This window comes from Lissotriton helveticus, chromosome 9, assembly GCF_964261635.1.
Source record: "Lissotriton helveticus chromosome 9, aLisHel1.1, whole genome shotgun sequence".
Classification (NCBI taxonomy): Eukaryota; Metazoa; Chordata; class Amphibia; order Caudata; family Salamandridae; genus Lissotriton; species Lissotriton helveticus.
This window is the reverse complement of record NC_136070.1, coordinates 260,197,533-261,350,965: the sequence shown is the minus strand read 5'-3', so window position 1 is coordinate 261,350,965 and position 1,153,433 is coordinate 260,197,533. Positions and strand designations below refer to the sequence as shown.

The 1,153,433-nt window shown below is 46.4% G+C and overlaps 4 protein-coding genes across 13 annotated transcripts in view; 1 reads left to right on the top strand and 3 right to left on the bottom strand.

Annotated features, from left to right (window-relative positions):
- Window positions 1-110,314, bottom strand: part of TTLL5 (tubulin tyrosine ligase like 5) — a 1,026,293-nt gene extending 915,979 nt beyond the window's left edge. For 3 of the 6 annotated variants that reach the window (XM_078659928.1, XM_078659931.1, XM_078659927.1), the window contains exons 1-7: window positions 109,985-110,314; window positions 73,734-73,840; window positions 44,533-44,596; window positions 36,411-36,589; window positions 5,635-5,741; window positions 2,098-2,180; window positions 1-79 (exon numbers count right to left, since the gene is read on the bottom strand). The exon at window positions 1-79 is cut by the window's left edge and continues 28 nt beyond it. In XM_078659928.1, coding sequence (XP_078516054.1) covers window positions 1-79; window positions 2,098-2,180; window positions 5,635-5,741; window positions 36,411-36,487 — 346 coding nt within the window. In that variant the 5' untranslated portion in view covers window positions 36,488-36,589; window positions 44,533-44,596; window positions 73,734-73,840; window positions 109,985-110,314. The remainder of the gene's footprint in view (window positions 80-2,097; window positions 2,181-5,634; window positions 5,742-36,410; window positions 36,590-44,532; window positions 44,597-73,733; window positions 73,841-109,984) is intronic. The other 3 variants (XM_078659929.1, XM_078659932.1, XM_078659930.1) reach the window with 1 other exon arrangement.
- On the top strand, window positions 102,906-158,524 carry ERG28 (ergosterol biosynthesis 28 homolog). 3 transcript variants are annotated; one of them, XM_078659934.1, is made up of 5 exons: window positions 102,906-102,964; window positions 136,102-136,270; window positions 136,976-137,066; window positions 153,770-153,888; window positions 156,013-158,524. In XM_078659934.1, the coding sequence occupies exons 2-5, from the start codon at window positions 136,138-136,140 to the stop codon at window positions 156,099-156,101; spliced, it is 432 nt and encodes a 143-aa protein (XP_078516060.1). In that variant the 5' UTR covers window positions 102,906-102,964; window positions 136,102-136,137; the 3' UTR covers window positions 156,102-158,524. The 3 variants fall into 3 exon arrangements, with proteins under 3 accessions (XP_078516060.1, XP_078516061.1, XP_078516059.1); XM_078659935.1 differs by lacking the exon at window positions 102,906-102,964 and adding an exon at window positions 110,403-110,519; XM_078659933.1 differs by lacking the exon at window positions 102,906-102,964 and adding an exon at window positions 110,967-111,105.
- A 46,542-nt stretch (window positions 158,525-205,066) lies between these two features.
- FLVCR2 (FLVCR choline and putative heme transporter 2) lies at window positions 205,067-718,126 on the bottom strand. Of its 3 annotated transcripts, none has more exons than XM_078659924.1 (12): window positions 716,875-718,092; window positions 715,373-716,366; window positions 594,442-594,583; window positions 525,886-526,026; window positions 482,085-482,152; window positions 443,814-443,917; window positions 367,214-367,324; window positions 360,500-360,605; window positions 311,113-311,224; window positions 296,226-296,281; window positions 270,745-270,829; window positions 205,067-206,616 (listed from the first exon to the last, which is right to left on the bottom strand). In XM_078659924.1, exons 2-12 carry the CDS (start codon window positions 715,946-715,948, stop codon window positions 206,594-206,596), a joined length of 1,524 nt encoding a protein of 507 aa, XP_078516050.1. In that variant the 5' UTR covers window positions 715,949-716,366; window positions 716,875-718,092; the 3' UTR covers window positions 205,067-206,593. The 3 variants fall into 3 exon arrangements, with proteins under 3 accessions (XP_078516050.1, XP_078516052.1, XP_078516051.1); XM_078659925.1 differs by lacking the exon at window positions 205,067-206,616 and adding an exon at window positions 254,815-254,906 and having other exon boundaries at window positions 716,875-718,078; XM_078659926.1 differs by lacking the exon at window positions 270,745-270,829 and having other exon boundaries at window positions 716,875-718,126.
- Window positions 718,127-1,021,745: 303,619 nt separating this feature from the next.
- BATF (basic leucine zipper ATF-like transcription factor) lies at window positions 1,021,746-1,102,709 on the bottom strand. Its single transcript, XM_078662034.1, has 3 exons — window positions 1,102,427-1,102,709; window positions 1,055,867-1,055,971; window positions 1,021,746-1,022,437 (listed from the first exon to the last, which is right to left on the bottom strand). Exons 1-3 carry the CDS (start codon window positions 1,102,493-1,102,495, stop codon window positions 1,022,240-1,022,242), a joined length of 372 nt encoding a protein of 123 aa, XP_078518160.1. The 5' UTR covers window positions 1,102,496-1,102,709; the 3' UTR covers window positions 1,021,746-1,022,239.
- Window positions 1,102,710-1,153,433: the final 50,724 nt, after the last annotated feature.

Genomic DNA, 1,153,433 nt, shown 5'->3' with positions numbered 1-1,153,433 from the left:
CCAAGAGACTACGCATAAGATAGGGCTTAAGGTGGGATCCAGTCCACATGAGGTTGAAATCGTTGCTGTTTTGAGCGACCTGATGGACCATAAAGAGGTTGAGGAATCAGTCCACTGACTGCACATGCACCACTTCTACTGACTGGACATTGCTTAGTGACATGAGACTAATTAAATCTAAATGCAAGGTAGCTTCTGGATTACACTACATCCTGCAAGAAAAGAAAAAGCACGGTTGCCTAAAGATGCCCCGTAAAAGAAGCAGTGGGGTTAGTTATCCTACATGGGAGGTGATAATAATGCACATCATGTAAGCGAGGAGAAAGTCTGTCTAGGACCTCTATCTAAGAGTAAACAATGGGTGCACCATACAATGGAATTTTGAACCCCCTTCCACATTAGCAGCATTCCCACCACAAGTAGCCTCTGCTACAGACAATACCTAGTACGATTGGGAGTAACCACCAATGAAACATTTACGATGACCACCAACAATGTCAGCATGTTTTAGTTCATTCTGGGTGACATCTGTCTCAGGTTGATTGCTCACTGGCAACTTGCGCCATAGGTTTCCATTAGGTCCATTACTGTTTTCAGCCACTCGGTGATCTTACAAAGAGGCACTAAAGGCAGGCTGCTATCATGTACTAAATATTAATGCAAGCACCTGTGACACTCTTCAAGACTACCAATTGTAAAACCCATGTTACCACATCAAAAGTAGAATAGAGGAATTAGTCACAATTTAAATAAGCAGGTAGCAATCACACACTACAGAGTACATGCCTCATTTCTGAGGGACAGCCATATCAAGATCTGGGTTTAAGGTCCTCAGCTCTCATATAATTATACCCAAATCGCCGAGTAGAAATAGGGAATTTAAGATGAGCAATTCAAAGGATTTTCGCCTTTCTGGTATATGAGATAACATCTTCCTGCTCCTGCAAGCAAACACACCCAGAGAGGTAAAGAACTTTGCTGTGATCATGGATTCATGGGTAACACTCCACACCTGATCAACAAAGTGATCAGAGAAGCTTTCTATACGATGAGAACAATACAATTAATGTTCCCTTACCGTGGCCTTATGTACAGGATTCCAGCATCAATAACTAGTACTGTTACATCTCGATTATGCCAATCGGTTGTACAACAGATTCTCTCAACAGCTAACTGGTAAGCTACACTGAATCCAGAATGCTGCAGCCACACAAGTCATAACTCTCAGCAGAAAGGATCATTGCCCCTTCTCTCAAGGCTCTAAAGGGGTTACCAGTTGTAAGAAAACGCTCTTTCAAAGCTTTCTGCACTGCTTACCGGGCGATCTATGGTACATGACAAATGTTCATAAAAGTTCAACTGAAACTGGACAATCAATTAAGAACTCTCACGTCCAAAATGGGTCCTTTTCTGATACTCCGCCCCCTTTTAATAAAACTGAAGCAGTTTCTCTGTACATGCAAGGTCTGGGACACTTTCCTAAAACAAAATGGCCCACCAATAGTCATCTTGAATACAGATAAACAACAAAACCCTGTTTTGTCCCCAAATCAAGACTAAGTGACTCTCAGACAAGTAATACCGGTTGTGTATGCAACCCTCAGATCTATCCCTCACACTCTTCTTGCCACTTTGAGATGAAAGCGAGAGAACCTAGCTGTTTTATCTGTCCATTACCTGTAATGCATAATTTGATGGGACACTTTCTTCAAGCATCCAGCAGTTCATCATCTTCTCTACGACTCATATGGAGATAACAGAACACCTTGTCCTCTCTAAAGAGGCTCACCAGCCCATGAAATATAATGACAAGGAGCGAAGATAAAACAGTAGCACTAACCTACAAGCCCCCCCCCCCCCAAGAACATCTCCTATTCTTCCACTTGCATCTATTACAGCTACACATATTACCGGATTACCTCTCTCTCAACATGCAGATAAAGGGTGGCACACTTTAGGACTGAACAACCCTCTGAGAAGAAGGAGATCCAAAAACTGAACTTGGGCACATCACTTGTTTGGATGATGTGGAATTCATTGCATCATTGTGTAGATGGACTTCTGACATGCCATACACCACAGTAAATCACAACATACCTCTTGAAAACCATGTGCGTCCAAAATGCTGCGGACTAACCGACTCTCAGTGCGAACAATCTTATAGCCCAGGTGATAGCGCTCTGCAAAGAACAAATCATATAAATATTAGAGGGAGGCAGGAGAATCAAAGAGGAATATATACTGGTCTAAAAGACAGTTTGACTTCTTGTCCATTACAGACTTCTGCACTTCTTCAGGGGAACAAACAAGACACTGCCCGAATGAGTTGATTCCTCAGCAACATGATATACACAAAAAGTTCATCAGATTTATCCATGATGACTGCTTGGCAGCCCCAGAGTTCAAAGTACTTGTGAACAAACATTTTCTACCCTGTGCTTACTGAAAACAGTGACATTACTGAAGGTTATGGATAATGTATCAAAGCAAAGAAAATTGTGAGATTAAAATGTGATACGTTTCAGTTTATTCTGGATGCAAACTCTGTCATGTTGCTCTTTTGCTGGCTGCTTAAAGTATGGCTTTCTACTAGGTTTGTTGATGTTATAAGCTATCGCTGATCTGACAATGCTGAAAGAAGATGGAGACTAATACTCAATATCCATGGGAGGTTGTTTAAAGCAGCCAATCTACCACCAACTAGTTTTCACATATAGAATTAGTGGTGAGACCTAAGTAGAGCACCAACATGTATCTTATTGTCTTCGGGGGAAAACAATTTGCATCAAGAACAGAATTTTAACAAAACTTGTAAATTAGACAAAGGCAGGAAAACCAGTTAACTGCTAACAGGTGTGGGAGACAAGGAGGTTAATTGTGTTATAAAACCCACATGTTGAATGGCAGCTGTTCACTTGCACTCCTACAGTAAAGAGATTGAAGTATCATCAAAATGGCACCACAGAGACTAACAAAACCCTTAAATGGATGTGCATCACAGGTGATGTAGTATGGAATGGTGCCAAGATCCTAGAAAGAGATTGTAACAGCCTTTAAATTACCAATAGCATCATTACATATGGTCTTGTATGTATTTCAGCTTGTTCCACAATAACTTTCTTAAGTTTCCATGATAGTAGTGCAAGAAAAAGGGGCATTCATATCATCTGTGCCCTAGCAGCAACAACTAGTACTCTTGGCAAAAGCATCATCCACTAACAAGGAGCCCACTGGGTGATCAGCACCATTCATTTCCCATCAGTACACACCCAGAAGGACCACCGAGCTATCACAAATTTCTAAAAGCTCAGTGACTGACCAGCACAACCCATCACTCAACAGTTCAGCGGACTAAAAGCATCAACCACCTCCAATCAATAACTGAGGTAGCTGGAGCATCTACCCAAATCAGTCCACAAAGCTGGTAGCATTAAGAATCTCAAAATAACTTGCTGTGCTATCTGCAACACCCACCGCCCACCTCCAGCTATTCCACTGGTCTTGCAACTCCTGTTCCACCTCATTAACCTCCAATTAGCTCATGTGGCGTTCCGCATCGCTGACCAGTAGCCAGCTCACTAGGTGAGCAGCATCATACCGACCCAGCTAGCAATAGAAACAATTCAAATAACCCTTAATAACTTCACCTGCCTGAACAAGATCACTGAGCTAGCAGCATGACATTCATCCAACCTAGACAGAATTGACCTTCAGGGAGAGATAGACAAAAAATATTCTGCGTAATCTGACTCATTGTAAATGAGATTATCCAAGGGCTAGTGAGAGCCTTAATATCCCTTGATATTCACTTTTGCTGACAATAATCCTGAACTTACAGCAGCCATTGCAAAGTAATTAAATGAAGGCTGGAAAAGAAGAGGGGAACAGAAAAGCAAGTTAAATAAAATCATAATGAAATGATACATTTATCTTAGAAGGTTATTTATTAATCCAAGTCTGAAGACAAATATATATCCTCGCATAAGATTGAAAGATACAGGAAATAAGAGTAGAGTCGTTGTAACATCATCGCAAGAAGGATATCAGGAGCTTTTTTGCTTTTGCATTACATAGTGTTACATCTACCTAGTTTAAATACCAATGTCTAAGCAACATGTGTGTGTCATTACCAGCTGTGTGCCTAGAAGCACATGGTACCATGGGATCACACAGAATCGATTGCGAGACAGAAGAAACAGAAAATAAAATGTGCTTATATTCTGCTTCCAAATAATTAAGATATTCTACATCATCTGGATTTTCGCAATATGTTTTGTAGGCTGCATTTTTGCACGTACAACGCATCCCTGTTTAAGTGGGACTGACATTTTTTTTCAAGAAAACCTGCTCTATGAAAGCTTAATTTCTTCCCCACAGAGATTAATATAAACCACGTCTTAATAAATCTATGAAACACCAACCAGTCTACCTGACTAACAGCAACTCCTGTTTCCGCACTGCCACATCGCTAGCAGCAATATATACCTCCAAAAATCCCCTAGACTAGTAACATTATCACATCCAAACAGCTCTCAGGGAGCATGCTATAGAAACTTGATCTTGGAAGTGACACCAGAGGATATAATGATAATGATGGTATTAAAGCTTTAGTCAGAGAGATGGGGAGATAGCTACCCAACACAATGGCCAAGAGTGGTAGGTGTTCAGGGGTGATTGCTAAATATTCTACCAAGGACTGCACTGATTGATCACTGAATAAAGATTTTTCAGGAGAAAGCTCCAGCGTTGGCAGCATTGCTCGCAGCCATGCAGTGGCCTCTCTGGCCATGACAAACTGTAACAATGCAAGTTGGGACACAGTAGTTTTGTAAACCAAGATAATTGTGGCATTGTTTACACTTAAGCCAGTATGCTGCAGCGCAATGAACTTGCAATGAATGCGCTTATGGAGAAGGAGAGCATTCTTGAGCTTCTGCTTGACTGCAGACTACGCAAGCCCCTCTCATCCATGGTGAGAGTCTACAGTGCTGTGTGATGTCAGGATCCACATCACCTGGTGGCTCCCTTCTGCTAACTTTCCTTCTATTAATTCTTGAATGATTAATTCTTGATTTGTTTATATGTTCATTAAGGGATATTTACTAATTTGTGTTTTTGTCTACTCAGAAGGATGTCTCTTGAAGTTGGAGATCAACTGTCAAGAAAACTTAACGTTTGGGAAGGTCCTAACCAGTGTCTTTGTGCGTCATCATCACCATCTTCTGTTAAGACAGCAGCATTACTCACATTCAACCATGCATATATTATAGTGTCATCAACCACCTCTGACTTGCAGAGTGGGCTAGCACCATCACTCATACCTATTAGCCCTTTAGAATAGAAAAATTGCTCATTGGCAAACTCCCAAGCAAGCAGCATCACCTCCCTACAATGAAATAACTGAACATCTAACCATCCCACTAGGACAGCAGCAGCACTTCCATCCACTCCTCTTGGCTAGCAATGCCATCACCACCACCCATGTCGAAACAGGTTTTCTGTGTAAGATACATCATCCTAAGTCCCACTGTGGTAGCAGCATCACCGACCTCCAAGCAACGTCCTAAGCGTGCAGCAGGAGAATCACTTCCAACCACCCCACCACCAACCAAGTCGAATACCTGCATCACCCACCTCCAACGTGCCGTGTGGAGCTTTCCTTCATAAGAATGGCTTCCGCATGAAAAACCATGATTGGAATCCTCCTGGAGCCGCCAGTCCAGCGAATGGCCGCATTAGGACTGCAGAAACAAACAGGTTGAAAAGCTTAGCTGAGTCAATTTGAAAGTTACCCAACACACATGCAACTGCAGTATGGACACGTGCTCTGTTAATACACTGCATTCCTCACCTGCGCCAACCCACTACAAACCTATACAGGGGCTCAAATAGATATCTGCTGAAAGCCCCTCTAAAATGACCTAATACACCCCTTGCTGTTACAGTCCACACACATACAACCTTAAACCAGATTACCCATCATTTCAATCATTCGTATTGTAGGTTCTGATGTGAATAAAAGTGACAACGAGGGGAGCCAACTGCTTAATCAAAATTGTAATTTTTTTTGATAATCAAGTTTTATTGAAGTTTCAAGCACAAAGAAATTAATTCGCAACAAGTCACCTATTCCCTTGAAACACCCCCGATTTCCCCCCCCCATGACATCACAAAGCAGAATAACATGCATAGAAAGAGTCATCGGTTCCCATCGAGCACAGCGTGATATCAAATTCATCACGGCGGTAACACCAAACCATTTCCCCCAAATCTTGTTGAAAAGTTCCGGGCAGCCCCGCGCCTCGAAGACAGATTTCTCTTGAGTCCCACACCAGTCCACCCCCCTCCTCCATTTTGATAGGGTCGGTGCCACCCTTTGAGACCACTGGGCTGCAATGACCCGCTTTGCCACCGCAAGCGCCGTTCCTAAGAGGCGCTTATCAGCCCGAGAGCCGTCCAGACCATCGAACACTCCAAGAAGCAGATGTCTCGGGTCATGCGGCACCACCCAACCCAGCACACCCTTCAGCTCCCCCTCCACCCCCCTCCAGAATGACTCCAGGGCCGGGCAAAGCCACACCATATAGAAGAAAGCAGCCGGGGTACCATCGCAACGGGCACATGCCGGGGAGGGCCGTGCACCCGCACGAAAGAGACGGACCGGCATCAAATAAGCCATGTGGAGGAAATAGAGCTGGACTAGGCGTAATTTTGAGGATGTGTTTTGGGTTCTGGGCGCCATAAGGGCGTCACGCCAGTCAGCCTCGTCCAAGGGGCCCACCCATTCCTCCCATTTCTCTCTACGGTGGTCCAAGGATGCAGGGGAATTATTAGTCAGGGCACGGTATATCCGGGAGACCCCTCCCCTTCCCAGATCTCCCATCATGACCTGGGCCTCCAGGGGACTGAACTCTGGAAGGGAAGTGGGTGTGGGGAAGTGAATGTGAAGGGCGTGGTGGAGTTGTAGATATTTGTAGAATTGGGAGTGTAGGAGTGAGTGACGCTGCTGCAGGTAAGCAAAGGAGCGTACGTGGTCCCCCATCCACACGTCGCCAAGCAGGGTTATCCCTACCAGATCCCACTGACGGAACCCCTCCAGGGCCGCGCGTCTGCCTGGTCAGTTTCCGGTCGCAGCGCAGCAGGCAAAGTGAAGCGCGCCAAGCCATAAGGACCGACCTGGTGATGGAGGGTATGTCACGTGGCACCGGGGAGCCGTACAGGAAGCCCTGCAGGTGCGTGAACTCAAGAACGGTGAGTTCCACCCGATAGGCGGGGTCAGACCATCCACCCGCAAACCAATCATGGATCACGATTAGTTTGGTGGCCAGATAATAGGCATAGAGGTTGGTAACACCCATACCGCCATCGAAGGAGGGAATGCGGGAGTGAGAGAGTGATAAGCGGGAGCGCCCTCTCCCCCATAAGAATCGAATCAACACGCTATCCAATTCCCGGAACCAGCCGCTTGTGAGGGGGATCGAGGTATTTTGTAGGATATAGAGGAAGCGCGGGAGGACCATCATTTTAAAAAGGGCACTACGCCCCAATGGGTTAAGGGGGAGGGACTGCCAATTGCGAAGGTCGTTTTTCATCCGGGTGACTAGGGGGGCGATGTTGAGGGACCACTCTAGTTCAGGCAGGAGGGTTATCCACACACCCAGGTATTTAAACGACAGTTTCCGAAGGGGGAATCACAGCCTGCCAATCGAAGCAGGCCCGGGAAGGGTGGAGGGGAACCAGGGTGAACTTTGCCGGTTTAAGGCAGAGACCGGAGACCCGCTCGAAGGCCGCAAGTGCTCTCAGGGACCTGGGGCCGGAGCACTCCGGGTCAGCCAAGTAGAGCAGCACGTCGTCTGCATATAAAGCAATTTTATCCGTTTGGCTCCGATCCCATTGCCATCCTCGAATCAAGGGGTCTTGTCGTATGAGTGCTGCCAGGGGCTCCATCGCCACGCGAATAGGAGTAGGGAAAGAGGACATCCCTGGCGGGTGCCCCTTCAGATGGGGAAAGGGGCGGAGAGCTTGCCATTAACGAGCACCCGGGCTCTGGGGCCACAGTAGAGGACCTGGATCAGGCGGCGGAAGGGGAGGCCGAAGCCCAACCTCTCCAAGACGTCACCCAGGTACCCCCAGTCCACTGTTTAGAATGCCTTCTCGAAATCAAGAAGAAGAAAGGCCAGATAGGGGGAGAGCCGGTGGCGATGGGCCAGGGCAAGGTGGAGACGATGGATGCAGTGTCGGGTGCCTCTGGCCGGCATAAAGCCACATTGGTCCGGGTGGACCAGGTCCGGAAGGAGGGGACGAAGCCTCTGGGCGATGGCAGTGGCGAATATCTTAATTTCGGTGTTAATCAGGGAAATGGGCCTAAAGGCGGAGCAGTCCAGGGAGGGCGGGTGTGTCTTTGGGATGACCACGATGGTCGCCACGTCTGATTCGGGTGGGAAAGATCAGTCTTCTACCGCCTGTCGAAAGAGCTCCGTCAGGTGGGGCACCAGATCATCCCGGAACACGGAGTAGTATTCCTGAGGGAAACCGTCCGGCCCCGGCGTTTTGCCGGAGTGTAGCAGGGTGATGGCCCCATGGATTTCTTCCGAGGTAAGCGGGCCGTCAAGGGTGTCCGCCATCTCCCTAGGAAGACAAGGCAGAGACATCCCGGATTCTGCCATCAGGTCTGCAAGAGAGGCACTGGGGGGACGCGCGGTGTAGAGGGCCTCGTAGTAGTGGGCAAAGGTTTGTGCAATGGCCTGAGACGCCACATGGCAAGTCCCATCAGCCGCGCGGATTTCAGGGACAATACAGTGAGCGCTGGGATAAAAGATTAAATTATGGAGCAGTTTCCCGTTTTTGTCGCCCCAGCCATATATGCGGGCAACCGAGGATCGCCAGAGCATTTTGGCAGACTCCATAGAGATTAGCCGGATCTCGTCCCGGACCAGAGTCAGTTGTCTGGAAGAAACTGGGGTGTCAGACTCCAGTTGATCCCGCTCTAGGCGGAGGGCCATGGACTCCAGTTGCACCAGGCGGGTGGACTGAGCCACGCGCTTGGTGTGTACGAGCCCCCTAGCGACTCCCCGAAGCACTGCCTTACCGGCCTCCCGGAGCGTCCCCTGTGAAGAGACCGATTTCACGTTGGCGGAGAAGTAATGTCGGAGTTCTTGGCCGAGGGAGTCAACCAGGTCGGGGTCCTGCAAGTACCACGCATTGAGGCGCCAGGTAGTCCTAGGGCCATTAGGCGGGGACCCAATGCGAACATTGACAGGGGAGTGATCAGAGATCCCTCGAGCGAGGATCTCCGCCCCAGACACCAGCTGACAGTCCATAGCGGGCATCAGAATCAGGTCTAAGTGCGAATGGTTCCGGTGGGCAGCGGACGTGTGGGTATATCGTGTCACTCGAGGGTTCCATACCCTCCATACATCACAGAGTCCCAGTGCGGAAACCCAGCCCTCAAGGCACTTCGCAGAGGCGTGCCGCTGCGCCGAAGGTGGGCCCGAGACATCCCTGGGGGGCTGGAGGACCGCGTTGAAGTCTCCTCCAACAACTGTGAGGCCCTGGGGGAGGGAAGAGACCACTCCCATGAGGTGCTGTAGGGTGAAGGACAGGAGGGTCGGGGGCACGTACACGGAGAGGAGGTTCAGGGGGCAACCCTCAACCAGGCCCGATATTGCCATGTACGTACCCTGAGTATCGGTGACGACATGGGTTACGGTGAACGGAAGCCCGCGCCGCAGAAGAACGGCCACCCCCCTGGAGCCCCTGGCGAAGCCGGAATGCCAGACGCGATCGAACCCGTAGCGCGCCAGGAATTGACACTGAGAGACCAGGAGATGGGTCTCCTGGAGGAGCAGAGCGTCAGGGAGGTGGCGGCGGGCTGCGCGCAGCACCGCCGTGCGTTTGATACGATCAAGGAGGCTATTCACATTCCAGGAGAGGATGTGGAGTGGCATGTCAGAGATGGAACGCATACAGAGGGGCGTGATCTGATGCGAAACGGATGGGATCTAGGGGTCTCCCTTCAGCCGGGGAAGAGATCCGGAAATGGCCGGGACTCCGGGGCTCATGCAGGGGCGTATGTGGCCAGTGCAGGGGACAATGGGGCGCGTGAGTATGCATACAAGTAGAGCAATACCGTCTAGGGTCGGTCAGTAGGAACCAAACCATAAGGGATAGGTGTCTCCCGTGAGCAGGGGGCAGGTCAAGGTCCAGCCCGGAGGGCCGGAGTGTGTCATGTGGAAACCGTGTTGCATGCGGTTGCCGGGGAAGATAAAAAGGGTAGGTGACAAGTGATGAAAAACAACAAAGGCGGCCCGTAGGCGGCCAAAAACAACAAACTCTTGAGGGACAATAATCCCCCCCCCCCCCAATCCCCCCCAACTCCCCCCACCCTATACTTCGAAACGGGAAGCATCTGTCGCCCTTATCTAGTTACAACCTCTTAATACAAGTGCTAAACTAAAACGGTTAGCAAGGGGTAGGGACTATGGCTAGAATACCAATAGGGAGGACCCCCCTCCATGTCGTAGGATGTAACCAGCAGTGCTAAGTGAGAACATCACGATCCGGGTACAGTAAGAGATGGACGACATTCTGCGCACCAACCAACGCCTCCATGACGATGCAGGAAGGGCTCCATGTCCCCGGAGAGCCCCAGGAGTTCTGAGCCACAGGCTTAGCCGCAGCGGGTCTCGGCTCCCCAGATCTGGGCGTAGGGTTCGGGGTTCCAGACAAAACAGTTCAGGACCGAAATGCGGTCATTCAGGAGCCAGAGTCACCCTCGGAGCCACGAAGCATCGGGCTTCTGGAGAGGTCTGTGTCGGAGTACGCATGTCGTAGGGTGTCAGCGGGTCCAGGGGCCAGACGCAGGTCAAACAGGGACGGAGTCTGCGAAGACGGTTCAGGGTCACGCTGTCTCGCCCCAGGGGAGGCCCGCTGGGCTCCAGGGCCCGGCAAACGGGAGCTCCGCACCCCGCGCGCCCCCCTCCTGCGGGATCCGGTCCTGCGTCGCATGGGCTTGGGTGCAGCATTGTTCGGGCGGTCTGGGGCTACTCGGGACGGGGAGCGGGTCGTCTGCAGCCGGAGGGGTCTCTCCTCCGTGACCCAGGTCCACGCCGCCTGCGGGGAATCAAAGAAGAGAGTTCGATCCTGGAAGAAGACTTTGAGCTGAGCTGGGAAGAGGAGCCCATAGCAGAGGTTCAACGCCCTAAGCTTCTGTTTCACTTCCTCGTAGGAGTGGCGCTGAGACTGGACCTCTCTCGAGTAGTCGGGAAAAATCATTATCTTTGAGTCCCAGTGGTGAACTTGTCCCAACTCCCGAGCAGTTCTCAAAATGGCATCACGGGCCCGAAAGTTGAGAACTCGGAGGATGAAGGGTCGAGCAGGGGCACCCGGTGGTGGTTCGGGGGCCGAGGAGCGGTGGGCACGCTCAATAGCGAACCATGGTGAGAGCTTGTCCTTTGACATCCAGGTGCGGATCCATTCTTCCAGGAAGGTGGCCGCGTCCGCCTGTTCGACCCCCTTCGGGAACCCCAGGAGGCGCAAGTTGTTCCGGCGCGCCCTGTTCTCTGCATCCTCAGCTCGGCGGTGAAGCTCAGCGGTCCATGACTGGAGGCGAGCCATTTGGGCTTTGATGGTGGAGACGTCGTCCTCGACCGTGGAGATCCGGGATTCAGCCTCCGTAATGCGCTCCATGGCCTTGCGGAGGTCTTGGCGGATAAGAGATACGTCAATTTTAACCTCCCCTATCTTGGCCTCGACCGACGTCTGTGAGGTCGAGATCGCCTGAAGGATGGTTTGGAAGTCCCCACTAGCCGGGCCAGGGCCTGGCAGTTTGCCCGCGCCAGTCCCTCGATCCATCATGGCAAATTTGTCCAGAGTCGTCTGAGCAGCAGGCACGGAAGCCGCGGGCGCCCGAGGTTTCCCCAAAGCGCGGATATCCTCCGAACGCAGGGCCACGGGTCTGAGACAGGGACCAGCACCACGATCTCCGGTAACGCGGCGGAAAAGCCGTAGATCAGCACAGACACAGTCCGTCGCGCCAAGACACAGGAGAACAGGGCAAAGGCCAGCCGCAATATCCGCTGGGCGAAGTCCGGCACGGTGGGTTTCCCTAGATAGGTCAGTTCCCCCAAAAGTCTGCCACACAGGTGGGTAAGAAGGCGGGCCTCGTTCCTCAGGACTCAGAAGGCAGGGGGAGGACGCTGCTCCTGTCGCAATGCTGCGCCACCCAACTAGGCGGCCTGGGTTCCCGCCAGATCACAGCCTCCCAGGCTCCAACGCTGATACTCCAGGCCCCATGCAGCGGGGAGGCCTCAGGGGTGGTGCCCCACCGGCCCCCGGCCGGGAGACGGGCCAGGCAGAGGCCACGTCAGGGGCGGCACGCCGCGGAGCCCCCGCATCCCCAGGAAGCAACAGTTGTAGGCAAGGCCCCCCGTGGGTAGGAGACGGTCGGGGGGGCCACCCCTCCAAGATGGCGTGGGGAGGGGGAAATGGAGAGCGGGCAGGTGCACCAGTCCCCAGCGTCAGGGTGGCAGCAGGTGGGTGTAGCAGCCGGGTGGTGTCCAGGTGTAACGCCTGCCGGGGCTCACTCGGGGGCAAAGTCTCGGGGGGAATGGCAGGACAGCGCCACTCACCAAGGGGAGGCCCACGGCAGCAGGTAGGCAGGACGCAATCCCAGGACAGGTGTCTCCTTCTCACGGGGTCACTCGCAGAGCAGGGCCAGTCGCCGCAGAGCCGGCGTGATGTGTTCAGATGTCGGCCCCAGCACAGTGGCGTCCCGCACCCCTCCAGGCCGGGGCATTCCCGCAGGTCGCAAGGCAAGCGGCGGCCGGTCTCCCACTCAAAGCCGGGTCGGTGGACCGCCACAGCCGGGTCGATCCAGCAGCTGGTCAAGCTGGGTCACGCAGGGCCCCACAGGACCGGCCCCACTGTCAGCGAAGGGGCGCCGGTGTCAGAGGCGCGGACGAGCGCTGGGGGAGGCAGGCCGCAAAAAGCAGGTCCTTCAAGCCAGAGAATTCCAGGGGGCCGCCATCTTGGTACAGTAGCCGGCACTGTATTCCCGCGGCGGAGACCAGATGAGAGGCAGCAATCCGTCACAACCCCCGCTTTGAGCCCTCGGATCTTAAGCCGGCTACCCCCTCACGGCAAGGGATCGGGCGGATCGCCGCAGGGCTCTCGTGGAGGGGCCACCTCTATCCGCAGGCCGCGCAGGGGGCTGCCATTTTGCCCTCGCTCCGATCCTCCAAGCCATCAGGCGTCCCGGAAGCTTCAGGGACAGCCGGCAGCACCCAAAAACGAAGCAGCTGGCAGCGCTGGGGATGGTGGGCACAGGTGGCTCAGTGAGAGCGAAGGATGGGCACTGCAACAGGTAGGATGAAGGCGGATGACGGATGGGGGGTCCAGAGCACTCTTAAAGTGCGACCGCCATCTTGACGCCTTGGCCACGCCCCCTCCAAAATTGTAATCTTAAGAGAACATTTTGATTTTATTATTTAAATTCACTATCAGCGCAACCCCATGTGTCAGTTTATAGTAAGAAGCAAAGAGCAAGCTCAATACTCTTCATGCATACATTAATAACTTGTCCCTCGAACAATCCACTGTTCATGAAAATAATACAAACAAGAAAATATGTAGCCCTATGAAGTCTGAGGTTGCACCCTCAAAACTCAGTCACTTTCATGAGATCTACGGTGTATTTAGTGGGTACAGTGAGCACCGTCCTCTGATTTCATTTTACTTTGATTAGAGGCTGTATTGTACTCTTACACGAGGCTAGCACTTCTCTACAAGGCTGGATGACAGAGGACAAGATAATGACAATGGTCACCTGGAGGCTCCCTTGAAATAGCGAACAAGCGCTGAATACTTGTTTAAAGGCTCTGCTTGTTTAAGACAAGAACCTTCCTTGGGATTTCATTCTAAGATGGTGACTGCTATGCCACGTTTTTCCAATTAATCATGGTAGCCACATTTCCTGTTCCTGTTTTGTTACTTCCTGTTTGTCATGGAGAGTATTTAACACAAGAATAGCTTCTCAACACAGTCGAAGAGTATTTGTTGATGGGTTCATTACCTCATTTTAGACCGATTATATTTTTTCATTCCAAGCTCAAATTAGTGGCACCTTCAGCTCGGTTTGCTATATTTACTCAGGAGGGTTTCAGCAATTTCTCCTAGGAATTTGCTTTAGTGTTTATTTGGCTTAAGCCATCCTTCCTGAATCCTGCCTTAAAACACTGGATCTTCATCTGTACTTCTGGATGTGTAATGTCTTCGAAGTTTTTCCCTATTGTATGAGATTCCTTTCTGCAGATGCTAGCTCTTAAAATGTATATTTTAAATGTGGAGCCTGGCCAAGATCAAAGGAACTCGTTCTGTATGAGACCGTTGATATCTGATTGTCGAAATAAGCATATGCTTTTGGACGCTAAGTTCAAATGCACTTGTTCCATGTGAAGCTGTTGATATCTGATTGCTGCAATTATGTAAAATGTGAAACCATTTACTTGCCTTCTCCGTCTCATTAAATGGTCTGTGGAAGCAACTTCCTGGCTTTTGTGATTCAAACATCACTTCTGCAATCACTCGCAAATGTGCTTTTAGGGCAGATATATCAGAAAAGCTTCCATATTTCCCATCAAATGTACGTAAAGCTTTCATGGAAGTCATTCACAAGGTTTTTAATTGCATTTTTCATTTAGAGGAAATGGTATACACTAGATTCGATTTCTAACTTGTGCCCATTAAAATACTATATACCAAACATCAATACTTTAGTTGTCCTGAGTAAATGTGGACAACAGCTATAATTCAGTCTAAAGAACATATGGTGTTTGAGCAATCAAGGTAGTTTTGTCAGCACAAATCAGGAAATTAGCATATATTAATAGCAAACAATGGATAAAACAATCCCTGGTCTATAAATTTTTCGAAGTATTAAAATAACACTGCTGAACAATGTACTTTAAACCACTCCAGATCATCTTCTGCCTGAGCATCTCCTCTGACAATTTCGATGAAAATGTATAACAATGATTTGAAACAAATAATACCTTATGGTTTCAGAGGTTTTTTTGTAGACCCTTTGGCACTTTATTTACAAAAATCACAAAATGGTCCCATCCTGAATTCTCATTAAATTGTGACTGGGTGCTGTTAGCCCACATTTCCATCTTGTTGTACGCCAACTACCTGTACCCCTAACATCTGGCATGCAAGCACAGCAGGTGTAGATGTATTTTCAGTGCAGTTAAGTTTGTCAAATAGAAGACTATGTCTCCCACTCTTATAAATCGGCAGCACAGTATCCCCATCAAAAACAGGAAATCAGGCTTTTTTTTATATCAGTCAAAGGTGAATATCACAAGTATGTGCTTGATTACAGAATTATAAATACATTTTGGTTTGAAATTCCCTTACTACTCAATTGCTCAATTGATCAACTACCGCCCAATTCTCAGAATCTTTCCACACTTGAAAATCAAAATCCTTCTCCAAAATATCAATCACCTTGGTATCCATTGGATGATGGATGAAGCCACTGATGTTCAGAATTCACAACAGGATTTCTAGATTTGAGGATACCCATACTAATAGGCACCAAACTCTTTCCTCTATTAATCATCAGTATCAATAACCTCAGACACTAGTGCACACTACACAGATTTGAACCACATTGAAAAGACATATGGGTTATACTGTTTTTTCTCTAACAAATCTAGATTTGTAAGAGTAACTATAAGGAAACAATGTCAACATAATATATTTTTTAATTTTCTTCAAGTTACAATCCATCACTCCTTTCACCAAACAGTCCACTAGAGACACAGACCACCACAAACTCTTTAAAAAATTCTGACATATTGGAATTTCATTTAACTAAAGTCGTTGATAAAATAAATGATCAACTACTACTCACATTTAAGATTCTAAAACCAGAAACGTAATGTTAGTGCCTCATAATAACACTCGAATAGCCAACATAAAAGAAATTCTCCTAGCCCAATGGCTGGGTTCTTTATCCTAGATTCAACAGTGATAAAATATGAAAGACCACTTAAGCCTAAAGACAGCAACGTTTAATCCATTCAACACAGTCATTACAAAGATTATAATGAAAGACACAAGACAGGTTAATCTTATCATTATTTTGTTAGGAGGCAAGTCTAGCATCCTTCTAGAACAATAACATTTGTTTTTGAGGGACTGTATACTTTTACCGACAGATTATTGATACAGCCCATACACAATTTAAAACTGATAGTCGGTGAATACAAGATATCACCCAATACTCAGTCTGCTGTAGCTGTTTATTTTGGAAAAAGATAGCTGTGTCACAAAGTAGTCTCCCAGATGACCTTTTTTCGATGGTACAATATGAACAGTATGAACTTGCTCTACAAACATTTTCTTCTATCCAGCTCTTTTACATCTTTACCACAGAATGTGTAAGAACCCAGATCATGAAGGTTAAGAAATCCTAGTACATTTAAATTGGAGAGTTTCCATACACCAAGCAAAAAGCACAATGGTCACTATACATTTTACAAGATCATCACAGTGAGAGACACAGAGGTATTGGGGCATGGGTCAAACCGCCACTTGGGGAAAATCTTAACATTTACAACATCTGAATGGTTTTAAAATGCATATTTCATGAAAACTAAGAAGCATGAAAAACACATCACCCGTCTACATTGCCTGTAATCTTTTTTCCCGTTCAACATTATTGTTAAAATGTGTGAAAATTAAATCTTGAACTTTATGTTTCATTCCTCTTTTTACAAATGTGTTTCTTTTTTGTGTGATTTCTCCCTAGAACTAGCCAAACCTTTAGACTGGTCAAAGGCAAGCAACATGTATCTGCAACTTGCTGCTTTCTTTTGGATGAGAAGTGGTGTATATGTACCAGAACCAAATGAGTCATTTTATTATGAAATATCATTCGCTTTTCAAACTATTGCAATCGGGCAGTGCAGGGGTGAAGGTCCTCAGACGGCAATAAATGAAGTGCCACCCTGCTTTTCCCCTATGTTTTTTGATCTGCCGAGGATTTTCCGACAGATAGTACACACCCAAATTATACCTTGTCCAGGGATGCAGTGCACACAATTGATGGACTTATTCCAGTTTTATGTAGTTCAAATTAAAATATATGTTAGATGGATATACTAAAGTCCACTGGAAGCCTGGAAGATGTAAGAGTAATGCTCCTGTTCTAGTGCATTGTTAACCATAGTGTCTTGCCGTACTCCACTATACCTTTGGTGGAGGCATATTTCTATACCTCTTATTGATGTGTGTATCCTCCGTAACCTATATTTCATTTGTCCTGTAGTTTGTTTTCTCTACTGTTTTGTTTGATGGCATCATGCTTCCCGCTGTACGGAGACTTACTCGACCAGCGGGCAAGACGCACCACATCTGACAATGATAACGCAACACCTGGTAGCAATTCCCTGAGTTACTGATCCCTTTAATAACGGGCCACCTCCTCCGGTCAGTCTCTAACCAGGCAAGCAGAGAAGGGTAGGTTAGTTGCGCTCCCCGCGTCAACACCACATGAGTAAAGCTGCATTTTTGTAATGTTTTCTTGCCATTGGATAACGTGTTCTCCTGGGCACTTTGATTTTAAACTTTAAGATTTAACACCTTGATTTATAGTTAGCAGCTGTGTGCTATCCTCTGCCTCCTGACCGATGGGGCAATCCTAACCGACTCATATGGAAAGACCCTTTTACTTAACACCTATGGATACCCTATTACTTATTACATACTTTGTTGAGTGATACCAACACCGATTGAATTTATGTTGTGTCCCACGTATGTCTACTTATGTGTCCTGCCAATATGTGACCCAGTATGTTTTCTTCACTTTTCTCATGCTGTGGTGACTGATTAGCGCCACGACGAATTTGCGCATGTCTGCTGTGGGAGACACCACAATTGAGCATGTTGGAAAAGCGATCATGATGATGTATTGATCCACGCATCCAAATAAATTGTACATTTTATATTGTTTATTTTGCATTTCTTATGTTTGTCCTTTAGGTTGGATGGTTAGTTTTTTACTCTCTGTGAATCAGATCTCTTCTAGGGGAATACCTATGCTACATAACAGGTGTTAGGTGTGGGGTAGGGCTGCACATAGCCTTTCTTTTAGGTCCTGAAGAAACATTGTGGATCCTTTTGGGCCATCAGACGCCAAACCTGTTGACCTGACCGTATTCACTGTTTCAGACTACAGGGCCTACAAGGAACACGCCCGATGATGAAGCATGACACCACCAGGGATGTGTGAGGATACCAACAAGTAATCCATAGGATTTCTTCTTCTCCGTTCCACCTTACATTTCTTTCTTGATAGGAACAGTACCTTCCTTGTTTGTTATATTAATGATTTTGTAGCCTGGGTAATGGCCCTCTATTGGCTCCCCCCCCACACCTTTTTGTTTAAATTAGAGCATGCTTCCCACCACATACTCTCAACATGGCAGTAATTCTAATCCATCTGTGGTAATCCCACTCCATCATTATACATTAAGCACACGCTCCCCCTTGTGTAAAATCGCTAACATCTCCAACACTGGCACATTCCCAGCCCCCCCTTGAAAATTAGCTTTGTTGTATCCTCCCCAGTGTGCGGTAATGTATCTTTCCATAGGTAAACCCCATTCATTCTGAACAGAAAGATGTGCCATGGTGGAAGTACATGGCCAAATCCTAAAAGAAATGTACAAATTTAATTTTTAGTGGAAACCACCATGAGAGCAGGCAATACAAATGTTGAGTTATATACACACACTGTAAAAATGTAAATCAAGAAAAAACAAAGGGAAGACAATCATTCATAACTTTCTGGTGGGCTGTCATACATAATCAATGAATCATAGAAAACATGACATTTCAGTTCTCTCGAGGAGGTCTTTAGGTTGTAGGTTGCTCAGTTGTTGTTTCCAAAGAAATCCCTTTGTAATAGGATTCGATTGCCATCTCGGCCTTCTTGCTTTTGTTTTTTTATTGTATTCAATTGTTTATAAAGTCTTCCTACTTTTAAATTTTTCATGGAAACTCAGCTGACATTTTGTGATATCAGCTGATGATTTCGGGAGCGATTTCCATATGTTGCATTTGTGTTTATGTATTCTGGTTTTGATTTTGTATTTTTCCAGCTAAATTTCTCCACAAATACATTTTAGAACGTAGATACAGTTGTTGGCGTTATTAAGCTTGAACACTTGAAGAGTCTGAGAATGCTGTATGCTGTTTCCTTTAATAACTCTACTGCAATTAGAACAATTTAAACATGGTAGTGTTGCACATGGCAGCAATACATGTTTTGATGTTCTGCCTTGATACTTCTCGTTTTTGCATCCAATTTACTTCACATTCGGGTGTCTGGTGTAAGTGAACAGTGAGGTTCTTCGGAAAATGGCCCATGATTTCTACAAAGTGGATATGACAAGGGGGGGGGGGAAGAGAGGAGAGAAGAAAGAAAGAAAGACAGAAGGACAGAAAGAAGGAGAGAGAGAATACATATATATTGACATTGACGAAGGCCGTCAGGGCCGAAACGCGTTTGTTCAGCTACGGGACTATAATAAAGTAACCTTCATATATCTTACTCGAGTGTGCGCCACACTGTGTTATGCAGAGTGTTTGGACGAATATATATATATATAGTCTGTTATAGTAGACATGTGTGACTAGAAGTTAATGTGTTGAATGGTGTCCTATAGAAGATGCACTGATTGCTGTTGTCGGTAGGCAATCCAGGGTTGGTGACTCCCCCAAGCCAGTTTCGAATAAGTTGTTGTTTGACCGGCGTTTACATGCATATGTTTGTAATCCGGTGTGGTCCCAGTTTAGTGTAGCTACCGAGCAGGTGTGTGGGCGTGAAGCAGTTTTCTATTTATCGGCTAGCCAAGATACCTGATGTGCCATTTTGGTGATTAACTTTTTGAAGTTGGCATGGGAAGAGTGTGGTGCCCATGGACCAGCCGCCCGAAAGTTCTTTAACAATTGGTCCAGGTAGCCCCGGGCAGCGGAGCGGCCTAGCTTGCCAGTGCCAGAAGTGCGGAGCTTGGAACAGGTTTTCAGAAGAGCAGCTTGTCTTTCTATTATTTGACTGTACAAGGCGAATTCAGACAGGGTTTGCACTGGAGAGGCTCTTTTGTGTACACAACATATTTTTTTTAAGTGTGTACTACTAACTTGTCCAGCAAGAGGAAGCCTCCGCCGAACCATAAGAGAAGGTGGGCAATATCTTGGCATGGATAACCTTCATTAGAGGTACAAGAGTGGGGCCATGGAGCTTATTTAGATAGCTTAATTAATGAGTATTGCAGCATGGCTGATTTCGATTTTATGGCTTCTTTATGTGGTATAAGGATCCACGGTTGCCCACCATAACACCCAAGAACTTGCAATCCGCAGTATTGCTGATGGGCAAATCATTTAGATGCCACTAGCCTGGCTTGTTTTTCTTACTTTGCATGGTCATGGTCTTTCTTCTAGCAAGGTTGATGGAGAGCTCGTTCTGAGTCATGCAGAAATGGAGTGTGTTCAGAAGCCGCTGAAACCCCTCTCTAGTCCTGGAGAGTAGGAGGGCATAATCTGCCTAGAGGAGACAGTAGACTGGTTTGTCTCCCAGCCTGGGGGCGTGCACTTTCACTTGTCCTAGGGCTGAAGATAAATCTGAAAGAAAGATGTTAAAAAGAAGGGGACGCATCTTGTTTGAGCCCTGTTGTTGTATATTTTTTTTGCAACAAAACTGCCGCCCCCAGTTTGACTTGAAGCCAGGTGTTAGAATACAGGTAGGGTGGAACTCAACAGCTACTTTAAAGTCCACAAAGTAGATGCATAACAAAGATTTCTTTTTGATTGTTTTGTCCATTTGCGATGAAAGTGCAAGGAGGTTTGTGGTGGTGGCCAGTCCATTTCTGAACCCTGTTTGGTGGGGGGTAAGATGTTTTCATGCGCATATGTCTCCAGGCCCACTTGTAGGAGCTCGGTATAGTATTTGGCTGAAACGTCCAGCTGGGAAATGTCACAATAATTTCCAGGTGCGGAAAACTTCACACCCTTTATATATGGGGTGAATTATCGCCCCTCTACAGGACTTGGGGATTTGTTCTGCAGCAGTGCAATAGATGAATAGTGGAGTCAGTAAGGGGGCCCAGAATTCTGGATTGTCTTTAAACAGTTGTTGCAGTAGACCGTTTGGTTTTGGTTCGCCTTCCCTTCTGCCCTAGTGATAATGTATAGAACCGGATTGCATGCATAGCCTGCCTCATCTGTGCTTTGTTGAGTCACTGGACCTTTTTCTGCTTCGGTTTCATCCGCAGCTGGCAGGCTGCTGAGAGCACTGCTTCTTGCACATTTGGTTAACCCGGTTCTGCTGGGCTCTTGTGGATGGGAGTAGGGCCGGACTGGTAGTATCGGGCATCAGGCTTTTCCCAGGGAGGCAGGAATGGCGGGGGCTGGTTTTACAGCGGTGGGGGATGGTTTTGTTATAGGTGACCAGTTTTGCAACAGAGCTGCAATGTCGGCCGCCAGGAACAAAAGCAGCAAGCAAGTATTTTCAGCCTCCCGGGCCAAGGCAGTGCTTCCCCAATGGCTGATCTGAGAAAATTGCCAGGGCCGCCTAGGGTTCCCAGTCCGGCCCTGGATGGGAGGTTCCGGTACGCCGTTTTAAGTGACCTTTGAGCCGTTGTGATGTAGTTCTCCCATTGGTGCAAGGTGATGTTTGCGGGGATGTATGACGTTACAATGCAAACATTTACAACGCATGCCTTTACTACACATGTTTTTACAACGCATCCTATCACAACGCATTCTGTTTAGTCGAAGAGCCAGGTCTTGGGAGTCTTCCTAAAGGTGTTCAGGGAGGGGGCGCGTCTGATGTCTGCCGGTAGCTCGTTCCAGGTCTTGGCTGCAATGTGAGAGAAGGATCTTCCGCCTGCTCTGGCTCTGTGGATGCACGGGGTTTGGGCCAGGGCGAGGTTGGAAGCTCGGAGGTTTCTTTTGGGTACGTGGAACTTGTTTCTGTCGTTGAGGTATTTTGGTCAGATGTTGTGTAGGCATTTGTAGGCGTGAGTGAGGATTTTCGAAGTGACTCTTTTCTCCACTGGGAGCCAGTGGAAACTTTGTAGGTGTTAGCTGATGTGTTCGTGTTGGGGGATGCCGAGGACGAGTCTGGCGGCGGTGTTCTGTATTGTCTGGAGTTTGCGGAGTAGGGACTTGTTGATGCCGGTGTAGAGTGCGTTTCCATAGTCCAGTCTGCTGGTGATGAGTGCGTGGGTGACTGTCTTCCTTGGCTCAGGGGGGGATCCACTTGAAGGTCTTGCGGAGGGTGTTGAAGCATCTGGGGGTGACGGCGTTGACCTGTCGGTTCATGGAGAGTGATGAGTCGAGTACGATGCTGAGGTTCTTGGCGTAGTCTGAGGGGGTATGTGGGCTTCCAAGGGCGGTCGGCCACCAGGTGCTGTCCCATGCAGAAAGGGTGGTACGGAAGACAAGGACTTCTGTCTTCTCGGTATTGAGCTTCAGGCAGCTGTTGGTCATCCAGACTGCGACGTCTTGCATTCCTTTCTGTAAGTAGAGTTTGTCAGTGGTGGGGTCATTGATGAGGGAGAGGATGAGCTGGGTGTCGTCGGCGTAGGCTACAATATTGAGGCTGTGTTGTCGGACGATGGCTGCGAGGGGGCCATGTAGATGTTGAAGAGGGTGGGGCTCAGTGATAAACCCTGTGGGACTCCGAAGGTGATTTTCGTGGTGTCGGAGAGGAAGGGTGGGAGTCTGATCCTTTGACTTCTTCCGGTAAGGAATGATCAGATCCAGTCCAGGGCTGTTCTTTGAATTCCTTGATGCCACTTGTAGGTCAAGTAGGATGAGGGCTGCAGAGTGGCCTTGGTCCAGGAGGGTGCGGATGTTGTCTGTGGCGGCGAGGAGGGCGGTCTCTGTGGTATGGTTGCTTCGGAATCCGGATTGGGAGAGGTAGAAGACAGCGTTCTCTTCAATGAATTGTGTCAGTTTCCTGTTGACTATTTTCTCTGCAACTTTGGCTGCGAAGGGGAGGAGCGAGATGGGCCAATAGTTCTTGAGGTCGATAGGGTCAGCTGTGGGCTTCTTGAGCAGGGGTCTGACTTCTGCGCGCTTCCAGTCATCTGGGAAGGTGCCTGTTTTGAAGGTGGTATTGATTGGGCATTGTAGTTCAGGTGCGATGGCGGCCGTGGCTCTGTGGTAGATGTGAGGGGGCAGGGTTTGGTGAGGGCCCCTGCGAGTGGATGCTTTTTATGGTTGAGGTGGAGTCTTTGGTCATGATCGGTGTCCTGTTGGCGATGGTGGGCTGGCTGATGTTTCTGGGGGGCGGGGGCCGTCTGTGGCACCTGGTGGATGGTCAATGAAGTTGTTGTAGAGGTTTTTGATCTTGAGATGGAAATAGGTTCCAAGCTTGTCGCAGAGGTCTTGGGAGGGGGTGATGTCTGTGACTTTGCTACGTGGGTTGGTGAATTCTTGAATGACACTGAAAAGTTCCTTGGAGTTGGTGGAGTTGGCCAGGATTTTATTGTGGATGAAGTTCCTCTTGGTGGCTCTGATCTGGTTGTAGTAGTCCGTCATGGCATCCTTGTAGGTGGTGTGGTTTTTGTTTGTCTTGGTGTTTCTCCAGTTCTTCTCCAGGCATCTGCAGGTGCGTCAGGCTTCTTGGAGAGCGGTGGTGAACCAGGCGGCTTTCCTGGGGCGCTGTCTGTCGTGTTTGGGTAGCAGGGCGAGCTCGTCTGCGCAGTTTAAGATCCAGGTGTGGAGTTCTCTGGCTGTGTCGTTTGCGTCATTTGCGTCGGGTGCCCAGGTGTGGTTGTCTCGGGTGAGGGTGGAGTTAAGTTGCTTGTCGGTAACCTTGCTCCAGTTCCTTTGTGGTGGGCGTGGGGCTGGTTTGGGTGCTATGGGATTGTTGATGGCGAAGTGTACGCAGTGGTGGTTGGTCCATGGTGGCTGCGTTGTGTGGCTGAATTGGACGCTGTTTCCTGCCGCGAAGATGAGGTTGAGGGTGTGTCCTTCTCTGTGGGTCGGTGTGTTGAAAAGTTGTTAAAGTCCGATGCTGGCGGGGTTGTCACAAAGGATAGTGGAGTTGGGGTCCCTGGGGTTGTTTAAGTGGAATTTCAGGTCTCCAATGAGTATGTAGTTTGTTGAGGCGATGGTGTGGGGTGCGATGAAGTCAGTGATGGTGGTGGCGAAGGGTGTTCTGGAGTGGAGGCAGGAGGACGGGCCGTGGGTCGTGTTCGGCGAGGCCTTCTCTAAGTTGGCATTCTCTAAGTTGTAACTTGTGACTGAGTTGTAAAGGTAGTGCGTAGTAATAACTGCATTGTAAAGGTTGTTTCCCTGTTTGCGGAGTTTGCCACTAGAGGAACTTGTCTGAAGTTGTTCACGATCACCCAGAAACTTTTTGCGTTTCTAGAGTTGCTTGCAAAGAAGATGGTTGCCAAAAACTTGTCAAGGTCAGAACATCGGAGTGCCCATATGTTTTTTTAAATAAATTTTCCTGGTGGTTGCGATTCTTGCAGGTAGGCCCATCTTGACTCGATTGGTTTTAAGGCACTAATGTCTTTTTTTCTGAAAGAGAGACATTCATTGTTAATGTGCTCCCATTAGGATTGGCTCTTTCTGATGACCATATTTTTTTTACCATAGCATCTCTTGCTTCTGTCTAGATAGAATTAAGCCTATTTTATTTGTGCTCATCTATGCCAATTTGATTATTCCCAGGATCAAACAAAACATGTAAGTTCACCCTCTCCTTCCTTCATATTTCATACCTTCATATTAGTACTTCAGGCACCATATTCATATCTTTCTATAGATTCTGAGGTTTGACGTTTTACAGTTCTGCAGCAGCTATTTCCTTGTAGTCTGATTTTTGTTATACATCTGCTCTAACACATCTTCTCATGCTCTAAGTCTCATTCCAGTTGGTCTAGATCTTCACAGATACAGTTACAGCTCCAGTATGCTTTTATGCATCGGCCTTTCGAAGTTATTTTTCCAATCCTAGGAGTATTCTGTGAATTGAACTGTTAGCACATCACAAAATTAATGCTGAGCCTGAGCTTGTCATGTTTTCATTTGCTTGTCTGTGTTTCATTGAGTGTAATTGTATACTTAATTAATTAAACAACCAGATGCTGTTTTCCTAACCAGTTACCCTTTCCTTGTATTTCATCTGTGAATTTCAGCCCTTCTAATCGGGGTCTATCATGGTCCGAATGCACACTGCGTGAGAGCACAATGGAACACATTGTGTAGTGTTTCACCTCAAAAGGTTTCAGATTTCCAATTTGAAATGTCTTATCCTGTTCCATTGGCACCTTTGACTGGGTGCATGTGTCTTTATGTGGTTTATCAGCTGTTCAGGCAGGCATGGGTAGGCTGTCCATCACTTGCAGTTTCCGCTTCCAATTAACGATTTCTCCTCCTCCCTGCTATTGGCTCTTAAAATGAGGGGTGGCTAATGGGCCACACATTTGTCTTTCCTGAGGGAACCCTTGTATCTAAATACTCTGTGTATCAGAGTTGCTTCAGTCTTAATGGGGGTCTCTTTAGTAATACCTGACCTCCAATCTTCTGTGTCTCATCTTACTTAGTCTTCACCTATCATCAAGGATCACTGATACCACATTGGCAAACCTAGTTTATGAAACATGAAGTTTCATTTCCTCACTTGCATCTGTTGTTATTTGCATCTACTTGTAACCTCTTAAAACAGAATCCTGGACCCTTACCAGTCAGGGTTCCGCCGCAACCACAGCACCAAGACTGGCCTCATCGAGTTCAGGACCCTGCTGTACAACGGCGAGACCGCAGCACTCATCCTCCTAGAACTCTCTGCCGCCTTCGACACCGTCTGCCACTGCATACTATGCGCACGCCTCCACGCCGCAGGGATCAGAGACAAGGCTGTGGATTGGACCACCTCCTTCCTCTCCGGCAGAACCCAGAGCGTCCGCCTCCCCCCATTCCGTTCCAAAGTCTCAGAGATCATCTGCGGCGTACCCTAGGGATCCTCCCTCAGCCCGACGCTGTTCAATATTTACATGGCCCCGCTCGCACACATAGACTGACAGCACGACCTCAACATAATCTCCTACGCCAACGACACTCCGCTGATCCTTTCCCTCACCAAGGACCCCATCACCGCCAAAGCCAACCTCCACGAAGGAATGAAGGCCGTCGTCGACTGGATGAAGACCAGCCGACTGAAGCTGAACTCGGACAAGACGGTGGTCCTCATCCTCGGCTCCAACCCTTCAGCCTGCGACGACTCCTGGTGGCCGACGGCACTGGGGGCAGCCCCGACACCCACCAACCACGCACTCAACCTGGGAATCATCCTCGACTCAACACTCTCAATGACCAAGCAAGTCAACGTCGTCTCCTCCTCCTGCTTCAACACCCTCCGCAAGATCTAGAGATGGATCCCAACGGATACAAGAAAGACAGTCATCCAGGCCCTCGTCAGCAGCAGACTCTACTACGGAAACGCCCTCTACGCGGGAGCCCCGACCAAGCTCATCAAACTACTACAACGCATCCAAAACGCCTTGTCATGACTGCTTCTCGACATACCACGCCACGGCTACATCGCCCCCCACCTGAAAAATCTGCACTGGCTCCCCATCAACAAGAGGATATCCTTCAAGCTCCTCACCCATGCACACAAGGCACTCCACAAGACCCGCCCAGCCTAACTCAACAGACGGCTCACCTTCTACATCCCCAACCGCCAGCTACGCTCCACCGACCTCTCACTCGCCACCATCCCGCGCATCCGAAGAACAACCACCGGTGGGAGATCCTTCTCCCACCTCGCCGCCAAGACATGGAACACCCTCCCACTGAGCCTATGATAGACCCAAGACCTGCTGACCTTCAGGAGGATACTCAAGATCTGGATGTTTGATCAGTAGCCCTCCCAGCGCCTTGAGGCCCTCGCGGATATGTAGCTTTACGATTGATTGATTGATTAATGTATCTATGCCGCATTTTTCTAAATAGTGTAAACAACAAGAAGCTCCTGAAGGAATTATTACAATTATTTTTTGCTATTACTTTTTAGATTAGTCATTCAGGATCCAATCTAGCCAAATCAATTGCTGAATATCATTTATGTAGAAAGAATTTTTGATGGCATAGAAAAAAGAAAGCAATGTATTCTGCGCCATGGTATGAAAATCAATAGTTTCAGTAATGACTTGAAAAATGTAAAGATGCATTCTATACAAAACAAAGAAGTACAAACAAATAAATCAAAGACCACATATATACAAAATTCACAAGACAAGACTTACAGGAGTCTGATATATGTGAATTCACAAGAGGTCCAACGTGGTAAACAATATAACTCAGCCTAAGAACCAAAATCTTAATAAAAAGAATACAAAGGACTGTAATACAAATAGTTCTACTTTATATGGACTGATGTTTGTACTGACTTTTCAGTATCTAAGCAATACATATTCATGAGACCATCCCCAGGACTATATGTCTGTAAAAAGGACCATCTAGTGCTGTGAAGCTCACAGTATGGCCCACGGGCTGCCAGCGGCCCGGCAGACCTTCTTTGGCGGCCCGCGGACCTTACAGTCAATGTACTGGTGTTTCACAAAGAAGGGCCAGTAAACACTAAGGAACGCCGCTGGAGCATGCGCGATAGCAGCTTCACTATGTATGCTCAAGCTACAGCAGCTCTCTTCTGTGTTTACTGAGAGCCTCTGTGATGTCACGCACGGGGGAAGCAAAGGTCCTTTAACCCTTTGGCTGCTTCCGCTTTTTTGCAGCAGTGCGGCCGTTTTAAAAAATGGGCGCGGTCGCGTCGGCCATTGGCCAACGGCAGCACCAGCGAGGTAGTGCTGCCGTCGGCCAATGGCCGACGGCAGCAGCCAACGGGTTAAAAGTCAGCTGTTGCGTTTTCACAGCTGACTTTTATATGGGCCTTTCGAAAAGCTTCCTGCTGCTTTTGTTGCCAACATCTCTGCCCGAGAGCCTGCTCTTCTGACGCTGTCTGCAGCCTGCTCTCGTCTGCACTCTCTGGCTCCACTGAGGACTGCCGCAGAGGGCGTCCCTGGATCAGGCCAGCCGGCTTCCCTCCTCGCCACGTGCAGAGGGTTGTGGGGTGAGGCCCCCCATACCCTCTAACTTAACTTTAATGCGTGGCAAAGGTATCTGTTGAAAAAACATACATGTTGTAAAAACATGCGTGCTTAAAAATGCGTGGTAAAGTCACAACGTGGTAAAAACCTTGTTGTAAAGGCTGTTTCCCCTACAGAGCAGCTTGGTGCTCCATTCAAAGTAGGATTGCTGAGTGCTCTCTGCTTGCTTTTTCCACGTTTTCCATAGCTTTGTTCTTCTTTTCCCGCCGTTTTCTGAGTGCTTACTACTTGTTTTCCCTGCCTTTTTCACTGCCTTATCCTTCCTTTCCCCTGTTTTCAGAGTGCTTCCTGCTTGTTTTTCCTCCCTTTTCACTGCTTTCTCCATCTCCCCACCTCCCCTGTTTTCGGAGTGCTTTCTACTTGGATTTCCCTTCTTTTTCCACTGTTTTCTCCTTCTTTTCCCCCGTTTTCTTAGTGATTTCTCCTTGCGTTTCCCAATCAATGCGAATTAGAAAGTGATATGCCATGCTTTGGCTTTATAACCATAGCCCAGCTAAATAGAAACGGTTGTATGTTCTTACAACGCATTCCGTTGCAACGCATGCCTTTACCACGCAAGCGTTACAACGGAATGAAATTTCTACGCATGAGCTTTTCCTCGAATACTTGCGTGGTGACGTCATACGTCGTTAAAAGAAAACGTAAGTTTTTTTCCGTTTTCTCTTAAACGACGCTGATGATCTGCATATCCCGCCGTGACTTCTGGTGAGTTTTTTTCGTGGGGGGGGGGGGAAGACCCCCCAAACCCCCCATTTTTTTACTTTTTACCTTTACCACATATACCTTTACTACAAACCTCGTAGTAAAGGTATGCGTGGTAAAGGCTTTCGTGGTAACCACGCATGCGTTGTACTGCATGCGTGGTTAAGGTATTCGTGGAAACGGCCGCGTTGTAGTGGCCGTTTCCCAATAGAAACAGAATATCAAAGAGCTGAGACTTCGTAGCCTCGGAGAAGAAGTTAAAAATGTTTTCACTTTTTTGAATGACCCTTTAGCTCTATTTTCTTGGCATTCCTCCCAGCACAATAGAGGGCTCCTAGATGTGATGCACCTGCTACTGCGCGGAATGCCTACACAGTGTTTACATGCATTAGTCTGAGGGTTGGAGGAAGTTGTGGGGCTACAGGTGTCATTAAGAGACGACAAATGTTGACGACTTGAAAGTAGGATTTATTTGTTCTAAACTTCAAAAAGAGCACTTATCAATAGTCAAGCAACAAATACATCATACAAGAATGCATTAGGTCTTTGCACCAAGCCATTCGAGCTTCTTCAAGTGGTTGCTTGCTGAATTTTAGATAGATGCCTTAACTATGGTCCCTACAGGGGACAAAAAGCTGTTCCCTTTATATTTCGTGGCAGATGGGGTGGCGTAATCATCATCAAAATTCTTTATTCGGTATTTCAACAACACCATAAAAGTACATAATTCATACTATAAAAACATTTCATTAAAAAAAAGCAGGAATAAACTAATCAAATATACAATATTCGTCCACCTCCGCATTTTCTCCATTAACAATATCAAAAACCAAATTCATTTAGTGGACCTTAATCTTTCTGCAATCCTCAAGAAGTTTATCACACAGAATAATGTCAGGGGATCTCTTGACTCTTTTAAAAAAACAAGGGCATCTCTTGCTGATCTTAAATTCGCTTTTTTAAAAAGATGTATTAAAAAACAGCATCTAGGTGCTTGATAAAATGGGCATAGTAATACAAAGTGAAGGGTATCCTGTGGAGATCGATGATCGCAGCCACAGGGACCCTTTGACTCAACTGCATTAATGACTCCCGCAGGTTCAGATAAAAGATGATGCAGCAAGTTGAGTCTAAAGCGCGTTAATAAAAACCTGTCATGGGGGTTGTATACAAGGGAGAGATAGGGCTCCATCCCACTAGAGGGTTTCACTGTCATATAGGCCTGTACAGTATGCTTACTCCTTTCCCTCATTTCTCGTGACCGGGTGGTAAGTTTGGAGAGCTTCTCAATTACTCTTACTTGATCTTGTTTTATAATACTCTGTGGATTTGAAAACAAATTTCCAAATCCGATGCTTTCCAAAACCTCTTTCACATATTTTAACCAGGGGATAGACATGCCTTTCTCACTCCCCAAACAATCTGTGATAATCAACCGTGACAGATTAGCATCCTGATTGACCCATAGTTTTAGCCAGGCCATGAGGGGTCTGTTCCTCACCCTGTCCTCCAGGTGCTTACAACCAAGTTCCTCATGTACTATATATGATGGTACAGATTGGGGTACTTTAAGCAGCCTCCTTAAGTATTTGTTTTCCTTGGTCTGTAAGCTGGTTGCATTTGCTATTCCCCATAACTCTGCCCCGTACATAACCTTCGCAACAGTGATCGAATTATACATGGTCAGCATTTGTTCGGGAGCCCAGCGGCCCAGTCTGCGCCCAAAATTCATAACCGCTCCTGAGCACGCTGCCAGCTTACTGCCATGTTCTTCGATCAATGGTTTAAAATTCAAATTTCTATCAAATAAAATGCCCAAATATAAAAAAGTCTGCACTTTTGCCAGATTTGTAGCACCAATTCTACAGTTAAAATATCTGCCTTTATGTTTTGGGCCCAGCTCCATTATATATGATTTTGTCAGGTTGGCAGATAGGTCGAAGCTAGACATAAACTCCACGAATCCGTCAATCAGACGTTGCAGCCCTACTGGCGTTCGGGCCAGCAGGACCGCATCGTCCGCATAAAGCAGAACTGGAACGGATCTAATTTCCTATTCTGGGTGTGTCTGCTTTCAGGTTCAATAAAAAACGTTCAAGCCCATTAATGTAAATGGAAAATAGGAAGGGTGCAAGTATGCACCCTTGCCTCACCCCACTTGTACATTTAAAAGAGTCTGTCTGGTCACCCTCCAGGTTATACCTCACTGTTGCGGATGTATTCTGGTGAAGGTTCCTCAGAATAGAAATGAGGCCAGCATCAACCCCCAGATCCGACAGTAATACCCACAGTTTCGATCGATTTACACAATCGAAAGCTGCTGCCAGATCCATAAAGGCTAAGTAAACTTTCTCCTGTCTGGCAACTGTATATTTCGTGACCAGTAAATATAAATTTAAACACTGGTCTGTCGTGGACCTCCCGGCTCGGAAGCCATACTGGACTTCTGTGAGGATACTGTTTTCTTCTTATTATTCCATTAAGCGGTTCAGGATAGCCCTACCCATTAATTTAGCTGTTACATCTATTAGAGAGATGGGCCTATAACATTGGGGGCTATCTCTGCTACCCTTCTTAAAAATTGGTACTATAGTCGCTGTTGACCATGTGCGGGGTAAACCCGATACTAGGGCGTCATTTATAACTCTTGTAGCTACCGGGCCCCATAGTTCTATGTTGTTTAGGAAAAGGTCTGGTGGGATCCCGTCAGGACCAGGAGCTTTATTGCGTGTAAGACCCTTAATGCCCCCCTCGATCTCTTTTAGGGTAAATTCTATCCTCTCAACTACGATATCCCTCTGTTCATCTTGTTCCTCTTCCAACACGGTCCCTCTGTTGTACAGTGCACTGAAATGTTCCACCCATTGTGCTGGGAGTACGTTTGAGGTAATGCTAGGACTATTCCCATCTTGAAAGCAGCGTTTATTAATTATTTGCCAAAACCTGGTACGATCCCGTTTTTCCGCAGCCTCTCGTAGATCTTCCCACGTTTCAGTTTGGAGAGCTAACTTGCGGCGCCTAACCTCTTGCTTATAGTGTGCTCTACAGAGCATAACCCTCACACCATCTCTGGGTTTCTGTTTGAGGGCAGCTCTAAGCTTTCTCTGGGCCAAAGAGCATCCCCTGTCGAACCATCTCTGGTTATGGGCTTCCTTCCCTTTCCCTGTTACATGCATTAAGCAATCTACTAGCCTACCCATCTCCTCAAATGCCTCCACCACCTGTGGCCCTTTATATTCCGGGTTTAGGCATACCTCCAACTGCTGTTTCCCCTTGAAGACTAGGGACTTATAAAAACTTCCACTATCTATTTTAGCCCATTGTAGTCTTCTACCTTGGTCTGTAATCATCTCCCTAACGTCTTGAGGTCTCTTCCTTTTCTCTCTATTCACTTTTGACACTGCAATGCTCACTGTAAGAGGGTTGTGAGCGCTAAAGCCACTACAATCGATGTTAAATCGTAAAACTCTCTCTTTAAGTAAGCGGGAGACAATGACAAAGTCAATATAAGAGCTGCATCCTCTACCTTTGAAGGTTGGGTTGACCCCACTTTTGGAGTTAAGAGATAAAAGATCCATAGAATGGGACAAGTCAAAGTTATTCATCATACCATTAAGATTAACTCCATCTATTGTGTGGTCAAAGTGGGCACCCTCCACTAGATTACACGATGCCCAATTTTCCATAAAGGGAATCAGCCGAGGACATAAATGGCAGTTAAAATCACCTGCAATTAAAAGTAAGGGAGCAATGGCGTAATTCATCTTTTCTGTCTGGATGCCCAGTTGAACCTCCAACTCCTCCCCTCTACAACCTCCTGCATTATAAAAATTTACTATAATCAGATTAAGATCCCTGGTTTTAAACTGAACTGCAAGCATACAATCTGATTTCCAGTTGAGATCTATCCAGGTTCTATCTAGAGTCAGATACGCCCACAGAGCGAGACCCCCTTTCGCTCTACCTGCCCTAGAGCTAACAGCCGGAGTCCCAAACAACTTATACCCCTCAAGATTGAAATTTGATGGGTCAACTTCCCATGTTTCCTGGACACAAATTATGTTAAATTTATTTACATAGTCCAGCCATTCCTTGTTATGAAATTTGGTTGAAAGTCCCGCCACATTCCATGACAGCAGATCTACAGTGTTCCACTCATTCAGTTTTACAGATCTCCTAACAGGGGAACATCCCTCAATAACTTTCCCCACAGTTATTAGTCCTTGTGGTGAACTGCTTCTAGTTTCCTCTTTTACCATGTTTAGCTGTCAATCACAGTCTTCTAGTCCTGACAGGGCCCCAAACCTATTTTGTAATCGGATATTCTGTGGTTTGTGATAGTTTGGAGCCACACCTCCTAAAGGGGTGCCCCATTCTGTAATTTGTTCAGGGGCTTAAAAGAACCTTAGGGGAAGTGATTGGATTCGAGTATTGGAGCCGAATTGTCCCTCATTACAAATAAATTCAGCACATCTTGTGTCCCTGAAGTTAATGATAATACAATCACCTTCAGTTGACTTTGCCCTTCTTCCCACCCGATTTACTCTCCTAGCAAATAATATCTCTGGACAGACATAGCTAGGCAATGGCCTATTAAAATTTAGCCAGAAAATACACTTATTTTTCAATTCCATGTAGGTCTCCCTCTTGCCATGTTCTAATGGTGGCACCCCTGTCAGAACTACCACATACGGGGCTGAATCAGGGGGCAGATCAATTGTTTGTTGCTTCTGCACATCATGAATTATAGGGGGTTTGAGGGTTGTCTGTGATTTTGTTGAAGAGCTAATGACCTTCACAGCTTTATCCCTGCTTGCCTGTTCTATATGGGGTGCCCCCTCTGAAATTCTCCGGGGGATCATGGCACTAGAAGGTAATATATTCTCTGCTGCAAGGTTTTGACTACCTTTTGAGGACACATTAGGATTAGTCAGAGCATTAGAGCTAGGGCCTACAGTGCCTTGCCCCCCCACATTTGACTGCCTGCCAATTGGGTCCCTTCCCTGGACCCCCCTGGCATGTGCTGATCAGAGCAAAAGTTCCAAACACACCAGTCTATTTTCAATTCGGTCCAGTCTATCATGTATGGGAAGGGTAAGCTTATGTACAGTACTTTCCAATTTTTTCCAAAAGGCGACATCCGAGACATGTGGGGTATCTCCTTCCCTAGATCGCAATACGTTTGGCCCATCCTCTGCCGGTGATGATATATGAGAAGCACTTATTAACAAGTTCTCTTTGGGCCTGACCTCCTTAGTTTTTTTTTTCCCTTTTCCGTCTGCCACTTGGTGTTGTGTCCCTGTGTATTTCCTTTTGGATATTGGGCCCTGTGACTGTTGGACCACTCCAACTTTTGCACAACTGGCTGACCTAGTTTTCATATAGGGCAAAGGCCGCTTTTTGGCAAGGCTACTCGAGTTCAGTCCCACATCGGGGGTTGCTTCCTGCAATATAATGACACTTCCATCCCTCCCCTCAGTTGCAGACCCCGCATCATATAAATCAGTCTCTTGGGGAGTGGGTGATCTTGCCCTTGCCAGACTGCCCAATGAGGACCGTTTATCCAAAAGTGGGTCTAACGATAATCTCTTCTCAGTGAGTTCGATATCTTTAGCCAGGGCGGTAGAATCTCTTATCAAAAAAATTGTCTAGAGTGCCCATTACAGACCCACCAGTACTTCTCCCACGGTTTTCCGCATCGACTGGGGATGTAGTCATGGTTCACACGATCCACGTGAGTCAGTGGGTGTTAGTCCTAACCACACTTTAGATAATAGTTACCAAACATGCAAGGGACTCACTGACCTTTAGAGTTATAGATGTTAAGGGGGTGGCCCGTCCCGTCCTTATCCGTTCTTGAACGGGCTTAAACGGGCCCGCCCTTAGCCCGGGCTTCGCCCGGCTCATCCCGCGCACGTCTTGCGACGCGGAGGGAGCAGCTGTGTTTTGTGCCTCCGGGCACGGAAGTGCTGGTTGGTGGGCGGGGCAGGACAGCGCAGGAATTGTGGGAACTGTAGTCCCCCCACTCGGCGGCCACTTGGTGTCAAAGAGCGGCGGCGAGGGGGACTAACAGTCCTAAATGATGCTGGTAGTGCGCTTCCTGCACGATTTCCCCACAGAAGAAAGGCTCGCTGTCTTCAGGATTTCCCTCGTAAATTCAGGCGGTCAGCTTAGCAAACAGGCTCCCAGGCAAACAGACTCCCACTCCACCGAGGGAGCAGCTGTGTTTTGTGCCTCCGGGCACGGAAGTGCTGGTTGGTGGGCGGAGCAGGACAGCGCAGGAATTGTGGGAACTGTAGTCCCCCCACTCGGCGGCCACTCGGTGTCAAAGAGCGGCGGCGAGGGGGACTAACAGTCCTAAATGATGCTGGTAGTGCGCTTCCTGCACGATTTCCCCACAGAAGAAAGGCTCGCTGTCTTCAGGATTTCCCTCGTAAACTCAGGTGGTCAGCTTAGCAAACAGGCTCCCAGGCAAACAGGCTGGGGTGGCGTAATGTCCCAGGGAGCCTGTGTGAAGTACTAATATTGTTACAACTGGTTGCAAAGCGCGTATTACGTTTCTTTGAAAAGAGGTTTGTTGGGAAGAGATTTCCTGTACTATCAACACTGAGTAGTATAAAATAGCGCCATTTTCATTTAAATGCAGCTGTTTTTATTTACATCATGTTGGACACCCCGAAATATCCAGTGAGGATGGGTTTACCAGCTGACTTGCTATTGTATGATAAAAATAATTATCAAAATGTCCTCCTTGAAACTTTGTAGTTACATCTGCATTTGAAATACAGCATTGCCTACTAATGTTTTTGGAAAGGTGGTAAAAACATTTTTTTTAACTCTAGCCCTGTCCCCTCTAACCCGGCCCCCACCGACCTCGCCCGCAGGCGCATCGCTGCCGCCGTTGGCCACAAACCAGACTGTATTTTGGCCCTGCGAGAAAGTTTGTGAGTACCCAAGATCTAATGAATAGGGACTTCCAAACAGACAATACCTACAAGTCCAAGGTAACATACTTTAAATCTGTGGTGTGGCTCTAATTTCGTAGTGTTTCATATCCTTAGAGATACCGCATTTTTATGTATGGATTAAATGTATGGGCAGTCCAAAGCTTCAGAAAGAATTAATGGCAAGAAACATACCAAAGAGCAGTGACGTCAGAGTCCGCCATCGGCAACTATGGCCATAGAGTCATTCTGTAACATACTAAAGTGATTGTGCTTCTGGCAGTGTACCATGTATATTGGTGGATAAGCACATTATTACCATCACTGTGTGATAAGCAGGGACACTTCTCCCTGATGGGACGTCACCTACCAATTGGTGTATTCCTAGGACAAAAGGCTGCAACATTTGGAGAGGTTGCATGCAGCTGGAAGAATGAAAATTTGAGGCAGAACCCCTCATCGACAACGCAGTGCTCTATTTAAAAAATAAAACTTAGCAACAGTTGAAATGTGGTTTTCCTGCTAGTAAAGGAAGCCCAATTGTTTCATCTCATTCACTTACTCGGTTTTCTTTTCGTCTTCTTCCTCGCCTGAAGCAAGTGCAGATTCCTCCACTTCCCGGGTCATGCCTGCAGGCATTGTTAGCAGGATGGCTCATAAAGTCAGCAGAAAATGGTCTGAGTACTGCAGATCCAGTCCTTTCTCCAAAGCTCTATGAAGAGTCAGACCGCGAGGATAGACCTTAATGCACAGAGAAGGAGACATCAAATTTACAGACAAGAAGATATCAAAGACTTTGTTTTGCAACCCATGGCTGATGTGTGTACGGACAACAAGTGAATACTCAACCATGAACAGATACACACTATAACCCTGAGAATCTGATGTGTCCCTGGGATACTGCATTCACAAATGTACCCAGATAATTCCGCACATCCATCACATAACTCATAAAGAAACTGTTACATACCCCTAAAGTGATAATCTTGAGTCCATGAAAAATAACAAATAACACGAAAAAGCACTGCTTAGAAACTCCTACAATGGAATGGTAGACTCAAGATACAAGGCCTAGTCAGAAATTCTTTCACCCTGGGTCAAAGACCATGGAACATTATCTTGCCATATGCATCCTAAATGAAGGCCCAGTGAATACAGCAGTAGTAAAAACTAATTGCCCATGAATGTAAAATAGCTGGCAATGCAGTTTCACTTAGAAATTTCTGTCCCAGGATGAAGGCACCAATTTCCTCAGCATGTTCATCATTAACAGTGACTGGCCAAAAAATTACTTTCTTCAAAAAAACTTATATAACACAAAATTCACAACCGTCTGCCGCTTCATTGTATTTGATTACAACTATGCCCATGAAACTCCATGTGTTCAACTTCATTAAGTATTCATATTCTTTAGTCTTAATAGCAAAGTGTCATTCGCTTTATTACACATAGCTAAATATACAGCACCTGAATAGTAGCCATTTTTTCTCACTCGTACGTTTTTGTTTTGTTGTTCTTCATCTAACTTATTAATAATACTGATCAGTTTCACTGTGCAACTTTTCATTGTATTTTCGCTTTGTTTACTCAATTCTAGCCCTGTCAAAAATGCAACTAAATACAAAAAAAGCTAAATTAGTATTCACTTTACTCTCATTAATAATTTTATTTTTAGTTTTGTTACTCAACTCTTTTAAATGGCTAAATGGTAACTGCATTGTCACACGGACCTATATGCAAATACATCAAAACAACATTTTATTTCTATTTTTCAGTGATAAAGGATTCTGGCTCGACTAATCCTGATTAACATAAATAAGACGTTGTTTCATTATTACTTTAGAATAACTAAAAATAAAGCTAAAAAAGCATTTTCATTGGCTTTAAAGTAGTAAAACAATGGTGGTCTCGCTGTCCCTTTTAATTCATCTCCTTTCAACTTCAATGTTATCTACTGTAGTCACCTTTTGTATATCAGCGAAGCAGTGTAAGATTCTGAATTAAATAACAGATATGTCTTCTTTTTAAATAACATATTTTTTCTAGCGAGGGAACCCAACTCAAAATACTGAATCTTTTATGTCCATTTTTGATGCGGAAAGATATCTTTTTATTTCATTTAAGAGATTTCACTTTGTACTCCAGAATTCCCCACTTCCTTTCACCAGTCAGTTTTTTTCCCTCCAATACCAGGCTTCATAATTAATCGATACATTGTTCAAGGTGAGTCCATTTCACTCGGTTCACTTTGAGGTATCAAAATAAGTTGTTCTTAGTAAGTTACAGGGTCTCTACCAAAATAGCCATTCCCAGACACTGCTGCAACAACATTGACTTTCTCCTAAAAACAGTATCACTTAGGCATCTCTATTCAGATGAAATACTAAGAGGTAAAGACCATCTGAAAAATAGCCACAGAGTCGGCCAGGAGACACACGTAAAAACAGTTCTGCACAAATATCCATGCACCCTGACAGAGAAAGAGAATGGGAATGGATAAAACCTTCTAGCAACCAATCCATTAATTTCGAAGCTCTCAATAGTGTAGAGGATTCACTACCTCGTTCATTCAAGAATTATTGAGAGGAATGAACTGTTCAATCAGCAGATTTCTTGGATACGTAAAAGGTGCTGAAAACATTTAGCAATTATATTCCACAGATATGTCAAAGGTATGGAGAAGCTAGCATATTGCATATGGTCAGATTTAATGGTAAGAATAGCTGCTACTGCGGATTCACCAACTATGCTTTCAAGAGTCTCATGAGGTTGACTCAATTCCACTATATCCCAACATTTTGAAAGCATTTTAGAAGAAGAGTTCTAATTTCGATTACAGAATTTACAGATTGGTTATACGTCTGTATTACAATTTCTAGTGTGAGGCCTTAACACATGCTAAGCTCTTCGACAGCACCCGTCCATGAGCACCCCTCATCATCAAACTCCACAGACTCAATCCTAGTACGATCCGGAAGTTTAGTGTGTTTATTAAAGATAACCGAGACTACATTTGGGAGCAAGCATTCCATGGGGGTGGCATAGGTTTGTAATGGCCGCAGGCTCCATGGATACTCTGTGGGCAAAGGGGGTCTTGGGTCCATAGTCTACAGATGTCAGGTATGCGTCTCGAGGGGAAATAGAATTCAGGAGACAATCTTAAGTCACTGAGATGTTGTGTATCAATTCCTGGTCTGCTCTGGCCATCTCTAGTGTCAGTATAATGAAGACTCGTTCTAACTGTAAGAAGGCCTGGCAGACAGGGAGAGCAACGTTCTATTCTTCAGCTTGTCCCAGGTCCAACAAAGGTGGCCCAAGTGTTGGGCAGCCTTCGATGCTGGTTTAATCTTGAACTGCATGGGGGGAGCTAAGGGAGGGGAACTCTTTTCCAGGGTGGACCAGCCCAATTTGTGCTTAAAGTGCCTAGGTGTACAGCACCCCAGGCCAGGTTTTCCACTCTAATGTTAACTCTCAAGCATACAGGTGTGCGAATGGGACAGAACCCTTCCAATATAGGCCTTGGACATACACGGTGCTACTTGTGTCAGCTAACCATTGACAGAGCCATAAAAACAAATTGAAAGAGACTTTGAACTACAGACTTTCTAAACGACCCCCTGTCTTTTGCTCTTCAGATCCTTGCTGCATCCTAGTGACCTGGATGTAGATTATTCAGAACAAGAACTTAAGCTTACAGCCTTGTTCTGATCCAGAAACAAGCAAAGTTCCCTGTAGAGACATAAAGACTTTTAACCAAGGGTTTGTTGTTGTGAATGATCAGTAATATATATGGCAATAAGAGCAGATATCGCAATAAGCTAAATTACTCAGAAGGAGGTCAAGCCTGGAGATGTATAAGTCTTGATTATAAAACATAGTCCTTTTTCTATTTCTTATACGTTTTGACCAAATGGATAATGTGCTAACATAACTTTGACTCATTTTTCTGTTCCCCTAAATTACTTTCTTGAGGCGTCTTAAGTATTCCTAAACCATGTTTGTAGACTACTGCCTATTTATTAGCTATGCACAGCCATTTTTTTGTCTAGAACCCGGCTGCCAGAGCTTCTTCATTCTGTCATGCAGATATGCATGCACTACATCTATTCCCGAATTTGACGTCCACTGACTTATAGCAAATGATTGCCTTGATCACATTTTTTCTAATACCCTGTACGTCTGGAAGCATTTTACCTATACCCTTAAACCTTTCATTTTAATGGCTTACCGTACACGCACACACACAAAAATACACTAAGACACTATTATGATACATACCAATTTATACAGACATTTTGTACAGCTCAGCAGAAAAGCTAGGTGTGGACTGCTTTCGGAAATATTTATTAAGTTCAATTTGCTGCATATGTAGCAGAATAGTGTTCCAAAGAGAAGCCACAACCACAGATAAAGTACAACCACATAATATAAATGTTTTAATGCGTGGTACAATCAGTAAGAGAAGTCAACCTGGATGTGGGGGGCAATTAGGTCAATGTTCAGGCAACACATTTTGAAGAAAAGAAGTCCCAGTGAGGACTCTTTGCACCAAGCAAAGCAACTTGTACTAGACATGGCTAAGAATAGGCAACCAATGAAGAATAAAACGGGCCTAAGAGAACCTGCTGAAGTTTAAAACAAGTCAAAGAGACATATTCTCCACTCTTTAAAACCCGAGGATGGAGGAGGCTGGAAGGCCTAAATAGCAGGCATTAGCATAATAGAGGCTTAAAACAACTATCACATTTGTGGGGTGTATTTTGAGATGAACCAGGATGAACTGGGGGAGCTTCTTCCAGGTACTCATCTGTTGGTACAATGAAGATACTTCAACATTGATCTGCCCAACAAAAAGCCCAGAAGCTTTACCTCATCAACTAGAGACAAATTCGGTAATTTCGGCCATTACCGACCGGTATTGGGCTACCTACATCTGGCCCTAAGTCATCATGTGATTCCTTGCCTCTGAAGTGATGTATGTCATGAACCTAGGAAAAACTTTCATGTAGGGCCTTGATCGTCTAGTATAAAAAAGTAGCTGGGTGAACACATGGAGATTGTAAAAGTATAATTGTTGTTTTGACACAAGCGGGATTGCCAAGCCAAGAGATAGCCTGGAATAAGGCTCTGTGAGAACTGTTGAACTGTCTGTTGGAAGAGCCCTAAAATGTTATTTTGGACTGTGTGAGGTATTGCTTATAGGATTTCAACTAATAGAAAAAAAGTCAGACGTGCTTCTTCAGAGAAGGACTATCACCAATGTTATTTGGCTTGCCATACTTTAAGATTTTTTTCTTTCTTATATCAAGAATATTCCAGGCATTGCCATGTTTCCACTTTGTTCCTGAGCTCATCATAGAAGGAAGGAGCTGGTCAAAGCTTTCAGTGAGAGAGGCAATCAAATTGTGACACAGTTTATCAGGACCAAGAGGGGAGTCAAGACATTCCCAGAGATTTAAAAAGATCACAACTGTGGGTGGAATCAAATTTGTTCCAGAAGCTTAACTTTCTCTTCTCAGAGAATGACTTTATTACATGCTGCTTCTATACTACTGCCAAGGCAAAGGTGCTAAATCTCTGGTCCATTCAGGAAGATTTTTAAATGTGTCACTCTTTTTAGAGAAAAGTAGATCTAAATGTTATCCTGCATTATGGGTAGGACCTCTAACTTCCTGTTTGAGATTAAAGGCGGACATAGCCTGCAGAACATTAATGATATGGCTGAAAGTGGGTTCTTCAGCCCAGATAATAAAATCACACAGCATGATGGTCATTGCTACTTCAATGGACACTGCCCCCACCATATCTAGGAAGTTGTCAAGAGGTGACCTGTGGGCCAAAGACACTTGGTGTACTAAGATAAAACTGAAAGTGACTTTGGAGGGCCTACACAACAAACAACTAGACTTCTTTAATAGGAAGGTCATCAACACCATTGAGGCTAACCATTACATTGGAGTTAAAGGCCAAAGCTACCCTAGAATGTATGCAACAAGAAAGGAACCAGTATCCTTCGGAACGGCAGTTGCGATGTTTGACGTCAATTCTTGGTGGGGACACGACTCCGTGAAAAAGGCAGAGGTGTTTGTTCTATGGAATTATACTTAGACAAAGACTTTCCTTTGGTAGTCATTGGCTCTTTGATCAGCCCCCTATCCCTGCCATCATGAAAAAATATGTTGGTGTCACTATCAATGCTTATCTTACCTTCATGTCTATAACATTGCTGGTACATGTTACTCCCTTTTTCGAGATTGAAGGGCAATATTCTTCCTTGCCTCCAAGTTGCAGGGAGCAGGTTGGTGATCCAGACAGCTATGTCATTCCGTTTAGGTACAAGATCGCAGTCTTGCTTGCCTTACTTAAATATCCTATCTGGAGCCTTCAGATTGTGCAAAATGCAGCAACCCCCTCTGTTACTTAATTTACCTCGGCATGCTTCTGTTAATTCCTAGTTGGACTTCCTATACAGATTCCAGTAAATAACCAGAATTTAAGACACTCTGCATAGTGCACAAGCAACTTGCGGATACTTGTCCTCAGGATCTCAGCTCATGGCTTCAGCCCTGTGTGCTCTCTCACATGCACTCTTGCTTGACCCCATGTTCCATCTCACCAGAAGAGGCAGAAATTCTTTCTTGTTCTAGCTCCAATTCCCATTAAACCAGAAGTAAAAGACTCCGCCCATGATTGTGCAGGGTGAACAGTGTGCCTCTTAGTGTACAACACATTATGCCAATGGATTTAGCATGCTGACGTCAGGTCTACTGGCATTGCAAATGCTGGTCTTTCATCTGAGTAGTGTCAGTGGAAGATTGTTACATAAAATAAAGACCAAGAAGTTGAAAGTGCAGTAATTATCAGACCACGTGGCCAAGGAGAATCATGTAGGTAATGACCAATGACACTATTCCCTAGGAGTAAGCTTGACTACCGGAAAGTATACACTCCCTCTGAGCTGATAGGGCCTGCTTAGAAACCTAATAGAGATCTTGAACATTCAAGTAGAAGAGCCTTATGCCTCCGTTTTTTCATCACTTTCCCCTTAGAATCTAATATGGGTAGGCAGGGAAGTCTAGGAGATGTGATGAAAGCCGAATGACTGTTAAGACATTTTAAAATCGGCTGCAACTTGTTGGCAAGATAAGGATGCTGGAACCACTGAATTCCCAACTGGCATTCAAGTTACAGTTTTTAATCATGGCATGTGTCCCCATTAAATAAAGAAATTTAGAGAATATCCATAGCCATTTTTAAAACAAAACTTGACCTCCTTTAATTGTACAGAAAATTGTACATTTGAGATTTCCCAGATTTGCTTGAGCCCACCCAAGTGGAAGTGTCCTACATGGTAGGAGGAAACACCAATGATGAAGCATGCCACAATTTGGTGGGTAAGGAATTCCCTCTTAACATTTTAAATATTCCTGTAAGATTAGGTATCACACACAGGCACCAAATGGTTCCTGGGTTTCACATTCCACACCACTAAAGTAAACCGGTTTGATTTCCAGATAGTGTACACAAGGAAGATTTCCAGTCTAAGATATCCCCGAGTGTGATACTGCTGCATGTGTAGCACAAGCCTAAATAACCCCAGTACATAAAAAGATTTATAAGCCAGGCAAAAGGTTTAAACTTTTTTTTAGAAGCAATCTGATTGAATCTTTCCATTCTAGAGATAGTGCCTAAATGTAACTTTTGTACACACAGTCTTGCAAGTTGGTAGGCTAGAAGACGCAAAGATGAGACATAATGAGACTTTTGCATGGGTTTCCAAAGGGAGAAATGGAAGCACTTACCATAGGGAACACAACAATAGAAAACAGGTGCTCACAACTGCATTGATTTTACAGGTCCAGGTCTAAAATTACGGCCATGGATTTCACTTTAGCCGCAGAACAGATGGCTTAGCCATATTGGATGGCCATAAAGAATTACTATGGCAGATCTTAGTATGGTCCAAATGGAAGGCTAGGATTGATCAGAATTCTACTAGATTTATAGTCCATCCAGTACAGGTTAGCCAAGAAGATATTACTCAACTTGACTGTAAAGCTAGAGGCATCTTTATGCAGCAGGATGACCACATGGGTAACTGCATATGATAAGTCCAACAGCCAATACAGGTAACAGGGCAGAACAGGGGTTTGACATTGATGTTAAACAACATCGGGGATAATGATGATCCTTTTGTCTCGCCACATTATATAATGACATGCTTGGATCAGAAAGAGGAGATCAGAAGGTACTGTAAATGGTCCTTCAAAAAGAGATTAAAACCATAGCAAATAGCCCATTTAATTTCAATCTTGGGCACTTTTCTAGACAACAGAATTGTCTACCGCAGCAAATAATGCACAGCAATCCAAAAGGACCAGTCCAACTGCATTACTCTAGTCTATAATGGCTCCTATTGGAAGAACCTTTTTTAGGGGTCCTCTACATTAATTACCTACTACCATTAGTCCTGAGGATGGTCTTGCATATTTGCACAATAGGAGGTTGAAACGTTGACATTCCAATACGTTCACATAGATTTATCATTACTGTGAAATATTTCCGACACTACAGCTTTGATAATGTTCCTTGTATTAAAAGTGGATTGCACACTTCAATCTCAATGAAACGCTATATGGAAATATGTACTACCAATACACTGGATAGATTGTTCAAATACATACCAACTGATTGTCATTATATTGCTGGTACACCTGTTTCTTCATTTAACGTTTTTGCTGCATGAATCTGTAATATCAAAAAATAAATTGTGAATTTCATTTAGTGCATTATAGGCTTCTAAATGTATAAGTATGTATTTACAGTATTTCTTTGTTTTTGTAAATGATTCCCTTGTTGGCCATTTAATATAGTTTATCTGTACCTTAGTCACTATAACAGAGGAACATCACTGTACTAAACCACATAGGTGCATGTATTTGATACACTTTTGCTTCTTGCTGGCTTTGGTAATGTTGTATCCCCGCATAGATGCATTTCACTTTGTTGATGAAAAAGTAGCTAGCTCATCACAGAAAAAATGGGAGAAAAGGAACAGCACAAGGGAGAGAGTTATATGCTTCATTAAGTTGGCAACTAAGAAAATTGGCCTTAGCAGCTTTCCTATCTTTTCTGTAAAGATGTCATGTAGGGTTGGATACCTCAAAGCCCTCAGCTTGGAACTTGAAAGGCTTGCTCTGTTCAGTTCAAGGAAAACTCTAGTTGTTTGTATATTTTATTCTTTGGGGTTAGTTAGAAAGCAGTGTTAGTCATTTTCCCCTCTTATTAGATCGAAACTTTTAAAAGCAGGATGCAGGATACAGGCTTTCTATAGAAAAACTTCACATCCCTCTCGATTTGCTAGTCCATCATCATTGTATGGAAAGCTCCGTTTCACAATGGGATGTCCCAGCCTGTCTGCTCCACCGCAGGGAATTCTTCACCCATCCTCTCAGTAAGCACAGCTAAGTCTGGCATGACGACTCTCTCGCAGGCCTGTTTTACTCATTGTCTCCCCTCCTCCTCACAAGTTCATCTTGTGTTGAAAAGTGGCCAACGTACAGCCATGGTAGTACTTCAATCTAGACCACCAGGGGGCAGAAGGACCCATTGTTTCAATGTGTGGAAGGTAACAACATGCTGCGATCCAAGGTCTAGCTTGGGCCACCATCCGATGGAGTGAACAGGCCACCTGGAACTCACTACTGCTGAATCCTCTGCCTGTCTTGTTGCTCTAACACAAAAGATAGAACCGCACAAGAGCTCCCAAGCGTGGCATCCATCTTATTTTGTGGATGGATCTTCCATTACACCAAGTCCAATATTTGCCTACTATATGAACCTGTCTATACATCACACAGCACTTCAACATTTAACAATGTGGCACTTTCACACATTATGTTTAAATATTTGTGGCACTAAGGCTCTAATCACGATGGCGGTCAGTCGGACCGCCAAACGCCATCATGTCGGGCAGCAGACTGGCAAACAATGAGTTGGCGGTCTCACCTGCCCTATTACAATGAGACCGCCAGCACGGTAGTCGGAAAGTGCCGTTTTGTACTGCAGCTTGAGCTGCGGCACAAATGGATTTCACCAAGCAAAGGCACACCTTTGTTAAGTGAGTAAAGTTGATTTGCACCCAGTACATTCCCCTATACCGTAGTTTTTAAATCGAAAATATCACTTCTGTGGGCCAAATGTACCTTGTATGACCTCAGCTAGAATGTCTCGCAGTCCACTTACCACTCCAAAGATAACGTGCCACTATTACTCCTACTTGTGCTCTGTTCTGTCCCACTTGTCATGGATTGGTCTCCCGCACCAGTCCTCCACTTCCGAGTACGTCATCACAAGAGCGTACATGTGCACGCATAGCCTGGTGGACCGCGCAGGATGTATAAGGATTCTTAGGTGATGTAGCGCTCCAGTTTGTTATTATATGTGCATACATTCTTAACTGCGTGTGTTAAGAACCTTGGGTGATTTACAAAGTAACGAAGGACGATATACTATGTTTTGTTGTATGTTTTTTTTGTTCTCTATTTAGTAGACATAGTGCGTCAGGTTATTGGTATTGTTGTAATTGTATCTAGGACCCTAATTCAATATTCCTGATTCATGCCCTTATGTGGTTATAATAAATAATATCCTTATAAAGGCATAAGAATCATATCCATATTTAGTCATAGCCCATGCTGTCCAAATTAAGCAAGGCTACTTCCCCAGGCTCCTAGAAAGTACAACGAGTTCTGTAAACAAACCAAACCTCCAGCAACCTGGGAATTCCCCATTGCTTTTGTTTTGATTTCGTCCTAGAACTCCTGTGAGCACTGTAAGAACGGCCAGTTCTTAGTGACATCTTTATTGACGTCTTATGTCCAACCTTACGTCAAACCCAGCACCTTTCAGGTATAAATATACCAACGTTGCCTTAAGCAAACACACAGTGGTTTTGGAGCAGAGCGGCTATCTACTTGCCCGAGAGCCCAGCTGATGCGAGAGCCCACGGACGCCGCCCCTCCCCTTTGACGCACTGAGAGAGACGCTGTCTTGTCTCCTGCCGAGAAATGCAGCTCCGGTGTTTCCAGATACCCTCGCGGGTTACTGGGATATCGAGTCCTGAGAGAGAGATACCAGACCTCCTGCTTTCTATTACCCAGGTACGGAGCTGACTAAACCCTTAAAGAGAATTCTTGACTCAGATTCCTTGGCAAAACCAGCTTAACTTAAACTGCTACTTATTTACTCCTTCCCACGTATTAGGCTTAGGTCAGGTACACCGGGGTAGGCGTATTTAGAAGCACCAGTTGAGTACGTTAGTCAATGTATATATATATTTTATCTATTTTAAAGTATCATATGGCTAAGAAACCATATCAATGCTTTTACAGTATTATTTCATAATACTCCTTTTACTGTACGCACTTTACTTTATGCTAAGTATTGCAATTGTGGCAATTCATTTCTCTTGCATGAGAAAGAAGACTGCTCAATAAATAACACCTTTTATTGAAAACGGCCGTCTCTCTTTTCTCTGCACTCTGGTGAAACTAAGTATGCACACTTGACTGAGTGAAATAGCTGTCTATTGTTTTCACACGACTCTAGAGATACACTCTTATTCTGAGGGAGCAAAGTGGTCATGTTATATGGTTGTCAGAAGCTAATCCCTTCTTGTCTATCCAGGGAAGTTAAACTCCTCCTTGTTTATTCGAGAAAGTTTCTAGTGACCTCTGAGCTAGCTGGCAAACCTTAAGTCTAATATAGTCAGTAGAGACCTAGTCGACCTCAGTCCTACGTCTACACTGCTGTTTATACTATTCCAATGCGCAGAGCCTATTGGGAATATAGGAACTACACTACAGTATTGTGCATTATGTAATATTCGTTCTATGCAGTTGTTGGAGTTCCGCTACATCATTATCTTGTATGCAAGACTGTTTCTATTGGCGATGTGTATCACAGAGGTTGAAAGGGAATAATGCAGTAATAGTCCACATTCAAAACAAGGAATTCAAGGAATACAGCGTCCCGCGAGTTGTGCGCGCGAGAGCGAGCACCAGGTCATATGTTTTGAATTATCGCGCCCGTGTCTGGGCACGATAATTCAAAACATATGGCGCTGTGCGGGTAACTTCAAGCAATAGGCCACACACACACGAGCGTGTGTGTGGTGAGCTTTTTGAAGCCCTTACAATAAATCTCGCAGAGCAGCACATGTGCGCTGCTAGGCGAGACCTAAAAAGCACTTTGTGCACATTCATGCACCGTGTGCCAGGCACCCTCTGGTGCCTGGCACATGGTGCATTTATGTGTGTGGGGGGGGGTACTGTGGGCCACTCAGCAGCGGCCCACAGGGGACAAGGGACCTGCTTGGGGCCCCGAAAGTCTGTTTGCGTCTGCATTTTCATGGGGGTCGGACAGTCATGAAAAGTCAGTTGGAAAGGGACAACCTAATCCCTACTGCGGTGCCTGCACAGGCACCACCTCCATTGTAGGGATAGGATTCTGACCACTGCCCGGCGGGCTCCTTGAACATGTCGGAGATGGTGTCTTTCCCCAGTCCTCTGTGCTCTGACTGCCAGTATTGTAATTCAGCGGTCGAACCGATTGTCTAGATGTCGGATGGATCCGTCCGACATCGTAATGAGGGCCTAGGTTTCGATATAAATAATTATAGGAAGCTGACTCTTTATGTGATATATCAAAAAGTTGATATACCATGTAAAGAGTCATGGGGTTCCCTTCTGAGTGGACAGGAGCTTGCTTTGCAATCCCACGGTGCTCTATTAGGGGGTAGTGTGGTCGAGCAGCCTTAAGCTTAACACAGAGGAGAGCAAGAAATTTACAAAATACACACAATGATTAATGAATGACAACATGACGCATGAAGGAGATCTACACCAATTTATAAAAATACCAAGTGCATTTATATATGATTTGGCATCAGAGAAAAATCTGTTCAGATAAGTTTTAAATATAAATTATTTCCACTTTAAAAAGTGGACACTGCAATTTCTGAGTTCTGCAATGTTATCCTATAGGAGGAAGAACAGGTTCTGCAAACAGGTACACTTCTATGACTTACAAGGCCAATTTCCAGGAGCTATGGTGAGTGGTGGGCAAGGTCCAAGGCAGCACCAGCAGTCACCACCAGCTGTACAAGGGCGGCCGGGTGCAAATCAGCATCAGGAGCCCAATACATTTTAATGGGGATCGGTCACTGTAAAAAGAGGCTGCAAGCTCTGTCTAGGAAGCCAGTCGGGCTGAACCAGCAAGTGGGCTCAGGGCTTGGGATGCTCGGCGACGTGTGTGGGGGGGGTAGCACCTTTGGTCCTCTCCTCCAAGGCTTAGGGGTGACAGGTGCAGGGTTATCCTTAGGTGTTGGGAAGTTCCGTACTGGAACAGTCGTGGTTGAGGGGCCCTGCATGTAGAGGCTGCAGGCGACGTCAGGGAGACCGGGAAGGGTGAAACCACGAGCTCTGGAAGGTTGGGGAACCTTGTTGGCACTGTTGGCCCACTTCAACTCAGCCAGAGGCGACAGGTGCATAGTTTGTGTCGGGTTTTGGTGGTTCCGGAGGCCTTAGACTCTTCTCCTTTGGAGATCTTTAGAACAGGTCCGTTGTTCATAGGAGGTCTGGAGTCTTTTTCAAAGTTTCTGGAGTCACAGCTGCAGGACAAGTCGGTTTAGGCGCCGTTTTTGACGAAGGATGCAGACAGGCCGGCAGGGTTGGTACCAGGTCAGCTGCTTCTTTTCTCTTCTCTGCTTTTGCGGCTCTTTGGTGTCCTCTCTCTTCCTATATCATCAGGATTAACTTCTCTGGTGCCAGGGGCCCCCCTAAATACTGAATTTAGAGGCGTTAGGGGAGTGTAGGGTAGTAGTCAATGGGCTACTGGCCTTAGGGCTCACTATGCCCCCTATATGACCACTTCCTGTGGAAAGTAGGCATAACCCTGTCCCAGAATTCCTAAGTATGCCATCAAAAAGATGGATACTTCTGAACAATCATATCCACTTCACAGTAGCCCTTCTTAGGGGTGGTACTAGACTGGAGGTAGCACGCCTACCTGACTTGCTAATTTAACCACCTGTCCTGGTCCCAAGGGGACTCTGGACAGGGGGTGGCTTCCTCTTGTTTGAGGGGCACCAGATTTGCATTCCAAAGGCAGCAGCTTCTTTGAAGCTTGCCGACCCAAGGAGGCTAATCAGCAGATCATCCTGTGGGTGGGGGTGTTACGCCTTCTTCCCGGACAGGTTTTTGTTCTAGGAGTCCTGAGAGCAAAAGGCTCTCACCCTAGGTGGTCAGAACAGCGTCTCGGGTGGCAGGCTGGCATAAACCAGTCAGCAAGCACACCAGAGGCGTGTAGTTTTTCAGGGGGCACCTCTAAAGAGCCCTCTGGGTGCATGTATTGGTAACTCCAACATTGGCATCAGTGTGGGTTTCCCAATACAAGATGTTTGATACCATACATCCCTATTGTCAGTGAAGCCATCATGTAGCTGGGGAACTCTTATTCACTGGTGTCCAGCACACGTTTTAAATGGCTTCGAAAGCTCACTTGTACTGGCAGCAGTAGGAGTGACCAGCACAGGGGCATATCTACTCATGCAGGTATGCCCTCACATGTAATATTCAGTACCCTGCCATAGGGCTGCCAGGCTTGCTGTAGGGGTGACTTACAAATATAACATGCAGTGTTAGGGGACATGGCACACAGGGGTGTGTAACATCTTGTGTTTCATTTTTGTCTGCACCACGACATGCAGCCTGCAATGGCAGTCTTGCACGTGCTTGATGAGCAGTCCCTTAGGGTGGCACAATTTGTGTTGCAGCCCTTAGAGGCCCTCTTTAGTACATCAGGCCCTAGGTACCAGAGTACCATTTACTAGGGACAGAGGGTGCTAAAGGTTTTGCCAATTGGGGGAATTTTACAGTTTTTTAGGGAAAGAACAATGGTTCTGGGGACCTGGTTAGCAGGAACTTCAGTCAAAGTTGCATCAATTACAACTACAAGGCCAAATGTGAAGAGTACTGCAACAAAAACCCGGTAATTGTCTTATTGCACAAACCTTTGAAAAGCAATAATCTAATGCACAAAAAACAAAGGCCTCAGCTCCTTCTGAGTAGCTTATTCCAGAATATGCCTTTATTGCCAAATCTCTGATGCTTGTACACAGTAAAAACATACAGGTGGAAACTTAAAACTATATACATTTCTCCAAAGGCAAACATTGTTTTTACGGTTTATGATATGACATTGGTTGAGAATGTTTCAATACCAATGTTATGACGAGGGGGCGTGGCTAAGCAAGCCACGATGGCGGCCGTGTTTTGCTGAGGCTCCGAGATCGGGCTGACGCTCATCCTGACCCGAGGATCGCCGTGAGCCCCGCAACACCACACTGCTAACCGGAGCACTCCTGCATACCGGAGCGTCGACCGCAGTGTCTCTGCCGACGCTGGAGGGGGCGGATTTCCCCCTTGACTGCCTCCACCGGAGTCGCACGCCGAGACCTAAGATGGCGACCGCGGCCCGGTGACACTGTTCTCCCCGAGGGCCCCCCGCGTACAGCGGTGAGACGACTGCCGGCGGATTGCCCAGATCGAGCGGCGAGACCTGCGGGGGCTGGCGCTGCTTTGCCCCGCCACTACGACACCCCCCCCCCGACTACGAGAGCCGCCCAGACACTCCCAGGGCTCACCCCTGCTGCATCCCGGTCCCCGGTGGCAGCACCGTGCAGCCCATGAAGCCTGCTGACATCGCGACGCCCATCGCCGGAGGTGAGCGCGGAGCGGGGACTACCTGCATGACTGGGGCGCCCCCCGCTGCCATCTGATATCTGTTCCCCGACGGTGCCTGACCTCAACATGGCGCCCATGCTCGGCTGAGAGGGACGGCATCTAAGGAGCTCCCGGCTGTACTTCTGGAGCCCCTGTTCGCCGCGCGCCACCCACACGCTCCTGCTACCTGCTACCTGCTCCTGGGAGGGCTGGATCAGCCCCCCCCCATTTCCTCCCTGCCTCACGATTGCTGCAACCGCCTGGTCCCACCAAAGCATCCAGGGACGTGCCCCCCCCCCCGCTGCGGGGACCACCGGGGCAGGCCCGCCGGCACCCACAACGAAAACAGCCAGCGAGGAGACCCCGCAGCCTGCGCTCCTGCATCACCTTTCAGGGAGTCCAGGCCCTGGTGGGCTAGCCCTTGGCCACCCTGCACCTGCTGTGACCTCGCATCCTCCCCTAACGAGGGTCTGCTTGAGGGACCTCTCCTTGAAGGGCCCACCGCCCCCTGCCATCACTAACTCACGGCGCCCCCACCAGCCAGCAGCATGGGGAAACCTAGGGGCTCGCAGGCGACCGCCGTCCCTGAAACGCCCCCCGAGCATATGCCACACACCCGGACCTGGGCGCAATCCCACGCGCCACAAACGGACACCACCTTATCGGCGAAGCTGGACCAGGTACTAGCAGCCATAGAGATGTCCCGACTGTCGATGGAGGAACGTTTGGGCACCCTCTCGACGGACATCAGCTTGGTCCGCGACGATCACCGCAAACTGGCGGACAGAGTGACGGAAGGGGAGAAGATTTTGACCGACCTACAACCCGCCATGAAGGCGCAGGGGACAGATCTGCAGGAGGTCCTGCGTCGCGTGGCGACCCTCGAGGAGCGCACCGTCGATTTGGAGGGGCGATCGAGACGCTGTAACATCCGCGTCCTGGGCCTTCCGGAGGGAATTGAGAACTCAGACCCCTTGAACTATATGGAGTCCTGGACCAGGTCTTTCACCCCCGAAGCGGAGCGCTCGGCGTTCTTTTCCATCGAACGAGCCCACAGGGTCCCCGCCCGAGAGCCGAGACCAGGCTTCCCTCCTAGACCCATGTTGGCCAAGTTCCTTCATTTCCGTGACCGTGACGCGGTGCTCCGCGTGGCCCGGGCAGCGGGCCCATTGCAGGTGGAGGATCAGCATGTCATGGTGTTCCCAGATTATGCTCGAGGGGTTCAGCAGCAGAGGTCCACATTTCTCGAGGTCAAACGGCACCTCCGCGCAAACGATGTCCAGTACTCCTTGCTGTTCCCAGCCCGCCTCAAGGTCTTCCACAAGGGTAGGGCCATCTTCTTTGACACGGCTGAGGAGGCGCGAGATTGGGCTGAGCTCCACTGCCCATTACTACCCAGGGCGGGAGTCCAACGGGACCAGAACAATCGCTCACAGAGATCCAGGAGACGTGGTTTGAAGCACCCCCCAGCGAACCCCTCCAAGAGCCAAGGATCCTCCCCCTCGAGATCACCTGATTTAACGCAGATCATGCAAGAACGACGAGACGCCCTGAGAGCGGTGGTCGAACTGCACTCGTCACCCCTGGCACCAGACCTGGAACGCCATCCACACCTCTTCACTCCGGAAAAAGACCATGACAGTGATGGCACGATGTCGGGAATTGGTCAGACCTCTTCCCCCCTGGTCATCACGCAAATGATGGACGCTATCCTGGATGGACGACCCAGCACATCTGAGTAATATATGACTAGATTGTATCCTCTTTGTGAACACCTTACTAACCGAATGTGCTCTGAATCTACTTAAGCGCTCTTCCTATGAAGGCTCACGCGCGACATACGTCACTCCTACAAAAGCCCGATCAGCGCCCAGCCTCGCATACACACGCTCTGCCACCCCCGCAGTTACTTGTGTATTCTTCCCCTAGTGGGACACTAGTTTGAATATACCGCCTCCGGTGATGTATCCCCTGCATTGGGACTGTTTCCCGCCCCCTGTTACAACAGTTTTCCCCCCTGTCAGTTCCTGTCCCTTCCCCTCAGCAGCAAGGCGCGCATGGGCATGCACACGATATGAGACTTCACATTCCCCTGGGCCTCTTGGGTGCTCTCAGGTGTTTACACGACCTCTGATTGATGGCAGCTCCACGATCGGACGTTAATGTCCTCACACTCAATGTACGGGGCCTTCACACGCCTAGTAAGCGATATTCTGTTTACTCATACATCAAGCGCAAGACAGCTGGGATTGCTCTACTGCAGGAGACACACATTAACAGCACCGAACTGGGCAGACTGCAAGCTAAATGGCGCGGGACGTTCTGTGCCACGACCTGCTCGGCATTTGCGCGCGGCGCTTTAATCTGGGTTAGGCCAGGCACCCCCTTCCGAGAACTTAAGCGGGTGGTGGACAAGGAGGGCAGATACGCTCTACTGGAGGGGCTTTTAGACGGCCAAGGGATCCTCCTGGGCAGCATATATGCCCCTAATTCTGAACAAGATAAGTTCTGGGATCACCTTACGGGAGTCCTGGCCCAATTCACTACCATTCCCTGGATCCTGGGAGGCGATTACAACTGCACGCTTGACCCTTCCCTGGACCGATCGCACCCCCCCTCCGCGCTCCCCAGCCCCCCAACAATCAGAGCTGTTCCGTGCTTGGGCCACGCACTGGGCGCTCACCGATGCTTGGCGACACTTACACCCTCATGCCCGCCTTTATTCGTTCCACTCTATCCCTCACAACCTCCGGGTCCGCCTTGACAGGTTTCTATGCTCAGCGCAGATCCTCCCTACGGTCGTCTCTGCAGAATACCTGGGGCGGGTCATTTCAGATCATGACGCTCACTTACTGCGACTCACCTGGCGCCCCCGCACCCACCAGTCCCTACCTGGCGACTTCCTAGGGTATGTTTGACTGACCAGGTGTTCCGAGACTCGCACATGCGCAGCATACAGGACTACTTCACGCACAACACGAACGCGGCTTCTTCGACACTGATAGAGTGGGATGCGTTCAAGGTGGTGGCACGGGGGGAATGTATTAAACAAATCACAGGGGTCCGGCGTATGTTGGAACAGGCACTCACAACCACGGAACAGCGCCTAGCTACACTCACTAAACAAGTTGATCCCTCTGAGGAACACGCTATGCTCACGGCTGACGTAAAGTCAGCCTACCAAGCTGCCTGTGCCGATCTCAGGAAATATAATGTTAGGGTCCATGCCTCCCGAGTCCATAGAGACAGGGACAAAACGGGTGCAATGCTCGAATGGCTGGCGCGACAAGACATCGAAACCAGACCGATCACAGACATCGTCACCCCGGAGGGCGAACTCGTGCGTTCCCAGGCAGAGATCCTTCTGGCGTTCCAACGCTATTACACCATGGTGTACGATGCTCCGAACTCGCTCTCTCCATCATCTGTCACCCATTTCCTTGACCTGTTGCCACTACCCACGATCTCGGATGCCGACAAACTCGCGCTCGACGCCAAAATAGCGGCTTCAGAAATTACTCAGGCGCTACGGACCCTATCTCGCAATAAAGCACCGGGTCTCGACGGCTTCCCGCTAGAATACTATTCGACTTTTTCCCCTCTAGTGATCCCACGCCTGGCGCAGGTGTTCGCGACGGCCCTCGATCAGGGTGTATTGCCCCGCTCATTACGGGAATCGGTAATCGTGACCTTTTTAAAGCCACACCGGGACCCCCATCTTATGGGCTCGTATCGCCCCATCACTTTACTGTCTGCAGACTGCAAACTCCTCGGGAAGGTATTGGCAGACAGATACGCCCAGGTCATACGCCCGCTGGTCCACCCGGACCAGTGCGGTTTTGTCCCAGGGAGAAACACCTCACAGAACATCCGCCGCGTCTTCCATGTTCAGGACCAGGTACGGGACAGATATCCTCGCTCCGCCTGCCTCATCCTGGACCTAGAGAAGGCGTTCGACACTCTCGAATGGCCATACCTCTTTTCGGTCCTCCATCGCCTCAATATCGGCCCAGTACTTACGGCATACACGTGACTCCTCTATACCGACCTGTCCACACGGGTCCGGATTGGGAGACACATCTCCGCGGCGTTCGAGGTCCGACGAGGCACGAGGCAGGGATGCCCCCTCTCGCCTCTCCTCTTCGCCCTTGCAGTCGAGCCACTGGCGATCAGATTACGCCAAGATTGTCTGGCCTGGGGCATCCCACTCGCGGAAGTCACACATAGCGTCTCTATGTACGCGGACGACCTCCTCATCTATGTCCGGGATATTACGGCCGACCTCACCCCCATTTGGACGGCGCTCACCGAATTCGCGGACTCCTCGGGCCTCGGAGTGAATTGGGATAAATCCACGGTACATCCCTTTCACCCGGACCTGCCACCCCGCGATACCTGGCTGGGGACGCAAAAGATCTCATGGTCCACAGATGCCCCCCGATACCTAGGGGTTCGGCTTTACCATTCTCCCGCTGACATCTTCGGGGGCAATCACTGCAGGGCGCTCGCGGGCCTCCAACCGACAGTTGCTTTCTGGACCAGACTCCCACTGGCCCCGATAGGACGCATTGCCCTGGCTAAAATGGTAATGCTCCCCCGGCTCCATTATCACTTTACCAACTTGCCGGTAGTCTCACCCAGTTCCTTCTTCCAGGACCTCAATTCCCTCCTAGGTACCCTAATTTGGGGATCGGGCCGGCACAGGGTAGCCCTGAAAACCCTTCAGCTTCCCACCACCCAGGGGGGCCTCGGAGCCCCATCCTTCGAGTCCTACTTTCTAGCGGCCCAGCTCCAACGGCTGTCGTACTGGACGGCAGACCGGTACACACAAGAGGCCACTACCCCAACGGGTAGGATCATGTCACCGGAGCTCTCCCGTCTTCTTCTTCCAGGCACTGAACCGCGACGCACATATCCTCTGCAGGTCTCAGTGGTGCTTCAATGTATGCTCCGGGTCCACCGGATGTCTCCCAGGACAACCCCATACTCCCCGTTGCTCCCGTTGATCGGCTGGCCCAGGTCAGATTCATACTTCCCAGCCCCCATGCTCGCCGAGTGGACACGGTGCGGCATTACGGATATGGAATCACTCTTTGAGGAGGGTCGGATTAAATCTTTCGATCGACTCGTCGCCGAATTCGATCTCCCTCCCGGTCAATTCCTCCGATATCGCCCGCTCCTCGAATGTTTCCGTCCTTACCACAACCACCAGACCTGCGAACCAGACACGCATCCAGTTATACACGCAATCCTGCACATGGGTACGGGGCGCCATCTGGTCACCTGGTTATATAAAGCGATACGGGAACTCTCGAATGCTCCCCTAGTGCCCTTGCGCACCACCTGGGAAGAAGACATCGGGCGCCCGTTACACGACTCGGAATGGAACAAGGCGCTTGAAGCCCCAAAACATACGTCTCGGAACGCCTGTTTTAAAAACATCCAATATTACATATTACACAGGGCATACCTGACGCCGGCGCGGCTGCAGAAATTTTACCCCACCACTCAATTCCTCTGCCCCAGATGCCACTCCCCAGCTGCAGATTTCCTGTCACATGTTCTGCAGCTGCCCAGACCTCCACCCCCTATGGCGAACGGTACACGACACACTGAAAGACCTCAAGGGCCTCACAACCCTAGACACCTGGGAATCCAGCGCGTTGGGCATTTTCCACATTCCGAAACAGCTCCCGGCACACAAGCGCTTTGTATCCCTGGCATTACTACTAGCGAAAAGATGTATAGCTATGCACTGGCGGTCATCAGAGGGCCCCCCCACAGCAGCATGGACAGGGGCAGTATGTAAATGGGCAGCGGCGGAAGAAGACGCCCTGCGGGAGGAGGAAGCTAAGGGTGCCCGTAAAAACCCCATCTCTATGGAATGGGCCATGTTATTGCATCGTTTCCGACAGCTGACACGCCCCGATGACCCGAGCACACCCACAACTACACCCACCCCGGCAGACCCCACCACCCCCGCGAACCTACAGCCCCTAAACAACGACTAATGCCGGACGCTGGCGACCCTCAGTCCCACACTTCTACCCTGCTCCCAGGGCATCTGGCCCGATGCTCAATCTGACACGACACTCCCGCCCTCTAGCAACCCGGCCCACTGTAAGCGCGAGCCTTTGACCCCTCAGACGCCCTACCCCCATCTCTTCTCAATATGCCCGTGCAAACGCCCAGATGCTCCTTCCCCGAGTTCTGTCCCCCCCAGTTACTTGGCAACACCACAGTACAGCCTCTGCAGACCCACTCCAATGCTCCCCATGATGTTGATTCACATGCTTGTGCCTTTTCCTTTCTCCTTAAATTTCTTTTATCCTACATTTTCTAGCATATGTGATTACTTACATGGTCTGTACTGCTCTGATAACGAAATGCCAATAAAAACAAGTTTAAAAAAAACAATGTTATGACGATCTTATCGATCATTTGGCTTAGTCAGATCACTGAAACATAACCTTCCATTTCAAATAATAACTCTATAAATTAGAGGACAGATTCTAAAGAACCTACCTGTCAAATGAAATAGAAAGAGGGCATCCAACTGGAAGACAAAACTGGAAAATATTACTCATAATGGCCAGCTGTTGTCTTTAAACAAATACATGGCTTGGCAGTTCGGGTTGGACTGTTCCCATGAGGCACAGGGTCAGACTGATTTGCATATGGCCATGTCTGAACTGGGGTGGCAGAGTGGGCTAAAGAATGGTGGTGGATTAAACCCAGATCAGATGACTGGGGGTGAGTGTTTGATTTGCTCAAACGCTCCGTCCATCATCCCCTTTTGTATCGCTTTAAACAAATATGCCATGACCAGTTTGATGTAACCTACTCAAAAATGAAATACAAATAAAATACGCATTGCGCTCTGTCGTACTGAGGAGAACTCATAGTTAGAGACCAAATTGTGTAATAAATACAGGGAAATTGTGAGAATGAATTACATGACCATATGAACACACCACAAAGCAATCAAAACTAAGTGTTGAAGCATTCCACTTGGTGAATAAGACCAACTCTGTTTCCTTCACAGTTCTCATAAGCAGGTTAGTAGGGGTTCCTCAAGCAGGTATCTAAGCAGAGGTGGCACATGTATGGGCCTGTTAGACCTAAAGATCAAAACCCTACACTTCGGCATGTGCAACTTTCTGTACCTGCCCTTCAACTGCCGGTCCTCCTGAAAGCTCACTGATGCCACAACAGAGTATAATAACAAGGAACTACTGAGCCATTGCTGTTTTAAAGGGCAGGGGTTTTAGGCACCCCGTCAAGGAACATAGCTCACGAATGTCCGATTTCTTTCCCTCAAATTAACCTCTTTTAAAATAAGGGCAAGACATTTACTTATTCAAAATTTATAAAATATTGAGACCAACTAACAACTGCTGTTGGCGCTTTGTATCTGCGACTGTAAAGTTTCCATTTTCTGTGCTTACTTTTCTCCCATGGAAAGTCCCGGTTCCAGCAAATTCTAGTAGACAAAACACCTAAGTCACACCAACAATACTCATTAGACAAAGCCATGTAATTTCTAAATCATGTTTCATTCAGACTGATTACTTAACCTCTTCTAGGTAGGTAGTGTAAATTCAAAATCAGCAATGTTGCACTCTCTGCCGCGCTTACCTTGTTTCTATCTTAAGGGCCTGAATATTCATTCTACAAGAGGTCTAGATTAACAATGCACATACGTATTCAGCCGCTCTAGTTTAGAGAATAGGTACTTTGGGTGCATATATCACCACAACCCAAGAAACAACACACATCCCCCAAATAGTACACACCTAACACACTTTCAATATCCCATAATTTAGTTTATTGTACATTCCACAGCACTCTCCACTCAACAATATCATCACATTTCATAATTTCAGGCACCTCTGCGAATAGTCATGTTATACAGACCATACTAGAAAGAACCCTTATATCCTCCACCAATAGAAGTACAACACAAACCAAAGCTATATAGTTAGCAATGTGCTGCCAATCAACAGCACAGTCACACATCACACAATTATACTATTTAGAACCAACCCAACAAAACACAGCATAAACATACCACACACTCATGCACGCAAAACCACATCATAATTATCTACAGTGTTTACATAGAAAACACTTTATTTCTGCTGAGCACTGGACACCACATCACACAATACAAAAGAAAAACAAAAAAGTACTTTGGCACTCCAACCCATACGCATAAGATCCAACAAATACCTTCAAGGATTAAACTCCTTTCTTTTTTTTTTATTGAGAGTTCATAGACGTTAAGACATACAATATTATCATATATGAATACATATTCCAAAATATTGAGGAGAGAAAAGATTGGTTTAAGTCTAAAGTACAAAGTTTTACAATATTATAAATATTCATTTTGAAATACTCAGTAGTGCAATCGTGATATTCCTGTGATAAAGAAAAAGATCATAATAAGTTAAAGTGCAAAGTGCTAAATTAGGATACATACATACATATGTACCCTATCTTTTTATACTAAATGTAACAAGAGTGCAGAAAAAGATCACATTAAGTTAAAGTACAGAGTGCTATATCCAAACAAGTACCTACATATATGTTCTATCCTTTTATACTTGCTACAAGATGATATCCTATGTTTCAAACACACTCCAATATTTCTCATACTTTCTTACTGCTCCTGATCGTATTGCATATTTATTTTCCATTTCTTGTATTCTAGACAATTTTGCCCTCCATGCATTAAAGGTAGGTACCTTCTCTGTTCTCCAGAGTTGCAGGATTACAGATCTTGCTATTAATGCTGCAATAAACAAGCCTGCCTTGTGTACAGAGGTAGCAGGAGAGCAGCCCAAAACTGCAGTGGATTCATTAACCCCTTCGACGCTCATGACGAGCTGGGCTCGTCATGAGGTAGCCTCCTGGCACGCTCATGACGAGCCCAGCTCGTCATGCAAAGTGCGCTTTCGCAAAATCCAGCGTACGGGGGGGAATCATGCCGCACGCATGCGGTTAAGTGAGATGAGGGGATCAATTGAAAATTTAAGATATTTCTCGATCTCCTCCCAAAGACTCTGGATTTTTGGGCACTCCCAAATGATATGTGTCTAGGTTCCTTTCTCTGCTCAACGAAAGCATTTATCTTCTATTTGCGGGTATATTTTATGAAGAAAAGAGGGTGTTCTATATATCAACCTCTGCAGAGGGATTAAATGTTCTTCCCATCCCAAAAGAAAGATAGGACACATACTTACACACTGACTATCATTAAAAGTTGTTAGAGCCCTCACCCACACCCCGTCAATACAAGGAACTGTAACCTTTTTTAGCAATCCAGTGATACCGGGGTTGGGCGGATATGGAATGTTAAGTGTTATTAGCCACTTACAGTCTCATTGAATCTTGAGACTCTGTGAGGGGTGACTTGATAGTTCTGTCGTATGACGTAATTTGTACAAAAAAAAACAAAACAAATAAAAATATGTTTGAAAAAAAAACAAAGCGCCGTCTACATAAAGCGCGATCCTATCCGAGCACTACAGCAACCAGTCCAGACCCCGGAAGACAGAGTCCATCCGCACCCATGCGGCCAATGGCTCAATAGCCAACGCGAATAGAAGCGGCGAGAGTGGGCCTCCCTGCCTAGTGCCCCTGCGGATGGGGAAGGGAGCCGAGCAGTGACCAGCCACACGGACCGATGCAGTGAGGTCTGTATATATTAGTTTCACGTATGCCCTGAAGCGAGGACCCAGATTAACTGCCTCCAGGAGCCTAAAGAGGTACATCCAGCTCAGCGAATCGAACGCTTTGTCTATGTCTGCCAGCAAGACCGCCGCGGGGCGACCAAGGCGATGGGCCTCCGCCACGGCGTTATGGGCGTGCCTGATATTGCGCCTGGTGGAACGTTGTGGCATAAAGCCAGACTGTTCCGGATGCACCAGATCCTTTATGCACGGGCGGAGAAGGTCAGCCAGGACCTTCCCTAGCAGTTTAGGTTCAAAATTTAGCAATGAGATGGGACAATACGAGCCCGGATCGTCAGGTGGGCGGCCCGGCTTGAGGAAGACTACGATTTTGGCATGTCTCCAATCCGGAGGCAGAATGTGCCGCTCTGAGGCGTCGTGCATCACCTTGAACAGATGAGGGCCCAGAGTCTCCATATGGGGGCGCATGAAGTCGCACAGGAACCCGTTCGGGCCCAGCGTGCGTCCTGGGTGTGTGATGGATAGCGCCGACTGCAGCTCGTCCAGGGAAATGGGTCGTGTTCCTCGTCTGAGAGGCGGCGGGGAGGGATATCAGTGAAAAAGGCATCGATAAGGAGTTCTGCAATGACCTCGCGCTCATCGTAAAGTGCAGCGTAGAAATCGGCAAAGGCCTGTACCACCACCTCGGGGGGAGGCGCACACGGCCTCCTCAGGGGACCTCAAAAGGGGGACCTGTGTCGGGGATGCTCTTGCCTGACAGAGCCAATGGAGCATCTAGCTAGGCTTATCGCCCCATTGATAGATCCTATACTGGGTGGCCAACCAGGCCTCTTTGGCACAGTCGGTATGCGCCAGATGAAGCTGCTGCTGAACATGCAGGAGGTTACGACGGGCAGTGGGATCCGAGCCCCTCACCACAAGGAATTGGAGCTCGACCTGTCTGTCTTCCAGGTCTTGCACCTGAACCAGGCGACGCTGCTTAGGTCAGCCCCTCTAATCGTGGGCTTGAACGCCTCCCAGAGGATGACCGGGGACGGGCAAGTTCCGGCATTAAAGCTAAGATAATCTACGATTGTCTGACGTAGCATCTCCCGATATTCCGCGTCTCGGAGCAGCCAGGGAGACATGCACCACCCATAGGGGGCCAGGATGGTCTGCAGGCGCAGCTTAAGTTGGATCGGCGAATGATCAGAAAGTCCCCGGGCATAATGGATGTATGTGTCACCCTGTGCATTTAGCTATGTGGTAGGAACAGATAATTGAGGCGAGAAAGAGTGGGGCGGACTGACGACACATATGAGAACCCGACGTCAGAAGGGTGAAGGGCCTGCCATGAGTCTGCCCAGCCCAGTGTGTGTGCTACTACGTTCAGTTTGGATTTAGCAGGGGATGTATCTGGTTGTCGGGCTCGCCACCTATCCAATGGACTCATAATGTCGTTCCAGTCGCCACCCAGTATCATCGGGCCACCCGGGAGATCTCCCCAGAGCTGTGTTAATTTGTTGATAAAAGTCTGGCCTAGCGGTGGAGGGGCGTATATGCTTCTGATTGTGATCTGTTAGCCGGCTACGGTACCAGAGATCACCGTGAAGCGGCCACCGGGATCTAGCCAATGTTGTGTAATCTGGAGCGGCACTCTACGGTGAATAAGGATTGGCGTGCCCCCTGCACAAAGCCGGAATGGTACACTGTAGTGAAGCCATATCGGGCAAGGATTGGGGCTTTAGTGCCCAGAAGATGTGTCTCCGGGAGCAGTAGGATGTCTGCTGCATAGCGTTTTGCCTGATGGAGCACCGCCCACTCGTATGACCTTATTAAGTAAACCTCGCACATTCCAAGCGAGAATGTTCAGTTCCCTCAATAGAGAATTACCCGCTCTGTGGGCCATTGCTAGGTTTCAGGGTGTAAAGTGACGACCAGTGTGCGCACGGCGGAGCAGTGAGGTGTGTGTATGGTGCGTAAACCTATAACGAATAAAACAACAACAAGAACTTTCCCTGATCCCACCCTCCCCCACCCCATACTACCAGGAACATGGAGTATCTATCGCGGTGGAATATCGCCCCAGGCCCCCAACAGGATGACCCAAGCGGTTCCTCCAATGAATCGCCCCCCACCCAACATTACCCAAAACATTCAGGGAGTTTCATGTTCGGTTCCTTCCAGGGCTGGCAGTAGAGACCCCAACCCATAAAAACCTGAGCAACCTAGCTTGCGGCTACTGCGAGAGACTACGTCCCGTCCAGGGAAGTGAAACAAGAGATAATGTGCCCACATGCCCCAGACTACCTCAGTCCCCAGCGCCCGTCGGTTCCTGAGCACGCCAATTGGAGCGGGATCTATTGCGTCTCGAGATCGCGTCTCTGCCCTGTCGACCACTCCGATTCGAGCCCTGGGAGGAGTCCGAGTCCAACGGGGGCAGTGAGTGAGGTTTAAGAATACGTCGCTCGTCAGTCCACACAAAGGCTTCTTCTGGGGTATCAAAGAAAAATGTTTTTGCATTGTAGATCACCTTCATCCGGGCTGGGAACAGTAGTGTGTAGGATAAGTTCCGTTCGCGTAGCCGTCTGTTGGCCGCCATGAAGAATTGGCGTTGTTGCTGCACCAGCTTGGTATAATCGGGGAACACAATAATGGGATGTGACTCTAAGATCATTTTGTCCTTATTTAGCCGGGCGTAACGGAGAATGGCATCTCGATCGATTGATCGCCGCCAGCAGCATCGCCATGTAGGAGGACAGACCCTCCGCGGTCTACCCCCCGGGTGGAGTGTTGGTGGTGTAGCGCTTCCTCGGGTGTTGCTTGGGGGACGCTGCACCCTGCCTATCCTTGCCCATGGCGACTGGGGTTATCAAACGGAGAAGTCCGCACCAGGTCGGCCTTCCCCACGACTGTTGCGAGGGGGCAGCAGTGGAGATGTGCAGCCGCCAGCAATGGGTAGCGCCCTGTAGAGAGCCACCCGGCCTCTCACCTACATTGTTGCTACACACACACACGCACGCCTTCACCCTCGGGACGGGCACGCCCCGAGGTATATATTAAAAGCGCGGAAGACCGCTCGGGGTCTTTCCGGCATACCCTACAACCAAGTGTGTGTGTCCCATTCTTATGATTTAGCGCTGCGCGCGAGGCCCTGACCTCGCCCACTACACTGGCGACGAGGCCGGTTCTACTCCTACGCGTGCCTGGCCGCCCTGCCGGAGCTGTCTGCCCCTCACCGGTCATCTGCTGCCGGCCGCCCCTGCTCTGCTGTTTTCCCGGGCCGCTGAGCTCGTCCGCCGGCCTGCTGTGCCTGCTCGAAGTCGGCTCCCCGCCCACGCGCCTCCCTGGTTGGAGCGCGTTCAGCTGGCGGGAGCCGCCTGGTGAGTGCCTCGCCCCGCGGCCTTTGCCCGGCCCCCGCGCTGCGTGTGCTGCCGTCTGGGGCTTGCCCCGCTCGACATTCAGCGCGAGCGCGCTTCCCTAGCGTGCTGCCCCGGAGGGGGAGGGGTGAACAGGGGAGACGCTGCACGTCAGCCCCGAGGCACAACCACGTTTTGCCTCCAACGCGTGTCTGGCCCTCCGCCTCGTCCTGCCGTGTCCTGCGCGTCTGTGCTCTCACCAGGAGCAGGTGGAGATTATCGAAGTCTGCAGCACAAGGAATGAAAGTAAAATTGAACTGATAAAACAGTGGACAGTTACAAGTCGCTACACAGGGATCAGCAGGGTCATCAAACATTGGCGAGTGCAACTGTTCCATCATTTTGGGATTTTCACTGCAGGGTGGCTGTCCTGCCACCACCCACGCCACGTCCAGGGTGCGAGTCACGTGTGCCACCGTCCGCCCTCCTTCCTTGCCGCACCGCGACGTGCAATTCTGTGATAAACAAGCACTGGCCAACTCAACTTCTGCCTCACGTGGGAGCCCCGTGTCGGGAAGCTAGACGGTCACGTACTCGCCATCCTACCTCCGTTCCACGCTGCGCGGCCCGCGCAGGTGGGGTGTGATCCAAGGGAAGGGTCACTATCATGAACGACGCCTCCACAGGGGGTGCGCCCACGTGGACGGCCGCACATGCCGCTACGCCACGCCCACCTCCACGGCGCGGAGCAGACACTCACAGTCAGCCATGCCCACACTGGAGTGGCCCCGCTCCCGCCATTCAGCGAGACTGCAGACCCAGCAACTGCGGCGCCGCGATGGAAGGCGTGGCTGGGGCGTTTGAACCTCTACTTTAGAGGCACCAGAGAAACCGATAACACCGTGAAAAGATCACTTTCGATCCTGTTTGGAGGCCCGGAAATCTATGACCTTTTCGAGTCTCTCCCGAACACCGGTGAGGACGATGACTATGACGCGGCGGTGGCCGCGCTGAATACCCACTTTGACCCCCAGGTCAACACCGACTATGAGAAGTTCAAGTTTAAGCGGGCGTGGCAAACTGAGGCCGAATCAGTGGACATGTATTATGCGAGGCTGCGCCGGCTGGCCAGCAGCTGCCCATTTACAGAACCACGTGAGGAAATCAGGGACCAGATCATCGTAGGTTGCAAATCGAAACTTCTACGGAAGCTCATCCTCAGACAACCGGGCATCACGTTGGATGCCATTCTTGTCCTTGCCCGCTCCCATGAACTGTCGGATTCCAGAGCAGACGAAATGGAGCTGGCGCTCCGGTCCCCCATAGCCCCGCAAGCCGCACCCAAGATGGCGCCCATCAAGGAAGAAACTGTTGACGCGATACAGAGGAGACCGACGGGAGTTAGAGCTCGACAGTGGCAGACCCGGGACGCTCAGTGCGCCTACTGTGGGGGAGACCATGCAGCGACCGCTGTGTGCAACGCGAAGGGAAAGACGTGCTCGAAGTGCGGCAGACTCAACCATTTTGCTGCGGTGTGCCAAGGAGGACGATACAGGCCCAACGCCCAAAGGGCGCGAGGCGGATATGGATCTCGGTCGATGACATCTAGAGTGAGACAACTGTCGCTGGAACAAGAACACCCGCCGCCCGACACGAAGGCCCAAGAACGGAAACCGTACTATGAGGACGAGGAAGACGATGAAGTATATGTAGTATCCTATGTCAGCAGGATATCCACCCGGAAGAGACCACCACCCATGTGCACGATCTCTGTGGAAGGATCGGAGATCAGAGCGCTGATGGACACCGGAGCCTCCGTGAATGTCATGGACTCTGACCAGTATGAACAGATGTCGCCTAAACCCACACTGGCCCCGACGAACGCTCGGATATACACATATGGAGGCACCGAACCCATGCCGCTACGCGGCGTCATCAGCACCACCATTCGCAATGGGGAATACGCAACGGAGGCCCGGTTCCACGTGACTGAGGGGAAGAAAGGGACACTACTCAGCTGCAACACAGCGGAAGACCTCGGGCTGGTCTTCTTCGCCAACGTCCACCAATCACACGCTGATACCATACTCGGAGACTTCCCTGCGCTCTTCAGCGGCCTCGGAAAGCTCAAAGGCAAGAAAATCAAACTACACATAGACACCTCCATCCGTCCCGTCGCCTTGCGCCACAGAAGAGTGCCTTTTAACCTCCGCGCTCAGGTCGAAGAGGAGCTGAAGAAGCTCGAAGACCTCGATGTCATCGAGAAGGTGTCGGGACCGACTCCGTGGGTGTCTCCACTGGTGGTTGCCCCGAAGCCCAAGCAGCCTGGTGCCATCAGGCTGTGCGTCGACATGAGGCTGCCAAACACTGCCGTGAAAAGGGAGCGCCACATCACGCCCACCATGGACGACATCGTCGCCGACCTCAACGGGGCGAAGTGGTTCTCTAAACTTGATCTCAACGCGGGTTACCACCAGTTGGAACTTGATCAGAACAGCCGATACATCACGACTTTCTCCACCCATGTCGGGCTACGGAGATACAAGAGGTTAAGCTTTGGCGTGTCATCGGCGGCCGAAGTGTTTCAGAATGCAATAAAGGAAGTCCTGTCCGGGCTGAGTGGGGTCATCAACTTGAGCGACGACATTCTGATCTACTCGAACACGCTGGAGGAACACCATGCACATCTGAGGGCCACCCTACAAAGGTTACAGGAACACGGACTAACCCTCCACAGGGAAAAGTGCTCGTTCTACCAAGAAGCGGGGGACTTCTTCGGCTACCGATTCACACGCGAAGGGCTCCGAGTTGACCCAAAGAAGGCGGAAGCTATCCAGAATGCCAGCACGCCCAGAAACCCCACCGAGGTGAGAAGCTTCCTCAGGATGGCCACGTACTGTGGCCGATTTATACCCAACTTAGCCGACCTGGCCGAGCCCCTCCGCGCACTCACTAGACAGGACCATGACTGGGAATGGACTGGCGCAGCAAACCAAGCCTTCCAGGAAATCAAAGCGAGCCTTCTGGACAAGGCCACGATGGCTTACTTCCAGCCACGCAGGAAGACCGAATTGGTCGTGGACGCCAGCCCCGTAGGCCTCGGCGCTGTTCTACTGCAGGAATATGGCCAGAATGACTGAAAACCTGTCGCATACGCGAGCAAGGCTCTCACGGACACTGAAACGCGATATGCTCAAATCAAGCGAGAGGCGCTAGCCATCAAGTGGGCCTGCCAACATTTTCACTTGTATCTCTGCGGCCAACCCTTCACCATTGTGACCGACCACAAGCCACTCCTGCCCCTGTTCACCGGGTCCTCCAGGCTTGCCCCACCACGGATTGAACGATGGGCCGTCCAGCTACAAGGCTACAACTTCACCCTAGTCTTCCGGCCCGGCGCCCATAATCCAGCGGACTATCTGTCCAGGCATCCGGATGTCACCAGAAAAGCGATCCCACTGGCGGATAGTCCATTGGTGGAGGAATTCGTCCACATGGTGTCCGTGGCTGCCTGCCCGGAGACCCTCACCCTGCAGGAGATTGGAAGAGCCACCGCTGAAGATGAGACTCTGACCCGCGTCAAGAATGCCCTGGACACTGGAAGCTGGACAAGGTTTCTGGAAGGAGCTCAAGGACTTCGTCCGGAGATTAGCCATGCCCGACAACAGCTATGGCAGATCCGCCATGAATTGAGCGTCGGCGATGAAGGCATTATACTGAGAGGGCATCTCATTGTGGTGCCAGCAAGCCTCCAACAACAGACCCTCGTGATCGCTCACACGGGCCACCAAGGAACAGCTAAGACGAAGGCCAGACTACGCAGCAAAGTATGGTTCCCGGCCATGGATCGCATGGTGGATGAGATGGTGCGCTCTTGTCATGCCTGCACCATCACGGGGTCAGATCCGGCCCCAGCCCCAGTCATCACTGAAGAAGCGGCGACAACACCCTGGACCCAGCTGAGCATAGACTTTGGGAGCTTCCCAGATGGTCGACACACGCTGGTCGTCGTGGATTCTTTTTCAAAATTCCCTGTCGTGGAACTACTCTCCTCCACAGCATTTGGACCAGTCAAGAAAGCGTTGGACCACGTCTTTGCCACTATGGGACTCCCGGAGGAGGTGAAGTCGGACAACGGACCCCCTTTTCAAGGGCGAGAGTTCCAAACATACCTGGAGGGCCTAGGGATAAAACACCGCAAGATCACACCGTTGTGGCCGCAAGCAAACGGCGAAGTGGAAAGGCTCATGCGGACTCTCAACAGGGCGCTCCGCATCGCCGTCAACGATGGCAAAGACCCGGAAGCTGCGTTAGACCAATTCCTGAGTGCATACCGACAGACCCCGCATAGCACCAGCCACTGCGCACCGGCGCATGTCCTGTTCAAAAGAGCACCAAGAGGCAACATCCCTGCGTCCTCTACATGGACCCCGGAAGAGAGAGATGGTGATGCCATCCAGGCAAGGAGAACGATCACGAACCAGAAAGCAAGCGAAAAGAGACATGCGACACCCAGGGTTGCAAGAAGGAGACATCGTTGTGGTACAAGATCGGCACCCTGGGTGGAAATTTAGAACCCCAATCGAACCAGAGCGATGGGTCGTGGAGAAAATTCAAGGAACAATGGTGACGGCCCGCCTCGGCCAACAGACTGTCACACGGAATGTATCTTGTTTCAAACGAATAGGAGTGCCGGATGGCACTCCCCAGGAGGCCGACGAAACCATCGATGTCGGCGCAGATGGTCCGGGTGATGGAAGAACGGGGGCCCAAAACTCCGTGCCCCTCCCGAGCCGTGACCAGCCAGGAGAAGACCGGCGTCACCTTGGTGTGCCCCGCAGTGAAACAACTGGGTGCACTTCTTCCTCCCGAGATGAAACAACCACCCCGGCCGGGGCTGTTGAGTCTCCTGCCCGGTCCAACCACAGATACCACCTGCGGCCCAATCCTGGGCCAAGCCAAAGACTCCGAGACTTTATGTGCACTTCCCCTTAGCCATTGTGTTTGGACAGTTTACATGTGAACTAAATTGAAGGAGGGATGTAGAGAGCCACCCGGCCTCTCACCTACATTGTTGCTACACACACACACGCACGCCTTCACCCTCGGGACGGGCACGCCCCGAGGTATATATTAAAAGCGTGGAAAACCGCTCGGGGTCTTTCCGGCATACCCTACAACCAAGTGTGTGTGTCCCATTCTTATGATTTAGCGCTGCGCGCGAGGCCCTGACCTCGCCCACTACACGCCCCACAGTGGACCCAATTGCAGGGCTCCACCTCGGCGTCCACCGCGGCCCGGCAAACAGAGGCCCTCAGTGAACTTACAGGATCCACTCTTCGATGGCTCCACAAACTAGAAGGGGCCGTCACCAGAGCGTCCCGGATGTTACAGGGCGGCTCCCGGCGCAAGGAGGGGGCCAAGCACTGACGGTGCAGCCCAGCCACCCTTGTGTACCGCAAATCTGGCAGTCTCAGAGTCCCCGGCCTCCCGGCCGATCTCTCCCGTAAGGAATGCAGCTACTGGGCGCAGCACCGCATGAGCCGGACGTAGGGCAGGCCACTCACCGGCTCGCCGCTGAGTCTCCGGCGACCACCACACCGCTGCAGCAGCCTCTTTGGCTGGATGACACAGGGTGGACGCAGGCCGCTCCCGGTCTGGGCCCCATGACGTCCCCACGGGCAGGCAGCGCCATATAGGGGGGCCCCACAGCTCCCAGCCGGATAGGCGGTCCCCTCAGTCGACCAGGCCAGGCAGTGTGCAGGGTCAAGAGCCAGAGGCCTCAGACTGAGCCCCGCCCGATTGTAGCGCAGGCCTAGTCAGTGCCAGCGTCTAAGGAGGTGGGGGAGGGGCACCGCGGTGGCAACTCCGGCCATCTGCCCCTCCGCTCGGTCCATGCGTGGCTGCTCCACTTCGGTGATGCTTCGGTACCTGTGATCTAAGGGACTGCACTGGGCAAGGCCTTCTCTCGGCCGCTGTCTCGGCAGCGAGGAAGGCATGCCGCAGCCGCGGAATCGCCTACTCCGCCCTCAGCCTCATGCACGGCTACTGCCGATCGGGGAGCCGGTCGCGGTGTTCTCAGCCTTCCGTCGCGCCAAACTTTGCCTGCAGGGTCTCAGTGGGTACCACGGCAAGAGACCCCCGGGAATAGTGGCTGGGGTCAAGGATGTTGCAGGATTATGGCCCTTAGAAGGAGTGAACAGCGGAGCTCAAGGAAGATGCGACCGTCATGTTCGGCTCCTAAGCCACGGCCATCCCAAATATGATGATACAACGAATTCCGTTGCAACGCATGCCTTTACCACGCATGCGTTACAACGGAATTCGTTTACCACGGATAAACTTTTCCTCGAATAATTGCGTGGTGACGTCATACGTCGTTAAGAGAAAACGGCATTTTTTCCGATTTCTCTTAAACGACGCTGACGCCGACGTGACTTATGGTGAGTTGTTTTATTTGGGGGGGAGACCCCCCCAAGCCCCCCTTTTTTTCTTTTTACCTTTACCACATATGCCTTTACTACAAACATCGTAGTAAAGGTATGCGTGGTAAAGGCATTAGTTGTAACCACGCATGCGTTGTACTGCATGCGTGGTTAAAGATTTCGGGGAAACGGCTTCGTTGTAAAGGCCGTTTCCCCCATCCCAATGTTCAATCTTTGATTGTTTTTAATCACGTAATTGTCACTCAAACACGCAACTAGGAACTGATAGTCAGATTCCTATTACTACCAGTGTAGCACTATTTTTCTGCACGCAAACGACACTCCAGCACTTTCCCTCCCTACCCGAAAACCTCTCTATTAACCCTATAGATCACTTGTTTGGTAGTGACCGTCCATCTAGTGGTTCGCCTTCGCCACCATCTTTAGCCACTGTGTTCTTGTTCTTATATGGCTGACAGGACTTTGCGCATTTGTGCAGAGAGTATGTTCATGGTTATCGACTTCCCGCTATACTTAAGCCCTCTGGTTCTTCCCATTCATTTCACTAGCTTTCTTTGTGGGCCAAGCAGTTTTGACCCTTGTTACCTGTGCATGTATTATCCGCATATACTTCCGTATTCGTGCCGACACTTGTCTCCACACGGCATTCCTACTCCTCCCGAGTCTGTTTACCATATGACTTGCAGTGGTTACGCAATACCTGTGTTGAGTACACATCAATGTACTTCATCGAGGAATCTCAATCAATCATATGTATATATTAGATGTGGTATATCTCTTTGCTATTAGGTTCCACGGAGTATATTATAAATTTAATTTGGCACGTATTATTTATTTATTTATGTTGTCACATTGTACATAACCAATTGAGAAATGTTGGGCAAGTTTTAGCATCGTCATTCCAGTCTCGTCTCCACGTCCGCTGTCTCACTGCTTCGCGGCCCTGCACGCTGTCATCCCGCATGGATGACTCACCTATTTTTCAGCATGTAGTGAGCCCCAGGTCACTAATGTTAAACGTTTGTTTTGTAATAATGAAAGAGTCACTACCAGTCCTCTATGTGTATATAAACCCCGTCATTTACTGTAGCGTACTATGTGAGCAAATCCGCAGGCTTGCGGTCGAAACGCGTCATCTTGACATGCAGTAGAATTAAACTTCATCTTTTCGCATCTTCAAAGGAGTCTGTGCCTGTCGTTTGACCCGGCGCCTGTTGTTTGATCCGGCGTGGTTTTACTGTGGGATCATGGAATATATATATATATATATATATATATATATATATATATATATATATATATATATATATATATATAGCTATGCTATATATCTATATCTATGTTATAAATCCTATGCTAAAAGACTATGATAGAAAAACAGACATTTGAGGTGAGCAGATCTAGAGTGTCGTCGGTGTTGAGAGTGCTCTAACAGGAGCTGCTTTCCACCTAAACTTGAGAACTACCCAGAGTTCTCTCCTTTTTTGCATAATTTATGCGTCAATCTATGCCTGAAAGGGTTTTGTTTTGACTTATACAGGGTGCTCCCTTGTGTCTGGACAAAGCTATACCTCTCTGAAGAGCTCTAATTAGAGCGAAGCACTGTGTCAGTGGTTGCTTTTATTCATTTCAGGTTGGCTTGAGTTGGTATTTTACCATTTCAAAGCTGTAATACTGTGCCTGGAGTCATAAATGGCTTTTGTCATTTTACAGCTCGGCAAGGACAGCACTGTGCTAGTCCTATGCTTAAAGACTTTGCTGTAGAAATGGCAAAAGACTTTGTCCTTTTCTATCTCGGCGTGGATGGCGCTTTGCTAATCCTATGCTAAAAGACTGATAGAAAAACAGACATTTGAGGTGAGCAGATCTAGAGTGTCGCTGGTGTTAAGTGCTCTAACAGGAGCTGCTTTCCACCTAAACTTGAGAACTACCTAGAGTTCTCTCCTCCTTTTTTAATGAAGAAAAGATTAAGGACGGGGACAAGATGAGTCAATGTTTACAAATTAATTGGACTTTATTTTTAATACCGACAAGTTAAAGTTTACAGAGACATTGCACTGGGCTCACAATATGAAAGAGAGATATTATATATAATGAAGGAAAGGCGTAAGAATGGTCACAGATAAGTCAATATTTACAAAGCAACTTTATTTTCAATGGGTATAATGTTTATAGTCAAAATGAGAAAAGCGTAAACGATTTGATGAACTGGGATTTCGTGATTTGCACTTTATATGAACAAATGGATGTTGATTTAATTACAATTGAGGTGACAGTGATGACTTTAGATTATGAAATGTTTACAAACCAGTCAATATTTACATAGAAGATAAATATTTAGATCTATAATTATCTTGTAATAATTTTTGGTGATAAGATTATACGGTGAACATTGATTGGAGAAACTGCACATTGCACTTTAATTGAATTATTTAAATCAGGAATCATATATCCATCGACTATAGATCATCTGCACATTGTGATTATAGTACTAGTGAGGAATGTTACTTTGACATTTTTAAGAACAGGTGTGGAGAATGGCAAATGAATGTATTTTGTATGGTGGCAAGTTCAAGAGAGACAGCAAAGAATCCAGTTAGTATGGGGTTCTTTCTTACCTTGGCCGACAAGATGGGTCTCCCTGAGAAAAGGACTGAGAAGAGTCTTTCCAGGAGAGGGAGATATGGAGAAATTTGAAACAGTTGATCGTCTTGAATGATTGATACTGTAAGTAGATAGAAACCTCAGTCACAAATTGATGAAATTGCCAAATCTTTTGAAAGGTTTGGAGTGTTAAGCAGGACACAATAAAAATTGGTGTATAATACAAGGTGATAAGTATAACTAAGGTGGAAATCTTCAGTTTATACAAGACATAATCATTTTGATTTTGTTAGGTACTTCACCTTAATCTAGTAAACCCAAAAAAAACACACACAAAAAAGGAAACGCAAGGAAAAGTGAAAACATGGGAAGTTGGATCAAATCCGTACATGATAAAGTTGATGAAAAAGAGGTATAAAAAAAGATGGCGATCGTTGGCTAAGAAAGGATACAGTTTTTTTTATTTTGAACAAGTACTTTACGTAAATCAGCCATAGTAAGCAATCCTGTCTATCCTTTTAACTACATCATAATTTCAGTGTGTATATACACAATATGTCCTGAAGAATAACGTTGTGAATTCTCGAATGCATAACTATGTCATTGAAAGGTTGAGTTCTTAACAAATGCAAATGTGTTTTTAAATATGGTGATGGTTTGATTTGGGGGTGCGGGGGGTTCCCTTTAAATAGGTACTCTATATGCACGTCGATATGGCCCTGTGGAAGGCTACGGCCAAAACGCGTAGGCTAATTTGTGCTGCTCAATGCACTTTGTATGATAAAAAAATAAAACAGATTATTGAAGTATAACAGATTGTACCACTTACTACTTGGACAACCCGGATTGAGTGAGGGGAGTCTGGTCCTGGAAATATATATCTTTATATAGCACACACCTACAAAGGATTGAGGATAAACACGAAGGGCCTGATTCCGATGCGGTTAGGAAGGCCTCCTAACGGCATTTGACCCGACCGAATCGGGAACGTGTCTTCCCGACCGACTTGGATAGGTTTCCAACCGACCGAGTACGATGCGAGTTAGGAGTATCCCAATCTCAACCTGACGGCATTTGGAATAACCGAGCCATATGGAGCAGAATTGTACGTCTCTACGGGCCCTGTTTCCAAACGAACGATTACGATGCTGGATTCGGACAGCCTTTCCGTGCCGTCTGACCCAAATCGGCAGTTGGAATCAGACTTTGGGGGCCCGTAGCGGGCCCCCCTGCACCCGGAGCTTTCCCATTCGGGCTAGGTAGGGTACCCATGGGTCCCTCCCCCCTTACCAGCCATGCATAGTGTGGCAGGCACCAGGGTGTCCCCGCCACAGGATGCCCTATTTTCCCCCTTTTTTCAATGGGAGCCTATGAATTTGGTAGGAACATAGGCTCCCATTAAAGTCAATGGGAGTCCGACCGAATCGTATCTGGAAGCAACCTGATGCAACGCACTCAGTCGGTCGGACTCTCCTGATCTGACTCGGTCGGAAAACATTCTCAGACCCATTCGGTCAGGAAGATTTCCTAACCGCATTGGAATCGGTCCCAAAGTGTTCATCAGGAGGAAAGGGACACAAACCAGGATACTACAGTCGAGATTACTCAAAATTATTTTTCATTTTGTGCAAAATGTTATTCAATACAGTTCACTCGTCGGGGACGGAAAGAAACTGTTGAACCAAAGATAGGGGGATGGGGCCAGGATAACAACATATATACATACATATATATGTACATACATACATACATATTATCCCCAATCTTCCTCACAGAAAGAATTTAGCCGCACACCAGACAACGGAGCTTGCATCTTTTATTCGAAATTTCAATTCGGCAGTCCTGACATGTTTCGTTACTTCCTGTAACTTTTTCAAAGGTGCGCCGATAGGTTTCTGTTGTACAGATTATTGAACCCACGAGATTTGCGCTCATTTTGAAACGTTCGTCCCCGTTGGCACGCCCACAGTGGCCGCAATGTCTCTTGGTACTCGTGGTTTACTTTATTTTTGCTTTCAACCCTCCATTGGGTAATGCACAGAAATGATTTATTTAAATTGTCCTTATTTTGAAGATGTAAGGTCCGTTGCGCCCTAAGAAACCCATTTTCGAGGCTCCCCAAGGTCCAAGCCAAAGTCGGTCTTTGGCGTTACCTGCCTGTCCCTCTCGTTTTCACGGTCCACATCATCGGTTCAAAATCGGGCAGGCCATGGCGTATGTATGTATGTATATATGTATATATATATATATATATATATATATATATATTATATATATATATATATATACATACATATATATATACACATATATATACATACATATATATATATATATACACACATATACATATATATGCCATATTATTTACATGTAAAATACAAAAAAAGCCAGTTACTAAAAAGATTTAAAAATGTGTGTTCACAAACACACATATATATATATATATATATATATATATATATATATATATATATATATATATAAAATGAAGCAAATAAACAAATAATAATATATATATTTTTGAACAATATTTTTTTAAAGTATCGAAGTCTGGGAATAATAGATATACTATTCTCACTCCAGTCTGTGCAACATGGGGGAAAGCATTGGACTTCGGATGAGTAAGATTTACTATTCCAACTACAGTCTGTGCAAAAGTAGGGAAAGCGCTGGACTTCAGAGGAGTAAGATTTACTATTCCCACTCCAGTGTGTGCAACAGTAGAGAAAGCTGTGTTCTTCACACTGGTTAAATGTACTATTCCCGCTGCAGTGTGTGCAACAATAGGGAAAGTGTTGGACTTCTGAGGGATTTAGTTTACTATTTCCACTAAGGTCTGTGCAACAGTAGGGAAAGCGTGGACTCCAGAGGGGTGGCATTTAATATTCCTTGTCTGTGTAACAGTAGGGAAAGTCAGGTAATGAAGTCCAGAGAGTCGGTATATGGTTTCCAAAAGTCTTTATTTTTAATCGATTAGTTCAAACGATATAGGAGCATTAAACTTAGCCAACGCGTTTCGTTCTCACATGGAGAACTCCATCAGGGCTTATAATAAGGCGAGTATTGTAACGGTAATGTAGAATTGTTACACAACGGGGCGCTCCAGATAGGTACACCCGGCGCAGAGGAAATTCACAGGGCCGAGTCCGGCCTATGATCAAGATTTTTAGGCGAATTAAAGTAATATAGAAGATGTACAGGGTTGAAGCTCCAGGCAATAACACTGGATGCAGAACAGGAATTCCCCGGGCCAAGTCCGGCCTCTCCGGTGTCGGTATTACGCCTCGGAGTAGCTGAAGCTATCTATACGGGGAAAGTATTTAGCAGTAACCACAGCCCTCCCAATATGTTTTACCTAGGTTCGATCTACCCTGAACACAAATTTACACTATATGTTAAATTTAGGTTGGGTATCTTGCCAACCAGGGAATACCAATGAATACCTAATCGATGCTCCAGGTTCACCTCAGGTGATGAATATACGTGATTGTAAGTTCGGGGGGGGGGGGGATAACCTATTGCGCTTTTTGCTGTTTTGCACAAAATATGACCTAGTACATAGGAGATGGCTTCTGCCCTTTGATATATTTTTGATATATTTATGTATTAGGTACTGATGTATTTATTATTTGATGTTTTTACCCATTGTATGGCTGAAAGCGGAAAGAATAAATACATTTAATTGAATTGATATCCAATATTAGATCACTCGTTGTTCTATATTCTATGAGAAGTCGGTCGTCGGTCGTCTAATTTTGGGTACAATGTGCAAATTAAAATGCAAGTGCTGATACCTTGATGCCTGATAATCCTGACAAAGAAACACCAAGTGGCAAAGCATGAGAGCTCGGTTAAGGCAAAGGTTGTTTTCTCTTGCCCTGATTAAGTGACAATTATTAAGACACGAAACGTGATGGCTTCAGATTCAGTTTTTGTCTTCAGTTGAGGGAATCTTTCCTGAAATAAGTTTCTCTTAGCTCTTTCTCTAATACCCTCCAAACAAACTAACATGCCCTTGTGGCTTATTTTATAGTTCTAAGTCAAAGCTTCATAAAGGGTGGTAATAAGTATTGCGTTCTCATGTCTCTCAGGCCTGAACAAAGACATATAATGTGCTCTAGGGTTTCATTGAAATCTTTGCACTTCCTGCAGGTAGGACCTGAGTGGGTGATATTCCAAGAACCCTCAAACTGCTTTGGGGGATATAAAGGAGACAAAATCTTAAGAAAGCATGTTCGATTACAGCTTGCAGGGTTTTATTTTCACATCATAATTTTATTGTTGACAGCCAAGACAAAGAGAATGCCTCACAGGACACCCAAAGTATGCATAGAGGATGACAAATATGGATATCAACATTTTCAACAATTACATGATATTGGTCATACAAAAAATAAATTGCAAGGAGAGATAATCACAGAAAAACAGACAACTGTGCCAAACTGCCTCTGCTTGACAAGTAGAAACGTCTCATATATAGGGAGAGTCTTTGCCGCCCATAGTCACATCCACCATGTGTATTATGCATGTTCCAGACCACTGGATTCAGAACCATGGTTCTACTGTATCAGATGGGGGAGGATGCTCCAGATATAGTCCCCTATAGTCTGCTCACCTTTTCCAGATCTTGTAGTTGTTCCGAGGGCACCCCCTTGCTTCGAAAACCGCCATTTTCAGGCCCATCCAAAAGTCTAGACCCTTTTTCCATACCCAGATCAACGGTAGGGATTCATCCTTCCAAGCGCGGGCAATGTCCCTCTTCGCCAATGTGAGGCCTAGAAATAGGAGGTGGCGCTTGTACCTATTGCCACCAAGATCCTCTGTAGTATGTAGCATGGCCAGCCTCGGAAAAGAGGGGACGTCCCACCCCAAAACCTCAGCTAAACATGCAAACACCCCCCTCCAGAACCTCGACAGTACAGGGTAGGACCACACGGTGTGCAGAAAGGTACCATCCATAGACCCCCGGCGTAAACAATGCAGGGATACAATTAGCCCAGCACGCCACAACCTGTGCCTGGTATAATAGGCTCTATACAAATACTTCAACTGGATAAGACGCATGCGGGCCGCGATTACTGCACTACGAGGGGACTGCCATGCCTCTCTAGTTTTATGTACAGTGGTAGGCGTGTTGTTGATAAGTGTACGGTATATTTTGGTTATCTTATGGTCTCCCAATTCCCCCATGAAGACTTTTGCCTCAACTGGGTTAAATTCAGGTATCTCTGTTAGACGGGAAATGTATGGGGTGAAAGCATGCCTGAATTGTAGATAGCGGTAGAATTGCATGCGGGCATATCATACTCCGTTTGTATGTCAAAGAAGGACTTGAGGGTGCAACCACGCACAACTGCCCCCACTGTGTCCATCCCAATGGCTCCCCAGCGCCGGAAGACTGGCAATCGTGCCAGCTGTGGCAGCTGTCCATTGATCCACAATGGAGTTTCCCTGGTGAGTCTCCCCCACCAACCCATCTGGCGAAGCGCAGACTTCCAGATCTTGAAGATCGTGACGGTGGCAGGTGGCAACTCTTTAATCAGCGCCGCTGAATAGAGAACCATGTGGAGAACATTGTCTCCCATCAGCCAATGCTCCACGGCGTACGCCGGGTCTCCGCGATTACCGCACCACCAGTCATTGAGGACGAGGAGGTGTGAAACCATGTAGTTTACGTGAACGTCTGGGGTAGCCACTCCACCAGAGTAAGTAGACTGGAAGCAGGTCCTCAGTGCCACACGCAAAGCACCCCCTAGAGAAAACGGGCAAGAATAGCATTTCATTGGCGAAACCACGTCTGCTTGATTGGATAGGGGTGATTCTGCAATTGATAAAGAAGACGGGGTAGGGAAACCATTTTAAAATGCCAAAGAGGCATGTGAGACCACACGCACGTCTGGTCACTCACCTGTATCCACAGGGGGGAGAGGTTCTTGGTCCACGCCAATGTCTGAGATGCCGCGAGAAAGACGCCCAAATACTTAAAGCAGTCTGGGACCACCGCTACCTCTCGTGACCAGTCGTTCCCCATCTCGCAGCGGCCAAAGAAATGATTTTCCTCAATTCATGTAGAAGCCGGAGTTATCGCCAAAGATCTGCATAATGCGAAGAAGGTGTGGACCAGTCCGGTCGAGATTTTTGAGAAAAAACAAAATGTCGTCTGCATAGAGCGCAATGCGATCGGAAACCCCGGCTCCCATTCGAAGCCGCGCATCTGCACGTCTACCTGAATCCAGGCCACCAATGGCTCCGAGGCGAGTGCAAAAAGGTAAGGGGAGAGTGGACAGCCCTGGCGCATTCCCTGCCTGATCGGAAAGCATCAGGAAGCCGAGTCGGTCACTCGGACTGAAGCAGTGATGTCTGTATATAGGAGGCGAATAAGATTCAGTAGCCGGGGGCCAATGTTTAGAGGGCCGAGCAAGGTGAAGAGATATGTCCAGCTAAGGGAATCAAAGGCCTTATTCATGTCTGCCAGGAGGAGCGCGGCGGGCCCCCAAGTATATCAACTGCGGCTATAGCATTATGTGCACATCTGATGTTATGCCGCATAGCACGACCAGGCATAAAGCCTGCCTGGCCCGGGTGGACCACATCCGTAATGTGTGGGACCAGGTTGTTGGCCAGAAGTTTGGCTTCCACATTGAGTAGGGAGATCAAACTGTAGGACGAATATCGTTCCGGAGGGTGGCCCGGCTTCAAAAACACAACAATTTGGGCATGCCGCCAATCCGGTGGGAGACCACCCCTCTCCGCTGAAGCCTCGAGAACCGCTAGGTGAGGTTTGAACAGTTGCAAATGATATTTCTGGAAGAACTCACACAGGAAGCCATTCGGGCCTGGCGCCTTTCCCACCCGCATACCAAGCAGTGCAGTCAGTAGTTATTCAATTGACAAGGGAGCATCCAACGTGTCCCGCACCTTATCCAATAAGGCCCGAAGGGGAAAATCATCGATAAATTTCTGAACGAGTGCCGCGGCAGAGCTTCATGAGGAGCGTACAAGTCTGCAAAATAGGAGGCGAAGTAGTCAGCAATGGCAGACGGGTCCGTAAGAGCGGTCTCGTCGGGACCGTGTATGCACAGGAGCGTCTGAGGGCGCAGCGCCTGTTGACACAGACAATGCAACAATGCATTGGATTTGTCCCCCCACTGGGAGATCCGGCTACGAGTGGCAAGCCAGCATAGCCTGGCTTCGTCTTGGAGTTCCCTGGCATATGTCTGCTGTACATTTGACAGTTGTCTGCGCGTGACGCTTCCCTCCGAGCCCCTACTCGCACATTCCAGTTCAAGCAACTGGGCCTCAAATTGTATTAATTTGTCACGCCGCTGTCGGCGTTTCGCAGTGCAAAAGGCAATATCTGCTCCCCTGAGAGTGGGCTTCATCGCCTCCCATAGAATGACTGGAGATTCTATGGTGCCTGAGTTTGATAAAAGATAGTCCGCAAGAGCTGTATGAATATGTGCTCTATATTTATCGTCGCGTAGCAGCCACGGCGACAAGCGTTACCGAAACTGGGAGCGCCTGGGATCCAGAGATAAGATGAGTAGCACCGGTGAATGGTCCGATAAGCCCCTGGGGAGAATGTCAGTCGTGAGCAATCTATTGGTGTGTGCCCCTGAGAGGAAAAGGTAGTCTAGGCGTGAGAAGGACTCGTGGGCTCCGGAGAAATGTGTGTATGCACATGTAGTGGGGTGCAGGGTCCTCCACAAGTCAACCCATCCCAAGCCCTGAACTAGGGGTAATACTTTAGTGCCCTGGGTTCCTGCTACTCGAGCGATGGCACGCCACCTATCCTGGGACGGGGACATAACATTGTTCCAGTCTCCCTCAACCAGGGTCAAACCTGAAGGAAGTTCAGCCCAGAGTGTCGTCAATTTTTCCACAAGAGACCACGAAGGGGGGGAGGGGGATAGACACTACCCAGGACAATAGGTTCCCCATACAGTGTCCCATATATCACAATGAATCTACCCGCGGGTCCGACCATGTCCGACACTGCGGTGTACAAGGATTGCAACCCCCCCCCCCCCGCGAGCCTCTAGTGACTACAGCATGAAAGGTATGTGCAAATCCAAACCTCCCCAAACAAGGTATCTTAGTACCCGCTAAGTGGGTCTCCTGCAGGAAAAGAATGTTCGCCCTGTGACGCTTAGCTTCGCGCAGCACAGCTCCCCGTCTGATCTTATTGAGCAGGCCTTTTGTAATCCAGCTAAAGATTCGAAGCTCTCTACCCCTGACCCCTGCTAAATCCTGCGGCATGACTGGCAGTGGCATGTGAATATGGAGGTGGCAAGTTGAGCGACAGTGACAATCCCAAAATCGAGCCTAGCAGAGGGCACAGTGGCATTAACAAAAGGCAACGAATAATCCCACATGAAATCCCTAACAATCCCCCCCATACATCACGAAAGTGGAAGTATCTTTCACGGCATGATACAGGCCAAGACCCCAACAGGGGTTAGCGGCAAGGAGCAGCCAATGGATCTCATGTAAGAGTCCCCTGCCCATAGAGAAACAAACAACGGAATGTCAGGGACTCTTTAGATGATACAAGCCTGCAACAGAATGTAAGTGACACATGGCATGAACAGTTACAGTTCTCGGAGCTACATCATTTAGGACGTGGTGAAGTCGGCTGATCTACAGGGAGTCTCCAATTGGATTTGCTGCGAGTCTTGGACCTCTTCTTGGAGTGTGATCGATGTTGCTGTCCGCCACCTTCCCCCAGGGGACCACGTCCAGGTTCACTGGAAGATGAGTCAGTCGATCCTGGGTGGAGTGTGGGTTTTAAGCCGCACCGTCTCCTCAAGCCATTGGAACACCTCCTCCGGGGACTTGGGTAAGTGCCTTGTATGCCACTCGCAGACGAGCCGGGTACAACAGGGAGTATGGAAGCTGGAGACCCCGAAGGTGAGCCTTAGCCTCAAGGAAGGATTGTCTGCGCTGCTGTACGAGTCTAGTATAATCTGGGACAAAGCATGTTGAAAGAGAGTCAGGTGCGAGCCAACCCCTGAGCCATGTGGTGAGGAACTCCACCGCATCATTTCCTTTGCACCACTCCAGAAATCCAATAAAGCGTGGATTATTGCGGCAGGCCCTCCGCATCATCCACCCGCGATGCCAGGCCCCGCGTATGCGATTCGAGGGTGGACACCTTCTTCATCAACGTGCCCACTGTGTCCTCCACATCTGAGATGCTGGATTCTGCCTCTGTGATACCCTGCATGGCATATCGAAGATCTTGCCGAAGAAACATGAGGTCCGTGCCCACCGATCTTGGACTCCAGCGTTCGCGTGATCGCAGCCAGCAGCGCCGCTTTGTCTGGCATCTGTGCTTCCGGCCGCTCAGTGATCGCCCTGAGGCCACAGCTCCGGCATAGTTGTCCATGGTGCATTGCTTGGAGGACGCGCCAGGTGGCTTAACTGTGGCCATTATAGAGCCTGACGAGGCCAGAGAGGGCGGTCCAGTAGTCTGGGTGCTGCAATCTCCCACTGCGTGTGCCGAAGGTTACGGATGATGTGGGCCAGGTATGTCGTCCACGGTGGGGGAGGGCTCCACCAGGTGAGGCCACCGTACACACAAGCCGCACCAAACCTGTGCTTGGCTGCTTACGTGAGCTATCCACCCCAGCCTTCCCTAATGGGTGTCCAGGCACAGCTCCCAATTCACAGGGCGGTAGCTGTATTATTCGTAGGTCAGTATCCCCCAGTCGCCGGTATCAACCACAGCACCCAGGAGAGAGGTAGAGCAGCAGAGCAGAACACAGGAGAGAGGGGTGGGGGGGGTAGTGCAAGGGGGACAGCGACGGCAGCCAGCGCCACCAACCAGGCCGGTCATCCACAATATATTTAAGGCGGGAAGCAATTAATCTATGCACCAGGCGGCGATGCGGTCATCACAGGTCAGCCCAGACTCCAAAGAGTGGCCCCAGTATCACAGAGGCATGGGAGGGCTATGGTCTCTTCAGGGCGTGCCCATGCAAAGGCCCCAGGGCCCACGCTTGTGAGCCCCAAGCAAAGTCCAGTTTAAGCGACAGGATATCTAGTAGAGGCCCCAGGGGCCACTTTGTCCCCGCCCGCACCGCGGCAGGCCACCAGGCGAGGTAGAGCTGGAGCACACGCGGCCCCCTTCCCAACTTCCAACCGCGCAGCCACCACCACGTGGCCAGAGACGGCGGCCTCACCGCTGTATCCAGTCCCCACTCACCAGGTCGGCGGCGGTGCCCGGATGAGTCTCCGCAGGCTCCCTCGGATCACCCGGGTGGGGGCGCCCACGGTAGCGCCCACGGTAGCACCCGCGGCGTCACTCGGCGACCACAGCGGGCGGGCCTTCAGGCAGGCAGGGTCACTGCAGCAAGGGTCCGGATACGATTGGGAGGCGGCCCGAAGCCCCCACCACAGCCCGACGCGTCCACCGGGTCTCAAACACCCAGGGCAGAACAATATATCGCCAGGTGGAAGACACTTCCCCTCTCCCGGTTAGGAAAGGCCGCCCTTTTTTAAGATGATGTCCCAGGCCCGATTTCTGTACGCCCTCCAGAATTCCATGGATCCGATACCTGCACCATACTTCCGGGAGGTCGAGAGCCTCCAGCGGGACCTACTGTGGAATGGCAAACCTCGTATTGCCCTTGCCAAACTTTCACTGAACTGGTACGACGGGGGCATTAGCCTCCTGGATATAAAATTGTATTTCTGGGCATCTCACCTGTCCTCCATTAACCACTGCACCTACACCCAGCCCGGTAACCCGGGATACAGTATGAATAGGTGGCTCCTCTTGGGGGGACCTTCAGTAGAGCCCTTTACTCTAGGCCCCGGCGCTATCCTCTAACGGGCCCCACTAAACATGCAGTGCACGTTTGGCACGCAGCTACCTCCCGTTCAGGTTGAAGACGAAAGCTAATGCTCGCAACACCATTATGGTATTCCGAGCAACTGGGTGACCTGTGGAAGAGTAAGGGATTCGACAGATGGGATCTCATAGGTGTTACCTGTATAGGGGATCTGTGGGACAACACTGATATTAAGCCCTTTGCAGCGCTGCAGCAACAATATCACATGGCTGAATCTGAGCGCTTCCGGTACACACAGGTTCGACACGCACTTCGCACGCACTTAAAGCCTGGGACCACGCTGCCGGAATCATCCCCATTGGAAGACAGAGTACTGGATGGTCATCTCCCTGATAGCACCATTTCCCCGATATATAAAAAGTTGGTCAACAACATCTCGGACCCTCTCAAGGTTCTCCGAGTGAAATGGACCAGGGATGGTATAGAAATGGACAACGAGGAATGGCAGGAGGCAATCTTCTCCCCCCGAGTCATAGCAATACCAGCTCGTCTCCGCCTTGTCCTACTAAAACTTCACCACCGTATTTTTGTAGCGGGGCCCCAAAAGGTGCGAATGGGAAGGGTAGATGAAGGCGCCTACAGGCGGGGATGTGGCCAGCTGGGAACCTTTTTTCACATAGTTTGGGAGTGCACACACATCCAACCCTTCTGGAGCGAAATTCACGACATTATCAATACTGTTCTGTCTGTGCAGCTCCGAGTGGAGGCCCGTAGGTGTCTCCTGAACATCTGGGAGCCAACTGATTTAAGTGTTTGCATGACGCAGTGGGTAACGTTGGGATTAATGCTGGCCAAGAGGAATATCGCCCAGCGATGGGGTGCACTGATCCGGCCCACGGCCCAGGATTGGGAAACGGACTTGGACTGGGCAATGTTTAGAGCACAGCTTTCCAAACTGTGTGGCGCGTCACGTTACTCTGTCGCGCCACGTACATAGGTGTGACGGGCCAGTCAGGCCCCTCGAGACGTGCGTTGGGGCGCGTCTCGCGGATCCGTGACTAATCTCTGGTGCTGCAGGCCACTTGCGGCGACTTCCAAAGGGAAGGCAATGAATATTAATATACTGGTGCCGTTTTCTAAATGCGCTCCTGTGATCTCCATTGTTTACACGGTTAAGAATCCACATCAGGCATCAGGCGCGCAACACCCATTGGGCTCACCGAGCTTCACCTTCCCCCCCGCCTCGTGTGTGTCAGCCCGGGCTGCAACAGCTTCGCGGGCTGGCGACGTCTAATTGCAGCGGCACCCAAGTACTTCACAGGTCTTTAAAAGACTGTGTACTTGTAAATGAGGCTTTTGTTGCGTTTTCATCCCTTTTTACAGCCGCTCTGGTTACGGCTGGAAGAATTAGCCCTCCCAAAATCTTTTTCAGCCCCCCCCCCCCCCCGAAATTTGGCTCTAGTTGCCCGCCTGATCAACATGGTATAGAATCCTTCCTAGGAAACATCTTCAGACCCTCCTGTTAATGGCTGGAACAAGGGAGAGGATGTGTCCTAATGGCTAGAGCGGCCGAGAATCCTGTGACAGAGAGCAAGGAGAATTGTAGTCGTTTGTTTTGCTTAACTTCTTTGGTCATCGAGCTCTGCACAGAAGTAGGTTTTCCTTCAATCTGGAATAGTCATCGCCCGTCAGAAGTAGGAGCGACTCACTGAAGCGAGAAAAGCCCGACTTTTACGAAGCAGGTATCTGCTTCTAATTTCCAGAAATCACGTACTTGGGCAACGTCTCGGTTGCTGTAACATGGTATCCGTACCATCGGCATCAGTAAAGAAATCAGATTCATGATCTGTGCACACTGTCCAGTGACTTGTTATAGCCGGGCGTCAGAGTATGCTATGCACTTTATCAATCAATGTTTGTAAAATGTGCGAGATCTAAGCATAATTCATAAGTTTAATTCTGTCATCAGTGTCTTTAAAACACTTTTTTTTTACTTTTCTTTCTGTGATTTTGGGCAAATCACCTAATCTCCCGGTGCCTAAAATGAATGTAACGCAACTGGTGCTCGTGTAAAGTGCTCTGACACCTTCGAGTCGAGTTCGCGCCATATAAAATAAAAAAAACGTTTGAATATGGGGTTGTGTGTGGGTGGGATTGTGTGTGTGGGGTTGTGTGTATATGGGGTTGTGCATGTGTGGTTATGTGTGTGTGTGGGGGGTTGTGTGTGTGGGGTGGTGTGTGTGTGTGGGGTTATGTGTGTGAGGTTGTGTGTGTGTGGGGTTGTATGTGTGTGGGGAGTTGTGGGGGGTTGTGTGTGGGGTTGTGTGTGTGTGTGTGTGTGGGGTTGTGTGTGTGGGGTTGTGTGTGTGGGGTTGTGTGTGTGGGGTTGTGTATGTGGGGTTGTGTATGTGGGGTTGTGTATGTGGGGTTGTTTATGTGGGGTTGTTTATGTGGGGTTGTGTGTGTGGGGTTGTGTGTGTGGGGTTGTGTGTGTGGGGTTGTGTGTGTGGGGTTGTGTGTGTGGGGTTGTGTGTGTGGGGTTGTGTGCGGGGGTGGGGTTGTGTGTGTGTTGGGTTGTGTGTTACACAGTTAGGGGCCTATTTACATGTCCCTTGTGCCGCCGGTGCATCAATTTAACCATGCAAGCCACCCCCCCCCCCCCCTAGGTGGTTCGGGCTCTCGCTGTGCTCGCTCGCGTTACCGTGTCCCTGAAATTTTTTCCGCAAAAATGTGTGTCACCAACATGAAAAGTTTGAAAAGCTGTGGTTTAGAGAAAAGACTGTATATGTAGCACTTGGATGCCCTAAGAAATGGTCTTGGGTGTGGGGCCCTTGGAATTCCTACAGTGGAGAAATATGTCAGCCTCCCTTGGTCCCAGCAATGGACGATCCCCAGTCACCCTAGACCTTCCATCATGTGTAATTGTATTTTGTAAACTCACCTACTGTACCAACGATGCCTATTGAGTTGCTCCCTCTGAACTGACATGCTATTGCTGATGTTTGTTTCTTTCTTTCCTAATAAAAAATGTTTAAAAAAAAAAAATCAGGGGCAGAAAGTATGTGTCGAAAGAAGAGGTTGTCTACCCACTTCTACAGCACAAGGATCGCGTTAAACTGCAGATAGTTTCTCTTCTCTTCCTAGGGATGCCTTATTCTCCGACAAAGGTGTACCCTCTCAGTGTGATGAAGATAGGGTCTGTTGTGAGAGTCCGGTCCTGCAGTACATCACAGTCTAGGCCAAGAACGGTATGCAGGGAACATAGAAGCCTAGTACGGTTCCTGTCGGTGGGTGCTTCATGCTTTGAGTCCCGATTGTCATGATAAGCCTTCATTCCTCTTTTAGGAGGCAGAGTCACTATAAACCTTAACAAGCATTGGCAAAGCCAATAGGTCTTGCCTTTGGGGACTATTGGCTTTGCCAATGGTTTTTAGCCACGCTGAACAGCATACAGGATGCTGTGCAGCTGGGCTAAAGTTTAAAAAAAACATTTTTTAAACTTTTACCACAGCTGCCTACGTATTTTACATCAAGGTTTTTACTCCTTGTTCCAGACAACAGCCTTAACCCCAGTCCATCAAATAGGGTTCGGGCTTTAGCTTTGCACTACTGTCACCTCTTTAACTGTTAAGTAAATCAATCACCACCTGAAGGGTCCCAGTTAACTTTCACAAAGTGTCTAAATTGTGCAGCACTGCACACAGTTTAAACTAATTTGAACAACTTTTTATCCTTTTGAAACAAAATAGTTTTGTTAAAATCTGCAAATTATACTGCAGATAATAGGCAATGAAGATTGCACCAAAATAATACTTATGCAGAAATTACTGCAACCCCCTCAAATGCAGTTTTTAGGTCTCGCCTGGCGTTAGCAGCGTGCATGCGCTGCTCTTGCCATGCGAGGGCTTCTTGTAATCGATACAGTTTTGGAAGTGGAGTGTAGGCGCCACCCCCTGTTTCCATTCGCTAGCGTCATCGCCATGGTTCTCTCTAACCCGAGCGCCTGAGTGGGAGCGCACACCTAGGTTTCCCTCTGTGCATACTCCTACAATCAGCGCGCACTACAATGGGATTCCACGCATTCAGTAAATACTTCACTGAAGCCTCTGAAGTGTGGCTCATGGTGATGCGCTTCCAAATGCATTTCTAAAGCCGAGTTTTTCATCTTTAGAAATGCTAATGGGGGACGTTTAAATGCCTGCAACGCTGTCATTAAACAGCAGGAGAGTATTCCCAGAACTTTCTCTGCAGCCCGAGTCACGTTTGCAAAGTCCACGGACCTCTGGCTCCTCCACATAGCTGCCAAGGTTTCAGATTGCCATGTGTGACATCTTCGTAATGTTAGTGTAATTATGAGTGCATTTCAATGACTATGAGTGACACTGAGAATTTTATTATACATAAAATTGAGAATATTTTTTGCTGAAAGTATGAGAAATCTTTCAAGCTTTTAAAGTGAAGTAAAGGGAGGTGTAAAATATAATTAGACTGCCGTTAATCAGGACAGCGGTGCCCTTAACCAAAATCAATTACATTCAGAAACTAAAACAAAAGATATGTATCCACCATACCAATAAATATATTGATCCCAAAAAATTGTATTGCCAAATCTCTATCATGTAACAGATAGCGATAGCATTACATGCTGTGTCAGATACGTTTTTTTTGTCGGCCGACTGATCTGAAATTAATGCCTGCATGTTTGTTTTTGTATGCAATTCATTTTACTGGTCTGGCATAGGAAGTAGAGCGGTGTGAAAGCCCATGTATTTAAGATGCGACACCATACATATCTTTTTAGGTCCAATAAAAAATATAGCATCCTACAACACTGAAAAGGAAACTAGTAAAATGTGCTTTACTAGAGAACCCATTATAATATGTTGATTTTTATATAGCATTTTTCACTACATTTTTGGAGCTTCTCACTTCTCTACATAACAGGTGTTATTGTTTCCTAAACTAATGGCATTCAGTTTATCGCCAGTGAAATCAAGCAATGAAGACAAGAGGAACACATAAATATCAGAAAGATCACCCATTTGAGCAACGAGAAACTAACTTAACTGCTGCAAAACGTAAGAAATATAAACAACTTCGCTTTATCAGACTCTAGCCAAAATTGCAGACACAAGATACGGCACACTGAAAGCTGCGTGACTCGCAGACTCACACACAGCGACATGAGCAGTAAGCACAGCTGCATTCGAAAGCTGAAAGTGGGAGACATGCACTTAGGTCACAACTAAAGAGGCAGCTGTACTTTATGGGAAGGCACTGCGATTGACATGATCCACACTTTACACGTACAACTGGGTGAGCAGTTCACCTATTTTTGCAAATTTTTGCACTGTCCAATTCCATTTTTGATATCGGGATCTGTGGAAGGAAGGTTCAGGGAGCCCCTAAATACTAACTTTAGAGGCGCTACAGGTAGGGCCAGGGCAGGAAACAATGGGTCCCTGACCTGGGGTGAGTACACCCCCTAGCCTGCTCCTTTCCTGTGGAAGGGGGGCAGGGGCCTAGCTGGGATTGGGCAGGACTCCCCATGTACAAGATGGCCGGAGCCCGGGGTCGTGCTTCACCTCGCCTCCTCCACCTGAGGGGTGGAGTTGGCACAGGTTGGCACACCCCTCTTCCTGACGTAGTTTTTACCGCCAGTCTTCCCACCAAAGTGGACGTAGGACTGGTGGGGGGCTGGTTGCTGGGTACAGCAAATGGTCTGGGGAAGCTCTCAGAGGCGGTATGCCTTTGAAGCTTCCTCCTGTCCATCCTTGGGGAGGAGACATAGCACCTCGTCCAGGATGTGCTTTGCTGAAGACCCAGGTGGCGGGGGGGGCTCTCCACCCAGGGGTCCAGCAACATGTCTGCGGTGTGGCAGCCTCTGCAGCCACTCAGCCAGACGTGGATTGTAGGTTAGGTTTTCAGTGGGGCATCCCTAAGATGCCCTCTTGTGCATTTTACATTAAAACTCACACTGGCATCAGTGTGGGTTTAATGTGCTGAGAAGTTTGGTACCAAACTGGTCAGTCTTCAGTGACAGGACATTTTCCTTGCGGCACATGCTCAGTTTGTAAATTGACCAAAACAACAAAAGAGATACAACTTTTACCCAACCTGAAATGGACCATCAGAAGTCATACTAACTGCAATACCAGCCATGTAATTTACATGATAACCTGTCCATGTAATATGCACTACATAGGCATGACCTGCAGAAAGGTAAAACAGAGTGTAGGGAGGTGGATATCTGACTATGGTACCCCCAACTTTATCATCATATATCAGGCCAACTTCTCACATTGGTGTGCAGCGGTTGGGATTTGAGCTTGCTGTTGTTTTTACCAAATATAATCTTGAAATATCATTTGAAAGCTCACATAAGGTACTATAGGTACATATAACAAGCTTAGAAATACTCTGAGTTCTACTGAACCAGCTGTTGTAGTAGAAAGGGCCGAGCACACCCTGACTACAACTCTTAGCAAGGGATCAGTAGGAAAACCCATAGTGTAGGTAGGTGCATCCCTTACACCTCACTAGAAAGCATGTCTACCCATGGAGAGACTTCAGAGACTCCCCTAGTGGTTAGTGACCCTCCACAGGTCCTTTCCAGATATGCAGCTCTCAGTTTCCAGGAGATGAGACAATTGTGTACCTCCAGGAAATTGAAACAGGGTTCTAACCCTACCACTCCTTTTCTGTTAGGTCTCTTAGAGACATAAGATGCTAGAAGGGCTTCTAACACAGGCCCCTCTAATCCAGATGGGGGCATGCCCCCCTTAGAAGGTACACCTGGTGATCCAGACTCCAACCTCCCTGAAGCAGAGAATGAAGATAGTAGGGAAGAAGGGGATGTATCTGAGGATGAGGCAGAAAATGGGCAACCTTTAGTCAGCAGACTTACAAGGGCCAACTTAGACCTACATAGGGAAGGAACTGGGGGACCCTCAGTGCCATCCACTGGCAGGCCTAACTTTGGGGTCAGAAGAGATAGATCTCATTCTAGGGACTCCAATAGATCTGTGCACTCTCGTGCCTCTCATGTATCTGCTCAAAGGAGGATGACTTCCCCTCAGAGGAGAGAACATGAGGCAAAGATGAGGGAGGCTAATCTGAGGATTCAAAGGGAAGAACTTGCCCTTGCCAAAGAAAAGCTTGCCTTTGCTAGAGAGCAACAGTTGAGTGGGGTAGTCCCCACTGGTGGCAGCAATATCCCTAGGGATAAAGAAAGGGGTTTTGATACTAGAAACCTGAGTAACATAGTGCCCTCCTATAAGACAGGAGATGATATCCACAAGTGGATAACTGCACTGGAGAGGGCCTGCAAAGTACAGCAGGTACCACAGAGTCAGTGGGCAGCTATATTGTGGCTCTCCTTTGAAGGCAAAGGCAGAGATAAGCTCCTCACTGTTAGAGATGAGGATGCTAATGACTACCAAGTCCTGAAAAATGCACTGATTGATGGATTTGGCTTAACCACTGAACAGTACAGGTTAATGTTCAGAGACACCCAGAAAACTCAGGCTCAGGATTGGACTGATTTTGTAGATTGTGCTACTAAGGCTCTGGAGGGCTGGTTATTGGGTAGTAAAGTTACTGATTACACAGGATTGTACAATCTCATAATGAGAGAGCAAATCTTACTCAACTGTCAAAACCAGCTTTTGCACCAGCACCTGGTAGACTCTGATCTGACCTCTCCACAAGAATTGGGTAAGAGGGCAGACAGATGGGTCAGAACCAGGATTAGGCCTAAGAATCAGAGTGGTGACCAAAAGAAAGAGACTACCAAGCCTCAAGAGAAAGGTGGGGATAAATCCACAGAGAAGACTTCCCCAGGGCCCAAAAACTCCAAGAATGGGGGTGGGTCCCAAGACACTTCCTCTACCCAGAAGAAACCTTATTGCCATGCCTGCAAACAGGTAGGTCATTGGAAAACTGACAGCAGTTGCCCAAAGAACCACAATAAGGAGAACATACCCCCAAGTAATACTCCCAAGCCTCCTGTTACTACTAGTAGTAATCCCCCAGGTGGTGGGAGTGCCCCCAAGAATTTGGGTGGTTTTACTTTGGGAGTTCCTGGGGACTCTGGCCTAACCAGGTCCCCTAACTCAGATACTCTTGTCTGTGAGAATGGCATGGGGTTTGCCAACTTCACTGATTGTCCCAACACTTTGGGCAAATACAGACAGGAGCCCCTCATCAATGGTCTGAAAGTTGAGGCCTATAGAGACACAGGGGCTAGCATCACCAGGGTGACTGAGAACCTAGTCCCCTCAAGGCAACTTATACCTGGTGCCACATACCAGGTGACAAACATTGATGGAGTGCAGAAAAATCATCCCATGGCAGTGGTAAATCTCAGATGGGGAGGTGTCACTGGCCCCAAGAGAGTGGCAGTGTCATCAAACTTGCCTGTAGATTGCCTACTGGGGAATGATTTAGAGATCTCAGCCTGGGCTGAGGTAGAGCAAGAAACCCATTCTAAAATGGTAAATCTCCTGAACAGGTTAGCAGGGCTGTGGTGGTAACAGCCCATACCCAAACTGAGTCCCTTCCTGAAAAGGTTGGTGGGGCTGGGATGGCCACAGCCCAAACTCAAACTGATTCCTGGGTTGTGAAGCCTGAAACTATGGATCACTCCACACAAACAGAGAGCATTGAGGAGGAAGAGAAATCTCCCTCCCACCAGACATTAGGAAAGGATCAGCCTCCTCAGGGAACTGATCTTACCCCTTGTGGAGAAACTGCCCCAGAGGTAGTCAGGCCTAGCCTGGCAGAGCCCCTGATGTCAGTGGACCCTTCCAAGGTGGGACCCAGTCTGGAGCAGTTAACCTGCCCCTCTCTACCCTGCCTCAGTCAGCCCAGGGCTACAGAGGTCAAGGAGGCCAGTGAGCTCCAAAGGGCCCCCTGTCCAATAGAACCACCCCATCAGCAGATTAGGGACACCAAAGCTAGCAGCCCTAGCAAGGTGAAAAAGTTAGAAACTCCTGAGGGATCCCCCTTAAACTTAGTTAGGGACCTTCCCCAAATGGACTCTGTTGGGCACAGCCAAACTTGGGACCTAAGGGCCCCAGACCTGACCTGTCCCTCCAGTAAGCCAAACAGAGGGACCCAGCCTCCAGCTTTAGGTAGCCAGAGGTTGACCCTGAGAGCTCAACACAACTCAGTCGTGGAAAGAAAGGCCTATATGGTGGATGATGATTAGAGGAAGCTGAGCCCAACATTAGTGGAGCCTCACTTCAGTACTCCATCTCCTCACCAGCCTTTTACTTTGCCAAAACACACCACAGGTAGAGATTCCCTATGGTGGAGACCCTCAGATACCCTTAGGGTGAGGGATTGCTTAGTGGACCATGAGATAGGGGGTAACCATGCCAGTGCTGGTACTTCCTTATATGGCCACTTAGGCAATAAAGGCTTACCTGGTCAAGGATAGCCTTATCTCCTTTCGTTTGGGGGGGGTTATGTAGGACGGTGGATATCTGACTATGGTTACCCCCAACTTTTTGCCTAGTGTTTTGCTGGTTTTTGACTTAGTTGGCCTGGGATCCTGCTATTCAGGACCCCAGGCTTCCTGCTCTCCCTGTTAAAATGGACTCCTGTACTTTAGGTGCATTTACCAATTGGTACTGGGCCACCTTATCAGTCCCTGTACAGTGTACCTTAGGTACCCAGGGCATAGGTGTACCCAGGGCCTACCAGGGGCTGAAGCATGTATTATGCCACCCCTGGCTGGCCATCTAAAACTTATTTACAACAAGGGGTGGTGATGGACAGAGTCTCTGAATTAAGCAGAGTACTCTCACCCAGTCAAGAGATCAGGGCTAGATCCAACACCGTTTTTTAGCTCATTGCACCATCCCAGTTTCAGAACCTGGCTGTATGCAAATTAGTCTGTCCCTGGCCCAGTGCATCATGGGAACAGGGCAGACCAGACTACAAAAGCCAATTCTTACACTGGGAAGGAAACAAGCTTCCGGGGACCGGTTTCTGCCATTTCAGGCGTCTTCGGCCCGGCTTGCTTGAATCCTGATGGTGCAATGAGCAAGGGACTCACATCTGAGTATACCCTTCCACGCTTAGGGTGGACAAATGTATTTACAACAAGGGGTGGTGATGGACAGAGTCTCTGAATTAAGCAGAGTACTCTCACCCAGTCAAGAGATCAGGGCTAGATCCAACACCGTTTTTTAGCTCATTGCACCATCCCAGTTTCAGAACCTGGCTGTATGCAAATTAGTCTGTCCCTGGCCCAGTGCATCATGGGAACAGGGCAGACCAGACTACAAAAGCCAATTCTTACACTGGGAAGGAAACAAGCTTCCGGGGACCGGTTTCTGCCATTTCAGGCGTCTTCGGCCCGGCTTGCTTGAATCCTGATGGTGCAATGAGCAAGGGACTCACATCTGAGTATACCCTTCCACGCTTAGGGTGGACAAATTTATTTACAACAAGGGGTGGTGATGGACAGAGTCTCTGAATTAAGCAGAGTATTCTCACCCAGTCAAGAGATCAGGGCTAGATCCAACAACGTTTTATAGCTCATTGCACCATCCCAGTTTCAGAACCTGGCTGTATGCAAATTAGTCTGTCCCTGGCCCAGTGCATCATGGGAACAGGGCAGACCAGACTACAAAAGCCAATTCTTACACTGGGAAGGAAACAAGCTTCCGGGGACCGGTTTCTGCCATTTCAGGCGTCTTCGGCCCGGCTTGCTTGAATCCTGATGGTGCAATGAGCAAGGGACTCACATCTGATTATACCCTTCCACGCTTAGGGTGGACAAATTTATTTACAACAAGGGGTGGTGATGGACAGAGTCTCTGAATTAAGCAGAGTACTCTCACCCAGTCAAGAGATCAGGGCTAGATCCAACACCTTTTTTTAGCTCATTGCACCATCCCAGTTTCAGAACCTGGCTGTATGCAAATTAGTCTGTCCCTGGCCCAGTGCATCATGGGAACAGGGCAGACCAGACTACTAAAACTGACACAACTGGCTGCAAGACAGCTGGGGCAAGGTGGTGTAATCACCCTTTTCTATAGATATAGTATACCTATATCTAACCCTAAAATGGACACATATACTCCTATAAGTCACTCCTATGGCATGCCTTATCAATCCTGAAGGCAGAGTGCTTGGAATTATGTGAGATGGTGCTCTGGCATGAGCTGAGCCCGTCTGCAGCTTGCGGAACCAAGTCCTAATAGCTGTTCCATGATAACACTATACCATATACTCTTAAGTGCATTATCAACCTCGCGGTTAAATGCTAACTCTGGTATAACATTATCAAAACATGTCAAGTAAGGTGTCATACGAATTGGAATACTACCCCCTCGCCAATTCTGGTGACGGGGGTAGCATTCCAGCCTTCTAGAGGGGCACGACATGTATGTAACTGTGAACCCCGGTTAAAGTTAACTCGAGCCTTGGCATCACAAAATGGATGCTGCCACCACAGACACAAGTCTGACCTCCTGCTGCTGGGAGTCCTTCCAGCGAGGGAGGCCTGGACAAAGGGTTTCCTGCCTTGGGAGGTGCTAGCACCACCCCAGACAAGATTTTGTGTATTGGGTAGGATAGGTCTGAAAGGAATGAGACATGCCTGGGGCACACAAGGTGTCCTGTGCATACACCGGTTCAAACCAGTTGCTGGGGCATCCCTGCCCCAGCTCTGGCGCGAAACCGGACAAAGGATAGGGGGTGTAACCACCCCCCTTCCTGGTCCCACCCAGGGGAGGGACCTAGTCACCAGTACAGCCCCCTTTAGCAGGGTAAAGGTAGGAGCTGGTCCCATTCCAAATTAGATTAATCCTGAACTACTCTACAAGAAGAAACTCTGGACTTCGACGTTCTGCTCCACAGAAGACTGAAGAAATCTCCCTTGTGGGCAAGGAGTGTCCACCCTGCAACTGCAGGCACCATCAAGCGTCCAGCGGCTTCACTTTGTCGTTTTCCCTCGAGGATCCAGACTTCAGAGCCCGACGAGACCCAGATTCCCAGACCTCTCCGACCTCAACTCACATCTGCAGCACAGCTGAGACCCTTGGGTGCGACGAGACACGTGGGACCGGCCATCTTGAAAGAAACTGCACTTCGCTTCCAGCACGACTCCCGAGAAAAACTCGACCAAGTGCTTTGGGGATTGAGAAGCCCCAGCCCCGAGCAGCCCCTGCACCGAAGATCAGCCCTCCAGCTTCCACGAGATCTGCGTGGGGCCCTTCTGCTTGTTTGCTGCTCGACGCATTGTCTGGTCACTTGCAGGTTGGCTAGTGGCCTCCTAGACGACGAACTTTGAAAACTACACTGCTGGTCTGGTTGCTCCAGACTGGCCCTTGCTCCCTCCCAAAAGAGGAGCACCCTGGACCCTCCTGGTCCACTCCAGACGCCGTTTTCCTTTCCACTCACCGCGTGGGTTGCCTTTGCCAAGGCCTGTTGATTCCAAATCCGGATCCGACACCGCCGACAGCGAGAGCCTGCGTGGGACAGCTCGTGCCTCCATCCTGGTCGTCGAAGACACCTCTTGGTCCACGTGTGTCGTGATTGCCAGTAGCTCAGGGATAAATAAATACCGCTAACCTTGTCCTTGTGACCAGCGGAGGCGATGTCTGAAGAAATGCCCCCCAATTCCTCCCAGGCACGACCCCCAACAAAGGAAGCTTGAAACCCTCTGCGTGAATTCGTGTCCAGGCGAAAAGGGAAGTGGACAAAATAATAAAAGAGCTTTGGTTTCTGTGGATCCCTCAAGGTCTGGTCAAGATATCTGCTAGTTACCAAGAAGGATGTCCATTCTGCAGAAGGGGAAGACAAGGAAGAAGATATAACACCTATCCTCATATATATAACGTTAGCTAAATGCAAGATGTCTTTTTCTCTCCTTACCAGGATTCTTACAGCTAGCCAAGGATAATCTTCCCTTTTCTTGAAACAAAAAACAACAAACAAAATATAGTCCAATCCAATTGATTCTTGTGTTGGCGTATTCAAGACAAACGCAGTATGCAACTGTCTTGGGAACACTTGAAAATTCTCAATGTCACCCTAGGATTAATATACACATGAGGACGGCAATCGTTGTTAAAAGGCACAACGCTAATTCAATTGTGCTGTTCCTCTGGTGACAAAACGGGTGTTGCAGGACAAATCGGAGCCACAGTGTTCAATGCAAGATAACTGATGAAAATAGGACAAGCGGCTAAAGTTCCTCGAATGAATAACAGGTAAGGCCACTTCTCCTTAAGACTGCAGGAAACGTTACAGCACTGAACGCGTCTTAGGAATCAGACGCGTGCAGTGACAATAACCTTCCACTCCCGAAAAATGCAATTCAAACGCTAAGCAACGCGTTTAAATCGCCCGCGGTTTTTCTGTACAGAAAACACACAAGTGCACAAGGCGAATGCGGAGGAGACGAGCCCGCACTCCTTCCGCTAAAGTACCTGATGCAAGTCCCAAAGCATCACGGAGTCAAGGAAAACATCCAGGACAGGAACGGCTGCAATCTTCACGCTGGAATCCGACGGGGAACACCATCCGCCATTCCCAAAGAAAACCAGATTGATTGACAAGCACCTTCACCTCGTGAAGGAGGTGCTTAAGTAAGTTCCGCCCTAAGCCTCATGAGTCTAGACCCTTAGCATGCTGGTAGCTGTAGTTTTCTGGGTGACTACCCTCCTATCAGGTCAACCAGGGAAACATCGGCATCTACGCGAATGGTATGGGTGTAACCCCCTCATCATCGTGATCGCTACAACGTGGCTGCAGAGTCAAGCGTCCACTCTTCACTTGATCGCGACGACGACATCTGGTTCCTTCCTGGTTCCACTCCAGTCACTGGCTAGTGACTGTGAACATTGTCCCCTCTGCTTTCAGGTCTTCAGCATCTCTGATCCACCCTTGGATCACACCGGGCATTTTCCTCCTGGTCACCTGCAGCATCCTTTCTTCCAGGCTCCATAGACTTCAACGCCAGAACCCGACACGACTTTGCACCTATGCACCCGCAGCCCGTGGGTGAGGTAACAAGAGCATTGCGGTGCTCAAGGGTAGATTGACTCTCCTAGTGTCCAGTTCCACAGTCGTTTTAGTCCTAACTAGTCAGGATTGTCCGTACTCACCTTTTTCTTGAACTGTACTGTCCATAGACGTTGTTACGCATCTCGCGTGTGAGTTCACACTCTGCACACGCGTCCCGTGGGCCTCCTATTACTTACCTAAAGTTAGGATAGCGTAGTCCCAGCGATCCTACAGCCTCTGGACAGCTCCATTACTTCTATCGAATTCCTTACACCATTTACTTAGTATATGGTTTGCCGTGCCCCTAGGGCACCAATGTAATTTTGTGCAGCTTATCGTATTTTTCCTAAGAGATTGTCATGTGCTTAGCCCTCTGATCTCATAAAGAGTTCAGAGGTGTTTGTTATTAATATATATATTGTTTATTTTCATAACAACCTGTGTGGTGTCCTTTCATCTGGTATTCAAGGGGTTATATTGTGGTAAAACAGCTGGCTTCACATGCCATAAGAGTTTAGCCTAAGACTGCTTTGTCCATGCTACCATTAGGATAGCTGGTCTATAAGGTTGACTTAAGACCAATCACCATAAGGGTTGTTTGGACTGATACAAGGTGATCACTAGAACTAGTGAGCATCATATATCAGGCCAACTTCTCACACAGAGGATATGCGAGCATCGCAGCAACGTGAAGTGCAAGAAAATCACTACAAAAATGTCAACGCACTTCCTTGAAGTGGGCCACACAGTGGATGACCTGAAATGCATTGTTTTAGAGACACTACTACACAAAGATCACAACGCGGAACGCATCCTGTTCGAAAAAGAACAAAGATGGGTACACAGATTGAAGACAGACCAAATAGGATTAAATGACAATATCCCGTGGGTAAGCCTGAATAAATAATCTTGACTTACCATCATGAACTGCAAACAGTATGCTACATGCACCATTTAGAAAGTCAAAGGACATACCAACAAGCATCAGGCGTAAATCAAACTTGAGTTTCCATTCTCTATAGGCAAAAACCGACAAACATCTAAACTTATATATGAAACCAAGGGATAATATCCATTATGCATCTCTGACAAATTAAATATCAGCATTCCTAATTAAGTAAATTGAATGTGATCAAACACGTTTAATTTATTGATTGAGGTCCTTATATGTATGCGAGAACCCAATCACTTAAAAATGTACATAAAACTATTAGTCCATATGCTGATGAATACCAGCAAACTAACCCTGAGTAGCGGTAACCAACAAGCACAGACTTCACGACAGTCAGAGACAATCAGAGTGTTCGAACACAAGTGGGACTGAACACTAACATAACAGCAATACGATCCTAGGTATCTTAACATATCATATACCAATCTGCAATTTTATCGAACAGTACATGGTGCAAAATAAGCAGTGAATTTTTGCCAATAATAAACAGTACAAATTGAGCCGTCAAAGTTTGAAGCTGGATATGAGTGGGTGACGTTTGCCGAATGAAACGTGCTCAATAAAGTATTGCCATTTTCCAGTTGCGATATAAACATTGTGATAATCAAAGGGTTATCAAGTCCCTTATCAATGTTTTCCCTCCCCTTAGTTAAATGTTTTATCTTTACAGGTACTACAAGACCTCAACGCAGCAAAGGACTAATATGTCACTTTGCAACACCTTCCTACCAGAATAAATAATCCTTATAGATGATATTTTAAATCACTTCACATGGTCCTGAAGAAAGCCCACATGACCAAAATGGCAATCTAGGGCTGAAACATGTTGACCTCTCTTACCACGAAAATTGAGTGCATATGACCCCTTAAAATTCAATTTATGCACATCTAAATATTTTCAGACAAACTGCTCGAATCCAGAAAAATAAAATATAAGTCTGGCTGTCCGAGTATTTTACATTTTTTTCACTTACAACTTATCACTGCTCACTACTGCTTTTAACCATGGGTATATACCTCCAGGTGGAGGTTGCATAACAACTAACCCAATGATTATGTAGTTACATGTATGAATAGCGGAGAACCAAGATATACCGCTACTTTGATCCATCCCACACGTGCATGAGGGTTTTTTTATTTTGGGACTAACACAAACGTTTCCTGTATACCCAGGTTATGCAGGACAAGTGGTCCTTCCTCTAATGATTTATGAGATTAGATATACAGGAAACTGGACGGATCTCATTTCTTTCTCCCTCCTCAACTGATTAAATAACAGTCTTCAGTGTAGCCATTATGGTGCTGTGGAGTTTGTAATGACAACCTCCCAGCACCATATACTCCTAATGGCATCACTGCACTTACAGTGTCCAGGAATGGCCCTGGGTACTGTAGGGGCACTGGGCTCATGCACCTGTGCCCACACCACTGGCATAGGGCACCCAGCTAGAGGGGTGACTGATGTATGCCAGGGCAGTGGATTTGCGGGCATGGCACACAGGGATGTGTGCCATGTCGACTCTTTGTTTAGTTCTTTACCTATGCACTCACCCTGCAAAGGCAGTGTGTGGGTTACAAGGTACAGGGCCCCTAAGGGTGGCACAATAAGTGCTGCAGCTCTTAGGGGTCTTCTCTGGTCACCATGCCCTGGGTACCATTTACTAGAGGCTGATAGGTGGCCAGAGATGCCAATTGGGTTTTGTTTCAACACAGTGTTTAGGGAAGGAACACAGGCCCTGGGTCCCTGATTGGCAGGGACCCAGGGCACACTCAGTCAAGCACATCAGCAGTTCAGAAAAAAGTGGGGGCATACCAAGGCAAGAAAGATGGCACTTTCTCATATCAGTTACATATGCAGTGACTCCTAAAATGCTCCCTACTGCATGCTGCCATTCACATTCGTGTCTCCCGCCTCAAACTGCTCAATAAGTTAGTTTTTCATTCCACTTCTGGAAACTGCCAGGAGCTCTGCAGCTTGTGCCGTTGACACTTAGGCAGCGATTACACCCACAGCAGCAGGGCTAGTTCTAGGGTTTTTGGGCCCCAGACAGATTAGGAACAAGTTTGTGCCCTTTTCATATCTTTTATTAGTGAAACAGGTTATTGCCAACTGTATACACATGACAAAGCAAAAGATGAACAAATAGGGCAAACATTTTAGGCTTAGCAGAGAGTACACTTCAAGTGGCCACTGAAAATACTTGCCCAGGGACTAAGTACTTAAAAGGTCATCAGACATTTTGGGGCATTTGGGGAATGATTTCGTAATATTACTTATCTGATTATAAAAACAAACGTCAATTACTTCGGAACATGAGCCAGAAAGCAAGGACTGGCAGAGGACTTCCCAAACAAAAGGCCTTTGCCCACAAACCAGATTACCAAGTTCTCCCACTCACCTCCATTAGAAACGTTGCAAATCAACATTTTTCAAACACCCAAAACCTTTAGTAAAGTATCTTTATTTGAATCAATCAATCTCTCAGCATTTTTAGTGTGCAGCACTGTCACCCCGAAGGATATCTGGGTGCTGGGATGCAAGGCCTCACAAAGCCAAGTTTATAGTTTGTTTCTGAACTCCGCCAGGGAAGATGTCCTGGGGGAAAGGAGGGGCGCTGGGCAGCGGGAGGAGGAAAACAGCAGGAAGAGGGCAAGAGATGAGCAGAAAAGGCAAACAGAGGGTGAGAAATGAGCAGAAAAGGCAGAAACAGAGGGCAAGAGGTGAACAGAAAATGCAAAAAGAGGGCAAGAAATGAGCAGAAAAGACAAAGAGGGCACGAAACAATCAGAGAAGGCACAAACAGAGGTCAAGAATTGAGCAGAGAAGGCACAAACAGAGGGCAAGAAATGAGCGCAGAAGGCACAAACAAAGGGCAAGAAATGAGCTGCTTTGTTTAACTTTATTATTGTACACATATGTCTGCCATTTTTAGCCGATAGCATGTTGTATTTTTCCTACTTTGTTTCTTTCAATTTATCTTGCAAATGTGGCTCAACTTGTGTATGTGCTGTATTGTGTTGCTGTGTAAGTTGGTGAATGCAAGAATGAATAAGTGATTTATGGATGCACAAGTGCAAGGATGATTGACAGGGTGCATGTGTGATGGCTTATTCAGTGCTTAAACCAATCAGTGCCCAAGAAGTCACTTTAAATTAAAAGCAAGGCTTATTGACAGTGCCAATGCTTGTTATTTATCTATACGTGGTAGCGGATCAACTTGCCTTGTTGCACATCTTATCTCTCAGTTGCGCACACAGGCAATAAAAGAGGGCACACCAACATTCTATTGCCGCACATAAGAAAGAAAAATTAAAGGGAACATTGGTCATCGTGCATGCTAAACCCTGGCTTCTCATTGTTTGTAAAGTTTTTTTGGTCCCTCCTAGTTACCACCCTGTCCAGTTTTAGCCCCACCCACCTGGACTGGATGCTTTACTTGCGACGTGACACTCTCCCCTTCATTACTCGGTACGCACTTTTTTCTTCTAATTCTGCGTTGGCAAAGTCAGTTGCGTGCTTATTTTTGCACCGCGCTTTCACTTAAAGTGAAAGCGCAATGCAAATATAAGCAAGTGGCTGCCTTTGCCCGTCTTCTCTCTTCCCATCTTGTTTACATCGAGCAGTACTGCGCTGTTTCTTGTTTAATTAATGTGCTTGGGCGCCGCGCAGCACCCGGTTTTATTTTTTTTAATTGTTTATGTTTCAGTAACCTCGGACACTCATTCACCCTTAAATCTCCCCGGAAACCACATGACACACTCTGCTCTTCTGCAAGCCCCATCTCCTGACAGCAAGCTGCAGATGAGCAGGCGGGAGACATCACATGAATGAGGCCCTTTATCTGGAGAAAGAAAGGGTGTTTGGCGTTCACGCACCTTGACGTACTCCCAGTTTTTGTTTCGGTTAGGTGCGGACTGGGCAATAAATTCAAATATTTTTATTCTCGCCTGCTTTGTATTGCTGTTTAACCAGAAAGCAAACTATAGGTACTGTTTCCAGAGTGGAATCCTGTTCAAATGTCTCTCTCCTCACATCTCACTACGGCTTGAGGTCATCACAAAAGCTAATGCTTCAATTAAAATATAGCCCTCCCTCGCAGAAGATAAATCTGAAACCGCGTCCGCCTTCGTGTGCATGTGTGCCCCACTTCCCGGCTCCTCCCGCTGCTAGTGCTATAGATCTCTTGGTAGTCTCTTTCCCAACATGGCTGTTAAACTCTGCACGGTACAGTCTGCCTCTCTCCAATCCATGCATCCCTCCCCTTACACAGGCTCCGGTTTCCGTACACGCTCGCCATTGTTTAACTTTTTTTTCTTTACCCCACATATAGCTGCATTTTATTTTTGGAAGGCACAGAGATCTGACGCAGACACTCAGTACAGTTTGTGCCTTAAGGTGAATGAAGCTGTGTAGCTGCTGCACACGCACTTCATTGCTTGTTTAAAACGCTTTGGAAAGCGTGTGTATTCTTTGGCGAGCGTGATGACTGTCAGTATGTCTGAATCTCTGTTGCTCTGTGGCTTCAGGCAACCTCGCTGCGCCACTGAAGCTGGTGGAAGAGAGTCGGGAGGAGGAGCCACTGCCGCCAATGCCTCTTGAGCGTCCAGGTTCAGCACTCTGTGGCAGCTCGCTGCCTAAATCCATGCACCATTTCCCTATTGGTGTACCACCTCTCGCCCAGTGCCTTTCAAATTGTGCATGGGCCACAGTCTTCAGCCGGACCCTTGTGTATCATGCTTTAGGATGCCTCCTACAGGTATGTAATGAGTGGCTAGCAGTGTGACAGTGTCTGCAGAGCTACTCGCTACCTAAGTCCATGCACCATTTCCCCAGTGGTGTATCACCTCTCGCCCAGTGTCTTTAAAATTGTGTATGTACCACAGTCTTCAGCTGGACCTTTGTGTATCATGATTTAGGACGCATCCCACAGGTAGGTAGTGAGTGGCTAGCAGTGTGACATTGTCTGCAGAACTATGCTTGTGGAACGAAAAATACACAGAGAAGGTACACTTGCTCACACAGTCTCTCGCTCTTTTGTTTTTAAACAGAATCTTAGCACCCTAAATTTGAATTTGAATTTAAAAAGCTTGTATAGCGCAGCGTACACCATACGGTTTCTTGGCGCTTTTGGAGGCATGGAGAACAGAGGAAAAAGGGACAGTTAATGTGGGAAGGCCTGAACGAACAGAAGAGTTTTCAGGCCCTTACGGAAGAGGGAGTATTGCTTGGTCGCTCGTAGGTGGTCAGGGAGGGAATTCCAAAATACGGGGGCCAAAACAGAAAAATTGGAACCTCCCCATTTTTTCCTGTTATAGCGGGGAACCTGTAGAAGGGACTGAGAAGATGATCGGAGCTGTCTAGTGGGGACATAATCTTTTAATAGGGAGGAAATGAAGGCCGGAGCCGTTCCCTGCCGTGCCTGAAAAGCCATGCAGCCAGTCTTGAAGAGAGACCGTTGCAGAACAGGCAACCAGTGCAGCGCCTTCAGCAATGGTGTAGAATGATGGAAACGGGGGAGGCCATACACCAGCCAAGCTGCCTGGTTCTGCACAAGCTGGAGTTTACGTAGGCTATATGCCGGGATGCCGTTGTAAAGGGCATTGGCATAATCTAGCCGGGAGATCACCAGGGCAGACATGATGAGTTTGAGTGCCAGGGGGGAAAAGAACCGGGAGACAGAGCGAATAGTGCGGAGCATCAGAAAGCAAGAAGAAACGACAGAACTGATTTGTGAGTGGAGGGTAAGCTGATTGTTAATTTTAATGCCAAGGGTCTTAACCGTGGAAGAAGGGACAGGAGGGGGACCAAGAGTAGAGGGCCAGAAAGAAGAGTTCCAGGGACTGGAAGAGCCACCCGTGAGCACCAACTCGGTTTTATCTGGGTTCAGCTTCAGATGGTTGTGGCTCATCCAGTCCCTGATGAAAATCATAGTAGCTTGAAAGTTAGAAATAGCGTGAGGGGAAGAAGAGAGGTTGAAGACAAGCTGGAGGTCATCTGCATAATTATATACAGAGACCTCCCGCTGCTGAAGTGCAAAGATGAGAGGATAGATATAAAGATTAAACAATAAAGGGGAAAGAGAAGAACCCTGGGGGACACCACAAGTGATCTTAAGTGGAGCTGCCGTGAACTCCCCCAGCCGGACCGCCTGGGTGCGATCCCGCAGGAAGGACGAGAGCCAAACTAGTGCTGAGCCCCCGATTCCCGCCGCTCCGATACGTGAAAGCAAGATGGAATGATCCACCGTATCAAAAGCGGCAGAGAGATCGAGGAGCACCAGGGCTTGATGTTTGTTTTGGTCCAAGCCCTCACTGAGGTTATTCAGGACCGACACCACGACGGACTCAGTGGAGTGCTTGGGATGGAAACCAGCTTGGCAGGGCGCCAAGCCTCCCGTAGCCTCTACATGGGCACTGAGAACCGAGGCAACATAGCGCTCGAGCACCTTGCCCAGGTATGGCAACAAGGAGATGGGCCGATAGTTGATAAGGATAGCTGGATCGGCACCTGGTTTCTTCAAGATGGGCACGATGGTGGCCGCTTTAAGGGCTGGGGTCACAACCCCTTGTGAGAGGGAACTGTTAAGAAAGGGGATGGGGGGCTGTGTGCAAACGGAAAAAATTTGTTGTAGGATACGGGCCGGACAGATATCCACAGGGGAGCCTGATTTGACTTTAAGAAGTGTTTCCCGGAACACTTCTTCCGTGATGGGAGGGATTGAGGTTAGACAGGGCGGAAGGATCGGCGGGAGGGGGTCAACGTAAGAGGCAGAAGGAGGAGGGATGTTGTTCTTGATATTAGAGATTTTATCAAGAAAATAAACATTCAAAGAATCACAGAGGGGTTGAGTGGGAGGGGGTTTAGACATGCTCCTATCTGAGAAAGCTAGCTCGTGTACAATGGAAAAAGTTTCTCGCGGTTGATTCTCTGCTGTTAAAATTTTTGCTGAGAAATAAGCGGTTTTGGCTCCTAAAATAGCTTTTTTGTACTCTAGCCGTAGTGTGAGGTAACAGGTTTTCAATAAGGGGCAATAATCCCTTCTCCATAACCTCTCAGCGCGCCGGAGAGACCATTTTTTTTCCTTTAAGTCTTTGTCAAACCACCAATTCGCCTCCTTGGGTCTTTTGATTGATATCCGGCGTAGGGGGGCTGATAAGTTGCAGCCTTCCGCAAGCCAGGTGTCAATCCCAGTAGCTTGGGATGACGATGGTAAGCCAGCTAAATCGGGTGCGGAGACTAGGAGGGAAGATGATAATGAGGTCGAATCGACACGGTTCCAATTCCGTGCCAAGGGTATGTTTTTTCCAGCGAGATCTTGACTGATAGGTTAAGGTGAAGGGAGAAGAAAATCAAGGCATGTTAAGGTGAAGGGAGAAGAAAATCAAGGCATGATCAGACCATGAACAAGGGGACACTGATATGGAGGAAATGAAGTAGTTAAGAGACCAGACTTGGTCTAACACGTGTCCACCAATATGTGTGGGGACTTGGATGCGGGGGATAAAGTTTAATGACTGAAGCAATTCAGTAAATTGCTTTGAAGCAGGGCATTCTGATGGATCGTTGGGCCAGTAGTTGAAATCACCCAATATAAGGACAGAGGCATGATTGACCGCTAGCGTGGCCACTAGGTCCTGAAATGCTGATGTAAAATGGAGAGTATTCTGGGGTGGTCGATAAGTTAGTAAACAGATGAGTGGAGGGGAAAAGATGACAGAGCGAGCCACGAGGTACTCAACAGAGTCAATAGGAGAAGAGGGAAGGAGTTGAAAGTTGTACTCTGATCTGGCAATGAGTGCCACGCCGCCTCCTTTTTTCCCTGCAGGACGATCGACCCGAAGGGCCGCGTAAGCAGGGGGGAGGGCCGCTAAGAGAGATGGCAAAGAGGATTCGCAAAACCACGTCTCAGTTAGACACAGAATGTCTGGCTTCTGGGAGTCGAGCAAGATAAACAAATCTTGGTGGTGTTTCACAGCCGACCTAGTATTCAATAAGATGAAGGACAGGGAAGAAGGGGAGATAGGAGGGGATGGACGGGGGACCAGAATAGGACAGCTGAGACCGAGGGCAGAGATGTTACTGGTAACGGAAAGAGGAAGCGGCCAATTACCTTGTAGGTGTTTCAGACTCTCCGAGGAGTAGGCGATAAAAGGGGCAGAGTGACAAGCCCCTTGCCCCGGCCGGCCGCAGACGGGCTTAACTCAGGCGCAACTCCGGCGCGCCTACGACGCGCCTACGACGCGCCCGCTGCGCTCGTCCGCTGCGCTGACACATGGGGAGTGTTTAAATAGGAAATGACGCTGGGGGTGTGGCGGAGGTCGAACTCGCCGCCCAACCCAAAATGGCGCCCGCGGTCGCTGGGGAGCACCGTTAGGCGGTAAGTCCACAGCGAGTGGCTGGCTTCTAGGGAGGAACAGGCAGGATGGAAAGTAAGTGTCCCTACTAGCAATCAGCAGGACCGAGAGAGGGGGATTATTAAAAAATAGCGCCGCTGCTCGTGATCAGCAGGGTAGGGGTTTAAGAATTAAAATTCCCTGCTCGTAGTCAGCAAAAAGATACAATAGGGACTGAGTTGTCTCAGCGCTCCAATAGTCGCGCACAAGCCCTCTGCCACCGGGCTGTTTGCGATGAAAGAGTGATGCTTTACGGTAATCATGTTAATTATTTTATTGGAACATAGGGAGAGGATGTAGCCTAACGGGGCAGTCAACCTCAAATCTGGGAAACCAGGTTTGAGTCTCTGCAACGACGCTCAACATTGTGTGATTCTTGGCAAACTTAATCTCCGAGTACCTAACAAAAAATAAATGTGTCCATCTGTAACAAAACTGGTGATCATGTAAAGCGCTCTGATACTCAATACCTTATGGTCAAGTTTGCACTATGTAAAAAAGTAAACAGTGACCTTATATAAACAAGTTATTCATCTTCATAGCTCCCAAGTGGCCCTCTGATGTTAGTCGTGCTCAGCCATCCCAACGTATTAGTCAACAGGACAGTTTAATGCCATGTGTGTAATGGGAAACTATGAACTACAATTCCCAGAAGGCAGGGTGATAATAATTGCGACACGGAGATGCTCCCATGCCATGAGTTCAAGCTGTATTTCACCCCTGCTATATTGTTTTGTGTAAGACAAGCATTTTCTCTAGTTTTTATTTTGAATCCGTGCATACTACATGTTATATTCCCGTGGGTCTCCTCTTGGAGTGGAGCTGATGAGTACGCTGCTGACAACTCCCTGTGCCGAAAACATGTTAGCGTGAGGGTGTCATCCATCGAGTAGTTTGCAGTTCTGCAGCACACTTATTTTAAAAGGAGTTTTCTGCATCTTTTTTTTGTAACCCAAGACGTAAACTATGTTGGAAACACGATATGTGCTGCATGGAGAGACGCACGCATTTGTTCTTTGTTAAGCAATTCAATGCTTTCTGATATATAAGCATTGCTCACTGAACAGCCCCAGCCAATCGGAAAGAGCAAACGAGTAAACAAGCAACAAATGGGAAAGCAGAATAAAAACAAGCGAAAGCACGGCGTGTTGTGTGTAAATAGTAACCTGACCCACGAGGAATGCAGCTGCCACCCTGCGCTCCGCTACTCGCTCCCGAGAGCAAAACACTGTGGGAGTGAACATTACATAAGAGGTGGAACATGCACCCACCTTTAGCCATTTGTGTGCTTTTATTATTGAAAGACGCATGCAAAAGCCAATCAAATGTGTGGGAGGAGTCATACCCACACGGACTAGACACAAGAAGCCTCGCAGAGCAGCGCATGCGCGCTGCTAGGCTCGACCTAAAAACAGAGGAGTCAACGATCTGTTTTTTGCCGAATTTCCAAATAAGTCTCTATATCTTGTTCCTTAGATTATGTAGCCTAGCGTTTGGTCCCTTCCGGTTTTGTATTCCTTCGAGACTCAAAAAACGGAGTTGCAGAGCATGCTGAACTCTATTGCCTTGTACACTCGTATGAAAATTGCCCTTTATATACTCTCTTTTGAAAATATGAACTGAAGTTTTGAGCCTGTCCCCGAGTTCAGTGTCGGGTGCTGGGTTACATGCTCTTCTGTTTCTAAGGTTATAGGTCCAGTTCTAGGTACGTCTGGAGACTTTGGGTCCAGTTCTCATGCGATGGACAAGTATCCCTCTCTCATGGTAGAGATGTATTTTTGGGACATTAGCACCCTACAGCCTGGTCCTCCGTCAAGTTCTCGAGTTATAAACCCATTCAGAGGTTTTGACGTTGGCTCTCCGATTCTGGGATCTAGCTCGGCTTTTTCCCCATAGTCTTCGCCTGATTCTTAAAAGTTAATTCCAGCACTCAAGTTCTATGTCATGCTCTGATTTCTAAGTCAAAGGAAGTTGTTTTCGCACTGTGTCCAGCTGTCTAGTTCCTTTACGTTATATACTGCCTCTGATTCTACTGTTCCTCTCTTGTCCTAGTTAATGGGTCACGATGCAAGAAGATGGCATACTCGATCCTTACCTTCTGGCAACGGTTCTCATGTTCTGGTCAGTGCTCCAATTCTTAAGTTCTGGCACCGGCTTTGGTCCTTAGGTTCAGACACTTTACTACAGTTATTTGGTTCTGGCACCGGTTTTCTGTTTCTGTGACCTTTTCCAGTAGCTCTTTGTCAGGCGAATGTAGTAGTTTCAGACTAGCTGTTGTTCGCGCTGTGACCGGACTCAACTTTTTCTCTGACAAGCTCTAATTCTTTCTTGTTCACCGAGTCCCGCCGCTTCTTCAGTTACCAAAGCAACCAACAAGCAGAACCTCAGTGCGCCTGCGCCATTTACTGCCGGTTCCGGTCGCTTGACTTCTACCAACTTCACTTCCGGTCGAAAGAACCTCTCTGAGTCCAGTAAATACCACCGAGGAGATATACTACTAGAACGCCAACTCTACAGCAACTGTGGCATCATTGGGCGCCAGCTATGCTTTGGCTATGACAGTTTAAGTTCAGAATACCTCATTTCACCACAGACGAATGGAACTTCGGTGACAGGAACGATACTTGCTGGTGATACTGTTTTCTTTTTCCCCGCAGTATGTAGCGCGAACTCGGGCAAAGTGCACTGTTTGGAGCACATTACATGAGCACCAGATAACAGTAAACAAGGGCAGATTCATTTTTTAGGCATGTCCACTGCTCGTCAGTGGTAGAACGTGCTAGTTCTATCTCAAAACTCTGCAGTAAGCTGTCCACAAATGTGAAGCTTTCGCAACATATGGGGGACGCCATAATAGGGGCATTTAACATGGCTGTGCTGGGTGGTAAATGGCAGAAAACTCCATTCAACATGGCGCAGAAGAGCTTGTCAACTGTAGGCGACAACATGGCGACTAAAACCAAACAGTGGGTGGCACCACCTGTCACGCGTTGTAAGCACCATAGGCGGAGCAAAGCAATTGCCCCCCAATTTGTAGAAGGGATAAACCTTCAGCCGTGATTCAAGGAGGCGTGGTTGAGATCCGTGGCGATGGAAGGCACCAATGGTTGCTGAAATTCAATTTAGTGGGCGGGGCATGTAATTAGGGCTCCGAGCTTGTTCAGGTGGAGCTCTCGTTATACAGCCTACGGTTTGGACGTGTGGTAGCAGGGTCAGGTGAGTGTGTGCGGGGCTAGAAGTGAGTGAATTAAGACTAACCTTTGGCTGATATGTATTTCTAGTTGATGTCTATTTATTTTAAAAAGGATTGCGGAGTGGTTTCTTTTGCTGCACAATGGAGACTACCTCCCAGCTGGAAAGCAATTAAGGGGGGAGGGCTTTATTTCCTTGAAGGTAGAGGCATATCTGGCATCTCCCAATCGATGGGAGGACGCCGCTCTCTTTTCAATCATATTTAATTAAGTGTAATACTTTAGTAGGTTTCCTCCTGGGAATGATGGTTCACCCTCCTTAAATGGCTTACATTCCATTCGCTTGAATGGGACTAGCTTCATACATATTCGTTATTTATAAGGAGGGCAATACATTGCTCAGACCAGGCGGGCAACTAGAGGCAAATTTCCGCGGGGGGGGCTGGAACATTTTTCGAGAGGGTTTAATTCTGCCAACCACGGACATAGTGCCTTAAGAAGGGCTGAACACACAACAAAAGCCTCATTTACAAGTAATGGTCTTTTAAAGACCTGTTAACTACTCGGGTGCGGCTGTAATTGGATTCTCGCCCGCCCGCGAAACTGTCTTCCCCCGGGCTGACAAACGGGGGGGGGGCTAAGCCCAATGGGTGTTGCGCGCCTGGCTCAGACTGTGCCAACGAGAAAGGGTGGCCGGGAGTTGTACAAAAGGATGAAAATATAATCTCAATGCGGAAAATAGCAAAAAAATAACGAGCATGTGAGCAAGATAACGTTTTTTTGGAGAAGCACAGCTTCACAGTTATCGTAGTGGTAACAGGTTGACGCATACTTGGAGGGTTTCTAATACCTGAAGTGGTATTCCTGCAAACGTGAACGTATTCTTTTGAGCAATGAACCAAGTCTATGTTATTCATAAAGAAAGCTGGGAGTTCTCTTCCATCAAGAATGGCTTCCCGTCAGGGTGACCAACTGGAATTGGTGCAAAATTGGTGTAAAATTTCAGGACAAAGGGTCAAAATTCAGGACATGAGGTCAACATTCCAGGACAAAACTTCAGTTTTACAGATACATCAGAGGAGGTTGTGCAATAGTATATAAGCAAGCCCATCCATATCCAAACATATTGAACCATTTGCAAACCTATCCATCATGTATCCTTCCATCCATCATTTCACCCCTCCATCCACACTTTTTACTCATCCATCCACGCTTTCCATCTCTACACTCATCCATCCACTCTTGCTCCATCCACTCATCCTTCCAGCCCTTTCACCCAACCAGCCATCCTTTCACTTACTCATACATCCACCCAGTCACTCATCCTTCCACTCATACACCCTTTCAGTCATCCATCCTCCCTTCACTGACCCTTTCACTTAGCCATCCTTCCTTCCACCCCTCCATCTACTCATCCACTCATTAATCCATCCATTGACTATCACTCCTCCATCCTTTCTCTCATCCATCTATCCCTTCACTCACCTATCCATCCTTTTGTCCATCTACCCTCCCTTTCACTCTCATCCATCCTTACATCCACCCTTTCACTCATCCAACCATTCACCCTTTTACTTATCAATCCATCCACTCGCTCATCATCCATCCTTTCACTCGTCCATCCACCCTTTTACATAACCATCTACCCTTCCACCCATACATCCATCTATTTACCTTCTCTCATCCATCCTTTCACTCATCCGTCCATCCTCTCTCATTATCCATCTATTCAACCTTTCATTCATCCTTTCACTAATCCATGCAGCCATCAGCCCATCCCTTCACCTACTCACTCGTCCACCATTTCAGAATAATTATGAGCTGAGCCTTTGTCTGCAGAGTTGCAGACAGAAGAGGTCCATCAAGAACTACACCCTTGCCATAGTTCCTAAAGCAAGCGGTGGGGGAGGGTTCACTATGCCCCTGCACATAGGCAATCTGGAAACTTGTCATGAGCCATGCATGATGCACAGTGCCAGGCCATGAGGTGACTGTGACATGGTGTTGTTTCTGGGGCTTTAAGTGGGATGAAAAAAATGGGGGGGATCTCTCCAAAGTGTGTGTTTGATGTAAATTTGGACATGCCTAAAACACCTAAGCTAACAAGCATTTGCAATGCAATAGGTCTTGCATCTGCAAGAGTTTAAGCTATTGGATTTGTAAATGACAATGCCTTTTATTTATCATTTTGATAATTGACTCCCAAATAAAAGGCATTGTCATTTACAATGCCATTAGCTTAAACTTTTGTGACAGCAAGAACATTTGCATTTTCAAAGAAGCGGCCGCCATTGTCCGGGCTGCTTTGAAAGTGAAAGCACGTTGCAGGAAAGCATGTCTTGCCTGCAGTAGGTGAATCTCATAAATAAATAAACTGACACGCGTCTAGCTCTGAACCAGCCTCACTGACTGCTGGGGAGCCAATGCGCTAGATGCCGCCCACCTCTGGCACGTGGAGCCCCTTTTCCATGGACCCCCTAACACTGCTATGAGAGCCCCAACCCTGCTCTATGGGGCTCACACTACAAGCCCCGCACCCCTGAATATAAAAGCAGGAATCGTACCTGCCACACACAGCTCTTTTACATATCTTATCACACAGACCCCCTGACTGCCCCCGAGAGCTGGCTGACCCCAGAGAGGAAACTTCTGCAATATGTGCAACGCCGCCTGCTCCCCGTCGCTGCTGTGGTGCAATACACCACCAAACACCCCTGCCAGCCCCCCAGCCGAGCGTGTTGAGTCCGGTCGAGCAAGATAGCGCCTCTCAGAAGAGCCTCTGGTCTCCTGCCCCCGCCCCAACCACACCTGGCGCAGGAACTCTGTGCACCCTGCACTCACGAAAATATAGCACCGCATGAAGGAATAAAGCGCCGCACAGTCACTCCAATGCAGCGTATCCGCAAACAAATACATCTGTGCTGCTTGGCTAAACGGGGCTCCTGCACCCAGTGAAGCAACAAAAAGCAGGGGCAAGTGATACCCCCCGTCACCACACACAGAGAACACAACCTGCCCAAAAGCAGAGTCTTTTCTGTAGACTCCCAAGTACCACAGATGTGAGTGACATTTATGAGAAAACTAGACCAGAGCGGGGGATGGGAGGGGAGCACAGGCGGAGGGTGGGGAGAGAGGGAGAGGACCAGGACGAGCGAAAGAGGGGAGAAGGGAGACTGAGGATGATACGGAGAGTGTAGAGGAAAAAGAGAGGGACAGAGTTAGTAAGTGGAGAGAGAGGAAATAAGAGAAAGAGAAGATAATGAGCAGCCCAACAGGGAGACAGGAGTAGCGATACACAGAGAGACCAAAGAATGGAGGAAAGCGAGAGAGAGAGAGAGAAAGATAGAAAGAAAGAGGAGGACACGCAGCTTCCTTCCACGGCGTTCTCTGCCCTGCCTTCTCAGAGCATCCTCCTTTGAGACACGTAGCCACTTCCTTGTGTGGGGCCCTCTGGCAGCTGGACACCCAACAGACCAAAGAGAGAGCTGACTGGCGCATGCTCCAGGCGTGAAGCCAGCGTGGTTGCAGGATGCCTGGTGCATGCTCCTTCACGGCTCTCATGAAGACATTTCTTATCAGCTTGTTAAATAAACAAGCTGATAAGAAAGGTCTTCACAACAGACGCAAAGCAGGCGAGCCAGTCCGGCTCGCAGGCGAAAGGGTGTGAACCCAAAACCCTAATTTCCAATGGCAGGCCACCATTTAGCATAAATGGTGATGCCAGCTAATGGGAATGAGGAGCGGGGCTTCAAGCCCTTTCCAGAAAGTACGTATCTGCACTAAATCTCGCTGAGCGAGCTGCGCATGTGAGCAGCAACGCTAGGCGAGACCTAAAAATCTGTGCTTAGTATAGTGTACTGCACACGTGCCCTGGAGCTCTGCAGACAACACACACTGCCCACCTCCCCAGGGGCCCTGCAGCCAACACAGACTCTGCCCTCTCCCGTGGGGCTCTGCAGGCAACACAGACACAGCCCACCTCCCCTGGGGCCCCGCAGCCAGCACAGACCAGGCCCACCTGCCCTGCTGCAATGGAGCCCACCAATAATCTGCCTACCTCTTCTTGACTCTGCAGCGAACGCAGCCACTGCACTGCCCACCTGCCGTGGTGCCATTGAGCCCACCAAGATTCTGCCCACCTCTCCTTGGCTCTGCAGCCAGCGCAGACACAGCCAACCCCCCCTGGGGTTCTGCAGGCAACGCAGACACTGCCCACCTCCCGTGGGGTTCTGCAGGCAACGCAGACACTGGCCACCTCCCCTGGGGCTCTGCAGGCAACGCAGACACTGCCCACCTCCCCTGGGGCTCTGCACCCAGCACAGACACTGCCCGCCTGCCCTGCTGCAATGAAGCCGACCCAGAGTCTGCCCACCTCTCCTTGGCTCTGCAGCCAGTGCAGACAGGGCCAGGTCCGCACATACTGCTGTGTGTCAGGGGCCCTCGGTTCTGAAGCTTCGCCATCACTACTAACCCCCCACGGCAACCATGCCATCTGCCCATAAGGGGCGGATACAGTGTCTGCCCTTTCACCCTATGGCCAAGTCCACGGTACACCCTGCTCTTGAGAAGCATCATTAAATCTCCTGAGATGGGAGGAGTGTTCTGGGCCTGGAACAGTCCTCCTTACTTTGTTAACCAGTGTGGGTGGGATTGTGCCATTTCTTATTTTATTACATTATAGACTGCTTGTTTGAAATTTAGTGACAGTCATTAAGCTCTGCTCTGTGAAGAGAACAACGTAGCTGCCTCGGTGTAATACTCACTTTTTAGGGTTAAAAAAAGATTGCAGCACGCTCCTCAATTATAAAGAGTATTCACACTTATATGTAAGATATAACATATATGCCCCACGGGAGATATAGTTGCTGCTTAAATCAAAGAGACGGGTTATTTGTTTAAGCTACTGTGTGCCTCCAAGAAAACACAAACACATTAAAATATTACTTTTCATATTCTGCAAAGCAGGCCTGTCTGATATGGTGAAGGGCCACACTATAGTAGGAGGAGGACATGCCGGGTACGATTTAAAGATAAACTAGCCCAAGGGGCATTTCTGAAAGGGAAGCATACAAGCTTGCTGTTTTGAATGTTTATCACCTGCTCAAAGTGGTTTTGGCAGGTTAGGAGTCCGAATCATGGAAAAGTCGTCTCTACCCGCCATCCTCCCGGAGGTTGGGCCATTTGAAAATTATAGAGTAACAATAACGTCTGTTATGTGAGAAGTAATAGTTCAATACTGCTCGGTATCTGAGCCTTGGTACTGCATCCGAGTCTGTTACACTTGACCTCAACAGCATCGGAGTCAAGAAGGGAGGTGGGTGCAAGCTGTGTCGGCTTTAGGGTGGTGCGACCGGTGCCCAGTTGAAAATACGGACAAATGGCATCCATTAAACAATCCTTCACAGACAACGGACAGACAGCTGAAATTACGGACTGTCCGTCAGGGAGTGGGTTATGTTACTTCATGTAGGCTTCTCGGTTTCTTTAAATATAAGCTGCATTTCCAGCTGCAGGGACGCTTTTTCTTTAAAGAAGGACCCTATTCCATCACATTAGATTTTGGTCATGTTCAGTATGTTTAAAACGCCTTTTTAGGGTTGGTCAGGAAATTCTACCACACTGGCATTTTCTAGGTAGGCTGCAGGCCAGGAGATGCTTTCTGAGCAGGATGGTTAGATGAGCCATAGTTTTCACTCAACCAAATATACCGGGCATGCCTGGAGAGGCGCTCTTCCAAACTTTTTTGGTGCTCAGTTTTCTGTAGTAGAGGCCCGCGGTGCATGCAGGATGTGAGTGCTGATTGGTTGGAGGATTTGTTTATGAAGCTTCCACTATGAGAAAGATCAAGTGGAATCAAGACAGACTATATGTCTGAGCGCCACAGTTCCCTTACATTTGTGGTAGCCATCATGCATCCATGGATTCCTCTTATTTCAATGTTCTTTGCTTGACAATTAAAATGCTTAGTTGCTGCGCCCAGGCCTTTTGTTGAGAGAGAGAGACTGGAAATACATGCACTATGTTTTGCAATTACCAAAAACTTACTGGATACAGGGAAATATTTTGAGTCCTCCTTTTCAGAATTATGAATTTAAAAATTAATTTATTCTTTCACAAGAAGTGTGTCTCAAGAAGAGCATGAGGACCTTAAAGTTGTACATACATTGTATAACATTTTTGGGAAGGTGCATATGGTTTGAAGTATTGAGAGTGATAAGGAAGTGGTTGCCGGTAGCCAAGAGGAAAAGTACAATACTTATGTATTTATTATGATACAGCTCATGACTTGATTGAGAATTATAAGTATCACATTCTTAATTTACCAATCACTGAAGTAAGTTATCTGCATAGTAATGTGCATTATAGTGCAGATTATTATATTAGTAATCTTGAATTCAAATGACGAAGAACCGTTAATTCTGGTTTTAGAACCACTGCTTATGGAGTACAGATTAAGCATAGCTGTAAGAACAGGCATAGTGGTGATATCCAGTGTCACAATTTCTCTCTTTTCCCATTCGCCGTTCCCTGCTGACCAGCAGAGAATCATTTGTATGTTGCCAGTGAGTTCAAGTAAAGTGCAGCGATTATTTTGACGACTTGGATACGGATTGCTAGATTAGTGCATACGTTTTAGACTGGTTGCAATGACCCAGCCATACCTCTGTAGGCCCATTCTAGTTGCAGCTTCTGGAAGGTTGGGAGGCGGGGGGCTGGTTTGAGCATTTCTGCTTGGCTTACTAGTTTCCAGCCCAACTGCATAAGTTTGGTCCTTCAGAGGGTTGTCTGTTCCTGTATGGAACTGGACTCTGATCTTTTCATGGGATGGTTGGACATGGAATGTTATCTTAAATGCTTCATGCTGGTTCTTAAAGGCTTTTTTTTTATTTAAAGGGATTATATTAGTTTTAGAGTGGGTTCTCCAGGAGTTAAAAAATATACTATGCTCAAGAAGTTGAGGGTCTTTAAAAAAAAAATTTTTTATTACCAACTGTGTGTTTTGCTGTGCCACCTCTATATTGCGGCTGTGGGGCAGATTCCCAGTATAATGGCACTCTTAAATATGTTTTTCCCCCCCTCTTGAAGCTGAACATCAATATCCGCTCCATCAATTCTCAAATATTATTCTCGCCCCCACCCCACAGACTCTATGCAGTGCTGTTTGGTTATGTGTAGTGTCAGTAGTTACTATTAGTTATGGCCTCCATTGGGTACTGATCTTTCAACAGCTTTAGCCTTCGGATGGGCTCCATTCTCAGGCTGTTGACGACCAGTTCTCGGCCTGTTGGGTACAGATTCATCTTCCCAGTGTTGTTGCTGTTACCCAAAGGCTTTAATCCCCCTTTAGGTCTTTAAAATAATTGCTTGTAATTACTTAAAAGTTTAGGGGATGCATCAAATACTTACCATTGACCACCATGAATGTTGTCTTGGTGACGTTGCACCTCATTAATACTAAGTGAACACCACAATAAAGCAATTAGCAACTGTTAACCTTTGCAAGCAGTTACCAATGTGTGCAACCACTGATTGCTCTTTAGTAACATTTTATCATGTTTTGGATTGGAAGCTATTTTTTTGGGAGACCCGCAAATTATGCCATTAGTGGTGCATTTCTTGGTAAATGCAAAAACAACAATTGATGGACGGAATGTTGCACAATGGCAAAACATTCACCCCCAGTCATAGATCTGGGTTTAATCCATTGTTATTTTGCTCACCACACCACCCCAGTTCAGACATGGCCATCTGCAAATCAGTCTTGACCCTGTGCCTCATGGGAACACTCCAGCCTGAACTGCCAAGCCACGTCTTCCCTGGACCGGAATCAAGCATCCTAGGACTGGTTTCTAGTTATCAGCCTTCATCAGCCAGGATAGCTTGATTCCAGTGGCATGGAGAGCACGGGACTCGCATCTGAGCATACCCGTCCCATTCTGGGTGACAAATGCAAAAACAACAATTGATGGACGGAATGTTGCACAATGGCAAAACATTCACCTCTTGGTAAATCCATCATTTTGCAGACAATGCAGCAGCCCCAGAACCGCTGAATTCCAGTGGCCCAGGCAGCTCTAGCACCCAGGCAGCTCTAGCATTATTGGTCAATAAGTGAAGAGTTGGCACTTTGTCTCTCTTTCTTTTCGTCAGATATAGAACAGGAACTGCCAGAACCATGCAAAGTTTAAAATCAACACAAATAAAAAGTTGCCCACATATCTTATACACACCCACTAGATTAATAATGTTACTAACAGCAATAGAAGCTCAGAAAGACACATTTGTCAGTAGGAGCCAGTGATTTAAAGACTGTGAAAGAGAAGGTATTAATTATGAGCCCATATTGCTCAAACTATAGTAATTTGTAACTGCAGAATATCTCTACCCAAAAGACCACCCCACTTATGAGGCTTCATTCTCACCAGTGGAGCGTCTTGGTTAGCAAAAGGCTACAGGAAATGACTTTTCCCGAACTTCTTAGAATGGCCTAGAAGATTTGCACCGATGCAATAACTAACTAACGAGCAATACTCCTAAGCACCGCAGATGTTTTAACATTTGTGTAAGGCCCAAAATCTGACCCAGGAAAAAAACTAACATAGATTGAAATACTCAAAGAAATTGAAGAAACTGATAAATACAGTACCAGTCGCATCCACCTTCTCCACATCCAGACAAGTAGGTGAAACAAAGCCAAGACAACGGGAAGCCTGAGTTTGCTTTGGAAGTCCATCACGGAGTTTTAAGAACCTAAGGCCAAGTGGTATCTGTAAAAGTCTATATTGGAACACTGTTCACAATTGTTCATGCGGAATTTCTTGGGAAATAAACAAAGTCAAAATATTCACCATAATAACAAGGTATGTTAGTGGGCAATCAAGGCCTATGCAAGATACTCCCAGGTTACCAACCACCCAGAGTATGCATAGTACGACCTATTCCAAGCCAAAATGTATAGGTCCTGGGATTAGGAAAAGAAAAGGCCAGTCTCCTCATAGATGTCAATCCACTCGTTCTTGAGTGTTGCTAATAAAGCTTTGGCAAATTAGGCATCTTTTGTTCGTAGACAAGAGTATTGTAGTAGTAAAGTCTGATGTAGCCAAGCTCTCTAGATTTTCTTCTTCTCCACCATGAAGCTGCCAATCATAGTCCATAATGAGTCTATAGTTTTATTTCAGTTCTTTTAGTTTTACTGCACAATGTAGAAAAAAGAAAGATTTCTTTTAATTTTGTCAACTGCCCTTCATAGATCATTGTGACGGCAGGAGCAACTTTACTTTGGACTCCCCATAAATCATATAAACACATAATTACATTTAGAAAATCCCCGAAGCTCTGAATCTGGTTGGGTACATAAAATCTTAAATTTGCTGGCAACCGTTTCCATTCTACATTTGCCAAGTATGACTAAAATAACACTGTTGATCGTGAATTGCATGAGTATTTTTCTCACATATAAATATTTTTAGGGATTTTCCCAAAAAGAGAAAAATAAAGGAAGTATGTGTATGTAAATCACTCAGGAGAGCATGCAAAATAAAATACACAGTAGAGTACTTGTCACCTGACCAGGTAAAAAGTGATGACCGCAGGAAACGAACAGCACAGGCAGACTGGTGTGACAATTACCATATTGCAACAGTGAATGATCTGACCATACTCTGCCCAAATCATTAAGTTCAGAGATATACTACATACTATGACTGTCTTTCGGCAAAAGATTAAACTTGGATTGTATATATTACGTACCCGTGTATGGTGTGAGTCTTGGATTTAGGGTTTATGTACCCTCCACACATTTACTTTTCCTGTCCCATTCGCCTTGGAGCAGAGAGTTAATACATTCCACCAGAACATTGGGTAACCCAGGTAGGAGGTTGTAAAGCAACACATTGCATTAAACTAGGATAAGATGTCTGAATTTGAGGCATAGGTTCCTGTAATTATTTCCCTACAGTTCAACAACCCACTTGGCAATACATATCCACCTTCTCTGTCTATGAATTTTTTTCCTGAATACGAAAGGAACATCTGGGGGGCGGGGGGGGGGGGCATCCATATTCCCACCCTCTTGAATGTGAACTGTAGCTAGCATAAAAGTGATCCTTCCGTTTCCTTTTTTATCTTATCTGCTCCCTCTGTCAGCAGATGGATCTTCTTTACACAGGTAATTTGAATTTTATATCTCTGAATATATGCTCCCACTCACTTATGCTTAACACAGTTGATTCATTCTCTATCATGTTAGGAAGAAAATTGTGCTCTCCAGTGACTTACATTTGTAAATTACATCGTCCTTGGACTATTCTCCTTCCCTTCTTTGGTTGCTTCATAGAACTAGTGATGTAATGACCATTGACCCTGAAAGGTTCAACTGTCATTTCCATTAGACTGGATTTTGTGATGCTGACAATAATTTACATGATTTATATCTCTGGTGTGAAGCTACTTTTACAATACCTACATTTTGGCTTCTACCAACGCTTCTCTCGCTACTCTCCATCTGTGTCTTTCTAGAAAGCACCCTCGGTGACCTGGCATCTAAAATGACAATATTTCATAAAACTTTAATGTAACTGTGGGGTCAGAGTGAACCTGCCCAGGAGCATTCTGCTGCCATCGTTCAGCTCTGTGCTCCATGCACGTTGTTTTATGTTCCCAGTAAGTTTATCAAGTTTTAGCCGCATTTTGCTCTAACCAACTTTCTTTTCCTCTACTGCGCCACTGCTTCTGTCACTGTCTCTGTGAGTTTAGCGAGTCATTATTTTTAGCCACATTATTTCTGTCCTAAATAACTTTTCCCTTTCTGTATCTGTATTAGTTTCCCATGTGTATTGCTATAAGCTATATTTGTGTTTTGATATAAGCTTCTCGTTTCCCCCTGTATCATGTTGTTTTTTGGAGCCTTCCCGTTGCTTTCTCCTTTCCCACTCGTTTAGCCACTCCCACTAACCAGCCCCCCCCTATCACCCACCCGGACCTACTTAATGGAGGTCGCAGCTGTGCAACAGGCATGCACAAGGCCAGCTCGTCTGCACCTGGACGGCGCCCAGTGCCAGCAGCCCTTTCTATTCCACTCCATAATGCTGTATTGACATTAGTATGGCCTCGCAGCAATCCCATAGTTCTAGACTAACAAATGCTTGATAAACTGCGCATTATCTCTGGATAGTGCTGACCAAAACATAATTCTGCGATACTTTACGTATCTCTGTGAATATCTACTACATGGTCAATCAATCAATATACTTATAAAGCGCACTACTCGCCTGTTAGGGTCTCAAGGCACTGGGGAGAGGGGATGCTACTGGTCGTAAAGCCATGTTTTGAGGCGTTTCCTGAAAGTTAGGAGGTCCTGGGTCTGGCGTAGCTGGCGTGGTAGAGAGTTCCAGGTTTTGGCGGCGAGGTGTGAGAAGGATCTTCTTCCAGCGGTGGTGTAGGGGATGGTGGTGAGAGCATGGTTGGCGAAGCGGAGATGGCGTGTGGGAGCGTGGAAGGAAAGTCTGTCGTTGAGGTAGGCTGGACCGGTGTTGTAGAGAGCCTTGTGTGCGTGGGAAAGGAGCTTGAAGGTGATCCTTTTCGGTACGGGTAGCCAGTGTGGCTCTCTGAGGTGGGGGGAGATGTGGTTGCGGCGTGGGGCGTCAAGGATGAGGCGGGCGGATGCGTTCTGGATACGTTGTAGCTTGGTTTGTAGCTTGGATGTTGTTCCTGCATATAGGGCGTTGCCGTAATCCAATCTGCTGCTCACCAGGGCGTGGGTGACAGTTTTCCTGGTCCCGACGGGGATCCACTTGAAGATCTTGCGGGGCATGCGGAGAATGTTGGAGGAGGAGATTGCGTTGACCTGCTGAGTCATGTTGAGAGTGGAGTCCAAGATTAAGCCCAGGTTGCGAGCGTGGGTGGTGGGTGAGGGTGCGGTGCCTAGGGAGTTGGGCCACCAGGAGTCGTTCCATGCTGAGGGGTTGGAGCCGAAGATGACGATCTCTGTTTTATCGGTGTTTAGCTTGAGGCGGCTTGATTCCATCCAGTTGGAGATGGCGTGTAGTCCGTTGTGTAGGTTGTTTTTAGCAGTAGTGGGGCTTTCGTAAGGGAGAGGATCAGCTGGGTGTCGTCTGCGTATGATACTATGTTGATGTGGTGTGTCCGAGCGATGTTGGCGAGAGGAGCCATGTAGACATTGAAGAGCGTTGGGCTGAGGGAGGATCCTTGAGGGATGATCTTGGAGGCCTCAGACAGGGATGGCGGAAGACGGACTCTCTGGGTCTGCCGGTGAGAAATTATGAGATCCAGTTGAGATTCTTGTCGCGGATTCTGGCGTTGTGGAGTCGTGTGCGGAGGGTGTGATGGCATACCGTGTCGAATGCGGCAGAGAGGTCCAGCAGGATGAGTGCTGCAGTTTCTCCTTTGTCGAGCATGATCCTTATGTCGTCTCACATGGTGAGTGAAACGTTTGTCTTTTTAGTGCCTCTTTCCTCTTCCTCCCTCCCCGCAGGCCCGATTTACAAACCCACATCTAATCAGTAAGAAGTCTACACATATGGGTTTTATTTTAAGGTGGAAGTAGATTTGTCAGTTTTGATGGATTCAAAACAATCCCAGTGGGTAATCCTTGGAGTGCAGGGCGACGGGTGGATTTTTTTCACTAAGTGGAACATTTTGCTTCTGTGTTTCCGCAAGTAGTAAATATTTTTTACCTGTGAATATTCTGTCCCATATTATGAGAGGCGTTCTCCGTCAAGTCACCCAGTCTTCAGAGCGACCCCCGTAAACGTCCTCCTCCCACTTGTTCCCGGACATCTTCGGTGTTTCTTGTCCCCCGGGGTGGGGCAGTTAGCCTGAAAAGTGCGCCTTAATCGACGGCAGACAGACCCCTTTATATTTCGAAGACGAGTCGCAAACGCGGACTCACGAGAGCCAGCGGAAATACCAAGCATTAAAAATGCAATAGGTCTCGCCTTTTATTAAGTTAAAGCCATTTGCTTTGCTATACAATACCATTAGCAAAGCAAATGGCTTTAACTTAATCAAAGGCAAGACCTATTGCATTTTCAATGCTTGTTAAGAACAGTGGCCTGTAAATTATCTATGCCTGGCCTCCCCTTTCATCAGAGCCCCCAATTTGTTGCCATGCTGCATCCATAAAATGAAAACCCCGGTCCTTCCTAGCCGCCTACACTTAAAACCGCTCCCTCACTGTCTGTGTCAGGGTGGCATGCTCCCTCTCTGCCTGCAGCCTTTCTCCGCGACTGCCATCTTCAAGCTCCCTGCTGACGGTCTTCTCTCCCCTCAGAAGGCCACTGTCTGCGCCCGGAACCCCAGAGCCATGCTTTCCCTACCTCTTCTCTGTGCGTTCGTGGGCTGGGCACCGTCTGCTTTAAGTCCTCTTTCTAGTAATCTTTTCCCTTTCACTGGCAGGTCAAGCATTCACTCGGCTGTCACAGGTCTTGTCACTGGGCTCAGCGTCATGCGAGTTTCTTTCTTCAGCTCCATGTTACCCTAGGATGCCCTTATGCCGCTCTTCCATTTACAGAATTATTTTCCCACCCGCTGCCACCTCCAAGCAGTCTCCTCCTGTTTCTACAGCCAATTCCTTCTGAATATTAACATCATTACTTTTAGTGTATATTCCCAGGAGCTATCTGAAATTACGTGACATCAGCTTTCTTCGCAGGCACTACCCCCTTTTACAGTGTTCAATTTGTTTCAATAAATGTGATTATGCTTTACTGTCTTCACACACACAACACAGCAGCCACTTCAAAGACAAAAAAACTACAATCCCAAAGAACCCTTGGGAATAACAGTTCAACAGCCAATAAGGGTCAGGTCAATGACTGCCAATCAGGAGCCCCTCGAATACATATAGTCAGTCACACACATATAGTCCTCCACGCATCTTTCCCCTTTCTTTGCTGCTCGTAGCTAAAGTTGAGTGAGTCTACCTTTTTGTTGTTCTTGCTACATGCATGCTGTTTTTTGCTCCTTGGAGTGTGTAACTGTATTTGATTGTACTCTATTGTGTTCAAGGTTATTTTACTGGCCGCTGGCCTGTGTGTTTTTCCTTCGCATACGTGTTGTTGGTGCGGCTCCGTGGTGCGGTCCTCCCCCAACGAGGTCGTGCCATTCCAGTGCATCTAAAACTGTGATGAGAGTCCTTCGTTTCCCTCTGATTCGGGAGCGAAGTCGCATGGTTCAATTGCAGAAGCCAGTCCCGCCTGGAGAGATGCATCCCGGTGGGGTCTGTAGCCGGGCCCTGTTATATTTATTGCATTACACCCCGTGCCACGGGGTCTGTATTCTCTGCGTGTGACGCTGGATGTGGGCTGTAGTCCTCCTGCTTTCTCTGCAGCATGGCGTACTCGGCCTAACGAACGGGGGCTATTCTGCAGATCTGCAGATGTTTCCTTGCCGCTGCACTGCTGATTTGCCCATCCTGTCTAGCTCTTGGAAAAACGAGCAAGGAGGGTTTATCGGGAGATTGGAAAAGTGATAGAGCAAATGCGGAACTAGTACCATTTTACCTGTGGGGGACAGTGGTAGGGATCTCAAAAATGTACCGAAGACCGGGCGGCTGCTAACGCTTTACGATGATTGCCTTCGTATATGTCCCACGGGGAGCGGTATAAACGCACACCTAAATAATGTAGAGTGCTTGCGCTTCATGCAAGAGAGACTCTTTGGATGCTCACCTCGTGCAGAGGGAGATTGGCGAAGAACGGGTACATTGCTGATTTCGCCCAGTTACCACTGAGGCCTGCCACTGCCTTCAACTCTGCCTGGTCCGTAGAGATGGGGGTGAGGTCAGATGTCTTGCCGTAGAGAAGCAGATCATCTGCATATAGTGATATGCTGTGTATGGTTCCTGCCAGCCGTATACCCCTTTGCCTGCCCTCCTCCCTTAGACGAATCGCCAGTGGCTCCATTGCTAAAGCAAAGAGCAATGGGTAGAGTGGGCATCCTTGTCGTGTTCCTCTCGACACTGCGAAGGGCGATGATACCTGCCGGCCCAATTAGATTCTGGAGGTGGGTTTTGTATACAGTAGCTTGGTATATTCCTGTAGCTGTGGGCCCACTCCCATCCTCCGAAGCACTGAGAAGAGGTACGGCCATGACAATGTATCAAAGGCCTTTTCCAGGTCCAGAATAATGCACGTGGGAATACCCTTCTTGGACCTGGCCCTGAACCTGGAACAGCTGCAGAATGTTGCGGGAGGTGCATCTCCCAGGCACAAACCCTCATTGGTCCGAGTGCACTAGCGTTGGGATAACCGATACATATCGCTCTGCCAGTATCTTGCCAAAGACTTTGTAGTCTGCGGAGAGCAGGACAATGGGCCGGTAGGATTCTAGGCGGCGTGGGTTGCTGTCTTGTTTCAAGAAGGATACAATCTCTGACTCTCGGAGGGAATGAGGGAGCTCCCCCCTCCTCCAGCGCCGCTTCAAACGGGTCCACCAAACGCGGTGCTAGCTGTGCAGAGAATGTTTGATAACATTCTAGTGGTAGGCCATCAAGACCCAGGGCCTTGATTTTAGCTAGGGTTTGTATTGCCTGTGTCGCATCTGCTGATGTGATAACTTTATCAAGGGTGGCATTGTCAACTGTCACTATGCACGGTAGCGGATCGTGAACTAGGAATTCATCCTCTACTTCGGGATCTGTCTGACTAGGGGCCTAGTATAAGCCCTCATAATACATGGAGGAGACTGCTGCACCAACCACGCCACCAATGTGCCTGCTCTGTCCCCTTCTCTTTATCTCTTAGCCGCGTATGCTCTAAAGTTGATTGCCTGAGGTCCGCAAGCACCTCTGCGTATGCGGTTTTCACATCGACTACCTGAGCTAGCGTCGCTCCATTTTGGTCCGCCGCCTGTGACAATGCTATCAGCCGCCTCCTCTTCCTCTACCACACGTCGCTCCAGTCTTGCGTACTCCTGCGATTTGTCCGATACATGTCCCCCTTATTGCAACCTTAAATGCGTCCCATTCCAGTGTTCTTGCCATAAATAATTCTGAATGTGCCTTTTCTGTTCATGTGTGAATGAATACCTGATCCTCTAAACATTTGTGGGGTAGTCTCCAAGTGGGTACTGGGGATGGTGGGGGTTGCCAAGTGAGGGTGAGCGTGTGTGCGTCATGGTCGGACAGGATTCGTCCTAAGTAATCTGCGTCCTGGAACATGGAGATAATGAGATGTGTAAATAAATTGATCTAGATGAACCCTGAGATTGTGTGGGATAGAGTGAAATGAGTATAGTTTGGCTGTAGGGTACTTGCTGCACCATGCATCTTCTAGCCCCCAACGATCAATCCAAGCGTTAAAGCGCTTTGCTTGCGCAATGGCCGGGATGCTGGGCGTGGTGGATATAATCTGTCCAGACTTAGTCTTGCACACAGTTATAGTTCCTTCCCAGTGGATTGGGCCAAAGTGTGGGAAAGTGAGTCGCAATATTTCCCCTGTTCCAAATTGGGCACATAAATACTGCCCATCAGGATTGGCGACCATCTAGTAGTCCCTCCAAGGGGGCTTAACGACCTTCCATATCGATCGCTCTACGCAGCTCTTGGAATGAGGTTACTGGCCAGATTTGTACACCCCGCGTAAATGCTGAGTACGTGGTTGCACTGAATGTGCCTTGCCATCTTTTACGCAGTTTGTCAATCTCTCCTGCTGTTAAATGTGTTTCTGCACTATCTGCGCATTTTGTCTTTTATTGTAAGCATACACAGCATATCTCTTGCGGGCCATGTGCATACCACGCACATTAAGTGTAAGGATACTGGTATCGCCTCTATGTGGTATTAGGGATTATGAGGGGTGCGTTCCGCATGTCACTGGAGAGGGGAGAGGAAGTGTGTGCAGGCGCCTCTCCTCGCTTGCCTAGGGAGCCTCGCATAGATATACTACTCTCTTCCTACTGATAGTAGACACTCAGTGTGTGGGTGAATGACAAATGTTGGGATAGAAACTGGGGCGGGAGATCCTCCCAATATGTGGGACCTACCGCAACGGGCGGTGCATCCAAACTATGCATGTCTCTTATACTCTAATGTATTGCGGGAGTGGCCGAGAGCAAGCCTAGGTCTGTCCTGTAAGTGGCTTTTGCAGGATCTATGCGTGCGGAGTTCTGTTTGTGATATAATTATGTTTAGCTCTTAATTACGCATGTGGCAAATATGTGGTGTATGCATGTGTCCAGAACCTGGCACAGCTCATATAAGTGTGACCACAGTGTGTAGCGTTACCAGCGGAGGGGTCACTAAGCCTGATCCGGATTCATATGCGTTACTGCCTACTTCTTCCAAGGTAAAGATATGCTGGCCTCTTTCTTCGTCTGTTGCTGGGATGGCGGCCCAAGTTCCACTGCAGCCCGTAGAGCTTTCCTGCGCTACGCTATGATTTGTCCCAGGTCTGGAGACCCCGTGGTCTTGGTGTGGGTTCTGGGTTTGAGGTGCTTGCTGAATTTTTTGGGGCGGCGACAATGTCTGGTTTTTGGCAATTGGGATTGGTGATCACATTTTGGAGTTGGACATGGGCGATTTTGGCGATTTTGTGCCATTTTCATAGGCAGCCGCAGGATCTGTTTAGAAAGTAGCGGATCCATTATGCATAATCTTGAGACGTGCTGGAAATAACAGGGGGTATTGGATGCCCTCTTGGCGGAGTTGCGCCTTGACCTCTAGGAATGACTATCGTTGGCGCTGTACTGCCCGAGAAATGTCTGTGTAAATCATGACCGTCTTATCTTCTATACTGAAGGGCCCATGGTGTCTGGCGGCTTGGAGCACTGCGTCTCTGTCCCGGTACTATGGAACTTTGCTAAGAATGGGCGGGGTGGAGATCCCGGGGGTGGGTGACAAGCCAGCACCCTGTGCGCTCTCTCTATTGAGATGAAGGATGTGACATCCGTTGACTATGTGAAGGTGCAGACCCAGGTTGCTATGTAGGCAATGGGGTTCATTCCCTCCACCCCTTCTGGCAGGCCTAGGATGCAAATGTTGCACCTTCGCAAGCGGCCTTCAAGATCTTCTACATGTTCCCCTAAGGCCACCACTTGCATTTGCAGTGTTCGTAACGTTTCCTTTAGCGTTTTTGCTATGGGCTGTAGGGTGGCAATCGTTTTTTTTTTCAGTCCGCTACTTTGTTCGCCAGTTTGTGGTGGTCATCCCGTAATATGCTGAGGTCTGTGGCAAGGGTGCCAAACTGCTCTTCCATTGTGACCCTGGAATGTTTGCTGACAGCCAGTAGTACCTTGTCCAGTTTTTCCGACATGGTTAGGGCAGATGATGCCACTGTGTTTTCGTGTGGAGCCTTGTCTGTGTTCTTCCGAGTTGTAGATGGCGCCTTGGAGCCATTGTGCGACTGGAGCTTCCCCATACTAATGCCGCACGGGCTGTCTCTTATCGCTTAAATCGGAAACTATCACTGGGACCTGCTCGTAGCTTGAACGTGATGGCTGTTTCTGTCGTGAGAGCCAGGCTTCGGTTCTAGTGTGTGGGCGGCGCAGTCCGTGGACCTTCGAATGTTCCTCTATCACAAGACCTCTGGATAAAGCTTACTGGCGGCAGGGTGGGCACGCTCAAGGGTCACAGTGAAGTCCTTACTGGTGCTACTGCGCTTAGACGTGCCTCGATGATGGTGCAGAGTGCCGCGCATTGGTGCGTGTTTGCGCCTACTTAAGCTTCCTATACGCGTTGTATCCTCTTACACCCAGGGCAGCAGCGGACCACGGATGCCTTTCGGGCTCACTACTCTGATGTTGCCTCTTGGTACTCCGATAGCGTTGGGTGTAGTTTCGTTGGGTGGCTTTCTGGGAATCCACTCGGGCCTTCCAGGCCTCAGGGTGCCCATCTCCAAACCTGAGAGCCCTCTGCCCAAGGCCCCAGGTAAGGATCTCCCGTCGGGAAAATGGGGAGCTAGAGAGAGCAGCCTCTGAAAGGAACACATAGCTGTCTGCCTGCTTGCACTGATTGCTCTGTATGCAGATGTCGCACTGGCCCACTACTCAATCAGGGCCTCAAGCCTGCATTGGGGTGAAAAGGGGGCAGGGCCCGGGCAGCGGCTCTGCGCTTGACTCCTGCTGTCGGCTGGTTTTCGCTTGCACTGTCCGGGTATACCTCCCTGCCCCACCCATCAGATATACCCCTGTTGAACCTTCTGTTGGGGTGTTGTTTAGTTCTGCCCACGTTAACGGCCCTCCATCACTGCGCCATTCCAAGTCGCACCTCGATGGTGGAGCCGAGTGGCATGCTCTTGCTCAAGCTTCCTACGTGCGCTGGACCCTCTTGCACTCTGGGCAACAGTGGACAGTGCACCCTCCCTTTGGCACAGCACTCCAATAATGTCCTCTGGTGGCGTAGGGTGCCATTCAACTAGAAGGGGCTTCTGGGAGTTCAGTTGGGCCTTCTAGGCCTCGAGGCTCCGGGTTCCTAAGCTGTGAGTCCTCTGCTCAAGGCCACTGGTGAGGATCTCTGAACAGGAATATGGGATGAGCAGCTATATGCTTCTGTCAGGAATAGCTCCCACTGTCTGGCCACTAGTTCTGGCTGCTCCGTATGCTGGTATCGCGATGGCCTGTTCCTCAGCTCGGGCCCCGGGCTTGCGATGGGGCGACATGGGGGAGGGGCCCGGGTGTTTGATCTGTATCTAATGCCTGCTGGTTTCTACTCGTACTGACGGGCCTCCTTCCCCTTGCCTCTCACCTGGTGTATACTCGCCCCCTCATCTGCAGGGGAGCTGCTTGGATCTGACCCCGCTGACGATCTCCCCGCCACTGTTCCGTGCCCGTCACAGCTGTAACCAACACTGGCCAGCTGTCTGCACCACAATGCCTGCATAAGCTGCAGTTTAAGTTCGGGCCTGTGTTGCTGTTCTCCCGCCCGTGGGAGGATTCACTGTAGATGCAGCCGCGCAGTGCCAATGGATGCCTGGAGACTGCCTACCTCAGCCACTCAGCCCACTTCACAGGAGCCAGCACGTCCTGCTGTCTCTCTGCCAGGACTGGCGCTGTAAGCAATCAACTGGCGGCCGCCATATCTGCCTGACTAGCGAGCCACCCAGCTGCTCCTTGTGGGTGCCGCAATGTTAGATTCGCACCGGGCACGACCCTAACTGGGTTTGCCACAGTGCTGAACCCTCGAGATCCGGGGAGCCGATTTGTTAGATCTTCTGCTGCAGTCTCGGGCACAGTAGCGCTGGTGAGCGACCCCTCTGACACGGATTTAGGGCGCGAATCAGACCGGGTCGCGGAGCCTCAGAAAGGCACGACCACCATCTTGGCTGGCTCGGCCACGCCCCCTCAACGACATGCTCTTGATGGCCCATTGCCCTCCTTGCACATTGTTACTTCAGCTGCAGTCGTGGTCACTCTTTTACAGGATCTGGGTTTTGTTATCCATGACAAGAAATCGCTACTGGTGACCTCTCTGATGGCTACATTCCTGGGGTTTGTGATCGACTCCTCCAAGACCATTCTGAGTAACCCAGTTCGAATGGTGACAAAAATTCAGCACGAGTTGCGGAAGACGCTGGCCAAAACTCATGTGTCATTGCGACAAATTGCCCAGCTGGTCGGACTTCTTTCTTCCTCTATCTAAGCAATTTATTTATTTATTGGGGCCCTTACATTACGGGCCCTACAGCGCCTGAAGGACGTAAATTTGCAGAGGGGTCCCACGTCTTTCCAAAGAGTCGCACTGTCCCCAGAAGCGAGGAATGAGATCTCATGGTGGCTGGCCTACATGGAGGCCTGGAATGGGAGGGCGATTTTCAGCTCTGCCCCAGACCTGATCATAGTCAGACGCCAGCAGATCAGGATGGGGTGCTCTATGTGGAGTTCTCCACTGGAGGCTTGTTGTCTCAGGAATGCAAGTTGCATATCAACTGTCTAGAGCTTCTTGCAGGCTCTTTCACAATTCATTTTTGGACCAGAGACAGAATCCACTCCTGCTTTCTGTTAAAGATGGACAATATATCGGCAGTCAGATATATCCACCATCTCGGGGGCACCTGGTCCAAGGCACTTTTTGGATTTGGTATCTTGTTTCTGGCTATATTGCATGGACAATCAGATCTGTTACTGCAGAGTACCTCCCGGGCCTGGAGAACCAGGTGGCCGATTGTCACTCATGCCAATTTCGTGACTCCAGCCTCTGGAAGCTTCACCCGAGGGTCTTTTCAATTCTTCAGCAGGACTGGGGTCCTTCCTCCATCAACCTGTTTGCATCCAAACTGGACCACCAACTTCTCTGGTTTATCAGTTGATGTCCAGACCCACAGGCTGGAGCCACGGACTCGTTTCTCCTAGGTTGGAGCCAGGAGAAGTGGTACGCTTTCCCCCCCATTTGCAGTGATCACTCGAGCCTTGGCCCTGGTCAGGCATCAGCAAGGGGAGGTGGTGAGGGCCGCACTTATTTGGAAATCTCAAGTTTGGTTTCTGATTCTTCAGGGACTTTCTTGGGATTTTCCAATCCGTTTTCCCAAATTTCCAACTCTCCTCCTTGATCCAGGTCAGAAGCCTCATCAAATGGTTCTGCACAAATCTTTGTCCCTGATGGCGTGGCAGATAACAGGGGTAGATGGTCGGTCTCGGGCCTTTCGAGAGAGGCTGAGGAACTCCTCTCTAAAACCTGGGCTGGCAGCAGGGTTAAGTGGTACAGATCGGCATGGACCAGATGGGCCAGTTGGTGTGTGCGACAGGGTCCCGATCCCATGGTCGCCGATGTAGTACAGGTTCTCACTTTCTTGGATTCCATGGCCTCGGATGGACTGGCTTACTGCTCCATAAACACTTTCCGCTCTGCCGTTTCGTCAAGCCATGTTCTGGTAAATGGTGCCTCAATGGGTGAACATGTTTTTGTTTGTCACCTCCTTCTAGGCATCTCCCTTCCACCAGAACCGCGATATTGCGCCCTTTGGGATGTCAATCGTGTCCTCTACCTATTTTTGTCCTGGCAGACCAGCACATTTCTGTTGCGGAAGGAACTCTCAGCCAAATTGGCCATGCTCTTTTGTCTGATTTCTTGCAGATGAATGTCTGATGTCCAGGCCTTGGACATAGACAATAGATCTTTTTCTCCTTCAGGGGTATCTTTCGCAGTCAGTTGCTGAACTAAATGTCACACCAGGACCACTCTTTCCTAGAGATGCTGAAGCTATGTGTGGTGCAGAGTTTAAAGCTTATTAAGCAATGTCCGAGGTGGTTCATCCTCCAGGGGAGCGCCTCCTCCTGACTGCTCCTCAGAAGCCACACAGGGCGGTCTCCTATGATTGCCCACTGGTTACGGTGGTTAATTCAGGAGGCCGGCATTGATCTGAAGATTTTTGGGGCACATTCGGCCAGGGCTGCAATGGCCTAAAAAACATTTGCCTTAGGCTCTCAGCTGGAGAAGATCATGAATGCAGCCGACTGGTCTTTGGACTCTTCAGTTACGAGGTTCTGTTTCAAGCCGGTGCTTGATATGGGCTACCTGGTGGCGAGCAAGCTTTGAACTAGCATAATCCTCACCTCCGGTTCTGACATAGAATGTAGAATTTCCTGGCTATCGCAACGGAAAGTTTCAGTTCTATTAAGGACGCTAAGGCGAGGATTATTCCCACCCAGAGTTTGACCTGTTCCTGCCCCGCGACTAGGAAGTACAATATTTTTGTTGTTGTTCTTGATGGAAAGTGTTGATCTTATTTTGATTTTGCTACTGTTTACAGTGTGCATTGTTAGGTGTGCTATATTTCAAGAGCTTCTCTAAACCAGTGGCTATGCAGTGTCGTATTTTGCTACCCTCTCTGTAAATTGCTGTTGGGAGGATGAATTGATCTTATTGCTCCTTTCTTTCTACCTGGGAATGTAGTCAAGTAAACAGGAGGCATAACTTCAGAAACTGTGTGTGACTGGCGTGATGGAAGGGGCAAGAGGTGTTTGGCTGAGTCATGGACTTGCCCCCTATTAGCTGTTGAACTGTTATTCCCAAGCGTTCTTGGGGATTGTAGGTTTTTTTTCTTAGAAATGGCTGCTGTTATTAAAATAAGAGAGTAAAGCACAATCCTCACCTCGTGGCTGAATAGAATTGAAACTTTCTGTTACGATAGCTACGAAATTTTTCATTCTCTTTATTTCCAATATGTACCCCTAATAAGTTTGGTTTGTACGTCATCGTCTATTTAGTTATTTTGTTGGCAAGACATTGCATGGATCTATTATACTGAGAGCTATATGTGTAGTATTAAACTATTTCATTTATACTTTTGCATTTGCATTTGGGTTAGGGAGAGGCTGTAAAAACATATTTTAGTGCGGTTTAACTTCATTGCACTTTAATGCGATTGTAGTCTTCTGAGAATGTGTGATGTTAGTGCTGAGCCAAGGAGCTCACAATTTATCTTCTTTTGAACCATCGAGGTTTATAGCACAGTTCCTCATCTATGCATAGTTGCTCTTCATACTTGTACAACGAAGCATATTTGGGCAATGTACACCAAATTCGCTAGAGGAGTGCTTATTTATAGTGGAATATATTTTGTTGTCCTCCTATAATTATTGATGCTTGATATCGTGAAAAACTGGGGATTTATATTTACTTGATTTTTCTGGAAGCATAAAGCTATTGAAAGAACTTATTCAGGAGCAGTCATGAATAGAGTTAAAATATCAACGGTTTCACTGGATGTTCTTGCATTTGTGAAAAATAATTAGTATCTGCAGCCAGGTTAATGGTCGAGGCTTTACTTTTAATAAATATTTTGCATTAGTGTTTAATTCTAAATGTCCCAAAGAGGTGCAATCCCATTTAAATTTCTAGTCGGTGGAGGCATGAAATGGATAGAGAAACGTTATTTACAGTGCTCTGAGACTGTCCGCAAGTGTCTTTCTTGCTAGGTCTTTTGTCGTTTTCGGGTATATCTGCTTTCAAGCATTGTTTGGAATTTGTTGCATACCTACAAAAATTGCAGGCTTGAGTGTGCATTTGCACTGTACATTTCACAGCACTCTAGGTGGTGAACAAGTCAAGTTAAATGTATTGATTAATTTAAATCATAATCCAGTACAACAATTGCACATCTCAGTGATAAAACCATTGGGTGTATAAAACACATGAAAGTAATAAATCCCTGCAGACTAATCTTTCTTGCTAACCATATTTATGATGAGCAGCCTTTTTCAAAATAAAACCAATTCTGAAATAGTGCTGATAGTGTACCTCAAATTTTAGCATTTCTCTGTTTGTTATACAAGAGAAGACTCCCCTGCCCATGACAGCCACCCCAAAAAAAACTCCACCTCAAGCACATCTTTACTTCCTGGTCCGCTACTTGCTCCCCATTACTTCCCCTATTACCATCTACTTCTTCGCTTCCCGTACCCTTCCTATTCCATATGTATATGTTTGACATTTAGTATTTGGCTGCTTGTTCCACTGAAATAACTGCCCCCCCCCCCCCCCCCCCAATACTCAGTATCTTAGATCTGTAAAGAAAAAAAAATGCGGCCATTTCATTCCCTGGGCACGTGTGTCATCATGCATTCATAGAGCATTACTTGGCTGTCAACAGAGTTGACAGCAACCACATCAACATGCTTTTTCCCCCATCACTTTTTTTTTTAAAGCTTTTGGCTGATGCTTCAGAGCATCAGCAGAAATCATTCGCCACGTCAATAGACCAATAAAGCAAGACTTCTTTTTTGGCTTTGCCTACCTTTTTTAAAATTGGCTTTCTACTTATGTCTCCGATGCCATAAGAGACTACGAAGTTGAGAATCACTGTGCTGATCAGCCTGGGTCAAGTGCATCATAATTTGAGTTTTCCTGCAAATCATTTTTAATTTCTAGATACTGCAGCTTGAACAAGGATCTTGGCATTGTAAAGGTAAACAAGGCAGAATTGCACGCAAAAGCAAGTTTCACTGTCTCTGTGAGGAGTGTAGTGAATTTTGTAGATCTGAATAGCTTTATGGACTGACCCGTGCATGCTTAATGATCTGACACACCATACATTTTGATATTTTATCCCCTTTTCTTTCCTATCAGATCCTTTCTTGCACTCCCCTCAATCCCCAGAGAAAGATGAGTCGTTTCCTGAATGTGCTTCGTAGCTGGCTGCTCATGGTATCCATCATCGCTGTGGGGAACACAGTACAGAGCTTCCGTGACCACAGCTTCCTCTCTGATAAACTCTATACTGGCAAACCAAATCTGGGTAAGGACAGTTTATGGGTCAGTGGGTAGACAACCCCTTTACAAGTTGTATGGGAGGGTATACAAGCAAATGGGGGTTTATGATCTTTGAATGAGTGGTATCCTGGTCAGAGGCATATGGGTGAGCTTGGCAGTACTTGGGTGAGTCAGATGGGCGCTATAGAGCCAAAGTGAATGTGGTCATGAAGGGTACATATTTTCCAGAAGAGTCCATTAGTCCCTCTTGAACAACACACTATTGTTATCCAACACATTCCCACCCCAGCCTTTTGTTAGTCCTCCACACTGGAGTGGTCCTTATACTTTTGTTAAATTATATTGCTGAATCTAGCTTTGTGTAGAAGAACAAGCCTCTTGCCTTTTTATACAATGATTTGAAATCAAAGTTTGATAACCTGCCCAAAGGAATTTTATTTTTGAGAATACATTGGGCTGTGCAAGTAGAAATAATTATAATCTGATGTTCTAATAATTTGTAGCATGGACGTTTGGTTGTATTTGCTACACATGTAAAATAACTATCCAACACTCCTGTGCAGAATAAATGCTTCTTATTTATTGGGTACTGCTTGTAGTTTGAGAGTGGGAGAAGGGAATTCTATTGTTCTCTAGTTACTATCTTCCCTGTTAGGCATACATTAGATTCCTGATGCAACAAATACTACAAGGGTCATTTGCACTCACAGGAATGTCTTCTTTCTGACAGTGAATGGCCTCCAAGCTCGCACCTTTGGGATCTGGACTCTTCTATCTTCGGTCATCCGCTGTGCGTGTGCCATCGACATCCGAAACAAGACGTATGTGAGGCTTGTCACTGGCATGCTTGGTGGGGCATCTAATGGAGGCATGGGTTGTCTGTTCTTAGGTGGGGAGCAACTTGTGTTACCGGGAACAACGCTTGCTGGTACAGGAGCGGAGGTGAACTGTCCTTCGTGATGGCATGGCATGATGGACATAACTGGGGAAAAGGGTGAATCTTGTCAGTTTTATGGAGGGTGAAGGGCATGTGACACTGCTCAAGATATCTCACTTTCGACAATGAAAAGTATGTGTTTGGATATGGACTTAATGGTTCCTTTGAATTTGATTTAAATCTGTCTCTCCCAAAGGTCAGTATCTACAAAGAATTAGAATTGCCTTTCAGTATCCGATTCAATAGGTTGCAGGGTTGTCCCATATGATGGATAATATGTTTCCCCTGTATGTGAGTAGATTATTCCAGAAGTACCAAACAGCACTTGAGTAAAGAGAAAAAATGGTCATTAAAATTCCCAAATCAATTTAGTAAAAGGAAAAAATTTGATGGTAATAGTACCAACATGGAAATAATTGGATAAATCGACCTGAAGTTATTTATTTTCTAATTTTCTGTATTTAAGTCAATGTAATTCTCGTAGTGTTACCCAAAGCGGACTACCGGAGAGTGCCTTTCCTTCCAGAAGCAAAGCACTGTTATCAGATCACCCTTCTGCTGATGCCTTCACGCAGGCCAGTCAAGAAGGTCAGAAAGTACTGGAGTTGAAGTCCAGCTCAAACTACCCACTTTTTTTTTTTTTTTAAAAGCTCCTCATAGCTCTTTCCAGCCTCAAGTGGTCCCTCCACCAATGTAAAGAGTTCCTTCAATTTAGTGACTCCTCGAGCCATAAACCTTCTAGTTGAGTGCACATACGACACCAACGTTTAGTAAGTGGGAAATGAGCTTGAAGCACCCACTTTCCATCTGAGCTCCTTCTTTGCCTTTTGGTTCCTGTGGAGATGGGAGGTCTGCACTGTGTCCAAACATGTTCCAAATCCCAGATGCCAGAACCCATTTTAAATATGGTGATACCGTTATCAGTGATGGATTGGTGACCCTTAGTCCTACATGTGTTTTCAGATTTTATCCATATTTATGATAAAAACTCTTTCCAGAGGTTATGCTTTGTTGATTTTGTCGAGGTGGCAGGAATGTGTTGCTCAAGCATTGAGCTGCAGGTACCTCCCCAGTTGGGTTTATTTATATGAAATGCTTCCTTTGGCATTTAAGCATGGAGCCGAATTAAACTGGTTTAGTTCCCTATTACCGCAGCCTCCAAAGAAACCAGCCTGATTCTTCACTTGATACTTCCATCCATTGCAGTATCTTGGACCTGCCCAATTGGACTTTTTGTCCCTTTTTTCAGCCAGGTGACTAGCTTCCCAAGCATTATTCTTAGCTGTGTATCGCTTAGCTGCGTTTCAAAACAATGCAACTTTGCATCATTAGTTGATAGATTTTTATATTCCTCCTTAATTCCCATCAATTGATATTGGCCCAGAGGATCAGGAGAATATACCGCACATCTTAAGTGTTCTTTTCTAATGTAAATGGTACAACGCCAAGCCCTTGAACAATATTAAAGGCCTCCCACTTAGTAATGTCAGAGTGGACAGCCCCACATTTTCTTGAAAGTATTGGGGGTACGTAGGCATTCTACATTTTGTTTTAATCCTTCCTTCATTTCCCATGCATTTAATTGCCGCATATGTTTAGCGCCTGTTTTCTCCTGCCTTGGGTCATAGACAATGGAAATTGATCACAGATTCTCCTATTTCACGTTCACGTTGCAGGGATAATTTTTGTTCACAAGAATCAAAGTATCTTGTGATCACCTTTTTTGAATTGCTAAGTTTGTATCTCCACTGTCCTACTAATTGACATGCATGGTGCATTAAACGGGTTTCCTGAAGGAGTACCACATTAAGTTAATGATTTTGATGCCACTGGGATGCCCTTCTCTAATCGTGTCGCTAAGATGCTTAACATTCCATGTCATGAGATTCCCCCTCTCTACTCTACCGTCAACCCCTCATTGCCCAGTTCTTATCTTTACTGCAACGATCTGCTCCAACCCATACCCTTAGACATGCAGGCACCCTCAATCACCACAAGTACAGACATCTAAAAAAGAATCTAAAGAACACACCCCACCCAACTGCACACCCCAGACCTCTACATACACTTTAATAAAAGTAAGTCCTAAACTCTCGCCTCTACAATCCAAGTGTGTGCAAACAAAAGAACAAACAAGATTATAGCATGTAGCAGTAGGTGACTAACTGAACGTTTAGAGGTGGGGAGTGGACTCTAGTTAGTGTCTGTCAACCCCTCCCCTGAGCTCAATCAATCAAAAACATTTGTAGAGCACGCTACTCACCCGTGAGGGTCTCAAGGTGCTGGGAGGGGGCGGGGGGGACTTCTGCTCAAATAACCAGGTCTTGAGGTGTTTCCTGAAGGTGAGATGGTCCTGGGTCAGTCGTAGGTGTGCGGGGAGGGAGTTCCATGTCTTCGCTGCCAGGTAGGAGAACGATCTTCCTCCGGTGGTGGTTCTGCGAATCCATGGGACGGTGGCGAGGGCGAGGCTGGTGGAGCGGAGCTGGCGGGTGGGGGTGTAGAACGAGAGGCGGTTGTTGAGGTATTCGGGGCCCATGTCGTGGAGTGCTTTGTATGCGTGGGTGAGGAGCCTGAACGTGATCCTCTTGCTGACTGGGAGCCAGTGCAGGTCTCTCAGGTGGGCGGATATGTGGCTGTGGCGACGGATGTAGAGGATGAGTCGTGCGGAGGCGTTCTGTACGCGCTGAAGGCGTTTCTGAAGTTTGGCTGTGGTTCCTGCGTATAGGGCGTTCCCGTAGTCCAGTCGGCTGGTGACGAGGGCCCGGGTGACCGTCTTTCTGATTTCGGTGGGGATCCACCGGAAGATCTTTCGGAGAATGCGCAGGGTGTTGAAACATGAGAACGAGACTGCGTTGACTTGCTTGGTCATCGTGAGGGAGGAGTTCAGGATGAATCCCAGGTTGCGTGCGTGGTCCGTGGGTGTCGGTGCGGTGCCCAGCGTCGTGGGCCACCAGGAGTCGTCCCAGGCGGATGGGGATTGTCCGAGGATGAGGACCTCAGTCTTGTCCGAGTTGAGCTTCAGACGGCTGTGCTTCATCCATTCTGCGACATCTTTCATTCCGTCCTGGAAGTTGGCTTTGGTGGTGAGTGGGTCTTTGGTGAGTGAGAGTATCAGTTGGGTGTCGTCAGCGTAGGAGATGATGTTGATGTTGTGTTTGCGTGCGATGGTGGCAAGGGGGCTCATGTAGATATTGAAGAGGGTTGGGGTGAGTGACGAGCCCTGGGGTACGCCGCAGATGATCTTGGTGGCCTCGGAGCGGAAGGGAGGGAGGTGGACTCTCTGGGTTCTGTCGGAGAGGAACGATGTGATCCAGTCTAGGGCCCTACAAGCTAAGCAAGCTCAGGACTCTTGAAATGGCTCTGTGCACCCGCCACTTCACCACTGTGTGGAAACCTCCTTGATCGATGCACCATGGACTCATAGATGATTGAGAAGCCACTCCAATCTGTGAGGAAACATGTGTCCTGCTGCTGATGCACACCGTATTAAGGGCACCCACCCTCGGCCCAACTAGGCCAAGAATTACTACCGTCCCATGCACAATCCTGAGTGTTACTTGTTCAGCCAGGAAATTATACCCAGCAGCATCCAAGGCAAGTTTTTTTTTTTTTTTTTTTATGTCCGAGTTTGCTAATGGTGCGTTTCTCCAGTGGGCCCAGAAATCTGAGCCACATGGGTAACCACCATTTACTGTCCCTCATTGAACCTCTTGCCAAAGATCTCTGGTTGCCCCTGCTGATTCGGATGTGCAACATCCTACTATCCACTCCAAGCCTCCCCCATTGCCTCTCATGTTTCTGCAGGCCTCTAATTTCTCAAGCCACCTCTGGTTCGGTGAAGTGAAGACACTCATCCCTGATCACTTTGTCTTGCAGGGCACAACGTTTATTTAAGGCAGCCTCTCCAAGTTCAAAGTTTTCTCTTTGCTCAGACTATTTCCTTGATATTTGAGCACTCTGAGTAAATTCCAAGATAATGCAAACTTGAAAACTGAGTTCTTGTGGCAGATGGTTCCAAATGTCCCAGAAACATGAAGTATAGCATCAGTCTCAATAGTTGGGTAGGAGGGTTAAAACTTGGGTAAGAGATGGGTGGAATCGCAGGTGAAGATCACGGCAGCAGTAATTGTTGATGCTCAAGTCTTTTGTTTTTAGAGCCCCTGCCCTGACTATTACTTTCAAAATATATGAACCCATCCTACCCCTAAATGTTTAGTAGTCTGTTGCACCAAGGTGTTTGTCCGCCTTCACCTGTGTCAATTTCCTGTTGACTTTCTTTATAACTCGCCCAGCCACTTTCTCAACCTGCTGACTCTTAATTTACTTTTTTTCTGTATTTGTGGCCCTTATTTTGTATGTCATGGATATTGTTGCTTGGAAGTGGCTCGTCCTTTGTGTTTTCTCTCGAACCGTTCCTTGGTCTAATCTGCCTACCTGATGTGCACTTACCTGTTCCTAATACCTTTAAGTCTTGAAGGAAACACTAACCTCCACTCTATCTGCATGTTTGTTTTCCTTTGAATGCAGTGTGTATTCGAGAAGTATGTGCCGTTGCCAGTTCGTTTTAAATAAGTGTTTATAGCTCCGGATAGAGCCAATGTTCCACAAGAAATTAACTTGATTGCTTAACTTGGTCCAGCCAGCCCGTTTCCATGCTTTCAAAGTGTTCCACATTCTTGCCCTTATCTTGGGTACACCCCCCACCCTGATCCACTTTATTCTGAACTGTCCTTTAGAATCATCTGCATGTGCTTCAATGTATCTTGGTGGATTTCATTTACTTATCTCTGTAGTGTAATTTACATCCTCTGCTTCAGCAACCTATTCTACATGCCTTGTCCAATTACTGCCACGTCTTCGACAGACCTGATGCATGACTCCTGCGCACCCATGTCCTTGATAAGCTTGTGGTGAAGGAATATTTATTTTACCACCTAGTGCTGCACATTCTCTTTTGCATCCTCCCCACTTCTATTTTATGCATATCAATTTTCTCCTGTTGTGACATTGATATCTCTTTCCTTATGACTGCATTATGAAAATACTTCACTCGGTTGATATATTTATGTATTATACACCAGGTGTAAAGAAGACGTAGCAGTTGCTGATGTTTGCTACTACTTTGCTATATAAAAGTTGGGTGACGCATACATTTAATTCCCTTACTACATTGGGGTTTATTAGGCACACATTTTAGGTCTTCGTTTTGCATAGTCAGCAGACATCCATAAAGACTAAATCAATCATGTAGTATCGCTAGAGGTAACTTATTTGCATTTGTTGTAATTTAAATTTGTATTCTCATTTTCCATCACGTTATATGACAAGCCTTTGTAGCCAATTCTTGTTTTTATATATTGTAGTTCAGATATACTTGTACAATAACTGCCACAAACATTGTAATGCTAGTTTTATCAGTGGAAGTTTGTCACTCATGTAACCGTGTCCCTTAATACTTCTTATTAACTCTGCTGTTTCTGCTGCTAAATTTAGATAAATCAGATCAGTGCTTTTCTTGTTTGCTCACAAACACTTTACGTGCAGGCATCTTGGTGCGAAATATGCAAGAAACACAAAAGGGAATAGATGGGACAAGCAGAAAAACTTTGTTGATGCTGCTTAAACAAAGAATAGGAAATGTCCTGAAGATCAAGCGCCGGACCAGCACAAGGGTGCAGTACCAGGAAAGATCTGTGCCTAAAGCAGGGAACTTAAAGCAGAAGGAGAATGCTAGACCTCCGGGTTCTGGCAGGAGCATAAGGAATCCAATGCGAATCAAAAACATGGGCCGGTCTGATAAATAGCATGGTGAGCTACGCAGACAGCCTTTAACTGGCCCTTCTGCTTCATCGGGAGCCAGTGTAGGCACTGACTAATACCAGGAGCATGGTCATATTTATAAGATAGTTTGGCGAAAATTCAACATAGATGAGCGGTTCTTAACACCTTGGACTGTTTATTAATCTTGAAGTCGGATTTGGCTTTCTAAAGTGTGTGTGTGTGTATGTATATATGTATATGTATGTATATATATATATATATATATATATATGTAACATTAAAATGTTTTAATGCTCTGTAAATGTAAAATTGGAATTTACAAATTAAGTTAGTATCTTTAGCTTGTTGTGGAAGCAGTACAAGTACAGCAAATAGTTTTGCAAAAGATCCAACCGTTCAATTAAAATGTGGATTTTTGTTTTTGTGTGAATAAAGTAAAATATTTCATTTGTTTGTTGTTTTTTTGTATCTGTATGTTTGTATATTGTGTTGAGGTTCAAACTGTAGAAATTGCTTAGACTGAGATCCCTGGTTCCAGTAGTAATTCACTGTGGGTCAGAAGTCCAAAGTTTAAGAAACTTTGTCCTAGATTGTGCTGTGTACTCCTCCATCTGACAAAGATCTTGCATGAGTTTATAAAATGGCACATCAGAGCACTCTGCTGCAGAACCCATGAAATTCAACAAAATAACATCTGATTCCATTTCAGCCGCATACTAAGGACGCAGGAGTGCTATTCGGGAACACTCATTCTTTTCCATATTTGGCCTTTTCAGGTAGGCCTGAACAGACTGCATTGCAGTAGTCCTGACATGAGAGAAAATGTGCCCATGGCAGAAGGATGTTTAGCGAGTGAAATGAAAAGCAAAATTTCCTCCGAAGTGTAAGCTGAAGGAAGGCAGAGGCACACACCTTTTTGCATTTGGTTGCTAAAGTAGAGTTTTGGATTAAAGATTACTACAATGTCTGATATTCGTTGTAGTAGTAACCAGTGTAGGAAGTGAGCCAAGTTGGGAGGGCACAAGTCCACTGTCCAAGTGATAAGATCTTTCCCTCCACTCCCATCATCCCATTATCTGTTCTCAATAAGAAAGATGTACGGAAAAAAAAGTAATTCAAATCTGAATACCAAGTCAAAAAGCCTTAAATTGACCAATATAGCTAGTCCTTGCAGAGTCTGTAGAGCTGAGTGTTTCAAATGTTTTATAATCTTCGCCGCACTTTACAAAGTACCTTAAACTATTTCTTCCAGCACAGTTATCCGGATTTAGTCTCCCAACATTTCTGGGGTGATTTTAAAAATGTCGGCCCCCACTTTAAGATAGTATTCACTTAGTTTGCCTTGAGTATTTGTCTATGGTTCATGTGTTAGCACAGAGTAATGCATCCTAGTAGTTTTGACCCCTCTTCTAGTTCAGTCAAAACTGAACCCCTCGTGTTATGTAGCCTGATTTCACTATTAGTCTAAACGCCTCTTGTAGGCATTGGGACTCCCTAAGAATTTTAAACTTCCGGTACTGCAGACATGATTAGGCTCAGTAGCAGTCTTGACCCATTGTGTAAATCTGCTGTAGCTCCGATGCCTGCTAATTTTGTCTGGTTGCATGAAGGGACAGATCCGAGGCAGCCAGTGATGCTGACTGCTTGCTCCAGCCTCTTGATTTCTTGCTGGTTGCATCTGAGATGTATCATGGTAGTCCCGCTGGTGGGGTGGAGAGGTCTATGTTAAGCCCATAACTCTGGTTTTCGGGAATCTGGGAGGGGGTGAAGAGAAACTCATTCATTCACGATACCCACCAACATCATCCTGCAGCACATCAGTTGAATGTGGTTTTCTACCTGGTTGGTGGGGAAATGCAAGGTGAGGCCAAGCAGTGTTGTGCTACAGTGGGGAAGCTTGAGACCAAAAGGCAGAGAAGCATAGGGTGATTCATCTACCCAATAAGATGCCCCATCTGAAGCAACAGAGGCAGTACTTATTTATGTGAGAGCAGTGTACATGTATCAAGTGGAGGATGGTGAAGCATGTGACTGGTTATGGCATTAGGTGTGCTGGAGGTTTGAGGCTGGTGGTGAGAATGGTGTGTACAGTGGTGCTATGGTCTCTACACCTTGCTCTTCTCTTTTCTCAGTCGCCTGTCTCCTGCGTAACAGCTTCCTGCCCCCTTAACATCTGTCCGTTGTAATCCAAGACCACTTCAGTCTTTTACTGCCTGTAGCTCACTTTTTAGTGACTTTTAGAAAGCTGCTCCATCAAATATTAGATCTACCTCAGGATTTCCCACAACTTGAGGACTGTATAATGTGAAACCAACTGGGCTAAACACATTGCTATACCAGGTAACTGCAATGAGGTTACACTGAGATTGTTATAAAGAGGAAGAGGTTCAGATGCTTTGTTGTTGTGACATTGCCTGCTTTAATGCATTTAGTACAGCTAGAAGCGGCTTCCTGGTCTCTGGAAATTCCCTGTTGCTTCCCCGCTGACCCACTCCTTAACTCCCTCTCAGCACTGCTTCCTTTGTGAAGGCTCACTGATCTCTATTATGGTGCCCATCTCAGTGGAAAGCTGGGAAGCTCATACAGGGTCAGATAAAAGCAGATGTCAATTCCAACATGCATCTTACTTCATGGCCACATGGTACCTGCCATTCAGCCCCCCTACTAACCTCCCAGTTGACTATTAATGAGCTATGAAAAGCTGGTTGGTTTTCAGCTACACAACACCAGTGAAATTGTTTAGAGGATGGGACGGTACTCTCAAATAGTGTGACAGTTGGACTTTGATCAGGGCAACCTAAAAGTGTACATTACTGCAAAAACTCAAGTCCTAAAAAGAAGTGAACCATTTGAGTTCAAAATAAATGTGCAAGGAGACGCTGTATGGTATGGACATTTCATACCACAGATACTTTAAGTTGCTAGCATGGGTTTCTCATCATAGGTGCCCACTCCCAAGTGCTGTGGGGGAAGCCTGTTGATGCCAGGGCATGCTGTATTGTCATTACCACACTTGCAGATCAAACTCTGGGTACACATAAACGAGGCTTGCCAGTAAATGGCCTTCACACTAAGACTACATATAACAGAAATAGGAGTGTTTTCAAGAAAAGAAGACCAATATAGAATCACTCCTAAGCCCTTACTAGCGAAAAGTATCAAACCTGACCTTCATCCTTTCTGTCTGGCCTCTTTCTCCTTTCATTGCATGGTTTAAATCCCCAATAATTGTACATATATATATATATATATATATATATATATATATATATATATATATATATATATATACCTCACATCACAGACTTTGAGGTTTTCCCTCTTTTGTCTGGATGAGGTTCCAGTTAAATTTACCCCAAAGCAGAAACATTTTCTGCACCTTCCTTTTAACTGCTGACAAACGTTGCCTTCTTCTCTCCCACTAATACCACCTCAAGCTTTTTAGCTCTACTTGCACTGGCCTGCCAACCTAAGAAGGCCCCTTAAAAAATATATGTGTAAATGTCACCGAAGTCTGAGCCTATTCATCCCAACCAGCTATATACGATCCCTCCTGTAATCACGCTGTAGAGTGTAAAGAAGCTCTCGGAACCTAGAAATGATTAAAGCAAAACCTATTTTGCATACCCATTTTAGTACAACCTTAGAAACATAGGTAAAGTAATGTAACCAGTTCTTTGTTGTCTACACTAGCACCCTTTTTGAAGTTGTTTTTTCCTCTGTAAGTGCTGTGATGTATCCCAAAAGGCATGAAGCACCTTTTGGATTACATGTGTTTTGAACTGAAGCTCTTACCCCTTCAAACTAACCTGTCTTGACATGCAGTAATGGCTCTCTGTTCCTATCTGTTTGACTTTGAAAACCTCTTACTATGGCCTATAATTTCCCCCTACCCCACCCCAAATCGGAATTTCTTGCACATTTGGGATCTTTTACCATGTCTCGTTCCCCAGCATGTTTATTTGAGAGAGAGAATGTAATGAGATCAGACTCCTTTGCACACAAACCTATCAAAAGCAGTGGCTGTCCTGGCACCAGTACATATCAGGAGGCTAAATCTTGATTTGCACCCTCCTAACAAATTCACCTTTACAAGGGCTTGCACACCTTTGAGTTGCAGTGGCATAAATCTAGGTACTAAGGAATATGCAGTCCATGAGAGTCTTATGATTGGATATTGCAGAAGAGTGAAATTGGCAAGCTTTATTTTACCATACCTAGTTTTTCACAATATCTAGTGAACCCCAGGTCACAGTTTTTGGTAAAATTTCCAGGATACAATTAATGGGTGAACACTTGTTGACAAGCTCCTTACACGGAAGTGAGGATTGTGACCGAGAGATACGAGTGACTTGTTGAAATATCGACTCCCAAATTTGTGCTACTCATGGACTTTGAGGGATTGTGCATATTTGTAAAGCAGTGATATTGATAATGTGATAGCGTACAGGTTGGAATTACCACCGTAAGCCAAGTACGACATTCTAACATATGAGCCCTGAAGAAGTCGCGGGACTTGACACCCAAATAGCGACAAAACACTTGTTGCCTGAGACTGGTGTATTTGCTAAAGAAGAAGAATAAAAGAAATTGATACTTCAGTCGACTCTGACCTATGATATACTATGTGAAAGACATTAAGCATGTGCTGGGGAATTGGATGTCTTAACTGGGTGATCCAGGCCACATAATAGGGAGATGGGTGGTTCTTCCTTCCTGATGAGCACCGCTAGATACTGAATAATAGGATACGGTGTACTTTCCCTAGGGGCGCCACTACCCTGACACTATTCCACCCCATAATCAGGGGTTGCTGAAGAACACTGCTTTTCTGTACTTTGGTCTCTGGGTTTGCTTCCGGGTACAAGGACTGCCTAAAACTGAATTTTAGCTTCAGAAGATGAAGGACATTAACAAAACCGTGGTATAATCCCCACTCACACTTCCAGTGCCTAAGTTTTGTATGACTGAAGACCCTCGCCGTTTTGCATTTAACCTGGCACATTATATTTTAGGCCTGTTTTCAGTAAAGCGTATGGGAATGACTTTAAAAGTAGGTAGACCAGGTTCTGGGAACTGTTACTTAATTGGTGAGAGACTAAGCTGGTGAACCCTACAGAGCCCTCGCCCAGTCTTCCTCGGAACATTGCTGGACTTGCAAAAGAATACCAGGTGGCTCACTTGTTATCTGTGATTTGACTGAAGGATATGAGGATGTTGGACCCACTTCAACGTGAAATCCAAGGACCAAAACAACTCCAAGTATCATAAGGCTGATCCCACTGAGTGGCACCAGCAACATAAAACAGCTTAAGAGGACATTTGTGTGTACAATCCCAGCTGCCCAGTGGTGAATAGACTGGACTTGACTTTGATGTTGCACTCTACCTGACTCACTGAGTGTCTGCAAGTGCTCCCCTTGAGGCTATGGAGGGCTCTGGAAGTGTAGCCTGTTGGTTGTTTGGTCACCAAATGAAGTTTGGGAACTTTTTCAAACATTTGCTCCAGAGCTTCAAGGGGACTGACTACGAAAAGTATCCGACCAGTAGTCGGATTGAATGTTATGTTTGCTTCATGTGGAGAAGAGAGTCTTTCATATGAAAAAAATTACAAGTCCCATGTCCTATTGGGACTTGAAAACTTTCTTGAACTTCTCAACTTCCAGTCCCTAGCGGGCCAATCTAATTGGTGCATCTGTCATGCGATTCATCGTTGTCTGCCTCAAATCGAGCCTAGGTTCCAAGACCATTGCACACCACTGGCGCTTTGCTCTATTTGGCACTATTTTCACTTCACTCTTTAAAATCTTATCACCAGGTCCCGGTATTGGATTTTTGTCATTTTGTTAATTACATTTTACTCTACATTTTATAAAAGTTGGAATGGGATTTTAATTATGTTATGTTTAACTGTTTTGGTACTTGTAAATGCTATACACAATATTGTTAAGTTAAGGTTGTCTGCTCTGTGCCATAGCTACCGTGGGGTGGGGTGAGGCTCCAGTTTAAATTATTTAAACCTTTAACTAGACCTAACAAGATGGTAACAGCAATTAATATTTCTCTTTTCACTGAAGACATAGTTCTGCTCTATGAAATAATGAATTTATTCAAAGCGCAGCATCTTATTCAATATAAATTACAATGTAGAATATTTCCTTGCCATAAATGAGTCTTCGATCACTTCATGGTAATGCTGACATTAGTTCAACTACTAGCACCACAACTGCATCCTCAATGTAATACTAATTAGTTTTTCCCAGCAGTGTTAATAGTACTAGCAGACATACAGGGCCTGATCCAAGTAGCAGTAGTACTGGCACCCCTTCTGACTACTATTGTTAATGTTTCTTTTGGTACCATTACACTATGTCCTATTATTTATTGAAATGTAGCAGGTAATAGTATTGGTACAACTACTAGTACTACTTTTATGAATGTTTATTACTGTTGATCCTGCTACGAGCAGTATTGACAGAGATGCTTCTACTGTTGCAAGTAATCAAACTACTAATCTGTTTACTTTTGAGTATTACATGTAGGGCTAAAGTGTGCATATATAGTAGCATTGGTGGCACTACTACATTTACTTCTACCAATCATACAACAACCTTTCAACAAGTGCCACTCAGACTCCTCTTACACTCATGAAATGTTATGTTGACGTGTTCACTTTTCTCCACAAGGTACCTAAAATTTAACTTGAATAAGCAACTTAATACACAGTTTGCTTTATGAAGTTGACTTAATGAATTTGAGATTACAAAATGCACAGTTTTATCTAATTATACGTCACTTGCTTCTCCCGAGTTAGCTTTCTCTCTTTCACTTGATCTAATGCATTGAGAGAAATCTCTGCTTTTTCGCTTTAGGTCTAGTACTGTATGGTGGCTATTGTGCTTTATCAGGTCGTATACCCTCGTGGGGAGCCCTGTCCTTGTGATGTTACTTCAGAGCAGTCTTACTTGTATTATGTTTTTAGGGCTCGGCCAAGCGTACACTGAGCAGCAGTGTCACGCAGCCTTGAACCCGCCTTCTCTTCCATTGGCTAGCTTAATAAATGAAGGATAGCCATTGGAAGAGATGTGTGTCACTCACTTCTGTCCCCGGCTCGAGCAGATTCGTGGGCGTTTCTTGCTTTTTTTAAACTCCGCCCCTTTTTTCGTTATTCCGAGGTGGGCTTTTACTTTTTTATTTATTTTTTTTGGCGGCGTTTTTGTTTTGCCATTTCCCCCGACCGCCGCCGGAAGAAGTCGTCCTCAGGTGAGTGCTTGCTGTCCCTTCTCCCTCGTTTAGTTGTGCTGCCCCCCCGCGCGTTCGTTGTGCTTGCTGTCCCTTCTCCCTCGTTTGGTTGTGCTTGCTGTCCCTTCTCCCTCGTTTGGTTGTGCTTTAAATGTACCCGCTCCTATCCTGGCCCGACTCTTTGAGATGATAAGCAGTTGTTAGCTTAGCATTAAGTTACAGATTTACAGGGTTTGCTTTACTCTCATAAATATTTGAATAGTGATATAGTACAAACGAGGATAATCTGTGCAGCAGAGATGGTGCTTCAAAAATAACTATGTACGCAGGAGGAAAGATTATTTTAATGAGAAAAAGCCTACTGTGTAGGAAGTAATTTGCTTCTTTGCATTGAGTATAATGTGAATGGAGGGTTCCACATGCATTAAGAGAACAGTTTTACAGACCGTACTATTTTGATAAATAGATATCTGATTTGTGGCAGAAAATGTCTCTGTGCTGTCGCTGCTTTTGTTTGTTGCTGTTACCTCATGCCCTGCCACTGTGAGTACTGTCTAATTGACACGCGGTTAAAACCAGTGTATTTTGTGTTTGGTTTTTGCATTGTTTCTGTCATGTTTCCATGGAGTTTGCATTTACACGGACTCCTCTTCTTCCGCATTGCTTCGTTCGCTCCATGCTGGTGATTCTCAGTTTAGAGTTGGAATTCCCTCGGGCTAAGTGTTGCCGAACAGATAGCATGAAGTCTTGCTTTGCTTTCCACGTGCGGTCCGACAACTTTAAATGGGCTTAGACTTGGAGCCAGCCCATTGCTTACCTCTGGTTGGCTTTATTGGCACTCTTGTTTACTTGCTACTGTGTGCGCGTGGGTGGCGCTGTCTGTCTGTCTGTCTGCGCGTGGGTGGCGCTGTCTGTCTGTGTGCACGTGGGTGGCGCTGTCTGTGTGCGCATGGGTGGCTCTGTCTGTGTGCGCGTGGGTGGCTCTGTGTGCGCGTGGGTGGCTCTGTGTGCGCGTGGGTGGCTCTGTGTGCGCGTGGGTGGCTCTGTGTGTGCGCGTGGGTGGCTCTGTCTGTGTGCGCGTGGGTGGCTCTGTCTGTGTGCGCGTGGGTGGCTCGTGGCTCTGTCTGTGTGCGCGTGGGTGGCTCTGTCTGTATGCGCGTGGGTGGCTCTGTCTGTGTGCGCGTGGGTGGCTCTGTCTGTGTGCGCGTGGGTGGCTCTGTCTGTGTGCGCGTGGGTGGCTCTGTCTGTGTGCGCGTGGGTGGCTCTGTCTGTGTGCGCGTGGGTGGCTCTGTCTGTGTGCGCGTGGGTGGCTCTGTCTGTGGGTGGCTCGTGGCTCTGTCTGTGTGCGCGTGGGTGGCTCTGTCTGTGTGCGCGTGGGTGGCTCTGTCTGTGTGCGCGTGGGTGGCTCTGTCTGTGTGCGCGTGGGTGGCTCTGTCTGTGTGCGCGTGGGTGGCTCTGTCTGTGTGCGCGTGGGTGGCTCTGTCTGTGTGCGCGTGGGTGGCTCTGTCTGTGTGCGCGTGGGTGGCTCTGTCTGTGTGCGCGTGGGTGGCTCTGTCTGTGTGCGCGTGGGTGGCTCGTGGCTCTGTCTGTGTGCGCGTGGGTGGCTCTGTCTGTGTGTGCGTGGGTGGCTCTGTCTGTGTGCGCGTGGGTGGCTCTGTCTGTGTGCGCGTGAGGGTGGCTCTGTCTGTGTGCGCGTGGGTGGCTCTGTCTGTGTGCGCGTGGGTGGCTCTGTCTGTCTGTGTGCGCGTGGGTGGTTCTGTCTGTGTGTGCGTGGGTGGCTCTGTGTGTGCGTGGGTGGCTCTGTGTGTGCGTGGGTGGCTCTGTCTGTGTGTGCGTGGGTGGCTCTGTCTGTGTAGGTGGCTCTGTCTGTGTAGGTGGCTCTGTCTGTGTAGGTGGCTCTGTGTGGGTGGCTCTGTGTGTGTGGGTGGCTCTATGTGAATGACTGTCTGTGTGTGCGTGGGTGGCTCTGTCTGTCTGTGTGCGCGTGGGTGGTTCTGTCTCTGTGTGCGCGTGGGTGGTTCTGTCTCTGTGTGCGCGTGTGTGGTTCTGTCTGTGTGTGAGTGGGTGGCTCTGTCTGTGTGTGCGTGGGTGGCTCTGTCTGTGTGTGCGTGGGTGGCTCTGTCTGTGTAGGTGGCTCTGTGTGGGTGGCTCTGTGTGTGTGGGTGGCTCTATGTGAATGACTCTGTGTGGGCGGTTCTGTATGTGTGTGTGGGTGGCTTTGTGTGGGTGGCTCTGTGTGGGTGCAAATGCAATAGGTCTCGCATTTGCGAGCGATTAAGCTATTGGCATTGTAAATGACAATGTCATTTATTTATGTTTTCAAAACAAAAACATAAATAAAAATAATGTCATTAGCAATGCCAATGGCTCTAACTTTAACAATGCCGAGACCATTACATTGTAAATGCTTGTTTTGTGTTTATTTTAACCATGCACGTAAGCACTTTCTAAAATCGCTGGCTAAAAACCCTAGGTTATCGCAGGAGTAAAGAAGCTCTGTACCACCTGCAATTCTTGAACGCCCTGAACATGTTCTTTCCTGAAAGATACCATTAGAACTAGGAGAACCATGGAGGGTTAAAATCTCTCCGATGGGATGGAGCGTATTCTTCAATTTAGATGTACTTTTTTTGCGTAGCTTCAAATTATTTATTGTTGTATAAATTGGAATTTGCATGAACTTATTTCAATGATTTGTATATGTTTCGATTGCATTAGCATTCTAGGCGTTTATTTTTACTGATTGTTGTTAGTTGATGATTGAGTTACGCAGTATTTTATTATTCCAACTGTGGAATTTGAACAAATTTGGATTGTATTTGTGATGTTGTTTTTTATGGCCCGATTGGCCGAATAAAGATCTTTTGATGATGATGAATTCGAACTTAACGAGCTGACTCACTACTGAAAATCGGGCTCTTGACCCCTCTGCCTGAACCCTTCTTACAATGCACCAGTATATTCTGTCCTCCAAGGATTAGCACTGTCACAATACACCTGTGGCTCCCTGTTTCTAGCACTCTGCAAACACAGCCTGAACCTGTTGTTGCATAGTTTGAAATATATTCATAATGGCAGTCGATGTGGAATAGTGGCTCGAGTTTGAGACTTTAGAACATATGGATTCTGGTTTAAATCCCTGCTTCAGCTCCACATCCTGTGATTCTGGGCAAATCACTTGATCTCATGGCGCCTAAAAAGATTGTAAAAAAGTGTGTAATTTAAACTGGTTTTGTTGTACAGTGTCGAATGCCCTTGGATCGGGTTAGTGCTATATATAATAAACAACAAAATAAAGAAAATATTTGCATTTGAATGATAACCATCTTCCTCATCTCTCTCCTCCCCCTCGAATATTCTCTGTTGACTCTGTTCCTTGTCATTTCCCCTCTTTGGTTGACACTCTATCATTACTCCTCCATCCCTTGTTGTTTCCCTAACCCTCCCACGCATCTTGCACCTTCTGGCGCTATCCTTACACTCTCCATTTTGTGGCCTCTCTAAATCTGTTTTTTTGGCCACTTTTTCTCCTTCATTTGTCTTTTTTTTCCCCACAACTGTGCAGGCTGTACCACATCACCCTCTGGTCCTTCGTCTTGGCAGTAGCTCATTTCCTCTCGGAGGTCTTCATCTATAAAACAGCCCCTATGACAATCGGTGTCCTGGCCCCCTTGATGGTTGGAAGTAAGTTCCCCAAGCACGAAAGAGTGTATTTTCTGTCTTGCTCAGAAATACCACAAGGAAATAATCCATTATAGGAAGGGTTGCATGGCAAAAATAAATTACTCTTATGGAGATTGAGATTCTTATATTTTTGCGTTCCCTCCTTTACAACTTGATTGGGGAACTATGAAGTTTCTATGTGCATATCCCCTATCCTGTGCAGGCACTAGGCTCCTTTGTCTAGCCATTGCCATCAAGTGTTGCGCCAGTCTCCCTGTTGTCAAAGCCAGAAAAGGAGGCAATGATTTATATACTATGTTAAAGGAAGGGTTTTTGGAAAAATAGAGGAATACTAAGAGAAACTTAATTGCCTGAGGTACGTATTTTGTGTCTTACTTCCTGCTCTGTCCTTCCCAGCTTAGTTCGGACAAACTTCGTAGATCATTTGGGAGGTTGAGACTATATGTCAGAATCCGGTTATAAGTGAAAAGAGTTTGTGAAGTCTCCTGGCTGCCTGAAGGTTCCCCTTTCTTGGAAACCTTCAAAGGAATGTCTGCTACTTGTGGAGATGCCCACTTGGCTTCCTAGGACCTTCCTGTTAAAGGCCACAATTGTGCCCAAAGTTTCTCTGGTTCAAGAATTCACCAAATTTCCCAGACTTAGAGATAATGCTGGCTGTGTTGTAGATTGTGTGTTACCGGGGTTAAACCACAATGCAGGACAATAAACCTGGTTTCGTGAAAGGTAGTCCATTCCGAGTAACATTTGATAGCCCTCACCGCATAAGCTTATCGCGAATCCCTTCATTAGAATGTGTAGCCTAGGCTGTAAGATTGGAGGGAATATTTCCTAGTTTAAATACAATTCTGCTGTTCACATAGAAATAAAGACAGTATTGGTATAAACCCTACTAAAATATTAGTTGTAAGGTTACATGAACGAGTTTGCATTACGTTAATCCGCTTGGATAAAGTCAAGCACAGCTTGGAAGCCTGTTCTGAAAGGGCGCAGGTCTCAAGAAGTCATAGCTTGTACATTCTCAGAACAAGGTTACAATCCTACTGGACGGAGATGTAGAGCAGACCTTAATGTCTTCTGACAACTTTTATCAATACGTTTTGAAACACTAAATTAAGAGAAGCTGAAATATGGGAAATCTACGTTTCCAGGAGTTAATGTACCTGCCAGAAACGGAAGAACAGGAGGGAGGACCTCTTCAACTGATACTATAGGAGGCTGAAGTGTTATTCTGTGAAGCCCAGTTACAGAACATGAGCTGTTTAACATTGTTCTGGCAGTGCACATGATTTTGTTTTTAATTTTTTCAGTTTTTTGCCATATCTAATAGACTAACAGCGTCTAAAACAAGCTGTCAAGTTTTGAATCTGAATGGGAGGATCTAGAATTAGTACCTGATTCTGCAATAAGAGGAGGGAATTTGGGGGATCCCCAAAAAATTTCTGAGGAAAGATATGAAAACCAGACCCTGCAATGCTGGAGTGATTGGGATTAGTACGGTAGTGGGTAGATTCCAGGAAAGGAAAAATGAACTACAGTTCCTATATTGTTAATCTGAAGATGGGAACTACCAGAATGCAGGAAGTAATCTACTCTAGAAGCCTCTGAACCACCCTGCAGCCCGTAGTATATTTTTTATTGGGGAATGATCCACAGTATCCTTTATGGCAAATCCCTCTTTGGAGGACGAACCACTCTTGCACTGTGGCAGCCAGGAAAGCAGTGATAAACTGGAGCCTTTGTGAGTAACTGGTTGTATTTCCCCACCCATAGAAATCTGTACCTTCTTTGATGATCAAGACCTAAAGATCTTGGATAGCAGTGCCACTTGAATGATAGGAGGAGGAACCCGCTTAACCTATAAGGGATATTTGCTCCTTCAGACCAGAGAAGAACCCCCTCACGCCCATCTCCCAACAAGTACTCATTCTAACTTTATTTTTGTATTTAATAAATAACACTACCTTATTGGTAGAGGATGTTTCCAGACAAAGTGTGTTTCTTTGACTGTCCACAAAGTCTTTGCAAGCTAGACACACTTTGCTGGTTATGCTCCTGTAATCGCAAATTAAGAGAACATTGTCTGAATTTGCTTTATACTTATTCTTCACTCGTTCTTTCCTGCAGGTTTTTCAGTCTTGGGGATGCTGATTGGCTTCCAGTATCTGGAGGTGCTACAAGAGCAGCCTGTCTCGCGCAACAAGAAGACAAACTAAGTTAATTTACCACTTACCGTAAACCACTGTTCTTCCTGTTGACTGTGTCTAGAAGAACACCTCTCCCATTTGAGTCTGCTCTTCTTTCCTCTGATGGTGCACCTATTATCCACTCTCCTCCATTCGATATAGAATGTTTCTATTTCTCTGTACCACAAGTCCTCTGCTATCATCTGTGAGACCGTTTCTATCTCCCCTGATAGCAGTCCTCTGTCTGGTGTCCGGGTCTGGTGGCTTAGTAGACTAATGCATCCACTGTAGGGGCATGTGTTCGACCTCATGGTCACATGTTCAAATCCCGGCAGGTCCACTCAGCCTTTCATCCATTTGAGGTCGATAAAAATGATTACCATTGAGTTGGGTTACCATAAACATCTGTTATTCAATGCCAAAATACCCTTGGGTGAACGTGCGCTTTATAAGTGCTCATGTTATGTTCTCTGACACATGTTCTCCTTTTCTTGACAGAGCTGGTCTCTCCTGTATAAAACAAATTAAATGAAAACTACCTGTCCTCTGATAGTTCCTCAGCTCAACCTAAACCCATGCTTTTAGTCCACAATGCTCCTCTCACACTTCCTTTTTTTCACTGCTCACCTAGCCTTTATTCATTCAACATAACCCTTATTTTCCATAGTAAACTAGCTTTCCTTTTTTATTCTTCTTATGAGCTCCTTGCAAAATTAGCCCTTTCAAAAGCTTCTCTTTGTTACTTTAAAATAGTTCTTCACACGTGCCTCTAACACAGCAGACCTGATAATGTCTACAGAGCTTGAAGACATTTTGGTCCAGCTTCTATGTTAATGTGATTTATTCACTGAACTGAGAAGTTGTTACCTTAATCGTATTTAATTATTGGTATTCCCTCAGAATTCCTAAATTGTAGCATATCTGCACATGGTCTCAATCCTGGAACCCAGCATTAAAATTTGTATTTTCCAAATATAAATTAATTTGAGCAAAAAGAACATGCCTTTAGGAGACCTCACCATAGATCTAGGAGTTTAAATTGGAATAATTAAAACACTGTCTTAAACTGAAAAAAAGAGGAATCTGTGTATCTAGACCAAGGCTGTTACTGGAGAACGCTTCTCTAGCGAGTAGCTCGTGAGCAACTGGTTGCTCTCAAGCTACTTGTAATTAGCCCTCAATTGCGCAGCCCATCCTACTAAATTAGAAGCTTTTGCTTGGTTACTTTAATGTATGTATCCCAAAATTAATAAGGTGCTGCTTGATTCTTCAATCGTGCATCATTGGGGAGAATTATTACTTATATTATTACATTTGTATCAGCGGCATTGTAGCTATGGCGGTCATGTATTAACCATAAATAGACATTCCAAAGTTATAAACCCTTTTCACATTACTGCTGACAACCCTGCATGATGCAGCAAAGTAATCGCTGTTGGTAATCGTGCTTGGGGTGGCAACTAATGTAATCTTGTCTGACGTGGTCACTGGACCACACTAATAATATTAGTTGCTCTGGATTATTTTCATCTAACATAAATAGCTCTTATTACAGAAAAGGTCGAAGACCCCTGTATCAGAGTGAACACTTCCTGACGAGCTTTCCTGAAGATAAGTGTGCCAGCATTCCTTGCAGAGCCACACAGTTTGTTTTTCCTACACATACAGTCTAGCATTCATGTTGTCGAGGCAGGTCTGTTTTTAAAGAATTCAGAGAGAATGTTGAAAACAAAGATTTACTGTTGCTGAGCTCCTTCCTTCCTTTTTTTTTTTTATTTCTTTTACCTTCAGAATATACTTTAACAATTGGCTAATAATATACCATTAGTGACTGCAGACTTGGTCAGTAACAATTCATTGACTTTCACTTCACTTGATGGGCCCCTATGAAACACAGTCAGGCTCCCAAGTTCAGTATTGCTACTAGTACAGGACTTTTTTCACACTGTTACCTCGGGCCTCTATCTTAATAAAACTGTTACCCCAGTGCTCATTGTCAGAGCTCCAAACGAGTTGTGGTAGAGATTCCAGAATTGACCACTACCAGCACCACAGGCTCCATTCTGAGAGGCTCAGTTGGCTGACTCAATACCACCATTCCAGGGACTGTGATATTGCTTTTCTTCTGAAGTTCTGCCTATTGACCACACTGTGCCATTGTGAGTTTTGATTTATTGATGCCGGTACAATTTTAACTGTGAGTGTAAATAGTTCTTGCCATAGACATAATACCTCACTGTGCTGTCCATTGTGCAGTTCCTTGGCGTAAGGTGCACAACTACCCAGCTCAGACTTTCTCCAAGTTCTGAGAAAGTGTCATAGATGGAAAGACTCCACAGTTACAGCCACTCTTCTTTGCGCTGGGGAGGGAAATGTGTGTTCCTGATTGAAATATGTTAGTGTTTTTGATGGCAATATGTTTGTGTTTTGTAATAAATTATGTATAAAGCTTAGTTTGGTGGTGTTTTTCTGTCTGGGATCTGTGCTGCAACAACGTGTTAGCCTTTACATGTCTATAACTGCTTAGTCTGAAATGTAGGTGTCTTTTAAGGTGAACGGGCAGTAGCTTTCTGACTTTAATATAGTTTTTTTTTAGGCATTATAAATGACAAATCTTCGGCAGACTTTTTGCTTCTGCTTCATTAAGTAATTATCCCTATTTTTAACTGATTGCTCATTGAAGTGGTTACCCAAGGTCCAGGAAATTAATGCTCAATCAAATATTAGGTGGTGTGTGATGGGATCACCAGAGGCATAGAGATGCACCATTTCAAAGTTAAACATATTGTATTAGTATTCAAAATATTCACCTAAAATAGATAAAGCTTAATATTTAAAAAAAAATCCAAAGCCCACAGTTTATGCAACAATCGGGCCTTTCCTTTTTGCTGTACTTCTTAAGTCTCTAGAATTATCTGGAGGTACTGTAGTGGACACTGCCCCCTTCCATGATTACATTCTGCTCAAGGGCCAATGGCTACATCAAGAAAAGATTCTCCACCATAGACTATCTGAAAACTGTAGGGCTTCAAACCAGGAAAAAAGGGCTGAGGAGGTAAACGGAACAGGGGAAGGGGGAACGAATTCCCACTGGACTTGTAGGATCTTCCTTATGTATGTTCATTATACAAGTGGGGAGACTGCAAGGTCTATAGGTGCACTGCTCCAGTGGTAAACTCCAGCCGAAGTGCGAGCTTAAAGATTCGGACTTCCAGGCTCTGTTTCTCAGACAGACGGGGCTTCGACCACTCACTGATGTGTGCTGCTGTGTCTCTCTAATCCATTCACCCCTTAATCAGGCACAGATTTTCTATGGGCATGCTGCAAACCCCCAGCCAACCCATTACAAGTGGCTTAGGGCATACAGCATAGTGCTGTCATGGCCAGGTCATGTGACCTCTGGGAATTGCCATCACCATTGGTAAGTAGCCCTTAGGCATATCATCTGCCCTGCAGCAACTCCAAGGTGTTGGCATACTATATGGACTCCTAGAAACTCACCACTCTTTTCTCTGGTAAACTGGTAAAACTATTTCCCCCCAGTAACCAGATGGTGGTAACTATAGGGTTTCGATGCACTCTAATTGACAGCTCATGTTGAGGCAGTGCCTTTCTACTGAGATTAAAAGTACATGAAATGCAAACAAAAATTGCTTTTTGAAATGGCAATGGGTTTATTAATGTTAAATGTTAAATAATAAGTAATACCTTGAACACACAGAGTCTTGCTTGTTGAGGTATTTTTTAGGACCTATGTAAGCCTACTTTTATTGTAAAAACCCAGCGGAGCATGGTACAGAGTCACAGAGTATGTCCGCGTGTAACAAGAAGGTCGCTGGTTTGTGGGCTAGTACTGCTTCGAGGTGTAGTATTCTTTAAAGAGGTGAGTACTTGAGTCTCCTGAATTTTAGAACGGTCGTGGCAGTTCTCCTGGATAGAGGGACAATGTTCCAGGAAATAGGTGTTCCCTTATTAGGTCACGCCTAACCGCACAGAAGCGCTGTTGATGCGAGGGGTATTGTATAAAGCAAAGGGATTGAGCCCGCCATTACTTACCATTTGCTGGCTTGATTGTCCTTCATTATAGCTGCCTCCTAATTGGCCACCATATGCCTCATGTCACTTCGTTTTATTTCTCCAAAGCATGGACCAAATACTAATGGATTTCATTTGATTAGTGTCCTTCCGCTGCTCGCACTGATTCAGGGTACTTTAAAAAAAAAATATATATGTCAATTTCCACTTCCATGCTACACCTTTGGGGTGCTTTTTAATTTCCTTCCTACAAGTTTGTTTGTTGTTGCCTTCATTTGGTTTGGAATTTTACTGCACCAAACAAATGGCATGTAATATTACAGTTTGTCACTTTGTTTTACAGTTTGATGCTACCTTTTATAGCACCAAACAAATAGCACGGAATGGTGACTTTAAGGCGCCTCAATTTTGAGCAGCGCTGCAGTGAATCCATTTCACCTTAAATCCTGTATCCTCAGACTTATGTTTCCCCTTCTTCTCTGTGCTTACAAATTATGTGCCTGTTTGAAGCGCTTCAGTTTAGTGCAGTAACTACTACGTTTCTCTTTAAAAAACCGCGCCTAAGTTTTCATTCTTATATGTATGCCACCAAAAACGCTTACATGCGCCCTATATTTATGTGCATTTAGGTGCAAGAGATGTAGCCTCATGTTCACAGTTACACTCCAATCTAACCCACTCCGCTCTATCCCACACCATTCTAATCTACTCCACGCTGTTCCACTCCATCCCAGTCCACCCACTCTACTCCTCCACAATTTACCCCATTCCACTAACTTTTAGGCATGTTGAGCAGCAGTCACAATGGTGTACAACTAGGCTAAAACACATTGCCAAAGCCAATAGCTCTTGCATAGGCGAAACCTATTTTTTTTTTACCAAAGTCGGAGGTGCAGTGCCAGTTTCTAAGGCATTGTAAGTAGGCAGCTAGTTTTGGAGGGGAGCCGGTGGAGCAGGGCCTTGCTACCAGTAGGTTCAGGAGTATGTTGTTAAAAAAAGAAAAGTGATTTTAGAGTTTTGGGATGCGTACAGGTAAGGTTTGTTTTAGGGTGTAGGGGTGAGTAGAGCGAAGTGTGATTTTAGTGTTTGGGGTGCATGGAGGTGAAGGTGATTTCAGAGTTTGGGTGGGTAGAAGTAAAAGTAAAGTAAGATGAGGGTTATTTTATGGTTCAGGAGCGAATAGATGTAAAGGAAGGTAAGGCTGCTTTTAGGGTTCACGGATGGGTAAAGGGTAATTTTAGGGTTCAAGAGTGGGTAGAAGTAAAGGGAGGTAAGGGTTATTTTTAGGATGGAGTAAAGGGAGGTAAGGGTGACTAGGTTTTGGGTGGGTAGAGTTAAAAAGGGAATTAAAGGCGATTTTAGGGTGTTTGGGTGGATAGAGGTAAGGGTGAATTTAGGGGTCGGTAGAGGTAAGGTTGCAACAAAGCTTTTGAAAACACATCTTGTTTTTTGATGAATGAAACATCCTCTTAATTCTAAGAGGTGAACAACAAATAAGTAAATCTGATGCAACGGCAAATGTTAATTCAGATGTACACATACTGCATGGCAACAGTCTTAAATGAAGGGAGTATTTCTACAAGTTCATCAAAGCGACAAGCAGCCAAACTTTATGTTTTGGAAACTAGTCACAGATGACAAAGTTTAGCTCTTGGTAGTTGTTTGTGTTAAGGGCTTGGAAATACTAGGATGTGAGAGGTTCAACTTTCTTGGTTTCAAGTTGTCTTAAAAGCAAAAATAAAAAACAACCTACCACAATCTTAGCGCAAAGTATGCAGAAGAATGCTGATCCAGAAATCAATCAGTACTTCCAGAGAAGAAAACAAATCCAGTGAAACTGACATGCTCACCAACGAAAAGGAAAAAAATAAGCGCGACAAAGAAGCCAACCAATGGTAAGTAATGGACAGGCTAAAAGTGCCTTTTTAGAGGTCGATATTTTGTTTTTGTTTAAAGAAACAGTCGACTCAGTCGAGACCTAGAAATGCAGAGAGTTTTAAAACTTGCTCCACTGTTACACCTACCTAGAGGAAGTTTCATTACTTGGAGCAAATACCTGTTACCACAACACTATGGCAGGTTTGCAAATCTAGTGCAAAGTGTTCGTTCCGTAGTAGATTGCTACCCGCGGAAAAGCCCTTCAGCACCTTATCAGGGGTAGCAAGTGGTATGTAAATGCAAACCCTGCCTTCTTACATCCCTCCATCTTTTTTTCAATACAAATAAGCTTGCATGTCCACCACTCAGAATCAGAAAGTACTTTATTCGGTTAAAAATCATTAACCATAAAAGCAACAACATGAAAATTACAATTTATACAAATCTGTTTAAAAACACACAATTTCATTATATTTCATTTATACCAATGGATTTTCGTAATTTGAAAACATGTTTAAAAAAGCTTAAAAGTACAACTGTTAAAACTGTCCATTCTCTGACATTCTAAAAAAGCTAAATGACATCTATTTAAATTCATGTCTTTGAGGAAGGGGATTATAACTTTTCTGCGAGGTATAATGTAAAATTTACAAAAGAATAAAATGTGAATATCAGATTGGGGTGAGGAATCATCACACGGGCAGGTAGGTAAATGTCGCGACCATGAATTCATTTCTGGGAAGGACAAGAGTCTGAAAACAAGATTTAATCTAAAACGGGTTAAGAGAAATCGATCATAATTTGACATCAACAGGGTCAAATAGGGCTGTACTTTTACACCAGTCAATATTAAATTGTGCGAAGCAACTGTCTTTTTGCTGATTTCCACTCGCCTTCTTTTGTCCTCAAGGTAATCCAAACTCAGTTTTTCAAACGTTTTCTGGGTATGTTTCCCATAGAGGGTGGGTCCTCATAGTATTCACGGCATCCAATATCAATCATAAAGTGTTTAATATAAGCTAGCCAGTCAACAGTACCCACATTTTCCATATTTAGTATGTCCTGTAGCACAGCCCGATTAACTACACATTCGTTAGTAGTCCATACCCTGTGCCACAAAAGAATGGGCTGTATTCTAATTAGATCTGATATATGGGGTTGACCCAATTCTGTGTGACAAATATATGTTGAAACACTCTGCGGTACAACTAAAACGTCCTGCAGAAATTTATTTTCAACAATTTGTAATGATTCTATATTAGAAAAAGTCCCGCACCATACAGGGCTACAGATGTACATGTGGCGTTCTATATAGTCAAGATTTCTCTTATTGGTTTGTTACCCAGCTTTTTAAAAAAAGTCTTGATGGCCATTATAGTTTTTTAGAACAAAAGAGTTCTGGCCTTTATAGCACTAGTCCATCCCCCCAGTTCATGGAACAAGATACCCAGGTAGGGGAAAAAAGTAATATTTTCCAAGGGAACATTATTCAAATACATATTTTTCATCTTTTTCTTAGATCTTGTACCACAGTTCATGGAGTATGTTTTACCACAATTGATTTTCAGGTCTAAGCTCAACATGAACTTTTCGAAGGATAATAACAGTTTTTGTAGGGCCATGGGGGTACGGGCCATTAAGACTGCATCGTCTGCTTACATGAGTGCAGGGATCAGCCTCTTCCCCACCCTGGGCACATCCCTGCACTCCTGCAGGAGTCGATGTTCTAGTCCATTGATGTAAAGGAGAAATAAGAAGGGGGCCAGAACACACCCCTGGCGTACTCCACGTCCCACTCCAAATTTCCTAGTACATTCTCCCCCACGGCCATATCGGACTGTGGCTGTGGCTCCTGAGTATAATTCTCTCAGAAAACAGATGATGGAAGCTTCCACGCCAAGCCCTTTCAAAATTTCCCACAGTTTAGTATGTGATACGCAATCAAATGCCGAGGACAAGTCGACAACCATGAGATATAACCGTTCACCTTTAACCCTTGTATACTTTTGTTGAATAATCATTCAATTTAAACATTGTTCAACAGTTCCCATGCCTTTCTGGAATCCATACTGTAGGTCGCTCATTTTTTCATTTTCCTCTGCCCAATTCTGCAGTCTTGCCAAAATAATTCTACCAAGAATTTTTACAGATGAATCAAGGAGGGAGATTGGCCTATAGCAAGCACAATTTTGTCTATCGCCCTTCTTGTAAATTGGCACAATAATCGAGGTAAACCAGGATGGGTTTAAGCCCTTGGCAAGTGCGGCATTAAAGAGCTGTACCAACACGGGGCCCCAGATCTCTTTATTTGCTTTATATAGGTCTGCAGGGATCCCGTCAGGGCCAGCAGCCTTGCCACCCTTCGTTGCTTTTAACCCTGCTATGACTTCCTCCAGGGTTACCACCAGATTCTCCTCCCCCATTCCACCATTGACCATTTTAGGAACATTTGTAATGTAAGGATCATCTTGGGAGCTATATAAGTTTGAGAAATGTTCCACCCATTCATCTTCGGTAATCGCGGTCTCTATACGAGCCTTATGAATATCAAAGAGGAAGGGAGTATTAACAGCCCTCCAAAAAGCAGATGCATCCTTCGACTGTGCAGCCTCGCAGAGGGCTTCTAGGGCCTCCTTTTTTATAGCGTTTTTTCTATTTTTCAGGGCCTCATTATAGGTTTTCCTCAATCCTCTTATTACTAAGCAATCCCGGAGAGACCTGTGAATAGCATGTTTCAAATCACTTAGTGCCCTAGTACAAGCAGTATCAAACCAACTTTTAGAGCGCCTAGTCCTGTTTTTTACCTCCACCCACAGGCTTTTTTTTATTTCAAGAGCTATTCTATCAAAATGCTCTAGTATCTGGTCACACTGAGACGTCTCCCCAAGACAAATAGAAAAACTATCTGAACAGACATTTAGCAACTTTGCAAGAAACATTTCTGGCGTGACCTTGCCCCATTTTAAAGTGTACCCATTTTGCCTTCCCAAAATCACATCAGGGGCAGTATGTGGGGTGAGAATATTTTCACAATGTTCATAAAAAGAGTTCTCAACCTCTATTAATTGGGGCAAATGATCACTTACGGGTAGCTCTAAAGTCTCTGACCTATTAATCCTGTGGCTATAACTATTTGAAACAAGGATAAAATCAATAGTGGACGAAGCTCCTCTACCAATGAATGTAGGCCCAAAAGAGGTAGGATTCTGAGCTATTTCGTTTGCAAAACCCAGGTCATACATGAACACTAATTCGTTAAGTAGGTCCCCGATCAAAGAGTGGTCAAAGTGTGTTAGGTTTATATTTTGTTCTAACATTAGGCCACAAATCCCCTGTTTTCACTTTGTACAGAGTGGACAGTTAAAATCCCCCCCTCCCCCATAAAATTGTCATTTCCTTATTGGACTTGTATATTTCATGTTGTATATCTTCCCTAACAATTTTTAAAATATTCGGGATTTCATCTTTCAGAATGTTGTTGTAGAAATTTATCAAAACTACATTGAATCCCTTTTTTGAGCTTAGGGTTATTGCATGGTAGTAACTGGATTTAGACATAAAATGTACTTTCTCATATTTAAGCTGATTAGAGAGAAATGTTATTAAACCTCCCTTCGCACGTCCGTGTTGGCCCCCCTCAGCCGGGGTAAAAAAGGTTCTATACCCACTTATATACACTGGGTCCGTGGTCCAAGTTTCTTGAAGAACCACAATGTCCCGCCCATTTAGGATAGTCTCCCAGGATGGATTGTTAATCTTGTTCTTTAATCCTGCTACATTCCAAAATAGAAATGTACAGGATTTCCTTTTCTTATTTACTTCTATATCTGCCAGGGGGATATTACAGGATAACTTTTTACATGGGGGGGCTTACTCCTCCGCTATTATCCCCCACCTCTGCCTCCTGAGTGCTCAAATTGTTACAGGGAGGCTCTTCAGTGTCATCATAGTTTATAATTATGGTCAGTTCTAATGGTAAGATAGTCTTACATCCCTCCCCTAGCGTGTACTCTTTTTGGATCTTTTTAGAATCAGCGACAACTCCTACACTCAGAATATTTATCTGATGGGTATCCTGTTCTTGTCAATCGACATAGTCAAGGCCCGAGAAAGCATCGAATCTATTATAGGTTGGTAGATTATAAACTGGTAGGGCAAACCCTCTATTCTCCCAAAAATGATTATTGTTTCCATAATTTAATCCAGGAGTTGTTGGAACAAATTGCCTTTGATTGAAATTAAGCTGTCTGAGTTTGGGAAAAAGGAGGCTGACCGTATCCACGTTGATTTGAGCTGAACCAATTAACGGGGTACCGTACTTTATCCCTGTCTCTAGAGTTTTGCCCTGGGGAATAAAGATAGAAGTAGCTAAGATAGTGAGTAGTAATAGAATCGCTACTTCTTGAATCATACCAATCTCCTATATGCCGTACCGCTCTATGATCTTTGAAATTTACAATAATAACATCCCCTTTCTTGTCTTTAGGTCTAGAGCCCACCCAGAATGATCGCCTCACAGTCAGTATTTCTCCATTAATATGGGCAGGCAGGGGTCTATTATTATGTAACCAGTGTGTCACTTTGTTTCTTAAGGCTCGATGGTCTTCCCTGATGTCCATAGGTAGCTCGGGGACACCCGCCATGACTATTGTGTAAGGAGCTGCTTCAGGTGGTAGGTCGACAATTCTCTGTGGGTGCCAATTTCTATTATGAGAATTTGCTGTACCATTCTCCTTAATAGCCTTAGCGTGCGATATCTCTGACCTTTCTTCCACAATCAGATTTTCCCCACCTTGGACGCCTACTTTGCTTGTGGCTTTAATTTCAGGGTCGGGCTTCTTTTTTAACAAAGGTGGTGATAGAGCTTTTTTTGGTATCGGACCGGTTGTTTTTACCCCAATGTGTACAGTTTTTGTAGAGGGAGTTGGGCAAGGTGGAACTTGTTTAGTGGCTGTCATCGTTGTAACAGATGGACCACTAGATTTTATAGTATTCACCCCCTTTACCAGATCAGCTAGTAATAGCGTATTTTTCCCTACTTTTTTATCTAACTGATCAAGTTTAGTATTACACAAGTTTATTTTTTTCTAACAGGGGCTGAATTAACGCTTTTACCAAGCTATCAAATTTTACTAGCAGGTCGCTCTCACTGAAGGAACAAGGGTGAGTTGTCATTTGAGATACAGTCGGAGGGGTTGGTAAAGTAACCACATTGGGCACTGCTGCAATTGGGCTCCTCTTCTGTAATTTAGCTTCCCGGGTCTTCATAGGACAACCCCCTCTTTTTTTAGTGATGTTAGTATTAGTGTTAAATGATGACACGTGCATTATATTTGGAGATGATACTGGAGAGAATCTAGGGGAATTTGATAACCCTTCATCAACATAAGTACTACACAGACTCAAGCGGGGTACTTGCATACTAACAGGAGTACTTAGAATGGAGATCTCAGTAGTAGAGTAATCTGATTCTTCCCCTTTTTCCCCCCTGTCACCTATATTAGGTAACCCAATATCTTCCATGCTACTGTGTATATGGGTTATCGATGGGGCTGTCCCTATATATCCCAAAGAGGAACTTTTGTATGTCGTAGTAACCAATTGAGGGCTCTTTTTAGCTGTATGTACTTTTTGATTTTGCTTCCCCTTTCTCCTTGATTTTGCCTTTTTAAATATTCTTGCTGAGCGTATGTGGGATGTAGAATGTTCTTTTTCCACAATATCTGGGTGATCAGCAAGTCTTGCGGCATGCACCTGTGCTATGGCAGTGACCACTTTCCCAAAAGCAATAGGGGGATTTTTGTGCGTAGGTACGTCAATTAACTGCGCCTCATCCTGAATGAAAGAAAGATTCTCGTGACCTAAAGAGGCCCGTCTATCACAATTAATCTGGGTTACTTTCTGAATTAAATAGTTATCCATATGCCCTTTGTCTAGTTTCTCCTTAGACATCATGCTAGCTTAATTTCATACAGATTCTGAAAAAAAGTACTTAAGATAATTAAAAACAGCAAAAACTACAGGCCTTCAGCGATCAGCGCTCAATACCTAAACTTAGATATATACAACAAGGGTTCACAGGAAGTACCTGTATAAAGAGTGTCCCAAAGGGACCAGCGTCTAATGCCCAGTCCAGTCTCCTCAGGCCTCAGAGGGCCCGCCCTTTGCCCGGGCTTCGCCCCGGGCGCTCCCGCGCAGCGGGAAGGATGCGTGTTAAAAAATTAGGGCCTTTAATTAGTGGGGCGGGGCAAGCAGGGAGAGTAGCCCAGGTGATACTGATTCGGGCAGCGAGGACTCCTGAGAAATGCAGTCCCAGTCCCGCTGCTCGCAGCCCTGCCTGCAACCCACTCAGCTACAGCAGACTCCAAGAGCTCACCAGTTCCAATATCCACACGCCACAAAGCGGGACCCGCGAAGCCGCACTGCAGTTCAAGGAGCTAGACACAGGATCCCCGTAGGTAAGAGAAGTTCAGCAAAGCGTCCCGATTTCAATCCTGGGACAGGGGCTTTTAGAGAATGTTGGTGGGGGTGGGCAAGCAGGGAGAGCAGCCCAGGTGATACTGATTCGGGCAGCGAGGACTCCTGGGAAATGCAGTCCCAGTCCCGCTGCTCTGCCTGCAACCCACTCGGCTACAGCAGACTCCAAGAGGTCACCAGTTCCAATATCCACACGCCACGAAGCGGGACCCGCGAAGCGGGTACCGCGAGGTGCCGCACTGCAGTTCAAGGAGCTAGACACAGGATCCCCGTAGGTAAGAGAAGTTCAGCAAACCGTCCACCACTCAATTTCATATTTCCCTATACTAACTCACTACTAATCCTTTTTGTGTTCCAGAGTAGCGTGCTACTTCCCGAAAAATGCTTCGATGCCTCGCCAGGGGTAGCAAGCGCTATATAAATGCAATTGTAATACAATAAATCTAAGCCTTGGGTTGTCATTTTTAGGTTTCGCCTGGCGAACAGCTGCGCAGCAGCGTTTCGCGCAGGCGACATCTTTTGAGAATAGTATCTGTGTGTTGTCCCGCCTTTCTGTTCCATTGGCTAGCTCCATAAATGGAGGCTAGCCATTGGAAGAGAGAGGCGTCCGTCATTCTGCGAGGTGATTTGCGGGCGTTTCTGTCGAATTTTTCTCATCCTGCCCCTTTGTGACGTCATTCGGGCGGATGTTTTTTGTTTGTTTTTTTGTCTCTGCATGTTGGTTTCATTTCCAGCGTGTGCTTTGCAGGGGTGGGCTGTGCGATTTCACTTTCCAAGAGCTCGCAGGTAAGCGGCATATTTTTATCCTGTTCCCGCCCCCCTCCCGCTGTCCGTGAGCCCGTTCCCGCCCCTGCTCCCGCTGTCCGTGTGCCCGTCCCCCCTCTTGCGCCTCCTCCAGTTCAAAACATATTCCTTTTCCCGCCCCTCCATGTCATATTACACATGGTGCCCAGGTCTTCCCATTGCCCTTTTAAAGCGTACACGTGCCCTGTCACCTTTCCTACAATCCCGTCCACGCCTGTTGGTCTGTCCCGCCAATTCAAAACGTGAGGTGCCCTGTGGCTTCTTTGTAAAACGGACCTGGGGCATTTCTCTACTAGTTGAAAACGTACTCATCTGGTGCCCCTTAAGACCCAGTTCACACCGTACTGGTGGACTGCCCCCGCTGGGGTTGGGAAGAAGGTCGATAAAGTGGGGTCGGGAACTGAAAAATGTTATCTATGTATGCTTTTATGGTTTTAAAGACTTTTTCTAAATATAAATAAACTTGAACTGGACTGGCCTCATCTCCCAATCATACATTGATTTGGTGCAGTGCCCATCCCCCATTTCCGTTCAAAAACACATCCTGGCCCCGCGTCCCTCCACCCTCCGTTTCCAGTTATACCTGGTGCCAGCCCCCCCGGGCAAGGGCAGGGGCAGCCCTGCTGTGCCAGGAACCTTCTCCCCCGAGGAGGGCGGGGAGGGGCAGGGGTGCAGCCCGTGATGTCAGCAGGGGGAGGGCCGAGCAGGGAGGCCGCAGCTGCACCTAGATGTCTGCTGAACCAGTCCGAAGAGGCACGAGGCGCCGGAAGCGCACGGGGCACGTGCTGCTTTTATTATACTTCACTTTCTGGACTTATTTGGATGGGTTTAATCATGGCATGGAAGCGGACGCCTGTTGGACACGTGTGAAGAGGTAAGCGGCAGATGGCAGCGTTGTGGGAGGCAAGAGGGTGGTCGCGCTGTTGTGGCTGTGACAGGCAGGCCTGGAGCGAGCAAAGCTTTAAAGCACTGCTGAAGAAGTGCAGAGCACTCACAGCCCAGGGGCACTTCGACCTTTCCCATTGTGCGGGGTCTGGAGCCACTTACTGGCATTGCGCCGTGAAGCTTATCTTCCAGGTGTGTTTTCGAGTGGTGTTATTAGCTAGAATGCACCGATCAGGCTGACTTGCTTAGGGGCTCTAAATCATTTAGCGCACGCCTGTTCTGTACCATGTGAAGGACACAGCAGTTGTGTGAATGTTCTGCGCGCACGAATGAATGTTTTATTTCCCTTTCTGTTTAACACCCGCAGTAAAATACGTCGGTGAAGTGTGCATTAGAACATATCTGCATTCAGGGTAAGATTGCTCCCAAGACCGTAGTCACGTGTAGGCAGTGTGACTTGCTCAGGAGGCCACCCGGAATAAGTAGGCCTGCGTACTTACACAAATTAGCTTGGTATAAAACATGCCAAATCCTTTTTCGCTGGTTGTGCACTACGGAATGGGAAAAACAGATTGTGCTCCACTCGTGAAAATTTACTTTTTTGTGTCTACTTCTTAAAATGGCAACATCAGAGACAGTGTGGAACCAGTTTGCTCCTTATACTGTATTCGTGTGGATTTTCTGTATTTCACTAGCCAGTGGACTGGTACTTTTCTTTACCAGTACAACGTTTCTGGGAAGTGACCCCGGTTGATTGTGCTGCAAATCACGTAGCTGAATGTGTAAGACTGAGTTAGAGAGTCCCGACCCCCACTTCAGCCAAATCATGGCGCTGCCGGGGGCGCGTGCAAATGACCGTCCTGAACCCGAGCCCGCAGTAAACCTTCGCTTAGAATTTCTCTCACGGACTGCGAGCTCGAATTTTTCGACTCCTCGGCCCTCTCCGGCGTGGCCTGCAGTGGCTGAGAACAGCAGGGCCCTCGCATCATCCACACTATATGTACACTTGGTCAGGCTGTGTAAACTTTGACATGTGGATGTCGATCTTTCTCATATTTGCAGATGGCTTTATCAGAGCGTGATTAGTTTACAGAACAAATTTGAGCAAAAGAAAACATTACCTACAGTATGTAAGCCAACAGAGCCGCTAGCTCTGGGTGTGTGTGTGTGGCTCTGGGTGTGTGTGTGTGGCTCTGGGTGTGTGTGTGTGGCTCTGGGTGGGTGTGTGTGTGGCTCTGGGTGGGTGTGTGTGGCTCTGGGTGGGTGTGTGTGGCTCTGGGTGTGTGTGTGTGTGTGTGTGTGGCTCTGGGTGTGTGTGTGTGTGGCTCTGGGTGTGTGTGTGTGTGGCTCTGGGTGTGTGTGTGTGGCTCTGGGTGTGTGTGTGTGTGTGTGGCTCTGGGTGTGTGTGTGTGTGGCTCTGGGTGTGTGTGTGTGTGTGTGTGGCTCTAGGTGTGTGGCTCTGGGCGGGTGTCTGTGTGTGGCTCTGTGTGTGTGTGTGTGTGTGTGGCTCTGGGTGTGTGTGTGGCTCTGGGTGTGTGTGTGGCTCTGGGTGTGTGTGTGTGTGGCTCTGGGTGTGTGTGGCTCTGGGTGTGTGGCTCTGTGTGGGTGTGTGTGTGGCTCTGGGTGTGTGTGTGTGTGGCTCTGGGTGTGTGTGTGTGTGGCTCTGGGTGTGTGTGTGTGTGTGTGTGTGGCGCTCTGGGTGGGTGTGTGTGGCTCTGGGTGGGTGTGGCTCTAGGTGTGTGGCTCTGGGTATGTGTGTGTGTGGCTCGGTGTGTGTGTGTGGGTGGCTCTGGGTGTGTGTGTGTGGCTCTGTGTGTGTATGTGTGGCTCTGGGTGGGTGTGTGTGGCTCTGGGTGGGTGTGTGTGGCTCTGGGTGGGTGTGTGTGGCGCTGGGTGTGTGTGTGTGGCTCTGGGTGTGTGTGTGTGGCTCTGTGTGTGTGTGGCTCTGGGTGGGTGTGTGTGGCTCTGGGTGTGTGTGGCTCTGGGTGTGTGTGGCTCTGGGTGTGTGTGTGTGTGTGGCTCTGTGTGTGTGTGGCTCTGTGTGTGTGGCTCTGGGTGTGTGTGGCTCTGGGTGTGTGTGTGTGTGGGTGTGTGTGTGTGGGTGTGTGTGGGTGTGTGTGTGTGTGTGTATGTGGCTGTGTGTGTGTGGCTCTGGGTGTGTGGGTGTGTGTGGCTCTGGGTGTGTGGGTGTGGCTCTGGGGGGGGGGGTGTGTGTGTGTGTGTGTGGCTCTGGGTGTGTGTGTGGCTCTGGGTGTGTGGCTCTGGGTGGGTGGGTGTGTGGCTCTGGGTGTGTGTGTGTGGCTCTGGGTGTGTGTGTGTGTGGCTCTGGGTGTGTGTGTGTGGCTCTGGGTGTGTGTGTGTGGCTCTAGGTGTGTGGCTCTGGGTGTGTGTCTGTGTGTGGCTCTGGGTGTGTGTGTGTGGCTCTGAGTGTGTGTGTGTGTGTGGCTCTGGGTGTGTGTGTGTGTGTGTGTGGCTCTGGGTGTGTGTGTGTGTGTGTGTGTGGCTCTGGGTGTGTGTGTGTGGCTCTGGGTGTGTGTGTGTGTTGCTCTGGGTGTGTGTGTGTGGCTCTGGGTGTGTGGCTCTGTGTTTGTGTGGGTGTGTGTGTGTGGCTCTGTGTGTGTGTGTGGCTCTGGGTGCGTGTGGGTGGCTCTGGGTGTGTGTGTGTGTGTGTGTGGCTCTGGGTGTGTGTGGGTGGCTCTGGGTGTGTGTGGGTGTGGCTCTGGGTGTGTGTGGGTGTGTGTGGCTCTGGGTGTGTGTGGCTCTGGGTGTGTGTGTGTGGCTCTGGTGTGTGTGTGTGTGGCTCTGGTGTGTGTGTGTGTGTGTGTGTGTGTGTGTGGCTCTGGGTGTGTGTGTGTGTGGCTCTGGGTGTGTGTGTGTGTGTGTGTGTGTGTGTGTGGCTCTGGGTGTGTGTGTGTGTGGCTCTGGGTGTGTGTGTGGCTCTGGGTGTGGGTGTGTGTGTGGCTGTGGGTGTGTGTGTGGCTCTGGGTGTGGGTGTGTGTGTGGCTCTGGGTGGGTGTGTGTGTGGCTCTGTGTGTGTGTGTGTGTGTGGCTCTGGGTGTGTGTGTGTGTGGCTCTGGGTGTGTGTGTGTGTGGCTCTGGGTGTGTGTGTGTGGCTCTGGGTGTGTGTGTGTGGCTCTGGGTGTGTGTGGCTCTGGGGGTGTGTGTGTGGCTCTGGGTGTGTGTGTGTGTGTGTGGCTCTGGGTGTGTGTGTGTGTGGCTCTGGGTGTGTGGGTGTGGCTCTGGGTGTGTGTGTGGCTCTGGGTGTGTGTGTGTGTGGCAGTGTGTGTGTGTAGCTCTGGGTGTGGCTTTGGGTGTGTGTGGGTGTGGCTCTGGGTGTGTGTGTGTGGGTGTGGCTCTGGGTGTGTGTGTGTGGTGGTGGGTGTGTGTGTGTGTGTGGCTCTGTGTGTGTGTGTGTGTGTGGCTCTGGGGGGGGGCGTGTGTGTGGCTCTGGGTGTGTGTGTGTGTGTGGCTCTGGGTGTGTGTGTGGCTCTGGGTGGGTGGGTGTGTGTGTGTGGCTCTGGGTGTGTGTGTGTGTGTGGTAGTAATTGCTGTCTGCTGAGCTCGTCCGTAGGGTACAATAGGTCTCACATTTGCTAGAGATTAAGCTAATGGCAATGTAAATGACAATGCCATTTATTTATCTGTTTTCAAAACCAACACATAAATACAAATTTTGTCATTTAAAATGCCAATAGCTCTAACTTTTCCATAGGCGAAACCATTGCATTGTAAATGCTTGTTATATGCATGTTCAGTTTCTTTCAAAACAATGTAAAACCTAATGAGTTTCATAGCGTTAGCAACAGTGTCCACAAGGTGGAAGCAATGTGCAAGTAAATCAATCTAAGAGAATATACAGCGGACAGTGTGAAGTTAGTTATCCAAGTTAACTCTTTGGTGACTTTCGAGTGTAAACTGGCACTGCAGTGGTGTAACTTTCAAATCTTCAGGTCTGGGGGCCAGAGTCATCAATATTTGGCACAGTGCAACGCAGCAAGATAAATTGCTGCGAAGAGTCAAATGAAAGGACAGGAAAGTGCCATATTTACTAATATATTGTGTATTTCTACTCTGTGCTGACTAGAGCTAACATAAGCACCCGTGGGCCATGGTGCCTAAGTTGCAGGCAGGATTGTTTTCGTGCAGGAATGGACAGTTTACTGCACAAAAACAATCCTTCTAGGTGTTTTCCTCTTTTTCAGTGTGTTGCAGCACACTTAGAAAGAGGAGAAATAAAGATATTTCTCCTTGTTGCGCCTCTATCAGGAAAGCGTACAGTTTTGAAGCGTTCCGAAGTTTACTTGTTAAATCTGGGAATGTGCCAAAATACATGTGTGGATGCATGGGTACACCCCCCCTGTGATGCCTTTCTGGAGCAGAGTTAGGCAAGGCGGCGACTTAGGTTTACTCAAGATTTACCAAGTCATGCAGGAACACACAAGGTGGGTTGGTAAATTTGATTTGAGGATTGGGTTGCCCCTGCGTCTTTCTGCTTGACGTAAGGGCAACGCAATACTTTGATAACTCTTGGACTTGGTTCTTAGTAACCCAGTCTTCTTAATTGAAATTGTTGGATGGTTCCCTCCACTGAAACCCAGTTCGCAAAGTCCTCCCAGCTCCTGCAAACTTCCTCTGTTGAGGCAGCTGTCCTTCATCCAGGTGGCCACGTTTGGTTTCCATTAATTGTATATTCCACATATTGGCTCACTTTATTTTTTACCAATCCATCTACGAAGAGTACATAAAAAAGGCACCTGCGTAGGGTGAGCAGACATCCCGGACAGTCCCAGTGTCCTGACGCTTACATTCATTTTAAATGATGTCACGGTTTTTGGGACAAAGGTCAAGTCAGCCTGCAAAGGAGATTTAAAACGTATGCTTGCGTTAAATAATCTATTTGTTTCAGGCAGCAGCAAGTTGACCTCTGCTACATTCACGCTGCAGCAGACGAGAGACGGAGAGAAGTGTAGGGGTAGTCGGGCTAGAGGCTAGAATTCTTGCAATAGCTAATGTTATGTGAATGTATTGCGCGCATGCATGTGGTTAAAATAAAAGAAGTACGGTTGATGGCGTTATCCTACTTTTATGTCTTGCATGTCCCGGTTTTTGCTTCTCAAAATTTGGTCACCTTACACCTGCGTCACATCTACAAAATGACATAGCCCAAGCATCATACCTCTTTTGCCTCTATTTTTGTTCATGCTGTACAAAACTAGCACTTTTGCCTATGCTACACACCAGTGTTTTTGAAACTGAGTCGTGACCCACTTGTGTTTGGTGGTTCAAGAAAGTCTAAGCTATAAGTAAAGATGCCTTTAAATCTGTATGTATCTTGTCACATTTCCTGCTCTTCAAAGACAAAGGTCAAATGCCTTCTGACAAACTGCTACTTTTTTTAAACATGGGAATTGAGGTTGGAGTTACAAACTCCTCTCACCTTGCAGTCCTAAAGATAAGTTAGTTGTATGCCAATCTTGCTTTGGTACAGGAAATGTGAAAGGAAAGGCTGTAGGATGTCATTGTTTTGTAACACACAGCAAAATGTAAATGAACTATACAATTCAGTATTTGGGAAAGAAAAATGAATCACATATTTCTCGAAGATTGATGGAAAGAAAGATTTTAATAGGATGAAAACAAATCAAGACACTTTACTTGGTGGTGCACAAATGATAAATACTCACTGAAACACATTATCATTTGCGTGCAATGTAGTTTTATTAGTAAAACTGAAGGTCTGTTCAAATTTAGTGGCCATTTTAATTGAAAATGTGTTGTCTATAAATAACAGTTCGCTACCACGCAATGCTTTAGTCACATTAAAAAAAACAAAATTCCCACATCATGTCCATCAAAGCTAGGTGGGTCACTAAAGTTTGTCATTCCAAAAATTGGCTCTGGTTCTAAATAGTTTGAGAAGCACTGCTGTACAGCATGAACAAATGGCACTGGCAGACCCAATATGTCTAATAGGTTAGATCTACTTACTGGCTTTGTCAATGCTTGTTATCAAATTGAGACCTTTCCCGATGCAAGGGGTGACTCATTGCCAGCAACTTGAAATTCATGTGGCACTTCCTTGTTCAGACAACAGGGACGTAGGGCCTCGGTGACAATCACTGCCACCAACTTAAAGCATGGATCAAGTTAATTATGCTTTTGCATGCATGAGTTTTGTGATGTCAGTTTGATACTGTAACACTAGACACCATCTGCCATTTTTGAATGGTCGTGATTAAAAAGATCATACTTTAGAATTCTATATTTATAGCATAATGTACCTGAACAGAGCAGTCTGTACTTACAGAAACTTTCGGGATGCTTATATTTCCTTGTCCAAAGATCAGCTTCGATTGAATGAGTACATTAGCAAACTTCCATGACCCAATTCTAGAGGATCTATTACCTCCCCTTGTGAGTATGGCATTGGAATTCACTGCATTTAGTCTGCCATATTTTATAGGAATTTATTCCAACACAGTTCTAAAAGAAAGGGCAAATTGGGAGAGGGTGTAAAATAAAAATGGATAGCATCTTTGAAACAATCTGTGGACACTACAGCAGCTTATGACAGATCACCACCTGCAGGAAGATGTAAAGATCTCCCTCCTAAAGAACAGCAATTCCTTTTTTGTTACTATTAAACATTACAGATTATGAATTGATTACATTTTTTTAGGTCTGCAACAGTACATGATTTTGAGGCCATAATTTTGCCAGCCGTTCTCTATGATCACTCTCCCATATCAGTGACCATTTATTGGAAATGTGCCATGAGCTGTCTGCACGGCTGGACTGGCTGTAGAGGCACCGGGCATTTCCCCGGTGGGCCGCCAGGGTGGGGCCGGTTTTGGGCCCCTGGGGGTCCATTTCTGTTACAGGGTCGTTTTTGCAACATAGCTGCAATATCGGCCCCTGTAACAAAATCGGCCGAATTGGCAAACAGCACGGCCGCCCCCCTGGGTGCCAGCCGAGCACTTTACCATGGCTTCTTTTGGTTCCCAGTCCGGCCCTGGCTATCTGCCTAACTGGGGGTGGTGGCGGCTGGATAAATAATTTGATTGATACAAGTTTGATGCAAATGAACAAGTTGCTTCTGGTGGCTCGCTCTTTCTGGTCCATACTCGTACAGCAGGTTCCTCTACTTTTGAATATCCTCAGACTGGATCCAGAAGATTTTTGAACATAAATGCTTCTGTGTGCAGGTAGGTGGCAATTTGCGTCTTTGCGTCTACTTTTTCAACCCAGAAGTGATGATGGAGCCGCATATAAGTAATTCCCTTGAGCAGTGACATCATTGTCTTTCTTGACTTTATCCGCACCCTAGGACACAGATTCCAACAATAATCTGATGTGCCATTGTGCAGATTTCTAACCTGGGACCTTTTAGATGGAATAGAGACCATTCCGCAGAATGGGGAGGAGCGTGGTCAGTGAAAATCTACTGTAGAAATATCTAACAGAGAGCACTACTTAAAGGAAGTAACATGTTCTTCTGATAGATACTTCCAACCACAGATTCCTCACAGGTAGAATACATACCAACGCAGTACCTCGCAAGGTGGAGGGCCTGTGGAATGACTCAAAGAAAAATAAAGTCCTGCAGGACTGAATGGGTAAAATGCAGAATCAATCCAATGTGGCTGCCAAAGCAGTAGTTCTTCATGAACATGTGTACCAACACCTACGTTGCAGACTCAAAGATGTTAAGGACAGGTACTCCCCATGTCAGTGCAGAGGTAAGATCCTGGACGGGCCTGTAATCCCTATGGAGGTGGCTTATTGGCGAATGCATTGCGGATCTTAATGCAGATGACTATCCACCATGACCCTTTGGGCTATATAATTCTTAGGAAAGACTGGCAAACTGGGAAGGGAGGCGGCATTGCCATTATTTTTAAAGAAAAGTTTGATTGTCTCCTGCTTATGTTAGATAATATCGAAGGTGCTGAATGCTTGGGCTTTCACTGCACGCTCTCCCCTTAACAATTCATAGCAGGAATCCTGCTATGTAGGCCGCCAGGGGCACTAAGCAATTTTATTTTTTTCACTCAGTTCAGCCACTACGTTAGCCATTAGATACAGCCAGTTCCTCCTGGGAGATTTTAAGATACATATGGACAAACCACAGGATCCTCAAATAATTTCTTTATCTGAAACGATGAGAGCCTGCAACCTGACCCCATGCATCTCATCTCCCACGCATAAGAAGGGTCACACTCTGGTCCAGATTTTCTGCAACACGTTATTGGTAATTACCCCTCCACTCCCCATTACTTGGTCTGACCATTTTCCCATCAGTTTTAAAATTCCAAATGGTAATAAGGTTTCCTTACTAAAAAAGACAAGGTCCAAATACATCTGCAGAGCCTTGCACAAAATATCCATCCCTGCACTAGCAGAGGCTCTTGAACGCTCCAGCCCGGCACCACTGGGCAATCCAGATTCTGACGCTCTTATTCTTGAATCATGGCTTAGGTCCATCATTGATCTTGTGGCCCCTTTGACCTCTTGCCTTTTAAGGAGGAGTTATCCCTCAGCCCCATGGTTTAATGAACCTCTAAGAACCAGTAAAAACATTTGTAGAGGTCTTGAAAGGAAATAGCTGAAACACTATTCTCCTGAAGACAGGAAGACTTATAAAGCAGCCTTGAAAACACATTATAAACAAGTGAGAAAGGCCAAGAAGAATTTCCTACAACACAAAATTGAAAAAGCCCACAATAAGGGTGGCCATTTTTAAAATAGTAAAATCCTTCATCTCCCCTAAGGCAGCCAAGAAAGAAGCCCCGCGCTCACCCGAGTGGTCTGAGCATGTTGCAACATCCCTCCACAATAAGATTGCTCTAATTAAACAGTCTTTTGACAAAGTGTCAGTGGAGGACTTGCTCCTCTATCAATCAATCAGTACATTTGTAGAGCACACAACTCACCAGTGAGGGTCCTAAGGCGCGGGGGGGGGGGGGGGGGGGGAGAAATAGGGCTGCTGCTACTGCTCGAACAGCCAGGTCTTGAGAAGTCTCCTGAAGGTCAGCAGGTTCTGGGTCTTTCGCAAGCGGATGGGGAGGGTGTTCCAGGTCTTAGCGGCGAGGTGGGAGAATGATCTACCGGCGGTCGCTCGTCGGATATGAGGGAGAGGTCGGCAGAGCGAAGCTGGCGGCTCGGGGTGTAGAAGGGGAGTCGTTCGTTGAGGTACGCTCGTCCGGTGTTGTGGAGTGCTTTGTGAGCATGGGTGAGGAGCTTGAAGGTGATCCTCTTGTTGACGGGGAGCCAGTGCAGGTCTTTCAGGTGGGCTGTGATGTGGATATGGCTGTGGCGGGGGATTTCAAGGATGAGGTGTGCAGAGACGTTCTGTATGCGTTGTAGTAGTTTCTGGAGTTTGGCTGAGTTTCCCCGCGTAGAGAGCGTTGCCATAGTCCAGCCTGCTGCTGAGGGCCTAGGTGACCGTCTTTCTGGTTCCGGTGGGGATCTATATTTAGATCTTGCGAGCATGCAAAGGGTGTTGAAGCAGGAGGAGACGGCGTTTACTTGCTGGGTCATTGACAAAGCTGAGTCCAGGATGACCCCCAGGTTGCGTGCGTGGGCGTCAGTGCAGCTCCAAGTGCATCAATCTCTGAATGAAAAATGATGCCCCTTGCAGCCCCCAGCATTGCTGGGGGCTGCGAGTTTCCAGGGCTTCAATTAGAGGAGTCGCTCAATTACCTCATTATCCTTAAATCTGGTTCACCCATAGATGGCTGCCATGCCAAATTATGAACACCTTTAGCTTCTAATATTAACCGTACAGTTTATAAGGTGCTGAACCTATCCTCTCTCTACCAGCATAATGCCGAAGATCTAGAAGCAGGCAAGAATCCTACCTCTCATAAAAAAACGACCACAGATCAGGTTGATCTGGCCAACTAAAGGCTCATCTCTCTCCTCCTGATTTTCTCTAAGGTTCTAGAGAAACATGTAAACAAAGTACTCTCAGAATACATCGGAAATAGAAACTTGTTGCATAGCTCCCAATCAGGCTTTAGGCTCCATTATAGTACAGAGTCATCCCTATTGGAAGTTACTGAACACATTAAGGATAAACTTAATTAGGGTGTCAGGGCTGTTCTTATACAACTCGACCTCTCAGCGCTTTCGACACGGTTTTGCATGAGGCTTCTTAAAAGGTTGCAGAACGTGGGTGTGGGTGGGAACCCTTGGCCTGGATGTGGTCATTTTTGAAAGACAGATCGCAGGAAATTTGGACACCCCCCTTTTCATCCCTCATGCCAAATCTGAATGTAGGAGTACCTTAGGGCTCCATTCTCCGCTGCACCCTCTTATATATATATATATATATATTTATATATTTATATATATATATCGGTCACCTTTAGCTTCGTTAGTAGAGGAAGATGGAGTTAGGATAATCTCCTACACTGATGACACACAACTGCTCTTTACGTGTGAAAAAGGAGCAGACTTTGTTGGAGACAGCATCAGATCTTGCCTCACTAAGGTGTTCAACTGGCTCAAAATAAATCAGCAAAAAAGCAACCCTGACAAATCAGAGATCGTCTTTTTGGGTCAACCGACAGGGAGTAACTGGAGCACATGATGGCCAATAGAGTTGTCTCCTCCTCGGTCGGCCTAAGAAAGAGCAAAAAACCTGGGCATTGTCATTGACCACGCCCTTTCTATTAGACTGAAGCCTAGATCTCATATGACTCCTATCCTCAAATCTCTGCACTGGCTTTGTATGTAAGAAAGAAATGCGTTCAAAGCCATGGTGATATTTTTTAAAACACTCCATGGCATAGGCACTGAGTACCTTAAGCGTGTTAACTGCTATATTCCGACTAGGTTCTTAAGATCCTCTGCTGCAGATCTAGCATGTGTCCCCAAAATATGCTTTGCAAGCATAGGGGGAAGATCTTTCGGGTTTCTGAGTGCACAAACGTAGAACAGCCTTCCTGCCTCACTGAGAGCCTCAGCTGACCTGTCAACGTTCAGGAATAATAATAATACAGCCATTTGTAGAGCGCGAACAGCTACCTCCAATAGGGGTGTCCCGGTGCTATAGCAACAGGTGGCACGCAAGAGTTGAGGCTCAAAGAAAGTTAATCTAGGCAAAAAAAGCCATGTTTTGGCTGCATTCCTGAATTGCGGTTCAGAGACGATCTGGTGCACAGCATTAGGCAGGGAGTTCCATAAATGTAAATGTAAATGTAGTATACTTGTAAAGCGCACAGCTGCCCCAGCAACGGGGCGTCCCGGCGCTGTATAACTCTGGGGAACCCGTCCTGGCTTTCCCTGTGGGATGGTCCCTTGCTGGGAGTCCCCAAGGTGGAGCCAGGCATCCCTGGAATTGGTGGGGCCGTTGTGGAGATTAGGCAAGCTAATGCCCAGAGTTGCCGAGTGGAACCCCTGATTAGAGTAAGCACCGAAGCGAGAATTATCGAGTCCGCTGACCAAGGTCCACGACCCTGCCGCGTCGGGAATTGAACCCTGGTCCCAGGCTGACTTCTGCTCTCAGGCCTGCCGCCTCTAACCAGTGAGCCACACTACTCCACTACATAACATGGATGCCCGAGCGTAAAAGATCTGCCACCTATCGGAGCATTCCTAACTCGTGGGACGCAAAGCAGTTTCTGAGATTTAGACCTCAGTGAGCGAGTCTGTACGCACTTAGCCGTTGTTTCAAGTAGCTGGGGCAAGTTCCATAGATTGACCGGAAAGCTAGGGTTAAGGCCTTTAAATTGGATTCTTTCGGCTACCGGCAACCAATGTAGTTCCTGGATATGCAGAGAGATATGATGCCGGAATGGAACACATCTAATCAATCTCGCAGCCGCATTTTGAACCATTTCTTAACAAGGTAAGCCGGTAGGCCCAAGTAAAGGCTGTTCGCATAGTCCAGCCGAGAAGTCACTGTGGCAAGGACTACGGCCCGAAGGCAATTCTCAAGCAGCAGATGTAAAAATGTTCTCAAATTTCTCAATCTGCCCAAGCAGGCAGCTGTCGCCTGTTAAATTTGATCTGAAAAGGATAAGTCAGTCTCCCACTTTACTCCCAAATTTTTGGCAGTGCCTACTCGAGTGGGTGGTGAGGCCATTTCCACCTGCCACCACAGGTCTGCAGCAGGAGGCTGGTTTTTACCAAAAAACATCACTTCTGTTTTTTCGGCGTTGAGTTTGTTTGTTGTTGTTCATCCAGTGAGCAATATCTTTTAGACAGCCCTTAAAGCTCTTAACATTTTTGAGTCTTCCAACTGGTCATTAAAGGAAAATACCAACTGTGGGATTGGCTCCTGGGTGGGGGACTGGGAGGGAGACCGCAAGGCACCCTGATGTACTTGTGACTTCTTAGGTTGAGGGTGGTCGGACTAGGACAAATCCCACTTGGCCTTTGTGTGCTTTCGCTTAGTCTTACAGGAAGACATTGACCATGTCTAGGACCTGTTGTGAGAATAGCCCTGGCAGCGGGAACAGGTTTGCACACTTATCTTTGAGCAGAGCTTGACTTCTGAAAATTGTTTGGGTTTCATTAATGTACAGCTTTGTGTTCCTGGATTGCCTTTGGGTTCACCACGGTACACTCCTTGCAGGACTTTGAGTTGTGCACCAAACCCAGACACAGAGACCCACCTCATGGAGGTCTGTCACATGCATTTGTTTGTAACAGTCCCTACAAGGTATAAATCCTGTAGTTTTAGGAGGGGACATAGTTCCCTTGCAAACTGGAAAAAAGAATTTTGCAATGAAATACTTATCTGTAACTAGGAAAAAGTTGAGAGCAGGCCATGTCAAAGTACAAAGTCAAAGTAAGATAAGAACTGATGTTGACGCACAGGGGAGGCACTTATATGCCACTCCACCGTCACTTCTAGGGCCAAGCAAAGTGGGTGAGGGGGCAAATGGTGCCTCCTACTGGCACATGGGAGCATTGCTGCTTTTAAATTCTACTGGGTTCAGTCTGGCACCTGACAGTATTCAACTGTTAGAAATATCCATCAGAGATAAAGGAATTATTCTCACTTAAGAGTGGAACAGAAGGCCTCTGTGTTGTCTGTTCCTGCTTTAAAAGTATCTTTTAGAGGATAGTGCATCTCATAGACCACATAACCATGTGCAATTCCAAAAGAAAGGAATAAAAACAACCTAGCAAAAAGGTTCTTTTTGAGAGAACAGTATATCTTAGCCTGGTCATGAGAAGCAACTTGGGTGCAGAGCACGAGTCCTCACCCACCAAATGGTGCCATGCGCCTTCTTTGGGTTATGCTTCTTGTTGGGCTGGCGTGGTAATGCCCAACAGGCCACACAAGGGGGCTCTTTGGTGTAGTTCTTTTTCCAAGTAGTCAATGAGCAGGATTTGTCCGACCCAATATTATTACAAAGTAGATTAGCCAAGCATTTAGGAAAGAATAAAGAAATTAACTAAAGCATCCCTCACGAGAATTCCTTAATAAGAGGGAGCTTTTGTTAAGATTAAAAACGCCATTGATGTGAAGGGTGTTAATTTTCCCAAAGGTCTAGAAAATAGGTAAAAGAAACAATTGATGGACGGAATGCTAGACAATGCCAACATTCACCTCCAGTCACAAGGATCTGGGTTAAATCCATCATTATTTTGCTCACCACACCACCCCAGTTGGGACCCAGCCATATACAAATCAGTCTTGACCCTGTTCCTTGTGGGAAACAGTCCAACCTGAACTGCCAAGCCATTTCTTCCCAGGACCTTAAACAAGCATCCTGGGACCGGTTTCAGGGCATCACCTTCCATCAGCAAGGCTAGCTTGAATTCAGTGGTGTAGTGAGCACGGGACTCACGTCTGGGCTACCCTTCCCACTTATGGCGACATATGCAAAAGAAACAATTGATGGACGGATTGCTGGACAATGCAAACATGCACCTCCAGTCACAAGGATTTGGGTTAAATCCATCATTCTTTTGTTCACCACCCCACCCCAGTTGGGACCCAGCCATATAGCAAATCAGTCTTGACCCTGTTCCTTGTGGGCACAGTCCAGCCCGAGCTGCCAAACCAGGTCCTCCCTGGACCGGAAACAAGCATCCTAGGACTGGTTTCAGGGCATCACCCTTCATCAGCCAGGCTAGCTTGAATCCAGTGGTGTAGTAAGCACAGGGCCCACGTCTGGGCATACCCTTCCCACTTATCGCAACCCCAGATCTCTGTACTGGGGTGAATGTATGACATTGTTCTGCATACTGTCCATCAATTGTTTTTTGCATCTGAAAAATAGGTATACATTATTCTTGCCTTGTGTAGTACCCTACAGGATCAGTGGCAATTCATCTGGACTATAAGTGTTTGCCTAATATACGTGAGCGGTTTTCTTAATCAATATGTATGTAAAAAAAAAAGAAAAAAGCCTGCTCGCATTGACCCTTGACAGGTGTCAACCTTGCTCAAACAAATTGTAAGATATACTTCAATTGTCACCCCAATTCAGGAAATCCGTATTGGTGCCACAATTGACCTATGATTAAAAACAAACAAGACATACCACCTAAAAATTACATACAAAATGGAATTGAGCGTCCGCTATCTGTAGAACATTCAGCAGGCACACTGTGACGTATAAACACATGCATGATCCTGTATTGAGGTTTCTTTCAGAAAATGCCTGTGATACAGTATCCAAAACGTGGTTCTACCACAAGCCTGCTCAATATGCCAAAATAGTTCAACTTGATGTTATCCATTAGCACTTCCCCTCGTATCCCTTTCATATCTTTTTTTAATAACACATTTTATTGCTGTTTTGGATGATACAACTCAGTCAGGTTGACCAGTCACATACATCAAATTATAGCATTTTACAGCGTGGTACTCCTATTTCAAAACGTCAACAAAGACATGAAGAAGAAGGAAAAAAAAGCTAACAAACCAACTCTGGCACAGGCTGTGCACCATTCCTCACCCCACAAAGGATATTTATAAAGCTTGTTCAGGTAGCAGGGTCTGATAGCCATGTGTGTGACTGTAGCCATACAATCGTACCACTTGCTCAACAGAGGATTCTAGGGATTGCTCAGGAGTTAGGTCTATACCCATGTATTCAACCCAGCGCAACCAGATCTTATTAAGTTTCTATGGGCAACCCTGTGCCTTAAACACCGCTATTTCCATCCCCATACGTTTGTCCATGGCACGCTTCCAACCACCCAATGCATTATGTCCCCTAGTGTAGAGAGCCCAATAAGATCCCATGCGCGGAACCCTGGCCGTGTGGTGACCTGTTGGAGGTAGGTTCCATGCCAAAGGGGTTGTCTGCATCAGTTGCCCTCCCCAGCCCATCATTTTGACTCTGCGGCGTCATAATTGTATTACCACTTTACATGCTGGGGGTAAGTGGTCCTGGTGTGTTCGACTATACAATAGGTCTATCAAAGTCTGGGAGCCCATCACTTGTCTGCAAACGCCCGGTCCATCTACACACTGTACCACCCATCTTTTATGTTGAGTAAGTGAGAGGCAGAGTAGTAGGCATGTACGTCTGCTGGGGCAATTCCTCAACAATAAGTGGACTGCATACAAGTCTGGAGAGCCACCCTGACTGCACCACCCCACCGCAGGAAGTTAAGGATTGCATTACCTTCCTGGAAGCATGACCGTGGGATATTGTAGCCAATACAGCATCCGCGGTAGGGAGACCATTTTGTAGATGGCCGACCGCCTGAGTAAATATAAGGGTAGGAGTGACCAAACCTTCAACTTTTCCCAAAGGCGTAGTAATAGTGGATGAATATTATGTGACCAGGAATTTGACCGGGCAAGGTGAAATATATACCCACAGATACTGAAACCCTCCCGAAGCATGGGCTAGTTGGGTCGCCCACGTGCCCCTTCCCTGGTTTCCACAAACTGGGAATAATACCAACTTTGCTGGATTAGTGCAAAGTCCGGAGGTTTCCCACAACATCCGGAGTATCTGTAAAGTTTGCGGGCCAGAAAACCCAGGGTCTGTAAGAAAGAATATCACATTGTCTGCGTATAATGCAATCTGATCGGACAACCCTGCAGACCATTCATAACCCGGTACTAAGGGGTCCTGTCTCACCCGGAGGCTCAATTGCAGGAGCGGGGAAAGCGGGCACCCCTGTCTCGTGCGTCGATGGATGGGGAATCGGGCTGATTGTACCCCAGACACCCGCACTGAAGCAGAGGTCAGTGTAGAGCAGACAAATGTATGACCGGAATCTCGGGCCAAAGTTGAGAGCTTGTAGGAGGAGGAATAAGTGGCCCCAGCTAAGTGAGTCTAATGCCATGTCGATGTCGGCTAATAAGAGGGCCGCAGGACGGCCAAGCTCCGGGACCTTTGCAAGGGCATTATGCACTCGCTTGATATTATGTCACGTGGATCTGTGATTAATTCTGGGTTAGGGAGCACTCCGTTATGCGTATTTTTACGTTTTTTTGAAAATTGTGCTGCGGTTCCTAGGGATTGTCAGTCCCTTGTTATGAAAAGCCTGTTGTGTTGGGTATGCTGGCCCAACGAACCGTGCACTGTCAAGTCAAGTCAAGTCAGAATTTATATAGCGCACTACATACCCATAGGGTCTCAAGGCGCTTGAGGAAGAAGGGGGGGGAGGTTTACTTATCGAATATCCATGTTTTGAGTTGTTTTCTGAAGGCTAGGTGGTCTTGAGTAAGGCGGAGGTGGATGGGAAGGGAATTCCAGGTCTTGGCCGCTAAGTAGGAGAAGGATCTTCCTCCCATGGTGGCTTTGTGGATGCGCGGTACAGCGGCGAGGGCGTGGTTGGATGATCGCAGATGGCGGGTGGGGGTGTAAAAGGAAAGGCGCGTGTTGAGGCAATCAGGTCCAAGTTCGTAAAGGGCTTTGTGCGCGTGGGTGAGGAGACGGAACGTTATTCTCTTGTTGACGGGGAGCCAGTGAAGGTCTTTCAGGTGAGCGGAAATGTGGTCTGTGCGGGGGATGTTTAGTATGAGTCTGGCTGAAGCATTTTGGATGCGTTGGAGTTTTTTCTGTAGTTTCGCGGTGGAGCCGGCGTAAAGAGTGTTTCCGTAGTCCAGGCGGCTTGTAACCAGTGCGTGGGTGACCGTTTTTCTTGTTTCGGTGGGGATCCAGTGAAATGTTTTTTTGAGCATGCGTAGGATGTTGAAGCATGAGGATGAGACGGCGTTGACTTGTCTGGTCATCGAGAGTGAGGAGTCCAGGATGATGCCCAGGTTCCGTGCGTGGTCTGTCGGTATGGGGGCTTTTCCTAGGTCCGTTGGCCACCAAGAGTTGTCCCAGGCGGAAGGGGATGAACCTAAGATGAGGACTTCCGTTTTGTCTGAGTTCAGTTTCAGACGGCTGTGCTTCATCCACTCGGCTACTTCTTTCATCCCTTCGTGTAGGTTGGTTTTGGCGGTGGTTGGGTCTTTGGTGAGTGAGAGGATCAGCTGAGTGTCATCAGCGTAGGAAATGATGTTGAGGTTGTGTTGACGTGCGATGGTTGCGAGGGGGCTCATGTAGACGTTGAAGAGGGTGGGGCTGAGTGATGATCCTTGCGGGACGCCGCAGATGACTTCGGTGGCCTCTGACTTAAAAGGGGGAGGCGGACTCTCTGAGTTCTTCCAGCGAGGAACGAAATGATCCAGTCCAATGCTTTTCCTTGAATTCCGATGTTTCTGAGGCGTTGTATCAGGGTGCTATGGCAGACTGTGTCGAAGGCTGCGGAGAGGTCAAGGAGGATAAGGGCGACTGTGTCTCCGTTGTCCAGTAGTGTTCGAATGTCGTCTGTTGCTGCGATGAGGGCGGTCTCGGTGCTGTGTTTGGCTCGGAAGCCAGACTGTGAGGGGTCGAGTGATTTGTTGGTTTCGAGGAAGGTGGCGAGCTGATTGTTAATGGCTTTCTCAATGACTTTGGCAGGGAATGGGAGGAGCGAGATGGGGCGGTAGTTTTTGAGTTCGGTGGGGTCAGCTGTGGGTTTCTTCAGAAGGGCACTGAGTTCGGCGTGTTTCCAGCTTTCTGGAAATGTGGCGGAGTTAAGGGAGCAGTTGATGACATCTCGGAGATGGGGTGCGATGATGGAGTTTGCTTTGTTGAAAATATGATGGGGACATGGGTCTGTAGGGGAACCTGAGTGGATGGAGTTCATCAGGCGAATGGTCTCTTCTGCGGTGATTGGGTTCCATTCGGAAAGGATATTTGGAGGAGGTAACGGTTCGGAGGTGAGTGGGGTGGACTGGTTTGCAGGCTGACTGTCGAAGCTGTTATGGATGTCGGCGATTTTGTCATGAAAGAAAGAGGCAAGGGAGTCGCAGAGGGCTTGAGAGGGGGTGATGTCGTTAGAGCTGGCGGTGGGGTTGGTGAATTCTTTGATGATGTTGAAAAGTTCCTTGCTGTTGTGGGCGTTGTTGTCTAGTCGGTCTTTGAGTGCTGATTTCTTGGCTGTCCGTATTAGTTGGTGGTGTTTGCGGGTGGCGTTTTTGAAGGCGGCTTGGGTGATGGTGTTTGGGTCTGTTTTCCAAGTTTTCTCCAGGGAACGGCAAAGCTTCTTGGATTTCTTAAGGTCATCGTTGAACCAGGGGGCGTTCTTGCTTCCTTGCTTGATTTGATGTTTTTTCAAGGGTGCCAATTTGTCGGCGGTTCGGGTTAGCCATTGTGTGAGGTTGGTGGCGGCTTGGTTAGGGTTCGTTGAGTAGGCAGGGGGGTTTTGAAGAAGCGATGTTGAGATCTGGTCGATGGTTATTTTGTTCCAATTTCTTCGCAGAGTTGGTTGAGGGTGGTTATGGATCGAGGTCTTATTGTAAATAAAGTGGATGCAGCTGTGGTCCGTCCAGTGGAGGGGTGTGGTATGAGTGAAGGAGATATACTTGCTGGAAGTGAAGATCGGGTCGAGTGTGTGTCCTGCATAGTGTGTGGGGGTGTTAACAAGTTGTTTGAGTCCGAGATTGGCGAGATTGTCCAGAAGGGTGGTGGTGTTATTGTCGTTGATCTTTTCCAGATGAAAATTGAGGTCTCCCAGTAGAATGTATTCTTCCGAAGGGAGGGCGTGTGGGGTGATAAAGTCAGTGATGTCTTCGCTGAATTTTGTTCGGGGTCCTGGTGGCCTGTAGAGGAGGGTGCCCCTAAGTGTTGTCTTGGGGTCGGTGTGGATCTGGAAGTGAAGGTGTTCGGCGGTCGCGAGGTTGTCATCTGAGCTCGTTGAGACGCGGATGGTGTTCTTGTGGACGATGGCGATGCCTCCTCCTGTTTGGATGGGGCGGTCCTTACGGATGATCTTGTAGCCGTCCGGGATGGCTATGGAGATGTCTGGAGCTGACGAGGCGTTCATCCAGGTTTCTGTTAGGAAGGCGATGTCCGGAGAAATGGTGTCGAGTAGGTTCCAAAGGTCGATTGCGTGTTTGTGAACCGAGCGGGTGTTGAGAAGGATGCATTTGAGGTGGTTGGTGTTGGCTCTCAATTTGGTATTTGTGGATTTGGTTTGGGGCTTGACGCTGGTGAAATTGCAGGAGTGGCAGGTGAAGGGTCCATGGGTGTGTCCTGGTGCTGCTTGGGCGCAGAGAGTGAGTCGGCCGGGGTTGAGTGCAAGGAGGGAGGAGGCGTTGTATGTAATGCGGGGAGGGGGGGTGCAGCGGGGACCAGGGGGTCTGGCTCTAGGCGCGGTCCAGGCGCGGACGGGCGTAGACGGGCTTACCTTTGGCGCACCTTCGGCGCGGCCGCAGCGCGTACATGCATCTGTCATAAGTAGAGAGGTGGAGGGGGGCGGAGCGTGGGAGGGGGAGCTGGGAGGCGGGAGCGTAGGGGGAGGGACGGGCTGCAGACACAACAAAATGGTGGGCAAACAACAACAAAAAGAGCAACAGGACGCTATGGGCGCAATCAGGCAGCAGTTGTGCTCAGGGCGGCAATGCGGGTAATGCGATATAGCGGTGGAGCACACAGGCGCAATATAACTAATAAACACAATGAGAGCGATGCGGAGCGCTTACGCTACAGACCGCCACTGTCCACTTGGTGCTAAGCACTTAAACTTCTTTACGTTTCTTCAACAAACAATAAACTTTATGTACTCTCAGTTATTTCAATTTATTCAAATTCTTATATATCTTTTTCTCTTATGTGATCTGTGAGGCATAAAGCCTACCTGGTCAGGATAGACTAGCTTGTGAATATGTATGCAAAGACGATCAGCTAAAACCTTACCCAGGAGTTTAGATTCTTCTGGGGGACGTCCAGGCTTGAGGAACACAACAATTGCTGCTTGCCAACAGTCCGGGGGAGGATCCGTTGCTTGAGGGCTTCATGGAGTACATTTAGGAAGTGTGGACCTCGTTGGGTAATATTAGATCATAAGAACTCGCATGGAAATCCATCAGGGCCCGGGATGCAGGCCTGATATGGCACTACCGAGTTCTTCTACTGTGATTGACTCTTCAAGTTGATCACGTATGTGGTCGGGCAAGGGTTTTGGTGGTATAGCTATCAGAAATTCGCCAATTTGATCCTGGGATAGGACTTCTTGTTTTGTATATAAACTGGAATAATATGATGCAAACGCCTGGGCGACTGAGCTAGGAGTAGTGCATAGGGTCCCCTCTGTGTTTCATAACACCGGCACAAGGGTGGGGGACTGCGCCGCTTGACAGAGACGGTGCAACATCTTGCTTGATTTGTCTGATATATTCTGGATTGGTTCGCTTGCCACACGCGTTGGGCCTCATTTGTGAGCATCTGGTGCAGCTGCTGTTGGGTGAGGAGGAGACAGCGCTTGGTTTCGGCTCCCTTGCCCTTCCTCACATCTGCCTCAAGTGCACACTGCTGGGTCTCTAGGTCCACCAATTGCGCGAGGCAGCGGCGTTTTCTCTGGTGCAATAACTAATGTTGACACCCCTTATCGTGGACTTTAGGGCTCCCCATAATATTGTGCACGAGGGGGAAGTGTCTATATTGGACGTCAGGTATTCTGTGACTGCCTGAAGTGTTGTTTGGTAGGCTGGGTCCTGCAAGTGCCAGGTAGACATTCACCACAGAAATGAAGGTTCTCGGGGTTCTATGAGTGGTCTGTGTCGCAGGAGAATGGTCCGACAGCCCCCCTGGGCAGGATGGAGACCGCTGTGACCCTATAGATGTGTCCAAGTGGGAGGAATGAATATTCCAGTTAAGAGAGTGACCTGTGCACCGCTGAGAAAAAGGTGAATCCCGGCTCCACTGGGTGGTAGGCTCGTCATGTATCGGACCACCTGAGGTAGTATAATTTGGATTCTCCCAGGCGGTGTCCTCGGCCTGCCTTACTCCACTGGTCAACGGGTGCCATAATATAATTCCAGTCACCCCCCATCACTGATAAGCCATCCAGGAGATGCACACACAGGCGCAAGACTCTGTATACATAAGTTTGCCCCAAGAGGTGGGGGGTGGCGTAAAAGCATCCCAGTGTCAGTGGTTCCCCATGCCGAGTGTGCCTGCTACAATGGTATATCTCCTACCCGTGTCAGTTCATACCTTGGACGCATTATATGGGACCCTACGGTGGATCAGAATTGCCGTACACCACGACTCAATCCTGAATGGAAAATCTTATCGAACCCATATTGAGCCAGGCTTGGTACTTAAGTACCCATCATGTGGGTTTCTTGCATTAGGAGTACGTCTACATCTAGTCTCTTAGCTTGCTTTAAAACTGCTCCCTGCTTAATTTTGCCTAAGACCCCTTGGAAGTTCCACGTCATAATGTTGAGCCTACCAGGTGTTATGTTGGATCAGTTTGAAGCCATCCGTATTTTAGTGGGGGTTGCCAAGTGTGGATGAAGTGTGCTGGGACTATGGTGTCACTGTGCCTAACATCTACGAAACTTTGTGAAACTGTATAATGCCCTCCACCACAATACCTCAGCCAACATGATGTATCTGTCGTGGCCAGGGTGCCCCTGTGGCCCCACGGAGCCCCCTACCAAAGGTACCCCAACTTTCCTGTACCCTCAACCATGATTCCTTAGGATGTGCAGGTAAAACCTGTTGAGGTCTGCCAAGCCTGGTAACTTTCCTGGGCGACCATGTGAAGCTGAGTCTGGAACCTCCAAACCAGGATCCTGTGGCCGGTTGCGAGAAGACCATCCTTGTTTTATTTTAGAGTCTTCACCCTGTGTCTGGGAGCGCCAGTTTTACCTGGACCTGTGCCGCTGTTTTGATATGGATTTCTTCGGGCAGTTTCCTCTGTTACCGTGAGAGGAGTCCGATTACAGTGGTGGTGAGTGCAGCCTGAGATGGACAGTCTCATCAGCCCAGATGAAGATCGCCTCCGGGGTGTCAAAGAACATGGATTTTGTCTTGTAGATTATTCTCATCCATCCCGGGTACAGCAGCATAAGTTGAATGTTGAGTCCTCGGAGTCTACGTTTGGCCGCTGCGAAGGATTAGTGCTGTTGCTGGACAAGACGGGTATAGTCAGGACAGATCGTGATGGTACAGGAGTCAAACTAGCTTATCTATGTGGCCCCTGGCAAATTGAAGGATGGCGTCTCGATCCATATAGTTCAGTAGTTTAATGATGATGGGATGTGGCTGTTCCCTTGGGGGAGGCTTCCTTGTGAAAGCCCTGTGGGCTCGCTCCACTACAAAACAAGAGGAAAGGGAGCCCTCTGATCAGAGAGATCTCAGCCACTGCATTAGGAATCTCTCCGTTGAGGTGCCTTCTCATCCCTCCGGAAATCCAACAAGGCATAGATTGTTTTGCCTTGCTTGGCACTCACCGTCTTCCACCCGTGTGGCTAGCTTGTGTGTCACAACTGTGAGTTTATTGACCTTTTGTTGAAGCAATGCTACTTTATCTTCTACAGATGATACCCTGGTTTCCACTTCAATGATTCAGTCTACGGCCTTTCTGAGGTCCTGTCTAAGAAAGGATACTTCTGAGCCAACTGCACTGATTTGGGCGTCCAGCATGTCATGGGACTGTTATCACAGCGAGCAGGGCGGCGTTGTCTGGAATCTGGTCCCCTCCGTCGGCACTGCTTGCTCCAACAGTGGTGGTGGCATATTGGTCCAGGGTGCTCTGTTTTGTGGTAGGGGCTGAGGATTTATCTTTGGTCATGTTGGCGAGGAGGGAGGCCCCACTTACTGTCTCCCAGTGGGGGTGACCGCATCACAACTCCACTGACCTCTCCAGCCACTTCCGCAGTGGGTATCGGGCGAGACACTGGCCGGACCTCACAAAATCAGTTGGTCCCAGGCCACAAGCCGCACCGGGCCTAGCATGGCCGCTTCTGCCACCTAGGGACTAACTGCAGAGCGAAACCCCTAAGAGGATCGCGCTCGCTGGACTCCCTGCCTACAGCACCCCACCTACATCTCAGCCACCCTGTGCTCCTGCCACTTTGCGCCTCCACTGTTGTATGTAGAGGGTCAGGGTGCCACACAACTCAGACTACATATATATATTTATATATACTACATACACTATAGTGGGCTCCAACCCAGGCTATTGCACACCGGGGCGAGGGGAGACACAGGGGGTCCCCAGCCATCCTTGTTTACATAATGCTACTACCGAATAGTGGTGCTAGAGCAAGTAATACAGTATGCCTGTCATGTGGCACACAAAGTGAGAGGAACCACCTCTATGTGCTGGGCTTTAGTGAATTTAATTAAGTACATGGGATAAGTCACAGGGTTATAGTTTTGAATAACAATCTGCAAGACAAAACATGAAAGGCGTGATGGTAAGTTACCAATGCTGACGCAGTTTTTTTCACTCCACTGGAAATGCAAAGACATTGTTAACTTATAAATACCAAATGCCAACTTATCTTTAATCTGGAGTTGACATAAAGGGCAATATTAACGTCATATATTTTAACATACAACCCAGTTGTATGCTTTAGGTTGCCTTAAACCTCAGGGCATTCCGGGAAGCACCGTCTGACCCTGGTCAAGCCATGATGGTGACGCTGCCACAATTTACCGAGCACCATCAGATTCCTTAGTCTCATTGCCTTGTCCTGAGCTTGTTGAACAATTTGATGTGCTAGCATCTTTGCTGGGTAGCGCATGAGGCCTGCAATTGCAAAAAGCAGCAAGATTTGCAATCGGACACAAGGATGTGGGTTATTGCATCAAAACCGCACATACAGCTGGATGTGGCGAGCAAGTGTTCTGCAGAGACAGTAGGTTTCCTTCATCATGTGATCTTATAGCTTGAGGGAACTCGCAACTGGGGTGCTGAGAAATAAACAGGCTAGAGCTCATGACACTGGGCTTATTCTCCTTTGTTGATTTGTCGTAATCGCCCTCCTGGCACAGGCCCGTCTGTAGAGTTGTGTGGAATTATCGGATCATCCGGCTCAGAGTAGACTGAAGTCACAGACAGGCCTTGAGGTTATAGACTAACTTGTTTTGTCACTGAGTGGTCAGTGAGGTCATAGACTAACCAGCATTGTCACTGAGTGGCCTATGAGGTCATAGACTAACAAGCATTGTCACTTAGTGGCCTGTGAGGCCCTAGAACATCTTCTATGGATGTAGAGCAGACTGCGAGGTGACAGTGACGTCACAAAGTGGCATTTCCCATCACAGACAAACTTGAGGTCTAGTGTAGCCAGTGGGTTGATTAAGTGGCTTATGTTATACAATAGCCCTTATGGTCACAGTGTGATTTATATATCCCTAGAGCTGCCTTTGTGGCCCTAATGAAGCCCACAGGTAAAAACAACAGCCTATCAAGAAAGGCATAGAGCTGTTATTGAATCTATGAAGCAAGAGAACAGTTATTAGAGGAGGGGGGGGGGTAAAAGGGGCATTCTGTGACAATGAGGAGGAGATTCTAACGTCAAAGAGCAGCCAATCTGGTTATCAGGCAGCTCATGAGATAGAGTGACCCCTAATGTCTAACAATCAAACCAGGCGCGAACAAGTGGAGTATTGTACGATAGTCCCACTCCCAATGTGAAATTGCAGATTTTACGTGGTTTATTCTTTGTTGAATGTCATCACAAATGTGAACCAGAAGCTGTACTTGGAGTATAAATCTCACACTAGACACAGAGGGCTTGCTCTTGCATCACCGCACAACACTTCGCATCAGATCAAATAAGCTTTTCATACACAACTGTGGAAGACAACTTAATTAGTGTGCGATTCTTAGCAAATCGATTACTGTATATTTTTTTTAACAGATTTTTACGCAGCACTGTGTTGCGTGATAGTAAATTCAGGCCCGTGTCTATTTGTACATGTACAATTGCATGCATTTTTTTCTCCGGTGCGCCTCATCCCCACTATTCCTCCTAAATGTAATCCGCCCAAGCCGCATTGTTCCCCTGTAAGATTTAAAATGTGGTGGACAAGGCACACCATCACAAACATGAAGTGCCTTGCCCACTAAACCCTGGGTCCGCCCACTCGTATACGAGTCGGGCAGACTGTACGTTTTCCCTTGGAGTAGGGCAGTCAGTGCACCACTGCACTCTTTGCCACTGTACTCTGTAAGACTCTTCTGTATGTCACTTAAATCTACTCTGAAACAATCTCCTCCACGCCACTGTACTCCAGTTTGCGCCTCACCACTGCAACCTACGATGCACCACTCCACTTCAATCCACTCTGCTCTGCAACACTGCTCTTTATGCCACTGCACTCAGCACCAATCCACTCCAATCTGTACCACTCCGCACCACTACACTCTACTTTAAACAATCTACTCTACGCCACTGAAATCTACACTGCACAACTTCACGCCACTGCACTCTGCTCTGTACTACTCTATTCTAAACCACTGCACTCTGCTCAAAACTAATGCACTCTATGCCACTATACTTTACTCTGCAACACTCCACACCACTGAACTCGGTCACTTCACTCTACACCACTCTAGTCTACTCTGCACCACTGCATTCTACGGCACTGGTCTCTACGCCACTCTATTCTACACCACTGCACTCTGACACTGCAACACTGTACTCTACACCACTGAACTCTACACCACTGTACTGTAGTCTACTCCACTCTACACCATTCTGCTCTGAATCATTCCACTTTAAGCCACTCTACTCTGCAGCACTACACTCAAACACCACTGTACTCTATGCTATGCTATTCTACTCTGCTCTGCTCTATGCCACTACGCTTTACTCTGCACCCTATGCCACTCTATTCTGCGCCACTACACTCTATGCCACTGTACTGTATGCCACTTTACTCAATGCCACTGCATTTTTTGCCACTCTGACACTCCACTCTGCGCCACTCTCCTCTGTGCTATCAACTTTCAGGCATGCTGAACAGCAACCACACTGGTGATCAACATGGCTAAAACATATTGGCAAAGCCAAAAGCTATTGCATAGGTGAGAACTATTGGCTTTGCCAGTGCTTGTTTTTGTAGTCTTTAGTTTGAATTTTTCAGATAACGGGTACAGACTAGGTTTAGTGAATTGTCCACAAAACATAGAAACAGTAGCAGTGTGCATACACTGAGATTTCAGTTCTGCTTATGGCTAGAATACAAATGAAAGGGTCTCTGTAGTTGCAGTAACAAGTTTCATCAATGTCCTTCCATTAAGAATCTGGGTACATTCATTGTCAACACATTCTTCTTGTACCACATTATAGTTCGGATATGCCTCCCCTCTCAATTCAGGATCCTTCATTCCTGTCCAGCATGTCTGCCTCTTAGGTCTGTTTGCACTCAGGCTTGTGCGGGAAGGCTCTAGGGCCATGGGGCTTATCAACTCTTGTAGTATCTCCGACCAGGTCTTTTTTCGATCATCATTAGCCCTTTCGTCGGTCCATCCCATTCACTTGTGCCTCCTCTGCTAATGCTCTTTCTTAATATGTCCTTAATCCATGTCTGTACAGTGAGTTAGTTATTGAAGGGAAATCGTAGAGCAATTTTCTTCTTTGCCGGCGGTAACCTCAGTGCTGCAAATCAATGATTTATTTTCTTGCTCTTAGGAGAGGCAATACTACCCAAGAGACAATGCCCGATTAACTTCTCTATCCCAATGGCTGACACCTCTCTGTCACTGAACTATTTCCCTCCAATAGAGCTAAACCATGATGTCATATGTAGAAATCCAGCACATTAAGGACATATATCATGACTACTTGGATAGATTTTGTGCAGGCTTGAGGGGTGGAGCGAACTATATAGATATGTACAAGCTTAAACATCACTGCCTCTTGTACCTGTGCACATGCTCCACTCCAGTCTCCTTCTGTCAGAGGTTCCTACAGGTCTTCTTCCCACTTGTGTTTCGTTGTCAAAGCTACTTTTGTCCTGTCCTTGATTGAGGCGGGAGACCAAACACCGGGACAATCGCATGACTATCAGCACCTCCAAAGTTTATGGCTCCCCTAGATTGTTACACGTGACAGTCACCGATTCCATGAGCTTCAGTCCATTGTTTCCAATGGCAGCTGTGTCCTACACCACCCTCAACTGGATAGGGTTAACACCAGATGGGATAGAATAGCCCAGTTCTGAACAGTCATTGGAAGACTACCCAACGTTATTACATGCGACCATCCCTGATTCCATGGGCTTTCACTCAAGCTTGAATTCTGTGGCAGTAAGAAAGAAGGGGTTATAGTTTTACACACTCTTCTCAAAAAGACAGTATGATATATAAGGGCTTCATCAGTTCACCCACGACTACATGATTCAAACAAAAGTTCTTGTTCTTCTTGATAATACATTGTAGTTTCAATTAGAAAGAGAAGATAGGTTTCTTAACCCCTTGGATCTTAAGGCCATGCTGGACACTTCCTCTGCATCAGTTCTCAAGGGTTAAGGACGAGTCCAGCACGTCCTAGCACCACCCACCCCCGTGGCCCCCCACCTCATGACCCAACCGGAGATGGCAGCATAAGTGCTTTCACTGCCACCTCTGACTGCTTCCTGGTGGTCTGTTGACATCAGCTCACACACAGTGCGCCATCTTCAAAGCATGCCGGGAACACGCTAGAAGCCATTTGCTTCCAGCACGTCATAAGGAGGTACGTTTTTTTCCTCTTCGGAGGGCAGAGAGACACTGGCCTGGAAGGAAAGAGTTTTTCCTTTCCCCTGTGTCTCTGAAGTGCATTACTGCTGCGGTATCGCAGGTGGGATCGTGATCACACAGCAGGAATGCACCCATCAGAGACCAGGGATTTTTATTTTTTGTTGCTTGGAGCGATCCCTTGGCCAAAGTTCACTACCCAATATTTGTCACATGTTTTGGACGTTTTCTGCCTTCCCTGGAGGCGATTGGCCATATTTTTAGGCCGATCTGCCACCAAGGGAGGCAGAAAACCACTAGACCCCATGGATGGATAAAGATACATTTTGTGGAGCGGCCCTTGAGCAAGGGTCGCTTTCCATTATTTGCCACATTTTGGCCATTTTCTAATTTTTGGCAGAAAACCACTAGACACCAGGGAATAAGTGTGTATGTGTGTGTGTGAACTATGTTTTTTTCTGTCTGTCTGCGTGAACTACTGTTTTTGCTGGTGGTCTGCTTGTACTGGCGTTTGGGTGGCAGTGCATGCTGACTGGAGTGTGGCTGGCATTAGGCTGGTGCATTTGAACTGGGGATTTTGCTGGTGGTGTGTGTGGACTGGCTTCTGGCTGGAGGTGTGTGTGGCTTGCGTTAGGCTGGTGATGTGTGTGAACTGGTGTTTGGCCGGGGTAAGGGTCACTTCCCTCTAGGGTACCAATTTCTTGACTTTGCTTTGTGCCTGTCTTGGGGCCAGATAGAACGTTTGTTATATTGATCTGCCTCCAGGGGCAGACTTCATAGTGTTTTATAATTTTAACTATTTTATTTCTTGTCATTTGTATTTGTGATCTTAATGTCTTATTTCTCCTTTTTTGATTTCTTTGGTGGCCACTCCTGCTTGCGGTTTCGGCACTGGTAGAGCTACAGGTTGTGTAGTAGCATGTTTGGTAAGGAAACTTTATTTAAAATCTTTACTTCAAATGCGTATCATTGCACTGCCTGAATGTTTTGTTTTTAACAGTTGCAATAATTGTATCATATTTAGGTTATATATTTTTTCTTTCAAATTCACGTTTGGATTTGTGCAAGATCTATCTTGTAATTCTTTTTTTTTCCTTTCTAGTGGGATATTGTTGATGCTTGCTGTGTCTGTGCAGAGTAGGTGCAGTTGATCCTCAGTCTAGCTATATGTGGCAAGAGAGATATCTTTTAGAGTATCAAGTTCATTGTGTGGATTGTAATATTTTTTTTAAATCATATGTCTGTAGTTATATTTACTCTGTGCCAAATTATAACTGAAACTCATCTCTATCGAAGTGTTGTTTAGTGCTGTCTTGTTTGGTGTGTTAGTTTCATAAGTAAGCATTATGGCTGACCAGCCAGCAGGTTGTACGTTTAATCTTTTAATCTGCCTCTGAACAGGACTATGAGACTGACTGCATCTGAGGCAGATGACAAAGTTAAAAATTCGGGCTGTGAATTTTCTGTTCGAGGGCAATCATAGGATGATGAATACACTATTAGTGCTGATGATATACCTATTGTAGAGTACGACAGTGATATTCCACTAGTGCAGCAAGAGCAACCTGTACAGCAACCAGGGTCTGGAAGGCTTCCCATTGTAAGTGCTGAGCCCTGGGTTGCCCCTTACATGGTGCAGCCTGTTTTGCCTGACTTTAGTGGTGTGAAGTCAATACAGAGAACATTTTGCCTATCGCTTTCTTCCAACTGTTTATTGATGATGTGTTTTCTGAAGAATAATGTTGAGCAGACTAATTTGTATGCAGATCAGTTTTTGAGGGCCATCAGTTCCCCACTTAAGACCTACGCCAAAGCTTCCTGCTGGACTCCCACAAGTCTCCATGAGATTAAGCAGTTCTTGGGGTTTAACTTTGCTGATGGGATTGATAAGGAAGCCCGCACTGTCTTTATATTGGTCGTCTAGTCCCTTGATGGTAACTGCTACATTTCCAGCAACTAGGAGTCAAGATTTGTATTTTCTTCTGCGACGGGTGCTGCATTTTGTGGATAATGCTATAGCATTGCCACGAAATTACTCAGATTGTGACCATCTCTTCAAGATTTGGCTTGTCCTTGACCATTTAATAGATAGTTTCTCGGTGATCTATGTTCCAGGGAAAGATATATCAATGGATGAGTCTGTGGTCTCCTTCAAGTGGCGTTTGGTTTTCAGACCATTCATTCCCAGCAAGAGAGCAACTTATGGTATTAAGCTGTGTGAAAGTGCCACTGGATATGCGTACAATTTCAGTGTGTACACTAGTAGAGATTCTTTGATTGATCCCTCCAGTTGTCCTTCCACTTTTGGAGTCCGTGAAGAAATTGTGTGGGAACTTGCCAGATCACTTTTTCACAGAGGTCACCATTTATACGTGGACCATATCTAAACAGATGTGCAATTATTTAAAGAGTTGTTCAGAGCAGGCACTGTAGAATGTGGCACAATCCACTCTAACAGTAAAGGTTACCCTAAAAGGCTTGTATGTAAACAACTTGAATGGGGATAGAGCAGTGCTTTGCGCAGTAATTAACTCTTTTCTGGGATATATTTAGACAGAAGCGATGTCCACATGCTGGCAACTATTAATGATGGAAGTACTGCACCTGGGACTGTTTGGGGTGAGGTTGCAGAAGTGCACAAACCAGTGTGTATTCTAGACTACAACAAGTACATTGGAGGTGTAGATAGAGTAGATCAAATGTTGGAGCCTTAAAATGTTGCTCTAAAGTCCTGGTACAAGAAGTTGGCTGTTCACCTATTTCATTTAGCATCTTTCATTATTTCCTACATTGATTTCAAAGATCATTCTCCAGATCCAAGATGACTTTTGTACAGTTTCAGCAGTCTGTAATAGTCAGCCTTGTTGAAGTTGAGCAGCCAAGTGTTCCTATAGTTACAGTGGTCGAGGATGTGGCTAGATTCATTTTGTACATTTTTATTAATTATCCCAACTGTGTTGATTTTGTTCAAATTTAGTTTAAATTTTGCAAGCCAAGAGGGCTCGTAAGTTGTGTGCCCTGAGTCTAGTTTACCATTCTGTAACCAGATATCGATAATGGTTTCACACGTCTGTTCTGGTCATAGCACTCACCAGGGCTCCACACTAACGATTTTGTTTGTGTTTCTATGTACATAAAACATGGTCTGTATTGCTATATATTTTCTGTTTAGATGGCTGGTTGGCAGTAGTTTGATGTGCTTAGTTACACCTCTCATGTATGCAGTCATAGTTGGTATTTCATATTCCACCAGTGGTTCTTCTATTGGAAGGGAGGGGGGGGGGTGTTTGGCTGCCAGTGTGTGTTTAGTGACCAGCAGCAAGTCACTACACACATACAGTCACCGCCAGTCCACACATTCTGGCGTCAAATTCATTCTCTCATTCTCATTTCTCTCTCTCATTTCTCACTCGCTCTCATTTCTCACTCATTTCTCTCTCTCTCTCATTTCTCACTCTCTCTCTCATTTCTCACTCTCTCTCTCATTTCTGATTTCTGAGTCAGTCCTAAAACGTGATTGGCCCTTGAATGGCGCTGTTTGTTTATGTGAGTGTTATGTGCTGGGGCTGGGGCTGGTGATGTGAATGATTTGTGTGTGATGCATGAAAGGTGTGTGAATGGCCTGCAAAGCGGTTGCTGTCTTGTCGTGACTTTACAGGTGACAAGCGGAGTCATTGGTTCTGTGCTATATAATTATCTTATTAACAAATATTTCCACATTTAAATATTTTGTAAATAAAATTTACATTTTGATCTTTTCACTCTGCCTCATGCCAATTCCAACCAGCATGTGAGTGAACTTCAGTAGTGGATAGTCGTGCAGTGATATGGCTCTTCTGTCTTTCTCTGCCAGGGTGTACATTGTTCTAGGCAAAATTTACCAACACCAGATATTTTCATAGACTCCAGCAGGGGTGTGTCTTGCATAGATAAGATTCCCACAAGGTTTTCTTACCCAGAAGCCCTTGCAATCCTCAAACATCAGCTAAAAACATACCCTTTCTATGTATTTCTGTTACTCGAAGTACTGAAATCGGTGGGAACCCGCACATTTCCTGCCACCAAGAGTTTGCACTTGTCTCCTGATAAATATGGTGGTATCTGAGTGGGTGAGCCTTGCACCTGCAAAAGGGAGGGGGTCCAAGAACCAATGTGGTACCATAAACAAAAGGGGGTAGCCTCAGTTTCTGGGCCTGAGCTCGGCTGCCACCCAGTGAAACCTCCCAAACCCTGGCATTTCTGAAAACTAGACACCCTGGGGAGTACAGGTTGGTATGCTTCTCATGGATCCAACAAAGGTTAATTACCCCACAATGCCCTGCAAACCTCAAAATGTGCCTAACATCACACGTTCTCCTAGCATTTGTGATGTATTCTTCAAGAATCAGAAAGAATCTACAAGGTTCCTACCACTCAGCGTTCCCCTACTTGTCCTGATAAAAATGCTGCCCCACTTTTGTGGCTGGGCCTAGTGCCCATGACAGGAATGGATCAAACTAAGGTCAATAAGAGTCCTCGCAAAGGGACAACCATTGACTTTGGTTTGATCTGTTTCTGTTGTGGACACTAGTCCCAGCCACACACTTAAGGTACTATTTTAATCGGGAGACTTGGGGGAATGTTAGGTGGTAGGAAATGTGTTGCTCCCAGCAAAATCTATAACTTTCTATCACAGAAATAGAACAATTAATTTTTTTCGTCAAAGGCTTCTGGGTAAGAAAACCTGATGAGAACCAGACTAGTTACGCCACCCTGGATTCCCCTCGGTGTCTAGTTTACAAAAGATTGCAGATTTGGTAGGTTTCCCCTAGGTGTCTGTTAAGATACGGCCCAAAATCTGCACCTAGCCACATTGTCGAAGAAAAATAGCTCAGTTTTCAGTGGAAAAATTTGCTGTGGCCCCCACTTTGGGTCATTTCTTGTTGCAGGCCCTACCCACACAAGTGGGGTTACCATTTTATCTGAAGACTTAGGGGGAACACATTAGTAGAACAAGTGTTATTACCAATTGTATTTCTCTGCATTTGTGCCTTCCAAATGTAAGCCAGTGTGTAGGAAGACATTTTGAGAAAAGGCCATTAGTTCACATGGATACCCACAAGTTCAGAGATGTGCAAAAAACCACTGCTTCTAAACGCCATATCTTGTGCCCATTTCAGAAACACATAAGTTTCCTTGATACCTATTTTTCACTTTTTATGTTTTAGCATATTAATTGCTCTACACATGGTACACAATGAAAAGACCATTGCAAGGTGCAACTCGGTTATCCGCTCGGAGTACCTTGAGTTACCCTATGTAGCCCAGCAACTAGAAGGGTCTAGCAGATGTAATGGTATATTGCTTTTGTAAACGGGCAATTGTGACGAGAAGTTACAAATGAAATGTTGTCACAGAAATAGACATTTTTTCCTACCAATTTCAATTTTTTTTTTATTTCAACAGTTGGTTTCTTTCGGAAGATCCTGAGGCATCTACTCAAACGACCCCTTGCTGAATTCGGAATTTTGTCTACTTTTCAAAAATCTATAGCCTCCAGGATTACCCATAGGCTTCATAGCCATTTCCACCACAAACAGGAAGTAGGTTGAAAGCACGAAAGTTAGGAAAAATGGGCTGCCTCGATGAAAAATGCCAAAACTGTGGTTAAAAAATAGTTTTTTTGATTCAGCTCTGCATGTTCCTTACAGCGGTGAAATTGTAACTTAGCACAGCAAAGTTTGTTAATGCCATTTTTAGGAGAAAAACACTTTTCACAGGGCACTTTTTCCTATTTTTCTCAAAATCAAGCTATATTTTGACTAATTTCTTAGTCCCATCCAGGGGAATCAACAATGCTTAGGTACCTTTATACCCCAAGGATGTGGGGGGTGTGTGTGGGGGGGGGGGGGGGGGTAGAAAGGAAGCAAAAGCGACGTGGATACATTATGTGGAAAAAACGTTATGGGTGCCTAAGTGCTACCACCACAAATAGCCAAAAAAGCACTTTGCATTGTAGGGGGGAAAAGGCTTAGCACTCATGGGGTTAACGCCACTCATCAGAAAAAATAGCCAAGCCACGCGGTTTATGAGTAGCTCAGCATTATTTCCCATCCCTGCTATTTGTGTGGCCTCGTAGAGCTCTTACAATCTGCAGTCGCCTATCGCCACTGCTCTTGTCTCTCACTTATTTTCAGGTTTAGTGATACAGTGGCAGTGCTTAGCAGTGACTTTTATTGGGGTCAACATAGGACTCCTTTGTTGCCCTCATGGGCCAGAGTTCACATATAGCAACGCAAAAAGATGAGGGACGGAATGATGAACATTGTCAGACACTCACCCCCGGTCACAGATCAGGTTAAATCCATGGTTTTGTTGCTCATCATACCACCCCAGTGTGGACCCAGCCATCTGAAAATCAGTCTTGACCCTGCTCCCCATGGTAATAGTCCAGCCCGAACTGCAAGGCCAGGCCAGCCCCCCCCCCCCCCTTCCTACACCTCCCCCCACCCCCACCCAGAATCAAGCATCCTCATATAGTCATGGGTTGTAGTAATGAGGAACACTGCATGTTAAACATACACAAAAGCTAGGTAGTTGGCCATCACGAGCCACCCTCTTTCCCATTGGTTAAAAACCACAGAAGCATCTCTTAAAGATAAACAGCCATAACACATCAGCATCTCTCAAATGAGATGAACAATCACAAGCAGGATGTCCCATTGTTGTTTATCAATAATATACCAGCATTGCTCCAAGACGTGATCTGGGGAAACCGGCTTGGGACCAATTTTTGCCTTAACATGTCCATCAGGAGGTAGATTTGCCTGTTCACAGAGGGCGAGCTTCTTTCATCCTGGTGGGTGACAGAAGCTGGCAATGTGCAGTTTCCTAGGAGTCGAGGCGTTTATTGTAATGAAACTTCTTGTGGGAGTCAACATGTGAAACACAACCACCAAAATGTCCAGCCAAGAAATGGTGCCACTGAAAATAATTAATTTACAATTTATTGGTATTGTCGGAGCAGCTTTTACGACAGCGAGTATTGTCAATCACATGAATTTGCAATATAAAATTATAAAGAAATTACATGATTCACTTACAAGTGGACATGGTTATTTTCACGAGGAAAGGCAGCATTTCCCGGCTTGGCAGGACCGCTCGCCTCTCCACATCTTTGGAATCAGTCCAACTTCACAGCAGCTTTTACGTCATTAAGATTTGGTTCATTCAGACGAGTTAAACGGTGGACATAAACCCTGTGTACAAATAACGTCATGGAGACGCTTGCTGGTGCAGTTTCTTACAGTGCAGGGCAAAAATGTGCGCTTACACAGTTCCATTTTTGAGGGTGAAGCCAGTGCTTTAAATGGGTGAGTACTGTCTGGTACGGAGTACCGGCACTTTTTTTATTTCGAGAGGGAGAGTACCAGCACTTCTCAAGAGTGACTTAATACTTTTTATTGGAGAGTACCGGCAATTTTCAGAAACTAGCAGGTACTCTGGTACAGAGTACCCACACTTCTATTTTTCCATTTCAAGCACTGGGTGAAGTCCTCACTGGAGTTCACAGGGGTTCGGCGCTTTGGTACAGCAGATGGGGGTCAACTTAGGCACTGCATTAGTCTGGTCGCTTATCTCCCAAACCAGTAATAGAGGATACCACCTGCATCTACTCGTATAGTCATATGGTCAAAGCAAATCTGAACTAGCTCAACCCCTAAATGGTATAACATCCCTTAGGGATGTCTGGTGTCCCAGAAAATAAAGAACATCTTATCACTTCAGGGGAAGCAGCTCTCTAAAGAAACATTGCCTGCTCTTCACTGCTACTTGTTTTGCTGAATTAAACATAAACTTGTCTGTGAGAGCTATAGCAACAATGGGACTACACCTTGCCCAGAGGATAATATCGCCGGAGAAGTGGACAGTGCTGGATACCTGCTGTAACGGAAGAGCATTTCAGATTCAAAAGAAACCTTGGAAGATGCCCTACGATTCTGGGCTATTTCACTTAAATGGCAGAAGTAAATAAAAGGTTAACAATGTATCTGGGCTCCTGACCAAACCATTGAGTGATCTACGGAGGGGATTTACCAAAAGAGTTTGGTGTTGCTCTCTCACAAATACTTTTTTAGAGTTGCCCATGTTGGGTCTCAGTTCTGGTCAACACAAAAGTTAGTAAGCATAAATATATTTGAAACAACTACAGTCAGCAAGCTGATCATAATTCAAAGTAATACTGTTCCCCCACCCCACCATGCTGATAACAGTCTGGGAGAAAAGGAGGTAAAAAGGTGCTGAACAGGTGTTTGCAGAGTTCATCGATCCTTGAGTCCTCCAGATGCTGAACTGACAGCGAGTGCCTGCCAACGTACACCCACAGGTATCTTTGGATCCGCAGAGCCGCCGTCCAGAGGCAGGACACAAGAAGGTGTCGGAGTCTGCTGTACACAGCACAGTTGAGACGGCTTCACAGTTTTGATTCCAGAAGGGGTGTCGGAGAGTGGTGCCCATCAGCCAAGCTGTCCGGCTTTTTCTATAGTTCACAGAAATAGAAATCTGAGTTAGCAAATTTAGAAATGATGTTAAGCTTTCTTCTGGGAGAAGGTCCCTTCTGCCCAGGACACTAAAGTATATTTTACCCAAAACTATTGCCGCTCCAAAAGCTGCACTGGAAGCCAGCCACGATAGAAAGAACTACAACAAGCTATTATCCAAGTGCACTGCGATACACATGTTCAGTCACCTCCTTTTTTAATAGTGGGTATAGACTACCTTCACCACATGGACAATTCTGGATACTTGCGCCGTTGGAAAGGATAAGCAAAGCAATACATGTGCAGCCTCTCAAGCATCTCCAGTCACTCACGCATCTCGGTACTTAATTTTATTTTTCTATTGGCCAAGACATGCTGGTTCCAGAAATTATATGTTGTAAAAATGTCTCATAATGGATATGTCAGGTACAAAATGTAATTTAAAAATAATGTGAATTGCAATAACCCATTTACAAAAAGTAGCAGGCTGTCTTTAAAATAATAGCAGAATACGGTTTTGTGACAAAACCATGTATTTAGCGGTCTTGTGCACATGTTAAGGCCACTTCCTGTTTCTCCACCTGTCAGGCCCATCCTACTCCAAAATAAAAACGGTGACCACCATTGCAGAATGATTCATACATGCTGTTGAACTACTCTCATAGAATACCTGGTTTTTATAACCATATTCCCTTTGGTTTTTAGGTCGTGCCTAAGGCAGCACATATGTTGCCTGCTGTGAGACATTTTGTTAGCTTACAGTGGGCTTAAAGCCCGCCCATTCTTTACCACTGGTTGGCCTGATTTTCACTCACTCATTTGCTTGCTTCTTATTTGATAGTTTGTGTAGGCTTTACTTTCCCACCGTGAGTTTGTCCCTGGAGCATGGACGAATTACCGTGTTCTTACACCGCTCGGTTTTTTTGTGCTACTTTTTTCTTTTTAGGCGAGAACTCCGACAGTGGATGGGTTTTCTAGCTGACTTTCTCGTGTCATTCTCCACCCCGTCTCAGTGTTGCTCTATCTCGCCATGAGCTTCTCTGCTCCTCCCGCCCCCCTCATCTACATGTTGCTGTCTTGCGACGTGCTTCTGTGCTCCCCCCCCCCCCCCCCAACAAGGCGAAACCTTGACGCTTTCCCAGTGCTTGTTCATTTCGTTATTCTCCACTTGAGGCAGTCAGAAAGGCTGTAGAGAAGGCAAGCACTGTTCAAAGAAACAGCACAAGTTCGACACAAGCAACATTTTGCACGGGAAAGAGGCAAGCATCAGGGGAAACAGTGGGAAATAGGGTATCGCATGAACAGTTAATAAATGAACATTAGAGCAATAAGAGATATGGTGTTATCTAAAAGTCGACATCAGGACTTTTATTGTGGAATTCATTAGAAAAAGTTATTTTAATAAACGTAATTTTTGTAATTTACATTGCACTATATTTGACGTTATTTATTTTACTTTTTTTGTTCTTCATTGTGATAGGCGGGGAAGTGGAGGCCACCATTACCTCACGAACAAAAAATATAGTTCACCATACAGCAATGTTTGCTATAACTGTAACCTTAGTGGTGTTACACAAACTCCATTTCTATTGAGATCATATGTCGTATTTGCCGTTATGCACAATCATTAGTGGAGAAACTTGCCCATACTTTCTCAACAGTACTGCAGCTTTTCAAAGCTTATCCAATCATCTCATTTTACAATCTACTATCCCCTTATGTGATGCTGTGAGAATGGATTACATGGGTACAAAACCTAAATAAATATAAAGTTCCAATCTGGTAGCTGTGTGAAGCTGATGGATATCTGGATAGAGTATCGGTTGATGCTGAAACCAATTACCACATAAAACTTCACACAAACAGCACGCCCAAGGCCTTTTCTTGTATTTACGTTCTAGGAAGTAATCAGGAGTATTTTAAACTTGCAATAGTTAATTTCACCACAACTCAGTAAAAGGTGTGATAAAAAGCCATCAAATCAAATACTTCAATTAAAAAAAAGAAATATCTTAAAATAAATCATGAATCCCAAAATGTAATGTAATGTAATGTAAAAGGCATTTCTACCGCGCAACTTTCACTCCAGGGAGTATCTTGGCGCTCAAACACAACTCAGATGGAAGAGTTGGGGGAAAACAGCAGATGTATTTAAGTATTACACGCACACTACACCAAAGTTCTACAGGTGGCATCAGATAAAGAGAAAATCCAGGTTTTTAAAGCTTTCCTGAAGGGGGCTTCCTGGGAAATCAACCGCAACAAGAGAGGAAGTTTATTCCAGGCTTTAGTGCCCAACACTGAAAGGGATTTGCCACCTTTTGTGGCCAGTTTAAAATGGGGGGGAGTGAGAAAACACTGATGCTCGGATCTCAGACAACGAGTTGGGTAGTACCTTTTAAACCTATTACATAAGTAGGTTGGGCCGCGTTGGTGAAATGCCCTGAAGGTGATCAGTAGAAGTTTAAACAGGATTCTTTTGCCTATTGGCAGCCAGTGAAGGGTGTTTAATGCTGCTGAGGCTGATGACCTACGGGGCAGACGTAGTACAAGGCGGGCCGCCGCATTTTGGACCATTTGTAATTTATGGAGAACAGTTTTATTTGCTCCAACATATAGTCCATTGCAGTAATCTAGTCTAGAATTGATTAGGGCCACGGCGACTGTTTTCCTCGCCGATAACGGAAGAAGATCAAAAAACTTCCTTAGTGCTTTGATGATCTGAAAGCACATGCCTGCTACTGCCACGGCCTGAGGTTTAAAAGATAACTGATGGTCAAATTTAATACCCAGATTGCGGGCGGAGGTAATTGTGTTGGGGGGGACTTCAGCCTCTGCTGGCCAGCATACCGTTGGAGAGAAAAAGTTATTGTTCCCTATGGGTAAGATTTCAGTTTTTCCGGCATTGCACTTTAAATGGTTGGTCAGCCATTTAAAGGTTGCTGCAAGACAATCCTTCAGGTCTTCCTCGGCACCTGGCCGCTCCCTGTCCAACACCAATATCAACTGGGTATCGTCTGCATATGAAATAGCGCTGATCTTAAATGACGCGATCAGCTTCATCAGGGGCACCATATATAGATTGAAAAGAGCCGGGCTCAGGCTAGAGCCCTGAGGAACCCCAGAGCTGACGACTTTAACCTCAGAATGATATGGGCCTAGTACTGTTACTTGGCGTCTGTTGGTAAGGAAGTCCCTACACCATGCCAACACTCGTCCTCCTACCCCTGCGGCAGCCAGGCGGTCCACTAAGATCTTATGTGAGACCGTATCAAAGGCTGCCGACAGGTCAAGTAGGATGAGGACAGCCTTCTTTCCCTGGTCCATTGCTGCCTTTAATGTCTCTGCCGTGAAGAGTAGGGCTGATTCGGTAGAGTGTTCTGACCGAAATCCCGACTGATTGGGATGGAGAATGTTAGTCTTCTCCAAAAAGTTGGTCAGTTGACTATTTACAAACTTTTCAGTCAGTTTAAAAGAATGGGCAGGAGGGAAATCGGGCGCAGGTTGGAAAGGGTAGTAGGATCGGCAAGGGCCTTCTTTTGGAGAGGCTTGACAGCGGCAAGTTTCCAGTCGTTAGGGATAGTTGCCGTGATAAGAGAGGAATTAATGATCCTATTGACCATTGGATTAACCATCTCTATCGAGAGGTGCAACACCGGAGGGGGGCAGGGATCGAAGGGAGATCCTGATTTGCTGGCAAGAATAGCTTTAGCAGTTTCCTCCAGGGATACTGGGACGAAGTCATAAAAGCCGAGGGGAGGTGTCATCTCCACTGTCGTATCCACATCCGTCATTACGGTGGCTACTGATGGAAAGATGCTTGTAATGGCCAAGATTTTATTCGCAAAGTAATCAGATATCGCATTACATAGGTCTTGTGAGGGAGGAATCTCTTGCGATAGAGCTGAAGGATTCATAAAATCCTTAACAATCTTAAAGATTGCTTTTTGTTCATGGCCTGCCATGGATATGGCTTGTAGATAGAAAGTTTTTTTGCGGATTTTATTCCCGCATGATACTTTCTTCTTGCTGCTTTGTAGATGTTACACGAAACAGTGTCATAATTTCGACGCCACCTACGTTCCAGGGATTTAACTTCTTGTAATTCGAGCTTTAAGGTTACAGAGAACCATGGGGCATTCTTTTTTATATTCCTATGTTTCAAATTCTGGTTTCTGGATGCTTTAAGCAGAGTACCCGCTCCAGCAATCCAGTTACAGAGCCTCTGGTTATCTGTGGAGGTGTGACCAACCATAACTGGCAAGCTATCTTTAAGCTTCTCTATAACCAAAATAAAAAAGACCCACTGGAAACCTCTCTATCCAAAAAGTGCAGTCAGATCAAGAAGAGGGGGCAGATGAGGGCAACCGACAAGATGGAGTACAGAAGAACATGTATTGCAAGTTAAATCCTTGAATGGTCTGGCACTCCTTAAGAGAGGACAGGCCTCGGCAAGGAAACAATGGGACTTGATGGAGCCAAGAAGGGGATAGAGTAGGGAAAAAAGAACAGGTTGTCGAAATGAATGGCACTAGGTATGGGCAATGGAAACCAGGGGAATGAATCGGTTAGAAGATAAATGAGACAGGGGGTGGAGGGGAAGACAGCAGAGGCTACAGGAGGCGAATGGGACCTGAATGGATGGGGTAGTACAGGACCAGGTAGAGAGGAACAATACCAGACAGGGAGCAGAGGGACAATACCAGAAAAGAAACAAGGAGAACAGGACCAGTATGGGAAGACGGAAAAGGACCAGATGCAGAAAGACACCGGGTGAAGAGGAACCAATGCTAGATAAGGGGCAAAACCAGGATGAGAAAGAACAATCTGTAAAATGTATGCAGAGCAGTTGGAAAGGATAAGCAGATAGGGCTGACATCACCAGGCGCAATTTCCAAGAAGAGATTAAAGGTGTCGCAACCTGAACGAGCAACAGCTGCCTGAAGCTCAACTCAAAGAAAATAGAAGTCCTCATCCTCGGCTCCACCCCCTCCATAACCTTGGCATCATACTCAACTTCACTCAACATGAACCGCCAGATCAATGCCGTGTCTTCCACATGCTTCAACACCCTCCGCATACTTCGCAAGACCTTCAAATGGATCAGGCACAATCAGGCAACAGGGTTCTCTCATCATGTTGATCTTGAACGTGATACAGATGCAGTTGTTGAAGGATCATGTGATCTGGAGCCTTTGGTCATTCATCTCCTGTTTGAGGAGGTACATTTATAAGTTGCAGAATGGGATGTGTGGTATGCATGAAAACTTCCTTTGTAGAGATTAGAACAGCATTGTAGCTTCCAAAAGGAGTCCTCCCTCAAAATTGTAATCTGCATAGAAAGAACTAGGAAGGATTTGCTTGCGTTAAGAGATCGTCCTAATCTTGCGAACTGATTTCTGTGGATGATTATGACAATGCTGTGTTCCTTTCATTTTACCACGAAGTCACCTAGGTAGGGAAAATATGACGATCCTTTGTGAACATCCACTAGTAGTGGCAAACTGTAGAAACTCTCAGTGTCTGAGCTGAATAGGAACATGAGATAAGGCATTCCTTAAATTAAGGGAATGCCATATCGCCTTCATGAAGCAGTTCCAAGAATTCCTGAAATGCAACTATCCAACTAAGAGATATTTGTTCTGCTGCTAAAGGTCCAGCCTAGGATTTCCATTTCCAGATTTTTTCCTGGTTAGGAAGAAGCTGCAATAAACTTCCTTGTTTCGGTGGGATTTGGGCATAGACTCCCGGCATCCTTTCAAATATTTATTTATTTTAGGTATTTGTAGAGCGCAACTGATACCTTGCAGGCTTCCTGGCGCTAGAGAATACTCAACTGAAGGAAAGAATGAAAAAAATAAAACCGGGGTGTCTGTCAGGCAGGCAGAATTTTTAGGGGAATAGCCAGGTCTTAATGCGCTTCCTGAATGGAAGAAGATGTGGGATCTGGCGAACATCCGAGGGCAGGCTATTCCATAACTTGGCCGCTGCGACCCTGAAGGACCTGCCCCCAGTTCTGGCTTTGTTGAATCTGGGCACTTTTACCAAGCGAGCAGATGAGGATCGTAAGTCTCTAGTGGGGGTGTACCACAGAAACCGAGCTTGCAAAGGTTTAGGCCCAAGTCCATGCAGAGCCTTAAAGACAATGCAGAGGGACTTGAATGCCACACGCTGCTTTAAGGGGAGCCAATGTAGCTCGGCCAGGGCCGCAGAGGCCGAAGACCTCCTCGTCCATCCAAGAGCCAGCTTGGCGGCGGCAGATTGAATTCTTTGGAGTCGGTCCACCAGCGTGACTGGAGACTCGAGGAGCAGGGCGTTACAGTAGTCAAGGCGACTGAGTATTGTACACCTGACTATTGACGCCCGAGCCTGTGCAGGGAGGAGTGGCATGATTTTACGCAGGGAACGTAGCAAGGCAGTACAAATCCCCACTGTTTTTGCCACCTGGGTTTCCAAGCTCAGCTTATTATTGAGCATGGCTCCCAGGTTGCGAACCGAGGAGACTGGTAGAGGTTTGACCACCGTCTCAGGAGGCCAGAAATCACTTGGAAACTGGCGGGGTGTACTGGTGCTGGCACAAAACAAGACCTCTGTTTTGGAGGCGTTAAATTGGAGGGAGTTTCTGTGAAGCCACCCAGCCGTCTCTCTTAAACAGTCATGGAAGGAGGTAAGAGGAGTGGAATCTTCTCCTTCCCAAGAGAGGATGAGCTGCGTGTCATCAGCGTAGTTGACTGTTTTTATCCCGAAGGACTTAATTAACGTGATCAGCGGGCAAAGGTACACGTTAAAAAGAATGGGGCTGATGGAGGAGCCCTGAGGAACTCCCTGAGGTACCGATGTGAAGGTGGATTGAAATGGGGGGAGGGAGACAGCCTGTCTCCTGTCCCGCAGATAGGAGTGGAACCAAAGCAGCGCTGTGCCGTCCACCCCTGCCTCCCTTAGTCTCCGCAGCAGCGTACTATGGTTGACCGTATCGAATGCGGCAGACAGGTCCAGCAGTATCAATGCTACTGGCTGGCCCCTGTCTGCCCGCATGCGAAGGTCTTCCATGGCTGTCAAGACCGCTGTTTCGGTGCCGTGTGCGGGACGGAATCCAAACTGGTGATCGTCTAGAAAGTTGTTCTGCTCTAAATATGGGCAAGATTTCAGCTTGTACCTGTTTGATACTGGTGTACCTTGAGGGAGTGGAGGTGGTCTATGACCAAACTTGAGCTTGTGCCCAAACTAAACCAACTCAAATGTTCATTTGTCTTATGACATGACTGCCCATACAGTGCATCAGCTTGAAATCATTCCACCTACTGGGCCCTATGGTGTAGAAAAGAGATGCAAGGTAGCCAGTGCAGATAAGCTGTCAGCAACACCTTCCTGCATTTTGTTGATTGATCCCCCTCTACTTGGTTGGTTGCTTGTAATATAATGAGCCAGAGGGCGTTCTTTAATCTACTGGAGCGTGAGGATATGGTTCTTGCTGCTGGTAACACTGGTAGCAAAATATGCCAAAAAGGAGGATATAAAGGTACCTAGGGCACCCTAAAGCGCACATGCCTCCAGTATGGGAGCAGTCCCAGTGACTTGGCAGGGCCTGGCATGATAGCCCAGATGGCCACATCCATGTGTTGGCCAAACAAGCACAAAAACTCTTCCACTCATCCACATAAATCACATTAGACCGCACTAAATCCTTCTCATTTTTCTTAACAACTACTGAAATGTGGTCTAAACTGGCCTTACCAAAACGCTTACTGGTACATTTCAACAGATAAACTTGGCTGGCATACGGACGTTAGTTTAAAAAAAAAAAAAAAAAAAAGAACTATTACATTTGCCTTGAAATCAGCACACGAACTTCCAGTGGAATCCAGAGTTAAAGTACAGCATGCTAATGTACATAACAATCTGGAATGTAGGTCTAGGATGTCTATGAATCTGTAAAGCCAACACACATACAATCTTTCAGTAAATGCTACAGCAGTAAAAAATCTCGGAGTACATAAACAGGAGTTCTTGGGAACTAAGTCTACAAAGCAATCGGCCCGTAGCACTTCTTTGAGCGCACAGACACTTTCACAATAGGAGACCAGGGTCCATCACACAAAGTAGCCCAGGGGTGCAGTGGGTGTTTGCGTCCGCTTTGCGCAACCCCAGGGCACTCTGGTAATACAGAAGGGGCCTCTTCTGTAATACCGATAGCGCTGGCGCACATAAAGCGCCAGCGCTGGCTTCAGGGGGCATTCTCTTATTTGCATAGGGGCGTGGCCCATACAAATGAGGAAATCCATTTGCCTCTGCGCCCGCGCCATATCACAGACACAATTCAGAAAAGGGGGTGGTGATGAACAGAGTGTCTGAATTAAGCAGACCACTCTTACCCAGTCCAAAGATCAGGGCTTGATCCATCACCGTTATTTATCTCACTGCCCCATCCCAGCTCAGAACCTGGCTACATGCAAATTAGTCTGTCCCTGGCCCAGTGCATCATGGGAACAGGGCAGACCAAACTACCAAGCCAATTCTTCACCAGAAAGGAGACAAGCTACCGGGGACCGGTTTCTGGCATTTCAGCCTCTTCGGCCCGGCTTGCTTGAATCCTGATGGAGCAGTGAGAAAGGGACTCATGTCTGAGTATACCCTGCCACACCTATAGTGGCCAAAAACGATTCAGAAAAGGGGGTGGTGATGAACAGAGTGTCTGAATTAAGCAGACCACTCTTACCCAGTCCAAAGATCAGGGCTTGATCCATCACCGTTATTTATCTCACTGCCCCATCCCAGCTCAGAACCTGGCTACATGCAAATTAGTCTGTCCCTGGCCCAGTGCATCATGGGAACAGGGCAGACCAAACTACCAAGCCAATTCTTCACCAGAAAGGAGACAAGCTACCGGGGACCGGTTTCTGGCATTTCAGCCTCTTCGGCCCGGCTTGCTTGAATCCTGATGGAGCAGTGAGAAAGGGACTCATGTCTGAGTATACCCTGCCACACCTATAGTGGCCAAAAACGATTCAGAAAAGGGGGTGGTGATGAACAGAGTGTCTGAATTAAGCAGACCACTCTTACCCAGTCCAAAGATCAGGGCTTGATCCATCACCGTTATTTATCTCACTGCCCCATCCCAGCTCAGAACCTGGCTACATGCAAATTAGTCTGTCCCTGGCCCAGTGCATCATGGGAACAGGGCAGACCAAACTACCAAGCCAATTCTTCACCAGAAAGGAGACAAGCTACCGGGGACCGGTTTCTGGCATTTCAGCCTCTTCGGCCCGGCTTGCTTGAATCCTGATGGAGCAGTGAGAAAGGGACTCATGTCTGAGTATACCCTGCCACACCTATAGTGGCCAAAAACGATTCAGAAAAGGGGGTGGTGATGAACAGAGTGTCTGAATTAAGCAGACCACTCTTACCCAGTCCAAAGATCAGGGCTTGATCCATCACCGTTATTTAGCTCACTGCCCCATCCCAGCTCAGAACCTGGCTGTTGGAAACCGGCTATTTCGGGTAGGCTAAGGCTGACGCCAAAGCCAGGCCGAAACCACCATTCCAGTCAGGGCAAGGAAGTCACACGCCAAGATAACCCCTGCTCACCCTCTAGGTAGCATGGCGCGAGCAGTTTAGGCTAAACTCGGAGGCGATGTGTAAAGCATTTGCGTCAGCGCACAACAGCAACAACATACTAGGTACACCACAAAAGAGACTCCACACAAGGTTATATTAAAATAACTTTTGTATTGTCAAAAACATATCAGATAGAAATCACACATGTACATTGTGCCAACGGGCACGGCAATATTCACAAGGGATTATTTACACAAGACAGGGCCACATGGGCCACTGTCATAATCAGCACTTTTAGAAATATAATAGTACTTATAGAACTTAGAATAAAAGTGTATAAAATCACTGTAATATAGCCAAGTTCTGAGCTGGGATGGTGCAGTGAGCTAAAAAACGGTGATGGATCAAGCCCTGATCTTTGGACTGGGTAAGAGTGGTCTGCTTAATTCAGGCACTCTGTTCATCACCACCCCCTTTTCTGAATCATTTTGTCCACCATAAGCGTGGAAGGGTATACTCAGATGTGAGTCCCTTGCTCATTGCACCATCAGGATTCAAGCAAGCCGGGCCGAAGACGCCTGAAATGGCAGAAACCGGTCCCCGGAAGCTTGTTTCCTTCCCAGTACAAGAATTGGCTTGGTAGTTTGGTTTGCCCTGTTCCCATCATGCACTGGGACAGGAACAGACTAATTTGCATATAGCCAAGTTCTGAGCTGGGATGGTGCAGTGAGCTAAAAAACGGTGATGGATCAAGCCCTGATCTTTGGACTGGGTAAGAGTGGTCTGCTTAATTCAGGCAATCTGTTCATCACCACCCCCTTTTCTGAATCATTTTGTCCACCATAAGCGTGGAAGGGTATACTCAGATGTGAGTCCCTTGCTCATTGCACCATCAGGATTCAAGCAAGCCGGGCCGAAGACGCCTGAAATGGCAGAAACCGGTCCCCGGAAGCTTGTTTCCTTCCCAGTACAAGAATTGGCTTGGTAGTTTGGTTTGCCCTGTTCCCATCATGCACTGGGACAGGAACAGACTAATTTGCATATAGCCAAGTTCTGAGCTGGGATGGTGCAGTGAGCTAAAAAACGGTGATGGATCAAGCCCTGATCTTTGGACTGGGTAAGAGTGGTCTGCTTAATTCAGGCACTCTGTTCATCACCACCCCCTTTTCTGAATCATTTTGTCCACCATAAGCGTGGAAGGGTATACTCAGATGTGAGTCCCTTGCTCATTGCACCATCAGGATTCAAGCAAGCCGGGCCGAAGACGCCTGAAATGGCAGAAACCGGTCCCCGGAAGCTTGTTTCCTTCCCAGTACAAGAATTGGCTTGGTAGTTTGGTTTGCCCTGTTCCCATCATGCACTGGGACAGGAACAGACTAATTTGCATATAGCCAAGTTCTGAGCTGGGATGGTGCAGTGAGCTAAAAAACGGTGATGGATCAAGCCCTGATCTTTGGACTGGGTAAGAGTGGTCTGCTTAATTCAGGCACTCTGTTCATCACCACCCCCTTTTCTGAATCATTTTGTCCACCATAAGCGTGGAAGGGTATACTCAGATGTGAGTCCCTTGCTCATTGCACCATCAGGATTCAAGCAAGCCGGGCCGAAGACGCCTGAAATGGCAGAAACCGGTCCCCGGAAGCTTGTTTCCTTCCCAGTACAAGAATTGGCTTGGTAGTTTGGTTTGCCCTGTTCCCATCATGCACTGGGACAGGAACAGACTAATTTGCATATAGCCAAGTTCTGAGCTGGGATGGTGCAGTGAGCTAAAAAACGGTGATGGATCAAGCCCTGATCTTTGGACTGGGTAAGAGTGGTCTGCTTAATTCAGGCACTCTGTTCATCACCACCCCCTTTTCTGAATCATATCACAGACACAGGCACAGAAGCTCTCAAGAGGCCACTGACAGCAGTGCGCCCCCGGAGAGCAGCCCTTTGGAGGGGCCAAGTCATCCCCTTGCGGACGGGTGCAGTCACTGACTGGACCCACCTGCAAAGGGATCTCTAATCCCCTTTAAAAATCCAGGCAGTGCCATCTGCAGTGTGAAAACACAGAGCGGATTCAAAGCAGCCGCTCCATTTTTCACATGAATGCGCTGCCCCAGGGCAGCGCGAGTTCACCGCTGCCCTGAGGGCAGCGCAATCATCATAATATGGCGCATTTTCCTTCATTGCGCCTGGGGCAACTTTCAAAAGGTGCGCCCAGTGCAATGAAGGAAAAAATTGCTGCATGTATAATGCGGCCTACATCTATAAATGACCCTCTCAATAGTCCACCTCTTAGTTCTAATAAAGTCCTTCTAATTAAAAGTGCCAGACGAAACGCATTACTATCTAATTCCACATGTCGGACTCCCAGGAGTCAACAGAAATACTAACAAAATAAAAAGTGCAATCTGAACATGTAAATCGTTGCTATCTTCGTTGCTGCACCCTTCAAATGGCCTGCTCACCACTACACCGATCAAATAAGACCAAAATAGAAAAACAATTTTGAGTGGTTTGTGCAAAATTAAAACATTGGATCCTACTTAATTAGTAAATACCCTTTCAATTGGTATATACATTTTAGATATATGATTTGTAATCACAAAATACACGTTGGTAAAGGATAAAAAAAAAATCACTATTTAATATGTCACTGATGGAAAAAAACAAGAAAACATATGAATCTTAAATCGGTTTTATTTTATCGCATGTAAGACTGATTACAAAAAAATATAACTTATACAAATATACTTACGACTAATAAAGGTCACCTTATGAAATGAAAACATCTTTCCCCAACAAAATCTGCGATGCATGCTAAACACTTGGATTTATGATAAGAAGGGAGGGATTGTGGAAAAATTAAGAATCAACCCACTTAGCAGGGTTAAGAAATCTGTAACCCAATGAAGCATTTTGCTGATCTGTTAGATTAGTTGCAGCTTCGAAAACCAGAAACGTTGGGGGCAAACTGGGGTCTCAATATCATTTCTTCATTGATTTCTGGAGGGACTGGGTGAATTTATCATGCAGGGATGCTCAGATTTTTAAAGGGCACTTTGCCCTATTCAGGCTGGGACAGATAACCATTTTCTAGGGTCATTTCAGTAACAGCCCCCACACTGAAGAGAAGAAGTTACTTGAGGATTAAGTCAGAGTCAAGGAGAAAGGCCAGGCTTGGTCACAAATTCTGAGGAGTAAAATGTCAGGCTCTATCTACCGCCGTCTGAGCTACTGGAAACCTGGGGAGGCTTTAGACCAGTTCAATTTACTACTAATGACTTTAGCTTGATTAAGAGTACTCGGTTTTTAACAATCCTTGCACAAACGCCGGAATGTAATTATAAGTGATTCGGAGTTTTACCACCTGAGTAATTACTGGCTGCAGTACGGATTCATTTTGGCAGGTAAAAACTAGTTGCATTTAACAGGCAGAGAAGTCCCTAGAAAATACTAGGACGTGCAGATTTTGGTTCAGTAAGCACCAAAATCAGCACGTTATTCCATGTAAAAGAGAAAACTCTTAATTGTCGCACCCGGAAAATACAGAAATCAGTTTTCGCAAAGTGAATTATTGTATAATTCTCTGGGACACCCGTAGCCAGGGCTTTTGTGCTTAAAATATTTGGCGGAGCACATAACAGATTTATTTATTTGTAATAATAATGCATTATCCATTGGCTGAATAATAATAATAGACCCCTCCCCCTGAATGTGCAAAGTCAAATTGTGTTCGCCTGCAGAGTAACTTGAGTAGGTCGTAGAGCGAAAGATATAGCGGGTAACTGCATAGTTATTAATTTTAGAGACAGTCGGGTAGTGCGTCATATCTGTGAGGGGCCCCATCAATATACAAGAACTAGTATTCAGACATTTGACCTAAGTTACTTCTACACCACCCCAATGTATTTGGAGAAATTTGGACACCTGTGAAACACCTGTGAAAGGCGATCCTTGCCTGGTAATGCCAGCAATAGAGGTGGGTTAGATTGTTTTGGCTTTGCGCCCAGTATCCCTCTTAGCAATAGATTCAGTGTGCTTGATATGGTGGACTGACTAACCCCAACCAACATCTGTCTACCCACTTGGTCTAATCAGCCTTGTGATATTATCCTGGGTATGGGGGTTGAGGTACCGAATCAACAGCTAGAGCGAAGTGATGTGTTGGGGTCTGAAGACATAACTAAAGATACTATAGTTGGTGCCTGTGAGGAGGTGGGGAAATCTCTAGTTTATGCTGAACTTAATAATTCTACAACCAGTGAGGAGGGATTACTCCACCAAATCCCTGCGACCCCTGATAATAACTTTGGGTCCATTGAAGCCATAGATAGTCGAGAATTGGAGGTGACTGTTGAGAGTTGGATGGAAGTAAGATCAAATGGCCCTAAGATTCTGTCATGGAATATTGTGGGACTAATGGCTAGATTAGAGTTGCCCGATTGGGGTGATTTCATAGACTCCCATGAGATCTGTCCATTCCAAGAAACTTGGGCCCTAAAATCTTCATATAGAGTAGGCTTCGCAGCATACAGTGAAGAGGCAGTGAAGGACCCTAGGGGTAGACCATCGGGGGGTTTATGTATCTGGATGGGAATTCATCTAGGATGCACGGTGAAGAGAATAGAAAATCACTCGCCAGATATCTTATGCATTCTCCTCACCCACAGAGATCTCCCAAAGCTAGCCATTATTAATGTCTACTCTCGGCCAGTCAAGTACGGGCACACATCTCCGACACTAGACTGCTTGGCAGCCCTCCTCACCTCACTCTCAGGGAGAGCGTATTTTTTTAATAGGTGGGGACTTCAATTAATATTTCGAAACCCTCAACGGGTTGTCATCATCTATCATCTGTATTGAGGACTCAGTATGGTCAATCCCCGCATCTAACGCCTACCCGATAAGGGGGTGGACCCCCTTGGTCTTGCAACTGACCTCTCTTACCCTCACTCACTCTTTGAGGGCTTGTAATGGCCGGTTCCCTGATGACATCCCTGGGCATCCCACTTTTGAAAAATTTGGTCAGGCTACTATAATAGATTATGTTTCATTAAATATTGAAATCTGGCACAAAGTCGCAAAGTTCTGTGTATATCCCCGGGATGAAAGCGACCATAACCCTCTGGTCGTAACACTAGAATCCCAATTGGTAGAAATAGGGCAAGCTTTGGACAACCACCCACTAGAAAATTTAGTAGTGGTTGATGGAGGATGAAGAATCCGTTGGAGCACAATAATTCAATCACCGGATATGTATACTTGTATTATCCCTCTCCTGGAAAAGGCAAGCCTTGTTCTCAGGCAACGGTGCCAAAAGAGAAACTGTTATAGAGCTTGGAAAAATCCATCAGGATTTGGTCATAAACCTGGCAGATTTTTTTTACAGTAGCAAACTCACTAAGAGCAACCCCTGCAGAGAAAGAAACCCTTGGTATAATATGTCGTGCAGGGATGCAAAGGGAGCCCTGCTGCTATGTCTCAGGGGGGTGACAGTACGCGCACAAGGGAAAGTAGGCTTTTTTTTATTTATTTTTTTAAACTCTTTTAAAAGCAAAATCTGAATGGGAAATAGAAAGATGGCAGACCATTAAGCACGCCTTGGACCATAAAGACATGAGAGGTTTCTGGAATTTAGTCCATACCGGGAAAATTGAGGGAAGGACTACCATTGAGCCTAACATTGGCGAGGATGCCTGGCGTCTTCATTTTAAGGATTTGTATTCAAGCCCTCATAATGGTCCCAGTATGAGTGGGACCTCGGTATACCGTCAAATTGTAGAATCTTCTGGGGACATACCCCCTTGCACATTGGCTGAGCTGTCAGCTGCCATTGCTAAGGTATTGCCAAACAAAGCTCCTGGGTTAGACAGAATCCCTGGGGATTTGTACAGAAATGAACAGGTAGTGTGGGCTCCATACCCCCAATCATTATTTAATGCAACCCTTTATGGCTTGTCTCCCTCCCACGTGGGCAGGGGCAGAGATTATCCCAATTTACAAAAAGGGGTCCCCCATTGAACCCGCAAATTATAGGCCAGTCAGCCTTATTGATGTGACCCAAAAAAAATTCGCTAGAGTACTACTGGGCTGACTCCTTGAATAGATGGAGGACCTTAACATTTTAACCCCCCTTGCAAGCAGGCTTCAGAAGTTAAACATCAACTATAGATCAGTTATTTAGGCTTCAATTGATCTATTGGAAACGCATAGTTTTGGAGGGTGGGAGCCTGTACCTTACATTTGTGGATCTTAAATCAGCATTTGATATGGTGGACCGCGATCAGTTGTGGGGCATTATGCTGGAGATGGGGGTCCCACCATACCTATGCCACCAGTTCAAACGTTTCCATAAGGGAACATTTGCGATAGTAACGTTCTGTAAGAATGGGAAATTAACGTCACCTTTCCCGTTGAAAAGGGGGTGAGGCAGGGCTGTGTGCTTGCGCCAATACTCTTCTCGCTCTTTCATAACGGGCTAATTGAAGACCTCCTTGCCGTTAAGGATATCGACTCCCCAAAACTAGCTAACTGCAAATTTCCAGCATTAATGTTTGCGGATGATACCATGCTCCTCTCGAAATTATCTATGGGGATGCAGCGTGTGCTAGAAGAATTTAGTCAGTTTTGCAAAAAGAGGAATTTGGTGGTTAATATTAAAAAGACAAAATACATGGTCTTCAAAGCGAATTCTAAAAATTTCCCACACCCTAGAATGGAGGACAGACCATTGGATAGGGTCCCAATCTTCGATTATTTAGGTCTTACCTTAAATGATAAAATGGGACGGGGACCGCAAATCAATAAAGCAAATCTAAAGCTAACTCAGGCTATTGGGGGGGATCCTAAAATTTCATAAGAGCTGCGCCCTAAAGGTTATAAGCCCGCCAGTTGAAATCTATAAAGTTCAAGCATGGGGAGCTACCTTGTATGGGGCAGAACTGTGGGGGCATAGCATAGCTAATGCCCTCACAATCACAGAAAATAACTTTATTAGACATATCCTAAGGCTTCCCAAAAGTACACCCCTAGCGCCACTAAGGATAAATCTGGATATCCTCCCAATTGCGGACCTAATCTCCTCGCGCCCACTGCTGTATTGGCGACGGCTGTGGAGCACGCCAGAGTTGGGCCACTATAGGGAGGAATTAAAAGTGGTATTGTCTACTTTTGGGGCTGGAAGTATCCCTTGGCTGTCCTTCATTAGGGATTCATCTCGAGCAATAGGGAGGGAGGACTTATGGACTGCACCTGAGGAGACATGCGTAGCGATTTAAAACAAATCTTTAGTTAGCGCTCTGAAGGAATACAATCTGATACGTATTTTACAGACGGTTAATCCTTCCAGTTTAACCTATGGGTTTCTGGATATCAAGCACCAATATAAATTCGAGCGGGTGCTAGATTCTATACAACCACCATTAGCAAAAAAGTTGTTTTTGCAATTTAGATATGGGACGCTCCCACTCCATGCTTTAATTAATAAGTGGGCGGGTGCCACCTGCCGTCCTTGCCCCGGGTGCCTAGTGGAGGTAGAAACTGTGACTCATGTGTTGTTCTTCTGCTTGGAATACAAGAGGGCTAGATATAAGTGGGTGAACCAACCCTGCAGAAACCTGGGTATTAGAAAGCACATAGAATTTTATAGGATTCTAAATACAGATACTAACCTGGTTTTTGTTGTCGCAATTTCTAAATTTCTATTTGCAATGTGGTGCAAACGAAGGCCCTTGCTTAAAAACGGATATGAGAATTTATAACACTTGCTCCTATTTGTCATCTGCTGCGATCACGGGTTCTGTAAAATTCCATTTGTAAGCGTAGGTACTTGTTGATTAAACCACATGAAATATATTAATACCTGCTTAATTGGCTACTATTGTGATTTTGGGTTTTAGATATATAATTGATATGAATCCTCCATTGTTTTTAATATTTATAGTCTAAATTATATTTTTAATGAAGTTTTTAATCAATCACACTTCCCATAGTGATGATTTTTATTGGCCAATTTCCCTATGTGTGATTAACGCTTTGTGTATTATCTATTGTCGCACATGACCATTGATTCCTTTTGTGATTTGAATTTTAAGATGTTGTAAATTTTTATGTGCTTTAATGGCTGTAATAGCCGAAATAAAGTTTCAATGAATGAATGAATAATAATGCTGCTGATTTTGAAAATGGGGATGGGCAATCAACTTAAAATGTCTGTTACAACTAGCTTTTTTTTGAGCTACGAGTTAATATGTAGAAGACCAACATCGCAGACAGCTTCGAAGAACTTTTATAGAAACTTGTATGACAAAAGGAAAGGTTTGCCAAACCTATTGATCTATAAGGCCTCTCAGCTGGCTATCTGTAGTGACTAGTCCAACCTTGGCTAAAGAACCAGGATGTGGAAAACAAGGGAGCTGATGGGGATGAAGGTCTATATTACGATTCTTTAGGAGGCAGCAGTGCTACAGGGTTACCATAGTAAACTTCTGTAGTTTCATAGCATATAAATGGGCACCCAGACATTTAGGGTTAAAGAACAGTTCAACGCAGAAGACCCCAAGATGGATTGGCATGTTTCTTAGGGAAGTTGCCCAGCTTGGTGAACTGGTATGTTATGTAATTTAGGGGAAGGTGCAACCCTAGCTCTGCGAATGCGTGGGATGTATGTGAGTAGGAGTCCGGTTGAGAGGACGCATCAGGTAGGTTTGTGGAATCTGACGCTGCTGTTAAGGGTCGCTGGTCCTGTGCTGTGTAGGGCTTTGAAGGTGCCAAATGACATAAGAATATAGGTGATGATATTTCAGAAGGTTAAAAAAAATCATATACCAGTCCAAGGGAAACATAAATTGTAAGAAAAGAAATGATTCTATGAAGATCTACAATTGAAACCCATGTCTAGATCTTGCTTACTACAACAGATGGTTATACCAGAAAATGCCCTAGTCCAGAGTCTTATAGTCCTTCGTGAAAATAAGTTGTCTGCACATCAGCTTACTTGTAGGCGACTGTATGTAACCTTAATTACTTGAATCATCAAGCATACGCTCTCAGATAAGTGGGTGTTGCCATTTTCAGTCCTGAAGACCCCAGTTTAATGTATGAAAACTAACACACAAGTATATGGGTAGAAACATCAACAATTTAAACAATACGGCCTGAACTATATGATTGAAGTTGGACTAATATATTGATTGTTGTACTTACACAACTGGAGTATACTTACTTTTGGAGCCAGGGCATACAATGTAATCAACTATTTTTATTGTGTGGTTTTACATGCACTTAGATTTCATGAGCGCTGCTTCTGTCACTGTTCGTCAAGCACCCTGTTTGAGCTATATATTATATTGTGTATAAAGTGATAAACTATTTTAGAAAATATATTCCGCCTATGAATGTGTACAACCATTACGTGTGTGCGTAAACGTCTTAAAATTGGCTCAACCATGTGAAGACACTTGTTCAGCCTCCATCAAATATTACAAATGCATAATTACTGGATCCGAAATAACCATTGTTGTATGTATTATTAAATGGCGGAGGCCCAATTATTTTGTTATTTACAATTCCAAGATGATGGATGCCACCTGCAGTGAGAAATTTAAAACAAAATGAACTTTTACTTGCAGAAAAGCATTTAAAACAAAAAAGCATTGGCAAAGCAGGTAGGTCTTGGCAATGTCTAAGCTCCGTGCTATTGACATTGTCAATGGGAATGTATTTTAGCTGAATTTTGTCCCCTAACTGATGTTACTGTGACAGTGTTGTGACTCAAATAAGAACCCATGTTAAAAAGAAACATGTATGGGGTAAAACATCAAACACTGAACTGCAAAAATAAAGTAACAGGGAGACACAAATCTTAGGAGTAAGGGATTGGTCAAGTGAAACTATCTGGTTGAATTACACAAAAAGGTTGGGTTGGCATGTATGAAAGAGGCAACCCTAATGGAGAGGGGATGGAAGAAGGCGGAGGACAGTGAAAACACAATCCCTCCTGTAGCGTGCTGTTAATAGGGGAACATTACAAGTGCCAATAAAATAACGAGCAGCGATAAGGGAAGGGATTGGGGGGATGGACACCTGGACATTAATTAACAAGCATTGGAAATGCAATCGGGCTCGGATTTATTTGAGTTTGAGCTAATGGCATTGTAAATGGCAATGTCTTTTCGCCATGTGTTATGGAGTGTGTGCGTGTGGTGTGTAGTGGAATTATGTGGGTTAGATTGGAATTGTAGCAATGGTGGCATGCTGTGCTTTACATGAATATGTTTAAAAGTAAAGTGTACCATACTGAGATTGCTACAATAGTTAATTGTGGATGCGTTAACAATTGATGCGTGCACTGATGGCTGGTGGTGTGTGTGCTTGCTAAAAGAGTGCACTGCCGGCTGGAGGTGTGTGTGCCTGGTAGAAGGGTGCACTGACGGCTGGTGGGTGTGTGGTTGGTAAAAGCGTGCACAGATGGCTGATGGTGTGTGTGTTTGGTGAAAGCGTGCACTGACGGTTGCTGGTGAGTGCGCCTTGTAAAAGTATGCACTGACGGCTGGTGTTGTGCGCCTGGTGGTGTTTGTGGTTCGTGAAAGCGTGCATTGATGGCTGGTGGTGTTTGGCCCTGGTGAAAGCGTGCACTGACGGCTGGTGGTGTGTTGTTGTGTGTGTGGTTGTGTGTGTAGTGGTGAGTGTGTGGTGGTGAGTCTGTGGGGGTGAGTGTGTGGTATTGAGTGTGTTACACCAATGTGGCGCACTGGTGCCACTGCACCTGCTGCAGCAATGGTAGCTACGCCACACTGGTGCCACTGTACCTGCTGAAACAATGATAGCTACACCACACTGGTGCCACTGCACCTGCTGCAGCAATGGTACCTACGCCACACTGGTGCCACTGCACCTACTGCAGCAATGGTACCTACACCACACTGGTGCCACTGCACCTGCTGAACAATGGTACCTACACCGCACTGTTGCCCCTGCACCTGCTACGCCACACTAGTGCCACTGCACCTGCTGCACTAATGTTAGCTATACCACATTGGTGCCACTGCACCTGCTCCACTAATGATAACTATACCACACTAGTGCCACTGCACCTGCTGCACAATGGTAGCTACGCTACACTGGTGCCACTGCACCTGCTCCAGTAATGATAGCTATACCATACTGGTGCCAGTGCTGGTATCACTCCACCTGCTCCACCAAAGATACTTACACCACACTGGTGCCACTGCACCTGCTGCACAATGGTAGTTATGCCACAGTGGTGCCACTGCACCTCCTGCACAAGGGTAGCTATGCCACACTGGTACAACAGCACCTGCTGCACAATTGTATCTATGCCACACTGGTGCCACTGCACCTGCTGCACAATGGTAGCTACGCCACACTGGTGGTACTACACCTGCTGCGCAATCATAGCTAAGTAACACTGATAGCACTGCACCTGCTCCACGAATGGTAACTACGCCACACACTGGTGCCACTGCACCTGCTGCACAATCATAGCTAAGCAACACTGCACCTGCTCCACCAATGGTAGCTACCACACACCGGTACCACTGCACATGCTGCACCAATGATAGCTACACCACACTGGTGCCACTGCACCTGCTGCACAATCATAGCTAAGCAACACTACCACTGCACCTGCTCCACCAATGGTAGCTACCACACACTGGTACCACTGCACCTGCTGCACTAAACTGGTACCACAGCACCTGCTCCACCAATGGTAGCTACGCCTACGCCACACTGGTACCACTGCACCTGCTCCACCAAATATACTTACACCACACTGGTGCCACTGCACCTGCTGCACAATGGTAGCTATGCCACAGTGGTGCCACTGCACCTCCTGCACAAGGGTAGCTATGCCACACTGGTGCAACTGCACCTGCTGCACAAGTGTAGCTATGCCACACTGGTGCCACTGCACCTGCTCCACCAAAGATACTTACACCACACTGGTGCCACTGCACCTGCTGCACAATGGTAGCTATGCCACAGTGGTGCCACTGCACCTCCTGCACAAGGGTAGCTATGCCACACTGGTGCAACTGCACCTGCTGCACAAGTGTAGCTATGCCACACTGGTGCCACTGCACCTGCTGCACAAGTGTAGCTATGCCACACTGGTGCCACTGCACCTACTGCATAATGGTAGCTACGCCACACTGGTGGTACTACACCTGCTGCGCAATCATAGCTAAGTAACACTGATAACACCTCACCTGCTCCACGAATGGTAACTATGCCACACACTGGTGCCACTGCACCTGCTGCACAATCATAGCTAAGCAACACTACCACTGCACCTGCTCCACCAATGGTAGCTACCACTCACCGGTACCACTGCACATGCTGCACCAATGATAGCTACGCCACACTGGTGCCACTGCACCTGCTGCACAATCATAGCTAAGCAACACTACCACTGCAACTGCTCCACCTATGGTAGCTACCACACACTGGTACCACTGCACCTGCTGCACTAAACTGGTACCACAGCACCTGCTCCACCAATGGTAGCTATGCCTACGCCACACTGGTACCACTGCACCTGCTCCACCAAATATACTTACACCACACTGGTGCCACTGCACCTGCTGCACAATGGTAGCTATGCCACAGTGGTGCCACTGCACCTCCTGCACAAGGGTAGCTATGCCACACTGGTGCAACTGCACCTGCTGCACAAGTGTAGCTATGCCACACTGGTGCAACTGCACCTGCTGCACAATCATAGCTAAGTAACACTGATAACACTGCACCTGCTACACAACGGCAGCTACCACACACTGGTGCCACTGTACCTGCTGCACAATCATAGCTAAGCAACACTACCACTGCACCTGCTCCACCAATGGTAGCTACCACACACTGGTACCACTGCACCTGCTGCACTAAACTGGTACCACAGCACCTGCTCCACCAATGGTAGCTACACCTATGCCACACTGGTAACACTGCACCTGCTCCACCAAAGATACTTACACCACACTGGTGCCACTGCACCTGCTGCACAATGGGAGCTATGCCACAGTGGTGCCACTGCACCTCCTGCCCAAGGGTAGCTATGCCACACTAGTGCAACTGCACCTGCTGCACAAGTTTAGCTATGCCACACTGGTGCCACTGCACCTGCTCCACCAAAGATACTTACACCACACTGGTCCCACTGCACCTGCTGCACAATGGTAGCTATGCCACACTGGTGCCACTGCACCTCCTGCACAAGGGTAGCTATGCCACACTGGTGCAACTGCACCTGCTGCACAAGTATAGCTATGCCACACTGGTGCAACTGCACCTGCTGCACAATCATAGCTAAGTACCACTGATAACACTGCACCTGCTATACAACGGCAGCTACCACACACTGGTGCCACTGCACCTGCTGCACAATCATAGCTAAGCAACACTACCACTACACCTGCTCCACCAATGGTAGCTACCACACACTGGTACCACTGCACCTGCTGCACTAAACTGGTACCACAGCACCTGCTCCACCAATGGTAGCTACGCCTACGCCACACTGGTAACACTGCACCTGCTCCACCAAAGATACGTACACCACACTGGTGCCACTGCACCTGCTGCACAATGGTAGCTATGCCACAGTGGTGCCACTGCACCTCCTGCCCAAGGGTAGCTATGCCACACTAGTGCAACTGCACCTGCTGCACAAGTTTAGCTATGCCACACTGGTGCCACTGCACCTGCTCCACCAAAGATATTTACACCACACTGGTGCCACTGCACCTGCTGCACAATGGTAGCTATGCCACAGTGGTGCCACTGCACCTCCTGCACAAGGGTAGCTATGTCACACTGGTGCAACTGCACCTGCTGCACAAGTGTAGCTATGCCACACTGGTGCCACTGCACCTGCTGCACAAGTGTAGCTATGCCACACTGGTGCCACTGCACCTACTGCACAATGGTAGCTACGCCACACTGGTGGTACTACACCTGCTGCACAATCATAGCTAAGTAACACTGATAACACCTCACCTGCTCCACGAATGGTAACTACACCACACACTGGTGCCACTACACCTGCTGCACAATCATAGCTAAGCAACACTACCACTGCACCTGCTCCACCAATGGTAGCTACCACTCACCGGTACCACTGCACATGCTGCACCAAGGATAGCTATGCCATACTGGTGCCACTGCACCTGCTGCATAATCATAGCTAAGTAACACTGATAACACTGCACCTGCTACACCCTACGCCATCTACCACACACTGGTGCCACTGCACCTGCTGCACAATCATAGCTAAGCAACACTACCACTGCAACTGCTCCACCTATGGTAGCTACCACACACTGGTACCACTGCACCTGCTGCACTAAACTTTAACCACAGCACCTGCTCCACCAATGGTAGCTACGCCTACGCCACACTGGTACCACTGCACCTGCTGCACTAAACTGGTACCACAGCACCTGCTCCACCAATGGTAGCTACGCCTACGCCACACTGGTGCCACTGCACCTGCTGCACAATGGTAGCTATGCCACAGTGGTGCCACCGCACCTCCTGCACAAGGGTAGCTATGCCACACTAGTGCAACTGCACCTGCTGCACAAGTGTAGCTATGCCACACTGGTGCAACTGCACCTGCTGCACAATCATAGCTAAGTAACACTGATAACACTGCACCTGCTACACAACGGCAGCTACCACACACTGGTGCCACTGCACCTGCTGCACAATCATAGCTAAGCAACACTACCACTGCACCTGCTCCACCAATGGTAGCTACCACACACTGGTACCACTGCACCTGCTGCACTAAACTGGTACCACAGCACCTGCTCCACCAATGGTAGCTACGCCTACGCCAAACTGGTAACACTGCACCTGCCTCCACCAAAGATACTTACACCACACTGGTGCCACTGCACCTGCTGCACAATGGTAGTTATGCCACAGTGGTGCCACTGCACCTCCTGCCCAAGGGTAGCTATGCCACACTAGTGCAACTGTACCTGCTGCACAAGTTTAGCTATGCCACACTGGTGCCACTGCACCTGCTCCACCAAAGATACTTACACCACAATGATGCCACTGCACCTGCTGCACAATGGTAGCTATGCCACACTGGTGCCACTGCACCTCCTGCACAAGGGTAGCTATGCCACACTGGTGCAACTGCACCTGCTGCACAAGTATAGCTATGCCACACTGGTGCAACTGCACCTGCTGCACAATCATAGCTAAGTACCACTGATAACACTGCACCTGCTACACAACGGCAGCTACCACACACTGGTGCCACTGCACCTGCTGCACAATCATAGCTAAGCAACACTACCACTGCACCTGCTCCACCAATGGTAGCTACCACACACTGGTACCACTGCACCTGCTGCACTAAACTGGTACCACAGCACCTGCTTCACCAATGGTAGCTACGCTTACGCCACACTGGTAACACTGCACCTGCTCCACCAAAGATACTTACACCACACTGGTGCCACTGCACCTGCTGCACAATGGTAGCTATGCCACAGTGGTGCCACTGCACCTCCTGCCCAAGGGTAGCTATGCCACACTAGTGCAACTGCACCTGCTGCACAAGTTTAGCTATGCCATACTGGTGCCACTGCACGTGCTCCACCAAAGATACTTACAACACACTGGTGCCACTGCACCTGCTGCACAATGGTATCTATGCCACAGTGGTGCCACTGCACCTCCTGCACAAGGGTAGCTATGCCACACTGGTTCTGGATGCAATCTCTTCGCCCTTTGAGTTCCTGAAGGATCTGGCCCAGAGCATAGTGTAAGTGTGTAAATACGTTGGTAAAGTTTTGATGTATCTCACTTTTTCAGTACAGGAAGAGATACTTTACTATTATGCTTTCTGAGGGAGATTAGAACACATACAAGGTAAACAAAGAACCAAATCTTTGAAACGTGTTAAACCCCAAAAAGTTTAAAACGTTTATTCACTTAGTTATGTATTTAACGGCAACAACATTTCAAACAGAAATATTGTCCACAGGGACAGTAACCCCGCATATCATGAAAGCGAGGTTAGGTGGTAGTTTACTACAGTAATTAAGGTAAGACATAAAGTGATTGATTAACACTGAAAACAAACAATATTTTTACCACTTAGCTCTAACAACAAACTCAACTAAAATGTAAATATTCAACAGTCAGTGAGGGGCAGTAGGAATCGCACTTGCAGGAGACACTTTAGGGTCGATGTAAACTTGCCAACTGAAAGGTAAGCTCGGCTAGCACCGAGAATCAGTCGAGAGGTCCTATAGGTAAAATGACGTCATGTTTACAAAAAAAATTCAGAAATTTTTACACGAAGCACAAACAACATAGTTCACTACGTTATTTGTTGAAGTGTAGGCTTATGTTCTTTATATTGTTTATGTCAGTGTTACAATTGCAAGAGAGCAGATGATATCCACTTACTGCAGGTGATGCATATCTTTACCTTTCTGGATATTCGAGTAGTACTTCATATTTTCCCCGCAAGAACGTTTATAGCAACACACAATCCATTGTTCTTCTCTTTAACATGCTCCGAGGCATTCTGGCATTCTAATCACTTGCTCACTTCTTTATTTATTTATTTTTCCGGTTTTATGTAGATAATACCAGACCCAATGGTGAGCAGACCACCACGTATACATAGGTTCCAAGGTGGCATAGAAATATGCAATTTTGCATAATGGAGTTTGCTGGAGCTAGGATCAAACCTATAAAACACCTGAGGGATATATTTCTTTTTAAGATAGACATGTATTGTAAGATTATAATAAGTTAATACATTTTTTTGGGTTAAAAACAGTCATCGGTCAGTGAAATGTTATCTTTAGCAGTTCTTGTGTGGAAATGGTGTTGAAATAAAACAGAACAAGCACGAACGCGCGCCACTCACTGCAGACTGGTGAACGCGCCCAGAACATCTGGATTCCATTACTGCGGCCCCCTGACAGCTGTAATTGATAATTAATTGTGCTCCCCAGCGCGTAACCGCAGACAATATGCAGGAAGTCTACATTGAGAAATTCCTACGGCCTATGGCGTGCTGCCTTACTATAACACAGCCTTGCCAGGACCTATTGCAAAGCATATGCCACAAAAACACCATGAAAATTCTCGCGCATAATGGAATGTCTGGCATTTTTCAACTGCTTTTCTGCAAGCTCTTACAAGAGGGCTTCGAAACTCCGCCCACTTCTGACGAAGTGGCGCAGGCCTCGCCCTAAAAATGATAAATCCTCTCACAGAAACGGAGCTTAAACACGAGCACTTGTGTGAAGTGCTCTTAACCAAATAAAAAGTAGTTCCTACAACAGTGCCTAAAATGGGTGTAGTGGATGAACATGCTCTCTAGGATGGCCAAGGGCAAATCGGGAGAAAGAACACAAGAGCGACGACTAAGCCAGCAAATGGGAAGCCTATGGTTGGGCTGAAGTCCACAAAGTAGATACAACAGTCTCTTTGAGACAATGCATACACGGTCTATCCCAGGCTTTAAAAAAATACAGTCCAGCACCAAATGGCATCTGCAGGGCCCTCCAAAATCATTATTTTAATTAGTACAAGGACGCAATGGAGGAGCAGATAGGGTGAGTGGATTGGTTAGCTGCAATTAGGAGTGGGCAGAACCGATAAGTATGAGGCTGATTGGGGAATTAAAAATAAAATAAAAATCCGGATGGGAGAAGCAGTAGAGAGGGTCTAGGGGAGAACAGAGCGCACGTGGGGTGGGGTGGGTATTTTAGGGGAGTTATGCAAAGCGAAAAGCAAACACAATGCAAAGTCAAACATAACACACTCACATGGAAGCAAAAGAAAAAAATTACTGCAGTGGAAGGATACACAAAAGAAGCTATGCTCCAGGGGTGGGGCAAACAGAAGAAGAGTAGTGAAAGTCGTTGAATAAGTAGAAAGCCAATTAAAGTGACAAGAAAGCCATCCAATTGTAAGTAACAGGCTGCCACACAGCCTACTGTAGGTTTTTGCTCTGGTCCAAAAGAGGTCTTTGAGCAGCTAAACGGTGTCTGTAGGCGACACCTGCAAGAGACAATGACCGGACACCGATTTATTGAGTGATAATGTGCATTGCTGTGTTCTCCGTGTCTAGCCCACAGAATCTCCCAGAGTTCATCCTGGACTGCTCTGCCTAGTTGCCATTAGAGACAAGTCCTAAAAGGGGCACTTGGTCTCAAATTGGATGGTCAGGAGGCCCTAGGCAGTTAAACGTTACTAGCCCTCAACAGTGTCCATGACCCACTTTATTAGGACATGTGGCTATAAAAGCGGTAGCTATTTAAGTTTACGTTTTGAACAACTAGACAATGCCTGTAGGCTCCACATTTCTGACTGTGAAAAGTCACATATTTTCCAGCATACCATTATAGGAGCATTGCTGAGTTTTGGGATTAAAGTCTGTGGTCAGCATATTGCCACATGACACCTCAGAGATAACAGCAAACTACATTTACAGAGTCAGTTGCCCATTGCAATGTTTGATTAGGGCGTGCGATTTGCACTCTGGTTAAACTGTGAGGCTCTTAAAGGAGGGGGTTGCAAATTTGTAATTCCATCTGAAATCTTGTAAATATTTTTCTGAGTATTGTATCATTTTATATGTGAATTAAAGCACTTTTGCTTTTTAAATAACAAGAATTGCTTGGACAAGGGTTTTTTGTGTGAAGCTCAGTTCTGGGTTTCTAGCCCTAACCACAGTAAGTCAGCCCTGGACTGCTCAGTCTTGATACCTTGAGGGTCAGGTTTTACATTGTAAACTATTTGACAAATGCAATACGAAGAGGGTTTACATTGTGACCTCTCTGAGTAGGCAAAGATGAAATGCCTTTACATGCAAAACTGGCACAACTATAACAGAACATCCTGATGTGAACTCCTTGACAAACATCACAGCACAGAACTATGCATTGTTTAACACTGATTTTCTGAATTATTTTTAAAAGTAAAAGCACGGGCCGTAATTAAAAATTATTATGCATTTTGTGGCTTTCTTTAACATTAATTTAACCTCTTTAGTTTCTTGAAGTCGTTCTTTTCTCTTTACTTTTTTCTTTTAACTATGCTATTGATATTCAATTACTGATGCTACAAAGCGGTAGTAATCCTGACTATCCTTTTAAGCTTCGGGAATGTTTTTCTTCATTGCCATGTTTGATGGCCAATAACCTTTTGAATTTTGAATACACATATAAGCGAGGTGAGGGTTATACAGAATCATCCTTCGACATGGACCTCCATTTGGTTGTCACAGGTCCTTGGCCCACGGTACTATGAACAAAAATGTTGTGTATTATCACTGCTACGTTACCTTCTGTTACCTCATTCGGTTTGTATTACGAGAATGTAGTTTTGCTTGGTTTACCTAAATATCTTATCTGTCACCTTCAGATTGTGCACGATGCTCCCGATACATCTGTTATACCAGAGGTAAGAGACTGCCCAGGGGAGTGTATGGCAAGTGAGTGAATGGTGCAGCAAATTACAGCCACATCTATTTGCTTTACAAATGCTAGTTTAAACACATGCACATGAAAAAATGGCCACATTAACCATATCTGCATAGTGTAATATGCTATTTATAACTACTGTGAGTCATGTCCTAGACCCACACTAAGCAATGGTAGTAAAGTTGCACATTACTCTCTGCATATCAGTGTACACACACACACACACACACACACAGTTAGTAAGCTACTGACATTTATGACTTATGTTTCAACTACACAACCATATCTCACTCCCAATGACCAGTTCATGAACTCATATGTCACATAACCTCACTATGGACATCAGTGACATTTCATCTGTTCTCAACTTCAACATTATGACTGGCAATATCATGGACCTGCAAATAATTGTGTCTGTGTTATTTGCCGATGTTGTGGACGCCCGTATTTACTGGTGGAGGTGGAAGGAGACTCAGGGCCCCACCAACACCAGCGGCAACTGCCCACACAGCTCAGGTCACTGCTTGAGCCCGGAGGCACCTTCAAGTGCGGCCTGGGGCTCCCGCAGCACGAAGAACGGGCAAAGAGCGAGCCCGTTTGTGCCCCTCAGTGGCAGGAAGAGGCAGGGCCACCCCCCTTGGTTTGTTTATAACAGAGTAGAACTTGAGGTACTGATTCTGCTGCTTGTGGCTCAGAGACATTTTACCTATAAGGAGGTCAAGAATAAGGTATTGTTTGAGGGAATTAGTGATTGATTTCTTGATTACCTCATGCCCTATTGGGGTCCCTGACTGGCGCAATTTTGCTGCTATCCACTCTATGAACTGGTAAAGTGAAACTGAATGGTGTTGAAGCGTGTTGCGACCATGAACAGAAAGAAAGGCCCTCCCACCAAAACTCTGCCCGCTGATTCCTGTGTGTCGTCCATAGAGGGTTTCCTTCATCGGGCTGTGGGGGTTGTGTCCATGGAAATAGAACTGGTTGAGAGGAGACTGTCGCTGGACAGTGATACCCCTTGTGACCCACCTGTAGTAGTCTGGCAGGGCCCTCCCAGGCTATGGACCCAACGGGGGAGCGGAAGGAAGATCACGTGGGGGCTACCCCCAGAATGGATAGATTTTTATCCTCGACCATGCCAGCCACCAGTCTACCCACTAGTCCAAGGTGGAAACAACAAAGGACGGCCTGTGCATCTATCCAGCCCATCATAGAGGTTTTGTTCATGGCTCACCCTAATGCTACTTCTCCGGGAGAGGAGACGGACTCTCTTCACAGTACCGTTTTGTTTAGGGACTTTGAGACATTATTAAATAGCAAGTTGGACACAATCATGCAGAGACTTTCTCATACTGAAGACAGGGTCTTGGAATTATTTTCTGTGATGATCAAGGGGAGGGTTGGGCTGGCCCAAGGGCAGGGCACTGTAGAAGAGCCACAGGTGATAGGTAACTTTCTCCTCGGAGTAGCCCCACAGCAACCCTTGGTGGTGGTGGTGGTGCAGTGCCGGGGTCCTCCCAACCAGGTCCAATGCAAGTCCCTGTGAAAGCAACCCTTAACTCCCGTAGTATTGGCTCCTGTCCGCGACCTCAGGATGGTGGACAGGAACCAACTGCGTTACCATAAATGGGGGAGGTATGCTAAATTTGCCCCCAGCAGCAACACCGCATGGTATGATCCAAGGGAATGCTCCCCCCCGTTCTAGCCCTAATGGGGAATTGTATCAAGAACTTAAAAATAAGTCAATGCAATGGATTAGCTCGCATCTCTTTCACAGGAGGGACCTTGCAGATGCTATCATTATGGTACGAAGAACAAGCTGGATAGGCAAGGATAGGAAACCATGGCCTGGAGACTGTGTGGTGGGTAATTTTAATAATCCCTGGATAGTTGGCGAATTACTTGCCTCCTCCCCCCGGCTGACATTAGGTCCACCAGGGATTGTCGCCTTGCCCCTGGGATTTTTCTATAGACCAGGCAGTACACTTACTACCTCACATTCTCACTCCTTTGGTATAAGCCCCGGTTTAGCTAATAATCATTCTGCCCTTAGCGCCCCCTGTCCCCCCCCAATACCCACTGTTAATAGATTTCTTCCTCTGAGTGGATTGGAGTCTGCGACTGACTGGATCCTACTAGATCTCTCCAGTCCCATAGAATTTTGGAAGCCCCCCAGATAGTCTCACCCAAGCAACCCAAGGGATTTATGGTTTTGTCCTGGAATATCGCAGGTTTTGCTTCCAAGTTTAGTGACCCTAGGTAGGGTCTCTTATGTCAAACCCTACCACATAATTTGTTTTCAAGAAATTTGGGCAATCAATAATAGTTTTTGTCTGGAGGAATTTACTACTTATTTTGTACCAGTGGTGCCTTCAATGGCCGGTGGGCTAAGAGGGGCGAGGGGGGTTAATTATGTTTGTTAAAATTGAGTTGAGTGGGTTTACCTCGGATCTTAAGTGGTAAGCTCACACACTGCAGGGTGTACGACTTACATTGCTTGGCTATTCTCCAATGGTCTTAATTATTATAATAATAATGGCAGACGGTCTGAGCACTCTGGAATCTTCTGTCTGGACCGTGCCTTGAGGTCTATCTCCGTGAAGGGCGATGGTCAACCGCTATTGGTCCCTACCGGCGATTTTGTCATCTATGCAATTTTGCTTCAGAGGGTGGTGCCACCAATAGTAGCTATTGGTTGAATAAAGGCTTACATTTTGTTTATTCACAGGATGGGCAGGAGTTAAATGAGATTTTAGACACCATGGAGAAAGTGCGAACTCCCAGAATTCTTCAATTTGTCCATCATATAAAGGGAGGGGCAGTGGCTCGCTTATTGATTTCTTATTTGTTTCAGCACCACTATATCTCCTCATTTCCCATTTTAAAATGTTTTTCAGCACTTTTTGCGATCATAATTTATTATCCTTAACCCTGGATATTGCTGTGGATCAAAAAACACAGTCAAGGGGAGCCCTCTTGAGTTTGTCAGTTGTGGACAAAGGGAGAAGGCTGAATTGGGGTCGGATGGACCCTCAGCGTCTACAAACATCTCTTTTCACTTCCTGTCTGCATCATCTTAATATTTGTCTAGATAGTGATGCGGGGGCGGCGGGGGATTGGGTGCATATGAAGGCATAGTTCGGAGGGGTTTGTAAACTCTGGACGTCCACAACTACTATTACCCGGTAGTCAAATTCCAAAATGGTTTGACAGAGATTGCTCAAAAACATTGCACCATCTGAAGGCAGCCTTGTACCAGTCCCTGAGGGATGGGCAACTGATCAGAATTTGCAGGCAGGCCTACAAGTTGGCTCAAAAGGAGTGTAGAGACAAATTACAGGAGTCCGCATGGGAGGAGCTATGTAAAAGCCTGTGAAACGGGGGGTAGTTGTCTTTTTTCTGGAATGTTGTAAACAGGCCTTGTTTTTCTGAAGGTCCTGGCTTGCTTCTATGCCATCATATCCCGGAGCAACAGTGGGTGGCTCATTTTGAGAGTATTTATAATCATGGCGAAGGAATGGGAGATATAATCCCTGGGTCACTTGTTAAAACCGGTGACCGAGTGGTGTTCACATTAAATGAAATCCATCAAGGAATTCTTGCCTTGTCCATAAATAAGGCCCCAGGTCCAGATAATATACCTCCAGACCTGTTTAAAGCTAATATTGATGTTTGGGCCCCACTTTTAACTCTGGTCTTAAATGCGGCTGCACGGGAGGGGTTACTATCCTCATAGTCCACTGCAGTGACTGTCCCCCTATTTAAGAAGGGGGACAAAGAACCCACAATGCTATCGGCCAATCTCATTAATGGATGCTACGGTTAAGGTCCTGGGGAGGGCGGTTCTAAATAGGCTGTCTGACAGGGCAAAGGAGAATAACATTTTAAGCGACGTCCAGGGCGGGGAGGTCGAGAGCAGACCAATGCCTCAACCTCCATCTAATTATTAATAAATATACGGTGGCACGGCCTGAATCCCTACATCTTGTGTTAATGGATCGGACGTCTGCTTTTGATAAGGTCAATGTAGCTAAACTGCAGGCACTGCTTAGCGAGCCGTGGGTTGATTCTAGTATTGTGGAATTATTATCTGATCTGCACTCAACAACTTCAGCTTCGTGCGCTTTTCTCAGAGAGCAGCACGCACTCTTCCATTTTCTACAAGCTGTGGGATCTGCCAGGGGTTCATACTTGCAAATTTTTTGCTAACTGTGTAAGTGAATGGGTTAGAGTCCCCACTCCTATCGGTGTCAGCTGAATGCCCTAAAATTAGGAATAGATTTCTCAGTTCTGCTATATGCGGATGATGTGGTCCAGATGCCTCAGACCGCACAGGGGCTGGACTTGATGTTGGCCAAGTATGTGTCTTTTATGGGACTTCTGGACCTCTCTGTCAATTTTTCGAAGTCCTATGTAATGGTAGTTGTTAGACCTGGCACCATTGGCGTGGGTCTACCTTCCATTTATTGCTGTTGCCTCATGTGTTTTTGCTGGTGTTAGATGCTTTGGGCACTGTGCCACTGCTGTTCAATGCCACAGTGCAAGTGCTCCCAATTGTAAATGAATGTATTAATTAGTGATTCCATGATTGACTGTTTGGTTTACTTGTCAGACCCTAGTACAGTGCACCCGGGGTGCCCAGGGCTTGTAATCCAACTGCTGCTAGTGGGCCTGCAGCACTGGTTGTGCCACCCACAGAAGCAGCCTTGTAAAACGTGTCTAAGGTTTGCCATTGCAGAGCCTGTGTGCAGTCTGGTACTGTCATGCTGACTGGGCAAGTACACCCACTTGCCAGCCCCTAAACCTTCCCTTTACTTCATATCAGTCACCTCTATGGTAGGCCCAAGGGCAGGGTGCATTGTAAGTATAAGGTAGGACATGCCCTGGTGTGTGTGGGATGTCCCAATAGTGAATTACAGCCATTTTTGTTTATCACTATTGCAAGGCTACCTGTTCTCCATAGGCCAGAAGGGCTGTTAGTATTGTTACATTTTATAATCCTAACTGACTCAGAGAACATGGTAGAAATTCGAGTTTAGTATGCCTGAACTCAGAATATTAAAATACATCTTTTAGTAAAGTTGGTTTTAATATTCTGTGTTTGAAAATACCACTTTTAGAAAGCAGGTATTTTCTTGCCTAACCTTTCAAGCCTGCCTCTGCTAGGTTGTGTATTCCTTTGTCTGGAGTTTGTGAGTGACAGGGCTGGGGGATTCTAGGAGACAGGCTGGGGCAGCCCAGTGGTGAATAGAGAGATCTGCATCTAGATGGGAGGGAGGAGTTGCACCTGGGACCTGAATAGGGCTGGGCCTTCCCTCTACAATGCTGGCTCCACCTCCTGTGGTGTGTTTGATGTATTTGCCCTGCACACTGAAAGAAGAGAATGAATCCTGTCAACAGAGTGCTCCAGGGCTGTGGTTTCCCTCCCATGTGCTAGCTCCACCTCCTGTGGAGCGGCTGATATCTCTGCCCTGCACAGTGAATAGAAGGAAGGAGTCATGTAAACAAAGTGCTCAGGAACTGGTTTGGACTAGGCAAAGGCCTGTCTCCCCTCAGAGAACAAAGGATTTTGGGGTATAAATATTGGGACCCTGATCCCATGAAATTAGATCACTTTGGACTACAAGAAGAAACCTTTGCTGAGGAGAGGAACCTGAAGAAACTGAGGAGAGACTAACCCTAGGCTGAAGTGCTGCTTGGGGTATTGGCCTGCAGTGGTTGCCTGACTGCCAAAGAAAGGAGAAATAACTTTGTGTGCTTTACTTTCAACTTGAGAAGGATCTCCAAGGGCTTGGAACAGAGCTTGCCTCTTGCTGATGTCTCAGGGACAACAGACTTCACCCACCAGCTCCCCAAAAGTCTTCCTGAAGTGCCTGCAGCTGTGCTGGACTTTGTGGAGGATTTGCAGGTCGCAAGGAGCTGGAAGCGCGATGCAAGATTGAGAAGCGTGTCGCAGAACTGCCGCTTCCCAACACGAAGCGCCCCGCATCACCGGAGAAGAGAATCGACGTTGCAGCAGACGCTGACGCATTGCAGGGAAGCTTGTCACAGGAGAGAAGGATCGACGTCGCATCAGACGTCGCCGCATCTCCGGGAAGAGTGTCGCAGGGCCTATCGCGGCTCGCATCGTTGTGGAAGCAACATGCATCGTCAGTAGAGAGGATCTACGTCGCCGCAGACGCCGCTGCATCGCTGGGAAGCTTGTCGCAGGGCCGGTCGCGGCTCGCATCTTGTAAAGTATCTCACATCGCCGGAGAAGACTTCGCAGCAGATGCCGTCGCATCCCCAGGAAGCGTGTCGCATCAAGGAGAGCGTTGTTTTTATTTCTTTGCACCCGAACTTTGCCGCATTTCCATCGCTGCAACATTACTTGTTGTGCAAGCGCAACGCATCCTAAGGTACATTGACGCAAAGTGTTGCATCTTAAGAACTGAATTTAACTAAGCTAAAACTACCATTTAAAAGTACATTATTGTGGATTTTTGTCATTTATTGGTCTTGTGATAACCCTATATAAAGTATACTTATTTTTTATATAAACCTTGTGTGGTGTCCATTTGTAGTGTTGTTACTGGGTTACTGTATGTGGTCACAAAATGCTTTACACACACTGCCTCTGAGATAAGCCTGTCTGCTCGTGCCAAGCTACCAAGGGAGTGAGCAGGGATTATTTAGGAGTGTAATCCCCTGACTAGAGGCAAGGGTCCATATTTGTCACAAGTACCTACCTGTGCCAACTAGAGACCCCCAAATCTAACAGTAGTGGGCCCCAAATCTACCTGCAGCAAGACCTTTAAGTTATCTAATTTTACCCTGCCCAAAGTCCATGCCTTTCCTTATCTGGGAGTTTCATTTGATGCCAAAAATTGATGGAAACCCCTGGTGGAGGCCAAAAGGTCAGAGGCAGTAAAAACTATAGGGGCATTTTTTTAGTTTCGCACATAGGCTTGATTCTAGGGTACCTAGGGACCTTCTAAAAATCTATCAAGCCAAGTGCATTGCACAGCTGCGATATGGTAGCGTTTTTTGGGGGTACACTAAGGTGGGTCAGATTCAGACTATGGAGAACAACTTTCTGCGCCAGCTGGCCCAGGTCCCCCAGTCCACCCGGCATTTTCTGTGCATGCTGAATTAGGGCTTGTCTATGTATCAGACCTAGTCGCCATAAGTCCAATATTGTGCTGGATAAAGATTTGGAGTAGGGAGGAGCTAAAGCTATGCCGGCAGATTATTGAGGACTGTGTCTCTGGACCGACTATTGAATATTCCATGGTTTGCTCATGTTAAGACATACTTTCTTTCCTTAGGCAGGCCTGACATTTTCATGAATCCAACTGATCTCTCCGCCCATGAGCTAGGGTGTGTTTAAAGATGTTTTTTGGAAGCTCCCGCTAGGAGAGAGAAAGCTTAGAACTTCAGAAGCCAGTAGTTAGGGGCCATATACTTTTAAAGACTGTATAGGGGTTGGAGCCATATGTGGACTTGGTTCGCTCACAGCATGATAGTTTCCTACTGGGAAGGTTTAGATTTAACCAATTGTATCATTTTTTGGCTTCCCCGTGTGGGTGGGTTCGGCCTGAAGAAAGGGCACCCTGATGCTGCGACAATGTGCCTCCACAGAATTTGCTTCATTTTACAATGTTTTGCTCTTATTTTAGCTGGCAGAGGAAACGTTTTTTAATCCCTTACCTGAAACCATTGTTTCTTAACCAAGTTAGGCTGCCTTGATGTACTTACAGATATTACCCTTGGTTCAGGTGATTATGGACGTTGAGGGAATCGAGACCTGATTAACTGTTTTATGTGTTCCCTCTTTTTATAATTAATTGTATTTCTTGTTTTTAGTGTTATTTCATAAATTTGATTGTATCTCCATGGATTTGTATTTGTTGATGGGGAATAAAGACTTACTGATGGATATGGATACTGATTTTGTGTGGTTTTATTTATTGCTTTCAGGTATCACCTCAAATTTAGCCAAGCACTGAACATCATCAGTGTTGATATAATCCAATAAATTTAAGAAAACTGCATCCACCTATAGACATTTTTAGCTGGAGAACATACCTGTTTAAACAGATTCTGACAGGAAGATGAGAATATACTAGTATAACGGGGCAGCATCAAAAGTATTTTTGGGTGGCAGCAATAACAAGCATTTGCAATGCAATAGGTCTCGCATTAGGAAATTTTGAGCTAATGGTATTGTAAATGACAAATTTTGTATTTATGTGTTGGTTTTGAAAATAGCAAAATTAATAGCTTTGTCATTTACAATTCCAATAGTTTTAACTTATGCAAATGTGACACCTATAGCATTTGTAATGCAATATGTGTTGTGTTTACGTGACTTAGATGTATTGATATTACAAATAGCAATGGCTTTTTTTTTTTTAAATACTTAAATAAAAGTTATTGTAATTTATAATGGCAATAGCTTAAACTTTTGTAAATAACTTTTGTGAAGATTATGTTCAGTGTATTTTATTGTGACGAAAATCCAAGAACAGAAGTGAAATATTAACATCTTTTTGTGATATTTGCAATAAAGCTTGAAACATTGAGAGAACATATTTGAACCAGTTGTTTTTGAATGGTTGCACAGAGTGATGCTGTGGCGTTCAGTGATGCTGTGGTAGCGCATAGTGATGTTGTGGTGCCCCTGAGTGATGTTGTGGTTCCCCTGTGTGATGTTGTGGTGCCCCTGTGTGATGTTGTGGTGCCCCTGTGTGATGCTGTGGTGATGCGATAGAGGGAGTGCGATAGATAGAGGGAGTGCGATAGAGTGAGGGAGGGCGATAGAGTGAGGGAGGGCGATAGAGTGAGGGAGGGCGATAGAGTGAGGGAGGGCGATAGAGTGAGGGAGGGCGATAGAGTGAGGGAGGGCGATAGAGTGAGGGAGGGCGATAGAGTGAGGGAGGGCGATAGAGTGAGGGAGGTAGAGTGAGGGCGATAGAGTGAGGGCAATAGAGTGAGGGAGGGCGATAGAAAGATAGAGGTGTAGAGAGGGGAGCAGAGAGGGGTGTAGAGAGAGGGGGTGTAGAGAGAGGGGGTGTAGAGAGAGGGGGTGTAGAGAGAGGGGGTGTAGAGAGAGGGGGTGTAGAGAGAGGGGGGTGTAGAGAGAGGGGGGTGTAGAGAGAGGGGGGTGTAGAGAGAGGGGGTTGTAGAGAGAGGGGGGTGTAGAGAGAGGGGGGTGTAGAGAGAGGGGGGTGTAGAGAGGGGGTGTAGAGAGAGGGGGTGTAGAGAGAGGGGGTGTAGAGAGAGGGGGTGTAGAGAGAGGGGGTGTAGAGAGAGAGGGGGGTAGAGAGAGGGGGGTAGAGAGAGGGGTGTAGAAAGAGAGGGGGTGTACAGAGAGAGGGGTGTAGAGAGAGAGGGGTGTAGAGAGAGAGGGGTGTAGAGAGAGAGGGGTGTAGAGAGAGAGAGGGGTGTAGAAAGAGAGGGGGTATAGAGAGAGAGGGGGTAGAGAGAGAGGGGTGTAGAGAGAGAGGGGTGTATGTAGAGAGAGGGGTGTATGTAGAGAGAGGGGTGTATGTAGAGAGAGGGGTGTAGAGAGCGAGGGGGGTGTAGAGAGAGTGGGCTAGAGAGCGAGGGGGGTGTAGAGAGAGGGGGTGTAGAGAGAGGGGTGTAGAGAGAAAGGGGTGTAGAGAGAGAGGGGTTTTGAGAGAGGGGGTGTAGCGTGCGAGGGGGTGTAGAGAGTGAGGGGGGTAGAGAGAGGAGTGTAGAGAGGGGGTGTAGAGAGAGAGGGATGTAGAGAGAGTGGTGTAGAGAGAGAGAGTGGTGTAGAGAGAGAGAGGGGTGTAGAGAGAGGGAGGGGTGTAGAGAGAGAGGGATGTAGAGAGAGGGGGGTGTAGAGAGAGGGGGGTGTAGAGAGAGGGGGGTGTAGAGAGAGGGGGGGTGTAGAGAGAGGGGGGGTGTAGAGAGAGGGGGGTGTAGAGAGAGGGGGGTGTAGAGAGAGGGGGGTGTAGAGAGAGTTAAGGAGGTCCTTTATCCAAGATGACTTATTCATTACACGTCCTTAATTTACCAAGAAAATGCGAGAATATATCTTCACAGTACCATACATTGTAAACGTATGTGCTTGCAACAAAGTGTAAACAGATCAGTGGCCTGTTTGCTCACACTACAGATTTTAAGTTTATTCTGGATCGAAAGCAGCTGGGGTGTTGTGTGTACTTATAGGAATAGGAAATGTGTTAATTCCTTAACAGGTGTTGACACAATTCATGTTTGAATTGTGGAATAATTAGCCAGAAAAATAACCCTGTGTCAATACAGAAGGTTTAAAAGCATTGTATTCTTAGTCAAAAGCATCTAAACCATTCTGCTTTAAGTAGTGGAGTACTTAAAATGCAAGTTTGAAAGATCTCTGTAAACCAGTAATTGAATTAGTATGCAGATGTACTTTAACAACAACGGAACATGGGCAGATGAACAGCCTGTTGCTACTTATCAGAACTTATGCAGGCAAATTCAAATCAAGAAGAATTTTGAAATGTACCCTCCCTAATATTAAAATATACATCTTTAAATATGTTATGTTACAATTTGTTTATATATATTGCACATTGTACAGTTATTAAGGCTTTGCGATTTTATTTCTTTCCTTACTTATTAAGAATTCACTGCTGCACATCTGGCAGTGTTTTTGGTCATCTAATGTTTGTATCATGTTGTCCTGGAGAAAATAAAAAATACTTGTGCTATAGAGCTCAAAGTAGGTTGTAGTAAAATAAGATTTTGTTCTCCAGTGCAAATGAGTGAAACCGGCTCACTTACGAGGCTAATACTGGAAGCATCATCACCAATGGCAAACAAAAAACTAGTTTTGACAGCACACTATGGTGCAGTGACGTACAGATGGGGAAGCACTGCAGGGGGGTGTTAGTGCTAATCATTTGCACCATGTTACGGTCGCATGCCCTACATTTCCGTTGGCGGAATGTAGGGATCCTAAAGGGGGTCTAACATTTATTTTGCAGCTGCATTTTGGAAACTAAAGAAAGAAAGCTGTATGAAAAATGTAGACTTGAGCTTCAATGCTGTTTCAGCAACGTAATCAGTATTTACCAACTCTCTGTTGCCTGGAAGCTTTGCTACTGTACTGCGAGGCCTGCCTACATTTCCTAGTGGTGTAGATTCTGCTTCCTTGTTCCTATTTCCTCCGCATCTGCTAGCTGTACTTTTCATGCCGGGCCAGTCTGCCTCATCAGTAAATTCAATAAGTGCTTGCTAGGGACTGGAGAGACGGTATGATAAAGAGAGCAAAATGAGGGAGGGCGCAGGATAGGGACTGCCATCGAATATAGTGCATCAAGAGGAGTCCTCATTAACGTGTAAATAGTGCGGGTGAGAGAAGAACTGAGCCGAGTGAGTGTAGCAAGCTCGCTGTATTGCGCTCCATGGCCTGCTTTTACTTTACCGGCGGCTGTGCCCCATTCTTAAGCAGAGCTGCACGTAAAAGGAGCGTGGCCGCCATTAAAATAAAAGTGCGGCATGTGGCACTTTTACAAGAAAAAAAAAGCATTTGCAAAGCAAAAGGTCTCGCAGTTACGAGCGTTTAGGCTATTGGCATTGTAAATAACAATGCCTTTTATTTATGTTTTTGAAAAGAAAAGAAAAATGAAAGGCATTGTTATACGCAATGTCAATAGCTCAAACACACGTCAATGCGAGACAAAGTACCGGGTGAGATAACTGGCAGCTGCTTACCTTCCGCGTAGTGTAGGACAGCGATAAGCACCTCCTGCGCGCTAGAGTCTGGGTATATTAGTTTGCTGGGGAAAACAAGTCGGCCTGGAGCAGAGAACAGCGGGACGCGGGAGTGCATGAGAGTGACGCCGTGAGCGTGCACTTTAGCGTTCCCTGCGGCTCCTGCCAGTGGCGGCCCTGCAAAGCTAGAAGCGCGTTCAGGGAGGCAGACCTGGAGACAGGCCTGAGCTCGTGCCCATACTAGAATCGGCTCGTGCACAGGTCTGTCTCCAGGTCTGCCTCCCTTGGAGGCAAACACGGCAGCTATAAGTCTCGTTGGCGGCAGCGCTTCGCGCTGCAACGCCAGCGAGACCTAAAAAGGTGTACAGGCATTAGATAAACTAATCTGCAACATTCCTGTCTTACCTCCAGTAGACACTTTACCCATCTTAAGCTCCACCCGATACAATACTTAGCCCATACTGATAATCAAAGGCAGCTCAAGAGACTCATTCAACTGAATATACTGCCTAAAAAGATTGAGGATATGAATTTTTTCCTCAACAAAAGGGTCCCCAAAGTAAATCAATTCAAGAAAAAGTCATTTGACGCCCCTCAGAAACCTTTCAGCGAGGCCACTCGTTCTACCGGGTTTCCCCTGGAATTGAGATTAGGACTGATTTTACCTAGACAGGCATGAAGTTAGAGGTATTTGTAGTCTAGTATTAGAGTGTCAGTTTAACATGCACTGGTAGCAAGTACACTAGACTGAACTCCATCTTTGTGTGACATATTTCTTAATAGGGACGATATTGTGTTTCATTGGCGCTTACTTTCAAAGTTGTGCACCAGCACTGAGGGGCACCACCCACACTGTAAGTAGGATCAGTGTTTCAATAGAATGGATTTCTGACGGGGAGGACTGAAATGCTCTGGCACAGCTATGTGTCTTGTCCAGTATTACTAGTGCTGGAAAAACAAGACTTTCTATAAGTCAATAACACATTTAACACAAAGGCATTGATGTATGAGGCTAGTAAAGATGCACAGACAAAGTTGTGTGTGCTCCCAAAATAGAGGCAAAACAGGTACAACAGGAGTCAATGAAGTGCTAATCACTGCAGTGTCAGCTTTGTATTTTGTTGTACGTGTCTGGCATATCTTGCGCTCTACAGGATGCCACTTGCTTGCCAAACATCCACTAGCAGGAAGATACTGGAAACTGATCCTAACTCCTATTGAACATGTTTTTTTCCACTAAGGGCGGCTGTGTCTCCAATATACAGGGGGGATATGAAACCTGCTTCAAAACACAATCTGCTGCTAATCATCAGGAAACATGTATGCAAAACATAGCCAGCTGCAACCATATCTGCTTCTGAAGTCAAAGCCATGGAGCCTGGAAATGAGCAACAAGTACTTGGCCTCGCCTTGAGAAGACACCATGGGGGTGGAGGCCAAGTGGTAGCTGGATAGTGAGTGGATTTTTCCACGGATAAGTTAAAAGCATGGAGATCAGAGAGTGTAGCACTCACATTAAGGTGGTGGAAAGCATAGGGGTATACAGAGGAAAAATGAGAAGTATAGAGATAAGGGAATAAGAGGGGATATTTTCATGCAGAGACTGGGGCAGGATAAAACATGATTAGGCCATTTCAATCCACACTCCCTCCATACTCCTGGAAGAAAGTGGCAGAAAAGGATCGAAAGTCAATATAACGGTTGTTGGCACTGAAAGAGGAATGGTCTACCCTTGAACTATTTAATAAGACAAGCCTATAACTCTACACATGACTGAGAGCATGAGACAAACCTTCCACCTTGATGGAAGTGTTAAGTCAGCTGTCTGCTTCATTGAGAGGACCAGGCCAACCATCAAGAGCAATCTCCCTGCTTTTAGGGAACTTTCTACCCATTGCCCTCTGCTTCTTCCAAAGATGACAGAATTATACAACTGTAAAGTAAGGATACTTCTCTTGTAGGGAATGTCCATGTATAGTCATAAGCACTGTATAGTCCTGCCCATTTGCAGGGTCCACTGAGCACTTTTTCACAATATATCTTGTGTAGATGTTCGCCTTTCATCAGAAAGTCCTGCAAAATCAATAAGAAAGAAAAATATTGCGCAGCCTACAGGACTAGGCTGCAATGGCCCAATCCTTCATCTTGTACTGAAAAAGGGGCCCGGAAAATTGTATATGTATATAGTTTCATGATGTTGTAATAGAACAGCATAAATCTTTCACAATCCCCCTTTTTTGATAGCGCATAGACATGAAGAAAAGCAGGACAGAGTGTCATTATACAAGTTAAAAATAGAGGCTGCGCCTTTTCAAACCCAGGGACCACCAGTATCTCATCATGCTGAGCAGGTGGCAGTTGCTTCAGCTCTTTTTTCTGTCTCCACTGACAGGACCCTGGAGCATTGAGGTTGGCCAATTTTGGGCTTTTTTGTTCATAAAAGTTTCAACCAAGTCTTCCTGACAACCATTTCACTCCACGTGTTTGGTCTCTCTCTGGCTTTTTCAGTTTTTTCCTGCTAGAAAATAGAGATATTTTGACTGAAAAATACCATCTCCGTTTGACAAATGCCCATCCTGTGGGAGTAAAAAGGCTAAAATAGACCCTCATGAGGTGTGTATCATCTGCCTCCCAGAAAGTCATGTTCCTGAGTCTTGTCGTCACTGCAGGAACTTTTCAAGACACACCCTGAAAGACAGGGAGAAAATTCGCCCCCATGCTACTGAGGAGTGAAGACGACAACAGACAGTCTGAAGGTGGGACCGCAGGGAGAGGAGTGTTAGACTTCTACCAGGGCTCTGGGCTCTGTCTCTGGAGGGTGTGCTAAGAAGAAAATAGCAGATTAACACCATCAGTCCCCATGAGTGACGTTCCGAATGCTGGTATTACATCAAATGTATCCCCAATTACACCAGGGGGATTGACTCTGCTCCACTGCCCGTTCCAATCGCCAGAAAGCATTGAAAGGTCTTGAGGTTCACAGTGGGGCAAGACCATTGTTAGTACCAAATAATTCCATTTGATCTGAAATCAGCACCCAACACATTCTCCAAGAGAATGGCATTGGTGCCTGCCCATCTCAGAAAGCACAAATTATTAGCATTTCCCTACCTAGATTGGCTAATCAAGGCGTCAACCTCTCGGGAATCTCAACTTTATTACAAGTGGACTTGCAATCTCCTTCAAAGGTTAGGCCTTCAGGTCAACCTCAAGAAATCAACTCCATCCCAGAGCAAACCTTACCTTATCTGCGAATCTCCATTGACAATTCAGGCAAGAGTGTGTCCTTCGGAGACGAGACGCTTATCAATCCTTCGGAAGTGTTATACTCATGAAAGCCTCCCATCCAACGGTGAGAACAGTATCCTCTCTCTTCTCAGCTCGATGGCCTCTTGCACTTTCTTCACACCGAATTCCCGTCTCCAGATGGGATCTCTGCAGGAATGTCTCGAGGACAGTGGGACTAACTCACAGGCAATTGAGAGGACAAGATACAATTATCCCTTCATGCAAAGCTGTTCCTGAAATGGTGGTGCTCTTCAACAAACCTGCTTCGAGGGATGCCTTTTCATCAGGAGGTTCCTCCTTAAACAATAGTAATGGATGACTCACTACTGGGATGGGAAGCCCGCATAGATCACCTCCAAATTCAGGGCAAGTTGTCACAGAGAGAGATGACATATCAATCTCCTTGAGCTACGCACAGTCCATCCAGCGCTCAAGGCATTTCACTCATCGTTCAGATACCACTCCCTGCTTGTTTAGACGGACAGTACAACCACCATGTATTACCTCAACAAGCGGGGAGGGATGAGGTCCAGGCCCTTGTCACACGAAGCCCAAATAATCTAGAAATGGTTCACAGCCAGGAACCTATTGATCACAGCAACTCACCTTCCAAGAAGCCAAAATGCTCAGGAAGACTCTCAGCAGGCTTCTGCAAGAAAACCACGAGTGGATCTTATATGACAACATCGTACAAAACCTCTTCCAACCATGGGGTACCCCAGCCTTCGACTTGTTCGCCACCACAGAAAACAAAAAATGCTGAAGCTTTGTCTCAAGGTACTTCTAGCCAGGGACACAGAGGAATGCCCTATGGATAAACTTGTCCAGCAGATTTCTCTATGCTTTTCTGCAAATTCGCCTGATTCCATCAGTCCTCATCAAGCTTTCCCACTCTCGAGCCAAGATGATCCTAATAGCTCCTAAGTGGCCAAGTCAATTGTGCTTCCTGGACCTCCTTCACTGGTCCGTCCATCCACATCTCAAGCTGCCAGGCAGACCAGACCTGCTAACAAAGTCCAGACGGTACGCCCCAATCTCTCCTCTTTGAATCTGGCTGAACTGCTCCTGAGCTAGTGCGGTACGGACACTTTAATCTGCTGCAAGACTGCATGGACATTCTCAAAGAGCCTAAGTGGCCTTCAACCCGTTCTACATATGCCTTCAAGTGGAAGAGATTTTGCATATGGTATTTGTTAGATCTGGGGGTCTCTAGTTGGCAGAGGTAGGTACCAATGTTCAAATAGGGACCCTTGCTTCTAGTCAGGGCAAGGGGGATAAACTCTTTAGATAACCCCTGCTCACCCCCTTGGTAGCTTGGCACAAGCAGACCGGCTTATCAAAGGCAATGTGTAAAGTATCTGTACTAACACTCACAGTATCACAGTGAAAACACCACAAATGGACTCCACACCAGTTTAGAAAAATAAAGTATTTTTATCTAAACTACACAAGACCAAAATGACAAAATTCCAACATACACAGTTCACGAATATGATTTTAAAAGAACTCAAGGGTTTGCGTCAAAATAATCCACAATTGCGTCACTTTTAGCCCAACGTACCTGTAGATGCGACATAAGTTCCTAGCGGCAACTGTAGCGTCGGAAAATAAGCAATGCATCACTCCCGAGACCCTGGGGAGGCGATGCGACAACCCCGCTGCAAGCAGCAGGCGTGTTGCGACGAATCCGGTCTGTAGGTTTAGCGATGCGATACCTTGTGTGGATTCCGGCACGCAGCTTCTCCGGTAGGATGCGTCTCGCACAGGCACAATGCGACGATCTTTGGGGCAGCTAGGATCTCCGGTGCAGCGGCAATGCGCGGCGCAGCGTTGATCCTCTTCTGCCGCGGCCCCTCGATGCGATGGCACTGGACTCTGCGACGATGTTCGCAGCGACGTGATGCGGTCCGCAAGCAAGCGATGCAACAATTTCCCACAGAGACGACAGGCTCTGCGTCGATACTCGCAGCCACAGGAATCTTCCCGCACCGGGGCGATGCGCTCCGCAAGCGAACGATGCGTCGGTTCTTGCAGCGGCAACAGGCGCTGCGACGATCTTCGCGGCGACAGGAGCATTCGGTTTACATGACTCCTCCTTTCCTTTGAGAGAGAGGGGCAGGGTCATCAGCCGCCCAGCAGGAGGTGGAGCCAGCATTGTGGAAGGCAGGCACAGCCCTATTCAGGCCCAGGTGCTATCCCCTCCCACCACTCAAGATGCAGATGGAGCTATTCAACCCTGTGCTGACTCAGCCAGCCTCCTGGAGCCACCCCCGCCCCTGTCACTCACAAACCAGACAGTCAATTCACAAACCGGCAAAGGCACACAGAAAGGTCAGACAAGAAGACAGCCACTTTCTAAAAGGGCTGTTTTCAAACGCAAGATTTAAAAATCGTCCTTTCTAAAAGATGGATTATTAAATTCTGAGTTCAGGGATAACAGATTTCAATTTTCTATCTTGCTCCTATTGGAAGATATGCAGGTAAACATTATACACAGCATTCCCAATTCTAGCCTATGGGCAAGATAGCCTCTCAATAGTGAAAAACGAAAATGGCTGTAATTCACTATCAGGGCATGTCACCCACACTGGTACATGCTCTATCTTTCACATACACTGCACCCTGCCCAGGGGGTACCTTGGGCCTTCCATAGGGGTGTCCAATGTGTACAGAAAGGGAAGGGTTAGGCCTGGCCAGTGTGGACACTGGTCAGCATGGCAGTTAGCAACTGCACACCGGCACTGCAGTGGCAGGCCTGAGACACCATTTTAGGGCTACTCATGTGGGTGGCACAATCAGCACTGCAGGCCCACTAGTAGCATTTGAATCACCAGCCCTAGCACACTCAGTGCACTTTACTAGGGACCTACTGGTAAAACAAATATGCCAATCATGGATAACCAATCACAATAGCAATTTACAGGGAGAGCATATGCACTTTAGCACTGATCAGGAGTGGTAAAGTGCCCAGAGTCCTATTGCCAACAACCACAGGTCAGGAAAAACAAAGGAGGAAGAAGCAAAAAGTTTGGGGGTAACCCTGCAAAAAGGGCCCTTTCCAATGTGCCAGGATGATGTTATTCTTCCATACTTACTTCATTTGGCAAAATCTGGCTTGCAATTCTCTTCTATAAAGGTTCACCTGGCAGCTCTTACTGCCTACAGAAATATCCTTCACAAACCTCTTTTTTTTAAATCCCTGTAATAATGGATTTTCTAGAAGGGTTGAAGAAGGTTTTCCCTCCCATTAGGTGTCGTCCTCCACCCTGGGAACATAATGTAGTTCTTTCACGGCCAATGCAGAAGGCATATCTACAAATTCTGTAATGGAAAACCGCTTTTCTTGTGGCCATCACATCACACTGCAGGATTAGCATGATTCAAGCCCTATGCTCTCATGAACCATACACAATTTTTCTCTCTAGCAAAGTGGTTATGGGAACTCACCTGAAATTCCTCCCCAAGGTTATTTCTGATTTCCATGTTAATCAGACCATATTTTTACCAACATTCTTTCAGAATCCCTCTACTCCAGCTGAAGGTCGCTTCATTCTCTAGATGGGAGTGATATCCGCATCTTGAGGCAACTATGGTCCAATTCGTATGGATTAGCAATTTCTAAGCAATCCAATCCCCAATGGATAGCTTCCTGTCTCTTATTGTGCTATCTAAAAGCTGATTAGACACTTTCAGCTAAACCAAAAGCGCACTCCACTAGAGGTAAAGCAGCTACTGCTACTTTATTGAAGAATATCCCTAGACAGGATATTTGCAAAGCAGCCACGTGGAGATCCGTTCATACATTTACAAAGCATGACTGCCTAGACTCTGATGCTCGAGTAGACGCTCAAGTAGGACAGGCTTCCTTCGGAAATCTATTTGCTTAAAGGGCTACCTTAGTTCACTCACTGTCTTCTTCACCGCTATAAGTAGGGATGGGCTTGCTGCTCTATTCAGTGCTTAGGACTATACATGGAAATCCTCTACGAGAGAAGGACAAGTTTCTTACCTCTAACTGCAGTTTTCTTGAAGCGGAATTTCCATTTTAGTTATAAGCAACCCTCCCTCCTCCCCCGTGGAGTGGACATAATTAATCATGGATCCTATGTATCATCATGCATCGCCTCAAAAAGAACTGAAGCAACTGCCACCTACCTGCTCAGCATGATGGGATACTGATGGTCCCTGGGTTCTTATCTATTTTTTATCTCCTATAATGACATCCTATGGGGCTACTCTTTCCTGCTTTCCTTCATCTCAATGCTCTATCAAAAAAACAAAAAAGCAGGATTGTGAATGAGATTTATGCGGTTATATTAATACATCATGAAATTATACACATATATTTCATTTCTCCTGGACCCTTTTTTTAAGTAAAAGATGAAGAATTGGGACATTGAGCCTAGTTCTATAGGCTGCATAATATTTTTCGTTAGTTCTATATTATCATATTGACTGATATGTATGAAAACCAATAAATAAATTAAAAATATATATTTTTCTTTCTAAGTGACTCTACATCTACACTTAAGAAGATACATTGTAAAAAAAAGTGCTTCAGGGTTCCCGCATATGGGCTGGACTATACAGTGCTTATCACTATAACTGAAATTCCACTACGAAAGAACTGGAGTTACAGGTAACACTATTCCTTTCCTGCTATTATAGGTTTCAATTGTGTGTTTTCTCTAATTTCATGAATCCCAGGATACTCTGCATATGTGCATGGATTCGGAAAACATTTTAAATAACCAGTATTCATTTTTGAAAATAATTCCTTAAAGAAACCTGTTTATTAAGGCAAGATGTTGATAAAATTATATTCAAGAGGTGTAATATATGTTTCACTGAAAAAACATGCATGCCTCTCACCTCCAACCCCTGCAAATGAAAGAAGGGAATGGTGCCTCCAGGTATTAGCCTACACTTTTGAGGTCAACTCAATTTAACAATGAAACAGATCAATGCCAACTATACTTTTTGCTTACATAGGGAGTTTGGAGAGAAAGTGGCTGGCTTAGATGCCGAATAAAAACATCAATGATGGTGAGGTCTGTTCTCAAATAACATTTTTGATACCTGTAAGATGGGATTTTCTTTGATATTCCTAAGAAGTACAATATAATAGCAAGCTCATCACCTCTCTCTGGTGGGAAGGGAAAATGAATCACTAGTAATGCAAACAATTATGCTGAGAGGGTTAACTCACTAAAATCTCTCACTGGAACCGGAGTCAATGTGGTTATTTTTGAGAAACGTACGAGCTCTGCAAAAGTCTGTGAACAGGATACAGCAGGAGACATATAAGTGCCAATCACAGCAAAGTGTCAGCTTTGTATCTTGTTGTACGTGTCTGGCATTGCTCGAGCTTTGCAGGGTGCCACCTGCTTGCCAAACATCTACTTGCAGGAAGATCCTGGAATCTGATCCTAACCACCATTTAACAGTATTATTCCATTAAGTGCGGCTGCGTCTCCAATCTACGGTGGGGGGATTAAAGGTGGGGAGTAAAGCCTTCTTCAAAACATAATCATCAGGAAACATGTATCCTAAACATAGCCAGCTGCAACCTTATCTGCTTCTGAAGTCAAAGCAGTGGAGACTGGAAATGAGCGACAAGTACATGACCTCACCTTTAGAGGACAACATGGGGTCGTGGCCAAGTGGTGACTTGATTATGAGTGGATGTTTCCAGTAGAACTTAAAAGCACGGGGTAGGAGGGGGCGTGGCTAGCAGCCGAGCATGGCGGCAGCGTGAAGAAGGAGCTCCCCAAGGCATATCGGCCTTAGATGAAATCCGACACACCGCCCACCCGAAGTAGCGGAACCGGCTCAGGGACCCAGGCGGCATCGCTCGATCCGATTCCGGCGAACATCGTAAGCCGGATACTGAAACATCCCGCACCGGCAACATTGGGCCTGTGGCTGCGCAGAGGCACCGGCCTTGCGTACCTGCTACACCCCGGCGGAAGTGTACTCTGGCCGGCCTGACCTTGGTGACGACAACCGCTCCCCCGGCAGGAGCGAGGCGGAAGGCAAACCGCCTCGGAGAGTGAAGGTGGGAATCCCTGAGGACCCGGCGGGACGAGAGTGAGTGGAAGCGACCGCCGGAGGCTGCGAGACGGCGCTGCAGAATCACGGAGAAACTTACTTGGTGCGAGTATCCGGGAGACAGGCTGCGCCATATTGGAAGAGCACCTGAATCAACGCGAGTGACTTGAGAAAAAAACCGGCGCTCCAGAAGTGAAAAGACACCCCCTCGCTGAGGAAGCAGACACCGAGACCACACACGAGGCTGTCGGCGTAACCAGTAAGTGCACTGGAACATTGCACATCGGCCTGATGCATAGGGAGAGGCGCATGGGAAACCTTTCAGGGTGCTTACCACACCCGGAGATGGAGTAACAGGAGAGACCCCGGTGAACAACACTCTGGTCGAACCCCGGGCTGAAACCCGCCACTCTCCCCGAAACGACGGTGGTGCAGAACCGGCGCTGGGTTACTTACTCCGGCGCAGGGGAAGTAGCAGGGAGTTCGTCACCACGGGAACCATCAACTGGTGAACTGCGCAACAAGCCGACTACTACTCCTGCGCAATCGACCAGCCTGTTGACCTGGCCCGCGCCATAACGATTACTTGCACTGGTAACCGGTACAGAAAAGCTGCCAGCGGACATCGGCCTCGTCAGTGTGGAATCCACTCAGGGTCGAGAAATCGACAAACCATAAGCTGATTCACGGACGCCCCTGACCCACACGTCAGGTGCCCGGCATATCGCTGCACGGGAACCGCGTTGCTGCCCGGAGTGGGGTACGAGATCGACACGCCTCTAATCATGGCAGGCAAAGGGACCAGGAGTGCTTCGACGCAGGCCAAACTGGATACGTTTGCCTATAGCCAACATGGACACTCCCAAGTTGCTGGAAGAAGTTCCACAGGCGCTACTCCTGATTCGGAAGGAACCAAGAGGGTGACATTGGAGGACATTATGAAGACCCTCTCAGAGGTAAAGACGACAGTGGGCTCCATCTCCTCCGAGGTTACGCTGCTGCGTGCGGACTTCCAGAAAATGACCGAAAGGGTATCTCAGGTTGAAGTGGTAACAAAGTCATTGGTAGAAGACACTTCGGAACTGCAAGTAGCAATGAAGCGAATGGAGAAAGTCACCAAGATGCTACAAGACAAGCTGGACGACCAAGAAGGACGTTCCCGAAGAAACAACATACGCATCCTTGGCCTACCGGAAACAGAAGGGAAACGAGCGATGGACCTGTACGTCGAGGACCTCATAAAGAATAAACTGCAACCTAAAGGATTATCTCACTTCTTCTCAGTCGATAGGGCACACAGGGTGCCTGGTGGAACGCCCAAACCAGGAGCGGCACCGCGGCCTGTGCTGGCCAGACTTTTTAATTTTAGAGACAGAGATGCAATCCTGCAGGCGGCGAGGGTTTCACCACCTGTCAAGCTTCAAAACGCAACGTTAGCCTTCTTTCCGGATTACACAGCGGAAGTGGCCAGACGCCGGAAATCATTTACTGAAGTTAAAAAGGCACTCCGAGACAAGGGCCTACCGTATTCGATGTTGTTCCCCGCTAAACTAAGGATTGTGGCGGATGGAAAGGCCTGGTTTTTTGACAAACCAGAAGTGGCACAGGACTGGCTTGACGGCTGGAGACAGGTGGGACAACGTCGGCGTCCACACAGAGACCGGATGGACCATCATAACGACGGACACACAGATGTGCAGACCAGTCCTCCTGCGAACCAAGACGACACTACAGGGATGGACTCTGATTTGGAACGGGACCCGCTTGCCTCGGGGCAACCGGCCCTGCTGTAGAGGCGGGCTGCCTAGGAGGCGGAGCGGGTCCGACATGAGGGACCCTGGAGCTGGTGAAGCTGAGTAGGGTGGGCAATAGCCGGTGCCTGTAGGGGACTCACCAACCCCACGAGCAAGTAAGATGGTTGGAAATGGGGTAAAGCACTCTGCCAAGTTGGGGAAACGGGCAGGGAGACGGACCGTGGGGCAGGGAAGCAGGGTGGGGGGTGGAGGGGGAGTTGTAATGTTAATGTTAATAGTCGTCACTCATGTTCTGTGACACACACACGCACCAAGTACCGACCAATTCAGAAACACCACCTCACAGCGCCGTACCTGCAAGGAAATAGGCGACCGATCACCTGTGACACTACTATTACAAACCAATGGCCCAACGGCTGAACGCTTCAGCGGATGAGACCACCCCTAACACAACTATGGTGCCCCCCATGCGCATGCTTACTTGGAACGTTAGAGGCCTGGGGGATAAAATTAAGCAGGGGCTGGTATTACAGGCCATTAAACGTCAGGGGCCTGATCTGGTGTTGCTCCAAGATACGTTCCTTGCTGGGACAACATGTAAGGCGCTTGATAGGCAAGGGTATGTGATGGCAACACATGCTGAATTCACAACAGGCTCCAGAGGGACTGGAATACTCGTGAAAAAGACATCACCTTTTCTGGTGGAAAGCCGCAGGACAGATGATCAGGGTCGTTTCGCCGCAATACATGGCCAATGGGAAGGAAGGCCTCTTAATGTTGTCTCCGTGTACATTCCCCCAGCACTCCACTCTACGGCACTGCCGGCACTTGGTAAATTCCTCTTAGACCTCCCGGAGGGTGACACGGTCATAGGGGGGGATTTCAACGCAATAGTGGATCCCACGCTAGACACCTTTCCCATGAGAGAACGCCCCAGGGGGAATGCCACGCTTCCTGGTTTCCTGGAAGCAATGGGCCTTCTAGACGTGTGGCGGCAGCTGAACCCAGAGGCGACCCAGTACACATACTACTCCGCTGCGCATAATAACCTTTCCCGAATAGACTATTTCTTGTTTCTGGGGATGGGACTGGGCTCAGTAGATAAGATGGATATCCTGCCTAGAGGCGTATCTGACCATTCACCAGTCTCTCTATCACTCACTACCAGAGAGAAGAAATGCGCTAGAATATACCCTATTTACCCGAACTATCTGAAAATCCCACAGATCAGGAAAAAACTCAAATTGGTAACCACACAATACTTTCAAGAAAACGTTGGGTCGGTGTCCTCACCCTCGGTCCTGTGGGAAGCGTACAAAGCGGTCCGCCGAGGTGCTGCAGTAGCAACAATAACGAGGCACAAGCGGGAATCCCGGCGTGAACTTACTGAATTGGAGCTGGCACTCCATAGCGCAAACACTGCTCACATGTCTGATCCCACCCCGGACACTTTACACTTGCTACAACTTCATCAACAGCAGTACCAGACACACCTTAAAACAACAGTTCAAGGCTACATCGCAGGTACAACACATAGAATATATGATTTGGGTGACAAGGCAGGGAAAATGCTGGCATGGCTGGATAGAAGAGGAGGCAGTACTAGAGGCATACAGAGACTGTGCACACGTGACGGACAGCTGCAGACCCACCCTGAACACACAGTGCGCACCCTGGCACGCCACTTTCAAGAGATATACACCCCGGAACAAGTCGTCACTGCGCAGGCGGCGGCGAATTCACTAGAAAATATTGCCATTCCCAGACTCACGCAAGAGGCGCAGCTAGAGCTCGAACTTGACCTGACGGAAGATGAGATTCACATGGCCATACAGGCATTGCAGTCCGGCAAGGCACTGGGTCCCAACGGGCTACCCGTGGAATGGTACAAAGCGATGGCCTCGGAACTAAGTAAGCCACTGCTAGACATGTACACTGACAGCCTGCATAGGGGGGAGCTACCACTAGACCAGCGCACGGCCACGATAGTGGCCATACCGAAACCGAATAAACCACCAACCGTATGCACCTCATACCGCCCGATATCCTTGCTCAATGTAGAAGCCAAAATTCTGGCGAAACTACTGGCCAGCCGTCTGACACAACACCTACACACACTGATACACCCTGACCAGTCGGGCTTTATGCCCCACAGGAGCACAGCACTGAATCTCAGAAGGGTCCATGGAGTGCTGGCACGTGCACACCTCCTTTCCGAACAGGCGGTGATTCTCTCACTTGATGCCAGAATGGCGTTCGATTTAGTAGAATGGGAATATCTGTTTGCAGTACTTGCGCGTATGGGCTTCGGACCGAAATATATAGCATGGGTGCGACTACTATACACGTCACCGGTGGCACAAGTAGCCGCAAATGGCCACATTTCACCAACGTTCCTGTTGGGGCGGGGGACGAGACAGGGGTGCCCATTGTCGCCTCTGCTCTTTGCCCTGGTGCTGGAACCATTGGCGATCCTAATTAGGACGACGACGCTGATTCGTGGCATCACATGGGAGGCTGGCTGGGAGGATAAGATCTCCCTATATGCAGACAATATGCTCATATACATGGTTGACCCTAGCAATGGGATCCCTGCCCTACTACATCTCTGCAACGCACATGGGAAATTGTCAGGTTATACCATAAACTGGTCTAAGTCGGTGGTATACGTGCTTAGGGGCCCGGGACCGCTGTTGCAAGAGGATTGCCCCCTGACACTGGCAACTACCTCCTTTAAGTACTTAGGTATTGTCATCACAAATACTGCCACTGACTTCTTTGACAAAAATTTACAGCCACCAATGGATCGCCTGCGTGCGGATGTTAGACACTGGGCGGCCCTGCCCTTGACCCTTCTTGGGCGGGCTGCTTTATATAAAATGATGGCCCTTCCCAGATTCCTTTATGTGTTGGAAAATACCCCGTATATGGTAGCACCACACTATTTCAAACGAATTGCAGCATTGGTTACCAGCCTACTCTGGAACAACGGCCCGGCACGAATAGCGCATGATGAATTGGTAAAAAGTTGGTAAGAGGGTGGGATTGCCCTGCCTAACGTTCAACTCTATTATTAGGCGGCCCAACTTAAAATTATTAATCAATGGATCCACAGCCCGCGTGAGGATCCAGCTTACAAGGCGGACTGGTCTCAACTGGAAGCGAACGGCATGCTTTCCGTTCTGTACAACAAGTCACAGGTTAAAAAACTGATAGGTCCGACACAACACACGGCAGCCCTGTGGCACGTAGCGCAAACAAGACAGGGCTGGAAAGGGAGAATCACCAAAATGACGCCACTGTGGGACACGAACTCATTGGGAAACCTCAGAGCATGCAAGGGGTTCACACAATGGGACCACATAGGGATCTCCACGGTGGGGGACCTGTGGGACAAGGGCACAGTGATTGCATTCTCACAACTCCAACAACAGTATAATCTTAACCCCAATGAGACATTCAGATACATGCAGATACGTCACGCACTGTTCCGAGCAATCCCTGCTGACACTGAAATACCAGAGTCCTCACCGTTAGAGGATAGACTATTGACAGACTTTATGTCACAAAGTGCAACTTCTCTCACATATAAAAAGCTGGTTAATAATCTGGAAGACCCCCCACTGAAACTTAAAGAGAAATGGATGGAGGAGATAGGACAGGTAGATGAGTCGGAATGGAATGAAGCGCTTGCATCACCGAGAGAAGTAGGCATTTCGGCGAAATTCAGATTGGTGCAACTCAAAATTCTGCACCGCATCTACTACACTAGGACACTTCTTCACAGGATACAAAGGGCACCACATCCCTTCTGTCTTAGAGGTTGCGGGGAGGAGGGGACACTATTTCACACACTGTGGGACTGCCCAAAGATACAAGAATTCTGGAGACAAATTATGCACACTGTCTCCCAGGCCCTTAAGATCTCTATTCTGCCTGAACCCCGTAAATGCCTGTTGAACATCTGGGACCCCAATGATCTGGACAGATATGACCTGATATGGGCCACACTAGCGATGACAGTGGCCAAGCGAGACATTGCACAGAAATGGGGTGCTCCGGAACTGCCTACGGCGGCTAGATGGACTAAAAATATGGACATGCTTATGGTGACAGAAAGGGCAGTGTATGTGCTCCGGACCTGCCCCCGTAAGTGGAACAAAATCTGGATGCCATGGAATATCTATAGAGGGGACATCTGCGAGCCATTGCCAGAGGACGAGAACCTAGACTCTGAAGGGGAGGAGGAGTAAAGTGTTGGGTGATTGGTTGCTAAGTTACTTCTACTGCGAAATGTTGTGTTCAAGTAATACTATTGTAAACGACATTGATAACAAACAAGGTGACTGATGGTTGGCTATGGGTGTGTATACAATGATAAGAATGTGATGACAATAGTTGGGTTTTCTTTTCTTCTTTCCTAGATATCTGCCACGCAAATTAATACATATATGTTGGAGGTTAGAATGATGTACCATATACAAAATGAGACACCGACATTAATCTCAGAGAATTGTGTTAAGGACAACTGATAGCAGTCATCCGTGTTACTTTTGAGAATGCACTTAACGTACATCTATATGCACATTACTTATATTGCTCTACCGCTACGTAACTGCGCAAACAACAAAATTGAACTTTGATTACAGTATTGTGTATGTAACTTATGCCTTCATGTTAATAAAGACTTATTAAAAAAAAAAAAAACACGGGGTAGACAAGGTGTAGCACACACATTAAGGTAGTGGAGAGCATAGGGGAAGACCGAGGAAAAATGAGAAGTATACAGATACAGGAAGCCGAGGGGATATCTTCAGGCAGAGATTGGGACAGATTAAGCCATGAATACCTCTGACAAACCCTGAAATGGCCCCTAGTGAATGACAACAGGTCACACTATTGATTAGGCCCTTCCATGCGTCTTCCAATCCACACTCCCACCATACTCCTAGAAGAAAGTAGCAGACAAGGATTCAGACTCTATATAGCTGGGTGCCAGAGAAAGAGGAATATAAGTTTGTACTATTCAATGAGACAAGCCTATAACTCTCTCCACATGACTGGGGGCATTAGACAGACCCTCCACCTTTATGAAGAGTCAAGCTGGCTGTCTGCTTCTTAGACAGGTTCAGGCCAACCATCAAGAGTCCACTCTCTGTTTTTAGGGAACTTCCTGCCCATTGCCCTCGGCTTCATCCAGAGATGACAGAATTATGTTTCTGTAAAGTAAGGTTACATTTCTGGCATGCTAGGTCTCAATTGTGTATTTTCTATAAAATCATGATTCCCAGTATACTCCGCACAGGGTTACCCCAAACATTTTGCCTTCCTTCTCCTCCTGTTTTGATTTGTTGTTTGCTGGTTTTAGGACTCTGGGCACTTTTTCACTGCCGACCAGTGCTGAAGTGCAAGTGCTGTGTGTCTAAAAAGTAATGACATTTGGTTCCTCCATAATTGGCATATTTGATTTACTAATAAGTTCCTAGTACAGGGCACTACAAGTACCCAGGGCCTGAAAATCAAATGCCTCTAGTGGGCCTGCAGCACTGAATGAGCTACCCACATGAGTAGCCCTTCAAACCTGTCTCAGGCCTACCGCTGCAGAGCCTGTGGGTGCAGTTTTAAACTGCCATTTCGAACTAGCAAGTTCACCTGATAAAGCCCAAACCTTCCCTTTTATTACTGCAAGGTACCACTAAGGTAGGTTCTAGGTGGCCCCATGGGTATGGCGCAGTGTAGTTAAAAGGTAGGACATGTACTTTGGTGTTTTATATGTCCTGGTATTGAAATTCTGCTAAATTAGGTTTTCACTACAGCAAGCCCCATCTCTCCCATAGGTTAGCATTGGAGCTGCCTTGTAACACGTTACAAGTGTAACTTCCAATTAGGAAAAGATGGGAAGGATGAGTTTGATATCCCTGGACTCACAATTTTAAAACACAACTTTTAACCCCTTCCCTGCTGCAGTCGGCCGTTTGCTGTCGCGAGCACTACCTTCGTAGTGCTGCGCACGTCCAATGGCCGACGCGCCCCCACACGTGCACGGAAACGCACGGAAACGATTCCGCCGCGGTTAACGGGTTAACGAGGTTGGTTTTTAAATTGCAGGACTAAAAATGCCACTTTTAGAAAGTTGCCATTTTCTTACTTAACAATTCTGTGCCTCCGCCTGTCCCTAGAATACACGTCTGGGCTTTGTGAATTCACTCTAGTCAGTCACATACAAAGAGAGCGGAGTTGTGCCCTACATATCCTGATTGCCCATCACGGGGCTGATAAGCCTTCCTGAGTTAAAGTGGTGAAAGGAGCTGACACTTGCACCTGACCCCACACAAAGGGCTGTATATCCTCCTATAGTGTGTCTGGAGCAAGGGCCAGGAAGAGAAGGGTTTTGTGCACTACAAAGACCTTTCTTTCAAGTCTCTCTACTTCGAAGGCTAAAATGGGTAGAAGTACTGGACCCTTGACACCATATACTCAGAACACTTCTGGACAGAGAGTATACTGCCAGGAAGAGATGTTGTGCTGCCGGGAGAGACTGTCACTTTGCTGCCTGCTTTGGTATGTTGGCCTGCTGCTCTTTGCCTGAGAGTGAGAGGACTGGACTTTACACTCTACATCCTAAATCTAAAGGTTCTCCAAGGACTTGCCTCCTCTTGCTAAAGTCTCAGAGATAGCAAAACTTCACCTGCATCTTGTACCAGCACCTGGGCTCCTCAGATGTGAGTCCTGCTGTGCCTAGTGGTGCCAAATTCCTTGGAAGTGCTTATTGGTGCTGCAACCAAGAACCCAATGCATCGACTCCTCCAAAGCATCATTTTGGAACCGGCGCATCCCTGCAAAATAGATGCATCGCCGCTACCTGCACTGAAGCCATGGTCCCCAAACACTGAGTGCATAACACATCGACCTCGACTTTCAACGCAGCCTCTACTTTGCCACAGCACCTCTGAAGAACCGCAGCTGCATGAGTCTTGGACACTGCATCACCGACGTCCGTGGTGCACAGTCCCAGTCCTGCAAGGCTTCCAACCAACGCACCACCTTCAGCCCAGCAGTTCGACAGATGCTGTGTAACCGACTAATGCAAACAATTGTGCTGAGAGGATTGACTTAATAAAATCTCTAATTGGAATTAGAGTCAATGTGGTACATTTTGAGAAAATCATCAGCTGACATTTCCCCATGTGGTCCTCCTATCCTATACTTCGACAATTTTTAGCCAATAGCTGAATTCATGAAAGCTGCCTTGATTTGCCATCTTGATACTGATCGTTCTGGGAAAGAATAAAGGAGGTTACCTATCTTTCTTTGACCCTGCGCCGCCTCCAGGAACCGACGCATCACATGCATCTGTGACGCCTCACCTCCTCTGCGCACTGCATCGTCTACAATTTCTGACAGATGCTTGTAGCAGGCACAAGGTGTCTGTAGACCACCACTGTTATGCATTCCTCATTTTTCCAACAACCCATATGGACATTATTGCTTTCTCAGTACCATTCTGAAGAAATGTCATCAGTTCCAGGCTTACAATCCAAAGGAATAAGTATCGGGTCCATTGGCAACGTGACTCTGGTAATTTCTTAAATCGGACTCAGAATCTCATCGCAGAAGCTTTTGGCTTTTAGGCAACTGATTACACCATCTCCAGCATCTATCTGTCACATTTTATCCATTATAATGTTAGACAAGTCAAATAGAATAGTTAATCAACATTTCTAAGTATTTTATTTATTTTTGAATATATCAACATGTTCACAATTGGGCACTATATCTCTTTTCTGAACTCATTCAATTACTTTCTAAACAACCACTTCCTGTTTGCACATGTACAGTAGTTTTTTGTTTAATTTGTTTTTTTAGAATTTGCTAGATAACTTTATAGAAATTGAAAATTGTAAGTTTGCTGATCACGTGGATATATAGAGTTTGCATAATGGTTTTCAATCCAGTCTCTCCTACCTTGCTTTACATTTGTGGTGATGTCCAGTGCCAGTGTAATAATACCAATGTTTCGCTGTAATCTTCAGCTGTGCTTTGCACTCCTCAAGGGTCAGCAGTACACCATCAGTGTATACCTGCTTTACACTCCGCAATTCCACACTTTTCCTAACTCTCAAAATTGGAGTATATGAACACGTGAAAAACAAAGCCATTGTATTAAATTCCGAACCAAAGGTAAGGGGCTTCTCTCTGGAACGCCTGGGGTGCCCAGACTCTGCGGTCATCATAACCTATTTGTCCGAGATCATTAACTGACATCTGGGAACGATGCTGACCAACCACTCCTCTCTCTCTTTACCTATGTCATGGAACTAATTAAGAGTAAGCTTTGAAAGTTACATGAACTTTGGGTTGTTGGCTTGGAAATGTCATTCAATTTGTCTCTCTGGCTGCTTTCATAAAAGAGGGGGTATGCGGTGTGAAGCATATGTCCTTGCAAGGACAATCGGTAACTAAAGATCTGGAGACTCAGAATGGCTCTAGTCCTCTGTGTAAATAGGTTTCTCCCGCAAAGATTATTACTGAGCTTGTCTTCTCACTGTCAGTGTGCTACCGGAACTCATTCTATTAAAACCTGTATATAGTGACCGCAGTAATTGCCCTTTATGTTGGGGCAAAACCCTCACCCACACACGTCAGAGCATGACTCCTCGGACTACGTTCAAACACCACCTGGCAAAAGTTAACGGCAGCTTTATGTTGTCACCACCGGACAGGGGAGGGTGGTTGTTGGTTTGGGGGGGGGTTCTCGTTTTTTTAAATGAGCATCATTCAATCTGTACAGGGTGTTGATCGGCTTGGGATCTGTGCGAAGCTGTAACCAAACTAGCTACCTATATTGCTTCCCAGGCAAGTGCATGCCCTTAGTACCGTTGAAATGGCTGTCTTTTGTATTTGACCATGTTTGATGCTTAATAAAAAGACAACTTTATAAAAATAAAAGTTAATGGCAGCCAGGTCCATTGCTGCTCTAAGACATTAGTCCAAGTTCACCCTGTAAGACTTTGGTAGTGGCTCAACCAATGCACAAGCATGTTTAATTATGAGGCCAAGTGTTGAAAGTAGAATCCTCAAGATTTAATTTGGTCAGGTCATAGTCAAAAGTGGCTTCAACACTACCACCAGCATGGCATTCTATCCCAGAGCGGGAAACGCAGATTAAACTGTCGTCAGCTTTCAAACAGGTATCCTTCTAGGGCATCTAAAAATGGAATAACAAATTCCCTGGAACCTTTCAGATGCTGCCACTCAAACATAGTGTGGTTTTGCAGGAATGAATGAGGCAATTCTGTATTGATCAAACTGCTCTCCTTTCTTCTGGTGGGCATGGAAGATATCAAATGGGAACACCTTCATAAGTAGAGAAGGCGGGAAATATTTTGCCTTTCAGCCACAGCCAGCAAAGACTTTTCAAACCAGCTCTGCAGCTGATATAACAGATTATGCCAGGTATGGATGGAGGCGGTGTTTGCACTGAATTTGCTTTAACCACATTAATTGTACGGATCCACTCTTTCCACTCTTCAAACAGCATATTTAAATAAGAATATTAAATGGCATCCTGGTGTCTGCTAGGCTTGGCGCATACTTGAACTCATGTTTTACCCAGAGTAGATTTAGCATCAGAGTAAAAAATATAAAAACTAATCTCAAGCATAAGAAGCATACCGATTCGCACAGTTACTAAGGACAAACAATGCATGTTTAGTGGCAAAGTGCAGATGTCAAATTCAGCTGAAAACTGGCAGCAGTGTGTTATATAGCAGGAATGCAATATATGTCGATTTAGCACTTCCGTAATGTCAACAGAAATACTGCTGTGCAATCTACCAATATTTCTTCTCAATTACTGGTTTGTAATTTGCAGAACTGTGGCACAAAATTAGCCTTACGGAAAGTAGAGAATATGCCAAGAAATTAGTGCAAACAATGTTCTCCATAAAAATATTGTGAAATGAAATAAACTGATCAAAGTGCCGAATTTAAGATGAGGAGGCAGACAGGACTTATGCTGACAGTCTCATAGAACTAGTGATCATGGTGAGGAGTACATGCAAATACTTCTCTTGATGCTGGTCTTCTATAATTTCTGCCTGTAGTGCTGGCAGGACCACCAAGAACCAAACTCCAAGTTAGGCCCATTGTTTTATCTTTCAACACCCATCAGAAATAAGATGATGAGATGAAGACCCCCAATTGCAGCCTCGGGGATCTTTTTTGCAAGCAAAAACGAAACAACCACCCTAAAAAGTGGGAACTTACTTATCTATTACATCCTAGAAAAGGCAGCTAGTAGTTAATTCATGGCAGTGGCTGCAATAGTTTTTGACTCTTCATAGTGTTCTGCAATATTCATTGAAAGCAGACATGAATCTCAGAGAGATCCTAGTTCTTCTGAAATGGATCAAACAAGCAAAATCAGAAGCCTCAGAGGTCTGACTATCCGCTTTCATGAGAGCAAGGAAAGCGTGATGGCTAGAGGTGATCAAAGTGAAAGATGAGCTCTGTGAAAAGAAATACAAACACATTTCTACTCCCATCATTAGTGCAATCAATATCATCATGGGCAGAAAGCAAAGGACAGATTCTGGCATCAAAGAGCCAAGAGAACTGGAGAGCCCAGAGAACTGGAGAGCCCAGAGAACTGGAGAGGCATGAGAACTGTGCAAAAGACATGGATGTTCCCACCACCTTCTTTAATAGAACCAGTAGCGTACAAAGCAAAGGGCACAGGATAGAGGTTGCAAACAAACCGCATAAGCATTGATTTTCAAGCACTTGCGTGAGCAAAGGCACCTATGGAGTCTGCACTGCAAGCAACATTCCTGCTTTTGATAATGCAATCTATCCCTCAAAGTAAAACACGTTGCTAGAACCTCCCCTTAATATGATGGAAGCCAAAGGCCAACCTTCAACCTGCTAGGAGTAACAGCGACTGCACCTTTTAACACAGATTATCTCCTAACAGTTGGCAAGGGCTGCATTTCATACTATGGAAACTAGACACTACCAGAGATGTGGCCCCGCAAGCACCTATCTCTACAGTGCTTCCCAAAGGGAAAAGTGAGGAAAGCCAGAGTTGCCGCCCTCAACCCCAGATCCAGGTTCTGGAGCAGACCCGAAATGCCAAATGAAGTGAGAAGCAGGAGCGGCAGGAAGCAAATCATCTAGAAAGCAAGCATTCCTGAACTATTCACTATTGAGGGCCTCATTTAGAGTTAGGCACACAGAATACTCTGTCAAAACGTGACGGAGATACCAACCCCCTATTACAAAAGCCACAGGCTATAATGCACGTGTGGCAAGATTGTGATGGAAAAAGCTCATCTGTCAAACTCTAAATATGGACAAAAGGATCTTACTTCCCCCTCTCGCATTTAAGACATGTATAAGGTCTACAGAATAGACGATGATCAGATTCCTAATCTGCCACTGGACTTTTCCATTGATGGCCAAGATCAGATCCATTTGCTTATCACCACCCACACATATGGTAGTGGCCATACTGGACGGCTCATCACTGCTCTATGCTACCTACGCAGCTCCGGATCTGCCACTGTTGTACAGCAGGTTTTAAACAACCAGATGCCAGTGACATTCTGAAACAAAGTCATTCTCTTTTGCTTCTGATCCATAAGAAAGACAAATGAATGCTCTATTCTGGTAATAATCATTCTAACAGAATAACTCCTAGAATCTGTACAACAGGACTCGGGTGGGACAAAACTACCTAGATCATGTAATTGGCAGATGATGCTCATACATCCTTGGATTGGTGCTTAGTGACCACACGCTTTTTGAAGCCAGGTGCTCAAGTCCCCCTTTAAGGCTGCAAGATGCGTAGACGCTTGTTACCATTCCCAGGTTTCTGGACCCCTACCACTTACTAAGACATGCTGCTACTTATGTCCTGTGCCCAAAGGACTCCTTGTTAGGGCCAGGGTCCCACAGTACCTGGTACTGTTGTAATGTGCCCATATCCCAATTTTATTTTGGATGCAGGTGCTTTGACTACTGGAACTGGTAGATACCCACACACTTTCTGTTAGTGGCACCAGGTGCTTAGGGTCTGAGTCTGGGACCAGGAATTTAGACCATACCACCCAGTCTTGTGCAAGGTTCATTTGCTGCCTATTATTATCGACCAGTGTTATCAGATCACTTTGGATAGGTGCCGTGTGCTCAGAAGCTGTTAGCGAAGCTAGGTGCACAGACCCAAGAAACAGTACCAATGCTCTGCCAGCTGAGAGAATAGAGAAGCCCGCCAGCGTGATAAGCATGATTTTCCTACCTTTGTAAGCTACAACTGATGGCAACTGGTGAACTGTGTGAATTAACGAGCCATAACTGTCCATCAGTTTGCTGTCAGGAAACCTCTGAAAAGGACAGTCACATGTCACAAGGACACACTTACACAACACTGAGCACAATTAAGGAAGGCGAGAATAAGAACATGAAACGGTATACGCAAGCACTGGCCCTACCTGCTTGGATGGAAACGAGGCTGAAAATCAATGTTTGAAATAACATCTTATTACTGTAGGGTGGCTTGATGAAAGTTTTTTGACAACACAGTATAACCTGGCACTTTTGAGAAGAGTACTCAATGTAAAACAGTTTGCACTATTGCTTCTTCAGACTCCTTTCTTGTATATGCGGCACTCCAGAGACAACTGTACAATCCAACTATACAGTTATGATGACTTTGACTTTTACACAGAATATCCAAACACCTCCTACCCCACCCTCCCCCTGATAGCACCAGATCCGAAGAGTCCTGTGCACCACATAGAAATACAGCTGGAAGGGTAAGTCCCTCCAGGCCCCGCGTAACATGCCCCCACAGTCTGAAAATATGCATAAGTATTATCCCATCAGATCGACCGCTGTCACTGGTGGGTCTAACAGTCCCCGATAATCCGCCCACCGTTTCCAAATCTTGTAGTGTTTGTGTGGGCACCCCCTAGCAACAAAAATAGGTTGTTCTAGCCCCATACAGAAGTCTAGCCCATTCTTCCATGCGGCCACCGATGGGGCCCTTGGCGCCTTTCATGCCCTGGCAATATCTCTTTTTGCCAGTGTAAAACCCAATTGCATAAGGTTTCGCTTATAGATGTTGCCTCCTATTCCTTCCATAACATGAAGTAAGGCCAGCTGCGGCATACGGGGGAGCTCCCACCCCAGAACCTCCGAAAGGCAGGTAAAAAGCCCTCTTCAAAAGCGATCAAGAGACGGACACAGCCAAACAGTGTGAATGAATGTATCCTCCTGTGACGAGGAGGGCCAGCACGAACACAAAAATAGAAGCGCTATGAACATAGGGACAAAAGATATATCCGTCTCAACTCTATTTCCACAGCAACCCGAGAATTGGAACGGGGCAGAAACAAACCTCTATCGCCCGGATGAGGAACCAGGACCCTGTTTCTTTAACTGGGCTGAGTTGACGGAATGCTCCGCCCACTGGAACGTCACAGAGCCGGACCTGGTAAAACCCGGAAGCGAGAGTACGGCGGTGTGTCCTACACCCGAGAAGAACGTGAAGGTGGTGAACTCGTCGAGGTTCCGAAAAGACTGCTGAAGGAGGAAGGTAGCGGAGAGGATCCCGGCCGACCTGCGACAGAGCCAGGAGGCCAACGATACGGCGCCTCGCCCAGCCACACTTCTGGAGAAGCGTGGCTCACCCAGGTACGGGCGAGCATCTCGGGCTGGGCGGGGAGGAAGGTTTTTAAACCCCCTTAATTGCACCGGCCAAACGTCCCACACACTTCCCCCTTCCCGAGCACTACCAGCACAGAATTCTTGCCTGCTTGTGTTCTTTTTGGTTGTGTGCCGGGCACCGTGTGAGTCCTCACTCCCCCTCCCTCACAGAGAATATAGCAGGACCCCAGACTGACTCCAAGTCTTTTTCTCTTTTCAATTCTAAACATACCTGAGAAGCGGCTGAACCCGGGAGCACCCTGGAGTGGAAGAAACGCGGAAAATCTCTGCTGAGAGGGCGCCTTTCCCCCAACAAGGAGCCGGAGAACACTCTTCATTATTATAGATCCAGCCCCAGGCGAAAAAAACTCTTAAAACCAATAAAAGCTGCGTTACCTCCACTACAAGTCTTTGAGAGTTCCTCCATCCCGCTTACACCTCCTCTCGGCTACAGTGAAGGCACACAGGGGAGACGATCAGCCCTGCCCTCCACAAACGCAATCGGGTAAAATAGACCATGTGTAAGTACTGGAACAGAACCAGGCGAAGTAGCATCGCTATGGCAGCCCCTCGCGGGTTGCTAAAGCCTCAGTCCAGTCCTTCTCCTCCAGCGTGCCCACATCCTCCTTCCAAGCCCTCCGAAGCCTCTGAAGTGTAGGGGAGCAATGAGTGACCAGGGATTGATAAATTTGAGAGATTTTCCAGTCAGCTAGATCTCCCATCAAGACCTTCGCCTCTAACGGGCTGAATTCCGGTAGTGACTCCAAGCCCTCTAGGGGACAGGGCATGCCGAAATTGAAGGTAGTGATAAAACTGGGATTGTGGCATAAGAAATTCTTTCTGCAGGTCTTGAAAAGATTTGAGCGTCCGGCCCCTCATCAAGAACCGAGATACCTATCGCGTCCCAACTCCGGAAACCCTGCAGGGCCGCCAGCTGAGGCATGCGCCCATTGCCCCAGAGGTTTCCACGAGTCAAAGTGTTCCACCACCCCATTCGGCACAAAGCCTGCCTCCAGATCAGAAACACCCCCCGCGTAACCGATAGCAGCAACCCCCGCAATGTCGCTGAATATAATATTGTATTGTATTGTATTGTATTGTGTTCTTATATAGCGCTGCTATCACCCTACAGGTATCTTGGCGCTCAGACAAGAATTAACGATTATCCTACAGTTCCAGATTAGAGAAGATGAACTAGCCCCTAGGGAATAGTAAGGTCTTCAACTCCTTCCTGAATTTCAGCAGGCAGCTAGCCACCCTGTGGCCCTGTAGCAGCCCATTCCATAATTGTCCAGCTGCCACACTGAAAGCCCTGTCTCCCATTCTAGACCGTTTAAATCTAGGGACCAGGACTAGGCCAGTGTTAGCAGACCGTAGTTGTCTAGGGGGCTCGTACCAATTAAATTTATCCTGCAGTGGTAAAGGACCCTGTCCATAAACCGCCCTAAAGACGATGCATAGTGATTTAAAGCTGACCCGTTCTTTAATTGGTAACCAGTGAAGGTCTTGTAGTGTAGTTCCTATTATCCCAATAGGCTCTGCGCATTGGAATAATACCTTCAATAGTATAGGCCTAGACCAGACGTTAACTAGGTCTTCTACTGTCGATATTAGACTTAAAGTTTTGGGTTTGCCAGCTAGCTCAGAGTTCACTAGAAACTTTCTCGAATAGGCAAGGAGGAGTTGAACCTCCCTGGATAGACAAGAAGGGATTTAGTTTCTGACAACCATAGAACATGACAACTTTGCTCTCCCCTAATCAAGAGTGTATCTCTAGAGTCGTGTGAAAACAAAAGACAACTTATTTTACTCAGTCAGTACGTGCATTCTTAGTCTCACCAGATTGTAGAGAAAAGGAAGAGACGGGCGTGTTCAATAAAAGATGGTATTTATTGATCAGTCTCTTTTCTCATACAAGAGAAATGGATCGATATTATCGCAATACTTATGGTTAAGTAAAGTGCATACAATAAAAGCAGAAGTATAAAATAATACTGTAAAAACATTTATATGGTTTCTAAGCCATATGAAGGTTTAAAATGAATAAAATAGATACATTCATATATACATTTGACTAATCGTACTCAACTGGTGCTTCTAACTACGCCTACCCCAGTGTACCTGACCTAAGCCTAATACGTGGGCGGGAATAGAAAGTAGCAGTTTAAGTTAAGTTTGTTTTGCCAAGTGACTGACTAAAGAATTCTCTGCGAGGGGTTATTCAGTTCTGTACCTGGAATCTAGGATGAATGAGGGATGGTATCTCTCGTCTCTGGTCTCGACATTCAAGGCTGCCTGCGAGGGCTACCCGGAAGCGCCGGAGCTGGATTTCTCGGCGGGAGAAAGCAGCGTCTCGTTCTCAGCGCGTCAGGAAGGCGGGGCTGCGCCAGCGGGGTCTGCTCTGCTTCTGGGCTTCGGCAAGTCTGGCTGCTCCGATCTCGTCACCACCGCGTGTGTTTGCTTAAGGCAATACCGGTAATATTTATACCTATAAGGTGCCGAGATTGACGTAAGGATGGACATAGATACGTCAATAAGGATGTCATACGACTTGGTCGTTAGCACATTCTTTTGCTGAAGTTCTCGGTGAAATCAAAACAATGGCCGCAGGGTTTTTCCCAGGTTGTCATAGGTTTGATTTGTTTTGAGAACTCCGTATGCCTTATCAGGGGCTGGAGGAATATCGCTTGTCTAATTAGATGGCAAGCGTTATGACCTAATCAGATAACACGTTCCTGTGCCGTAGTGTGGCTTAATCAGATAACGGTTTCTGCATCATGGGATGGCTGCTAGTTAACTTGTTAACCAGAACAGGGTCAGGAATAGGGGGATCGATACAGAACCTATAGGAATACATCACACCCACTCCACGCTAACTATGGCCATGTTTACGAATCTAGGCATAGTAAAACATACTGTAGAGTATCGTGTATACCTTACCACACCAAAAGACATAAAATGCATTTTGAAATTATCTAATATACGGAAAAAAACAGTCACATGTATTATATGCACTTAAGCTGTAGAATAATGCTAAAGTAATCACGCATATGTATACATTATTGCTAATAGGTATATGAGAATTTACACATGAAATGGCTCTTAATACAGAAAAAAGGTTCGAGACCATTTCATCACAGAATAAAAATAATTATGAACATACCAGCGGGCAGCTAATGTCTATAAAGTGTCTAAAAATAGAAATCTTAGTTCTCTAAGAATAGTTCTTACTTTAAGCAGAAGATAAGTGTCCCGAAAAATTGTAAAAATATTTTGGGGCTGCTGAAAAAACGCTGTCCGTGAACTGGAGGGGATTTGTTCATGTTATTCTGCTATTCTAGTTGAAGGCCAAATTCAGGGAACGCCGTGTGCTAGCTTGCTCAAAAGTCTCTATTTCTGCTCTGGTGAGAACATCATATCATTTAGACTCTCGAAAAAGCTGTCAACAGCTTCCTGGGAGAGTTCCACTAACTCGGAAATAGGTGTAACCATGCATTCGTGCGCATGATTGTCTCCATTGACGTTTTGATTAGTATTGCTGACAGAAGGTCGTACCTGATCGATGCTGCTTTCATCTTGAACTTCACTACCCCTTAATCGTAGTGGTGAAGTTTCCACGAATGCCGTCATCAGGATTGGTAGCCGTTGAGGGCAGCACAAAGCATGGGCCGTTATCGGACCCAACAATGTTTCTGCATCCACAGGCGCATCCGATTGTAGCGTCAGACAGGTGTCCAACACGCATTCTTCTCCGCACAGCAAGCACCTTAATACAGGTAAAACACATCGATGCCACATTGGTCGAAATGAAAGAAACCAAGTCATGTTCAGGTCTCTAAGCCGGGATAGTCCCAGGATTTTTGATATCCGGTCCCGGTATCCAATGGCTCGGATTGTTTCTTCCCTTGTCGCAGGTGTTTTGTCTGTGACACGGTTTGCCATAACGAAATATTAGGACCAAGAATAGGATTCCTGCAATTAGTCCCAAAATGAGGGGAAGTCCGCCAAAAATCGAATGGACGAAATCTGGAAAAATACCCAGTATGGCTTTGAATGGTGTTAATGCCATCGAAAATGCGGTCTTAAATACCTTTGAGACTCCACTGGTATCAGAAATATTTAAGATTTCATTCAGGATTTCTGCGAAATGTATGGGGGAATTAGTTGATAACAATGAGTGAATCTCTGCAGTCGTCCTTGCGACTAGGAGATCATACGTTTCTTTTGATGACGTGAGTCTGGTCGGCGTCTGAAGAAGCACTGTTTTCATTCTGCTTAAAGTATCTATTCGAATAGAAGTAATTTTCAAGTTAGGCCATGCCCTTGCCTCCCTGTCTGGAAAGGAGCTGGGGAACAATGAGTGTCCACAGCACATGACCTTCGCAGTCGTAGTTACGAGATAAGGAGTCCCGGGCATAAGACTACAACATCTGCGATCCACAATTAGAATGTAACTCCCATTATAGAGTCTTTGAAAGAATGGTTCTATCTCTGTTGCAGGTGCGCCTAGCTGGTGACATGAAAGGTTATTTGAGTTCCCTTCACAGGCTCCATGCAAACTAATTCCATTACACAGAAGTGCACCGCTTAGTGACATCGCACAATTATTGCCACTAAGAAACACTTTCTGTCCTTTATTACTGATACATGCATGTGAATAGGGCAAGTTCCATGTTGTCTTAATGTACCCTTTTCCCAATTTTTCGTACATGCCAGCCTGTATATATTTTTGGCAGTATTGAAACCTGAAGGTAGATATTGGAATATTAATTATCCCATGTATTATCCATTCACTGACAGGTCGTTCTGACACGGTCACTGGTAATCTCTCGAGTTTCTCAATGCTCAGGATTGTATAATCAGCACCCTTCTGTGCCATACTGATTTGTTTATCAGTAAGGTTAAAGATATTGAATAGTGACGTTGTGTTGATTAAACGCCAAGGCACATAGCCTGAACGCAGATTTTGCAACGTCCAGCCAAGCTGTACAATAGAACGCAATTGAGACTGACCGTGTTGTAACAACAGTAAGTCCTGCGATAATATGTCGATTGCTGAAGACACAATGCTGTCCAAAGAAAAAATTCTGGAGGACAGAGTCATTAACCCATTGTCCACTACAGAAAGTGATTTTTCCAAATTAATACGGTCAATTTCCCGTATACTTTCTGCTGTCTCAATTTGAGTCACCTTCCAGGCCTCATTGTAAGCTGCATATACAGAGGCTGCTATGAAACGTTTTTGACGCTGTTTGCGCGGTCCCATAATGAAATCACGCAAGTCAGCACCATCAGTAAGTAAAGTTAGGTGTTGCTTAATTTCTGTCAGTGTGGAAGTTTGTAGCCATTGAAGGCATAATTTGCCCACACTGTAGGTGGTTATTATCCCTGGGTGTTGTCTTTGGGAATATCTAGGGTCTGGCCTGGTCAATTTGAACCCCTGTGTTTTGTTCAGGAATCTGTCTTGACAGTTATTAGTATCTGTGGGCCAGATCAACCACTGTTTCCAATCAGGATGTGTTCTGTTTTGGTTTAATACATAGTTTACGTCTATCTCTTCATCTGTAGAGCTATTGCTGTTCATAGTTGGCTTTGGAACAGACGGTTTATTTAAGTCTTTGATTTTGGCTAAGCCAAGACAGGTAGTCTGTTGAATAGTGTCATTTAAAAATATAATTTGTTCTGGGATCATGCAGGCTCTAAACAATGATTCTATACCTTGTACTTGCCATTCTTTTGTACCCCAAACACTTTTTACTTCAACATTTTTGTCCCAATAATCAAAACCAAAAGTATTCATTTGTTCAAAAAATGAGTCTGAATATATCAATTTTGTGTTTGTTGGGGAGGAGCCAAGATGGCGACTGAGACAGACGTGTAGGCTCCCGGCTCCGCAAGCCTTTGTTTCCCGCTACGATATCCTGACCTTCATCCTGTGATAGCGCTGCAGCGGGACGACTATGAAAGTGCGCTGTTGTGGTTCGCGTTCCTCCGGTGTCCCTGCCTGCCCGATAGCCGGAGATATCGACAAGACTGTTTGGCGGCCTTTGTAGCCCTGGAGCCGGGACTTGTGCTGCCGTACGCCGCCGGAGGCTGCGGGGGTGACGATGGACGGTCGAGCCGGGGCGGAGCTGGCACCTTGGGACACGCTGCCTGCTGTGGGGGAAATAGTTGTACCCTTCTGCGAACTGTGCACATCGGCCAAGTGGGAGTTCATTCTGTTCCTTTCTCCTTGTGGAACGCTGAAGGTGAGCTGTGCTGTGCTGACCACATTCTGGCGCTTGCCTGGCTATCGTGGATCACCCCCGAGTTTGCCCCCGTCTTGAGCCGCAAAGGGGATGACTCTCACTGTTGGTTGCCCATTATTAGCGTGTCCGGACAAAATCGGCAGCTTCCACTCCAGCCTCTCGGTGCCGGTTTCGCCCCCACATTCCTGTGAATCCCCTGACGGGGTGGCAATGGCGGCTGGCTCTTTGGTTGTGAGGGTGAGTGTCACATCGACTCCAGCTTGTGTCGCCCTGCATGGATTTGAGCGGTGTGTTAGACCGTGTGTCACGTTTTGTACCACGGAGTTGTTGGAACAGCAGCCTGTGTTAACTTATGGATCTGTTCTTGCCGCTCTTGCCGATTTGCGATCTGAATGGGGAGAGTGCTACCGAGTGCTGAGTAGGAAGCTTGATGATGCTACACTCGCTCTGGGATGTGCGCCTCTAGCCTGCTTTCAACGATGCACTGATCTGCCTCCGCTGATTTCTGACTGGGCTACAGTGCTGCCACACGAGTGCAGAGAGGAGCGGTCTTCTGGCTGTGTTGGTGCTTGCGGACTGCCGTCCGCCTACCTCAGCGGTGCTACAATGTTTCCCTCTCTACTGAAGCCTGCGCCCTCACCCATGATATCGCTACTTTTGTTTCTGACGCCGCTGGTACAGCTACTGATTCCCTTTGTTGCTTTCGTCTCGCAAGCTTTGCTATCCCTATATTGTACTGCACATCATCGGGCGAACCTGGAGACACCCCTCCTTTGGGTCAATGGAACTATTTGTGACTGGCGATGTCCATTTTGTTTTGGTGCACACCTCCTCTGCCGAGTGCGGCCATTTTGTTCCTTTGTTCTGTCTGGGGCGGGTCCTCTTCTGGAGCTATGCTAAGGGGGACGCCCACGAACTGGCCAGGGCTAGGAGATTCCTCCTTACAACTTGTGCTTGATTCGCCGGTGGGGACTCGGTTTGGAGCGCTTCCACAACGCGTACTGCTGTGATATGTGATGATTCTCCCCATTCTATCCTGTGCTTGATTCATTTTGCTGTTGTTTTTACAAATGGGGTAGAGTTCAAATGTATGGCGGGGGAGTCCGGGAGAATTTAGATTTGGCCCTCCTCCGGTCTTCTGTGGTTTCCTTTTTCTTTTCTTTCTTGCTTTAGTTTCTATATTTCGGGTTCTTTATCGGGCGACAGGCACACTGCGGGGGGGGGGGGGGGGGGGGGGTAGGCCGTAGCCTCTGCATGCGTGTAGGGTGGGGGGTAGGGGGTGGGGATTTTTATTTTTTCCGTTTTTGTTTCTATGGGCCTTATTTTTTCTCCTCTCTCTCACACTCTTTTCTTCTCTTGTTTCTAATCTGGGTCCGTGGGTTGGTTTGGTACGAGGTGGGTAACGGTAGACATGGTGTATAATGGTGGTTTGATAATCCTGTTGCATATATCCTTGTGCCGCCATGCTGCTTGGGGGGATTCTACTGTTTGTTGATATTCACTCCACGATGTTGCCCACTCATGTTGTAGGGGGATTGTACGGACTCTCCTCATCTTTGTTTATTATATTTAAAGATGCTTATATTAGGGGGAAAAATCTTTAAAATTAACCTTCATTGCTCCTGTTTCTCAGTAACACGGTGGTATCCAGTGTAACCCTGATTGACGGTCAATTTGTATCGAGGTGCTACTGAGTCACCGCATTGTTTGCAAAAGTGCTTCAACTGGTATTGTGGCCGGCCGGATGGTTGTGGGCCCGTATTTGTTTTTCTGCTATCGCACAATAAAGGTTTTCAAAAAATTTTTAAAAAAAATTGTGTTTGTTATCATGGTTTTTGTCCCTGTCTTATTTGACAATTTGAAATAAAATGTTTCAGCATTACTTGTGTTGAACCCTGAAAAGTATGAATATTTGTCATAAAAGGTTCTTGAGCTTCCTTTTGGAGGGGTTGCACAATGTTCCCATTGATTATAATTTAAAACATTTCTAGGTTGTGCAGATTTATGTAGAAAATGGTTACCATAATGGTTGTAACAGTACATACTATCATAATTTGTCGAACCCTGCAAATAATCATGTTTGGTAAATTTAGCAGACATCACTAAGTCAGACATCATATTATTAATGCTTTCAAAGTCCCAATCATCTGCAAATGAGCTTGTTTTTACAAAGTCACTCAACGAGATCTTGATTTGGTGTGGATATTTCAGGATTTCGACCGGACCATAAATTTCATAGTCAGTGTTGTCCCATGCTACCCCACCCGGTATAGGATTGGCAGTCAGGTTGACTGAAGAAAGTTCTCTTTTCTCGACGTGTGAAGATGTGTGTGGCTTGAGGATCAAGTTGATTTTCTGACTTGCTGTGTCCATTTTAGCATATTTTCCCTCAATGAAGCGTCCCAAAGTTAGTACCATGATGAGCCAAAGTATGAGGATAAATGCACCAAAGCCCACCCAAAATTCAATCCATGGAGAAATCAGATATGTTTCTTTCAGTTGTTTCAAAGGTTCTTTAGCTTTATCTTTAAAGGTTTTTGTTGATGGCTGTGTTTTTGATTCACTGAGGTCTTCAGAAGAATCATCGAAGTTTATGAAGTAGCCGGATGCAGTTCTGTCAATTGTTCCAATTGCTTCAGGATTACTGTTTCTTGCATATTCGTTTGTTACTTCATGGTAGGTTGGTGTATCTCTACTAAATGTTTTTATTTGGGTTTTCAGAGGTTTAAGTTCCATTGCATTGTTGCATAGTCCTTGTTGTTCTTCTGTAGGTGTTTCGAATGTGATTAGCCTCTTAGTTAGGACCTCTGTATTGGTAGCAAATCTTGGTGTTCTGCTACTTATCGGGAGTCCACTTGGCCTACTGTTTGTTATCGGCCACATGATTGTGGTTTTACCAGGTCGATGGATACAACTCGGTTCTCCTTTTTACCAGCAAGCGGCGGTAGTACAACTGATCTTGTCCCGTTGATAGACAAGACAGGAACTGCTTTTCTGTAAGAAGGCCCAAATTCCTTCTTTACCGCGATCTTTTCTCTGACTAGATCCCCAACTTTTGGAATCCAGACAGGTCTTGCTGGGACAGGTGGTGGTTCTTCAGTGGTTGTTGGCTGCTGTTTCAACTTTATGTTGCTCAGGTCTTTTCTTGTTTCGTTTAAGTCCTGTAAAATAGCCAAACGATCTTTGATTTCAAAGCTTTTTTCCTTCACCACTGAAGTCTGACTGTCGAGATCTAAGACTAACATCCTAGTTCCAAACAATAATTCGTACGGACTGAATCCCTTCAGAGAATTTCTTGGCAGGTTATTTAGACTACGTTGGACACTTATTAGATGTTTGACCCACCCAGCTCCCGAACCTAATATCATTTCCGTTATAGATAGCTTTCTGCCTTGGTTTTTTCTTTACACCATCCCGTATCCCTCAGGAAGGAAGTGAGAAGAATCCCGCTGTGCTATGCTCATTTGGCCATGTTTCCCCTCAGGCTTAAAGGCTTTAAGTGAAAACATTGGTCAGACGTAGCATGCTCCTAGCGTATATGCCATTTAGACTCGCAAATCTTTGTATAACAGTCCAGACGTCAGCCGAGTGCTGGTGATCTACATTATAAGTGGGAACTAGCCTGTATATGTTAATCGGACGCTTTGCTTTTTACTGTTGATCTTTTCTGGAATGAAACCCCACGGTAGTATACTGTTTCTCTCGCCACTGCGATCTCTGTTGCAGTCCGGGCATTTTTTTACAAAAATGTGATGCTGCAGGCTCATGCCTGGCCACCAGTACCTTGATTGTAATTCTTCCAGAGAATCTTTTAGTTTGAGGTGTCCGAGACCCTCACCCATATGTGCGTCTGCAATTAACAAAGTTCTCCTGTCCATGTTTAAAATTACTCTATCCCCCACTCCAGGGATTCGAGCAAAAGGGACAGAGTTTGCATCGATTATGTATGTATAGTTGAGTGGATAGTTGATCGGTAGCGCTGAGCAGTCGCCTTTTGATGACGTTTTCACCGCCAGCACTGTTTCACCGTCAATGTACGCTTTTTTCTAGCTACGGAAGCCGATTTAGTTGCTACCGCTGTGGCTGTCTCAGCCAATGAATTCCCTGCAACGTGAACGCCATCACGTTGATGACTCAGTGTATGTATCACGTGAGTCTTTGGTAGTTCTTTTTGTAACAGAACTATTTGTTCCCAAAGCAGTTTTTGCTTTATTGTTGCACCTGTGTCATCTTTGTAACCGTTTTGAATCCATGTCTGCAAATCGTTGTTATATGATTTGACGCAGTAATATGAATCGGACACTATAAGTGTCGGGAATTCGCGATCCGCATTATCTAGCGCCATTTTCAATGCTATTATTTCAGTCTGTTGTTCTGAATTAGTTTCTACTGAGTGTGTTTGTGTTAATAGAGGTCTTAGTTTACCTCCGCGCCACACTTCTTTTGTAATCTCACATGTGGGGTTGTATGCTTTTTCTCCCCAAACTGAGGGTTGAGCATGTCCGTCTGTATAGATTACACAAGCGTATTGTCGTAAGGGCAGAATGTCGATTGGCAGAGGGAATGTTCTTTCATATTCTAGATTTTTTAGTTCCTCTAGTTCTGGATCAAAGTAGTAGTATACTTTGTCAGTTGTAATTGAATTCACCCATTGTATCCATTCCGGATTCAATGTTGTTGTTGGTAAATTACACGGTGTTGTTAGTGTCTCAAAGGCTGATTCTGCTGTTCTGATTTTGATATGTCTACCGCCAGCTTTGTCTTTTTCTCTAGCTATTGCGGTTTGAATTGCATGAACAATGTTTTCTTTAATACTGAACTTCTTTTCAGCCTCTGTGTACAAGTGCGATTTGAATGCAATTGGTACCTTTTCTCCCTCATTAGAGGTCAGGTATGTGAATCCGCATCTTCCTGGGATGACTCGAATCACAAGATTGCGTGTGTTATCACGTGGTTCTAATTTTGTTTTAATTAACATGTCTGTTTGTAAGGATCTCAGAATTTCTGTGTGTATCTGAGTCCAATTGGTTCTTTTAAAATCTGGTTTTATTAGATCATAAAGGGGTTTGACCCTTTCTGCGTAATTTGCAATGTATGTTCTTCCGAAATTTAGGAAGCCTAGAATTGACTGTAGGTTTTTTAGTGTTCTAGGTGCTTGGAGTACGGCACATTTCTCTAGGAAATTGTCAGCCAGGCTTTTGCCTTCACTTGATAATTCATATCCTAAGAACAGGACTGTTAGATGGGCAATTCTAGATTTTTTAAAGTTGAATTTGTAACCCTCTGCTGCGAACCCAAGTATTATGGTGTTCACTCTCTTCAAGTGAGTATCCAAGTCATCATCTGTTAAGTATATGTCGTCGACATACGATAATGCTTCGTCATCATATGTTTGTAGTAATTCTGTTACTCTCGCTGAGAATACTCCTGGGCTGTTCTTATACCCCTGGGCTAACCGACAGAATTGTTTTTGAGTGCCATTTATTGAGAACGCAGATAAATATCTGCTCTCTGGTGCTATATTTTGACAAAAGAATCCATTAGAGATGTCTAATGTTGTTTTGTATTTTTTGCGCACTATGTTATTCATTAGTGCAGTACTATGCGAGTTTTGTACTGCAAAAGTTTTGCAACATGAGTTAAGGTGTCTGTAATCCAAAACTAGACGATATGAATTGTCTGGTTTGGAGACCGAAAACAAAGGGTTGTTCATTTGTGAGGTGCAAGTTTCAATCACCCCCTGGTATTCTAGTTGATCTAGGATTTCTTTTACCTGTTTTTTAGCTTCTTGCCTAATTGGGTACTGTCTTTGTGCAGTAGGTTGTGATTTTAACTGGATTTTGTGAGGAGGAGAGTCCTCATCCCATCCTACATGATTTTTATATAAAGCAGGAGCTTGAGCTACTGCCCACTTTCTAGCAAGTGTGTATTTTTTATGAATTGGGATATGATTTGAGAAGGCAGGCATAATTATTTCTTCGCCATGAGGACAGTCCCTGACAAACTCTGGTGGCCAGTCTTTTTCAGCTAGAAGGATGTCATAGCCCTTGGAGAGATTATCCCAAAATAGTCCCCTTATTTTTCTAGTCTTATCCCCTTCTATACGTAAAGTTATTTCATATATTTTGTGAGGTTTGCTAACTCTGGTGTCTGCAGTTTCCACTTGAAGGTATTCATTCGTGTCCACTGTCTCCAGATGATTCATAAGGACTTTGCGAGCTATGCTCACTTCTGCTGCTCTGTCTAGCATTGTCTGAGCCCATTCTCCGTTTTTCAGTTGTGTCCTCAGTATTCTCGGCATTGTTAACTACTTTAATACTGGCTACCTTCTTTTTTGGAAATTGTAATTTCTTTTTTAGATGAGCAGGTTCCTTGTCTTTGGACTTGGCGTGCTCTTCTCTTTGTTCTGATCGTCCTCTTCTTTCCGATTTCTGCGAGGAAGTCTGAAAAGATTGAGAGGGGCGTGTATCAAAATCTTGATATCTATCAGGCTTCTTTATATTATCCCTATTTCTAAGGTTATATCTTTTCCCAGAGGGATCACTTTGGGGTGACCGGTGTCTTTGGTTCGGAGATCTTTCTCTCCGCCGAGGAGACCTTCCTCTGGACTGGAATTTCTTTTCTTTAGGATTGGATTGTTTGTTTCCATCCCAGCTCTTTTTTTGTGATGTTAAATTATTATTAAAAAATATTTTTTCAGGACTTTCAATCAGTTGTGGTTTTACTGGTATTCCACCTAAACTATCTCTACCTAGTTCGTCATAGGATTTTTCTATGATTCTGGCAATTTCAGCTGGTTGTTCTGCTATATCTATTTCTTTTAACCTCTGGCGGATCGCCACGTTTGCTGCTTCTCCCTTTATGTTGGCTAATAATATAGCCGAGACCTGCTTGAAGTCTTTCAGTAATTTCATACAAAGAGTTAAAGCGGGTTCTGGACCGTATTCATCTTGAATTTGTTTTAGCACATCTGGTATTACCGAGATGGATGGAACGCCATGCGGTTTTGTGTAAATGGAAGCAAAGACTGTACCCCAAGTGTCACAGTCCTCCACGTGTGGTGTGATTCCCATTGGAAGACAGATAGTCAGAATCCTGTGTTTTTCTAACGGGGTGGTGTCTGGAAACACCGCCTCTATTTGGGTGATTTTTTGTGCTAACCAGAATGGTATTTGTTCCCGTTTTGCGGGTACTTTACCTAGGCAGGACTGTATGTTCTGTGGTGTAATTTTATTTGTGTTCCCCTGATGAGGGGTCAGCTGTGGAATTTTAATTGCTGGTTGGATTGTTGAAGTCCGCATCACATATTGGACTAATTGTCTATGTACTTTTATTAATTGTTTTAGTTGTACTAAAAGATCTGCTGCAGACATCTCGTTGATGTCTGGATGTGGTGTGTATCCGGCTAGGACCGGCCACGTTGCTCCTGGTCTACCTAAAGGACCGAGCCTGGTGATGTGATTATTGTGTTTTAGGGCGCCATTAAATAAGAGCAGGTGCTCTTGAAATTTAAGTGGTACTTCCACCTCCTCGAAAGGAGCGTACTCTTCAGGAGGTTCCTCTGTTTTGTAATAGTGGAAGACCTTTGTTACAGCGTTAGCTGCTGGAAAGTTTATCCATGTATAGAATACCTCTGTCTGCCGATATTCGTGTGCCTCAATTACGAATATGACTGTGCCACCTCTAGGTGTCAGTCCATTTTCTATAAGTTTTAAGGTTATAGACTTCCTTGTGTTGACCGGGATGATTATTATACCCGGGTCTGCTTCTTGCAGTGCATTATCAGCTGCTACGAGTTCAGCAGTTATTCTAGCTGCCTCTCTATCTCCTTCACTGTCTGACATTGTACTGTCCAGAAGGTTATTCCGTTTGTTTGCAGATCAGGTTTCTTGTGGAAACAAAGATTAGATGCACAATATTTTGGAACAGTGTATCCTTCAACGTTGACTAAACCAAGAACCATACATAGGAGTTTCCTCCTGCGAGGTTTGGCGGATATGACCTTTCACCCACTCCAGACGTCTTTGGAGTATTATGGGAAAAAAGGGGTATGAGTGAAAAAGCACGACTGAGTTACTCTAATGTCTTACGTTAGTTTTATCGCCTTTGCCAAACGCGTTGGGCGCCATGTAGTGTAGTTCCTATTATCCCAATAGGCTCTGCGCATTGGAATAATACCTTCAATAGTATAGGCCTAGACCAGACGTTAACTAGGTCTTCTACTGTCGATATTAGACTTAAAGTTTTGGGTTTGCCAGCTAGCTCAGAGTTCACTAGAAACTTTCTCGAATAGGCAAGGAGGAGTTGAACCTCCCTGGATAGACAAGAAGGGATTTAGTTTCTGACAACCATAGAACATGACAACTTTGCTCTCCCCTAATCAAGAGTGTATCTCTAGAGTCGTGTGAAAACAAAAGACAACTTATTTTACTCAGTCAGTACGTGCATTCTTAGTCTCACCAGATTGTAGAGAAAAGGAAGAGACGGGCGTGTTCAATAAAAGATGGTATTTATTGATCAGTCTCTTTTCTCATACAAGAGAAATGGATCGATATTATCGCAATACTTATGGTTAAGTAAAGTGCATACAATAAAAGCAGAAGTATAAAATAATACTGTAAAAACATTTATATGGTTTCTAAGCCATATGAAGGTTTAAAATGAATAAAATAGATACATTCATATATACATTTGACTAATCGTACTCAACTGGTGCTTCTAACTACGCCTACCCCAGTGTACCTGACCTAAGCCTAATACGTGGGCGGGAATAGAAAGTAGCAGTTTAAGTTAAGTTTGTTTTGCCAAGTGACTGACTAAAGAATTCTCTGCGAGGGGTTATTCAGTTCTGTACCTGGAATCTAGGATGAATGAGGGATGGTATCTCTCGTCTCTGGTCTCGATATTCCAGGCTGCCTGCGAGGGCTACCCGGAAGCGCCGGAGCTGGATTTCTCGGCAGGAGAAAGCAGCGTCTCGTTCTCAGCGCGTCAGGAAGGCGGGGCTGCGCCAGCGGGGTCTGCTCTGCTTCTGGGCTTCGGCAAGTCTGGCTGCTCCGATCTCGTCACCACCGCGTGTGTTTGCTTAAGGCAATACCGGTAATATTTATACCTATAAGGTGCCGAGATTGACGTAAGGATGGACATAGATACGTCAATAAGGATGTCATACGACTTGGTCGTTAGCACATTCTTTTGCTGAAGTTCTCGGTGAAATCAAAACAATGGCCGCAGGGTTTTTCCCAGGTTGTCATAGGTTTGATTTGTTTTGAGAACTCCGTATGCCTTATCAGGGGCTGGAGGAATATCGCTTGTCTAATTAGATGGCAAGCGTTATGACCTAATCAGATAACACGTTCCTGTGCCGTAGTGTGGCTTAATCAGATAACGGTTTCTGCATCATGGGATGGCTGCTAGTTAACTTGTTAACCAGAACAGGGTCAGGAATAGGGGGATCGATACAGAACCTATAGGAATACATCACAGTCTCTCAGTGCCAAGGATGTTGAGGAGCTCCATGGTCATTAAAAGCTACCTTAGCTGCCGCCGACTGCACCCTTTGGAGCCCTTGGAAGATGTACTTAGGGGCACCCAGGTACAGGGCATTGCAGTAATCCAGCCTGCTCAACACTAAGCTCCTCACTACCAAGGCACGTGAGGCGATTGGTAGTAGCGGGAGGATCTTTCTCAGCATGCGAATTAGTTTAAAGCCAACTTGGAAGGTTTTGTTGGCCTGGGACACCATTTGAAGGTTGGCGTCCATTTTCACTCCTATGTTACGCACGGTGTTGGTCAGATTCAGAGAGTCTTCTTCTGGGGTAAGCCTGAATTCTGTCATGGGGTGCTTTAAGATTTTTGCAGCTGAGCAGTACATCACTTCCGTTTTCCCTCCATTCAATTGGAGCGAATTAGCCCTGAGCCAGCCCACCGTTTTCCGCATGCACTCTTGGAAGGCCTCTACTGAGGTCTCCTGCTTGCCCTCCAAGGAGAAAATCAATTGAGTATCGTCCGCGTAGTTTATAACGCTGATACCAAAGGATTTAATGATGGACAATAGGGGTTTCAGGTACACATTAAATAAAATGGGACTAACTGAAGACTGTATGTAGGGAATGGTGTCCCATGAGCTGTCGCTCAACTGCATATGCCGGGTCTCCCCTGTCACAGTACCACCACTCGTTAAGAACCAGCAAGTGTGAGTCTTGATAGTACGAGAGCACATCAGACGCCAGCCTCCCGCAGTAGGTGGACAGGAAGCATGTGCGCAGAGCCACCCGCACTTTCCCCCCCTCCCATAGAAACTGTCCAAGTGCTGCATTCACCTTTCTGAACTATCGGGCGTGATCTGGTATGGGTGATTCTGTAGCTGGTAGAGGAGCCGGGGAAGTGCCACCATCTTGAATATCGCCAATCTGCCAAAAGAGAGAGGCATACGGGACCAGGCTTTAAGATCTTTGCGAGTCCGTTCCCACAATGGGACCAGGTTGCGCTCCCAGGAGACTGCAGGTACATCCGATAAAAACACGCCCAAATATTTCAGTCCCCCCACCGCCAACTGAACCGAGGAAGCCCACGCTCCTATTCCGGTCCGATCCCCTAGAACCCATAATGTTGACTTGCGGGGGTTCATATAGAGTCCCGAAGTTTCCCTCAAAAATGTGCATACGCAAAAGCCGCAGCCCTGTCCTGTCTATAGAGGTAAGAAAGAAGAGAACATCATCCGCATATAATGCAATTCTATCAGACAGACCCGGCGCCCATTCAAATCCCCGGATCTGTGCCTCAATGCGCATCCAAGCAGCGAGGGCTCCATAGCTAATGCAAATAAATATGGGGACAGGGGGCAGCCCTGCCGCGTACCCCGCCCGATAAAAAAAGAACAATGAAAGGGCACCCGCACCGCCGCTGCCAGATCTGTGTATAGTAGCATTAGGTATGAGAGAAAGCGCAGGCCAAAGTTGAGCCTTCGCAGCAGGGAAAAAAGGTACACCCAGATCAAGGAGTCAAACGCCCTGTCCATATCAGCCAATAACAGTGCAGCTGGTTCCCCCAATTGCCTGATGGCCGCCATTGCCATGTGCGCTCGTCTAATATTGTGTCTGGTCACTCTCAGGGGCATGAACTCAGCCTGGACGGGGTGCACCAGGGTGGAGATGTGGGGCAGGAGACGATTGGCAAATGACTTGGCCAGGGCCTTCACCTCCACATTTAAAAGGGAAATAGGACGATATGAAGCATGTTGCTCCGGGGGCCTGCCCAGTTTGTGGAATACCACCACCTCTGCAGGTCTCCAGCCCAGAGGAAGCGAGCCCCGCTCCTGAGCCTCTTCCACCACAGGTCGAAAGTGAGGGGCCAATTGTATAAAAAAAAATGTCTAAAAGATTCACTGGGGAACCCGTTGGGTCTAGGCGCCTTCCCAGGATTGAGTTCTCCCAGAGCCGTGCCCAATTCCTCATCTGTCAGTGGTAGCTCTAACTGTTCCCACACCTCATCCGACACGATCTTTAGGTGGTAGGTCAGCTATGAATTTATCTATGACGGCAGCCGATACGCATTCCTTCGGAGCGTAAAGGTCTGCATAGTAGGCGGCAAAGCTTTCCGCAATAGCTGGGGGGGGTCGATAATCGGTTCACCCGCCGGGTCCAGAACTCCCAGTAGGGCCTGGGAATGGAAGGTTCCCTGGCAAAGTCGATGTAGCATTTTGCTGGACTTGTCGCCCCATTGATACACCCTGCTACGCGTCGCCAGCCAGGCTTGGCGGGCCTTATCCATCAAAAGGGCCACATAGTTATGTTGTGCCATTAACAATTTCCGCCTAGTTTGACTTCCCTCTACCTCCCGGATCCGACGTTCGAGTGCTTCTATTTCTGCCTCCACTCACAGCAGCTCCTCCCTACGCGCTGCCGCACACCAGGAAATGTCCACCCCCCTCAACGTGGGTTTCAGTCCCTCCCATAATGTTTCAGTGCAAGAAATGGACCCCATGTTACCTGTCAGATAGTGGTCGATGGCTTCATTCATGTGCTCCTTATAATCATCATTCGGCAGATGCCACACAGACAGACAATTGATATATTTTTTGCAAACCTTGCAATTAAAAGTTTAAAAGCAATAAAAGGTGAAAATGCTGCCATCTAAAAGTAGATAGCATTTGTCTGAGAAAATAAGAGCAACAAAATGACCCATAGCAAAAATAAATAAGTAAATAAACAACAAGTAAAGAAAGCAGGTATTTGCCCCCCCTGCCCTGACAATGAAATGGACTACATTCTAGGAGGATATGCACATGAGTACAGACAAAAGGGTGTCACTCACAGTAAAGAGCCCGACTGCTCCATACTGTATACCATGGTGGATGGAAACAAAATGTTTAACAGACCAATGGATGAAGAGGGCTGGCTGAAAACTCCTGCATGTATATATATGTGTTTTTATTCACATTTAATTTAAAAAAACATGAGACTGGCAAGACAACTAAAACCCGTAGGTCTTTCCTCAAAATGAGGTCAAAGAAGGTGCAGCAGGTTTATGACCAGACACTTATCTGCATTCCAAAAACATACTTGTTCTTCCACTGTCCTCAGATTCCTTTCTTTAAATACCAAGGACTAAAACATATAAATGAGGAAAGGATGGTCAGAGCCTATATCACACTGAACCCCAAAAGGCTGATTTCATCCTCTTTCTCACAATTAAAGAAACGAAATCACAAATCTAGGACTCTCAATCCAACAAGATGGGCATGTTGATACCCCTACTTTCTGCAAACCTCCAGTCATTTATTTAATCATTGACACCGACCGTTCCTTCAAGACTCATATGGAAATGCAAACTAACACCGCCCCATGCAGAATAAAGTGCTACCTCACAGCTCTGGACCTTGAACCAGTTGTACAGGTAGTGGTCCTTTCTCATCAGGATAACAGCAAATCATTACTTGCATGAGTCTCGGTCCCCACTGCATTCATGACTCTTGTGTTCCCACTGCCCACCTTAATAGACTGTTCCTCTGTAACCACATAACATATGGCATGGAGGGCCTGTAATGGCTGCCTTTCCAGGCGTGCATCACGTACAAAGCAAGAGAAACCAATACCCCAACCTGCCGGCCAGAAAAACTCATGCCTTATCAAGCTATGCAACTAGGACCATCATCTAGCCATACATTAGTCTCACCCATTCAACCTACACTTTGAAAAACCGCTTAAAACATCCCATAAAGGGGAACCTTATCTGAGCACGGACGTGCATCCATTGATGTTGCGTGATCCTGGGAGAGGATGATTGGCAGCATGAATGAGCCGGAACTACCGTCAGAGGGAGCACACTAGAGGGAGGGATTTACTGAAGAAGTGTGAGATCTGCTGCTCCCATATTTGTGATATGTTGGGGGATTAGGGATGACAAAGTTTCTTAAACCCAGGAGGACTTATGGCTAACGGACATGATCTCAACATGTATAGCACGACTCAGGAGGGTGGGGGGAGGGGGATTTGGGGGGTTTTATAGGTTGCTCAACGGAGATATGTTCTCATGAAATGATGAAGTATGTAAGAGTGCTTTGCAAGCGCTGACGGGGCAAGAGCTAGTCTTCTGTTCTACACCAATAACATTTTGTTGAAAAAAAAGGGGAACCTGATCTGCCTGTATATCTACTATGAGAATTTCCATTCCTGTTGCCTGCCAGAAATCAAAATTACGTACACAATCGCAAAATGTTTCCCATACATGATATTTAATATGGAAGTCCTCCTCCATAGCCAGGTTTGTGAGATATATGTATCAATACCATTACCAAAAAGTGAGTTTGATGATCTGTATCCATTACACATCTGGCGTAATTCCTAATTAGGCTGGAAAAGGGATTAAAATGTGAATCGGGCGCTGTCCTGCTTAGTTCCGCAGTATTTCCCCATTTCCAATTGCACCTTGAGAGCCAAGGTTGAAGTTCTGACGTAAGCACACATCCCGACCCACAGACAACCACGGTATAAGCAATTTCGGGTGCGAGGATACCATATCCATATTCCTGGCTCTCTTGGAATGTGGCCCCAAATTTAAAGACGTTACCATTCAACAGTAACATGTTCTTACGGTCTTCTAGGGAGTGGTCCTCCTCATTACTATTAATTACTTCAACTTATATCACTACCTTTGACTTACGCATACATTACTTTGACTAAGTAAAATGGGAATAAAAAGTGAATTTAAAAAGTAAAACTAAATTAAACGACTGAATTTAAATATTATAAAATATTTAATTAAATGCAGAATAATTTAAATACTGATTAATTCGTATTTGAGGTAATTTACCCTTTTAACACAAAAACGGTCATTAAATAAAACATTTCATTACATTAATTTACTTTCAGACAACAACATAATGGATAGGCTTCTCTATAGTTTTAATTAAATTGATATAATCACAGCATAGTAGTTAATGATTGCTAGATTAAAATTCTTTGTTTTTTATACATGTAAATTTAAAGAAATGTATATGACTATAATTAAATAAGATTTCAGAAATTACATAAGTAGGTTTTGCTTCTTTAATTTCATAGAATTATTCAAGGTGTATAATTGATATCTGGTATGATTTCTGAGCTCAACCCCAGTGCCGAATGCCTATATTAACACGAAGGGTACCCTTTTTATTTCCATACTAAGTACATAATTACAAGTTGCATGGAGCAAGGGTGCCAGAACTGCCAGCTCTGGAAGTACTGCTTCTGGACATAACAGCACTCCTGAATTGAGCAAGTATAAGCTTTTGTCGCAGGAAAGGGAAATAACCACATATTTTAGAAACTATAGGGTCTTTTTACATATGGTTATTCCCGATTCCAAGGCCAATATTACTCCAATCATGGGAGCTATAAACAGATGGTAAGTGAGAGTGGCTGGACAATGCAGTCTCTCCTAGGTGGGTGTCTGACCAGTCTGTGGTCTGGCTGGTGGGAGCAATAAATGTTCCCCCAACCTGTAGGAGAACAGGTGGTACATGGACTGTGCTTGTGCCTGCAGACCTAAAAAACTTGGATTCTGTTTTATTGGATAAGATTTAAATCTGTTACAACTGGACCCAGTGGTACCGCACCCCATCAGTAACTCAAGGTATGGTAGCCGAGGGCATTACTGATTGAATAGACAGATCTCCCTCCGGGGGTACCACTATATCAGACTTGTAATCAGCCCCTTAGTATTCCTGATAAAAACTCTGACTGGCCTTTGTAGGCTTAAAAGTAATGTGTACAGAGCGAGAACAAAACAAGTTGTGCATTGGAGAATTCAGATTGAAGATCTGCAAGATGAATGCTTGTATTAGGGAAATCATTGTAAAGGGTTACATATCACACGCTGTGGAGTGACGGAATAGAGTTTGATATCTTATTCTTAAACAGCTGTGAATTGAAGCCAGGAGTAAAGCTAAAGAAACCAATAAAAGCTTACACAGAGTAACTGGGAAACATGTACATGACACGTGCTGTTGAATCGAACCATTAGAAAACGTCCTCCGCGATCAACGTCTTACGTTAGCCAGGCCATATCAGGTCCATTCACAAGTAAGGAACATTTCTTTCCCCATTGTGTTAATACTGTTCTAGGTGCTAATCTGTCCCTCTTCATGTCCTACCCAAGATGCCTTTGTTGTTGCCCCATGTTCTGTCCCAGATTTCAAGCCGTAGCTTGATGTAGGCCGTTGACAAACATACATGAAATTCCAGTTACAGAGAATATGGATATGTTGCCTCCTGCCAAAGACCTTAAAGGTCTGCATGGTCGGAGGCTGCATATCCGAGATCAAAGAAAGTTTTGAACCAAAAAGTAGCACCAAGCACACAAAACAATGGAGAGTAGAAACCAGCTGTGGTGTCTGAACGAACAAAAATAAGACTACATCACTAGCTTAGAAACTGTTGTGGCTACTGCTAGGTTTCAATGAAGAATAAGATCACTGGTCAACTGGAACTGGAAAATAAATGATGAAAAGGTTCTCGGCCAACTGGATAAGAAAAAAAAAAGCCTAATCTGAAATAATGGCCTTCTTTCTATATATGACCATAATATTAATGAAGATTCTGTGAAAAAGGAAAAGTCACTTATCTGAAATCCCAATTCTCCAACAAGCAACTGCTATTGAAATCATAAGCACTGCATAAGGCTGCCTATGTGCATGTTCATGAATCCGGCCCTTAGACAAATTCAACGTTGATGGATTTCAATGAAGAGTGCACGAGTGAGAAGCGAAAGCTGCAAGTCTAGTTCTTGAAAATGGGATCACCCGCATAATCAGAAGCACAACATATCTCCATCTATGTTTGAGTTATAGAGTATCTCCACCTCTGTCGCAGATCCTGTTGATTTGAGATAAAGGGGATGCTACTTGTAAATCCCAGTTCTCCTTCATGGGTGTCTTCACAAAATAGGACAGGCTGTCTATAGGATCCTGGATTTTACACAGGCAGAAAGATCTATGTTTATGAAGGTCACGAAGACCCCATGATAGAGATCCGTGGGCTTCGTTCCTATTATACAATTGCAGGAATCTATCCATACAGAGTGAATTTCTGAACAACCCTTTATCTTGGCTGAGCATGAGACACTGTGGCATTGGCACTTGACACTTACTTGAAGGAAGGCATGCAGTTACTGCAGAAGAGCCCAGGAAAGTCGTAAATGATAACAGAAGCACTTACATGGTGCACTATACTCGCTCCAGTGTCAAAATTCTTCACATAGTTTAGGACTTCACACAAAAGCAGAAATATTCTCCGTATATTTAAATTTCGTTGCTCACTTTACCTATGAAGAATGAAATGCTACACTGGTCGGATCCAAACTGGTACCCTGCAGACTGCATACATTTCATCATCAGTGCTTGATCCACTCAGTGATATATGTCCGGAATCTAGTAGGATCATACTACAGACTTCGATTCCTCCACACCTTAGTATTCTCAAGCGGATGTGTATTACAGGAATAAAGGGTGAATTAATCACCTAAGGTTGTCAGCTCGCCTAGTTCTCCACTCTGCCTCGTGAAGTATCCTGGTCCACTTCAAAGAAATATGATGAATACATTGTATAATTAATGTGAGGGAACATGTTTGCACCCAATGATAAGAAAGAAAACCAAAATCACAAAGTGCCTTGGCACCAGACATGCCTCCAGTGCTTGATCCTGGGTTACTGGATTTTTGTAAAGCATCTGGAAAGCATGAAGACAGGCAATGCACAATTGCTTCACTGGCAGCACTAGCAGCAAGTAGTGAAATAACTGTTTTTGTCACATTGGGGAGACGGGACATCAATGGAATATCATGTAAAAATGCCTAAATTCTCGAAGGACTGTCAAGGTAATGGCAGAGAGTAAAGCTTCAAAAGAGGAGATTGGTTGGTTATGGTTCTTGTTGTCTTTTATTACTGTTCTATTCTATGAACTGAAGCAAACTGTATGAACAGCACAACACTCCGGGATGCAAACACTCAGACACCGTCCCCTGTGCCTTAGCGCATATAATTCATCACTAATCATTTATGGGTTCCGGAGTAGTGTGCTACTCACCGAAAATCGCTTTGATGCCTCGTTACGGGTAGTAAGCGCAATATAAATGCAATTACAGCACAATACAATATAAAAAATGCTCCCTTTGCTCCAGTGTCTTAAACCTACGGCCATTTGCCAATTACTACATTACTTACAGTTGAATAGTGTTCTGAAGAAGCTGCCATGTGGCATGTTATCAATGTGAACAAAACATACGTGAAACATGGTGTTGGGGGATGGTGGTGTGGCATGTGGCAAACACTTCCCATGCATTACTTACGGTCTCAGACGTTTCTGCATTTGCCTTCTGTCTTCGGAGATCTGCCTTGATGAATCCTGAGAGGAAACAAGAAAAGTGGTAGAAGTGAGACTGTAATAAAGTGCGAGACTGTAGAAAAGTGCAGCACTACAAGCACATTGGATAAAGCGAATCAGGGGTCGGGGTGCAATACAGCACACAGATGCAAATCACAGAAAAATTTAACATATGGGGTAATAAAGTGCAACACAACAGGGATGAGTGCAAGACCCTACACAACCAAGACCTCTAGGTGGGCGAGCCCGAGACTCAGGGGGGGGCGGGCGAACACGAGACTCGGGGGGCGGGCAAACCTCGGGGGGCGGGCAAACATGAGACTCAGGGGGGGGGGGGGGGGGGGGGGGGGGCGGGCGAACATGAGACTCAGGGGGGCGGGCGAGCCCAAGGCTGAGGGGGTGGGGGAGCGGGCGAGCGCCAGACTCAGTGAGGAGAAGAAGACAGGAGAGGGCAGGAGCACTTAAAAGGGACTCTGATTTTGGATAGGAGAGAAAGAGAAGAAGGACGAGACCGGAAGGACAAGCACCTGCACGTGAAATGAGACTCACCAAAATGGACCATATCGAAAGACTGGGAAGTTGCAAACACCGACACACAGGCAGCAATAAAAGGAATGGCACATCGAACACCTGATGCCAGACGAGACTCTTTTAGGAAACATGCTGACAATTCTGTAAACTCAATTAACCGCCACCCGCGGCCCATCACTGAGCTGACCCTGTGATACAACCTCAACTGTCACAAAGAGTCACGCATCAATAAGACAACCTAAACAGCGACTAAAAAATTCAAAATGAATGTGGAGTAATGAGGCTACTGCCTCGGTATCCAAAAACTCACCACTGTCAGAAGGAATCTGACAGACGAAAGCAAGACGGTAGACACCTGATGCCGGCGCCAGAGCCAATGCCAACTTCAGCGGGGAAGAAGCACTCGACGAGGAAGTGTGGAAGGAGGAGTAGTAGTTACACGCCACGGTCCCGATGCAGAGGTGTTATGTGAAATAATGTTACCCACCAATCTAAGCCAATCCTGATGCTGTTTTCATGTGGTTTGTATTCGTGTACAGTACGGCAGCAGCACCGGGATTGGATAGGGCAGGCAGACACGGTGCTCACGTAGGGACTAGGAGGCTGCGTCTGTGTTTCCTCAGCTCACTTGTAGAGCATTGAGAAGCGCTTGTCAGGTTGGCCGTGGAAAGTGAAACTGCCATACTGACATGTGCACTTCATTTTCACTGTGATAGGCAGGGTAGCTGCTAATAATTATGCTTGAACAAGCCTATGGTACGTCATTGGGCTCACTGTGGTGATAGAAGTCACTGTTTACTTTAAACCTGAAAAAAATCTATACATTTTTTACACGACATTTGGCACACAGGGGGGCAATGCCCCGGCGCTCCTATGGACGCACCTCCCCTGAACACAAGAGAAAAGTTAAACATACTAGCAGACACAAAAACTTCCCACATGAGAAAAGGAAAATTTACCTTTTGGGCGAATCCATCAATCTTAATCCCTAGCGGTGGGAGGAAATTCACCAATCAACAAATGGTAAAGGGAATTGTGAATGGGGACGAAAATGCAGCAGGTAGGCCAAAAAGCACAGCTATTGGGGTTGAATGTACAGAAATGTAACATATAGGATGGATGTACCAAAACGAAATAACATAACATACGAGGGAAAGAAATGCACAGGGGAAGTCTAGCACAGTGGGAGGAAAAGAACAACACACTCATGGAAAAAGCTACACACTGGGAGAAGTGAAACACATTGGTGTAGGAGGGGAGAAACAACACACACCGACGAGGGGAGAGAAGAACAAATTAGGATGTGGGAAGAAGAACATACTGGAGTTGGAGGGGGGAGCACAACTCACCAGAACATAGGGATAAGAGCAGCACACCTGCAGACTGGAAGATATGAAAGATACAGGAGGAAAAATGTAACACAGGAGAAAAGTGCAACACACAATCAGTGGTGTAACGCGAAACAATGCAGATTATGAAGAGGACCCCCTGAGTCTTCCACATCTGACATGTATTCATTGGTATTGGGCCGGGTAAGGGTCCCCTGAAGGGTAGGGGAAGCCTGAAGGTTCGGTCCTCCATGCACCGCAGGAGCCTCCGTTAAACCGCTGCACAAAAGTGTGCCACACAACAGAAAAGGCAGCAACATGTAAGAGGAAAAGTGCAACATCGTAAGGAAATGAGAAGTGCAATATATTGCAGCGGTGAAGCACTGGAGTAGAAATAAAATAAAACAAGAGACATGCAGAACATAGGTAGAGAAAGCAGCACATCAGCAGATGAGGAGGGGGTGGAGATGGCCAAATGCTGCCAATAATGTACATATGCATGCACAGAACTGGTGTGCAAAAAGGATTGGCTTCTTACCTGCAATCCTAGTTCTCTCTAGCGGCAATCTCCACTGAAATCATAAGCACTGAATAGTGCCCGCACACATGCAGGGATCCCGGAGCACTTCTTTACAATATATATTCCTACGGGTAGATGTTCACCTTACTTCAGGAAGGCCAGGGTTAGTTCTTAATTCATTAAAATGTTTTGCAGCCTATAAATGAGGCTACATTGGCCAATTGCTTTTACTATATTCAAAAAACAGGAAAATTACCAGGAGCTGAATAATTTGTCCTTCTAAATCTTATTCACAAACTTTTTTTATAAGGAAAATGGTGAAGAAAGAAGAGGACAATGTAGACTTGTAGGCTGCAGTTCTGAAGATATTAAAAGTGACTGCCTTTCAGGGCAAACGTACACCGATATCCCTTTATAACCAGCAGGTGGTAGGTATATCACTTCTTTTTTTTTTTTACAAAACAAACAGTAGTAAAACTAAGGAATTAGACTGTCTACTCTGTCTCGTCCACCCGGAAGAAGGATGTTTTTTTTATGATTTCAATGCTATTCCCCTCAGAAAGAACTATGATTATAGTTAAGAAACCATTCATCTCTCTTGGAGATTTCCATTGATAATCATAAGCACTGAATGGATTAGCAAGCCCATCCCTACAAACTGTGGTGGAAGAGAAAAAGAGGATCTACAGAACTAGCTAAGCCAAGGGATTCCTCAGGGTACCCTACTTGAGCATCTGTTTTAGCAACTGAGTCCAAACAATAGTGTCTCTTAAACGTGTGTTTTCCAAGTAACTGCTTTGCATATATCAGCAATAGGAATATTCCTCCTCAAAGCAGGTGCAGCTCCTTTCCCTCAAGTGGAATGTACTTTTGGTCAACCGGACAAAGTTTTGTTTGGTCTTGGTAGCATAAAAGGATGCAAGAAACTATCCACCAGGATATAGATTGTTTAGATAAAGTTAAACCTGTACGTACAGGGCCATAGTTTACAAACAATTGATTAGACTTGTGTAGGCCTGTTTTGCCAAGCTAATACCAATCTAACATCTAAAGTGTGGCGAGTTCTCTCTGTTGAAGTGTTAGGATGTTGAAAGAAAGTACGCACAGTAATGGATTGATATGAAAATTCAAAACACATCTGAGAAATATTTTCGGATGAGTCCCCATAACCATCTTACTGCTAAGGAAAACTGTATATGGTACGTGAGAACATAAAGCTTCGGTCTCACTAACTCTACGTGCTGATGTGATAGCAATTAGGAATCCCACTTTCCAAGAAAGGTGTTGTAATGAGGCTTTATGAATGCAGCTTTATGAATGGGTTTGAAAGGTTGCAACGTCAGAGTACTAAGTTCAATTCCAAAGGAGAGAAGGACAACATATTGGAGAGTAAACCTTCTTGAAACCCTCTAATAAATCTCTAATAACTGGGTCATAGGAAAAAAAGAGGTTTGTGAAGGATTTTTTCTGTAGGCAGTAATTGATGCCAAATGGACCTTAACAGACGAGAATAGTATACCAGATTTGGCCAAATAAAGCAAGTATGGTAGTTTAGCTTCTTCTTGGTCCGTAGTTAGATCAATGTTCTTGTCAGAATACCAGATACAGAATCGCTTCAATAAAAGAGTAGACTGAATGCATTAATGGATATTTAGCCTCTTTGAGATCATGCATTCCTGTTGCAAATTTAAATGTCCATATTGTACAAGTTCAGGAGCCATGCTGCAAAACTCAAAGAGGAAAGATCAGGATGCACCATCTGGCCTCCGAATTTCATGAGAAGGTCTGATCTGCACAGCAGCTTGATGCGTGGAAGTTCTGACATGTGGAGTATCACCATTGTCAGGGCCACTCCAGAGCTCTCAATATCATTCATGTGGAAGAGGTGTGGCGCAGCGGCCAGGGTGCCTGACTTCGGACCACGGGGTTTATGGTTCGATCCCCGGTGCCACCGGCAGGTTAGTCCAGCACCATGTGACTCTGGGCAATAGCTCGCTTAATCTTCCAGACGGCTCCCAGCACCGGGATACATCTCCAGAGGTAGCTGAGTGCTTTACAAATGCTGGTATTTCATTTAATTTCATTGAACTTTCGAGTGAGATAGCTTGTTGATTTCTGATGGAATCAGGGGAGTTGGAGGAAACGGATAGCTAAATCTGCGGGACCCATCAATTAATAGGGCATTCCCTGGTTGATCGTACCTTGAGGCACAATTTGGTCATTTTTTGTTTTCCACAGTTGTGAATAAATCTATATGAGGAAGACTCCAAGGGGAATCTGCTTGAGTATTCTGGCCACCCGGTAGATGGGTTGCAGTGATTCTCAGGGCCCTGGTTAGCAACCAACTCCATAATGTTTGGGCTTCCAGGGACAAGGCTCTGGACCTTGCTTGTTTAGATAGTAAATCGCTGGTACATTGTCCGTCTGACCAAGAAGGGATTTTGTCCTGAAGGATGGTAAAAAAAGATTTTAAGGCCAAATGAACAGCTCTTAGTTCCAGAAGGTTGCAATGATAAGTCATTCCCTTCACAGGCCATGTTCCCAGAAACTGAAGGTGATCCACGTGTGCTTCCCAACCTAACAGACAGACATCCATCACTGTTGTCTGAGAGGCAACATCCTGATGGAAAGGCATTCCTTGTAGGAGATTTTTCAGTGTGCACCAACATTTGAGCGATTGCCTTGCTTTGTGGGAAAGTATGATCTTGTCTTCCCAATTAGCAGAGTATGGAGTCCACTGGTCCTCCAGACATTCTTGTAGTGGTCTCATTTGCTGTCAGGAGTATGCAAGATGCCCCTAAGCCCCTGAGCCTAGAAGAGATGATATTTCTCACCATTGGATGAGAGACTTTCATGAGTGATTTACATTTCAGACATAAGGATAAAAGTCTCTCCTCCGAAGGATATACTTTTGCTTTTATGGAGTCGATAGTTGCTCCTAGATAATGAAGAGACTGAACTGGAGATATGCCAGTTTTCTGGTGTCTGACGTGAAGACTTAGCTGATTGAGAGTAGAGATAGTTATTTGATAATGCTATTATGCTTGTTGTTGCGTTCAAGCCTTGATAAGCCAGTTGTCTGGATATGGATTGACAAATATTCAGAATTTCCCAAGATGTGCGAAGACCACTGCCATGTACGTCGAAAAAGTTCTGTGGGCTGAAACTGTGTACTGATCATGTTCTACTACAAATATCAGGAATTTGCTGTGTTTTCTGGCTGAGTTTTAAACTATGCATTCTGACAATCTATGCAACAGAGTCAGTCTCCTTGATGGATTGGACGATAAATTTGATGTAAAGCTAACATTCTCAATTTTTCTCTCCTTGTCTATTTGTTTGCGACTTTCTGATCTAGTATGGATCTGAATCCGTTTTTGGGACCTTTTTTTCCATCAAGAAATAACAGGAATAAATCCCCGTTTCCCGTTGGTTGAGAGGTACGAGCCCCATCATATGTTTATTCAGAAGGATGTTCTCTTCTGATCGCAGCATCTGTAGATGCTGATTGATTTTTGGTAGAATGTTTGGTGGAGGACTGGTGAATCTGAGACAATAACCATTCTGTACAATATTCAGAACTCAGTATCGTTTGTGATGGATTTCCACTTTGTTAGATATTCTGAAAAACTTCCCTTTACTGGAGGGGGTAACCGAAGAAGGAGAAGCAGAGGCTCATTGTTTGGAGTATGTAGGAGCCTTTCCCGCTTGGGCAGATTGGTGGCTGCCTCTTCCGTTTGGTTCATGCTTTTGATTTTCCTAGAAAGGCCTTTGCTGCTGTTGGTGGGGTCCTTGCAACCACTGACGGGTTTGAAACCTCTCTGGATTAAAAACACCTCTTCTAATGTTTGTAAGGAAGCTTTTGTTGCTCCTTACCTTTCTCCAGATCATCCGCCTTCAAGGTCTCCATCTCGCTCTTCAAGCACACCATTCCATCATCTGTATGACTTCCAAACAGAATGTTACCAGAGAGAGGAAGGTGGGTATTCCCTACTGAGCATCGTGAGACGAAGCCAAGAATGTCGCCCAAGTGCCAATCCCTGGCAGTAACCACAGGCTGCTAGAAGTGATGAATCAGCAGCAGTGCTGATCACCTGATTAGAAACCATCATGCCTTCATTCATGATTTATAGGATGACCCCTCTGCGGTCTCTAGGGAGGTTGTGTACAAATTGCTGTAGGTAGTCCCATAAGGATCGATCATACCTGCCGAGAAGGGCAGATGCACTTGCCGCTTTCATATTTGTGGCTGCTGTGCCACATACCTTGCACCCTACACGGTTGAGTTTCCTGTTCTCCCTGTCTGGTGGAACCATGGAGAAAGGATTAGTTGTGTAAACTTTTTTTGCATCCAAAATCACAACTGAGTCAGGAGGTGGTTCTGGCCGTAGGAATGAGGGGTCCTACTGTGGAGGCTTTTACTTTCTCTAAAGCCTAGACAGAGCTGCTTTGGCTGATGCTAGTGTAAGGAGAAATTCAATGGCTGATTCTAATAAACCTGGAAGTAGAGGTAGAGGTAGAAGGGGTCTTGATGCTGAACGTTAGTGAAGAGTCTCAAATATCACCGGTGTAGCAATTGATGGAGCAAGCAATGAAATATTCAGTTTTATAGCTCCTCGTACAAGCACCTCCTGAAACGTATTAATATCATCAACTGGCGAAACCCTTGGCTAGGGAGAATCAGTCTGCGTTGGGGAGTATCCTCCAGTGTTAGAGGAAGAAGTGGAATAAAAATCCCTCCATCTGGATCGTTACCTGGATCTGGACCTAGGATAATATCTATGTCTGTGCCTAGAGGAGCGACTTCAGGAGTACCAAGAACGATGACAGAGACGTCTGAAAGTCACTCTTGTTCACGATCTATGACGAGATCTGGACTTGGCCGGAGGAAACCTTGATGTCCTTGGGGAAGTTGGAGGCCTCACCAGTAAAGGAGCTCCAAAAGGTGCCTCTGTCCGAGGAAGAGGTGGAGGTAAAGTATATGGTGTAGGCATTGAAGGAGCTGGCGGAGGGGATGCAGAAGGCTGCAGAGAGTCCAGAATAAGGACCAGCGACAATGGCGAATACGCCCTGGAATATTCAAAGTCAGAAGTTGATGCCAACCTTCTTAGTCTTGATTTCCTGACCCATTCCGCAGATCTGGTATGCCTCGACAGGCTTCTCGACGTTGGTTGCCCTCTATGTCTCGACACCAACAGGTTTCTCAACGTCAAGCTTCTGTGTCTCAACGTCATGGATCCTTCAATGCCGACCTCCGGTGTCTCAACCTCGTACGTAATCTCCTCCTTGACATCGACCCAACTCTAGCCAGTGAGCATGTAGGCACCATATCTCATCTGGACGTTGATATTCTCGGCATCGACTGAGAACGACGTTGCTTTGAGGATTCCTCCTTGTATTGGATCTCCCTCTTGTGGAGTACTCAGAGGTAGGAGAAAGAGCCCTGGTAGAGGACTGACCCTCTCCTCGCTCAAGTGTAGTACCACCTTGAAACTGTGCCTGCTGCTGTCTATTGCTTTTCAGTTCCATGAAAGCGGATCTTCTCCCTGTCCCTCAGGGTATGCCTGGAAAAGATCTTGCAGTGCTGACATCTGTCAGAAATGTGACTGTCAAGAAGGCGGATAATACACTGACCCTGAGGATCTGATTTGGCCTTCTTTCTGTCACAGGCAGGGCATCTGTCAAATAAAGATGGTACTTTATTTGACTACAAAAATAATTTTCCTGTTAGAAAATGACACAAACGCAGTAATTGTTCAAAACCATCAAGTAAAGGTGTGGACAAAAAGTCTAAGCAAGATTTTTGAGGGAAACAGCCACAAAAGGCGAGCTCAGTGCTCCAAGATCCTATCACCAGAAGCCTGAAAAAGATCTGAGGCAACTGCCACCTGCTGGACATGATGGGATATTGGTGGGCTGTGAGCCCTTAAAGGCACAGAGTTACAGTCCATATCTGCCGAATTGCAGCCTATCAGTCTACGTAGTCCTCCTCCTCCTCTTCCTTCTCCATTTTCCTTTATAAAAAAGTTTGTGAATGAGACTTATAAGGACAAATTACTCCGCTCCTGGTAATTTTCCTATCCTATCAATCTTGACCCTTTTAAAAAAAAAATACAAATTAATGCAAATGGCCAATACAGTCTCATTTATAAGCTGCAAAACGTTTTAATAAATATAGTGCTAATCCTGGCATTCCTGAAGTAAGGTGAGCATCTACACTTAAGTACACATATTGTAAAGAAGTGCTCCAGGATCCCCGCACGTGGGCAGGACTATTCAGTGATTACGATTTTCAATGGAAATCTTTCTTTATTGTAACAAGATCCCCTGAAAAAGAACTTTAAAAAAAAATATTTACAGAAATAATTTATTTTCCCCCCATGCCATCCCCCCACTGTGTGGCACAGTACTCACAAGTTGATAATAGTGTGCCACATGTCTCCTGCAACATAGCAGCGCATGGGGGGAAATGTTACACACAGTCATTCTGACAGACTTCCTACACAAGCACAAGCTCCTAGGTTGAAGTGTAATGTACTAGCATGCATTAATGTGACAGCATACAGCAGGAAAGTGCAATATACCACAACAGAAGAAGTTTGGCACAACAGCACAGGGAAAGAAGTGGATGGACACAGGTAAATCAGGAGAAGTGCAACATACCAACTTCTAAGAAGCACAGCAGAGCAGCACAGAGCAGTGCTACAGAAAGGTGTACAAACACCAGTAGAAGAGAAGAGCCCTAACACAACATTCACAGAGAGAAGGCCATAACACCACAACACAAAGTTCACCACAACAGTAAATGAAAAGGAGGGAAACAAGCCAGCACATGTAGAGAAACGCAGAGAAGTCCAACATACCTGCAAACGTTCGGAGGTGGGTGCAGTACAACAGTATATGGTGAGAAGAGTACAGAAAAGAAGTTGACCATACTGGTAGAAGTGCAACAATACATCACATGGTAAGAAGTGCACAGACACTACTCCTGGAGAGAACTGAAGCAAAATAGGACTGAACAGAAAAAAACAGTGCAAGGAGACAAGAGCAACAAAGAAGCACAGCAAAAGAAGCACAAACTATTAGCACAATGGAACATTGCAATAAATCAGAACACGAAGTTCAGCACAAGAGAAGTGTAGCAGACCAGGACAGAGGTGGCAGTACAATACAGTAGTACACAGGAAGAGGAGTGGTGCCTCAGCAAACGGTTAGTAAAGTGCAACACACCGAACTATGAAGTGATCCCATCCAAAACATTTCAGCCCGGTCCGTGGGCAGAGCTAGATCGCACCCCGGTTTGTTGGCATAGCTAGAAAGTCATATTTCTAAAGACCCAGAGCACCAACAGGAAAATGCATTAGAAGCTCGCTCACATTCTCCAATAGGAGTGATTAGGGTGCGGCTGGAAGAAGCTCAACACAGCTGAAATCATAGAGAACTCACAGAGAAGTCCTGAAGGCAGCACACAATGTAAGATTCATTTCGTTGCAAAGCAACTCCCACAACTACACTTTTGCTGGGTTTCTGTCACCTTTATGACAATATTTAAAGAATGACTTGTATATTCACATTGCTTTCAGTCACAGGATGGGTCCTCGTAGCGCTATAAAAACGTCATATTTCCACTAACCAGAATTAATTTCCTTGACTGGTTACACAGACATTTGTAGTGATTGCATCAGCCAGCTGTGCTTTCATAGCATAAAATAATGCATTTCCCATTTAACACAGTTTCAATCGTTTTTCTTGTATTTCACCCTCTGGATGAACTGTAAAATACTTTGTAGGGAAAGGCGGTCACTGAGGTCCCATCTCCAGTGCAGTCCAGCACACATCAGCTGAAGAACAGTATGAGTCTTGGAAGCTGCACCAGCCCGAACTAAGACTCACAACACGGGGAAGTGGGGGCGGTGCAGAAGCCCTTTTTGCACAATGGGTTTTGCACCTCTGATAAATACAGTCTAGAATAAAGCCCTCTGCTAAACGACTGGATGCAAGCCACTACCCCATAAGAATAAGGTTTCCATACAAGGCTTCCCCCTAGCCAGAAGTGACGTGCCACGTCAACTTCATGGTACTAATATTCAAGTTTTTTCCTCATTATTCAGACTGATATGACTGATGTATGTGTTTATTCTTTGTACAGGTTCTGCCCACGATTCCACCCTCCTCCTTTTACACAGTTCTTGCCCAGACAGAAGTGCAAGCTAATTTCTGACAAATACAGCACCCCTGAGCCACAGTCCGACTAACACTAGGGCAAGGTGGGAGCCCAGAGGCAGGGCCGTCTTTAGCGCTGGCGGTGGCTGCTGTGACAATCACAGCAGCCTCTTAGGCCACATCACCGCCTCATCGGATTCTCTCACTAACACCGGGCAAAAGTGCCTCTCATCTCTCCAATCAGGAGATATTGCTAAACACAGCACCCCCCAAAGGTCAACGCCCCCGTTCACAGGTCGGCACCCAGTGCGACTGCACCGGCCGCACTGCCCTAAAGCCGGCCCTGCTCAGGGGCATTGACGGAGAACTGCTGGGAAGAAAGTACTGTTGGGGCCATGAAGCACCAACATACCATCTGAGGAAGGAAGCTCGCTTGCTGGGGTCTGCTACCACTGGCAGTGTACCACTGAGAAGAAAGAACAAGCATTTGCAATGCAATAGGTCTCACTTTCACGCGAGTTTGAGCTATTGACATTGCAAATAATGCCAAATTTTTGTTTTCGTTTTAAAAACATAAATAGAAGGCATTGTCATTTACAATGCCAATAGCTTACACTCGCGTAAATGCGAGACCTATTGCCGGGCAAATTGCTTCCCAACTACATCTAAAGCTGGGCGGGAAACAAGAATATTTTGCCTGACTACCAAGCAGGGTTCAGAAAAGGAGAGTGGACTGTAGACCGATCAATGAGACTTTACTTCACAGGCATTAAACATGTGATGTTCAAAAAATCTACTCTGTGCATGGTCTTCAGAGATCAAAAAAGAATTGGATTCAGTTGACAGAGCCCTCCTCTGGTCTCTGCTTAACCCCTTCCATGCTTATGAGGCACAGTGGAGCTGTGCTCATGACGAGCTGAGCTCGTCATGACTGCCACGGCCCTCCCACACGTGGCTAATTCCCCGCCTGTGTGGGCGTTCTACAGGAGTGGGCGGAGTCGTGACAAGTCCAGCTCGTCATGAGCACAGCTCCACCGTGCAGCATGACAAGCTGGGCTCGCCACGAGTAACGTGGCGCCGCGTGCGGCCCCCCACGCACCGTGGGGGAATTAGCCCCGCGTGGAAGGGGTTAAAGAACAAGGACTGCCAGAAAATCTCCTTGCTGCCCTGTATCGCCTCCAGTGGACGAATACAACTATGGTCAGGTACAGGTCAGAATTGGAATGCACATCTGATTTCCAGATCCAAATTGGAGACAGGCAAGGCTGTGTCCTTCAACCTATTTTATTGAAACTTTAAAAATGACTTGGGTAAACGTCTACCGGAGCTAAACGTGGACATACCAGTAATGGGAGGAGAGAAAATACCAATGCTATTATCAGCTGATGATACCCATCTCCAGGCATGGAATGAGCTAGTAATACAACTCCTACTGAGAGGCTTCGAATCCTACTATAGGTCCAACAAACCTTAATAAATGCTGCATGCCCAATACCAAGGAATCCACTTCAGGCCTCTTTAATCAACAGACAGGCACTCCCGGCTCTTTATCTCACTGCTGCAGGAACCAGCTTTTGCCCTTTGTGGCATTTTGTACGCCTTTCTCTTCCTCCTCCTTTCCTCTTTGTGTGCTTTTCGCTCTCTTACTCTTTGGAAATGTCTGATGAGGAGGTGAAATAAGTGCTGGTTCCCAAAAATGTGTGCCAGAGGCTCCCACCGGCTCAAATTAAGCACTGGGAATATGTATCGACAACTACTTGTCATAGGGAAGCCAGTTGCATAAAGCAAGTCTGTTATGAGCCAGAACTCAGGCACCCTCCTACATTTTTTGAATAAATGAGGTATACAATTGCTAGAATCCGCTATTGAAGCCTACAGAACGAAAAAGTGCTGGCTACCTGCACGAGGCGCAGACCTGTGGGGGTTCAGAAAAGTAAAAGGACTACTACAGATGGAGAATTGTTTCCTGTAGTGTTTAATATGTCTTAGAACGGGGACACCGATGAGGAAGAAAGGGCTGTGCTGGTAATATAAAACAGTGAATCTTTGATTTGGGGTCGGCTAAATCCTGAATTGAAAGTCTACCTAAAAACATTTCTCAGTGTTTGTGAAATATATAAAAGCTCATGAAAAATAAGAAAACGAGCCCTACTTCCAGCAAAGAAAGACAGGAAAATGTTTACTGGGAAACGAGCACATCAAACACTGATGCTACCACACTGCACCATCACTTGTGCTGCATTACAGCCATTGTGGGCAGACAGACGTGTAGAGCAGCACCATAAAGATTAATCAGACTGACGTTGCTTCATTTCCGGTTACTAATCACGGGTTTGTGATGATGGAGTGGCGTATCCCTGCCCCGGGTGGCTGCACCGGACTCTGGCATTCTCCCTGTGGGCTGGGAAGGTCGGGGTGTTGCTGTGGGCCAGGCTGGCCACTTTACCAGCCTGCAGCGCTTTGACACTTTACAAACAAACGCAAGCATTCCCATCACAACGCACTCAATCTAAACTATTTGGTTTTGCATCGGGTTGCTTGCTTACTCCTGCAGTGTCACCACACGTCGCGGGGACCCTCGGGCCTTCAGGAGGAGGGATTGAAGGGGTCTGTTGTTTCTAGGCCTAGGCCCAGAGCAACACATTTCAATGTAGTATATTAAGTTGGTGGAGTGGTAATTGTTATACGTGATAAATTGTAAACATAGTCTTGTAAACATGTATGTTCCTTCTACCACCCTGATGACGATGTCATTAGTATACAAAGAGGAGGTTGTCTTTTGCCCCATATTTTACTTTTGTGTAGCACACAACCTAAACTGATGCAATGATGAAGGAAAAGTAGACACTAGTCCCAGGGACAACACAAGGTAGTCAAGTGGAATCCGGGATGAGATATGGTTTCCTGGTTTCGCGTACTGCAGTTTTGTCACTAGATGTTTTTTTTACTGATTTTTCCAAGTATAGACACAGAACAGTGGCAGCATAAAATTACAATTTCAGCACGAATGGTGCAACTTTACCTCACCCCTTTAGTCTCTACATTTGTATCTCTTTCTCCTGGTTTGGATCACAGTTTAATGCATTGTGTTTCAGGGTATGCATGTTTCGTTAAGATTGGTGTATTTGGGGTCGGTGAGGTTGTAAGGAAGCTGAAATAAAAAGCTGAACACTCACCATTTCCGAGTGCTCTGAGACCACGTACTTCACTTAGCTCCTCATCCATCCAACTGTTCGTTCATTGAGCCACACAACCAAGTCTGCAATCTCCATCCATTTAATGAATGGCCAAAGGTTTTGCTTACGAAGACAGACGTTGTTTATTCAATACTAACCCACTCCTTCTCTGGCTTATTACGCGTCATGTTTAAGAACTTGAGCATGCCACCATTTCCCTGTTTCCTACTCTTACTCCTGGGTTGGCTGCTCATCTGTCGAGTGACTTGATGCCCAGGACAGCACGGTGCCCGCCGGAGGTGCGAGCCAACACAGTCTGACAGACCAGCCAAGCGCAAGCCATCCACCCTGCCGCAGATGGCACGTGCATCAGGGCAATCTTGTGATTCGCAGATACTGCGTTAGCAATTAGGGTGGGGTTATTTATTATCAAAGATGACACTCTCTTCCGTTCTCCTACCCCGGGCCGCAAGGCTTGTGGTGTAACAGAAAGCATTGTACGGCCCTTGACACTCTTCTCCAGCTCCAGGCAACAAGAGCGCTACTGCTATTGCCTGGTCCGCCCACTTTCTTGTTTACGTAGTAATTTATTGAATTACGTTTTTACACGTTTTTGGTATAAAATATAAAACTTCTAACTTCGCACAAACTTCCACTCCCGGAAGCCGGGTTCAAATCATCGCATTCAAGCTTGAGCAAACTGTAAAGTGTTGGGAGCCAGGAGTACTCTTCGCATGCCCGAGCAGACAAGTGCTCGCCATCTGTTTTCATTCAGCCGCTTGTTTACTGGGCTGAGTGAAAACAGGTGGCTGACCCCCATAAAGATAAGAAATTGCTCTGCGACAGCAGCAAAGCAGGCAACCCAGTCCAGATCAGAGGCGAAAGGGCGTCAACAAAAAACCCTAATTTCCAATGGCAGGCCACCGTTTAGCATAAACGGTGGTGCCAGCCAATGCAAATGAGGGGCGGGGCTTCGAGTCCCTTTCTGAAAACCTCTCATCCACAAAATCTCTCGCCGAGCGAGCAGCGCTTTGCACTGCAACGCCAGGCGAGACCTGAAAACTGCAGGAAACAACAAGCAGTGCAATTAGGGCGGCACCAGGGTCTGGGTGATGGCTGCTGCAGTCTACATACCTGTAATGATCAACCCAACCAGCAGGAAGGCGCACAGAAATATGTTTCCAGCTAAGGTCCCGTAGTCGTCGATGATTTGCCCCTGGCTGATGGTGAAAATGATGCCAAACACCTGGGGATGGAGAAAAATGGGACAAAATGAGTATGAAAGACAGGAAACATTACTCTCAGTCAAACACAGTATTTTAAGTCCTTGCTCTTCCTGCACTATTTTCTGAGCTCAACCTGCACAAGTAGGACTGGAAAAAGATTCTCTAAAACGAATGCGGTCAATAGAGTGAGCCTAACACACTACCTTTCTGTCACTAGGTGAGTCCCGCCCACTACCCAGGCGTCACCAACCGGCATATCCAGTGTCCACATGATTTTTCCAAAATGTTATCATTGTAGCACCGAATCTGATGAGAGGACAGCTAGGAAGGTGCTATGATGGAGGAGTGCAAGGACTACTAGGAAGACTTTTTTCAGGTTTCACCTGAGACAGCAGATGCACTGTAGCTTGCCAGCATTTTGTTTACAAGTGGCTTAGAGACTGCCCATTGCTTACAGCTGGTTGGCTTCATCTCGCTTGCATTTGCTTTCGTCTCTTTTATTAAGGTGCAAGGCTTTTTAAGTGCTCTTTCGTGTTTGCCTACCCCCAGGAGCATGGCCAAAGTACTGTGACCTTCCATTGCTTGCATTTATGTTGCTCTCACCCATGAATATTTGTACCACAGCGTCATCACTTTCACCCCTGTGCTTCCAGTTCCACCACACACAGTTGCTAGAAGGGGACTAAGCAGTACTGACACAAGCTCAATATTATGGAAACTTCCTACAAGATCTGCCTTCATGACCGGGATGCACTGCGTACAAATAGGAAATGATTCCCCAAAACAGCCACAGTATAGCAAATACGGGGAAAAAAATGATTGGGGTAGCAGCACAGCCACGTCATGTTTACCCTTTCCTATGTGTTCTGAAAGTGTGACACTTTTTCACACAGACATTAAACTTTGTACATCCCATTATTTTTGGCAAATGTTACTGCTTTTTGTGCACACCAATAGTCTTACAGGTAAAAAAATAAAACTGTCCCCAAAAGGAATCAATGACTATCCCCTGTCTGGCCCCCTTCCTATTTCTTCTTTACATTAATGGACTTGAACATCGTCTCCTGCAGGAGTGCAGGGATGTGCCCAGGGTGGGGAAGAGGTTGATCCCTGCGCTCATGTACGCGGACGATGCCGTCCTAATGGCCCGTACCCCCTTGGCCTTACAAAAATTGTTATTATCCTTCGAAAAGTTCATGTTGAGCTTAGACCTGAAAATTAACTGTGGAAAAACATACTCCATGAACTGTGGTACAAAATCTTGGAAAAATATGAAAAGTATGTTTTTAAACAATGTTCCCTTGGAAAATATTACTTCTTTCCCTTATTTGGGTATCTTGTTCCATGAACTGGGGGATGGACAAGTGCTATAAAGGCCAGAACTCTTTTGTTCCAAAAAACTATAATGGCCATCAAGACTTTTTTTAAAAAGCTGGGTAATAAACCAATAAGAGAAATCTTGACTATATATAATGCCACATGTACATCTGTAGCCCTGTATGGTGCGGGACTCTGGGGTTTTTCTAATATTGAACCATTACAAATTGTTGAAAACAAATTCTTGTGGGATGTTCTAGCTGTACCGCAGAGCGTTTCAACTTATATTTGTCATATGGAACTGGGTCAACCCCACATATCAGATTTAATTAGAATACAGCCCATTCTCTTGTGGGACAGGGTATGGACTACTAACGAATGTGTAGTTAATCGGGCTGTGATACAGGATATATTCAATATGGAAAATACGGGTACCGTTGACTGGCTAGCATATATTAAACATTTTATGATTGATATTGGACACCACAAATATTATGAGGACCCACCCTCTATGGGAAACATACCCAGAAAATTTCTGAAAAAACTGAGTTTGGACTACCTTGAGGACAAAAGAAGGCGAGCGTAAGCCAGCAAAAAGACAGTTGCCTCGCACAATTTAATATTTACTGGTGTAAAAGTACAGCCCTATTTGACCCTGTTGATGTCAAATTATGATCGATTTCTCTTAACCCGCTTTAGATTAAATCTTGTTTTTAGACTCTTGTCCTTCCCAGAAATGAATTTATGGTCGCGACACTTACCCACCTGCCCTTGTGATGATTCCTCACCCCAATCTGATATTCACATTTTATTCTTTTGTAAATTTTATATTATACCTCGCAGAAAAGTTTTAATCCCCTTCCTTAAAGACATGAATTTAAACAGATGTCGTTTAGCTTTTCTAGAATGTCAGAGAATGGATACAGTTTTAACTGTTGTTGTACTTTCAAGCTTTTTTAAACATGCTCTTAAATTACGGAAAACTATTGGTGTAAAAGAAATATAATGATACTGTGTGTTTTTAACCAGATTTGTATAAAGTGTAATTTTCATGTTGTCGCTTTTATGGTTAATGATTTTAACCGAATAAAGTACTTTCTGATTCTGATTCTGACTATCCCCTGCCATGAGCAAATAGCGCGGACATATCACACAATGAGTTTGTATCCCTGTGTCTGTGGCGGGAATCACTCTCCATTCTGCACAATGATTCTGTAGATTTATATTTCCCAGTCGCAGGCTCGTCCTGCTAACTGTGGTTCCCGGCATCAATTAATTTACTGTCCAGTACCTACCGGGTTCGCCACAACTCTTTACCGTAACCTTCGAACGGCACTCGTTCCAAAACAACTGATTGCAGGAGAAACTAACGGATCGGACAACTGTCAAGATGATGTTTTTCCAGTTACTCGCTGCACCCTTTTGTTCCGCCCTCCCTTTCTCTGCTTCACCCCAACTCACACAAACACAACACCAATGCACCCATTTATAGGCGATAAATACTCCAAATCACACTTTAGTGCAAACCTCCCTCGTACAAAAAGCACATTAAACAAATGCAGACCACACTTTGGAAAAGGCAACACACCACATAGAAATGAATATCCATTATAATTTGCATCACAATAAAAACACAGATTGCTAAGGCACACCCTCCGCAACAAAAGCACATATAGCAGAGGCAGGCACGCACACTACAACACACACACACATTCCTACACATACAAACAACGGAAGCCCGCATTACTCAACACTGAGGCACACTCACAACAAACATAAATCACACTTGACACCATTTATACATAAAAGTATATAGCATGAACGCTGAACACACCACAAACACTAACAGGAAGCACCCAAACCTTGCATACCAAACACACATTGTGCAAACTCACACGCAACACGGTGTGTACTGACAATACTTTACAGACGAACATTGGCAAAGCACTTGCATGTTATTGACAAGGCCTATTGGCTTTGCCAATGCTTGTTGCTTTCTGTCAGTATGCCTTCTTTCCTTTCCAACTAGCCCCGCCCTCTTACTGGACTAGCATATCTGTAAGCTCATGAAAGTTGTTGTGAGTTGGGCAGGAGTGTTGTGAACCAAACTGATGATTAAACAGGGGACGGGGGGGGGGGGGGCACAGTGGAGCTATCAGAATCAACTTAGAAGTGATTGATATGAATGTCACACAGGCATTTTGAATGAAGGGAGTCAACTGGAGGGGCAACAAGATGAAAATACAAAGCTTCCAACCAGCCAAGGAGAGAAGCGCCTTCTGAAGGACCACGCCTCGGTTCCAGGCGGAGCGCACAATCTAGAGACCAGGAAGTACTGTTTTCTGTAGAGAAAATGCCCAACTTGCTCGTGTGGGGAAGGATGAGGTCTGGTGAAGAAGCCTCCGTTCGCATTTCTCTTTCCATATATATTGGAAATGTTACTGCCACAGTTATTCTCTTGCTTTTTCCCCAAACACATTTTATAGATTTTTCTTTTACAAAACAGAACCACAGGGTCAGCACAGTGCAAACATATCAAATAGTCCATTTACAGGCATTGTTTCGCCCAAACAACAATAAATTGTAATCTTCAGCAGGAGTCTTTGCCCATAAATAGATCAATTTTAGATTTGTGAGACGTGTGTGGGAGCTAGCCATAATAAATTCTCAGATTATTAGACATTTCCTGCCATATCTGCAAATCACCAGGCACTTTCTCATCCCTCTATACCAAATTCATACAAATTTCGTCTGCCAGTATTCATACTTTCGCATCTTTCTTCTACAGGTCTAGGGCGGGGGGGGGGGGGGGGTCGCACTTGCAGCCTATGTATCATTATAGGCGGCTTTACCAGCAATAACCAAAGGGCTACAAATTTGTAACGGACTTTTCTCTTCTTCTATCTAGGAAGTAAGCCATACATACATTCGTGTATACAGTGCGATAATGAACAGGATACCAGCTCTCGGAACTACCTCCGTTAAGGCAGTAACCACCAATAGTCCTTGACCAACGGGGAACCCGCATCATTTGTAGAACATTTGCTCCGTCCTAGTGGCAGTTCAAACATTCCTCTGACTTAGTCGTGAATATCCTTTACAGTATGGCTGGGGTGAAATACACCCTGTGCAATACTTTAAACTGAATGAGACGAAACCATGCATTGTCAGAATTGTGGTATTGTAATATCTTGTCCCACTAAATACGGCGAGGAAGTATCCTGTTCCCATTTCTCCCTGATGTTCAGCGGACGAGCTACCGGATGCGGCAACTGTGCTTCATAAATATAAGATATAGGTCGTCCATCCTTCGTAAGGCCAGTCAAAGCAGTCTTGATTGCAGATGCAGGGGGGTGCATTTAGGGAATCCCTTCCAAGTCCATATCACTGCTCATTAATTTAGGGAAAGTCATGAACTTTCCAGCACTTAAGGCAAATTTTTGTTTAGCCTCCTACCTGTCCTTCATACATATCGCCCGATGTGAGGCATGCCCATCCCCCCCCCACCCCTCAATTCACCCAGCAGCCTCCGTCTTTAATTTCTGGATATGCGGTAGCCCCATATTTTAGTATCTGCCATAAAAGGTATCTCTAATATTTATCACACACACGCGGTCACATGTGTGAGACATCGGAAATATCAAATAGAGGCTCTCCTGATTCTCGTGTTTCAGGGCCATGTGTGCAACTTGTAGTAAACAATCTGGGTAGCTACCTGCAAATAATTCTCTCTCTTGGCTAGAGGTCCGATCTATCGACTGCAGCAGGAATTGCACGCGAGCCGCCAGGTAGCAGCAGGCAAAGTATGGTAGAGCTAACCAGTCCTATTCAAACGGCTGCTTCAGTGTACTGATTTTAGCACTGGGACAGCATCTATCCCATACCAAAGCAGTCATCTTATAAATCTTGCAGAATGTATGTACGGAGAGCCGGCCCATTATTCCCAGGAATTTGTAGAGGTATCTGGGGAGTAGGATCATTTTAACAGCCAGTCTACCTATAAGTGACGGGCAATCGCCACCAGAAAGGAAGCAGGTGCCCTGCATTCTGCAGTATTTTGCCTATGTTCCGCTCCGTCTCTTCTATCAGTGAATGGTATCCCAAGATATTTCCTGGATCCGTGTGGCCACTGTAATCCCGAATTCTGGATCTGGACCGCCGGTCTCTGGGCGAGCCAGCTCTACCAATAGAAACAGGTGTGATTTACACTATTTGTTACTCACTCCAGACTACGATCTGAGATGATCTAGAATGTGAAGTATAACCTATTACAAATGGTAGCAGTGGAAATAACATACTCACACAAAGTCTAAAATATTGTGATCAGTATTTAATGTAATTTAGACTACAATCTGGCTACCACAAAGTGGAAATTGCTACAAGCAATCACAAATATTAAAATCCAAATTTGTTTGGAGCACAAAATGTGGTTAAATGCACATTTCGGCAATGGCCTTCTTCGATGTTAACCGAAAACGCGGATTTACCGGTTTTTAACATTTCCAGCGCAGTTCCGTTAGCAACAATAACAAAGGACAACATGTAAAATCACAAATAGTATCAAAATGAAAGCCGAAAAAGGGAAAGCGCCATCTTGGCGTATCCTAAACTTCTATAAGCGTGACTCACAATGGCATCATGACTTCCAAATACGTATATCATCGTACCAGAAATGCAGCCCATGCTCCATAGCTAATAATGTATGCTTAACTCATAAGATAGAGGCTCGTGGTGAAAATACACGACCCAACACCCAATGAAAGGCAGCAAAAATTAATCGGACCATAATAACGCCCTGTATGGGCATAATTAATGCTGTATCATGATAAACATCCATACAGATTAATTGTGGTGAATACAGCAAACGTGTTTAACTATAAGCAGGTAGTAGTGTCCAAAAAATGGAAAAGTCCGCAACCTTCATTAGACAATATTTATGTAAAACATATAAGTAAATACGCGTTATAAATAAACAGTAGAATTGAGTTTATATATTGCGGGTGCTCCAGAAGCTCAAGGCACCTACTACCTCAAAGTGCCATATCGGTGCACAAGATTGTACAACCGAAATAATACCATAAATGAATGAGATTCTAATTACAGCACACCGAAAATTTAAGATACACTTGATTTTGTGTATGCGTATTGCAACAGTGAAAACTCTAGCTACTGTAACCTTTTAGAGTTAACACAAAGAAACAACATTAGAGCAACATAAGGGTCAACAATAATCCAATGTAGGGTCAAAGAGAGTCTTCTTCAAAATTCATTTGTTTTGTATTCTCCTTTATTCAAAATTTCATAAAAGCAGATTTTCCCAGCATGAACATCGCCAACACGTGTTTCGCCTCACACAGAGACTTCATCAAGGCATAGAAACTGGTGAGAAGAAATCAAGTAGGCCGCCAGAGCAGTGGAGAGACAACGCGGTGTTTTATCAGTAATACACCCAGATATTAATAAAGTGGGTGAAACACAAAGCTGCGTTAAGCTCAACACGAGGGTCAATAAAAATGAGAAGGCGATCGTAACATCTAGCACTGATAAGAAGATGAAACTAAACGAGTAAAATTGCAGGCTCATACAGTCAAAGTTTCTAAGTTTTCCTTTATCCACAATTCCATTAAAATGGAGCTTATGTTGCTCTAATGTTGTTTCTTTGTGTTAACTCTAAAAGGTTACATTAGCTAGAGTTTTCACTGTTGCAATACGCAGACACAAAATCAAGTGTATCTTAAACTTTCGGTGTGCTGTAATTAGAATCTCATTCATTTACAACAGCAAACGCGTTTAGTCTAATAGACTGCTTCAGTGCTACTGAAGAACGCAAGCCACAAGTAGGAAAGTACACAAAACGTCTGGAAAACAGAATAACTTCCCCGTGATTAGTAACAATCTCCCACATTGCTTGTTTGAGTAAAACACTGCAACAGTGTTGTCTGTGAAGTCTTGTTCACCTTTATCCGGGAGCAGGGGAAGGAAGGAGTTCAAACATAGAAATGGTCTTGTGCACCAGATGCTTGCAGGCAAATCTCTCCTCTGGAGAGTCTAAAGTCCATGACTGTTTTTGCAGCGAGTTCACGATCCATATTGACATTACGTTGCTGTCATTATGGCAAAAGGGACTGGAGGCTGCAAAAAGACCCACATTCAATTGGTTGAATTCTAGTACAAGGCTGCGGGATGTGATTATCCTTAAGACTCTGCAGGATAAGGGTAGTTCTGAGACACAGGATTCCATGAAATTAGCATACAACAGCTCAAAATAACAAGACAGACGGAGGGTAAAAAATAAGACTGATCTCCAAAATATTCTGCTGTAGGAAGGTGAAACTTGCCACCGCTTGTCTCTAGTGTGGATTATTTCCGGAAATAGAAACGCGAGACAAAGCAAAGAGTCTACCATTGCTATAATCAACTGAAGTTTCTCGCTGGAAAGCAGGACAAACAACCTGGTGGATGGAAAATCCTACATCTGTAGTGGGGCTGAGCCTTACATTCACACAGTGTTAAGTTAGCATGATCTTATTAGAAGTTTAAACGCCATTTTACCTTTTTGCTGTCCTTGGCACAAGGCACACACTTTAACTATTGTTTAGAGAAGGCTGAGTGTTTTGCTTCATATGAGAATAACTTGTTTTTCTGCATCGCTAGACTTGCTTCGTTAGCTTAGTCTGTACTGTGAGTGCCGAGACTGTCAAGGTTATATCAACACGGTGGCAATTCGAACTGATCAGCGCACGTTCTAGCCGTAACATATATGCAGCTGTGGCCACCTCTGATACGGGCGTGTTTAATAATGCACTGTGTAAGCATGATTGAACACACTTGGAGAACTTTCATATGCTGAGAGCTTGTGCAGAACTTGATGTGATTCACTCCTGCTAATCCTTGAGGTATGGGGGCCGTCTATGCAAGCCTAAGAGACCTTCTTTAGTTATAAAATAACCTACTAGCAAGGGAGGGTGAAATATAGGTATATATTTAAACCTGTTTCCATTTAGCATTATAACATGCTTTCTCCCTTTGTATTTTATGGAATAGTAACTATGCTGACAATCTTATTTCTAATTATATGTCTGCTTGTATTATCCAAGATACTGCACCTGAGATCACGGCGGTAAAATAAATATTTTAAACTTGCTCGTGTCTCCCTTTACTCCATGTTTTGGACTGGTATGAGAGTGTAACGAAAGAGTGCTCTTATTTCCCACTTTTCCTGAAGTAACCCAAGTCGCATGTTCTGGGTTGTCTAATCATTGGTTTCTTTGCTATACGACTAAGAGCTAATGAGACACTGATGCTAGTCTGGTAGGGGATTTTGGGTACTGAGGTGAGTTTTCGGCACACCCTTATTCACTGAGGTCCTGAGTCTCTGTGCACAGTTCTGTGTCAGAGCAGAATCCCTGCAACAAATCAGAGTGGGAAAGCAGATGAAGTTCTATTAACAAGATGCAGGATACAGGGTCTTTGACTAATCAATCTTCCAGATGAAAATAATAAAGTCACTGTGGCAAACCCAGGCCGTTAAACACTAGGAATAAAGTTCAGGCTGGAAGATAAACTGCAGTATTGACAGTGCTGATCTTGGACTGAAAATCCCAAGTGCTGGTGATGCTTTTCTTCGATTGTAATATGGATGTATGGATCCCGGAGCTCTACAGATGTCATCCTGTCCAAGACTGCACGGTCCTTGAAATTTGAGCTGGTGTCGCCAAGTGGAAAGATTCCAAAGAGTGAAACAAATTCAAATTATTAACACCTAAACTTGGCTCGATGTCCAAAGCTTTTTTGAGGGCATGACAGTACCTGGAATAAAATCCATGCCCTTTTCAGTCTCAAAAATTAGACGGATCACTTCTAGAAGAGGATTTTATCTTACTTCCAGAATATCTGAAAATGAACTTTGCAATCCTGAACGACTAAGTATGGGTTGAAAGTAGGCTTAGGGCATACCAATCCTGGATGATTTTTAACACCCATTGGTTTTGAGTGCTAGGTCCATTGTAAAGAAGACAGTTTCTCTCACCGGTGGTGTAAAATTCAAAATATTCATGGGGTTCTCATGCCTGAAGGCAAGTCAGCTTGACTTTTTTGAGGAGTTTTGGTTTGTAGCAGCTGAAGGAGCGCCTATTTAGGTTTATTACAAAATGTAGGATTCTTGGGACATGGAGGTTGCTTCTGTTCAGACTAAGTTTAAATGCATAACAAAATTGAGCCGGCTGGTATTAATCCAGTCTTACAGTGCAATCATTAGAGTACCATGAAAGCATGACACGGACAACTCTGATATTACATGTTTGTATACCCTGGGGGTGCGACTGAGCTCTTTGCCAGGGCCGGTTTCGGCCGATTTTGTTACACGGCCGATTTTGCAGCTATGCTGCTAAAACGACCCTGTAACAAAAACAGCCCCCAGGGCCCTAAACCGGCCCCCACCCTTGTGGCGCACCGGGGGATTGCCCGGTGCCCGCAATGGCCAGTCCGGGCCTGCAAATGACTCAATAAATATGATTCCGAGGAGCTACGCTACGATCCAAGATGGTTGCTTAAACTCCCGGCTCCGTCGACCTCCGCCGGCAGCTCACATATCCTGTCATTTATCCTTTACCTACGCCGGACTCCCGTGTGTATGAAGCACGCCTGATACCGGTGGTGCAATCCCGGACTCCCTAACATACTGGGTGGTGGAGTTATGTCGTGTTCTGTTTTCGGCCTACTCCAGGGCTGAAGCCGGGACCTCGATTTCTAGCCCATCCGGGCTGGAATTGATCAACAACGGCTGTGGAACCAGTGTTTCGTCCGGTCTTCCGTACTCTGATCTTTTTCTGCATCTCCGATCTGCAATCCAGTTACCAGCTGGCACTGAGGACTCGGTCTCGTGACACAGGGTGTGCATCGTGAGCCACGGTCGGGGGCGCTCGCCCGGAGACCCTGCTGGGGACGGCGGTGTTGAAGGGGGGGCCCCCGCGGTCAGCGAAGGTGTCGTGATCACCAGCTGAGGGAGCGCCTGCTGTTGCCATCGGCTTCGTGTGTGCCTGGAGCCTCGGAAGTGAGTCTGGGGCTCGAGTCCTGCTTCATCTCTTTGGGGGGGGGAGATGGAGAGGACAGATGGCGCACCATCGTTGAGGTCCGTGATGGCCGCCATTGGGGCGCTCCACTCCCAATTCACAGTCACGTGTGACCGAATGTCAGAAACGCTGGGAAATATCTGCTTGCGACCGGATGATGATGCTGCGACACACGATCAGCATTCTGTGGTTCCAGTGGAAGATTTGGCCTACTGTTCTGAGGTTCCCGTGCGGCAGCCTGACTTAGCTCACGTCGATGATTTTGGCCTCGTGAATGTTGCACCTAAGACCGTAGTTAGCTTTCCCGGTATGACTTCTGCTCGGCGAAACATCGTTGCCGGAGGTTTTGATCGCCAAGAACAGCTCTTTAGTGACCATCGGAGAGGTCTGCTTATCTCCTTCATCTTTCCCCGTTGGTCCTGTGGATGCCGCCATCTTGTATCCTGTCCTCGGTCCGATTCAGCTGCTTCGAACTGCTATGGACGTTTCGAGTACCACATGAATACTGTGGCTTGGATGGCATGGGTTTTCATAAAGAATCGCACTGGTCAGGGCTGACTTCATCTTGTATCCTGCCCTAGATCCGATGCCACTGCTTTGTACTATCTGGGACGCTTCGCTTTCTGCGAGATTGCTGGCTTTGGCGAGTAGATTATCGTGAAGAACCGAACTGTCATGGTTGTCTTTGACTTTTGGGGTTAGCTACGCTTTGTGATCTATGCCGGGATTGTACTGTGTATCTCACTGGGAGTCGGGTGGTTTTGGTTGAGGTCCTCCCCATATTGGTGCTTAATACTTGCTTTTAATAATGGACAATATGTTTTGGGGAGGTCGCTAATGGCGGGGGGTATAGGTGGCCGGGAGTATGTTTGTTCTTCTCCTCCTCCGCTTGCTTTATTTCCCTTCTTTGGGGTGTTCCGGGGCGACAGGCACGCTGTTAGTGGGGTAGGCCGTAGCCATTACAGGGGTGCAGGGTGGCGGGTGTAGGGGGGGTTTGTTATTTTAGTTTGTTTTGTTCTATGGTCCCCTTTCTTTCTTTCCTCTTTCTTTGGGTAGGGTTTTTCCTCCCTTACAGTAGGGTTGGCTGTCTCTCCTTATCTTTTTTCTTTCTCTGTTTGGCGTCTATACTTGCCTATACCTTACTGTCTCCGGAGGGTGGGTTTTCGGGAGGGTGTGCTCGCTAATCGCTTGCTATTACATTGTCTTTTATTCCTCGTCAGCCTCGGCGGGCATAGTGTGCCCAAGGTTCATATTGCTCATCACCTGGACTTGTTTGCACTGCGGGGTACCTCCCCCCCATCTCTTCTTAACTTCATGTTATGGTGTGACGCCACCGATAGTACAGCCACTTCTGCTTCTTTATAACTTTAAAATTAAACCTTTGATATCCTTCTGCGTTGAGGCATATACAATCACATGCTGTGTCTGTATTGTCGATATTATTTGGTCGTATATACGTGCATGACTCCTGATCTGATTCCTGTGTTTGCGGCCGGCCTCTGTGGTTGTAGGCCTGCGCTTGTCATACTTTGATTAACTCAATAAAGGTTTTAAAAAAAATATATATATGATTCCGTATTAAGCAAAGTTTTTACGGAGGAGCTGGAGGCAATCGTGAAAATAGACAGGAAGCAGTAAGTAATGTAAAAAAGGCACAAGATCAAGACTTCATTGCTTTTACCAATAGTCGGATTGCGAGGCTTATGGTACGGATAAGAGCTGAAGAGTATGGGCCAGATGTACGAAAATACAATTTTGCATTTCCTAAATAGCGACTCCACAAGAATCGCTATTTAGGAAATGCACAATGAAGTGTACGGAATTACGGATTTCCTAATAGTCATTCCTACAGAAATTGTAATTTGGAAATCCCATGCCATTCGTACCAATGGCCTGGTTAAGCATTTCCAAAATAGCTATTTCCTATTAGGAAACTGCTATTTTGGAAATGCTTAAATCAAGGATGGCTATGGTCATAAGGCTGTGGTAAATAAATAAATAATACCCTATTTTTGACTAGACATATATCATAACAGATAGCTCAATAAATAAGAGTCAAGATTCGAGGTAGTAGGAGTTTTGCAGGTTTAATACAGCATAAGGACAGGAACAGGACAACCTGCATAGGAATAGGATGACAGGGTGACAGGGCCCAGCAGCTGCTGGGGCTCGGTCTGGGATGAGCGCGCTGGCTTTTAATAACAATACATGAGCATATATACATAACGCAAACACATAGCATTACATTGCAGTGGGCGTAGCAGTGGGTGGAGCAGTAGGTGTGACGCGTAGCAGTCGCGAAAGATAAGGGCGAAAGTAGGGGTAACGGGGCGTATACATAGACATGTGATGCAAACGTAACAGAATATGTCATGAATGGGGCGGAAACCATGGAGGGGGCTACCTGAGGAGCCGGGACCTCTAACCTGATGGTGCGCGCAAACTAGCAATGACGTATCACTAGGAGAAGCTGGGGGCTATGAACTCTGTGCTAGGAGCAGAGACTGAAGTCTGGAGGGTCGGAGCGACATGTACCTAAACCCTATCTAGTATCTGATGTTTAGAGAACATGTTGATAGGAACTAGAAGTTAGGAGGGGAAAGGCTAACTTGATTCTAAGACTGGACCATGCATTATTCTACATGTAGTGCGTGATGAAGAATATTAAATGACCATTAAATACAGTATTTCTCTAACGTGGAGACGAGAAGGCTAGACAATGACGGAAACTATTGAAGCAGTTCAGTAGCTTAGGAATGCAGAGAAGGAGGACTGAACTGATAACTGGAACTATAACATACTTTTGGCAGACTCAGAGGCTGAGCCAGGCTGGGCCGGGCACTGCGAGGCAGGAAGTAAGTGAAGGGTCGAGGATACAGGTGGGGGCTGTATCGCTCCTCAGCGAGGCTTCAGGAGACAGGAGCTGAATCTGGTGTCCGGGCCCTTTTGAGGCCTAGAAACGGGGACTTTATAATAGAATAACGTGCACACTGAGAAACGGGGCAACGTAGCTTTACATAGGCCTGATATTCGTAGTATTCACGAGGACTGGAAACTGGCATACTAGAGGGGGACACAACTGTAATTGCGTCATTAATCGGACATGGGGAGTACATATGCATATTTAATCATGCACACATAACATATGATGGATGACACGTAGGGACACAGAACATGGCAAAATTTACTTTTCCACATTCCCTCCTTGTCACTACGTTTCCATCAGGAAACATCAATATTCATGATACCATCTATCATTTCATACAGTATCATTTGCTCGTCTCGAATTATCCTGGAACGGGGTTTAGAACGGGACTTGGAACTAGGAGTTATACTAGGAATACAGGATGTAGCACACATGCCGCAAATCGCAGGGCCACATTGTATACAGAGGCAGCAGCTGAATATGATCGCTACTGCTATACCTAGAAAGGACAAGACTTTCCATCCCCATGCGGAAATTATATTCCAGAACCAACCGGACCATGTCCAGGTGCCTGGATCTTGGTGTATCAGATGGGCAATTTTATGGAGTCTGGTTATAGCTGAATAAACAGACGGCGCGTTATTTGGAATGAAAATGCAGCAACTAGATCCGATGACTCTACAAGCCCCGCCCCTATCGGCCAGTATGACGTCAAGGACGAGACGATTCTGTAAAACGACAAATCTCATAGCAGATTGCTCTTCGGTTAGGTTACCTAGAGCAGAGGCCGTCTCATTTACTACAGCTTCAAGGGTTCTTGTTAACCTACGGATTAACTTACTATTCTGGACAGGTCCTATAAAGAAGAAGAAACCTTTATTGAAATCGGTATATTGTTCTAGAGTAGTTTCAGTGTAATCGACAATTGGGGACTCCCTTCTATGTCTGATGTGTACTAGATGTGTGTTTCTATGATAATCAGATGGGGCTAGAAAAACTGGTGGCAGTAGGAAGGCAATGTAACAGGTTCCCTCCCAATCGAGGGGCAGACGAACATATGCGGTCTGACCACAAATAAAATATGAATGACGTGAAGCTTTGAAAATAGATTTCCCACTGTCACTATACTTGACAATAGTAGTACAATCACTATGTCCTACGTGTACGGAACCCTTATTTCGGACACATAATTCGCCTTTGACTGGTAGTACTGAAATAGCAGGTAAGTCTGGAGTGGTATCAGACTGAACATTCAGGACCATAAAATTCGACGAATAATTACCTAAATTATACACTTCATTTTCTAGATCTAAACCTGTTCGGTGAGGGAGACCTTGCTTGTCTGGGAAACATGTACTGTTAAGAAAAGACATATCTGTTGAGGATGACGTTAACGTGGACCATGCTCCACACGAACCATTATGTGAAAATGGATAAGGAAAAAGTGGCAGAACTCCCTTCGGTGTCTGGAAAGGGGGGAGTCGACCACACACCCAACAATTAGTGGCATTGCTGGTCTGGTGTGAGTAATGTAACATGCGGATAAAGGAGTTATTACGCATAGCGAGGCGGTAAGAGAGTTCATGAGGAGGCAGATCACTAAACGTGTGCTCTGCTGTAACATTGGAAGACTTATTTACATGAAGAACTGGGAAGTACAAGAAAAATGCATAACTGGTGCAGGAAATCATAATGCTGAGAAATAATATGAAACATAGAAAAACGATACATCGGATTGAGTTTTGACTGACTCTCTCACTATGGGGGTCTATTTTATACATGTCAGAAACAGTCTAACCGTTTCACCTAGGGGAGGACTTAGACAATCAAACTGGCTGACTTAATTTACTAGACCTTAACTTGAATTTATACTCCTGTTGCGGAGTTTTCTCTAACAGGGGGGGTTTTGAATCAATGTCATTTGCGGGACAGTCCTTTAAAACAATATTTTGGCAATCCTTCAAATCCTGGGAAATGTTCTTTAAGACGGGTTTCAGTCCTTTAAAAAGTTTAACATGAGAAAGGTGCACCCAGCCCTTGCGTCCTTCCAACTTCACGGCTGTACGGGTGGTGAGGAGGACCTGTCGGGGCTCTTTCCAACGAGGCTCCAGCGGACTTGATCTGTCAAAGTTGCGGACCATCACCATGGATCCTGGAACGATTTCATGCGGTGCCACCTCGGTATTGTCTGGAAATGCGGCAGCAACCTGTGAACGACATGAGTTGAGGGCAGACATCAAGGAAGCTAGGTAATCTGTCAGCATATTACTTGAAACATCGGTAATACTTCGGGGTCTAGGAGTACCCCACATATTTGGGGGGCGGCCGAATACGACCTCATACGGGGACAGACCTGATCTGGAATGTGCGACCATGCGCATATAAAATAAAGCGACTGGCAGAGCTACTAGCCAGTCCACACCTTTTTCTTTACATACTTTGGCGATTCGGACTTTCAGAGTCTGGTTATGTCTCTCAACGAGACCGGCTGCTTCAGGATGGCGTACACAATGGAACTTCCACTGGTACCCTAGCAAAAGGGAAACGTGCTTCATTAACTCTGAGGAGAATGGCTGGCCGTTGTCAGAATATACGACTCTAGGGAGTCCATAACGAGGGAAGAACTCACGAACCAACTGCTTGGCAGTGGTCGCGGCTGTGTAATCTGGGACTGGATATGCTTCTGTCCACCTGGACAAAGCGCATACAACTACAAGGACATACTTGAAACCTCGACATCGCTCCATCTGAATATAATCCATCTGGAGGACTTCAAAAGGGTGGTCAGGGGGCTGGAAACCACCTTGTTCCACCGGGACACTTTTACCTGGATTAAACTGACAACATATCATACAGGTACGGACTTTCTGCTTGGCTGCGGCTCGTAAATGCTTGTTAAACCAAATGTTCTGGATACTGTCTAACATAGCTTTTTCTCCTAAATGTGCTGGACTATGTGCGGTATTAATAATGACTTGAACCATAGAGTCGGGGAGAAACCATGTGGCTCTACCCTTCGTTAACCATCCTTGATCTGTCTGGACCCCTCCTTGTTCGGACCATTTCTTGATTTCATCGGGAGTAGCATGTAACTGGATATCTATGACATCTTGAGTAGGGTCCTTAACTGTCATGCATGTAGTCGGATCTGGAGTATGTGTCTGTGTCGGATTAACTGGAATATCTGGAGTCTGTGCTGTAAGCTTGGCTGTGCGATCTGCTAGATCGTTACCCTGGGAAATAATGTCAGTGACTTTCGTGTGTGCTTTGCACTTCATGATAGCAATGGATGTCGGTAAATGTATGGCATCTAATAGAGCTTGAATAAGGAGACCATGCTGAATCTTGGTTCCATGAGAAGTCATGAAACCTCTCTCCTGCCAGAGCACTCCGAAATCGTGTACGACTCCAAATGCGTAACGTGAATCTGTGTAAACATTAACTTTCAGGTTCTTGGCGTGTATACAGGCTTGTGTCAGAGCAACTAGCTCTGCTGCTTGAGCGGATAGAGTGTCAATACGGTGTGTCTTAATAACTTCAGTGTCAGTAGTCACTGCATACGCGGCGACTAGTTCTCCTGTACTTGTTCTCATACATGAACCATCCACATAAAGTGTCAGGTCGGGATCTGGTAATGGAATATCTGTCAGATCTTGTCTTGGCTTTGTCGTAATGTTAACAACTTCCACACAGTCATGTGTGGCAGAATTTGAATTAACTGATGGTAACAGTGTAGCAGGGTTCAGGACGTTGCAGCGTCTGATATCTATGTGTGGCTGGAACAGTGTCAATTCATAACCTGTTAAACGTGCAATTGTCAAGTGCTGAGTTTGTGTTCGGTTTAGAAGAACTTCCACAGAATGTGGAACTTGTACTGTCAAGGTATGTCCTAAGACTATGGAATCACTTTGTCTGATAGCTAGGGATGTGGCTGCAACTGACTTGAGGCACGCAGGCAAAGCCTGGGCGACTGGATCTAATGTGCTAGAAAAATAAGCACATGGCTTGTATTGTCCTGCTTGATCTTGTGTGAGAACAGATAATGCTGTACCTTCACGTTCAGTAACGAAAAGTGTAAAAGGCTTACTGTAGTTCGGTGTTGCTAGAACTGGAGCTTGACATAAAGCTTTCTTTAACTCGTTGAAACTAAGTGTATGTTCAGATGTCCAAGGGAGGACAGTCGATACGGCTGCCTCCTGGGTCGTTAACTGTATCAGTGGCTTGGCTAGAAATGCATACTGGGGAATCCATTGTCTACAGTAAGAAGTAAGGCCGATAAAAGCACGTACCTCCTTCTGGGTCTTGGGCTGAGGAAGACTCGCTATTAACTGGATACGGTCTGGTGTCAACTGCCTACCCCTCTTGGACAGTAAGTGTCCTAAGTATACAACTTGCTGGACACAGAATTGAAGCTTCGAAGGGGACACCTTGTGCCCCATCTCGGCTAGGAAATACAAGACTGTAAGGGATGCTTGCTCGCAAGCACGTTCAGAACGGGCTGTGATCAGTAGATCATCGACATACTGGAGCAGGGCAGTGTCAGTTGGCATGTGAATGTTGTCTAGTTGTCTCTTGAGTGCTTGACTGTAAATACTAGGACTTTCTGTGAAACCTTGAGGAGCTCGTGTGAACATATAGCTCCTTCCATTTAAACAAAATCCGAAAAGAAACTGGCTGTCTGGATGAATTGGAACACTGAAAAATGCATTCTTGAGGTCGATTACTGTAAAGAACGTGGCTTCGGAATCAATGGCTGTCAATAGAGAAGAGATGTCTGGGACAACTGGGTACTGCGGAATAATACATTTATTAAGCTCTCGTAGGTCGATCACTAATCGATATACTGGGGGTGCATTTGGATCAGTACGTTTCATGACTGGAATGATCGGAGAATTGCATACGTTGGAGTCAGTTTCTACAACTACTCCTTGAGCGATGAGCTCGTCAATAATTTTGGATAAGGCTGCTACAGCCTCAGGTGGCAATCTGTACTGCCTGATTCGTGGTAACACTACACCTGGTTTGAGAGTCACACGATGGGGTGTGATTTGCATGTACCCTACATCAGTTGGACCTTGCGCCCATAAATGCTGCGGAACATTAGACAGTCTTGGATCAAAATCTCGTAATACATAGTGACCCTTAAAGTCACGTAGGAACAATCGTATTCCCTCTGGGGAACAACATATAACTGCACCTAACTCTTTCAGTGTTTTAATGCCTAATAGATTTTCTGGACATGACTTAGTAAGTAACAGATCAGTAGTGCGGGACAATGGACCTACTTCTAGAGTAACTGGCTTTGAAATCTCATTTACGATAGGTTTTCCTGAAAATCCAAGGGAAACATTTCTTGAGCCTGAGAGCGGAGCCCCTGGAACTTCGGCGTGACTAATTGTGGTCCTACTTGCCCCTGTATCAATCAAAAACTTTCTGTCTTTCCCTAATACTTGACTATGAACATAGGGACCTTCTTGATCTACAGGTATCTCAATGAGAGGCAAGCCTACCTCCCTCTCTAGGCTGTTTCATGAATACTGCTGGTACTCTGGATACTCAGACTGTGCATACTGGTACATCTGGGATGTAACATGCTGTGTTGCAGCAATAGGCTGCGGTACTGTAACTGTCTGTTGTGCATTCTGTGGCTGAGGAATCTGTGAAACTTGTTCTTGTCTAGGCGGACGTGGTCTTTCTTTAGTCTTACCAGTAGCTATGTTGTGTTTCAGAACTGCACACTCATTTATAAAATGACCTGGCTGTTTACAATAATTGCAATTCCCTTTAACGGGAGCTGCAGGATGACTGGCTTGATTCGGACCCCTCTTCTGACTGTCTTGAGGAACAGATTGTGCAACTAGTACTTTCATTTTTGTGTCTTTCATACGTTTTCTCTCGTGTTCTTGCTCTTCCCTGATTCTATTCTGGTGGTATTGAAGCATCTGGAGCATCTGGGACGGAGTATTAGCTTGCCAGGTGCTTTCGACTTTCAAAACTCGATTTTTAACTTGCGGGCTTGAATTCTCGACTAATTTAGTAACAAAAAGGTGAGGGTATGACTCACTACTTGTCTTGAGGCCACTATTGATGCTAAAGCATTTTTCAAACCTAGAATAAAAATCACTAATATCTTCCTCTTGTTTCTGTTTACAGGCTGAGATTGCATCCCAGTCTTCTTTTCTAGTTGTCAATAATCTAGGTAAAACTTGAATTAATAATTCTGGTAATTCTTTACATTTCTCTCCTAGACCGGTACCTGGTACTCGTGCCTTATCTTCTGCTTCTAGAACTGCCCAATCGATCTTTTTCTCTCCCACCTCCCATTCTTTTTCCTTTAGCTTTTCATACACCCCTGCGGGCAATAGGACCTTTAACATTTTAATGATATCTGGGTAAGTGTATTCTCCCATACGGAGCATGTCTTTTAATTCTCTATGGAACCCTGCTGGATCTTTGTCATGACAGGGAATTAATTTCTTCATCTCGAGGAGTTCCATCTTTGTAATTGGGGTGTAAACAAACACTCGTTGCATTTCACCGTCCTCTGTCTTAACTGGATGCACTTCTCGTAACGGGTTCTGTCTTTCTATGTAAAAGGGTTTACTTTCTGGGGGTGAGACATGAACAAAATGCGGGTTCAGAAACGTTCTATATTTGTGGCGCTGTTCTAGAATGACACTAATTAAATCGGTACCCAAACCTTTCCATCTATACTGGAGTAACTCGTTCAGGATATCGTGTAACGGACCTGGATCAGAGTGCTGACCCTCATACAAAGTAATGAGGTGCTGGATCATATACATACCCACCAGTCGCTGCTCGGCTGGGGGCAATTTCAGAAACATTTGTGCCACTATTTCGTCTGGAAAAGTGGTAGAATCAGTAACCCATCGGACTGCTGATCGGGCTAGTTCTTGTTCATGCATGGTACTTAACTCACTGTAACCGATTCGTGATTTCAGAATGTAATCGGTAGCTTGGAACACTTGTTCTAGGGAACCTTGTTCTGGTGCTGAATGATGGAAAATTGACTTGTGTTCTAGGCGTAAATGGCGATCTGGAAATCTAGATTTTCCTACATACGCTATTCTGGCGGTATTCTCGTCCTCTACCTCTTCAGTATCAGAGTTACTTTCTTTCTCGCTTACTTGTGCTGCTTTACGTTGTTCGTGTATCTTTATTATTTCTCTACGGATTTTCTTGTACATACTCTCCATGGCACTAATGGTATTGTGCTTACCCTCGGCTATATTATCACTCCACTTTGTCAGGGTTTTCATTTCGGCCGGATCTTTAGACGGGTAATCTTGTTCTCTTATTAGACAGTTAATTAAAAACTTTAATATCATACGCTGGATCTCAGCTTTCCTTTGAGACATGGCATCCCTAATACTTTCTGGATCATCCCCTGTACGGATGAAACGATATATTCTGTCTAGATCTTCTTTCATATTGGGTAGGGTGACTAGATACTCGGTCACCCTCCTTACGCGTACTGAATATAAAACCATATTATTCTCGCCTGGGACTGGGTCATAGGCACATTCGCCAAGGGCTTGCCTGATTTCTGCAACAGACTTATTACTCTTAGGAGTACGCTGTGATGCTTGAGCATGTAATTCGAGTGCTGATAAACGCTTGCGTGGCGGCGGGGTTTGAGGAGGACCTCCTCCTGCGGCCCCTAGACTAGAATCGTCGACTGATATTCTTCGTGGCGGAGCGGGAAATTGAAATGCTGGCTGGACCGGGGGTACCGTAGCAGGTACTGCATGGGGTGCCCCGGTGTCTGGAGGAGCAGGATGTGCCTGATTTACAGGGACTGGCGGAGCGCGAACAAGATCTGCATATTCAGGGACTGTGTCGTCCAGATAGGACGAAATAAAAATATCAGCTGCGGTCGGTTTGTGACGTAGCTTGGTCGGAACTAGTGGTGGCGGGAAATTACTGGATGCCTCCGGGGTCGCTTTTGGCAAGCCCTCGGCAAGAAGAGGATACATACCCTTAATAAGGGCATGCCTCTGTCTGTCTGACTGTTCGGCTTTGACTTGTTCACCTATCTCGATTAATTCTTTTTCTTGGGCTCGCTCTAAGGATTCTCTACTTAATTCTGACTTTCTGATTTCTTTTTCAGTTCTTTTATGAGCTTCTTTGCGCCATAACTCGATGGCATCTTTCTGTGACTGTCTGGCTTTCTTTTTCCATAATGCTTCTTCTACTCGCATGATGCATTCAGCATCCCATGTACCCGATACGGGCCACCTATACTTTTCTTCTAACTGTTTGGTATACTCTACCCATAAATCTAGATACAATATGGCGCTTATGCCATGTTTCTGATACATATAGTGACCTGGACTGTCCCTGGGCGGGACGGGAACTGCTGCTTCCAGCAGACCCTTTCTAGTTTTTAACTGACGTAACTTGGAAAATATGGGCATGACTGAACTGTAATCTAGACACAATACAATACACAATGAACACGATACTTATTCCCCATTCATACCACGACATTAAAATACATGAAAAACATTTAAAATAACAGTTCGAACAGAATACTACCTGGAAATATTGAGAACAGAACACATAAATTTTCTCGAGAACAGAAACTGGCTAGAACAGAAACTAGATGCACTGCTGAAACAGTACGAAACTTACCGGTCTCATAAAGAGACACGTCAGGACCCGCATCCACCGAAGTGGACACTTCGTTTGTGGGACTGTGTACCACCAACCCACAGACCAGAGTCAATTTAATTGACCCTGTCTAGATACCACCCCAGTAACGGTACTCACCGGGCAGCAAGAACGGAAGGCCTCAGACTGGACTGGACTGCTACGACGACGGACGACGAACTTCGGACTTCAGTTACGGGTGGACCTCCGGATACCTCGGACCTTGGACTCTTGGCTTGGGCTCTGGTCGGGACTCGCCGCGTTCCTCCACCGTCTCGTCTGGATGCTGGACCGCCTCCTCCGTCTCCTCCGTGGGCCTGAGGGATACTTGAGCAGAAATATCTGCCACTGCGCAGAAGAGTTCCGTCACGACTGCAGAGGGTCAGGGGGTCGGCGTGGCTTCACCGACGCGTGGGGAAAGGGCAAGTCCCTATTCGGGCGCCATTATGTGGTAAATAAATAAATAATACCCTATTTTTGACTAGACATATATCATAACAGATAGCTCAATAAATAAGAGTCAAGATTCGAGGTAGTAGGAGTTTTGCAGGTTTAATACAGCATAAGGACAGGAACAGGACAACCTGCATAGGAATAGGATGACAGGGTGACAGGGCCCAGCAGCTGCTGGGGCTCGGTCTGGGATGAGCGCGCTGGCTTTTAATAACAATACATGAGCATATATACATAACGCAAACACATAGCATTACATTGCAGTGGGCGTAGCAGTGGGTGGAGCAGTAGGTGTGACGCGTAGCAGTCGCGAAAGATAAGGGCGAAAGTAGGGGTAACGGGGCGTATACATAGACATGTGATGCAAACGTAACAGAATATGTCATGAATGGGGTGAAACCATGGAGGGGGCTACCTGAGGAGCCGGGACCTCTAACCTGATGGTGCGCGCAAACTAGCAATGACGTATCACTAGGAGAAGCTGGGGGCTATGAACTCTGTGCTAGGAGCAGAGACTGAAGTCTGGAGGGTCGGAGCGACATGTACCTAAACCCTATCTAGTATCTGATGTTTAGAGAACATGTTGATAGGAACTAGAAGTTAGGAGGGGAAAGGCTAACTTGATTCTAAGACTGGACCATGCATTATTCTACATGTAGTGCGTGATGAAGAATATTAAATGACCATTAAATACAGTATTTCTCTAACGTGGAGACGAGAAGGCTAGACAATGACGGAAACTATTGAAGCAGTTCAGTAGCTTAGGAATGCAGAGAAGGAGGACTGAACTGATAACTGGAACTATAACATACTTTTGGCAGACTCAGAGGCTGAGCCAGGCTGGGCCGGGCACTGCGAGGCAGGAAGTAAGTGAAGGGTCGAGGATACAGGTGGGGGCTGTATCGCTCCTCAGCGAGGCTTCAGGAGACAGGAGCTGAATCTGGTGTCCGGGCCCTTTTGAGGCCTAGAAACGGGGACTTTATAATAGAATAACGTGCACACTGAGAAACGGGGCAACGTAGCTTTACATAGGCCTGATATTCGTAGTATTCACGAGGACTGGAAACTGGCATACTAGAGGGGGACACAACTGTAATTGCGTCATTAATCGGACATGGGGAGTACATATGCATATTTAATCATGCACACATAACATATGATGGATGACACGTAGGGACACAGAACATGGCAAAATTTACTTTTCCACAAGGCCCAAAAAAAAGAAAGCATCTTGGGGTGCATTTTTTTTTATTGCACATGGTTAGCGTGGTAATTGCATGTCCTAAATGCTCATTTTGAATTTAGGAAATGCTTTGAACATGTGCTAAGAAATTGCAAATAGGAAATCCCTATTTGCGATTTCCTATTTAGGGAATGCGATTTCCTATTTAGGGAATCGCAAAATGAGATTTCAACTGGGTAGAAATTGCGTTTTGCAATTCCCTAAAGGCCTTTGCTCATAAGAAAAGGCTGTTTTGCATTTTTTAACAGACCGAAATTGTGATTCGGCCCGTTATGAAAGGCAAAAGTCCTCTGTACATCTGGCCCTGTGTGTCTCATTTCTTAGGTGGGTGTGGCTCAAAAGACTCCTTTTCAGCAGATAAGCACCAACTTTCGAAGAGTCAGGAGGTGATTATGGAGTAGGTGTAGGAATCTTCTCCTTAACTAGAGTTCTTGAGTAAGAATGCTAAAGGTCCAAACATACAGACGTAACAAGAGTGCTGATTACAGTAAATGCCTACTTCATCCTTCTATGAGGACTTTGATGAAGCAGTAGTATTCTCCTAGTAATGTGTAGTCTGAGGTGGTAAGAATAGCAATGAAGGTCCAGTGTTGCACACTGAAAACTGCATGTCTGGGGGTAGATGAACATTGTTATAAACAGGCTAGCCTTGACTGAAATTGAAAAAAATGATGAGTGATCAAATGAGTGTGGGCGCTGTGCACATGTGGAGGAGATCCCAAATCGTCAAATGAAAACTGAAAGGAAGGAAGGAATTGTACTCCATCACGAGCGAGCTAAAAAAAAAAAAAACTGAATAATACTGAAAAAAGAAAGTAATCAAAATTTAGTTTTTAGTATTAAATATTTTGAACTCTGAAATAGGTTGAAAAAACATTGAGCAACAACCTCAAGTACCGGTAAAATGCCAGATTCAATTGTAGCCAAGTTGTGAGGACCACCTTCTGAAATCACTGACCCCAAAACTGGAACCAACTTGTGAGCTTCGTCTTTTTCTACTCCCTAGTGCTATTCTTATTTTTTTCTTAGTGTTTACTAACCAACAAGATCTTCCCAAAGACTACTATGGTACCATAAGTGATAAGTGTAATAATATTTCATCGCCACCTCATTGAGATGTACTTTATGAACTACAACAAAACAGGAGAGTTTTGAAAATTACTAGAGCCAAAGCCCTGATCCCCAATACCCGTATTGAAGAGAACAATGCCGCACCTCTAGTATTAGACATAAACGCCTTTGTGTGTTTTTGAGGATTTCAATGCAGGCTCTTTATCAATCCTAGGATGCTTCACACCTGTTCAAATGAGTTTTCATTTAGGAGCATCCATCTGTGATACCTTAAGAGTGAGACTGTCATTTGGTACCAAGTACCATAAGCCTTTCAATTCAATGCTATCTTTGCGAAAGATATCGTCACATGCCTGCTGCCGTAGGGTTTCCGGCCTAGAAAGGACGTCTGAGAGCCCCAGAAGAGAAACACTGTCTCAATGATTCCAACAGGCACTGCTAGTAAGGAGCCTGTGCTAGCACACATTAACAGCATGCGCGCCGGAGAGAAAAACGTAGCCCATTTTAGATAGAAAAGACATCAAAAGAATTATAGAATGAAAAAGTGTCGGATAAGATAATACCAGTGCCTGCCCAAACATGAAGAAAAACTGGAAACTGGGTGTGGCATTTGGCACAGTAGGGGGGTCGCAGCTCAGTAATGCAGATAACAGTAGTATAGGAATGATAGCTTTCATCACCATTCATTTTTGACAGGTGGGAACGCCCCCCGGAAGTGACGTAGGAGCCGGAAGTCCCGCCCCGGAAGTCCCTCCCCGGAAGTCCCGCCCCGGAAGTCCCTCCCCGGAAGTCCCTCCCCGGAAGTCCCTCCCAGGAAGTCCCTCCCAGGAAGTCCAGGGCAGGAAGTCCCTCCCAGGAAGTCCAGGGCAGGAAGTCCAGGGTCTGAGGGCTCCCCCCAGAGGGGCAGTGGTGGAAGTGGGGCAGGTGTAGGGTGCGAGTGCCCTTCACACAGGAATTAATGGATGTGTGTCAATGGATGTAGAGTGATGGTGTGGGGGTAGCTAGGGCTAGCGGCAAGGCAGGCAGTAGGGCCTACAGGAGTGTTTAGGGTTGTGGGAGCAGGGACTTACCAGTGTGCGCCATGTTGATCGGGTCAGCAGGGACATGTCTGGGCATGCAGAGAGACATGTCTGGGCATGTCCGTTGGATAGTTGAGGCTGCAGGCTGATGTTGCATGAGCAGCGTCGTGGCCCATCTGTGGACTGGGATCACTAGAGTGTTGCAGGGTCTTTTTTGGGGGATAGGCCAGCCCCTAGGAGGCGTGTCTGATGGCGATGGTGTTCCTGAGTGGTGGCCTGCTGTGTAGGGGGGCGTAGCCATAGCCAGCAGAGGGCTGGAAATCCATTGGCCGCAGAAGAGGCGGGAACCTAGACCTTTTGTTTGCTGGGGCAGTAATTTTGCCGCCTAATTTTAAAAAGGCTCTGAAAATTACAGCAGTTATAAAAATACAATAAAAAATAATAAAGACAAGTGTGCAACTATGGCATCTTTCTGCGTGGGAGTAATGTATTAGGGATGATAAACATGGACAGTATGTAATCCAGCAGCTGGGGGCCGTGTAACATGCCAGGGCATTGTTCTGTAACATGGGGGACGGTCCTGCATCAGCCCCAGACTGCTATTTTGCCAGTGCAATATTTTGCACAGCCTAACTTTTAAAGTGTCTGGTGTAAAATGATGCCTATTATGAAATGGAAAATAAATAAAATAAAAATAAAATGAAGACAAGTTTTATGCAACTGTGGCTTCTTTCTACGGGGGAGTAATGCGTTAGGGCTGATAAACCGGGGACCCGTATGTAAGGCAGCTGGGGTCCGTGTAACATGCCATGGCATTGTTCTGTAACATGGAGGACGGTCCTGCATCAGCCCCAGACTGCTATTTTGCCAGTGCAATATTTTGCACAGCCTAAATTTTAAAGTGTCTGGTGTAAAATGACACTAATTATGAAAAGAAAAATAAATAAATATTTTAAGGTCTCTGATGTACAAGGATGCCTGTCATGGAAGCCATAATAAAGGAAATTTTAAAATAAATACATAAATAAAGACATTTGTTGTGCAATTGTGATTTCTTTCCTACGGGTGTGTAATGTATTAGGGATGATAAACAGGGGGGCAAGTATGTAATGCAGTTGTGTAGGCTATGTAACAGGCCTGTGCAGGGTTCTTTAACAGGGTAATGGGATGTACAGACCTAAACTGTAAGGTTGCTGGTGCAGCACCATGCACAGCCAATGTTGAAAGCCTCTGCTGTAAGTGCCATTAATTATGAAGGAAAAGTAAATAAATATTTTAAAGGCTCTGATGTAAAATGATGCCTATTATGAAAATGAAATTTTAAAATAAATACATAAATAAAGACATTTGTTGTGCAATTGTGATTTCTTTCTAAGTGGGAGTAATGTGGTAGGATTGATAAACAGAGGTTAGTATGTAAGGCAACTGGGGGCTGAGTAACAGACACTTGCAGGGTTCTTTAACAGGGTAATGTGTTGTCACAAACCTAGACTGTAAGTTTCCTGGTGCAACACTATGTACAGCCTATTTGAAAGTCTCTTATGTAAATGACACTAAGTATGAAAAGAAAAAATAAATGAAGACCTGTGCTATGCAACTGAGGCTTTGGCTCTACGTGTGAGTGTGGGGACATGGCTGAGAAACATGGCACTCTTATACAGCATGCGTTAGGGTTCAGCAACATGTACAGGCATATTTTTGCAATGGTAAAATAGGCTGCTGCAGCCCAGAAGTGGGATGGACGGAGCAAGTTCCACAAAAGGCGGCAAACCAACCAGGCTGGAGATGTAACCTGGTGAAGAAAAAATGCTTTTTCAGCCCCAAAAAGAGAGGGACGGACCAAAGTTTCATAAGAGCGGCAAAACCAAAAATGTAAGTGTGCTGATGTAACATTTTCAGCGCCTAATTTTAAACCGCCTAAAAGACTGCTAAGACACGAAGAGTCTTCTACGTGGGGAGAGAGCTGGCATGAACTGATAAGCATGGAGTCTTGCAAAGGGTGGAGCCGAGGGTCTGGAAATATGCACAGTCATGATGTTCTTAGACAGGGAGAGGCCGGTGAAAGTATGACTTTTTTAAGGCACGCTTTTAACACCTTGGGAGTGTGCAGAGAAAAAATTGAAATAGGGACGTAACTACACTTGCACTCTGAAATTTGTTGGAGCACCTAATTATATCTTTGCGGGTAAACAGGCTTTGCAGAAGACTACAGAGTTAACATGGCGCAGATGGGAAACAGCCACGCTGATGAAACACACTCTATACTTAATGTAAGTAGCTATGGATTTTGTTTTTATTCTATAAGGCAGTTCTGGTATTTGTTAAAAACTTTAGACAAGGAATAACTGAAAAATAAGCATGCATATAGGTATTATTGTAGTACTATGTCATAGAGACCTAACAGCTTTAAGAGGGTAAAAATTACAAATAAAACAATGCCTTTTATACACATACCTTAAGTGTTGGTGGTCTCCGGCATCTGATGTATTACAATGGGCCAGTTGTGGTAGGTGCACTGGCTGCTGCTCTGCGCCCTAGTTCTACCCCAGACACAACATTTTATTGACTGCTTGCCTTCTCCTGCTGCATCTTCTGGGAGCACACTCCTCAGCATACTGATACACGATCTTTACTAAACACAGCCAGCATTCCAGTACTTGTAGTGCTGGCTATTCTCAGTCTCATACTGTTTAGGGGCAGTACAGTAATGTTATTGGGAAATCGACAATGACAATACTTCCTATCAACATTCTATGCATGTTTGCATTCATTTGAGAAACCTATTGATGTTTTCAGGGTGAGTGTGAAAACATCAGTTGATGCTGTTAGTCTAGTACATTTGTATTTACAGCAGCCAGGATACAAAGTGCACAGCCCAGGGCTCAGACAACACCATTGCATTTAACAATTACAGACGTGGCATTACAAACCTCAGCACCCTGCCATTGTATCCCCTTATTTGGCACCACTGCTATCCTCCTCGTGATTGTCTTCTATTCAATCCACTGCAGTATTGACAACACTTGTTTATTGTAGCTTTACTGCTTTGAGTCCATGTCTCATGGATACACAGGTTTTGGCTCTCTTGATCTCAGTTGCAAAAATGGTACTCTGTCGACCATTCTTTGCAGTGGTTAATTTGTAAAAAATAAGGGCTGGGGTTCTTATCAGGAGGCAGCCTGCACCAGCCCATTTCTCCTGTTAACACAGCCTAAAACAGAACCAACTACCAACCACGAAAGTGGGGAGAGGATGTGGCGTAATGGCCAGAGTTGCTGACTTCAGCACATGGGAACCTGGTTTTAGCCACGGTATCGGCTCAACATCCTGAGATTCCGGACAAATCACTTAATCTCCCTGTGCATAAATGAATGTGTCCTTAACTGGTGCTAATGAAAAGCACTGATGTTGATGATTAAGCGCCGGCTGAGCACTGGAAAACACCAGCTCAAATTAAGCACTGATTCCTATGCTTCTTTGTGCTAGAGCTAAAACATACATGAACCTGTCAATCTGTGGAAACTATTCCTAAATGAAAGTGCCTTGAAGTACATGTGCTGATGCAGGAGTACAGATCCATACTCCCATACACAGAGTATACTCTTGTGTTGTACATTCCCAAAGGTACCATCCGGTGTAGATAGAAAAACACAAACTTCTTTTTGTCCACACCTATATCACTCACAATTTCAACAACTGGCGCCCCCCGGGTGTTGGAACTAGGGGTGCAGCAGGTGATACAGCACCACCAGACCTGGAAGGAGTTAAGAAAGGTGATGGAAAACAGTGAAGCCTTTCAATCTGTGAAATTTTCAAACAGCATTAGCTGCGTGCTCAAAAGCAGTGAAAGATCAACGTAAATTAAGGAGAGCCCCGAGAACAAAGGTATGCCGCTCTTGTGAGAGTGTGATATCAGATTACAAGAACGAGGCACATAAAAGGCACTAATGTAACCAATAGCTCATTTTTTAAGTTTGCCAACATCGCAAACAAGAATCATTTGAGTCTTTTAATTGGGAAATGTGGAGACAGACATGTGTTAAAGTAGGGTGCGAAAACAAACCAATCCACAAATTATTTTACCCTTGCGTGCATGCATGGCTAAAGCCACTCCGATTTATTAATGGTCTCTTCTAAGTAACTCATTTCTTTAATATTTGTTTTAAATTGACACAATGTATTCAAATGTTTCATAATATCTCACCATAATGCAAACTGAACCACATTTTCACTAAAAAAGGTCTCAGAATATCATTCACCCGATTCCATCCCTTCAACTCCCCACTTAAAACTTTTTGTCATGCTCATTTGATACACTTGCTTGTTCAGTAACAGAAGGATGCTCTTAGAACACCTACAGTTTTAGGGTGCTGAAGCCCCTGGCCAGCATTCTGAATGAGAAATGTGTTCTAGCATAACTGATGGCTTTTCAGAGCTCATGTGACATTGTTCACCAGATGACCCCTTTCAAGCTCCCTGGGAAGCAGATCCCACGTTGGTTTATGCTGTAGAGCACTTCTGCGGATGAGTCTAGACCTTCCATAATCTAGATGACAGAAGATTTTTGTTTTCCAAATCCTCGTGCAATTAAAAGTGTCTCAGACCACGGTAGACATCCCTCCATTGCCATAACGACCTTTAAAATCTACATACTTAGTGTGTCAAAATAGGACTTTCTGTGGTGTATTGAGCCGAAGACGAAAATGGACTTGGATATCCAGAAAGCGAGGAAGTAAACCTGATACGGTGTTAGTAGCAACGGTGCAAATAAGAAAGAACTCTTTGTTATGTTATGGTAGGTGTTTTTATTTAGCCACCCTACACTGTTTACATGGTCTGTTAACACCCTTAAGTGTTATGGCAGTTTGCTCTCCAACAGAAGGTTCATTTATTGGGGGAAATCAGACTTGTGTATTCCTGATTTGTTGTCAGTGTATTTGTGGTGGCTTTGCTCAATTTGCACCGTGGTGGTGTGTCTCTATCCCTGAGCCTCGAGGTTATTGTTTGTCCATTTGTGGATGTAAGCAAGCAGATGCCTCTGGGTAAGGGCTGAATGGTTTGCATTATATTTTTATATTATACTACAGCTCTGTTTGGCCCAGCAGGGTGAGGTTTTGCTGGAAGAGTTTTGCTATAATAGATGGTTTATACTAGATGTTGAACACCCTCATTTTCTGGGTAAGACTTGTGTCTTGCTGTAACTTGTGTAAAGAAGCAGGTTGGTATGGTTTAGACTGATGTGGTGTTGCAGTGGGTGGTGTAGGGTGGTGTGGGGAGTCAAGTGTGTTTTTGGCTATTGTACTACAATGAATTGTATAGTAATTACATTGCAATTTAGTGTGGTAAGGTATGGGGCTATGAAGCAATGATATGTTGTGCCAAAGTCTGAGAAAGTGTGGCATGGTGTGGTATTGAGTGTGTTGAGAGTGGTGTGGTACTGAGAGATGTGGTGTTGAAAATTGATGATGATGTGACATGATGGCATATGTTAGTGTATGAGCTGTAGTGAGGTAGACTGAAGTGGAGTGGTGCAATATGAGATTATCTTGTGTGGGATGTTGGTGTTCGCTGGTGCAGTGTGGTGATATGTACTGATTGAACTTCGTTGTTGTATAGTTCTGCTGTGATGTGCAATGTAATGGCTCTTATATGGATAGTTGTGGTATTGAAGGGCACGTTTACTGCATGGTGTGGTGTAGTCTGATGTGGAAGAATAGGGAACGATGGGAGGGGTTGATAGAGGGGTGGGGTGCAATATGATAGCCTGTGATGTGGCTTGGTATAAAGTGTGGGATGTTGTAATCTGGTATAAGTATACTTGTATCCGGTGGTGCAATGTGTAGGATTTTGCATTTTGGTGTGGTGTAGATTGGTGTGGGTACATTAGTGTGGTGTTAGATTTTGTGGTGCTATGTGGCATATGTGGTATGGTGAACAGGGAGGTGTGTTGTGGTACAGTAGGGTGTGTTGTATACCATAGAATGTATGGTCCTGTGTGGAGGTTTTAAGTCAAGGAGGATGCTGTGAGGGGCGGTGGCGTGACAGGAAGAGTTTTGTCATAATAGATAGATGGTTTATACTAGATGTTGAACAACCTCATTTTCTGTGTCTGACTTGTGTCTTGCTGTAACCTGTGTAAAGAAGCAGTATGGTATGGTTTAGACTGATGTGGTGTTGCAGTGGGTGGTGTAGGGTGGTGTGGGGAATCAACTGTGGTTTTGGCTATTGTACTACATTGGTTGTATAGTAATTACATTGCAATTTAGTGTGGTATGGTATGGTGTTATGTGGCATTTGGTGATGTGGTACACAGACCTTTAAGGTGAGACGTAATGAAATGGTGTGCCAAAGTCTGAGAAAGTGTGGCATGGAGTAGTATTGTGTGTGTGTGTGTGTTGAGAGTTGTGTGGTACTGAGAGATGTGGTGTTGAAAATTGATGATGTGACATGATGGAATATGTTGGTGCAGGATATAATGTGCTGCAGTGAGGTAGGCTCAAGTGGAGTGGTGCAATATGAGATTGTCTTGTGTGGTATGTTGGTGTGTTCGGGGGTGCGGTGTGGTAATATGTACTAAATGAACTTTGTTGTTGTATAGTTCTGCTGTGCTGTGATGTGCAATGTAATTGCTCGTATATGGATAGTTGTGGTATTGAATGGCATGTATACTACATGGTGTGGTGTAGTCTGATATGGAACCATAGGGAGCTGTGGGAGGGGCTGTTGGATGTGTGTGGTGCAATATGATAGCATGTGATGTGGCTTGGTATAAAGTGTGGGATGTTGTAATCTGGTATAACTATACTTGTGTCCGATGGTGCAATGTGTAGGATGTTGCGTTTTGGTGTGGTGTTGATTGGTGTGGTGTACATTAGTGTGGTGTTAGATTTTGTGTTGCGATGCGGCATATGTGGTATGATGAACAGGGAGGGGGGTTGTGGTACAGTAGGGTGTGTTGTGTTGTACACCATAGAATGTATGGTCCTGTGTGGAGTTATGAAGTCAAGGAGGATGCTGTGAGATGCGGCAAAGTGATGGGAAGAGTTTTGCCATAATACATAGATGATTTATACTAGATGTTGAACACCCTCATTTTCGGTGTCAGACTTCTGTATTATGTAAAGAAGCAGGTTGGTATGGTTTAGGCTGATGTGGTGTTGCAGTGGGCGGTGAGGGTGGTGTGGGGAGTCAAGTGTGGTCTTGGCTAATGTACTGCATTGGGTTGTATAGTAATTACATTGCAATTTAGAGTGGTAAGGTGAGGTATGGTGTTATGTGGCATTTGGTGATGTGGTACACGGACCTTTAAGGTGAGACGTAATGAAATGATGTGCCAAAGTCTGAGAAAGTGTGGCATGGTGTGGTATTGTGTGTGTTGAGAGGGTATGGTACTGAGAGATGTGGTTTCGAAAATTGATGATGCGACATGATGGAATATGTTGGTGTATGATATAATGTGCTGTAGTGAGATAGACTGAAGTGGAGTAGTGTGATATGAGATTGGCTTGTGTGGTATGTTGGTGTGTTGGGTGGTGCCGTGTGGTGATATATGTACTAAGTGACCTTTGTTGTTGTATAGTCCTGCTGTGATCGTGCATGTAATTGCTCTTATATGGATAGTTGTGATATTGAATGACCTGCATACTGCATGGTGTGGTGTAGTCTGATGTGGAACCATAGGGAACTATGGGAGGGGTTGATGGATGGCTGTGGTGCAATATGATAGCATGTGATGTGGCCTGGTGTAAAGTGTGGGATGTTGTAATCTGGTATAAGTATACTTGTATCCGGTGGTGCACTGTGTAGGATGTTGCGATTCGGGGTGGTGTAGATTGGTGCGGGGTACATTAGTGTGGTGTTAGGTTTTGTGTTGCTATGTGGCATATGTGGTATGGTGAACAGGGAGGTGTGTTGTGTTGTACACCATACAATGTATGGTCCTGTGTGGAGGTATGAAGTCAGCGAGGGTGATGTGAGGTACGGCAACGTGACGGGTTATATGGTCGTAGTGAGTTGTTGTGTGAGATAAATGTAAATGTAGTATACTTGTAAAGCGCACAGCTGCCCCAGCAACGGGGCGTCCCGGCGCTGTATAACTCTGGGGAACCCGTCCTGGCTTTCCCTGTGGGATGGTCCCTTGCTGGGAGTCCCCAAGGTGGAGCCAGGCATCCCCGGAATTGGTGGGGCCGTTGTGGAGATTAGGCAAGCTAATGCCCAGAGTTGCCGAGTGGAACCCCTGATTAGAGTAAGCACCGAAGTGAGAATTATCGAGTCCGCTGACCAAGGTCCACGACCCTGCCGCGTCGGGAATTGAACCCTGGTCCCAGGCTGACTTCTGCTCTCGGGCCTGCCGCCTCTAACCAGTGAGCCACACACAGGGTGGGGGTCTCATTTAGGATTTCCACCCTTGTTCCACAGCCTCTGGGTGCTATCCGGTAAGGTGTGAATTGATCTGGACTAACGTTTTGTGATGCGAGTTGCATTGTGCTGAACACATTATAGTGTGGTGTTAAGCTTACTGATTATATTGTGTGCCAAGTGTAGTGATGATGTAGTATGGTACGGAATTGGTTGGGGGTGGTGATGTTTTGTGGGAGGCAGGTTGATATTGTATAGTCTGGAGGTGTTTTGGAGTGTGCTGTGGAGAATGCTGTTATCATATAGCAGAACAACAAAAACCCTTTAACTTATTTTAGGAGCCCGGAAAACATAGCAGTCTGAGTCGAAGACCAAGTTATACTGGAAACAGAGTTAATTAATTATATAATTACATTTACAATTGGTGTGTTACCCCTTCTACGCATGTGCAGGTAGTGGTAGAAGTGGGATTGAGGATGCTTCCGTTGTAGACACAACAGTGTACCAAGTGGCAGTAGGCCAAAGACATTTTCAATAGCTCTTAAATAGTATTCTCAAAAGGCCCTACAAGAAAGCAAGCTTTTTCACATAGCCTTCACGGCCAAACTGCTAGATAAGCACAAAATGGCAGTGCCAAAAATATTGCCTTAGGCAGTCTAGCAGTTGCTAAATCCAAAGTACACCCTAAAGTACCATCTGCCATCTTACAAAAATAGGTTCCAAGGAAGTACTCTACTTATGTATTCATTCATTTTGAAGGTGTGGCTAAGAATGCAGCCTCTTAGGCAATATTGTTGGGCCAGTATACCTCCTTTATCAGCAGAAGTCCAAGCTGCAAGTCAGGATGCTAAGCCTGTGAGTGCCACACCTTATGAAGATCTTAAATAAGCCATTATAGCGAAAATTGGGCTCAATGAAGAGAATTACTGAGTTGTGCTCAGAGAGAAATGTGGGTGTATAAGGAAATCCCTAGGCATTATTCTTTAGAGTCAAAGACTGAGGAGAAATATGGTACTGATGGGTTTGGCTAGTGAAGGTTATAGATAACATATATATGGAGTCATTCTTAGATATTTTACCTTCTAGTACTCTAAGATGAGCAAAGCAACGTACAAGGTTAGGCCTACAGGAAGCCATTAATATGGCTTTCGACAATCCTTGTGCTCAAGATTGGAAATTGGGAAATATCTGAAGTTAACACCCACTCCTAATGTCTGTAAAGGCCCACTTATTTCTCCAAGAATATATTGTTTTTCTAATGGCTCATTATTTCCATAATGGAGCAGAGAAGATCACCTCCAAAAATAGGCCACCTTTAATGTTAATCTCTCAAGGACCACAATGCCTTAACTGTGGTGAATGGGTCATCTTGGGTGAGTGTGTCTTAGGACACTAGCATAAACATTCATAAGCACACTAAGCTTCCTTGGCGTGCCTTCCTGCTAGTGTTTTCCTAAGACACACTCACCCAAGATGACCCATTCACCACAGTTAAGGCATTGTGGTCCTTGAGAGATTAACATTAAAGGTGACCTATTTTTGGAGGTGATCTTCTCTGCTCCATTATGGAAATAATGAGCCATTAGAAAAACAATATATTCTTGGAGAAATAAGTGGGCCTTTACAGACATTAGGAGTGGGTGTTAACTTCAGATATTTCCCAATTTCCAATCTTGAGCACAAGGATTGTCGAAAGCCATATTAATGGCTTCCTGTAGGCCTAACCTTGTACGTTGCTTTGCTCATCTTAGAGTACTAGAAGGTAAAATATCTAAGAATGACTCCATATATATGTTATCTATAACCTTCACTAGCCAAACCCATCAGTACCATATTTCTCCTCAGTCTTTGACTCTAAAGAATAATGCCTAGGGATTTCCTTATACACCCACATTTCTCTCTGAGCACAACTCAGTAATTCTCTTCATTGAGCCCAATTTTCGCTATAATGGCTTATTTAAGATCTTCATAAGGTGTGGCACTCACAGGCTTAGCATCCTGACTTGCAGCTTGGACTTCTGCTGATAAAGGAGGTATACTGGCCCAACAATATTGCCTAAGAGGCTGCATTCTTAGCCACACCTTCAAAATGAATGAATACATAAGTAGCGTACTTCCTTGGAACCTATTTTTGTAAGATGGCAGATGGTACTTTAGGGTGTACTTTGGATTTAGCAACTGCTAGACTACCTAAGGCAATATTTTTGGCACTGCCATTTTGTGCTTATCTAGCAGTTTGGCCGTGAAGGCTATGTGAAAAAGCTTGCTTTCTTGTAGGGCCTTTTGAGAATACTATTTAAGAGCTATTGAAAATGTCTTTGACCTACTGCCACTTGGTACACTGTTGTGTCTACAACGGAAGCATCCTCAATCCCACTTCTACCACTACCTGCACATGCGTAGAAGGGGTAACACACCAATTGTAAATGTAATTATATAATTAATTAACTCTGTTTCCAGTAAAACTTGGTCTTCGACTCAGACTGCTATGTTTTCCGGGCTCCTAAAATAAGTTAAAGGGTTTTTGTTGTTCTGCTATATGATAACAGCATTCTCCACAGCACACTCCAAAACACCTCCAGACTATACAATATCAACCTGCCTCCCACAAAACATCACCACCCCCAACCAATTCCGTACCATACTACATCATCACTACACTTGGCACACAATATAATCAGTAAGCTTAACACCACACTATAATGTGTTCAGCACAATGCAACTCGCATCACAAAACGTTAGTCCAGATCAATTCACACCTTACCGGATAGCACCCAGAGGCTGTGGAACAAGGGTGGAAATCCTAAATGAGACCCCCACCCTTTATCTCACACAACAACTCACTACGACCATATAACCCGTCACGTTGCCGTACCTCACATCACCCTCGCTGACTTCATACCTCCACACAGGACCATACATTCTATGGTGTACAACACAACACACCTCCCTGTTCACCATACCACATATGCCACATAGCAACACAAAACCTAACACCACACTAATGTACCCCGCACCAATCTACACCACCCCGAATCGCAACATCCTACACAGTGCACCACCGGATACAAGTATACTTATACCAGATTACAACATCCCACACTTTACACCAGGCCACATCACATGCTATCATATTGCACCACAGCCATCCATCAACCCCTCCCATAGTTCCCTATGGTTCCACATCAGACTACACCACACCATGCAGTATGCAGGTCATTCAATATCACAACTATCCATATAAGAGCAATTACATGCACGATCACAGCAGGACTATACAACAACAAAGGTCACTTAGTACATATATCACCACACGGCACCACCCAACACACCAACATACCACACAAGCCAATCTCATATCACACTACTCCACTTCAGTCTATCTCACTACAGCACATTATATCATACACCAACATATTCCATCATGTCGCATCATCAATTTTCGAAACCACATCTCTCAGTACCATACCCTCTCAACACACACAATACCACACCATGCCACACTTTCTCAGACTTTGGCACATCATTTCATTACGTCTCACCTTAAAGGTCCGTGTACCACATCACCAAATGCCACATAACACCATACCTCACCTTACCACTCTAAATTGCAATGTAATTACTATACAACCCAATGCAGTACATTAGCCAAGACCACACTTGACTCCCCACACCACCCTCACCGCCCACTGCAACACCACATCAGCCTAAACCATACCAACCTGCTTCTTTACATAATACAGAAGTCTGACACCGAAAATGAGGGTGTTCAACATCTAGTATAAATCATCTATGTATTATGGCAAAACTCTTCCCATCACTTTGCCGCATCTCACAGCATCCTCCTTGACTTCATAACTCCACACAGGACCATACATTCTATGGTGTACAACACAACACACCCTACTGTACCACAACCCCCCTCCCTGTTCATCATACCACATATGCCGCATCGCAACACAAAATCTAACACCACACTAATGTACACCACACCAATCAACACCACACCAAAACGCAACATCCTACACATTGCACCATCGGACACAAGTATAGTTATACCAGATTACAACATCCCACACTTTATACCAAGCCACATCACATGCTATCATATTGCACCACACACATCCAACAGCCCCTCCCACAGCTCCCTATGGTTCCATATCAGACTACACCACACCATGTAGTATACATGCCATTCAATACCACAACTATCCATATACGAGCAATTACATTGCACATCACAGCACAGCAGAACTATACAACAACAAAGTTCATTTAGTACATATTACCACACCGCACCCCCGAACACACCAACATACCACACAAGACAATCTCATATTGCACCACTCCACTTGAGCCTACCTCACTGCAGCACATTATATCCTGCACCAACATATTCCATCATGTCACATCATCAATTTTCAACACCACATCTCTCAGTACCACACAACTCTCAACACACACACACACACACAATACTACTCCATGCCACACTTTCTCAGACTTTGGCACACCATTTCATTACGTCTCACCTTAAAGGTCTGTGTACCACATCACCAAATGCCACATAACACCATACCATACCACACTAAATTGCAATGTAATTACTATACAACCAATGTAGTACAATAGCCAAAACCACAGTTGATTCCCCACACCACCCTACACCACCCACTGCAACACCACATCAGTCTAAACCATACCATACTGCTTCTTTACACAGGTTACAGCAAGACACAAGTCAGACACAGAAAATGAGGTTGTTCAACATCTAGTATAAACCATCTATCTATTATGACAAAACTCTTCGTGTCACGCCACCGCCCCTCACAGCATCCTCCTTGACTTAAAACCTCCACACAGGACCATACATTCTATGGTATACAACACACCCTACTGTACCACAACACACCTCCCTGTTCACCATACCACATATGCCACATAGCACCACAAAATCTAACACCACACTAATGTACCCACACCAATCTACACCACACCAAAATGCAAAATCCTACACATTGCACCACCGGATACAAGTATACTTATACCAGATTACAACATCCCACACTTTATACCAAGCCACATCACAGGCTATCATATTGCACCCCACCCCTCTATCAACCCCTCCCATCGTTCCCTATTCTTCCACATCAGACTACACCACACCATGCAGTAAACGTGCCCTTCAATACCACAACTATCCATATAAGAGCCATTACATTGCACATCACAGCAGAACTATACAACAACGAAGTTCAATCAGTACATATCACCACACTGCACCAGCGAACACCAACATCCCACACAAGATAATCTCATATTGCACCACTCCACTTCAGTCTACCTCACTACAGCTCATACACTAACATATGCCATCATGTCACATCATCATCAATTTTCAACACCACATCTCTCAGTACCACACCACTCTCAACACACTCAATACCACACCATGCCACACTTTCTCAGACTTTGGCACAACATATCATTGCTTCATAGCCCCATACCTTACCACACTAAATTGCAATGTAATTACTATACAATTCATTGTAGTACAATAGCCAAAAACACACTTGACTCCCCACACCACCCTACACCACCCACTGCAACACCACATCAGTCTAAACCATACCAACCTGCTTCTTTACACAAGTTACAGCAAGACACAAGTCTTACCCAGAAAATGAGGGTGTTCAACATCTAGTATAAACCATCTATTATAGCAAAACTCTTCCAGCAAAACCTCACCCTGCTGGGCCAAACAGAGCTGTAGTATAATATAAAAATATAATGCAAACCATTCAGCCCTTACCCAGAGGCATCTGCTTGCTTACATCCACAAATGGACAAACAATAACCTCGAGGCTCAGGGATAGAGACACACCACCACGGTGCAAATTGAGCAAAGCCACCACAATTACACTGACAACAAATCAGGAATACACAAGTCTGATTTCCCCCAATAAATGAACCTTCTGTTGGAGAGCAAACTGCCATAACACTTAAGGGTGTTAACAGACCATGTAAACAGTGTAGGGTGGCTAAATAAAAACACCTACCATAACATAACAAAGAGTTCTTTCTTATTTGCACCGTTGCTACTAACACCGTATCAGGTTTACTTCCTCGCTTTCTGGATATCCAAGTCCATTTTCGTCTTCGGCTCAATACACCACAGAAAGTCCTATTTTGACACACTAAGTATGTAGATTTTAAAGGTCGTTATGGCAATGGAGGGATGTCTACCGTGGTCTGAGACACTTTTAATTGCACGAGGATTTGGAAAACAAAAATCTTCTGTCATCTAGATTATGGAAGGTCTAGACTCATCCGCAGAAGTGCTCTACAGCATAAACCAACGTGGGATCTGCTTCCCAGGGAGCTTGAAAGGGGTCATCTGGTGAACAATGTCACATGAGCTCTGAAAAGCCATCAGTTATGCTAGAACACATTTCTCATTCAGAATGCTGGCCAGGGGCTTCAGCACCCTAAAACTGTAGGTGTTCTAAGAGCATCCTTCTGTTACTGAACAAGCAAGTGTATCAAATGAGCATGACAAAAAGTTTTAAGTGGGGAGTTGAAGGGATGGAATCGGGTGAATGATATTCTGAGACCTTTTTTAGTGAAAATGTGGTTCAGTTTGCATTATGGTGAGATATTATGAAACATTTGAATACATTGTGTCAATTTAAAACAAATATTAAAGAAATGAGTTACTTAGAAGAGACCATTAATAAATCGGAGTGGCTTTAGCCATGCATGCACGCAAGGGTAAAATAATTTGTGGATTGGTTTGTTTTCGCACCCTACTTTAACACATGTCTGTCTCCACATTTCCCAATTAAAAGACTCAAATGATTCTTGTTTGCGATGTTGGCAAACTTTAAAAATGAGCTATTGGTTACATTAGTGCCTTTTATGTGCCTCGTTCTTGTAATCTGATATCACACTCTCACAAGAGCGGCATACCTTTGTTCTCGGGGCTCTCCTTAATTTACGTTGATCTTTCACTGCTTTTGAGCACGCAGCTAATGCTGTTTGAAAATTTCACAGATTGAAAGGCTTCACTGTTTTCCATCACCTTTCTTAACTCCTTCCAGGTCTGGTGGTGCTGTATCACCTGCTGCACCCCTAGTTCCAACACCCGGGGGGCGCCAGTTGTTGAAATTGTGAGTGATATAGGTGTGGACAAAAAGAAGTTTGTGTTTTTCTATCTACACCGGATGGTACCTTTGGGAATGTACAACACAAGAGTATACTCTGTGTATGGGAGTATGGATCTGTACTCCTGCATCAGCACATGTACTTCAAGGCACTTTCATTTAGGAATAGTTTCCACAGATTGACAGGTTCATGTATGTTTTAGCTCTAGCACAAAGAAGCATAGGAATCAGTGCTTAATTTGAGCTGGTGTTTTCCAGTGCTCAGCCGGCGCTTAATCATCAACATCAGTGCTTTTCATTAGCACCAGTTAAGGACACATTCATTTATGCACAGGGAGATTAAGTGATTTGTCCGGAATCTCAGGATGTTGAGCCGATACCGTGGCTAAAACCAGGTTCCCATGTGCTGAAGTCAGCAACTCTGGCCATTACGCCACATCCTCTCCCCACTTTCGTGGTTGGTAGTTGGTTCTGTTTTAGGCTGTGTTAACAGGAGAAATGGGCTGGTGCAGGCTGCCTCCTGATAAGAACCCCAGCCCTTATTTTTTACAAATTAACCACTGCAAAGAATGGTCGACAGAGTACCATTTTTGCAACTGAGATCAAGAGAGCCAAAACCTGTGTATCCATGAGACATGGACTCAAAGCAGTAAAGCTACAATAAACAAGTGTTGTCAATACTGCAGTGGATTGAATAGAAGACAATCACGAGGAGGATAGCAGCGGTGCCAAATAAGGGGATACAATGGCAGGGTGCTGAGGTTTGTAATGCCACGTCTGTAATTGTTAAATGCAATGGTGTTGTCTGAGCCCTGGGCTGTGCACTTTGTATCCTGGCTGCTGTAAATACAAATGTACTAGACTAACAGCATCAACTGATGTTTTCACACTCACCCTGAAAACATCAATAGGTTTCTCAAATGAATGCAAACATGCATAGAATGTTGATAGGAAGTATTGTCATTGTCGATTTCCCAATAACATTACTGTACTGCCCCTAAACAGTATGAGACTGAGAATAGCCAGCACTACAAGTACTGGAATGCTGGCTGTGTTTAGTAAAGATCGTGTATCAGTATGCTGAGGAGTGTGCTCCCAGAAGATGCAGCAGGAGAAGGCAAGCAGTCAATAAAATGTTGTGTCTGGGGTAGAACTAGGGCGCAGAGCAGCAGCCAGTGCACCTACCACAACTGGCCCATTGTAATACATCAGATGCCGGAGACCACCAACACTTAAGGTATGTGTATAAAAGGCATTGTTTTATTTGTAATTTTTACCCTCTTAAAGCTGTTAGGTCTCTATGACATAGTACTACAATAATACCTATATGCATGCTTATTTTTCAGTTATTCCTTGTCTAAAGTTTTTAACAAATACCAGAACTGCCTTATAGAATAAAAACAAAATCCATAGCTACTTACATTAAGTATAGAGTGTGTTTCATCAGCGTGGCTGTTTCCCATCTGCGCCATGTTAACTCTGTAGTCTTCTGCAAAGCCTGTTTACCCGCAAAGATATAATTAGGTGCTCCAACAAATTTCAGAGTGCAAGTGTAGTTACGTCCCTATTTCAATTTTTTCTCTGCACACTCCCAAGGTGTTAAAAGCGTGCCTTAAAAAAGTCATACTTTCACCGGCCTCTCCCTGTCTAAGAACATCATGACTGTGCATATTTCCAGACCCTCGGCTCCACCCTTTGCAAGACTCCATGCTTATCAGTTCATGCCAGCTCTCTCCCCACGTAGAAGACTCTTCGTGTCTTAGCAGTCTTTTAGGCGGTTTAAAATTAGGCGCTGAAAATGTTACATCAGCACACTTACATTTTTGGTTTTGCCGCTCTTATGAAACTTTGGTCCGTCCCGCTCTTTTTGGGGCTGAAAAAGCATTTTTTCTTCACCAGGTTACATCTCCAGCCTGGTTGGTTTGCCGCCTTTTGTGGAACTTGCTCCGTCCATCCCACTTCTGGGCTGCAGCAGCCTATTTTACCATTGCAAAAATATGCCTGTACATGTTGCTGAACCCTAACGCATGCTGTATAAGAGTGCCATGTTTCTCAGCCATGTACTCACACGTAGAGCCAAAGCCTCAGTTGCATAGCACAGGTCTTCATTTATTTTTTCTTTTCATACTTAGTGTCATTTACATAAGAGACTTTCAAATAGGCTGTACATAGTGTTGCACCAGGAAACTTACAGTCTAGGTTTGTGACAACACATTACCCTGTTAAAGAACCCTGCAAGTGTCTGTTACTCAGCCCCCAGTTGCCTTACATACTAACCTCTGTTTATCAATCCTACCACATTACTCCCACTTAGAAAGAAATCACAATTGCACAACAAATGTCTTTATTTATGTATTTATTTTAAAATTTTCTTTTCATAATAGGCATCCTTTTACATCAGAGCCTTTAAAATATTTATTTACTTTTCCTTCATAATTAATGGCACTTACAGCAGAGGCTTTCAACATTGGCTGTGCATGGTGCTGCACCAGCAACCTTACAGTTTAGGTCTGTACATCCCATTACCCTGTTAAAGAACCCTGCACAGGCCTGTTACATAGCCTACACAACTGCATTACATACTTGCCCCCCTGTTTATCATCCCTAATACATTACACACCCGTAGGAAAGAAATCACAATTGCACAACAAATGTCTTTATTTATGTATTTATTTTAAAATTTCCTTTATTATGGCTTCCATGACAGGCATCCTTGTACATCAGAGACCTTAAAATATTTATTTATTTTTCTTTTCATAATTAGTGTCATTTTACACCAGACACTTTAAAATTTAGGCTGTGCAAAATATTGCACTGGCAAAATAGCAGTCTGGGGCTGATGCAGGACCGTCCTCCATGTTACAGAACAATGCCATGGCATGTTACACGGACCCCAGCTGCCTTACATACGGGTCCCCGGTTTATCAGCCCTAACGCATTACTCCCCCGTAGAAAGAAGCCACAGTTGCATAAAACTTGTCTTCATTTTATTTTTATTTTATTTATTTTCCATTTCATAATAGGCATCATTTTACACGGCCCCCAGCTGCTGGATTACATACTGTCCATGTTTATCATCCCTAATACATTACTCCCACGCAGAAAGATGCCATAGTTGCACACTTGTCTTTATTATTTTTTATTGTATTTTTATAACTGCTGTAATTTTCAGAGCCTTTTTAAAATTAGGCGGCAAAATTACTGCCCCAGCAAACAAAAGGTCTAGGTTCCCGCCTCTTCTGCGGCCAATGGATTTCCAGCCCTCTGCTGGCTATGGCTACGCCCCCCTACACAGCAGGCCACCACTCAGGAACACCATCGCCATCAGACACGCCTCCTAGGGGCTGGCCTATCCCCCAAAAAAGACCCTGCAACACTCTAGTGATCCCAGTCCACAGATGGGCCACGACGCTGCTCATGCAACATCAGCCTGCAGCCTCAACTATCCAACGGACATGCCCAGACATGTCTCTCTGCATGCCCAGACATGTCCCTGCTGACCCGATCAACATGGCGCACACCGGTAAGTCCCTGCTCCCACAACCCTAAACACTCCTGTAGGCCCTACTGCCTGCCTTGCCGCTAGCCCTAGCTACCCCCACACCATCACTCTACATCCATTGACACACATCCATTAATTCCTGTGTGAAGGGCACTCGCACCCTACACCTGCCCCACTTCCACCACTGCCCCTCTGGGGGGAGCCCTCAGACCCTGGACTTCCTGCCCTGGACTTCCTGGGAGGGACTTCCTGCCCTGGACTTCCGGGGAGGGACTTCCGGGGAGGGACTTCCGGGGAGGGACTTCCGGGGCGGGACTTCCGGGGAGGGACTTCCGGGGAGGGACTTCCGGGGAGGGACTTCCGGGGCGGGACTTCCGGCTCCTACGTCACTTCCGGGGGGCGTTCCCACCTGTCAAAAATGAATGGTGATGAAAGCTATCATTCCTATACTACTGATAACCACTTGAACATGTTGGGCTTGAAAGCATAAAGTGACCAATTTATTTTTATTTTTGGAGAAGCCTCCCTGGGCCTTGCCTTGAGCCACTATTAACGGCCAACTCACCAGGAAAGATGAAACGCAGAGCAGGAGAATGAGATGGTGGTATGGAGGAAAAGATACACGTGGCAGAGAATAATGTATGACATAAGATGAATGAGACTAGCTGAGTGAGGTAGTAAAGTGAGAGCGAGGTGAACGGAACACGTAAGGTGTGCAATAAAACAAACCTATACAGCAGTGAGAAAAGGTGTTGTATATGTGGATTCAAGCTAGCCTGGCTGATGAGGAGTGTTACCCTGAAACGGGTCCCAGGATGCTTGTTTCTGGTCCAGGGAGGACCTGGCCTGGCAGTTCGGGCTGATCTGTTCCCATGAGGCACAGGGTCAATACTGATTTGCATATAGCTGGGTCTAAACTGGGGTGGCGAAGTGAGCTAAAGAATCCATCATCGTTCAACGCAGATCTGTGACTGGGGGGTGAGTGTCTGGAAAGTTTCAGCGCTCCGTCCATCATCTCCTTGTGTTTGCTTTGTTCTGTATGTGTAATATCCATTGGAGAAAGTGATGCATTATATTTAGGAGGCATTCAGTGGAGAAAGTAAGGACAGTGATGTGGAAGGGAGCAACTGTGTGAGCTCTGCTGATGGCAAGAGTTAAGTGTACCACGTGGAAGGAAGATAAGGTGTTGAGACATGCTGAGAGAAGGTTACGTGCTATCTGGATGTGAGGGAAGGGAATGGGTGAAACATACGAGGGAAGGAGACACGTGTGTGAAGCGGTGAGTAGAAAAGGAGCAGGTGAGACTCATGAAGATGAGAACCCAGCAGCAGTGTTCAGCCGCTGTTCCTGGCAACACACTTACTTACAGCATAGTGGCATCCGGAAAGGCCAGGGCATAAGCTTGATGGAGGGTGGTGCAGTCTGCAGCCAGATATGAGCAGTGTAGCCCATGAAATTCGGCAGAGACATGTGGCATGGTAGCATCACTCCAGAAACCACATGGGTAAGTTTGGCATAGAAGGAACTGGCATGCCGAGGTTTGGCAGGGTAGCTTTGCTCATTGTTAAATCTGCTGTTTCTTTAAGATGATGTTAGCTACTTTACACAACAGACCACTTCCAATTGCCTCAAGATCTGTGAGAGTCTCTGGCAAATAGATGATAAAACCCCCTTCCCTTACTGTGCAACCTTTGATTTGCTACCATTAACTGAGGTTCAGGCTATCTCAAATCTGGAGAAAAGGGCGGGGGAGGGCCAATGACATAGCAATTCTTTATTATCACCCCATCACAAATCATTTTAACTGTCCAACAAAAAGACAAATCAAGGAATGTCCCTGATAAGAACATTAATCACAAAAGTTAATCAACCAGCATCCATTGGCCATGCTAGGCTCTCGGTGCAACTATGCAAGTTACTATATGCATGCGCGTAATTACTGGAATGACCTCTGCATAGTGAACTAGAATGTACCCCTCCTCGAGTTCCCAGCTGCAGGTTCATCTAAACACACATTAGATACAACCCCTTACACAATCATACTCATAATATGGTTCTAAGCAATATAATTGTCTTATTTTGACCCTGGTTTCACGCTAATTTAGCATGTGTGCAGAGGCCTAGGCCGGTCACTGAGTAATACGAGGTCCAGAACCTGTTCTAAGGCCTAGAGGGGTGCACAGAGTATACCCTCATAGTAGAAAGAGGACTACTGTCCCTGTCCTAGGATGAGCTCATACAACCAGTGGTGACAGCATCCGATGGTTTGTGAATCCTAGTATGGCCAGATCTTTTTTTCAGCATCAGTGAGAGTGAGGCCCACTGACACCTCTAATGTTAGGTTCCACTGTTCTGTGAAACCCAGGGCCTTGCACTGACATCCTTTATGCATGGACAGTGCATGTATAGTATGTGTATAATGTACATGTGGTAGTAGGACTCTAGATTTGTGCAAGCTTTAATGCTGAAACCAATGGGATCCATTTTGGATGCCCCAGTTTTGGCATGGCACAAGACGGAGGATGAGGACGGCTTCCCTAGGCAACAGAAGTGTATGGACTGTGTTCCTGTGGCTGGAGGGTGGAAGTTCACACACTGCAGTGAGGAAGAAGGAGACAAGGCTATCTTTAGAAATTCAATGGAAACGTTGCTAGCAAGGGGCTGCTGACTGGTTATCCCTGAGCACTGCCATTTGATTTATGGTAGGTAGGGGTGATGGGCAGCACTGCAGCTTCTGTTGTTCAAGGTGAGGAAGTTTTTAAGTCAGACCTGCCACTTTCTCTGTCCCAGATTACTGCTTTGGGAAGGCTGGTAATAGTCCCATACAGAAACCTCACACTTCACTGTGGCTGTGTTATGAGTGTTCCTGCTTTGAGACAGCCGTATGCCATGTGCTGAAAGGATCATGCTACACATAGGCTGCCTGCAGAGAGCAGCCTGAGAAGGATACTTGAAAGAGAACCTCCCCAAACCAGTTCTGGAGTTTGACACACAAGATTCACACCCCCGTCTACAAATGTGTGTACGAGAAGGACATAAACCACCCTACTGTATTACAGTTCCAAGTTTTCCAGGCTCAAGGAAGGAAGTGGTCCACCGGGGAAACATGTACCACAATATATGAATATGTAACAGTTTTGAAAAGCTGACACTTGTTTAATAAAAATAAGTTTTTTTTTTAAAAGGAAGGAAGTGTTCAGCAGATTACTTAAAAACTGCTGTAAGCAGGGCTAGTGGCTGCCGGAAAGCCAGTTTCCCAGAATTCTGGGGACATCACCTGAAGCCTGAAGTTTCTGTTGGAGAAGCAGAGGGACTTGAGTGCCTAGAAATCTGTGCCTTCGGAGAAAAAGCCAGAGTCGGCCTCGTCCTGCAGGAGAAGAGAAGGTCCAGGAGGAGAAGACTAGAGTATTCCTGGCATAGAGAACACCTAGGGAAATACACCGCATGAGCGAGAAAGCCAGAGGTGACCCACGCTGCAAGTGGGTCTCGGCATCTTTAGCCACAGTTTCAGTCAAGAACGCACCCAAATACAAATCAAATACCACCATGCCCCCTTTTGACTGTATACCGTGATTTGGCATTGCTGCCTCCGGCATGGAAAGCTGCAACACTACATAGGGTGATCTGCACTGCCTAAAAAGGCTGCAACTGCCAGGAGCACGTGCCTGTGGTCGTATCAGCCCATTGGAGCATTGCAAATGCATGACTGTAGGATCAGCATTCAATTGCTGAAGATGATGGGAGCTGTACATCAAAGCCAGCTGTGCAGAATTCAGGCTGAGCACACTGAAGTCGCAGGCTCTTCCTATATCCCTTCTTGACTGGGAAAGAAACAGCAAGCAAGCAGCACGGTTCTCCGCCTGTGGTCTGGACAGGGAAACTGTAACACGCTGACTCGAGAGTATCTACACCTAGGCCCAATTGTGCAAAGTCTGCTGGGGAACTTTAATAAACATGGTTACCCTCGCACGTACAGAGCATTGGGTGGAGAAAGGGGATGGGGGCACAAATTGTTATTACGATAATGCCCTGTTTTCGAAAATTTAATTGTGTAATATTTAGTTCTGAATTGCAATAACAAATACTTTCTATAAAAATAAACCAAGCACTGGGTTGGAAATTGAGTTATTCTGTCTGATGGTTGATTGTTGAGTTCTGAGCTATTGTCCCCAAACTACATTCCTTGAGATGCAGTGGACTTCTCACCCCTTCCTATAGTGACAATCAAGTGCAGAAAGTGTGGTACTCAGCCCATTTGCAGAGCCACAGTAGGATGGACCACACGATACCAGTGGCAAATGACCTCAACCACCACAGTTGGGGAGTTGCCCATATTTGCTCTGTGGTCCCCCAATGAGGTCTGGCAATGAGGAGCAGGGTCTGGTAGAAGATGCCAGGGAAGGTGGGGCATGTGATATGCCTGCAAAAAGGTTGCAAATGGGACAGAGGTACACACTGGGACCGTGTTATGATTCCAACGGCAAGCAAATTAAGGTTACCTGAGCTGACACATTAAGGAGGCCGGATGAGGTTCCTTCGGATTCAGGATATGTCAATTCAGCTGCAAATTCAAATCCCAGCGGGAGGTACCCAGTCATAAAAAACCTGAAATTGGAAAAGTGTAAGTCTGAGAAATGTGTTACAATTTCAGGGAACTAAACTGCAAATTAGAACATCCACATTTTTGTAGCTGTCAAACTAAGCTACAATCTACAGTGGTTACAGTTACAGATACCCACTGGAAATACCTTGCGTCTCAAGAATGGAGTGGCCCAAAAAAAAGAAAATCCAGTTCACGCTTAAAAAGAAGTCCAGAAAACATTTGCCGTGTGAGATAAAGGTGCAAGTGTAGAAAACAGCAATTAGTGAAATAATTGACTATTACAATTAAGTAAGTGAAGCATGTTGCCTCCACCAAAACGAACATACTGATTGGAGGATACGTATATCCGGGCATAACTTACCTTGAATTGGAATGGCATTTATCACCGTATTTGGCACAGTGTTGTCTGAGGATATTTATATTAGATAACATGGCAGACAAGCCAGTGCAAAGCACCACTCAAAAAGTTAGAAAATTAAAGGAGGGTGCTATTATCACAGACATGCTTATTGGTATACCCAATTCACCAGGAACTCTAGTCATGGATCATTATATCCGTTACATTTAAGAGAGGGCACATATTTCCTTTTATGTGGAACCGTAATGACCATCTTGTTGACTGTCCGAGGAAGCTACCCAGCAATTATAAGTGGGTGCTGTTAAGCAATTGATATGTTGTGTACTTAATTTGAGTGGCCATGAAAGTATGTTTGAATAATGCTATCAAAGAACTATATTCTCATGTGTCAATTGGAGAATCCTTTATTTTTAAAGCAATATTTCTTTAAAAAAATAAATAAATCATATTGATTAGTAATGCCCAGGGCCTGTCATGTCTTATATGGGGGTCTGAATTTTCTTATATCTCATGCCAAGGGACATCATCGTTGAGGCCGATCGTATTGGAAGAAAGGCGAAATATCCATTGTTGTCCCCTTCTAAAGCGGGCTTTCTGGTTCACATTGGGATTGGCTTCTAGCATAGTCCAAAGTAAGTCATTTGGTGAGTGGCCTTCGGTTAGGAAGTGCAGACTCATTTTGCTGCAAATGATGGTTGCTGGTCGTAGGCAATAAAAGCCAATGAAGATGGCAGTAATTTGACATTTTATTGCCCATAACGAGCAACCGTCATTGTTTGTTTCAGGAAATAAGTGTTTGCGTTGGTAGATTAACAACGATCCAAGGCTGCCTGATGCAAATAAAAAATACAGTTTGTACAGGTCAGAACAAATTAATTTCCTCTGACAAAGCTGCCATAAAAAAATGCTGTCCCTACATCCTCTGTCCCTGATGTAGCCTTTCTGCTGAAAGGAGTGCTGTGGGCACAAAAGAAGCCTTGTTCTTTTTGCATCCAATCCTATTTTGACCGATGGGCATTTCAAGACATTAACAATCTCAAAAATAGTCACAGAATTCAAAGCTTGGATCATGATGGCTGCTGGTCCAGGTTGTATCTCCCTTCCTTGGCTCCCCAAGGATAATTGGAGCAGGTATGGTCAGACCTGGATAGAAAATAAGCCCGGGTAACAGAATAAAAGTGGTCCATTACTGAATCAAATAGCTAAAAAACACAAAAGCAGGGGGAGAAACGTTTTCAAATCAAGGTAGTATTTTGCAAGATAGGGGAGAGTTCATGCATTTGAGCTTGCTGCAGGCAGTTTTTCTGGAAATATCAGGAAAATCAACTGCAAAAACTGCCCTGCCAGACCTTATGGGGCAGTTTTTAATTCGTTTAAATATTTCAATACTACATATGCACAATTTTTATATCATTTGCTTTCAAATGCATCATTTGTCACTACTTTTTCTTTCCAAACTTTTTTTCAAGGGGAAGAACTTCTCCCCCAATCCCAAAATGCCTGTTAGACGGGCTCACCATACAACACTCATCCCCCAACTTTTATGCCGCACCATTTTCAAATATCGCCAGCCACCACTGCTGAGGAAGCAAAAGCAAGTTGATGATCGAGAGTTGAGCCGGACACGAGAAGCATCTGTAAATTGGTAGAAATCACGAGATTCTACAAAGTCTTGTAAAAAGAGAGAGTTTGGCAGAAATAAAGAGAGAAATTAGCTCAAGTAGGTAAGTGGAGGGAAATGGAGAAGTGGTTCAGGTAGGGAGGCAAACTGTGACCACCAGAGTGGTGCCCCATTGTGAAAAGAATTATCTGAAGAAATTCCCGCTCGTAGGGTATAAACCATTTCACCTGATATTCATGCGGAACATGGCACAACCTGCTCAGACTTTCCAACTGGGTGTTCCCTTTCTCATCCAGATGGAAGGCAGTAGGAAAAATATGAAATACCAGGGCCCACAGCTGAAAACCCCGTTGGTACAGAGATTGAGATCATACTTCTCCTTGCCTACTCAATTAAATATCCTGCTGCTGATGGGTTTTCTTTTAGGACACCAGCAATTGCTTTCAACCCATATGATTTATATGGAGTGGCATTTCTTGGGGTATCACAGTCCCTGGGTATTCAAATCCTCTCAATCAGCTCATAGACTGTACCAAGGAGTCAGTCAGTTGCCATAGTGATCTGAGCAACTCAGGGCTGACAAATGACTAGGTAGAGTTAAACCAAAAGTGAAGTGTCAGAAACCTTTCTTTCAGAAATCACTATTTTCGCTGACTAAGGTCCTTGTAATCGGCTCCAATGAAGAGTAAGATAGTGTTTTAAAACCCTATTTCACAAACCTGCAAGGATATGACACTTTACAACACGTGCCATTAATCCGCATTTTTTACTCTGCAAAATCCTTTACAACGCAATCTATTACAACACAGTGTCCATTACAACACAATTTACTATTCTAACTCCACTGGGGCGCTATAATGGGGAACGCGTTGTAATGGATTGTGGTGTAAAGCCCTGCATTGTAAAATATAATGACTTGCGTTGTAATGCAGTCGTTGTAAAGGATGTATACCTGCAAGCATACCCATATGGATTCAGGAGCTCTCCTCGCCCAAAAGCCTTTAAAATCACAATGAATTTTGAATTTAACCATGTCAAAATGCTTTGCCTAGCTTGGGTCAAAACAGATCGAAGTCCATCCGGGACTTTTGGGAGGACTTGAGCCACTGAATCCCAAAAAGCATGAAGATAGGGGTCCAGCAGGCAAATGGCGTTTAGAGACCGGAGGGCTAGACTGGTGGAAGAAAATACCTACTTCCCAAAGATCTCAACTCTTTTGGACTCCCTTTTTGGGGGGGGGGGGGGGGGAGTGAGTACTCGAAAAAGCATTTGGATTTGTCGACTAGTAGACGCCTGCACTAGTAATCTCTCAGGACAGGGGTGCCGAGACAAAATTGCAGGGCTGCCTGGGGCAGGTTGGTTGCGTCTTGCAATCTGGTGATTTTTTTGGGTAACCAGAGTAAGGTGTGGCCAGGTTCTTAGGAGAGTATAAGTGAGTACTCGAAAAAGCATTTGGATTTGTCGACTAGTAGACGCCTGCACTAGTGATCTCTCAGGACAGGGGTGCTGAGACAAAATTGCAGGGCTGCCTGGGGCAGGTTGGTTGCGGCTTGCAATCTGGTGATTTTTTTGGGTAACCAGAGTAAGGTGTGGCCAGGTTCTTAGGAGAGTATAATGGGGAACGCGTTGTAATGGATTGTGGTGTAAAGCCCTGCATTGTAAAATATAATGACTTGCGTTGTAATGCAGTCGTTGTAAAGGATGTATACCTGCAAGCATACCCATATGGATTCAGGAGCTCTCCTCGCCCAAAAGCCTTTGGCTTGCAATCTGGTGATTTTTTTGGGTAACCAGAGTAAGGTGTGGCCAGGTTCTTAGGAGAGTATAAGTGAGTGCCTCATCAAAAGGTAGGAGGGCTCAGTAGTTTGTTGCCTGGCTGGAGAACTTCAGTCAAGACACTGACTTTGATCTTTAAGGTGCAGAGCTGGAGGATGAGAACATTGGCGGCACTCCGCATGACCACAGAAAAAGAAGCACTCCCTTCAGTGGCTGGACCTTGGGGTGTGAGAAACCAGGATCAGGAGAGGTTTCAACGTCACTAGCCTCTTGGAGCTCATCATACTAGCCCTCTTCATTGCAGAGTTGGCCAATTTCCCTCCAGATCTGTGTCTGGTGGTGCAGAAAGAAGGAACCGATGTCAGCACGCAGGAGTAGTGCGTATAAAGGATACACATTTCATTACCGGAGCATAACTGTGTCAGTCTGGAGCCACACAGCGCCACTACTGGCACGCATAGGTACTGCTGGAAACATTCATAATCCAGTCTAATGCCTGTAAGAATATTCAAAAGGTAAGCAATCTGCGGTTAGAAGTCTCCATCAGAAAAAATGATTTTTCCATTAAAAAGCAAGTACAAAGCCATATGATGTATTTTAGAATGAAATGCCAATGTACTGAGCCCGGTATGCCTCCTCATACACAATGAACCAGTAACTGCTCTGGCTGCAGTGTTCACCAAATCATAGGAGTTAAAATTATCCGTGACATCGGAGACTGGTACACTGTTCAATCCAAAATAAGGAAGTACCTAACAAGTAAGATGAACCAATTATTGTTGACTCTTGTACTGGCAGAGGCAGCTACTGTGAAGATACAGAAGAATGATGCGTAGGCCTTCACGCGTTTTCCCTTCTTTTTTGCTACACTTTTTTTTGTTTATTTATGAATGGGAGAAAAATAAGAGTTAGCAATTGTAGAGAAACATCTGCAGCTATACCAGGTCCTAGATTAATCTATACTGATTTACTGGTAATGTATCCTGGAAGTGAGCCAGGCTCAATTTCTGAATGAGGAGAGATGGCTGAAACCTAAGCTTTGTCAGTGGTGTGCAAAATTGTGATCCAGTCTGATTCGGTACAAATACAGGAATAAGCTTCAAAGGGCGCAATCACAATCTCATCAGGTCTGAACATGAAACCCTATACAACAGGTTTCCAAATTTTGAGACTCAAATTTCTGTCCAGAGGAACTCACAACCTCTTAAGCGGGGTATGTAGGGTATTGGAGTAGGAGATTTGACTCTTAACGTCTGTACCAAATCAATGTTCCCTAGAAACGAAAGCCCGCATTCTGAAAAGAAGTGACCGGCCAATTGTGATGCCAGTTTTTCTTAAACAATGATTGGAATTATCAACCACATGTGAGTGCAGAAAATACAAAACCACTGAATTGCAAAGGCAGGAAATGCAAGCTCCATGTGGATCCTTCACAACCAAGAGAATGAAAAGAGAGAAGCTGATGCCAGTTCACTGTCAATATGGGAAAATCAGAAACTTAGTGGAAACAATTTTCGGCTATCACTATTTACAACCTGTTGGGGAGAAGTAAACTCTGAACGAGATCAAATCAGGAATCTGGGGTAACAAACCAAAAACCTTCAAAAATAGACTCACAGACCTTGAAACTGAACAGTGCCCTATATCTGTATATTCGTATCTTCTTTCAGTTACTTTTTGCCATGTACCTCTGGTTTTAATTTTGCTCAGGCTTATTTATGGAGGAAACCCTGCCGGGGTTTCAATTCTAGGCCAAGCATCAATTCAAAAATGTATCGCAAGCAGGGTACACCAACCCAACTAAAAAATACAGTCGTATTTGTTACATTAAAAGGTAGCTACTTATTTAAAATGTTAGAATGATCGAACAACGCAATGCACCAGAACAATCCTACAACAAAAGACAGAATAATGCATGATACTTGACAGTAGGACAGTGGTACTCATGTTCCACAATGCAGAGGGGCTATTTTCTTCTCGATTGACTTTCTTTATGAAAAAAAATTCAAGATGATTTTAATAATTCTATAGAATACTTTGTTGCAATACAGTGAACGAGAGGAGTTGGCCTAACGGCTAGAGGGGTCGATCTCAAATCTGGGGAACCGGGTTTGAGTCTCGGCAAGGACGCGGCAACATCCTGTGATTCTAGGCAAATCACTTAATCTCCTCGTGCCTAAAAAATAGAAAATGAATGTGGCCGCATGTAACGCTACTGGTGCTTATGTAAAGCGCTCTGACACCCGATACCTTCGGGTCAAGTTCGCACTATATAAAACTCTGTTAAAAAAAGAAATAATTTTTTATCAATTTGTATGCCCTACTATATTGAAAATGTAAGATTTTAACAAATGCATTCCTTAGCCTTGTGCCACGATTATGTTTTCAGGACAAAATAAAAAGTGTTGAATCAGTGAATACGATACACCGTTTTCATAATTTTATCTTGACTCAGATTATTATTAATTACTAGGAATAGGTAATATCTAAATTACATTGACTAAATTAGCATATTTAAATTATACGAAGTTCCAAAATACATCACATTACTCGAGTTCACAAAATGCTTGACCACACAATAGGTTTGGCCCCAAGATGTTTTAGACCCTAACCTCTTCCCAGAATCACTCATTACTTCTTATGCGAAGTATGCACTCCCGGGAGAAAACCCCCCACAAATTACACAAAAGAAGTGGCACATTTTTTTCTGTAAAAGCACAATCTTCTCACAAAAATACAAAAGTTTGCAGCCCCCACCAATGACTCTTATTCCTAGAGCTTATTACGCATCTGGCTTTCACGTTTCTCTTCTTCTCGAACCTATTATCTGATGACTTTCAGAAGCGGCTACTTACCCCAGAGATCCAGCAGTAATGAATACTATCCAGAGGTGACCGAGGTCCAAGGTGGACGTGTAAACAATCAACCCTACCAGGGACATGAGGTAGACAAGCAGCGTTGTCATCCTAAAGAAAAAGAAGAAAAGTGCGTTAGCCTCCTTCCATGATCTATCCAAAGACTCGAACACAGGACAACTAGGTCTTCATACAATGTATTCTTCAATTGGGGGTCCAGTTTAAAAAACAGTGCTTAAATATTTGAATCACAGACATTTTTCACTTGGTTATTTCACAGTGCAACAAGACGCTTGGCAAAGTTACTTCCCACTAAGGATTCTGATAGAGATTTATGGTGGTAAAAGAAGGGCTGCATTCTCTTCTGTTGCTATGACGCCTTCTAGTCACTCATACCATCTAGGACCAACATGCGCCAAGATTTTCTAGAGTTGTAGGTAAAGTTTCAAATGTTAAGATAATTTGCTATCAACCAATAAAGACGCCAATAATTAATTCACTAAAGAATAAGCAGGCGCAATGGACTAGTGTCAGGATATTGTACTCTTACTGTTTTAGAGTCAACACTTCGAAATACACATCTTTAAGCCGAACGTAGCTATTTCGACAACTAAAGGGTTACTTTACAGAAAGTATTTTAACCATCTAATATAGTCCCTAAACTGATCTATAGTGATCCGATTCAAACCCTGACCTTAACTGAGACTTGGCAATTCCCTTTCAAGTGAGCAAATCCACCTCCTGCATCGTGAAACACAGCTTTCAGGTCAGGGGTGTTTTAATAGTAAAACTTTAAAAAAAAATGTTTTAAAAATTATATTAATGACCTTGCAGATTCATGTTGAAACGTTTCTATTCAAACATATTTTATTAGGTTTTTGCATTTGTAAAGCAGTACAGCGATAGTATTCTGAAGGTATTCTTGGAAAGTGTTTTGATCGATAAAAATATGTGAATCCCCAAAAAATAACAGGATGAAGATTACAAATAGAGTTAGTTGGCCAAAGCTTGTACATAGTTAACCTGAAAAATGAAAGTCAGAGGGTGGTTGGCGTAGAAACAGATATCTTCTGGACAGTCATGTACAAGTTCTTTATAATACAGTGATTATTGCATATAAAGTGATATGTCTACTAGCAACGTATCTAATCCTAACCATAACAGAAAACAAACAATTCGCCAATGGCTAATAGTTATGGAGAGGTGGGGTTTCAATGGGAATTCTTGTAAGGTAATTAGTGAGTCACATCTGAGCAGTAGTTAGTGGTCACAGAAGAATCAGGTGTCAAAAGTAAAGGTAGCCAGTTAACAGAGGGTGGTAGTGTAATGGGGGTCTGGCTATGTATTTGTGGATTCCTTGTCTGGGTGTTGGGGTGCACTGGCATATCCTATCAAGGGGAAGGATTTGTAGTGGTGGCTGCCGAAGGTGTTACAGTTTTGTCAAGTGGGCATTCAAATGTCCAGTATAGGCTCCGCTAAAGCCATGCCCGGGTCATCCCATTCGGTAGCAATTGGAAATTTCCAGAGCCCGCGTACCTCATTTCTGTGTAAAGCATTAGCAGTGAATCGTTTGTCAGCTGCCCCCAATGATGTATATGTAGGCTGGTGGTGGTTCAATGTATGGTGATGGTTCGCTTTGCTAGTATCAATAGCAGGTTGGCAAAATTAGTGATTGATTTCTCTTGTGCGGGGCGTGGTGTGAGGCCTAAAAGACAAGCCCCTGGTGTAGTGTAGGAGTCCTTGCCAAATATATGTTTGATTAAGTCTTCAATCGAAAGATTCATGTTGAAAATTCATGGGAGTGAGGAAGTTGCGTCCTTCTTGCCACTTCGCTTAGGAACTCTGTTGAAACTTTAGGGCAAGACTCTCAAGAGTCATTAAACTCTACATCATATTTCACAGGGAAAACCTTGGTTAATGATGTAGGAGGTTTGATGGTCAATGGCTGTTTGCAGAGGGTGTCTGTCTCAATCAAAGAATAAACTCGACCCATATTCAGATATATAATGTTTGCTTGGTTTGATTAAACATTAATTCTAAAAACATTGAACGAGAAGGTAAGCAGGCTCACCGGGATGCAATCCAAACCTCTAGCACAATAACAGGGTATTTTTTTTTATATTTGGAATTTTCAAAACTGCATCCTTCTACAAAAGATCCTATGACACTTTTGAAAAACACCCTCCAGGAAATGCCTGCAGTTCTTGTGGCTGTGTCCAATGAACAAACGATTCATTAAACCTTTAATTATTTCAGTCTTGGCAGAGCTCAGGACTGCAAAACTGAGAGGCTGTAAAGCCAGATGCTTCAGGTGGTTTCGGGGAAGGTGTAATGCAAAATGTATGCAACTGCGATATTTGTGCTGGCTATGGAAGGACTGAACATTCATTTTTGCACTGTGCATAATGGTCTTAACTCAAAGAAGAACCATTAACAGATTATGCGGTTCTTGAATCAAATGACAGCCTGTCTTACCACTTTTCCTAAGATATAAAAGCTTTTAAGGAACATCTGTGAGTGGATGGGTACCTACAGGCTCCAAGCAAAGTGGCAAAACTAAGGCTCTTCTAGTAGTCTTTCGGAAAGACTCCTTGACAAACACTTAGTGGTCCACTGAAGTGTTCTTGCCATCTCCAAGTTACATCTCTTCACCATAAATTGGCAGTTGTGGCTGCTTGCACTTACAACCTTGTCTAAAAAAAATTACATTGTTCTTCAAACTTTGGTAAGCGGCTAGTAACTGCAGTTACTATAGGCTTAATGCCTTTTTTGGGGGGCTTACAGGACTTCATGACTATGCTTTTTTTATTGACATTACTGCCTTTTGGCTAGGTTCGCGCTACAGAAATGGTCCATACAAGCAAATCTGTTGCACTGGAACCAAGCAACTCAGATATAGCTTCCAGACTTGTGACAAGCTCTTCCAAATTCTGCCATGCCAATCTCTTGTTGGCCTCTCTTCAGGGGCCTCTGAATAAGGATCGAATCTCATTCATAAAGACAGATCCTGTTCTGGCTTTCTTCCAGAAAAGTATTAAAGTTTATATAGACCCTAGATCCCTCAGCTCCTTCTCTCTTATTTCTAAAAAATACCAAATGCCAAAAAACATGTAATAGAGTGGCAGACGGCTCTCTATCCTTGTCCCACTCTAAATTGCCCATCTGTCTTAAATCCTTGAAGACCTGCTGTTTTGAGGCAGCCTTCTAATTCCCAGTTCCGGCCTAATATGCTTCTAACCAATGTACCATGAAAGCTGTGAAGGTGTACAAGCGCTGTACGCAAACCACAACAACAAACTTAAAATCATATAAAAGTGCTTCTTTGAAATAGACAGTAAAATGTGGAGAACATAAAATTACGTGCTGGCCCTTGTTCACTGTAACAAAACTATAAGAGTTTCTGCTCATTCGAACAGCAAACAAGGTCCTAAACTGCACCTTAAAGCATGAGATAAATCATCTAAAACTGTAAAGCACTTGATTCAAGAAAGAAAAAACGGGGAGTGTAAAAAAATGGAAAACACATTAAGAAGTGGCTAGTCACTATCCAAGATTGCCGCCTAGCAGCAAAGCCATCTCTTCCCTGCTCTGAAATCCTCCACTATCCAGCTGCATGAATGCAGTGGTACAATGCTTCAGTCAGTACCAAGACAAAAATAACTCTCCTGTTGACTCATCAACCGTCTAAGGCCCAGAAGGCGGGCCGCAGACTGGACTTGAGAAGAGCTCGCGCCGGCTGTGGTGCCTAGGTTCCCTGTCTGCAAATAGAAAGGAGGGGCATCAGAGGAGTATGAATGATGTAGTTGAAGGGGCTGTGGCGCAGCAGGGACCAGTTGACGTCGGAGGAATCCATCTGAGTTTGGGGAGGCTCCCTTCTCCTCTGACGCCGTTTGTCTTGGCTGGCCTACCGGGGTGTGCGGCATTGGCCTTCAGATCATTTGAGGGTGTATACCCCCAAGGTATCAGCATCGTGACATCAGTAGGGACTGATTGCCTGATGCTACTTAGGACCTGAAACATTACTGAAATAACCACCATCAGGAGAACTTCCCAGTGATAAGGGTAGGAGGACAAATATTTATGGCACAATTGAGAAATATCTTGATGGTTGCTGACATGCTAATCGCATCCCAGCCCCACCAGCAACATAGCTCTGTCCTATGAACCAGTGAGTAAAAATAGGAACATGGAGCGTTCTTGTAGTGTCTAGAGAATGCAGACGGAGTGGAGAAACCGGAGGATCCTACAGGTATCTGTGAGCCCAGAGAGGAGTGGGGTCCTGTCCTCTAATGGTGCAATTAACTATGAAACATTTGTGGTCAACAATATTACTAACTCTTGCACAATGGGGAAAACTAATGCCAGACAGGGCAAGCTCTCCCTTGAGCAGAAAAGACCTGTGGAGTTACATTCTAGACCCCCTCCCCCTGCACCAGGGGAGGGGGTCTGGGGATCCAGATAAACCAGTTGACGTGGACATTAAATAAATTCTCATTGATATAAAGTCCAGTTTACACTACAGATTCGAAAATAGATCACCTCACAGCAGCATTGACCTGTTAAAGGACCGATTGGATAAACACAGTGACTGCATCAGTAAATCTGAGCAGAGAATTTGAGTCCAGGAGACGGAGCCCTGAACTAAAAAGTACTATTGCGCAAATGAACAGAGACTTGGCAAAGATTGCTGCAAAGAATTAGGACATGGATACTGGATCACAGAGGAAAAATGTTTGCATAGTTAGGCTCCCAGAATCAACTGACTTCGGCAAACCAGAGACCTTTTATGAAACACTTCTTGCCAAGCTGCTGTGCAAACCACCTTCTCTGATCTAGTGGTTGTTGACAGAGCGCACAGATCACTGGGACTTAGACCAGTGCTGCCGGACCTCCAGTCGATAGTTGCTCATTTACTCAATTACCAGGATTGCAGCACATCACTCGAGGGGCTAGAGAGAAAAGACCTTTGCAGCGTCAGGGTTTTTCTTCACAGCAGCGGAGCAAGAGGCCAAAAGAGCATACACAGAAGTGAAAAACTGCTGAGAGCTCAAGTCAACAAGTACACAATGCTGTTCACGGCACAGCTTAGAGTATAGTACAAAGACCGTGCATATGTCTGTCCCACTCTTAAAGATGCAATGACGTTTGCAAAATCTTCCATCAAGAAAGAGAAAGACTCAACAACCAGACTCTGGCACCAACCAGACTTGAACATTCTATAAGACACTTACAGTTCACTTGATATGCTGGAGATGGTATCCTTTTCCAACTCTGGGCTATTGCATGATCGTTACATTCATCTTGACATTATTTGAATAATGAGGATGTGTATGCCTAATGTCTTGTTACATTAATAATGCTAGTTCTGTTGGTTTATATATAACTGTGGATTTATAGGCTCCCTGATACGATCTGATCCGTTAACCTAATTAATTTATGACGGCTGCGGCTTGCTTTTGCTGGACTAATCACACAAAGGAGTTTAGGAATGGACGGTGGTTATCTTCCCCTAGGCTGGAACTCATAGATATGATTTTTCAGGTTCTTACAAAGTTGTGGGATTACTACACTGACAGCTATGGTGATCAATGTGGATGGGTATATAAGCAGAAGATGCATTACAAGTGTGCCACAAGAAGTGGAGGGTCTTGGGTGACATTGCATCTTCAGAAAAGTAGTGGAGATGAGGAAAGGAGAGCCCTTAAACTAGTGACATGGAATATTGGGGGCTTGAGAATCTTAAAGAGATGAACAATCCTGACATTCTTGGAAAGACATGCTGCTGAGTCCGTAATGTCACAAGAAACCCATTTTGGAGGCAGGACCTCCAGCTCCTTCGCCTCTGGTTGGAGGGCAGGACACAAATTTTGCCTCCTTCCGGACATTCTCTAGCAATGTGGCTGTATTGGTGAAGAGGTCCCTATGCTTTAAACTACCCTAAATGTATACTGACCCTCAGGGTAGGTTTTTGTATGTGATAGGGACACTTCAGGACACCCCTGTCAATTTGATAAAGACAAACACTTTTTTTTTTTACAAACACATAGCACTCTACAGACAACACAGTGCACAGAATGTCCTATGGGTAATGGTTTCAATTTACTACGCAACCTTCACTGGATAGCAATAATCTACATAGAGTTGATCATCCTGTGTCTGCAAGTCCATCAAGAAAAAAGTTAGACTTTATTGGTTTAAGTGGAAGCATGGAGGGAGAAGAGGGGTGGTGATAAAGTATACTAGTACACAACATGCACTCACAAATAGATTTCTGGCTCACCTTAGTTGAGACATTGCAGTAGATTATTGACGTTGAACATTTGCCACTCCCCACTTATTTTTAAGTTGGAGATCCCTGAACCAGAGCAACAATAGCATATGTGGCGCTTACCCTGGGGCCCTTGGAGATACTGTTATTCAGAAACGAGATGCAGTCAGCTATAAATGATCTATTTGAAATAAACAAAGGGTCTGTTGAGCTGTTTACAATAGTCTAGTAGATGTTTAAGCTAAACATTAGAGACTTTATGATTTGTAAGCATACTGTTAAACTCCAATCGCTGTGAACACAGCTAGAACTAGAAAAACTTGAGAAAACCCTGGCTGAACAAGAGGCAAGATATGAAACAGACCATAGTCCCACGAAGCTCAAATATATAAATGAGACCCTTCTTTCTTCATACAAGGAAATTGCAAACAGGGAAAGGAAATACCTGGGGCAGGACAATACTAACACGCAAATGTGGTGAGAGAGAGGGGGGGGGGGGGGGTGAGGTCTAGCAGAACGCGCTCATGACTGCTGAGCAAGGCCCATTCGCAAAACGTTATCCACTCCGTGAGCTTGGCCTTTTAAAGAGATAGAAGGAGGAAATGACGCTGCTTATAAGAGTTCAAGGTGACTGTAGACCCCTCCCACACAGAATACTTGGATGGGATAGCCCTAGCTTAGTTAAGAGGGTGGCACTCGATCCTACCTGTAAGTGCCAATTGCTGTGCAAGAAATCACATTTTATTGATGGGATGCTAGAGGAGAAAGACCTGGGCTCAGATGGGCTCAATGCAGAATCTATAAGAAGTTCAAGGTAATGCTAGTCTGGTGCGAACCTATTTCAGGAAGCCTTGGAAAAGGGTAAACTCCCACCCACAGCCAGGGGAGTAGGCCTGGTAAGGATGAGGAAAGCTTTGAATCCTATTGATCATTATCTCTATTGAACTTAGACAACTATATCCTTCCCGAGTCATTACTAACAGGCTAAACCCAATGATGAAGACTCTGGTACTGCAGGAGCAGTCAAGGTTCATACAGGAAGGGGGAACCTCTACTAATCTATACACACGGTTTGCCTTCATGCATCAAGGTCAACTAGATATTAAACCCTTCTCTGTGTTTCTAGAGGCTGAGAGGGCTTTTAACTCGCTGGAGTGCCCCTTTTTAGGCCGAAACCTACCACATGCTAAAACATCATGGGGGCATTCAGAAAGCCTCCCTGTGAATGCATTCCACCTTTTTACCATGGCTTTGTGGTTTGTAACACACTTTTTCGGGCTTTCTATTTGCTGGCTTTATTTGTTTTAGGTTGTCCAGACTCAGTTCCTTCCTTTCAAGGAGTAAAGCCTTATCACGCTATTTCTCATTGTATTCTTCCATGAGTGCTCCTTTCTGTTAACATGCCAGTAAATCTTATTAATATCTTGTCGCATTTGCTGTGCATTCAAACACAGAGCAGAAATGTCAGCCTCTGTCTTTCGAGGGCGCTTCATGTGTACTTTTCTTTCTGACTTCAAACTGACAGGATTTATTTGACAATCTTGGTGGACACTGGGAAAAGGTTTTTTTTTCTAGCACACAATAATATTTAAATGAACTGTGCAAATATTTCAGAATATATCAGAATTAGGATAGCACAAATGAAGTGTTCTTCTGAAGTGAGTTGGAACAAATACTTTAATATGATCGAAACAAATCAATACACTAGGTGATGCCATTTCCACATATTATCGTTTGTGCGCGGTATTGTTTTATAAGTAAAATTGTAAGTCTGTGCAAATGTAATGGTCATATCAATTGAAAATGTGTTGTCTGTAATGGCAGTGCGCTACCACACCATGCATATGCCACTCTACTCTGCACCACTCCAAGCCACTGCCCTCTACTCTGGACGTCTCTGCTTTACACCTCTTTACTCTATGACTCTCTACTCTGCACCACTATGCTTTATGAGAATGCGCTCTATGCCACTCTGCTCTACACCACTGCACTCTACATCACTCCAGTCTAGGCCACTCTACATTACTCTGCAACACTGCGCTCCATGCCACTGCATTCTATGACAATATACTCCACGCAATGCACTCTACTCTGTACCCCTTCACTCTGCGCCAATCCACTGCAATCCACTATTATCTACTCTGCACCACTGCACTCTACACCACTTTACTCTGCACCATTACACTCTACGCCACTTCACTTTATTCTGAAACAATCTGCTCTACACCACTCTACTTTGCTCTGTGCCACTTCACTCTATCCCACTGCACACACCACTCTACTCTAAACCACTGCACGCAATGCCAATGTACCCTAAACCACTGCACTCAATGCCTATATACTCTTCACCACTGCACTCAATGCCATTGCACTCTACTATGCACTTCTGTAGTCTACATCACTCTTCTCTACACCACTGCACTCTACGACACTCTACTCAGCAACACTGAATGCCCCGCCACTGAACTCTATGACTCTCTGCATTCTATGCCACTGCACTCTACACCACTATACTCTACTCTTCACCACTCTATTCTGCACCTGTACACCACTGCACTCTATGCCACTCTACTCTTAAACACTCTACACTGCACTCTATGCCAATCTACCCTGCACTCTATTCCGCACCACTGCACTCTATAATAAATAATAATAAATCCACATTTGTAAAGCGCACAATCACCCGTAAGGGTCTCTAGGCGCTGGGGGCCGTCGGGAAGATTAAGCAAGCTATTGCCCAGAGTCACATGGTGCTGGGCTAATCTGCCGCCGGTGCCGGGGATCGATCCGTGATCCCCAGATTCCGGAGTCAGTCGCCCTGGCCGCGGCGCCACACCTCTATGCCACTCCACACCACTGCATTCTACGCCACTGCACTCTAATATGAACCACTTTAATGTACGCCACTGCATTCTATGATGCTGCACTGTACGCCACTGCACTCTATGCCACTATACTCTCCAACACTCCACGCCAATGCACTTTAAACCAGTCCACTCTACTCTAATCCACTCCACTGTACACTAATGCACTCTAATCTGCACCACTGTACTCAGCCATTGCACTCTATACCACTCTACGCCACTGCACTCTATGCCTCTTTACACCGCTCTACTCTGCAACACTTCACTCTATGCCAAGGCACTCTGCAGCACTCCACGCCATTGCACTCTAATATGCAACAATAAAATGTATGCCACTGTATTCTACGCTACTGCACTCCACGCCACTATACTCTGCAACAATCTACCTCAACAAACTCTACACCTTTCCATACTACTTTACGCCACTCCACTGTACGTAACTCCACTCTACGCCACTCCAATACGCAACACTCTTTGCCACGCCACTCCCCTCTACGCCACTAATGTTTAGCCATGCTGAACAGCAGCCATGCTGGTGTACAACATAGCTAAAACACATCGGCAACGCTGAAACCTATTGGCTTTACCAATGCTTGTTATTTGTAGTGCTGCACAGGAGAGGCATAAGCCCCAACATCAAAGGGCTCACTGAATTGCTTTACTCAGAGCCAACAGCTCATGTGCCATCAATGGGTAGCCTTCCCAACCATTCCGAGTCTACAGAGCCATGCGCCAAAGGTGGCCCGGCCACACGTATAGCTGTGGCTGCAAGCGGATGATTTCATGCTCTCTGTCTCTCTGTGAAGGATCTGGATCCTAGATTAAACTGGAAGCCTCTCACCAATGAGCCCTCTAATGTGTCTGTCTGTGTGCGGAAAGGTAATGTTTGTGTGCACCCTTGTTTCATGCTGTGCGCAACGGTGAGCAATGATTCAAAGAACTACTGCTTGGCAAATTTGCACTTACACGGTGCTACCTAGTACATTTTAAAGCATATTTGTCCACTTTACTCGTAAAAAGCCATGTTTTGGTTAGAGTTATAAATGGGAACTCATGAGATTATCCAGTACACCACTGAACACTTCATGTGGCAGAATAATATCAATCAAAATTGCCAGGCCACAGAATTGTTCATTTCCGTGCTGCAACTTTACACATAGTGACTACTGTGTCCACAGAGCATGTGTGATCCTCTGACCATCAGTCACAGTGATCAAAACTCCTGCCCCTCAGATAAGTGAGCAAAACACCTCCCCCTCAGATGAGTGAACAAAACACATGCCCCTCACATGAGTGAGCAAAACACCTGCCCCTCACATGAGTGAGCAAAACACCAGGCCTTCAGATAAGTGAGCAAAAAACACCTGCTCCTCAGGTAAGTGATCAAAACACCTGCTTGTCAGGTAAGTGACTAAAACACCGGCCCCTGTGGTAAGGGATAAAAACACCGGCCCCTGAGGTAAGGGATCAAAACACCTGCTGCTCAGAAAAGTGATCAAAACACCTGCTCCTCAAATAAGTGATCAAAACAGCGGCCCTGAGGTAAGTGATCTAAACACCTGCTTCTCAGATAAGTGATCAAAACACCGGCCCCTGAGATACGGGATCAAAACACCGGCCCCTGAGATAAGGGATCAAAACACCGGCCCCGGAGGTAAGGGATCAAAACACCGGCCCCGGAGGTAAGAGATCAAAACACCTGCCCCTCAGATAAATGAGCAAAAAACACCTGCCCCTCCGATAGGTGATCAAAACACATGCCCCTCAGATGAGTGAGAAAAACACCTGCTCCTCAGGTAAGTAATCAAAACACCTGCTCCTCAAGTAAGTAATCAAAATACCTGCTCCTCGAGTAAGTGATCAAAACACCGGCCCCTGAGGTAAGTGATCAAAACACCGGCCCTGCGATAAGTGATTAAAACACCTGCTCCTCAGATAAGTGATCAGAACACCTGCTTCTCATATAAGTGATCAGAACACCGGCCCCTCAGGTAAGTGTTCAACGGAATGCCCGCCTCCCAATTATCGTGCATGGAGACAGTGACCCTGAAATATGTGCCCTACGTTCCATCTCAGCCTCCTAATCGCAACACATTCACGCTCTAACCAGGTCACTATCTCTCAGTCACTAACTAACATGATCCCTCACGTTATTGTCCTATATTGTTCCCAATACCACTGTCCCTAGAAGCGACTCTTTGCTCAGTTTGTTTTCTTCCTCGTTCTTTCTCTGTCACTTCCTGCAAAGCGGTCACAAAAGGTGTAAACGTGGCCATAAATAATTGGTATTAAAGGAGCATGACGTAATGTGTCATCGAAATGGCACACTAGATTAAGGCAAAACCCGTGTGGAAAACGGAAGCGATAGCTGGTGTACGTGGACACGCTGCGTTTTTATGCTTTGACCGATGTACCATACGTATGGGCTGGAAGCCGCGGAACACTAAAAAGTAATCACCCGTTCTGATACATCATATTTGCGTGACACTATCGATACATCGTGCACAAGCTTTTTGTGTTTGAACGAACGACTAAATCGACTTATCCTGATGCCCTTAGCTTGAATTAAAACCATCACAGCAAAATATTTTACTTGTTGAAATCATCGAGGACAAATATTTTTAACTTGAAGATATCGGTTTTCCGTTTTCCCGCATTATTAGAACCTACTTGAAAACAATGATGTTCAAGAGACCATTTTTGGAAGTTTGAATTTTGTTCATCTAACCTTATACCAGTTTAATAACAACTTCACTATATAAAAAATCTTTTTTTAAATAAGAAATATGATGGTTAAAGTCCTGATGAAGGCATAGTGTGTATGTCGAAACGCGTCGACAGGAAACCATCTGTTCTTCCAATAATAATTTTTATTGTGACAACATATGTATTAGTACAATGTTATTTTATCAATTCGGATCAATGTATTGAATTTTATTATATGTCTCTATCATATTAAACGTGTATTTTTTCATATTGAATTAGTTGTATGTTTGCCTTAATCTAGTGTGCCATTTCGTTATATTGTATGCCTGGGATTGTTATCTCACATATATGTAATGTGTCATCGTGCATTTGAAACTCTGCACGGTATGTAATGCAAAGGTTGAACAAACTGTTTTATTATCAAATGCCGCAGCTTGTCCCTCAGGCAAAGTTAAGGTGAAATAAATTCCAGGTGACAATGCTATGAAGGAAGTTGGTTTGAAGATGAACTACTGTTGTACTCAAACTAAATTTGTGTCCATACATTATAGGCATACGTTGCTCCATTTTAAGTTTCTGTACAGACTATACTGCTCCCCTGGCTTTCTGTATAGAATTGACATTACTATGCCCTCATACTGTTTGATACATGCAGGGCTCTTTTGGTTTCTTCCACTTGGGTTGGCACTTCCCACCAGTTAGGGCATATAGGATGGAAGCCTTGCAGACTATATGGGAGATAGTGGATACACATGTACAGTGTACCCCTCTGACATTACTGTTGGGATATGTAACGCTTCTTCACAAGACGATGAGGTAATTAGTGGCAGTATTAATACTACAAGCAAAGAATATGGTACTGCCTTCGTGGATGAAGGCCATGACCCCAAGAGTGAGAGGGAAGTTCATGGATGCTATGTTTAGTGGAAAAACAGCAAAGGTATAGGAGGGCTACAGGTGGCGCAAGTCAATTTAGATAGTTGGCCTAATGATAATGGCAGCACACAAAGGGCCACATGGGTGAATATAGCTCAGATAGCACTCAGTGCTCAACACCGCTCGACACCGCAGAACAGGCCTGAGATGGAATGCTGGGTGGCTGTATATAGTCTTATGTAGAAGTTGCATCTTGATATGCCTCATACTGCTGTGCTTCTGAACCGCTGGCTGTAGTATATGAAATAGCAGGAATTACACCCTCAATTCGCCACTGTGTTTATAACATTTGAGAAGTGCTCTAATGTATGCCCAGTAATGATATTCTGTGCCTACAGGATATGCTTGACTCATACCTTTACTTATTGGTTTCCTTCCTTCATAACGAAAAAAAGACATAAAAAAAGAAAATATGTTTACAAAACGGATACGAGCCAACTTGCATTTTTTCAGCCAGTTGTTCATTGCTCGAAGAGCTGAAATGACTCAAAAAATTAAAAAAATACAAGCCATATGCAATACAGACATCACCCTATTCCAATAATGAAGCCGTAATACTCTTCTTTGAATGTGTCAAGAAAGGCATAGAGAGGAGACAATATAAATTGTAACAGAAGTGCACCACTCAATGCTCGCCACAAAATCACAGGAATAAAGTTTATAATGACCCATGACCAAAAACACTGGTTAGCTTTGTAAATAAACTTGACAGGTGCAATATCGTAAGGTAAGTTTCCGTGACCCATACCATTTTGGAAGCAAAACAAACATCTGTTAACATGGGGGCTGCTTTATGTTCAAGGTTTGAAGTCGAACATAAGGCAATTATGACTATAACCTTGTTAAATGCAATTCTAGCGTTCTTTGCATTCTAAGTGGCTACCTGATGGACTGAATACTTGGGTCTGCTAATTATACTGACTTTATTGAAAGAACTGTAACATTTCACCCTAAATGTAAGTTTGATAAAGTATGAATAGACTTAGTCATATATCATGTTGAATGTTCCCCTTATTTAATACTACTTTGTTCTACCAATGTTTATGTAACTGGATTCTCTGATCCCTCCTACTCCTAAATCTATTTTGTTCTATCTCGACAGGGTCACTCTCTCCAGGAAAATACAGCAGGTCCAAAGTGTATAAACCAGGATTTACAATGGTTTTGCAAAAGGAGCCCTGGCTGTGCCAAAGGAAACATTTCTCAAATCACAGTATTTGATTTGCATGCATTGAAATAACAAGCATTTGCAATGCAATAGGTCTCGCATTAGGAAAGTTTGAGCTATTGGTCTTGTAAATGACAATTTTTTTATTTATGTGTTGTTTTTGAAAATAGCTAAATTAACAGCTTTGTCATTTACAATGCCAATAGGTATAACTTTTGCAAATGTGACACCTATAGCATTTGTAATGCAACATGTTTTGTATTTACGTGACTTAGATGTATTGATATTACAAATAACAATGGCTTTTAATTTTTTTAAATAATTAATACTTAAAAAGTTATTGTAATTTATAATGGCAATAGCTTAAACTTTTGTAAATAACTTTTGTGAAGATTATGTTCAGTGTATTTTGTTGTGATGAAAATCCAAGAACAGAATGAAATATTAACATCTTTTTTGTGACATTTGTAATAAAGCTTGAAACATTGAGAGAACATATTTGAACCAGTGATGCAGTGGTGGTGCTGAGTGATGCTGTAGTTGCGCCGAGTGATGCTGTAGTTGCGCCGAGTGCTGCTGTGGTTGCGCCGAGTGATGCTGTGGTTGCGCCGAGTGGTGCTGTGGTTGCGCTGAGTGGTGCTGTGGTTGCGCCGAGTGGTGCTGTGGTTGCGCCGAGTGGTGCTGTGGTTGCGCCGAGTGGTGCTGTGGTTGCGCCGAGTGGTGCTGTGGTTGCGCCGAGTGGTGCTGTGGTTGCGCCGAGTGGTGCTGTGGTTGCGCTGAGTGGTGCTGTGGTTGCGCTGAGTGGTGCTGTGGTTGCGCTGAGTGGTGCTGTGGTTGCGCTGAGTGGTGCTGTGGTTGCGCTGAGTGGTGCTGTGGTTGCGCTGAGTGGTGCTGTGGTTGCGCTGAGTGGTGCTGTGGTGGTGCTAAGTAGTGTGGTGGTGCGGAGTGGTGCTGTGGTGGTGCTGAGTGATAATGTGGTGGTGCTGAGTGGTGCTGTGGTGGTGCTGAGTGGTGCTGTGGTGGTGCTGAGTGGTGCTGTGGTGGTGCTGAATGATGCTGTGGTGGTGGTACTGAGTGATAATGTGGTGGTGCTGAGTGGTGCTGCGGAGTGATGTTGTTGTGGTGCTGAGTGGTGCTGTGGCGGTGGTGCTGAGTGGTGCTGTGGTTGTGGTGGTGGTGCTGTCGTGGTGGTGCTGAATGGTGCTGTGGTGGTGCAGAGTGATAATGTGGTGGTGCTGAGTGATAATGTGGTGGTGCTGAGTGGTGGTGAGTGATAATGTGGTGGGGCTGAGTGATAATGTGGTGGTGCTGAGGGATGCTGGGGTAGCGCTGAGTGATGATGTGGTGATGCAGAGGGCAGAAAGGCACAAAAAACGAGTGTAACAGAGGGCAAAAGGGCACAAGAAACGAGTCTAACAGGGGGCAGAAAGGCACAAAAAACGAGTCTAACAGAGGGCAGAAAGGCACAAAAACCTAGTCTAACAGAGGGCACAAAGGCACAAAAAACCCAGTCTAACAGAGGGAATAAGGGCAGAAAGAAAGGGGAAAAACTAATCTAACAGAGGCCAGAAAGGCACAAAAAACGAGTCTAACAGAGGGCAGAAAAGCACCAAAAACGAGTCTTAAAATACATCGACCCAGGGAAGACACATCCATAAAATAAGCTACTTGACCTCCCAACAGCAACCTGACCCTCCATCACTGAACTGCTGTATCTTGAACTACTTTTTTCTAAAAAAGACAGTATAGGCCCGGGGATGACTAAAAACAGCACAAACCCCTCACTCGTCTATCCCTCCACTATCCTTTTCAACCCAAATACCACAGCTCAAATTATTATCATATTTCCCTATTTTAACTCTCCACCAATCCTTTTTGGGTCCCCGAGTAGCATGATACTTGCCGAAAAGCACTTAGACGCCTTATCAGGGGTAGTAAGCAGTATATAAATGAAATGCCAAGAAAGTCTGGGGCCTATGACGGGCGCACTTCCAGGGGGTCGTCTCAAACTGTATGACAATATATATTTCGGGTGAAACGCAATTCAGCAGTCAATTTTACCTACTGAAATGATGTAATCTTGCCGTGCTAAGCACTGTATGTATGCTGTTAAAACAATAAAAAAAAGAGCTGACAAAAAAAAAGACCTTACCAACTATGTGGCCGGTTACTTCTGACATGCTATGAGGGTATCACTCTTCCTTTCTATAAATCGATGTGTGTAACTCGGGATGCAGAGAGCTGCGTTCCCACCACCACGTGCCTGAAACCATGAACCCCGATTCGCAGAGGCTACTACTTGGGGACAGGCTGACCCCCTCGCTCCACGTCATTGGGGACACAGCTGCCACTCGTTTGTTGCCAGAGGAGACCCTAGTACAGCGTAGTATTGGTGTTTTTACTGAACTGATAGGACTAATTAATGCACCTGATACAAGTGATTTTAGAGGGAAGTTCAGGACCCTTAACAGTGTCCGTGAACCGTGATGACATGGAGGGAAGTGCCCAGGCTCAGACATCGCTTCTCAAATTGCTGCAAGTTTTACAGCGCATCCACCCTCCGGGGAGGGAGTGTATGGGGGGGGGGGGGGACGACCACAGATGCAACTTTTAGACATTTAATTTAAGTTATACTCTTTAAATAAACATTCATTTAATCACCAAACCAAAAGCAAAATCCACGTGCAAAGGACCGATTCATGCTTAATTACATAGTTCATCCCTTCTATGAACACCACAAGTCAAATTTTCAACAAAACGCCTTTTCACATATTGTAGTACATTCACGAAAAGAAACTGGTGTGTAATGGTAAAAATATTACCATTAGGACCAAAATCGTTTACGCAACAGAACGTAACTGTAAACAATGCTGAAGTTTCGAGAAGAAAGCAGTGTAAGTTTTTCCGGCGCGCCATGGCAGCTCCAGCTTATCTCTACAACTAGCGGCTAAAAAAAGTCGAGATAAAATAAAGAACACCTTACCAAAACAACAAGGAAGATACTACCGCAACACTGCGTAGTGGGTAACCAGGCGCTTTCCAAGAGTCACCGAAGCATTGAGGCGAGACACAAGGTAGTTAGCATTACCCCTTCCACCAGCGCTTCCGCCTCTTTCTCAATAACCAGCGTTGAGGGGCGCTCAGCCAATGGCACGCTAGCAGGGCGGAGTCCCGGAGGCGGCCGAAGGGCAGGGGCTACGAATCCTGCGCAGCCGCCGTCTTGCCCAGCTCGTGCACCGCAGGGACCGCGGTAGCAGCAGAAATTAGCAGGCTGGAAGTTGTCAGCCTGTCCCTGCTCTGGAGCCCCTGGCCGCGTCGTCCCCGCCCGCACGCCCGCCCGCCCATCCATTGGGAGCCGGGCAGAAGGAGCCCACAAGAAAACAGGGATTCCAGCAAGAAAAGAGCCCGGTGAGGTAAGGGGGGGGGGGGGGGGGGGGAGCGTGTGTGTATGCAGTGTGTGTGTGTGCGTGTGTGCCTGCCTGCGTGTGTGTGTGTATGTGTGTGTGAGTGTGAGTGAGTGTGGCTGTGTGTATGTGTGCGCGCGCCACTGCATGGCGGCATGGCTGACTTCCTGGGAATCTGAGATAGGATTTGTGCCGGCCGTGCGCGCCCACGAGGTGCAATCGGCGCGCGTGTCCGAACCCTGTCTCAGATTCCCAGGAGACTGACAACATTATTTGTCGAGCTAGACGCATGCTACGCATGCGCACTCTAGCTCGACCTAAAAAGGCGTCCTTTGGGTGACTTAACACCAGCACAATTGAGATTGTAGATCGAGTCATTGTAACTTACATATAGCTGCATTACAGCAGTGTCTAAGGGGCTGAGCTGGTCTAAGTATATCGACATTTATCATCAAAATGTATGTGAAGCCAAGGAGTGGCAGGCAATGTTTAACTGACAGAGGAGATTCAGACGTCTATTTGACCAAAACGTGTTATACGTCCTCCTTATATAGAAGGAGACCTCATCATGAGGGTAGCTACAAATGCAACGGAACTAATTACTAGGAGTTTACAAGAGGCATCAAAGATACCTGAAAAACATTTCACTCACAACGGATACTAAATAAAGTGCTGCAGCTGAATACATTTTTGATGAGGGCTCCTCTCTAAATGGTCAAATCAAGGTGGATCAACCACTGCATTTATTTAAGGAAAATTGCCCGATTATTTTTCATGCATCAGCAATATAATGTGCTTAACAAATGCTTATTAAGGATTGTCTTTACATGAAGGCTCTTTACTTGCATTATACGCCCATTAAGAAAACTGCTGGTAGTAAAAGAAAAATCCCTAACTTCCATTTACCACTACCCAACGCTGAACTCTAAAAAAAAAAAACACCTAAACTCCTTTTACTACTCCCGGCCGTGGCCCTAAAATACTCCCTTTCCCTTAAACTCTCCCCCTTTTTTAAGCAAAATAAAAATAGTTTTTTAAAAAGTGTTGTATGGAGGCTGAGGACATAAGTATGTGTCCTCATATGCAGTAATTTGAGTATATGTCATAAGACGCAGTAATTCGAGTATGTCATCAGACAGTAATTTGAATATGTCATCATGCGCAATAATTTGAGTACGTATCATCAGACGCATTAATTTGAGTATGTGTCATCAGAGAGTCATTTGAGAATTGCGGCAACATATGCAGTTGCTTCAGTGTGGGGTGTCATACAGTAGCTGCAGTGTGGGGCGTCAAACAGTAGCTTCAGTGTGGGCCATCATATGCACTGGCTTCAGTGTGCAGCATCATACGCAGTAGCTCAAGATTGGGGCATCATACGCAGTAGCTTCAGTGTGGGGCATCATGCGCAGTAGCTTCAGTGTGGGGCGTCATGCGCAGTAGCTTCAGTGTGGGGCGTCATGCGCAGTAGCTTCAGTGTGGGGCGCCATGCGCAGTAGCTTCAGTGTGGGGCGTCATGCGCAGTAGCTTCAGTGTGGGGCGTCATGCGCAGTAGCTTCAGTGTGGGGCGTCATGCGCAGTAGCTTCAGTGTGGGGCGTCATTCGCAGTAGCTTCAGTGTGGGGCGTCATGCGCAGTAGCTTCAGTGTGGAGCGTCATGCGCAGTAGCTTCAGTGTGGAGCGTCATGCACAGTAGCCTCAGTGTGGGGCGTCATGCACAGTAGCTTCAGTGTGGGGCGTCATACGCAGTAGCTTCAGTGTGGAGCATCATACGCAGTAGCTTCAGTGTGGGTCGTCATACGCAGTAGCTTCAGTGTGGGGCATCAGACGCAGTAGCTTTAGTGTGGGGCATCAGACACACTAGCTTCAGTGTGGGGCATCACAGTAGCTTCAGTGTGGGGCAACACAGTAGCTTCAGTATGGGGCACATTACACAGTAGCTTCAGTGTGGGGCATCATATACAGTAGCTTCAGTGTGGGGCATCATATACAGTAGCTTCAGTGTGGGGCATCATATACAGTAGCTTCAGTGTGGGGCATCATACACAGTAGCTTCAGTGTGGAGCATCATACACAGTAGCTTCAGTGTGGGTCGCCATATGCAGTAGCTTCAGTGTGGGGCATCAGACGCAGTAGCTTTAGTGTGGGGCATCAGACACACTAGCTTCAGTGTGGGGCAACACAGTAGCTTCAGTGTGGGGCAACACAGTAGCTTCAGTGTGGGGCAACACAGTAGATTCAGTGTTGGGCACATTACACAGTAGCTTCAGTGTGGGGCATCATATACAGTAGCTTCAGTGTGGGGCATCATACACAGTAGCTTCAGTGTGGAGCATCATACGCAGTAGCTTCAGTGTGGGGCCTCATACGCAGTAGCTTCAGTGTGGGGCGTCAAACGCAGTAGCTTCAGTGTGGGGCGTCATACGCAGTAGCTTCAGTGTGGGGCATCCGACGCAGTAGCTTCAGTGTGGGGCGTCATACGCAGTAGCTTCAGTGTGGGACATCCGACGCAGTAGCTTCAGTGTGGGGCATCAGACACAGTAGCTTCAGTGTGGGGCGTCATGCGCAGTAGCTTCAGTGTGGGGCCTCATACGCAGTAGCTTCAGTGTGGGGCGTCAAACGCAGTAGCTTCAGTGTGGGGCGTCATGCGCAGTAGCTTCAGTGTGGGACATCCGACGCAGTAGCTTTAGTGTGGGGCATCAGACACAGTAGCTTCAGTGTGGAGCATCATACGCAGTAGCTTCAGTGTGGGGCCTCATACGCAGTAGCTTCAGTGTGGGGCGTCAAACGCAGTAGCTTCAGTGTGGGGCGTCATGCGCAGTAGCTTCAGTGTGGGGCATCCGACGCAGTAGCTTCAGTGTGGGGCGTCATACGCAGTAGCTTCAGTGTGGGACATCCGACGCAGTAGCTTCAGTGTGGGGCATCAGACACAGTAGCTTCAGTGTGGGACATCATATACAGTAGCTTCAGTGTGGGGCATCATACACAGTAGCTTCAGTGTGGGTCGTCATACGCAGTAGCTTCAGTGTGGGGCATCAGACGCAGTAGCTTTAGTGTGGGGCATCAGACACACTAGCTTCAGTGTGGGGCAACACAGTAGCTTCAGTGTGGGGCAACACAGTAGCTTCAGTGTGGGGCAACACAGTAGCTTCAGTGTGGGGCAACACAGTAGCTTCAGTGTTGGGCACATTACACAGTAGCTTCAGTGTGGGGCATCATATACAGTAGCTTCAGTGTGGGGCATCATACACAGTAGCTTCAGTGTGGGGCGTCAAACGCAGTAGCTTCAGTGTGGGGCGTCATACGCAGTAGCTTCAGTGTGGGGCATCCGACGCAGTAGCTTCAGTGTGGGGCGTCATACGCAGTAGCTTCAGTGTGGGACATCCGACGCAGTAGCTTCAGTGTGGGGCATCAGACACAGTAGCTTCAGTGTGGGGCGTCATGCGCAGTAGCTTCAGTGTGGGGCCTCATACGCAGTAGCTTCAGTGTGGGGCGTCAAACGCAGTAGCTTCAGTGTGGGGCGTCATGCGCAGTAGCTTCAGTGTGGGACATCAGACACAGTAGCTTCAGTGTGGAGCATCATACGCAGTAGCTTCAGTGTGGGGCCTCATACGCAGTAGCTTCAGTGTGGGGCGTCAAACGCAGTAGCTTCAGTGTGGGGCGTCAAACGCAGTAGCTTCAGTGTGGGGCGTCATACGCAGTAGCTTCAGTGTGGGGCATCCGACGCAGTAGCTTCAGTGTGGGGCGTCATACGCAGTAGCTTCAGTGTGGGACATCCGACGCAGTAGCTTCAGTGTGGGGCATCAGACACAGTAGCTTCAGTGTGGGGCGTCATATGCACTAGCTTCAGTGTGGGGCGTCATATGCACTAGCTTCAGTGTGGGGCAACACAGTAGCTTCAGTGTGGGGCAACACAGTAGCTTCAGTGTGGGGCAACACAGTAGATTCAGTGTTGAGCATATTACACAGTAGCTTCAGTGTGGGGCATCATATACAGTAGCTTCAGTGTGGGGCATCATACACAGTAGCTTCAGTGTGGGGCATCATACACAGTAGCTTCAGTGTAGGGCATGATATACAGTACCTTCAGTAAGGGGCGCAATATAAAGTACTTTCAGTATGGGGCATCATTCACAGTAGCTTTAGTATGGGCCATCACACGCAGCCCTGTGATGCGATTAGAAAGGTGGCTTGCTGAAAGTCTGGGAAGCCAAGCAAAACATAAGCTGTCCCAGAATATGCAAGAAGCAGCCAAATCTATCCACGCGAGTACACAGGCAGAATGCAAGCTAGGCAACCCAGGGTCTCAGCGTTTCCAACTGGTCCAGAGTTAATCCTCTCTGTCCCCACTAACAGGAAAGAATGTTGTTCCATTCTTCACATTAGGATTAAAGATTTAAGCTGCTTGGTGAAAACATGTGAATGGGACTTAGCAGTGCCAAGAAACAGACCAACTGCTGGCCAAATAACATTGCAAGCTAATGAGGAAAATAAAAACCTTTGGTTGTTGGGAGCGAAGGATTATAAGGAGGACCTACACCCATCATCTCCAAGCAGCAGTCTGCCCCTTACAAGCGCCTGACCTATCTCAACATATGTGGATCCAGTTGTAGTGTTTCTAGCTCAAAATAAGCCCTCTCCGGGAATGCTCTAAACATATTTACGTCCTTTATATAATATTTGCTGTAGACAAGGTTGTTCAAAAGCAGGACATCAAAAGTCTACCTGGTAACTGAACGCAATGATAAATCCACACATTCATCGCTCCTTACAAATTTTTATCAATTTAACTTTGAAAGTTCTATTTTCTGTAGCCTATAAACTATCTTCTACTTTGACTAGAATTTCTTGAGGATTCTAATTACAGGCTGTATACAGACCTGGAACTCTTCTATCACCTGTAATATACATCACGTGCTACATCACTATGTACTTTCTATAGATAAACATTTTTTGCGGTTTTTATAGCACTAACCTGGCCTAAGGGTATTATAACACTTTACAACAGAACAAGATTATGTTCCATATTTGTGACCTTCTTTTAGGCACAGAGAGATACAGCGATGTGCCTAGAATCAGGGGATGTTGAGCCGAAGTCAGGATTCAAACCTGGGATCCAAGTTGGCAACTCTAGCCAGGAGGCCACATCTCCTCCTGTTTATCCGGTATGTAATGCCTCTGGCACCCTTGCATAGGATCTTGACCACACTATAAAATAAGTAGGATTCCAGCTGATTGGTGTGAAAATGTGAATGGGTCTACGACTTAAAAAGTGTTGCTATAAACTTAATAGCGAATTGTTTGCAATAATTTGTATTAACATGGATTTATCTTCTTTCTAGTCCTCATGTCTAAAGGGAAATTCAAAGTGTCTTTTGTTTCACTCAGATAAGAATCCCAGATACTGAGCTGCCAAAAGGAAAGCTGAACCGGATCTAGAACTTTGTCGTGGTAGGGAGGCGCTTGGCTCACCCTGCTGTACTTGAATGATATCCATGTCTTATATGGGATGTTGCTATGCCAACTGCAGTGTTGAAATTTAGGTGATCTGGGCCATGGTTTAAAGTGAGATTCTCACAAAACAACTGGAACTGGACAGCATGAAGCGCTTTAACGTTAACCAGCTCAACACTACATCCTTCAAGGAGCTATATACTTACTACCACAAATAGAGATCACAGAAAGACTGGTTAGTTACAGCGTTAAAAACAAGCAAATATTAGTGATTTGAAGAGCTATGTAAAATGCGAGTATTATCTCACTATAGTCAACAAAAAGAGAGAACTTTAGCTTTTTCAGCTATAAATGCCTGTGTCTGATTCAAAAAACCCTAGTGACAACTGCATAGTAGGTTTTGGGTGTAGGCGCTGTATGGAAATCCATATTTCTAAGGCATGTGCTGGCTAGAAGTGGAGCTATTAGAGGCCAGAGGTTTTGCAGTCATTTTCACCTCCCGAAAGCAAGCAATAAGAAATTGCAGATATTTTGCACCTTGAAGGTCTTTCCCCATTCTATTCTGGATGGGAGAGACCTAGCACCCTTTTTAGAACATTTGTAATTCACATTGTGGACTTCCATGCTAAGTGAACAGGGAGATGAGCTGGATCACACAATGCGGCATAAATCCCCAGGCAAATTGTGTGAGAAATAGGACTTAAGGCCTTTCTGATGAAATCTCTCTTCAAAGCGTGGCCTGGATAGTAAGACAACACCTTATCCTTGATGGTTGAGCCTACGGTACACTAAGACATAGACTTGTGGGACGAGGTTTGAGCGTGTCTGTATGTCTAAGTCTGAGTGCATCACACATAGCAAGGGAGTGGGCAGTGCCTCGGTCATGCCTTCCATGGCAGACAGACAACAGAGTAGAGTATGTTTCTATCTCTGTTGTGCTCTTTAAGCTACCTACACTACACAACTGTAGTGAATATTTTCTCTACTATCAATAATGCGCACCCTCAGCCACAGGTCTATCATGAGCCCATTGACCAGGATTCATCACAATGGAATCCTAAACTGTTCTAATTACCATTTTACTGCTACTTTTTGCTTACATTCTTGGGCTTTTTTGTAGCAACCGTATGTAGTAACAAGCATTTGCAATGCAATAGGTTTTGCATTTGTTAAAGTTAGAGCTGCTGCCATTGAAAATGACAATGTTTTTACTTTTGCATTTGTATTATAAGGGTTATACTGCTGTGCAAATATAATAACCCCACTGCAAATAAAAAAAACAAAAGTAAACAATGTCATTTTCAACTGTAACAGCTCTAACTTTAACAAATGCAAGACCTATTGCATTGAAAATGCAATTGGTCTAGCATTTGTTGGAGGTGGAGTTATTGGCATTATAAATGCCAATTAGTTTACCTAGCCATGTTGCATGGACCTCTTTTGGCCACATATGATACTGCACCCTGCAGAAGATGTGGTAAATCCACCCTACCCATAATGCAGTGAATGCAAGACAGTACCACAAGTACATTCAAATAGCTATGTCCATATATACAATTATTAGCTTTGAAAAGTGACAAAAGATTTAATGTATTCATTTCGGATTAGGTTGTACTCTGTGTGGAGCCGATGAAGGGAAATTTATAGAAGGTTGAATATAAACGTGAGATGTACTAATGAGTAAAATAACCACTGCGAGCTTTGCTTGGGACCAAGTGTGTGTCCTGCCTGAAGCCCTTTAAGAAAATAGTGCTCTGAGGCTGTAATTAAAACCTAGGGAGTAACAACACATGTAACCGGTGTCCTCGTGAGAGGTTACAAGAACAAACAATGCTGTTCTAAGGAGGGACTAGTAAGCCTATTGACCAATGAAAAGCCACCATTTACAAAAGACAGGCGCCAATTAAAAAGATACACAGGAAGTGGGCGGATCTTTATACCCATATTCTGAATACAGCATGTCTCACAGAGACAGCACAAATGCTGCCTATTCAAGACATAAAATGATGAAGCTTCAACCCGAAAAAAATCCCAGTTGTTATTGATCACGTGCTGGTGCTCACAGATGTGATGATTAATCTGAATATACCTGCTTTTTTGGTGCTATTTAATCCATGCGTTTGTATACACTCTACTATTAATAGGTAACAGAAGCTTGAAAAGTTAATAAAACTCTCGGCTAAACAGAGTAGGAACCTGCTACCCAAGACAGAATTCCCTGGCAGTAAGCACTGCATGTAGTTAACGACTCATACTGGTGCTGAAAACTATGTGATATGTCATATTTAATACTGAAGAATTTTTTTTTTTTTTTGATATGTAAATAGATGCCTGGGCTACAATAAATAAAATAAAAATAGAAACTGGAAAAACAGCATTGGGTCCAGGACAGAATGTCAAATGCTTATTATATCGAATTTTCACAGGCTTATCTTTGACCTCTTCTCCTGGTTCTCACTCATTCTTGCAGTTCCATTCTGCTCTTTTACATGTTGACTTGTTGCGGTCACCACTCACAGTGTTCTGATTCTGTCCTCTGTTGCCTGTACTTGCCCACTGCATGTCCAGTATTAGTGTATGCGCATTGTCGGTCGTGTATGAATTTTGCTCTTTCTCCTTGTGCTCCAGTGGATTCAGCTTGATGCACACCACTGTATAAATCTGTCCCAAGGGCATGCGCAAATACATTTTGCAACAAGTTTTCTGGCAGACAAAATGGTGCCTGCATCATCATGATAGAGGTAAAAGGACTCCAGCATGGACGGCTCAATCTCCACATGTGAAGCCAGAGCATTAGGAGATTGGGACAGGGGACCTGACAACCGCGTTACAAGAAAAGGTCCTCAATGTGAGGAAGAGGAAGAGTTGGCCAAATGCTGAGTCCCAACAAATTGGCATACCAGATCTAGTATGGGGTGATCATAATCAACTTGGCCTGACTCTCCTACACCTTCTTCTGTAGCACTTTCAGCAGAAGCGGAAGAAAATGGAAATGACAACAGCTAGCCTTGAGACCAGCTGAATCTGGAGGCATCCCCAGCTAATCGTTCTGGCAGAAGAGTATGGCTCAAAACTAAGGGCACTTACTGTTCTAGGCTGTGGCAAAAAGATCCGCAGATGGACACACCAAACTGGAGAGATCACTTCTGGGTATAGCTCATACTAATGGTCCTCCCAATGAGAGGTGACTAGAAAGCGTCTGCTTTCATGGTGAGGAAGCCAGTCAGATAGGCCACTACTGTGATTATCATTTGTCGCTGAACCTACTTCTAGAGACAAGTCGCCTCGTAAAGTGTCCAGGACCACATTTCAAGTTCATGCTGGTGTAGTAAATAGTTCAACAGGAAATAAACGGCATTCCTGAGCTGGAAGTGAGAAATTCCTTCATGGTACAGCGGACCTCCCACAGCTTTAGCCCGACACTGTTGTGTCGTACAGATGGGTAGCTGAGCCCAGTGAGGAGGCATGCATGACCATAGTAGCCTGCACCTATGGAAGGCAAAACGGACAATCCACCTCTATAGTGAAGAGGTCCAGCCACCAGTAGTGGTTTGCTATGTTCTGTGGATTTGTTTAGCATCGCTTATCACCCAGTTGGGTATCCGGGCCCTGGAGCAAGCGTGTACGTTAACCCAAGCAAATTAGTTGAAGAGCCAGATCTTCACCTTCTTGAGGGATTTAAGACATGAAGAGGAGGCCCTGATGTGTGGAGGGAGGTCATTCTGGGTCTTAGGTAGGATGTAGGAGAACCTCTCATTCTGCTTTTGCGAATGCATGTGGGAATGAGAGTGAGGGTCAGCGCAGGAGCCTGGTGGGTTGGTGGAAGTGAAGGCTGTTAAGGTATGTAGGTTCAATGTAGTACACAGTGCCTTGTATGCGTGTGTGAGGAGTTTGAATTGGCAACGTTTGTGTATGGCGAGCCAGTGGAGCTCTCTGAGATGTGGTGTGATATGGGTGCCGAAAAACAAAGAAGGGAGTGAAGCGGTGCATAAGTCGTGGACTCAGCCTCCTCTACAAGTTATGAGAAAACAAAAGAGAGTCCACTCTTCATTACAAAAAAAGTGCTATCCTTACAAAAAGTGACTAAACCGTGGAGAAATACTTGCTTTCTCACATGGGAGAGAAAACATGTGTTCTAAAATAACCCTCACCCACCAAAAGGTCCCTTGGTGGAATACTTCATCATCGGGTTCTTCCCGCCCGCTGCGGGACGGGGCGTGCTATGACCTACGGAGACATGGGAGCACTTTTTAGTGAAGTCATTCTATGTGTTTGATATGAGAGTGGAAGTATCAGGGAATGAGTGAGTTAAAAAATACCTGGATCTGTGAAAAACTAAAGTTGAATACTACCTTGGAGCTGGTATTAATAAAAGTGGGGAAATGGAGGAAAAAGTGCTATAATGGGAGGTTTCCTCGCGGGTCAACATGTTTCGAAGCCTACCCCTAAGCTTCTCTTCAGGACCAAGGATATCGATCCCTTATACCACTCTAACAGTTACCTAGTGTGGTCAGCATGATCAATGTCGAAGGCTAATATGCATCTAGGCCAACATAAATTCATCCAATACCTACTTTGTATTCTACTTAATGATATGGGAGCGTCATGGGATGCTAAGGATAAGTCTTGTTGTGGTGTTCTGGATGATTTGGAATCGATGGAGAAGATGGTTGGGGATTTCAGCATAGAATGTGTTGCTGTAGTTTAATCTGCTTGTGATAAAGGCTTGCGTGACAGTGTTTTCCGAGGTAGCCACTTCAAGATCTTGCTGAGCATACGGAAGTAGACTAACTGAAATATCTGCATCTGAATTTAAAGATGCACTTGCCGTTGGGGCGCTGCTACCACAGGCACCGCTGGAGGTCACTCATCCGCCATCTGGCGTGTCCAACAGAATCCCCAAGGGCATGAGGTCAAGCAGAGAGTGAGAGATGCACTTGAATCACAAATCTCAGAATCAACTCCTGAATAGCCATGATCCTGGGTGGGGGAGGCAGGTTCTTCATTATGGCCGTGTCCAGACCCACACCTATGAGTGAGGTAGGTCTTTCAAGCATTGATGTTAAAGCCTAAGTCGTGGAAGAGTCTTACTGTGCACAGAAACCATTTGGTTTGAGTTTGGAAAATAAAGCCTGAACTACCAGGCGCTCTGGTGACAGATGTAAGTATGAGAATCTTGAGTCACCAAAAATTGGCCTGTGGAATCTGGCTATTTGTCTGTGGCCAGCAGAGCACAAGTAGAGCTTTTACAAACCAGCCACGGCCAATTCCAGCTGAGCTGTGTTAGATGTGAGCAAAGGCTCTGCAACTGAAGGAGTTTGCAAAACTTCCCTAAAATTGTCAGACTTTAGCTTCTTGGAGTCAGTTCCAGTGTTTCTGCACCTTAATGCACCATAGTGATAAATGAGGACACTTCCTCTGTTGGAGTCCGAAAGGAATTAGAGCTGTCCTTTTTCAGAGAAGTATCTAGACCAGTGATACTTTATCGGTCAACATAAGGGCCGGCATTGGAGTAAGCAGGACGTAGATTTTCGGTTTTAGAATCATCTTCTGTGTGACATTCTGTATCAGGAATAGTTATGGCTTTTGAGTTAGAGACAAAAAAAGAGACAAAAAAAACGCCTGCCATCCATGTAAATGATTAGGCCATCGGAATGGACTGTTCGTCAAGTCAAGCTCTGATATCTTTTGAAAGCCAGAATATTTTAGCCATCTTAGATGACGGTGCTGATACAAACTTTGAGTGCGGCACTGTGGTCAACTCTGATGGTGGCCTAGAGGACCGCACAAAACAAATCGATGAAACCATGATCTTTTTTTATATGCCAAGGCTGGAGCCATTGCAAGCTTTGAGTAAGGAGGCGTCAAAGTTGGAGCCTCCAGTAAAAAAAAAGGGCAGGTGTGCTCTTGAGGAGTCACTCAGAGGTACCGAAAATGTCCTAAAGATACCCATCATGGTTTGCACAAGGACTCTACCTCATCAGATGGAGCAGGACATTCAGACTGAATCTTCTGCAGTTTCAGAATCCATGCCAATGACAAGGAAGAGCCCACCGAGGGACATGGGTGATGTGACTCCAAAGGGTGCCAGGAACAGGACCATTTCCTTAAGGCAGAAGTTGATGTCCCCTTTCGATAGCTCTTTTGGGGCTTCTTCTTCGAAGATCTCTTGGGAGAACATTCTTCACCTGGGGTCTTACAGGTAAGGGAACACTTTGGTGTGTTCCTGCATGCCTTAGACAAAATGAACTTTGCCTCCCACTCCGGGGTGGCCTTCAGGCACACCACGGAGCATATGCTACGTACAAAGAGCAGTGACAGGAGCCCGAGCACCACAATCAGAAATTGTGTAGATCTGAAAAAGACATCTGCTTGCGGAACTCACAACAGTACTTTAATTCGGAAGCCTTCGGCTGGGACAATTGACCTAGGTACTGTCAAAGATGAGACATGTTCTTCAGTAAGGCGCCAATCAGATCTCTGGACCGAATCAACAAGGCATGGACAAATGGGATCTGTTGTGAGGACACAGATTAGCACCTATTATATGATGGTGTTGTTATGTCTCGAAGAGTTAAGGGTTGGACCCCTATAGTGATACTTAAGAGTTATTGCTGCTGAAGATAGATTTCGGGGCCAGTGTATCACCTGGGAAGGATATTCTTAAGGTGAGGAATCTGCAGGAAGGTGTATACATCAGAAACATTTAGCTTCTGCTCTGTACAGTGCTCTTAGTTTTCAGCTGTCTCGCGTTGTCTCCTTCTGTTCTTTGCCCTGCGCTGCGTTGTACGGTTTCTGCTTCCTGTCCTCTGTCAATCTTTTTCTTCTCTGTCCCATGATGTCCTTTGTTCCGTTTTTTGCATTCGGTTTCTGCCCTCTGTTCCACATTGACCACTCTCTGCCTTCGTTTCCTCCTTTCTCGTTGCTCGTTTCTGCTTCGGGCCACAGGAATGCGTGCCGCGCCGTCTCTCTTTTATTGGCGTGCTGGCCCTTTCAATGAATATTGCATTTGTTTCGCCTGTCTGTGCCCTAGCATCTGAACCGGCACGTGTTCTCCACAGAAAGCAGCCTGGGTCTCCCGCCAAGTGTGCCAACACGTTCTCGTTCTGATGCCAGAACTGACAGACATTTTATTGTGCCGTGTGTATTAAGGTGACACATTTGAAAGTAATTCGCACACAAGTGCTTGCCCTCCCGCCATAAACTAAGGCCAAGCAAACTGCAGACGCCTGCGCTTGGCGGGAGATACTCGACACACTCAAAATCTCAGCGAGTGTTGAGATGGCAAGCCAAGCCCGGCGCCTCCGCGCCCACAGATACCCAACTGGTCCCCGCGGCGGCCGCATGCTGCTCCATAAATATGACTTCTCAGCCTGGGTCCATCCGCTCAGGGGGCACGAGGAGTGGCTGGCTATGGAAATAATAAACAACTTCTCTACTCGTTCCAGGTGGGTGGAGAACTTTGAACATCTGCCGTGATTGCAAGTACTAAGTTTGTGCCGTGGGCTGTCCGTCATACCCCAGCGGATTCCAAAGAGGCCTGTTCAATAAGGCGCTACAATAAATTAATATAAAGTCTCTCGCATTCAGCGCTCACATACCAAAGCAGGAAGCCCCGAGACCAAACAAGAGAACCACTCTGGTGACTCACAACAGTACAGTAGTGGCATACATGCCAATATGCTCGATTCAGGCGGGAGAATACCGATTTTGTAAGCTAGAAATGGCTTCATTTTAGCTGTCTCCCGGCTGAAATAGCTTTTTCCACAATAGAAGTCAATGGAGAATTTTTATTCTCTCGATTTTTTATTTTAAATCTCCCACATCCCTGTCCTAAAATGTTGGCATGTATAAGTAGTGGCCACACGAAAGTTTCATCTCCCCACCAACCAAGCCCTCCCCCAGGCAAGCGTGCTATCCCGTCCGCTCATGCGTTTCAGTGCCACATCGGAGGTGTGAAGTGCTACATGAATCAGAATACAATACAATGCAAATGAAACAAGCACTGGCAAAGCCAATAGGATTCGCCTATTTGAGACATATTGGTGTTATCCAGGTTTTAAAGATGTTGCACAGCAGCGCATGTTGCTGAGAAACATGGATCAAAGTAAATAAAAACAAAGCGCTATGGCGGGGCCAGCATTGATCACGCCATAGCGCTTTTTCAAATTTTACTTTAAGCCATGCTGCACAGCAGCCCGCACTGCTGTGCAACCTCTTTAAAAAAACACATTAACAAAGCCAAATAGCTCTGCACGAGCTGTGTGGCTTTCTTAATTGTTTTTAGAGATAGCTTACAATAAATAAAAACAAAGCGATATGGCGCGGTCAGCGCTGGTCGTCATACACTTTTTAGGTCTTGCAGACCTAGCGCTGGGGGCCATTTGCGCTCCTCGCTCTGCGAGTCTTATTGTCATCGGTACGTTTTTAGAAGGAGATTTGAAGCCCCGCTGTGAGAAGTTGGCCTGATGTGCAGTGCTCACTATTCTAGTGATCACTATATATCAGTCCAAACAACCCTTATTGATGATTGGTTGTAAGTCAACCTTATAGACCAGCTATCCTAGTAGCATGGATACGAGCAGTCTAAGGCTAAGACTCTAGAGGACGTGTTAAGCCAGCTGTTTTACCATCACATTACCCCTTGAACAGCCAGTGAAAGGACACCACACAAGTGTTATGAAAATAAACAATGTATTTATTAGAATCACAACAACCCTGTACTCTTTATGAGGACAGGGTGCTAAGCACACAACAAAACTCTTATGAAAATACTTAAGTTAGCACGTTATACACAAATGCCCGAGGGGCACGAAAAACCATATACTCTAAAAGTGGAATGCGAATTACTAGCAGGTAAGTAACGATTCTCAGAGGCTTTGGGATCGCTAGGACTGGACTACTGAACCTTTAGATTACTAGCAGGAGGCCTAGGGAACTCGGGTGCAGAGTGTGCACTCTCACGCGGGATGCGGGACAAAGTCTATGGAAGCTAGAATTCACAAAGTTAGTGTTCACGGGCGAACCCGACCTGGTAGGGAGAAAACAACAGTGGATCCTGACCCTTGGATAGTGAGGCTATGCTGGGACACCGAAGTGCCGAAGTTACCTAGCCCAGGGGCTGCAGCTGCATAGGTCTGAAAAGACGTCGGGAATCCTCGTGCCGGACCAGGAGCCTGGAAGGAAGAAGTTGCTGGCAGGCGACCAGTGAAGAAAAGTTCGATGGATCCAAGCCTGGATCAAGGAAGAAGGAAACCTGAAAGCAGAGGGGAACCAAGTTCTTGAATCACTAGCCAGTGATTAAGTGGGCACCAGGATGGCACCGGGCGAAGTCACCGCAGTCAGGTGAGTGGGCGCTGCTGGGCTCTGCAGTCTCTCGGACCAGGAGGCGTTGTCGGCGACCAGGATGGAGGTGCGAGCTGTCCCACGAAGGTTCTTGCTGTCGACGTCGCTGGACCCAGGATTGGGCAACAAGTCTTGGCAAATGCAAGGCCCACGCGGTGGACCTAAAATGGCGTCTCAGCCGGACCAGGAGGGTCTAGGGTACTTCTCCGATGGAGGGAAGCAAGGGCCAGTCTGGAGCAACCAGACCAGCAGCAGTGTTGTCGTCGGGCGTCGTTCGGGAGGCCACAAGCCAGCGGGCTAGTAGCCAAACAACGCGGTGAGCAGCAAAAAGCAGAAGGGCCCCACGCCGATCGTGGAGATGCTGGGGGGCTGCTCTTCGGTGCTGGAGCTGCTCAGGGTGGGGGCTTCTCGGACCCCAAAGCACTCACCAGGAAATTACTCGGTGGGCTTGCTGTGCAGAAGTCGTGCAGTCTTGGCGATGGCCGGTCCCTCGAGGTCTCGTCGCACCCACGGTTCTACACCCACTTCCTTGGCGGGCTTTTCCCCAGCACAGGGTCTGGAGTGTCCCTGGAACTGGTTTGAGCCAGCCTATGCACAGTGAGCACCGGGGTGCCACGTGCAGTCACCTTCCTCTGAAGCCCTGCCTACCTACAATACACAAAACCCTGTCTGGGACGGTGCTGGCACCGCCCCTGGCAGGAAACCCTTTGTCCTTATCTCCTGCTCTGGGAGGACTCCCAGCAGCAGGAGGGCAGACTTGTGTCTCGGTGGCAGCATCCATTTTGTGGATGCTAAGGCTCTGTCTGACTTTTAACCGGGTTATAGGTTACATGCATGTCGTGTCCCTCTAGAAGGGTGGAATGCTAACCCCGTCGCCAGAATTGGCGAGGGGTTAGTATTCCAATTCGTATGACACCTTACTCGACATGTTTTGATAAAGCGATACCAGAGTTGGCATTTAACCGCGAGGATTATAATGCACTTAAGAGTATATGGTATGCGATATCATGGAAACGGCCAAGGGATGGATCCCGAAGGCCGCAGACAGGCTCAGCTCGTGCCAGAGCACCATCTCACACGATTCCAAGCACTCTGCCTTCAGGATTGTTAAGGCCTGCCATAGGAGTGACTGATAGGAGATCTGTGTGTCCATTTTATGGTTAGATATAGGTATACTATATCTAAAGCAAAGGGTGAGTACACCACCTTGCCCCAGCTGTCGTGCAGCCAGTTGTGTCAGTTTAGTTAGTCAGCCCAGGGGTGGCATAATACATGCTTCAGCCCCTGGGAGACTTCTGGGTGCACCTCAGCCCTGGGTACAGGGACTTGGAGAGGGCCCAGTGCCAATTCAGTACCTGAGTACAATTTGGGTAGAGAGAACAGCTAGGCTGTGGGTCTGATTAGCAGGCCCACAGCCAGGGAAAGTCGTAAACCAGTGCAGCAAAAAGCAAAAATCTGGGTGATCATAGGATTGCAGACCCTACTCTCCTACACCCGCCCATCTTTATTATTGGCTGGCGTCATCCTCCCTGCTAAACGCTGGCTTCCGATTGAAAAGGAGCCTTCGTAGTCCCTCCTTGTTAACGCCCGGTATCCTTTTTGGACAGCCCATCCCGACTGGATCTTTTACTTGTGGCCTGACACTGTCTCCTTCATAAGTGTGCAAGCACTCTTATTTTTATTTTCTGCACGGTCCGCCTCAGCTGTGCTTGTTTATTTATTTATTTTGCCACACGGGGCAAAAGGGAACGTTTCTCCTCACTAATGCAGTGTGTTTTTATTTTCAGCACGGTCCGCCTCGGCCTCGCTTGTTTATTTATTTAATTATTTTCTCGCAATGGCTCTCTGCGAGCGGGGCGGGATTACAGGGCCGTGTTATCTTCTCCACCTCTGTAGTGCTGACTCCAGACTCTTGGCGCTTTGTGATAGCTGGGCTGCCAGCTCTAGTAGTCCTGCTGCTGCTTCCTGTTGGATGGACCCAGTTCCCTCGCCAGCGTGTGACCCCGGAAGCTCTCCAGAGCGGTCAGTGCTGCCCTAGTCTCTTCCCGTCGCTGACTCCAGACCGGACGGACAGCTGTGGGGCCTCAGTAGGCCGGGTGCGCTGTGCACCGCTGAAAATAGATTCCCGGCCGCACGGACCCCAGTACCAGCACAATGGTATCGATGACTGCAAGCTATGGCCGACCCGCTACTTCAATAGCTCCTGTTTGTGTGTTGGCAACTTCTCTGGTTATGACTGCGGCTCCTGAAAACCGGGGTGGACGGGGCGCAGTGGCAATGATGGATGCTGGTGGGTAAGTGCCACCGAAGTCAGAGTGGCAGGTCGGGACTGGTTCACTTAAATAAAGGTTGACAAGCGTCCCAGGTTTCCCACTTTCACACAAGTAGCTTGTTCAATCAAGGTGTTTCAGATAGTAGTGAATTTGTAATGGCATAAATAAGACTTCAGAACCCCAAAAATACTAGCTGAACTACCCGCATGTAAAACTTGAGAACTTCGATGACCCACCCCCCCCCCCCTCCCTCCCGCGGTTCCCATTTTTTTTACAGAAGTCTTCATAGTGGTTCTTGTTGTACGACTGCATCTGTACGTGTAACTTCAGTATCTAAATTAGCATTCTTCTGCATCTTCAGCATCAGCCCATCTGATTCTACACACCCACCCTCTCTGCAACAGTTAACAAGCCTTTGCAATGCAATAGGTCTTGCAAGAGTTTAAGGTACTGGCATTGTAAATGATAATGCCTTTTATTTAGGTTTTAAAAACCAACACATACATAAAAGGCATTATAATTTACAATGCCAAGACCTCAAACTCTTGCAAATGCGAGACCTATTGCATTGCAAATGCTTGTTGTTCCGAGGCTGGGGGTCAGAAGAGGACAGGAGTTTGTCCTATTGGCATTGTAAATGATAATGCCTTTTATTTATTTTTTAAAAACCAACACATAAATAAAAGGCATTATCATTTACAATGCCAAGAGCTCAAACTCTTGCAAATACAAGACCTATTGCATTGCAAATGATTGTTGTTCCGAGGCTGGGGTTGGAAAAGGACACAAGTTTGTCCAAGAGACGGCTGCAACGAAGGGGGGGGGGGAGGAGTGGGAAGGACAGGGCAAATAACAAGAATGTGGTAGGGGGTGGGGAGGGTAGAGAGGGCCTGCAAACACATGCACTCGTAAGGAGTGCTAGATTGAATTTTTTTTAAAAGTGCCTGTACCAAGCAGCACCCAATGGAAGGACAATGGCCGCGGACACAGGAAATTGTACTTGGTCGAAGCTCCACTAACGACGGAAGAACTGAAGAGAAAGGGGAAGCAGCAGGAGGCCCTGACCGAGAAGCAAGGAAATGAGACCGATGTGGGAGCCAACCAATGGTAAGTAACAGTAACTATGGGGCATTTTAAAGCTTTTTTATTAAATTAACAATAGCCTTTGCTGACAGCGTATGAGCCCTGTAGGCGAAACCTAAAATATTTAAGTGCTCTTGGTAAATAGAAGGTTGATAGGTCTTACCAGGTTTACAATACTGCATCCGATCCACTGGGAGTGCTAGGCCCACTCTGAGTGAAGCATAGGCACCATTAGTACCTCAATATAGTCTTACTGCATAGGAGGGCAAGAAAGGAAGGAAGACTATATTTCATGCAATATTATTTGAAGGCTTGACACGAGAACAATACATGGCAGTGTATCTCGAGAATGATTTGTCAGCAAGATGTAGATGGATTCACCACACCTTTGCGTTATTGAAAATTGCACCATGTTTATAACTAAATTGAAGATGGTAGATGCATACTGGAATATGAACATCATGCCTTTGCCGTGAGTGGACAGCCATCTTGGTAAAGAAGTTGAAGCCACACCTACATTAAGCTCATGCTCATAGGAGGCCTTATGATAACTGGATTCCATCCTATGTGCAAGATGGAGGCCAGTTTCTTCATACCCATGTCGCTGGCTGCCATCAAGATCTCCAGAGAGGGACTGTCTCCTCCCTAACATTCACCCTCCCAAAGTAGGGTCTGTTGAACTATCCACTACAAAAGTTAACAAGGATGTAACAATAGCATGAATGCGTCATAGGGCAACCCTGCTTCACGTCAGAGCGTAAGGAGCTACGTAAGGGGGAGGCCAAAGAGAGTGTCTAGGTTCCTAGAAGGTCAAAGGGGGCAAACTGAAAAGGTGGCAGAGTGGGATGTAAAAGATGGCTGATGACAGATTTTGCAATTGGTGTGCTACATTGCCTGTGGCCCCACTTGTCAATCACCTGCAAACGCATTCCATGACTGCCAGCCACAATAAATCTTTTCTCCAAAAAGATACATCTCCAGAAGAACAAGTAAGACGCATTAGCAAAGCCAGTAGGTCTGGCTTTAATGGACTGATGTATGAAGCAATCCAAGTAAATAGCACAGGAATCGATCTGCATTTGTGTAGAATCTAAAAAACTGTAGGTTAAAAGGTCAGTTGACACTTGCACTTCAAGCCAGATCTAAAAATCCATGTAGGTTAATGACTGCTCTTCTGCTTTCTGTCCTGTCAGAAAAAAGCAACACACATTTTCTAGTTATCATAATTGTGCCCCTGAACTTCAAGCTCAGGCAGCTGTATAAATAAACAAAGATAAGATAAGATCGTTTTTATTGCACAATTAGTCATTGCAATCATGTTGAGTTAAAATCAAATATGAAGAGCATGGTTTCTAACATTATGTAAAAGCCTAAGGAAATTTTATGGTTCTGTTATTCTCAAGTTAAAAATGAGTGCATCAATGAATCAACTTTAAAAAGGGAGGGGAGTGGATCCGTAGACACAGCGTTGTGCATTATAGTTCTGTAGAGCTCTCCAAGTCCAACATGGCTTTTACAGCTCTCATATATTTTATAATTCGTGCAGCTAATTGCACTGAGTCGCCTTTCAAGCACTCTACCAGGGCTTCTTGGCATGCCCGAATGTTGAAAATGCACCAGATAGGATGAAGACAGTAAGTTCTCAATGGGAGCAGTTTCTCACAAATACACAGCATATGGACTAGTATTGCCTCATTTCCCCCGCACAGTCGGCACTGGGTGGCTGAAACTTCCTTGTACTCTCGGCGATACTTATATGCCAGTAGTGGAATTAGACCGAACCATAGTCTCATTAGCTGGCGCTTCATTATTGGTTTTAAGGTAGAGGTGGTATGTTAAGTGGTGTGGCAGGCCTCCGCTGTTATACATTTTTGACGCCCAACTACCATGATTCAGATTTTTCAGTGCTAGTGCGTCGCTGTCGACTGACCTTAACATTGCTGGTTTGGCTAATAGTTTAGCTGCTGCAGTAGTAGCTATGGGGGCAGACCATATTTCAGTGTGTTAACAATTCATGCCAATTTGACCCCATTTGGCTTATCATTGACCAAATGGACTTCTTTAGTGTGTGGTCCTGGGCTTATTTGGCTTTCAGGCAGTAGACTATAAACCTAGCATCTAATAGCCACTTTCGAGATGCCAAATTAAATTTCATACGTATTCGCGCATGGGAGGTTGAAGTTGGTAGGAAGAATACTCTGCAGAACCACGCTGACTGATGTCTATCCAGCCATGTCGACATTTAGTCTTTAAAGGCTATTGCACCATGGGCCACTGACGGTAAAAATGTTGCCCCCATACTCAAATTGGGGGAGTTTGGTCCGGTGTGCTCATGGATTTCCTTACTCTGCAGAAGGCCCCCTCTAACGTTTGTGCCACTCCTTGCATTGCTGTGATAGGAGTGGTCTGCCTTTCTTTTTTGGTTGATGCATACTTCCAGATACTTGTATGCAGTGACTATCTCAATGGGTTTTCCGTCAACATACCATGAGCCTTATCTCGTTATTTGAATGGTGATGATCATCGCCTTTGTTTTTGCTGTATTTATTTTCAATTTGTTAACTTCACAATATTGTGCCATTGCAGTCAGACGCCGCTGCAGCCAGACCGGGGTTTGGTGGATCAATATTCTATCATCCGCATATTGCATCGATTTAATTTTTGTTCCTGCCATTTTAGGGGAAAAAGCTTGTGCATCTGCCAAACAAAATGAGGACTGCTGTGTGGAGGATATGCATTTTTTTGTGGAAGTACACAACTTCTGCCCAATCAAAATATATATACTCCTGGCTCTCAACACGCGGATGGGGCCAAAGTCCTTCTCCTGATGAGTCTCATATAATTGTCTGGCGATAGCTGCACTGTCAAGCCAAACCATAAAACTCATCAAGGCTGTAGGAAGGCTGGTGGAGCTTATCAGGAATGAGCCCAGGCGTGCATGTGACCTGCAGGGAGTGCTCAGGGCAGAAAGAGACTTCAGGTACAGCATAGGCTGTATGCCTGCATATGCCATGCTCTTCCAGTCTTCTCCATTGTTTCCGAGTACTATCCCTCTGCATGCTCTACAAACACTCTCCGTGATCTTCTATAGCACAGCATGCAGTGACCTTGGCAGTACAGGGGGAGCATGGGGGTTGCATGGCAGGTATGGTTCTGATAGAACGGCTTTTGCATGGACGGCGTGGGGAGAGTGTGCGAAAGTGGGAAAGCATGGGGATGCAGGGAGAGCACTGTGTCTGACAGTATAGCATCAATCCACAAGATCAAAGGACCCCTACACAAACACAAATGCACCCTGAAGCATCCATTGCACCAGAATCTCAGACTCCAGTTCATGAGCTCAGACATCACTAGGGTTGCCTCTCCAGTCGCGATCAAGAGGACACAATGTTTTCAGACGTGCACTTAGCTATTACAAATCAGTGCAATCTTGTGTGTTAGTTCAATTGGGACAACAAAAGCACACCACGACTACAACTCCCAGACTGCATTAGGCTAGCAAATAAAAGGCCAAACTTGGAAATGTAGTGTATTAACAACATGAATGTGATAGGCAGCAATAAGCCTCCGAGAGGGCATTTCTTACCATAGAACATACAATCTTTGCTAAAATGATATTCTGTTATCAAAAAAAGAAAAGAATGTATTAATCTCAGGATTTAGGTCAAGCTTGATAGCAGTCGAGAGAGCAGTACAATTATACAGTCAGGAGGTGGGATGGCTATCTTCTAAGTGGCATGTGTGGTGTCCCACCCTTAATAAATCCGTTCACTGGGTGGTACTCGGGTCCTGGGGCTTCCAGCTGAGTTTGCCTGTGTCTGTTTCAATGAAAATGACAGTGTTTTCCTCTTAACATTTAAAGTTATTATTTGGCACAGCTACTTCAAACCACCCCCTGTGATTTCCGGACAAAGGTAAACCTGGCTCCATGACGTGAGCCTTGATGGCTTTGATCCCCAACTTTCACCCAATCACAAGTCACTCTGATTTTTTGAGAAAACCGTCTTCAACCATCCAGGACACATTACCAAGAAAGCAAACAAATACAATGGTATTACAGAAACGGTATCAGATACTTGTGTGGCCACTACTGTAATACTGATCGCACTGGTGCACATTTAGCCCCTATGCTATCTTGAGTGTGTGCGCCCTCATCTGCATGGGTGTGCGGCCCCATGCAAGTAAGGGACTCACTTCGCGCCCACGCCATATTATGGACACAGGAGGAGAAACAGGGCACCATAAAAAGGTGGCCCACTGTAAGTGCGACCACAGAGGTCAACCTCTAGTGCAAGGCAATGGGGTCCCGTTGGCCCCCTCCCCTGTATCCTTCTGCAGGCGGGTGCTGTCACTCATTGCACTTGTGGGCAGGGGGGTCTCTGACCATTCTTAAAAGAGCAGGTGGGGTGCGGTCCACACAGAGAAACAGAGCAGCTTTGAAACAGCTAAATACGCTGTCCAGAGGGCAGCACAATTTTGCGGCTGCCCTAAGGGCAGGGCGATCATAATAGGGGGCATTGCCCCAGAGTGTGTCCGTCCGGCGCACCTGTTTAAAGGCGTGCCCGTTACATAAACAGGGATAGTGTGCCCTGCCTATAATATGGGCCCTGGTCACCTCATACAGGAAGGAGACATGTTTATAAATTAGCCTTAGCTCGCCTGCAAATAAGAACAGTCTGACCTGAACCGCCATGCCAGGCTCCCTCTGACCAGGAAAACAAGCACTGTGCACAAGTGCACATACCTGAGCCGCAAGCAGGACTTTCAAGGGGACAGGCCTGGCCGGGTAACTAAAAAGCGACTTTAAAACGGGTTCTTTTCGTGCTCAATATTCATGTCTTTGACGTTCCTGACTAAATTAAACACTGATCGATTGTATGACTGTAAAAACCCTTACGATATGCCATATCAACCATGCAATCCTTGTTTTCTGTAGTTATTTTCATGCACCATATATATGACTCTTATATGGTTCATACTTTGGACTGAGTCACCTCCAAGTAAATTCAAGGTTGGTAGGGCGAGGGGAGGGAGCACTTGACAGCTTTGAAATTGACTTGAAGGCAGTGCGAGTTTCTCAGTGTCAGTCAGTGAGTCATAAACGTGTGCAGATTACATGCACATCCAAACCTTGGCCTCTCTGCAGAGTGCACACAGGGATGGTTTCATATGTGCCAACTCGAATTGGGGGAAGGTAGGAGATCTGCAGATGGAGGATTTCAGAAAGATAAAGAAGAAGAAAATGGGTCTTAGCGGCTAAACAGTGAGAGACTGCAGACGAAAGTGATGTGAAGGTGAGAACAGAAGTGACTAAGACACTCTGAAGACCACTAACATTCCACAGACAGTAGTGTTTTAGTCTTATATTTCCAGAAAATATAACTGTTACAATTGTAAATGTTCACAACAAAATTACTGCTGTGATTCACCGATCTGATATTTGAAAGAAGGGTTGGCAATGCAACAGGACTGGCTTGTTTTAGGCCGGATATATTGCCTAACAACAAAACAAACAGAGGTGCCCCCAAATACTGGTCATGTCACATAAGTGCAGGGTTTTAGTTGACATGTTCTAGGCCACGACCGTATTTATATAGGACATGCCTCTTGGAAAGGATCCCTTGTTCCACTTCTTTTCCCACTCATCTTTTAGAGACATTAACAAACCCACGTGCACTTTTAAACGTGGCCCCCACCCTACGCCTCTCCGAAATCCCCGACGCGCCCCCCTCTCCCTCCAATCCGGCTAGGTGGTTCGTCTGTTTTATTCGGTTTGCCAAAGTGATTTTTGGAACATTTAAGACACGCCCAGAGCGCATACCATTCGTAGATGCGTTTGAATAGACTTTTAATAATAAAACGAAACGGCATAGGCCATAATACCCTGCAGCGCATGATGCAAAGGCTTCTCAGGAAAGCTATGTTGCCATTTGGCACGAGACGCTCACGAGCGTGCACGAGACGCTCACGAGCGTGCGCGAGGTCTAGGGGCGGAGGCCCACTGAGGGCCGCGTGGAGGCTGCAGCCGGTGCACTGTCATACGCTCACGAGTGTGCGCGAGGTCAAGGGGCGGAGGCCCACTGAGGGCCACGTGGAGGCTGCAGCCGGTGCACTGTCAGCGCGTTACACGTGAAAGCGAGAGGAAAGGACAAGGGTCGAGTTTAGATAGCTGGGAGCAGTCCGTGGGAGACAACAACCGAGGGCCAGGCAAGACGTGTCGCGAGGCTGTAAATTATTTAAAAATGGAATTGGAACTCAGCAGAAGTAAATTAACTCGCCAATATAACCTCTAGTGTAGTTATAAACCCGCCGGGTTCCAGAAGCAGTAAATGATTTAGTAAAGGGGGCAGCTCTTCACACAGATCTGCAGAAACAACTAAAATAACAGCCCAGCAGGCACACGGGCCCTTAGTTTGGCATAGCATTCGACTTCTAGTGCTTCTTGACATATCAACTCCAGATTGGGCACAGTATTTACATGACTTTCCGACTGTTACATTTTGAAGTTGTATTGACAGTCCCTTTGTAGCAGACACGAGTTTCGCCCAATGAAGAGATTACCACTTGAACTTTCTTTCTGAAGGCCTCCATGGGGTTTCTTGAACAGAAAACCTCTACGTGTATTGGTACTCACTGATTCTGCTTAAACATAGAAAGCATGCTGAGTCATTGAGCCTGACAGAGTCTTGTTTTAACAATCGGTTCTAGTTAACCTGTGTCCTAGCGTGACATTTTTGCATTCCAATTTATCTTGCCTGTTAAATCACATTAAGCAACATCGCAATCCGAAAGAATCTCCTTTAGAAATAGTGCAAACAGTATTCCAGCCCTAATCCCGCCCCCCAGGAAAAAGTCCCTTTTCAAACAGCTGATTGTATACATTAGGAATATGCAATTATTGACCCTTTTATATTATGCGGCTTTTAATCGCTTTTATATGTATTTGTGTACAATGGGAATCTTTTTGTCATGTATTTGCAAAGATTTTAATTAATCAAGCAAAATAGTGGTGCAGTCCACGGACCATTCTGCTGATGTCTGCTTCATTTAATAAACTAATACAATATTTAAAAAGCTGGGGAGATGCTCCGTTTCACAATCCCAGACCATTTTGTCGAAATAGGAACATGTAATCATATATGCAGATTTGAATTTAAAAATGTTAACAAAATATTTGTTGGGGGGAGATGTGAGAAAGTTAAAATAGGCAAACTTTTATGTTACATAATCTAGTCCCGCATATTTGGCATGTGGAGATTGTGTTCAGTGAAACTAAATTGTTCCACATTTGCCGATACCTTTGTTTTCAACCAAAGGGAAACACATAGCTGTATAAAAATCCACTTTGTTTAATATAAAACGTGGAATCCAAATAGTCTGGTCCAATAACGCAGGGGGGGGGGGGTGCTGACGTCAATCCACCACTTGACCTGGGGATTATAGCACGGCTTGGCTGTTCATCAGCTAGGAAACTACAGGTGTAAACCTCTCCCCTGCCATTGAAACCTGCCCGCGGCACACTCTGACCACACCAAAGCAAATTCAGCCTTCGTCTTTCAGAGACTCGTAACAAGGATCCATTTTCATTAAACGTACATGGCTTCTTTGCTGAGCAGTCAGAGCACTAACCTCTTTTAGCACGCGCTATATGAAAGCGTTGCTGTTATTACATGTCCAAGAAAATAAACACTCCGATATTTTCATTGAGGTGTTCGGGTAATACAAAATGTATATCACTGCTGGCGTCAAATCAGTGAACTTGCGGCCCACACTCCCTCACGGTATTCCACTACCAACACTGCTTATATGTCTATTAATCTCGCAATGTTGTAAAACTGTAGATATCACGTTTATCACACTCACAACCTTGTTTGTGCCTCAGTGACCCAGGTGTGTCATCCTCATTATGGAAGCGGAGAGCGTGCGTGCATTTGAGGGGGCAGTCTAGCGGTAAATGGCACATACGCTATTCATCCAGTCTGTTTAGCGCAAAACATATCAGCTTGCACCGCCAGGGCGCTTCTTGAATTACAGAATTGTTTGCGCTGACGCAATGATTCAGGGAGGGAACCGCAGGGAGGCACAGACCACGGCCTGAAGGGGTAAAACGGGAACGGAGTCCGGAGCAGGGAACCGAGTCCGGAGCAGGGAACCGAGTCCGAAGCAGGGAACCGAGTCCGGAGCAGGGAACGGCACTCGATGACAGGTTCTGTCTGCAGCTCCCGCATCTGGGAGCGGAACGTGCGTCCCTGCAGCCCGGGCACAACTCGGCAGCCTCCCCCCAGAGGCCCGGCCCCTGCTCACGCCCGTCAGCAGGCCTCGAGCACAGGTGCAGAAAACCGAGGGTCAGGGGGTGCCCCCCCCCCCCCCCCACACACACACACACATATACACACACACTTTCGCGTGCTGGGTATTCCCCGTGCACCCCGGATGCAAAGGTTGATGGGCTGGGACTCCGGAATGCGTGCGTTTAAAATTGAAATGCAAACGATTCATTTGCAAAAGCAGGCCAAGTCCTTTGACTTTCCCAATGAAAATGTTTGCATTTCAAATTGTAAATGTATTGCAAATTTGCAATTAATAAGTACAGCTTTAATGTTTCCCTTTCTGTGTTACTTCAGCGGAACACGTGCGTCCTGGCACCAGGAAAGGAGGAGGGGGGGGGGGGGGAGACTTATAGAGAAGAGTGCAGCAGGTGCAGGGTCTCTGCAAGGAGAGCTACTGCTTACCTCTCTCTCTAGCCATCTCAATATATCTCTCTCTCAATATCTCCCCCTCTCTCTATATATATAGATATCTTTCTCAAAACCTCTCTCTTTTAGAGACAATGTCGAAATGGCTCCCGGCTCCCAGCCACAGAGCTTGAACCAGGCGTGAGACAGATGCCCGGCTCCAGCTAAGCCAAGGTCCTCTTGGAACCTCGACCCCAAAACGAGCCACGCTTTAACGGAGATGATGTGGCCTTGTGGCTGCAGCTGCCGAACATGTAACATGGGGAGCCAGGTTTGAATCCTACCCACGGCTGAGCATCCTCTGAATCCTAATATTTCTCCCCGCGGTAAAAAAAAGTGTAACGCAGGCTGTGTCTATTTAGAAGTGCCCTTATGTCTGTGGACAAGGTTGGCGCTATGTAAAAGTGCAAGTGTAAAGTGCAAGTGTAAAGTGCAAGTGTAAAGTGCAAGTGTTTTTAATAAGTTAAAGTGAGCTAAATATATCTCGTAATGCGGGGGAGGGTCACAAAACGGGTTCAGGGGTCCTTTGACCTCAGACACACTGCTCTGTTAGACTTCGGGAGGGGTATCTGACAGGAGTGGGCGGGTCAGAGGTGGGGCCCCATATTTACCATCTTGCAGACGTGCTCGGTTAGTACAGCCTCAGAGGTTTTCTGACCATCTGATCGCACATCAGGTGGGGTAATGTACATGGCTTGGAAATCTATGTGTAATCAGGGCGCGCGCGCTGACTCAGACTTTCATTCTCCTGGGGTCGATACACGTGAGTAGCATTTGAACCGGATGATACTGACGCGCCTGTTTTAAATGTAGGCAGGTCGTTTCCGGTCAATCTGTGAAAAACTGTATATTGACTATGTTTGAAAGTTCGGAATTCTTCACCGGAATGGTGACCCTCCCCAGTGGGGCGGGTCTTGCCGCAACTCGGCACCGGCAGTTCTAATAAGTAGGTGCCGAGACGGGTCCCTATCGGGCTGTCAATTTTCGACCTCACTCCGTGAACAGATATATCTTAACTCAGCGGGTGCCTTTAAGATAACTTCTAAGAGACTCGTTATAGTTCTTTCACAGTCTCATAATTTGAAAATGGAAGCATTTTTAATATTATATATGCTACGATGCCACAGTTGCTGCTTATTTATCTTATGCAGCTAACAACCATTGGCAAAGCCAATACTGCTGGCTTGTTGAAGGTGTAATGTTACTTGCTATAGTATATATCTGGATGCAAGGATAGAAACTGCAAAATGCCCGACGGGAGGCACACTATGCTAAGCACAGATTTTTAGCATGGGTATGTTTAAGCCATGCCCTTAATTACTTCGGCCACCACCCAGAGACCCTCCCAGTTTTTTCATCCCACTTAAAGCACTGTGTAAAGCTCTCCAATACTTTCGGGTCGAGTTCATGCTGCAAAAAATAATAATAATATGCATGTACACTGCTTGCTGACAAGGCCTGGCTCTAAGTGCTGGAGTAGCAGATGCCGCATCTGAGATGCGGCTAATTACACAAATCATTTGTACGGCGAAAGGGTGAGCCAACCGTGGCAGAGCCCGATACCTGTACACCAGTGTTCTTTAAATGACATTGTCCTATAAGCGCTAACTACCCACAGGGTTTCGAAATGACTCCCATCGATGCTTGAAAGAACAAGCTTTGAAAATGCAATAGGTCTCGCCTTTGATTAAGTTAAAGCCATTTGCTTTGCTAATGGTATTGTATAGTGAGTCTGCTCAGCGCGGCGACACACCAGTTGGCGTAACCATGCGCTTTAGAAATGTTAAAGTAAATAAAGAAATAAAATAAATAAGCAAATGGCTTTAACTTAATAAAAGAGACCTATTACATTTTTAATGCTTGTTTTTAAAGTACCTAAAGGAGCCTGCAACCAGTGGAAGGACACTGGCCACCGACAGAAAACTATACTTGGTCTAAGCGCCAAAGCAGACTCGACACTGAAGTCCTGGTAGGAAGCAGGAAGGAGCAGGAGACGCTGACCAATCACAATAAAGGAGGCAAAAGCGATCAGGGAGCTAACCAATGGTAAGTACTGGTAAATAATGGGCAGGCTCTAAGCCCCTTTAAGTTTGTTTTTTAAGTTTACAAGAGAATTCGCAAGCAATGTGCAGGCAAAAACACAAAACTAGGCATAGTTGCCTGAAATGGGCCTCCCAAGCTTGCAGCCTTCCAGGTAAGTGCTCCCCTTCCAGACCTCCTCCTTCCCCGCGTCACCTCAACTCTCCACTCCACAGGGATAGATGTTTGTGCGCTATTGTATCTGGTCTACTTCATCTAGCTGATGCTCCCTGTTAAAGTCGTCAAACTCCAAAAGACTAAAAAATGCTCCAAAGACAGCAGAACCTAGGTCCAGATGTAGGAGCACAAATACCGGTCGGTAAAGGCAGATTTCGGCTGTTACCGACCGGTATTTAGGATTTGACATGTAGGGGGCATCTCATTTACAGAATCGGTAAATTTACCGATTCTGTAAATATACAGAATCGGTAAAATACAGAATCAGTAAATTTACCGATTCTGTAAATGAGATGTAGGTGGCACTTCACAGAGTGCCACAGGCCCTTAAGAGTCGGTATTTTACCACCCAATCCGATTGGGTGGTAAAATACCGAATACAGGTGTGCATGCACATCTGTGCATGCACACCTGTGCAATGTGACACACAGACATGCCCTTAGGGCATGTATGTGTGCCACATGTTACACATGCCTGTATTTGGGGTGCTAGAGGGTGTCAAAGTGACACCCCCTGCACCCTTGCAGAAATCGGTATTTACCGAATCGGTAAATACCGATTCGGTATTGCCCATTGATTCCTATGGGCTTCAAGGCCCATAGGAATCAATGGGCAATACCGAATCGGTATTTACCGATTCGGTAAATACAGATTTTTTACAGATTTGGTAATTCATAAAAAGAATTCACCTACATCTCCCTCCTTCTAATTTACAGATTCATAAATACCGAATCGGTAAAATTCGGTATTTATGAGTCGGTAAATTGAAGTTACCTACATCTAGCCCCTAGTCATCAGGCTAATGTGTGGCCTATGACACCACAGTCATGTATTTACAGCTGGGAGGTTGTTCACTGGTTGCCAATCAAGTAACAAATACAGTTCAAAACGTTTTGTAGGATGCATCAGCCCTACTATTGCATTGGACCTGTATTTTTACGAATTTGTTAACCCCATATATTCCTGGGAGGGACCTCAGATGAGAAAACCCCTCAGTCCTCCCTTCAAGCCTGCCTGGTGCGTCAGTCGTTCCTTCAGTGTTCCAGGTCCCCGGGTCTGGCTTGTGTGAGAAGTTGGCCTGGTATATGCTGACCACTAATTATAGTGGGCACCTTGTACCAGTCCATACAACCCTTATTGATGATTAGGTTAAGACAACTTTTATTGAAAGCTATCCTAGTGGTAGCTATGGAGAATGGAAGGAATGTAAAGCAGCTTGTTTTACGAGATCAGAACCTCCTGAATGACCAAATGAAAGGAGAACCACACAAGGTATATATAAAATATATGTATTTATTACTAAACATTCTCTACTAACCTCTTTATGTGATTAGAGAACAAAGCACACAATATTAAATCACTAGAACAACAGTAAATAGCACAATACACAGTGGGCTCCAGGGGGAGACCAAACCATATACTAAGAAAGTGGTATAACAACCACGACTTGACTAGACACAGTGCCTAGAGCACTTAGAATCGCTGGGACCCCAAGGAACCACCCAAGGTAGTGACACAGGGGACCCACGGAGGGCGGGTGCAATGTGAGAACACAGGTGCGAGCTCCGTACAACTCTATGGGAAAGTCGCAATTGGAATTTTAGATATTAAGGAGACTTCGGAGAGGACTTTGAGCAAACCCTTTCACATTTAGAAGGTTCTAAGGCAAGCACCCGTGTGAGCACCGGAGTACTTGTGTTACCTAACCCAGGGAAGCCGGGCGTATATGTGTCAAGTGATGTCGGAAATCTTCGTCGTTTTCAATGGCGTGGTAACGGAAAAGTGCTGCTGCCGTGAAGAGGAAAAGTGTCCGGTGGAATCCAAGCCTGGATTCGGGGTGAGAAGAACCTGAAAGCAGAGGGGACAGAGTCTGGGTCACTTCAGGGTCACCAGGGGCTCGATAGACGAATGCCCACCAATGTCGGGTGCTTCAGGTGAGTTGACGCGAAGCTTGACTCTGCAGCCACAAGGACCAGGAGACGTCGAGGACGAACAAAGTCCGGAGTTGAGCTGTCCCACGAAGGGTGTCACGTGCTGGGGGGGTCAGTGTCCGGATGAAAACCAACAAGCCTTGGCAACTGCAACCCACGCGGCCAGAGGAAATCAACTTCGGTGAGAACCAGCAAGGTCCTGGGGATTCTCCAAGGAATGGAGAGTCAGGGCACATCTGGAGCAACCAGGAAAGCCCACGAAAAGGTAAAGTTACTTTCACAGGGACCCACAGGCCAACGGACCAGGGATTGCGAAGGGACCTCGAGAGGAATCACGAAATACCAGCCCACGGAACACTTGTGGAGTGTAGGCCGGAAATCTTCGCTGGAAACACTGCTCGAGGATCGCCGAAAAGCATATGCTGCTGCAAAAGTACGCGGTGCACAGGGGTTCGGGTTTCACGGTCCTCACGAGGGATTCGGGCATCAGAAAAGCTGAGAGCACAGATCAACCTCAGAGACCTCGGGAACCCACCTCCTGTGTTGCAGAAATCTTCGGAGTCCTCATGAGCTTCGGAGATGCAAACAGGTCAGATGCGTTTAGGTGCCTGCTATGCAGGGGAGTAAGTCCTTTACTCCAAGGGAGATTCTTCAGTCGTCCAGCATCGTGCAGATCGTTTAAGTACTTGGTTTCTGTAGCAGAGTATAGTCCAGGTAAAATCTAAAGTCCTGTAGTCAGGGGTTCCTTCTCTATTCCCAAGGAAGGGGTGGGACACTCTCTGGGGACCCACCTATGGGAGGGTCAGGACAGAGGGGTGACTACTGGCTACACCCATGTCCTTTGTCCAACTTCATGCCAGAGCAGCAGCCAATGGCTCCTGCAACTGGTTTGAACTGGACTATGCACAGGGACACCAAATGTGCCCCTAGTGCAGACATCAAAGCACTCTCAGAGTGCACCCACCCAGCCCTAATACACTAAAACCTGTCTGGGAGGTGGTTACACCCCCCTGGGACAGGAAGCCTATTGTCAAGCCTTCCCCTGCTCCAGCTTGGCTCAGCAGCAGGAGGGCAGACTCGTGTCTGTGGCTGGTAGCATCCATTTTGTGATGCCCAGGTTGAGAATGCTGGTACCGGGTGTACCGGTGTGTCGCATATGCCCCTTTAGGAGGGTGGAATCATACCTCCCCGCCAGTTACTGGCGGGGAGGTATGATTCCAATGTGTTTGACACAACATGTTTCTAAGCAGCTGTTTTAACGTTAGCAGTTACCGCGAGGTTATAATGCACTTAAAAGTATATGGTTGGCTGCATCACAAACAACCCCGGAAAATAGGTTCCGAAGGCTGTAGAGGGGATCTGCTCATGCATTGGCACCCTCTCACATGAAACCCAGCACCCTGCCTTCAGGATTAATAAGGCCTGCCATAGGGATGACTGATAGGTTTATATGTGCAGTGATATAAGGTAGATCTAGTGAACCTATATCTAAGTAAGGGGTGCATGCACCACCTTACACAAGCTGCAGTAGCAGACCTGTGGTGTCAGTTTGAGTGGTCTCTCAGGGGTGGCACAATATATGCTGCAGCCCCTGGGAGGCTTCTGGGGTACCTATGCCTTGGGTACATAGTATACCATATACTAGAGACTTATAAGGGTACCTCAGAATTCAATCTGGTGTGTATCTAAAGTACATGCAATCAATTTAGAGGAGAAAGGAGCTAGGCTAGGGTCCTGGATAGCAGGAGCCCAGCCATTCTAAGTCGAAAACAGTGAAACATCAGTAAAAAGTGGGGGTAACTATAAGAAGCAGACCCTACTCTCCTACAGCTTGCACCCCTTGAACTGAATCTGAAACATTTCCTGTTTTGCTAAACTCCTCTCAAAGTGAGTTGGTTTTTAGTAACTGTCCAGGCAATGGCTTTTGGGCAGCGCCCTTGCTTGGGTGAAGTTTGGTACAGACAAGGTATGAAGCAACGTGGCGGGACGAGTCTGCTCTATCCAATTATTTAACCTAGACATAAAGTAACTGGCAGGGTCCATGTTTTAAGTGCCCTCAGCCAGCCTGTTTAGGCTTTAATGGATTTCAACTTGTCAGGTTACGGGCAATACACATCATATCATGCTTTCTCGTGGTGAAGATAAGGGCGAGTAAACACCATATCAGAGGAAGTGTCCTGATTAATCAGGCATGCAAATATCATCTGTCTCACAACTCGTTGATTCAGCTGGTGAATGTATGTAGGACAACCATGTATACAGGCCTTCTCATCAGATGGGTGGGAGGTGCGGGGGGCTCGGCAGTCTCTGCGTCCGACAGGGGCCCTGCTGTGTCCAAAGCGTCTGTTAGATCGCTTTGTCCCAGGTAGGTCCCCAGATGTCCTTTGAAGGGGACACCGGTGGCATGAGCTCCCAGTAATTGGGGAGCTGCTTCTGGAAGTACGCAGCATCATGCAGCCAGTCCACCACCTCAGGCGCGGACCCCTCTGCCCCAGTGGATGGCCAACCACCTTTTGGCTACAAGTAATAGCATAAAAGTGAGGTGTGTGTGTGTGGGAGAAGACACATCTTTGACGTATCCCAGGACTTCCACCAATGGGGTCGGAGGCAGCGAGTGACCAGTATCCGGGCCCAAGTCTCAGTATACAGCAGTCCAATAGCTAGCTACACCTGGGCAGTCCCATGCTAGATAAAGCAACGCAGCCTGCGGAGCGGCGCACCTCAGACAAAACGCCTCCTCAGCTAGGCCTATACGGATGATGTTAAAAATTGCCTCCCTAAATAATGGCCCCAGGGCTCTTGGTGGTGATTAATCGCCAGACTTCTTCTAAGAATTCTGGACTGTCTGCTTTGGGTATACCGAGACTAAAATGACTGTGTGTGTATATGTGTGTGTGTGTGCAGGGTGCTGGTGATGATTACATATCATCCATTTCTATCGCATAGTGCCTGTTGCATGTGCCAAGGCAGCCCTTTACGGATGAGTATGGCGGTTCCCCCAAGCATACCCAGAGTACAGGGATGCAAGGGTCTCGGTAATCCACCCAGCCCGAAGGAGGGGAACAGTCGCCGAGATTAAATGGAGTTCTTGGAGGAAGCCTATGTCTACATGGTGTCTACTGATGTAGGAATGGACTTGCCGGGTTTTCTGCCAATCATTGAGCCTGCGTATGTTCCAGGTTAAGAAGCGTGTGGCAGTCATCCAGTGTCTAAGGGAGGGGTATGTGGCATAACAGTGATGGTCAAGGAGCCGTGCACATGCCCAGGGGGGCAGTGAGGTAACATGGTGTCTCACAAGCTGTGTGCCAGGTTAGGAACAAACGGGGAAAAAAAAACCAGTCCAATTTATCCACCCTGCCCTCCCACTTCAACCTCCCCAAATCGGTTGAGAGACCACCCACCCCAAAGCATACCCAAACACTAGCAGAATGCAATGGGAGTCATCCCATGAGGCGTCAGAGAGCCGGGAGAACTGCCCCTAGTCGTGGACCAACTGGGTGACCGGCAAGAAGTGTGGAAGGACCACCCGACCCCCCAGTAAAGGTCGGTGCTGGCGCATCGAAGAAGAATTCAGAGACTTGGTGAAATCGAGACTTGTCATGGGAGCCTAGTAGCAGCTATGTCCAATCTTTTAATCCAGAGTTGTGAAAACTGAAGGCATAGCGGTCAAGACCAGTACACTTTGAATACATGAATCAGCATTTTTGCTAGGTAAGTAGGACCAGCCCACTGTGAATGCATTTGATATTTTATCTTATCTGAAACAGGGATGCAAGTTGGATGCACTGCAGGGTTTACAAAGTAGTAACTAGTGTCGCAAGATCAGTTCTTTAAGGGGGTATTTCAATTATTGTACGTGGTCTGAGCTAGTGTAGTGGGACCAGTTCCCCTTCGAAGCAATTTTCGTTTTACCAAGTAGGAGTCAGTGGTGGGTGTTCATTTTGTGTTGGTTTAACTAAGTTTGAAATATAGCAATGGAGCCAGTTGGTCGACTTTGTAAAATTAAAAACAACATAAGCCAAATGTAATGGGACAAGCTCACTTGGCACGCACTTTAAACATAAGCTTGTTTTAAGCAGAGGTTTAGATAGCAATTGTGTAGAAGTTGCACCAGGGCCCATCAGTGCTAGGCAGCCAATCAGCCCACATTACAGCTATCTATCTATCCAGCCAGCGGAATAGGGAGGGGGCTGTTTACTTTGCCTGCACTAGGGCCCATAGTACCACTGGTTTTATATAAATATAACTAAGACGATTTGGAGGATCAGGACAGTTTGGGGGCAAAGGACAATTAGGGTAACCAGGGATAGCAGCTTTTACCCCTGCCCCTTTTATCAGGGGATAAGATTGCTGTAACGATAACAGAAAGTAAGACGCATTGGTAAAGCCAATGGGTCGGATCTTAACTGTACACCTTTTGGCTTGGTTAATGCGTGTTTTATTCTGTTATGGTTTTTGTGTAAACCACCTTCATTGGGGAAGCTACTGAGACTTTGCCAAAAAAAACATTGGCTGAAAGCTAAAGTTTTTTTGGGGTCTCAAAAGGCACATACTGTCAGAAATTCCTGGCATTTAAGAAAACTACTTTGTGTGTGGATGTGCTCAATCAATAAATCGGGGGAATTGTAAGCGCACTACTCACTTGGGAGGGTCTCAAGGTGCTGTGGGGGAGGGGGGTATGCAGCTTGGATCAGTCGAAGAGCCAGGCATTGAGTGTCTTACTGTAAATGTTCAGGGAGTGGGTGCGTCTGATGTTGGTCGGGAGCTCCTTCTAGGTTTTGGCTGTGATGTAGGAGAAAGCTCTTCTGCCTGTTCTGGCTCTGCGGATGTGTGGGGTTTCTGCGAGGTCGGCGGATTTTCTTGGGTACGTGGAGGGTGATTCTCTAGTTGAGGTATTGGGGTCCGGTGCTATGGAGGCATTTGTAGATGTGGGTAAGTATCTTGAAAGTAGCTCTTCTCGACGGGGAGCCAGTAGAGGTCTTGCAGGTGTTGGGTGATGCGTTTGTGTCGAGGGATGCAGAGGACGAGTCTGGCTGCAGTGTTCTGTATGGTCTGGAGCTTGCGGACCAGAGACTTGTTGATCCCGGCGTGGAGAGCGTTTCCGTAGTCCAGTCTGCTGGTAATGACTGCATGGGTGATGGTCTTTCTTGATTCGGGAGGATCCATTTGAAGGTCTTTCGGAAGATGAGGAGGGTGTTGAAGCAGCTGGAGGTGACAGCGTTAACCTGTTGGGCCATGGAGAGGGAGGAGTTGAGTATGATGCAGAGGTTTCGGGCGTGGTCCGTGGGGGTGGGAGGGCTACCGAGGGCGGTGGGCCACCAGGTGTTGTCCCATGCAGAGGGGGAGGGCCAGAGGACGAGGACCTCTGTCTTCTCCAAGTTGAGCTTCTGGCAGCTGCTGCTCATCCAGGATGCGACGTCCTTCATTCCTTCCTGGAAGGTGAGTCTGGTGGTGATGGGGTCCTTGGTGAGGATGTGCTGGGTGTCGTCGGCGTAGGATACTACGCTGAGTCCATGCGGTCTGTCGATGGAGGTGTGGGGGGCCATGTAGATGTTGAAGAGAGTCAGGCTCCTTGGGGAACTCTGCAGTTGATTTCCGTGGTTTCGGAGAGGAAGGGTGGCAGTCTGATTAGAGTTCTGCCGCTGAGGAACGCGCAGACCCAATCGAGGGCGGTTCCTTGTATGCCGGCATCGTGGAGTCTGGAGGTGAGTGTGCGGTGGGAGATGGTGTCGTACGCTGCGGAGAGGTCGATTAGGATCAGGGCCACTGTGTGTCCTTGGTCGAGGAGGGTGCGGATATCGACTGTGGCGGAGAGTAGAGCGGTCTTGGTGCTGTGGTTGCTGCGGAATCCGGATTGGGAGGGGTTGAGGATGGAGTTTTCTTCAATGAATTTAGTTAATTGTGCATTTACGGTCAAATCAAATCAAATCAATATAGCTTTATTCGATTTTTGATTCAAAAAATCATAAAAGCGTACAGTTCAAAACAATGATAAATAAAAACATACATACAATAATACATAATATCTACATGTTAAAAAAACTTTTACCCAACCCGTGGGAATAAGTTACTTAATTGTAACGTACTATACACAGGTCAAGATTTAATCAAACCAACAATTAATAGTAGTTCCAGTACTTGGGACTGTAAAGCAAGGATTCCTGACGGTTATAAGTAGGAAAACTTCTGCCCATTAACATATTGAACCCTGCCTTTAGGCTGGATTTGGAGTACCACGACATTCTGGGGTAGAAATCGTGCAAGTCCCAGACGGAGATTGGGCTGTTACCCACTTGAGGTGCGCAGGTACAGAGGTACGGGACAATATTTCTCTGCCTGAATCTAACAAGAACTAGGTCACCCACAATATCTTTTTGGAGAGAACCCAGCCAGCCCACCCTTCTAACACTCATTATTGTGCCCACAAGGTTGGGTGGCAAGGGTCTATTGATGGTCAGCCAAAATGTGACCTTGTTCAGCAGGTCGTGCTGTCTCTCGATAATGCCTGGGGGAAGTACTGGGACTCCTGCGAGGACACAGACAAAAGGAGCTGCCTCCGGGGGGAGGTTGATGGAAGTAACTTTGTTATAGTGTGCTCTAGGAGCAGCAGGTTGCAAAAGAGTAAGTGTAGGGGAGGGTCTACGGACAATTTGGGCTGGTACATTGGAGGCTAGTGGTTGAGTTAAGTCTCTTATGACTTGCGTGGTTGGCTTTGGGTCTTTCGAGGTGGATGGTAAGTCAGTACATTTGGATCTTACAGTACTTTTGATAGCTGGCAAGGTGGACTTGGTGGACTTGATGGTTTCTTCCAGTCCCGTCAGCCTATCCCCTAGTGTGGTTATTTTATCTAACAGTGGTGTTATGAGAGAGCTGACCAGATGTTCGATAGCGGATAATAGATCCTCTGAAAAGAAGATGGTAGGACAACTAGTTTCTCAGCAGTCTCTGGAATCATGGATAGGTTGCTTGCGGGAAGTGTAGGGCTTAAGCACAATTTAGGTTGATTCCCCATGTTATTAGCCCCGTTACAATTCCTTATAGCAGATAGAGAGTCAGAAATAACGGGCCTTTGGATGTTTTGGATGTTCTCTTCATTAGATAATGGGAGGGGTTGCAAAGAGCTGGTAGTATCGGGTGATGCACAAAAGCTTTCAGTAAGGGACGGCGAATCCACAAAAACATGTCTGGTTTTGCATAGGAAGTTTAACTCATCTAGCCACGAGGGCGCTTGGTCCATGTCTACTGGTAGTAAGGTCTCAATGGGCATTGTGATGTTATCCCCCTTGGAAGACATATTGTGGTGTCAGACCTAGGACAGGGGCAAAGTCAATAGATAATACGATGAAATAATGCTGATGTGGTTTACTTCGTCTTTTCCTGGACTCGCGGAATCAAGGTATACGGCCCCGTCCCGTCCTCCTTAGGCCTCTGAGGGCCCGGGCTTAGCCCGGCGCCGACCCGCGCGCGATCCCGCGACGCGGGTGCTGTAGTCCTTTTGAAGCGCCTCCTGGCGCAGGAAATCCGTGTGGCGGCGTGTTCCGCCACTAGGGCTGCTGGTTAGTGTAGTTTCTGGGCCGGTTACGCCCCCCTCGCACTGCGGCCGCTGGTCTGGGATAGCGGCGGCAGGAGGGAGCGTTGGAGCTGCGCTGCACTGGACCAGAGGTATGCCCCCCAAAAGGATTTTGTTTGTGCATTTACGGTCTTCTCAGTGACTTTGGCCGCGAAGAGGAGGGAGATGGGTCGGTAGGTCTTGAGGTCAGTGGGATCTGCTGAGGGCTTCTTCAGCAGGGGTCTGCTTTCTGCATGTTTGTGAAAGGGTTGAATACAGTCACTTACATCGAAGTTAGCTAAAGGGTGAAGTGTGCTGACCCACTGCCTACTGCTGTAGAGGCTGGGAAGAAACAATTAAAGACAATAAAAAAAACAATGGTTGAAGAGGGCTGGAAGAAAGCCCCTATTAATAAGTATCATGTAATGTTTGGTAAAATTAAGTGGTTTTGGCGAACACCAAACCGAACAAGCATTTAAAATGCAACAGGTCTCGCATTTGCAAGAATTTGAGGTATTGGTATTGTAAATGACAATGCCTATTATTTACATGTTTTGAAAAACTGCAAGCGCTGCGTACCGCCTGCAGGTTTTCAAAACACATAAATAAAAGGCATTGTCATTTACAATAATGTGAGACCTTTGAGGCACTCATGCTTTAGCTGTAAACATCGTAAGCTAAACAGGTGCCGTGATTGCTTCAAAAGTAAAGAAATAGAATATCTTTTATCTATTTCTTTACTTTTGAAGCAATCATGGCACCTGTGTTTTAGCTTATGATGATTACAGCTAAAACGCGAGTGCCTTATTGCTCGAGATGACTTCTGGGACAGGCAGTCACTGCGTAAGCTTTGCTCAAATCCAGAGAAAAGTCAATGTAAGACAGTTGCGGATGAGATTCAGTTATAGGCAGACCAGGTACAGGAGATATGGCTAACTGTTTTATTGACTCACAGAGCAGGTTTAGCAGAGGCAGTGCCAGTACAAAGAACTTGCACAATGCAACCTGCACACACGAATACAAACGCACACTAAAGCAGAGCTTACTCCTTAAAGGCAACACACAATCAAAGCTGCTTTATTATTAATAGATGTGCTGCTTAATTTAAAAAAATATATATATTGCAGTTTTATATAGCGCAAACTCTACTCGAAGGTATCAGAGCACTTTACATGAGCACCAGTTGTTTTACAGACTGACACATTCATCTTTAGGCACAGGGAAATTAAGGGATTTGGCCAGAATTGCAGTGTGTTTGAGCCTCTCGCCAGACTTGAACCTGGTACCCCAACAAAGGGGAAAGGATGTGGCCTACAAGCTAGAGTGATCGACCTCGGAGGTGGGGAACTGGATAGGAGCCTCGGCAGGGACGGTCAACATCCTGTGATTCTGGGCAAATCACCTAATCTCCCTGTGCCTAATCAAAAAAAAAAAAAATGTATCCATCTGTAACGCAACTGGTGCTCATGTAAAGCGCTCTGATACCTTCGGGTCTAGTTCACGCGATATAAAACTTCCTCCCCCCTAAAATTTTTAAAAGAGAACAGGTGGGCCTGTTCTTTTTGGTCAACGAGGGGAGGACTCTGGATTTAATGTGAATGTCTTTTCCACCTTCAACTTTCTTAAACTGTCTAGGATGAGTTTCCGGGGAATGTGAGTGTGAGGTTTCAAATCTCTAGAATAGGAGGGCCTAGGGAACTCAGGGAAGGGTGTGCCAGCTGTTCGTCCATGACCTTTCTGCAGCAATGCTTCTTGTAATGGAAAGAATATTTTCTTTAAGAAACTCCATGTGAAATCACCCTATTTTAAGGGATGACACTCCTCTGAGATTATTCAGAACAGATTGATGGAGAACTGAATGAAAAACAAGCTAAATAAGTTTACTGGGAGTCAGCATCAAATACTCTTCCATGATGGGGGGAAAGTGCAACATGCCTCCCTTAAGGCGACAAAAAGGAACCAAGAGGTATCTGCTCAGGAGACAAACTCTGAAGACGTAGGATGACTGACGACAGCCACAGGGAAAATTACACATCTGCAACTTTGGGTTGCATGGACTAATGAATCAGTGCATCATGAAAGATATCGATTGAAAGTGGGGACCCTGACCTAGCACAAGCAATAACATCTGGCAATATATTTTTTTTAAAAACTTATTTTTAAGCTCAACCAAAAGAAGGGTGAATGAGGACAGAAAGACTGTGGAATGGTATGCATTTGGGGACCTTCTTTTATCTACAGTTCGGGTTAAGTGGGTTAATGTCTGAGGGGCATATTATCAAGAAATGGCATTAAAATTATCGCCGCTTTAGCAGCAAGAAACTGCTGCTAACGCGGCGTTAATGGGTTTGATAATATAGCATTGTGAATTCCAATAGAAGCCCATGTTCAGGTGTGAGCATGGGCTTCTATTGCAATTCTCTACGTAATATTATCAAGCACATTATCGCCGCTTTAGCGGCAGTTTCCTTCCGCTAAAGCAGCGATAATCTTAACTCCGTTCCTGATAATATGCCCCTTAGTTACTGTAGTGATACATTTCATAGAATGTTCTTGCATTCCATCATTGGCAGATGTTTTTGTCTCCCAAGCTTGCAGGATTGTTACTGGAATTGGAAATATTTTTTCCCAGCAATTTGCCTGCATTTCTTGGGCAACTGGCAACGAGGATGTGTATAGTCTTTTGTAGGATTGTTTTAATTTTTTCCTTGTCACATTTTATATTGTATTATATTATATAGAATTTTATACGTAAACCTTGTTTTAGATTTCTTTAAAGTAAATTGTCGATTGGGTAGTCACATAACTGAGCCAGGCCGCGCAATATGACAAAAAGATTTATTCAGGTTCATTCACATATATAACCTTCCTAATGGCTTATCCCCTGTTCATGAGTCCTTTTCTTCGTACTGTTAATCTTCGCTGCTGAGGTTGTTAATGTAGTCTTATGAGTCCCACTTCATAACTCTCATACGCTGAGCTTGGGCTTCCTTGGGGTTGAATTTTACCCTTTGGGTGAATTGCGTCCACTCCGCTTAACAACAGGATTTGGGCTCTACCTCCTGGCTTCTCGCTCCTGGTATAACACTAATTTCTGGCGGGATCTAGCACGTTCTATTGGAGCCACTCTCTATCTCTACTGATACAAATCTGGTTTTAATAGCTCAAGCCCCATTCCATGCCCGGTTTCCTTCCTTTCTCTGTCCCTCACCTTCCATCCTCATTGATGCAAGAACTTTTCGGTACACTCTTGTACCTCCCGCACACTATTCTATTGGTCCTTCTTTCAGCGACTGCTCACCCTACAAAACTCCAGTTCCTGTCCTATTTTCGCCAATAGTCCATAGCTTTGCCAGCTTTTTGATGTTTCCCTGCTGGAATGATTATTCCCGCTCCCCAAAAACCTACATGTTCTGTTCTCCCTTCCTAGGTAAGTGAGTTTGCTCTCTCCATTCTGGAACAGGGAATTTTTGTGAAAAAACAACCATAGCTGTTTCGTTTTAGCGTGCTACACTTTCGTGCCCTCTCTTGTTGATGGTAGCCGCCTATTCTCCTATTACGGAGTCCACTTCCAATCACAGAGGGCTCTGTCCTGGACACTTCCCCTCCGAAGCTTTCTACTCTACATTCACCTCCACACATACACGTTGAACTAAAACTTCCTCCAACTTTATCTTCGGTCGAGTTGCTTCAAACGCAAGGCCCAGCTTATTCCTCCCCTCCCATCAGCTGCGGAATGTGCTTTTAGGAGACCATCTCTAGACGAGCCGTACTGAAGAGCGCTTTGTCTGTGTCAAGAGGTGCAAGGTACCATCTTCTCTCCTTAATCTACCCCCTCTCATAGGAATTTTGCTTGCCTTGAGCTGCCTTATCTTCCCCAGTCCATTAGGGTTCTCCTTGATTGCAAACAGTCAAGTGAAATGCATTTCTTCCTGCCTTACACAGAAAGTTAAGATAATGGTTCTTGTTGACAACAGTGTGGCTGCAGCCAAACTCTGCATACTTTATCACTAGCGCAGTAGCGCTTGCAACAGCTGCCCACCCATGATGAGTGGTTGGCTCAAATGTACAAAGTGGCCTCATACGAACAGCTCATATACAGGCTACGGGACAATATACTAGCTTTCAGGAATTATATAGGCCCCTTTCCTCCACGTGGAAGCACGCGCCTCTGGACAGTTTTACCACACCGTGATTGAGATGGAAAGTATGATAATGACCTCTTACCCCCTTGCCTGCACCCTTTCTCTTCCCTCTCGAGTCAACGTCATACCTTCACACATGCACGCACGCACGCACGCACTCTCTCTCTCTCTCTCTCTCTCTCCCCTTCCCACCCCACCCCACCCCACCTACACAAGCCCTTGTATTTAATCGATTGCCGAGACTCAATGCATTCTATACTTTATTAGTGTCATTTTACTGACAGTTTTGCATTGACTTTGCTTTTTTGCTTAGTTTTATTCCTGGCTTTCCCTTGCTTGTTGAGTGAATAGTGTGGTTCTTTTAAAAGTGGACTATGGCAGACCTCCGTGTACTATAAGTGGTAAGTAATAACTTTATTCGATTTTCTTTCAAACCATAAAAGTACATAGAAAATATATTGGGCAGTTTAAAGGATCAAAATCCCAAATCTCCCACTACTTAATACAATATACACTTAATACAATATACACTTAATACAATATACACATACAGAAAAAAAATAAAAACGTATAAAATAAAGATAAACCGTCTCATCAATTAACAAGCATTTCCAATGCAATAGGTCTCGCATTTCCGAGGGTTTGAGCTATTGGCATTGTAAACGACAATCGCTTTTAGTTATGTGCTGTTTTTAAAACAGATAAATACATGGCATTGTCATTTACAATGCCAATAGCTTAAACTCTCGCAATTGAGAGAACTATTGCATTGCACATACAGCCCCCCCAAGCTTTGTGTACACTTGTGACGTGCATGCTAGCAACATGCAAGGTATTAGGGAATGTGGAATAAGTGGATAATACAATAATTGATTGCGAACTACTTCAGCTACTCTCCATGGATATATTTGATTCCCCCCTCTCAACAGCTAGTCACCAACTGTTTGGCTGCAAGTAATTGTTTGCAATCACGGGTAAAACATCCACACACTCGTGCTCTCTCTAAGCAAATTTAAACATTTTAAACGCAAGCTAAAGCTTATTTACATGCAGGTGATTTAGCTAGGATCAACATTTCTGGGGTGTCCTCGACCTGCCAACCATCACATGGAACCCAGACCTCGAAAGATCTATAAAGTAATCGCATTTCTAAAAAAAAAACATACATTCCAGAGGGGAAAACGCATTTTTGCAAAAGAACTTAAAACACATACTGAAAACGATTAACACAAGTCCAAATGTGTGTATGTGTAGAGTGTTGTGATGCCTCCACGGTGTCAGAAACTCATTTGTAATACTTTTCACCCCATTACCCTGAGACATCATGTCTCACACATTGGAGATTAGTTGCACTCTCTGCCAGACTCATTTGACTTTTCGCAACGAGGTTCATACCTTGCATTCACGTTTTCTAGCACGAGCCCTTGGTAGGAAGCCAAAGAATTGCAAACATATAAACTGCTGGCCATATACATCAGCGATCAGCAGTTGGAAGCACCGTCAAAACACTTTTCAGCCCTGCGATCGACCCAAAAGTGCTGCTCCCGTAACACAAGGGCTGCCACAGCTGTGCCTACAGGCCTTTTACTGGCGGAGGTTCCAGATCCCTGCTCTGGAGGATCAATCATAGAGGAGTAGAGGGGATCTGTAGGCATTACCTTGCCGTTAGAACAGGATCACAGAATAGATGAACACCACACCCCCACATTCAAAGGAACTGACCCCGCTACCTCCAGTACACAGGGACTGCTGCTGGAGGAAGTGCGGGACACGATCAAACCGTCTCTCTAAGCGGATTCCCTGGGCACGTTCCCCGGGATGGACATCCTACTTCTCTAAGCCATTCAAACGCTCTTCATCTGCTTCAACTCTCTGGCATTCGGACATCATCCATACATGAGAAAAACGCTACTGCCTGGGACTGTAAAGGATGATCATCTGTCGGCCCCAGTGTACACATACCTGCCGTAAGCCAGAACCAAAGGAACAGCAGCGGCAGCGCGCAAAACTAAAGTACTAACCAGGAAGTCAGGCATCCTTGCCCGTGACATGGGCGGGGCCTGTGACGCGGCCGGAAGAGGACGGTGTTGGTCGTTGATGCGGGGCTCCCATCATGGAGGGAGAGCCCCACGGTAGCGTGAAGATCCAGAGAAGTGCCCCGCGTGTGGAGATGCGCCGGAGAAAAGGAGCTCAGCGAGGCGACGCGACAAAAGAGCACGGTGAGTGGAGGGGGGATATGTGTGTCTGTGTGTGCGCGCGTGTGTGTGTGCGCGTGAGCCCCGTGAGTGGTGGGGGAGGGGGGTGCGTGTGCGTGTGTGTGTGCCTGCCTGTGTGTGTGTGTGTGTGTATGCCTGGGGGGGGGGGAGTGTGTGCGCGTGGGAATGTGTGTGCGCATGCGTGACTGAGTGATTGAGAGAGGCTGCGAATGCGAGGCAGGGGAGGTGCACGGCACCGTGCGCGCCCTCGAGGAGGAATCTGAGACAGCGAGGCTCGTGCCTGAACGCTGTCTCACATTCCCCTAAACACGCCGGCAATAGGTGCTTCGCGCTCGACCTAAAAAGGACAGTAGGAGTCCTCTTTAAATGTTTTTGCAGTTGTCACGCCACGCCATTCCATTAGCAGCTTAACTGTAATTAAGAAGCGTTTAAGGGCTACAGGAGGGACAGAAGGTTCAACTGAATGTGTCATGAAAGGAAATGGAGTGTCAAAACGTGCCTGATGCCACTTCTGCTACTACTTCTAATTGCAATGAATCAACATCTATGGAATAGAATCATTATGACATGCTGAGACCCTATACCCATGTCATCAGGCAAGTACTGCAACAGAATCAGTAATTTAACAAATCAAGGATTACAATAGTCACAAACATGGTACACACCTTTGCATGCACAGCAATGCAGGGAGGCATGGATCGGCGAGAGAAGGATGTGTGAAGTAGTTCATCCCTTTCATCCCTAGAGCTCCTACCGAAGCACCAGTGTCGCTAAAGGCACAACGTCGAACAAAGCGATAGAGACCACTCCTTGTCAAAATGGATCAACCAATAATATTGAAGGGAAAGGCACATTCTTTTCCTGTCAAATCCTTCAGGATGGCCTTGCCTGATGCCCCTAGAACTAAGCCAACAAGAGGAAGAATGCCTGTGAACTTAAGATCTGTGACTCATAAGTACGATACATCTAATAGTAGTAACGGACTTCCAAACTATCAAATCTCTTTAGTCTGTGAGATAATTAATCTGTCCAGTTCGGTGCGAGGCAGCAAGAATGAAAAGGTAATGCAATTCAAGATATCCACCAGCAAATACATAGTGGGCCAGGCCTTTTGTCAGCTTTTGACTTACTCGAAGGAAATTCAAGCAGAAGTTTTCTGGAATTATTTTATTGGTTGTAAACACTCATATTTAAAACAAAATGTGCTCCTATTAAGTCTATTAACTACAACCTTGAGCTTCAGGAAATAAATCCTGATTTAAACAAACCGCCAAAATACTTATGAAACTTTTCATATATGGGGTATAATATTCAGTTTTGCACAACTTTGTCTCTATAATATCTGCCGGTCGGCCCACCCAATTATTTGAGAATCTGCAATGCCACACTCCATACCATGTAGGAACCTACCGCAAAACTATGCAACATTCAAAAGCATGCACTTTTTTTTAAATGGATCATCTTTTCTGTGATTTAATAACATGGAACCCTAATAAGCACCCCAGTATAGCACATATTCCAATCATATCCTGCTTTTCTCAGCAATGACTCAACAATAAGATATTCACCCCAACTTGGATTACTCTTCAGCTGGGCAAGACAGAGCAGGAATTAACAAAGCATAGGACTCGCCCAAGAGCACTTGTCATGTCAATCAGATCTTTGTATTTTCCTGAATGGTCTAATGTCTTTCAGTCAGTCAGAGATTGATTCATTCACATATCCCAAGGAATGAATATTCAAATTGTATGGCATATCTTATATACAATAGATGCTCCATTATTTATGTGCAATAAAAGTGCTTGTGTAAACGTGATGGGAGGTGAAAAAAAAAAACAGTAGACGATTCTAATTAAATCAGCAACGCTCTCGGGCCACTGCAGAACGCCTGTCTGAAAACATGTCAAATGACTGAATTTGCATCCAAAGAATCAAGGTGGACGCCCAAGTCAATACACTGCCTCTTTGCGGACACTGCGTTCAATCCAGGCTGAAAATGGAGGTTGCCAACGTTTTTACCTGGATGGCGGGGGTGGGGGTTAGGGGGTGGCGGGTGGAGGAGGGAGTATGTTACAAATAAAAAATGTGCTGTATATAAAATGCGTATATTGTATATGCATTCACATAGATCCGAACTGCAACTCTGCCACATCCCCTATTTCAATTAAATGCAGACCACACATTCTGCTTTCACCACGCAAGTAGGGTTATTATTAGCCGACACTGAAGACTTACCTACAGTCGATCTGTTTGAAACATAATGATTTAGTAGAAACTTACATTGACTAAGAATGTTGCTTTAGCGGACTTGTACGAGAACGACATATAACTTGAATCAAGTTTGAAAAGGAATAGAACTTTCCACTGAAACATTTAGTTGATTGCAAGAGGTATAAATGCATTTATTGAACAATGTCTCACAGTCTGTCATGGGTCTTTCTGATACACTATACCCCTTCACGTTACCTTCACCAGCCTTACTTCACCTCACTTTTTCACTTTAGAACAACTTACTTTAATTACATAGGAAGCATCTAACAACAAAAAGAGTGCATGCCAGTACCAAGCACCACATGATTATCGTAATGACTTAGCCACATGCCCTATCCCGCATGAAACTAGAGTGAAAGGATTGGGCACCAGCCTCTGATGAAAATATTCCCACAACTCTCCCTGAACCTATCACTTGACTCCTCTCTATCTGATCACAAACTTCTATACCTCACATATGGTGGTGGACACACCTATTTTCCTGTCACAAACCGACGTTTGACTTCATCCACAATGCTTGCATCTTTTCAACCCTGAGAAAGACCCAGGCTGTTGAGCCGCATAGGGGCGAAACAAATGTCAGCTGCTCACAGAATATCATCATAGCAAATGTGTAACACAATTTTGGATTAAATTCATGTCGGAATAAAGAACTTGTCATTAACAAATAATGAAAAGGAAACCTTAAAGAGAAATTGAAGGACTCTGGACATTTGTCTTTACTTTGGGTAGATACAGTTAATCTTTGTCAACTAGAGGGGGGAGAAGAGTTGGCCTAAGGGCTAGGGCGGTCAACCTCGAATCTGAAGAACCAGGTTTGAGTCTCGGTAATGACGCTGAACATCCTGTGAATCTGGGAAAATTACTTAATCTCCCCATGCCTAACAAAAAAAGAATGTGTCCTCATGTAACACAACTGGTGCTATGTAAAGCGCTCTGATACCCGATACCGGGTCAAGTTTGCGCTATATAAAACTCAGTCTCATGTCTCGCATTCAAAGCCCTCCATTGTTCCGGCCCCGTGTTTCTAAAATCCCTTTATCCGCCCCCACTGTCCACAGCGTAACCTCCGATCAGCCCACCGTCACCTGCTAGTCACCCCCAAAATCAAAACCAAGAAATTCAGTGGTCGCCGCTTTTCCTATCTAGCCCCTGCGCTTTGGAACCCCCTCCCTCTCTCCATTAAATCCTCCTCTTCCCTTTTGAATTTCAGAAAATTACTTAAAACTCACCTCTTCCCTCCCCTCAGCTAGAATTCCGCTACTCACGTTTCCATTAAATCCTCCCTTCCCTTTTGAATTTCAGAAAACTATTTAAAACTCATCTCTTCCCTCCCCTTAGCTAGAACTCCGCTACTCACGTTTCCCCCTCACTCACTCTGTCTCTCAGCGCCAGGAAGCCTCGGCGTCAGTGCGTTTTATAAATTGCACCTAAGATAAGATAAGATAACATAAGTAAAAAAACTATATTCAATAGAGAGGCTAAGTGGGTCCATACCTCACCAAGTGGACTACCCATCGACAACTATGGGTATTACTAAATGGGGAGGGTGAGCTTGACTTGGACTTGTAGCCATTTACTACACTCCCCTCCCCCATGTTACCCATGACCTCTACCAGCAAGAAAATAAAAATAACCTACAATAACCAGATGAAATGGCCAACTAAATAAATCGCAGGGAGCACAGAAATAGCAGACTCAATTCAGTTTTTGACACCTCAGGTACCGGCACACAACTAGACAGACTCAGTCAAATCCAATCTCAACCAAAAGCACATTTCAGGCCCTGGAGAAAGCCCTCAAAAGGAAACTTTTGAATGGTGGGAAGGAGAATCACAAAAAATACCTGGAACATGACCATTTCCCTAAAGGTCTGAGATTTTTGATATTTCCACAGACAGAGACAACAGCTCTAGAGAAACTGATACAATGGGGGGACAACTTACTCACAGCATCAAACAATATGCTCAGACAACTAATTAATATAGCACAAGAATTTGATAAATACAAAGAAGTTGACACTCTGACCGAAAGAGTAGAAGAAGCAAATCGATGAGACATTACCATAAAGAACTATGAAATACTTAATAAAATAAAAGATGAGTACACAAATAGGATATCAGACAGGGAAAAAACAGAAAATTTAGACATGATCAAACTGATTATCAACTCTGAAGGGTCTATATTTTTGCCAAAAAAATGTGAGAACGTCAAGACAACCACTGTCCACATAGACTCAAACTCTTCTGAAATCAATCAATCCTCAAACATGGACACCGCAAGGATCAAACATCAGGGTGTAATTTTTACAAGGAGGTATGCAGACACCGTATAGGGAATGCATAAGACAACTGCACCTGCCCACCAAGTACTATAATCAAAAAACCAACTACGTCGGGTACAGCCAACAGCAGGGACAAATCACAGCCAAACAACTAGTAGTCAACTTATCAACTAAAGAGCTAGACATAACACAAACCCAACTATTGAATAAAGTGCTCTTGTTCTGCCCCACAGCCAAATGGGATTGGGTTCAAACCAAAATTGACCTGTTCAAGGTCATAAAGGGACTAACACTACAATCCTTCTTTGCAGCTTAGAGACCGGACCACTAAACCTAGCACCACCAAAAAGTAGTGAACTCACGGTTCAAGAATTTAAAACCATTTACCAATTCTCCAATTTATCAGAGGATGATAACGCAGATCAAACAAGCTAACTAGCAGAAACAGCTCTTGAATTAGGAATTAACATCTCACACTCCAAAACCAGCAAAATCTCTCTAAAATCCAATTTTATGCCAATATTACCACCAGGAAACTCCATAGGTCTGTAGTAGATGAACATGTTATAGAGCACCAAAAATACCGGTTTAAAAGAAAATATCTCCCCTCAAACACTACCTACAAACAACTAATGGCACTGCAGAACTCCACCAAGATAAGAATATAATAATTAAGGAAGCCGACAAAGGTGGCAATGTAGCCATTATTAACGAGGATGACTACCTTTTGGAAATATATCGGTAACTGGAGGACACTATTATGTGAAACTAAAACAAAACCCAACTAAGGAGATACTAAGAAAACTGGGAGAGCCTGTAAATAACTGGTATAATAAAGACCTCCTTTCTCTGGAAGAAAAACAATACTTACAAATCAAACAGCCAATCACCCCAACACTTTACATACTTGTCAAAATCCATAAACCCGGGACCCGAAAGAAAGCAGACCCATTATCACTGGAATCGACTCGATCTGATCCAATCTGGGGGGGGATTACATTACGGAGAACTTCAACCTTTTATGAAGGGCTTGCCCCCCTACATTAAAGATACAAAAGACTGGACTGGACTGTTCCCATGAGGTACAGGGTCAGACTGATTTGCATATAGCCATGTCTGAAATGGGGTGGCTGAGTGGGCTAAAGAATGGTGATGGATTAAACCCAGATCAGTTGACTGGGGGTGAGTGTTTGATTTGCTCAAACGCTCCGTCCATCATCCCCTTTTGTATCGCTTTGTTCGCCCTAAGTGTGGCAGGGTATGCTCAGACGTGAGTCCCTTGCTCACTTGGCCACTGGATTCCAGATAGCCTGGCTGATGAGGATTATGAATCCGAAACCGGTCCCAGGATGCTTGTTTCCGGTCCATGGAAGACATGGCTTGGCAGTTCGGGCTGGACTGTTCCCATGAGGTACAGGGTCAGACTGATTTGCATATAGCCATGTCTGAAATGGGGTGGCTGAGTGGGCTAAAGAATGGTGATGGATTAAACCCAGATCAGTTGACTGGGGGTGAGTGTTTGATTTGCTCAAACGCTCCGTCCATCATCCCCTTTTGTATCGCTTTCTTCGCCCTAAGTGTGGCAGGGTATGCTCAGACGTGAGTCCCTTGCTCACTTGGCCACTGGATTCAAGATAGCCTGGCTGATGAGGATTATGAATCCGCAACCGGTCCCAGGATGCTTGTTTCCGGTCCATGGAAGACATGGCTTGGCAGGTTCGGGCTGGACTGTTCCCATGAGTTACAGGGTCAAACTGATTTGCATATAGCCATGTCTGAAATGGGGTGGCTGAGTGGGCTAAAGAATGGTGATGGATTAAACCCAGATCAGTTGACTGGGGGTGAGTGTTTGATTTGCTCAAACGCTACGTCCATCATCCCCTTTTGTATCGCTTTGTTCGCCCTAAGTGTGGCAGGGTATGCTCAAACGTGAGTCCCTTGCTCACTTGGCCACTGGATTCAAGATAGCCTGGCTGATGAGGATTATGAACCCGAAACCGGTCCCAGGATGCTTGTTTCCGGTCCATGGAAGACATGGCTTGGCAGTTCGGGCTGGACTGTTCCCATGAGGTACAGAGTCAGACTGATTTGTATATAGCCATGTCTGAAATGGGGTGGCTGAGTGGGCTAAAGAATGGTGATGGATTAAATCCAGATCAGTGGACTGGGGGTGAGTGTTTGATTTGCTCAAACGCTCCGTCCATCATCCCCTTTTGTATCGCTTTGTTCGCCCTAAGTGTGGCAGGGTATGCTCAGACGTGAGTCCCTTGCTCACTTGGCCACTGGATTCAAGATAGCCTGGCTGGTGAGGATTATGAATCCGAAACCGGTCCCAGGATGCTTGTTTCCGGTCCATGGAAGACATGGCTTGGCAGTTCGGGCTGGACTGTTCCCATGAGGTACAGGGTCGGACTGATTTGCATATAGCCATGTCTGAAAAGGGGTGGCTGAGTGGGCTAAAGAATGGTGATGGATTAAACCCAGATCAGTTGACTGGGGGTGAGTGTTTGATTTGCTCAAACGCTCCGTCCATCATCCCCTTTTGTATCGCTTTGTTCGCCCTAAGTGTGGCAGGGTATGCTCAGACGTGAGTCCCTTGCTCACTTGGCCACTGGATTCAAGATAGCCTGGCTGATGAGGATTATGAATCCGAAACCGGTCCCAGGATGCTTGTTTCCGGTCCATGGAAGACATGGCTTGGCAGTTCGGGCTGGACTGTTCCCATGAGGTACAGGGTCAGACTGATTTGCATATAGCCATGTCTGAAATGGGGTGGCTGAGTGGGCTAAAGAATGGTGATGGATTAAACCCAGATCAGTTGACTGGGGGTGAGTGTTTGATTTGCTCAAACGCTCCGTCCATCATCCCCTTTTGTATCGCGTTGTACCTACTTCCATGCTACTCTCATTCCTTATGTAATTTACTCCCCTCTATTGTAAAGTGCTCTGACACCTCTGGGTAAAGTTTGTGCTATATAATAATGCATCAATAAATAACGAGTGGGGGAGGAGCTACGCTACGAATCAAGATGGCCGCGTAAGCTCCCGGCTCCGCCGACCTCCGCCAGCAGCTCGATTATACTGTCTTCAATCCTGACCTTACACCGGATTTCCTTGTCTATGAAGGTCTACTGCTTCTAAAGGTGCAATCCCGAGATTTCTACCTCGTCGACTGACGAAGATACGCCGTGTTTCCATTCTCGGCCTAACACCGTGTGGAAGCCGGGGCCTCGATTTCTTGACTACCCGGGTCAGAGTTGAACAACATCGTCCGTGAGATCTGGACTGAGCCCGGTCTCCCGAAGAGTGCCTGAATTGTTGACTTTTTGTGACGATCCTTTGAACGATCTACACCGGGGACACGCCAGCGTGCCACGCCGGCTGCTGTGGGGGGGGCCCCGGTTCCCGGAGACCTTGCTACGTTCCCGGGGTCGACGGGCTGGGGCCCTCTCTGACGGCGAAGGTGTGTTCTGTAAGACGAGGAGCGCCCATTATTTGATATCCGATCTGCGTGGCCTTCGGCACCGGAGCAGCCGGCCTCCGGGGTTCAAGTCCGGCTCTGTCGCCTACTGAGAGGGGATGGAGCGGACGGAAGGCGCGCCATCGCTGCAGGCCGTTGTGGCCGCCATTGGGGCGCTCCATTTGCACACAGTCGCTGTGTTCCGGACACTGATGGTGAAAGTGGACGGTATCCTGGAACCTGAGGACGACACATCGTTTAGTTTCCAGCTAGAGATATTACCAGCGGTGCATTGATCATCAGAGGTCGAGGCCCCCGTGCACAACCCGGAATCCATGAACCTTGACGGTCCCCTATTACCGACAAGCCAGCCCGTGCTTCTCACTAGCGTCTCTTGCCTGACCCTGCTGCCGCCTAACACATCTATAGACGATCTTCCATGTGGCCACGAGTTCCTTGGTAATGGTTTCGTGTACACGATGTTCTTGGACACCTTTCCTCGTTCGAGCCGTGAACTTTTATCCTGTATTCGATCCTCCTGCGCTTGCAAGAACTTTTATGGACGCTTTGCCTTTTTCATCAAAATGGCGGCTCGAGTGGCGAAGACTCTTCTGACGGACTGTACTGGCCAGGGCTGAACTTTATCACTGGGATCCGATATAATAGCTTTTAGCAATGCCGGGGTTGTACCTGTATCGTGACGGGAATTGGGTGCTTGTTGTTTATCCTCCCCTGATTGGTTTGTACAATTACTGAATATTGATTTTACCATGTCTCGGGGTGGTCGCTGTTGGCGGGGGGTGTGGGAGACCGGGAGTGTGTTTGCTTTCTCCTCCTCCGCTTTCTCTCTTTCCTTCCTTTAGGGTAGTTCTTGGGCGACAGGCACGCTGCTAGTGGGGTTAGGCCGTAGCCATTGCAGGGGTGCAGGGTGGGGGGTTAGGGGTGGGGTTTTTTATTTTGCCTTTCTTTTGTTCTATGGCCCCTTTTGTCTTTTCTTTTTTTCTTCTACGAGAGATGGGCTGTTTATTTTTCACGAATCCTTTATTGTCCACGTGTCTTCGCTGGTTTAATTATCCTGTACCATTGTGGGCGAGGTCGCGCGGGTGGGATTGTTTTTGATTAATTAATAGATTGCTTACTTCCTTTTTCCGTTATGTGTACCCTGATGGGCTTTTTTCCCTCTTACAGTGATTATTGCTTGTATATTTCCCCCGCCTGGCCCCGTTCTGTATTTCACTGCGAAACGCCTAATATTTGTATTGCCTAATCTTGTCTTACTGTTAAAATAAAAAAATATATAAAAAAATAAATAAATAACGAGTGAAAAGGGACTTCCTACCCTCCCTACTTTAAAATGGCGCCCTCCAAACATTACGGCAGCACACGAGAAGCAGTGCTCCGGGGATTCCACCAAATATGTAAGAGGGCTTTCAAGCACAAACGTATTTTATGTTTTTATGTGAATTAGAAGCCGCGCAGGAGCTATATTGCTCTGCGACTTCAGCCCTTTACACAGGCTTCATACCTGACACTGGTGACTCGTGCCAACACGGTATATGCTACGGATTTCTGTTAGGAGAACACATGGGATCTAAATATTTTAACAAGTATGCATTCTTAATTACTTCCACCTTGATGTGTGCACCACAATTCTGCTATAGTGCTTAATCATTAGTTCATGCAGACTGCACATATCACTCTCTATACCGGATGGTTCCCGCAATTCAGACAACTAGCCAACGCTGATGGCCACGCCCATCTGGCATTAACTAGCCTCACAGCTGACCACGTTACGGTAATTCCTAATCAAGTAAATAATAATTACACCGGCAACTCTGGCCAGTTCATCATATGCACATGACTTTAGTAAAGGAGTGGAAGGGGTACATTTTATTTCATATATATATATATTTTTTAATGATCTTTTTATTAAACAAAGAAAAAAGAAAAAACAAGCTTCAGATCATCATCAATTACATTGTAGCAGTACAGGAGGAACATAATCACAGGCATCTCAGAACATGACGAACATCTGTGGCACCCAATAGCTGGCATTAACCGTACAATTCATGAATATAGGAGCCTCTCGTCTCCTTGGCAATAACTGGAGCACCCCTGTGACATTGTCCACGGACCTCGATATTGCGCCCACGCACCCCATGTCTTTTCGGCTTTACGTGGGCAGCCCCGGCTCTGATTTAACCCGCTCCGCACCCTGACACCAATCCATATTTTTTTCCCAGGCTTCCAGTGTGGGGGTCGTCGCCGCCCCCCCATGCATGGGCGATGTGTCTCTTGGCCACCCCCCTGCTAAGGCCAGCAATGTCTTGGCCCAATGTGGCCACGTCATCTCTCCCGTTACTCCCAGGATATGCCACCTCGGATCTAGTGGGACATTCTCTCCCACTACCTCTGTCATCACATGGGTAATACCATACCAGTATGTTTGAATTTTGGGGCAGGACCATAAAATAATGTAATTTCATTATTAAGGCGTGGCTCTGAACACAACTGTATTCAATTAAAAGCACCCCAACTCTGCCTCATCACCTATCTCCACTAAATGTAGACCACACATTCCGCTTTCACCTCACAAGTAGGCTAATTCTCCGGTACTGATGGCTTACCTGACTCGGCATATGACTTGCCTAAGGTTGATTACTCCAGGAGAATAATCCTCGTGAACCACAGCACACAGAACTTCACACTTTTCGGAAGCCGATGAGTCCCATTTACATTTTACACATTTGTCTTAACTAAGACAAATCCGGAATAAGCATAAGTGCCCCAGGACTAACTACAAAAGCAAATAAAGTTGTCCCCAAGCCTCACAACCCTTAATAAGTAAACATGATCTATATGAATGAATGCATATACCATATAAGCTTTATATATATATATATATATATCAAAATGTATATTTGTAACATACCGCCTACAGTCTATCTGTTTGAAACCGAATTATTTAGTAGAAACTTACATTGACTATGTAAATGTAAATGTGTTTGTATTTATATAGCGCACTTCTACCCAGAGGTCTCGTAGCGCTGTATTCATACCGCTGTGGAACCCTTCCTGGCTTTCCTGTGAAATGAAATGTCCACTCCTGGGCACCCCCAAGGTGAAGCCAGGCATCCAAGCGCTGCTGGGGCCGTTGTGGAGATTAAGCAACCTATTGCCCAGAGTCACAGAGATTAGACTAGGCACCGAGGCGAGAATGATCAGGTCCGAGGAAATTGAGTCCAAGAGCCGCCGAGGCGGGAATTGAACCCTGGTCCTGGGCCAGACCTCTGCATCAGGGTCTGCCGCTCTAACCATTGAGCCACGCTTCTTCACATGAATGTTGCTTTAAGAGAATTGTACGAAAACGACACATTACTTGAACTAAGTTTGAAAAGAAATAGAACTTTCCATTGCAACATTTAGTTGATGCAATAAGTATTGCAACTGTTTTTAATGCATTTACTGAACGATGTCTCACAGTCGGCAATGGGTCTTTCTGATGGGTCCCCTTCACGTTACCTTCACCAGCCTTACTTTACCTCACTTTTACACTATTGAACTTACTTCAATTACATAGGATTCAGCTAACTAAACATCATCATTATCATCATCATAAACTGTATTTCGGTCATTACGACCTCAAACGTACAATCAAAAATACATACAAGGAAAAAAAATAACCTCATAATTAAGTTACATATTTTTGTAAAAGCAACACTATAAATCAGTATCAATGGGTACAAGAAAATAAAAATAGGCATACAACAATACACAATCCTGATAGTATGGAATGGCTAATCACATCGTAAGGAGAATGGACTGGACCCAAGGCAAGAATACATAGATGGAAAGTGCATAGTGCAGATAATAAATAAATAAATAATTACATTAGTATAAAAAGTTCATAAAAAGGTGACCAGGTCTTATCATTTAAAAATTGGCGTAAACCTCACATTAGGCTTTCTTCCTGCTAAAGGTTACGTCTTTACACTACATTTTAACAGTAGTAAATGAATAGACTAACTGCTTTGGGGTTCCCCTAACAGTAGGCAAACAGGTTAAAATCAAATCAGGATAACAAAACTGTACACTTAAGGCAGTCATGAAATAACCACTAGGGAATAGACTACCCAACTTACAAGATCTACAGTACTTATGATTCTGTTCTCAGGGAATCTATTGCCCGATTGGAAGATTTTAGAAAGTACCTACGAGAGCACCACATGGAAAATAAAAAACCTGCGACTGAGTAGACAATAGGGATTCTTGTATCATACTGAAGGTTCCTAAAAGCCTCCACACATTGTCTAGTCCCAAGGTTCCTACAGATCTGCACCAGCCAGCGTTTTCTAGCTTTGTAGTGGTGGGGGCAACTGAAGAACACATGATATACTGTCTCATCAGGGCAATCACATGCCGGACAATTTGGGTTTTGCATACCCTTCCATTTGTGGGTCAAGCAACGAAGGGGAAACACCCCATATCTGAACTGGAGGTAAAGTTTTCTGGCGGCGGCTGGTGTGATAACATCTAGGGCAGATTCAAAAAAGGCCTATCCTTTATCTCTAGGAACGCTGAGGTTAGCTTGCCTGTTCGGGAGCAGCTGTAAAGCTGGGCCAGATTGTGCTCCTCAAAAAGGGTCTTTAGTTGTTTTCTAGAAATTGAGGAGCAGGCAAGCTCAAGATCCACCCAGAGTTCCCTAACTAAACAAAAATAGTGCATGCCAGTACCAAGCACCACATGATTATCATAATGACATAGCCACATGCCCTATCCTGCATGAACCTAGAGCGAAAGGAATGGGCACTAGCCCCCGATTAACGTGTGCCCCCCCAACTCTTCCTGAACATATCCCTTGACTCAGCTCTATCTGATCACAAATTTCTATACCTCACTTTGGTGGTGGACACACCTATTTTCCTGGTCACAAACCGACGTTTGACTACATCCACATTGCGTGTATCTTTACAGCCTTGAGATAGGCCCGGGCTATCAAGCCACATGGGGGCGAAACGTGTGTCGGCTGCTCACAGAATAACATCATAGCACACGTGCAACCAAATGCTGGACTAAATTCACGCTGGAATAAGGAACTTGACATCAACAAATAAAAAAGGAAACCATAAAGATATAATAAAGGACTCTGAAATGTTTTCTTTACTTTGGGTAGATACACTTAATCTTTGTCAATACGATCAGTTAGTAGTAATATTGCAATAGGAGATCTTTCCGCTTATTTTTGAATGGTTCACCAAGGAGTTGCATCTAATTGTATGTGTGCAGGGAGGGAGGTGGAGTTCCATACTTTGAGTGCAGATCTTGAGAAAGCTCAGTTAAGTGTACTTTTTTTTCTTGAAGATTAGGCATTAAAGAAGGGTCATTTCTGAGCTCCAAAGTAAGAAAGATCTCTATGAAGGTAGACAGTTTCTTGGCAGAATATTTGGATGTCACGGGGTGAAGTACTTTATTTTCAATCCACATCAGCTTTAATATTCTCCTGGCTTCAATCAGCAACAATTTTAGAGAGAGCAGCAGTTCAATTTCCTGGTTCCAGATATTAACCATGCAGCAGCATGGAGAGTAGCCTTGAAAGGCACCCAAATGAGCTTGGGTATGCCTAACAGAAGTGTCTGATTTCCTGTAATCCATAAAAAGAGAAGCTTAGGGTCTGAAGGTGTCCGTGACTCACTCTATCTCCTACCACTGATGGGGCACAAAACAAACAGCACTGGCCTTATGGCAAAGGAAAGGCAGTGGAAGCTCACTTTCCATTTGATCTCCAGGCACCAAAGGCCAAAACCATACAAGGGTGAACATATAATCCTGCAGATTAGTCAGGTGGAGTTCGGACGTTTGTTTCCTTTTCTGCTTTACTCTACAAATTGGCCATAAGTATTCTGCTGTGCCTAGGTTTACATGCAATTAAATTCAGTGGCTGGAGATAAGAACACATGCTGTACTTCGGAGTAGGCAGCTTGCCTTGCTGGACAATGTCCTAAAAGGTGTTGCGCAGGGAATGGTATGATGATTTTAGCAAGTTTCTCTTACCTTTACCAATGACACACAGGTGCAACCACTTAAACTTTCTGTGGTCGGTACCGGTATGAAATATGGTGTTCTCGAGCTACAGCGGCTTGGGTGCTGGAAGGAGGGGGTACTCCAAGGGAACCCTGGGGAGCGGAGTATTACTGGAACTGAACCAGTAAGGAAAACCAGGATTGGTGAACGAAGAGCAATAGTTTGTCACTTACTTGTACGTTTTGGATTTATCCAGCCAGAATCCACAGAGGAGAGCACCAACCATCCCAGACACAGTGATTGTCAGACCGATCCTGCCGGCATTCACCTCCTCGCCCTGTGGGGAAATAACAACAGGAGCCGTGAAACCAGTGAATAGCGCAGATGCATGAGTGCAATGGGAGTACTCCACATCAGGCACCTGAACCCCAATTCTAGACATTTAATCTCATGCAATCCAAACTCACCTGCGAGGGGGATCAAAATCGCCCATTTGCATGCTTCAGGTTTTCATACAGCAGATGGAATTTTTAAATATATACTTCTCAACCTCTAGAAGTTTAGTTATCCACAATATATTATTTCAGTGCGACTGAGTGAACGGTTGTATACCCTTTTCAAGATATCCACATAAATCCGGCTCATCGGGATACATGCTGGAGACAGCATCTTTGTGTAAAGATGAGCATGCTGACACCCGAACAAGTGAATACAAATAAAAAAAATTAAAAAAAGATACACATAATAAGCACAACATTTCCACTAGAGGAACAGAAGAGCTAAACATATTCTGCATCGTCATATAAATGTGGATAAGTGAAGAATAAAAGTAAAAAATGTAATTAAAAAAAATACACAAAATGAGCACAACATTTCCACTAGAGGAACAGAAGAGCTAAACATTCTGTGTTGTCAGATACATTTTCGCCCTGTATAGAAATCTGGAAAAGTCAGTTCCATGGTTAGTAATCTTCATACTGTGTATATTGCTCGAACCAGGAGTTATTTTCAGAACTAGTGCACTGCAATTATGTGCAAATTAAATCGAATTACCTTTATACAAAATTTCTGTTTGGATGATTGGCACTGATTCATTTTTACCCATCGAATCAATTCAGTTAGTAAAGATGGAATCTGATGATGACATAAATCATTTATATGAGAACAGAGCAGGCTGACAAAATCAGAGGGTTTCAAGGCTTAAGCTGTTTGCCGAGTCTCTGGGGGGGGGTCCGAGGTGTTTCACTTAAAATGGTTTATTTAAAGGGAAACTGGTAAAAAAGTCACAATACATAATTGTGGATACGGGCTGCGTGTGAAATATAGATTTTCCAGCCTCATACCTGTTGCCAAAATAGAGAGGGGGTTCTGAGGATATTGTGGTGGCTTCTAAGCTGGTGCAACCCACCCTCTCTGCAAAGCCTTCTGGTGAGCTGAGTCCTGCCTGGCATTTATTAACTGATTATGGGGTGAGTTTCTGAGTGGTGGTGGTGGTGGTGGTGAAGGGGGGAGTCGGATGAGGGGGGGGAGCTGAGATTTCACTTGGAGGAGATAGCGTTTAAAGGGAACATTAGCTGCCAACAAAATAAAAATGGCCAGGGTCTTTCTCTTATGGGCAATTCAGATTTGTCATCTCCTTGCTAAGTCCCCCCTTTTAGGTTGTAGCCTACCAGATAGCGGAGCTGTCTGGTTGCAAAAATACTTCTTGGGGACATTATGAAAGCCTCCCTAGGGATGCTATGGACCCATTGCTCACCAATAGCTTTGTGGTTTGTAACTCCTATTTGCTTCCTTTTTATTTGCAGGGTTTGTTTAAGGCAGTCCAACATGAATTGTCCCTCCCGTGGAGCATAACCTGTTTACCACCTCAGACTAGTTCCTTGTATTCTTTCATGAGTGCTCGCTTTCTGTAAATAGGCCTTTAAAGAACAAGTTACTTACCTTTGGCAACGCCTTTTCTGGTAGTGGCTATATAGCCGCAGATTCCTTACCTTAGAATTATCCCCAGGTGTCAGACTGAATCTGGAACTATTTTGTGAGCAGTACCCTTGAGCGCTGGTAGGTGGCGTTGTTCGGTTCCCCTTGGAGTAGTCCACGTCGGAAGTGATGTATAGGTGACTACATAGGCACCACCCCAGCGAACTGAAGTTAGTTTCTTTCCGTGACTTTCCATCCCAGGAGCGCAGAGCTACAAACACAATTGACCAGTGGTGTGGAAAACTAGGGCCCTGAAAGGGGCTCAACCCGTCCCTAGAAATCCATTCACAGAGCGGGGAGAATGGGTGTATCAGTGGAGAATGGGTGAATTGTTAAGAATCTGTGGAGTTACCGAAGGCAGGCCTCGAAAAATTATAAACATTTTACGAGACCTAGTCTAGTGACTTAAATCTACTCGACCTAACTGTTATGCTCTTGACCCATTACTGGTTTCAGATTATGTGTTCCTGGGCAAATATTTTTATTCACTGGGCCGCCATTTTCTTCATTATCACATTTGGGAGCTCCTTCAAATACGCGAGTTCAGCAAATCTGCTGTAGAAAAAAAATATTTTGTTTGATTTAATAGACTAAACGTTTGCTCCATGTATAATAAGAATCTAGTCCACATATAGGGTACACGTGATCTCTGACTTGCCTCTTAGTTTATGACCAGCATTCTCATCAGGGTGGGGGCAGGAATGTTTCTCAAATCATGTTTAAAAACGATTCCTTTTAATCCATGCATAACTAAAGCATGAATTGGTAGCACACTCATTTGCAATCAGCATATTTTCCATTGAAATAGCCATAAATCTTCCAATGGACATGAGGTTTTACTGTTAAAACTATACACTGTACAAACAATGTTTGGAAATTGAGTTTCTACAAATATATGTCATTTGCACATCACTAATTGTGCAAATGTGTCAAGATAAAAACAAGATTTAAAGGCATCTTTATTGCTCATTCACTTTCTGAATGAACAAAACACCTATTCCTTTCCAGCTCAAGTTCACTCACCAGAATGAACCAGTAGGTCCTATAAATAGCTTGACCTGATAAAATCTGATTCACCAGTGGGTGAGTAGATTTTTCAAGGCCTGCCGAAGGTAAGTTACTTGTTCATCTGATGGAGACTTGTAGCAGCAGATTTCTTCCCTTAGAAACAAATACCCAACCAATACCTCCCGGGAGGTAGGTCTGCAAAACAATTTCACACTAAAAGTCCTGCAGAAACGAATGGGCAAAGTACCCATCCCTAGGACCTGACTGTCCAGGCAGTAGTGTGGCTACCTAGCAGGCATCCAGCACCGAAACTCTGCATGCTTACGCAGTGGTTGTAGCCTTGGGTCTGGTGGAATGAGCATTCAAGCCCTCAGAGGGTTGCTTCTTGGCCAATGCGTACCAGATTTTAATGCTTAGCGCCCATCCTTTGGGAGATGGTCTGTTTGTGCACGGCCTTCCCATTCTTCGCTCTGACATAGCCCACGAAAAGTTGGTCGTCCACCCGGAACTCTTTCGCATGGTCAAGGTAAAACGATAATGCTCTTTTTAAGTCCGGTCGGTGTAGTCACTCCTCTTCCTTAGAGGGATGCGGTGGAGCATAAAAGGTAGGCAGGTTTATGGACTGGTCCTACATGAAAGGGAGTGACAACTTTCAACAGGGAAGGAAGCTCTAGAGCGAAGAACTAGCTTGTCTGGGAAGATGTTCAGGTATGGAGGCTTAGATGACAAAGCCTGAAGTTCACGGACCGTCCTGGCAGATGTTACTGCCACCTGGAAGGTCGTCTGATTAAAGGGAGGCTGAGAAGACAGTTGTGCAGTGGCTCGAAAAGAGCACACATCACAAAGATGAGTACTAGATTCAAGTCCCACTGAGGCATGATGAAGGGTGAACGTGCAAACGTGTTGCAGACCTTTCAAAAACCTGTTTACTTCAGGGGATTAGAGGAAGGCTGGCTGATCTGGCAAACGCAGAAAGGCTGAGATAGCAGACAGATAGCCTTTTAAGGTGCCCAAAGCAGAGCCCTGCTGGGCAAGAGAAAGAATCAAATGAACCAGGGAGAGGGGAGCAGAAAGTGGGTAAACCTGTTTCTTTGTACACCATGCCTCTAACTTACCCCAACGGCAGGCATATACTGCCTTGGCAGAGGGACGCCTGGCTGACAAGATAACTTTGCAGACTTCGGGCAGAAGGTCAAAGCTGTCAACTGTGTAGTGAATGCGAATGCCATCGTACCGCAATGTTTATTTTATGAATGTCAACTGTTGCCCCTCAATCTCCATGCATGACGGAGGAGCAGTGACAGGTTTGGGTGCAGAACCCGCCCCTGCTACTGCAATAGAAGATCCTCCTGAAGAGACAGCCTGATCGGAGGACAGATGGCTATGCTCAACAGATCAGGATACCACACTATCAACGACCAGTCCGGAGCCACAAGGATGACTTGGACCAGATCGTTCCTGATCTTATTGAGAACTCTGGGCATTGTATTGGTGGAAAGGCGTACCAGAGGCTGAAGCTCCACTCACGATGAAAAGAACACAAAACTGCTGAAATTGCGAGTTCTCAGCGGTGGCGACCGGGGGTGGGGTCAATGACAAAATGCTGACCCTTGCATACTGGAGGGAATTTTTAGAGGTACTCATGGCTGTGGCTGAAGCATCCATGGTATATTGCTGCCACTGTCACACTGAATGCACACCTTGGCATTCAGTGTGACTGTGGCACAAGGGGCTCACCCATGAAAAAATTATGACCTTGGTATAGTGGACATAATTTCGGAAATAAGACATTTGGAAAAAAAATAGTTCTACTCCTAGGAAGGACAGGCTTCCCTGGTGCACCATGAAAGTACTGGAATATTTCATGAATGATTTGATTTATAAATTTGTAGAGAGCTTGAATGCCAGAAGGCATCTTGGCAGTGCTTCTGTCTAGGATAAACTTAAGAGCTTTGATTACTGAAAAGCCAGGTTTTAAGGTACTTCCTGAAAGAAAGGCGATTTGGGCTTTCTTTCAACTGCGTCAGGAGAGAGTTCCACAGCTTGGCAGTTCCCAAGATAAAGCTGCTGCCTCCCCAGAGACTTGTTTGAACTTGGGGACGATCACATATTTGGCCATGGAGGATCTAAGCTTTCTGGGTGGTGGTACCAGGTACATTTGTTTCTCAAATATTCAGGGCCAGAACTGTGTAAGGCCTTGAAGGCAAAACAGTGTGCCTTAAATTCAATCCTTTTTTGATGGTTAGCCAGTGGAATTTGACCAAAGCCGGAGAAGCCAATTGGTCTTTGGGAATTCCCAGAAGAAGACATGCCAAGGCATTCTGAAGTATTTGCAGTTTATGAAGAAATCTTTGTTCAGCCTTCAGGAAGAGAGCTTTACAATAGTCCAATTTGGATAGGGCAAGTGCAGTTACTCGAGTTTTCTGAAGGTCCATTGGAATGAAGCAACACACCTTCCTGATGATTTTCAAAGTAAAGATAACTGAGGAGGCTACATAATTGACCTGATCTCCGAAGGTCAGTCTATTGTCGAAACTGATCCACAGATTTCTAACTTTCTTCACAGAACTGGGCAGTGAGCCCAACTCTTGTGGCCAACTAGGCGTCCAAAAAGAGGTGTTGTTACGTGGGAGAAGGACTCCGTTTTCCCAGAGTTCAGTTTAACACAATTGGTTTTCATCCAATTGTCTGTCTCATGCAGTTGTTAAATCTAGTTGCGGTCTCCTCTCCATTGCTGAAAACAGATACCACTAATTGTGTATCGTCTGCGTATGAGACGACTGTATAACCAAAGGATTTAATGAGCCTGGCCAGTGGGTAACATACAGATTGAAAAGAGTTGGGCTCACGGAGGAGTCCCGGGAGACCCCACATGGCAGAAGGAACACATCAGAACTGAATCAACTCATGGCTACAAATTGTTTCCTCTCTGACAAAAAAGATTTAAGAAGATTAAGAGCTGAACCCTTGATGGCAGCATTAAAAATGCCGGTCAATCAGTAAGTTATGACTGACCATATCGAATCTCGCTGAGAGATCCAACAGGATTAGGGCAGCCTTGCCCCACCCTCCCACTCTCCACTGTGGATCTCAGCTCTTCGGCATCGACAATCGGAGCAGATTCAGTGCCATGAGCAACTCTAAATCCAAATTGTGAGTGTCTAGAAGCTTATTGGTATCAATGAGAGTAGCAAGTTCCAGATTCAGTGCTTTTTCTAAAATTTTGGCTGCTAAAGGTAACAGATATAGGCCTAGAACAGCTGGGTGCTTGCTGGCTGAGGTTGGATTTTTTTTAGAAGGGGAAGAATGGAAGCTTTCTTCCATTCTGCAGGAAATGTCCTGTGTTAATTAGCTCATTAATAATTCTGCCAGGTGGACACTGATAATTTCCGGTACCTGATGTATGATTTTAGGTGGACAAGGGTCCAAGGGAGATCCTGATTTTACTGATTTAATAAGGCCTAGTACTCATTCGGTACTGAGCGCCCATAAGTGTCTGCGGCATTTTAGCAAACTTGATCCCAAAAGTTAAAAAAAATTCTCAGGGGAAAAGTCTACTCTCCATTAAATCATCTACAAGAAATCTGTTATCTTGTTTTGCTTGCTTTAATTTTGGGGAAGTATCACACCCGACCACTTACATAGATCTTTTTCCTCATATAATGGGTATGAGGTTAGCTCTCACCCCATTTCTGGAAACGCTTGTCCTGCCCCATTGCTGGGAGCAGGACTGGCTTAATTTAGAGCGGTGCGACTGGTGCAGCCGCACCTGGTGTTTACTTTGGTGGGGGGCGCTGTGTTTAAAAATAATGTTTGCTTTAAAAGCATATGAACTTCCCAGTGCATCAGGTAGTTTTCAGGCAACAACAAAAATATCAAGATAACTCTGGTGAATAATTTTCCTACTGGTGAGAAATCTGAATTTTTGTTTAGTTGCTGTTCTAGCTCATCATACGGTAGCACAGCGGGTTAATGTACCTGCTGCAAAGAATGTGCAACATGCTGATCAGAGAACTCAATGTGAGTGAATTATGAATAGCGCTATAAAAAAAATGAAATGTACCTCAAAGAGAGGCTATGGAGAGATGAGCTGCACTGAGAGTGATAGGGAGGGAATGCATGGGGAAGGAGGATATGGGGAGGAGAGCACCAAAAAAGACTGTCGCTCAAGCCTGCCCTGGATGGGTGTCTCCTGCCGCCCCCCCCCGCAAGTTTGGGTCTAGTTGTGCCCCTGGGTGGTACATGCCTAGTAGACATCTGAGATCAGCACCCAGTAGAAGGTGGTTGTTCCGAGAATTCGAAAGGCCAGATGGGGCGGTCGATCCTTTTCGGTTGCCAAGACTGGAACACCCTCCCTAATGACATTGCAGAAATCAATTCCTTTTCTTATTTTGGAAAACATCTTAAAACTTGGTTGTTCTCATCTTGCAGCAGCAGTTAGCTATCAGGGTAGGCTCTTTCATCTACACTTTGACTTTCGTTCTCCTGTAGCTTTTTTTTGCCCCACTTCCTCCAATGGCCAACCGTTTCACACTTGGCTCAGTGCCTTGATACCCTTTGGTTTAGTGCGCTCAATAAATCCAATTTAATGTCATTGCTTCGGACGGTCGCACTACAGTATTCAGTCAAGTGCATGGACATCTGGACAGCGGTACAGGGCCACCATCATTTGAGTTGGAAGAAGACTAACTGAGATCCAAACATCCTAGGTCACATAAGAGACATCAAACATAGAAGTTGTACATTTAAGAGGGGTCACCCTTTGCACATCTCATAGGATTCACATCTCATATTTCCCTTAGACTTTGCCCCAGTTATGTCTGCTTCCGTAAATTACTCAAAACTCACTTCTTCCAGCTAGCCTACTGAGTTACTCCGCTGAACTGTTCCCCCCACAATTGTCTATGAGCGCTATGAAACCGTCTGGTGACCGAGCGCGGTATAAATATTTTTAACATAACAGCATGATCAGGTACCTGGCTGGCTACCTTCAGGTCTGAGTACATAGTAACCTTTCATTGTTATAGATTCTAGGTGCTCAAGGTAACCACTCCATTTAGTGTATATCCCCCTCTTCAGGACCACGAGCCTGCCCATAAGATTTTGTGGCTATTTCCGCCTTGACCCATCCCAAGGCTCCTTCGTCTTACCCATTAACCTTCGATTCTTCTATCGTTTCAGCACATGGGGCATATTGTGCTCAAGAAAACACTCATAAAAGAGCTCACCTCTCATGTCACCAGCGTCTCTCCCACAGGAGGGTGCAGCTTTCTGCCCCTTCCAGCAGGAGGTGCTGTTGTGAACAATAGCATAGCATGAAGCACACACGCACACAGTTGATTCTGAACACAGCAGGCGGTTCTAGTGAGCATAGGTACACACATACAATGGCTACTCCTAGCCCTTGGCAGATGAGAGGATACTTGAAAACTTATAATTACAAGATCATGCATTTAACACAATGATAAAATATGTCTCTGGTTAATTGCGTACGCAGGTTGGGTCAGCTTAACGTGCATGCGCGTGGATGCTGCCTGCCTCTCTGCAAGGCTTTGAATACGTGATGTTTATGGACAGGCTTGGCACACCTCAGAAGACCTTCCTGGCTTGGCTCCGGTACCAAGGGCCTAGCAGTGTGCGCGCTCTTTAGAAGTCTTTGCAAAGACTGCCTGGGTACATGGGGTTCCTATTCTTGCATCTTGGCACTTACCCCAAAAACAATTTGTGCACATGGAGGAAGCAAATATGCATTGTTCTTCCACCTCAGGCGGTAATGACGCAGCAGGGAGGGGGGAAGCTGAGCCAGAAACTGCTTTTTGACTAAATTTAGAAAGTAAGCAGTACTTTACAGACTATATGAGAAGTGTGGCAAATGAAAATTACAGCGGCAAATGCATTGACCTCGGATTTGCGTTGCCTCAATGGACCCGACTTTACAGGTGAAAACAGAATTTACACTTGTGACGATAAAGAGTGCATGCAGTCAAGTGCTGTGGCCTCAGCATCAAATCTTCGCAGAGTTTTGCCCCTCAACATTTACTGCATCCCCCCATTTAAACTTACAAAGACACTTAAGTCACTCTTCCATCCTATCTTAAGCAACTTGGCGAAGATGCTCAGCTGGAGTTAGAAAAGGCAACAGGTATTTATACCTTAGTGGGTTTTCATCATGCAACAAACCATAATCAAAGCAGTTGTTTAGAAGACTGACCACCTTTGATGTCGTTTCGACTTTGATTTGCTTCTTACAGTGAGACTTTGTCCTTTCCTTTTGACTTAACTTGCAACCTTTGCAACAGTCCCTCTGCTGGATCTTGCCATACTTTGGGAGGCAAATGCAGTGTCCCTCTCCGTGGTCAGTCCAAAGCCTAATTTCTGGTCTCCAATCGGTGGCCCTACCGCTTCGCACCCCAAAGCTCAAAGGTAGAGGACAACTTCCATCTGGTCGTTCTTGTAACCGTACCAATAATCTTGTGGCTAACTGCTGTTGTTACCACCGTGTCCCTTTTTGATTCCCCAACTGGACGTTACCTGTGGAACCTGCGACATACCCCCCAGAATCTTACCAACTTCAGGTGTGGGTGGGTCAAGTTTCTCCCACACCCTGCTGCAGTCTGGGGTCAAGTTGTGAGCTTCTAAGCTTATTTTGTAGCAAACCATAGGCCATTTTAAAAGCTGTTGACCAGTCGCTGGCTGTGGTTTTCTGGTGTCCGTCCAAGCCGTGGGGCACCTTGAATTATTGCAGGCAACTTCCCGCACTCCAAGGGCCACCCCTTTGGGGGAGGGGACTAAAGTGACCACAAGGGGTATAGCTCGGCTCTCAGCCCAGGTTTAGATTCTGTACTCTCAAGGTTTGCTTTGCGAGCTAGATCCTTGTAATATGCCTCACACATGAATAGGCCCAAAGAATTGAAAAAGCAAAAGCCCTTATGGGGAGGAAGGAAAAGTTTCTCAACTCTAGTCCTAGCTCTCCTCCACAGGCATCTTCATTAATTCATCAGTATTCAATATCCCCACCCAAGTGTGAGATCCCCAACATACTATTTCAAAGTTTCTACTCAGAAACCGGGCTAGTAGCAGTTTTCAATGCATAGCGAGAGACAATATTGCCTGCAAGTACTTTTCAGATGATCCAAACAGTCTGCTTACAACCTGCCTTGGAAATACAAGATTAAACCTCACGGTATAAATATTTCCTGCAGCTTAAATAATGCCCAACCACCCACCTGCCTATACCGAATCTTAAGGACTTATAATAACGCATCAAATCACTTCGTTCACATAAATTAATGCTCCAGTCCTCAATGCGATGCATCATTTGATCATCACGATTTACAATATTAGATGACAACATGGAAAATACATATGTAATACAATAACTACATGTCATCCATTGCATCCAATGTGCTGTAACATAATGAAAATCAATAATTCTGTGCATTAACACATCCTCCCAGTAAGTTTTCATTGTTCCTACTGTATCCAGAAGCAGACATCAGACACCTCACATGCAACATAGCACAGACATTCCATAGTCTCCAATCCTAGGGGTCAGAACAGCACTTTTCACTAAGATATACCACAAACATCCAACCGAACACTGTACAATATGTCTCTTACATGTAACACAGCAGAGCTATGCTTACAATTTGCTGTCAAGGTCTCCATTCAACAAAGCCATAGTCCATACAGCTCCAATACATGCAACAAAGGCGCACCTATGCAAGACAGTCTGTCACAGACTTCCTTACAGCACAGCAGCAGTCTTAACAGTTCTCAGATATGAAACACTGCACCGTCATGCCACAGAGCTGGGTTCCAAGGTGCTCCTAACAGCACTAAGTTGCCATACACAAACATCCAACAAACCACATTAGAGCGAAGATCACCCATACACAACAATTGCTGGGGACGTGGAGCCTTTAGTCCAGTGTTCATGAAAGGCGCAAAAAAGTGCATACTGTTTTCAACCGGGCAGTGTGATTGACACTGATCACTAAAGCAATTGTGAAGCCATGTGGAGATAATTCCAAACATGGTAGAAATTCTGACATCCTAAATGTAATCTGCCTTGTTAATTGCTTTGGCTTTGTCTTTCGGGAAATTGTTACAAAAGGAAAAAACATTACATAAAATGGCACTATTTAATGCCACTCAGCCTGTTACAAGTCTACACCATTTTTCAGAGAAGTTGGAACATTGGCCCCGTTTGGGCTGTAATCATTGTCCACAGTTATACTCAAAGAGATTGAACTTTCTCACCCAGAATAAGTACATTTGACTTAGAACAACAGATTCTAAGAGCTCCAAATGTCTAAATAAGTGGTCATCTCAATGCGGTCACCATCATTGGTGTCCTGCGATATCCTATAGGAGGAACGGCCTTCAGGAGACACATCTTCGATGATGCCTTTTAGACCAAATTTCATACACTTTTAATCCTACCTTTGATATATCATCAACCCTTAATTGACATACTCATCTTTACAGTAATCCTACTAGCATGCTCAATATATTACATTCTTGCCCATTTATAACACCATATCTATGGGCTAGAACGGAAGGTATTGAAGATGCTAATGCAAAGTACCTGTGCTGCTCTGCTGAAACCACTGTCCACTAGTCTGTGTAACAGTGGTCCAGCAGAGCAATCTGCTGAAAACTGTCTCCTCCTGCCTCTTCTCTCGTGTGGTGTGACTCAGCCCCACACACTGTGACCGAGGATCCCCACTGTCTGCATGTCAACAACATACTTACACACACAAAGGAAGCCATCAGTGACATCACACAGCAAACAAAGGTGGGAGCCAGGAGCCCTGTGGAATACCACGTATAACTCCTTGAAGGGGGCTGTGAATGGCAGCACAGTAGAGGTCACTGAAAAATGTCACAGAAAATATTAAATCCAGGTATGGGTGAACCAGTAGCATTGATTTGATGAAAGCTTTGTAGGAGGATCTTGTAAGTGACAATGTCAAAGCCCACTAATACACCTACATAAGCTCAAAGCCCAGACAACGTGATTGCCCACCAGCAGTCCAAGATCATCTACTGTGGCTATCATCACAGATTGTATCCACCTTCCTGTAGGTAACCAGCCTGAAAGGACTCAAATATAAAACTTTACTCCAGAAACTTCTGATGGAGATTTGTTACAGCTTACTGAATGAAGTTGGCATTTACAAAGCGCAAGAACCACCTCAAGAGGCGCCATCGGCGTTCAAAACATAAACAAAAGAAAGAAACCGGTCTCTCCAGAAAGTAAACACTTAAGATTGAGTGAAAAGCCAAGTTATCAAAAGCTTTCTGAAAGTAGCAAGTTTGCTAGTTTGCTTTAGAGGGAGCGGAAGATTGCTCCATTCCATTTGCCCAGAGAACAGGTACATATCTGCCTCCCAAAGTTTGTAACCTGAACTTCAGGATAGCTAGAAGATATTTACAGGCAGATCTCAACGTTCTCGGTGGGCGGTAGGGAACAAAACGATCAGAGAGGAATTTGAGACCAGTTTCATAATAGACCCTGTAAACAATACTTAAAACTTTCAAAATAATTGTTTACTCTAGTGGATAGGAACGGAAAGAGCAAATGCCATATTGGCTGGCATTTCCTAGGGTTAGTGATCAAGAGTGTGAGACAATTGACACCTGCTTATAAAAAAAAACTATTAGTTTAATCTCCACTGGTAGCTCTCACTTTGGCAGTGAATGACCGACTAGCACACTAATCTGCCACTATTTGTTTCAGTACAAATGCTAGCAGTGGATTGCAGAGGCACCTTTTTCTGCTAAGGAGTATTGATCATTCTTCCCGGCTAAAAGTCTAATACAGTTACCAGCCTCTCACTAAGTTCATTTATGTCCATCTTCTGGCAGAGGCGAATCGAATGCAATCATAGATTAATAATATTTTTTAGAATTGGAAATAGGTGTTCCTGTGTTCTCAGATTTTCTTGACTTAAGGCCTGTAGTCCTGATGAAAATTCCTGACTTGCTTTGTTTTGTACTCTTGCCAATTCAGCTGTAAGCCATTTGGCTATGGGTGTCAGAAGGTCCAGAACATCTAATATTATTATTGGAGATCTGTAACCGACCCACTGCATTGCTTAATGAAATTCTTAATGTGTGCATCAACTTTCTAGGTCTTGTGTTTTCCTATGGCTTTTTGATCATCAGTCTTTTGCTCTACTTACTGGCTGCTCTTTTGAAAACAACGACGACGACCTGCCCAAGTAACAGGAGTTAGCAACATTTAAGTTAATAATGTCTCTCCTAATATCTGTGGGATCATTCACTAAGGTCACGTTTAGGACCTCTGGGAAATACTACCAACACGTGAGATGGGGGAGGTTCCTTCGACTGATAGACTGTGGAGATCTTCAAAAACACTTACATTGGACAGCATGGTAAGCAGTTTTGCAACTGCATCCTTCGGTGAATCTGCAAAAGTTGCATCAAGGACTGGAGGTTGATGAACCAGAAGACAATCATTTATGTGAAACTTCACTGCATTAGGTGTTTGCAGACAGGGATCCTGGCATGACTTAATCAGAGTACACCCAGATTTTGAGTGGTTCTGTTTACTCAGTGACAGAGTATATCTCTGTTCTCATTGTCGTAGCAGGGCCCACTCCTTGAATGCCTAGGGTACATAAGCTTTAGCCAGAGATCTGGTGAGCACTTGGCCATGACCTCAGTACCATCTAAGAGTTTGGCAACTATGGGTAACCTTGTCACAGCTTGGAATGGGGCAGCATATCCTCCACAAACATGCTTGACTTCGACATACTGCCAGAGTCCCTACTGAGCTCATCTCACCCATGCTTTTCAACATCTACATGAAGTCATTACCGGCACTGATCAATCAATTTCACCTCACGTGCTATAACAATGCAGATGACATGCAAATACTCTTTCAATTGGAATACCCCAAAGACACTGGAAACTCGCCAATTTTCAGTTGTCTCAGAGCCGTGGATCAATTGATGACGTGGAGCCATCTCAAATTGAAAGCTTCCAAAACAGAAATACTCACGTGTGGCTATTGGAAACATTATGACCCGCTTGCCACATGGCCTGATGATCTGGGAACACGGCCTAAAATATCCAAGGAAGTGAGAAACCTTGGAATGACCATGGAATCCAAGCTATTGATGAATGCCCAAGTGGACAAACTAGCAAGATCAAGGTTTGTTACTATAAAAACACTGCGACAAATCTTCCCCCATTTGGGATTTCCATACAAGGTCCAGGCTACCATCTCCCTTGTGTTGTCCAAACTCGATTACGCCAATAGCCTCTACCACAGTTCAGCTTTAACGACCATGAAAAATTACAACAGATTCAGAACTCGGCTGCCAGACTACTCTTACATATAAAACCGCAAGACCACATGTCCCCTGCCTTAAAATCCCTGCATTGGTTACCGTTTGCCACTAGATCCACGTTCAAGCTGCTTTGTATCACCCACAAAGCGATACATGGAACGGGACCGCTCTTCATCAGGAATAAAAGCACCAAACACATTCAACAAAGGAACTACTTCTTTAGAGTGGCACCTCACCTCAAAAACCCAAGATACAAGAAAAAAACTATGGGAGGCACATCACTCTGTTCCAGCAGCCAAACTATGGAACTCTTTATAAGATCCACGGATAACGACCTTGTACAGGGGTTGGAGCCAAATCTGGGCTTGGTTCGCTCAAAGCATGACAGGTTTTTACCGGGAAGAATTAGGTTTAATCAGCTGCATCATCTTTTGGCTTCCTCACTTGGTTGGACTCGACCTGAGGGAAGAGCACCCTGCGGCTGCAACAATGTGTTTCTGCAGGATTTGCTCCATTTTATAATGTTCTGCTCTTACTTCAGTTGGCCAAGGAAATGTTTTTAATCCCTTTGTTGAAGTCATTGCATTTTAAACAAATTAGGCCTGCCTTAATGTATTTACAGATGCTACCCAGGGTGCGGGTGGCTTTCACTGTTTTAGCCTTTTTAGAGGCTGTCTGGGCATCGAGGAAAACGAGACCTGGTTGTTTTGTGTGCCTCTGTTTTTATAAGTAACTGTACTGTCTGATCTTAGTGTTATCTAAGTAACTGAGTTTATTATTATGGAACTGCATTCTTTTATGGTGATTTTATATACCGAATAAAGATTTATTGATGATGATGAACCACTTTAACTTCAGAAAACTACTCAAGAATTGGCTCTTCCTCACATAACCACCATACGCAAACAGTTGAAATATACAGCATTTCTCTCTTTATGTAAGCATTTATTTGTACTATATATATGTACCTATAGATGTGTAATGCGTTGTATAAACTTGTAGAATAATTATGTTAATTGGTTTTATATATATATTCATTACTTCTGCTTTACAAATGCACATAGTACTGATAGTTACATTATTCTATGTTTTTAACATGTATATAAGTGACTGCATAAATAAGTAAATCTTTTTAAAATAACTATTTATCTACAATTGCTTCACTATTACGCTACAAATATATATATATATATATATATATATAAATAAAATTAATTTAAAGTACTACAACACTTGAAAGCCAGAGTTTATTTAATGCTTCTTTAATCTACATATACTACCTTCTTTTATGCATCTATATACCTTCCATGTACTTATGGATCTATATATTTATTACTTTTGGATCTATAGGTTTATTACTTTTACTTATTACTTTTCTTCTGATTCAGCATGTCCAATGCACACCCTATTTTTCACCCTTTATTGCTCTCAATATATCCTCTACCTCAACTTTGACTCATCTCAAACCTCTTTCTACTAATCTTTCCAATGCACTACCCTATTTATTACCCTATACCTGTATCAATATATCCACTATCTCCACTCTCTCATTCATCCAAAACCAATACTATGATCCCCAAAATACCCTTTCGAGACTCTTCCCTACTCCACCCCTTCGTAGCATCATCTCATATGCCTTTTTAGGTCAAGCCTGGCGTCAGCGCGCATGCGCTGCTCTGCGAGGCATGCAGTATTGGGTATGAGTAGTGTGACAACGCTCACCAATGTTAATTGGTTTCTCCCTGTGCTTTTCCAAATGCTTTTCTTTTGTTTGGTGAATGGTGCCATTTGTCCCTCCTTTGGGTGTGTTTTGTCACGCCCATGGCGACAGGCCCCCTTACTTGGGTCATGTCGCTTCAGGCCATTTGATACTCCCGGTGCACTCTTTTCTGAGTTGTGTTTTTAGACTGAATACTAGCGCTCGTGTTTGGAGTCGCTGTGCACTTGTTTACTGAAGGAAAACACCCTCCAGCAGAACTGCGGGCATCCAAGCACAAGCTCCTTTGCAGCTCCGGCCCTCAGAAACATCCATGCCCCTCTTCAGAATTTGATAACATTTCTGACACCTTTGGGTGTAGTTTGTGCTATATAAAATTGATTAAATAAATGGCTGAACACATTCTGGATGTCGTCACGTGATGGGATTGATCGTAATGTTTCAAAGGACCAAGGATTGGAGCATTATCAGCACTTCAGCCAATCCTAGTGCACTGCATAAAAGTCTGAAGTGCTTACTGGTTGTGGCGTTTACATGTGCCTCTGCAGCACTTAAACACTGCCTGAGCCGTTCCAGCTGGGTTGGTGGATGCCGCTTTGTGCTTAATTGGGTTAGACATTGCAGTAGGAGAAGATGAGGGGAAATAGTCACGGAGTGGGCAGTGCCAGACCCTCTACCATAAGGTAAGCCAGACCCCAGTCGGCGCTCTTTCCACTTGAGAGCGCTCACTTGGTCACGTAATGCTAGCTTCCAGGCCTTCCGTGTCTCTTCCAGCGCGGAGCCGCTCCCATCTCCTGTTATGAAGGGCCCAGCCGCCGGTCCTGTAATTCGCTCTCTCCAGGCAACCATATTTATTCCCGGGTCTAACTGAAACATCTGTAGCCCTCTTCTACATAGGAGCCTTTAAGGTCTCATACAACTCCTAGAAACAATTTTCAGTACACCAGACGTGGAGCCGCTGATTCAAATGTATCTGCAGCTCTTTATGCCCCATAAAGAGACTGTTCCCGTGTCTGTTTAAGCTCTTCGAGTTTCCAATATAATCCCCATGCCAAAAGACAATACATTGATTAGTCTTTTATTGCCCTATTAACGATTTGGGAGCACACCGAGTGAGAGCGGAAATGAAAAACGCTGTGTAATTTGGCTGTCTAGTCTCAAACTAAGATAGTTTGGTAGGAAGAGTGCCAGCTAAAGATGTGTGTGATAGATCTAACAGAGCACACGCTCAGGCCTGATTCCACATTTCATGCTTCCTAGGTTCGTAAAATGAGTACCAATAAGATTCTCCGGAAAAAAAAAATATGAATCACCACTAAAGCAGTGGTCGAAGTGAGCAGTATCGGCAGGGCATGGCGTGCCCCTACTTCTTTTATTCAGTAGATTCCGTTCTCCCACTTTTTTATTTTAAACATTCGTCCTTGGCTGGCAGAAATGACCAAGGCCTGCATAGAAGTGGCCGTTCGGGGATGTGTGGGGCAGGCAGAGAAGGAAATTGACTCTTTTCCTTCAGGCCCAGAGAAGGCAAGGACGGTGTCCACTTCTGCTCTGCCGCTGGCAGCTGCCCGCTTCTCTTTTTTCCTCTTCTTCCCTCTCTTTATGACTAGCTCCACCTCACTTACTGAAAACGGTGACACCAAGAAACGGTTTTCACCCTCTCTTTCCTCCTTTCTTTATTTGTTCCCATGTGACATGGATCCAAAAAATAAAAACACTTCTGTCGTCTTTTTCTGACATTTTTCTTTTCCACAGTGCAGGCTCTGGAATAAAAGATTGAAAATATGAAAAATAAAAAAAAATATAAAGCAAGAAAGAGTGGTTGCAAAGTGACCAGATTGATTTTATTCACACCCAAACACATTAGTGTCACTTTACTGAGTTTGCCGGTGAAGCGTTACTTTCGTTTCCTTGTCTTTCTTTGAAGAGCATTGATTTCCCCGGGTGGGGAAGTGCACCAATGCCAGATTTATGGGTCGATTGGTAAACAAAATGTGTACCGTAGCTCTGTGTTCACGGATGTGGACTTTGTTAACCTTACTGCTTACTTTTTGTAAGGATATAAACCAATAGATATTAAAATGGGTCCCTTCCGGGCCCTGTAGTCATGTCCTTAACTTTTCAAGCAAATGCATACACTGATTTCTAAACAGTCAGTATAAAAGCGTTATGGTAGCCATGTTGTTCCTGATTACATTTCACATGCTTTATTTAATCTTGCATTCCCTTTGAGTGTTTGCTTTTTCCAGGATGTTGGCACTCTTTTTAAACAAGCAATGCAATAGGTCTCGCATTAGGAAAGTTTGAACTATTGGTATTGTAAATGAATTTTTTTTATTTATGTGTTGGTTTTGAAAATAGAGAAATTAATAGCTTTGTCATTGACAATGCCAATAGTCTTAACTTTCGCAAATGTGACACCTATAGCATTTGTACTGCAATATGTGTTGTATTTACGTGACTTAGATGTATTGATATTACAAATAACAATGGCTTTTAATTTTTTTAAATAATTAATACTTAAATGAAAGTTATTGTAATTTATAATGGCAATAGCTTAAACTTTTGTAAATTACTTTTGTGAAGATTATGTTCAGTGTTTTTTATTGTGACGAAAATCCAAGAACAGAAGTGAAATATTAACATATTTTTGTGACATTTGTAATGAAGCTTGAAACATTGAGAGAATATATTTGAACCAGTTGGTGTTGAATGGTTGCACAGATTGATGCTGTGGTGGCGCAGAGTGATGTTGTGGTGGCGACGAGTGATGCTTTGGCATTCAGTGATGCTGTGGTAACGCATAGTGATGTGGTGGTGCTGAGTGATGCTGTGGTGATGCGATAGAGTGAGGGCGATAGATAGAGTGAGGGCGATAGATAGGGAGAGGATGATAGATAGAGTGAGGGCGATAGATGAGGTGTAGAGAGAGGGGTGTAGAGAGAGGGGTGTAGAGAGAGGGGTGTAGAGAGAGGGGGTAGCGAGAGGGGGGTAGAAAGAGGGGGTGTAGAGAGAGGGGGTGTAGAGAGAGGGGGTGTAGAGAGAGGGGGTGTAGAGAGAGGGGGTGTAGAGAGAGGGGTGTAGAGAGAGGGGGTGTAGAGAGAGGGGGTGTAGAGAGAGGGGGTGTAGAGAGAGGGGGTGTAGAGAGAGGGGTGTAGAGAGAGGGGTGTAGAGAGAGGGGTGTAGAGAGAGGGGTGTAGAGAGAGGGGTGTAGAGAGAGGGGTGTAGAGAGAGGGGTGTAGAGAGAGGGGTGTAGAGAGAGGGGTGTAGAGAGAGGGGTGTAGAGAGAGGGGTGTAGAGAGAGGGGTGTAGAGAGAGGGGTGTAGAGAGAGGGGTGTAGAGAGAGGGGTGTAGAGAGAGGGGTGTAGAGAGAGGGGGTGTAGAGAGAGGGGGTGTAGAGAGAGGGGGTGTAGAGAGAGGGGTGTAGAGAGAGGGGGTGTAGAGAGAGGGGGTGTAGAGAGAGGGGGTGTAGAGAGAGGGGGTGTAGAGAGAGGGGGTGTAGAGAGAGGGGGTGTAGTAGAGAGAGGGGGTGTAGAGAGAGGGGGTGTAGAGAGAGGGGTGCAGAGAGAGGGGTGTAGAGAGAGGGGTGTAGAGAGAGGGGTGTAGAGAGAGAGAGATGGGTGTGGAGAGAGAGAGATGGGTGTGGAGAGAGAGAGAGGGGTGTAGAGAGAGGGGTGTAGAGAGGGGTGTAGCGAGGGGGGTGTAGCGAGGGGAGTGTAGCGAGGGGGGTGTAGAGAGCGAGGGGGGTGTAGAGAGCGAGGGGGGTGTAGAGAGCGAGGGGGTGTAGAGAGCGAGGGGGGTGTAGAGAGAGAGGGGGTGTAGAGAGAGAGGGGTGTAGAGAGAGAGGGGGTGTAGAGAGAGAGGGGGGTAGAGAGAGAGGGGGGTAGAGAGAGAGGGGGGTAGAGAGAGGGGGTGTAGAGAGAGGGGGTGTAGAGAGAGGGGGTGTAGAGAGTGGGGTGTAGAGAGTGGGGTGTAGAGAGTGGGGTGTAGAGAGTGGGGTGTAGAGAGTGGGGTGTAGAGAGTGGGGTGTAGAGAGTGGGGTGTAGAGAGTGGGGTGTAGAGAGTGGGGTGTAGAGAGTGGTGTAGAGAGGAGTGGAGTAGAAAGCGAGGGGGTGTAGAGAGAGGGGTGAAGAGAGGGTGAAGAGAGGGGTGTAGAGAGTGGGGTGTAGAGAGAGGGGTGTAGAGAGAGGGGTGTAGAGAGTGGGGTGTAGAGAGTGGGGTGTAGAGAGTGGGGTGTAGAGAGTGGGGTGTAGAGAGTGGGGTGTAGAGAGTGGGGTGTAGAGAGTGGGGTGTAGAGAGAGGGGTGTAGAGAGAGGGGTGTAGAGAGAGGGGTGTAGAGAGAGGGGTGTAGAGAGAGGGGTGTAGAGAGAGGGGTGTAGAGAGTGGGGTGTAGAGAGTGGGGTGTAGAGAGTGGGGTGTAGAGAGTGGGGTGTAGAGAGTGGGGTGTAGAGAGTGGGGTGTAGAGAGTGGGGTGTAGAGAGTGGGGTGTAGAGAGTGGGGTGTAGAGAGAGGGGTGTAGAGAGAGGGGTGTAGAGAGAGGGGTGTAGAGAGAGGGGTGTAGAGGGGTGTAGAGAGGGGTGTAGAGAGGGGGTGTAGAGAGAGGGGGTGTAGAGAGAGGGGGTGTAGAGAGAGGGGGTGTAGAGAGAGGTGTGTAGAGAGAGGGTGTGTAGAGAGTGGGGTGTAGAGAGTGGGGTGTAGAGAGTGGGGTGTAGAGAGTGGGGTGTAGAGAGTGGGGTGTAGAGAGTGGGGTGTAGAGAGTGGGGTGTGAGAGTGGGGTGTAGAGAGTGGGGTGTAGAGAGTGGGGTGTAGAGAGTGGGGTGTAGAGAGTGGGGTGTAGAGAGTGGGGTGTAGAGAGTGGGGTGTAGAGAGAGGGGTGTAGAGAGTGGGGTGTAGAGAGTGGGGTGTAGAGAGAGTGGAGTAGAAAGCGAGGGGGTGTAGAGAGAGGGGTGTAGAGAGGGGTGAAGAGAGTGGGGTGTAGAGAGTGGGGTGTAGAGAGTGGGGTGTAGAGAGTGGGGTGTAGAGAGTGGGGTGTAGAGAGTGGGGTGTAGAGAGTGGGGTGTAGAGAGTGGGGTGTAGAGAGGGGGGTGTAGAGAGGGGGGTGTAGAGAGGGGGTGTAGAGAGAGGGGGTGTAGAGAGAGGGGGTGTAGAGAGAGGGGTGTAGGGAGAGAGGGGTGTAGAGAGAGGGGTGTAGGGAGAGAGGGGTGTAGGGAGAGGGGTGTAGGGAGAGAGGGGTGTAGGGAGAGAGGGGTGTAGGGAGAGAGGGGTGTAGGGAGAGGGGTGTAGGGAGAGGGGTGTAGGGAGAGAGGGGTGTAGGGAGAGAGGGGTGTAGAGAGGGGGGTGTAGAGAGGGGGTGTAGAGAGGGGGGTGTAGAGAGGGGGGTGTAGAGAGGGGGGTGTAGAGAGGGGGGTGTAGAGAGGGGGGTGTAGAGAGGGGGTGGGGAGGGGGGTGTAGGGAGAGAGGGGTGTAGGGAGAGAGGGGTGTAGGGAGAGAGGGGTGTAGAGAGAGGGGTGTAGGGAGAGAGGGGTGTAGGGAGAGAGGGGTGTAGAGAGGGTGTAGAGAGAGGGGGTGTAGAGAGTGGGTGTAGAGAGTGGGGTGTAGAGAGAGTGGGGTGTAGAGAGAGTGGGGTAGAAAGCGAGGGGTGTAGAGAGAGGGGTGTAGAGAGAGGGGTGTAGAGAAAAGAGGGGGGTGTAGAGAGAGGTGTAGAGAGGGGGTGTAGAGAGAGGGGGTGTAGAGAGAGGGGGTGTAGAGAGAGGGGGTGTAGAGAGAGGGGGTGTAGAGAGAGTGGTGTAGAGAGAGGGGTTGTAGAGAGGGGTTGTAGAGAGAGGGGTTGTAGAGAGAGGGGTTGTAGAGAGAGGGGTTGTAGAGAGAGGGGTGGTAGAGAGAGGGGTGGTAGAGAGAGGGGTGTAGAGAGGGTGTAGAGAGGGGTGTAGAGAGGGGTGTAGAGAGAGGGTGTAGAGAGAGGGTGTAGAGAGAGAGGGGTGTAGAGAGAGGGGTGTAGAGAGAGAGGGGTGTAGAGAGAGAGGGGGTGTAGAGAGGGGAATAGAGAGAGGGGGTGTAGAGAGGGGAGTAGAGAGAGGGGAATAGAGAGGGGTTGTAGAGAGGGGGTAGTAGAGCGGGGTTGTAGAGAGGGGGGTTGTAGAGAGAGGGGGTTGTAGAGAGAGGGGGTTGTAGAGAGAGGGGGTTGTAGAGAGAGGGGGTTGTGTAGAGAGGGGGTTGTAGAGAGAGGGGGTGTGTAGGGAGAGGGGGTGTGTAGGGAGAGGGGGTGTGTAGGGAGAGGGGGTGTGTAGGGAGAGGGGGTGTGTAGGGAGAGAGGGGGTGTGTAGGGAGAGAGAGGTGTAGGGAGAGAGGGGTGTGGGGAGAGAGGGGTGTGGGGAGAGAGGGGTGTGGGGAGAGAGGGGTGTAAGGAGAGGGGTGTAAGGAGAGAGGGGTGTAAGGAGAGAGGGGTGTAAGGAGAGAGGGGTGTAAGGAGAGAGGGGTGTAAGGAGAGAGGGGTGTTAGGAGAGAGGGGTGTAGAGAGGGGGTGTAGAGAGAGAGGGGTGTAGAGAGGGAGGGGTGTAGAGAGGGAGGGGTGTAGAGAGGGAGGGGTGTAGAGAGAAGGGGTGTAGAGAGAAGGGGTGTAGAGAGAAGGGGTGTAGAGAGAAGGGGTGTAGAGAGAGGGGTGTAGAGAGAGAGGGGGTGTAGAGAGAGAGGGGGTGTAGAGAGAGGGGGGTGTAGAGAGAGAGAGGGGGGTGTAGAGAGAGAGAGGGGGGTGTAGAGGAGGAGGGTGTAGAGAGAGAGAGGTGTAGAGAGAGTTAAGGAGGGCCTTTATCTAAGATGACTTATTCATTACACTTCCTTAATTCACAAAGAAAATGCGAGAATACATCTTCACATTACCATGCATTGAAAATGTCTTAAAGTATGTGCTTGCAACCAAGTGTAAACAGATCAGTGAGCTGTTCGCTCACACTACAGATTTTACGTTTAATCCGGATCAAAAGCAGCTGGGGTGTTGTGTGTAAACAACAAGCTCTTGGCATTGCGCGGAGGGGGGCGGGGGAGCGAATTCCTTTGAAGTGTGAAAATTCCTTTGAAGTGTGAGAATTCCTTTGAAGTGTGAGTGTGGAGATAGGCTCACAGGCTGCCGTTCGATGTGCATGCACCTTCACACATGCACTGTAGGCAATCCGCCTGCTTGGTAGCATTTTTGAATGCTCTTTTACAACTCACTGAGAACGCATGCGCATGATCTCAACGAGACCTAAAGAGAAAAAAAACGGAACAAAATTATCTAAATGACAGGAAGGGTAGATTTGAAGTCACGGGAAAGAAGAAAATGAGAAGGGCAGATAAAATACGAAAAGGGAAGGGAAGAGAAGTGAGTCACAGAGGAGTAACCGGAGAATGTAGCGCGGAAGACAAGACACCGAGAGCAGAAGGAAGAGATAGGGGATAAGTAGAAGCTGAAAAGGGAAACGAGGCGAAAAGGTCTCAAAATGAGACAAGGAGGAAAGGTTCTGCAAGAGAATGTCAGAAAGTACAGCGAAGTTAGAGATGTGAAGGGGGAGACAGAGGAAGAGAGAGAGGAATAAATTACAAAATTGGAAAAGAGACTAAAGGCAAAGTGAATGGAAAAGAACGAGGATGTGTGAAAAGACAGATGTCGAAAAGGAAAGAAGTGGTTAAATTCAGTCAAATGTGATAGAGAAATGTGAAAGTGGAAAAAAGTGCAGGATAATGATATAGGGATAAAATGAAGAGAGACGAAGACAGGACAGGAAATGATGATATGAAGAGAATAGGGAAATTCACAAAAAGGGAAGAGGCAAAAGAGAGGGAAAGAAAGTCGAAAGCGAAGAGAAGAGACCGGTAAAAGAAAAGAATAGGTGAAACTGGCGAGGGAAGAGTGAAAGGGATGAGAGAGGCTAAGACACGGCAAAGTGGGGATTAACTTTAATATTAGGTAGAGTCAATAGAATGCAAAGAATAGGACTAGTGTTCGGGAAAGTAATATGAAGATCGAGGCGAGAAAGAGATGGACGATAACGGTGAAAGGAAGAGAAAGCAGAACGTGAAAGACGTGAATTGAGAGAAGTAGAGAAGGGGTGATGCGAGGGGAAGTTACGGAAAGAGAAAGGAGAGAAAGAACAGAATGCTGAGCACGAGATGGAGGGAAAGAGGAAGGGCATCGGAAGAGAAAGCGGAGACACGGTTAGAGAGGGAAAAAGAAAAGAAGGGAATGGCGATGAATTGAAAAATGGGAAATAATGCAAGCAGAATATTCAAAGGGCATAGAAAGAACGTAACCACAGAGTCGGCGGGAAAGCGAGAGAGAAAAGGTTGCTCGGGCGAGGGAGACAGCAAAAAACAAGGGGGCACCAAGGAGGAGGGAGGGGGTGGAAGTGAAGGTGAGGAGAAACCGGAGATTCGTGTTTGCTGGGTGCGCAGCAAGGCACATCAATCTCAGTCTGCAGGACGCAGAGCTCTCTGTGAGGGCTGTGTTAGTTTAAAAGGCACCTGGCCAGGGGGGGGTAGACTCTCAACCCCCACACCTGCTGGAAGAGGTACCCTGTTGTCAGAATGGCACCTGTGCTGAGGCAGCGCTCCAGAAACAAGAGGTAGCAAAATTGTGTTTATGGAGGTGCCGGGGGCGTTTGGGGGGGCTGTCTAATCTCTCAGCGTCTTGGACCCCTCGTCCCCGGGGCCACAAGGATGGGTGTGAAGAAGAGACAACGGAGGTTTTCATACACCACAGATTGCAAACTCGATAATCAGCTGGGGGGTGGGTTGGGCTTTGAAAGAAGCACCGCCTGGCAACGGGCAGCATAGGAGGGTGAGAAAGGGCTGAATTTGAAGGAGAATAAGTAGGAATTGAAGGATGGACAACTTGGACGTTCTAAAAGTTAGGTTTTATGTTACTGTTAGACGGGGACCCGGAGGGTCGGCCGAGTACAGGGGGGAGAGGCCTCCGGTGAGGGTCCTCCCCGGTAATCGTACAGACAGGTAACTTCCCCCCCCCCCCCCACAGATAGACACCACACAGGGACGCGTTCTTCACACTTTTATATTTCTTAAGAGCAAGGTAATTGACAGTACAGCAGGACCAGGATACTAGGACCCTGTCAATTCTAGTCTCTTTGGGGGGGAAGGGTAGCGGGACAGTCTCAGTACCGGACCGGTACGGGGGTAGCAGGTGTGGAGCTCACAATCCTCGAGCTGATGGTTCGCAAGTAGGGGCCGCGGCAGTGCCAGCAGGCCTTCGGGATGGTTCACGAAAGGATGAGCCGCGGCAGCGCCAGCAGGCCTTCAAGATGGTTCACGAAAGGATGAGCCGCGGCAGCGCCAGCAGGCCTTCAAGATGGTTCACGAAAGGATGAGCCACGGCAGCGCCAGCAGGCCTTCAAGATGGTTCACGAAAGGATGGACCGCGGCAGCGCCAGCAGGCCTTCAAGATGGTTCACGAAAGGATGAGCCGCGGCAGCTCCAGCAGGCCTTCAAGATGAGTTCGTCTCGGTGTCTCTCGACTCCAGGATCCAACTGCCTTCCTGCTCTGGAGCTGCCCCAGTTATAGGCCTGGCGCCCTTTGATGTCCGGACCCTCGCACTTGGAGGTCGGGGGGTCCGGGATGAGGGAGTCCAGACACCCAGCAGGGGGGTGGAGCCAGCGCCCAGGGAGGCTGGGGCGATCGACACCTGGCGGAGGGGAGCCGTTGACACTCCTTCTCCCATTGACCTGCCAAGTGGTCTCTTTACCCCCTAGGGGGATGGTGGTGCCTCGATGTCGGGGCCTGGCTGGGCCCAAGGCCGAGGTCGACCCGAGGCCACGAGGCCCGGTCGAGTAGTGTCCAAAATGGCGGCTGGGCCGGGGACAGGGGTTCTGGAAAGGACCCGGGCCAGCCGATACGGTGGTGTTCAGGAGCCAGGGTTCCGTCGGGGAAGGGCCGGAGGTTGCCCCGGCGGGCTGCGGGGGTGGTTCTTGTCCGGGGAGCAGGAGGAGCAGGGGTCCGCGACCCGCCATGCGGGGAGGGGACAGCCTGGCCACGAGGCCTGTCCAACATGCGTCCCCCCCAGCTGAAGGCAGGGAGAGTCCGCCATCCGCTTGGGTACTCTCCTCGCCGAGGCGGAAGAAGCGGGACAGGCCGTCTGCGTTGGCGTGATCTTGGCCTGGGCGGTGCTCCACAGTCAAGTCCATTCCCTGCAGGGAGATGGACCAACGCAACAGCTTCGGGTTTTCTCCCCGCATCTGCATCAGCCATTGCAGGGGTCGGTGATCTGTTTGTACCCGGAAGTGGGTACCGAAGAGATAGGGCCGGAGCTTCTTGAGGGCCCATACTACGGCGAAGGCCTCCCGCTCGATGGTGCTCCAGCGCTGTTCTCGGGCCAGCAGGCGTCGGCTGATGAAGACCACTGGCTGATCGACCCGCTCGGTGTTGAGTTGGGAGAGGACGGCCCCTATGCCATGATCTGAGGCGTCCGTCTGCACTATGAATTCCCGGCTGTAGTCGGGGGCTTGGAGTACGGGGGCGGTGCACATGGCGGACTTCAGGTTCTCAAAGGCCGTCTGACATTCCGGCGTCCAGTTGACTTTCTGGGGGTTCTTTTTGGATGTGAGTTCTGTGAGGGGCCCTACAATGCTGTCATAGTCTTTTACGGAGCGCCGGTAGTACCCGGTGAGCCCCAGGAAGGCTCGGACCTCTGTCTGGGTGACCGGGGGCTCCCAGGCTTGGATGGCGGCAATCTTGAGCTGGAGGGGGGCCACCAAGCCACTTCCCACCTGGTGTCCCAGGTAGGTCACGGACCCTTGGCCGATCTGGCACTTGCTGGCCTTGATGGTTAGTTAGCCCGGCCTGCCGGAGGGCGTTCAGGACCTCCCGGAGGTGGTGGAGGTGTTCTGCCCAGTGGCGGCTGTACACAGCAATATCGTCCAAATAGGCGGCGCTGAATTTCTCCAGACCCGCCAAGACTTTGTTCACGAGTCTCTGGAAGGCGGCGGGTGCGTTTTTCATTCCGAATGGCATCACCTTGAAGTGGTAGTGGCCTTCCGGGGTGGAGAAAGCGGATCGCTCCTGGGCACCTGGAGTGAGGCCGATCTGCCAATAGCCCGCTGTTAAATCGAAGATGCTCAGGTAGCGGGCGGCCCCCATGCGGTCGATCAGCTCATCTGCCCGGGGAAGGGGGTGAGCGTCGGTCCTGGTGACGGCGTTCAGACCCCGATAGTCTACACAGAACCTGAGCTCGGGGGCGATGCCCGGGGCGGCGGCCTTGGGGACCAACACGACGGGGCTGGCCCAGGGGCTGTCGGACGGCTCGATCACTCCCAGAGCTAGCATCTTGGAGACTTCCGACTGGATGCAGGCGCGTACTCGATCAGGCACCCTGTACGCCCTGTGTCGGATAGGGGGGGCTATCCCCGGTGTCAACGTCGTGGAGGCACCAGGGGGTGATCCCAGGGATGAGGGAGAACAGGTCTGCAAACTGTAGAAGCAGTTCTCTGCAGTCTTGGCGTTGTGCTGGGGACAGGGCCTCGGAGAGGTGGACTCCCTCCACGGAGCCGTCTTTCTCGAGCGTTTTCAGGAGGTCTGGGAGGGGCTCGGAGTCTTCTTCAGCCCCACTGTCGGTAGCCATCAGGAGGATAAGTTCAGAGCGTACAAAGTGGGGCTTGAGTCTGTTGGCGTGGAGGACCCGCAGGGGGTTTCGGGGGGACTCCAGGTCCACCAGGTAGGTGACGGGGCCCTTGCGCTCCACCACTTTGAAGGGTCCTGTCCATTTGTCCTGGAGGGCGCAAGGTTCAACCGGGGACATCACCCAGACCTGTTGTCCCGGCTCGAACTCGATGGATGAGGCATTCTGATCATACCAGCGCTTCATGTCCTCTTGGCTGGCTTCGAGGTTGGCTTTGGCGAGTTCCCTGAACCGCCGGGTCTGGTTACGGAGAGTCAAGAGGTACTTGTATACATCAGGGGGAGTCTTCTGAGGGGCCACCTCCCATCCTTCTTTGACTAGGCTGAGGGGGCCCCGGACGGGGTGTCCATACAAGAGTTCGAACGGGCTGAAGCCCAGGGATTTCTGGGGGACCTCCCTGTAAGCGAACAGGAGGCACGGGAGCAGCACGTCCCATTGGCGACGTAAGGGTTCTTCCAGGCCCATGATCATCCCTTTGAGGGTGCGGTTGAATCGTTCTACTAGTCCGTTCCCTTGCGGGTGATAGGGGGTCGTGAATTTGTAGGTGACCCCGCACTGTTGCCATAGGGACTTCATGTACTTGGAGATAAAGTTCGTGCCCCTGTCACTGACGACTTCTCGGGGGAAGCCCACCCGCGAGAAGATCCCCATCAGGGCTCGGCCCACCACGGGCGCCGTCACGGTCCGGAGAGGTATGGCCTCGGGATAGCGGGTGGCATGGTCCACCAGGACAAGGATGAACCGGTGTCCCTGTGCTGTCCGGGGCTCCAGGGGCCCCACAATGTCTATTCCCACCCGCTCAAAGGGGGTGGTGACGATGGGAAAGGGTTGCAGGGGGACCTTCAGTTTTCGACCGCTTTTCCCGCTGGCCTGGCATGTGGGGCAGGCCCGGCAGTGGTTCGCTACATCGTTCCGCATCTTCGGCCAGTAGAAGTGGGTCACCAGGCGGCTGTACGTCTTGTCCTGCCCCAGGTGCCCGGCAAGAGGCACATCGTGTGCCAAGTTCAATAGGACGTCTCTGAATCGGAGGGGGACCACCAGCACCCGGCTGGCTCCAAGTTCGGCGATCTTTTGCTCACTGTAGAGCAGCTCGTTGTCCCAGTAGATCCAGTGGGCCCCCGATGTATCCCCTGCGCTCTGGGCTATGGCTTGTTGTCGGAGGCCCTCGAGGGAGGGACACGCTCTTTGTTCCTGGCGGAACTGTTCCTGAGTGGGGCCACCTTCTTGGCGCCACTGGGCCAGCTCCGGGAGGTCTTGGGGCTGATCCCGTTCTTCGTTGTCGGACCCCGGAGGACCAGGCTCAGGGGTGGTTTCTTCGGTGACAATCGGTGGGGGAGGCTCGGGCCACTCTGGTTCCTCTTGGCGGGGCATGGCGCGGGCGGCCATGGATCGGGTCGTTACGCAGACCCATTCAGGGAGACCAAGCATCCCCAGGTGCTCCCTCCGTTCAACGGCTGACCAGGGGGAGCTTTCGAGGTCGTTCCCCAGAAGGCAGTCCACCGGTGCACCGTCGCGGACAGTTACTTTTAGCATGCCGGACACCCCCCCCCCCACTCGAAGGGGATGCGGGCCATCTGGCACAGGCTTTCGGAGTTGTCTGCCGACCGCACTGGACAAAGTACATTTGGTAGGATCTGGTCAGGGGTCACCAGGAGGCAGCGGACTGCCGTCACACTGGCCCCTGTGTCACGGAGGGCTTCCGCCCGGCATCCATTGATTGTGACCCACTGGCTGTATTTCTGCGTGTTGGCGGGGATGGGCGCCCGCGGGACCATGTACCTCTCTCCTAGACAGACCAGGGACATGGCAGCTGGTTCCCACTCGGGCTGGTACGGCTCGTACTCTTCGGCGTTTTCCTGGCCTAGCTCTTCTCCCAGAGCGGCGGCGGGGATCTGGCGGTTCATGGGACTCTGATTTTTCGGGCAGTTGGGATCATTGGCGTAGTGGCCGGGTCGCTGGCACTTGTGGCAGGTAACGTTGGCGCGGAAACCTGGTCGCGTTGGAGGGCTACCTCTTCCGGCCGGGGGCGGGGGGTTGCTAGTGGAGGGCACGGTGACGGTGTCCCGGCCCCGACCCTGGCCTCCTCCTCCTCCCCGTGGCCGGTGGGGCCCTTGGGAGGCTCTGTTTTGCTCGCTGGGCCAGTTTTGAGGGACTCGGGTGCTTTCCCATCGGTCTGCTTCGATGGCGAGTTTCCAAGGTTCGGTCAGTTTACTATCAAGGAGGTGCTGTCTTAGTTCGACAAAGCAATTATTGGAGAGGTGCTCCCATACAATCAGGTTGAATAATTGCTCGTAGGTGGTGACCTGGCTGCCCTTGATCCATCCCTCAAAGGCTCGGCTAAAAAAGTTCACATACTCCACCCAAGTTGTACCAGGGATCCGTTTGCAGTCCCGAAATCTCTGCCGGTACATCTCGGGCGTGAGCCCATAGCGAGTGAGGAGGGCGGCCTTCATGTGGTCATAGGATGTCATCTGGTGGTCGGGGAGTTGCAGCAGGGCGTCTCTTCCTTCGTTAACGAATTTACCCCATAGCCCGGCTCCCCAGTCGCTCCGTGGAATTCGGTGGGAGGTCATTGCTACCTCGTAGGCTTTAAACCATTGCTGGATATCATCGTTCCGGTAGTATTCCCGGACGACGTCCTTGGGGATGTGGACCTTGGGGTCTGTCGGAGCAGTGGGGCTTGGGTGCCCGGAGACACCGAGGTCTTTGTTCTGCCGTCGAATTTCTAGCTCCTTTAAGTTGCGCTCATGCTCGTATACTAGTCTTTTTTCTTCCAGCTCCCTCTGGCTCTTTTTCTCTTCTCGTTCTTCCCTGAGCCGTAAGTGTTCGAGTGTTATTTTTTGCTCTGCCAATTTGAGTTCTCCATCTAAGCGGAGTCGAGCCAGCTCCAATTCGTGGAGCCGGCTTTTCTCCCGTTCTCGGGCCTCTTCGGACGAGAGGCCCGATCTTCTTTCGTCTGCAGGGGTGGTACTTGTTTCGGTGGTCTCGAGGCTTTGATTTTGGGGTGGGGATGTTTCCGTCCCCACCCAAGCTTCTAAGGCGTGCTTGAGGTCATCTTTCGTGCTCAGTCCCGTGGTAGCAATGCCCAGCTCTATGCAAAATTGCTTTAGTTCTTTGTGGCTGTATTCTTCCAGCTTTTCCATCTGAAATGTTTCCGTTGTTCCACTCTCCTTTGTCGTCATGGTTGCTGTGTGTCGTGGGGTGAGTTACTCTCTGTACGATTATGCGTCGGCTCGGATCGCGCCGCTGGCCACCAATGTTAGACGGGGACCCGGAGGGTCGGCCGAGTACAGGGCGGAGAGGCCTCCGGTGAGGGTCCTCCCCGGTAATCGTACAGACAGGTAACTCCCCCACAGATAGACCCAACACAGGGACGCGTTCTTCACACTTTTATATTTCTTAAGAGCAAGGTAATTGACGGTACAGCAGGACCAGGATACTAGGACCCTGTCAATTCTAGTCTCTTTGGGGGGAAGGGTAGCGGGACAGTCTCAGTACCGGACCGGTACGGGGGTAGCAGGTGTGGAGCTCACAATCCTCGAGCTGATGGTTCGCAAGTAGGGGCCGCGGCAGTGCCAGCAGGCCTTCGGGATGGTTCACGAAAGGATGAGCCGCGGCAGCGCCAGCAGGCCTTCAAGATGGTTCACGAAAGGATGAGCCGCGGCAGCGCCAGCAGGCCTTCAAGATGGTTCACGAAAGGATGAGCCGCGGCAGCAGGCCTTCAAAATGGTTCACGAAAGGATGAGCCGCGGCAGCGCCAGCAGGCCTTCAAGATGGTTCACGAAAGGATGGGCCGCGGCAGCGCCAGCAGGCCTTCAAGATGGTTCACGAAAGGATGAGCCGCGGCAGCGCCAGCAGGCCTTCAAGATGAGTTCGTCTCGGTGTCTCTCGACTCCAGGATCCAACTGCCTTCCTGCTCTGGAGCTGCCCCAGTTATAGGCCTGGCGCCCTTTGATGTCCGGACCCTCGCACTTGGAGGTCGGGGGGTCCGGGATGAGGGAGTCCAGACACCCAGCAGGGGGGTGGAGCCAGCGCCCAGGGAGGCTGGGGCGATCGACACCTGGCGGAGGGGAGCCGTTGACACTCCTTCTCCCATTGACCTGCCAAGTGGTCTCTTTACCCCCTGGGGGGATGGTGGTGCCTCGATGTCGGGGCCTGGCTGGGCCCGAGGCCGAGGTCGACCCGAGGCCACGAGGCCTGGTCGAGTAGTGTCCAAAATGGCGGCTGGGCCGGGGACAGGGGTTCTGGAAAGGACCCGGGCCAGCCGATACGGTGGTGTTCAGGAGCCAGGGTTCCGTCGGGGAAGGGCCGGAGGTTGCCCCGGCGGGCTGCGGGGGTGGTTCTTGTCCGGTGAGCAGGAGGAGCAGGGGTCCGCGACCCGCCATGCGGGGAGGGGACAGCCTGGCCACGAGGCCTGTCCAACAGTTACGCTACGCTATGCTGTGCTTTGTTGTGTTGTGTTGTGTTGTGGTTTGTGTGCTGTGTTGTTACGCTATGCTGTGTTTGGTATGCTGTGTTGCAGAGCACTATGTTACGCTATGATATGGTATATTCTGCTACGTTACGTTATGTCACGCTATGTTACGTTTTGTGCATTTGGGCAGCCCATTTGTAAAGGTCTCATAGCCTGTGGTTAGAGAAGGGGCGAGAGAGTTCCATGGGGAGCGGTTTGAGGGTTGGGGGAGAGGGTGAGAAGACGGCGATAGATGTCTGGCCCAGGTGGTAGGGTGGCAAGACTGTAGAAAAGCGGAGCTGGAGGGAAGGGTTTCCGGAAATGGAGAGAGCACGAGGCAGATGCCTTTGGACTGCAGCGGTGATGGAAGAACGGGGCATGGGGGTGGGTGGTAAGACTGAGGGGGGGGCTGGCTAGGGAGAGGGGCAGAGGGTGCGATGGAGTGACTAGGGTGGTGGAGGAGGTCTGGGCCCAGGGGTGAGGCTGAAGGAGGATGGGGGAGGGGCATGGGAGCGGATTTCTTTGAAGTCTGAAGCTGAGGCTCAGAAAAATAGTGGTGTGCGAGCGGCTTCCTTTGAAGTCTGATGTCGAGGCATTGTGTGGGATGTGGCTGGGGATGATGTGCACGCGCCTGGCTCACATGAACTGTACGCGATCCGCAGCTAGGTAGACTTTTCGGACTGCTTACTATAATCTCACCTATTCAATCCCTACGGGATAGAATAGGGGAGAGCTAAAAAAAAAATTGATAGGCAGCATATTGCTCTTGTCTAGTATGTAATTTGAATGGAGTCACATCCAGGTGTTTATAGCGGGGCACAACTGGATTGTAGTTGAAGGCAGTTCAAGTTTCTTTCAGTGGGGCAGTATGGTGTTTAGTGGGGGTGGATGTGGTACTATGGTCAGTGCTCCCGAATTTGGAACCCGGGAACCAGGTTCAGCCTTCATGACCAGTCCTCCAGACCACTCTCCTGAGTTCATGCTAGACCTTAGAAGGCCCCTCAAAACCTTAGAAGCCCTGGTGTCTTAGCAACAGCAGGTAGACCATAGCAGTGGCAAGTGTGGATTAACCTTGAACGCCTCTCCAACACAATCCATACTGAAGTTCACCTCCAGTCTTGTGGACAGGCCTATGAAGCAGCAACACCCTAGAGTAAAAGTGAGTGTCACTGAGGTCACAGGACCCTTCAGTGTGACCGCACCGGGTGCTGGTTTAGGTTGGGGGCATTGTGTTTGCAGGTATATTATGGTTTTAAAAGCACCTGGTGCCTCTAGCAATTTTTGGAAACAATTGAAATATCACGATAACTCCAGTGATTAATGTTCTTCCTAGAGAGAGATCGTAGTTTTTTCAAGGGGACTTTTTGACTCATGGAAAGGTAGCGCAGAGGGTTAATGTGCCTGCTGCAAAGATCCTTTCGTTACTTGCAGTTTATAAGTTAAAATCCTAACATAAATCAGTGAGCTATTAACTGTCATCTAAGAGCTGCATGCAAGGTATAAATTAGAGCGATATGTTTTTTTCCCCCAGTCTTTGAATATCATAATGTTGCAAAAGGTGTTCATTCAGATGGACATAATTTTCTGATTATTAAAGAGAACCCCCAACCATGGTATTGCGTTTAAAATTCTGGCTGGGCTAGAGCTGTGGTCTCTAGGCCGGACACCTCCAGAACGATTGCTCTCGTCCTTGTAAGGACGTTTACAAACTTTAGAAACCTCCTTTTGTTTTTAGGTCAAGCCTAGGGTCAGCGCGCAAGCGCTGCTCTGCGAGGCATGCAGTACTCTGTATGAGTAGTTTGGCCAACTTCTGAGTTTAAGTGCTAGGCCTTCTTCCACAGCCCCACCCCATAGGTGATACAATGAAAGATGTAATCCCACCCTGTTATATGTGGTATGAGGATGCGGTTCATGTGCCAACTCCTAAGATACCTTTAATAAACCGTAATAAGTGATAATGTGCTGCATCGCTAAATACTTATAAGGTCCCAATGGCGAAATCAATTGCATTGAAAATGCTAGTTACTATTACAATCCCCCAAAACAAGCCTTTCTAAACCCTCCCTCCGACTCTTCCCCCTCCACCTCCCTTTCACTTATCACAAGTCTCCTCCAACTGCTATAAGCTCCAAAACAAGCAAACCATTTGACATCCTTCCCTCTTCTATCCCTCCACTATCCTTTTCAATCCAAATAACAGACTAACATATCCACCACTCAAATTACTTTCATATTTCACTATACTAATTCACCACCAACACAGTATGGGTTCCAGAGTAGCATGCTACTCGCCAAAAATGCACTTCAACACCCCATCAGGGGTAGCAAGCACTATATAAATGCAAACCTTTTTCCCTTCTCTCTCTCCATTATACTTCTGAATTCAGATAACTGAGTAACATATCCACCACTCAAATTACTTTCATATTTTCACTATACTAATTCACCACTAATCCTTTATAGGTTCCGAAGTAACGTGCTACTCACCGAAAAAGCACTTCAACAGCCCATCAAGGGTAGCAAGCGCTATATAAATGCAAACCTTTATACCTCTTCTATCCTTCCACTATCCTTCTCAATCCAAATAACTAACATATACACCACTAATCACTTTCATATTTTCACTATACTAATTCACCACTAATCCTTTATGGGTTCTGGAGTAGTATGCTACTTGCCGAAAAGCGTGAATTAAATGCAATTACAATACAATCTGTTTGATGGGTTCATTTACAATCACAGCTTCCTTCCTTCAATTATCAGAAACAAGGCAGAAACTGCTGGTAAAGCACAGGGTTATAGTTAGTTGTAAGGCTACTAGATGACTCCATGCCATCCGGGGCACCTTATTCTAGTCAAGACTTCCCTTCTACAAGCTGCTGCAATCTGGAAATTTAGATCAATTGGTTCAACTAAGGTGAACCAGGAGTACAATACCCAAAATCATTTGACTGTTTAATGAAAGCTCAGGGCTATGAGATGGTGTCTCTGATTAAATCAAGTAATCTATTAACAGGAGCATACTTGGCAACAGTCTGAAGGGTCCTGGAGACCCACCCAAGGTAACTGAAGAAACAAGCATGTGCAAAAGCCAGTAGGTTTCGCCTATGAGAGCTATTGGCTTTGATAATTTTTAGCAATTCTGTACAGCAGTACGTCAGCTGTGCAGCATGGCTAAATATATTTTGTTAAAAAGCGCTATGGCATGGCCAGCTCTAATGTGTTTCCATTTTTACTTTTTTGTCAAGCACATTAGCACTGGCCTCATCATGGCACTTCTTTAAAAATATTTTTTGCTATGTGCTCCTCCAGCCCCTCTTGCTAGTCATCTTCCCCCCAACTGTGTCCTTCTCTCTGGTCCTCCCTCCTTCGTGCTGCCTCGTTCCCCAACAACTCCCCCCATTTGTTGAGGGAAAAAACAAACGGGAGAGTAGGTTGGGGAAGAAGGCAATACGGACTGAGGGAGGGTGGGAGAGAAGGATGCAGTTGGAGGGGTCAGCGGGCGGGGCTAGGGAATGCCCAGAGACAATGACAACAGAGGAAGGGTGGGAGGTGTTGGGACAAGCACATGGACAACAGAGGGCTTGTTGGAAGGCAGGCTTTGGAAAACACAAGGACAGAGGTCAGACAGGAGGAGCTGTTGAAGCAAACTCACAACTGAAGGTGGGTGGGAGAGCAATGAGGGAGGAAAAATGAGGGGTGGCAAAGTACATGAGAAAGACATCTGTAAAACACATGCACTGCCAGTGCTTAAAAAAAAAAAAGTGGTGCCTGAAAAGTGAGCAGTGGAAGTACACAGTAATGTGTTCATGCTCCAGGGAAGTTGTCAGACCCCATGTAGAAGGCTATGAGGCGGACAAGGGCTACTATCCCACAACTGTGGAGGCCTTTCACCACTGCAGTCCAGGGGCCTGCCCTACTATGGCAATGCAAACTGAGTCAAGCAACCCCATTATGCATTTGACTCTCAGTAACAGCAAAGACGAGCAGTCACAAGCTTCTCAGGGAGGTCAGTTTGGGTATTATACAGTTTCGATAACGAATACCATCCCTCAGCATCGCAAGATCAATGTCCAGATGAGTGCTTCCATTTTTAGAAAACACAAGAACATTATTGCACAGAAATGATAGAATTCTACGTCATACTTAATAATGCACGAATACCCGGTTCATGGGTGCGAGCCTTGGCACACTAGAAGCCTCAGCCGTCTAGGCACCTACATGTCTATAGTAAGTCCCTCCTTTCCAGGTTCAGAGTTTGTGGTAGGTCAATGGGTGTAGTTTGTGGTGATGCTGGTTCGTATTAGCCCTCAACCTCTCAGGCTGAGGCTTGTCCAGTCATTCACCAAGTATGGAGAAACAGGTCAGCAGCGGGATTTCACGAGCAGAAAAAAGCCTCCAGGCAGCATGTAAGAGTCTTCTCTGAGGCCAAACAGTGGTGGCTTGATGGGTCGCGGCAGGAGCTGAAGCTTTTCGTGTGCACCCTCTTCCGGCAGTGAACTGCATATCATAGCTCACGCCTGCACTGGAGTGGGTAGTTAGCTAACAGTGCAACACCAACCATTGGCTGCATAACAGCCCCCCCCCCCTCCGAGTACCCTGCAAAGTACCCACTCCCTGGTAGAAGGGACCACAACAACGTGGCTTTTTTTTAAAAAAACACAATGTGGGCAGGAGCTTCCATCTTTATACCTTCTATGCAGATGGAGAATGTGTATTCCTGGTCTTGGCTTCTGTCAGCAAGGTTGCTCTTCCCACAGGACAGTATCCAGGTAGAGTGCCCACCACAGTACAAGGGGTGAGAGCAGCCTGCACCCAGCTATTTATGCCCCTGCTCAGAAATCATTTTAATGGGAAGGTTGGTGATTTTCTAAACCCAACCAAGGCCACTCATTATCCATACTATATTCTGCCTGATGCATCTGCACTGGTCTCACAAATCAATCTGAGGAATCAAACTTAATTTTCAGCCTCCAATTGTAAATCCTTACACATTTACTTAATGTTTTAAATGTTTTCATTTTACTTCTTTATTACATAGTTTAATCATCTGTTAATATTACCTAATTGTCTAAGAAGCTGCAGACAAGAATTTGGTTGACAATTCCCTGGAAGAGTTCATCAACACAATGTGTGGCGTTGTAGGCATGAAGGAACCCAGAGGTTTAGTGGAGCACCGTGGCAGAACAGGTGGTATTTTTTTACTCGAGCCAAAAAGGCAGGTGCGGATGACGGCAGCAGGAGAGCAAATATGTTTCATACTCGAGGGAGCCCAAAGGAATGGTGATGCAGAGTACAGAACACCATTAATGATGGTGCCTTTTTCGGCTCAGCAGGTTGAGAGTGGCACCACAAAGGTATGGCTTTAAGTTTGGGAGCCCTCAGAAATAGGATTACCAGATGATTCCATGTTACTGGGACACAACTGTTCCAGTTGTGCAATTTTCTTTTACAAATCATTGTTGTCAGTGTATTAGGTGTCCTTTCTCAGTGGAATTGAACCAAAACTAACACCCAAGACTGAAACCAAGCTGTCAAAGTTCAATGAGCCATCTGGTAACCAGTCCCAGGAGTGGTAGTGGAGGAGAAGGAAAGCAGGGTCCCATTAATTTAGTTTACTGTTTTTGAGCAACTGTAGCAATATGCTACATTGGCGGCACTTCAGAGCCCCAGCTGTGTAGATAAGTTAAGTAGCTATATACTGCGTGTTACATAACTATGGTCAGGGCAGTTAACCAAATACACAAATCGGTAGGCAAGAAGTTTGCCTCGGGCTGTAGGGTTGCTTTAGATACATTGCTGTTAGTAGTGAAGGGTGGAGGTACAATAAAGATGTTCTGCTTAGATCCACAAAGGTTCTTTTTTTGTTTTTGTTACATTCTGCACAACTGATCCATGGGAAATCTACAGGGTTGGGACGGGACCCAAATACACCCCACCCCGACAATAACCGCCTCACCACCCCCCCCCCAAAGCATTTGTTGGTGCCTTGTCCATCTACCATAAACTGCTTTACAAGTCTGCCATCCTAAGAGTAGCATAAACAATACATACTTTACTCATCGGTTTCACTTCAAATCCATTAGCAAGCAGCCCAATCAGGTTTTGAACATGGAGACTTGTGTCCTCGTTCCCCTTTACCCCTTCCTTCAGCCACTGGTATAAGGCTGTAAGATGCAACACCACAACCCCCACAACAGCCCGATGACCCAGAAACTGAAGGCTAGACACAAAAGAGGAGGTTTAAGTCTCCTAATCTGTCCTATGGACGTGTGCATAAGGACCACAAGCGGACAAATGCACATCCCTGGGTGTGAATTGTGCAACACAAGTATATAAGGTTAGTACACTTGCAATTCATCACATACCGGGTAATGGGCGATAACCATGCGGTTCAGCAATGTGGACAGTGAGTAGAAGGCTCCAGTGTTCAAACCTGGAACAAGAGAAGGTGAGAAAGGTGCTGTTAATGGAGAGCATAGATGGCAGGCACAGACTTTTAATACTCAACACCGTGCAACCCCTAGTACCATGAAGATGAGATGAATAATTATTTCTTATGCTCAAGACCCCAAGCATGGTCCGTTCTGCTACATCACACCTAGGATTTTCTATTAACTGCTCAATGTTTATTCATTCATTCATTCATTCCAAATTGTGCTTCCTTCGGCAACTCTTCAGGGGATCACCAGTCTCATTTTGAGACACCCAAATCAGGACTGCAACAGGTCCACTGAGAAACAGCAAAGTTCAACTTTAGCTCTCAAAACTCTTCAACAATTTTCTTTTTTTTTTATAACAAATTTTATTCAGTTTTGTATTTGGTACAGCAGCGGCCCGGACGCATACACACAAACGAGTTTCAATATAAATGCCGCCATGTACTAATAAGAATCATACGAAAAAAAGAAGAAAATAATGGAAAACCAGAAGAAAAAACAGTCAACCGTACTAAACTGTGCACAGATCCGGCACCCACTCTTCAACAATTTTAACGCGCTATTCATACAGCTAATTCTACTTCACAATGTTTCTCCACTGCAATGATTAAGTATATTTTTTATTTTAAGGAATAATATGCCCCAAAAACTTGTTGTTTACAATTTTCAAGTGTGCAAGTAGTGACCATTATGCTGGAGATGGATTCAGTAATGTGGCCATTATGTCGTGCTAGAAGCAAATGTAGAGATGTTACAGCTCAAAAAAGAGAAACTGCACAGGGCTATTGAGCATGAGAATGTGCTGCAAAAAAGTCTGACGAGGCTGGTATCTTACAGAAAAGCCTGAGGCAACTGTGTAAATGTTCCTGTGTGCAGGTTTCCGTCTCATGATATTGAGCAGGGCTTAGGCCTCACATACACAGTATATGCATCCCAGGCAGGGCAGAATGCAGTCCATGAGCAATCCTCAAGCCCAAGTGCAAACTCACTTGTCCACGGGGAAGGCATCGTGAGCAGGCTCCTACACAAGAGGCAGGCCAAAGTGCAGACCTAATGCTAAGGTCCAGTCACTTGTTAAGGTGCAAGTGTTGTGCCCTGATGCATGCCTTGTGCTCAGGAGCAAGAGACCCAATTCTTGGGTGGTTACCCAAAACAAACCTTGAGATACGTTGAATGGCTTCTTGGCAGATTCAGCCTTCAAGTACCGAGTTCAGTGCCTGGACACATCTGTTGTGTCCAATATTCATGTAGCGATTGTAGGCTCCGGCACAAGTCTCATTCCCAGCAGGAACTTTTTCACCCCCAGGCAATGGCTCAGTGCTCATGACTTGTACCAGAGTCAGAGCCTATGCCTAAATCAGGTCCTCCTGCCCAGATGCAAGCATTCTGCCATCACGCCAAACTTTATTACCAAGAGACCAGACGTATACAAGGCCTTACAAAGATGATGCCAGGCAACGGATGTAATATTAGGTGCATGGTCTTTGCTCAGGGTCACGTTAAATAACAAAATATTCCTCCACAGCGGTATACAATTGTGGGTGATTCATACACACTATATATTTTTAGTTGTCCCGCAGAGTATGGAGCATCACAACATTTTATGAATTCACATTTTATTAATATCAAAATTAGATGAGATTATCACATACATATACATTTAAAAATAGTTTTCCTTTCTCAAACAATACAGACAGTACATAAACAGAGACCCATGGTCAGGGTCAGCCTTTATAGCTGAAAGCGGCCACGTTCTTAGGAGCAGAGTGCCTCATAGTGGAGGAGGAAGCAAGTATAGACCCTCAAGGTAAGGGACCAACAGGTGCTGGTGTTGTAACTATATATAGTATGTAGGACGGAGAACTTGCTCATGCCATTAGGCTGATGCCCAATTCCCTGCTTATTCAAAGGCTTTTTAGATTTCCTTTCCCTCGCTGGAGTGCCCAGAATTATACTTTACGCATAAATACAGTGGTAATGTTTACACCATTCCCTTTCCTGGCAGTTTTAAAAACTGCCACGCAAATTAACTTCAGGGGTGGGACAGGTGAGCTGTACTCATTCCTGATTGATCTGCCTTAAAGGGCATAAGCAACTTTTAACAATTCATTAAGTGAGAGAAGATGAAAGTTATCAAGAATATTCAGTAACTGGTGCAGACTTAAGAACACAAGAGGTCTTCAAGAATTGGAGTATGAAAGCAGGTTGAGGGATGGTTTGCAGTAGACGCACAGCCAGCTGAGGATAGGGTCAGAGCGATAGCTATAGACATGGAGTAATGGTGCCAACATTGAAGGTGATGGGCTGCACTGGGAAGCCTTTAGGTAGCCAGGCGCTCTATAAATCCTCACTAGATAAGATGGTGCGAGCGCTTTAGTTGGGCTTTATATAGAAAGATGGCTTTTACAGGATGGTACAGAAGGAGAACTATGGAAGTTGGATCAATTGGGCTTATTGTGAGGGTGTGGGTAGACGCGGTAGCTGCTGCAGACAATGGAACTGCTGGTTGTGCAGGTTCAGAGAAAGTTCCCGTAGTATGGTTCTGCGAAGTGTGCTTCCCTACCTCAAGTTCATGATGGCACGCTGTAGCCTTTTTCATCTCCAACTCACAACACATGACCATCATGCTTGTGCATTATCAGATTGCCAGGCACCAGTTGACAGAGTGATGGCAGAGATCAAATTTATATTGACAATACAGTCTTTTTTTCTTGTCTTTGCCTGGAAAAAGTCACTAACCAGTCTCTGACAGTCTCGCACAACCAGGTCCTTCGTCCATCTATGTGGGACATGGATGTTGTGAGTTTGCATGTGCAAGGAAAGTGTGAGGAGTTTGAATGATACATATGACACTACTACGCTACTCTCTTACTACCGACCAATATATGACACACTTTGGATTATTGTATCACCCTCCCGATGCCCCCACCCAGTGTTCTCTCTATCCTAAGAAATTGATATAAGCCATCCACACATCCAAGGTTTACCTGAACCCTTCTGTAGTGGGATCAATGACTTGTGCCGTCTTATATTACTTGTTTACCTGATTGTATATCGCTATGTTTTCTGTACGTTATTGTTATCCTATTATGTTAGTGACTATTATACTGCTCCCATTATCTCTGTCCATTCCTGTTGCCCCTACCCCTGTCTCTGTGAAGCGCTCTGATATCCGTAAGGATCTTGTTCGCGCTATATAAAACTTTGAATAAATAAATAAATAAATAAATATGCCCAAAACCACACTGGAAAGCATTCTGTAATTGTTACATCCAACTGCTACCTAAGATGGAGGGCTAAGAAGAGACCAGACAGCAAATGTGCAAGGTAGAGCTCTCCCAAAACAATCCAGTGATCTTTTGGGGTGCGCCAAACTTTTAAGAGTGAAGGAGAAGTGACAGAGGAATCACTGAAGCAAGGGCGTTTACCCCCTGTTTTCTTGCTCATTGTTTTCTGGTAGGGCTACCATCCCTTTCCCCCACAACAGGCTAACTGGTACTACGGCGGGATGGAATCCTTTGCTTTTGCATCCTCGTTTTGGGACTCTCTTGACAAGAGACTGCTAGATCCATTCCATATTTCTGCTAACACTTTATGACAATGATCTTCCCTTGATCAATCTGAGCAAAATAAGCAAAACGGGTTTCAGAGCTCAATGTTGGGATACTCAACTATCATCTGCAATTCTTTTATAAAGATGAGACAGACATTTCCAGCCACAATGTCACTACTAGGAATCTGATCTCCACACCAATGAACCTCTTTGTGCTCGGTGCCAACCTGCCCTTGCCAGATTCGGAACCAGAAACCCAGGTTCCTCAACTAAAATTGCCATGAGAGGCTGCTTGGAACTTACTAGGAGGGAAAGAGCTGACCTGCTTCACAGATGCTCTTAAACGAGGAAGACGACCACTAGTGTATCAGGGAAGCATCTGTATCACTCTGCAAGGGTGACGCTCAATGACTCCAAAGGGATCCCACAGTGTGGAGTGGAAACATACACCCCTGTGGACCGAGGGGAGTGACAAACTCCTATCCAGTGACCTCTGTTGCAAACGCCAAGGAAGACCAAACCAAAGTTTGTGGTCTCCTAGAAGAAATAAGAGTGCCAAAAGAGAACCCCATTGTCCCATCGGCTTGCACCAAGATTTGTGCAGTCACTGGTACGACCAGGGATGGGGACCTAGCCTTTAGCACAGCCACAAATGTAATTGTTTATCTATCACCTCAGATGGTAAAAAACGGAGTAGCCGATAAGGTGTTTAGGTTCTACAAAATCTGTAGTAGCATCTAATTGTGGCATTCAAAGACAAAGGTTACTGTCTGTAAGAACTCTCGTAGGACATATTGTTCATTCTTATGAGATTTTAATGTGTTTTGTATGGTGTATACATAGTAAAAAGTGATTATGATGTTTTGAACTCCTAGAATGTTTTAATGAATTTTTGTGATAATACATTTTAAAATGATTTCTACAAGCAATTAGGTATTTTTGTGCCAATACTTGGGTAACCTTGAGGGTAACATTTGGAGTCTTTGAGAAGAGTGTGTAGAGGAATGTGCAATATGTATATGGCGAATGAAAGTGAGAGAAATGAATTACACCAAAGAATTTTGTGCGCCCAGAGGACACTTTTTGAAAATAATTCTTGTTTGAACCCTAGTCCTTTGGGAAACCAAGGGTTCCTCTCTTTTTTGATACAGTCACAGGTACGACCAGGGATGGGGACCTAGCATCTATGAATTCTGGGTTTGTGCTTGAGCTGAAGGAAGAACCCAGTCTGCAAGATCTGTCAAGGCTAAAGCACTACAAATCCAACATAGCCTCTACGACTAGTGCTGGCTCCGCTTACCTTGTGCTGGCACCGTAGATGTTGCCTGCACATCGCCCAGCTGGATGGACGGCAAGCTCCTCGCGCTTTTTGGGCTGTGCGATGCAGGTCTTGTACATTGTCAGTGCCTCAGCAAAGGCTGCAGGCACTGTATGCATTGCAAAACAACAGGTAAAACAATTACAAAGTACCCTGCAAACCAGGGAGAACCCATGAAAGGGGAGAGGAGAGACCTCCACCAGCGGGGAGAGAATGTTATGGTGGACTGGCTCACAACCCAGTCAGCATTCCCCAGAGAGTCTCGAGATACCAAACTTCTGTAAATGACTGATCAGTTACTACTGCACAAAGAGTACCTTAAGAGTGCTCCTCTTGTAAAACTTAAGACTTGTAAAAGTTGTCTTAAGTTCTGAGCCCCTTATTCCCCCCCAAACTCCCCTCCCCATCATCTCCTGAGGAGGCCCTGGACTGCTTGACTTTGCTACCCAGACTGTCATGCTAAGGGGTGTACTTCAGCACCAGGATCCCTTCGTGGGTGATAGTGCACTTTACACATATACATAACATGCTCATTTTAAGCTCAAATTGTAGGGTTAGGTCCCACGGCAACAGCAGTAAAGGTATTGGATTGACACCCAGTAACCCACAATTGCCTTGGGACTCCTGTAAAACTTCCTACACTATGCCTTCCGGATAAAAAGCACAATGTTTCTCCCCAAAGGCGAAGTTCATTCCAGGAAGTGGCTAGAGCATGAGTACGTGGAGCATCTCTTTCCTGGATGCCAAACCCATAGCTGTGGGAGACCCTGGATGAAGCGGCCAATGAGTCAGGAGGCCCAAGATAAGAAATAAGCAGTGTAGAGGAATGGAGATTTGACATTGTGATGGAACAACTCATCGGGCAAAGCTCAAGGTTGTTGCGGACTCTGACCCAGAGCTGTAATGGATGAAATCATTTAACTTAATTGGACGCTACTGAAGAGATAGACACGTCAAGACTCCTCCAAGCCAGGCGCTATGGACGTGGAGGTCAAGTCAAACTGCCATGGGCGGGGAATCCCTGTGGCACGGAAATCAGAGGAATTCTTTTTTTTTGCTTCCTTCATTTCAGTTTGGGCTGCTTGGGAAGAGCTTCCTAAGCAGCCCAAGGCTTTTGTTTTGTAATGACAATCTGTGCGTATTGAATGCTGATGTTACTTCTGTAAAAGTTAAAGTGAATAAGTTTTCAAGCCCCCCCCCCCCACCTTTTGGGGCAGATGGGGGGGTTTGCCCGCAATATGCCTCATCGGAGGGGTGGAAAGCCTAATAGACACAAGGGATTATAAACAAAAGGGACGGGGCGGTCTACCCTGGCCTCAGGCCATGCTCCACCCCAGAAGAAGCCTTCAGTCTTTCACCCCACACCGTAAGAGTGGTAACATTTTAAATCGGGACAAGTGTGGGAACGATGGGAGGTAGGAATTTTGTAGATCCCTGCAGCTTCTGGAACTTCCTCTCACAGGACTATGAGGAAAATGCATGTTTTTTGCTAAGGTTTGACGACTGAAGGGCATCGTGGGTAAGAAAGTGTACAGGAATCCACATGAGCCAGACGGGGCAGCAGGAGAGGATTTACAAGACATGTGTTTGAGGCTTAAAAGGATCCATCACATTAATTTGTGATCATATATCAGCTCAGGTGATTTTGAAAGTCATTTTGTACTGTAACCAATTATTGTTCACAGTATCTTTGTGGCTAATGTTTAGATGTGGTGTCTTGGAGTACTGGGGTTAGTATGTGAGGTACCTGGGAGGAGGTGAAATGTGGGAGAGTTTAATACAGAGAATGTGGTGAAACTTGAATGTTGGGGTGTAGGTGGTGGGGAATCAGTTCTGCTACTTAGAGATAGAGGATAAAGTAATGAGTGGATCCATGGCTAAATGTACTTAAGAGCAGAGTTCTCTTGCCAGATGATGGCTGTTACAGGATGGTGCAGAAGGAGAACTATGAAAGTTGGTTCAATAGGGCTTATTGTTGAGGGTGGAGTAGACGTGATAGCTGCTGCAGACAATGGACCTGTTGGCTCTGTAGGTTCCAATAAACTCTCAAGTACAAGGTGTTGGTTTAGAGAAAGGTCACTAGTATGGATCTTGATAGTGTGCACATCCCTTCCTGAGGTTAATGATGACACGCTGTAGCGTTTTTCGTCTCAACCCCAACACACTCCACAATCATGCATGTTCATCGTCACAATGCCGGGCAATATTGACAGAGTGTTGGCAGAGATACCATTTATACTGACAATGCAGTCTTTTTTTCTCGTCCTTGCCCGGAAAAAGTCACCAACCAGCCTCTGCCAGTATCTCACAACCAGGTCCTTCGTCCATCTATGTGGGACATGGATGTTGTGAGTTTGCATGTGCAAGGAAAGTGTGTGGAGTTTGAATGAAGCATATGCCCAAAGCAACACTGAAAAGCATTCTGTAATTGTTGCATCTAACTGCTACCTAAGACGGAGGGTTGGGAAGAGACCAGACAGCAAGGCAGAGCTCTCCCAAAACAGTACAGGAATCTTTTGTGGTGTGTCAAACCTTTAAGAGTGAAGTAGAAGTGACAGAGGACCCACTGAAGCAAGGGCGTTTACCCTCTGTTTTCTTTGTCATTGTTTTCTGTAAAGGCTACCATCCCCCACCCCCACCCCCAACACACACAACAGGCTAACCGGTACAAAAGCGGGATAGAGTTGTTTGTTCTTGTATCCTCATTTTGGTCCTTTCTTGACAAGAGACTGTTAGATCCACCCAATCTTTCTGCTAGCACTTTATGACAGTGATCTTCCCTTGACCAATCTGAGCAGAATCAGGAAAACCGGTTTCAGAGCTCAATGTTGGGATACTTAACTATCATCTGCAATTCTTTTATAAAGATGAGACAGACATTTCCAGGCTCAATGTCACTACTAGGAAACTGTGATCTCTACACCAGTAAACCTCTTTGAGCTCAATGCCAATGCTCCCTTGCCAGATTGGAAACCAGAAACCCAGGTTCCTCAACTAAAATTGCCTTGAGAGGTTGCTTGGAACTTACTAGGAGGGAAAGAGCTGACCTGCGTCACAGGTGCCCTTAAGCGAGGAAGACGACCACTAGTGTATCAGGGAAGCATCTGTATCACTCTGCAAGGGTGACGATCAATGATCCCAAAGGGATCCCCGCAGTGTGGAATGGAATAATGCATCCCTGTGGACCGAGGGTAGTGACAAACTCTTATCCAGTGACCTCTGTTGCAAACGTGAAGGAAGACCAGAGTCTGCGGTCTCCCAGAAGAAATAAGAGTGCCAACAGAGAACCCCATTGTCCCATCGGCTTGCACCAAGAATTGCGCAGTCACTGGTACAACCAGCCTCTAGCATCTATGAATTCTGAGTTTGTGCTTGAGCTGGATGAAGAACCCAGTCTACAAGATCTGTCAAGGCTAATGCACTGCAACTCCAACATAGCCTATCTGACTAGTGCTGGGACGCCCGAGGGTAGCTATGCGCTCTACAAATCCCTAATCAAATCAAATCAGTGCTGGCTCCGCTTATCTTGTGCTAGCGACGTAGATGTTGCCTGCAAATCGCCCAGTAGGGCGGACGGCAAACTCCCAGCTCTTTGCACTGTGTGATGCAGGTCTTGTACATGATCAGTGCCTCAGCAAAGACTGCAGGCACTGTATGCATTGCAAAACAACAGGTAAAACAATTACAAAGTACTGTGCAAACCAGGGAGAACCCATGAAAGGGGAGAGGAGAGACCTCCACCAGTGGGGAGAGAATATTATGGTGGACTGGCTCACAACCCAGTCAGCATTCCCCAGAGAGTCTCGAGATACCAAACTTCTGCAAATGACTGATGAGTTACTACTGCACAAAGAGTACCCTAAGAGTGCTCCTCACTGGTGCAGCATAGGCTTAGTTATTGACTCGTAATAGTTGTCTTAAGGTCTGAGCCTCTTACCCCCATCATCTCCTGAGGAGGCCCTGGACTGCTTGATTTTGCTACCCAGACTGTCATGCTAAGGGGTGTACTTCAGCACCAGGATCCCTTCGTGGGTGATAGTGCACTTTACACATATACATAACATGCTCATTTTAAGCTCAAATTGTAGGGTTAGGTCCCACGGCAACAGCAGAAAAGGTATTGGATTGACACCCAGTGACCCACAATTGCCTTGGGACTCCTGAAAAACTTCCTACATGAGACCTTCTGGATAAAAAGCACAATGTTTCTCCACAAAGGCAAAGTTCATTCCAGGAAGTGGCTAGAGCATGTTTACGTGGAACATCTCTTTCTTGGATGCCAAACCCATAGCCGTGGGAGACCCTAGTCGAAGCTGCCAAAGAGTCAGGAGGCCTGAGATAAGAAATAAGCAGTGTAGAGGAATGGAGATTTGACATTGTGATGGAACAACTCATCGGGCAAAGCTCAAGGATGTTGCGGACTCTTGACCCAGAGCTGTAATGGATGAAATCATTTAACTTAATTGGATGCTACTGAAGAGATAGACACGTCAAGACTCCTCCAAGCCAGGCGCTATGGACGTGGAGGTCAAGTCAAACTGCCATGGGCGGGGAATCCCTGTGGCACGGAAATCAGAGGAATTCTTTTTTTTGCTTCCTTCATTTCAGTTTGGGCTGCTTGGGAAGAGCTTCCTAAGCAGCCCAAGGCTTTTGTTTTGTAATGACAATCTGTGCGTATTGAATGCTGATGTTACTTCTGTAAAAGTTAAAGTGAATGGGTTTTCAAGCCCCCCCCCCACCCACCTTTTGGGGCAGATGGGGGGGTTTGCCCGCAATATGCCTCATCGGAGGGGTGGAAAGCCTAATAGACACAAGGGATTATAAACAAAAGGGACGGGCGGTCTACCCTGGCCTCAGGCCATGCTCCACCCCAGAAGAAGCCTTCAGTCTTTCACCCCACACCGTAAGAGTAGTAACATTTTAAATCGGGACAAGTGTGGGAACGCTGGGAGGTAGGAATTTTGTGGATCCCTGCAGCTTCTGGAACTTCCTCTCACAGGACTATGAGGAAAATGCATGTTTTTTGCTAAGGTTTGACGACTGAAGGGCATCGTGGATAAGAAAGTGTACAGGAATCCACATGAGCCAGACGGGGCAGCAGGAGAGGATTTACAAGACATGTGTTTGAGATTTAAAAGGATACATCACATTAATTTGTGATCCTATATCAGCTCAGGTGATTTTGAAAGTCATTTTGTACTGTAACCAATTATTGTTCACAGTATCTTTGTGGCTAATGCTAAGATGTAGTGTCTTGGAGTACTGGGGTTAGTATGTGAGGTACCTGGGAGGAGGTGAAATGTGGGAGAGTTTAATACAGAGAATGTGGTGAAACTTGAATGTTGGGGTGTAGGTGGTGGGGAATCAGTTCTGCTACTTAGAGATAGAGGATAAAGTCATAAGTGGATCCATGGCTCAATGTACTTAAGAGCAGAGTTCTCTTGCCAGATGATGGCTGTTACAGGATGGTGCAGAAGGAGAACTATGAAAGTTGGTTCAATAGGGCTTATTGTTGAGGGTGGAGTAGAAGTGATAGCTGCTGCAGACAATGGACCTGTTGGCTCTGTAGGTTCCAATAAACTCCCAAGTACAAGGTGTTGGTTTAGAGAAAGGTCACTAGTATGGATCTTGATAGTGTGCACATCCCTTCCTGAGGTTAATGATGACACGCTGTAGCGTTTTTCGTCTCAACCCCAACACACTCCACAATCATGCATGTGCATCGTCACAATGCCGGGCAATATTGACAGAGTGTTGGCAGAGATACCATTTATACTGACAATGCAGTCTTTTTTTCTCGTCCTTGCCCGGAAAAAGTCACCAACCAGCCTCTGCCAGTATCTCACAAGCAGGTCCTTCGTCCATCTATGTGGGACATGGATGTTGTGAGTTTGCATGTGCAAGGAAAGTGTGTGGAGTTTGAATGAAGCATATGCCCAAAGCAACACTGAAAAGCATTCTGTAATTGTTGCATCTAACTGCTACCTAAGACGGAGGGTTGGGAAGAGACCAGACAGCAAGGCAGAGCTCTCCCAAAACAGTACAGGAATCTTTTGTGGCGTGTCAAACCTTTAAGAGTGAAGTAGAAGTGACAGAGGACCCACTGAAGCAAGGGCGTTTACCCTCTGTTTTCTTTGTCATTGTTTTCTGTAAAGGCTACCATCCCCCACCCCCACCCCCAACACACACAACAGGCTAACAGGTACAAAAGCGGGATAGAGTTGTTTGTTCTTGTATCCTCATTTTGGGCCTTTCTTGACAAGAGACTGTTAGATCCACCCAATCTTTCTGCTAGCACTTTATGACAGTGATCTTCCCTTGACCAATCTGAGCAGAATCAGGAAAACCGGTTTCAGAGCTCAATGTTGGGATACTTAACTATCATCTGCAATTCTTTTATAAAGATGAGACAGACATTTCCAGGCTCAATGTCACTACTAGGAATCTGTGATCTCTACACCAGTAAACCTCTTTGAGCTCAATGCCAATGCTCCCTTGCCAGATTGGAAACCAGAAACCCAGGTTGCTCAACTAAAATTGCCTTGAGAGGTTGCTTGGAACTTACTAGGAGGGAAAGAGCTGACCTGCGTCACAGGTGCCCTTAAGCGAGGAAGACGACCATCTGTGTATCAGGGAAGCATCTGTATCACTCTGCAAGGGTGACGATCAATGATCCCAAAGGGATCCCCGCAGTGTGGAATGGAATCATGCACCCCTGTGGACCGAGGGTAGTGACAAACTCTTATCCAGTGACCTCTGTTGCAAACGTGAAGGAAGACCAGAGTCTGCGGTCTCCCAGAAGAAATAAGAGTGCCAACAGAGAACCCCATTGTCCCATCGGCTTGCACCAAGAATTGCGCAGTCACTGGTACAACCAGCCTCTAGCATCTATGAATTCTGAGTTTGTGCTTGAGCTGGATGAAGAACCCAGTCTACAAGATCTGTCAAGGCTAAAGCACTGCCACTCCAACATAGCCTATCCGACTAGTGCTGGGACGCCCGAGGGTAGCTATGCGCTCTACAAATCCCTAATCAAATCAAATCATCAAATCAAATCAAATCAGTGCTGGCTCCGCTTATCTTGTGCTAGCGACGTAGATGTTGCCTGCAAATCGCCCAGTAGGGCGGACGGCAAACTCCCAGCTCTTTGCACTTTTTGGGCTGTGTGATGCAGGTCTTGTACATGATCAGTGCCTCAGCAAAGACTGCAGGCACTGTATGCATTGCAAAACAACAGGTAGAACAATTACAAAGTACTGTGCAAACCAGGGAGAACCCATGAAAGGGAAGAGGAGAGACCTCCACCAGTGGGGAGAGAATATTATGGTGGACTGGCTCACAACCCAGTCAGCATTCCCCAGAGAGTCTCGAGATACCAAACTTCTGCAAATGACTGATGAGTTACTTCTGCACAAAGAGTACACTAAGAGCGCATCCCCACTGGTGCAGCATAGGCTTAGTTATTGACTCGTAACAGTTGTCTTAAGGTCTGAGCCTCTTACCCCCATCATCTCCTGATGAGGCCCTGGACTGCTTGATTTTGCTACCCAGACTGTCATGCTAAGGGGTGTACTTCAGCACCAGGATACCCTCGTGGGTGATAGTGCACTTTACACATATACATAACATGCTCATTTTAAGCTCAAATTGTAGGGTTAGGTTCCACGGCAACAGCAGTAAAGGTATCGGATTGACACCCAGTAACCCACAATTGCCTTGGGACTCCTGTAAAACTTCCTACACGAGACCTTCTGGATAGAAAGCACAATGTTTCTCCACAAAGCAGAGGTTCGTTCCAGGAAGTGGCTAGAGCATGTTACGTGGAGCATCTCTTTCCTGGATGCCAAACCCATAGCCGTGGGAGACCCTAGTCGAAGCTGCCAAAGAGTCAGGAGGCCTGAGATAAGGAAAAAGCAGTTTAGAGGAATGGAGATTTGACATTGTGATGGAACAACTCATCGGGCAAAGCTCAAGGATGTTGCGGACTCTGACCCAGAGCTGTAATGGATGAAATCATTTAACTTATTGGACGCTACTGAAGAGATGGACACGTCAAGACTGCTCCAAGCCAGGCGCTATTGACGTGGAAGTCAAGTCAAACTGCCATGGGCGGGGAATCCCTGTGGCACGGAAACCAGAGGAATTATTTTTTTTGCTTTCTTCATTTCAGTTTGGGCTGCTTGGGAAGAGCTTCCTAAGCAGCCCAAGGCTTTTGTTTTGTAATGACAATCTGTGCGTATTGAATGCTGATGTTACTTCTGTAAAAGTTAAAGTGAATGGGTTTTCAAGCCCTCCCCCCCCCCACCTTTTGGGGCAGATGGGGGGGTTTGCCCGCAATATGCCTCATCGGAGGGGTGGAAAGCCTAATAGACACAAGGGATTATAAACAAAAGGGACGGGCGGTCTACCCTGGCCTCAGGCCATGCTCCACCCCAGAAGAAGCCTTCAGTCTTTCACCCCACCCCCTAAGAGTGGTAGCATTTTAAATCGGGACAAGTGTGGGAACGCTGGGAGGTAGGAATTTTGTGGATCCCTGCAGCTTCTGGAACTTCCTTTCACAGATCTATGAGAAAAATGCATGTTTTTTTGTTAAGGTTTGACGACTGAAGGGAATCGTGGGTAAGAAAGTGTAAGGGAATCCACATGAGCCAGACTGGGCAGCAGGAGAGGATTTACAAGACGTGTGTTTGAGGCTTAAAAGGATCCATCACATTTGTTTGTGATCCTATATCAGTTTAGGTGATTTTGAAAGTCATTTTGTACTGTAACCAATTATTGTTCACAGTATCTTTGTGGCTAATGCTTAGATGTAGTGTCTTGGAGTACTCGGGTTAGTATGTGAAGTACCTGGGAGGAGGTGGAATGGAGAGTTTAATACAGAGAATGTGGTAACACTTGAATGTTGGGGTGTAGGTGGTGGGGAATCAGTTCTGCTACTTAGAGATAGAGGATAAAGTCATGAGTGGATCCATGGCTAAATGTACTTAGGAGCAGAGTCTCTTGCCAGAGTGTCTCTGGATTCCTCCTTGTGAAGATATCATCCCACCATTCTATTACTTAAAGCAAACAAACAGTTATATCTTGTAAGCAACAACTTCGCAATCTGTAGTATGAACACTTAAATTTATTTAAAGAAAACGGCCTCAATGCAGTCCTCCCCCATCAGCCAGTCAACCAATTGACTTGTGTGAAACACCCACGCAAGACATAATCAAACACCATTCCGTATGACATAATAAAACTCTTAAGCTAGAATGAACCAACTCGATCTCAGAATAGAACACCTACCACACTTCTAGACCAATAAAACACAAAACATAATATAAGAATAAAGAAGTAATAATACAAAATGAAATAGAAAAGCATTTGACATACTCTCTCAAATATTCAGGAGCCTGCAAAATCTATGTGTCGTTCTTTGTTCCTGTCCTTCCCTCACAGGCACTATCTCCAACTATTCCTCATGGCTACCACCCAACCGCTCTGGGGACCTCTCTACTACACCTACCCAAGACCTCATCCTCCTCCATTAACCGCCCTGGGGACCTTTCTACTACACCTACCCTAGAACTCATCGTCTTCCATTAATATGAAGCTACTACAGCCTTCCGCTTCTCCCACCTTCACAACTTATCTTATCATTCCATGCCACTCATCTCCAATTCCACTGCTCACCATTCTCCAACACTGCAACATATCGATATACTCTTTGACATTGAAAGGCTCACAAAACTTTTTCGAACCACCTTCCCCCCAGCCCAACCTCACCTTCACATATCATCATAGACAAATGTTACCTACCCCCGCCACTGTGCGACTGATCTTCATGCTCATTGCTCAATAAAGATTTAGTTCATGCTGGTAAAATCTTTGTGCCAGTGTTTCTTTCTTGCATCAAGTCAAAGGGGGCTTCTTCAGTACCTCCATTCTTAGTTGAACAATAGGCCCATACCAAATCCATAACAGCCGACCCGACATCTTTCCTATTGACCACTGCCAGTTAAATAGCCCCTTTCGCTATGCGTTTAGCGCTCTCCAAAATGCCTTTGGCTTGTGAATTACATAAACTAGTGCGGAAATGTTTGATACAACATAATCCCAGAAAATTTCTAATTTCCTTCTAAACCAATGGCGCGCCACTATCTGTAACCAACTTACAGGACTATCCCTGAAAATTTCCTCCACAGTCTTTATATTGGCTCTTGTGGTAATTTGTCTAAGAAAGTTTACCACCAGCCACTTTGAGTGGACATCGACCACCACCAAGACAAACTTAAGCTCTCCCCTAAACTTCCAAACAAACCTAAAAATTCATGCATACACTGTGCCACACCATTCCAGAACCAGTAATCACTCCTCCACACGCTTGTCTAGTAACTCTTAACACTTTCTCACCACATCGCTTAATCCATCCATCCATCATGGCCACAAAAAAATTCTCTCACAACCTTTTTTCAGTCAAAGTCTGTCCCCAAATGACCCTCATGGGCCAGATTAAAAATTTTACCCGAAGACTCGCTGGTGGCACAAACTTGTCTCCTCTCATTACCACATAATCTCCAATCATCGACACCTCATCCAATATTTTTACATGCGGCTGAACCTGCACACTCCCCAAACTCTACCTCCTTATTACCGTCTTAATCAAACTAACTTCCTTCATATTGGTATCATCCACCATTCCTTGACATCACTCTTCCTTTGACACAGCACCCTGAGTGCAATCAAACACATTTTCAACACTAACCACAGAACCTTTTTTTCCCACATTTCCACATTAATCTTATCCACTGTTTGCCAATCTAACGGCAAACATGACAAGCAATCAGCTAGAACGCTATGTTCAATACATAACAATACTCCTGAAGGCGAGATGGTAAAAGCACCATTCTTGCAGGCCTATTCCTTGCACCCCCGGTAAAAGTATCTTCACCAAAAGCTTGTGGCATGTGCGAAGTGTTATTTGAATACCCCAAACATATGTACGGAAATACTCCATTGGCCACACTGCAGCCAAGCCCTCCCTCTCAATCACTGATTAAATCCTCTTACTGAGAGTGACCTTGAATCAAACGCCGCTGACCTCTCACCATTGGCATGAACCTGGGATGACATTGCACTGACTCCTATAGCACTGGCATCCACTCTAAGAATGGTATTGAGCCCAGTGTCAAACGGAGCTAACACTTCAGCCTTACATATTTCATCCTTTATATCAAAAGCAAGCAATTGACACTTTTCCCATAAAAAGTTATATCCTATCCTCAAGATTTTTCGCAAGACTTCAGTCATGTCTGCAATTTTTTTTTATAAACTTAGAGTAGTATGCTTTAAGGCCCAAAAGTATCTATACTGACCTTTATTACACAAAGCAGGAGGTTCCTTAATGGCCTTCAGCAAATATTTTTTTGGTCTCATCTCTTCTTTAGATAGAGTATATCCAAGATACTCCCCTTCTTCCAACAGAAATTAGCATTTTTCTTTATTGAGAGTCATGCCAGCCTCAGCAAACCTATCCACAACTAGCTTGAGCGTGAGATTATGACTTTCAATAGATTCCCCGAACACCAGCTGGTTATACTGAAAACATTATAATTTTGTTTATACCCCCAAACACTTCAGCCACGATTCTCTGAAAGACACTTGCAGCCTAAGATTGCCCAAATGGCATTCTAGTGAACTGAAAAATGCCTTCCAATGTTGTAAAGGCTGTAAAACGCTTTGAAACTTTGTGCAATTTGATCTGAAGGTACGCACTTTTAAAATCAAGTTTAAAAAAAAAAACATTTTAAAAACTGTCCACCTTTAAACAACAAGACTAATTCATTTGTATTTGGCAAATGATAGTTGTCAAACACGATATTCCTATTGACACTGTGCAGATCGACATAGAACCTCAGGCCACCGTCCGATTTCACTGTAATTACAACTGGGGAAATCCAAGCAGAGGTCTCTATCGGCTCAATGACTCCCTCACTCACCATATCACAAAGTATGTTTTTAACCCCTTCCATGCTCATGACGAGTTCAGCTCGTCATGCAGTACACTGCTCGTGTGCTCATGACGAGCTGAGCTCGTCATGAACCATGGAAATCTGAAAAGTTCAGCACCCAGGAAAATCTCCTGCAGCATTGAAGGTGTTAACCTCACTCCTGGTAACAATGGGTACCCTCTTAATTTATGTTGGGCTGGGACTGCATAAGATTTCAGTACAATATTACAGATGTACTCCTTCAATTCTTCCAATCTGTCAGCAAAAAATAATTTGACACTTTCAATGATTTTGTCCACAGAAATGCCATCTACTACCATAATCTGGTTTAGAGCCCATTGTTTAATAATTGAAACCGGCCCAACTTAAGATCTTGGCGCCGGTCTGTCGCACCCCGGTGCTGTCTCTGATCAACCTGTCCCTTTCTTCTGGAGTAGTTCCCGTCAGATGGAAGCAGGCTGTAGTCACGCCAATTTTGAAGAAGGCGACCCTCGACCCCCTTAAACCTGAAAACTACCGCCCTATCTCCTTACTTCCTTGGGCCACGAAAGTTGCGGAGGCCCACGTGAATGCCACTCTTTCAGACCATCTTGGTAGGGCTAACATCCTTGACCCTACTCAGAACGGGTTCCGTGCGGGTCACAGCACGGAGACGGCCCTTCTCTCCATGGTCGAACATCTGCGTTCTGTGCTTGATGCGGGTCGGACGGCGGCACTATTGTTATTAGATCTCAGTGCCGCCTTCGACACGGTCTCGCACAGGATTTTGCTTCAGCGACTTGAGGAAGTGGGCGTCTCTGGCCTCGCCTTATGCTGGTTCCGATCTTTTCTCACGGACAGGTCATTCCAGGTGGCGATCCCGCCCGGTAAGTCGTCATCTTACCCGTTAGACCAGGGGGTCCCACAGGGGTCATCGCTGAGTCCCACCCTTTTTAATCTTTATGTGAGACCGCTGGCTGCGGTCGTCAAGCGGTGGGGCCTGACGATGGTCTCTTACGCAGATGACACGCAGCTGGCGGTCACACTGAGTGGGGACTCAGATCTGGAGGCTCCCAGGTTTTGCGATGGTTTGCGGGCAGTGGCTAACTGGATGAATTCCAACTGTCTCCAGTTAAACACCAAGAAGACTGAGATTATGGTGGTTGGTAAACAGGTGGCACTGTGGGGCGACAAATGGTGGCCTTCGGACTTGGGTGTGACTCCCTCCCCAGCATCAGAGATAAAAAATTTGGGGGTGTGGCTTGATCCATCCCTCAGTTTCATCTGTCATACCAAGAAGGTGGCGACTTCTTGCTATGGCATTATTAGAGGACTTCGACCCATACTCAAATTCTTTGATGCACCCACAAGACAACTGGTGGTCCAAGCCTCAGTGTTGTCTCGGCTGGACTATGCCAGCTCACTACTGGCGGGGATTAACCAATCAGAACTTTCTCGGCTGCAGCGAGTTCAAAACGCTGCGGCCCGACTGGTGACAGGTTTGCCTAGGCGGTGCTCGTATCTAAATCCCTGCGCTCTCTCCACTGGCTCCCTGTGCAGCAGAGGATTAAATTCAGGGTTCTTTGCCTTGCATTCAAAATCCTCAAGAGTACATCCCCCCAATTCCTAGAGAATTTGCTGACTTCTTATGTTCCTTCGCGCACTCTTAGATCTCTGGGTCAGAATTTAGCAGTGGTCCCGCGTTTTAAATTGAGTAGAGTTGGTGGCCGCTCTTTTCGAGTCCTGGCTGCAAGCTGGTGGAACTCTCTTCCTCTGCAAATCCGGGCCATTGATGAGCTCCTTCAGTTTAGACGGGCCATCAAGACCTTTCTATTTGCTTAGCCCCTATGATGTGTCTCATTTCCCTTCTGTTTCTTTTTAGTGCTGTGTTGTGTTTGCCTTTCAATACGCCAGGACGCCCCTTTGCTGGGGCAGCTGTGCGCGGTATAAATAAAAATAACATAACATAACTTATGTGGAAATCATACTGTGCTGCCACCCCAAAATTAGAGGTTCACTTTCTGCCATATCACAAAGCATGTTTTTAACCTCACTCCTTGTAACAATGGGTACCCTCTTAATTTATGTTGGACTGGGACTGCATAAGATTTCAATACAATATTACAGATGTACTCCTTCAATTCTTCCAATCTGTCAGCAAAAAATAATTTGACACTTTCAATGATTTCGTCCATGGAAATGCCATCTACTACCATATTCTGGTTTAGAGTCCATTGTTTAATAATTATGTGGAAATCATACTGTGCTGCCACCCCAAAATTAGAGGTTCACTTTGTGCCACATATACCTTTTTTTCAATTAGTAGGTCTTGAAACTCAATCTTAGTCAACATGTACCTAATAATATACCTTTTTTCTCCTAGATACCTACCAGGATTTATATCTTTTGGTAGAAAACAAACATTTGGCCACTTCTCCACAAACATACTTTTAGATATTATAATATAAAGTGGGCTTGAATCTACCATGAGCTAACAATTCTACCTTTGATTCTGAAATCCGCTTTCGGCCTAATAAGTCTTCCACTACGTCATCAACACATCAATCTTCCTTTTCTACATCATATTCACATCCCCTTTACACTCTTTGTGTATCACAGCAACTTTAGTTTTGGGATTAACACATTAGCGCCAAGTGACCTTTGTGACAACATTTCCAGCAGCCTTTTCCCACAGTGAAAAGAGCTTTAAACTTGTTGTGAAAGTTACTCCCACACCTAGAAAAAACTTCATTACACAATTTGTGAGAAACTGCAAGTTTTGATAGACACATTATAAAGATTTGTTGCTGCCAAAACTTCTGCTCCATCTTTCTCTATGAAAGTAACTTCCCCAATCCTGTGGTCTCTTTTTTTGCATCTCCTCATGCAGAATTCAGACGGCTCGACTACTTTTTTTTTCAAAGACCTTTATTGAGAAGAAGCATAACAGACACAGTACATCGTGCAGCATTGCAGTGCAATCATACATGTAACAAAAAACAGGTCAATCCATACATTACAAGGGAATATCAGCTGTCAGCACCTGTAAGCATTTATAAGGGTAGTTCCATAATTCCATGGCACCGGGGTCCCTCCCCCGCAGGGAGTTAGCACAGAACAGAATCAGCAAAGGGGAGCGGAGGAAACGGGGGTAAGAGCGCACACGGCAGGGTGAGGGGAAGCAGGTCACTAACCATTGCCGGCAGCCGCCACAAACCCAGGGCCGGCAGCGCCACTGGAGCGGTGACGGGAGAGAAGGTAGGTAACCAAAGGGCCCCAGATATCAACAGGTCGGGACCTAGCAGGCAGTAAATCCCAAAATTCCGATAGGAGGGTCTGGCACCGAGAGGCATCCTCCAACCAACACTCAACCTTAGGGGCGAGGTGATGATCCCAGCACATGGCCACCCTACGCCTGGCAAGAACAAGCAACATCGCAATGAGACGACGGGAGACATCCGGGCAGAACTTGACAAAGCCGAGAAGGCACAGAGGGGGATCCGGGCGCACCACTGCGCCCGTGATGTCAGATATTGCGGGACACACCGCTTTCCAGAATTCCGAAACCCTAGGGCAGAGCCAGGCAAGATGGGCAAAATCTGCCGCAGGAGCAGCGCAACGCATACAGTTATCACCAGTGGTGAGCCCAACTTTGTGAAGCTGAATCGGGGTGCGGAGAGCCTATGTAAATATTTGAAGTGGATCAACCGGAGGCGGTAGTTCGGCGACAGCTTTTTTATTTGATTACAACAGTAAAGCCAGTCCGCCGGCGAGATTTTGGTACCGAGATCTACACCCTATGCCACACGAGCACGGTCAGAAGAGATGCGGGCGGACACCAGAATGAGAGCATACAATTTGGTGACTAATTTATGCGGGGACGAGGAGGTGTATATGAAATCCAGAACTGGCATAGTGGGTGGGGACTGAGGGAAGGTAGGATGTAGCTTCCGGCACGTGGCACGCAACTGGTAGAAGAGAAGCGTGTCCGAGAGCCCTGAGGCACCAGGGAGCGTGTAGAAGGTATTATCCGGGTAGAGATCCGCGACCGTCATCAGGCCCAAGCGCCTTGCCCTCACGGACATGCTAGAGGCCTAAAGTGAGGGGAAAATCAGGGTGATTCACGATGGGCATAGAGTTGGCAGAGAGCAGGGGAGCGCCAGAAAACCGGCGTAGGCCAGACCAGGATCATCGAAGCGTCTCGACCGTGTCGACCTCAGCCCGAGGGCGCACTGCAGGTGCGAACAGGGCCGTGGAAAGAGGCCCTGGAGACGCCACATCCGTCCCCACCACTACATGCGGCTGAAAAGGAGAGGGGTGGATCAAAAAGTGCAGAAAGCTGGCCTGAGCACACAAGGCGTATAGCCGAAAGTCAGGCGCGCCCATCCCGCCAGCCGCCATGGGTAAGGTAAGGATGTCCTAAGCTACTCTTGGCTGTTTACCAGCCCAGACCAGCGAAATAATTAGGGAGCGTAATTTACGAAAGAAGTGGGAGGTGAGGGGGATAGGAATATTTAAAAACAGATAAAGAAATTTAGGGAGTACCACCATTTTAGCAATAGCGATACGGCCCGCCAGGGACAGCGGAAGTCGGCTCCACGACAGAATCCTAGATTCCAACCAGTCTACAGCACACCCTAAGTTTGACCTCCAGAGTTCATCCAGATCCCTGCTGAGCCAAATGCCCAAATAACGCGTGGGGCCAGAGGCCCACACGAAAGGAAAGTCAGTTGTGAAGGGCACAGTGGCATCCGTCAAAGGAAAAAGGACCGACTTGCCCCAGTTCACCTGGATGCCCGACAGCCCGCCAAATCGAATGATCTCCCGGACCAAAGGGCTAAGGTTCTCTTGAGGATGACGGACGTACAACGTGATGTCGTCAGCATACATGGAAACTAGCAGGGAAAGGGAAGAAAACCCAATGCCCCTGTGAGTGTGGTGCTGTCGCAATCTGGCAGCCAGGGGCTCCATTGCCACTGCAAAAAGCATAGGTGACAGCGGGCACCCTTGACGTGCACCTCTGGCGAAAGGAATAGGGAACGGCTCAACTGCTTTTTGAATGTTAGCTATTTCAATGGCATTCTTTAAAGAGGGATTTTAGCTGCCCAAAGCCGGTCTTCCATGTTCTTGCTTCTATATTTTACAATTAACTGATAATGTATCAGCTCATCAATCATTTCACCAAACTGACATTTGATCGACAATTCCCTGAGCCTAGAAACAAAAACATTCACTGATTTGCCAAATTTTTGCAGTTGCATATACAATTTAAATCTGGTCATAACCACACTATCATTGGCAAATCGATTTTCCAATCTTTTCTTTGTAAAAATCAATGAATTTTGATCCAGAGCAACAGATAAATACTCAAAAACATGCTGCCCCTCCTCAAGAGCCCTAAAAAGAATGGCCTTCCTAAACAGACGAAAATCCTGGCCATCAAGTGCTTACTAATAGTTGTCAAATATGCCTATCTATTCTTCCCAGTCAATAGGTGGAGTCCCTGTGTGAGTTCAAAAATAATGGTGGAGGTTTAACTCCTGAAAGGTTTGTTGATTCCATAATGAGTGGTGCTTTTGTTTAGTAGCCTGAATCATCTCTTGTTATTTGAAGTAACCACGTAGTCCTATTTCAGTGTTTATAGATTCTCCAAAAATGATTGGAAAAGGCAGAGCCAAGATAGTGTGCTAATGACAGGAACAATAGTAGTTTTCTCATTTCTTTGTTCTTTCGCAACGTTATCCCTTTAACATCACAAAACTGGGCGAAGTCTAGAAGCAGGGTGAGGCTGAGTTGCCGAAGCATCGTTCACAGGAAAACGTCAGGCAGTATCTATGGTGACCCAAGATCACCAATAAGCAGAGACACCCAACACACAGGGCAGGGTTTTCTTGTGGCACCCATACGCTGATCGCAGCGAACACGTGACCACAGGCATCGCCGGGAACCATTACTGTGCTAATATTAGAGTTAGGCCTTCCAAAGTCTCTCACAAGAACAAGTACTCACACAATGATGGTACTTATTGGAGCCAAAGGTCTGGACAGCCCTCCTGGGAAGTGCCTTTAACTTGTTGACTGATCCCAAAGGATCCGTGCTGAATACCACACACGAGAATGCATTTCCTGGACCTGTGATGGTGCTTGTTGCGAAAATCTTGTGTTGATCAAAGAGCCTGAGGAAGAAGAGGCTAGGAGGACCAAAACAGAGATACTCTGCAACCCCACAGCTCCCTCGGAATGGGTCATATTTCTTGCTTAAGGGCCACCACTAAATATTTTGGCCCTGCCATGAACATCATGCTCTGGGGCATGACCAGGCTGTAAACAAGGGTTTCTACTTCACCAGTTCTACCACTGGCAGACGGGACATCACTACAAGAATCAATCTAGAGTCTCTTGGATGAAGAGATTAGTACCTTGGAAGCGCCCTTACGAATCACTGAGTAAATTCTTCAGACTACCCACAAAGAGTCCACAGAAGAGTCAAGTACCCATTGGGACTTTGATCGTCGCGGAGATCGTATTTAAATTGGCCTCTGAGAAGCAAACCATTGCAAAGAGCTAGAAGATTTTACTGTTTCCAAACTACTACTGGTTCCCTCAGCAGAGGTGTGAACAGCTGCAGCAGCTCAAGAGAAAATGCCACACTATATAAGTGAAGACAACCCTATGGACATCAAGGTTTCACTTGAGAGCAAGAGCCACGTGTTCACATAACTGGAATCGTAGGAGCCTTTTTAGAGGGACTATGCTCCCGAGTTGTAAATGGGGTTTAACAGAATCAATGTAATGGATTGTTTACTATTTTATTAATGCACGTCCCTTATATTCCTTAAACGGCTGGGTGAAAGAACTGGCTTGGATAGTGTTTTACTACCCACTTATTAGAGCGGGAGATTCAGGGTTCGGTATTCCCTCCCAGTGATTTGTAATACTTCCCCCACCATCACAGATATCTTTTTAAGTTAGGGGGTACTTAGATGATTGTATGTAATACATGCTTTAATGCTGAGTTGTTCAATAGTGATGATTTTTTTAATAAAAAGTATTGCAATCTAATTTAGAATTTGTGCCGCAAGGTCAGCAGAGGTGCCACAATACTGAGAGGGCAGTTTAAAAAAATGGAGCAGTAGCTTTAGAACCGTTTCTAACACTAGATCTTGGTTCACACCATGCCACACTACAGATGTTGTCAATACCTCTTCTATGTTTTCTCTAGTCAGAATGATGCTGCTTCACTAGATATGGATAGTGGGCTCCGGCCTGGTAAGCACGAGATTGGAAGTCACATTGCTTCTGGCAAGATGCCCCTCATCTGGGTGTGATTCGGCAGCTAAGATGAACTTTCAAACCCAGAGCTGTTTTATTTTAATATTTAATTGTCTGCTGGTTCATCCATGGTTTGAAAACCGCCAGAAAACTTTTCTAAGTTGCTAGAGTGCAGTGGGCCCAATTGAAAGCAAGGACAATGGTCCATCTTTACCTGAGCCGAGCAGTAAAAGATGGCCCCAGTAGACCTGTCAACTCACCTGTAACTTAAGGGCGACACCTGCATGCCGATCTGTACACCTATAAATAAACCCTTTTGATCCGCAGTTTACATGTCTTGGAAATCTGAACATTGTGCAGGCTCACCCAGATCTTTTTTTGCTAAACCCTATTTTTGATGGTCATAGACATCTGTGTACTTTATCTCAGCTACCCAGTGGTAAAATGCTTGTGATCCTCCTTTCAACATAGTAAAATTGGTATACTCCTGATAGACAAATTTAACTCACCTTTAAGCAGGGCCACTGGAATTAGGAGATTGTGCGCCCACAGTGTGTTACGCACAATTATGAATTTGCTGTATTTGCCACATAATCCATCACCTGATGCAAAATGTGCAGATTTTAACCAAATAAATGTTGTTTCTATCAATTGGTTCAAAAGTTGGTAAAAATGCAGCAAATGTGTAGGCACGCAGTGGAAGGCCCTTTGTAAAGGTTGACTGGTCACTTTTTTGTTGCTTATTGGTATATTTTGGGTGTTCAGCTAGTTCTAATGAGGTGCAACCTATGTCCAGACAGTGTTAACAATCGTAAAAATTTGAATATAATTAAGTAATACTATTACTGAATGCGCAGCATTATGCAGCATAATTTTCCTTTTCATGCTGCATACTTTAGTTAACCCTGCCACAAAATGTTGCCCTCCCCTGCCGCACAATTCCAGTAGCCCAGCCTGTACATACCAAGAATATGGTGCAAAGGGGTAATCGGGTCACAAGTTGACTGCAGCATCCATTATGCCATCCACTACAGTAACGGTGTAAACATGACTGCAGACTGCCATCAGTAGGTTGGCTACATACAGTTTAACTTCAAATTCGACCTATCAAAATAACCCCTTTTGACAGGTCTAAACCTTCTAATTAAACATTTATAGGTCACCCCTAAGTGGGCCATATTACCTTTAAAGGCAGGGATGCATTGTATTTAAGAGTGGGACATTTAAAAGTGAAATGTTAAACATGTCTTTAGAGTGAAAATGCTCTTAAAGCTATTTTCACTGTAGCAGGTTTGCCTATTCCATAGTAAAATAATATGATGGATTATTAAATACAAATCCTGTATCTCGAGGATGGGAATTGCAAGAAAAATAATCAACAAAATGTTTTAATAGTTGTTAAAAATCCAATTCATTGGTGAAGTTGGATTTGTTCTAAATATAATGGAAATGTTAACTTTTAAAGAGTTACCTTTTACTGGCTTAAAGATTCTAAGGCCTTTCCGTGCCTTCCAACTGTCACCATGCAGCTGATTGCTCTTGGAAGCAGTTCACATCTTGCCACAGGGAAGCAAACAGGTGGAACTGACCGGAAAATATAGGAGAGGCACCAACTCCTCCTTATATAATTCATAGATGATTGTTCAATCTCCTCAATATGGTATTCAAGCTGCAAACAATAGGCTGACCTGAACAGTCCGGAATGACTCATCTGAACCTGATGCACTGTGTACGGGAGGCTGCCAGGATCCTCTCACATTAAAAAAATAAAAATAAAAAAAAAAGTGTCAAGTCAAATCCTGCTTGAATCTCACATCCTGCTTGACACATCTGCTGAGGTTTTTCATAACACTTGGGGCGCACCTCAAGGAGGCCTCCCCTGTCATAGGCAAATGTTATTTGAGACTTGGGGAGGGCCCATTTTAGTCCTGGCAGCCAGGCAGGCCCTAATCACAGTGGGACTCTCTTTGACATTACAATGTCACTGCCTGTTCGACAGGTTTGCTGGGTTTAAATAGAACATTTGGAGTGCACTACAAAGGAGGGAAACAGAATGCCAAAAAACTGTGTGTGTATCCACTGTTTGGCTACTGCTTACCAGACGTTGGTCTCTGAATTTGTTGGGGGTACAGAGACTGCCCAAACTGAATTTTAGTGTTTGGAGATTACCATAGTACACTCCCCACACATACCACAAGAGCTCCGAGCTCAAGTTTAGTGTGGCTGTAGACTTCGGCTATCTTGGAAATGCCCAAAGTCAGTAGGGTTAACCCCAGAAACATTTACCCCATTGATTAGTAAGTACCAGGGGTCATTACCACTCACTAGTTTGTGCCTAGTATAAATGTGGCACCTCCAGGCACCCAGGTCAGAACACTCCTGGACCAGAGGAAGATCACTGGAGGACTAAACCTGCTGGCTGCAACCTGAGATGAGCCCTGGAGGACTGGACCCGCCTCTCTCTTGTACCCAGGACAAAGGAAGTGGACTCCAAGTGTCATAAGGCTGGCCTTCTTTTAAAGCTACAGGGGAACAACAAGCTACAAGTTGCAAGAGGCCTTTTCTTGCAACTGCCCAGATGACCAGTGTCAACTGGACCTCAACTGGACTCTCCTGTTGGCCTTAATTGCCCCCATGCGTCCCTAAGTGCCTCGACTAAGGTCCTTCAGGGCTTTAGACATGCACTCCTGTGGTGGCTTGGGAGTTAAAGGACTGAAATCAGAAGGTGAAATTTTTAACCAAGATTAAGCTGATTAGTGTATCCAACCTGCACTCTAAAATGGTCATCATTCAAATAGTGCTTCAGTCCTTTTCTACCGCAACCACTGAGTATCGTTGTAAATGTGTGCCTCTTTGCAATATTTCTTCTCAAAACTTTTTTTTAAATTATACCTCTGGATCCCCTTAATTGGATTTTTGTCCTTTTCTTGTCATTTTGTTTATTAAATGTTACTCCATTTTTTTTAATTTGTCTTGGAATTTTTATCATTTGGCATTTTGACTTTATTATTTTTTTAATACTGCATAAATACTTTACACATTGCCTCCGAGTGAAGCCTATCTGCTCTCTGCCATAGCTAGCAGTAATTTTGTGACTTTGTGGGTTCTCCATGACAAGGATTGTGGTTATTACCTGAGGTGGATACCTATCCCTCTCAACGAATCACCTAATATATTACAACATTCATTACCCACCCTGTGGGATGCCTGGTACCGAGAGAGGGAGGTGCCAGGGAAAGGCGAGCTCGGTCTTGAACATACCCGTCAATCCTTTGCATATGGAGTGAGGGTCAAGACTGATATTTAGAAGGTGGTCTCAAAGTGAATGGAGAATAAATGATTTTAGAAGGGTGCTGCAGGTTTGCAAAGAGTGAGACTGTACTAAAATCTATGGAGGCATGTTGATTTTGCTCAGGGTGAATATCTTGGAAAAAGAGGGTGTCACCCTCTAAATTCAGGTCTGTTAACAGGTATGCTCGAAGAAGGGGGACGTGATACGACTATAGAGTAAAAGAGTTGGAGCTGTAGTAGGAGGGATGGAGTAGAAGGAGGTTGTAGACAGTGGCGGCTGGCATGTACCAAGGGCAGGGGGACGGGTGACAAAAAAAATGTAAATAAAATAGACTTACCTTCCTCTATAACAAGGCACATCATTCAGTGTTCTGGCAGGCCATAACGCGGGACCCTGCAAACTCCCCTAACCAATCCTCGTGCTAGTCTCACCAGCATGTAAGCAGCACCAGGATTGGCGGGAGCAGTCTCACTCAGCGCTCTCAAGCGCACCTAAGGCCTGGGCTTTCTCTAACCCAGCTGTCTAAGACAGCTATGTTAGAGAAGTTCAAATTGCACTTGTCTGGCTGCCATCGCAAGACACTCGGCCAAAGGGACATGCGCATTTTTAACTTAAGCCAACAGCTCCCTGCTGCCACTTGGCAGTACTGGCCCCGCCCCATACTGACACTCAGTTAAGGGACGTGTTGGTTGATGAAAAATGAAATAGTAATAAATAAACTTTATTACCATTTTATTTTTCACCTCTGGCCTGGGGCTTTTTTTAGTGGGGCGACACTCCTCCGCTCAGACAGAGGAGCCGCCCCTGTAGAGTAAAGAAGAGCTAGACTGAAGGACGGGCAAGATAGATAGTGAAACTGAAAAGTAGGAACTCAGTTGGAGCCAAAGGAGAAAAGGTATTTCACCAGGACAGCCGGTCTTGTAATATCAAAGCAATAAATAAATTGGGGGGAAAAACATTAAAATCCATATATTTCCACACCATCAAATGTACACTTAATTTAACATATACACACAAAATAAATTGGAAAGTACTTTGAAGTTTTCTGTACCATCGCTAAATGATTATACGAGCAAACAAACAGAATTGTCCTGCTGAAAAGCATGGCAATTCACTTTTACATAAAATATTTTGTCCAGTGCCAGTTTCAGACATTTTATGAATTTGAAAACAAGAAGAAATGGTCAATATTTTTGCTCTTTGAATGGTGGCAACATAAAGTTGGGGCAACGGACTTGGAGCAAAATAGCAACTGAAGGCTGAGAGTGAAAGAAACGTTGGGGAAGAGAATTGGAAATAAGCTGAGGCAATGGAGAGAGATGTGGGCACTGAGGAGGGATGCCAAACTTGACTAGAGAGGATTGCAGATGTGGTTTGCAGAACTCCAAGGTCCGAGGGAGAGGTGTTTAGCCGTTTCAAACTGCATTCTGGGACTGTAGTCCTTTACAATAAAGTAAAGAAGGTTACAAGTCCTAGAATGCAATGTAAAAAAAAAAGCTTGGACTAGGTAGGACGACACATTTCACAGTATTCACACCTACTACAAGTTTTTTTTTTTTTTTTTTAATTCCCAGTCTCTGGATATATGCCCGCAGTCTGAACTTCTACAGAAAATCTCCAAAGCCCTTTAAACACCAGGGACAAATTGAGCATATTTCACTGGGCCAGGAGGATCTCCGATCAGGCTCAATAATAGCTGGCGGATATGTGATCCAGCTGGATCTCCCTCATTCCAGCACAGGTGTGTGTGTGGAGGATGGGGGGAGTCCGGAGCAATGAGCTGTATTTTCGCAGCTATCCGTGAACAGTTCCTCAAACGAGTGCGTGGAAGACTAACCCCCAGATTCATCAAAGTCATGTTTTGCGAGTCCTTAATAGCGAATTTTAAGGATTCGCTATTAAAGACTCGTAAAACGGGATGCATGTAGAAATCGCAATATTTTTAGCGATTTCTACTGATTCCTTATTTGCGATTCGCTAATTGCTAATCGCAAATAAGGAATGGCTTTCCCATTCATTCCTATGGGCCTAAAGGTCCATAGGAATGAATGGGGAGTCATTCCTTATTTGCGATTAGCAATTAGCGATTCGCAAATAAGGCAGCAATTTCAAGGGTGCCAGGGTGTCCAAAGGGTGTTTTGCACCCCTGAAATGGTAATGTACACTTTTTTTGCGCACACACATGTCCCAAGGACATGTGTGTGTGTAACATACAACTTAGAAAAATGCACTTAAGTGCAGTTTTCTAAGTTTTTGCTATTTACCACGTAGTTAGACTTCGCGGTAAATAGCGGCCACAGATTGCGAATTCGCAATTTTGAAATGGTTCATGCATTGCATTTAAGGAATCTCAAATTGAGATTCCTTAAATGCAAATAATCGCAATGTAGCGATTTCTAAAATTGCGATTTTTGCATTTGGGATGATGCATCCCAAATGCAAAAATATCACTCGCAAAGGGCCAGGTTCTCAGAATCTGGCCCTTTGCGAGCGGATTTTGGTTTGATGAATCTGGCCCTCTTTTACGCTTTTTACCAGGACACTTTTTTCCTAACGTCAGGTGCATCAGTGACGAGCAATGCCATTATAAGCTCTGCATTGATAGCAGTGGCGTCACTAGGGGGGTGCAGGGGGTGCGGCCCGCACCGGGTGACACCAACACGTGGGGTGACACCAATCTGCACTGCAGCCTCGCCTCTGCTCTCACCTTTACTGTCGCTCCCTGTGCAAGCCTGTTCCTCATGCTGTTCACACTCGCCAGCGTCTCGCTGCAATTTTCTTTGCTCACAAGGCAACTCTATAGCAGCCTAGCTCATCTGAGGGTGCATGGTTTCCTATTTTCCGTACCTTGCACAGTCTTCAGTTTTCCAGTGAACCAGTTCCAAATGTCAGCTTGCTCTTCAGTACAGTGCCACCTGTTGCTCAAACTCTTGTTTATACAAATCCAGGGAAGACAGATGGAGTAAGAGAGAGAGGGAGACAGAGGGAGCTAGAGAGAGTAATACAGAGAGAGAGGGAGACAGAGGGAGTAAGACAGCGAGAGAGGGAGACAGAGGGAGCTAGAGGGAGTAATACAGAGAGAGAGGGAGACAGAGGAAGTAAGACAGTGAGAGAGGGAGACAGAGGGAGCTAGAGGGAGCAAGAGAGAGAGAGCTAGAGGGAGCTAGACAGAGAGGGAGCTAGAGGGAGTAAGACAGAGAGAGAGGGGGCTAGAGGGAGAAAGACAGAGAGAGAGGGAGCGAGAGGGAGTAAGACAGCGAGAGGGAGACAGAGGTAGCTAGAGGAAGTAAGACAGAGAGAGAGGGAGCTAGAGGGAGTAAGACAGAGAGAGAGAGAGCTAGAGGGAGTAAGACAGAGAGAGGGAGACAGAGGGAGCTAGAGGGAGCAAGAGAGAGGGAGCTAGAGGGAGCTAGACAGAGAGGGAGCTAGAGGGAGTACGACAGAGAGAGAGGGGGCTAGAGAGAGTAAGACAGAGAGAGAGGGAGACAGAGGGAGACAGAGGGAGCTACAGGGAGTAAGACAGCGAGAGCGGGAGCTAGAGGGAGTAAAATAGAGAGAGAGGGAGCTAGAACGAGCAAGAGAGAGGGAGCTAGAGGGAGTAAGAGAGAGAGAGGGAGCTAGAGGGACTAAGACGGAGAGAGAGGGAGCCAGAGGGAGTAAGGCAGAGAGAGAGGGAGCAAGACGGAGCAATACAGAGAGAGAGGGAGCTAGAGGGAGCAAGACAGAGAGGGAGCTAGAGGGAGTAAGAGAGAGGGAGCTAGAGGGAGTAAGACAGAGAGAGAGGGAGTTAGAGGGAGTAAGAGAGAGAGAGGGAGCTAGAGGGAGTAAGAGAGAGAGGGAGCTAGAGTGAGAAAGACAGAGAGAGAGGAAGCTAGAGGGAGTAAGACAGAGAGGGAGACAAAGGGAGCTAGAGGGAGTAAGACAGGGAGAGAGGGAGCTAGACACAGAGGGGAGCTAGAGGGATTAAGATAGAGAGAGAGGGAGCTAGAGGGAGCAAGACAAAGGGAGAGGGAGCTATAGGGAGTAAGAGAGAGAGAGAGGGAGCTAGAGGGAGCTAGACAGAGAGAGGGAGCTAGAGGGAGTAAGACAGAGGGAGAGGGAGCTAGAGGGAGTAAGACAGAGGGAGAGGGAGCTAGAGGGAATAAGACAGAGAGAGGGAGCTAGAGGGAATAAGACAGAGAGAGAGAGAGCTAGAGGGAGTAAGACAGAGAGAGGGAGCTAGAGGGAGTAAGACAGAGAGAGGGAGCTAGAGGGAGTAAGACAGAGAGAGGGAGACAGAGGGGGCCAGAGGGAGCAAGACAGAGAGAGAGGGAGCTAGACAGAACAGAGAGAGGGAGCTAGAGTGAGTAAGAGAGAGAGAGGGAGCTAGAGGGAGCAAGACAGAGTGAGAAGGAGCTAGAGGGAGTAAGACACAGAGAGAGAGAGAGAGCTAGAGGGAGTAAGACAGAGAGAGAGGGGGCTAGAGGGAGTAAGAGAGAGAGGGAGCTAGAGGGAGTAAGAGAGAGGGGGCTAGAGGGAGTAAGACAGAGAGAGAGGAAGCTAGAGGGAGAGGGAGCTAGAGGGAGCAAGACAGAGAGAGAGAGGGAGCTAGAGGGAGTAAAACAGAGAGAGGGAGCTAGAGGGAGCAAGACAGAGAGAGAGGGAGCTAGAGGGAGTAAGACAGAGGGAGGGAGCTAGAGGGAGTAAGAGAGAGAGTGGGAGCTAGAGGGAGTAAGAGAGAGAGAGCGGGAGCTAGAGGGATTAAGGCAGAGAGAGGGAGCTAGAGGGAGTAAGGCAGAGAGAGGGAGCTAGAGGGAGTAACACAGAGAGAGAGGGAGCTAGAGGGAGTAAGACAGAGAGAGAGGGAGCTAGAAGGAGTAAGAGAGGGAGCTAGAGGGAGCAAGACAGAGAGAGGGAGCTAGAGGAAGTAAGACAGAGGATGAGGGAGCTAGAGGGAGTAAGACAGAGAGAGAGGGAGCTAGAGGGAGTAAGACAGAGAGAGAGGGAACCAGAGGGAGCTAGAGGGAGCAAAACAGAGAGAGGGAGCTAGAGGGAGCTAGACAGAGAGAGAGGGAGCTAGACAGAGAGAGGGAGCTAGAGGGAGTAAGAGTAAAACAGAGAGAGGGAGCTAGAGGGAGCAAGACAGAGAGAGGGAGCTAGACAGAGAGAGGGAGCTAGAGGGAGTAAGACAGTACCTAGCGCCGTACATTTCCGAAAGAGGTGGTCCATGCGGTAAGTCGTGAGGGGGTGACACCATGAGTTACCTGCACCGGGTGACACCAACCCTAGTGACGCCACTGATTGATAGTAGGACCTCCTCCATACATAATATCGAGCATCTAATACACTGCGATCCGGAGCTTCTCCACAGTGCGTTCCCTGGGTCTGCGAACACGAGCTCGCACGCGCACCCCTGGGAGAAATGATGCTTTACAAGTCACTGGGCTTGATTTTTGAGCGAACGTTTCATTCTGTGGAGTTGAAAGGAGTGCCCGTTTCCAGAAGGCACCCGCAGAGCCTCTGCCCACTTGCACACGCTGCTGCTGCTCCCTTCTTTGTAGGAAGTTATTTATCCGCTCTCAGCGAGCGTCACCCCGAACAAGTGACCGCCGCGGGTCAGCCGTCTGCGGCGCGTGACGGTGCTCCCTCGCGCGCTTTTGAACATTCCGCCCTCGAAAAGCCCTGTCAGCTGTGCCCGGGGTCAGGCGCGCGGACACATCCGCTGTCACCTCTGATCCAGTTCCTGAAGAGTTCACGTGACACCGCGCCATGGCGGGGGAAGCCCCGGGCACTTGAGCTAAGAATGAAATAACGTTCTCTGTAAGGCTAAGGGGCACTCCGTCTTCAACAGGCGTCTACATTACACGTGAGAAGATCACAGATGGCACAGCGCCCACGGTGAGACGACGGAGAGCCCGTAGCACTCGCATGCACCCGCCCCCTCCATTCACCGATTGCATGTGCTTACTATGCATACCCCAACTCCTAAGCCTGCCATGCCGCTTTGCAGACATGTGCGATAAATGCCCCCTCTAGAACAACAAACAGCACTGTACCTTTATCTCAGTTCATAGGCCCTGTTTGTGAAACTTTCCTACAAGACCCCTGCAGCAAATAAGCTCCAGAAACAAACTGTTCAATGTCATACACCTCTGCAACATAGAATAACACATAATGTACACATTTCAACTTACGCGCTGTCGTGTAGAGACTTGTGTACATAAATTAACACAATGCTGAGTAGCACGCAGTCTGTGTAGATAGACGCTTGGGTGCCCCACATGGGCACTAAGTGCTATGCAAATGCTACTGCACAATGTGTAATCCCATATGTAAACAGCATAACTTCTTTTCACAATTTTACATCCTCCGATTGCATGCCCATCAAATGTCTCCTCTGAATTCCTAAAACTATGCATGAAAAATGTACCTTGACTTAAAACTGGCAACTGTTCTCTCTGGTTCCGTGTCCACTGAATCACCGTCTCAATACCTTGCATCTTTAACATATATTACTCTCTGTAAATTTAGCTTACTCTAAGCTGCATGCCTGTCTGCCTGCTCTCTATTATACTTCTGCAAATTGTCAACTCTTTCTGCACAGATCTGAAACCATATCTCTGCAACCAAACACCTAATCTTCTCTCGCCTATTGTTAGAAACGGGGGTCTCTAGCTGGCAATGGCTTGCACCTTTGTCCAAGTAGGGACCCTTCTTCCTAGTCAGGGTAAGGGGCAGTGGCGGCTGGTGACATTTGAAAGTGGTGAGGTGTAAAAGTTCGAGAAGAGTGACCTGTGGTGAGCAAGAGCAGCGAGTGAGCCAGACTGTCAAAAGAGGGATTCGGTGGGAGAGGGGGGAGGGGGTTCTCCCCCTTAGAACATTTTTAAAAAAAGAGTGGGAAAAAATGCTGCATTTTCAAGAATATTTGAGAAAGCAAGAAGGTTAATAAGGCAATTGTGAAAGTGTAGTTATGACATTAAGAAAGAGATTGCATTTGATAATGACGCACGTAGCTGCTCATTCAGCATAACCACAGAACTTGATAACAGACTTTGAGATAACAAGGCTGAGTACCTCACAGATTCCCGTAATTATTGATATACCTTTACAAAGGAAATCTAGTGAGGAAATATAAGTTGGCACAGGCCCAGTTTGGTTGTGAGTGCCCTAGAGTCTGTCATTGCCACATGCACCAGAAGGTTGGCAGCCTCGGTGATTCAGGTTTACGGCTCTTCAGCAGAAGTCTAGAAGTCAAACACAGGGAGGCAACTTCGTTTCCTGAGAGCCTTTCCTTTGTGTTCTGAATGAAATGGTTCCCAAGCACATAGAGCCTTGAGATACTTTTACACACAAGGCTGTGCTAGAGACAGCTGACACTCAAAGGCTTTTAAATTGCACGTGTTATTTTATATATGTGACAATGCTCTTCCTGTCTCTGCACCTGTGGTCGCTGCAGGTCTCTTCTAAGTACACAGTACAGAAAAGGAGCACAATTAAATGTCCACTAGTGGTGGTTCATGTTGGGAGAGGTGTGGTGCAGCGGCCAGGGCAGCTGACTTCAGAGCACAGGGTTCATGGTTTGATCCCCGGCTCCGGCGGCAGCTCAGCACCATGTGACTCTAGGCAACAGCTCACTTAATTTCCACGACGACCCCAAGCGCCTTGAGACCCGTAAGGGTGAGTAGTTTGCGCTTTACAAATACGGTTTTACATTTTTTTTTTTTTTTTAGCTCCAACGATTCAGCAGCCTGTGTGTTTGCCAGTCTCGAGGGAGAAAACAACACAGGGCCCTGATGAGGCAGGATAGAATCTCTCTCACATTAATCTCTACCTGTTCCTCCTGTGCTTTTCAGTCCCCATAACAGGAACATGATCAAAGAGTGATTTGAGTTTGTTGTAACTGCTGACATGTTCCTATGACCTGCAGGGTACGGGTTTCAATAGCGTAAAGAACATTAATCCTTCCTTGCAAGATACATTCAGTTTTGTTAATTAAGAGTATCAGTTATTTACAGCGCTTAGAAATGGCGTGGTGGGCAGAAGCAAAATGATCACAATAGAATGCTGATTCCAAACCACACTATGTATGCCTGTAGGGGGAAGAGGCTACCAGATGGCTGCATGTTAACTGGGACACCAGGTTCCAGTCGCAAGTGTGCATTTAGCAGCTCCAATGCATTCTTTGAGTGGTGGCCCTGAAAAGTTAAACAAAAATGCCAGGCTGTTGGAGGCCAAAGTGGAGAAAAGAGTACACTGGTGGAGTAAATCCGTGCAGGAAACAATCTTTCCCCCGAATGTTGTTTTATTATTTGAGCATTTGTGTGTTGCGTACTTTGAATATTTCTGTTATGGGTTGCTTAATTATCAAACATTAATACACCAGAATACAATCCATGCATTCTTTTGTAAGTGCCTAGTTATTCTTTTTGTGCCATCTCGAAAAAAGCAGAAACCCCACAGTAAACAGAATAAGCTCATTGCAGAAAACAGACTAGGGGAAAAAAACAAGCTTTCCTACTCGGTGTTCACAGCGTGGCCAGATTTGTGTAATGGAATGGCACATGAGATCACGTTTTAGCTCAACCAGCCTAAAGTAGGACCTCAATAGTTTGGGGAGACTTAGACTATACAAGCAGCTCGTGGCAAACATTAAAGATAACATAACAAAGCTAATACAACGCACTCAAGATACTAGTAACCAGGGTTTTATTCAGAGAGCCGCACAATCAGCAGGGCTCATATAGCCAATCAAAGGCATAGCTATCACTAAGGCAGGAGTTGCAGTGACACTGGGGTCCAGCCCAGTGGATCAGACAGTTACAGGGCTCGGCTTGGAGTAGGTTAACCATGACTGTTTGCTAAACATTTTATCTTGGTTACTCCCATGTGCTGTTCAGAAGTAGAGCTTGAGAATTCCTATTTAATGAGCAACAAAATAATGATCACACTGGATGGATATGGCTGCTCTGGTTTAGGCGGCTCTCAAATTACACACATTAATGTATGAAGATGTGACGGTTAAATTAGGTTTATCAAAGCAAAGCAAGCAATTCAACTTTATTTCTACTATCAATGACTTCATTGATTGCTCATGACATGCCCGCCTGCCCTTCATTATAATGATTTCTCAAGAATGGCACACCTGGAGAAGAAAGGATGCAGCATCTCTAGGTTATTGGTTCTGAGGATTGCTCTGGGCCCCTGCTGACGTGTACAGATCCAGGGCCTGTGAATTGAATAGTGGAGATTTGGTTGCTGTGGCGCAGAGAGGGTGGTAACTGCTGTGTGGAACACTGGGTGGAGACAAGTTGTGGGGGGTTCAGAAGTGACAGTGTGAAGTGGTGTGAAGTGCGGGTGCATGTGGACAGAGAGTGAGAGGGCATGGGCCGTGTGCAGTGTGAGGGGCATGTGTATGAAGAGAGGCAGTGCACAAGAGTAGGAGCTAGGAGCACTCGGGCAGACCATGTCTGGACTGGGAGAATATTCACAGGCAATGTTAGGAGCCCGCAATAGCATTAAGCTTTTAGCCTTCAGACCGCAAACAATTTCGTGGGGACCAGGGCCCGAGCTCCATGAAGCAAATGTGTTTAAAAAGGGCGCTACAGTCTATTCGTACCCTCTCAAGCCCGACAGATCTGTGAAAATACTAATTGTCAATGTCACTGTATATTGAAACAAACATAGTAGAGATCATATATTACCCCTATGTAAATTTGATTTACCCCATATCTTGTCCTACTTCTTGGGGCAACCTCTGCCTTCGTAAATGGTCTTTTCTGCTACCATTGACCAGTCCATTTCTCTCTCCCATATTGGGGAATGATCTGAGATTCCCCTTGTGAGATGTCGCACTTCCCTAAAATCAGGCACTTGGTCAGCCAGAGCTAGTAAGTAGTCTATTCGTGACTGGCTGTTGTGGGCCCCTGAGTGGAATGTGTATTGTAGTGATTATGTGCTCTCTATACGTCGGCCAGTCTCATAGCCATCAGGAAGTCTGCCAGTCCTGAGCGGTCGCCCGGGTGGCACTTGGGGCACAGCAATATTTTTGATCGCAGAATGTCATATTGAAATCTCCTCCTATTAGTAGATCTTAGTTAGGCAAGTTAATTATTCGCTTGATCAAGTCCTGCAGGGCTATTTTACGGAGTGCAGGTCGGATATAGGCCGACCGGATATTGATCTTTTTCCCTCCCATGTGCCAGTTATTGCTGTATATCTGCCCTGTGTAACCGTCCATGTCTGTTCTACTATGAGTGGGAAGCGCTTATGTAAAGTTATTCTTGTACCTCTAGACCCCAAAGTAAACTCAGCATGGGCTAATAGTCTGTATCCCCACCTATCTAGGGCCCTACTGGTGTTACATACTAGATGCGTCTCCTGCAAGACGACTACGTCCGGCATGTGACGTTTAAGGAACTGGAGCACTATCTCCCTCTTCAGTTTCTTACCCTGGCTGTTGACATTCCTGGAGATCAACCAAAGGGATGAATTAATGAAGATTTCCGGTCCTGTGGCTAAGAGACCAAGATTGATTGCTCTCCACTTAAAAGAAGCTGCTGAAAAAGAACTTGATTGTAACTAAAGCATGACATAATTCACATTCTACTGGTCCCACGCAATGGGTTTCTCCTATAGTGTCCAAAAAGGACAGTGAAGGACCTGTATGCATATGCGTTGAAACGCGTCAGGCAAACAAGGCCATTGAAAGAGCACAACACCCATGTCCACATATTACTGGCACAAAACAGTTAAATGGTGCAAACGTGTTTTCTCGTCTTGTTTCGAACAAAGGTCATCATTAGTTGGAACTAGAAGAGAGTTGCTGGTAAATTACGACATTTTTGTGCTGATGGTTCATGAGATGAATAGATGGGTTCTAGACCTGGTATTATTGGCGTGAGTTTCCAGATTCCATGACGCCGCCATACAGGGAAGCTCCCTCGACTGGATCCGTTCCTTCCTCACCGGCAGAACCCAAAGAATCAGACTTCCACCCTTCCTCTCCCAACCCACAGAGATCAACTGAAGAGTAACCCCAGGATGATCGATCAGCCCCATGCACTTCAACATCTACATGGCCCCCCTTGCCGCCATCATCAGACAGCACGGACTCAGCATAGTATCCTACGCCGACGACAACAGCTCATCCTCTCTCTCCCTCTCCAAGGACCCCCTCACTACCAGACTCAACTTCCAGGAAGGAATGAAGGACGTTACATCCTGGATGAGCAGCAGCTGCCTGAAGCTCAACTCTGAGAAGACAGAGGTCCTGGTCCTCGGACCTTCCCCCATTGCATGGGACACCTGGGGGCCCAACACCCTCGGCAGACCGCCCATCCCCACAGATCACGCCCGAAACCTCAGCATCATACTTGACTCCTCCCTCTCCATGACCGGACAGGTCAACGCCGTCACCTCCACCTACTTCAAACACCCTCCACATCCTCCGAAAAACCTTCAAATGGATCCCCCCTGAATCAAGGAAGACCGTCACCCATGCACTCTTAACCAGCAGACTGGACTACGGAAACGCCATCTACGCCGGGATCAACAAGTCTCTGCTCCGCAAAGTCCAGACCATTCAGAACACCGCAGCCAGACTCGTCCTCTGCATCCCTCGACACAAACACATTTCCCAGATCCTGCGTAACCCCCACTGCCTCTCCTTCGAGAAGTGAGTAACCTTCAAGATACTCACCCACGCCTACAAATGCCTTCACAACACTGGACCCCAATAGCTCAACAATAGAATCTCCATCCACGTACTCAAGAGGAACCTCTGAACCGCCGACCTCGCCCTCTCCGAACCCCCGCGCATCCGCAGAGCAAGAATGAGTGGGAGAACCTTCTCCTACCTAGTGGCAAAAAAATGGAACAAGTTCCCAATCAACATCAGACGTGCCCCCACCCTGCACATCTTTAGGAAGACCCCCAAGACCTGGCACTTCAACGGATCAGAGCTGCACCTCCCCCCCCCCCCCATCACCCCTCTGCGCCGTGATACCCTCACGGGTGAGTAGCGAGCTTAAACTCCCTGATTGATTTCACCTGCATTTCTTCCCTTGCCTCCAGTGTTTTTGCTGTGTGTTGGACTTCGTTTTTGCTGGTCTAGATGCTTTGTGCACTTTGCCACTGCTGTTTAGTGCCAAAGTGCAAGTGCTCCCTATTTAAATTGCTGTCACGGATTAGCGTTTCCCTGATTGGCTTATTTGGTTTACTATTAAGCCCCTAGTACAGGGCACTGTGTGTGCCCAGAGCCTGTAAACCAAGTGCTGCTAGTGGGCCTGCAGCACTGGTTGTACCATCACACACAATCAGCCTTGCAAAGGTAACTTAGACCTGCCACTGCAGTGTCTGTGCGCAGTCTAGTACTGGCATGTCGACCTGGCAAGTGCACCCACTTGCCAGGCCTTAACCTTCCCTTTTCCATGAGTTAGGCCCAAGGTACCCCTGTTGGCAAGGTGCAGTGTATGTGAAAGGTAGGATATGTCCTGATGTTTGTGGCATGTCCTGATAGTGAAATACTGCCAATTTAGTTTTTCACTATGGAAAGGCTATCTGTCACATAGGATAGAATGGGATTATATTTATCACATCTTATAAATATATCTTCCCATTTGGACAAGATAGGGAGCTAAAGTTTAGTATGCCTGAACTCAGAATGTAAAGATGCATCTTTTAGTAAAGATGGTTTTTACATTCTGTGTTTGAAAATACCACTTTTAGAAAGTAGGTATTTTCTTGCTTAGCCATTACTGTGTGCCTCTGCTAGGTTTGTGTATGGACTGTCTGGTTTTGGATTGCCAGAGGCTGGGGGTGTGCATTCTGTTCAGACAGCCACTTGGGGAGTTGAGGTGTGTCCTGCTTTTCCAGGGCGAGTCAGAATTGGGCTAAATAGACCCGGGCTGCATTCAGAATAGGGGGATCAGATTTTTTTCACACTGGAGTGGGCCTGGTCTGGCTTGGACAATGCGGTCTCCACCTCCTGCCGGGCAGCTGCACCAGAGAGGACAGAACTGGTTTTGACTGGGCAAATAGCTTCTCTGCCACCAGAGAACAAAGGAATGTGTGCTATAAGAAGTGGGGCCCAGACCCCAGACTTTTAGATCACTTTTGGACTTCAAGAGGAGCCTCTGTCAAGGAGAAGAGCTGGAAGATACTGGAGGAGGAGTAATCCCCCTTTGCTGTGTGCTCTCTGGGGTTGTCCTGCAGTAGCGGTTTCTGCCAAGCAGAGGAACTGTGTGTGTATCCTGTTTGAGAAAGTATCTCCAAGGGCTTGGAAGTGGAGCTTGCCCCCTGCTTAAGAGGTCTCAAGAACAGCAAAGACCTCACCATCCTTCTGGGCAACGTCTATGAAACCGCTGGTTTCAGTCACAGCAGAAAAAAAGGGCAACCGACTGTCACCGAGTCCGTCGCAGGATTCCATGTCTTGAAGGCCCCGCAAAAGGCACCGCCGCACTTCTCACCGCATCCTTGGTCTCACCGATGAAGTCTGGATGATCGTCACTGAGTCGCTGCTTGCACCGCGTTCTGTGAGCCACGCACTCTGCACCGCCTCGTCTCACCCTGCCTGGACGTCACTGGCACTGCCCGATCCGAACATCAACCAGCTCTGTTGCCTGCACCGCAAGCTGCCAGTACCGCATTGAGCATCGCACCGCTTCACCCTGCACGTAAGCCTTTGGCTCACATACACCGTCTGAATGATCGCCACCGAGTTGTTGCCTGCACCGCATCGTGAGGGCACCGCACCCTGCACAGATACAATTTTTGCAACACAACATCGACGTTTGCCCCGACCGACTTGCAGCGCAAACATAATAGGTACTGTTTGCAAAAAACTCTACAAAGCGCACACTCGACCTAATGAAACAGTGTTATGTTATGAAGAGAAGGCCATTTCCAGCGACAAGGTGCTCTTGAGATGACCAATGAAATGTAGACCATAACTAACTCATGGTGGCTTACTACAGGAGAATAACCGCACCGAAGAAAACACACTGGGTATAAATAGAGCCTCTCTTGTGCTGCTTCCAGAACATTCAGTCTCTGTACTCCACTATCTTGGTCTAGAAGGGCATACACTTCCAATTCCCTCGCCGTCCATTTTCTTTCATTTAAAACATTTTAGTGGTTGGAAAAGGGGAACTGTTCTGAAGAGCTTAAGGGAAATTCTGGGTCACAACAACACTAAGTAGGCCGTCCCTGAGACCAAGGCAATTGTGGTCCATTAAGTATGTACCATGAATTACTGATACCCTTGTAAGAGGAAAGACCTGTATGCAGAATTGCTACAGGATTACAGATCCCCTACGGTCAAGCCGGGTCTAGTGGCTCAGTGGACTAATGCCTCCACTGCAGGTGCCTGTGTTTGACCTCATGGTCACAGGTCCACTCATCCATCTGAGGTCGATAAAATGAGTACCATTGAGTTGGGTAACAATAAACATCTGTTATTCAGCGCCAAGATGCCTCCGGGTGAACGTGTGCTTTACAAATACACATGTTATGTTATAGAACAGAGAACAGCCATGAAAAATGGTATCACTGCAAAAAATTCCACATCTATCCGTAATTCTTTGTGGTAACAAATCTTGAGGATTCGTCCTTCGAAACGCATGCAGTAAAAGTACACGTGGTATTACTGCATTATCTACAATACCGATGTGCGTGCTACAATACTGATGTGCGTGCAAGCTACTGTAGGTATTAAGAAACACTGAAAATGTGGGCCAGAGCACTCCAGCGCTGCAAATTAAGGCCTGTCCTGGTTACAAAAGGAGCACATGGCAAATAATGCTATGGTGACACTTATTTTGGTTCAAACGCCTTTGCATCTTCTCAAAACAAAGCAGCACATTCCCAGAGCTGCTCACACCAATGTGTGCAAAAGTAATCCAAAATGGCCAGTTGACATGTGCTCTTTGAACCCCATTAGAAGTTTACCGATTACCCGGAGACCATTCAGCAACAACATTGACAAAGCCAAAAGGTCTTGCTTTGCCTTTCCAAGCTGGATTAATGGTGCAATTTTTATTTATTTATTGCATGCATATGCTACAACAAAAAGGGGGAAAAAGACACGGAGCCAAGTAAACATGGACACCATATACTTGCAATAAAAATAAAAAAAATAAAAAACCACTGATCTGGCCTTACAACTAGTAATTATTTTTAAATAACAGCCTTTCAGCCGTGTCATACATTTTATTATTGATGGTTCAGAAGAAGACAGGAATAAAATACCACTTTTCCAAGTGCTCAAACTGCTGGCAGCTACAATGTTGCAATATCACTTCAACACTTCACAACAGCAACTTCGAAATCTATACGGAAAATAAATTGCCATGTAACTGGACACCTGAAGTGGCAGCAAAAAAAAAAAAAATACTAGGTATTTGAACGCAAATTGGGACTAGGGTCAGATGTGATTCAGACTAATCTTTCAAGGCAATGGGGTCTGAAGAGCACGTTCATCCATTTGCTTCCAAGCGGACTAGACCAGGTGGCTGGCCACCCTGAACCTGCTAGCCACCTCACCATCAACAGAGAACCAGAACTGGAAAAATCCCTCTACACTTAAAGCTCCACCCCCTGGAATGTATACAAACCTTTTTCCTCCTCTATCCTTCTGCTATCATTCTAAATCCAAATAACTGACTAACCTACCCACCACTTAAAATGTACTATGTTTCACTATACTAATTCAACACTAATCCTCTATGGGTCCTTGAGTAGCCTGCTACTCGCCAAAAAAGCGCTTTGACGCCTCGTCAGTGATAGTAAGCGCTATATAAATGCAATTACAATTACATTTCAAAGTAGAAGGTAACGTCCAAGATTTTGGAGAGGCCAGTAAACACACTTGTTCCTGATGACTAAGATTTAACAAGAGCTTCACCACTCATGACCAAGAACAGGACTCCTGGACCGCATTCCACCTAAGCAACTTCTTCTGGTGCTTGAAATTCCTGCAACAGCTTTCAAGCAACGTGGTCACTACACAAACACCCCAAATAAATTGGTGCTGAGAGACGTTAACCACATTGCTCAGGAACCTGAGATCAAGTGTGGTCGCTCCCAAGAACAGCCCACTCACAGAACACAAGTCTCTTCTTATTGGGACAGCCATCCTGAGGACCACTGTGCTCTGGTGCTTAAAGCCCTGCTAAAGAACATGAATTTCCTGTTTGATGAGAAGTCTACTTATCATAAATGCATTTATTTCTATATGAGGAACAGCCATTTTGAGGTCCACAGGTATTTCCGCTCAGTATTACCTTCCTACCCTGATCTTCTCAGAAACGTCCCCCTTTCATTTATCAATGTTTTACTCTTACATACCATAAGAGAAGATGAGAAGGATGAAGTTGCGGTTGCGTATCAGCCTGAGGATAGATTGTTTATAAGAGTATTCAGAAGAGGGCCTAGCACGCACCACAGCCTGAGCTCGACTTGGAGGGAGAGGAGGCATCTCGCGGAATACTGAAAGAAAAAAAACAGGCATTTGTCAGTATTACTGAACATGAAACAAATAGAAAATCCTCAGAAACCGTGCAAAACACAAAATAGGCATAATAATTGCTACAGCACAAAAGACGCACCCAATTAGTGAACTGGAATTAAAAAGCACACACCTTAAAGGGGGTCGCAATATCCTTTGCCCCTGATGTCCTTCCTTGACAATTAACTGGGAATTGCCTGCATGTCACCAGCTTTAGGAGAGAACCTCTCTAAAACGTAGTTGAGTTAAAATGCATCTATTTATTCTACGTAAGCATATCCATGTGTGTGAGCAGCACTCACATCGCTACACCTGTTAACACAATTCCTTAGCTTTTTCAAGCATGCAAGGTCAACAGATGGCATATGGACCAAAGAGAGGTAAATGTTGACAGGTTGAAGAGCAGGGTCTTGGGAGTAGTAGAAGCACTTTCTACCAATATGTCAGTCATCCAGATCTGCAAATCCATGTCAAACAAAGCCTGGAGCCAAGACTAGATTTAGCTGTAAAAGATTTTATTGGTTGAACAGGTTTCATCGAATTGCATACATCATCCGTGGATACAGCAAACTTAGTTATCAGCCCATGAGCAACACCCTGATCCGATGTTTACACATTACAATGGAAATGAACCATGATATAACAGTTTTCAAAACACTACCTATATCTAACGTCAACTTATTTCCACCCTTTCCCTCCAGACACATGCAATCAGTCTCCCGAGAAGTTCCTCTTACTGAGTAGGAATCAATTTTAATTCCTTAATAAGGTATCCAGAAGTCAAAGATGTATTGGTCGTGTCATCAGGTTATCCATCATCGTCAGATGACCAATTAAAGGTCTCCATATCTTCCGGAAGTATTCAATTTGAACATGCGGGTAATAGGAAATCGTTACCATGGAAAGCACGTAGAACAGTCTGTCATATCACTTAAGCAGTGCAGGCAGCTCCACCTTTTTTTATGGTGCTATACAGGGACCGTAATTGCTTCCCCGTTTGGATCCATTAGTCTCAGTATCACCACTCCTTGCATGTCTACTATACTGTATCCTAAGATACCTTTAATACAACTTAAGACTTCCTTTCGTTATAGTTTTACTAAGAACACATTCTCCATACATGTATTGATGTCCCAATATCCATCCCAACACTTCCACATATCTTGAAGGTGACTGAACACCAGCTCTGTTCCAGCTAAATAACTGGCCAAAAATATGTTTCAATCAAGAGAATCTTGAGAGGATTGAAACTTCTGACCGAGGCCCAATACAATTTCTAAGCCCGTTTTATCTGTAAAGATTGCTCATCAGTTTCTTTCTAAGAATGCATTCAATGGATATACCATCTTTAGTGATAGACACGCACGTATGGCAATTGTTCAGTGTAGGAAAGTGGGGTATTATGCAGTGAGGCTGGTTAGGTTTCACCAAATAATACCTTCACATTACCCTCAAATATGTCCTTTTGGTTCAAACCAATACATCTCTAGCTCTGTCCTGGTACTGTAGCACAGAGCAGTCAGGGTTTACTAGAGGAACATGTGTTAAGCATTTCAGAGTACCAACATGGACGATAAGTAATTGACACAACTCAAAAGAAATCCGACACAAATTTATAAAAATTGAACACATTTTTATAAAGGGCACCAAAACAAAGACAATCGAATGAGTATAACTGGAGTTATGGATTTTTTTAAAGGAAAGAAAATCAGTGCATTTAACTCTTGCACAACAATAACTTTGCCGCCTTTTGGAAACATACTAGAGACACTCTGTCACTTGCAGCTCGAGTTCAAAGTAAACCACTGGAGGGTAAGGTGATGTGGGTCCCAGGACCATTCTCCAACAGAACGGTTGAATTTTTCCTGCCTCATAGAGCCTGTGGTACAGAGTTAGCTTGGCTGCCCATTGGCTTAACGCGGGAGCCGCGGATGCTAGTTTTGCTGCTTAGATGGTGCGGATTCAAAATCTCAGCAACTGGCCCACTAAGTTCGGGGTTCCCTGGGGGTACAGCATTGAACAAAGGTAGTGGTAGCCCGACTGGCCACCAGCAAAGCCTTGGTAGTAGCAAACACTTTTTGGTTACTTAGATGGCCTGCATTCCAGGGGAAAACAGTAGTCGCCTGAAACTTGCTGGAGGTCAGGACTACGTTTCCCACAATGCACTATACCATTTCCTTTTGGGCGATCCCTCGTCAGGCCTAATGGTCTGTGATTCTTTGGTTACAGGAGATGCGATTTACCTGCAGGTGAGTCCCGCCTCTCGTCCGAGGAATTTCTGGAGTTTCATTGGGCTAAGCCCCAGCGGTTAATCCGATCCGAGGTGACCACATCCAGGCATGTGAGCCACCTTTTCTACCCAGAAACCTCTATTCTGTCACTTTTAAAAATGTCAGAACCCATCCTCTGCTTTACAAACCAGGTAGGGGTGGGGCCAGCCTTCTGGGGTGTACGCCTCCTGACTACCTATTTTTACCATCTGCCCAGGTTGGAAATGTGCCTGGGGCAGGGGGCTGGTGGTTTCCTCCTTTGGGAGGCAGCCTGGGTGCTCATCAGAGGAAGTGACAGCTTTGAAGCTCACCGTCTTGATGTGCCACTTCACTAGCCATCCGGTCAGGGAGGGAGCCAACTCCTTCTGCCCAAGCAGGTCCCTTTGTTTCTGACTCCTGGGAGTGTTCACACCTCCTGGCAGGGGGTCAGATTCTTGTTGTAGCAGCTGCAGCTGCAGACTGTCAGTCTAGGCACATGAGAGGCTGGGACAACCAGGTGGGCAGGCTCTAAGATAGCCACCTGGGTGCATGCCACATTAAATGTGACTTTGGGAATAAGTCGGATTTGATGGGGCAAGTTGTTTGATAACAAACATGACACTTTTCAGAGGGACCATAATGAAGCTGGCAACCTTGGGATGCCTAGGTGCCAGCATGAGTTATCCTATGACCCCCTGAGCACTTGTAGTAACTCTTAATAGAAAAAGGCTACTATAGGGACATAGAAGCTCGCACTTATATGTCCACACTTTTAATATAATGCACCCTGCCTCCTGTGCTCGGAAGGCCTACCTTAGGTGTAACTGATATATATTAAAAATGGTGCTGTGACCTTGCCACTTGTGGTGAGGGTACATTCGAGTTTGAGTAGTTTGCACTGCTCGTGGAACCTGTACTGGCAAGCCTGCTGTCATCCTTTTACTTGGGTCACCAAGGGTGCCATAATTAGTGCGTTAGGCCCTGGTGACCTGTTTGACTCCCATGCACTGGGTAGCACTGGTACCACTTACCAAGGGCATATAAGGGCGTTAAAGTTCTTGCTAATTGGGGTTACCAATTCACATACATAATATTTTAAGGAAAGATCATGGGGGCTTGTACAGCAGGCTCCAGTGCACTTTCAGTCTCATAACTATCAGAATTGGGGCAAAAAGCTTGGGGGTGACCACACTAAAAGGGCATTTTCCTACATTCAGGAACCAGATCTGAACATTCAGCAATGGAAGGAGTGATCAGGAATCACATACTTCGCCTCCATAGCTGGGCTGCAGATTCAGAAACGAAGGAAGAATTAGGCAAAAAAAAATTTAAATAGTAGAATTGTCAAGGAACTCCAAGATTGTCGGGGCTACAATGGGTGCAGACTGAAGAACTGGATTTGGAGGAGTCTGTTGGATTATGGAGATTCTTTTGTTCGGTTAGAAGAGTTTAGTGAATGAACCGAAAAGAAGGAATGACTGAAAAGGAGGTAGGATCGACAAAGTAACTTCTGTGACAAATCTAAGAGGAGCGCATCACTGGAGTTCTTCCTTGCCCCACACTAAGAGGCAAACTACAGAATTAGAATTGATGTGCTTAGCAGGAAGGTGTATATGGAAAAGCCCAGTTCGTGAAAATGATGAACACTTTAAAAATATTCTCTCTCATGTGGCATGTGTCTGCCGAGTGCATCTACCTTCACAATCTTGGTACCTCGAAGTAGGATGCAATCGTAAGTCTACTGTTCTTGGGATGTATGACGTTACAATGCATACTTTTACAACGCATACCTTTACAACGCATTTTTTACAACGCAACATCCATTACAACGCATGCCATTACAACGAATTTTTTAAAACTACCTTTACAACGCATTCCATTATAACGCATACTACCTTTACAACGCATACAATTACAACGCATAACATTACATTGCATGTATGGTAAGTGTTGGATAGTGTAGGGGTAAAAATTACTATTCTAACTCCAGGGGGTGCAACAGTAGGGTAAGTGTTGGATAGTGTAAGGGCACTATATGTTGTAATGGTATGCGTTGTAATGACATGCGTTGTAGTGTCATGCGTTGTAGTGTCATGCGTTGTAGTGGTTGCGTTGTAATGGCATGCGATGTAATGGATGTTGCGTTGTAAAAGTTTCGTTGTAATGGTAGTGCGTTGTAAAAGTTGCGTTGTAAAGGTTGTTTCCCCTGTTCTTGAGGCCAAGTCACATACTTAGATTGCAAAATGGCAAACCGAATGAGAATGAACCTCTATGTTGGTTTAAATAATAACACAGAAGCAGTATGGTATGTTAAGCTTGAAGCAACATTCCATTAAAGTACAGGACTGATTAGAGGACAAAAAAGATGGTCTGATTGATTTGAATAGTTGTCCGGAGCCTGCAAGTCTGATATGTTCCTACAACAAACTCTTGATTTGAGTTACATAACACTGAAATGGAAATAATTTTAAACAGTTCACCACCCGGATCTATCAAAGAGGGGACTCTAACAGGTGACTGGAATACTAGCCTCTTCAACTGTGACCACAGGACTGATCACAATAAAGAGACAAATGCTTCCTGAGTCCACATCCACAGCTGTTCGCAAGGTACAGCACACAGATGCATACAACCAGACACAGGAGTCTCTGGAACCACCGCGCCATCACAGCAGAACTTCTACAGAAGTGCAGAATGGTTTCTCTAGGACCAGAACTCTCTTCGGATGGTGGCCAGCTGGTTTCACAAACAAGCCTGTTTCTAGTCTTGTACACTGAATCGTATGTTATGGCGCTGAAAGCCACTCGCTATTAACTTTGTTGCTGCTGTCCCTCGTTTGGAGCCCAATCACTGCCAAAAGCTACAGGAGTAGCCAACTGACCCTCACCTGCAGTTGCTGGAGCGGCGGGGACGCCGGAAGACTCCGTGTGGCCGCAGAGGAGGGAGAGGCGCCGGCCCCGGGACTGCGAGGACCAGCATGCACCATCTCTAGCTGGTCCTCTTCCCGTGAGAGCCGCGCCCCCTCCCAGTGCCACACCTCCACAATCCCCCACATCCTATAAACCTACCAGGGAACGCGCGCTGCGGGACGCGCGCGGGACGCAGCCCGGGGCGAAGCCCGGGCCAAGGGCGGGCCCGTTGTTGCCCGTTAGTGCCCGATAGGGACCGGACCGGGCTTATTCCCTTTCACCATCGACCCAGCAACAAACAATCATGCCGGCCAAAACACGAAGTACCTCCAAACCCAAATCTAAACACGCTCAGGAGGTAGCACAGGTAACAGGCCCTATCGACTTATTTATATCGCGGGTAAATGACACGATAAACCAAAGCATAGCCTTAATGGAGAAGAGAGTTTCAATGGATCTCATAAGCGCTAATGCAAAGCGCTCATCACTAGGCGCTATAGCAAATGCCGCCTCCCCAATCAATTTAAACACTCAAAACAGCTCTCTTCCTGTGACTCTTTCTGCCTCAGACCTAAACACTGTTCCATCAGTAGTTGACCTGTCGGTCACGCACTCTGAGTCGGATCCCTCAATAACAATGGATGACCTGGAAGCAACTCCCGACCTAGCCGGTTGCCAAATCGAAGGAGACATCCATTCCATAAATAACTCATCCCAGCAAGGCGAGAGAGAAGGGGCAACACCGAAAATTCGATCACCAATCAATGAAGGAACACATAGTTCTTCCTGCCAGGAACCTAAAACAATCTATTCAAACTCCGTAACCTCTAACAGTATATTACATATCTCTGACTCAATTCTTCCCCACAAGGCAATTTCTAATGATAACATGCCGGAGCAATGTAAGACCTGCAGAATCACCTCACAAGTTCTCACCACAACTAAGGACTTACTATATCAGTATTTAAAGCCTATCCAATTAAGTATTAGAAATCTTGAAGCTCAACTAACAATAATCTCAGCTACCCTCTTAGATACGAATACCCGGATCGATGTAAGGGGTCAACGTAACACTTCGCACCCACCAATAAAACAAAACCAATCACACGCACAGAAAGGAGTCAATCATTCCAACACAACACTTTCAGTACAAAAGACTCTAAAACAACCGTCTACCATACCCAAATCCATTGTAAACACATCCCTTCCCCAGCAGGAGAAACCACCTCATTCCAAAGTACAGCAAACACTAACCGCAGGCAAGGCCATGACAGGCACTCCAGGTCCATCAGCCAAACCAGATTCCAGTAGAACCACCACAGAAAAGTCTGACTCTCAGTCATCGAACTTATCGCTCTCTCAAAAAACACCCAAGAATACATCCAAGAACACACCCGCACCTAAAACCACGCCGAAAAAACATCCGACAGCCAGACGCCCCGCTCACTTGCCCCCGGAAGCTACTCCCTTTACAATAGTTTTAACAGGAGTACCCGAGTTAACAGATGACATCTCAGAAACTGCATGGTCACTTAAAAACAAGGCCATGCAGTGGCTTAGCATAAACAGACCCCTTGAATCCCATCTCTCGGGAGGGATCACTACAGCCCGTAGGGTAGCCTGGATAGGCAAAACAAAGAAAACAATACGCGGTGATTGTATCATCGTAACATGTAGAGATCCCGCAACTGTAGACCATATTTGTGCATGGCCCCAACTCGATAAAAAAGGGGGAATAGACGCCCGCCACCTCTCCTTCTTTTACCCCCCAGTAAAACAACATCACAACTTTCCACCATGGGAATGGCACCACTATCCTAAAGATCATTTTAAAGATCTACGAAATCAGGACCCTTGGTGTCAAGCACCATGGAATCAGAGGGAGTACCCACGCGACTACTCAGACAGGGGGGGACCAAGAGGTAGATATGTTGAACGCCAAACACCTTATTGGCAGGACAGACCCTACCAAGCATATGAAGGATGGCAGGGCTTTCCGACCCAAAACCGATTTGAGTGCCTTGAAATGGTCGATTGACCATTCATGGACAAACCTAACCACCACAATGCAGATTCCGTACACCATTCTGTTTCCGACAAGTATCCTACACCATCACCAGAGCCGCCCTACACGCCAAAGTCATCATTGACTCATTTAAACAATCTCCCGATCCGTTCCCACCCAGTAGAAGCATATACCAGCCAAAGATCAAACATCGAGTCCGACACAACTATTGGAACCCACACCAACGCGATGACAGTATCTGCTATCACGGAAAATAAAGAGGTCATGAGCATAGGCATAGCCTACTGGAATGTTGCAGGACTAACGGAAAAAATATCATGCCCCCTATGGCTGAGCATAGCAAGGAGCCATCAAATCTTGTGCCTACAAGAGACCTGGCGTACATCCCCCCTCCATCTACCGGGCTATAAGACATTTTTTACAAAAGCAACGCCAAGTACAATGGGAAGACCAAAAGGCGGGCTCCTGATCTATCTCTCCAACACCTTACCACTAACAGCAAAACTAACAAAGGAAACACCCACTTATCAAATCATCCAACTCACTCATCAGACGGCAGCGTCAAGAAATTTACTCATAATCATAAATTATTATAATAACACAGGCTCCCTGGAATGTTGCACTTACCTAGATGAAATGGTAGCACACATATCTTCATTACAAAACGTGAACTTAAATACGACAATAAACTATATTTGGGGAGGCGATTTCAATCAAACAACATGTCCAAATCATGAAAGTGGAATCTGCGGTCTACAGACCGAACTCGGAGATCCTATCCCACACTTTGCACACACTCCGAGTGGAAACAAGCTCAATGAAATTCTCTTCACCTTGGACCTAGACTTTGCCAACGAACTAGTTGACCCGGTCCAGAAATTTCTACCTACTTTTCATGGGCGCGGCTGTATGTCAACTATTGACTTTATCCTAGCCTCGAATACCTGTAAAGGATTACTAAAAAATTATAAAGTAGGGTCCAGCCCGATTAGCGACCACTACCCCCTGAGCGTGGATCTCCTTATGGAAAAAACGGGTCCCTCCACAACAAAAGTCAGCCCTCTCGATCAGCAATCACTAGTATTAAAGAAGAAGAATGGGTATGCCATTAAATGGTCAAAAATAGACCCTGAAGTTACTTCACAAAGGATACTTGCAAAAACGCAACCATGGGTAAGGGACTGTCTGTCTGCAGAGGCCTCTCCAGAACTAATTGTCAACTCCTTTCACAATATCCAAGGAGCAATAAGGGACGAGCTATTTAAACACACTGCAAACAAAGCAAAACCCCCAACAAAGAGATGGTTTGACTCTGACTGCAGAAAGGCCCTCACGTCCCTCAAAGAAGCTCTCCAACAGAAACCCAGAGACGCCCAAAAAATTTCACTCCTGAGGAAAAAGTATAACACTGCCCGGAAAACTCGAAAGCGCCAGATAAAGCAAGACCTATGGTGTCAACTTCACGAGAGTGCACTAAAAAAAGACAGCACCACATTCTGGCAGACCATCAGATCACCCCTTCTAGATAATACCACAGACCCACATCATTTAGATGTGGCAATAACTGAGAATGACTGGGTCCATCATTTTATAAAAAATTTTGGCTCGCAAACCGACCTCTCTCAAACAGAAGATCAACCACAAGTAGAGAATAATTTCCATCCTATTAATCTACGCTTCACTGTTAATGAGGTTAGAAAGGCCATTACTGCGTCAAAAACTGGCAAGGCTCCCGGCCCAGACGGGGTACCTATGGACTTGTTCTTATACAATAGCGACTACTGGTCACTAATAATTACCCGGGTAATGACAGCAGTCACCGAGACTGGACTTCTTCCATCATGGTCTACTTCCACCCTCCTGCCAATATTCAAGAAAGGGGATCGTAACGATCCCGCGTGCTACCGGCCGATCTCCCTTCTGGATTCCACAGGCAAGATTGCAGGTCGACTACTCCTGGACCGATTACAATCTTGGGCCCAGGAGAACAGTATCATCACAGACCTGCAATATGGCTTCCAGAAGGGGCTCGGGACGGTGGAACAGGCACTAAACCTGACCCTCCTGGCCGGGAAATATACCAGCGCGAAAGGAGGCAAAATCTATCTGGTCTACGTAGACCTGAGCACGGCCTTCGACTGCGTTCAGCATGCCAAGCTGTGGGAGATCATGATAAACCTCGGAGTGGATCCATCCATACTAGCCTTCCTCAGGGAACTCTACACCAACGCGGAAGGCCGAGTTCGTTATGGCATCGCAGGAGAACTATCACGCCCCTTTAAAATAACACGAGGAGTAAGGCAAGGGTGCGTACTGGCTCCCTTCCTGTTCAACCTATACACTAACGGGATCGAACAAGCATTGCTGGAAGGGAGCCAGGACCTTCCACAGATAGCACGCCGCCCAATACCCATCCTCCTGTACGCCGACGACTCGGTCATCCTGGCCCGGACAGCTAATCAACTTCAGCGGCAGCTGAACAAATATGTGGCATACATGGATTCACTGGGTCTGAAAGTCAACATTAAAAAAACATTCACAATGACCATCGGACCAAAACACGGAGTCTCAAAATCCATGTATATCAATAAAAATCGACTGGAAAAAACATCGGTATACCCTTATTTGGGTATACTTGTGGATGACACAATGACCTGGCGCAAGGCAATCGAAACTAGAAATCTCAATTTCCGCCGAGCAGTATCAGCACTAAGTGCCTTCTCCAGAAAACTTGGCAAACCAGCTCCATCGGAATTGCTAACAATATACTACGCAAAATGCCATAGCGTGGCCACTTACGGAGCAGGCATCTGGGGCTACGGAAACATCGATCAACTCCAGGTAACGGAGAACGCTTTTATTAAATACGTTCTAGCCCTCCCCCAAAGCTCCCCAACCTTTGCATCGCATCGGGAGCTAGGGATGGAATATGTGACAGACACCATACGATGCCAGCCTCTTATACTCTGGCACCGCATATGGTGTAATCCTGAAAGCCACATAACGCGTTCCATCATCACCGAATGCCTTGGTCTAGCCCACTGGAGGAAAATACCCTGGCTCAATTACATCCACAAATTCTTTCAAGACCTTGATCGGGAGCAATTCTTTCTCGAACCACCATCAATAGAGGACATTTCAAAGAAACAACTGAAAGAACTATGTATGGGCCACTTAAGAGAACTTCGCCACCAGGCGGAGATTGTTAAAATACAAAACGAAAAAATCTGCTCCTTACAGTCAGAGAAGTTACCGCAGCCCTACCTGTCATTTTTTCTCTCGAACTACGAAAAGTTCCTACTGACAAGACTACGGTTCGACCTTTTCTTCCGAATGGTCTCATTCCCAGAACCGAACAACTGGTCCAGGAGCCTGTCATGTTGTCCTTGTGACGGGGTTTCCAACCAATCAACGGTCCATGTTATTTTGTTCTGCAAGTACTACAGAGCAGTTAGGAAAAAATGGATCCTTCCCCTTCTCCGTCTAAGTGGACTCAGATGTACATACCCAGCTCTCGCTTATCTCCAGTCACCGAAAAATCCGCATGAAGCAAAAATGATAGTGATCTTTTTAAAACTAGTAACAAAAACTCGTCATGAAATCGGTTCGTAACTATTATATGTGTCTCAATGTATTAACTCTTGAATTTTTATAACTGTACTTTTTATGATTATGCAATTTTATAATCGAATAAAAGTTTATGAACTGAACTGACTTTTATGCCCAGCTGTAAACTCTAAGGCATGAATAGTGTTGCAAACGAGAATGTAATTCTATTGAATACACTCTGGAGATAGTGTTTTTGATAATCGTCCTGGCAAGAGAAAAGGTTTATTCCTTGACAATGGAGATGAATCGCCACAAATGAGAGAACTGTAAACAATATTGAGACAGAGTTTAAGATTAAACATTTGTACCAATAGTGATAATCAAAGAAAGTTACAAATGTATAAGTCTTCCACTTGCATGGTATCCAAGATTACAACTCTTTAAGGAGGACGTGAATATAGGTCGTAAAGAGGCTAGCAGCCACCTGATCCGTCCAGCCTTTAAATTACAAGAAAGTACCTGGAATAACATCACAGTCCTTTCTCATTTTCTGAAAACTGCTTGTCATCTCACCGAAGAAGTTTTCTATATTTACCATACTTTATGTAGTGACCTTCTGAAAATTTGCTGGACATGAAAAAGGGGCTGAAGGATGGCGTAAAGCATAACACTCCTTGACTATGTTATACACCACTTAGTCTTTGGTAATCCGTGTCTATGGATCATGAAAAGAGGATGCAGGTGATGCATGACCCTTGATATTTACTAGAGGTTCCTGCATCCTTAGTGGAAGTAAGCCCTCATTTTGTTGCAACTCAGTTGCAAAAAAAACAAGCATTTGCAATGCAATAGGTCTCGCATTACTTAAAGTTTGAGCTATTGGCGTTGCAAATAATAATGCAACGCCGATAGCTTAAACTCTCAGTAATGTGAGACCTATTGCATTGCAAATGCTTGTTTTAAAAGGTTACATGTCTTAGAGATTGGCTGCTGGGACAAACAAGCGGCGCTCAGGAGATCGCAGCAAAGGAAATGGTTAAGAATGGAGGAGGGGTGGGGAGATGAGGGTCGGACAGGACAGCAAGTTCCACCATCAGTGAACAGTGGGAGGGGGTGATTGCAGGATAGGAGAAGAACAAGCTGCGGTAGGCGTTTGGAAAAGAAATAAAATTGCTTCGTGAATGTGAAAGCGCTTAAAGTGAATGCTAGCGGAGCATGGCTTCTGCTTATTGTAACGTTTATTTCCAAAAGCACAAAGAGCAGCTAAAGCATAGAGAGAAGCTGTCCCAATTAAGGATAAAGCTAATTTGTCTAGTTTACATGTTTTGCCCCCATAAAACATACCTGGCTGGTTTTTATAAAACCGGTACGACTGTAATGCGGCTAAATGAACACTTATGGGGCAAATGATGAACTGCACCAACTCCGCACGCTTTAAGAGTACTCCCCAGATTTATTTATTTTAATCACATCAAGTAACAAATATAAAAGTTCAATACCGATCAGTGTCTCCCTTTGAGAAGGGTTGAAGCTTCTTGCTTAGTGATGCTGTTAATGTGTATGCAGCTTTAACGCTTTTAAATACCGAATCTCTAGACGTATATTAAAAGCACCTCATGAAGGTTTCCAGCAAACTAACAAGAGAAAACATGGAGCTTGTTAGGTGTTGCCTGATGTGGCCGATTGCACAGTTTTACAGGATTACACAAGTATAGTGAGGCAATAGTTAGGAGTTAATTAAACTGATTAACACTTTATGGAGGGAAAGGTACGCAGAAAGCCCCCGGACGGGCCGCAAGGCAGTGCTCATCATTCACGTCAGCGAGGAAATGGCGTGGCAAAAACACCCCTCACCGGGCGTGAAAGAAAGGTGATGGAGTGCGGCGCTCGTGAAACAGCACATGAAGAATGTAATAAAAAAACACAACCTTGTACTGGAGTGGGGCGCTCATGAAACTGGCGCCGCAAGCAGAAGATGAATAATGTAAATCAGCACCGCGTGCCCCTCTGCAGACTCCCCCTGCATTCCAAAGTCGCGTGAACTGTTCACGAGGCGCGCGTCGCGATCCGGCTTTTTCTGCCATGCTGTGTAATGTAAAAGCGCACGCGCTCAACGTTATCCTATGGGAAAACGCTGCGCGCGGCCAGGTCTTGTAGCCACTTTGTAGACACTTTCCAATCATTGTCGGCTGAGCCGACAGCTATAGTTCCCTGGCGAGAACGTGCTTAGCGCGTTTCTAGCCGAGACCTAAAAAAAAGAGGTTGAGATGAATTTGAAACAAAATATACTTTGGTTCCTGATTTCAAATGACCACTGTTGGGAAGTTGTCCTTTCTGCAGGGTCACCTCAATTTCTTTTTGCCTTCTGGCTGAACCCTATTTTTGCTGCCTACCGAACTCCGTGCCCTTTACCCTTGTTAACCAGTGGCAAAGGGCGTGTGCACCTCATTTTAACATGATAAAACTGATATAGTCCTGATTGGCATATGTAACTTAGCTATAAGTGTCTAGTATATGGTACTCAAGTTGAACCCAAGCCTGGAAGTTAAACGTCACAAGTGGGCTACAGCACCATTGCTCCATCCACACAGTGACAAGGCAAACCTGGCTCTTCCCATCTTAATTGCAAATTCGACCTGTCAAAATCACCCCCTTTGACAGGGCTAAACATTTCTTTCAAATATTTATAAGACATCCTAAATAGGCCTTGTTACCCAAAAAGGCAGAGTGCATTGTATTTTAAAGTAGGATATGTAAATGTTTAATGTTAAACATGTCCATACAGTGAAAATGCCCACAAAGCTATTTCCACTTTAGCAGGTTTGGCTGTTCTATAGGATAACACTGGATGCAATATTAAATATTAATCCTGTATCTCAAGAATGGTAGTAGCAAGAACATAATTCAACAGTTTTTAATAGTTTCAAAAATCCAATGCAATGGTGAAGTTGGATTTGTTCTAAATATTACAGAAAGGTAACTCTGAAAAAGTTATCTTTGCCCTGCATGTACACAGATGGAAGCGTAATCTGCATTTTGTTCTCTCACCTCCACCAACCAAAAATTAGCATTTAAATCGGTCTGAATGAGGTGTGAACTTGTTTACAAGAGCAAAATAATACACCGACTTGAATGAAGAGAGATAACCCCACGGAATATGAAAGGGGGCTTGGGAGCCTCCTTTTTTACATTAAAGTGCCATATCAACCTTGAATGTCATATCCTGCAGCACAGGCATGCGGTGGCTTTACATAAGGCAGCTAGAATGTACTTCAAAGAGGCCTCCCCTGTCATACGAAAATGTTAGCTTACACTTGGGTGGGGTCTTCTATCTTTATTTGGGATACACTTTAAAGGAGGGAAACACAATGCCCAAAAAATTGGGTATATCCACTGTCTGATTGCTGAATGTTCAGCTGCGTTATACCAGGCCTCAGTCTCTGAGTTTCTTAGGGGTACAAGGACTGTCTAAATCTAGATTTTAATGTTAGATGTAGGAGGCCACTAAGAGTACCATAGTGCACTCTACATAAATCTACAAAGCCACGAGAGCTTAAATTTAGTGTGGCCGAAGACTTCAGCCATCTTTAAAAAAATGCCCCAAGTAGTTAGATTTAGCCCTAGGACGCTACCCCATTGGTTAGGGCGTCCCCAGGGGGCAATTCTCACCCACATGCTTGTGAGAGGCATAAATGTGTAATCTCCAGGCACCAACTTCAGAACCACTCCTGGATCTGTAAAAGATCAGATGAGGACTGAGCCGATTATCCGAGCCCTGTGAAGAGCCTAGAAGAATTGACCTGCTCTCCCTCTCGTACCCAGGACAAAAAAAGTAGACTCCAAGGGTCATAAGGATGCCCTCCTGGTAAAACTATGGGGAAAAACAGCACAGGAGGAGTTTTCCTGCAACTGCCTAACTGGCCAGTGGCAACTGTACATGAACTGGACCCACCTGTAGCCCTCTGCCTGCCATCATGTGAGTCTCTAATGCCTCCCCTGAGGTCCTGTAGAGCTTTACACGTGTACTCCTGTGGTGAATTGGGACTTAAAGGACTAAAGTCTGAAGGTAAAATCTCTGACCAGGACAAACCTGATTGGTGTCTCTGACCTGTGCTTCATCGCAGTCAGCGTCAAAATGTGGGTAGGTCCTGTCCTACAGCAGCCATTAACTATCATAAGGAGTTTGTGCTTCTTGGTGCTATTTTTACCTAAAACTTTAAAAAATGCCTATTTCCAGTACCCTTTCTTGGATTTTAGTCATCTTGGTGTCAACTTGTTTATAAAATTGTACTCTATTTTTCTAAATTCAAATAGGGATTTTTACTGGTTTGCATTTTGACTTTATTACTATTTCAGTACTGGCTTGGAGTAAAGCCTCTGTGCTCTGTGCCATAGCTACAAAGGTGGTTGAGGTCCAGTTTATTTCGTTACTTTAGTTGTTCACTCTGGCAAGGATTGGGATTATTAGTTGAAGAGGGTATGTACCCCCTTCAACTATTAACCCAATTTCTTACAACCATCCGTCGATTCCAGGCTGGTATTTAAAGCTTTGAAGGTCTGTGCATTGGTATGGACTTTAATAAAATATCCACTTGTCCATGGAGCAGGTTCCTTCATAAATCTACTTGTCCTGTAACAAAATCCACGTGTCCCTTTGTTGCCATGTAGTGTGGCAACAAATTATGGCAGCAATCTCATTACATAAGAGCTCTGATATAGTCTCTCTGATTATGCCAGGGCTCATACCATAGTATTGTTTGAATACTTGCAATCCCCTTATGTTGCCCCGTTTCTACAGATCTACATACTGGTGCTGAATGTAGTGGGTAGCAACAGTTCCAGGGTTAGAATGCCATTTTGAGTCTGTGCAAACCTACTAACTTGCATGTTTTAAGGGTTTTCAACAACTCTTCTTTAATCTTTTCCTATACTGTGAAATGTTTGAAATTTACTCCAGACAATGGCAGACGTAAACCTTCTTCCAGAGTTGGGGAAAAAATGGTTGCAGGGAAAGTGAACTTTTGCATGTGCAAATCTGCACATGCATATTCGCTCATGCTAAAATGCAGTTGACAAATATTTTCTAGGAGTACTATTTCTTGTCCTACTTCATGCATCTTGGGAATTCATGAAAGCTGTATAGCTGCAGTTGATGCAAGGACATATACCATGGGTGCACTTTTGAGACGTTCTTTAATAAATGGGCCCCTAATTTGGTTTGGTGTTGACCATGACCTTTTGCGTTTATTAAAATGTCTCTCTCTCTGTATCAGCTGGCTTCACTGTGAGTGACAGCATTCTGCTCTTTCACAAGAAGCATATCGGCACACAAAGTAGTTTTGTTCAGTGCCGGTAAGTAATGTGGCAGTGTGTGCTTTTTGAGACCAAAAACAATTTTTGCTTTTGCCAATGTTTGTTATAATGGTGAGGGCCCGGCAGCTCCCACACCAATAAGGTTTTACAAAAACGATGCCAAAACAAGTCACACATTGACAAAACTTAAAAGCTGACCACCAATATCAAACCTACTTTTTGTTTCACATAATCTTATTGAAACGGGTTACACTGATTTTCCATAATGAATATTTTTGGGAAATACTAGCATGCATCAACTCGTTACTAAATGATGCTGCACAGAAATGGTACCTGAAATTTTACAGTAGTTTAGCGAAATGTTTTTTTTCCTGCTTTAATTTTTTTATGAACATTATATTTTGAAAGCAAAGAATCATCAATCTTGCTTTCAAGCTTCTGCAAATATTTGCATCAAATGAGAGAGCATTGTAGTCTGGTAACAGTTGCTTTAGAGGACTCTTAACAGCATTTCGAAATTCACTGTCATAACTCAAAGAAGGGAAAAACAAGGTTTTAGTATTGAAAGTTTATTCTGTGACTTTGTGCTGAATGTCACTGCAAATAAAGTACCCATCCAAGCATGGCTTGGGATCTAGTGTCTGTAATATCCCAGTTTACTTCTAAATGTTAGAACGTCGTTTAGTTTTTCCTTGATAACCAAAACAATGCCTCTATTTTATTACGAAATTGACATTTCGCAATAGTATCTAAAATGGGCCAGTTTCACAGACTGTATCGTGCCATAGCAGACCCACATTGACCTTTAATAAAAAGAGAAGAATTCTTGGCCTTCCCATGCGCTCACTTTCTTCGTAGGAGGCGCTTCCGGCCTGCAAACAGTTCAAAACATTGAAAAGTCCAACACTTTTGAAATAAAAGTATCAGAATGAGGCATATTGCACAAAAGCATGTATTGTTCAAGCAGATGTTTCCATGGCCAGCAAAGGACTCTCTAGTGCGGAAAGAGAGAGTGGTGACAAAAGAGCGAAAGTGATAGGACTGGAGGAGGAAAAAGACTTCTACAGTAGTTGACACTACAGCATTAAACATGTTAATAGGATGCAAGTCTAGGATACGGTACCGATTAGAAACATAGACATACCGTGGCACAGTAAATAATACAGCCAGTGCTTTGTCTTGAAGGAAGCTAGGAATTATACACAGAGATGTAAAGTCTAAAATAAAAAAACTGAAAGAAACAGTCACATGCATGATATACTATCAGGTGCTGGCACCCTTTCATGCGGCGGAAATGCGACCCTTAACAATTTTTGAAGCTTTTATTATCAAAGTGCTATATTTTATTAAAAAAAAAATGGTCACCCTTACTCTCCTTAGATAGTCTTGGTAAATTGGGAAGACAGACTTGCTGTGCACAAAGCGCCCATCAATGGAACAGAGACGCCAGATAATTACACACAAGTAGCAACACCTAGCAGGAGTGTGTAACAACAGACATTGCAGTGGTATGCAGCCACAGCGGGTTAGTGTCCAGTAAAAGGTAAACAAAACCTTCACTCAAATACCTACCACAAATAACAAGGGACCACGCAAGTCAAATAAAAGTAGGTAGTTTATGGGTGTTACAGAGCCACCTCTGGTGGCGACCAGGATTTTGGTACCTCATGTCGAATCAGCACATAGTTCACGAACCACTCAAAACACCATGATCAATTTGTTACTGCATGAATTACGACTTCTTTTTATTTATATTTTCATAGTTTTGTTACTTTGATATTGAAACATTTTCATTTAATTTCAAAAAGAAAATCTCACAGACTTTCTTCTTTAATCATCCATACCAAACTTCAACTTCCACACCATTTCTTTCCAACCTTTCGGCATTTACTTTCAAACTTTAAATAATTTACTGGTATGTTGGGAGAGAGAGAGAGAGAGATAAACCTGTTTCGTCAATGAGTGACAGACAGATGTGGCTCTTATAAAGTTACACTGGGACCGTTGGGGATCTCTTCTATCCCATTTCCTATGTTTCCTCTAAATAATCCTCGTATTTTTTTAGGCTGCGGTTCTTACTCTGGTCCATTGGATGTATCTTAAGGATGACTCACAAATTACAATCGCCCTTTAGCCTGGATTCACCTATAAGAAAGGTGGGGTCTTCCAGGTCTTTATAATGCCTGAGATTGGCTCAGATTCCACAATGATTGTGGACAAAGGAAGGGAACACAAATGGCATGAGCTAGTGCACTGATCTGGTGAAGAAAATTCCAACTGGATCTACTTTATGCATTATCTAGCATGGTCCTGATCATCAGAAGGGCAGTCCCTAGAGGACATTTCAACAAAGAGGCTTGGTTGTGAGAGGCGTCCGGCCACATATCTAAACAGTTGTTTTTTTTAACACCAACAGAATCCTATTTCTTTCTTGAACATCTTCAAGACTGAACAAGGAGCATTGAAAGCCCAAAAAATACAAACGGGCATCCAACTGCTGCAAGCACAACCCAAGTGTTCTGAAGCTTCTATTTTCCCGAAATTCATTGCATTTTCATCTTTTTCGCTTTTCATGTCCAACAACAATTTTTGTGACCTCAGAGAGAACCTGCCTTTAAAATGCATACAAAGGTAAGAGACTGTATCCAACATTGAGACTGCCAATAGAGAATAAAACATAGGTTGGGCAATACATTTGTCTTCCCTTTCACTTTAGAAACCTGTGTTGTTGTGTTTTTTTAAATTGTACTAACCAGCTCAGAGTCAAGGTTAGATAACCTCAGGTCACGTGGACACCTCTTTTCTAGTTCTGGGCTTTCCTGTATCAAATTACTGCTTTCGGGTGGCTCCCCTTAAATCAACCAAGACTGCAAAATCTGCAAGGAAAGGTTACTTAGTTGTATTCCTAGTTCTCCTCCTGGAGAACCCGTAGTACACTCATAGGCACTGTACCAGGCCTGCCCATGCATAGAATCCCAGAGCGTCGGCCATCCCCAGCCACACACTCCCTTTTCATGGAAAACACCAATAAACAAGCATTGGAAATGCAATAGGTCTCGCACCATTAGAGTTAGTGTTTTTAGAATTGTTTATGGGTTTTTTTTGTAAATGTTTAGCATTTTTGTTTCCTGTAGCCAATGCTAAAGTATTACAAATAAAAAAAGCCATAAACATTTCTAAAAGCTCTAACTGAAATGGTCTGAGAACTATTGCACTGTGTGAGGGTGAGGGTGGGTGAGGGTGAGTGAGGGTGAGTGAGGGTGAGTGAGGGTGAGGGTGAGTGAGGGTGAGGGGTTGAGGGTGAGTGAGGGTGGGTGAGGGTGAGTGAGGTGTTGAGGGTGAGTGAGGGTGAGGGTGAGTGAGGGGTTTTGGGTGAGTGAGGGTGAGGGGGAGTAGTTGAGGCTGAGTGAGGGTGAGTGAGAGTGAGGGTGAGTGAGGGGTTGAGGTTGAGGGTGAGGGGTTGAGGTTGAGGGTGAGGGGTTGAGGGTGAGTGAGTGAGGGTGAGGGGTTGAGGGTGAGTGAGGGTTTGAGGGTGAGGGGTTGAGGGTGAGGGAGGGTGAGTGAGGGTGAGGGGTTGAGGGGGAGGGGTCGAGGGGGAGGGGTTGAGGGTGAGTGAGGGTGAGTGAGTGAGGGTGAGGGGTTGAGGGTGAGTGAGGGTGAGGGGTTGAGGGTGGGTGAGTGAGGGTGAGGGTTTGAGGGTGAGGGGTTGAGGGTGAGTGAGTGAGGGTGAGGGGTTGAGGGTGAGTGAGTGAGGGTGAGGGGTTGAGGGTGAGTGAGTGTGAGGGGTTGAGGGTGAGTGAGGTTGAGGGTGGTTGAGTGAGGATGAGTGAGAGTGAGGGTGAGTGAGGGGGTGAGGGTGAGTGAGTGAGGGTGAGGGGGTGAGGGGGAGGAATGCGGCCTGCTCTTCCTACTTGTGTGGCAAGTATTTAAAGTTGCTGCCGTAGCTCAAGCTGCTGAGACGGGGGGACATGGGGGGCTGCGACAAGGAAAGGATTGGCAGGGAGGGTGCAACAGGAAGGCTCTCACTGGACGTGCGTGGCTCCACCTAATGCAGGAAAAGGAGGAGTTTCTGACACAAAATATCTGTTGAAAATTATAAATTTAAGTAGGGAAGCTGTGATTTGTCCCGATTTCCTGGGTCCACTGTGTACAAATCGGCCAGTCAACGAGTGTTTATTCGTGTTTTCTTATGTTGAGGCTTTGTTTTTTTTTTTTTACCCCTTAGTGCAGTCTTCTGCAGTTTGTAGAATATAGCGTGAATTCGATCAGAAGGGATCAGAGCACTTTGCGTAAGCGAGAGTTACATTACACTAGGCCACATGCATTGTTCAAGGCATCAGGAAATTAGGGGATTTGCCCAGAATCTCAAGAGTTTGAGCCAAAACTGAGATTGGAACCGGGTTCCCGAGTTCCAAAGACTGCAGATCGGGCTGAAACACCACATCGCGTTTAGAGGGAGGCAGAACCCACATGATGGAAGCTTGGCTCGTTATGGGGTCGAGGTTCCGGTTTTATGAACATGACAATTTAGCTGTAATGAAATAAAGGATTAAATAACGCAATGCCTTGCAGCCAAAAGGTTAATTTAGATCACGGTTTCCTTTTATTATTTACAGCATTGTTCGGGGGGGGGGGGGGGTGGGGGGGGGGATATAGAAACAACACGAGGGTCAGCGTGTGGGTTAAAGTAAAAGCAACATGGTGGAGGGTGTGTGCAGGCAGTGGAGCTAAGCATCAGGATGAGCACAACAGGAAGGGGACCGAGCCCTAGCCGTACTTGCAGTGCTGGGAGACGTGAGGCAAGGGATGGGAGTGGAGGTGAGGGGGTGCTTCTGACGTGAATCCTGTGTTAATGAAAAGAAGGCGAGATCTCACTTCTTATGCTCAGCAGTCAGCTCTGCCACTCCCAGCTCTGTAATTCAAAAGTGAAAGCGCTTGCTAAACAAACAATTCATCCTCTCGTGGTCTAGAAGCTGCAATTTTTCACAAAAACACATATTTCGGATGCTATTTATTAGAAATTTAACAAGCATTTGCACCGGAGGCCAGTACTTACCAGCATAGTCCTAGGTCTGTACCGCATTGATGCTGGCTGCGGGTCGGCGGCTCTTTTGCCGAGGATGATCTTCAGAGCTGGGAAGAGAGCAGTGGGCTAACTCGGGAGGGGGCGGAGCGGGTAAAATAAACAAACGAGACGGAGGGAAGAGAGGGGAGGGGGGAGGAGAAATGCGACACGGCGGGAAGGGGAGGGGGCGGAGCGGGTTAAATTAAACAAACGAGACGGAGGGAAGAGAGGGGAGGGGGGAGGAGAAATGCGACACGGCGGGAAGGGGAGGGGGCGGAGCGGGTTAAATTAAACAAACGAGACGGAGGGAAGAGAGGGGAGGGGGAGGAGAAATGCGACACGGCGGGAAGGGGAGGGGGCGGAGCGGGTTAAATTAAACAAACGAGACGGAGGGAAGAGAGGGGAGGGGGGAGGAGAAATGCGACACGGCAGGAAGGGGAGGGGGCGGAGCGGGTTAAATTAAACAAACAAGACGGACGGAGGAGAGGGGAGGGGGGAGGAGAAATGGTACACAGCGGGAAGGGGAGGGGGCGGAGCGGGTAAAACAAGACGGACGTGCACGCGCTTTTAAGCTCAATGCGCATGCGCATTGAGCTTAAAAGTCACGGGCACTGCAAGGAATCGCCACGATTCCTTGCAGTGGATAAAGAGTGGATAAGCCCCCATAGTCTCGCTTGCTCGATGCGCATGCGCATCGACAGGCGAGACCTAAAAAATAATTAACAATCAATCAACTATTTTGCACCCTAGTTGTTTAGAAACCTTGTTAAGAGGAAACAGAAAGGAAAAGCTGGGCAATGTAGACAATAGTGGTTGCAGAAAGCACATGCTGAAAAACTGAACCAGCATCTTTAGGGGGTCGGTCTTCCAGTATCCTATCATGGTCTGCCAATGGCAGTTACATCACATTATTTTTTATGGCGGAAGCAGTTCCTAGTTATTATCTACAAAAACAACTTGATGAACCATTTGGGGAAGTGAGAGCATTGCTTAGAACTTTAATGAGGATTCAGTTGGAGGTCAATTAGGATGTTAGGTAAGTAACTTGTTCCTTTTTCTCCAGGCGATCCTTATTAATAGCCTGAAGCACTGAGTACAACAGAAGGCCGAACCCATATACAAAAAACAGCGGATCCAAAAAAGGATCTTCAAGGACGCCATGCCCACCTAGGTGATAGTCTAAAAATCTGAACTCAAGACAAAAATGCCTTGTAAATGTAAGGAGAAACATCCAAATGGCAGCTTTGCAGATTTCTGAAATGGGAAAATTTAAGGTGGACTGTAGCTGCTTGCACCTAGTAGAATGTGCTTTAGGCCTGCGAAGGTGGGTTTTATTAGCTGTTTGTTAACAGAATAAAATATAAAACACTATCCACCGCATTATTTCATATTGACTAACAATGTTGAAACTGTTCCATAATTTACGAATAAAGGATCGGTTTAAGAACTAATTTTATCAAGGTAGAAATTCAAATGTTTAACATCAAAAGTGTGAAGGTTCCCCGCCGCTGGAGAAGATGGATTTAGAAAAAAGGTTGGCAATGGAACAGTTTGATTCACATGAAAATCTGAAATCTTGGGAAGGAGACCAAGGTGAGTTCATAGCCACCTTGTTGTTCTGGAACACACTGTGGAGATGTTGCAGCACAAGACTTGAATCTCCCTGATTCTGTTAAAGTAGGCGAGTAATCTCAGAGGGAGAAACAGATGAAAGACTAAACAGACCCAAATGACCAAGACTGGCTAGCTGTTGAGGATCTTTTCTTGGAATGTTGCAAATGCAAACATCAGTTTCTGGCAGAAGACCTTGATAGCCTGACGAGACTCTAATCACGTCCAACTGGTGTAGATGTAAGAGATGGTTGTGGAACAGATTGACGTGGAATTGGAACAGCTGGTCGAAAGGACACTGGCAAATAACCTGTGGTGAGGCCAAAGAGGAAGGAGAAAATGTGGAAATATAGGACTTCTTGAAGAATGAGTAACTGAAAGCCGTATTGAATATACCTTTCAGTGTCAGAAGTCTCAGGGAGTCTTTCCATTTCAGATTCCTAAACAACTCTTCCACAATATGCATTCTGTTTGATATCCTTGATGATGTTATGATGTTGATGCACTCTCCAAAGCGATAGAGTCCTTGACGCTAACTGGTACTTCCATGCTGAGCAGCACTTTGACAGCAAACAATGTCCTGATGGAGCTTCTGTCGTGACACAATGTCTTGATGGCATACCTGCAGTGAAAAGCAAGCAAGTAGCCATCGTGCTCACCCTCAAAAACACTGGGAAATACATCTCTTCCCCAGGACGACTTTTGTGGGACATGTCTCTTCTTAGATCTCACTCTCTGGCAATATTTGGAGACAGTGGATGGAGCAATGGTAAAATGAGCTCCCCTTTCATCTCCTTTTGGACCGCTCGGAAGCAGACACCCGACACCACGTTGATCTCCCTGCATGCCATGGGGGAGATCTTCTGCCTGTCCTTAACGGTCCCTCTGGACATTTTCTGGCAGTGCTGACAATCTTCAAGATTATAACCCTCAGGTAAGCAGAAGGTGCAGACAAGAGGTAGGTAATTTCACAAATAACTAAGGCATTTTGTGAAAAAAATAATACATTCCTGTGAGGCATCTTTGACAAAACACTCTAAAAGGAATAGCAGAAACTTGATATTTCCAGACTACTCCAGGGAAGTTCAAAAGACAGCGCTGTACTTTTGTTTCTGTTAAGTTCAAACTGAGAGCCCTACAACTCAACTATATGCTGGTGTTCCCTGCAAAGCCTAAGGTAATCTTTAAAGGCAAAGTGTTTTTCTTGGTCATGGCTAGAGGAAAGCCCACACCATCAAAACTTAGAAGATACCCGATGATGTGGAGACACCCAATACCCAAGACATGCAGATATTTAAGATGGAGGAGAATCTGACACGGGAGGTAACCCAAAGGGAACAAAGACCTGGAATATCCTCAGACACATAAGGCAACACACCCCTACAATGTAAACAATCAAGAACATTGATAGATCATGGGAGTCAGGACTCGGACTGGGCCACTCCTTGGACACGGATAGGCCACATTCACTGGCTCAAGCAATTGCAGTGCTGGAAGGGGGTCCAACTGGTACCGAGTCCCCGTTAAGGAATGATACACTGGAAGAAGACAAACCTGGCAACTAACTGGTGACATGGAGACACTATTGCAAAGGTGAGGGGGTAACTGAAGCAGTCACCCCGCCCCTTCAGACTCTGCAGAGACTCCTCCGAGCAGCTGTGGTCTAATGTATTGTTACTGTTATTCACTACTTTTGCAGTCTTGAATTAGTAAGGCGGGAAACTAAGTGTGTTGGGGAGGGGTACAGACATCTCTGGCTTGTCCCGTAACCTGGCTGCGAGGTTGACGAGTTGGGGGAATGTGCTGGAGGTGGGGAAGCGTGAGGAGGTTAATGTTGGGGTGGGGGAAGATGTTGTTTAAGGAAGAAAAGTTATGGATACATGTGGGGAATGCATAGAAGCTACGCAGATGAGACCGTGAGACCCAACGTGCGAAGACTAAATATTATATGAAAAATAAATGGCGGGACAAGGCCCATCAGATAGTCATAGGTGTTTGATAATGTTATAGAATGTAAATGGTCTTTTTAAGGCAGGCAGGAAAGATATTGATAGAGGATGTCCAGGAATATGCCCCACTTGAAGGGAGGCTCCTCCAAAGGAAATTTCTTGGGAAGGCAGTATCATGGACTTATAAAACTATCCTAAAAAATATCCGTGACACCCTGATGAAACTTGAAAGAAACCTGGAAAAATGAAGTGGGTGAATTAGAATCTACAATGGGGGGCAGCCCTGATGCACCTGTGACGTATTCAATTTAAAGTCCTCTGTAGAGTATACAATGCTAGAGCCCATCCAACAGGTTTTTTAGGGCTGCTACAACTAACTGTTTGAGATGTGGAGACGAGACATGGTCCTTCCTACACACATTATGGTCATGCCCTGAGATATGTGTGTACTGGCATAAGATAGTTGAGGTAATTAACAAGATACTAGAAGTCACCCTACTGATAGACCCTAAATTCATCCTACTAGGGATACCCATAAAAGTAGATGTACCCAGAAGTAAGCTCCTCTTTAGAAATCTAGGCATTGTAGTTGGAAACAAGATGTGGCATGTTGTTGGGGAGCCCCAGAACCACCTACCCTTCCGGAATGGAAGTGGGGAAAGGACCTGTACATGGCGCCTGAGAGGGTTACGTATCAGGCAAGAGGCTGTCCCACAAAGTTCGGCAAAGAGTGAGGCCCCTGGCTTAAATATTGTAAACTTTAAATGAATGGAGATGACGCTGAATTTTCAACTGCAAAGGCCCCTGAAGGCCCAGGTCTTAGCCTATTGAGACTTGTACTTGCAGAAGATAGAACACTAGAGTCTATACTGACAATGCACTGTACCACTGAACCGCTAATGGCGCTGTATGATCTACCCTATTTAGCTTTGTTATTGAATATGTTGTTTGAAGACATGTTGTGTTTAAAGAGAACTCGGAATACATATCTGTTTTTAAACAAGCAAAACAGCAGTGGCCTCGGAGGGGTGTTGGGGGCCTGTGACCAGTGCTGCAGGAGGGGTGAGGGGGAAGCATCAGGACATTAAGGGATATAAAGCAAAGCAGTGTTGTGGGAGGGGTGAGGTGTGGGGGTGAGGTGAGGCACAGGAGATAAAGGTGGGCAACAGAAGTTTCATTACACAAGTAAAGAACAGTTAACGAGACGAGGCCAGCCAACAAAAAAAAAAACAAGCATTAGAAATGCAATCGGGCTCGGATTTATTTGAGTTTGAGCTAATGGCATTGTAAATGCCAATGTCTTTTTGCCATGTGTTATGGAGTGTGTGCATGTGGTGTGTAGTGGAAGTATGTTGGTTGAATTGTAATTTTACCAATGGTGGCATGCTGTGCTTTATATGAATATGTTTAAAAGTAAAGTGTACCATACTGCGATTGCTTGGTGGAAAAGTGCACTGCCGGCTGGAGGTGTGTGTGCCTGGTGGAAGGGTGCACTGACGGCTGGTGGGTGTGTGCTTGGTAAAAGCGTGCACAGATGGATGATGGTTGTTGGTGTTTGTGCATGGTGAAAGCATTCATTGACGGCTGGGGGTGTGTTGTTGTGTGTGTTGTTTTCTGTGTGCTTGTGAGTGTGTGCTGGTGAGTCTGCGGGGGTGAGCCTGGGGAGTGAGTGTGGTGGTGAGTGTGTTGTGTTGAGTGGTGACAAGTGTGTGGTGTTGAGAGACTGAGGTGTGTGGTTTGTGTGGTGTATGTGTGTGTGGTGTTTTCTGCACACTCACACACTGCCCCGTAACATTCACACACTGCTCACCCGCACACTCCCAATGTCACCCTGCATAGTCACACACTGTTTACCCTGCACACTCATTCTGCACACTCACACAATGTGCACCTTGACACACTGTCTCTGCAGTCACTCTGCACTCACTGTCACTCTGCACTCACTGTCACTCTGCACTCACTGTCACTCTGCACTCACTGTCACTCTGCACTCACTGTCACTCTGCACTCACTGTCACTCTGCACTCACTGTCACTCTGCACTCACTGTCACTCTGCACTCACTGTCACTCTGCACTCACTGTCACTCTGCACTCACTGTCACTCTGCACTCACTGTCACTCTGCACTCACTGTCACTCTGCACTCACTGTCACTCTGCACTCACTGTCACTCTGCACTCACTGTCACTCTGCACTCACTGTCACTCTGCACTCACTGTCACTCTGCACTCACTGTCACTCTGCACTCACTGTCACTCTGCACTCACTGTCACTCTGCACTCACTGTCACTCTGCACTCACTGTCACTCTGCACCGCCACTCTGCACTCACTGTCACTCTGCACCGCCACTCTGCACCGCCACTCTGCACCGCCACTCTGCACTCTGCAACGCCACTCTGCAACGCCACTCTGCAACGCCACTCTGCAACGCCACTCTGCAACGCCACTCTGCAACGCCACTCTGCAACGCCACTCTGCAACGCCACTCTGCAACGCCACTCTGCAACGCCACTCTGCAACGCCACTCTGCAACGCCACTCTGCAACGCCACTCTGCACTTCTGCAACGCCACTCTGCACTCTGCACCGCCACGGCACCGCCACTCTGCACCCTGCACTGCCACTCTGCACTGCCACTCTGCACCGCCACTCTGCACCGCCACTCTGCACCGCCACTCTGCACCGCCACTCTGCACCGCCACTCTGCACCGCCACTCTGCACCGCCACTCTGCACCGCCACTCTGCACCGCCACTCTGCACCACTGCACCAACATTGCACTGCACCGCCACTCTGCACCGCCACTCTGCACCACTGCACCAACATTGCACTGCACCGCCACTCTGCACCGCCACTCTGCACCGCCACTCTGCACCACTGCACCGCCACTCTGCACCGCCACTCTGCACCGCCACTCTGCACTCTGCACCGCCACTCTGCACCGCCACTCTGCACCGCCGCACCGCCGCACCGCCACTCTGCACCCCCACTCTGCACCGCCACTCTGCACCGCCACTCGGCACCGCCACTCGGCACCGCCACTCGGCACTCTGCACCCCCACTCTGCACCCCCACTCTGCACCCCCACTCTGCACCGCCACTCTGCACCGCCACTCTAAATGAAAGATACCCAAAGGTCATACCCCTGCTCACAAGGTTATGGTGACTGCCAGCTCTAAGTACCTGGTCTGACTGAACGAATTCAATATAAAGGATTCAGTCGAACTCAGATAGCTCAGTCGGGGTAAACACCCGCTGCCGAGGTCTGTGTTAAACATAGGTGCCCAAAATAGTTAAAATACATGTCCGATTTTCACTGTTTAGAATAATATATATGTGAAACAATGAACCCGAATGGAGCGCATATATATATATATATATATATATATATATATATATATATATATATATATATATATATATATATGTTAATCAGTTATAGAGCTACTCATTCAGCAAGTCTAGCCATAGTGCAGTCCTCCTGGACTTATGTTGGACGTCCCTGGAGTACACTTTGCAAGTTACATTGACCGAACCCACAATAACACTTCAGTAGGTTTAAGCTACAGTTTAGAGCTTTCTATGTAATGTGTTGGTTACATGATCTAATTCAGGAGCGTGATAAAGGCCTCCCAACTCTTCAAGGGCCCCCCCATTCAGTCCAATGTCACTTACAGTCTCTGAGACACTGGAGACTCGGGCACCTCATGACATTCTGCGGGGGAAGAGGGATTTGTTTTGCGTTACGCCGCCGATCCAATTCTAATAAGACAGCTCCGTGGGTTTAGCCTACTCCAAACATCTGTGCAGCCAAGTTGGAGGGTCCGGGATCACATCTTTCAACAAATTTGGGATGTCAAATAAGGGATGTCATCAATAAAAAATACAATAAAACTAGTGCTGCTTGGTTGAGTGATAATACGTCTGTGCTGCTCTTAAAAGCATCGGCACAGAGGCCAAGGATTGCACGAGCATAGACCCTGAAACACTGCCTACGCATGAAATTAAGACCCCAGCTGGCAGCTGCTCGGATGGTGTGGGTTTACAAAATCAGATGTATAAAAGTGATTAGAAAGGGGACGAGATAGTGCTGTGCCTATACAAAGCCCGGGTTCTGGTTTACAATGATTTTACTACCATGGAGCAGGTTACCATCCCGGAGTCCTCTTTCCGAGCATCAGTGCCAACAGCTAAAGTGGCGTACATAAAACGCTGCCTGGTAGGCACCAAATCGCCCTTCACCAATCAGAAGACGGTGTTGTGCACCACAGAGAAGGGGCTGCTTTTGCCAGAGAGGTCGCCTCAACACCAGTGATACTTACTCCCCATTCCTCCGGAGCGGCACCTCTGACACTGGCTGCTCACACCGCAAAACTCCTCTTTGAGGCAACGCCTATGAAGGCGACGGTTAAGAAGGCCGTTTATGTCAGTCACTTCGGGGCGCACTGCAGAGGTGCTGTCTTGCAGTATGATGGTGGCCGAAACCCGAATAGGACGAGGGGCGTGTGGAAGTGTGCGGATAGGACGGCGGAGCCGAGAAGGGCCGCGTAGAGACCCTGAAGGATGTTGGCGGGGAGGCAGCCGAATACTGGAGTGTGAGCGACAGTGGGCGCTGTAAGAAAAAGAAGCGTCCACGGGACCACTGTAATGAATGTGAAAAGGGAGGGGCAACCTCTCACAAAGAGGTTTGCCAGAGCTTAAAAATCGAGAAAGAACCCAACGTCAAAAGCTTTCGGGAACACCAGAAAGCTTTACCTACTACTTTTTTGTGGCAACGGAGGTGCGATTCAGCCCGCGATTCAGCCAGTCAAGCAGGAAGGAAAAGGAAACTAGTTGAGAAAAGCCTAGTATTGCAGGAAAAACACCGGGCGCCAATCATGATGGGAATTGTAGTTTGTAGAATGACGTACAGAGCCACGGTTCGCGGCTGCTATAGGTATGCAGCTCTGGGGAAATAATACCAAAACGCAACTTTACTACATCAATAATAGTGAGTATTCAACATCTATTGAATCAAGCCCAGCAATCAAATATGACGCAGTGCACTCTCTCGAATTCTTACAAAGTGAAGTGAGGCTGATGAAGCCCTTTCCCGGCCTGGCCTGCAGCAGCTGCGCGCTGAGCGCTGCTGAATGGTGAACGCGCCCGGCCATCTGGATTCACTTACGGAGGCACCCTGACAGCTCCTAATTATAATTAATGTACTTCTTTGCGCGAGCACGAACGAAATATGCCCAAGATGGCGGAACAAAACTACATTTACCCTATCACTTCAAGCCTATTAAAACGACAACGAAGACGAATCACTGGCCAGATGACAGAACACGCTAAGGAATGTGTGGAATTTGTCTCGGCCAAAGCCCTAGGAGATACTTCTTTTTTTTCTTCTTTAACATTAGTTCTCGAAACTCCTCCCACTTTCAGTGGGGAGGAGTCCGAGCCCTAAAAAGGAGTTCTCTCCAAGTATAAATAACCTGAACAGTAAGAACACATGTAAGAATGGAAGTCCTCATGGGATACAAAATACCAAAAGGAGGGTCTACTACGTAGTATTCACCAATAAAAAGCCAGCATTTCTAAAAGGACAGAAACAGAATCCAATGAAAAAATGGGTGTTTTCTCAAGCCAATATTCTAGATACAGCATGTCTCGAAGAGACAGCGCAAGGGCTGCCTAGGCGTGGCCTAAAAACTTTGTGAAACAGCTTCCGGCTCACTGTGTTTACATCAGTGACTTTTTAAAATCACAATTGGTTTCTTTTTAAAAGAAAAATAAAAGAAAGGTGGTCAATATAGCCTTCTTTCATGCAGAAAAATGTTTAATTTGATTTTCAAATTGGGCTTAGCTAAAGGCCAGGGATGTAACTAGGTGTCCCAGTGACATGAAGGGGGGAGAACAAGGGGCTTACCCGTTTGGCTATATATGCACAATAGTGATTTTCTGACTCGGAAAAAATAGAGAAATTTTCTATTTTTCATAAATGCTGGCTGAAGTTATGGCTATTGCTGTGTAAGCCTGTGGAGGCAACCGGATTGGATTTTTTATATGATAAAACGAATACAGCATTTTCTGTTGCAAATTGCCATACCATTAATACCTGGGAAAGAAATGTATTTGCTCAGTAACTAGAGGCAATCTTGGAATGTTTTTCAAACCAAGTTTAGTACACAACAACGTATTGCTTGTCCCAATCTCCATTCATAGGTGTGCAAAGTCAATTCAGAGTCTACTGGAGAATGGAACCATGCAGTTCGTTCTCCCAAACCCAACTGCAAGCAAGCATGCCTAGTCTCCTGTTACTGGAGATAGCATGCCGGCAAATCAATTTACACTTTATGGTCTTTGGCTGATATCCAATTATCCCAGTTGCCTTATCTCACCACATTCATGACATCCAAAGCAGCTCAATTGCAACCTCGAGTACCCCCTAGAACAGCTAGTCTGTTGACCTGCATACAGCTCTATTCTCAATTCGGAACAGTATTATTCCAGTGCTGGTACCCCCCCCCCCCCATGTATGTTCGTGTAGATAAAACCCAACTTGTTGCACATGAAGTTTTCGCAGGACTAGGAGGAACAGGCACACATCTGCCAGTACACCTCAACCTTGAACTGCCCACACCATGATAAGCCAGCTACACACACATACACAAAGACTCCCACCCTTCAGAATCAAGTACAAAAATCACCTTATGCACCATCTGCTATATTACAACCCTAAGTCTCAAGACAGCTGTTCACACAAAACCCATCTGACTATTTTTTAGCAGTTTAATGAGGATGTTAATATTTGCAAACCAAAAACTCTGCGCACAAACAACTTGCTTTGCCTCTTCAGAGAGGCTTGGGTTGGTAATGGAGAGAATAATCATGTCCCAGGAAAGGCGCAAACATGAAGCCTCAGGCAGGCGTCTGAGGAACTCGCACACCTCAGCCTTATACTGCTGTAGCAACACTACCAAACCGCTTCCGTTACAAGCCTGCAGTTTACAAAACAAACGAATAAAAAGGCAAACAGGCATACTCATGAGACAAACAAGGAAGAGCCCTCTCATCTTCCTGGCTGTAGACCTGCCGACAGTTCGTCCCAGGCAGTCTGACGCCCAGGGCGTCCACATCTAAGACAACGGATCCAAAAGCAAGAGGCACAAGGCAGGTCGACAGCACACCACGAGACAGGCCTCCAAGGGCAACACACCTACATAGACAGACCTACTAACAACAGGTACCAGGCAAGACGACTAGGGGATAACAACAAGACAGGCAGACGTACTGAGCAGATACATCAAGCAGGCCAGTCTGTGTGCTCATGTTCCACTGACAGGCAGCAATAGGGAGCCTCCAATGTGGCGAACATGCCTCAGGAGACAGATCTTCAGACAAGACGTACCAACAAGCATTGGCAAAGCCAAAAGGATTCGCCTATGCAAGAACTATTGGCTTTGCCAATGTGTTTTAGCCATGCTGTACATCAGCGTGGCTGCTGTTCAACATGACTAGACTTTAGTGCCATAGAGGAGAGTGGCGTGGAGTGGATTTCAGTGAAGTGGAGTGGAGTTCTGTGGAGTAAAGTGGAGTTCTGTGGAGTAGAGTGAATTTCCGTGGGGTAGAGTGGCTCTCCGTGGGGTAGAGTGGCTCCCCGTGGGGTAGAGTGGCTCCCCGTGGGGTAGAGTGGCTCCCCGTGGGGTAGAGTGGCTCTCCGTGGGGTAGAGTGGCTCCCCGTGGGGTAGAGTGGCTCCCCGTGGGGTAGAGTGGCTCCCCGTGGGGTAGATTGGCGTGTCGTGGAGTGTTGTTTCGTGGCATAGAGTAGAGTGGCATAGAGTGTAGTGGTGTAGTATAGAGTAGTGTGTTGTAGAGTAGAATGTAGTAGAGTGGAGAGGAGTGGAGTAGAGAGGCACAGAGTGGAGTGGCAGAGTAGCACAAAGTGGAGTGGCATATGTCACATCCTCCCTAGCATGTAACAGACCATTCCACACACAATGCTCTGGTTTGCACATCTTTATTCTTCAGCATGAAACCATTAACCGAACACACTGCGTCACAAACTTTATCACAGCCAGTCACACCCACCAGATTAAGTAATGCTTGTAAGGAGTCTGCCGAGTGCCACTGGAGGCCTCATGCATATAAACACAGGACACAACCTCACCACCTTTGTTAAATAAAAAGTATGAACAAGTATACATATGCACATTATAACTCCTCAACTCAAAAGCATGTGCGATAGGCTGAATTATTCAACGAATGACATAGTGAAAGATTTCTGCAGCTGACGACACACCAAAACGGAGTCTTTTATATCTGAACAACCACGTGTTAAAAAAGTAGTAATGTACCTACAGTTTTCTTCCAATTCAAGTTGATGGTAACCTTTGTTCAGATCAAGGCAGGAGAAAACGTTGGCGCCATTCAGCTGTGTGATGATGTCCGCAATATGTGGACCTGGATGTGTCTCTTTCGATTGCTTTGTTGGCCTGTCACATATCAACACAAATGCGCACTGAACCTCCACTGCCCTTTTCTGTAGAGGTGCTCACAGTCTTCCAGATCTAGTTGTATGAGATAGTGGAGGGGCACCTTCATCTGGCATCTCTGAAGAAGAGATGGATGCTTGAATTGGGCACTCAGGTGGACTTCCCTAACTCAGGAGGTGCGGAGCTGATGATCGATGCAAAGGCTTAGAGTGTGAAAAGTGTCTGGTTATGGACTTTCCATGTTTATGGACAGTTACCGTATTGTATTGTATTGTATTGTACTGTATGCAGAACTTATATAGCACGAACTGTCACCCTACGGGTATCCTGGCGCTGTACCTTAGACAGATGACATCAACAAACATCAGGCCTGATTATCAGTGGGAAGCATTGCTCTCGTTCCTAGGGAATAGCCAGGTTTTCAAACTCTTTCTAAAGCATAACAAGGAGTTAGCTTGTCTAATGCTCTGAGGTAGCTTGTTCCATAGGCGTGAGGCCGCTGTACCGAATGCCCTGTCTCTCTTCCTGGTTTTCTTAAATCTGGTAGTCGTTACCAGATTTGCGCTGGAGGAGCGAAGATGTCCCATGGGCTTATACCAGATAAATCTCTCCTGCAGAGGTAAAGGGTACATATGTCTTTTGTTTGACACAACTATCAGCAGTTCAGCATCAAATGGAGTGTCTGTTTTGCATGTCCGCTTTTGCTTGACAAGAACTCAGTCTCCTTTCTCAAAAAACTTGTCTCAAGAGCATTTGCACTTGTGGGCGTAAGCCTTAATTTTGCATTTGCAAGAGGTGTCAGTGACACGAATCTGGTCAGGGCCTATTTACCAGCTGGTGGTCCATTGAGGTATTTTCGTTCCAAGCTCTCCCGAACAGCAAGGTACTTTCTCGGGTCATGGAAAGAGGAGTGGAAAGGTAGGCACGAAGACTTTAGGTTGATGTTTTCTAGCGCAGCATGCTGAACCAGCCGTTTCAAATGACTCCTAAATCATTCAACAACATAATTTGCCTGTGGCCAGAAAGGTGTACTTTTCTAATGTTCAAAAGAACGTGAAAGTCCTTGAACACTCTACTATGGAAAGGTAAACTGTTGTCAGATTTGGGAATCGAGGGAACACCCCAGGTTTTGAAAATGTCCTCTAGCCTCTCGATGACTCATGTGTGGTTGAGGATTAGTCTTCCACTGAAGGAAAACAGGAGTACCCATCGACAACTACCATTAGATCATGTCCATTGAGGGGTACTAAGAAATCAATTGCAATCTTCTGCCAAGCTTGCTTAGGTAGATCAGACATGTTCAACTGTTGCAGAGTCATTTTGAGAGACAGGCAGTTGCACAGATGACAAGCTTTAAGCACCCTTTCAACTCATTCGTCAAGATGCAGGAACCACACTCGATCCCAGAGCGCTCTTTTTAGTTGCAGCCATACCACGATGTCCTTTATGTGCCAGTTCAATAAATTGTTGCCCCAGCTTTTCAGCGATAACTACTTGCGCTCCTCTTAGTACGACACCATCATGTGTAACAGAAAGTTCTTCTTGAACATTCTTGGACTTCTGGTCTTCAACATCATCTGTAAGAGGCTGAGATGCTTCCTTCATGATTGTGTTGTAATGATTTCCTTGAGTTTAAGCATGCCTTTGTCAGTATTAGTTGCTGTCAGAATCTGTTCAATAGAAAGAGCTAAAGGCACACTTTACTATGAAATTGATGTAGGTCTCAGCTGCTTTCGACATTGTACTATGACGCTGTAGGGGCACTCGTGAAAAGTAGTCAGCAGGGATTTGATCTCTACTTGTATTTGTGCACAATAGTGTAATCATACTCCAGCAGATTCAAAGCCCACCTCTCAATGCGAGGGGCATCTTGGCTTTTGGATTTCCAAAGATGGTGAGCAACGCCTGTTGATCCATGACACGGGTGAAATGATTTACATGCAGAAACACATGGAAGTGTTCACATGCCCACACTACAGTTCAGCTTTCTTATCCCGGTCGAAAATAAGGATTTTCAGTCCGAGATAGGCTCTGGCTAGCATAGGCTACTTTTTATCTTGGAGCATCGGGTTTTCCGATGTGGTTGGGCAAGGATTACTCCCAACCCCACCGGGATTGAACCCACCATAATCTCTTTATGAAATTTCACATCAAGGTAAGCCATTTCAGTTGCATTTTCAAGTGCGTGTTTTATTTTCTTGAAACTTCGGTCACATTCAGATGACCATTCAAATAAACATCACGCTCTAATTCTCTCTAAGAGGGGCATTCACAGTGGTAAAATCCCAATTGTACCTGGAGCAATAGCTGGACTTGCCTAAGGAGGATCGCAGCATGGCCACATCTTCTGGAGGACAGGTGGATGACAATGCTTGTACCTTTTTGGTGTCGGGGGTCATCCGCTTTTCAGAGAAAATATGCCCAAAGAATTTAAGATTGTTTTTGTGAAACTCCCACTTTTCTGCATTTAGTGTGAGACCTGCATCAGCAGCAAGCAGATGGCATACTTGTGTGAGTGCTTTGTCAATTCCTTTAGTGTAGCCCCAAACACCAGTATATCACTGTAGTAAAGAGCATGTTTGACAGGCTGAATTATTTGAAGAATGACAGTGAAAGATTTCTGCAGCTGACGACGCATCAAAACAGAGTCTTTTATATCTGAACAAACCAACAAGCGTTGAAAAAGTAGTAATGTACCTGTATTTTACTTCCAGTTCAAGTTGGTGGTAACCTTTGTTCAGATAAAGGCGGGAGAAAACTTTGACACCATTCAGCTGTGTGATCATGTCTTCAATATGTGGACCTGGATGTCTCTCTTTTGATTGCTTTGTTGGCCTGTCACATACCAACACTAATGTGCACTGAATCTCCACTGTCCTTTTCTGACACCACCACAATGGGCGAAACCCATGGCATTGGACCAGTAGAGCGTTCATTGATGTCATGCTTTAGCAGTGTTTCTAGTTCTTTCTCAATGGCTTCCTGTAAGTGAAAAGCAATTAGGCAGTGTTGCTGTGCAACAGGGCAAATATGTTCAATAATGTGAAGCTGTATCCTCATTAACTTAAGCTTATAAAGTCCATGAAACAATGTTGGGAATTGACTCGGTACTTCTGAATGAGCGCTCAAGTTCTAGTAAATAGAGATCAGTATCATGACAGAGGCAGTATCGAAACTTAATAAGTATGCATTCAATGAAGTATCTGGGAGGACATGAATTGGTGTTTGCACTGTTGTTTTCTTGTGCCAGGTGGTTGCCTCAAATAATTATTTGATCTGCAGGGACATAGAAGCTTCCCAGGTGTACACCTTTGCTCTTGACAGTAGGAGACGTGGTATCAGAGACAGTTCTTTGTACTTTTCAGGTTGCATAATGTTTATCAACACACCACTGTCTATAATGAAAGTTAAAGGGACACCATTCACCTTTAACATAATTTTAGGACAATGCCCAAATAAACTTGGTTACTACAAGTGGAGATTCTTTTCAGATTTGTGTTTTTCCTTGCTTGTAGACAATCCTACATGCTCACGTCGGTCTGTGACTGGCATCGCCATTGCACATTCATTCTCCTCATCGTCACTCGATGACATCACCCAACTGTTGGAGGATGAATTTGATAGGTCGACTTAGTTTAATTTCCACTTGCCTCAGTCAATGTAGCCGTTTGACCTTGTGGGAGGGGCTAGAGTGCTCCTGGAACTTTCTGGCATCCGTCCTCACATTTCTTCGTGACGCACTTAGTTTCTCTTTCGCTTTGCAAACCGTTATGAAATGTTTTTCCTTCCCACAGTTTTTGTATATTTGTTCAATAGCAGGACATTTACCTTCATGTGGAAAGGAGAATTCACAGGGGAAACACAATTTATTTTTCTTCGGAGAAATACCTCAGTGGGCCTCTGCCTCGTGCTTCTGCTTACTTTTCATACTCAATGCTGATTCACGTAGGGTTGTTCCAGCTTTCATATTAGCTGCTTGTCGATAGGCATGTTCCTCCGCTCTTGCAGTCAAAGGAACTTTCTCCAAAGTGAATGTTTCTTTCTGAGTGTTTCTCTCAGCATGGGTTGTCAAAATTAATCGGAGAGGCAACCTCCAATAACTCTAAGACATATGGCTTCTTCATCATTAACTGCATTGAACTTGCAGTGATTTATAAGCCTTTTAAGTCTCTCAAACTCATCCATCATCTCACCAGGTAACTGTCTCGCTTGGTTGAAAGTATATCTTTCATAGTCAACATTTGGCACTGGATTAATCTTGGCCTCCAACATCTTCTTGATTTGACGGTATGATACTTCATCAGATTGTGATATTTTCTTTATCACTTCCTTTACTCCCTCAACTGTAAGGTTCTTTAAGTTTAAAAAATATATATTTATTTTAATTGTTTTTTGTAGTAAACAGTACAGGTCATTAAGGTAATTCTTTATAAAGACAACATGGTATATATTTAGGGCAAGAAACACTGTTCTCTTGGGACTTCTGGGGTGCATATTCTCAGGTTCATCCACACTCATCTTGGTTTTCCCGAGCCATTTCAATTGATGGGGGGGATGCAAATTTCTCCTCTGTAAAGATTCCATTCACCCCATTTTTATTCAATTTTTTTGGACACGCTCTGTTTTTAAACACTTCTTTTTCAGCAATCATTCATTTATACATATCTTTTGCCCATCCCTTCGAGGCCAGTACCACTCCAGCCCCCCAACGCATCACGATACTACCTTTTGACCATTGTGAACCCCAAAGTGACCCATTGTTGTTCTATTGTGGTGAGATCTATGGCGTCCCATATATTGAGGAGTCCCAACTTAAGTGTTAGTTGGATATCTTCACCAATTGCATTTTGTAAATGTCATGCAGCTTTTCCCCAGAGTAGTGTTATATTAGAACAACTTTATAGTTCATGATAGAATGTGGTCTCTTCCATGCAGTGTCTGAGGCAGCTTGGATCTTCTCTACACCCTATTTTAGTAATGGTAGCTGCCTTTAAGCATGTTCTATGGAGTATCTTGAGCTGAATGAGGTGGAATTTGAGTGGGATAGCAGCCTCCTGGGGGGAAATTATTGCGGTTTGCCACTTCTCGTCTTCAAGTGGCCCAAGCTCTACTTGCCATTTTTCTCGAAGTTGTTGGAGTGGATCAGGTAGGTTGTAGCAACTTTTTTGGTATGTCATAGATATGCTTTTTTATTCATTGGTTCAGATAGTAGTCTGTCTTCTAGCTGGGATGTCTCTGGTATCTTACCCTGTGTAGGGATGGTTGTAATCAGAGCATTGCGGATTTGCATGTATCGAAATACTTTCCTCTGGTCTATATCGTATTCTTTTTGTAATTCTGAGAATCGTAGAATTTTCCCTTTTTTCCATAAGTCACCAACGGTGAAGATACCAATTGTGTCCCATTTGTCAAATCCTGGCTTTGCACTCAACACCCCAATTTGCTGGGAAGACCACAGTGGTGTGGCTTGGGTTATTATACCCTACCAGCCAAGGTTTTTACTGGCCTCATGCCAGATGTCGATGTTTAGGGCCGATATATCGGCCTTTTTTGTGGTTTGAGTATTGGGCCCGTGTATTGCTTTGCCCACTTGCGTAATCTGAACTTACGCACACCACTTACTCACATAGAAACTCCAACACTCCACTGGAGGTAAAAATGGGCTTTTATTAATAGGGTAGGCAAAGGCAATAAATCACTGAAGCCAATGAATTCTTAAGCACCGAGTGAAAGGCAATAGACAATGAATATACCATACTATATACATAAATATGAAACTGTGAATACAGGTATATAAACAGTTAATGTACAAAGCACCTCACCAGATTCATTTGCAGCACCGGAGACTTCAACATCCCTGGCCAAGCACTGAACACCAAGTCGGGAACCCCGTAGACTGGCAGCTCAGGGAGTAATCTCTTCGGGCACCAAAGTTGTCCCGCGAGTGCGTCCACTGCAAGACTGAGTTCCTGAGCTCCACCCCAAAGACACCGCTTTTTATAGTTTAAATCAATATGTTCGAGAAGCCTCTAGCAGGCGCTCTCGCCCATCTATTCACAAGTGCTGGCCTCATCTCTGCATCAGACCCACCCAGACAGACCTGGCCAGAATCTATCTGGGCAGTGCCGAGGCAAAAGACATTCCTTTCCCACTCTCCGGCCTTGGAGACTGGCACGGCCATCCTCCCTCTGTCCTAGAGATAAGTATGGAATGCATGAAAACACTCTGAAGGTACAACATAACCTCACGAGGCATCCTCACAAGATGCCTCGCACCTGCTTGTACTGGTGTACGTGAAAAACATGTTTATGTTCCTGCTGAAATGTAACTCCAGGTCACGGCAGCACAAAATGGAAGTGCGATGCAACAAAATGGAAGATCAGAGCATTGCATGGAATCGAGGTCAACATGTGATTTAGCACGTGTAAAATGGCAAATGCAGTACAGCCCGTTGTACCCTTTCTTCCCTATTTGGCATCTATCCAATTGGTATGCAGGTTCTGCCTGGGGGTGGTACACCCAGTGGTTGATAACCACCAGCTGCGACGCCCAATAGTAAAGTCGGATGTCGGGGAGTGCAATACCACCGTCATACCAACTTCTAGCTAATTTTTGTGAGGCAATGCGGGGTGTTTGACATCCCATAACAATGTCCTAATTTTGCAGTCTATGCTTTTGAAGTATGACTAGGGAACCTTATAGGGGCTGTTTTGTAGGATGTATAGGAAGCGTGGTAGTGCCAGCATTTTAAAAAGGGCTGCACGTCCCAGTAATGAGAGGGGAAGTTTCCTCCAGTGCTGCATGTCGTTTTTCAATCTGTGTAGGGGGTCAAGGTTTTTGGTGTAAAATAGATCTGGGTCTGGTGTTATAAAGACAATGAGATAGCAGAAGCCCTCAATAGCAATTGTAGCAGCGCAGTTAGGTGACATATTTGGGTTCGGCCCATAATGTGAGAAGATCACCGATTTGGACCAATTGATAATATAGCCTGAGTATTTGCCAAAGTTTGTGAAAATGTAAAGGATTCTGTTGAATGATTTTGTTGGTGACACGACGTATAACAAAATGTCGTCAGCATATGAGGATATTCTGTCCTCTTCTCCCTCTGCACATTTCAGCCCTCACAGTAATCTATCACCTCTAACCCAGGTTGCAAGCGGTTCAAGCATCAGGGAAAAAAATCAGTGGTGATAAAAGGCCCCTCTTCAGTTGGAACGCCCGTGATGTGCGCATATTTACTTCAACTGGTTCTTTGAACATTTGATGATCTTTTTGTCATCTGCTTCTTCTATAGCATCTTTAAAGTCATCAAACGTTTCGATCCAAGCAGTCCATCTGCCACCAATATCCTGCTTTTTGGCAGAATCGAAAGGAGATGGTGATTTCAGGAACACAGCAACATCATATTTTGTGCTGTTTCCTACCGAAGTCAAGAGTATATGCTGTTCAGACAGCATTTGATCCTCAGCGTCTCTGGGCCTGGTGGCACCTCTGCAAGGATCAACCTGCTCGTTGGTGCTTTGGTCATCACCATGGAGAAGGTCAGTGGGCACCATCTACTTTCTTCATGGTGAGTAATGATTTTGCTTCCTGCATGTGCTTCTGACCACTCTTGACTCTATGCATCATACCTGGCTCTTGCTGCCTTTGGTGTTTCTTTGCACCAGGTTGTCTCTCCCGCTACCGCGTTCTTGCACCTGGCTGTCCCTGCCTTTCGCACTTCTTAGTACTAGGTTATTACTGTCTTTAGCGTGTCTGCTTTGTATCGGTGCTGGCTCGGTGTTATGCTTTTGCGCAGTACCTCTTCTTTCTACCTTACCAGTGAATTTTTGGCAGGATTACCAACTGCGCTCCTCTGTAGGATCTTCTTCTTCGGGGGCCTCTCAAAAGCTGGAGTTGCGCTTAGACTCCACTTATGCGGTTGACCATTTCTTGTGGTGCACGTGGCACGCACAAGCAGTTTGCTTGACTACTGTAAACTCTCAGGGGGAGCAGGCTTGTATCTTTGGGGGCATGTATCCCCCACCTCATCGACAGATGCATTCTCCCCTGCCCGGGACCATAGACCAAGCAACACACGGAGCTCTAGTTTGCACGCCTTTATTCTTCAGCATGCTGCCATAAACTGAACGCACTGTGTCACAAACGTTATTAACCACACCCAGTCACACCCACCAGATTACTTAATGCTTGTAAGGAGTCTACCTAGCACCACTAGAGGCCTCACATCTAAACACAGCACGCAACAGTATAGAGTGGTTTGAGTGTCAGAGTGGCATAAAGTGGAGTAAAGTGTCAGAGAGGAGTATCATGGTGTGGCAGAGTGAAGATGCACAGAGTGGCATCCACTGGAGTGGAGTGGTTTAGAGCAGAGTGGACTGTAATTGAATGCATTGGTGCAAAGAGTAGTAGTGTAGAGTAGAGTGCAGTGGCATAGAATGCAGCGTCGTACAATGCTGTGGCACAGATTAGAGTGAGGAACAGAAGAGTAGAGGAGCAGAGTGCAGTAGCGCAGAGTGGGAGAAAGTGTACTGTTGTAAAGTGCAGTGGTGTAGAGTAGAGCGGAGTGCTGCACAGTAGAGAGGAGTAGAGTGGCGTAGAGTGCATTGTCATATAGTGCAGAGAATAGAGTGCAGAGGTGCAGATTAAAGTGGCGTAGAGGTGCATTGAGTGCATTGGTCTAAAGTACAGGTGTGCAGAATAGAACAGATGAGATTAGAACGCAGTGGCGTAGAGTTCTGTGGCATAGAGTAAAGTGTTGCAGAATAAAGTATAGTAGCATGGAGTGCAGTGATGTAGAGTAGATTGACATAGATAAGTGCAATGGTTTAAAGTAGAATGGCATAGAGTGCAGTGCCATAGAGTATATTGTTTCAGAGTAGAGTGTAGTGGCATAGAGTGGTGTGGTGCAGGGTAAAGTGCAGTGGAATAGAGTGCAGGAGACTAGAGTGGCATAGAGAGCAGTGTTACAGAGTATATTAGAGTGGTGTAGAGTTGTTTAGTGGAGAGTGAAGTGGCACAGAGTAGAGTACACTGACGTATAGTATATTGGAGTAGAGTGCAGTGGCATTGGGTGCAGTGGCGTAGAGTGTTGCACAGCAGAGTGGTGTCGAGTGGGGTTTCGAAGAATGGAGTGGCGCAGAGTAGAGTGTCGCAGAGATTAGCGGCGTAGAGTAGATTGTTTCAGAGTAGAGTGTAGTGGTGTAGAGTGTAGTGGTGTAGAGTGGAGTGGTGTAGAGTGGAGTGGTGTAGAGTGGAGTGGTGTAGAGTGGAGTGGTGTAGAGTGGAGTGGTGTAGAGTGAGTGAGGTGAGTGCAGTTGCAGAGTAGAGTGGCGACGAGTGCAGGGTTACAGAATAGATTTGAGTGGTGTAGAGTGAAGCGTTGACTGGAGTGGTACAGAGTAGAGTGCACTGGTGTACAGCAGAGGTTCTTAACCTGTGGTCCATGGACCATTGGAGTTCTGTAAAACCTTCTCAGGGGTCCACGACTGCTTAGAAAATTAAATAACGTTGACAGATTAATTAAGTCTATATAGATAAAGAAGCAGGATGTAAAATTAAAAGTTTAAAATGTTATTTAGAGCAAGCCCAAGACAGTAGTTTAGGCCTTCTCGAGGCACTGGAGCTCCGATTGGAGACTGACCTTGCCAGAACCCCGGACGGGGCTCATGATAGACAATTAGCAGCTGTACGTGAGGAGATCAGACAAACCTCGTAAGAATCAGCTAAACTGTTGTGGCGCTCACCTGTCACCTGTGTGTACGGCTGGGGAGACAAAAATGGGAGACTCCTACACAGACTAGCCTCATATCCCTTGGCAAATCGGATAATACCGGAGATCCGAAAATCTTCAGGAACCATTTGCTGCACCTCAGTTGAGATTGCACAGGCTTTTGCAGGTTATTATTCTTGCTTATATTCAGCACACAGGCTGGAGGGTACTCTCTCAGACTTTCTTAACCCCTTGCAAGTCTGCATTCCCTGCCTGTCACACTTAGAAGCAGCTAGTCTGGACCTCCCCCTCATCCCAGAGGAGATGGGATGTGGCAATCTCCCAGCTGGCGTTCCGGAAGACCCCAGGTCCTGATGGATTCCATCAGGAATATTACACCTCCTATCGTGAGCTGCTGGTTCCCCATCTCTCTGCTCTGTTCCAACACGTGACGGAAGTCGGGGTATTTCCCCTGGAGACGGATACGCCCACCATTGTGGTCATTCCTATAACCCAACCGCCTTTGTCTACCTGTGGGGACTACCAGCTGATCTCCCTAATTAACACCGAAATCAAAATCTATGCTACGGTCTTGGCTCAGCGCTTGGGACCACTCCTTAACAAACTGATCCATCTGGACCAGTGCGGCTTCATGCCAGCTCGTGCCACCAGACATTGCCTAAGCCTTCTAGCGCTTGCTAACCGCCAGGTAATCACCCCCTATCTAACTCTTCTTCTCGTAGATTTCGAGAAGGCCTTTGATACGGTGGACTGGCTTTACCTTGATGAGGTGCTCACAAGAATGGGCATGGGTCAGCATGTTGGACCCGGCCTCATGGCGTGGTCCTACCCCTCCCGCATGGCGGGCCCAGGAGGACATCAGCCCTCCTCCGGACCTCGGGCGGCCCCTTCTGCCCGACCCTGCACGCCCCAACACCACAGATCCGGCTACCATCCCGGATCCCCATCATCAGCCTGGCCCCAGCGTAGGCCCCTCACGACCTAAGCACGAGGCCGGGCCCGACTCCATCTTGGGCCCACCACGTCACGACCACGTGGCCTCGGCCCCAGCCTCGGCCCCAGCGAAGCCCAGACATCGAGGCACCAAGATCCACCCAGGTGGGCGAGTGGCCACTCGACAGATCCCGGAGGGAGAGGAGTTTCGATGGCCCTCCAGCCGTCCCCGGACGCCTGGTATCAATCGCCCTCCGGCCTCCCTGGGCGCTGGCTCTACCCCCCTGCTGGGTGTCTGGACACCATCATCTCGGCCCCTCTGGCCCCCAGGCGCGAGGGTCCAGACATCAAAGGACCTCCGTCCTATATCTGGGCCCGCCCCGGAGTAGGACGCCAGTTGTATCCTGGACTGGAAGCCCTGCTGACGCTGTCACGGCCGACACCAGACGACTCATCCTTCCTGTAACCGACGTCCATCCGAGAGCCTGCTGGCGCTGCCGCGGCCTACCTTGCTGAACCATCAGAGAGCCTGCTGGCGCTGCCGCGGCCTACCTTGCTGAACCATCAGAGAGCCTGCTGGCGCTGCCGCGGCCTACCTTGCTGAACCATCCGAGAGCCTGCTGGCGCTGCCGCGGCCTACCTTGCTGAACCATCAGAGAGCCTGCTGGCGCTGCCGCGGCCTACCTTGCTGAACCATCTGAGAGCCTGCTGGCGCTGCCGCGGCCTACCTTGCTGAACCATCTGAGAGCCTGCTGGCGCTGCCGCGGCCTACCTCGTTAAACCACCTTGCAAGCCTGCTGGCGCTGCCGCGGCTCGAACCTCTCGGAACCCCCCAGCTCGAGGATTGAGAGCTGTGCGTAGGGTATCCCTTCCTCCGCCCAGAGTAAGACTGTCCCGCTACCTTACCCTCCTTGTCCGAGACTTTACGGATCCCTCGATCCAGCTGTATATACTGCCAAGAACCCGCAACCGTTATTACTTATAAAAGCTTGAGAACTTGACCTCCTGTGTGGTGTCCGTTTGTAGTGTTGTGATTACTCTGCTGTACGATCCTAGGAGAGGGCCCTCATTCAGGAGGCCTCTCGGTAACGCTCGGCTACTTCTCGACGGAGGGGCGGACCTAGGGGTGGTCAGTCAGACATCTTCTGCCTCCCCCGGGTCGCCTTTCTAACATTGGTGGCAAGCGCTGGGATCCGAGCCCACGCAGATCGTACAGAGAGTGATTCACTCGCTACCCAGAAAAACCCACTGCGACCATGAGCACAGAATTCCAGAAGGAGAAAATGGAAGACTACAGTCACAAGGAGCTGAAGCAATTCTGCAAAGATCTAGGCATCGCTACCACTGGCTTAAGCACCAAAGAAGACTTTAAATCGGCCCTGCAGGCCTGGGTGGACGCCGGGGAGGCGCCACCCCGAGTGAAGATAACCCGGGCCCGAACGGAGGCCCGGAGGCTCAGCTGAACCCAGCGGGAGAGAGACCCGCAAACCCAAACACGGGCCTCTCCCACGAAGACGCCCGAGAACGAGAAAGGAACCGGCTCCACGAGTTGGAGCTTGCTCGACTCAAACAAGAAGGAGAGATCCAATTGGCAGAAAGGAAGCTAGCCCTCGAGCAGCTACGGCTAGAAGGAGACCTAGAAGAAAAGCGAAGACAAAGAGACCTCGAGGAGAAGAAACTCATGCTCGAGCACGAGCGCGTCCTCAAAGAACTAGAATTTAAAGCCAAGGCAGGCGAGACTACCACCTCCGGGGGTAAGACCTCACCTCCCCCGGTGGACACGAAGGTGCACATACCCAAGGATGTCGTCAAAGAGTACTATAAGAACGACGACATCCAGCAGTGGTTCAAAGCTTACGAGGTCGCCATGGCCGCCCATCGAGTACCCCTCAGGGACTGGGGTGCCGGCCTGTGGGGGAAGTTTATCAACGAAGGGAGAGACGCCCTGCTGGAGCTCCCTGATACCGAGAGGACCTCGTACGAGCACATGAAGACCGCCCTCCTCACTCGCTACGGACTCACCCCCGAGATGTACCGGCAGCGATTCCGAGACTGCAAAAAAATCCCCGGTACCACGTGGGTAGAATACGTGAACTATTACAGTAGAGCCTTCGAGGGGTGGACTCGGGGCTGCCAGGTCACCACCTACCAGCAGTTGGTCGACCTCATTCTATGGGAACACCTGTCCAACAACTGTTTCGTCGAACTCCGGCAGCACCTCCTCGACAGCAAATTGACTGAGCCACGAAAACTCGCTGTCGAGGCAGACCGATGGGCCAGCACCCGAGTTCCCCGGAACACGATGGGAGATTACGGCCGGGGGTCCCCGGGGAACCACCGACCACGAGGTGGCGGAGTAGGCCAGAGCCGGGGTCGAGACGCCCCCCAGGGGTCATCCCCTACCCCCACGTCGCCATCCCTGGGCCGGAGAGGGGGCCCCCCAGCCAGGCCGGGGCCCCGCCCGAACGTTACGTGCCACAGATGCCAGCGACAGGGTCATTATGCGAATGACCCCCTCTGCCCGATGAACCAGCGACCCGGCACCACCGGGCCCCCAGCCCGCCAGATCGCGGCAGCTGCCCTAGGTGAAGAAAGAAGTGAGGAAGAGGACGACGACCACGAGCAGGCCGAGTGGGAGCCCGCCGCCATGACCTTAGCCTGCCTGGGTACTCACGACATGATCCCCCGAGGGCCGATCCCCGGCAACACCCAGAAGTACCGCCAGTGGGTCACCATCAATGGTCGCCGGACCGAAGCCCTCCGTGACACTGGGGCCAGCGTGACAGCGGTCCGCTGCCATCTGGTGACCCCGGAACAGATCCTTCCTAACGTCCTGTGCCCAGTCCGATCCGCAGATAACTCCGAAACTATGTGTCAGATGGCCCGCATCCCCTTCGAGTGGGGGGGGAGTGTCGGGCGTGCTGAAAGTGACTGTCCGCGACGATGCCCCCGTGGGCTGCCTCCTTGGGAACGACCTGGAAAGTTCCCCATGGGCTGGCGTCGAACGAAGAGAGCACCTGGGGATGCTAGGCCTTCCCGAGTGGGTCTGTGCGACCACCCGCTCCATGTCCGCCCGAGCCTCCGCCCCAGCGGGGGAAGCTCCAACAGAGGAGCCAGAATGGCCCGCACCTCCGCCACCCGTCGTCCCCGAGGACGCCGACACCGAGCCCGGCCCCCAAGGGCCCGGCCAAGAAGATCTCACCGAGCTCAACCACCTCCCGGAACTCGCTCAATGGTGCCAAGAAGGTGGCCCCACCCGCGAACAGTTCCGGCAGGAACAGAAAACCTGCCCCTCCCTCGAGGGGATGCGACAGCAAGCCGCTACGCAAGCCGCTGGAGACCCCGCGGGGTCCCACTGGGTCTACTGGGACAACGACCTCCTTTACAGTGAGCAGAAGATTGCCGAGCTAGGGGCCGGCCGGGTGCTGGTTGTACCCCTCCGGTTCAGAGACTTCCTCCTGAACTTAGCACATGATGTGCCCCTCGCCGGGCACCTGGGGCAGGACAAAACTTACAGCCGCCTGGTGACCCATTTCTACTGGCCAAAAATGCGCACTGATGTACAGAACCACTGCAGGACCTGCCCGACCTGTCAAGTCAGCGGGAAGAGCGGGGGGAAAGTCAAAGCCCCGCTCCAGCCGTTCCCTGTGGTAACCACCCCCTTCGAGCGAGTGGGAATAGACATCATAGGGCCCCTGGACCCTCGCACCTCGCAGGGGCACCGTTTCATCCTCGTCCTGGTGGACCATGCCACCCGCTATCCTGAGGCCATCCCTCTCTGAACCATCACGGCCCCCGTGGTGGGCCGAGCCCACATGAGCATCTTCTCCCGAGTCGGCTTCCCCCGAGAAGTCGTGAGTGATCGGGGGTCCAACTTCATCTCGAAGCATATGCGGTCCCTATGGCAACAGTGCGGGGTCGCATATAAGTTCACCACCCCGTATCATCCCCAGGGAAATGGACTAGTGGAACGCTTTAACAGGACACTGAAGGGAATGATCAAGGGCCTAGAAGAGCCCCTCCGGCGCAAATGGGATGTCCTGCTGCCCTGCCTCCTGTTCGCCTACCGAGAGGTACCCCAGAAATCCCTGGGGTTCAGCCCATTCGAACTCTTGTACGGACACCCGGTTCGAGGCCCCCTTAGCCTGGTCAAGGAAGGCTGGGAGACAGCAGTTCGAGATGCCCCACCGGATGTCTACCGGTACCTCCTGACACTCCGCAATCAGACTCGGAAGTTCAGGGAACTTGCCGAGGCCAACCTGGAGGCCAGTCAGGAGGAGATGAAACGCTGGTATGACCAGAACGCCTCGTCCATCGAGTTCGAGCCGGGCCAGCAAGTCTGGGTCATGTCCCCGGTTGAACCGTGTGCCCTCCAGGACAAATGGACGGGGCCCTTCAAGGTGGTGGAGCGCAAGAGCCCCGTCACCTACCTGGTAGACATGGAGTCCCCCAGGAACCCCCTCCGGGTTCTACACGCTAACCGGCTCAAGCCGCACTTTGCACGCACTGAACTGAGTCTGCTGCTGGCGACCGATGACGGAGCTGAAGACGACTCCGAGCCACTACCGGATCTCCTCAGCACCACCGAGAAAGACAGCTCCTTCGAAGGGGTCCGGCTCTCCTCTACCCTGACCCCAGAGCAGCAACAAGACTGTCGGAAGCTGCTGGGGCAGTTTGCGGATCTGTTTTCCCTCACGCTGGGGGTCACCCGGTGGTGTGTCCACGATGTGGACACCGGAGACAGCCCCCCTGTGAAACAACGAGCTTTTCGAGTGCCCGACCGGGTTCGGGCCTGCATCCAATCCGAGGTGGCCAAGATGGTGGCCCTGGGGGTAGTCGAACCCTCCAACAGTCCCTGGGCCAGTCCCGTTGTCCTGGTCCCGAAAGCCGCTTCCCCCGGAACAGTGCCCGAGCTCCGGTTCTGTGTTGACTTCCGGGGACTGAATGCCGTCACCAGGACCGACGCACATCCCATCCCCAGGGCGGATGAACTGATCGATCGCCTAGGGGCCGCCAGATACCTCAGCACCTTCGATCTCACGGCGGGGTATTGGCAGATCGGCCTTACTCCTGGCGCACAAGAGCGATCGGCCTTCTCGACGCCAGATGGCCACTATCACTTCAAAGTGATGCCCTTCGGCATGAAAAATGCGCCGGCCACCTTCCAGCGGCTAGTGAATCAGGTGCTGGCCGGACTAGAAGAATATAGCGCCGCCTATCTAGATGACATTGCGGTGTACAGCCTTCACTGGGATGAGCACCTGTCCCACCTCTGGGAAGTCCTGACGGCCCTCCGGCGGGCCGGACTAACCATCAAAGCCAGCAAATGCCAGATAGGCCAAGGGTCCGTGACCTATCTAGGACACCAAGTAGGGAGCGGTCAAGTAGCTCCCCTCCAACCAAAGGTAGACGCCATCCGGGCCTGGGAGCCCCCGGTCACCCAGACCGCCGTCCGAGCCTTCCTGGGGCTCACGGGATACTATCGGCGATTTATAAAAGACTACGGGAGCATTGTGGGGCCCCTCACCGAACTGACCTCAAAGAAATTACCCCAGAAGGTGCACTGGACCCCGCGTGCCAGACAGCCTTTGAGACTTTAAAGACTGCCATGTGCACCGCCCTGTGCTCCAGGCCCCCGACTACAGCAGAGAGTTTGTAGTCCAAACCGACGCCTCGGAGCACGGCATCGGGGCGGTCCTGTCCCAAGTTAACCCCGAAGGAATCGACCGGCCTGTGGCCTTCATCAGCCGACGCCTCCTGGCAAGAGAACAGCGGTGGAGCACCATCGAGAGGGAAGCCTTTGCCGTGGTGTGGGCACTCAAGAAGCTCCGGCCCTACCTCTTCGGCACCCACTTCCGAGTCCAGACCGACCACCAGCCCCTGCGTTGGTTGATGCAGATGCGGGGAGAAAACCCGAAACTGCTGCGCTGGTCCATTTCTCTACAGGGGATGGATTTCACTGTGGAGCATCGCCCCGGCAACGACCACGCCAATGCCGACGGCCTGTCCAGATTCTTCCGCCTCGCGAGGAGAATCCCCAAGAAAATGAGTGACTCTCCCCTGCCTTCAGCTGGGGGGGACGCGTGTTGGACTCGGCCTCATGGCGTGGTCCTACCCCTCCCGCATGGCGGGCCCAGGACGACATCAGCCCTCTTCCGGACCTCGGGCGGCCCCTTCTGCCCGACCCTGCACGCCCCAACACCACAGATCCGGCTACCATCCCGGATCCCCATCATCAGCCTGGCCCCAGCGTAGGCCCCTCACGACCTAAGCACGAGGCCGGGCCCGACTCCATCTTGGGCCCACCACGTCACGACCACGTGGCCTCGGCCCCAGCCTCGGCCCCAGCGAAGCCCAGACATCGAGGCACCAAGATCCACCCAGGTGGTCGAGTGGCCACTCGACAGATCCCGGAGGGAGAGGAGTTTCGATGGCCCTCCAGCCGTCCCCGGACGCCTGGTATCGATCGCCCTCCGGCCTCCCTGGGCGCTGGCTCCACCCCCCTGCTGGGTGTCTGGACACCATCATCTCGGCCCCTCTGGCCCCCAGGCGCGAGGGTCCGGACATCAAAGGACCTCCGTCCTATATCTGGGCCCGCCCCGGAGTAGGACGCCAGTTGTATCCTGGACTGGAAGCCCTGCTGACGCTGTCACGGCCGACACCAGACGACTCATCCTTCCTGTAACCGACGTCCATCCGAGAGCCTGCTGGCGCTTCCGCGGCCTACCTTGCTGAACCATCAGAGAGCCTGCTGGTGCTGCCGCGGCCTACCTTGCTGAACCATCAGAGAGCCTGCTGGCGCTGCCGCGGCCTACCTTGCTGAACCATCCGAGAGCCTGCTGGCGCTGCCGCGGCCTACCTTGCAGAACCATCAGAGAGCCTGCTGGCGCTGCCGCGGCCTACCTTGCTGAACCATCTGAGAGCCTGCTGGCGCTGCCGCAGCCTACCTCGTTAAACCACCTTGCAAGCCTGCAGGCGCTGCCGCGGCTCGAACCTCTCGGAACCCCCCAGCTCGAGGATTGAGAGCTGTGCGTAGGGTATCCCTTCCTCCGCCCAGAGTAAGACTGTCCCGCTACCTTACCCTCCTTGTCCGAGACTTTACGGATCCCTCGATCCAGCTGTATATACTGCCAAGAACCCGCAACCGTTATTACTTATAAAAGCTTGAGAACTTGACCTCCTGTGTGGTGTCCGTTTGTAGTGTTGTGATTACTCTGCTGTACGATCCTAGGAGAGGGCCCTCATTCAGGAGGCCTCTCGGTAACGCTCGGCTACTTCTCGACGGAGGGGCGGACCTAGGGGTGGTCAGTCAGACATCTTCTGCCTCCCCCGGGTCGCCTTTCTAACACAGCAGTTCCGACGCTTCGTTTGAGTCCTATACTCTAACCCTAGAGCCAGAGTGCTAATTAATGGAACCCTCTCTGAGACATTCCCAATCCGAATGGGTACTAGAGAAGGCTTCCTCCCCCATTCCTCACTCCTTTTCGCTCTGTCAATGGAGCCCCTGGCGTGTCTCATCCGCATGGATGATTTGATTCAGGGCTGGGCATGGGGAAACAACCACGTAGACAAAATCGCACTATACGCGGACGATGTATTGCTTTTTCTCGCTGACCCAGCCCGCTCCAACCCAGATGCCTCCAATTCATTCAAGCCTTCTAAAAGGTCTCAGGCCTTTGGCTGAACCCAGCCAAATCCCCCCTCATACCTCTTCATCTCTCTAGGGAATGTTTCGACTGGCTAATTAACATACCCATTAGGCGACAGTCGTTTAAATATCTGGGCATATGTGTTGCTCTACTCCCTGAACTAGACTGGGCACTGAATATCACCCCGCTTCTTCAAAAGGCTAGGGAGGACCTTAATCGTTGGCAAACCTTGCCACCTAACCCGCGCGGAAGAGTGGCACTATTTAAGATGATGATCCTCCCTCGGTACCTATATGTTATTCAAAATACTCCCTCCCCCCCCCCGAAGCTGGTGCCGAGAGATTGACGCCATGATCACACGGTTCCTGTGAGGCCACGGATGGCTCCTGACCGATGACGCATTCCGTCCTTCGACGGCGGCATCGGCATGACGGACCTCTACCTATACTATCTGGCCATGAGGCTCCTTGTCCTTCATGCCTGGTTCACCGGGGGTTGGTCTGATCCAGCTTATAAAACTGAACTTCGAGACATGGACTTCCATCAAATCCAGGTTCTCATGTACGGCTCCCCCATGACCAAGATGCTTCCAACAGTGGCCTGAACAGTCTTCCTGGCCTGGCATTCGGCCTTGTGTCATATGCAATGGGAATCTAAGCTGACCCAACAAACGCCACTCTGGCAGGGCAGGGCACGAGGTTCAACAAAGTGGCGGCGTTACGAGGGTTTAAGCACTGGGACTACATTCCCAAGTGGGCGACGTGTGGGTGGGAGACCATATACAGACTTTTCAATATCTAACGTAACTGCTTCTTCCTACACACCTCATAATTCTTCAGATACTTACAGGTACGACACGCCCTGAACACTCACATCTCGACGGGAAACGCACTCCCTGATTTCATTCTACCGGAAGTGCAGGTCATGATGGGAAATCTTGGGAAGGGAAGCATATCACGCATATACCGCACCTTCACGAACAACAGCCCCACATCTCTGGACTCACTCAGGGCTCACTGGGAGGGTTGGCTGGGAGGGTTGGCTGGGTCCCTTTGAGGATGAGTACTGATGAGACGCCCTTATGGCTCCCAAAACTGTCACTACCTCTGCCAGACTCCGACTCATCCAGTTGTACTACCTTCTCACTGCCTACCTTGCCCCAGAGCAACTACATAGAGCAGCGGCGCACCTCGTTTGAATGCACACGCTGCAGGCACCAACCAGCAGACTTCTATCATGTGGTCTGGTCTTGCCCTCACCTCCTAAAATACTGGGACAAAATAGAATCCGAACTCACACACATCTTAGGCTGGGATATACCTCACAACCCTATGCGCTCCTCCTGGGCGTTATGGATGGTTTGGATGGGTCCCGAGCAGACAAACTATTCCTGGGGACGGCCATCATGGTGGCCAAGCGGGATATTGACATGGCCTGGACGGAACCTGACCCCCACCCCCTCACAATAGCTAAATGGCACCGAGGGTTGGACTGGTGCGCTGCTCAAGGGAAAAATTGTTTGAGGCCAGGGGTTGCCCAGCCAAGTACCAAAGAGTGTGGAGTAAGTGGGTAGATCAAATGGGTTAGTGGGGTCCACGCGGATGGACTCTAGCCTTCGATAGACTGCTTACTTTTGCCATGTAAAGTGCTTGATCGGTGTGCTTACTGTATTATTTTGCTACATATACCCCCATTATGTCCTACATGCAAACATGTACACTGTGCTTTCAATGCTAATCTTTCTGTTTTCCAAAAATCAATAAAGTTGATTATCTCCCCCAAAAAATGTTAAGTATATGTTAAGGAATTTTTATTTGGAGGCTAAAAAAGTTACGTTCCTCAGATTGATTTGTGAGAGCAGTGCAAATGCATCAAACAGAATATATTATGGATGATAAGTGGCCTCAATTGAATTTAGAAAATCTCTAACCTTCCGATTAAAATGTAGATTTTTTTATATTTGTTTGTAAATTGAATAAACTATTTTATCATTTGTGTATTTGTTTGAATGCCTGTTTCTGTATTTTTTTTTTATTGTTTTGCACGTCAAATCATCTAAAATGCTTAGCCAGCGTCTCTACACCCTTCAAATAATGGCTCAGTGGAAGTCCTTGGATTTCAATAATGATTCAGTGGGGGTCCCCAGGTTTAAGTGAAGATTAAGTGGGGATCCACAGAAGTCAAAAGGTTGAGAAACACTAGCATAGAGTGTATTGACGTAGAGTGCGGTGTTGCAGAGTAGAGTGGTGTAGAGTAGAGGGGGGTTGTGCAGAGTAGAATGACACCGATTGGAGTAGAGTGGTGCAAAGTGGAGTAGAGTGGTGCAGAGTAGAGTAGAGTGGCGCAGAGTGCAATGGCGTAGAGTAGATTGTTTCAGAGTAGAGTGAAGTAATGTGGAGTGGTGAAGAGTAGAGGGCAGTGGCATGGAGTGTAGTGGTGTAGAGTAGATAAGAGTGGTGTAGAGTGGAGTGGCATAGAGCAAAGTGGTAGAGTAAAGGGCACTGGCGTAGAGTGTATTGACCGAGTGAATTGGCATTGAGTGCATTTTCTTTACTACAACAGCATCATGGAAGAGTCATGGTGTGGTAGTACACTGCCATGACAGACACCACATTTTCAATTGATATTACCATTACAAATGCATAGACATACAGTGTTACTGCACACAAACTATAATGTGTGGAAATGGCATCACCTAGTGTATTGTTCTGTTCTGATCCTAATAATATATTAGTTTCCACCACACTTCAGAATTACAAAAAAGGGGTTCCCTAACTCTGATATATTCTGAAATATCTACACAGTTCATTTACAGGCATTTCAATTTTGTTGTGTGCTGTCACTGCAGGGGTTTCACATATTCTTTAACTGCAAGTATGTCACATAAATTCTCTCACTTTGAAGTCAGAGAAAGAAAAGTAAACACCATGCTCCCACAGAAGACAGCGACTGACATTTGATCTCTGATTTAAAATGCACAGAAAATGTGACAAGATAAGAACAAGATTTAAAGGTTTGTTTACAGATAACGAGCAATCGGATGGATAAAGTAAACAAGCTTCGCTCGACCGGATAGACAAACTCAAGCTTAACAGCCTAAAAACAATAAGGCCAGCAAATAGAAAGGAAGGAAATGTGAGTTACAAACCACAAAGCCAATAGTCAGCAGTAGGAAAAATGCATTCTCAGGGAAGCTTTCCAAATTTCCCAAGATGTGTTCAGCTTCTTAGTTTGGTAGGCTTCGACCTAAACAATGACTCTCCAGGAGCTAACAGATAGGCAGAAAGACCTACTGACAAGTAAAACAAGAATCTAAAGCAGCTCATTCTGCACTTATTTAACATATAAACTAGAAATGTGAAAACGATTTTATTGTGTGGAAAGGGAAGAAATTCCACAAACAATTAGAATTGTTGGTCAAAGGAGTGTATGCCAAACCATATCTAAAAACATCTCAATACACTGTGTAATATGCATTGGCCATAGCCATACAATTATCAACAGACTGCCCTTTCAGTAAGATTAATACATTTAACTGCTAATCAAGTCCAAACTTTTCAAAAGTTGATTTGGGGAACTTATACTTAGGCAGTGTGTGACCATGATTTGAACCCCCAATTAACCAACAACCACACACTACTTTTGACAATAGGACAACTACAAGATGATTTAATTTCTTTTAAGTGATATGTTCCAGTTATTGAGACACAGTTTTCACTTTCAATGGGGAGACCCCCAGAGATTTAACATAAGCTTCTAGGGAGCTGGTACGGTTTCCATGGTTATATGAAAATGAATTCAAAAGTAACCTATCAATAAGGGGAATATTAGAGTAAATCAATTCTAAGACAGCTTCTCTTCACTGTCTTTTCTTCAAGAGCAACGGGGAGTCCCAGAATTCTATAATGATGGGTCTGGAGAGAACTGATCTACTAGTAGTTGAATGGGACATCTCTGCTTGGATGATTTAGCTTTCCCTTCCTCAACACTATGCTAATTTCAACAAAGCAAATGTTTCTCTCTTCAATTGAGCAAACATGTAAGATATAATTATTCTGCTTAAGGCAGATGTTAAATCCAGTTTTAACTGTTAGTCAACAGTGGGTATTCTGACCCTAGCCTCGGAAGATACGCCTCTTATTATTCCCACACCGGTATTTGGAACAATGGGAGAAGACTGTACTGAGATACCCACATCTCTATACCATATAGCTACTTGTATAAGGCAGCAGTCTGTCCTTCCCTAAGAGGTCAAACACATACACAGTAACACCAAGGAACAGGCAACGGAGCTCAGACACAAAGCTGATGATAGTAGGTCCCAGGCTGGTCTCCTCCGGAACTCAGACACCTAAATCTAGGCATCTATTGACTGTAGGCAGCATGCTGGCCTCTCTAGGGTCTCCGACTCTTAGGTAGACTCACCTAGTACGGGAACGTTTTCAGGAGAAGCTGTGTAAACAGTGTTTACTGGGCTCGGATTACATCAAACAGAGACATTTCCCACTAGTGTCCAGTGGTTTAAATGTACTGTTGTACCCAAAAGCAATAACAATTTCCCCTTTTTAGGAATTGACCCTCATAATAGCAAAATCGAGCAGTCCGAGGCTTATTCAAGGATGTGGTGTAGGTCACAGACTAAGGAGTCAACAGTAATAAGGTGCGAGTAATAAATCACTATCCACCCAGTACTTTGATTTCTAGAAAAGAAAGTACTTTTGTCTAAATACAATGAACAAAAACACTCACTCTACACAGGGCAGTTAATCGGGCATTAATTGGAGTAATATCCTCAGTATGTTGTGGAACAGTCTTTTCTGGTGCAGTACATTGGCTATTGGCAGAGGGAACTCTAAGGTGCCTGTAAGGGGATATTGCTTGGTACTTTGGTTATTCTCAGTCATAGCCAAACCTCTAAGCCCGCACTTGATTAATTTCAGCTCTCCCCTGGGAGAACAATGTCACAATAAATTTCAGTTGTCCGGATGGTGAAGCTCGAAAAAATAATTTTACAGGCACAACTATCAGCAGAAACCATTCCACTTCGATTGCGTGAACATGGCATGTCAAACACACAAGGATTCCCAGTCACGGCCTCTACCCAGCAGGCAAAGTGCATGCTTCCTGTCGCAGAGAAGATAGGCCACAGCAGCATCAGCACATGTTCGGTGGTGTTGTGCCAATGGCAGCAAAGCCTAGGGTTATGAGGATCTTGACGCCTGGGTCTTCCTCAGGATCAATCTCAAACCCCCCTCTCAAACAAGCAGCATTGTCAGTCCTTCAGATGTTGTTTGGTTTCTTTCAGTGCTCAAAGATGCTTGAAAGTTCAAAGCGTTGTATTTCCCTCAGTACCACAGTCCTTCTAGGCTTAGGTTTTAGAGTAATATTCTCATCAGGATAAGTTCCATGAACTCCTGCTTCCTAAGTGTTTATGCACTTTCACAAGGAAGGAATAACTAAACATCTGGAACTCTATTGTTTCATATTGATGAATGTTGCACTTATGCAATTGTGTCAGAGTTGGGTCACCTCATGCCTGAAGTCAAGTGATGAAGTTTTATGGTTGAGGCTGCAAGATACAAACACCTGAGCTTGACTGGAGAGACCAAGGAAAGTAGTAGGACAAATTATTGAATCACTCATGAACTTGGCTTGGATTCTATGCATGGCAGGTTATTACAACATTGTAAAATGGTCTGATGATCTATGATAAGATTTGAAAGTTATTGCTGTAAGACGTGTATACGTGCGTTTGGCAGGTGAGTTTATGAAAACAAGTAAACGATTGAATTAGTTACCAATCTGGTAACATACGACCAGTTATAAAACATTGCACTATGGTCCGATGATGTGCATGACTTCACTAAGCTTTAAGATGATGCTACTTAGTTTATTCTGAAAAGTGACCCTGATATTGAATTATATGTTTATGGTTGTTTTGATCCCAAAACACATAGGGATTTGAATGCTGGAAAACACATTAATGAAAATACAACAAGTGATGAGACTACGAATCAATGCTCAAAGAAACTAAGAACATTCTCAATATTTACGAATAAAAATTAATGAAAGTGAAATCCACTTAAAAAGTGTCTCCAATGCTTTGGTAAAAGATTCACTGATAGGTTAATAGCGGTAGATGTTTCCAGCTATTCGGAAATTTCAAAGGAGCAACTATATATAGAAAGACATCAAAGCATGGTTAACAAAATAATCAAAGTGAGCTTTAAATAAGGAGTGCTGGAGGGCTCATCTCAGGAGAAACCCAAACACGAGCACCTCTGAGGCTGCCGGACCTGTTATCATGTGGGAGAAGCCTCTTCAATGGAACAATGAGCTAGGAAAGTGCAGGAGAACTATCCGAGCTTCAAAGGGACTCTATGCCATTTATTAATTCGAGCAACACTGCACTGATTGACCTACTGAAAGAGGTCCCAGGAATGTCCAGGAGAAAGCGCAAGAATGTACACTTATTGTAATGGCTTCACCTTCATACTTCCACCTTCAATATTATACAGAGTATTCCTCATACAAAATGCAACTCACTGTGGCTATTATTGCCACATGAAGAATCTTTTTTTCCACTTGCATTTTTCACATGTAGTCAATGCGCCCAGCAAGCAACATCTACACACAGTCAGCTTCTCTGCTTCAAAGTAGGATGCAGGGAGCCCTCTCCTGGCAAGTTAGTAAAGTCTTCCCCAGGTTACTGGTCCTGAACCTGACTGGGGAGTTGGTGGTCAGTACCACAGCCCTGGTGCTCAAAGAAATCTCCCAGTCGCCTCTAATGTGGGATCCCAGGCCTCTGGTAAGGAAATCTTGGAATACTGAAGGGAACTTTCTGCCTCGTTTTTATACCCAAGTTGCAGACAGTCTTTGTGCATTACAATAGTTCAGTTCTGTGGCAGGCTAATCCAACAATACAAGTGATAAATGTGGGTGGGCAAGACGGTGTTAGATGGGAGTCTCCTTTCACAAGCAATTCCGAACAAAATCAGAAAAGCAAGAAAGACTGCCAACTTAATGCTACCTATTAACTGGTTATGGGGGGAGGTGGTGAAGGGGGCAGAAGGAACTCTCTAGCTTCAAATGGACTCTGTCTTCTTTCTTAATTTCATCAACACTCCACTGTCTGACCTACTGAAAGAGATCTTTGGAATGTTCTGGGGGATGCCTGCAATTTGCTGTCTGTGCTTTTCCTCCAAGCCTCCATATAAGGTACCACATAGTAACACTGATACAAAATGGAACCAACAACAGCTGTAGTCACATGTACTTTCACTCGCCACATGCATTCTTCCCATGTAAGCAACCTGTTCATATACAATAACTACACATCTGTGCGGCACGAACAAATAACATTCATTCCTCTTTTGGATGGGCTTAGGACCCAGTTATAGGGGACTGATAGAACAATTTCAAATGTGGAATAAGCTGATGGTCTGCCTTATAACCATTTCAGCACCACCACTATCACTCATGTACATCCCAGAGAGACATCAGTAGCCCCTCTTGTAAAAATTGGAGTTGCACTTGGTGTGTCCTCTAGACCGAAAAAAGCCGTGCTCAAAGTCTCATCCCACACATATGGTCTTAATGTGGGCTGAGGTGGTGGTCAAAGACACTACAGCTTATTATGTGAACTTCAAGGCAGGGGCAACACTCTGCAGAACCATAGGGGGGGGGTCTTTCCCCATCCCAACATCTTTTGACCATAAACAGATGGTTAGCCTTCTCTAAGAATTCACATACATAGCTGAAAGACCCAGCTGATGTGCAGATGTTTGTAGCCTACTTTACTTGACCTAATGACAAGCAATGAAAACTCACTTCGCACCATGGACACACCTAAATGGAAAGTTGCAGAAAGACTGAGTATAATACAAGTTGGACAAATCTACAGCAGATCTACATTCATGTTTTCCATCAGGACTAGTTGTAGACTCTGAATATTATTCAGAACCAGGACTACTAAGCCTAATAGAGATTCGCAGGTGGGAGAAGGCCAGCCTCAAAGCTATATTGTTGGGGAGTATATCACACTAGCTAGTTCATATAATTCTGGCACATACATCTCAGCATCTGTTGCCTTTTACATACTCTAAACATACTCTAAACAAGCTGGCACAAGGGCAAACCAGCAAGTCACACAGCTCCACTCAGCTACCCTCCTACTTCGACATTTTACAAATATTTCCACTCTTTGCGCCTCTAACTTTGTCCTATCATGTTATGCACTGCAAGCCATCTACCATTGCTTTGAACAATACGGTCTGAGGATGCAGAAAAAGTCTTCTGCTTGGCCAAAAATATGTGGTGACAACTACGACATTGCTGCATATGCCTTACTAGACAAAGTTTATCTGATCAATCAAAAATAAGGGAACTGGGATCTTTTGCACATGCTTTATCAAGCTACTGAAGCCCGCTTCATCACACAAACCCAGCACTGGGAGCAGAAGTACCTGATCTACAAGGCTGGTAGATTGTGGGTAGATCAGAGAGGTGCACAATCACTGTTATTGCACATTATTTGCAGTGTCTTTTGTGACGTGATGACATGCTACCCATCACTGGCCAATTTCAGTGTTTTCCAACTGAAAAATATAACCATAACTTCATTATAATTGTGTGTTTTCAGTGAGAAATCTATTTACCGCACACACTCGTTTACCAACCTTCCCACTTGCCGGTTACACCGACTAAATGTATTCTTTCTTTAAAAAAAAACACTAGGGTGGAATCAGAAAGCTTATTCATCGTTATCCAATTCCAGTTTAATACAAAAGGACAACAAAACAAACAAACAAATATGGAGATGGAATCCCACAGGCAGTAGCTTCATTTAACAGAAAAAGAACACTGCACCTTTAACCCCTTCCATGCGTCGGACGGCCGGCGGCCGGCCGACGTCACGGTGGGCGTGTGCGTAGGACGGCCGGGGGCCGTTCGAACCATGCTCACGCCGTAAATCACCCGCACCGAGGCGGAATTTTCGCCGCGGTCAAGGGGTTAACTGATTTAGTGATATGGACGGCTCAATATCTGCGTCACTACCTTCAAGTCAATGGGTCATTCACCGTCCTGGAAAAGAAAATGTTTCTGGTGGGAACACCAGAAACATTCTTTCAAAAATCAAAATGTGGATGAGAGGGAAAACCTTTATTCGGGACACGAGTTTGATTAGCTTTTATTATTTTGGTGGGATGAGCAGCAAGCTGTGCACACTGACATCACAACAAAATAAAGTGAAACTATCACTGGTAATGCATCGGTTTCGCCTATGAAATGAATAAAGAGCTGCTTTCATCAATCATCGTCCGGAGGAAGGAAAGAGCTCCCTGACAGAAAACACAGGAGTGGAGAGGATGTGGAGCAGTAGCCAGAGTTGCTGACTCAAAAGTCCCGGCCTGAGTCTTGGCAGTGCTGCGCAACACCCTGTGATTCTATGCAAATCACATATCTCTGGGTGATAAATGGTTACATAAATATGCTGCAATAGTCAAAGGCAAAACTTTATGATAATATAGCTCCACCACAGTGGATGTTGACAATATTTTGGCAGCAGGAAACTAATAAGAGAAACAGACAAGGAACAAGCATAGGTAAATGCAGGAAAATATCCTGCAGCCAAAAGAAATGGAGGAAAGGTAAGTGGCACGCACAGGTACCAATGAGAAGCCAGGAAAGAGAGGAGGCGGGATGCAAGTCCCTTTTAAGTTTATATTAAAAACAATAGATTTCTCAAGCACTGCACAAGCGCTGTGCAGGCGAAGTCTAAGAAGACTGTGTGAACGGTGCGCTCTGCTTGCACATTTGAGCAGTGCTGAGGGACAATACACTCCCTCCTGAGCGCTGACCAACAAACGAGAGGCAGCACAGGAAAGGGGACAAAATACTCTTTTTCAGAGCGCTTCTCCCCTTGTGGATCCATGTAGAGTCCACCCCACTAGACCACTGAGTATTTTTGTTTGGGCGGGGGACAGCTCCCCCCGCCAGCATCAGTCTTTCAGGACCCCCAGGAGATGAAAGCACACTAGACACCAAGGAAATAACAGTCCAAAACAAAGAAGCAGTGGAGTAAACCACCCAGGTACCCCAACCCCGAACAGCCGCAAAGGTCTTTCTGTCCCACGTGGGCAGATAGACACGGAGGGTTTAGCTCCAATCAGCCCATATTTCCGGGCACAACAGTCTTTCTGCCAGCCTAGGCCAAAAAGTATCTCCGTCACCATGGCAACAAAGAGGAAATTTGGATTCATTTTGGTATAGTTTTTTAATATTGTCCAACATAGTGGGTGTAAATCGCACTTTCTTGTCCCTTGCCAAGCTGAATGGCTGCATTATTCGGGCCTGGGGTAAGCCGGCAACCAGAAACTGTACCAAAACCAGACATTTATGAAAACGAGACTCCCGAGGGGAGTCTAGGGTGGAGTGACTTGTATGGATCCCACTAACTTCTCCTACCAGGAATGCACTGTAAACCTCATACTTTATCTAAACTCATGCCTTTACCTCCTATTTCTGTGAGGGAAAGTTTCAAAATCTGAAGAGATCCACAAAATTATTCCCACCCAATGTTTCCACACTTCTCCCAATAAACAAAAAACCCAACTTTTGTGGTTGGGCTGAGCACATCAATTCCACAGCTACTCACATCACCAAAAAAGGGTTATTTTATGCAAACAAAATCAAATGTCGCAATGTTGCGTTTTGGGGTCTCTTGAAGCAGGCACTAGGTCCACTTGCACAAGTGGAGTACTGTTTTATCAGGACAAGTGTGTAAACAGGACAGTAGAACATTTGTTAATGCCAATTGGATTTTTTTCTAAGATTTATGTTCTAAACGTAATCCAATGTATAAGGAGAACTAATTTTGCAAAATGCCCTTTGATTCATGATATAATGGGTAACCCCTAATTTAGATGTGTACAAATGACCACTCTTATCAAACTCAGTGCACATTTAAGGTTTCCTTCATATCCATTTTTAATTCATTATATTTTGCCACATGAATGACTACATAGTCAGTTTGCAATGAAAAATCATTATAGGCTGCAGGCCAGTCGTTGGCTCTGGGAATAGCATGTTTGTGGACAACCATCAAACATTACATATGCCGGTGACCAGAAGTAACTGCTGGATATAATGGTGTATTACTTTTGTAAATCTGGCATCAGGGCCAAAATAATCAGTTTTAAACATCACCAAATGCTATTTTTCCAACATATTTTAATTATATTTATTTTACCAACAATTAGTTTTTCTGGGACGCCCATAAACTATTTACACAAATGACTCCATGCAGAATTTTTTCTAGGTTTCAGAAATGCATGGCTTTCCCCATTCATGCATCGGCTTTATGTTTTTACACAATAAATTTCAAGTAGTTTGAAATAAAAATAAGAAATAGGCAAAATGAAAAAATCTATGGTAAAAAAAATTGTGCTCTTTTACAACAATGTGTGTTGCTGAAAGTTGGCAAGAAAAGAAACCTTTTGTTTATAACATTTAGAAAAAAGATATGCTTTCATGCACGTCATTTTTGCCCATTCAAAAAAATCCCACTTGCTATATTTGGACTATTCTCTTGGTTCCCTCCAGTGGAATCCACAAAAAATTTGTATCTTTAGAAACCCCAAAATATGGGGGGGAAATTACACTAATTTGGCTGGTATGCTTTTTAGGTCTCGCCTGTCGATGCGCATGCGCATCGAGCTTGCGAGACTATGGGGGCTTAAACAGTCTTTAACCAACTTGCAAGGAATCTTGGCGATTCCTTGCAGTGCCCGTGAAATTCAAGCTCAATGCGCATGCGCATTGAGCTTAAAAGCGCGTGCACATGCCCCCAGCCGCCTGCCTTGCATGTATTTTCCCTCAGGCGCACTCCTCCCACACCCCCGCTCCGCCCCCTCCCCTGCCTGCCGTGTCGCATTTCTTCAGTTCCCTCAGCAGCACTCCAGGCCCCTGCTGCTTTCACACCCTCTCCCCGCTCCGCCCCCTCCCCTGCCCGCCGTGTCGCATTTCTCCTCCCCTTCTCTGCCTTCCCTCCGTCTTGTCTCTTTTGGTCTTATTCTTGTTTTAACTTTTTTTTCATCTTGGTTTGCCTTTCTTCACTTTCTACTGCAGTAACACACTCAGTTTGTCCCTTCACGCGACAGCATCTCTCAAATTGCAGTAAGTCTACAGCGGGTTCTTTTTGATGCTCTACTTCGTTGCAGTTTGTATTTTAAATTTGCACACTTTTGATGCGGCCGCTGCTTTCACTTTCGCGTGCACAGGGACGAGTCCTCTTCACATCCACCCCCTACAAGTGGTGCCTCCCGCTCACGTGCTGCTGGGTGGCTCTTGTTTACCCCACACTACCCAACCCCCCATCTTCGGGCCACTGCACTGTCTCGCCCGCCAGATTTGCATTTTGCCTAGCACCCTCGCCTTCAGTTCTCGTTGACAGTAAATAATAAAGCGTTTCCGCTATGCCGGCTCTGCAGTGCAGGGCCATGAACCATGTATGATAACATCACCCAAAGTCGCCATTCACATACCGTCTATACTACCGACTTTCAAAGGCCCTCATGCTTGTCTGGCTCCTCCCTAAGTAAAGCAATCCAGAAGTACAACTCTGAATCAAAGACTCTCTGCCTCATCACCATTTGCCAGCATGCGGAGACTTCAAAGACTTCAAGCTGTGGCCATAATCAGGCCCCCTGCTTGCCATAACCCCTCCCTTTTCCCCCTCCCTCCTGGACAGCCTCGCTCTCCCAAGCACCTCGCTTAGGCACATACATACACCACTCACTTGCTCCCCACCCCCCTCCTCCCCCGATCACTTTCACGTCCGTCCGTCTCCCTAGATATAACACAATTACACGCAAAACTGAAAATGTACAGCTCAGCTGTTGATCTCCCAACTCAATGCCGTATGTGCGACATCAAAGAGTTTAAATACCTATATTCCAAGTGCTACTGTTAATGCAGGTTAAGTGAAACTACTAGTTGTTTTGAAACTGGCATAATAAACTCATGTTTTAAAAATATTATTTTAATCTGTGCCAATTGATTGTAGTTTGCACTCGCCACAGGCAGCACAGTCACACACCCAATGCCACTCACACACGCAACGCCACTCACACACGCAATGCCACTCACACACGCAACGCCACTCACACACGCAACTCATCCACGCAACCCCACTCACACACGCAACGCCACTCACACACGCAACGCCACTCACACACGCAACGCCACTCACACACGCAACGCCACTCATCGACGCAATGCCACTCACACACGCAACGCCACTCACACACGCAACTCATCCACGCAACCCCACTCACACACGCAACGCCACTCACACACGCAACGCCACTCACACACGCAACGCCACTCACACACGCAACGCCACTCATCGACGCAATGCCACTCACACACGCAACGCCACTCACACACGCAACGCCACTCACACACGCAACGCCACTCACACACGACACTCATCCACGCAACGCCACTCATCCACGCAACGCCACTCATCCACGCAACGCCACTCACACACGCAACGCCACTCACACACGCAACGCCACTCACACACGCAACGCCACTCACACACGCAACGCCACTCACACACGCAACGCCACTCACACACGCAACGCCACTCACACACGCCACTCATCCACGCAACGCCACTCATCCACGCAACGCCACTCATCCACGCAACGCCACTCATCCACGCAACGCCACTCATCCACGCAACGCCACTCATCCACGCAACGCCACTCATCCACGCAACGCCACTCATCCACGCAACGCCACTCATCCACGCAACGCCACTCATCCACGCAACGCCACTCATCCACGCAACGCCACTCATCCACGCAACGCCACTCATCCATTTGCAAAACGAAAAAGGTCAAACTCTTCTATTGCGAGACCTATTGCATTTTCAATGCTTGTTGAATAAAGCAAGTTAAGGCTTAAGAGTGAAGTGCCTCAAACATCAAAAAAGGGGCTCAGTACTGGGACAAGAAAAGCCTCATAGCTAAGGGGTAAGGTTCCAGCAGCTCCTCAAACACATGGTATCTGAACTTGAAACCTCTCAAAAGCACTAATTTTGAGTTCTCTGCCAGCCCCATTTGCTACTACATGGAGTGCTCTGTTGTCAATTGGTGAAATTCTGGAGATGTAGAAGATTACACAATCAGCTTTAATCTAGGATGAATCTTGGATGAATTTTCTGAAGGATTCTTCTACCTGTGCTCAACAGGTCTGAGTTCACAGCTAATTCTCCAGAAGCAAGGCCTTCTTTTGGAATGTTGGAGCTTCAGTGACCTCCTGCCTCACCTAAAGAGAGAACTCTCTCTTGTGTCTCAGGTATAAGATAGGCATGTTCAGAACATCTTTAGGGTTGTTGAGGACTATGAGAGAGCAGAAAAATGTCTGCATTGAGAAGCAGATCCCTGAATCACTCATGTCTCCTCTCTGTAATGGTGCCTTGTCCTGGGAACGTCATCTTATGGATGAAGTACTCAACATCAAGTCAAGCTTAGATTTCAAGTGACGCTTGAAAGACAATATACGGTATACGGTGGGAGTTCGGTTTAATTTGCCGTATAAAAGATGCTGCATCGTTGAGCAATTAACCCCCAAGGAGCTCCATGTCTGTGAGCAGATCCAGCTCAGGCAGTGAGAGAATTGCCTCTCCTCCTCAGAACCTGTAATAAAATGTATTGACAAATCTTACACACCTAAATAGAATGACTATCTGGAAGTCACACTACACCTACAGGCGAGTAGTATAGAGAAACGGCGCTCCCCCGCGCATGCGCGGTAAGCATCTCTGTACTCTGCATCTTCGCGCATGCGCGGAACACACATCGCCGCGCATGCGCACCAACCCTCAGAGACGCGAATACTCGCACTCGAGCGGACCCAAGGGGCACCCCTCCAACATGATCGGCACACCTTTCCGCTACCAATCCTTAAAGCAAGGCTACTATATTTTGCAAAAACCCACCTCCACCCAGCAGATCACGGACATTGAACAATGGCCGCCCTGATCTCTAGCCCTAACCACTCGACCTAAGGCTCTCAGCCATATCGAGTTAATCAATTAAGGCGCAACTAACAAGCCTCTACCATACTATAAAAGACCCGCCCCGCCCCGGCTTACCATTACCACGGAAGCCACTGACGAAGGAGGAAGCACTGAGGTGTGGGGGTTGAGTAAGTACGGCATAGCCGACAGCACTGACCTGGAATACTTCACTTTAATTGATCTAGTGAGAAGGAGCCTATCTAGGTCCTGGGGTTACTATTTTTCCTTTTTTCCATTCCTCCCCACAGCTGGACCCTCTGTACCCTTCGCCCAGCTTGGCTCATGGGGCATTATTCCCTCATTCTAAAAGTATGTATTCTCTGGTTGGTTAGACATCTCACTGCAACTTTCAGATGCTGCAAAGTGTTGTGTGTGTGTATATATATGTGTGTCTCGTTTTTTTTTTTTTCCCATTGTTATTTATATTTTGTTTTTCCTATTGTTATTCTGGGTGGCCACATAGCCCTGGCTAGTAATCCTTGGCTTGCCAGTCAACACGCCCAGAATTTTCTCTCTCATATTCTCTTTCTCCATTTTTGGCAAAAAACCTGGTCCCCCCAAGAAATCTTTGGCGTGCCATGTAAATAGCTTAAGTGTGTTTCTTTCCCCACTTTTTGTATTTTCCTTCCATACAGGTATTCACTAGTAAAGCGCATTGGGATCCGCGCTCCTTCTAATATCCTGTGTTCTTATCCTTTCAGGCTTATATCATCAGTAGTACTGAGCGAGCTTTTTACACGTGTATCTATTAAGTTAATTCATACACATTGATCCAACACCACTACTCTCTATCTGTGGGAGCACATTAGTGAGTGACAGGGGGATCTTTATACCCGGTCCTGACGAAGGGGCATGTCGCCCCGAAACATGTTGACCCACACAGGAGAGCAAGACTAGTAACCCGCTCTTGTCCTCCGCCTCACCCCTTTTAACGATACCAGCCAGTGCCTATTAAATAATTTTTTCTAAACACCAGGCCAGGTATCTTTTAACTTCACTATTATCACTCCTGACCCCACGTACACTCACTCCATCATCACTCACATAGTACTCACTAAAAGGTGCTCCGGCGTAGCCGCTTGTCGCAGCACTGCCCCGTCCCGCAGCGGGGGCGGGAAGACCCCGATGATGAAGCATGACACCAAGGGCCCTTTTGGTGTGTGAGGGGTATTTTAACACACTGAGTGTATTCCAACACCATCGGAATATATACTGAATACTTGTTTCAAGTGGTCTCTGTTGATTATTTATACAGTTGAGATAATGTCTGCTTCAGAGCAATGTACCAAAATAATGTACGTTATTGACAAAAGAAAAGCTTTAAAAGGGTGCCAGATGCCTAGAGACATCACGTAAAGGCAAATAATGGCTTCCAAAACGAATACTTGTTTACGTAAATCAAAGCCAAATGGGTACGTCTAGTGCTCAGGTGTCTTTGAGAAAGTGGTCCTTGAGCAGGCCCAGGAGTAGCCTGCTGCCTCTAATGAGGCCTCTATCTCTCCGGCTTTTCTGCATTCACTCTTTACAAAAAAGAACATTAAAACGTGTTTTTCAGCTCAGGTTCTTGCCTGAGCCTAGGTTTTAGTTGACATTGGAGTAGGAAAATAAAATAAAAAAATGATATGGCATTAGGTAAACATTAATTTAAAATATTTTTCTGAAAAGAGATAGCTCTCTTTGAAAAGAAGCATTCTAGGATCCTGCAAATAGGCGCCAATATGTTTGTCTTTATAAATATTAATGAAAATCCCATAATTGAGACTGTGGTGCCCCTTTGGCTACTCCTACCCATGAAACAAATGGCCGTCCTTCCCTTGTGGGCACTTCAGCAATTTGATCCACTTACCTAATACCACCAGGACGAAAAGTAGCGAGGCCACGGCTGCTGTCCCATAGAACATGAGGCGGATGTGATATGCCAGCTCATCCAGGTCGTCGGAGTTAGGGACCAGAATAGGTGGTAAGAGAAAACCCAAGGCGATGCCAAGCTAGAAGGAAGAGAACAAGCAGGGAGTCAGTTAGGAATCCTCAATGTCAAGACATTGACTAAGTCAGCAGTGACTACAGACATGCATTCACCAGAGATTGTGAAGAAACAGGCATTCATTCACACGGTAGAAGGCACACACTCCATCATCAATATTACTGAATATGAGCATAATGAACAGATGATTCACCATAGAGCTTGAACAGACTGACGTAGACTAGTGAATCATAGGGAATAAGCTTCCTTCCGGTTGGGTAAGTAGGACTCACACTTTCCACTTTAAAGTTACTCTTCAATCACTTGAGGGGTTAAGGCAAGATTTACAGAGTACCTTATCCCAATAATACTCTAAGGTAACTTTACATTCTATGAGCAGACTCCACCAGTGTTGATAGGGATACCACCCATTGTTTTTTGATAAACCGAAAAGTGCATGCACCTGAACCTAAACAATAGTATGGCAATCTCAGCACTGCATCACTTTTCGACCTGTAATGGTTGACACTCAATGTACCAAACATATGGCATGCAAAGTCATACACAGGCTCAAATCACACACAGAAATATCACATATATGCATGAACTTTAGTGATGCTGGCTACAGCAGGAGACGAGCGAGTCTCAGCGCGCAGGTTTACATGATAATAGCCACAATTAGACCAGAAGCTCAAAATCGCCCTAGAAAACCTTTCAATCCCTCCGCCACGTTCAAACCTTCCACACCGGTTTCACGTCACACCACACCCAAGGGAATTACAATTGCTCCCTATACATAAGTGCGTTCAAGCTCCTTATCCACACATACAAAAGAGTACAGGGGCAGCTCCTCCATTGGAGCGGAGGAGCGTTGCCCCAATTAAAATTCCCCCCAAAGATCCAGAAATAAAAAATAAAATAGTAATTTATTACCATTTTATTTTTCATCCCACGTCCGTGCCAAGCGTCAGGACAGAGGCGGGCCACTGCTGAGTGACAGCAGCAGGGAGGATGATGGCCTGGCTAATGCACTGTTTAAAGTATGCATGTCTTTTAGGCCAGCCGTCTTGCAACGCCAGCCACATATGCGCACTTTAAACCTCTCAACCCAGTTGTCTGAAGACACCTCCCCCCTGTAGATACCAGCTGCCACTGAAAGACTACACAGGTTCAGCCTTTCTGAAGAGCTACGTGCTGTTCCACCAACTGCGTGCAGTTTCAGACACTTCTGCTCAGCTGCAGTCTCGATAGCACACGTGTTACACGGATGTATGATGTTACAACGTAAGTGAGTACAACGCGTGCCTTTACATCGCGGTCGTTACAACGAACGCGATGTAACCACGCTATGCCATTCCAACGCAAGTCTTTACATGGACTTGCGCTAGATGGCGTGCTAACATTAGAAAAGTGTAATTTACTATTCCAACTCCAGTCTACTTAACAGTAGGGAAGGTGTTGGGATAGTAAACTACACTATTTGTAATGTTAGCGTGCCATCTAGCGCAAGTCGATGTAAAGACTTGCGTTGTAATGGCATAGTGTGATTACATCGCGTTCGTTGTAACAACCGCAATGTAACAGCATTGCAGTGTACTGACCCCGATGTTAAGGATATTTCCCGTGTCACGCATGCGCAAAATCAGATCAGGAGACTGCCTTCTCCTACATCACTCCTAAAGCATGGAACGAGCTGCGACCCCACATTAGAGCCCCCCTCATCCCTTCTTACATTCAGCAAGAAGCTGAAGATCTGGCTATTCCAGTAAGGCCCAGAGGATTGCCCACACCTGCAAAGCACCATGATACCCTCACGGGTGATCAGGCGTTGCAAAAATTCACATAACATATGGCATTTAAAAAGAATGAATACATTTTTTTTTCTATTGCAGATGTATTCGGGGGCAGCACTGCGATAAATATAAAAGCCAGCAGAGAAAGATGCTGGTGGCCCAAAGAGGTGTTGGTGTCTGCCTTTGTGGCCAAACTCCGTGTACATTAGATGCTGTGTGAACTCCTGCCGGGCTACTTACAAGCATGCATAGATCTACAAATACATGAACCAACAGACAAAGCATTGCAGGCACTCAGCGGGCACATCAAATGTACATAGTCGGCTCCAACATTGTTCTTGGAAAGGTAGCCCAGTGTTACAAGTTCTCGTCTGAGTGTACCAGACACCCGCTACTTCACTGGCTCGTAAACCACCAAGGATGCCTCAATCCTTAACTTGCATAACTAACTAACCTAAAACATATGAGCACTGCTGCTGTATGTGGACAGGCAAGACACCAGCTTCAATACAGAGTGGTGCTAATCAAACCCTCTGCTCCCAAGTTTAATACACTGCATGTCATTACTGCGGATCATTAATGCGGATGTTGACGAGGTGAATTAACAGTGTACCCAGAAAGTCTTATTTATTGTAGTTTATCTGTGATAACAAATCATGTAACCCTTCTGTTAGGGTAAGAAAAGCTTCCCCCATAGGCAATTGCCAGACATTGCAAAATTGTACTTCTTGATTAAATCTGGGTTGAGAACGCCTTTGTCTGAAAGATTTGTTTCCAATTATTTAGAATACACACAGAGTGAGCTCTGGCTCAACCCAGGAGAGAATTACTCCTTCTCCTCATGCTATGGACTATTCTGTGCATTATTCCACCTATCAAGTACTTCCATTGGAATTCACTAGGTACTATTTTATATTTGAAAAATATGCTCAATTATCACATGGGCACATTTAATTATTTATCTCCTACGTGCACTGATCAGAAAGTAGTTGTTTTTTTCTCCTTATTTTATCTAGTGAGAACAAAGCTTAAAAGACAGGCTTTAATGTGATAAACAGCATTTGTGCATGTCACGCATGTAAGCTTTATTTGTGAGCGCTTATGTTTACAAGCAATGGCACATGAAAGCCAGACCTATTGGCCTTGCCAATGCTTATTATCTGTGAAAGAGTTCATAGTCTATCAAATGACTTTGTATCCCAGTACAGTTTTTATGTAGGAATAGCAGCATGGAAGCAAAACCCAGATTCCCCAAACGGAGGAGTAGATCTACTAAACTGAATATTCAGTACCTGAAAGATTAAGGCCAAGATTGGGATGTAAGTAAATGAACCAGTGATGTGTTATAACCAAACTGAAAGGTTTATTTGAACTACAATATCAGGCCATGGGAGTATCCCTCAAGCAGGCTTCAAACAAAAATCAACATTTATTTGAACAAGCCTGAGCAGATGTGCAATGTCTTTCTTGGCAATGCTACAGATTCCTGATCTGTCACTTTTCTGAGAAGGACGACCCTCTTCTGCAGCCCTTAAGGGCAAAAGACAATATTTGGGTATAAACGTGAAACTATGAAAATACCACTAAGGCTCTGAAACAAAAAACCAAGGGAATTGTGTTTTCCCTCTATTGGCCGCGATGAATCCGACATTACCAAGGATTCCGAACTCCTCTTCTCTAAACAGAAAGACAATCCGTAGCTATCCATCTCTGAAGGATGAGAGGCGGGAGTCATTTATCAAAGCAACACTATGAAAATACCAGAATGGCTCTGAAACAGAAACCAAGGGAATAATGGTTTCCTTCTCTTTAGACATTACCAAAGATCCATCCTCATCTTCCCTAGATAGAAAGACAATCCGCGTATAGCCACCTCCTAAGGACGAGGGACAGGATTCAATTATTAAAGCAAACTAAAGTTGAAGCAAAATCCAGGGGATGTGTTTTCTATAAAACCCAGGGGATGTGTTTTCTATAAAACCCAGGGGATGTGTTTTCTATAAAACCCATGGGATACGTTTTCTATAAAACCCAGGGGATGTGTTTTCTATATCTTTGAGCTGCAACAATTTTTTTTTTTTTTTTTTTTTTTGAAAACCTTTATTGTACAGAAAGAGCTCACAAATACGGGCCTACAACCCACCGGGCTGGCCACCACAGAGCCGAATGTCAGGAGCAATGCACAGAGTATCACAATATACAAAGGCAAAGAAACAGGAGAAATAACAAGCATCTTTGAGCAATCACAGGAGTTAAGAATTAGAAAGGTAGTTTTCTCATTTTTAAAGGACGGGTCAGGGAGTACAGGAGTATGGCGGGCCAAGAGACAATCCAAAGGGGCGGGGCCGCGGCGGGCAGCAATACAATGATCGTAAAAAACACAGGAGAAACAAACACGAAATAGGCATACCAATAAGCACCGGTCAAAACAACAGACAAGAGGAAAGGCCATCGCACACACCGTCCAATGCCCGCCCACCGCAGCTACCACCCGTCCCACCAAATAGCACAGAAAAAGACCCAAATACAAGAACAATACGAAACGGACCCCCAATAAAAGAAAGGAACCCCGCATAAGGGGGGGGGGGAAAGGAAGGGGGAAGAAGGAAAGGAAGGGACTCTTATCCAAACACCCGCCCCCAGGCGACGAAACAGGAAAACCATAACCCGGTACAAAATAGACATTGAAAATACAGAAAACACACCCAGCAAATCAGAATCATCGTGACACCGGAAAAATACCCCAGAAAGACACCAGGGGGACAGACGACGAGACAGAGCCCCGAAAGAAGGGATACACAAGGGCCATAGAACCAAAAAAGGGAGAAGAAAGGAGGAAAAAGATCCCCCAAAAACAGCAACAGACCCCCCCACCCACCCCTCAAGCCCACCCTACACCCCTGCAGAAGGCTACGGCCAACCCCCCAGCAGCGTGCCTGTCGCCCTAAATAGAACCCGAAATATAGGAGAAAGAAACAAGGTAGAAACAAGGCAAAAAGAAGGGCGAGGGAAAGGAAGGAACATTACACACGGGAGAGGGCAAAAACAGGATAATCTGCAACCATCCCACCACCTGTGAAAAGGGAAGAGGCAGAGCCCACGGGAAGTTAAACGTCATCAGGATAAGTTTCAGGAGTCCCACGAAGTTACGCAACATCACAACAGCACATGTCGGTCATAGATCAAAAACAAGACTACCGCATATAATAAGTCATTTCAGCCCTGTCCGCTTTTGTCCAAGGTTGTAATCATCCAAACAAACAAAGTCCAAACGACGAGGGACACAGGGTTCAGGAGGAAATCCAGCGGCAGTCCTGAGGAGAAACGTGAAAGAAAATACGGAGAATATAAAAAAGTTACGGTACAATCTTCGCACCGCAGGCACAGTTCTATGGACAAGTCCAACGAGGCAAGCCCAGCTGGGTCGGCACAGGCGCCCCGGCCGGGGAGCCGACGCGATGAGAAACAGGAAGGATCATCGAAGCCTGGACAGGATGCAAACGGACCGCAGACCAGCGGCCGAGGCAACAAAGCAGGACGACGAAGGGCGTCGGAGAGTCTCCAATTCAAGGATGCGGTCTCCACCGGAGGCACAGAGACCAGGAGCACACCAGCCGTACCCTGCAACAAGGAAGCAAAATCCAACGATGGGGGCCCGCCTAAATCAAAAAGTGGGTCCGCCTCCACAGGGGAAACAGGCGCAGCCACGGAAGTCCGCCAGGAGTATAGTGCATCCAGGACAACTTGAAGTGCGGGAAACCCTCCACAAGATCCGACATCCGGGCCGTGTGGCGGGCCCCCAGTGCTCGCCCAGGCCCGGCAGAGACTCTCAGGGTCGGCCGCCATCTTAGGAGCCCAGCAAGCCCACGGTCGTCGGGGGCCCCGGCCGGAGCAACACCAAAGCAAAAGGAGGTTAGCCGAACCGCGGCGGGGCGCCCCAAGGCAGGAAGGAGACCCACCAGAAGAAGGATGTTCGGCGGCCCCCTCGTGCCGCCGGCCCCGTTCTCCGAGCCCGGGCGGAAAATTCAAAATGGCCGGGCCGGGGAACAAAGGGGGGGACCAAGCCGGATAAATGAGGAGGCTCCCCCGCAGGAGGCAGCGTCCGCACCCCTAGGCCCAGGCCAGTCGGGTCCGCCAACGGGCACAGCCGGCCTATTCGCACATCAGCCTCCGCAGCCAGATCCACAGCGCCAGCAAGGGCCGACCATCGCGCTCCGTCACGTCCCGTCGCTGCCAGGAGGTCCAGGCCAGTCCGCCCCGAAGGCTCCGAGCGGGACCACCGCACAGGATCGACAGCACCCAGGATCACCGGAGCAACGGGTAAGTGTCCGCAAAGTGCCCGCGGTACCGAAACACCGCAAGGAGGGCTTCCCGGGGCAGGAGAAATACAGGATAATCGAAGAAAACAGGTGGTTGAACGGAGCCGAGCTAAAACGCGGCCATCTCGGTCGCGAGCTAGGCTCCTCCGACAAGCTGCAACAATTTTTGACACTACCAAATACTCTTGACCTGGTTTTCTTTAAGGAAGACTTGCGGAAATCTCTGCACCTCCAAAGGTTGAAGGGACAAACTTTATTAATATGAAAATAAAAACACGGTTCTGTAGCAAAAACCAAGAGAATGAGTATTCCCATCTCTCTGGGCCTCCGTGACTTTTGACATTACCAGAGATTCCTGACCTGGTTTACTTTTGTGTAGACGACCAGTGGAAATCATTCTCTGCACCCCAGTTGGTGAGGTACAGGGCTCATGAACATGAAACTAACAATGTTGCTGTACAATTTCTCATTCCCAGGAGACCTATGTATTTATACAGGGCGCAAGTTGGGGGGACACGCGGGTCCACGGCTTCCACCCACTATTTTCACAAGGTGGACGCCGTCCACCCCGCAAGAAGCTGGGCCCCACTGAGATAACTTGTCCCGGTGTAATTTCCAGGCACCACCGGGACGCATTCAGCAGCGCCTGCACGTTGTCTACTTTCTTTCAGAGCAGCAAGGTGCAGGCAGAGAGGGGGCTTTCGGATTTTAGACTTCCGCTGGGGGTAAACAACCTTTACAACGCAACTTTTACAACGCACTACCATTACAACGAAACTTTTACAACGCAAAAACTTTTACAACGCATACCATTACAACGCATGTTTTTACAACGCATGCCATTACAACGTAAGTATTGGTAAGTATATAATTATATTTAATATTTTATATGTTTTTTTTTTTTTACGTTTTCAGTTTTTGGGTAAAGGGGTATTTTTAGGGTTTAGGGTCAGTTTTCAGTTGATGGGTAAAGGGGTATTTTTAGGGTTCAGGGTCAGTTTTCAGTTTTTGGGTAAAGGGGTATTTTTAGGGTTTAGGGTCAGTTTTCAGTTTTTGGGTAAAGGGGTATTTTTAGGGTTCAGGGTCAGTTTTCAGTTTTTGGGTAAAGGGGTATTTTTAGGGTTTAGGGTCAGTTTTCAGTTTTTGGGTAAAGGGGTATTTTTAGGGTTCAGGGTCAGTTTTCAGTTTTTGGGTAAAGGGGTATTTTTAGGGTTTAGGGTCAGTTTTCAGTTTTTGGGTAAAGGGGTATTTTTAGGGTTCAGGGTCAGTTTTCAGTTTTGGGGTACAGGGGTATTTTTAGGGTTCAGGGACAGTTTTCAGTTTTTGGGTACAGGGGTATTTTTAGGGTTCAGGGTCAGTTTTCAGTTTTTGGGTACAGGGGTATTTTTAGGGTTCAGGGACAGTTTTGGGTTTATGGGGTACAGGGGTATTTTTAGGGTTCAGGGACAGTTTTGGGTTTTTGGGGTACAGGGGTATTTTTAGGTTTCTGAGTTAATTTGGGTTTTTGGGGTACAGGGGTACAGGGTAAAAAAAATTAAATTAAATAAATTAAATTAAATTAAATTATATTAATTACAATTAATTTTAAAAAAAATATTATATACTTACCAATACTTACGTTGTAATGGCATGCGTTGTAAAAGTACTTGCGTTGTAAAAACATGCGTTGTAATGGTATGCGTTGTAAAAGTTTTTGCGTTGTAAAAAATGCGTTGTAACGGTATGCGTTGTAAAAGTATGCGTTGTAACGTCATACATCCCAGCTGGGCCTATCACAAAAGCAGAATTTAAGGGGCCATCAGTCCTCATTTTGTTCCACTATCCTGGCTGGGAGATACCAGAGCAGATACACATAGATGCAAGAGAGGGGAAACAAAGGCTCGCAGCTCGTTACCACTTCACAAATACTTGAGGACTGTTTTTCACTTTCTTCAATCCCTGTGTATAAGGGATATGCATGCACTGTAAGAACGTCAAATGTGCTGGTCTGTTACTATCTACACAAATAACATATATTTTTTTGTAACTCTTTTTATTTGAAGATTACATAGAACAAGACGGTCATTACAGTTGTACGTGCGAGTCACTTACAGCACCAGGAAGCACAGAACAATCATACATTACATATCATCAAGCAAATCAGTTTTATGGGGAGTAACTTTTTCAGTCTACAGTCTCTATGCCAGAGCTACGGGCCTGGGGAGGCTCACAGATGTTACCTCTGTAGTCATTCCAGCATGCACAAATAACATTTTAAATACCATAATTTTATTTTTCTATAGCCTTAAGATATTTTAAAATGTGGGCTTGGCAACCAATTAAACAGAACAGATTTACGCCACGTTTCTCCTTGTTGACAATTTCTTTGAGGAACAGTTTAAACAAAATAAATGTATAAGTTGATGCTTACATTTTGCCTCGGGATGCTTCACTTTTTTGGCACAACCCCGACGCAAAATCTCATTAGTTAAATGAGCTGAAATGTACTCATAATAGACCTGCGAAACGTATGTGTAAGGTGTTAAGATCTGATATCACTTCCTGTGAGGTCATCGATTGTGATGTCACTTACTGCGAAGCCACGCCATGTCGTCGGCTGTGATTTCATTCGTCATGAATGTCAGTTGCATACTGCCTAACTTGGTTAGTCTCCCCACTTCTCTTTTTTTTTCAGGACTTGTGCCCTGTATTTATACTTGATCATTTTTACTTTCAAGAAAGGTGTGTCCAACAAGCAAGTGCAAGTAGAATGTGTAAGTGGGAGGTCCCTATGTGGTTGTTCATAGTAGGGATTTAGGTCTTGTGGCCCTACGCATGTGTCTTATCAGCAACGCTTATGTTATATACGTTTGGTTCTGACCAATTTCTTGTGGCTAAAGGTGTTTTTTTTTCTTTCTTATAGTAAAAACGTGTGCTATTGCCTGTACTGAACAGCCGGCTCTCCTCTTGGTGTTCTAGCGTGGAAGGTATGGGTGTTATAAATAGGTCTAGTGATGTTGGCGTGTCTACAGAGGTCCTTATGTTTCATTGGAAGCTTTTCTATATTTTCATTTGAGAAATTGAATATCTGGTTTTACCCTACTTTGGTTGGACCAGATCCATGCTTCCTGTACACCCAATTTCCCCGCCACCCATCTTGCATTTCACACAGAAACTTATCTTACAACATTCTGGCAATAATAGTTTGTATTTTGGGGTCGTGCAATATATATATATAAAAAAAACAAAATTAAAGTAATTTGCTAGGGTGAGAGCCTAAGCGGTGTATGGCAAAAAAAAATAATAATCAATAATAATTTAAAGAAGAGCCTTTGCAACGCGCATGTGACACCGAATCTGCGAGTCTTATAACAAGAAATGGCTTTTGACCCCCATACCAAAGTGAGTGGTGATCACTGAATCATCACAAAAGGTTTTAGGATCTGCACCCATCAGCTACTGTAGAGGAACCCAGCACACAAGATTCAGCCTATTGCGATGGGTACACTGACGTGCAAGAAAAAGAGATTTAATAATAAAAAAAAAAAATTTTAAAAAAACACGGCTCTGAAAGAGCTAGGGTCCAACTCGCAACAAACGCGTCACAAAGCTACATTGAAAATATGAGACTGAACAGTAATTAAAGTTCCCACACCAAGCCACAAAGTGATGAGGGCCAAAACTGTTCAAGGGACATCGATCTGGTGAGCAGAACCATTCCATCAAACATTGGCTCACAGAGACAAATCATAGCAGTATGCCTTAACATGTACCAAAACTAGTAGACATGTTATAACCCAAGGCAATAAACTGCATTTGCTAGTATTAACTTTGCATTATTGGTGAAGCAATACTACAGCACTAATGTTTTGTTAATGAGTAGGCTTTTGTGACAAATGTATGCAAAAAACTGTTATTCGTTACGATGGGTCACTGCCCATATTTTGTTAATTTCCCGTTCCTTCATCCCCAAGAACACCAGGCCCAGGTGTTGCAAAGGGTGGCACACATGAAAACGCAGTTACAGGTGTGAGGCCGGCATGTGGTAATGTACTTTATGAAGCTGTGTACAGCTCGTGGCATTCACTCCTGCGTCAGACTGGCGTTTAAGCCTGACAACAAGCATTGGTGTCAATACTCCGGGTGCATGGGCTTAACCGTGCCCCATGTCGACTAATGGATAAACTGCGTCCCTCTTCCGCTGGGCCTCCCTATTTCAGGCATACAAGATGTAAAGACTGTCAGCTGACAAAACTAGAGTTGAAAAAAAGAAGGAAAAAAAAAGTGTGTCTTAGTCCCTTATTGGGACTGCCGTATGACATATCAAGGCAGCCTGTCAAAGTGGTAAACCTCTACAAAGTCATTCGGTGGGTGTTAGGGACTGCCCTAGTACAGTGCATCTGCGTAGAAGCAGAAAAATCACAAATCAGCTGAAAATATGTCCTGGGGACACCAATTCTAGGATCCGGGCCTGAATTAATCTCAGCCACTGGTAATCACTCAGGCCGCATCCCACTCTATTGCTACTTTTCAAACTTAGCCACCTTAGTATGGACCCAGCCTTATGCAAACAATTCTTCGCCCTGCTCCAATGGAAATAGTCAAGCCAGAACTGCCAGGCTAGGACCTCCTTGAAACAGAACGCAAACAACCAAGGACCAGTGTCTTAGTTAGGGCTCATAAGCCAGGATTGGCTTGCCTCCAGTGGCACAGTGTGCATGGGATCCATGTCTGGGCACATCCGTCCCACTTTGGGTAACACACTAAAGTATACAAAAAGGTTATAGATGGAATGCTTGAATTGATCTCAACACTGGTAATCGCTTGGGTCTGCATCCCAATTCGGGCTGGAATGTTCCTACTGAGGCTGGTCCATACTAAGGTGGCTTAGTTTGAAAAGTAACAATAGACTGGGATGCGGCCTGAGTGATTAACAGTGGCTGAGATTAATTCAAGCATTACATCCATCACGTTCTGTATACTTTAGCGGGTCACCATGAGTTTAGCAACTTAGTTATTAGGCAAGCTTTTGCAACTTTCAATATGGAAGATAACCAAATGGGTAAACAATTGTTTGCTGTAGGTTGAGAAGGGATAGGAACACTCACAGCAAACAAAAGTGATGGAAGCCTGATTTGGTGACAGCATTTATACTTACAGAAATTCTCCAAAAATCACAGATATCATATCACATGTATGCGGATGACACGCAGATATACATAAAGATCGCATCCCTAAAAGACATTGAACTAATGAACGAGACATTAAGAATGGCACTACAATGGCTAACTAATAATCATCTGAAACTAAATGCTCACAAAACAGAGTTCCTACTAATCTCACCACCAAGGAGCCAGGCGGAAATAAAGGAATGGACGAAACTCGTGACTGCGCTCAACTGCACCCCAACCCTAGTCAACTCAGCTAAATCGCTTGGAATCACTCTAGACGAGAATCTGGACATGAAAGCCCACATTAACTCAATGGCTAAAAATGCCCGCTTCCACCTGAACTACTTAAGAAAACTGAAACCATTCATCTCAGAGCCGGATCTCAAACTGGCAATCCAATCCTTGGTTATCTCTAGGATTGAATATGGCTGCACCACCTTAGCTGGCCTACCTAAAACGTCCACAGCCCCACTAAAAGCCTGCCTCAACGCCGCGGCAAGACTTATCACCGGATCTAGGAAATATGATCATATATCCCCTCACTTGAAAGCTTTAAACTGGCTACCTTACGAAGCCAGAATCCAAATGAAGATAGATTGTATCACACATAAAGCGCTCCACTACAACACCCCTGGATACCTAGCTAAGAAAATTCAGCTGTCTGGAGGTAACCGACCAGCTAGAAGCGCTGAGGAGTTGCTACTACGACCAGCCATCTTCAGAAAGAAAAAAACCTATGACAGAGCATTCTCAGGAGCTGCCCCCAGAATCTGGAACTCACTCCCTCCAACCATTCGGAAGATCAAAAATGTGGCAACATTCAAGCGGGAAGTGAAGAGCCTTCTGATGAACAAATACAATAAATAGAGAAGAACATTGATCACTGCCCTGAACTATTGCTGCTTGACATCAGGAAGGCGAAGAATAATCAGTATTATAAAGATTTGCTAATTCTAGGATATGAAACGGTCCATAAATTTATCTCCAAACGTTATCTTTAAATGACCTTATAACCGCATCCCTCAGGGACTTATAACTATCTACCTCACCTATGTGTATATACTTTGCTTTTGATACAATTGGAGTTGCAATTCACTTTTATCAACAATGGCACATGTGTCAAGAATGATTGCATTTCATCTACCTCATATCTGTGATTCTTTTTACTGTTAATATATATGTTATGCTTTCACCTACTCTATGTTAAGCGCTCTGATACCCACGGGTCTTGTTCGCGCTATACAAAACTCTATAATAAATAAATAAATAAATAAATAAATACGAGATATGAAGGAGACCATGATATCAAATAGAACTTCAAGGCTGTAAGCTCTGGACTCAAGTTGTAGAGGAGATTCAAGAGACTCGGGCCAAGCAAAAAGCAGATGTGTGAGGCTTGGCCATCACCGAGAGAAGGAGCTTGGTGTTATTGCCATTAAAACACAGCCAATTTTCCTGTATCCATTGGTGAAAACTGGAGAGGCGAAGAGCATGGCATGTTTCCCAGAAAGACTGCCCAGCTTGAGGTTGAGTTGTGTGGCACCAGTATGTGTGGTAATCTATGTCATAATATTCAACAATTTTTGTGTGAGGAAACACGTAGATGTTGAAAAGAGTTGGGCATAATAAAGGGGCTTGAGGGACCCCACAGCTGATGGCGGTGCAATTAAACGAGAAAGATCCTAGTCTTACCTGATGGAGGATTAAATAAGAAGGGTGCTAACCAGGTGAGCACCATTCTGCTAATGCTGATAAAACATTCCAACCTTTTGAAAAGGATACAGTGGTCTATGGCAACGAACACAGTTTATGAGTCCAGGGGTATTACGTCACAGGCCATACAGCTAAGACCCTATTTGGTAATGTTTTGTAACATGGTTTCAGTTCACCTGGGGGTCTGAAGACTGACTGGAAGTCACCTAGGCGGTCTTTTATTTCAAGGTAGGATGAGATAAGGCAAAAAGTTGGAGAGATTATCAGGGTTTTCTCTTGGAATAAAAGTGATTACAGCATGTTTCAAAGAACAGGAAATGGATCCATTGGTGAAGAGGGGCAGAGATGTACATTTGGTGATGAGTGTTTTATTTTAATTGATGTCATACAAACAGAAAGCTCTACATCAGAGGTTATAAACTGTTATGAATGAAGAGCATAGCACTTTAGCAGAGTTCTATCAGTGGTAAATGTGAACACTGATACTGCTGCTCCTCACAGCAGATCTTCTGTCCCCTTACAGTGAAAAAGTGTCTCTCTGCTCCCCGCACGAATGGTTTCACCATCTGGATTCATTTTCAAAGGAACAAAAGGCCTCACATAAACTTAATTTGGATCACCCACACAGAAAACCTTCCTCGACCTCCAAATAATGATGAAATCTCCTTTGATTTTATTTGGACCACTCGCCCTCAAAAACAACTCTCTCCACCTCCTTGGACGCTCAGAAGGTTGAGATTTGTAGCTAGCACCAAAGGGACAGGCAGCCTCTGATCTGCAAACACTCTATTGTTAACAGACACCTAGTGATGACACCGTCTGTACTGCTATGTTGGAAAACACTAATGTGTTCAGAGGGTTTTGGCAACCTATATGCTGAGTTTTTGGCTGATACGGGCATCTTATTCATAAATTCTCCTTCAATTTGCATTTTCCTTTGCTCACAAGACAAAGTAAGTGCTACCCTCCTAATATGCATTATGTATCTCACTGCACCAATCAAGAAGCCTGCAGTATGGTTTTTACTGTAATATACTGCTTGCTGGAGCACAAGCCCTGGGCTTTCATTACATGTACCGCGGTAATCCAATTTGGGCTGTTTCTGCTCCTAGTGGGATTAGGAGATGTGAATTGACAAGGTACCTTTGTTTTTCGGGGACACACTTAGTAAGTGAAAACGTGACAGATTATGCCAGCAGAAAAGTACCTGGAATGTGGGGCAAACCTCAGGAATCTGTGGAAAATAAGGAATTGTGCTATCATTTTCCATTTCCATGGGGAAGTCTTGTAAAGGGAAAGAAATTTGTGCCTTGAAATTACTGTCACGCTACTACGTAATACTTCAACTCGGTTTACCTGCCCAGGTTGTAGTACGGGCCTCAATCTTAAAACAGCAGACCCTCTAGAACACGCATGTTGATGGTCTAGGCTGTTTCTGTACAAGGCATAACTTAAATAATAAATACGCGTTAAGCTGCAATGTTTAATTGAAAATGTGCAGTAACTTCCTCCTCATCACATTATGGAACTGCAAGCACATATTGTACTCCAGTTAAGAAATAAACATGGGCGTTTTTGCTTGCCTTGTTAGGAAGATGTCAGTAGACAACATGGGATGTACTGGTCCCGTTTCTCAGTCATGGATGCCTGCGACAGCTGCGTACAAATGTGGAAATCACTTTTTTGGCAACTCTTCAATGTTTTGAGATAAGAATGGTTAAATTGTACATTTTAGCGCACCCCCTTTCAACTAAGCTTGCTAATACTCGTGGAGTTAACGAGCTAATACTAATTCAGCTGAAGTTGTCTGAATTTATTGTCTTCAAACAAATTGTGTGATCAATAAACACCAAGTAAATAGCAAGCAGGAAAACTTGTGCCTCAGCAGAAGGAGTGTCACAGGACAAATCAAAAGTTGCATGCCACGAGAAATACCACCTGGTTTAAACACTGCCAACGATAAACTACTTATCGATAGTGCCCTTCCATAGAAACTCTGCTAAGGTACCAACGAGGTACGTTAGCAGAAACTCCATAAAAACCCTATTGTGGCTCAAATGTTTCGGCGTATGGTCAGTTTTATTAGGAATTCCCCCCCCCCCCCAAAACATGTTGATCAACATTCCAGCATGGCTGACGTATGGGTCTTTACTTTGTCACGGGAACGGCTCAGAGTACCAGGGCTGCTCGAGGAGCTGGTACAGGTAGGGTGACCAACTGGCATTGGTGCAAATTCAGGACGGCGAGTGTAAAAATTCAGGACAAAGGGTCAAAATTCAGGACACAAATTCAGGACAGGAGGTCAAAATTCAGTACAAAACTTCAGGACAATAGGTACGTTTTACAGACACATCAGAGGTTGCGCAATAGTATATAAGTAAGCCCAGCTATTTCCAAACATATTCAACCATTTGCAAACTTATCCATCATGTATCCTTCCATCTATCATTTCACTCATCCATCCCTTCATCCATCCCCTCATCCATCCTTTCACTCATCCTCCATTATCCATCCATCCATCCACCCTTATACCCTATCCATCTGTACACTTATCCATCCACTCTTCATCCCATCCATCCATTCACTCATCCATTCAGCCATTTACCCTTTCACCAATCCAGCCAACCTTTCACTTACTAATCCTTCCACCCGACCACTCTTTTAGTCATCCATCCATCCTCCCTTTCTCTCTCCATCGACCCTTTCACTTAGCCATCCTTCCTTCCATCCATCCATCCATCCATCCACCCACCCATCCATCCATCTACTCATACACTCATGAATCCATCCATTGACCCTATCACTCATCCATCTATAATTTCACTCCTTCACACATCTATTCATCCTTTTGTCCATCTACCCTCCCTTTCCCTCACTCATCCATCCTTACATCCAACCTTTCACTCGTACGTCCATTCATTCACCCTTGCACTTATCAATCCATCAATCCATCCATCATTTCACTCATCCACCTACCCACCCAACCATCCACCCACCCACCATCCACCCACCCACTCATCCATCCTTTCACCCACCCACCATCCAATCCACTCATCCATCCTTTCACCCACCCACCATCCACCCACCCATCCATCCATCCATCCTTTCACCCACCCATCATCCATCCATCCTTTCACCCACCCACTCATCATCCATCCATCCATCCATCCATCCTTTCACCCACCCACTCTCCATCCATCCATCCATCCTTTCACCCACCCATCATCCACCCATCCATCCGTCCTCCCCTCATCATCCATCCATCCTTCCCCTCATCATCCATCCATACTTTTCCCTCATCATCCATCCATCCTTTTCCCTCATCATCCATCCATCCATCCATCCATCCATCCATCCTTCTACCCACCCACTCCTCATCCACCCTTCCCCTCATCATCCATCCAAGCTTTCACCCACCCCCTCATCATCCATCCATTCCCTCATCATCCATCCATCCATCCTTTCACCCACCCCCTCATCATCCATCCATCCACCCTTCCCCTCATCATCCATCCATCCACCCTTCCCCTCATCCATCCATCCCCTCATCCATCCTTCCTTTCATCCATCATCCATCCTTCCCCTCACCCATTCCATCCATCCCATCCATTTATCCTTCCCCTCATCCATCCACCCATCCTTCCCCTCCATCCACCCATCCATCCATCCTTCTCCTCATCCATCATCCTTCCCCTCATCCAGCTACCCTTCCACCCATACATCCAGCTATTTACATTTTCTCTCCATCCTTCCCCTCACTCATCAATCCATCCATCCTCTCTCATTATCCATTTATTCAATCTTTCATTCATCCATTCACCCTTTCACGAATTCATCCACCCATTCACCCATCCCTTCACTTACTTACTCGCCCACCTTTCCATATTAATTTTGAGCTGAGCCCTTTTGAGAAGAGGCCCATCAAGAACTTCACCCTCGCTGCAGGGGCCGTTCCAGGACTGGGACAGAAGCCACCCAGGGCGGAGACAGGATCCACCACAGGGGGGGACAAGAGCCATCACAGGCGGGGGTGGACTGGAGCCACAACATGGGGGGACAGGAGCCATCACAGGCGGGGGTGGACTGGAGCCACCACATGGGGGGGACAGGAGCCATCACTGAGGGGAGGGCAGGAACCATCACAGGAGAGGGAACAGGATCCACCAGGGTGGGCACAGGGGTGGGCATGCAGTATTCTAGTATCATCTTGGGCTCCTCGCCCCCTCCTGCACAAGACAACGAGAAGACAGGCTCTCTGTCCAAAATGCCATCCCCCACTGTGATGTACAGTACTTACAGGAGATACTCTAAGAGAACTGATTGTCCTCCATACTTTGTTAATCAGTGTGGGTGCGATTGTGCCATTTCTTTATTGTATTACATTATAGACTGCATGTTTGAAGAATCGAGGTTTGTTTACAATTTAGTGACAGTAATTAAGCTTGGTGAAGAGAAGCACATGCTGCCTCGGTGTAATCAGGGGTGTAATCTGGCCGAGTCTAGGATGTTTGGGGCCCTGGGTAGAAATGGAATGTGTGAGCCCCCCTCTAAATAGCAGAGACATGATGCGTTCAGGGCTGTTTGCATGTGGATAGATGTCGCTGCTCCTGAACCTGCAGCCCCTCCCTGTCAGTCACCTTCGAAGCACCTCTTAACAGGTCATCAAGGGCTGGAGGTGTGAGGGTTGCCTCCCGCTGTGCCTCTCCAATGCTACTGAGTATCTGAGGAGCTTTAGTGCAGCATCGGAGTGAATAAGGGAGGTGGGTGCAAGCTGTGCCGGCTTTAGGGTGAGGCAACCGGTGCCCTGTTAAAATGACGGACAAATGGCGACCGTTAAAGAATCCTTCACGGACAACGGACAGACGGCCGAAATTACGGACTGTCCGTGAAATTTACGGATGGTTGGTCACCCTAGGTACAGGCTGTACATTACCGGGATGTCACCGATGTTTCAGGATTGGCTCTCCAACTGCTGTTCCCTATTAGGCTGAAACAGAGTTATATTGATAAATTGTGCTGGAATTTTAGGTTGCGATGTGCACTGGTGGATCAATGCTGAAATTAAGTGCATGCACACTAAAGACCGGGATTGGACAGCGGAAGATGATCTTTGACAGATCCTCCTCCACGGATAATTTCATGCACCAAAAACCAAGGACAAATGCCAACCTTGTTCTGCCCACCATAACAAAGAAAAGAACCAACGACTACAGCAAAGTTATTGCCAAACTAAATAAAAATGGTTTCCCAAACTGAGAATGTGACGCAGAATCAAGGCCGTTAAGCAATTTTCTAAAGGTTGCATCCCAATTACTCTAAGAAGAGTTTAGAGTAAAATTCAACAAAGATGAAAGCCTATCTCACCATATCCTAAAATGCTACCGAATGTTTTTTGGGAGAGACTCGCCAATATCATTCAACAAGGAGTAACCAATGAGTCCCTAAATCCAGAATGAAATCTGCATCCATTTGTGCATTCATCAAGAGAAACGCTATAATTGCTAGCAACCCTTCCCCATCTGCCACCTGGCCAAGCTTCTTAATGTACACCATCATATCATATTCATGCACAAAGCTAGAAAGAGCTAACCACTGCTCTATTCCTCCCTCCATCACAGTCTCCTTCACCATGCAAGCTTCAGAAACTGCACACACCGACTGATAATTCATGCTGAATCTGCAGTCGAAGCAATGCTAGAAACACATTTCAATGCCACAATCACAGCAACTATTAATTCAAAGTCTCTTGTGAACTAGTCAATATTAGTATGCCGGAGTATGATCTCGGTCTGAGGTATCTTTTTCCACAGTTCTCAACTCAAAGCCATCCATCAGCAGAAGTACAACTAAACTTCTTGAACAGAGGTTCTGAACACTTTGACTTCCTTAGACCCCCAGTTAATCATTACGGGAAGTCGGGGAACCTGGCTTGAGCCATTTGGTTTATTTGAACCTCAAAACAAACAAAAATATAGAAACAAGCATTCATTAAAAACACAAATGAGGATATATTTTATTCACAAATTGAAATACAAAAGAAGTCATTTTAATGGGAATGTTGGTGCTGTTCTAAATTCAACTGAGGCCACTCATTGTCCATTCTATATTCTGTTTGAAGCATTTGTACTGCTCCCACACATCAAACGGAGGAAGCCTATGTCATTTTCAGCCTCCAATCGCAATCCATTCATACACTTTAATAACTTGTTAATCTTGTTTTAGTTTCTAAGCAGACGCAGACCCCCTGAGCAGGTGTCACGGAACCCTGGGGGGGAGGGGGCACAGAACACAGATTAAGAACCACTGTTGTAGTGATTTACTGCAATTATTCTTCAGAAATGATCCACCATTCTATCTGTAAGGAACATCAACATCAAATTCGGAAGCAAGATGCGGATAATGGCTTCTCGTAACCAAACCTAAATTGTAGGGATACAGTTATGTAGTAAACCGTTTCACACTGATATGAGGTAGGTTAGGTATACGATTATAAAGCAGTATAGCATAAAAATGTACAATGGCGAGGTATATTAGGCTAGTACTTGACATCGGCATGTGCATATTCCAATATAATTTCAGTCTATGTCTGTCTTCAAGGTTATCATATATGTTATTCTATTTGCCTACTGTACTATAAATTGTAATACAATAACAAAAGATCCAAATTGTCTTTATCTGTGCATTTTTCCTTCAGATTCTGGGTAAGTATAGCGCCTCTAGGTTATCCCCAGTACAAATAGTAACTTTCTACATTGAAGCACACTCCCAGAAGTCTTCAACAAAGCTCACTCCATCCAGGGTTAGCCAGATTGTGTTGATTGTCTGTCTGCCCCTGTACATGTGAGTACAAAATCTTGTGAACCTCGCCAAACTCTCCTTTGTTAGCCTCAAGCCTCAGCTGAATTCCACTTCCCCTCCTATCCCGGAGTGCCCCAAACACCCACTACCGACATCCTTGAGGCGTTTTCGCCCTCGTAAGCACGCTAGCTACCTATCAGAGGAGGAACCCTTGCCCTCGCCCTCTCCAACAACCCTTCTCCCGTCACAGCATATCCACTAGACCTCACTGATAAGAAAATCCTTGACATTCTCCAGGACCATAAAGCAGTCCCAATCACTCCTTGTCTATCAGACGTGAGTGCTGAACATCCCATCCGCACGGTCGCTATCAACCCCTGCAGATCAGCTCCCCTCCGTAACAGAAGGGTGATCAGAAGCAATCTAGCGCCTGTACACCTGTCTGCCCCGACTCCCGACACCACCTCCCTCCCCTCCTTGACTGGTCTCTTAATTAACTGCCGATCAGCAATAAAGCATGCCGCCGATGTCGCTGCTCTCATTCTGAACAATAACTCCGACTTAGCTATTCTAACAGAATCATGGCTTAATGATTCCTCATCCCCATGCCTAGACCTCTTAGCACCCCCCCCCCCCCAACTATAACATTGCTAGGCTAGACAGACAACATAACAAGAAAGGTGGTGGCATCGCCTGCATCTATCGCTCTAACCTCCTTGCACAGAGCTTCTGGCGGATACTACCGATTCCTGTGAATACCTAGCCCTCTCAATCTGCTGTAACACCACCCAACTGTGCAACCTGCACAACTTTTACCACCCCCCAGGCTTGAACGACCCCCTCACGGACCACCTCATGGAAATTGTCACAGCAAAGAGTTCCTCCAACACCAAAGCCATTTTCCTCTGACATTTCAACCTGCACTGGAACGATCTCAAAGATCCTCATGTCAACGGCATTTAAGATCTCCTGACCGATCAAGCCCTGACCCAAGCTTGTTCACTCCCAACTCATTCGAAAGGGACCACACTTGAATCATCTCTAAGGAGGCAATCGTCAAGCTTATCTCTATAGACCCCTGTGACTGGTCTGACCACCACGCCATCGCCTTCCTTCTACCTGGCACCCACAAGATAAGGACACCACAACCGGTGCTTCCTAAACGCGGAGTCAGAGACACCAAGAACCTGAACCGCAAGGAACTTGAGGTCCGCTGCAAATCTGACCTCCCCCATCCACACATATCACATCGGTCAGTGACCTCAATGATCACTACTCTGCAACTATGTCAAACATTCTGGATGACCTAGCCCCTCTTAAACTAAAAAGAACTCAAATCAAAGATAGAAACCCATGGTTCACTGGTTCCCTCAACAATGAGAGGAGATCCCACCGACAAGCCGAAAGAATCTGGAGACAGCACCCCTCGGCCGCTCACCTAAAACTTCTCCGCCATGCCAGAAATACATACAACAAGAACATCCTCAACTCAAAAAAAGAGTTCTTCAGAGCGGAACTAGGAAATGCCCAGAACAGACCACGCAAACACTTTGAGCTGGTCAAACACAAATCGAACAAATTGGCCAAAACAGCGAAAGAAAACCCCAAGTCTCTCATCTCATCCGAGGCATTTTCCTTGTTTTTCGCAAACAAAATCAAAACCTTAGGTAACGAACTTGGTTCTGCCTCACTCTCTCTACCGTCCCCTGACTTTCCGCCTCCTCCCCCCCCGCCTCTATAGTCCTCACCTAAGAATCAAGCACACTGGACCGATTTCTCACTCTACGACGAAGACTCTGTCGCCAAAATCCTTTCCACCTTAAACCCTAACAACCATTTCAACGACCCGCTCCCCTCAAACGGTCTTGTGACCGCCGCCCAATCCATTATTCCTAGCTGGACTGCGATAATCAACGCCTCTCTCTGGCAGGGATCAATCACCGACTCTCTGAAAGCCGTCCAAGTCCTTTCCATTCTGAAAAAAACGTTTCTGGATCCAGCCTCCCCAGACAATTTCAGACCGATTTCCAACATTCTTCTCTTGGCTAAAGTGCTGGAGAAGTGTGTGCAACTGCAGCCAAGTCACCACATCAACAACTTCCACCTACTCGATGACTGCCAATCTGGTTTCCGACCTGGATACAGCACTGAAACCACCATGCTCCACATCGTCGATGATGCCCTTCAAGCCCTTGACCAAGACAAAACCTGTCTCCTAATCCTCCTAGATCTATCCTCGGCCTTCGACACGGTCAACCATGGGATGCTACTTGAACGCCTCAAACTTAGGATGGGATTAGATGGCCCTGGCCTTGATTGGTTTAGTTCCTTCCTCCAAAACCGAACTCAGAGATTCCTAATCAACGGTAACATATCCGCTCCCTCCTTGGTCACGGTGGGAGTCCCTCAAGGATCAACGTTGTCCCCCACCCTTTTCAACCTCTATCTAGAACCCATTGCCGAAGTCCTTCGCACCGCAAATATCTCCTACCATATGTACTACGACGACACTCAGATTTACATAAACAACTCATCTCGAGGAGATTCTCTCCCTGAATGAGGCTCTGAAGCTGACTGTCCAATGGCTCTCCTCCAACCAACTCAAACTCAATGCAAAGAAAACGGAGTTCCTCCTAATTTCCCCGCCTAAAAGCAACTCGGAGATCCAGTCATGGATTAAAGCCATCACAGCCTTAAACTGTCCCCCGACCATTGTGGACTCTGCCAAATCTCTGGGAATTACCTTGGATTACAACCTAAACATGCAAGACCACATAAACTCTATAGCCAAATCTGGCAGATTCCACTTGAGCTACCTATGGAAACTGAAACCCTTTCTTGACGCTCCCGACCTAAAACTTGCAGTCCAAGCACTAGTTATTTCTAGGCTGGAATATGGCTGTTCCACCCTCTCTGGTTTACCCAAGATCTCCTTAGCACCCTTAAAAGCCTGCCTCAATGCAGCAGCCAGACTACTTACCGGCACAAGGAAATTTGATCACATCACACCTCATCTGAAAGCGTTTAACTGGCTTCCTCTCGAGGCCAGAATTCACCTCAAGCTGGCATGCATCATGCACAAGGCCCTACACTCAAACTCCCCTGCGTATCTTGCACAGAAACTGGTGATGTCCGGAGGAAGCAGAAACTCACGATCGGCCTGTGCCCTCCTACTCCATCCAGCCTGCACGTTTCGGAAAAAAACCCACTATAATCGGGCATTCACTGGGGCTGCACCAAGAATATGAAACTCCTTCCCACCAGCCATCAGAAGAATCCCCTCTCTGGCACGCTTCAAAAAGGATGTTAAATCCTTTCCCATGGGTAAATTCCTTGCCTAAACCCCGTCCCACAACCACCTCAGAGACTACTGCCTTCCTCCTTCGACCTCCCTCCACCAAAAAACCCGCGGGTCGTCAGCAACTGTAATATTGACTATCCGTGTATGCTCTCATCGCTTTTGTACTCAGCACCACCCCTCCCTAATGTACAGTATATTCTTGTGATATCATGTCTAGTGTATGACTCTTTCCCTATGTAAAGCACTCTGATACCCTAACGGGTCAAGTTTGCGCTCTATAAAACACCAAAATAAAATAATAAACAAATAGATCACGTCCCAGGCAAACCATGCCTCAAAGGGAATCGCATGTTCTAAAGTGACATCCGAGGTTTGCTTTTCTTTGTGATTGATAAGCAGTCCTAAATACAATGACCTGTTCGAAGAGTCATCCTTGCAGTGGGTAAAGTAACACATACATACTAAAATTACTGTCCTGTACATTCCTGTACTTTATGTGTAACTAAGTGGCACAATGTATCTCCCAGCAACTCAGCAGCCCGTGGTATAGCTAGAAATATAGACACTACAATTGCATAGGTCTGTACATCAATAATGGGGGCACTTTCGATAAGGAGTGACCGATCGACCATTACTAATAGTGTAAGAAACTAGTACATTCGAGGATACACGAGTGGGATGGGGACACAATTTATAATAAAAACACACACTAGGGAACACGGCGAATCGTCTACTTAACATGGAGTAGACTGGGTATGCGGAAGGTACATGCAGCATATGGTAAGAAAATGATCCTATCTATGTAAATTGTGGTGTATTTAGTCTCTTGATTGTTATGTTTTAAAAGAATAATAAAAAAAAAATAATGGAGGCACTGACCTTGTGTTGGGGAGAGGGGTGTCTGCTGCAGACAGGGTTTAATTCGAGCTGGTGGCTAAAAGTGGGGCCTATTAGTTCACATCGGCAGTCATTTTTCCTCATCAGACTTTGACCCAGAGCAAGAGAAAGAAAAATACAAAAGAAAAAAAGAGGAGGAAGAGAACGATGAGAAAAAAGTGAGAAGGGAAGAAAGAAGGGATAAAAATAAACTATAACAGTGAGATAAAGAGCCAGGAAATGTCAGCTGGTGAATTATAAAGGCATGAGGTGGAATCAGGACAATGACGCCTTGTTACTTCGCACCCTGATGTTCGATAGTGCCGGCCGAGGGCTTCTGAGCAAAAGTTAGTGCCCTTGTACTTATTCTCTTACAAATTAAGCTATGGGCGCATAAAAGGATTTGCTGCATAGAGGCCATTGACGGAAAAAAAATTCTGTTGCGAGACACAGCAGTGGCGTTGGTGACATTTGAAAGCGGCGGGCGTAAAAGTAGTGTGTTACGTTGCAAGCGTAACTATGACACACTACTAAACTATTCCCTGGGACACTATTAACTAATTGCACGATACTCTAATAACCAGTTCTGCAGGACATTATTTGCATATTCATGGAGACACTAGTAACAAGTTTTCTCAGACACAATTCATCCAGTTTCTTGAGACACTTTTAACCAGTTCTATTAGAATCTATTAACCAATTTCTTGAGGCACTATTAACCAACTCCATGCAGAATCATTAGCTAGCTCCCTTGGAAACTATTAACCAGTTCCTTGAGAATCAATAATAAGCAGTAGTATCTATTAACTAGTTCCCTGAGATACTATTAACCTGTATCCAGATGTACTATTGATCTAACGTGACACACAATTAACCAGTTCTTTTCGAGACTCTCTAAACTAGTTCTATTATACATATTTAACCAATCTCTGTTTCTAACATCGGCCAACACTGGGAGTTTACTGATACAGGCCAAAATTTGAAACCATGCAAATAACCTGGAAACAGCTTTTTTTGTGTTAAAGCACGCTGAGGTGAAAAAATTGGAAAGCATTATAATCTGCACGAAAGAAGGTGGGTAATTAGTTTGCCATGTGAAATACACATAGCACTTATGTGAGCATATTTTTCACAGCAATGTTGGCTCAAACAAAAATGCTAAAACTTCTACAAGCAATGCTACCAGCCCAAATGTGCAAGTCATGTACCACCCACCTACTGAATGCCAGCACAAGAGAAGCATGTAATGTATTTGCATCTATAGCTAATTTTAAGGTGGAGAGTGAGGATCGGTCTAAAGAAAGCATGTTTTATTCCACGCATTATGTCAGTTTCACGTTATCTGGGACATGCCACATACTTTGGCGTATTCAGGGACGGGGTGGGGAGGGGGGCTTGGAAGAGAGAGTCATGACGGTAGCATGTACCGATGATTTACGCAAGAAAACTAGGCCAGGCGGAAAAATAAACTTAAATTTAATTTCTTACGTTTGAATCACACCACATCATGATATTCACGAAGTATACGAGGATGGTTCAACAGCAGCGGCAATCATTCATGGCGGCGAAACAAAGACGGAGGGACCTCATGATTCAAAATATGTTGTTATATCTTGCTCGCTTGAGGGTGGTCTTCAATTCACGGACCCTATTCTTCGACACCCTTGAAGAAGTGTTTAAATGGCAGATGAGTCTGTTTCGCTGAAGCCACACACTCCGCAACGCATGGACTCAGACTCGTCCCTGAGTGACAGCCGCAATCATCCCAAAAAGTCCACCGCCAAGCATCGTAATCGATCTCGTTCATCCCGGAGGAACAGGCACCAAGAAGATGAACGTTAGCAGCCAACTGATAGTATAGTGGACCTAATGAGCACTATAGCAAACCTGGACTGGGCCAGTACTCTCTGATGTGCCTGAGTGGAAGATCCCTTACTTATTCATGTAATGTGGGCAGTGTTTATTAGACTGCACTCCTAGAATAACGTGGTTTAAGTTTCTCAAGCGAAGACACTTAGTTGGCAAAGGGACATGGGGGACACCCACTCCCGGGCCGGTTAGGGAGGGTTTCTTCTGCGACAGATACTTCATTGAAGGATGGGGAGAAAGTTTGCTTGAATGTTTTCATTGCTGTTTTTATGCACAGCCCTGCCACTCGCACTCTACAAGGCCCATATGCAGCGGCCCCCAGCACTGTTCCCAATAACGTGCATGCACACATCTGTTGCATGAAGTGGGCAGTGCTGTGTGTGGAGCGCGCACACACACAGCACATCAAACAACAACATTCGCACCACTGCTTTTAAAAAGCAAGCGGCGCGTAAACCGGGTGTTTCTTTCATATAGAGCCCGACTGCGGTGCATACTGTGTGCTTTTGTGTAAGTATTCATGTTAATTGCAGCGCCGTCAGGAGCTGCAATTAACATGAATACTTTAAACAAAAGCACACAATGTGCCCATCACCCTGCAGCTGCGCTCTATTATGAAAAGAAATTCAGCAAGTCTACAAACAGGGCGTCAAAAGCACATTTCTCTTCTTAACAGAGCTGGGCTGCGGGGTGATTGTGTGACTTTGTGAAAGTTTTCAGGTTAATTACAGCTCCAGACGGGTGCTGTGATTAACCTGAAATCTTTAACAACGCCCCACAATCACCCTGAAGCCCAGCTTTGTTAAGAAAAGAAATGCAGCAACTCTACAAACATGGCGTGAAAAGCACACGTCGTGTTTGTAGACTTGCTGAATTTCTCTACTAAATAGAGCGCAGCTGTGGGATGATTTACACCTTTCTGTGCTGGGCATAGTGTGCCGCCCTACTTGTATTTTACTGTTTCTGTCATTGCATCCAGATATATGATACAACAAGTAACATCATACCCAGGGCTTTAAGTGGGATGAATAAACTTGGGGGTCTCGCAAAGGTGCGTGGCCAGTGTAACTAAGGCCCTGGCTTAAGACACATAAGCTAAAAATCTGCACTTAGCAAAGTGTACCGCCTGACTTGTATTTTGCTGTTTCTGTCATTCCATCCAGATATATGATACAACAAGTAACATCATACCTACAAGTCAGGACTATTGGCTTTGTCAATGGTTGTTAGTTGCATAAGAATAAGATAAATAAGCAGCAACTATGGCTTGTATGAAATATTGAAAAGGCTTCAACGTAAAGCCCTGGTGGCACACCATGACAATGTTGCTGCTCCTGAGTTTCAAAAAGAGAAGGGAAATCGAGAGAGAAAATGACTCTCTTCAAAGGATTTCCCATCCCCTACAAGTAGGGTGACTAGAGCGTGCGACCCAAAAAACTGGACATTTCGCAAAAATAGAGGAAGGACCACAGATTTATATCAATAAAGTGGCAAATAATGATAGTCCTCAGTGCAGTGATGGTGCAGGTTTTCACAGATCTCTTTTCAGCGTTGTAATGTTGGTCTAAGTTTTTTTTTTTTCAAGGATTTGAAAGTTGGATAGCAGTTCAGTGATCACTTTTCTCACCTATACAAGCCTCTAAGCGCACTGCCCACTCCTAGTCATCCCGTTTCACTTCATCTGAAAGTGTTCTTGATAATTGCAGTCCCAGACGGGCGCTGCAATTAACCTGAAAACTTTAACAAAGGCACACAGTCAACCTGCAGCTGTGCTTTATTAAGAAAAGAAATGCAGCAACTCTACAAACATGGTGTGTAAAGCACAGGCCGTGTTTGTAGACTTGCTGTATTTCTCTTCTTAATAGAGCTGAGGTGCAGGGTGATTTTGTGACTTTTAAACTTTTCTGTGCTTGGCATAGTATGCCCCCCAACTTGTATTTTCCTGTTTCTGTAATTGCATCGAGATATATGATACAACAGGTAACATCATACCTACAACAAGTCGGACTATTGGCCTTGTCAGAGGTTGTTAGTTGCATGAGATAAATAAGCAGCAACCCCCCCACGTCGATATGCAGGCGTTCCTTCTGAAGCATTGGCATACCACACTCGTTGTCTTCTCTGACATATCTTTTATCCTTTTTTCTTCCACTCCCCAGCTGCTCTCGCCGTCTCCTTCTCTTCTTTTTCTTCTTCCTCCTCATATCAGTCCCGCTCCACGTTTACCCTCCTTCCCCTTCTCCGCATCCCATTCTGGTCTCCATTTCCCTCTCACTGCCGGTTCTTTGCTTTCTCTCCTACCGGTTTTCCATTCTCTGTTCTCCCTCCCAATTCTCCAAAGCCTCTGGCTGCCTTTCTTTCCGTCCCTCTCTTACCAATTTCTCCATTACCCCTCACCATTTCTCGTCTTTGCGCCCTGACTTTTTTTCTACTTTGTTCCTCTCTCCCCCTTTCTCTGCCACTAAATCCTATTTCTCACTAGTCTACTCTCCTTTTCCTTCAGGCTATGTTACAATTTTGAAAACACATACCACTATCCCTGAATATTACACCGAAGCACATTTAGATTTTGGACCAGTGTGCCTCTGCAGTGTTGGTGGCCTGGTCAAAAAGGACATGAAAAAGCTGAAATTGGATCATAAATCCAAAGCTGTTCAAATCAGGGCCCCCGGAAATAAGTTTGGCCCTGGCACTCAAAATCAAGATGTCCCTGTGCATTTGTTAAAGTTTTCATGTTAATCGCAGCACCCATCATGAGCTGCAATTAACACGAAAACCTTAACAAATGCACACAATCACCCCGCAGCCCAACCCTATTAAGAAAAGAAATGCAGCAACATAGCTGCCAAGGTTTCAAATTGCAATGTGGGATGTTTTCATAATTTCACTGTAATTATCAGTGCCATTTGAACAGGGTCGGCTTTAGTGCTGGTGGCGCCTGCTGTGACAATGTTTGTTGGCACCCCAATGACCACCTCAGCCACGAATACTCTCATTACCAACCTTTAACAGTGACCCTCAAGTCTCCAAAACCCCTCTCTCTTTCATATGTATTGTGTTTAATAGCGCCACTCATACCAGTGTAAGGTGTTAAGCACTTTACATCGCATACACATTACACAGAGACATTGAATCAGTGTGTAAATCAATGTATAGGAAATGTTACATCAGACAGAGGAATAAAATGTCTCTTCTTAACAGAGCTGGGCTGCTAGAGTTTTAACCCCTTGGCTGCAGCGCTGAGGGGGTGGGTGGTGAGCGCAGCGCGGCCATGCTTGTGACAGAACCATGCCGTCATGAGTCACGGGCGAGTTGTGCTCATGACGATGTGGTTCGGTCACGACCCCACTCACTCACTAATTCGCCCGCACAGGCAGGGAATCAGTGCCGCGTGGGCGGAGCGGCCGCAGAATGGCGGAACCACGCAGTCATGAGCACACGCCGCCCATGGCTCATGAGGGCGTGGTTCTGTGATGCGCAGGGAAGGGGTTAAGCAAACGTTTGCAGTGATATTTGGCGCTGCACACACGTGCGATGTGGTTCCTGGCGCACATAGCCACGGCTGAAGCGCACAGAGACCCTACACTGCTGCACACAGAGGAAAAAAATTAGAGGGAACATTGGCCCCCAGGTATACCCAACATAAATATAATGACCGACATAGACCCAGACGGCCCTGCAGTGCATTTCCGTGTTCTTACATGGAATGTACGAGGAGTTCTTGATAAGATTAAGCACCGCGCTGTGCTGAAGCAGGACAAAAGACATGGGGCAGACATTCTTCTTCTACAGGAAATGCATCTCTTGGGCTCCAAAGATCCCTGCTTGGCTCGGTATGGGTATATACAAATATTTCACTATGGGTTCACAAGAGGATCACGAGGTACAGGCATTCTAACTCATCGCAGGGTTCCCTTTAAGTTCAACAGAGAATGGGTAGATGATTATGGCAGATACACGATAGTGACCGGCACACTATGTTGGGAAACTGCTCACACTGGGTAGTATGTATGCCGCCCCCCTCTCCCTTCCCTGGGACAGAATTTTGTTGACCGTGTCATCGGCCTGTGGAGAGAATTACCAGGAGGTTTCCCTGTGGTGGGAGGGGACTGGAATGATGTACTCCACCCAGATTGACAGGTGGCGCGCTAGAGGAGGAGGGGCGGAGATAAAAGAGTCCAGGCTACTTTCCCTGGTGTCTGCGCTGAGTTGGACTCATGCTTGGGTGGCATATCATCGGCCGAAGCTGGATATACATACTATTCAGCAGTTAATGATTCTTTTTCTAGGTTGGACTATCTGTTAGTGCCTACTGGATACACACACATGGAGTATTTAAATTAGATATACTGCTGAGAGGGTTGTCTGATCATTCCCCAGTGGCCCTTAAGCTACATGTGGGCCCGGCTTGCCCTCCATTCGGCTGGCGTATGTTACCCTGGCATTTGAAGAACCCGTCGTACAAGTCACTCCTCTATCGGTCTATCACAGACTACTTCTCCATTAATTCAGACACAGCGACCTCCAAGATGGTACAACGGAAAGCCCTTAAACCGACACTTCGAGGGGTAGATATTAGTTTTTGCGCGGGTGAACATAACGATAGAATGCGCACGCTGGTAGATCTTGAGGCACAGATACGTACTCTTAAAGAGAACAACCGAAGTATAAACAGCCACGTAGAGTGGTGTTAATTTAGCTTGACCCAATAGCTTTATCAGCAGCTGCTCCTTGACAGGACCAAACGAGCGTGGCGGGCTGTGCAGAACCACATATATCAGTGGGGAGACAAAGCAAGCAGGATGCTGCATAGGCTTTGCCAGGCCGCCATCGCAGTCTTTGAAGTGCCAGTGGTGCAAAGCGCTCAAGGAGGGGGATGCTGTCAGGCCACATGGAGGTTGCTCAGAACTTTGCTGCATCATATGGGGAGCTATATGCTCAGAGAGATGTGGTGGACACTGACCAAGTATTTGATTTGCTAAGTTTCTGCCCCCGCAGTCTCTGTCAGATGCTGCCCGCACGCAGCTATACAAGATGATCACTGAAGAGGAATGGTCCGCGGCCCTGATGGAACATGCGGACTGGAAGGGCCTGGAGCCTAATAACTTTCCTAGTGAATTTCTTAAAGCCTATATTCCACAACTAGGGAACCACTTATTAGGGGTGATCCACGCAGTACTGAGGAATCACTGTTCGCACCAGACTGGCGGCACACAGAAAAGGTTGTCTTTCTTAAGCTTGGGTGCACGCTTGAAGACCACTCATCCCATCACCGAATTTCTTTCTTCAATGTTGAGGTGAAACTCCTTGCTAAATCCTTGACCAACAGATTAATTAGATTTTTGTCCAATCTGGCTCACCCTGATCAGGCAGGGTTTAAGCAACATATAGCTACACGCCATAATACTCGACGAGTTTATAACACCCTCGCCATGGGGGACCGATTGGAGAGAATGCCAGTGGTGCTTCTCACCGACATAGACAAACCCTTTGATTTTATTAGTTGGGAGTATCTGTTCGCTCTTCTTCAAAGAATTAATCTGAGCCTGTGGTTTCTTTCCTATATCTGCCTTCTCTACACTGATCTAACAACCTCTGCAGGGGTTGCGGGTGTGGTCTCTGATCCTTTCAAGATCCATAGGTGTACCAGACAGGGGTGCCCATTGCCCCCCCCCCCTGCTATTTACCCTGGCCATGGAGCCACTGGCTGCCTGGGTGAGGGTTGATGCCCAGGTGTGGGGCTTTGAGTGGTCCGTGGAGCTGTCTGACAGGATAGCTGTATTTGCAGACTATGTTCTGTTCTTCATTACGGATCCCAGGACTTCTGGACCTCGTATATTACAGATCAGGCAGGTGTTTGGCAAGACCGCCGGGTTACATATTAACGTTGTGAGATCACTGGTGTTCCCTGTAGGTGGCGCATCGGGGTGAGTGCTGGATACAAATGGGGTCAAGCAATTAGGGATGTTTATTTCTCCGGATTCAACCTTTTCCTGGAACCGCAATGAGGCCCCAATGTTATCGCACGGTAAAGAGGAAGTGAAGGCCTGATCCCCACTGCCATTATCCCTGCTGGGTTGATCGATGATCTTTAAGATGGTCTCCCTAACCCGCATGCGGTACCAACTTCAGAATTATCCCTACACTATTCCCACCCACATGGTTTCAACAGGTAAACGCAGTTTTAACCCAGTTTCTATGAGGGGGTGTTGCGATGTGCATTGCTATCCGGACGTGCTTTCAGTCCACATATTGTGGAGACATTGCCGCAGCTGATATGCAATCCTACTATGCTACCTCCCATGTATTGATTACCGGTTGGTGGTATGATTTGCAAGATGATCCAGTGACAGAGATGGGCGACACATCTTTGCAGGTCTTCCTATACAGTGGAAGGGGACTGGGTCCCCTTCCCCCAGCAACTCAGGTTGTCATACTCACATGGAGGCGATCCTTCTGGCAGGTGGGGTTGTGGGGAAGACTGACACATGGAACACCCCTCTGGGAGGGCAGCTTACTTCGACAGGTGGCCTTATTGAGAGGGTTACAAAGGTGGGATGACATAGGGATATCCACATTGGGCGATGTCATGCAATGCACAATGCTAAAATCATTTCAGGAGCTACAGAGTGATCATCAATTACATCAAAGCTAGTTTTACAGATACCTGCAGTTACGCCATGCCATATCCCCCTATTAGCGGGACTTTTAAGACTTGCCAGAGTTTTACCCGTTAGAGGGCAAACTGTTAATAGGTGACTTGGATACTCATAAGATAACACAAATTTATGAGTCGGTGATCACGAACAGTTCCACCACACTGCCAGCCCTTAGGGTGGCATAGCAGAGGGTGATAGAGACAATAGGTGAAGATGACTGGACAGAGGCTCTGGAAGCCCCCTGTGGGGTGGCAATTTCATCCAGTCTTCACCTGATCCAGTTAAAATATTTGCACAGAGCATATTATACTAGGCATCAGTTGTGATGCATGGGCGTAATTAGCTCCTCCCTGTGCCTTTGGTGTGGGGTAGAGCAGGGCACCTTTCTTCACACGGTGTGCAGCTGTATGGCATGGACGCGCTTCTGGCAGGGGGTGATGTCCTGACTTGGGGAGGTCCCCTCCGGAAGATCCCACTGGACCCTAAACTATCCCTGCTTCATAGCACAGAGGGAATAGGAGGAAACGGGTATAAAAAACACTGCTGTTTGCAGGATTCACGCCTAAAGCCAGGCTTGTGAAAGCAGATACATCACCATCAGTAGGGATCTAGAAGAGAGGGATGGATCATTGTATGGGGCTGGAGGTGGCGGTGTTCTAGGCTAGGGGATGCCCACAAAAACACCTAAAGATATGGCAGCACTTGGCAGACTGTAGAGGTATAGCCTTGGCCCTGATTCATACTGTGGAGTCGCAACTGGAAGCTGAAATACAAAATTATAGTGCCAAGACATGAGGCTAAAGATGGGGTCCAATGATGTTTTTAAATGAAGGCTTTATTTGCGATATGTGGAGTGTGGGGAGGTGGTCAGGGAACGACTGTGCAATATTTGTATGAAGGTCGTTATGGCCTGGATATATTGCTAAAACCCAATAAAATGTGTTATTAAAAAAAGCATTTCTTGCACAATTACTTCATTTTGTATTCATGAACAGCACACAGATGTGATTCACCAGGGTCACACAATGACATGCGTGGGAGCTGCCTGGGACCAGAACCGAGATGTGCTTAATGAGCGGACAACCTAAACTTTTTGTTACTTTTCATAGGTGCAATGCAAGCAGGAGCTGCCTTATCACTTGTGTGAATGTAGAGCCAGGTGTTTCTTACCTGTGCAACCCAAACTGAGAAGGAAGAAGACTGTCCATCATGTATCCAGACTCCACAGCTCCCACAGAGAGCAATAAACACGCCCATGGGACAGACACTGGGTCAATGATTGACAGAGGTTGGCTTGTTTAGGGGCAAAGAAGGAGAGCTGTGACCCTTGCCCTGGGATGGGGGCCTGCTCTGAGATGTCCCTCACACCATTCCCCGCACTGGCTCATCTTTAGGAAAAACATGAGGTGAACCAAAAGCCAGCCAGGTCGACCAAGCGGATTAAGGGAAGTTTATGTACTCCATTCTTTGTTAAAGTGCCCGCCCTGAAATAATAAAAATAAATTTAAAAATGTACTTACCCGCGCTTCCTCGTCCTCCGCTCCATGTTTCTTCTGGAATGCTGTCAGAGTGAGTCCTCAGACTCAGCCAGCTCCCCTCTACGACTCCCTCTCCACCCAGCTGTCTAAGACATCTAAGCGGATAGGTTTAAAATGTGCATGGCAGGCTTGCGGTTGCAAGGCAGCCGGCCACAGTGACATGCGCAGTTTAATCCGGAGCAGCCAGCAACACTGCTCCCTGCTGCCAATCAACAGCTATGGCCCCGCCTAACACTGCCACTCCGCTCGGCTGAAATTAAAAATAAAATGGTAATGAAATCTCTTCATTACCAAGTGCCATGCTTCTCAAGTTATAATAACTAATTTCACTAATTGTTCAGCATCCCGCAGTACCAGAAATGTGTCTGTTCAGCCGATAGTCTGTTTGCAATTGGATGCTGATAAGTAATATTAGCTCATTTCCCTTTTCTTAGGCTTACATTAGGTCTTAACGCGAAAACTGCTTAATAGATACATAAGTGGAGCTCATCATTTTAGGAAGTACAAAACATTAAACAACATATTGAAGGAAGCTGGCTTTTTATGAGGTAGTGACAGTGTAAGGGCAAACCATGCGAAAAGTACAGACGACCCTTTTTGATTTACAGGGCTTAAATGAAATTCCAAGTGCTCCATTTGTGGTAGTGCGGTCGAACAGCTTAGGCTTATCAGAGGATAGCATTAAGCATTTGTTGTACACAGAGTCAATCAATGAGACACACTCAAGACGAAACTCAAAGCCAATTTAGAAGAATAACAAAGATTTTTAGGTCTCGCCTGCCAATGCGCTTGCGTATTGCTGGCGTGAGATATAGAGGGGCACCAGAAAATCCTACCAAGAGGGCTTTGGAATGCGGATTATGGCCAGTGCATGTGCAACGGGTGCGCGCTCGCCATGTGCTCCCCCCCCTATCAGACTTGGAAGGAAGCCGCTCGCACCCCACCATTTGCCTGAGCCTCAGAATCAGACTTCAAAGGCTGCCGCTCCCCCGCCCACCCCCCCCCGCCACAGCAATGCAGAGAGCTTGTTATATCATTTTAGACACCAAGATCATCGGAATCAGGTAAGTACTTTCGGAGTTATTGATTTTTGTAGTAGTAGCAAAAATACAGTCAAATAACGGTGTTGAAGTATGAGCCTCGAACGCAGTAATGTTATCCTATGGGAGAAACATACACTGCATCAATACACTAGTGAATGGTCTTGGAGGGTACTTTTAGGGACTTAAAGTGCTTAGGGGCCAAGATTCAGGAAACCACCAGCAGTTCGGGTTTACCGGCCCTGGTGAGTCCAGGTTCAGAGGTGCTGGTCAAGTTGGTAGCCTCTAACGCTACGTGGTAAAGTCAATGGCAAAGGTACCTAAAAAAGAAAAGCCGCAAGTGAGGACAAGTCTGGCCCACCCAAAGGGGGGAGCTCGGCTCTTAGGGTCGCTGGAGCACATAGACACTGCTGGTTTACGTGAACCTGGGCTAGGGGGGGCTCGGGTGCATAGATGTTTTGTCCAGTAGGTTGCTGAAGTTAGAGGCTCTCACTTGGCTTTGGTGATCTAGAGAAGGAGAGAAAACCAGAGTGCAGGGCCACTCTCTGTGATGTCCTTGGAGATCCGGACGTCTCTGCAGGTCTGTGTTGGTGTCATTAGTGTTCGGGCTGGACACACAACAAGCCTTGGTGCTTGCAAGGGCTCCGGTAACCCGGGTATTGGTCCGGGAAGGAAGGCTCAGCGTCTCGAAACTTGGTGAAGCGACAGGGCTGACCCCCTGGACTCTCAATGACCTTCTCCTGGCAAGTTGCCCCCACTTTGGATCCGATGGTTAGGAACACAGTGAACTGGGCAGATGGGCAGGGTGATGGCTCCTCCAACTCAAGAGAGATGCTGCTTGGTTGGCGAAGTACGGGGCAGTCCTCCAAGGGTTTGGGGAGGTTGGTCAGTGGCAGGACGAGTTGTTTCTTGCATCTGTTGGGAGAGAAGCAGGCAGGGTTGATGCCAATTGTGGTGCTGGTCCACAGTTCTTGCGTTGTTGCTCCTTCTTCTGTTCCCAGGCAGACAAATCTGAGTTCCTGGTGTCAGGGGAGCCCCTAAATACTGGATTTAGGGGTGTTAACGGGAGTAATGGGTAGTAGCCCATGGGCTGCTTACCCCTGGGATGACAACACTCCCTATATGACCACTTCCTGCCAGGAGTGGGCATAACCCAGACCCAGAGTTCCTAGTTTACCCTTTTCAAAATAGTGAAACCTTTACTGGTCTATCCACTTCAGCCTTATGGGTGTGCCTGGCCTGAGAGTGTGACACACCTCCGGACTAGCTCATTTTACTGCTTGCTCTAGTGCAAAATGGGTCTCAGTGCAATGGGTGGCATTCTCCTGTTCTGGGGGAAGCCGGGTACGCGTATCAAAGGCAGCAGAGGCTTTGAACCCTCTGGCCTTGATATGCTAAATCACTAGCAATCCTGCTTGAGGAGGTGTAAACACCTCCTGCCAGAGCACACATAGTTTCTCACCTCGGAGAGCAAGGGCCTCCTGGGCAGGGGGCCAGCAACCAGTCTGTGGTGGCAAGCTGTTAGATGCCAGTCAGCCAGCACACTAGAGACTGGTAGGTTTTGAGAGAATCAGTATGGATTTAGTAAGACGTGGTGTTGTTATCAAACTCCATTCGTTTCAGTCAAGCCATCTTGTAGCTGGGGAACTCGTAATGACCAGTGCTCAGTACATACACTTAAGATGGCTTTCCTAATCACTTGCAGATTCTAGTAATTGGACTATACATCACCGGGACATTATCTGCTCATGCAGATATGTCCTCACACATGTAATATAATGCACCCTGCCTTAGGACTTTAAGACCTGCTGTAGGGGAGGCTAGCATACTAGACATGTAGTGCACATGGGCATTGCACCCCATAGGTACCATTTACCAGGGATTTACAAGGGGGCTAAGTCCTTGCCAACTGAAATACAACTGAACATGTCAGTTTAAGGAAAAGAGCACGGGCACTGGTGCCTGGATGGCAGGCAGCAGTGCACTGTCAGGGGAAAACCAGCATCTAGCAGTTCAGGGGGGGCATCTGCAACATGAAGTCCAGCTTCCTACACATATTACATGCATGGATAGCAAGTCTTTTGAAATGTAGAGCTTTTGCTGATTGCAGTTTATGAAATTTCGGTTTGCGCCCAGCTTGTCTTCTCTTAAGAGAAATGCATGCTCCAATCGGCTTAAGAAATTCGTAGAATTCTATGGCATTATGAAGAAAGTATGTGCCAATTATAACTTTATTCGGTTTTCATCGTTTTTTTTATCGCTTTACTGCGTAATTTAGATGTGTGACGCCCCCTAGCTGCCAGACAGGCAATCTGGCTTTAGTTTCGTGTTAATATTGATAGACTAAACACGTCATTGTGGTGTATGCGTTCGGATCCCCGTCTGCTGATTTAAAGACGGGCTGGGCTGCTTTGCCCCAGAGATTTCTGTGTTGCAGACTGCAATGCGGCGCGGGTAAGCAACGGGCAACTTTAAATTTTAATTGACCAAGCTTGTACATGTCTGCTGACGGGGCCTCGTGCCATCTATTTAGGACAGCAGGTTGTCCATTGTTCGAGGTATTACTGCTGCACTAGACAGCAGTCTGATTAAATCTATTATGGCACCACAAGTCTATCCAGGACAACCGGGTTAGAAAATGCAAATCTGTTGGTGAGTTTGTAAGAGCACCTCAAACATGTGCCTTGCCGCGGTTTCAAGGTGCTTTCCAGGATATTATACAAGTTAGGAGCTAAACTGTGACATATGCCTGATTTCATTCAGGATTCCTTTCACCCAAAGTAAAATGTCTCTCGTGTCACAAACGTGGCAGTGAACTGTGACACACCAGCACACTGAAAAGATGGAAACGTCACACATAGACACAATTCGAACTTGGCCCCTATGGGGACACACAACCAATGGGTCCCTAGTGATTCAAGTGGTGTCAGCTTGTGCGATTCCAGCAGGATGACGTGCGCTTCTATGTTCAACATGGAGGGCAGAGTCTTGTCTCAACTCTCTTCTGCATTTAAAAAAAATGTCTTTTACGGAAATACTGCAAACCCACCTTTGTCAATTTGACTCTAATACATAGTATGTTTAGGGACAAGGCGCTATACCCGGAGCAGGACCACACAACAGAGCAAGTATTGGCCAAGCCAGCAGATCTGGCTTTCATTTTCTATCTGACTAACATATATATTTTTTAAAGCCTGAAGTAGTGAAAAAACAAAAAAGAAAACGATTTTGTTTTATTCAGTGCATTTAGGAAATAAAGAATTGAACAGATAGCTTTGAAGATGGAAAATAGTTCTTTATGCATGGTAATGCAAGCACACCACGAGAGGCAAATGATACACCGAACAGCCAAGAACACGTGGTGAGAGGATAATGCCCTTCTAGGTGGAACCAAAGCACACTATGTATATTTTAAATATTTTTTAACAATATGTTTTGACAGCTGTGCCGTCAAGGTAGACCTAAAAAGGTTGCTGTAACAGAACATGAAGGTCTACAGAAAGTACACAAAACATAGTTAGAATAGGAAACAAATTGAGCACTGGCGAGAACATCTCTTAACGTGGTGTTTGCACAACAAGGTGTCACCTAGAGAGTTAATGAAAGCCAAACAAAGCTGTGTACACACGGTATCTTCAAGGTACACACCAGGTGCATGTATATGTGTGTTGCTCTTGTGGGCAGCTTTGAGTGATCTGCCAAACAGAGACTTAATATGCACTAGAGTCAGGAGGGAGTCTTGGCCTTGTGCTGCATTCCAACCTTCCCACTGCCGCACCATGACCACATCATTCCTTCAGGACCATGAACACTGCCCTTTAACCCCATCGACGCTCATGACGAGCTCAGCTCGTCATGAGGTACACCTCTCGTACGCTCATGACGAGCTCAGCTCGTCATGAACCGCGGGATTCTGCAATCTTTAGCGCACAGTGGGAAAATGTCCCGCACCGATGCGGTTAATTACCTCCTCAACCTCACCTTGTCCCAGTTCTTCTGCTCATGAGCAAAGCTAATCAGGCCATCGCTTCTACAGTCAATGATATCAGAGCGAGTCTTGCCAAAAAACATTGCTACACCTAGAGATGGGCCACTATTTCTTCCCGGCCAGTAGCTACTTGGTCTGAAATTGATCTCCCTGATAAGCCTTCTCCATCCAGGCTTACTTCAAAATGGATCCGACACCAGTAGGATGTCTTTGTTACAAGAACCTACCAGTTGCCTCTCTGTTGGAAATCCTTAACTCTTCTCTTATGTCATGCGTGTTCCTGGATTCTCTTGTTCCTCTATTAAGGAAATCGGGCTTAGATCCCATTACAGCCTTGATTTCGCCCTGTAACCTGCAGCAGCTAAACTTTTGGAGACACGTGGGAAAGTTATTATGTTTCTTTCTCGAGCAAGGATGGCCTTCAAACAGGCTTTCGCTGCACCTGTAGTGCAGCCGGGCATCAGTTGCTGATCTTGATGGTCTCTGTTGGGCAGCGGATGTAGACAGTGTCAATGCTCTGATTCTTTGAGATACCTCAGTGATATTTGACACTGTTGACCATAAGGTTCTCAATAAGGAGCTGTAGTCATTTTTGGGAGCGTGTTTGCTTATTTGCGTTTCACAAAACAGAACTAGATGGTCCACTTTATCCCTGAAAATCGAATGCTGCATATCGGGGGGGGGGGGGATAGAGGAGAGAGGGGAGTTGGGTTTTGTTTGCAGTATTATATTATTTGCTGTTTTTTTACAGTAAAATGTCAAAGTCCATTTTCTTCTGACCTGATTGTGCAGTAATTTCTGGGACACAGAGCCCTGCGAAATATGTGCAATCTGACGAATATAATTTGCTTAAAAAAAATGTAATGTTGCCACTTGGCTGTGATTATTTGAGGCAATGGCCTTATACACACATGCTGATGAAACTCGACCTTTGTTTAGGTTGCGTAATCATGCTCCTCAAGCTCCCTCTCTCCAACATTGTCTAGCCACAACAAAGAATGGATGGGATCCCACTGGTTAAAACTGAACACAGACAAAACTGGAATTCTGGTCACTGGTAGTCATACTCCCCTCTGGAACCATTTTTTTGGCCTTCTGGTTTTGGTGAAGCCTTAGTCCTTTTAATTCAGTTAAGTGTCCTAGGGTTGAACTTTTAATAAAGGAAAAGTCGACCGATTTACACAGGCTTCAAATTAAACCCCTCATTAATTTTAAAGGGGTTTCCTTTGTTAATCATTCAATTTATGGCACGGATTCTAAATGCATTGCTACATGTCTTTCTCCGAGTCATAAGGCCAGACTTCTTCACTCTTTATCTCACTCATCTACATAGTTCTAGGATCCTTAAAGTCTGCCTAGCCAGCTGTGTATTTTCTTATTTGCCACTTTTTTTTTTTAGTATCAAAGACCTTCAGACTCTAAACACAACATCCCATCTTTATTTTAGAAGATACCTGAAAACTCTCTTGTGCCATTGCCCTTTCTCTTAATTTAGCTTCCTGGTTGTTTTTGTTGTCTGAGTTCTTGGCACCAAGCGACCTCAGGTGATGATGTGCTTTATCAAGATTTAATTAATGTAAAATAGTTAACATATGAAATCACACATGCGTCCCAGGAGTACATCACACCCAAGTAGATGAAGATGCACTACCCCAGGTCCTATTGCCAAACCACATTCTGTGACAAGGCCCCGTTAATACCCCATCATCCTATCACTGCCACATTTCCAGTGCATGCAAGACTGGGCTCCAGTATGTGGAAAAACCCAGCCACGTGAGTCACATATGTATGCAGTGAGCCGTGTTCTTGGGGTCTAGGGATAGCAAGTGGTACTGGGCAGTGCCTTAGTGGGTACTGATATGTATTACTGCTGCCACAAATGCACCAATTAGCATGCCATACACACTGAGCCATGTTTGCTGAAAATCCAATGTCATGAGCATGACATGCACCACTACCATGCTCACCCCTGAGAGTGCCACACTGAGCTCTGTTAGAAGTGGGGGTCTCTAGTTGACAATGGCTGGCCACTGTCCAAGGAGGGACCCTTCTTCCTAAGCCAGAGTAAGGGGGCTACACCCTTTGATAACCCCTGCTCAACCCTGTGGTAACGGAGCACAAGCAGCTAGGCTTATCTCCGAAGCAGTGTGTGAAGCATTTATGATCATACACAGTAACGCAGTGAAGAACACTACAAAGGGACACCACACAAGTAGTTATAAAAAATAAGTATCTTTAGATATAGACTTAACACAAGACTAATAATAATAAAAAAACACAATACTGTAAAATAGGGTTACTTTGGAAATGCTGTAAAAATAGTTCAAAGTGTGCAAATAGGAGCTCAGTTCAAAGCAGTGGTCTCTGCGACCCTTTTACTTACAAAGTACCTGGATTTCGTAGCAAAACAAACAAAATGTCGCAAACGAGCTGTAGCGATGATTTTCCTCAAGCGTGGCCGGCGATGCGTTGAATCATTGCCGCCAGGGAAGATGATGCGCTGAACCTGTTGCGTGTGCGACCCTGTTGCGATGAGAAGAAATGGCGCTCCGCGAGGGAGTGACGATCCAGTGTGATGCGATGAAAATGGCGGATGCACGGCGCCCGCACTGCAATGTCATGATGCGATGATCTCGGTGCGATGATTCGGGGTTAGCGAGCACTCGACAGCCCGCAAACATGCGATGATCTTTGGGGGTTAGCGAGCACTTTGTGGCCTGCAAGCGTGCGATGCGATGATCTTTGGTTTGCGAGCGCTCGGCGGCAGCAGCGCAATGATTTTCCTTACGCTCTTCAGCTGCGGTGGCTCGCGAACGGGCGTTAGCGACAATTTCAGCACTCTCTTCTCTGTAGTAGAACTAGAGGCCCTGGAACTCCCAGGAGCCTCACCTGCAGATAGAACTCCTCACTGGGAGGAATTAGGAGGCTGGTGGGGGAGTCAGATGTGCCTGAGACTCCAGCAGGAGGCTAGCTCTCTTCTAGCCCTTGGGTGATTGCTTTAGCAAGTTGAAATAAAAAGTCTCTCAAAGTACTTTTCCCTCTTCTTCCAAGTCCTGGGAAAATTACTGCAGGCCAAGCCAAGAAACAGCACACAAGCACAAGGACAGTCCTCTCCTGCAGATTCCTTCAGTTACACGGACAGAGGTTCCTCTTGATATCCAGGAGCAATACCAATTGTAGGGGTTTAGGCACAGATATATATACCCCAAAAGTCTTTGTTCTCAAAAGTCACTAGGCACTGAACTCAGCCAAAACCAGTTCTGCTCATCCCTGGAGCACTTTGTTTAACAGGCTGCATCCTTCCTTCAGAAAGAGGGGATCGGCCATCAGACGCACAGTAGGAGGTGGAGCCAGCATTCACCTTGCCAGGCACAGCCCTATTCAGGTCAAGGAGCTCCCCCTCCCCAATACTCAATGCAGATCGCTCTATTCAACCCAGGTCTGACTCAGCCTGCCTTGCCCATCTAAACCCAGACAGCCAATACACATAACAGCAGAGCACACTGGAAGGCGTAGGCAAGAAAATACCTACTTTCTAAAAGTGGTATTTTCAAACACAGAATGTAAAAACCAACTTCACTAAAAGATGCATTTTATAATTCTGAGTTCAGGCATACAAAACTCGAATTTCTACCATGTTCCCTGAGTCAGTTAGGATTATAAGATGTAATAATCAAACTGCCCAGTCTAGCCTATGGAGAACAGGTAGCCTTGCAGTAGTGAAAAATGAAATGGGGAGTAATTCACTACCAGGACATGCTACACATATCAAGCCATGTCCTACCTTACACACACAATGCACCCTACCATAGGGGTGACGGATATGATGCCAAGGGAAGGTTCAGGGGCTGGGAAGTGTAGGTACTTCACAGCCGAGATGGCAGTTTTGGACTGCACACAGACACTGCAGTGGCAGGTCTGAGGGTACACTTTACAAGCTGCTTCTGTGGGTGGCCCAAACCAGCGCTGCAGGCCAAACAGCAGCATTTGGGTTACCAGCCCTGGGCATCCACAGGCCACACTACTAGGGACTAACAGGTAACCCAATAGGCCAATCCGGGATATACCAATTCACAGTCATATTTACCAAGGGAGCATTCGTGCTGTGGCACTGAATGACAGTGGCACAGCGCCCAGAGCATCTAATACCAGCAAAAACAGAGGAGACACAGCGAAAAATGGAAGGGAGACCCACGCCAATGGTGCCAGGTCTAACAAGCCCCATGAACATGTCCCATCCCCATTAGCATGCCACACACCACAGACCCATATGCAAACACCCCCCGCAGAATCCCTAGTCCCCTAACTTCAGCACTTCTAAGCCCCATCAGCCTCCTCAGCCCAATTGCGCCTGAAAAACAAAAGCCAATGAGCATGTCACTACACTCCCCCTACCCCACCCCCCCAAATTACTCCCCCTTTGGCTACTTGAATCTTACGGATATTAAAGTTGAACAGTCAAAGCATTCCGCAAGAGATGCAGTGGTTGGAAAGTTGTTATAATGCAGTATGCAATTTAACAGAATGTATAACTGAATAAATTACCTTAGGTAACACCTTTTCTTGTAGACTCTAACTGCAGATTCCTTACCTTGGAATATTCCCCAGGCGTCAGACTGGACCTGGAAAATCTTGAGCAGCACTTTTGCATGCGGGTATATGGTGGCAACTGCTCTACATCGGCTGTGCCAGACGTGTCTATGCTGGCGCCACTTCTGCGAGCGGACATCCGTTTATTTCGTGGCACATTCCACATCCACAGACGCGGAGCCACACCAGAATGGTTGAGACCAGTGTGCTGAAGCTAAAGAGGAACATCCGAAGGAAGGAGTGCAGTTCACAGAGTGGAGAGGAAGGTAGGATTGGTACGCTATCTTCAATTAGTCAAGAGTCTCTACTAGAAAGCGTGGTATCGAAGGTAAGTAACTTCTCCTTCTGGAAGAAAGTTCTAACTGCAGATGACTTACCTTAGAATAGATGTCACAGCAATAACCTTGCCTGAGGATGGGCGGTGAACTGACAAACCAAAAAGTCCTGCATGACCGAATGGATAAAATGCCCCTCTCAATGGAATGGACTGTCCAGACAGTAGTGTGTCATGAACCTGTGTAATGCCCAAATAGCTGCCTGACAGATGTCGAGGACTGGCACCCCAAGTGCCAACGCAGTAACAACCTTAGTTCTGGTGGAGTGAGTCCTCAAACCTTTTGGAGGCTCCTTCGCCAATGCGTAGACAATTTTACTGCACAGAACAATCCATTGAGAAATGGTCCTCTTCTGCACAGCCTTGCCCTTCTTTGCTCCAGTAAATGCAATGAAATGCTGATTGTCCAGTAGGTGTCCCTTGGGGAGATCGATATAAAACCTAAAGGCCCTATTTGGATCTTAACGATGGAGACTCTTCCCCTCCATAAAAAGGTTAGGGGGACCAAAGGACATCTTAAGGTTATTGTCTAACCGCAGTGAAATTGCGGGGGGAGGGTGATCACCTTAGTTAGAAGGAGAAAGTATACATGCGTTCGGAGAACCAGTTTGTCCTATTAGAAGGTAGTATATGGCAGATGAACCGAGCAGGTCATGAAGCTTGCTTACCCTCCGGGATGATACAATGGACACAAAGGTGACTATCTGAAGAGTCAAAAGCCTGAGAGGACAATTAGAAGGGTTCCAAGTGAGAACACATCAGATAGATCAAAACCAAATTCAAATCCCCCTAGGGCATAATGAAAGGAGAAGGCAGAATCATGTGCTGCAAGCCGTTCAAGAAATGAGCCTCAACAGGTGACTTAAATAGGAAGGGCTGATCTGACAACTGCAGATACACAGATATAACAGACAAATGCCCTATAACAGTACCCAAAGCAAGGTCTTGCTGGGCAAACGATAAACAGCAACACCTTAGCCAGTTGGCCAAAGTGTTTGTCTGAACACCAAGCCATAAACTTGTCCCAACAGCAGCATATACAGATTTTGTCCAAGGATGCCTGGCTGCCAGAATAACAGCAACCTTAGGAGGGAAACTGAAAATGCTCAAAAGTCGTCGCTCAATCTCCAAGCATGAATATGGTGGGCGCAGGTTGGGATGCAGGACCGGACCCTTCTGCTACAACAGATGATCCTCCTGAAGGGGCAGCCTGATTAAAGGACATATGCTCATGCCCAGGAGTTAGAAAAGCATACTCTCCATGTCCAATCCAGAGCCACTAGGAAGACTTGAGTCCGGTCAGTCCTTATCTTTTTGAGAACAATGAGCAGGAGTGGTATCGACGGTTAATGCATACCGGTGTCCAGAGTTCTAGACCAAGCAGAACGCGTCTCAGAGCAAGAACTGCTTTGGATACTCCAACACGTAAAAGTATTGACATTGCGCACTTTCGGTGGTGTTGAACAGATCAAGTCAAAGTCCTCCCCTTTTGTGGAAAAGATCTTGCACCACCTCCGGGTCCATGGTCCTTAAGGCATCAACAGTTTGCCTACCTTGGTGTTTGGCGATCCCGCCAGGTGTTTTATGACCAGGAAGAGGTCCTGACATTCCAGCCATGTCCAGAGTGGAAGGACTCTTGGGACAGGGGCCCCAGCGCCATCCTGCACCGTTTGTTGCAGTACCACACGGTGGTGGTGTTGTCCATGAACACCTGCACCAGCCTCCCTTTGGTGGGAGGCAGGAAAGGCTTACAACGCCAAACTGATGGCCCGCAGCTCCAACAGGTTTATGTCCTACCGGTCTGCGCTGGAGGCCAGGGCCCTCTGATCGCCACCTTCCGCAGGTGGCCACACCATCCCTGAAGAAAGACATCAGTCACCATGGTCAGCTCCAGTAGGGGAAGGAATAGGGGTGTGGCTGACCAGATCACGATTCAGTAGCCACTACTGTAGATCTCTTGCAGTCCCCTAAAAAATCTGAATCCGATCAGATATATTTCATTGATGCTGTGCCCACTGGGACTTCCCACTGCATATACAGCATGTGCCATCTGGTGTGCGTCAACAGCAGGATGCAGCAGGCAATCAGATCCAGCTGTCTTAGATTCTGGATCGAGGCTGAAACACTGGGAATGTTACCGATTTTTATAAAGTGCATAGCTACCCAGAAACAGGCTTCCCAGCGCTAAATAGAAGCCATTAGGGAGGTAGCACATTGCTTATGTGAATAAATGGGTCTTTAATTTCTTTCTGATGCTGTGCAAGTTATCATTGGCTCTTAACTGAATAGGGAAGGAGCTCCAAAGCTTAGATGCCAAATAAACAAATGAGCGCCCATTACTTCTGGCCCTTTTAATTTTGGGAACGGTCAGCAGAAAGGGGTTGTTCAACCTTAGAGCTCCTGCTTTGTTGTGCAGAACAATGAGATGACTGAGAATGTGGGGTCTCTGGGCATCTTTTATGTTATATATAATGAAGTTTTAAAATCTATTATTTTCTTTACTGGTAGCCAATGAATGCTGGCCAGAGCCTGGCATGCAGACTGTGTTTTTGGGAGGCTCATCAGAACTCTTGCTGCAGCATTCTGAATAACCTGCAGCTTCCTGGTAACATGCAGAACTGCCGAGATACAGGGAATTGTACATGGCCCGAACGTCCTGGACTCTACGCACTGGAGGGTAGGGGTGAAACTGCACTGTGTCCAGAATGGATATGATGATAGGCAGAGTTTGAGAAGGAGTCAGGTGTGCCTTCAGGATGTGGATTGACAGCCCCAATGAAGGAAGACAGTTCACCGCAGTCTGGAGGAGGGAGGGGGGGGGGCAAATGCCCCGGCCAAGCCCACTTTTAACAGTCAGTCATTGAGGTAGAGTAAGACTGGGAACAGACCTCAGATTATGAGCAGCAACCACCGCTATCACTGTTATGAACACCCAAGGGGCACTGGTGAGGCAAAAGGGGAGCAAAGCGAACTGGAAATGCTCCTGGACCACCCTGAATGGTAGGTAACATCTGTGAGCCTGCAAGACGTAGACATAAAAATAGGCATTCTGCAGGTCCAACACCACCATCCAGTCCCCGGCATCTAAGGCAGACAGGACTTGGGCATAGATGAGCACCTTGAACCTCTCTTTTGTCCCAATGGCACTGAGAGGACACAGGTCTAGAATAGGGCAGGGATAGCCACTTATAGATCTAACGTAGAATGCGCAGCAGAGGAAGTAGGAGGAAACATCGCTGATTTGTTATTTCATGGTGACCTTGTTGTCAAAGATGATTCTGCGGCTTCTGGAGTGGTAGGAGGGAGTGGGTGCGGGTCCTAGGTCGAGGGCCACCAGGAGTTGTTCCATGGGTTGCTGTTTTTTGGTTTGAATCCGTTTTTTGGATTTTAAACATAGTAAATTGAACATACAGCAATGCATGTAACACATTCGTATCAGTTGCTTCCCTCAGAGATGGACAGCCAATGAGTACAGCAATTTATATCAAACAGTATAAGGCGGTACCTAGTGTATAGTTCAGCATGCGTGTTTATACCCATTGCCTATAGTACAAGCAATTGCATCCGAGTTGAGAACTGGTTCAGTTATACATAAAGGGAGGAGCCCATATTACTCGAATAGGAAAAATGTAAATAAGCTGTTAATCATGAAACAGTAACTAATGAAACTCCGGCCCATACACCCCCCCCCCCCCCCCCAACACAACAGTATGTGGTACCATACAGCAAGATAGCAGTTGAAAGAGGTCTTAAATCCGATCATTGGTTCAGTTGATGCGGGGAGTGGCATTGTGTCTTGTGCATATTTGCCTAAAGCCGCCATACGGCTGCTGCCACCGCCCTGGTCTTCGGTGAGCGGTCCGGAGTGTTGCTTGTGTGTTGTAAAGTAGTTTGAAGTTCGGTCAAGATAGTGCCCCAGTTGGCAGCTATGGGATATTTGTGCAAACCCTTGGTGTCATTCCTGTACAGGGCAACACTATCTGCCTGAGCCCGCATGGTGATGGAATGTGTCCAGGTTGCAAGCACTGAGGGATGGAGGCGATTTCCATTTTCTAGTGATTAAGGGTTTGGCCAACAATAAACCCAAGTCAAGGAAGCGAGAGGTTGCCCTGTGCTTTTTGTCCCTGTGGTGTAAGCCTAAGAGGCAGATCTCCCATGTATGCAATGAGGGGCGCCCCGTGCAAGTGGGCAGATGTCAGGCAACCCCCTGCCTGTACTGAAGGAGGGATGGGCAACCCACAACATATGCAGGAAGTCTGCTTCTACAAAGTTGCAACAGGAGCAGACTGCGTCTGTGCCGTGAAAATAACAATTGATGTTATTGGGGTTAAGAGAAGATTTGTGGAACGTAAAACTGAATGAGTCAAAAAAAGTGTTTTGTGGGACTCAGACCAGGCTTTCTAAAATGTCAGCCCATTCCTTGTCCGTGCTGGGGCGAGTGAGGTCTGTCTCCCAGCTTCGGCGTAAAACTGAGTGGCAGCACCGCATGCATGCACAGTGAGTGTGTGTAGGCTGGCAGCCGGGCTTGAGAATTCCTTAATGATGTTGAAAAGTTCTTTGGTGTTGTTGCTGCTGGTTTTGATGCATGCGACTAGGTCTTTCTTCTTTGTTGCCCTCAGCAGGTGGTGGTAGGGGTTGAGGGAGGCTTGAAGGCTGCCCTGTCGGGAGGTGTCCTTGCTGGCATACTATCTCCTCTCCAGCTGTTTGCGGTTTTTTTTCGCGGTTCTGATTTTTTGGGTGTACCCCATGGCCTTTTTGGAGGATTTTCTCTGGACGTTGCTCTTGATGGGGATAATGGTGTTGGCACAATTGGTGATCCAGCCATTTGAGTTCTTCACTCCCTTTTTGAGGTTAGTGGCGGTAGCGGGGTTGGAGGTGTGGAGGGCATCCATCCAGCTGGTCTCTGAGATTTTGTTCCACCTCTGGTGGGGGGCACTGGTCATCTTGGAGGTGCCGTTGCGGGGCTGGAGATGCTTAAGCGGATGATGGAGTGATTGGTCCATGTGAGTTCTGTGACATGGCTGTATTTGAAGCGGTTGCTGGAGGTGAAAGTAGGGTCCAGCGTGTGTCCTGAGGTGTGTGTAGGGCTGTTGATGATCTGAATCAATTCGAGGTTGCTCATACTGTTGAGGAGGTGTGAGGTGTTGTTGGGGTCGTTGATGTGAAAATGTAGGTTGCAGGGGAAGATGTAGTCCTTGGAGTCTGAGGCTAGGGCCGCAATTAAGTCTGCAATAGTGGTGCAGAAGCTGGAGCGCAGGCCTGGGGGTCGGTAAGCAAGGGTGCCTCTGATCGTTGTCTTGTTGTGTGGAACTTGAAGTTAAGATGTTCAATGGGGGTGGTGGTGTTGTCTATGGTAGTAGTGCACTGTATGGTCTTGTTGTAGACGATGGCTGTTCCTCCACCCAGTGCAATCCTTTTGAGTGATTTTATATCTGCTGGGGATTGTTGTGGCATTATCTGGGGCAAATGTTGGGCTGAGCCAGGTCTCAGTGAGGAGGACTGTGTTGGGTGCGAGGTTGGCGATGAGGTCCCATATTTCTGTGCAATGCTTGCACAGTGAGCATGTATTAAGAAGGTTGCATGCAAGTTGGTGCTTTTGTTCAGGGATGGTCTGTGATATGTTCGAGGTGGGGCTGGTCGGTGGGCTGGTCTGTGTGCTGTGGCAGGTGAAGTGTGCAGTGGGTACAGGTGAAAGGTCCAACCGTGGAGCATGCGTTGGCCCGGTGGCAGTGTGTTGCGGCCTCTGGGGTCGAAGGTGTAGAGCTCAGCAATGGTTTACCTGCGGGAGGGCCAGGGGTCATGGTGCTGGGCATGGTCTAGATGCGGACAGGCACATATGAGCTTGCCAGCGGCATGCCACTGGTGCATTCACTGTGCGTACTCGGTGCCTAGTCGCAGAGGAGTGTGGCTTCTGTAAGCGGGAAAAATGGAGATTGGGAAAACCCGGGCAGCTGTGGTGCCACTGGCTCAGTCCGGAACAAGCAGGAACTGGGGGTCACAGGCAAGTTGCAGGCCAGGTGTCCAGGTTCACCTCACGGTGCTATCCATCAGGTAATGATCGCAGAGCATCTCAGGAAAGAGTGCTTTAGCACTCTGACAGTCCTTACCAGACCTCACAGAGAAGTATACAACTTGCAGAGTGGGCTGACAAGTGGCTTGCCAACAGAGTGAACAGAAGGTATACGAGTGTGGCAGGTATCACTGGAAGGAGGTTTCCTGCCATAAGGGATACTGATGCCCACAGGACTATGGTCGAGCAGAAACATCTCAAATCTGACATCATCATTGGTTCCATGAGTTGTGGTCTGGTAGCTATCTACGATGAAATGGAGCAGCCTCTTGCCAGACGGAGACCACTCAATTTTCATATACTCTGTGGGGAAGTCACGCCCCAAAACACGTTTTACTTTTATCAGGGGTAGGTCAAGACACTGCTGGGATTAGCTATATTTTTCCTCCCTCTCTAAGTGGGAGTTGGAATTACCCACAGGGACTTTATTGCTGGCTAAACAGACAGAGTAGGCCTAACAAAGCATTTTTCAGATGCTAAGGGCTAAGCAAGGACTTTTTTCTATTTTGGGGCGCTGCGTAGCAGAGAAAATTATTTTTTTTATCCGAGGTGTGTCAAGCCACTGCATGTTTTGTTTTTTCCGAGCTACGAAGGAAAGAACTCCACAACAGAGCATCTCCCTCCTCCTGAAACACACAGGTGTCCACTGCTGGGACAGCTTCACAGGTGTGCTAGTACAGCACGCGGAGTACCTGGCGGCTATCCCAGGTGAATTCACACAGAAGCACACCGTTCTGGAGAACATTTGATCAGTGACTAGAACTCGAATTGATGTTAAGTGTTCACTACCTCGCGATATACTACAGAGTGCCTGCCATAAAGACAGCTATCGGGAGCAAGCAGCCATACTGGTAGGGTGCCAAAGGCCGGAGGCGTACAGCGCACCAGTCCTCCTCCAGGACTCTTCAGAAAGGTAATGGATCATCGACAGAAGTAGAGAGAAGAAAGAATGGGTGAAAGGGGTGGCTGATAGTCCTTACAGCGGGTTTTGCTTGCAAGGAGAGACAGCCACAGATTTATTTTTGTACGTTCTGTCATTCGAAGTGAAAAAGGACATTAAAAATTATTTTTTTGTTTGTGGACTTCTTATACAGATGTGTTGGCTTGTGGGTTTCATGACAGAGTGGAATGCTATGACATGTCATGAAACCTGGTGTTAACGTTTTTGTGCATTTTATTTTTTTGCGCATTATTAATAATGTACGGAATGTGGATACTCTTACAGAGTTACATATATACACTGATATAGCACTATTGCATTTGAAACAAATTGGCTATGTCTTGTTAAAGTAGGTTATTCTGGCTTAAGTTAACTAGGCCTCAATTTAGGCCTCAACACCATCTTGCTTAGCTCCTGCAGGGTGACGGTTCCTTATTTGTACAACATGCAATCTAGCAGAGTAATTTTTATTTATTTCCATTGAAGTTGTTCCTGTTGTTCTCGAAAAAACGTTCCAAAACAGACACAGTAATGTTGCACTTTTCCAAGGTCCTTCTGCTAGCTCACTGTATTCCATTCATTCACAACCGGTTGCTGTTGTCCTTGTAGCTAGTTTGTCCTGCCACCTCCGGATGACATTAGCACATAGTTGGCAGACTCAATAGTCATGTAGTGGGGTGGGATTATATGCCAAGGCAATGACATTTCATACAACCGTGCTCCGATTTGCTGAGAACATAATTGTTTTGCTCACACCTTGATGATTTGGGAGAATTTAAGGATTTCCTATGCAAGAAAATTGCATGTAAACCCCAGAATTTGGGGGTGAGGCAGAAGACTCTGCGAGCATTCATGGCAAGGGCTTCATGCATTTGCATTTAAAATTTCGATACTGCACCTTTAGACTTTCTGTAATAAATCTTTAAAATGTGATTTCTGCTCTAGAACTCAATTATTGAGTCGGTGTTGCTTAATTGATTGCATTTTTGACATGCTGTGAGGCGCTACGTCTCAGGGACATATTGTTTCATGAAACTGAGGTATAACAGTCCCCAATTCATCTACCCATGGGATTGTTGTTGAGGTAATGTGTGTGTGTGTGTGTGATATATATATATATATATATATATATATATCCTCAAAACTTTCTCCCAGCTGGGAAAAACGGGTCGCACAGCCAACTTTGGGATTTTTTTGAAAAAATGAAAAAAATGTTTGTGGTTAAATGTTTGTGGGTTGGGCAAACCCAGTGATCGTGAGCAAGGTGGAGTGACACCGAAACGCGTAGATCTCTGTGCCTGTTGCCCTTGGAAATGAAAATAAAAAGGATTGCTGTTTAAATCCCAAAGTTGGCTGTGCGACCCGTTTTTCCCAGCTGGGAGAAAGTTTTGAGGATAATAGCGGCTTGGTTCTGCCGCAGGATACCGCACATGAGTGAGCGCTGCATAATCTCCCGCAAAGGAACTGACTTGGAGGAACATATATATATATATATATACATATATATATATATATATATATATATATATATATATATATATATATATCCCTTTGTCCTTTATTCTTTAAATTCCCTTTAGATATGGTAGAATCAGTAACGGATTCCAATTTTGCTGGTGAAAATAAGTTTTAATTACTCATGGTTACATACATATACACACGCACTCTCTAAAGTCAGGCGCAGAGAGTATACCTAAAAATTCATCTTTGCAGTATTTGGACATTTCATATGACGTATTCGTTCAGAACTGTTGCCGAGTGTAGAAACGTTTAGATATTAAATCACGTGTGTGGTATCATTAACATTTAAAATCACTTTAGTCACATAATGCCTCATACTTGAACCCAAATGGGTAAGTATTAAGATGACGAATAACAAATGTCTGAAACAGCAGTGTGAGCCGCACAAGTTGCAATACTGCATTACGCTCAAGTACCATTCCAGATACAGTCCGAGGACCTAAACTAATAATGCGTTCATCCCAAACTGCAAAGGGAGAATGCCAAATTCAAAAGTCTAATAGGACGAAAAATCGCAAAATGGCTGTTCGTGCAGCCTGCGCCGCCTTTCAACCTCGGGCCGCAAGGCTGCAACTACTTTATACAAAGTATCCAGAAATTCTCCAGTAATCGCGGCATCTTTTGCTCAATTCGATCAGGGACAGGACATCAAAGGCAAGTCTACCTCCGTATTTGCATATGTGACGTCTGTTTACTTCATGCGGTTTCCCTTCCCACATTTTCTTTACAATCCGAGCTAAACTGCAATGGCTTCATGTAAGCGCACTGGTGAAACTGGAATCAGCATATCTCTTACTACCCTTCTCTTGAAACCTCCAAGATTCAAAAAGAAAAGATCTTACAACTGTGCTTTTACTGGTCTTGCTCCGAGAAGCTGGAACTCCCTGCCATCCGAGATCAGATCCAATTCTTCCAAGACATCCTTTAAAAAATTGGTCAAACGACTACTCCTGAACAAACGTCAACACCATCATCCTGTGATCATGCTCTTGTTTTTAATACCCTAATTCTTGTTGTACTACACTGATGTGTTTTATTGTATGCTTTTACATTATTTTGATCTAATCCTCTATGGCTTTTTAATTGCATTAACTGGCGATCGCGCTCTTGTTTTTGTTAAAATTCCTCGATTCGTATTGCACCATTCTGGTGCGTTTTATTTTATGATGTTTTGCTATTTGTGTTCTAGGGCGCCATTGATACCCCCAACTCTTAACCTGAATGATTTCCCGTATGTTGTAACTTCACCTACTTTCACATTGTGTTTTTACCCCTGCTTGCGCCAACTCTGTACAGCACTCAGATACCCCTATGGGTCTTGGTCGCGTTTTATAAAACTAGTCATATAAATTGTTTTCAGTAGCTCATATCATAAATCCCTAAAAGATGGAGTTAAAATGGAGAAACAATCCTCTGCTCCCAGACTCCTGCCTGTATCTTTGCTCCTTTAAAGAATTAGGAAGAAACTTACAAAGTTGAAATAAGAGTGAATTACATGATTGAGATGTATTCTTTACATTTAACCCAGCCAAAGTTATCATTTTATTTATTTTAGTTTTTGAGTTTTATTTAGCGCTGGCTAGACCCAAAGGTAACAGAGAGCTTCACATGTTTAGAGAATACGTTTACAACAAATACATGACGAGAGTCAGGTGGGAATAGGACAACAGAGAATTGAAGTAGACACAGTGAGAGCACAGTTATATATATATATATATATATATATATATATATATATATATATATATCAAGCAACTGGGCACGGGGGAAGGTGATAGGCATGCAATCAGCACAGTCCAATTGTCAGGTGACTTCTGAGAGGTGTTGTCCAAGAGAGTTAGGTCTTTGGGAGTCTAGTTGAAGTAGTTGTTGAGTAACCGAGATTTGAGGTCACGTTTGAACCAAGAAAAGGAAGGGTTGCAGCGCAGGTCCTTAGGGAGTGAGTTCCAGATCTTGGGGGCATTTGCAGAGAAGAAGCATGTCTGTGATGATTTATTTATTTAAGTCTATGAGGTATGAGAAGGAGCGAGTTAGAGGTTCTCAGAGCCCGGCTTTTTCCTGCTCGCTGTAGTTTAGATTTTAGATATCTGGGGTTATTAGTATGTAGGGCTTTGCGGGTGACACAGGCTATCTTGTAGATGCACATGCCACCGATAAGGAGACAAGTGAGTCTTTTCAGAGCAGGAGAGATGTGGTCAAACCATTTGGTTCCAGTGATGAGCCTGGCAGCCACATTGAGGATTGTACTTAGGGGCTGAAGGTGGCTTTTAGGAGTTCATGTTAGGGTGGAATTGCCGGAGTCAAGTTTCAAGAGGACTAGGGATTGCACTACTGTCTTAAGATCTTCAGGTGGGATAAACTGTTTGATTTTTTTTTTTTTTTTAGATGTTTTAGTGTGTAGAGTGCACCTTCTGCATATTTTTGTTGTGTTACTTCACAGACAGGTTTGTGTCTAGGGTGATACCCAGGTGTTTAGTGGAGTTGGACAGAGTAATAGGCCTGTGTTTTGAGCCAATCTTGGAAAGGTAGGGGATTGCTCTTTGGGGAGAGAAGAAGTTCAGTCTTGTAGGGATTCAGCTGAAGGTGGTTGGTATTAAGCAAAGTTTGAATCTTAGTTGTGGTAGTAAGATGTTGGATGTCGCCGAGTGATTTTATTATGTAGTAGAGTTGTGCGTCATTGGCATTTAGGTGATATTTGATATCAGCTTTGTTCAGGATAATTGTGATGGGTTCCATGAAGAGACTGAATAGGGCTGGTGAGAGGATGGAACCTTGAGGTACTGATGTAGGCTTCGAGAGACATCTGTGGATTTTTATTTCCAGGAAGCAATGTTGAAGACCATCTCCGGACAGTGCCATTGATGTCAGTGCAGGTCTAGAGTGTCTCAAGCAGCGCTGGGTAATAAACTGTGTCAAATGCTGCTGAAAGGTCAAGTAGGATTAGGAGGCAGGAGTCACCTTCATCGAAGGCATTATGCATGTTGTCTGTTATATTAAGCATAGCAGTTTCAGTGCTACAACCATTCCTGAATCCTGATTGGAAGGTGTCCTGGAGGTTGAATTCTTTTGTGTGTTGGTTAAGTTGAGGTAGGGCACATATCTCTAGCGTTTTTGGCTAGAAAAGGAAGATTGGTGATGGGTCTGAAATTGTTAAGATCGTTGGGGTCAGCCCCCGGATTTCTTTTAGTATGGGGGTGACTTGGCCGAGTTTAAGGGGGTCCAGTACGTAACCTGATGAAAGATAGGCATTTATGATTTTGGTCCAGAATGGGGAGATGATGTGGTTGACTCTTTGAACTAGGATGGAGGGGAGAGGATCGGTGAAGTGGGATGTGGAATGGAGTTTAGCAATAATTTTGAAAATCTTACCTTTGGTCAACAATTTGACTGACCAGTCTAACAAAAGTACCGAAATGCTATCACTATCTCTAAAATGTTCTAAATGTGCTAACCAAAAGCAGCAATTCCAAGGCTGCACAGGCTCTAAAATGCCTATCCAAGTGCCTGACTTGTCCTCAGATGCTCCTCTAGATGCACAGTAGCAGCGAGCATTGTAGAGGAGAAAGGAATCCATGACATTCAGAGAGGTATGCTATCAGCATCAGATTGGAGGCAAAAGCACATATTTTCATCCTATATGGGAGACTGCGGCACAGCTGCCCCTGACCTCACCTGAAGCCGTGGAATACCCACATCAGCATTCCTGTGAGACCTGAACTTCACTACAAATGATTAATCAGTCAGAATCAGAATAGATGTGACCTTCCCAAGGGGAGTTTGTTTCCGTGTTCTTAGCAGAGGGTGATTGGTTCTCTCCACAGGGTTATTCCGAGCCACAGTTAATCTCGATTGCTATCGCCTCAACAAACATAGCCGTTATCTCTCAATGGCCAGGGCACCATAAATATGGAGTCTATCTCACGCCATAACCTACTGAGAATGTTGTGCCAATGACTCACTGAGCAATAAGAACTCTGAGCTGGGGCAGCTTAGCTTGACATTTAAGTCTGCTGTAAAACGAACCTCACTATTTGGGTAAGCCATGGAGAAGAACCACTCTCACTACCCGATTCACATGTCTGATAAGTGCCACCCACATATAGCAGCCTCATCTTGCCAGGAGCAAGTGATCATTTGTGTGGGCATCTGTCACTGTACCTCAGAGAAGGTCTGCAAAGCACAGGCTGGTGATATCCCAAAAAGCACACCGGACAATGCTAGGTCTTCTGGTGCACCGTGAGGTGGACCGGATACAGCAGGTCTCCATCCTTGTGCTCTGCGAGGGGCACACTCTACTGCTTGTTGCCCTGTCTCCCACAGTGTTCGGGAACCTCATAGGTTGTGGGCCTCTTGCCGGCACTCATTGAGGTCCATAAAAAGGTGGAGGTATTCTCCTTGGTCTCAATAAGGGACACAGAGGAGCAGGAAGGGCCCATGCAGGTACGAGGAGTGGGGCGGGTGGGAGGACACTCGACAGACGACAAGGGAAAATTAAATATTTATTTAAATTTCCATCGTCTGTCAAGTCCCTCCCCACCCCATCACTCTTACCTGCATGGGCCACTCCTGCAGAGGAGGCTGCTCGAAGCAGGCTGGAACTACGAGAGAACCAAGAAAAAAAACTTCAGAATCCTCAATGTGTCAGAGACTATCCCCATGTGAACTTACATTTGCATCAACAACCACCATCCCCAGTTCCTACCTTTTGTTTTCCACCATGTAAGGTTATAGCAGAGGATATGTTAATTCGCGGGATGGCTTGATACTTTTGTGAGGAAGGAAGAGAAAGATCTAAGAGTATCACAATGATCATAGGGGAAATTTTTCCTAAATCTGTCATTATGTTTTCTTTCCTTCCCAATCAACTGGGAATCAGATAGTAATGTCTGCAAAAACCAAGGTGTAGGCAGTGGCCCCATTGTTGCCATCAGAGATGGAACGTTTCTCTGAAAGTCCGCAACACTTGAAATGGGAGCCTTGGTCACTGTTTTGCGTGGAGAAAGGCTGGCATATGTCACAAACTTGGTAAGAAACCAACAAAAGTACCAAACAGCTTCTTCAGCCGACAAGAATAGGACGTAGGATGAAAAACAGGAATAATTTCTTGTTAAATAAATTCAGCTATTATCTTTGGGATGAAAGATGAAATTGTCCAAAGGACTTACTATTGTCATCAATCTGGATTTGAGGAACCTCTTTAAGTTCACAGGAGGACAATGAACTAAAAGAAATCAGAAGGGAAACAAAGAACCATAAAAATGAACTTTTCAAAAGGGCCTTTTTCCTCGTTCACAGGTGGGATGCAACTTCAGACACTGAAATGTTTTCTGTGGCAAGCATGTCTATTAGTAGTTAGCCCAGGTCTTGAAGACAGCAGAACCGTCTTAAAGATGTTCCAGTGGGGACAGGGTTTGTGGCCAGTGCGACAATCTAGTGAACCTGCACTTAAGAGACTCCGCCCCCTTCCATCCACAAGCATCTTGTTCTCGCATGGACAAATCCTGCAATTTGTGCTGTGCCTTGGAACAATGTGGTCGACTGTCTCCAATTCACTACCACACCCTGAGGAAATGCACCTGAGGTCAACTGCTCGGTGCCAGGGGTAGCCCCGAGATTTAGGAATTAAGGCCTGAAACATGGGCTTGAGCGCAAGGGTTAGGGAGTGAAAGTCGTAGTTTTGGAGTATGGGTGCACCAGCCTCCGAGGGTCGGGGGTGCGCAGCATCGGAGCCGGGTGGTTTGCCCTTCCCCCCTCCTTCCCCCTCCAGCAGTTGGGACCAGGCCCTGGGATTGGAGAGGAAGTAACACACATGGCCTGTTTGGGTGGCGGATGGGGGCACGAGGGCGGTTGGATTGGGAAACATGGCAACTGCTGTATCGGACCCTATGCCCAGAGGACAGCAGTCAGTGAGTCCATCAAGAATTGCCCCTCAACGTGAGGGTGAAGGTGACATGAGGCGGTATGCTACATGTCGGGGTGACCTAAGGCAAGATGGCCTTCAAGTGAACACTGAAATGAGTGGCCCTGGACAACAGGAACTGCAGGTTGTCATAGACATGCGCTTTTCACTGGAATACAGGCTTGAGGTAGTGTAACTGTAGGTCTCCCTGATATGTCAGGTTCTCATAAATGCTGTGGGTTGCATTACTGAGGTGTGTGTGGGGGGGTGGGGGGGGGGGGGGGGGGGGGCTGGTGAGTCTCAGAAGTCAAATCCATCCAGTCCATGAAAGACATCATTGACGACCTCAAAAAGACGACTACGTACCTGGCAGAGAGATTAGAAGATGTTGACAGACAAGCACACAGGTACCAAATTAGATGGGTGGGAATACCAGAGGGGATAAAGAGCTCTAACCCTGTCAAGTTCTTCATGGACTGCTAGACATTGTAGATCCTGCAAAAAGAACTCGTGGAATGCTTTGTGATAGAGCGCACAAGGTCTTGACATCCTGGCTGCCTCACGGACCCCCCTCAACTCCTCACCCACCTTGACAGAGAAGCGATACGCAGGGCAGCCCAGAAGAAGGGAGAAGTCGAGATGGAATCAAACAAGATCAAAATATTTCTGGCCTATACCAGCAGGAGCAATGAAGTAAAAAATAAAATGAAAGCAATGGAGCTTTTCTATGTCCTGATGTTTTCTGCGACGTGGAGTCTGCTTCCAAGTCAAGGCCCATTTCTTTGAAACTCTGGGGGCGGTAGGAGACTGAGTACAAGAGAAAGGCTTCCCATGCGGAGTGAAGCAATCTCACCCGCCAGTTGTGTGCGGTGCAGCTCCTTCAGGACCACACTGGGAGCCTCATGACAGAAGGATGAGACGTGGATGGACCTGAACAACCAGCCCTAAGTCAATTCAAAAGCTTTTATTCGGGTTGTCATAACAATCCATGTAAGCACAAACAAGAATCAAAACAGCAAATTACGATAATGATTAGTCACAACACATTACGGCTGACAAAAAAATATAAAAATTATTCGTGGGATAGCCAATGCATTTCTCTTTCATGTTACACATATGTACAAGTCAAGTCCCCCTAAAAGAATGCTTAAGTTCCTTGTGCAATGAGTACGTGCATAAAGTGCAAAAGTGCTACATATTATTCAAGGATATAAGGCCTTAATACACTATAGTAGAACTGTTCCATCAATATTTAAAAACATGTTACCAAAACAACAGTAAAAATAAACGACTATATACAAATATGAATATAAAAACCCTTCTAAAAAGGGAAGAATATGCCAGCAGGGTGAATGTATGGTTTATGTATTTCGACTATATACTGGTTGCCAAGTTAAACAGTAATAGATTTCCTTGCATCTATACATTTCATTATATACATAGCAACGGAAAAACAGATATCTGGATTTTCCAGGCGCATAATTAATTTCATTGCAAATTTTGTGGATTGAGCGTTAAATTGTAGAAAAATTGGTTTAAGATAAAAAAAGCCTTAAAAAATAGTAAAATTTACAAAACAGTAAAAAATGACGGCAGCTTTGTCCTGAAATTCCATCGCAGGGACAAACCGAGTTTGAGCCAGTTCTCATAACAGGAAATGCCACCAAGTGATGTACGGTACCCAATCTAACACGCGTTAAAACAAATTGATGCCCTAAGTCAAAGCATGCAACAGCAACAAAGAGTCAAGGTTAAGCATGAGGTGGACTTACAGACTATCATGATGGTGACTGTGCAGTATTCTATGCATGCAAATGTTTTTGGAACCATTCGGAGTGGGCTCCACCTAGGTTCCATTTCCACAGAGAAAGGATGGAAAGGAGGTAGAGGGGCACAGAGAAATGTTATCTTCAGGAGTCCAGCCCTTCAGAAAATAGCACTGAGCAGTTGTAAAGTGTCAACGTTTTAGGCAACAGATGCCTCAGGGTTGGAAGTATGCAGTTGGAGGGGGAGGGGGAGGGTGTTGGGTGTTGGGGTAGCTGTTGTTGTTGGTTTGCAGTTGGCTTAGATTGACAGAGATCACAAGCACCCACCCAAAAGTCCGCATGTGGCTTATCAGATACAAATGGCAGGCCCTGCTATCTTCAAAATAATGCTAGGGATTGGCAATGGCTTAAATAGCATAATTAAGCTGTGTGTAGTGTGCCAATACTTAAAAAAAAAGAAGAAAAAATGCACACTCCCCTGACTTAATGTTCCTACAAGAAACAGGCCTGTTAGGCCCAAACTGCAGTTTTATTGGCAGACAGGTATACACAAGGATCACTCAGGATTCACCCATGGCTCCAGAACAGTAGCAGTCCTGCTACATACATCCTTACCGATCCAAGATACACATGTAAGCACAAACAAATTTGAGCTCTATTTACTGTTCACAGGCTCCACTGAGGAGCTAGTATGGAATATTGCAATTGTCTATGTACCACCAGCAATCCCCTAAGAATTGCTGCATACTCTTACAAACTGAGTTCTTGAGATACCTAGCGGCAGGACGATCATTGGGGGAGACTTCAACGGCCGTATGGATGGTAGGGTGGATTCCGAGGGATCAGGCACCGCTGACACACTGAAATCCATTGCCCTGGTGGAGTGGGCCATGGCACTGGGCCGCACTGATGTTTGTTGCAAGTAGCATCAAAGGGAGAGGGTATACACAATCTACTCAGCTCGCCATCGCTCCTTCTCCCACTTGGACTACTACTGCCAGCGGAGATGGGGGACTTGGCTGGGGTGCACATTGTCCCACATGGCCTCTCTGGCCACTCCCCAGCAGAAGTGAAGTTAAACAGAGTGGAGGGGTGACATAGAGATGGTGCCAAAGAACCTGGTGGCTCCTATATAACAATTTCACAGACCATGTGCGGGAATAAACAGTTAAATTGGGGTACAGTGCAGTCGTCAGCTGTGCTTTGGGAAGCTTAGAAAGCCAAAATCCACTGCAAAGCCCTGGCTTGGGTCCACCCATGGTAAGACGAAAGAGCAGATCTAAGCCATACTACAGCTAGAAAAGGAGATACTCCGCCTTGAGGAAAACAAAATTAGCCATATGTGCTTAGGCGCGCCTTAAAACTGCAAGGGTTAAATTTCAACCGGTGTCTATGGACACTGCAAGAGCAGCATGAGTTGCTTTTCAGCATATGGTGTATGAGACCGGAGCCGAGCCAGGAAACTGCTTTCTTGGTTAGCAACTAAAGACCAGTTATTAGAACCACTGCCAGATTCGGTGGTAATGGGTTCCCCCACAATTGCTGGATTGTTTGCAGAATATTGTAAACAGCTGTAGTCAGCCAGGCTGATCCCAAGCAAGGAAAGTCCCATAATTCGAAACAGCTCAGATAGGGAGACAATTAATCTTTGGTTTACAAACGAAAAAATCATTGAGGCTATTAGATCCCTTCCATAAGGAAAGGCGCCAGGGTCTAATGGACTTCCGGCTGCGTTTCAGAAGTTCACTACAGCCAGATCTACGAGTGCACTCATCTTGGAAATCCCAAAGCTGAAAAGACCTCCAGAAAACTGTGCATCCTACGCCCATATCTTTAATCATTATTGAAGTTAAAATACTGGCCAAAGTCCTTGCAACAAGGCTGGGTGTAGTGTTGCACAGAGTACTGCAGTGAAACCAGAACTGATTTATGCAGGGGTATACTGTGCCTCATTGACTTAGCCTGCATCTGATCATGGCAAAAGTGCATGAGCTGGTGAGCCCCAGTGTCCATCATAAACTAGTGCCCAAAAGCCTGCAGACTAGTGAGCTGGCGTTTCATGCATCATGTACTGAAGAGGATAAACTTTGGCATCGCTTCTGCAGGCATTGTCGAAATGTTATACACATCCACTGATGCCCAAAGACGGGTAATGGCACTCTCCCTTCTTCTATCCCAAGAGTGGGGTACGATTGGCCCCTGTCCCCACTACTATCCGCCTTTGTCACTGGCCCACTGGCTAAGTGGATTTGTTGAGATGAGTAGGTATGGGGCGTCTGTTGAAACAAGAGCCCAGGGGCCAGCGGACTATCAGTTCCTCTTTCTAGAAAGGATGGAGATTTCTGGGCCTTACCCACCAATACACATGCCAAAGGTATATTGGGAGGATTTTGGGCTCCTACGCAATTGGGACAAATTGGCTTATGTACCATTGAGGGGAGATGCTGGAATTGAAGGATGCAGTGCTGGTACTCTGCCGACGGATATAAATAACTTGCCAATGGCATCTTCATTGACGCATAGAAATGCTGAAGCCTCAACTGAGTACCAATGGTTGATCAGGTGCGGAGGAACATGCAGGCCTGAAACAAGCTCCCAATCATATCAGCAAGGAGCCCTGTTCAAGAGGATCGTCCTCCCTGAACTTATTTACACACTTCAAAATTATCTTTACCAGCTTCTCAGATCAATCAATCAATCAAGATATTTGTATAGCGCGCTACTCACCCGGAGGGTCTCAAGGCGCTTGGGGGAGGAGGGTCCGCTGCTGCTCGAACAGCCAGGTCTTGAGTTGCTTCCTGAAGGAGAGGTGGTCTTGGGTCAGACAGAGGTGGATGGGGAGGGAGTTCCAAGTCTTGGCTGCCAGGTAGGAGAAGGATCTTCCTCCCGTGGTGGCTCTTCGGATGCGTGAAACGGCGGCGAGGGCGTGGCTGGTCGAGCGTAGCTGGCGGGTGGGAGTGTAGAGCTTTTTCTTTAGGGATCTGGAGCCCAGACAGGGGCATTTCTGTAGCCTGGGTAGACCCCACAAGTCATTTAACGAGTGTGTTCAATCACCTTTCAACGGGGGGGGGTTTGGGGGTCACAAATATTCATCTGTACTACTTAGTTTCCTGTAGCCCACCCCCTTCAATAAATGATTGGCTCATTGGCGACAAGTATGATACGGTTTATAAGCTCGAGATGAGCTTGATGGATGGATCAAAACGTTTGTGTATGCTGTATGGCTCTGACATTATCACCCTCTCCCATCACCAACCAGATTGAGCATTGTGAGTTGGCACATGGTACTGTGCTGGATTAGACGAAAGGCAACTATTTGTGAGACACTCTGTTTAGGCAGGCGCTGTGGTGGGTGGCCGAGCTCATGGACCTTATTGGGATTTCAAAGACTTGTAAAGTCTGGAAAAAGAGTTACACGACTGCATTTGAGGACCTTATTTGCTTTTCATACCACACATTTCTACTTCTAACTACAGGTTAGACATGCTTTAGACACCACTACCTACAGGTTAGACATGCATTAGACACCACTCCCTACAGGTTAGACATACATTAGACACCGCTACCTACAGGGTAGACATACACAAGACTATGTTGACCTGCAGGAGTTCAGCCCACTTGAAACTAAATTGACCAAGTCCCTGGCAGGAAAATACATTTCCCATATTTACTATCCATTTGTAATCAATACCCAGATCCTCTAAGGGAACTGATAGACAAATGAGAGAAGGATGCGGGTCAGCCAGAACAGTGAGAATGGGCTGAAGCGAAGTTCAGTACGAGATTGCAAGTGCCTTATTATTAAGTCCTACTGGGTGGGACTGTCTATTAGATACTGAGTAAAGTGAACAGTCTATAGGGACCCCAAAGTCACATTCTTCAGACTGATGCATGAATGGCGGGGGACCTCAGGAACAGTAGTGGTACTACGTTTGCTACCCACAAAACACCACATTGCTTGCCACTGGAGATCTCTCACTGCCCCTCTATAGCGGAGTGACCGAGAGGATGGACATTCACACTGAGGGAGGAAGTGATACACGCAAGCAGAGTCTGCCGACGGAGATACAAGAAGCTATGGGGGCCATGTTTGAACTTCTTTAAAAAAAATAGATGGTGGGCTGAAGGGGGCAGAAACCCGGGAGACTCTTTGCGGTCTTCACATTACAGGGGGTTGTGCGAAAGATGATTTGAATATAGCTACTGTGAGGTTTCACATGCTAATGTCTGTATGTTTTTTTAGTGTTCAAATGTTGAAACAAATTAAAAGATCCGGTAAAAAAAAGGAAGGATTTTCCACTTGAGTGAAGGGTTGGATATCCAACCTGATGGAGTTTAAGTAGCAAAGAGCATCAAAGGATCAGCCGGAGATACTCTACGGGCTCCGGTCAGTATGCACTAGACCCCACACCAACTAGAGACTTTTAGCGGTGAGGTGGGGCAGACTGGATGGGTGCGGACCTTTTGGAAAAGGCCAAGTTAGCATCACAGGTAGTGATCTCACTAGACAGAATCTTGCTCGCTTGCATCCAAGTTTTATTTGTGTAACGATGTGGTGGTAGAGGACCTCTATTCCAGAATTTTGAGAGAGACCAACCCAGGAGTGCATCCGGGTTCCAGCAGGAGCCTGGGCAGACTTCGTCTAGCCCATTTCTTGCCCAGGGAGAAATAAAAGTATTCAGCTACAGACATTCAGAAAGAAGCAAGCATCACTCCTAAGCAAGTCTTGTCGTGGTGGATCTCTCTGCTTTACAGGATGCACAATCTTAATATTTATTCAGCTCTAGACGGCAGGACATTGGTTCAAAGTTTTGTCAGCCTGGGAAATGGACAGAGAGAGCATTTGCATCGGACCCCTCTTGTACAAGTCAATGTGTGCTGGCTAAGGGTGAAGATCTGTATCATCATTAGTCCATGCCAGGCATCTTTTAAAACAAGCATATGCATGGGCAAGAAAGTATAGAAGATGGTGGGAGGGGATAAGACTTTAGTGGATACACTCCTAGCTTCATAACCACGGTCTCTTTTTATTATAATTGCACCACAAAATCAAGGTGGGGCAAAATGGCTTAGGTTAAGGGAGAATGCATGGAGTTTGGGTGGGGGCATGGGTGGGGAGGGGTTAATCAGTACACCCACTCCTGGGGAGCAGCAAAAAGGCTGTACCCCTAAACACAAACTAAACTGCTTAATTGTTTTTAAATATTTTTAAAAAATGGAAGACGGGTCTTTTGAGTGTTTCTCGAAACTTTCACTCATGACTGCCAGGCCAATAGCTGTGTAAACTGATGGAGAAGGGTGTTAATAACGGACCTCTATTTGAGCGTTGCATTATCTGGCATTGTCCTAGTACTAAAATTCACTAGGTATTCAAATCTGAGTGCATATGTATTGATTAAATAAATGTGGAACGATACTAGTCGCAGCTTCATCTTAAAAAAAAAATACAATACAAATATGGACTAGCGGTGTCTAGTGGCTCAGTGGACTAATGCGTCCACTGTAGGGGCCTGTGTTCGACCTCATGGTCACAGGTTCAAATCCCGGTGGGTTCACTCAGCCTTTTACTCTTCTGAGGTCGATAAAATGAGTACCATTAAGTTGGGTAACAAACATCTGTTATTAACCCCTTCACTGCGGCGGCTATTCCGCCGCAGTGCTAAGGGGGCGGGGCGGAAGAGCGGCGGGCGCATGCTGGTGACGGAACCGCTCCGTCACCAGCGTCGGTTGCGCTGTGCTTATGTCGGAGCGGTTCAGTCATGGCCCGCCCCGCTCAATAGAACGCTCAGCGCAGGTGCGGAATCCGCGCCGCGCAGGCGTGCCAGGCGGGCCATGACCGAACCGCTCCGTCATCAGCACAGCGCGACCGCGGCTGATGATGGAGCGGTTCCGTCATCAGCAGGGAAGGGGTTAAGCGCCAAGATACCCTTGGGTGAACGTGGGCTTTAAAAATACACATTATGAATAATACTGAAAGAGAGTTAATAATACATATATATGCATACAGCTGGTAAAATCAATATCTAAAAAAAAACCAAAAAAAACACCATAAAAGTGAGAGTCCCAATTATAAGCCATGGGATAGAGTCAGGCAGGAGAAAAAATGTTAACAGAAAGGTAACATGTGCAGCGACTTCTATCCCCCGCAATGACCTGGAACTGCTTTCCAGAGTCACCCTCAGAGAATCTAGTAAATTCCTAACTTGCAGTCCACTACAGACTCATACAATATGCAATGACACCGATTCTGTTGTCTCTGGAGTAAGAACACATTAACCATCTTCTGCGAAACAACGAAGTGTGAGAAAACACTAACTAAAATGTCCCAGGCGCGTTTCAAGGCCAAAAACATGCAGATTGTAGTAAAGACAACATTCCCAAGGATAATAGCCTGTGACAGAACATAAAAAAAAAACCGGCTCGGATAGAAGTGTTAAGAAGCGAGGAGGCCAGATGCCACCGACGCAGCGTTAGGGACTGGTCATTAATAGGGCGCGCCGCGAACCGGACGGACAAACCAGGTGTCACTCCAATGGGCACGAAACGGGCCCAAGCGCTAAGAGCACCTGATTGGCATCTGAACATAGAACGCGCCGTGCCCTGGAGGGCAGCACGACCGCCCCTGCTTGAGCAATGGCTCCCAGATCAAAGCGCAGGTGTCAGGGGGGGGGCGCCATGACGAAGAGGAGGAGAGTGTGAGAGGGGACCCCAGTCAGCGATGCGCACTGACCCGTGGAGGTCATAAAGGCAGCAGCGTGTGCTCTCGGGTGACTAAAATCTAAGGGGCGGTGTGTGTTCAACAGCGATGGGGCCCTAAAGGGACAATAGCTTGTGCTCTCCGGTGCGGTGACTCAGACGTAAAGGGCGCTGTGTGGCAGGGCACAGATCCTATACAAAAGTGGGGGGACTGACCAAATTAGACACTTAGCTAGTGACAACATGACACGTGCTATCACAGCACACGAGGTCAGGACGTAGCGCTGTAAAAGAAATAAAATAGTGCTATTTTTGTGTAAATACTGGGACAGACCACCCCATCCGAGTCTTACAGTGTCTGCACCAGTGGCGGCTGGTGGACATGGAAAGTGGTAGGGCGAACCCCTGCTTCTCTGCCATTTGGTGCTGTGCGTCGCCGCCCTGCAGCCCGGACCAGGGACATCCTAAGGATTTCGTGGGTCCTGGGTCATACATATTTCAGGGCCCCTGTTCAAAGCAGCTTTGAATTTATAATCCAGTTTCAACTATGTTATACCCTCTTATGCCAGGTCACTGACAGCGCACAGGCACACTGGTCCCAATTCTAAAAGTGCTTACATCTAATATTTTGGGACAATGAGGCGTTTTTTCAATATTGTAACACAGCAGTAGCTCACTATCATTACTGCAAATCATCTTTGTGACATATGAATATGTGAGGTCATGTTTTGATCTAAAAGAAACTTTTCTGTGACTGTTGCATGAAACACAAACAACATTTCTCTGCAAAATGTCTGTAATAAACTCACATACATCACCCACATTAAAAAAAGATAAAGGGAAATGGTTTTTAAAACAATCTTTTAAAGAATTATTCAAGATCATTAGAGCAAGACTCTGCAGAACAGAGGGGGCGAAAGGCTGGGGCCCTGGGCCAGAGCCCACTCTGCCCATGCCTCTGGTCCGACCTCTTCAATGTCCCGGCCTCTTCAATGTCCGAACGCAGGTGCTTCTGATACTGCATTGTGCAGGAATGAAGGAATAATTTTATAAGCACATCATCACTGCACCCTTAGGCACAGCCCTAAGTTCCCCATGACATTTTTTTTTTTTTGCAGTTTTATATAGCGCGAACTTGACCAGAATCAGGTATCAGAGCGCTTTACATAGCACCAGTTACGTTACGAGGACGCACATTCATTTTTGTTAGGCACAGGCATTAAGTGATATGCCCAGAATACAAGGATGTTTAGCGTCGTTACCGAGACTCGAACCCAGATCCCCAGGTCAGAGGTCGAGCGCCCTAGCCATTAGGCCAACTCCTCTGTTTCTCACCCCTCTGAACATTGCCTACGACAGCCAAACTCTTCCTGCATTAGTTGCTCTCGAGCCGAGCAGTGCAACAACTGTGCAACCTCTTACTAGAAGATGGCAAATGCACATGTAAATGTAAACATAACCCATATTGCACGTTTAAGCTCAGCCACAAGTTCGCCACAATTGTTTGAAGAGCACCTCTAAACCTAACGCATGACATCTACATTCTTTCCATAAACCACACAATAATCCAGACTTGACAAACTATGCACAGAAAAGAAAGCAGCCTCTCTTTCCTTACAATCAAAAGCGCTTCGGAGCCTTGTCAGTGAGATGAGGCACTATACAAGAGTTACAATACAATGAAATACACTTGCTGGCAGAGATCAAGTAATGAACCTCACTGGCACAGACGTTTCTCCATCCGAGTGAATACGAATTGGGGGTTGTTCACTCAGTAACCTAGGAGCTGTGCAAAACGATTCTCCGAAGTTTCTTCAAAGTTGGTACATTTGTGATAATGTCATATAGGCCTGCACAGAAGGTGCAGGAGGGTGAGGTGTGACTACATATGACGTGCCTGCCGGAAAACAACAGGACTGCTGACCGTCTACAAATTGCAGAGTTTGAGGCTTGCTTTGTAAATGAGGCCCTTAATTCTACATAAAGCCGAGGACGCCATGTATGCCCCACCGTGACCCTCTCACACAAGATCAAATGTTGACTCCGCCAAGTGTGCTGCTTGCTTTACTTACAGAGCGCTATCATGCTATGCAAAATCAAACATCTGCAGTAATCAGATACAAACTAAGCTTGTCTGTGTCTACCACCAATCTCTTTTTCGCTTACTGGTTGCGCTCCCAGGATGAGTGGTTATCAGTGTCTTGCTGCGCATTGTACCTTTACTGTTCGAAACAGATAAGTTGCATTGCTCTTTGGTCTGCAAACAAGATTTCTTTTGATTGATTTCCCGTTTTCTTGAGGAATAACTCAGGATGTGAGCAGGGAGCTTATGACAAGAATGTGCTTAATGTGTTGTGATCGAGGATTGCTGCCAACGACCTAGCAAAGGCGGCATCATTGTGAATAATAAAGGGTGCAGAGTCCCCTTGGACAATTTGCTTGGCCCCTTGGTGCGGGCAGGGAATAAAAAAAGTTTTAAAGTTACTTACCACGCAACCGGGTAACGCGTCACCTCTGCTCCTGGCCGCCTGGCCGGGGTAATGGTGCAGCCAGAATCGGACTCGCGTGTTCCAACAGGAAGCAGCCACAGGCAGCCTCCCTCCGGTACCCTAAGCCAATCACAACGCTGTAATGGCAGCGTTGTGATTGGTGAGGCGCAGCAGAGAACGCCCCAGCCGGGCCATTTTCTCCATGTAGGCTGCATGCAGCAGCCTACATATAGAAAAGGGGGGGGGGGTGCGCCGACCAAACAGTCAGTACCCACAACAGTGGGTAAGCCCCTCGAGCAGGACCGCCCACCCGCCTGCCCTCAACCAGGCACCAGGCACTTCTGCTCTCTCGCAGTGCGAGAAGCAGTAACTAAATGGTAGTTTTACACTTTTATGTTTCTGCCTTCTCGCACTGGGAGAAAGCAGTGGGGTGACGCCCCCATGGTGGAGCCGCCACTGGTCTGCACTTATACACAAGGGCAGAACAAAGGCAAAAGCATGCATCTCTTAAGTACCTGTGAAGAGATAGCAAGCTGTGTGCCTTTATTTTTTTATTTTTATTTATGAAGTTTTCTATAGCGCTGTCAAGACCCAGAGGTAACAGAGCGCTTTACAGTAGAGAATAGCATATAATCAACAAAAGCAACAAAAGCATGACATATGACGGGTTTTCGACAATCCACGAGTGTCACAGTGAGCGCTGCATATGTGTACTGCAGAGCTTATTTGGTATCAAGGGTTCAATACACTTTACAAAATCGCATGTAATCCCCAAAGGCATGACCTAGGAAAGGTATTGACAATCCACGAGAAAAAGTAGGAGCTGCATAAATGTACTGCAGAACTTCTTTGGTATCAGGGTTCCATGGGGGCACAACGTTTTGGTGTTGCAGTCTGTTACATCTTATCCACAGCCAAGAGAACGGATGAGGAACAGGGACTTGAGTTGTGTTTTAAATTCCATAAAGGACGGTATGGTTCTGATGTGCGTGGGGATGGAGTTCCAAATTTTAGGGGTGTTTCCCGTGAAAGAGCAGTCCGCTGTTCTTTTCTTTTTGGTTTTAGGTATGGTGAGCAGGAGGGAGTTAGAGCTTCTCAGATTCCTGGCTTGACCAGCTTTTTTGAGTTTTTTTGCCAGGTATTCGGGTTTGCCGGTATGGAGGGCTTTGTGGGTTAGGCAGGCCGTCCTGAAGCTACATCGCATTTCTACTGGTAGCCATTTGAGTTCTTAGAGTGCCGGGGAGATGTGATCAGATTTTTTGATGCCGGTGATCATTCTGGCTGCCGCATGTAATGTTCTTTTGATCGGTGCCAGGTGTGATTTAGGAATACCTGTTAGAATTGCGTTCCCATAGTCCAGTCTTGGCAGTACCAGGGATTGAGTGGCCAGTTTGAGATCCTTGTTATAAATGTAGGGTTTGATTTTGTTCAGAAGTTTGAGGTTAAAGAATGCGCTTTGGCAGAGCTCTTAATGTGTTTCATCATGTTTAGTTTTGGGTCCAGGGTGACGCCGAGAGATTTAACAGAGTCTGCTAGAGTAAGATTCCCTTTGAGTGCATCGATTGCCTTTAGCCATTCAGTGATTTGAGGGTTGTCATCCTTGTTCGAGATGAGAAGTGTCTCGGTCTTGTCTGGATTGAGTTTCAGATGGTTGTTTGTTAGCCATTCTTGAACATCTTTCAGGACATCATTTAGTCTTTGGATGTCAGTGAGAGAGGAGGTTTCCAGGTAGATCTGCGTGTCATCCGCATAGTGGTGGAAGCGGATGTTGGTTTTATTGAGTAGTTGGCGAGCGGTTCCATATAGATGTTAAAAAGCTGTGGAGAGAGCACCGATCCTTGGGGGACGCCCTTGTTAACTTGCTGGGTTTCGGAGGTGAAGTTCTTGATTTTTATTAATTGGGTGCGGTTGTTTATAAAGGAGGAGAACCACTTGAGAACTACCTCGCCGAGGCCAGCTCTTTCTTGGAGAGCCTTGATGAGGAGTTTGTGGTCCACTGTGTCAAATACTGCCGAGAGGTCAAGGAGAATGAGGAGGCAGCATTTGTCTGAGTATAGAGAACCATGTATGTCATCTATGATGTTCAGCATCGCGGTTTCTGTACTGCAGCCCTTTCTAAAGTCAGACTGGTGGGGGTCTAGAAGGTTGATGTTGTCCAGGTGCTGTGTCAGTTGATGAAGAACGCAGCGTTCAAGTGTTTTTGAGAGCAAGGGGAGGTTGGATATAGGTCTGAAGTTGTTCAGATCTGTCGAGTCTAGACCGGGTTTTTTCAGCAGGGGGGGTGACTTGTCCCATTTTTAGGCAATCAGGGACCACTCCATTTTTTAAGGAGCGGTTTATGATTTTGCCCCAAATAGGTGCAAAAGCGTGTTTTAATTTCTTGATTAGTAGGAGAGGAATGGGATCAGAGATGTAGGCTGATGGTTTGGAGGACGCGATCAGCGAGCTTATCTCTGTTTCTAGAACGGGACGAAAGCTGAGCCAGGGGGTGGGAGAAGAGCCAGGAGAGAGGGCAGGGGGTACAGCCGAGCTGCTCTTCTTAGGGAGTGATTCATTGATGTCTAGTGAAAGGTCGATTCTTGCTATCTTATTGTTGAAGAAGTGAGCAAAGTTATCACAGAGTTCTTTGGACGCCTGTACAGAAGAGGACACTGGTTTGGAGGTTTGTTGTCTGATGATGCTGTAGAGTTCCTTCGGTCTGTTTTTGGCCTTGTCCAGTGCCTAGCGGAAGAAGTTGGATTTCTTATTTTTGATGTGATTGTTGTACTTCATACGGGCTGATTTCAGTTGGTCACGAAGGATGGCAGTCGGGTTATTTCTCTATTTTCTTTCTTTGGCTCTTAGGAATCTCCTTTCTGTGTTAAGGTCATCATTGAACCAAGTTCTAGAAGGAGTGGTTCTGCTTCTTTTGAGCTTTAGTGGAGCTAGCTTGTCGAGAATGGCCCCTAGCTCGGAATTGTACCGATCAGTGAGATCTTTGGTGGAGAGGTGGGCTTTGTTGTCCGGGAGGAGTGAGCTTAACTGCGCTGCTAGAGTATCCAGGGGTACATGGCAGAAGTTTCTCATCCATTTTGGGGGGTCGTGAGGAGGTTGGTAGGAGATAGTGGGGTGATTAATATGAAACAGGATCATGTGGTGGTCTGACCAGTCGACGGGAAGTATGTGGTTGATCGTGATAGAGTTCTTTTGCGAAATGATGGCATCCAATGTGGCTCCTTTGTAATGAGTTTCCTCAATGCAATGTTGTTATCCTCGAGGAGGCTAGATAGCGATTGGATTAGAGGGTTGTGTGTTTCGTTCCATCATAGATTCAGGTCCCCAAGAATTAGGCTATTGGAGTCGCCGAGTGCACCTTGTGTTATCAGGTCGGATAGTTGTTCTCCAAAAGCGTTGTTTCTGCCTGGGGGGTGGTAGAGCAGGTGACATGGTAGAGAGTCGTTGTCTTTGGTCTTGAGGATGGCGGATAGACATTCAAAGGAATTGTATTCGAACAAGGTGGTTTCCGAGATGGCCAAAGTATCCTTGTGGATGATAGCTACCCCTCCTCCTCGCTGCTCTATCTTGTCTTTGGTGATGAGGGAGAAGCCAGGTGGTACGAGCATGTCTAGACAGGGAGAAGATAACTTATTCAACCAGGTCTCCGTGAGGAACGCAATGTCAATATCATGAGTGAGGATAGCCTCGGCTAGTTTCGTTGCGTGTAGTGAGGCCGATCTGCAGTTGATTAGTAGGCAGTTCGTGAAAGGTGTCTGATTTCTGGCAGTTCTATCTTTAGTCGCCCTCGGTATGGCGGTAAGGACGGGATGTCTCAGTGGTTTGGTGCAGGGAAGGTCTTTCCGGTGTCCTGTGATCACTTGAATTTTGGATTTAAGAGAGTCTGAGGCGGGAATGTGGTATGCAGCAGCTAGACGGGCTGCTTCACAATCTGACATTGGTGCTTCTGTTCTGGAGGGCCTTGAGGTCGGGAGTTTTGTATCTGATAGAGTATGGATCTTGGTCTTAGGGAAGGGGGCTTTGGTTTTTGGGTCCTTAAGTGCATATGGTTCTGGGACCCAGTCGGGGGGGACCATGTAGATGGGTACTAGTGGGTTCTGCGAGCCCAGGGGGACGGTTGGTGCTGACAGCGTGGGGAGACCTGGATGGGAGTTTCAGGTGTTTACGGGCTATATCTAGGTTGGAGAGGATTTCCGTTAGGTCCCGGGAGATTGCGTCTATCTGGCTTTCAAGAGCCGCGAGACGTTGTGGCACGGTCTTGAGGGAGGAGTTGGGGGAATCTAGGGTGTTGTCGTTCAGGTTGAGGAGTTGAGGTCTTTTAATGGTGGAACAAGTCGGGTTATCCTTTTTCGGGAACGAGGGAGAGGTCGGAGATAGCGGAGGGGACGGGACAGTGAGAGGTTTTGAGTGTCTGAGAGCTGGGATGGGGCTCGTGGGGAGGGTGGTCCCTGTCGGCATTTCGTATCTGTGGGTTTGCTGGGGAGGGATCCCATACAGAGGCGGGGTATCGTTATCCGTACAGAGCTGAGGGATATGGTAGGTGTGGGAAGTAGGATGGCTGGCATGGGGAATTGAGGATGTGGTTAGAGTTTTCTGTTGTGGTCGGTTGGCTGGGAGCGTGTATTGGAATGTGGCGGGGAGAGGAGGAGCGTGGCGGGCCGTGTCGGTATCGCGGGAGGGACAAAGGCTTCTCTGTAGGTAGTGGATGTGGGCCGGGTGCGGATAGGGGCGGTGTGCGGTAGGGATGGGAGGGCTGATCTTAATGTGGGAAATAGGGAGTCGAAGGCTTCAAGGTTCTTATTGTTAGCCTGAATGAGGACCGTGCCGTTCGTGTAGATGGTCACAGAAGTGTACCCTCTTCCAACCGAGCTCATAGGGAGTATAGAGGTAAATTTGCAACTGTGGGAAGTGGATGTTGTTTTGGCGATATACAGTTGCCTTCTGATCAAGGAGATCCAGTCTTCCGGTCTCTCAGTGTGGAATATCAGGTCCATCTTAGTTGGGCCATTGGAGGCTGAGTGGTAGATGTCTGTGATTAGGGTTTCTTTGTGTTGGCGGATAAGTTTCTGTTTGAAGAGGCGTCTCATTTTTGTAGAGAGGTGAAGGGGGGAGAGGATGGTGAAAGAGTTCCGGCTGTCGGGTATTAGGTGGGGAGTTATGGCTTGGGTGGGAAGGGAAGGCGAGTCACCAGCCATCGTGACGGTATAGTGACCGGCGGGGTGCACGTGTGGGGGGAGGTGAAGGGATAGGAACGGGGGGTGACAGGATGAGACGGGGGCTGCTAGGGGAGGAGAGAGAGAGTAGAGTTCCAGACGCCAGGGCTGAGCGCCGGCGCGGCACACCCGTATCTGTGCTGCGGAGTCCTGTGGATCAGTATAGCTGGGATCCGTGGGCTGGGCAGTCCTGGAGGAGGTGTAGTTCTTAGGAAGGGGCTGCTGGGTGGCCGGAGAAGGTAAGAGTTCCAGTCGCCAGGGCTGAGCGCCGGCGCGGCTCACCTGTATCTGTGCTGCGGAGTCCTGTGGATCAGTATAGCTGGGATCCGTGGGCTGGGCAGTCCTGGTTGAGGTGTAGTTCTTAGTTAGGGGCTGCTGGGTGGCCGGAGAAGGTAAGAGTCAGGTCGCCAGGGATTAGCGCCGGCGCAGCTCACCTGTGCCTGTGAGGCGGACACCAGCGGAGGTCGATCTAGGGTGCTCCAGTGAGGCTTCGGTCGAGTAGAAGTTCCAGGTGGCTCCAGTGAGGCTCCGATCAGGAAGAGTCCAAGCGATCCGCCATTTTGAGGCCAGGCGTGGAGGAGTGGAGCTGCAGGACTTGGGCAGCTTAGGGGAAGTGCAGTGTGTGTGGAGGACAACAACATAGGTGGCTCCAGGGTGGCTCTGTTGAGGTTCAGGTAAGCTCCGGTCAAGTAGAGGTTGAACCAGGCGGCTCCAGTGAGGCTCCGATCAGGAGGAGTCCTCACGATCCGCCATGTTGAGGCCAGACAGGGGGAGCCGAGCTGGGAGCCGCTGGAGTCTTAGTTTGTTTCCCTCTGTGGCATTTACATTTTTGTGAGGTTCCAGGCCTCCTCCAGTACAAACATTCAAACAAAAAGAGGCCTTATGGCCTCTTAATTTTGGCCTGGCTGGAGGTAAAAAAATAAAATAAAAGCATTGGCATAGCCAATAGGTCTCGCCTTTGGGACCTTAAGTGTTTAGCCAGAACTTTTGGCTATGTTGTAGAGCTTTGTGGCTGCTGTGCATTATGTTGAAAAGATATAATAAAAAGTGTTAAGCATTTTTGTTACCTTTATACAAACCAAGACATTATATACAACTGAACAGCCTGATTAAAGAAAGATTTTAACACAAAAAATGTATTCTAGTTTTTTGTGCTTGCACTGTTGGCAGTTTCTCACGGTCTGCTCTCATGCTGGTTTGTTATAATTTTTTTTGTTATGGGGGAGCGGTACATAAATAACGGAGTTGAGGTCGGAAAACAGTAATTTAATTAGAACAGGAGCAGCGGGCGGACACTAGGGGAGAATCAACAGAGCAGCTGTGGGTAAATCAGCAATCATCGTTAGATTAGTTTACGCCAACACCTGTCAACTTGGGCTGCCCGTCAGAGCCAACGGGAAGCTTCAACTGCTGCAAACCCTGAAGATAGAGCATTTTTAACATATATAACAAGCATTTGCAATGCAATAGGTGTCGCATTAGGAAAGTGTGAGCTATTGGTATTGTAAATGACAATTTTTTTAAATATGTGTTGGCTTTGAAAATATCTAAATTAATAGCATTGTTATTCACAAAGCCAAAAGCTTACACTTTCCTAATGCGAGTCCTATTGGCTATGGCAAGCTTGTTGGTATATACAATCAACGGGAGAGTAAGGGTATAAGAGGCCACTCTCCAACCCCTGTTTAACACGTTACAACAACACAAGAGTGCCTATAATAACGAACTACGAATATGCAAGTGACAGAGTCCCTACTTACAAAAAACCATAATACGGAAAGATATGTGCTAACAAATAAGGTCCACAGGCTGGAAAAGAAGAAAAGAACTCATTTCTTAAAAGAACCCTCACTCACCCTAGTGGTGACATGCTTCATCATGGGGTTCCCACAGGAGGGACCGAATGCCCCCCCTGTGTGCTGCGACGCCTGCAATTGCAGCGGAGCGGGTTGATTATGAAAAAGTGTTTACGTGAAAAGTGTTTCGTGATGTGAGTGAATGTTAAAAGATCACAGCTGGACCCTAAAAAACTTTAATAATGGACCAGTTGCTCACATTAAAAACAGTGAGGCCACATGATGGTTTGTTATTAGAACCACAGTGCCCTGGTGTCGGTGGTCAACATATTTCTGCTGTTTAGTGCATGTTTAGCTCAGCTTTCTTCAGGACCAGTGAATAAAAGAAAAAGAAATATCCCCCGGGGGTCCACGCACGCTAAGGCGTGTCCACTCCGTGGGGACAGATGTGAAAAACAAGGAGAAAATTCTTTCCTTATTTAACTCACGGTTTTGCCCGCAACAAGTTCTCCTGGAATTCACCTGGAGACTATATCGCTCAAAGTAAGAGCATACCGCATGGACTGTCAGTGCGGCGGTTTCTTCACGTTGTGCTCCTTTTCGGGCACAGCGACTCGCCACCAGTAACCTAGATCTCAGGCAACTGCAGTCCGGATCACAAAACACTTTTCACTTAAACACTTTTTTTACTAGGCACTCTTGTGTTGTTGTAAAATGCTTGTTGGAAGCAAGCAAGGACAGTGCTGTTGTGGTGCTGAGTGATGATGTGGTTGGGTTGAGTGATGTGGTGGCGTCCCAGAGTGAGGTGGTGGTGTCCCAGAGTGAGGTGGTGGTGTCCCAGAGTGATGTGGTGGTGTCCCAGAGTGATGTGGTGGTGTCCCCGAGTGATGTGGTGGTGTCCCCGAGTGATGTGGTGGTGTCCCCGAGTGATGTGGTGGTGTCCCCGAGTGATGTGGTGGTGTCCCCGAGTGATCCCCGAGTGATGTGGTGGTGTCCCCGGCTGATGTGGTGGTGTCCCCGGCTGATGTGGTGGTGTCCCCGGCTGATGTGGTGGTGTCCGCCAAGTGATGTGGTGGTGTCCCTGAGTGATGTGGTGGTGCCCCTGAGTGATCCCCGGCTGATGTGGTGGTGTCCCCGGCTGATGTGGCGGTGTCCCCGAGTGATGTGGTGGTGACCCCGAGTGATGTGGTGGTGTCCCTGAGTAATGTGGTGGTGTCCCTGAGTAATGTGGTGATGCCCCTGAGTGGTGCCCCTGAGTGCTGTCCCTGAGTGATGTGGTGGTGTCCCCGAGTGATGTGGTGGTGTCCCCGAGTGATGTGGTGGTGTCCCCGAGTGATGTGGTGGTGTCCCCGAGTGATGTGGTGGTGTCCCCGAGTGATGTGGTGGTGTCCCCGAGTGATGAGGTGGTGTCCCCGAGTGAAGTATCCTCTTAATAGACCTGTAAACAAAACTCTTGTTATGTATATAAGATTGATTAACAAAGCATAGGATGTGTTATGAAGAGAGACGAGTAGGCACAGATCAATACTGCAATGATTTTCTTAGCCAAGAATGGAAGTACGTCTGCGAGATGAAGAGAGGGTGGTAAATTGGATGAGGAAGATGAATGAATAGGAGACAGGAACAGTAAGCACGGGAGAGGCGAGGGAGAGAGGAAAGAGGAGGAGGGGGCCGAGATCCAAGATCAGAGAGGGAGGAGGTTGGAGATGGGCCAAAATTCATAGGAGCAAAAGCAGCGAGCAACAGAAGTGAGCCTGTATGGAAGAGAAGAGCCAGGGGAAACAATATGAAACAACAAGGTTGAAAGCGAGAGAGAGGGGAAGAAACAGAGGTAAGGAGAGATAGAGCTGGATGAAGAACAGACCATGAAAACAAGTAAATAAAGGCTCACGAGAGTGAGGCCAGCAAGTTCCGGAGCGCATTCCTTTGAAGTCTGATTGGGGGGGGAGCGGGGAAGCGGCCGAGGCACAGACAAATGGAGGTGCGCGATGTGCACGCGGGGGCCAGGGGAGCGGCAGCCTTTGAAGTCTGATGCCGAGGCACAGACAACTGGTGGTGTGTTATGTGGCTGGCGATGGTGTGCACGCGCATAGATCACATGAACTGTATGCGATCCGCAGCCGTTTGGTAGACTTTTCTTTTCCGCTTACTATAATCTTGCCAGAGCAATGCGCAAGCGCATCGGCTCAGGCAAGACCTAAAAAGAGTGAAAATATCAATAGTCCAGAAGTCTGCTAAAACACCATAACATAGCATATTATTTCACAAATACCATATACGCTGGACTTCTTATGATACCACGGTTAGCACTGATTTAATGATATAATAGTGCGAATTTCCCCTGATTAGGGAATTATTTAAGAAATGGTACTAAAATCAGAATGGTTCTAGCTTGGTGTGCATCATACCAAGGCCCTCACTACGAGTGGCCCGATAAATTCTGATTTGCGTGGTAACTCGTCTTTGCACGCTTATTGAAATTATGAATTTTGCATTTAAAACTGCCTATTAGATCAAACCTGGCAATATGTTGCTAAAAAGGTCTAGCAAATACTGGAACATGTGGTTTTTGGTGTAGTAAACCCCCAAATCTGCAAGTTATTCCCCATTTAGCGGGGAAAAAACTTGCAGTAGGTGCTATTTATCACACCCAATAAATAACGACCCCCAGTAATTTTCTTTATCATGCAATAAATATTGCACCAAACACTGGACCACTCTTACTGAGATCCAAAAGTCACCTTATCTTGGCTCATTTTCACCCTGTGAAATGTTGTAGTGTTAAGAAATCACATGGTTAACTTAGACTCCACTAATTGCCTCTCTTTTAAAAAAAAATATTTTCCCTTTCAACTTGCGTGCCATGGGCATCATTTAGTAGGTGGGAATCACACTGTCAATAAGTGATTCCTGCACTTAATGCAGTTACTGATACAATATAGAGAACATTTCTCAATTATAACACAAAATAAGAGGTCTGACAAGGGTTTCCTTTGCTGATTTGTATTCTCAACAAACCTCCGTAATCATCAGTGTACTTATTATATACAAAGTGCAAACGACGCAGTGCTCAAGTGAATGTGACAATATGTAAAATGCAAACACAAGACACTGTACAACCCAGGCTCATCCGAAAGAAAATATGGTAGCCAATATTGCATTATAATCATAATAGAAACGCACGACGTCATTTGGCTTAAGACCTGTGAGAAACGGAAACAGAAACCCAGAAGACACAAGTCAGTCACTCGATCTATCTCACCTAGGAAAACCGTGGGAAGCATGCCTCTACGTAAAAACCACTCACCAATGAGTATGTCTCATGAAGTCACATAGATATAATACTTACCCCTGTCGGTATAATAACTTGCACATCTTGCGCGCTGAGCATCATTGGCTTTAAAAGTGCAATGTTTGTAATACAACTCTTTTCATTATTTACATGTGGTTACACCTGACAACGGAATGCCCAGGATATGCTTTGGAGTAGTGGTGAAACCAAAACCCTTCATGATATGAGGGAGGGCCACCCCTACTTCCGTGGCCACTGCATGTACATACCTTTATTTTTAGCAAGCAGTGTGAGCCTGTTGGGAATATCTTGTGTGTCAAAAACGTTAGAATGTCTGCATTACTCCTTTCTTCCATTCTAGATGCGTGAAGTTCAAATAAAGTGATTTTTTTTTTTCAAAGAAGAATGATCTCGTATTTTTCGGAACTCAAACTGCTGTTTCAGTTTCCATTGCTTTCGAAATGTTGTCGTTTTGGCATTCAAATGATGCAGATCTGACGTGCACAAGTGCGTGAATATTGACGGCATCCTTTATATTGCCCGGCTTAATGGGAAATGCCTTTACACACTAAAATACATCTTTTCTGTTGGCAACCAAACTTCATCGGAATCACCATGGTGATGTGGTTTTACTACGCCATTGTAGTGGTAAAATTAGACCTTTTATGCATTGATCTGGTGGGGATGACGTGGTTAAAGAATAAAAAGGAAAGCATGTGGGGAGGATGTTGCTGTACCTAGTTTCTATTTTTGTCTTCTGAAAGATAACTACCAAACGATAACATGAGCACCACTTTATGGGGTTACTATAGGCGTCAAACACTGATCTGTAAACGATGACCTATGAGCAGTGCACGCAAGGAACATACACGTCAATGTTTATGGTGATTCACGCGCAGTTAAAATGTTTCCCGCCCAAAGTGCCGTCTTGTTACCTCCTCATAAACAAGCTGGTGACGTGCAAAGCACACCGAGAGCTCCTCAGCAGGCGCCGAACCCACTAAGCTAGTTTAGCATGCGCCTAAATCCCCGGAGGGGGTGTAAATATTGGGATGTGCTTGGCTAATCTCCAGGCCCGGACTGGCCGATGCAGGCACCGGGCAATCCCCCGGTCAGCCGCATGGGTGGGGGCCGGTTTTGGGCCCCAGGGGGCCGTTTTTGTTACAGGTCCGTTCAAACGGCCCTGTAACAAAATCGGCCGAAAACCGGCCCTGGCAAAGAGTGCGGTCACACCCCCAGGGTAGAGGGGGGGCCGGCTGAGCACTTTGCCAGGGCCGATTTCGGGTCCCTGCTAATCTCTAACAGCATTAGCTGCTGCCGCCGCTATCTGCGACTCACAGCCTCGGCTCTATGCATGCATACGTGTGATTGTGTGTTTTGGGGAGAGAGTGGCGATGGCTGCGGGTGGCATTTTAGATTCCCTGTTATACTGAGCGATTTAGCTCAAATAAATACAACGTGTTTGGTTTGTGGATCATCTTATGGTACTGGAGGCTTAAGAGCTTCAATAATTCGCACTAGATCAAATTAATTTTAAAGCCAAATTAATTAAAGGCGTGGAAGCTGCGTTCATCCATTATTTATGATCTTTTTGAGAGAAACATAGCGAAATAAAAAGGCAGAACAGAGACAGCAAAGGAGCGAGGCATTAGAGTGTGTGGAATCGAAGTGAGACGAAGGAAAAGGTAAAAGAAGGAAAGAAAAAAGAAAAGAGCATAAGCCAAAATAACAAGCTCTTGGCATTGCTGTGTGGAGGGGGGGTAGGAGAAATGCGAGACACGGCCTGGCGGCCGTGAAAAGTGTGAAGCAGTGCGCGGGGGAGCGGATCCCTTTGAAGTGAAGCTCTCGGAGGCAGGCGGCTTGGGGAGCAAATGGTAAAAAGCACGTGCATGTGTGCACATGCACTCGACGTAATCCTCGATGGTTTCAGAGCTTGGATGAGCCTCTATACTCTCGTCCTATTATCGCTTGCGCGATTAATAGGACGAGACCTAAAAAGGGACTCTAGACTGCGAAGATCCTTCCTTTGGTTGTCAGTGGTGCGACATATAACATTCAACCCCTGTGCTTTTGTTATGGGACAGTTTATGGTAAAACCCCAATTCATCACACACAGTCTGCTGAAGAAAAAGTACCAGAAATTTAGGATCTGATAGTCTAGTCCAGTTACTTCTTCCCAGGGCGGTTTATGCCAGAGTCCAAGGTACGGGGTTATCTGTGATGTTACCAGGGCTGTGGATGGGCTCTTCCCAATAACGCCTCGACCACAGGGTAGTCTGCATTCTTTTAGGAAGGCGCTGAAAACCTATTTGTTCACCTTATTGTGGTGCTCAGGGATCTTTTTCACTCCGATATTTAAGCGCCAAGAAGCATTAGAACAAACGTCAGTGCTTAATACATTTAAGTTCAATCAGTCACTTCTGTAAAGGGAGACATAGGGTTAATGCTAAAATTCTGTTTCCACTCTTTTGGCAAAACTTTGCTTTGGTAGTGTATACGATTCAGAAAAGGGGGTGGTGATGAACAGAGTGTCTGAATTAAGCAGACCACTCTTACCCAGTCCAAAGATCAGGGCTTGATCCATCACCGTTATTTAGCTCACTGCCCCATCCCAGCTCAGAACCTGGCTATATGCAAATTAGTCTGTCCCTGGCCCAGTGCATCATGGGAACAGGGCAGACCAAACTACTAAGCCAATTCTTCACCAGAAAGGATACAAGCTACCGGGGACCGGTTTCTGGCATTTCAGCCTCGTCGGCCCGGCTTGCTTGAATCCTGATGGAGCAGTGAGCAAGGGACTCATGTCTGAGTATACCCTGCCACACCTATGGTGGCCAAAAACGATTCAGAAAAGGGGGTGGTGATGAACAGAGTGTCTGAATTAAGCAGACCACTCTTACCCAGTCCAAAGATCAGGGCTTGATCCATCACCGTTATTTAGCTCACTGCCCCATCCCAGCTCAGAACCTGGCTATATGCAAATTAGTCTGTCCCTGGCCCAGTGCATCATGGGAACCGGGCAGACCAAACTACCAAGCCAATTCTTCACCAGAAAGGATACAAGCTACCGGGGACCGGTTTCTGGCATTTCAGCCTCGTCGGCCCGGCTTGCTTGAATCCTGATGGAGCAGTGAGCAAGGGACTCATGTCTGAGTATACCCTGCCACACCTATAGTGGCCAAAAACAATTCAGAAAAGGGGGTGGTGATGAACAGAGTGTCTGAATTAAGCAGACCACTCTTACCCAGTCCAAAGATCAGGGCTTGATCCATCACCGTTATTTAGCTCACTGCCCCATCCCAGCTCAGAACCTGGCTATATGCAAATTAGTCTGTCCCTGGCCCAGTGCATCATGGGAACAGGGCAGACCAAACTACCAAGCCAATTCTTCACCAGAAAGGATACAAGCTACCGGGGACCGGTTTCTGGCATTTCAGCCTCGTCGGCCCGGCTTGCTTGAATCCTGATGGAGCAGTGAGCAAGGGACTCATGTCTGAGTATACCCTGCCACACCTATGGTGGCCAAAAACGATTCAGAAAAGGGGGTGGTGATGAACAGAGTGTCTGAATTAAGCAGACCACTCTTACCCAGTCCAAAGATCAGGGCTTGATCCATCACCGTTATTTAGCTCACTGCCCCATCCCAGCTCAGAACCTGGCTATATGCAAATTAGTCTGTCCCTGGCCCAGTGCATCATGGGAACCGGGCAGACCAAACTACCAAGCCAATTCTTCACCAGAAAGGATACAAGCTACCGGGGACCGGTTTCTGGCATTTCAGCCTCGTCGGCCCGGCTTGCTTGAATCCTGATGGAGCAGTGAGCAAGGGACTCATGTCTGAGTATACCCTGCCACACCTATAGTGGCCAAAAACAATTCAGAAAAGGGGGTGGTGATGAACAGAGTGTCTGAATTAAGCAGACCACTCTTACCCAGTCCAAAGATCAGGGCTTGATCCATCACCGTTATTTAGCTCACTGCCCCATCCCAGCTCAGAACCTGGCTATATGTAAATTAGTCTGTCCCTGGCCCAGTGCATCATGGGAACCGGGCAGACCAAACTACCAAGCCAATTCTTCACCAGAAAGGATACAAGCTACCGGGGACCGGTTTCTGGCATTTCAGCCTCGTCGGCCCGGCTTGCTTGAATCCTGATGGAGCAGTGAGCAAGGGACTCATGTCTGAGTATACTCTGCCACACCTATAGTGGCCAAAAACGATTCAGAAAAGGGGGTGGTGATGAACAGAGTGTCTGAATTAAGCAGACCACTCTTACCCAGTCCAAAGATCAGGGCTTGATCCATCACCGTTATTTAGCTCACTGCCCCATCCCAGCTCAGAACCTGGCTATATGCAAATTAGTCTGTCCCTGGCCCAGTGCATCATGGGAACAGGGCAGACCAAACTACCAAGCCAATTCTTCACCAGAAAGGATACAAGCTACCACCCCCTTTTCTGAATCATTTTGTCCACCATAAGCGTGGAAGGGTATACTCAGATGTGAGTCCCTTGCTCATTGCACCATCAGGATTCAAGCAAGCCGGGCCGACGACGGCTGAAATGCCAGAAACCGGTCCCCGGAAGCTTGTTTCCTTCCCAGTATAAGAATTGGCTTGGTAGTTTGGTTTGCCCTGTTCCCATCATGCACTGGGACAGGAACAGACTAATTTGCATGTAGCCAGGTTCTGAGCTGGGATGGTGCAGTGAGCTAAAAAACGGTGATGGATCAAGCCCTGATCTTTGGACTGAGTAAGAGTGGTCTGCTTAATTCAGACACTCTGTTCATCACCACCCCCTTTTCTGAATCATTTTGTCCACCATAAGCGTAGAAGGGTATACTCAGATGTGAGTCCCTTGCTCATTGCACCATCAGGATTCAAGCAAGCCGGGCCGACGACGGCTGAAATGCCAGAAACCGGTCCCCGGAAGCTTGTTTCCTTCCCAGTATAAGAATTGGCTTGGTAGTTTGGTTTGCCCTGTTCCCATCGTGCACTGGGACAGGAACAGACTAATTTGCCTGTAGCCAGGTGCTGGGATGGTGCAGTGAGCTAAAAAACGGTGATGGATCAAGCCCTGATCTTTGGACTGGGTAAGAGTGGTCTGCTTAATTCAGACACTCTGTTCATCACCACCCCCTTTTCTGAATCATTGGTAGTGTATACAGCAAGAGAGAGAGTTTCGGATTACAAACATATCTCCGATGGGTATTTTTCACAATAGAATTTCAAGGGCATGACAAGAGGGGGGTCCTGGAGCTGTTCGCTGCAGATGTATTAGGGGGCACTCTAAAGGAAGGAGATGTTTATATAGGTTATCCTTTTCCAACTTTAGAAATCCGACAGGATTCTCCGGTGCTGGTGGCCTCTTGCCTAGAGTATGCTTACATGTCACTATCCATCCTGCATCATCCATGATTGACTCTTCTCCAACCCTACTGAAACATTGAAGTCGGACGGTGACTATGTATCACATGACTAGTCCACATTTTTTTAAACCGGATCTACTGGCACAGGAGGCTAATGCATTCACTGCAGATATCTGTGTTTAAAGTTATGTACATGGGTTCGAATCCTGGTCGAGCTGCTAGCCTTCCATTCTTCTGATGCCGAAAAAATGGCCATCATTATGCTGGATAACAATAAGCACCCATTATCTTTTTGTAGCGCCAAGAGACGCCCTTGGGGGTGGATGTCCGTTACACAGAATGCGTTTGTTTTGTTTATTAGGATCACTGATTCTAAACCAGCTTAGCTGGCTTGCGATCCACTGTGCCCCAACCCTCTCTGACGTTCAGAGGTATGGGTGTCATAGAAAGGTTATTTGTTAAATAGTTGGCTACTTCCCCAGACCTTTCGGGTCTCTGATCCGTCTGGAATCCCCCAGTAGTCATAGAAAGCCACCAAATTCAAGGCTCGGCAACCCAGCCTTTTATCCTTCCAACGTCGATAAAACCAGCACCACCTCATTGGGACTGAATAATTACGTCAGTTGTCCAGTGGTTAAAAGCTGTAAGCCAGTCATTTTTAAATCACTCCGGTTGTATTATTTATGTTATAATTTGTTCCACCAGCCATTCCCGTTCCATTGCATGATAGTTCAAAACCCCTACCCCCCTTTCCAGACTCCCCTCCCTTCCTCCCCACAAAGCCTGCGAGTAGTGTGCACATAAACAATGAGTGTTCCCTTGGTGGGTAACATTAGTGCCCCATAGGACGACAGGAGAAGGCGGGTCAGTTACAACAACAGCCTTAAAGAATAGAAGCCCGGCAGTTGTGTGCGCACGCGAAAAGGAAATAAAAAAAAGCCCGCGAGGCAGGAAGATGGATGGTACACAATTGCCACATACTCTGTTAGAATTCGGGAGTGCCCTGGAACGGGTTCGATGTTTAAATTAACCGTTCATCAGTAACTGCTGCGTTTAGTTGATAAATTACGTAGTACTAAAAGACACAGTGAATAAACAATGAGTATGCCCTTGGTGGGTAACATTAGTGCCACGTAGGACGCGAGGAGACGGAGGGTCAGTTACAACAACAGCCATAAAGAATACAAGCCCCGGAGTTGTGTGTGCCCGCTAAAAGGAAATTAAAAAAAGCCTGCGAGTAGTGCGCGCATAAACAATGAGTGCGCCCTGGTGGGTAACATCTGTTTCAAATTACCGCCAACGCGATAATTGGAGACAAATGGCATTGAAGCTTGCGTCCTAGGACCCTAGGCCATCGAACAAATGAGGCGGGAGAATCACCTACCTTGCACCAATTGCGTGCTGTGTTTTTAAAAAAAAGACACATGCACAGGCCAATTGCAGAATAGGGAAAAAAAAGCACACTCATGAGCGTGTGTTCAGAGCTCAAAAGCCCTTACTTAATGCCTTGCAGAGCAGAGCAGCGCATGCGCACTGGCTCAGGCGAGACCTAAAAACACCCCTCGCTGCCTGAATGGTGCTGCTGGAAATGGAAAGCAGACAATGTGCAGGCGCTGCTGAACGTGTCCAGGTGTCTTACACCAGGACAAGTTCAGCATATTTCTGTGGGGCCCAACTTCTTGGCAGGGGGGACGGCGTCCACCCTGTGAAAATAGTGGGTGGACGTCGTGTACCTGCGTGTACCCCTGACTCGTGCCCCGCTGTATGGTCTCCAGCAATGGGGGCCGAATGGGACAACAGGGTATGCTGATCAGTGACTGAGATCTAACAGGCGCTGTGTGGTCACCAGCGATGGGGCACCAAGGGGACAACAAGGTGTGCTGATCAGTGACTGAGATCTAAGGGGCGCTGCGTGATCCCCAGTGGAGGGGGCCTAAGGGGACAACAGGGTGTGCTGATAAGTGACTGAGACCTAAGGGGCGCTGTGATGGTGATCTATGAAGAAGCTTGGTGAGCACCTCAGTGACTGACATGAGGGGCATAAGAGGATGGCCTGTGTGTTCACTAGTGACAGATGTAAGGGAGGCAGGGTGTGTTCACATGTGGTTGAGCTCCGACGCTAATCAGGGAAAGAATTAAAAGGCACTCCTTGCACTGGGTGCTCTCTAGTGATGTGGCTCTGAAGGACATCAGCATGTGCTCATTAGTGACAGTTCTAGGGGCATAGAAGGAGCTGTGTGTTCGCGGGTGATGGGGTCCTAAGAGTCAACAGTGTGTGCTCCTTAGTAACACATTAATATGGCTCCTAGTTTTCCATTTTTACAGATCGATACATACAGAAAACAATGTGTTTGATGTCTGTATTTATTTTCAAAGGCAGAAAATACAAAAAATTGTGCTTCTTGTGGGCGACTCTCCCTGTGGTCTTCCGTGATTTCCAGGAACACAGCTGAGCAGATAAGGCAGCATGGGAAGTTCAACAAGCATTGCAAATGCAAAAGGTCTCGCATTTGTTGGAGCTGGAGTAGTTGGCATTATAAATGCCATTTTTTTTTACCATATGGAACCTCTCTTTGTGTTTGTTTTATCTAGGCATGTTGCAGGGTGTGGTTACATATGTGAGCAAAAGAGGTCCCATATGATACTACTAAATGGCTAGGTGAAAGAACACATTGCCATTTAGAATGCCAATAACTCCAACTCTAACAAATGCAAGACCTATTCGCATAGACTTTGTCAAGCCAAGCCTATGAAAAGAATGGTGCAGCTCCCCAAAGTCTATTTTTTCAATATTGGAAGCTTTTGGTAAGCAGCGCAGCAAGCAGCCTGTGCCGCGCTGCAAAGGTGAAAGTTGGGCGAGACCCAATCATGCGCGGCCACCATTACAAATGATAAAAATATAAAAGAGGCCGCTCTACAGCAAGGCGCCCGAAGGCAGGACGGCGATGAGAGAGGAAAAGCGCAAACCGCTGCAGAAAAGCATGTCCTCGTGTAATAGGAGAAAATCATTTAAGAAAATAGTGCTCATAGGTTTGAAAATGGAACATAGTGAGTAACAACACAAGTAAAGCAAGCAGGTGGCAGAACGAACTGTGGAGAGCACGACAAGACTTTATCCCGTCTTTGACTTTACCCTGTCGGCGCCCTTCATTTATCCGCTATCATCCCCAGAGGCTGTACCTCCGAACCCTTGGAGCTGGGACAGAATTCTTTCCCTTATCACACTTTACGAAAAGGTTTTTTTGCAGAAGAAGTTGACTAAAAGCTGTGCCCTGGAAATCTACCTCCTACTTCGTCCTAAACAGTACTTGACTGATTTGAACCCCAGCGGGACTCCAGATGGATTAAGGATGATTGAAAGGCGTCTGCATTCGTGTAATACCTAAGTGGGAAGTAGAAAATAAGGGTGCCATAGGACTACAGCCGTGGTCACTTTTATCTTTTCTCCACTGCGGCGAGAACCCTTACAGGAGTTGGTGTTGTTGTCCCCATCTCTACGGTACCTCTTCGCCCTGATGAAGGTGTGGCCATAAATTGTCCCGACACTGAAACGCGCGTTGGCGTATTTCTAGCGTGTGGCAGTATAACATCTTGAATTTTGATGATTACATCCATCTCTAACCTGCCCAGCTTCCTTAGTTTAGTGACGCAATTATTTTCCAATTGTATTGCGCCCCAAGGCATTGATGTACCTTTGATGTAGTATTGTATATAAGTTTGAATGAATGAGTTTTACAGATTAGTGGAGTTAGTTTGAATGTTTAGCGAGATTGATGTACGTTGAGTGTGTGGGACTACTACAAACACCTACTGTGTTGTTTTAGCCTTTTTTAGATGTGTCTAGTGTCTAAAATGAATCATGTTGAATACAAAAAGGACACACCTTTTTATACACATATCATGTTAAAAATCCATCTTTTCTAAAATGAAATATAATAAAATAAATTGAATAAAAAATATGTGCGTTTGGCTTTGATACTGTCAAGGATCACCCGAGTTTTGAATTTAAGGATCCTCTAGAAGGACTGTATCAATATTAGTGGGGCAGGGTTCTTTGATTTTCTTTATACGGATCCAGAGGGGATCCTGATTTTAATTTGGTTATCAGATCCAAAGATGTTACTGCGGAAAGTGGTGGAAATTCCGAGAAAGTGGGCTCACCACCAGATGTAGATCCTGACAGGACACAGGTGCCGGGGGGTGCCACTACCCCAGACAACAAAAAAGAGTCCTGAATGGTCTTGATTTTGCTAGTAAAAAAATTGGCAAGTGAAGAGACCCAGGATTCCGAGTGCGCACACAGTGGCGTACTCATTTTAGGGGAGGTAAATTCCCTCACAATGGTGAATATCTCTTTACTAGCATTGGAGGCCGCCTCGATTCTTTTTGAGGAATAGGCTTTCTTTTCAAGCAGAATATCGTGATGGTAGGATTTAATGGAAGCCCTATATGCCAACTTTGGCGTGATGTCATAATGGCGGCGCCAAGCCCTCTCCGCGATCTTACATTGCCGCCGTGTCAAGACCAAGGCTATGGTGAACCAAGGAGCAGAGGCTCGACTGGCAGATTTGCGGCAAGAGATCACAGGGGCAAGTTCATCTAATCTTTCAATAAACCACGTCTGCATGGAAGCAAGATCACTCTCTAAAATGCCTGACAGCGGGCACGGATGGTGTAGACCCGCCTGGGCCAACATCTCAGGGGTAACACGACGATAGGCCCGTGGGGCCTGACAAGGCCGAAAAGAGGTGTTACATAATGGTTTATTTGTACAAAGAATATGAAAATTAACTAAGAAATGATCCGACCACAGCACTGGAGTAGGGGAGGAAATATGTGTAAATAACATGGGTCAAACAATTGATATGGGAAAGGACTTAAATAACAAATATTCTAACAACTTTGTTCAAGTAAAAAACTATTTAATTTAATAGATGTTCATTAAAACGAAACTACACATAGTACATACAAATTACAAAAAATTGTAACATAACAATAAACAAATTTTATAACCAAGTTTTATACAATAAAAAATTAAGGACACAAAATAATTTTAAAAGGATTGTTTCCAGTAGGTGGCAAACAATATTCTCTGAGCAGAGTGTCGATGCCACCGCATACAGCTCTTCATAAAAAGAGCCGGTGGGTCCCGGTGGCCTATAAATCAATAGCCCTGTGCAAGATTGGTGAGATGACACAGATATGGAAAAAGCCAGGGATTCACAGCCTGCAATTTCATCGGTAGGGATGATGGAGCATGAGACACCCCTGTTCACCACAATCGCCACACCCCCACCCCTGCCCTTAACTCTGTCTTGCCTAAAAATAACATAGTCGGGGGGGATTGCAGTAGCTATGTCCGGGTTCGAAGCCTCCCCCAGCCAGGTCTCTGTGAGAAATAGACAGAACGGCTCCTCAGTAACCAGGAGCTCATAAATGTCTAAAGCATGTTTGCTCAGAGATCTTGTATTTAAGAGCAAACACGAGCGCTTGATGGGAGAAGCAATAGTGACAGAGACAGAGGCAGGGGGAAGCCAACCACAACCAGGGCAACGCCTCTTGCTCTTATGCCGCCCAGGAAAAACCGCGCAGCAGTTGCTCACCCCTTTCCTGAGATCGGATAGCTCTGCTGCCGTATACATCAGCATAGTACCAGCTGATGCCAGGATCTAGGACCCGCCCGGCCGCACCCGGGACGCTGACTGGCGCAGATGGGCTTTCCTTCGGCGCGAATTAGGTGAGCCCGCACTGCACGTCCGCTGCGCGGAATGAGGAGCCCCTGATTTTATGCTGTCTCAGCCGAGAGGCGTCCGAGAGAACAGCAACACTAGTCCGCCGACTAGCTTTCCAGGCTCCCCCCAAGATAATAATAATAATAATCCACATTTATATAGCGCACAATCACCCGTTAGGGTCTCTAGGCGCTGGGGGCCGTCGGGAAGATTAAGCAAGCTATTGCCCAGAGTCGCATGGTGCTGGGCTAACCTGCAGCCGGAGCCGGGGATCGAACCCTGATCCCCAGATTCCAGCGTCAGTCGCCCTGGCAGCGGCGCCACACCTCTCCCACAGACGCCATATTGTCACTGTACATCCTATATGCAAGTTCTCCCGCTCCCACCACACTATTCCTACGTGTCTCAGAAACCCCAGCGGCACCTATTCGGCCGTGGGGGTGGGAAACCAACAATGTGCACTCCTGCGCGGCGTCACCGGGATAGTGAAGCAGTCAGTAGGATTGCGCAGGGCAAGGAGAGCAAAGGCAGAGCAAGATGTTACCCGGCATCCGCCTCACGTAACGAAAAAGAGGGAGAGTGAAATAAAAGTTCACAGTAAAAAACAGTGCAACAAAAAGACATCAGAAGTACGCACAGTAGACGGTGTCTACCCACTATTTTCACAAAGTAGACGCCGTCCACTCTGCCAAGAAGTTGGGCCCCATGAATTATGCTGAACTTGTCTCAGTGTAATTTTCAGACACTAGGACACATTCAGCAGTGCTTGCACGTGGTTTGCTTTCTTTCTGAACAGCAAAGTGCAGGCAGGGAGGGGGATTAGTTATTTAAAGTTCCATTTAGGTATAAAACAAAGGCTGTAGTTAAGAGCCAACATGCCTTCTTTTGTTTGAATATCCTGGCTAGGACTACCTGGAGCCTCACACCTAGATGCAAGCGCAATGGAGGAGAAACAAAAGCACACAGCTTGTTATTACTTCACAAGTAATAGAGAGGCATGGTTTTGACTTTGTTCATTCCCCGTATAGAAGAGATATGCATGCACTCTAAGAATTTCAGATGTGTTGATCTGTCACAGTATTTACACAAATAATTGAAATACCAATATTTTGTTTGACTTCTTTCATAGCACTACTCATCCAAGTGCAAGGTGCCAGAGGGATTTACATCACACGTCCACATTATAAGACAATACATCATATACGTGTGTAAATCAATGCACAGGATGTGTTACATAAGTCAGTGGGGTGTAGGAGTCACATCCTTCATAGTGCAATGTATTATATTAAAAGGATTAAAATGTATGAACTGCAAGTAACAAAATGGTCTGTGTGTTAAAGGAAGTAACCCATTTACCTTTGTACATAAAATAAATATCTGTCACCTGCATGTTACATGAAGTGCTTAGCAGGAGACACATTAACGCCCTATGCTACTTTGATTTATAACAGGAACTCAACAAAACACAAATCTCTCCAGTAAATGCGTTAAGCTTCAGAGTTATCTTACCTTTATTATTATTCCCTGAGATTTACCGGGCACACAAAGATCTCTTCAACAGGTGCCTTAACCACATAATATATTTTACGATGCAGACTTTGCAACCAATTGAGCTAAACAGACTTACTGTTTTCTTCTTGTTGCCAGTTCCAGTTCCACAACCCAAATGCAAAATCTAGTTTGTTAAATCTCGTAATGCGATTAAATTTACTCATGATAGACATGCTAAACATGTGTGAGGTCTTAAGATATGTCACTTTTTGTGTGGTCACTTCCTGCGATGCCACATTGAATGCCATGTGATGTGATGTCACGTGCTATGGTGTCACGTGCAGTGATGTTACTTGCATTTTGCCTAACTTGGTTAGTCCTCCTACTTACGACTTGTGCCTGGTTTCGTGCTATCACTCTGACTCCTTTTTGCCAGCAGTCATGTTTTTGGCCTTGACTTGTGCCAAGCAGCTTTGAGTCACAGTAGGGTTATTGCAGTACAAAACTGTTCACTGACAGCCACTTCAAAGTTTTTTGGGTATCTCTCAGTACAGTCTCTGGTAGGCTAGTTCTGGGCCGATAGCCATCAATCGCTGGAAGATCCTTCTGGCTCGCAGTCAGAAACACTAAGACAAGCAGGAGGGAAATAGGCAATATGTGATTCCAATGTCCAGGAAGCACTCTTCACATCTACCCAGTTTCAATGGTGACGTAGTAGCGAGGGCATAATACTAACAGAAAGAACGGGAGCGTGTCAGGCGTTCAGCTCCCCCACAGAAATTTTGCTTTGTGTTTCAGGAATCCAATTACTATTAACATATCCTCTCCTAAACAAAGTGGGCTCGCGGCGGGGCAAGGCTTGACTGGAAAGAATGTGAATTCCAGCCATAACCCAGAAAAATCACAAAACATCCCCATATATAGATAAGGACATTGTCTCTTGGCGAAAGGGAGGCATGTCCACAAAGGTGGCCCTCCAGTGGGGAACCATTATACAGTACTCAGTCAATCATTCAGAGCTTGATAAGAGTGGCTAGTCACCCATGAGGGTCTCAAGGCGCTGGGAGGGGAGGGGCTGTTGCAGGTCGACTGGGCACTGTGGTTCATTCGAAGAGCAAGGTCTTGAAATCCTTAATGAATTGTGTCAGAGACTGGGACAGCCTGAGGTGAAGAGGCATGGCCTTCCAGGATTTGGTGGCGAGGTAGGAGAAGGATCTTCCTCTGGTCCTGATCTTGTTGATCCGAGGGATGGTGGAGAGGGCCAGTTGGGCAGAACGGAGGTGTCTGGTGGGTGCGTGGACTGAGAGGTGGTAGTTCAGGTATGCTGGTCCGCCGTTGTGGAGGGCTTTGTAGGTGTGTGTGGGGAGCTTGAAGGGGACTCTTGTTGACTGGGTGCCAGTGGAGTTCTCGCAGGTGCTCAGAGATGTGGCTGTGGCGGGGGAGGTTGAGGAACAGTCTGGCTGCGGCGTTCTGCACATTCTGAAGTTTTCTGAGGAGTTTAAGGTGTTGCCTGCGTAGAGTGTGTTTCCGTAGTCGAGTCTGCTGATGATGAGTGCGTGGGTGACAGTCTTCCTGGCCTCAGTGGGGATCCATCTGAAGGATTCCGAAGCAGTGGAAGAGTGTGGAGACATGATGAGGTGTCGGCGTTGATCTGGTGGTTCATGGTGAGCGGAGAGTCCAGTATGATGCTGAGGTATAGTCTTCGAGTTTGGAATACAGGTACACATGTGTGGCAGTTAAGGAGTTTTAAATGTTTGAGAATAGAATAAAGCTGAGTTACAACTCATCATTACTTTTTAGGCTGGTACGCGGGACCCCTAGGGACTCCTGAAAATACGCTGGATGTCCACTTCATTTTGAATAAAACGGAGGGATCACACGAGTAAGGTACGATCAAGCAGTGCATGTTTTTTGGTATCGGGTAAACAGATAGTTATTGGAACATAGAACTGATCCAATTTCATTGGTTTCCCCTCTTCTAGAAACCACGGCAGGGACCCCCGCATGTATTAAATGAACCCTACTAAACTGCGACGACTCTTGTAAGGTAATCGCCTTGCAGCAATTGTGTATTTGAGCGACAAAATGAGGCTAGCGAGCACAACAGAGGAACTGACTTAAATCTCTTTTCCTTTTCTATTTATATTTTGCACAAACTCTGCAGGAAAAAGTCAAAAACCCCTGATGAGAACACGCAAATTAATATAGCGAGTTCGAAACGCATCGGCCAAATGGAGATAAGCACTGCTTAAATATCTAGGAACAGTTTGTTTCTTGAATGACTAAAAAATTGATTAAGTCTTTCAGTCTCACTTATATTGCATGATATTCATTTTTTCTCCATCTGATTTTTTTTCTCTATTTTGATTGTAAATATATTTCATCTAAAAAGTGCAAAGAATTACTATTTGTGGTGATACACAAACTATTGTGCAAATGTACATATGAAATGTTTGGATTCATGTTCTGTTTTCTATATATTGTGTTTTCGTGATTAAGTATATGTTGTTTTTTGAAAAAGTGTATGTTAAATGTATATGGTATGTCTTTTTCGTACAAACTATTTTCTAACAAAAAATAAATAAATAAAAGGGTATAAATAAATAATACCAAACAAATCTTTAACTAAAGTTGATTTGTTACTCCAAATAAGGAGACTTTACAAACCATGTGTATGGTCAGCACTGTTTTTCTAAGAATATTATATACGGTCCAGCTGACCTTACGTCCCAGGACCTACCTCCCTGTTTTACAGAGGTATAGTGTGTGGCCTCAGGGTGTGTGTGGAGGGGGGGGTTCCTAGCTTGGTGGGCCACCAGATGTCATCAATAGCGGAGGTGTTGGGCCCCAGGATGAGGACTTTGGTCTTGTCTGAGTTCAGTTTAAGGCAGCTGTCTCATCCAGATGGCGATTGCCTTCATCCCGTTGTGAAAGTTGTTTCTGGCGGTGGTGGGCTCGTTGGTGAGTGAGAGAATACATTGGGTGTCATCGGCATAGAAAATGATATGGAGTACGTGGCTACCCATGATGGCTGCGAGTGGGGCCATGTAGATGTTGAAAAGTGTGCGTTGATTCTGACTTGAAGGGCTGTGTTCTTTGTGGTTTAGGAGGAGAATGTGGTGTGTGGAGGCTTTGAAGGCTGTGTGGGTTTTGTTGTTCCTCCATCTCTTTGAGCCACCTACAGATGCGATTTGACTCGTGGAGGGCGGGAGTGAACCAGCAGGCTTTCTTGGAGTGTTGCTTGCCAAGTGTGATCTTGAGGGGTGCCAGTGAGTCGGAGCAGTTGGAGATCCATCGGTGGAGATTGCGTGCTGAGGAATTGGCATTTGTGATTGTCCGCAGTTTGGTAGTGCTGAGGGAGGTGATGAGATGATTTTCAGTGACCTTGCTCCAGTTGCAGTGTGGGGGGTGCGTTGGTGTGCGGTGGGTTTTGTGAAGACAAAGTGGGCGCAGTGGTAATCGGTCCAGAGGTGGGACTGTAGGTGAGGTTTTCACTGGCGGAGAAGACTGGGTCAAGCATGTGTCCTGCTACTTGGGTCGGAGAAGTAACGAGCTGCTTGAGTCCGATGTTGGCGAGGTTCTCCTAAAGGGATGTTGTGTTCTGGTCATTGGGGTTGTCCAGGTGGAAGTTGAGTTCGCCGAGTAGGATGTAATTGTGGATGTGAGGGCCTGCGGTGCGATGAAGTGGTTGATGGCGTCGGTGAAGTGTGGGCGGGGGCATTCATCAAGCAAAGATCTCAACCTTCATTATTCTGTTATAGGTGAACACAAGCCTTTGTGGACCACAAACCATGGTTGCCTGGGGGCAAACCTTTATGTACAAGTACTAGCTTTATATTTAAGAACGGCCATCTTTAGCTCTAAAATATCTCCATAAAACCAATGCAGCATAGAGAAGGCTGCTAAAAGCAAGACGCTGCTGGTTGAAGTTTTTCTCAAGGTTAAGAATAGAAGCGCAGGGGTCATAACAATGCCTCCTCCTACACATCTCAAACACAAGCCTTTGGCCTCAACTTGGCAATATCCCAATGTCTTACTAAGAGCAGCCATCTAAGCAACTTCAGATGGGGTCCTATACTTTAGAGGGCAAGGCAAGGCCACCATGCGCTTGGTGAGAGGCAGAATAAGGACTACGGTTTCGGAGGAGCCTTTTGTCAAACTCTGACATTTCTGCTCTTAGAAGTCAGAGCACTAAAGGAAATAACATGGAGCGTAATTATCGGTAACAGCTCTAACTTCCAACATCTCCCTCTTCAATTTGTAAGCAAATATATTCATCAGGGAGAGGGAGTAGTCGTCCGTAGTATGGGTGCTTTTTTTCACCTCCCCAGCGGCGGTTTCCTTCAATGGGCGGGGGGCTGTGCCCAACCTATTTCAATGCCGCCCATCATCCGCATAGGTTTTAAAATGCTAAGTAACACCAATAGCAATGTTACTTACCATTTTAAAATAAATTGGGAAACCTGCCCCAGTTCTGCTGCCGGCCTGCTACACTCCAAGTCAGACACGGGCATCAGTAAGGACAGGTAGGCAGGTTCTTGTGAAGTTGTGACACATGCACTTTGCGCATGTGTCACATTAATGTTTAGTAAACCGGGATGAAATGGTGCCAGCCCGGTACTCACTGTTTTGGCGGTTTTGGGGGACCGCCCACAAATGACGCCATGCAGCGTCATATTTCCAGGCAGCCTCGGGCGGGTACAGTATAAGCCCTGTACCTCCCGAGGCTGCATTGTTTAAAGCTGGCAATGACGACCCCTCACGCCACCCTTTCACAAGTCCACACTGCGCAATAGCAAGCGGAGACCCACTGGGCTATGAAATGCTGACACAGCTGGGATAATGTCAGAGACGTTTTAAAGGCATGGGCAAAGTGGGTCCTGGCTCAGGACCCCAACCATTCAAGGGGGCCCCTGATAGAGCCAGCTCTATTCTGCAGAGGCTTGCCCTGATTACAGTAAATAATTCTTAAACAGATAGTTTTAAATACGGTTTTCCTTTATTTTTAATATGGATGTGGAGTCCATTCCAGACATTCTGTAGAGAAATGGTGTGTTTGTGTTTCATGCAATATCCTACAAAAAGTTTATTTGAGATCAAAACAGGATCTCACAAATGAGAAGTGGGAGGGGTGTGATAGAGAATATTTGCATTAATATTAGTGAGCTGCTGTTGTGTTTGAATATTGAAAACACATGCCACTATCCCTGAATATTAGATGTAAACACATTTAGTAGAATTTGGATGATTGTGCCTGAGCACTGTCAGTGACCTGGCCAACTGGGCATGAACGAGCTGAAACTGGTTCATAAATTGAAAGCTTTCCTTCAGAGGGCTCCCCCCCTCCCCCGAAAAAAAAAAAAAAAAAGAATACGTTTGGAACAGGGCCCCCAAAATCCTAAAATGTCCCTGGATAATCCACTGGGAAGACGTCAGATACAAGCCTGACTGCTTGGCCCACCTGCGACAGACCCCTCTCGCTGATAAACACAGCAGCAGGATATTTTTTATATGCCAGGAATTTTTTTTTTGAAAGATCAAAATTAATAATGTAGGGGTTATATATACTTACTTAGGGTCGGTTTCTAGGAGCAGAGGGACTAGGAGATTCATTTCTCAGCGTTTGACACAAATGCTTGCCAAAGTCACTTCTTGCTTTCTCAAATAGGCTTGAAAATGCACTATTTACTCACTCTTTTTTCAAAAATGTCTAAATGTCTCGGGGGGGGGGGGCAGGGGGATGGCGGAAACTACCCCAAACCCCCCTTATGACGGTCAGGCTCCTGGGCACTCGACTAGAACTTTCACACACCTCACCACTTTCAGATGTCACCAGCTGCCACTGCACCGCCTCTCCCCCCCCCCGGGACTTTTTTAGGCAGGTTAACCCACTCAGACACTGTGGCCAGGGTTGGTTATAGGCACGTACAGAGACCCCACCTCAGCGCACAAACATTCGGGGCTCCACTTAACCCTCCACCCAACAGAGCGTCTGGCTCCGTCTCAACAAAGTGCTCTGCAGACCCGCCGTAAACCTGTGGGTGATGGGTAAAATCTAGATTAGGATTCGTGTGAGTCGTGGCTCAAGCATGCCCGGGCCTCCAGTGAAGACAGTGTGGAGCTGCAGGCTAAAGACAGTTGTGCATCACATACATACCCCCACACACCACAGATTCCCACCCGTCCGACCTGTCACAGAAAGATGAGCTGTGGTCGGGCAGAATCGCTCACATGTCAAACTTTGAAGTAAGACTCCAACTAACACGCACGTGACCCCTCCCCAGCCTCACTGGCCTTTCAATAACAGGCCACGTGCTCCTTAACCCACGAGGAACCCGCAGGCCAGCCAGCCTCTGGGAGAGGATATAAAGTGAGCAGGATACTGAAAAGGGTGGTGTCTTCCTAAGGCTATCGCCCACCACCAGCCCCTCACTATTGATAACTGATGCAATTCTGAGTGCTTTTGTTTACTAGGAGTAAAGTTTGTTCGGAGCGCTATGAAGAGGCAAAAGAGGGGACGAGGCGCCATGACAGCGGACAATGGCCGGAGTGTAACTTGCTATCAGGGCACAAGTCCTAAAAAAAAAGTGGGGGGACGCTGACGTCACAACAGGAAGGACGTCACTCACGGAAGGTGGTTGCACCATCAGACTCATTGCCTCCCCTCGCTCACCCCTTAAGATGCGATTGCATCAGAGAAGCCAGCGCGTGAGCAGCATTCTGAATGAGCTCCGATCTCGCCCCAGAGAGGCAAAGAGTGAATGTGTGGCTCCATTTGCGCCAGTAATCGAGCTCCTGGTAAAATAAGTAGGGGAACGCCGTCCAGCTGCGTGGTACCCCGAGCCTTGCTTGCTATAAAATGATTGTTCGAGGTGATCATCAAAATGTTTAAAATGTGAATATTTCTATAACAGGGAACTTTAAGACTACGTGTGTGAGACCCAGTTACACACACGACTCAGGCAGCACCTGGGAGGGCTGTGGAGCGCCCGCAAGACGCCAGGAAGAGTCTAGAAATCAGTCCGAGAAGGCATTGGCCGCTTAAAATGAAGCGCCGCGTAGCCACTTCTTAGCCAGGCGGCACTTTGCGCAGACCGCTCAATGAACGCCCAGTGCCACACGCGTGTCTCATCCATATCTGGAGAGGAGAGGGTCTCGCCGCCCAGATAGGGCACAGGCCACATCTAAAGTGCAAATAACGGGTTGTCGGGTTCAAACTCCAGGGCTGAGCTGCCACGTCAAGAGCCGCATGGGCGCGGGCACCGGGCCGGGCCCAGCCTTTGGCTTGTGGTGTCTTTAAAGCGACAGTAAGTACTATGCAAAGTTGCGCATCTATTAATAGGCCGTCTGTGGAAGACTGGGAGAAGCCGCGCCGTGCACATGCCTGCCGCTGGCTGGAGGCAGCACTGCGGTGACCGCGAGACCAGCGCGCGTGCCAAAAGTGCAATGGCGCGAAACAGGCCAGCGAGGCGGCCTCAAGATGTGCACCAAGTGGCGCAGACAGAAACACGGGCAGGAGCGCGGCTCTCGAGGACGGACGAGTGAAGGTTATTTTACAGTGCATCCTCAAGGTGTTCGTGCAGCTGTGGCAGTGGGAGAAACCAGGGCCGCCACCTCTCCATTCTTTTTAAACCGGTCTAGTTCTGTTTCACCTACCAGCTCTTCGCTGTTTCAGAATAGCCCAACTGCGCCCTCAAATGCCCCAACTCTTCACATTAAACCCTGCAACCTCAACCATGAGCTCTTCCATATCAACCCCTCACCTGTCCACGTGCCCACAAATACCAGTGGGCTCAAGAACCACAGCAGCATCCCCCAAGCAGTACATTCTGTTGTGGCTGAGTGTGGAAAAGGCCCTCATTCTGATGTCTCTGGTATGCCCCAGGCTAATGGACAGAACAGTTACACAGTAATTCACTGCCTAGAATGGCGTTTCAATCAGACTGCAACTACAGTGAGTTTAGAACCACAAGACCCACTACAGGCAATCACTGTGTGCGACTGGGAGATGGAAATGCATGCCAGCAAAGGTGTGGGTACAGAGGGGAGACTCCCTCTGCAGCCCATTGCGTCCTCTGCTGGCACAGGCTGGCGAGGGCTCTGCTGAACACACAGACGACTGCCTATTTGATTGCGACGCAGTGTTCATAACTCAGAGCCATTGTCACAGAGAAACACTAAAAAGTCTTCATTTAACCCAATTATATCCACATAAAAGGAAAGTATGCCATAAAGTGAACAAGGAGCAAAGTGGACAATTCCTTAGGTTATTCTAGAGAACACCAAACCATAGGAACTCCTCTGCCTCCCGATACACAAGCATGCACACTTCGAACTCCGCACCCACACAAAGCACCCACAACATAGGACCCGTCTACCTAAATAGCTGTATTAATTTCCACCAACCTTCCAGACACCTTCACTTTGCCGGACTCTCAATAGCACACACCCAAAGCATACTCAAAAGCAGAGCAGGAGGTCAAGCCTTTTCATACCTGGCTGCTAAGACCTGGAACGACCCCCCACAACACATCAGAGCCTCCTCATCACTTCTTGAGTAGCGCAAGAAGCTGAAGGCCTGGATCTTGGAGTAAGCCCTCCAGGGCTGGCTTCACCTACAGAGCACTTGGATACCCTCACAGGTGATTAGAAGAGCGCGATAAAAACACCAACAACATACCAACATAACATACTAAAACTGCGTAACTTGTCCCACCAGGAGTTGACACCGACAGCAGTTTCATGCTCCAGCTGCTTATGTCCTCACAGGTGCAGAAAGCCCCCCCCCCCAACCCCCCCAGGATAGCAGCCCTGGTGAGAATGGTTGCTAAAGGAAAACTTAAAATATAGAATCTGTGTTAAGATATGTCAGAACAAATGTACTGATTAGATGATGGGTTACTAAAAAAGATTTGTGCAAGGCAGTCTATTCGCGTCATGAAGTATAAAAATGTACTCTGATGATTTCTCAGTGTAAATTTTCTCCGATTCCATGGCAGGTTGCAGATGGTTTGCAGCCTCCCGTACACAGGATCTACCAAGCCCTAGTAATGTGGCCTCTACTTGTGACAAAAAACAGCTCGTGGTCTTCCAGGAGGTCCCCAGCAGTCAGAAAAAGACTTTACGAAATACACGGATGACAAATTACAAATGTACACAGCTTTATCGTTGAACATGCACTTCATGCAGATGACATCCTCTCTTCCTTAGTCTCTTCTTATCTAGTGAGCGTACCTAGCTCTGTTTGCGATGAGTCCTTTAGATACATTTTTCTTAAACATTTGGTAATCTGGCACTGCCTCCTGCAAGAAATGTCTTTCCTGAAACAAGTAAGAAGCAGAGGGAGTGGCGAAATATTTTCACCAAGAAAATGACACTTTTGATCTTGATTTATTAGCAAGAGGAAGATAGACTGGTCTTCAAATGTACCTGTAATTATGTAAGGAATTTAAAACCAAAAGGTATGGAGGTACTGTATCCTGATGTCGTGTCACGACGAGGAAGTGAATCCTCTTAATAAACAGTGGGAAACATAGGACTGTGTTTTTAGGTCTAGCATAAGCCAAGATCTATTGATTTTACTAAAATTATATAAATACTACTTATAGGGGTTTTCAGCCAGCCCTTTTCAACCATTGATCTGATTTCAAGTAATTAACATTTTTCTTCCACCCATTTCAGCATACAGCTTGGGGAAGCCTACAGCCACTGGCTAACTTCAGTTTGAGCGACGGCATTCTGCTCTTTCATAAGAAGCACACCAACACACACAAAGTAGTTCGTTCTTTATAGGGCCAATGACTACTATGGCAAGGAGTGTTTTTTTAACTAAAAACAATATTTAAGATTTTTGCCATTTTTAAATTGATGTGGGCCGAGCAGATCCAACAATAAAGTTTTACAAAAACTGTGACAAAGCAAACGTTGACAAAGCCAAAAAGCTGGCATCTCATGACAGACCTATTAGCTTTGCCAATGCTTGTTTTTAGATATTTTTCTAAAGAAAAGTAAAACATTTTAGTGCAACATAACGAGAAAGTTTGTTTCATTCACCAGGGTCTTGAAAATAGCGCTAGCATGAAGCCATACGCAACGTCAATATTTTCTTTTCAGTTCGACCATCCAGGGATGTGTGTATCCCTCCATCATCAACCAAACAAGATTCACTTCAATCCAGATGTGCTCGGTGCTTAAGAGGTATTCCCAGTTCTGCATGTGGCCCTCCATCAGCATCACCCATAAGTTACGAACTGTTTGCTGATTACTACAGAAATGATTGGGGAAGTGAAGGAAGACTTAAACCCCCCTCCTCCTGACTCCTCCCTGTTGCCAATGTGGACATGGGTTCTCCATCCTTGGCTCGCACTTAGTCTGCAAGTAAAGTACGGCTGTTTGCGTGACCACTATGCTAGTATTGAGTGCTGGGTAGAAAGTCTCCCATGGCATTATGGAACCGTGCCATCCTAACTCCGTTCCGTGCATTCTGTCCGACCTCCCGACTCTAATCTTGAACCTCTTGGAGGTGCTCCGAGTTTTCTGTGGTTGCTAACTCCAGCAGAACTCTAGACTTCCAGTCTGAGGAAATATCCAAGGAGTACCATTTTAGGGTAACTGACTTGGTGGTGAAGTAGACTCTCGACTCACCAGCAATTCAAATCAGATTTTGAGCGAAATCTGATTTGAATTGCTGGTGAGTCGAGAGACCCAGCGCACTATGGGGGCCGTCTGAGAAACACTTGCTTATATTGGAGTGTTGCATATCACAGCATACACTCACATTTCCAACGGAACGTCGACAGTGGAATGATAATGAAAATATAAAAGAATCTCGGTGCCGACTTTTGCGACTTATATTTCGTCTACTTCACGCACCACCCCCTTTTTGGGATTACTGGATACCTCTACTAATAAGTCTATACCTTTGTTTATCCACTCCAGGAAACCACAGCTATTTTGGTGACCCTGAGTATTTGCCCTGAGGAAGCCCTAAAATGGCGAAACGCGTTGGCTGTCTGTTTGATCATCTTGTACCAAGAATACTGGCTGTCTGTTTGATCATCTTGTACCAAGAATACTCGAAAGGATACATTAAAAATATATTTTTTCGCATGATTGAAGGACATTTGTTTCGTTGTATTGTAGCACTTTATAATTACTCTCATTGTTGCCTCTCTATTTGCTTGAATGTTCATGGTCCTGTGGCAGTGGACTAGAGAGGTGGGCAGCAATTGTAGAGCAACCCATTGTGACTTTTGTGTATAGTGAGGTGGTGCAACTAGAAATTCCTTACTGCCAATTTTTGCTGTTCTGTTGACTGTTGGTGGCAGCCTTTTATCAATAGCTTTGATCCCAAACTTTTCCACTAAATACCTGCAAGAAGCGTCTATTCAGCCACGTGGTGAAATCCAACCAGTCTCTCATAAGAGGGACTGCTCTTTGCTCACTGCGCCACTAGATTCAAGCTAGCCTGGCTGATATGGGGTGATGCCCCGAAACCGGTCCCAGGATGCTTCTTTCCGGTCCAGGCAGGACTTGGCAGGTCGGTCTGGACTGTTTCCATGAGGACCAGGGTCATGACTGATTTGCATATGGCTAGGGTGGCGTGGTGAGCAAAAGAACACTGGATTACACCCAGATCTTTGTGACTGGGGGTGAATGTTTGCATTGTTCAGCCTTCCGTCCATCATTTGTTCCTTGTGCTCTTTGCTCGAAGCATCATGCAGTGCGTGTCCTGTGTATTTAATAGCGACAATATAGTATGTGCCCTTCTAGAAGTCAGATACACTGATTTCCTCTGTGTTCCATTAGATTCCTAATGTACAAAGCCCAAAGCCTGCCCCACAACAGAGCACCTATAGCCCCGAGTAGGGGTAGGTCGCCCAACCCCCTTTTCTGTAGACAAGGACAGGGGGAGATCTGCACAGAAACATGAGCTCGGGTAAAGGACCGTATTGCAGAAGCAAAACACATCCCAGACCATTTGGTATGCTCTTGCTCCCGGTTACTTGAGTAGAAAGAGGAGAAAAGTGCCCTTTGAATTGATTAACCAGCCACCGGAATTTAGGTGGCTGTAGTTCCGACTAAGCAATTTTTCCACCAGGTCCTACAATTTCGGATACAGGAAGGAACCCCAACGACATTAATTTAGTTAATTAACGTCTGAGAAGTTCCCTGCACCTTCATTGCAGAAGACTGGACCCTGTATAGTTCCAACGCTGAAGACAGCATTATGCACAGAACTATGGAATCACCCAAGCAAAATTTCTTACATGTAATAAGCAAAATTTCTTACATGTAATAAGCAAAATTTCTTACATGTAATAAGTTGATCATGTGTCTGAGCGGTGTGGGAGCATGCAGTGGATGGCACAGGATTACTTCCTCAGTGCCTTCAATGAAAGAGTAAAATACCTTCGGCCTCCATGGTTTTCCGGATTCCTTTTCTATTTGTCCTGGAGGAACATTAGGGTAACCTCGGACCTTAACCCAAACCCTTTTGGGTCCTGGCTATTTTGAGATGCAGGCCCGTGAAGTTTCCACAGGTTGGATTAGACAATACTTTGTACTAACTTTTGACTCGATATTACGTGTATCTGACATGCTTATACCGCTTAGAAGACATAAAAGATGTGGATGTAGCGATTCCTTTGGGTGGTAGGTTTAGTAACAGTATTTGCAAACATCACATGCTGCAGGACTGACACTAGCCGCTTAGCTGCTATTTATCTGGGAACTCGCAGAGACAGTGTTGTAGCGCCTCTCCGTGAAGTTACAATCCTAAGAAACCTGGTCCCTTTGTTACATGTAACTTTCACAAATGTAGGATACTTTGGCGTAAACTAACAGCAGCATCTTAGACGCTTTCAGAGCAAGATTGACGTAGGTCTATAGCATCTGGGTATTGCTGAGAAACCATTAATAACAGTTTGAATATCCCCATTATTACCATCGGCTCCAGGACACTGGTTTGCATCAGTTTCACCAGGGTTTTGCCCGAGGATTGCACACAGTGGAAGAGACAGGTGGGTGATGTGGGATCTTACATATTACCTGCTGTAACAATGAAGAGCAAAGAACACAACCATACCCAGTAGAAAAGTAATTGTCACGTTGAATACTGTCAACCAACGACATTAAACAGGAAACTAGTATATTCCAGAGCTAAACTGGCTAACAAGCAATAAAAAACTAAATGCACAGTCTCCTTGGAATCCAACAAAATATTCCCGGAATGGGATCTATCCTCATAAGGCAGTGAGGTATGCTGGAGGTCTGAAGATGATGCAGTGTACATTCACCTGAGGCAGCAGGTGGGAAGTGCTGTGGTGGTGAAAAAGTGAGAATAGGGAAGCACCATGATCACAGGTACAAAAAAATGCTTGCACGGAGGAATGTTGTAGTTCGGTGGGCTGAGGGGCCAAGAATGGTCGAATGGGTTTGGTGGCAGGATCTTTGAGGAGAGGTGGCTGACTGGGTCCTAGATTGAGAAAAGAGTCCTTCCCTCTGAAATATTCGCACTTGTGTGAGACAAGCACAAGGGCTTGGGTCTTGCACGCGGATGTCGTCACAGGATGACTGACAATGGGGAGCAAATCCCTAAACCGAGAGGGTGACCCAGTCCTTCCCCTCAGAGTACTTGCACAGCAATCTGGGCATCCAACTTTGGGAAACAACCTGCCTCTGTCTCACTCCTATGAATTGCATTATGGCTCCACGGAGGAGGCCTACCCCATGGAAGGCTTGCTGTATACCAGGGCCAAAATGAATAAAGTTACCCCCTCCAGTGATCTCTTCGGGCGGGTGGACTGGTCCCTTCTCCGCTGGACGCTCTCCAGCAAGCTCCAAAGAGGAAAGGCTATCTCCTGGGAGTCTATACTCTATGTTGACCAGATGGAGTGAAGAGAAGTGAATAACACTGACATGAAAGGAGTTACTAAGGGCTACCCTCTCGGACTGCAAAATATCCCCTCACAGTTTATCAGACATCCCATACGAGCCGCGCCCCTGCGTTTGTTTTGAAGCTTTTAATTTGAAATTGCCTGACCTACGCCATGATAACTGGCTGCAATGTTTTGTTTAACATCACAACAGAAACCAAAGAAACAAATCCTCAAAGGAGTGTTTGCTCTCCACTTGACCTAGTTTGTGTTGAAAACAAAACATGTGTATGTTATCTGTAGTCGTTTTGAGGAATAGGAAGCCACTTGCCACACACACTTTGCCTGACATTCGAGGCCTGAATCGGGTAGATATTTCACTAGTTTGCATTTCAGGAAAGACTGTTTTGCTAGAGCTATTTCTATGCTAGGCTGCAGGGTTAGGGTGAAAATCATTTTATATCGCAGTAAGTAAATCAGCAATCCCTGCTCTCCTGTGGTGCGAGGCTGGCGGGTGTTTCAGAATTGTAAATAAGATAGAACACAGATTGATGCCTTGTGGTTTCTCATATAGTGCCAGCCTCTCATGTGTTCTAGTAGTTTTATATAGTAATGTACTTCTTTTTTGATTTTTTTTTTTTTAAAAAAGGTCCCATGGTGCTGTTTAGTGGTTAAAAAAACAAGCCAAAGGACGGGCTGGTGTGAGTACAGAATGATCTACTGGGGGTTTGGTGACCTTCCATTGTATGCATCTGCTTGCACCCTTCCTTGACCTATCTGGGGCCAAGAATGGTCGAATGGGTTTGGTGGCAGGATCTTTGAGGAGAGGCGGCTGACTGGGTCCTAGATTGAGAAAAGAATCCTTCACTCTGAAATATTCGCCCTTGTGTGAGACAAGCACAAGGGCTTGGGTCTTGCACGCTGATGTCGTCACAGGATCCTGAGCTCAATCAATCTAGCTTGTAATCAATTAGTGCAATCAATTTAGCTTGAATTCTCAACTTTCTTTGTGCCTACATGGGTGGTCCTGTATCCATGCTTCCTTCCTCACTGTGATTGCCTACTACTTCCACTGGAAGGCCCGTGGTGTTCACTGAAGTTTATTTAGGTCGAGTTGGAAACTTCTTTCCAATGGGCGCCTAGTAGGGATTATGTCTGCAAGGCAGACCCAATTAGAGCGGTGTGCGACGGAGGTCCCGTTAGGCTAATGCCCTGCTCATCAAACGGATATTTCACTTTTTTACCCACCAGGACGAAAGTTAAAACAAACATCCCTACACGCTTTCCTTTTAAGTTATCATGATTGCAGAAGTTGGCAGCAGTCAAAAGCAGCCGCTGTGTGCTTCTCCACGTGGGCACAATGACCGAAAGCAAACTAACCAGGAACAGGCAAACATAATGAGTAACAACTACCAGGAAGAGCAGACTGTCGGCCTGCCAAAATAGCAGAGGCGTATGGTCCATTGCCAATCACAAGTTTCCTCAAAATGGGGAATAGCATGCAATTTTTGGTTATTTTTCCTCCGGTAAATATAACAACATAATAAAACATGAGATTTCCTAGACTAAGCATAAATAGCTTTGTGCAGAATGCTGCGGCAATCTGGGCTCTTCATCTATACCGGAGTAGAGTGATCCCCCACCAAGAGTAATTGCAAATGTACTCAAGCAACCTACAGATGTGGGCTGCTTGGACCACAGCCCAAAGAAGGAAGCATCCTACAGCCTGGGTGCTTCCCACTGAGGCCAGGTGGAGCAAATTAATAACCTTCACTGTGGACACCTGCTTTATCAACCTTCCATAGGAATCTTGAGGCGCAAAGCTGGTGCAGGTTCCTACAGTACATACCTAGGCGCCTTCCGTACATCCCGTTCTTACCTTGACACTTAATACACACATCCTCACCATCATATGATCTTTATTCGGTTGTAGAAAAACAACCATAAAAGAGTACAATAATAGCACTACAATTATAGAACATGTGCAGAAAATACAAATCGTTAAAATGAATTGCCAAACAGCAATAAAAACAAATAAAAAAAAAAACTTTAGCAACAATACATCAGCCAATTGGGTCTAGAAAGCTTTTATATCCGCACATATCGTAAAAATCAAGAAACAGTTTATAAAACATGTCCGTTAGGAAGCAGCTGGAAATGGATAAGTGCAGGACTTACTTGTGTAAAGTTCAGGGAGTTCTACAATGGAATAATAAACTGCTATCTGGGCACACTAAAATATTTACAGAACATTTTTGAAACGTACAGTGCCCTGAGGAGACCCATTGTTGAAGGGCAAAATGGTGCCAAAATGAAACAAGCCGCTGAGTGATGCCAAAAGATGATGTAACAAGTTAAACCTAAGCCTAGCCAAAACAAATCTGTCCCTCACATTGGATACGTGGGCTAGGTAAGGCTCCAGGCCCTGAACTGTTTTCAGAAGCATAAGTCTCCGTACTATGGGTGGATCACTGACAAAATATCGACGAAAAAAATATCGACCTACACAAAAACTGACGTTGGAATATCGGAAGCAAGAATATTGACAGCCTATCTACAACATGGTAAGTACAAAAATATTGGGGAAAAAATATCGAAGTTAAAAATATCGTAATTAAAAATATCTTTTTTTTTTTTAAATTAAAAAAAGTGTAAAATAATGTAAATAATAATTATAAACCAAATAAACACCGTTAAAAATATTTAATAATGTTTAAAATTAATGAATACATATACAATAATATAACATTAATTAAACATATAAATAACAAATATAATATATACTTACCTAATAATAAATTTTAATAATTATTTTAATAACTTATAAATTATTAAAAAGTATTATAAATTACAAGTACATCGACACACATCAAAAATAGCATAAATAAAAAGTAAATAATTATATTTAATACATTTAATAAATTAACAAAATTAAATATACTTTCAATATTTTTTAAATTAATAATATACTACATTATCAAAAATAATACAAATATTAAATAGATAAATAAATGAAACGACTATTCAAAGTCCCCAAAAAACTACAGCAATGATAACATTAGATAGCGTAACACTTAAAATTACTATTCCAACTTCAGAAAATGCAACAGTGGGGAAAGCGTTGGATAGCGTAGGGATAAAAATTACTATTCCAACTCCAGAGGGGGCAAAAGTAGGGAAAGCGTTGGATAGCGTAGGGGTAAAAATTAATATTCCAACTCCAGAGGCACTACAGTAGGGAAAGCGTTGGATAGCGTAGGGGTAAAAATTACTATTCCAACTCCAAAGGGTGCTACAGTAGGTAAAGCATTGGATAGCGTAGGGGTAAAAATTAATATTCCAACTCCAGAGGGCACCACAGTAGGGAAAGCGTTGGATTCCATAGGGGTAAAAATTACTATTCCAACTCCAGAGGGGGCAACAGTAGGGAAAACATTGAATAGCGTAGGGGTAAAAATTACTATTCCAACTCCAAAGGGTGCTACAGTAGGTAAAGCATTGGATAGCATAGGGGTAAAAATTAATATTCCAACTCCAGAGGGCACTACAGTAGGGAAAGCGTTTGATACCATAGGGGTAAAAATTACTATTCCAACTCCAGAGGGGGCAACAGTAGGGAAAGCGTTGGATAGCGTAGGGGTACAAATTACTATTCCAACTCCATAGGGTGCTACAGTAGGGAAAGCGTTGGATAGCGTAGGGGTAAAAATTACTATTCCAACTCCAGAGAGGGAAACAGTAGGGAAAGCGTTGGATAGCGTAGGGGTAAAAATTACTATTCCAACTCCAGAGGGCGCTAAAGTAGGGAAAGTGTTGGATAGCGTAGGGGTAAAAATTACTATTCCAACTCCATAGGGTGCTACAGTAGGGAAAGTGTTGGATAGCGTAGGGGTAAAAATTACTATTCCAACTCCAGAGAGTGAAACAGTAGGGAAAACATTGGCTAGCGTAGGGGTAAAAATTACTATTCCAACTCCAGAGGGTGCTACAGTAGGGAAAGTGTTGGATAGCGCAGGGGTAAAAATTACTATTCCAACTCCAGAGGGCGCTACATTAGGGAAAGCGTTGGATAGCGTAGGGGTAAAAATGAATATTCCAACTCCAGAGGGCGCTACAGTAGGGAAAGTGTTGGATTGTGTAGGGGTAAAAATTACTATTCCAACTCCAGAGAGTGAAACAGTAGGGAAAACATTGGACAGGGTAGAATTTAAATATAACATACTTATAAACAAAATTTCTATTTAAAATAATAAATAATTAAATTTTTTTATAACTCTACATCTTTTACAAATACCCATTAATAATTATTAAAAACATAATTACAATTGAATTAATTAACAATAAATTATCAATAAACAATAAATACCAATAAATATTAATGAATAAATATTAGTCACCAAATATAGAACAATAAAATATTTTTCTTTACAATTTTTTTTAATTATTTGAAATTAATTCACAGTAAAAAATTAAAGAATACAACTATTTTTCATACCAAATAATACTTTTTATGAAACATTGATTACCAATGTATTAAATATATTTTCCAATTAATAATAAACATCATTACCAATTAAAAACATTAATTACCAAAATTAATTACCAAATAAAACATTACCAATTAAAAACATTATTTACAAATTATAAAAATTAATTACCAATTAAAAAAAATTAATTACCAATTAAAGCAATTTACTAATTAAAAACATTGATCACCAGTTAAATTAATTATCAAATAAAATAATTAATTACCAATGATTAATTAATAATAACATTTACCCATTCCAATAAATAAAAATAAATCATTAAGTAATTATAATTAAATTACTCCCCACCCAATTCCCCTATGAACCCACAACCAGCTACAGAAATAAACACAAAACATTAATTAAAATTAATGTATAACTAACCCAAAAAAAAAAAAAATATGTATAATTTCTCAAAATTAATAATTAATTTAGTATATTTAAATTACTTCCCACCCTATTCCCCTATAAACCCACAATCCGCTCAGGTACTAAAACATACAATTTACTTAAAATGACATTATTAATATATAAAAATAATACACATATAATTTAGAACAAGTAAAATACATAACAATAATACAAATATCGATATTAGTAACTTCGATATTACTTACATCGATATTAAAAAACTATATTACTTACCTTAGGGTCGATATTCTGTCCAACGATATTCTTGACCTCGATATTATGTACCGTCGATATTTCCAACACGATATTTTTGTAGGTCGATATTTCAAACTCGATATTTTGACTGTGCACCCTATGGGTTTTATCCGCTCTGCTTGCTCTCTGGATAAAGATACACGCTCTAAAACCAAGCCCTTCACCCTTCTCAATTCTAAAAGAGACAGTGAGTGGGGATTCAAAAATATATCCGCTCGGCCTAGGTTAGCAAAGGCTGCCTTCACATAAGCGATGCAGGGAATTCTATTTGCTTGGTCAAGGGGCAGGCAGTCCGAAAAGATCTGTCTGTTCACCTTAAGTCCCTCCCTGGTTTAGATTTTAATAAAACACATCAAAGGTCTGAGGGCATCCATGTCAGCTAAATATCTTATTCCAAGCTCCTCATGGACTTAGAAGGCTGGGTGCTTTTAGGGTTTGCACCAGTTTATGTTAAACGCCGGCGCGTGATTGAAAACCGGCCTTTTCGGTTACCGGCTTGTCCACTTTTAGGACGGCTCACCTGGACAGGCCGACACCATCTTGGTTTCCCGTGACGTGGGAGGGTGTGCTTCTGGCTTGTTTACTGGCTCCCGATTGGAGATCAGACACGCTCCTCCCTCCCCATCCCAAAGCAAACTTCCCAGAGTTTCATTCTTCATTCTTCTGCACCAGCTTCAGCATGTCCGATAAACTGCCCTTCAAAGTCGGTGAGTTTTACGCTGCTCTTTGTGCTTTTTTATTTACGATTACAGTGGGCCACGCCATTGCACCTTTTGTGGCATTAGGCTGCTGAATAGGTTGCGTGCTGTCTGTATATTTAAAATGATAGTGGACCGCACACGAGAGGCATTCGATCTAAATTTTACCTTTTGGTTAAAAAGTTACGGGATTTCCATGAAAGGTGTGCCGCTACGAGAATCTGATGTACTTTGAATTTTACAGGTGTTTATGCGCTCACTAGCGCTTCCACGCTCAGCTTCAAGCCACTTCCACTCTTAGCCTCACGCTAACAGCATCTTCCCAGGCACCGGGGACATTGGACAGACTCTACCCACAGCATTCTAGCGCATACATAGATATAAAAACATATATATATATATATATATATATATATATATATATATATATATGATCTATATACATACAAATATAAATGCATGCATACATATATGCATACATATGCATGTTATGTACATGAAAGTTTGAAAGACACTAATAAAAGCAAAGCTAAAAAGCCACCTAATTACAAACAGAATTGCTTAAGCTTAACTAAAGCCGAGACCGTTGCATTAAAAATGCTTGTTTCTAATCTGGGATTAGAATAAGAACTTTCTGTTCCCGCTGTAAAAACAGTGTGATGCCTGTAAGAAATGTAAATAACAAGTGTTACTATTATTCAATTTGCTTGTGTACAACTTATTGACCTCGGAGCGAAGGTAGGCCGAGAAGGCCTTGTGAGGACTTTGACGCATTTCCGACAGTTCACTTTACCTCGCTGGAATGTGCATCACATGCCAAGAATACGAACCCTAAGTGCAGGGAAATCAAAGGTTTGGTGCCGTTTGGTGAACATTCTGGCGGGCACACTGGCCACCAATGTCACTGCTACAGGTCAGAGTGACGCCAGTGGGGTTCCTTAAAGAGCAAATGATGCATTTATAACGTCACAAAATAGACAGTGCTGTCCCGCCTCCTGGTGCTCGAAGAACAAGCAAATTCTGTTACAGGACCGGAGGCGAGGATTATGCTTTCTCTTTCCTTTATTGCTACACACAGCAGCCAATGAAATTTAGTATTGCATATCAAAAACTACATTTCCCATGATGCAAATAACACATCACATCCTGCCATAGCCCATAAGAGCCAGTCAATACCGGATATCCTCCTCTTTCTTTGCTGCTCACGCAGCCAGTTAAGTGCTTTACTTCTTGACTTACGATTATAAGTCAATGTGATTAACTGCTAATACTATCCGCATGCATAGTCAGTGTTTTATGCTACGCGTTATCGCGTTTGTTATTGTTGTGCCTTGCCCTTATTGATTTGCACCTGATATTTCCTTCTCGGCCAGCCGCAACACCCCGCTGTCTTCGGGGGTATGCGCACGCCTTGCCGGTGCGTCCCTTCGGGGACGGGTGGTTTATTTGTTCGCGTGAGCATCGCGCACCGGTCTACACTGCCCCGCGCCTCTCCCCGAGTCGGGAAGTGCGCGCCGCTCTCCCCGCGGTCAGCGGGATCTGTTTGTTTTGCCCGCTCGGCGGGCCGCTTCATTATAACGGTCGCTGTGAGCCGGAATCTATTATATTATCACCGGCACCGTCCCGCCGACAGTGGGCCCGATTTACATATTTCAGTGCGCGGAGGCCCCCCTCATTGGCCGAAAGCACTGGGAGCGTTTTATTTTCACTTTCCCCTAGGTTTCGATGTGTGTAGCCCAAGTTGACTGGTTTTTGGTAGGATTGGGCAACGCACATCGTTACAGCCCGAGTTTAGTCGTTTTAATTGCCATTTCAGCTAGGATCCCTCTCGGAGCAGAACACCTACGCTTGGCTGGCTGAAAACACGTTGGGCCTGGAGGGAGCACACCTCTTGTTTATATTTACTGCTCTTTTGCTCCACCTACGCCCTGAGGGCTGCAAGAACTTGGTTACAGATGTTGCTGAGGAGCTAGGTGCCTGGTGATTTGCTTGTGCTGTGGGTTGGCTCCCCCATTTACTCCCCTCAGTCTATATTACCTCATGAGTAGGTCCATTTATAAATTTGGCACCACCATGGAGGATTGGGTTACTTATGAGGAGGATGAAGCTGTTTATGAAGAGGAAGTGCTTAATCCTCCCATTGAGGATAATATTGTTGAGGCCCTGGACGCCTTGGTCCAGGACTCCGTCAACAAGGCCGATATTGTTCATCCGAGATCCTCCGATTGGCTTCCGGTGCCGGAGGTTGCCGCTTATCTGCATGACAACCTCCGTAAGAGTTTCGTAAAGGAGGTGAGTAATAGACTCGGGTCAGAGTGCCCCAGACCTGATATCTCCGATAAGGTCGCCGAAACCCCGGACATATACTCTAGCATGTTGACCTTTCTAAAAAAAGTTTGCCAAAGACCCTAAAAAGGGCATTGATCGTGCCTGGAGGGGGTGCCAGGACAAGCTCCTGGACGTTGTGGGCCCCTCACAAAAATCTTGGAGGTGGCCTTGGAGGCGCAGGAATCAGGTACTGCAATGGACCCGCATGTTTTGGCAGGTTGGACCCAGAGGGCGATAGGCCTCTTGGGCAATGCTAATTGCGCAATATCCAATGAGCGCCGTAAGTCCCTCCTTATGAGGATGGACTCTAACCTCGTCGAGCTGGCAGCGGCGGAACCTGGCCCTCTGGCGGACGGCAATTTATTCTGTGAGAGTTTTGTGAAGGACGTGGCTAAGTACGTGGGCACCTTCACGACTCTCGATAAAGCCCAGTCGGGAATCAAGAGTCTTTCAGGCTGGTGTTTTTAACAGGGCCTGACGAGGCCGGGGACGCTCGTTTGGCCGACAATCTTTCCAAGGCCCCCAGAGAGGCGACTTTGGCCGAGGCAGAGGCGATTGGGATTCCACCTGTGGGGGAACGTTCTATCCTACCAGGCAACGCTTCAACAAGAGGCGTTTCAACAGGGGAGCCTACCATCGTGGCTTCCAGCCCTCAGAATCTTCAGGTGAGTGCTCCAGACACTTCCCCACTCCCCTTGGAGGATCCTATTCGATACTTCTTTCACAATTGGGCTCACTTGTCTCAAGATGCTTGGATTTTAGAAACTGTTAGGGGTTTTCAACTAGATTTCTTTCAGGTCCCCTCTCAGAACAGGCGGACCAGGCACCTGTCTTTTTCCGAAACAGAATGCGTTTTTATAGATTCAGAAATCGAAGTATTGCTGCGGAAACATGTGATAGCACGTTGCGACAAGAGCCCTCACGCTTTATGCAGCAATATTTTTCTGGTTCCGAAGAAAGGCGGAGGTTACAGGTTGGTACTAAATTTTAAAGATTTCAATCACTACATGGTCTACAAACATTTCAAGATGGAGGGTATCCATCTCTTGGCGGATCTTCTGAAACAGGGGGACTGGATGGTCAGTCTGGATTTGAAGGACGCCTACATATCTGTGCCGATTTTTCCACCACATCGGAGATTTCTGCAATTCCAGTGGAGCGACCGATGGTACGAATATTTGGTCCTTCCTTTCGGACTTTCCTCGGCACCATGGTGTTTCACTAAGGTGTTGAAGCCAGTGGTAGCCTACCTCAGAACAATGAATGTGCATGACAGTGTATTTAGACGATATACTGATCATGGCACAAATGCCAGAGATGGCGGCACAACACCTGCGCATGACCATTGCTACGCAGCAAGATCTCGGGTTTGTGGTCAACAAAGCCAAATCCGTACTGTGTCCATCACAGAAAATGGACTTTCTGGGGTTTGTCATAAATTCTCACGCAGCTCCCCCGTTCCAAACTGCGCGACATACAGAAGGAACTACGCTCTTTGTTGTCCAAACAGACAGTCTCACTGAGAGGTATTGCCAGGATAGTGGGTCTCCTGGCATCATCTATTCAGGCGATTTTTCCAGGTCCCCTTCATTATCGGGCCATTCAGAGATTAAAGATTCAACATCTGCAGAAGGGTCTCTCATACACGGACCTGGTTCCTCTGTCATCAGAGGTTCGTCAGGAACTTTAGTGGTGGCTAGGCCACGGGGAAGCGTGGAACGGTCGGGCCATTTTCGGCTCCCTTCCAGAAATTGTCATAGAATCCGACGCCCGCCGTTGGGGCTGGGGTGCGCGCTGCGGAAATATTTCCACATGAGGACGGTGGTCCCTTCAAGATTTAGATCTCCACATCAATTGTCTGGAGCTTCTCGCCAGCTCATTCGCGACCAGGACTTTGTCACCCAAGAAAGTCTTGTGCTGCATCCTACTAAGGATGGACAACATATCGGCAGTTCGCTACATCAACCAACTGGGAGGCACAAGATCCTCCATGTTAGTAGAGATAGCGGAGGACTTCTGGCACTATTGCCTAAGTCACCAGATATGGGTCGTAGCCTAATATATCCCTGGCCAGTCGAACGTGGTGGCGGACTGGCACTCGCGACATCTCAAGGACTACAGCAACTGGCAAATCCAACCTCAGGTAGTCCATTGGTTGCAAGCTATCTGGAGGCCATGCCAGATCAACCTCTTTGCGTCCAGGTTGAATCAGCAAATGTCTCAGTTCTTCAGCTGGAGACCGGATCCGTTAGCTCTGGCAACAGATGCCTTCACTCAGGACTGGTCCCAATCTCTGAATTATGCATTTCCCCCGTTCATATTGATCCCCCGAGTGTATACACAGGTAATGCGACAGAGGGCGGAAGTGATCTTAGTTACTCCCCTCTGGAAGTCGCAGCCTTGGTTCACGGTTCTTCTGGAGGTGAGTTGCGACCTCCCCAGGAAGAATCTGGAATCCCCGATGATGCTCCAGGGCCCTCATGGAGAGATGCACCCGATGGTAATGTCGGGGCACCTGTCCCTGATGGCCTGGAGACTTTCTGGCAACGTTGGCAAAAGCCAGGGTTTTCGGAGCATGCTTCAGCCTTTATCAATCAAGCTTGTGCTCCATCCACCAGAAAGAGACACACCTCAGCCTGGAAGAGCTGAGTTTGTTGGTGCGTGGAACAACACGTGGATCCAGTGGGGGCAGGATTACCCTGCATTGTGAACTTTCTTTCCCTGAAAGCTTCGGAAGGATTGGCATATCGTTCCGTTAATCATTTCCGTTCCGCTATTTTGGCGGGTCACTCTCAAATTGAAGGTAAATTTGTAGGTATGCATCTGCTTGTTTGTAAGCTTCTGAAAGGTATTAGAGTGGCGAATCCGCCCAAACCTAAGTATACTTTCTTATGGAATGTCTCTCTAGTTCTTTCCCTGTTTAATGTTTGGCCCCAAAATGACATGTTAACAAGGAAACAACTTCCGGCCAAGTTGGCTATGCTGTTATGTCTTGCGGCATGTAGACGGTCATCGGATATCAAAGCCTTGGACAATACAGGTAGATTATATACTCCGGAGGGAGTCTCTTTTAATATTACTGACAGAACCAAGACAATGTCTAGAAGTGTTGATTATCATTCTTTCCCAAGTAATGCTAAGCTTTGTGTAGTGCAATGCCTTAAAGCCTATGAGGAATGTGCCAAGTCTATTCGGCCTACAGGTACAACGCAATTATTGATTGTTTTGCAAAAACCATACAGGCCTGTTACAGCGACTACTATAGCCAGATGGTTGAAATATGTCATGCAAGAGGCGGGTATTGATACCCAGGTTTTTGGGGCGCACTCTGTTTGTGGCGCCATGGCTTCTAAGAGTTTTATGTTAGGATCTACTGTTCAGGACATTATGCATTCTGCTGATTGGTCCCCAGAATCTTCTTTCAGTTTTATTATAAACCGGTGGGTGATATTTCCTCTGTAGTGTTTCAGCAGCGTTGAACTAGCATAATACGAAGCCTCCGGGCCTGTAATAGAATAAAAAATTAGCTAGCTATCGCGCCAAGAATTTTCAATTCTATTAAGGACACGGAGGCAAGGATTATCCCACCCGGTTATATTACATGGTATTGTAATGTTTTGCCCACCCATGGCTTTATGGTCTGTTTAAGCAGAATTTATGGGCTCTATTTCTCGTTCTTCCAGGTTCTGAGAAGAAGATGGACTAAATATACTTCCTGTTGAAAAGAAGTTTCCAGTTGCCTGTTATTCCACGTTGGAGGATGTTATTGTTGGACTTAAGTTTTTTTATGGACTTACCGTTCGGAGCAAAGAAAGAGGAGGATATCCGGTATTGACTGGCTCTTATGGGCTATGACAGGATGTGATGTGTTATTTGCATCATGGGAAATGTAGTTTTTGATATGCAATACTAAATTTCATTGGCTGCTGTGTGTAGCAATAAATGAAAGAGAAAGCATAATCCTCGCCTCCGTGTCCTTAATAGAATTGAAAATTCTTGGCGCGATAGATAGCTAATGTTTTATTCAGGGTCGGACTGGCCAGCAGGGCAAGCGGGCAATCCCCCAGAAGGCTGGAGCCCCAGGAGACGGGTTGGACACTTTGAGAGCAGTTTCGGCCTCCGGGAGTGATCCTGGTGGCAAGTTAAAAGATTTGCTCTGGCTGTAGCCGCATTTGAATGTCTGCACATTGGGGCTGAATATATACTTTTTGCCAGGAAGTTTTAAATTCCCAGCCCGGCCCTGCTCTCTCCCGGGTCTCTCCTGCGATGTTCACGCTGTAACTATCAAACCATAATAAATGTATGAAATGGGTTGCCATCACTCGGGCCGGTTCTAGGATTTGAGCGGCCCTGGGCCAAAAGGGAATGTGCGAGGCCGCTCTAATTTACATAAGTGACCCCTTGCAAAGAGGCCGTTCAGAGACCCTGCGGGACCGCCCATTGTCCAGCATTTTAGCGCCCCACAGTTTTAACTTTCAGCCCAAAAGCAATTCTCACACTCTCAGCCCGATAGGTGTGATATTATAATTGCTTGTGGAAAAAAAGTTCAAACTGTGGGGGCGGTAACATGCTGGACAATGGGCGTCCCGTAGTGTCTCTGAATGGGTCTCCTTGTAACTGGGCCAAGAGGAAGCGTCTCCCTCCCCTAGGCCTCCAGATACCACCCCTGAGAGGCCCAGGGAGGGCCCCTCCCACATATCCTAATTGCAAGGAAACACCTTTCTTCCAAATTGATTGCTAGGGAAACAACAGGACACACCACCGGTGCGGCGGCCCCCATGCTGGTAGGCTGAGCGCGAGGCCCTGGGCAGCTGCCCAGACTGCCCATGCCTGCCACTTCATACCTACCTCCATCTCCATAGGTTTCCGCTAACACCGATACCGGCCAATCCTGTTCTCTCGTTGCTACGCACACTTTTAGAGGGCACCGTGCTCCATACGCACTAAACAAATACATCCTTAGGGAGGTTTGTCTGAAGCGCAAGACTAATGAAACCGCAGTAAACCACGTGACAATTAATAACAGGCAACAGTCCCTTAAGGAGCATGCGAAGTGTGCACGTTCAGATCTGAGGATACACAGCTGCAACAGTAAAACAAGTTTGCAAGTACAGTGTAGAGTGCATAGCCCACGGCGGGCGGTTTTTACAAACGCACACTATCACAAGGCTCGCATCTTGCAATCTACACAGAACTGTATACACTATACCCGTTCGGACATTACCACCGACACATTAAAGGAGTGTATTTTGCTGCAAACACACAGACAGGTGCGGTTAACAACCTGCTGGTGCACATTGCGTCTCTCAGGACGTCTGCCTGCGGGGTGCCCACTCTCAACGTCTCTGCTTTGCCCTCTATTCCCCCTCACAAGCCATTTGCCCCGCACCCGATCTCCTTTCTTTACAAGTTTTCAATCCTGTTCTTTTTGCTTGGCAGTGCAGTGTCCATGGGAGGGGGTTTCATTGCCCCTTAGGCAAAGCCACTGGAATTATGCAGCAGGGAGTATTAAATTATGCGGAAAGAAAAGAAAAATACGGCATTTTTTGTGTGATAGTATTACTTCATTGTTTTTTCATTTTTGTTTACACTTGTTAACACTGTCTGGGCATTGGTTGCACCTCATAAGTAGCAGTTTACCACCCAAAATAGCAATAAGCAACAGAAAGGTGAGCAGTCAACTGTCACATATGGCCTACCACTGTGCAGCAACGGGCGTCGCTGCATTTTTAGTAACTTTGGAACCGTTCGAGAAACATGTTTGTGTTTAAATCTAGATTGGGCAACAGATGATGGATTATGTGAAAAATGCGGCAAATCCGATTTATGCGGAAAAAGCTGCGGCGCACAATCGGATACTTGAAGTGGCCCTGCCCTTAGGTGACAGAATCGAAGCAGTGGACGCACCCCCCGACCGTGCTTTTCAGCCAGTGTCCAAAAACACCTGTTCCTCCAGTTACGGCAGAAACACTTCATAGAGCCTAGAGGTGCTCCACGGTTCACTGTGTGAGTTACAAGAAACCCACAACACCCATGTGTATACACGTCGCCTGATATGTTTGCGCAACACAATCCACTCATTCAAGTGCCTAGATGTAAATTAATTCTCAGTGCGCTTTACAAAACACAGCCCTCTCATTAAAACGCCTCGATGACTGAATGCACTGTGCACGACAATATACTCATGCAGGATGATTATGAATTTTACAAGGCACATCACACACTCTACTGACGATTCTGGATGTGCTATTAACAACTCGCAATGAAGCTAGGCTGTAAAGTGCTACACACAATAAAAGCACACAATGACAAAATTTAGAGCGTAAATACAGCGTACAAATGAAGCGAGTAAAGAAGTTCAAGTGTTTAGCACAGACACCTTAGAGACGTGCCTAAAGGTTATTCAAGAAGCGCTACATTGCGCACAGAAGCACCTATGGCTGACCCAGTGTGTGACAGCAGCACGCCCCACGCAGCGCGCACATACCTGATTTCCAAACACGCCCACGGCGCAGGCTGTCGACACCTCCTTGGGCCCGAACCAGACGGCTGCGATCTGCGAGGGCATCCCCAGAATGAAGACCTGGGCCGTGGAGCAGATGACCTGCGCCAGCACCGTCACCCCGAAGAGGTCCGGGCGCACGCTGGCTGTTTTGATCCAGGCCCCGGCGCAGTTGAGCGCGGCGCCGGCCAGGGCGATGACCCTCAGCCCCTTCTTGTCCAGGAGCCAGGCCACCGGGAAGAGCAGGGGGATGTACGTGAACATGTAGCTCATAGACATCCAGTCAATGGAGAAGGCGCTCACGCCGTAGAACTTCATGAAGATGTTGTTGATGATGCCGTACTGGATCCACTGGAAGGCGTTGCACAAGGAGTAGGAACTGAAGAGCAAGACGATGGCCCAGCGCCGACCGTAGAGCTTGGTGGTCTGCCCGGGGTCTTCTGTGGCGGCCGCGGCCCCGTTGGGTAACGGGGAGGCCCTGTCGCCACCTTCCTCCATGATCTTCTCTGCTTCTTGGCGCTTTGCGTCATGCAGATTGTTGGTCACCATGGCTGTACCCATTGGGCTGGCTGCCCTTAACTTCAAGAAGAGATGGAATGAGCCAAAGTGTATGAGGGTAGGGAGGGGCACTTACAAGTCAAACAGATGGGCGCATGTATGAGAAAAACTCAAGCCTCGTTCCAGGGAGAATAGTCACAAAATTATTTTTTAGCTTACCATCCACAATAAACTATCCAAGGATGGAAGTAGATTCTATCACTCACTCCAGTGAGTGGAAATGTTCAGACACCAAATCAAAGTCAACAGAATACCAGCAGGTCCTGAGACAAGAGCAGTGAAGAAAGATTGAACCTTCAGCCTCCGTGGCCGAGATGGAAGCTCCTCCTGCAGTGTGATGCTGGAGTGGGGATCTGGTGGTCCATGCTCTGCCCAGAACGAATCTTCGGCCACTCCCAGGGGAGGTGGACACACCCACACACTAGGAGAAAACAGAAGGTGGTGATGTCAGCAGGAGCTAAACCTATGAAACCATTCCTGTGAGTTCAGCCAGTTTCCTCCCAAGCGCACAGTGAAGGGCTGATCTCAAAGCTTTACTCTCAGAGTTAATCTGTTTCTAGTACCCAAGGGCTTGTACGGCCCACTATTGTACCCACTTAGGAGCTTGAGACCTCAAATCCCACCCTCCAAAACAAGGAATTCCTCAACGACCTGTCCCTTTATAAAAGCATCAAGTTGTTCTTGTCTTCACCAGTGACTATTGGGCTCCAAGACTGGCTCTACACAGTTTCCCAATATTCTCAGTTTCACTCTCTGGGATTGGGGTCCAACTGAGGGAATGCTAACTAAAGATAATGGATTTTCGACTCCCATTTCTCGACTAGGCTCACCTTTAATTTATTTCAGCCGTCTTTCACATACCCACTTGGGAATCTAGTATCACCCCCTTTGGAACATCACCTCCCCGTTAAGGAGGATGACATACTCACCACCGCCTAGTTTGGGGCCTCAGCAATTCTCCTCGTCTCTCTCAGATTCAACCACTTTTAAACCAGTCTGGAAATACCAGACTCCATGCAATGTGGGAAATGCTCGAGTACGTTGTAGCGCCGTGTCCAAAGCCACCCTGTGTCTAGATGTCAGCTTTATAAATGCGCATGACGACTCATCGCCATTTTAAAGTGGCTAGTTTCATTTTTAAGAGGGGAGGGATTATTCTGTGCTCCCTTCTCAGGAGGATAGATGTTGTAGTCTCTCCTTAGTGGGGGTGGCAGAGTAAGTTCCTTGCAGGAGTCCGGTGGGTCTGTTCAAGCAGGCTTACTCTTGGGGGATAGAAGGCCTGTCTTTCTTTAACTGGGTCACACAGGAAAGCAAGGAGTCCTTGTAATGTTCGGAATCTAGTCTGGCAAGTATAAGGTTGCAGTGACCCCCTGCAGGAGAAAATCAGGTTTTGGATAACTCTTGAAGGAGTGCGGTATCAGTTTTAGCTTTGTTGAACACTTGTTCCCCTCGGGAGGGATGACAATTCCTCAGTGAATCCTTATTGCTGGTGGGATCCTGAGTTTTGTGCATATAGGAAGAGTTGAAACGTTGTCTCTCTGCCTTCTGAATGGACTGCCTGCCTCTTCAAGAGGGGGTTCTCTTGGGAACGTTTGTTTCTGTGAGTATGAAGATTTCTTTAGGAGTTTTCACCTACCAAAAAATGAACTTTTCCCTCGGGTTTCCGCCTGTGAAAAGCTGTGGTTGTTGTTACTCGGTGGTAGGTTTCACAGAGGTTCCTGTTTTTCTAATAAATGAAGTTCCCTGTTTACTTTCCTGACAGGGGTAGTCTGAATATCTCTTCTTTTTCTGGATATAACCTTTTTCCTGGGAAAGGGTCTTATATTTTCCTTCAATGCTCTTAACGCCGCCAACGTACTACTAGTTGTTTCTTTCCGGTATAAACTGCTGTACTCGTGGCTGACTTTCGCCACCCTCTCTCCACGATTCTCCAGCGTCCTAATGTCTTCTTGACATCCTGGGTCTCGGACTCAACACTTTCAGATGTCTCTTTGTGTAGTGCTCTCTCTCCTGATTCCCGGTGAATGAATCCCTCCTTCGCTCTCCACGTGAGGTTTGTTTTCACCCGTCTTCGCGTTATCCCGCGCCGTCCGCCTCCCCTTCTGCCATGCTGAAAGAGCGAACTAAACCTACAGACATGAATGAGCACCCGCCCACTCACAAGCACCGCCCACAAGCAATGAGCCCCGCCTACTATGCCCCACCCACTACGCCTGCCTGGTCATTGGTTACTAATGCGTCACAGAAGCCTTTTAGGGGACGGGCTGATTGGCAGCTGGAGGTAGGGGTTTGGGACTGCCTGCCCAATCTGCGCGCGCAGGGACTGGAAAGCAGGGATTACCTTCTGGCCTCTGTGACGCTCCACGGGCAGCGTAGGCTTCTGATTGGCTTAGATTATACATTCTTGTATTTAGTTGAAATTGGATTCTTCGGCCCGAGGAGCCGAAGGACCGTGACGCAAGGGAGTGCTTGAGTGGCAAGCACAGTGGGAAAGGACTCAGAAGCTTTACCTGTTTATTTTTATTTTCTGTGACCTTTATGGTTTAAGTGTTTTTATTGGGGTTGAACACATGAGCAGATCCATGTACATTTCGCCAGTCAAAGGTTACATTTATCCAAAATTACCAAACAGTGCTAATCAAGAGCGGCAGCCCAGCATGTAGTAAGGCAACAATATAAGTCTTGTACATGGAAGGAGGCTATGGAGGTATACAAGAAAAAAGAGAATATTGGGCACAAACACAATAACCCCCCTCCCCAAACCCCCCCTAAAACCCCCATCTCACTCCCCAGTCCAGTGCTCCGTACCCCCCCCCCCCCTCAGCCCCAGCCATCTCCCTCCAGCCCCCCCACCTCCACCTCCTGATGTCCTATCTAATGATCCGCCTCCCGTGAGTCTGTAAGGCGTAATAGTCTAAGATATCGTGGACATGTAACTTCCTAGAACTCCATCGCCAAGAGTGACAGAAATGGGTGCCATAGCTCATTGTAGGTGGATTCCTCCCCTGCTAACGTAAGGGTCAACTTCTCCATTCCCAAGACATGCCACAGTCTATGGAGCCAACTCACAAAGGAGGGTATGTTGGGAGTGCGCCAATGTGCCAGTATAGTTTGCATCGCCGAACCTAGAGCAATAGCAATCTGTCTACCTTTACAAGATTTCAGCGGGTAAGTAAGGGGGTTAGGAAGACCCAACAATACATAAGCTAGAAAGCGCGGGGTTTCTGTTTCAAAATGTTTATCCACTTCCGCCAGCACTTGAGTCCAGTAGGGTTGAATGTGTGTGCATTCCCACAACAAGTGCACCAGAGTGCCTACCTGTCCACAACCACTCCAAAAAGTCTTGTCCCGCTGGCGATCAATTGCATGTCATCTCTCTGTAGTATAGTACCAGTATGTTATGACTTTTGTGAAGGTCTCTGTCAACCCCATGTGGTATGCAGAGTGTCGGGCTCGGTAGTATATCCCCTCCCACTCTTTGCGACTGAGTGTTCTACCTAGTTCCTTCCCACCTTTCTCTGCTAGGGCTGTATGTGTGTGTCTGAGTACCCTGGAGCATCTTATATAGGTCAGAGACGAGTTTAGCATCTGATGTACGGGTGATAAGCCAGCGTACATAGGATAGATGCCTATCTGCACTCAAGCGTATCTGGGGTTGGAGCGCCCAGTGGCGTACTTGTAGATACCTTAACCGCTCAGTCTCAGGGAGACCGTTTTCCTGTCTAAGGGGATAACCCCCTCAGCTCTGTACACGTGGGACAGGACCCGGCAGCCAGCGGGCCTCCAGCCTGCAAAGGCCAGCTTATCCATGCCCGGAGTGAAGTCAGGGTTGTCCATCAGTGGAGTGAGGGGGAATGGAAAGGAAGTAAAGTCATTTTGATGTTAGTGGCATCCCACACTTCCAGAGGGACCCGTGTGTAAAGGATGTAATTGGGGCAGGGGGGGGGGAATAACCCATAGAGCGAAAGGAGGGTCACCCAGAGAGAGCTTTGTGGGGTAAACGTTTGTTTTTATTGGGCTGTCTTTCAAGGAAAACAATAAGAGTCTTGTGTCTTGAGACAACAAACAAAGTCTTAGGTCTATATCCGGCCAGCTTTAGGTCCTTCACTGTAGGGTCCCAAGGTGTAGTCCAACAGAAAGTCTTCAGGCTTCGAAGGTACTCAAAAGAAGAGAAAGAAAGAATACCCTAGGTTACTGGCGTGACCGATAATCTGGTTATGTCAGGAAGGGGGACGGGGGAGTGAAGGGATCACCAGGGACTGCAACCTATTGTGCAATGCAGACTCGTGGACGTGATAAGGCTCGCACACACTCACGCATGTCCCGTGACCACCCTCAACCGCCCCTACCCGTTCCCTCCCTTTGTGAAGAATACTCCCCTTAGTTTCGCCCGTACCTTGTGGTGCCACACTTCTCCTCGTGAAGTGTGGCGGGGCGAAGCGCGGTCGCGTTGGCCTCCCGGCTTTTCCTTCTCTGGCGGCGACGTGGCTTCGCTGTTCTCTCTCCTGGGGCGGCGAAAGTCGAAGTTCTCTCGAGGCTCGCAGGACGCTTCCTCCTCTTCTGTGCCGGTCGCGCAGTTCTCTCCCGGGCGTTGCATTATCAGTGCCTCCGCTGGTCCTGATTGGAGGAACGAGGATGACGTCATCTGAGGAGCTCCCTCCTCCGGGTAAGCCCAGGCTGCCTTAAAGGGAGCGTATCCGTCCTGTGTACGCCGGGGTGGAAAGGAATAGGGATTAATGTCGGTACCCGACCCGTGGCAGGCAGGGACCCCCTGACACATCCCCCCCCCAGGATTTCCCCGATCGGGGGAAAGAGGAAATCGGGACAGAAAGTCAGCGTTCCCCTGTTCCAAACCCTTGCGATGACGGACCTCAATTTGGAAGGGTTGCAGAGCCAAAAACCACCTGAGGATATGGTCGTTGTGATCACGGTTGCGTTGAAGCCACGTCAGTGGGGCATGGTCCGTTTACAAAACGAAGGGCCTTCCTTCCAGATAGTACCTGAGTTTGTCCACACTCCAGCGGACCGCCAAACACTCCTTCTCTATAGTAGAGTAGGCCAGTTCTCTGGGGAACAATTTACGGCTGATAAAAAAGAACCGGTCTTTCCAAGCCGTCTGAGTCTTCCTGGGAAAGGACAGCCCCAATACCAACCCCTGAGGCATCAGTCTGAAGGATGAAGGGTTTTGAGAAGTTCGGAGACATCAAGACAGGTGACGTGGTAAGAACGGTTTGTAGTGTTTGGAAAGCCTTGGTTTCTTTGGGAGTAGGGGCTGGTAACCTAGGAGATGACTGGGTTTTCTTTAACAAGTCTGTAAGAGGCCCAGGCATGTCCGCGAACTGTGGAATAAACTCCTATAGTATCCTACTAGGCCCAGGAATGCTCTCAGATCTCTTTTGGTCTTGGGATAGGGGACTTCTAGGATAGCCTTCACTTTCTCTGTTTGTGGTTCTGTCATTCCATTACCTAGGACATAACCTAGGTATTTCACTTTTCTGAAGGCTACTCTGGTCTTCTTGGCATTTATATGAAACCCTGTTGCCCTTAGACTAGCGAGGATCTTTTCGAGATGTTTTGTATGGTCGTCCCATGTTTTACTGTAGATGACAATATCGTCCAAGTAAGCAGAGGAATATTGTTGGTGGGAAGACAAGACTCTGTCCATTGCCCTTTGGAACGTTGCCAGAGCGCCGTGCAGACCAAACGGAAGAACGGTGAAATGATAGTGTCCTGAGGGGGTAGAGAAAGCTGTTTTCTCTTAGTCTGCCGGGTTTAGCGTAATCTGCCAATACCCCTTGGTGAGGTCTATAGTTGTGATATACCGAGCTTCACCAAGACGTTCCAGCAGTTCGTCCACGCGAGGCAGTGGATAAGCATCTTGTTTGGAGACCCTATTTACTGCTCTGAAGTCTATACAAAAACGAATACTGCCGTCCGGTTTGGGAACGAGTACTACTGGAGAACACCAGTTGCTGTGTGAGGGTACAATCACCCCTGAGCGCAACATCTGGTTGATCTCGTCTTGGAAGGCACTCCTTATAGCCTCAGGGACACGATAGGGCTTTTGTTTCACTACAGTCCCGGGAGGAGTAGGTATGGAATGCATCGCTATGTTTGTTTTTCCTGGTTGGTCCGAGAAGACATCTGAGTAACAGAGGAGAAGAGACAAAAGCTCTTCTCGCTGTCCTTCTGTTAGGTCTGGATTTACAGGAGTGTCATGAACAGTATGAGGTACAGTCGTGAGGGTATGGACCGCTTGAGGGGGTTTCCCCAGCCATTTTTTAAACAAATTTATGTGGTACATTTGTTTCTTATTCCCTTTAACTCGCAGGATGTAAGTAGTTTTACCGATTTTCCGGAGAACCTCAAAAGGACCTTGCCATTCTTTTCTGAGTTTATGCGTAGAGGACGGTAACAACACCAAAGCCCAATCACCAACATCAAGTTCCCTCCATTTTTTCCCTTTGTCATAAAACGTCTTTTGTTTGTTCTGGGCTATGGCGAGATGGTCATGGGCCAAAGTCCTGAGTTTATGAAGTCTAGTCTGGAGTTGTCGTGTATAGTCCAGTAAGGCCTCTGCCTCTTGTGCTCCTTCCTTTTCCCAACTGCCTTTGGTGATTTCTAAAAGGGTTCTTGGGGTCCGACCAAACAGCAACTCAAAAGGAGAGGTGCCTAAACTGGCTTGTTTTTGGCTCCGTAAGACAAAAAGAGCCAAGGGTAGTAACTGATCCCAGTTTTTGCCATCCCCAGACAAAAGTTTTTTCAAGGTGAACTTTAGACTACCGTTATATCGCTCAACCAACCCGTCTGTCTGGGGATGGTAGACAAATGTTTTAATGTGTGTGATTCTTAGTTGCTTACAAACCTGGGCCATTAAGCGCGAAACAAAAGGCGTTCCTTGGTCTGTAATGATTTCGCGAGGAAATCCCATTCTAGAGAAAACCTCTACGAGTTTTTGAGCAATGGCTGAAGAAGTAGCTGCCCGGAGGGGATATGCCTCGGGGTAGCGAGTGGCATAGTCAACTAAAACCAAGGCATATAGGTGACCTCTCGCTGATTTAGGTAATGGGCCTATAAGGTCCATTCCTACTCTATCAAACGGTTTCCCTATGATGGGTAACGGATTCAGAGGAACCGCAGGGGGAACATAGGGATTTCGCCATTGACAGATCTGACATTCCTGACAATAGCGTTGTATTTGTGCATATACTCCCGGCCAGAAGAAGTGCTGTAAAATGGCCTGCCCTGTCTTTTCTGTGACTGAATGTCCTGCAAGTAAATGTGCGTGTGCAAAAAAGAGTATTTGGTCCCTAAAGTCAACAACAGCTGGGGAACTGCATCAGGTTTAGCTAGCCTATACAACAACCCGTTTTTTTCAATGAAAGTGGGATAGGTTCTGTGTACAGGGTCCTGAGCTGAACGGGCTATGTGCCAAGCGTTGGTGAGAGAAGCATCGTTCAGCTGTGCAGTCCTGAAATGGGTATCCCTAGCCCACGGTTCAGAGACAAGCAGACTGTTACGTGGAGCACCTCGTAAGGCATCAGACATAAGGGTGATGAAGCCCGGGTTGTCAGTTCCTATAATAACTGGTTCAGGGAGTGAAGCCAAAACCCCAACCACTACTTCTGTTCTAGTACCTGCAGCAGTACAGAGGCTAATGGTAGCTAATGGATACTCCCTAACATCCCCATGGACGCACCTTATGTGAACACTTTTCCCTGGCATTATGCAGGATGAAGGAACCATTTCTTGTCTTACTATCGAATGCCTACATCCTGAATCTAGTAAAGCATTATCCACCTTCCCATGAATGTTCACACTCACATAGAACACTGGTCCTGTCTCCTGTGCGAATAGAAGAGAATGTGGGGCATAGCTAACGTCCATAGGTTCTTCTTCTTTCTCCTTTTGTTTTTTCTGCAATACCGTGCTATATGGCCCCACTCAACACAGTCATAACATTGAGGACCAGGGTTGGGCTGAAAGTCGGGCTTGGGTAAACGTGGTCGTGGAGGTTCTAGTGGTGGTTTTGGGTATTTCTTCTCGAGCTTTCTGGTTATAGTTTTACTAGGTTTCTCTGGTTCTCTTACAGGGGGGCGTCCTTGGGCCCGAGCATAGGAAGTAGCCATTTCAATGGCGTGTTCAAGAGTCAGGCCTGCATGTTGCTTCAGCCAACGCTGTGTGCCATAGGGTAACGCCTCCAGGAACTGTTCAAGATATATTTTATTCATCACCTTATCCATATTCCCTTCCTGTGGCTTAAGCCAAAGGTCAGCAGCAGCTTTTAACTTATAAAAAAGTGTCTTAGGAAGGTCTCCTGGTGTTCCACGTTCCTGTCGGAATTTCAGTCTGTGGGTCTCTTCATCCACCCCCAGACGGTCGAGAATATATTGTTTAACCACAGCATAAACAGAGGTGCCGTCCTTATTAACCATCTGATAGGCGGCTTGGGCTTCTCCCATTAAAAGAGGAGCGAGGTAAAAAGGCCACCGATCATCAGGCCAAGCACTGGCCCTAGCAGCCCTCTCAAAATTCAGAAAGAAGGCCAAAGGATTGTCTCTGGGCGTGAACTTTTGTAGAGGAACTACCGTTCCTGGGGGTGGGGCATTCGTTCTTCCTTGTCCCAATACCGCCATGAGTTGGTTTTGACCTTCTGCCAACTTCAAAAGACTATCTGACTGAGCCTGTATGGCACTGGTGAACGCCGTACGGTCCGCTTCAGCCTGAGTGGAAGTTTGTCCAATGGCCCACTCAAGTTTATCCTGGCCCTCCTTCATTTGTTGTATAAGGGCTTCCATCTTGTATCAGAGGATGGTTTTGACTCCTATCTGGCTCGCCACTTGTAAAGGATGTAATTGGGGCAGGGGGGGGGGAATAACCCATAGAGCGAAAGGAGGGTCACCCAGAGAGAGCTTTGTGGGGTAAGCGTTTGTTTTTATTGGGCTGTCTTTCAAGGAAAACAATAAGAGTCTCGTGTCTTGAGACAACAAACAAAGTCTTAGGTCTATATCCGGCCAGCTTTAGGTCCTTCACTGTAGGGTCCCAAGGTGTAGTCCAACAGAAAGTCTTCAGGCTTCGAAAGTACTCAAAAGAAGAGAAAGAAAGAATACCCTAGGTTACTGGCGTGACCGATAATCTGGTTATGTCAGGAAGGGGGACGGGGGAGTGAAGGGATCACCAGGGACCGCAACCTATTGTACAATGCAGACTCGTGGACGTGATAAGGCTCGCACACACTCACGCATGTCCCGTGACCACCCTCAACCGCCCCTACCCGTTCCCTCCCTTTGTGAAGAATACTCCCCTTAGTTTCGCCCGTACCTTGTGGTGCCACACTTCTCCTCGTGAAGTGTGGTGGGGCGAAGCGTGGTCGCGTTGGCCTCCCGGCTTTTCCTTCTCTGGCGGCGATGTGGCTTCGCTGTCCTCTCTCCTCTCCTGGGGCGGCGACGCAGCTTCCGCGTTCTCCCGGTGTAAGTCGAAGTCCTCTCGAGGCTCGCAGGACGCTTCCTCCTCTTCTGTGCCGGTCGCGCCGTTCTCTTCCGGGCGTTGCGTTATCAGTGCCTCCGCTGGTCCTGATGGGAGGAACGAGGATGACGTCATCTGAGGAGCTCCCTCCTCCGGGTAAGCCCAGGCTGCCTTAAAGGGAGCGTATCCATCCTGTGTACGCCGGGGTGGAAAGGAATAGGGATTAATGTCGGTACCCGACTCGTGGCAGGCAGGGACCCCCTGACACCGTGTTATAAGTGAAGCGTACAAATTAGGGGGCCTGTGTGGTTTACGCAAAAACAGGATTTCCTGCAACGGTCTCACCGCAACTGCCTGATGCTGAAACAACCAATGTTTCTCTGATTCCCATCTACTCCACTCAACCAAGTATCGTACCTGAGCCGCCTGAAAGTACAACTGTAAATCGGGAACACCTAGGCCTCCCATCTCAGGGGGAAGTGTCGTCAGTGCTCTTCGCATCCTTGGTTTCCTGCCATTCCAAATAAACTGGGCCAAATCGGACTGTGTCTGTCTTAGCCACCCCGTTGGCGGCTGAAGGGGAAGGGTGCGGAAAAGATATAAAATCTGGTGCAAAAAAATCATTTTGACCGCCGTGATCCTGTCCAACCAGGAGAGGGGATGGTGCTTCCATCGACCCATCTCACGGCGGATGGTCCCCCTTAGAGCTGCATAATTAGCAGAGGCTATGGTAGGAAGGGAGGAGGCTAACTGTATCACCAAGTATGGGATAGTGTCCGTCGCCCACTGTATGGGAAATGAGGTCTGCAGGTATTCCCTGGTAGAGCACGACAGCGAGAGATCCAAAGCCAAGGATTTGTCTGTATTGACCTTGAATCCGGCCACCCGAGTGAAAGCATCAAGGTCCGCCAAACATTCCGGCAGGGCTTTCTTCGGGTTGGTCAGGGATATCAGGACGTCGTCGGCATACAAGCTGATCTTGTGAACATGCCCACCAAATTTGATCCCTCCCACTGCCTGATTCTGCCGAATTCTTTGAGCCAAGGGCTCCATGTACAGAGCAAATAGGAGGGGTGACAGTGGGCACCCTTGTCTTGTCCCCCTCCCTATGGGAAAGGAAGAGGAGGTGTACCCATTCACCCGGACTGCGGCCGTAGGGAATTTGTAACAATTAAATATAAGGGTGCGAAACTTTTCCCGTATCACCACTCTCTCGAGCACTCGCTTCAAATATGGCCAGTGGACACGGTCGAACGCCTTCTCGGCATCTATGGCCAACATCATGTACTCTCCGGGTACCCGTGTGTCTTTCTCTATGAGGTGGAGAATCCTTTTAGTATTATCGGATGTCTGGCGTTCGGAGATGAAGCCTGCCTGGTCTGGGTCTATAAGACCGGGCATGTGGGGGCCTAGTCGAGCGGCAAGAATTCCAGTGTACAATTTAAGATCAACATTAAGGAGGGAGATCGGGCGATATGTTCCGCATTTGGTTTTGTCTTTCCCCGGCTTGGGTAGCACCACTATGGATGCTCCTAACAGATCACTCGGGATTGCCCCCTGTTCCGCAAAGCAGTTAAATAGGCGAGTAAGGATTGGGGCGAGTGTCACGCAGAACATTTTGTAGAAAATGTCCGGGATGCCGTCTGGGCCCGGGGCTTTCGCCAAATTAAGGCGTGCTATAGCTGCAATGACTTCCTCCGTCTGAATGTTCATATCGAGGTGTTCGGCCTGCACCAGAGATAGTGATGGAAGGGAGACTGAATCCAGAAAGGTAACCTCCTCAGAGCCAGTTGCCGGGCCCCCGGTGTAGAGGTTAGCATAAAAGTCACGGAACGTCTCTGCGATAGCCGCATCCTCAGAGACCAAAATTCTGTCCGATCGGGAAATTTCTTTGACCCCCTGCCGTTGACGGGCCTTTCTAAGCCTGATTGCCAGCAGGCAACCACATCTATCCCCCCCGTATAAAAGGCGTGCCGCAGCCGGAGGGCTGCATACTCTGCCCTATCTTGATCAAGCGCCCCTAATTGTTGGGGGGCAGTCTTGAGCTGGTGCCACACCCTAGGAGCACCCGTCCTTTGGTGCATCTGCTCCAATTCACGGACCCTTCCTGTGAGCTCCTTGCGCTTACTCTGTCGTTCCCTGTTATCTGCCGTCGAGAGAGCAATTAATTCCCCCCTAATTACAGCCTTCAGTGCTGCCCATTGTGTTGCAAGAGATGTATCTGTATTCGCATTATGTGCGAGGTAGTCAGTGATGGCAACCTGTATGTGTTTTACAGCCTCTGCTCTATGTAGGAGAGTCTCCCTTAGGCCCAAACCCTGGAAGGTCGTGATGTGGGTGGAAGGGAGAGTGTGGCAACCCTGGAGCATGATCCGATAATGAGGCCACCCCTATTTCAACTGAGGTAGTGAACGAGCGTATCGGGGCTGAGACTGATAGATGGTCGAGTCTTGCGTAGGTCTTATGAGCGTTAGAATAGTAGGAATATTCCCTATCTAGAGGGTGGAAAGTACGCCAAAGGTCATAGAGCCCCAGATCGCACAGCCTCCCTAGCCCTTCTGCAGAGATCGCCCCCATCTGGTGTGTGCGCTGGCTGGATCAATCCAGTTGATTGTCAAATACCAGATTGAAGTCACCCCCCAAAATGATATCACGATCTGGCGTAGCTGTGATCTTATTTAGGGCAGAGTGTAGGAACTTTTCCTGGCCTTCATTTGGAGCATACAATGACCCAATAGTGAACGTTAGCCCGCTTAAAGCGAAACGGTAAGCCAAAAGTCGCCCTTGTATCTCAGCGCTTTTGTGTAGAACCTCCCCCTGAAAGTGCTGCGCCACTAGTATCGCGACCCCAACCATTTTAGTAGAGCACGAGGAGAAGAACTGAGTGGGGAACCTGCGCGCCTTTAGTCTATGACAGTCTCGCCCCAGCAGGTGAGTTTCTTGAAGTAAACATATATCAGCCTGGGTGTGTTCTAGGCATGCCAACACTGCTCTGCGCTTCACAGGGTTATTTAGGCCCCTCACATTGAGGGTTAAGACTTTAAGGGTGGTGTTGGGCATGACAGGGCAGTGGCAAGGCCATGCTGAGGAAATAATGAGCCACCTGGGTCTGCCCCAGCAATCAGGAGTGCCAGACAGGGAGGGATCACTGTGGCCGGGAATCTACACGAGCACAGGAGTGGAACAGGACCTGGAGCACTAAACCCCCTCCCTCAAGCCCCCCCACAATTCCCCAACTACCAAACAATCTAAGTATGAAAAAAGGAGCAAAAATAGATAGTCCATCAACCATGGTTGATCAGTCTGGAATTATTTGGGGTGAAAAATCAACAGAGTTGATGTCTCCCTCCCGCCGACGGCCTGGGCCATAGAAAATCAGGCCGACTGCGAGGTTTGTGTCCAAAGTCAGCCAGTGGGCCCGCCCGAGGGATCTGCAGAGACAGCCACCAGCGCCGCTTTCCTGCCTTCCATTACCTCCGCAGCTCGTGGTTTCCGTGCCATCGGGGCCTAGAGTCCCCAGCCTCGTCTCTGGGGTCGGCCTCCCCGCTCTCCGAGTCTGGCAAATACACTCCTAACAACTTGCAGGCGTCAGACAGTGAGCGCAGCTGGTACAGTTTATTGTCCATGCGGAACACTAGTCGGAATGGGTGGCCCCAGCTGTAGGTGATGTTGCGTTGCTGTAGATACTGAGTAATTGGCTTGAAGGTTCTTCTCCTCTGGAGGGTGAGAGCAGATAAATCCTGGTAAAGCACCGGAATGTCGGACCGAAACTGTATAGGGTGCATTTGTCGGGCCTTCTGCAGGATGTCCTCTTTGGTGCGAAAGTCCTGCACACAAACTAGTATATCGGGTGGCAGTGCTGACGAGGCTTTCGGGGGGTCCCACTCTGTGAGCTTGATCCAACCGCAACTCTGTCTCTAGTGGCCTGCCTAAGATGTGATTGAAGAGCTCCTTGGAGTAGGTGAAAAGTTCCTTTGAGCTCTAGTCCACTCTCACCCCTCTTATACGTATGTTATGGCGCCGAGACCTATTCTCCAAGCCCTCGACATGTGCTTGGAGGTCCACTTGCTGGTCATTTATTTATTTTTATTTTTTTGCAGAGTTTTATATAGCGCGAACTAGAACCAAACCGAATCAGTTATCAGAGCGCTTTACATAGCACCAGTTACGTTACATGAGGACACACTTTCATTTTAGGCACGGGGAGATTAAGTGATTTGCCCAGAATCACAGGGGGTTTTTGGCGTCGTTACCGAGACTCGAACCGTGTTCCCCAGGTCCGAGGTCGAGCGCCTTAGCCGTTAGGCCAAAAATCCTGAGAAGCTCCTGTTGCAGAGCTGCCATTTCCGTGTCTCTCCCGTCACTCTTCCCTTCCAGGTCCGCCACTCTCTCGCCAATGCCATCCATTTCACGCCTGACCTCCCGGATCTCAGATGTGAATTCTTGTTTCAAGGTATGGATGTCCTCCCTCAGTGCGGTGAACATAGATTCAAGAAATACCTTCGTGATGGGTTCCGTTCCGTCCGCCCTCCCAGACTGTGGATCCGAGGGCCCCGCTTTCCCATTAGAGGCTTGTGCTTTGACAAACAAGTCCTTGACAGTCTTGTCCTTCCGAGTTCTGGAGGACATAACCCACACCACTCAGGGCTTGGGAGCGTCTTATAGCACTCCCCCTTGGCTCCAGGGCCGGCTGGTCGTCAACCGGCTGCGACCGTGAACGTCTCCCCGGCCTCGTTAGGGGACCGGCGTGGGGAGTACTTCTGTGGCGATGTCCGGTGGGACTCCCGCTGTCACACTTTGAATCCCTCGGGTATTCCCCATGATCACTCAGTCTTGCCGCTCTGGTCGGCTGTTCTCTCACGTTTCACCCGTGTGCAGGCTGCGGAGCCCTCCCCTCTATCCACTCCTCACCCCTGTATTGCTGGTGGGGGTACACTCCCGGTGTTTAGCTTCGCACAATCCGTCCCAGGGCCCATAGTTATTAAGGCATGGCCTGGGTGTGGGCGACATGCGGGTCTTGACCACGCCTCCCCAGTCACCGCTGCACTGTTGGAGCTCAGGCTAGGCCCTCGGGGAATCCTCCCTGGATCGTTCCGTCCCTGCCACCACAATCGCCAGCCATCTCAACGTGCCCCAGGGTCCGGAATCCCAGTAGGGTGTCCTCAGTAGCAGCAAGTCCTCCCCGCCAAATAGTAAGGTGTTCTGGCGCAGCCCCTCTGTCCACCGCGACTGCCCACCGGTAGCCAACGACGCCACACCTGCCTCCTTCGCCACACCGCGTCTGCTCACCTTCCTCTCTGCATCGGCCGATGGATCCGGGCGTCTCCCCTGCCACACCTCTTCGCCGCCTGGGCACTTCAGAAGAAAAGCCTAGGCCCGCCGCTATCAACGTTGCCAGGTCTCTTCTCACCTGCACGGAGGCTGGGCAATGCGCTGTCTCAGGATATCCCAGTTGGGCCCCAGAGGACCCTCTGCAACGCTCACCGGTCACCCTCCCCTTTGGCGGGTCTACCGCCCGCGGCCCGTGGTGTCCTAGCCACAAAATGGCGGCAGCGCTGCCCCCTCTTGGCCGCGTCTCCGGGCCCCTCCACTGGGGCTGTAAGTAATTCGGGGCTCCGTTTCCCCCCGTGGCCACGAACCGTGGTCTCCCTCTGCCGTGCTTCCCATAGTGGGGTTACTGTGCGGCCCTCTCCGGCAGGAGATGCAGCCCGGCGGACCTGTCCCAATCCAAAATGGCGGCCAGCCCGGTCTCGCTCTTCGCTGCCTCCGGTGATCGCCCCGGGAGGGAAGCTCACCCGCCTGACGTGGTCGCGATACAGTGTGGCAGTCTACTGTGCCGTGGATGGACTCCCGGAGCACACCGACTCCGCTAGGGCAAGGGACGGCATGATCCACCTCACGCTACGCCGCCGCTGCACCAGGCCACGCCAGGCCCCCTCCGGCCACGGCGGACATTGGCCCGTGGGACGGAGCAGATAGAACGCCTGGGGTCACTGGTCGCCTCCGCTCCATCGCCGCTGGGTCACGGCAAAGTCTGGCGTGGATGGGTGCCGACTTGTCGCAGGAGCCGCCGCAAGGGCCGGTGCTAATACTGGCCGTCGGCGGGAGCTCCGGAGCATCACGTCTGCTCAGGCAGCCATCTTAGCCACGCCCCCTTTCTGTGACCTTTATACGACATGGTGTTCGAGCACTTTGTGTAAAAAGGATGAAAGTGTGCAGTGGAGTGTTGTGGTGTAGAGTGGAGGGGCTTTAGAGTGGAGCAGAGTGTCGTGGAGTGGCACTGTGTCTTAGAGTGGGGTGGCATAGTGTCATACATAGAGTGAGTAGGCATAGAGTGGAGTAGTGTGCCGTGGAGTGGCGAAGAGGGAGTGGAGTAAAGTGTCGTAGAGCAGGCGTGCGTAGGGGCATAGAGTGAGGTGAAGTACAGTGTCGTAGAGTGTTGTAGAGTCGAGGGGTGTGGAGTACAGTGTTGTAGAGTGGACTAAGTGCTGTAAAGTAGAGCAGAGGGGCAAAGAGTGGAGTAGAGCGGAGGGGAATAGAGTGAAGTATGCATGGTGTGATAGTGCATTGCCATTACAGACAGCACATTACATTTGGGTCGAGCTCGCGCTATATACATCTGGAAAAAACAAACACATTTTCAATTGAAATGACCATTACATTTACAAACATACAGTTTTACTGGTAAAACTATACAGTACACAAATAATAACATGGAAATGGCATCACCTAGTGTAATGATTTGTTTTGATGGCAGAGCCGGCTTGGGAAGGCAGGCATTCGGCCAGTGCCCAAGGCCCAGTGACTGAAGCCCGATTTGGGACTTTTTTCCCTACTTTTATCAATGTTTAGGCCTGCTTGCACTGCTCATCTGAACATGAGAAGCTGCAGTAGCCCCTCGCCAACCTATTACAGTCTGTTGGCAGGCCCATTGTTACATACAGAATGACAATGGGGAAACCCAGCAGGCACAGCATGCGGTGCGCCTTCCCAGCCCAATCGTTAGGGCATTAGAAGCATGACAGGGAGGCCCTCACTATGGGAGATTCTGCTTCTGATGAGCAGAGTTCACACTCGCCGAAGGGGAAGTTGTGGGGACTATCAAGGAAGTTACACATCTTGCGCCCTCTCCCCTGCACTAGATACCCACACTCACATTCATGGAGGCCAGGCGAGGCCTCCTCCTTGCTCTACCAATCCCTGATCACAAATCTAGATGAAAAGAAGAACAATCCCATGCCTTACTTGTGTCTTGTAGATTTGCCGCATAATGCTCAGGCTTTGTCAGTAGATGCCCTTTGCAACGTGTTTGCTGGATCTTAGTGCCACTGCAGTGCAGCCTTTGACCTTAGACAGACGAGGCAAAAAGTATTACGAGTTGTCAAAGAGTTCATATGTTTGATCCTGAAATCCTTTCATGAAAATAATAAAGGCCCTTAAAACAAAAAAGTGTTTACGGACACTAGTTTAAAGTTAAGACAGCAGAGTGATTAGTGTGCTGTCTGCTGGGGTGTATCGATATAACCTCAAGCCATCATTCTGGAAAGGGCCAACACAACTATTCCTCTTTCTGGAGATTAAATGGATCATAGAATTAAAAACACCTACAGGTACAGTGCTACAAAAATGGCAGATAATTTTGTGAATTGTACTATGGAACAACTAAAATTATATGCACTTTTTATCCCCTTTTAGCAACACTCTGCCTTTTGACTATGTTGCGCCGATGTCTGCAGCTCACTTCATTTGTCCTCTCCAAACACATCACTGTCCTGTCATAATACCAACACAGTGCTTAATTTGTGTAGTTTGTGGTCAGTGGTTGGTTCTACAGCGGAACTCCAAAAAGGATTTCTAAATCAGCATCACCATTTCCCTGAACTATCCGGACACGCATTCATTCACCAGTGGGGCCCATAACACTGCACACTTTCTCTACTCATTTAATTCGACTTCAGGGATTGGTGAAATACAAAGGAGTAAATGCTGTAACATTGGCGGAGTGTCTAAACCTATTCAACTAGTTATTATTTACACCTGCAGTTCTAACGTTTTAGCATGGTTTTCAACAAATGTTAATTTTATTCAGACACACCACCATAGTGGCAATGGATCTGCTAGAAAGAAAAATAGGTGTAGGAAAAACTACAAGACCAGCTTTAATTTTCTATTTTCCTAATTTTTATTAAAAGCAAACTTTTAGTATGTCTGACATTTAGGCATTAATTAATTCTTTATTCAGTAAAAATCTTAAACTTTATTTCAGAATGATCATTTTATTTTAAAGCTCGGAAAATAGACATTTATTTTTAGAAATCAGTGAAAAGTTTAGCAATGAACAGATAGTTCCAAATTCATTCTCTCCTAACATCCCTAACTAACACCCTCATCTTATCCTTCAGTCCTGCAAAGAAAAACGAGAAATAATTCAAAAAGTCTTACATCCAAGATTCGATCTGCAATCCGACAGCACTTCGAGATGAAATCGAAAGGAGCGATCCTTCTAAGCAAAATCAGGAGTTTTTATACACTAATTTACTAACTTTATCTATCTAAAAAGTATCTATCAACACCAACTCGGGTTCTGATTGGACAAATTTGAGGTAGATGCGCATTTCCTCATCATTACAGCATCATATTCACGGTGAATTAGCATTTTAATAAAAGAGTATTGTTCAGGACAGTTTGGCCTAGTCACATCCTCGACTGCCAACTTTACTGTTCTTTCTCACGTTCAGAACACTCGAATGTCCATGTTTTGGCAATCATCCTGGCTTCCGGGGCACAATAACCTTGAACTTCCCATCCGAGCACAAGCAGTTCACTCTCACTTGCAGGCTTTGGGCGCGCATGTGCAGTCCAGCACTTGTTCGCAGTTTACCAGAGCAGCCATGTTTTCACTAGGCCTCAAAGGCCACTTTTGGAACTATCATAGAAACAAACACAAATTCATGTTAAATATGGAACTAAAGCCCTTCTGTTTACCCCCCACCGTACTAATGTTTCCCCATTAGTTATTACCTAGCAAATAAGCCACATAAATACGTTTCATACTTACATATCCGATGACTTTCTGACATAACAACATATACAATAAGCACATTCATGCTGCGTTTATTTATATTTAAGCTGTGCATTAGTTCACGTCACAATAACAATACAAATTAGTTAATTATATTGCTTCATGCAGGCAAAATTAGTATTCCCACGTGTGCATTTGTGTGCATCTTATACTATTGTTGATTATTTCACCACAACACACGTAAATGTTAACGTTAAGGAACATTGACTTTACAAGGGGTACACAAAATTTTGTTTTGCCACCTTGCTCCATCATTGGCACCAGCACTCATTTTTGGGAGCAAAGCTTATTTTTTATCATGAAGGACACAGATTAACCATCTCATAGAAGACCTGGAGATAGATATCCTTTTTCTCACGGAAACGTGGCTTGCCCCACACTCACAATCAGACATGGCACTAGCAACTCCACCGGGCTATCTCATTCAGTCCCTACCCCGCCCCTTAGGCAGAGGTGGTGGTGTCGCCATTATCCACCGGGACTATCTCCACTGTAAAACCAGTGATGCGCAGATTACCGACTCAGAAAGTCTTCACTTTACTATCAAGCTAAACCCAACCAATTCATTAACGGGATTACTTGTGTACCGTCCCCCCGGTCTCCCAGGTCCCTTCGCCAGTTCCCTCCTGGACTCAGTTACAACCCTGGCCCACTCTCTATCAAACTTTATGATAGTAGGTGACCTGAACATTCATCTCGAAGACCCGATAGAATCGGTAGCAAAAGATCTGATTTTAGATCTGGCGGCACTGGACATTTGCCTCCTCAACTCCGGAGCCACCCACATCAAGGGTCATCTATTGGACCCGGTGTTCACTAGTTCTCCCTCGATGCAAGCAAAAAAGGTTCTTCCCCTTCCCTGGACAGACCACTTCTTAGTCTCCTTCCAACTACCTGGAACTTTCAGGAAACCCCAAAAACCGCCCACCTACAGCAGGGACAGGACCTGGTCCAGACTCCCCACTGAAGAATGGGCCAAAACCCTAGAAAGGACCACCCCGGCATACGCGGAAGACCCGGCTATCGCCGACAAAAAATTCAGAGAGTGGAGCACCTCCTCCCTGGACTCAGTGCTCCCACTTAGAACGAGGGAGGACAAAAACGGCAAACCTGGTTCGGCCCCGTGGTATACCGAGGACCTCCGACTACTTCGCAAAAACTGCAAAAAAGCCGAACGGCTTTGGAGGAGAAACTGGCAGCATGCCAACAAAGAAGCTTACCAGATCACAGTCAGACTCTATAAAGAGGCCATCAGACAAGCCAAAGCCTCACACTACGACACGCGGATACAAGAATCATCCAACTCAGCCAGGGAATCCTTCTTAATTGTAAAGGAGCTGCTCAAAGTCCCCAACACTCCCCCCCCACCACCCCCAAAGTTGACCGAAGTAATGAACTAGCTAATTACTTTAATGACAAAATCACCCGTATCCTGGCCTCCCTCCCACCCCCCGGCCCCCTTAGTCACATGGAAAGCCGTCTATCCCTCGACCAGGCCGAAAGCAATCTGCGCCCCACACTGCCGACATTTCGGCCAGTAACTTGCCTAGAGGTAGAACGAACCTTGACGAAAATGAAAAGCGGATCACCTCGGGACCCAGCACCGATCAGGTTCCTCAAAACAGTAGCCTCAGTCATCGTGCCCACGGTCACGGAACTTATTAACAGCTCGCTCGCCCACGGATCTGTCCCCGACAGCTGGAAGAGTGCTGTGGTGAAGGCACTTCAAAAAAAAACCCAGCTAGATCCAGCAGACATGTCTAACTACCGACCAATATCTCTCCTCCCTGGTATCAGCAAAGTAGCAGAGAAATTGGTAAACATACAATTATCTCAGTTTTTTGAGACCAACAACGTACTCAGGCAATCCCAAACTGGATTCCGCCCGGGCCATGGCACAGACACCGCACTCCTTGCCGTCATTGAAGAAGCAAGGCGCATACTGGATTCAGGAGGATCAGTGGCAGTGATCCTCCTGGATCTAAGCGCAGCTTTCGACACAGTCAATCACCGTGTCCTTCTTCATAGACTGGCGAATGCAGGACTTACCGGGACGGCACTCAGTTGGATTGAATCCTTTCTCACAGGGCGCACGTTCCAAGTGTGGGACGACAATCACCACTCATCCACCCTTCCACTCACAAACGGTGTCCCTCAGGGCTCCTCCCTGAGCCCGACGCTTTTTAATGCATATATGGCCCCCCTTGAGGACGTGGCGACACCATTTAACATAAAAATGGTAAGCTATGCTGACGACACTCAGCTGGTCGTCTCCCTGTCCCAACTCATCGACCACCCAGAAAACCTGACCAATTGTCTTACAGAAATTCACAACTGGATGAATAATTCATCATTAAAACTTAATGGGTCAAAGACGGAGGTGATGCTCCTACGGAAACAATGGACGGCCATCCCCCCAGCACTCTGGCCCGACGTGTTCGGGGAAATCCCCCCCCCCGAAGCGTGAAATTAAGACACTCGGTGTGTGGCTCGAACCAGAGCTGTCTATGAAGACACAAGCAGCTAAAATTTCGGGCACCTGCTTCGGGCTCATGCGCACGACCCGCAAGATTCTCCCCTTACTGCCACCTGCTTCCAGGAAACTGCTCATCCAGGGACTAGTACTGTCTCGCCTGGACTACAGTAATTTGGTCTACCTGGGAGCCCCTGAGGCCACCCTAACGAAGCTCCAGCGGACACAGAACGCCGCGGCACGCCTGCTCACCAACCTCCCCTCCAGAATGTCCGCCAAGCCGGCCCTCAAAGCTCTGCACTGGCTCCCTGTGCGCCAAAGGGTGCAATTCAAAGCGATGTGCACGACACATAAGCTGATCAACGGATCTGGCCCGGCGATCCTCAGTAAAATGATCACCCCCTACACAGCAACCAGATCCCTACGATCCCAGAATGAGAACCTAGCCAACATTCCTAGATTCAAAAGGACTCGCACAGGAGGACGACAATTCTCCGTTCAAGCAGCTGCTGGATGGAACGCCCTTCCCCGCTCCCTCAGACTTGAACCTAACTACCTGGCATTTCGCAAGAAATTAAAGACACACCTATTCCCTAAATAGAGTTCCCTCTATAAGTATCTCTCCTCTCTCCCTCCCCCTCAACAGGATCACTAACCTTATAGCGCGGGGATGCCCTTGGGTCACCAGGCGCTTTAGAAATCGTTATTAAATTAAATTAAATTAAATTAAAGCACTGACAAAGGGAGAAAGCAGGAATGGAAGTGAACATGTAAGAGTGAAAGGAAGCTTGCTCTGAATATGATATAGAGACTAGGTGGTACTGCCGTGCACAGAGTCCAGGGGTTCCTCAGAAGTGTAGAGGGCTCAATGTAAAACCCAAAGTGCTCTATTAGTGGTAGTGTGGGCGAGCAGCCTTTGGCCTAACACAGAGGAGTGTAAGACATGTATTGCACAACAGTGATAAATAATGGACACGCAACTCAAGAAGGGTAACAAGATCAATTTTAGAAAAATATGCTTTGCTTGTATGTTATTTTAAGACCAAGGCCTTCTTAATAAGATAAATACTTTTTAAATTAAAAATACTTTTCACTTTGAAAAATCGACACTTATCCTATGGGGAAAACAATATCACTGTTAAACAAGTAAGTAATACACTTACCATCCCAGTCTTCGGAGCCAAATGTCAGCAAGGGACGGGGGTCAGGTGAGCACCAAAACTGCACCACCAGCAGCACAGGGGCAGCCGGGTGCAGAGGTCAATATCAGAGATCGTCTCAATGCTTTCCAATAAAGACAAGGGGTGCCTGGAGACACACTGCTTGCAGGTAAGTAGATCAGTTGGCTTGCTACAACATCAGTTGCAGGGGCCAAGCTTTGGAGGTTAGGTCAAGCACAGGTGGGCCACAAAGCAGCACCAAACATACCCAACCAGCGGCACAGGGACGGTCGGGTGCAGTTTCGACATCAGGCGTCCAAAGCTTTTCAATGCGGATTCTCCTTTCGGCAAAGAGGCTGCAGGCGTGGCCCAGAGATTGCAAGAGGAAGACCAATGATAGCAGAGGTAAGTTGAGATGCAGGGGGTCATAGGGGCACCATCAGTTCAGCTCACCAAGGCCCATGGGCTTCAGGTGCAGGAGTGCCTTTCGACGTCAGAGTCTTCTTACTTGAGCCGGTCGTGGTCAGGGGGAGCTTCTGGATTCACACTGCAGGTGGCGTCATGGAGGTCAGTATCGGTCAGGCAGTGCTGGACACGAGGTCAAGATCATTGGGGAGACTTTACTACACAGGTGAGGCACTCAGACACGTGTTGTGGGCGTCGGGTGTAGAGTGGGCAGGAGACATGGATACACCTAGATACGTAGTCCTTGGAGCTGGTCATGGACAGGTCAGCTGTCCACTAGAGATTGGAGTCTTTTTCGAAGGCAACAGTCCTCCCAGGGTTGGAAGAGTTCACTGGCTGCAAGACTGGTCGCAGGTTCCCGGAGGCAGGCCGGTAGGACTGGGGCCAAGGCAGTTGTCAAATAACTTTATTTCGATTCCACGAAGGAATCATAAAAGTATACACCAACATAAAATAAAATACATGAATTGTAGTAATAAAAAGCATACATTTAGAAAATAAACACATTATGACAAAAATTACATACAAAAAGCACAGAATGACAAGAGGATAAAACATTTGTGTGTGCTACATCAATAAATTCCATTCTTTCATAGTAGCAATCATGATTTCCCATACCCTTGACCAAAATACATTGTTTCGGGGTGGTTGAAGGCGGAGAAGCCATGGCCACAGAGTACACTGGTTATTCTGCCCTTCGAGTGAGCTGACTCTGCCCTCGGTTTTAGGCGAGTGGTATATGCCGTACTTGGGTAAAAGTCACGAAGGTCCCAGACGGATATAGGACCAACACCTTCACGGGGGTACAAAGTTCGCATGTAGGGAACTACTAAACTGCTTCTAAATTTTATTAAAACAAGATCACCATCAATGTCTTTTTTAAGGGGACCTAGCAAGCCCACCCTTCTCACAGCCATGATGGTACCGTCCAAACCTAAGGGCAGTGGCCTGTTTTTAGTTAACCAGTGCATAGTTTTGTTACGTAAGTCCTCGTCCCGCTCAATGTTCCCACGTTTGAGTGCTGGAACTCCTGCAAGAACACACACAAAGGGTGCAGCCTCCGGGGGTAACTGTATGTGTGCTGTATTGTTAAGCTCTACTCTTGTAGTAATATGTTGTATAGGACCCGATTTGGGGTTAGCTTTAGGGATATTGGAGCGTGAAAGGATGGGGACTACATGGTGAGTTTGATTATTACTGCTTGTACCAGGTAGATTGGGACAGGTTGATGTTAAAGGTTTATCGGTACATATTTGGTTGGACTTGATACATTTCTCTATTCCCAACAACCTATCCTCTAGGGTGGAAATTTTAGCAATCAGTGGAGAAATGAGTGAGCCGACCATTTGTTCAATCTGGGACAGAAGATTTGAATTAAAGGTTGTTACCAATTGGTCCATTTTTTCTTCTAGTTTTAGAAAGGGGTTAGTTGGAATCAGTGGGGAGCTAAAACACAGTTTTTGTTGTTTTGATTTTTTCCCTGTGAGGTTAGCCCCACCCCACTTCCTTTTGCTAGTTGCGGACTGGGGATTGGCTATGGTAGGTGTAGTAACATTATTGGATTTGGGAAGATGTACCAGAGGACTAGCAATTGGGGTTGACATAACAGCGCAAGGTGAGAGAATTTTAGTTTCGTTTCTCGATTCTACAGTCACATAACTTGTTTTACAAAGGGAATTTAGCTCGTCCAACAACGACAGTTGTTGCACTATACCATTAATTGGATCGAGCGGTTGGTTAGTGAATATGCAAGTCTTTACAGAATCATTCGTTAGGGCGGTGGGCGGGGATGGCGTACCAAAAATTTGTGACCCTGGGTGCAGACCTCTATGGCTGATGGATTTGTTGGTCATTCCCTTGTGAGTCATAGTAGAATGTGCAAAGTTCGGCTCTAGCGAGGCTGCAGAAGAATCAGAATAAAAGAAAAATAGCAACTTAAAGCCAATGGCTATTCCCTTGCCGGAGTGTCAGGAAGAGCAACAAGTTATTACCTTGGCAGTATAATAGAGTCATGGGGGGTGGCCCCGTCCCGTCCTCCTCGTGCCTCTGAGGGCCACAGAGGGCCCGCCCTTTGCCCGGGCTTAGCCCCGCGCTGTGACCCGCGCGCGTCCCGCGGGACAGAAACAAGGAGTGTATAAAAAGGTCAGGTAGGCGGGGCCGGCTGGGGAAGAGTACCAGCTGTTGGTAATCACAGGGAATGCTGGTACTCGCAGTCCCCGGCCGCCGCACCCGCCGATTCCCCAGAGCCAGCAAACAGCAGCAGGCAGCAGAAAACAGTCCCCAGATGGCCAAGAGATTCCTCCGGTCTCCCACAGGGTCACAGGCTCACAATCCCGGCAGACCTCGAGCCGCGAGTCGCACCCGCGAAGCGGGGGCGGCAAGAGGTAATAGCAGCAGCAGGCAGGAGGCGGGGCCGGCTGGGGAAGAGTACCAGCTGTTGGTAATCACAGGGAATGCTGGTACTCGCAGTCCCCGGCCACCGCACCCGCCGATTCCCCAGAGCCAGCAAACAGCAGCAGGCAGCAGAAAACAGTCCCCAGATGGCCAAGAGATTCCTCCGGTCTCCCACAGGGTCACAGGCTCACAATCCCGGCAGACCTCGAGCCGCGAGTCGCACCCGCGAAGCGGGGCGGTAAGAGGTAATAGCAGCAGCAGGCAGGAGGCGGGGCCGGCTGGGGAAGAGTACCAGCTGTTGGTAATGATGAAGCAAGATTTCACATATTACGTGACTTGCTTGAATTCATGAACCTCGAATAACATGTAACACAATAATTCAACTTGTGTGTCTTACTAATTTTCTATCATTTTGGATGTGCGTGTATGTTAGTGATGCTTGTCTATGTGTTTTACTAATACGAATAACCCTTGTCTATAAAATGGCCGCCGCTTGGGGATTTTCTACTGCGCATGCGTTAGTCACACTCACGTGACGTGACGTAGTTGCAGTTCTGGTGGGAAAATGTGCGCATGCGTACTTACCTTTAAAATGGCTGTATGTGTCTTAACGTGGTGAAGCTTGCGCAAATGCTCTTGTGTTATTGTTTGTTGCACTAATCCATAAATGCATAGTATATTTTTTTATAAGTAAGAAATGAAGTAGCTATTCAAGACACACAAATGAATTCATTTGGTTGGTTGGTTGATTGCTTTATTTCGATATGCATATATCATAAAAGCATTACAGAAAATAAAACAGCATGTCGAAAAAAGAGACTGTACATTTAGATATAAAAGAAATAAGAACACAATTAAGTGGAATAAATTATCTAAAACAGCATTAAATTGATACGGCCAGTCTTTTAAGTCGAATCAGCCAAGCCCATTTTAAAAATTTGGAGACAGCGCAAACAATGTTAGGGGCTGTATTGGTTAAAAGTATCCGGAGGGCCACCGTGTGCTGGCGTGTGCCCAGTTCTCTGCAAATTGGTTTAAGCCATCGTGATCTGGGGCGCCCATAGTCCGGACATTCAAATAGAAAGTGTGGCACAGTCTCTGGTTTGTCAGAGCATAGAGCACAATGACGTGATACGGGCACTGACTTGTTCCACCTGGAGCAAAGGTCGGCGAGGGGTAAAGTTCCTAATCGGAATTTGATATACAAGGACCGGTCCATAGCGATGGTGAGTAGGTCCATGTAGGGCTCTAGCGCAACAACATCTTTAATAAGCAGAAAAGCTGCAGTGGCTTTGCAGTGCTGCTGGTTACTAGTGCGCTTCGCAGAGACCCAATCCCAATACAGTTTTTTTAGGAAGTCCTTTGGGGGGGCTGAACGGGTAAGCCAACAGGATTCCAAGCCTAATTCCCTTAGAAGTTGATTGGTTTCCCTGAGCCATTTGATCTTCCGCCAACCAGTGGAGCGCATCACCTCTGCTAACCCGTCAGCGTATGGTTTTAGATCCGGAACCCTCCACAGGCGGGCCCACAGCAGGAGAGGGCCAAGTCGTGCCTGATCCCCAATTGCTTTGCAGCCTACATCCATTAGTACCGGAACTGTTGGAGTGCTCGACGGGATGGCAAGGAGATCTTTGATAAATTTATTCTCGGCCTTGCTCAAGGAGTCCAGTTTACCTTGTCCCCACAGTTCGGCTCCGTAGAGTGACGCGGAAACAGCTTGTGCTTTGTAAATGTCGATCAGTGGGGCAACACAATGTTTGGTAGAACTGCTGTACTCCTTAAGGAGGGCCCCTCCCACCCTTTTGTGGCCGATTATCATTTTATTGATATGAGCGGTCCAGTTCATTGAGTCACTTAGACGGATTCCCAAGTAATCAAATTCTGCCACTCTTTCAAGGGGGGTTGAGTTCAGGACAGGGGGACGGCCTAGTTTGCGGGGGGGGGGGTGCATGACTAAGTACTTAGTCTTGTCCACGTTAATAACAAGGCCTCTGGTGGTACAAAAGTGCTGGAAGCAATTCAAGAGTTTCTGGAGACCTTGGGGCGTCTTTGAAATGAGGAGGGTGTCGTCCGCGAACAGTAGTGTTGGAATTTTTACGCCTCCCAGAGTGGGGGCGTCTGCTGGTTCGCCGAGCAGGTGCTCTACCACCCCGTTAATATAAAGGGAAAATAGGGTGGGAGCCAACACACAGCCCTGCCGCACTCCCCTCTCGACCCTGATCTTATCGGTCAATTCCCCATTTAGGCCCCATCTCACCTGGGCAAAGGTGGCATTATGCAATTTGATGAGCAGGTTGAGTATGTACGGGGGCATCCCTAAACCGTGCAACACCCTCCAGAGTTCCTCCCTCGGGACCAGGTCAAAGGCAGTCTTTAGATCTATAAAGGCCAGGTAAAGACTGCCTTTGCCTAGCTCCACCACCTTCCAGTACAATACCATAAGCCTAAACACTTGTTCTATAGTTCCGGTACCTGACCGAAAACCGGCTTGCATGTCGGACAAGACGTGGTTGTCATCCACCCATTCTAAAATTCTCCCCAAGATAGCTTTCCCCGCCAGTTTCTGACTTGAATCTATTAGGCTTATGGGCCTATAATTCCCAGGAAGGTCCCTGCACCCCTTTTTAAAAATTGGTACTACCACGGCCCCCTTCCAGGAATCTGGGACTGCACCACCCATAATAATTGCGTTAAGAAGGTCCGTAATCAGTACCCCCCATTCGTCTGCATAGGCTCGGAGGATATCTCCTGGGAGACCGTCCGGGCCAGCAGCTTTTAGTGGCACCAGGGTTTTAATCTGGTTTGTAACATCCCGTGCAGAGAACAAGACCATGTCTCTGTCTAGGATGTATGGCGGGAGAGTGAAGGGATCATTGAGCTGGCCTTCGATGGGTGAGTAGAGTAATTGGAAGTGGGTGAGCCAGGTTTGGGCATTAATGCTACAGGTCCTCAGTGTATCATCAGGGCGACTCCTGTTTCCCACCAAGTCCCAGAAGCCTTTGGCATCTCTCCTTTTACTGGCTGCCAAAAGGTCCTGCCAGTAATTGTCCTCCCACTCCTTCTTTGCGTTTTTCTGACAAAGGGAATAGTGTCTTCTGGCCACCCTGGTCCTGATGGGCTTTTTGGATTTGACTGCTTCGATGAGAAGCGACTTTGCCTCGATGCACTTAACGTTAAACCAGCCCTGTCTAGCCCTTAAACGGGGATTCCTCCTGTTGGTGCTAACCGGTACTATAAAAAGGTCACTGATAGCCTGCGTTAGGGCACAGAACCTAGTAGTTACATTCAAAGAACAACCGGCCTCGCAAGGGACAGGGTTGTCTAAAGCTGTGGTGAGAAGTTGCCTTATGGCATTAGTCTTCTCCTCTGAGAGAGACAGTTTTGCCCATTTAAGTCGTCGACCGCAATTAGAAACTGCTGTCGAGTCCGGGATGGAATTGCAGAGAGTTCTACTCTCAGTGCCAGGTAGCCATCTAGCAGACAATGTGAGTGAGAGGAGGTTGTGATCACTCTCAACGGAGGGTGAAATCACCATATCTTTGACCATGCTCCACAGGTTGACGTCTAGAAGAAAATAATCAATTCTAGACGAATGTCCAGGCCTATTGTATGTATGGGCTCCTGCTTTATCTGAGCCTGTCCTGCCATTAGCGGCCCTTAGTCCAAACTCCATGGTTATGGAGTTTAACTGAAGTGCCACCTCTGTCCACTTTTTAATGGGGCTGAGTTCTAAGGGCGGTATCCCCCACCTATTATCATATGCCTCTTGGTCTTGCGAGATTTCGAGGCCTAGGGGCTCAAACGTACAGATTAAATCTCCTGCCACCAGAGTGCAATGCTTATAAGGGGACGAACGCAGCAGGGCTTCCAGGCAAGCTATAATTGGGGATTCTCTACCCCCATTTGTACCTCGGGCATAGATGTTAAAAATGTTTAAGATGACTCGACCCTGTGGGTTTTTCAGGGAGATATTGAGCAAATCCGGGCATTTGGTATCCCGCACCACCACCCTGCAATTAAGTTCAGAGGCCACCCAGATGAGGAGCCCGCCAGAGGGGCGCCCCCTACCAGATGCCGAAAGGACAGCTGGTGAGAAGTAGGTAGAATATCCTGCCTTGTGTAGGGGCTCCTTACTCCATGTTTCCTGGAACAGGCATATGGAGTATTGCTCAACAAGTGAGTCCCAGTTGGGCAGTGCCAACTTTCTCTCAAGGCCTGCTACGTTCCAGCTGAGAACCCTGATGAGTGGGTCCGTCACAGCTGCAATGCCGCAGGTCTCGACAGGAGCTGGTGATCCTATGGCACCCACGAGTGATAACCCAACTGAGAGGTCAGGTGGCACCCTCACCTCCCCAGATTCCCCTAAAGTTTCGTCATCAACCTGGTCTTCTAATACTGGCGAAGGGCTGTGAGTTTTTGCAGAAACAGGGGGAGCGACTCCGGCCCTCCTATTCGCGAAAAACTCATGGACAGCCTCACGAAGTCAACAACCCCCCGCTCCCCAAAAGGGTAGGATGGGGCTTGTACACGCCTGCGTTGCGGTATTACCTAAGAAAAATTGACCCCGAGGAATGCTATTATAGGGGAGTTGTCCAAGATGGATGGAAGGAGTGGTCGTGATAGTCCGTGGGTAGAAGAATGTTAAGTCGACTACGTCAACACCCGTTCCAGCCGCGGATCGCCCTTGAGAGCATATCAAATGGGTGACTCTTGTGTCTTGGAAATTAACCACCACACAGTCCCCTTCAAAAGATTTTTTCCCGTGTCCAATCCAACCCACCCTGCGTACGCCAAGAATTAGGCCATCCACTCCCGGAGGGAGGGGCCTGTTGATTTTCAGCCAATGGATGACCTTGTTCTTTAGCGCCTGATGATTTTCCTGCTGGGTATCCTTAATAGGGGGGACTTTAGTGAGGACAACAACAAACGGGTGGCACTCAGGGGGGAGGTTAACTGGGGGACACTTACGTGTTGGTTTCTGCGGAATAGCCAGTGGAGAAGGATTTTTGGGCGGAAGGGTGGTGGGTTTAACCTTAAGGGTTATCGCTGCACCGCCAGTTTTGGCGTGTGAAGCGGCCCCGGGTTGTGAAATTGATCCCGTCCCTCCCTTCTGATGTTTCTTATGACCTGGGTTAGGCACAGGGGTTGTTACAACTGGGGGAGGAATGGCATGCACTTGGGCAGCATGAGTGGAGACATTCGGCCTTGTCTGCCTCGAACCAGCCTGGGAGGCGACCGAAGAAGCATTCCCAGGGGCTGGTGACTTGGGCGGCAGTGTCGACTGTTCTCCTGGAGGATGACTCACTAAAACCTCTTTCCAAGTGTTCCTATCTGTCCTATCCTCGCTAGGCTTCGGCTGTAGTTTAAACAGGGTTTTCAGGGAAAAGAAATTGTCCCTGGTGACCTGTTCAAAACGGTCAAGCCTGTCCCCCAAACTTTTGACTTGGTCGATGAGTGGTACCAAAAGAGACCTGACCAGTTTTTCGATCGGCTCCAGAGAGAAGCCCTCGTTAGCTAGGTCAAGTACTGCTGGGACCAGCGGGGGGGGGGGGGTAGCACTGTATCAGCTACAGTTTGAGGGGCATTGGAGTTCCCAGGTGGTGCAGGTCCTCCGGCACCTGGAAGTGTGGGGCCCCTCTGGGGCTGATACCTGGGGTGCTTAATAAGCGTGGAGTGACAACCCTTTCGGATGATGGTTGCCCTTTTCCCTTTCCTTTTCATTGGCCCCCGGATAGATCGAGTCGGGGACAGTAGTTGTGGATCGGGTGTGGGAACGTCAGGGCTGGATTGGGACAGAATGCCAGGAGAGCTGGCTGAGGGAAGGTCGGGACGGGACTCTACAACCACGGTACAAGGGCTGACGAGGTGAGGAGCAATTAGCAAACTTTCTACCCCATCTGTTCCAACCTCTAGTGATGCAATATGCGAATCCCCAGGTAAATCCCCAAGCAAGGGTGCAGGGGAAATGGAGATTGATGAGGACATCACTAGTGCCGAAGAAGGACTTTTGGAAGGGGGGAAGTCAAGAGAGAGGCGCCGTTCTGATATGGCGATCTCATTGTCGATAACAGCCGCCACCCTGGTGAGGAATTTGTCCATGGAGCCGAACATGGCACCCCCTGGGGCACTTTCACCGCCGCCCCTCAAGGCCTTACCGGAACGGGTTGACATGCTGAATTCATTTATATTCTATGTGTTAATTTGTTTTCGCTTACTTTCCATGTACCGCGATAAATGGGGGGTCTGAATGAGACGGGAACCATCTTGGAAGTCCTTTCTGCGCATGTCCATATCGCAGAAGGAAGACAGCCTTGAGCAGTGGAACTCAGCCAGCTGGCAGCCACAGTCAAGAGGCTCCTGAGAAAGTGACCTGCGACCCAGCAGGATGGAACTAAAATGTTCTTCACTCGTTACAATTGTTATTTTCTATTGTATTCTGAAAATGTATCTCATGGGAACCCCAAACTTGCTAGGCGGTTCCCAAATATGTAAATGTGGGCTTGTAGAAGTTTGTTCTGATTGGTGTGCTAACCTATCCTACCTGGGGACCAATCGAAATTGGGGATTCTGACACTTTGCAACTTTGGGGGGTGGTACACTGACCCGAAAACAGTATATCTAGCCTAGGTTTAGCTAGAGAAATTGTCCGACTTGTCTGAATAGCTGACCTGTCACTGACCCAACGCACTCAATAGGCGACTGAAGCTACAGAGCGCTGCGGAGCACTCTGTCCGAATTTGACCATAGACTCAAAGGTTTTACTAAACCTTAAGTGCTGGCGGAGCACTTTGCTGGGGAATTCGCTAACCCAATCGGGGTTCTGACTGATAACTGCAGGAAGGGTGGAGCGCAGGCGTTGCTTCCAAACTGCGGGTGCTGGTCGTGCCTTGGTGGTCCTGTCCTGAACCTAATCTGGTTTTCCTGTCCTGTCCTGGGGTGTCCATTCTGCACCTGCTGTCCGATTGATGACTGTCCTTCCGTGGGGTATTTCCTGTCCTTGACTGATCCGTGGCCAGGGTTGGTTTTCACACCTTTCTAGGTAAATATAATACTGAAAACTCTATACTGCACCTTTCTATTTTTCTGTCTTTGCTTCAATAAAGACATACCTTTGCATAATTGATTTCCATGCTTTCACAAAACTACTGAATGAAAGCTCATGCGTCATTGCTGCTTTTTTAGCATGTTCCTATGTCACCCTACCTTTTAGAGCACATTCTCTCCATACTGCTTTGAATTATAGGCGTGGTTTATAGACTTCTCCTGCAAACTGCCTTGAAGTAAAGTTGCTAGATTTATAGCGTTTTCCCTTTTTCCCTTCCCTTTAGATGTATAGGATACCTAATTTTCCTCATACTCCTGAAGTACGTCCCATAGTATATTCTTGAATTCCATTTCGAAAATCTGCTGAGCATGTTTCATTTAAACCCTTAAATGGTTGCCCTTATATTTTTCCTGTACGGTTATGTGCTTTTCGTTATTCTAATTATAGACTGCCTTCTTATTATAAATCGTATGCTCTCTGAAAATGAAATCTAGATAAAGCTTTTAAAACTTTTCAGTTGTCCGTGGTCATTTTATGAATATTAAAGTTATATGAAGTTGGGTTGGTATTTTGCCTGCCTTCTTTTACAGCTAGCTCCCTGATCCATTGTGGTCATAGGTACCCGTAACGGTGGATTGGTAAGTCGGGTACACTAGAACTAAATAGGAAGGAATCAGGGTTGCTGGTGGAGATTTGTAAGGTCGCCTGATTAATGTATATGGTGAATTGAAATTTATGGGCCCGAGAACTATATGGTGAAATTGTTGGTCGGGTGACCTGCGATCTCTATCAGTAATTTTCTGGTAGCAGAGGTAATGGTTAGGGACTAGTTAAAGTTAGGTAGGACTAGTAAAGCTAGACAAGTTGGATGCTGCTAGTTGAGAAATTATTGCTGCTAGAACAAACGTTGATGCTGCTACAAGGGTAAGCAGTTCATGTGATTTGATCACTCACGTGAAATGTTTGCTTGAAAAATTATGAAATATTTTACAATTGTTTTCCTATTATTGTACTGATACATGTATTAACCCATTTGTTAGTTACTGTTACATGTTTGTTGGGAATCCCCGGGGAATTGAATAGCGAGTGGTGAAGAGAATCCACTTGCTTTGAGGTCACTGACTTAAGGAAAGTTGGTGCAGGTTAGGTAGAACTGGAAGCACTAACTAGGGTTTTTCTGAATGAATAGTTGAATAAATGATAGCAACGAGTTTACTGGCAAAACTTCTATTGTGATATAACCTAGTAAGGGTCGCACCGGAAGGAGTAGCAGGTTCATCGGAGCTTGGGTGATAGCAAAGGGGTTCGCTGGTGAAACTTTAGACTTAGTATATATCCCGAAAAGAAGTGGATGAGTCAAAGAAGTAGCAGGTTCCTTAATGCTTGAGTGAAGGGTAGGCAGAAGAGATCTATCCGTAGTGTGTGAAAAGTAAATGGAATTAGTTTACTTGCAGTGAAACAGATTCTTTACTGTCTAGACACTTGAGTACAGTGGCGAATGTGTATTCGTTGTTAAATAACCAAGCACTAGCACTTTAGAAAGAAAGAAAGTTTCCGTTACCTTGTGAAGGAGGGAGTCAGTTGCGAGGCTGCTCTGACGTCACTCCGTACCGCTCTGGGATTGGTAGACGCAGCGGGTGTGTAGCGGAGCCGGAATTGTAAAGGAGGGGTGAGTGCCGAAGCGTGAGAACTGTCTTCCCATTGGTCGAAATTATTTGAAACCGTGCATTTCATTGGTTGCATGAAAATAAAAGACGCACTTGGATTGGAAGTGATTTTGTAAACAAAAGTCGCTTGTAGGAAGTTATATGTGGCATTCGTATAGACCGCATACCAGACCTGATCCTCGGTGTATGGGGTTTGAGATCGATCAGTGGAAAGGTCATAAAACAGATATTATGTACGGAAATAAGAGAAAATTGTCCCTTGTAAACAAAGTAAAGAATTATTTTAAAAAGGACAAACCAATTAGAACCAGAGAAGGTGTTGTCATTCCGCCACCGAACACTCCTGCATCTTTCATGATGTTTGATAAAGGGTACCACTCGTGTGTATGGTTGGAAAACTGGGCAGAATACACAAAAGATGACGGAGTATTGGCTTTTCCGTTAGAGGGTACATTCAATGGCAGGATTTTATTTAATTTAAGAACCCGAATGAATGATTTACATCCCAGACCTAGATTAACGCAGTACAAAGCATTAGAGGAATGGGAGATTGAGGCTTTTGAGAGAGACAAGCCCCGCATGGATAAAGGTTTAACAAAATGGTATCCGAAACTGAAACAAGAGACCCGAGACAAAAAGATGAAGCAATGGAGACAGAATATGATTGTAGAAGGACTGTTTCCAATGATGCCAGTGGGTGGTCCTACTGGGGGGGAAAAGAAAACAGAAAAGTGCAAACATTGGGTGCCCATTGGAGAGTCGGATGATGAATTATTAGATGACCTGTTTATGAGAAGTCTGCCTCCTTACAATGAAAGAAATAGACCTTCCAGTGAAGGGGATAATTCTCGAAGACCTCCTCTCCAGGATGAGGCCAGATCCGTAAGTGCAGGAGGGGGTTGCCATATACCTCCCTATACCGAGAATTTAGGACCCGTAGATACGAGAGATATTTACCCAAGAATACCCACTAGTGGAGAGGCGAGATACTCACGTGAACGCGACTTTTGCTCTAGAATTCCCTACGAAGGTGGGGCGAGACCCTCAAGTTCAGGAATGCCGTTCTTACAACCTCAAGGTGAGGAAGAACCAAGATCCCTAAGTACAGGACGTTTGTTCCCAAGACCTAATTATGGTGAAGGACCAAGTGAAACGCACCCCACTGCCCCGAAGTATGCTCCAACTTTAACCCCGCAGGTATTACATGAAAAATCCTTAGACAGGTTGTTGGAAGAAAAGGAACTAGAAGCTCTAGCCAAACAAAGAGCTGAGGTAATTCAGAAAATCTCCCAGTTAAATACAAGCCCTGACGCCTTGACCATCCCCGTAACTATTGGACCAGTGGTTCCGTTATATGGGGACCGACAAGGGAGTCCAAAAACTCCAGTTATTACCCCAGTTATAGCGCCGCCAAGAACAGAACCCTTAATCGTAGATGACCAGACAAGTGAGTGCGAGTCTGAGGTCTCGCTAATGGATCTGCCCATTAGGGACACAGGGAAAAGGATGCAGAAAAGACATAATCCTTTCAACACAAGGGAGATTCAAATGGAATCGACTTCGGGTACTAAGAGTGTCACGTTGGTGACTCCTGAAGAAATCGAAAGATGGAGTCAAGAATTAGAAAAACAAACTCCGCAGACGAAACCTTTAGACCTCTACAAATTGAGAGTAGAAATAGAAGAACTAATGGCAGGAAACGTAGGATTAGACCGATTAAATACCTATTCTGAGGAAGAGCTGCTGTTTATTTGCAAAAGTCTTACCCGAAATGCCAGAGTACTCCATGAAAAGCTAACAGACACTGCAGCTAGCATGGGAATAGATATTACAAAATCAAAACCTTTACAAAAACCGTACAGTGCAGATTTCTCAGACAAAGATTTGGAAAACCTGAATGTGTCAGGGAAAAAGGCCCAGGTCAAAGAATTATTGACAGTACTGCAGAAATGGGGAGATGTAGAAAGATGGAAAGCCAGATGGGCCAAGAAGAAAGATGAGGCCAGGTCTAAACAAGTAACTCCTGAATTTGTTCTAAAAGAGGCTGACAAACCAGAGCAGTTGTACCCTATGCGAGAAGTGCCAGGTGGAAAATATGTACATGTGCCCTGGTCCAGACAAGATATTGTGTCCTTTACAAATGATTTCCCGAAATTGCGAGAAAAACCCGTGGACTGGTACAGACAGGTGGAAAGGTTTGTAAAGGTGCAAAAATGCCTATGGAAAGACTTGGATGGGTTCTTTGACATTGTGGTCCCTGTAGATTTATGGACCGAGTGTAAAATAGCCATAGCTTGGCCTAGTGAGGAATACCCGAGGGACTCTAAAACAGGAGAACCCTCTAAGGAAGTGATGAAAAAATATGATCAGGTAATTCAACATCTGAAGCAAAAGGTGCCAGCAAAGGAAACTGATTGGACCAAGATAGATAGAACCACGCAGGAAAGGGATGAGACTGTACACTCCTTTTATGAAAGACTGTTACAGGTGTTTAAAACGTACAGTGGAATAGATAACATCGAGATGAAGGATATGACCCATTTCATTTACAGGTTTGTAAACGGTTTAAGACCCGAAATTTGCCAGTGGATCAAAGATAATAAAATTTGTTGGCAGTCTAAGAAAATGGATGAGGTTCTACGGTACGCCAAGTACTGTGAGGATGAGATGGCAGAAAAGCGTAAGGCTTTGAAGGAGAAGGTCATGTGGGCACAAGTAAAATTAGCTGAGCAACAGGAAAAACAATTAAATAAAATGAATAAGAACACCCAAAATCAAGGTTCTGGGGGTGGAGGGAAGCCCAAAGTAAAAATGAGCAGAGAGGAAGATATAAAGAAATTTCCCTGCCACCAGTGCGGAGAAATCGGGCACTGGAGAGACGAGTGTCCATATTTACAGAATGATAATACCCAAAACCCTGATTTAATTTCACAGACGCAGAATGAAAAATCAAGAAAGACCCAGCATCAGGTAAAGGCAAGTCAATTGCCCCGAGCGCCAAAACCGAATTATAAGGGAAAGTCGCCACAGGGTGATGACATAGAGATCTGGGGAGGCAATGAGAATAGAAATGCAGCAACTTCGCAGTTTTTGTTGAATGACACTTTTCTCTGCGACGATCAATACTGACGGGGCCTGAGAGGGGAGGACGAGGAGTGCGTACTTGGCGCCTCCTTGCCGGTAGACCAGTCAGGGCCATACATTGAAGGAAAGGTTGATGGAAATGATGTCACCTTTCTATTGGACACTGGTGCTACCCGTTCTACTGTGAGAACAGCGGACGTTCCAAACCTACCCCTCTCGGGAGAAGCAATCCAGGTAGTGGGAGTGTCTAATCAATTGATTAGTACCCCAGTTACTGAGCCCATGGAGATCACAATAGGGAACTTTAAAGAAATGCATAGATTTGTCGTATGTGATACCAGTCCTGTAAACTTGCTGGGACGTGATTTGTTGTGCAAAATGAACTGCACTATCTTTTGCACACCAAAGGGCGTCGAAATTCAAACCCCAGACGAAGATGGCATATACAAATTAATGCTAATCAGACCTGACTCAGAAATTAAACGAATGACTATACAAGATTTACCCGAAGAAATCCAAAAGACAGTGAAACCCGAAGTATGGGACTTTACAGGAAAGGATGTAGGATTAATGGCCAATGTAGACCCAATACAGATATCCATGAAAGAAAATGCAGTTTACCCCAATACCAAGCCATATAAAATGAGTGCTGAAGTAAGAGCAGGAGTTGCCATCGAAATACAGAAATTGCTAGAAGCCAACATCATACAAGAAGTGGTGAGTAGTCCGTGTAATTCCCCCATAATTGGAATTAAGAAGCCTAGTGGCAAGTACAGAGTAGTGCAGGACCTGAGAAAGGTAAACAAGATCGTTGTTCCTTGTTGTCCTATTGTCCCGAACCCCGCAGTGATCCTGTATCAGATCCCCTGGGATGCTGAGTGGTTCACTGTGATTGACTTGTGTCACGCATTCTTTTCGATCCCATTGCATCCAGACAGCACATTTCTTTTCTCATTTGCTTTCAACAGTCACGTGTATGTTTGGAATCGTGTCCCCCAGGGGTACACATGGTCCCCCAGGGGTACACAGAAAGCCCCTCGATCTTTAATCAGATTCTGAAAAAGTGCCTTGAATCCTTAGTTTTACCTATTTCTCTGCCACTTTGGATGCAGTGGCTGCTGGATTACCTGGGTGTCTGAAAGCAGTAGCTGCAACTTGCTTGAGTTTAGAACAGAGTGAATCCATTGTTATGGGACATCCTGTAACTGTGTATGTTCCACATACAGTTGTAATTTTGCTGACCCGAACCAAGACTCAGTATCTATCAATCAATCAATCAATCAGGTCATTTGTAGAGCGCACTACTCACCCGTAGGGTCTCAAGGCGCTGGGTTGGGGGGGGGGGGTGCCGTTACTGCTCGAACAGCCAGGTCTTGAGCTTCCTCCTGAAGGAGAGGTGGTCTTGGGTCAGGCGTAGGTCGGTCGGGAGTGAGTTCCAGGTCTTGGCGGCCAGGTAGGAGAAGGACCTTCCTCCTGTTGTCGCTCTTCGGATGCGGGGGACGGCGGCGAGGGCGTGGCTGGTTGATCTGAGGAGGCGCTTGGGAGTGTAGAAGTTGATCCGGTTGTTGAGGTAGCTCGGGCCTTGGTTGTGTAGGGCTTTGTGTGCGTGGGTGAGGAGACGGAAGGTGATTCTCTTGTTGACCGGGAGCCAATGCAGATCTCTCAGGTGTCCGGAGATGTGGTTGCGTCGGGGGATGTCGAGGATGAGCCTGGCCGAGGCGTTCTGAATCCGCTGGAGTCTCTTCTGGAGCTTGGCGGTGGTACCGGCGTAGAGGGCGTTGCCGTAGTCCAGTCGGCTGGTGACGAGGGCCTGGGTGACCGTCTTCCTCGTGTCGGTGGGGATCCACCGGAAGATCTTGCGTAGCATGCGCAGGATGTTGGAGCAAGATGAGGAGACGGCGTTTACTTGTCTGGTCATGGAGAGGGAGGAGTCCAGGATGAAGCCCAGGTTACGTGCGTGGTCCGTTGGTTTGGGTGCGGTGCCCAGGGCGGAGGGCCACCAGGCGTCGTTCCAGGCGGAGGGCGAGGCGCCCAGGATGAGGACTTCCGTCTTGTCCGAGTTCAGTTTCAGGCGGCTGGTCGTCATCCATTCGGCTACCTCTCTCATCCCTTCGTGCAGGTTGGCTCTGGCGGTGGCGGGGTCGTTGGTCAGGGAGAGGATCAGCTGGGTGTCGTCGGCGTAGGAGATTATGTTGAGGTTGTGTTGGCGTGCGATGGCCGCGAGGGGGCTCATGTAGACGTTGAAGAGGGTGGGGCTCAGTGAGGATCCTTGAGGGACGCCGCAGATGACTTTGGTGGCCTCTGACTTGTACGGTGGTAGGCGGACTCTCTGTGTTCTTCCGTCGAGGAAGGAGATGATCCATTCCAGTGCCTTGTCCTGGATTCCGATGTTGCCAAGGCGCTGTACTAGTGTGCGGTGGCAGACAGTGTCGAAGGCCGCGGAGAGGTCTAGGAGGATGAGGGCCGCTGTTTCTCCGTTGTCCATCAGAGTTCGTATGTCATCGGTGGCAGCGATGAGGGCGGTCTCGGTGCTATGGTTCGCCCGGAAGCCCGACTGTGAGGGGTCGAGGGATCCGTTCGTCTCGAGGAAGGCTGCCAGCTGTTTGTTGACGGTCTTCTCGATGACTTTGGCCGGGAACGGGAGGAGCGAGATGGGACGGTAGTTTTTGAGGTCGGTGGGGTCTGCTGTGGGTTTCTTGAGAAGAGCGCTGAGTTCGGCGTGCTTCCAGCTCTCAGGGAAGGTGGCGGTGTCGAAGTAAGTGTTGATGATGTCCCGCAGGTGGGGTGCGATGACAGCGTCGGCCTTGTTGAAGACGTGGTGAGGGCAGGGGTCAGTCGGAGATCCGGAGTGGATGGAGTTCATTGTGCGGATGGTGTCTTCGGTGTTGATCGGAGTCCAGGTGCGGAGGGTGGTGGTGGGTGGCGTTGTTGCGGTTGTGGCTTGCGTTGGTTGGTTGCTGAAGCTGTTGTGTATGTCCGCGATCTTGTTGTGGAAGTAGGAGGCGAGGGAGTTGCAGAAGTCTTGTGACGGGGTGATGTCATTGCTTCCGGCGTTGGGGTTGGAGAGCTCTTTCACGATGTTGAAGAGTTCCTTGCAGTTGTGTGCGTTGTTGTCCAGCCGGTCCTTGTATGTGTTTTTCTTGGTGGCGCGGATCAGTTGGTGGTGTTTACGGGTGGCGAGCTTGAGGGTGGTCATGTTGTCCGTGGTTGGCTCCCTTCTCCAGGCTTTCTCGAGGGCTCGGCAGTTCTTCTTGGAGCTCTTTAGTTCGTCGGTGAACCATGGTGTTTTTCTGCTGCAGGGTCTGCTGGGTGGGGTTCTCAGTGGGGCGAGTTCGTCCGCGCAGTTGCTGATCCACTTCGTGAGGTTGTCGGCGGCCTGGCTGGGGTTCGCTGAGCTGGCGGGAGGGTGCTGGCTCAGGGAGGCGGTGAGCTGGTCAGCTGTGATCTTGTTCCAGCTTCTTCGGGCAACCTGTTGCTGGTGGTGGTGGATCGCCGATCTTTTGAAGGTGAAGTGGACGCAGCTGTGGTCCGTCCAGTGGAGTCCTGTTGCGTGGCTGAAGGTGACGTCGTTGCTGGATGAGAAGACGGCGTCGAGTGTGTGTCCGGCGAGGTGGGTGGGGGTGGTCACCAGTATCTCACCCCTAGTCGGCTGACTAAATACGAGAGGATTCTCGTGGGTGCTGCAAATGTAGTCATTACTCGGTGTAATATCCTGAATCCAGCCACCCTACTCCCTGACTCAATGATTGTAGAAGCCGAGGGAGAGAACGAGCATGACTGCATTGATCTGACAGAATTCAGTACTAAACCCCACCCAGACATTAAGGAAACACCTTTGCCTGTAAACGATGAGGAGTTTTTTTGTGGATGGCTTATGTATGAGACACGAACTTATGGGCCTAGGTGCTGCCTATGCTGTAGTCACTTTAAACAGCATTAAAGAAGCATCCTGTTTATTTGGAGTGAAGTCTGCACAAGTAGCCGAATTGATTGCATTGATGAGAGCCTGTAAAATTGGGAAAAACAAAAGAATAACAGTGTATACTGACAGTCAGTACTGTTATGGGGTTGTGCATGACTTTGGCCAATTGTGGCTACAAAGAGAATTTTTGACTTCATCAGGTACTCCCATTCGAAATGGAAGGGTTGTACAAGATTTACTAGAGGCCATCCAATTACCAAAGGAATTGGCAGTGGTCAAATGTGCTGCTCATAAAAAGGGCCTTGACCACGTATCTTTGGGAAATAATTTTGCTGATGAAGTGGCAAAACATTGTGTCAGAAATTGCATGTCTATAAATGTTAAACTGGGAGGACTTGGAAACAGCTGCCAACTTATGGTGTTTGAAGAAGTGCCTACCTGGGATGAGGTGAGAGATTGGCAGCATGCTGTGCCATCGAAAGAGAAAGAGAAGTGGAGGAAACTTGGTTGTGGTCCAAGAAGTGAGGATGGTGTCATTGTGGGCCCAAATGGTATGCCTGTGTTATCTAGATATCTGCTTGCGGCTATGGCAAGACTGATACATGGAGGTTCACACATGGGTAGGGATGCCATGGTTCTGGTTTTCCAGCAAACCTGGTACAATCCAAAGTTCAGGAAGGTAGCAGAGTCACTCTGCCAGAGGTGCTTGACATGTCAGCAGTTCAACGCTGGCAAAAGAACAGTAGTTGAACTGGGGAAAATTGGGAAATCAGGGGGTCCCTTTGTGAGAATACAGATTGACTTCATCACCATGCCTCGTTGTGAGGGAAAGAGATATGTCCTTGTCATTGTCTGCCTATTTTCCAAATGGGTGGAAGCCTACCCTGCCAAACAAAGTGACGCCATAACAGTAGCCAAATTGTTACTACGAGAATTGATACCTAGGTTCGGGGTTCCAGTCACTATTGAATCAGATAGAGGCAAACATTTTCAGAATGAGGTAATCGATCAGCTCTGTAAAGCATTCCAGATCACCCAAAAACTGCACTGTGCATATCGTCCAGAGGCTTCTGGAGTGGTAGAGTAAATAAATGGCACTATAAAATCGAGGTTGGCAAAGATGTGTGACTCTACTGGCTTGAACTGGATAAATGCCTTGCCTCTTGTTCTGATGGGACTCAGAAGTATTCCAGACCGAAAAACAGGCCTGAGCCCGCATGAAATCCTGATGGGAAGAGTGATGAGACAAGCATGGGTACCAGGATACAAACTGTTAAACATTACTGATGATTTGGTACTTGAGTACTGCAAGCAACTAGGTGACCAAGTGCGTTCTATCTCTCGCCAGATTGGGGAAGACGCCGTCGCCAATCCAACAACTCCAGTCCACAAATTGGTTCCTGGCGACTGGGTTAGAATCAAGAAACATACTCGTTCGAGTTGCCTTGCACCGAGGTGGGGAGAAAAACGCCAAATAATACTGGTGACCACGACAGCGGTGAAGTGTGCAGGCGTTCCCAAGTGGATCCATGCCAGCCATACCCAGAAGGTAATTCCAGACAAGGAACCTGGAGCTGAAGATTGTCCAGCTGAGGGGTCTGCAGACGTTGGTCCTGAGGTAGCTGATGACGAACAGCCGAGCCCCAGCTAAGAGGATTGGATACCCATAATCGACCTAACTGAAGACCCAGTCAGAACAAGAGAGCGAATCTACGAAGATAGAGAGTGGAATAGAGAGGACGAGATAGGCACAGGCGAAGACCCTCAGATTATTGAGATTCACGTCAAATCTGAGGACGAAGAGGAAGGTCAGACAGAGACAGAGCAAGTAATCAACACACCTCCACTAACTCCTGAAATTGAAAGGGGTCAGACTAGAACTAGTGTAAAAGTTCGAGCAGAAGAAAATCAAGGGATCGAAGTGCTTGAACAGGATCAGATAGAATTAGAAGAACGTGTTCAGGACACAGAAACAGAGACACTCGAAAACCAAAACCAAAATTCACCTGAACCAGGCCAGCTTAGTAACCAGGCAGAAGAAATAGATACAAGACCTGGGACTAGTCAGACAGGAAGGAAAGAAACAGAAGCAGAAGTGCCAAGAACAAACGAAAATAAAAGAGCATTAGAAGAAAGCCAAATCACAGTGCCAGCTAAAAGACTCAAGAAAAAGAAAAATATCGAACCAAGATATATTAAGAGGCTGAGACTAAGAATAAAAACAGTAGAAGAGAAACTTGCAGAAAGAAGGAAAAGTCCTTGTATCACCGAGCAAACTGGAGAAAGCTCCAAAAGAAGGAGTGATCGAATAAAAAGACTGAACGAAAAATACCAAGATCCTGAATGGACCTATTTAATTTTGGAAGATTTTGAGGATCTTGATATAACTGACGAAAGTGACGGAGAATCGATTGCTGATCAGTCTGCGGAAGAAGAAGACGAACTAACCTGAAGTTGCGCAGAGAAAGCTATCTGTGTAAAGTTACAAAGAGGGGTTGAAAACTTCTTCTGAGCAAATGTCTGATTCAAGTGTGAATAGAAGGCCTAGACGCAGTTGTTGTAAAACATGCTGCCAAGTATGTTTATGTAGTGTAGCAATAGTACTGATCCTTTGGATAGGACTAACTGTAACCCTTCCTTCCCTGATGAGTAAAAACCCAAGTTTGTACCCCAATAATAACTTACCTGATGACACTGTAGAAACACATACTAAGAATGCACCACGAAGAATAGACACCTTGGACAAAAGACTGAGCCTGAAACGAAGACAGTTAACTTTAGAAGCACCAGATGAGGAAGCATTACACTTCAATAAAATTAAGAACAAGACTCATTTAAACGTTTTCGTTAACCTATTATTGCATTATGTAGAGACCATGGAAATAGACGACTGTTATGTCTGCATGAAGCTACCTACTTCTGTAGCTGAAGGCGTGACTTATCATCATTTGCCCTTGACTTATGGAATTTCCTGTAGTATACTGACTAGCTTATTTTACAAAAGAGGACCTTTACAGTATCTCTATTCAAATCATGACGTGACTTTTTCTGAACTTCCTGTTCAAAGAACTCTAAACCCTGTAAAGACAACTAGAAACGTAGCTAAGTTCATGAGTGATTATTTTCTAACAGTAGGAAAAATTAACATAGATGATGCACATAAAAATAACCTGACCTGTTCTTTACATGAAAAGGAAAAGGAGTTTCTGGACATGGTAGAGAAAAGAAGAGAGAGTTTTCAAAAGAAAGCCAAAGACAGGAACCATAAAGTTCCTAAATGGGCCGAAAATATAGAAAGTACCTCAGATGGTGGAGCTCCTGCTGCTATGCTCCTTGACTTTGAGAAAAAGGGAAAACTCTGTCTTAAAAGGGAAATGACTAGTTATTATAACAATGTTTTCATCGGTTCCAGTGAGTGCGAACATAATTACAAGGTAATTGGGGGTTGGGGTTTCAAAGATGGGACAGAGCCTGTGTTTCCTGGAATCTATTTTATTTGTGGGAACAAGGCTTACTTCAAATTGCCCGACCATTGGTACGGAAGTTGCTACTTTGGTATTGTCTTCCCAAAGATATACCATGTGGGAAAAATCACTGGAAGCAATGAAGAAACTAACCCATTAGTACGCAATAGGAGACAAACTGCTGGAGAAATTGTAGGAGATATTTTTAGCGCAATAATACCTGCAGTGGGAGTGGTTCTGAACTCAAACAAACTTTGCAAATTGTCTACAGTAGTAGATCGGTTATCTACCGACACTGCTGGGGGTTTCCTGATGGTCAATACCGAAATGGTTGCGATCAGATCAATGGTTTTGCAGAACAGACTTGCGCTTGACACCTTATTAGCAAAAGAGGGCGGAGTCTGCAGAATGTTGAAAACGCAACACTGTTGCACTTACATACCTGACAAAAGTGTCGGAATTCAAAGGTATGTGAGGAACATTACAAATTTGGAGAAAGAACTTAAACCACTGGAGGTTGACAGTGCCTGGAAAAGACTCACTGATGGTCTCTCTGCTGTAGGACATTGGTTTGCCCAATTAGGTAGAAGTTTGTTGTTTAAAGTACTGATGCCAATTGCCATAATAGGTGTCATCCTATTCCTTATATTTGTCTGTTGCAAATGTCGTAAACACACCAAAAGATACACTGTAAATAAGAGAGGTGTGAAACGAAGTGTGGATGAACTTGAATTGGAAGAACTGAATAATCAGATTTACAAAAGGGTGAAAAATTCTCACCCTAACAAAGATGTGAAAGAAAAATTGAATCGAATGCTGGAAGAGATGGAAATGAACAAAGTGTGAGAAAAGTTGGCATCTGGTTCCTTTAGTTTGTGATGATAGTAAATATCATCAAAGAGGGGATTGATGAAGCAAGATTTTACATATTACGTGACTTGCTTGAAATCATGAACCTCGAATAACATGTAACACAATAATTCAACTTGTGTGTCTTACTAATTTTCTATCATTTTGGATGTGCGTGTATGTTAGTGATACTTGCCTATGTGTTTTACTAATACGAATAACCCTTGTCTATAAAATGGCCGCTGCTTGGGGATTTTCTACTGCGCATGCGTTAGTCACACTCACGTGACGTGACGTAGTTGCAGTTCTGGTGGGAAAATGTGCGCATGCGTACTTACCTTTAAAATGGCTGTATGTGTCTTAACGTGGTCAAGCTTGCGCAAATGCTCTTGTGTTATTGTTTGTTGCACTAATCCATAAATGCATAGTATATTTTTTTATAAGTAAGAAATGAAGTAGCTATTCAAGACCCACAAATGAATTCATTTATATTCTATGTGTTAATTTGTTTTCGCTTACTTTCCATGTACCGCGATAAATGGGGGGTCTGAATGAGACGAGAACCATCTTGGAAGTCCTTTCTGCGCATGTCCATATCGCAGAAGGAAGACAGCCTTGAGCAGTGGAACTCAGCCAGCTGGCAGCCACAGTCAAGAGGCTCCTGAGAAAGTGACCTGCGACCCAGCAGGATGGAACTAAAATGTTGTTCACTCGTTACAATTGTTATTTTCTATTGTATTCTGAAAATGTATCTCATGGGAACCCCAAACTTGCTAGGCGGTTCCCAAATATGTAAATGTGGGCTTGTAGAAGTTTGTTCTGATTGGTGTGCTAACCTATCCTACTTGGGGACCAATCGAAATTGGGGATTCTGACACTTTGCAACTTTGGGGGGTGGTACACTGACCCGAAAACAGTATATCTAGCCTAGGTTTAGCTAGAGAAATTGTCCGACTTGTCTGAATAGCTGACCTGTCACTGACCCAACGCACTCAATAGGTGACTGAAGCTACAGAGTGCTGCGGAGCACTCTGTCCGAATTTGACCATAGACTCAAAGATTTTACTAAACCTTAAGTGCTGGCGGAGCACTTTGCTGGGGAATTCGCTAACCCAATCGGGGTTCTGACTGATAACTGCAGAGAGGGTGGAGCGCAGGCGTTGCTTCCAAACTGCAGGTGCTGCTCGTGCCTTCGTGGTCCTGTCCTGATCCTAATCTGGTTTTCCTGTCCTGTCCTGGGGTGTCCATTCTGCACCTGCTGTCCCATTGATGACTGTCCTTCCGTGGGGTATTTCCTGTCCTTGACTGATCCGTGGCCAGGGTTGGTTTTCACACCTTTCTAGGTAAATATAATACTGAAAACTCTATACTGCACCTTTCTATTTTTCTGTCTTTGCTTCAATAAAGACATACCTTTGCATAATTGATTTCCATGCTTTCACAAAACTACTGAATGAAAGCTCATGCGTCATTGCTGCTTTTTTAGCATGTTCCTATGTTACCCTACCTTTTAGAGCACATTCTCTCCATACTGCTTTGAATTATATATGTGGTTTATAGACTTCTCCTGCAAACTGCCTTGAAGTAAAGTTGCTAGATTTATAGCGTGTTCCCTTTTTCCCTTCCCTATAGATGTATAGGATACCTAATTTTCCTCATACTCCTGAAGTACGTCCCATAGTATATTCTTGAATTCCATTTCGAAAATCTGCTGAGCATGTTTCATTTAAACCCTTAAATGGTTGCCCTTATATTTTTCCTGTACGGTTATGTGCTTTTCGTTATTCTAATTATAGACTGCCTTCTTATTATAAATCGTATGCTCTCTGAAAATGAAATCTAGATAAAGCTTTTAAAACTTTTCAGTTGTCCGTGGTCATTTTATGAATATTAAAGTTATATGAAGTTGGGTTGGTATTTTCCCTGCCTTCTTTTACAGCTAGCTCCCTGATCCATTGTGGTCATAGGTACCCGTAACGGTGGATTGGTAAGTCGGGTACACTAGAACTAAATAGGAAGGAATCAGGGTTGCTGGTGGAGATTTGTAAGGTCGCCTGATTAATGTATATGGTGAATTGAAATTTATGGGCCCGAGAACTATATGGTGAAATTGTTGGTCGGGTGACCTACAATCTCTATCAGTAATCACAGGGAATGCTGGTACTCGCAGTCCCCGGCCGCCGCACCCGCCGATTCCCCAGAGCCAGCAAACAGCAGCAGGCAGCAGAAAACAGTCCCCAGATGGCCAAGAGATTCCTCCGGTCTCCCACAGGGTCACAGGCTCACAATCCCGGCAGACCTCGAGCCGCGAGTCGCACCCGCGAAGCGGGGGCGGCAAGAGGTAATAGCAGCAGCAGGCAGGAGGCGGGGCCGGCTGGGGAAGAGTACCAGCTGTTGGTAATCACAGGGAATGCTGGTACTCGCAGTCCCCGGCCGCCGCACCCGCCGATTCCCCAGAGCCAGCAAGCAGCAGAAAACAGTCCCCAGATGGCCAAGAGATTCCTCCGGTCTCCCACAGGGTCACAGGCTCACAATCCCGGCAGACCTCGAGCCGCGAGTCGCAGTTGTCATCTTTAGTCTTCTCTGCAGGGTCATCTTCTTAGGTCATGGCAGATCTAGTTTCTAGGTCTGAGGGAGCCACCTAAATACTAACTTTAGGAGGCGTTTTAGAGAAGTAGCAGGTCGGGCCAATGGGCACCTTATCTGTGGTGACTACGCCCTCTATCATGCCATCCTCCGGTGGGAGGGGGGCATAGACCTAGCAATAATTGGAGGGGTCTCCCCATCTTCAAGATGGCGTGGACTGAAAGTTGTGCTTCACCTCGCCTCCCCCACCTTAGGGGTGGGATTGGCAGAGGTGGGCACACCTCCTGTGCCTTAAGTCTGTTTTCGATAAAGAGCCACATTATTTTGGCAAGCTCAATAAGGGGATAGTTGAGTTTAGGGAATCACCTGCCTAGTAAGTTGTAAGCTCCTTCTGAAGCAATGCCGGGCTACACATAGTAGCTGTGGCTGATAAGGTTCAAATTCAGCAGGAGGTAGAAAGACCCTAAATAGAATTTCAAGTCACAAATGTCCCTGCTAAGATCAAGTATTATCTACACAGTGTCCTGATACCCACTGTAATTGGGCCGCCAGAAAGTAGTGCTCAGATTTAGGAGCCCCCTGCCCTTCCTTATCTATCTAGTGTTGCAATTGAGTTAATTCCACCTTGCAGTGACCATTGAACCGTATAAGGTCCCCAAGCAGTGTGCCAAGGTCTCGAAAAAATGACTGGGTCGGTACAATGGGAGATTGATAAAGAAATACAAGAGGCAATGGAGCATCCCTATCTTGGATAGTGTAATGCGACCCATGACAAATCCTGGAACAGTTCTCCAGAACAAGATCTGGCTTCTCAGACCTGAAACCACCTTGGTGAGGTTGCCATTGAAAACGTCCTAGCTGGAATGATAATTGCTGACCCTCAAGACCTAGGTAGTGGAAAGAGACAGCTTCCAGGTAGATCTGTACTGCCAAGCCGTCAGGACATAGTGAGAATAGACAAGACTTGGGCCAGTTAACCTGTAACCACAAGATGCTTAAAGCCACATTAAAATGCACAGAAAACACCCAGGCCAGAGAGGAGAGTCGATCATGCTTGAGGCTTAAACTGAGGCACCATGGTGATCACTAGAAGCACAGAACTGCAGGCGTGTGGGCGGATGGGGTGATTATAGTCTTTTGCAGTGCAGTTCTTCCGCCTGTGGCTTGTAGTGCAGCTGTTCTCAGTTAGTGTAGGTCTCCTACTTTGGTCAGTTCATTCTATTCATGGGGATGGGGTAGGATCTCTTTCTGTAGAAGTTTTTCCAGTACTTACAGAAAAGGCAGGCTACCCTCTTTTGGAATTTGCTCAGCACTTTCAACATTGCTATGGTTTTTCAATTTGTAGGGCACACATATTAACCGGGGGGTGGTGTCTTCGAAGGGGGATATGCTGACTTGTCTGGGGCCTATTGGAAAAGCCAGGTTTTCATTGTTTTCTGGTATTCATGGTTGGAGCTTGTAGCTATAATGTGGGTGGGGAGTTTGCTGCAGGCTTTGGGGGTGAGGTAGGAGAATGCTTACCTCCCACTCTGGCCCAGCAGATGCTTGGAACGTGGGCGAGGAGGAGGATGGCTGAGCAGAGGTGCCTGGCCGAGGTATGAAAGAAGATGCAGTTGTTGTGGGATGCTGGCTCTTTAGTTGTGTAGTGCTTTGTTAGTATGTGTGAGGAGTTTGCTAAAGGATGCGCTTGATGAGTGGGAGCCAGTGAAGATCTTTTAGGGGTTTGAATAGATGCAAAAGGAGTTTGAGTGTGAGTGTTGCGGCTGTGTTCTGTATAACATTGAGCCTTTTACTGAGTTGGGCAGTGATGCCAACATCAAGGGTGTTGCCGTACTGGAGTCTGTTGGTGATTACAATATTAGTTGGACGGACTTCAGGTTACGTCTCCTAATATGATTGGGTATATGGCTGTCAAGAACACCATCTCTAGATCACAGAAGTCTTTCTCTAACACCCATTGGGTTGTCGCTCTGACACTGGTCAGTGTGAAATTCCTGAAAGACTTAGCTTTACAAGAGACAAGGTGTGTACCGAAAGAAGGCTTTTTCAAGATACAGTCTGGAAAGATACTGTTCACTTACATTGGCAAACTTGTCTGACATACCCTGTTAATTAAGTATTTTGCATTGTGTGGTGTTTAGCAGAAGTAAGCTCTCCCAACTTGATGACAGCCACACTCTATTCACAAGCTGCTCTCAATTTGCAAAATTTTTTTTAAAGATAAGAACGGGGCAAGGGTTTTTCTTGTTAGCCTGTTACTGTTGCTGTCAAGGCTTCCTAATTATAATTCTTCCTCTAGCCTCTTTCTTTTGCTGACAGGGCCAATCATGACAACAGGCAGTAGATTTCCTTTGACTCTAAGCAGTGGCAGCCGGCATTAATCGTGGGTGGGAGAGCAGGTGAGTGGGGGAGTTGCACGGGAGGGTCGCGTCGTGAGGAGCATGGTTAATAAACCAAAAAAACGTACCTGTCCGCCGGCCGGCCAGCTCCCACATTTTCCTGCTCTCCTGCCTCTGGCAGGAACAGGAAGCAGGCAGCCTCCCTACCCTAAGCCAATCACAACGCTGCAGTGGCAGTGCTGGGATTGGTCGGGACGCCGACCAGCCAGACGCCTATGTGGAGGCCATTTTCTCCATGTAGGCTGCATGCAGCCTACATGGAGAAAAGGCTGAGAGAGCATGACTGGTCTGGGGCCGACCAAACAGTCAGAGCCCTCAGCAGTGGGCATGCCACTCCTCCCCTGCCCTAGATCAGACCCGCCCGCCCCCAACCAAACCCTTCTGCTTTCTCGCAGTGCGAGAAGCAGAAACATAAAATGGTAGTTTGACCATTTTATGTTTCTGCTTCTCGCACTGCGAGAAAGCAGTGGGGCGACGCTCCTCAGCCCTAATGGAGGAGCCTCCCCTGATAAGGCATATCAGGTATACCAGCTTATCCTGCAGAGTGGGGAAAACATGCACTGCACTGAACTTACCATAGGGAGTTCACATTAAGAGCACAATGGTACCTGTCCGAAATAATTGAATTGAATAGGGTTTCCTTTCTCCCAAAGGAGCACCCACAAGAAATCTAGACCAAAATGCCCTCTGTACTAAGCCCTGGCTATCTGAAAAGTTTCAATTGTGAGGGATGCTGTACATTTGTCTTGACGCTGAATGCTGAGGGCAGGTAGCCTGGAACCTGCAAATTCAAGTTCTGTCTAAGAATTCAGTGTGTTATTAGTCAGCTACCGTTATGGAGAATAAGAAATTCTCTCGAAGTTGAAAATGCCACCCTCTTTTAGAGGGAGCTGAAGATGTTTTTTATAGGGATTCTCGGGGTTATGAGAAATTCTACTTATTATTAGTGATGTAGTGTGAAAAGAAACTCATAGGAATTCTACCATAGTACATGAATTCTAAATGTACATTTACTACATTAAAAGACACATTTTCTCGTCGCATACCATGTGATTTACCAAATTGCATGGTTTTCAGCCAGAAAACACGTTATTGCACCTGGCTCTTGGTTTCATTACTTTCTGTCACTTTTGAACAAAGTAATTGTTCACTGATTACACCTGCTCGTAAATAAACAAGCAATGCAATAGGTCTCGCATGTTTTAGAGTTAGAGCTATTGGCTTTGAAATGTAAGTGTTTTCAACTTAAGAAGCATGAGGTAGATATGCACCTTTCTGAAACTGCAGCAGTGATTTATATATATATATATATATATATATATATTACACACACAAAGAGTTACCTCCAATGATGAGGCCCACACAGGTGAATATTTCTGCTTGATTTATTGAGGACTGTAGCAAAGTCGATGCACCGCCAGCAGCACAAAGTTTTTCTTCAAAGTCAAACGCCGACGCGTTTCGGGCTCCCGCCCTTCATCTTGGGGCTGACTTCAACAACTGAGCAACAAACCCCTTCTGCAAGCACTCATTATTAACGAAAATCCTGCCTCAGTGGGCGTGGCTGCTCCCGCAGCATCATGGTCTTCGTAGTGCTTGAAATTTGTTTTCCTCATGTGAGCAGGCGTGTATGCTTTTTTAGTAAAGTTAATAAAACATCCAAGTGGGTGGCTTTTAGTACGATGACAACAGCTTTGTTAGGATTGTCAGCCCTCAACGCAGCACCATGTCCCAGTGTGAGGCAGGATTTTCGTTAATAATGAGTGCTTGCAGAAGGCGTTTGTTGCTCAGTTGTTGAAGTCAGCCCCAAGATGAAGGGCGGGAGCCCGAAACGCGTCGGCGTTTGACTTTGAAGAAAAACTTTGTGCTGCTGGCGGTGCATCGACTTTGCTACAGTCCTCAATAAATCAAGCAGAAATATTCACCTGTGTGGGCCTCATCATTGGAGGTAACTCTTTGTGTGTGAAATATATATATATATATATATATATATATATATATATATATATATATATTAGCCCACAGACGGACGAGGAGGCGACAAGAAGACCTTGGTGCATAGAGCATATGGATGTGGCTGTGTAAGCAATGATCTCACTTTTTGAAGTGGTTGCAGTTGCTAGTCTACAGGTAGTGACTGAGCGAGACTGGAGTAAGATTCGTACCATAGCGCATTAAATGTGGGACATTGTGTGATAATATTTGTACAGCAAATTGTTCCCCATGTATTTTCTGAATCTGCAGGTAATACCGAACAGTGCCGTGCACATCACTTTAATCACTCACCAAGCATGTAGTGCGGCTGGCCGTAAAGCAGAGAGGATGTGTTTTTAAAAAAGAAAGCATGGCAGTTCGTATTTAGACTGTGCTAGCAATTAAAAGTTGGGGGTTCTGGTTGCTTAAAGACCAAGCAAATAATTTCAAACTTTTACCAAGCATGAAGCGAGGTAGGCATAAGGCAGGGAGGTAGTGTCTTTAAAAAGAATGTGCAGCGTCTATTATTGGTTGCCTTGCTTGAGTCTGGAAAATAGGGAGAGTTGGTTGGTAAGGGGCATAACTTGTAGTGTCCGGAAAAAAAAACTTGCGGTTGCCATGTTTTGTTGATAAATCACGGCATGCTTTGCTCACCAGGGTATTTCGCGTGCAGGAGTGCCATGCTGTGCAAAACTAAGGCGCACAGTTGCTTAAACTAACTAATTTAAAAGTGCTAGCAAGTATGAAGCACGTCAGCCGGACATGAAGCAGGGAGGGGAGGGCGATACAAAAGGGGATGATGGACGGAGCGTTTGAGCAAATCAAACACTCACCCCCAGTCAACTGATCTGGGTTTAATCCATCACCATTCTTTAGCTCACTCGGCCAACCCAGTTCAGACATGGCCATATGCAAATCAGTCTGACCCTGTGCCTCATGGGAACAGTCCAACCCGAACTGCCAAGCCATGTCTTCCCTGGACCGGAGACAAGCATCCTGGGACCGGTTTCGGATTCATAATCCTCATCAGCCAGGCTATCTTGAATCCAGTGGCCAAGTGAGCAAGGGACTCACGTCTGAGCATACCCTGCCACACTTAGGGCGAACAAAGGGAGGGGAGGGAGCATGTTTAAAAGATAAAGAGCGGTGTATGCTCCCGGGACTGCTGCCCGTCCCAGGACTGCCCCTCAACTGCTTCCCGCCCCATACAGGATCCTCTTCAACTCCCGTAGCTCACGCTCCGGAAGGTGCTTCTCCAGGGCCTGTTCCACTGACTCCAGCTCCGCAGCCACGGCGAGGCGCTCCGCGGGCTCAGTGCCTACAGCCAAGAGTGAGAGTCGAGGGCAGAGGGTGGAGCCATTGGGAAAAACGGAAAACCCCTGGGAGGGCACGCGGGGAGAGGCGGGCCCGGGGAAGAGAGGGGTGACAACATGAGAGCTGGAGAGAGAGACGGGGGCAAGGGTCAGAAAAAGAGAAGGGGGGCTAGGAAGAGTGTGGGCAGGGCCATGGAGGGAGGGATATGGAGAGAAGGGAACATTCCTGGATAGTTAGAGGACGGGCCATGCAACAGGCACTGAAATTGAGAGGCCAGGAACAGAAGGAGGTCTAAAGAGAAAGTTGATACAGTGGTGCAGGAAGAGACTAACCTAAACGAGACACGCTGTCAGGGCACAGTCCCACCACCTCCGAACACACACAGGCGGCTCTGTCCTTCAGACACAGGTCCTGGGACAATAACAATAGTGACGCCGGCAGATTTCTTGAAATAACATGGTGTCAGCTTTGTGTATTGTGCGTGCAGCGGGGGAAGGGTAGTATATTTAAGTGATAGCGCGGCATGGGGCACTTTATATATATATAAAAAATACTTTAAGGTAAATAGAGCGAGCCGCATACATAGAAAGCCGTTGCTCGCCTTGAAACTGAAAGCGACCATACACAAATGGTGAAAAAAAAAAGTGCTTACCCAGTAATTAAAAGACTCCCATGTACTGCCGCAAGTAAAAGATCCAGTCCGGGTGGGCGGGGCCAAAAGGAGACAGGGCGGTAACAAGGAGGAACTAAAAAGCCTCACTAACAACGGAAAGCCAGGGTTTAGCATGCACGATGACGCAAGCCAATGGAAAGAAGGGGCGGAGCCTAGACTCCACTTCTGATATTGGCTTGATTACAAGAAGTCTCGCAGAGCGAGCAACGCATGTGCGCTGCAACGCTAGGCGAGACCTAAAAACAGCTGTGGGGCCAATGCTCTGTGTGAGCTGAAGATCGGCGAGCAAAAAAAAAGTAAGTGGGATAGCCGAGACAAGGGTCTTACTTGGCTTTAAGAGCTCATACATCAGTCGAGACCTGAACATTTTTGGTCTCAACAGTCATACAACAGCCATCATTTAAAACTATGATATTGTCTGTCTCTTCAAAATTCTAAAAAGTGTACTTCTTTAACATGCGTGAGCTTTTCACCTTAGCCCGTCAGATTATATCACTGGATTGAGAGTCACTGATAGTTTTTAAACATGAACTCAGAAACATTCAGGTCCGCTGGAATTATGTGATTCTACAGGAGTGGCTTTTTTCGTATAAATATAGATCTATTTGCTGTGGCTGCATACTCTGCAGATTTTAACAAAAAATATTGTTTGTAGCTCAACCGGATCAAAACTTACTCCAAATGTGACAACCTATTCATGCTCAATAGAAGGCCCCTTGCAAAGGTTAACTGGTCATCTTTCACTTGCTTATTTCTGTATTTAGTTGTTAGACAGTATTCCCATGTGTTAAAAAAGTAATACTTTAAAAATTTGCCAAATTAAGCTGTATTAGTTTTTGCTTTTTCTTGATGCATAATTTAGTCAACCCTACTGCTTAATTTGGTGGTCCCCGTGCTGCAAAAATCCAGTAGCCCTACCTATATATGGCATAGATTCTTTTTATACATGGAGCAACATTTTAGCCTATAAAATGAAATACAAAATAGGATTTTATACAGCGCACATCGTAAACTCACATATTTGAAGGTAAAGAGGCTCAGAGAAATTCAGAAATAAATAATCGCCTAGGATGAGGCAATCAAGCAGGGAAATTGGGACTTATCACAGATTTTCTAGTTGTGCATTTCAGCCACTAGATGGCTGTCTCTTTTTTGCTGTTTTACAGCAGCGATTAGTGCTTTGTTTCTCATTCTTGGCGGACGAGGCTAGCACGTGGGTGGCAGTTAGAAACTACATGAAAGCTCTGCTTGTTTTGGGCTCAAGGTAGCCCTGCAGAGTATCACGCATAAGGGCTTAGACTAACGCATTTTAGTGCTGGTGGCCGCATCACCACACTAAAATGCATTAAAACTTATCCGTGGATGTGAGATTGTGAGGCACTAGTACAAGAGAATTAACAACCAGCTCAGGCACACTTGTGGTGTTGTGCCGCTGCCTTTCTCAGACAATAAATTTAGTTAGCCATTGTTAGCAGGTACTCATTGCTATGGTGACTAGTAAGTGTTACATTGTAGCAGTGGTGCGCGGGTCAAAAAACCTCCAAATCTGCCAGATCCAGCCTCTCTGGACTCATTGCGTGGATTCTGGAGGCAGAGTCAATCACTCTGACAGAATTAAGCGTGCGCTTTGTAAACTTAAACAAACAAGTACCGCTGGGCCCAGCCAGCCTCGCGTGAATCTGGTGGCGCCTTCAGTAGTGTTCCGGGCACCCTTAAGTTTCTATTCATGTTTTTTACCCTCTGCCGCACCCACCCAAACAAGTGGCGCCTCGTGGACCCCTCAGTTATAGCATGTATATGAAGGTCGGAGCAGGCACCGTGCGGGGCGCAGTGCACTGCAGGATGATGTTTTATGCTGGGGAGACTGAGTACTCTATCTAGGCCAAATCAAGTGCACTCATAAAAAGTGCCCCGGAATAAGTCCGTTCTTTCAACTACTTCAACTTTGGCAGCCTGGAAGGACATGGCACAAGAAGTCCTGGTAGCCATGATCATAGTAGTGGATGCCTGGCTGTGCAGGAGAAAAACAGAAGGCCAGTTCTGGGAGCTGATCTCCCTTACCCCACATCCAGTCATCACCAGCAGCAGGTCTGCTACAATCCAATTGAGCATTACCCTGACCTGACCTGCTGTAGCCTGGTGGGTCGCCCTCAGCTAAAGAAGACGCTGTCAGTCATGGCTGCCTCACAGCCTGTGCAGACACTCCTGTGGGGCGGCACCTCTGGGCACACAATCAGGTGAGTCCAGCACTGACTCTCTCTGATAATTGTAGTCTACTTTTTATCTTCTCATTGACACCTGGATAAGCAATGTTTGCTCTCTAAAACTCTGAGCCTTTTCCATAGTATGGATCCATGATGTCCTGTCAGGCTAAGCATGCTTCCATAGCCCCCACAGTATGAATAGAGAGAAGGGACTACTTCTCCCCCTTAAAATCATCCCCATGGACCTTACAGTTCACATGTAATGATTGTAATGCTGTAATTGAAATGAATGATTATCTGTGTGGTCATTTCTTCCTCTATTACAGTACATGCATTTTAAGGAGCAGTAGGTTAGGGACCAGCTATTTCAGGAGTTAGACAGAGTTTTAAGACCTTTTTAGAGCTTCTTATTGCTTAAAAAAGCATACTTTGTGATATTTATCTCTTTCCATGGACTTGTTGCTTGGTCTTATTCTCGAGACTGCCAGTCTAAATGTCACACATTTGGCTGTTGAATGTCACTCTTCAGAACACTGAAACCATGGAAATATCACACATAATCAATCAGAAAGTTTGGCAGCTATGTCGAGGGTCAAAGAGGACCTCGAGCTGAGTCAGAGACAGGCATCTGGCCTAAGGTTTCAGTTGTGAGCAGTCTTCGCAGCCCCTAAACACTCTGAAAAACAGCGAACAGGTGAGTCCTCTTGCAGTTTCCATCTTGCGTCACAGCCAGGTATTCTGTACGTGGACCATAACTGGCCATGGCTCTCTCTCAGCAACCCTTTTTTACCTCCTCACACATAGGTATCTCATCAGCTCTTCAAACCTGCAGTTGTTATACTTTCAGAAAGTATGTGAACTGCTCCCACATTCTTTCTCAGTCAATTCCACCTCTGTGGGTGTCCTCCTCTGAGCTTTATAAGTATTCTCACATGCACTCTAACCACATACACATTCCCCCTCCCCCGGACCCCCACAAGCAGGTATTCATTTTATAACCATCACCAATAAAAATAGTTATTGGGTTGGCAAATATCCCAGATTTGGCTTGTTTAACACGTTATGCTTTAATGTGGTGTGCTGGGAATTCACTCCCTGTGGAATTAAGGGTGCAGATGTTGCTGTAGGGGTAGTATTTACCTAGTTGTATTTGCAGTATTGTAGTGGTACATTTGTAGCACTGCAGTTTTAGTACTGCAGTGGTCGTGATCAGGTTGTGAAGCTGGTGTGGTTATAGTACAATTGTAGTGCTGCGTGCTGTAGTAGTAGTGTTGTTGTGTGATTGTGACCCTTGCTGTTCTCTAAGGAGAAAATACCGCAACAAGTCAAGAAGACCAAGGGGTGTCCCTAAACGATCAATCTTTCTCTGGTGGATTTAATGGTACAGAAGGTACTCAGAGGAATATAGAAAAAAAACTTTAGTTGCCCATGGCAACAATCTGAGTATGCTTACAACTTCTGATGGTTTACGCTGGCCCTACACACACAAATGCCTTTGGTTTTTCCTTGGTCGCCCCAAGTTGGCAGGGTATGCTCAGACGTGAGTCCCTTGCTCACTTTGCCACTGGATTCAACCAAGCCGGGCTGAAGAAGGCTGAAATGCCAGAAACCGGTCCTCGATAGCTTGTTTCCGGTCCAGGGAAGTCATGGCTTAGCAGTTCGGGCTGAACTGTTCCCATGAGGCACAGGGTCAGACTGATTTGCATATGGCCATGTCTGAACTGGGGTGGCAGAGTGGGCTAAAGAACGGTGATGGATTAAACCCAGATCAGTTGACTGGGGGTGAGTGCTTGTATTGTCAACGCTCTGTCCATCATTTCCTTTGGGTTTTCCTCCTTACGCTGGCCCTACACACACAAATGCAATCACGGACCCCCTACCAATAGTTTTGGACAAAATGACGCTAAAACACCATTAACCCTAAAAAGCTAATAAAATAGCTCCTACAGGGAGACTCTGTGCCCAGGTGGCCTGCTGTTCCATTGTTTCTTTCCCTGTTTGATTCTCTTCTGTTCTTTTCATGGTATTTTGCGCTTCATTCCTTGTTCCCAGTGTTTAATTGGCAGCCCTCCACACCACGTCCACCTTAATAAACGGAGCTCTGCAGCGTCAATTGTATTTGTCCAGAGCCTTGCATTAGAGTAAGCGAAGTTTTTGGCAATAGAAAGTAAGAAAAATCTGAGGCATTTCCCCATAATGGTGAGAGTTGGCATGTTTGTACTATAATGTCAAGACCCTCACTGATTTCGAAAGACAATTCTCACTTGTTCCCACTTGTTAGCAAAACTTAATTATGTTGTTTGTCCTGCGCTGGTATGCTTGTAATCTCCTTTTATACAGTCCAATTGCTGTGAAGCCTGCTGCTTAAAATGTCCACCTATGACCCCAAATTGCTTTGTCATGTTGCATTACTGGCGCTGTTGGATAATAAATGGAGGGTTGTAAAAAGTGGAACTGGAGTGTGGAATGAAGTGTTGTAAAGCAGCAGTTAGAACCGTGGGAGGATGTTATAAAAAATATTACCATGGGACGGTGGTTGGAAGAGATCCCAGTTTTTCTCTCTCAGTATCTGTTATGTTATAGTGAATTTTAGAGCGCAAACCATTACCCGTAGGTGTCAAGGCGCTAGCTCTGAATGAGAAAACATGAAACCTTGTCCTTGATTCCTTAGCTAGGAAAGAGCAAGGGGTTATTTTAATGCCTTTCTGAACACAAATAGATTAGGAAGGGTTCTGATGTGCAGGGGGTGTTAGTTCCATTATTTTGCAGTTGAAACCACAAAGCTTTTTCCTCCCCAATGGGTTTGTTTGAACCTCCAGTTTCCTAGCGCCCAAGAACTGTGTGCTGTACATTTTGAAATTTTGCTTTAAAAAAAAAACTGAGCCAGCTCAAAGAAGAGCCTTGTGGGCAAGACAGATGGCCTTCAGTTTGATGCTCTGCCTAACAGGCAGCCGGTGTAGCTTGTTAATGGCTTGTGAAATCGATTCATGATTGGAATGCCTGTCAATTTAACATTTCGGCTTATGTGTTTTGGTGGGTTCTTTAACTTTAATAAAACATTACAACTATGGGAAAAGCCCTGAACTGATATCATGCTGCCTTCATAATGTGGAGCCACAGCATTGCTTCAACAGCAAAAGAGAGCATGAACAGCTAAAATCAGGTTTGCACTAGCCTCAGTCCCTCACCTCTGGCCCACACTAATGTCTTTGATTCGTCTTCTGTGTATCCTGCCCTGCTACAGCCCCGATTATCTCAAAGAAAGAGTTGTAGCACGGCATCATGAGCACACAACAAATGTAGGAACAGAGACTGCCCTGCCTGTCCAGGCAACATGTGTGGCTGTGTCGAAGCCTGTCCACGCCCAATTAATGTGGCACACTTCATGCTCTATCTAGGTTTGGGCGACATCCTTAATGTTGCACGGTTAAGTAGAAGGCGTGTGGGTTATAAACTGGTATCATGAAATATGGCATGGTGAGGCGGTAATGTGTTGCACTGTTGATGGATGTTGTGAAAAGCGCTGCCACATGTGGTAAAACAGGAACAGGGCTAGAACAGAGGGAACTGTGGTAAAATGGCAAGAGAGTCTTGTGTTAAAACACGTTACCAGGTTCCCCGGTCCTTTTGGGAGTGATCTGCAATCTATAAAATGGTGGTCCTGGCCTACCTGTTGTACCAACTGCAGAAATTGACCTATGCTATCCCCACTCTGATCTTACCTGCATCAGTGCTATGCTGAGGGGGGTTCTATGAAACCACTCTCCCCAAGAACTGCATGGCTGAAAACCTTTCAATCCACCTTTGATGGGGGATAGCTGTACCAGACGTTACATCCTACTAAAGAGCCTCCCACCTGACTGTCCTCCATAAATGGTGGGTTAACACCACAGGAGATCTCTCATTTATTATATGTGGGACAACTTCCTTATACGTACCATAAAGGTTGTATTTAAGGTACGGGATGAGGCGGCGAGGGCTTTGGGTTGGTCGCAACGCTTGAATAGAGGGACCCCACTGTGGAAGGGATGCTCACTCCAGCAGGTGTCTGAGCTGCAGGGATTCTGGAGATGGGATCTTATTGGCATTTCAAATGGCATGACGGAGATAGGGGCAGGCATGAGAGGGACAGTACTAAAATCCTTCGTAGATCAACAGGAGGAGTACGACCTCCACCCAGCCGTTCTTTTTCGGTATGTGCAGCTCCGACATGACCTTTCGTCCTACATTGCAACAACCCGATAGATGCCTAAGTGTTGCTATATGGGATGGCAGACCACAACATTTCAAACATCTATCCCTCCATAGTAATCAACACTCATGATTCCTTTGATAAACTGTATGAATCATAGGAGAAAGACCTGGGCTATGATTTCAGAGTGGTGCGGACATCCCTTCTGGGACTGCAATCACCTTGCAATTCTGTGACATACAACTTAAATATGCATCGGCATATTTTTCATATGATAGACTCTGGAAGGAAGTAGTTGTTTTAGCATTATGATTAAGATGCTTGCCCCATGGGGGAGATACTTTAGATATCTTCCATATGATCGGGAGGTTAATGAAGTGTGCTTCCTAATGAGAGGGAGTGCTCACATGCCTGGGTGAGGTGCAGGGTTGGTGGTTGCCCAGAGATCCAAAAATGGCTCTACTGCACATTACAACGAACATTGATAGCAACAGATCTAAAATGGCCCTGCTGTGGTTGGAATTGGGGATGGAGATGGCCTTGTTTCGATGACCCTGGAAGGGAACTACCACAAATTTAACACACTCAGGGGTATATTCACAAGAACGTGTGATAACTACTGCAAAAGTAACGTAACGCAACTTTCAACATCGCAGCCTATCGCAGGAAAATAACCCAGTGACAATGTGGAATTCACAACAAGGCAGTAGCATGCAATAGTCTGGCGAAACCGCAGACAATGTCCGCGATACAACCACCTCGATAGAGACAAAAACACAAACCACAACACCAAAAAACCTGAGATGGGCCAAATCGCGATGAGGAAATCAGCCATAAGCAGTGCCAGGACTGCAATACACACCTGGCAGGTGGGAAAAATCACCAAAAAAGTAGAAAAAACACCCAAACACAAACTGACCAACACCCAAGAACCATGGAGGCAGCCAGAGAAGGCGCAGAGGACGAGCACAACCCCACAAGCCCCCCAGACAACCAGCCTGGGACCTCGGGACAGGGAAGGGCAAGGACAAGAAGAAGAGGAAGACGAAGTTCAGTCCGCAGGCGAACAGGATCATAGTCACGGAGGTGATGGAACGCCATCAACAACTGTTCGTCACCTCCAACGTGTCATTGGGCACAAAAAATGGAAAATGGCGGGACATCGTGGACAAGGTGAATGACGTCAGAGAGCACAAGAGGACAATGGACAAGTTCAAGAGGCAATGGAATGACATCAAGCGGAAGACCAAGGAGAAACTCTCCACCAACCAGAAGGCAGCAACGCAGACTGGAGGTGGGGGCCCAGTGCCACAGCTCGTGTTGGATGACATGGAGGAGCTGGTGTCGACAGTCATCAGTGTGGAGACTGTGGCCGGAGTCGGAGGATCAGACACTGCTCGACAGGACGCAACACCACCGCAACAGGGTGAGTGAACACCAGGTACTGGGGGGACGGGTGGAGATGGGCACAATGGCACACATGCACAATCAAGCAGAGCACAGTGCACACCCACAATGACTCTGGGTCCTCGCCCAGATCTACAGACTGTCACAATGTACAATGCCATGCTGTCTGAATGTCAACATGTACCATGCATCCACATACATGTGGACACGTTGTAAAACACCATCTCCCCTTAACATTGCAGGGGCACCGTCAACACCTCCTGCAGAGCAGTCCCAGCCACTCTTCACTGATGACGAGGAGGACAACAACAGCATCGACACCCAAACCATCCAAGACATCATTGACCTCATCCACCACTCACCTCCAGGATCAGGGCAGCCAAGCTGCATCGAGAAGACCCCACCCACTACCCAAACCACCCAGCAGGAGGCACCCACAGCCCCGGCACTCTCCCAAGACCCCCAGGAACAACACATGGCCTTCCAACGCCGTGTGCTGGAGTGCCAGAGGGAGACGGCTGAGCAGGTGCGGTTGGGTTTCGGCATCATGCCAACCAAAATTGATGCCATCCTTGGGTGTGTAGGCCCGCTCCATGGTCACCAACGAACCCTGACTGACATCGCTGGAGTCATGACGCAGAGAGAAGAACCTCTGTCCGCTCAGAGTGGCTCCAGCGATACCAGCCGTGAGCTGGCACACATGCGGAGGCTCATGGATGACATGGTGCGGATGGAGGCAGAAAGGATGGCAGCCACCGCTGCACATCAGCGGAATGTAACTGGTACCTACCATACCCTGCAGATCTTCATCATGGCATTGCTGCACAAGGCGTGCCGATGATGAATGCTGCTGCCCCCACACCATCCATATCTCTGCCTCCTGGTGTGTCCGTGCCTTCCAGTGCAGCAGGCCTATCCACTCCGGCACATGATGTGTCAGTGGGACACAGTGCGGCCGACAATCCTCCTCCGGCCCCTGATGTGTCAGTGGCACACAGTGCCTCAGCCGGTCCAGCAACACCCACAGGTGGGGCAGAGCACACATCCGGGCACGAGGACGTGGATGGACCTTTGATCAGAAGGACTCAGTAGTATTAATTTCCGCCACCTGCCCTGTTTCTGCTTGGTCCCACACATGGCCTCATGACCTTCCACTGACCCCCAATTCACTCAGATGCACTCACTTTGGACAGCGACATGGACTGCCACACCCTGTTTGATGACTAATGACACTGCGACCAGACTGCGGACTGTACCCTTCCTCTTCCGCAGTACTTGTCATCCCCTGATGGACTCTGGCTGGCCCTCCACGGGCTCATATTGTGTAGTGTGCTCGGCATTTCCCTGAAAAGCTCCAGCTGCAGCACTGCACTGGATGTGCAATAAACATCCAGTGACGCACTGCTGTGTCATGCCCTTCATCATTCATGTATGTATGTGTGGAGGAATGTAGGGACAATGATTTCCCTTGCGTCAATGATGCTCATCCTGTAGGATGCTAGTCAGAGGGTGCTACATAGCATTTTGTGTACACCACAGCAGGGACACTCACATCAGCCACTTCCTTGTCCGGACATGGACTGAACCACGCCCAGAGCCCACGAGTCAATGTTGGAGGCCCTGCGCTGGTCCGGCGTATGGCAGGCCAGACCACACCGCTAACGCTCCGGGGGGGGGCCTCCTTGCTACCCGTCGCAGGCGTACTCGCTGGTGGTGTGCAGGTCACTGGTCTAGTTGTCAGCATGTCACAGCCACTCCCTGAGGGCAGGTTTGCACGCACACCACACCCATCCGGAACAGGTGTCACAGGCCATGTGACTCGGCCAACATAAGGGGCCGACGATGCCATATTCCCCTCTGCCGGTGGTGACTGGATGACCGGCGTTCCACGGTTCTCAATCATAAAGGGCCCATGAGTTGTTCCGCTCAGGGTTCGTGGCACCCGAGGCCTTGCAGCTGGCACGGGCCTACCACCATGTGGCGCTGACTGGGGTAGCACAGGGTTCGTGGCACCTGAGGCCTTGCGGCCGGCACTGGCCTACCACAAAATGGCGCTGACTGGGGTTGAACACCCAGAGCATTGTGGCCGGCACAGGCACCCCACCACGGGACGGTGATTTTGGGTGCACTGAGTCAGTGGCACCTTAAGCTGCTGAGTGGGTGTGCAGCCTGCGATAATGCCCCGTCCCGGCGGTCCGGACAGCTCAGGTTTTGTGTGCCTTGCTGGACCGCAGTGTAGGCCAGAGTCAGCGGGCAGCATGGGCCTACCACCACATGGCCTTGCTTCCACCAGTGGCACCCATTGGGCTGAGTGGGTGTGCCGCCTGCGATGGTGCTGGGTGCACTGGTATGTCCCATTCCATGGAGTAATCAAGACCCAGTACCAGACGTGAGACCTGGTGGCCTGCGCAGCGTGGCTGCATGGTGTGGAGGGTGCAATGTACCCTGGCCCCGGGCTTGTGGCTTGCAGCGGCACGTGGTGGGACCTCCTGTCTACACGCCGGTGGCAGAAGGTTAGCAGTGAGGCTCGGGTGTGCATGGGCGGGCATGCTCTGATGGGTGGTGGGAAGGGCTGGGGTGCCTTTGCCTGGGTGTGCATGGGCGTGCGGGCGATGTTGTCTTGTGCAAGTGTGTGTACTGTGCCAGTCATGTATCTGGACTCTGGTTCAGATGACGGCTCTGACTGAGATGTGTGACCTGGTGTACTGCTATACATGCCCACAAGAGGTTGGAGACACACCGGTGGCAGCAGGTGAACAGTGTGGCCTGGGTGCGTAGGGGCAGCACTCTCATTCTCTCCCCCCCCCTCTCTTCTTCTCTCTCTCTCCCTTCTCATCTTCTCTCTCTCCCCTCTTCTCTCTCTCTCTCCCCCTCTCTTCTCCTCTCTCTCTCTCCCCCTCTCTCCTTCTCTCTCTCTCTCTCCCCCTCTCTTCTTCTCTCTCTCTCCCCCTCTCTTCTTCTCTCTCTCTCTCCCCCTCTCTTCTCTCTCTCTCTCTCTCTCCCCCTCTCTTCTTGTCTCTCTCTTCCCCTCTCTTCTTCTCGCTCTCACTCCCCCTCTCTTCTTCTCTCTCTCTCTCTGTCCTTTGATGTGCGCAGGACACACCTTCTCATCATGTTTTTTGTCTTGCTGGCTGTGACCTACGGATTGTCCCGAGGGGAGCCGCCATGTGTCTTCATTTCATTTCAGTGTTAATTTTAATAAAGTTTCATTGGTTGCTTCGAAAGTGAATGTGTGATGCTCATTTCTGTGACGACACATGCATGTCACCAGTTGTGATTGTGCAACATCAGGCAGATTATTTTGTACATGTTTATGTGTAGCTGATGTGGCATGTCTTTGGTCGGGGGTGCCAGGGAGGGGTGGTCCTGGGTGTGGTATTGATGGGTGTTGTGGCCCTCTTGGGTGTCCGTGCTGCATGTTCAGTTGCTCCATGGCATCTGTTTGTCTTCAGGTGTGGCTCTGGGCTGTGCTCCCTTTTGTGGTGCAGGCTGTGGTCCGACTTTACACCAGGTCGGGGCAGGTGTTAATTTCCTGCTGCTAACGTGCCTTATTGCGTGTTTTGTGTTCTTATCGCCGATCTGGCTGGTCGTTGAGAATGTTGTGCAGTGATGTCGTCACTGCTTTTTGCTCGAGAATGCCTACTCTGCATCTCATTAGCGATAGTTGCCGAAGTCATCTGTGGCGATGTTTGTTCTGGATGCTAACTCAGGAAATGGGGTGCTGTGGGCTGCTTGCACCGGCTTGTGAATGGGGAGGTACATTTATCACGACTTTGGCTGCCCTAAAGTGCCCTTAATGCGGCGATAGCTCCTTGTGAATATGCCCCTCAGAGTTGGAGCTATTGCTTTTGGGTTCTGAAGTGTTGAGACCCCTTGTGGCTGGTCCTATGACTGCAGTGGTCATCTAACTAAAGTAAAAGAAAAGCTCTGACACACATGATGTGAATTGGTGATGAACAACATCTTTTCCATTACAGTGAATGTGTTTGAATGTGTTTACTGTCTCCATTAATTTTAATGGTGGTGCAATGTAGAAACATGCTTTTACTAATCTGGTGATGCTCTGAAATACATATAGGAGATTAAGGATCTTTAACACCTATTAAAAGACTTTCAATTTGATCCAGACGAAAACCTGTTTATAGGTTTAGATGTAGAAAGTGGCATCTGCGCCGGGATGCCCCTGGGTAACTGAGCGCGTTATAAATTTTATATAATAATAATAATAATAATATATATAATTCTAACCCAGGAGGAAACATCAAGGGTGATATAAAACCTTCTTTATCCCTCTTCTTGGAATAATACGACCCCCAAGACACTTTATTCTTAACTGTATTCGTCTGTTATTGAAAAAAAAACACTGAATTTAAAGGCACTATGACCCAGCAGATACACAGGACTTCGATAGGCAGCACTCTTGCCCCAAGGCGTGCCTGCCACTACATACACCATTTTGAATCTTCAACCCATTCAGACGAAACATCAAGGAATGGAAAAGATGCCTTGATGACATTCTAATAGATCGCGTGGCATCGAAACACAGAGACAGCAGAAGACTTTATAATGTGGCTGAACACACAAAACAATTATTTAAAGTCCACCCACATAATAAGCAACAATACTCTGACCTTTTTGAATTTGAGGAACTTCCATCAAAACTGCTGCCTCAGCACAGATACATACCAAGAAATAGCCTCTTGTGCTTTGATACTATTCACCCACGGCTGTTACATTAAAATCTCCCATGCTGTCAATTTTGAAGACTAAGAAGCAATTGTAGCAATATAAATGACTTCAACAGACGCAGACCTTTTGAGTGACAAACTAAAACAGGGTGGCTATCTGAAGGCGATTATAAAATAGATAAGGAAGGGAGCCCATGATAATAACAGGTGGGCCATCATTAACTCTATAATCAGAAACTATGAAAATTCCCGCACAGTGTACGTTACTACTTATTCAGGCTTATCGAATCATGTATAAAAAAATGTATCAACAAAAATTGGTGGATCCTCAACACAGGCACCCTAGTTTTGGAGAAACCACTCTTTGCAAGCAAGAGGGGCTGTAATTTGAGGGACATCTTAGTCCATACCTGAATGAAAAAACCTATTATCAGGAGACAACAACCAACTCTTTGGGGCCTCCTGCGACTGGCGGGACATCACCAACTGGGAACTGTAGTATCTGCTACCTCACAAAACCAACAAGGAGTTGGGCGTGGCCTAGCAGGCCAAGATGGTGGTCTCTCTTCACTAGAAGTCCCAACTGGCTGTGCCCAAACCCCAAGACTCCTGGGTGATTATGGGAGCCTTAACAGGAACAGGCGTCCTCCATTGAAAAGGGTAGCTGGAGCACTGGAGGAGGCAGCGGTACTGCAGTACAAGCCATAGCGGCAGCAGCGGAGAATGAATATGCAACGCCAGCTGCGGCCTGCGGTGAGGAAGGCGGCCACGCGGTTCCAGAGCTTGAGGTCCTGTGAATTCTGAACCCGTGGGTTCCATTTCGTGTATGGCAGCCATTTTGTGGTTGCCCTCACATAGGCCCCTGATTGTGGCTGAACCAGTCTTTTAAGGACATGTAGACTTTAGCTCGAGTTCATGCTGACTCCTGTTTGACCTGAGTGAACTGACCCTGTTGCCTGAAGCTGACCTTGTTAAACCAGTTCCTGCCCATTAGCTGATCAAGATTGAGGATCAAAGCACAGGACATTGTAGAGTTTGGTATGCACCCCCCCCCTTATACTGCTTCTTATCTGTTTTCTGTTCCTTCTTTTATGGTCTGTTTATGATATGGGTTGTGGTCCTTTTATTATGGGTTTGTCCGGCTTGTGTAAGAAGGAATGTTAGGCATTTTGCATGCTTGCAAAAGCTAGGACTGCCCCTTACTTGTATGCTGAAGTTTGTAACCCTAAACATATAAAAGGCCTCTGTTTTCTGTATTCTTCAGACTACCTCATTCAGTTGCTACGGCTTCTGTGTGACGTGGCCTCACTTATTAAATTTAATAAAGATGTCTTTTCATATTTTCAGCTTCTGTGCCAAGTTCTTTTTATTAGTAAGTATTCCCTGAGAATGAAGATTACAGTTCTTCAAATGGCGCGGCCAACATGGGCTTCATCAGAGAAGTGACTTTCTGTGGGAGTGATCTTGTCAGAGGACTGAAATCTACTGAGGAGGACAGAACAGGATTCTACTAAGGAGGTACTCTGTGCACAGGGATTCTGGAGATTCTTTGATTCTGCAGCCCAGTATATTTCTGATCTTCCTGATTTTGATCCTCCACATGATGTCACTCCTGACTGAGAACCTTTTTGGCATGAGTATTCCAAAAAAAGGATCATTAGGTCATGTAGAACTTAACAGTTAGAATTTGGATAACCTTTTGATTAGTAAAAATAAGAAGTACAAGTGGGTCGCTCCCACAACTTTGTTTGGTTTCTTGGTTTTGAATTGGTTATTGCAATTACCAAAGCCGAGGGTCTTGTATATTTGCGAGTATATCGTTTTTGATAACCCCTTGAAGTTTGAAGCTAGATTAGTGAGCTATAAGATGCCTGGTCTGAGCAAATTTAAGACTGTAACTTTGGAACTTTGGAATTTGTGTTGGCCAACTTTGGATTTGTATAGGTTTGCATATGCGAATTGCAATTTGTGTAGAACAGGTAATGAGGAGAGTTTTCTCTATTTGGTTTACTTGAACGGTGCACGTACGAAAAGTACATTAAGCACTAAATTGATTATAATATTGTATATTTTGCAATATTTTTGGCATGCCTGTTTAGGTTTAAAGCATTTTATTGCAGTTTTGTGAGAAACAATACAAACAAATGAATACAGTTGTCTCAAAGAAGTAGTGCAGTCGCACTCCAGGAGCGCCTTCAATCGTCAGCCGATACAATCATAGGATCCTTCAGAGCGTAGCATCAGGTGAACATGTGATGACGACAAGTTAAAAAAACCAACATCCCTTACCCCAACTCCCTCCCTCCCAGCCCACCCCCCAAATCCCCTTCCCCCTCCCCCCGTGCTGCGCGAATGTCTTACCCCCCTGCCACTCCTTCGAGGCCTCCGCCTCTCTCATCAAGCAATCCTCCCAAGCACGCTAGGTAGGCAGATCGGTCAGGAATGTCAGTCGCAGTAGCCTGAGATATCAGGGACAAGTAATTTCCTTAAATTCTGATTGTAGTAAGGTATGGAAAGGCTGCCACAGCTCCTCAAACTTATCCACCTCCCCCGCCACCGTGAGGGACAGCTTCTCCATTCCCAGAACGTGCCATAACCTATGCAACCAGCCGGTAGTAGTGGGAAGTGTGGTGGTGCGCCAATAGATGAGTATGTTCTGAATCGCTGAGCCCAAGGCGATCGCTATCAGCCTACCCTTTCTGGATTTCAGAGGATACATCAAGCCATTGGGCAGCCCTAACAGGACATAGGCTGGGAAGCGGGGCAATTCAATGTCAAAGCACTGGTCTATCTCATCTAGGATCTCCTTCCAGTAGGGGGTCAGTAGCGGACAATCCCACAAGATGTGTGTAAGTGTGCCAATCTGCCCACATTCGCGCCAACAAGTGTTTGCAATGTTGCGATTCATTTTGTGCAGCCTTTGAGGTGTATAGTACCAATAAGTAGATATCTTAGTGAAAGTCTCAGTGAGCCCAGTGTGGTATGCAGAATGGCGCGCCCGATAGGAGATGTGGTCCCAGTCCGTGTGACTCAGTTCCCTTCCCAGTTCTCGCTCCCAACGCTCCCTCCCGGGGTTGTAAATGTGGAAAGGGGGGGGTTGCAAGAGTCTGTATAGATCGGAAATGAGTTTGGAGTCCGAGGAGCGTGTCGCCAGCCACATCTCATAGGGCGTGAGCTTGCGGTCGGCCAGGTCCCGCACCTGTGGTTGAAGCGCCCAGTGGCGTACTTGCAAATATCGCATTCGTTCAGTCTCGGGCAGGCGGTACTCCTGTCTGAGGTCCTGAAATGATACGGCGCCTTCCGGGCCGTAAATGTGAAACAGAGCGCTGCATCTAGCCGCCCGCCAGAGCGCGAATGCTCCAGGTTCTATCCCGGGCTGGAAGTCGGGATTCTCGACCAGCGGCGTAAGTGGTGACGGGAAGGTGGTGAGCCCGTGCACAGCAGTCACAGCGTCCCAGACTCGCAACGGGACTTGCGTGACAAAGGACGCATAGAGGTTGGGGGGACGGTGAACCCTGCGCATGAAGGGTATCTCCTGCAGAGTCCTGCCCGCCACTGCCTGGTCCTGAAACAGCCAATGCCTATCAGATTCCCACTTGCTCCATTCTACTAAATACCGCAATTGCGCAGCCTGATAATATTTGAGTAGATCCGGTACGCCAAGCCCCCCAGATTCAGGTGCCAGCGTGGACAAGGCTCTCTTGAGTCTGGGTTTGCGGCCCTGTCAGACAAATCGTGCGATGTCAGCCTGAGCCTGTCGAATCCAGCCCTTCGGCGGTTGGAGCGGTAGGGCTCTAAACAGATACAATACCTGCGGTAGAAGAGTCATCTTCACCGCGGCGATCCTTCCTAACAGCGACAACGTGCCTCTGCTCCAGCGGGACAATTCCTCCTTCATTTTCCTACTTAAGGCCGTGTAATTGGCTGTCACCATGGCAGGTAAAGAGGGTGCTAGTAATAAGCCCAAGTAGGGGACCAGGTCTTTAGACCAGCGCATGGGAAAGCGTCCCTGTAACTCGAGTCTCTTGGCAGCGGTCAGCGAGATGTCAAGGGCCGCAGACTTCCCCGTATTCATCTTAAAACCCGCCACGGTGGCGAAGGCCTCCAATTCGGCGATGCAAGCGGGGAGTGCCTTTCTAGGGTCTTCAAGCATTAGGATCACGTCATCCGCATATAAACTAATGGTATGAGTATACCTTCCCATCCGGACACCAGTCGCATCCAGATTCCGACGGATCCTCTGGGCAAAATGCTCCATGAAAAGAGCGAAGAGCAGCGGTGACAACGGGCACCCCTGTCTGGTGCCCCTCTCGATCGTAAATATTCTAGAGCTGCAACCGTTCACTCGCACCACCGCAGACGGCAATCTGTAACAATTGAAGATTAAGGTGCGAAATTTCTCACCTATACCCAACTTGCAAAGCACTCTCTCTAGGTATGGCCAGTGTACACGGTCGAATGCTTTTTCCGCGTCAATCGAAAGCAGCATTCGTTCCCCAGGAATACGTGAGGCTTTCTCCAGGATATGGACCACTTTTTTAGTATTGTCCACCGTTTGCCTACCGGGGACAAACCCCGCCTGGTCCGGATCCACCAACCCCGGCAGATGGGGAGCCAGACGCGCCGCTAAAATCCCAGTGTAGAGCTTGAGGTCTACATTTAATAGGGAGATCGGCCTGTAGGAACCACATTCAGTTCGGACCTTCCCCGGCTTGGGGATAACCGAAACCGTCGCACGGAGTAGGTCGGGAGGGATAGCCCCCGGCTCAGAAAAGGAGTTGAAGAGCCGCGTCAACAGCGGTGCCAGCTCTGGGCAGAACGTTTTATAGAAGAGTGAGGTGTACCCGTCGGGTCCCGGGGCCTTCCCCTGCTTGAGTCGGGAAATAGCCATAACCACCTCCTCGATCCTGATATCCCGCTCCAGGTGCTCTGCCTGCTCCAGGGTCAGGGTGGGGAGATCGACCGAAGCGAGGTATTCAGTCTCGGCCATCGCCGAGGGGGGCTCGCCCGCATACAGGTCGGCATAATATTGACGGAATCCGTCCGCAATCTGGGCATCCTCCTTGACCGTCTCCCCACTGGAAACCGACAACTCCTTAACCCGTTGGGTCTGGTGTTTTACTCGAAGCTTGTGCGCCAGAAGCCGGCCACACCTGTCGCCGCCCGTGTAATATGCGTGCTTCAGGCGGAGCGCTGCGTATTCTGCTCTATCCATGTCTAGTGCAGAAAGGAGCTTTCGGGCAGCTTTGAGCTGCCGCCAGACTCTAGGTGCTCCGGTCCTCTGATGTACCTGTTCCAGCTCTCGTACCTTGCTCGTAAGCTCGTCCCTTTTTTGCTGTCTCTCCCTATTCTCCGCAGAGGAAATGGCGATAAATTCCCCGCGGAGCACCGCCTTCAAGACGGCCCACTGCGTCGCCCGGGTGGTATCGCCGTTATCATTGTGCTCCTGAAACTCACGGATCGAGGTTCGTACCTGCGTTACAACCAATGGTGTATGCAACAGTGTATCCCGAAGACGCCAGACCCCTCTAGAGGGAGACACCGGCGGTAGTTGGAAAGTGCCTGTCACCGGGGCATGATCTGACAGTGTAAGAACCCCCATGTCGGAAGCCGTCGCCAAGTCGTAGACCGATCCCGTCACCAGAAGATGATCCAGTCTCGCGTAGGTCTTGTGTGCGTGTGAGTAGTAAGAGTAGGCATGAACAGCAGGGTGAAGGCGCCTCCACAAATCATGCAAATCGAGGTCTCTCAGTCGGGATTTACTCAACTGCGAGATCTCTCCCGTTTGTGGGCGTCGCTGCACTGATCTGTCTAAAGAGGAATCAAAGACCATATTCAAGTCTCCCCCAATGATGATGTGCCTATCGGGGGTAGTCGCTATGTCTTCCAGGGCCGAGTGTAGAAACCGGTCCTGGTGATCATTGGGGCTATACATCGAGCCTACCGTTAACAACAGACCTCCCACCTTGACCCTGTATGCCAGCAGCCTCCCCTTCTGTTCGGCCACTTTGTGCAAGACCTCCCATTTAAATTACCTAGACACTAAGATTGCAACCCCCGCTGTCTTGGTGGCCCCTGAGGAAAAGAGCTGTACAGGGAATTTCGGCGTCCTCATCCTATGACAGTCTCTGGGCAGGAGGTGAGTCTCTTGTAAGAGACAAATGTCTGCCTGGGTGCTTTCTAGTAGGGACAACACTGCTCTCCGCTTGACTGGGTTATTCAGCCCTTTCACATTAAGGGTAACTATCTCAAAGGCCATCAAAGACCATCATAGGGATTGCACTTAAGAAGCCTGACTCCCCCTCGGGGGCGGCAGAAGTGACAGTAGTGGGAAATGGTGGTGCAAGGTGTGGCAAAAGCGGCAACCATACAACACAGTGCCCCGAGCTCTATAAAAGTGGCATGTGGACAGATCAAGTGCCTCTGGAATGCCCTTCCTTACCATCTGAGAACTGAACCTATCTACTTAAGGTTCAGGAAGCTACTGAAAACTCACTTCTTCCCTTAAACTTTCCTTACCTCCCCCGCTGACCCGCCAGGTGTACTGATCCTAGCGCTGGGATACCTACGGGTGACTACGCGCTCTATAAAATTAAAATAATATAATAATAATAACAGCAAAACAAAACAGCACAGCACAAACCCTGAATCCCCCCCCTCCCCTACCCTCCGGACCCCCCCCCAAACAGCCCAACTCCCAGCCCCACCTCACCCTGCCTAGTGACCTGCCCCTCCCCATCCTCCCCCCCCCCTCAGCCCCAAGCCCCAACCCCAACCGTTCAAAGAACACCATTGTCCCACTCTGGTCCGTATCGGACAAATCTGTGGTAAGTTATTCGAGTGGACGTCCAGCCACCTCCTGCGCCCCCCTGCAGCCCCCCCCCCGGAACCCTCGCACCTGCAGCGATGATGAGGCCAAAAAGATCTCCCCCCGGAGTATGCTTAGGCCGTCAAGGCCACATCACCAGACGACTTGTCTCTGGATACCTCCCGTATTGCGCTGTCCATTTCTGCTCGGACTGTGGGCGAGTCGGGTCGCGAAGGCAGGGTAGTGGATCGCCGCCTTCGGATTGTCTGCCATCCCTCCCTGGTGTTGCGGCGGCGGTGAGGCGTGGGAGCGTCTTCATCCGTAGCTGTGATTCCTAGCACTCCGCAAGTGTCCTGAAGGGACCGAAGCTGATGCAAAGTCCCGTTCCAACGGAAAATGAGCCTGAAGGGGTGGCCCCAGGAATACTGCGTGTCATGTTCTCTCAAAAAGTCTGTGGCGATTTTGAATGATTTGCGCTTCTGTAAGGTGATCGCAGATAAGTCCTGATACAGTGGCACTTGATGCCCCTGGAAATTCACCGGCTGCCGCCGCCGTGCCTCGCGGAGAATCCGCTCTTTCAAAGGGAAGTCCGGTAGGAAGGCCAGTATGTCTGGTGGCGGCGCCGAGGCGCGCCGTGGCAGGCCCACTCTGTGCGCCCTGTCAATTCTCACCGGGAAATCGCCGGGTTCGCCCAAAATGACGCGGAACAGGTCTCTTAGGTAAGCGGCCACGTCTTCCCCCTCTGCGTTGGATGGAACGCCCCGGACCCTGATGTTGTTGCGCCTGGACCTGTTCTCAAGATCCTCGGCATGGGCCTGAAGATCAATCTGTTGGTCTCTGAGCCGCAAGACCTCCTGCTGCAGGTGCGCGATCTCCTCATCTCGGGAGTGGCCACTTTCTTCCACGGTGGATACTCGCTCTCCAAGGGAGTCGACTTCTCTCCTCACTTCACGGACCTCCCCGGCCACCTCCTGTTTCAGTGTTTGGAAGTCCTCCCTGAGGGTGCCGAACAGCGACTCTAGGAAAGATCGAGTTACTGGAGGCTCCCCTCCCTCAGCTCCTCGAGAGCTGGCCGGGGGGCTCGGGGCCGGCTGAGTCCTATCGTGCCGCGGGGCCCCCATGCCCAGCATTTCTGGCAAGGTGCGGTCTCCTTTCTTTCCCCCTCTGTTGCCCGACATCGTGGAGGGGGGGGTCGCGCCACAACAGGGAGGGCACCTATAAAGTTCAGAACGTCTGGATGACGTAGGGGCCGAGATTCACGCAAAGGCTCCCTCCGCTGTGGCTCGTTTCGGTCAATTTCCAGCCGGAGAGTGTCCCGTACCTCAGGAGTGTCACCTCTAGGATGGGCGTAGCAGTCCCCCTCCAGCCTCAGGGCACCCCCTCTGCTCCGCGAAGTAAAAGGAAATGTCTATAGGTGAAGACTGTGGGATGTCCCCCTTCCTAGCCAAAACCAAAGCACCTCGTCGTCCGGGCACCCTCCTCACTTTGGGCCAACGTCCGTTGCACAGCACGTCTGCAGGAGTCGAAATCGCTTCTACCGTGCCACAGTGAAAGGCGTCGCGGGTCAGACCCCCGCGAGGTCAGCGGACGACACCGCAGTCCAAGGCACTCGATGCGGGGGCTAGGCAGTTCCTGCTTCTCCAAGGAGGCCACCTATGAGGGTGCCCAGTGCAGCGGCTGGGCCCCGGTCCCGTCTAGAGGAGGACGAGGAGGCAGGGGCCCAACTCCAGTCAGGTCTACAGGACGCGCACCACCTCCACGCAACAGGCCCAGCAAGGACCTCCTCGGAATTGTGGCAGGGGTGAGGGTCACTCGTCGTGTGTAGAAACAGCGAGACTCCTCCGAGCGTCCCTCCACCTCCTCTCGTCACTTCCAGTCTTGTGGGGCCCTGGGGGGAGGCACAGAAGTCGGCGCGTAGATACAGGCCTCCCGGCCTACTCAATCCCCGGACTGGCGTAGTAGCTTCCCGCCGGCCCAGCCGGGGGCCTCTGTCCTATCAGCCTCCCTGGCGGCTTGTGCTGGGTGCGCCCCAAATCTGTCGGCCCTCCTCAGTGTCGCCGAGGCCCCACTTCTGACCACCGGTGGGCCCCAGTCATTGGCCCCCCCCGGTCTCCGTCGGCCCGGTGGCCAAACCCCGCTCCGGGGGCCGCTCTTGCGCAACGCCGCGGTGCTTAGGGAGTCACCGGGGCTCCAGCTGGACTGCTGCTCGCCTACCCCCGATCGTGTGGGGCTCCAGAAAGAAGGCGCGAAGGTCGGGCGCAGATCCAGGCCTTCCGGCCTACCCGATCCCCGGGCTGTCGTAGTTGCTCCACGCCGGACCGCCTCTTCGGGCCGTCGGCCGGCGCGTCGTCGACCGGCTGGTGAACTCCGTCTGTCCGCCTCACCGGCCACTCGTGGTGGGTGTGTCTCCGATGCGCCGGGCCTCGCGGCATCGCCGAGGCTCTACGCTGGATCCCCGATGGGTTCCGGTCACCGGCCCCACTGTTCTCTGCCGCATTGTAGGCCAACCCAGCTCCGGGGGCCGCCCCGACACAACGCCGCGACCATCAAGGAGTCACCGGGGCTCAAAGCTGGACTGTTGCTCGCCCGCTTGCTCCGGCCGCGTTCGCCGCTCGATCTGGGGGAGATCAGCGGTGCTAGGCGGCACAGGGGCTCCGGGTTCTCGGGAGCACACGATGAGAGCGTCCTCTCAGCCCGCCATCTTGGCCACACCCCTGCATGCCTGTTTAAAAGCTCACATAAGAATGTGTGGCTTTATTTGGAAGGTACCATAGTGTGATGTGAAATTAATTAGCCGGCTCTCCTAGAAGGAATACTTAAATAGGTTTAAGTATACAAACATATTTCTTCCTTGGTGATTCTGTAATCCCCAGGGAATTAAAATATGCCATAATACATATAAGGATCCTTTGTTCTGCGCAATGTTATGAAGGAAGATATGCAGAGCGATTTTTTGGTGTTCTGCTAGCCAAAGCTAGTGAATTGAGTGTATTTTCGCTTCTTGGGCATACATCAGTCTGTTGTGCTGTTTTTGCAGTCTTTTGAAACACAATTGAGAAGCGTTTCTTGTAAATATGACTTACAACTAGTATTTACAAATGGTTTGGTTTAAGTACAGTCTGTGGGCTGTCCTTGGTTTCTGTCCTGAGTATTGATTTGTGGGTTAAATTTGTGTTTAAATGTCTATGTGGTTTTCCCATTAGTGCAATTTCTGTATATGAATATCAGTGTTGGCGCTATTTATGAAATGCATGGCTAAAGTGCGCTGTATTGTGTGTCCTGAGTGTTTGACCCCTTTCTGTTTATGTCTGAAATGAGCTCAATGTCTGTTCGTGGTTTTTCTTGATGTTTTCAGTCTATTAAGCAAAATGTCTAAAATGCTTAAAAACTCAAATTTAAATTCACATTCACTAGGAATAAAAAAAGAGCCTCAAAAACAAAAATGGTGTATTTTGTAGGAAAACAAACTTATAGCATTTTTTACTTACATACATTGTATTAGAAATTACCAGGCAAGCACTTCAGCTGAAGTACATTTTTTTCTGAACTCAGACGCATTGATATGTCTTAGTTTGAAAAAGACTGTCACCATGCTCATGTTACGATACTGAGAGGAGAACTTTTATTACCTCTGAGAAAATAGCTGTTGTCTTGGCAGGTCACAGAATAAACAGGAGTATTTATTCAGCCAGGACTTTGCCCTTAGCTAAAACACGGGTGAATCTTTACATTTTAGATTGTTGTTTTCAAAAGGTTCCAAACCTAAGGTTCATTATTTTGTATTACAGGAAGACATTTTAATTAAGGGTTTTCCTCTCTTGCATATTCTTGGCTCTGTTGCTAAATAAAATTGTCCTTTTTAGAAAGAACAAAATGTGGCGCCAAATTTTGTCATTTTTTAAGTTAGGCTTCTGTGCTTAGGCTTATAAATGAATGCGTCTAAATAATAGGCAACGGTTGCAGCTTGCTTTTATATGTGAAATTAGCCAAAATGATTGGGTTTATTAAAAATAATTATTAAATTATGAAAAATAATTATTAAAATAAGTGCTACAAAATTCGTTTTTTACTATTCATGAAGCTTAATACTCATACTATGACCCCCTAGCATTAAAATTAAATTTCAGTTGTGTTGCGCTGCATAATGAGGACATTAGCATATAGAATTTCACTTAGCGCAGGTGTAAAAAACTCATTTTTCTAAGGATTTACATGAGATATGTCTAATGTCTAATCTCTGTAATGTGTAAAGAACATTCTGAGGATGATTAATATGTAACATACTTATAGGATATTTATTTTTAAGTGTCCCAAATATCAAAGCCGATTTTGGATATTTTTGCCATTTATAATAGCTTTAAAGTGCTTTAGGCTTCAGTAAATGCATACATTTAGGTATAAAACACAAATTTGCAGGTTGTTCCCATTTGGGGTTGCGTTTAATGGCTCAATGAGCCAATGTGCCTGGTGCAGAGGTTTGAGTTTAATATCAGGGTTGAAGGTTTTTAACTTTGGCTGGACCTAACTGAGACCTTCATCTATTTAAGGTTGATGAAATGAGTACCATTGCAAACAACCATTTGTTCTAAAAACTGGTATGTGTGTTATTATGTTCTGCAAATTATTCACAGTAAATGTTTTAATAATATAAGTATAGAAATAAATTATAGCCCCTAACAGGAGTAATATATATATAACATGTGTTTTAAATAGAGTGAATTATTGCAGGTTAGGTGGAATTAGGAAGGCTTTTTGCCTTTGTCAGCCTCAGAATGAGCAGAGGGTGGGGGCTAGAAGAAGCTGCAGCTGGCTCAAGTCGCGCTGAGATGCTATCTTTAGTTTCCCTGTAAACAATGGAAGGAGGCTGTCATGTTGATATTTGTAACCTTTTAAATTAGGGACTTGTCTCTGTGAAATGCAGAATGACCTTGCTAAACAGGCCTCTAAAAGGAAGGGTTTCTGGTTTCTCCATAAGAACATTAATAAAATTAAAGAACTTAATTCCAAAGGGAAAATATGAAAAAGGTTTCTTTGAAAGTCCCAACACATGCTAAATGCTCTGCAGAAATGATATATTTGTATCTCTGCCTCTAAAAAAAATAATGTCTGCTAGTTGCTTTTATTTGACCGAAAATGAAGCATTGCATTAAGTTTTAGACAGAAAATAAGACGAAGCTTTTTATTGAAATTTTGAAGGCTACATGCTACATGTCCTCAATTCGTGAGAACGAATTGTGGCCCAAAGATAACATGGAGTGTCAGTGAAAGAATTTTACTTTTGGAAAGTTAAAATGGCTTAATGTTGCAAGCTGACTGACAAGATGGTAACAGTTAAGTAATGGAAAATTATTTTTGTGCCTGTTCATGTGTATTATGTTTTGTCTTCCGATTAAAAGTTATAATTGATGTCTGTTTGTTATGAGAAATGTCTCTCTTTTGTGTGTTGTGGTCTCTTTTTTTTTTTCTCTGCTTCTGCCCGCAGATCATTCATGGATTGTTCTGGGTGATTTTAAGGCTGACAAGACACGTGAGTTCGGTTGGTTGAAATGAAATGTGTTTTTGCGTAACTCCTTTGGAAAGAAATGTCCATGTGTTTTTCATGTTTGTGTATTTGGTTCTATCATGAATTGTTCTTGCTGGTTCTGTGTGTCTGAAAGTTGTATTTGACAGCAGATATCCACTAATTGGTGATCTACTGTCAAAAAGGAGGGTAAGGATTTTAAACCTGACACGGTGTTATGCGTTACCGCTCATTTATATATGCTATTGTTTTGTCTATGCTTTTTGTGCTTGATATACAGCGAGTATATCTGATGGCTTGACATGTCCGTTTTGTGCGTTTTTTTGCATGTTTTTTGTTTTATGTTGCTGCTTATGATACTATTACAAGTTTACCTGTGTTGTGAAGGGATATACATGACGATGTGTATCCTGTACAACAGCTGGGTGAATTTGCGCTAAATTTCACAGATATGATATACAGACAACACTTCACCAGTGCATGTCAAATTTGGCTATAATGGTATTTGAACAAAAATAAAAAAGATATACAGGAAACAAGGTTTCACCTACAGTCATGTTACTGCCCTCTTTCCTGTAAGGAAAATTATGTATCCTGAATTGGACGTAAGGATAAATTATAGATCTGTGACTTTTGTGCATGGTGACCTAATTTTTATATTACATTAGTCAGTTTTGTTCTGTTTCCTGAATAGTGTATGGCTTTGTACCATAAAGGAAACAAGGCTTAATTTTTTTCCTGATTGATGTTGCATCGTGCCTAGTAATTGGGGATTTTAGCTGTGTCCTAGTCCCATTTTCCCTTTTCCATATTCCTTTCACCAGTTAGCCTTCTTTTTGTTATTATTGTATTAGGTTCACACTTCCAGATTGCAGTAATGTACTAGGAACACCTATATGTAATCATTGAGAGAAAAAAAATGTGTTTACCCCATTAGACGATGTCACTATGTGTGAGGACATCCATTTAGATAAAATTCTCATATAGTTATCTACCCTTAGATGGTAGAGGATATGCTCTCACATGGAAACCCAATTGAAGAAATTAGAGGCACTGTTTTGCTTATTGCCTTTGTCTTAGTATTCTATGAGAATGACAGTGTGTTCTAGACCAGAATTGTCTCATGGCGTATGGCCACTCCCTCGCAGATTACAGGCCACCTGCTTGCAATCCTCTTGTTAAAAACAAACTGTTTTTGTACTAAATTGAAAGAAAATAACAAATGTGTCCCATTTCCTACGTCACTAGGTTCTGCGGGATTTAGTCATAATAACCTGCGGACCTTTGATGAAAAGCTAATTCCCATCAGTGTCAGCTACAGTCCCAGCACCCAGAAAACAGTAAGGCTGGACAAGCAATCGCCAGCGCGCAATCAATGGTACCTCCAAAGCATCGAACTTGCTCCATCAGACGGCATTGGACATCACAGAACCAGAATTTCAGTGCAGAAGAGCAAAAGAGAAGGATATCTGTTGCTTTGAAGTTTCAGTTTTCTCACCTGTCATGTGCTGGTAACCTCTGACAGTAGGCAGTCCATTTAGCCCCTTGGCCTGAGTTTTGGCCACAATGGAAAGGCAGTGCACCAGAGGATCCAGGATTGGAAAAAGGCACTACATTGTGGTACCTATGATTAAATGGAAGAGCAGCCCGAGCATCCTCTGACACTGAAAAGCGAGTGTTGGAGTCTGAAAGTGTTGCTGAGTATGAAAGCCTGTTGCTCTTTCCTGATTAATAGTACTTGGGTCTGCATGAGATGATCTCTGCCCATGATCAATGGAGAGCACACTATCTGTAGTGCCTGCCGCAGAGAAGAGATATTGGTGCACTGCCTTGAGACATTGAGACTTTCAAATGAGCTGTGAGTGTTTGCCAGGAGGGCACTCCAACGGATACTGAAAAACACTATTTTTCATGGGAGGCCTGAATCAAGAGGCCCATGCAACAATGGGAGAAGATTTGATGGACGATAGAAGCCTGCCAGAGAGGCTTGAACGGACTCTGGGCATAATGGTTGCACAAAGTGGTTTCCGTGCGATTGCATAAAATGGGTGTTAAGAGACTGATTTTTTGCTGTTTTGCTGGCATTGTTTTAAAGTAGTATTCTGTTTAGTAAAAGCAGAATAAAATCCATTCTCTGTGGAAGAGTAACCCCTTTTCACCTCAGAGCATTGATGAGGATCACCACTGTTTCACCTGAACATGAACTGGTTAGGAGGTCAGAGTTTACTAATAATTCCTTTGTACAGCTTCTGCATCAACACCAGTTAGTAATGAACACCACTAATTGTTGGGTGTGTGGTCTTATGCCACATACTACAGATAGAGGTATTCCCTATTTGGTTCTGTCATTTAGTTACAATGGGTCTGTATGGGCATATCAGACAATGTTTATTTATGCCAACGAAGTCTATCCCGTGCGTTCCATGAAAGATAACTTGAGTAATAATGCCTTAGTGAAGGGAATAACGGATAATATTGACATCGCTTCAGACACAGACTGAGTGATTGCCTATGTAAGGGCAAAAGGAGGGTCTGAGGATCTGTGAATTCTGAACCCGTGGGTTCCATTTTGTGTATGGCAGCCATTTTGTGGTTGCCCTCACATAGGCCCATGATTGTGGCTGAACCAGTCTTTTAAGGACATGTAGACCTTAGCTCGAGTTCATGCTGACTCCTGTTTGACCTGAGTGAACTGACCCTGTTGCCTGAAGCTGACCTTGTTAAACCAGTTCCTGCCCTTTAGCTGATCAAGATTGAGGATCAAAGCACAGGACATTGTAGAGTTTGGTATGCACACACACACACCCCTTATACTGCTTCTTATCTGTTTTCTGTTCCTTCTTTTATGGTCTGTTTATGATATGGGTTGTGGTCTTTTTATTATGAGTTTGTCCGGCTTGTGTAAGAAGGAATGTTAGGCATTTTGCATGCTTGCAAAAGCTAGGACTGCCCCGTACTTGTATGCTGAAGTTTGTAACCCTAAACATATAAAAGGCCTCTGTTTTCTGTATTCTTCAGACTACCTCATTCAGTTGCTACGGCTTCTGTGTGACGTGGCCTCACTTATTAAATTTAATAAAGATGTCTTTTCATATTTTCAGCTTCTGTGCCAAGTTCTTTTTATTAGTAAGTATTCCCTGAGAATGAAGATTACAGTTCTTCAAGCTCAGCCCGGGCTCATGCATCAAGTGAGAGGTTGGGTGCCCACCAGAGGCATTTTGGTTGGGGGGCTCCCACCCGTACAGTATGACTGGGCCTGCAGCCCCCGGGGATGGAGCCTCCCTTCGCTTCTATCCTGTTCCTTCTGCCCAAAAAAAGACATGTGGTGCCATACCCAGGATGCTGCGGCCACGGAACCCACCAGGGTCACAAGGCTGATGCCCTATATCGCCTAAGACAATGGTGTTCACCCCTGCTTGGAGACCAAAGGAGCATCCAGGGCCCCATGTGCCTGGAGATGAGGCCAAGGGCGCTGGGTGACAGTCACAAAGATCAGCAAGGTGGGGGGGGGTGGCCTCTTGGATCATCGCTTCAACTGGTGATGGAGCAGTGGCAGAGACGTCCACAGACATAGCAACTGCATTTGCAGACTTTGTAAATTATATGCCCCCTGGGAGCAGCCCCAATTAAGGCAGACACTCCACTCGTGTCAGACACTGCTAGGCTCATGGGGAGCGATAGAGCAGACCTAGACCGCGCCCTTACATCAGAAGAAATTACTTTGACCCTTTGGGACATGAACTCAATGAAAACTCTATGCTCAGACGGGTTCCCCATGGAATGTTACAGACACCACCAGGCTCGCCTGGCCCCTCACCTCCTGGGCCTTCATCAAAAGGCATCCAAAAAATCACACTTTCCTCCTAAACGTGACCTGGCGACAATAGTGATCTTACCTAAGCTGGGCCGACCACTTAACCGGTGTGCATCCTATCACTCCATATCCGTCATTAAGTTTGAGATCAAAATTTATGCTCAAATACTGGCCAGCAGTCTACTTGAGGTCCTTCCAAGCCTGATGCACCCGGACTAATGCGCATTCATGCCCAACAGGAGCACTAAACACTGTCTCCGCAAGGTACACTTGGCCGTGACTCGTCTCGCATTGTTAGGGGACTAAACCGTTCTTCTACTAGATTTTGAGAAGGCATTTGACCCCGTCAACTGGGACTTTTTGGATGAGGTGATGGCGAAGGTGAACCAGGGGCCCAGGTTCAGATCACTAGTCCAGGTGTTGTATTTCAACACCAGAGCCCAGGTCCACATTAATGGCACTCTCTATGCCCCCTTCGCAATCGCTCGCGGAACTCGTCAGGGATGGCCCCTGTAGGAAAGTAGGATCTGCCTTTATGGTTACCCCCACTTTTTGCTTGATGTGATGCTGTTTCTGAATAGACTGACTGGGATCCTGCTAATCAGGACCCAAGTCTCTGTGCTTTCTCCACTAAATTGATTTGGTAAGTACTTAGGTAAATCACAGATTGCACACTGGTGTAACCTTATCAGTCCCTAGTATATGGTACTAAGGTACCCAGGGCACAGGTACACCAGGGATCCCCCTTGGGTTGAAGCATGTATTATGTCACCCATGGGAGACCACTCAATTTCTAACTACAGGCCTGCCATTGCAGCCTATATAAGTTGCTGCTAACACCACTTACAAAAGATGTAGGTTTACCTATATCTAAGGTCACTGCACTTGAAACCTATAAGTCACCCCTAAGGCAGGCCTTACAATCCTTAAGGCAGGGTGCTTGGTTCTAAGTGTGAGGGTGCCCCGCCTGAGCGCAGCACCCCTACAGCCTACGGAGTCCATTCTCCCGGGTTGTAAGTGAGACAGCCATATAACATATAGAAGGCACTACGTCATTATGCGATGACCATCTCATAAACGGTGTGGGGCATGATTTTATGCACTGTAAAGCTCCTTTGGTAGGCCCTCGGTACTCCCGATACCAGTCTTCCAGACCCGGACAGCAAGCTAGGGCTGCTGCCGGCCAGGGACGCTTTTCTGCCCTCCTGCTGCTAAGCCAAGCTCGGGTATGGGAAGGCAGAACACTAGGTATCCTGTCACAGGGAGGTGTGACCACCTCCCAGACAGGGATTAGTGTTTTGGGGCAGGGTGGGGGCACTTGCCAGTGCCATATGGTCTGCGTGCAAAGCACACTTGGTGCCCGCCATGCATAGTCCAGTTCAAACCAGTTCAAGGAGCCACTGGCTCCCGCTCTGGCGTGAAAATGGACAAAGGACAGGGAAGTATTCTCCCCCTTGTCCAGCCCCTCCTTAGGAAGGAACTCCTGAATTGTCCCAACCCTTTCCTTAGGGTACGTAAGGGCTTACCTGAGGGTGGGTCCCTAGATTCGTAGTGGGACAAGATTTATTTCAGACACCACTTCTTCTTCAACCGTCTGGGCACTTTGGACTTCGATGGACTTTGCTCTGGGTATAGAGGCTGCAACCAGAAAGACTCCTGCTACTCCTGATTGCGTCACCCTGGTCATCTGATGCAACGTCTGTGCCTGTGCACCATACAGGAACCTTCCAAGGCCTGTGGGCATCCAAGGCACCTGAAGGAATCTCCCTTGAAGTGAGGAGTCACTTCCCTGCATCTGCAGGCACCGCAACTAAGCTGACCGGTCTGCTTATCCTGGGCTCCCACGAACTCCAAAAGGCTCAGCAACACAGGTGGTGATTCTTCACATCCCACAAGGCTGCCCTATCCTCTCACCAAGTTTGAGGCCAGTATCCCTTGTCAGAGCCGCAAGAACCGAACCCCTGTGCACCGCGTCGACTTGCAGTTGCAAAGGCTTGTTGGCTTCCTTCCACCAAGATCTTCAAACTCCAAGTAACCCCAACCTCAAGCATCTCCAGTGACCAAGATCTTTGTCCTCACCGCATCACTTGCACTGTGGGCCTGCCTCTTTGGTGAGCTGCTCGAGGTCCTCTTGTGACTACAGTGCCTCTGGCCTGTGGTTCCTCTTGCGGGTCGTCTTTGAATTCTTTAGGCTCCCCTGATTGCTCCTCAGGACCTGCCCTGAATCCCCTGCATATGGTGAGTCTCCTGGACCTTGCTGGTCCAGACATTGCACCTTCTTCAACTTCCACGTTGGTTGCAGTTACCAAGGCTGTTGGTGCTCCCGCCAGACACCGACCCCTCAACTCTCGATGTCCGACGTGGGACAGGTCTTGTATTGCTCCTGGTCTTCCACAGCGTTGCCTGGTCCACACAGCTGCAGTTTCAATTTCACCGTCAGCTCTCCTGCAACACTCGACATCGGTGGGCATTCGTCTTCAGTGCCTCCTGGTCACTCCTGAGTGGCATAGACTCTGTTACCTCTGCTTGCAGGTTCTTCACATCTTGAATCCACCTTGGGGTTCCACCAGACCCTTTCACCTTCTCCAGCAGCGGCATCTTTCTGAAGTCCTCCATTGAGTTTGACAGCGGTTTCCGACGCCAGTTCACACCTATGCACCCGGCTTCCATTGTGCAGGTATCCTGGTTCCTAAGGTATCTACGGGTGGGGTGGCTCTCCAACCTTCTGTCGTCCACAAGGTTTCTTCAGGGTCCACTGGGAAGGGTCCTTCTTCTTTAAAATTGCAACTGCCCCATTGACTTGTATTGATCCTGCGGTCGTGTTCCCACTCTGTACATGGTCTCCGTGGAGCTCCTGGTTACTTACCTTGGGTGGTTACTTGGGACCCCGGCACTTCTACGTCTTCTGGGTATAGTCTTGACTCAATTTGTGGTTCACATACCACTATTTTAGTTTATGGTTTAGTCTCCCCCTGGTGACCACAGTGCGTTTTGTGCTACTAACCTGTTTCTATTGCAAAGTATTGTGTGCATTGTGTATATCTTGGACTAGGAGATATCTGAATGTGTTAGTAAGTGTCTTATAATAAATACATATTTTTTATAAGTACACTGTGCGGTTCTTTTTCACTTAATCTATACCTATAAGATTATGTTCTGGTAAAATAAGCTGCTTTACACTCCTTCTGGACTAAGCTTGAACGCTGCTGTCCACAGCTACCATTTAGAGAGCTTTCTAAGGTTGTCTAAGACCACTAAAATCACCATAACGGTTGTCTGGATTGGTGCAAGGTCCCCACTTACATAAGTGTACACCATATACCAAGCCAGCTTCTCACAGCCCCTAGCCCCACTTCTGTTCGCTTTGGCTATAGAGCCTCCAGCGGCGTGGGTTAGATGTGATGCCCAGGTCTTGGGTTTGATTAAGGCCTGGTGATTGAAGTCTTCATTGCACTACATGCAGATGGTGTTCTTTTATATATCTGCCATCTCTTATGATCCCTCGTTTGTTACAGATACTAACCCTATGTGGCGATGCATTGGGACTACAAATTAATTGGTCTATATCACTTGGGTTCCTCCTGACAGCACAAGATACGGAACCAGAATGGCAGCTGCAATTCACAGTATGTACAATTGGTTTCCGATACTTGGGGATACACATAGCCCTTGACCCAAGTCTCACCTGGAACCTTAACATACGGCCCCTACTGTTCTGACTTACGACAGATCTTAACCGATGGGAGAAGTTACCTCTTAATGTTCAGGGCCGCATAGCCCTGTTTAAAATAATTGTGCTGCCCCGCCTGCTATACAGTAAGAACACAAAGGGAACCGCATTCTGGTCCCCATCAGGCTGCACAGCCTATTATGAATTAATTTAATGAATTAAATTTGTTTTCAACCATTAATTAGTTCCACCATTTTAACCATTCTTCTTTTCCTTATTCTTAATTATTTCAATCCATTACACTCATTTCCTTTTGATTTCTTTTCTTTTTCAAAAAACACAGGAGCATCGCTAATTCCACAGGCCACGTTTTATTATCAGTCACCCAATGCATTTCGGAAATCAATCCCTTCTTCTGGGGTTTCATGACATGTGGTGTTTAAACCTCGCATTCAGCCACTAATCATAATTTACGGCCAAACTTCACTATTTTGCAGTTGGCTGCATTCTGCTCCTTCTCTTCAGCCCCAAATGCTGAAATGCCAAATGGTTAAAATGGTGGAACTAATTAATGGTTGAAAACGAATTTAATTCATTAAATTCATTCATAATAGGCTGTGCAGCCTGATGGGGACCAGAATGCGGTTCCCTTTGTGTTATTACTGATTTGCAGCGCAAATGGGCGGAGCGCGGAAAGCGAGCACGACAATGTTTAATGTGGATCTAAGCAGAGCGAGTGTAAAATAAAGGAGTACAGCGGAGTGCATCTCTCCACCATTGTTGAATTACCGCCTGCTATACACCATGCAAAATTACCCTCTGCACCTTCCACAGCCCTGGTTTCCCACACTCCAGTCCAAAATAAATGCATTCCTATGGTTTTTTGGTAATTACGCCGTGCCCTTGACCAACGTGGAGATTCCCTTGCAAATGTCCTTGAATATAGCCCCCAAAAATCTCAAATTCTGATGGGTCCCTTGAAGGAAAGGAGATCTCTCGGAGTTACAAATCCCTCATAATTAACTCCTCAGACTTGTTCACATCTCTACGGCCCATGTGGGCTCCTTAGATGACTCGAACTAGGAGACGCTTGCATGTCACCTAGAGTGCAAGTCATATAATCGAGGCTCTGACTCATTCAGCTTAATTTTTTACATTTGACTTGTATGACACAAGCGCAGCTCTGGCACGCTGGCACTTTGGCGACACTGGCATGTTTGCGCTGCTCAGAGTCGCAAGCTCACTTCTCTCACCTGTGGGGCCAGATGTAGGTAGCCAAATACCGGTCGGTAACGGCCGAATTCGGCCGTTACCGACCGGTATTTGGCTTTTGAGATGTAGGTGCCTGAAAACAGGCCATTTCGGTAATTTTACCGAATCTGTAAATATACCGGTCGGTAAATTTACCGACCGGTATTTATACAGAATCGGTAAAATCGAGATGTAGGTGGGACTCTTCTGAGTCCCACAAGCCCTACAAAATCGGTATTTTACCATCAAATACAAGTTGATGGTAAAATACCGATTCAAGTGTGCATGCACATGTGTGCATGCACACCTGTGCCATATGACAGGCAGACCTGCCCTTAGGGCAGGTATGCCTGCCACATGGCACCTGAACCCGTTTTGGGGGTGCTAGAGGGTGTCAAAGTGACACCCCCTGCACCCTTGTGAAAGTCGGTATTTACCGATTCGGTAAATACCGACCGGTAAATGCCCAATCATTCCTATGGGCTTCAAAGCCCATAGGAATGAATGGGCATTTACCGTTCGGTATTTACCGAATCGGTAAATACCGAATTTTACCGATTCGGTAAATGCACATCTGTATTTACCTACATGTCGGTACTTCTATTTTACCACTTCTTAAATACCGAATCGGTATGATTCGGTATTTAAGAGGTGGTAAAATAAAATTACCTACATCTGGCCCCTGGTGTGGGAATGACCCCAGATTGCTCATTACTGACAAACAATCCTCAGCGCGTTCTCTAGAGTGATTGGGAGACCAATAGATTGTTCTCCCGGGATCGCACTGCTGGGAGTCCTAGATGGAATTAGCGACACAACCGGGGGGAGGACCCTTCTGGGGATCGGGATGGCACTAGCCAAGAGAGACATTGCCAGAGCCTAGAAAGCAGTTTCCCCTCTCACATTGGTTCCTTTGAAGCAGGCGATGTACTGGTGCGTCACGCAGGAAAAAGTCATCTATATATCCTGGAGAATGCCCCAAAAAACAGGAGATAATATGAGCGAACTGGATAACATATTGTGAGATGGTTTAAAATCAGTAATGGCTGCTACCGATCGGGAGAGGTGGGGAGGTGCGGGACGGAACAAAGAAAAAATACACTAACCTGGGCTGACCGGCCTCCGCCTCTTCCGGTCTCCACCAGCTACAGGAAGGAGCAGTGAGCACCTGGGCTCCCAGGCTCCCCATAGGCAATCACAACGCTGCAATGCTGCATTGTGATTGGTCTGTGCACCGAATCACGGCTCTCAGACAGGGATTGGGAGGCTTTGCATGTTCCTGACCAGGTTGTGTAAAGCAAGCATGGTGGGGAATATTCAAAGTGCGCAGGACTTTTTGGCCAGCCCGTCCAGCCAAGCAGTTATGGGCACTTAAGGAGTGCAAACCACTCCTCTCCCTGCTCTGGCCAGTCCCTCTACCCCAAGAGCCAATCACTTCAATAGGAAAAATAAAATGATAATAACAATACATTATTATAATTTTATTTTTCCATTGAAGTCAGTGGGGCGACGCTCCTCGGTCTTAGCGGAGGAGCTGCCACTGTTTAAAATGTATGTATCACGCAATGTTTTGTATTGTGTAACATAAAAATAAGTATTATACCACGTCATGGGTCTATGTAACACTGGTTACCTAATCAAAATAGCAATAAAATTCAGTTTATAAACAAAAAAAACGCAACAACAAAAAGTTTGGATCTGGTCCTAAGAAAAGAATGGATCCAACGGCAACACACACTTTGTAATTCAACAACTGTAGTGTACTTGATCATGTGCTCATTAAATACGAGATATGTGGGGTTGACAGTGAGGAAGTTAAAACTACAAATTGGGGAACCCAGGCGCAACCTTCGCTGAAGACGACCCATTACAAAGATGGTGACCGATTACATCAATAGCGTCCGCTCAGAAAATGACGTAACTTTGACAGTACTTGAACAAGTCTATGTAACATTGATTACAAAACAGGTGTCTAAGGTCTTCTTTGAACAGGAGCAAAGGTGGGTGTACTGCCTGAATTCAAACAAGAGGGGTCTTAATGAAATTGCGTGGCTGAGCTTTGGTCATTGACACATGATGATCAACCAATAGCCTTGCGGACCTTGGGCCAACTGCAGGTGCTTTCAACATTTCTGGCTTTGATATGAAAATATCTCTAAGTAATTTTGTTCTCCAAGAGAAATTCCTTACATACTCCCATGGTGTATAGTGGAGTTAGACAGAATAGTCACCATACTTTGAGCACCACTCAGTGCAGGGACTGCCAGACATTATTATTTCATGATGTCTTAATTGAGTAGTACTTCAGCAAATTAGGTTTTTAACTTATGACTTTCCAGTCATACCACAGAATGTATGGGTCATGTTTACGTGCCCTAAACACCTCTTAAAAATACATTGGTTACTTCCTGTTTAGCATAGAACAGCATTTAAAAAAATGCTACTTTTTTGGCCGCCAATATAATATGGAAGTTAGTTTTTTTTTTAAGTAGGTCTTTCAAAGCATTTATAGACCATCAATAACAGAAGATTTTTTTTTTTTTAAACAGGTGGGCTATCGATTGGAGCAAATTTCTAACAACGTATCGAAAAATTCACGTAATTTATGTGATTTTCCATTGTACAGTATGGTCCACATGTTAATGATCTACCTAGAACTGGAAACTGTAAGAGAACTTTACCTGGCACCACTGTTCAAAAGAAGTAATACAAGCATCTTGATGATGCAATCAGTTGTTGCGTGAGGCTGATACTGTCAATTTTCGGTGTAGGTAATGCAACTTTTTCTAAATATTTGTATCTTTCTAAATCATAATGTATACATTTTATGAGGTATAAAGGTGTGACTATATAATGTCACCTCCTGTGGAAGCTGGTATGCTTCTCACATAAATAATAAAATAAATATAAAAACTTGTACTTGGATACCACTTTTAACCTTGTTATTACACTTTGACAATGTATTACTTTCTTCTTCTAGATGTCCTTGTGTAGGGAAACAGTCTTTACAACAACCAGCCTTTACAACGACGTCACTACCCCGCCTGCAACCTTACCATACAATTCTTTACAGCAACTTGCTCTAGGGGGCATATTGTTGGACTGGTGTTGAATTTTCCTTCCCTACTGTTAGGTAGACTGGAGTTGGAATAGTAACTTATACTATTCTAAAGTCCAGTGCCCCCTAAAGCAAGTCATTGTAACGACTTGAGTGCTAAAGTAATGCATAGTAACATCGCAGGCTGGGTAGTGACTGCGGGATTCCGTCTTACAACCCCTTATGTAGGGTTCTGGAGGCACCATATTTTTAGCGTACATTGGTTTTTGATATTTTCTTATGTGCAGTTAGCGGAGAGTTTCCATTTGGGTACGTTGAATCTTGTGGTTTTCCAGCCTGGATCACATTCCCAGTGTATGGAGTTCCATATAGCAGAGTACTCCTCACATGGGGAATTTTATTTTCTGTGCAAATGCCTATTTGTTTTCCTGAACAGAGAAATAATACTTCTTTGTGGAAAATCCTTTTCCCCTACATTTTCTTCAAATCCAGGTGTGTCATTCCCCCTTCCTACCCTGGAAAGCGTATTTACACCAGCACTGTGCTGGAGTAAAAACTGATCCCTTCTAGGCTTCAAAGGAGACTGATAGGAGTTTGTGAATGCACACAAACGTAAAATGTAAGTGCATATGGGCTTTCAGAAACTTCCAAGTCTATCTGCACCCTGGAATGCCCATATTAGCCTCCCTCCGGGTGGGATTTACAGGTGCAGAGAACTCTGCACTCCGGTCCAAGATCACTGCACTCGTGAATCAGCTTGTGCATGCCAGGAATTCCTTGTTGGATTCCTGGCATGCATATGTAAGTTTAATTCAGTAACACACTTACATTTATGACTGAATTTGCCTTTGTGAACAAGACTGACAACCTTATTTATGGAAGTTTAAAATGCAGTTTTTCGAGGGTAAAATATGAGGAACAAGTGAGGTTGGACCTCACACTTCTTCCACATATTTTAACTCTCCCTGCAGCAAGGCAGAAAGGGCGGTGAACACTGCCCAAAAAATGAGGCCATTCTGCATAGCAGTTGAGGAAAATATGTGTTAAAACTGAGTTTTTTATTTCTCATCTGCTGTATTAATGCACATTTTCCTCCATTCACTGATTTCTATTTGCTGTAAGTTTTAGTCGAATGGCAGAGTGTGTGCGTGTGTGTGTGTGTGGGGGCGGGGGGGGGGGGGGGGGGGGGGTCAGTGGCGGCTCTTCCGCTAAGGTGAAGGAGCGCTGCCCCATTACTTATCAGGACCGTAAGGAAAAATAAAACGATGATAACTGAAAGTTATTATCATTTTATTTTTCTGGTGCTTGTGCAGCAGCTTTGCCAGGTGGGCGGGGCTTCTCTGACAGAGCAGGGGTGGGGAGGAGTGGTTATCACTCCCTAAGTATGCATGAAGGTGCACCCTCTCGGGCCAGCCAAACATTCATGCACACTTAGCATGTTCTACACCCAGGCTGCATTAAAGCCGAGGTGGAGAACATGCCCAGGCTCCCTGGCACCGTCTGAGCACCGAACCACAGCACTCAGACCAATCACAACGCGGCATTGCAGCATTGTGATTGGCTATGGGGAGCTTGAGCCTGGGTGCTTCATGTTCCGTGTCCCTTCCCCCACCTCGCAGCCCCCCAACCACCGATCTGTGCCAGCCATCACTGGTGTGTGTGTGTGTGTGTATGGACACATATATGTCTGAGTGTATGTGTGTGTGTGTGTGTTAGTGTAGGGAGTAGATCACATGCATACAAACTATGATCACTCTAGATCCACCAACAGGACAATGAGCTCTGACACATTCCATGAGCAAAGCACCATTTGACCCCTTTGCCACCTTTAGGGTTCTTATAAACCATGCTCTTGGCAGAAAAGCGAGGTACCATTTGTTGTTATTTCCTCAAGGAGACCAGCTGCAGACAGCACCCCAGCCCTCATAGTGCTGTAAGACACTTAGGCTGTGGGTGCTATTGGCAACGGCCATCAGGTGGTCACAGTTGACAGCTAAATACTGTCCGGCGAGGACAATGCTTAAACAAGGTTAAGCAGGGTAACACAAAACACATGTACTTTTCCAATTTGTATGAAGTGGCGGCCACTAGCAGGGAAAATCGGTGAGGCAGCGGGGGGGTCAAAAGGCAGCACAGGGGACAAAAATACCCGTACCTGCAACCTGACGTCTGCTGCCTCGTCAGCTCTGACGATGCTCAACCAGGCACCCAGACTCCCTAGCGCCAATCGAGACGCTACTCTTATGCTGATTTTACCTAGCATGAGAGAAGCATATGGTTTGGGCGAACGGGCCAGTTCCACGCTCCAAAATCTTTAATAAACATTCTATTACAAACTGCTATCATCTATATTATTACAGCACCAATGGTTGCACTAAAAATTGTGAAAAAAAGATGAAATCTGGTCCCCGATTTGAATAGGGATACTGCTACTAACAAACGTGCACTAACAAACGTGCATTAGGTCAGTATATTCATAGAGATTTAGAACACTACCGTAATTCATTGAGAGGTAGATATATAGTGAGAATTCTTTTGTATCTTTTACTATATTTCCTACTAGACTTTGGTGACAAGCAATACAAACTGACTAAAGGAAACAGCCAAAAAGAAATTACTAGTAAAATAAGACAATTCGATCTAGTGTTGAGGTAAGCAGTTTGGCAATACAAATAAAAGACATGTTACATCTTCAAGATATAGACAGACTAAAATGTATCTTTTAATGTTGTAATAGGACGTACTGCCTATCCCATCAGTGAAGGTGATTTTCCATAGAAGTCATCGCCTTGCACTATTGCTAGGGTAAGACAATTTAACAAATATGTAGTATCTTTTAAAACATGTGGGTACCATGAGAAACTTCTTCTTTTTAGTAATCAATGTAGGGGTGTTTTCCGAAATTCGATCTTTGGACAAATTCTCTTTTCAATCTATTTTTCATATTTTTTCTCTGCTCTTTGCACTTTATAAACAGAGAGTAACACTTTCTCTATTCATATCTGGCAAGATACAATATGTTATTGTTATCACTAAAGGGTCGATTAGGATGGCGGACGGAAACGTGTACCGTCCGCCGCGGAAGGTGGCAAGATACTCCGGACCTGTCCGCGGAAAATCCGCAACAGCAATTAGGATAAAACATGCAAAAAACGCCGACCGCGGCGTACGGAGCACACCAATCCCCGTCCGCGGCGGTCGGAGTACACATGAGTCCGCGGCAGGCGGACGGAACAGAAAGAACACCGACCGCCGCGTACGCACATGACCGCGAATACATCCACCACCCCCGCGATACCTGCGCAATGTCCGTGTCCGCAATTAGGATAACTCCGCAAGTACCCCGGTAGTCACCGCCATCCACGTCCGCAGCGGTACCAATGCACCGAGAATCCGTGCACCACAGCGGAACGACAACACAAACAACATCCCTACTGTCAAACCAATGCCATACATTGCCACGGAAGTTTATCACCAAACACACGAAAAAAAACGGCCACCCACCGAAAACATCCAAACCAATCACAACACACAATGATCCACCGCCAAGCACCACACAATCCACACCTGGCAACACTCCCACCTAGCACCTGACTGCCAATAACCATTCAGACACGGTCTAGACACACACCATAAAAGAACTCCCACCCACTCCACAACTCCTCTGCATCACAGCATAGCTGCTAGCAGGACACACCACTGAACTGAGACCAAAGAGAAATAGCATTCACACAACCCACACCCAAACACACCCACCACACAAACACCCACCACACCATTCTTACACACCACACACCTGCACCTCCCCATCCACGCAAACCCACACCCCGAGCACCACACACCATGGCACCAAAAAAAAACCCAAAATTCACTGACACCGAGTTGAAGGTTATGGTAGATGAGATTATCCGTGTGGAACCCCACTTATTCGGGGCCCTAGTGCAGCAGACCAGCATAGCCAGGAGAAACAGCATGTGGGACCGGATAGTCACCAGGGTTAATGCCTCCGGGAGCGTCCCGAGGACGAAGCAGGACATCCAGAGGCGGTGGCATGATCTAAAGACCCGAGTTAAAGCCATACGAGCCAAGAACTATCTCCGGGCTAATCACACAGGCGGTGGAACCCCCCCGGAGCCCTTACCCTACACCGAGTGGGAGGACAAGGTGATGACCATCATCCACCCTGAGAGCCTTGATGGACTTCCTGAGGGAGAAGAGGCTGGTAAGTACAAACCAAGCACCACGAGCACTACTACATGGTGTGCCTCACACAACTGTGAAGACACATCTCCCAGACCCCAACCCATGCATGCAGTCCACATACTCACCAACGTCGAAATCACTCCAACAGGCCCCCATGTCCATAGGGATGGCGGTGGTGGTGGGTGTGAGGGGATGTAACTACAACTCCCAACAGGCCCCCATGTCCATAGGGATGGCGGTGGTGGTGGGTGTGAGGGGATGGAACTACAACTCCCAACAGGCCCCCATGTCCATAGGGATGGCGGTGGTGGTGGGTGTGAGGGGATGGAACTACAACTCCCAACAGGCCCCCATGTCCATAGGGATGGCGGTGGTGGTGGTGGGTGGGGTGAGTACCAGTGCAGACAGAATCGGCAAAAAAAGTGAAAACAACCTGTCAAGTCCACATTACTCATCCTCACATTTTTGTTTTGCAGGACATCCTAATCTGACAGCTGGAAGCAACACCCGCCCTCCAGACTCGCCAATCACAGACGTCTCAGGGGACGATTGGCCAGCCACCTCCGGGGCAGAGGATGATCCCGGCACAAGCAGCCAGCCAGGGCCATCTGGCTCCCAGGTCACCCCTGCACCAACAACTACGGCCTCTGCCATTGTGACAACACTGGCCACTGTGACCTGCACAGCCACCACCAGCACCACCTCCACCACCACCACTACTGCCACCACTCCTGCCCCTGCCACCCTGCCCAACCCAATGGCCAACGCCGTGCCAGCGCCATCCCAGCCACGCAGGGAGAGTGTGAGGCAAGGCAGAGATGCAAGGCCAGATCCGGCAGGCAGGAGCATACGCCAAAGAAGACGGGAGGATACCAACACACCCAATCCTGTGCAACAGTCATTGGAGGCACTGGGCAGGGTGGAGGTGAGCTATCAACGTGGTCAGGCACAGGCAGACCGGGCCCACCAGGACTTTGTAGACAACACTGCAATGTTGGGGGCCATTGAGAGGCAGCTTGGCCAACTAGTGGACATCTTCACCAGGACAATCAGGCCACAAACAACGCCACCGCCACCGCCACCGCCACCTGCGGCGGATGTGGTACCCGATGCCCCAGCGCAACCAGCTGACTCCGTACCGGCACAAAGACGGAGGGGCCGTCCGAGGCTGGAAGTGGGCGACAGCAGTGTGGAAGCAGCTGGCACACGCTCCAAGAGGAACAGAAAATGACTGTACCAGTACCTGCGCATGCCATTCACCCTGCCAACTATCCGGTCCCACCTGCCACAGGCCTGCTGTACTAGGCAGACACCACCCTATGTGGTGTCCGCACGGACATTTCATCTGCCATAACCTTCTACTCTCACTCCCCCACCCCTTCACTCATTTGTAAATATGCACCTACACCCATGCACAATTTGTAAATAAAAGCCACTTACTCACTCAATCATGTGTTGCCTCCATGTTTATTCACATGAATGCATCAGAAACAGATGTTACTAGGTACAGGTATCCAACTGGTACAGAATCATGGCGCTGCAGGAGTGACCTAGGGAAAATAGAAACCGCAAAGACACGTCAGGAAACATGATCATACTCATCAGAACACACTGAAGTGCAACATTTAACAACCCACATGCATCACAACAGTAATGGATGAGACGACACACATCATGGAGACGTGCATTGGCCACAATTTAGCACACACACACACATGCATGCATCACATAGCAGAACACAGAGATGAAGCACACCACTATGCCACAACACCAGCACACATTCACAGGGCATACCCAAGCAGCACAAGAGGAGCACACTCACAATCAAGGGAAGTAGCGATCAATGATCTGGCGCCTCTGGTCCACACCTTCCTCCTCACCACTATCCTCATCAGTTGACATGGGTGGGTCGGGAGGGCGAGGAACTTGCAGTTCATCAGGGTCCAAGAGCAGTTCAATGTTATAGCGCACAGCCAGGTTGTGAAGCATGCAGCACGCTATCACGATCTTGCATACTTTGCCTGGTGAGTAAGGCAGGGCCCCTCCAGTCTTATCCAGGCACCGAAACCTAGACTTGAGCAGGCCAAATGTCCGTTCTACCACTCGACGTGTCCTACCATGGGCATCATTGTATCTCATTTCTCCAGCTGTAGTGGGATTGCGTAAGGGACTGAGCAGCCAAGGCCTGTTTGGGTAAGCCGAGTCGCCTGTGTTGGTGGAAGAGAGAGAGAGAGAAACATCACAACCTGCATTGTGGGGCACACCATGCCACACAGATATCACTCCTGTCACCACAGCATACTCACCAACAAGCCACGCTTGTGCCGGACGCAGATTAGCCATCAGTTGGGGGACCATGCTGCTCCGCATGATGTGGGTGTCATGTGCAGAGCCAGGGAATCTTGCACACACATGTGAGATGATGTTGTCGGCCTGGCACACCACCTGCACGTTCAGGGAATGGAAGTGTTTCCGATTCCTATACACCTGCTCACGTGCCCGTGGTGCAATGATAGCGATATGCGTGCCATCAATGGAACCCACAACGTGTGGTATACGACCCAGGGCATTGAAGTCAGCTTTGACCGCTGCCAACTCCGCCGCCTGAGGGAAATGTATATAGTCATGCTTGTACAGCATCATGGCTGTCAGTACATCCCGGAGTACCGTGCTGAACATGGCCTGTGACATTCCCCCGGCATCTCCAACTGTGTACTGGAATGTGCCTGTTGCAAAGAAATGGAGTGCCGCCATCACCTTTTGCGAAGGTGTCATGGAACCTGGATAGGTTCTTCGCGGCTGCAGGTGAGGAGACAATAGGGTCACAAGTTCCAACAATCGACGGCGATCCAGCCTGAATTTCCGGATCACCTCCTCGTCCACCATATCCTCCAGCACAGTGTATGGGCGATGGACATTTGGAGCCCTCCTGTGTGGGAGTAGATGGAATGGAAGTCAAATCACATACAACGCATGTGTGTGCACCTCAATCACATGTCAACGCCCTCTACCAACATGTAGTATCCAGTGTATGCTTGTCATATGTGTGACTCCTCTGATTTTCAGGACAACATGGATCGACGTAGCAACAATGTGCATCCACTAGCAACATGATGTTTAGCAACATGTGCAATGCACAGTGTCTCACCTCAACATCACTGCCAACCAGACATGTGACATGACCCACATGTGTAGGCCCAACATCACATGCACACATGCAAGTACATGCACACATACTAAATTAAACACCCCCCCACCCCCCCATATCATGATGCACCAATGGCAACACCAGGAATGGTGGGCATACGGACATCACATGCATGGGGACACAATAGGCAACACACATGTACAGTACACAACAGAACCCCCACCATAGTCATCATCTGACACATACCACTCACTGACAACTGATTCACAGGTGCCCATACATACGGGATCTACTGTGTACATGTGAGGTACGACAAAAATGTGTAGGGTACTACCCGATGTGGCCATGCACACGTGATGGACACTTGTGGCTCACCGATGGCCATGGTATGGACACACATGGGATGGAGCATGACATGTGTAGCCACGCAATCACGCACACAACCGTGAGCAGGCAGCTGCAGACAATGGTACAAGGTGCATCATCGGCTAAGATGCAAACATTGACCACGCCATGGCGGTGCACTGCATCCGCTGTTTACGTCTGGGCATACGCGGGCCGCCTTCGACATTCACATTGTCTGCACGTGCACAGACCGTCACGCCCACACACCGGCAAGTGCATGTGCAAGGTTCCGGGACGGATGGTCGATTTGCAACAATGTTGTATCACTGGCGCCTCCATGGCGGTGCACGTACACAGCGGGGGAGGTGCAGGCCTATACACCCTGTAGATGTACTCAATGGACATGCCAGTTCATGACCCCCCTTACAGTCACCTTGCATCAGCCACCGTACACCGGCCGGAGCGGCCGGCCCATGAACAACCGCCGTGCCAGGCCCTGCCCAGGACCGCCGTGCCGGCCATGGCAACAACCGCCATTGCACGGCCCTTCCACTACCGCCGTGCCAGGCCCTGCCCAGGACCGCCGTGCCGGCCATGGCAACAACCGCCATTGCACGGCCCTTCCACTACCGCCGTGCCAGGCCCTGCCCAGGACCGCCGTGCCGGCCATGGCAACAACCGCCATTGCACGGACCGCCAGGGAACGCCGGTAGTGGAAGGGCCGTGCAATGGCGGTGGTTGCCATGGCCGGCACGGCGGTCCTGGGCAGGGCCTGGCACGGCGGTTGTTCATGGGCCGGCCGCTCCGGCCGGTGTACGGTGGATGATGCAAGGTGACTGTAAGGGGGGTCATGAACTGGCATGTCCATTGAGTACATCTACAGGGTGTATAGGCCTGCACCTCCCCCGCTGTGTACGTGCACCGCCATGGAGGCGCCAGTGATAGTACATTGTTGCAACTGAAGCATCCGTGCCTGAGGCTTGCACGTGCGGTTGCCGATGTGTGCCCGTGACGGTCCCTGCACATGCAGCCAATGGGAAGAGGGACGCTGGCCGCATACGGCCAATCGCAAGTAGCGGAAGCTGTGCACCGCAACAACAGGGCCAGTCATTGGCCCATTTCACGATCACGCTTCCAGGGCTGACCAATTGCTGGCGACGTATGCCACTGACACGTGCTGAGGGCCCTATATATGTGTGTTGGCCAAAATGAAACTTCCTACCCTGGGGACCATTGCTGCCTGTGACCATCACCTCGACCTGCTGCTGCTGCTGAGCTGACCACCGACTGCTGCCTGTGACCATCACCTCGACCTGCTGCTGCTGCTGAGCTGACCACCGACTGCTGCCTGTGACCATCACCTCGACCTGCTGCTGCTGCTGAGCTGACCACCGACTGCTGCCTGTGACCATCACCTCGACCTGCTGCTGCTGCTGAGCTGACCACCGACTGCTGCTCTAGTGCCATACTCCGTGATCTTGCCATGTCGAGAGGCAAAGAGATCCGGTCTCGACCCTTCACCGCCGCGGAGCTTGATGTCCTCGTGGACGGTGTACTCCGCAACTATGGACGCCTCTACGGCGCACCGGGACGGGTGGTAAGTGCAGTGTGGGACATGTTGGTGTGCATGAGGGGGCCAAATGATCAGGCCTATTTCTATCTTAGCTGTGTAGTGTGGGCTAGACATATGTTCCTGATTGTGCATGGCTGCTGACAGTAACGTCTTGCCCCTATGTGTGTGACAGGCCACCTGTCCACTGACTTAAACCCTTTTGTCTCCCATCATGGTAGGTCAAGCTGCACCTTCGCAAGGACCTGTGGAGGAGCATAGCACGGGAAGTACGGGCATTGGGGGTGTGCAACAGATGACATACACACTGCCACAAACGCTGGGACGACATTTCCAGGCTGAGCAAGAATGTAGCGGAAGTAACACTGGGCCTGATTCCAAGGACGCCCCGTCTGGCCCGACGCTCCATGACCCCTCTCATGCACCGTATCATTGCAGTGACGCATCCTGAACTGGCCGAACGTCTGAGTGCCGATCAACAGCAAACTAGCGGTGAGCATACTGTCTGTGTAGGAAACTTGTGAGTGCTATGCATGTATTGGTGCACAGACACACTATTGAGTTCCGTGTTGCGTATGTATGCCTGTGATGCCATTTTGGTCCCATTGGGTGGTACTCATTTGACATCCAGGTCCGCCATGTTGACACGCCACTTGCTTAGTAGTTGAGTGTAAAAGCACATCCCCTAGTGGTCCATGGCCCCATGGCAGAAAATGTGAGGATGACTGGTAGGGGTGGGCCATGTGCAGGATGAGGGCTCCTAAACCTTTGTCTGCTATGTGATTTGGCTATCCTGTTCCTTCTGTACGTGAGTGTGCCCATGACTCACACATCTTTTCTGTGCATTTCAGCTTTGACAGAGGACACTCAGCCACAGACGGTGGAGAGTAGCCGAGGAAATGAGTCCGGCTCAGACTTCGCACACACGCAGACTGACACGGAGGAGGCCAGCGCCGGAGAGGGGGACAGGACCGTCCCTGAGGACTCGCATGTGGAGACACCATCGTCCTCCTCGTCGGACACTCTTGGTGAGCCTGCACTGTTGTCACAGACTGGGAGTGGGCACTCATCACCTTCTGTCGTAAGACAGCACACAGGGCCCACACTTCCGCCAACTGCACCATGTACTGTTCGTGGCCGGAGGAGTAGGGGGAGCAGAGTGGCGTTCGGTGCAGGCACCGCTGCCCCTGCCACGGTGAGCCAAAATGCACTGTGTGCTGAGGCCGTTGATCTGCTGCAACAGCTGTGTGTGGGGCAGACCAATATGACAAATGCTTTCCAGGACCATGATAGGAAGTTGGGGCAGGTGGTGGCATTCATGGAAGGGATGCATGGCGATCTTGCAGGTCTACACAGGACAGTGCAGTCATTGGCAAGCAGTGTGTCGTCTGCAATAGTACAGTCGAACGAACAGGGTGCTACTTCTGTTTCACCATCTACACCGCTGGATGTCTCAGGGGGTAGTGATTATTCTGAGCAGGACTCAAATACAGGTTATTGCACTAGAAGCAGCGTCAGACAGCACGTCAGGGCACGCAGGGCACAGACCCCATCCCCTAGATCAGCTAAATCTGTTCACGTAGACGACGTCAGATGCACTGGAGTACACACACAGGATCCACAAGTGTTGTTGGGGGACATGCCTTCCGGAGCTACACAGGCATTCAACACGAAAGGTACTCCCAAGGCAAGGGATACTCACATGTCCATGGACTGTTCCTTGGACAAGGCCAGTCAGAAGACAAAGGCACCTACTAGGAGCAGGGAGACTCCCAAGAGCAGGCCCACAGCAGAGGTAAGGGACACTCCCAAGGACAGTGAGAAGACTAAGGCACCTACTAAGAGCAGGGAGACTCCCAAGAGCAGGCCCACAGCAGAGGTAAGGGACACTCCCAAGGACAGTGAGAAGACTAAGGCACCTACTGAGAGCAGGGAGACTCCCAAGAGCAGGCCCACAGCAGAGGTAAGGGACACTCCCAAGGACAGTGAGAAGACTAAGGCACCTACTAAGAGCAGGGAGACTCCCAAGAGCAGGCCCACAGCAGTGGATAGGACCACTCCCAAGGGCAGGGACACACACAGAGAGCAGGTGTCTGCTGGAGACAGGTGCACCACAGACGACAAGTCTGCTGGCAGGAACAGGGCGGCGAGCAGGGCACAGGCTACATCCAGAGACAACACTCCACCTAAGGATAAGGCACATCCTACGGACAAGGCATCTAGCATGGACAATGGCGCTATCAAGGACAGGCATACTTCACCCCTGGCTGCACTGAGGCTGATGTTTTCTACTAAACGCCAAACTGATGTCTCCGCGGCGGAGTCCCCCCATACCTCCACTCCCATCCAGGCCAGTCAGAAGCAGAGGAGGGTGTCCCCTGTTGTTGCATCCCCCATTACACATCATTCCGAGTCCAGGCGGCAGGCACAGAGCAAACGACAAGCAGGCTCCAGCACGTCCCCCGAAACCAGATCCCCGGCAGCAGTTGCTCCACCTATGCTGGGTGGTGATTCTTTGGAGTCCCCACCACTTGGCAGTCCTGTCCTGTCCAGGGTGCACTCACACCTCCCTAAGAAACGCAGACACACACCATTGACACCTGCCAACCCCGATTTGGCTCTAGGTGAGCTATCCCCAGCTCCCAGGCCCACCCTGCCTCCTGGCCCATACAGCCCTGTGGCTCATCATTTCAGTTGTCCCAGTGGCGCTGGTGCAGTTGACTCTCATGTATCAGATGGTGGCACAGTGTCAGTTGTGCCCTCTCCTGTTGCAGATCCTGGCAGGGTATGTGGGTCTATGGCTCACGTGTCAGTTAGGAGATCTGTGGCTGTGTTGCACACTCCTGTTTCTGGTGCTGGCAGTCTGTCTGGGTCAGTGGCTCACGTGTCAGTGACTACATCTGTGGCTGTGTCTCACACTCCTGTTGCTGGTGCTGCCAGTGTGTCTGGGTCCGTGGCCCATGTGTGTGTCCCTCGGGCTGTGGCTGTGTCTCACACTCCTGTTGCTGGTGCTGCCAGTGTGTCTGGGTCCGTGGCCCATGTGTGTGTCACTCGGGCTGTGGCTGTGTCTCACACTCCTGTTGCTGGTGCTGCCAGTGTGTCCGAGGCAGGTAGTTCACGCAGTCCCCCTGATTCTGTGATGTGAGGTGCTGTACACTTCACTCAAATGTTAGTTCACATGGTGTGTCCATTGAGAACTGCGTGGCACTCTTGTGGTCCCTGTGACGGTTTGGTAGGGACACGTAGTTGTGCTGCCTCTGATGTACCTGCTCTGTACTGCACAATGCCCTGTTGTTGCTCTGATACTGCATACTGCCCCTCTCACGTGCTGCCTCTGATGGACCTGTTCTGTGCAATGGACTGTTGATGCACTTAGCCCCTCTCACGTGCTGCCTCTGATGGACCTGTTCTGTGCAATGGACTGTTGATGCACTTAGCCCCTCTCACGTGCTGCCTCTGATGGACCTGTTCTGTGCAATGGACTGTTGATGCACTTAGCCCCTCTCACGTGCTGCCTCTGATGGGCCTGTTCTGTGCAATGGACTGTTGATGCACTTAGCCCCTCTCACGTGCTGCCTCTGATGGACCTGTTCTGTGCAATGGACTGTTGATGCACTTAGCCCCTCTCACGTGCTGCCTCTGATGGACCTGTTCTGTGCAATGGACTGTTGATGCACTTAGCCCCTCTCACGTGCTGCCTCTGATGGACCTGTTCTGTGCAATGGACTGTTGATGCACTTAGCCCCTCTCACGTGCTGCCTCTGATGGGCCTGTTCTGTGCAATGGACTGTTGATGCACTTAGCCCCTCTCACGTGCTGCCTCTGATGGACCTGTTCTGTACTGCACAATGCCCTGTTGATGCTCTGATACTGCATGCTGCCCTCTCGTTACCTGCTCTGATGTACCTGTTCTGTACTGCACAATGCCCTGTTGATGCTCTGATACTGCATGCTGCCCTCTCGTTACCTGCTCTGATGTACCTGCTCTGTACTCAACAATGCCCTGTTGATGCTCTGATACTGCATTCTGCCCTCTCGTTTACTGCCTATGATGTACCTGCTCTGTACTGCACAATGCCCTGTTGTTGCTCTGATACTGCATACTGCCCCTCTCACGTGCTGCCTCTGATGGACCTGTTCTGTGCAATGGACTGTTGATGCACTTAGCCCCTCTCCCGTGCTGCCTCTGATGGACCTGTTCTGTACTGCACAATGCCCTGTTGATGCTCTGATACTGCATGCTGCCCTCTCGTTTACTGCCTATGATGTACCTGCTCTGTACTGCACAATGCCCTGTTGATGCTCTGATACTGCATTCTGCCCTCTCGTTTACTGCCTATGATGTACCTGCTCTGTACTGCACAATGCCCTGTTGATGCTCTGATACTGCATTCTGCCCTCTCGTTTACTGCCTATGATGTACCTGCTCTGTACTGCACAATGCCCTGTTGATGCTCTGATACTGCATTCTGCCCTCTCGTTTACTGCCTATGATGTACCTGCTCTGTACTGCACAATGCCCTGTTGTTGCTCTGATACTGCATTCTGCCCTCTCGTTGACTGCCAATGATGTAGCTGCTGTGGTGCCCACTTTGCCCATGCTCACGCATACACTGTGATTATACCCCTATTTTGTACAATAAAGGTAGTCTATCAGGTCTTGTGGTCTGTCGTTGTCATTCCTGCTTGCGTACTACTAATGTGTATTTGTATTTGCTTCTCATCAGTGGTTTCGGTAACATGACACTCCCCCTCCCTACGTCACGTCCCTTACTGGTATTCCCCTGCAGACAGCCAATGGTTTGTGCCTTACCTGCGTCGTCGTCCATGGTGGGCCATGACTAGGACGTGGTGGATCGCGAAGAGCATCGGGAAAGCGTGTAGCGCTGGGTCCATGGTGTTGGTCAGCTTGCGGTGGGTATCTCTGCTATGTCACCTATCTTCGCAGTGGGGATTCCGCCGTGTTCAGACAGGTTGTTTTTCCGCTGCGGTTTTATGTGTATTTTCCGCCATCTTGATTTGGGGGACGGTCTTCGACGTCAGTACGTACGGCGGGGCCTCCGGATGTGTTCCGTCCGCCACGGTCTCGTGTGTAGTTCGGCGGCGGAGCGTGCTTTTCCGTCGCGGACGGAAATTTGACACGTTTTCCTATCCTGATATGGCGGACGGAGTATCCGCGGCAGGCGGACACGGAAAAGGCTTTTTCCGCCTACTCCAGGGCCGCGGTGGCTCTTCCGTCCGCCATCCTAATGAGCCCCTAAGTTAGGTCGCTGTGGATCCTTGTCATGTACAAATAAATGACAAAATGAATGCATAAATGATAATAATTGATGTAAACAATTGGTAGTCCTTCATGAATTGATTTAGACAGAGATGGTTTTCCTTACAAGAATAGACAATTGGTTGTTTTCAATGTTGGTGGATGCGGATATATTTATTCCTGTTTGTAATTGCAGATATCCCTACAGAGTGCACAATTTGCTGGGAAGAACTTTGTTCTGTCAAAGGTCCTGAGGAAGGTGGTCCTAATCCACCGAAACGCGTCGACCTAGCGTGACAGCTCACATAAAAGATCTGTGACTCCTTAGACACAGAATAAAGAGTGAATTTTGAATGAATGTTAGAGGATGTGTGTTGAGTTTGTGAGAATGTTATTTGGTGTTTTCTGTAGGGTATCTCAGGTATAAAAAGGTTTTTAATTGCCTAGATGTACAAATGCACACGATATTCATGTACTGATCTGAAATCTTGTTTATAATATGAATTTATAACAAAAAATATATATAAAAGAATTTTTCTAAAAAAGTAAAAGATGAATACTAAATAAAAAATATGAAAGAAATCATTGCATCTGTTATGTTTTGAAGGACTATGGTTGAAAGTAGGAACTATATGTCATAATTAAAATTTAGTTAGGCCATGAGGGAATCTCTTTTGTTGTGATATTACCTTTCCTCTCTTTTTCCTGGCCGCAAGTATCTATAGAGGGGGTCCCTTTGATATGTTGATATTTTCCACACCCTATACCATATCTTTGTAAAAGTCTAAAATACTTTCAGCCTCACCTTTTCGGAAAATATTGGGTCCCATACTTATATAGAGAACCTTCCTTCCCCTAGGATCCTAACATGGTGAAATAGAGGCTTCCTCTGTATGAGTCACCAAAGTTGGCAAGCAAAACTCTACAATCTTTAAGCTGAAACATAATTTTATATCTGGACATCTGTGAATGCTAAACCTCCTTTAGCCAACCTTCTTCTAAATTTTTTCCATGCCTACCTTGGACTTTTCCAGGCCCAGATAAAAGGGCCTATCTTTCCCTTGTATTGCGGCAATAATCTTCTTAGGAAAGGAGAATGGGATATTATCAGACAGGAAGGATAGTTTCTGGAATACCGTCATTAATATTACATCTACCTCGCCATATATAGTCATGGGGAGGTTTGCCCATTTACTTACACTCTTTTACCTCCTTCATCACTCAAGGTTGACTTTCGGCATTTCTTCTATCTTCTGAGTCACCTTGATTCCCAGATATCTAATTTTGGATTAAAGATGAGATATATTTTCCAAATTCCGACCCATTATTTCTGATTTGGACTTATTAAACCCATAGCCTGAAAACCTGCCAAACTCGTCTGAGATGTCCTCCAACCTAGGCAACACGCAATTAAGCTCCTCAGTATATAATATTAAATTGTATGCATATAGAGCGATCTTCTCCTAGTTCCCGCACACAAAGGCAACTATCTCCTTGTCTTTCCTCAGATCGTGCGCAAGCGGTTCCACATAAGTATTAAATACAAGAGGGGAAAGAGGGCGTCTCTGTCTAATTCCTTTAAAAATGTTGATTTTTTTTTGTTAGATTCCCATTAATCAAAATCCTGACAAATGGAGCAGTTTATATTTCTTTTATAGCCTTTACAAATTTATGGGTACACCAAATGCTATCTTTACCTGCCACAAAAAAATCCCAGCTCACTTGGTTGAAGGTTTAAGCTGCCTTGATGGTAATGATTGCCACTGGACTATTTGTATGTTGAAACAACGAGTTCCTCAACAACGAATCCCTAAACCACGTGGTCTGTACTACGACCGCGTCTCAACAACAGTTTGTTGTACCACACATTCTTTTACCGCGAATTATCGTGATGAAGGAATGCAGGGTAAACCACCCCCTAAAATCTATTCTGAAACCCTCCCACTCCCTAAAATCTACCCCGTACCCCCCCACCTTCCACCCCTAAAAACTTAGACGAACCCCCCAACCTCCTAATAACTACCACTAACCCCTCCCACCCCTTGAAAACTAACACTAACCCCTCCCACCCCCTAAAATCTATCTGGAACTACTCCTACCCTCTAAAAACTGTCATGCACCCTCTCTCCCCCTAAAAACTAATACAACCCCGCCACTCCCTCAAAACCAACTCCAACCCCTCCCACCCCCTAAAAACGTAAACAAACCCCCTCTCACCCCCTAAAAACGACCACGAACCCCCAATCCTTAAAAACTAATAAGAACCCCCCTCTCCCAGAAAACTAACCGACGAGGGTGGCATGGTGGTACTTATTTTATTAGATCTGAGTGCCGCCTTCGATACCATCTCCCATGAAATCCTGATCCAGACACTGGAAATTAAAGGGGTGAGAGGCTCTGCCCTGAAATGGCTAGAGAGTTTCTTGTCCAATAGGTCATTTCAGGTTTTCTCTAAAAACAATAACTCAAGCACTTTGATCTCCCCTCACGGAGTGCCTCAGGGTTCGATCTTAAGCCCGCTGCTTTTTAATATTTACATAAGTCCGCTGGCGACAATAGCAGAGGAAGCAGGCCTCACAATATTTTCCTATGCTGATGACACTCAGCTTGTCTTCTCCCTATCGGCAGCAGACAAGACTGAGGTGTCTCCCCTTCTTATTAGGCTTCAAAGGATTGCGGAATGGATGCACGCCAACAAATTGAAACTGAATGGCGATAAAACAGAGTTGCTTATCCTTGGGGAACAAAAAGAGAACTGGAGTCCTTTACATTGGCCTACTGAAATGGGTCTAACCCCGCAACCAGTGCAGTCCGTTCGCAATCTGGGCATCATGATTCACGACAAACTGTCTATGCAACAACAAGTTGCAAAAATCGCCACTATTTGCTTTGCCATTTTAAAATGGCTGAGGAAAATCCTTTGGCAGCTTCCCGAAGGGGCACAAAAGACAGTAGTCCAGGCCCTCATTGGCTCAAGACTGGATTAAGGGAACATCCTATATCTAGGCACCAACAAAGAGGTCACTCGGCGGCTGCAAGTCATCCAAAATGCTGCAGTCAGGTTACTTCTCCGACTCCCCAAGTGGACTCACATCTCTGACTCTCTTCACAACTTACATTGGCTCAAGATGGGTAATCGCTCTGAGTTTAAAGCACTCTGTTTCATGTTCAGAATCAACACGGGGATGGCTCCCAGCTACTTATGTAAGCTGGTCCAAAAATACATTCCAACTCGTAACCTTCGCTCAATGAATCAGGCTAAATTTGTAGTCCCTAAATTCAAATGAGCGTGAATGGGCGGCCGCTCTTTCGCTCAGCTGGCTCCGGCCTTATGGAATTTGCTCCCTCTTCCACTGCGGCTGGAACCGAGCTACGTAAAATTCCGAAAAGGCATCAAGACCTGGTTATTCAATCAGTAAGCCCTTACTGGATTCAACAGTCTAGTGTCCCTTCCTAATTGAGAGCAGATCCAGGGCACCGGGAAACCCTCTGGGTAGCTGTCGCGCCATATAAATTCAAAAATAAGTAAATAAAATAAATAAATAAATAACCCAAACCCCTCTCACCCCCTAAAAACTAACACAGACCCCTCCCACCCCCTAAAAACTTACACAAACCCCTCCCACCCCCTATAAACAATCACACCCTCCCCAACCCCATAAAACTAATACGAATCCACACCCCCTAAAAACTAACACAAACCCCCAACCCTTAAACTCTACCCTGAACCCCTCCCACCCCCTAAAAGCGAACACCCAACCCTCCCTCCCCACCCCGGAACCCTTCTTATCGCTCCTGTTCCTCCGACGCTCCTCGGGACTGCCCATCCGGAACACTAGACAGTCTTAGCCTGAACCACACACATGCGTGGTTCAGGCTAAGTAGTTGTTCTTGCAAGTCGTTGTTCGGCTTGCGTGTTCCGGAGTCGTTGTCACTGTACTAGCATTAGTGGAAGCCCAATCCATACATGAAATTAAGAGAGAAGTTAAATCATGCATGTGCCTCCCCGGAATAAACCCCTTCCTAGGTGAATGCACTACATGTTTAAGTACCACTGTGAGTCTCTTAGCAAGGATACCTGCTAGAATCTTTTAATACAAATTCAGCAATGATATCGGCCTAATTGAATCTACCAGTGTTGTGCCTTTATTTATTTTTAAGATTAAGGATGTGGTAACCTTATTAATGATGGTGGTATTGCTGCCTTTTGCATGTAAGTTTAATTAAACAGTTCATTCCATATAGGAATAATAACTTCCTGTAATGCGGTGTAAAATTCACCGGATAGAGCATCTGCACTAGCTGCCGTACAATTACTAGTGCTATTCAATAGGTGTTGCATTTCATCAGCGAAGATCTTTTCCTGCATAAACTGACAATCTGAATGTATATATTTCTTTTAACTATTTCTCAAATTTTGTTCTATTCAACGTATTCGTGTGTAATGTCTCAAACACTTTTGAGACACAGGCCTCAATCTCCTCAAAATTATTAGTCCTATTACCCATATTATCGACTAACAATTCACTAATGAAATTCCTTCCCCTCTACTTCTTCAATTTCCATGACAGGAGGCGACCACTCTTTTCACAGTATTCAAAATGCTTTAAGCTGCTGACCTCCCATCTTGTTGCCTCCATCCGCCCATCTCAAGTTCCAGCCCTGAACCTGGTTATCTGAGCGGATGAGATTGGCCAGGAGATCCATTGCCCAAGCGAAGAGGAGGGGCGAAAGGGGGTAACCCTGTCTTGTCCCTCTTCTGATTGGAAAAATGTTCGAGAGCGCTCCATTAACAAGCACCCGTGCATTCGGTTCAAAGTATAGAATGTGAACCATATGGCAGAATTTAGGGCCCATGCCCATAACCCCCAAGACGTCCTCCAAATAGACCCAGTAGACCGAGTCACATGCTTTCTCAAAGTCGACTAGGAGGAGCGCCAAGCTGGGGGTCTGTGACTGTCGGTTGGCCAAGGCAAGATGTAGACGCCTCAGGCAATGTGTGGTACTCTGTGCCGGCATGAAGCCACACTGGTCAGGGTGGACCAACTTGCTAATGTGCGGCCTAAGATGATGAGCCAGAACTGTGACGTATATTTTGACCTCCATATTGATCAGGGAAATGGGGCGATAGTCAGTACATGCTGGGGAAGGTGGTTGTGTTTTGGGAATAATAGCGATTGTGGCCGTGTCAGTGTCTGGAGGGAAAGAGCACTTGACCTTCTCGTAACGGGATGCCAGGTGAGGAGTAAGTAAGTCGCAGTAATATTCCTGTGGGTAGCCATCCAGGTCAGGAGTTTTATCGGTCGCAACCAGCAAAAGGGCACCTTGTATTTCTTCGCACATAATCGGACTTTCCATTCCCTCTGACTCAATAGTGCTGAGCTTAGGGAGGTGAAGGTCCTCTAGGGTGATCAGCTCTGTCAGTGAGAGCACTGGTTTCCGGGCAGAGTGTAAGTCTGAGTAATACTCTGCGAAAGTTTGGGCCATCGCTTTGGGAGAGCGATGAGTGTTTCCTTCTGTGTCACGGATCTCCTGAATTATCCGGTTTGCTAAGGGGTAGGATACTAGTCTGTGTAGTATTTTACTGTTTTTATCATCCCACCCATATACTCGAGCAATCGAGGACCTCCATAAGATTTTTGCAGAGTCTAGAGAGATCTGTCTCATTTCATCCTAAACTAATGCTTGTTGGCACAACTGAATTTCATCTGGTGTTCCAGACGTGTCTCTCTCAAGCTGGAATGCTTGAGATTCGAGGAGTGAAACCCTACTGTCTCATGCTGCTCGTTGGGCTTTGAGGTGGTTCTTGGGGAGTCCATCGATCGTGGCTTTACCCGCCTCCCACTGAGTGCACTGGGATGAGACGGAGTCTTGTTTCGTGAGGAAGTATTGTTTGATTTCAGCTTTAATTGTTTCTTTAAATTTCCGGTCTTGGAGAAACCAAGCATTCATCCTCCACATTGTTCCTAGGGTTAAACTCTCACGGATGGGCGACCGCTCCTTTGCCTTTCTTGGCCCTACTCTGTGTAATACTCTTCCTTCATCCCTTCGCAAAGAAACAAGCTTTGCAAACTTTTGCAAAAGTCTAAAGACATGGCTGTTCAACCAATAATACCGTTACTCTCTTTCTCCATTCTTCAGGCTGGTGATGGGAAACCCTTTTTGGGTAGCTGTGTGCCTTATGAAACTAATTTAACATAACATAACACATTGTGCGGAGAGCAGTGGGTGGGTCGCCCAGGGTCATGAGTAGTGGTGAGTGGTCTGAGATGCCTTCGAGGGAGGATATGTATTTCTGTAACTTTACTACACTCGGGGTCTAGCATAAACATAATGTTGATGCGAGAGGGCTGCGATGTGCTGCAGAGATATGGGTGTATTGAGTTTCCCACGAGTTCCATGATCGCCATACATCGCAAATACCCATGGCTTCAGTCCAGGCCATTAACTGTTTGGCATAAGAGGTGCGTGTGATGGAGGGGGTCCCTGTGGTGTCAAGCCTGGGGTGCATGACAGTGCATGACAGTGTTGAAGTCCCCCCCCCAAACTTTTGTTCAGGGAGGTAGGGAGGAGATTCTTTCACCTATGCGGTCTAGGGTCTGTGTGTGGGTGGCACCAGGAATGTAGATGAGAGGACATTGAGGGCCTCTTCGCCTAGAGCTCCAGGGAGGGCTATAAAGCGGCCGTTGGGAGCTCTGGTAATTTGAGTAGGTATGAAAGGTAGATTGCGCTTTAAGAGGATTGCAAACCCATGTAGGCCCTGTGTGAATCCTGAGTGCCAGGATCTATAAGATCCGTACCTTGCAAAGAAGGGACAGAGATTGCCCATGAGGTGGGTTTCTTGGAGCATGATAATATCAGGCGTATGTCTTTGGGCATGTCACAGGACTGTGGTCTGTTTGATCCTTTTTAGCAGGCCGTTGACGTTCCATGATAAGATACGGAGAGAGTTCCCTTTATATGTCATTGTGTCATTATCAATATGAAGAGCCTGCAGTGTCTCGGGGGTCTGCTGTGTGATGGACGTCTGAAAGGCTGAGATGTGGTAATTGTGTGTTTCGCCTGTTGATGTGCACTTGTGAGGTTGTGTCATATTATTATGGGGCTGAGATGCTGTGAACTTTGAGTTGCTGAACAACTGGTAACTTGGGACAACCGCCCCAACCCTCCCCCCTCCCACCCCCGCCCTATACTTCAAGAACAGAAGCATCTGTCACCCTATAACTGTTGAGATGAATTAAACTTTGACGTTCAGAGTCAATGAAACGTGGTGGACCCCTCTCGTTATAGGATCAAAGTGTACATTAGCAGAAGTATCTGATTGGTCTGAAGTTTTGCCATTGATCAATTGAGTGCATTCTAGTATGATGGGTTCTGTTCGTAGCACCTTGTGGGAGCTTCAGCTGGGGATAGCCGGGGTACGGGAGAGATCGGAGTCAGTAGAGTCTATGGCCATAATTTTGGATGAAGTGCTCTCTGTAGGTTAACAATCTCGGGAACCGGAACCCTGCAGATGGTGAGGGCCCGGCATTGAGAGTTTGGGAAATCAATCACTGGAGAGTCCGATCTGGCCCTGCCCATCTTCTGGCCCTTGCGCGACTGTGTGTGTCTCCCTCACAGAGCAGGGTTGTGAGCAGCTGTAGTTTGGTCTCCTGGAACCGAAGTTATGGATCTGAGTCGAAGGGGACACTCTTCTGTCAGCCAGGTCCAGGCAGCTTCCAGATTATCAAAGAAATGTGTTTTGTCCTGAAAGACCACATGAAATATTACTGGAAAGAGTAGCCTGTACTGTAGGTTGAGGGTGCAGAGTTTTTGTTTCACGTCTGTGTAGGAGTGCCACTGTGTCTGAACTTCTCTGGTGTAATCCAGAAATATCATGATGGTGTGATTTTCGTAAGTTACGGTTTTCTGGACACAGGCTTGTTGCAGGATCAGGTCTCTGTTTCAAAAGTTGAGGATCCTTGCCATAATGGGTTGGTGTGGGGTACCCAGGGGAGGATTTGGAGCCAGGGAGTGGTGCGCTTGTTCCACCGTGAACCAAGTAGAGAGTATGTCTTTGGGCATCCATGAACTAATCTAAGTTTCGATGAATGACTCCAACCGTCCGTGTTCAACTACCTCCGGGAATCCCACCAGACACAGATTGTTGCGTCTGGATCTGTTTTCGGCATCTTCTGCCCTCCTGTGAAGTTCTTTGGCTTGAGTTTGCAGATGGGTCATCTGTTCCCTCGGGCTTATAACATTGTCTTCAACAGAGGAGATGCGAGATTCAGTTTCGATGAACCTGGCTGTTGCGTTGCGGAGGTCCTGTCGGAGCAGAGCCATGTCGACTCAAACCTCTCCGATCTTATTTTCGACCGAGGCCTGTGAGACGGAGATGGCTTGTAGGATCATGTTGAGGTCTCCACCCATTGGAGTGTGCTCTTCTGCAGCGTTGTACTGGGTCCCATTTTCATTAACAGTGTATTGGTCCATTTTAGTCTGTGTTGCAGGTGGTCGTGGGCCCCGGTCTTTCCCCATGATTGGGAGGTCCAGGACGGGCCAGTGGTAGCAGTAGGATTGCTGGTCGTTAGACGGTCTCGCTGGGAGGGTATTAGCTGGTTCGCACAGGTGGCGCATGGACCTTAGTGGATCACTTGTGACCTCTCAGGGTGAAGGAGTCACTGCGTGCTTCCAGATTGAGATCGCAACGGTCATCAGGTAAGTTCACTGTGAGTAGAGAGGTCTTTCTTCTTCTGCTGCGTAGCTATGTTTCGGCCGGGTTGAGCTGGTCAATTCCAAATGATGATCAGCTTCGCCCAAGGCCTGGGTGCCGCTTAGTATTATTACTTGTAAGAATGCGCTGTGCGATCCGGGATAAAGTCTGGGTAGGTGATTGTTCCGTGCCTGCCCCCTTAGCAGGTGGCTGTCAGACGCCTAGATGCTAGTCCAGTTGCAGCTGTGTAGTGGCTAGGTGGGAGGCGAGTGTTCGCTTCCTCCCAGTGAAGCAGTTTGCACATAGAGTTGTTGGGCCCACTCTGGCAAGGTGGGGGGCCCCCAGAAGCCCACCGGTGCGGGACTTAGCAGCCGATCCCTACACTGTGTGAGTCTGGGTGTCGCACCCCCACCGGGGTCGCAGCGGCAGCCAAGCGAAACCTACTGCGACCCATAGGGGCTCTTCCTCAGCTTTGCCTCAGCCAGGACAGAGGGTGGTCAGTTCTGGCGCTCAGGAGTTCGCTCAGGGCTCAGTGCGCACCTCGTTCACTGCATGCAGGGCCACACCAAGGGTTCAGGGGCCAGGCCGGGGCAGACGAAAGACCAGTATCCCTCGCGGCCCAGTGGGTGGACTAAGTATAGAATTGCAGGGTCCAACTGGGCAGGAGGGGAGTCCCAGAAGTCTACCACTGCACGATCTCGCAGTCAACCCCTCTGCCCATGGTTGGCCAGGTGCTGCCGCGCTAGGCTGCTCGGGGGGGGGGGGTCTGGTTGGCTGTTCACCCCTCTCTGGGGCTTGAGGCCCCAGGTCCAGGCCACGCGCCAGGCCAGTGTCTCTGCAATAGTAGCGGGGGAGGGCTTCCCAGTATGGCTCAGTCAATTGCGTGAAGGGCCAAGGCCCAGGGCCGCCGCAGTGCAGGGCACTGCATATCTCGGGCAAACAGGCCTTCAAGCTGTGGGGCGCAGGAACGGTCCAGAGCGCCCCTGGGAGTCCTACAGTTGGAAGATGGGGGGGAAGGGGGGAAAGCCTCTCATGAGACCCCCGCTGCCTGATTTAGGTAGCCGATCCACCCCGTCTCAGTCCCTCCTCTGCTACGGGCCTGTCTGGATGTAGATCTCCGGTACTGCGGCCGCAGTTGCACCAAGCCGGAGGATTTATTCGGGGGCAGGCCTCTTCACCCCCATGCGCCGCAGCCTCCCACACTCACCAGGCCGCAGGATAGCTGGGCAGCTGGTGCTCCTCGTGTGCCAGTGGGCCCACACTTCTCGTGCGCACTGGGCCGGAGGGCGACCGCAGGGCCCAACACTTCTCTCAGGCCCCCAGCAGTCCAGGCCGGAACCCGAGGCCACCTCTCGCCCACAAGATCTCAGCGCAGGAAGGGGGGGGGACACAATCCATGGGTCTCCACTGCCTGAAATAGCAGCCGAACCCCCAGCCGTCATCCTACCCGCCAGCCAGGCGCAGTCGCCACAGGCCCAGACTGCTCAGAGGGTCTGATTGGCTGTTCATCCCTCACTGGGTCCCGAGGCCCAGAGTCCAGGCCACGCGCAGGGCTAGTGTCTTCCCAGTAGTAGTGGGGGGAGGGGGAGGGCCTCCTAGTAAGGCTCGGTCAAGCATGTGAAGGGCCAAGGCCAGGGCCGCAGTAGTGCAGAGCAGGGTGTATCCCGGGCAAACAGGGCTTCAAGCCTCGGGGAGCAGGAATGACCGCAAACGCCCCCAGGAGTCCTGCGGTTGGAAGATGTGAGGGAGAGGGGGGAGCCTCTCATGAGACCCCTGCTGCGATTAAGGCAGCCGATCCACCCAGTCTCAGTCCCCCCTCTGCTACGGGCCTGTCTGGATGTAGATCTCCGGGACCACTGTTGCAGTTGCACCAGGTCGGGAGTGTTTATTCGGGGGCAGGCCTCTTCACCCCCACACGCTGCAGCCTTCCACACTCCCCAGGCCACAGGAGGTCCGGGTAGCAGGTGCTCCACCTGTGCCGGCGGGCCCACACATCTAGTGCTCACTGGGTTGTAGGGCCCCGTGGGGCCCAACACTTCACTCAGGCCCCCAGTGGCCTAGGCCAGAGCCCTAGGCCGCCCCTCTCCCACAGGATATCAGTGCCGGAAGGGGGGAACCCAGTCCATGGCTCCCCGCTGCCCATAAAAGCAGCCAATCCCCCAGCCTTTGTCCTGCCCACCAGCCAGGTGCATTCGCCGCAGGCCCAAGTCTGTGCCCGAGCTCCAGAGGCCCGGTTGGGGCATGGAGACCTTACCTCAGGCCGCATGTCAGAACTCCTCTCTCCGTGCTATGTGAAACAGGATTGTCTCGCCGCCCCGCCGCCTAGCACCTCGCCCACGCCAGGTGAGTCACTTGGTATCCTGGCTCTTTAGCAGGCCACAGTATAGGGGGGCCCGATCCGCAGCAGGGATACTCCCGTTGCCAATCCCCCGGCATCCAGGCAGAGACTACAGCCTTGATGTGCGGTGAACGGGAGCCGCCATTTTACATTCAGCGAGGCCCAGAAACAATCCGGCAGCTGTGTCCGATTTTGCAGTGTTTTCGCCACTGACGGGCAGCACGGGTTGTAGTAGGGTGCTGGCATCGAATTAGAGGGATGGATGGCTGCCGATGGCGGTGGATTCTGGAGTGGATGACGGAAGGGTCCGGACCACTCTTAGAGTACGACCGCCATCTTGACGCTACAAGGCACCCCTCTCCCCCAGACGTTTAACTCATACTATTAAAGAGTAATGTTCACTCGGTCATTCACAATGTATGAGAGTTGAGTTGACAGAAGAGCTAGACAGTCTATATGAACAGGGCATTATTGAGCCATCTGAAAGTGGCTTGGCAGTTTGGGATGGACTGTTCCCACTGAAACAAGGTCAAGACTGATTTGCTGAGGTGGTGAGGTGGGCAGAAAACAATGGATTGGGATTCGGCCACAAGCGACTGCCAGTGGCTGAGATTAATCCAAACATTTCAACCACCACCTTCTTGTTCTTGCAGTTGACGTCCTACATGCGAAGGGAATGGCAAGATCTGGTCCCATGCTCACTGCACCACTGGGATAAACCTATACCTGCCATGACTAGGAATTAAACTGTTTCATGTGTATCCTCCATGGACATGACTAATAAACAAGAAATGAAACCTGGATTTTACAGGACCACGAGTACCATGATCCTTTACTTGGATCTGGTTGGGCATCTCCTGTATATACGTTAATCACACCCAGTTACCAATACTTACTATTTAGAAACATCACTCATTGGACGGAAAGGAGGAGTGCTCACTCTCTGCTTTCAGTTGTTGTATTCGTGGAACTTTTAAAGGAGAATTTGCTAGCTTTCAACATTCAACATGCTGAATCCTTGTAGAGCCAAGTTGCTTGTAAATCTGAGTGAATGTGGCCTCTGTTACACCTTTGTTTATTAGAGGTAAGCAGCGCTGTGGAAGAGCATTCACTTAGGATAAATCAAAGTTTCATCTTAGAAATATCTGCTTTAGTTGTTTGTTTAAGTACAGCAGGAAAGCATTTGTCTACCTTGGCAGTGAACGCTGTTAACTTGAATCAGTTTCAAAAGTTAAACAACTTTTTACAAACAATTAACTCTTCCAAGAAAAATAAGGTTTACCTTGCTATCAGGAAACTCGAGGAAAAATCAGCTTGTTTGGTAGTGAACGCTGTCAACTGCATTCAATTTTAAATACTAAAAGACCTTTTCTTTCAAATTAACTTCTCTGAGAAAAAATATGATTCACAGACGTTTTGTCATGTTCAACAGTGAACCCTTTAAACTGCGTTCAGTTTCAAATGTTTAAAAGACTTTACAACAACATTGAACTATTTTGAGAAAAATTAGACTTGCTTGTTCAGAAGCTACAGGAAAGTGCAAGGATTAATTATTTACCCAAAAATGATCCCCGTGAGTAATTCAGTTTCATTGGCAAATACAAACTGAGATCAAAGTGTCATTGACATTACGTAGCAAGCGCTGAGGAAAGTGCAATCCAGGTGAACTATAATAGTATCAATGAAACAGCAAGCGCTGAGGTAAGTGCAATCCAGGTGAACTATATTAGAATTAATGAAACAGCAAGCGCTGAGAAAAAGCACAGTTGTTTGGAGTTTCAAAGACACAATGAATTTAAGAGCTGATGTAAGCGCAGTCATTAGAAAAAGTTAAGACATAACTATTCGATAACACTGTGGAAAGCTTACTCAATTGTGAGAAGATATCCCAAGACGTATTCATAGCAAGAAGGTTCGAGCTATGTGTATTTTTTCTTAATGAGAGAAACCTTGTGGATAAAGAACAGTCGTATCAAGGCTTTCCTTGCTCTATGTTTCCTGAAAGATAAATAAGGATCTTATTCTGAAAAGCCTATTTCCCTTTGGAAGGAGAGTTTGTTGACATTTATGAAAGGTACCAGTGGCATTGCATGCATATACATGTTAGATGAATATTGAATTTGAGACATTCACATACTATGCTAACCTTTCAATTGTCATTTCAGACCTTCCCAGCAGCCCCTTTCTCTCCTTCTCCTTACATGGCATCTCAGGGGTCCTGTGTCAGTTTAATTTAGGAAGACAGTTGTGCCTGGAGTTGGGTCCATTCCGAGCATCAAGCCATTCCTGAGAAGTATCATAATCTTTTCTAACAGACCTGACATTACCTGGTGATGAGCCCTTATCATGGCGATACCAGCCCTAGGTTGCTTGTATTCTGGTTCAGGGAGGAAATAGCTTGGCAGTTCCAGCTGGACTGTTCCCATTAGAGCAAGGTCAAAATTCATTTGCATATGGCTGGGTCCAAACTGAGCTGGTGTGGTGGGCAAAAAATTATTGATTGGAGTGTGGCCTGAGCAACTACTAGGGGCTGAGATGAATTCAAGCATTCCATCCATCACCTTGTTGTTGTTACAGTTAACACTTTAAGTGGGGAGGGTATGCCCAGAAGTGGGTCCCTTGCTCACTGTGCCACTGGAATCAAGCTATGCCTGGCTGATGAGCCTATATCAGGGTGAAACCGGTCCCAGGTTGCTTGTATTCCACTTTAGGGAGGATCTGACCTGGCAGTTCAGGCTGGGCTGTTCCCATTGGAGCAGGGCCAAGACTGATTTGCATATGACTGCGTCCAACTGAATTTGCATGGTGGGCAAGAAACGATGAATTGAGATCCGGCTCGATCGACTGGCAGTGGCTCTGATTAATTCAAGCATTCCATCCATCACCTTGTTGTTGCAGTACATGCCCCAAGTACAACTGGTATGCCCAGATGTGGGTCCTGTCCTCACTGTGCCAGTAGAATCAAACTATACCTGGCTGATGAACTTTTATCAGGGTGAAACAGGTCCTACATTGCTTTTATTCCAGTTCAGGGAGTTAAGTGAGAACCTGGTTTGGCAGTACAGGCAGGACTGTTCCCATTGGAGTAGGGTCAAGACTGATTTCCATATGGCTGAGCCCAAACTGTGCTGGCATGGTGGGTGAAAAACAATGAATTGGGATGCGGCCGAGAGCGACTGCCAGTGGCTAAGATAAATGCAAGCATTCCATCAATCACCTTGTTCTTGCAGTTGATGCCCCAAGTGCAACGGGTATGCACAGGCATGGGTCCTGTGCTCACTGTGCCACTGCAATCAAGCTATAATTGGCTGATGAGCCCTTATCAGGACGAGACCAATCCTAGGTTGCTTGTATTCTTTTCAGGGAGCACCTGGCTTGGTGGTTCTGGCTGGACTATTCCTGTTGGAGCAGGGTCAAGACTGATTTGCACATGGCTGAGTCCAAACTGGATGGCATAATGGGGGAAATACGATGGATTGGGATGTTGTCCCTGGTCTAGATTTTTTTTTAGCATGATGCATCATTATATTGTACTATTCACACACCATATAACTTAGAAAACATTATATACAACTGAACAACCCTAATAAAAACCAGAATTAACATAAAACATGTGTTCTAGTTTTTTTGTCCATGCAGTGCTGGCAACTTTTCCCTGCCTGTTCTAACTGCGTTAATGTTGTGACGGTGGCACAAAGGAGATCTGAGGTCTGGACAGAGCTTCCTGTTTATCTCCAAAGAGCAGCCCTGGGCTGGTGCAGTATCTTAGTACATGGGATAAAGCAAGTCAGAAAGTTAACACTGCAGGTCACAGCATAAACAACCCGGTTGAAAAGCATGCCACAAACCCGGAGCTCTCTATCTGCTGCCACACTAAGAGCTTGAAGCTTGTAGAGTGCACCTTTGGAAACTGGTTCCGACGCTCAAGCTGCTCCAACCTGTTCTCATCGTCATGTCTTCATGAGTCTGGAATGTGCTGTTCTGACAGTTTGTGTGTATGTTTGTACGCAGCCACGGTTCAGTCGTTCTCTGTTGGGCACATCTGTTGTACTGGTTGGTATCGTCACTAAAGCCCAAGTAGTTTCTGAGCTTCACGAGATGGACCAGAGGCGTTGAAAAAGAAACTTCAGGGTGACAATGAATACAAAAACGTATAAGGGATGGCTGATAGCGATCGGGGAATAGAATAACATCAAATAAACCAAATGGAGATAGCATGACCAATTAATGGGTGCGAGAAAGAAATAAAGGAGTGAACATGAGGAAGAACCACAGACAAGTGGATAGCAATCGGGGAATGGATTAACATCAAATAAACCAATGGGAGACAGCGTGACAAATTAAAGGGTGCGAGAAAGACATGAATGAGTGAACATGAGAAAGAACCACAGACAAATGTGGAAGAAAAAACGGAGCGAGCATTAAAACGAATATCAGTCGAGGATAGTAAAAGAGAAATCTAGGGATAACAAGCGCGGCCACAAAAGCGACTGCGCTGTGTTTAATTAGTAACATGATCCACGAGGAGGAAGGAATGCAGCTACCACCCTGCGTGTCACTGCTCACTCCCAACAGCAAAACGCCGTGGGAGTGACCAGTAAACAAAGAGGTGAGACATGCACCCTCCTATGGCCATTTGTGTGCTTTCATTATTAAAAGCCACACACAAAGGCCAATCAAATGTATGGGAGTTGCCAGACCAATACGGAGAAGTTTCGGGGAAGTTTTGGAGTGCTCACAAGAAGCCTCCCATAGAGCAGCACATGCGCGCTGCACTAGGCTCGACCTAAAAGGGGGCTTGTTGAAATAAAATAGTTGTTGCCTAGAGTCACACAATTTGGTTAATCAGGAAAGGTGGGAGAGATCCCCCGATTTCCGGTTTCCCATTGTGCAATTCAGCCACGAGATGGGTAGGACACTCTCTTTTTTTTAACATCAAAGGTCTCTGATTTGTTTTTAATCGTTGGTTTTTGAAGTTAGAGTGTAGGTTGCAGTTAGAAGCTACATTAAAGCTCGACTCTGTTTGGCCTACAGGGCCCAAGAGGACCTCGGGCTGAGGCAGAGCCAGATTATATGGTTTGAGTCTGGCTATAGCTTTTTTAGTGACTCGATTACCTCTAGTATCCACCAGGTGGCAGCAAAAGACTTAAGGTAACACACAACCATGATAACACTGGGCCTAATGTATACAGCCCATAGTTGCAAAACTGTCGCTCTTTTTGTTTTAACTGAGTTGTTGATTAGGTTTTTAGTGCACTGCAACGGATATTATATCACAGTGCAAAATTAACTCCGAATTGGATTCGCAGAATCCCTACTCATTAACATTGACGATGCAGGATTCTGTTTGCAAGTCAAAGTCATGTGTAAATAGAATGACCACCTCCCTCCAGGTCAACGTGGACACCGTGTTCAGTCCTGCACTATTTATTTATTTATTTATTTATAAAGTTTTGTGTGATAACCTAGGGCATTTTGGGTGTTAGACTTGTTTTTGTCCAGTGAACTAATTACACTAACACACCAGAAGTCAATGATTTGTAAGTAAAAAGTTCAGTGTCCTGGAGTGAGGTGGTCACCCCAACACGTAACGCACTGGAAATGCAGGTATGACGTTCTGTAGGGGGCAGCCGAATTCCATGCCTGCATAAAAGGGACATGGGCTACAATAGAACCACATGTCCCTTAAAGGGGCAGGGGCTGCAAAAAACGTCCTGAAATGAAGGCCATTGGCACACCAGGCCCAGAGTAAGTAACTTGTGGAGGTGGTGTGTATGTTAAACATATCGGTTTGCATTACTCGTACTCTGTAATGTACCTTTACTTCTAATTGGCTATAATACAAAATGCATGTGCAGTACGACATTTTCATTTTACACAATTGTAAAACATATTGTATTGCAATTTTCATAAAACAATAAGACATGTACAATACATGTTTGGTCATACGTTGTATTTGAGTCATACAACATCTGAAATAGGGAGTATGCCACATGAATGACCAAAAGTAATCTGATACATAATGGAAAGACCACGACCTCTACATAGGTGCCTCGTAGGCCAATGGAGCAGTGGGTAATGAAAATAAACAAAAAACATGAAACCAAATAAGAAGGCCCCACACCCCTCCCTAACCCCAACCAGTCATCAGTCCATCACGTCAGCATAAAAACATACTACATGTGTGAAACGCAATTAGTGTATTAAAGGTCCACTTAAAGAGCAGGTTACAGAGGACTGGAAACCCCTAGAGGAGTGTCAGGTGCCATGGGTGAGGAGGTCTATATGGCAACATGTCATTTAAAACGACGATCAATATCCTTCTTTGATCGAAAAAGGTCTCTAAGTGGTCTTCCCAAACCATTGCCATAGGCCGCCTATGGAGACCACGATATTCTTCACTGTGCAGTGCATAGATTTCTGCCGTAACCCAGCGTACAAGCTCATTGTGTCAACTCGATGTAAGCAATGGTCGAGGTGGGGAAAAAAAAAGTAGGGGAACTGTGGGCGGAGATTCAGGGGGCGGGAGTAAAAGGAGGATTGTGACCAGTTACAGCTTATTATGTTATTCAATTCAACCAAAGGATACACATTATTATTTAAGGTTTAATATGAGTCATTGACATTAAAATGCATTCACATAGTGGCATACGTTTCCAATCACAGAATCTCCCAAATTCACTTAAAAGGAGAAGCACGCCCATTTGTTTCTGAGCCATGGAGTTTCTGTCATTACCACTTCTCCTCCACTTTTTCACAAGAGCAATTCAAATATGAACCGCAAAATATTTTAGTTTGCAAATGTTTTCTATATAATCATGGCTCTGAAATATTTGCCACATAATACAACATCTGCTGCATAATGTGACCATTTTAACTGATAAATTGTTTGTAGCTCAAACGGATCAAAAGGTACTAATAATGTAACTTGTGTTGCTGCGAAGAGGATGGCCCTTTGCAAAGGTTGACTGATCACCTTTCTCACTGTTGCATTTGTATGTTACACTTTATTAATAAGACAAAATCTTTCCAGAGACTGTTAGCATGCATGTGTAAAAATGTCAAAATAATAAAGTATCAGAATATATACTGCATTATGCTGCAGCCATTTGTTGCTGCATACTTTAGTTAACACTGTGGCATAATTGTGTCCTACTTTGCTGAATGATTTGAGTGCCCCCAAAGCAGGCAGCACATGTTAAAAGTGCTTATGCATGAAGCAGAGGGACTGTGAAGTTTGCAAACTTAGTTTAGTGTGTGTTCAAAACCTGCATTGCAGATTCTTGGTGAGTTGCAGCTACTACTGCTGAAAAAAGGCCAATGGAAATACCAATGGGTGAGGCGGACTCAAGGGCAGGGCTGGCTTTAGCGCAGGTGCCGCCCCATGCAGCAATGTTTGTCGGTGCCCCCCCCCCGTGACACCTCTGCCACTGATTCCCTCACTACCACCCTTTAACAGTGCCACTCAAGTCTCCATAACCACTCCCACTCAGATACATTTAATTTGATTTACAGCGCCACTCATACCAGTGTAGGGTGTCAGAGTACTTTACAACACACACATTACAATCAATCGTACATGTGTAAATCACTGTATAGGAACTGTTAGATAAGACAAAGGACTACAAGGTGTAGGAGTCACATGACAACCATAATAGTTGGCAGTATGGTTCAATATTGCTTGGTCTGGAGAAACACAAACTCAGAATTTAAAATGCAATACCATGGTTGGGGGTTCTCTTTAATAATCAGAATTGTTTTCTATCCAAATGAACACTTTTTGCAACATTAATAAAAGACGAGTGAAAAATTATACCACTCTAATTTATACCTTGCAGTTTTCATGCAGCTCTTAAATGACAGTTAATAGCTCACTGGTTTTATGTTAGGATTTTAACTTATAAACTGCAAGTAACAAGAGGATCTCTCTGACAAAAGCAGTAACCCACTGACCTATTTACATTATGTCCACTTTGTTATCTGCATGGTACTTGTTTCTTGCAGCTTGCACATTTACCCTCTGCACTATCTTTCCATGAGTCAAACTTTCCACTAGACACCAAAACTTGCTGGGAGCCGGGTAGGAGGCAGCAAGCGTTTTTAAAACAATAATATACTTGGAAACCCAACGCCCCACCCAAAGGCAGCACCAGGTGCATTCTCACCGGTCACACTGCCCTAGAGCTGGCCCTTCTCAAGGGTTCGGTGACTTCAGTGACAGAGTCACTGTTTCTGTAGGGTGTGCTGCTTCATAGGCCTGCCTGCAAGACTAAAGGTGAACTTCAGTATGGATTGTGGCAGACAGGCCTTCAAGGCTAACACACACTTACCACAGCTAGGGTTCACCTGCAGGTGGTAACACATCAGACCTTCTAAAGTCTTGCGTGCCTTCTAAGGTCTTGCATGTGAAATATGCTCCCTCAGGAGAGTGGTCTGGGGGACTGGTCATGAAGGCTGAACCTGGATCCCCAGTTCCAACTTCGACAGCTCTGACCATAGTGCCACCATAGTGCCCTGCTGAGAGAAACTTGCACTGCCTTCAACTACAACCCAATTGTGTCCCGCTATAAACACCCTGATGCGACTCAATTCAAATTATGCACTAGACAATATGCTGCCTAAAAAAATGTAACAACATCCTGGAAAAAGCAAACCCTGGTAGGGAATGCAAGATGAAGTAAAGCATGTGAAATATAAGCAGGAACAACATGGTTAACTTAACGCTTTTAAGCTCATTATTCAGAAATCAATGAGTGCTTTTGCCAGAACAGTTAAGGACATGAGTACAGGATCTAGAAGGGATCCGTTTCAATGTCCATTGCTTATATCTTTACAAAACGTAAGCAGTATGGTTTAAAAAGATGCTCTACTATTCCTTAGGACGCTAGATCTCTGGGACATTTGTGAGTCAAGAGACATTGAAGTTTCGACAGGAAACAAATGATCCGACACAGACTAGTGCTGATTTATTGACATGATATTCTGTCTGATCTGTTCTCCCACTGTGTTGTTTTAAAAAAAATGAAATTGTATTGTTTTTTTAATGACATTGTGTTGTTTTATATATGAGGTATTAATTGTGACATTATATGTTTAATGTTTATTTGTTAGGATTCAACAATTTCGTGTTTTTAAATTCTAAATGTACATATCAGAACAATTTTTATCGTATATACTGGCTTAATACATTTGTTCCTTTTGTAATAGTGGACATATTCTTGTATATCTTGTATACTTTTTATGTATTTTTAATTTTTACCTTTATGTTTTGGTGATATGGTTTGTATGGTAATTGAGTGAGTGATTGAACCGAAGAGGATTTTATTTGACCTTGGTTTAAAAAGACCACATCAGTGAACACGGAGCAGCGGTGCACATTTTGTTTTCCAATCCACCAATCAATCAGGCATTGCAGTACTTCCAGGATTAGTGCACTTTCCCACCCGGGTAAAACAATGTTGTTCAAAGAAAGACAAGAATACAAAAGTAGCACTTCACTGGCAAACTCTGCAAAGTGACGCTAATATGTTTGGCTGTGATGTGCAGGACATCTAAGCTGGGCTTCTATTGGAATTCTATAACGCATATTAGCAAGCCCATCATCGCCGTTTTAGCGGCAGTTTCCTGCCGGTAAAACGGCGATAATTTTAACGAGGTTCTTGCTAATATGCCCCAGAGTGCTTTTCCTTCCCTGCCCACTCCGCCTGTCCCCAAACGGCTACAAACGCCAAGCCTTATCTGTATGCCTTGACTAGTTCTGGCGTCCTGGGAAGCATGTTTAAAATAAAAAATAGGGGAACGGATTCTAATATATTTTAAAAGTAGGGGCAAGCCGTACCCTGCTGATCCCACTCACTTCGACCACTGCATGTAAGGGGTGCTGAGGGGGGTTTCCAGCATCTAGTAATCTGACGTTTCGCAAGAAGAAGCGCTAAGTTTACAAAGTGCGCCACAGTCTTAAAATTCGTAGGCTTGTGGTAGGGACCTAAGAGAGAGTATTCAACTGTATCCTACTGGGTGACATCCGTAAGCGTAGAAAGCACACTATGTGTGTATGCTAGCCTCGCTAGCGCTGTGACCCCTCTGGCGCTTTCAGAAGTGGTCGCTCCCCCACAAGAGCTCCTGCCTGGTATCGTACTGCGCTCCCTGCCTCCTACTCTAACTTTGCCAAAAGCTGCATAGCGCCTCATAATTGATTAGCGCTATAGCGCGAGTGCCTCTAGATCGCTATTACACCATTTTGCATCGCTTTTAATAGTATTACCGCTGCGCTGTGCCTGAAGCCCGCATTATTTGTCTATTAATTGCATTGAGTGTGTCTGTTTGCATACTGTATACTGTACTGCACGCCGCATTTCCTTATTAGTCTGCAGCCATTATTGTGCATTTGGTGACCCTGCCTACCTCGAGTTTACGCGAGGGCCGCCATCTTCATTGTTGTTGTTGCCTCGTAGCACCTCCTCCACAGCCCGCCCCGCCTCCCAGCTGACCCTCCTTCGCCCCTCCCCTTCCACCATCCACATATGACAGTTGCTCTTGCGCGCAGCGTTCACGCGCAGCGACCGCGCCCAATCCGCGCCGAAGGTGCGCCAAAGGTAAGCCCGTCTACGCCCGTCCGCGCCTGGACCGCGCCCAGCGCCAGACCCCCTGGCCCCCGTACCTCCCTCCCCTCCCGCATTACGTACGATGCCACCACCCTCCTAGCCCTGGACCCCGGCCGTCCCCCCAACTGCGTCCAAGCCGCTCCTGGACACACCCATGGACCCTTCTCTTGCAACTCCTGCAAGTTTGACGGCACCAAGAACAACTCCTCATCTACGAACACACAACAGATATCCGACCCCAACCACCTACAATGCATCCAGCTCAACACCCGCTCGGTCCACAGGCACGCCATCGACCTCTGGAATCTACTAGACACCATCTCTCCAGACGTCGCCTTCCTAACAGAAACATGGATGAACGCCTCATCAGCCCCAGACATCACCATTGCCATCCCGGAAGGCTATAAGATCATTCGCAAGGACCGTACCGGCCACACAGGAGGAGGCATCGCTATCGTCCATAAGAAATCCATCCGCATCTCAACCAGTTCAGACGTCAATCTCGCCAACACTGAACACCTTCACTTCCAGATCCACATCGACCCCAAGACCACACTCAGAGGCACCCTCCTCTACAGGCCACCAGGACCCCGCGCACAATTTAGTGAAGACATCACGGACTTCATCACTCCACACGCGCTCCCCTCCGAGGATTACATCCTTTTGGGAGACCTCAACTTTCACCTTGAAAAGAACAACGACCGCAACACCACCACCCTTTTGGACAACCTCGCCAACCTTGGACTTAAACAACTTGTCACTACCCCCACCCACATCGCAGGTCACACACTCGACCCTATCTTCACCTCCAGCAAACATGTCTCCTTCAGCCACACCACAGCCCTCCTTTGGACTGACCACAGCTGCGTTCACTTTACCTACAACAAGTCCACTTCCAACAACAACCCCCAACCCACTCTGCGAAGAAACTGGAACAAAATCACCATCGACCAGATCTCCTCATCGCTTCTTCAAAACCCCCCCGCCCACTCCTCAAACCCCGACCAAGCAGCCACTAACCTCACCCAATGGTTATCCAACAGCGCCGACATCCTAGCACCACTGAAAAAACGACATATCAAACTAGGCAGCAAGAAGGCCTCCTGGTTCAACGACGATCTTAAGAAATCCAAGAAACTATGTCGCTCCCTTGAGAAGGCCTGGAAAAAAGACCCAAACACCAGCACCAAGGACGCCTTCAAAAACGCCACCCGCATACACCACCAACTGATCCGGAATGCCAAGAAAGCCGCTTTTAAGGACCGACTAGATAGCAACGCCCACAACAGCAAGGAACTATTCAACATCGTCAAGGAATTCACCAACCCCTCAGCCAACTCCAACGACATCACCCCCTCTCAAGCCCTCTGCGACTCCCTAGCCTCATTCTTCCACAACAAAATTGCAGACATCCACAACAGCTTCGACAACCGACTCGAAGACCAACCCACCCAACCCTCTGCAGGACCCCCACCCCCCTTGAACATCCTCAATGACTGGAACCCAATCTCCACTGAGGACACCATCCGTCTGATGAACTCTATCCACTCAGGATCCCCCACAGACCCATGCCCTCACCACATCTTTAACAAAGCAGACTCCATTATAGCACCGCACCTCCGAGACGTCATCAACTGCTCCCTCAACTCCGCAACCTTCCCGGAAAGTTGGAAACACGCAGAACTCAGCGCCCTTCTGAAAAAACCCACAGCTGACCCCACCGAACTCAAAAACTACCGCCCCATCTCGCTCCTTCCATTCCCGGCCAAAGTCATCGAGAAAGCGGTCAACAACCAGCTCGCCGCCTTCCTCGAAACCAACAAATCCCTCGACTCCTCACAGTCCGGCTTCCGAGCCAAACACAGCACTGAAACCGCCCTCATCGCAGCAACAGACGACATTCGAACTCTACTGGACAATGGAGACACAGTCGCCCTCATCCTCCTCGACCTCTCCGCAGCCTTCGACACAGTCTGTCACAGCACCCTTTTACAGCGCCTCAGAAACGTCGGAATCCAAGGAAAAGCACTGGAATGGATCACCTCGTTCCTCACCGGAAGAACCCAGAGAGTCCGCCTCCCACCATTCAAGTCAGAGGCCACTGAAGTCATCTGCGGCGTACCACAAGGATCCTCACTCAGCCCCACCCTCTTCAACGTATATATGAGCCCCCTCGCGACCATCGCACGCCAACACAACCTCAACATCATCTCCTACGCTGATGACACTCAACTGATCCTCTCACTCACCAAAGACCCAAACACCGCCAAAACCAACCTGCATGAAGGAATGAAAGAAGTAGCCGTATGGATGAAGCACAGCCGTCTGAAACTGAACTCCGACAAAACAGAAGTCCTCATCCTAGGCACCTCCCCCTCCGCCTGGGATGACTCTTGGTGGCCAGAGGCCCTTGGAAAAGCACCCATCCCGACGGACCACGCACGGAACCTGGGCGTCATCCTGGATTCCTCACTCTCGATGAACAGACAAGTCAACGCCGTTTCTTCATCTTGCTTCAACATTCTTCGCATGCTCAAAAAAACATTTCGCTGGATCCCCACTGAAACTAGAAAAACGGTCACCCACGCACTGGTCACGAGCCGCCTGGACTACGGAAACACCCTATACGCCGGTACCACCGCAAAACTCCAGAAAAAACTCCAACGCATCCAGAACGCTTCAGCCAGGCTCATATTAGACATCCCGCGTAAAGAACACATCTCTGGTCACCTGAAAAACCTCCACTGGCTCCCCGTCAATAAGAGAATTACTTTCCGCCTCCTAACCCATGCACACAAAGCACTTTACGAAATTGGACCCGAATGCCTCAACACACGACTGTCCTTCTACACCCCCTCCCGCCAGCTACGATCCTCCAACCAAGCCCTTGCCACTGTACCTCGCATCAACAAAACCACCATGGGAGGCAGATCCTTCTCCTACCTGGCAGCTAAAACCTGGAACTCACTTCCCACTCACCTTCGCCTTACTCAGAACCACCTAACATTCAGAAAGCAACTTAAAACATGGATATTCGACAAGTAATTCCCCACCCTCATTCAAGCGCCTTGAGACCCTCTGGGTATGTAGCGCGCTATATAAATCTCTTGACTTGACTTGACTTGACTATGTATATCTGCCCAGTAAGATGTTAACGAGGGGCACGTCCACAACATATGTAGTAGATCCGCAGTACTTGCCCGACAACGGGGGCAAGCAGGGAACACTGCAGGGCAAAATCTGTGAAGCGTAAGTGGTGTCAAATATGCTCCATGCAAGAGAGAAAATTGGACACATTTGAAACGTGAGTTGTGAGAAACTTTGCTCGGATATTCAGGGAGAGTGGGCCACTCTTCGTCATGTAAAGCACGCCCTAGATCTACCTCCCATTTTTCTCTTAAGGGGGCCAAAGATGTGTGTAAGTGGGTGCGCAAACTACTATATAACCATTTAATGAGTAATCAATCGTTACCCATCTCGTGGACCGCTTGAATGAGTGCATGTGCATCCGGTTCTGTCCCCTACCATGCCCAATGTGTACAGATGTATCACAACAGAGTGACGTGTATTAAGAAAAAGAGAAGTGGTCAATCCATGGAGTTGTATAACATCTAGGATGGGTCAGCAACCTCCTCCCAAGGCGCCAGTTGGACCGATGAGAGCGCCCCCACTAATGTGGTTATACCCCTCATTGGGAATTTATTCATGAATAAAGTGGAATATCTTAGAGCACATCTCCAGTACGTTAAAGCATTACTAAGCAATAATGGCAGGTGAGTGGGTCGAGTGAGTCCAGGTAACAGCAATTTATGCAGTGTGCCGAGTAATAACATCCAGGCTGTGTGCCCGATTTTGTTCAAATGAACCCAGCCAGCCAATAAAACAACCATTGCAATTGCTCCGCAAAGAAGTACACCCTGAAATCTGGAGCGCCCATCCCCACCTCATCAGTTGGCAACTGCATTTTAAGGAGCCCAACCCGGCTTCGGCCCATGCCCTATATCAGTTCAATCCGTAAGGAATTTAGGGGCATATTTACAAGCCCCGATCACCACCACAATGTCACTTTTCAGGATGTGTAGTGGCGAAGGGGGGTCCACTTATTTACAAGGCAGAGTTAAGTTATTTACCGTCGCTTAAGGCTGCCTTGTAAATAAGGCCCCCTTTCACCCTACACTTAGCTTGGGTGTTGCGGTGGGCGTTCCATTGCAACAGCCACTGATTTTGATGCTGTGCCCTATTTACAAGGGGGGCATAAATAGGAGGCAGCACCAAAATGAAGGCCAGGGAGAACCTGGTCTTAACCTAGCGAAACGAGGAGAAATGCTTTATTTCTCCTCGTTTTTGCTGTTTCCATGTGCGCGCATTGTGCAGCACACATTGAAACAGCAAAATACCATTGATTGTTTATGTGCAGGAAGGTGTCCCTTCCTGCACATAAACAATCCCAAAAAATTATGTTTTGCAATTTCTATATGTGCTGCATAAAAGTTACAAAATGCCATTTAAAGATTGTTTATGTGCAGGAAGGGAGACCTTCCTGCACATATACAATCTTCCCCTCAAAGCAGACACCCTTGCACTATGGTGCAAGGGTGCCTGTGTTGGCGCTAGGCTGCTAAATTTTGCGCAATTGCAGGGCGAAACACGTGGCTACACCATAGTGTTGTAAATATGGTGCAGCCCTGCATTTCTGAAGTGGTGGAGCACGGTGTTAAGCCAAGGAGGCTAACACCGGGCTCTGCTACTTCGTTATAAATATGCCACTTAGCGATCTGAAAATTGGGATTACGACAGGTAAATTAACGAAGTAACAGCAGACGGGGCAACGTCACCATTTTATACGGAGTCAGTCAGCCCGCCACCAACAGTGGCAGTGTTACCCAGAAACGCACTCGGGATTTTAGTGATGAAATTCTTTTATTAGATTACCATCTATTAAATCTGCAGTCATCTTATAGATCTGGATGCCTATGTATGTAAAGGTGTATTGTGCTTCTTTAATAGGTTGGGAGCCCAAGACTAAGGTATCACTGATTATGGTGTTCTGAAACAAAATGGCATGTGATTTAGTGTGACTTACATGTAGACCAGATAGGTCACCAAACTCGTGCAATAAGTCGGTGATCCGCAGCAAGGTCACGAATGCACACTATCACGTCATCTGCATACATTGAAATAACATGCAGCTGAGGTCCCTGTGGTATGCCCTAGGTAAACGCCAATTGCTGAAGGTTCTGTGCTAGGGGTTCTATTGCTAAAACGAATACAAAGGGTAACAGTGGGCAACCCTGTCTAGTGCCACGAAATACTGGATATTGGGAGAAAATGTGTTCCCCAATCTTTGGGACATAAAAACATTTCTCTAATTGTGGAACGAGACAAGACGTGAGCGTGGCTTAAAATTTGATGGGCAAACCATCGATCCTGGGTGTCTTATTACAATATGCACGAGCTCACCTGTAGCCTGTTGAAGTTCACCCGAAGACAAAGGTGCCCCTAAAGTCTCCCTATGATGAGCCAGGACCCGTATCATCTGTAAGGGTCAAGAAAGACAGTAATGTTTGTAGGAGATTGGGGAGAGTGGGCTCTGTAGAGCTGGGCATAGTACTCACAAAAGGTTGAATTAATCCCCAATTGGGTGGTGCATGGACATCGCTAGAGAGCACTTCTGCGAAGTGGCCTGTCACAGGATATGTCCCATCCTTATTCCATATTGTCCTAATTGCATTTTGCAATATCTGCTTATGTTTTTGATGGATAGTGCTTCCCACATTCACCACAGCACAAGGGCAGGTTAATATATACACAGCGTAAACAATCTTACAGAGGTATGCCCCTAAGATTTTCATGGGTTTCCTTTGCACTGAGGAGCAGAACTTAGTTTTATTTGTGCCATATTGGCAGGCTTTACACTTCCTGCACTCTATAAAGCCTCTACTCCTCTCCAACCGATTATATTCTGTTGTCATAGATGGACTAGATTGCGCCAGGCCATCTCCCATTGATCTTACCATTCTATATGTTATCCCTGGTCGCTTAGGGACCATCGTTCTCATTACAGTATCATTTCTAACCACATGCCAATATTGGCATATTATTCTTCTCAACTGGCTTTCTTCCCTGCAATATATGGCAGTAAGTCTGGTTTTATATCCAGAACCAAGCAATCATTTCTTTTTGCTTGCAAACAACAGATTATCTCTCTTTTGCTGGTTGGCTCTATATCTGGCATCTTCTACCACCAGTTGTGAGTACCATCTTTGTTGGAATCCCCCCAGCTCCACTTGTGCCACAATTTGTTCCTCTGTCTCCCTACAATTCCTCATAATCCATATATATTCCCCATATGGTATACAGTGTTTCAATCTCTCTGGATGAGAAGTACTTGTGTGTAGCAAGTTGTTGCCTGCTGTGGGATTTCTATGTGCCTCAGTTTGAATCTTACTGAAACTGTCACATCCCAAAAATTGACTTCAAGACAACTTATCGTGCTTGAAAAATGTCGATTAAGGTTATCAACATTAATCCTTACAAAATTATGTGCACTCTCTTCTGGACCTTTCCAAATGACAAACAGGTTATGTCGGAAAGTAGGATCTGCTTCTATGGTTACCCCCACTTTTTGCCTGGTGCTGACTAATCTGACTGGGATCCTGCTAATCAGGCCCCAGTCTATCGGCTTTCTCCCTTAAGTTGTTGTGTTCAGTACTTAGGTGCATCCCAGATTGGATATTGGGTACCCTTATAAGTCTCTAGTAGATAGTACTAAGGTGCCCGGGGCATAGGTACCCCAGAGGTCTCCCATGCGCTGAAGCCTGTATTATGCCACCCATGAGAGACCATTCAAAATGAAACTACAGGCCTGCCATTGCATCCTGTGTAAGCTGGTGCTAGCACCACTTACTAAAGATATAGGTTTCCTATATCTATGGTCACTGCACTTAAAATCTATAAGTCACCCCTATAGCAGGCATTTGCAATCCTGAAGGTAGGGTGCTTTGTTCTAAGTGAGAGGGTGCCCCTGCATGAGCAGGACACCCCTGCAGCCTACAGAATCCATTCTCCCGGGTTCTCAGTGAATCAGCCATATACTATATAGAGGGGCACAGCATAATTACACGATGACCATCTCGAAAATGGCAGCATCAAATCCTATCATGTTTGGTATCAAACATGTTGGAATCATACCCCAACACTGTAAACGGTATAGGAGGTATGATTCCAAACACTTGAAGAGCCCTCCGTTAGGCCCTCCATATCCCCGGTACCAGTCTTCCAGACCAGGACAGCACAAAATGTTTGCTGCCGACCAGAGACACATTTCTGCCCTCCTGCTACTGAGTCAAGCTCAAGCAGGGGAAGGCAGAGCAATAGGCATCCTGTCACAGGGAGTTGTGACCACCTCCCGGACAGGATTTAGTGTATTGGGACCGGGTGGGTGCGCTTGCCAGCACCACTAAGTCTGCACGAGGGGCACATTTGTTGTCCCCATGCATAGTCCAGTTCAAACCAGTCCTGGAAGCCGTTGGCTCCCGCTCTGGTGCGAAACTGGACAAAGGACATGGGACTAACCTCTCCCCTGTCCAGACCCTCCCCTGGGAGGGTCCCCTGAATCATCCCAACCCATTCCCTAGGGTACTTAAGGGCTTACTTGGGGGTAAGCCCCTAGGTTCGTCAAGGGATAAGATTCAGATCAGACACCACTTCTTCTCTACCTTCTGGGCACTCTGGACTTTGTTTGGGCTGGACTTCATCTCCCTTTCAGTCTGCTGCATGGTCTGTGCCTGTGCATCATACAGGAACCTTCCAAGGCCTGTGGGCATCAAAGACACCTGAAGGAATCTCCCTTAGAGTGAAGGAGTCACTCCCCTGCATTTGTATGCCCCACAACTAAGTTGACCAGTCTGCTGATCCTGGGCTCCTCTGGCCTCCGAAGGGATCTCCAACATATGTTGTGGTTTCCACAGCTCCCGAGGCCTGCTTGCCCTCTCACCAAGTTTGAGGCCAGTATCCCTCATGGGGGTTCCAAACACCGAGCCCCTGTGCACTTCGTCAACTTGCAGTTGCAAAGGCTTGCTGGCTTCCTTCTAAGAAGATCTTCGGGCTCCAAGTAGCCCCAACTTCGAGCACCTCCAGCGACTAGAATCTTCAGCCACACAGTATTGTGTACATCATGACCTGTATCTTTTAGTGAGTTGCTTGAGGTCCTCTCGTGACTCCAGTGCCTCCGGCCTGTGGGTTCACTTGAGGGTCACACTTGTTTCTCTTGGGCTCCCCTGATTGTTTGGGGACTGCCCTGACTCCCTTGCTTGTGGTGAGTCCCCTAGACCTTGCTGGTCTCTACATTCCTCCTTCTTCAATTCCTGCGGTGGTTGCATCTGCCAAGGCTTATTGGTTCTCCCGACGGACACCGACCCCTCAGCACTCAACATGCTTTGCGGGACAGCTCATGCACAGCTCCTGGTCCTCCTCAGCATCACCTGGTCCTCACAGCTGCAGAGTCAAGGTCATCGTCACCCATCCTGCAACACCCGATTTCGGGGAGCTTTCGTCTTCCAAGCCTCCTGGTCACTCCTGAGTGACATAGACTCTGTCCCCTCTGCTTGCAGATTCCTCTCATCTAGAATCCACCTTCGGATTCCACTGGACACTTTCTCCTTCAGCAGCAGCGGCACTTTCCTGAACTCCTCCATTGGGTTTGACTGCGGTTTCCGACACCACTTCCCTTGTATGCACCCAGCTTCCCTGGTGTAGGTAACATGGGTACTAGGGTATTCACAAGTGGGTTGGCTCTCCAACCTTCTGTCTTCCATGGGGTTTCTTCAGGGTCCGCTGGGAAGGGTCCTTAATCTTTTAAAATCCAACCGTGAATTACACGGAGAGTTGTACGGAGCACATGGTCATGTTCCCACACTGCACAAGCTCCCCGTAGGGATCCTATCTACTCTCCTTGGGTGGTTCTGGAGTCCCCAGCACTCCTACGTCCTCTCGACATTGTATTGACCCGAGTCGTGGTTCTTATACTGCTTTCTTAGTATATGGTTTGGTCCCCACCCGGGTCCACTGTGTATTTTGTGCAATTTACTGTGTTTCTTTGCTAACGTATTGGGTGCATTGTGGATATCTCCAGATAGGAGATATTTGTATGTGTTAGAGAGTATTATATAATAAATACATATTTATATAAATACTTTGTGTGGTTCTTTTTCACTTAATCTATACTATAAGATTACATTCTGGTAAAACTAGCTGATTTACACTCCTACTGGACTAAGCCTGAAGGCTGCTCTCCACAGCTACCACTTAGAGAGCTTTCTAAGGTTGTCTAAGACCTCTTAAATCATCATATGGGTTGTCTGGATGGGTGCAAGTTGTCCACTTACATAAGTGTACATCATATACCAGGCCAGCTTCTCACAAGTTGTCTTTATATTGTGCCCATATTATCACATGCTGTGACCAGTTTTCAATATTACTGTCTGTATCTCCTGCGCCTCTCACCAGCCCATATGCAAGTTAGCATAGCTGAGGGTGAAGCAGTTGCCCATCACTGTTTCTGTCTTCTGCTGGAATACATCATTATTGAAAAGAAAATAAGTACTAGTGAGGAACCACTTAATCATACTTATTAGCTTCCGTGTATGTTTGAGCAATTTTAATGGTCATGTTCCCCCAAATATTTTACAGCTCTCAAGCCATTCTCATGACATATGCTTGTATATAATGATGTTACATCTAATGACACCAACATATAATCGTCTTCCCATGGTACATCGAATGTAGGTTTAAGAAAGTCACTAGTATCCTGTATGAAAGAGGGTAGATTCTTTACATGTTCCTGCATCAATACCTGAAACTATTAGCTGTACAAGTGGATTTGTAATACACTTATGGATTTTTGGAATCAAATAATTATATATACCCTACATATTCTTATCTTCTCGATATTGTGGTATTCGATATTCTGGCTAAGAGGTGTTTTTAACCCCTCCCACGCTTGTGACGGAACCGCTCGGTCACGCCCCTCGGGTGGGCTGTGCTGGTGACGGAGCGGTTCCGTCACGCCCGCTCGCCGCGCCTGCGCGGTGCTGATTTTGCACCAGCGGGCAGGGCCATGACGGAACCGCTCCGTCACAAGCACAGCCCACCCGAGGGGCGTGACGGAGCAGTTCCGTCACAAGCGTCGGAGAGCCACGCGGCCCACCCCGCACCTTAGCGCTGCGGCAGAATTGCCGCCGCAGCAAAAGGGTTAAGAGATATTTCTGTACTTGATTTTCTAATATAAATCCCTCTCACTGCAGAGGAGTTTTTTGGTCGGCACATTATAAAAGAGTTATTCTTGTTTGGGTGAATTTAGTAAAGAATTGTAGGATACACTTGGTCATTGAAAGTCAGCTAGGCTAGACTGTGAGCAGTGCAGTAGCAAACATATTAGTGGCCACATATGGCTAGCATGGTGGAACAGGTGGTGAACAATTGGTGGTGCATGGCACGAGTTAAAAAGTGGTACGTAGTTGTACTTCGAGCATCTATTGGCACATATTAGCATTAAAGACAGATTTGTGTTGGTTCTAATTGAATATAATCTAATAATAATAATAATAATAATCTTTATTGCATGATTAAATAAAATCTTTGCAATTGGTCAATAAAAACAGGAAAGAGGAAAGTACATTAATAAAGCATTTTGACGAGCAATTTTAAAAAAACATTTTTAAAAAAAATTGAAAAGTGAAAGAAGAAGTCATGCGGCTAGTACAGTACTATGCATTAGTGAAAAAGGACTTTCACGATCAGTTGTGACTTTGATTATCAGAGAAGAATAGTCTTGAAGAGCGGAAGCAAATCACGCTAAGTCAAATTCAGTTGCTATCCGCTGGGTTTAGGGCCGTGTTGGCTAATTTCATAAAGCGCACTAGCCTGCTTGCTAGTTGGATGTCTTCTCCCTTAAAGCTCATCAGCAGAGCTTGTCTACAAGTTCGCACACGTCTTTGGTTCCAAAGCTGTGTTAGTAAGCTCTTTCGGGTACTATCTAGAGCTTTGCAGCTGCACAGCAGGTGCAGAACCTCGTCATTAGCATTTTCGCAGAGCCTACACTTAGGATTGCAGTCCAAGCGCATCCAGGGGGGAAGATGTTCTTTAGATGGTATTACCCCCATCCTCAACCGCAAAAAGTCTTCCTTCGCCTTTCTTGAAAAGCCGGTGCTGAGGTATGGCTGTGGTGTGGCGCTGATGTAGCCTTGGATCACAAACCACCCATGGGACCTCTTGGTTAGTGCTGTTTTGTCCTCTTCCAAGGAAATTGTTTTCACAGATTTATTGACAAGACGCTTGAAGCAATTGTGTGTACAACTCGAGTCCCAAAGATCTCTTAGCACAAGAGAATTTATGGCTGCTTGGAGGTAGACCATTGCAGGGGAGTCCTTGTTTATTTCCAATTCTTTCCAAAGATGGGCATTCAGAGAGTCTGTTTCCGCGTTCTTTACTTTGTGCCAGCATTTTACGTATGCACCCTTGCGTGCGATTTGCTGTTTCTGTAGGCCAAACTCGAGCCTTAGTTGTGCTGGAGAGGTGTATGGAGGAAGCGCGAATAGTGTTTGCAATGTTTTGCTGACCACTTTGTCTAAGATGGTCTCATCCTTCCCTCTCATGCATTCACTACCATATGTAATTGACAGCAGCAATTTCGCACGAAATATGTCTAGCAAGGGGATTAAATTTGGCCCCGCTATTTTGTTTTTGATGTTTTTTAATGCAATGGCCAGTGAGATCCCTCTATTCCTTATTGATGTTTCTTGTTGCTTAAAGGAACCATTTGAATCAAAGCTTATGCCCAGATACTTGTATTCTTGGACTATTTCCATTTTTTTGTCTTGGAGGGACCATTGGAAGACATGCTTTTTTGATTTTTTTTTTTTTTTAAATTTTTTTTTTTTTATGCAAGATTTGAAGTAGAAAAGTGAGGAAGAGCAAGAAGAAAAGAGAGAGAGAGAGAATAAAGTAAAGGAACAGGCGACAATCCGCCACAAATCCCCACACAGGGGGTGCTGAAAACATTGCTGTAGAAACCAAAGTCCTGTACCAGAGGATGGCACACTTCGCTGTTAGACGCCCATGGTAATGTCCTTATTCGCCAACCAGCACCGATTTGGGGGTGCGTTAACTCCTTAGCAGGTGACCATAATTTCACAAGGGGAGGGCGGGTCCCCAACCAGAATCACAGTTATACAGGAGTGCCACGCAGGTCATCTCCACATGCAAGTATGTCGCAACTAAGAATAAACAACAACCCCACCCCAACACCCCTCAACTCCCCCAACCCCCCACCCCCCACCCTTCCCCCGGTGGCGGCGACCAGCATCCAGTCATCACAACGTCATACATGTAAGCCGTTAAAATTGAAAGAGGTGTAATGCACGAAGCGCTGAGGGGCAGACCGCCGAAGGTAGACCTCGAGATAAGAATCTAACCAAGGGACCCCAGGTAAACATGAAATTTTTAAAATTCCCCAAAAATATATCTGACATTCTCTCCATACTCAACAGTCGCCACAACCGCGCGTGCCACAGCGAGATGGCCGGTGCAGATGGGTTCTTCCAGGCGGCTGCCAAGGTCAACTTGGCCGCCCCTAAACACAGCCATACCATGCGTTTATCAGCTTTAGTCAGGTGTTCCAGCAACGGGTCCCTAAGTCCCAATAGCACATATTCTATTGAATTTGGAATCGGGTAACCCAGCACATCCTTAATGTGGGACAGGATCTCGGACCAAAAAGGTCGGATGGTGGGGCAATCCCACCAAATGTGGTGGAAGTCACCCAACATACCGCAGCCCGGCCAGCACCTATCCGAGGTAGTCGGAAAGATCCGATGTAACTTAGAGGGGTATAGATACCAGTCAAACAGAAGCTTAAAGTGAGCCTCCCTGAGATCTGTGGAATGATTATGTGCAGCCACATCCCGCCAGAGGCACCTCCACTCGTTGTCAGAAATGTCCCTACCAAGGGTAGCCTCCCAGTGGTCCATGTAACGAGGGCGGGGGGAAACTGCGGTATCCAGTAACATCCCATAAATGAAAGAAATCGTTCCCTTCATCGTGGACGTGCGGAGAATAAAAGCCTCAAATTTCGTCAGTGGTCTAGTAGCGGCGTTCCCCACCGCCGTTGATGTCGCCCAGTGTAAGAGTTGAAGGTGTCGAAAGCGTTCAGTGGGCGGAACCCCATAATCTCGCATACAATTTTGAAAGGTGAGAGGTGTCGCCCCATGAAACAGGTGAGTAAGGGCTCGGCAACCACCCTCCCTCCAAACGTCAAAGGGTCCGTCATTCAAGGCTGGAGGGAAAGTCGGGTTGAAATGAATAGGGGTAAATGGAGATGGGAAGGTAGTCCACCGGTCATCACCACTGAGTGTGTCCCAGACCTTTAACACCGTGCTGGTCGGAGTGCTAATATATGCATTCCTGGGTCGGTCAGCCTTGGGTTTCCAGGCCAGATCCCAAATAGATCTTCCGGCCACACACCGATCCATATGGAGCCAATGCTTTTCCGAAAGCTGTTGGGACCATTCCACCAGTATCCTCAATTGTGCCGCTTTATAGTACATGTGCACGTCCGGGAACCCCACTCCCCCCTCCGTTCGCGGACGGCGAAGCACTGCATAGGAAAGGCGTGCCCGGCCTCCTTGCCACACATACTTCAACATCAGAGTCTTAAGCCGACGTAAATAGTCTAACTCCACCGGTATGGGCAGCGCCTGGAAGAGATACAGAAGCTTCGGGAGGAGGACCATCTTGAGTGCGTGAATCCTACCCAGCCAAGAAATGTACTTCGGCCTCCACCTCTCAAGGTCTGCGCGTATCGCCGTCAACATCGGTGGAAAGTTGGCCGAAAATAGGGTGCCTAGGGTAGATGTCAGACGCACTCCCAGATACAGCAAGGAGGAAGTCGACCACGACAGGGGAGTAAGCGCTCGAAGTCGGAGCACCTCCTCGGGAGGAAGAGTCAAATTCAGAATATACGATTTGGCGAGGTTAACTTTGAAACCTGCCACCATCTCAAAGTCAGAGAGCACCGCATGGACATAGGGCAGCGAGAGCGCCGGATCTCTGAGCGAGAGTAGCACGTCATCCGCGAATAGCGAAATCTTATGTTGTTCACCCAAGAAGGGGAGGCCCAAGATATGGTCGTTCTCCCGAATCGCAAGAGCTAATGGTTCAATACTTAAAGCAAAGAGGAGTGGGGAGAGAGGACATCCCTGACGTGTTCCTCGCGAGTGACCGAAGCGCCCGGATCTATGGCCATTAACCATCACCCTAGATGTAGGAGTACTGTAATTAGCCTCGATCATTCTTATAAAGTGGGGTGAAAACCCAAAGGCCTCCAGGGTGCGATGTAGAAAACCCCAGTCAACGCGGTCAAAGGCTTTCTCCGCGTCGAGCCCCACTAACACCGCCGGGATATGAAATCTATTAGCCTTCTCGATCAGATGGATCACGCGTCTCAAGTTGTCATGAGTTTGCCGTCCTTTTATAAACCCGGACTGGTCCGGGTGCACCAGGGCCGGCATCAAGTCCTGCAGCCTCCCTGCGAGTATAGATGAATATAACTTAGCGTCCAGGTTGAGGAGCGCTATCGGGCGATAAGAAGCGCACTTGGTATGATCTTTCCCCGGTTTGGGGAGAACGGTGATCAAGGCTTCGGCCATAGTCTCAGACGTTCTTCCCTCCGCCGCCATGGTGTTAAAGAGGGAGACCAGATAGTCGCAGAGGTCCGACGCAAATGTCTTGTAAAACAGGGCAGTGTAGCCGTCTGGGCCCGGGGCCTTGTGAAGTTTCAAAGCCTTGATGGCGTCCAGTACTTCCTCTCTAGTGACGGGGGAACACAGCAAGTCATTCCATTCTCTGGAGACCTGAGGTATCGGGAGACCATTCAAAAAAGTGGACTGAGCCTCTGGGTCAAGGGAGTCGCCTGAATAGAGATCAGCGTAAAAGCGGCCAAAAAGAGCCGCCTTGTCTGCATCGTTGTGCCGCACAGAACCCGCGTGGTCCCTTATGCCCCCAATGTAGTCCTTCTCGCGCTTATCGCGAAGTTGCCGGGCCAAGTGCCGCCCCACCTTGTTCCCTTGAGAGTATAGTGGGCCCTCAATTTCCCTCTTACCGCCGTCAGCGGTCGGAGGGTCACCCTTGACGGGTTTGATTTATGCGCCTGTTCCAAAAGAGCAAGCTCCGCTTCCAGGGCCTCCCTCTCCTCCCTCCTAAGCCTATTGAGGTTGGCATTAAGGGCGAGGCAGGTGCCCCGCAAGGAGGCCTTGCATGAATCCCAAGTGACATATACCGAGGTATCAGAAGGCGGGTTAAGTGCCATGAAGTCTCCTATAGCCTTCCGCAGCTCCTTACAAGACACCTCATCCCGTATCAATGCCGCTGGGAAGTACCACTTTCGCCAACCGTCCCCTCCAACATGCCACTGCAGCCCAAGAACCACCAGGCTATGGTCAGATACCGAGATCGGAAAGACACTGAATAATCGGACATCTCCCCTAAGAGCTTGACTAACAAAAACATGATCTATACGGGAGTAAGAACGATGGACAGAGGAAAAAAATGTATAGTCCCTAGTATGCGGGTGTAAGAAACGCCAGCTGTCCACCAGCCCCAAGGCCTCTATTTGTCGTTGCGTTTCATCCGAAAAAAAACCCGAGTCTGCCCTGCGTGCTCCCGAACTATCCATGTCTCTGTCCCACACCATGTTAAAGTCCCCCAAGAGGAACAAGTGCCCCTCCACGAAGTGTCCTACCTTGTCCAGCAACTCCTGTAAAAACCCATTCTGTCCAGCATTAGGGGCATACACAACCACAAACGTACACTGTCGACCATACAATGACCCCTTCACCATTAGCCAACGACCCTCCTTGTCACCGCTCACCCCCAGAGGCTGAAAGTGAAGGGACGCTCTGAACAGGAGGGCCACCCCCCTATGTTTGGTGGACGCTGACGCCCTATAAATGAGGGGGAATTGTTTGTGTCGAAGTCTAAGTTCATCCTTCCTAGCTAAGTGGGTTTCCTGGAGGGCCACCACATCCAGATGGTGATCCAACAGGTACTTCCAGAGCTTTTGGCGCTTCTGCGGGGAGTTGAGACCTTTCACATTCCAGGTTCCTACACTAATAGGCATAGGGATGATGGGAGTCTCTGCTCTGCAAGCCTATCAGCGTGATCCACTCCCACTCCCCGATCAGTGTCACCACTACTCCACATGCACCCGGGCCAGGCCCATCTCCAAGCATCCCCCACCAGCCCCCCCACCACCCCTCTCCCCCCATCCGATCCGCACTCCCAAGCCTCACAGAGCCAGGCACGCATGACGTCCCGCAAAGCAGTCCACACTGATGACATCTGGGTAGAAACACCAGTACAGGTGACCAGGCCAATGACCCTCCCCGGGAAATAGCACACCGCCAAACCAATAGTTCCAGGTCTCCCAGCACCAAGTAGCCAGTAATGATTAAATAACCCGCAGTGAGGCATAAGGCAGAGATCGCTCCAAAGAGAGGGCCCCTGCAACAGACGCTAAAGAAGAACACCTCCCGGGCCAACGGTACATTGCACACACAGCTTTCGGACGCCACCACCGTCCCATCCCCCCCCACCCCAAACCCCAACACCCCCCCGCATCCCCCTTCCCCAGGACCCCCCACCCCCTGCCCCTCACCCATAAACAGAGCAACAATAGAAAATAACGGAAAGCACTGAACCTGTACAAAGTCCTCAACAGTTCCAGTAGATCACAGTTCGCAGGAACCCTGCCGGACTGGGAATGGGGAGGGGGCACCAACTTGGTGACCCCCAGGGCCACGGTCCGGGGTGTCTTCTCCAAAAGTACAAACGCACCCCCGGGACCTTAGGGCCAGAGCCCCCCCGGTGCCAAACTGCCATAGATCCGGGATCACGCTGCTCCAGAGCATTGCTGAGAATCAGCTAACGTGGCGGAGGCCACTGACGCCACCGCATCGCCACGTTCTTGCATGCTAGCAGGGCTGTCCGGCCGCCGCCGGCTCGGGGACGCACCAACTCTATGCCAAGATGACGACCGATGCCGTCTCCTCGATGTGGAGGTACGCGCCTCCTGGGAAGGAGGGATGTCGTCCAGGCCCAGCAGGTCCTTAGCCGCCTGAAGAGAGCGAATCTGCTCCAGCCGGTTCTGCCATCGGAATATGATACGGAAGGGGTGCCCCCACGAGTAGGAGATGTTGCGTTCTCGCAGAAAGGCAGTCACCGGGCGGAATTCCCTTCTCTTCTGAAGCGTCGATGCCGCCAGATCCTGGTAAAGCTGTGGACGATGGTCCCTAAAGTGCAAGGAGGAGATGGCTCTGGCCTTCCGCAGAATGCGCTCCTTCACCTGGAAGTCGTGCACACAAACGAGGATGTCCGGAGGGGGCCCCCCTCCTCTCCTAGGCAAACCGACTCTATGCACCCTATCCATTCTTATTTCCTGCACATCCTCCTCGTCCAAGATCTGTAAGAACAGGGCCTGCACATAGCCACGCAGATCCCCTTCTTCACCCTCCCAAGGGACCGCACGAATTCGGATGTTGTTCCTCTGTGACCGGTTCTCCAAATCCTCAGAGTGGGCCTGCAGACAGATTCTGTTCAGTGAGGCGGATGATGTCCTGCTGAAGCTGGTGCACGTCGTTTGCCATACTCAAATCATGGTCTTCCAGCATTGCCACCCGTTCGCCGATGCCATCTACATCTCTCCGTACCTCACGTAGGTCCGACGCCAATTGAGCACGGAGCTCCGATATGTCCTCCTTGATGGAGGCGAATAGCTCAGTCATAAAGGCCTTGGTGGCGGGCGCCTCATCGTCCGACTGCCGAGACGATCCACTTGCCCCGGGAGAGGCCGGCTGCTGCGAGGATTTAGAGGTGCCATCTTTCCCCGGTTTCCCCTTACGTAGTGCGTTGGACATCCTGGAACTCCGGTAGTGGCGCGGGTCAAGGCGGTCCCCCTCACTCCAGGAACCAAAGGCGGAACACCGTGATGGGGTCTCCGGAACAGCGAGACACACAGCACCTCCCTGCAGCCAGGCCGCCCAGGGGTATGGCCTCCTATCCGCCGCCCGGGAGACCAACAGAGTCCTCTCCGCAGGTGGGCCCCCTCACCAAAGCTCCTCCGGGGTGCTCTCCACACCAGGCAACAGGGGCGGGGGGAATCAGGCTCCACAGGACCCCGGTGTCAGAGCAAAGAAGAGGCGTCCAGCGCGGCGCAGGGCCTCATCCAAGAGCCAGCCCAGGTCTCAGAGGAGTGGGGGAGGTCAGAGTAGCCTGTCCGACCCCGCTGAGTCACGACGCAGGCAGCAGTCCCCCAGTAAAGATGGCGTTGATGGAGCTTCCCGCCAAGAGGTGCCCCGGCAATAGTCAATGCTGCAGCTCAAGGGCGCAGGGCGCAGACAACTCGGTTTCAGGCCACCGCCACTGCTGCTCGGGGGCACCAGCCCGAATCCCCCGGCTCCGGCAGCTCCCCTCCTCACTCCCTCCGGGATCCACGGTCCACCGCAAGCCAGAAGCCCAGAGCAGATCAGCCGCCCGGGCCGTGAAGCGACGCAGGCAGCAGGCCTCAGTGTGTCTCTGGCCGCTAGAACCCCCGGCCTCCGTCTCCCAGCTCCCCCGGGGCACCCAACTCCTGCAGCTCGGCCTCAAATGGCAGGAAACCAGACCAGAAGCCCCTGTGGTCGCCGTGGCCCCCTCACCGCCAGGTTCCGCAGCGTCGCCAATCCAAGGCCAGGGTCCGTCTCCCAGTAGGCCGGCGCTCTACATTCCGGGGGCCGCTACCCCCGTAACGCGGTGCTCAGGGCAGCAGACAGCACCGGGGCGCACCCCACCGCAGCAGGGCCGATCCCCCCGCGAGTAGCCGCGCTAAATGCCTCCTGCGCAGGCCGCGAAAGGCCGCGCCCAGCCTCTCTCCTCACCCCGTTAGTCCGAGGCCCTCTCCCCTCTCAGGCGGCCAGGCTCACCAGCTCTCCGCCTCCAATCGCTGCCAGATGGCCCGGGCCGCCGAAGCACCTCCGCTGATGCACTGTAGAGCCCGCAGGTAACAGAGGGGGCCGGGGCGGCTCGCAAAGCCGCGGCTCCGCTCCTCGTCCGGAGCGGGCATCACCACAGTCGCGGGCCCGCCTCCTCCTCACGCAAGGTCGGCGGCGACAGGGCCGAGATTCGCCTCTCCTCCCCCGGCCGAAGCAAGTCGACTGCAGCTCCACCGGCAGCGCCGGACCGCACCACCTGCTGTCAGCGGCCTCCGCTAGCCCTTCGAGGCTGGTCAGCGCCCCGGGGACAACGCTAAGCAATGCTAAGAAGGTCAGGCGCCGGAGGGACCCGAAAATGCTTCTCACTCCGACGCCATCTTGGCCACGCCCCTCTTTTTTGATTTTTGATTTAGTACCATCACCTTTGATTTTTCTGTGTTTACGCTTAGCCCATTCTTTTCGGCAAATTTGCTCGTGGTGTTGATGAGGTGTTGCAGGCCTACTGGTGTTTGTCTGATTAGTATCAGGTCGTCCGTGTATAGTAGGTTGGACAGCGTAAAACCCCCTAGCTTTGGGGCATGGTAGTTACAGTTATCCAGATCTTTGGAGAGGTCGGACATAAAAAGGTTGAACAGGGTCGGTGCGAGGACGCATCCATGTTTCAACCCTTTTGTGGTTGGTATTTCTTTTGACAGACAGTTGCCGGCCCCCAGTTTTACTTGGATCCAGGTATCTGTATGTAGTAACATCGGAAGTTTCAGCAATTTTGGGTCAACTCCCCACCATGAAAGTTTTGCCCACAGTTTTCCTCTGTCAACGCTGTCAAATGCAGCAGAAAAATCGATGTAACACACATATAGTGTTTTTTTGTGTTTGATTGTAGCATCTGTCATCAGGGAAAGGGCTAAGATATTTGTCGTGGTCCCCAGATTTTTTTGAAATCCGGTTTGATTAATGGGGATTCATTTTTTGCGTGACACCCATGCTGTTAATTCTTCCAAGAGAAGCCCCGAATATTATTTGGCATCTATATCTATAAGGGCTATGAGCCTATAGTTCTTTGCCTCGTTCTTATTGCCCTTTTTGTAAATTGGGGCAATTATTGAACCCCTCCAGGAGGATGGGAGTTGTTCGGCCCTCCAGATTTCTCCGAAAAGAGGGAGCAATTGATCGGCCCAGTAAGTTGGATCTTGCTTATAGAGGATGGGTGGAATTCCATTTGGGCCAGGAGCTCCCTCCTTCCGGCCTTTTGCGATTCGACCCTTCAACTGGACGGTTGAACCTGGGAAGTTGGACTCCTCGACTAAAGGTTTTAAGACTGTCTGGATCGCTTGGCAAAATTTAGGGCTTTGTTGGTTTTTGCATGGGCCTTCATCGTTAAAGTGTTTAAACAGAAAATTTGCCCAGGTGTCCTCAGTGATGTGAGAGTTCACACCATGGGCGTTCGGATTCTCTATTTTGTTGATGGTTTTCCAGAATCTTGCGCTGTTGTTGCTTGAATCATAGAGCAGTTTCGCCCAGGTTTGTTCAGTGGACTCTTGCTTGATTCGCCACAGGATTTTGTTCTTTTGACACTTTAATGCTCTCAGTTTGGTAATTAGGTCGTTATCACTCCCGGCTTTCCGCAGTTCGCGGAGTGTTCTGTTTATGGCCGTTTTTATTGCCCTTAAATTGGGAGATAAAAGAGTCTGCGGATGTTTTTTTGAGTCGTGAATGGGCCGGACGGATGTTTTTTGGCCTGTCTGTACATCGAATTCTTGAGACAATTTAGACTTGGAATTCAGGAGGGCAAAAGATTTCAAGAAGGACTCCCAGGCAGTAATGTTACCAGCATTCAGTTCTGCAGCGATTTCCCAGCACAGCTTGCGTCTTTCGCTAGTCGCTCCGGATCACTGATGTTACACTTGATTCTTTTGCATTTTGTAGTAGTCAATAGCTTTGGGCCGTTGGTAGGAAATGTCAAAGCTGTTCCTTGAGCCATAAGTGTAAGTTCTTGCGGGAGGGGGTCGCTGCAGTCGAATGTGCCAATTCTAAAGGCTTGTACTAATGTGAACATTGAAAAAGAGAGGAAGGTGTAGTCGATCGCCGAGCTGGCCGTAGTGTTGTGAAAAGTTGCCGCTTGGGGTCTATCCCCCGGGGATCGGCCATTTATTGAAATCAGGCCCAGGTTTGATAAGTCTTCCATTAACCTTTTTGATAGGTTTGTCAAATTGCCCCATGGGCATACTTCCAGTGGGGGAATCCCCCTGATAGACAGATGATCTTCCATTGGCAGATTCGTGCCGGATGACTTCGAAAGGAACATGTTAAAGTCTCCTGAGACAATAAGGTTCGAGTTTTCTGCTTCCGTTATTAATTTAGTCAATTCTGTCACCAGGTGTTTGGCCCCACTTTTTTTGCCTTTTGGGTGCAGATAAGTGTTAACCAGGATTAGTTCCTGCCTGATGGTTCCCGAGGTTGCTATTTCCAGCTGGACTGCAATGATCCCGTTTTCAATTTCCGAAGTGTTTTTATTAAGGAGTTCTTTTGCGTGGTTTGTTGTTTGTTTTGAGGTGTATATGGTTAAGCCACCTTTCTCATGACCACATTTTGAAGTTCTCCTTGCTGGGAGGTAGAATGTTTTATAGCCCTGAAGATGGAATGGTTCTGCTAACCAGGTTTCCTGTAACAAAATTAGGTCATACTGCTGAAAGTATGACAGTAAATCTTTGTTAAGGGTTTTTGCTCCTAGTCCATTTATGTTCCAGGAGCACAGTTTTAGTGGTGGCTTTGTGTTTGGAGTGCTGCTGTTTCTCTCGTTAAAATATAATCTGAATTAGAGTGACTGTGTATTAACCTCACTCACTCATCCTCTCCTTATGGGTCAAATCTCCTTCTCCCATTAGGCAATGTCTGAAGGGAAGATTTGCATGACTCTTTGAGAAAGGCTTTACTGCCACATAATTTAGCTAGCGGTACAAAAGGGGGTGGTGATGGACGGAGCATCTGAATCAATCAAACACTCACACCCAGTCAAAAGATCTGGGTTTAATCCATCACCGTTCTTTAGCCCACTCTGCCACCCCAGTTCAGACATGGCTATATGCAAATCAGTCTCTGTCCATCATCCCCTTTTGTATCGCTTTGTTCGCCCTAAGTGTGGCAGGGTATGCTCAGACGTGAGTCCTGTCTGAACTCGGACAAGACGGAAGTCCTCATCCTGGGATCTTCGCCCTCCGCCTGGGACGACTCCTGGTGGCCCCCAGCCCTGGGCACCGCACCCAAGCCAACCGACCACGCACGCAACCTGGGCTTCATCCTGGACCCCTCCCTCTCGATGACCAGACAAGTCAACGCCGTCTCCTCATCGTGCTTCAACACCCTGCGTATGCTTCGCAAGATCTTCCGCTGGATCCCGACCGAGACCAGGAAGACTGTCACCCAGGCACTCGTCACCAGCCGACTGGACTACGGAAACGCCCTCTACGCCGGAACCACAGCCAAGCTACAGAAAAGACTCCAGCGCATCCAGAACGCCTCCACCCGACTCATCCTGGATGTCCCCCGACGCAGCCACATCTCCAGCCACCTGAGGAACCTGCACTGGCTCCCCGTCGACAAGAGGATCATGTTCCGGCTCCTCACCCACGCACACAAGTCTCTCCACGACCTGGGCCCCAAGTACCTCAACGACCGCCTGACCTTCTACACGCCCACCCGCCAGCTACGGTCCACCAGCCTCGCCCTCGCAGCCGTACCACGCATCCGAAGAGCCACCGCCGGAGGTAGATCCTTGTCTTACCTGGCTGCCAAGACTTGGAACTCCCTCCCCATCCACCTTCGGCTGACCCAGGACCATCTCGCCTTCAGGAAACAACTCAAGACCTGGCTGTTCGAGCAGTAGCATACCCCTCCCCCCAAGCGCCTTGAGACCCTCCCGGATGAGTAGTGCGCTATACAAATGGCATGATTGATTGATTGATTGATTGGCTGATGAGGATTATGAATCCGAAGGATGCTTGTTTCCAGTCTAGGGGAGATATAGCTTGGCAGTTCGGTCTGGACTGTTCCCATGAGGCACAGGGTCAGACTGATTTGCATACGGCCATGTCTGAACTGGGGTGGCGGAGTGAGCTAAAGAATGGTGATGGATTAAACCCAGATCATTTGACTGGGGGTGAGTGTTTGATTTGCTCAAACGCTCCGTCCATCATCCCCTTTTGTATGGCTTTGTTCGCCCTAAGTGTGGCAGGGTATGCTCAGACGTGAGTCCCTTGCTCACTTTGCCACTGGATTCAAGATAGCCTGGCTGATGAGGATTATGAATCCGAAACCGGTCCCAGGATGCTTGTTTCCGGTCCAGGGAAGATATGGCTTGGCAGTTCGGGCTGGACTGTTCCCATGAGGCACAGGGTCAGACTGATTTGCATATGGCCATGTCTGAACTGGGGTGGCGGAGTGAGCTAAAGAATGGTGATGGATTAAACCCAGATCATTTGACTGGGGGTGAGTGTTTAATTTGCTCAAACGCTCCGTCCATCATCCCCTTTTGTATCACATAATTTAGCTAAGCATCCAGTGTTGATTCCTAGCTGTGATGTGACAAGAAACTGGTTCTTGAATTTACTCAAGCTAAAAAATATAGATCTCACCAAATCGTTTAAGGTTTTTAATTGTCGCAAAGACAATCATTTGCCCTGCTCAAAATCAAAGAGCTAAGAAAATAATATAAGATACTAATCTGGTGTGCTAAACAGTCACTTAACCGATATCAATGGCTAAACACTCATGATATTTTCAAATCCAAGGATGCTAAAATGTATTAATGCCTTAGGCTCACTCAATAACCCTAGTCTAGATTTTGAGGTCTCTTTATCTGACTGGGCTAAACATATTTCTTTTTTTATGTTCATGGAGAAATAATCGGTCTCAGCATTTCAGCAGAACCGTCTTTGGCAATTTATCAGCTAGTGCCTTATCAGCTGGTGATTAAGTCACATATGGTAATGTTACTTCAAGTCAAAAGGGGCCCCTGGCCCAAATGGCATGCCTCCAGCAATTTTCACACATTTTTTTAGTGCAATGTCTGACTCTAGTTTTTTTTTTATTTCCACATTTTACATTACTTTATTCCTGGCTCTTGGAGGTGTTCTACTTTGACCCGTTATATAGTAAAGGGACCACTTAATAGCCTTTGCAGCTATAGATTAATAGCTCCCCTTGCTGTCAAGGCAAAATACTTTGTTAAGATTGTATTAACTGACCTTAAAAACCGATCTGACCAGCATAAATTGTTGCTAGACAGTCTGCAAAGCCTATTCCGACACAACTGATAACATAATCACTTTATAAATGCTATTTAATAAACACAATCAGTCTGGTCAGGAAAGATTTTGACTGAATCAATGAGGCACTCTGGTCAAAATTACAGTGTTGGGGGGATTAACTCAATTTAACTACACGTTATTTGGCAATTATATGATAAAACCTGTGTTCAAGTTAAACTTAATGGCACCTTGGCGCTATCTTCAAAAATTTCAGTGCCGGCTTTAGTTATGGTGGTGCCCGGTGCAACAATGTTTGTTGGCGCCCCCCATCCGTGTTGACCACCTCCAACATGAATTCCTTCATCACCACCTTTTAACAGTGTCCTTCAAGTCTCCATAACCACTCTCTTTCAGATGCATTTAATTAGTTATATAGCGCGATTCATACCAGTGTAGGGTGTTAGAGCACTTTGCATCACACCCACATTACAAAGAGATAATCAATCATACATGTATAGTGTAAATCAGTGTATAGGAAATGTCACATAAGCCAGAGGAAGATAAGGTGTAGGAGTGACATGTCATCCATACTGGTAGATAGCATAGTTTGAGTGCTTGGTCTGGATAAACACAAACTCAGAATAAACAAGCATTTACAATGCAACGGTTTCGCCTTTGCAAAAGTTTGAGCTATTGGCATTGTAAATGACAAACTTTTTATTTATGTGTTGGTTTTGAAAACAGATAAATAAATGGCATTGTCATTTACAATGGCAATAGCTTAATCTCTCGCAAATGCGAGACCTATTGCATTTTCAATGCAATAGGTCACGTATTTACGCAAGTTTGTGCTTATCAGGTCTACTCACTGGAGCCTTGTGGCCTTTGTCTTTGAGTGACGGGACAAAACATGTAAAATAATTATTCTAATATAGACGGGTGAGCCATTTTGACACGGAAACGAGAGTGAAATTCCAAAATTAAACCTTGTTTGCTATAGTACAATTTTAGGTTAATGTGAAAGAAGCACTGAAAAACTTCACTAGAGTAAGGTAATAAAAGTCTAATAAAGATTCCAACCCCCCAGACATGCTAATGTTGCAATCTGTCCTACCTCTGCGGCTTCTCGTTGAGCTGCTGTGCTCAGGAGCTTCCAGCCCTGTTGCAGAATCTCTCGAGGTAACCCTGTGATTTAATTAAGATCTTCAATTGAGCATTTATGGTTGACAAGCAGTGCAAAGGTAATCCTGTGTCCCATTCTAAAAGTAAACTAGTAGATAGAAGCTCAAAAGCTGGGATTTCTCACTCCATTTCTGTGCATGCAGGGTAAATGTTACAATACTGTACTGATAGAGGTTTGAAATAGGGTGGGATTCTGCAGAATCAGCCCCATCAAGTTTTCCCCCCCGGAAGTAACCACTGCATATTTGACATATTCAGTGTTAAGCCGCAGTCTGTACGATTGGACGATCAAAGATGTGGGATGAGCTAATTAGTACAACAGGTAAAGACTCAAGCTGGAATAAGACCAAGGGGGAAAAAAAGGAGAACTCCTGCACATACGGCATTTAAAACTATAATCGGTGGTGAATGCCCCAAAGAAAAAGATCGCTACTAGGGTGTATAATTTTTTTTTTTATAATACTTCAACAAATTTATCTTGCATGCTTACTTGAACCCCACTGTGCACCACAACCAAACCTGATGTTATTTTAGAGCCATTCAAGTTTCTTCTATTTAAGATGTAATAGTAGAAAACACCTCCCAGAATTGGAAATCTCCTCCCCACATTAACATCATCTTTACGCCCAACATAGCTTTCTTGAACGGCGCACATGAAATGTCAACTCCAGTCATTGTGGAGGGGACATCGAATACACACCAACAGCAAGGATCTACTCAGGTTTCAAATTTAAAGGGGAACCCTTAAATTGATTGGCCTCCTACTCTGGGTGCACAGTAAGGTAACAATTTTACAGCGAAGTACGACAGTCAAAAGCACCACACATCATGCATACTTTTGTAGAAACTACATTTACTGAGTTGGGCTATCCCAAGTTCTTGCTGGTCTAGTAACATACAAGAACCTGACACTCCTAAGTAAACAGTCTCCGAAGCTGTTGAACAGAGATCTTAATTCTTCTGTGGAATGATTTTGTGACAATCATAAAATGGTGCTGGTTAGGCTACATGTCACAATGGTATAGTACTGCTTTGCCATACACGCACACTAATGCAGGTATACAAAAACAATGCACAAGCAACAGCAGGTTTTGACGTTGGGACTGTAAATTTAGGGTTGGACAACCAACACAGTGAAGCGGAAATGAGGTGGGGAAACATAATTTCTTAAGTACAAGTAGTCAAGTGTATCAGTCAAGTATTTCAGTTGTGTAAAAATGAAGGATCCAGTCTTAAGAACCATTCCACTGTCTCTACCTATCATTGACCTACAAAACAGTATAACCAATTGCGCAGAAAGAGGATTTCCTGCTTACATGATTAGCTAGTTCTCAACAGTTGAAAACAGAATTTAAAGCATGAGTGGTAAATGCTTTCTAGTTACAGTCATCCCAACATGAAAGCAATCTCATCCACAAACATTAATCTTTCAAGTGTTTAGTGAAGTATAATTTTCTGGGACAGATGACATTTTTGCTTTGCAGACTGGGGCTTATATTCGACTATAGAAGGCAAGTGAAAGTAGCTAGCGTCTAAAATAGCAATTTAGAAATGCCAATATTAAATGGTAAAATTGCTGTCATATTTCATTGGCACTCAGGGTGGAAAGCCGACAGAGAATGGTTCCTTGGAGGATTGGATACTACTTCATAACACAACCAAACTTAAATATTAGGCCTCCTGAGACAAGGCTAAAAAACGCATTTGGCATTTCACATCATCTGAGGCATCAAACATAAGTGACAACATCGGAATGCGATAAAGGCTATAAATTGAAGATTTCCCTTCACACCTGGGGTCAAATCATCTATTTGCTCAACATGTTGCTGCTTACATGACTAAAATCGAGCGATCCATTAACAGCTGAAGGTGACACAATCAGTCTATTTTTTTAAAAAGTGGCAACAACTTACCTAGGAACAAAAAAGTGATGTGTTCAAGCATAGACCGCATCCATAGCTTTGAAACAACATAAAAATATGCACTGATATATTAGGTGCGTGAGCTCTCACAGAGATGCTCATGCTAAATTGAGACTTTGGGTGCATGAAGCTTACTCTACCAATTTACTAAATACATGAAGAGATTGGCATCCCTTCAACAATCCTTCAGGACACCCTCCAATGTCTGCAAAGAACTCACCACTTTCGAGCTCGCTGCCCTTCTTGGTGGGTGCTGCGTTGCCCATTCTTCCACCAGGCACTCCTGTGCTGTCTTCTTCAAGGGAACCCAGCGGGCTCCTCACAGTGGCTAGCGCAGCGATCCTCCACCTCCTCCTCAGAAGGCCCCAGCAACCTATCCCCAGGGCCCCAGCAAGCTCTTCCCGTAGATATAACAAGCACCTACGAGGACACAGGGGGCGGGAGAGGACACGGGCGGAGGGCGGGAGAGGACACGAACGGCGGGAGGGGGCGGGAGAGGACACGGACGGCGGGAGGGGGCGGGAGAGGACACGGGCGGCGGGAGGGGGCGGGAGAGGACACGAACGGCGGGAGGGGGGCGGGAGAGGACACGGACGGCGGGAGGGGGCGCGACACTGAGAAAAGGTGAAGTTTACCTCGACATTTGGATGCATTGGATATATATATATATATATATCCTAAACCAGATTTTTGAAAGGATATGATATATTATGCTGCAACTGGACACAGAAAAGGGCGCATACTTCAAACGTAAGGATCCTACTGAACGGTTTCATTTTTATAGCGCTTCAAAATACATACATTTTATAGCGTTTCTTGATGAGGTGCCCAAGGCTTCCAGGAGGTCTAGTAATGGGCTAATCTGTTTGTTGCCTATGGGTAATAAAGTATACAGATTTTAGAGTGTCCTATGCATTATTTCTTCCCTGGGGCAGGGGTGACACCTGAATGTGTGTTGGGCTGGTCTCCGGGGTGACCACAGGCTATCAGTTTAGATAATTCAATCCGCCAGGCTACTCCCCTCGCACACGGAGGCACATTTTACACAAATTAAGACCGGCAACTAAACATGCAAAACACAGCCATGCTTCAGAAGGAACAAAAACAATGTGTCTATAATTAGATTTGTGCGGAAGAAGCCAAAAAACACCACTTGAAGCGCTGTATTGTAACACCAATAATAGTTGTAAACGCTACACAAATCACTCCATAAAATGCTTGGCTCCACGCGAATAGCTGATAGCGTTATACGACTGCCAATAATATATAAGATGTTATACACAAAAACACAGTGGGTGCTTGACTAGTAAGTAACTCGAGTTCTATGCACTGATCGCTGCTACGAACGATGTGTTTTCCAAATTACCCACACACTCTCATACATCCCATGTAGGTGACATGAAAACGTATGGGCTTGGAAAGAGATCCGAATAATCAAACAAAACATTGCACAATAAAACAAACTCCAACATTTATATTTTTGAAAAAGCTGTGTGTGAACAAAGGGGACTGTCCCGTGCCTCCCACGGCTCGGATATTAAAACGCACACAAGGAAAGATCGTTACGGCATGCAAATGAGCTCCGCGTCGCAGAGGGAGAGGCCGCGGCACCAGGATAAAGGATGTTTGTGTAACGCGCTCATATGACAGCCAGGGAACAAAAAAAGAAGTGAGATCAGCATGGTCCTTTGACTGCACTGCCAGCAGCCTGCGGAGGAGTGCGGGAAAGTGTGGCAGAAGGGAGGGGGGGGGTTGCACTGCTCGAACCTTGGCATTCCACTGACCCCCCCACCCCCAACCCCAGCCTCCAGTGAGACCCGAGGAGCCAGTGGCATTGCCGCCTCGCGTGCTTGAGGCGCTTCGAGGCACCCCTTTCATGTTCCACAGACACTCGTCACAGCTCGCGCGCCAGTCCTGAGGTTTTACTGACAAGAGCTCATAACGCACACCTTATAGACTTGAAAAGAGCCGTAGTTGCAAATACCTGGGGGCAGAGAGAGGGCCTTGTGTGTCCCACTAACAAACAACCTAACACAATGTACCTGCCTGGAGCCCACACAGCTGCGTGACAACGCATGGGTTTCAAAAAGTTTGGAGAAACTGATCTGTAACGCTCCTTTCCACAAAAGAGGGCACGAGGAGTGGCTGTATCCACTTCCAAGAGGCAAAGCCGAGAATTAAAGTGGCTGCACATCCCCAGTCAGTGACTAGAGTCGCCGCATATGCAATTCGAGCAAACTTACTCTGCAACGAACTTCTTCGTGCAGTCACAAAGTGTGTGCGCACCCACCCGAAGAGCCCATCCGCGCATGCAGCCGGACCACCCACAAGCTACTCACACCTTGTCTATATTCAATCACAACCTTCCACCAAGGCGTGCAATCCCCCCTCCTTCATCTTCCGCTGCCCACCTGCGCGTGCAGTCACTCCACGGCCAGACTTTCCGCTCCACGCGCGCAGCCGCTCGCCAGATCGCGCACGTGCATGCAATCTCCAAGCTAAAATCTCAGAAGCCACCGGGGGTTGAGGTCACTGACCCCGTGCAACGAACCCACCTCTCAAAACAAAACACACCTGAAGCAGATCACGCTTCTGCAGAGAACAACGCCGGGAAGTGCTTGGACACCCACAAACCCTAAAATATCGACAGGACAACTGAGACGAGGGCTCTGCAAAAGTTTCCATCACACATCGTTCTATTATCGGAGTCTTTGCACCACAGGTAGGTGTTTCTTTGTTACCTTCGTCCTATAGCCCAGTCCCCCCTAATCCTCTCCCCAGAGAGCGCACAAATAACAAGCAGCTCGCACCTGCGTGGAGGGTCAGCAGCATCAGCAGGCAGGGCCCCAGCAGCGCATCCATGGCCAGAGGGTCCCGGGGTCTCTGGCTCTCTCCGCGGCTCACGCTCTTTCTACTCTGAAAGCTGGCACAGGCGAGAATCCGGCTAAACTGCGCTCTACTACGGCTCTGCCCAGCGGTGTGTGTACACAACAGAGGGGACCCGCCCACACCCTGCCAACGCGGGACTCGGGGCGGGAGAGGACACGGACGGCGGGAGGGGGCGGGAGGGGGCGGGAGAGGACACGGACGGCGGGAGGGGGCGGGAGAGGACACGGACGGCGGGAGGGGGTGGGAGAGGACACGGACGGCGGGAAACGTGCACAGGACAGCGAGGGGGGGGGGCGGAAAGGCACACGGAGGGGGCGGGAATGGACAGACTTTCAGTGAGGGGAGGGAACGGGAAAAAACGTAACTCCGCCCTGGGGAAAAATCTCGGGAACGCCCCCGAATCTGGTCCGGCCTTGACGGACAGATCCGGCACTCAATGGCTAGCCTCCATTTATGGAGCTAGCCAATGAGAGCCGGGGGACGTTCCCGAAGTGCTTATGGTTAACATAGGATTTCACCTGCGCCGAAAAGCTGCGCAGAGCGCAGCCTTCGGCAGGCGAAACCCAAAAATGGAACAACATAGTTGGGGGTTCTCTTTAATATTAGGAATCGATTTCTACCCAAATAAACCCTTTTTGCAACATTAATCTATGCTCTAATCAATACTTTATTGGTGTTGGATGGATGCACAGCTCAAAAGTTATTTGATATTTGAACCAAATTTGGGGAGGGTTCTGGTGCACCAAAAGGGTGGCGTCGAGGGTCCCACGACGTCAATACAATGCTGAGATAGTGAGACTAGAACAATCTAGAATCATCCCCCGTGGGCACTCGTTAAATCGTCTTCTGAATGAGGAAGACTTCCAGTTTGAGGTTTTTCTCAAATGTTCATTTTATTTCATGATTGACATTTAAAGTCTTTTTTGATTATTTTTGCAAACAATTTGATAATATCAGGCAATGTCCATTTCAAAATCACCAATGCATTTCGGGCATTAGATTCATGCCCTTCATCAGGGAGACGACACTACAAAAGATATATGATGAGTGACTGTTAATATATGATTAAAAACGGGTAAACAAACAGTTAAAGCAACATGGTTAACTCATTAGCATTAGGCTAAAAATGTAATGTACTAGTCAGTTGTTAAATTGGTTGGACTTCGTTGTACCAAAGACAGGTTATTGCAACAGAAAACATTCAAATAAAGAACAGTGTGTCAGTGTCACTTACATGCCTTTCCAAATCAGAGGTTCGAAGTCTAGAAGGAAAGTAAAGGGACTGGTTTACTATTAGTGCGGTCTGCGCGGTCTAAAAGCGTTATTAGAGGGATGGTCAGTGAGAAAAACGTTGGAATAAGACTAACCTGAATAGTTAGATTCCGGGTGTAAATAATCCAGTGCTCACTTCGGTAAATGCGGCACGAAGAAGACGCGCTTCCCTATTCAAACAGAGAGTTATCTGGTCATGTGGGTAGTCACATGACAAAAAGGATAGAAAAAAGACTAAACGTAGTTGGGTGGTTCCACTCGCTAAAGCGAGGGTAGATATCCATCTGCAGCTAGATGCCCACTCCAAAAGGTAAAACAATTTAGCACGAACTCATGTTTACCAGTTGGCAATATAATCTGGAGTATGCTACGCAAAAAAAATAAAAAAATAAAAAAATGAAATTAAAATCAAAGGACTCGATCCACTGTGTGTTGCATGTGGGGAGTGTGAGGTTGAGAGATTAGTCTGTTGCGCCACCGTAGTGGTGGATGGTATCAACGAGTGTTAGACCTTAAGCCTAATGTTAGTTAGGGATGAGTGTGATGAGTGTCCTGTGTGAAATATACCAACGCAATAGGCACAATAAATGATCATAGGAGCAATTAATTACAGGTAACATGCAAGTTCAATTCTCTCATTCAAGCCCATTGGCTTCTGGGTTGACAGTTTCTGGATCCATTGATTTTCTCTGCGGAGTAGATGGCTGGAATTGTCACGACCTTCAATTTTAGGAACAGTTTCCAACACAATGAATTTGATCTGTGAAATGTTATGTTTCTCTTCCGTGAAGTGCAGTGATAAGGCTGATTTGATATTTTTTAGTCTGATGTTTGACTTATGTTCAGTTAAGCGCACTTTGATGCGGCGCTCAGTCTTGCCCACATACATCTTGCCACACGGGCAACGTATCCCGTATATTAGGTTGCTTGATTCACAAGTTGCATTGACCTTGAGTTTGATTCGATGGCCTTTGGATGGGTGGTTTATGCTACTGCCTCTGATGATGTTATTACAGTGACCGCAGTTGAGGCACGGTCTAGTACCAGAGTAAGTGGTCTTGTCCGTGCTGGGGTTTTGTAGGATTTCTCCCAGGTTCTTAGCTCTGCTGAAAGCAAAAAGTGGTGGTTGGCTAAATGATTGTTTAAAATCAGGTTCAAGATTCAGAATTGACCAATGTTTGCGAATGATTTGTTTGTATCTTTTGCTGGCTGTTGAAAATTTTGATACCGCCACTATCCGTGACTGTTCTGTTTGTGGTTTGTAAGTGAGTAAGGTGGTTCTGTTGATGTTGTCAATTCTCTGTCTAGCTTGATTGACCACAGATGGCGGATACCCTCTTGCTAGAAACTTGCTAGTCATTTCTTGTAGTCGTACCTCCAAAGTGGTTTCATCCGATGTTATTCTCTTCACTCTCGCCATTTGGGAGAATGGTAAATTGTTGATTAGGTTTGGTTCATGAAAACTAGAGTGTAGCAGCATGTTATTTCTATCCGTAGGTTTCACGTAAAGGTCCGTTGTGAATCCCATGGGGGTTCTTGTCACTTTAACATCCAGGAAATTGACTTCAGTATTGGATGTGACCCATGTCAGTTGGATGCGTTGGTCGATGTCATTGAACTTCATCAGAGCATTGATGAGTTTCTCTTCGGTGTTAGTCCAAACGATGAAGAGATCATCGATGTATCTCACGATCATTTTCAGGTTGTCAGTCCATTCCTTGTTAGATAGAATGTGTTGGTTCTCATACCACTGCATGAAGATGTTAGCATACACGGGCGCTGCCGAATTGCCCATTGCCATCCCGGTGAGTTGTTGGTACCAGGTGTTGTCTATTTTGAAGTAACTATGATATAGTATAAAGTACATCAGTTCCATAAGGAAAGTTTGGAGGTCTCGATCCAATTCAGTTTGAAGGAGGGCTGCTTCCATCGCTTCAATGCCCATGTCGTGAGGTATGCTAGTATACAGACTCCGTACGTCTGCAGTGCATAGGATGATGTTTTCTGAGGGGTTCAGGGTCACCTTCTGGAGTTTTAGAAGAAATTGAGACGTGTCTTTGATGTATGTTTGCATTGTCTGTACCGTGGGTTGCATGTATCTATCCAGTAGTTGTCCGATAGGTTCGTGGAGACTGCCTCGTGTGGACACGATCGGTCGCATGGGTGGATCAAATGTGTTCTTGTGGATCTTAGGGACCAGTCTAAGTGTTGGACTTCTGGGATGCAGGGTTATCAAGAAATTCTTCGTCCTCTCGTTTATGGTGCCGTTCGTGAATGCTGTATCAATTATGGATTTGAGGTTTTTTGAATATTCTGAAGTTGGGTTGTAGTCCAATCTTCTATAGGTGTTGATATCCGTGATATGTTCCATGACTTTAGCATTATACATCTCGCTATTCATGATTACGATGGCTCCCCCTTTATCCGCTTTGGTGAAATTGATCAATTCATTAGAAGCCAGTTTTTTTAGAGTATCTAGATCCTTCTGAGTAGTGTTGCGACTTTTGGGTTTCTTGTGTGATATCTTGTGTAGGTCTTGTTTCACAAGGTTTTCAAATAAATCCAAGGTTTTGTGGCTGGTCGGTGCTTGGAAGGTACTGTGCGGTCGTAGTCCACGTAGTTGATCGCTGTCGGGTTGTGGGCGGTCCGGCACGATGTTGTCGAAGAAATGTCTCAATCTGAGTTTACGCATGAGTTTGAAAAAACTCACCTCCAGTTCTAGATTGTCAGTGGTGGCTGTAGGTACAAACGATGTTCCTTTCTGTAATAATGTCAGTTCATATGGGCTAAAATTGTAGTCGCTTATATTGATCACTAGTTGTTTTGTGGTAGATTCTTCTTGGTTCTTTTCTCCTTCTCCTTGTCCTTCTCCTTGTTTATGGCTGATGTACTTCGTGTAGTCGGTGGGTCCCTTTCTTTGTCTTTTCCTTGGCCCTCTCCGGGGTCTCCTTTTTGGGCCTAGCCCTGGTCTAAAAAAGGATTTATATCAGAGGTTTTGCTAGTGGTGGGTTCCTCCGTTGGTGTCTTATCATGAGGAGTACGGGTGGATTGAGGCTTGCGTGATCTCTGCGTGTCACTATCTGTGGAGGATGTGTCCGTGTTTGAGTTGTATGGGCGGTTTCTGCGTTTTTGTGCATAAATATCTGCCCATGTGTAGACTTCCCCAAGGCGGTAATCAAGAGTATCCCTTTTGTATTTGCGAATTTTTCGTTCGTTTATTTCCTTGGTGTGACGGTCTATTTGGTTTTTGATGTCTTCCAGAGTATTTTTAAGTTCATCCTCAGTCATCATCCTAGATAGTTCAGTTGAAGTTTCCTCAATCTCCGTGCTAAGTTCTTCTAGAATGTTGGATAGTTCCTGTATAATTAACAGAATCAGGTCTAATGAACATTTGTTCAATATTTCGTACCAACGTTCTTGAAATTTTTTTGAGTGCTTGCAGAGGGATGGTTTGAGTGCAATCCTCAGGCCACGTGGTATGCGTGCGTTCCGATGGTACCTTATGAGTGTACTTGCATGTAGTTGTTGGTTGGTTTTTCGTTTCGTGAGGTACAATAAATGTCTTATATTTTGCTCTTTAGATCGGCTTGTGCTGTCCTGCGTAAGTTCTTCCCTGATTAAGGAGTAAATCTGATCGGCATCTTTGGTTTCAAAAGCGAAAGTGGAGGCCCTAGCTTCCGTGCTTTTCGTGATATCGTCGTAGTTGCTCATAGTTAGTTTAAGGAGTTGTGATTAGGTGCGTGCCATCCGTCCCGTGGACTCTATGTGGACAATAATCTATTGGTGTTGGATGGATGCACAGCTCAAAAGTTATTTGATATTTGAACCAAATTTGGGGAGGGTTCTGGTGCACCAAAAGGGTGGCGTCGAGGGTCCCACGACGTCAATACAATGCTGAGATAGTGAGACTAGAACAATCTAGAATCATCCCCCGTGGGCACTCGTTAAATCGTCTTCTGAATGAGGAAGACTTCCAGTTTGAGGTTTTTCTCAAATGTTCATTTTATTTCATGATTGACATTTAAAGTCTTTTTTGATTATTTTTGCAAACAATTTGATAATATCAGGCAATGTCCATTTCAAAATCACCAATGCATTTCGGGCATTAGATTCATGCCCTTCATCAGGGAGACGACACTACAAAAGATATATGATGAGTGACTGTTAATATATGATTAAAAACGGGTAAACAAACAGTTAAAGCAACATGGTTAACTCATTAGCATTAGGCTAAAAATGTAATGTACTAGTCAGTTGTTAAATTGGTTGGACTTCGTTGTACCAAAGACAGGTTATTGCAACAGAAAACATTCAAATAAAGAACAGTGTGTCAGTCACATGGGTCACATCCAATACTGAAGTCAATTTCCTGGATGTTAAAGTGACAAGAACCCCCATGGGATTCACAACGGACCTTTACGTGAAACCTACGGATAGAAATAACATGCTGCTACACTCTAGTTTTCATGAACCAAACCTAATCAACAATTTACCATTCTCCCAAATGGCGAGAGTGAAGAGAATAACATCGGATGAAACCACTTTGGAGGTACGACTACAAGAAATGACTAGCAAGTTTCTAGCAAGAGGGTATCCGCCATCTGTGGTCAATCAAGCTAGACAGAGAATTGACAACATCAACAGAACCACCTTACTCACTTACAAACCACAAACAGAACAGTCACGGATAGTGGCGGTATCAAAATTTTCAACAGCCAGCAAAAGATACAAACAAATCATTCGCAAACATTGGTCAATTCTGAATCTTGAACCTGATTTTAAACAATCATTTAGCCAACCACCACTTTTTGCTTTCAGCAGAGCTAAGAACCTGGGAGAAATCCTACAAAACCCCAGCACGGACAAGACCACTTACTCTGGTACTAGACCGTGCCTCAACTGCGGTCACTGTAATAACATCATCAGAGGCAGTAGCATAAACCACCCATCCAAAGGCCATCGAATCAAACTCAAGGTCAATGCAACTTGTGAATCAAGCAACCTAATATACGGGATACGTTGCCCGTGTGGCAAGATGTATGTGGGCAAGACTGAGCGCCGCATCAAAGTGCGCTTAACTGAACATAAGTCAAACATCAGACTAAAAAATATCAAATCAGCCTTATCACTGCACTTCACGGAAGAGAAACATAACATTTCACAGATCAAATTCATTGTGTTGGAAACTGTTCCTAAAATTGAAGGTCGTGACAATTCCAGCCATCTACTCCGCAGAGAAAATCAATGGATCCAGAAACTGTCAACCCAGAAGCCAATGGGCTTGAATGAGAGAATTGAACTTGCATGTTACCTGTAATTAATTGCTCCTATGATCATTTATTGTGCCTATTGCGTTGGTATATTTCACACAGGACACTCATCACACTCATCCCTAACTAACATTAGGCTTAAGGTCTAACACTCGTTGATACCATCCACCACTACGGTGGCGCAACAGACTAATCTCTCAACCTCACACTCCCCACATGCAACACACAGTGGATCGAGTCCTTTGATTTTAATTTCATTTTTTTATTTTTTTATTTTTTTTTGCGTAGCATACTCCAGATTATATTGCCAACTGGTAAACATGAGTTCGTGCTAAATTGTTTTACCTTTTGGAGTGGGCATCTAGCTGCAGATGGATATCTACCCTCGCTTTAGCGAGTGGAACCACCCAACTACGTTTAGTCTTTTTTCTATCCTTTTTGTCATGTGACTACCCACATGACCAGATAACTCTCTGTTTGAATAGGGAAGCGCGTCTTCTTCGTGCCGCATTTACCGAAGTGAGCACTGGATTATTTACACCCGGAATCTAACTATTCAGGTTAGTCTTATTCCAACGTTTTTCTCACTGACCATCCCTCTAATAACGCTTTTAGACCGCGCAGACCGCACTAATAGTAAACCAGTCCCTTTACTTTCCTTCTAGACTTCGAACCTCTGATTTGGAAAGGCATGTAAGTGACACTGACACACTGTTCTTTATTTGAATGTTTTCTGTTGCAATAACCTGTCTTTGGTACAACGAAGTCCAACCAATTTAACAACTGACTAGTACATTACATTTTTAGCCTAATGCTAATGAGTTAACCATGTTGCTTTAACTGTTTGTTTACCCGTTTTTAATCATATATTAACAGTCACTCATCATATATCTTTTGTAGTGTCGTCTCCCTGATGAAGGGCATGAATCTAATGCCCGAAATGCATTGGTGATTTTGAAATGGACATTGCCTGATATTATCAAATTGTTTGCAAAAATAATCAAAAAAGACTTTAAATGTCAATCATGAAATAAAATGAACATTTGAGAAAAACCTCAAACTGGAAGTCTTCCTCATTCAGAAGACGATTTAACGAGTGCCCACGGGGGATGATTCTAGATTGTTCTAGTCTCACTATCTCAGCATTGTATTGACGTCGTGGGACCCTCGACGCCACCCTTTTGGTGCACCAGAACCCTCCCCAAATTTGGCTCAAATATCAAATAACTTTTGAGCTGTGCATCCATCCAACACCAATAGATTATTGTCCACATAGAGTCCACGGGACGGATGGCACGCACCTAATCACAACTCCTTAAACTAACTATGAGCAACTACGACGATATCACGAAAAGCACGGAAGCTAGGGCCTCCACTTTCGCTTTTGAAACCAAAGATGCCGATCAGATTTACTCCTTAATCAGGGAAGAACTTACGCAGGACAGCACAAGCCGATCTAAAGAGCAAAATATAAGACATTTATTGTACCTCACGAAACGAAAAACCAACCAACAACTACATGCAAGTACACTCATAAGGTACCATCGGAACGCACGCATACCACGTGGCCTGAGGATTGCACTCAAACCATCCCTCTGCAAGCACTCAAAAAAATTTCAAGAACGTTGGTACGAAATATTGAACAAATGTTCATTAGACCTGATTCTGTTAATTATACAGGAACTATCCAACATTCTAGAAGAACTTAGCACGGAGATTGAGGAAACTTCAACTGAACTATCTAGGATGATGACTGAGGATGAACTTAAAAATACTCTGGAAGACATCAAAAACCAAATAGACCGTCACACCAAGGAAATAAACGAACGAAAAATTCGCAAATACAAAAGGGATACTCTTGATTACCGCCTTGGGGAAGTCTACACATGGGCAGATATTTATGCACAAAAACGCAGAAACCGCCCATACAACTCAAACACGGACACATCCTCCACAGATAGTGACACGCAGAGATCACGCAAGCCTCAATCCACCCGTACTCCTCATGATAAGACACCAACGGAGGAACCCACCACTAGCAAAACCTCTGATATAAATCCTTTTTTAGACCAGGGCCAGGCCCAAAAAGGAGACCCCGGAGAGGGCCAAGGAAAAGACAAAGAAAGGGACCCACCGACTACACGAAGTACATCAGCCATAAACAAGGAGAAGGACAAGGAGAAGGAGAAAAGAACCAAGAAGAATCTACCACAAAACAACTAGTGATCAATATAAGCGACTACAATTTTAGCCCATATGAACTGACATTATTACAGAAAGGAACATCGTTTGTACCTACAGCCACCACTGACAATCTAGAACTGGAGGTGAGTTTTTTCAAACTCATGCGTAAACTCAGATTGAGACATTTCTTCGACAACATCGTGCCGGACCGCCCACAACCCGACAGCGATCAACTACGTGGACTACGACCGCACAGTACCTTCCAAGCACCGACCAGCCACAAAACCTTGGATTTATTTGAAAACCTTGTGAAACAAGACCTACACAAGATATCACACAAGAAACCCAAAAGTCGCAACACTACTCAGAAGGATCTAGATACTCTAAAAAAACTGGCTTCTAATGAATTGATCAATTTCACCAAAGCGGATAAAGGGGGAGCCATCGTAATCATGAATAGCGAGATGTATAATGCTAAAGTCATGGAACATATCACGGATATCAACACCTATAGAAGATTGGACTACAACCCAACTTCAGAATATTCAAAAAACCTCAAATCCATAATTGATACAGCATTCACGAACGGCACCATAAACGAGAGGACGAAGAATTTCTTGATAACCCTGCATCCCAGAAGTCCAACACTTAGACTGGTCCCTAAGATCCACAAGAACACATTTGATCCACCCATGCGACCGATCGTGTCCACACGAGGCAGTCTCCACGAACCTATCGGACAACTACTGGATAGATACATGCAACCCACGGTACAGACAATGCAAACATACATCAAAGACACGTCTCAATTTCTTCTAAAACTCCAGAAGGTGACCCTGAACCCCTCAGAAAACATCATCCTATGCACTGCAGACGTACGGAGTCTGTATACTAGCATACCTCACGACATGGGCATTGAAGCGATGGAAGCAGCCCTCCTTCAAACTGAATTGGATCGAGACCTCCAAACTTTCCTTATGGAACTGATGTACTTTATACTATATCATAGTTACTTCAAAATAGACAACACCTGGTACCAACAACTCACCGTGATGGCAATGGGCAATTCGGCAGCGCCCGTGTATGCTAACATCTTCATGCAGTGGTATGAGAACCAACACATTCTATCTAACAAGGAATGGACTGACAACCTGAAAATGATCGTGAGATACATCGATGATCTCTTCATCGTTTGGACTAACACCGAAGAGAAACTCATCAATGCTCTGATGAAGTTCAATGACATCGACCAACGCATCCAACTGACATGGGTCACATCCAATACTGAAGTCAATTTCCTGGATGTTAAAGTGACAAGAACCCCCATGGGATTCACAACGGACCTTTACGTGAAACCTACGGATAGAAATAACATGCTGCTACACTCTAGTTTTCATGAACCAAACCTAATCAACAATTTACCATTCTCCCAAATGGCGAGAGTGAAGAGAATAACATCGGATGAAACCACTTTGGAGGTACGACTACAAGAAATGACTAGCAAGTTTCTAGCAAGAGGGTATCCGCCATCTGTGGTCAATCAAGCTAGACAGAGAATTGACAACATCAACAGAACCACCTTACTCACTTACAAACCACAAACAGAACAGTCACGGATAGTGGCGGTATCAAAATTTTCAACAGCCAGCAAAAGATACAAACAAATCATTCGCAAACATTGGTCAATTCTGAATCTTGAACCTGATTTTAAACAATCATTTAGCCAACCACCACTTTTTGCTTTCAGCAGAGCTAAGAACCTGGGAGAAATCCTACAAAACCCCAGCACGGACAAGACCACTTACTCTGGTACTAGACCGTGCCTCAACTGCGGTCACTGTAATAACATCATCAGAGGCAGTAGCATAAACCACCCATCCAAAGGCCATCGAATCAAACTCAAGGTCAATGCAACTTGTGAATCAAGCAACCTAATATACGGGATACGTTGCCCGTGTGGCAAGATGTATGTGGGCAAGACTGAGCGCCGCATCAAAGTGCGCTTAACTGAACATAAGTCAAACATCAGACTAAAAAATATCAAATCAGCCTTATCACTGCACTTCACGGAAGAGAAACATAACATTTCACAGATCAAATTCATTGTGTTGGAAACTGTTCCTAAAATTGAAGGTCGTGACAATTCCAGCCATCTACTCCGCAGAGAAAATCAATGGATCCAGAAACTGTCAACCCAGAAGCCAATGGGCTTGAATGAGAGAATTGAACTTGCATGTTACCTGTAATTAATTGCTCCTATGATCATTTATTGTGCCTATTGCGTTGGTATATTTCACACAGGACACTCATCACACTCATCCCTAACTAACATTAGGCTTAAGGTCTAACACTCGTTGATACCATCCACCACTACGGTGGCGCAACAGACTAATCTCTCAACCTCACACTCCCCACATGCAACACACAGTGGATCGAGTCCTTTGATTTTAATTTCATTTTTTTATTTTTTTATTTTTTTTGCGTAGCATACTCCAGATTATATTGCCAACTGGTAAACATGAGTTCGTGCTAAATTGTTTTACCTTTTGGAGTGGGCATCTAGCTGCAGATGGATATCTACCCTCGCTTTAGCGAGTGGAACCACCCAACTACGTTTAGTCTTTTTTCTATCCTTTTTGTCATGTGACTACCCACATGACCAGATAACTCTCTGTTTGAATAGGGAAGCGCGTCTTCTTCGTGCCGCATTTACCGAAGTGAGCACTGGATTATTTACACCCGGAATCTAACTATTCAGGTTAGTCTTATTCCAACGTTTTTCTCACTGACCATCCCTCTAATAACGCTTTTAGACCGCGCAGACCGCACTAATAGTAAACCAGTCCCTTTACTTTCCTTCTAGACTTCGAACCTCTGATTTGGAAAGGCATGTAAGTGACACTGACACACTGTTCTTTATTTGAATGTTTTCTGTTGCAATAACCTGTCTTTGGTACAACGAAGTCCAACCAATTTAACAACTGACTAGTACATTACATTTTTAGCCTAATGCTAATGAGTTAACCATGTTGCTTTAACTGTTTGTTTACCCGTTTTTAATCATATATTAACAGTCACTCATCATATATCTTTTGTAGTGTCGTCTCCCTGATGAAGGGCATGAATCTAATGCCCGAAATGCATTGGTGATTTTGAAATGGACATTGCCTGATATTATCAAATTGTTTGCAAAAATAATCAAAAAAGACTTTAAATGTCAATCATGAAATAAAATGAACATTTGAGAAAAACCTCAAACTGGAAGTCTTCCTCATTCAGAAGACGATTTAACGAGTGCCCACGGGGGATGATTCTAATCAATACTTTGCAATGTGCATGCAGTTCTTTGATGACAGTAAATAATTTACTGTTCTTTATTAGGATTTCAACTTATAAACTGCAAGTAACAAAAGGATGTCTCTTAGAAAAGCAGTAACCCACTGACCTCTTTACATTAAATGCACTTTGTGATATGCATGGTACTCGTTCATTGCAGCAGGCATATTAATCCTCTGTCTATTTTATGACCAGTTAAAACCTCAACTAGACAAAACTCCATCCCTCTCCAGGAAGAACATTAATCACCAGTGTTATCTTGACATTTTTATTGTTTTTTGGAAATTGCTGAAGGCCAGGAACATGGCAGCAGGAGCTTTTAAATTCTTCCATGCTCATGCTCATGCCCATGCTCATGAGTCACGGTGGACGTGTGCTGATGACATCCGGGAGCCGTCATGACCACGCCCGCAATCGGAATGTTCAGCACTGCGGCAGAATTTGTGCCGCAGTGATGAGGTTAAAGCCAAAAAACTGTGCAAACTTGGTGCCCCTTTAAATCAGCACCTGGTGCGGTGGCACCGGACGGCCCGAACAATTACCTGTAGATGGGCTGTGTTTTAGCTCCCCTGCAATGTAATCTCTAAACAGCAGATTTTGGAAAAGTCTTGACTGACCCACGTTTTTGCCTTCCAAGACTACTAGAGAGTACCCATATATTCCTGAACGACAACATGCAAATGAGATTGTTCTTTTGGAAAGTATAGGTTTACAACTAACCACTCGCGATTCATATGCACTAGAAGTATTGGTGCGTGGGGTTGGCAACACCCCAAAATAATCATGGTGGAGTTTAGAAGGCAAAAAAGATGCCTTTAAATTTCGTTTTCATCTTGTCACCTCTGTGTGCGTTCTAAGACAGAGGTCAAATGTCACGCTTCTGTCAAATTGCTGCTACTTCTTTTAGCATGGAGATTGGTGCAAAAAGTTAGAATATTGTTAAGTGAACTATATGCCACTCTTGCTGGGGTACAGGTAGTGTGACTTTTTTTTAACACAAAAACATTTTTTTATACCTCGAAATAAACTGTAAAATGTATTTTTTAAAAATCAGCAGTTAGGAAAGCACAAATGAAGCACTTTTTTGTAATTCTGAATTTTGATGGAGACATAGGTTGTAATATGATTTTAAAAAATCAAGGCACTTTAAATTGTAAAACCTGAATGCCACACATTATCATTTGTGTGGAATATAGTTCAACTACAACCCAATTGTGCCCCTCTATAAACACACTGGATGCGACTCAATTCAAATTATGCACTAGACAATATGCTGCCTAAAAAAAGTAACAACATTCTGGAAAAAGCAAACCCTCGTAGGGAATGCAAGATGAAGTAAAGCATGTGAAATATAAGCAGGAACAACATGGTTACCTTAACGCTTTTAAGCTCATTATTCAGAAATCAATGAGTGCTTTTGCCAGGAAAGTTAAGGACATGAGTACAGGGTCCAGAAGGGACCCGTTTCAATGTCCATTGCTTATATCTTTACAAAACGTAAGCAGTATGGTTTAAAAAGACGCTCTACTATTCCTTAGGACGCTAGATCTCTGGGACATTTGTGAGTCAAGAGACATTGAAGTTTCGACAGGAAACAAATGATCCGACGCAGACTAGTCCAGATTTATTGACATGATATTCTGTCTGATCTGGTCTCCCACTGTTTTTTTTTTTAATGAAATTGTATTGTTTTTTAATGAAATTGTGTTGTTTTATATATGCGGTATTAATTGTGATGTTATATGTTTAATGTTTCTTTGTTAAGATTCAACAATTTGGTGTTTTTAAATTCTAAATGTACATATCAGAACAATTTTTATTGTATATACTGGCTTAATACATTTGTTCCTATTGTAATAGTGGACGTATTTTTGTACATCTTGTATACTTTTTATGTGTTTTTTATTTTTACCTTTATGTTTTGGTGATATGGTATGTATGGCCATTGAGTGACTGATTGAGCCAAAAAGGATTTTATTTGACCTTGGTTTAAAAAGACCACATCAGTGAACACGGCGCAGCGGTGCACATTTTGTTTTCCAATCCACCAATCAATCAGGCATTGCAGTACTTCCAGGATTAGTGCACTTTCCCACCCGGGTAAAACAATGTTGTTCAAAGAAAGACAAGAAAACAAAAGTAGCACTTCACTGGCAAACTCTGCAAAGTGACGCTGATATGTTTGGGTGTGATTGAAATCAATCTGGACATTTTGCATCTACTCTGTCTTGCTTTATTTAGTTATTTTTCATATTTTGAACCATTTATTCCTGAGGCTGCACTTTGTAATAAAAAAAATTCAGAAAAAGACATTTCCAGCAAAGGGTTTCTAGAAGTCATGGTTTTCAGTTAGTGAGGAGGAGCTAGACAGAAAGAGAGGGAATAAGATGAAGAAAGAGAGATGGGGGACAGCTGACAGTGGCAGAGCAGAAGTGGACACTGTCCTTGTCTTCTCTGGGCAAGAAGGAAAAGACATGGGGCCAGATGTAGGAAGGCCATTACTGGTCGGTAACGGCCGAAATCGTCAGTTACCAACCGGTAATAGGCTTTTCCTATGTAGGTGGCAAATTTACCGATTCGGTAAATACCGAATCGGTATTTACCAATTCGGTATTTACCGAATCATCATTTACCGATTCGGTATTTACCGAATTGGTAAATGAAATGTAGGAAGCACTTTGAAGAGTGCTTCTGTGCTTACAGGATTCGTTATTTACCACCAACTATTAGTTGGTGGTAAATAACGAATACCTCTGTAAATGCAAATCTGTGCATTTACACCTGTGCCATGTGACAGACATACATGCCCTTAGGGCATGTATGTGTGCTACATGTGCACACAAGCACTATTTAGGGGTGCAACAGGGTGTCAAAGTGACACCCTGCCACCCTTGACTCTTTCTCTATTTTCCCGAATCGGTAATTACCGATTCGGTAATTGACATTCATTCCTATGGGCCTCCAGGCCCATAGGAATGAATGTCAATTACTGATTCGGTAATTTACCGATTCAGTAATTTTTACCGATTTTTTATCTACATAGCATTTACCGATTCGAAAATACTGAATCGATAAAATTCGGTATTTTCGAATCTGTAAATTTAAATTACCTACATCTAGCCCAGAGCCTTTTCCTTCCCTGTCCACTCCGCCTGTCCCCGAACAGCCACGAACGCCAAGCCTTATCTGTAGGTCTTGACTAGTTCTTCCATCCTGGGACGCATTTTTAAAATTTTAAAAATTGGGAACGGATTCAAATATATTTAAACAGTAGGGGCACGCAATGCCCTGCAGATCCCACCCACTTCAACCACTGGATGTAAGAGAAGCTGAGGAGGGTTTCCAGCATCTAGTAATCTGACGTTTTGCCAGAATAAGCGCTAAATCTACATACCGGGCCACAGTCTAAAAAATTCTTAGGCTTGTGGTAGAGACCTAAGAGAGAGTATTCAACTGTTTCCCACAGGGTGACATCCGTGAGAATAGAAAGTACCCTATTTATATCTGCCCAGTAAGATGTTAACGAGGGGCACGTCCACAGCATATGTAGTAGATTCGCAGTATCTGACCGACAACAGGGGCAAGCAGGGGACTTTGCGGGACAAAATCTGTGAAGCGTAAGTGGTGTAAAATATGCTCGATGCAAGAAAGAAAATTGGACGAATTTGAAATGTGAGTCGTGAGAAACTTTGCTCGGGTATTCAAGGAGAGTGTGCCACTCCTCGCCATGTAAAGCACGCCACAGATCTACCTCCCATTTTTCTCTTAAGGGGGCCAGAGATGTGTGTAAGTGGGCACGCAAACCTCTATATAACCATTTAATGAGTAATCTATCGTTACCCATCTCGTGGACCGCTTGACTGAGTGCACGTGCATCCGGTTCTGTCCCCTACCATGTCCAATGTGTACAGATGTATCAAAAAAGAGTGAAATGTATTAAGAAAAGGGTAACTGGGCAATCCATGGAGTTGTATAAAATCTTGATGGGTCAGCAACAAGTCCCCAGCTGTGGTAACCCCTGCCTCCTCCCAAGGTGCCAGTTGGACAGATGAGTGTGCCTCCATTGATGTGGGTATACCCCTCAAGGGGATATTAAGGGCGTATTTCATGAATAAAGTGGAATATCGGAGAGCACATCACTAGTATGTTAAAGCACAACTAAGCAATAATGGCAGGTGAGTGGGTCGAGTTAGTCTAGGTAACAGCAACTTATGCAGTGTTCCGACTCATAACATCCGATTTTGTTCAAGTGGAACCCAGCCAGCCAATAAGACAACAATTGCAACTGCTCCCCAAAGAAGTATACCCTGAAGTCTGGAGTGCCCATCCCCCCTCATTGGTTGGCAACTGCATTTTAAGGAGGCCAAGCCTTCTTCGGCCCGAGACCTTGTAAATAAGGCCACCCTTCACCCAACACCTACCTTGGATGTTGGGGGGGACGTTCCACCGCAACACTCATTGATTTTGATGCTGCCCCCTATTTACAAGGGAGGTGTAGATAGGAGGCAGCGCCAAAATTAAGACCAGGGAAAACCTGGTCTTAACCTGGCAAAACAAGAAGAAATGCTTTATTTCTCCTCGCTTTTGCTGTTTCCATGTGTGCGCATTGTGCAGCACACATAGAAACAGCAAAATGCCATTATTGTTTATGTTCAGGAAGGTGTCCCTTCCTGTACATAAACAATCCCAAAAAAATGATGCTTTGCTACTTCTATATGTGCTGCATTAAGCAGCACACATAAAAGTTACAAAAAGCCATTTGAAGATTGTTTATGTGCCAGAAGGGAGACCTTCCTGCACATAAACAATCTTCCCCTCAAAGCACACACCCTTGCACTATGGTGCAAGGGTGCCTGCGTTGGCCCTAGGCTGCTAAATTTAGCGAAAATGCAGGAGGAAACACAGGGCTACATCATATTGTTGTAAATATGGTGCAGCCCTGAGTTTCTGAAGTGGCAGAGTGCGGCGTTAAGCCAAGGAGGCTAAAGCCGCGCTCTGCTACTTCGTTATAAATATGCCCCTTAGTGTTCTGAAAATTGACGCGGGGACTACGACAGGTAAATTAACGAAGTAACAGCAGACAGGGCAACATCACCATTTTATATGGAGTAGGTCGGCCTGCCACCAACAGTAACAGTGTTACCCAGAAACGCGCTCGGGATTTTAGTGCTGAAATGCTTTTATTAGATTACCATCTTTTTAATCTGCAGTCGTCGTATAGATCTGGATGCTTAAGTATCTAACGGTGTAATGTGCTTCTTTAATAGGTTGGGAGCCCAAGAGCAAGGTATCACTGATTATGCAGCCTGATTCATCATTCTCCCGTTTTGCGAGCCCCTAATAGCGATTCATAAGGAATCGCTATTAAGGACTTGCAAAACGGGATTCATGTAGGAATTGCAAAAAATATTGCGATTCCTACATGTTCCTTATTTGCGATTAGCTAATTGCTAATCGCAAATAAGGAATAACTCCCCATGCATTCCTATGGGCCTACAGGCCCATAGGAATGAATGGGGAGTTATTCCTTATTTGCGATTAGCAATTAGCTAATCGCAAATAAGGATGCGACTTCAAGGGTGCAGGGGTGTCCAAAGGACACCCTGTAGCACCCCTGAAATGTAATCTACATTGGTGTTGCGCACACACATGTCCAAAGGACATGTGTGTGTGTAACATGCAACTTAGAAAAATGCATTTAAATGCATTTTTCTAAGTTTTTGCTATTTACCACGAGGTCTGACCTCTCGGTAAATAGCGGCCCAAAATTGCAACTTCGCAATTTTAAAATGATTCATGAATTGCATTTAAGGAATCTCAAATAGAGATTCCTTAAATGCCATTCTTCACAAATGTGCGAATTCTTTAATAGCGAATTTTGCATTTGGGATGATGAATCCCAAATGCAAAAATTGCACTCGCAAAAGGCAAGATTCTGAGAATCTTGCCCTTTGCAAGTGCAATTTAGCTTGATGAATCAGGCTGATGGTGTTCTGAAACGAAACGGCATGTGATAGTGTGACTTACATGTAGGCCAGATAGGTCACCAAACTTGTGCATTAAGTCTGTGATCCACAGCAAGGTCACGAATGCACACTACCACGTCATCTGCATACATTGAGACAGCATGCAGGTGAGGTCCCTGTGGTAAGCCCTAGGTAACCGCCAATTGCTGAAGGTTCTGTGCTAGGGTTTCTATTCCTAAAATGAATAAAAAGGGTAACAGTGGGCATCCCTGTCTAGTGCCACGAAATACTGGATATTGGGAGGAAATGTGTGCCCCAATCCTTGGGACATAAAAACATTTCTCTAATTGTGAAATGAGACAGGACGTGAACGTGGCTTAAAAATTGATGGGCAAACCATCGATCAAGGGTGTCTTATTACAATATGCGCGAGCTCACCTGTAGCCTGTCGAAGTTCACCCGAAGACAAAGGTGCCCCTAAAGTCTCCCTATGATGAGCCATGACCCGTAACAACTGTAATGAGTGTTAAGAAAGACAGTAATGTTTGTAGGAGATAGGGGAGAGTGGGCTCTGTAGAGCTGGGCATAAAACTCACAAAAGGTTGAATTAATCTCCAACTGGTTGGTGCATGGACATCGCTAGAGTGCACTTCTGCGAAGTGGCCTATCACATCCTATCCATATTCCATATTCTCCTGACATGTTGCAATATCCGCTTATGTTCTTGGAGGATAGTGCTTTCCACATTCACCAGAGCACAAGGGCAGGTTAATATATACACAGCGTAAATAATCTTACAGTGGTATGCCCCTAAGATTTTCATGGGTTTCCTCTGCACTGAGGAGCAGAACTTATTTTGTCATATTGGCAGGCTTTACACTTGCTGCACTTTATAAAGCCTCTACTCCTCTGCAGCCAATTCAATCATGTTGTCATATCTGGACTAGATTGCGCCAGGCCATCTCCCGTTGATCTTACCCTTCTATATGTTATCCCTGGTCTCTTAGGGACCAGCTTTCCCATTACAGTATCATTTCTAACCATATGTCAATATTGGCATATTATTCTTCTCAACTGGCTTTCTTCCCTGCAATATGTAGTAGTAGCTCTGGTTTTATATCCACAACCAAACTTGTTTTTCTTTTTGCTTGCAAACAACAGATTATCTCTCTTTTGCTGGTTGGCTCTATATCTTGCTTCTATAACGCCTGTTGTGAGTACCGTCTTTGTTGGAATCCCCCAGCTCCACATGTGCCACAATTTGTTCCTGTCTCCCTACAATTCCCCATCATCTGCAGATGTTCCCCATTAGGTATATAGTGTTTCAATCTCTCTGGATGAAAACTACTTGTGTGTAGCAAGTTATTGCCTGCTGTGGGATTTCTATATGCCTCGGTTTGAATCTTACTGCCCTTGATATAAACTATTAAATCCCAAAAATTGACTTCAAGACTACTTATCGTGCCTGTAAAATGTAGATTAAGGTTATTGACATTAATCCTTACAAAATTATGTGCACTCTCTTGTAGACCTTTCCAAATGACAAACAGGTCATGTAGGAAAGTAGGATCTGCTTCTGGGGTTACCCACACTTTTTCCCTGGTGCTAAGCTGTATTTGATTAGTCTTACTGGGATCCTGCTAATCAGGACCCCAGTCTATCTGATTTCTCCCTTAAATTGTTGCGTTCAGTACTTAGGTACATCCCAGATTGGATACTGGGGTACGCTTATAAGTACCTAGTATATGGTGCTAAGGTACCCAGGGCATTAGTACCCCAGAGGTCTTCCATGGACTGAAGCATGTATTATGCCACCCATGAGAGACTATTCCAAATGGAACTACAGGCCTGCCATTGCAGCCTATGTAAGCTGGTGCTAGCACCACTTACTATAGATATAGGTTTCTGATGTCTAGGGTCACTGCACGGAAAACCTATAGGTCACCCCTATAGCAGGCATTTACAATCCTGAAGGCAGGGGGCTCGGTTCTAAGTGAGAGGGTGCCCATGCATGAGCAGGACACCCCTGCAGCCTACAGAGTCCATTCCCCAGGGTTGTCAGTGAAGCAGCCATATACTATATAGAGAGGTACTACTTAGTTACCTGATGACCTCTCAAAAATGGCTGCAACGAATCCTATCATGTTGGAATCATATAACCCACACTGTAAACGGTGTGGGGGGTATGATTCCAAGCACAGGAAGATCCCTCCAGTAGGCCCTCCATGTCTCCGGTACCAGTCTTTCAGACCCAGACAGCACAGAAATGGTTGCTGCTGACGAAAGACACATTTCTGCCCTCCTGCTGCTGAGCCGAGCTCAAACAGGTGAAGGTAGAACAATAGGCATCCTGTCACAGGGATGTGTGACCACCTCCCAGACAGTATTTAGTGTTTGAGACCGGGTGGGTGCGCTTGCCAGCACCTCTAAGGCTGCATGAGGGGCACATTTGGTGTCCCCGTGCATAGTCAAGTTCAAACCAATCCTGGGAGCCGTTGGCTCCCACTCTGGTGCAAAACTGGACAATAGACATGGGAGTAACCTCCCCCCTGTCCAGACCCTCCCCTGGGAGGGTCCCCATAATCATCCCAACCCTTTCCCTAGGGTACTTAAGGGCTTACCTGGGTGTAGGTCCCTAGATTCATTGTGGGATAAGATTCAGATCAGACACAACTTCTTCTTCTACCGTCCGGGCACTCAGGACTTCGCTGTACAGCATTTGGGCTCGACTTCAACTCCCTTACAGTCTGCTGCATCGTCTGTGCCTGTGCATCATACAGGAACCTTACAAGGTCTGTGGGCATCAAAGACATCCAAAGAAACCTCCCTTGGAGTGAAGGAGTCCTCTCCTGCATTCGCAGGCACCGCAACTAAGTCAACTGGTTTCCTGATCCTGAGCTCTTCAGGACTCTGAAAGGTTCTGCAACACAGGTGGTGTTTTCTACAGCTCCTGAGGCCTGCCCTGTCCTCTCACCAAGTTTGAGGCCAATATCCCTCACGGGGTTTGCAATAACCGAACCACTGTTCATAATTCAACTTGTAGTTGCAAAGGCTTGTTGGCTTCCTTCCAAAAAGATCTTCGGGCTCCAAGTAGCCCCAACCTCAAGCACCTCCAGTGACCATAATCTTCAGCCACACCGCATCAAGTGCATTGTGTTTTGCATTTTTTGGTGAGTTGCTTGAGGTCCTCTCGTGACTCCAGTGCCTCCGGCCTGTGGGTCCACTTGAGGGTCACACTACTTTCTCTTGGGCACCCCTGTTTTCATGGGGCCCACCCTGACTCCCCTGCTTGTGGTGAGTCCCCTGGACCTTGCTGGTACCGATGTTGCTCCTTCTTCAATTCCTGCATTGGCTGCATTTGCCAAGGCTTGTAGGTGCTCCTGCCAGACACCGACCCCTCAGCACTCGACATCCTTCATGGGACAGCTTGTGCATGCTCCTGGTCCTCCTCAACTTCGTCTAGTCCTCACAACTGCAGAGTCAAGGTCATCGTCACCCATCCTGCAACACCCGACATCGAGGGCATTCGTCTTTCAAGTCTCCTGGTCACTCCCGAGTGACATAGACTCTGCCCCTCTGCTTGCAGGTACCCCTCATCTAGAATCCACCTTTGGATTCCAACAGACATTTTCTCCTTCAGCAGCAGCAGCACTTTCCTGAAGTCCTCAATTGGGTTTGACTGCGATTTCATACACCACTTCACACGTATGCACCCGGCTTCCCTAGTGCAGGCAATGTGGGTGCTAGGGTATCCACGGGTGGGGTGGCTTTCCAACCTTCTGTCTTCTACAGGGTTTATTCAGGGTCCGCTTGGAAGGGTCCTTAATCTTTAAAGATCCAACTGTGACTTTCATGTAGAGTTGTACAGAGCACGTGTTCGTATTCCCACACTGCACACGCTCTCCGTGGGGTTTCTATATACTCACCGTGGGTGGTTCCTTGGGTCCCGAACACTTCTACATCCTCTTGACATTGTTTTGACCCGAGTCGTGGTTCATATACTGCTTTCTTAGTAAATGTTTTGGTCCCCCCTTAGGGTCCACTGTGTATTTTGTGCTATTTACTGTGTTTCTTTGCTAAAGTATCTCCACCTCCACCATGGATTCCTTCACCACCACCTTTTAACAGTGCCCCTCAAGTCTCCATACCCACTCTCTTTCATATGCATTTAATTAAGTTATATAGCGCCATTCATACTAGTGTAGGGTGTCAGTGCACTTTGCATCACACACACCTTACCCAGAGACAATCAAACATACATGTGTAAATCAGTGTATAGGAAATGTCACATAAGCCAGAGGAAAATAAGGTGCAGGAGTGACATGTCATCCATACTGGTAGATAGCAAAGTTTGAGTGCTTGGTCTGGAGAAGCACAAACTCAGAATTAAAAATGGAATAACATAGTTGGGGGTTCTCTTTAATAATAAGAGTCGATTTCTACCCAAATGAACCCTTTTTGCAACATTAATCTATGCTCTAATCAATCCTTTGCAATGTGCATGCAGTTCTGCGATGACAGTAAATAATTCACTGTTCTTTATTAGGATTTCAACTTATAAACTGCAAGTAACAAAAGGATGTTTCTTAGAAAAGCAGTAACCCACTGACCTTTACATTAAATGCACTTTGTGATCTGCATGGTACTCGTTCATTGCAGCAGGCATATTAAACCTCTGTCTATTTTATGACCAGTTAAAACCTCAACTAGACAAAACTCCATGCCTCTCCAGGAAGAACATTAATCACCAGTGTTATCTTGACATTTTTATTGTTTCCTGGAAATTGCTGAAGGCCAGGAACATGGCAGCAGGAGCTTTTAAAGCCAAAAAACTGTGCAAACGTGGTGCCCCTTTAAATCAGCACCTGGTGCGGTGGCACCGGACTGCCCGAACAATTACATCAACAGACACCTGTAGATGGGCTGTGTTTTAGCTCCCCTGCAATTTAATCTCTAAACAGCAGATTTTGGAAAAGTCTTGACTGACCCACGTTTTTGCTTTCCAAGACTACTAGAGAGTACCCATATATTCCTGTACGACAACATGCAAATGAGATTGTTCTTTCGGAAAGTATAGGTTTACAACTAACCACTCGCGATTCATATGCACTAGAACTATTGGTGCGTGGGGTTGGCAACACCCCAAAATAATCATGGTGGAGTTTAGAAGGCAAAAAAGATGCCTTTAAATTTCGTTTTCATCTTGTCACCTCTGTGTGCGTTCTAAGACAGAGGTCAAATGTCAGGTTATGGCTTCTGTCAAATTGCTGCTACTTCTAATAGCATGGAGATTGGTGCAAAAAGTTAGAATATTGTTAAGTGAACTATATACCACTCTTGCTGGGGTACAGGTAGTGTGACTTTTTTTTGCAACACACAAACATTTTTTTATACCTCTAAATAAACTGTAAAATGTATTTTAAAAAAATCAGCAGTTAGGAAAGCACAAATGAAGCACTTTTTTGTAATTCTGAATTTTGATGGAGACATAGGTTGTAATATGATTTTAAAAAATCAAGGCACTTTAAATTGTAAAACCTGAATGCCACACATTATCATTTGTGTGGAATATAGTTTTATCAGTAAAACGGCAAGCCTGTGCAAATGTTATGCACATTTCAGTGGAAAATGTGCTGTCTGTAAATGACTGTGCCCTACTACACCAAGATGCAGTAATATATGTGGGATATGTGCTCCAAAAGGGACCATCACCCTTACCCCTCTCCTGCTGAATGGGCGTGGCTCATTTCCTGTTCTTGTTCTTAGTGTGATGTTTGAATTTTCCACAAAACCGGACTTCAGTGACGTAACATTGATGGCGGTAATTGCAAACACAACAATGATGGACAGAATGTGGATCAATGTCACACATTCACCCCAGTCCAAAGATCTGGGCCCAAATCCATCGTTTTTCCACTCCACACCACCCTGGGTTAGACAATGGCGATATGCAAATCAGCGCTGACCCTGTGCCCCATGGGAACAGTCCAGTCCGAACTACAAAAGCCATGTCCTTCCCAGAACGGAAACAAGCATCCGAGGACCGGCCCGGTTTCGAGGTAACACCTCTCATCAGCCCGGCTAGCTTGATTCCAGTGGTGTGGAGTGCCTGGGACTCACGTCTGAGCATCCCCAGTACACTTAGAGCGGTAATTGCAAACACAACAATGATGGACAGAATGTGGATCAATGTCACACATTCACCCCAGTCCAAAGATCTGGGCCCAAATCCATCGTTTTTCCACTCCACACCACCCTGGGTTAGACAATGGCGATATGCAAATCAGCGCTGACCCTGTGCCCCATGGGAACAGTCCAGTCCGAACTACAAAAGCCATGTCCTTCCCAGAACGGAAACAAGCATCCGAGGACCTGTGGTGTTGGGTTCAAATCAGGCCTACATACTCTGCTAAACTCTCGAACGCCTTAGTATAGAAGTTGGCACGGACACTGGAAAAGGTAAAAGACAAGTTTATTAAGACCCCATGGGGTGGTGATACATTCCTACAGCACCCTTCGGCAATGTAAGAAGTAGCACACCGAACATTGGTGTGCGACCTCTTTTATACAGTTTAATAGCAATAAAAAGATAGGCGGTTACAAGTTACACATTTTAGGTACATATAAGGTCATTTTTGGAACACAGCCAGCACGTGGGAGGAGTTCAACGGCACTGGTCAGTTAGTGTGAACATTCCTAAAGAGTGACCAGTTGATGCATAGTGCGCATGTGCGCTTGACCAGTACTAAAAATAGCCTGTTGCCGAGCAGAATAGTGACCATGGGTATCGAGAAAGGACGAAAGGGCACACTGACCACGAGGCAGCGTGTTCATAGGAAACGGAAGTCAGAGGGATTCAAAATGGCCCCCGTTCGTTTTGGTCAAGTTAACAGAAAAGACCGTGTAGCTGTGCTAAACGCTAACTCAGGAGCTGCCAAAACACGACAGACGGCCCTTTTAGCGTTTAGCAAAAGCTACCTCATAGTGGACGTAGTCAGAATGTTCATCCTCAATGTTAATAGCCATTATTTTCAATACTTCATCATTGATCAGTTTCTCTTGCTTATCAATAGCTCGTTTGGACGGAATACAGGCTGTGATACATACAGAACATAATGTAGGGCCACATTGAATACATAGACAAAGGAAAAATAGTACTCCAATAAAAACACAGAGAATCGTTAATAATTTCCAACCCCAAGTACTAAGCAGGGTCCAGAACCAACCAGAAAAGGTCCATGTTCCATTTTCTGGGTGGATCTCAGCAGCTATCTTATGTAATTTTGTAATCGAATCATATACAGAAGGTGAGTTATCTGGTACGTACACGCAACAACTACTTCCGATGACGCGGCATGCTCCACCTCTATCAGCTAGTATCACATCTAGAACCATTCGATTCTGGAGCGCCACAATTCTGGTAATTTGCAATTCCTCAGTAATATTCCCTAAAGCGGAGGCAGTTTCGTTAGCGACTGCTTCCACCACACGCGTAAGCTGCCTTATCTTCCTGCTATTCAGTGCAGCTCCTACGAATGAGAATAACCCCAAATTGAAATCTACATATTGTTGTAAAGTGGTATCAGTCTGGTCTATTTCATCAAGATCTACTGTTCGTTTGACCCTGTTTAGTATGAAATCATGGTACAGAACGTAATCATTGTGGTACATGGGAGGAGCAATAAATACAGGTGGTAATACAAAAGCTATATAACACGTTCCCAACCATCCCAATGGTAGACGATGGTATCCCTTATTTCCACAAATGAAATATGTGTTATGTGAAGCTACAAATGCAATTCCAATTGGTGTATCAAAGGTAAGTGTAATATTACATTCACTGCGGCCTACAGGGATTGTACCTTTATTTCTAATACACAAATCTGCTTTTGTATCAATGACTGTTATCATATGCGAGCTCGTCACATTTATAAGTCTTTGATTCGTATATACACGAGGTGTAGAAACATTGTCCGGACGGTACTCTTCCCATTCAAACTTAGTTCCTTCAGCGTGTGGATAGCCGTCTTTGTCGTTATAACATATTTTATTCAACCGAAAAAGTAGTCCACCTTTCGTTGGCCATCGCAGAGTAAAAAGAAGAGTGTACCAAGCATGACAAGAACCATTATGAGAAAACGGGAGAGGAATGAGTGGTGTTCCTCCCTTCTTCTGATGTCCGGGCAACATTCCACATACCCAACAATTGGACGTGTTGGTCATGTTATGAGTATGATGCAAAATCTTAATAAAGCTGTTATTCAAATAAGTCTGCCTATGTCTTTCTTCGTAAAAAGGCAGAGTGAAATGAAAATGTTCAGATGGACTTGGAGTGGTGGGCAGCAAATGTTCTCGTACAGGAAACAACAGTTCTATAGTCCAAGCTAATACTGCGATCACCACTACGGTCAAGACAAACAAAACAACACCAAGAATTCTCCCTCTTCGTGTCGAAGGAGATGCCATAGTTCACAAAACAATACTCTTCAAGAAAACAACACTAAGCGGGAAAAATAAAAACGATGGTTCTGAACCGAGGCTACCGTTGATTTGTTCTCCGGGATTCAAGACGGGTGTCGCTACACTGGGCAGAACTGATCCCCCCCCCTTGATATTCCCGGCTTCCGTTTCACAAACCTCAGAGCGGTTACCAACCAGTTTCAAAAACACAAAAGGAATCTTATTTCCTGGGGCGTAGATTGTACTTCACTTTATCAGAAACAACGTGGTCCGGGAAGGCTCCCTCCAATTCATCAGGCGTGACAGCTGGGCTCTTTTCTGTATCCAAAATCTTTCTGTAGTCGGATAGCACCACAGGGCTCACCAGATCCGGAGAGACACATCGGCAGTGCGTTGAATGTATCCACCGCTTCTTGTTAGTGACTCTCACAGCAGTTCGCGTAGCCAGCAGCACTTGCTCAGGGCCATGCCATCTCGGTTCCAAACTGCTGGATCGTTCAAATACTTTGACCATCACGTGGTCCCCAGGGCGGAGATCGTGAGCCTCACCAGTGGAGTTATCAGGGAGCGCCTCTCGAACCTGTTGATGGATAGAAAGCAAATCATTTGTTAATCGTGCCAGATAATCGTTCATCATTATACAAGGCATATCATGTATCAAACGAGGTTTTGGAACTCCCCAAATATTCATAGGCCTTCCAAACACCACTTCGTAGGGTGTGAGGCCAGATCGAGAATGTGGCACTGACCGAATGGACAGCAATGCCAGAGGCAAAGCGTCCGGCCATTTCAGAGATGTCGATGCCACTATCTTTGCTAGCTTCAGCTTCAGAGTTGCATTATATCTCTCTACTAAACCTGCTGATTGCGGATGAAAGACAGCATGGAATCTTTGCTTGATTCCCAATCCTTTCAGGACGTATTCCACTACTTTTCCAATGACATGAGGGCCATTATCACTCCACATAAGTTTACAAACACCGTAGCGCGGGAAGTACTCCTGAGTAACACCTTAGCTGTTGTCAATGCTGTATTGTCTTTCGTAGGGTAAGCCTCAATCCATTTGCTGAAGGCACACACCACTACTAGGACATACTTGAGATTATTACAGCGTTCCAGCTGGATGTAATCCATTTGTAGTACTTCGAATGGTGCAGTAGGTGGAACAAACCCTCCTTTAGGAGTATGAGTCCCTTGTCCAGGATTGTGCTGCAAACATATCAGACAGGTCTGCACTACTCTCTTAGCCGTGCTAGCAATGTCAGCATTTTCCCAAACTTGTGTAAGCAATTTAGTAATTGCGAGAGCTCCAATGTGTGCCAGCCCGTGTGTCATTTGCACCATTGTTTGTAAATAGGCCATGGGTAGTTTCCATCTCTCCATATCTTTACTACGCCAGCAACCCTCATCATCCAATACTCCTTCAGTGGCCCATTTCATACGTTCTGCCTCAGATGCTGACTTCTGTATATCTAGTATTTCTTCTCTAGCATCATGCCACCGCTCAGCTTGTGACTTCACCACATACATGGGGAAATTATTTTGCAGCATAGCGGTCTCTCTCGCAATGCGGTCTGCGAAAGCATTGCCTTGCCCTATTTTGTCCGTCACCTTTTTGTGTGCACTACACTTGACTATTGCAACTTTCTTTGGGCATAACAGTGCATTCAGGAGATCGCGTACCAACTCTCAATGCATGATGTGTACTCCGTGTGAAGTCAGGAATCCTCGTTCCTTCCAAAGTAGGCCAAAATCATGCACTACTCCAAAAGCGTAACGACTATCCGTGTAAATGTTCACACATAGCTCAGCACTTAACTCACATGCTTTCGTTAAGGCTATCAATTCAGCTGCTTGAGCCGATTTCTGGGGTATTCGTGCTGCTTCTACCACGGTCTTAAGTGTCGTGATCGCATAAGCTGCGGAAGTCGTACCATCTGGTAACCTCACACACGATCCATCAACCCACAGTTCCCCATCTACATCTGGAAATGGCGTATCCTGTAAATCGATACGACCCTTTGTCTGTTCCTCAGTCAGAAAAACACAATCATGTTGTTCTTCCTTCTGGGTCTCAGCAACAGGATCCGGCAGTAAAGTAGCAGGATTTAGTGTCGCACATCGCTTTAGTGTGATGTGCGGCGCCAACAATGTTAGCTCATATCCTGTCAAACTGGCACTGGTTAGATGCTGCGTTTTTGTTTGATTCAGTAACGCATCTACCGCATGGGGAACTAGCACCAACAATTTGTGTGACAAAACTATTCCCTCACTTTGTCGTATCGCAACTGCTGTTGCTGCAACTGCTCGAAAACATCCAGGCAATCCTCGAGCCACAGGGTCGAGTACCGCCGAGAAGTATGCACAAGGCCTCTGTTTGTCTCCGTGTGTCTGCACTAACATTGACAATGCGCACCCATCCTTCTCGTGTACATATAATGTAAAGATCTTCGTGTAATCAGGTGTACCCAACACTGGTGCAGAACAAAGAGCTTGTCTCAATTGCTCAAAAGCATTCTGACATTCATCCGTCCATTCAATGGGAATCGGTGTATCTTTAGACAACAATGCCAACAATGGTTTAACGATATGTGAAAAACCCAATATCCATTGCCTACAAAAAGACGTCAAACCTATAAAGGCGCGAACATCCTTCTGAGTGCGAGGGACTGGAGTATCTAGGATTGCTTGAATTCGATCTGGTGTCAATGCACGGCCCTCCTTAGACAAAAGATGACCGAGGTAGGTCACCTTTGGTCTACAATATTGTAGCTTTTTCTTCGAAACTTTATGATTATGTTTGGCCAGGAAGGAAAGCAAAGAAAAGGTACTCTTCTCACATTGTTCTGGCGTGTCTGCAGCAAGTAAGATATCGTCTACATATTGAATGAGAACCACTCCCTCTTGTAAGTCAAAGGAATCAAGCTGTCTTTTTAATGCCTGACTATAAATGCTAGGACTTTCAGTATAGCCTTGAGGAATTCGACAGAATCTGTACGATTTATTATTTAATGTAAAGCCGAATAGATATCGACTGTCAGGATGTACAGGGATCGAAAAGAAGGCATTCTTCAAATCGATGACTGTAAAAGTAGTTGCCGTCGATGGAACCAACGTAAGCAACGTGGTGATGTCAGACACCACCGGGTACTGAGGCACTACTATCTTGTTTATTTCCCTCAAATCAATAATGAAACGGTAAACCTTAGCATCTGTATCTCTTTTAAGAATCGGTAAAATTGGGCTATTGCAAACATTGTAGGGGACTTCCTCAACTACTCCTGCCAAAATCAAATCGTTCACAATGTGCATCAAAGCAAGTTCTCCTTCTCTGGAAATCTTATATTGTGGGACACGTGGTAGAGATACTCCCTCCTTTACAGTAATACGTACTGGAGGGATTAACATCTGCCCCACATCCGTGTCAGAAGTGGCCCACAACGTGTTTGGTAAGGAGGCCAATACTTCAGATTCATGGAGAAAACACACTCGCTCAAAGTCTGGGTAATTCTCATTCAACACAACTCGCACTCCTTCTGGGGCACAGCGAATAGTAGCTCGAAAGTGTTTTAACATATCGAGTCCAATAATATTATCTGGTGTATTTGGAGACAACAAAAAGGGACATGGGGCAGCAAATTTATCAACATGAAATGCAACTGGTTGAGACAATGGGCTAGAAGTAGGTGTTCCATCGAACCCTATTGCTGTAATTACCTCGCCAGACAGGGGAGCCCTTGGAACCAAGTATTTGGACAAAGCGCTACGAGTAGCTCCTGTATCGACCAGAAATTGATCAGTGGAACCCAGAACATGTGCTTCTATGTATGGACCCCTTTGATCAACTGGTACCTCAACCGATTCCACACCCCATCCTACGCAATCCTATGCATAATGCTCATCCCGTGGTTCAGCAGGACCACCCTCATTTATCTGATATTGATTGCGGTTATCAAACGTATTATAATCAGACTGACCACGACCCCTTGCTCCATATCCTCCACGATCATTCGTACCATAGCCTCCTCGATCATTCGTGCCATAACCTCCTCTTGACCCTCCATAATAATTCCTAGACCTTCCACTTCCTCGTCCCCTCAAATTACGCTGCTCTCGAAACACCGGACAGTCTGCAATCCAATGCCCAAACTGTTTGCAGTATGCACATTGATTCACAGAAATGTCAGAACGAGGGGGAGGAGCATTACTGTATGATCCTCGCCCTCCTCTGTTATTTCCTCTCGTAGCCTGAACCTGGGCTAACATTACCTTCGTCTTCAAATCCTTTGCTTTCTTTTCACTACTTTCTTTTGCCTCTAATTCCTGTCTTTCATAATATTGAGCCATAGTCAATAAAGAAGCAGGGGTTGCTGTGGTCCATGAACTTTCACTCGCTTTCAATCGTTTCGCAATCTCCGGTAGGAGATTAGCCACATACTTATCAACGAATAAATGCCTGCCAGTATCTTCTGTCAATAATTGACCACTGTAATCATGGAACGCTTCCTCGAAGCGAGAAAAAAAATCGGAAACTGATTCATCCGCTTTCTGCTTACAAGAGGCTAATATAGTCCAATCAATCTTTTTAGCGGGAGCAAGAGTCTTTAGTTTTGTTAGTATGGCCCCTGGAAGGTCTAATATTAATTGACACGGCTTACATGCTGGTTCTCTATCTAAATCAGCCTGAACAAGATCTTTCCAAGTGGCCCCGAGAGTCGTGAGGTCATCAAACCTACGAATCGCTCTCCACATATCAGGGGGCAATATCAACCCGAAAAATAGATCAATATCAACTAACGTCATGATACATGAAGAAATTGCACTTTCAACATTTTCATAAAAAGCCGCAGGGTTTTTACGGGGATCAGGTAAAGCATTCTTAAGCGCCATGACATCTGCTCTATTCCAAGGCGTATAAACCCAATTATATACAAAATACCCTTTCGCGTCTTTGGATCTTTTATCATCATCTGTGCCATCCCCTTTATGAGGGACATATAAAGGCGCAGCTTCTCGCATAGGTCTAACATTAATCGCAGCGATCTTATCTGTTTCAAAGATAGGGCATTCTTTGGATATCCCCGTCGCTCCGGACGTAGACGAATTCTTCGACTTTTCCAACTCCCGTAGTCGTGTCGCCTCATTACGCAGTTCAATCAAACGCTTGAAGAAGTCGTCCGCATCTGAAAGAACAAAAAGACCTTTACGAAAATTCTCACGACCCTTGGATATCTCCTTTGGTTCTAACTCGAGAGAATATTTTCTATACCGCTCAACAACTTCATCTCCAAAATGATCTAAAAAATACAGTCGTTCCTTATCAGGCCACTGTTCCATTTGTTCAGTAACGTCAGAAACAGTAACAGTATTAATATTTAGTTTTCGTGCAAATGAACGTAATTCCGCAGCTCGTTCCGCATGTAACCTGGTACGCTGTGTTCGATCACTATCCTCGTCCGAGTCCTCGTTCGGAGCCGTAGGTACGACGTACGGAGGCGGACAACGATCTAGTAATGAAAAATCATCTGTTTCATTAGTAAGGACTGGATAAAGAGGACGCCTGATAGGGAATTGACCATTAACCTGTAAATTGCGTTCTCGTCTCTCCCTCACTTTCTTTTCCTGTAATTCCTTCTCCTGTAGCTGTAAAGCTTTGTCATGTGCAGCCTTCCGCTGCACTTTCTCCGCCAAGGCTTCCTCACGCTTCGCTCGTTCACGCACCTCTTTCTCCCACATACGCACACAATCAAACATATCTTGTCTAGACCTTCGCTGAAACAAACACTGCTCTACATACTGTACCTTTCGAAGGTCAAACGACCCATATAGCGGCCACTGTAACTCACGATCAGTCTTAGTATACTTATGCCATAATGTACTATACATTATAGGTGGAATACCGAATTTGACATACATTTCACGATTTGGAGTCCCCTCTGGGGGAGCCGGCTGCTTTTCACTTAATCGATAATTGGTACCATTTTCAGAACAGCACATCCTACGGAGTGTGCTAAAAACAGGCATGTTCCAAAAAGTACCACGAAAATGTGATACTACAAAAATGTCACCTAACGCGGTGTACCGTTCAAATCAAATAAATCAGAGAAATATCCCTACATGCCTGCCTATGTGAGGTGCACTTCACATATTCAAATTCAAATTCAAAGATTCAAAACGTCAGCTAACAAATTTCAAATTCAAATTCAAAGTTTCAAAAAGCCACAGTAAGTGTCAGTAGACTACCTCACCGCTCAAAAGCTTACCAAATATTTTCAAACGTCCAAAGTCCAACTGCCAAGTTCTGTGGTCAAATCAGCCAAAACGGCACATCACGACAATCCAAGATCAGAATCTCAGTCGAGGACCGGCGCCACCTGGAAGGTCAGATCGGAAGGAAGGGAAAACACACCGTGGGTGCCAAGACTCGGGTCACTCAGTGGCAGCGTACGCGTCCATGGCGAGTTTCCTGACCTTCGTCACGACCTCTCCTTCGGGCATCCGAGTCGCCGATGAGTCCCTTCGTGGTCGCCAATTGTGGTGTTGGGTTCAAATCAGGCCTACATACTCTGCTAAACTCTCGAACGCCTTAGTATAGAAGTTGGCACGGACACTGGAAAAGGTAAAAGACAAGTTTATTAAGACCCCATGGGGTGGTGATACATTCCTACAGCACCCTTCGGCAATGTAAGAAGTAGCACACCGAACATTGGTGTGCGACCTCTTTTATACAGTTTAATAGCAATAAAAAGATAGGCGGTTACAAGTTACACATTTTAGGTACATATAAGGTCATTTTTGGAACACAGCCAGCACGTGGGAGGAGTTCAACGGCACTGGTCAGTTAGTGTGAACATTCCTAAAGAGTGACCAGTTGATGCATAGTGCGCATGTGCGCTTGACCAGTACTAAAAATAGCCTGTTGCCGAGCAGAATAGTGACCATGGGTATCGAGAAAGGACGAAAGGGCACACTGACCACGAGGCAGCGTGTTCATAGGAAACGGAAGTCAGAGGGATTCAAAATGGCCCCCGTTCGTTTTGGTCAAGTTAACAGAAAAGACCGTGTAGCTGTGCTAAACGCTAACTCAGGAGCTGCCAAAACACGACAGACCGGCCCGGTTTCGAGGTAACACCTCTCATCAGCCCGGCTAGCTTGATTCCAGTGGTGTGGAGTGCCTGGGACTCACGTCTGAGCATCCCCAGTACACTTATAGCGGTAATTGCAAACACAACAATGATGGACAGAATGTGGATCAATGTCACACATTCACCCCAGTCCAAAGATCTGGGCCCAAATCCATCGTTTTTCCACTCCACACCACCCTGGGTTAGACAATGGCGATATGCAAATCAGCGCTGACCCTGTGCCCCATGGGAACAGTCCAGTCCGAACTACAAAAGCCATGTCCTTCCCAGAACGGAAACAAGCATCCGAGGACCGGCCCGGTTTCGAGGTAACACCTCTCATCAGCCCGGCTAGCTTGATTCCAGTGGTGTGGAGTGCCTGGGACTCACGTCTGAGCATCCCCAGTACACTTAGAGCGGTAATTGCAAACACAACAATGATGGACAGAATGTGGATCAATGTCACACATTCACCCCAGTCCAAAGATCTGGGCCCAAATCCATCGTTTTTCCACTCCACACCACCCTGGGTTAGACAATGGCGATATGCAAATCAGCGCTGACCCTGTGCCCCATGGGAACAGTCCAGTCCGAACTACAAAAGCCATGTCCTTCCCAGAACGGAAACAAGCATCCGAGGACCGGCCCGGTTTCGAGGTAACACCTCTCATCAGCCCGGCTAGCTTGATTCCAGTGGTGTGGAGTGCCTGGGACTCACGTCTGAGCATCCCCAGTACACTTAGAGCGGTAATTGCAAACACAACAATGATGGACAGAATGTGGATCAATGTCACACATTCACCCCAGTCCAAAGATCTGGGCCCAAATCCATCGTTTTTCCACTCCACACCACCCTGGGTTAGACAATGGCGATATGCAAATCAGCGCTGACCCTGTGCCCCATGGGAACAGTCCAGTCCTAACTACAAAAGCCATGTCCTTCCCAGAACGGAAACAAGCATCCGAGGACCGGCCCGGTTTCGAGGTAACACCTCTCATCAGCCCGGCTAGCTTGATTCCAGTGGTGTGGAGTGCCTGGGACTCACGTCTGAGCATCCCCAGTACACTTAGAGCGGTAATTGCAAACACAACAATGATGGACAGAATGTGGATCAATGTCACACATTCACCCCAGTCCAAAGATCTGGGCCCAAATCCATCGTTTTTCCACTCCACACCACCCTGGGTTAGACAATGGCGATATGCAAATCAGCGCTGACCCTGTGCCCCATGGGAACAGTCCAGTCCGAACTACAAAAGCCATGTCCTTCCCAGAACGGAAACAAGCATCCGAGGACCGGCCCGGTTTCGAGGTAACACCTCTCATCAGCCCGGCTAGCTTGATTCCAGTGGTGTGGAGTGCCTGGGACTTACGTCTGAGCATCCCCAGTACACTTAGAGCGGTAATTGCAAACACAACAATGATGGACAGAATGTGGATCAATGTCACACATTCACCCCAGTCCAAAGATCTGGGCCCAAATCCATCGTTTTTCCACTCCACACCACCCTGGGTTAGACAATGGCGATATGCAAATCAGCGCTGACCCTGTGCCCCATGGGAACAGTCCAGTCCGAACTACAAAAGCCATGTCCTTCCCAGAACGGAAACAAGCATCCGAGGACCGTCCCGGTTTCGAGGTAACAGTGGTGTGGAGTGCCTGGGACTCACGTCTGTCCATCATTGTTGTGTTTGCAGTTACCGCTCTAAGTGTACTGGGGATGCTCAGACGTGAGTCCCAGGCACTCCACACCACTGGAATCAAGCTAGCCGGGCTGATGAGAGGTATTCCCTCGAAACCGGGCCGGTCCTCGGATGCTTGTTTCCATTCTGGGAAGGACATGGCTTTTGTAGTTCGGACTGGACTGTTCCCATGGGGCACAGGGTCAGCGCTGATTTGCATATCGCCATTGTCTAACCCAGGGTGGTGTGGAGTGGAAAAACGATGGATTTGGGCCCAGATCTTTGGACTGGGGTGAATGTGTGACATTGATCCACATTCTGTCCATCATTGTTGTGTTTGCAGTTACCGCTCTAAGTGTACTGGGGATGCTCAGACGTGAGTCCCAGGCACTCCACACCACTGGAATCAAGCTAGCCGGGCTGATGAGAGGTGTTCCCTCGAAACCGGGCCGGTCCTCGGATGCTTGTTTCCGTTCTGGGAAGGACATGGCTTTTGTAGTTCGGACTGGACTGTTCCCATGGGGCACAGGGTCAGCGCTGATTTGCATATCGCCATTGTCTAACCCAGGGTGGTGTGGAGTGGAAAAACGATGGATTTGGGCCCAGATCTTTGGACTGGGGTGAATGTGTGACATTGATCCACATTCTGTCCATCATTGTTGTGTTTGCAGTTACCGCTCTAAGTGTACTGGGGATGCTCAGACGTGAGTCCCAGGCACTCCACACCACTGGAATCAAGCTAGCCGGGCTGATGAGAGGTGTTCCCTCGAAACCGGGCCGGTCCTCGGATGCTTGTTTCCGTTCTGGGAAGGACATGGCTTTTGTAGTTCGGACTGGACTGTTCCCATGGGGCACAGGGTCAGCGCTGATTTGCATATCGCCATTGTCTAACCCAGGGTGGTGTGGAGTGGAAAAACGATGGATTTGGGCCCAGATCTTTGGACTGGGGTGAATGTGTGACATTGATCCACATTCTGTCCATCATTGTTGTGTTTGCAGTAACATTGATGGTGGCACCCCCACTCTGAAAATTGTTCCAGCACCACTGTCTCAAATCCTACTGTAAAGCAAATAAGTTATCCATTAGCATGAGTAAGAGCAACGTTATAGTCTTGAGCACAAAAATAAGGACAGTTCGGAAGTGGTGTTTGAAAAGTAAAGAAATAAAATGAGCTGTGACATACAAATATAGGTGTATTTATTTGCCTACATGAATGCAGTGGCCATAAACATTCTCCATCTAAGTTGAAACCCAGAGCATCCTCTTTACTTTTTGCGATCTGTAAACTTCTTAAAGCTCAGTCCTGGCTGTCACAGCTCTCATTTTCCAATATTCTTTAAGCCAAATTTCCAGGGCCGGACTGGGAAGTAAAAGCAGCCCTATAAAATTTGTCTAACCAGCCACCGTGGCACAGCGGCCAGAGCTGCCAACTCGGGAGCTGGGGATTTGGGGTCTGAGTCTCGGTGTCTATACAACATCCTGTGATTCTGGGGAAATCACTTAATCTCGCCATGCCCATGGTCAGCGCCTCTATACCCTCACTGGTGATAAATCACTCTATATAAATCTACAAACAAACAAACCATACTATATGCAGCGAGCACAGTGATCAACCCAGGCCTCTGAAAGGGAGGCTTCAGAGGGCTTTCCCCCCAGAAACATTTTGTAAAAAATTGCAAATATTGCCTGTTTTACAACACATTTTTCATTAGCAAACCTTAGTGAACCATTGAATGGCTGGCTGGAGACTGGTGACTTGGCTGCATGGCTCAATAAATGACTAGCTCGATGGTTAAGAGTGGGTGGGTGTATTAAATCAAGAATGGATGGCAATGAATGAACACCTTTTTGCTATGTGGAGCAAAAGGTCTCAATCTGACCTAGGGCTGGTGCTCCAGTTCTCATTTTAAAATCTGCCTTAAAACATCACCTTTCCTAAACACTTCCACCACCAATCCTTATGATAGATCTAACACAGTGCAGTGATTTAGCGCCTCAAAGAAATTAACACAAAGCATTAAGCTTTGGTCTAAAACTAGAAAACTAATTAGATAACCATGTAGTGGTTGAACTGCACAAAAACCCTGCCTGAATCTTTCTTCACTTCACCACATTAGGGGTTCTTAGGCAGTTACTTTTCTCACAGTGTATCCTTTTCCTTCATCAACTCATGAGAGCCCCTTGAAATACATATGTTTGGGGTGGGCAACTTTAACCATTAGGTTTGCACCACAAAATGCAACACATTTTTTAGGTCACAGTTACTTTTTCCATATAAGTCTTTATAATGCATATATGTTTGTATTGGTAGGTACGTGGTAAGTAGTTTATATATTTTTAAGGGCCATTAAAAAGGGGGATCCCCCTAAAAATATAAAATTAAAAAGTAGTAGTAAACCTGTAACCGTCTGTTTGGCAGTTTAGTTTTTGTTGCACTTTTATTTTTATTTTTCTTTATTGCACTTTTTTTGCACTGATTAGACAGGGGCATGTTTTTTATCAGCATTTATTGACCTGTTCTATCCCTTGAACAAGATGTTTTGTTTGATATGAGGGAACAAATTTGTAGCACCATTTGATTAAACCTAGCTATGATTAACATTATATAGTTTATTGGAGAATGCAGATACTTTGAGACTGCTATGAGATTTTGCACTTGCACTTTCATTAGCATATTTTGCACAGGTAGACTGCTTTGACTTGAGTTATCATGATTACAGTTAGAAACCTTCCTGCTGCTCTGCACGTTGCACTTTTTGAATTGCATATTTGCACATTTAAATATGCTGTGAATATTCTGAATTATGTATGTACTGAGGTCATAATTGTTGACATTTTGTCTAAACATTTGATGTTAAATAGTGGGTAATTTCAGTATAGGGTGCATTGGAGGAATACAGCAATATGTTAAGGTTGCTATGAATTTTTGCACTTGCACTTTCATTAGCATATTTTGCACTTGTAGACCAAGGTGACAATATCGAACATGACTGAAGCCAGAAATTGTCTTGCTGCTCTGCGCGTTGCACTTTATTTGTTGCTCATTTGCACAGTGAATTTATTTGCACTATGTATTAATTATGGTTTAAATTGATAAATATGGTTCCCCTCATTACGAACTTTTGTATGTTATTGTAAATGCCATTTGTCTGTCCACTATGTTTTTTTATATAAGGAAAACACTGTGCCTTGTTTCTTAGGTCAGTGGTGCACTGTATTCACTGCTTGCACTTTAAAAAACGTCAAAGTTAAGGGACGCATCATGTGACCAAGCTCCCTAGAGGAGTGAAACGCGTCATGGAGGGCACTTGCCTGTGACATTTATGCTAAATAAAATGTCTTTGCTGCTTTGAACCATCTGATCGTGTGGAGGTCGTAATTATTCTTCAGGAAGCAAGAGGTCCGTGCCTGCGAGTTGCTGTTCCCTGACGGGGACGTGCAGGAACTGTTTCGATATATATATATATATATATATATATGTATATATATATATATATATATATATATATATATATATATATATATATATATATATATGTATATATATATATATATATATATATATATATATATATATATATATATATATATATAGGCAAAAGATGTATTTGGTTTGAAGAGAAACCAGAGTGTGTGTGTGTGTGTGTGAGTGTGTGTGTGTGCGTGTGTGTGTGTATATATATATATATATATATATATATAGATATATATATATGCAGACAATTCCGACCACTTCCAGAGAATGACCTCGGCGAAGAAGGAAACTCAGGCCTCTGCAGCAGAATGTAGGCAAGAAATACTTTATTCAAGTCACTCCTCGCGACGACGCGTTTCGGGCTATGCAGCCCTTGATCACATTCAGCTTATACAGCGCCATTTGTTTCTTTAAATATGCCAGTAGTGAAAAGTGCACACCTGAGTTGAGTTCACGAGGTGAATAAACAGTATAAACAGACTAGATCTAACAGAATGTTTGAAGTATTTCTTCCTTTCCTGACAATAGTACATGCTATAGACATTATTTAAGATTGTTATTAAAAACATATCATTAAATGCTAATAGGCTATTTTGCACACAAAATTACTATTATAAATTCGTGGCATAATATACAAAATCAGGTTGGTCATATAAATGCTGATAGAAAAATAACTGGTTAAATCCATGTTGTATCTATATGCCACGCTAAATTACCGTTACTGCCTTTACCTCGTGCATAATCAATATGACTGGATAAATCCACGCAACCAGAAAAATTAATAAAAGTGCTATGTGCAATCACATCCAACAAAGTGGACTAGTAAGACAGTGCAAAAGGTAGTAGTGTGCAAATAAGCATAAGAAAGTGCGGTGCAATATAAATAAGTTAAAACCTTGAATAATATTCTAAAATGCAATATACTTCATTTATAGCATGTACATCTCTAATTCATTGATACTAAGATACTCCGTCCGGGTAAAATATTAAAGTTATTAAAATTATACAGAGATGTAATTCTCACTAAAAACCCAGTATATTGTAAGACAACACTCAAGGAAAGGCGAAAAGATATGCTGATGCACGTTTACAGAACTGCCAAAAATTAACAAAATGTTAACTAAAGGGAAATGCAAGACAACTAAGCAAAGCAGACACTTTCATAAATAATTTTCTACACAATGATGTCTTTATAAAAAGGTATGCATATCTTCGGTGTTATTTAATCCTTGGGGCCACTTACTGTCGAATTCTAATATAAATTTCGTTTCTAGTTGTCTAAGTTGGCGTTCTCTGTTGCCACCCCTTTTGGATTTAGGGATAGCACTGACAACATAGTAAGAAAGACAGTTAATGTCTTTGTTATGACAGTTCGCAAAATGCCTGGCTACAGGATAAGCAGGGTCATTGTGTAGGATTGCGCGTAGGTGTTGTAATATACGAACGTGCACTGGTTGCTTAGTGCTACCAATGTAGTTCAACCCACAAGTGCACGTTAATACGTATACAGCATGGTCTGTCTTGCAGTTGTAATCGCCGCTTATAGGTATTGGGGATGTCTGAAAGGGTATTTGGTAACTTGTTTTGTTGCAGCCAAATTTACATGCGCGGCACGTGGTGCAGCGCCTAAAGCCATTAGTAGCATGTAACCACAACACAGGTTTTCTGGTTTCTGGAGAGTTTGTGTCAAGTTCTGTGCCCATAGATTTCCCTCTTCTAAAAGTAATGGAGGGAGCATTGGGCAACTTTTGTTGTAATGCAACATCAGTCAGAACTATTGGCCAATGTTTGGAAATATATATATATATATATATTACCTACTGGCGATAGCCAGTAGGTATATATAGTTAGGATTGTTTTCCATAGGGAAATCGCAACATTCTATTGGGAATAACTTTGGCGCCGGTTGAGGGATCTTCCTGACATTTCCCTTAACTTTGCCTCGCGGCGCTCCGGTCCTTCCCTGCAAGTTTGGGGGGGATTCGTCAAGCGGGGGCCGAGATAAAAGGGGGGTCCCAAAACTTGTTTTCCCCATGTTAATTTCCATAGGGCGGTTGGACTCACTTTTTGCCCGAACGGCTGAATGGTTTTCCACCAAACTTGGCAAAATTGTAGGGACTGGTAGCCCGATGTGCCTTTGCTATGTCTCAAGATATGTGCTCCAGTGGTTTTTACGAAAATTAACTTTGAAAAAATATATATTGGGCTACATTGGGCTATATATATGTTAGAGCCCAAATGTAGCCCAATGTAGCCCAATGTAGCCCAAAGATGGCCACCAGAGACAAAAAAAAACAAATGTAGCCCAAATATCAGCCAGATGTAGCCCAACTATAGCCCAATGACAGAATGTCCCAGAGTGTTCTAAAGAACAACTAGAGCGCTAACAGTCTTACTTATGACAAAAGTATGGCACACCTGAAGTCATCTTGATTGGAATAAAGTGTTAACACTTAAAACATTTAATTTGCAAAGGAACAAAATGAGGGGGTTCATTTTGCCATAGAAATTATGATTAGTGCTGAAGAAAGAAAAATTAGGGCACATTTTGAGTGACTTCTCAAATCCTCTTATATTTCATTAAAAAAATTCTGATATGCAGTCTCCCAAGATGGCCACCAGAGACAAAAGAGCCTGTGCTTAAAAACTCTGTTAGCAAAGCAGGCATTTGAGATTTAAAAAACTTTTTAATATATAAAAACGTTATCCGCTAATAGAATTAGCATTTAAAAAACCTTGCGAATTCAGTGAAAAAACCATAGGTTTCAGGCCTTATATAGTTAGGAATTAGCATTTAAAAAACCTTGCGAATTCAGTGAAAAAACCATAGGTTTCAGGCCTTATATAGTTAGGAATTAGCATTTAAAAAACCTTTGGAATTCACTTAAAAAACCATAGGTTTCAGGCCTTATATAGTTAGGAATTAGCATTTAAAAAAACCTTGCAAATTCACTGAAAAAACCATAGGTTTCAGGCCTTATATAGTTAGGAATTAGCATTTAAAAAACCTTTGAAATTCACTGAATAAACCATAGGTTTCAGGAGTTATATAGTTAGGAATTAGCTTTTAAAAAACCTTTGAAATTCACTCAAAAACTATAAGTTTTAGTGGTGTTATAGTTAGCTGGACATTTTACTCATACAAAACCATTGAAATTGCTCCTATATAGTTAGTTGTACTAACTATATTTCGCGCACCCGCAATCCACTGCTGATGATGTCACATATTAGATCATTCATGACATGGTCAGTGACATCACTGATGACATCTCAAATGACATCACTGATTACATCACTGATTACATCATCCACGTGACAATCACATACACCTTTTCATACACTATTACAATTTTTCATCACACTTTTATGTAAAATACAGAGTATCATATTTAAATACATTTTCACAGCAATACAAGTATCTAAAAATCCACTCAGTGATTCATAGATGTATACACACATCTAATCACTTACCTATGGATTCACTCATACATGCTGTCAATGAACAATAGAACACTATCAAAAATACTTATACATCTATATCGACATTAAACAACAGCACGCATCCTATTCACATATAAAGTCATCCTACTCACTTATGCAAACAATGGATCATACTTACATATTTACTTAGCAAAACACTTATACAAACACCACTTCTTCTATTCATTTAGATAGTATGAATGAATGAATGAATGAATGAAATTATTTATAGAGCGCACGATGGCCAAACGGCTTCCTGGCGCTGAGAGGTCTGGGGAGCAGAACAAACGAGTCCAGGGGGGGTTAACAGGAGTAGGCCAAGGCAAACAAGAATGTTTTGAGCGCTTTGCGGAAGTGTGAAAAGATAGGAATAGAACGCATAGAGAGAGGGATGGAATTCCAAAACCGGGGTGCAAGAACAGAAAATCTAGACCCACCAGTGCGAGTTTTGCGGAAACGGGGGACCGTGAGAAGGGCAGAAGAAGATGAGCGGAGAGTGCGGACAGGGGTGTGGGAGGAGATAAGAGAGTTGATGAACGCCGGTGCAGAGCGATCAAGGGCCCGGTAAACAAGGCAGCCTAGTTTGAACAAGGATCTCTGCAGAATGGGTAACCAGTGAAGGGATTTGAGGACAGGAGTGATGTGATGAGTTTTGGGCAAGTGAAAGATGAGACGGGCAGCCTGGTTTTGGATTGCTTGAAGGCGGCGAGTTTCGTAGGCCGGGATGCCCACGAACAAGCTGTTTCCATAATCCAGGCGGGAAGTGATGAGGGCAGAAATTATAATTTTAAGGGATTCAAGAGAAAAGAAACGAGAGATTTTTCGGATCAACCGAAGGGAAAAAAAACAGGAAGATACTACAGCACTGACCTGGCCATGCATGGACAGGTCCTGGCTGACCTTAATGCCCAATGTTTTGACGGAGGCAACCGGGGTGGGAGGAGGACCAAGGGAGGGGGGCCAAAAAGCAGAGGACCAAGGGCTGGATGAGCCGCCAATCAGGACAAGCTCAGTCTTATCTGGGTTGAGCTTGAGGTGATTGGCGCCCATCCACCCAGAAATAAAGACCATGGTGGAACGAAAAAAGGATAGGGAGTGAGAAGAAGAAGAAAGGTCAAAGACAAGCTGCAGGTCATCTGCGTAATTAAACACCGAGACCCCCAGCTGAAGAAGAGAAGAGATAAGTGGGTGAATATAAAGATTGAAGAGAAGAGGAGAGAGGGAAGAACCTTGGGGAACCCCACAGGGCACCGGGAGGGGGAGGGCAGAAAAACCGGGGAGGTGAACAGCTTGTGAACGTCCTGTTAGAAAGGACGTGATCCAGGAGAGGGCAGCGCCTCTAATGCCCGCTGCGCTGACACGGTCCAAAAGAATGTTATGGTCGACCGTGTCAAACGCAGCGGACAGGTCGAGGAGGACCAAGGCTTGGGGAGAATTGGTGTCAGCCTTGGCTTTCAGTTCATCAAGAACGGCGAGCACCACAGATTCGGTCGAATGACCTGAGCGAAAACCCGCTTGGTGAGAAGCGAGAAGTTGGTTCTGCTCAACATAAGTAGAAAGACAAGAAGTGACGTAAGATTCCAGAATTTTAGCAAGATAGGGAAGGAGAGAGATAGGCCTGAAGTTGGAAGGGAGGGAGGAATCAAGACCAGGTTTTTTAAGTATGGGAGAAACAATAGCAGATTTAAATGAAGAAGGGACCGATCCAGTGGAGAGGGAAGCATTAAGAAGGGAAAGAGGGGTAGCAGGGCAAGAAGAAAAGAGAGTTTTAAGAATGCGAGCAGGGGCACAGTCAGTAGGAGAGCCGGACTTGATTTTTGTGAGCAGAACTAAAAAGGAATCCAGAGAAAGGGGTGGAAAAAAGGAAAAGGAAGAATTAGACACAGAGGGGACAGAGTGGAGTGGAGTAAAAGGAGTGATAGAAATGTTGGATTTAATTTTGACGATCTTCTCAATGAAGACGTCGTTTAAAGAGGTACAGAGGGCCTGAGAAGGAATAAAGTTAGGGCAAGCACGATCGGAAGTAGCCAAATTGTTGACCAAGGAGAAAATCTCTTTAGATTTGTTGGCCGAAAGGATTACTTGTTCGGAGAAGTACTTAGACTTAGTCACGAGGATGGTTTTCTTGTACTCTTTAAGAAGAGATTTCTATTTCTCCTTGAGGTCAGGGCAGTAGCTACGGCGCCAAAGGCGCTCAGAGCGTCTGAGTTCCAATTTGAGGATCTTAAGCTCAGAGTTAAACCAACGATGAGCCTCGTGTGGGCGAATGGACTTAACTAGCTTGAGGGGGGCTACTAGATCGCAGGCAGACGACAGCCAGTTGCCAACTGCAGCAGCCTGTGAATCAAGGGAAATGCCATTGAGGTCAGGGGGGGAAGAAGCAAGGGAGTGAGAGAGGGAAGACAGGTCAGCACGATTCCAGCTACGCGCAAAGACGTTCTTGGGGCGGGGGTGTTTGTGAGGGGAACCAATGTTAATAGTGAAGGAAATGAGAGAGTGATCGGACCAAGTACAAGGGAGGATGCTGGGGGGAGAAACTATGTCCGGGGATGACCAGACTTGGTCCAGAGTGTGTCCGAGATTGTGTGTAGGGGTCAATACGTGGGACTTGAGATTGAGACATAAAAGAGTGGCCGTGAAGTCCTTGGACGCTAGATCCTCCCTGGGATCACCTGGCCAGTAATTAAAATCACCTAGCAGGAGAACAGAAGAGTTGTTGACTACAAGAGTAGCGAGAAGTTCCTGCAGGGAGGCCACAAACAGAGGCATACTCAGGGGGGGGCGATAAACAAGGACGACAGTGAGAGGCGCGGAAAGGTTGGTGGAGCGGGCGACCAGAAAGTCCACCCCAGCTATGGAAGGTTGAGAAAGGAGCTGGAATTGAAGGGTGGATCGGGCAATCATAGCAACACCCCCCCCGGTCTTGCCGTCGGGGCGGTCAGCCCGGAGGGCATAATAAGAGTCGGGGAGGATGGCTAGAATGTCAGGGAGAGAGGCCTCAGTGAACCATGTTTCCGTTAAAAACAGAATATCAGGGGAGTCAGTGGTGAGAAGGTTGAACAATTCCAGATGATGCTTGCCTGCCGAGCGAGTGTTGAGGAGGTAGGCAGAGGCAGTGTGAGTAGGCAATGAGGTTGTAATAGAGGGAAGTCTGATGTCCAGAACAGGCAAGGGAGGCGTAGAGCGCGGAGGAGTGACACGGTCTAAGTGAGGGACATAGAGGCCTAGTGTAATGAGGTGCTGCATGAGGAAAGGGGGGAGGGGTACAGTGGCAGTGCAGGAAAGGAGTTGTCCAGATGTATATGACAATAAAGAGGCAGGGGATATGGCCCCTGGGCCCGTCCGGCCGCGGACGGGCGCAGACGGGCTTAACTCTGGCACAACTCCGGCGCGTTTACGGCGCGCCCGCTGCGCTCGTCCGCTGCGCTGACGCATGGAGAACGTATAAATAGGTTGTGACGAGGGAGGTGGGAGGAGTCTGCAGGGCGGGATGGGAGGGGTGTTTTTAAAAAAAGTTACCGTCCAGCGCTCGTATTCAGCGCGACGAGAAAGCAGTGGGGCTGCTATTAAGTCAGCAAAGAAGAGGAGAGAAGGTATTTAAAAAGATGTTTCCAACGCCCAGCGCGCAAGCCCTCTGCCACCGGGCTGCTTGTCTGCGCTGGGGAAAAAGTGGGCGGAGCCTAAATAGGCTGTGACGAGGGAGGTGGGAGGAGTCTGCAGGGCGGGATGGGAGGGGTGTTTTAAAAAAAGTTACCGTCCAGCGCTCGTATTCAGCGCGACGAGAAAGCAGTGGGGCTGCTATTAAGTCAGCAAAGAAGAGGAGAGAAGGTATTTAAAAAGATGTTTCCAACGCCCAGCGCGCAAGCCCTCTGCCACCGGGCTGCTTGTCTGCGCTGGGGGAAAAGTGGGCGGAGCCTAAATAGGCTGTGACGAGGGAGGTGGGAGGAGTCTGAAGGGCGGGATGGGAGGGGTGTTTTTAAAAAAAGTTACCGTCCAGCGCTCGTATTCAGGGCGACGAGAAAGCAGTGGGGCTGCTATTAAGTCAGCAAAGAAGAGGAGAGAAGGTATTTAAAAAGATGTTTCCAACGCCCAGCGCGCAAGCCCTCTGCCACCGGGCTGCTTGTCTGCGCTGGGGAAAAAGTGGGCGGAGCCTAAATAGGCTGTGACGAGGGAGGTGGGAGGAGTCTGCAGAGCGGGATGGGAGGGGTGTTTTAAAAAAAGTTACCGTCCAGCGCTCGTATTCAGCGCGACGAGAAAGCAGTGGGGCTGCTATTAAGTCAGCAAAGAAGAGGAGAGAAGGTATTTAAAAAGATGTTTCCAACGCCCAGCGCGCAAGCCCTCTGCCACCGGGCTGCTTGTCTGCGCTGGGGAAAAAGTGGGCGGAGCCTAAATAGGCTGTAACAAGGGAGGTGGGAGGAGTCTGCAGGGCGGGATGGGAGGGGTGTTTTTAAAAAAAGTTACCGTCCAGCGCTTGTATTCAGCGCGACGAGAAAGCAGTGGGGCTGCTATTAAGTCAGCAAAGAAGAGGAGAGAAGGTATTTAAAAAGATGTTTCCAACGCCCAGCGCGCAAGCCCTCTGCCACCGGGCTGCTTGTCTGCGCTGGGGGAAAAGTGGGCGGAGCCTAAATAGGCTGTGACGAGGGAGGTGGGAGGAGTCTGCAGGGCGGGAAGGGAGGGGTGTTTTAAAAAAAGTTACCGTCCAGCGCTCGTATTCAGCGCGACGAGAAAGCAGTGGGGCTGCTATTAAGTCAGCAAAGAAGAGGAGAGAAGGTATTTAAAAAGATGTTTCCAACGCCCAGCGCGCAAGCCCTCTGCCACCGGGCTGCTTGTCTGCGCTGGGGATAAAGTGGGCGGAGCCTAAATAGGCTGTGACGAGGGAGGTGGGAGGAGTCTGCAGGGCGGGATGGGAGGGGTGTTTTTAAAAAAAGTTACCGTCCAGCGCTCGTATTCAGCGCGACGAGAAAGCAGTGGGGCTGCTATTAAGTCAGCAAAGAAGAGGAGAGAAGGTATTTAAAAAGATGTTTCCAACGCCCAGCGCGCAAGCCCTCTGCCACCGGGCTGCTTGTCTGCGCTGGGGAAAAAGTGGGCGGAGCCTAAATAGGCTGTGACGAGGGAGGTGGGAGGAGTCTGCAGGGCGGGATGGGAGGGGTGTTTTTAAAAAAAGTTACCGTCCAGCGCTCGTATTCAGCGCGACGAGAAAGCAGTGGGGCTGCTATTAAGTCAGCAAAGAAGAGGAGAGAAGGTATTTAAAAAGATGTTTCCAACGCCCAGCGCGCAAGCCCTCTGCCACCAGGCTGCTTGTCTGCGCTGGGGAAAAAGTGGGCGGAGCCTAAATAGGCTGTGACGAGGGAGGTGGGAGGAGTCTGCAGGGCGGGATGGGAGGGGTGTTTTAAAAAAAGTTACCGTCCAGCGCTCGTATTCAGCGCGACGAGAAAGCAGTGGGGCTGCTATTAAGTCAGCAAAGAAGAGGAGAGAAGGTATTTAAAAAGATGTTTCCAACGCCCAGCGCGCAAGCCCTCTGCCACCGGGCTGCTTGTCTGCGCTGGGGATCAAGTGGGCGGAGCCTAAATAGGCTGTGACGAGGGAGGTGGGAGGAGTCTGCAGGGCGGGATGGGAGGGGTGTTTTTAAAAAAAGTTACCGTCCAGCGCTCGTATTCAGCGCGACGAGAAAGCAGTGGGGCTGCTATTAAGTCAGCAAAGAAGAGGAGAGAAGGTATTTAAAAAGATGTTTCCAACGCCCAGCACGCAAGCCCTCTGCCACCGGGCTGCTTGTCTGCGCTGGGGAAAAAGTGGGCGGAGCCTAAATAGGCTGTGACGAGGGAGGTGGGAGGAGTCTGCAGGGCGGGATGGGAGGGGTGTTTTTAAAAAAAGTTACCGTCCAGCGCTCGTATTCAGCGCGACGAGAAAGCAGTGGGGCTGCTATTAAGTCAGCAAAGAAGAGGAGAGAAGGTATTTAAAAAGATGTTTCCAACGCCCAGCGCGCAAGCCCTCTGCCACCGGGCTGCTTGTCTGTAAGTCATACTTAGTGAATTATAAAATCATTATTACAAGTATACAGTTATCCATACAGTCACTCACACAATCATTGTGTCTTATGTATACTTATTTATATACAACAACTGACACATACACTGCCTTTTATTTTTCTAGTGTGTTGGACCTGTACCATTGAGAAATATATTTGCTCATCACCACACCCATAAAGATATTCACTCACCCAAACAACTGTTAGAACATGTAGTTTTAACTTCATATATCTACTGAATCAACTATTCACACATCTTTGGACAGTCACACACCCCCCACCGAACCACACACACTTTCACACTCCCATACAAATACTTAGTTAACTAATCAATAACTAATATAGCCTTTCACATAGCTAGTAACCAACTGTAGAAGCAGTTTACACAACAACTGACAAAGTGATACAGATATTCACACAGTTTAGTCACTATCCACTATATTTAGTGAGACATTATAAATTGGTCAAGTAAACAGTCAATTACACTGCTACTAAATCCTCAATCCAAATATTTATTGATATATATCCACTTATTCTTCAATGCAAATTGCTATATATATAATGCATATTTAAATAACGAAGCAAACCACATTCACTGGATGATGTCATCAGTGATGTCATCAGTGATGTCATTTGAGATGTCATCAGTGATGTCACTGACCATGTCATGAATGATCTAATATGTGACATCATCAGCAGTGGATTGCGGGTGCGCGAAATATAGTTAGTACAACTAATTATATAGGAGCAATTTCAATGGTTTTGTATGAGTAAAATGTCCAGCTAACTATAACACCACTAAAACTTATAGTTTTTGAGTGAATTTCAAAGGTTTTTTAAAAGCTAATTTCTAACTATATAACTCCTGAAACCTATGGTTTTTTCAGTGAATATATATATATATATATATATATATATATATATATATATATATATATATATATATATATATATATCTAGTGTACAGTAGCATATAGTGTACAGTAGCATATTAAGATATAATGAATAATTTTGAACAGTAGGTGGCAGTGTTAGACTGTGGCATGACTTTTCTGTAGCGTAAGCGTGGTAAAAGTACCCCTGGCAGTGGATTGTGCGGTAAAGGTATTTCACATGTGAGTGAATGTAAACGTGATGTAGTGGTATGCTTTATAAAAACGTACTTGGGAAAGGAACGCGCCGTAATATCATACAACCATTCAGGGTGTATGCTACGCAAAAGCAAAATACTATAATGTTATTTCATCTATAGTAACGTCACATATAGGGGACAAAATATCTTTCCTCTTTGTTTAATAATAGCATCATCTTCAGTGCAGTGATGCTGCAGGTATGAAGGTTTCTAAGTTCATGATTAGAATCTGCATTTCTGCATTTCCAACAGTTGCCACTGTCCTCATCTACTGTCCCACTCTCTGTCACAAGCAATAGCAGACCACTCACTTCCACCCCCCTCCCTCCCCACCTAAAGACCTGAAAGACCTGAAGGTCCGCGATGCTCGTTGCAACCTTGCAGGAGACAGAACCAGCTTTAAAACCATAGGTTTCGCATTGTTTATTTTTAAAGTGTATGGCGCTGGGGTCAGAAAACCCCGCAACAAAACCGGACCACACCAGGAGCGAAAGTGGCTAGCATAACCAACTGGGAAAACTCCCAGTGATCGACAGCACTAGTCCGGTCCCGCCTATCTCTTAATTATGGCATCCGTGTCTTCCTGGGAAAACTGGCTAATCAGCTACACGGAAGACAAAGAACTTGTTCGGGCTGCTGTTTCATCTTCCTACGTTTCCATCTGGATCAGGCTGGAATGTTGTCTCATTAAAGAGTCACATGTGTCTAATGCCACTCTTACTCGTACCAGACACGGCATTAGGCATGAGGCTGAAGTCAGTTTAAAGGGGATACAATGCAAGAACATTTCAGCTGATTGCAACTTAAGATGGCACGCCCAACTGCTGCAAGCAACCTACATTTATCACTTACCGAAATTTGAAATCTTTGACCCATTTCCTTTTAGAGACAAGTGCAGACTAAACAAAGGAGTCTTCTCTCAAGGGAAGCTGACCTGCTTTTTGTAGACATGCAAAACTGTTTGATATCCCCTACTCAGAAAATATGTTGCCTACAATATACGGTGCTTAGTTTGTAAAAAAAAAAGTGCTAGGGCTCTAGTCAGGAGGCCACTTCAGCTTGCAACACACATTGCCCCTGCTATGCTGCCAATAGCAACAACACGACAACTAACAATCACACTCCTGCAAGAGTGACAGTTCTGACTATTTCAGGCCCCCAAAGCTATTAGAATGGCTTGGGCGGCAGGTGATTGTCATTTTTTAATGCATATTGAATTATTAATTAACTATTGGTGTGTTGTTCTCTAAATTAGCCAAATAGCAACACCTTGTGGTACAAGCACTGGTGTTAACAACTAAGGGCAGGTTATGAGTACTGGAAACCACTGGCTGAAATTAAGCACTGCCTACATATCCCCTTGAGCTAATTGTGCTTCTTCACAAAATCATTTACTTGAGGCTCAGAATGGGCTAATTTCTGGTAGGGGGATTACATCAATCAGAGAAATATCTGGACCTGGGCACTTGGCTGTAGGTTCTGTAATTATAAACAGTAGTCTGTCTGTGGTGCACATTCTTCATTGCTGTCCGGCCTGTGCAGCTGAAAGGTGTTTTTAAACATTCCTCTGTAAAACCCTACATATGAAGCTGATTTTATTTTATATTTAGCTATTCTTTGGCTTGTTATAATTCTACCTTTACTGTTTGCTACTTTTGCTGAGATGTTTTTATTACTTGTTTAATAGAGTGAACTTCACTTCAGCAATTGAATATCAATCATGGTGGGTGGGGGACCACGAATTGGTAAAGTGATCACCAGAAGAGTGATCGCTTTCCTTAGAGAGGTGTTCACCAAGAATGAGGGCAAAAATATTTTTTTTCTATTGAATATCTTATGGAGTTGCGCCAGGGCAAGGTAAGTGCAGTGCAGGACGTAAAAATGAGACAGATTTAACCGGGCATTGTTGGTTATCAGCTGAATCTGAGCACCCTTTGTCTCCCTTTCTTTGTCTGAGAGTGGTTCCTGCAGATCACTTTCTCATTGCTGGCCAATCTTTGTGGGGGTGAGGGAGGAGGGGGGGGGGGAAGAGAAGGATCATTTTGTCTGTCTTGAGGGCTTTATACAGTCCTGATATCAATTTCACCCCCTGTCCTGTCGCCAACAACATATCAAGCGTAGCTCACACAGGTGGAATCACAGGGAAAGAAGTCCACGCTTCTATGACAGTGTTAGTTAGTTTTGCAAATTGAAGAAATTGTCCTTGACCAACCTCTCAGCCGGGTCCAGATTGTTCATTTCAACACATCCTCTGTCCTTTCACTGTGACATGGACATGGTTAATGTGATGCCAAGGAACGGTTTCAGCTACCATGTTGGCCACAACCTGGATAACGTCTTAGAACATACTTTATAGCCAATGCATGAATAACATAATGTAGTGTTGTTCGAAGGAGATGCATTTGTGGTTTTGTGGAGATTAAATGTGGACCATCATGAACAGAATTATATTGCCTGTAGGATAATAGGTTAATAGAGCGAATCAATGGTATGGTAAAAGACTGCAGTAACCTGGCTGGGAATAACAGCAAAGCTTTGGTGAGTGTTCCGACTGAGATAATTTAGGTCTATCTTGGCGGACACTTTCAGGGAAGTGCAGCCATTTGTATCTTTCAAGGGAAAGGGAACTTGTACAATCATATTTTCAGGAAAAGTAGGACTAGTGAGTATAGACCAGAGTGCTGTTGGAAATATGATTGTGAAAAATAGGGAGTGTTATTAAAGAGGCCATGATGTGAGTGTAATACATGGTTCCGTGGATGTTCTGAAGGCTTTTAGTCTGTTTTGGAACCACAAATAGCAACAGAGATGAAAAGGACTATGGTGATGTCAGAGGAAGAAAGTAGGTGGAGTTTGTGTATCCTGTTCAGAGCCTATGTTGGGAATTAGGGTAAGAGCACGAGGACAAGCTTTCAAGGTTGAATGAAGGTTCCTTTATTGTATTGGCGGGATAGAACTTGCAATAGACATCCTTAGAGCTGTTGCCTATATTCACTAACATGTCCCTTCCATGTAACTAACACATGAAACTACTACAACTCTCTCATAAATTACGTCTGCTTTCCAAAGAGCTCTCATTCCATAATGCCCTGAAAACGTGACTTTGTAGTAATTAGTCCTGTCTGAGAGCTAACTAGTATTTTGACTGTTCTAGCGCTGGGTGGCCTTCGGGTAGCTATGTGCTATATAAGACGTATAGAATAGAATAGAATGAATATAGATAAAACAACATACTCCCTATTTGGCTCTGAAGCCATCTCCACTTTCCTGAATCCACACATTCTCGATTCATTTTTCATTCATATCTTTTAACTTTCTTCCAGTCTGTGTGTCTTGTATCAGGTGGTCTGTTAGTCTTTTACCAGCCCTGCCGACCCCGATGTATCAATTCAACCTACTAGTCCTCCATAATCCCAACGGTTGGTGTCACCCATCCAGCCTGCGGCTCCCAAGCTAAAGTGGCCCTTTCCCCGTACCTCTGTTTCTTGCTCCACTAACCTTAAATTACCCACGCTATAAAATCACTTCCAAATTTGTTCTCTGAACTTTAATGACACACTTTACTTCTGAAAGAAAAGTTTGCCCTTCCTTTTCTCCCCGCCAGAGATTCCAGCACAGTGAAAGGGTGTAGGAAGGGCATCTCCGCAGGCCAGTGCATGCTTGGCAACACCAAATACATGCTATGTCTCCATTTTTAAAAAACCTTTTTGGGTTTTATCTAGTGCTTAATTTGAGCAGGTGGTTTCCAGTGCTCAGCACCGGCACTTAATTGCCAACACCGGGTCTTATGAAAGGGTGCCACATGGTTGCGCTGTTGGTGTTTTTTAGAGATGAGCACAATAACAGTTGCTTATTGATTAAATATACATTAAAATGACATATACATGCCACCCAAGCCATTCTTATAGCTTTGGGGGCCTGGACTAGTCTGAAGGGCCTCACTAGAGGGAGTGTGATGATCAGAGGTGTGTTTGTACTGTCACCAGCAGCGCTGGAAGGGGGAATGAGTGGTGCAAGCTGCAGAGGCCTTCTGACAACAGCCCTGCACTTATTTCTTTACAAATTAAGCACTGCTATCGACCCTTTGCACATTAGCCTATCTGGAATTCCAAGTGCACAAATTCACAGGTGAAGCCCAATACTCATTACAGAGGGTGTTCTAGCTCCCTCACTTTCATGACATGGTCTTTTTTTTTGTAACTTGTTTTTATTGTTGCATTAGTCAGCATAAGGTTAAAGGAGTCACCTGCCGGCGCGGCGTCAACATTCAGCCGCGGTCAGCCAATTACGCAACTTTTCTACACATAAAACTAGGCAATGTGGCATTTCTTCCATAAAAAATAACACAGGCTTCACAAACAGGTAAGTAAGCAGGGATACAGGCAGGGAACCCCACCTGGGGGGACAAAGAGGAACAGTGGTTGTAGTAGTCCCTGCCGTGGAGGTCGTTGGGATAGGGCCCGTGCAGGTCGTATAATGGTGATGTCGTGCAACTGGGGGGACAAAACTGTGGGGGGAGCACGGTGGCAATAGCAGGAGTGTCGTCAGAAGGGATAGGAGTCGGGCGATGGGCTACAAGAGGGGTCCACAATATCCATGCACGTTGTGGCCGCGCCGTCAGTAGGCTAGGTCAACCCATGTGTGGGGCAGCCGGGCAGTCGGTGCGAGGGGGGGTCATGATGTCCCTAATAGGGCGCGTGGCGGCGGGGCCTGGCACAGGTAGCACGGGAATCAGCTAGGAGTCTTAGGTGCGCCCGGACGGGCGGACGGGGGAATGGGGGGTAGGTGTGGGTGGGGCACTAGCGCGCAGGGATTGCCGGAAGCTGTGGAGGAGCATGGCCCAGTCTATCGAAATGGGATGTTTACGTGTGCCCTTAGCTTCTTCCTCTCGAAGGGCATCTTCCTCGGCTGCCGCCCACTTACAAACCGCCCCCGACCATGCCGCTATGGGGGGGCCCTCCGGGGATCGCCAGTGCATGGCTATGCAGCGGTTCGCCAGTAGCAGCGCTAGGGATACAAAGCGCCTGTGTGCTGGGGCCCGTTTGGTAACGTGAAAGATGCCTAGCGCACTAGCCTCCCATGAGGTCAGGGTCGTGAGGCCTGTGAGTTCCGTCAGTGTGTCATGTACCGTCTGCCATAGAGAGTGGAGGGTGGGGCAGCTCCAGAACATGTGTCGGAAGTCCGCAGCTGAGGAACGACATCTAGGGCACAGGAACGTCGTCGCGGGGTAGAACCGTTGCAGTCGCGCTGGGGTAAGGTATGCCCTGTGTAGTATGAAATATTGAATGTTTTTGAAGCGGGCGTTCCTAGAGACTCGTTTCGGGGCCTCGAGAGCCTTGGTCCACTCTGAGTCATGCAAAGCACGTCCGAAATCTTCCTCCCATTTGGCTCGTAGGGTCGCCAGTGAGGTTTGTGATAGTTCTCGAACCGACTTATAGAGCCAAGTGACTAAATGGCGCCCCACACCCATGAGTAGGGCAGTGTGTATGACTGGATGCGTGTCCGGTTCGCCGGACTGAAGATTGTGGTAGGGACGAAAGCCCTCAAGCAACTGTCGGTGCTTGAGGAATTGACCTGGGGGGAGTGCGTACTCGGCGGTCAGCCGGTCGAACGATTTCAACTGGCCGTCCTCAAAAAGCGACTCCATGTCCGTGACGCCGCAGCGAGTCCACTCGGCCAACATGGGAGCCGAGAAATAGAGTTCCCGTCTGGGGCAGCCAACCAGAGGCAGCGACGGGGAGTACGGGACTCTCCCGGGGGAGATCCGATGTACCCCCATCATGCATTGACGCGCTATCGTAACCTGGAGGGGATATGTACGCCGCGGTTTGGTGCCCGGAAGGAGAAGGCGGAGAAGCTCCGGGTTTGTAATTCCACCAGTCGGAGTACTGGTTTCCTGGGTGTATCGGTCCGCAGTCCAATATGATAACCACTGGAGCTGCGCCGCCAAGAAATATGATTCGAAGGAGGGAGCTCCCAGCCCCCCTTGTGACGTGGGGAGTTGGATGGTTTTCAAGGCCACTCTGTGCCGGCCCGAGCCCCAGACCAGGCTACTCAGGAGAGAGTCGAGGTCTCGGAAGAAGGACTTCGGCGGTATCACCGGTAGGTTGGCGAAATGGTAGAGGAGCCGGGGAAGCATCACCATTTTTGCTAGCGCTATCCGTCCTATCGGGGCAAGTGGGAGCTTGGTCCAGAAGGTGACCGTCTGGCGGAGGCTAGCCAGCATCCTGCGGTGATTCCCATCAAAGATGTCGGTCGGGGAGTGGTATAGACGGACGCCGAGGTAGCGGGGGGCCTCAGCGGACCATGTGAGTCTGTGGGTCCCTAATTGAATGTCTCGGGGTGGCAACTCGGGGTGAAAGGGGTAGATCGTGGATTTGTCCCAATTCACTCGAAGTCCCGAGGCGTCCGCAAATTCGGTAAGCGTCATTGCTATGGGAGCAAGATCTGTCTCAATGTCTCGGACGTAGATGAGAAGGTCATCCGCGTACATTGAAACGCAGTGCGTGGTGTCCGCAAGCAGAATGCCCCAGACTGCTCCCTCCTGCCGCAATCTGACCGCCAGTGGCTCGACGGCCAGGGCGAAGAGAAGAGGCGACAGGGGGCATCCCTGCCTAGTGCCCCGATGGATCTCGAATGCGGGCGAGATGTATTTCCCAATTCTCACACGCGACGTCAAATCTGTGTATAAGAGGCGCGTATATGCTGTAGTCTAGGGCCCAAGTTGAGTCGGCGTAGGACCGAGAAAAGATATGACCAGGTGAGGGTGTCGAACGCCTTCTCTAGATCCAATATGAAGCAGGCGGCGCGAGGGAACCTGTCTCGCACCTGGTCCTGAATATGAAAGACCCGGCGGATGTTCTGTGAGGTATTCCTCCCTGGAACGAAGCCACATTGGTCAGGATGGACCAGTGGGCAAATGATCCGGGCGTATCTGTCCGCTAGGATTTTCCCCAGGATCTTACAATCCGCAGATAGAAGCGTGATGGGGCGATATGAGCCCATGAGATGCGGGTCTCTGTGGGGCTTTGGGAAGGTGACAATCACCGATTCACGCAATGAACGGGGGAGCACTCCTGCATCGAGTGCCGCCGTAAACACCTGGGTCAGGTGAGGGACCACCAGGGGGGAAAACGTCTGGTAGTATTCTAGTGGGAAGCCGTCCAGGCCCGGCGCCTTGTTACGAGACAAGGCTCGCAGCGCCTGTGTGATATCTGAGGGTGTCATTTTGGCGTCGAGTGTGCGTTTGTCGGCATCCGAGATCGCGGGCAACGGCAGCGGGTCAAGGAAATGGTCCGTGAACGACAGAGAGGAGTGCGTCGGGGCGCCGTACACCCGTGCATAATAGCAGTGGAATGCCGAGAGGATATCAGCTTGGGACTGGACCAATGTTCCCTCTAGGTTGATAATGTCTGTGATTGGTTTGTTCTCGGTGTCTTGCCTCGCCATCCAGGCCAGCAACGCGCCCGTTTTGTCCCTGTCCTTGTGGACTCTATTGGCATAGGCTTTGAAATTGTATTTCCTAAGGTCGGCACAGGCCTCCTGGTAGGTGGACTTTGCCTCAGCGATACGTGCGGCGTGATCTACCGAATCGTCCGATTGTTTAGTGAGTGCAGCTAGGCGTTGTTCCGTGGCCGTGAGTGTCCGTTCCAACGTGCGACGGACCCCTGCGATCTGTTTGATGCATTCTCCCCACGCCACCACCTTGAAAGCATCCCACTCCACTAGTGCCGATGTCGCCGTGTTTGTATTGTGTGTAAAATATTCCCGTATACTGCCTTGGTGTGAGTCCCTGAACACCTGATCCGTCAGGCAGTCCTTGGGGAGCCGCCAAGAGGGAACAGGGGGGTGTGGGGGACGCAAGGACAGGCGCAGTACATGGGCGTCATGGTCTGAGACAACTCGGCCCAGGTAGTCCGAGAAGACCAGTGTAGGGAGGATCGGGGCAGAGCACAAGAATCTGTCCAGCCGGACTCGGAGGTTGTGGGGTATGGAGTGGAAGGAATATATGCGAGCCTGGGGGTAGAGGTGTCGCCATGCATCGGTGAGTGCCCAGTGTGCCGTCCAAGCCCTGAAAAGTTCCGCCTGCCGGGGGATTGGAGAGCGCGCAGGGGGGGTGTGAGCGGTCTAGTAAAGGATCCAACGTGCAGTTGTAGTCACCCCCTAAGACCCAGGGGACGTCGGTGAACTGGGCTAACACTCCCGTGAGGTGATCCCAAAATGTATCTTGTTCTGTATTGGGGGCATAACTACTTCCTATAAGGATCCCCTGACCGTCTAGTAGACCCTCCAGTAGCGCATATCTGCCGTCTTTGTCCACCACCCGCCTAAGTTCTCGGAAAGGGGTCCCTGGTCGAACCCAGACCAAGGCGCCGCGCGCAAATGCTGAATATGTCGTGGCGCAGAGGGTCCCCCGCCACTTGGACTGTAACCGGCGTAATTCAGTAGCATTGATGTGCGTCTCTTGTAAGAGAGCAATATTAGACAACATGCGCTTTATGTAGGAGTAGACAGAATATCGTTTGCTGGGCGTGTGAAGGCCTCGTACATTAAGCGTGAGGATGCTAACATCCGGTCGTGAGGTCGTCATGACCATGGAGTCGTGTGTGTGAGTCTAGCCCCCCTGTAACCCCCGAGGGAGCGTTATTGTGAGCGTTGTGTAGGCTCCTGCGTGCCGTGCTTCCATAGGAACGGTGGGGGAACTGTCGGGAATAAACAGGTAAAAACCAAAGGTGGGAAACAGTCCCAATACAAGGGATATATCACCGGGGGTGGCATATCCAAACCAGAAGTCCCACTAGGGAGGAAATTAAGCAGAATTCAGCGGGGGTGGCGGCGTGTGTCGTCGCTGGGCTGTGCGTCGATCGGGCTTCTGTAGGAGAAGTATCGATCGCACGTGTGCACACACATTCAATCCATCATGTAACCAATGGTTCACATACAACACAGAGAGCAGCCATTATAAGAGGATACAGTAGTGCGTATGTCTCTGCTCAGGAAGCGGTTTCAGGTTGCGCAATCAGGATAGCGTCCATCTCATGCGGAACAAGAAGAGGGGAAGAGATCGGGCCAAATCCCGACATAGTTCCGTCGCTGTCTCGGTCCTTCTCAGGGGTGAATAGGTGCGGCTGGCGTTCAAGGTCCGGAGCCAGGGGGGAGAGGTGCAGATCCGTTACCGCCTTCAGTGCGTCTCGTCGCTCCTTCATGATCTGTGTGAGGTCGGGAGAGCCCGATGGAGAGGAGGCTTGACTTTTGGATGCGCCCGTTTGGGTGCGCTTCGTACCTCGTTTTCTGGGTTGACGATGATCAACGGTTTGTCTTCTTGGGGGCCTGGCGTTGGGGACCAGCGGGCAATGGCGTTCAGCCCAGTCCTGTGCCTCGTCCACGTCTGTGAAGAAAAGTGCCTTTCCATTGTGCAGCACCTTGAGGCGCGCCGGAAATAGCAACGAGTATTGCACAGCGTTCGCATGGAGGCGCCTTTTGACGTCCAGAAAGGTGGATCTCTGTTGTTGGACCTCTCGGGCATAGTCCGGAAACACCATGACTCGCTGGTCTTCCACCTGCAAGGGGCCCGCCGCCCGGGCCGCTCGGAGCACCGCATCTCGGTCTCGGAAGTGTAGGAACTTGGCCAGCATGGGGCGCGGAGGGAGGCCCGGTTTAGGCGCCCGGGCGGGGACCCTATGTGCCCTTTCGATGGAGAAGAACGCCGACCGTTCCGATTCTGGGGTGAAGGATCTTGTCCAAGACTCCATGTAGGTCAGAGGATCTGAGTTCTCGATTCCTTCCGGCAGCCCCAGGACGCGAATGTTGCATCTCCTCGAGCGCCCCTCCAAGTCCACTGTACGTTCCTCGAGAGTCGCCACTCGGCGTAGGATGTCCTGTATGTCCGTCGCTTGGGTCTTCACCTTGGGCAGCATCTCGGAGGCAACCCGTTCACCCTCCTTCACTCTGTCCGCCAATTTACGGTGATCATGGCGGATCAGGGTGATGTCAGTCGTCAGGACCCCCAACCGTTCTTCCATCGAAAGTCTGGACAGTTCAATGGCTGCCAACACCTGATCCAGCTTCGCCGACAGCGTGGGGTCGGTGGGTGGGGTATTGCTCTGTGTCCAGGCCCTTGTTTGTGGCATGTTCTCGGGGGCCGTTTCCGGGACGGCGGTCGCCTGCTGGCCCCTTGGTTTCCCCATGGGATCGATGGGGTGGGCTTTGTAGTGTCGTCCAGTTGGAGAGGAGAGCAGGAGCCAGAGAGCGGGCGGCCCGGGCGATAGTTGGCCGGTAGGGGCCAGACACACGATCTGCACTGGTGCGGGGGTGAGGTAGATACCTCTTTAGCACTGCGTTCACTGTTCCTCGGCGCGACAGGCAGCAGAAGAGTCCGTTAGTAGCGGGAGCAGCGGGTGCCCCTCGGTGTAGGCCAGCGACTGCGCATGCACAGCAGATGACGCTCGGGGAATGGAGACCAGAAGGGTCCGGAACTGGTCGGCGGCCTGTGGTGACTGATGGCTCCCACGGAGGGGTCCTCTCTGTGTTGCAGAGTCTTGATCTCTCCGCAGGGTGAGCGGTGAGGTAGTGCCGGCTCAGGGGATATGCTGGAGGGTTCAGGGAGGCTTTCGGTGTGCTGAAGGACCCCTAGTTGTATCCAGGTACCGCCTGGCTCGTCGCGGGATCCCCCGGGATTGCGGCAGCGACGAGTTGATGAGGGGGCTCCTCCCAGTGGTGCCCACAGGCGTACAGTGGCTGGCCGGTGACAAGGTGAGAGGCTGGTCGCACTTCGCCCTTCACTAGGTAGGTAGATAACAGCGTTCGGCAGGGTTTGCGGGCGTCGGGCGCCCACGAGGCCATGGCAGGGACGATGAGTCTTGGTTGCGGAGCGTCACCGCTGCTCTCCGGGAGGTCCCGCCACCGTCGGCATTATGAGGAGGTCCGCGTCAGGTCCGGCAACCACGTCCCATCGGGCGCCATCTTAGGGTCAGGCAGTCCGCGCCGGGAGCGCCCAGGCCCCTCCGCTCCCACGGTCAGGGGGGAGGGGTGTTGGGCTATCCTCGAGGGGGTCTCTCAGGGGGGGACTGGGGCCGCCAGGGCGGCGGTGTCAGAGATCCCCAGGAGGGGGGGGGCCGAAAGACAGCCGGCACTCACCGCCGCGGAAAGCCCCACTGGCGTCGGGAAGTCCGGTCGCTGCACTGGCGGTGTGGCGGCCGACGGTCCTCAGTCCGCCGCAGTCCGGTAGGCGTCCGGCTGGGTGGGAGCACTGGTGTGGTGAGGCTTCTGATCGGCGGTCGCCATCCTATGGAGCAAGCCGTGCTCGCGGAGGTGAGTCCAGTGGACAGTAGGTCTCCGGGCGTGAGCCGTGCCACCCGGATAGGTGCGCCGCCCCTCCGGGCCGTGTGGATGGATCGCGGGAGTCCGCTTCTGGCTCAGGGATGTATCAGCACCGGGCTCAGGAGGCTGGAGACGCGGCCGCCATCTTGCGGGCCGTCCGTCGCCCCGGCAGAGTCAGCGTCGCTCTTCGGTGCCGCGCTGTAGTGGCTGTTATCGGGTCTGGGAAAGATGCCCCCGATGTGCTTGCAGCCGCCAGTGAGTTTCTGTGTTGGCTGAGGCTCCCAGCGATTCCCAGGAACGGGCAGGATGCAAGCCCGATCGCGGAGCCTCAGCAACACACAGCCGCCATCGTGGCTTGCTTAGCCACGCCCCCACTTTCATGACATGGTCTTATGCATCAATGGACAGTTATTAGTTTGTTGCAAGGGTTCTGTCACAAGTGGCCTGAAGTAAACACCTTCCTCCATGCTCTGGGTGAGCAATTTGTATATAGTTTTCGTGGCTTTAGAATTGTTGGTCCCTGACTTTCCACTGATTGTACATAGCACAATGAATAGGTTTGGTGTACTTTGGCTCAATTTATGTTAAGGAGCTGATACTTATTTTAATTACAGTTTCGGGTTCCCTTGACTTCCTTAGTCCTGAGGAGGTCCTAACTATTTTGGTTGAAACGTGTAGGCTTTTGTGGAAGAAATCCGATGAAATAGAATGTTTATTGTGAGGATGGGCACACAGTTGGGCATAATCTCCGCTAACCACCACATGGCAGAGCTTATTGCCCACCCCTTGAAAATACAAAGGAGGTGTCCTAGCATAGAATTGAGGCGGAGCTCACCACACTACAAACTGAGTTACCCCAGTCCTCTGACATTAAAATTAGAAGCAACATCTCGGGAATGAAAACGTGAGGCTCTCATCCAAGCTAACTTGTACTTGGTGAACCAATCAGAGCAAATTGCAATTTGTACATGATTGGTTCAGCAAGTGCAGGTTAGCTTTGATGAGAGACTAATGTTTGTATTCCTGCAGCGAGAAGAGAATTATGGGAAATGTAATATACCCTTACCATCTCCTATTAGGAAGCCCACAGGCAGTGTGCTGGGAGGTGGGAGCTCCGGCTGTCTCCTGCCTCCAGTTTCTAGCCCAAAGCCCATGAGAGGGAATGGCAGGTGCCAGTTTCACAGCCCCCCTTGCTCTCCAGGAACATAGTGCAATCCTGCCTCAGCGGGAGCTGCAGCGTAGTGGATGTAGAGCACTGGGCAGAGTAGACTGCCAGCAGAGCCTGGTGCCTGCCTCCTCATGGCCAGCGGGACCAGTGTCACAGGAGCCGCTCCTCAGGTGGAGTGAGGTAATTCTTGTAATGAATAAAATGTAATACTCAGTGATAATTGTTTAATTGAGATGTAAATAATTGTGAATTCTTTTTTCCCCACAGCTTTCCTTCCTACGTTGTTCTTGTAGTTACAGCTCAAGTTCTGCAGGGTTATATGTGCAAAGCCTTTATGCTTTGTTGTTACTCTTCACTCCTGTGACAGCATTTTTACATAACCTTACTCCGGCCCTATCCTGCTTATACGAAGCAGCTACAAAGGTATAGTTCCATTGTGGGCATGTAAAACTGTGCCAAGGAATGGTGATATCTGGGGAAGGGTTCAACATCAAAATGGGAAAGAGAAGTACCCAGGGATTTGAGGAGTGTTGAAAACATGTGATGACTTCCTGGTTGAAGGATTATGAAAGTTAACTTTTTACAGCTGCCATTTTTGGGTTTAATTTGTATGGAACTTTTTGATTTTATCTGGTTTGGCGTGTCATATGGTGGAAAAGAACGACAGAATGATGGGGCTTCTAGCAAGTCAAGAATGGACTTCTGAAATCTTGATAGGCTGGGACATGGAGACATCTGGCTGAAGAGGAGATCGTTGAATTGTTATGTTGGCAAAGTTGCTTTCTTACATGTAGTTGTGTACATTATTCTCAAGAGAAGGTTTAAGTAATCAGACGCTGTGTCATATGTTGGTTGGTTAGACATCAAATATAATGGATTGAATATGCCAATCTGTTCCTTTGGGAATTCTGGGCAGCATCACATCTTAGTATTTTTTAGATCCACCCTTCAATGAGTAAGAGGGCCGTGTGGTACCAGAATTTCAGAATTGAGAATTTAGGCAGTTATTCATCATCTATGCCTTTATTACATGAAGACAGTCGTCAAGTTTGATTTATAGAGATCGTCCTGGTCACCCATTTTAGAATGATTTGTGTATCATCTGAACAGTAGTAATAGGTGAGATTGAATGATCTTACCATGTCATGAAATGGGTTAGGTAGATGTTGAATGATAGAGGGCATATGGTGGACTCTTGGGGATGCTACAATGTTGAGTGTGAGGTACTGAAGGCATACCATAGTATGTCTGTCTCTAAGGTAAGAGGTAATCCATTTAAGAGCATTTTCACATATTCTGAGAAGATGGAGTCTTTATAGGTATGAGTGGTAGTGGACAGTGCCAAATGCTATTGATAGGTTGGCAACTCCATTCTTGTCCACTGTGAGCTTTAGGTTATCCCAAGTGAATATGATCACTGATTCTGTGCATCTGTCTGGTTTGAATACAGATTGCAGGCCTGATATAAACACATTTTTCTCTGTAAACTTGAAAAGTTGAGTAGAAACTACTCCTTCAAATATCTATTGCTAGCTATGGACCAATAGTTGGTTTGTAGTTTGCTTGGTTTGATTGTGGAAAAGTAAATTTTGCCATGTTCTGTGTCCCTACGTGTTCCCCATGTTATGTTATATGTGCACGATTAATATGCATATGTATCCCCCATGATCGATTAAAGACGCAATTACAGTTGTGTCCATCTCTAGTATGTCAGTTTCCAGTTCTCGTGAAAGCTACGAGCATCAGGCCTATGTAAAGCTACGTTGCCACGTTTCTCAGTGTACACGTTATTTTATTGTAAAGTCCCCGTTTCTAGGCCTCAAAAGGGCCCGGACTCAGATTCAGCTCCTGTCTCCTGAACCCTCGAGGAGCGATACAGCCCCCACCTGTATCCCTGACCCTTCACTTACTTCCTGCCTCACAGTGCCCGGCTCGGCCTGACTCTGCCTGCCAGTCTGCCAAGAGTATGTTATGATTCTAGTTATCAGTCCAGCCCTCCTTCTCTGCATTCCTAAGCTACTGAATCGCATCAATAGTTTCAGTCATCGTCTAGCCTTTACGTCTCCATGTAAGAGAAATACTGTATTAATGGTCATTTAATATTCCTCAACACACACTACATGTAGAATAATGCATGCACCAGTCTTAGTGTCTGTTAGCCTTTACCCTGATAACTTTTGGATTCTATCAACATGTTCTCTAAACATCAGATACTAGATAGTGTTTAGGTACATGTCGCTCTGACTCTCCAGACTTTCGTCTCTCCTTCTAGCTCAGAAGTCATAGCCCCCAGCTTCTCCCTAGTAACACGTCATTGCCAGCTTGCGCGCACCACTAGGTTAGAGGTCCCGGCTCCTTAGGTAGCCCCCTCCATGTTTCCGCCCCATTTATAACATATTCCGTTACGTTTACATCACATGTCTATGTTCACGCCTCTTGTTACACCTACTTTCACCCTTATCTTTCGCGACTGTTACAGGCCCTACCCACTGTTACGCCTACTGTATGTATTGTAATGCAATTGTTTTAACTATATATACTTGTGTACTGTTATTAAAAGCCAGCGCGCTCATTCCAGATCCTGCCCGACAGCAGTCGGGCCCCCCCTGTTGGCTAGCCATCCCAGATCTTGCCCGTGCAGGTTGTCCTGTTCCTGTCCTTTATGCTGTATTAAACCTGCAAACTCCTGCTACCTCGAATCTTGACTCTTATTTATTGAGCTATCTGTTATTGTTATATCTAGTCAAAAATAGAGGTATTATTTATTTATTTACCACATAATGGCGCCCGAATAGGGACTTGCCCTTTCCCCACGCGCCGGTGAAGCCACGCAAGCCCCCTGATCCTCTGCAGCCGTGACGGAACCATACCGTGCACGTGCAGATATTTCTGCTTCAAGTATCCCTCAGGCCCACGGAGGAGACGGAGGTTGCGGTCCAGCATCCAGACGAGGCGGTGGAGGAACGCGGCGAGTCCCGACCAGAGCCCAAGCCGAGAGTCCAAGGTCCGAGGTATCCGGAGGCCCACCCGTAACAGAAGTCCGAAGTTCGTCCGTCCGGCGTCGTAGCAGTCCAGTCCAGTCTGAGGCCTTCCGTTCTTGCTGCCCGGTGAGTACCGTTGCTGGGGTAGTATCTAGACAGGGTCAATTGCATTGTCTCTGGTCCGTGGGTTTGGGGTACAACACGAAGTGTCCACTTAGGTGGATGCGGGTCCTGACGTGTCTCTTTATGAGACCGGTAAGTTTCGTATTGTTTTAGCAGTGCATCTAGTTTCTGTTCTAGTCCGTTCTGTTCTCGAGAAATTCATGTATTCTGTTTTTTTAAATGTCACTCATGTATTTCAATGTTGTGGTATGAAAGTGGTGTAATTATCGTGTTCATTGTGTATTGTATTGTGTTTAGACTCCAGCCCAGTCATGCCTTTGTTTTCAAAACTACGTCAGTTAAAAACTAGAAAAGGTCTGTTAGAAGAAGCAGTTCCTGTCCCGCCTAGGGACAGTCCAGGTCATTTTATGTATCAAAAGCATGGCATAAGTGCCATATTATATCTAGATTTATGGGTTGAGTACACCAAACAGTTAGAAGAAAAGTACAGATGGCCCGTATCGGGTACGTGGGATGCCGAGTGCATCATGCGAGTAGAAGAAGTATTATGGAAAAAGAAAGCCAGACAGTCACAGAAAGATGCCATCGAGTTATGGCGCAAAGAATCTCATAAAAGAACCGAAAAAGAAATCAGAAAGTCAGAATTAAGTAGGGAATCCTTAGAAAGAGCCCAAGAAAGGGAATTAATCAAAATAGGTGAACGAGTTAAAACCGAACAGTCAGACAGACAGAGGAATGCCCTCATTAAGGGTATGTATCCTCTTCTTGCCGAGGGCTTGCCAAAAGCAACCCCGGAGGCATCCAGTAATTTTCCGCCACCTTTAGTTCCGACCAAGCTATGTCACAAACCGACCGCAGCTGATATTTTTCTCTCGTCCTATTTGGACGACACAGTCCCAGAATATGCAAATCCTGTTCCGCCAGCTCCTGTAAATAATGTAATCCATGGTCCTCCAGCCACCGGGGCACCTGTAGCAGGACCTGTTACGGTACCCCCGGTCCAGCCCGTAGTACAAATTCCCGCCACATCGGTCACTCTGCCAACACGAAGAGTATCAGTCGACGATTCCAGTATAGGGGCCGCGGGAGGAGGTCCTCCAGGTACCCCGCCGCCAAATAGACGTCTAGGGCCAGTCGAGTTACATGAACGTGCGTTACAGCGTACGCCTAAATATAAGACCATTGCAGAAATCAGGCGACTTCTTACTGAATGCTGTTATGATCCAGTCCCAGGCGAGGATAGCATGGTTATATATTCCGTACGTATAAGGCAGGTGTCCGAGTATTTGGTCACCCTACCGAATATGAAAGAAGATCTAGACAGAATGTATCGTTTCATTCGTACAGGACAAGATCCAGAAAGTATTGCTGAAGTCATGTCTCTCAGGAAATCTGAGATCCAGTTTATGCTATTAAAGTTTCTGATCAATTGTTTAATTAGGGAACAAGATTCCCCGACTAAAGATCCGACCGAAATGAAAATTCTGACAAAGTGGAGTGATAATATAGCCGAGGGTAAGCACAAGGCCCTCAATAGTATAGAGAATATGTACAAGAAAATACGTAAAGAAATAATAAGGTTACACGAACAACGCAAAGAAGCACAAGTAAGCGAGAAAGAAAATGACTCTTCTACTGAAGAGGTAGACGACGAGAATACCGCCAGAATAGCGTATGTAGGTAAATCTAGGTTTCCAGACCGACAGTCACGCCTAGAACACAAGAAAGTCTTCCATCTTCCAGCACCGGAACAAGGCTCTCTAGAACAAGTATTTCAAGCTACCGATCACATTTTGAAATCACGAATCGGTTATAGTGAGTTAAGTACCATGCATGAACAAGAACTAGCCCGATCAGCAGTCCGATGGATTACTGATTCTACCACTTTTCCAGACGAAATAGTGGCACAAATGTTTCTGAAACTGCCCCCAGCCGAGCAGCGACTGGTGGGTATGTATATGATCCAGCACCTCATTACACTGTATGAGGGTCAACATTCTGATCCAGGTCCGTTACATGATGTCCTGAACGAGTTACTCCAGTATAGATGGAAAGGTTTAGGTACCGATTTAATTAGTGTCATTCTAGAACAGCGCCACAAATATGGAACGTTTCTGAATCCGCATTTTGTTCATGTCTCACCTCCAGAAAGTAAACCGTTTTACATAGATAGACAGCATCCGTTACGAGAAGTACACCCAGTTAGGACAGCGGATGGTGAAATGCAACGAGTATTTGTTTACACCCCAGTTACCAAGATGGAACTCTTAGAGATGAAGAAATTAATTCCCTGTCACGACAAAGATCCAGCAGGGTTCCACCGAGAATTAAAAGACATGCTCCGTATGGGAGAATACACGTATCCAGATATTATTAAAATGTTAAAAGTCCTGTTGCCCGCAGGGGTATACGAAAAACTCAAGGAAAAAGATTGGGAGGTGGGAGAGAAAAAGATCGATTGGACAGCTCTAGAAGCTGAAGATAAGATACGAGTACCAGGTACCGGTCTTGGAGACAAATGTAAAGAATTACCAGAACTGTTAATACAAGTTTTGCCTAGGTTATTAGCCACTAAAAAGGAAGACTGGGATGCAATCTCAGCCTGTAAACAGAAACAAGACGAAGACACTAGTGATTTTTATTCTAGATTTGAGAAATGTTTTATCATAAACAGTGGTTTGAAGACGAGTAGTGAGTCATACCCTCATCTTTTTGTTACTAAACTAGTCGAGAATTCAAATCCACAAGTTAGAAATCGAGTTTTGAAAGTCGAGAGTACCTGGCAAGCTAATAGTCCGTCCCAAATGCTCCAGATGCTCCAGTATCACCAGAATAGAATCAGAGAAGAGCAAGAACACGAGAGAAGACGTATGAAAGACACGAAAATGAAAGTACTAGTTGCACAATCTGTTCCTCAAGACAGTCAGAAGAGGGGTCCGAATCAAGCCAGTCATCCTGCAGCTCCCGTTAAAGGGACATGCAATTATTGTAAACAGCCCGGTCATTTTATAAACAAGTGTGCAGTTCTGAAACACAATATAGCCACTGGTAAAACTAAAGAAAGACCACGTCCGCCTAGACAAGAACAAGTTTCACAGACTTCTCAGTCACCCCAGAATGCACAACAGACAGTTCCAGCACCGCAGCCTGTTGCTGCGACCCAGCATGTTACACAGCAGATGTACCAGTATGCCCAGACAGAGTATCCAGAGTATCAAGCGTATTCATGAAACAGCCTAGAGAGGGAGGTAGGCTTGCCTCTCATCGAGATTCCTGTAGATCAAGAAGGTCCCTATGTTCATAGTCAAGTATTAGGGAAAGACAGAAAGTTTCTGATTGATACAGGGGCAAGTAGGACTACTATAAATCACGACGAGGTTCCAGGGGCTCCGCTCTCAGGCTCTAGAAATGTTTCCCTTGGATTTTCAGGAAAGCCTATTGTAAACGAGATATCAAAACCAGTTACTCTAGAAGTAGGTCCATTGTCCCGAACTACTGATCTGTTACTTACTAAGTCATGTCCAGAAAATTTGTTAGGTATTAAGACACTGAAAGAATTAGGTGCAGTTATCTGCTGTTCCCCAGAGGGAATACGTTTGTTTTTACGTGACTTCAAGGGTCACTATGTATTATGAGATTTTGATCCAAGATTGTCTAATGTTCCACAGCATCTATGGGCACAAGGTCCAACTGATGTTGGTTTCATGCAAATCACACCCCATCGTGTGACTCTCAAGCAAGGTATAGTCCTGCCAAGAATCAGACAGTACAGATTGCCACCTGAGGCTGTAGCAGCCTTATCCAAAATTGTTGACGAGCTCATGGCTCAAGGAGTAGTTGTAGAAACTGACTCCAATGTATGTAATTCTCCGATCATTCCAGTCATGAAACGTACTGATCCAAATGCACCCCCAGTATATCGATTAGTGATTGATCTTCGAGAACTCAATACATGTATTATCCCCCAGTATCCAGTTGTTCCAGATATCTCATCCCTATTGACAGCCATTGATTCTGAGGCTACATTTTTCACAGTCATAGACCTCAAAAACGCATTTTTCAGTGTCCCGATTCATCCAGACAGCCAGTACCTTTTCGGTTTTTGTTTAAATGGAAGGAGCTATAAATTCACACGAGCTCCTCAAGGTTTCACAGAAAGTCCTAGTATTTACAGTCAAGCACTTAAGAGACAACTAGACAATATTCACATGCCAACTGACACTGCCCTGCTCCAGTATGTCGATGATCTACTGATCACAGCCCGTTCTGGACGTGCTTGCGAGCGAGCATCACTTACAGTTCTGTATTTCCTAGCCGAGATGGGGCACAAGGTGTCCCCTTCAAAGCTTCAATTCTGTGTCCAGCAAGTGATCTACTTAGGCCACTTACTGTCCAAGTGGGGTAGGCAGTTGACACCCGACCGTATCCAGTTAATAGCGAGTCTTCCTCAGCCCAAGACACAGAAGGAGGTACGTGCTTTTATCGGCCTTACTTCTTATTGCAGACAATGGATTCCTCAGTATGCCTTTCTAGCCAAGCCACTGATACAGTTAACGACACAGGAGGCAGCCGTATCGACTGTCCTCCCTTGGACATCTGAACATACACTTAGTTTCAATGAGTTAAAGAAAGCTTTATGCCAAGCTCCTGTTCTAGCTACACCGAACTACAGTAAGCCTTTTACACTTTTTGTCACAGAACGTGATGGTACAGCATTATCTGTTCTCACACAAGATCAAGCCGGACAATACAAGCCCTGTGCTTATTTTTCGAGCACACTAGATCCAGTAGCCCAGGCTCTGCCTGTGTGCCTCAAGTCAGTTGCAGCCACAGCACTAGCTATCAGACAAAGTGATTCCATAGTATTAGGACATTCCTTAACAGTACAAGTTCCACATTCCGTGGAAGTTCTTTTAAACCGAACACAGACCCAGCACTTGACAATTGCACGTTTGACAGGTTATGAACTGACACTGTTCCAGCCACACATAGAAATCAGACGCTGCAACGTTCTAAATCCTGCTACACTGTTACCGTCAGTTACTTTAAATCCTGCCACACATGACTGTGTGGAAGTTGTTAACACTATGACTAAGCCAAGACAAGATCTGACAGATATTCCATTACCAGATCCTGACCTGACACTTTATGTGGATGGTTCATGTATGAGAACGAGTACAGGAGAACTAGTAGCCGCGTATGCAGTGACTACTGACACTGAAGTTATTGAAACACACCGTATTGACACCCTGTCTGCTCAAGCAGCAGAGCTAGTTGCTCTGACTCAAGCCTGCATACATGCCAAGAACCTGAAAGTTAATATTTACACAGATTCACGCTACGCATTCGGAGTCGTACACGACTTCGGAGTGCTCTGGCAGGAGAGAGGTTTCATGACTTCTCATGGAACCAAGATTCAGCATGGTCTCCTTATTCAAGCTCTGTTAGATGCAATACATTTACCAACAGCTATCGCTATCATGAAATGCAAAGCACATACGAAAGTTACTGACATTATTTCTCAAGGTAATGATCTAGCAGATCGAACAGCCAAGCTTACAGCACAGTCACCAGACATACCAGTTAACAAGACACCGACATCCACTCTAGAACAGACTACTTGTATGACAGTTAAGGACCCTACTCAAGATGTCATAGATATCCAGTTACATGCTACTCCCGAAGAAATCAAGAAATGGTCCGAACAAGGAGGGGTCCAGACAGATCAGGGATGGGTGACGAAGGGAAAGGCCACATGGTTTCTCCCCGACTCAATGGTTCAAGTCATTATCAATACCGCACATAGTCCAGCACACTTAGGAGAAAAAGCCATGTTAGACAGTATCCAGAACATTTGGTTTAACAAGCATTTACGAGCTGCAGCCAAGCAGAAAGTCCGTACTTGTATGATATGTTGTCAATTCAATCCAGGTAAAAGTGTCCCGGTGGAACAAGGTGGATTCCAGCCTCCTGACCACCCTTTTGAAGTCCTCCAGATGGATTATATTCAGATGGAGCGATGTCGAGGTTTCAAGTATGTCCTTGTAGTTGTATGCGCTTTGTCCAGGTGGACAGAAGCATATCCAGTCCCAGATTACACAGCCGCGACCACTGCCAAGCAGTTGGTTCGTGAATTCTTCCCCCGTTATGGACTCCCTAGGGTCGTATATTCTGATAACGGCCAGCCATTCTCATCTGAACTAATGAAGCACGTTTCCCTTTTGTTAGGGTACCAGTGGAAGTTCCATTGTGTACGCCATCCAGAAGCAGCCGGTCTCGTAGAGAGACATAATCAAACCTTGAAAATCCGTATTGCCAAAGTGTGTCAAGAAAAAGGTGTAGACTGGTTAGTTGCCCTGCCAGTTGCCCTGTTCTATATGCGCATGGTCGCACATTCCAGATCAGGTCTGTCCCCTTATGAGGTCGTATTCGGCCGCCCCCCGAATGTATGGGGTACACCTAGACCCCGAAGTATTACAGATGTTTCCAGTAATATGCTGACAGATTACCTAGCTTCCTTGATGTCTGCCCTACACTCTTGTCGTTCACAGGTTGCCGCCGCATTTCCTGACAATACTGAAGTCAAGTCACACGAGATCCTTCCAGGAAGCCTGGTCCTCGTCCGCAATTTTGATCGTTCAAGTCCTCTGGAGCCTCGCTGGAAGGAGCCGAAGTTAGTCCTTCTAACCACCCGTACTGCCGTCAAGTTGGAAGGCAGAAAGGGGTGGGTCCATCTGTCTCACGTCAAGAAATTTCACGGACCCCAACTACAAACTGTTTCCAAGAACTTTTCCAAGGATTGTCAAGATTTTAAAGACTGCCGAGATACTATTCTTAAGGACTGTCCCGCCAATGACATTGATATCAAGCCTCCCCTGTTAGAGAAAACTCCGCAGCAGGAGTATAAAAGTAAGCTACGGTCTAGTAAAATAAGTCAGCCAGTTTAATTGTCTAAGTCCTCCCCTAGGTGAAACGGTTAGACAGGTATCTGACATGTATGAAATAGACCCCCATAGCGAGAGAGTTAGTCAAAACTCAATCCGATGTATCGTTTTTCTAAGTTTTATATTGTTTTTAAGCCTGATGGTTACCTGCACGAGTTATGCATTTCATTTATGTTTTCCAATTTCTCATGTAAATAAGTCTTCTAATGCTACAGTAGAGCACACGTTTAGTGATCTACCTCCTCACGAACTATCCTATCGTCTTGCTATGCGCAACAATTCATTCATCCGTATGTTACATTATTCACACCAGACCAGCAATGCCACTAATTGTTGGGTGTGTGATCGACTCCCCCCTTTCCAGACACCGAAGGGAGTTCTGCCACTCTTTCCTTATCCATTTTCACATAACGGTTCATGTGGAGCCTGGTCCATGTTAACGTCATCTTCAAATGATATGTCCCTTCTGAACAGTACATGTTTTCCAGACAAGCAAGGTCTTCCCCACAGAACAGGGTTAGATCTAGAAAATGAAGTTTATAATTTAGGTAATTATTCTTCGAATTTCATGGTCCTGAATGTTCAGTCTGATCCTACTCCAGACTTACCTGCTATTTCAGTATTACCAGTCAAAGGCGAATTATGTGTCAGAAATAATGGTTCCGTACATGTAGGACATAGTGATTGTACTACTATTGTCAAGTATAGTGACAGTGGGAAATCTATTTTCAAAGCTTCACGTCATTCTTATTTTGTTTGTGGTCAGACCGCATATGTTCGTCTGCCCCTCGATTGGGAGGGAACCTGTTACATTGCCTTCCTACTGCCACCAGTTTTTCTAGCCCCATCTGATTATCATAGAAACACACATCTAGTACACATTAGACATAGAAGGGAGATCGAGTCCCCAATTGTCGATCAAACTGAAACTGCTCTAGAACAGTATACAGATTTCAATAAAGGTTTCTTCTTCTTTATAGGACCTATCCAGAATAGTAAGTTAATACGTAGATTGACCAGAACCCTTGAAGCAGTAGTGAATGAGACTGCCTCTGCTCTAGGTAACTTAACCGAAGAGCAATCTGCTATGAGATTTGTCGTGCTCCAAAATCGTCTCGTTCTTGACGTCATACTGGCCGATAGAGGAGGAGCATGTAGAGTCATCGGATCTAGTTGCTGCATTTTCATTCCTAATAACGCGCCGTCTGTTTATTCAGCTATAACCAGACTCCATAAAATTGCCCATCAGTTACACCAGAATCCAGGCACCTGGACATGGTCCGGTTGGTTCTGGAGTATAATTTCTGCCTGGGGATGGAAAGTATTGTCATTTCTAGGTATTGCAGTAGCGATCATATTCAGTTGCTGCCTCTGTATACAATGTGGCCCTGCGATTTGCGGCATTTGTGCTACCTCTTGTATTCCTAGTCCCAAGTCCCGTCCTAGATCCCGTTCCAAGAAAATTCGAGACGAGCAAATGATACTGTATGAAATGATAGATGGTATCATGAATATTGATGTTTCCTGATGGAAACGTAGTGACAAGGAGGGAATGTGGAAAAGTAAATTTTGCCATGTTCTGTGTCCCTACGTGTTCCCCATGTTATGTTATATGTGCACGATTAATATGCATATGTATCCCCCATGATCGATTAAAGACGCAATTACAGTTGTGTCCATCTCTAGTATGTCAGTTTCCAGTTCTCGTGAAAGCTACGAGCATCAGGCCTATGTAAAGCTACGTTGCCACGTTTCTCAGTGTACATGTTATTTTATTGTAAAGTCCCCGTTTCTAGGCCTCAAAAGGGCCCGGACTCAGATTCAGCTCCTGTCTCCTGAACCTTCGAGGAGCGATACAGCCCCCACCTGTATCCCTGACCCTTCACTTACTTCCTGCCTCACAGTGCCCGGCTCGGCCTGACTCTGCCTGCCAGTCTGCCAAGAGTATGTTATGATTCTAGTTATCAGTCCAGCCCTCCTTCTCTGCATTCCTAAGCTACTGAATCGCATCAATAGTTTCAGTCATCGTCTAGCCTTTACGTCTCCATGTAAGAGAAATACTGTATTATTGGTCATTTAATATTCCTCAACACACACTACATGTAGAATAATGCATGCACCAGTCTTAGTGTCTGTTAGCCTTTACCCTGATAACTTTTGGATTCTATCAACATGTTCTCTAAACATCAGATACTAGATAGTGTTTAGGTACATGTCGCTCTGACTCTCCAGACTTTCGTCTCTCCTTCTAGCTCAGAAGTCATAGCCCCCAGCTTCTCCCTAGTAACACGTCATTGCCAGCTTGCGCGCACCACTAGGTTAGAGGTCCCGGCTCCTTAGGTAGCCCCCTCCATGTTTCCGCCCCATTTATAACATATTCCGTTACGTTTACATCACATGTCTATGTTCACGCCTCTTGTTACACCTACTTTCACCCTTATCTTTCGCGACTGTTACAGGCCCTACCCACTGTTACGCCTACTGTATGTATTGTAATGCAATTGTTTTAACTATATATACTTGTTTACTGTTATTAAAAGCCAGCGCGCTCATTCCAGATCCTGCCCGACAGCAGTCGGGCCCCCCCTGTTGGCTAGCCATCCCAGATCTTGCCCGTGCAGGTTGTCCTGTTCCTGTCCTTTATGCTGTATTAAACCTGCAAACTCCTACTACCTCGAATCTTGACTCTTATTTATTGAGCTATCTGTTATTGTTATATCTAGTAAAAAATAGAGGTATTATTTATTTATTTACCACATAATGGCGCCCGAATAGGGTCTTGCCCTTTCCCCACGCGCCGGTGAAGCCACGCAAGCCCCCTGATCCTCTGCAGCCGTGACGGAACCATACCGTGCACGTGCAGATATTTCTGCTTCAAGTATCCCTCAGGCCCACGGAGGAGACGGAGGTTGCGGTCCAGCATCCAGACGAGGCGGTGGAGGAACGCGGCGAGTCCCGACCAGAGCCCAAGCCGAGAGTCCAAGGTCCGAGGTATCCGGAGGCCCACCCGTAACAGAAGTCCGAAGTTCGTCCGTCCGGCGTCGTAGCAGTCCAGTCCAGTCTGAGGCCTTCCGTTCTTGCTGCCCGGTGAGTACCGTTGCTGGGGTAGTATCTAGACAGGGTCAATTGCATTGTCTCTGGTCCGTGGGTTTGGGGTACAACACGAAGTGTCCACTTAGGTGGATGCGGGTCCTGACGTGTCTCTTTATGAGACCGGTAAGTTTCGTATTGTTTTAGCAGTGCATCTAGTTTCTGTTCTAGTCCGTTCTGTTCTCGAGAAATTCATGTATTCTGTTTTCAGTATTCCAGGTAGTATTTTGTCAAAACTGTTATTTTAAATGTCACTCATGTATTTCAATGTTGTGGTATGAAAGTGGTGTAATTATCGTGTTCATTGTGTATTGTATTGTGTTTAGACTCCAGCCCAGTCATGCCTTTGTTTTCAAAACTACGTCAGTTAAAAACTAGAAAAGGTCTGTTAGAAGAAGCAGTTCCTGTCCCGCCTAGGGACAGTCCAGGTCATTTTATGTATCAAAAGCATGGCATAAGTGCCATATTATATCTAGATTTATGGGTGGAGTACACCAAACAGTTAGAAGAAAAGTACAGATGGCCCGTATCGGGTACGTGGGATGCCGAGTGCATCATGCGAGTAGAAGAAGTATTATGGAAAAAGAAAGCCAGACAGTCACAGAAAGATGCCATCGAGTTATGGCGCAAAGAATCTCATAAAAGAACCGAAAAAGAAATCAGAAAGTCAGAATTAAGTAGGGAATCCTTAGAAAGAGCCCAAGAAAGGGAATTAATCGAAATAGGTGAACGAGTTAAAACCGAACAGTCAGACAGACAGAGGAATGCCCTCATTAAGGGTATGTATCCTCTTCTTGCCGAGGGCTTGCCAAAAGCAACCCCGGAGGCATCCAGTAATTTTCCGCCACCTTTAGTTCCGACCAAGCTATGTCACAAACCGACCGCAGCTGATATTTTTCTCTCGTCCTATTTGGACGACACAGTCCCAGAATATGCAAATCCTGTTCCGCCAGCTCCTGTAAATAATGTAATCCATGGTCCTCCAGCCACCGGGGCACCTGTAGCAGGACCTGTTACGGTACCCCCGGTCCAGCCCGTAGTACAAATTCCCGCCACATCGGTCACTCTGCCAACACGAAGAGTATCAGTCGACGATTCCAGTATAGGGGCCGCGGGAGGAGGTCCTCCTGGTACCCCGCCGCCAAATAGACGTCTAGGGCCAGTCGAGTTACATGAACGTGCGTTACAGCGTACGCCTAAATATAAGACCATTGCAGAAATCAGGCGACTTCTTACTGAATGCTGTTATGATCCAGTCCCAGGCGAGGATAGCATGGTTATATATTCCGTACGTATAAGGCAGGTGTCCGAGTATTTGGTCACCCTACCGAATATGAAAGAAGATCTAGACAGAATGTATCGTTTCATTCGTACAGGACAAGATCCAGAAAGTATTGCTGAAGTCATGTCTCTCAGGAAATCTGAGATCCAGTTTATGCTATTAAAGTTTCTGATCAATTGTTTAATTAGGGAACAAGATTCCCCGACTAAAGATCCGACCGAAATGAAAATTCTGACAAAGTGGAGTGATAATATAGCCGAGGGTAAGCACAAGACCCTCAATAGTATAGAGAATATGTACAAGAAAATACGTAAAGAAATAATAAGGTTACACGAACAACGCAAAGAAGCACAAGTAAGCGAGAAAGAAAATGACTCTTCTACTGAAGAGGTAGACGACGAGAATACCGCCAGAATAGCGTATGTAGGTAAATCTAGGTTTCCAGACCGACAGTCACGCCTAGAACACAAGAAAGTCTTCCATCTTCCAGCACCGGAACAAGGCTCTCTAGAACAAGTATTTCAAGCTACCGATCACATTTTGAAATCACGAATCGGTTATAGTGAGTTAAGTACCATGCATGAACAAGAACTAGCCCGATCAGCAGTCCGATGGATTACTGATTCTACCACTTTTCCAGACGAAATAGTGGCACAAATGTTTCTGAAACTGCCCCCAGCCGAGCAGCGACTGGTGGGTATGTATATGATCCAGCACCTCATTACACTGTATGAGGGTCAACATTCTGATCCAGGTCCGTTACATGATGTCCTGAACGAGTTACTCCAGTATAGATGGAAAGGTTTAGGTACCGATTTAATTAGTGTCATTCTAGAACAGCGCCACAAATATGGAACGTTTCTGAATCCGCATTTTGTTCATGTCTCACCTCCAGAAAGTAAACCGTTTTACATAGATAGACAGCATCCGTTACGAGAAGTACACCCAGTTAGGACAGCGGATGGTGAAATGCAACGAGTATTTGTTTACACCCCAGTTACCAAGATGGAACTCTTAGAGATGAAGAAATTAATTCCCTGTCACGACAAAGATCCAGCAGGGTTCCACCGAGAATTAAAAGACATGCTCCGTATGGGAGAATACACGTATCCAGATATTATTAAAATGTTAAAAGTCCTGTTGCCCGCAGGGGTATACGAAAAACTCAAGGAAAAAGATTGGGAGGTGGGAGAGAAAAAGATCGATTGGACAGCTCTAGAAGCTGAAGATAAGATACGAGTACCAGGTACCGGTCTTGGAGACAAATGTAAAGAATTACCAGAACTGTTAATACAAGTTTTGCCTAGGTTATTAGCCACTAAAAAGGAAGACTGGGATGCAATCTCAGCCTGTAAACAGAAACAAGACGAAGACACTAGTGATTTTTATTCTAGATTTGAGAAATGTTTTATCATAAACAGTGGTTTGAAGACGAGTAGTGAGTCATACCCTCATCTTTTTGTTACTAAACTAGTCGAGAATTCAAATCCACAAGTTAGAAATCGAGTTTTGAAAGTCGAGAGTACCTGGCAAGCTAATAGTCCGTCCCAAATGCTCCAGATGCTCCAGTATCACCAGAATAGAATCAGAGAAGAGCAAGAACACGAGAGAAGACGTATGAAAGACACGAAAATGAAAGTACTAGTTGCACAATCTGTTCCTCAAGACAGTCAGAAGAGGGGTCCGAATCAAGCCAGTCATCCTGCAGCTCCCGTTAAAGGGACATGCAATTATTGTAAACAGCCCGGTCATTTTATAAACGAGTGTGCAGTTCTGAAACACAATATAGCCACTGGTAAAACTAAAGAAAGACCACGTCCGCCTAGACAAGAACAAGTTTCACAGACTTCTCAGTCACCCCAGAATGCACAACAGACAGTTCCAGCACCGCAGCCTGTTGCTGCGACCCAGCATGTTACACAGCAGATGTACCAGTATGCCCAGACAGAGTATCCAGAGTATCAAGCGTATTCATGAAACAGCCTAGAGAGGGAGGTAGGCTTGCCTCTCATCGAGATTCCTGTAGATCAAGAAGGTCCCTATGTTCATAGTCAAGTATTAGGGAAAGACAGAAAGTTTCTGATTGATACAGGGGCAAGTAGGACTACTATAAGTCACGACGAGGTTCCAGGGGCTCCGCTCTCAGGCTCTAGAAATGTTTCCCTTGGATTTTCAGGAAAGCCTATTGTAAACGAGATATCAAAACCAGTTACTCTAGAAGTAGGTCCATTGTCCCGAACTACTGATCTGTTACTTACTAAGTCATGTCCAGAAAATTTGTTAGGTATTAAGACACTGAAAGAATTAGGTGCAGTTATCTGCTGTTCCCCAGAGGGAATACGTTTGTTTTTACGTGACTTCAAGGGTCACTATGTATTACGAGATTTTGATCCAAGATTGTCTAATGTTCCACAGCATCTATGGGCACAAGGTCCAACTGATGTTGGTTTCATGCAAATCACACCCCATCGTGTGACTCTCAAGCAAGGTATAGTCCTGCCAAGAATCAGACAGTACAGATTGCCACCTGAGGCTGTAGCAGCCTTATCCAAAATTGTTGACGAGCTCATGGCTCAAGGAGTAGTTGTAGAAACTGACTCCAATGTATGTAATTCTCCGATCATTCCAGTCATGAAACGTACTGATCCAAATGCACCCCCAGTATATCGATTAGTGATTGATCTTCGAGAACTCAATAAATGTATTATCCCCCAGTATCCAGTTGTTCCAGATATCTCATCCCTATTGACAGCCATTGATTCTGAGGCTACATTTTTCACAGTCATAGACCTCAAAAACGCATTTTTCAGTGTCCCGATTCATCCAGACAGCCAGTACCTTTTCGGTTTTTGTTTAAATGGAAGGAGCTATAAATTCACACGAGCTCCTCAAGGTTTCACAGAAAGTCCTAGTATTTACAGTCAAGCACTTAAGAGACAACTAGACAATATTCACATGCCAACTGACACTGCCCTGCTCCAGTATGTCGATGATCTACTGATCACAGCCCGTTCTGGACGTGCTTGCGAGCGAGCATCACTTACAGTTCTGTATTTCCTAGCCGAGATGGGGCACAAGGTGTCCCCTTCAAAGCTTCAATTCTGTGTCCAGCAAGTGATCTACTTAGGCCACTTACTGTCCAAGTGGGGTAGGCAGTTGACACCCGACCGTATCCAGTTAATAGCGAGTCTTCCTCAGCCCAAGACACAGAAGGAGGTACGTGCTTTTATCTGCCTTACTTCTTATTGCAGACAATGGATTCCTCAGTATGCCTTTCTAGCCAAGCCACTGATACAGTTAACGACACAGGAGGCAGCCGTATCGACTGTCCTCCCTTGGACATCTGAACATACACTTAGTTTCAATGAGTTAAAGAAAGCTTTATGCCAAGCTCCTGTTCTAGCTACACCGAACTACAGTAAGCCTTTTACACTTTTTGTCACAGAACGTGATGGTACAGCATTATCTGTTCTCACACAAGATCAAGCCGGACAATACAAGCCCTGTGCTTATTTTTCGAGCACACTAGATCCAGTAGCCCAGGCTCTGCCTGCGTGCCTCAAGTCAGTTGCAGCCACAGCACTAGCTATCAGACAAAGTGATTCCATAGTATTAGGACATTCCTTAACAGTACAAGTTCCACATTCCGTGGAAGTTCTTTTAAACCGAACACAGACCCAGCACTTGACAATTGCACGTTTGACAGGTTATGAACTGACACTGTTCCAGCCACACATAGAAATCAGACGCTGCAACGTTCTAAATCCTGCTACACTGTTACCGTCAGTTACTTTAAATCCTGCCACACATGACTGTGTGGAAGTTGTTAACACTATGACTAAGCCAAGACAAGATCTGACAGATATTCCATTACCAGATCCTGACCTGACACTTTATGTGGATGGTTCATGTATGAGAACGAGTACAGGAGAACTAGTAGCCGCGTATGCAGTGACTACTGACACTGAAGTTATTGAAACACACCGTATTGACACCCTGTCTGCTCAAGCAGCAGAGCTAGTTGCTCTGACTCAAGCCTGCATACATGCCAAGAACCTGAAAGTTAATATTTACACAGATTCACGCTACGCATTCGGAGTCGTACACGACTTCGGAGAGCTCTGGCAGGAGAGAGGTTTCATGACTTCTCATGGAACCAAGATTCAGCATGGTCTCCTTATTCAAGCTCTGTTAGATGCAATACATTTACCAACAGCTATCGCTATCATGAAATGCAAAGCACATACGAAAGTTACTGACATTATTTCTCAAGGTAATGATCTAGCAGATCGAACAGACAAGCTTACAGCACAGTCACCAGACATACCAGTTAACAAGACACCGACATCCACTCTAGAACAGACTACTTGTATGACAGTTAAGGACCCTACTCAAGATGTCATAGATATCCAGTTACATGCTACTCCCGAAGAAATCAAGAAATGGTCCGAACAAGGAGGGGTCCAGACAGATCAGGGATGGGTGACGAAGGGAAAGGCCACATGGTTTCTCCCCGACTCAATGGTTCAAGTCATTATCAATACCGCACATAGTCCAGCACACTTAGGAGAAAAAGCCATGTTAGACAGTATCCAGAACATTTGGTTTAACAAGCATTTACGAGCTGCAGCCAAGCATAAAGTCCGTACTTGTATGATATGTTGTCAATTCAATCCAGGTAAAAGTGTCCCGGTGGAACAAGGTGGATTCCAGCCTCCTGACCACCCTTTTGAAGTCCTCCAGATGGATTATATTCAGATGGAGCGATGTCGAGGTTTCAAGTATGTCCTTGTAGTTGTATGCGCTTTGTCCAGGTGGACAGAAGCATATCCAGTCCCAGATTACACAGCCGCGACCACTGCCAAGCAGTTGGTTCGTGAATTCTTCCCCCGTTATGGACTCCCTAGGGTCGTATATTCTGATAACGGCCAGCCATTCTCATCTGAACTAATGAAGCACGTTTCCCTTTTGTTAGGGTACCAGTGGAAGTTCCATTGTGTACGCCATCCAGAAGCAGCCGGTCTCGTAGAGAGACATAATCAAACCTTGAAAATCCGTATTGCCAAAGTGTGTCAAGAAAAAGGTGTAGACTGGTTAGTTGCCCTGCCAGTTGCCCTGTTCTATATGCGCATGGTCGCACATTCCAGATCAGGTCTGTCCCCTTATGAGGTCGTATTCGGCCGCCCCCCGAATGTATGGGGTACACCTAGACCCCGAAGTATTACAGATGTTTCCAGTAATATGCTGACAGATTACCTAGCTTCCTTGATGTCTGCCCTACACTCTTGTCGTTCACAGGTTGCCGCCGCATTTCCTGACAATACTGAAGTCAAGCCACACGAGATCCTTCCAGGAAGCCTGGTCCTCGTCCGCAATTTTGATCGTTCAAGTCCGCTGGAGCCTCGCTGGAAGGAGCCGAAGTTAGTCCTTCTAACCACCCGTACTGCCGTCAAGTTGGAAGGCAGAAAGGGGTGGGTCCATCTGTCTCACGTCAAGAAATTTCACGGACCCCAACTACAAACTGTTTCCAAGAACTTTTCCAAGGATTGTCAAGATTTTAAAGACTGCCGAGATACTATTCTTAAGGACTGTCCCGCCAATGACATTGATATCAAGCCTCCCCTGTTAGAGAAAACTCCGCAGCAGGAGTATAAAAGTAAGCTACGGTCTAGTAAAATAAGTCAGCCAGTTTAATTGTCTAAGTCCTCCCCTAGGTGAAACGGTTAGACAGGTATCTGACATGTATGAAATAGACCCCCATAGCGAGAGAGTTAGTCAAAACTCAATCCGATGTATCGTTTTTCTAAGTTTTATATTGTTTTTAAGCCTGATGGTTACCTGCACGAGTTATGCATTTCATTTATGTTTTCCAATTTCTCATGTAAATAAGTCTTCTAATGCTACAGTAGAGCACACGTTTAGTGATCTACCTCCTCACGAACTATCCTATCGTCTTGCTATGCGCAACAATTCATTCATCCGTATGTTACATTATTCACACCAGACCAGCAATGCCACTAATTGTTGGGTGTGTGGTCGACTCCCCCCTTTCCAGACACCGAAGGGAGTTCTGCCACTCTTTCCTTATCCATTTTCACATAACGGTTCATGTGGAGCCTGGTCCATGTTAACGTCATCTTCAAATGATATGTCCCTTCTGAACAGTACATGTTTTCCAGACAAGCAAGGTCTTCCCCACAGAACAGGGTTAGATCTAGAAAATGAAGTTTATAATTTAGGTAATTATTCTTCGAATTTCATGGTCCTGAATGTTCAGTCTGATCCTACTCCAGACTTACCTGCTATTTCAGTATTACCAGTCAAAGGCGAATTATGTGTCAGAAATAATGGTTCCGTACATGTAGGACATAGTGATTGTACTACTATTGTCAAGTATAGTGACAGTGGGAAATCTATTTTCAAAGCTTCACGTCATTCTTATTTTGTTTGTGGTCAGACCGCATATGTTCGTCTGCCCCTCGATTGGGAGGGAACCTGTTACATTGCCTTCCTACTGCCACCAGTTTTTCTAGCCCCATCTGATTATCATAGAAACACACATCTAGTACACATTAGACATAGAAGGGAGATCGAGTCCCCAATTGTCGATCAAACTGAAACTGCTCTAGAACAGTATACAGATTTCAATAAAGGTTTCTTCTTCTTTATAGGACCTATCCAGAATAGTAAGTTAATACGTAGATTGACCAGAACCCTTGAAGCAGTAGTGAATGAGACTGCCTCTGCTCTAGGTAACTTAACCGAAGAACAATCTGCTATGAGATTTGTCGTGCTCCAAAATCGTCTCGTTCTTGACGTCATACTGGCCGATAGAGGAGGAGCATGTAGAGTCATCGGATCTAGTTGCTGCATTTTCATTCCTAATAACGCGCCGTCTGTTTATTCAGCTATAACCAGACTCCATAAAATTGCCCATCAGTTACACCAGAATCCAGGCACCTGGACATGGTCCGGTTGGTTCTGGAGTATAATTTCTGCCTGGGGATGGAAAGTATTGTCATTTCTAGGTATTGCAGTAGCGATCATATTCAGTTGCTGCCTCTGTATACAATGTGGCCCTGCGATTTGCGGCATTTGTGCTACCTCTTGTATTCCTAGTCCCAAGTCCCGTCCTAGATCCCGTTCCAAGAAAATTCGAGACGAGCAAATGATACTGTATGAAATGATAGATGGTATCATGAATATTGATGTTTCCTGATGGAAACGTAGTGACAAGGAGGGAATGTGGAAAAGTAAATTTTGCCATGTTCTGTGTCCCTACGTGTTCCCCATGTTATGTTATATGTGCACGATTAATATGCATATGTATCCCCCATGATCGATTAAAGACGCAATTACAGTTGTGTCCATCTCTAGTATGTCAGTTTCCAGTTCTCGTGAAAGCTACGAGCATCAGGCCTATGTAAAGCTACGTTGCCACGTTTCTCAGTGTACACGTTATTTTATTGTAAAGTCCCCGTTTCTAGGCCTCAAAAGGGCCCGGACTCAGATTCAGCTCCTGTCTCCTGAACCCTCGAGGAGCGATACAGCCCCCACCTGTATCCCTGACCCTTCACTTACTTCCTGCCTCACAGTGCCCGGCTCGGCCTGACTCTGCCTGCCAGTCTGCCAAGAGTATGTTATGATTCTAGTTATCAGTCCAGCCCTCCTTCTCTGCATTCCTAAGCTACTGAATCGCATCAATAGTTTCAGTCATCGTCTAGCCTTTACGTCTCCATGTAAGAGAAATACTGTATTAATGGTCATTTAATATTCCTCAACACACACTACATGTAGAATAAGGCATGCACCAGTCTTAGTGTCTGTTAGCCTTTACCCTGATAACTTTTGGATTCTATCAACATGTTCTCTAAACATCAGATACTAGATAGTGTTTAGGTACATGTCGCTCTGACTCTCCAGACTTTCGTCTCTCCTTCTAGCTCAGAAGTCATAGCCCCCAGCTTCTCCCTAGTAACACGTCATTGCCAGCTTGCGCGCACCACTAGGTTAGAGGTCCCGGCTCCTTAGGTAGCCCCCTCCATGTTTCCGCCCCATTTATAACATATTCCGTTACGTTTACATCACATGTCTATGTTCACGCCTCTTGTTACACCTACTTTCACCCTTATCTTTCGCGACTGTTACAGGCCCTACCCACTGTTACGCCTACTGTATGTATTGTAATGCAATTGTTTTAACTATATATACTTGTGTACTGTTATTAAAAGCCAGCGCGCTCATTCCAGATCCTGCCCGACAGCAGTCGGGCCCCCCCTGTTGGCTAGCCATCCCAGATCTTGCCCGTGCAGGTTGTCCTGTTCCTGTCCTTTATGCTGTATTAAACCTGCAAACTCCTACTACCTCGAATCTTGACTCTTATTTATTGAGCTATCTGTTATTGTTATATCTAGTCAAAAATAGAGGTATTATTTATTTATTTACCACATGATGGATCAAGGTTTTTCTTTTCTGAGAAGTGATCTAATGTAGGAAGTTTTTAACTTGGGTGGGAAATAACTTAAGGCCTGATGTACTAATATACTGGTCACAAAAACTAGTTGCAATTTGCAAACAGTATTTTTTGCAACCAGTGTAGAATTTTCTTAACTAACCTATGTGCCAATACAAGGTTGGGAAGGAGCACGCTGCATCTCATCCCAGCCCAGTACACCCCATTGCATTCTGGTAAATGCAGTAAGCTTACTTCAAAGTTGCTGTCATTTTTCACCAAAGTTGGTGTCGGTTGTGCTGTTAGATCTAACCTGTGTTTCTGGGTTTCGCTAACCATCAGCAGAGCGCAGAAGTAGTAGAGAGCAGAGAAGAGTAATCTGAGGTTGCTGAAACACTCCCAAGCCTTCACAGGTCACATTACCACTCCAAAGGCACACATGTGCATCCCAGGTGAGATAATTAGCTTGTTGGCTCAAGGGAGCCTTTTCAACACAAGGGGGGAGGGAGCACACTGCCTCTCGTCCCAGCACAGTTCACCCCATTGCATTCCGGTAAAGGCAGTACACTTACTTCAACGTTACTGTAGTTTTCACTATGTGCCAATACTCCAGTTCCCAAAAGTCCAAATCGGAGTGGGTCATAATCTGACATACCTCATTAATATTCATGAGGTTGGTCACAAATTGTGACTCACTCCGATTGGTGGCTGTCACAGGGGTGGTAACCTGCAGGGGTCAGCAGGCCAGCATGTTTGTGATCGCCTTTCATTAAATAAACTTTTTTTTAAAGCAGACCTTTATCCTTAAAGGAAATGAGGCTGCTTAGAAAAAAAGTAAAGACTTCTTTGAGAGTTGGTATCCCATCGCAAGTCATTGCAGAAAAAATGGAATGTATGTCTGGCCCCAAGGTTCAAGGACTTGTTGAGCATGCTTCAAGCTATGTCCCCTTTGCAGGTTGTGAGAAGGGAATCTTTAAAGATTTTTGGAGGTGCTGGCTGTGAAGGAGATCGAGATGGTCTGCCTATGATAATAATGTTGAGGAATTCTTTTTCTGAGAGGGTATTGAAAGTGTTAAGTTATGGAAGACTACTGTTGTCTTTTTTTATGGAGATTGAATCATAGGCCAATGGGGTGTTTGCTGTGTCATCCTTAAGGTAATTTTCTATCTTTTAATTTTTTTTTTAGATCAATTCCATGGAAAAGTTGACACAGAAGGCATGCGTTTGTGGTGTTTCTGTGTTATGACACTATGGATCGTGGAATTCTGAAGGAATTGTATGGAGTGCCTTAAAAGGGAAGTTGCCTTCAATTATATGCGTGGAATGCTGTTGTCTTTTTGTGGTTCTGATTGCTCTTGGTTAGAGGTTATTGGGCCCAACGGTGGGGGTTGAGGCCTTTCACTGCTGATGGCCTGGCGTCTGACCTATTATGGATCCTGAGCAACTGGGTCAAGTACCCCTTCAGCATTTGACTCTCAGTGGCAGCGCTGGTCGAGCAATCCAAGGGTTCTCGAGGGGGAGGTAGACACAGTGGGGGAGCACAGGCTCACAACTGAAAATACGAGCAGCAGCAGTAAAGATTGTCAAGTCAAATACTGGCTTTTATGAAAAAAAGAGTGTGTATATATATATATATATATATATATATATATATATATATATATATATATATATATACAGTCAAACACCTCCGTCTCAGGTGCCACCAACCCTTCAGGGCAGCCTCCTGTCCTTGTCCTTACGCGTTTCGGCAGACACAGTAAAATGTTTGTTTCTCCTCCTGTGATCAAGGCGGAATGTCTGCCGAAACGCATTTTTTTTGGATGTTTAATGGATGGGCGTCTCCGTGTCCATCTGTAAAGCGAGACTGCCCTGAAGGGTTGGTGGCTCCTGAGACGGAGGTGTTTGACTGTATATGAATCCTGGAGCATGACCTACTCGATGATGCATACCTATCCTTGGTGATGCTAAAATAGCAAAGTTGCAATGGAAAGGAAGGGATTCAACATGGGGAACTCCCAATGCTGATCGTGCCCGAGCAGGTTACCTGCAATATCCAGCATCAGCGAAATTGAATACGATCACCAGACTGGTAAATTATAATCCAACATTGCACTTTGCCTGCACCTTAAAGAAAACATATCATTCCACTTGAATGTAAATGTAAATGTACCGGTATTTATAGTGCGCACAGCTACTTCCCTGAGGTAGTGTCCCGGCGCTGTCCGTATACCGCTTAGGAACCCTTCCTGGTTTTCCCTGTGAGTGTCCACTCCTGGGCATCCCCAGGGTGAAACCAGGCATCCCAGCGCTTTTGGGGCAGTTGTGGAGATTAAGCAAGCTATTGCCCAGAGTCGCAGAGTGGGACCCATGATTAGAATAGGCACCGAGGCGAGAATTATCAGGTCCGAGGAAATTGAGCCCAAGACCCGCCGAGGCGGGTATTGAACCCTGGTCCCGGGCCAGACCTCTGCATCAGGGTCTGCCGCTCTAACCATTGAGCCACACTTCTCGCACTGAAATGCACTAGGACTCACTAGGATTCCAGTTGACAAAACCAACTATAAGTGTGCGGCATTGTGGGAATCGTATGCGTGAAATACCAGTCATGTGACTTTCAGAGTTTTAAAAGGCACGCTCACACACACAGTAAAATGTTTGTTTCTCCTCCTGTGATCGAGGCGGAATGTCTGCTGAAACGCGTAAGGACAAGGGAGAATACCTGTGCTACCTTATCTGTGAATAAATGCCCTTGCACTCCGGTAATGTGCCTCGCAGTTTGTCTTGGATATATATATATATATATATATATATATATATATATATATATATATATATATATATATATATATATATATATATATATGTATATATATATATATAGATAGATAGATAGATAGATAGATAGGTAGATATGTAGATAGACAGACAGACAGACAGACAGACAGATAGATAGATAGATTGATAGATAGATAGATAGATAGATAGATAGATAGATAGATAGATAGATAGATAGATAGATAGATAGATAGATAGATAGATAGATAGATAGATAGATAGATAGATAGATACACATATATACAACAACACACAATACAAACAGGCAGGTTCCTGAGTCCCACTCCCCACAGGCTAACAGTAGTGGGTATTCCCCATTCACCAGAGGCAACATTCAGGTTAAGTCCCACTAGTAGCCTGAGCCTCAGGAGTCCCAAATTAACTCTTAATTAAAGTCAAATGTGTTGCAGCACCGAAGTGCTATTTAGTAAGCAAGTCCACTGTGGGCCGTCTGGCTCAAAGTCAGTCCTACCCTCACCAGCAGGATTGGAGCAACCGGAGTTTCTAAGTGTGCCTTCTTCAACTTTTCCATGAAATGGAGCAACAACTTAATCGGTGCAGCATCCTCTCCTCACACCTCATTTAGGGGATCCACTCACTAGGATTTCCCCCACTGGACCTCGCTCCCTCTAACGCCCATCCATTTGCTGGTTGATGTCCTCTCACCCAGCTGGGAGATTAGCAGGCATCGGCCCCTAGTCCTAGTCACAGGCAAATGTCTTGCAGAGCTTGTCCTCCATTCACAGCCCGAATGCCTGCTTAACAGTTGACGATTTTGGGGGCTAAAGCTCCACTTATAGTCCATTTTCAGACACCAAGTGTGATTTAAAGTCTGAGTCTTTGAAGTTTATATTGGGGGTCTGCTTCCTTTGAAGTGCCCTCTCCTCTGTTCTCTCTTCCTCCAGGAAGCAGCCCGACACAGCAGGTGAAACTCAAAGTCTGATAGCTCCACAACACAGGCCAATATGAGTAACTAGAGGTTCACACCTGGATGTCAGCCACAGTTATATGTGTATCAAAAGGTTACCCCAGTACCTCAGCCTTGCCCTTTATGATGCACTTATCAACCTCAATTCCTCCCCGAGATGTGCCCAGGTCCCTATCTTGTAATCTCTCCCTGAATCAAAGAGCACCTTTTGACTTGTACTGGAGAGCCGGGCTCTCCCTTCCCCTGTTTGTGCCATTCAGCTTACAGACATTCAGCAATACACAATTCTGTCTGGTGGGATTCCTCTACCTCCTCGGTCATGTTTCTCCATTCAGCCCAGGGTCTCAAAAATGGAACCCAGAGTCTTCCATGTACTGTACCAATCACAGGCATGCATACACCCAGCGCATGGTTATAGTATATATGCAGTGCCCAGCACTACATCCTTTATGAATGGTACCATTCACAGGCATACATATACCAAGCACAAGCATATAATACACACACACACTGCCCAGCACTGCATTATCCCTGAATTTTACCATTGAAAAGCACATATACACCCAGCAAATCTATACCACACACATACTGGGCAGCACAACACCGAAACCAAGTAAGCCATGGGATGAGTTAAGCACAGAGCAGCATAACTTTAAATGAGTGAACTTGTAGGTGTCACTTCAATGACACAGGTAAACAGGCCCTGTTCACTCGTACTGATCACTATACTGTGTGCTGCCACCACTACGCTTGTGCTGCTTAACTCCTGGTAAAGGCAGTAGCCTTTCACCCCTATGAGGGTAGACCTTTGGGCGCCTTCCCAGTCCAAAAAACATTATCCTTGAGACAGCCTATATCTTGGAGCATCCTCGTGATCTGTGTTTGCCCATGACAACAAAAATCAGCATTAAGAATCCAGACATCATTACAGTTAAGGAACTCAGGGCATGGGTAAACGTCCAACACCATGCTAGAGACGTTTCTATCCCAACAGTGGTATAGTATGATTTTGTCTTTTTCATCTTTTGATTTTTTCCACTTGCATTATAGTATGTTGAGTTGTGCTTTCATTCTTTCGCTGTTGTCATTAATCCATGTGTTTTTCTTTTTATGGTTAAGCCTGGATGTGGGGGTCCAATGCAGTGGACATCCAGTTAAAGGAGAAGCGTATGACTTGAAGTTGCATATTTATTGGAGTTATTTTGAGGAGGCTGTTGAGCTTTTTTTGTCTACTTTTTTGTCATTGTCTGTGTGTTTTTGCTGTTTGTGGGTGTTGCTGTCTTTGAAGTGTTGCTATTGATATCTTTGCTTATGATATTCTGATATCCAACCGTAAGAGGTAGACTATTGCTTTTGGAAGAGGAACAAGACTGGTTTGCATATGGTTTGTGCCTCTTTTGTAACTAGGAGCTGAGCTAAACACACAATACAATAGAATGGGATCCAGAGGAAATCCAAGAAATCAAGATTAATTTAAACGTTTCTGTCCATCACTTTTTTGCTAGACTGGAGGTGTACAGCCGGCGTGCCCTGCAAGTTGCTGTACCACAGGAACTCAAGCTGCACCTCTATGATGAGCTCTAAGAATATGTAGACCCTCGTTATGCATTAGCCAGTAATTGGTGCAATATTTATCACCCAATTGTGAGTTTCTCGCTGATAATGGGGACTAAAATGAGGATTTTGGTGCTTTCCGAAGCAAAATCTGCATTCCTGGTATTTATTGGGCATTTTTCCTTGGGTGATTATCCGCAGGGTTGACCTGCCAAAATAGACCAGGGGATGCAATTTTTATTGCAATACTCATAGGTCTGATATGTGCGGCAATGATTCAAGCATTTCCATCCATCTGTGAGAGACAGCATTGCCATGCAGAGCAGTGAGAGAAGGCTGCAGTGTTTTTATGTGGGGGCTTACTGGGGAGGCATAACTGTTGTTTAGAGCATATGGCCTAACTGAAGAGACTCCCTGACTGTGGTAAGCAGACAAGATTCACACAGTAACGAGAGAAAAGTCTGAGGCATGAGTAAATTTCCTTTTGAGGCTGTAGTGGCCCCAGGGCTGTGCTCCATGCTGGAAGAGGCTGTCTCTACGTCTCTGGGGAATGGACCACTGGATAAAAGCAGGGCTGATGGAACTATGTGAGGTTGCAGCTAGCTGCATTTTGTGCATATTCATGGTTTTACCACATTTGTCTCATAACCCAGCATCTGCTGCATAACTTGCAGATTTTAACAACAAAAAGGTGTTTCTAGCTCAAAGGGATCTACAGTTATTAAACAAAAATGACCACCTAAGTTCAGTACAGTGGCAAATCATTTGTAAAGGGTAACAGATCCCCTTTCAGTTGCTGATTGATATATTCCGGAGTAAAGCTGGTGCTGAGGAGGTGCAACTTTGCCCAGAGATTATTGATAGTTGTTAAAATGTCAAATTACAAGGGACAAAATACCTTCTGTCATAACTTATAAGCAGGGGTGGCTCCTCCGTTATGGTGGAGGGGCGTCGCCCCACTGAAAAATAAAATTATAGTAGGGGGGCGCTAGAGGGCGCACTGCGGGATGGCTGGGTGAATTGGCAGCTCCGCCAGACGGGCTTAAAATCGCGGAATATATCCCGTTAATGGCAACCAACTTCAGCGATAAACCCCTCATTCTAAAAGATGAAGATGCGTAGCACCTGATGGTTGTGCTTGCTGACCGGAGAGGACAACGCCAGCGAAGCAATTTAGCCTGAAAGTCTGGAGCACACTTCGGCTGATACCGGGTAAGATGGCGGCCGCCGCTGCCTACTGCATCGCGCTACCTGCACCACAGCGCCGAAGGGTCTCAGCCTGAGACACCGCCACAGACACCGGAACATGCGCTCGGAGTGCGATTTATAGACAAAGTCTCTTCCCACTGAAAGACATCTAACGGCAAGTTTGGATGACTACTACGAGAGGTTCTGGCTAGACTGGCGGCTAATATGGCGCTCCCCAGCATAGACACAGTGCTGCGCGTTGTTAGACCCGGCGCTTGATAAGACACAATCGGTCACTTCCCAGACCAGGCTGATCATTACCAAATACACGAGCATTACGGAGAGGCTGTAGTTTATGTTGGAACAGACGGTCCGGAGCGCTCGCACTAACAACTCAAAAACGGCGCGAAAACGGTCAACAAGATGGCGGCGCCCATATAAACGACTCGTAGTTGCTGGTACTCCGAGTATCTGCCAACTACACACACCAGAAGGCATTTAGGAAATAACAGACCTAAAAGAAGACTACACAAGTCTTACAGCCCTTCGCTGGAGTATTATAGCACTTCTGCACAAATCATAGAGGTCGTAGAGGCAGAGGACCTGGCGACGAAGCTGACCGAAATTGCGACCATTACCCGCCCTCCCACGGCTACCTTCCCCCCAAGTACGGCAGCGGTCGATGGGCCCCATCATGCATCTACACCACATCATGGCCTCCTAGGGCATGGAATAATGAGATAAACACGCTATATTGGCCCATCTGCAGATCTGAACCATTGTGTGTGACTGTACGTCTCCTGCAGACAAACGCTTGTAATTCAGTATTGCGATACTATTTTACACCTCTCCTAGATGTGCTCAGAGAATCCCCCTATGCTGGCTGTAGAGGCGCCATAGAGGCTGCTGGAAGGCTTCCAGCTCATAACGACTGTTTGGAAAGGGATCACTCTCTCTGCCACCAAATCTAACCCGCTCTCAGCGCCAAGTCCCATTGCATGCTACCTGCCTGAGGACCCAGGAACCGACCTTATTGAACATACGGAACGTGAACTACTATCACAAGACAGCAAACTTGCCACGAGTCTGCCTCCTAATACACCTGTCGTGCCATACCATAATCTATCTGCCTGCTGCATCCCAGCAAAATCCAGCATTCCAACATGGGGAAACCGGACAGGCAACAGTCAAAGCTCAGCTTCGAGCAGCGCAGAACGACACGTGCGCCTACTTCCCATTCAGACACAGAGACGGACACAGCGGCGGATGCACCGCGGGGGATGGAATCCATACTGAAGGCCATTCAATCCAGTCTCCAGGATATAAACGGGAAATTGGACCATCTAACTTGTCGAGTAGACAACATGGCGGCAAAACTGGATAGACATGGCGAAAGGCTAGATGAGGCGGAAACCAGAATATCAGCGGTGGAGGACGAAGCGCATACGAGCACGTCTAAATGTACAGGCTTTGAGAAGATACTAGAAGTCATACGTTCAAAGGCGGAGGATTTGGAAGCCAGATCACGACGCAATAACGTACGCATCACAGGTGTGCCTGAATCCACAAACACAGGCAAAATGGAGTCATATGTTGAGGAACTCTGTTTGGCACTCTTTGGCAAGGAAGCGTTATCACCAGTCTTCATTGTGGAGAGGGCTCATCGTACCCTGGCGCCACGGCCTCCACCGGGTACACCACCAAGGCCAATTGTGGCACGTATCTTGAAAGGACCGTGATGCGATACTGCGACTAGCACGCGAGCGCAAAGAACTCGTCTTCCAAAACAACCGATTAGAGTTCTACCCCGATTACACAATGGCTGTACAACAGGCACGCAGAGAATTCAATACAGCTAAAGCCAAACTACGTGACCTAAAGGTGGACTACGCTATGCTGTACCCTGCGCGTCTAAAGGTGACCTGGGAAGGCAAGTCGACGGTGCTATCCTCACCCAAGGTGGCGAACGACTATATCAAAACCATTGTGGCTGCTCGTCGGATCAGAGACAGACAGGAACAAGACCATGACAGGAATGAGGAGATTCTGCGATGTAAGCACTGGTGAAGATGCAAAGACTCGTGACTATCACAGACCGACATGGTAAGGCCTTCCTCGGAAAGGTGAGCTCTGCTATAGGCTAAGATGAACTCCCCATGATTGGTAAGTCCATACTATAGGGTTCCATGTACTATTACACTTCACCATTACGCAGGCTTTTAGCTACACGTCGGGACAAGATCTGTCCGGACGAGTTGATGCCCTACCAGACTTGACAGAGGAAGTGATTCATTGCACAAAGGTACTGAAATATATGGCAGTGTATCCCCCTATTCCTAGAAAGCACTGTAGAACTACGCTGGGATTAGATTGACCACGAGGGGAAATGGGGGAGGAGGCCTTGATAAGCTACTGCCGCCCTTGTTAACGAGGGCTATGGGGGCCCCAATTATGACATGACACTGAAACTTTGAGAAGAGTCAGCTTACTCCCAACTTTGTCCTACTTGGTAATCTGCATACAAATATGGAATGTTATAGGACGCTCACACGGATTCCCTGCAGGCTATGATAGCAGTGACGGTTGCATGCTAATCTGTGACGGTGCACTGGTGTGAATCTATTGGGCGGGGTACGGAGAAGACATGGCCACTGTGAGGGAGCGCAGGTGCGCCTGCCCACCTAGGCACTAACGATTATACATAAGCACTATCTTCACAGCCGATACCAGGTCCTGGACACTGATCACAAAGATATGAGGAGTGACCATTGGATGATGAAATGCAATAAACCGCAGTACAGTCTGGAACTGGGTTGGGGCGCACGCACTGTTGATGATACTTGATAGACGTTATCTGACTTGCTCCAATACTTATCCTCACTGACTACGCACCGCAGAAACTCCTTTAGATACTGTAATACCGTCAACTACTGTTCATCAAGTGAGGATTAATACTGATTGTGCGATATATTGATGTGCTCTATTTCGTATGACTTTTGCCCCATTGGCGCTACTACCTGCTAGTAACTATTTGATTCCAATGTCTTGCACCACTATGTACTGTTACGACTTGTTAAGGCTCTATGCAAAGGTTGTCACTGACTAACGCAGTCCGTCCACATCCGATATTTCGGATGGAGATGTGTAGCCCAGGCGGACCCCCCTATGGGAAATCCCCACGAAATGTTCTTGATTTTAGACTGTTTGTTTGGGGTATGGCATCAGCAGGATTGGGCTGCTGTTGTGGGTGGGAGGGGAAACATTATGTGTGTTGTTTTAATTTATGGATCTGACTGCTTGAGATGCACTGCCTATACCCTTCTGATACATGTTTGTTGCTATTTCGAAGGTGCCCACATATGTTCTTCTTGGTGTGACAGAAAGAGTGCTGTCCTCGAACACTATGATAACGATTATACTTCACGACACATGTCACGATGGCTGAAACTCCGTTAATTACACAACCCTTGAACTTCCGTACCTGGAACATTAGAGGCTACACAAATCCCAAAAAAATGCGCCAGATATTCACGTGTCTGGACAGGTGGCACATTGATATTGTTATGTTTCAGGAGACGCATGAAGCTCCGCACTCAACTGCTCAGGTGGGAAGGAGGTGGGCGGAATCCACTCACTGCTCAAGATATTCCTCGTACTCCAGAGGGGTCTCCATCCTAGTTAAGAAAGGCACGAACTTTAAGATTGACACAACGGTCTTAGACACATATGGCAGATATATCATCCTAAAGGGTAGACTACGGGGACATCCACTAACACTGGTGAATACATACGGCCCAAACACTGATGCACCTGACTTCTATCATGCACTTTGGCAGCAGCTACACTCAACTGACGAGCAAACGATACTTTGGGGAGGAGATCTTAACCTAGCCCTGGATGATAAGCTGGATAGATCGGGTGACACAACGGAACACCACACACAGGCTCGCACCAAACTACGAGACATGATGCTAGATCTACGTATCACGGACATTTGGAGAGCCCGTCATTCAGAAATCAAAGAAGCGACACACACTTCAGCTGCACATGGCAGCTGGTCGCGCATAGATTACTGGCTAGGCTCAGATGCACTACTGTTGTGGACTACAGCGATCAAAAACATGCCCAAAACCCTCTCAGACCACAACCCCATTAAACTGTCCCTAAATTTCCCTAATTATGTACCGCCGCCGTATAGCTGGAGGTTCAATGCCACAGCATTGACCGACCCGATATATGCAGACACTATAGAGAAGGCAATTAGGGAATACTTCCAAATAAATGATAAATCCACTGAGGATGCAGGCCTATTATGGGAGGCTTTCAAAGATACAATTCGCGGTGTCTGTATAAGCACAACAGCTGGGATACTAAAAGATATACGAGCACAATTGACCAGGTGCGAATCTAAGCTTAGTACGTTGGAACATCAATACGAGATAACGCCTCTTCCGGCAACACTTGCTGCAATACGCACCGCATTAACCGAACACCAATCCTTAGCGGAGGACGAGGTTAAGTACCTGAGTAAGAGACATGTTGCCCGAGTCTATGGAGAAGGTAGACGACTCGGGCGAGTACTGGCGACCAAAATTTGTGCTGGCCGAGTACCCAATACGGTAACACAGATCAGAGGAGGCGATAATCAATTACACACAGATCCCGCAACCATTTTAAAATGCTTTGTTCAGAATTATGGGGACTTGTATCAATCAAGACCGGTAGCAACACAACATGAAACGCTCCAATATTTGGACGATATCGCCATTGCCTGGCTGTCTGACGCCCAGAGGCAGTACCTATCACTGCCGATCACGGTGGAGGAGGTAACAGAAGTGATCCAATCCCTGCCCAACGGTAAGAGTCCTGGCCCGGATGGATTCACTTGTGAGTTTTATAAAACATATAGGGACCTCCTGGCGCCTCGCTTGTTTGCTATGTTCGGGGCCGCACATGATGCTCAGGTACTACCATCTACACTTCGAGAGGCGTTAATAGTGGCACTCCTTAAACCGGATAAGGACCCAGATAGTTGTAACTCATATCGCCCGCTCTCCCTGCTTAATGTAGACTCAAAAATACTCGCTAAAATACTTGCGGTGCGACTGCAACCACTTATGCCGAATTTGGTCCTCCCAGAACAGTCAGGTTTCATACCCTCCCGCAACACAACACACAACACAAGAACACAATTTGCGGTCTCACACTATCTAGACCCGACGATGAGAGCTGTGGCTGTGATGCTGGATGCCGCCAAGGCATTTGACTCTATTGAATGGTCTTACTTAATTACTATATTACATAGGATGGGCTTTCCACTGATATATATTCAATGGATTCAACTGTTGTACACGAAACCCACTGCCAGAGTCAGGATTAATGGCTATGTCTCTGAAGCTTTTAACATAGGAAGAGGGACCAGACAGGGCTGCCCATTGTCCCCTCTCCTATTTGCTCTGGCCCTAGAACCCCTGGCCTACATAGTTAGGCAGAAGAGCCATCATCTCGCCCTGCAGTTTCCAAGTAGACCCCTACATATCTCGCTATATGCGGATGATATGTTACTATATGTCCGTGACTCACCACGTAACCTAGATCCCCTCTTGCGTACATACATCAAATTTGGTGGTTTCTCGGGACTGCAGATAAATTGGGAAAAATCCTTGATTATCCCACTCACAGACACCACCACACCACCCATTAGAATGGCAAACAGACCCAATAAGATACCTAGGCATATGGTTTCATAGGGACCCGGAAATAGTCATTAGGACAAACTACGGTAGAGCGATTGATGCCCTAGAGGACAAAACTAAGAGGTGGATTCAACTCCCATTATCCCTAGCCGATCGAATCACAATAGTAAAGATGGTAGTGCTCCCCAAACTCCTTTACCTCTTTAACAATATCCCCATTCAGCCGCCAAGAGAAGTATTTAAGCGCATAACCACGATGGTCTTGAGGCTGATCTGGGCAGGTAGACAACCGCGTATCGACCTAACTACCTTGACGCTGCCAACATCCAAAGGGGGAAGGGGTGTACCGGATTTCTTTCTATATTATCTCTGCGCTCAGGCACAGTATGCAGCCTTCTGGTATCATAGAACCCCATACATGACTCATGTAGCTGTTGAGGAGGGAGATGCGGATCCCATCCCGCTCGACGCCATCATCACACACGACAGACCGCCACTTCACGATAAGGACATCAATACTGTAGACGTTACTAACGCAGCATGGAAGAGATTAGGCCAGCTAGCCCATAAATTACCACTTTACGCTCCGGCTCTTCCCCTTCATAATCATCCGGCGCTGTCGGTAACAGCTGAACCAGTGGGTATGGGCCTATTAACACAAGTAGGAATAATTTCCATGGGAGATTTATATAAAAATGGAACTTTCCTCACAGAACCTGATTTAGCCTCCATACAAAACCCATCATTGTTATTTCAATTTACATTCCATAGACTGAAAATGGCGATTCGGCACCTCTATCACACGTTTCCGGAGGAACCACCCATCCTGAATACATTGCAATTGATTCTAACGACCTCTAACATATTTCACTTAGTGTCCAGACTTTATGCATCTGCTCAAACAGAGATAGGACACACCACTGCTAAGACACGGGAACGATGGAACCCACTATTGGAGGACCCCCTCACTGACAAAGACTGGGAAACTACATGCACTCTGACTACACTCCTAACGCCGAATGGAAACTTACGCATCATTCATTTTAAATACTTACACCAGGCATACTACACCCCAGTCTCTCTGAATAAGTACGGTCTGAGAGAAAATGCGCGATGCAAACGCTGTCACTTTCATCATGGTGACTTCATACATTTAGCATGGCACTGTGTGAAGATCCAGGCCTACTGGCTGGAAGTTACAAATGAATTGTCTGAAATGGTGGGGATACCTCTGGAGTGCACCATTCGCTGTTGTCTCCTAGGTTTATTAGGGAAGATGAAACCAATGCCACGTAGGTTTTGTGCAGTGGCCCTACTGTTAGCTAAGCGCAGAGTCTCAATGTGCTGGGGGAGTAAAAAGGTGCCAACAGTCAAGCAATGGCTCAGGGATATAACTTACTGCCATGATACATTACGCACATATGAAGAAATGTTACCAGCTAGGTCCAGGCCAAAGGACTATTGGGTATATCTGACTGCATACCTAAATGCTCAAGGGGATGAGTGAAAACTGTTTAGCCTCGAAAAATGATGCAACTACTGTAAATGTTATGATATTATTGTTGTAAACGCACTGTTCAACCACATTTAGCAATAATGTTGGAGGGGGACGGAGTGCGGTAGTGGACTGATCCAAGTTGGTTTATGTTTGTGTTCCACAGTAAAATAAACCCCCAAGACTCACAGTTACTATTGACGCGGCCGGCCCATGGTGGTTGTAGGCGACTTGCTGTGTAAACTGCACTACAGCCACACACTTCTTAAGTGCCATGCAAGTACCTGGTTATAACGCTGCCGGCCTTCTTTAAGGTTGTAGGCACTGAGCTGTGTTATCAGTCAAATGCATTTTCAATAAAGGTCTTGGAAATTAAAAAAAAAAGAATAAATTTTTTATAGTAAAACCACTTCATTATCATTTTTTTTTTAATTACTCCCAGCCGAGGTTAGGACGGGGCAGGGTCATCCTGACGAGCATCACGCTGCAGGAGGAGTGTTTGGGCACTTGTAAGAGTGCATGTCTGTTTGGCCGGCCGTCTCAGACCGGCCAAACAGACATGCACACTAGTGTTTCTCCAACCCAGCTGTGTTGTACAGCCCGGTTGGAGAAAACCTCCTCGCCTGTTCCCCACCTTGATTGCCCCATCACCCCCAAATTGGAGTAGCCGCCACTGCTTATACGAATATTCGTCAATCAAATACTGGCCATACATTCAACCTGTTGGTTTACTGGGTGTATTATTCTTATCCTCAGTTTTCACCTATGGCGCCGATACGTGCCCCAAACATGGAGACGATTTGCAGTATTCAGCAACTCTGTATACACTGATGGGAACTGATACCTAGAAAATGGAATACGTCTTTACATATCAGTGCCATATGTAAAAACTGAGGATAAGAATAATACACCCAGTAAACCACCAGGTTGAATGTATGGCTAGTATTTGATTTTATTATGAAAGCACAGTGACAGCTTATCTCTGGTCCTGACAAATGCCCACAAACTTTAGATAGGCATTAGACCTGCTGTGATGTTATCATAAATGACCAATAAGATCTGTTTTTTTTAAAAAAATGGGCAGAAACATGATGACCCATTGAGATAGGGTAGTTGTCACATAGATATATATTTTTTAGACCTATCTGATGGGGGCACCAGAATATTATTGTTTGCCCACCAGGAGATAGTTTAAATCGCTGTTATCTCTCTATTTTCTTGCACTCTGCCCCTCACCCACCGACATTATCATCTTGCTCATCTAAAACACCTCAGCTCCTCCCAGTGCATTTGGGAATTGTAGCCCACACAAGGTTCCTTGTGGTCCTTGTGTGAGGAGGGAACCCTATGAGGAAGCATGTCACCTTCAGGTGAGGGAGGGTTCTGGTCCTTAACAGGTAAATGCTCTTATTTTGATACTACCGAACGTACAAATATTGTGTAAGATAGTTATTTTAGGAGCAGTACGTTTTTGGTAGGATAAAACACTCCTTCGGAGACCCTCTGTATGATAATAAAGAACCACCTGACATACATTATAAGGATATTGCAAGTCATGAGGTGTTCCATAGTCATATAGAGGAACTGAGGTTCCGTGAATTCTGAACCCGTTTCATAAAGGTCATGGTTTTGTTACGAATTTGATATTAGCGAACCGTAACTAGTTAGTGCGGCAAGTATGAGTGTTTTCGTCATGTTAGACCGATGGATTCACTACGTATTTAGGGATTTCGTTCTGAACCCTTGGGTTCCATTTTGTGTATGGCAGCCATTTTGTGGTTGCCCTCACATAGGCCGATGACTGTGGCTGAACTAGTCTTTTTAATGACACGTACACCTTAGCTCCAGTTCGTGCTGACTTCTGTTTGACCTGAGTGAACTGACCCTGTTGCCTGAAGCTTACCTTGTTAAACCAGTTCCTGCCCTTTAGCTGATCAAGATTAAGGATCAGAGCACAGGGCATCGTAAAGTTTTACTACACACAAATATGCCTTATCCTACTCTCACCTGTTTCTGCTCCTTTCTTTATGGCCTATTTATGATTGGGTTGTGGCCTTTTTTATTATGGGTTCGTTCGACCTGTCTAAAGAAGAATGTTGGGTTTGACCGATGATTGATCATGGGCTGGGCAACTGAAAAGTGGGTTTTACCGTCATGCGATACCTGTGGTGTGGATACATGTGATTGGACAGTTTGTCTGGAATGTGATTTTTGGCATAAAAAGGGATGACTTGCTTTGTAAAATTGAGCAGTCTCCTGAGAACTCATACCGTGATGATTTCTAGGACTTCTGTTACTGGCTGCAGCCAATAAATGTGATCTTTGATGCCACCACGAAGAGTCCGTGTCTCTGTATTCTAAGACAGGTGAACCCAAAGACTTTGGGCGTGCCCCTGGCGCCGCTGGGTTCTAAAACCCGGTTCTTCAGTTGGCGCCCAACGTGGTGCGACTTCAGCGGTACCGGTCCAAGCCTGAAGATCGTGAGAAGCTTCGTGAGGAAATTCTGGAGGACGGCCACCACTTCATCGACCCTGGCATGTCGAATGTGGACTGAAGGTCTTTTCTGCGAGGCTTCCCGCTTTCCTGACGGCTACGAAGGACTGCTGCCCTGACTGTCCCCCTGTCTTGGACCCATTTGTGATGCTTTGTACGGTGAGACGATAGACGGGTCTTCTGGTGAAAGTGACTGATACCTCAGTTAAGTATAAGTGGGTCGCTCCCAGTCCTTAGTTTTTGGTTCTTTGGTTGTCAGTTTGTTTGGTCCTTAGTTTTGATTTGAAAATTGCAATTTCCAAAGCCGAGGGTCTTGTATATTTACGAGTGTATCGGTAGAGATAACCCCTTGAAGTTTGAAGCTCGATTAGTGAGCGAAGATGCCTAATCGTAGCAAATTTGGTACTTGGTTTGGTTGTGGTTGTAACAGGGATTCCCGATTGGAGGATTCATGACCGATACCTCCAGTTGGATCTCCGATTTATGAGCTCTATTCTAAACACGGCGTGGGCCCCATTACGTTTAATTAAGTATGGGTCCACTATACTAGGAAAGATGGGGTTTTACGATGGCCCCAATATGGTAGTTTTGATACCGAGATTTTAGATAATTTAGAAACGAAATTATTTAGGAAGAAAGCCCGGCCGGCAATGTTTGACTCCTTTCGCCTTTGGCGTAAAGAAGCCAAACAGAGAGAAATTAAACAAGCTAAACGAGATAGGAAAGATAAGAATATGTCAGTACTACAAGCTGCTAGGCAGTATAGGGATGATGGAGAGGAGCGAGCGAGTGAAGTTTCAGATAGGCAGCGTTGTATGGCCATAGATAAATGTTATCCGGCCTTGCCGTCTTCTCCTCCGAAAGCGATTGAAGATCTTGAAAAAGATTCTTTGATCTCTCATTTACTGAGATTGCCACCTCCTTATGTGCAGGGTGCTACTGCGCCTCCATTACCACCGGTTGTTCCACCCTTTGTTGTTCAGCCTCCTGCTGTTGTTCAGCCACCCGGTGCTCCACAGATGGTTTTACCTTCTCCCGTGCAACCCGCTCTAGGGTCGCCATCTTTGCTACCAGCTTTGCCTCAAGCTCCTTTGCCTTCTACTTCTGTTTCTTCGCCTCCGACTGTTCTTATGCCTACACCTTCTTTGCCTCAGAATACTTGTTCTCCTGTTCTTATGTCTGCTTCTTCTGCTCAAAAATGAATGACCGAGACTGTCGTTCGTCTGCTGTCTCCATTGTTTGGGTCATTGAATATGACCCCTGTTTCGGAACATAAGCAGAGTCGTAGTCAGCTTCCTAGTTCCGAGGAATGGACAGTGTTGGATTTGTTGGCTCGTAGATGGATTTTGAATGCTTCAAGGTATAATTTGCCAGCGGTTATGGATATTTTCTTTCAGTGGGAACCGCCTAAGCGAAGGTATGTTTTCGATGTGATGTGTACTTTCCTGCGTCAGGAATGGGAAGATAATGAGTTGGGTCCGATTCCGCAGGATGTGCTTGATGTTCAGTCAGATTTTGCTAAAGGGATGATAGTGGACACTGATGTTACAGATGCTGTAGAGACGATATTGGCTTTTAGATCTAGACTTCCGTCTCAGACGTTGTATGAACCTGATCCCTCTGTTAGGAGGAAAATGAGACAGTATCCAATGAGAGAGGTTCCTCCACTTTGGAAAGAAGGAGATGCAACTGCTAATCCGCCTGTTTTGCCTCATTTTCAGCGAATATGGGTACATGTCCCTTGGAAGAGAGCAGAGGTCGTGGCTCTTAAGCAGACCTTACCTGATCCTCGTAAGAATCCTGCTGGTTACTACAAAGAGTTGTCTCAGACAGTAGATGTGTGTATAATGAATTTAGCCGACGTTGACATGTTGATGGGTAATGTAGTTCCGCAACCTTTGTGGGCGAAGATTCGTCATGAGAATCATGCAGCAGAGTTAGGTGATACTTGGGCGAATATTGTTGCTGCAGATGGTAGACAAGTAGGAGGTGCTAAACCTGAACCCTTAATTGCAGAATTACCTGGTAGAATTATTACTTTGATGAAGACGATGATGCCTGCTTTACGAGTGAATTGGGATAAGTTAGCAGCATGCAAGCAGAAGAAAGATGAGAGTGTGTCTGACTTCTTCACTAGGTTTGAAGAGACGTTTATTGATCACAGGGGTCAGGATATGAGTACGGAAGGTGGTCAAAGGTTGTTCGTGGATAAATTTGTCTTTAATTTGCTTCCCGAACTTTCTAATAAGTTGAAGGACTCTGAGAGTTCATGGGCCGTTTCTTCGTCGGCCCAGATATTGGCTACTGCTCAATATTACGAGAATAGGGATAAAGATGAGAAGGATAAAGTGGAGAAGAAAACGAAAGATTTAAAGACAAAAGTTCTTTTGCAGCAAGCTTATCCGCCTCGTCAGAATCAGGCTCAGTTTCAGCAACCTCCACAATTTCAGAGATTGTTACAGAAGCCTGAGCCTTATGTTCAGCGATTCTTTCCTGGCCCGAATCAGTGTGCTTACTGTAGAGAGGAAGGTCATTTCAAGAATAATTGTCCGACTTTGTTACAGCGTGCGAATGGTGCACCTGGTCAGAGAGGTCGTGGTGGTTTTCAGCAAGTGCCTAGAGGAAGAGGTCGTGGTGTGATCCCTCAGAATGAGCGTTCTTCTTCCCTACAGAATTCTGCGAATTATTTTGATAGACAGAGTGTTCCGAGTGGTCAATCTCCTCAGTACTATGTTGAGGATTACTATGTTGAAGGTGAGAATGTTGGTTATAATGATAACTAGGACAGCCATGGACAAAGTAAGGGAGTAGTGTCAGTTCCAGTAGATCAGAGTGGACCGTATGTTGAAGTGATTACATCAGGTGTAGTAGAACCTTTTCTTTTGGATACTGGTGCGACAAAGAGTTCTATTATGCATTCTAAACTCCCTGGCGCACCTTTGTCTGGCTTGACCAATGTTTCCGTAGAATTTTCAGGCGCCCCAGTTCGTAATCCGGTTTCTAGTCCTTTGACCCTTTCTATTGGCCCTTGTGAATTGGAAGCTCCACTTATTCTAACGACTGGTTGTGGAGAGAATTTGTTGGGATTGGACTTGCTGAAAAGATTGTATGCGACATTGCATTGTTCTCCTTCGGGAGTACAACTTACTCTTGGTAAGAAAGTGATTTCTCCAATGTATTTGTCTAAAGATTGTTTGCCACTGGAATTGCGTTCGCTTCCTGAAACGCTTTGGGCTACAGGTCCAAATGATGTTGGTCTTTTGCAGATTCCACCGTATGTTGTTACGCTAATGTCGAATGTTAAGTTGCCTCGTATACCACAATACAAGATCTCAAGTGATGGTGAGAGAGCTCTTTTAGCGATTGTCTATGATCTGGTTGAGAAGGGTGTGGTTGAGGAAACGAGAGGTAACGTGTGCAGTAGCCCGGTTTTGCCTGTTCTTAAGCGTACAGATGCTTCTAAGCCACCTGTGTACCGGTTTGTGATCGACTTTCGAGAGGTCAACAAGATTGTCGTGCCACAGTTTCCCGTGGTACCTAATATTACCGCATTATTGACTCTGATTCCTGCTTCGGCAGTTTGGTTTTCTGTCATCGACTTGAAGAATGCTTTCTTCAGTATTCCTATTGCTGAGGAGAGTAGGGATATTTTTGGCTTCTCATTAGGAGGACGAAGCTTCCGGTTTAAGAGAGCTCCCCAAGGCTATTGCGAAAGTCCCTCAATTTATAGTCACGCGTTGAAAACTCAGCTTGACGGGTTTGTGTTACCAGTTGGTTCTACTCTTATTCAGTATGTCGATGATTTGTTGATTACTGCTGATGACGAAGAGATTTGTAAAGAGGCTACTCTTTTGTTGTTGCGATATTTGTCTGGCCTTCATCATAAAGTGTCGCCTTCGAAGTTGCAATATTGCCGCCAAGAGGTAACCTACTTAGGTCATCTCTTGTCGAAGGAGGGAAGGAAATTGACCCAGAAAGAATTCAAGCGATTGCGCAAATGAGTGTGCCATCGACACAGAGAGAAGTTCGTGCCTTCTTGGGTATTATGTCATATTGTAGACAGTGGATCCCCAATTTTTCACTGTTGGCGAAACCTCTGTTAGCATTGACTCTGAAAGATACTCCGTATCCTCTTCCTTGGTCTGATGAATGCCAGAAATGTTTTTCTGAATTACGTGATGCATTGTGTTCGGCTCCTGTGTTGGGTACTCCAGACTATAGCAAGCCTTTTACGTTGTATGTGCACGAGAGAGAAGGATGTGCGTTGCCAGTGTTGACACAATCTTTTGGGGACAAGCAGTGTCCATGTGCGTATTTCTCAGCAACATTAGACCCAGTTGCTAAAGCATTGCCGAGTTGTTTGAGAGCTACAGCCGCAGCTGCCATTTCTATTTGACAGTCTGCTGGTTTGGTATTGGATAATACGCTGATTGTGATGGTTCCGCATGCAGTGGATACCTTATTAAACAGGACTAAGACACAGCACCTTACTAGTGTACGTCTTTCAGGCTACGAGTTGACACTGTTGGCTAGCCATGTTCACATTAAAAGATGTAATGGGTTGAATCCAGCTACGTTGTTGCCAATCTCTACAGAGACGGATGCTCAAAAACAGCATGATTGTTTTCTTCGTACAGAGGAAGAAACAAAGGCTAGAGTGGATCTTAAGGACACTCCTTTTGAAAATGTAATGGTACGCTGTGGGTTGATGGTTCGTGTTTTAAGCTTCCGAATGGTGAAACGACCGCAGCGTATGCTATCACAACTTTAAATACAGTTGTTGAGACAGCACGTATACCACAGAATTCTGCGCAAGCAGCAGAGTTGATTGCACTGACTAGAGCGTGTGTGTTGTCGGAAGGAAAGCGAGTGAATGTTTATACCGATAGTCAGTATGCGTTTGGTGTTGCGCACAGTTTTGGACGTTTGTGGAGAGAGCGTGGGTTCCTTACTTCTCATGGAACTAAAATTCCGCATGGGCAGTTAGTGAATGAACTTTTGGAATCTCTCACTCTCCCAAAACAGATTGCAATTGTGAAATGTAGTGCGCATAAGAAAGTTGTGGATGATGTTGGTCGAGGGAATGCGTTTGCGGATGAAGTTGCGAAGGAAACAGCGAAAGACATGATGAGCCATATGTATGTTGCAGGACCAGCAAGACGGGTTATGGCTGGTGGAATGTGTGAAGACACGATAGAAAGTGTGAAGGTGATTCTGGCTGAAGCTACAGAGAAGGAAATGAATGTTTGGAGAGAGAGTATGGGTATGTTGGATTCTACAGGTTGTTGGATTGAGTTGTCGGAACACAAGCGATGGTTGTTGCCAGATGCGTATGTGCTCCCAGTGGTTACAATGGCTCATGGATTGGCTCATATAAGTTCGAAAGGGATATGTAAGTTGTTGGCTCCAGTTTGGCAGAATGCTGGAATACCGAAATGTGCAGAGAACGTGGTGAAATATTGTATGATTTGTCTGCAATATAATCCTGGTAAGGGAACTCCAACTACAGCTAGTAATTTTGCTCCTCCGACGTATCCGTTTGAGGTGATACAGTTAGACTATATTCACATGGAGAGATGCAACAATCTAAAATATGTTCTTGTGGTTATTTGCGCCTTTTCTAGATGGATAGAGGCTTACCCCCTAAATGACAATACTGCTTTGTCTACAGCCAAGGTTTTGTTGAGAGAGTATTTCCCTAAGTATGGTTTGCCGAGAATTGTATGGTCGGACAATGGGAGTGAATTTGTGGGTCAAATCATGAAGAAAGTATGCTCTGGATTAGGGATCAATCAGAAGTTCCACGCAGCGAATCACCCCCAGTCTGCTGGACTTGTTGAATGTTACAATGGTACGCTTAAGCTGAAATTAGCTAAAGTACAAGCGAGCACTGGTCTTACATGGCCAGATGCCTTGCCGTTGGCTCTTTTGTCAACAAGGACGACTGTGCATTCTCGAGTGGGACTTAGTCCGTATGAGATTGTGTTTGGTCGTCCAGCGAATGTTTGGGGAGTGCCTCGTCCGAATGAATACAGCAGTATTGAATACCCTATGTTGGTGGATTACTTACATGACTTGACTGCTAAATTACGTGTTCTCCACCAACAGGTCTATGACAGTTTGCCGACAGCTACTACAGATCCAGGCCACGTACTTGAACCTGGACAGTACGTTCTTGTGAAGAATTTTCAGCGTACCAAGAACTTGCAACCTAGATGGACCGGCCCCTTTCTGATTTTGTTGGTTACTAGAACCGCTGTTAGAGTAGCAGGCAAAAAGAACTGGGTGCATGCCACCCACTGTAAAAAAGTTCCTTTGCCTTTACCATATGATCAGTGGGTAAGGGATGGTATCGCCGATTCTGATTGTGAGAAGGTTCCTAGATTTGTTCCATTTAGTGATGCTCATTTGACATGGACACGGTCTGAACGTGAGGATGATGATGTTCTACAAGCTGCTGTGCCTCCTCATCTGAAGATTGACACCACCAATCCGGATCTTCTATTCAAAGATCAGACTGTTCCTGACAAAGAATGCTACGATTTGAGACCAAGAAAGATTGTACATATGGACAAATACATATTTTCTTTTTATGTAGTGAATTTACACTTTGGCAGATCAAGAAACTTTTTTGTCTTTTTCTTTTTCGAACCACCATCCGGGTTCAGCTGTAGGGTCGCGGTATAAAGACTTGGGATTGCAAGCCGTGTAGACACAAGGTCGACGGTTCTGGTTGGTCCAAGGGCGTTCCCTAGACTGACAGGCGCATTCCTTAGCGGAAGAGAACCAACTGCCGCGAACAGCACGGTTAGGGGATGGAGTATTTTGACGCTGCCCAGAATGTTAGGAAAATGGACTCTAAAGTCCGAATATGTATATTGGTTCGTAGCAAATGATTTTTAATAATGTGTTTTTTAGTGCTTTTGAATATTGCATTAGCTTGTGTGGGTTTGATTTTCTATGCCACACAACAGCCGTTTGTACCTACTTCCCAACCTATGTCTTTTCCTACTACTGTTTCTTTACATTCTTTTCATGTTTTACCTGAACACAAGCAAATTAGAAGGTCGGAATTTGTGAATAATTCCTTTGTGCAACTTCTCCATCAACACCAGTTAGTAGTGAACATCACTAATTGTTGGGTGTGTGGTCTTATGCCACATACTATGGATAGAGGTATTCCTTATCTGGTTCTGCCATTCAGTTACAATGGGTCCGTATGGGCATATCAGACGATGTTTATTTATACCATCGAAGTCTATCCCCTGCGTTCCATGAGAGATAACTCAAGTAATAAAGCCTTGGTGAAGGGAATTACAGATATGAGTAGAGATATCGAAACGTATAAGACTATTCCCAAGGATGAGTTACTAGCATATGTTGGTTGGAATGCAACCGGATATAGTATTAGTCTGGGTGAGAAGCAGAGACGAAAAAGGTCACCTCCGATTTGGATTGTACCCCATCGTGGTCATTTTTGTCTGCAAGGGAAAGGCAAGAATCCGAGAGCTCAGTTAGGGAAGAGTGTTTGTATTCAGACGTATGTCTTTGCGTCCCAAACTTCCCCACCGTTTTTAGCAGCTAAGGGCACGTATTTTGTCTGCTATGATAGAGCATATACATTGTTGCCCCCTGATTTTTCGGGAACATGTTATGTTGCATATTTGTTGCCTCCTACGTATACTGCTGCTGTAGATTACCACAGAACTAGAGTAGTTAGAGGTGTCTTCAGTAAGGAAGATATTACGGGACAAGAAGTGGGAGACTTTTTCAAGGGTTTCCTACCGTTTTGGGGACCTATGGCAAACAGTAGAAACCTACGGCAATTGACGAGAGTGGTTGAATCCACCATAAATGAAACTGCTGGTGCCCTTAGTAATCTGACCGCTGAGCTTCAAGCGGATCACCTTATGACGTTGCAGAATTGAGTTGCGTTAGACGTCATACTTGCAGACAGAGGAGGGGTATGTAAATTGATTCAATCGAGCTGCTGCATTTTTATTCCAGACAATGCTCCTACAGTGTACCAGGCCATTTCCAAGCTACATAAGATCTCCGAGTGTATACATGTGGACGAAGGAGATTGGTCGTTGATGGGATGGTTTTGGGGATTGTTATCCACTTGGGGATGGAAGATTCTGATGATCATTGGGATGGCTTAAGCGATTCTTTTCCTGTTCTGTCTTTGTGTGCAGTGCGCTCCTGCTATATGTGGCCTCTGTGCTACTACGTGTGCAAGGAGACCTGTCCCAAGAGAGGTACTAAGTAATAGGATTATGCTCTAGCAACATCTTGATGATCTGATGAATATAGACCTGGACACAGATTGACGTGAGCTTAGGTTATTGCCTATGTAAGGGCAAAAGGAGGGTCTGAGGTTCTGTGAATTCTGAACCCGTTTCATAAAGGTCATGGTTTCGTTACGAATTTGATATTAGCGAACCGTAACTAGTTAGTGCGGCAAGTATGAGTGTTTTCGTCATGTTAGACCGATGGATTCACTACGTATTTAGGGATTTCGTTCTGAACCCGTGGGTTCCATTTTGTGTATGGCAGCCATTTTGTGGTTGCCCTCACATAGGCCGATGACTGTGGCTGAACTAGCCTTTTTAAGGACACGTACACCTTAGCTCCAGTTCGTGCTGACTTCTGTTTGACCTGAGTGAACTGACCCTGTTGCCTGAAGCTCACCTTGTTAAACCAGTTGCTGCCCTTTAGCTGATCAAGATTAAGCATCAGAGCACAGGACATCGTAAAGTTTTACTGCACACAAATATGCCTTATCCTACTCTCACCTCTTTCTGTTCCTTTCTTTATGGTCTATTTATGATTGGGTTGTGGCCTTTTTTATTATGGGTTCGTTCGACCTGTCTAAAGAAGAATGTTGGGTTTGACCGATGATTGATCATGGACTGGGCAACTGAAAAGTGGGTTTTACCGTCATGCGATACCTTTGGTGTGGATACATGTGATTGGACAGTTTGTAAATGTTAGGTATTTGTCTGGAATGTGATTTTTGGCATAAAAAGGGATGACTTGCTTTGTAAAATTGAGCAGTCTCCTGAGAACTCATACCGTGATGATTTCTAGGACTTCTGTTACTGGCTGCAGCCAATAAATTTGATCTTTGACGCCACCACGAAGAGTCCCGTGTCTCTGTATTCTAAGACAGGTGAACCCGAAGACTTTGGGCGTGCCCCTGGCGCCGCTGGGTTCTAAAACCCGGTTCTTCAGAACGAGGTCGAAGGGTGAGTTCCTTTTTAAGGTTATGGAACTTTCGAGGTTACTTGCAATATCTTTATCATGTACAGCAGGGTGTACTTTATCCCATATAATACAGAGTCACACCATCACCTTTCCCATAAACCACTTAAATCCTTGGTGTGTCACTCTTTCACATGAAAGAGCGAGCATTTTTGAAAACATGAAGAATAAAAATAGAAACTCTAGTGCAAAATTAAACAGATCAAAAACCTGTTAGATATTTTTGCAAAAAGATATTAGAAACATGTCAATACAAAACAGTTTTATAAAAAAAAAATCTGCAGTAGCTTGCAATGTGTAGAAACATGCAGATTCTAACTTTTCTGTAATTATCTATGGAGTGCAAAAAATAAACATGTTCTTTATTCTTGTCACTGTAAACTAGAAATATAAAGCAGAAGATAGAAATGCAACATTTAATTTTCATTGCCTTAAACAGCTGCTCTGTGACGTGATCTGCTTTTTGGCTGCTGGCTCTGGCATCAGGCACTGCGACAACGTCAGAACTCGACTATAATAACTTATTACAGTTGAGTTTTGAAGTCTTTTCTTTATAATAGGAACCTGGGTGCCTCACAAATCGCTTATTATAAAGAAATTAGAGGCAGGAGTTTATATAGGGATTGCAGAATCCCATGTATTACAATTAAATAATAATGCTACAGGTTTGCCACATTATGCTGACATAATCTGCCTTTACTTGCTGCATAATTATCTCAACCCTGCCACATAATTTGGTCCTCCACTGCCACATAATTCCATTGACCCTGGATATGAGTGACCAAAACTTCGGTGTATTTCTAGGCTCCAGCCACTTGCTGTATGAGAGTCGATAGGTGTGCAAGGGGCTGTACCTACTTTTGCCATCCATAGAGACGCAATGTTTCCTGTCGCTGCGGGGATTGGTGGGGGTCAGGGGGGACAAGCGGTGGCTTTGGGTTTCCAATGCCAGCATTTACATACCCCAGCCAGTTGTTCAGTCTTAGAGGTTGTAAAATATGTTGTGTCCAACTACGGCGGTGTCTAGTTTCCTGTCTGGCCGACCCAGAGGCTAGTAGTACATTTTCTGTTTATGATGCGGATCTATAATTTGATCCCAAAATAAAGCCAAGTATTGCTGGCGAAAGATAGTGGGCGAGCCCCTGACCTGAGGAATGCCGACGGTTTTTAAAGCCTGTCAAAGGGCGTTAAAGCCGACAAATAATCAATCATGGCAGTCTGGTTGTCATGCAACCCTCTTGCATCACACCCTAGGGTGCTGGAAATATTCTGTAGAACTTCTGAACTAGCGGAATTTGCTATTTTTTTTTTTATTTGAAGGACAGTGTAGTATTGCTCTGTGCAGTCTAGTGCTTGGACGTGCGGAGCCAGGAAGGGGAACAGGAGGAGCTCTAACCGGCTGGTGGGCAGTTAGAGTAGGGACAGGGTCGAGACTGGATGTAAGATAATAAAGCTCCAGTAAACTATAACCTGTGTCTATGGTTATTTGTAGCAGGATGCTACAGACAGAATCAGATTTGCTCGACTGCTTTGCGGGAAGGAAAAAAAAACAATATAGAGCACTGTGATTGGCCGGGTATGTACTTATGACCATAATGAACCTTTGCACTGACGTAAATAAATTCACTTGGGCCCCTCACAGAGCTCTTGAAAGTAACTTCCCCAGCAGGTAAGCCTGTGTGCAGCGCCCGCCTGCCGGGTCTTCCTGGCGCTCTAGCAGGCAAGTGCCCAGCGCAGGCAGGTGCCCAGCGCAGGCTTCCCTGCTTGGGAACTTGCTTTATTATGGACCGAGCAATTAAATACCTTAAAGTCATTACTATCAAGATAATAATATATTGTCCAGCACCCGACTGTAATGAAAGGCACACGCATCTCTCATTCAATGCATTCCTCATTGCACGGAGCAAGGAATTATTTTGCTGCAGGGCATTCTGCTTTTACTCTTCTTTTGTTTTAAATTCGGCCTAGGTAAGTACGAAACAATTAGGCATAATTGCCCGAAGTTTTACTTCTGCTTACTGCAGATTTTTTTGTCTTCAAGAATAGGGATTTGTTTTTACCATCCCGATCTACAGGTCTTTTAATCTTTTTCAGGAATTGTAGAAGTTTGCTGATATCCCCATATGCCAGTCCGGATGTGAGTTGGGGAAGTGCACTTCGAAGACTTCCTTCCAAGCGCTCCATTTCTACTGCAGGGTGCGCTGCATCGGGTGCGGGAAGCGATGCATCCCTTGTGTACTGCAATTTCTATAGGCTTCTTTGAATGCCCCCTCCCTCTTCACTGTGGGTGCCAGCCTGGGCTCGCCTCATCTGGCGGAAACACCCTCGGCTTTCTCACAGCTGCTCGCGCACGGGCATGGAAAAGGTCACAGAAACTGGCGGCAGCGGTGGCAGAGAGCCGGGGGATCAACTACCGGGGACTTTCTAACCTTTCTACGTCAAAGAAAAGATGGAGGCGCTGACTGCCCACGGGCCGGCGGTGGCTAGTGCGTCAGCAGCAGACAGCACCAACCTGCACGCCTCGAACTCAGAGCCAGCGTCAGGGACCCGAGCTACATCCTTTCTAGAACCTTCCGACGCACCGCGCGCTTCTTATTCGGTGTGACGTGCTACGGCAATGCATCACTCACGGCGAGCTTACTTTGTTCTAGGATTACTTTAATTAAGTCAGCCTGAGGCCCCTAGCGGAAGGAGCTCTGACGAAGCCACCTGAGAAAGGGATGCTAGGAATGGTAAACAATTAATTGTGAGCCGAGTTGTGACAGTAGAAAAGTGAGTGTGTGTGGAGGGGTAACGAGTGGCGCAGTAATGAGGATCGGAGATGAACAATCAACGTATGCATTTATTTTATAAAAACTATGCCCCCCCCAAAAAAAAACAGGAACACGTTACAGCAAAATTCATCTGACATACCTAATTGGTCAGAAACAGATTGCATTTAAAAAAGATTAAGGCACCTGCTGCCCATAGCTGTGTGTGCTTAGCAATTTCCAGAGTATTATAATGGCAGGCTGGCTCCATTGGTTAATGCACTTTCGAGACAGATCTGTGCATGGTATAGTCATAGGTTTGACTCATCATAAAATAGCACAGATGATTAATGTGTCAGCTGCAAAGCACAAAATTTAACGCACAGGACGCTGATATGTATTTTATGAAGATAGCTCAGTGTCTTACTGCTTTTGTTTCAGATATCCTGATACCTGCAGGTCATAAATTACAATCCTTGTAATGTAGCAGGGGAAATTATGTACTGGCATCAAGGATCTGCGTGCAAACTGCAAAGTATGCATACATTTGGCATCTTATTGCTTTTTTCGCAGTTTTTCATTCTTATATGGTTTCTGATAAGGGTTCCTTTGGGTAGTAGTAAAGATTTATTGACTCTCTATAATATCTAGGCGAGTAAAGTGTTCTGACACCAGTGCCTAATTTGAGCCAGTGGTTTCTGGTGCTTAACACCGGCACTTAAACATCAACACCGGAGCTTGTGCACCAGTTAGGGACACATTCATTTTGGTAAGCACAGGGAGATTAAGTGATTCGCCCAGAATCACAAGAGGTTGAGCTGAGACTTGAACTTGGTCCCCCAGCTCCGAAGTTGGCAGGTCGGGGCATTACACCACATTGTCTTCTCACTTGTAGGGATTCATTGTTAGTAGTTGGTTCTGTGTTAGGCAGCGCCAACAGAAGAAATGGGCTGGTCGAACCTACCTCCTGCCTAGAACCCCAGCACTTATATTTTTTATAAATTAACCACTGTCTGACACCCTACAGTGGGATGAGTAATGCTACAAAAGAAATAAAGGAAAATAATTTGGTAAGAGCTATTTAACTAACATTAGTATAAGTACTCATATAGACAGACATCTCTAATGTCGGTGGCATCAAGTGGTTACGCTCAAGCTAGCTTCCTGGAATGATGGACATGATCAAAACCAGTTCTGATGGCCTTTTAAGTGAGGTGTGTTTGGCAATTGAAGTGAAAAGAAGAAACCTCGTTCGCACCACGAAGGTGCTGATCCGAACGCGAAGCAGACTAAGTTCAAGCTCAGGGGAACGCGTCCTGGTACACTGTTGAATGCGTCCTGGTGCGCTGTTGAATGTGTCCTGGTACGTTGTTGAATGTGTCCTGGTGCGCTGTTGAATGTGTCCTGGTGCGCTGTTGAATGTGTCCTGGTGTTAGCAAATTACACTTGGAGAAAGTCAATATATTTTTCTGAGCCGAGCCCGGATCCCAGATCTGGCTCAATAATAGTTGCCGGATTAAGATTTCACTGGTTCCTCTCATTGCCTCCACTGATGCTACAGAAAAGAAAGCAGCCCTTTTTCTGTAGCATCCATGTTTCAGATGCTTTTATATGTGCTCGCTTCCCAGTGCTGTTGGGCAAATAAGCACTGGTGAAAGAAATAGGGTTGACATTTGCACAGCATGACCCAGCCAATTCACACACCATACAAAAGCCAAATCTATTGGCTTTTCCAATGTTTGTTCTTTTTTTAGCTTATTAGTTTCTTCTTAAGACATTGAGCTCTTGGTTGCTTTTCATAGGTTCTTGAGGGCTGTAAGATGGCCACTATCGCATGCTAGGGAATGTGACTCAGATTTTTTGCCACTCCATAAAATAGTGGCATCACATTAGCCAATTAACAAACCCACAGATCTTCTAAAGGAGAAGGGTGTTTGACTAAGCCAACAGAATCCTGTGGCAAGGGGACTGGAGGGTGGGTTGGTTTGCACTGGGTCTCAGTAGTAAAGATAGCTGTGAGAACCCTGAGCAATTAGCTTACTGGGAAGAAATAGCTGGGAATTCAGAAAAGGAATTAAGATGATGGGAGAGAGCCAGGTGTAAGTAACTATTTATGTGCTAGGAGTCAGGAATCCACCAAAGGAAGAAAGGTCGTCTTGTGACTTGGAGAGGGGAAAGACTAGGAAAACCAGAAGGCACAAGCAGGAAAAACAGGAAACCAGAAGCTAAGGCTGGATCAGAACTGAGATAGAGAAAAGTACAGAAAGCATATATGTATCCATAGAAACCAGGAACCAACATAGTGAACAAAACTGCGTTCCCAGGATGTGATCTAGGCGAAGTCTGATGGCAGAAGGCACTACAGAGACCACATTACATCACAATGGGGTATGGAAATCAGGACTGGAGTCTAATGTGGAGCACGGTGGGAAAAGTGCTGGAGAGTGTAAAACTGCCCCCAAGAAGAGATGCCATAGTGCCTTTGTGAACACCACCTGATGGCAGGATGGCAGAAGCCTGCATATTTAAACCAAAGAGAGGCACTGGTTGGAAGCAATGGTGATTCACAGAGCGTGACATGTTTAAAATCCCTATTTTCATTCAACCAATGCAGGTCAGGTCTTCCTTTTTATTCCTAACCTTCTACAGACTTTCATGATATTGAGGGCTCCAGGTGACTTTGAGTGGCCATAGTTAAATAGTTTAGGTCTATTTTTAATTGCATTTTTCTAAAATGTTATTTTTTTTTTACGGATCAAATTAACTTTTTTTAAATTCTCTCATCATACGTAAAGGCCTAATTTACGCTCCCTTACAAGATGTTCAATATCTGTATCCAGTTTTTCTGCACCCAGATTAACGATTCCAGGGGATCAGTTCACCTGCCAGAGCCAGATTTATGAGTTTTTACCAAGTCCAGTGATATTATATTTACTAGATCCAAATCTGTATCTAGAAAACTCTCATCTGGATTTTCTGCTCAGTAATACCACAAAGGATATTACCAACCAATACCTCTTTATAAAGGTTGAGAATGGTAAACTACAGGAAATTACATCATAAAGAAAAAACAGGATGTGTGTCATATCAAAGACGGGATCTCAGACACTTTGTACACACCGCTAACACTTCGATGTACTGCCTGATATCACCACTTTGAGCCATATGAAGGTTGATTTGATGACACTTCCAGAGAAAAGCTATCTAGACCATTAGACATTTTAAATGCATCACCATCCTCAGCTTTAGAAATACACACACACATATTTACTTCATGATTTTATGTATTGTTGGCCTCTCAGCGACTGCTCAAAGTGAAGATTTTTGAGAAAGAGGCCCATATGCTTGCTAACGTAATCCTTAAATCCAAGGACTCCAAAAGTATCTAAATAACCTAATCTAAAATATACCCCTTAATATTAAACCTATTATCCGCACCTAATCACAACTAACATTAATCTGCCATACTAAGCTACCTTATCATGTACCCCAAAATATATAAAAGTAACCATCACCCTAGTCCCAGCTAGCACTAATCAATCACACTTACCTACACTAACAACCTAGAATGTAACCCTAAACTCAAATTCCCAAGTCAAATTAAAAAAAAGATGGCCATTTCTGCCTTTTTGTCCCTATCCAGGTGACAGTTAAGGCCCATACACATTGGAGCTCCTCCTGGATCTGACGCGTGTGGCACAGTGGGGGCATCAGCATGTGCAGAGGAGGTCTTAGGAGGAGAAGGAGTGTTACATCTGTCCTGAGGATTGTGCTGGTGCAGAGATCTGGGCCCTGCGCTTACTGGAGTCTATAAACACCCAGAAGTAAAGGGAGCCCTCCTGGCGCTCTTGATTATCACTCAGAGAATTACTCGCCCAATGTGTAGCTTCTGAGGGGTCTCCATGTGTGACACTTCAGTGGGCACAGGATGACACAATCAGCTGTCTGCTGCTTCACCACTGGGCTGTTAAGCCCACACTTAGTCCAGTACATCCATGACTTCTGAAGACAAGGGGGCAACAGGGGTGGCAACTATACCTCAGTCACCAGGTCTAGCAGAGGCTGAGGTGGACAAGACAGCTAAGGTGTTTGAGGTTGTGGCAACTCTGTCTGAGGCAACTGCAGCAGGGGCATATAACCTTGCCAATGTTGAGGTCATGGCAAGTGAATTTGTCAGCTTAACCCAGTAGGTGGTCTTTGCCATTGTAAGTACCCTCTGTGTATACATGTTTGGATGGTTCACCATGACCTGCCCTCTATCGCTCCCTCAAAGGCAATTTTGTATATACATTTTGTATTTTTCTGCTATGGACTCAAGATACATTTCACATGATGAACATGATAAGGGCTACTTTATTGATAGATAACATTACTTTATCACATTGCAATGGAGTATTGGCACTGTTATGCACCCCATCCCATACTTCTTACGTTTCAGAGTGTGTCTTATTCCTTTATTGTATTTGATGCTTCAGTCCTCATTAAGCATGTCCTGAATACATTTTTCTAAATATGTCATAATGTGAATTTAAATGAAACTTTATTTGTCATAATGATGGATCTTAGTAAATACAGAGGACGAAGACAACTGGTTGATTACAGTGTGCGTTATGCCATTTGCAATCTTGAATTTGTAAAACCCGCCCATCCTGTTCTTTTAACGAACATTACCATATTATTGTAGGTGTGTAGTTGAATATTGAGTCATATAAGTAGTGGCATGAGATTTTAGTTGTTTACCCTCTTTAACATCCATTTCTGTTTCATTGGCACAGGACTCTCCTTCATGCCTGCTCGGATGATGGGCTCACCCTCTCCTCCCAGGACTCCATCTTTAATACAGGAGCTGCGCTGACATCTGCACCACGGCTTCCCTCCTGGTGCAACAACACGAGGTCGCACACTCTCCTTTTTTAGGTTGCTGAATCTTTTATATATCAGTCACAGTTCTTGTGCATTATAAAACTGCATCAATCTGGTCTGTCACTACCACATACGTTGGCACTTGTTTTGCCCATTAGGTGCCTCATCAGGTCTGGCAACAGCGGGACCCTACAGTTCCCAGGCATTACTTTTTTTCCTCAGACTTTCAGATGCCATGTTTCTTTCTGCTTTTTTATTTTGTTTGTATGTCAGTTGCCTTAGGCAGATGGCACCACATTATTGTCCTCCAAAATGGTATACTGTTTTTGAAATTATGTGTGGAAGGTGGTGATGTAGCTCTCTATGCAGGGCACATTTATCAGTGATATCAATCCAGGAAGTATCAAAAATGAAGGAAACTATGTCAAAGGCACCTTTCCTGTCAATGCACACATTTTATGTATATGGGGTATTTCCGGTTTTAGAAATGGTGCATCCACAAATAAAGGGTGCAATATTTACTGTTCCGGAAATACAATGCATACGCAAAATACACGCTTAAACAGGATATGACATCACCATGAGGACGAAGTTAGTCATTTTGTAAAAACAAGAGCAGCTTTTTGATAGGATGCTTAGACATCAATATATGATCTGCTTCATACCAAAATCCCGAGCCATCAGTACCTTATTTTCTATTTTCGATAAAAGGGTGTTTGACAGGGACAACAATTTTGGAAAACTTAATCCAGTTCCATCCTTGCAACATAGAAGGCACCTATCTAAAATAATAATTCAGTTGCACAGTATGGTTACTGTTAGGCTAATACAAATAAAAATTAGTAATAATAAAAAAACTGGTGCTAGCTAAGTAGGAGCAAGAGTCTTGGGCCATATTATACCCAAAAGGAGCGCAATGGTATGCACCCGGATTTGACAGATTATCACCCAGAAGGTGAATGTTCTATTGGCCCACCGGCGCACTATTGAGGACTCTAAGAAACGTTTTCAGGACGTCAACCTCTGTATGCCTGACCATCTTTTAAACCACAGCTTTGACACCATGGCTACCAGAGGAGGACCTGCTTGAGCTTGCACTGTGAGAGGGCGTAGTTATACATTTTATCCACCTGTCCAGACTCCAGTATAGAGGATTTTCAAGGTGGATTAAAAGCTGGAAATGGTGAGGAAACAGGTGAGTGAATTTTACTTGAGAGGCACGGGGTGTATTGTCAACTAGACATGAGGTGTATTGTCAACCAATACATGGTATTGTATCTTTATCAGCTTTGAAAGCAAACATGTTTCAAATGGATACTAAAACACGGGAAACATCCTTTACAACGCAACCATTACATTGCACTACACTTACAACGCAGTCATTACATCGCAACATCCTTTACAACGCATGTCACTACAACACAGGCATTACAACGCATGACACTACATCGCTTGACACTACATCGCATGTCACTACAACGCAGGCATTACAACGCATACCATTACAACACATAGTACCCCTACACTATCCAAAACGTACCCTACTATTGCATCCCCTGGATTTAGAATAGTAATTTTTACCCCTACACTATCCAACACTTACCCTACTGTTGCACCCCCTGGAGTTAAAATAGTAATTTTTACCCCTATACTATCCAATACTTACCTTAAATGCAATGTAATGGTATGCGTTGTAATGGTATGCTTTATAAAGGTAAAATGCGATGTCATGGAATGCGTTGTAAAGGTAGTTTCTAAAAATGTGATGTAGTGTCATGCGATGTAATGGAGTGTGTTGTAAAGGATGTTGAGATGTAAAAACTGCGTTGTAAAGACATGCGTTGTAAATGTATGCGTTGTAACGTCATACATTCCTCAAACACCACAGCCGAATGTCTATAAAAAATGACATATTTTAGAACAAGATTTACTTTACTTGCAGGTGACACTGCGCAGGTGGATCCAGACATGTCCTCCGCAAGCAACGCATCGCAACCTGCTGGAAGATCCAGTCCTATGAAAGACATCACGACAGCTGCTACCACAAGCCCCTCATCCTCTGCATCACACACAACCTTCCCTGCCACCAGCTCAGCTGCTACAGATGCAGCACCTGCAACGCCAGCGTCTACCTGCCGGTCAACTCTAGGCCACCTGCATGTGGGCCTGTAGCATCAGCACCACCCAGTTATTGTAATGACAACATTACTGTCCCAGACCACCATTATAACACTAGAAACAACACTTGCTGACAGGGGAACCTACCACAGTCAGTCCAGCCATCACCACTGCTTGTGGGGATTCCATATCTCAGACTGCAGAAGATGTCAGAATAGTTCATGGTGAGGAAGAGGACTCTGGTGCCAACAACATTAACATGGCTGAGGAAGACTTGAAGACAAGGTCAGCTGATGAACCACACACAGATGCAGCAGAGGTTCCTACAACTCAAGTCAGCAGGGAAATAATGCCAACACAGGAGTAGATATCCTAACAAATGTCTGCTGTGCAGGCGCTTAGTAGCAATCCAGGGCTTCCGTAGCAGCTGTTGTAATAGTTGGTGACATACATATTTTGTATGCATTGTGTTTTAAGCTGTAAACCACAGCCTTGTTTGCACTGTATTATGATTTATTTACACAAGGGAAATATTAGAGGAAGATTCACACCGTGTCTCCTTCACATACTGCCTTACTCGCAGACTTACTGCACCACTCAAGTTCAAGTTCAAAGACTTTATTCGAATTGAATTCACAATTCATAAAAGTGTACAGATAAAAACAATTAATATTCCATCTTTTCCGATCAAGATTAAACATTGCTAAAGATAGATTTTTAAAATTAATAAGAAAAAGTTAAAAGAGATAAAACAGTGCAATCAATTAAAATACATAGTAGTTAAAAAAGAAATGCTTAATTATCTCTTACTATCCCATGACCATGGTCCTACTTACTCTTAAAATTGTCTTCAAGTAGAGGCTCACTGTGCTGATGGTAATACAATCGTCTAAAGACCTGAGTTTATTATAGGCATCTCTTGCTTTCCTTAAGCCCCAGGATACCAGGAGGGGTTTTAAAATTTGTCGTCTAGAATGGCTATATAAAGTGCAAAAAAGAGTACAGTTTATATTTGATTGAAATGATTTGTCATCACAAGGACACCGCCTTTTTACTCTCGTCCAGTCATTACAGTTCGGAAATGATACAAGTCTGTAAAAGGTTTCCAGGCGGAAGTATGTCAGGAGCCTACGATGCTGTAGGGGAAGATCTATAACAAGATACAACTGAGGGCCCCTCTGAGATGTCACATCGTCGTGGCTGATGACAGTTTTTTTTATTCCTTTCACCCTTCCACCTTTGCAATTCCAAGTGATCCAACAAAGTCTTTTTGAACATGGATCGCGAGAGCTGTTCCAGTGAGGCTGGGTCGGTAAAGTATTCAGGATGACCAATCTCACTGACAAAATTCTTGATATAACTAAGCCATTTAATATTTTTCATCCCATGACAACTTAAGCAATCCTCAATAATGGACCTATTCAATTCTGTGGCAGGGTTGGTCCAGACATTGTGCCAAAGTAAGACCGGAGCTAGTTTTATAATATCTGTGATGTGAAAAAGATCAACTTCGGCATGTAAAACATATATAGGAGTGCTCTTCAGTGTGGCTGTTATAAATCGCAGGAACCTATTCTCGATTCGCTGTATCGCCTCCACTTGCTGCCAGCCCCAAATGCCCGCCCCATAAGTCCCAATAGCCACACATTTCGATTTAAATATTTGGAGGAGCTCCCTGACTGGCCTGTTCCCGATTTTTTTTGCAAAGCTCATAAGCGCACCGGTAGCTCTATTAAGTGCCAGGGCCCTTGCATTCACCGCAGGCTTCCACGTGCCTTGCCTATCAAACTGGACCCCCAAATAACAGAAGATGTCGGCTAGCTCCACCCTCCTTTCATCTAGAGTAACTAGACATGGTGATCTTTGTTTGTTTGGGCCGCATGACATGGTAAACGTCTTCGTGACATTTACACGTAACCCCTTATTCTTCATAAAGTTGGTGAAGGTCTGTACAGCTTTCTGAAGACCCACCTTTGTCTGCGAGAGGATTGCCGCATCATCAGCGTAGAGTAAAATGGGGATGGGTTTGCCTTTGATTACAGGATAATCGTGATACTGTTGTGTTCAGCAAACTCCCACCCCATTGATATAGAGGTTAAATAGCAGGGGGGCCAATATGCAGCCCTGCCTTACCCCTCTATTAATCCTAAAGAGCTCAGTGCATTCCCCCCTCTGGCCGTATCTTACTCGTGCACCCGCCTCAACATAAAGTTCTCTAATATAATCTATTATTTTATTGTCCAGCCCAATGTCCCTCAAAGTCTGCCAGAGATTATCGTGCAAAACGCAATCAAATGCAGAGCTGAGGTCTACAAATGTCACATATAGTTTTTTTTTTTGCATGTATATATTTAGAGATAGTTAGGGATAGATTTAACCCCTGCTCAATTGTCCCCCGTCCTCCCCTGAACCCATACTGAAAAGGTGATAGCACTTCCTGTCCCTCAAGCCAATCCTGCATGCGAACAAGAATGACCCTGCCTGCCATCTTCATAAAGCCATCTAACAATGAGATGGGCCGATAGCAGGCAGGATCATTCCTGTCCCCCTTTTTGTAAATCGGGACCAGGATTGCCTCCTTCCATGTTGGGATCAGACCTCTTTTGCCCATGCAGTTCAGGACTCTAGTAAGTAGAGGAGCCCACAGATCTGGATACGTTTTAAACACGTCAATAGGGACAGAGTCTGGTCCTGGGGCTTTAGAGGCCGAACTTTCCCCCAAAGCTTTATAGACCTCCTCTAGTTTGAAGTGGATATCTAAGGGGAATGGTGTAGTAATCAGCTCACAGGCGGTTGATTATGAAGTAGGTTTATTGGAACAAGTGCTGCGCAGCAGCTCACACAGCCAGCAGATCATCAATAATACAGTTGGTCATTTCGAATCACATTCCAAATAGAATACGGGGATGGAAGGGAAAGAACAAAGAGTGTAAAAGGTTCTGGAAAGACTAGACAGTAAACCTAACAGAACACTACATTATCCTCTCTTCTACAAAACAAAAAGGAGAAGAAGGGAAGGGTAGAAAAGAAATGGAACGAAAGAAGAATAAAGAAGAAGAAACCAGAGAAGATGGGAAAACCATGAAACTGCAGGGAAGGGAGGAGTTAGCGAAACCTGGCAGGAGTGGCTCGAGTGCGAGAGCTCCTACGAGGTAGGATAGGAACAGAAGAAGTGGAAGGCAACACAGGAACATCATGAGAAAGTAAGACAGGAACAGAGGGAGAAGAAGGCAACATAGGAACATCATGAGGAGACTGGAGATGGACAATAGGTTTGTCCACTTTAACGACCCTGGCAGCATTCCACCAGTTTTTCATGTTAACTCTCACAGAGTTGCCACAAATTTTGTCAATGACGAAAGGTTCAGAAAACTTGGAACTACCCTTGGTGGAGTGAGTAGGCAATTTAATTCGAATTCTTTCACCCACCACGAATGGTTGAGAGATCACTTTCTTCCTGGAGTCAAAAACATTCTTCTGTTTGGACTGGGCATGCGAGACATTAGACCTGGCAACTTCATCCACATTGTCAATGGAATTCAATTTCACCCAACGTGACATCCACCCAGGACAAATCTTCGAACATGGTTTTCTCCCACGTAGCAATTCAAACGGGGAAACCTTGGTGGAGGAGTGAGGGGTGGTACGATAGAACCACAACATGGATCTAACTGCGTTAGGCACATGACAGTGCTGAGCAATTGCCCACTGAATGCAATTGTTGAGCACTCTGTTCATGCGCTCAACGAGACCATTCGTCTGAGGGTGATAAAGTGCACTCCTCAGATGATCAATCCCACTCAACCCAACAAAGGAACCCAACTCCTGACTGACAAATTGCGAGCCATTGTCACTTACGATGGAGGAAGGAAAGCCCTCACGCAAAAACAGGTCTTTCAAGAAGTCAATAACATTCTTGGAGTTGGCCTCGCTCACAAAACGGACCTCTGGCCATTTTGAATAGTAGTCGACAGCAACTATCGCAAATCTGGAGGCAGGAGGGAGTAAATAGAACGGACCTACCAGATCAATACCTATTTTTTCCCACGGCCTATCAGGGAAGGGGATGGGTTGAAGGGGGGGAACGTGTTTTCAAACACTTCTCAGCACTAGAACAAACTACGCACTCTGCAACAACAGTGTCTATGTCCTGATCCATCTTGGGCCACCAGCAATGTTCTCTAACCCTTCTTTTGGTCAACGTTTTGCCAAGATGACCCTCATGCGCACCTTTAACAATCCTGATCCTAAGGTCACTGGGAGGAACCAATCTGTCTCCACGCATGAGAAGGCCACCCTCAATGGAGAGCTCATCAGAAACTTTGACAAAGGTCTGAAGGGAAACATGGACATTCTTCTCCCTAGGCCATCCTCCTTTGACAAATTTGACCACTTCACTGAGAAGAGCATCACTGGACAAATGCTCCCTCCACTCTCTTTCACTAATAGAGCGCATGTCATCAATGCCAACATGAGCTACAAAACAGTCCTCCTCGTCATAATCTTCCTCGCAATCCCTGTCACTGTCAAGGTCAACAGGATTCCTTGAAAGGTAATCAGCCCTTGTGTTCTTATTGCCAGGTATGTAACTGACCTCAAAATCGTATTGGAGTAGTTTCGTTGAAAGTCTGGCAATTCTAGGGAAATGCTCTTTGATCCGAACTCCAGTAAGGATGGAGACTAAAGGACTGTGATCGGTCTTCAAGCGGAAATGCTTACCCCAAATGTACGGATTAAATTTCCTTATTGCCCAACAACAAGCCAGGAGTTCCTTTTCAATAACTGCAAAGTTAGATTCAGCACCGCGAAGGACTCTCGAGGCATATCCTAGAGTATGCTCAACACCACCAACTTCCTGAGTAAGGACAGCCCCTAAACCAAATCCATTGGCATCTACAGTGATAGTGCACAACAAATTGGGATTAAAGGGCTTTAAGACTTTAGAACCTGTAAGTTCTTGTTTGATCCAAGAAAAAACTTTTTCACAATTGGCATCCCATAGGAAAGGAACCTCCTTTTTAAGCATGTTGGACAGAGGCTGCACCTTTGCGGCATAATCAGGTATGAACCTAGCGTAAAACTCACAAAGTCCAATGAATGACTTTAAACTACTCTTGTCTTTGGGTGCAGGACTATCGACAATAGCTTTGACCAAACCAGGTCTAGGCTCCACTCCATTCTCAGATAACACATGTCCAAGATACTCTACTTTTGGTGCTCTAAAGATACACTTTTCTCTCTTCAAGACAACACCAGCACTACTTAACGCTTTCAAAGCCTCCCTTAGAATTTCATCATGGATCTCACATGTTTTACCATGAATGAGCACATCGTCCTGGAAGACTACAACCCCACTGATGCTTTTCAAAATATTAGTCATAATCCTTTGAAAGACGGCTGCCGCAGAGGCCAAACCAAAGGGCATACGGCAGTATTGGAAGGAACCTATAGGGGATACAAAGGCAGTGAAATGTCTGGAAGCAGGATCTAGAACTACCTGGTGGTACGCGGATGCCAAATCCAGTTTGCTGAACCACTTGGAACCATCAATAAGGGACAACATATCAGGAATCTCAGGGAGGGGAAAGGAATCAACCCAGATGTTCTTATTTAGACTTCGTAAATCAACACAGACACGAAGTTCCCCATTCTTTTTCTTAGCGACCACTAGAGGGGAAAGCCATAGGGAGGATTCAATGGGTTCGATTATTACTCTACTGCAAAGGTCAAAAAGTTCTGACTCGAGCTGGTCTCGCACACTGAATGGGACGTTTCTCAGTTTGTGTTTAATAGGGATGGCATTGTCCTTGACACGAATGGAGTGCATGAATCCTTTCACTTCTCCCAACTGATTGCTAAAAACAGAAGAAAAATCTTTGGCTAAAGTGCAGATAAAATCATCATTCTGAGTGGAAGGGACATTACTTGTAGAGGAAAGGTCATCAGTCTGAATGACTGCGATGGAGATTGGATCTTTGGTTCCAGGACGGAGAACCATCTTAAATAAACCTTGGTGGAACCAACCAAGGATGTTCAGGCCTTTGACTGAGACATACACTTTGCCAAACATTTTCCTACCTCTGAATTCAATAGAATCTTCAAAATATCCCAAGAGTTCAATTTTCCTACCCTCATAATTTAGAGGAAGCCTGTCCGGAGGAAAAAGTTTGCGATCACCCCAAACCTCTTCGAAAATTTCCTGGGTCAGCATGGTTATCCTGGCCCCGGAATCTACTAACAAGCAAACAATCTTATCTCCGATACCAAAATCGGAGTAAGGATCCACATACTCTGACTCAGGATCATTAATACTAACAACAGCGACCATGTCCCTCAGATCATCCTGTATGCTAGTATCGTCCTGAGAGGAATCAGAAACATAAGCAACAGGAGTGGGAGTATTGTTACTGTTCCACTGTTTGCTAAACTGAGGAAAAGAAGAGTTCCTTTTTACACTTTGGCACACTTTTGCAAAATGGCTTACCCTGCCACAGAGTCTACACGTAACACTTCTGGCCGGGCAAGGACGCCCAGACCTTGAATGAGGAAAATTGCCACATTTAAAACACATATTAGTTTGTTTGAAGAATTTGTTGTCAGTGCGACCAAAAACATTCGTCTTATTATCAACAACTTTTACAGAACTAACTATCGTTTCATCTTTAACAATGGATGAAGAAGGTCTACCATCTAGTTCCTTGACAGAGAGTTTGGAGAATTCAATGCTTTTTGCTACTCGCACAGTTTCTTCGAGAGAAGGGTTACCTAGTGAAAGCAACTTTTGTTGGATGTTCTTATCTAAACATTTGCAAATGTACTGATCTCTAATCATTTGGTCCCTAAAATTTTCAAACTCGCACTCTGCACTCAATATTCTGAGTAGAGATAAAATCTTCCACCTTTTCCCCTTGCTTTTGTTCAGATTTGTAAAACTTATGTCTGACAACAACCAAACTAGGCTTAACATCAAAGCGTAGCTCAAGAAGTTTAACAGTTTGATTATAGTCATCCAAATCCTCTTCACCAGGAGCAAGTACCAGGGGAGGTAAATGTTTAAAAATTGAACGTCCTTCAAATCCAAGACTGTTCAACAGGAGATATTTCTTCCTTTCTGCTCTGTACCTGGAAGCACCTATGGCTCCTAAATAAGTGGTGAATGCGTCAAACCACTTTTTCCAGACAATGGGAGGGTCACCAGGGAGGTCAAGGGACGGTGGTGGGGGAGAAACAGCTTGCAAACTCATGTTTGTAAAGAGAGTTTAAAATTTGGCCCCACAAATGCTGGAGAGAAGCACAGTCAAGGAAGAACGGACAAAAGGGGTAATTGATGGCAAAAACAAGCAAGAGAAATGAAAAGCGCAGTTATTTCACCTTTTCAGGTTGGGGACCTGCTGTCTTCCGCTTCGTGACAACTAGTGGTTTCACACAAAGTGACTCTGTTAGAGGGGATTTGCCGCCACTCACCTCGTGACTCTTAAATTGTGAATTCCCCGTGGGTAGCTCTGCAGGATGAAACTGTAATATTGCGTATTGAATAGCGTGTCGAAAACTTACTTTTCTTCTACTGCACGTAAGCAGTGTGACAAATAAAGTGACGTTGAATAAAAAAAATTGATCCGCAAAATGGTTTCCAGCGCAGCGTTTCACCGTCAGGACGTTGCGTTCCAGTGACGTCTACAAGTACGCTGGTTGCGTTGGAAGGTGATGTGTAGGCACCGATGGCTGGGCGTTCTCTAATACGCCAACAACGTAGCTTAGATGCGCATGGAGCGCAAATGACGTAGGCGAGCAAGTTGAAGCTCGCGACGAAAGGAGACTGCTGCCGCTTCCAGTGAGTAGACAAAAAAACAGGGTTACAGTACCTTCTGTGAGGCTGGGAGGGGTATACCCGTACTTCAAGGCATTCGACGTCCTCTCGAGGGGTTTACCAGTTTTCCAAGGTACTCGACGGCCTCTCGTCTTTATGGACGGCTGAATCTTCGGGTTGGCCGAAACTCACTTCATGGATGCACGCGTGGAGGGCAGACACTTGTTCAAAAATCGTCGCCACGTTTTTTGTAGTAATCAGCTCACAGGCGGTTGATTATGAAGTAGGTTTATTGGAACAAGTGCTGCGCAGCAGCTCACACAGCCAGCAGATCATCAATAATACAGTTGGTCATTTCGAATCACATTCCAAATAGAATACGGGGATGGAAGGGAAAGAACAAAGAGTGTAAAAGGTTCTGGAAAGACTAGACAGTAAACCTAACAGAACACTACAAATGGGCAATCTGCAACCTCCCTAGTTATTAATGTTTCCGGGCAAGGTACAGGTAGAACCGGTGTGTCATAAAGGGCTTGAAAATGACACACCCACTCCTGGGCCGTAATGGCGTTATCTAAGCGAGGGCCATGGTCATCTTGGTAAAAGGGAGCGTTCACAGCCTTCCAAAAGGCAACGGTGTCCTTTTGTATTGCGGCTGCGTGAAGAGCTTCCCAAGCTTCAGCTTTTATGTCTTTCTTTCTTTTAGCCAATGCGACGCGATAGTTGCGCCTTGCCATTTGTACCTGTGCTCTGTCTAGCGGGGTAGCATGCAGAGCTTGTTTGAGTTCACTCAGTGCCCTTGTGCAATTTGAATCAAACCACCCAGGGGTTCTCTTGACTGTATTGCGCGGGTTTCTGGTTAAAAGGTGTTTAATTGAACAACAGATTTTATTAAAGGAGTCCAAAACATGTTCTTCGTCCTCTTCTAGAGTCAAACATGTATTAATTTCCTTTTGGGAAATGGTCACTAAATTTTTTAGGAAGCTCTCTGGTATTACCTTCTCCCATTTAATGCAAAATCCGTTACGCTGACCTAGGATGGGATTAAGGTCGTAATTGCATTCAATATTAAGGAGCGGCGCATCCAGATTTAGCTTAAAGATAACTGAGATAGGGTAATGATCACTAATACCACTTATGAGTGTCTCCCATTTAGTGACTAGTGGGGCGTAGTGTGATGATAGTAAAGTAAAATCAATAATTGATTTTGCCCCTCTTCCGTTAAAGGTGGGTGTAAATTGTTTAGGCACGGAACAAGCCTCATTAATGAATACCAAGGAATGGTCCACCAATAAGTTGTTTAGCATGTCCCCTAATTTTGTATGGGCAAAATGGCTTGACGCCCCTAGGTTTTCATCTTCCCAGCCACACACACCCTGTAGACTCCTTGGACATAAAGCGCAATTAAAGTCCCCTACCCACAAAAGAGCCAAATCCCCCGGGCAGCTGTCTTCAATCCTCTTAAGAGTGCCTGACAATTTTTTAATTGTAGTTTCCACATGTACTTTCGGGACGTTATTCTAAAAATTAATTATAGCTAAATTTTTAAGAGATCCCCATGTTACCATTAATATTTGATAGTATGGGCAATCTAAGAAGATCCCGCAAACAGTAGGACCTGAGTAAATCGACACATATATTGACAACCCTCCCTTGTGTCTATCCATTTTGCTAGGAACTGCTGGAGTAAAAAAGGTTTTATATCCCAACAAATGGGATTGCTCACTAGCCCATGTTTCCTGTAGAGCTATAATGGAGTAGGTCATGGTTACTAATCGCCAGTCTGCATCATTAATTTTTGGAGCGAGGCCCGCTATATTCCACGATATTATACTACCGGGAATTTCAGTATTAATTGGGCATGTTGCATCCGTGAATATCACAGGGGCCGATAAAACACTGGGAGTTATCCCATGAAAAATAGCCGACTGGGGGAGCGATGTTATTTCTTCCCCAGGTACTTGGGTTTCAGGCTGAGGGACTATCTCAGGGCAGGGTTCCTGTATACTAATAATATGTACAGGAACCAGGTTATGTTTTTGGGTACTCAAATGATCTTTTTTGCCTTTTGTCTTAAGAATTGGGAACGTGTTAGCAGGGGGCCCCAACCGTCATTCACAGTCGTCCAAGCCTGAAAAGGCTTCAAATCTGTTAGCGACTTCAAGAGGGGTAAATGGCAACAAATGCTCCATTCCCCTGATTCCTTGCGGGTGGTCCAACCCCCCAAAGTTATTACCATGTCCCCTATAAGGTACAGTGTTCCACCCAAATACATTTTTTGCCATCATAAAGTTGGAAGCATGCGACATATATTGATTGTTAAATGTTGTAGGTGGATTATTCAGTGTACCAGAAGGGGCCCCTGAGCACATTATAGGAGTCACCTGGGATCTTGGGTAGAAGTAGGTCAGATCGCAGGGAACAATGGTTGTACTAGCAGTCCCTAGCCTCCAGTTTAGGATGTGTCTGACCGCACCTGGATCTCTGAAATTTATGACGATTAAATCGCCCACAATGTCTTTCTCTCGGCTCCCCAACCAGGAGAGTCGTCGCACGTGAACAATCTCACCATTGATATTACATGGGAGCGGTCTGTGTTGGCTAAGCCAATGCATAGTGTTGTTTTTTAATTGACTGAAGCCTTCCCTCCTGCCGTCTTCTAAAATGGGAACACCCATAAGTACAACCACATAGGGGACCGCGTCTGGTGGTAATTCAACTTGGCGGCCCCTATGGTTTACTACTCTATCTAGGTTCGCCCTCCCCCTTACCTCCTGCCTATTTCTAGTAGCGGCTATGTTAGCCCCCTTCAGCGATTCCTTAGAAGTGTGTGGGCCGGGTTGATAAGCTGCTTTAAGTAAATTTGCCCCTTGATGATTACGGCTCACAGAGTTACTAAATGGATTTAAGTCCTTTTGGATAGCAGGGGTAGAGGTTGGGGCTGCGGCTACGGGGGGTGAGACTGGCTTTGCAGTATCTTTCGATAATCCTACTTTGTTGATATTGGCCATTTCCAAGCCCTCCAGCCGTTGCTCCAGCCTCTTCAGCCTCTCTAGTATGGGAGATATAAATGACTTGAGTAGATGTTCAATGCTGTCGAGAGAGACAGCGGACGACTGTTCCTTGGACATGGAATTTCTGGTAGATAATGAACCAGGACTAAGTGCAGTCAATATAGGGATATTTATAGAAGGTATTATTTCAAGCGGGACCTCTTGGGCTGAATCAGTAATTAAAGTAGTCTTTGTGGTAAGTACAGGTGTAACACTAGCCTTTCTGCCCTTACCAAAGTCAGTGTGGCTAGTCTTACCTTTTTGTGGAACACCACCCCTTCTCCGTCTCTTATTTGGTGGCGGTCCAAAGACTTTGGAGACCTCCCGCTTCTCAACTTTCTTTTTGGAATTACCCGGTACTACTCGAGGAGTGTCGGATATAACTTCTATACCCGTGTTAATAACACTGGGGATTAATATATTGTTTGTACCCACACTATTAAGGACAGCCGATGAAAGAGGCGTATCTCGCAGAAGCATTGGAATACCCTGCGTAGATAACGGGTCCTCGTTTTCTGGGGTCAGACCTACTCCCGATGGATTAAGCTGGGGTGATGTTATCAAAGGGGATCTGGTTTTAATAGATTCAATAGAGCGACGACGCTCTGCCCTACGCTCAGCCAATAGGCATTCCCTTTCCATATCAGGGGCAGGTTTTATAAAATTGTTATCCAGGGTACCTTTACTATTTCCCCCTACGTCAGCCAACACAATTGTTTCAGGGGTGGCAGCCATAGAAGATGAAAAAAACAAATAATAGGGTAATGTAGCAGAGTTAGATGATGTTTGTTAGTTACTTAGCTCTACCAAACAACAGCCTATAATGGTAGCAATGCAATCCCCAGGTAAGTAACCCCCCACACCATTACTCAGCAGATGAAATGGCTCTAAAGGGCAACAAGGGGGGGAGCCCTAAAGGTGTCAACGGGGTACAATAGACTTTGTAGATTATGGTGATAAAGGGGCAGTTCCTAAGAGAAGTTGGTATATAAGCACGTTGGAAGGATGTGCAGTATAAAAAGCAGCAACACCTTACTTTTAGAAATGGAGGCGACAGCCATCAGGCGGTGGCGGAAGTGAACGTAAGAGAATGGGCCCAGCCCAGCCCCCTTCAGCCACCGAACGGCCACAAAACGGCCCGCCCTTTGCCCGGGCTTCGCCCGGCGTCCCGCGAGACGGGGATGACGATATTTTTAAGCGCCTCCTGGCGTGAAAAGCTGTGTCTGGGTGCCGCTAGGGCTGCTGGGTGTTGAAGTCTTTTTCCACGCCCACGCTCCGCTCGGCGGCCCGACTCCACGCTGGAAATAGAAGTAAGGCGGCGGGAGGCGGGCGGGCAAATCCACCAGTACACAGTTCTCCCTGGGCAACAATCAGGACAAAAAGAGTGGTAGGCAAAGCACAAGGCACCAACACAAGTCGAGCGGGAAACCCCCACTCGACCGGGATGACGATATTTTTAAGCGCCTCCTGGCGCGAAAAGCTGTGTCTGGGTGCCGCTAGGGCTGCTGGGTGTTGAAGTCTTTTACCACGCCCACGCTCCGCTCGGCGGCCCGACTCCACGCTGGAAATAGGAGTAAGGCGGCGGGAGGCGGGCGGGCAAATCCACCAGTGCACAGTTCTCCCTGGGCAACAATCAGGACAAAAAGAGTGGTAGGCAAATCACAAGGCACCAACACAAGTCGAGCAGGAAACCCCCACTCGACCGGGATGACGATATTTTTAAGCGCCTCCTGGCGCGAAAAGCTGTGTCTGGGTGCCGCTAGGGCTGCTGGGTGTTGAAGTCTTTTACCACGCCCACGCTCCGCTCGGCGGCCCGACTCCATGCTGGAAATAGGAGTAAGGCGGCGGGAGGCGGGCGGGCAAATCCACCAGTGCACAGTTCTCCCTGGGCAACAATCAGGACAAAAAGAGTGGTAGGCACTGCACCACTCACATGCTTGCTACCTCGCTCATATGCTCACTCACATGATCACACAATCTCACTCACACCACCTTGCTTACACACTGTCTTACATACTTACACACACATGCTCATATAATGTCTCACTTGATGAACAATCTCTCTCTCACGCGCTCACTCACTCTCACTCAGGCTGTTTCACTCATATGCCTTCTGTCTCACAAATTCAGTCTCACCAACATACTCACTGCCCCACATGCTCACGCACTCACATCCTCGCTCACTCACTCACTCACCTACTCACTCACTCGCATTCATACAGGCAAACACAGTCTCTCACCCCCCCCCCCCCACCCCCCCAGCACACAACATTTTAGAGCATTGGTTTTCACTTCTCCACAGCTGCATGCCCGAGTCCCTCTTCCGTTGCCACAGCTCCATTTGGAGTTCCCGCCTCAAGCCCTTGAGCAGGGAGCTGAGAACGGAAGCATGGCTGGCTGTACACCAGCATGGGCCTGCCTTCACTGGCTGAGAGGTGATGCACTGAGCAGGAGACGTCTTTCAGCCTCTTGCTTTTTGAACTCACCCTTTCCAAACTCTGTGACGAGTTGGCAAAGGGTGGGGTGACAGACGGATGGATGTGGAGGTACGGCTCTGCAGGGCTGAAGACTAAAGCACCTAGAGCTACTTTCAGCAATGATGCTGTAGTCTGTCACAAATGACAAGGCACTGAGCCATGACAGGCTCCTAAGGCCAGGGCTTGGACTCCACCAGTCCTGGGCAGTATGTCTCATGACTGATGGAGCTGCCTGCCTAAACTTGCATGACCCTCACAAGAGTCTGACATTTTCCTAATATACTATTCCTCAGCCATTTGGTGGCTAGCACCCCCAGCCGATTAATCAGCCTCTACGTTTTTTATCTTTTAAGGGTGGATGTTGTTCAGCAGGAAGTTCAAAATATTTGTGTTTTTAAACAGATATATAGTTTAGTTTATTATTTATTGACACAGTACAAAAGTGTTGCTTTCCAACCACTTCAAAGTGTTCGAATACAAACTTTCTCATGTGGAATATAGGGGCTCATTACTATGTCGGTCGGACATCGCAGCAGGAATTGAGAACGCCCGACAAGGAGTCAGCGGTTACACCCGCCATATTTTGATAAGACCACCGTGTAGGAGGTCGGAAACTGCCTTTTTAGGTTTTGCCTAGCGAAAGCTGCGCTCTGCGCAGCTTTTTCGCGCAGGCGAAATCCTGTTGAGAACTGTAGGGTGCTTTGGGTCGGCCCTCGTCATTGATTGGCTGGCTCCGTAAACGGAGCCTTGCCATTGGACGAGGGGCCTGTCCGTCAATGCCGGACCAGACACGGGGGCGTTCCTGACATTCTTTCCCTTTTGCCGACGTCACGCGACGCCGGGAACGCCCCCGAGTCTGGTCCGGCATTGCCGGCACTTCTGCGTCTCTCCACCCCCCTTTCCCGCCCCCTCCCGCTTGTTGCCTGATGCTGGCCTCGCGGCCGCGGAGAAGCCGAGGGAACAACCGCCGACGTCACCCGGGAGCCGCGCTGCCATTGCTTCAGGCTGCGGGAGGCTCGCCGGGCGACCTGCGCGGTGATTGGCTGCCTTTTTCCCCTCGGTTTGCGGTTTGTTGTAAGCTGGGCCAGGACGAGGCCGCCAAGAAGCTGCTGGGCAAAAGGTGTGCGGCCGCAGCGCTGGGAGAGGAGCCCACGGAGGAGGAGGAGGAGGCAGCTTCCCGGGACCCCCAGGAGGGAACGGAAAGAGGCAGACCTAGGGGACTGTGTGCACCGAGGTATGCCTAGGGGAGTGTGAGCGCCAAGGAGGAGGGGACGGGGGAGACAAACAAGCACGTGAGAAGCACAGGAGCGTGAACAGGTGCTTAGCAGCTAGGCTTAGCCGTCCGGGTGTGTCGCCTCGCGCTCCCCTCACTGCCTGTGGGATGTGCAAGCAGCTGGGCTGGAACTGGGACCCCTCCTTGGTGTTGGGGATTCAGCTGGAGGAGACGAGGGGTGCTGAGCAAAGGGGCGCTGCCGAACAGCCGTCTTCGTGCGCCTCTTCGAGGGTGAGACGACTTCCTCATTGTGTGTGCAGTTGCCACATAGCACCGAACCGTTAAGGTTCTCATCTCTATGTTTTCTCTCAGGGCTTCTCTTCTGTGATCTTCGGTGTCTTATGTGATATGGAACTAAAGGTGAAGTTCATAGGGACAGGCATCCCTCCCGTGATATTTTGTGACCTCCCGTTGAGTGGTCTCTTTGAGTTCTGTCTGAGCCGCCTCGTATGTGACTAAGAGGACTCCTATATGACGGCCATGGTGTGCTTTTTTTCCTTCATTACCGATGAGCTGTTTCTCGGCTCTCGCTGCTATCGATAATTCAGGTGTTTAAGTCCCGCTGTGGGACGGAGTGCAGGGAGCTTGGCCAAGTGATTCTTCTATGGTGGTGAAATCCCTCAGGCTGACTGGCCTGTTTTTTTCTCTCTCCGGTACAGAGAGATCTGAAGTTATGATCAGGAACTGAATCTCTGGCAACAGCCTTTTAACTTGGAGGGTGCTTTTCGATTTCTGCCCATGGGCTGCTTTTCTCGAGTGAGAACTTTCTTCTGAGAAGTTTATTCTCCGGATAAATATTTTGCTCATAGGCTGCTGCTCCAGCTTTAGGGACAGTCACGCAGGTGCTACATGGCTGGAGAGTAGTGCTTGCTGACGGAGGTCGCGTCTTTCGGTGGTGCGATCATATTACTAGATTCATCTCGATACAAGGAGAGGGCACACATTCCTTACCATATTTCTGTCTAGGTAAACATTCAGGTCAGTTTTAAGACTCGTTACATTTCATACTCGCCATATTTAGCAAAAGAGAAAAATATGCTGTCAAGTTGAAGGGTCCTTTCTCTTTGCACATTTAAGTTTTTTAATGCTGCTATGATGCTTCTTCATCGAAGATAACCTTCCAAATACAGGATCTGAAATCCAGCATGATCTGGAGCTCATTATTCCAATGCTTTTTCGTTAGTCTGCACAACTCAAACTGCAAATGGTCTCTATGCAAAAGACACTTTGCAGGAAACACTGATTTTGAGCCAACTTTAATTTTTTTAATGTGAAATGTTTATCCACTATTGCAGTTAAGCTTCGGACACTCTTCTGGCTCAGTTCTGTTGGGGATTATAATACCAAAGTAGGTGTCAACTAACACATGGCCTAATGTTGTTCAGTGGACTAGCAGTAGTCAATCAATCAAATCCTTTATTCGATCTTACACAGATCATAAAAGTATCATAAAAATATTTACAGTCACATTTTAGAAAAAAGACGTTATAAAAGATAGCTTAAATCCTGAGTCTTAAGAGTGCTACCATATAGATTAAGTTAAAAATCATTTAATCTATATACATAATACAGTAAAAATGTAAGTCAATTTTAAGTCGTCTTATGTGCCAACCTGCTTCCTCTTTTTAATACATGCCCATAGAAATTATGCTATCGAAAAGCACACAAACAAATTTTGCAAGGATTCCTGTTGCCTGCTTGTGCCTCCGTGTGCCCCTGTCGCCTGCTTGTGCCTCCGTGTGCCCCTGTCGCCTGCTTGTGCCTCCGTGTGCCCCTGTCGCCTGCTTGTGCCTCCGTTTTCGTGCCCCTGTCGCCTGCTTGTGCCTCCGTGTGCCCCTGTTGCCTGCTTCTGCCTCCGTGTGCCCCTGTTGCCTGCTTGTGCCTCCGTGTGCCACTGTTGCCTGCTTGTGCCTCCGTGTGCCCCTGTTGCCTGCTTGTGCCTCCGTGTGCCCCTGTTGTCTGCTTGTGCCTCCGTGTGCCCCTGTTGCTTGCTTGTGCCTCCGTGTGCCCCTGTTGCTTGCTTGTGCCTCCGTGTGCCCCTGTTGCCTGCTTGTGCCTCCGTGTGCCCCTGTTGCCTGCTTGTGCCTCCGTTTTCGTGCCCCTATTGCTTGCTTGTGCCTCTGTGTGCCCCTGTTGCCTGCTTGTGCCTCTGTGTGCCCCTGTTGCCTGCTTGTGCCTCTGTGTGCCCCTGTTGCCTGCTTGTGCCTCTGTGTGCCCCTGTTGCCTGCTTGTGCCTCCGTGTGCCCCTGTTGCCTGCTTGTGCCTCCGTGTGCCCCTGTTGCCTGCTTGTGCTGTGTAAATGTGTGTAGAGTGCTCTGTGGGTGTGTGTGGGGTGCTTTGTGTGGCTGTGTGTGTGGGGGGCTTTGTGTGGCTGTGTGTGTGGGGGGCTCTGTGTGGCTGTGTGTGTGGGGGGCTCTGTGTGGCTGTGTGTGTGGGGGGGCTCTGTGTGGCTGTGTGTGTGGGGCGCTCTGTGTGGGTGTGTGTGTGGAAGGGCTCTGTGTGTGTGTTTGTGGGTGTCATTTGCGAGAGATAAAGCTAGTGGCATTGTAAATGACAATGCCATTTATTTATGTTAAAAAAACATAAATAAAAATAATGTCAAGAGCAATGCCAATAGCTCTAACTTTAACAAAGGCAAAACCATTGCATTGTAAATGCTTGTTCTACTGTGGCTTGTGCTGCATCCTGGAAAAGGGCCACTGCAAAACCCACAGTAGAAAAATGCATTTTTAAAGCATCCATGCAACGTGTGCCAGGCAGCATGTGGTGCCTGGCACATGGTGCATGGATGTTAGGGGGCACCACATGTGCCCTCCTGGCCACTTACCAGTGGCCCATGGGGAAGGGGACCCAGCTTGGGGCCCCCAAAGTCCCTTTCCGGCTGCCATTCCATGGCTGTGAGAGTGCCATGAACAGGCAGTCAGAAAGGGACATTGTGATTCGGATGACGGTGCCTGAGCAGGCACCGTCTTCATTCAGGATCACGATTCTGGCCACCGCCCTGTCAGGATCAGTAGATCCTGTCGGAGGTGGCGGTCCTTCCCGCAACAGTCAAGGGTCCGACTGCCTGCATCGTAATGCAGCATTGGCCCGAAGGGCTGTCTGTCGGTGGGATCGCTACCGACGGCCTGTCGGTGGCGGTCCCACCAACTTCATAATGTGCCCCATAGTTACCAGTGTTGCAAAAGGGTAGGCATGATAGGGTCATTGGTGAAGGTAATGGAGTGACTGTATGGACCAGAGTAGAAGCATGGTGAGGATGCGCAAAGTGAAAAGGTTAATATGTGGGAATACGAAGGAACTGAAGCATTAATAGGGGCAAGACTCCAGTCCAGAGGTAATGATATTTTGTCAGAAGTCCGTTGTGGTGAGAATTGCAGTAGTCATGTTATCACCAACCATGTCTTTGTTTATAACTGAAGGGCCATCCAATTATAGGTACAATCTTTATAAAACTCGAAGGTTGGAAGTTGTTGTTGTTACCCAGCATGTTTTTTTGGGGTACGAAGGAAAGGCTCAAATAAAAAATAATGTCAATATTTTTTCACTCTATAAGTGAATCTCAGGACCCACCCTTTGATGTTGAACAGCTGAAATAGAGTGCCATCCTTGATGTCACCAACAAATAAGAGCTCTGTTTGGAAGTATTTAAGACAAAATCCTTCATCCAGAAATATACACGATCAACGCACTTTACAATCCTGGCTTGACACCTAGCCCTGTATTCCAGATATGTTCAATTAAGAGACATCAGAAAAGCATTTAGAAATGGAGATTGTGAGATTGAATCACCAGGGATAACAGACTTCATGAAAGGCATTATCCAGATAGGAGGATAAAGCAGATCATTGTGCAGAGTGATCAGATGGCTCCATGCCACCAGGCTACCAATTTTCCAATCCTGGGATTTAATTTATAAAATTGGTGCATTCTGGTTAGGTGGGATTGGTTTGATTCCATTCAGCCAAGTGCAGTAACACTTGTGAAAGGAATTACAGGTAAAATCAAAATCCAGGACTGGAAAACTGGTGACATGGAGTCATCAGGTCCCCCCATCCTGTGGTACATAATTTGAAGACTTCTGGCTGACAGACTTAGCTATTCTAGTACTTACTTGTTGGCTACAGTTCCTAGGAAGGATAGATTTCACTCCAGTGAGTTCCCCACACGCCGAACCCTCTTTCATGTCTAACAGGATGTTGTGATCAGCTGTGTCATACTATGGTGAATATTTGAGAAATATTCGTGCTGCACTGTTACCAATGTCTGGTGTAGTCGCGAGGCCCTCTCTGGTGTTGTTCTGTGTTGTTTTGTTCCCATATGTTGCCCTGATCACTGAGTAGGAGTCATTGAGCATGTCATTATATTCCATGCTGGCTGGACATGTCTCTTTCTGTGATTTTGCTTCAGGGACAGGATGTTAGAAATAGGTCTGTATATTCACGTTGTCTTTGTTTGCTTTCTTCAGCAGATGGGTTCATATAGCATTTGTATGTGCATTGATCACTCTGCCAGTGGAAAAGAGAGTAATTCCCTTATGTTTCTAATGTCTCAGGTAAAAGAAGACAGGGTCCTCTTCATGAATACAGTGGAATGTGGTTTGGCAGGTAAATTAGATGCCTTGATTTTGTTTGTGAGTTGGGTTACTGCTGTCTGGAAAGAGTTGGAGAATACTTTAAGCCAGATGATGCAATACAAGGGCGAGGGGAGGCTTTGGGAGTGCTTAATACACCCTCCCTTAACCTAGTGAGTTTCAAGTCAATGAACGAGTGCAGACTCTAGCAGCATTGCTGGTAAAAGCCTCTAACTTGCCTCTGTGCATTCCAATATTGTGAGAGCTCAGTTAAAGCGTGTCAATGCTCTGATCACTGCCAGGGGATGCCCCATATAGTGAATGTCCACAGACCTACCTATGTGGCATCAATTCTGTGCTGCAGGAAAAGAACATCTTGTAGGTTCAGCAACGAAAGCAGATTAGAAAATCTGATTAACAGATATAATTTGCATAAAGTTAGATAAGATTTCCCCAGTGAGTCACCAAACTGCTGGTATCTTCATGACCCAAAAACGCTACTCAACACAATCCATAATCTATTGTCTAGAGAGAGAGAGAGAGCGAGAGAGGGAGTTTGTGTGTGTTTTTTAAAAGTTTTATTATATTCTATTATATTTGCCCCTTCAGCATTAGTCATGAGAGAACATAATAGCAAATCATGCCTTTGTTACGCCAGTAATATTGATCAACATTGCGGATTTTTTAAATAATAACTCATAAGTGGAGAAGTGTGGCTCAATGGTTAGAGCAGCAGACCCTGATGCAGAGGTCTAGCCCGGGACCAGGGTTCAATTCCCGCCTCGGCGGGTCTTGGGCTCAAAAATTCCACGGACCTGATCATTCTCGCCTCAGTGCCTATTCCAATCATGGAGTCCCACTCTGCAACTCTGGGCAATAGCTTGCTTAATCTCCACAACGGCCCCCACAACGCTAAGGATGCCTGGCCTCCACCTTGGGGGTGCCCTGGAGTGGGCACCTCCCAGGGAAAGCCAGGATGGGTTCCACAGTGGTATTTGTACAAGCGCCTTGAGACCCTTGCGGGTGAGTAGTGCGCTATACAAGTATCAATTTACATAAGGAAATCCCATGTTCCCCTGAATTGTTTTTTGACAAAGCCAATCACAGACTTGATGGATTTCTCCATTCAAAGGATTTGCAATTGATTGGAGGATCTCAGAGGCTGGGGCACTGAAAGTTCTATTGACTAAATGTTCTCAGCATAGACTTTCACAAAGTCTTCACGTTTAGATTCAGAGATGTCGAAAGTGCCAGTTGAAATCAGGATAATTTAATAACTTCAAACAGGTATTTTGGATATTTCTTGGCTGAGTTAAATAGTGTTTTGATGTGAGAGGACCTTGCCACGAAAATGTGCATTTGCAAGATTCTTGGGCAGTCCTTAACTGAGTCAATTTAGATGGGAAGAGCAGGGGCGGCTCCCCTACTAAGGAAGAGGAGCTTCACCCCACTAAGTGTAAAAAGAAAAAGAAAAGAATAATATTGCAAGGTTAATAACGTTACGTTATTATAAGTTTCTTCTTCTGTAAGGAGCGAGCCAGGTTGGGGCTAGGCTGTGCTTGTCACAGGGAGGAGTGGTTGCTGCTGCACCAATGCGCATGACAGTTTGGCTGGCCGTCTTGGGCCAGCCAAACCATCATGCGCACTTAGCATGCTCTCCACCGTATTATACAGCCTGGGTGGAGAACATGCACAGCCTCCTAGTTCCTGCCTGAGCACCAAACCAGATAAGCATAGCCTTATTCTACAGCACACACAGGTAAGTGCAGCAAACTTCCACCTGCACTACAGCACACACTGGCTAGTCGGGTTCCAACCCACACTGCAGCGTACACGCGGATAAGTAATGCATGACTACTACCCACAGTGCAGCACATGCAGGTGCAGCCTTGACACAACACACATAAATAGGTGCAGTGTGGCAATACAGCACGCAGAAGTAAATGCAGCAAACTTCCACCTGCACTACAACACATAAAAGCAGGTGCACCCCGAGTCTCACCCACACCAAAGCAGAGACATGCATAGCCTTATTCTACAGCACACAGAGGTAAATGCAGCAAACTTCCACCTGCACTACAACGCATACAACAAGATTCTCACCCATACTACAATAGACAGAGACATGCATAGCCTTATTCTACAGCACACACAGGTAAGTGCAGCAAACATCAACCTGCACTACAGCACGCAATCAATCAATCAGGAGTTTGTTAAAGCGCGACTACTCACCCGTAAGGGTCTCAAGGCGCTAGGGGTGGGGGGGCATTTGGGGGGGTGCAGGTTCCATTCCATCAAGGAGGGTGCACCCCGATCCTCACCCACAGCACAGCAGGTAGAGTGCAGCATGGCTCTAAAGCACACACATATAGGTACAGTATGTAAATCTGACACAATGCACGCACTGTGTCGCTACAGTACAAACAGATAGGAGCAATGAAGCAGTACAGCGACCACAGACAGGTGCCATGAGGCTCTACAGCACATACAACCAAGTGCAGCAGGGGCCACGGCTCTCCACCACACAGAAAAGTACCGCATGCATCCCTCACCAACACTGCAGCACCTACAGGTAAGTGAAGTGCATGGTGTCTCTACTGCAACACTAGTGACTTCAGTGTGGATCTAAGGCACACAGAGGAATGTGCAGTATGGTAATGGTACTGCAGCACACACACATAAATGTAACATGACTCCGGCCTCACAACACAGAGAAGTCTACCATGGCACTAAAACACTCACAGAAAAGTGCAGCGTGGAACAGCAGCACACATATTTAAGGGAAACACAGTACGACCACACAGCTCTTCCGCTGCCTGATGATTGCAGACTAGTAAAACTATATTCCAAGAGGAACCCCTTCTCCTAGACATATTTGAGTAAATTGAAGAAGAAAAACACCAGAAAAAGATTCCAGAACATGTCAGAAGAAAACAGAGAAGGAGAAAAATAGCAAGAATAATGGAGAGCGTAGGACTAGAGATAGTAGGGAGTATGTTAGGGTTCGGGTACTAAGGAAAAGGCACAGGTGAAAGTATGAGGGTATATCTGGCTTCTCGGAGCAGCTCGTGAGCTCCTGGTAGCTCTCCAGCTCCTTGTAAGTAGCTCTCCAGTATGGAGCCCGGACCACCAAATTAGAAGCTTTTGCTTCGTTGAAAGAATGAATGTATTCCAAAATAAAAATATTTGATGGCTCAATCATGCGTCACTGCAGAGACTTATTACTAATATATACATATATGAGCGATTGAATGACTTGGACTCGGGCAGGGCCCTGCAGACCGCCCACCCCTATGCACACCCTAAGGTTTGAACCTACCCGCCCTGGGGGCTGCTGGCACAACCAATGCAGGGTAAACCCCTGCACCCCCAAACCGGGCTGAGTAATAACTGCGCTCCTCTGGCGTGCTCTGCAACTGCCCCCTCACTGACCGGGGCAGTGGGGGAGAGGGCACTGCAGAAGGAGTTGCTCAACCAAGGGCAATACCAGGTGGTGGCCAGGGTCAGAAAACAGACTCTGGCACCAGAATAAAAGGGCCCCTAATTCGAGAATCAGTTGGCAAAAAAGGTGTCCCGCGTTTGCAAAGTGGGGCACTTCTGAACTTGCAAGGTTTGGAAGAGTGAATGCGTTTGAGCTTGCTGCAGGCAATGCTTGTTTAAATATTAGCGAAACCAACACTAAAAACTGGACTAATAGAGCATGAAAAAGATCCCCAAACAACCCGTCTCTTGTACTAACCTCCACCAGACTCCCTGCATTAACAATCTAGCCTCCCTGCATTAACAGCCCAGACACCCTGCACTGACAACCGTAGGTAACATATCCTGGCGCCTCCAGACACCTTGCACGGGCTGCCCCATCCGCTGCACAGGCCTTTCCCAGACACCCTGCGTTAATAGTCCAGACACTCTGCGCTGACAACCAAATAAAACGCCCCTGCGCTTCCAATCACTACACAGACCCGGCTGGACACCCCCTAGAAGACTGTACATGAGACCCAAAGAGAACCCCCCTACAGTAGCCCCCCAGCCCCCGCCCACCAACAATCACCTTAAATTAATTTCCAAAACACCCTGTATCATATTCACTTAGACACAGTCAGCACCGGCACACGCTCCCACTCCCCACTTCTGTATATTTACTTACAATCAATCATAGCGCCTCGATGCGAGCCCCTGCACAGCAGTCTTGTTAGTGCACATGCAACGACCAGCCAATGGATACCTCCGCTGGGCTAAGGCGGTCGTAAACTTCATGTACACACACCTATATATAACAATGGTATTTACAGAGTGACACGTGGGCGGGGGCAGGGGTCACATTATCACTAGCACGCGATTCTGCAGTGCCCCAAACCCACTCAGATGCACTGTTGTATAGCGCCTAGCCTTTGGCCCTGTGTGCCCTGGCCCCCTGCATTGCCTCAGACTCGACATTGCCTGCTCTTTTGTACCACCCAAGGCACATCCGGTGCCGCAGACCCCTCAGCATTGCCCCATGGCATTTCCCAGACCCTCCTTTATTGCCTCATCTGCAGTGCCCTAGAGCCCTGCACACAGCCAGGACTTCACCTGTGTCCATCTGCAATACACAAGCCCCCCTCCCTGCCCCGTGGTGCTGTCCGGGGGAGCCAGCATCACCCATCCGTGCCTGCAGTGCCCCCCTCCCATTGCCCTTGCATCCAGTGCCAGTCTACCAGTACCCCCTGCATTGCCCAATCACTCCTGCATCCTGCCAGCCCCTCCCCTGCATTGCCCCATCACTCCTGCCAGCCCCCACCCCTGCATTGCCCCATCACTCCTGCATCCTGCCAGCCCCCTCCCCTGCATTGCCCCATCACTCCTGCATCCTGCCAGCCCCCTCCCTTGCATTGCCCCATCACCCCTGCATCGTGCCAGCCCCCTCCCCTGTATTGCCCCATCACCCCTGCGCCCTGCCAGCCCCCCTGTATTGCCCCATCACTCCTGGATCCTGCCAGCCCCCTCCCCTGCATTGCCCCATCACTCCTGCACCCTGCCAGCCCCCTCCCGTTGCATTGCCCTTGCATCCAGTGCCAGGCTCCGAGCACCCCCCTGCATTGCCCTCACCTGGCATTGCCTCCTCCTCTGGTCCCCGGCCTCATCCTTGCCCTCCAGGGCCCCTGTCAATCCCCCAGCACCCCGGCCTCTCCAGGGCCCCTGTCAATCCCCCAGCACCCCGGCCTCCGGCTCCCCGGGCTCGGCTCTCCGAGGAATGCTGCGGCTGCTCTGCCGTGATGCGACCGGGGAGGGTTGCGCCGCTCCGCCCTGTGCAGCTCCGGAGAGGAGGGACACAGGCAGGGCGTGGCGCGGGCGGGCGCCGCACACACACTATGGCGCCCGCTGACAGCGGCGGCTCTGTGGATCCTGGGCGCGGGAGGGAGAGATACGGAAACAGCGCGCGGGCGGGCCGAAAACCACAGAATATCCGCACAAACAACAACGATCCTGCGGTTCACGCCCACTATCGCCGTAACCCAGTCATCCGTGGGGAGGCAACAAACCCAAGGCTTTGGCTCCTTGGATCACGGCCACTCTCTCCGCAGGGTGCGAAGATTACAGCAGGAGTCCCTACCCTATATAAACAGAATACAGCATTGCAGCGAGAAATTCAGTTTGAATCCGGAGTTGTTTTCTTTAAAGCAGATCACCAAGAAAGGAGGTTTGCCTAGGAAATGCGCGAACTTTTCTCGTTAATACAAAAGGAGCTTGTTTACTAAGGATAACTATTCAACAAGAGGAGCGCTCCACACGACCACGTTTCTCCGAGGCGAGGCAGAAATGCCTCGGAGAAACGCAGCCTCATTTTGGGATTCGTGGGCGTGTTTTTCTTTCTCTCTTCCCATTGGCTGGAAGGTAAAATTCCAGCCAGTGGGAAGAGGACAGAAAGAAAAGATAAAGAACCTAAAAAACACACCCCCGAATCCCAAAAAGACGGGGCTTGAACGGAGTGATGCCCTTCTCCTCCAATGGCTGGCCTCCGTTTAGGAAGCCAGCCAATGGAGAAGAGGGGCGGGTAAAGCCCCACTCTGGAAAACATCAGACGCAGCCTCATTTTGGGATTCGGGGGCCTGTTTTTCTTTCTCTCCTCTTCCCATTGGCTGGAAGGTAAAATTCCAGCCAATGGGAAGAGGACAGAAAGAATAGAGAAAGAACCTAAAAAACACCCCCCGAATCCCAAAAAGACGGGGCTTGAACGGAGTGACGCCCTTCTCCTCCAATGGCTGGCCTCTGTTTAGGAAGCCAGCCAATGGAGAAGAGGGGCGGGTTCAAGCCCCACTCTGGAAAACATCAGTTCTCCCAAGCGAGACTGCGCAAGCGCAGCCTTCGCTAGGCGGAGATCTAAGAATGGCATGTCAATGCCATTTTACTTATAAACCACAGTGTGAGTGCAGGTCTGAATTCTGCGATTGCAGGATTACAGCTGCCCCTGAAGTGTGCATGTCGGGTTAGCCAGCTGGTTTGCTACCGCCAGCCCGACATGTGCACTGTAGACCCAGCACTGCCACGGCTGTGAGAAACAGCCAGGGTATTGGTGGCACAGGCCGCCAGTCTCAAAATGAGCGCTGGGTTAGCCTGTTCCCACCAGTCCTGGTGCTGTTTTCATGCAGAAAGCAGAACAGCATGACAGCAGCTCCAGGACTGGTTGTTGGTGTTCCACTGAGCAGGAAGGAAGTCCTTCCCTTTCCTGCTCGAGGTCGCTGATCGGGGAGAGAAATGCAGCACCCGAGTCAGCAGTGTCTATGGTGAGTTTGGTGCAGTTGCGCTTTACCATATTTTTATAGTTCTAGCCGCCACTGTATACCATAAGTAGCTCTCATTACAGAAAACGTTGGAGACCCCTGGTATAAGTAGAGGTCCTCGGGTGTAGGCAGAGTAGACATAGTATGGTTTTCACATGCATAGAGGTTCTAGAACATAGATGAGGTAAATGTAGGGGCTGAGGTACTAGGATTTAGTTAGGGCTGGTGATACCACAGTATAGGTGGGAAGTGAGGACCTAAGTTATAGGCAGGGACTAGAGGTGCTAGAGTGTAAGCAAGGCTCGAGGTACTTGGGTATAGATGGGGTACCTGGACTAGATTCTAGGCAGGCATAAAGATACTAGGGCATAGGTAGATACTGCGGTACTAAGGGGTGGGCGGGGTAACTTGTTATTTTCTCAGTTTAAACACTTTACTATTTCAAAATTTCCAGGTTATTAAATCGGAAAACCAGAAATAATGGTGTTAAAAAACTGGAGGGGTGTAAGTAAATAAAAAAGGGTTAAGGAGGACACTAAGGCAAAAGGTATAGTGTAAGGGTTTACTTTAAAAAAAAAAAGGGATAGGTTAAGGGAAATAGACTTGGAGTACAGCACTTTAAATGGGCCGGTACTCACCGGTACTGAGTACCGGCACTTCCAAATTTTCTAGCTGTCAGTACCGGCACTTTTTTTTACCTCAGTGCCGCATTTGATACAGTAAACCACCGTATCCTCTTGGCCCGTCTAAATAAAATCGGTGTCTCGGGAAAAGCCCTTTCATGGCTTGAATCCTTCCTCCTGGAAAGGTATTTTAAAGTATTTGAAGGGGATTGACAGTCATCTCCGATACCCTTGCAGTGTGGGGTTCCTCAGAGCTCCTCCCTGAGCCCCACACTTTTCAATGTGTACATGTCCCCTTTGGCCGAGATAGTGGCTCCCTATGGAATTGAATTAATCAGCTATGCTGATGACACTCAGTTTGTGGTCTCTCTGAATCAGGCAGATCTGTCCCACATGAGTCTGAGTGCTTGTCTTGAGGAGGTAGCAAATTGGATGGGCCAGTCCCAGCTCAAACTCAACAACGAAACGACTGAACTGATGCTACTGGGCAGGAAGGCCTCATTCAATTCCCCTACGTTATGGCCCCCTTCTATGGGCACTGCTCCAACCCCAAAATGTGCGATCAAGTGTTTAGGATTCTGGCTAGATAAGGACCTGTCATTTAAAGCACAGGCCAGGAAAACTGCGGCCACCTGCTTCGGCCTGTTAAAATCTATACGCAAAATCCTGCCTCAACTGCCTGACAGAGCCAAAAAGATCCTGGTACAAGCTATTATTTTGTCCAGATTGGACTACGGCAATGTGCTCTATCTGGGAGCCCCGGCCTCGGTGATCTGCAAACTCCAGGTAGTCCAAAACTCAGCAGCTAGACTGCTGACGAGCACCAACCATCGCTCCTCAGCCAAGCCAGCGTTAAGATCACTTCATTGGCTACCGGTAAAAGAACGGGTACACTTTAAGGCCCTCTGTATTGCCCATAAAAGTCTGCAAGGCAAAGGCCCCCCTATCCTTACTAACCTGATCAAACCATACAAAACGTCCAGAAGTCTCCGCTCTAATGATCTCAACCTGGCAGAAGTCAACAGAATCCATAAGGCTCGTTCTGGGGGACGCCTTTTCTCCCATAACACGTCAAAACTATGGAATTCTATACCACTCTCCCTTCGCCAGGAACCCAATCATCTTACATTCCGTAAGAAAATAAAGACATGGCTCTTTCCTGGTTCTTCTCCGGAAACCAACTGCTAACTGTATTCCATCTTTCACCTTCAGCTGTGTTGTAGCTGAAGCGCTGGGATGCCTCCGGGTAGCCATGCGCTGTAAAAGACTCATTTCATTTCATTTCATAGGGGCAGTATGACTCTACAGCACATAGGGACACATCACACACAGATAGGAGCAAAACGACTCTACAGCACACAGGGGCACAGCACACACAGATAGGAGCAGAATGACTCTACAGCACACAGGGGCACAGCACACACAGATAGGGGCAGAATTACCACAGCACACAGGGGCACAGCACACACAGATAGGGGCAGAATGACTCTGCAGCACACAGGGGCACAGCACACACAGATAGGAGCAGAATGACTCTACAGCACACAGGGGCACAGCACACACACAGATAGGGGCAGAATGACTCCACAGCACACAGGTACAGAGCACACACAGATAGGGGCAGAATGACTCTACAGCACACAGGGCCACAGCACACACAGATAGGGGCAGAATGACTCCACAGCACACAGGTGCACAGCACACACAGATAGGGGCAGTATGACTCTACAGCACACAGGGACACAGCACACACAGATAGGAGCAGAACGACTCTACAGCACACAGGGGCACAGCACACACAGATAGGAGTAGAATGACTCTAACGCACACAGGAGCACCGCACACACAGATAGAGGCAGAATGACTCCACAGCACACAGGGGCACAGCACACACAGATAGGGGCAGAATGACTCCACAGCACACAGGGGCACAGCACACACAGATAGGAGTAGAATGACTCTAACGCACACAGGGGCACAACACACACAGATAGGAGCAGAACGACTCTACAGCACACAGGGGCACAGCACACACAGATAGGAGTAGAATGACTCTAACGCACACAGGGGCACAGCACACACAGATAGGGGCAGAATGACTCTACAGGGCACAAAGGTTACTGTAGCTTGATACTGCATTAGGCACAAGCCCTAAAATGACACTGTGTTTCTTTACTAGTACAGATTGGTAATATCACGGATAGGCTCTGTATCATTGTTTCTGATCCACTGCTGTTTATTGGTTACATTTTCAGACTCCCCTTCACAAACATGTTTCTCACCCACAAGTGTTCGGTGACTCCGATTCCTGCCACCGATTGGTCAGGCCAGTGCCACTGGTTTCTTCCCAGTGTGATGCCCTATCCCAGTGATTCACCCCATGGAATTGCCTAGTTGTGAGGCAGATACTGTCCAAACCAGTCTTCTCTGACATGAAGGACCAATTCAAAAGGTTCACGTTCCTCTTCTGTGATATGGAGGATGACCACTTCAAAAGGCTCCTGTCCCTCCCCCACCGGTGCTGAAACGCCCCACTTTCCACTGTTCGACCCTCTGTGGACCCGTGCTCTCATTTTTCACCCAAAAGACTTTTCGCGTCCTTGATAACAGAACAAAGCTTAGGGATTTTGAGACAGAAACCAAGCAGGGGTCGGTGCAACTAAATGCATCCCTTCAACCGAGGCATTAGTTTATCCGAAATGTCTGTCGGGCACCCGGGTCAGTGCTGAAACCGCGTCGAGGTAATGATTGGCTGGAAGGCGCGTGGCCCATAGGAGACGTCAGGGGGCCCGGAGGGCAGCAGCGAGCACAGGGCCTCGTGGGAGCTCAGCAGCGACGAGAAGTACTTCACCTCCTCCGTCAGGCGGCGCACTTCCTTGCGAAGGGCGCTGTTCTCCCGCTCAAGGCCCTCACTCTCCTGTCAGACAAAAAACACGGAGGTTAGTGAGAAACACAGGCCTAGGCCCTCTGACTAGTTTTATCTCTAATTTACGCACTTTGCAGGTTTGGAAGAATACAGCATTCAAACCAAATCTTTCAGCCATATAAGAAAGAACTTTGTGTATTTATGGAATTGTGACTTTAGAAGCAAGAGAGCTATACAATTATTGAGCATTACGTGTGGAGTCGAGCAGTTCCGCCTTCCTCAACGAATTTAGGGGCATAAGTACAACGAAGTGGCGGAGTGATGGCTTGACTGTTCTTTTAACGCCTCACTCCGCCACTTCTGAAGCACAAGGCTGCACCAAATTTACAAGGATATAGTGCAGCCTTTCGTTTACCAGTGTAGCACCAACGCAGGCACACTTGAACCATAGCGCAAGGGTGTCTGCGTGCAGGGGAGGATTATTTATGTATAGGAAGATGTCCCTTCCTGCACATAAACAATTCTAAAATACAATTTTGTAAATTTTATGTGTGTTGCCTCATGTAGCAATAGCATTTTTTTTTACGGATTGTGTATGTACAGGAAGGGGGACCTTCTGTACATAAACAATCCATGGCAGTTTGCTTTTTTAGGTCTTGCCTAGCTCTGCGAGACATATTGTGAGAGAGGAGATTTCAGAAGCAGACGTGAAGCCCCGCCCCTCATTTTCATTGGGTCGCGTCAGCGTTTATGCTAAACGCTGGCTTCCCATTGAAAAGGATGCTTCTTGGTTACCGCCCTGTCTCCCTTTTGGATGGCCCAGCCGGACTGGGTCGTTAGCTTCACGGCTGTCGTGAAGGAATTTCTTATCTCAAGGGGGCGTGTAAGTGTGAACACATCTGTTTCACTCAGCCGTGTGTTTATTTTTGCAATACCTAACCCCTTCGGCGTCTGACCCTCGTCAGCTCTGCTCTTCGTACTCACCGTTGTTTCACTCTGACTGCCCTCTCACTGCAAATAAATGTTACAGAGTCAAGCCCACACTTTGCAGCCCTTTACGCTGTGCCTCTGGCCTCACCCCGAGTACGCTTGTCACTCTCTCTCTGCCTCACTCCGCAGTTCACTCCTGCTCCCTCCTCACTCCCTCCTATCCTCTGCCTCCACATTCTATGCACTCCGACCTCCTTGCTGAGCTCCTGCGCTCTCTCCGCAGCCTCTGCTGACACCCAGCCCACGCTGTCTCTCTCCCTCCTTCCGGGTCGCTCTCTCCCTGGTCATCTGCTGTCTTTTTGTTTGCAGTGGAAATAATTTCTCTCGTCCTGTAGCCCAGGCTGAAGGGATGGAAGCCCTGCATGCTGGCTCTGCAGAGCAGGGCGGCGAGCCCTGGAAGGGAGGACCGAAGTGTCGCCCCCCACCTCGAGGAGCCCCTCTCTGCCCGTTCCACCCCATGGGCTCTGGGAGCATGCAGGGCAGGAAACTTTTTGCAATCAAGGGGGCAGATGGAGCCTCTGACCCCTCCCCCCTTCTTCCACTCCCAGGTAAGTTTCTGTTGTCTTTGCTGCTATACGCGAGGAACGGTATTTTATCAACCGGACCTGCACTCGTGGCACTTGCATGCATTGTGGGTCGTTCTGGGCACCATCCGTGGTGAGTGCACCCGGCCGTGCATTGCTGTGCAGTCCTGCTGGCTACGACTTTCTGATTCTTATGTTGAGTGGCGAGGGCGGGCTGTTTTACAATATACACTTTGTCAGGGTGCTGTGTGTATGACATTCTGCTCTGGGTACTGGCTGTGCACGCTCTTGACTGCAACAGACTGTTCTGGTTACTATCTGTAGCACAGATTTGCTGACCGTCACAGCTCACAGAGGGTGTCTCGTTTTCTACATGTTGCCATCTGTGATCACACCGTGCAGGGTCTGTCTATCTCATATAGTTTTATCATGCGGTGCAGAGTGTAAATGTGCAGGTTGCTGTGTGCACACGGCGTGCAGCGTATCTCGCATGATGTTGGTACTGGCTGCCTCGCTGACATTGTGCAGGCTGCTTACAGAGCCTGGTGCGGATTGTGTGGATGCAGGCTGTGCACAGTTTATGAAGGGTGTGACTGTGTCTGAATGGATACCTGCATGAGTTGCACAGTGTGCTGATTGCTGGCAGTGTGCACAACACATTTTCCAGTTGACAATAAGAGCACATATCAGTTTAAGATTAATGCAAAATGTACTGTCACTAGTACGAAAATGCTCAGGAAATGTGCCGTACACCGGAGAAATGTATGTGATAAAGAGGTGTCCTACTACCTCTGACAGCAACTGAAACACTAATGCTTTGCAACCCTCTCATCTTCGTATGATCTTGGTGTCCACGTTAGAAGCAACAATTGATACCCAGAGTGTATCTTGTTTTTAAATTTTATCTGCAGTGATAGAGATATCACACCTATATCTGCAGTGATGGTGATCTCACACCTGTAACTGCAGTCATAGTGATCTCACACCTATCTGAAGTAATGGTGATCTCACACCTATATCTGCAGTAATAGTGATCTCACACCTATATGTGCAGTAATAGTGATCTCATACCTATACCTGCAGTGATAGTGATCTCACAGCAATATCTGCAGTAATGATGATCTCACACCAATATCTACAGTAACAAAAATCTAATATCCAGAGTCTTTGTTACAGAATGGGTGAGTATATGTAATATCCACTCAAAATACTTATTAGACAATGCATGAGTATATGTAATATCCACTCAGAGTCCTTATTCCAACATGGGTGGGTATTAACATTTAAAAAGCATTATATTTATGTTGTAAAAAAAAATATCACATAAAAAAAAACGCCAGTACCATTTACAATACCAATAACTCACACTAGTACAATTGCAATGCAATTAGATTTCGCAGTTGCAAAAAAGTTAGCTATTGCCATTCTGGATTACAGCATTTGCTTAATGTTTCATGACGGGGGAAAAAAATAATGTCATTTACTATGCCAATAGCTCAAAATAATTTCATTGCGAGACCTATTGCATTGTAAATGCTTGTTATGTGTGCTGAACAAGACAGCACACATGAAAAAAACAAAAACAAGGAGAAATAATGCATTTCTCCTTGTTTCGGAAAGTTAAGACCAGGTTTTCCCAGGTCTTAATTTTAGCGCTGCCTCCTATGTACGCTGCCCTTGTACATAGAGGGCAGCATCAAAATCAATGGGTGTTGTGGTGGAACACCCACCACAACACCCACTGCACGCCCCTTTCACGCTAACCATAGTGTGAAAGGGGGCCTTATTTGCAAGGCAGTGTTAAGCCACGTTAATTGACTTAACACTGCCTTGTAAATAAGGCTAAGCCCCAATCGCCACCACAGTGTCCGAAAAAGTGACATTGTGGTGGTGAAAGGGGCTGGTACATATGTGCCTTACAGTTTTCAGCAAAGGTGCTGTTCAAAAACACATCCAGCCTTCAAAGAAACTATCCTAGAACCAAGCATTGAATGTAATCACCCCTCTCTACCATGCTAGAGAACCTGCCTATAGTCCTCTTTACAAAAATGATTACTTTTTGGATATTTTGTGACTTAATGGTATTAATATGTTCCTTACCAATTAGGGCTAATAATGGAAACATTCTTTTTTGATGCTTTGCCACTGTACTCCTTGGCTGCCACAGTAATCATCTGTCTTGTCCCATTACAATGAGTTACTGCAAGCTACACTTCATGTCTGAAGACAAATGTGACCACAAGCTAATAACAAGCATTGAAAATGCAATAGGTCTCGCAATAGAAGAGTTTAACTTTTTTCGTTTTGCAAATGGATGAGTGGCGTTGCGTGGATGAGTGGCGTTGCGTGGATGAGTGGCGTTGCGTGGATGAGTGGCGTTGCGTGGATGAGTGGAGTGTGAGTGGCGTTGCGTGTGTGAGTGGCGTTGCGTGTGTGAGTGGCGTTGCGTGTGTGAGTGGCGTTGCGTGTGTGAGTGGCGTTGCGTGTGTGAGTGGCGTTGCGTGGGTGAGTGGGGTTGGAATGCAATAGGTTTCGCATTAGAAAAGTTGTAGTTATTGGTCTTGTAAATGACATAATTTATTTATTTTTTCGTTGTTAAAATTGCTAAATTGATGGCTTTGTCATTTACAATGCCAATAGTTATAACTTTTGCGAATGTGACACCTATAGCATTTGGAATGCAACATGTTTTGTATTTACGTGACTTATATGGCAGCTCTGGTCGTTATGCTACATCTCTAGATAGTTTTATCTTTCGCAAATGTGACACCTATTGTAACACAATATGTGTTGTGAGGGTGAGTGAGGGTGAGGGGTTGAGGGTGAGGGGTTGAGGGTGAGGGGTTGAGGGTGAGGGGTTGAGGGTGAGTGAGGGTGAGGGTGAGTGAGGGTGAGGGGTTGAGGGTGGGTGAGGGGTTGAGGGTGAGTGAGGGTGAGGGGTTGAGGGTGAGTGAGGGTGAGGTGTTGAGGGTGAGTGAGGGTGAGGTGTTGAGGGTGAGTGAGGGTGAGGGGTTGAGGGTGGGTGAGGGGTTGAGGGTGAGTGAGGGTGAAGGGTTGAGGGTGAGTGAGGGTGAGGGTGGGTGAGGGTGGGTGAGGGTGGGTGAGGGTGGGTGAGGGGTTGAGGGTGAGTGAGGGTGAGTGAGGGTGAGGGGTTGAGGGTGAGTGAGGGTGGGTGAGGGTGAGGGGTTGATGGTGAGTGAGGGTGAGGGTGAGTGAGGGTGAGTGAGGGTGAGTGAGTGGCGTTGCGTGTGTGAGTGGCGTTGCGTGTGTGAGTGGCGTTGCGTGTGTGAGTGGCGTTGCGTGTGTGAGTGGCGTTGCGTGTGTGAGTGGCGTTGCGTGGGTGAGTGGGGTTGGAATGCAATAGGTTTCGCATTAGAAAAGTTGTAGTTATTGGTCTTGTAAATGACATAATTTATTTATTTTTTCGTTGTTAAAATTGCTAAATTGATGGCTTTGTCATTTACAATGCCAATAGTTATAACTTTTGCGAATGTGACACCTATAGCATTTGGAATGCAACATGTTTTGTATTTACGTGACTTATATGGCAGCTCTGGTCGTTATGCTACATCTCTAGATAGTTTTATCTTTCGCAAATGTGACACCTATTGTAACACAATATGTGTTGTGAGGGTGAGTGAGGGTGAGGGGTTGAGGGTGAGGGGTTGAGGGTGAGGGGTTGAGGGTGAGGGGTTGAGGGTGAGTGAGGGTGAGGGTGAGTGAGGGTGAGGGGTTGAGGGTGGGTGAGGGGTTGAGGGTGAGTGAGGGTGAGGGGTTGAGGGTGAGTGAGGGTGAGGTGTTGAGGGTGAGTGAGGGTGAGGTGTTGAGGGTGAGTGAGGGTGAGGGGTTGAGGGTGGGTGAGGGGTTGAGGGTGAGTGAGGGTGAAGGGTTGAGGGTGAGTGAGGGTGAGGGTGGGTGAGGGTGGGTGAGGGTGGGTGAGGGGTTGAGGGTGAGTGAGGGTGAGTGAGGGTGAGGGGTTGAGGGTGAGTGAGGGTGGGTGAGGGTGAGGGGTTGATGGTGAGTGAGGGTGAGGGTGAGTGAGGGTGAGTGAGGGTGAGTGAGGGTGAGTGCGGGTGAGTGAGGGTGAGTGAGTGAGGGTGAGTGAGTGAGGGTGAGTGAGTGAGGGTGAGTGAGGGTGAGGGGTTGAGGGTGAGTGAGTGTGAGGGGTTGAGGGTGAGTGAGGGGTTGAGGGTGAGGGGTGAGGGTGAGGCTGAGGGGTTGAGGGTGAGTGAGGGTGAGTGAGAGTGAGGGTGAGTGGTGGGTTGAGGGTGAAGGGTTGAGGGTGGGTGAGGGTGAGGGGTTGAGGGTGAGTGAGGGTGAGGGGTTGAGGGTGAGTGAGGGTGAGGGGTTGAGGGTGAGTGAGGGTGACGCACTGTGCACCCAGTAAATGCACATTACAAGGGAGCTCGATCTTGAACCAGTATTACCTTGACGACCAGGATAAGGGCCTAAGGGATCTAATGCCTTACTTACCAACACTTCACTCGCCTATGCCTCATGTACAAACACCTACATAGATAAAAGGGTGCTTGCCCTAAATGTATTTAGTTGTGCCCTGGAGGTTTCAGCGCCGTGTTGCGGCGCCTGCGGGCCTGGTTAGAAAGAAGCTGAAAAGTTGAGCCGCTAACTCCCCTTTTGTTTTTTGGAACAACTTCTGCATTGTTTCATTCCATCTCTTTGTGAGTTGTGCTCTGGTGCGCACGCAGCTCGTGAACAGACTTCATTTAATAAATACTGCGTGACAGTGTTTAATCCAGTCACCTAATAAGGGAGTTTACGGAACACACAGTCTTCCGGAAATTAAACAAGTGTGATAGAAAGTATGATGCAAGCCTCAAGCCCTTGATTCGGCCATGCCCCCTTCCAGATTCCGGTTCCAACCTAGCCATTCTGCCTAGATTTAGCAGATCATGAGGCACAGCGCAGGCTCTCGAAAAGAGAAGACGACAGCCTTTGATGCAGAGCGCAAGTGAAGCTGCTGGCGGCAGATACATTCAGGCCCCTTTGTCCAGCCGAACCACGTGACCGTCTTTAAAGGGTCCGAGGTCGGGATGCTATCAGAGACAGTGTGCCCTGTGAAAAGATGGAGAGATAAGAGGTAGCTGCCCCGCCCAGTCTCTCGGGGGCTGGGAGCCACTGCACACCTTTGATGTCTCCCCTCCCCATACAGATAAAGCAGACCAGAACCAACTGTAAACTGCTGAGTAATGGCGTCACTGCAAATCACTCCAGGCCCGAGGTGTCATGGGATGCCAGCTCCACATACGGTGAACCCGAGCAGAGTCACACACATAGCACTGAGGGCTTAAAAGGTGAAAAACACTGCTCGTTAAAGCGTGTAAAAGAATACCAAAAACTGCCGTGAATGCACCCAGGGACGCTGATGGGAGGATGACGGACACCGGGCTGCAACCTCACACGAACCTTTTGATGGTTAAAGCAAACGATGCAACCTGCTAACGAACATTTTACTAAATGGACATGCCCTGTATGCCAGTTTTAGGAACTCACGTGCTGCTACTTAAAATCTCGTGGAAGGAAACATCTGTGCTGCGTCACCGCAAGTCTTTTAATAAGTGGCATCGTTAGGTTTGGAAGGGCCTGCAGAAAGGCGCATAATACACTGGCAAAAAATGCTTATGATTTATTTCCCTGTCAGGCCTACGCTGATATCTGCGTGTTTTAGGGCAGAATTAAAACAAGAAAAGTAAAATAAAGGGAGACGCCGTGAAAGGACGAGTGACTGGAGAAGGGAGCACCAAAAATGAGGAATAGAGAGAGAAGAGAGGAAGAAAGGAGGGGATTGAGTGCAGAAAATACAGTCCGAGAGAAGGGAAAAAGAAAAGAGGAGCGAAATATTCAGAAGAATTCGATGGTGAGAAGGAAAAAAGCGGAGAAAGGGTAGGTGTGAGAAAGAATGGAGAGAAAAAAGAAAGTGAATGTGAATGATACGGGAGAAAAGAATTGAGAAAACCGAATGGGAGAAGAGAATAGTGAAAGACAGTAGAGAAGGGAAAGACTGGGAAATGGGAGACAAAATAAATGAGGAAGAATGAAAAGGGTAGACGAATGTTGCAGGGAAAGCGAGATGAGGAAAGGAGGGTAGAGGCAAGAGGAGGGAGGACGTAAAAGAAGAGGCCTGGGCTCTGATAGATATAATTATAAAACATGACAGCGGGGAGGGCACTCAATAAATTAGAATTGAAGAAACAGATGAGAGGGGTAGGACAAGGGACAACGAGGTTGAGCATGAGGGACGAGAAGGAAAACAAGCTCTCGGCATTGCGTGGCGGGAGGGGGCGGGGGGGAGGGTAGCTGTGCACGTCGAGTCGGAACAAAAAACAAGTGAAAGCGGGATGTAATTAGGGGGGAGGAGAAGTCTGGGCAGGCAGGATGACTCAGGGGAGGGGGCGGAGCGGGGCAGAGCGGCATGTGGGTGTGAAGAAGCCGGGCCTTTGAAGTGAAGCTAAGCTTCACTTCAAAGGTGTCGGAGGAATGCGGGCGGCTGTGCACGCGCTTTTAAGCTCAATGCACATGCGCATTGAGCTTAAAAGTCACGGGCACTGCAAGGAATCGCCACGATTCCTTGCTTCTTAGTTAAAGCTTGTTTAAGCCGCAATAGGCTCGCAAGCTCGATGCGCATGCGCATCGACAGGCGAGACCTAAAAAGAGCGATCCGAGCAGAGTGAAAACTCTGCTTTTGCATATGTAATTTGAGACATTTTATTAAGATACATGCTTTTTTAGACAACAAAAATAACATAAGAGCAACTGTCAACATTATAAATATGAAATTTACTTTTGAGTTGAATATGAAACGTGGGAAAATGAAGGCATGCCCAGTGCAATGTAATTGTGGTTGTTAAATCGTTCAATATATGCCAAACACCTTGGTATGAGTTATGGAATTTAGCTTAACAAACAGTGCATTTTCAGAGTTGTCTTGGTAGAAGCAGTAAGACTAATATATCACATAACATTGACTTGTAACAGTTCGAAAACGGGCACACCATGTTTGGCATACATGAGCAATCCGGCAACCTTATGTCTGTCATATGTTAGTAGCAGAAAGATGCAAATGCTGCATTGTAGTGTTACATGTCCATCATTATACCACTAAGGCCAATGACAGAACAAGCTTATTGAGGGCGCTGTATTGTTATCTGTAGGCAACCATGCCAAAGAGGCCAGGGATTGGATGAAAGCGACAATGATGTATTCCATCACCATGTGGAAATGATTACTAAGCCTGGGCGGAGTTCGCCGTGAACTCCGCCAAGCTACGCACAGTTCAGCGAGCGGCAGAGTGGTTAACTTGCGCTGTTCGCACTGATTTTTAGTGCCAGGTGTTTGTCCCGCGTTGTAAAATCAGCACGAACGGCATCTTGCACAACGTAAGCTGGCACTGCTTATTTCTGCTGCTCGAGTACAAGTTCTACTTGAATGGCAGCTTCCTCAATGCGAACAGAAGGTTTCTCAACTCTAGCGGTAGCGGCAGTCTGCGACCGGCTGCTTCGAGAAATCTCGCAGGGAAGTGGTCTAGCATTGGATTTTCCTCGCTCGTGCTCATTTTTATGGTTCCAAAAAAGGTACTACCGGCTTTGAATTGCTGCAACTTGAAGACACAGATTAAACACACATAAAAGGGTAAAAGAATGTAAAAATACATTGGCAATGTAAAGGACTGGCCCAACAGAGCCTTAGATCTGTAGTGCTCTTCTCTTTAGGTGTATGTATACATGTGATCAAGCACACTTCCATCACTCACAGTCCGAAAGAGTCAAAAGCTGAAGTGTGCGGACCCACTGCCTCGTTCTGTTTTCTGTGGTGTGTGAAAGTGAGATGTGAATGACAGTTAAACAGTCCAAACGAAGAGGTCTGACCTAAAGCACCTCTATGTATGTATATGTGTATTTATGTATGATTTTTTTTAAATTACACATGGCTGGCAAAATTAATAAAGCTGTCTCTATACCAAACCCAAAAAAGTCTATTAAGACGAAGAAGGACCTATGGGGAGATGTGGATATTTCACAGAAAGCCCAAGTTAAAGGGTTAGTACAGGCCACAGCAAATCACAGGATGGTTTAGAGTCAGTCATGGGAAGCTGGTAGGACTGAGAAAAAATGAATGAACAAGCATAGCCCGCCGCATGTTGGACCTCGCTCTGAACAGCAGCATACCTGCTGACAGCACTGTGCAATGTCACTGTGGTTTCTTACAACTATTTAGTCTCTTGAGAAACAGTTCTTAGTAGGTCCCTGGTGTCTCTCAGGCTGCCTAAAACATGAGCAGACTACTGGCTATCAGCCAACTTTCACATTGAGACCGCAGCAGAAAATAAAGCTGTACAGCCAAAGTGTGCACTGTCTGCAGAAATGCCTTCATTACTTACTGTTAACCCCATTGCTTCAATTATCTTTGCAAACGTCTGGTAGGAGTCCCCTGTCCCTGGAGGCAAAGTTGGTTCAGGAGGGGAGCTGCAAATCGGTTTCAGATCTCCTGAAACATCTCCAGAGCTACAAAGTGCTCCAGGGTAGAACAAATTAATGATTGAATGCGTGAGTGAATGAATAGTAGAAATCTTCACTGTATACAGTAACTTAAAACCATAACACCAGTACAGGAAGGATGGAAAGGGAATGGAAAACATAGGGTGAAGCAACTTGTCTCTGCCCCCACTCACACAGCGGGACACACACTCCACCCTGTCTTTGCAGTAGGAAACAGCATCTTCATCAGCCACACCATAGAACTGCTCTGGACTGACCACCACTGCATCCATTTCTCCTTCAGTAAACCCACCGCACACAAACACGTGCGCCGCCTCCCACACAGAATCTGGAACAAAGTCTCTGAAGAACACCTCACCTCTGCCCTCACCTGCACTCTACCCCAACTACGACAGACGCCAACAACGCGGCAAGCAACCTCCACCAATAGATCGCAAACTGCGCCAACACACTCGCCTCCCTCCAGAACACCAAAAGACAGCACAACAAGAAAGCAAACTGATTCACCACGGCACTCCAAGAATCCAAGTGCTCCTGCTGACGACTGAAAAAAGACATGGAGAAACAGCAAAACCCTGGAAGCATGCTCCGCCTACAAAACAGCCGCCATGGCACACCACTAACTCATAAAATCCACAAAGAAGAACTTCCTTCAAGACAGAATCCTCTTCAATGCCCACAAATCCAAGGAACTCTTTGCCATCATATAGGAATCTGCCAAACACAACAGCGAAACAACTGACATCCCTCTCTCTCAAGACCTCTGCAACAGAATCAGCTCCTTCTTTCACCTCAAGATCAAGATGCCGTACGACAACTTCGACGACCAAGAGTTCTGCACCGCCCCGCCCCCATCCCCAGCGATGCCACCCAACAGACCCGTCTTACCTGGATCCCACATACAACAGAAGACACGCTAAAGACTATGCAGAGCATCCACTCCGGAGCACCTTCTGACCCCTGCCAGCTGCACATCTTCCATAGGGCCGCCATCGCACCCAGGCTATGTCAAACCATCAACGGGTATCTCGAGACCGCCACATTCCCTGACAACTGGAAGCGTGCCAAAGTCAACCCCCTCCTAAAGAAACCCTCCGCAGACCAAAAGGACCTCGAGAACTTCAGGCCCATCTCACTGCTTCCTTTTGCAGCCACTGTCATCGAAAAGGGCGTCAACACTCAGCTAGCACATTTAATCGAAGCCAACTACATCCTAGACACCTGGCAATCCGGATTCCGCAGCAATCACAGCACCGAGACAGCCCTCCTCGCTGCCACAGATGACATCTGTGCCCTCCTCAAACAAGGTGAAATGGCTGCCCTCATCCTCGTGGACCTATCAGCATCCTTCGACACCGTCTCCCACCGCACACTATCCACCAGACTCCATGACGCCGGTATCCAAGGAAAGGCCCTAGACTGGTTATGCTCATTCCTCACAGGCAGAACACAGAGAATAAGACTCCCCCTTCCTCTCAGAACCGACAGAGATCAAATGCTAAGTAGCCCAAGGATCCTCCCTCAGCCCCACCCTCTTCAACGCATACATGGCTCCCCCCGCAACCATCGTCAGAAACCATAGCTCAACATTGTCTCCTACGCCGATGACACCCAGCTCATCCTCTCCCTCACCAAGGAACCCAACATCACCTGGCACAACTTCCGAGAAGGGATGAAAGCCATTGCAACCTGGATGAGGAACAGCTGCCAGAAACTCAACTCGGAGAAACAGAAGTCCTCATCCTCGGCTCCACCCCCTCCACATTGGACGACACCTGGTGGCCCCCTTCCCTTGGAAACCATCCACCCCGACGGACCATGCACATACCCTCTGCATCATACTGGACTCATCGCTCACTATGAATCTCCAGATCAACGCCATCTCCCCCGCATGCTTCAACACCCTCTGTATACTACGTAAGACATTAAGGTGGATTCCCCCTGACTCCAGGAAAAGGGTCACTCACGAAATTGTCACCAGCAGACTGGACTGCGGCAACACCCTCTATGCCGGAATCAACAAAAAACACCTCCGCAAACTCCAGACCATCCAGAACGCTACAGCCAGACTAATTCTCAATATTCCACGGCACAACCACATCACCCAACACCTTCATGACCTCTATTGGCTCCCCGTCTAAAGAAGAATAACTTTCAAGCTGCTCACGCACACCTGCAAGGCCCTCCACAACATTGGACCTCAATACCTAAATTACTTCCTCTCCTTCCATGCCCCCAAGAGAAACCTCCGCTCTGCCGACCACTCCCTAGCTGCCGTCCCACACTTCTACAGGACCAGAGGGTGTGAAAGGTCCTTCTCCTACCTCGCAGCCAAGACCTGGAATGATCTCCCCCTTCACCTCCCATGAAGCCCGACACTGCACCAATTCAGGGAAGACCTCAAGACCTGGCTTTTCGAATGATCCCGAAGGAGCTGCACACACCGACCCCTCAGCGCCTTGAGACCCTAACTGGTGAATAGTGTGCTCTACAAAATCCTGAATAATTGATTGAAATCTCAACTTAAAGTGACTGTCACCAATTTGCCCACTCTTCTGATGTGAATTGCAGAGTGCGGAGAGATGATTTTCTATCCACAGGTTCAAGTTAAAAGACTCGGAACACGTTTCTCAACTTGATTTACATAGAACCTCACCTCCATGCTGCCTGTTTTTCCCACAACCAGGTAGTGTTGGGCTGTGTGAACTTATCTTAGCAGCACCGACATGTCCACAAATAATTTCTTTCAATTGCAGGACCAGTAGGACCCTTGTTCTAAGTAGTGATCCTGTAAGTCCCCCAGGTTAGCTCATCCAGAGCCTGAAGTATCAGAGGCGAGACCAAAAGACTCAAATCTCATAGAGTGAGATCCTGGGTCAGGTGTGTCCACCACTGCTCAGTGTCCAACATCTCTTCCATCACTGAATTAGCCAATTTGTAGAGGTAGGAAAATCTGTCCTATCGTTAAAAGATATGTTTTGCTGGTGGACACAGATGTAGAACTGCCTAACAAGCCACAAAACTGATGAGACCAGCATACATGAGACACACAGAGACAGAAAAAGATTATGCTTGTCTGGCAGTTTTCAGTGTCGTGCCTTGCAGAACTTGTATCACCTTTTTCTCTTGTGGGTAATGCCTCCAAATTCATTCTGGCATAGCTGGGAGTAGGCCTATGCCTTCATGCCTGGAGGACAAGCTCTGGCACCACTGTGCCAGTTGCCATTCCCAGATAGCACAAGCCATAGGGTAGTATTTCTTGAACTATCACCTGCAGAAGAACTCCTGAATGGAGAAGATTTAGACCCAGAGCTACTTCAAAAGGTAGGAGCATGCTTCCAGTTGTGTCAGAACTAAAAAAAAGAGCCCTTTAAGGACTTATCAGTACCCCTTCTGCATTTTAGTTCTGGTTCAGACATGGTGCCTGTCTATCACCAAAGTCTCTGTCACACGCGATGAAGCACTCACACCATCACAGAAAGCATCAGCAAGAAATCTAGCCTGTAATTCCATATGTGGAAGAAAAACAACATTCAATGGAGAGGATATGGCGCAGTGGCCAAAGCTGCCAACTCCAGAGCTAGGGATTCGGGTTAGAGTCTCGGCATCGGCTCAGCATCCTGTGATTCTGGCCAAATCACTTAATCTACCCAGGCCCATGGACCGCGACTGGATACCTTCATGGGCGATAAGCAGCATAATATAAATCTAGAAATTTAATTTAATGGCTTTTTGTCCTCTTGATCCCCCTATAAAACAAGCATTTGCAATGCAATCAGTCTCGCCTTTGGGACCTTATATGTATTTTGCTATGCAGCACATTAGCCTGAATGCTGAAACAATCTACTGTTCTTTAACATGGAGGGAAAGTAAGCACCAAACTGCATGACACGCCAGGAATGGAAACACATGGAGAGAAATATTGCCTTTCAGAGGGAAATGGTACAGTCCAAAGCTCTGTTTTTAATATAAACTCAGGGCCTTCAGTGGTCATATCACTGAAAATACAAAATTAAAAAAAATGTTATTGTCTACGGGTGCTCGTAGAAGACAATTGCTATGGACTGGAATCTAGAGAATGCTATAGTGAATCTGGTATTTTACTGACCTCTGTTGGTCATTATCTATCAGGAAAGCTAAATATAGGCAGTTGCCAGAATTTTTTTTAAAAGACAATCCCTCAGCAGAAAGCAATCCTGGTATTTTACTGACCTCTACTGGTAGTTTTCTATCAAGACAGTTAAATAGAGGCAGTTGAACAGAAAAAAAGTCCCTAAGCGGAAGCAGACAAGTCCTAGGGCTGATCTCCAGAGCCCACAACGTACATACACATATAAGTATATACTAAAGTATATACAAGAGGTCTTGAATTCTCGACCTAAACAGGGCTACAAGTACCAGAATGTAAATAAAAACAATGGGGTGAATTAACTACTCATGCCTGAACTTGGTATACCTAAAAGCTCTGCAGAAGGACCGGTGGTGGACTGTAAATATATGCATACCAGGACCGTACTTTAATGCGTGGGTATAGTGAGCAAGAGCAACCGTCTCCAGGAGGATTGAGCAAGGAAGTTATATGTGTCTAAATGAAAATTTAGTGCATTCCCTCAGAGCCAGGTTAGCTAGCTGACGATTCCTTCGTCCCCAAAAGCAGCCTCCTAGTTCTCAGCCTCCCAGGAGTTTATCTGAGTACCATATGGCCAGCCCAAAACTGAGGGTTCAGGAAATCAGCCTGTACCACCCGAGGTGCATAAGGCCTTCGCATAATTAGGATACAGCGTCTGTGGTTTGCGCTCGGAACTGGAAATAACGCAGTGCAGTCAAGGGTGCACACATGCGCATCATTTCTAGACCTCATTGCAATTTGGTCTGTAGGGCCTACATACTTTGTCTCCTGTGTGCACTATACGTCCACCAGTGCTTAATTTGTAAAAAAAAAAGTGCCAGAGCCCATGTCAGGAAGTCATAGCAATTTTAGCGCCAGGATGCCCTCTGGGTGACAGGTCTGCGCTCTACAAATACACTAAATAAATAAATAATAAATAAATAAATAAATAAATTTGCACAACACACTGCCACTGTACTTACACAACTACTAACCATCACACTGCTACAAGTGTCACAATCCAGACTGTTGAGGCCGCCAAAGCTTTAAGAAATGCTTGGGTGGCAGGTATTAGTTGTTTTTAATGTATATTGAATTAACAAACAACTGTTTTTCTGCTCATCTTTAAATTCCACAAACAGCACCACTATGTGGCAGCTGTCATAAGTGCGGGTGCTGGCAATTAAGTGCCAGTGCAGAGACCAGAAATCACCGGCTCAAATTAAGCACTGATTAACTCATATTTCTTGCCCCCATTGAATCCCACAGGCTCTTTTTTCCCAATTGTGTTTTCTTCACTGTCCACTTTGAACGTGTTTAATGAAGGCAAGGGTTCCATAGGCCCTAGAGCAAGCAGCGGGAGCCATTACTACTGGTTGTATAGGAAAATACAGCAATATTCAGCATCCAGTGGAGCACTAAGACCTCTGGGCTCAGCCGCTACTGCACCAGCAGAACTACAGATTACTTTGTCCCTGGGTACTGCCGCCACTGCACAACTTCATTTCTAGGCCGTGGTGTGCGCTGGGATCTATGCAGGTTCACTTTCTGCTCACAGTGCGTAGTGTGATCCATGTGGCCTCATTTTGCTTGTGCCTTGCACAAGAGGGTACCACAGCCTCTTTTAACCTTTAGATCTCTGGTGAGCACTGTGGGAAGTCCTGGCTTGTTTCATCTACAGGGCTTCGCAGTACTATGAGCGTTTTGAGCGCCTTTTCTGCCTGTGGTGCAGACCTGTGGAGCGACACCTTATTTCCGTTCACCAGTGCAAGCTGCAGCTGGTGTGGTCCATTTCCTGTTCCCATTTCACAATGCGGGCTGTGTGGCTTACTTTCGTTTCTGCGGGACATACCACAGGCTGCACGGTCTCCTTTCTTGTCACTTGTACACACCATTGCTAAAGGGCCTTATTTCCTGCCACAGATACAAATTGTAGACTGTAAGTCCTAGTTACGTGACTCAGGTGTGTGTCTGTGTTGCTCTGTCTTAATTCCTGTCCCTAGTGCAAACAGCAGACTGTTCACCCACAGTGTAGCCTATGGCAGGCGGCCTACTGGCCTGTCAAGTCAGAGCGGGCTATGTCTTCAGCTCACCATTTGGAGAACCAACCCCCAGTGGTTAATTTGTACAAAAATAAGGGCTGAGGCTCTCGTCAGGAGGCAGTTTGCACCAGCCCATGTCTCCTGTTAACGCTGCCTAAAACAGAACCAACTACTAACCACGAAAGTGGGGGAAGGGTGTGGCATAATAGCCAGAGCTGACGACTTTGGAGCTGGGGAACCAAAATTGAGTTCCGACGTTGGCTCAACATCCTGTGATTCTGGGCAAATCACTTCATCTCCCCCTGCCTACCATAAATGAATGTGTCCTTAACTGGGGCTCATGAGAAGTGCCGGTGGTGATGATTAAGTGCCGGTGCTGAGCACCGGAAACCATCGTCTCAAATTAAGCACTGCCAACACCATATTTAGAACTTCTGTCAAGCAGGCAGGGGTTTCTGTGCCTCCAGCGGAACCGCCAGTGGAGTGGCAAAAGTGTTTTTCTAAAAACGAACTCCCAAAGCAGAAACTTGTTTTCAGGAAAAAACATAATGGTCATGGCGTGCAAAGTGTTTTCTCACTCCGCATGGGAGCGACTGTACGTTTCCACTGAACAGCACCGCCGTGCCTCGCATGATGTCCAGCTGAGGCTCTGCTGCGATGAAATCCCAGCACTTCTATCGACTTAACCCCTCCCCTGCTGGTGACGGAACCACTCCGTCATCAGCTGCGGTCGCGCTGTGCTGATGACGGAGCGGTTCCGTCACGGCCCACTCGGCACGCCTGTGCGACGCAGATCCTGCGCCTGCGCTGAGCGTTCCATTGAGTGGGCGGGGCCGTGACGGAACCGCTCCATCATGAGCACAGCGCAACCGCGGCTGGTGACGGAGCGGTTCCGTCACCAGCATGCGGCCGCCGTGCGGCCGCCCCGCCTCCTTAGCACTGCGGCGGAATAGCCGCCACAGTGAAGGGGTTAAACAGAGCGGGGGAACCACAAGTTTGGCACATCGCCGTTTGACAGTGAGGATCCCGTTCCGCCAAACTCTAAGGACCATAGTTATCAAGGTTTTGCGCCGCCGATGCACCACGCAAGGGGGCACAGGGCGACGCAAAACCTAAGTGAGATTTATCAAGCCACACAAGGCCACCCTGGGTGGCCCTGCATGACTTGATAAATCTAGAGTAACGCATGCCAGCGCAAATCTCTGATTTGTCTTACTCTGCCCCAGGGAGGCGTTCCATGGGGGGAGCATGGGTATCCCACCCACCCACCCATGGATTTTGCCGCATTCTCAATTTTACTGATAGTGGCTGACCTGGGAATGTGTCAAAATGCAATGTCTCCCCGAGTGAGGTGTAACGGAGAAACATATCTTCATGTCTCCTCGTTTTTTCCTCTCTCAACGAGTGCTGAATTCTGCAGCACACATAGAAAGAGGAAAATGCCTCTCAGGATGCCCCTTCCTGCACATAAACAATCCTGCTTATAACGCAGACACCCATGCACCATGGTGCAAGGGCGCCTGCATTGGCGCTGGGCAGCCAAAGGTGCACCAATGCTGGAATTCACCGTATAATGGTAAATAAGGTGCATTCCTGCCCTTTCACCCAGTGTAGCAAGGTGGCTTGCTGCATTGAGTGATAACTTGATGAATATGAGCCTAAATTACTAACTAAGTCCCTTTCATTGGGAGGACTAGTTTGTGGGCTGCATGGTCTAATTTAACACCCATGTCTTGTAGACTCACAGATTTATGTCCTGTCCTCAATGCACACCAGACTCTACATCGTTCTTCCTTCTTCCTTGTCACTTTGGTGCCAATTGACTGCCTAGCCTCATTTCCTATCACTGCACTGATGTTCACACATTACTTGAGCTGAATGCCATGATTTCCAGTTTGCAGTGTATTGCATGGCAGCCTATAGGGCCTAGTTGCCTAGAACGTGACGTGCACTGAAGGCTGTAGTGCCTTGTTTATCTCCTATATCTTGCTTTCATGGTCAACTGCCTGCCAGGCAGCACACTAAGAGTTTTGACCAGCCTGGGTCACACCTCTAGTGCTGCTGGCAACTATTTCCCATGAGTTGAAGACCCTTTAATGTGCCTGCTGTGTGGGCATGCCAACATCTGCCCAACCCTGTCTTTATTAGAGTTGGCTTCAAGGCGCTATGACTCATACCCTCTACAAAGGAGAGTTAGTGGGCATAGTCACATCCAAGCCTACCAGGCCAGCCACAACAAGCAAATAATAATCTTGGGGATGTCAGCCACAATGCCCTAAACAAACTCAGTCTGCCCCCAAGGAGTTATATCAGATATGGAATACATAATTCAAAGGTACCACAGCCAACTAGCATTGGTAAAGCCAAAAAGGGGTTGCTATTGTTTTTTTACTAACACTGGTCAGCATCAGATAAAAGAAAAAATGGTTAATGCTGAAGCTGAACAGCACAGCATCGGGGGAAAAATCAGGATGATGTATTTAATCAAGTCATCATACATGTCATGTATGCATCATGACACTACAATGGCCCCGCGTGAGCACATATACACACACGCATGATTGTACTCTGAAATATTGAGTACAAGAATATTGTGGCACACTAATATCATAGCTAAAAGATCAAGGGACAAATATTGAAAGGTAAGTGCATCTAGGGAAGTAAATCTATTCCTATTTCCTCATCTATGTACCTTTGACGATGTGTATATCGTCAAAGTACATAGATGTAGAGTTAGGTATAGAAAATCTATACATACTTGCATTTTTATATTTTGTCCCTGATGTTGGAGTCCCACAAAATTCTGTATCTATTCAGGATCCGCACCCACATACATGTGTCACTATGTATGCACACCTATTCATAATTAAGCTGTGTTGAATATTTTTTTTTCTGTTTACCATTCCAAGATGGCAGACTCATATCTAGGACTGATAAATTACAAAAATATAAAAAGTGCACGAAAGCATCTCATTTAGAAAGGAGCTGTCTGGCCGCAAATAGCAGTGCCAAAACCAGAAATAAATAGATATTTTTTTTAAATCATGAGGCAGAGGGGTGGCAGTGGGCTTTAAAAAATGCTTCAAAATAATGCTAAGTGGGACGAGTTGGCATCAAATGAGGTAGTAGGCAGAGCAATGCGGAGAGCGCAAGTGGGGCGGAATGTAAGAAGGAAGCAGCGCATAAGGGAGAGAGTAATGTGGAAAAGTAAATTTTGCCATGTTCTGTGTCCCTACGCCTCATCCATCATATGTTATGTGTGCATGACTAATATGCATATGTTATTCCCCATGTCCGATTAATGACGCAATTACAGTTGTGTCCACCTCTAGTATGCCAGTTTCCAGTCCTCGTGAATAATACGAATATCAGGCCTATGTAAAGCTACGCTGCCACGTTTCTTAGTGTGCACGTTATTCCATTATAAAGTCCCCCGTTTCCAGGCCTCAAAAGGGCCCGGACATCAGATTCAGCTCCTGTCTCCTGAAAAGCCTCACTGAGGAGCGATCCAGCTCCACCTGTATCCTCGACCTTTCACTTACTTCCTGCCTCGCAGTGCCCGGTGCAGCCCGGCTCTGCCTCTGAGTCTGCCAAAAGTATGTTATAGTTCCAGTTATCAGTTCAGTCCTCCTTCTCTGCATTCCTAAGCTACTGAACTGCATCAATAGTTTCCGTCATTGTCTAGCCTATTCGGCTCCACGTTAGAGAAATACTGTATTAATGGTCATTTAATATTCTTCATCACGCACTACATGTAGAATAATGCATGGTCCAGTCTTAGAATCAAGTTAGCCTTTCCCTTCATGACTTCTAGTTTATATCAACATGTTCCCTAAACATTAGATACCAGATAGGGTTTAGGTACATGTCGCTCCGACCCTCCAGACTCTAGTCTCTGCTCCTAGCACAGAGTTCGTAGCCCCCAGCTTCTCCTAGTGATACGTCATTGCTAGTTTACGCGCACCATTAGGTTAGAGGTTCCGGCTCCTTAGGTAGCCCCCTCCAAAGTTTCCGCCCATTCATGACATATTCTGTTACGTTTGCATCACATGCCTAAGTATACTCCCGGTTACACCTCTTTTTACTGTTATCTTTCGCGACTGCTACGCGTCACGCCTTCTGCTCCACCCACTGTTACGCCTACTGCAATGTAATGCTATGTGTTTGCGCTATGTATATAAGTCCATGTATTGTTATTAAAAGTTAGCGCGCTCATCCCAGATCAAGCCCCGGCAGCTGCTGGGCCCCAGTTGTCCTGCTGGGCCCTGTCACCTCTGTTCCTATGCAGGTTGTCCTGATCCCGTCCTTATGCTGTAATAAACCTGCAGAAACCCCTACTACCTCGAATCTTGACTCTTATTTTATTGAGCTATCTGTTATTCATTCATTCATTCAAAAATAGATCCGGTATTATTTATTTATATACCACATAATGGCGCCCGAACAGGGACTTGCCCTTTCCCCACGCGTCGGTGAAGCCACGCCGACCCCCTGACCCTCTGCAGTCGTGACGGAACCATACCGTGCACTGGCAGATATTTCTGCTCCAAGTATCCCTCAGGCCCACGGAGGAGACGGAGGAGGCGGTCCAGCATCCGAACGAGACGGTGGAGGAACGCGGCGAGTCCCGACCAGAGCCCAAGCCGAGAGTCCAAGGTCCGAGGTATCCGGAGGCCCACCTGTAACTGAAGTCCGAAGTTCGTCGTCCGTCGTCCAGTCCAGTCCGAGGCCTTCCGTTCCGTGCCGCCCGGTGAGTACCATTGCTGGGGTAGTATCTAGACAGGACCAATCTAAATTGACTCCTGGTCCGTGGGTTGGTGGTGCCCAGACTCACAAACGAAGTGTTCACCTAGGTGGATACGGGTCTTGATGCGTCCCTTTATGGGACCGGTATGTTCCGTACTGTTATAGCAGTGCATCCAGTAATTCTAGTCTGTTCCGTTCTCGAGAAATTCTGTTCTGTTTCTGTTCTCAGTATTTCAGGTAATATTCTGCTCGAACTGTTATTTATAATGTTCTTTATGTATTTTAATGTTGTGGTATGAGTGTGATGTGATTTCGTGTTTTCATTGTGTATTGTATTGTGTCCAGATTACAGTTCAGTCATGCCGCTCTTTTCCAAGTTACGTCAGTTAAAAACTAGAAAGGGTCTGTTAGAGGAAGCGGTTCCTGTCCCGCCCAGGGACAGTCCAGGTCATTTTATGTATCAGAAACATGGCATAAGCGCCATATTATATCTAGATTTATGGGTAGAGTATACCAAACAGTTAGAAGAAAAGTATAGATGGCCCGTATCGGGTACATGGGATGCCGAATGTATCATGCGAGTAGAAGAAGCATTATGGAAAAAGAAAGCCAGACAGTCACAGAAAGATGCCATCGAGTTATGGCGTAAGGAAGCTCATAAAAGAACGGAAAAGGAAGTCAGAAAGTCGGAGTTAAGTAGAGAATCCCAGGAACGAGCCCAAGAAAGAGAATTAATCGAGATAGGTGAACGAGTCAAAGCCGAACAGTCGGACAGACAGAGGCATGCCCTTATTAAGGGTATGTATCCTCTTCTCGCCGAGGGCTTGCCAAAAGCGACCCCAGAGGCATCTAGTAATTTCCCGCCACCATTAGTTCCGACCAAGCTACGTCACAAACCGACCGCAGCTGATATTTTTATTTCGTCCTATCTGGACGACACAGTCCCAGAATATGCAAATCCTGTTCGCGCTCCGCCAGTCCCTGTAAATCAGGCACTTCCTGCTCTTCCAGACACCGGAGTACCTGTTACGGTACCCCCGGTCCAGCCCGCCATACAAGTCCAGCCCACGTTACAATTACCGACCCTGCCAGGACGAAGAATGTCGGTCGACGATTCTAGTTTAGGGGCCGCAGGAGGAGGTCCTCCTCAAACCCCGCCGCCACACAAGCGTTTAACATTACTCGAATTACATGCTCAAGCGTTACAGCGCACGCCCAAACATCAGTCTGTTACAGAAATCAGGCAAACCCTTAACGAATGTGTCTATGATCCAGTTCCAGGCGAATATAATATGGTTTTATATTCCTTACGTGTAAGGAGAGTGACCGAGTATCTAGTCACCTTACCGAATATGAAAGAAGATCTAGACAGAATATATCGTTTCATCCGTACAGGGGATGATCCAGAAAGTATTGGCGAGATTATGTCTCAAAGGAAAGCCGAGATCCAGCTCATGATATTAAAGTTCCTGATCAATTGTCTAATAAGAGAACAAGATTACCCGTCTAAAGATTCCGCCGAAATGAGAATCCTGACAAGGTGGAGTGATAATATAGCCGAGGGTAAGCACAAGACCGTCGGTGCTATGGAGAGTATGTACAAAAAAATCCGTAAAGAAATAATAAAGATACACGAACAGCGTAAAGCAGCACAAGTAAGCGAGAAAGAAAGTATCTCTGATCCTGAAGAGGAAGACGAGAATTCCGCCAGAATAGCGTATGTAGGAAAATCTAGATTTCCCGATCGCCATTTACGTCTAGAACACAAGTCTATTTTCCATCATCAAGCACCAGAACAAGGTTCTCTAGAACAAGTATTTCAAGCTACCGATCACATTCTGAAATCACGAGTCGGTTACAGTGAATTAAGTACTATGCATGAACAAGAACTAGCCCGATCAGCAGTCCGATGGATTACTGATTCTACCACTTTTCCAGACGAAATAGTGGCACAAATGTTCCTGAAATTGCCCCCAGCCGAGCAACGACTGGTGGGTATGTATATGATCCAGCACCTTATTACTCTGTATGAGGGTCAACACTCTGATCCAGGTCCGTTACATGATGTCCTGAACGAGTTACTCCAGTATAGATGGAGAGGTCTAGGTACCGATTTAATTAGTGTCATTCTAGAACAGCGCCACAAATATAGAACGTTCCTGAACCCGCATTTTGTTCATGTCTCACCCCCAGAAAGTAAATCATTCTACATAGACAGACAGAATCCGTTACGAGAAGTCCACCCAGTCAGAGGGACGGGTGGCGAAATGCAACGAGTGTTTGTATACACTCCGATTTCAAAGATGGAACTTCTTGAAATGAAGAAATTAATTCCCTGTCATGACAAAGATCCAGCGGGGTTCCATAGAGAATTAAAAGACATGCTCCGTATGGGAGAATACACTTACCCAGATATCATTAAAATGTTAAAGGTCCTGTTACCCGCAGGGGTGTATGAAAAGTTAAAGGAAAAAGAATGGGAGGTGGGAGAGAAAAAGATCGATTGGGCAGCTCTAGAAGCTGAAGACAAGGCACGAGTACCAGGTACCGGTCTTGGAGATAAATGTAAAGAATTACCAGAATTACTGATTCAAGTTTTACCCAGATTATTGACAACTAGGAAGGAAGACTGGGATGCAATCTCAGCCTGTAAACAGAAACAAGATGAAGATATTAGTGATTTTTATTCTAGATTTGAGAAATGTTTCAGTATCAATAGTGGTCTCAAGACAAGTAGTGAGTCATACCCTCACCTTTTCGTTACCAAATTAGTCGAGAATTCAAGTCCACAAATTAAAAATCGAGTTTTGAAAGTCGAAAGCACCTGGCAAGCAAATACTCCGTCCCAGATGCTCCAGATGCTCCAGTATCACCAGAATAGAATCAGGGAAGAGCAAGAACACGAGAGAAAACGTATGAAAGACACGAAAATGAAAGTACTAGTTGCACAATCTGTTCCTCAAGACAGTCAGAAGAGGGGTCCGAATCAAGCCAGTCATCCTGCAGCTCCCGTTAAAGGGAACTGCAATTATTGTAAACAGCCAGGTCATTTTATAAACGAGTGTGCAGTTCTGAAACACAACATAGCTACTGGTAAGACTAAAGAAAGACCACGTCCGCCGAGACAAGAACAAGTTTTACAGACTCCTCAGTCACAGAATGCACAACAGACAGTTACAGCAGCGCAGCCTATTGCTGCAACACAGCACGTCACATCACAGATGTACCAGTATGCACAGTCTGAGTATCCAGAGTACCAGCCATATTCATGAAACAGCCTAGAGAGGGAGGTAGGCTTGCCTCTCATCGAGATACCTGTAGATCAAGAAGGTCCCTATGTTCACAGTCAAGTATTAGGGAAAGACAGAAAGTTTTTGATCGATACAGGGGCAAGTAGGACCACAATTAGTCACGCCGAAGTTCCAGGGGCTCCGCTCTCAGGCTCAAGAAATGTTTCCCTTGGATTTTCAGGAAAGCCAATAGTTAATGAGATATCAAAGCCAGTCACTCTAGAAGTAGGTCCATTGTCCCGTACTACTGATCTGTTACTTACTAAGTCATGTCCAGAAAACCTATTAGGCATTAAGACACTGAAAGAGTTAGGTGCAGTTATTTGCTGTTCCCCAGAGGGAATACGTCTGTTCCTACGTGACTTTAAGGGTCACTATGTATTACGAGATTTTGATTCAAGATTGTCTAATGTTCCACAGCACTTATGGGCGCAAGGTCCAACTGATGTAGGTTATATGCAAATCACACCCTATCGTGTGACTCTCAAACCAGGTGTAGTGTTACCCCGAATCAGACAGTACAGATTGCCACCCGAGGCTGTAGCAGCCTTATCCAAAATTATTGACGAGCTCATGGCTCAAGGAGTAGTTGTAGAAACTGACTCCAATGTATGCAATTCTCCGATCATTCCAGTCATGAAACGTACTGATCCGAATGCACCCCCAGTATATCGATTAGTGATTGATTTACGAGAGCTTAATAAATGTATTATTCCTCAGTACCCAGTTGTTCCAGACATCTCTTCCCTATTAACGGCCATTGATTCCGAAGCCATGTTCTTCACTGTCATAGACCTCAAGAATGCATTTTTTAGTGTCCCGATTCATCCAGACAGCCAGTTTCTTTTCGGATTCTGTTTAAATGGAAGGAGCTATATGTTTACACGCGCTCCTCAAGGTTTCACAGAAAGCCCTAGTATTTACAGTCAAGCACTTAAGAGACAACTAGACAATATTCACATGCCAACTGACACTGCCCTGCTCCAGTATGTCGATGATCTCCTGATCACAGCCCGTTCTGAACGTGACTGCGAACGAGCGTCACTTACAGTTTTGTATTTCCTTGCCGAGATGGGGCACAAAGTGTCACCTTCGAAGCTTCAATTCTGTGTCCAGCAAGTGGTATACTTAGGACACTTGCTGTCCAAGAGGGGTAGGCAGTTGACACCCGACCGTATCCAGTTAATAGCGAGTCTTCCCCAGCCCAGAACCCAGAAGGAGGTACGTGCCTTTATCGGCCTTACTTCTTATTGTAGACAATGGATTCCTCAGTATGCATTTCTAGCCAAGCCACTGATACAGTTAACGACACAGGAGGCAGCCGTATCGACTGTCCTCCCTTGGACATCTGACCATACACTTAGTTTCAATGAGTTAAAGAAAGCCCTATGTCAAGCTCCAGTTTTAGCCACACCGAACTACAGTAAGCCTTTTACACTTTTCGTTACTGAACGTGAAGGTACAGCATTATCTGTTCTTACACAAGATCAAGCAGGACAATACAAGCCCTGTGCTTATTTTTCGAGCACATTAGATCCAGTCGCCCAGGCGTTGCCTGCGTGCCTCAAGTCAGTTGCAGCCACAGCTCTAGCTATCAGACAAAGTGATTCCATAGTTTTAGGACACTCCCTGACAGTACAAGTTCCACACTCCGTAGAAGTTCTTTTAAACCGAACACAAACACAGCACTTGACAATTGCACGTTTAACAGGTTATGAATTGACACTGTTCCAGCCACACATAGAAATAAGACGCTGCAACGTTCTGAATCCTGCTACACTGTTACCATCAGTTAATTCAAATCCTGACCCACATGACTGTGTGGAAGTAGTTAGCATTACGACAAAGCCAAGACAAGACCTGACAGACATTCCGTTACCAGATCCCGACCTGACACTTTATGTGGATGGTTCATGTATGAGAACTAGTACAGGAGAACTAGTCGCCGCGTATGCAGTGACTACTGACACTGAAGTTATTGAAACACACCGTATTGACACCCTGTCCGCTCAAGCAGCAGAGCTGGTTGCTCTGACACAAGCCTGTATACATGCCAAGAACCTGAAAGTTAATGTTTACACAGATTCACGTTACGCATTCGGAGTTGTACATGACTTCGGAGTGCTCTGGCAGGAGAGAGGTTTCATGACTTCTCATGGAACCAAGATTCAGCATGGTCTCCTTATTCAAGCCCTGTTAGATGCCATACATTTACCGACATCTATTGCTATCATGAAATGCAAAGCACATACGAAAGTTACTGACGTTATTTCCCAAGGTAATGATCTAGCAGATCGCTCAGCCAAGCTTACAGCACAGACTCCAGACATTCCAGTTAACATGACACATACTCCAGATCCGATTACATGCATGACAGTTAAGGACCCTACACAAGATGTCATAGATATCCAGTTACATGCTACTCCCGATGAAATCAAGAAATGGTCTGAACAAGGAGGGGTCCAGACAGATCAAGGATGGTTAACGAAGGGTAGAGCCACATGGTTTCTCCCCGACTCTATGGTTCAAGTCATTATCAATACCGCACATAGTCCAGCACATTTAGGAGAAAAAGCTATGTTAGACAGTATCCAGAACATTTGGTTCAATAAGCATTTACGAGCTGCAGCCAAACAGAAAGTCCGTACCTGTATGATATGTTGTCAGTTTAATCCAGGTAAAAGTGTCCCGGTGGAACAAGGTGGTTTCCAGCCCCCTGACCACCCTTTTGAGGTCCTCCAGATGGATTATATTCAGATGGAGCGATGTCGAGGTTTCAAGTATGTCCTTGTAGTTGTATGCGCTTTGTCCAGGTGGACAGAGGCATATCCAGTCCCAGATTACACAGCCGCGACCACTGCCAAGCAGTTGGTTCGTGAATTTTTCCCTAGATATGGGCTCCCTAGAGTCGTATATTCTGATAACGGTCAGCCATTCTCATCTGAACTGATGAAGCACGTTTCCCTGTTGTTAGGGTACCAGTGGAAGTTCCATTGTGTACGCCATCCTGAAGCAGCCGGTCTAGTCGAGAGACATAATCAGACCCTGAAAATCCGTATTGCCAAAGTTTGTAAAGAAAAAGGTGTGGACTGGCTAGTAGCTCTGCCAGTCGCTTTGTTTTATATGCGCATGGTTGCACATTCCAGATCAGGTCTGTCCCCGTATGAGGTCGTTTTCGGCCGCCCCCCTAACATGTGGGGTACTCCTAGACCCCGAAGTATTACCGATGTTTCATGTAATATGCTGACAGATTACCTAGCTTCCTTGATGTCTGCCCTCAACTCATGTCGTTCACAGGTTGCTGCCGCATTTCCAGACAATACAGAGGTGGCACCGCATGAAATCGTTCCAGGTTCCCTAGTGATGATCAGAAATTTTGACAGATCAAGTCCGCTGGAACCACGTTGGAAGGAGCCACGTCAGGTCCTCCTCACCACCCGTACAGCCGTCAAGTTGGAAGGCAGAAAAGGATGGATCCACCTTTCTCATGTTAAACTTTTTAAAGGATTGAAACCGGTTTCTAAAAACATTTCCAAGGATTCCCAAGATCGTAAAGACTGCCAAAATATTGCTCTTAAGGACTGTCCCGCAAAAGACATTATTACAACCCCTCCCTTGTTAGAGAAAACTCCGCAACAGGAGTATAAGTTAAAGCTCAGGTCTAGTAAAATAAGTCAGTCAGTTTGATTGTATAAGTCCTCCCCTAGGTGAAACGGTTAGATTGTTTCTGACATGAATAAAATAGACCCCCATAGTGAGAGAGTCAGTCAAAGTTCAATCAGATGTATCGTTTTTCTAAGTTTCATATTATTCATCAGCATTATGATTTCCTGCACCAGCTATGCGTTCTATCTGTATTTTCCAGTTCCTCATGTAAATATGTCTGCTAATGCTACAGTAGAGCACACGTTTAGTGATCTGCCTCCTCACGAATATTCTTACCGCCTCGCTATGCGCAACAACTCATTTATCCGTATGTTACATTACTCACACCAGACCAGCAATGCCACTAATTGTTGGGTGTGTGGTCGACTCCCCCCTTTCCAGACACCGAAGGGAGTTCTGCCACTCTTTCCTTATCCATTTTCTCATAATGGTTCATGTGGAGCATGGTCCACGTTAACGTCATCCGCAACAGATATGTCTTTTCTTAACAGTACATGTTTTCCAGACAAGAAAGGTCTCCCCCACAGAACAGGTTTAGATCTAGAAAATGAAGTATATAATTTAGGTAATTATTCGTCGAATTTCATGGTCCTGAATGTTCAGTCTGATACTACTCCAGACTTACCTGCTATTTCAGTACTACCTGTCAAAGGCGAATTATGTGTCCGTAGTTATGGTTCCATACATGTAGGTCATAGTGAATGTACTGCTGTTATCCAGTATAGTGACAGTGGGAAATCTGTTTTCAAAGCTTCACGTCATTCTTATTTTATTTGTGGTCAAACTGCATATGTTCGTCTGCCCCTCGATTGGGAGGGAACCTGTTACATTGCCTTCCTACTGCCACCTGTTTTCCTAGCCCCATCTGATTATCACAGAAACACACATCTAGTACACATTAGACATAGAAGGGAGTCCCCAATTGTCGATCATACTGAAACTACTCTAGAACAGTATACAGATTTCAATAAAGGTTTCTTCTTCTTTGTAGGACCTGTCCAGAATAGTAAACTGATCCGTAGGTTAACAAGAACCCTTGAAGCTGTAGTAAATGAGACTGCCTCTGCTCTAGGTAACTTAACCGAAGAACAATCTGCTATGAGATTTGTCGTTTTGCAAAATCGTCTCGTCCTTGACGTCATACTGGCCGATAGGGGCGGGGCCTGTAGAGTCATCGGATCTAGTTGCTGCATTTTCATTCCAAATAACGCGCCGTCTGTTTATTCAGCTATAACCAGACTCCATAAAATTGCCCATCTGTTACACCAAGATCCAGGCACCTGGACATGGTCTGGTTGGTTCTGGAATATAATTTCCGCATGGGGATGGAAAGTCCTGTCCTTTTTAGGTATTGCAGTAGCGATCATATTTAGCTGCTGCCTCTGTATACAATGTGGCCCTGCGATTTGCAGCATGTGTGCTACCTCTTGTATCCCTAGTCCCAAGCCCCGTTCTAAATCCCGTTCCAAGATAATTCGAGACGAACAAATGGTACTGTATGAAATGATAGATGGTATCATGAATATTGATGTTTCCTGATGGAAACGTAGTGACAAGGAGGGAATGTGGAAAAGTAAATTTTGCCATGTTCTGTGTCCCTACGCCTCATCCATCATATGTTATGTGTGCATGACTAATATGCATATGTTATTCCCCATGTCCGATTAATGACGCAATTACAGTTGTGTCCACCTCTAGTATGCCAGTTTCCAGTCCTCGTGAATAATACGAATATCAGGCCTATGTAAAGCTACGCTGCCACGTTTCTTAGTGTGCACGTTATTCCATTATAAAGTCCCCCGTTTCCAGGCCTCAAAAGGGCCCGGACATCAGATTCAGCTCCTGTCTCCTGAAAAGCCTCGCTGAGGAGCGATCCAGCCCCCACCTGTATCCTCGACCTTTCACTTACTTCCTGCCTCGCAGTGCCCGGTGCAGCCCGGCTCTGCCTCTGAGTCTGCCAAAAGTATGTTATAGTTCCAGTTATCAGTTCAGTCCTCCTTCTCTGCATTCCTAAGCTACTGAACTGCATCAATAGTTTCCGTCATTGTCTAGCCTATTCGGCTCCACGTTAGAGAAATACTGTATTAATGGTCATTTAATATTCTTCATCACGCACTACATGTAGAATAATGCATGGTCCAGTCTTAGAATCAAGTTAGCCTTTCCCTTCATGACTTCTAGTTTATATCAACATGTTCCCTAAACATTAGATACCAGATAGGGTTTAGGTACATGTCGCTCCGACCCTCCAGACTCTAGTCTCTGCTCCTAGCACAGAGTTCGTAGCCCCCAGCTTCTCCTAGTGATACGTCATTGCTAGTTTACGCGCACCATTAGGTTAGAGGTTCCGGCTCCTTAGGTAGCCCCCTCCAAAGTTTCCGCCCATTCATGACATATTCTGTTACGTTTGCATCACATGCCTAAGTATACTCCCGGTTACACCTCTTTTTACTGTTATCTTTCGCGACTGCTACGCGTCACGCCTTCTGCTCCACCCACTGTTACGCCTACTGCAATGTAATGCTATGTGTTTGCGCTATGTATATAAGTCCATGTATTGTTATTAAAAGTTAGCGCGCTCATCCCAGATCAAGCCCCGGCAGCTGCTGGGCCCCAGTTGTCCTGCTGGGCCCTGTCACCTCTGTTCCTATGCAGGTTGTCCTGATCCCGTCCTTATGCTGTAATAAACCTGCAGAAACCCCTACTACCTCGAATCTTGACTCTTATTTTATTGAGCTATCTGTTATTCATTCATTCATTCAAAAATAGATCCGGTATTATTTATTTATATACCACAGTAAGAAAGCGTATGCACTCCCATGGGATCTTAAAAGAAAAAGAAGAAGGATAAAAGTCATCTAATGAAAAGGATGGTAAAAAAGCTTAGATTCAGGATTGGGAGAAATACAGGAAGAAGAAGAAAAGGCATCTAATAAGAAGCAAGGACATGGGATTGACAAGAAAGCCGATCAATGGTAAGCAACAGGCTGACCCAAAGGCCAGCGTATTGTACACAAAAGGTCTTCAATAATAGACAGCTAAAAGTCATCTGCAGGTGACACCTAAAAACGGGAAACAACCATTACGACGCGGTCATAACACCGCAGTACCATTACAACGCGGATTTTAGAACGCAAGTCGTTACCACGACTGGAGGGCGCTCTAGACTAAGGAATAGTGTGATTTACTATTCCAACACCTTCCCTACTGTACGTAGGCTTGAGTTGGAATAGTAAATCATACTATTCCTAAGTCCAGCACCCTACAGCGCAAGTCGTGGTAACGACTTGCGTTGTATAAGCTGCGTTGTGATGGTACTGCGGTTTTATGTACTGCGTTGTACCATCATACATCCCCTAAAAACGACATTTACCAAAGGATGTTGAAAATAGATCGGTGCTCAAATAACAGCCCAGGCTATGGCCCAGGTGTTTCAGTGTTCTTGCCGAGAGTCAGAATGGGCTGGCATCAATCCCATTATGACCCATGCATTTGAAACTGAGAGGTGTAGCCCAGCCCGATATGATTGTCTTGGGGGATACCACTTACCAAGAATGGCCAAAATATCAACTTTTCTTATAAACAAAATAAAGTAAATCAGACGGTCACACGTGCAATACAATTGACTGCATTTTTGCAGGCACTGTCGGGCTCACGTGTCAGATTAAGTTAAAGATACAAAAATGCAGCTGGAAAAGACAACACTGATCGCAATAAGAGAAGATAATAGGACAGGGTCCACTGAACCCCTTGAAGATTGTAATAGTTGCTTAACATTTATAGTACAATGAAGCAGCTGGGGATGTCATGTTCAACACTTCCTTTTGTAGGACTTGGCAATATTTACAGCATACCACTTTTTTTTGTGTCCCTTTGTTGCCCAGCGCACCCTGCAGCCTCCTTTACGGTCACTGCTCATGCTTAATGAGGGCGGTAGGTACTGGTTTTCCAGTTAGCAATGTGCACCAGAGCAGCCTATATGGCCTAGTTGTCTACAGGGTCACCAAAGGCTGTAGTGGCCCATTTTCCTTCTCAGTCCTGCATTGCTGGTCATGTGAGTCCCCTGCAGCCAGTCGAGGGCTTTGAACATCAAGAGCTACCACTAGGGCTGCCAAGAACTTTTTCCCTTGCACTCCTACTGAAAATGCAATGGAGAAAGATTTGAGATATCTTCTATTTAGTGCGGAGAGACCCATATCTGGTGGTGTTGATAAGAGATAACTTGCTGAACAGCACAGGGTACCTGTCATATAGTATGTCAGTGGTGTGGACGGGCCTGCTCTTGCCCAACACTGTATAAGAACTGGTCTCAATGCCATGCGACCCATGACTCCTCCAATAAAAAGCGAGTCGGTCTGGTCACACGAACTCTACTTGGTCATCATCAGCAAGCTACACCCACCCACAATGTCTTGCCAAAAGCAGTCTGTCAATGGAGTAATGTCTAGGCCAGAGAAGAATACATAACTTGGGGCACGATGTATCAAAGGGTTTTACTCATTCTGTGTCTATGGGAAAATGTGTTCGTACATATGGCCCTTAAAGTACAACACACAAAAAAAACTCCATTGAATAAAGCATTCTAAATGGAGCTCGGTGCTCTAATAACAGCCCTGAATGAGGCACAGACACATCAGCGTTCTTGCTTAGACCCAGACACAAGCCCATGTGACCTGTGCAACTGCAATGTAGAGGAAAGAGCCGTAGCCCAACATTCTACCAGAATGTATTTAGTTTATTATTGCAAGAGTTTATCCAAAGTGCTGTGCAAATAACAGTGCAAATTATAATGCAGAACAATATAGTCACTATCAAAGCTAAAACCGTTGCCAATTAGTCAGCAAGCGCAAGCATTCTTTCAGTCGAGTCTAAAAGACAATATAATTGAAGGCAATCTTACTGCAAGTGAAAGTTAGTTCCATAACCAAGGAGCCAATGATTCGAAAGAACAAAAACGAGACATAGCGCAAGGAGGACCGGGTAAAGATAGAAGACATAAGGAAGCAAAGTGCAAGAGGCGACTTCGAACGTAAGGCAAATCTACCATCTCAGATAGAGCGGGGGCAAATAGTGAAAACACCTAAATACAAAACACAACATTTTTCATTTACATTGACAAGAGAATGGTAGCCAGTGAAGATGATGCATGTAAAAGGAGGTAGAGGAGTGAGGAGAAAGAGAAAAAAGAAGACAAACAGAAGTGTTCTGTATAGACAGAAGTGGGTTTGTTCCCAGCCCAGTTTGATCATCTAGGTGTTACCACTTTCCAAGAATAGCATCAAGATTAACTAAAATACTTATGTCAAAGTGGAAAGAGTAATGAGGTAAGGTGCCATCTTTGACAGGTACGCGCCAAGATAGACAGACCACGTGTGACTTGACATCTCCGATATTGTATACAGGCAGTGCTAGGATCCCTTATCACATTATTTTAAGGTTACTAAATACGGATGGAGAATACATTACTAAAGGTTTTACGTAAAGTTTTTCTGTTGTAGGACATAGCTATATTTACAGCATAGATGTATATTGAAGATTTCCGTTTTCACCCTAGAGTTGGTGTTTTGGTTTTGATGAGTCTTTGTGGGTTTTAGCACCTACCAGGTGTAGTGTATCTGCTTTTTGTGTTTGCCTCTGTCGACTCTTCTGAGCAGCAATGCGATTCTTCTCTCTCCTCTGAACTTTCCTCATATCATCCGATGAATCCTTTAAATTGAACAAAGAAGCCAGGATTAGTCAATTTATCACAAACTTCATTTTCAACAGTTGATGACACTCCGTTGTCACCACTGGTTCCACCTCTCAAGTCCAAGTGCTGTGTTCTTGAGGCTCAGAGGCATTACTGTTCATTCCTGATACGGGTTGTTAATGTATGTGTATGAGGACATTGTATCCCCCCTGATCCCGCTTACTGCCGAAAAAGCATCGAGACTTCACTATAAGTCAGGTTTTCCAAGAATTTGAATAATGTGGTTTCTCATTGTTGAACTTTTTCCCCTCCGTCTACAATGACTAGTCTGTCAGCGACTCTGCACAGTCCCAGTGAAATACTTCTCCAAACTTTTCAATACCTAAAAATATCTATAACTTAGACCCTATGAGCTGAGTCACAGATGCTCTTGGACTTTGACCGTTTTCACTATTTATTTATCAAAAAAGAACATCTCTTTGCTTGTCATGTATCAGAAACACATTGTCCTCTCTCCAAGGTGGTCTGCAGACATTCAACCCCTGATTCACAAAGCTAAACTTACACTTCTGTTTCAGTTTACTACCTTTTGATATTCAAAAAATAAAAGTTTAATTTTACTAATAATAAGTTTACGACTGCTGAAACCCAGGAGATGAAAAAGATAGGAAATACCTATCTTTTTATGTGCGAAGTGTCTGCCATGAGTTTGTGAATACCCAAAAAATAGCAAACTTACACACAAGTGCACATTTTACCTTTGTGACGTAGGCCCAGAATGTTTACTTTTAACATTTAATGGAGATCTTGGCAATGGCTCATTTGAAGACATTTAAATACGGGCGTCATTTGATGTTACATAAGAAGTCACTACATCAAAGTCTTAGAATGTTATGACATAATCAAGTTTGATACAATGTGTACGATGTGGGGTAAAATTCAAACACTGGGCATAGGCCATGTCATATTGGGAGGTGACTTCAACATAGCATTGGAACCAGGCCTGGACAGATCTCACCCCCAGGCATTGCACTACACTCATACCCAACGTACATTATCGACTATTGTTGAGGAACACCACTACATCGATGCCTGGAGGCACTTACACCCCTCTCTCAAACAAGGTACACATCACTCTGCAGTGATTTCCACATGGGCGCGGATTGACTACGTGTTCCTATCGGATGGCCTCACGCCCTGGCTGGTTGTCACCCTACACCTTGCCAGGACATTCTCAAATCACTCGCCAGTCCTCCTAACACTACGCATACCCATTGATGCCTCCCCATATTTAAGTTGGCGCCTAAATCCCGCACACCTCACTGATTCTGCCTTCAAGGCAGAACTTGAACATGACATACAAGACTTCTTTGAGCGTAACATAGGGTCAGTGTCAAATCTCACGACGGTATGGGAGGCCTTTAAGGTTACGGTCAGAGGGTGGTGCATCGCTAAAGGTGGTGGAGTCCTCAAGTCACTGCGTGGTGAATTGCGCAATTTAGAAACTGAGCTCCGAGACCTTGAATGGGGCATGTCTCGCGACACGCGGGGGCATACTTCCAAAGCTCTACTCAGGGAAAAGCTGAATGAATATGCGGAAGTGGCGGAGAAGGAATGTAAGTTCCTAGGGAAACCGTACGCTGCGCGCATCTATGGCGAGGGAGATAGGCCTGGTAGGGCACTCGCCTCTGCTATCAGATCCCCGAGATATCACAATTATGTCGCGACCTTACTGGACGAACATCAGGCCCCGCAGAGGGACCTGGCAGAACAACTCCGCATTCTCACTAATCATTACTCCACACTATAAACCTCCCAAAGATCGACGCCTATTAATTTACAGTTGTATCTAGATGACACTGCTATTGCATGGATTGGCCCATCCCAGCAGAAATTTTTACATCATGTACTCGAGCTGGACGAAATAAAAGACGCTATCATGTCTATGAAGTCCGGCAAATCACCTGGATCTGATGGGTTGCCAATTGACTTTTATAAGGCCTATATTCATCTACTCGCTCCAATACTGAAACAAGTTTACTATTCGGCCCTTGAAGAGGGGACTTTGCCGACCACTATGCCTGAAGCCCTATGAGCATCCCTGTTGAAACCAGGCAAGCCTCCAGAACACTGCGACTCTAACAGACCTCTTTCATTACTAAATACTGATGTGAAAATATTGGCGAAAGTACTTGCGACTCGCCTTAACTTATTGATGGAGCGTCTGGTCTTGCCTGACCAAGCGGGATTTGTCCCAAATAGGGCGACGTCACACAACCTGCTCACCCTTCAGGCTGTACTGCAGGACATTAATCCTCGATGTGAGGGTGCCGCAGTTTTCCTAGACGCCACAAAGGCGTTCGATTCCCTCGAATGGGACTATCTTCTGACCCTTCTGGAACGGATGGGGAACCCCTTTAACTTTCTCGAAACGGCTCCCGCTCAGCCCCATTTGAGATCCATAGGGGTACCCGGCAGGGGTTCCCACTCTCCCCAGTTCTCTTCGCGATCGCCATCGAGCCCCTGGCGGCCAAACTGGCGGCCAAACTCCGGCAACATCACAATCACCGCTCTTTAATATACCCGGAACGCCAGCTGCTCATCGCATTATATGCTGATGACATGACCTTATATGTACATAAACCACAAGATAACCTTAACCCTCTGCTGCGCGAGATCACCAAATTCGGAGTCATATCGGGGATACAGATAAACTGGTCGAAGTCTGCTCTATTCCCCTTGACGGACAAGACCTTGCGCTTCCCTCTGGATTATCCCCTAATGTGGGAGACAGATGAAATAAAATACCTGGGCATCACAGTGACCACGGCTTATTTGGGGCGGCAAACAGGCCAGGATTAGTCTGAAGACACTCATGTTACCTTATCACCAAGGTGGATTTGATGTTCCAAATTTTCAACGATACTATGACTGTGCCCAGGGCCACTTTGTGGTGTACTGGCTACATCCTCCTCCCTTTATGGCTCACCTGGCGGTGGAGGACGGCTATATGAGGCCCGCCCAGCCATCGGGTTATTTATACGCTCCGGCTCGAGTTATAGACCGAGACCCTACCACGGTAGACTGTACGGTGCAAGCTTGGAAGCGCATAGCTGATAATATGGGGGTCAAGTTCCTATATTCGCCATGTATGCCTCTAGCGCATGATCCCAGGCTAAGTGTCTCCTGTGAGGAGATTGGCCGTAAAATGCTCACGAAACATGCGATCCATACATGGGGCGATCTATACCTCCAGGGGCAATTTCGCACGTCGGCTCAATTCTTTGGGGACAACACCCCCTCCGTAATGGACACGTTTCTTTATACTCGGCTGCGTCAGAATGTCAAGGCGGTCACACCCAGTTTTCCTGATGAGCCGGATACTATGGCACCCCTGCACGTCCTCCTACAAGCGGACACCACGAAACATGTAGTATCCATGCTATATAAACATGCGCAAGCTGCCCCATCTCCCCCGTCACTAAGAGCGCGATGTGACTGGGACAGGGATCTAGACGCACCATTGTCGGACGAGCAATGGGAAGAAAGCTGCTCGCATACCAACGCTGTGACAGGCAATACACGTGTCAGACTGGTTCATTTTAAATTTTTACACCGACTCTACTATACCCCTGCCAAACTGTTCCGCTTTGGACTCCGGAACAATGACAGATGTTTGCGATGCAGAAGCGAGGGTGCGGACTTCCTCCACCTGGCATGGATGTGCCCTGCCGTAGCGGCATATTGGGATGAGATATTTAAAGCATTGTCTGACATGATCGGGGTAGACACTGTACCTTGTCCTAGGATTGCCCTCCTGGGCCAGTCACATCCAGCGATAAAAGCACATAGGAAATTTTTTGCGCTAGGCCTCCTATTAGCTAAACGTCATGTTGCGTGTCGTTGGGGCCGGGGTCGAGCGCCTAAATTCAAGATATGGTTGAACACGATGTCTACTTGGCAGGAGCAACTGCACACATATGCCGAACTTCTACCACAAAAGTCGGGTCCTAAAGACCTATGGGGTCCCCTCACTACATATCTTCTTCGTGTACAGAACGAGGATACGTCAGAGGCAGGTGGTAACAGAGAGATAGGCTGAACTAGCCTGTTCCCATTACTCAGGCCTGAACCAGGATTCCGGTAGACGGGGACTAGTAGACTCCCTCCCCCCCCCTATGCATCATCTCACTTTAAGTCAGTCTGCATGATAGACCCTAGGGAGGATAGCTTGGGACACTGTTCTGTCCTAGACATTGCAGGAGATTAGAACACATGCTGTACCGACTACTGCTACCCAGTGGATGGCTTGAGTGCCGTTTGTCCCCATCACCAAATAGTTTATGCACCACACTAGAATGTTACATGTAGCGCAGTATCCAAAAATGTAATATACTGTTGTACTCACAGATCGGATCAAAGACTACCCCCCTCTCTCCTCCCATGTCAGCCAGAAAGGTTAATTGGGTGCAAAGTGCCATTACCTCAGATGCGGATCACTTTATGACATAGACAATGCTGCTTGCAGCTCAGCACCTCAAGATACTTCGTGCCACATACTAAGTATGATGGGAGTCATGGGAGGGAACAGTTTCTGTTGAATTTTTTTAGTTTGTTATAAAAGATAAAAAGAACCTCAAGTAGATACTGTTTGAATACACCTTGCTACCTTACTTGCTAGATAGTGCATCCATAAACGGCTTACATCGACTTTACATCGCGGCCGGCCCAATTGGGTTGTAGGCGACATGCTGTGTTTAAATAACTGCTGCTTCACCTTGCTAGATGTACATACACGCATGATTCTGACTGCGATAGCTGCCGGCCTGCGGACGCAGGTTGTAGGCATGTAGCTGTGTACTCTTTTGTCACTAATAAAGGTTTAAAAAAAAAAAAGTTTGATACAATGTGTGCCTGCCTTACTCAGCTAAGTCACAATGTAACCGAACCTTATTAACCATCAAATCTGACAGATGCTGTTATCCTTTTCAATTTTGGAAGTCTAATATTATTATTATTATTTTAACAGGAGACTCCTGAGACGGCACTATGTCTATCTGAAAATTTTCAAATTTGAATAACTGCAGTCTGGTAAAATTATACCGGAACCCCCAAAGTGAGGAATCACCAAAAGATCAAAATGCGAAATTGCACCAACTCAGATATTAAGCCCTGGAATGTGAATACAATTTTATAAAAAAAAGTTTTAAAAAGGTAGCGGAATTCCTAAAATAATAGGAATAGTTAGAATACTCAAGAAAAAAAAGCCCAGAAGGATTTCAAAATCCCACACTTCTGTTCACAAGGGCGAGGGGATGGGAGATGTGAAAGAAGTAGCAAGGGGCTGGATAAGGAGGGGGAAACAGTGGTTTCGGAGATGAGGAGAACAGAAAGAGACTCTGAAGTAAAGCAAGAGCAAGCAATAACGTTTGGAAAGTGCCCCCCAGAAAGAAAAAAACTGGTGAAAGCGTTGAGGAAGTAGAAGCAGAGAATAGGAGAGAAAGGTAATAGAAAATAATAAAGGTGGGTGTGGGGAGGATTGAATTCATGTGTATGGCTTTTACTTGCCAAGACGGAATGCTATATGAATTCTCCTGAAGAAGGCTTAAGGAAAAGTGCTGACTAATAATATATGTTCAATAGATGGAATCATTTATACATGTTATTAGATGCTTTTAATACATCTTAATCTAAGATGTCCTGACTCAGTGGATGGTTAGGTCTCACTTGCGTTGCAGCGTATGCGCTGCATCGCCTCGGCGAGAACTATTGTCGTTGCTTCTCTGTCAGGCTTCTCTGGAAGCGGGGTTGGTGTCTGCCCTGTCGGCATTAGGCCGCGCCCACCCAGACTGCTTATTTTGCGAGCCTTGATCGGGCTTTTCATAAGCATTCTCAGCATTTGTTGGTGTCCACCCTGTTCATTAGTGCCCCCCCACCTTGCTCACGCTTTTCGGGAAAGCATTTTTGGTGTTCGTTATCTGTATTTTTTTTGTGTATGCGTTTATTCTAAACCTTAATATTGGGCGTTTTCTGTGTTAAGTGGAAGAATGCTTAAGGAGTGGGTAAAATTGTTATTGAGGACATATTTAAGTAGGGTTTGGGGCATGAATATTTATGTTACTGATCCACAATATGAGTGGATTAATTTCTCAAAAATATAAACTAATTTCTTTTAAAAAATGAGTTGTGATTTCTCTGAAATATTCTGTCAGAGTCTTGTGGGTCTGGGATCAAATGTGAATATGTATACCCGAATATAAATATGGGCCAGTGAATAATGGGATGGTCTGATCTGCGTCACAAACTCTCCTAGATTTAGAATAATGTTACATAATTATTTTATCAAACCATTGATCCAATTACTGATAGCTTCCCATCTCAAACATTTTACAGATGAATGGAAGTAGCGTTAACATGTAACTATTATCACTTTATGACTGTTTTAAAAAACTCACTTTAACCACACTACAATGGCCTGCCCTTTTTAAGGGGCCCTGCAATAGTACTGCAACATATTTATTTAAAGATTTTAAAAACAAAGCTGCCCTCTTTATTACTGACTTTGCAACTAGCACAACTAATTCCACTAGATGGCCCAAGAACGGACTTGTCAGGTTTTCTCTTTCCCTACAGGACATGCTAGTAAACTTTGACACAAGTTCTCCTCCAATAAAGGTCCAGCTTCAGTTTGATGGCCCAGGCCCCACAAGCAGGGCCAGAATTAGAACTGTTGGCGCCCTGTGCGGCAATCATTTTTCGAACCCCAAAGCTCCCCTCCCTCCCCCATGCCATGGCCACCTCCTCGGATTCCCTCACAACCACCAGTCAAAAGTGACCCTCATCTCTCCATAGCCCCTCTCTCACATACATTTCATTGGTTGTAAAGCACTGGTAAAGGCTGGCTATACTGATAAGAATTTATATCTACCCAAATAAACCCTTTTTAGCAACATTAACAATAGATAATGAAAGCATGGGGGAAAAACCATGACATCCTATCCTATTTTATATAGTTAGCATGCAGCTCTTTGATGACAGTTCATAACAGTCACTGTTCCATGTTAGGGTTGTGTCTTATGAACTGCAGTAACAAAAGGATCTCTGTGAAAAAACCAGTAATCCACACAGCTAGCCACATAAAATACAGATTTGTGAACTGACGGCATGCGTTTTTTTGCAACAAGCATATTAAACCTATGCACTCCTTTATAGCAAGTCAAAACTGCCCCTAGACAAAACTCTGATCTCTCTGTCTAGCAGAAACATTACTATCTTGACATTTTTTTTTAAATGTTAAATCAAACTTCGCCTTGACAATCATGACAATTATTAGACAGCAGTTACACATCCACACCGTTAAACACATTTGATTATACAGTTCTGTCCTCCACAGTAGTACATTATGTTCTGGGTTTCAGTCACACAATTTCTCGTAGCTAATCCGACCCCTCTTCCTCTTCTACTTCGTCGTCTGAACTATCTGTACTAGATTCCGACAACGGTTCACATATTTCTCCTCAGAATATATTCCAGGCTGACCAGATTTTGTTCAATTCGCGCGGGTTACCCCTGGTTTCGTACACTGAGCGCTCTGTAATCATTGCCAGATTCATGTGCCTACACCATGTTGCGAATGTGGGCGGGTCTGCCGCACCCCATTTCTGCCCTATATCTCTTTTAGCTATCATGAGGCCTAGCGTGACCCACGTCTGCCCTAGGTGAGTAAGATCATTGGGGTCCCATATATTTGAGAGACATTTTCTCGGCTCTGGCAGAAGGGATACTTCCAACGTCTGTGATACAGTATGTAACACCTGTCTCCAATATTCTACTATAACCGGGCATTCCCACATAGTGTGGAAGAAGGCACCTTCCTCCCCGCACCCTCGAAGACAAAATGGATGCTGTGTCCTTTGCAACTTGTGTAGTATAGTTCTGGTGTAGTATATACGATGTAGGATTTTAAGCTGCACCAATCTCAGCTTGGCTGAAATTCCCACTTCCTTAGGTGACGCCAGCGCTTCTATCCATTCTGTATCGTCCATGTCCCCTATGTCTGCCGCCCACTTCGCCCTTAGTGTGGATGTAGGGTCTAGTAAGTTGTTGATTAGCTTGCGATACGTGAGTGATGTAGCGCGTTTTTGCATATAATCAGTAAGTAAACGGTCTTCTAGCGGGGATGCCTCCGGAACATCAGTGTCTGGTGGGAGTGCTGCTAACAATGCATGCCTAATGTGTATGTACCTATAGGTTTCGGTCGGGCCCAGTTCATATTGTTGTTGAAGCTGGGTGAACGGGATCACCGTCCCTTTATCCCACAAGTCCCCCACTGTGGAAATGCCAATACTATCCCACTGTGCAAACCCCTTACTGCGCCTCAAGAGTCCCAAAGCCCTGGTATCCCAGAGTGGGGTAAGTTTAGTTATAACCCCTTTCCAACCTAGTTTTGCTTGTGCTGTGTACCATAAAATGACCGTTTGTTTTGTGGGACCCTCCAGTTTCGATGTGATTCTCTTGTTATAGAGCGCGGCTAGTATGTTTTCTGTATCCAACTGTGCTCTATCCGCTGGGTCATCTTGGGGTGCGTGGATCCAGTGATTGAGGGTTTTAAGTTGTGTTGCCCTGTAATAGAGTTGTAGATTCGGTAGAGCTATCCCGCCGTCATACCAATCTCTATGTAGCTTGATTTGCGCTATACGTGCTGGGCGGTTGCCCCATAGAAGGGTCGAGACTTGAGCTGCTATTTGTTTGAAATACCTGAGTGGAACCGGGTAGGGCGCATTGTCAAGAGCGTAAAGAAATCTTGGCAATGCCATCATTTTATACAATGCTGCCCTCCCCAGAAGCGTCAGGGGCAGAGATGCCCAGTGTGTGACATCCCGCCTCAAACGCTCCAGAGGCGGAGCCAGATTCTTCGCAAAGAAGTCCGTCGCTTCCCTGGTAATGTGAATTCCTAAATACTTGAAGGAGTCCCTTGCTCGCACCAGCGGGCATTCAGCGTGTAATGAGGACTCCGGGCCTTTCAGAGTGTAGAGTACTGACTTGGACCAATTTATTGTGTACCCCGATACTCTCCCGAGTGTGTCGCAAATTGTAAGGAGTTCTGGTATACTGCGTTCTGGGTCTGTCAGGTATATTAACATGTCGTCCGCATAAAGCGAGAGACGGTCTTCCCATCCCTCCTTCCAGCTGATTCCTTTCAACAGCGGGGTTGCCCTAATTAACATTGCCAATGGTTCTAGTACCATTGCAAATAGCAACTGTGACAGGGGACACCCCTGGCGCGTCCCCCTTGCCAGTCGTATTTCACGAGATGTATGGCCGTTAGCAATAACTTGGGCCAACGGGTTTGCGTACAAGAGTCGTATCCAAGCTCTAAATTTAGGGCCGAAACCCATATGGGACAGGACAGCAAACAGATATTGCCATTCCACCATGTCAAACGCCATTTTTGAATCTAATGAAAGTATCACCGTTGGTCCTGATAATGTCGAAGCCCATGCTAACACCCCGTGCACGCGCCTAAGATTGAGGGCTGTGTTCCTATTAGGCATGAAATCTGACTGATCCGGGGGAATCAACTGTGGGCGGTGGGGCATTAATCGATTCGCCAATAGTTTCGCTAGTATTTTGGCTTCTGCGTTTAGCAGCGAGATTGGGCGGTAGGAGGTGCATTCTGTTGGGGGTTTACCGGGTTTTGGGATCACCACTATTGTAGCGAGTCGTTGATCCTTCGGGAGCTCTGTATTTTCTAAACTTTCGTTATACATTGCTAGCAGGGGTGTGCTTATCGTCTCAGTCATAAGCTTGTACCAATCTATGGGAATTCCGTTGGGGCCCAGGGCTTTTCCTGACTGGACCGAATGGATTGCTGCTTGGACCTCCTCAGTCGTTAGGTCTGCCTTCAGTTCTAAGGCTGCTGCAGGTGTAAGCGTCTGTATTTCTATGTGTCTGAGTGAGTCTATTGCAGCAGCCTCCGATATTTCCCGATTTGGAGTGTAGACTTCTCTGAACTATTCTGCCAGTGTGTGTACTATCTCTTCCGGATGTGTCAGGAGAGTACCCTCCCGTGTCCGCAGCTGTTGTATACCCCTGGATCTCGCCCCTCTTTTGTCCAACCAAGCCAGCATTTTACCTGCTTTGTCTCCCACATCGTATATTTTGTGTGCCGTTGCCGTGATGTTCTCGACAGTTCGGTTTTTGAGGTGGTCCCTATATTGTTGCTGACATACGCTCAGAGTGTGTGCCGTTTCTGGTGTGGGGTCTGCCATGTGTGCCGTGTCTGCTACCTGTAGGGCTAAACTCAGCTATCTCCCTCTGTCGTGCCCGCTTGTATCCAGTAATTGAGGCTATTGCTTGCCCCCTAAGGACTGTCTTATACGCTTCCCAGACTATTGACGGTGATTCTACTGTTTTTGTGTTTTCTTTAAAATAATGTGTGGTTGCGTTTTTGAGTTCCTTCTTAATTCTGGGAATTTTAAGATAGTTAGGGTAGATATGATATATCCTCTTATGAGATTTTTCCCGGCAAGAGTTAGTAGGACCGGGGAGTGATCCGAGATGCCCCAGGGCTTTATCTCCACCTCCTCGACGTTTTGCAGCCTAGTGCCCAAAATCAGGAAGTAATCTATTCGGGATAGACTATTGTGCACCGCGGAGTGATATGTGTACTGGCAATCTGCGGGGTGCCTGAGTCTCCAAACATCTACCAGCCCCATTGCCTCTAGGAAGCCCTGGATCCAGGAAGGCCCGGTCGTCCGAGGTTGAGCCGGGAACCTGTCTACGTTAGTGTCCACTATTGTATTGAAGTCTCCTCCTATAATAAGGTCTCCGTCTGGTAGGGATAGGATGAACTCGCCCAGTGCAGGCAGCGCCACTGGATGGAGCGCTGGTGGTATATAGACTGATATTATATTCAGGAGTTTGCCCTTCCATTGCTCCTGTATCGCCGCAAAACGACCCTGGTCATCTACCTTACTCTGTAAGATTATGAGTGGGGAGGTTTTCTTTACCAGAATACCCGTTCCCCTCGATCCCGAGGAGAATTTTGAGTGTGATGCCATTTTGTAGCCCCATCTGTCTAGAGCCTTGCATGCTTGCCCTGTGAGGTGTGTCTCTTGTAAGAGTACTAGTGTGGGCCCTGTCTTTTTAAGGACTGGAGTACCAGTCCCCTCTTTATTTTGTCACCTAATCCCCTTACATTCCATGTGACGATCCGTAGGGGTGCCACTGAGGTCTCTTGCGTTGTTACATTTGCGTTATTAAGCTGTGAGTCTAACGCCATGAGTGACTTGTTTAGGTAAGAGGAGTCGCCGTTGTGTCAAGACATTAATGTACCTGCCTATTACCCGGGTGCGTGATGTGTCTGTGCTGCCGCATTCTGCCCTAATTGCAAGGAACCAGAAACTAGTAACATCGCCCTCCCTCCCACCCCCCGTCTCAGTCTCTCTGCTGAACGGACTTGCAACTGCCCGCCTCCCCAACTTAGCAGTAAATATATCAACAGTAAATAGTCTACGAATTTTACCCCCCCGGGTCCCTCCCTCCCTCCCTGCCTCCCTGCCAAACGGACTCACAACCGCCCGCCACCCCAACTTAGCAGAGTGCTTCTTCCCATCACCAACCATGTTACTTGCTTGTCAGGGGTAAAGGGTCCAATGGGAGCAGTAGTCCTTCCTGCCCTCCAAGGCCCGCCTCAGTCCAGTGTCCCAAGCAGGTACGACCGTGAATGTCCATATGCATAATGAAAGTACCAGGAGACACATGTATGTTGGCGCTATTCGTGGTGTTCATCCTCCGCTACCAGTTCTGATGAGTGTTCCACCTCTGGGCATCTTGAGTCCTGGCTTCCTGAGAGTTCCTCTTCCTTGCGGCGGCGGTGCGTCCTGTTCCCACGCCTGGCGTTACTCACTGGTCTCCATCCTTCGAGCCAGTCATGTGCTGCTTCTGGGGTCTCAAAGAACCATGTTTTCCCGTCAGCTACTACCCTGAGCTTTGCGGGGAATAGCAAGGAGTAAGGCAGGTCCTGTGATCTCAACGCTTTTTTGACCTCCAGGAAACTTCGTCTACGCCGAGAGACTGCTGCTGTATAGTCCGGAACGAAGGTAATGGTGGAGTTTTGAATTCGTATTAGAGGTGAGATTCTCGCCGTTTGCAGGATTATATTCCTGTCTCTGAAGTTGAACAATCTGGCGAGTACTGGTCTCGGGGGTACACCCGGTTTGGGCCTGCCACCGGGAATCCTATGAGCTCTTTCCACCGAGAAGAAGCTGGAGAGTCCCTTGGGTTGCAGTCTCGTCTTCACTAGTTCTTCCACGTAGAGGTCCATTGCTTGTGAGCCTTCATTCTCTGGAATACCTAGAATGCGCGCGTTGTTGCGTCGCGAGCGTTCTTCTTGGTCGTCGAGTTTGTCTGCGAGTCGCTTGTTTTCCATCTCTAAGCGGGAGATGGCTGTCTGCAGTTCCGAAGTATCTACCACTAGCGATTTGGTGACTATTTCCACTTCCTTGACCCTGTCTGCCATCTTGTGAAAGTCTGCACGTAGTAGGGTGATGTCGGTGGAGATTGTTCCCATTGTGGTTTGGACGTTCGACAGGGCCTTCATAATGTCCTCAAGCGTGATCTTCTTCGGTCCCTCGCCGTCCGCCCCTTTGCCCGTGGATGTGCGCCCCTCCGGTTGTGGCTGGGAACCTTTATCGTCTACATATTTGTCTAGCTTGGCTTGCGTCATTTGGTTCCGTGCGCCCTTTCCCGCCATGAGCCAACGAAGGTGGACCGGGCAGGTTGCTATGTAGTGGTAGCCTCCCCCTCGCGTAATGATCTTAGGGTGTGCAGGGGTGGTACATTGACCCCTGCCCTTCAGGTAGTGGGGACAGGATGTGTGCACTCCCCTGTAGAAGAGGTCTCAGTGTGTACCAGTACGCCGTTTATGTCCGCCCTTAGCCGCCCACATGCACTGCCATCCAGTGCAACCCGCAGTCAGAGTGTCGCCTCTCGTGGGGAGGGGGGGGACCCGCAACTCTCCCACCGATTATTGAGCTCTCCGGCAGACGCAGAAGGTTTTGGGCCTCAGTGTCACTGGTGCTGGTGAGTATGGTAGTTTCCTGCAGTTTCGGGCTCCCGGTCACAGCTTTCTGAGCCTCCCTGCGCCTGTGTCCCGTTCCTCGTCTCCGCCCCTCCCCCACTGATTACTGCGAGGCCGTGTGGGGACAGCAGACCGCTCCTCCTCACCTGCGGTATGGGTGCAACACTAATTTTCAAAAACGGCACTCGCCGAAGGTCTCCGCAGGTCGGTCGGTATGGCGGCTCGACAGGGTGCAATCTCCGCTCAGTTTCAGTTTCTCTGGGTCCCTACGTATTCGCGTCAAATGCCTCGTGTCTGTGTGTGTGCGGCTCTGTTTTGGCCGCAGCGGCGTGTGTCCTACGGTGCCGGCCTGTTGCTCGCCGCTCTCTGCCGCACCCTCAGCTCGTCTCCGGGCCTCCGTCCACTTTACTCCCCGGTCTCAACTCCCGGGGTAGGCCGCCACTGGTCACGTACTGTTACTGCCGTTTCCCGGCTTCAATTTCGTTACCGATTTTTCCCGGTCGTCACCGCTTGGCTCCGGACCTCAGCTCAAGCCCCTGGAATCTTGAGAAATTGCGGATTAATGCTCGGATTAATGTGAAGGACTATTCTGTCCTCGGAGCCCTTCGGCTACGCGGCCATCTTGTTTGGCTGCTAGCCACGTCCCCTATCTTGACATTTTTAATGCTGCCTCAAAACTGTACGCACAAGGAATTCTGCTGAATTTGCTTTTAAATTGTAAGTTATTGCTAAACACAGCGCTCCCTGAGGTCAGGGAACCCTCCCCAGGTAAGCACCCAGTGCGGCTGCACCAGTCACACTGCCCCAAAGCCGGCCCTGCCCACAAGATTTCAAACATGTCTGGCTGCAAAGTACTCCATAGCAGGAACATTCTGTTACTGCCGTTTCCCGGCTTCAATTTCGTTACCGATTTTTCCCGGTCGTCACCGCTTGGCTCCGGACCTCAGCTCAAGCCCCTGGAGTCTTGAGAAATTGCGGATTAATGCTCGGATTAATGTGAAGGACTATTCTGTCCTCGGAGCCCTTCGGCTACGCGGCCATCTTGTTTGGCTGCTAGCCACGCCCCCTATCTTGACATTTTTAATGCTGCCTCAAAACTGTACGCACAAGGAATTCTGCTGAATTTGCTTTTAAATTGTAAGTTATTGCTAAACACAGCGCTCCCTGAGGTCAGGGAACCCTCCCCAGGTAAGCACCCAGTGCGGCTGCACCAGTCACACTGCCCCAAAGCCGGCCCTGCCCACAAGATTTCAAACATGTCTGGCTGCAAAGTACTCCATAGCAGGAACATTCTGAGTACACACTGCTTATGAAAAATTATGCTTGCCCCAGTCTCATCTCCTCTCCTAATTGAGCTTTATCGGCATTTAAACTAACATCTGTCACCTCCCATCATCTTGGGACCAGCGATACAAAAGGGGATGATGGACGGAGCGCTTGTGCCTCATGGGAACAGTCCAGCCCGAACTGCCAAGCCATGTCTTCCCTGGACCTGAAACAAGCATCCTGGGACCGGTTTTGGATTCATAATGTCTGAACTGGGGTGGCTGAGTGAACTAAAGAATGGTGATGGATTAAACCCAGATCAGTTGACTGGGGGTGAGTGTTTGATTTGTTCAAGCGCTCCATCCATCATCCCCTTTTGTATCGCTTTGTTCGCCCTAAGTGTGGCAGGGTATGCTCAGACGTGAGTCCCTTGCTCACTTGCCCACTGGATTCAAGATAGCCTGGCTGATGAGGATTATGAATCCGAAACCGGTCCCAGGATGCTTGTTTCCGGTCCAGGGAAGACATGGCTTGGCAGTTCGGGCTGGACTGTTCCCATGAGGCACAGGGTTAGACTAATTTGCATATGGCCATGTCTGAACTGGGGTGGCTGAGTGGGCTAAAGAATGGTGATGGATTAAACCCAGATCAGTTGACTGGGGGTGAGTGTTTGATTTGCTCAAACGCTCCGTCCATCATCCCCTTTTGTATCCCCCCCTTTTGTATCACATCATCTTGGGACCAGCCCAGGAGCTGACATGGTTCTCACAGCGGGGAGATAGGTTATCTCCTACTCTACAAATTGATGTACTACCAAACTCATCAAGTCAACCTTGTTTACTCCCTTATCTAGGTCTGGATTTTAAGAGCACCGCTGTCAAACAGACCTGCTGCTAACAGTATACATAAGAACTAGTTTTGGGTCTGCCCCTTTCAACCACTGGCCTTCTTTGACCTGCCTCTTTCAGCCACTGGCTTAGAAGTTTGACAATCACTGCTTGGCTCAGCCCTGAGGTGTATTCCTCTCTCAAATAATGCTATTGGCTCTTTCAGTATATTCTTCTTCCTCCACTTGAGTGCTTGCATTGACCTGAACGAGGGCCTACGTTATTACTATAGCTCTCTCTGTCCACTCGTGCCAGCTCCTTTCCTTGCATCTTGTTTTAATGTGCTAACACTGCAAATGTTAGCACATTAAACCCATACCTATTGGCTTTGTCACTACTTGTTATTAAAAACAGAGAACATACACATTAGCAGGACTATTGTTTTGAGTCGATTTCAGAGAGTCTCATTACATCCATATTTAAATAGCATTTGCAATGCAACAGGTTCTCGCATTTGCAAGAGTTTAAGCTATTGGCATTGTACATTTTGATAACTAACAGATAAATAAAAGGCAGTATCATTTACAATGCCAATAGCTCAAACTCTTGTAGATGCGAGACTTATTTCATTTGAAAGAAGTGGCAGCCTTTGCCCTGAGCTGCTTGGAAAGTGAAAGCGTGCATGACACGCTGAATGTTGCAGAAAAGCATGTTGTGCCTACAGTAGGAGAAACTCGTTAAAGAAAATAGTGCTTACAGACTAAATAAGACATACTGTGTAACCACAGAAGTAAAAGGGCCAGTCCTCGTGGGATGTTACAAATGAAGATAAGGAGGGACAAGCAAGCCTATTAACGAATCAGAAGCCAGCATATACAAAGGACAATGACACAAGCCAATTAAAAATATGGGCGGAGAGTGGGCGGAGCTTCAAGTTCATACTCTAATCCACCATGCCTCACAGAGCAGTGCATGCGCTGCCCAGGCTCGACCTAAACATTAAACTAATAAATGCAATTTTATTCAATATATCTATGTGTTGTTTTCTCATCTGACTGTCGTTCTAAGTCATGAATACTGGCAGTGCTGCCTTTAGTGTTCCTACCTGCGCTAGTCCTATTGCTACTAGTAATCCTACTACCTCTACTGGTACAACTGTTAATAATTTCCCAAATTGCTGGTATTATTGTAAGTATTAATGTACCAAGAACTGCTACAACGTATACAATGACCACTGGTAATATTAATTTATCTATAATTATTACTTAAACTGGTATCACTATGCGGGGTTGCACGTCTAGATGTAGTGCATTAAGTGTAACTGCTAAAACTAGTATTATACTGGACCTACTACTATTACAAAAAGACTACTTCTACTGTGGCATTACCGCTACTCTGTTAATAAAAAAAAGTTGATTCTGATACGTTTGTCTTTACTAGTACTACAAGCATTGGTCCTGCAACAAATGGACCTAACACTGCTGATAAATAAATACTGCTACATCTACTACTACTGTTCACGTCTTGTGCTACAACTACTATTGATACTACAAATACTACGTCTGTACCCCTATCTCAATACTCTTACAGAACTTATACTAGTGCTACGTACGTTTAGTGTCGCAACAACTGATGCTACTGTTAATGCCACTAAAACACAGTTTTTAACCACTTTATTTAAAGTTTTGAAACCTGTCAGGAGGGTGTTAAAGCAACCATCACAGATACACTGTACAAAACAAAAGCAACAGTACTATACAAGAGCATCGCAACAGCATCCGACATGCGTAATATCGACTTACAAAATTAGTCGACAATATTTATCTCTAAACATAGCCTATTTTTTCTGCTTGCCAATTCATGTGGGAACACCCACATGTAAAATGGCTGCCTTTGGTTAAAAAACATGACCAGCAATTCTCACTGTCCCAATTCTCAAAGGTAAGTTAAGTGGCAGTTTGGTACAGTTTGCCTGCAGCTGGAATGCACACAGACCCCTGTAGATTTCAGTACAGGGACCCTTCAGAGCCAGAATATCTTGCCATCATCCAGCAGTGCACCGAATCTACTCTTTCGTGTTAAAACGCTCTCTTCCTCTGCCATTCTTTCAGGGTTGTTCTCAATCCCCCTTCCCTTTATAGTCACAGTCCAGAGACTCTGAGATGAGTCAAGTCTAGGGATATTCAAGGTTCAAAGTGGCCACAGCGACGGTGCTGAAGGATGCCATGGGCTCTGGTGCAAGCAAGGAATATGGGCTCTTTGACTGATATTGAAGTAGTGAATAAAGCAATTTTCAGGGTTAAATGGGCCCCGGTGCAACTGCACCTGCTAAACCAATGGTAGCTATGCCCCAGCACTTAAGCGCAAGCCTTGCACAAGACAATATAGTCGAGTCTAGTGCAGCGGTTCTTAATCTGAGGTCTGCTGCCCACTGGGTTCCAAGATGCCTACCTTGATGGTCTGCGGCCATTTCGAAATTTAAATTATATTAGCAGATTAATAAAGTATACATAAGAAGCAAAATGTAAAGGTGAAATTTTCGAAACGCTCTGCAAAAGTGACAACATTTGAAAATCAAGGCTAAAAATGAAGTCGGTATCTTTAGCTTGATTTATGGGAGCCACAGAAGCACACCACAATATACAGAACAGGTTATGGTCAATAAGTGGCCTCCATTGAAGTGCTGACAAAACAAAGAATTCCTGGAGCAAAAAAGATGAAGTGATACCCTAGAGTCTAGCATATCGCTTCCTCTTTAGAATTAAAAACAGTATTTAGAAAAACACCAACCTTTCCATTACAATTAATATTTTGTTTTTACTGTATTTGGTTGTGAAACTATTATATTTGATAAATTGTGCATTTGACGTGTACTTGCTTCTGTATTTTTGTGCATTGTTGTGGGGTTCAAATCATAGAAATTGCTTATGCTGGGGTCCCCAAGCTCCAGTAATGACTCAGTGGGGTTCTACGTTTCCCAATAATGATTCAGTGGAAGTCCATAGAAGTCAAAAGGTAAAGAACTTTTGGTCTAGTGGGAACATTTCCAACTTTGAACACGTGTTGCTGGGTTCACATCCCACGTAGCCATTTGCATTGTATGATCATGGGCAAATCACTACTCTCAATTCAAAAACATAAATTCTCTGCTTTGTATCTTTCAACACCCTCATGCTGTGTAATGCTTCATTATATATACCACCTGGTAAGCCATTCTCTGTGCAATGCACAGGTCTTGCACCAGATTAGTTTGCTCACCCTTGAGCATAAGGGCTAAGCTCTGATGGAAGCTAGAAAATACACCAATAGAGTGAGATACCTGCCAACTCCACCCTCATGATCTCTCATTGGCTAGGAAGGCAACCAGCGGAAGCTATTGGTTGTTAGGGTTAGCAGGACTCAGGGTGTCCCCAATCAGGCTGCGCTGTGGATACGTTTATGGCTGCATGTGTGCGTAGGAAATGCCACGTCCAATCAAGCCCTACTAACAGAAGTAGGATGTTAGGATTAAATCCATAGACAATAAGTCTTCCACAGACTACCTCCTAAATTGGTACAATTGGCAAATATGCGTTTCTGTATTTACTGACCACTCGCTCAGAGCTGGAACAGCTTCACCTGTGGAGCAGCTGTACTTGTGAATGAATGCCATAGACAAGATGAGGCCTTTTTTCTCAAGCTGATTCTGTCCTGACCTACCTTCTCCCCACTGCCCATTTCAAGCTTTCCTCTTACACAGTCTGGTGAATTCTTCCAGCATTGAGTGATTCTCATTTAAGAGTTACATGCTCAGGAGCACTACAATCTTAGGAACAAACTCTGTTGGGGCTCCAAGACCTCTTTGTTTTGTTAATGATTTAATTGAGGAGCTCAGACTTCCCTATAATGGTTCTGTTCGTCAAACTGTCCATCAGAGTAAGGGAAGGCAGGAGAAGCTATTTTATGTTATTGTTACTGTTGGCACCACAAACTTGAGAAAAACTTTAGGAGAGGATCAACAACCCAATGACACAACAATTAGATAATTTGCTATATGAAGAGGTCTCGGAGACCTCACTTAGTTTGCTTCTTAGGTTACAGCAGTTCAAGTAGACGCTTAGGCAGTGCTTTAAATGGGCCGGTACTGTCCGGTACGGAGTGCCAGCACTTTTTTATTTTGAGGAGACTACCGGCACTTCTCAAGAGAAATGCAATACCTTTAATTGGAGAGTGCAGGCACTTCTCCGAAACAAGCAGGTACTCTGCTACAGAGTACCTGCACTTTTATTTTTCCATTTCAAGCACTGCGCTTAGGGAGAGCAGTGTGATTTCAGACAGGCATGTTCTGTCACTGCGTTGGACCTTAATTGTTTGCAGAAACATTCCGAACAGAAAAACGTACTTTAAATCACATGACTACGCACATGTATGTAGAATGTCAATTGAGGTGTAATAAGGGTAGATATAGACCTCTATCTGCTAACGTCAAAATATTAACAATAATTAAACAACTGAACACAAAGCACCGACCTTTTGTGTTAAACGGAAGAGAAAAAGTTGAAACCAATGCTTGAAATGGGAAAATAGAAGTGCAGGTACCCGGTTCCAGAGCACCTGCTTGCTTCTGTTAAGTGCTGGTACTCTCCAATTAAAAGCATTACGTCACTCTTGAGAAGTGCAGGTACTCTCCCTCTCAAAATAAAAAAGTGCCAGTACTCAGTACCGGACAGTACCAGGCCATTTAAAGCACTGGTTGGAACTCCACAATCTCTGAACTGCACAACATGTAGTGCTGGGCTCAGATCCCGGCTTCCCTTCTTAACAAAGCTATGTGATCAGTGGCACGGTGCTTACTCCACTATGTATCATTTTCTTAACCATCCCATTTGAGACCACATTGAAACAATTCAGTACAGGATGTGTAGTCTACATGAACCTCACACATGTATGGTTAATATAAAATAACCTTGCTGCACATTTATCCGGGATATATAAATAGAGTACATGAAAAACTGACATATTTTGGGTAACTAGTGGCAATAAAGGGCATGGGTTATTCTTGAATGTTTTAAAAAGTATTCATTTTAATAAATGTTGCTCATTGCACTAATATTATCCTATGTACTTGAGACACTGAGAAACTTTGAAAGTACCTTTTATTTTATTGGAAAGTTTTTATCATACTTTTTACGGCATTTGTTGCCTGATTTACATCTTCTGATGGCTCGGTTTGTGTTTTGGTTTTAAAAGTCAAGCCTGGCACCTTGCTCGGTCTCCACCAGGTTGTCTGTGAAAAGGTCCCTGCCCCGGCCGGACATCTAGTGTCTTCTCACCCCTTGCTCGCGACCCTTGTGAATGTTTCGTCCTAAATTCAGTGGCGGCCCGCTGATAAGGGCGGGATGATGCGCCGTGAACACGTGTAGGTTTCCTCACCCGCTCAACCGTCTGCTCTCGGTCTAACTGCGCACTCCTCAAATCTGATTTGGCGCCTTTCTGTTTCAGCCACTGAGAGACTTGGCAGCTGAGAAATACTGGCGGTCACCCACAACCACAGCCCCGCTGCTTGGCACTCGGAGCTGGCACGCTGCAGAAGCCCGGACGGGGGAGGGCACCGTAGAGCCGGTCCGAAGTGGTGAATAGAAACGCGGGGAGATGGCATTCGAAGACTAGTGCAGTGGGAGGGGCGTAGATATCACGGTGCATCAGGTACAGTAGCAGTGCTTAATTATTATTATTTTTTTTTTAAACTATGTGCCAGGGCTCTGGTCAGGAGGACACTAGAGCTTGCACCGCGCATTGCCCCTGACAGTGCAGCCAATCATAGTACAAAACACAATTAATAACCATCACAATCCTACAAGTGTGACACTGCAGACTATTTGAGCCCCCCCCCAAAGCTATAAGAATGGCTTGGCAGGAAGACAAAGTCATTTTTAATTTATATTGAATTAATAATTGACTGTCGTGGTCATCTCAGAGAGCACCACCTTGTGGCAGACTGCCAAAAGTGCCGGTGTTGACAATTAAGTACTGGTGCCAGCACCAACAACCACCAGCTCAAATTAAGCACTGTACAGTAGGCACCGGGGCTAAGGGGTGTGTTGGGCCATTGTTTTTACAACCAAACCAGCGTTAGGGGGGCTTTTTCCTTGCCTGTAGTAGGGTCCACTGCAACCCTGCTACCCCACTGGGCAGTGTAGAGCAAAACAGGCTAGAGCAATTAAAAGAGGCGTGGAGGCAGAAGGGGTTGGGGGTGGGGGCAAATCACAGTCCCAGTAAAAAGTTGGACAGCATGTTGGGGATGTTTGGCTCTTCCATAGCAGTCCCTGGTAGTTACAGGAACTACTTTGTGTGAAAGTACTTTTTGTGAAAGAGCAGAATGCCAACATTGATTGGCAGGGAAGTTGGCCAATGGTTGACGTGGGCGAACACCCCTTGCCCCATGCTGTATGCTGTAGTGGCTGGAACAGAAATGTGAAAGACACAATAAAAGACCAATGAATGAAGAAGGCTGGCTGTAATCCTTTTCGGGTAAGTCTATTAAATGTATAATTTTAGTAAAATCCAAAGATCTTGGTTAACACCAGAACTATCAATGACATCCAGATAGTTGGAGGTGGCAGTTGGAAAAGTAAATTGACAGATTAGGCCACCAGGCTGTGGTCCAGACAGATGTGGGAACCACCAAGAAATAGCACTTCTGTTTTTTCAAAATTCAGCTTAAGTGAATTAGCCAACATCCTGTCCACACCAGTTACCATTCAATATTGAAAACTAGCTGCATCATTAGTAGTGGTACCAGCGAGCTGCAGGAGGCACTAAGTATGGTTAGGGCCACTGGAATTATGCAATTCGGCAGCCGCTGCTTTTTATGCATAATTGGAACCAATGAGGTGAAATACTTGCCCAGAGAGTATTACCATGTGAAAAAAGTAACAAAAGAGTGAAATAATACTATTAACCGATGTGCAACATTATGCCGCACAATGTAATTTAGTAAAGCCATGCCGTACAATTTGGTGATCTTTTTCCGCATAATCCTAGTGGCCCTGAGTATCATGGACATAAACATAACAAGAGAAGCTAGAGTGTGCCATTAGACTTCACAGTGGGCTCACATGAGCGTTGCGGAGTGTGGGACTCAAGGCAGTAGTAGCAAGCAATATGTTCTGAGTTTGATTGTGCTATGACGTATGTAGAGGCCCTCCGCTGTAGGGCATGGTGGGTGCTCTGTTGCAGATTTTTCTCCACTGGATTTTAGTACAGAATAGATCTCAGTCAAGAGAACCACCTCGCAGGCATATACTGTGACATTTATAAAGAGCAGAGCACATGCCCAGTGTCAGTTACCACTCACCAACCAATGGAATATGGAATGTGGAAATAACTCGACAACCAAACCTACGTCTTCACTGGGCCCCAGGGGCCCATCTCGCCTGCTCTTCTGCTCTTTACATTGGGTTCAGTCTGGGTCAAGGGAGCCTGATGGACTAATCCCACAAGTGAGGAATAAGAAAGCATACTTCTCAAGTGAGAGGCCACCTTATAAACTGGATAATAGGAACAGCTGTTCTTTACAGTGCTTAGAAATGCAGTTTGAAGCGCTATTTAAAAACATGTTGTTAGTATCATAGTATTGTAATTTGTCCTTGCAAACTACCCATGAAGGTACCTGCCCGCCAACCACCTTGCTGAGGTCAGCACAAGATGAACAATGTGGTATGGGTTATAAAGCCCCTTGGTGGGGTGACAGGTGTAACTACTGGCCTCTTTGCTACAAAATAAAATACAGAAGTGGTTTAGCAAGACAGGCAGGGACCTTAATGCATTCAGGGAAAATGGGTATCTCACCCCATGATTCCATGAGTGAAAGATATAGTGAAACAGGTGTACTTGTAGACAGCACATTCAAACCAGTGGGTTTCAAGCACTACAGACAGGTAGCACATTTTTATTGTTAACCTAACTCAATGCACTCACTTATCGACCCCAGATGGATGATAGGTTGAATGTTCATGCTGGATTCGAGCCTGTGACCATGGGGTCAAATGTACTGGATGCATTTTTTCACGGAACCAACAGACCTGGCTAATAGCAAGCACCCATAACTGGGGTGCAGTGGGCTAGTCACACCCCAGTAACTAGAGCCACTGCACGTTGCACTACTGAATAGCCACGCCCTTGAAATACAGGCTGTCTGGGCTGATACTTACAGGGTGCACAAAAAGCTCACCAGCCCGGCTTGGTGACCAGTTTCATCAGGTAACTAAGAAACCCTTCAGGTAGACGGTGAAGGAATGCAGTGCTGAGCCGCTGGAGTGAGAACCCTGTTCTTCTCTGGTGAATGCAGAGATCTCCACGGAACTCACCGCAGCTCTGCGGGGGTGTGCAGTGCAGGTGGAATATGGATCCCTTGCACTAGCATCAGTGGTGCGCTCGTGCCTCTCCGCGCGATGTCTACGGGGATTCTTAAGAACTCCACGATGGGAAAGAGCAGAAGAGCAATGACATTCTGTGTCAGTATCAGTGGCGGCTGGTGACATTTGAAAGTGGTGAGGCGTAAAATTATAATCTTACTACACCGTAGCGTGCGAGCGCAGCGAGCGAGCCCGAACCCCCTAAGGAGGGTTCGGGGGGATTTCCCCCCGAGAAAATTTTGAAAAAAGCGTGGACAAATGGTGCATTTTCATGCAAATTTGAGAAAGCAGGAAGGGTAATAAAGCAATTGTGAAAGTGCAGTTCTTACATTAATAGATGTCATAACATAGGTAGCTGCTGATTCAGTATAACCACAGAGCTTCATACATAACACTCCAATTTTATCCTTGCAGTTTGCATGCAGCTCTTAGATGACGTTATTAGCTTGCAGTTGTATGTTAGGATTTTAACTTACAAACTGCAAGTAACAAAAGGATCTCTCTGACAAAAACAGTGACTCACTGACCTATTTACATAATGTGCATTTTGTGATATGCATCAAGTACATGTTCTTTGCAGCAGGCACATTAACCTTCTGTGCTACCTTTCCATGAGTCAAAACTTCCATTAGACAAAACTCTGATCTCTCTCTAGGAAAAACATTAACAATATCCTTGGTGCAACAACATCTTTAGGAACTTGATATGGGCTCTGATCTATGCTGCCTAGCCTTGGCTCTTCTTGTCAGCAATTAACCAGTGGGAGCCCGAGGTGCCTGAAGCCCTTAGCTGGTGACTGGGGCTCTTCTGAGGCATCCTTCATGCTTACGACTGCTTCTTCACCCTGCCTTCACTTGGAATCCTACATTAAGGCTTTTCCACTGAAAAAACAAGGACCAAACGTTTGGGGCAAAATGTATCTTTTCATTCCTTATTGGGCAACACCTCATGATTGCTTTCCCCCTGTTTTCAGTTTGCTCTCCCATGCCCTCCCACCTGCCCTCTGTCGTCATCTGGCTTCCCCAAAGGGGAATGGAAAGGTGGGGGGATTGAGCAGTGCTCAGTTAGCAACAACAATACTGTAAAAATAAGGACAATGTGCAACGTAAAGGTGTGAAACAAGAGGCGCAGCCTTACAAGTAGTGCTGTATAGAGCCTCCAGAGATAAGCCATTAGTGCACTGTATGTTGGTTCTGGAAAGGCAGGCCTAGAAGAAACAGCGGCAGCGGGTGCAGTAAGTTGGGGTGTGCAGGGGCAGTCGTTTGTGGATGTCCACAGTTGGCCATAGATCAGAAGGGGGCCGCCAGACCAGAACCATATATGTGGACAGGTGGGTTTTGGCCGCAATACCAGTCCTGGAGGAAGGCTTGGAGCGGCAGTGCTGCAGTGCTCGGAAAGGAGTGCCTCAAAATCTAGGGTTAAGACACACCAACTCAGGGAAGAAAGAAGTTCTGACAAGCCCAACAAATCTAGCAAGTACTACAGAGACAAAGAATCAAAAAACTTCACTGTCATCTGCAACAAATCTTAAGGCATATGTCGAAAGGCACACATTCTACAAATCTGAAATGTGTTTAGTTTCCTTTTTCGCTCCTTATTTCACTTTTCCCCTCATGGTTTGAAGCCTCCCTGCCTTCCCTGCCTCTCCCTCCCTGTCGCTTCATCGTCCTCTGTTTTTTTCTTCAAGTTTCTTTCTCTCCCTTTTTTCAGCTGTCTGTTTGTCTTGTGCTGTCTCTCTCTCTTTCCCTATTTCCCTATTCTCTCCTCATCTTATATTTCTCTTCTTTCTCTCCATCTTTTCTTCTGACTTTCACACTCCCCATTCATTTCTCCTGTTCTCTGGCTTTCTCGCCTTCTTTTCTCCTGCTTTTTCTTTTTTCTTGCTGTCACTAAATCTTTATCTCTGTCAAACTGTGTCTTTCCCAATTTAATCCCGAATTATGTCTCTCCACATCTTTGTATTGATTCTGTCTCTCCCTTTCTCTGCCTCTCTCCCTATCTGCCATTCCACTTTCTCTCTTCCTCTCTTTGCATGTCCTACTGCTCTCTCTGTTCCTGTCTGGGATTCACCCAGGCTATGAGTGCCTTTGTATTCTCTGCCTCAGTTTGGCTGTCTCAGAGTCCCTGTCTTATGTCTTCCTCTTTCTTTCAGTGTCTGTCTTGGTGTCACACTGGCTGTTAAAGTCTTTATCTTTTCCTCTCTCAGTCTTTCCCCATCTTTATCCGCCCTTCCCTTACTTTGACTCCCCCTCTCCTGTCTCTTTCTTTGTGTCTGAAAAAAGCTGTTACTGGGAAAATAAAGAAACATAAGTAAACATCTCGAAAGGAAACAGTATTCCTGTGATCCTTTTCTGTTCCTTCGCTAGGCTCAATGACACCTAGTAGTGGCCCCTAACTATCAGTGAGTATATTTTTATTATTCGTAAATCGCATATCTTAGTGAAGAAATGCTGTTTGATACACTATTCAGTCAATAGAAATTAAACTTGCACACTCACAGTGCTGACACATGCTACCTTTAAGACAGCAACTGCATCTTCCAATGTCTTATCGTAATGTAACCTCACACTAAGTACAACAGAAAGGATGCCACTGCACACTTAATTCACCTTGTCCAAACATGTTAAAATTCAACACTCGGTCAGCTCCTGAATGCACATCTATGATAAGGCCACACTAGTGCTATGATACATGACAACAAGATCAACTGCCACACCTTCCCAGAGAATGCACTAATAACCACTGAGTAGGGTTTCTTTCCAAGTGCCAGACTCTGCCGGAGCTGACGACGGCAGAGCCGGTCTCGCTCCCAGCGTCCGCTCATCACCTGCTGGGTTTGGACAAGGCTTTCCCCTGGCACCAAGAGTTGGGCCTGCCCAGGTGTAGAGGGGTGCGGGGGGGTTGGCGATATGTAGAACTGCGCCGGGTCGGCGCGAGGGGTTTATAGTTAAGGGCATGGCAGGGGTGACTGACATGGGGGGGCCGTGAGGCGCGGACCCTTCCGGTAACATATTGGGTGCAGGGAGTGAGGGGGCCACCCTGGCCTGGCATCATGGGAGTTGAGCTGCAGTGTCCGGCAAACAGTCGGTGCGCAGCCCAGGAGTTACTGCCTGGGGAGGCTGAGTTAATTCTTCCTCCACTGCGCCGGGCTTTGCAGGCCGGGGTTGTGCCAATAGGAACTTTGCACACTGATGCATGTGGACTGTAAGCAGTCATGTAAAGAAACATTTATGTATTTTTTCATTGGTTTTAGGCATGATTTTGCGTTCTGTTCTGGTCACAAAGGATACAACTATTGATTCATGTGCATCGAAGCATCTCCGACACCATCAGTACTTCTAATTGCAGTGCAACATCTCTTCACTGCAGTCCGGCACTTCACTCAAAGTGCTGTCAGTAGCAGCACTTTCTATTGGTCAGACCACGCTGGGCACCTTTCATAAACCAATGACGGAAGACATGCGCACGCATTGCTGTTTACACTTGGTGACAGCCATGACACCAGTAGTGAGTGGGTTACTTCATTACTCTAATCAACCACGCACAGCTTCTGGTTGATATTGTGCCAATAGACATTGATGACAATCATACATGTAATGCACACTGCTGTCCACACGCCAAGTCCAACTCCGCCACAAACAGGGACGCTGCAAGCACTTTAACCTCTTCGATGCCAGGGTGTTTGGCAATTCCATTCACGATGTTTACTGAGTTCTAAACAGCCTAAATGTGGAGTTGGTGACTATGCAAGGGAGCTTATTTGTTCAGATGTTCCTGCCATTGTGTGCACTGGGTGCTTTCAAACTCTGTTTGTCATATGGTATGTCCGCTTGAGTGCGTGTATGTGTCGTCCGTGTGAAGTGAACGCATGTCAGAATCACCACCTCAGATGGTCCGATCACGGTCCTAGGTCGCTGCGAGAATGGATATGGAAGGGGCCACGAGCTCCTCTCACGGGACAGCAGAGCGAGAACCAACCACCCTCTGGTGCCCTGGGAATGATTACCATGTGACCTATGAAGAGAGTGCTGTCAGTTATCAGTTAAACGAGCATTTGAAGGTGAAAGACTATAAGCTATAGAAAGTCTTTTTTCTCTGTTTGTTGCTTGGTCCCGCTTATGCTGAAACACCGATTATGAGATGTCACTATCATATCGAACACGGAGAGACCAATCACAGGGAGGTAATGCTCTTACCCAAGCCTCCTAAATGCAGCCCTGTCACACACAGTGTAAAAAACTTACATTGACTGTACTGTTGTTGTCTTAGTGAGTACAAACAGCGGCGAGCCAAGCACGAGGTGAGGGACACGACGACTGGACACTCTCTCGTGACTCGTGGCACAACAGGCACTAGCGCGCCTGGCGCGGTGACATACCAACATCACTAGAGGAAATGGCCAATCCACTGCATGGCTTTGCATACGCCATGGTGTGATTGGCCATGCAGTGCGACATGAGCATCCACCACCACTCCACGCGCGGCGGCGGCACCATCTGTAGTCAGCGCGGTGACTCCAGCCAATGATGGCGCAGCATTAGCAGAGCTACTGCGCCAGGATTGGCTAAGAGCAGCGTTATTCCTGCCCATAATGAGACCCGGGGGCCCGGGTCCCTGCCAATGTTCGAGTTACAATTTAGGGAGGAAAGAAGCAGTACTTCGAGTGTGCATGCTTGGGTCAGTACTAAAAATTACTAGGCCTTACTTTGACATGCGCACACTCACTGCTGCAGCTGCTGGCTAAATCTCTATTCTGCTGCGCTGTCACTCACTGCCGTAGCCCCGCCCCCACAGTCCTTCCACAGTGCGATGTCCACGGTTCAGTCGGGCTTGTCCCGGCAGAGCTCTCTCCAGGCAAGTCACGAGAGAGTGCGCTCTCAGAAATAATTAAAAAAATTAAATAAGCGTGTATGAGCAGCATCAGCATGACGGTAGTCCACTTGGCTAGTGGAGCAACGCCCCAACGCCCCCAATGGACGCACCGCCGCTGGTCATAGCCCAACCAGTAAGAAGTATTGACACCATTCAAAGCGCATTTTCCTGATATTTGCATGTAACAAATGAAAAATATTAAACATATAACAATCTTTGCATGTGACTTTAGTATCTGGTGCCACTTTATAGTGTTAATCAACCAGGAAACTGTTCATACAAATTGTCTATACTTGAAAAGATACAGATTGAAAAACAAAATAATTAAATAGGCCTCAGACTCAAAACAGGACAGTGAAAAATGGAAAGTACTGTCAAACTGATTAATCAACCACCAAAAAGTGTACTGTCATCTTTACAGAAAAATGCAATAAGACATAAGGTTTGTGACGTGTCCTCGTATTCATCTATGTCTATCAAACATCAGGTTCCAGAAGCAGCTGGACTGTGAGGGCAGCTGCAGAGCACAGGCCCTTCGCCAGCACAAATACCCTAGTATTAACCAGTCACCGACCCAGCGGTCACAAATTACTGTGCAAACAAAATATAATTATATGATAAATTGAAAATAGCTGTACAGAATAGAGGAAATATGTATTAGCAAAAACAAAAAAACAAGATTTATGCGAGAGTTTCAGGTTTTGCCAACAGCATTCAATGCATGGCACGAATACCAGCCAGAAGTACTTCAATTGCCATCGTCCGGATGAGGGTAAACTAATACCATTACATTTGGCAGTGAAGCATGCAGTTTTTTTTAAATAGAGACCATTTAGGCAGCATTTTATTCCCTCTGTTGTAAAAAGCATATCTTCCTTTTTAAACTTATACAAATTATACAAATCCTGCAAAACTACGAGCGAACATTCCATCATTACAGATGTTGTGTCCCAGTAGCATGCCATTCCCTTAAAACATTTCAACAAAGGTGTTCTGAAATACAATTATGACGTGAACAAAAACAGAAAAATACTTCTATTTCAAATTAAATCAAATGTATTCACTGCCAAACTTTCCCATGGCGCTTACCTTCCTGAGGGCTTGTTATAGAATGCCAGTGTGAGTGACCCTGATATGTTCCAGGGGAGTTGTCCTGTCAGCACCGCTTCTGTCTCCTCTCTGACTACAGGCCCGAAATAATCCATTCAGACCTGTCTTCGAGTCCAGAGTTGAAGCGCTGGAGATCAAATTGCAGCCTCAATAAAGTCCCGCAGTTAGTAGCACAGGAAACCGGCACCTCCTCGAGGCTGCAAAGTGTCTTTTCAGAAGTAATTACGGCAAACTGCGCACAATCGACATTTGCTCTTCCCGCCTGCTTGCAGCCTCTACCCCACCCCTTCTCAACTCGTCATAGGGCAGGTACCACCCCCTGTGACGAATCTGGAAAGGGTGGGGTAACCATCATCTCCTCTCCCTGACTGACGTGGATTCCCGGTGCTTCAGGGCTTCAACCTGAAATGCCCGTGCCAAACTTTACCCACACGTCATCAGGGGGTGGAGACTGGAGCTCGAGTCTATGTCTTTGCCGAGCTGATGACCTCACAGACCCCAGGGATGTGAGCTCAGCCGCCCGGCAAATACATTAGACTCAGTCTCCAGGGCTCGCCGAGAGACAGAAAGTTTAGGAATGCATCGGACTGGCTGGCAGTGTGTCCGCACATCAACTGCCTTGCCCCCAACAAACGTGTGTAATTTTTTTTTATAACAGTCTTGCCTTAAAGAGTATTTTTACTTTAGCAATGCCCGACGCTGGGGGGATGAAAACAAAGGGGGCGGAGCCCCGACGCCCTTAACCAGAAACCGCCGCTGGTCAGTATACCCAACACGAAAAAAATAATTGGAGAGAGGTAGAGTACAGGGGTAGGATTCTTACTCCACGGGCACTGTTACATAAACAAAAGGAATCCTACTCACAGTGAGAAGGGAAGGGTGTCTACCACACGTGTGGGGACACACAGTGTTTTGTAAAATACCCCTCACACACCAACAGGCCCCTTGGTGTCATGCTTCATCATCGGGGTCTTCGCACCCCTCTAACGGGATGCGGCGTGCTGCGACCTACGACTACGCGGGAGCACTAGAGGTTGGACTATGTGTGGTGTGTGTGATGCAAGTGGTAGGGGTATTTAAATGTGAGTGGTGGGGTATGGTGAAGGTTTAAAAAGTGCCTGGCTCGTGGGTGTATAGGAAAAAACTTTATTCACAACCCCGGGCTGGTACTATTAAAAGAAGTGCAGAGTGAGGTAGCTAACTGTCGTGACTATGGACAGTACCTCTGGTGTGCGTCAACATGTTTCGGAGCGTGTGCTCCTTCTTCAGGACGGGGGCACAACTTCCCCACCTTACTCACGTATTTCTATAAATTGTGTAAATAACCAAAAAGTGCGAGACTATATACAGTGACTTAATACTAAAATAAAGGCTTTAATGTGTCTACAGCGGTTTGTGACCATGCATTTGCATGACCTACAAAGAGGAAAAAGAAAATGAAAATTAATATGGTTACCCTTAGTAGGGTGGCTCATACAGGTGCAGTCACCTGGAGCACCACATGGCATATTGGCCCTGTAAAGGAAAAAGACAGACAAAACACAACATAGATGAACACACAAAAAGTTTGTTTGAAGACTGTTGGTCATACTCATTGTGAAAAGATGTCTTGCTTCATGAGCATTCTGGGACGTCTGGGGTTGATTGCTATTTTTGCAATCTATAGGGACAAAGGATCGTTTTCAGTTTTTTACTCACTTTTTTGGATGGGAAATGGTGTTTCTGTTAACCAATACTCACAGACTCGGGACAAGTTCACCTCCGTGCTACCTCATACGCTGCTCCGCTGGTATTAACTAGGGATGGCTGCCGCGCGCTATTTATGCTACTATTCCTTGAATGGTTCTGTAGTCATAGGCTAATTGTCAGACATGCCTAATGCCCATACATGGGTAATCCGTTCAATTAGTAGACACACCATATATGGCATGTCCGGTGATGCGGATAGCGTAGGAGAGATGCCAGGTGTGGCTGTCAATGATTAGCGGACGCATGCGCGAAAGATCTGTGGCTTACGCATGCGTGCGGTAGCTGGGGTTTACAGTGTTCTTGTCGTTGGAGGACGCATGCGCGAAAGATCCGTGGCTTGCGCATGCGTGTGGTAGCTGGAGTTTACAGCGTTCTTGTCGTTTTGTAAGCGCATGCGCGTTTGTAAGCTGTCCCCATTCTGGAGCTGCATGCCGCGCTGTGTATTTCAAAAGGCACGCGTATTGGAATAATTCTACCAAGTGTGGTTTGGCAGTGGTGTATTTCAAAACGATCGTTATAAGAACTTGAGTAGCGATGTGAGGGCCTACAACGCGCTCTTATTTGGTAATACTATTTACAATTGGTTAAGGTTTAAAACAGCTGGACGAGAACCAAGGGGTTAAGGTGGCATGTCAGTCGGCCGCTTGGTTATTGCTAGGGGCCTATTAATTATATGGGTCGATGAATTACTGTGGGGGCTTTGTAATGAACTGGTCAGTTGGCCCCAGGGGACATCATCATTCAGACCATCGGTATGAGTGCCCTGACGGAACACCCACCATTGTTCTTTCTGGAAAAGACCCGTTTCGGATGGCAAGTGTTCGATCACAGTCCATTTTAGATCGTTCACACAGTGCTGTTTCTCCAGATAGTGTGTTGCCATTTTTGTTGTGGACTTCTTGCAGCGGACATTGCTTTTGTGTTCACCCATTCTTGTTTTTACAGGCCTCGTGGTCATGCCCACGTATTCCAAACCACATGGACATGTGATCATGTACACCACATTTTTGGTATTGCAATTTGTGAATTGTCGTTGTTCCCAAGTCGTACCATTTCTGAATGTTAAAGTGTTGCTTTTCTGCGTGAGATGACAGCTGCTGCAATTTCCACAAGGGAAATGTCCCTGTATCCCAATTGTGGTCTGTCTGGATGTGGTACTAGGTTTGGGTCTGGTGTGCACCAATAGGTCTTTGAGGTTCCTACCTCGGCTGTGTGCATGCATTGGTTTGTCCAGATTAAGACTACCACAATTCAATATCCTCCAATGTTTGTTTATAATTTTGGAAACCTCATTTGATATTGTGGAGTAAGTGGTGACACATATAGGTCTTTTTTTGTCATCAGGGGTCGGTAGTTTGTCCTCCAGGAGTGCTCCCCTATGATTGTTCTTGGCCCTTTTCATAGCTTTTTCAATGATTTTTGGGGGATATTGTCTCTGTAACAGTTTCGTTTTTAGATCACCGGCTTGTGATTTAAATTCGGTCAGTTCAGTACAGTTGCGTCTCAACCTTAAGAATTGTCCGTATGGCAAATTCTCCCTCAGATGCCTAGGATGAAAACTATCATACCTCAATAAGCAATTCCTCGCTGTAGGTTTGAAATGTGTGGTGCTCTTGAGTCTATCCCCTTCTGCATAGATATTGAGGTCGAGAAACACCATGGCCTGGTTAGAGATCGTACTTGTAAATTTCAGATACGCATTTTGATTGTTTAGCCAATTTACAAAGTCAATGGCCGTGTCTGTTTCCCCGTCCCAGATGATGAAGACGTCGTCAATATACCTTTTCCAGGTATTAATGTGGGTTCTGTATGGGTTATCTGTATGTAGTATCCTGTTTTGCTCTAGATGGTGGACATATAATCCAGCCAGACTAGGAGCAAAAGTACTGCCCATACTGGTGCCGTGGGTCTGTAAGTATATTGTCTTGTCATATTGGAAAAAGTTGTGTTGTAGTGCCAGGGAGATGCATTCAAGAACTAAGCCTCGCGGTGTTTGGTATTTCCATTGATTGGTGAACAGTACTTCCTCAATTATTTGGAGTGTCTCATCATGTGGTAGGCTAGTATATAAACTTTCCACGTCTAGGCCCAACATGAGTTGCTTCGTGGGATCAAAACTTTTATCCTCCAATAATTGTAGGACTGATTTCGTATCCTTTAAGTAGGTGTCAGTGGATTGTACCAGTGGGCGTAGGAAGGCATCCGCAAATTTAGAAAGTGGCTCAAGGATGGAGCCGATCCCTGATACTATGGGTCTCCCAGGTGGGTTGTTGATGTTTTTATGGATCTTTGGAATGCAGTAAAAGTATGGGATTCGTGGTGAGGGTTGTTGTAAAAATTCTGCTTCTTTTTTTTGCTTAGCCAATTGTGGGCTAGACCTCCAATCCTGATGCGTAATTTTTCTGTAGGATCCTCCAAAAGGACCCTGTAATTCCGTGTATACACAGAATTACAGGGTCCTTTTGGAGGATCCTACAGAAAAATTACGCATCAGGATTGGAGGTATGGTAGAGGAGGGTCTAGCCCACAATTGGCTAAGCAAAAAAGAAGCAGAATTTTTACAACAACCCTCACCACGAATCCCATACTTTTACTGCATTCCAAAGATCCATAAAAACATCAACAACCCACCTGGGAGACCCATAGTATCAGGGATCGGCTCCATCCTTGAGCCACTTTCTAAATTTGCGGATGCCTTCCTACGCCCACTGGTACAATCCACGGACACCTACTTAAAGGATACGAAATCAGTCCTACAATTATTGGAGGATAAAAGTTTTGATCCCACGAAGCAACTCATGTTGGGCCTAGACGTGGAAAGTTTATATACTAGCCTACCACATGATGAGACACTCCAAATAATTGAGGAAGTACTGTTCACCAATCAATGGAAATACCAAACACCGCGAGGCTTAGTTCTTGAATGCATCTCCCTGGCACTACAACACAACTTTTTCCAATATGACAAGACAATATACTTACAGACCCACGGCACCAGTATGGGCAGTACTTTTGCTCCTAGTCTGGCTGGATTATATGTCCACCATCTAGAGCAAAACAGGATACTACATACAGATAACCCATACAGAACCCACATTAATACCTGGAAAAGGTATATTGACGACGTCTTCATCATCTGGGACGGGGAAACAGACACGGCCATTGACTTTGTAAATTGGCTAAACAATCAAAATGCGTATCTGAAATTTACAAGTACGATCTCTAACCAGGTCATGGTGTTTCTCGACCTCAATATCTATGCAGAAGGGGATAGACTCAAGAGCACCACACATTTCAAACCTACAGCGAGGAATTGCTTATTGAGGTATGATAGTTTTCATCCTAGGCATCTGAGGGAGAATTTGCCATACGGACAATTCTTAAGGTTGAGACGCAACTGTACTGAACTGACCGAATTTAAATCACAAGCCGGTGATCTAAAAACGAAACTGTTACAGAGACAATATCCCCCAAAAATCATTGAAAAAGCTATGAAAAGGGCCAAGAACAATCAAGGGGAGCACTCCTGGAGGACAAACTACCGACCCCTGATGACAAAAAAAGACCTATATGTGTCACCACTTACTCCACAATATCAAATGAGGTTTCCAAAATTATAAACAAACATTGGAGGATATTGAATTGTGGTAGTCTTAATCTGACAAACCAATGTATGCACACCGCCGAGGTAGGAACCTCAAAGACCTATTGGTGCACACCAGACCCAAACCTAGTACCACATCCAGACAGACCACAATTGGGATACAGGGACATTTCCCTTGTGGAAATTGCAGCAGCTGTCATCTCACGCAGAAAAGCAACACCTTAACATTCAGAAATGGTACGACTTGGGAACAACGACAATTCACAAATTGCAATACCAAAAATGTGGTGTACATGATCACATGTCCATGTGGTTTGGAATACGTGGGCATGACCACGAGGCCTGTAAAAACAAGAATGGGTGAACACAAAAGCAATGTCCGCTGCAAGAAGTCCACAACAAAAATGGCAACACACTATCTGGAGAAACAGCACTGTGTGAACGATCTAAAATGGACTGTGATCGAACACTTGCCATCCGAAACGGGTCTTTTCCAGAAAGAACAACGTTGGGTGTTCCGTCTGGGCACTCATACCGATGGTCTGAATGATGATGTCCCCTGGGGCCAACTGACCAGTTAATTACAAAGCCCCCACAGTAATTCATCGACCCATATAATTAATAGGCCCCTAGCAATAACCAAGCGGCCGACTGACATGCCACCTTAACCCCTTGGTTCTCGTCCAGCTATTTTAAACCTTAACCAATTGTAAATAGTATTACCAAATAAGAGCGCGTTGTAGGCCCTCACATCGTTACTCAAGTTCTTATAACGATCGTTTTGAAATACACCACTGCCAAACCACACTTGGTAGAATTATTCCAATACGCGTGCCTTTTGAAATACACAGCGCGGCATGCAGCTCCAGAATGGGGACAGCTTACAAACGCGCATGCGCTTACAAAATGACAAGAACGCTGTAAACTCCAGCTACCGCACGCATGCGAAGCCACGGATCTTTCGCGCATGCGTCCTCCAACGACAAGAACACTGTAAACCCCAGCTACCGCACGCATGCGCAAGCCACAGATCTTTTGCGCATGCGTCCGCTAATCATTGACAGCCACACCTGGCATCTCTCCTACGCTATCCGCATCACCGGACATACCATATATGGTGTGTCTACTAATTGAACGGATTACCCATGTATGGGCATTAGGCATGTCCGACAATTAGCCTATGACTACAGAACCATTCAAGGAATGGTAGCATAAATAGCGCGCGGCAGCCATCCCTAGTTAATACCAGCGGAGCAGCGTATGGGGTAGCACGGAGGCGAACTTGTCCCGAGTCTGTGAGTATTGGTTAACAGAAACACCCTTTCCCATCCAAAAAAGTGAGTAAAAAACTGAAAACGATCCTTTGTCCCTATAGATTGCAAAAATAGCAATCAACCCGAGACGTCCCAGAATGCTCATGAAGCAAGACATCTTTTCACAATGAGTATGACCAACAGTCTTCAAACAAACTTTTTGTGTGTTCATCTATGTTGTGTTTTGTCTGTCTTTTTCCTTTACAGGGCCAATATGCCATGTGGTGCTCCAGGTGACTGCACCTGTATGAGCCACCCTACTAAGGGTAACCATATTAATTTCCATTTTCTTTTTCCTCTTTGTAGGTCATGCAAATGCATGGTCACAAACCGCTGTAGACACATTAAAGCCTTTATTTTAGTATTAAGTCACTGTATATAGTCTCGCACTTTTTGGTTATTTACACAATTTATAGAAATACGTGAGTAAGGTGGGGAAGTTGTGCCCCCGTCCTGAAGAAGGAGCACACGCTCCGAAACATGTTGACGCACACCAGAGGTAGTGTCCATAGTCACGACAGTTAGCTACCTCACTCTGCACTTCTTTTAATAGTACCAGCCCGGGGTTGTGAATAAAGTTTTTTCCTATACACCCACGAGCCAGGTACTTTTTAAACCTTCTTTGTGCAAAGGTATCTACCCAGGCAGAAAAATAGGACTGAAAGCTGGCTATCGAAAAGAACACATATTCATGAGTAACTCATAAAACAAGCAATGGACTGAAATGATATCAAAAAGGGTTGATTTTTAATATAAAAAAGGATATGTGGATACATATGATTCAGTAAAAAATAATTACATGATGTGGATAAACATGACTTATTCTAACACTAGATCACAAACAAACATGTAAATATTCATAAAAAATTGAATGGACGACTTTTTCTTTAAAAATAATTTCTCTAGTACAGAAAGTATCTAAGGCTGTGTGTCAACGCGTTTCGACAAAAAACATTTGTCTTCATCAGGACAGTTCGGTATCAGCCAATTCATCTAAAAAAAGATAAGACAAAATCACAAACAGTTCACAGTACATTGCAAGTCCTACTATTTACATATACAAAAATTGCTTCAGTTTGCAGAAAAAAAGATTTTTTTCTTTTTTCTTTTTTTTAAAAGCTTTCTTTTTCTTTAACAAAACCAGACTTATATCAAATTTGATATAAGTCTGGTTTTGTTAAAGAAAAAGAAAGCTTTTTGATATCATTTCAGTCCATTGCTTGTTTTATGAGTTACTCATGAATATGTGTTCTTTTCGATAGCCAGCTTTCAGTCCTATTTTTCTGCCTGGGTAGATACCTTTGCACAAAACTGTTTTCCCTGACCCAGGAGTACGATCCAAATCAGGGGGTCCTTGTTACTTACAAATACTTTTTAAACCTTCACCATACCCCACCACTCACATTTAAATACCCCTACCACTTGCATCACACACACCACACATAGTCCAACCTATAGTGCTCCCGCGTAGTCGTAGGTCGCAGCACGCCGCATCCCGTTAGAGGGGTGCGAAGACGCCGATGATGAAGCATGACACCAAGGGGCCTGTTGGTGTGTGAGGGGTATTTTACAAAACACTGTGTGTCCCCACACTTGTGGTAGACACCCTTCCCTTCTCACTGTGAGTAGGATTCCTTTTGTTTATGTAACAGTATACCCAACACCACAGCACTCTCTCAGGCAGTATACCTAACACAGCACACTCACAGGCAGTATACCCAACACCACAGAACTCTCACTGGCAGTATACCCAGCAACACAGCACTCTCACAGACAGTATACCCAACACCACAGAACTCACACAGGCAGTATACCGAACACCACAGAACTCTCACTGGCAGTATACCCAGCAACACAGCACTCTCACAGGCAGTATACCCAACACCACAGAACTCACACAGGCAGTATACCCAACACCACAGAACTCTCACTGGCAGTATACCCAGCAACACAGCACTCTCACAGGCAGTACCCAACACCACAGCACTCACACAGGCAGTATACCCAACACCACATAACTCTCACAGGCAGTATACCCAACACCACAGAACTCTCACTGGCAGTATACCCAGCAACACAGCATTCTCACAGGCAGTATACCCAACACTACAGCACTCTCACAGGCAGTATACCCAACACCCCAGCACTCTCACAGGCAGTATACCCAACACCACAGCACTCTCACAGGCAGTATACCCAACACCCCAGCACTCTCTCAGGCAGTATACCCAACACCACAGCACTCTCACAGGCAGTATACCCAACACCGCAGCAATCTCACAGGCAGTATACCCAACACCGCAGCACTCTCACAGGCAGTATACCCAACACCGCAGCACTCTCTCAGGCAGTATACCCAACACCACAGCACTCTCACAGGCAGTATACCCAACAACGCAGCACTCTCACAGGCAGTATACCCAACACCACAGCACTCTCACGGGCAGTATACCCAACAACACAGCACTCTCACAGGCAGTATACCCAGCACTCTCAGAGGCAGTATACCCAACACAGAGAGTGAGGGGGGCTTGCACAGCTGGTTTAATCAAATGATTCTCCTGTGTTAATGATTTGTAGCGTGCTGGGGAGAAATCGCTGTCTGGTCCACACAGCGTAAATGATGCTCAAACTTTTTCAAAGCTGCCCCTGCCTCGGGGCAGGCTTCTCCTAGCACTGAAAATAGACTATCAAGTCTTGTTCACTTTCAATGTTTTTAATAAAGTTCTTTCAAAGAGTTTTTTCAAAATCTTAATTTGTGGTTCAACACATTATTTTCATGGTTGCCAAAGCTGTATGCTGTATCGTAACCAAAGTCTGTTCAGCATAGGTTGTAAATCACTTCATAATAACAAATCCCAATGCATTTCGGGCTATGGGGGAGCCCTTCGTCCGGGGGTTACTCTACAAGAAGGAAAGAGATGGATAATCACTACGGGGTCGATGTATAATGTATAACATGTGACGGTGACTGAATAAGATTAACATGCTGTGGTAGAGATTTGTGAATATGATGTTGGTGTTGTGACTTAAAGGGGTAGAGCTAGACCGTGTATAGTGCTCCGCACATGAACGTGTGATAAGTAAAAAGTAAAAACCGAAGTAAAAAACCGGATCCTTACTGTGATCGGTGTGAATGTGGGGTGATTACGAGTGCTCGAATTGTTAAAACATGGGGTGATTCCAAGTGCTCAAATTATTAAAACATAGGTGCAGGTTTTCCCACTTGTGAAAAAACAAACGGATGCGTGGACTCACGGTTAACCGTCGCTGTATAGTCCGGTTACCTGTGAATACACAGGGAACCCGAACTTAGAATAAAAAACGGATGGACAAAACAGTAAGGGTTGTGCCCTAACATCGGTTAAGTAACTTACTTAAATCAGCCTCTGTGGAGTTTTGTGTCTGTTAGTCCCTGCGTACGGCGTTGCGAGTGCTTCAAGGCGGTATGCCGGGTGATAACTGCGCATCTAGCAGTGTAAACATAAAAGACGGGCTAGAACCCAAGGTAATGGGTGCCATCTTGGAGTGGTGAAAAATAGTCCGTGTGCGGTGTGAATCTGTGCTAAGAACATCATACAAGTTGTGAATCATGTTCTGAACATTCCCTGGTGTAAATACAATAAACAATACACAATCCTATCTGATAATCATAATGATTTGGTGTGAACGTAGGTGCCCAATCAAACCAAACATACAGAATTATACATCATATCATTAAAAATGGTGCATAGCAAAAATGTTCATTATTTGTAATGTAGTTAAAGATAACATAGGAATTCCATCCTATCGTTTAACCCGTTCGGCTGCATCGTGGCCATATAGCGGATCCAGTAATTTTCTCGTTTAAGGAGAGTGTTCTTGTTATGTCTGGTGGGTTTGATTTGTTCCAGAATCAAGTATTTCAACTGGGCTACAGAATGATTTTTTTCAACGTAATGCGCTGCCACGGTGGATTTAACATTTTTGGTGCAGATGTTGCTTTTATGTTCCAATATGCGAACACAAATCTTTCTTTCTGTGTGGCCTATGTAACATAGGCCACATGGGCATTTGAGCATATAGATTACGTTGGCAGAATTGCATGTGGCATTAACTTTTAATTTCACTTTGTGTCCTTTCATCGGATGGTTGGTGTAGTTACCTGGTATGGCATTGTTGCAATTGCTGCAATTATTCCATAGTATGTCAAACGGCTGACAAAGGGGGAGCATTAGTAATAATGGACTCTACTTACTATCATGAACAAATGATACAACACACATCTGACAACAACACATACGCTCCTCTTCCAAAAGACCCGACAAATGAATACGCAGCAATTCTTAAAGCTATCTTACAACAAGCATTTGACAACGGCACCATTAATGATAGAGCAAGACGTTACTTAACACCTAATAACCCTTCAGCACCAAGGATGTATCTGGTGCCCAAGATTCACAAGCACCCAACCCGACCACCGTCCCATAGTATCGACGAAAAGAAGCATCCATGAGACGACTGGTAGATTCATCAACAAATATCTCCAAACGTTTGTATTGGAGGCTGAGTCTTACATCCGTGACACTACAGATTTCCTGGTGAAACTAAACAGGAGCATCAATACACTAGGAGAACAAGAACTGATACTTTGCACAGTGGATGTGTGTTCACTGTACACGTCTATACCCCATGATCTAGGAATAGAGGCAGTAGAGAAAGCTCTCATTGGATCCACCTTGGATGCGGACCTCCAGACATTTTTAATGGAACTCTTAATATTCACGCTTTACCATAGCTACTTAACGACAAGTGGTTTCACCAACTATGTGGCACGTCCATGGGAAATTGTGCAGTATATCCAACAACACAGCACTCTCACAGGCAGTATCCCCAACACAACAACACTCTCACTGTCAGTATACCGAACACTGCAGCACTGTCACTTTCACAGTATAGCCAACACCCCACACTCTCACTCTCACAGTCAGTATACCCAACGCCACAGCACTCTCACTCTCACAGTCAGTATACCTAACACCCCAGCACTCTCAGGCTCACAGTCAGCATACCTAACACCGCAGCACTCTCAGGCCCACAGTCAGTATACCTAACACCACAGCACTCTCACAGTCAGCATACCTAACACTGCACCACTCTCAGTCAGTATACCCAACACCACAGCACTCTCACAGTCAGTATACCCAACACCGCAGCACTGTCACTCTCACAGTATAGCCAACACCCCAGCACTCTCACTCTCACAGTCAGTATATCTGCGACCGCAGCACTCTCACTCACAGTCAGTATATCTACCACTGCAGCACTCTCACTCTGACAGTAAGTATACCTAACACCACAGCACTCTCTCGCTTGCAGTCGGTGTATCTGACACCAGAGTGCTCCCACTCTCATTGACATTCTAGCAAACACGGAGCACTCTCACTCGAGCAGTCAGCGTATCTTACAATGGGGCACTATGTCTGCGACTTAGTCATGATATCTTGCACTCTCTCTTGCTGTTAGTATATCTTACACTGTGCTCCTCTTGTTACACAAGTGGGAGAGGTGTGGCGCCGCGGCCAGGGCGACTGACGCTGGAATCTGGGGATCAGGGTTCGATCCCCGGCTCCGGTGGCAGGTTAGCCCAGCACCATGTGACTCTGGGCAATAGCTTGCTTAATCTCCCCGACGGCCCCCAGCGCCTAGAGACCCTTACGGGTGATTGTGCGCTTTACAAATGTGGATTATTATATTATTATATATTACACAGTCTGTATATCTTACACAGTGGCATGCTCACTTTCACACAGTTCATATATATCTTACACTGTTACAATCTCACAAAGTCAGTATGTGTTATATTAGGGCACTCTCACCGCTGTAATTTGTGTAACACCTGAGCATGCGCACTGTTTACACGGTTTTTATATACAATAACGTGTCACAATCACTATTACAGCTAGTGTACCTTACATGGAGGCTCACCTTCACTGCTCCAGTCATTACACTTTAAACTGTGGCGCGCGCACCGCAGGCCCTCATTATGAGTTTTGCGCATTTGGTTTCGGGAATAGTGGAGGGCTAGGATTCCTGCACCAAAATTCACAGAATACTGTTTTTTGGATGGAATGGGGAATAACCACATGGATCCAGAAATACCAGATCCTTTGTTATGACAGGTTCTGTGGGTCTGGACCGAACATTATCGGGTCTGGGGTTTTAGAACCTGAAACTTCTGGGCCCTGAGAGACTGGAAATTGCGGATGTGAAATGTCACCTGGAATTATATATTGAAATATATAGAAATGCCATGTACAAACTCACACACATATATTATCACACTGGGTGAAATTCCACGACTTGCAAGGAGGGCTTTAGTTGATCTAAAACGGTGAATCACTCACTGTTATACAGATAATATATATATAGCATTGGCCCATACTCACTCAGTATATTTTATCTTGGGGCGCTCTACCTGTTACAGATTGTATATCTAGCATTGGCCCATACTCACTCAGTATATTTTATACCGGGGAACTCTAACTGTTGCAGATTGTATATCTAGCATTGGCCCACTCTCACTCAGTATATTTTATACCGGGGCGCTCTAACTGTTACAGATTGTATATCTAGCATTGGCCCACTCTCACTCAGTATATTTTATACCGGGGAGCTCTAACTGTTACAGATTTTATATCTAGCATTGGCCCACTCTCACTCAGTGTATTTTATACCGGGGTGCTCTAACTGCTAATACCCGAGCATGTTCACCCTTACACAGTCAGTATACATTACACAGTGGCAGAGTGGTAGCTGTTGCTGGCCTTTTTGTTGCGAGATGGAGTGAAGTAGTATTTGTCTTCCCTGTTTGTCAGGAGATGGAATGAAGTATAGTGTCTGTCACTGGATGCAGTGAAGTAATGTTGGTTGCGGCCTGTTGGTAGTGGGATGAGGTGGAGCAGTACCTGCTTGTCGCTGGACAGAGTGAAGTAGAGTTTGTTGCTGCCTGTTACTCTTCGGGTGTGTTAGAAGTGGTACCTTCTGGTCGCTGGATGGAGTGAAGTAGTGCTTGATCTTGTCTTTTTGTCGCTGGACGGAGTGAAGTGTAGTGTCTGCTTTGCTGCTGCCTAATTCTCTCAGGGCGGTGATAAGCGGTACCTGCTGGTCGCTAGATAGAGTGAAGTGGTGTTTGCTCTTGCCTGTTTGTCGCGGGGTGGAGTGAAGTAGTGTTTGCTCTTGCCTATTTGCCGCGGGGTGGAGTGAAGTAGTGTTTGATCTTGCCTGTTTGTCGGTAGGGATAGAGTGAAGTAGCATTTGCTCTTGCCTGTTTGTCGCTGGATGGAGTGAAGTAGCGTTTGCTCTTGCCTGTTTGTCGCTGGATGGAGTGAAGTAGTGTTTGCTCTTGCCTGTTTGTCGCTGGATGGAGTGAAGTAGCGTTTGCTCTTGCTTGTTTGTCGCTGGATGGAGTGAAGTAGCGTTTGCTCTTGCCTGTTTGTCGCGGGGTGGAGTGAAGTAGTGTTTGCTCTTGCCTGTTTGTCGCTGGATGGAGTGAAGTAGCGTTTGCTCTTGCCTGTTTGTCGCTGGATGGAGTGAAGTAGCGTTTGCCCTTGCCTGTTTGTCGCTGGATGGAGTGAAGTACTGTTCGCTCTTGCCTGTTTGTCGCTGGGGGATGGAGTGAAGTCGTCTTTGCTCTTGCCTGTTTGTCGCTGGATGGAGTGAAGTAGTGTTTGCTCTTGCCTGTTTGTTGCTGGATGGAGAGAAGTAGTGTTTGCTCTTGCCTGTTTGTCGCTGGATGGAGTGAAGTAGTGTTTGCTCTTGCCTGTTTGTCGCTGGATGGAGAGAAGTAGTGTTTGCTCTTGCCTGTTTGTCGCTGGATGGAGTGAAGTAGTGTTTGCTCTTGCCTGTTTGTCGCTGGATGGAGTGAAGTAGCGTTTGCTCTTGCTTGTTTGTCGTTGGATGGAGTGAAGTAGCGTTTGCTCTTGCCTGTTTGTCGATGGATGGAGTGAAGTAGCCTTTGCCCTTGCCTGTTTGTCGCTGGATGGAGTGAAGTACTGTTCGCTCTTGCCTGTTTGTCGCTGGGGGATGGAGTGAAGTAGCGTTTGCTCTTGCCTGTTTGTCGCGGGGTGGAGTGAAGTAGTGTTTGCTCTTGCCTGTTTGTCGCTGGATGGAGTGAAGTACTGTTCGCTCTTGCCTGTTTGTCACTGGGGGATGGAGTGAAGTAGCGTTTGCTCTTGCCTGTTTGTCGCTGGATGGAGTGAGGTAGTGTTTGCTCTTGCCTGTGTGTCGCTGGATGGAGTGAAGTAGTGTTTGCTCTTGCCTGTTTGTCGCTGGATGGAGTGAAGTAGCGTTTGCCATTGCCTGTTTGTCGCTGGATGAAGTGAAGTACTGTTCGCTCTTGCCTGTTTGTCGCTGGATGGAGTGAAGTAGCGTTTGCCCTTGCCTGTTTGTCGCTGGATGGAGTGAAGTACTGTTCGCTCTTGCCTGTTTGTCGCTGAGGGATGGAGTGAAGTAGTGTTTGCTCTTGCCTGTTTGTCGCTGGATGGAGTGACGTAGTGTTTGCTCTTGCCTGTTTGTCGCTGGATGGAGAGAAGTAGTGTTTGCTCTTGCCTGTTTGTCGCTGGATGGAGTGAAGTAGTGTTTGCTCTTGCCTGTTTGTCGCTGGATGGAGTGAAGTAGTGTTTGCTCTTGCCTGTTTGTCGCTGGATGGAGTGAAGTAGTGTGTGTTCTAGCCTGTTTGTAGCGGGGTGGAGTGAAGTAGTGTTTGCTCTTGCCTGTTTGTCGATGGACGGAGTGAAGTAGTGCTTGCTCTTGCCTGTTTGTCGCTGGATGGAGTATAGTAGTGTTTGCTCTTGCCTGTTTGTCGCGGGGTGGAGTGAAGTAGTGTTTTCTCTTGCCTGTTTGTCGCTGGTGGAGTGAAGTAGTGTTTGCTCTTGCCTGTTTGTCGCTGGATGGAGTATAGTAGTGTTTGCTCTTGCCTGTTTGTCGCGGGGTGGAGTGAAGTAGTGTTTGCTCTTGCCTGTTTGTCGTTGAATGGAGTGAAGTAGTGTTTGCTCTTGCCTGTTAGTCGCTGGATGGAGTGAAGTAGTGTTTGCTCTTGCCTGTTTGTCGATGGACGGAGTGAAGTAGTGCTTGCTCTTGCCTGTTTGTCGCTGGATGGAGTATAGTAGTGTTTGCTCTTGCCTGTTTGTCGCGGGGTGGAGTGAAGTAGTGTTTGCTCTTGCCTGTTTGTCGCTGGTGGAGTGAAGTAGTGTTTGCTCTTGCCTGTTTGTCGCTGGATGGAGTATAGTAGTGTTTGCTCTTGCCTGTTTGTCGCTGGATGGAGTGAAGTAGCGTTTGCCCTTGCCTGTTTGTCGCTGGATGGAGTGAAGTACTGTTCGCTCTTGCCTGTTTGTCGCTGAGGGATGGAGTGAAGTAGTGTTTGCTCTTGCCTGTTGGTCACTGGATTGAGTGACGTAGTGTTTGCTCTTGCCTGTTTGTCGCTGGATGGAGAGAAGTAGTGTTTGCTCTTGCCTGTTTGTCGCTGGATGGAGTGAAGTAGTGTTTGCTCTTGCCTTTTTGTCGCTGGATGGAGTGAAGTAGTGTTTGCTCTTGCCTGTTTGTCGCTGGATGGAGTGAAGTAGTGTGTGTTCTAGCCTGTTTGTAGCGGGGTGGAGTGAAGTAGTGTTTGCTCTTGCCTGTTTGTCGATGGACGGAGTGAAGTAGTGCTTGCTCTTGCCTGTTTGTCGCTGGATGGAGTATAGTAGTGTTTGCTCTTGCCTGTTTGTCGCGGGGTGGAGTGAAGTAGTGTTTGCTCTTGCCTGTTTGTCGCGGGGTGGAGTGAAGTAGTGTTTGCTCTTGCCTGTTTGTCGCTGGATGGAGTATAGTAGTGTTTGCTCTTGCCTGTTTGTCGCGGGGTGGAGTGAAGTAGTGTTTGCTCTTGCCTGTTTGTCGCTGGATGGAGTATAGTAGTGTTTGCTCTTGCCTGTTTGTCGCGGGGTGGAGTGAAGTAGTGTTTGCTCTTGCCTGTTTGTCGCAGGGTGGAGTGAAGTAGTGTTTGTTCTGGCCTGTTTGTCGCTGGATGGAGTGAAGTAGTGTTTGCTCTTGCCTGTTTGTCGCTGGCCGGGGCGAGTCAGGTCGTTTCTCGATGGAGTTGACCTGTTTGTACCTGACAGAGTGAAGGACGAGGCGCGTGGTGCCTGTTTGTCACTGGGCGGGGTGATTCAGGGAGCTGACCTACTTGTACCTGTCAGGGTGAGGAAGTGTCTGTTTCTGGGAGGTGGCGCGCGGTACCTGTCTGTGGCTGGGTCCGGGGGAGCTGCTGCTGTAGCTCTGGTCGTTACTGTCCGAGTCCTGGGGCATGCCTCTCGGCCTCTCCCTTTCACGTGCCGGGCTGTCTGACTGCAGCGGTGTCTCTTTCTCTGTCCGCCGCGCTCCGACCGCGTCTCTTTCAGCAGCCAGCGGTTTCTTCGCCGGGACAGACTCCCCTCCTGCCCCTGATCACCTCCTCCTGTCTCCGCACACCACCGGCTCTCCCTGGACTCTCCGTGAGCCCTCTGATTCTTCTCACCTCTGCCCTTCTCTGCCCTCTGACTCCCCCGTGCCTCCTCTACACCTGTCTGGCTCTGCCCTATTTTGACCCCTTAATCTCCTGCTCTGTCTTTGGATTGACTGTCCCTCTGGCTTTTTCTTACCCCTCTGTCCTTCTCTGCTCCTCCCTTACTGTCCCCGCTCTGCCAGTGGTCGTCTAACTACCCCCTGCCTCCTTCTACCTCTCTCTGACCCTGTTCTTCTGCCCTCTTCTCTGACTGCCCCCCTTTCTCTGCCCTTCTCTGCCCTCCTACTCCCCCCGCTCTGCCTGTGGTTCTCTGACTGCCCCCCTGTCTCTGCCCTTCTCTGCCCTCTCACCACTCTGTCTCTGATCTGACTACCCCTCTTTCTCTGCCCTTCTACAATCCCCGCTCTGCCTGTGGTTCTCTGACTGCCCCTCTGTCTCTGCCCTTCTCTGCCCTCTCACTCTCCCCGCTCTGTCTCTGGAGTCTGGTCTGACTGCCCCGCTCGTTCCTCTTGACTCTCTCTGACTCTGCCCGCAGCTCTCTCTGCCCCTCTGTCTCTGCCCTCTCACTCTCCCCGCTCTGTCTCTGGTCTCTCACCCTCCTCCTGCCACTCTCTGGCTCTGCCCCGCAGCGCTCTCTGCCTCTCTGTCTCTCCCTATCTGCTGTCGATATCTCGCTCTGTTTCGGTGACATCTTTCGCTATGCTTGGGGGCCGATGTGGTTTCTGGTAAAGCGGCGCCGAGAACCATGAAACTGGAAGTCACGTGGGTTGGAAACTTTCCGCACTGAAAGAAAAAAATGGTTAAAAATGTTGACGCACAAGAGACTGAGCGCTGCGAAATATCCCCCGAAAAACCCCAAACACTTGTAGAAAAGCAACCAAAAACACCAGCCTGGCGAGAAAAACCCACAGGCAGCCGGTAAAGCACCGAGCAAACAAATTTGGCAAACGAAACTACGTCACTTGTAGGATTAAAGGGAGTTGAGTTTAAAATGAAAATGTACTAATCGGCATCAGTTACGACTTGTACAGCAGTTAGCTTCAACGATATATAGTTATACGGGTATAAATTAAACATTCAGCACGGTAGTCCAGGAAAAAACATGCCAGTTTGGGTCACACCATCTCAGTACCAGGTGTTATTACACAAAGTACTAAACACCCTGAGGATTATAAACAATTAGAAAACAACATCAATTGCACCTTCTAATAGTAAATGAACACCCATCCCCTTGTTTGTTTTCAGATGATGGTCAGTTTCATGGATTCACAGCTGACACCTGTTTCGCCCAGTACTTATAGACTTTCTTAAGGCTCCTAATGGGCTAATTATGCCTTTCAGTATTATTCAATTAGCATTTAAAAAACATATCTGTATTGAGTCCCTTACCACAAGATAATCGCTTGGCATTGCGTGGTTCTGAACAGCATACAATAGCCTGTGTAATCACGTAAGGCACTACCTCCGTCAGTCTGCCCTGAACTGGAACTTTTCTTATTATACCAGATTATAAATTGCTTATACGAGGAAACATTCATTGTGTGTATATCTATCTATCTATCTATCTATCTATACATATATATATATGTGTGTATATATATATATATATATATATATATATATATATACACACGCATACATATATATAGATAGATAGATATAGATATATATAGATAAAGATCAATACACAGAAAAAATAATGCTATGGTTAAGGTTTATTGACAACTTATTCATCAAGTGGAACAGAACAGCTGATGAATTTGTACGATATGTCAACATACTTAATGAGAATGATACAGGCCTACGATTCACATACAATATCAGTACCAGAACAATACAATTTTTGGATATACAGGTATACGTGGACCAAGGCATAATCAAATCAACAACATATCGCAAACCCACTACAACCAACAGTATCCTACATGGCTTAAGCTTCCATCTCAGATCTCTAATCAAAAGTATACAGTTTGAAGAATTACTCAGAATGAAACGCAAAAAAAGATGAAAAAGCCCATAAATTCATGGCAAGAGGTTACACACCAGCACACATAATGGCAGGAAAAAGGAAAGCAGAGCAAATATCTTGAGAACAAACCCTGTTAACCAAGAAAGAAAAAAGCAACAAAATCAAGCAAAATGAAAACCCAGATATCAGATTAATTCTAACCTACAATACGGAAAAGTATGAAATTGTCAAAATCATGAAGAAACATTGGAGTGTCCTTTTAAAAGATCCTGACATGGGAAAAATCTTAGATAGCCACCCAAACATAACCTGCAGAAGAGCACCATCAATTAAATACAAATTGGTACACAGCAATTTCAATAGATCACAAGTGAAGTCATGGTTAACGGAATTCCAAATGGGTTTTAAAAAATGCAATAAATGCAAAGCATGTCGATTGGAAAGAACATGAAAGACATAATTGACTTCAAAGGAAAAACTTTCGTTATCAATGAAAAAATCAACTGTGAAAGCACCTATGCCGTCTATATGTTGGAGTGTAATTGTGGCCTAAGGTACATTGGCAGTACCATCTGCCAATTGAAGAACAGGATCCTTGAACACATCCGTGCAATACAAAATGATGACAACAACTACAACTGGCAACAAATAAAGTATTGGGGCTTAGCGACAATCACTGCCAGTGAGAGAGGTGGGGACAGAACAATGAAATTGCGATGCCTGGAATCCAGATTTATAATTCGGTTCCGTACAAACAACCGTAGGGTCTGAATGGGGATGAAGAACTACATGTTCACTTGTAGTATCTGTACATAACGAAGGAGCAATGCTGAGCATGAATTGATCAATACATGAAGTATAATAACATAACTGAAATGGGATTATGAATAAGAACAATGAGTTATATTGTGTGTAACACCAGTGAAGGTCACCAGAATTTGCAACCAAATAAATGGCAATTTGTCATATATACTAAACCGATTTGGAGAACATAAAAAACAGAACCCACAAAGGTCAAATTGAAAAATTGATGAATTCTCCGCGAAATGAACAGTAAAAACAAAAACGACATTGTGACATTACAACAATGAACAGTGAAAACGTTTTTAAACAGAGACACCTTTTGTTTTTGTAGAAAAAGATTTTGTAATACAGTGGACTACATATCCCTTAATTCCTCATAATGGGCCACATGGGTAATTATGTATAAATGGAAACACAAAATGGACTACCACTAACCGTGAACAAGACCAATCTGGTCGAAACGCGTCGGTTTTCAACGGGTGAGGGTGATGGCTAAGAATATGATGGAATAAACTAACCCTTGAACAAAACTCCTGGAGTGCAAGTTAAACCTTTGGTGAAAAAAAAAAATATATATATGTATATATACATCATATATATATTTTTTTTTACATATTCAAGCCACTGCTTGAGGTGACCTGATGAATTGGCCCAAACAGATATTATTTTAGATGAATACTGAAGAATTACTACTGACAGCACGGGCATAAGTAAGAATATGAGGGTCTTGGGAAGTCTATATGTTTAGGACGAAACATGTTGGTTGCATATTTATGAAACACGTGTTTTCTGAAAACAAAGCGATAGACAAATGAAGTGCTATCCCCCTGATTGAATTTTGACATATGAATAGAATGTGCCATTGGTGTTCTTTTTGAAGAAAGGTATTTCATAAGGACCGTTGCATGGCTCCCTACAGCTATCCACCAGCCTGTCAAGTAAACTGCCTATCCTCCGGTCAGGTCTTTACATGGACTTCTAGTAGACGCTTACACAATGAGTTGCAATATCTATAGATCCTGTGGTTGATGACCTACCTATCAGGTTATGGATGCAGTGGTCCCACCAATAAGCTTCCTACCCCACGGGCAATTCCTAACATGGACATACTCCGTAATACTTTACATGGACCTTCAGTACAGTGCCTTTCCTATCCACTGAACTAGTCCTGTCTTGCTTCTCCAAAGATTTACAATAACTATACACCATCTGGTAAATGGCCTATCAGGCTACATATTTGTCAGAAAGCACTAAGCTTGTACTCCAGATCCAACAGGGATGATACTGCCTCTTTCTGAATCCCGAGCCGACCACACACGAGTGAATATATTATTTAGTGGTAGACCGAGTAAGGAGATGGGATAAGAGAGAAAACAGAGCTACTGCGTATCGCTAATCTGACTTTTACCGAATCATAGTGAATATCAAAAGCCGACATTAAGATCTTTAGTATCTTATCAATGTATTGCAGTGTCTAACAGCCTCATAAATTACATACTTTCAGAATGTCTATATTTCAAATTTTCTGGTGGTGTTCTGAAGTCCCCGAAAATTGAAATCTAAATAATAGCTTTAAACTCAAGATCATATAGGTTTAAAATTATATCACTCTATACATTGATCAGGTAGATATCCTCTGTTTTGTGAGAACACGTTTTCTAGCTTGAATATATACTTAATGTTGAGTTCTCAAACTACAATGTAACCTTCATCAGAGTCATAATGTTTAAATCGACACAAATAATCACACGGCTAATCTCAGATCACACCTTTAGCACAATATATGCCTCATGAATAGTATCAGGATTTTCAAGAGCTGAGGATCGTGTTCCTCACATAGATAAGCAAAAGAGGTACACAAAGAAAATACGAGGTTAACCTCCTTTTAAGGATACCTCCGAAACAGTACTTTAACAAATAGTTTGTTTCGGAAATACAACTGTATTCTCTTCATATAATTCATCAGGATTCAGTTCAGACTTTAGTCTCTTAAAAAACGTTAAACATCCTCCAAGATTTACCACGATTTCTGATAATAAGTTCCTGACTACATCCACAATGTATCTCGACTGCCATGCAAGGACGCTCTGAACCAGTGCTTAATTAGTAAAAAATAGAAGTGCTAGGGCCCTCGCTAGGAGGCCACTGCAACTTGCACAACCCAGTGCTCCTGCCAGTGCTGCCAATGGCAATACCAACTCAATTACTAACCATCACTCTCCTACAAGTGTGACAATTCAGACTATTCCAGGCCCCCAAAGCAATAAGAATGACTTGGGTTGCAGTAATTAGTCATTGTTAATGTGTATTCAATTAACAAACAATTGTTGTAGTGCTCATCCCTAGTTAGGCAGACTGTCATAAGAGCCAGTGCTGACATTTAGGTGCCATGCAGAGCACCAGAAACCACCGGCTCAAATTAAGCACTGCTCTGGACCACAAAGAACTTATATTGAATAACATCAAAATGGACACCACCATTTGCAAGTATTGTGAGAATTCTGTAGCTTCCTGAGAGATGCAGTTCCTGGCTTGTACTCAGACACCTCACGCATAGCGTACCTCGAAGGCATGAAGCCTCTCTTAAAGAAACACAACAGTCGATACACACTGCTAGCCTTTTCATCCGCACTTCCAATGCACACTGTCTACTACTTACGAATATTGTGCTTGCATCCCTGCCGAGTTAAAAAGGTAAGTGCAGGCCACAACTAATTAAGGTATACCATGGACCCTTCGTTAGCCAGCCTAAGCACTGAGCCATACCTAACATGGAACGTCTGGTAGACCGCCTATCGTGGACCTCTGATAAACTGCCTATCGTGTTCATGTCAAGTAAATAGTCACTGCATTACACCTAAGAAAGTGGACCATTAACTAAAACACGCTATCGACTAGACTACACCTAACACAGACTCTCATGTAGGCTGCCTATCTACAGGAGGGCACCTACCAGTAGCAGACTGCCTATTAGCTGTATGACTCCCTAAATGGAAACACCAGTAGACTGCCTAACCACTGGATGGACTGTATGACGTTACAACACATACATTTACAACGCATGCCTTTACAACGCAGTTTTTACATCGCAACATCCTTTACAATGCATTCCTTTACATAGCATGCCACTACATTGCATTTTTAGAAACTACCTTTACAACGCATTCCATTACATCGCTTTATACCTTTACAACGCATACCATTACAAAGCATACCATTACATTGCATTCAAGGTAAGTGTTTGATAGTGTAGGAGTAAAAATTACTATTCTAACTCCAGTGGGTGCAACAGTAGGGTAAGTGTTGGATAGTGTAGGGGTACTATGCGTTGTAATGGCTGCGTTGTAGTGACATGCGTTGTAATGACATGCGTTGTAGTGACATGCAATGTAATGGCTGCGTTGTAGTGACATGCGTTGTAAAGGATGTTCAGATGTAATGACTGTATTGTAAATGTAATGCAATGTAATTACTGCATTGTAAAGGTTGTTTCCCCACTGGATGACACTATACATGGGTCTTTGATGATACCACCTGTCCAGTGGACCATACCTAAAAGGAATCCTGCAATACGCTGGCTATCTACTGGGCTACATCAACCATGGATCCTTCAATAGAATGTTTAGACCTGGCACACACCCAACATCATCCTATCTCAAGCTGTCAGTGTTTGCCAATCAGCTACCCTTTCCTTGTATTTTTAGGGGGTTTAATGTGTTTGCAAGCCATTGGCAGGGGAGCAAATGACTGTTATTGAAGCACCCCTACGGCCAATCACAGTGACCCAGGGTGCCTTTCAATTGATTGGTCTATGCATGCTCCAGGGAAGCCAATGGTAAACTAGAAAGTGATACTATGGAGCTGATGCCTTTGCCCCTTCCTTGATTACCTCTGAGTGACTGAGCCAAGCTTCTGCTGATCTGAGTATCTGAACCCGTGCTCACACGCCAAAATGGCTGTTTAGCCATATAGCAGCAGTAGGGGCTGAACTGACGAGGAAGACAACCAATCCAACGGTGCACATGATTGGCCCATTCTGCATTTGTAATTCTCCATACCGATTTTGCAGGTCCAATGTGCTTAGTTACTTTGGTCTTCGTAAACTATTAATTCCTGAACGAGTGCTTGGATGCTGCCACGTGGTGGAGTACAGCCAGAAAACCCTTTATGAAGAGTACATCTCCAGATTGTATTAGAAAGCAAAGAAATCACAAGTAGCTGTGGGCGAAAGTATTTTATGTAACAGATGAAATCTGCCAGTTTTTTAACTACTGTCTGAGCGAAATTTGGCTACAAAACTGCCCAAACTCTCTCCACAAGCAAAGTGAGCAGTTCGAATGCTTCTTGCGGCTCTCCTTGGACATCACTTCTCTAAAGAGAGCCACAGGAACTGGACATGTTTGTGGTTATTGGACAGAATGCCCTGCAGCCCTTTGTCTTTTTCTCTAGTGCACGAAAGACAATACAAAATTTTCCAGCTGTCACGACAAGAATTTTAGATTCTATTAAGGACACGGAGGCGAGGATTATACTGTCTAATTTTCTTTACTGAACTCACAGCAGCCAATGAAATTAACACTACACAATGTAAAAACATCATTACCCATGAGGCTTTGAACCACGCCTCCTTATCACAGCCAAGGGCAACATCACAAAGTATACAAAATAGAGAGGCACCATCCAGGCTTCCTCTTTCTTTGCGTAAACACAAGTCCAACATTACAAACCAAACAAAGTCTTAACTCTCAACGGAGAGATAAACAGTTCTTTTTCATTCTCAACAGAGAATATATCCACACGTCCTGAAGTCATCCGCTTCTCACACGAGAGTGATCCATCTCCATCCGGAGGAACCCTTCAGATCTTGTTGGAATCATTTCCTAAAACAGAAACAAGGTAGAGAAAGGGAACCCACAAATCTGATTCTCATAGGGTGGGCATTAATACTGTTATGAACATAACACTCACACAACATAACAGTTGAAATAAACTGTCCCAACGGGTGGGATAATCCTCGCCTCCTTGTCCTTAATAGAATCTAAAATTCTTGTCGCGATAGCTGGAAACGTTTGTATTCTATAGCAGGACCAGAGGCTTCTGATTATGCTGGTTCAAAGCTCATCAATCACAACGGAAGAAACATGAGAGATAGGCTTGTAATAGAACACTTTAAACATAGAATCTGTAGACCAGTCAGCTGCCTTCAGGATGTCTTCTAAACGAGATCCCAACATATACGCCTTGGAGGCCATAGCTCCTCTCGCAGAATGGGTACCATGTACTGAAATATCAATACCTGCTTCTGACATCACCCATCTGACCCACCTAGCCAAGGTGGCAGCAGAGACTGGCTTGAAAGGTTTTTGGATTGATATTAACAACTGACCCAATGGATCAGATCTATGTGCAAGAGTACGCTCCTCATAACATATCAAACATTGCAAAACACATAATTTATTATAATGAGGGAAAGAAGGATACTCCACTGAACGTGACATAGTTTTTGTCCGTCTCGTGATTACAAAAGAAAAACCCTGTGGAGAAAACATTTTGCCTGTTAGATCTAAAGCTCGTACATCAGACACTCTGTGACAGGAGATAAGACATAACAACATGGTGAGCTTGGCAGATAACTGTTTCAAGGAAAGGTCTGAATTATTCGGCCAGGATTCAAGATGGGAAAGGAACTTAGGGCCAGATGTAGGTCGGTCGGTAACGGTCGAAAATCTGTATTTTCGGCCGTTACCGACCGGTATTTGAGATATGGTATGTAGGGCCACATATTTTACAGAATCGGTAAATTTACCGATCGGTAAATTTACCGATTCTGTAAAATACCGAATCGGTATTTTTACCGATTCGGTATAATTGAAATGTAGGTGGGACTCTTCAGAGTCCCACAAGCCGTACAGAATCGGTATTTTACCATCAAATCTATTTGATGGTAAAATACCGATTCCGGTGTGCATGCACATGTATGCATGCACACCTGTGCCATATGACAGGCAGACCTGCCCTTAGGGCAGGTATGCCTGCCACATGGCACCCGAGCCTCTTTTGGGGGTGCCAGAGGGTGTCAAAGTGACACCCCCTGCACCCTTGTGTCAGTCGGTATTTACCGATTCGGTAAATACCGATTCGGTAATGCCCATTCATTCCTATGGGCTTCAAAGCCCATAGGAATGAATGGGCATTACTGGTCGGTATTTACCGATTCGTTAAATACAGAATTTCACCGAATCGGTAAAAGGAACATCTGGATGCTCCTACATGTCCCCCCTTCTTATTTACCGATTCTTATTTACCGAATCGGTAAAATTCGGTAAATAAGATTCGGTAAATGAGTCCTACCTACATCGGGCCCTTAGAAACATCCATAAGGTCGAATACCTGGAAAGAGGGGGATTAACCACCCTAACACCTTTAAGCAATTTACAAACCAGGGGATGCATCCCCACAGGTTTACCATCAATATGATCGTGGCCTGCTGAGATTGCGGATCTGAAGTTGTTAACAGATCTGTAAGCAAGGCCTGACTCCGCACATTCAGAAAGGGAAGTTTAAAATCTCAGTCACATCTGATCCCACGGGATTCACCTGCCGTTGAAGGCACCAACCCACCCATCTCTTCCAGGAAGCTGAATATCGCTTTCGGGTGGATGGAGCCCAAGCCTGTTGTATGAAGCCGGCAGCTGCCTGTGAAAGGCCTGTAATGCTCTCATGTCTCCTGAGAGCGTCCACACCATCAGACTTAGTTGGTTCTGCAGGACCAGCGGATGGCAAGCCCCCACTGGGTCCTGGAGAAGCGTCGGGAAAATCAGAAGTTGAAACGAAAGATCCACAGACAACTCCAATAGTGTGGGAAACCACAACTGAGTCTTCCACAAAGGTGTCACCAACACTATTGAGGCCGTCTGTCGACGGACAAAGGCCACCACTCTCGGGATCAAGGCAAACGGGGGAAACGCATACTTCCTCTGTTGCCCCCAATGGTGAAGGAACGCATCCGTTCCCCTCGCCATCGGGTCCGGTCTCCAACTGAAGAACAAAGGGAGCTGAGCATTGAGGCGAAAGGCAAATAGATCTATCTTGCAGGGGCCTCGCATACTCATGATCTACGCAAACAAAGCGGGTTGAAGCCTCCAATCGCTGAAGTCCCTGAGGAACCGGGAGTTCCAATCCGCTACTTGATTGAGCTTCCCCGGAAGGTACTCTGCTATGACCGTGATCTTGTGATCAAGGCAGAAGTGCCAGAACTCCTTCACTATGTTGACCAACAAGCGGGACCTGGTCCCTCCTAGGCGATTGATATATCTGACACATTGTCCATGCGGAGGAGGATGCAACAATTGCTCTTCAGAGGGGATATTGACCTGATCGCAAATGACCCTGCTAAAAGTTCAAGGCAGTTGATGTGCAACTTTAACTCTTCTGCGGACCAACGTCCGCCTGTGGCAAAGTCTCCACATCGAGCGCCCCAGCGCCATCGGCTGGCGTCGGACTCGACCACCACGTCTGGGGCCGCACTGAAGATTGCCCGACCATTCCAGGCTGTCATGTGTTCCAGCCACCAGTAAAGCTCCTCTCGAGCTTCCGGAGACAAAGGAATGAGATGGTTGTAATGGAATTTCTTCTGAATGTAGTAAATCTTGAGGCGCTGAAGGGCCCGGTAATGCAGAGGCGCTGGAAGATTGGCTTGGATGGAGGAGGCCAACAGGCCCACAATCCTCGCTAGAACCCTCAAAGAAATCATCATCATTTAGTCAGAGTGGACTTGATTTCCCGTCTGATAGACCTGATCTTGCTCAGAGGAAGGAGAAGTTGGGCAGAGACTGAATTTATTAGAAATCCCTGGAATTCTATCTGCTTACTGGGATTAATAAAGACTTTTTGAGGTTTATCACTAACCCCAGATCCTGCAAAAGGGGCATCGTCCACTCCAAATGAGTGAGGAGAAGGGTCTGATCTTGCGCCAGGAGTAGGATGTCGTCTAGATACACAATGAGGCGCACTCCCATTTCCCGAAGACGGGAATCCACTGGTTTCAGGAGTTTGGTGAACACCCACAGGGCTCATGACAGGCCAAAGGGGAGAGTGCGGTATCGGTACCATTGCCCTTTCCATAGAAATTGCAAGAATTCTTGATGTGAGGGGCAAACTGAAACCGTGAGATAGGCATCCTTCAGATCCAGCCGGACCATCCAGTCCCTCTCCAGCAGATGATCTCTCAGAAGATGGAGACCCTCCCATCTTGAAATGCCTGTAGACGACATAAAGGTTGAAATCTCTGAGATTCAAGACCAATCGTTGACCTCCTCCTTTCTTTTGAACCAAAAAGGCGTTGCTGCAAAATCCTCCAGGGATGAAGGGTCCTACGGCAATAGCCCGTTTGGCCAAAAGCTCCTGCAATTCGGAGTCTATAAAAATCTGTTCGTGACGGGAAAAAAGGAGAGGATGAGGACGAAAGACCTGACAGGGGACATCCAGAAGCTCTATCTGATAACCATGAACAGTCTGAAGGATCCACACATCTGTGGTGAGATTTGTCCAATTGACAACAAAATGCAACAACCTGCCCCCTAGGGGAAGTGACAGGTACACAGGACTTACCAGAAGATTGGGAGTCAAAGTTTTTGTATCTGCGGTTAACAACTCTTTTGAAGCGACCCCTGTAGCCTCGAGACCTGGGGGGGTAGAAGCCGGCCTGCTCGGGCTCCTGGGTGTAACCTCTGCGTCTGGGTGCGAAGCCTCTCTGAGGACGGGGGTTGGTGTAGCGGCCGGTCGAGCGCCCTCTGCCACGGCCAGCCCTACCAGAGGCCTGGTGGAACACTCTCTTAAGGGAGGATTGTGACTTATCCAGGGAAGCGAAGGTGCTCACAAATTTGGCTATGTCCTTCACAAACTTATTGCTGCCCTTCAGCCAAGGGCCCCAGTTCCGAGGAGGCCAATTCCACCAATTGAGGATCAATTCTAAGCAGGACAGACTTGCGTCGTTCGGACACCAAGGTGCAGTTGGCATTACCCAGCACACATATGGCTCTTTGCGCCCATCCAGCCAGGACCTCGGGGTGAATCGCCGCACCTGTCTCCTGTGCTTGGAGGGCTAACTCAAGAATTTTTGCTAATGGACCTGACAGGTCGAGTACCTTGTCCTGACATGCCTGCAGGGCACCGTAAATCCCCTTCTTAGGGTCCTTCTTGTATTTTTTGAGGAATGTGGTCATGGACGAATCTATGTCTGGGGTGAGCGCCACCTTATGAGCCAGATCATGGTGAGGACATTCTGATTTCAGGCGAGCCCTCACGTCCTTATTGAAACTTTTGCGTAAATGGGTTTGCAGTAGTCAGCCACTGCAGGGGGAGAACCCAGTCCGCTGACCTAGGGTGGATGATATCTGAAGGGTCAAACATAAAGGGGGAGGGCTGGACAGGTGAAGCAGAGTGTTTGCACTTTTTTGCGCACTGAGACGAGTCTGTGTCGGTGTCAGTGTCAGTCGTGGTGTTGGGGATCTGGATGGGAGAAGAGCGCGGAGGGGGAGGGATGGGGCGGCGTCTTGGGCCTGCTCCTTGGACCTGCAGAGCTTGGAATAGGTATGCCCGTGCGGCCAGGGGAGACCAGGGTTCTCAGGAGCTGGAAGTGATGCAGGAGTAGAGGGAGAGCCCGAAGGAGGGGAGTTAGGCGGGACCAGCAGCTGCAACTTCTGTGTAATAGGCAACAGTGCAGATGAAAGGGCCTTATCCAGCTTAGCGTCCAACTTTTTTATCAATCACATCATCCATTGACTCCTTATAATAATATTCCTCATCACCCTGGTCCTCACACGCAGCAACCTCCTCCTGGTAGAACTCGCAGTCTTCCCTTCCTCCAGAGAATATATAAATAATATTCTAATCAGAATTCCCCTGTGGGAAGCACAGTTTTCCAGCCCACCAGGAAGTTAGACATCAGTCGGGAGTAATGTCGGGGCCAAGGAGCCAAGATATGAGTATTAAAGTCAGCAAGGTAGTAATTAAGTCACTTAATAAGCAGTTCAATCTAGGACTAATGGAGGGAGTACAACCCCTATCTGCCAAGCAGAAAAAGGGATCCCAAAAATTATTTTGCCTAGGGGTATATGAGCGTAAATGCTGCCTTATCTGTACTTAAAATCGGACCGTAATGGCTCCAGGCCTTCTGAGTCTCACCCCGATTCAGCCTGGGGCAGAGCGTCGGTCCGGCATTGAGAGGGAGCTGCGCGCACACTAAGGCACGTGCTAGCTCCCACGACGCACGCTGGAGGCCCAGCCGGGCTCAGGCATGCTACTCGCTCCCTGCGGGGGGGGGGCAATTCCTCCGATCGCGCCCCGCGGTCACAGCCAGCAAAGCCGGCGGCAGCGTGGGGCAAACAAAGGGGGCACTAAATGAAGTGCAAGACGCACTTGAACCACGGGGAGAGAAGGCATGCGAGCACGCACTGTGAAGCGGATCGGGAAGTGCTCGGGGGCAGACGGAATGACCACACATGGGCACACGTATGTAATTACCATCCACAATTAATATACACTCCCCAATAGCGTATCAAAGTCAAAATACACCGTAATACAAAGCGCTAAACGCACGTACAATACTTAAAGCAAACAAAATAGAGAGGTATTTATCTGGGCTGCGGAGTAGCAAAGAAAGAGGAAGCCTGGATGGTGCCTCTTTATTTTGTATACTTTGTGATGTTGCCATTGGCTGTGATAAGGAGGCATGGTTCACAGCATCATGGGTAATGATGTTTTTACATTGTGTAGTTTTACTTTCATTGGCTGCTGTGAGTTCAGTAAAGAAATTGAGACAACATAATCAGAAGCCTCCGGTCCTGCTATAGAATCTATTGGAATTTCGTGCCAATTTCTATCTATATACTGGTGGGGAAAAAATCACCAAGCCATACATATCAGATATAGCTGGAATCGCAGCCATATTTCCCTGATTATGGCTTCTGGTTGGAATTTACACATTCTTGGAATTTTTCTTTTTGAGCCACCAAAGGTAACCTAAATCCCCCCATGCTTAGTATTAACAACACCGCCACATAACAGGCATCATTCCAATTTTCACTTGAAGTGTTCCAGCGCTAGAGGGGCCCATCCTCTGCATTCTCCGCTCCATCCTGAGGGGCATGTAAGTTCTCTCTGAAGGCATCTGTGGGGCCTGACAGTGATTGAAACATATCCACCCATTCTGTCAAATCCTCTGGGGTAGTCTTGTCCCTGAATCGTACCACCCTCATCTGAGATTGCTGTGCTAATGCCCATTCAGTCATATTTCACTCCCATGCGTCTGTAGTAGGACCGCAGATGTGTGCCCAGCAGATAGCTTTTCAGTGCCTCAGTAGTACCAACCTCAGAGATGCAAATTTATGGCAGATATTGCCCTCTTGAGCTTAGGCAAAATCCACATTAGGAATTGCCTAACTCAAATCAGACGGTAGTTTAGTGTAATCCTGTCACCACTTCCTCCCAATATTTTGATACAGGCCTGAAATACCAGGTAAACACAAGGAGAGGATGGACAGAGCACTGAAACTTTTCAGATACTCACCCCCAGTCACGGATCTGGGTTGAAGCCATCATCGTTCTTTAGCTCACTTTACCACCCCAGTTCAGACCCAGCTATATGCATATCAGTCTTGACACTGTGCCTCATGGGAACAGTCTAGCCCGAACTGCCAAGCCAGGTCTTCCCTGGACCGGAAACAAGCATCCTGGGACCGGTTTCGGGGTAACACCCCTCATCAGCTAGGCTAGCTTGAATCCAGTGGTAAAGGGAGCAAGGGATCCATGTCTGGGCATTCTCTGCCAACTTAGGGCGAACAAAGCAAACACAAGGAGATGATTGATGGAGCGCTGAAACTTTTCAGACACTCACCCCCAGTCCCAGATCTGGGTTGAAGCCATCATCGTTCTTTAGCTCACTTTACCAACCCAGTTCAGACCTAGCTATATGCAAATCAGTCTTGATCCTGTGCCTCATGGGAGCAGTCCAGCCCGAACTGCCAAGCCAGGACTTCCCTGGAGCAGAAACAAGCATCCTGGGACCAGTTTTGGGGTAACACCCCTCATCAGCCAAGGTAGCTTGAATCCAGCAGCAAAGTGAGAAAGGGACCCACGTTTGGGCATTCCCAGCCTACTTAGGGCGAACAAAGCAAACACAACGGTATGATGGACGGAGCGCTGAAAATTTTCAGACACTCACCCCAAGTCACAGATCTCGGTTGAATCCATCTTCGTTCTTTAGCTCACTTCGCCACCTCTGTTCATACCCAGCTATAACAGGTCACATGCATAAATAAAGCGAAACCTGACTCACATTTTGGGCAGGCAGAACATCTTTTGGGATATACTCCTTTAAGATTGAAGAGGGTAAAATATTTGCGGTGAAGGAAATTAAAGTGTGATGGCGTGAATCTTACATTGCAGGACACTCCTTTCACTAGGGCACAAGTTAGCTTCAGCTCCCCATCACTGATCAGTTCTTGAGTGTCTTCCTGGCACAACTGTCTAGCCCTCAGAGGGATCTATTTTTTCTACGATTCAATGCTCAGAATAGTAGGGATATTTGCCTATATCCCAGTCCCAGCTCCAATCTTAACTTGAATGTATGTGAAGGACTACAGGCACTTGGGAAGTCTATCTAGATCTCCCTTGCAGTCTTGGCTAGTATGGCGTATTGTAGAAACTGCCCAGGTCTGAACCTTAATAGTTCCTGCACTTCTGGAAAGGAAATAAAACACTTTTCTGGATAAAGATATCCAAGGTGAAGACATCTCTTGTGCCACCAATGAGCAACAGGCACGTCTCTGCTTATATGTTTGAATGGTTGTAGTGCCCATAAGTCCAGGGTCGATGGGAATAAGCATTGTTCAAGAATTTGCTTTATCACATCTCCCAGGCTCTTCGCACCGGTTTCAGAAATATATGGTAGTGTATTCGTATATTAACTCCCTCAAAGAGGAACTTAAGTAATGATTTATCCTCTTAGGAACCTCTCCGGAGCATTTTCTTCCATTTATTCTCATCTGAAAACCATTTTGCTGCACGTCGTAGTTCAGACACCATGTAATAGAGTTTCAAGCCAGGTAGGCCCAGTACTCCATCTTACTGTACAGCTCCGGCATAGTTAATGTGACTCTGCTTCTCCCCTGTGCCCATACCAGGGACATCATAACTATGTCTAACTCCTTAAATATAGCGGAAATAATGGGGCACACAGAGTTCTATAGCAAATACAGGCTGTGTGGGAGAAATATAATTTTTGCGACAGAAGATCTACTCACAATCGAGAGAGATAGAGTGTTAGGGCATACACCCAATTGGCACATTTAATTTACCTGTAAGTCCCTGCTACTACATGTACCCAGGGCCTGTAAATTAAATGCTAGTAGTGGGCATGTAGCACTAATTGTGCCACTTACTTAAATAGCCTTTTAAACATGTATTAGGTCTGCCATTGCAGTCTTTGTGTGTAGTTTTAACTGCCATTTCACCAGGCAACATAAACCTGTTGCCAGGTCTAAAGCTTCAATTTTAATACATATAAGTCGCCCCAAGGTTAGGCCCTAAAGCCCATAGCGCAGGGTGCATTGTATTAAAAAAGTTGGACATATACTTTTAAGTTTTGCATGTCCTAGTAGTGAAAAACTCTCAAATTCGCTTTTCACTATTGCAAGGTCTATCTCTCCCAAAGGAAAACACTTGATTACCTTATTACATTCAATAAGTGGTAACATTTGAATGGGATTCCATAGGAATGTCAAGTTTGTTCTCTAAAGAATTGTTATTTAAAACCCTATTTAATGGTAAAGTCTGATTTAAATTCACAATTCTGAAAATACCACTTTTCGAAAGTTGACATGTTTTTGTGCTAACCATTTGGTGCCTGCAGCCTGTTCCTGGATCACACTACTAAGTGTAATTGGTAGTTGGCCTTTGTGTATTCCTCCCAGACAGCATCACAATAGAGTGTCTGGGTTTTGGCAGAATGGGCATTCCCAGACTTGATAGGGAGGGAAGCTGTCACCTACCACAGTTACACCTCAAAGGACTACTCCACCACACTCAAAATAATTTCACACTACTTTATTATGACCCCAGACAATTTGGAGCCAGGGCAGGGTGGAAGGAAAATCCAGACACCCTAGTGGGTGAGCGGCAACGTGGGACCGCACATTGCAGCTCCAGTTCGGCAGCCTCACAAGCACCGACCCAACACGATGCAACTCGACACCGACAACCGGCCCAACTCGACGCATCTCAATGCAGCACTGTGCATTGCAGCTTCTGATTGGTGGCTTCGCAAGCACCAACTCAAATCAACACATCTCAACACCGACAACAGGCCCAGCTCGACACACCTCAGTTCAACACCGATGCATCTTGACGCAGGTCCTCGCAATCTCCCATTAACTGCCCCAGCCCCCAGGACTCAGCGCGACACATCTCAACGCATGACTTTACATCGTAGCTCCTGTCAAGGGCCCCTCAACACCTGTGCTGGACAAGCCAACCGAATGACTTTGCATCTTGATGCACCAGGACACAAAGTACTTCTAACAGCGGAGTGAACTCAGTCCTGGATCTGGCTCGCACTCCATTTGTGACTTGAAATGGTCCACTGTGACCAGATTACCGAGATTGGCGCTTTGTGCTGTTAGGTACCATTTTTACCTAAACATTCAAAATTACATATCCCTGGTTCTACTAATTCGATTTTTGTTGTTTTGGTGTCAAATAATTTATTAATTTTTACTCTATTATTCTAAATTGTTGTGGGATTTTTTTCTTGTGTTGTGTTTCACTTTTTTATTGTTAGGGTGCTCAATAAATACTTTACACATTGCCTCTAAGTTAAACCTGACTGCTTTTGTGGCAAGCTACCAGAGGGTTAAGCACAGGTTAACTTAGTGATTATTTGGTGGGTTCACCCTGACAAGGATTGTGGCTATTGCTTGAGTACAATTTAATACCCTCAACCAACAACCCCATTTATCACAGACAGTATTCCAGAATTGCACTGAAGAGTTTAACCCCTCTATAACTCTGTCCATAATGTGTGCATATTGTGTCTTGGGAGTATGGGCTATCTGTACACCCAGAAAGAAAAACCTCTCTATTACACAGAGTAAACCCAATACAGGAAGTTTCCTTGTGATCATTTTCACTATTCCTCCCAATGGAAAAAGAAAAGATGTGTCCCCATTTGTTTTCAGCCTAGAGATCCTTCCAAATCTCTCTCGCTCATGGAGCAGCAAGTGGACCAACACTTGAGGCTATCTCAGGTATACAAGTTTATGTTCCACATAGATACAGACTATGTGTGGGGTACAGGGCACCTGCAAGGCAGCGCCAAGTTTTAATGCCAGCGGTTCAATCTCGAGAGCAAAAAAGCAGAGGGGAAAGAAGGCAACCATACCTGGCGCCCGGCTCTAGCTTCCATCCCTCAGATATCAGCCCTACAGACTAACCTGTGCCATGGCTTCTGTATATAACAATCAAACCCAACTTGAGAAGCAATGATCAAAAGCCCATAAGACGGCCATAATGTAGCCCCAAAAAATAGTATTGAAGGCTTTCTCAGTGTCGAGTAAAACCAATGCACTTTCTTTGCATGTAATGTGTTAGTGAGCCTTCAAAGATTTAGGAGTGTGCTGTGCCCGGGAATAAAGCTGCATTGGTCTTCGTTGACCAAAGGGTAAATACCTTTATGCAATCTATTTGTGAGGGTATTGCACATTATTTTCATGCCAGTGTATATAAATGACAGAGGTCTAAAAGAAGAGGTATCACTCTGTTCTTTTGCCGGTTTCAGTGTCATAACAATAATGGCCTCACTCACAGCACTGAGCAACATGCCTGACTAACTATCCTCATTATATACGTCTGGTAACTTTCCTGCAAGTTGGGGTGAAAGATCTGATGAAAGCCAGCTGGGAAGCCATCATTACATCGTGCTTTTCTCTTGGGCATTGCCTGTATTGCCTTTACTATTTCCTCCTGCATGGATAGATCAAAGTTAGATGTGAACCTATTTGGACCCCGACCCAAATATGAGGAGATCCGAGTTTCTGTTACATCAGCACCAAACACAGAACTTATCTCTCATAAGGATAGATTCTCTACACTGCTTATCAAACAGTTTTAATTACTAACATTGTTACAAATGATCCCATGGCCTTATTCCATGATTGTCTTAAAGGCTGTAAGTCTGCAAATCTCCAATTACACGTCCTCTTCTGGGGACTGGTTCACAAGTCTGATAATGCAGTCTTCCTGGACTATGACCCTATTTGGGATGTGCAGATTCTTTGAGGCTCTGGTATTCCTTCTCAAGGAGTTGGTTGTGTTTTCGCGATGCCGTGATGGCCACAGGTAGATGACACGACTTGGGAGGCGCCGTTGGAAGGAAATGGGCTACTCTCCACCAAATAAGAGATATAACTGAAGAAATAGATAATCTCCAACATACAGGCTCTTGAAATGGGAAAATGAGGATAGGGGGAAGAGATAAATACAATGGAGTAGCTGATTGATTCAAAGTAGTTGGATATATGTCTCTTGCTCGAGCTGACGTCCAAAGATGTCATCAAAAAGACCGAACATGCCACTGGTACAACTAGTCTGACTATAACTACAAAAGTAAAACCTTAAGCTATAGAGTTATGTGAGTGTACAAGTTACAATACAATTCTCATGCCTTTGTATCTTACCTGGTATTCAGTAAGTGACAGTAGAAAGTACCTAGGATGCTCACAGTCAGATGCAGATACCTCAGAGCCAAACTGCTTCAGCTCCCCTATGTGGTCCCTCAAGGGTCATCTCTAAGCCCTACCTTATTTAATTTGTATGTTACCCCTCTTGTGAAGCTGGTGCATTCTTTCAGATTGCAGGTGTCGTCATATGCGGATGACTCCCAGATCATAGTTTCCATCTCCGATGACTGGGAAGAGGTGGCTGACAGGTGTGGTGCTTGTATGATGGAGATCAGCAGTTGGATGAGGGAGAACTGGCTCAAAATGAACGGGGTGAAAACGGAGATAGTGGCGTTCGGAATGGATAGCTGAATTTGGACAAACCGTTGGTGGGCAGAAATGTGTGGTACTTTACCTGTTCCAACAGCTGCGGCCAAAAACCTGGATGTGATCTTTGCTAACACCTTGACTTTCGACACCCAGGTCAACAGAACAGCACGCTTCTGCTCCTGGATCATCAAGATGGGCGTCAGTGGTCATTGCACTGATCACCTCTCGATTAGACTACCGTAATGCCCTGTTTATAAATGCCAACCAGTATTCACTTAACAAGCTCCAAATCATCCAAAATGCAGCAGCACATTTGGTCCTGGGATTACCAAAGCATTTCTCTGTCAGGGAAGGATTGAGATCCGTACACTGGCTGCCAGTACAGCAGCGGGTGTCTTTCAAGTCCTATGTTTCACAAGGCTCTCTATTCAAAGGGGTCGATTTATTTCAGGACAACTGTAATTGATATGTTCCCATGAGGCCTCGAGATCAGTTGGACGATGTAAGGTAGTTCCAGGTGCAGGAAGGCCAGGAATGGGGAACGGGATGTTACTGTGTGGGTCACTAGGCTGTGCCCCGCCCTCCCCGCACACACCAGGAGCTTAAACTTGTACCTGATTTTTTGTAAGCAGGAAAAAACGTGGTTATTTGTGAACTAGTCCTCCCTCAGAGTGGTCAGATAGTTGAGATTTTCTCTGCTTTGGGTCCTCACCTTTCACACAGCTTCCTCTGGTTTAGCTCTTTGAGGCCTTCCGGTTTAACGTGCTCCAGAAATGCTACAATTACTATAGCAATACGAGACTGTAGATCAAGAAGTAAGCGGACCTTTGAGGACATAAACAGACACAGAGAATGGGAACGTGAGGGAAAGACACAACAAATGTGTAGAGAAAGCCAAACAAACATGCAGGGTGAACGAACGGGAGCATTCTGGAACCATACAACCAAGCAATTGCAAGGCTACTTGTTGCTGCTCCTTGGCAGCCTAAAGTACAGGGGTTGTAGTCCTTCTGCTGCTCTTATTGTCTGTCTATTTATGTCTGACTTGGAAGCCCCTGCTCATGTATCTTAGCCCCAGCTGCTCATGACTGGCTTCTAGTTTGTTTCTTTACACGGTTTCTTGGACCCTCATCTGTTCTTCCCACGTGTCATGACATAGGGGCTAGAGAGTCCCTGCTCTATTACATAATTCAAGCCAGTCTCAGACTTCTCTGGAGCTAGTGAAAAATGTGATTACCTTCACGTATTACACATCTTTGCTGGGAACAAGTGTATGTATCTTAAGTTCATGGCCTCAGCCTCTAGTTCAACGGTTTGAAGGGATTTCTACGTTTTTGCACTTCCTGAGTATAGCCTGGAAGTTTCCTGATTGTAGAACCAGCATTGTACTACGGTCCCCTTCTTTCCTGTAATGCTGGAGTATAATCTCAGTGTCACTAATATTCTGGATTCTGGCTATTATGCCTGTAGGAGGTTTGTTGGTGGGCGGCACAATTACTAGTACTAAATGCGCACTCTCCGCTAGAGAGTAGACCAATATCCCAATGGGACCAAGTCTTTCAGTAATCAAATACTCCAGAAAATGCTCAGATGTCAGAACCTCCACCTGTTCAAGAAATCATACATATTGTACATTATTCTGGCTCGATCTCCCCTCAATGTCCTCAGCATCCTCCACTCTGTATTCCAGTAGGTGGCCTTGATCAGACAAGGATTTGACCATTGTTTTGAGATCTGACACCCATCATCATTTCTTTGATTGTTCTTTCAGTTTTCAGTGATTTGTCACTGACCTTAAGGATTTCAACCCTCTGTATATTCACCTCCATGGAGATTTTATTTTTGAGTTCTTTTCTGCATCTATCTATGGCACAAAGATGTGGGCCCTTATCATGTCTACTGCTGGCCCGCTAACTGCATGGCCCTTTGATCCTCCACTGGATCACCACTCTGTGTTCTGGCTGTATACCTCTTCATTTTGGTTAACTGTAACATCCTGGGTGTCCTATCCTTCAACACACTATTAGGGTCTGTCAAACTTAGTGTTACAAAGAAGAATGGAGTGAGGTAAGGTGAGAAACTCGTTTATTACGGTCTCCACTCTGCTACCAACAAGCTCGCAGAGCCAGTGCACAGGGCACTCTCTACTCCTCTTAGTCAGGCTGCCTTGTCAACATTCCAATGCAACCTCTAGCCCAATAGAAGGAATGTACCAACGGGTAAGGTGGAAGTGTGGGGGGGGAAGGAAAGGCTAATATTAGTTTCCCTAAGTGTCCAACTATGAAACTACAAACAGGAAAATGAAAAGATTATAACACTTAGTATGCAGCAAGTTCTGCACTGGGTCCCATTGACTGACAAGCATCCTTTCTTAGTACCATATATGTTTCTGGAGATGAGCATTTCTGAGTACACTGTTCTGATAAATTCCAAAGAGGGCTTAGTCCGCATCAATTTTCACTAAACAATTATTTTGTTTACCCCCAGTACAACCCCTCCAAGGGTGATCTACTGAACCTCCAATTATCACTAGGATAGGCCTGGGTGAAGTTACAGCTGAGATCATTAGCCAGGGTCCCTAGTATAATTTGTCACGTGTGGATCCCCTCTCCTCTTATCCACCCTTATTCTTTTTGCAGCTACAGGGGACAGTGCCCAAGTGTTTGGGCTTAAATGCAGGCTGTTGTTTAACAACCACAGTCCCATCACTCAGGGGTACAGTGAACTCCCCAAACGTCTGCAGGAGATGTGTGCAGGGCCCAGGCTAGTTTCTGATTCCATACTGGTAGCTGTCAGGATGCTGTTCTTACCAGACTTTACACGATCCTGGCAGACCACTACCAAGCGTGTTCTGAATCCTCTAGGCTCTGGGCGCAGTCACCAGATCTATGCCAAGCAGGTTGTTTCTTTGTTGGTTTGACCAGAGGGGAGTGGACCCTCTCCTTGCTGAGCAGGCACCAGTGATCACTTGTCATCTGCTGAACAGGCAGCCAACAAAGGTGCCTGAAATCAGTGCACCTGTGCTCATCCTCAGCGCAAGGCCGGACCGAACCGCAATAGGGTCCCACAACACCTCCATTACTTGGTGCCTTCCTCGCTGGCTGCAGGATTAAAATGCAGGCCACAGCAGCTAAGTCCCTCTCTCCACAGGAGCCTCCTTAGGGTTCCAGATGGCTTCCAAAGTGCAGTCATCATCTTAGAGTAACAAGGTGGTCGAGCAAGATACAAAGTCAGTAAAATTTGCCTAATCCCAGGCCTAAGCACCAGCATCCCAATGAGCAGGATCCAAACACCTCCAGGAGCAAGGTCAGTGTTTCCTTTGGACAAGTAGGCCCAGGATAGGTCGTATGATGTAACTAAGCATGCCTTGACCATTCTTGCCTTTACAATGCAGGCATTACAATGAATGTATCGTTACCACGCATTATTGTAGCACGCAAACCGTTACAATGACTTGCCTTAGGGAAGCGCTGTACTTTGGAATAGTACTGTTTACTATTCCAACTCCAGTCTGTGTATCAGTAGGGAAGGTGCTGGACTTAAAACCCAACACCTGCCCAACACTGCGTTCCCTAAAGCAAGTTGTTGTAACAACTTGCGTGCTAAAGGAACACGTGGTAACAACGCGTTCGTTGTACTGCCCAAGTTGTAAAGGCACCGCGTGGTAAACAGCAGCGACCGGCATGGCTAGCGGGTGGGGCGGGTTTCACGAGATGGGGCTGCGGGGGGGTCGTGGTGTCGCGCGGGGTGCCGAATTAATAAAAAAAAAATTAAGCTAAACTTACCTCAACAGGTCTTGCGTATTCTCTGCTCTCCTGCCTCCAACAGGAACAGGAAGCAGGCAGCCAAGCTCCCTCCCCTAAGCCAATCACAATGCTGCAATGGAAGTGTTGTGATTGGTCTGAGCGCCGTGACACGGCGCTCAGCCAGTGGCTGGAGGGTGGGCATGTTCTCCATGCAGGCTGTAATGCAGCCTGCATGGAGAACAGGGAAGTCCGCATGACTGGTTTTAAACGGTTATTGGGCTCTTTAGAGTGGGCAAACCACTCCTCCCCTGCCCAGCAGAGCAGCCCAGCCCACCGCAAAGCAGCTGGGCACGTCAGGAAGCATAAAATGATAATAACTTAAAGTTATTATCATTTTATGTTTATCTTCTTTACACTGCTTAAAAGCAGTGGGGCAACGCTCCTCCGCCATAGCGGAGGAGCCACCACTGGTGGTAAAGGGTGTTTCCCCCAGGATAATGTAGGATTAGGACGGGGGTCAGGCTCTCCCATCTAAGCTGTGCTGCTGGCCATCTTCCCAAGCCACTTCCTGTGTGTTAATCATTCATTTAAGTGTTCCTTAAAACCCACATAACCTTGCACTTTTTTTTCTGAAGTGAACAGAGCGGACATTTTCCCCCATTTTTCTGCATTCTTGAGTTAACCAAAAGTGTCGACAAGGAAGGTTCAGTCATATTTCTGAGCATTCATTTGTGCACACACATGCATAGACCTGTCTTCCTTTTAAATATTTTCGCTCTATGTTTTTTAGCCTTGTGATAGAGCGAGGAGAGGCTGTGGAGTTGGCGGGGTCATGATAGGAGGCAGTGCTTTGTGCCCACCACTGCTCTTCAGCCATGGAGAGGACTTTGGAATGGTGGGTCCAAGAAGAGGAGGGAAGGACCTACAGACCAGCATTTATCTGAGCAAATCCCTTTGCCCTCTCTCAAAAACACTGCAAATGCTTTTGAAGCCAACAACCATGCTAACACCCCCCTTTCCCGCCCTACGGGTGTCAGAAATACATAGTGGAGGTGGAATAATTTCACAGTGGGGGTGCTGCCATCAATGTTGCATCACTCAAGACTCAGAGACTGTGAAGAATCCAAACGGTTCACAAAGAGCAAGTAGTAGTAGCCAGTAGTAGTAGTAGCCAGTAGTAGTAGGAGCCAGTAGTAGTAGGAGAATGGTAAAGATGTGATATGTAGCTAGTGGTGCATTTTGGAGAACACTGACGTAAATACATTACTAAAGCATGGTATGGTAGGATAGTGTCATTTACAGACAGCACATTTTGCATTGAAATGGCCACAAAATTCACAGTGACGCAGTTTTATTGATAAAGCTATATAGTGCACAAATGATAATGTGTGGAAATTGGGTTTCAGCAAATATTTGTACATCAAGTAAAGCATCTTGATTTGTTTTGATCCTAATAAATCTTCATTTCCCTCACACTTCAGAATTATAAAAATGTACTTTGTGATCTCCTAGCTGCTGAATTATTTTGAATTGTTTGCACAGTTCATGTAAAAGTATTGAAACATTTTGTGTGCTAGACAAACTCACATGCTGTAGCCTTTCCTTTCACATACCCTATACAGGGCCGGACTGCGATCAGAAACCGGCCCTGCCAAACCAGCTCAGCAGCCCCCCACTATGTTAAGGGGGCGTGCAGCAGAGCAGTTTGCAAGGGCCGGTTTCGACCGATTTTGTTACCAAGGGGCCGATATTGCCGACCCCTGGTAACAAAAACGGCCCAAAATCGGCCCCCACCCTAACGGCCTACCAGGGAAACGCCCGGTGCCCGCTATGGCCAGTCCGGCCCTGACCCTATATCCCAGTTAAAGTGTCATATAGTTCACTTTCCAAAATCCTGTAGCTCAGAGAAAGAAAAATAAACACCAGGGTACTCTCCATACTAAAAGAATAAGTAGCAATTTGTCAGAAGACCTAGCCTGACACTTGACCTCTGTCTTTGCACAGCAAAAGTGGCAAGATAGAAACAAAGTTTAAAGGCACCATTACTGCTCGATGAGCTTCTGAATACTAGCATGATTATTTTGGAGGCACTCCTCCTTCCAGCACCTCTGTACTGTGCATAACAGAAAACTCACGAGAAGAAAACCATCTCTGTGTAAGACTTTCCAGGTACCTTCTCTTTCACTACATAATATCGACTCTGGGACCATGTAAAGAGAGCCGATATTGTGTGACCAGGCGCATCACGAGTGATGGCAGGTCTGCACACAGGATAAAGCGGGTCAGCTGTGTACTTACACATCACTGTGTTTCTCTCTTAGCTCTAACTAGGCACTCTTTTTTCAAGACTTCTGAGCAACGTGTCTTACACCAAACTGCCTCTATCATTCCTGTGCGCACTCATACACCAATGTTATCTTATTTTATGTGAATTTGCAGAGTACGGCTAATCACCGATGAGGGTATCCAGGCGCTAAGAAGAAAGTAGTAGAAAAGAATTAGAAACCAATCCTGCCACCCTATTGAATGGGTCTATGATTATGGAATTTTGAACAATCTTGGGCAGCTTCATAAAAGGACAGCTTTCCAAGACATCTCAGCTCCCACTTTTCTGAAAGCTTTTTAGATAAACAGAAAAGTAAATGTTCACTGAAGATTGATGCCATGTGTTTTGGTGTACACAGGAGAATACGTCTTTCCTCAGATCCCAGCATTATGTTGAAGAGATGCCACCAAGGGGAGGCCCACAGGGTCATTTCTTGACATTTCTGTTCTGTCCTGGGAACTGGAAGTAATGCTTTGGGATGAGGGATGATATGTGGAGCCCACCTGCAATATGGAATATCAACTTAGGTATATAAAAACACTACAAGACTAACTTTGAGTTCAGTGACTGGCAGGAGATTTGCTAACTTCTTTCCAAACAATATAGGCATTAGAGCAAAATAATAAGTAATAACTCGCCCACAGGAAGGACTTGGGGAAAATGCTGGGTTAAAGGCTATATAACCAATGAAATCTTGAGGATGCTGTAATCTACCAAGTGACCAGTAGGTGGTGCTCAGTCCTCAGCATGCCTGCTAGTGTCACCAAAGTCTGTGGGATTTCTATTGCACAAGATTGGTAGATACTTAAGTAAATAAAGCAATAGCTGCCCCGTTGAGGGTTGAGGTTCTCTGTAGGAAAGTAGGATCTGAGTTTTACCTGGTGCTAAGCTGTTATTGACTAGTCTGACTGGGATCCTGCTAATCAGGACCCAAGTCTATCTGCTTTCTCTCTTAACTTGTTATGTTCAGTACTTAGATACATCCCAGATTGGATACTGGGGTACCCTTTTCAGTCCCTAGTATATGGCACTAAGGTACCCAGGGCATAGGTACCCCAGTGTTCCTCCATGGGCTGAAGCATGTATTATACCACCCATGGGAGACCATTTAAGCTGTAACTACAGGCCTGACATTGCAGCATGTGTAACTTGTGCTACAAGGACCAATGGTTTAGTCAGTTGAATGGAACATCGATGGGAAATTGTGCCGCACCGGCGTATGCCAATGTGTTCATGACATCATTTGAAGAGCAACATATTTACCATGATGATGAATGGGCAAGAAACCTCCTAATGTGTGAGGTTCATCAATGACATCTTCTTAATATGGAAAGGAACAGAAGAATCATTAAAACTAAAGTTAGAAGCCCTAGATACCAAAAATGACAGAATCAGATTCACGTGGACCATGAGTAAGGAAACAATACAATTCTTGGACGTAGAAATCTCTAAAATGGGCACAACTTTCATCACCAACATATATCGAAAGCCGACTGATAGAAACAATCTATTACAATACCAGAGCCATCATCCTCAATCATTGAAAACGCATTTACCATACTCACAGTTTCTTAGAGTGAAAAGAGTGGTCTCAGAAGAAAACACATGCCAACGACAATTGAACATCATGGCAGCTAGATTTGAAGCGCGTGGTTACCCACAAAACATCATTAGAGAATCACGAAAAAGAACTGAAAGCAAAACCAGATCGGAGTTGCTAACAGCAACATCTAAAACCAAAGAGCAAAGAATCACATGCGTCAGCAAGTATTCCTACGTAAGTACAAGTTTTAAAAACATCATTCGAAAAAATTGGCAAATGGTCCAAGCAGAACCGGATTTCAATGGCATATTTCAACAGGAACCTGTGTTCGCGTTCACGAGAGGGAAAAACATAGGAGACCTCCTGAAGACTCCCCAAGAGCAACCTAAAAAGAACATATATAAAGGCACAATACCATGCTTAAACTGTGCCAATTGCCACAATATAATGAAGGGTGCAAGCATCCCCCACCCGATGAAAGGACATAAAATTCCGTTGCATCTTAATGCAACATGTGACACTACCAATATAGTATATCTGTTGAAATGCCCATGTGGACAGGGATATGTGGGCCACACAGAACGGAAATTTAAAACTTGCTTGAATGAGCACAAAAGCAACATAAGAACAGGCCAATTGAAATCCACAGTGGCTGCACATTTCATGGACAAGAAGCATAACATCAGCCAATTAAAGGCCTGTGTGCTAGAAATAGTACCAAAAAAAGATGGACCGTTAAATAAGAAAATTCTTTTACAGAGAGAAAATTACTGGATTTACCATTTGTGTAGTCTCAAGCCCCATGGGCTCAATGAACGAATGGAGTTTACTTGTTACCTATAACAGACTACTGCTCTTGTAACTATTTATCTGGTACCTGCCATCATACATCAATGTACAGTAAAGATCGTATAATTGCTTTGAAATTTATTATGTGTTAAGCGTAGGACTCGCGATAATGGCCTCCAATAGTAATTTCGCTATAGCAGAGTATAGCCCTTTCAGTTGATAAAGTTAGAATTGAGTGATTATTAAAAAAACTCTGCACCTCTTAACAGGTGCGCATGCGCCAGAATCGCGTTTGAATTTACAGCGGAGCAAGACGTAGAGACGCTGCTTGCCACGGAAACGAACCTCGTTTGAACTAAGGTGAGATACGAGGTTAGGGAATGCCCTTTACCGGTAGATAGAACGGGGAATGTAACGTTTGAAAGCCTAGATGGGTGGCAGTAAGCGTAGAATGATACATGAGCCTATGTTTAGAACATTGTTGAGGATGTTACGAGTGATTCACACGATAAGACGCACTGAAATAAAAACAGCTCAGACCGCGCTATATAACGTGTCAACTTGAGGGCAACAAAGTAGATGATGAATGAATATGTTATCTTGAATTTAAGAGGGTAATGAAATCGTTTGATTACAAAAAATGTTTTTCATATGTTTAATTTACAGGCGTGTTTCCTGATGAAGGTGCCTAAAGCACCGAAATGCATTGAAATAATTGATATGTACGCCGTATATGAAATGATTTGAATCTAAATTGTAAGCATTGGTGCAAATAATGATGAAAGAATTAAAATCACCAATCAAATCACAGCATGAATGACATTGTTTATTATTGCTGGGACTCAGCGTTTAAAGCTTGTGCCTAGGGTGACACTCCTGTGAGTGAACAGGGGTGCAACCAGTAGAGTTTCGTACACACCTTGGAGGAAGGTGATACCCCAGAGCACGGCCAAAGCATCAAATAAAGCACTAAGGAGCGGTGCACGACCCATTAACTTGAAGTAACTTGTGCTAGCACCACTTACGAATGATATTGGTTTCCTATATCAAGGGTCACTGAACTTAAAACCTATAAGTCACCCCTATAGCAGGCCTTATCAATCCTGAAGGCAGTGTGCTTGGTTCTAAGTGTGATGGTGCCCCTTCCTGAATAGGACACCCCTACAGCCGACGGAGTCCATTCTCCTGGGATGTTAGTGAAACAGCCATATACTATATAGAGGGGCACCATATAAATACGTGATGAGTATCTCGAAATTGGCTGAAACTAATCCTATCGTGTTTAGCATCAAACATGTTGGAATCATAGGAGTATGATTCCATACACTGTAAAGCTCCTTCGGGAGGCCCTCAGTGCTCCCGGTACCAGTCTTTAAGACCCGGAGTGATCCTGCGGGCGGACACTGATTTTGATGGTTACCGTATTCCTCATTTGTTTCTAATGACACATGTGACATCAAGCCTTCACTATCGAGTAGATACTACATTTCCCACTATCCTTCAAGGGCACACGTGATCCCAGGCTCGCACGTGATCCGCGGGCGGACGCTGGTTCTAACAATAAAAATGGCGTCGGGACCCGTCCGGTCACCTCCCCGAGTCGGCTCAGAGGGATGCCAAGAGTACCGACGGAGAGGTGAGCCGGCAGGTTTTCGGGACCATATTTCTGGCTGGGTAGGTCGCATTAATGGCTCTCCGTTCAATGAGCGCTTTGTGATACCGCGGCATAGACATAGGCGGTAAAGACTGTTTTGCCTATTCTACATACTACTTGCTCTGCATACGCGTGTGGCGCAGCACACACGATAACAGATTACTCTTTTTTAACCAAGACGGGGCCCATTTTATGCGCAATACACTAGCCTCGAGTATTTCCATAGAACCTGTACTTACTGTATCCCATAGACTGGTTGGTGTTTCAAAAAATACGGAATCATGTTTTAATTATGTATAGACTTATTTGAGCGGGCACGTGACAACAGTGCATTTTTTCGGGACTTCAGAAATGAGAACCTGCATACATCTAGTACTTCTCTTTATTTCAGCATGCATGAGTCATCGATGGTTGGTATACATTTCTCTTGTATACTTCCTAAGGTCGTCGATATGGTGCACAAGGGAGAAGCGTGGCTCAATGGTTAGAGCGGCAGACCCTGATGCAGAGGTCTGGCCCGGGACCAGGGTTCAATTCCCGCCTCGGCGGCTCTTGGACTCAATTTCTCCGGACCTGATAATTCTCGCCTCGGTGCCTAGTCTAATCATGGGTCCCACTCTGTGACTCTGGGCAATAGCTTGCTTAATCTCCACAACGGCCCCCCGCAGCGCTGTGGATGCCTGGCTTCACCTTGGGGGTGCCCAGGAGTGGACATTTCACAGGAAAACCAGGATGGGTTTCACAGCGGTATGAATACAGCGCTACGAGGCCTCCGGGTAGAAGTGCGCTATATAAATACAATACATTTACATTTACATAAGAAAGGGCAGGTGGGGTAACATTGCTATGGTCCCTCACCTTCTCTTCTTTGTTTTTACCAGAGTGGTGTTCTACTGACCTGAGCTGCAGTCAGGTGAGGCGATGCCATATCCTCCTACCCAATAGATAAGTGGACCTACAATCACTTGGTATATGTGGGGTTGGTATGTGTACTATTGACGCATATAGCTCTATTAGCATCAATAGTTGTCTTTGGATGTCTTTCATGACTATGACACTAATTTTCTCTTTTCTTGTTTTCATTCCTTGCTTCCTGTATTTGGCATGATTGTTTCCACCTCTGGACATTATCCAGTACCCAGAAGGAACTACCCCATGTCCCTAGGATTTCCAGGTGACAAGGTTGTCAGTTTTTCTGTTATTATTTTGAGTTTTTGCAGTAGCGAGTATCAGATCCTGACGAAGGCAGCGGACAATCTCAGTCCACTTACTGCTGACACATGTTTACCTTTATTTTCCTGTAGCAGTTATTTGTTAAACCTTCTATTTCTCTGCACTGTTTTTTTAAACATTGGAAGACTGAGAGGCACTATTAAACTTCTTTTCCTCTCATCTCTCCAATTTTATACACTTTCACTTATTCATTTTCACTATTTCACGCACTGCAAATCAGTTATTTCAACACATCCTTTCCAGATATCCCCAACACACCTTACATCACTGGTTCAGGAGTATTCCCACTAACATCCTGTGGCCACGAGTATATTCTCCTTGGTGTGAGGAGACCCAGATGATGACAAGGGCGGTATCGGACGATAACTGATGGGTACTTTTTATACCCTCAAGATATCTTGTTGTGCTTCAAGTCGCACAGGGTAGCTTGCTTTTTTCCTCTTTTCACATTTAGTTGTGTTCCTTTCATGCCGTACACAGGACGTATAGTTGACTCTTGAGACCCACAGACACCTTTTGTTAGTATTTGACTTTGTTTGGGGGCAGTGTCTGTGTCTAGGTCTATAAATATGCCCTGGGACCCTCCTCTTACCGTTTGTTTTTGATGTCCCTGTCTACTCACCTTGGGTGGTTCCTTGGGTCCCCAGCATTTCTTCGTCCTCTCGACACTGTCTTGACCCAAGTTGTGGTTCTTATACCACTTTCTTAGTATCTGGTGTGGTCCCCCTCTGGGGTCCACTGTGTATTTTGTGCTATTTAAGTCATTTCTATGCAAAGTATTGTGAGTATTGTGCATATCTCCGGGTAGGAGATATTTGTATGTGTTAAAGAGTATTATAATACCTTGTGTGGTTCTTTTTCACGAATCTGTACATATGAGATTGCATTCTGGTAAAACAAGCTGCTCTACACTCCTTCTGAACTAAGCCTGTTGGCTGCTCTCCACAGCTACTACTTAGAGAGCTTTCCAAGGTTGTCTATGACCTCTTAAATCACCATAAGGGTTGTCTGGACTGGGGGGCGTGGCTAGCAGGCCACGATGGCGGACAGAGTCTGCTAGAGCTCCGGTGCCGCCGGGGGACAATAATCCTGAAAGCCGCGCTTCGGGGGGGGGCAACACGCCAATAAAATAAGGAACCTGGCTCTGTAAAGCCTCCAGCAGACTCGACGAAACTTTGGAGGTCCTGAGGGCTACGAACACAGAGCGGACGACCGAGAGCAGTCTGGGGCCTAGATCCACGCTGTGAGCCGGGACGTTGCGTAGTGGACGTGACCGGACCGCTGGGCGCCGCCCGGCGCGACAGCCCAGAGCTGCTCCAAAGATAAATCTCGGCGCCTTTCTGCATATCGACGGAGGGCTTTGACCGTGATGTGAGCTGGCACCCTGTGACAAGCTCCGGCCTGATGTGGTGAGCCCCGGTCGGGAAGGGCCTGACTGCCGCGCCGCAACTGCGACTCCGACTGGAGGCCTGGTGAGGAGTCGGGAGTGGGGAGAGCACAGAGCCGATGTGAGCGGATGAAACTGCCTTCCTTTCTGCCCTCCTCCCCACCGATGCCGCCTGAAGTGGAGATTGAAATGGACTGAGGAAACAAGTAAGGCCGGCCTGGACATAGGCCGCGAGGGGAGATTAAAATACCGCCTAACCAGAGGCCCGCGGTCCTGCGAGAGCCGGAACAGGGCGTCTGAGCACACGCCTTAGGAAACAGCCCCTCGTACCCCCCGGAGAGGTGAGCAGGGGTGCGGACTGTGGACCCCCCCCGGGGACGACCTAAGCGATCCTGAGTCTGAGGGTCGGTTGCTCGCCGACGGCACGGCAACACTCGGACCTGGGAAGGGGACCTGCGTACTGGCGGCGTAGTGGGCCATAGTCCCGATCACTGCTAGAGCCTGCGTGCGAGAATCATGGTCCGAAAAGGGGCGAAAGCCATAGATGGCAAGGAGGGAGCACCAACGGGACATAACCTGGAAACCGGTCCGGGAGGCTCCGCACCGCTGATGATGACCCCTGCCCTGTCTGGTGACCAACAAATGGACAAACTGGACCTGATACTCAAAGAAATCAGAGACTCCAGGGCCGCGATGGAGACACAGGTGGGCACCCTTACCATTAACCTTTCGTTGTTAAAAGCCGACCACGACAAGCTGGTAGACAGGGTTAAAGACCACGGGACAACACTGGAGGACCTCGCCCCAACGGTAGCTGACCACACCGACTCCATCCAACGCATGCAGCACCAGGTAAAGTCCCTCATGGAGCGGGTGGAGGATGCCGAAGGCCACAATCGACGCAATAATATCCGCGTCATTGGGCTTCCGGAACGAAGCGAGGGGGCCCGCGCGACGGAATTCATGGAGCAGTGGTTCCGAGACAATGTGGCTACGGAAGGCCTGTCACCGTTCTTCTGCGTGGAGAGGGCTCACCGGATTCCCACCGGACAACCGAAACCAGGACAGGCGCCAAGACCACTGATCGTTAAAATTCTTAATTACCGGGACAGAGACGTGCTGCTTCAAAAGGCCCGAATGAAGTCCCTCATCGAATACGAGAATAAACGTATTTCACTATATCCGGACTATACCAACTTGGTGCAGAAACAACGGTCCTCCTATTACGAGATAAAAAAGAGACTCCAGAAAGCCAAACTCCGATATGCCCTGTTGTTTCCAGCCCGCCTTAAGGTGATCCATGACAATAAAACTCTTTTGAAAGCCCTACGGATGTGGAGGAGTGGCTGGAGGTGATGGACATTGAGGAGAACCCAGGTCCAGCTCCGGGATCGTCGGCCGGTGGCTCCAAAGACGACTCGGACCATGCGGGAGATAGGCCCAACACGCAGTTCACGGAACAGAAACGACATAAACCCACTGCCTTCCAACAGAAAAAAGGCCAGGAAGATGCAGTCGCGATGGTGGGCTCCTTCAGAGAGGAGCGGGAGACAATCAACACGGACACTGAGGACAGCACAATGCACTCGGACACGGAGCACAGTATGGTGTTGTTCCCGACTGTAACATCTAGAGCAGCGGATGAACTTCTAGACAGTGCCCAAGAGTAACTGCTGGAACGGATGGGATCAGAGACCCTTAGACCTACTGATATCCTTTCTATTGTATACTGCCTGAGAAGCTGAGTTAAGGAGGGGGAGAGGGGATATAGTCCAGGAGTAACTGATCCTGTGTAAATATCTGTATGCTGTGGTCTGGGTCGAACATGATATGTGTATCACATGATGACTGTGACTGAGAGGCCTCCCACCCTACACTCCTGTGGAAAAAGTGAAGTACACTGTTATGTGAGCGAGGAAAATTATTATTCCCCCCCCCCAAAGGCTACCGGTACCTGATGTTTGTATAGTGACTCTCCCGGCGGCGCCGTTGAGCCGGCAGCGCAGACAAGTATGGCTTTCTGGACATGGCCCATGCTTAGTCGACCCCCCCAACAGCGTATGCACCGTAGATTGTTTAGTGATGTTTCACACTTTTTGGTTCGGGACAGCGAAGTTCCAAGGCTGCGCCTACAGAGTTCGAGTTTGGGAAAGGGTGGGTGATGTCTCCTGGCTAGCACTGACCACACACTCATTGCAATATGAAAAGTTACTCATTGTGACACTTGTACTTGAGCATGGCTGATACAACAGGGAAATACAGGCTGGTTACCTGGAATGTACGGGGTCTGGGTGCAATACAAAAACGACATAGAATACACGCCTTTTTACTTCGCCAGCAAGCGCAAATAGTATTCCTGCAGGAATCCCACCTAACACTATCTGAAGCCCACACATTGAGGAAAAAGTGGAGAGGAACCATATTCTCCACAACGTACTCTGCCTTCTCCAGGGGGGCCACTATATGGGTAAGACACGGCACCCCCTTCGTAGAACTAGAGAGGAAGGTAGACGCCCACGGCCGATATATCCTAGTGAGAGGCACATTAGACGGTGTGATGCTGGTCCTGGGAAGCATCTACGCCCGAACTTTGATCAGGATGAGTTCCTTGCAAATGTGGGACGGGCTTTAACTGGCTGGGTAGTTATTCCCTGGGTATTGGGAGGAGACTGGAACATGGTTTTGGATGTTAACCTGGACAGATCGCACCCCCCCCTTCAGATGACCGGGGTACTCAAGTTAGCTGACTCATTTAGAACATGGCTTCAGGGATGGGGGCTGACAGACGTATGGCGTACACTGCATCCAACACATAAAGAATACTCATACTACTCCCCAATGCATGACCTACATACCCGTCTAGACAGGTTCTTGTGTACTGACTCCTTAATGACCAAGTGTATGTCCTCAGACTACCTTGCCAAAACATTTTCAGACCATAGACCGTTAACACTTGACCTACATTGGGGGAGGGTGCCTTCGCCTGTACCCACTTGGAGGCTCAATCCCTTACTACTAGAGGATGCCCCATTTCGCACACACCTATCTGACACTCTGACTACTTATTTCCGAGAGAATTGGGACTCCACGTTTTCGAACCTAGTGGTGTGGGATGCCATGAAGGCAGTGATACGAGGTGCTGCGATTAGCCGGCTAGTGGGTGCCTGACGAGAAATCCACAGGAAACTGTGTGAGGTTGAGGAACGTCTGAAGGAACTAGAGACGACAACGGGAATAGACCCTGGGCATAAGGGAGACTTACAATTATGCAACATAGAACATGCAGAACTCCTGGAGACTCTGAGAGTTATAGACTATAGAGACCATCTGAGACGCCAACAGGCAGAAGCGGATAGGTCTGGAGCCCTGCTGGCTCGTCTGATCCACGACACTCCAGAAGCCCCTGTGATTACGTGCATCAGGGATGATGCAGGCAGGGAGGTGAACACACAATCGGAAATTAATACTACATTTAAAGTTCACTTGGAGAAGCTATATGCCCCTCCCCCTGAGGGCATTGATGATGACATGATGGAATTCTTACGAGATCTGCCGTTCCCAACCCTGCCCCAAGAGGTACGGACTGGGCTAGCCGGACCCATAACACAGCAAGAAATTAAATTAGCAATCCACTCCCTTACTCTGGGCAAAACCCCCGGAATGGACGGACTACCAGCGGAATTTTATCAGACTTACTCTGCAACGCTAGTACCCGTATTAGAGAAAATATACAAGACTGCCTATGAGGCCGGTCAGCTACCTGCCACGACCATGCAGGCCTTGGTAATATCAATTCCAAAACCCGGCAGAGATACCCTAGATGTAAGCAATTACAGACCTCTCTCCATGCTCTCTACGGAGTATAAAATACTTAGCAAAGCTATCGCGATGCGCATACTGGCCCATCTCCCTGCCTTAATCCACTCAGACCAATGCGGCTTCCTGCCAGGGAGGAGCACCTCCCAGAATATGAGACGGCTCCACGCCCTCATGTCGGCTACACCGCTGGACCTGCCACAGGCAGGCTGTATCGCCATAGACCTCCGACAGGCATTCGACTCTCTAACGTGGAGCTTTATGTTTGAAGTCATGAGACGCTTCGGCTTCCCTGACACTCTGATACAGTGGATTCGCTTACTGTATACGAACCCAGCGGCCAGGGCACGTACAGGCAGGTATACCTCGGACAGTTATGACATCTACAGAGGTACCCGTCAGGGATGCCCGCTGTCGCCACTACTGTTCGTACTAACACTTGAACCTCTGGCTATCGTGCTCCGGATTCGAGCGGCTGGGGTGGGCGTTTCTGTTGGAGGCACACATAATCTGATCTCCATATACGCAGACGATATCTTAATATACCTCCGAGATCTAAATGAAGACCACTCACACTTAGCGATCATTTTTGACAGTTTTAAGACCGTCTCTGGCCTGGCCATAAACCCAACGAAATCTCTGGGCTTTTCTTTTCGGGACGGAGAACGACCTCCTCATATACAATTTGGTGACTATGAGATCCGGATTCGAGCGGCTGGGGTGGGCGTTTCTGTTGGAGGCACACATAATCTGATCTCCATATACGCAGACGATATCTTAATATACCTCTGAGATCTAAATGGAGATCACTCACACTTAGCGATCATTTTTGACAGTTTTAAGACCGTCTCTGGCCTGGCCATAAACCCAACGAAATCTCTGGGCTTTTCTTTTCGGGACGGAGACGACCTCCTCATATACAATTTGGTGACTATGAGATCCGCATAGCACCGACCACATTTAAATACCTAGGCATTAATGTTTATATAAATCAGGAGGACCAGATCGAGAGTAACATTTGGAGGGCAATCAATGGTCTTCGAGGTAGTGTGAAGTTCTGGACGTCCCTACCTTTATCTGTCATGGGTAGAGTGGCGATTTCAAAGATGGTCCTACTTCCCCGGATACTATACTACTTTGTAAACCTGCCGGTTTTTCTTCCACAACACATATTTGCCTCGCTGAACACGTTATTGGTCGCCCTCATATGGGGTCCGGGGAGGCGACGAATAAGCCTCAAAAAGCGACAGCTGACCACCAGACAGGGAGGCCTAGGTGTGCCAGACCTACGAAGTTAATATTATGCAAGCCAACTGCAAAGGCTGACACGCTGGGTGGCGGGTAGGAACCTCCACGAGATCGCCTTCACACAGGACCGACTCGCGCGCTGGGAACTACACTCCCTTTTGCTACCCACGGCCACGATTCCCAGAGACTGCCATGACCTACTACACACTGCTTTGCGGTGCTGGCGGGAGGCACTGATGTATACGGCAGGGACCGTTCCATATGCGGATAACATTCCCTTGTTAGGGCTCCCAACACCGCAGGGGAGTCTGACACGATGCAGGTTGCAGCCCTGGACGGAGGCAGGAGTAGATAGAGTGGGCGACCTGTTTGGGGACGACACGCTGATGAGTCACGCCTCCTTTGCACAGGCCACAGGAGCCCCACTGCGACTGTACCTCCTACATGCCTCAGAGACCCACTACGTACGACGTACATGGGCTCCACAGCGCACCAAACCAGAACAACATGAACTGGTACATCTCCTCCACTACATGGGAACGGGAGGACACCTGATACGATGGCTCTATGTGGGCATTAGGGAACACGCTGCTCTGCCCCTTACAACACTCAGGGATGCCTGGGTTCTGGACACGGGAGAGGCTGTGTCGGATGGAGAATGGAAGATTATCCTAGAGCACCACAGGAGAGTATCTAGAAACGTCAAATTCAAATTCATACAGGCTATGATATTACATAGAGCGTATCTAACCCCCCAGAGGCTCCATCGAATGTTCCCGGCTTCCTCCCACACCTGTCCCCGATGTCAAGCAGATGAGGCTGATATCCTCCATATGCTATGGGCATGTCCGAGGATACGCAAATACTGGGGGACGGTCCGACACACATTACACACTATCACAGCCCTGAAAATTCCTGAGGGGGCGCTACCCTGCCTGATAGGACACAGGAACAGACCCAAGACCTGCAAAGCACAACTGAAGTTATTGGACCTGGCACTCTTGTTGGCACTCAGAGCTATAACTATGAGATGGAAATCGACCAGACCCCCGAGTATAGAAGTATGGCGCTCTGATTTGCTAAAATGGGGCCGAGCAGAAAGTGGGATCCTGCGTAGGGAAGAGGAGAAGGGGCTCCGTAAACATCCCATAGCACAAGACTGGGAGCGAATGCTGATGGAGTTGGAGGGTGTGGATCTAGAATTATCACAAGGGGATGACGTATGATCGTGTACACAGGCTACGAAGCGGTGGACTTCTGAGGTGGGGACAAGAATGCTGAGTATACGGGTTAAACCAGCCAGTTGTTGATGTTTTTTCTTGGGCAAGATGCGGCCATGGTATCAAGGAACACAGAGTGTACACGATGGCAAAGCTAGGAGACGGGAGGGGTGGGAATGACCTGGGTGGGATGGAGTTGAAGCAATAGGCGATAATGTAAGGTGAATGTATAAGACTATTGATATATTAGAAGGATACACCCGAGATTACGAGACAGGATGAAAGAGAATACTTGTTAAATTGCCAACAGTTACAGTTAAGAGAACGTGAAAAGACTGACAGATGATCAAATGCTCATATGTAACGTGTGATATTTGATACAGTCATGAATAAAGAGTTTAAAAAAAAGGGTTGTCTGGACTGGTGCAGGGTGCCCACTTCCATTAGTGGACATCATATACCAAGCCAGCCTCTCACATTCTCCCATCCTTGTAGTTTTGTAGAAGCAGTGTGCTGCTCACACCTTTCCCAGTGGCATGGATTGTTGTGGACACCCCTTAGACAGCTAGAAATATAGCAGGGTGCAGTTAGATGGTTGTCACTAAATGCCTTGAAGGACCAAAATAAAATGAACTATTTATGAATATAAACAAGCACTTATTCCTTCTCTCGGTTTCTTTTTTTTCCCTTTTTCAATGGTTTTATAAAGCGCAATATCCTGCTGCTGGTGAAAAACCAAAGCGAAAAATTAGCAGAGATTGTATGACAGAACCACGCATGCCATTAACACGCATTCCGGTTCAATGCAGTTTTAACCACGCAAGTCTTAAACATGCATATGCCTTTAACACGCATGCCTTTATAATGAAATATGCGTCATTAAGACATGTATGCCAAAAGCATATGCATAGTTAAAACTTACTACCCCTGCCCTTAGCCCTAAAACACCCCCAGGACAAAAATCTACGACCCCCCAAGCCCCCAAAACTATCCCGATCTCTGGCTCCCACCCTGACCCCTAAAACGGACCTCAGGCCAAAAAAATACCTCTTCCTCCCCGCCATGAGACCTAAACTTACCCCCCTCCCTCCTGATAACCAACCCCCTCCCATGAGCCCTAAAAACGTCCCCAACCTCCCCAGCCCTACAAAATGCCCCATCTTCCCTGCTCTGAGACCAGGGACGTAACACAGGCCCCCGCAGCCCACGCGGTGCGGGGGGGTGTGCCCTAGCTCCAAGGGGCGCCCTCGGCACTGCACTCTGGCCGGAGAGCTCCTGATTGAGCCCGGAGGGAGCCCCCCTAAGTACCGTGCAGGGAGGCCCCCTCACTTTTCGTTACGCCACTGTCTGAGACCTAAAACTACCTGTCTCCCTCCTGAAAACCAACCCCCTTCAGCCTGAGCCCTAACAACTTCCCCTGTCCCCCCAGCCATAAAAATACCCCACCCCTCCACTGAGCCCCAAAGACTTCCCCGACCTGAGCCCTAAAAACGACCCAGCCCCTCCCTCCTTAGCCCTAGAAACTTTCCCGACCCCCTCTGAGCCCTTTAAACTTCTCCAGACCCCTACCTTTGAAAACTACCCTCAACTGTTGAAAACGACCCCCACCTCCCCAAAACCCAAACCCAGCCCCACTTACCTCACTGCATCCTCTCCCGATCCTTCCTTTTGCTGGGCCGCCCATTCCGGACTTATTCCTTAACCACGCATATGTGTGGTTAAGGCTAGCGTGGTAGCGCTTGTGTTGTTCGGGCACGCGTTGCTTAGGCCATGTTGTTCCAGCGGTTTCCCAGAACAAATATGTAAAAGACAAGAATTCCACAGTCAGCAGAAAGATATGAAACATATCCGTCTCCTAGTAGGCACAAGCTGAGTTTTGGTTTAGCAACTAGGAACAACCAGGTCGCAAATTGTTGAGCAGGTCAGCATAATCAAGACATTTTCCTAATATAGGCTGGTCCTACATTGTGCAAAGCCTTGTGAGTAACACAGAAAGCTTTGGAGCGGATACGTTTATGAATAGGCGGCAAGTGCACAGAGTTTAGATGTTCCTTGATGGAAGTTTGTCTAAGAGGATTAAGCCTGGCTGGCAGCCGCTTTCTGAACAATCTGTAAATGATGCGGAATGTATAATGGGGCTGGGGGGATGGTGGAGGCTCTAAATCTTCGGAGCACTCTTCTTGCGTCCATGCCGAGGATTGTCTGCCAAAAAGGAGAATTCCTGTTTTGTCTCTATTTAGTTTGAGACAGTTGATGGTCACCCACTCAGTTACAGCAGCCACGCACTGTTGAAATGGTAATTTGGTATTGTAAAGATCTTCTGTGATGGAATAATGTATGTATTATCCACATATGAGATTATACTAAATCCAAAAGATCGTATAATGAAGGCAAGTGGAGAGATATAGATATTAAAAAGTGTGGGGCTAAGTGAGAAATCAGAGAAACTCCGCGGCATATAGGGGGAGATATTGGAAGAGGGAAAGAGAGGCCATCCAGATTGCAGCCACCCAAAAACATTTCTGCAGATACCAAAGTCAGTCAGGCTGTTAAGCAGCACAGTGTCAAATTCAACAGGGAGATCTGAAAGGACTAGGGTAGGCGAGCCCCCTTGTTCCGGCATGCTTCTAAGATCGACTGTAAGAGCCAGAAGTGTAGATTAGGTGCTATGCAAGGGTCTAAAGCACGACTGTGTTAGGCAGTGTTCTTGCACATAGTCAGATATCTGCAGCTTTTCTGATGGTTTTAGAAGGGGAAGGCAGAAGGGAGATCAGTCTGTAATCGGTTCGAATGGGTCAACATTGGATTTTTTAAACAGTGGAGAAATCATGGCTCTTCCATGATAGAAGACTTTATGCAGTTTCGAAAGAAAGGTTACTTACATAAGCGGACAATTTTGCCTATCCCTAGTTTAAGAATGTGAGTGGGGCAGGGGTCATGAGGAGAATTTGATTTAACTGACATTACTACATAAGTGATCTGCTGGGTGGATAAAAGGGAAACTCATTAAGGGAAGAGCTAGCTTGAGATGAGAACTCCTAGGAGGTAGAGAGGCTTTATATCTAGCTATTGGATGAAGATGGACAGTTTAAGTAGATTGTTTTGCAATTTTGTCTTTGAATAAAGAGGCCTAGTTGTTGCAGAAAGTTTCAGATGAGGTATTACAGCTATTGCCTATCTCGGAGTGGCCAAGGTTCTTAACCATTCCAGGGATACTTATAGTTGGCCTGACTAGAGAGAGTCTAGGAGAGGAGGCAAAGGGTCTCTTTGAAGATAGGAAGTTTCTCTCTGGCCTTTCCTGGCCCTCTGTTCTCTGGAATGGCTACCCTCCTTAATAGCTGAATGGGGCAACACACATATCTGTTGTGCCCATCCTTTGGGTTTCTCCTGAGAAGAGAGTCCAAGTTACATCCCACTTTATTTATCACACTTTGGACTAAGATCAGAGCTGAACCACTCCTCCAGGAATATCACAACTGCATACCTGCTCAGAACCTGTCACAGAACTTAAGAACTGGAATACACAAAGTCTGTAACTTGAAAATAAAAGTATAAGGTTGGGACTGAAACCTCCAGTCAGGGGTCAAGACAGGAAGCTGAATGGGAGGTGGGATATGATAGGAAGAAGCCAAGCTGCAAGACCACCAGGACTGCAAGCACAAAAACTCCAAAGCAGTCTTCTCTTCATTGGTGCTGCCACTGCTTACCCACCTATGCTACTTAGCACTCTCACAGTGCCAACATGTTAGCTGGGCAGGGGCAGAGATAGTATCACCTCTACTCATCGGGCGATGCCAGATGCATATCACCGGGGCAGCGTGCCCCCGTTGACAGCAACACAGGCTAGCATGTCCTGTTCACAAAGAAATAAACAAACTTGGCTGGACAGCTTTCAAGTGACTCTGAGTGAATTGGGCTTCATAGGATAATGGACCAATGCACGCTACCGCAATAGTCTGTCCCGAGGATATTGTGTGTACTGCCATAATATATGTCTTCTGTTGATTGCGCTTAGTATTTCTAATTGTGGGAGTAGTAATAACGTCATTTTATTTTTATAACCCAAAGTACTGTCTGGACAGTAGTCATTTTTGACAGTTGTTTGAAGCTTATCGAATGTTTAGCCTCTAAACCCACCGTTGTATGTGGCAGAGCTTTCATGTGATAATAATGCATGTTCTGTACAATATAGACCTGATGCATATACATATGACTGTATTTAATCTAAGGAAATATGTATAAAAGGTGAAGGACTTAGAGAAGCAGATTAAAGGGCTTCTTTAGAGATTGACTGACGGAGTTCACTGCATCGGGATGGCGGAGGACAATACCGTTGCCATCCTGAGGGGCCTCAGTCTGCCAAATTTAGAGTTGTCAGCTGATCCTGTGGACAGCTATCAACACTGACTGGACATGCTGTTATTGTGGTTCCTGTCAATGTAGGAATTGTTGGATGGAGGGCACAATCGGCTAAAAAGGCCGACATGTTGGGGATGTATGATGAAATATGATTGGGCATATCTAACCTTTGCCCTCATTTGCCAATTATCTGCTGAGGTGTTTATAACAATTAGAATTATTTTGATACAAATGATTTGTAGGAAAATTCATCTGTTAGTAAAATACAAACCATTGTGCGTGCTGTACTGATTTAGGGGTATGTGGTGAGCTCCTAACAATCCCTAACAAAACATAACTTGCTAAATGAGGAGAGAGAGACACCTGTCAGTCCCCTTTTCTCTGAAAAGAATACATTTCCTTTTGGCCTTACGAAATCCACCTGGTATTTCCATATATAATACTGGTGTAAACACAACATCACATCAACTCTCTGAGAAAGCCTTGGACTGCTTGACTTTGCTACCCTGAAAATGAAGTGCTAAACAATCCAGTACTAAAGGGGTGTACTAGGTGATCAGTGCTGGGTACAGTAGTATGGTTAAAGCCCAGGAAGCCACTGGTAAGTGACTCTAATTTCAACAAACTGAGCCCAGTAGGCCCAGGACACTCTAAAAAGATCCCACAGGGAACAATAATTGGATTAGGTTTGAAGTGACCACTTACTTTGCAGAGTTTTAGTTGTACGTGAGAACCCTGCAGTAAACTAGAGAGTAATTGGGAATAAATTGTCTGAGTAGGGACAGTTACCAGCCCTATAGGCTCTCAGGTTTACTATATCTGATGTTGTTTGAGCTCGAAGCTTGGGTTGTGTGAGGCCTGCTAGCCACTGGAGCTAACTCTCGTATCTGCTCTGAAAAGACAGAACATGAGTGGAAGTCTGAAAATGTGGAGAAGACAGCCAGACCATGAACATAAATGGAGGAATACTTGGAAGCACATGACAGACTGTTGAAACACTAGGAGACGGCTGTTCCACCAAGAACTGTGTGTGATCTAAAAGTGGATCAGACCCTGATTTTGAGTTGCAAGTCAATGTTCACTAATCTCTATCCACACCCCGCCCATAATGATCCTTGGATTGCTCAGACCACGCTATCCTGCCAGACAAATGCAGAAGGGGTACTAAGCCCAGTTGCTCAGAATCCATAATAGATCGGCCCCTGGGACATCAGAAATAAAAGGCCTCAGCCCCCACGATACAGCCCAGTATTCACTACTTGCCACGTGGTCCACTGAAAGGAGTTCTGACACTGTCCTACTGGTACAGTGCTCTCCCTGCTGCCCTTCTAAGACCACGAGCAAGGCGAAGTCTCCATACAGGCAAAGCAAGGACATTTACATTTCATTGACCCATGTGGATGTGAATTTCGATCCCAGCAAAAAACGTTTTACGCCGACGAATCCTGCAATACTGCTGAATTTTTGATCATGAGCATTTCACATTGCTCAAACTTTTGTGAGATTTCATAGGTGCAAACTTTAACATATCTTTTGCCCGTGGAGAAATGATTGAAGGAGGCATTGTCTTACAGGAGTCATTTTCTCGTCGGATCAGTCTCATGCCAGTATTTCACGTGATTTTTGAATGAGAGCTATACCCTTATGTTCAGGTTTCATGTAGGAAACCAGCAAGTGTAATTTCTTGTCACTTCAAGTATTTTTCATGAAACATCATATTCAATGACAGTAGACTAATATCTACAAAAAGTGGCAGAGGGAAGACTGCAGGAAATGATTGCACAAGACGTGTCAATGTGAACTGGGCTCAGATGGAATGCAGAAGGACGGTCAGAATATGACAAATATCTCGGACAGCACTTAGGGGGAAGCAGAAGGCATGAAAAAGAGTGCCAGCAGGTGTGTTGTGAAAGATGACATCCCACAAACAGTAGTGATAGCACTTGCATATTCACGCTCTTATCCACATACACTCTCAATTCAGATGATAAAGCACCTGCCTCAGTGATTGGTGTATAGCCTATGTGCTTCTGACGCTCTAAATGTATATGTTTTGCGGGTGCCACAATTTTGCAGTACTGCTGGCGAGCTGTATCTATTCTGCAGAGGAAGGAATCTTCCACTGGTACTGCTTTTTGGGATTTTGCTTATGCCATGCTATGTATGCTCTGTGAGGGGGGATGCTAGAATTGCTGCTGACCAAGCTGCTATGTTGAACCTCCTCTAAGAAAGGTGTTTCCACTGCTGTTACCCTATCTGAACTTGTTATGTGAGGGAAGAAGCATGCACTGTTGATGCTCAGCTTTTAATGTATTCTATAAGTCATGGAAGTGTTAACTAGTGCTCCATTCGGTGTACCTGTTCTGTGTCTGTGACATAGTTTTGTGCTGCTCTTCCTGGTCCTCATAACTATCTGTAGTATCCTTAGGTTGTATATGTTTCTTTACTCCTGTATCTAGCTGCTCAGCCAGTGTGAGTGTTCCGGTTAGAATGTTAGTGTGAGTGGAATGCTTGGGTGCATGAGTGTTGACAGTTGAGGATGGACTGAGAAGCTAGGAGGCTGCTCCTGGTGCGGATTATTATATCTACATCTAAGAACTTAATAAACTACTTCTACTTCTATCTGGCCTGGTCTACAGCGTCTACTTGGGACACCTGAACATGTGGGACCAGCCCACTACACTATCCTTTTCCAATTCGTTGTGTTAGGGAATACTACATGGCTGCTGGAATGATATACCCACAGTTGTACACTATATCATTCTGTTCTTGTAGGCAGCAGAAACCACTATGAAGGGTCAGTCCAGGATAGTCATGCAGCTTCCTCCTCGTCCTCTCTTTGGTGTGGCATAAGACAACACAATGATATTTTTGCTATTTTTCCAAATATATGCCCTAGCTCTTGATTGGTGTTGCGAACTGAGTTGGTGGTTTCAGTTGCATTTACTTCATTCAATCAATCAATCAAACAATTTATATAGCGCGCTACTCACCCGGAAGGGTCTCAAGGCGCTGGGAGGGAGGGGTCCGTTACTGTTCGAAAAGCCAGGTCTTGAGTTGCTTCCTGAAGGGAAGATGGTCGTGGGTCATCCGTAGGTGGATGGGGAGGGAGTTCCATGTCTTGGCCGCCAGGTAGGAGAAGGATCTTCCTCCGGCGGTGGCTCTGCGAATGCGTGGTACTGTGGCGAGGGCGAGGCTGGTCAATCGCAGCTGGCAGGTGGGCGTGTAGAAAGTCAGGCGGTTGTTGAGGTACTTGGGGCCCAGGTCGTGGAGAGCCTTGTGTGCGTGGGTGAGGAGTCTGAACGTGATCCTCTTGCTGACGGGGAGCAATGGCAGGTCTTTCAGGTGGACGGAGATGTGGTTGTGGCGGGGGATGTCCAGGATGAGTCGTGCGGAGGCGTTCTGTATGCGCTGGAGTCTTTTCTGTAGTTTGGCAGTGGTTCCCGCGTAGAGAGTGTTCCCGTAGTCCAGTCAACTGGTGATGAGTGCCTGGGTGACCGTCTTCCTTGTTTCGGTGGGGATCAATCGGAAGATCTTACGGAGCATGCGCAAGGTGTTGAAGCAGGATGACGAGACGGCGTTGTTTTGTCTGGTCATCGAGAGGGAGGAGTCCAGGATGAAGCCCAGGTTTCGTGCGTGGTCCGTTGGCTTGGGGGTGGTGCCCAGGGCAGGGGGCCACCAGGTGTCGTCCCAGGCGGAGGGGGATGATCCCAGGATGAGGACCTACGTCTAGGCGGCTGTTCTTCATCCACTTGGCGACGTCTTTCATTCCTTCATGTAGGTGGCTCTGGCGGTGGCGGGGTCGTTGGTGAGGGAGAGGATCAGCTGGGTGTCATCGGCGTAGGAGATGATGTTGAGGTTGTGTTGGCGTGCGATGTCTGCGAGGGGTCTCATGTAGACGTTGAATAAGGTGGGGCTGAGTGAGGATCCTTGTGGTACGCCGCAGATGACTTCGGTTGCCTCGGATCTGAACGGGGGGAGGCGGACTCTCTGGGTTCTCCCGGCGAGGAATGAGATGATCCACTCCAGTGCCTTCTCTTGGATTCCGATGTTGCTGAGGCGCTGTATTAGGGTGCGGTGGCAGACAGTGTCAAACGCTGCAGAGAGGTCCAGCAGGATGAGGGCAGCTGTTTCCCCGTTGTCGAGCAGGGATCTGATGTCATCGGTAGCTGCGATGAGGGCGGTCACATTCAAAATAATGGCACTCTTGTCAGATGTGACAATGGGTGCTGCTCTATTTCTATCCTGATGAGAATATGCCAACTCCTGGTGGCTTTGGAGTTACCTTCTGGTTTATGCCCGCTTACTTTGGAGTGTATGGTGGAGATGTGTCACAATCTTTCATGGTTGCCTTTCCAGTTCCCTTTGCCTTGCTCTGGATTTCAAAGAAGAATCCTTGCTTATCCTATTCCTAAGAGACCTTCATGTCAGAGTACATTCTCCTGATCTTTATCAACTATTGTCTTTTTTTCTTCTTCAGCAGCTTGCCTTGGCTCATTAGTATTGATGACACAGGACTAAACTTGCTGCTATAGACTTAGAGCTTTGGAGAGGCTCGCTTTTTTCTTTTCAGGGCTATTCTCCTGTCCAGCTAGAGTGCTCTTAATAGGATGTCTTCTACTTCTAACACTTAGGTCCTTCGCGAGGTCAAGTGGGGCCAGTTTATGTTTCTTCCTGCATCCTACTAATTTCACATTTGGGCTGGATTCATGGCTTGAGAATGGCATGATCTCAGGCTTTGCAGGTGTTACTTACACAATAACTAATTTTTTCTTTACCTAAGGAAAAGAGATATACTCTCTTTCTCTGCCCTTTGTACCTTAATGCCAAGGGGACATAAATGTTGATTGTCTTCATGATCTAGGGTCCATACTGCAGTTGAATACTTCCCATAAGGTGGTAACTTCCCATAAGGTGGTAATGATGTTGCATTGTGCCATTGTATGTTGTCCGTTGTTGTCTTGGGGTCGTTTGACCGTGTGGACTCTTCTTTCCTATTCTACAGTGGTTGTTGTTAGGCTTGACTCTAGCTAAACCCAAGGATTGCTCTTCAGTGTGAAAAACGTTGATCTAACAGAGTTGCCCATTATCTTCACCTTGGTAGTGGCTTGTACTTGTGTTCTTTTCTTTTGCCATAGTACGTACTTCCTACCAGGCAGATTATCTTTGCTCCTCGTCTATTCGAGTGTAGGAGGACTGGAGGATCTTCTTTTTCCTACTCTGGGCATCTACCCTGCTTCATCGCCATGAGTGCCTGCTGGATCTAAGCTTATGTTATCTCATGTCAGCACAATGCTAGGCCAGTAGGTTATTCTATTATGGCAGTTATGGCTAATGTTTTAGTTGTCCTTGAGATCTGGGGATTTTACATTGTCCTTGGACTCTTCAGACTTTCTTCGGCCTATTCTGCGACACTCAATGAGTTCAGTCACTCTAGGTCCTTCAGACATTGTTTTTCTTTTCATATTTACATCCCTACATTCTTAATGCATTTGAATCTGCCTCCTTAGATTGGTCTTGATGTTCAAAAGTCTTTGTATGGTGTTGTCTGGATATGTGTTTTTGCTGGAATCCTTATAAAAGTGAGCCTCTATCTGGTCTTCTCTGTGAGGGAGTCACGCCTGTTTTCTTCTGCTGAGTCATTATCTTTGTTGATCTGGATTGTGGTGGTGAGCTTGTTTTGGTCCGCATGATAGTAGCAAAATATAGCACAAAGTTCCCCATGATGTCTGTATTAGTTCAGCAACTCAACCTTCCCTTGCCTCTTTGATTGTTATATCCATCTGTCTTTGGGTTTTCTTTTATTAGGCTGTCCTTGAAATTCTGCATCTTGGTATGGGACAAATCATCTTCCTTATCCCACTTCTGGTTTGGGGGAGGCTGCATTTTCATTTCCTCACCATGATACTGTTGACTCATTTTCAGTTAGCTGAGTCCAGACAGGTTGCGGTTCCTCCATTTTGGGCCTCTTAGTTTGGGTATTCTGTTCCTCTGGGATACGTGGATGCCTGTATTCTCCAAAGCCCCTCTCCTATTTCATGATTGTCTGTCTGAGGTGCATTGCCTATTGGCAATGGGTGGCACTCCTTTTAGCGAGTGTGCTTGTTTGGTGCCATATATGTATGGTTCCACTGATTCTTCTGTTTTGGGATAAACGTGGTTCATCCATTCCACTGTTGAGTTCTGTGGGTTGCCTTCTAGATTTCCAATCTCTAACAAGTGGTTTAAGTGTTTCCATACTTAGGTTGCTCGTGCCGCAAGTATCTTCTGGCATGACCACGTTTTTTCTGCTCTATTTCTTGAGCTTAATACAAGTTTTCTGTTTTTGCTTTTGAATGCCTTTCTGTTTTTTTGGCAAATAGTCTAACAGCTTTGTGTATTCAGACACTCTTGTTTTGCCTTCTGCTCGGAGGAGCTTTGAGGACCAGCTGTTTTGGTCCTGTTTAGTAGTTTATTTCCTAATGTGCACTTTTGGTCATCGCATCTCAGGAGATAATGGAACAGTCTGCTAACCTTCTTGGTTTCGGAAGGGCGTACTATTACTTTTTCTTGCGGTTCCTGAGGTTTGCTTATCCTTGGACTAGTCCATTGTTCATATATTGACATCCATTGATATGGTTTCTCCTTGGCTATGGCCCTGCTACTAGCAGGTATTTAGAGTTGGTCTTGTGGTAGCTTTGTTGATGCACCATTAAGATCTTAAATTTGCCTGCATTTAAATTTTGCAGTGCATTTCCTGTTTGATTCTGTTTCTGAAATCTAGATTTGGGCTTCAGTATTTCTCTTCAGTAATGAATAGGACAAAGATAAGGGATTTTGAGGTCATTCTCCGATTACTTACTAATCTTCATTACTCTTAGTCCTACTCATTCTCTTCTCTTTAATTAGGGATTAACTGGGCGGAAATTTGGTTCTGGCTTGTTCATGTTAGGAGCATGCTCAAAATACCTGTTCTTTTATTAGTGCCCAGTAAGAGGGGCAGTACCAGCCTTTTCAGCAAAATCCTGAAACTTTCGGGTCTTGAGGTGGCGGGATTACTAAGAAAGAAGGACACTAGATTTAGACTAGACTAATGAAGATTACCGCTAAATAATCAGGGAATTAAGTGTGTTAGATCGTTAAGCTGAATTTAAGAAAACGAATGCTATTGATTTCTTAAATGAAAGCCCAGGGCTGGAAAGTTATGCACCAGTAACAAGGCATCATATGATAACCCTATCCACATCCAGCACACACTACATGGCGCACTGCATCTCCAAGATATATTCTGCTGCTGCAACTAAATAAGAAAGAATTTTCCATTGCTCACTACCTCCATAAGTGAGATCCTACGGCTAAGCACTACATTCTCTGCCAACAAAGAACAGACTATCCACCCTGGAAGTAACCTTTAGTTTTAGAGAAACTGTTCAACTGCTTCTATTCTTTCAGGATGCTGTGGTGCACAGACCTTTAGTGGCATTGTATGTTGTTCGTTGTTAGCCAACCCATTTCTTCAGTGTATGCATGTTCAATTGTGTTTCCTTACTCTGTTTGTATTGTTGACTAGTGACTGAGGTGGCCATAGTGGTAATCTACCATTACTTTGCAGACACTACTATGA

Coding starts and splice junctions, on each gene's coding strand:
- ERG28 (XM_078659934.1), top strand. CDS start 136,138: ATGAGTCGTTTCCTGAATGTGCTTCGTAGCTGGCTGCTCATGGTATCC. Junction 137,067..153,769: donor ATCGACATCCGAAACAAGAC/GTATGTGAGGCT, acceptor ACAACTGTGCAG/GCTGTACCACATCACCCTCT. Junction 153,889..156,012: donor GGCCCCCTTGATGGTTGGAA/GTAAGTTCCCCA, acceptor TCTTTCCTGCAG/GTTTTTCAGTCTTGGGGATG.
- FLVCR2 (XM_078659924.1), bottom strand. CDS start 715,948: ATGGGTACAGCCATGGTGACCAACAATCTGCATGACGCAAAGCGCCAA. Junction 526,027..594,441: donor TTTCGTCCTGGTGGTATTAG/GTAAGTGGATCA, acceptor TTTTTCTTTCAG/TATTCCGCGAGATGCCTCCT. Junction 367,325..443,813: donor GATAAATCCAAAACGTACAA/GTAAGTGACAAA, acceptor CTTTTTCTTTAG/GATGACAACGCTGCTTGTCT.
- BATF (XM_078662034.1), bottom strand. CDS start 1,102,495: ATGCCCCAGGACTCGGACAGTAACGACCAGAGCTACAGCAGCAGCTCC. Junction 1,055,972..1,102,426: donor CCGGACCCAGCCACAGACAG/GTACCGCGCGCC, acceptor TTCAATTTAAAG/GATTCATCGGATGATATGAG. Junction 1,022,438..1,055,866: donor AAGCAGATACACTACACCTG/GTAGGTGCTAAA, acceptor TTTGTCTGACAG/GAGAGTGAGGGCCTTGAGCG.